Genomic DNA, 1,153,433 nt, shown 5'->3' on the forward strand with positions numbered 1-1,153,433 from the left:
GACCCTACCAGTGCGGCGGCTGGAGTTCCGAGTACCCGTTCCTTGTCATGCAACCCACAGGGGTTTTCGGGGAAGGAAAGCACCCGTTTAACCCAATCAATGGAGGGATTGTGCCCCCTTAACCAGTTCATCCCTAACACCACAGGGGTTACAATAGGGGCGATGGTGAAATACAACCGTTCCCAATGTTCCCCCACGGACATAATCACGGCTGCAGTTCTGTGGGTCACAGGGCCCCGTTTAAAGTCACTCCCGTCCATTTGGGAAAAACGGAGGGGTCCCGGAAGCCGCTTGCGCCGAACACCCAACTTCTTGGCAGTTTCCTCATTTATCATGGTGCGGGCACACCCCGAGTCGACCAACGCGGGGACCTCTAATGGGGGACCCCCTTTGGGTAGGGACAGATGAACACGCACAAATACATTGTCCTCTTGGGCGCTTACCATCGGTGGAGCTCCTTGCACAACGATGGGGACGGTCTGCTGCGGAGCCCCCTCTACAGCAGACCGACGGCGTTTTTTGCCGGCTGTTCCCACTCTTCCTCCTCGCTGGAAGAGGGGGACGGGGTGGTGGCTTCCGGGAAGCCGTCCGAATCAAAGACGGTATTTGTAATCCGGGACCCCGATGGTACCGTATAGTCGGATGCCCCATCCTGGGGGCGCGCGTGGAGAGCGGAGGGTGCGCCGGAGCGCCGGCCCAGTGGTCCACTTCTGCGGCGAGGCTGGCTGTCGGCGGCCGGTTTCGTCGGCTCGGCCTGGGTTTGGCGGGGAGGGGTCGGACGGCCTGAGCGAGAGGGGCATTGCGATGCAAAGTGACCCTTTCCCCCGCAGATCAGGCAGACGCCGGCTTCGAACCGCTTGCGGCGTTCCGCGGCCGAGAGGACCCCGCCACCCCCTTGCCGGAGTTCCCGGCCACGGTCACCCCGGGGCCTGGGGTCTCGCCCAATCCGTTGCTTGGACAAGTTCAGGAGTTGTTTGCGATTCTCGATGTCTGCAGCATGGCGAACCCAACCTTCCACATCCGGGGGGTTCCCTTGCATGAAGGCCCAATGTTGGAGATCTGGGTTGAGACCCTCCCTGAAACATTGTACCAAGGTAGCCTCACTCCAGTCCAGAATTCGGCTAGCCAGTGACTGGAACTCACTTGCATACTGCGCCACCGACTTAGTCCCTTGGCGCAGTTGCATCAGGGAGGCTTTAGCCCGCTCACCTAGAGTCGGGTCCTCAAAACGGTTTCGGAGTGCTACCATGAACTCGTCCAGGGTTCGCAGCACCGGCGAGCGGAGTTCATACTGCAACACCATCCAGGCAGCCGCCTCCCCTTGCAGTAAGGAAGCCACGTACTGCACCCGGGACTCCTCAGAAACGAAGGTTCGGCCTTGTTCCCGCATAAAAATGTCTACTTGGACCATAAAAAAGGTCAACTGGTCTCCCGACCCGTCATACGTGACTTTCAGGTCCCGACGGGCCGGGGGGGCAGGGGTTGCGGGCGGAACTACCGGGGCCCCGTCTGGGGGAGCACCGGCTGGAGGTTGCAATTTCAGCGCATCTAGGGTCGTGGCCATCTCACCCATTACGCGTTGCATGATCTCCATCTGCTCCTGCATAGCCCGGCGGTCTTCCTGCCATTGCTTTCGTTCTTCCTCCATGAGGGCCTCTTTGCGGGCCGGGTCTCCTTCGAGTCCCGTGCTGGGGAAGGCCAACCGGCGATCCTTCGCCGCGGTCCGCGAGAGCGACCAGCCCTTGGGAGAGTCCAGCCAATAAGTAAGCCCCCGGGGACGTCCGTCCCGATCTTGGTCGGGGGCGCGACCCTTCGGTTTCTTTGGCTTGGCTCCCTCCTCTTTAGGGTCCGGCTTCTCCGGCTCGTCCGGTTCCTTGGGGGCATCGGGGTTAGGGGTGGTGTCCTCGTCGGCTGACATTCTGTCCAAAGCGGTACAGCTGCAGTCCGGGAGGCAAGGACTTGCAACTTAATGTGAGAGATCCCCCTCTCTGAGTTTGCTTCTCCAAATCAGTTGCTCAGACGTTGATACAGAAACAATCAATTTATTGAAGCCTTCAGGAGATGAGACAGGCACAGGTAGAAAGTTGCAAGTGAGGGGCTATACGGGTTTACAGAATATATTGACTCCAGGGCACTGGGGCACTGGGGTTCACACTTATTGTTATGGGAAGTTACAAGCTTGGCATAATACAAAACATCAGACGGATCCCAGGAAGTCTGGTGCGGCTATCACACTTCCAAGGCCGCATCGGCCTGAGGGAGTACTGGCAGGAAGAACAGCGGGGGGGGAAGATACATGGGCCATCAGGCCTGGCGCCTGAGACCAGAAGGTGTGAACTGCTTTTACGAGTTCACTGATAACACAGCAGGTGATGGAAAGCAGAGACACAAAGACAGAGACCCTCACACTCGGGCTGTCATTTAAACTGATCTGTGCCTCCCGGCCGGGAGGCGCAGATCAGTTTAAATGACAGCCCGAGCCTCTCCAGCGGAGCCCGCTGAAGGGGGGCGGGCTGTCCTTTAAACTGATCTGCGCCTCCCAGCTGGGAGGCGCAGGTCAGTTTAAAGGGCAGCCCGCGCCTCTCCAGCGGAGCCCGCTGAAAGGTGCGGGCTGCCCTTTAAACTGATCTGCGCCTTCCGGCCGGGAGGCACAGATCAGTTTAAATGACAGCCCGAGCCTCTCTAGCGGAGCCCGCTGAAAGGTGCGGGCTGCCCTTTAAACTGACCTGCGCCTCCCAGCTGGGAGGCTCAGATCAGTTTAAAGGGCAGCCTGCGCCTTTCAGCGGGCTCCCCTGAAGGGGGGCCGAATTGGCCGAATTTATTCGCGAACTCCCGAACTCGCTGAATTCGGCCCCCCCGGTTGCCCGCCAGTTTTGAGTTCGGATCCGTCCGAACAGAAAATCACCGAATCAGGGGAAATTCGGTTGATTTTCAGTTCGGACCGAACCGAATTGACAGCCCTACTTTTGAAGGATTTTGAGAGTCAGTTTGATTTCTAGACAAAATAAACAGGAGGCTTGTGAAACCTTAAAGATGAAAATAGTTTATTCCAGCATAAGGTTTTGCAAACTGCAGCCCATTTTGTCAGATGCATTTGGTTTTTATAGGTGCTGAACAAGCAGATCTCTAGTTTTCTACTAGTGGGGAAAGCCAATGAAAAGCCAAAGGCTGAAAAATAGATCTCTCTGTTGTCTAGTGCCAACCTAAGCAGAATTACACCCTTCTGAGTTCCTTAACTTCCGCGGGTTTAGAAGAGTGTAACTCTGTGTAAGACTGCAATGAACATCCAGCAATTTAGGACTTTGGGCAGCTGGATACATTCCTCACCCAGGTGAAACAGGGAGGCCCGTGGAGGCTCTTTTATTACAGCATAATTCAAAATTTAACACTTCTGTAGTGGGACAAGGAAGAATAGATAACCTCAGATCTGAGGTGGAAGGTTCCCGCTGTTTGGTTTTGTTGATTTCATTCTTTTAACCAATTAAAACTTGTACTGTGTTTAAGATGTAAACTACTTTGAAAACTCCTATAGAAAAGCAGAAGACAATAAGAATAAATGTTTTTTTGATCCTTTGCAAACTTTGACTTGACCTAATCAAAAGGCAATTACATTGCAAATTTGTGTCTGTAATGAATTACTCGCTATGCTGCTTCCATTCCCACCCACCCCTTTCTATCTATTTTGAGGCACATCTTCAATGCAATACAACATGAGTGATGTTTAACAGGACTCTGGAGGCTCATCTTATTTAATACTGATCTATCAAAGCTGCTGGGAGAGGTTAATCCTGCAAGCAAAGGGAACCAAAGTAGAAACGATCCGTGCCAAGCTTTGACATCCATGGTATGCTTTTCTGATCGGCTGTCTTCAGCAGAGATCAAAGGCTGATTAGCCATAAGCATCTGTGTTCATTTGACAGGAAGAGATCAACACAGGAATATTTTATATATAAAAAGAAACCATCACCAGGAAAAGGCGTTTCAATGCCATTGATGTTCTTTAGATCAAGCTGACACAATATGAAATGTTGGCCAAAGAGTCCCAGTGGCCTGCCAAGTCTGTATCCTTAAGTTCTCTCCCTCTTTCTGTATATCTTCTGCACCACAGCTCAAGGCAAAAGCTGCTTTGAAATACGGGCAGAGATTTTCAGTGATTCAAGCAGCTGCTCTTGCTTGAATCACTGACCTCCTAAAACATTGCTTGAATCACTGAAAATACTTGTAAGGATTATTGTGCAAACCCTGAGTTTCCAGGAACACAAGGCAGACATTCAACTTGACCAACTGCCTTTCAGAACTCCTATCCCCCACCCACCCCCCACACACAATTTGTTATCAAATGTCACTTAATGCAAAAATTTAAGACACATTTAAAGGTCCCTGCTTAGGAGCATCCAAGGCATTCTAAGGGACCAAAAGCAGAACCAGCCTTAGCATAAATGGTGCCCTAGACAAGGAGCATCTTCTGTGCTCCCTCTCCAGTTGTTGAACTTTTGAATGCTTTATTATGTCAAATTTCAGCTTATTTCTAAACTTTGATGCACAACTTGCACATATGATTTGTCCCTGCCATATAAGATGATAAATTTGTACTTGGGTGGTGGTGGTGGAAAATGCCATCGAGTCACAGCTGATTTATAGCAACCTCATAGGGTTTTCAAGGCAAGAGATGTTCAGAGGTGGTTTGCTGTTGCCGGCCTCTGGGTAGTGGGTGACCCTGAATCTCCTTGGGGGTCTCCCATCCAAATACTAACCAGGGCCGACCCTGCTTAGCTTCAGAGATCAGACAAGATCAGGCTAGCCTGGGCCATTTAGATCAGGCTAGCCTGGGCCATATATATTTATTTGTCATATATAAGAAAATAAATCCAAAATGGTTTCATCTAAGTTTGATGGAAGCATTTTAATTTTAAATAATTATTGAAATGGAAGAGCATCATAAATTGAATTGTGAACCAGATATTGGGTAGACCAGAATTAAATAATGTTATAGTAAGTGACAGCCTGTGACAGCTGCTCGTGGTGTGGAACACCCTAGGCAGTTTCCTGGGTCATCCGCCCCTAACTTTGGCTCTTGTAAAAATAGTTTCAATAAGACTAATGACATTTTATGATGGTGTTCTGCACATCCCTAAGATCTGCACCTGTTTACTGCCTCCTCCCAAATTGTTGAGATGATAAAGAAAGGAACTAGGAAGCTGCCACTCAAACTGTAGGGTTCTGCGGACATTCTTTTTGCCGAGACCCATTTGTTATTCTTACCTACCAGCTTGAAATTTCAGATTGCCTTCCTTGACAACAGAGACAGTCATGTTTTTTTTTCCAGAAGTTCAGCAGAAAAGACACCTCACTCACACCACTTGGTAAAGTTATGACGTTTATTAGTAATTATATAAATGAAGGTTAAATTAGGTCCCTGGAGAAAAAGTATTTAGTGGCTCTTGAGATTAACTAGTACATGTCAGAATGTTTTAACATTTCCCACTGACCTCCTAAAACATTAACAATGATGAGGAAGTGTCACATATTATAACTTCTATATATCTAATAGCAGCATGTGTCCCCATCTGTGTATACCTAAATCCATGAATTGGGGCCACACAGATGCTGACCATGTTTTTCTGCAAACTTGTGGGTCTTCCCAGGTTTGCAGAAAAATCTGAAAAGTTAAAAAAATACATTGGGGGTTTTAATTCCCCCCAAATTAAAAAAAAAAAAAAACAGACAATGCATGTATTGGAAGAGCTGGTGACAGCTGCCACAGGGAACCACTCCAGACCCAGCCACTGCAGCTGCTGGTAGAGGCTCCAGGCTATGTTGTGGTGGTGCAGGATGCTGGGAGCTGCTCTGAGCCTGGCTGCCATGGTGGAGGACTTTGGGAGTCGCTCCCAACCCGGCTGTCATGGCAAGGAAATCCAGGTGATAGTCTGGGCTTGGAGTGGCTTCTAAGTAATGCCTCTGCTGCCGCCAGGTTTTAAGGTGGGTGGTGAGGCTTGGAACCATGCCAGGCTCAGTGATGTGGGGTGATGGACTCCCTCACTGCGAGTCTCACATGTCTATATCTAAAACTGTAACTATGTTAGAATTTATCATAAGATTCTTAAGTGAGTTAGTTGGGCAGTTCCTGCTCAAGATACATTTTTGAACACATGGCTCCCACTCCTTTAATGAGGGAATGTTGCAACTGTCATTGTTTTGTATGTGCTACAAAATACTGGAGACTGTTCAAGTTTAATATGCTAATGTGGCATTTTATCTTACATTGCACTGAAGAAAATAGCGGTGTAAAACATGGCATTTACCTTAGATAGAATGAAAATTGGACTATTTAAAGATTGCTTTAGGACATGTATACCTTGCATATACCTTCTTACAATTTACATTTCATTGTCCTGAATTTAGGTCCCAGTAGACCACTGCTTTATGCACTTAAAAAAAAATTCCCTGAAGCCTTGGACTGTTTTATAATAAGTAACATTTCCAATGGAGCCTATTGATATGGGTGCCATTTGGCACTCGATTTGTAAAGTTAGTAGCTACCTGCTAATCTGAAACATGTAGGGGCAGTCTGTAGTAAGGAATGGGCACTCTGTTTATGCTCAGAAGCTTTCTGCCATCCAGCCAACTTGAAACTGCAGGAAATAAAAAAATACAGCCGTACATTATATAGGAACTGCTAAGAACTTGTTAGCAATTTCTGATGGAACACCTAACCTCAGGAAAATGCTAAAGTTGGCATTTTTGAAAGGTAAAAGGACATATAACCTTATTTAGAAATTATAGTATGATTTCCTAAATTTACATCAATATTTGTGATGCATAGCATTAAACACCACAAGTGCATATTCCCTTACATAATGTGGCTGGAGTTAGGAAAAGTGAATGCCCTTGACACTGCTTTATGTGGACACATTATTACCCCATACCACAAGTTCCTAATATCTATGACACCATCCCTACACTTTGATCTACATCAGGGTTCCCCAATCTTTTTGAGACTGTGGGCACATGTGGAATTCTTACATAGCATGGTAGGCAGAGAACGGGGATAGGAGGCAGCCGACTGGCAGCTCCTCCCCTTGGCCCGCCCTGGGAATGCCCCCTCACGCCGGCACAGCAATTCTCCGCCGTGGCCTTCGCCACGGAGAGACCACAGCGGCAGAGGGGCAAGGCACAGCTCCGCGGCGCTCAGGCTCCATCAGAACTGCCCTCGCCACCACCGTAAGTGCATCTTGTTGCATGATTAGAGGCACTGATGCTGGCGGCAAGGTCACGCCTCCTCCTGAGGACTCAGCCCTGCCCCTCAGGAAAACGCGGCAAGAGTTCCACTCAAACGTTATGGGCCACTTTAAAAATCCTGATGCCAGTTTTATGATTCCCATTTTTCTGAATGACAAGAAAAAGACCCAAGTCAAGTTCAGTGGCCTAGTCTTAATTCGGTAATCAATTGCCTGTTGCATAACAATTTCCCAAACGATCAGATTTCTTCAGGTTTTGTGTTGCCAACTACAAGTAAATACTTTTGAAGTCCATTGATTCATACCAGAAGTCAGCAGGTGTAACTGAGAGGAGGACTAGTTCATGGGAGTGCAACAGGTACTTCTCAGATACATCTGTCATTTAGGAGAGATGAAAGGTTTCTGCACAGTAAGAGCTCCTTTTAAGGATTTCAAAGATACAATTGGATTGATCTATAGCCTTCTTCCCACCAGCTGTGCTTGGCAACACTGCAAGCTTTTATGAACTGGGTATAAATAACTGGTGGTGCACATCTTAGTGAAAACTCTAAGTTTATTTAAGGCCATCTTCATAAAATATAATTCAAGCTTTTAGTAGTTTCGCTAATCTGTACATGAATGAAATCCTTCTTTCGAGTTTTGGACTCCCCTTCAGATTCTTTCAGTCTATTTAGACTGTCACTTCCAGTTTACTTCTGGAAGCGCCACGGCACAAAGGGATGATTTACCACTCAAATGGGGGTTTGAATGGTAAATCATCTGGTTGCACTGCAGTGCTTCCAGAAGTAAACTGGAAGTGACCTGATTGTGTCACTCACAGCCACACATGTGCAATCCCTATTCCAAAAATCTCCTGCCAGAGGAGAGGGGGGACCTATCATATATCTAATTCCAAACTGGACCATACAGTGTGGATAAGAAAATCCACGAAGGGGAGTCAGAGACAAACATGAGATTTCTCTGCTCAGCTAAATAGGGATGCCAGCCTCCAGGTGGGATCTGGAGATCTCCTGGAATTACATCTTATCTCCAGACTACAGAGACTACATTTTCTCCAGTTCCCCTGGAGAAAATGGATGCTTTGGAGGGTGGACTCTATGGCATCGTACCCCACTGAGGTCACTGTTTTCCCTAGGCTCCACCCCCTAAATCTCCAGGAGTTTCCCAACCTGGATTGGGCAACTCTCCCCCATCCCCAGCTGATGCCCAGGGGGGATCTTGCAACCCTAAACCTAAAGGTTTGTAGAAAAAACTAAAATCTAAAACACACACACACACAAAACACTGGGAGATTAAAACTCCCCAAAATAATAGAAACAACACCTTTAGCTTTAAGAAAAGAATGCCCACTAAGACTATGTTCTAAGATATCCAGGCCAGTTTTAGGGTTGCTAGGCAACCATAACAATATTGCCCAGCCTTCCAAGCCTTGGTTTCTGTATAGCCATGGGGGGCATGGTGGACGTAGAGGCCTAAACTGCCCTGGAAAATGTTCCCCCTTCCCTGTCACATCCCCTGATGGAGGAGGACTCACCAGGGACAGGCCTGGCAGTGATTGCAGAGATTCACTACCCACACAACTTGGCTGGCCCAGCAGCACCTTGGCCAGATTTTTCTTGTGGGGAGGAAGGAAGGCTGAAAATAGGAGGGTAAATAAATGTAGTTTAGCTGGTGGGTGGCAACGAGAGAAGGGAGCAGGAAAAGGACTGTGGAAAAAGCTAAAAAGCTATGGAGGCTACTAGAGAGGAGGAGGAGAGTTGTTTTTGATATGCCAACTTTCTCTACCACTTAAGGAAGAATCAAACCAGCTTACAATCACCTTCCCTTCCCCTCCCCACAACAGACACCTTGTGAGGTAGGTGGGGCTGAGAGAGTTCAGAGAACTGTAACTAGCCCAAGGTCACCCAGCTGGCTTCATGTGTAGGAGTGGAGAAACCAACCCGGTTAACCAGATTAGAGTCCACCGCTCTTAGCCACTGCTCTTAACCACTACACCATGCCGGCTCTCTTTCCATGCTGGAAAGAGGAAATAGTGGATGATGGAGGGAGGGGAGGATACAGGGGGAAATGAGATGCTCTGGCAAGTCCTTGCATGTCCCTTGCTTGCAAATCCATAAATCTATAACAACCCAAACAGTAAACAACAAATAATATTGTTTTGCATCCTCTCCTAAAGACTTTTATGAACATCTTCTGGCAAGCCATTCTATAATAAAGGAACATTGACAGAAAAAGCACAACTCTGAGGAACACGTAGGGGCAATGTTTTGGAAGGAGTCGGCAAGAATGATTGCTGGAAGGATATAAACCGATGCACATGTTCATATTAGATGAGATGGTCTTACAGACAGCACAACAGCTAACTTACTAACAGCATAACTTTGCTTGTTTATATCTCACTTGTCAAAATCCATCTGTCTTCAAATTCAGCATTAAAACATTAGCTGGCAGATGCTATGTGACATTCCTCTTTCCTTTCCTTTCTTTCTCCCTTAATTTGAATGCATAGTATACTGTAACTTAGTGTCACTGTCTGTTGTCCATATCATTCTAAAGCAAAATTGCTCTCTTAACTTACATGGATGGTGGTGACAGATGTTACAGATCAATCACCAGAAAGAGATAACAGGAGTGCCTCGGATCATTATAGGACATGTATCTTTAGAAGTAATTATAGGTGGCAACATCTGAGTTGACAATTGGGTCCCTTTGGTATGTAGTTTTCTACTAAAAACAACTGCTAGCAATATTTCTCTGCAGGAACGTGCTGTCAGGTTTAATGTTTGCTGTTGTTTGGTGTGATGGTTTCATATACATGTTAAATAGGAGCCATTCTGTCATTAGCTATTTCTAGTTAGCACTGGAGACCTTATTGGAATGTGTAGAAATGTGTGGAAATTATTGGGTGGAGATCTCTTACCTTTCTCACAATAAGATAAAGGTTTTTATATGCTGATTTTCTCTACCACTTAAGGAAGAATCAAACCGGCTTACAATCACCTTCCCTTTCCCGTCCCCACAACAGACACCCTGTGAAGTAGGTAGGGCTGAGAGAGCTCTAAGAGAGCTTTGAGTAGCCCAAGGTCACCCAGCTGGGTTCATGTGGAGGAGTGGGGAAACCAACCGGATTCACCAGATTAGCATCTGCCGCTCATGTGGAGGAGTGGGGAATCAAACCCTCACACGCTAAAAAAATCTGTGTAGTTTTTGTGTTTGGGTGCTTGCCATCAGCAGCAGCAGGTATGTTGTGGCCCAGGGAAGGTGGTTCCTGGATGGTGTAACCAGTCACAGGATCCAGCAGAGCTGAGACTTGCTTTTTCTCCTTCCCACCTTCCTTTGTGCCTCCAAGACCCTTTTATCCTCAAAAAGTAGGATGGATAGGGCATCTTGTTCAGGGGCTCATAGAATTGGGGGGTTAGTAGATAGGCAGCACTATCTCCCCTGCAATTGTGATGTCATTTGGTTGAAAAACAGCCACTCCAGCCCCATGATATATATCCCCTGTAGAACAACAGAGCTGTGGTTCTGGCTTGCTCCTTCTCCTTCCCTCCCTCCTTTTTGGGCGTGGAGCCCCTATTTCCTCTGCAAGTAGATTGGCTGGCGGCACCCTGGTCGGGAAATCATAGAATTGGACCCTTTGGTCCAATTCGCTTGAAACTTGGGTGGACCTTTACATTAGAGAGAGAGGACTATGTTTTGGTCAAATTTGGTGCCTTAGGCCCTCCACCTGGTTCCCCATTAAAAATGTGTGTGTAAACTGCCATCAAGTTGCAGTAGACTTATAGTGACCCCATTGGGTTTTCAAGACAAGTGATTAAGCAGAAGTGGTTTGCTATTGCCTTCCTCTGCAAAGACTTCCTTGGTAGTCTTCCATCCAAGTACCGATCCAGTTTAGCTTCAAAGATCTGATGAGATCAGGCTATACTATACCATTTCACATCCGCCATTAAAAATAATAGCCCTAAAAAGCCAGTAATAATAAGTATGAGAGCTTTTGACTTCACTTGAATTCTTCATCAAGCTGGATGTTACAATTTTTTTCCCCTAAAAATGTTTTAAAAGGAAAATTTCTCAGGCCATGATGGTGAGTTCTAGTCCAAGGGTAGGCAAACTGTGGCTCTAGAGCTGCATGAGGCTCTTTGGCCCCTTGAGTGCGGCTCTGGGCTGCAGGATCGCGGCCGCCCACCTGAGAGAAGCCACCTTCCCTGGGCGCGGAGGGCGTGGGGGGGCTGGCTTCCTTCGGCAGAGGATCGTGGCTGCACGTTGCGGTGGAGGAGAGCCTGGCATCCCTTCCCTGCCCCGGCCAGGCTCTGCGCACGCAGAAGTCCTGCAAAAGTTCTCCGCCTTTTTGCCAGCCCAGAGCCGCGCCCGCGCCTGGGGGGGGCAGATCTTTGCCCGAGCACCGGGGAGAAGGAGGGAGGCCCCGATCCAGCACACACAAACCCTCCCCCGCCTTCCTCACCTGCAAGCTCCAGCGCGTCCCCCTCATGGCCTGCCTTTCCCTTCCGCCGCTGGAGAACGCCAGCGAGAGGGGAGGGGGGAGGACAGCCCTCCGCCTTCCTCCTCCTCTTCTTCCTCCTCCTCCTCCTCCTCCTCGGAGGCCAAGGCGCTGAGGAGGGGTGGAGGGGCGGACGCCAGGCCGTCCGGGGAGGGAAGGAAAGAGCCCAGGCAGCGGCGGCAAGGAGGAGGAGGCCGAGAGGCGAGTGCGGGAGGCCGAGGCAGCCAGGATGCGCCAGGGCGGCTGCCGAGATGTCAGTGGGGGTCGGGGAGATGCAAGGCCATTGTTCACATTAAGTGTTTGTCAGTCATTGTCATGATTTAATTTTATGGATACCTTACTTACAATTTAATTTTTATCAATAAATGAGATCACTATTAAGTAGGATATCAAGTTTTATTCAGTGTACCTATAGATTAATTAAGACTTAAAATGTTAATTAAAGTTTATTAATAAACAGTGTACCTACCTATATAGTTCTTCACACAACGCGTGGTTAAATGGTGGGACTCCCTGCCCCAGGAGGTGGTGCTGGCTGCCAACTTGGAGGGCTTTAAGAGGGGAGTGGACCTGTTCATGGAGGAGAGGGCTATGCATGGCTACTAATCAAAATGGATCATGATGCATGCCTATTCTCTCCAGGATCAGAGGAGCAGGCCTATTATATCAGGTGCTATGGAATGCAGGCAGGACAATGATGCTGCACTGGTCTTGCTGGTGGGCTTCCTGGAGGCACCTGGTTGGCCACTATGGAAACAGACTGCTGGACTTGAAGGGCCTTGGTCTGATCCAGCACGGCCTTTCTTATGTTCTCATGTGTTTACTGCATCTGTGAATCTAGAGAAAAATTTGCTCACATTGTTCACATTAAGTGTTTGTCAGTCATTGTCATGATTTAATTTTATGGATACCTTACTTACTTTTTTCCCTCCTCAGAGGCCATGTCTACCCACTGGCTTTCTTGGCGGTAGACCTGGACTCCGAGGAGGGGAAAAAGTCCCCCTTCAGCGGCCAGGTCTAACAATTGGCTTCTATGGGCCTCCGGAGGCCAGGTCTACCGCCAAGAAAGCCAATGGGTAGACCTGGCCTCCCAATGGGACTCAGCCGGAGGCCAGGTCTACCAATAGGCTTTTATGGCGGTAGACCAGGCCTCCAGACGAGGACTCCGGACGGGGAGGGGGAAATGGCAGGGACTTACAATTTAATTTTTATCAATAAATAAGATCACTATTAAGTATGATATCAAGTTTTATTCAGTGTACCTATAGTTTAATTAAGACTTAAAACTTTAATTAAAGTTTATTAAGTTAATAAACAGTGTACCTACCTATATAGTTTAAGTTTAAGAAATTTGGCTCTCAAAAGAAATCTCAATCGTTGTACTGTTGATATTTGGCTCTTTTGACTAATGAGTTTGCCGACCCCTGTTCTAGTCAAATAGTGCTGCCTTATTTGTCATTTGGTTGATCCTAATAAAAAGGTGTTAAGCCCAGCACTCTGTACAGTAGTAGGCTGATCTGCCTTGTGTACTTTAGCTTATATTCAAGCAAACACAAGAAGTGATAATTCAGAAACGATAGCCTTTGGTAAAACTGCATATCGCTTTCATGTATAAGGATACCAATCATGCTGTATTACTTTTTGTGAGGCAAAAATATTCTCAAAAAGAGCGTGTTTGGGGAGTTTCACATAGCCTGGCTTCAGGTGTTCTTTATTTTCCACTGGGATATTCCTGAATAATATTATAACTGTTAAGGTAAACTTTGACAAGGCTGAATTTAGCTGTGTTGATTAAAATTAGAACCCATCATCTGAGCAGAATGAATAGTCTAAGATCTTTTGATGAACCCTGAATGAATAAATTCTGGAGGAATGCAAATGCTTAAAATGCTTTATTGAGTTTTATCAGATATAGTTGCAGAGTCTGGCACTAGGAAGAAATTCTTAAAAAGGAAGATTTAAATCTGCATGTTCTGAATTTTCCCATATGGACAGGATTTGCAAAATAAATACATCTCTCCATCTACTTTAGGCTGTTAGTTGATTTTATTTTCCCTAAACTACTGAACATTAAAAAAGGAAAATGGAGCTCTTGGCCTGTCAATCACCATTCTAAAGGGACCAGGACAGAATACACCATAGACAACATTGGAGACTGTGTGACATGAAGAACTGAGATAAACACGAAGAATTCTAATCAAAGTTTAATGGATAGCCTTTTATGAAAGGCAGAAAGGACACCGTCTGATTACAGAATACATGATGCACAAAAGGTACATGAATAAGGAGAAACTTCAAGTGAGAAAGATAAGTATTCAAGAAAGGAACAGTACAGAGTGATTGTTGCTTAATGCAAACTTAGGTTATTTTCAGAGAGTTCCTCGGTTTTGGGGGACATCTATTGCCTCAATGTGCAAACCTACAGATGGAAAAATGAGAAGCTTTACTTTACCAGAACCTCTCAACACAACTAGAAACTGGGCGCTAGGACAGGCTTGCTGGCATCGTACCAACATGCAATGTTACTTCAGTGCAAAACGCCAAGTTATGACGTCGTATTGGGGCAGCTTTCTAAGATACAGCCAAAACTCTATGGTTAAACCAAATAGTTTTGAGCAATGTAATGACATTGCTTCTGGTTTTGTGCTGGAAGTGGCATCACACATTGGTGCAATGTTGGCAAGCCAGCCCTCGTTTTCCTCTGACAGACACTGAAGCAGGGACAGAGAAAGGAAAACCAATAGTGGGAGGTTATAGTGAGAGACTTAACTCGCCAAACACAATGGAAAAGTTAGAAAGATATGTGACTACTATGGGAAATCTTTAAGCAAGTAAAGTACTAACAAATTTGGAAAATCTCGAACACCTGTTATTCATACTCCTAAATGGTTTTTAGAAATGGAAACTATCTTTCCAGCTTTCTTTTTTAATTGGACCCAAGAATCACTTGCTGGTGTTTCCTGACTGAGTTTGTGAACCAATACCATTTTATTTTATTTATTTAAGATATTTACCTTTGCCTTTATCCTGACCCAAAGCACCTAACAATGAAGTACAATAAAACCATAAACCATAAAAACATATGATAAATAAAATATATGTAAAACATTTTAAATAACCACTTTATTATTTATTTAGTTCATTTATAGCCCGTCTTTCTCACTAAAAAGCAGGAAAAGAGGAAGACCCAACAAGAGATAGATTGACTCAATAAAGGAAGCCACAGCCTTCAATTTGCAAGATCTGAGCAAGGCTGTCAAAGAGGACATTTTGGAGGACTCTCATTCATAGGGTCGCCATGAGTCGGAAGCGACTTGACTGCACTTAACACACACACACACACTTTCTCACTAAGACTCAAGCTGGATTACAAGGTATATTTATCACTCCTAAACTGGCCAAATTTTGTGCCTTGGCTCAGCTGACAAGAAAGCAGAAGCTTTAATCATTTTATTACTAAAATAAGTGCTTAACTAAGTTAAGAAAAGGTTTGTTGTTTTTCTATATGTATAAATGTGTTTAGCTTGTCCCCATATGTTGATGTTGGCTGATCAATGAAGTGAAATGAAAACAAAGTCAAAAGGGATGATGGTTTAAAGACTCAGGGTAATACTGAGAGGAGCATAACAGAACTTGGGAGTGAGGGTAAGAGGGCCATGTGTGGTGAGGGTTACTGACCAAGGGAGGTGAAGGTTACTGGAGATGATGGGTGTCTATATGCAGATGCTAGAAGTCTCTGAGTAATGATGGGGGAGCTACAGTACTTTGTGCTCAATGACAATTTAGATACAGTGGTTATCTCAGAAACATGGTGGAATGGGGAAAATCTACAGGATACAGTCATTCCTAGGCAGGGCAGGAATGGATGGAGTTGGGGAGCTGTTGCATTGTACATCAAAGACACCGTAGAATCAAATAAATTAGAAAACATTAGGGAAATAAACTCCCCAACAGAAGTAATATGGGGGGAAATACTGGGCCGTAAGGGTAACTTAAAAGGGGGGGTGTACTATCACCCTTCTGAGGCTGATCTTGAGATGGATACGGAAATAAGGGAGGTGATAGATAATGTTATGATATTGGGAGACTTCAGCTACCCTCACATTGTCTGGGTAAAAATGTGCTTGAGTCATGCTGTAGAAATGAAATTTCTAGACATCATAAATGACTGGGTAAGCTTAACATTGTTCTTTCATGTCTGTAACTTGCCATTGCTCCTTCATGGCCTGCTTCTGCCTTTCCTTTTATCCTACTTGCCTCCTTTGTTCTGTAAATACCCTCTGGAACAATTCCTAATCAAACACTAGACAAAACTTTCTGAGTTTAGCAAAACAGATGGACTGGTCATATCCAAGACAACAAAATGGAGGCTGAAAGGCCATGACCACAGGAACCACTTTGCTGGGATTTCTAGCACCACAGTAATTGAAAGCTTTCACTATTACGTAAATCAGTCAGTAGAGGGAAGCTCAGAACACCCTCCTCAGGACTATGGTCCCAATCCAAACTGGACCCATGTGACCACCATTAATAGAAATTTTTAAAAGTTGTGAGAGCCAATCACAAAAAGCCAGACTGGGCTTCTATAATAATAAATACATAGTTGAATCCAAATTCCATTTCTAAATTCCAGATGCATTACTCTTGCAACAAAGAGACTAGTAGGTCCTTAACGAAGTAGGGAGTTGTGAGATCTGAAAAGAGACTGATCCATGATTGTAGGGAGGGAGGCTATGCCAATTCCCATTGCATGAAGCCATCTCATCTGCCCTATAATGAACAGAGGAGACCTTGCTTGTACATACTGGCAGGCACACAGAGTCGAATAGAGACCCAATGAATACAGATGGATGGTGACCCAATTTGCCTCACTATTCTCTCATTCCCAGGGAGAGTCAGAAGCTTAAGCAAGAGCACATACACTGCCACAAAACACAAAGGAGATGAGTGGTGATCAAAAGTCCAGTCACCTCTAAATGAGAGAGAATAATTGGTTTAGGATTTGAGATATCGTTGACCTCTGTACTGAATTTTTTAAATGTAAAATTCAAACTCAAATCAAAATCATATTTTTGTAGCCCCTTGACTAACACAGGATGGTCATACTGTAGAACAACTGATCTACTAAAAGGATTGGAACAAATAGATTATTACTTCTGTATCATAATTGATCTCTATTGTGCTTTCCCCCCCTTTTAAAACACACACACACATGCAAACTAGGGTATGAGGACCTGTGGCTCAGAGCAGACATTTTATGTCCAGAAATTCCTAAATTCAATCCTTGGCATCTACAAACAGGAAATGTTGAGAAAGTGGATCTTTCTCTGTTACTGCCCATCAGAATAGACAAAGTGGACTAATCAGGCAACTTTAAATGCTTAAATGTATGCAGTTTGCACACTTAACATGCTGCAGGTTAAATTATGAGATCCTGATGAAGACCCAGCTACTCTTGTGCTTGTTCCTTCAGCTAGACAGCTGCCAGCAAATTGCTTGTGAAACAGGACACTCAACATCCAGTCCTTGCAAGAAGGATGCTTCTTACCATTCCATCCATTTCCTGCCAAACTTGAGTTGTAGGAAGGGAGTTTGCAAACCTTTTAGAAGACTCATAATCTACTTCTGCTCCAAGTGGAATACAAGGTTCCATCTATCCTTTGATTTAACCCTTGGATGCATAGTAATATTTTTCACTCCTTTGAAGCACATTGTATTCTCTTTGTTATCTTCAGGGCATACTGCTGTAACTATCTATGCTCAGTCCTTGAAAACAGCCCATCTTTTTGCATTGCAAATCAGCTTTCAAACTTCCATTTTGTCTTAGCAGCGTTCCTCGGACTGTGAGTCATAAATAATTCCAAAAATCCTAAACATCAGAATGCCATAAATTATGAGCTTTTCATCAAGGATCAATAGAAACGGAGGGTGTCTAGATAAGCACATTTCATAATTACTGCTTAGAACCGCATAAATCAATTTACTGCAGCACTTCAGAAAAGTTTTTCAAAATCCTCTCTTTTCTGTGTAAGATTTATAACAGTAATGGTGCCTTGGTGGAAGGTTCTATCCCATCATCTTTTAATATGGACTTTTAAAGAAATCTAATTCCATCTTCAAGAGGAGTTACATTAAATATCAATCCTGCAGAAGCCAACCTGACACGTTTATGTTTCATTATGAACTTTTTTTTTAACCAAAGGAAATGAATCAATCATTGGATTACTCTTCTATTCATCATCTTTTCATTCTGTAGTATCTCCTTGAAATAATCAGAAGACTTTGACAGTAAGTTAATAAACAGGTACTTAAGGATTCCTTTCTTTCAGTCAAGTACTCCAGGTAATGAAGTTGAAATGAATTGCATAGTGTGCGTTACGTAAGACCCTTCTCTCACATTAATCTAATAAACTTTCAAGCATTGTATTAAAAATGCATTTGAACTTTCTGGTCATGTAATTACAAAAAAGGGATATGAAAATGTAGCATTTTATATGTAAAGTATATCTGTAGAGGTGTTTTAATTTTTTTCAAATAGAAGAATCAGGGGTTATTGTAATTGATGGTTGCTATCATGATTTAAAGGAGCAATAGCCCTGCAATAAAATGGAAGGGTCCTTGCAACTTGGCTTCTTTGTCCATAGGTGCCTTTTCCTCATTCTCTCCATTCTGTTGTAATGCTTCCTGTCCTCTAAGGATTAGTGGAGGGCAGTCTTTAAAAGGTTCTTGTGGATTCAAGTGATGATTATAATTTTATTACTGGTAGGCTGTTAGTTTTTGTACAATATTCAGTACTGATGAGTGTGGTGTAGTGAGTTAAGTTGTTGGGCTAGGATCTAGGAGATCTAGGTTTGAAACCCCACTGCCATGGAAACCTGTTGGGTGCCTTTGGGCCAGTGACTTTTTCTCAATCCAAACCAGAATATAAATTAAATAAAAAATAAACAAACACAAGGATTCTTCAGTAGCAGCCATAAGTATTGAACTGGCTGTCCTATCTCCACTTCTATGGCCACCATGGCTTAAAGAAGAGGGTAGCAGAATCTGGAGAACCAGGTTTGATTTCCCCACTCCTCCACATGAGCAGCGGACACTAATCTTGTGAAATGGGTTGGTTTCCCCACTCCTACACATGAAGCCTGCCAGGTGACCTTGGGCCAGTTACAATTCTCTCTGAATTCTCACATCAAGTTACCCCTGCAAAAAAGTGGTGTAGCCCCATGACACTCTATGGGTTTCATGGGGCTTGGGGAAAAATTGTTTTCCTCCCCTCTATCCTGCTGCAAACTGGTCAGGAGATGGTGCAGCTGTGCCATCCGTGGGTGTCTTGTAAGTACCCCCCTTTCAGGAATGGTCTGCCCGAGCAGTATTAATGTGAAATTCTAAGGTAATTAAAGACTCATTTCCCTAAACACTCTGAAGGTTATTCAGAACACATGGATAAACTGAAACTAAGATAAACAGGGCCCTGACCTGGATGGCCCAGGCTAGCCTGATCTCGTCAGATCTCAGAAGCTAAGCAGGGTCAGCCCTGGTTAGTAGGGCTGTCAATTCGGTTCGGTCCGAACTGAAAATCAACCGAATTTCCCCTGATTCGGTGATTTTCAGTTCGGACGGATCCGAACTCAAATCTGGCGGGCAACCGGGGGGGCCGAATTCAGCGAGTTCGGGAGTTCACGAATAAATTCAGCCAATTCGGCCCCCCCTTCAGGGGAGCCCGCTGAAAGGCGCGGGCTGCCCTTTAAACTGATCTGCGCCTCCCAGCTGGGAGGCTCAGATCAGTTTAAAGGGCAGCCCGCCTCCCTTCAGCGGGCTCCCCTGAAGGGAGGCGGGCTGTCATTTAAACTCATCTGTGCCTCCCGGCCAGGAGGCACAGATGAGTTTAAATGACAGCCCCCCCCCTTCACGGGAGCCCGCTGAAGGGAATCCCTGAAGGCGCGCTTCGGCCGAATTTTCCCCCGAACTCCGGATCCCCCCGAATTACCGGGGATCCGAAGCGGGGGAGTTCGGACTTCGGCACGTACCGACCCCACAAGGGTCAAATTCGGCCGAATCCGAACTGTACCGAATTTTTTTTTTTTGACAGCCCTACTGGTTAGTATTTGGATGGGAGACCACCAGGGAATACCAGGGTTGCTGTGCAGAGGAAGGCACTGGCAAACCACCTCTGTTAGTCTCTTGCCATGCAAAACCCCCAAAAGGGGTCGCCATAAGTTGGCTGCGACTTGACGGCACTTTACACACAGAAGATAAACAGGACATAGTCAAAGAATGCATGAATTTTTACCTGTACTGAAATATACAGTACATTTAGAAGACTATGTTTTTTTTATAAGCAAAGCTGTTATGATGAGAATTGCATTATCTTATGTTTTTCTAGCAGGTGCAACATTTGGAAGCTGTAGAAACAAGCTTTTTTGAAATATGGGTTTCTAAATAATTTACTTTGCATTTCTTCCTTTGGTGAGAGGAGAGTTTTTGTATTGGACTAATGTCCCAGATATGGCACTTTGATTTTTATTCTCGGGGGATTCTGTAGCAACAATTTCAAAAGAATTGGAAGATTTGTGTTAAAAATGACCACTAAATCAATGTTTGCCACTTGAAGTATCACTCAAATCTTTTGAGAGAAAACTGATATCAACAGATTTGTTTCTTGTTGGTCCTATTGTATTTCAACTTTATTGATCCATCAGTTCATGGCTGGTTTCTCTCATCTGTGGCCATTAATTTAATTCTCCCACAGTAGCTGTACCAGCTTGTGTTTCAAGGAGAAATATTATGGGGCCTCCACGCAAATAAACAGAGCACAATCCGTCAAAAGTTAAGCACTTTAAGGTCCCATTGATTTCAGTGACAGCACCCACTGAGAGATAGGGCTGTCAAAAAAAAAATTCAGTACAGTTCGGATTCGGCCGAATTTTGCTCTTGTGGGTTCGGTACGTGCCGAAGTCCGAACTCCCCCACTTCGGATCCGTTCAATTCAGCGGGAATTCAAAGTTCGGAAAAAAATCCGGCCGAATAAAGCCATTAAAAACACAATCGCGCCTTTCCGCGGCTCTGGGGGGGGCATTTTTGGGCTTAGAGGTCCCAAACTTTCAGCAGAGCTTCAAAGGACGTATATTGAAAGACTCCCCAAGTTTTGTAAAAATTGGGTCAGGGAGGGCTGAGATATGGGCCCTGAAAGGGGTCCCCCCCACCCTTAATGTGCATCTCTCAGCAGAGCTTGCCGCCCACGCACAAAGCTCCCAGCCCCGACAACAGTTTGCAAAGCAACTCAACTTGTAAAACAACACCTTTGCAACAGGGAAAAACCAGAAGACACACAACTGAAACCTCCCCCCTCAAACCAGGAAGCGAGAGACTCGAGGGGGAACACACACTCCAGGCAGAACCGACGAAAGCCCCCTTTGGCTTCCCCCCCACCCACAGAAACTGCTCCCTCCCCACACACACACAGACTCTGCTTTCCCCCCCCACACACACACATACACAGGAGAAAAATTATAGATTAAAGCCCCCAAAGGGGTCTTACTGTGGCTGTCTTCTGTTCCATCAAGAGGGGCTGAAGAGGACTTGTAATCCAAGATGATTCCAATTAGGCACGGGAGGTTTTCTCTGGAGAAGATGCACAGGAACGGCTGATCCATTCATCCCAAAAGGGGAAAGGGGAAAGGGGAAAGGGGAAAGCCCATATCTCGGGACCCCCTGACCCAATGTTCACAAAACTTGGGGGGTATCTTAACAACACTGGTCTGAAACTCCACTCAAAGTTTGGGATCTGCACCCCCAAAAATGCACCCCCTGCAGCCATGGAAAGAAAAAGGGGGGGAGCCCATATCTCGGGACCCCCTGACCCAATGTTTACAAAACTTGGGGGTATCTTAAGAAGCTTCATCTGAAGCTCCAGTGAAAGTTTTGTGTCTGTACCCCAAAAAATACGCCCCCTGCAGCCACAGAAAGGAGCGAATGTGCACAAGCACCCCCCCCCACACACACACACGAGGATTTCGCTCTCTCTCTCTCTCTCCCTGGCCGGGCCGCACATCAGCTGATTCCTCCAGTACTCAATCCTGACTGATTGGCCAGAAGAAGACCCAGCTTGGCCACCGATTGGCCAGGGGAGGAGAATGCTGCTTACTGACGGTTATGCTGCTTACTGATGGCCAAATTTGCCGAATTTATTCGTGAACTCCTGAACTCGCTGAATTCGGCCCCCCCGGTTGCCCGCCAGTTTTGAGTTCGGTTCCTCCCGAACTAAAAACCACCGAATCAGGGGAAATTCGGCTGATTTTCAGTTCGGGCCGAACCGAATTGGCAGCCCTACTGAGAGAACAACAATCTCTTGTCCTCAATCTTACAGCAAGCCTCCCAGTTGTCTACCCTCTCTGCATGTACACAATAACCCCACTGTTTCTCCCCATCCCAGAATCAGGGCTTATGCTTTGCCTGAAAAACCCTAGTTCTACTACTACTCCATCATTCCTTTCAACCTAACAAAGGTCTTTTATACATGGCTGCTTCCCTTGCGGTCACTCCCACCCCGACCTCTGAAGTTTGGAAATTATATGCATAATCAAAGCAAACCCCTGAAGTAGTCAGGGGGGTGACAATGAGGGGAACAACCATGTACAAAAGGCCAAAGTATTATGACAATAATTCAGTGCAGATATTTGAAAGCAACATTCAACACAATGACAAAGGCAGAAATTACAAAATGGAAATAAACAGTTTGCCACCATATAACAGAAAAAATCCAGCTTTTACCAAAATATTTTAGCAGTTGTTAGCACATGTTTCTTGTTGTATTCAGCTGTACTGGGGGTCTTCAGAAAACCTGGGGACCTGAGAACCCCCCCCCCCAAATGCAAACCTGTGTCTATAGGATAACCCTAAATTCTAGCTTGAAGTGCCCTTAGCTTTCCTCTCAATCACTACCATATTGGGGAAGGCAATCAATTAGAAAGAAAATAATACAATGAATGATATGCTTAGAGAGAGCTTTAGTGCATGCACAGAATAGGAGAGAGGAGAAGAAATGTGATGGATTGTGACTTAGTTATTATTTGTGCCTGTCCCATTAAGACACAATACACTGAGTATTTGGGTTAAACTATGATTAATTTATGGCAGATATACATCATCAAAAACATTACTTTCACTTTTAAAGTGCAAGTTGTTGCTAATAGACAGTTTCTAATGGGACCAGCATTAGACACTAACTGGTCTCTAATGGGACTGGCCTTAGGCAAATCTACCATGGCTCCAAACTTGATCAGCAATATCGTCAGTTTGATTTATCCTAACTCAACTTTCATCTGGGGTATAGCACAGAAACCACATGGTGGTGGAAAGTGCTGTCAAGTCGCAGCCAACTTATGGCAACCCTGTAGGATTTTCAAGGCAAGAGATGTTCAAAGGTGGTTTGCCCTTGCCTGCCTCTGTGTAGCAACCTTGGGTTTCCTTAGACTCCCATCCAAAGTATCCCATCCAAATACTAACCATGGTCAACCCTGCTTAATGTCTGAGCTCTAATGAGATCAGGATAGCCGGGGCCATCCAGGTCAGGGCAGAAACCACACAAGACAAAATAAAACAGAATTCCAGTGGCTCCTTAAAAGAACAAAAATTATTCCTGCATAGGGTTTCAGGAGTCAGAGCTCATTTCCACAGGTGCATAGGGCAAAGACCAAGTGGCAGAACCAAAGCTGACAGGGAAAATTTTTGAGTGGGTTTCCAAAGGGGGTCCAATAAACTGACCATGAGGCGAAGAAGACAAAGACTGTTCTTAAAAAAATAGCATTGATTGATCAAGTCAAGGTGTCGTCCATCTGGGTCCAATCAAACCTATGGATTTTCCCACCTTGTACATCTCCCGACTATCTTCTGAATGGTGGGACCCAGGATCTTGCATTTCACTACGTTTTCTACTTAACTAAGAATAGTGAATAGCTCTATGAGTGGGGGGGTGGAGGGGGGGAGGATCACATCTTGCACATATACAGGGCAAGATAACAAAGGCCAGGAAAGGAAGAAGGCCATAAACTGAAGAAATGCGGACTTTCAGTTTCCCATGTAGATAAGGGAAAAGGCTAAATCTTGGAGGGGGTAACTTGGTCTCATCCTAGGGGGAAGGGGAGCTTATAGGGCATTTGAGGAAAGTCAGCAAGCTAATAAGAAAAGTATTAATTAAAAGAATTAAACTTTTCTCCATCAAAGCCCCCACCCCCCGCAAATCACCTGTTCCTAATGAAGGACTTCAGCACAAAAGCATCAATATCATTCCCACCAGGTGATCCAGAAAGATAACATGGTGGATGGTATCTAAAGTTGCTGAGAGTTTCAGGAGAACTGGTACGGATGTCCTTCCTCTGTCAGTGAACTCTCAAGTCATTCATCAGAGCAACCAAGGCAGTTTCCTTGCTGTACCCCAAATTAAATCTGGATTGAAAAGGATTGAAAACAGATCTGTCAAGAAGTATCTCAAGTTGAGAAGCAAGCCTCTTCTCTAGAATTCTATTTATAAATGGCATTAAATATAGGGCTGCCTATAGATTAGATACATGTCATAGTTCCTTGAGACTCAGCTACCACACAGCCTTGATGTCTGTGGAAAACCCAAGGAATGAAGGAGGGATTACTGATGATCATGATCCCAGTTATGACAAGCATGAAGCTTCACAGTGATTTCAGTTTAGTAGTACCAGTTTACCAGCTGTACTTGGGACCAGTTAGGGTGATTTAAACATGGAAGGGCATGTTTAACTGTTGTGTTACAGAATTGTCTAGGTCCAGTTCTCCAGCAACTAAGTCACAACTTAAACTTTGCGTAATGAAATATTTATATAGTTACTTACAACTGCATACATACGACATAATCACAAATTCACAGATCCCCAAACACAGTCTTCCTCCCTTCCATTGTTTAATATTGTCTTCTCTCTATATTTTTGAAATACAAGCCTTTCGTTAGATTGCAAAACATGAAAAGGCTCCCTTGTTTGAAGAGGGAAGAATAAATTTGTATTTGGGGGAGCATTTGCAAACAAAGCATGACTAAAGAGCCCTCTTGTATATTTCAGAGTTCATTCCTGGCTGATAACTGTGATACCTCTGTCTGAATGCTGGGGAGGAAAGGAAATAGAAACATAACATACTATAGAAAACTATCAAAAGGCAAAGCAGAGTGTATTTAGCATTAACATACTTAGGCATGAAATGCCACATACTGGCTCAACAAAGAAGTTTTGGAAGAAGGGAGGAAGAAAGGAAGGGCAAGAAAGTTATATTAAAAATATGTGTGCTTTGTTTCAATATAATACAGGGCAGTGAGTGCACATTAACATAGTGATTGCTTACAGAGCTTATTATGTTTATATTAAGAATCATAGCTTGTGGTCCAGAATGGCAAGGGAATGCATATGACAATACTGTTCCTAGACTTTCCTTACATATACCCCTTAAAGGTGTACAGGGGAGACCCTGTCACCATTCTTAGTTTCCTCATCCAGTAAGTCTGAGACTTCCAGGGCCCAATGGATAATTCCCTACCCAGAGCCAGTATGGTCTAGTAGTTCAAGTGTCAGATTCAGACATGAGAAACTGGGGTTCAAACACACTTAGTTAACTTGGGCCAGTCAGTCTTGTTACAGGCGTTGACATATTAGAGCACATGAACTATGGAATTATTGTTGTTAGGGCTGTCAAAAAAAAAAAATTCGGTACAGTTCGGATTCGGCCGAATTTGACCCTTGTGGGTTCGGTACGTGCCGAAGTCCGAACTCCCCCGCTTCGGATCCCCGGTAATTCGGGGGGATCCGGAGTTCGGGGGAAAATTCGGCCCCAGCGCGCCTTCAGAGGGATTCCCTGAAGGCGCGCGGGGGCCCTTTAAACTGACCTGCGCCTCCCAGCTGGGAGGCGCAGATCAGTTTAAAGGACAGCCCGCCCCCCTTCAGCGGGCTCCACTGGAGAGGCTCGGGCTGTCATTTAAACTGATCTGCGCCTCCCGGCCGGGAGGCACATATCAGTTTAAAGGGCAGCCCGCACCTTTCAGCGGGCTCCGCTGGAGAGGCGAGGGCTGCCCTTTAAACTGACCTGCGCCTCCCGGCTGGGAGGCGCAGATCAGTTTAAAGGGTAGCCCGCCCCCCTTCAGCGGGCTCCGCTGGAGAGGCTCGGGCTGCCCTTTAAACTGACCTGCGCCTCCCGGCTGGGAGGTACATATCAGTTTAAAGGGCAGCCCGCACCTTTCAGCGGGCTCCGCTGGAGAGGCGCGGGCTGCCCTTTAAACTGACCTGCGCCTCCCGGCTGGGAGGCGCAGATCAGTTTAAAGGGCAGCCCGCACCTTTCAGCGGGCTCCGCTGGAGAGGCGCGGGCTGCCCTTTAAACTGACCTGCGCCTCCCGGCTGGGAGGTGCAGATCAGTTTAAAGGACAGCCCGCCCCCCTTCAGCGGGCTCCGCTGGAGAGGCGCGGGCTGCCCTTTAAACTGACCTGCACCTCCCGGCTGGGAGGCACAGATCAGTTTAAAGGACAGCCCGCCCCCCTTCAGCGGGCTCCGCTGGAGAGGCGAGGGCTGTCATTTAAACTGATCTGCGCCTCCCGGCCGGGAGGCACATATCAGTTTAAAGGGCAGCCCGCACCTTTCAGCGGGCTCCGCTGGAGAGGCGAGGGCTGCCCTTTAAACTGACCTGCGCCTCCCGGCTGGGAGGCGCAGATCAGTTTAAAGGGCAGCCCGCCCCCCTTCAGCGGGCTCCGCTGGAGAGGCTCGGGCTGCCCTTTAAACTGACCTGCGCCTCCCGGCTGGGAGGCACATATCAGTTTAAAGGGCAGCCCGCACCTTTCAGCGGGCTCCGCTGGAGAGGCGCGGGCTGCCCTTTAAACTGACCTGCGCCTCCCGGCCGGGAGGCACATATCAGTTTAAAGGGCAGCCCGCACCTTTCAGCGGGCTCCGCTGGAGAGGCGAGGGCTGCCCTTTAAACTGACCTGCGCCTCCCGGCTGGGAGGCGCAGATCAGTTTAAAGGGCAGCCCGCCCCCCTTCAGCGGGCTCCGCTGGAGAGGCTCGGGCTGCCCTTTAAACTGACCTGCGCCTCCCGGCTGGGAGGCACATATCAGTTTAAAGGGCAGCCCGCACCTTTCAGCGGGCTCCGCTGGAGAGGCGCGGGCTGCCCTTTAAACTGACCTGCGCCTCCCGGCTGGGAGGCGCAGATCAGTTTAAAGGGCAGCCCGCACCTTTCAGCGGGCTCCGCTGGAGAGGCGCGGGCTGCCCTTTAAACTGACCTGCGCCTCCCGGCTGGGAGGCACATATCAGTTTAAAGGGTAGCCCGCCCCCCTTCAGCGGGCTCTGCTGGAGAGGCGCGGGCTGCCCTTTAAACTGAACTGCGCCTCCCGGCTGGGAGGCACAGATCAGTTTAAAGGACAGCCCGCCCCACTTCAGCGGGCTCCGCTGGAGAGGCTCGGGCTGTCATTTAAACTGATCTGCGCCTCCCGGCCGGGAGGCACATATCAGTTTAAAGGGCAGCCCGCACCTTTCAGCGGGCTCCGCTGGAGAGGCAAGGGCTGCCCTTTAAACTGACCTGCGCCTCCCGGCTGGGAGGCGCAGATCAGTTTAAAGGGTAGCCCGCCCCCCTTCAGCGGGCTCCGCTGGAGAGGCTCGGGCTGCCCTTTAAACTGACCTGCGCCTCCCGGCTGGGAGGCACATATCAGTTTAAAGGGCTGCCCGCACCTTTCAGCGGGCTCCGCTGGAGAGGCGCGGGCTGCCCTTTAAACTGACCTGCGCCTCCCGGCTGGGAGGCGCAGATCAGTTTAAAGGGCAGCCCGCACCTTTCAGCGGAGCCCGCTGGAGAGGCGCGGGCTGCCCTTTAAACTGACCTGCGCCTCCCGGCTGGGAGGCGCAGATCAGTTTAAAGGACAGCCCGCCCCCCTTCAGCGGGCTCCACTGGAGAGGCGCGGGCTGCCCTTTAAACTGACCTGCGCCTCCCGGCTGGGAGGCACAGATCAGTTTAAAGGACAGCCCGCCCCCCTTCAGTGGGCTCCGCTGGAGAGGCTCGGGCTGTCATTTAAACTGATCTGCGCCTCCCGGCCGGGAGGCACATATCAGTTTAAAGGGCAGCCCGCACCTTTCAGCGGGCTCCGCTGGAGAGGCGAGGGCTGCCCTTTAAACTGACCTGCGCCTCCCGGCTGGGAGGCGCAGATCAGTTTAAAGGGCAGCCCGCACCTCTCCAGTGGAGCCCGCTGAAGGGGGGCGGGCTGTCCTTTAAATCAGACTTCTTTAACTGTTATATTTTAAGTGTTGGATTTTATAACTGAATAGTATGTAGAACTTGCTTGCTTCACTATATACATTGTTACTGAATTTTAAGACTTTGTAATACTTGCCTATACACACACACATATGCACAATTACATTGGAGCACATCAATAAAAGACTTACTTTTTAAGTGAGTAAAGTAGTTGAGTCCTGCTTAGTAGGTGACCAACTGAATAAGATAACATACCACTTTTCAGGAAGGGGTCGATTCTAAGAGCATAGTCACTCGAAAGTCACTGACCCGCTTCAGTCTCGCTCAGCCTAACCTACATCACAGGGCTGTGGCAAGGAAAAAGTATGGGGACAGAGCCTGCATGTACTGTTCTGAGCTCCATGGCGGTCAGAATGTTGACTGGGTTGTAATGACCATATCACTCCAGATTTGTTCCACTTACACTGGCTTCTAATTTGCTTCTGGAGCCAATTAAAAAAACACACACACAACAGTGGTCGTTTATGCAGGGGTACTTTCACTCACGTTCACCCCGGGTCTGTCTCAGTTGTTTCCTGGAGTTATGCACTAGTTTTCCATCCATTAGAGATGACCTGGTCACCAGCCCTCACAATGTTCGGATCTTCGCATTTCTCTGTCAACCTGACTTTGGTAAAGTTTGGGTCAGGGGGTCCAATTGTATGGGCCCCAGAAGGGATCATCATTATCCTCCATAGGAAACTATTGTAAACTATTGTATTTGGCTATGTGGGAATAGGCTATCTGGCTTTGCTCAGATTTCCGGTTTTGATATTCAGCCAAAATTAAACCTGTTTATTTTTAGTTTGGCGTATCAATATACACAGCCCTAGTGGCCAAGATAAGTGGAACTATGCTCCTTTTGTATTGGCTAGTCAGCATGGGGCAAGATGACTACTTCTCTTCCATCCTCATAAAAAATAGAGGCACAGCCATCATAATCACACACACACACACACCAAGCTGATTGGGGGACACAGTTCACACAGTACATAAAGCAAGAAACAAACTCTGAAATTGGATGGGAACAGCAGAGCATTTTCAAAATCATACAAACCATCTTTCTTGTTTCAGGACAATTACAGCTTGGAGCAGGTGTGTAGTGATAGGCAGGGGGAAGTGATAGACAAGATCATCATTACAATGTGTTCTGTCTTGAGAAAACGTTGACTTCAAGCATTCCCCTTTCTTCCTGTAAAGTGAAACTCCTATTATTTCTCCTCAAAGCAACCTTGCAGAAACAAACTTTTAAAGATACAAGAAAGCAGTCTTTTTTTGAGGCTGGAAGCAGCTCAAACAATTTGAAATACTTGAAATAGCAAATTAAATATAATGCTTAAATGATTTCCCAATTGCTTTAGCGTATAAACAGCATAAATAACCAAATCATATTAGCCTTTAACATAATTAGTTGAACACATGAGAGTGGGGATAAAACTACTGCTATCTTTCTTCCCCTTGTTGATTTTGTTTTTGAAAGCAAGGGGATCTTAAGAAGACTTAATGCTAAGCTATTTGCATAAATGTTTAAAGATCAAAGAATTATCACTGTTTCTTACCTAAATGGTATGAGTATTCATGGAAAGCACTAACCTGGATGGCCCAGGCTAGCCCGATCTAATTAGATCTCAGAATAGGGTTGTCAACCTCTAGGTGGTAGCTGGAGATCTCCCGCTATCACAACTGATCTCCAGGCAACAGAGATCAGTTCACCTGAACTCTATGACATTATGCCCCATTGAAGTCCCTCCCCCTCCCCAAACCCCATCCTTAGGCTCCTCCCCCAAAATCTCCAGGTATTTCCTACCCTGAAGCTGGCAACCCTATCTCGGAAGCTAAGCAGGGTCGGCCCTGTTTAGTATTTGGAAGGGAGACCACCAAGGAAACTCAACATTTCTACACAGAAGCAGGCAAGGGCAAACCATCTCTGAACGTCTCTTGCATTGAAAATCCCTACAGGGTAGTTATATCAGCTGTGATTTGATGGAATTTTCTGCCACCATTTGAGGAGAAGAAAGGCATTGTTATTTGTTTGTTTCATATTTGGAAGGAGAACAAATGAAATTCATCCTCCATAGAACTAACTGGACAAGCCCAGAAAGGTCTCAGCCAGTGTCAGTGAATGCAGGAACTTATCAAATCCACTTTCCAACCCTTTGTTCAAACGCCTGAAGTCAATGAGATATCTACTCCATTTTATCTTAATTTTATTCAGTATCCCTAGACTTTCATTTAGAAAATCATACGAATCATTGTTGGAGGTGCAACTTATGGTAGGAGCTAGTTGCATAGTTCATGTGGAATATTTATCATATACATTATAATGGCACAGTCTGATATTTACATGTGTTGACTTAGTCTCACAGGGTAGAGTAGGGGCTTGTTAGTTCTGTTTGTTAGTTAGAATTATGGACTGGATGAGCTCCCTTGCGCTGAAACCAGTTGCTGTTATCCATGTATCTTCTTGTTAATAAATGGATGTTGTTTTTCCCACATCTGTCTGTGCTTTGTGAACCTAGGAGCAGGAACCTGCATCCCCTATTCCTGAGTTGTAAGCAAAAGGGAACATCACAAAACATGTCATAGATAGCATTGGTTAATAATAGCAAGGCAATCCTGCTGACTCCAGCAAAATCTCGTTGAATTTGCTCTGGAGTAGGTTTTTTGATGGCTGTGCAAAGGGCTGTGTGGCAGAGGGGGCATCTAGATGAACAACATTCTGGGGTGCCTAGGAAGCTGGGAAGGTCATATGACATAATGTTTGGATTGCATCTGGATGCTGTTGGGGGGAACGCAGCAGCAATCTTTCTCTGGGGTTCCCTGGGGAGTCAAAAATCCTAGCTGAAGCCCACAGTGAAAAGGAGATCGGGATGAAAGACATCTCCAGTTCGTAAGAAAAAGAGTACTGTATATACTCGCGTATATGCCGAGTTTTTCAGCCCAAAAAAGGGCTGAAAAAGCCGGACTCGGCTTATACGCAGGTCAATACGGTAGGGGGGGAGGGGGAGGGAGGAGGGAGGGGGGAACTTACCGCCATCACCGCCGCGGCGCCAGGGAGCCTTCCTCCGGCCGGCAGGGGCCTGGAGGGGCCGGCAGGAGGCCCCTGCCGGCTGCGCCGGGCCGCCCACGCGCCCAGGCGCGTTTTTTAGCCGGCAGGGACCTTCCTGGGCCGGCAGGAGGCCCCTGCCGGCAGCTCCGCCGGCTCTCAGGCGCCTGGGCGCCTTCCTCCTGCTGGCAGGGGCCTTCCTTGGCCGGCAGGAGGCCCCTGCCAGCCGCTCCGCCGCTGCTCAGGCGCCCGGGCACCTTCCTCCGGCCGGCAGGGGCCTGGAGGGGCCGGCAGGAGGCCCCTGCCGGCCGCTCCGCCACTGCTCAGGCGCCCGAGCGCCTTCCTCCGGCCGGCAGGGGCTTGGAGGGGCCGGCAGGAGGCCCCTGCCGGTCGCGCTGGGCCGCCCACGCGCCCGTGCGCGTTCTTTTAGCTGGCAGGGACCTTCCTGGGCTGGCAGGAGGCCCCTGCCGGCCGCGCCGCCGCCACCCACGCGTCCAGCCGCCTTCCTCCGTCCGGCAGGGGCCTGGAGGAGCCTCCTGCCGGCCCAGGAAGGCCGCGCCACCGCCGCTGCCACCGATTCGCCGCGTCTCCCGGTAAGTAGGGGGTTCAGGGGCTCTTCCCCCTCCCCCCCTTGGATGGCACTGGGGTCTGGGTGGGTTGGGGTGGGTCGGGAGGGCCCGGGAGGCCGGCGGGAGGGCGACCTGGGGCAGGGGCCCTGCGCTCTAAAATGGCGGCCGCCATTTTAGGGCGCAGCATTGCCAGTAAAGGGAATTTCTTATTGACCCTCGGCTTATACGCGGGTCAATAAGAAATTCCCTTTTCTGGCCTCAAATTTGGGGGGTCGGCTTATACTCGGGTCTGCTTATACCCGAGTATATACGGTAACGTTTGCACAGCAAAAAATGGGATGTAGTCCATACAGGGAGAGCTCCCCGAGATAAAATAAAACTACCAAGTCTAAGGCCTCTGCTTTGTTTCTTTAGCTGCTTGCATAATTCACTTTTCTGCTCAACCCCTGCGACAAAACCATACACCTATCTATTATATTTACATGCATAGAATTAATTAGAATTAGAATTTTCTCAGTAGTGACTGAATAAGGATAGCCTTTCAGTATATTTTTAACCAGATGTTGGCATGTGACCACGTAGGTATGAGTGTGAAGATTAGGATATAATTATCTGTTTGTGGGGATTAAGATATGATCATTCTAGTAAACAACTTGCTGTTCCCACTCAGAAGAGCAACTCTCCCTGGGGAGTTTTACTTTTCAGATATGGATATTACTAAAATTTATTTTGCCATAACTACTGATAGCTGCTGCATGTATTATATCACACAGTGCTCAAATCAAAGAAGGCAGCTTTATCCCCCCCCCCTTTCGCTACTTTTGTACATTCCTTGAGGGTTTCTCATTTGAATGATTACCAATGAGAATGTTATCCCTTGTCATTTCAATTGGAGAGATTCCTACACACACAACAATTTTTTAAACATATTTGAATTAAAATTTTACACAATGGGTTTCCACAAACCATGACATTGCCTTAACAGTGAGCATTACTGATTGAAATTATACGCTTGTCAAAATGTTCCTAATTAGCCATTACTAGCTGAAACAGGCAGTTTATACTTGTGTGGTATGAGAATTTTTTTTATTAGGGGCTGGGGGCTGGGCTATGTTGTGAATTAATGCCTTTCCCCCGATAGTTCTAACTTAAAAAAAAAATCCAGCTACATAATTATTTTAAGTACTGATTGAAAAACCCCTTTGGGCCTAACTCCTCAAACCATTGACTTCAAGAAAAAAAAAAGGAAGGGATTTTGATAGTGCAAGCTTATTGAATATTGGTTCTTTAGTTCCTGTAGTTTTTGCATTCACCTGAGAATTTAAAACACATATATAATATAATGGATGGGATTAATAGGTTCAGTTCCACTAACAATGAAGACTACCACCAATGAAAAGTGCCTTTCCCCAGCTGAAGCAGCATATTCCACTGGGGGAAGGTTCCTTGTGTCAAAGGAAGGTTCTATTGTTTAAGTAATAGAAACTCTGGATCCAATCCAATAAGTATGTACATGAACACACATGAAGCTGACTTATACTGAATCAGTCCATTAGTCACTTGAGGTCAGTATTGTCTTCTCAGACTGACAACATTTCTCCAGAGTCTCAGGCTCACATCACCTGCTCATTTTTAATAGGAGATGCCAGGGATTGAACCAGGGACTTTCTACATGCCAAAAAGATGCTGTACCACTGAGCCACAGCGCTTCCCCAACATCTACAAAGAAGCTGTAGTTTATATATATTTTCCAGGAATCAAAAGAGTTTCAGTGATAGTACTTAATATGTTAAATACCTTCTTCCTCCCTTTTTTTTGCACATGTGCCTACAGATTCTCAGTAGATCTTCAAAAGTACAACCCTAAATGGAGTTACACCCTTCTAAGTCCATTGAAGTCAATAGGCTTAGGAGGGTATATCTCTGCTTAGGAAGGTACTGTCAACATTCAATATGGAGAAGAATGTTTGGGGGAAAGGTTGCCTGATTCATAACTCAACTGAGAATTTGTATTCTAAATCAGATAATTACATCTCAATACTGTAGCTATGGAGTATGTTTGCCCAGCTAGCCCTGGAATAGAGCTTCCCTTATGTTACAAGTTGTTTGGGCAGCCCATATTGTAATTTAAGTTAACTTACATTAATTTTAAAATCCCTGTACATTTCCAAATTGGACATGACAGCTTTATTATACCTGGAAATTAGCCTCATATGTTTCTTCTGAGTTCTTTGGGGTAGAGATAGAAATCTGAGATTTGGTGTACACATAGAGCAAGGCATGCTGGTTATTAGAAAAGAATAAAAATGATAGCTTTTGTAGCTCTCTCTGATATGCATGCTTTGTACGATAGCATGGAAGTTACAAATGAAACTCTCACAAGAAATAAAATCCCCGGCATCTCCAGTTAAAGGGACCAGGAAGGTAGGTGATGTGAAAGACCCCTGCCTGAGACCCCGGAGAGCCGCTGCCAGTCAGAGTAGACAGTACTGATTTTGATGGACCAAGGGTCTGATTCAGTAGAAGGCAGCTTCATGTGTTCAAAACCAAAATTAAAGAACAGATGTAAAGACAAATTAATCTTCAGAAACAATTACAATAACACTGTAATTGGGTTTTCCTTTTTCAGTGAGGTTGAGGTCAGGAAATTTAGACTTATATTTTCTTCCCTAAAAGGCCTCTTTCTCTCTCTCCATGAGAAATGACACAAGCATTTCAAAGGGGATTGTAAAAGCTTGCTTATGGTCCTTATTTCTCCCCTTCCTGAGACAATTTAGGATTCAGAGCTTGCACTTGGGTGGGGACTTTGAGCCAAAAGAGAATCTGCCACTGATATTTCTTCTTAAAGCTTATACTTGCATTCTTTTAAAAACTTGTTTTTAATTTTCATAACATAACTTTACAAATATACAGAAATGACACATGTTGGATACCTTTAGAAAGCATAATTTTGACCATATGCCAATAATTTCTTGCTCTCATGCAGTTCTACCACATGTAGATATAATCAGTGTTCTATTCCTCACAATACTAACTATTGCTAGGTACTGCCTTATAAATCTTCACAAGCTTAACAGGTGAAAAATGCCATTGGTAAATCATCTTAATTAAGTTCTCCCATACAGTAAAGCTGGCTGAAAAATTTAGACCCATTGAAATCAAAATTGCCAACTCTGGGTATTAAGTTGTGGCTCAGGGCCTTATGCCATTTTTTTTATATGGTCATCCTGAACCCCAGAGGACCATAGATATTATTTTTTAAGAAGTTGGAGAGTGAGTGTTTACTTCTAGTTTTAGAAACCAGTTGTTCAAAGGGATTCTTCCTATTTCTTGATTCCTATTTCTTGATTCCTAATTCTAGTGGTTACTAAGCTCTTTGATCTGTAAATACTGGAAAAAATGGGATACCTCTGTTACCATGTTTGGACACTTCAGAGAATTGTATTATATTATGGTTTTTAACCAAACTGCAGTATCTATCGAGCCCAGCCATTTCCCAGTGCTTGCATTCCAGTCCACTCCATCCAGCCTTTGCAGCCAGTTCCCTTACTGCTGAATTAAGTGGCAAAAATCTCAGAGACAGCTTATTAACGAATGTATCCCATATTCCTATATACAGTAGATAAAGGTGTCTGTTATCCCACCTCAAATTACTTTCTCTCCCACCCCTTCATTCAGATTTCCACCTATGGCCTTTTCTCACATAACCATCACTCCATTATTCTACAATCACCCCTTCTCTCCTCCTTTCGGTTTACCTTTCAAATTCTCCTTTGCTTTCCTTGCATTCACTTTTCAGTACTGTCAGTTGTTCACACACCTTCCATCTTCTACCTAAAAAAAAAAAAAAACACATTAGCAAAGGATTCTTTGATTCTCATAGACATGTGGTCTTGGTCTGTATTCAAACAAAACTCCCTGCAAAGAGAAGGTACTATCTCCAATTATTTCTCTACACTAGAAACCAGAAAAGATTTCTTCACAGCAGGCAGGTATAAGAAGGGATATGCCTCTGAAATATGTACTTATTTCTGTGGTGCAATATCCACTAACGTGTGGATCCTCCATTGTAAGTCTGCATACATAATGCTTGATTGGTCTGTGTGGCATGGACTCAGTGTGGACTTGACCTTTGTTTTCATCCACTTTCTTTGCATTTCATTGTTTCCCAGTCACTGTTTTTATCTCTGAAGTAGTTACGCTAGAAATAAGTTTACTCCTTTTCACATGATTTCTCCCCTGTCAGAGGGTCACACTTTAATGAATGAAGTCATTAAATAAAATAAAAACAACGTTCATTAAAGTTATGCATTTGACTGTTGCACTTTTTGCTGAGAGCTGCTTGCCACAGTGTTTAAAAAGTGACATTTTTGCAGTCACTTTCGATGAGAAATGGTTTGTTTATATTGTATGTTAATTATTCAAGCCTGTAGTTTCTGCTATTGCCTTCCATCACCTGATAAAAAGGTTGTTGCAGGAAGTATGATTCATTTTCCCTTGTAACAAAGACTTAGTTATACAACTTATTCTATTGTACCATAGATGTTGTTCTCCAGCGTCTCCAGTTAGGAATATCTTCATGATACAGACTTGTTTACTTGTTCTCTAACAGAAATGTTTATGGCCTTATTTTTCTACAGGATTCTATCCACATTGAAAAAGCACATTTGAATCATATTTCTGTAGGATTAACATCACCAGTAATATGCAGAGCACTAGGTAGTATTTATGTATAAAGAGTCCACAATGCAACATTATCTGGCCCAGAATACAAATATAAATAAAGGGCACCCTTGGACCAAAGCAAAGTCCTTTTAAACCACAGTTAGTGAGTGCTGTGCAGTTTAAGACGTGACAAGCAGCAATCATAATTAATGCATTCAACTCTTCTTTTCTGTTAAAGTTGTGCTGATGTTTATGAATTTCAATGGCTTCTCTGTGCAATCTGACAAAATAGTTGGTAGAATTGTCCAGTCTTTCAGTGTCTTGGAATAAGATCCTGTGTCCTGTTTGGGTCAGTCCATGTTCAGCCACAGCTGATTTCTCAGGTTGGCAAGTCTGCAGTACCTTTCATGTTCTTTTATCCTTGTTTGTATGCTGCGTTGTGTGGTCCCGATATAAACTTGTCCACAACTGCAAGGTATACGATCTACTCCTGCAGAGGTGAGGGGGTCTCTTTTGTCTTTTGCATCTGTTGTATTTTCTTGGTGGGTTTAAACACTGTTTGTAGGTTATGTTTTTTCCAGAGGATTTCAGTGCAATACTTCTCTTGGTCATAGCGGAAGTAGGAAATCAGGTTGTTTTTCACTGCTGGCGCATATCTAGGTGATGGTTTAATTATGGTCAAAAACTACCAGGAAGAGGAATGGCATGCCTGAAAAACAACAAAGGAAGCAGAGCAGTAGGAAAGATGCATTAAGAGTGTGTTAGAATCCTTTCACCAGGCCAATTTTGCAAAGCCCATTTAATGTAATGAATACCAAATGGCTGTAAGAGGAAGTTAAGACAATTATAAAAATAAACCTCATTTTCTTTTTCTTGGAAGAAATAGTTGAAGAATCATGCTTTTGCATTTTGGGAATAATTGAGCAATTTCATGACTCTAGGATGCTTTAAAAATGCTAATGGTTGATCTGGCACTCAGGAACACAATAGAAAACTTCCAAAGCAGGGCATGAAATAAGTAAGCAATGAAAACTAATAAACTGGGGTGGAACAGTAGTGAAATTTGCAAGGGAGTTGCCAAGAAAGAAAGAATAGTGTACTATGGAGACTTGCTTCTTTTCTTTTAATCTTTGGTTTCTGTTTGCATAGAATATGAAGGATCGTGTTCTGACAACCTGAATTAAAATAGTGAACTGGAGATCTTGGAGACAGTGGATCTAATTGAATAATATCTCATTAAGAGCATGAAGACAGAATAATCAGTAGAAGATCCAATAGAGAAGGAGCAATAAGTTGTTGTTGCTAAAACTGTTAAAATGACACTGAGGGCCTAAGTAGATGTTACTGTGGCCACCGGTCCTAACTGTGGCCACTGATGCCATTTTAGAGGCAATCTCAGCTATTTAAAAATGCCACGAGTACCCAATCCTGATCAGCCCTGCAGCACAGCAAGAACAAGAGACTTTGTCCCCTCCAGTGCACCTTTTCAAGTGCTGGATCAGCCATAGGACCCATGGCCCCATCATGTCTCATTTGGTCCTAAGAAGTAAGACATACAGTACATTCCAGCACATACAGCAGGAAGGGGCTGCGCCGGCATTGGGCCCCCCCACACTGGCGCCCAGGCTACTAATGCTGTCGTGAGTGGCCCCAATGCCAGCAGGGAGGTCTGGACGCCAGTCTCCTGGTGCTACTGTGGAGCTGCGCCCCAAAATGCTGGCTGGGCCTTCCACCGGCGTCCCACCAGCGTAAAGGCCCGGGCTGGCATTCCAGGGGTGTGTGCCAAGGGCGCAGCTGCCTGTAGGCAGCTCCCTGTCCCCTTTTGGCACCATACGCCAGTCTGGAAAATGGTGGGGCTGCGACTGCTATTTTTCAGGTGCAGCCTCGTTATTCTCTATGGGGCATTTTGCCCAATTTAAACTTGAAAAAGCTGGCAAATGGCTTTTTTAATGCTTTCAGTGGCCGGGAAATGTAGAGGTGCCACAGTGGCCCCTCCTCCCCACCATCCCTGGCCACCGACAGCTCAGGAATGGGCTGATAAGAACAGTCTTAATCATAACAGACCAGCTCCAGCTTCTTCCCATGAATATAACAAGATTTGTGTTTGGTCCAACTTCAGGAAATGGTTTAGTTCGTTTGTAAAAGAGGCATTCTGTTCTCATTTCATGAGAGATAATTAACAAATCTGTTACTTTTCCAAGACAGGATCTTATATTAACTATTGAACCAGGTGAATATGACACCATCCCCGTTCTCTGGACTGAGGAACAGTAAATAAATATAAGCCAGCTACTGGTTCAGATTTGTTGTGTTCAGTTTTCATAAAAAACAGTGTTATGAGGGAAATTCAAGACTTCTCCAAAGTCTCTGAGCAGAGAAGTGCTTATAATGCCTTCTAAATGGGCTGAAATGCTCTGTATTTCTATTTGGGTGTAAGTTAATAGGATCTATGAATAAAGGATTAGGCTATAGAGATGCAATCCTATGCATTCTTACCCAGGAGAAATTCTCATCTAAGTTAATGAGATTCAATTTGGAGCAAGCACAGGACCAGGATGTAAGGTAATTTCTTTGCTCCTTATATTTTTCACTATTAATATTTGTTTGTGAGCTACCACTCTGCTTAGCTAAGCTGTGCTCAAATTAAAACTGGTAAATGTGCTGTTTGGGTTTTGAAACTACAATTTTTATAATTTTAGTTTGGAGCTTGCTATATTTGCAGGGAAAGACACTTTTCTAGTTTATGAATAGGTCAGATATCTTTTCTGGAGAAAAGCCTGTTTCTTAAAAGAAGATTTTATTAAGAAGGCATTTGACCTGATAAACAATCAAGTTAAACTGGAGAATTTAATGTACATCTAAAGAAATTTGCTATACAAAAAAAAAATGGTTTAACTGATATATGGACTGACTGACATCAGCACAGGCAACAAAATGTCAAACTGGTTGGTGCAAATAAGTTGAGACATTCTGAGTTGCAGAAGATCTAACCCACTTGCTGCGTGTTTGACTTGCTTCTTTAAATTCTTCACAGGAAGCTAATTTTGTCAGCTTGCCCTTTATAGCAATGACAGAGTAGAATAACTGATTAGACTGCGGCAATCTGCTTGGAATGGAAGTTTGACTGCATTTCTCTTAGGTCTCCCTCTTAACAATAGAATCAAAGCAGTATGTCCACAGAGTATAAAATCATTTTCTGGTATCCTCCCTCTTATCTCTCCTAGCTAGGATTGAAAATTTTCAAGTAGTCTGCTGTTGGAGACAGGAATAAAAATATAGGCCATGAGTCTGGGGGATTCATTGGCCCTCAGGACTGAAGCATACAACAACTAGATGCTCATACTATTATTTGAAACAACTTGTAAAGCATTCACAACTGCTCCTGAGGCTTCCACTCGATGGGCTTTATTCAGAGTTGCTTGCTGCATAGATATTGATTATATTTGAGGTTCAAGATCTTATAATGGTTGCATGAACATGGATCAGAACCATGGTGAATAACGGTCTCGTTCACATTCCTTCCTACCTACTGGCTACAAACAGTTTGGGAACCAGGTAAAGAATGCAGAGGGGGAGGCGTGTCCATACATATTGGTCAACTTTTTGCACAATTTGCAGTGCTTCTTACTCATGTTTTAGTGTGTTTTTTTAAAAAAATCCTATAGTTGTAAGTTCACCACCGCAATCTGTGATTCCTAAAATCTAGACATCCTATCTTAGCAGAGACTTCCATAGTCTCCTCTTGAAAAGGAACCCCAAGCAAAAGGCTCCAAAACTTCCAAAGGAGGAAATTAATCAATTGCTCCACTGTTGTCACAGTTGGACAGGTCTTTAGTGGTACTCATTCATTGATTCATTCAGCCCACATTTCTCACTGAGACTTGAGATGATTTTGTTGTTGTTGTTGTTGTCTAGTCACATCTGACTTATGGTGACCCCTGGCAGGGTTTTCAGGGCATTCAGAAATGGTTTGCCATTGCCTGCCTTCTTGTCATGACCCTGGTATTCCTTGGTGGTCTCCCATCCAAATACTTGCCAGGGTCTACGCTGCTTAGCTTCTGAGTTTTGATGAGATCAGGCTAGCCTGGTCAGAGCTGAAATGGATTACACAGTATAAAGTAATGCAATCAAGTAGCATGAGGCATCCAATAAACAATGCAATAGGACTAGGATTACAAATATTTGAAACAGTGCAAAATCAGATATGATATATCATAAACAATGTAGAGATGGAATTACAAAATCTGAAGACCAGGCACTAAGAACAAGATAGTACATACAATAAACTAGAATAGACTGCTGTCCTGTTTACTTTATAAAAGCACTCTCCCTGCCCATTCAATTACAGAAGAAGAATGTGCCAATGAGTCACGACTGACTCATAGTTACCCCTTCCACAGGTCATTCCAGGAGATGGAAGAACATAGGTGGTTTAACATCTGTATAGAACCCCCAGTTTTCCTTAGTGATGACCCATACAAGTATCGACTGTGGCCAACCCTGCTTATCTCCTAAGATCTGACAAGCCTGGGATAAGCTGGGCTATAATGCAGCTCTGATTGCCTTTATTGGAAAAAAAAATGCTCTCCTGAACTATTCATTTTTTTACAGTCTGTGTAATGATAGAAGTGTGGGAGCCTTCCTGGCCTCCTCAGGTGGAAGCCAAAACAGAGAGTGGACATGCACAGGTAGCCATCAATCCTCTCTAATTATGAGTGAAGTTGTCACGGCATAGCATAGCAGGAGAAGCGGACCTGCCAATATACCCAATCTAATTATATTTTCAGCAACTGAAGTCTACCGCCTCTCATCCTTTGGTTCTCCTTAGGGAAGAATTTAGGTATTTTGCATGGTTAAACATTATAACACAGGAGGAATTATTATTTGCCATGCAAAGACTTCATTCTGTTACCAAGAGCTTTACATAATGCCCAATTTCCCAAACTGAGATAAATCTATAGTGTTGAACTTGAGTCTTCCAGTCTATATTAATAACTCAAATCTGCAGAAAAAAATGCTCCCCAGCTACAAATGTTGGTTGATCTGCTGCAACTTGGAAGTGACGGTTTCTACAGTGACCTGAGCTATGACTGTTGTGCATCAGCAGCTGCAAGTCTATATGGTATATTCAAAAGAGAGATTCTGTCCCCTTTGAAGGAATTTTATTGCTAAACACAGAGCCGAATATGTCATCTACATGGCAACATTTCAGAGATCTTACATTGCCTTCTTGTTTAATAAATGTACCCCCATCTGGCCAGCTTTCACTGTGTCATCAATTATACATAATCAATTTGAATTTATTTACATTTGGAAGGTCTGATGTGTATTACTTGTGCCTTAAAAGATGTTTGCATTTTTGGAGGAACTTAATTTATGCATTGCTTTTAGAGTTTGTGAACATAATTAGAGAAGTTGTACAATTTACAAGCTGAACAAATGGGGGGGGGGGGCTAAAGTGTCAATTGACATCCAAAAACAAGCAAAAGAATTAGGAAATATGGACAGAAAACTAATTTTTTATAGTACAGTTCAGCATATTTTGCTTTTACTGTTTAGTGCACACTTAACTTTGTCCAGACTGTAGTTAATAGCCTTTCCAGCTGTCATCTACTGGGCCTTCTGAGCTGGTAAAAGTTGTCATGCTAGCAGTGCTTCTGAAAATCATATATTATATCAAAATTCAATGGGAAGTGATGCCAAAGGTAGATGGAGCCAGATTCATAGGCTCTCCTAATCTCTATAGGAGTGGTGGGCTAGATAGGTTGATGGATCCTGATAGTTACCATTAAACAACTAATATGTAACTCTCTTGTGAGTAGTTGGTATGGGAGATCACTTGGCAGTACATAGTAATTCTTAGATGCTCTTACCTACTAGCCAGTGTATTTCTTGTTATATTGGGATGCTGCAGTCAGTGATTTACCTAAGAACTACAGATTGAATGTAAGTGAGAAAATATCATATCAAATTCAGTTGAACACAGAATAGAGTGTATTTGAAGACCTGTTTAATTATAGAAGTCAGCAAACATATTTTTTTTCTCTTCTGCCACTTTGTCATCCAGCAGGGATTTTCCAAGTTGAGACACTGCTTTTTCAAACTAGTCTTCATGCGCTAAACAAGTTTCAGTTATTAACCCGAGAATGTAGACTTGCGACTTCTGTTGTACAACATGCCTGTTCAATCCCTGTCCATTTTGACTAATAAGCAGAAATTATTGATCTGGGTCCTACTAAGAATCAGTATATCGTTGAGGGAAAGGAACAGCTCCCGACTAAGGGCTGCGTTTGTGCCTGCAGGGCAGGCAGCGAGCTGAGAGGAAAGATTCCCCTTTGGTTCCATGGCTGCAGCAAGGAGCCTGGTGAGTTGCCCTCTGGCCATTTGGGCATCTGGGGTCACCTGAGGGGTGGAGCATCAAACAGACCTGGAGTACAGAGTCTTCACTCTGGTTCACCCCCCTGCTTTCCCTCCCACCCTCCCTTTGTTCTCTTCCTGATATGTCATGACATGGTGTTGTTGGGTTTTCTTGCATGCTTTCATTGTCACAGCTTTATGTAGGTGATTTGGACATTAGGCAGGATCCATCTGAAGGGAAACTGTGCCTGCATCGCCACCTCCCCCATTCTAGGGACCCCATAAGGGGTCTTGGGAGTGGGGGCCATACAGCAGCATGCCCAGCTCAAGGGCTGTCGGATGGCTCTCGTCACCAGGAGGCAAGGGAACAAAGCAGTGGCTTGTGCCCATGACTTCTGGCTTGTGCCCATGATCCCTGGACTTTCCACTCCACATTTCTTCCCTAGCAGGTGGGCTGGGAGAAGGGATGCTATTGGTCAACTGATGGGTCACCCAGTGCTGGATCTATCCACATGCTGCAACAATGCTCCTACGGCTGTATTCAATACACCTGTGGCCTATGTTCACTCCAGTCATGTTTGCCTGTGGTTTTGTTCTCCCATCCACTCTCACTGCCTCCCCTGCCCATAGGACCATAAGTGCAATTTGAATAATTGTAAGATCACTACTGAAAAATTTCCCCTCTATACCCTTATGTTGGGAAATTATAGACCTGCTTTGTTAAGCAACATTATTTTTGGTCAAGGTGGTTAGGAGAGGAGTGGCTAATAATCTCCAAGGACTTCATATGAAATGGATTGTCTAGTTACAACAACATTTGGATTTGCAGAACTGGGGAAAAAACAGCTATCTAGATGAAGCCGAAAAGCCAAAAGCCAACAATTTGGCTTTTTGGCTTTTCCATGGCCTGTGTAAGGGAACCGGGAAGGGGGGGATTATAAAAAAAAGAATTATAAAAAAAATTAAAGCCCATTAGAGAGGCTGGTGATTGGGCTTATTTTTTTTTTTTAATTAAATTTACCTTGGCTGGTGCTCTGCTGGGCTTCCACGTGGGTTCTGCTGAGCTGGCAAAGGTGCTCCCCCTATGCTGGATTGCTCTGGAAGAAGCAATCTCCTGTTGCCCTTTGGCTGGTTTCCAGGGCAACAGGACGGAAGAGGAGAGGATCTTGAAGGGACAAATAGGAGAGCTCGCTGAAACTTTCCTATTTGGCCAATGGCTACAATGCATTTTGCATTGCATTTTTGCTAGGTTGCTGTGGATTGCAACAATTTATAGAGTGGGGAGGTGAAAGTGGAGGCAGAAAGTTAGAGTGGCCAATAGGATTCCAGGTTGGGGACATAAAATGAAATTCCTGAACCAAACTTCACCAAACTTGGGGATTCCTCTAAGGATAGTCACCTGCAGCTTTGCTGCAAATTTGGAGCCTCTACCTTGAAAAACAACCCCCCAGAGTCCCCCCCAAAATTCCCCATAGACTTTAATGGAGCCAAAACAATTTGGATATCCCCCCCCCAAAAAAAGCCAGGAAATCCCCCCCCCCCATTTACTGGTTTGAGTATTCAGCTTTTTTTGGCATTCCCAAAGATTTTAAGGTCAAATCTGAATACAAAAGATACAGAAAAGAAACAAACTCATCCCTAACCTAGGGGGGTGGTTGCCTAGACAGGTGGGCCAATAGTGGGCTTGCCAGCCCAGATTGAGTGGGGGTAGTTGCCGTGGCTGGCTCACGAGCCAGATAAGAGCTCTCAAGGGGCTGGATCTGGCCCCTGGGCCTTATGTTTGACACCCCTGCTCCTAGACCATGGATTTTCCCATGTGGCTTGTCATAGGGAGCATTTTTCACTTGCTTGTGCTAGTATACTATCTGGGTCCCTTGCTCCTAACAAATGACCTGGTTACTGTCATGTACACAATGGTAACATCTTGTTATTTTTGTTGGAATGTGTTTTAAGTGGGACTGCTCTTGAAAACAATCTGGAAAATTCAGCTGGTACATAATAGCATATCTGTGTCAGTATCACAAGCTACTAGGTTGTTTCATGGATAAATCCAAGGTGGAGGGTGAAAATGCACGGTTGCTTTAGCCTCCTTTATTCCCTGTTTCAGCCGGATTCAGCCAGGATCGAATGCACATTCGGCAAAACACATGTGATCGATCCTGGCTGAATCCTGGCTGAAACAGGGAATAAAAGAGGCTAAAGCGACCATGTGTTTTCACCCAGAGAAACAGAGTGATGGGGCAGAAAGAGAAAGAAAGATGGGTGGGGTGCAGAAAGAGATTGATAGAGGGGGGGAAGAGACATAAAGAAAGAGTGATGGTGTGGGGATCAGAAAGAGAGAGAGAAAAGAGGGATGGGGTGGGGGCAGAAAGAGAGAAGTGACAGTAGATGGACAGAAGGTTAGAGTGTGGGGTTGGGCAGTGAAAGAGACACTGACAGAAGTTGCAAGGAGAAGAGAGGAATCTAAGGTGGAGGAATGGCATGGCCGCTCCCACAAGTCTCTTGTGAGTCCCTACTTGTAATATATATAATACAATTTCTCCTATGATCAGAAAATATATTAAAATAACACTTCAAGTATTATTTATGCAATGAAAAGTCCTAGAATGCCAGCTAGATAAAAACAGATAGCATTGATCAAATAGCCCAAATAATAGCTGAAAATGCATTGCAATTTTTTTTAACCCAATCCTCAATATCTAGCCACAGGATGAAAAAGATAATGCCATAAGAAATTATATAGCAATTTCCCAGCAATTACATATACTACACCAAGGTAATCCATGACATTACTCCCAAAGCTAGAAATATCACAACTGTGTTTTGCAGTAGCACCATCGTTTCTAGGAGCTAATGACACTTTCTCCTCATAACATAGGTGAGCCTAGTCATTTCTGCCAGGTCTCAGCACTTTTTTACCTATTGTTCTCAAAAGTATTATTCATTCCATGGTTTTCTACAGCTGTATAATACATTCTTCAGAAACCATTTTGGAGTGATAGCGATTTGATTAGGGCGATGCATTCGAAATGGCAAAGGTCCCTCTACCTCATCTAAAAGAAATGTATAGAGTTGACAGATGTGCATGACGATAATGGGAAAAGCCCCACTCTTACAAGGCCTTTATAAACCTCTGTTTTATTCCCCTCCCTTACCCCTATTTTCTGGTCAGAGGGTTGATATAAATAAGTATATACAGAAATAGATTTGGCCTTGACTGACAAGCCTAGTGTCTAATTAGCTCTTCTTTATTTAATCATCTTCCTTTATCTTCTAGCACTTGTCAGGTCTTGCAAAATACTAAAATAACTTCTTCAGCCAAAAATTTCAAACACCCTTTTCAAGTCATGACACCAACTGCTGAAAAAAAGGAATGAGCCATCCAAAATAATTTGATCACATAAGTGCAACAGTGCATCCGGCAGACCAGCTTTGTGAGCCCTGACCAGTCGCCGGGGGCCTCCTGCAGACCTGTCAGAAACAGTGCCGGATTTACGTATAAGCTAAACAAGCTATAGCTTAGGGCCCCACTCTCTTGGGCCCCCCAAAAAAATTTAATGGAAAAAAACCTGGATGTACATTTCCAAAATATAAGATAAAAAAACAAATAAAATAAAACCTACATACAGCAACAGTGTTATCATTTTAAGTTAGAGCTTAATAATTATTTCACTATTAATATACTTCTTAATTGTATTTCAGTTCAATAATTACTTTGATAAAATACATATTTTGTTATGTGCAAACGGCTTTAGTTACCTATTAGGTCCATAAATTATCATATAGCATATATTCAACACAAAAAAACAGCGACAATTTGTTGTTGACAAAGGACAGCTGGACATATAAAGGGTCCCATTACCTTCAATAGCTTAGGGCCTCATCAAACCTAAATCCGGCCCTGGTCATAAATTAATATGACCTGGCTAGAATTGGTGCGCCATCACCAGTGGGAGGGCAGGAGCAGGGCACCCAGCTAGGGGCTTTAAAAGTCAGCCTGGGGAAAGGTGGGAAGAGGTCTTGGGAGGAAGCAGTGGTGACAGCGGAGGGAGCCGTGATGGGAAGGTTCAAACTGGGAGAGGAAGAGCTGAGAACAGCCACCCAGGGGACGGCAGCGGCAGCCGACCTGGAGGCGGCAGCATCAGTTAGTGGAGAAGGCACAGGTAATGGGAATGGCAACATGGAAGCGGGTGCCAGCTCGAAGGAGGGGGAGCCTATAGAGGCCATGGCTGAGCCAAGGAGTTCGGTGGCAGGGCCAAGGAGGAGCTGTGAGATGGTAGCTGTGGCATTGAGGGCCGTGATAGGACCCAAGCACAGGGGCAGAACAGATCTGCTTCACGTCTCCCACATGGCTGTGTGGCACTGAATGGCACAAAGGGAGGAAAGGCCATGCTCCAAAGAACTGGTGAGCTGAGATTCAAGGGACAGCTCATGGGAGGGGACTAGGGGCTCTAAGGCTGGGTGTCTGAGCATTAGGGAACAAGCAGCAGAGACACTGGAGGATAAACTCAGATGTGAGGGCTAAGCCAGAACAGCTTTGGGAGTGCCACTCTGGGGCGACCCCTAGGAGGTGGCACCAAGGTCTAAGGGCACATGGAAGTAATAGTCTATAAACTATAATCGATGGCTGAGGAGAAACATGAAAGGGTGACTCTTGCTGATCTGTGCAAGGGAACCCCTGGTCTGAGGCCACATCTGGAAGTGACATATATAACATAAGAACAGCCATCCTCATCTGGTGCAGCATCCTGTTTCACACAGTGACCAACCAAGTGCCACTGCAGTGCCAGTAAACTGGACATAGAGGCCAAAACCTCATCCTAGTTTTGCCAGCACTGATATTAGAGTGTTAGTCATAATACCTAATTGTTGAAACTGAATTTGTCTAATTCCCTTTTAAATCCATCTAAACCAGTGACCATCATTACATTTGTTGTTTTGCTGTCAAGTAATAGCTGCTGTATGGAGACCTTGTAGGGTTTTCAAGGCAAGAGACATTCAGAGGTGGTTTTCCATTGCTTGCATCTGCATAGTGTGTGTGTGTGTGTGTGTGTGTGTGTGTGTGTGTGTGTGTGTGTGTGTGTGTGTAAAGTGCCGTCAAGTCGCAGCCCTGGTATTCCTTGGTGGTCTCTCATCCAAATACTATCCAGGGCCAACCTTGCTTAGATTCCAAGATCTGATGAGACTGGGCTACCCTGGCCTATCCTGTGTCAAATTAAGCATACCACAATTCTTCAGTGAGTGAAGTTGTATTTTCTTTGTCTGCCTTGAATTTACCACTCATCAACTTGATTAGGGGCCCCTGATTTCTAGTATTATGGAAGAAAAACTTTTCTCTATCCATTCCATGCATAATTGTATAAATCTTCATTGTGCTCCTGCTTCTTTTCTTTAAACGGAAAACCCGCAAACTCCTTTGACTTTCCTTGTAGAGAAGATGCTGCAACTCCTTAATCAGTTTTGCATTTTTCTGCACCCTTTCTCACTCTATTATACCTCCTTGAATTACAGAGAATGGTACTCAGCATCTATTTCCCTCCATTGTGAGAACTGTCCATTCGCTCCTACTCTCTGCTTCCTGTTTATCCATGTGAGAACTTCTCCTCTTATCCCAACTGCTTAGTCGACTCTGGAACCTTTGGCAAGCGACTTTGTCAAAAGATATTTTTAGAAGAACAAGGATCCAATGTCTACCAGATTATCCTTACCTATATGCTTGTTAACACTGTCAATTCAAAAAGAAGGTTTAGGGAGGGCTTCCCTTTACCACAGCCATGATGATTCTTACACAACTGGGCTTGTTCCACCATGTGACTAACAATTCTTTCCTTTATTGAAAGCTTGATTATAGACTTGAAAACGTTATTTAGCAGTCCTCTCTAGAGTTGCCTCCAATTTCTATATAAGCCATAACATACATGCTGAGTTGGGAGGTAGACCTAGTGGGTTACGATTCTGAGCTAAGTAGTTGCTGCTGATAGAGAGGATTTTTTGGTGACCTACCTGAAGGCACCTGCCGCTCCTTTACTGACAGGACTGCTGCTGGTGCTGCAGGAAGCTTTTTACTGAAGAGTAAACATCTGTCATTAATCAATGTTATTTAATTAAAAGCTTCCAAAACCCAAGGAATGAAAATTATACTAAAGCAACCAAGTAATCAGTGGCAACAGGAAGATGACATTTCCTGCCCTTCTCATTGACACGTAATGATTCTGTACCCAGTGATATTAATTGTGCTCAGTAAGTGTTGAATGTATATATTTAAGCAATGGGACAGGAATGCTGCGCCTGACATATGTGCATGTGTATTTGCACACTGCGGTGGAAAGAGAAAAGTATGAGGTAGAAATCCATTTCTGTTGCTTGAGGAAGGAGTGTGCACTGCTGGCAGGGAGATCCTTTTTGGAAACATTATTATTACATGCAATAGAAAATTTGAGTACTGAGAAAGAGAAAGTCCCTCAACCTTCTTTAATGAGCTCAGGGAAGAATAATATGGCAGGTTTTCTGACTAATTCTTCTTTTTAAATGTGACTTGTTTCATCTATGGTTAATGGAAGTTTCTGCATGAGAATGTGCACTAGAGAGATTTGGGTGATTTTGCATGAGTACAGTAAAGAACCTACCTTGTAGTTGTGCTGGTTTTTCAAGCCCTTAATTTCATCTTTGCTGCCTGGGAGGTAGTTTATTTTATAGTGTTCTCTCCCCCACTAGTGGAAGCTGTTTCCTTTTCTCTTTCTCTTTTAATGGTCTAGGCTACTGGGGATAAATATCAGGTAATTACTATGCAGTACATGTTGACAAGTTAACCTCCTAGTAAATTGCCACACAGGAAGAAGATATGGCTATTTACATATTTAAAGGTCAGGTATATGGCAATATCTCCTACACTCTTTCCTATCCTATTCCATAATTACTTTGGGACTATAAACTCCTTGGGCCTTTCCCTATTATGTCTTTGCCAAGTACAGGTAAAGGTAAGAAAATGGATTTGTTTAAAAGACAGGTAGAGAGTAATTTTGTAGCAGTCCAGACACCACCCTTTGTGACCCAGGAGCTGTCTTTGCTCACACTCACCACCTTAAAAGGAAGATGCTGACTGCTCAGGTTTGGACATGCTGGGAGACTAAGCTCTTGGCCAATCAGGGAATGGGAGCAAGTATGGCTTTATAGGCTTGCTCGTTCTCTCCCTGAATTACATTGCTTTTTGGAGCTGCCCACACACCCAGCTTGTCAGTTTGCAAGATGGGAATAGCTGGACATTCTGGAACAGGAGTTTTTTACTCCTTTTCTTATTGGTCAGTAAAGGTTTTTTTCACCTTCCTCCCTTTGCCAATTTTACAGATTTTCTAGATAGGCTGGGTTGTTGGACTGTTTTTGACCTCACTGGGTAAGAGAACAGTGTGGAATTGCTTAAGGCTAGGCATGTTTTGCAAACACTCTGAGGCCACTTATGATGGGTGGTTGCTTCTCATACTGGCCTTTCATGGCTTACCAGTTAGGGAATGAAAGTGGGGCCCTTGAGGGCTGGGGCTTCACCAGCTTAAATTCTAGTGCTTACCAATGTGAAGAGAGAGTGATGGAGTAACAGCTCTTCTTGGTATGCAGACTAGAAAAAGCTTTGGTGGATCTAGTGCTGCCTCATTCTTTGAGCCAATATGAATTCAGGTGTATAATGTTATTAATAGCCACATTAAAGTCTTGAAGGGTTTTATTTGTTTCTCTGAATAAAAAGGTATTGACTTTGTAGGATGTTTCTGAATGGGAAGAATCATGGTTTAATATTCATGAAAGCAGAAAATGATATTCACATGCCGAAATGGTTGAAACACTGGTGAAATCTTGAAAAGTCTTTGCAGTTATTTCCCCCCTTTTGTACAGTAATTGTATAATTGTTACTAGCACAACCAGCCCAAGATTTTTGACTGCCAATACAACACTGAATGGCCCCTCCCTCCAATTCCTTCTCCTTGTCTATGTGTTTGTCTAGCCACAACAGAATGTAGTATTCAAACAATTTCTTATTCACCTGACAGAATTATTTCCCAACACACCATTGAAACCTCAGCCTGAATGATGCTGTCTTAGTTCACCTAGAATAGAGAAAGCATTACAATGGGGTTAATTTGGAAGGACAAGGCATGTTTGAAAATCAGCTCTTGAAAGTTCACCATCCAGCAAGCTAAGCACTGGAAGATGAGAAGTGAATGAGGATGCTTTCAAAAGTCTCCTCGTCCAAACGTTTCTCCAGATTTTAGTGGGATAGCTGTGTAAGTCTGTCATACAATCAAGTGGTACAAACAATCTTGTGATACATTAAAAATTAACAGATTTATTGAAGCATGCACTTTCCCAGACAGGAGCCCACTTCAACTCTCTCTCTCTCTCTCGACTTCCGCTAGGGACGCTGAGCTGAGCACCATGTCTCTTGGGGGCTCCCATGGGAACCAAGATTCGTTCGAATCTGGGGTGTAATCCTGCACCCCTACCCGATCCTAAATAGTGGATTGGGAAACAGGATATCTCCTGCTGCCCACGAAGTGCGGTTTGACCCCCAGTTTTGCCGAGAGAGCCATCACGCGACTCATGGAATCCTGGATGAGGTCCCGTCTGGCCTGTGGGGAAACCATTGCCATGAACGTCTCTTTGGAATTAGGTTCAGCTCTCTTCTGCCTATTACCATCTAAGCAACGATACATAAGCAAGAATACCTACTCTTCTAAAATCTGAATAAGTAACAAGAACTCTTTTGTTTTACCTGGAATTGGAAGTTCCGAAGGAGTGGAAAAAATATCTGTAGAATCCGTATCTCCCCATCTGAGGTTTGGATGACTCTTTGACATTTAAAAACATTGGATAAGCCAGCAGGATCTTAATCAAATTGATTGGTGGATAGACATAACAATTGGTACTATTTGAATGATGGTATAGCCACCAATCAGAAATCTAGAAGTGTAAAGGGGAGGGATGAGCAGATTCCCCCCCCCCACTTCCGGAAGGAGGCTTTTCTGAGTAAACAAATTCTTAAGCCACGTCTTAGCCGGAAGTATCAGCTATCGTCTGCCAACGCGAGAATACTACGGGATTTGAGACCGGATGTGTGACACCACTGTGTAACTGGCAAATACTTCCCAAGTTCTTAGGCAAAAGGAAGGAACGACAGATTAGCGACCTCTTATCCTGCCTCCCGTAACACCATTTTACAACTCACAACGTATACCTGTCCGGATTTTACAAATTAAACAATTAATTAAACAAAATTAAACAAATTAAACAAATTAAACAAAAAAAACAAACTGCCAGAAGTAGCAACCATGGAAAGTAAGACTAAATTCATGGATCGACTAGTCTCTCTGACAAACAATATCTACAAACTTGCTAATCGAAAATTGGATGTAATTTTGGGAGATCTTAAGGACATAAAAGACCGAATTATAATAATGAGATCTGAGATGAGAAACAGAAGCTCCCCAAATGACAAACCATCAAAAGAAGAATTAAATTCTGCAAAGGAGATAGAGAGCAACGAAGGACTACCGAAGGATATACATCTGCAAGAAGAAATCGAACCAACCCAATTGACAACCATGGATATGAATGTAAGAGACCTTGATTTTTGGCTGTATGACTTACCTGATGAACTTTTCAAAGTCAACTGGGAGAATTTAAAAGGGCAAAAAGTTGGAAATACCGGGATTTTTCTTCTCACCTTAGGGATGGAAGAAAACATGTTGCGGATTCACTATCCCCCATCAATTTTCACAGAGGGAATTGCACTAACAACTTCCATGGATGCCCTTCGTTGTTTAAAGCTACTGGGAAAAAGAGGAAGATGCTGGAATTTTAAGATAAAGAGACTGGGTCAAAGGGCTTAGTTTTTCTCGGGATTTACTCAAAAAGGACTGATTAAATGGCTTGGCTTTGACAAAAATAGAATAATTAATGGCATTAACATGACGCTTATTAGATATGTGGAATTAGAATATACATTCTTAAAGGAAGTTAAAAATGATACTTATCATCTAATCCATTTTTTATTTTTATTTTATATCTGTTCTTCTCTCTTTTTTATTTTTCTTTTCTTTTTTTATTTTAATATAGGTAAATGAAATAGTAAATGTTATAAATGTCTGTAACAATATTAGGATTAGAATCTTAAACAAAGGAGATTACAAATAAATGATAAGATTGAGGGAGGTGTAGGGGAAGTCTTTATATTTTATTTTTTATCTATATATGTATGTATTTTCAACAATTATTAATTAGAATTTATACTCTGATGTTTACTTATATTGATTGTTGAATACTTTGTCTAATCAGTATAGAAAAATAATAAAACTTTTTATTAAACTCTCTCTCTCTCTCTCTCTCTCTCACACACACACACACACACGAATTCTCAGTCAGCAGATATGTAGGTATATAACTACTTTCTCAAGCTGAAGCATGAGAACTGCCACTAAACCCACCAATCATATAAATGTATGACCTCTTCTAATAAGAAGCATGAGTATTTGCAGAACAGATGCTGGGATACTGCAGAAAATTCCCACTAACAGAAAGGAGGTGACTTTTTTCTGAATTTGCCTCCTACTGCAGACATCCAACCAGGGCTGGTGTCAGCATCCTCTCCCGTGGGGCAGCTAACAGGGCCCAGGGATTCTTGAAGGTCCCACTGCTGCAAACCATGCAACATGCCCATTCTATCACCCATGCTCCCAGCTGCATACAGTGCCCAGTGCCATCAGGAAAAGAGCTGCTGGTGGTGCAGATGGCTGTGAGCATGGGCAATGGGAGGGCTTGAGAGCAGAGCATGAGAAGGATGCACAGGCAGATAGTGAGACACATGGGTGAGTGGGTATAAAGGGAGGTTCCTGGGAACTCTCAGCCCAGGGCCCCCCAAAATCTGTAACCAGTCTTGCATCCAACTCATCCCTCATCCTATTCCTGGGAGTCCCATGTCTTCCATGAGAAACATTTTAGGGATCACTTTGTGCTGTAGCAGGATCAGAGAAACAAGGAATTTCTGTTCTACTGAAGCAAATCCTTTCCATCAGTGATTTACCTCAGGACCCAAGCCAGAGCAGGTAGCTATTTTATTACAGCTCGTATTTCTTTAGAACAAGACCCCATAAAACCAGTGGGATGGTTAATTCATGACTAACTTATGTTCTGTTAATTTAAATAGGACTTAAGCATGAATTTCTTTGGGTGAAGACAGTAGTGCTACAAAAAGATTTTTCTTAGAGTCCTTTAATTTAATTCCTTATTTTCGTAACAAAGCCTATGTGAGAGGTCATTTTTATTTTCAATTTACATACAAGGAACTGAGGCTGAGAGGCAATATCACAGAATTCATGACAGTACAGGGATTTGAACCTATGTTGCCTATTATGCAATACTATTCCCATCACGTCATATTGGTTCACAGTATCCATTTATACAAAGTTCAAATCAAGTTCAAGAATGGAATGAAGGTAGCGCTCGGAACAAAGGAGTATCCAAATATAAAAAGGTTTTCTTGCTTCGTGTTGTTTTCAAAGTATGTAGGTATATTTAATATTTTGTTTCCAATGCAATAGCTTATGACTATGACTGAACCACAGTTTTAATAAACCCAACCAGTACAAAATATTGTTGAAGGCTTTCACGGTCAGAGTTCATTGGTTCTTGTAGGTTATCCGGGCTGTGTGACCGTGGTCTTGGTATTTTCTTTCCTGACATTTCGCCAGCAGCTGTGGCAGGCATCTTCAGAGGAGTAACACTGAAGGACAGTGTCTCTCACTGTCCTTCAGTGTTACTCCTCTGAAGATGCCTGCCACAGCTGCTGGCGAAATGTCAGGAAAGAAAATACCAAGACCATGGTCACACAGCCTGGATAACCTACAAGAACCAACCAACCAGTACATTTGCTTCAAGGACAAAAACGCCAAATCTCTTGCTTAGAGAGCAAAGGAGGGAGAACGAACACACTGTTCGGCACTGATGCAAAGAATGGTTATTAATGCATTGGGACTGTCTTGTGAAAGATTGCGGAGTCCTATGTGTCTTGGGAAAGCATTGCCAAATAAACTAATAATTGACGCTTGAATTATATAGCTTGGAGTAAGTCCATCAGTCCAGTTTCTTTCACTGATGTAGAATACCCACACAGTTTTGACCAACTATTTCATATAATATATTTAAATCATTGATAGAGTTAAGGCAGCTGCGCTATAACAGTGATCTTGGTAAATCAAGGAATATGCCCATAGGTAAAGAAATAATCTTAAATGGCTCAAGCATGTGAGATTCAGCAGTGTGTGGATGCATGTACATGTCAAAGTGATGATTAGAGCCAGTCATTCACTAAAATTGAACTGAAATCCTTGGCTTCAGCATACTTCCTCACTACCATACATTCATACATAACCCTTTAAGTGTATCTATAAGCATTAACATCTAATGTATCCACCCGCAAAAGCAACAGTACCAACAAATATTCTGTTTGTATATTCTCAACAGAATGTGTACCTCCTTATGGTGCAACAGGCCATTTTCGCCCACAAAGCTCTGGCTTGGGAATCTCCTGGACATTTGGGGGGGGGGGAGTGCCTAAAGAGTGTGGTGTTCGGGGATGGAAGGAAGCTCAGTATTGCAATAGAGACTGCAATAAATCCATGCCCATGCTTGAAGCTGGTAACCCTAATCATAACATGAGGCTAGTAACCCTAAGAACTCTGGGACTTTTCAGTATAGAAAAGAGATGACAAAGATGAGACATGATAGAGGTTCATAAAATTATGCATTAGGTAGAGTGAGTGGACAGAGAGAACTTTTTCTCCCTCCTAAAATAACTAGAATTCAGGGACATCCAATGAAGTAGTAAATTTAGGATGGACAAAAGGAGGCATGGTCTCAGACTCACCTACGAGCCCCAGTTTGCAGATATGCATGGGGGAGGGTCGGGAGCTGGCACAAGGCATCAGGGTGCTTGTCTGGCATGGCACGGGCCAGGGCAGGTGCTCCGGGGCATGGCTGGGTGCCCAGCATGCTGGCGCAAAAGGGCAGCTGACAAGGGAGCAGAAAAGGAGTTGTGCATTGCCAACATTGTCGGGAACTTTCCCACTCTGCCTGCCATGTACCTCCTTGGCCTGCCCATGATTCAGATGGACCAATGAGGCCCTTGATCAATATGGGGTTGACCTGGACAGAAATCTGATGATGGGAGGTTTGTTTCCAGTGTGCCGTCCAGGTACTTTGGAAGCCCTCACCCCGTGCCCAGTTCAGCCTGCTTCCAGGGAGGCCTGGACTGGGATATGCCCAGCTTGGGGGCTGTCAGGGACATGCCCAGCTCGGAGGCTATCAGGAGGGGCCTCCCGCCGAGTGGCACGGACCACACAGTAGGTTTTCATCCATGTGGGTCCCAAATAGTGCCATCCCAGGCTACTCCCCACAGGTGGGCTGGGAGTAGGATGCATCAGATGGCATGCAGGTCAGCTGATGCCTTGGATCCTGCCCCTATGCAACACCAATGTCTGAAGCTATAACCAGTAATAAAAGTTGTGGCCATTTCATTCCAGCAAGTCTCTGTGTGTTTAATTGTATGCTGAGTCATCATGGGGAAAGGGTCTGTGTTTGGTAATCTCATTCCAGGGTGAGGGTGACAGGGTTGGGGAATGCAGTAAGTAGTCAGCTCCTAGACACTTCCCAATTTGGTGCTAAGCAAACAAATACTTGTTTACTCAGTGAGTGATTAAAATCACTGCCAGAGGATGTAGTGATGGTCACAGGCACAGACAACTTGAAAAGGGGATTAGATAGATTTGTGGAGGATATGTCTATCAGTGGCTACTAGCCATAGTGACTAAATGAAACCTCTGAATACCAGTGCCAGGAGACTACATCAGGGGAATTCCTTGGCCTCTATGCCCTGTTCTTGGCCACAGTAACAGGTTGGCTACTGTGTGACTAGATGGACCACTGATCTGATCCAGCAGGGCTCTTCTTGTGTTCTTATATTCTTATCTTGTGTGCTTCAGAAAGATCCTGAACTCTACCACTATGCTTTACAAATTTTTGAAAACCATAATTATTTCTTATAAATAATTCATTATTGCAAATAGATAAATCACAAACCTTAAGCTTCCTTATGGTTTCTAAAGCATTCAGTATTATTATAAAATAAACAAAAATAATAGATATGGAAAAATAATTATTCCTTAGAAAAGATGAACTGCCTAAAAGAAAGAGTATTCTATATGGCCAGGTGATAGTTTTAAAAGTACATCTGGATGATGTACTTTAGAAAGTAGCCTTGGCTAATTTAAGACGCTTCACATTCATACAGACTGAATATCAATTGATTTCCCCCCTTCTACATGCTATGGAAAGGGAAGATCATTCAGAAATGACAAGTATGTTTTCCTTTTGAGCATGCATTTCACAGCACATGAAACCAAATAGGAATGTTTTGGTCTTTCTGTGAACTGTGACAGCATTGGTCTACTCTGCTCTTCACACACTGGAAAAAGAATCCATTTAGCACCTCTTTGGATGTGAATGGATTTGCCCTGACAGTAAGTGTTTGTGTCATTGGCTATCATTAAAATACATGCTGCTTCAAAGTGTGTGTGGGAAGAAGGTTCACAATATCATTTCTTCAGTCATTTTGAGAGTTTAGGGATTTTACATATGTCATTTCACTATTTCCTTCATAGAATATAAATGCCACACACTGGAATGGTCTGATAGTAAAAAGGAAAAAAGTCAGCTCGTCCAGCTATGGAGTACTTTTAATGATAAGGAGACTATTAGTTACCTGCTGACTACATAGGGTCAAGTTTCCCCACTTAAACGAGTTAAATTTAAAAAAAAATCCTTGGTCTTAGACAAAGCGGACAAAGCTTTTGTCCATGGTCCCCCCCCCAAACTTTGCTGTAAATGAGAGAAAATTGTTGCCTATTTGGCAAGTATTGTTTTTAGTGACGTTGTCATACAGGCACACCTCGTTTTATTGCGCTTTTTTTGTGCCTCGCAGATATTGCATTTTCAAACAAATCTATCAGTGCAGTTTTCCCAGCAGCATGTGCTCACTTTGTGTATCTGGCCTTTTATGCATGGGTAGTTTCTGCTGGATATGCTGCTCTCTCAATGCACACTATTTGAACTTGAATTCTCAAATCACTATGCACAGGGCCTTTTTCCACCAAAGAAATTCCCGGCGTACTTGGGGTTAAATTTATGCATCACCAGGGGAAATGCAGACTTTCAGAACTAATGGCATATGTGTTATTCCCCTCCCCCTTCAAATGCTGCTTTGTGATTGGTGATTTTTTCCAAATACATCACCAGCCCCCACCAGCCAAGCAATGGGATTCTTTCATTTTAACTGAACTGAGTAGCTACAATTAGCCGCAAACCCTCCCCCATCCCGACTTTTCCCTCTGTTTCCATCTGTTTTCTTAGCGACTTTCTGTTGTTTGATTTCCCCTCCCCCACTACCCTTTTGACCAAGTGTTCCCTTCTTGCATGCATTCGTGTGCATGTGTGTGTGTGTGTGTGTGTGTGTGTGTGTGTGTGTGTGTAGCTTATTTGTGTATCTCCATGTCAGCTGGGATGGATAAACCGTTTTCTCACACGTCCATCCGGCCAAACTCTGAAACTGACACACTTCCTCTGAAACTGAGCAAATAAGCAGCCGCATACGTCTTTGTGATTATTTCAGTGTTCTTGCTGGCTGCAAAAAACAAACAAATAAAAAAGCCCTGTTCAATCAAGCTGAGGTCCGAAATTGACCACACTCACTGTGAAACGGACCAAATAAGCAGCTTCATAGTATTCCAGCTCCGGGGGAGGGGTTGGAAGGAAGGAAAAGGCAAGTAGAGCAGAGAAGCAAGAATGAGTGTGGGGAGAAAACCACAAATTGACAAGTATGCACAGCATCAGCTCTCAATTTGGGATCAAGGCAGACATTAAACTTGAAGTAAAACAGCATCCACAAAATGTGGGCAAAATGCGAGGGAAGAGTGAGGCGACTTCTAATGGTTGGAAAACACATGCATAATGAAAACAAAGACTCGAAGTACTTGAGCTTGACAACAACGGAAACAACCCTTGGATAAAAGGCCTCTGGGTCACATTCAAACTTTTTCATTATTATTATAGGACAGTATTTTTTAGACATAACATAACTTTTATATGCACTGGGAAATGAAAAAAAATGTGTGACTTGCTTTACTGCAATATTTACTGTATTGCAGTGGTCTGGAACTGAACCCATAATATCTCCAAAGTATGCTTGTATTCCTAATTGTCTCGGCTTGCTTATGTGATCTCTCCAAGAGGCTTAGCCTGGACTCTAAATGAGCTTTATTTGCTCATTGGTTCCTGGGGTCATCACATTCATTGTGTCCTCCGAGCACTCAGGTCATGCTGTAATAAAGAAAACACCCTAAACAAGAGGAAAATAGCACAAAAACTACAGCAAGAGAACTAATGGCAGAAAACCGACATGCTATAAAGTGAATACTCTGAATGTTTTTCTAATACTTTTGACAGTCCTTTCAATATTTTTGTTATACAAAGCTGTGCTCACAGGGAGCTTTGCAGAAAGAGCTGTTTGCTGAGTTTCCACTGAGCTATCCAGAGTTGGAGCTAGCCTACAGTGGCTAGTTCCAGACAACTTCAAAATTTGGGAAGTAGTCCCCGAGTGCCAACAAGTGTAAACATTCAGAACACTCTCCATCTTGATGGAAATATATCACTTTTCCTTATATAGCTGGTGCAAACCATCAGACCATGTGACTGACAAATGTCCTACACCTGGCTCTACCCACAGTTCCGCAGGTGGGGAATGGTACAACACACATGCCCAAATTTTGCCTGCAGTCACTGACTGTGTAATTAAACCAAGTCACATCCCCTTAGGTATGGAAATATGGAAAAAGAGCTCATCAGTGTTATTGGAAGTGACTGATGGTTGTTTCTTCACACTTTTATGTAGCTGCATCACCCCCAGGTATCTAAATCCATCAGTTTTGATATTTGATAAACCATTGTGAGCAAACAATAATTAAAAGTACAAAGAATATTACCAAGTCCCTTGCATTTTGGTAAATTTGTTCCCTGCTATCCATATTATAGCCAGTCAAAGAATATTACTCTCTGTTCACTTATCTTTTATGACTAGAAATCTCACAGACAAAGCAAAACACGAGTTTCGTAGTAAGCACAGGTACACCCATCTATGTGCATTTAAGTAAATGGGCTTAGAAGGGTACAACTCTGTTTAGATTTTACTGGTCATATACCAGAGCATTCTTTGAATTTCACCACTTACTCTGCAGACAGCAAACATAATGTTCTCATTCCTTTTGGCTCTAAACAGTTCAGCAGGGCATTCACAAGGTCCAAAGCAATATGATGGACCTATGTTCTTCCAGGTTCCTATAAATATTTTTCAAAATAAAGTGAAGATTTAAAAAATATATTTATATTTACTGAATACAAGCAAGTCTTGAAGGACAAACAAAAGATGCTGAAGTGGTGATGATTTAATTTTCAGATATATTATGTTGAAATTCAAAGTTGCCTTGTTTGCAATGTTCGTGTTCTCTCTCAAGATGAGCATCCCATACAGTCACACTGATGATATTTTTATAATTTAAACTGCTCAACATTTTGAATCTTTTTGTATCTACATAATTAGCAGCATTCAGTATTTGGTAGGGTTGCCTGATCCCTCTTTGCCACCGGTGGGAGGTTTTTGGGGTGGAGCCTGAGGAGGACAGGGTTTGGGGAGAGGATGAACTTTGATGCCATACAGTCCAATTGCCAAAGCGGCCATTTTCTCCAGGGGAACTGATCTCTAATGACTGTTGATCAATTGTAATAGCAGGAGATCTCCAGCTAGTACCTGGAGGTTGGCAACCCTAGTATTTCCAGATACCTAGCAAACATAAGTGCATACTCACAACTTATCAGTTGAAGCATGCTAGTTTTCGAGCTGCAAAGTTTGCCATGTTTCAGCATGCTCAGAACTGACTGGCTTCAGCTACAGCTCCTAGGTGAAAATGCAAGAATGCACAAAGTATTTATGTTCTAATTTGATTAACCCTGCATGCTAGCGTTTAGGAGTTAGGGCAAAGCTAGAGACGCAAGCTGCACAATCTCCCTCTCCTACATCCCAGCAGGATAGGGACAACCAAGTAATATTCATTTTTAATAAGTTAATATTATTGTCTATCAGACTGGTTAGATATATAGAGGCATATTTTTTGGGGGGGAGCAGTCAGTACACCCATGCACAACATATTTGCCATACAGAATAATTCTGTTCAATACCATATGAACATTTTAGAGGTGTTGGAAGTGCAGCTTGCAATTTGAGATCAAACTGATCAGACAGAAGACTGTTTTCCCATTACTGCGTGGAATAATATTCATTTTCTAGCTATTAATTCACCCCCTGAAAATTATAGTCAGAACCACCCATCTATGTAAATTCAAAAAGGAATTATGAAGAATTATTTTTAAATTGTATACTATTACTGATTACTTTAGGTGTATAAGGCTGCAATCCTGAAGGGGGGGGGAAGCTCCCTAGGAGCCGATGTGACCCCATGCTGGTGTCCGCGCCACTTTACATGGTGCAAAGTGGTACCAATGCTGGCATGGGGGCAAACAGACTGGCGCTGGGGAGCCACAGAGCTTTGCCAACCTCCTCCACCAGAAGGGAAAGCCCATGCCGGCATGGGGAGGTGTTTCCAGGGTGTTCCCAGGGGCGGAGCTGATGATACTAAGCTTCCAGAGCCCTTTCACTCTGCGAACATCCCTTGCTGCCGCGGCATTGCTACGCCACCTTTTTGGGTGATGCAGCGCCATTCTTTTCTATGGGGATGTTTTTGCCTTTTCCATTTCCCCCCTTTTAAAATTTTTGTTATGCGGCCAGGAAGCCTATGAAGAGGCAGCACGGCTGCGCCACTCCCAGCAGTCATGTATCCACCCTCTCCCCTCAGGAATGGGCTGCCCGTGTATTTGTTTGAAATTTTACAGGGCCACTTGTCTCCAGGCAATATGCTATTGGAGGTTTGAATTAATAAAGTGTCTCAGATATTGTGATTAATTTTGCAACCTGAGAATGTGCCATAGTTTTCTATTGGTGTCAAGATGACTGAAAGTGAAATTAGACAACACTAAATTTCATCATTCACATTCAATAAACACTTATATCTGACCATATCTGTTGCCTGCCATCTCATTTAATCATGCAGCTCTTGAACCAAATCATGAAAAGGATACAACAGGACAACCTGGTCTTGTCCCGTATGTGAAATGGTTGGAATTCAAACATATTCCATTGGTTGTAATCCTAGAAGTGGAATAGCAGCTCAGTAATATGCTTTGGGTGTATTCTGGTTGCAGGGGTGCTATGGTACAGAAAATTTTCAATGATTTTTTTATTTAAAAAACACCTTCTCTGGATCCATATCATCATTATTCTTTGGCAGCACGATAACATTAAGCATGCACAAATGAGCCTCAACCCTTATTTATTATTATTTAGCTATTTATACCTTGCTTTCATCCTAATGGGGACCCAAAGTGGCTTACAACATCATTCTCCCCTCTTCCATTTTCTTAAGAATTTTCTTTATTTTGCTCAAAGCCATGGTTAACATTTTGATATCAATTCTCATAAGGAATTGGGCTATAGTGCACACAACTCCTTCTGTGATTTGAGAAGCACTGACATAGTAGTTTCGCATATTGTCCTCAGGAGACTATAAGACTGTTTTAAGTCCTCCTCTTTTGTAAGCTAGAGGAACTCAAGGCTCTCACTGAGTGTTATGCTGCTCTAGAAAGGCATCTAAATCTTGAATTTTTTTGTAAAACAAATTCATATTTTAATTTCATATATTTGTAGTGGAAATACCAAACAGTCTTTCTGATGGTCTGATAACCTGGGAAGCAAAGAAATCCAAGATTGCATTTGGAGAAGAAGAAATCACTCTATATAAAAATGAATAAAATTCGTACAATTGAGCTTTAATGGCATTTTGAGTGAAATGCACCTTGCCATCCTTATCTTCAGCAGAGCATATTATATTGCAACTATGAATTTACTGAAGCTGATAAGCGAATAGCCTACCTGCCTTTCTCACCTGATTTCCAAAATGCTTAAGACAGACTAATGCAAATTCAGCCCATGAAGAATACAGCTTAATTCACCTCATATTTGAATTTTTAGCAAACAATCATAGCTATCAGAACCAAAAGATGTACTTTAAGAATCCTAGGTAGAACAGAACTGGGAATCTAACAGTACAATCTTCAGTTGAGTGATACCCTTCTAATCACATTGAAGTCAATGAACATAGAACGTTGTAAGTCTGCTTAGGATTGCACTGTAAATTGACCAGGTTCACCCATTTTTGCTTTTTCCTACATGATCCATAGACTATAACAAACTAACATTGAAATGTCTTTACAGTTTCTCAGAATCAGAGTAAAAAAGTACAGAAAATCATCAAAAATGCCAATAAAACAGCTGTACCCCTGAAAAATAAGGACAATCATAATAAAAATAATAATAAAATAAAAATAATCTAGTCTAAAACTATATATGTATATATGCATTTAGGAAAGGAATGAGAGGACCTCCAAAGTAAAGGATTTCAATGGGCATTTGTGGCTATTGTGGGAGGGGAAAGGCAGGGAAATCACATTTCAGGGGTGGAAGTCCTTGTGCCTGTGGAAACAAGAGGTGAGGCTATTGGGCCTTTCAGGGAAGCAAAAGAGGAAATAGTTGGGGGCTGGAAAATTAGATGTCCCCAACCAGTCCTTGTGGGGCCCTCAGCTGTTTTTATCTAAAAGGTTTTCTAGTAAAGCCGGCTAGTGACAAACCTGTTCAACAGTAGTGAATTACATTAATACTGGACAGGAGGAACCAATGCCCTCTTCTCTTACTACAAACTCTCCGGAGACCTTGTACAACAGATCAGTTGGCACACAACAATATTTTGTGTATTTTTTTCTTGTTATGCTATTGTTTATGCTATAATTATGCTTTGTCTTATCCATCTTGAGTCCAAGTGAGGCAGGCGGACGATAAATAACCTAAATAAATAAGTATAACTGCAGCCAAGAATCTGTTGTCAAGAATTTCACTCAAAGTGACTTTGGATTGTGTAATAAATTACCATTATGCTATGTGGGAGCAGACAGTTGAGACTTGTGGGAGGAGGTTTGCCCTAAGAATTTTTTTCTGGCATATGTAGAATATTAAGAAAAGCTTCAGCGTTCCCAATTTCATAATTGAACATATAATAAGGAATTGTGTCTGCCATAAGTGTGTTCAGGCAAAAGAAGTCAAAATGGACTTGGCTGACAATAGAACAGCATGCAGAGCTCCATTCATAACAAATCAGATCACAGAATATGCTGTTAGGATTATTCATAGAATTTCCCCTCACATTCAGCCAAGAAATACATAGTTTAGGTTTTCTCATCTCTTTTTACTGCTATGGTATCCTCACCCTGTCTCAAGCAGCAAGAGAAGCACCTCTCAAATCACTCTGCCATGAAATAGCTATAACCACATTTTCTTAACTCTGTATTGTCCTAGTTCAGTGGTTCCAGTACATACTTACAAACTGTGCTTTGCACATAGAACTCAGGATGCTAAAGTGTTGTATTCTCCCCTCCCCCCGCCCATTGTGGAATCCATAAGATTTCACAAAAGGAGGGTTCTAATTGATCTAAAATTGGGAGATTAGCAAACATCTTACAGAGTGAGAACAGGGAAGCATGGTTCAGAATGACTGGAAGGAACAGGAATTGATGCAGGAAGCAGTAATCACTGCCCAGATCATTTCTGCTGAATGAATGTAGGGCTGTCGATTCGGTTCAGCCCGAACCGAAAAACAGCCAAATTTCCCCCGATTCGGTGTGGAATAGATCGGCGTGGAATAGATGTGTGCCTCCCGGCCGGGAGGCACAGATCTATTTAAAGGCCCCCCGCGCGCGCCTTCAGGGGAGTCCCATGAAGGTGTGTGTGGGGGCTTGGAGGTGCAGATCTATTTAAAGGCCCCCCCGTGCGCCTTCAGGGGAGTCCCCTGAAGGAGCGCGGGGGGGGGGGGCGTGGAATAGATGTGTGCCTCCCAGCCGGGAGATGCAGATCTATTTAAAGGGGCCCCCCGCACGCCTTCAGGGGAATCCCCTGAAGGCGCGCGGGGGGGCTTGGAATATATCTGCACCTCCAAGCCCCCCCCCCACACCTTCAGGGGACTCCCAGCAAGAGGGAGGGTCCTTAAACCCCTCTGTCCTGCCTGCACAGACAGCGCAGAGGGGCTTGACAACCCACCGCCCCTCAGGTCTTTAAACCCTTCTGCCCTGCCTGCGCAGACAGCGCAGAGGGGCTTGACAACCCACCGCCCCTCGGGTCTTTAAACCCCTCTGCCCTGCCTGCGCAGGCAGCGCAGAGGGGCTTGACAACCCACCACCCCTCTTCCCGGGAGTCCCAGGAAGAGGGGAGGGGGTCTTTAAACCCCTCTGCCCCCCCGCTCCTTCACAGGCTTCCCTGAAGGTGCGCGGGGGGCCCTTTAAACATATCTGCACCTTCCAGGTGGAAGGCGCAGATCTGCTTAAAGAGCCCCCCGCACGCCTTCATGGAAGCCCAGTGAAGGCCCGTGGGGGGGGCTCTTTAAAGACCCCCTCCCCCCTCCCGACTCTTTGAAGTGGTGACCGCCGCCTGGGGAGGCAGCGCCCAGCACTTCAGGGACCCGGCCGAATTTTTCCCCGAACTCCGGATCTCCTGCCGAATTTCGGGGATCCAAAGCGGGGGAGTTCGGACTTCGGCACGGCCCAAATTTAAAAGGGCCGGATTTTGCCGAAGCCGAACTTTACCGAATTTTTTTTCAACAGCCCTAAATGAACGTTTAACTGAAACTGTCAAAATGTGTACAGTTTTTCTCGATGAGATCTAACAAGGTCAAAGCAACAAACTTTTATACGTTTACATTTAACCCAATAGAATAATAAAATACAGACACTATGGGCTGCACTGTGTAGACCAATGAAGCTGTTCCAGGGTGGTCAGGGGCCTGTTGGGATCTGGCCTGCAGGAAGAGGTGGACTGCTCAGTGGCCCACTGTGACCGTTTTGCTCAGCACTTTGCATCTATTCTGACCTGGACTCCACATTAGCAGTGACAGGGTGGATGGTGGCAGGGTGCTGACTGGTCCAATTATGTGGGATACTTTTCAGTTTATTCAATCTGAGGATGCGGACAAGATCTTTGGAGGTTTGAGGCCTACCACCTGCTTGTATGACCCTTGCTTCTCCTGGTTACTTAAATCATCGGGGGAAGAGGACTGGCTGACTGGTAGGGTTGCCTGGTCCCTCTTTGCCACCGGCAGGAGGTTTTTGGGGTGGAGTCTGAGGAGGGTGGGGTTGGGGGAGGGACTTCAATGCCATGGAGTCTAATTGCCAAAACGGCCATTTTCTCCAGGTGAACTGATCTCTATCAGCTGGAGATCAGTTGTAATAGCAGGATATTTCCAGCTAGTACCTAGAGGTTGGCAACCCTACTCACTGGGTTTGAGAAGTAGTTAATGTTTCCTTAAAAAGGGGGGTGGTCACCTAGCCTTGAAAAAGGCTGTGGTGTGTCTATTTCTAAAGAAACCTACTGTTGAACCAGGAGATCTCAATAATTATTGACCAGACTCAAATGTTCTATTCTTGAGCAAGGTAATTGAATGGGTGGTGAATGGATAGCTCCAAGCCTGCCTGGATGCGGCAGATTATTCTGATCCCTTTGAATCTGGTTTCAGGCATGGTTATGGGACTGAAACAGCCTTGGTCACCACAGTAGATGACTTGCACTGGAAAATCGACAAGAGGGAGTGTGACCCTGTTGATTCTCCTGAGTCTGTCAGTGGCTTTCAATACTATCAACTATGGTATCCTTCTCAACCGCCTATCTGAACTTGGATTGAGAGGTACCATTCTGTGATGGTTCAAGTCCTACCTGGAGGGTAGGTTTCAGAAGGTGGTGCTGGCGAACTGCTGTTCAGCCAATTGGCCTTTGGCCTGTGGCCACAAGATTCCATCTTGGCCATCTTGTCCCTTATGCTTTTTAACATCTACATGAATCTTCTGGGTGAGGTCATCCAAAGATTTGGGCAAAGTTATCACCAATATGCAGACGAAATTCAGCTGTATGTTGCATTACCATCTGATCCCAGGGAGGGTGTAGAAACCCTGAACCAGTGCTTGGAGGCAATTTTGGAATGCATGTAGGCTAATTAACTGAAGCTTAATCCCAACAAGATGGAAGTGCTACTGGTGGGTGGAAGGTTTGACTCAGGATTTAAAGTGTCACCCATCTGGGATGGTATTGTACTGCTCTTGAAGGAACAGGTCCATAGTCGGGGGGGGGGGTTCTCTTATACTTACACCTACTGCTGAATAAGCAGATGGCAGCTGTGGCCAATAATGTCGTTTTCAAGAAAGAAGTTAAGACCACTGCAAAGTGTTAACAAAATAACGACACATAAATGTAATATGTATATATATTGGAATGACAAACACAAAAATCCAAAAATGTTTATCAAATATCACCACAATATGTTCCATGAACACTTCAAAAATTTAATTAATGGCTAAATAATAGGAATGTCATATGTAGTGTGGGATGCTATCAAAAACACCAATTAAATACACATTTTAAGGTTACATAAATCTGAGGGTTGCATAAATTACATAAAATGAGACAAAATAAGTGATTCATGTATTGCCTCATAAATCTGAGAAAGAGATAATATTACATATTGTGCTACAGTAACACCAACATTAAATTAACTAGATACAATTATGTATCAAAAGTCAATATCAAAATCCAATATTATCAAACATTTATACATAACTGATATAAGGGACAATGTAAGCAATTACCTTGACTAAGAAGGTTAATCAAAAGCATTGTGAACAGAGATAATGATAACCCATCTGTTGCTCAAAAATATTACAATAAATATATAAGAATTAATATAGTCATTAAAATCGGATAATTTAAAAACAGTAACAAACCAGAATGGACTTTTTTTCTCAAACCAGTTGCTTTCAGTGCTTAAGATGGTCATGAATGAGAAGTTCCCATGATTAGGTCAAGCATTACCACTGATGACTTGTAGCTGTTACATGCAAAAGCATTCTTCATAATTGTCTTTAAAAACTTTACTAAAAAGGTGGCTATTTATAAAAATACTGACCATTCCAGTTTGTCATTAAAACCTCTAGAAGACATTGGACCAAGAGTAAGGCTGTGCATTTATTCATTTTTTTCCACTAAATTTTGGGTTTGGGTTAAATGGACCTGATTTTTTTTCTGGAAAATTGAAATAAGCCAAATACCCGTAAATGGGCATTTTGGCTTTTTTTAGGTTTTCCAGGATAAAATCAGGCCTGTTATAGTCACTGGGATTTTTTTCACAGCTCCTGTGGAGACATTTTTTGAGGTAGAGTTACCAAAGTTTCAGGATAGCTGCAAGGGACTCACCTCGCATGAACCCCAAAGTTTGGTAATGTTTGGAATAGGGGATCCAATTTTATGGACCCCTGAAGCGGTTGCCCCTCCTCCATAGGAAAGCATTGTAAACATACATGATAAAATTCATTATAAAATTATTAAAATAACCCTCCTCTCAAACATACCTCATGAAAACAATTTTTAACAAGTTAAAAAACAGAGTTAAAATACATATAAAATATAAAACACTGGTTAGGAATGAGGGATTATTGAGGGAATGCCAAATGAAACAAAAGTCTTCAACTCCTGGCAGAAGACAGCTACAGAAGAGGACAGATGAATTTCCCTGGGTAGACAGCTCCAGAGCTTTGGTGCCATGACTGAGAAGATGCTCTCCCGGGTTGCCATCCATCTAATCTCAGAAGGCAGGAACACCTGAAGCAGGGCATCCGTAGATGACAGTAACGGAAGGCCAGGCTTTAAATTGTTAGCTGCCTTGGTGGCCTTTGTAAGGCCAAAAAGGTGAGATCTAAATTTTGTATATAAATAAATAAACAAAAATTGTATACAGGTACAGTCAAGCCACAATACAAGAAACATTTTGGACCAAACAACTTTCATTTTAAAAACAGGATTAGGCTAGCTGTGGACAGAGTCTGGCGTAAAGCAAGACCATTCGTGCAAGTTTGGTGCTTCTATCCATCCTTTTGACTATAGGTTGTGCCTTGCATGGCTGGAACACCTACTTCTGGGATTTTGGATTTTGGAGTTCTATCTGGACTTTGTACTTCTCAGTCTGGCTAAGTAACATTTTGATCAGAGGACTAAAACCTGAATAAGTATTCTAAGTTAGCAATTTACTTTATTTTCTTCCCTGTTTTTGCACTGCTTCTTATATATTTGTATACTTTTGCACATTTCTTTTAATAAGCCTTATTAATCATACTCCTATTTGGGTTTGGCGGCTTCAATCTAAATCTACTACCTTGGCCTATTTTGACTACAGCTACCAAAGTAATTATTTTTTGGAACTCAACTTGCAAGTATCCTACCTTACATGGATGACTTCTTGATTAACACTCAGTAGGGCTGGTAACCTGGTCCCTCAGTCTCTCAGCTGAGGGTTAGTTTAGAAGGGCTGATGGTGGCTAATTGCCATGGGCAGTGAGGATTCAATCCTCAAGACTGTGTTTTTTCAGCTTGATCACAGCCCCTGGTTGCCACATCATGAGACATATTTTATTTCCTCCATGGATTAATTACCATTAAAAGATGGATTCCCACTAAACCCTTGGCATATTATGGCCCTGGATTTGTAGGGGTTCAGGGATAACAATAATGATCTTGTTACATACCAGGTATATGTTGATGCAGTCACAGTATAGTCCTAAGAACACGTTCTCATTGCACGTACCTGAGTAGGATTCGAACTAGACTTTCTTAGGGTATGAGTAGCTGGTATTATCTACTCATGTGGCTCTCCAGGCAGACGTCATTTTTTGGGTCATCTACTCAACATCCTTAGCTGTATATGCCAGGAACTGAGCCAAGCTCTTCATAAAAGAAAATAGTCATCTGTTTCACCACTGGATATGGCTTTCTGCAAGGAGATTTTTCCATACTACTGCCAGGCAAAATGATAATCTGAAGGTTCTGTGGAAGTTACTGAAATTAGCATTGCAGGCTATGTCCTCTGTTGTGACTGCAGTCATGAAGCAGCCATTTCTTATCAACAAAAGTACTGCTTTCCCCCATTACAGTCTTTCTATGCTTTGCAAGAATTGCTTTGAACTGTAACAATAGAATTCATTATTTGGGCTAGGTTTCTGAGAACATCATTCATTTCCCCCTTGTTGCTTGCTCTTCAGTCACAAGAGCTAAAAAGGAAGGTGCCTTGATCTCAAAAGAACGACAATGGTACAATATATTTTCCATCAGCTGCTGGAAGAAAGGTTATAACCTGCTTTGAGCAAAATTCAATTAGGCATCAGAGAGAGAGGGAGAAGACGTCACTATCTGTATTAGCTCCAAGAGACACTGCAGCCTCTAAAGTTCCAGTTAGACCTCTCTCTTTGTAACTAATCATGGACTTGATAGATACGAAGCATTTTCTGCTAAATGGTAGGAGATCTATTCCCCTTTAATATCATGAGGAACATCTTTAAAGACTTGCTGGGGGCTTTTGAGGAAATCTTGGAACATATCAATTTGAGAAACTATTTGTGACTTTGTATGATTTACCTCACCAAGCAGATGTGCTATTCGTACCATTTTGTGCCCCCACATGAGACTTTATTTCTTGTTTATCTGCATGTACAGGCAAAATTAGGCATGACATTGAAGGCAGTCAAACCAAATTCTGTGTCTGCAGTAAACAGGCAAGCCTCTCAAGAAGGAAGGCATCAGGGCTAAGATTCAAGTTATTCATTAGTGTAAAATTCCCTATTTCTAGTAATATTGGAAGATTCTTAATTCCTGCATACTCATGAGTGTGGGGATATTTTTTTTTTTTAAAAAAAACAACCCTCTGAAACTGACTGTTCTGACTTTTGAGAACCTCAGCTATAATATCATGCAGTGAAGGAAGGGGGACCTGGAGGTCATTTGGAATACTGGAAAGCTGACAATATCAAAGCCCTTGATTGAGTAGGGGAAGGCAAGCAGATGAGCTCCTGTTACTAAGCAATTGAGCCAGCGGATAGAAAGAAGGGGTGGTATAGAATGGTTGTTTCTTAAATTAAAATGATATTTTGAAATCTGTTTAACATCCTGTTTTTACAAGGAAAACATTATTGTTGGTTATTGCAATTGAAGAATACTGTCTTTTTTATTCCAAACCCAGTATGGTTGCCAAGCAAAAGTCTCGCAATCCCAGACGGTTTGGAGGGTAAGGTATAGGGAGGAGGAATGTCACTCAATGCAGCAATGTCATTTCTGGGTGAAGATGTGGAAATGATGTCACCATATTGAGCAATGTTCTAGGAATGCTCCGAATCTCTATGGTATAAAGATTGGGGGATTCCTAGAGCATTGCTCAATGCAGTGACATCACTTCTAGGTCTTCACCTGGAAGTAACATCACATGATAACATCTCCCTCCCCATTTTTGCTCCAACTGCTGCATCAAGCAACAGTGGATGACAGAACTGTGGGGGCAGGGGGTTGCCCATCATAGAAATCCACACTTAAATTCCTTAGAGTATTTTAGCATGTTTCAATTTAAATTTGTCTGAATTTAATTTGAGAAAATAACATATTAACTATTCAGTACAGACCCTTGTGTAACTTACATGGTTTTGCTCTGAGTTCTAGCAGCTAAGAAACTTTGAGCTAAAGGCATGTTTGATTAGGCAGTATATTTGACAGTTTGCTGGAGTGTTAAATTTGTTTCTACAGGAACAAAATATGAATTTTACTGACTTTGTATTATATGTTTTTATATTTGGGACTTCATATGGCCATTTTATGGTCCTCATATTTTTCTTTTCATCCTATATCTTATATGTCAAGACTGCAATGTCATTTTGTCATCAACAATAAGCAACATGGAGATGATGATGATGAATATTGCCACTGAAAAACATGTGAACTCAGATGTAAAAGACTGACATCTGTGTGAGTGATCCCATGGCTCAGTTACATCATAACTACTTCTTTCCAGTATTCAACCAATCTGTGTAGTCATTAACAAAAAACATTAAACAGAAAATTAATACTTCTGGGAAATTTGGTGGTGTCTGGGGGTGGGGGATAAATAATTCCACATTTTGCAGCAACCATTACTATGGCTTCAGATCAGATCAGAGGACCATGGCATGTTTTGGTGTGAAGATGAAGAAATGATCTTTATCCTTGCAGGAGAATCAATTCTGAAGGAGAGCAAGCAGTAGGAGCCCCACATTCCTTCTTCAGAAGATCAAACCAACTAACTTTGTGAGTGCTGAATAAGTTTGTCTGCCAAATTAATTCTCAGAGAAATTTGCAGCACCTCTAAACCAGAAGAAGAAGAAGAAGAAGAAGAAGAAGAAGAAGAAGAAGAAGAAGAAGAAGAAGAAGAAGAAGAAGAAGAAGAAGAAGAAGAAGACACTTAAGCCACTGAATATAGGATGGAAGCTTTAAAGAGAAATACTGTAATAAGACAGAAATCTGAATTTTGTATACTCAATTACATGAAATAAAAAAAGACTGGATATGATTGTTTAATGAAACTGGGTGTAATAATCAATTATTATTAGAATTCTACCATTGGCAAATGCCCAACCATCTGCAAGCAGAACGTTCCTTGGGTTTTAGCCCATTGAGATTCCCTTCTCTTAATATAGGTCTCACAGTGTGGGTCTGCAGTTGGAGGAAGAAATCAGTGGATATCACCACTCCCTCTTCTGAAGACCTAAGGGCCATAAAGTCTTCAGAACTGCATCACTGGATGTATGCCAGTGGTTCTCTGGTTTCTAATTGTTGTATGTTTCTAAATAATTGTATCGGTTGAGTGGATTTTTTTAAAAATCAAGATTGTAACTATTTTGGAGTTCTCATCTCTTATAGAAAGTTCCTAGAAGTGCAAAAGCTAGCCCAACAAGAATTCTGTCTGCCGCATACCCCAGAATTGGCTTGGTCAGTTACACAATGGTGGCAGATTCTGAAATAGTCTGCCATCTGCTCCTGTGAATATACTAGGCTGGCTTGCCTTGTGTTTCTTAACATACCAGATTGTACCCATCCATCAAAATCAAGAAGGGCAAATATTTGTAAGGAAATTAATCTTTTAGGGCTTAAAAGCACTGTTTGTTCATTTTGGGAAGCATGCCTCCATCTCTTCTGTTTGTGCATTGTGCTGAAATTGCTGTCATAACAATGTGTCAGCTACTTAGAGTGTAAACTTGAGGAGGTTTTTTTAAAATACTATAAGAAGCCACAATAGATAGACACTCTGAGCAAAATAAATAAATACATAAATCCTATTTAAATTTTTCAGATCAAATCATGGACATACCTAATTCAAAAAGACTGAAACCTTTGGGATTTTTATTTTTTGCATTTGATGAGAGATAAAGTACATGTTCATTCTTGTTAAACTAGAGAAGCTACCATGTAGCTTTAATTACTTTTTTAATGTAGTAAACAGAGAGATCACAACAGTTAGAACCTGCTAGTAACTCTACACAAAAGTGCAAAATAGTAAGATATGCAACCCTGGTGAAAAGAGAAATTCTGGTAACCAAATGTAAGTTTTAAGTTCAGTGGATTTTCCAGTTGGATAAAAGTCAACTTAAAAAAAAAATACAAAATCAGTATTTTTGGTTCCTTGGGATTTCAGACATGTTTCAGAAGCTGACACTCAACAATTTCTAGAAGGCTTTCCAAGCAGTGCTAGTGAAGGGTTCACCCTGAGACTTTCAAATCTTTTTACTGGAAAGCACCACTGAGATAAATTAACGGGTCTACTTTTTAAGCATTGTTATCTTCAGGTTGATCTTCCAACTTTTCACCCTGAATCGAATATCTTATACTCATATTCACTTTTGCCTCTCAGAAGACCAAGCAGATGAAGACTTCTTCTTCTTCTCCCCTTTGATAAGCCAAGGCTCTAATTGCTATAAAAATCATTTGTTATGATCCTCTCTGCTCTGTGGAGATGACTTCTTCTTATCCCTGCTCCACAAGCAAAGAATTCCAAACATTGACAGACTCGGCTACAACTGGCAAAGTCACTGTCTTACATCCCCAAAATGTTACCTCTGACAATAGAGTAGACAAGAATTTAGCACTCTGTCAACTGTCTCAGAATCATGAAAATGTTGACTCTGTGTGTGGCAGGATTAAAAAAGGCATACCCCATGCTGGGGAATGAAACTAAAATGGCCCATATTATAACGCTCTTGAATAGATCTATGGTGCAGCCTCATTTGAAATACCCTGTACAGTTCTGGTCACAGTATCTTAAAAACACATTGCAGAGCAGAGAATGCACAGAAGAGGGCAACCAAGATGATTAAGAGTTTGGTGTACATTTCCTGTGAACAGACACTAAAGAGCCTGGGGCTTTTTAGTTTAGAAAAAAAAGATGGCTAAGAGGATACATGTTAAAGGTTTATAGAATTATTCATGGCACACAAAACAATACTTGTTAGAACTTTTTCTCCTGGATCTCTGAGACAACCAATGAAGTTTATGGACATTAGAATCAGGACAGACAAAAAGAAGTATTTCTTCACTCAATAAGTAATTAAAATGTGGAAATGTATGCCAGTAATTATATTGTAGAGATATACAGTAGCATAGATTGCTTTAAGAATGGATTGGACAAGTTCATAGAGTAGAGGTTCATTAATGGCTACCAGCCAAGATTACTAAAGGGATGTACAAGGATGGTAACTGGTAAATACCAGTGCTAGGAGGCAACATCAGGGAAGGCTTTGGCCTCTAGGCCCTGTCTGTTGTCCCTCCAGAGCAAGTGGTTGAACACGGTGTGAAACAGGATGGATGGACTGGACTAGTGAACTGAGCCAGCTGCTTACCTCTAGTGTTTCTTATGTTTACTGTAATGTATTTAAGTTGGTGCAAGGACTATGCTGAACTATCAAACTATTGAACTGCTGAACTGTTGAACTCAGCTGTGCTGAACTGTGTTGAGCTTGAGGCTCTGCTCCAGACTCCATTGTCTGTTTTTCCCTATTGGACCGTGGACTTTGGCCGTCCAACCACGGACTAGGGAGGGTGGCTCCGGGTGGGTGGGAACTGTATATAAGTTGGGGTGTTCTGCAGTTAGCTTGTTCTCTCTTCCCTGTTAGCTGAAAAAAGCGATTGCTGTTGGAACTCTGTGTCCAGCCTTGTGTGTAACCTACACATACATAATATTTACATTCAGCTGTTGTTGTCATGCTGGATCGAGGAAGAGCTACTTATTCTGGAGAAAGTAGGGAGGTTATGTGGACTGCTGCCTGATTGTGAGAAAACCATTTGCCTAAATTTGTAATTTGGAGTTCACCACTTCTGAAGTAATGAAGTAGAAACTGAAATTTCATTCCAATATATTTCTCATTATCCCTGTAATATGCAGACAAGGACAACAGAATTAACAGATAAGCAGATTAACAGATGAATTGGTTTATGACAGCTAAATAATCAAATGGATAAATGTTCTGTGTATGGCTGTTGGCTGTAAGCAGGACATAAAGGCCTTCAAGGTTTTTTCCAGATACAAAAGTAGAGGTAAAATCTCTCACTATATATGAGTGTGTGTGAAAGATTGGGAAGTGAGGTGGAGGGAAGTGAGAAGAAAGCTATACAGGCCTTCCAGTTGAGACTCTTTTTGTCATCCCGACCATGTAATGCAGCAAATGGCAATGACTATATTGTTATAAGATTTGTTGAATATGAAGAAGGAAAATGCATGCAATTTGGAGATACTCTGCCTACTAATGTTAGAATGATGTAGCTGGCTGCTATTTGCCTGAGTAATAAATAGCAACACAGTGAGTGAATAATGCTGCACCCAGCCCTTACTCTGAGGGCTGCCAGTGATTATTCTTGACATCTTTTATTGCTTCCACTGATTGCAGCAATTCTACAAAGTCATCTCAGTCCTGAAGCACAGAATGAAAGGAAAAAAAACATTGCTGTGGTGAAGTGGTAGAAAAGGGCAAGAGTCCAGTAGCACCTTAAAGACTAATAAAAATATTTTCTGGTAGGGTATGAGCTTTCGTGAGCCACAGCTCACTTCTTGCTGTGGTGGTTATTCATGGCACTTTCTTGAATTCCCATGGGGCAAAGAGATTTTCAAATCATTGTCCTGTGTCCTTTAACTAAACTCTGGTCACCTTTGGGTTTTATTTGCACCACATCTCCCTAGTAGTGCAGTGGTTGGCAGCTTATGTCATGAAATGGCCTAAGTTTTTTTTAAAAAAGTTCTGGTTTTTTGCAACCTTTCTGTCTGTCATGATTTTATCCACCATGAATCTAATCCAATTCATTAACATATAGAATTTATTTCCCATTGAAAAGTAAGATTTCACAGCGGGACACGCTGTGGGTTGATTTGCTTGCTTCAAATGAAGTGTGAAGCTCCATTGGCTGCAACAAAACAAGTCAGCCTATCAGGTCAGAGGGCAGCTGGCCATTTTGCCCTGCTGCACCCTCTCACCTTCAGCCTTTTCATTGTGGCTGACTCACCCCTCCCTCCCTGGGGGCAACCCAAGATTAGCTGGTTGTTATATAGAGCTGAGCAGGATTTTATTTGAGACTATTGGAAATTGGATGTGCCAGGAGCCTCTTTTTCACTGCTTCATGCTGTTTCTGAGGGATGAATTTTCCCCTTTTTAAAGAGGCCTGGTTATAACAAGGTAGGAGGAATAGTACAGGTTGCTCTGGATAGGTAGGATTAATCAGCTAGCACCCTATGACATCTGCATGATGGAGGACATGTCTGGAACAGGCTATTGCATGACTTGCAATTGGATGTGTCATGAAGAAGTGCCCTTGGTACTGAGTGGCATCTTAACCTGGTAGTAGCTTTGCAGAACATTGAGGGAGAGAGATGGAGCTGGGAACCACTGTGCACACACAGCTATAAAGGTGGTGATAAGCAAGGCTGGCAAAAACACCAGTCGAGTTAGGATCTGTCCAAAAGGCAGACCATGCGGATTACTAGCACAATCCGCCCTAAAAATTACCAGCTTATTGAAATAAGTAGTGATGGACTGAAATAAGTAGTCAAATAAGTAGTGAAGGTATGTAATATGAATACAAAAGAAGAAGAAGATTGGTTTTTGTATGCCGACTTTCTCTACCTTTTCAGAAGAATCAAACCGGCTTACAATCACCTTCCCTTCCTCTCCCCACAACAGACATCTTCTGAGGTAGGTGGGGCTGAGAGAGTTCAGAGAACGGTGACTAGCTCAAGGTCACCCAGCTGGCTTCATGCTATAGCAGGACAATTGACTTGCCTGTCACTGTAGCTGAAAAAGAACACCATGTGGAAAAAGGCAGGGAAAAATAGCAGCACCTGTTTGAAACAGCCAGAGAGCTTTAGAGATAGTTTATAGACAGACTGAAATGAGCTGTATGAAATACCTGTCCCTGTATTGCTTTACTTGGATTTGGGCCAACAACCAATGATATCCAGTTTAGACCAGTAATCTGAAAGGGGCCTAAGTGTGCAAGGGAGCATTTTTGCTGTAAGAAAAGCACCCCCCCCCCTTACAGGGGTGGATAACTAAAGCACTTGACAAAGGGTAGGAATTAGATAAGGGCCCCAGGTACCTGGGGACAGCTCACTGCAATGATCTCCACCTGTTGTTAGACAGGGTCCTTTGGAGGAGTTATGTGGTAGTACAAAAGTAACACTTAAGCTGTTGCAGGTAGTATTAGGCCATCTTAAATTTGCTGGTAGGGTAATGGTACTGGGTAGGACCTTTCTGTGTAGGGTTGCCAGCTCCAGGTTGGGAAATACTTGGAGATTTTGGGGGTGAAGCCTGAGGAAGGCAGGATTTGGAGAGGGGAGGGATTTCAATGCCATAGAGTCCAATTGCCAAAGTGGCCATTTTCTCCAGGGGGAACTGATCTCTGTCACCTGGAGATCAGTTGTAATAACAGAAGATCTCCAGCCACCACCTGGAGAGTAAAAAAGGCACATTTACTATAAAAGTCAAGCTGAGAGAAAGTATAGTAAGGGCTCTATAAATGACATACAAACTGTATGTCATTTATAGAGCCCTTACTATACTTTCTCTCACCACCTGGAGAGTGGCAACCCTATTTTTGTGGCATATGTCCAATTCCACCAGGAACATTACACAGTCTCACCATAAGATTAGAGTGTCAGGGACGAGTAAAGCAGATGCACATATTTGGTTTGAATTTTGTCATTTTTGAGGCAGTTTTGGCTTGCAGGGCATGAATTCCTGGTCCAGTTTGATGCCATGGGTGCACATGGTTTTGGTATTTATTTCCAAGGCCATTGTTGCTCCCAGTATTGGCCTGAAGGTTGGGTGTAAGAAGAAGTACTTAGGGACCTCATGTTTTTTGAGTTTTTCCCAATGGTGGTAGCATCGCACATCTGGGTAGATTTCCTTAAACATTGGTAGTTTTGTTTTGGTGAGACAACCAGATGGTGGTGCAGGTACTTAAACTGACAGACTTCTGGGAATCCCAGAGTTCTGCAGCTTTTGAGAGGATTTGCATTACATTGCTTGAAGCCTAATATATGGTTTAAGGCTAGTCATGTAACTGGTTTGAATAACAGCATTGCTGATGTCTTGTCTCGATTTCAGGAGAGGTGGGTTTGAGAATTGCCCCCTCGAGCAGATCTCAGTCCAACCCCAACACCTTGGTGCTGAGCAACATCTTTCCAAACCTGGTAGCGGCTGTGTGGTGCATCAGGTGAGGGGGGCACCTCCTGGCACATTGTGTGCAGGCAATGGTAAACAAAGCTGGCAGGGGATGCTGGCTGTGTTTGGAGTCAGGGTGGGTCTGCCAGAAAAGGCAGCTGCATACAGAATGCCCAAGCACAGCCCATGCATTTAAATATGTAAGCATGTTGAAATATTATGCATACCAGTTTAATTAAGTAAACTATTTAAAGCCAAGCTGTTGCTTTGTGTCTTCTTTGGATGGGTGCCTGGGGCAACAATCAGCAAAGAAATTCAAACCAATGTCTATCCAAAAATAATATCTATTTTCAATAGCCAGTATTAAATTGTAGCACAATTTAAAATGTGCTACAAGAATATTTAAAGCTTAATGTATTGCCCCCCAACACACACATATTCACCAATTCTGCAGTCTTGCAAAGAGAATCCAGACATCCCTTAGAATTGGCCAGCACTAACACAGTGTAAATATGTATGATAACGTATTAGATACAGGTCTTTTAACTCCGAAAATGGAAGATTAAGTATGAGAGATCCCCAGGCCATTCCATAACATAGATATCTGAAGCTAGTTTATTATACATTGCTATTATAACAAGATAGGGGCCCATAAGAACTTGTGGGAGGCAGAACAAATTGAAAATCTTTAAATCTCCCCTTTCCTCTCAGGCATTTGAATCAGCTAAATTGCCCCTTCCCTCTTCTTTCTTTAACTGCCTGCTAGCTGCCCTCCGCATTCAAATCATCTCAAATGTATTTTGCAGTTATCAAGTTGTTTTTCGTTGTTTTTCTTTTGGTTAATTTTCAAACTATTTTTTTCTAAATACCTGAGGGGTCCCTGGAAATGATGGAGCTCCCTGCCTTGTCAGTGGGTATCTCTGTAGCTTTCATCATCCACATGGCGGGAGGGGGGGGAGTTTACTTTTTAAAATATCATATTTTTCTCATGTCTGTATCTTAGTCTTACTCTTCCACTCCTAGAAATCAACTTTCAAGGGTTAGCTATTATTTTGCTTTCCTGGAAAAAAAGTCTGTTATCCTAGAAAGAATAAATCTCATACTGTGCAGTCTACGAATTATTCTTCTGTCATGAAGCACTTCATATTTTGGCAGCTGTTAAGCTGATTCATTTTGTTCTTTCCTTTCTTGTTGATAGTCAAACATTTTTCATGGTTTTCTTGCAATTGTAATCCTCTCTTTGTGTGGGTTTTGCAGGAAAGCAATTTACTTTTTCTAATTGGTTTATCAAAGAGGAAACCATATACCTGCATTAAACGGCCTCATTATGAAATTAAAACATTTAGCAGCTTTCCAACTTGGCTTATGTTCCTTTTTTCAATTAACTCTTCATTTTTCTTTCTGAGTCAGTCTTTGGTCTATGATGAAAGTCAGTGTGCAGATAAAGGGAATAAAGACAAGCTGTAGTTTCCCCCAGAGTAATGGATTAGGGACGCTGGAGTCTCTTAGCATCCTCTTTTCACCAAGAGGTATTCCAAGGATGAAGTGAAAATTTATGTGACAGGTCTTGAAAAGACTGATGAAAACTGCATGTCCTTTCCTGCCAGTTTTCCCTTCTGTTTGCTGGAGGTCAGGACAGAGGACTGATAAGGAAAATATGTTGGTGCAGTTTGTAACATTTTAGTGGAAAGCCACCAAGTATATCCAAACAAAGGATTGTGAAGATAATGGTGCACAGTGGAGAGTCACAACAAGCTTACATGATCAATGTATTTGACACTGGGGCCATATGAAAAATACATAAACTACCAAAGTTCTTACATTTGTTATGGGGAATGCTGGGGTCTCCAATATTTAGATGGGGGAATTAGCTATGGAGACACCTTGAGCACTACAGAAGCTTGGTTTAAAGCAAGACCTTTTATATATAGGGGATAAGCAAATCAGGAGGAATAAACTGAAATAAAACAATATAAACAGTAAAAGGAGCCCCGTGGTGCACAGTGGTCAGCTGCAGTACTGCAGTCCAAGCTCTGCTCATGACCTGAGTTTGATACCGACGGAAGCTGGTTTCAGGTAGCCGGCTCAAGGTTGACTCAGCCTTCTATCCTTCTGAGGTCGGTAAAATGAGTACCCAGCTTGCTCGGGGTAAAGGGAAGATGACTGGGGAAGGCACTGGCAAACCACCCCGTAAACAAAGTCAGCCTAGGAAACATTGGGATGTGACGTCACCCCTTGGGTCAGGAATGACCCAGTGCTTGCACAGGGAACCTTTACCTTTAAACAGTAAAACAGGCTATCTTTATTTAAGGGAATGAAAAAGGGGGTACACACACAGAGAAAGAGTACAATAATCCAGTACACACACAGATTCCTAACAGGGTAATTGGGAGTTACATCTACCTTTCGAGGTCTTGAAGGAAGTCAAGGAGAGTAACTGCAATGGGAGCGATCAGCAACCAGCACTTCACGAAGAGAAACAGCACGAGCAGTACAGGGCAGACGTTTTGAATCCAGGAAAAACACATACAAAGTTGCCACTGTGAGGGTGGCTATATTTATACTAAAATTCTGCCCTAAGGCAGGATGACTTCACTAGAACGGTGGTCAAGGCGCACAAAGGTATGATTACTTCTCAAGTATTGAAACATTACTGAGAGAAAAGACAGGAGCTAGGTAATGCAGAGAACAATAGATGCTTGATGACCGGTAAGTACCGGACATTTATCACTATCAAGAGTCTGTCAGGTGCATGTGGGTGAGAGAAGAAGAAGAGGAATTAAGACATGGGATTAGCCTGTTCCCAGGCTGTGCCAAGAAAGGAATTTCAGAGTATGAAGGGGAGCGTCATTCCCTCCATGGACAGAACCACCCATTTAATCCTATTCTCACTTAAAAAAAATTTTTTTTTAGCCTTCTGTTTGTTGTCAGGGATGTAAGCCATGAGAAACCAGTTAAAAGCAGAACGTTTCCATTAAATTAGACTAACCTATATCAGTCTTACTGTGTGTGATGCTGCCATGCTACAAGGAGGATGGAACCATCCGGAGAGGAATTGACCCAGGTACAGAGAGCTTTACATGCTGACATTTTCCCCCTCCTAGGAATATTGACAGTAGTGTCAGAGAAAATGAAAATCGATCCCAAATACTTCTTTCAATTCAATTTTACTAAGCACAGAAATGTAGTAATTACCAATTTAGTAAATTCTGATTATATAAATTTGGATGCCAAGTTTTTTCAATTTGATAAATAGCCACTGAAAAGTAAACTGGCTATTTAATAAAATCCCCCTAACTCATGAAACAACATGGGACATAATATCATAGCAGCACAGTTACAGCAGAGACTAGATATATCACAACATTGGCTTTGAAATGCTTTTAATATCCAAGGAACTGTAGAAAATCCAAAATCCTTCTGTTCCGTTCTATTTGAATTATTTTGTAGGATGAGCATTGTGGATTCAAAAAGAATGTTAACATTGAGAATATGTGAACACTCTATTTGAAGTTGTCTAATTAATAATATATTGAAGCCTTTATTAATCCCCTTTGTTTAGCATTCAAGGGGGTATTCTCATGGTCTTCAATGATACATCAATTAAGTTTCATCAAGTAAATGAATTAAATAGGAAGCACCAAAGACAGTTGAAGATTGCAGAAAGTATTCAAAGAGTTATCACTTCCCAATAAAAGACTGCATAGATACAAAGATAAAAATAAAAGCCTGCATAGATACAAAGGAACCTGAAAATTAATCAGCAAATTAATTGGATTATCAAGGATGCAACAAATATCCATGCCTGTTTATTTTTCTGGAGTAAAATGTTATCTCTGCAGCTGTAAGTGTGCCAAACATAGCAGTAGGTTTTGACCAGTCACATAACTAAAAAGCAATCTATGTTATACAAGCTATTTTACAATTAAGCATATTTTAAAGAATGAGTGGAGGGGAAGAAGTGTCATTGCATCCTAATGTGCTTCACAATAGCACAACACTCTGAACAGTAGCAAGCCAGTCAGCCATTCAGGGAAATACCAAGCCTGCCTGCTGTTTAAGTGGGTACCTTATTTAGTAAAAGTTAGTTCCCCAAGTCTTTCAATGGACAATGATGATGGGCCACAGCTCATTTCTAAAGAGGGAACAATATTGCATTATTAGAAAACATTTGTAAATGTTAGTGAAGCTGTGTCCTGAAAGTACCATTACTTTTTGGTGGCAAATCAGAAGTAATTGTGCAAATACTGATTTCACACCTAGAGGAAAAGAATGAGGAAACTATTTTGGACAGGGAGTTGTATGTGTGTATAACCCCCCAGGAGCTAATTAGTTCTGCCCAGTAAGGCTGGTGTCAGTGAATGGAAGTGAGCAGCTGTTTGCTGGAGAGCTGTATAAAATTCTGGACTCTTACCACTTTGTATAAGGTAAGTGAAATTAATGTAGGTGAAGTGAATTGGAAGGGGGTACATTTAGAATGACTGGTACTGTTGTGTAATCGCACTGTTATTTTAGAACTATGATTATCAAGTTGAAGAGGTGGCCTGGATCGAGTGATGTCCAGTTATTCTTTCTCTATGCAAGAGGAGTTCATTAGAAGAACCTAGCACTTGGACCGGAGGAGTTGGACTTTGCTTACCACCAAGTTGTTTTCAAACAAGGACTCATTGCGACCTGAAGACATTTGCCATGCATTCCTGAGATGCCGGCGTGCAGGGATGGTGGAAGAGGCCCAGCCGCGCCTCCTCCTAAGCGTTTCCCACATGCCGCCAGGATGAAAAAAGCCTTTAAAAGGATGAAAAAAGCCTTCGTTTTCAACAGGGCTGAGCCTGCTAAAAAGCAGGCGCAACAGCTCAGTTCTGACCGCCAGCCTCCAGGGCTGAAAGGGCATAAGGAGCTGATATCCTCTGCACAATTATTTAGGAGTAAGCACTGATGAACACAGTAGACATACTTCTGAGTAAACATGCATAAGAGTGCCCTGCAAGTCCTTTTCTCTCCTATCTCTCTGAAATTTGGTAGGTGTGATTTGTTGAAAGAGATTTTTTTCCCAATGGACACTCAGTAAATTGAAGCTGAAAATGAGGGGACATTTATTGAAGCAAAAGTAAACGTTTTAACAAAAAGAATGTTAAAAAAATAAACATTTAAAATGAAAATAAAAAATACCCATTAATTGCACCATGTGCTTTGTTCACTTCTGATTCTCAAAGAACTATGCACTGACAAATGGTAACATGCCATAGCAGCTGGGCCAAACCTTTAACTGAATAACATCCTTTTGTGTCATTTCTAGCTTCAGCCAAGTGTTGCAGAATTCACTAAGATAATCACTATGTTCAGATGCTATTAGATTTGTGAAGCATTGCAGAATTGTTTATGGGGCACACTGTATATGAATACTTTAGATATCATGGAAAGCAGTTCTCATTATGACCTTCCACTTCAGATGTAAGATTGAAGTTGGAAATTTAGAGCTGCAAGCAACTGTAGATCACTGATATTCCAAAGTCACACTTCCCCTCCCTTGATTTGCACTTTAGAATGCTCTTGTATAGCCCAAATCAGACCGTGTCTAAAGTTTTAATCCAAAGATCACTAAGCACAGCACTATTCTGTACATTAATGTCTTCTCACTGATAGAAGTTGAACACTCACATTTCACAGTACTTTCACTGAGAAGGGAAGATGGGGCCTGAATGCTGATTAACTAATGTGGTGTAGTGGTTAAGAGCGGTGGACTCTAATCTGGAGAACCAGGTTTGATTCCCCACTCCTCCACATGAGTGGTGGACTCTAATATGGTGAACCAGATTATTGTATTTTTGTTTGCTTTTTAATTACAAAATATACAAATATCTATATACAAATACTATACATTCATACATGTGCAATACTGTGATGTTGCCTGAAGCTTGCTAGAAATATAGGGTTGGATCCAGATTAAATTTTCCACTCACACAATGTACTTCTCTCAGTGAAATAGACCCTCCAAATCCCACTGGAGGCCACTGAACTTCCTGGAAAGCTGCTCCTGTGGTTCAGAGGATACTCGGGACATCATGAGAAGCTAATTGGGTATCTGCAGCAGGAAGGCAGAATAAGTGAAAATTACCCCACCTTTTCCGTAAATGGGAAAAATAGTCTGGATTGAACCTATTATCCTGTTTGCAGCTAATTAGGGAGTCCTGTAGCCCTCAACACACAACCTCTCCAGTTGTTGACTGAACATGAGGGAAGGAACTGAGGGCATGTGGGTGCTGGCCTGCCCCTACCTCTGCACACTCACTAAGTTATCTGCATGATGTGAAAACATGGAGGAAGTGTCTGTGCATACACTCCCTCTCTGGCATCAGGGATGTTGCTTTCCAAACATTGCCAATCACAGGCAGGGAGTGTATGCATGGGCACTTCTTCTGTACTTCTTCAGACATCAGACAGAAGTATGGGGCAGGGCCAACACACATACACACATACACCCACTTTCCCCCTCCATGAGTTCATTCAACACACGGAGGAGCCTCATGTACAGGGATTCTGTTAGAATCCATAGCTTGCTTCTCAAGTAAATGGTCTCCTTGAAAGAAATGTCAAAGTATTCTTGAACAAAGACAATTTGAAAATGAGGTTACAATCAGACGTATTATCCTTCCCTCAATATGGCTATTGACAAATGCAAACTGGTTCCTGTTGTTAAATTAGATCAAGGGAACTCAATAGTAACCCTTTATGCAGGGCAAAAAAAATCAATAGTTTTCTTTATTTAAGCATTCTAGGTAGGCAAGTTCACATAACAAGGCAGCCATCCCCTTGGACTCTTCAGTGAGAGAGGCCATGGCTTCGCAAGCAGCCATATACTCTTCTTCCAGTTTTTCAGTGCTTTTATCCCTCATCTCATTTCATGAACTGGAAACAATCTTACAAACTGTTCACATTAATGCCATCACTAAAATATTTGACTTATAACTTTGGACAACAAACAGCAGATTGATTGCAAAAGGTGGGAAATGTAATTTCTTGATTGCTGACCTTCTGAAGGCTCCAAGGCTTACCATCACAGAATTGTTCCAGTTAATACGCATTGTTTCCGTTATTATGCATGATCTTATTTCACTTCATCCTCACCTCAGTTTTACCTCACCCGTTCCCAAAGAGTTATGATGTGTTACAATGTTAAGAAAATCCTATCTGATGTCCCCAATAAGAGGATTCCTGTGCCCCCTTTAAAAAGAAAGCACTATTAAAGCTTGATACTAACAAGAGAGACAGTGCAGTGGTACAGCAGCTCAAACTCTCAGGATCAACACTTCTTTGGCTCCATTCTTGCCTTACAGGTTATACATAAGTCAATGAAAAATTGTTGGGGAAGGGGGGAGAGAAAGAGAAACAATGTATCAAGAATTTTCATTTTCCCAATGGCAAATGTGTTTTGTAAAACCTCCCCTCTCTGCTCAATCCCCTCATGTGCCTTTTATATAAAATGCAAATGAGGCCAGTAACTTCATGTTTTAATTTTGATCAGGCACAGTGAGACCTTCTGACCTTTCCTGTTCCACCACAGGAAGAGTGACTGTGCATGTGATAAAACATATTATACTAAGCAAGCAGCATTAATTCTGAGGGGAGGATTAAATGCACCAAGGTGTGCTATTAAGTTCTCCTCAACAAGCTAGTATAAAATGGAAAAGTTTTACTTCCCCCACCTATACCAAAGTCTTTTATAGTTTTCTCTAGGGCTACACCAAATATTACCTAATTTTGATTTTGAAAGGCGCACATCTAATGCGGTGAAATAGATTGATGACTGTTCAGGTTGCTTTGACAGTGTTCAGTTTGATTTTCTTTTAACAAAAAGATTTGTTCCCTAGGTTATTGCTTTCACCTGGCTTCCTCTTCTTTGTCCTCTGTCTTCGTTGTCCTTTTCAGCCTTGCTTGCTCATACTGCTGTTGTATCCAAAGGGTAAACTACATTAATGTTTCTTCACTTCTTTACACTTGTCTCCCATGTTCCCTGCAGCCACACAGCAGCTGCAGGGAACTTTTTCTAAAAAATAAAAAGGAGAGCCCAAATAAGCTCAGAACAGTGCCACAGGGGGAGGAAGTGCTCCTGACTCCCACCCAAGTTGTTTTCTCATGCAAAACCAGTGCCCGGGAGGGGGGAGTTATATTCCCGATTCTGCTGTGCCATATCAACAGATACTCCATGTGGAGCATCAAGATTGGTGAGATAACTCCCCCACACACACTCAGTTTCCACACACAAAAACTGCTTGGAGGGTGGCAGGAGCCCTTCCTCCTACTGTGGCACTGTTCCGAACACATTTGGGCTCTCTCGCTTTCTCTTTAAAAAAGAAAAAGAAACAGTTCTCTGCAGCTGCTGTGGGGCTGCAAGAAAGATAGGAAAAGAAAGGTAAACAAGTGGAGAAATGTGACATGTGATTGACCCTGTGACAGCCCACATGATTTTCTTTATGAGCAACTGTGACCCCCAACAATGAAATCATGTGGTTTCCCAATAAGAAGGTAGCATGCATAAATGAAACAAGGACTCTGAAGGCAAAGAAGAACAGGGGAAACGAGCAACAGATTGCTTTCACATAGGTAATTTAGGATGGTAAAGCCATAACTTGGCCACTCAGTTTTGATAGGTAGCCAATTGTGTTGTCTGGATACACTATTATATCCCAAGGTTTTTCCTATTGATCACCTATCTTTTTTAGCGTCAAAAAAAATTAAAAGGCAGTTGCAATGTCATGCTATCAATTGTGAACAGGTAAAAAACTATCTCTTCAGATTTCAGAAGCTAAGCAGGGTCGACCCTGGCAAGTATTTGGAAGGGAGACCTCCAAGGAATACCAGGTGGAAGGAAGACCTCCAAGGAATACCAGGGTTGTGACATGGAGGCAGGCAATGACAAACCACTTCTGAACGTCTCTTGCCTTGAAAGACACCAGGGGTTGCCATAAGTCAGATGAGACGTGATGGCAAACAAACCAACTATGGGGATTTCTCAGGGATACTGTCCATTTAAATTTCCCTCCTTACATTTCCCTGCAATGATACTCATATATGATCCAGACTTTGATCTCAGATGTCCCATGTCCAAACTCAGATCTCAGACCACTGAACTTTTCTCTTTCTCATTTTTCTCTGTCAGATGTGTTTCCTGCCAGCAACAACCATTTCCATGAAAATATCCCTTGCTCATCTTCCCTTAGTGTGCATAATTTTTAGATTATGCCTTTTAATTTTCTCATTCATGCTCAGTCGGTAGTTAAAATCAATTTTAACAAAACCTTTTTAATTTTAAAAGCAATAATTACACCACCATGAATTAACTTCTTTTCCAGTAAGTAGGAGGAGATTCTTAGACTTGACTTGTAGTAGTTAATCTTCTGATAGTGTCATAATTACTGTTGTAATTTGACTAACCTTGTGGCTAATTGTTTCTTTCCCCCTACCATATCATCAATAGCCCATGATAGATGTAATTTGTAAGGAACATGGAATGATCATAAACACATTCCATATATGTAATGTTTCTGGGTTCATAGAAAAAGACTATCAGGAAGAATGGCTTCAAACAACTTTAATATGAAGAGTGCTTTGAACTGGATAGTCCAGACTAGCCTGATCTTGTCAGATCTCAGAAGCTACGCAGGGTCTGCCCTGGTTAGTGTTTGGATGGGAGTCCACCAAGGAATACCAAGGTTGATATGCAGAGGCAGGCAATGCCAAACCACCTCTAAACATTTCTTGCCATCTGCCTTGCCTTGTGCAGGGCTGGGCCAGGCTGGGTACCTCCCTCTGCTTTGCCTCATGCCATGCTTGGCCTCACCTGGGGATCAGACAGGCTAAATGGTGCTAATGTCCACTTCACCTTGAGCAGGGCTCGGCTGGCCACCACTATGTGCATTGCTTTGTGTGGGGCTCAGCCAGGCTGGGTGCCACTGTCTGCATCCCTTTCTGTGGGGATCGGCTGGCTGGGTGCTACCATCAGCATCCCCTTGTGGGGGCTTGACCCAGGGGCCACCATCTGCATCACCTTGCATGGGGCTGGGCTGGGCTGGGCACAAGTGTTTGGCTCCAGGGTTGGCCAGGTGCCAGTGTCTGCCTTGCCTCAAGCAGGCTAATCCAGGCATCTCCTCCTCCCCTGCCTTGCCTTTTATGCAGGGCTTGGTGGGCTGGGCTCTGTTTCCCCTGCCTCACTTCAGGCTGACTGGGCACCATCTCTAGGGTTGCCAACCTCCAGGTAAGCAACAAAATAATTCACATTGATGTTGGTCAATTTCACAGTAGTGTTTTTCAACGCTACTTGAATTTAGAGCCCAGGTGCTGCTTATTCCCTTAGTCTCTACTAACTACAGCACAGGTACATTATTATCTCCAACCTCCAAGTGGTGGCTGGAGATCTCCCACTATTACAACTGATCTACAGCCAATAGAGATCAGTTCACCTAGAGAAAATGGCTGCTTTGGACTCTATGGCATTGAAGCCCCTCCCCTCTCCAAACCCTGCCCTCCTCAGGCTCCACTCCCAAAATCTCCAGGTATTTCCCATCCCAAACCTGGCAACCCTAACCATCTCTCCCACCTTGTGCGAGAATTGGGTGGTGAGTTCAGTTGAGTTAAATTAGGCTGAGGACGCCTCGCTCCCCCCTTGCATTTCTACATGTTTTGCCTGCATTTTCTGGATTTGTGTTTGGCCAACATCCAGAAAGCATGGGGGAAATACACGGGGAGAGCAAGGTGGCCACTGATGGTCGGAAAACGCAAGCATAATCAAAGCAAAGCCCTGAAGTAGTTGGCGGGGTGACTGCGAGGAAACAGCCATTGCATAAATGGCCACTGTAATCATTGCCCCGTATTATGCATAATGGAAAGCTCCTAGTATTGCTTAAACCTGAGGATAAGAATCAACAGCCCACTTGGCTTAAATATAATGAGTTTTTATTTATTAAATATTTATAAATCTCATTCTCCAGAGTCTGCATAAATGATAATTATACCTTAATGGTATATCTAAGTATGGTGGTTGCAAGCTATTTCATTGTGACAAAGGAAGTGGATTGACCAGAAATGCGGAAAACTTGGCTTTGCCCACCCCCACCCCTCCCCAGTCCTAGATGCACCACTTTGTGCACCCCTCCCCAGTCCTAGATGCACCACTTTGTGTAGCAGATGGCTTAATCATATAAACTGCATACCTTTCTAGATACCCATAATTCAAAGCTTTTTTAAAAAAGTAGATGTTTAGCTCATGCCATATCAAAGCACAAAGCAAACAATTTTCCCTCCAAAGGCTGTAGGGTCAAATGTAGCCAAGACTCAGTAAGACTCACAGTTACCTTTAACTGATAGCTTCCATTAGGAGTAGGGAGGCGAAAAATCATCAGCATTTAGCCTGTAGGGGTAGAAAGAGAAACTTTCCCACTGAGAAATGGTTGATGGCCTTTAGGGAGAGATTATGTAGCAAGTCCACCCTTAGACAAATGGGGTCCTCTGTCTAGAAGACAAAGCTAATGTCTTTAATGCTAGAAGGTGAAGTATAAACATAAAGGATTAGTTTGGGTTGGGCAGCATCCCAGAGATTGAAATAATTTCTCAAAGACAGAATGAGGTTATGCTTAAAGGAAAAACACCATGGCAATTGCTTCCTGCCTGTACCACTATTAAGGTTTGGGCTCAGTTGCAGAGCAGCCATGACTTGATACATAGCATTAGAAAGCATCAAGAGGCTATTTTCTGGGCAGAAGTGCTGTTGGAATGAGGCTATTTGAGGTTCTACCGGGTACATTTAGTCTAATCACTGGGATCCTTTACCTTTTCCGGCAGAAGTCTCTACTTTAATGTGCTATCATATCTTGGAAAGAGGTGACTGGAACTGGGTCAGTCTATTCTCTTTTAGGCATGGAGCTTGTCCTGGTACCTACCATCATTTTGACTGGGATGGCTCAGCCAACAGTACCCTCCCTCATCTCACTGCTGCTGCCTTCAAAGACCTGGGAAAACTATGAATCCATGGGCAAGGCCTCGATCTCCTTCTGATCCTTAGCTGTCAGACTATACATCTCTCCCTGAAGCCGGAGCCCAGCTATTAATGAACAGTGAGATATATTCTGCCCCAAAGTCCTGAACATAAGCCCTGCTGGATCACACCATGGGTCCATCTAATCCAGCACTGTGCCGCACACAGTAGCCAACCAGTTACTCTGTAGGGCCAACAACAGAGCTTAGAGGTCAATGCCTTTCACTGATGTTTAGGGTTGCCAGGTCCCTCCTCTCCTCCGGCGGGAGATTTTGAGGGTGGGGATCACACATGTGTGGCAGTGAGCAACGTGATCCCGTCATTTTCAGTTTACTTCCAGAAGTACCACAGAACAACGGGACGATTTACCACTCAAACCCACATTTGAGTGGTAAATCGTCCCATCATGCTGCAGTTTTCTGGAAGTAACAGGCTCGCATTTCTTACAGCTGCACACACACACAGTCCTTGCTGTCAGCCAGCAGAGGGATTGGCGGGCAATTGCCCACCATTCCAAGCCACCTGGCAATCTACTGATGTTGCCTATTGTCATTGTATTTCAGACTGCCTCTGAACGTGTAGGTTCCCTTTAGTCACCATGTCTAGTAGTCACTGATAAACATATCTTCCATTAATCTGTCTAATCTCCTTTTTAAGTGGTCTATGCCTGTGGCTATCACTACACTTTCTGGCAGTTAATTCCAACATTTTAATCATTTCTTCAGCTTCATGAGTGCGTCATGCATGTTGCATGGTAGCAAGTTGCCCGATGGTTATTGCTGGGCCTAGCTCCTTCAGTCCTACCTCAAAGGACAAAACAGCCCTGGAGAAGGCTCTGCCCTCTCCCTCCTCCACCTCCAGCCCAGCCATATTTACTTCTGGTCAGGCCATCAGGAGTACCCTCAGGCTTGGATAAGGAGGCCTGAGCATCAAAAGGAGCTGGAAGCACAGACACAAGAAGCTATTAAAACATTACAAATTAAAACCAAATAAACTCAAAATACACCTCCCAAGATAGATGCCATTCTCTACTGTTGATCCATCTTGTACATGGTTGAATACATTTTTCTACAGCATTCTTCTAGGCCACATATATTAACTTTCTTATGAAAAAGAGAAAATAGATATTTAGTGGTAAAGTTGTCTCGGCTTCCAGTTATTGCAATAAAAACATTTATTCTGAAATGAGCAATTTCCTGACTTCAGATATGTTACTGGTGAGAAGGAAGAAGGGTTATCAGGTAGACTGTAGGTCAACCTGAATACCTGCTAAACACAACTTCATTTCAGTCCAGGGAATCAGACAAATTAGAATGTCATTTATGCTTTGATTAGTGCTCCACTTGCCTAAAACACAACACACCACTTGTGTAGTTGAAACAAATGGAATGTAACATGAGTACTCTTGTGGTGTTGTCAATTACCTACCTAATAGGCTTATAATTGAAACCACCATATAATCATGTTGATTTCCTAATAAAAACCAAGGAGGTAAGATAACACTGATTGTCCTTGTATATTCATCCAGACATTTCATTGTAATGTACCAAAATAACCTCTTCTTGAAGATTCTGGGAACACTAAAGATAACATTTTAATTTAAATAAGTTTAGAGCACTGTGGATAGGGTTGCCAACCACCAGGTACTAGCTGGAGATCTCCTGCTATTACAACTGATCTCCACCCAACAGAGATCAGTTCACCTGGAGAAAATGGCTGTTTTGGCAATTGGGCTCTATGGCATTGAAGTCCCTCCCCTCCCCAAACCCCGCCCTCCTTAGGCTCCACCCCCAAAAACCTCATGCCGGTGGCAAAGAAGGATCTGGCAACCCTAATTATGGATTATTTTTTCAAGGATAGAGAATGGACCAGAGATTTCAGTAAGTCGTGCTACAGCATAGTTGGTGAGACCATGCTTTAGACAGCAGGCAAGCAATAATAATGATAATAACAATCTTAATTATTTGCTTAATGATCTAATTTTTAAAATTGTACTATTTTGTACTAAATTGTACTTAAAAAGTACTATAAACTAAAAAAAGTATATGTGTGTGTGTGCGTGCTAATGCCATCAAGTCGCTTCTGATGCATGGAGACCATATGAATTCATGACCACTCAAACATCCTATGGTTAATAGCCTTGCTCAGGTCTTTATTGAGTCAATCCATCTCATGTTGGGTCTTCCTCTTTTCCTGCTGCATTCAACTTTTCCTAGCATTATTGTCTTTTCCAGTTACTCTTGTCTTCTCATAATGTGACCAAAGTACGATAGCCTCAGTTTGGTCATCTTAGCTTCTAGGAAGAGTTCAGGCTTGATTTGATCTAGAACCAATTTATTTATCTTTTTGGTATCCATAGAACTCTCCTCTAACACCACATTTCAAAATAAACAACTTTCTTCCTGTCTGCTTTCTTCACTATTCAACTGCCACACCAATACATAGTTATGGGGAACACCATTGTACAAAATATTGTTGAAGGCTTTCACGGTCAGAGTTCATTGGTTCTTGTGGGTTATCCGGGCTGTGTAACCGTGGTCTTGGTATTTTCTTTCCTGACGTTTCGCCAGCAGCTGTGGCAGGCATCTTCAGAGGAGTAACACTGAAGGACAGTGTTGAGCTGAACACTTGAGCTGAACACAAGGAGTGGGAACTTTTCACAAACATTTTTGACAGCATTGAAAAGTAGCTCCCCTCTGAGGCAATTTTTCAGCGATTGCCCCAAGAGCCAAGGTACGCCACTGTTAAGGAAATATTGACCTCACTCTGAATTGGTTTTGATTGCCACCAATGATGATTGTCCACAGCAAAATCTGATTAGATAAGTATTATTATAATGCCAGCCTGTTTGCTCGGATCCCTGATTAGCAGGAATTGCTCCTATGACTTATCAAAGAAAAAGATGAATACATTAGAACAAAACAAGTGGGGATGTGGAAGGACATGTGGCAGACATCTTATTTCCTGCTCCCCCACTGTTTCCTCTTTGTCTTCCATGGTAGCTCCCATGGTAGTGTGAAATGACTGGGAATCTCGCTCATTCTCGCTCTGGCTTTCTGTGTCTAAATATGTATGTTATGTAGGTAACTTTGTCATCATTGCAACATATCTGGTGAAGGCAGAGAGGTAGTGCTGTGATATAATAATCTTGTTAGCCACCCAGGGTTGTCATCATCAACCTTTATTGCTCATTGACAGAGTCTTAAGCATTTACATTGTACAAGGGAAACAGTTTTGCGAAAATAGCCTGATCCCATTTAAGCTTAGCCACCCAGGGTTGTTGGACAGGCAGGATATACGTATTTTTTTAAAAAAATTATAAACTCTGCTGGGGAGGGGCTGTGGCTCAGTGGTAGAGCATCTGTTTGGCATGCAGAAGGTCCCAGGTTCAATCCCCGGCATCTCTAGTTAAAGGGACTAGACAAGTAGATGATGTGAAAGACCTCTGCCTGAGACCCGGGAGTAGGGCTGTTGAAAAAAATTTTTTGATTGAATTTGGATTCGGCAAAATTCTGCCCGTTTTGATTCAGGCCGTGCCGAACTCCGAACTCCCCCACTTCGGATCCCTGAAATTTGGGTGAGATCCGGAGTTCGGGGGGAAATTTGCCCCCCCTGCGCTCCTTCAGGGGGCTTCCCTGAAGGTATGCAGGGGGCCCTTTAAACAGGTGTGTGCCTCCCAGCTGGGAGGCACAGATCTGTTTAAAGGGGGGGGGGTGGAACAGATTTGCACCTCCTGGCCGGGAGGCACAGACATGTTTAAAGGGGTGGAACAGATCTGCGCCTCCCGGCTGGGAGGCACAGACCTGTTTAAAGCCCCCCCCCCTGCGTGCCTTCAGGGGACTCCCTGAAGGCACGCGGGGGGGGGGGCTTTAAACAGGTCTGCGCCTCCCAGCTGGGGAGACGCAGATCTGTTTAAAGGGGGGTGGAACAGATTTGTGCCTCCCGGCCGGGAGGCACAAGCCTGTTTAAAGGGCCCCCCCTGAAGGCACATAGGGGGCCCTTTAAACAGGTCTGCACCTCCCAGCTGGGAGACGCAGATCTGTTTAAAGTAGGGGTGGAACAGATCTGTGCTGGGAGACTGAAGGCATGTGGGGGGCCCTTTAAACAAGGACTCCTGGGAAGCCGGGCGGGGAGTTGTCAAGCCCCTCTGCACTCTCTGCGCAGGCAGCACAGAGGGGTTTAAAGACCCCCCGCCCCCTTCCTGGGACTCCCGGGAAGGCAGGCGGGGGGTTGTCAAGCCCCTCTGCGCTCTCTGCGCAGGCAGCGCAGAGGGGTTTAAAGACCCCCCCGCCCCCCTTCCCAGGAGTCCCGGGAAGGCGGGCAGGGGGTTGTCAAGCCCCTCTGCGCTCTCTGCGCGGGGGGGCCTTTAAACAGAACTGCGCCTCCCAGCTGGGAGGCGCAGATCTGTTTAAAGGGGTGTGTGGAACAGATCTGTGCCTCCCCACCGGGAGGCGCAGACCTGTTTAAAGCCCCCCCCCCCCGTGCCTTCATGGAAGCCCTGTGAAGGCACGGGGGGGGCGGATCTGCCAAATTTATTCACTGAACCCCCGAAGTCGGCGAATTCGTCTCTTCCGTTTCCCGCCTTTTTTGAGTTTGGTTCGTCCAAACCGAAAAACAGCCGAATCATAACCTTTCTTCTTTTTCTGCTTCCTTCTCTCCTTCCCACCTACTGTCTAACCTACTTTTGTCTTTCCCCTTGTCATCAGCTTTCACTCCTTCCCTCCCTTGGCAGCCTTTTCCTAGGAAACCTATGTACAGTTCTGGATGCTAGGTTGAGCTAGACCAGGCCCAGTTGCGCAGTGCCAACCACCAGGCCAGGCCAAGTGGCACACAAAAGAACTCACAAAGACCTACAGGGGAACCTCACTCCTGTGTGTCCCTCTCCCCATAAATTTTCTTCTTTTCCTTTTCCTGGCAGTCCCAGTATCCTCATCTTTCCCTGCCTCCTTTTGTCATTTGCACCTACCAAACAACCTTTTCTCTGCCCCATATTCAGTTTTATTTATTATTGATTTTCTTCATTTATACCCCACCTTTCTCCACGATGTGATCCAAAGCAGCTTACATCATTCATCTATCTTCTATTTTATTCTCCCTAAAACCCTATGAGGTAGATTGGGCTGAGTGTGTATGACTGGTCCAAGGTCCTCTAGTGAAATTCCAGCTGGATATTAGGATTTTTTTTACAGTAAGAGTAGTTCAGCAGTAGAATTGGCTGTCCAGGGAGGTGGTGAGTTCCCTCTCACTGGCAGTCTTTAAGCAGAGGTTGGATGAACACTTGTCAGGGATGCTTTAGTCTGATCCTGCACTGTGCAAGGGGTTGGACTAGATGGCCTGTATGATCCCTTCCAACTCTATAATTTGATATAGACACCCATGCTCCTTGGTTGCTTATGGCTATATAAATTCAGCTTGAAATCATACCGGTAACTAAAGTAATGAAGCCTGCTGGGTGACCTTGGGCCAGTCACGGTTCTCTCCAAACTCTCTCAGCCCACACAGAGGCACACAGTTGCAAACCACCTCCAAATGTCTCTTGCCTTGAAAGCCTACGAGGTCTCCATGATCTCTCTCTCTCACACACACAACTTATCTAATGATTGTAATGCAAGTTTCAATAAGGTTTTACTGATGTATCACCTACAGCAGACACTGGATAGCACTTCATACTTTTTATAGCTTCAGTATCATCTTCACAGGAAGTCTCGACCATCACAATAGTCTAATATAGCATTCTAATATCATATATATTCAGTGAAGCATGGCAAAGGTGTTCAGGTCTGTATCATTCAGCAGAGTGTCTAACTGGTGTGCCAGCTGAAGCTGGAGAAAATAACATCAAGACATCACTGATAACTGAGTATCCAGAGGCAAAGCCAGAAGTTCCATTGAAGCTGTAATCCTGATCCTTCATGTGATCCCATCTAAAGCAGGCTTCCCAACAGACCCCCAAATCCCCTGCAGACTGAGTTTCAGGTAAATCTCCTCATTCAATCTAGTCCTGAACTCAGGGAAGAGGTCTGATCTGCCTTATTTAATTTGATTATACTTTGTATATTATAGTATCTCTTTTGTATAGCATTAAATAATTATTTCTGAAAACACAGATGAAATAAAATGCAGTGGGGGATTTTTAAAGGACAAATTGATGAGGGAAAGGTGCAGTTACACAGCCCTGCCATGCTTAGGCAGTATGACTGCATAAACCAATGCAGCAGATTCCAACAGCTCTCAAAGAATCCACATATCTAAACCAAATATGAATATGTTTCTCTGGACCTTGGTTGCCCTGTGTAGAACAGAGTTTTCAATTTTTTAGAACCCCAGAACTATTTGTAACCCCAATTTTCAACAAGGAGCCTACTTTTCCTGTTGAATTATGGGATTTCTAGTCTATTTTCCCCTAGCCCTCCCCCCATATTCCTTTTTATGTAAAAGAAAGGAAGACCATAAATTTTACCACTGATATAAAAAGCAGAAGAATTCTTCTTCTAGTCATACTAGTTCAGCAGCCTCTTCTGCAACTGCATTTTCAGGGCTCGCCAATATTCTAATGTCCATAAAGTGAAGAGTACTTTTGTATAATTGCTGTCAGGCCTGGATGGCACAGAATTCTCCCCGATGGGTTTTTCATGGTCTTGCTGATGACTTGCCAGAAGGAAGTTCTTTGCCAAAAGATATCAGACTAGCTGAAACAGAAGTTCTTGATTTAAATGAGCATAAAATTCACTATAATAATCAAATGGCTCTTATTTTTGTCGTTATGAGTCCTTTTCCTGTGACACCATGTTCTGGAGGCAGATTGCCCTCATCAGAATAATGGTACATTCAGGGCATCAGAGCAAGAGACTTTCAGCCAGAACAAAATGAACAGCCGCAGATATTTTTAGAAGGGCAGAATCACACTGATGTGGAAATTAAAGTTAATTAATCTTCCAGATATAACCTAACATTTTCATCTTTCCCAGTATTTTTCCTCTTCATTATTGTGAGCCCCAATTTAACAAAATTTTATTCCCACAAATGGGGGTGGTGTATCCTTGAAGAGCCAGTGATAAGCAAAAATATACATTGGAATTGTCATCTGATTATACTTTCTCAGCTACAGCAATCAGACACTACTGTCACATTGCAGGTAGCCATAAAAATAGGACACATAGACTTAAGAACCCAGATTTTGTGATTTTGTGACTTTTTAAATATACTGTTCAGAAGTCCAGTTCATGTTTTATTATAGCTGCAGGGTGCTAGAATCTGGAAGTGTTTCAGACCACATTTTACTTAGAGATCAGGGCAAACTGACTAGGCAAGCTGCTACGAAGGACTTGCAGTTAGGGTTGCCAGCTAGTGGCAGTATCCTTGGGTCTAGATAGCATGGCTTGAGAGACTCAATAGGTGCTGGCAGCCAGGAAATGGAACTGAAGGCAAGGTGCTGGAGCTGGCACACAGGCTTGCAGCTAGTGGACTGGTAGATCCAGCAGATAACCTCCCAAAGTCTTGGCTTAAATAGTTGGGAAGTAATCAGGCTCAGCTGCCCTGCTGGCAGGTGTTGAGTTCCTGTGGTCGCACTGTGCCTGGGTCAGGATCGTGCGAAGAATTATTACTCTCATTCTCTCGCTCTGGGGATGAGGCTTAGTGCAACCAGTCAAGGACTTCACATCCTTTGGGACACCTCAGCCCGGGTCTTCTGCCATCACTGTTCCTGCAGAGTGGGAGTGTCCCCTGGGGGGGGCATGGGCCCAGTTTTGTGTCCAGCCCAGCAGAGCCCTGGAGATTACTTCAGAGGCCAGTGGCAAGACCTCCCTTGCAGGCTCAGGCAGGATGTTCTCTGGTGCTGCTGGACCATTATTAGCTGGTGTCTTGGCCACATTAGGCTCTCCCTGGTCCTGCTGGTCCTCGGCTGGTGGTCTTGGCTCTTCGGGCTCTGCCTCTGAGGACTCTGAGTATGAGTCACTGAGCTTGTCAGCGTGGGTCATGGCATTGCAAAAGGGAGCCAATTGGGCAGAAATCTGTTTTTGGAGATCACCAGACCGTTCTAATTGTTATTGTCTCCAGCAACCATGAAAGGTGACAGGTGACTCCACTAGCAGTGTTCAAATAAGTTCACATAAATGTGGTGTAGTGGTTAAGTGTTCATATACACCAGCGTGGTGTAGTGGGTAAGAACAGTGATTTGCAGTGGTGGACTCTAATTTGGAGAACAGGGTTTGATTCCCCACTCCTACACATGAAGCAGCTGGATGACCTTGGGCTAGTCAACTCTCTTACAGCTCTCTCAGCTCCACCTACCTCACAGGGGGAGGGGGAGGGAAGGAGATTGTAAGCCAGTTTGATTCTTCCTTAAGTGGTAGAGAAAATTGGCATATAAAAACCAACTCTTCTTCTTCATAGGTATTTCCTTATATATCATTTTTTCTATTATCATTTTGGAATCAATAGCTTCAGAATTAAAAAGGAAATATTATTATATCCATTTTCAAATATACAGTATGATTCATGGCTAGAAGGACTGATAGGTGTGTGTATTTTTTAAAAAAATCTGTTAAGTTTACTAATCTACAGCATGCAATCATACATGTTATGTTTCATACCATAGGTTAAGTATTGTGAACACAGTTTTAATAGACCTGGGAAACCCAGATTTAAAGTGCTTCTTGACCATGATGCTAACTAGGTGTGGAAAACAACTATTATGTTAACTTATTTCAATGGATAGTTGTGAGGGTAACATAAGGATACTTTGTAAATTCTAAAGCCTTACAGGGAAGGAAATAAATCAAAATAAAGATGCTAAGTAATGAAGAATCAAGTTGTACCTACCCATATTCTCTGAAGCCAGTTAATACTAGGAATGTTCCAAGTTCTCATAAATGATTTCTTCTCCCTTGATTAAAATTGTTTCTGATATTCTCTGGAAAACATTAAGTTCTTGTTGAACCTTGGATCAAATACAGAAGCAATATTGTACCTTTCTTCCTTAGCACTTCAGATCTTGGCACTAAATAATGGATCTGATGAAGCCAAATATTCCTTATGTTTGGCTGCTGAAATCAGAGGAGGTCCCTTCTGATTAACATTCTCAGTAATCTTAATAGCATGTAAAAATATTAAAACAGGCTCAAATGAAGCTAGAAAGAAAGCTAAGTGTCACGTAGGACTATGCTAAATATCTCTGGCTTATTTCCCATTAATGTATCCACTTTTTCTGTCTTCATATTCAGATGTCAATATATACTGTTGCAAGATGGATATTTATAATTACTGTGGATTTTACTAGCTTTAAAGCCAGAATGAGATGACAAAAATTAGATTTTAATGAACATTTCAACGGGAGGATATTATGAAATGGTGTCTTGAGGATATCATAATGACTTTGAAATAAGGCAAATTAGATGAGTCCAGAATTAGTGTGTGTGTGTGGTGGGGGAGGGATTCAACAGCAGGATACAGCAATATTGAAAGGAGATTAAAATAACTTAAAATAAAGGAAAAAAGAGAAAATCATACTCTGAAATTAATTTTAAATTCTGAATATACCTTTTCATATTGCAAAACATGTTTGAGTGGCACTGTAACCAAATAGGATTTGGGAACCGAAGCAACCCTTTCTAGCCACAGACAAAGGGTTTTTGAAAGAAAGCCCTAATAGAAGTGTCCAAAAGATTGCAGGATTTGGCTGCTTTATCAGTTTTGGTGCTATGGGATATTAAATGCATTAGCAAGAGTACTCCTGATCAACATCTGTTCCATAGTTGTAACAGCCATGAAATGTGACTGAAATTCACAATTAGCATCTATATTTTTAATAGGTAAATATATTTCTGCTCTTTTTCCACCATGAGACTGTGTGTTCATATCCCATCTTCCTGCCTGTGAGAACCCGTGTGGCACAAACTAGGAGCAGAAAGACTATATCATTCACACTGCCAGTCAGCCATGAACTGATGTCACTCTTAGCATAACCTCACAGGGCCTTGTGAATAAGGATAAAATGCAATAAAGAAGGAGCTGGTAAACTGAGTTCCTTGGAGGAAGAGAGGGATAAAAATGTGATATTTTTTTCTTGACTTGGATCTTCCTTTGGCTGTTGTGGTTCTCACTGCACATTGTATTTTACCAAATGAATCCCAGATTAATGGCAGGCTTGTTCATGGTCCAGACTTGGACCCAAAGTCCAGCTTCCACTTGTGCTACACCCTGCCCATTGTGGGAGTGACTCTCTGTTGGGAATGCATTCCTATGGTATAGTACTATTGGAAAGTGACACTGGCAGAGGATCTGTCATAGACAATGGTAGTTACATTTCAGCCAACCCTAGCTAGTATTTTACAGAAGGCAATGGTAAACCACTTCTGATCATCTCATACCATTAAAACCCTATGATGAGACAATCGAAAATGAAAAAAGATATAGTGCTAGAAGACAGGGCCCCTAGGTCAGATAGCACTGTATCAGCTACTGGGGAAGAGCAGAGGATAAGTATGAATAGCAATATTCTTAATGCCAAAACTGGATTAAAGCAGAAAGGACATTCAAGTTGTTGATGTGAATGGATGCAAAAGGAAATCCCAAAGCTGTTCGACACACATAGTAGGAACATGAAATGTGAAAAGTATGAACCAAGGTAAGCTTGAAATTGTAAAATGAGAAATGGGACATTTAAACATTGCAATCCTGGGAGTGAGTGAACTCCCAGGACCTGGCCACAGTGACACATGCCTCAGTCACCTCCAGGCTGGACTATTGCAATTCACTCTACACAGGGCTGCCCTTGAGGCTGCTTCAGAAACTTCAGGTTATACAGAATGTGGCTGCTAGGCCTCTGCTAGGCCTCTGTCTCCCAGCCCAGCTGATTTATGGAAAGCGTTATTAAAGATAGAATTGTCAAGCATATAGAAGAGCAAGCCCTGCTGAGCAAAACTGAACATGGTTTCTGTAAAGGTAGGTCCTGTCTTGCTAACCTTTTAGTTTTTTTTTAAAGTGTCAATAAGCATGTGAACAGGAATGAGCCTGTGGACATTGTGTATTTGGACATCCAAAAAGCTTTTGACAAAGTCCCCCACCAAAGACTGCTAAGCAGACTTCATAGTCATGGGATAAGAGGACAAGTCCTCTTATGGATTGAAAGCTGGCTGGAAAATAGGAAGCAGAGAGTAGGAATTAATGGTCAGTTCTCACAATGGAGGGATTTGAGCAGTGGGGTCCTTCAGGGATCTTTGTTGGGACCGGTACTTTTCAATCTGTTCATCAATAAACTGGAGTTGGGGGTGAACAGCGAAGTGGCCAAGTGGTGAAGTGGCAGATGACACCAAATTATTTAGGGAGGTTAAAACAAAAACGGACTGTGAAGAGCTCCAAGAAGATCTCTTCATACTGGAAGAATGAGCATTAAAATGGCAAATGAGATTCAATGTGGGCAAGGGTAAAGTGATGCATATTGGGGCAAAAGATCCCAACTGCACATATACACTGATGGGTTCTGTGATGGCAGCATCAGACCAAGAAAGGGATCTTGGGGTGGCAGTGGATCGCTCGATGAAGATGTCAACCAAGTGTGCAGCAGCTGTGAAAAAGGCAAATTCCATGCTGGCCATAATTAGACGAGAAACTGACAATAACACTGCGGGTTTATTTTCAGTTTGGGTATATCGATATGCACAACCCTAGTCAGGATATTTTGCTATTTTGCATTTTAAAATTTTTGTGTGGTTTATCATAGTTGAATTATTGATTATTGGACTGTTGTGAGCTGCCCCAAGCCCTGTGACGCAGGGGAAGGGCAGGGTATATGTCTAAAATAAAGTAAATAATTCCCAGGTTTAGAAAAAGTAAGTCTTTATCTCCTTCCTTGCAGATAGAGAAGGGAAAAGGCATATCTCTTCAAGAGAGGGCACAAGAGGCTTACATAAAAAAATGAATGCTGGGAATTCAGAGAACTTGTTAAGCCTTTTGTTACAATACTCTAGCAATATATCACTATTTCAGTGCCATTTTTTAAAAAGAAAACAAAACCACTCATCTTCAAGGGGGAGAAGAAGGAGTGGTTTGACCATAATAGTCCAATCATCAAAAAGTGGGCTGGAGACTGGGCAGGAAAAAAAGAAAAACCAACAGAAAAATTACATAGAGGAAAAAGCCAATTCAAAACCAGCTGCCAGAAAAAAGACTGGGGTAAAAGTGTTCTCCAAGAACCAAAAAAAATAAAAAATACAAAAATAAATAAATAAAAAAACCATGGGGGGGGGGCTCAAAACAACAGCAACAACAACAAAAAAAAACAAAGTGAAAATTTAAGGCACAAAAATGTGTGTGGAAATCAGGGGTTGAACTGAAACAGTATGAGGGCAAAACTGTCAAAAACACCCCATGAGGAAAAGCCCTCTGACTGCAATACTGTGGCTGTAGTACCAACTGAGGAAGGCTGGCAGCATCTGCACAGCTGCTCTGACACCCACGGTCACCATCTGCTGTTCCCAATGCATATGTGTTCACTGGTAAAGAATTATTTAAAAAAAAAAATAGCTGCCTTGATGTTATGGTGTGATTGTTGTATTGAGATTCTTTTGTGTGCCATTTTATTAATGTGTTAGTGTACATATGTACAGCAGTAAAATACTGCACTAAAAGAGCATCGCTGTGATCATACATAAAACCACATCAAGATTATTTCTTCCCTGTGTTTATAAAATTCATTATCCTGAACTAGAACATTTACAGCTTGCTCCTGGTTTTACTTCCTTTGGTTTGATCCCAACTTTTTATTCCCTCTTTGTTATCATTGAAGCATGTGAATATTGGTGGTGTAAATGAGATACAACTGAGGGAAAAAAACTGTGGCAAACTACAAATGCTCCAATTCTAGAAATAATTGTAGAAGTTCTCCTAGAAAGAATTAAGAAGTGGAAATCAATACATAATAGATTTTTGAAATGCTAAAGTAATTCTGGGATGGGGAAAATCAGTTCATTTCTAATGTGTGTGTGTGTAAAGTTCACATCTGATTTATGGTGACCCCATAGGGTTTTCAAGGCAACAGAAGTTTGGAGGTTTGCCATTGCCTGCCTCCGTGTGGGTTGAGAGAGTTCTGAGAGAACTGTGACTGGTCCAAGTTCACCCAGCAGGCTTCAAGTACAGGTAAAGTTCTGTGCAATGTATAATACAATCCTATGTAGTTAATCTAGGCAAAATCCATTTATTCCCAAAGGCTTAAACTGGAGTAACTCTGCAGAGGATTGCACTCAAAGTCTCCCATTATATTATCTCCAGGTTGAAAGCAATGAATTGAGCTTTGTTCATCTGAGCAGAGCCTTCCGAAGATGCCACCTTGCAAGTAGGTATCTTGAACATTCTCTGTTGTGGCTTCCACCCAGTGGAATGGGTTACCTGATGAGGTCAGAAAGGCTACCACACTACTTTTATTCCACATATAGTTTTAATTGTGGAAACATCAGGCAGTTCTCATTGTATTTTTTATTGTACATATCATGTGTGTTGAATTGTTTTCTAATCTTTTTCATTCAGTTTTATTACGTTGTTCATTGTATATATTAGACTGCCATCTTCTCACTGTTCTCTAATATTGTAATCCAGTCCGAATGCATTGTTTGTATGTATTATACTGTGTTATTACAGTTTTTAAATTGTTTAATTGTGTGATCGGTCTGAGTTTCAGCCAGAAAGGGATACTACAAATAAAGTAAATATTCAAAATCAACTAAAAGGGTAAGATATAAATGGCAGGTATGATTTGAACAATTTGGGGTGCACTACAAATGGGGAGGATGTGATATTTGAATTTTTTTTTGCAAAACTTAATTTTGGTTCGGATTGAATCAGCACCGTCTTTGTGCATATGCCACTTTGCAAAAGCCTGATGCAAACCTGTTTAACAAGTATTCATGGCTGTTTGGCACAAATGGAACAGGGTGAGTGATTGGCTGACACCTTGAAACATGATAGATTCAGCTGTCAAACATGTTCGTGGTGAAATCTGCAGCATCCCTGTTTATTATTCTTTATTTGCAGCTGCTTTCTCTTGACAAAAAATTGAGTTCAGTATTACTGCTAATTATCAAAAGCTTGCTGCCTTCAGCATTATCTTATCCCGCAGTGACCTTGCAGGCAAGGTCAATAACTGTTAGCTATTAGTAATGATGAGGACTCAAATGAAATGAGATGCAAGGGAAGTGGGGTGGGAAAGCAGATGTAGAAAGGGATTGTGTGCTTTTGGGGGGGGGGGTCCACAAGGCTAAACGGTAGTTCTCAAGTTTAGGAGAAAGTGGATATAGAAGCAGCGTAATTAAATTCATTGGGAGCTGTGTCTGTCCTGTGTAATGTAATAGGACTAAAGCAGAAATTGTATCTGATAGCTGAGCTTCCTATTGCCATGTTAATTGTCATGCTGCTGTGCTATTCAGCCACCAAATTACATTTATGCAGGATTAATTAGTACCACTCTCCATCAAGTTAATATTCAATATAAATGAAGCAGATTAGCATGAAGTTATGTGGTGGTTTATGAGAATGGAAACAAGTTTTTTTTTTAATGAAAGAACTATTATAAAGTGAAATTTAGTGGAAAGAAAATGAAACTTTCAGAATTTGAAAAGCAACTCTTGTCGCTGACTTTTTCCTACTGTAGCAAGCAAAGTTGTTTACAGAGATAGGGCCAGAATTTTTCAAGGGGAGTTATCCACATCTCTTTTTGCTCTGCTGATCTCACAACTATTTGGGTGAGTGTTCAGTTACATATTTCTGTCATGCAAGTTTGAGTTATAAGATGACTTGAACTAGTTATGTTGAGTCGGTCCCTGGAGAGTAGGGTTGCCAACCTCCAGGTACAAGCTGGAGATTCCCTGCTATTACAACTGATCTCCAGCTGATAGAGATCAGTTCACCTGGAAAAAAATGGCTGCTTTGGCAACTGGACTCTATAGCATTGAAGTCCCTCCCCAAACCCCACCTCCTCAAGCTCCGCCACCAAAACCTCCTGCTGGAGCATTCTGGCTGGGTTTTTTTGGGTGCAGCATTGCCACCTTCTGTCAAATTATTGCTTTGTGATGACTTTCTGATTCTATATAATCATGGCTCCTCTTTGCACAGACTACTTCATTGGGTGGAAAAATGCACTATTAGCAGAATGAAGCCTTTGTATGTAATTCCAATTTTCTGTAATGCTTTGTTTGTGTTAGAAAAATATCCTGATAGTGGCAATAGGAAAATATTGGAGTCTTCAAATGGAACACTTGGGATGACCATGAAGAAGCTGGAGACAGTGTTGTAAAGAGGAACTGTAAATTGTAAACAGGTTTAATAGAACAAGAGGGTTTCAGAATGGAAACAGCAATAACTAGGAATCGATACCTATCAGCTGAATATGTGGGCTTTCTCAACAGAAAAGTATTGCATATAAACTGATAGCAAGATATATTAAAGTTCTAGTTGCGGTGATTGCTTTGTATTGACTGATTCAGCACATGCAGTACCCAATACCATTCTCTGGCATTCTCGGTGCACCAGGGAATTCATAGTGCATGCAGGCGAAGATGTTCAACTCTAAATTGAAAGGAACTTAGCAAATAATATGGTTTTACCTTTATATAGATTTCTACATGAGTATTCAGATTCCTTTTAGTGTAATCTCTCTCTACCAAATGCACTATTAGCAGAATGAAGCCTTTGTATGCCTCCAGCAATTATACAAAATAAGGAATGGCTAGGTTAAGATTCCCACCCCCCGCCCCCCGTGCAATAGATAGAATCACTACCCTGTGTAGATGTTAACTTTGTGTGGGGTTAGGATTCCACCTGCTAGCCCTGATCCTTACCTCTTTGCATTGTGTTCCAGCTGTGCGTATAGGTTTTTAATCATTTATTTATAAATAAATACAGGAAGGGGTGCTGTGCCTCAGTGGTACAGCATCTACTTTGCATGCCAACAGTCCCATGTTTGATCCCTAGCATCTCTCCAGCTAAAGGGATCAGGGAGTTGGTGACATGAAAGACCTCTGTCTGAGACACTGGAGAGCCATTGTCAGCCAGTGAAGACAATAGATAGATCATTGATAGACCAATGACCTTACTCAATATAACGCAGCTTTGAGCGAATGCATTCAATGGTGTATCCCAGACTTCTTCATATAATTATCTATAAGATGGTCTGGAATAATAATAAGCACATCCCCCTGAAACATGAATGTTGGTTTTAATTTCATTCCTTATAGCCTTCATGGTTTTCATCTTACATAGATTTCAATTAGAAATATTTTTAGCTCTTCTGTCCAACTAGGGTTGTCAACCTCCAGATACTAGCTAGAGATCTCCTGCTGTTACAACTGATCTCCAGCCAATAGTTTACCAGGAGAAAATGGCCACTTTGGCAACTGGACTCTATGGCATTAAAGTCCCTCCCCTATCCAAACCCCACCCTCCTCAGGCTCCATTTCAAAAACTGGCTAGAGGTAGTGAAGAGGGACCTGGTGACCCAACATCCAACCGGGATCAGATTTTCAGGGCTCATAATTTTCACACAAGGGACCTTCCTGCTTTTGCTCCAGCCCCAACCTCCATACATTGGAGTTCCCATCTGCTCTCTGCAAAGGGCAGCAGTCTGGTCAGGTTAGGGTTGTCAGGTCCCTCTTCGCCACTGGCAGGAGGTTTTTGGGGTGGAGCCTGAGGAGGGCAGGGTTTGGGGAGGTACTTCAATGCCATAGGGTCCAGTTGCCAAAGCAGCCATTTTGTCCAGGTGAACTGATCTCTGTCGGCTGGAGATCAGTTGTAATAGCAGGAGATCTCCAGCTATCACCTGGAGGTTGGCAACCCCAGGCCAGGTTCAGGGCAATTAGCAGCTGAAGGCACAAGTGCTAAAGCAGCAAATGAGCTCTTCTGTCATGCCACAGGGGCCATGGACACTCAACAAGAGAAACCAGGCCTCTGCAACTGCAGCTATTCTCAAGAGCTCCTCTTGCCCTGCACCTGGCTGGATTGCTCTCCTGCTCCTTGTCCTGCTGCATCTGACTTGTTAGTAAGAAGGAGAATCCGACTCCAAATCCCCTCCATGTGTTGGTCTGAACACTGATTAAACATCTGCACAGTTGTAAGTCTTTTCCTTTAATATACTCAGTATATACATTTTAAACATTTACTCTCATTCCCTGCTGGGCATGACTGCAGAATATCGGTCTATTTCAAGTTTAATGCAGGCTATCAATCTTTTCATGAGTAAATCGCTCATATTGAGGGACAAATGCTACATTACAATGTTTTTGTGTCATTATTGTGCTTTGGAAAAGATCCAGGCCTGCAATAAACTCATGATTGGAAATGCACAAAGTATTTTAATATCCTAATTATTTTTACTTACCTTCCCTTAATAGTTTAAATTGATTTGGAATTTATTTATAAGCCACTTGAGGGAGTTTCTGGGGTGGGAGTGTTCTAAGCCCAGAAGTCAAAACCATCAACAGAACTTAATCAACTACAAATGAACTTTTCAGAAGGGAGAAAAATAGCATAGGCAAACAAACAGGCCCAAGCCTTCATTCGTTTAGTGAATATTTTCATTTTAGCCCTGTTTGACAGAAATCATTAGGAAGGCAATCTTGATTTTGTTTGCAGATGGTAATCAAACACTCACTAGCTTCCTACATGGTAGGCAAGTAATAAAGTCTGACAAAGTGCAAAGATGTGGTAATAATTGTATATATTACGTTCAAGACTTTGTTTCTTTTCACTTAGTTATCAAGTGCGGCTCATTATTCTTTCCATAGATGGAAGGAAGGAAGGAAGGAAGGAAGGAAGGAAGGAAGGAAGGAAGGAAGGAAGGAAGGAAGGAAGGAAGGAAGGAAGGAAGGAAGGAAGGAAGGAAGGAAGGATAAAGGTGCAGATGAAGATGAGGGAAGAGGGCAGTGCAAGGGAAGAAGCAGTGCAAGGGAAGAAGCAGTGCAAGGGAAAGAAAGATAAGGGCAAGCAATCAAGAAGGATAAGGATGCTTGTGCTCCTTCAAAATCACAGACCGACTCACAGTTTTAACTCAGAATTCTTATATTTTTATAATTCTGCTGTTTTGTAAGTAGATAGGATTCATTGGGTTGGATCCAGCCCACTTTTTTATTCAATCACACCCAATTTTTCTTCCTACTACAACCTCCATCCTGTATGGCTTTTGTCCATGCAGATTTGTTTTACTCTTGGTATAAGCAACCTCAGGAGTTTTAACTGACTGCGGATTCAGGATATAAATATTTCAAATACATACATATCAAGTTGAATGCTATTCATATTGAAGCCATAGAAAATTGCTCCCACATAAGCTTTTGAATGTTATTGTGAATAGAAAATATCTGTCCCATGCAAAAGATTTCCTAACACTTGGAACAAATTTGTATTTGAGGCTGGATTTCCTCATTCAATATGTGGTTGCCAGGTCTGAGTTTTCATACTGTCTCTTCCAACCCAAATACACCATATTGGCAACCAGCTCTGAAATTAAGATTAATTGAAACATTTGGACATTATGAAACATGACAGTACAACAAGGTATAGGAAAGCAAATAAGGGGATATCATACAGTGATGGGAACCATTCTACAGCTGAAGCAGATCGCATATCTACAAAATACAACAATTATATTTCAAAAAACTTACCCTATCGCTCTAAAATTTGGCATTGCCTTGCCCATCCTCTTGTATCAGTTAGAGTATGATTCAATGGGGCTTATTCCAAGGTAAGTACACATAGGATTGCAGCTCAAGTCCCAAAGACACAGGTTCATTGTACATCTTCACAGTCATATAGTATGATCTACAAAAGGCTATAAAATTTATTTCCAAGTTGTCATTGTTATTTCACCTCTGGGGTCACCATAAGTAGGCTGTGATTTAACAGCACTTTACACATGCACAAGCTATAATGCAAGCGGTTTTATTTACACTCCCTTGCCTAATAATTCCATGCTAGGAATTAATGTTTCCAAATTAGTTCTTACTTGGGCAAACTGAACCCGTTATTAGTCATTTTCCTACCATTATCTATTTCCTTGCACTGATCCACCCCCCCATAAAAATGTGAACACTGCTCAATGTTATTTCAGTATAAAAATTCACACGTTCAGCCCATTCCTGAGGTTGGGGGCCGGATGGGCATAGGAGGTGACCCCTATGCCAGTGTCTGTGCCGCTTGCAGCATGCAAACTGGCACGGATGCCGGCATAGGGGCACTTATGCCAACCTCCCAGGATGGAGCAAGTCCCCGGGCTGGTGTCCCGGGAGCATTCCCAGGGCAGACCTGCCATTAGGCAGCTTCCTAACCCCTTTCAGCCTGGGAACACCCCCTTTAAGCAATGGCAGTGCTGTTTTCTATGGAGGTTCCCCCCCCATTTTCTGATTTTTTTTTAAACAGCCCTTTTTTCCTCCCGTGGCAGCATAAAACCTCTGTGGAGGCAATGCAGCAGCACCTCAGCCACACTGTTCCAGGCTGCTGCAACTTTGAGAAATGGGTTGAAACTTTGCTAAATGTCTACAGTCATGTACCTTCCAACCTGCCTGGCTGGCAACTTCCTTTTTCAAATGGTGGAGGAAGCTATGAGGGGCTTGACTATGCTTGACTTACTATTAGCCAACAGGCAAGAATGGATTGTCAGGGGTGAACATGGTTGGGACCTTAGGGGGAAATGACTGTGTCCTCCTGGGATCCCTTTTGCTGTGGGGGACCAGACATATATGTTAGATTTTAGTGGGGCTGACTTCTTGGAGGACAGGAGATATGCCACAAAACTGGAGAAGTGCAAATCCCAGTCTTCAAAAAAGGGAGGAGGTATGACCCAGAAAACTACAGGCCAGTCAATCTGGATATCTCAAGGAAGATACTGCAGCAGATTTTCCAGTTCCAGTGCAAAAAGAGCACCTGTACGCTGATGAGTATTTAGGCATAACTTGGTTATAACTTTCAGTGTATCTTCAAGGCAGCTGTTAAGTAATAAACTACAAATAAAGCAACAGTCTTATATTTACCAGACAGCAGATAAAATAAATGATAATCTTGAGAACAAACAGGAAAGTGTGAAATCAATGGAGTGGTAAAAGACAATCTTAAAGAATATAAATCAAAATTGAATAAAAAATGGGTGTTTCTGTCTTTGCCTTTCCACACAGGCAGTCTCTCTGATCGATTGGACTGTCTAAAAATCTGCCAAATAATTCGCTGAGAGATAAGGCATTATGTCTGGCCAAGAAGAAAAGTCTTTGAAAGGTTGGAATAGTTAGGAATTTTGGATAGTCTGGAAGCACTAGAAAAGATGGGGTAATCTGTCCCCAGGAAGAGGGAGCACATTTCCTTTTGGCATCACCACATAATTAAAGATGGTCTCTATGTTCTAAATCTGTGAGTAACTTGGTCATTACTAGCAGATTTTAAAGGGCACAATCTGTGAGCATCTGAAGGGCAACTTGGTGATCTGGGGAGGTCAGTACGGATTTGTCCCCAACAGATCCTGTTAGAGTTAGACCAACCTTTTATCAAGTGACAAGCTTACTGGATCATGGGAACACCATTAATATTGTTTACCTGGATTTTAGTAAAGCTTTTGACAGGGTTCCCGATGGTATTATGATGCGTACACTGGAGCACTGCAAACTAGGCTCTAAGATAGTTAGGTGGACAGGGAACTGGTTGGAGAACCTCACCCAAAGAGTAGTTGTCAATGGTATTTCATCTGATTAGAGCACTGGTTCCCAACCGGGGGTCCGTGGACCCCCAGGGGCCCGCAAGAACTAAATTAAGGTCCGCGAAACAAAGTTATAAACCCATAATAAATTAATATTTTCAATTAAAAGTTCTCTATTATAATATATATATTCAAATATTATTCTAAGTTTAATTTTTAACTAACAGTTATGATTAAAGTTTATTTTCAAATTCTCAGAATTTTTATTTTGAACCTTGGGGTCCCTGCACCGAACAAAAAAGTCCTAGTGGTTCCTGGTCAAAAAAAGGTTGGGAACCACTGGATTAGAGGGAAGTGTCCATTGGGGTGCCACAGGACTTGGTTCTGGGCCTAGTACTTTTCAATATTTTTATAAATGATATGGATAAGGCAATGGAGGGACTACTCATTAAATTTGCAGATGACACCCAATTGGAAGGAGAAGCAAACGCTCTGGAAGACATACATAGAATTCAATGAGATCGGAACACACTGGAAAAGTGGGCGGATGGGAACAAGATGCAATTCAACAAGGACAAGTGCAGAGTTCTACAACTGGGTAAAAATTTAGAAGCACACATGCTGGATGGGGAATAGACTTCTGGGTAGCAGTGTGTGTGAACAAGATCTAGGGGTATGGGTGGGCTGTAAACTGAATATGAGCAGTCAGTGCGATACAGTGGCAAAAATGGTTAATGCAGTCTTGGGGTGTATCTACAGAGGTATAACATGCAAATCACAAGTTGTCATGGCCCCACTATTCACTTCATTGATCAGGATGTACCTGAAGTACTGTGTGAAGTTCTGGATGCCTCACTTTAAAAATGATTTGGACAGAATGTAGCGGGTGCTGAGGAGAGCTACAAAGATAGTCAGAAGCCTAGAGACCAAGTCCTAAAAAGAAAGGCTGAGGGACTTGGGAATGTTCAGTCTGGAAAAGAGGAAGTTGAGAGGGGGACACGATTGCTCTCTTTAAGTATTTGAAAGGCTGTTGTTTAGAGGAGGGCAGGGAGCTGTTCCTGTTGGCAGCAGAGGACAGGACTCACAGTAATGGGTATAAATTACAGATGGATATTGGGGGAGGGGGAATTTCAGCAAGAGTAGTTCAGCAGTGGAATTGGCTGCCTAGGGAGGTGGTGAGCTCTCCCTCACTAGCAGTCTTCAAGCAGCAGCTGGATGAACACTTGTCCAGGATTCTTTAGGATGATCCTGCATCAAGCAGGGGTTGGACTAGATGGCCTTTATGGCCCCTTCCGACTATGATTCTTTGATTCTATGAGTTCTTTGGGGGGTTCTTTCCAGTTATTTGGCATAATTATTGCTCTCTTGTGTGTCTTTTGTGCAGCACAGCAAATATTATTGTTGAGTCTCTGGAGACTTTCCTTTACATTCACTTGGCACTTGATTCAATACTCCCAAGTCAGTGAACACATTTCCTACTGTGCTATGACAACAGATACCTTAATTAGACACATAAACCTGGTGCTGGATTGCCATCATGTCTTCCCTTGTATAGAGTTTTGCTTCACTGATTTTCACTCTTCATCCACTGCGCTGACAACTTACTGCAGCTCGATTTTCATATGCAATTAAGTCATTAAAATAAGATCACCCTGGAGATTCCCAATTTGCATCCAGCTGTTGCCAAGACTGTCATGACTACCTCCTAAGCCTGGGCAGGCTACAGTGAAACATTGGCCAAGAATTATTTATTCTGGGTTATTTACCTTCCATTCATGCATAGTGAATTTCCTTTCAGCAAGACACTGACTTATGTCTCTGACAAGAGAGAGAGAGAGAACTTATTATAGTGCATGAATAAATAAACCGTTCTTCAACCATCCCTAAAACAATTCAGCGTATTTACAGCGCATTTCTGACTTGCGCAGGTCAAAGGCCTTTGGTTTCGCACGGCAGCGTTTGTGGCCCCAGCGCTGGCATGCAGGGCCAGACGCCGGTCGCCAGCTGCTGGTCCAACAGCGCTGGGCCTGGACACTGACAAAGGCAGCGGCGGCCACCCAGGAGGCATTCCCAGGGCGTAACGGCGTCCCGGGAGGCAACCCCAGGGCGTAACGGCATCCTGGGAGGTGTTCCCGGGGTGTTACAGTGCTGGCCGTTTCAGCTCGGGAATGCCCCCCATTCCCCCCTCCGAGATAGGTGGTGTATCTCCTGTGCACCAGGCGGAGGTTGCCCCGGGCCGAAACCTCCTTAGGAGGCAGCATTGCTGCGTTGCTTCCTAAGTCCAGCGCAGGCATTCCTGCACTGCACTAACAGGAATCCACTGTTAGTGTAAAGAGGAAATACTGAGTTGGTTCTCAGAGTAGGATCCCCCCCCCCCAGAACTAGGGTTACATTTATAAACCTACCCACTCTCTTTTTCAGTCAGCCTTCTCTTCATTTCTGTGTTGTTGCTGTTGCCTTCCTATCTAGGACCCAACCATGACCTCTCTGCCTCTACCTCTATCTATGGTTTGTTGTTTGTTTTGTATTTATATGCTAGCATTGCCTCCCATAACTGAAGGGCCATCTGGCATCTTGGCTCCTCTTATAAAAATAGCATGTGGACAAATGTTCCTTCAATCCAATGAAATGGCATCTGACTCTTTTTGAAAAAAAGATAGATATAACACCCGGTGCTAAAACATCCAGAGTAAAATGCATGATATCCTCATGACCACACACACTTGTTCAATATGTAAACCCAAGAGAGAAAGAGGGAAGGGGGAGAGAGGACGTAGTAGGGAATGTAGTGAGGTATATTGTCTATTCTAAATGATCAGGATAATCTGGGGAAAAGGTTAAGCAGCCAATAGTCTGAGAGGTTTGCAGTTCTTGATGAGAGGTGCCAGGGAACTAGACAGTGAGGCACCAGAATAACCATCAGCCTGGGAGACTTCTGACCGCTCTCAAATGTTGGAAATATTTTTTGTCAGATTATGAATTTCCCCAATAGTTTTGGATGGGGCCTCATTTGGATTTAGTAAATTTCTGACTGCACATGGTAGGTAGGGGAGAAAAGCGCATAAGATTTTATTTTTAATATATTAAAGGTAAAGGTAGTCCCCTGTACAAGCACCAGATCATTACTGACCCATGGGGTGATGTCACATCACGACATTTACTAGGCAGACTTTATGGAGTGGTTACAATTGCCTTCCCTAGTCATCCAAACTTTATCCCCAGGGTATTCATTTAACTGACCTCAGAAGGATGGAAGCTGAGTCAAGCTTGAGCCAGGTACCTGAAACCAACTTCCATTGGGACTGAACTCAGGTCATGAGCAGAGCTTTGACTGCAGTACTGCGGTTTACTACTCTACGCCACGGAACTCCTTTTAGTATCTTACAGATAGGGTTGCCAGGTCCCTCTTCGCCACCAGCGGGAGATTTTTGGAGAGAAGCCTGAGGAGGGAGGGGTTTGGGGAGGGGAGGGACTTCAATGCCATAGAGTTCAATTGCCCAAGAGGCCATTTTCTCCAGGTGAAATGATCTCTGTTGGCTGGAGATCAGTTGTAATAGCAGGAGATCTCCAGCTACTACCCGGAGGTTGGCAACCCTAGTTACAGACAAGTAAAAATGCTTTTTTACACAGCTCAAAATGGACATGCATCCCAAGCCTAATCTTGTTTACTTGGAGGTAAGTCCCGTTGATTTAATTCAATTTGTCTGTTGAATATGCGTATGATTGCTGCCTTTATCTTATAATGAGGTTGGCACGATTTTTAATTATGTCACTAGAATAAATACATAAAATCTATCATTTATGTATTCAGCACTGAATTCATTTCAAAAATCCTATTTAGAGGAATATGATTTCTTTCTAAATGGAAGGGATAGGTTTATTTCCCAGATGATACTGCAATAATATTTTGCCACCACTCCCTGGAGAGGAAGGATAATTTCCAATCCTGAATAAGATATTCAGTTTGAAATTAGGTAAGTGGATATTTGTCTCGAAGATGTTTGACAAACACAATCTTCTTATGGGCCTTCAGGTGAAGGAAATAGTCATTGAGATTTAATTAGCAATGGGATTCCACACTGGCTTGTTTCCAGTAGCAGCCCACAGGTATCTGTAATGGTAATTAAAATGTCTGGCCATTTATAAGTATATTTGTAAAGTATGAAAAAAACACAGAACTCTATAAAATCCCCCTGGTACTATTATATTATTTTCTTGGAACCTCCAAGCAAGATCCAAGCTGTGTTCAGAAAGTTTAATTACTAATAGTGGTGTTATTTTAAAACAGGATTTTTTCCCCATTAGATAGATTGGTTGAATTGAAATTATGTTTCTGGGTGATATTTGATCTGGTAGCAAAAGAGCTGCTATTTTGAAATTACTGTCCATTACCTTATTTATGTATGTAGAGTAAATCTAAATATTATGGGGCCAAGATAAGAAAAGATTCAGATGTCAGGATGAACTGTGATTTGTTTAGCTGTGTGTTTGTATTCAAAGCTTTGGTTAGCTGTTCAGTAGTAAATAAGAAGTTATGATTTATGAGAAAAATCTTTCTTTATGTCACCAGCAGCTATCCTGCAAATTTGATGCCTCTACCCTAAAAAATAGCCCCTCCTAGATCCCTGGAAATATTCCCCATAGACTACAATGGAAGGCTTTAAAGTTTAAATCCTCCCCTCTCCGGAAATCTTTCAAAGGCTCTGGGGGACTATTTCTAAGGCAGAGGCACCAAATTTTCAACATTACTGCTGGTGACTCTCTTTACAAGAACCCCTGAGTTTGGTAAAGATTGGGTCAGGGGTCCATTTCCCCTCCATTTGGGGGCCCATAAAATTGAACCCTCTGACCCAATCTTTACCAAACTTGGGAGTTCTTGTAAGGGGAGTGACCAGCATCTATGCTGCCAATTTGGTGCCCCACCTTAAAAATACCCCCACCCCCAAGCCCTGGAAAAATTCTCCATAGGCTATAATGGAGCCAAAAAAATTTGGATTCCAAAACCCTTCTGGAAAAAAAGTATGAGTATTCTGGAAAAGTCTAGAAAATTTGGGAATCCAAACAGTTTTTGGGTCCAATATACCTGAATCTGAAATTTCCTTTTCCCCCTCTTTTTTGTTTGTACACCCCTGTCTAAAAGATCTTGCAGCAACTTACAACATTAAACCAGTATAAATGAGTTAAAACAACATAAAAGCAGATAAATATAAATTGTTAACATTAAAATGTTAAACTATTAAAATATGTGGCTAGTACCATACCACTAACAAAACAACCCAAACATGTGGATTACAGTCCAAATGCCAACCTAAACAATTTGGCCTTGCATGTCTTGTGGAAACTAAACAGCAAGGCATGAGTGTCATGACAGAATACATTCTACAGGGTAGGGGCCACAACTGAAAAGGCCTTTTCCCTAGTGATAGCTAACTGAGCTGGGCTCCTGCAAGAGGCCCCTAGAGGATGACCAAGGGGAGCACGGGAGTTGTAACGGGAGAGGTGGCCCTGTAGGTATGAGGGTCCTAGACCCTCAAGAGTTTTAAAGGTTAACACCAGCCATTTAGGCTTGGGAAGTTTGTGTTGGGTTTGCCGCTCTGAAGATGCAGTTTTCTGATCCGAATTCTCAAAACTCTATGTATCGTGGCTTTAACGATTGCCTCCATAAAGATGCTGGGGAAGCAGCCCTTGAGAGAGACAAATTAATAATCTGTCTCAAAGGGCCACTTACCACTTTGTAGCACGATTTTACCAGCCATGAGGGAAAAGGATCCAAGGAGCAGGTAGTTGGCTTTGCAGCTGTCAAGATCCTGTCAACATCCACAAGGGTGAGCAGGCCAAAAGAGTTCCAAAAAGAACCAGACAGTGCAAGTGGAGCCCCCATCCCACTACTGTTATCTAGTTGGCGGTCAACTCTTGGTGGAGTTTAGAGACTTTACCCACAAAAAAGGTTTCAAATGAATCATAGCTGAGGGCCAAATCAGTATAAATTTTGGGACACACCAAAGGGGTGGTCGACTGTCAAACCAATCTGAATAACTGAGCTGGTTGCAAACTAGCGGATGCAACGGAAGCTGTGAAATAATCTCTTTTTGCTGCTTTAACTGCCACCTCATATTCTCATATATGAGCATAATCTTGTGTAACTGGATTTGTTCCACAGTCAATCATATGCAAACTACTGAAATACAAAGAAGCAGTTTTTCAGCTGTTCATTTGTGCTATCCCAATATGGGAACAAATTCCGAGTGAACTGGTGGGCCATTGTGTATCCCTATATAGGTTTTATTTCATGTCCTTTTTCTAGGTTTTTAGGATTTAATAAATGATTGCAGTCGATATGTCCAAGCTTTCCTTACTCTCGCCATTTTACAGTGATTTCAAAATGCCGTGAGGCCCCAATCCAAAAGAGCTCACAGCTCTTTCTCATCCTGTGCCTTTTCAGGTGCCAAAACAGCTGCATTGTGGGTATTTGCACTCCAGGAGCTGTTTTGGCACTTGCAAAGGCATGAGGTATTGGGAAAGAGCTCTATGCGGTGGGTGGGTTTTTTAGTTTTAAAAAAGTGCTGGCCCCCCAGCATAAATGGCCCAAACCCTGCTGGCCAAAAGAGGTGCTGGTACTGCATATTGGCCCATACCTACATAAACCCCCTTCCTCCCCCCCTCCCCGGTTGAATGTTGGTCTTTCCCGGTACGAATGGGTTATCAACTTGTTTATTTTAAAACCATTTTGGCTTTGGTTCATAAGAGTAATTAAGATCAAAAGATAAAAATTAAGGATGGCCTTTCTTCTGGCAATGAGTTTTTTGTTGCTTAGTCCTAGGTTATATCACCTTTACAGAAACTATCTTCTTCCACCCACATCCTCAACAAGACTTATCAAGAATTAGTAATATTTAAAACAGGTAATTAACCGTTTAAAATAATAAAACATTATCTAGTTGCCAGTTGTTACCCTTTTGGCAGGGTAGGTTATACAGGAATATCCAACTAACACACAGTTGCAGATCAAAGAAAGCACAGAGCAAAGAAATGCCTAAAGGAAGGAGTGCTATAAGCAATGCAAAGCCAAAACACATCCAAGAAACTGTGATGCAGTCATACACTCCAGCAAAGCTCTCATGTGGCATCCTTCGGATATTTACCAAGCTTCCTACCTCCGGAATCCCTACTGACACCTTGTCCTTTAAACTCCTTCTCTCAGCAAGAACAGAACCTCTTGATATCTTGGCAGGGGAGATATGAAATGGTACAAATCTCCTCAGGGCACCTTGTACTAGAAGAAAGTGTGCTTTTTAACTCTGCCATTTTCTGTCCAGACATGAAAGCCCAAAGACATTGAAAGATGCCAAAGCAGAAGGCTGGAGAGAGGCCTTTTAATCCCACCACCAGGTATCTGAAGATAGCTGCTGAGTTCCAATTGTAGGCTTGAAGGTAATACCATTTCATGCATCATCTAGTTAAAAAATAATCAGCTACCACTCAAGTTCTAACTTCTCCGTCACCTATCCTTGCAGAAGATTTGAAGGCATATTAAAAAAATTGTAAGACTTTAGAACAGAATCTAATTTCAAAACAGGAAATATTCACTGCTTGACTTCTTCTGTTCTATATGGGCTTGTCAAAAGCAGAATCCTTTGGTTAAAAAAAAACACAGTATTGCTAGAAAAAAACGCTACTATCTTATACGTCAAAAATAGCATTTTCAGGGGATAGGCAATAGGTTCATAATCTGGCAGATGTACAAAGAACACAACACAATTAGACTCTAATTGACAGAAATATGTGTATATATCTAAAGACAAGCATATATGGAAAGATCATAGCCTCCGATATTTAGCAAGTTAACAGTGCAGTTCTGTGCAGAGTTACTGCAGTCTAACTATGAAATCCTAAGGAGTAGGGTTGCCAGCTCTGGGTTGGGAAATACCTAGCTATTTTGGGGGTGGAGCCTGGGGAGGGTGAGGTTTGGAGAGGGGAGGGACTTCAATGCCATAAAGTCCAATTGCTAAAGCAGCCATTTTATCCAGGGGAACTGATTTCTGTCCGCTGGAGATCAGTTGTAATTGTGGAAGATCTCCAGCCACCACCTGGAGGTTGGCAACCCTACTAAGGGGGTTGAGAAGTGCCCAGAGATGGCGTAGCCAACACAAGTGGCACTAATGCCAGTGCTGGGGTCACACTGGTTCCTATCCTTTCTCACCCACCCACCTCCTCCCAGTTAGGATTGGGCTGACTGCCTATTAAAATTGTAGCATAATAACCAATGGACTGGATTAAAGTGTACATTACATGTACATGCCTATTCCGTGGCTAGTTTCATGCAACAATCCCATTGGAAATACACTTTTTAGAACTGTCTTTTACTTTTTTTGTGCCATAAACACATACTTTTAGGGATTCATAGAAATCTAGTCCCCAGTTCTAACCCACATTCCACTTCCCGAGATTATTTTCCCAATGATGCTGGTTTTGTCTTTGTTGGGCTGCTTTCTGTCACTATCTGAGGACCTATTAAATGCATAGCTTCCACTTTCGATCAGATGCCAAGCAGCTTGAGACAGGCTCTGTCACTTTCTTTGCAACAAAATGTTGCAGGGCTACACAGTAATCCTATAGAGATGACAATGATGTGAACCAAGCTGACACTTTGGTTTTGAAGGAGCCTTGGAAAGCATCTTATTCAAATGGCTGCATTGTCCCAGCCTCCTGCAATGAAAGCCACCTAGTGTTAAGTTCTGATTTCTCCCCCATTCTAATGTGCTGTGCTTTAGTTTTGTTTTTGTTTTATTTTTTACAGTAGTGAATGGCATACCTTCATTAATAAAAGGATGTAGCACTATTGTGATGGTGGTGTTGATTTCCCCTTGCTCCTTCAAACAACAGGTTGGATCATCCAATGGGCTTTCTGCTCTTGCAGGAGGCAGCTGGGAGCTTTTAACCATTTTCCCTTATGAGTGCAATCATCCATACCACATTGCTTTCTTAATACATGGTCCTCTCAATGGATACCAACTTCCTACAAAAAAGTGCTGATACATCTCTGAAGAAAGACACAAATACTTGTGTTAAATCAGGTTTTACTAGAACCGATCTACAGCAAAATATGAAACCTCTCTCCCCAAGCTTTCTGGTCAAGTCTCAAGCAGCCCACCGAAGGTTGCTTGAATAACAATAACCCCACCCTGGCTCAAAACTCAGCACAGCTAATGCTGCAGAGTAGGGCTGTTGAAAAAAAAAATTCAGTAAAGTTTGGCTTCGACAAAATTCGACCCTTTTAAATTCGGGCCGTGCCGAAGTCCGAACTCCCCCTCTTCGGATCCCCGAAATTCAGCAGGAGATCTGGAGTTGGGGAAAAATTCGGCCGGGTCTTTGAAGTGCTGGGAAGCCCGTGAAGGCGCGGGGGGCAGAGGGGTTTAAAGACCCCCCGCCCCTCTTCCCGGGAGTCCCAGGAAGAGGGGGGATGGGTTGTTAAGCTCCTCTGCGCTGTCTGCGCAGGTAGGGCAGAGGGGTTTAAAGACCCCCCACCCCTCTTCCCGGGAGTCCCTGGAAGAGGGGGGATGGGTTGTCAAGACCCTCTGCGCTGTCAGGGCAGGCAGGGCAGAGGGGTTGAAAGACCCCCCGCCCCTCTTCTCGGGACTCCTGGGAAGAGGGGGGATGGGTTGTCAAGCCCCTCTGCGCTGTCTGCGCAGGCAGGGCAGAGGGGTTTAAAGACCCCCCGGCCCTCTTCCCGGGACTTCCCTGAAGGCGTGGGGGGGGGCTTTAAACAGATCTGTGCCTCCCGGCCCGGAGGCACAGATCTATTTAAAGGGCCCCCCGCACGTCTCCAGGGAAGCCCCCTGAAGGCGCACACAGGGGGAAGATCTGCGCCTCCCGGCGGGGAGGCACAAATCTATTTAAAGGGCCCCCCGCAAGCCTTCAGGGAAGCTCCCTGAAGGCGCGTGGGGGGGAAACAGATCTGTTTAAAGGGCCTGAATTCACCGAATTTATTCAGGAACACCCCGAACTCGCCGAATTCGGCTCCCCGTCCCCCCCTTTTGAGTTTGGTTCAATCCGAACCGGAAAACCCCGAATCGGGGGAAATTCAGCTGTTTTTCGGTTCGGGCCAAACCGAATCGATAGCCCTACTGCGGAGACTTCATCACCTGTACAAAACCTGTTCTGAGAAGTGATTAGACCCCCCCTCGCTTTCCCTATGCCATACAGCAGCTGGAGTTCAGATGTGTTAGTTAAGGGGCTACACACCTTTGACCTTCAGGTGTACACTTCTGTCCCAGGGTAAGAGACTGTTGAGACTGTTTTTTTACATGAGCGCAAACTTAGAAAAACATCTTGGATAGAACTATGTGAAAAGACAAAGGGAGACAGTAACTGGTTTTTGGTCTTTATTGAATATATAAAAATGACAAGAGGCCAAAGTAGACATATTGAAAAGTCAGTGCAATATACTAAATTGAGGGACTATATTATGCTATGAGTAACTTGGTGGAATGTAACATCAACAGGTAAATCAAAGGATTCCTAGTGGAAGCCATTCAGTTTATACTACTCTTGTCCTCCCATGGGCTAGTCCCAGCATTGAAGTCCTCTCCAGTGTTTGTTAGGAGGATACAGTGCTCACAGTGCATTGGGGGAAGTCACTGGGGGAAACCTGAACTGTAAGAGAGATTCTTGAGTGTTGTGGGTGGGTAGGCTATTGTCATTAATCATGGCCAGAAAGTTGATGAACCTCAGAGAGGTCCACTATAGAGCCTTTGGTTATGGTGTATCAGAAGCCTTGTTGATGTTACGGTGAATTAATGTATTCCCTGCATGTACCTGAATAAATGTGGGGTTTCAATTGCATTTTCAGTCGTACATATGTTGAATGTAACATGAGAAGTACTCAATACACATATAAAGAAAAATCAAGTGAAAACTGTGTACAGATTCATCGGTTCTTGTAGGCTATCTGGGCTATGTGACCGTGGTCTTGGTATTTTCTTTCCTGACGTTTTGCCAGCAGCTGTGGCAGGCATCTTCAGAGGAGTAACACTGAAGGACAGTGTCTCTCAGTGTCAAGTGTGTAGGAAGAGTAATATATAGTCAGAAGGGGGTTGGGTTTGAGCTGAGTCATTGCCCTGCAAAGTATTAAAGGTAATGTGCTAATCATTGTCTTGTAAGTATCAAGATAATGTTCTAATGAGGGTGTGGTATGTTAATGTGGAACCATTGTATCCTGAAGTGATCTGTTAACATGTGGAATCCAAAGCTAATCTGCATGGCTATTATGGACTGTAGTCTTTGTTAGTCTGGAGGTTTTCAGGACAGGAAGCCAAGCCTTATTCATTTTAAAACTCTCTTCTGTTAAAGTTGTGCTGATGTTTATGAATTTCAATGGCTTCTCTGTGCAATCTGACAAAATAGTTGGTAGAATTGTCCAGTCTTTCAGTGTCTTGGAATAAGACCCTGTGTCCTGTTTGGGTCAGTCCATGTTCAGCCACTGCTGATTTCTCAGGTTGGCCAAGTCTGCAGTATCTTTCATGTTCTTTTATCCTTGTTTGTATGCTGTTGTATGGTCCCAATGTCGGCGAAACGTCAGGAAAGAAAATACCAAGACCACAGTCACACAGCCTGGATAGCCTACAAGAACCAATGAACTCTGACCATGAAAGCCTTCGACAATATTGTGCACAGATTGTACATGCTTTTGATGGAACATGAACAAAGATAGATTTCCTTTGGGAACCAAGCTTCTTTCCCTTGTAACAGCTTCTTAATTGCACGTACTCTGACCTTAATGCCATTGTTTTAAAATCAAAACCAGGGTGTCTCCTGCAACTCTAATATCATGGGGTCTGAGATGTCAGTGGGCTCTGAAAGCAGGCTTCCTGACTAATTCAGCATTAATGTCCTAGCTGAGCCACCTGAGTGGCACTCCTTGCCAGGATATGGTAATCCTGGGATGATAAATACATAGTTGCTACTTCAAAATGTTTAAAGAGGATGAGAGGAAGAGAGAGAATACAAGAGGGGGATCAGCAGATGGCCTCTATAACCCCTCTATACCTCTATGGAACAGTGAACAAATTTTCACACTCTAAGAATATAAACATGATACTCTTTTCAATTCCTGCTTTCCACCTAGTGAGTGTTAGCTGATGGTTCCATTCCCCACCAGCAAAAGCAATAAATGTCATTATGTGTATGAAAAAAAGGTCATAGTTCATAGGCTAAGTGATACTACTTGGATGTGATCCAGCAGAAAGCAATTGTGGCTTAAAATGTCTTTTATGGGTGTTGAAGCAACATTCATCTGCAATTTCTAATCTCAGCCCATCAAAACAATTAGTAATCTCCTTATTCTATTATCCATTTTCATAGTGCAACATACTGGCAATGTTTTACTAGATGAAGGGCAGGGAAGACATACTTACGATTAGGGACTTGCATCAAAAAAACTTTGGTAAAATTCAGATTTGGGTATATTGGACCCCAAAATATTTGGGATTCTCAAAAATTCTCGACTACCCATACTGGTATGGGTTTTCAGTTTTTTTCAGGAATCCAAAAAAGTTTGGGTCCATTATAATCTATGGGGAATCTTTCCAGTATTTGGGTGTGTGTGTTTTTTTTTTTTTTAAGGTAGAGGAACCAAATTTTCAACATAGCTGCTGGTGACTTCCCTTACATGAACTCCTGAATATGGTAAAGATTGGGTCAGGGTGTCCAATTTTATTGGTAATTTGGGGGCCAATAAAATTGGACCCTTGGACCCAATCTTTAGCAACCTCAGGAGTTGTGTGTAAGGAGAGTCACCAGCAGCTACACTGAAAATTTGGTGCCTCTATCTTGAACAACCTGTTTGTTTTGCATCCTGCCTTTCCTTCTGTGTAAGTATGCCCACACTCTCACGCACACACTTTATAGATGTTCCAGACAAAGAAGAAGAAGAGTTGGTTTTTATACCCCTATTTTCTCTACCTTTAAGGAGTCTCAAAGTGGTTTACAATCACTTTCCCTTCCCCTCCTGAACTGAGAGTTTTGAGAGAACTGTGACTAGCCCAAGGTCACCCAGCAGGCTTCATGTGGAGGAGTGGGGAAACCAATCCATTTCTCCAGATTAGAGTCCATTGCTCATGTGGATAAGTGGGGAATCAAACCTGGTTCTCCAAATTAGAATCCGCTGCTCTTAACCACTACACCATGGTGGCTCTCAAAATATTTACAAGGGGCAAAAACATATTTGAGGGACTAATAAATGAGAGATAGAAATATATTTCTTTCATTCTCTAATTTAGTAGTTCCCCAAATATGTGCTTCTTCTTAGTGAAGGTTTTGTCTGGCACTTTTTCAGAGCACCATCCCCTTTGTCACATTATGAGAAGACATGTAAAAAGGTCCCCTGTGCAAGCACCGAACATTCCTGACCCATGGGGTGACGTCACATCCCGAAGTTTTTCTAGGAAGACTTTGTTTTATGGGGTGGTTTGCCAGTGCCTTCCCCAGTCATCTTTCCTTTACCCCCAGCAAGCTAGGCACTCATTTGACCAACCTTGGAAGGATGGAAGGCTGAGTCAACCTTGAGCCGGCTACCTGAAATCGACTTCCGTCGGGATCGAACTCAGGTCGTGAGCAGAGCTTTTGACTGCAGTACTGCAGCTTACCACTCTGCGCCACGGGGCTCCTGAGAAGACATGAGGCACTGGAAAATACAATTATGCTAAAAAAAAAAGTGAAGGCACAGGAAGAGAGGAAGACCCAACATGAGATGCATTACCTCAATCAAGAAAGCCACGGCCCTCAGTTTGCAAGAGCTGAGCAAGGCTGTTAATGATAGGATGCGTAGAAGCTAATTCATAGGGCGGGGACCCGCCCAACAGCTGAGCCTCGGGACCGGGAAGCGCAGGGGGGAAGTTAAACTGCTCTGCGCTGCCTAGGCAGTGTCTTGAAAGTGCTCTGCGCTGCCTGGGATGGCAGCGTGGAGGAGTTTAAAGACCCCCCACAGGGCTTTCAGGGAGTCCCTAGAAGCCGGGCGGGGGGTCTTGAAAGTGCTCTGTGCTGCCTGGGATGGCAGCGCGGAGGAGTTTAACCTCCCCCCAGTGCTTCCCGGTCCCGAGGCTCAGCTGTTGGGCAGGTCCCTGCCCAACAGCTGAGCCTCGGGACCAGGAAGGGGGGGAGGTTAAACTGCTCTGCGCTGCCTAGGCAGGCAGCGCAGAGCAGTTTAAAGACCCACCACCACCACCCAGCTTCCAGGGACTCCCTGGAAACCAGACAGGGGTCTTTATTCGGCCGAATTGATTCAGGAACGCCGAATCTCGTTCCGAATTCCCCGGATCCAAATCGGGGGAGTTCGGACTTCGGCATTTCCCAAATCAAAAGAGGCCAAATTTTGCCGAATCTGAATTTTGCCGAATTTTTTTTTCAACAGCTCTAGTCCTAACAACAATTTCCTGAGAGCAAGCCCCACTGAAAGAAATGGGACTTTTAACATGGTCAAACACTGCCAGCTTTAAGAATGCTGAATTAAGCGCTAAAGAGATAAATAAGAAACAGAAACACCAATGCCTTCTTTTAGAGACATAATCTATTTAATAAATATGACTGTAAAAGCAATAAACAATAGCAATTATACATTACACTACATTGTATCCAACCAAGAGGGAAAAAATTACATCAAAAAAGTCATTTTAAAATTAGCAGTAGTTCCAATGCTATAAGAAAAAACATTCATATTGACTTCCTATAAAAATAACTTGGCTAGTATTGGACTTCCATGGCCTGTTATAATTGTGAGGGTTACTGTACAGGGATAATTGAATATTTTCTGGTCTTCCAAAATGCTACAGTTTTAGAGACACAACTGATGCCAAATCCTATAGCAAAAAGTGTAGAGGAATTCTAGATACCCTAACCCAGTTGGAAAATATTTAAAAGCCTCCCTATTTTTTTGTTAGTTTAGGGCTCGGATTCAATCTCAAGTGGAAATGTAAAGCAGCCTTTCAAATTCTGCTCAGCTAAGTCGCCTCCCTGAGACATACTCATGCATTATGCTCACCATTCTTTTGAAGACAATCCATGCTTCAAAGGTTTGTAGCGTGGTTGTAAATTATGCCCTGCTTAAAAGCTTACCATGTGATTCCTGTAACCATATCAGGTAATGATACTCTGTAGGCTATGATTGTGCATTTAAGCTTACTGCTACTTCTCTGTATTCCTGGATTTCCAAGTAGCTGTAGATAATCAGTAACACTAGAATTGATAAGATAAGAGGCCATGGATTGGTTAGGAGGGATCTGGTGTCTCTAGACCTGTTCTATTACTTCACTTGCAATTAGGGTTGCCAACCTCCAGATAGCAGCAATAGATCTCCTGATATTTCAACTGATCTCCAGCCAATAGAGATCAGTTCACCTGGAGAAAATGGCCACTTTGGCTATTGGACTCTATGGCATTGAACTCCCTCCCCAAACCCCGCCCTCTTCAGGCTCCACCCCAAAAACCTCCTGCCAGTGGCAAAAAGTGACCTGGCAACCCTACTTGCAATAGGAGACATTCTCTGTAACAAAATCCCAGTTTGTTGCAGTAACCATATGTACACAAGAACCATATGGACACAGTAGGGATGAGCAGATTATACTAGTTCTGTTCATTTATTCTTATGGAAATTTGCTGAGCTATGATACTCCTTAATTTAACTAGAAGAATTACTAAATTTCAGAATCTCGGCATATGCCCCTTGTCAGTTTTCAGTGCCTTCAATTCATAACATTTCCCCCCTTATCTGTAGCTTGTGCACATTGATAAAACATTCCAAAAAACAACCTGGGTGCAATCATGCATGAAATTGCATGAAATTCATTTTGTGTGGGGGTTTACTGATGCTCACATGCTGTTCTGCCCATTCATAAAGCAGCATACAGAAACTTGATATCATCACATAAATACTGATTTTGTGGTGTTTTGTCAATGTTCAAATGGGCAAAAACTGCCCCTTCCTCAATCTTGATGCTTCCATGCATACAATCAGACTGCTTTTTTGCAATGCTTTACCAGAGCACACATCTGAATTGGTAATGTACAGGAGGGAAAAGACACAAATGAATTGAAGGAATAGAAAGATATGGCAAACTACATTTGAGTAGTGCTTTATATTAAATTTCAAAATATGGAAAATTAAGGGTTTCTGATGCATCAGTTCCATTTAAGAAGAAAAAAAGACCAGATAATTTGGAACTCCAGAAAGAAATCTGAAAAAATCCTGGGGCGGGGCCAAACTTAATTTTTGGCTGTTTGGGAAAAACCAACAACTTACTGTAGCAATTCAGGATCTCATCACATGGGATAGTTTCCACACTGTTTAGGAAAATGGAAAGAGACCTTCTGGTGAAAGCATTCCACAAGAGCCAACCCACAGAAACATATCTCCCTTATAACCATGCCAAAATGGTGTGGCAGGCATTGGGTTTGTGATCCACAAACCACTTAAGCCAGGATTCTTGGATTCAGTCGGTTTGGGTTCCATTGAACAGAAAAAGAGCTGGGTCTGTTTCCAAAGATAGATATCACTGGTTCTTGTAGGTTATCCTGGCTGTGTGACCGTGGTCTTGGTATTTTCTTTCCTGATGTTTCGCCAGCAGCTGTGGCAGGCATCTTCAGAGGAGTAACACTGAAGGACAGTGTCTCTCAGTGTCAAGTGTGTAGGAAGAGTAATATATAGTCAGAAGGGGGTTAGGTTTGAGCTGAATCATTGTCCTGCAAAGTATTAAAGGTAATGTGCTAATCATTGTCCTGTAAGTATCAAGATAATGTGCTAACGAGGGTGTGGTATGTTAATGTGGAACCATTGTATCCTGAGTGATCTGTTAACATGTGGAATCCAAAGCTAATCCGCATGGCTATTGTGGACTGTAGTCTTTGTTAGTCTGGAGGTTTTCAGGACAGGAAGCCAAGCCCCCTTCTGACTATATATTACTCTTCCTACACACTTGACACTGAGAGACACTTTTCTTCAGTGTTACTCCTCTGAAGATGCCTGCCACCGCTGCTGGCAAAACATCAGGAAAGAAAATACCAAGACCACGGTCACACAGCCCGGATAGCCTACAAGAACCGATGAACTCTGACCGTGAAAGCCTTTGACAATAGATATTGCTAAGCTACCTGTGAGATGCGTTCCCATTACAAAAAAATATTTTTACATATCAAGTGAGTAAGAATTGGACTAACATGATCTATAGCAGAGAAAGGGATTTAGAACGATGTACAGAGGAATCATTTCCATGTCTGTCCCACCACATAATATCTCTGTCATGTCTGTGCGGTGCAATACCTTTAAACCTCATCAAACAGAACTACAGAACTGGCTAGAAACAAGAGTCCAAAGCCATACACTGACATAACAGTGGTGTTTGTGTATTCTCCTGCAACCCCAGGTTGTTGGGGCTATAGGTTTGTCCCTTAAAGGGTGGTATCAGTTTAAGTAGTCTCAGTTAATTAATTTTTGGATTTAGGCTTTGTCTTCTTCCAGTGTTTGTCATGTTATGAAGATTTTTAAACATTACAGTGACCAATGGATCAAAGTATTAGTCATTTGTCATACAATGAATTTAAAATTTAAAAAGCTGTTATGATATTTTGGTTATTATCAACATGCCCATATTTTTCAATATTTTTTGTTTTAAAAGTACTGTACAACATCTCAAAGTTTCAAGTTCAGATGTTTGAACTACTAAATTTCTAATTCAGCTTTAACCTTTACACACAGCTCAAACGTATTTTTCAAATAGATCTGAAAATTTATAATGCTGCATTCCAAGTCAACTTCTGGCCTAATTTTAATAATCTAGAGGGCTGTGAAAAATATACCAGACCTGCCTAGAGATGAAGGTACTCTCATATTTAGAAATAGTTTAAATGGACTGGGTTATTTACCTGGACATCTGAGATAGGTCTGAACTGGTATTTCAGATAGCATCCTCAAACAGTCAGACACTTTTAAGAACTAGCAATGAGTTCTGAGGAATTAAGGTTTCAGATTCAGCATGAATTGGCTGCTCCCCACTGGCCCTCTAGTCATAGAGGGAATAGCCAGCAGAATCCACTTCACAGCATGTATGGTCAAAGAAGTACTTGATGATTGCATGTGCTCACAGTACATCTGAGGAAGCAGGAGATCATGGAAGGTGTTGTTCCTATGATGACCTGCTTCCCTGGACTGTGCATTCATCACACATCTCCACAAATTTCACTATGTGACTCGGTCTTCTTGTCCATCTCCTCTAATTCCACTTCGTTTTCATTTGGCATCACCGCTGAAAGCATCTGTACCAATTATTGACCTGTTTTGGATTGGATACCAACTCCAGAGGGTCTTCAGTATGATGCAAAAATGAGTCACACATATTTTTGCTAGACTCACTGAGTCAATTAACGAAAATAATCTACTTAAATTTGTAGACAATGCCGATTATGATGATTCCATGATCATGTGATCAGGACAGAAAAAAGGGAAGGATTGATCTGAGCTCTAAGATCTTTGAGATGGACATGAAGGTATGTTTTTGTAGAGTGATACATACTACATGGAGACAAGAGTGGTTCATTAGTCATTTCTCATAGGGAGTGCATATTGGGATAGTTCCACAGGATTGGGCAAACATTTCATATGAATTGGTCATCTGTGCAAGTTTCTTAAGGCTGCATCTTCAGATATCCTTAGCTTGTTGGCTTGTCTAAAAATAGATTCTATGATCATTATTTACTGGAACTTTCGCCAGGAGTCACAAAGACATTGCAAATGATTGCTCTGCAACAAATACCTTGATGGAATGTTAAGCAGTTGGAGAGCAGGTAAACTGTGGGTAAAGGCAGATCATGTTGTTTTCAGGGCTGATGGTGATTTGAGAGATCTACGTTTTGGGGGGAATCATTTTTTGCAGGTTTTCCTATTGTTAAAAAAAAAAACCCTGCCAAACCCGTTTGACCAGAAGGAAGAATGGGACAAAAGAAATATTTCGTTATACCATAGGAAGTTGATGCTCTTAAAAACTATTATCTATTTCCAATCTGAAGAAGCTATACATCAAACAGAATCAGTTGGATGCTCATATAAATGCTTGAATAGATTGAATCCATTTGGACCAGATATTATCACGCCCTCATTTTTTACTCGTGGAGGTATGCAGAAAGTACCTAACACCAGAGAGAGGCTGTCTTGGGTGGCCAGGTCATTTAAAAGGTATAGTGGACACTTCATTTTACCAGATAGGCAAGAACGAAGGGACAACCATTTACTTATGAAACAACTGCACTTTGTCAGTGAGATACCCAAGCTGCTTCTGAGCCTTTGTTATATCTGAAGTAGCCAAAAACAGTTATAGACAAAGGAGAGGGAAAAATATGTAAAGGCAAAAAAAATAACACATGGAAAATTAAAAAGGATAAGAACACTGTGGTGCCTTTAAACGTCAGTGCAATTTGTGTGTGTGTGTATGTTTTAGAAATTTAGGCTGGGGTGGCAAATCCACCTATAAGCTTGCAGTGTTCAAAGCAAAAACTGTTATACTGAAAGTCAGGAGCTTTCACCCCCACCTCAACCTCTTCCCAAAAGACCCCATGCACATCCTTGGCCTATACAATTATGAATCATCTACAAAGTAAACCTGGATTAGAAAAGAAAAGAGAAGTGGACTGAGAGGAAAGGGTCCTTTTCATTCCCCCTGCCCTTTCTTCAATTAAAAGAGAGCACCTGTACACTGCAGTCCGAACTATGTTATCCAAATTACATCCACATGCACAGGCTTAAAGCTAAAAACCCTTTTTGTCATCAGAAGAATCAAAAAGTCCAAAAGCAGTGGTTGGTTTCTTTTTTATACATATATATATATATTTCTCTTGGGGTGAAGGGGAGACAGATAGACCGGTGTCTTTGTTTCAAACATTTATACAGGTAGGGATCTCTTTTGTGCTTTGAGTCTCAGCAACTGTGGAAATACTTCCTGCGACAGAGAAAGAAACACAACAAAGAAAAGGAAGTCAGCAAAATAACAGACTGCTACTGAACAGAAAATACCTCAATATCACAACATTTGTCTTTGGAGTCCATCATACCACGCTAACATGCCATGTGGCCAGAATATTGGCTTGCCATTTAGAAGGTAAAATGTAACATCTTGTTCCAGTACTAATGCATGTGACATAACCATGTCAAATTGCACGTAGAGAGAGTAGGAACAGGGCTAGTTGTGTTCCTCAGAAGGCTCTTAATGGTACTTGAAAAGAAAACAAGGATGTCAGAGGTTTGCTTAGGCATTTGCCTTTGCTTAAAGGCCTGCTGTTCACAATGAATGTTGAAAGCCAGTAATAAATTTCCATAGCTGGGGGGAGGTTAGCTTTAAGCCTACAAAGGAGCAATTTCTTAATACCTGAAAGCCCTGATTTCAAGAGAAGTCCAAAACTTCCCAGCAGAATCCACCATGAATTCCACTTACCTTGGTTATAGGCCGGGGATCTTTGCGGAAATTTTGTCTAGCCCTTTGGAACTGTGCTGCCATACTTGCTATTTTTGCTATGATAAAGCCTTGGATGTTTTCACTTATACATTGCTGTGTTTCATGCATATGGGTGTTGCCGATTACAACAGCTGCATGCACACTAACACACACACAATTAATAGTTGCCAAGAAGAAAAGCAACCAGCAAATTGCTTCTGAATGTCTGTCCCTCTAAATCCCCCACCCCAAATTTTGGGGAGGTCTAATTTACCTAATCTTGGTTACAACATTGCAACATTTGATTTCCCAGTTCCTTACAGACTGGATTTTCAAAATCTGTAAAAACTAAGCATTAGTATCTGCTGTTACAGCAGGTATCTTATGAGTGTGTGATTTTTCCCCTGTTCATGTAAACTATGCTCATGGGCAATCCTGCACATTAAAACACTAGACATTTTTTTCCCCCATTTGTGATTATTTGTATAATTGTAGTGATATTCCTTTTTGATCATGGAAAGGTCCTGATGTGAGAGTTCACAAGAACAGTAGTGTGCATTGTTCCCCATTCATTTAAATGTGCTGAGATCTTAGTTTTCAATGCTTATGCACACAGTCTTCCCCCTCTTTAAAAAAACACAGTAGTATTGAGATAGGGAGAGACAGAAGTGGTTTAATTGTGTGTGATGTCCTATCTGAAGCCTGGGAGCACATGACCTTTCTGTTAACTAAAAGGAACAATGTGCACTATGGAACTAACAAGTCAGGACCTTTCCATTAACTAAAAGGAATATTAATGCAATTGTGCACAGCACAGTGTGCTGAAAAATTATACCAGTGTTTTAGGTTCATGATGGCTGGTTTTCTGATCTTATCTAAATGGGGAAAGGAGGGGAGAATCATATCAATGAAAGGGATGAAAAGTGCAGAAAGAACAAATTACACATATGCCATTTCAGGAAGTAATTAGAGAAATTCTGTCTTTGAAATCAGAGGTGAGGCAGAGAAGAATGTAAGACAGAAAAACCATGAAATGGTTTGCAGAAAATCTGTCCTCCCCTGTTAAGCAAGTGAGAGGATTACATTGATGGTCTGCAGCATCTGCAGATGTTGTTTATTTATGTAACAAGCATATAGTTCATCCAATTTAAGATGCATGCAAAAAATGTATGCACAAAAGCAAGTGAGGCCTGTATAAAATAGCAACTGTGGTAGCTAGGGTTGCCAGCTCCAGGTTGGGAAATACCTGGAGATTTTTGGGGTGGAGCCTGAGGAGGGTGGGGTTTGGAGAGGGGTATAATGTCATGGAATCCACTTTCCAAAGTGGCCATTTTCTCCAGGTGAACTCATCTCTATCAGATGGAGATCAGTTGTAATCCCAGATGATCTCCAGCTACTACCTGGCAACCCTAGTGGTAGCATAAAAGGGGACCAGCTGGAATCTTATGGAGTCACATTGTCCTCCCACCAATAGTCAGGACATGCTTCTTTTGTTTGCATAGAACCCATAATTAGACCATAATTCATTAAAACAAATCCAGCAACAATCTTAATCCCAGATATACTGAGATTGGCTGCTGTTACTCTAAAGCATTGTCTATCTTTTTAGATCACACTGTCCAGGGCTGATCTCAATGTTGCAGAATGCTTTCATGGCTTGGCCCTAGCTCCAATTGAGCCAAGGCTAGATCCAAAATAGGGTTGCCAGATATCCAGGATTGACTTGGGCAATAGAGGAAGTGCCTGATTTGTCCGGTATCCAGGACAGCATTCGTGCAGTATTGTTACTGACAGCTCTCAATTTCCTTTTACGTTCCCAGTCTAGCCACTTTGGTCTTTGCCCCCTGCAGACAGCAGTACCAGCCCCCGCCCTTCCACTCCGCTGACTGCCCATTGTCTAATCAGCAGGTCAGCAACCCAGCGCACCTGCGCCTGACGAGCGCTCCTCATACATCTGACCGCCAGCGTGCTCATCAGCAGGGCAACAGTCTATGCACTGTCTGGTTCTGGACCCAGGGCAGTCCTTGGCTGTCTGGTCACGCTCTCTGGTTGGTGTCCAGGATGTCCAGGAAATTTTCCTCCCAATAGCCTCTTGTGTACAAGAATTGGTCTTTGGAAATCTGGCAACCCTACAAATAACCCCAGCTAGAATCAGTTAGATTCATCACAAGCAGTTCTTGAACACTATTCCCAAAGTGCAACATAATGCAAAGGAAGTGAGGTTAATTCAGAATAAAATCCATACAGTAAGAGCAGAACATACATTTACACTAGATCATTATGCATTTTTTGTTTTCATTTATAGAACCAACAACTGGCAGTCTTTATTTCTTCCTTGCACCTAAGGTAGCATTTAAGTGGCACGGCTAGATTCAAGTCCTTAAAGATCAACAAGATTTTCAGGGTTTAGGTACAAACACATGAACACATGAAGCTGCCTTATGAATCAGACCCTTGGTCCATCAAAGTCAGTATTGTCTACTCAGACTAGCAGCAGCTCTCCAGGGTCTCAGGCGGAGGTCTTTCACATCACCTACTTGCCTAGTCCTTTTATCTGGAGATGCCGGGGATTGAACCTGGGAGCTTCTGCATGCCAAGCAGATGCTCTACCACTGGGCCACGACCCAGTGGTAGGAGGAGTTTTGAGTCTGGAAACTTATACCCTTGAAATCTTGTTGCTCTTTAAGGTGCTACTGGACTCAAATCTAGCTCTTGTACTGCAGACCAACATGGCTACCCTCTGAAACCTTTAAAGTTGCATATTTCACCCTTGGCCTCTTGTGATTTACATTTGATGACTGCCGAATTCTCTTTGTATTTCAATTGTGAAGGTCTTCCACTGGTCTACCACTGGGGTAGACGTGGTTTTCAACCAATAAAACCCAGAAGAGCTAGGGATTTTGTTGATGGAACAAAATACAAATAAGCTTGTTTTTGTTGATGAAAATGATGGGATATATGCAACTTCGTTGTTGGGTGTTTGTTCCACCTTCTCATCACACCATTGACATTTTGCTTTCATCTTTCCCATTCCTCTCAATTCAGTTGGTTTTCTCTTCCCCCTGGCTACAGAGGGAGTTAAACATCAAGAGAGAAGGGTGGGAGATGAGGTAATTTAACTCATTATTGTAGCAGTGGTAGCAGTCTCACGCCATGCCAGATTTCCTGGTCTTAGCTTTTTTATTTGCAACTGGGAGTAGTACTACAGGTAGGGTTGCCAACAGGCCTGGTGAAAAATGGCCTGCTCTTTTAAGAGAGGCTTAGTGGGATGCCACAAAAAGCTTCAGCTGCCCATTTCCATACAGGGCATTTTCTTCCAGGTCTGAAGAAGTGAGCTGTGACTCACAAAAGCTTATACCCTGCCAGTAATGTTGTTAGTCTTTAAGATGCTACTGGACTCCTGCTCTTTTCTACTGCTACAGACAGACTACCGTAATATGGCTACCCATCGTGATTGATCTTCCAGGTCTGTTGGCAAGCCTAACTGCAAATATACTGCAAAGGTTGTTTGATGTCATGCAAAACTCACTGTAGTTTTAAACTCCTTTTCTTTCATTTTGTTCTTTTTATCAATTGTGTGGGTTCTCTGCAGGACCAGTTAGACTTCTGAGACGCTTCTTCCAACTTGTTAATATTCAGCAGATGGCTGAAAAAAATGCTTCGGCTGTGTTTCTTAGCTCCATTCTTTTTCCTTTGGTACCTCAACTTTTGCTGATCACTGTTTAGTTCCGTTGGTTAACTGGAGATATAGCTCTAAATCCTGGTCTCTGCTAAGTTTTCAGCTCTGGATTTGTTCTTCTTGGTCAGACTTTTCCTCATTTCCTCTTGTTCATTCTCTTGAGTTGATGCACTGTGTATAATAAAATTGCTCTTATTTTTGATCTTTTCCTTTCAGGTTTTTGGTTCTCACTTTAATTTCTTTCTCTGATTCCTGCTGCCATTACCTTTAGTGGTTTTTTGTTTTCTCTTCTGGCAATAAAACTGTTTTTATGCATCCTTCCTCCTGTCATTTTCTTACTTTTCCCTTTAAAACTCATGTTATTTCTTTCTTACAAATTGTTTCTCTGCTACTTGAGTCTCCTCCTTTTCTGCCTGATTTTAATTGTTTTCTACTTTTCCTTTTGCCTCCCATTTTTATTTTTATTTTGATCTGGCTGTTGTAGATTTTGTTTCTCTCTCTGGTCATAGTGCTTCTGTTCACTCTTAGGTGGAATATTCCTACTCTATCTGGTGCTAATAGTCTGTTCTTTACCTTCAACAATTCAATTTCTGACTGTGAGTTTCTTTTTATCATCCTTTTATTAATTTTATTCTGCTCTTTTTCTTGTATAAGCTTTTGGAGTAAAAATCTTTTAATTTCACGAGTTTTAAAAAGCAGGTTATGAAGTAACACAGGAAAGGGGAGGGGAGAACAAAGAATAAGAAGGAAATGCATACAAATGTTCAAGAATATATTAAAGGGCTCTCATTGACTCAAAGCCAGAAAGTAGTAAAAAAAAAAACTTTCTATTTTCTATACTATTGCTTGTAAAGATTGTCTTCTATATAGCAGAAGAGATCAGACACTCCATTCAACAATTGTCTGAGTGCCATTTTTTTCCACGGGAAAGTTCCACTTGAATTTGAAATTAAATCATCAATTTTACCTCAATCCAGACACTTTTAGGAAGAATACAAACAGTGTTCCCAAAGCTCTGAAAAACTGTATGTTCTTTCACATTTCCAGCACAAGTATGAAACTGTATTTCAATATGGAATCCAAGTCCAAATTTAGCCATCTAAACCATCCTTCCTTCCCACCCTTTCTTCCCACATACTAATGCTTGCCTGTCAAAATCACCTTCCCATCAAAACAGCATCCCCTTCAGTTTATAAGTCTTGATTTGTATTTGTTGACTTACAAGTCCTTCTGAATATGGTTCATATTTATGGGCAGGAGATGCTACAGGTCATATTGGAGAACTGTCATCCCATGTTTTACACTCGTACTATAATGGTCTGCTGTTTATCTGAAATAAATGTTATGCTGTTGTTTTAATTTATTAGAAGATCTATATCCTGTAATTCTATTTAAAAATAAACACTCAAAAAGTCTTATGCTTATTTGGTTGATTTTATCAGTAAATTAGGCGTTGTGCTTTTATTTATGTTTTTTTTTTTAATCTGGCTTTTGCCTAGATATGGCACATAATCTGCCTTGATACCTGAATGGATGATCTACCCTGATGGAGGTCTCCTGACAGGGCAAGTGCATCCCTGTTAGTTGTCTTGGACTTCGCAGCAGGCTTCAGTACTAGCAACCATGGTATTCTTCTGGTCTGCCTGACAGGAATGGACCTCAGAGGTGTTGTACTGGCATAGTTCCAGTCATTCATGAAAGGTCAGTTCCAGAAGGTAGTGCTAAAGAACTTCTGTTCCTTGATTACTGGTTTATGGGATTCCAGAAAGTTCCATCTTGTCTCCATGGTGTCCAATATCTTCATGAAACAGCTGGTAGAAGTTATTCATAGATTTGGAGTTGACACCAATATGCAGATAATACCTAGCTTTATCTCACCTTTCTACTTGAATCCAGGTAGGGAATGTATGTGCAGTTTCTTGAGTGGTGAGGGACTGGATGAAGCTTAATCCAGACAAATTGAAAATGTAGCTTGGGGTTAAAACTAATACAGGAATAGGTCAGCCTGAAATAGCATGCCTGAAATACCATGGGAATGCTCTCGCGCTTCTCTCTGAAGATAGCCAGATGATAGGGTGGGCTTTTCAGCTTGATACGACATGACTTGCATGATTCACTTAAATGTGGCTACTTGCTAATGTTCAACAGCAGTCACCCTACAAAGGCCAGTGTGGTGTAGTGATTAGAGTTTCAGACTAGGAACCTGAATCCCCATTTTGCCCTGGAAACTCACTGGGTGACCATGGGCCAGTTACACAGTTATCATTTACCTCACAGGTGGAGCAGATTGGCCATTAAGATGCCTATCAGTGGGCTGATGGCCTCTGCCCCTCCTGGGCTGGGCCACTCCTGCAACAGAAGGGCTGAGCCTGGCCCACATGAGACAAGGTGAGACAGGGAAGAAGTGCCTGGATTGCCTGAGATGGGTTGGGGAGGGAGCCCTGGCCCAGTCCTCCAGAGGCAAGACAGGGGAGGTGGCACTTGGCCCACCTGAGATGAGGTGTGATATGGGAGATGGCACCTGGCTAGGGCTGTCGATTAGGTTCGGCCTGAACCAAAAAACATCTGAATTTCGCCTGATTCGGCGGTTTTTAGTTCGGGACGAACCGAACTCAAAAATAGCGGGAAAACGGGGGAGCTGAATTCAGCGAGTTCGGGAGTTCACAAATAAATTCGACAAACCCGGGGCACAGCAGCATAACTGTCAGTAAGCAGCATTCTCCCCCGGCCAATCGGTGGCCAAGCTGGGTCTTCTTCTGGCCAATCAGTCAGGATTGAGTACTGGAGGAATCAGCTGCTGCGTGGCCCGGCCGGGGAGAGAAAGAGAGAGAAATCCTTGTTGGGGGGTGCGTGTGCACATTCGCTCATTTCCGTGTGCACATTTCCGTGGCTGCAGGGGGCGCATTTTTGGGGGTAGAGACCCCAAACTTTCAGTGGACGGAGCTTCAGATGAGCCTTCTTAAGAGACCCCCCAAGTTTTGTCAACATTGGGTCAGGGGGTCCCGAGATATGGGCTCCACCCCTTTTCCCTCCCCCCTTTTCCATTTCCTTGGCTGCAGGGGGCACTTTTTGGGGGGTGCAGCCCCCAAACTTTCAGCATAGCTTCAGATGAGCCTTCTTAAGAGACCCCCCAAGTTTTGTAAAGGTGGGTTCAGTGGGGGCAGAAATTTGGGCTCCGCCTTTTCTCTTTCCATGGCTGCAGGGGGTGCATTTTTGGGGGTGCAGTCCCCAAACATTCAGCATAGCTTCAGACGAGCCTTCTTAAGAGACCCCCCAAGTTTTGTAAACATTGGGTCAGGGGGTCCCGAGATATGGGCTTTCCCCTTTTCCCTATTGGGATGAACCCGATCCTGTATGCATCTCCACAGCGGCAAATCCAAGGCAAAACCTCCCGTGCTTAAATAGAATCGTATTGGATTACCCAGTCCTCCCAGCCCCTCCTGATGGAACAGAAGACAGCCACAGTAAGACCCCTTTGGGGGCTTTAATCTATAATTTTTCTCCTGTGTGTGTGTGTGTGGGGGGAAGCAGAGTCTGTGTGTGTGTGGGGAGGGAGCAGTTTCTGTGGGTGGGGGGGAAGCCAAAGGGGGCTTTCGCCCATTCTGCCTGGGGTGTGTGTGCCCCTTCAAGTCTCTCTCTCCCTGGTTTGAGGGGGGGGGGGCTTCAGTTGTGCATCCTCAGGTTTTCCCTCATTCATAAGATCAGTTATGTCTATTTTGATGCTTGCTCAAAACTGGTTTTCAAATGGTGACTTAAAGAATGCATTTGCCTGGTCCCGAGTCCGATGCAAAAGGGGAAATTCCACCCCTCCTGCTCATTATGCATAGCTAGCTGCCTCTGACCCTTTCCATGGTTTGCAAACTCCCAGGTGTCAGGTGTTGCTTTGCATGGTTGCAAACGTGTTGCTTTGCATGGTTGTGTTGCTTTGCAGTTGTGTTGCTTTGCAAACTTCTTTGCACCTGCCCCGCCCTTGCTCCCCGCAGCTCAGCTGTTTGTCGGGGCTGGGAGCTTTGTGCATGGGCGGCAAGCTCTGCTCAGAGATGCACATTAAGGGTGGGGGGACCCCTTTCGGGGCCCATATCTTAGCCCCCCCTGACCCAATCTTTACAAAACTTGGGGGGTCTTGCAAGAAGGGTCCTTTAAAGCTCCGCTGAAAGTTTGGGACCTCTACCCCCAAAAATGCCCCCCCGGAGCCATGGAAAGGCACAGTTGTGTTTTTAATGGCTTTATTCGGCCGAATTTTTTCCCCGAACTTTGAATTCGTGCTGAATTGCACGGACCCAAAGCTGGGGAGTTCGGACTTTGGCATATCCCGAATCCAGATGGGCTGAATTCGGCTGAATCCAAACTATACCGAATTTTTTTTTCAATAGCCCTACACCTGGCCTGGCCTGCCCAAGGCAGGGGGGAGGCTGTGCATGGCTTAATATGCCCAAGGGGAGGGGAGGCTGTGCCCAGCTTGATCTGTCCAAGGTGAGGGGGGAGGTGGTGCCTGATTCAGGCAAGTGAGGAGGCAGCACCTGGCTCATCCTGCCCAAACCCTGCATGAAACCAGGGAAGCAGCACCCACCCCGCCTCAGGCATGAGAAGTGGTGCCCAGCCCACCTGAGCCCCATGCGAGGCAAGGAATGTGGCACCCAGCCAACTGGTTGGGCAGGCTGCCTCTTCCTTCCTCCCTACCTCCCTACCAGTGCATGGTCAGGAAGACTGTGTCTTCTTCTTTCTTTCCCTTGGGGGCTGGGACCAGGGGGCTGGAGGAGGGGCCCCCTTTTCCAAAGTGTTTCACTTTCAATTTGACCCTGATCCGAATTTGTTTCCAAGGATAAAATGGAGGACAGGAGAATGATGTAAGCTGCTTTGAGTCCATATTGTGGAGAAAGGTGGGTTATAAATGAAGTAAAAAGTAATAGATGTAGCTGAAGATGGGGGACAAGTAAAAGTTAAGTGGGTGTATGCATGGGAAGGAGAAAAGAAGGCAAAGTATTGTGAGCATATGGGGGTTGCCAGGAGAAAGCAAAGAGGAAATAGCCTGGGGAAGGTGATACAGGGGGAAATGATGTTCCCCCTTGCAAGTCCTTGCAGGTTACCCATGGTGCATCTGGGCCTGCCCTGGCAACCAGCATTGTGCAACTGGGCCATAGTTTTCCTGGGCAGAGGCTGCCAGGGATAGAATAGGAGGAAAAACTAAATACAAGGGTGCAGATAAAGGTAGGTGGGAAGGAGGCAGGAAAAGGGAGAGACAATGGGGGCTTTCAGGGAAGGGAAAGAGTAATTGGGGGAAAATGAGATGTCCCCACAAGTCCTTGTTGGTTCCTAAATGTCATACAGAAAACAGAATTCATTACATATACAAAATAAAACTGTAGCATTTCATTAAAAATTACTCCACTTTAAATGCAGGTACCACATTTTGAAAGTTTTATGAGTCATAAAGTGGCTTTTAGAGTATGCCTTTTTGTTTAATGAGGGAGAAATGTTCAAAATATCAGGTACAAAAACTTTACAGAAGGAAACACTTTGGGTATTCTGGTTAGGTAGACTTCAAGCACCCCAAACTGTTGAAGTGCAGCATATCCAGTTGTACATAGAAATGTTTGACTGAAAAGAAACAAAAGGTCATCAAGTTCAAAACTCTGCATTGAGGCAAAGTCAGCACCAACAGAAATATTCGCTCATGTAATCAAAGTGTAAGAAATAGGAAGAAAAGGCATGCAGATGAAGCAAAGATATACCATGCTAGAATTGTCTAAAGGGCAAAGAAGAGGGTTAACAAAGCAAACTCAGGAAGCTCACACAAGAAAGCTATGTACAAGAGAAAAATTTAGAGAAAGAAAGCTGTTCAACTTTGTCTTTTAAGTTCTCTGATTTCTGATCACATGTTTAAGATTCTCCTCACCATATTTACTGATGCTACAGAAGATGGGCCTCTTGTCATCTTTGTTGTCCCTCACAGTAGCTTAATGCTTGATGAATATTACCTATTCTCATACTAGCCCATATGTCTTGGTGGATGAAAGATCTGTTCTGACCCTTAATAGGCCTGAGGATGAAATCAAAACTCAATGATTAAGCCTCCTCAAGAATTAATTTCCTTTTCTTTATAGCATACTTCGCCCTTTCCATCTATGTTTTAGGGTACAAAACACAGCTTTCTGATACTAATAAGCCAATGATGAATAAACACGTTAAAATTAATCATATAAAACTTCTCATACATGTAGTGTGTTTGCTTCTATTTGTCTTTTGGTTGCAAAACTGACAGTGCATTCCTGAGCTTTCGGCATGGGGGAACGGTGGGGAGGAGATGCCGCTGTGGCACTAGGGCTGTTGGAAAAAAAATAGGTATAGTTCGGCTTTGGCAAAATTCAGCCCGTTTTTATTCGGGCCATGCCGAAGTCCGAATTCCCCCGCTTCAGATCCCCGGAAATCCTTCAGGGGGATTCGCTGAAGGCGCGCGGAGGGCCCTTTAAACAGATCTGCGCCTCCCAGCTGGGGGGGGTCCTCCCGGCCGGGAGGCACAGATCTGTTTAAAGGGCCACCCGCGCGCCTCCAGGGAAGCTCCCTGGAGGCGCGCGGGAGGACTTCAAACAGATGTGTGCCTCCTTGCTGGGAGGCGCAAATCTATTTAAAGCCCCCCCCCATCCCTGCCGGGACTCCCGGCAGGGCTGGCGGGGGGCCGGCAAGACGCTCTGCGCAGGCAGCGCAGAGGGTTTCCAGAGCCCCCCCAGCCCTGCCGGGACTCCCAGCACGGCTGGTGGGGGGCTGGCAAGACCCCCCCCCCAGCTGGGAGGCACAGACCTGTTTAAAGGGACCCCTCCCCGCGCCTTCATGGAAGCCCCATGAAGGTGCGGGGGGCCCGAATCTGCTGAATTTATTCACTGAACCCCCGAATTCGGCAAATTCGGCTCCCCCGTTTCCCGCCTTTTTTGAGTTCGGTTCATCCAAACCGAAAAACAGCCGAATCAGGGGAAATTCGGCTGTTTTTCAGTTCGGCCCGAACCGAATCAACAGCCTTATGTGGCACCTCTTAATCTGTTTCCCTGGCACCAAAAACTAAAAAAAACTTTTAAAAAAAAACACCTTTTAAAGGCTTTTAAAAAATTTTAAATAGGGCTTTTCACCCCATAGAGAAAAGCGAGGCTGCACTTGCTAAAAAACAGGCGCAGCCTCACTCTTCTCGCTGCCGGCGTACCCAGGGCGAAAGGTGACAAGAGGCTACCTAATGGCAGCTCCTCCCCCCAGCCCACCCTGGGAATCTCTTGGGATGCCAGAACGCCCCCTGGAATGCCAGCGCGGGCCTTTACGCTGGTGGGTCACTGGCAGAAGGCCCCGTCAGAGTCCCAGGGGCAGTGTGACAGTGGCAGTGCCCGGAGACCGGCGTCCGGGCCTCCCCGCTGGCGTTGGGGCCACTAACAGCGGCGTAAGTAGCCCGGGGGGCCCTAACCCTGGCGCAGTGCCTTCCTTGCCTCCTAAGGGCTTTTGCCGTTAAAGATCAAGAATGTGCAGTGTGTCAGTTAAGTGAGGAAATTCCACACATATTCAGTCAGATCAACCAAGCTAAACAAGTTACAAGTGAAAAAAAGAGTTGGTGGGCTGCAGTATTAAACCAAACCACATAGCACTAATTCTGCAGCACTAAAACAATTATCACAATTGTGGGGAGTAGTTTCTGCTTCTGCAGGACTACTGTAGATTCTCAAGTTATTTATTAGAGTTACAACCTCAATCTTTCTTTTCCTAATTATGTTAAAAGGCATTGTAAAAAGGCGGGACAGTGTAAGATAGAGGTATCTTCCACACAGAGACAGGATCTTGTGGTTTCCCCAATGCTGGTGCAGCTGTAGATAAAGCACAACTGCAACACAGCCTCCCCATGGCAAAGTTTCCCAGTTTTCTTGCCCCAGTTCCCCCACCCCCAAAGTGGCCACCCTCCTTCCCTGCGCCACAAAGGCTTTTGCAAAAAAAAAATTAAAGTCAGCACAAAAATATTGTTATATTGATATACCATTGTCATGATAGGTGTAGCAGGTTCACTGAACTCCCAACTTTTTTTAAAGTCTCTAGCCCTTTCCCTTGCAAAGATGTGCCTTTTTTCATTATATTTCTGCAAGGGAAGAGGATAGAGAATTACTTTTTTTTTAATGGCATCTGGGAATTCAGAGAACCCGCTACAAATATTATTGCAGGTGTATATCGATATACCTGATCCTGTCCCCATGCTGATTTTTTTAAATAATTAAAAAAAAAACCTTGGGGAGAACTTGGCTGCCATGGGGACAGGATCAGGGAAACTGGCTGCCATGTGGTCCACAAAATCTGAATTTACCCACCTGCACAGCAGCCATCCAGACTTTACTTCGATCTTTCCCAAAACTTCAGAGCAAATTAGGCTTGAGACAGATCAGAGAACAGGCGAAAAAAACCCTGGAGGTATATGAATGAACTACAATGCTGTGGGGAAGCAGAAAAAAAAAAAAACCTCCTTCCCGAAAGCATTGAACTCAGGGGCAGATACCTGTGTGAAAGACCACAGAAAGTCTTCATATAGCCTTTTCAAGATTGCTTGCAAACTTCAACATGCATGGGAAAATGCTCAGTTGGGAATCTACAATGTCTGTTAGTGTGAGACATTTTGAAAGCACAATTTTACAATGAAGGTTTGTTTAAAATTCTTTGGGCAGCTAGCAAGGAGAAATCTGCCCTTTGCTTAGCAGCTGGCGAGCATCTTCAAGGGTGGTGTCAATCTTCAGAGGAGTAACTATAAACCAGACATGAGAAATCCATGTAAAATGTTTTCATTTTAAGTACTTTGTACAAGTACCTTGTCTCTGTAACCCTAAGCTATTACAGAGAGAGTTACTACAGTGAAGACAAAACACTGTTGATTTTCTCATTGATGTAGTAGATCAGCAGGAGGAAGGGTAATTTGAGTAATTTAGAGAGGTTAACACAAAAGTGGGAATAGTTAGGTGTTGCAGCAGAGAAGGCTGGAAGGCTCAGAGTAGATTTAGCCAATCAGAATCCAGAATCTGACCAGTTCCTGGCTGTTGTCGTTTATTTACCTATGGGCTGGGAATCCACCTTCTCCTCTACTAGTTGCTCTGGGGTCATCTCCCTCTGAGGGACATTAGGCATGCTTTCACTTTGACTGCCTGGACTGACCATCTCTTGATCTTTCTCATTCTGCATCTGTGCATAAACATTAATGCCCGGAATCTTCCTAAAACATTAACAGAAACCATCATTGCTGAGGTACGCTTTGGAGCTCTTGGCATCAAGTTTTCACATCTGAAAGATGAACTGAAGAGTAAAAAGGAAGGATTCTTACCTTTTGAATTTGTAGATTACAAATACTGCCAAGCCCACAAACACCACGGAGAGCAGCATCAACATGGCTGAACCACTGTGGCTAGGTGTGACATCTATAAGAGGGGCTGCAAAAGGTTAAAGAGAACTTTAGAGTGGGAAAACAACCAACAGTGTCACATTTGTCTCTGCAGCTGTTGCTTACATTTTGTATCCACTCTTTGTTTAGGTCTGTCCTACTGGACTGTTTGGGCCACATAGTACATGAGAATCTGACACAGGCCTTTCCCAATCAACACACACTTGTCTTTGGCCCAACATTTGAAAATGACTTATTTAGACTCAGATAAATAAATTGATGTATTATAACACACACCATCACATAACCATACACAGAATTTGCAGAATGAATATCGCTTTCTGAACAGCCATCTTTGATATTTCCCAGTTTGTCATCCCAATGGCTATGGTGCTTTCATGAGAAATGTGAAATGTCAGAATGTATCATATTTCACAGCACTGTCAGTAAGTTTTTGGGGGGTGATACATGCTCTGTTCCAAAATATAAATATTTAATGGCATATTAACAAAAAGTGAGTCAAGGACCACAGCATTACCCAATTTTGATGACCCTGAATTTGACCTGACCTTGAGCATCAAGGTAAAGGATGTGGTTGGTAGCCAGTGGGTATGGATAGATAAAGGTATAACTGCATTGCCAGATCAAACCTTGCAGTATCTCTGGTCAGAAAACAAACAAACACCTACATTTCTGGCCAGTTCACTTCTGCCACATACTGAATGACTATAATTGTAAATCTGGTTTGCACGGCTCATTACCCTCCAAGCAAGCACAGCCTTCTAGCCACATTGGGTCCTGCCAAATGTTTCATAATTCTCCCTGGATACATATTCAATTTTTGTAGTCTCGGGAAAGCAGAAAGAATAGGATGCTTAGAAAGTCCTTAGTGAGCACTCAGTCTGTTCACTGTGGGCTATGGTCAGTTTCATTGATCTCAAATTGTACAGGGTTCTGGTTACAATTAAAAGACACATGAAGTTAATATGCATGTCAAAGATAATAAATCTTTTTGCTTAAAAGGAGATGATAGATTATACTATAGAACTATGTTGTATGTACAGCTGGCTTTGAAGACTGTTTGGAGGAGGACTGCCTACTCTCATATCAACCTACCTGCCCATTAAGATCAGTGCCCTGAGCCCTACTCTTTGGGCACTTTCAATCCACTTTCTTTTTTTTTATAATAATTTTTATTCTTTTTTCAACATATATAAACAAACAAATCATTAGTAAAAGTCATTATCTCATTATAAATTTGTATACTCTTTTGATATAGTTCTAATCCTAATATTGTAATATACTTACAAATGTATTTTATTTCAAAACCAAATATAAAAATTCATGTATATACTTAATTCAAATATACTTGTTATCTATCTTGTAGTCAATCCTATTATAACTATGCATTCTGATGTATACACATCCCTAAAATTGATATAAAATGGATCAGATCAAAGAGTAACCTTCAAGTTTCCCCAGTTGCAATTCATTTTCACAATAACTTCTCCAAGCCTCCCACTCTCCCATAAATTGCATATTATCTTTTTGATTTATCAGTGCCGTATGTTTTGCCATTTCCATCAGTTCCAACATTTTTTTTATCCAATCTATTTTATCTGGAATGTCCGCTGATTTCCATTTAGCTGCATAAATCAATCTTGCAGCTGTGGTGGCATAGATTAGAAATGATCTTTGAGTCATGATAGTATCCGGTATCACACTAAGTAACATCATCTCTGGTGTTTTAGGTATATTATTCTGGATAATCAATCTTATTTCATTGTAAATCATGTCCCAAAAGTTTTTAGCTTTATCACAGGTCCACCACATATGATGGAATGAACCTGTTTCTATGTTGCACTTCCAGCATTTTAGAGACATTGTATTGTAGATCCTTGCCATCTTTTTAGGCGTTAAATACCACCTATATATCATTTTGTAAATGTTTTCTCTCAAAGATTGGGCAAGAACACACTTCATATCTCGAGACCAAAGTCTTTCCCATTTATCCAAAAATATGTCGTGACCCAAAGTTTGTGCCCAGGTAATCATGGTAGGTTTAAACCGTTCTTGTTTACAGTGAATTTCCAAGCACTTTCAATCCACTTTCAATCCACTTTGAAGCTGGATTTTACTGTGTGAAATGGCAAAATCCACTTGCAAATGATCATTAAAGTGGATTGAAAGTGCATTATTAGGCATGTGTGAAAGTGCCCTTTGTGTTGGCACCTTCTGAAGTGAGGTGGGTGGATACTAAAGACAGAGCTTTTTCATTCGTGGCACCTCAGTTATTGAATACTCTTCCTCCAGAGGTTTGTCATGTGAGAAACATTTTATTTTCCCAAGCATTTCCTTGTAAACTACAGAAGGACCTCTCCAAAATTCTTTTTTAGCAAAAGCTATTTTACACCTGTTTTACCTTCCTTCTTGGTTTATTATATTTATGGCTTTTCACTTGCTCTTTTACAATGTGATTTAATTTTTAATTCATCATATTGTTTCAGTAATTTTACAATTTCTTTCTGTAAGCTGATTCAAGCATAACATATTAAGAAGCAGCTAATAAATGGCCCAAACAAGCCAACAAATTACAATTGATTCAAAATGCAACAGACAGATTGAAAGTGGAGCCAAGATTTTGGATCCTATTATGCCAGTCAGCTTCACTAGCTGTTCTAGAAACAATTTAAAATATTGGCTCAACATCTAAAACCCTGAATGATCTGGGCCCAGGATACTTAAAAGACTTCTTACTTTCAAATGATTCTATCCACACATTAAAGCCTTCCTCAGAGACCTTTCTCCCACACACACAGAGTGGAATTTTAGCGAATGGCCATGTGGAAAAAGTCTTTTGAATGCTTAAATTATTGAACTCCAACTCAGATTAATACATCTTACTCCATCCCTGACAGTGTATAGATTCATTCAAAGCCTTATTCTTTAAGAGAACTACCTTATAGGATCTACCAGTCAATGGAATTATATTAATAAAATAAGATTTCAGTGTACTGTTGACATTGATATTGCTATGAAGAATAAAAAATGTAATGGCAACATTTTTTTGCAGTTTTACATTTAAATTTGGACTTTGACTCTTGCTTGGAGTTGTCCAGCAAGTACATAATGTAAATGAAGTGGGTCATGTTTGGACATCTATATACACCCCAAATCCTTAGCCACTAAGGAAAACCCCTAGATCAACATTTGGCTTTGGGAGCCTTTTATTATTAAAAGAAATTAGACCATTTAAAAAGTGACAGCTACCTATTAGGAGAATAATTTTAGTTCAGTGGAGACAGAAATGAAGGCAGCATTTCTACTTACCTCCTGTAGTTTTTTGCAATATTACAAAGAGGGCAGCCAGATATTTGCTGTGCTGCTAATTGGCTATAGGGACACATCTAGCTTAGGAAATGCTTCAAACAGGAACTCTTCTCTTGTGCTGTTTAAAAGAATGTTGTTCACTGCATACACTCTTTCCAGAGCTCCATTTCCTTACTCTTTATAAGCTCCTTAGTAACTGTACACAGACAGCTGCAATAAGAACTTTACTAGAAAACTGTGTTCATATAGACATTAGGAGACATATGTGTCTTGTTTAAGAGTGTGAAGTTTACAGCACTCAACACATGAAGGTGCCTTATACCCAGTCAGACCATTGGTCCATCTAATTCAGTATTTTCTACTTTGACCAGCAGCAGTGTCTCTGTTAGAGAAGTTTCTTGTGGTCGCAGGCAATCCTGTAACTTGACATGCCAAGGACTGAACCTAGTACCTTTGACAAGCAAAGCAGGTGTTCTACCACTGAACTATAGCCCATCCACAGCAGGAAAGGGAAATCTAGATTGTGAACTGGTATGGATTCCACTTCAAATTATGCAGAATCTGAGTTGTATCATCTCTAAGTGGTGAACCAATGGGAAATTAGTAGGGGAAAGTTCCATCCCTAACCTACTCATTTTAAATTAGCAGGAATCTGTTAGCAAGATCGCCCTTCAAACTATAAGAAACATTTCTTTTCTTCCCAGGAGGTATGAAGAGTCCTGCAGACTAATCCTGAAGCACAGTATGGAACAAGGAAAATATAAACCTAGACAGAACCCAATGGCTAACAGAAAAGTGAAGGATTATGTAATTTGGCCTAGGCCCACCTGTGATTGTCACTGTTGTATGGTAAAAGGGCTTTGCTCTGTGTTAGTAGCATACCAGGTGAACTGCATATGTGAAGTCTTGTGGCTATGCCCAGAGGATGCCCAGGGTGGGCAGGTGGGGGAATTTCAAGCCACATGAAAATATTGTTATGCCACATCACTTTCCGATTAATGTTTCTCATCCATACAGAAGAATTCAGTGTAGCTCATAGATGTAAAACATGGCTTGAGACTCTTTCATTAGTGGAATCTGTCAGCTGAATTGACCAGATGATGCATGTGGTTTAAATACCATCTTGATGAACATGAGAAACTTCATGTTTAGCAGGCAGCTCTGAGGGATTAATATACACCAGCAAAAGAAATCCTGAAAATATGGAAATTACTGGTAGGGCTTCATTTCTTATTATTTTAGGGCTGCCACCAATATCGGCCATATGCTTAAAGCTAAACAACAAAAGTCAGTCTGGCTTGCAGGGACTCCTGCATACATCCCATAAGGTCAGTAGGACTTACATATAAATGGTGGCCAGCTTTTTCCAGCAATCATTCAAGATCACGGAGTTAGCCGATCCCATTTAAGATACATCTTGCATGGTTTAGGCAATTATCTGAAACATCAGTCTTCTCCCAGTGTCATAATGATATGAATGTGTTTGTGTTGGTGGATTTTAAATGGTATCTTGAGAAAACTAGCATCACATTTGCAGCAGCTTATCAAGTCAGAGGCTTGCACACAGCCTGTGATCATGACATATTATACTAATTAGCTTGCAAGGAACGGAAATGGAAAAACTGAGCACTACCAAAATTATTAATGGTGAAATGAAACTTGTCTGAATTCAGGATCACAGGGTTTTTTCTACATTTAAAATATCCCAATTCCAAGTTATGAAGAATATAAAAATGTCATTAACTTTGGCAGCAGGGCTCAAATTTCTCTGATATAATTTGCATTCTGAACAGAAGGCCTGTATTATTTGAACATCAGAAGTGGAGAGTCAGTACTGAGTCATTTTACTGAAATCCAAATTAGATGATGTTTGGGAGTCAAGTTACACAAATCTAGGTCTGCATTTTACACTTAAAATGTAATTCCTGTATGATTGTTGATCACACTTGATTATTCGTCTACCAAACACTGATATTCCAACTCAGGATCCCAAATGTTGTATTATATTCCAGCTGGTTTATTATAGTGCAAAATTGCTCCTGTTTGCAGCTCACCTGAGCCAGCTTGAAACCTAGCACTGTAGCGCTATTGCATTACAGAGCTCATATTATTTTACCTATTATGAGCTACTCTGCTGCTATTTTCTAATACCACCTATCACATTTGCCTCATAGCATGCAGGTTTTTCAAGGGCTGATTGTACAGCCAGGCCCGTAGAGAAGCAATGTAGCATCAGCAGCAGTTCTTTGCTATGTTCAGGACTGAACATATAAACTCCAAAAGAGTTTGTGGGCAGGGAACTTTTATATTAGCTCTCTGCTCTGTGCATGTATTATGTGCCATCAAGTCACTTCTGATTTATGGAAACCCTATGAATGAATGACCTCCTAAACATCATATCATTAACAGCCTTGCTCAGGTCCTGCAAACTGAGAGCCATGGCTTCCTTGATTGAGTCAATGCATCTCATGTTGAGTTTTCCTCTTTTCCTTGCTGCCTTCAGCTTTTCCTAGCATTGCTGTCTTTTACAGTGATTCTTGTCTTCTCATAATGTGACCAAAGTATGAGAGGCTGAGTTTGGCCATTTTAGTTTCTAGGTTCTGCATTCTACCACTCCACTAAGCAAAGCCTGAATACATCCTCCAGCCTAAGCAGTTTACCCACAACTTGAAATCTGGGAGTTATTTAATGGACAGGCACCAGCTGCTTCCCTGCAATTTTGTTGCCAGTATCATTAAAAGCACCCATCAGCCCCCTGCCCCTGGAAAGATTCCCTACTTGGAATAATGGAGATAAAAAATATCAGACCCCCTAACCCTAACCCACAAAACAACAACAACAACAACCCAGATCTGAATGCTATACTGGTATCGGGAAACTGGGAATAGGGCTGTTGATTCGGTTCGGCCCGAACTGAAAAACAGCCGAATTTCCCCTGATTCGGTGATTTTTAGTTTGGGACGAACCAAACTCAAAAATGGCGGGCAACCGGGGAGCCGAATTCAGCGAGTTCGGGAGTTCACAAATAAATCCGGCCAATTCGGGGCCGTCAGTAAGCAGCATAACAGTCAGTAAGCAGCATTCTCCTCCCCCGGCCAATCGGTGGCCAAGCTGGGTCTTCTTCTGGCCAATCAGTCAGGATTGAGTACTGGAGGAATCAGCTGATGTGTGGCCCGGCCAGGGAGAGAGAGAGAGAGAGAGAGAGAAAGAGAGAGAGAGAGAGGGAAATCCTCCTGTGTGTGGGGGGGTGCTTGTACACATTCGCTCCTTTCTGTGGCTGCAGGGGGCGTATTTTTGGGGGTACAAACCCCAAACTTTCAGCAGAGATTCAGACAAGCCTTCTTAAGAGACCACCCAAGTTTTGTAAACATTGGGTCAGGGGGTCCCGAGATATGGGCTCCCCCCTTTTTTCTTTCCATGGCTGCAGGGGTGCATTTTTGGGGCTTCAGATGAGCCTTCTTAAGATACTCCCCAGGTTTTGTAAACATTGGGTCAGGGGGTCTCGAGATATGGGCTCCACCCCTTTTCCCTCCCCCCTTTTCCATTTCCGTGGCTGTAGGGGGCACTTTTTTGGGGATACAGCCCCCAAACTTTCAGCATAGCTTCAGACAATCATTCTTAAGATACCACCCAAGTTTTGTAAAGATGGGTTCAGTGGGGGCAGAAATATCGGCTCCCCCCTTTTCTCTTTCAGTGGCTGCAGGGGGCGCATTTTTGGGGGTGCAGATCCCAAACTTTGAGTGGAGCTTCAGACAAGCCTTCTTAAGAGACCACCCAAGTTTTGTAAACATTGGGTCAGGGGGTCCCGAGATATGGGCTTTCCCCTTTCCCCTTTTCCCTATTGGGATGAATGGATCAGCTGATCCTGTATGCTTCTCCAGAGCAAAACATCCCGTGACTAATTGGAATCGTCTTGGATTACCCAGTCCTCCCCAGCCCCTCCTGATGGAACAGAAGACAGCCACAGTAAGACCCCTTTGGGGGCTTTAATCTATAATTTTTCTCCTGTGTGTGTGTGTGTGTGGGGGGGAAGCAGAGTTTGTTTGTGTGTGGGGAGGGAGCAGTTTCTGTGGGTGGGGGGGGAAGCCAAAGGGGGCTTTTGCCAGTTCTGCCTGGGGTGTGTGTTTCCCCTTGAGTCTCTCTCTCCCTGGTTTGAGGGGGGGGGTTTCAGTTGAGTGTCTTCAGGTTTTCCCTCATTCATAAGAGCGGTTAGGTCTATTTGGATGCTTGCTTAAAACTTCTCAGCTGTTTGTCGGGGCTGGGAGCTTTGTGCGTGGGCGGCAAGCTCTGCTCAGACATGCACATTAAGGGTGGGGGGACCCCTTTCGAGGCCCATATCTCAGCCCCCCTGACCCAATCTTTACAAAACTTGGGGGGTCTTTCAAGAAACAGCCTTTGAAGCTCCACTGAAAGTTTGGGACCTCTACCCCAAAAAATGCCCCCCCAGAGCCACAGAAAGGCACGGTTGTGTTTTTAATGGCTTTATTCGGCCGAATTTTTTCCCCGAACTTTGAATTACCGCCGAATTGCACGGACCCGAAGTGGGGGAGTTCGGACTTCGGCATATCCCAAATCTAAACGGGCCAAATTCAGCCGAATCCGAACTATACCGATTTTTTTTTAATTCAACAGCCCTAACTGGGAATACTGACATATTTTGACTCCGATATATCCAGATCCAACTACCACTTTTTTTTGCTGCACACCCCTAAAAGCAGAATAAGAATGCACTAGACAAGACTGACAGATAAATAGATAGATTAGACAGGCAGCTCAAGGTCACTGAGCATATTTCATGGTAGTGTTGTGATCTGAACCCAGTTTTCCTAGATCACAATCCCTATACCACACTGGCTCTCCAATTATATTAAAAATCCAATCAAAAATTCCAAATATAAAAATAGGAAGTTTCCACATTGGTGTCAATGACAAGAAAAGTGTGATGTTAAAGAATCAATACCAACCTGCTGTTAAATGGGCAGCATGAACAAGGATTCTAACCCCAGGTTTTAAGTCAAACTGGATGGAGTTTTGAGTCAGTTTCTGGACTAATATTTCTGAAATCTGGGGGGGAAAGAAGATAACCCAGTTAGTACAAAAGGACACAGGAGTTACCTCAAAGAGCAAGAACATTATTACACCTAGCCCAGGCTTGTCTCCAACTGTATGCTTCAGAGAGAAGTGAAGGAAGTGTGGTTACAATAACTGCATTGCTTGCTTCGGTATTCAAAGAACTGGATGGGATACTTTAAGAAAGAGTTTCTCTTTCTGTACAATTCTTGTCTCTGTTGTTGGATGAAGCTATCATGAGTGGTGAATGAAATTGTCTACCTCAGGAAAGAGCTTTCCACGAGGGCTCTAAATATTCCCACATATGTACAGCAACACTCTTATGTATACACTTCACACAATGAATATCACGAGGTCCCAGGTTAGCGTTATTTAGAGAACAAATAATATACACAACAAGAATGAAGAAACACAACACAGCAGGCCTATAGCTCTCTGCTAGCATCACACAAAAAGAGTTTATATCACAAGCTGAACAACCAGCAAACTGTGCCTTAAAGTTGCAGAGTAACCCTTTTATTGTCAAAGAATTGCTATATATACACCAACTATGCAGTGACACATATAGAGCTAAGACCAATCCACATCACATTTTTTTCTCACCAGTGGTTGACTTGAGGGCAATCATCTTGTGACACCTATTCTTGTTAATGAGCTCATCATATGATGTAATTGTGTCATGTAATTTTCAAAGGTTAATGAGAAATTATCAAGCAAAAAAGACATTCCCATCATTTTAGGCCATTTTCAATCTTTCTAATTTTGTTGATTTACTTTGTAATGATGCTCAGATAGGAATAAATGTTCTGACTTTCAGGGGTTTTTTTCCAGTGTGAAAGGTTTATCAGCATCTTTTAGATCTTCATTAAACTATTTTTGGCTCCTGCATTTCATATTGGCCACTGATTGCTTGGAACACTATTCCTCAATATTAAGGAGGAAATCATGTATATGCCAAAAATTGCACTAATGTGAAGAGAAGCAAATCCTTCCAATCACCATACTATTTATTAAGGCAACATTTCATATGCTGACATCGGGTCTACCATCTCTGGAAAGAGTTTGCTATTTTCTCTCCCACCTGAAAATATGAGGTTTTCATTATTTCTTTCTTCATCTGATTTTCCTTTTCTAGATGAGCTTCACTCACCTCCATAAAGAGAAATAGCAGCATATATAAAGAAGCAAGGAAAAAGCAGACCCAATCACTAGCTACAAATGCACTTTGTTTTTTTTTTAAAAAAAAGACAGAACTGAGATGAGATTTTGAAAGATGATGGAACCTACTGCAGTCTCCACACTTTGGTACCTTTACACTTCCCTAGAGAAGCCCACAGCCTTCAGGAAAACCTTATACATCAGATATCTTATACAAGAGTATTGAAAGGACCAAGGAGCAGTGGAAGGCCATACCACCAGGCATAATCTATCTTGTATACTTTTGTCCCACTCTTTCTCATTTTATCTTCACTACAGCCTTGAGAAGCCAGTTATGCTGAAAGGTGGGGACTTGAACCCAAGTCTTCCAGATCCTAATCTAATCCCGATACCGCATTATGCTGGCTCTTGACATGTCTCTGAAATATTCTTTACGTGCCAGAGAACATTCATATAGCCATACAAGCTAGACTGTAGACAGTCTCAGTTATATCAGTAGAAAGTCATAATTTAGGGCCTTCTAATGTTAAGAGTGAAAGGTATCATAAACACAGGTGATTACTGAAGTTCTTGGTGTGCCAAAAAGCTTTGTGCAGCATAATGGCTCAAAACCAAATCAGAAAGGACATGTAGTTATTTAGGACGAGAGCCATTGCACATGACCAGTGAGAGACAGCTTTGAAATTCATGATGAGTCTTGATAGATCACATATGCTGTAAACTCGATAGTGGAAAGGCTCTGTTGTTCAGTACTGATGTCATGTCTGTGGAGTGCAACGAATGCCAAAATAAATATTCAGAAATTGCTAGTTGTGCTCTTTTGTCTTAGAGATCTTAAAATGTGTACTAACTAGTCAATGTGGGGGACTAACCATTTTGGGGTTAGTATTTAACAGAGAACCAAAAGAATTCAGATTCTTGGAGTGGGCTAAAGCTACTATCACAGCTATAGTCACAATTTCCTTGATCATCTGTGATAAAGCCAAAGCAGTGAGTTGATAAAGCCAAAGCAGTTATGTTTACTTTCTTTAAATCCATTCCATTGTTGTTTGATCTTTGACATTTGAGCAATATCCAGGGAAATGTATGGAGTGGAGAGCAGTGGTTTGGAGCGGTGGACTCTAATCTGGAGAGCCAGGTTTGATCCCTCACTCCTCCACATGATCTGCAGATGCTAATCTAGTGAACTGGGTTGGTTTCCCCACTCCTACACATGAAGCCAGCTGGGTGGCCTTGGGCTAGTCACAGCTCTCTTAGAGTTCTCTCAGCCCCACCTACCTCACACAGTGTCTGTTGTGGGGAGAGGAAGGGAAGGTGATTGTAAGCCAGTTTGATTCTTCCTTAAGTGGTAGAGAAAGTTGACATACAAAAACCAATTCTTCTTCTTCCTTCTGCCCTGACCAGTATAGCCCAGGTTAGCCTGATCTTATCAGATCTCAGAAGCTAAGCAGGGTCAGCCCTGGTTAGTATTTAGTTAGGAGACCACCAAGAAAGTCTAGGGTTCCTACACAGAGGCAGGCAATGGCAAACTACCTCAGAACATCTCTTGCCTTGAAAGCCTCATGGGAACACCATATGTCAGCTGTGACTTGACAAACCAAACAGGTTTTTTTACTTGTATTCAGGCAGGAAACAGTCATTTCCACATCCATAGTGGTAATCTTGGTACAGAGTACTATAAACAATCAGTGATCTATTGTAAGCTAGAGTTGCAGGCACAGAAATCATATAGCTCTCCAGGCAACTGAAGGCCCTTCTGACCTAAAAAATGCACATGGAATTCAAGAGTAGAATTTTGCTTCTGGCTTGGAATCTAGCTAGTTTATGCTATTACTTTGCCAGTTTCAAAGCTCTGCCACATTTCTAAGGTTTATAAGTCATAAATATTAATCAATTATGGTTTGACATGAGAGATGTCGAAAGGTATTATAACTACAACAGTTCAGTAGGGAATTTACAGCCATGACATGTAATATTCCATAACACTATTCCATGTATAGCACCACTAATTCTTCCAGAAAGACAGGGGGACTTTTATGGTTCCATGGCTATAGCTCAAGTTGAATGCAGAGAAACAAAACATGAAATGAGGTCTTGGATCACATCCCACAGCAATATGAGTGGCTCTAACACAGCAACAGATATATTGGAAGTCACTTCATAAGAAGTCTGAATTTGGCCTTCAGTATGCATACTTGGCATGACAACATTTTTGAAACAGCTAAACTACTACTGCATATATTTGATACTGCCTCAGTTTCTTGCTGGAAAGAGCTGAATGACATGCTCAAGGTTCTTTCTCTTCTGCATCCACTGTCAAAGCATTCAACAGATTAGCTCTTCCAAAGCAGTGGTCTGAGAAGGTTGTTTTTAGGTAGGACCTTTGCTTACCATGAGGAGGGTTATGTGAAGGTCTTCCAACTTCTGTTCTCTGAATATAAAAGATCATGCCCCTCCTCTTTTCCATATCCAATGTATCAAAAAAAAAAATTCTTGCTCCTGGGTAGGATCCAGAGTCGTCAAAATAGAAAACTTGGCAGAGTTTGAGATAGTGCTCTGGATGGACAGGGAGAAGAGTCTGTGTACTCAAGGTGAAGGCCAACATTAAACAGAAAAGAACCTAGAGCAGAACCCAGTGGTAAAGCAGTGGAGCCCACATAAAACCTTCTAAGGTGTAAAGCTATTCCATGTGCTTACAAATCCCATGCCACCTACCAACACAACAATTTATTATACCAAGTTAAAGTAGATCATTCTTGCACAAGCCAGACTCCAACTGTGTCACAAGCAGGACCTAAAAGAGTGTAACTCAAGCAGGTGAGTCCAGCTGCAGACTAGATGTGATTACACATATAGCAACATATACACGCCACATTATTAAGGAATTAAGCATTTAAATAACATTCTAGTCAGGAGCAATCTTAGTGATACTGGGGCCCAGTACCACATTTATTTCAATGGCACAAGCAGGAGAACATCTTGTTGGACTGCACACATATCTGTAAAGTAAAGGAAATTTCAAACCACATACTAAAGTGGGTAGAGATGTATTTTAATGCTATAATCTACTTTTATATTTCTATTTACCCCTATGCTTAGGATGGCTAACAACAGTATCATGCACACACACTCACAGCTCATATTTATGCCAGCTATTTTAAGAGGGTGGCAGCATATTGTTCTTTTGCATCTGAGATCAAGCAAACCATACGAAAGATAACATTTCTCAGCATTGCAAAACACCTAATTTAGAGTCGTCAAGAGTCTCCTCTGTGAAAATAATTAGCTCTCTGAATTAGTTTAGGTCCTTCACAGAGCCTCATTGACTTTATCTGCTTCATTTGCAGAATTAGACACAATGTGCAAAAAAAATGTTTTTGTAATAGAAGCCATTCTTTGCTTATCATTCTCTCATCAATGGACATATAATGAATAATAATAACAAATAAAAGAAGAGAGAATGGAGATTTAATTTACAAAGAGAACAAAACACAATTAATTTGGCTTCTAATGTAGTTTTGCCTGAATGAGGGCTGACTTTTTCTCAGTACGTGCCCCAGCAACCTTAATTAGACATAAAGATCTCCCCACAGACACACATAGACACCTCCTGCCATATGTTTAAAATGTGTGCCAGGTTCTAAAAAACTGTACAACTAGTCTTGGATACCCAATGCAGCATTGGACTTGTTTTTCTAAGGGCCAAACTACAAATGATGGAAGTGAGATTGGAACTAGGGCTGTTGAAAAAAAAAATCAGTAAAATTCGGATCCGGAAAAATTCGGCCCGTTTTTATTTGGGAAATGCCAAAGTCCGAACTCTCCCGATTCGGATCCATGGAATTCGGCACGCAATTCGGAGTTCCTGAATAAATTCGGCCATTTAAAGCCATTAAAAACATATTCGCTCCTTTCCGCGGCTCCGGGGGGGGCATGTTTGCAGGTCGAGGTCCCAAACTTTCAGTGTAGCTTGAGGAGACCCTTCTTGCAAGAACCTCAAATTTTGTAAAGTTTGGTTCAGAGGGTACCGAGATATGGGGCCTGGAAGGGGTCCCCCCCAAAATCGCCCATTGGAATAAAGCCATTAAAAACACATTCGCGGCTTTCCAAGGCTCCAGGGAGCAGTTTTGGAGGTAGAGGCCCCAAACTTTCAGTGTAGCTTGAGGGGACCCTTCGTGCAAGAACCCCCAAGTTTTGTAAAGATTGGGTCAGGGGGTCCTGAGATATGGGGCCTGGAAGGGGTCCCCCCAAAATTGCCCATTGGAATAAAGCCATTAAAAACACATTCGTGGCTTTCCATAGCTCCGGGGGGGGGCAATTTTGGAGGTAGAGGTCCCAAACTTTCATTGTAGCTTGAGGGGACCCTTCTTGCAAGAACCCCCAAGTTTTGTTAAGATTGGGTCAGGGCCCCCCGAGTTATGCGGTCCCACCCATCCACCCATTGGAATGATTGGGAGCAAGGGATCCTTAATGTGCATCTAGAGCGGCAAATCCAAAGCAAAACCTCCCATGCATAAATGGCCAGAGAGAGTCTGTGTGTGTGAGTCTGCTAGAATTGTATTGGATTACTCCTCAGTCCTGACTCCCAGTCCCTGCTCCTGATGGAAGAGAAGAAGACATCCACAGTATGACCCATTTTAGGGCTTTTCTCTATAATTTTTTTTCCTGTGTGTATGTGGGAGAGGGGGAGATTCTCTCTGTGTGTGTGTGTGTGTGTGCGAGGGGGGAAGCCAAAGGGGGGTGGGTTTACCTGTTCTGGTGGGCTTGATTGCCTCTGAGTTTCTCTCTGTCTGGCCAGTTCTTCTCTTACGTTTGGAATTTGCGTCTTCTGGTTCGGGGGGGGCTGTTCTGCTGGGGGGGGGCTTGATTGCCTCTGTGGAGTCTGATTTGGGGGGGTTACCTTTCCTGGGGGGGGGCTTGATCTCTTTGCGAGTGTGATTGTTGCTGTGGAAGATTTGAATCCAGCAGCATGAAAACTATCAATACTGAAGATACGCAATATGCGCAGGTCGCACTTAGCAAGTAGCTTTATACACAATATGCGCAGGTCGCACTTAGCAAGTAGCTTTATTCCAACTTTGGCTGTGTTGAAATGAAAAGATACGTACGTTACCCATGATACTTACGCTGTTTACTTACGCTTTGAGCGGGATGCACTTTCGGCATAGTTACATTGGCTCTTAGAAGCCACGGACTGGCTTCTACTGTGTGTGTGTGTGGGGGGGGGTGGAAGCCAAAGGGAGGGGTGACCTGTCCTGGGGGGGGGGGGCTTGATCTCTTTGCGAGTGTGATTGTTGCTGTTTTCACTGGTTGCCACCTTTGCCTGGAGGTCAGTGTGGGTCGGTGGTGAGTTTCTCTCTGGCTGCCCCAGAAACAATGGGAGGTTTTGCCTTGGATTTGCCGCTCTCTAGATGCCCATTACGGATTGCCTGCTCCCATTCATTCCAATGGGCAGATGGGGGGATCGCATATCTCAGGACCCCCTGACCCAATCTTTACAAAACTTGGGGGTTCTTGCAAGAAGGGTCCCCTCAAGCTACACTGAACATTTGGGACCTCTACCTCCAAAACTGCCCCCCCCCCCGGAACTATGGAAAGCCACAAATGTGTTTTTAATGGTTTTATTCCAATGGGCAATTTTGGGGGAACCCCTTCCGGGCCCCATATCTCAGGACTCCCTGACCCAATCTTTACAAAACTTGGGGGTTCTCGCAAGAAGGGACCCCTCAAGCTACGCTGAAAGTTTGGGACCTCTACCTCCAAAAATGCCCCCCCAACCTGTGGAAAGCCAAAAATATGCACACCCACACCCACGGGGATCTCTCTCTCATACAAACAGACACTCCCAGTCTCTCTTTCTCTCCCTGGGCCATGCAGCAGCTGGGGTCATGCACTCATCCACAACTGATTGGCCAGAAGAAGACCCAGCTTGGCCACCGATTGGCCACGGGAGAATGCTGCTTTGGGGGCGCCGAACTTGTACGAATTTATCCGGAGTCCGCCTGAACTCGCTGAGTTCAGTTCGTCGTTTTCCCGCCTGTTTGACTTCAGTTCTATCCGAAGTAGAAACTGCTGAATCAGGGAAAATTCGGCTGTTTTTCTTGTCGAATGGAACCGAATCAACAGTCCTAATTGGAACTTCTAAAGTTTGTTATGAAAAAACACTGGGGGAAAGGGAAGTACAGATTTCAGCCAGGAGACTGAGAAAAAGAGGGTTGACTCTTCCAACTTGTTTTGTAAAGCAGGGAACCATTTAAAGTACGAAACCATATGAAGTCAAACTACTGGTCTATGTAGTATTAGTATTGTGTACTATGACAGGTGACAGTTCTCTAGGCTCTCAGGTAGAGCAAGGGATTTCCCAACAACTGCTGCCTGAGAAACTTTAAGTGGAAAATGCAAAAGATTGAACCCGGGACCTTCTGCATGCAAAGCATGCGTTCCACCATTGAGCCACAATCCAAATATCTTGCATGAGAGTTTCCTCAAGAGTTCACACACCACTATAACAGATTCTATGTGTGCCTGGCCTTGGCCTGGATGGCCTAGGTTAGCCCAATCCAATCAGATCTTGGCAGCTGAGCAGGGTCTGCCCTGGTTCGTACTTGGATGGGAGACCACTGAGGAAGTCCTGGGTCACTACTCAGAGGCAAGCAATGGTAAACCATCTGTGTTAGTCTCTTGCTTTGGAAACCCTATACGTTTCCCTATACATAGGTCAGCTGTGACTTGACAGCAATTTCCACTACTACCACAGTATTCCTCTTGCATAAGAAGTTTCACAAGCTCTTGTGCACCAGTAAGAACACTGTTGGAGCTACTTGGACTTTTGTCATGCAACACTCCAGTACAAGACACCATCAAGAATAATAAAATTTATTCCAGCAGAAATGTCCATTAGTCAGAGCTTACTCTTGTGAGTCAGAGCAAGACAGCCATTTTAAACATTTTAACTGACAGTCATCACAAAGGGTGTGATGTCACATTCCCTGAAACTCCACCCTCTCTAGGCACCATCCTTCAAAATGCTGCTGCAAGGCTGGCAAACCTAGGCTACATCCATCACAGCATAGATAATAAATAATGGAATATTCTGTTGATATTGTGCTAATCGTTTGTAAACTTACTTCGATTTGAATTGTTTTATTATTTCTTGTAATGCTACTGGGGGAATGGTGCATTAGGCATTTTAAAAATAAATGAATAAGTGTACTATGTGGCAAAATGTGGTCTGGAAATTCTAAGAATGATAAAAAATATAGTTTAAAACGAGAGACACTGTCCTTCAGTGTTACTCCTCTGAAGATGCCTGCCACAGCTGCTGGCGAAACATCAGGAAAGAAAATACCAAGACCATGGTCACACAGCCCGGATAACCTACAAGAACCAATAGTTTAAATCATTCCTAAAACTCCTAAACTTCATTCATAAAATCCCTAAACATCATCTCTTGTTTGCATGTGAAACGTTCATACATTTGATACATACAGCATTTTGTTTCAATGTAAAATTTCATTTCATTATATTGTTTGCACTCAGGATAATAAAAGTAAGAATGCAGTGGGTGTGAAGGATGTTGTATTCATTTTCTGTGTAGGTGTGTGCACATGTCCACACATGTGTAATACTTCCCTCTAGTGGCTCACTGAAAACAGCTTGTCCTATGTGTCAGAAGATTGCAAATATGGATGCAGCAGAGGGAGATATATATATATATATATATATATATATATATATATATATATATATATATATATATATATATATATATATATATATATATAGGGCAGTTTAAATTAATGCATATGCTATACCTAAGTATAATTAAGATATGATAACATTACCCTTGAGCACTGTCCGAATCCCATATAAGCTTCTATGCTACTTTGTAACTTAATGTCACATTTCTTCCAGTCTCCTTTGCATCACTCACTCACTCACTCAGAGAGAGAGAGAGAGAGAATGAGAGAGAGAGAGAGAGAGAGAGAGAGAGAGAGAGAGAGAGAGAGAGAGAGAGAGAGAGAGAGAGAGAGAGAGAGAGAGAGAGAGAGAGAGAGAGAGAACGAACCAGAAGTCTAGAACTTAGCTCCCTTTATTTGAAATGGTGGGATATGCATTTTAAATGTGTTAAATAAAATGAATGCTAAATAGTGGTGTGTTGGAGAAATTAAATCCCACTTCCATGTCTCACAATCAACGTCTACCAAGATGGTGAGGCCATAAACTTTGAGGGATGTCTCCTATGAAAAACAAGCAGGACAAAATCAGCCCGCTGGAATCTCAGCCCTTTGCAAACCTTATTTTAACAGCCATCCATCTCAGTATTTATTAGCCTTGTACAGCTTTCAGCTGCCCTGTTCATAAGAGAAGTTGTTAACTGCTCTTCTCCCCAGTGCTCTCTGCCACCCTCAAAATAGTTCAGACATTATCCCTGTCATTTTATAAACTGCAGGAACTACATCACTAAAACACATCAGCACATCAATTTAGAGGCAACAGATAGGGTAGTGGATAACAGCGAGAAGTGCTTGGGAGATGATAAGGCAGCTTAGTTATCTGTACCCATCCAGGACAGCAAACTATCTAGTGCATAATAATCTGATGATGAGAAAGTGTGGGTTCATTGTTAAAACTGTATGGGTGCAACGTGAGATGCAGTGCAGTGTATTAATTAGAGTGTTGGACTATGACTGGGAAAACTAGGTTCAAATCTAGTGAACTGAAGTGTGCAGCATGAGTGCCTGTCTGTCAGGCAGAAGTCATGAGTTTGTGCTTAGTACAATGAGCCTCTCAGGAAACAAGTTTGTGCCCTTGAAGCTAAGGTTGCTATCTTGAAGAAACTGAAAAGAAACCTGCTACTCCCATGCTGACAGAACCTTTGGGCCTCATTGTGCTCAGGGATGATAGTCAGTGTGGTGTATGTAGGGTTGACAGGTCCCTCTTTGCCACTGGCGGGAGATTTTTGGGGTTGAGCCTGAAGAGGGTGGGGTTTGGGGAGGGGAGGGACTTCAATGCCATAGAGTCCAATTGCCAAAGCAGCCATTTTCTCCAGGGGAACTGATCTCTATCGGCTGGAGATCAGTTGTAATAGCAGGAGATCTCCAGCTAGTACCTGGAGGTTGGCAACCCTAGGTGTATGGTTAGTGTGTCAGATTAGGATCTGGGTGATCCAAGTTTGAATCTCTGTTCTGCCATGGAAGTTTGAGGAGTGACCTTGGAATATGCACACATTCTTGGCCTAACCTATCTTGCATGGTTGCTGTGAAGATAAAATGGAAGAGAGGAGAATAATGAAAGGCACTTTGGGTCCCCCATCGGGGAGAAAGGCAAGATATAAATGAATAAAGAAAATACATAATCTAACCTCCTGCAACCCCCTTAATTCCAGAAGTGAATTTTCAAATATTTGTTAACTGGTTTAGTACCTTATTCTGGATGTCCAGAAAGCAAAAATATCAGCTAGATCTAAGTAGGATTTCTTTAGAAGTTTTAACACTTTCTCCCAGAGTGTCTCTGTGTGGCTCTTGATATCCATTTAAGTTAGACTCCCCCCAATCCTCTCTTAGCTGTTCACTGGCTAAAGTTTAATAATGTGTCCTTCTCCCCTCGGCTGAGAGTTGTTTTGGATCCTAATAAAAATGCCCCAGATAGAAAGCAAGATTTAAGGCAGTTAGAGAGTTAGTGAGAGACTTTCCTTTGTATTGGAAGCTTTCCTCAGCCAGATAATTAGCAAAATCTATAGTGGACTCTAGCCTCTTACAGATGTTACATTTGAAGTATTGAACCATGTGTAGCAGGACAGTGTGCTATCCATGAGCCTCCCAATATGCATTTTATCTGAATAGGTCACTATGTATATAGCTGATAATACGTGTGGGGTCTGAGTCACATGAAATGGCAAAATAAATATTGGGAAGACAATGAACAGTGTGCCTCCTGGTACATGGGGTTGGATATCCCCACAGATAATGTTAGAAAAAGGCTTCAATAGTAGACACTGCATGCAGCTGGGTCTCTTGAGCTGTGGCAGCATCAAGCATTGGGGTGGCAGAGGGGAGAGGCAGGTAGTCAGCATGTTGGGTTAATCCGGACAGAGTAAGCAAAGCAATGAAGGGCTGGAGATTAGGCTGCCTTCCTTAGCCAGGCACATAAACACAGAGAGACATGATGAAGAGGCTTCCTGGTGCCTTCTGTAACAGCTAAGTGGCATATTTTTATTTTTATTCATTTTGTTATTTATAGCCCTCCCTCCCTGGCTGAAGCCTCTTATATTTCTTATATTCCCACCCTCTAATTTGAGCAGAGGTTTAACAGACTTCACATCTAGCCATTGATTCAAATGTCTAAACTCTGCTAATGTCGGCTGTCAGCTGACAGTTTCCGTGTTGAGGGGTAGTGGTATTCTAATGCCTGTACTGACCCTCTGAATGCTGAAACCCCACTCCCAGTGAACAATAAGGCTGATTTAAAGAGATATTCTATTCCTTTGGATTCAGTGTGATACAATAGCACTGTGTATGAAGCAGAAACGGATGCCCTACAAACTGACAGAAAATAACTGGAATCAGTTGAGTGAAGACATACCTCCATAGGAAAAAAATCAACAACAGAATGTAACTGTTATGCTTCAGCAAGTAAGAAACTACTAGTATGTCATTCTGATGCCTGGTTTAAAAAAAATGTGCTGTGGTTGCATGGCAACCACAGAGATACCCTTCCACAAACATCAGCAGGCCTGTCAATCTCTTAGAGATTATTAATACTCGATAGCTGTGCTTTTATTAATCAATTAATATTAGGGTTATGAGTCATTTTAAGAATATTTAGTTGACAAACAATCTGATTTTTAAGTAGTTAAGCAATTAATAAATGAAATGTGAATACATTTGTATATCACCACCATTCCAGAACTGTCCAGTTCCCATTCTGTAGCATTTTAGTGGTGAGTGGCATGGCATTATTGTGCTCTCTCATAATTCCGGAACAGATTACAGAAGCAAGAATGGCTTCTGCAATTTACTGATCCCTTGTTGGATCAGAGAGCTTTGGAGATGCAAGCCATAGCATCTTGTAACCCAATAGGCTACCTGAAACAATGAAGGGTATATATTTTTACCTTATACTTGTTAGTTTGGAAAGCTTCAGATATGCCATGTGGAAATAAAAAGAAGACCCCACTAGCATGTGAGGAAGGGGGCTGTCCTAGACCTCTCTTCTCATGACTAAAGGTTACTCATCCAGCAAAGGTAAAATACTGGTTGCTCACTATCTCAGAAGGCAACTGGGCTAAGAGTCAGAAGAAACCCTCCCTCTCACATGGGTGTCTCAAAGTGAAAGATTAGAAATCTTCCAACATGGGATGCAAAACTGACTGTGCATGCTATTATCTATCAATGGGGGGGATCTATAGAGGTATTTTGAGTACCTCGGTAAACATCAACATCAGCTTATGTTTTGGTGGTACTACACCCCCATTAGAATGAAAAAAGATGATTAATAGCACATCAGAACAATGCTGGCAATGTGCCGTGGATAAAGGATCTCTTATCCATTCATGATGGAGTTTTCTGGCACTTTCCAGTTTCTGGCAAAAGATTTGTAGGATCCTAAGTTAAATAATAGGAGAAAAGGTGGAATGTACTCCAGTATTCATTTTGTTTGGTCAGATACACCCACACATGGAGAGAAAATATGCATATTTTTTATGGAATCTGTTTTCGGCAGCAAGGATGTTGGTGGCCAAGCAATGGAATCAAAAGAGGAGTCCCTCTGTTGAGTCTGGGCTCAGAAAATCTTGGTATATTATGCTGATGGATAAGATCACATCATATAGGCAAGGAAAAGTCAAGAGATTTTCTGCACATAAATTATTTATACAAAGATGGCTCATATTTATAAAATATTGGAATAATATTAAACCAAAGGAATCAATGTATCATTGGGCATTATCATTTTGAGATTTGTATTTCAATTTAGAGACTTGGATAATGTTATAAAGATTTTTTTCTACTTTTTTGATATATTTTTGTAATAGAAAGATGGTTGTGATGTGTTATTAAGTAAGCATTATTAACATGAAAAATTCAATTAACACCCCCCCCCTAAAGAGAGAAGAAATACACACGGTCACAAAACAAGCAATAGGCTTTGCCGGGTTAGGGATGTCAGGTCCAGCATAGAATCTAGTCAGAGACCAGGGGCACCGAGATATGGGGGCATTGGCTGACAGTTTGACATCAGTTCCGGGGAAAACCCCATAGTGACATCAGTCATCTCCAGGAATCACCTACAGTGTGAATCACCTACCACAGAGTTTTGGCAGATTCCTAGAGAGGCATGACATCATTCTCAGGTTTTCCCAGAAGTGACATTGTTGGCTGATAGCCATTTTTTTATATTTCTTTTGCTGCTGCTGAGAGCAAGGCAAGAAACACCAGCTGGGGGCAAGAGATCCTCTGCCTCCTCCAGGGTACAGGCAACCCTTATAGGGATTGTTTTGGAGTCCATTGCCTTTAAATGAATCATCTGCAGATTGTGATTATTTCTAAAGATTAAAATCTGCAGTTTAACAGTGGTTCCCCATACCTCATGGTACATGTCTGGTGCATCTCTAGGCCATGAAAAGGTTACCCAAGGTGCAAATAGCATAAGAATGCTTTTGATTGCTCTTATAAACAGATAAAAGATTCTAAAAATGAAATTGTGGCAACAGCCTATCTCTGTTACTTATCAGCCTCTGTTACTCTGTTACTGATAAACAAATATAGGAGGGCTTTTACCTTGGCTAGGTGTGCCGCCTTACCCTCTGCTATGTTAGAAGTTCAAGAAGATACCCAGGGCAGAGAGACTACGCCCCTGCAAATCCGGGGATTTAGAAACCACTGAACATGTGTTCCTGAACTGTAACTATTACACTATACCCCGTTCTAAGTTTATTGAGCCCCTCATACTGAGAATGGGATCTGTCAGGGATAGAGAAAAGTTAGAAAAGCTCCTACAAGGAGATAATCCCTCAGTCACCTCTCAGGTAGCAAAATTTTGTACAGCTGCAATGACAATTCATTGCCACAGAGTAATCTCTTAGTCCAAATGGCAGATGTAACTCGGATGTTATTTTATTATTTTTATTTTTTAAGTGACTTATGACTCGGACTGTAAAGCTTTGTAGGTAAGACCATTTTAGTCCATGTATCTTGTTTTATCTGGCCAAGGGCCGCAAATAAACTATCTATCTATCTATCTATCTATCTATCTATCTATCTATCTATCTAACGAAATTGTGGCAACAGTTTGGATGGGAATAATAGTAGGACAACAGCAGCTAGCGTTCACCAACAGATAAGTGTAAAGAAAAACATGCTCCATTGACCTGTAGCTCCTCAAAATGACTATTGGGGAATGAGAAAATGGGTTGGACCAAACCAGCGTTTTCTATCATTCTCAGCCTATTCTACTCCTTATTACCGCCCTGGCTTTTGTACATATAGGTTCCAAATAAACCAAGCATAGCTATTTTGGTGGTCAAAGGGGACCCCATCTTCTTTTTTTACCAGTGGAAAAACCAGAGGGATCCAATGAAACGTCTGCTTCTGTCACTGAGAAAGAATCCTGAGAATAGGACAGAATGCCAGATTTAAGGAGGGGAGGAACTATGAAATATGCATGCAATTCTCCTGATGAAACAAAACACATATACTGTTCTGCATGTTGAGAAGCCAAAAAAGACACTGCTCCTCAGGAAATAAGTAGCAATAAATCAAGAATAATTCCTGTAACACAGCAGATTGCAATCTTGTCCCTTCAGATAGCATGGTACTGGATGCCGGAATCCCCAGTGAAAGCTACACCAGGCTCATCCCTCCTCTAAAGGCAATGAGGACAGTGTGCCAGTGCTACAAATCTTTATGACCATAGAGCATTTGAGAATGCATGGGGGAAATATCTATATAATAATTTGTGGAATACAATAAGCAGCCAAGTGCCTAAGGCGAGTTGGGTCAGTTGTAAATTCACCACTCTGTATACTGCCTTCTTTTCCAATTTATGAAGTGGGAGGGGTGCCTGCAGAGCAGTAAATCTCTGTTCTTGATGTTTATGCCTTGCATGGGAAGAAAATTACAAAGCTAAGTAGTTTGTCAAGCAAGATGAAAGCCAAATGGGTAAAATGAGAAGCCATAAACTTCAGATGACTTCAGCCTGGCCACTGGGCTTTAGCTGAGGCAAAGCTGTGATGCATGCACTGAGGTGAAATATTTTTTGGGTTGGTGGGGGTCCAGGATTCCAATATTTGTGCCTTCTTAAATATGACTTTTAAATATTGTCTTTCCAGTATTCTTCTAAAGTTCCTAAATCCAAAGGTATTCATAATGGGTAATACTGGGGGGGGGGGGGGGAGCGGAGAGAAAATGCAAAGTTTTTGAAAGCAAATTTGTCCTTGGAGAATTAGCTTCAGAATTGTTTCCTTGAATTTGTTTCAGGTGACTTGAACATGGCAAAATAACTTCCCTTGCCCAATCACTTGTTAAAACTGGGCTGCTATTCATACAAAGAAGCGATATGTGCCACTAAAATGCCCACCCAGGCTAATGCTATGATAATCCAGCCACACATAGGTGCTTTGCATGAATTGAAGCTCAGTTTAAATGAGACACCAGATGAATACAAAATGACACAGTTAAACGACTTTCTCGTGCCAGCATCACATCTGCATCGGGCATGAAAGCAGCAACAAAATTTTGGAGATGGAGAAAGTGCAACACATTTATCAGCAGTAAGTGGGAATTATCAGGTGTTCAGCAGACACCACACCTTGAAATAGATAAAGATCACAGTGTACAGTGTTGCTGAGTACTCATAGTATAAATTATCTCAATCTTTCCAAAACTACTCAGACTACGCTACTATATTCAAAAGAGCACCGATTCACAGTCCCTCGAATTGCCTTAAAACATTGAAGAAATTGGTTCTTGTAGGTTATCCGGGCTGTGTAACCGTGGTCTTGGAATTTTCTTTCCTGACGTTTCGCCAGCAACTGTGGCAGGCATCTTCAGAGTAGTAACACTGAAGGACAGTGTCTCTCAGTGTCAAGGGTGTAGGAAGAGTAATATATAGTCAGAAAGGGGTTGGGTTTGAGCTGAGTATTGTCCTGCAAAAGTATTGTCCTGTAAGTATCAAGATAATGTGCTAATGAGGGTATGGTATGTTAATATGGAACCATTGTATCCTGAAGTGATCTGTTAATGTGTGTAATCCAAAACACACATTAACAGATCACTTCAGGATACAATGGTTCCATATTAACATACCATACCCTCATTAGCACATTATCTTGATACTTACAGGACAATACTTTTGCAGGACAATACTCAGCTCAAACCCAACCCCTTTCTGACTATATATTACTCTTCCTACACCCTTGACACTGAGAGACACTGTCCTTCAGTGTTACTACTCTGAAGATGCCTGCCACAGTTGCTGGCGAAACGTCAGGAAAGAAAATTCCAAGACCACGGTTACACAGCCCGGATAACCTACAAGAACCAATGAACTCTGACCGTGAAAGCCTTCGACAATATATTGAAGAAATTGTGTGTGACTGTATATTGGGAGGAGCTCCAACAAAGGGCTTGGCAGCAGCTGAGCCCCTTAAACCCATGATGATGTCTTCAAAAACTGTGAGAGTTTATGAGTCCATCAAGCATTTTGATAACGTTTCAGACACTCAATGAATTAATCCATTTATGCCAGATTATTTTCAGAGTTAATGTGAGCAATCCCACTCATTCATAGTGCATTTTTGGGATTCCAACATGAGCTCCTGGATCAGACTGAAAATCCTGAAAGTATCTGCATTTATCCAGGAGTGTAGCGACAGGGTAGTGCATAGCAGTGAATTGTGGCTCAAAAAATATCCAGAACATTTGTAACTACATACCACCTAATTATCACCTGGACAAGACTTGTGGCTAGTGTATACTTGTGCACACGATCAGCTTGAAGTACATCGAAACTTCAGCTAATGTTGATTTTATGAAAGAACAAGTGGGAACCCACAAAGACTTGTGGGAAGCATCTCATTTTCTTCTCCCCCACAATTTTCTCTTTCCCTTTCCTGAAAGCCCCCATAGCCCTCCCATTTCCCTACTTCCTTTTTAGAGTTGCCAGCTCCAGGTTGGGAAATTCCTAGATATTTGGGAGTAGAGCCTTGGGAGGGGAGGTATGGGGAGGGAAGTAACCTCAGCAGTCTACTCTCCAAAGCAGCCATTTTCTCCAGGGGAACTGATCTCTGTCATCTGGAGATCAGTTGTAATTTCAGATGAGAGCCAGCGTGGTGTAGTGGTGGAGCAGTGAACTCTAACCTGGAGAACTGGGTTTGATTCCTCACTCCTCCACATGAGCAGCAGACGCTAATCTGGTGAACGGGTTGGTTTTCCCACTCCTATACATGAAGCCAGCTGGGTGACCTTGGGCTAGTCACACTCTCTCAGCCCCACCAACCTCACAGGGTTTCTGTTGTGGGGAGGGGAAGGGAAGGTGATTGTAAGCTGGTTTGATTCTCCCTTAAGTGGTAGAAAAAGTCGGCATATGAAAGCCAACTCTTCTTCTTCATCATCATCCTGTGAAAGCCAGTGTGGTGTAGTGCTTCAGAGTAGGGTCTGTGGGATCCAGTTTCAAATCACCATCTCGCTGCGGAAGCTCACTGGGTTGTTTTGGGCCAATCACATACTTTCAGCCTAACCTACCTCACATGTTTGTTGTGATGATAAAAAGGAGGAGAGGAGAATAATGTAATCGGCTTTGGTCCCCACTGTGAAAAAAGGTGGGGTAAAAATCAAGTAAACAAATAATAAATATAACTGAATATAACTGAATATGGGAAATAAATAGAAGAGGAAGAGCCCTCTTGAGTAGTTCAGTTTTGCATAGTTTGTGGAAAGAGCCTTCCTGACCTTCTCAGGCAGACCTTTCCATAAGGTGGGGGCCACAATGAAGAAGGCACGTGTACGTGCCGTTGTTGATTTTGCTAACTTGTAGGTTGGCACCTGCAGAAGGCCCTTCTCAGCTGAGTGAAGCTGACATGGTGGAGCATAGGGGGAGAGACACTCTTGGAGATATGAGGGTCCAAGGCCCTGAAGGGCTTTGTATGTGATAGCCAATACATTAAATTGATCCCAGTTACAGATGGGCAGCCAGCAGAATGACTACAGAATGGGAGTAATATGCATGTGCCACCTAGCTCCTGATAACCGCCGAGCCCCAGCATTCTACAGCAACTGGAGTTTCCAAATTGATAGTATATTGGGTGTAGTGATCTTGAAAAGGACCCATTTATCTTCTCGATGATAATGTTTCTCAGTCTTAGAATTATTCTCTTTCGTAGTGGATCACATGTGTGTTGTACTTTTAGTTCTTAAATATGCTGCCATAATCTGAAGAGTGATTTCAGTTCCCACGGAAATACCAAGTGATATTTTGCCAATGTCTTGTTTTAACATTGTTGTGCCTTCCCTCCACTCATTAAATACAGGCAGGTACCCCAATACAAATTCTGAGTCATGAAAATCAATACCTGTTGCAGATCTTCTGCCGTCTGTTTGTCTTCTCCTGTGGGATCCTTATAGGGCAAAATAAAGAGTTCAGCAGATGTGGGTAAACTGGGCAGGACTGCCACCAAAATGTGTTTGCTGGAAATAGCTGTTGCCTGGTATGTGGAAAGAAAGGGTTAGAGTAAAGAAGGGTGGCTTTACAAGGTTTTTCTGAGTGGCAGGAAAAACAAACACAAAAAGACCCAATCTCTGATTCCTTCACACTTGAAGTAGTCTGAAGTAGTCAGTAGTCAGACTAGCAGACTCTTAAAAATGGGGTTCTTTTAAATGAGAGAAATTTTAGAAGAAGAAGAAGAGTTGGTTTTTATATGCCAACTTTCTCTGCCACTTAAGGGAGAATCAAACTGGCTTACAATCACCTTCCCTTCCCCTCCCCACAACAGACACCCTGTGAGGTAGGTGAGGCTGAGAGAGAATAACTTGCCCAAGGTCACCCAGCTGGCTTCGTGTGTAGGAGTGGGGAAACAAATCCAGTTCACCAGATTAGCCTCCGCCGCTCATGTGGAGGAGTGGGGAATCAAACCCGGTTCTCCAGATCAGAGTCCACCACTCCAAACCACCGTTCTTAACCACTACACCATGCTGGCTTTTAGTTTATATATAGATTGGTTTATAGACTGCAGACAAACTGCATTAAAAAGATGTCTTTCCAAATTTTCAAATTTACATGCTATTGTATAAAATTTAGAAAAATGTGCAAAAAAAACAAAATAAAAATATCTGCCTTTAAACTGCATTCAAATCTGTTTGAATGAATCTTCATCAGATCAATGGATTGAATCCAACCAACTGTTCTGCTGACAGAAAAGGGAGTAGAGGGTCTCCCTTTATCACCAAAAGAACTATGCTGAGGATTATGGGATCTGCATGAAGAAAGGCCATGTTTAATGGGGGCAGTAGTATGGAGGGGAGATAGGTGAGATTGAATGGGAAAATTGGCTGGGTTCAACCAAATGTCTTCAAATACATCAAATACTTGGGTCCACAGAATTTTCATGATATGCAAATGTCTCATCCCCATCTACATGAATGGCAGTCATAGATGAAATCTCTTGGAGCAAAGAAAATCAAACATGTGCCATGATCTGACATTTTCTTAAAGACTTACAGAAAAAGTAGGCCAGTTTAATAATTTCCTTCCTGTCCAAAAAGGGAGATGTGCATGGCTGCCACACTGAGTCAGCCCAGCAGGCCAACACTGGCTGACAGCAGCTCTCTAATGTTTTGGGCATGGATGCCTGGGTCAGAACATAGGACATTGTCCACGCAAAACATGTGTAATGCCACTAACTTATGGGTTTATCTAACTGGGACTATTACAAATATGCAGATCACATTAAATGGACTTGTGTGTCCTGCAAAACTAAATTGCTGGCTTTCTGTAGGTGGTCTTGGATGTATGCTTGGATATCCTCTGGATTGGGATGAATCTATGAACTAGCCTGACATTTTTGAGAATTAATTACAGGGCTGTCCAGGCAACCAGATTTCATGATATGCATTTCTCAGCAGGGGACTTACAAGGACAGGAAAGGTCCTTTAATTTTACTGCTGCAGCTCACACTCATACACACACACAACAGTCACTCATGCTCAAGGCTTATCAGAAAGCAAAAAAATATATATAAAGAAATTAGAGGGTTGCGAAAGTACAGAAAGAACAAAGTGCATATGTGCACTGATCTTTGCAAACTCTGGAATTCAAGCCAAAGAAATGGTGGGAAACGAACCCATCAGGGTTGCTTCAACTAAGGCTAGGTTATCTGGCCTGACTTTTGGAAATAAGGAATTCTGGAAGCATCCCTACATGCACGGATTAATGAAAGAAAGTTGCCTGGCAATCCTATGTAAATATTAGTGGGATATCAAAGTTGAGAGCAGACCAAAAATGAGCCCTCCCATACATGCAATATACATTTTCATCAACATTGCCACCGTAATCAGCTCTGATTCAAAAGTATCAGACTACCTTGAAATTTGTGTAAGAAATGTGGAACAGGTGCTAAGCAAAAAATGCAGTATCTGCTCCAGTTTAATGATAGATATTGATAAGAGAGAATGCCAAAAGATATGTATCCTTTTTGGGGTAGGCTCCAAAGGAAATATATGTTTAAAAGTATACATATTTTCTTGATCCCTTGTAAGACCAGGAATTGTTTGAAACAATTCCTCAGGCTCCATCAAAGTCTATCATCAGGTCTGCTGATGGGCCCTTTTATAGAAAGTAACCTTCTTTCTGCAAGCATAGCACAGACCACAGGTCTCTCCTTGTGTTTTATTATGGACTGGACAACACCATAGATTTATACTGGGACACCCAGCTTAGGCCTTCTTGGTCCTCCACAGCTAACACCACCATCACTGTGCATGAAATTCTAAGTGAAATCAGAGCATATCTTTCTGAAAGTAGAAATGTATAGAAGCTCAATGATTATCACAATTAGCTATGCCTTGTGCTCTAAGTTAGTGATTTTTGGTGCTTGTTTGTCATTTGGAAGGATTGCTTAAAATTGTTCAAGGGAAGCATTGTTTCTGCAGTGTGAACATGGAGGTGGCTTCTTGAAAACAGATTGTAGGGTGAGTTTTCAAAATGACACTCATTTATGCCCTTGTCTCTATTGGTGGTGGCAAGAAAAAGAAGAGTTGGTTTTTATACCCCTGTATTCTCTATCTTTAAAGAGACTCAAACCAGCTAATAATCACCTTCCCTTCCCCTTCCCCACAACAGACACCTTGTGAGGTAGGTGGGGCTGAGAGAGCACTGAGAGAACTGTGATTGGCCCAAGGTCATCCAGCTGACTTCATGTTACTTCCCCAGGAATGTTATTTTGCCAAAAGGTCCCCACGCTTTTTTGATCTGTGTTGTGTATTCTTGCTTCATAAAGGAAATGCAGAGAAGAAATAGAGTTTCAGTTTTCTTCTCCATGGCTAAGCAAAGACAGCTGTGGTGATTAATGAACTGTATTATCATCGCTCAAGTACAGGGAAACCCACAGTGACCTAGAAAGTCTTGCTACATCTTTATGTTACCACAAACATGGTTATTGCTGGATAAAATGTTAGGCTGAAGCAACATAAACTGAAGGGAAAATAAGATAACATGAAACTGAACAACTGCTTTGCTTTAAGTTTTTTTAAAGTACTTTTCACATATCTAGCCTGCTGCAAAAGAAAGAAAAAAAAACTAGGGGTGTGCACTTCCAAAAAAATATTAATTTCATATCCACAGTTGGAGGAAGATAACAGTTCCATGATCCTGAATTTTTGGGAGTGTTTTTACTGATTCATGATTCCATTTTGGATTTTTTTCAGATCCTGGAATATTGGGTCTACTTCCCCCCTACCCCCGCCGCCTTTCTGAAGGAGCAGGATCAAGGACAGATGAAAGGAGATGAAGCTGGCCTAGCAAGCAGCTCTAGTCCCTTTGGCTACTATTTTCTATAACAGTTGCCCTGGACTCTCCAACATGATGTAGTGGTTAAGAGTGGTGGACTCTAATGTGGAGCACCGTGTTTGAGACCCCACACCTCCACATGAGCAGTGGCCAGTAATTTGAATAACCAGGCTTGATTCCCCACTCCTCCACATGAGTGGTGGACTCTAATCTGGAGAACTGGATTTGATTCCCCATTTCTCTACATGAAGCCTGCTGGGTGACCTTGGGCTAGTCACAGTTCTCGCAGAACACTCTCAGCCCCACCTACATCACAAACGGCCTGTTGTGGGAGAGGATGGGAATGTGATTGTAAACTGCTGTGAGACTCCTTAAGGTAGAGGAAAGCGGTGTACAAAAACCAACTCTTCTTCTCTCTGACCAGGTCTTCCTTTAGAAAATAATGGCCCTTAAAAATTTAAAGGGACTAAGTGTTGCCAAATGGCTGTTTTTTGGAGCCAGCTTCTACTCTCTCCTTTCCTACTCCTGGCCTTTGGGAGTGTTGGGAGTGTTTTGAGTCATTTTGGATATCCTTTAATAGACCTCAAAAAGCAAATTTCGGGTGTGTTTTTGGCTTGGGAATATCTAAGAGTACACCCCTAGATAAACCCTTAGCAGTGACATAAGATATTGTCTAATGTGAGTGCCTATAGTTCACCAGGGCTTTAGGAAGAGGAAGGTTTTTCCAAAGTCATTTTACTTGGAGATGCTCTGCATTAAATGCAGGACTTAGTGCATGTAAAGTGCATACTGTACTGCTGAGCCTTGGTCCCTTTCTTGTGACTAGCTTCTGTGGCTCAGCGGTGGAGCATCTGCTTGACATGCAGAAGGTCCCAGGTTCAATCCCTGGCATCTCCAGTTAAAGGGACTAGGCAAGTAGGTGATGTGAAAGACCTCTGCCTGAGACCCTGGAGAGCTGCTGCTAGTCTAAGTATACAATACTGACTTTGATGGAGAGAGTCTGATTCAGTATAAGGCAGCTTCATGTGTTCCAATAATATTTGTGAATACTAAGAAAAAAACTGTTTGCTTTACCTCAAACTATAACCTGTGTCTGCTTCCCACATCACCCTTGGCAGTCACAGAAGTTACATTCACAAGTCATTCTCATGTCTGAAATTGGATTGTAGAAGAATTTCTCCCAGTATCAACTTGCAAAGCAGGTGGAAACACAAACAATGTGGAAGAAAGAACAACATCAATCAGAAGTAGAAACACTTTTTCTCACTTACGTCAACAAGTGCTCCTTTGATAACTCGACTGATGTCCCGTCTCCATTCAGGAATGTCAGGATTGTATTCATCAAGATTTGGAGAGAAGGCTAGCCGTAAAGACTGAAATTGTTCTAGGGAAGGAAAATACATAGGAATGTTATGAGTGAAAACTCCTCAATCATAGTGAGTTTTTTTTTTTTTAAAAAAAAACTTGCTTCACTTTCTATGCAAAGAGATTAATTCACAATTTATAATGTGCCTTGCTGTTTGCAAAAGTGGTCTAGTAGCCAAGTGTACCCTCTGTCAGCTTCTTTTGGTTCACCAACTCTCTCAGATCTGCTTATAACCTTTCAAGCCCTTCATAGCCTACAACCCACATATCTAAAGGACTGCATCCTCCCACAGGTTTCTAAGAGCCAATTATAGTCCTTAGGCTGCTACCCAATGGCTCTTCCCCCAGTGGATGTAGCCTGCTTGACATAAACAAGAGCCAGTGCCTCATCATAGCTCTCATTCAGTGGAATGGGTTCCCTGAGCAGGTGAGGAGGGTGCCATCATCAGGAGACACTGCAAGGCCATTATATTTTCCAGGGCTTTTAATGAGGTATAACCTGGAGTATCTTTTGGGGTGAATGGCGTTATTGGGGTTTTTGTTAGTTTTAAATTGTAGTGTTTTAATGATGATTTTTAAGCCACCTTGACCTACAAGGAAAAACAACATATAACTACAACAACAATAATAATTTTAGATAACAAAAGTTTATCAGATCATCAGATCCTTTGCATTTAAGAACTAATGTAAATTATCACCAGTCAAACTGAGTAGTGTGGCAGATATTCCACTATAATAAACAGATGATAACATGGCTGACATGACATTGAACTTTACGGTTAATTCAGGGTCATTTCACATGACATCACTTCCAGGTGCATGGAAAGTGGCAGCACATCAGGACACTGTCGATGTTCCCCCACATTTCCCACCATTTCCCCCCTCACTGGCCAGCTGAACAGTAGCAGGGATGTGCCTGCTGGAGGGAGGGGATCTCCCACCCCAGTGGGGGAATGGCAAGCCTGGCAATATATCACATGAAAGATTGATCACAGGCCATTTTGGAAGGTTTGGAGTATTGCATCCAACCATAATTTGTGCTCATAGTTTCCAAATATCATTTGCTACAAGCAATCTAAACCACAAGGAATGTCCTGTGGCACCTTAAAGATTAACACATTTATTGATGAATCGGCTTTTATGAACTTGAGGCCATTTCATTAGATGCATGATGTGAATTTTCAGTCATCAAGTTATTAATTTACAGAGAGTGCACTGCAAAAGTGACCGTTGAGTTAAAAGCCATAGTAGTTTGTGACATTTCTATGAAAGACTCAGATAAGCGCATAACACAAATTGCTTAATTATATTAAGCAATTTAACACCTACTGAGAAAACAGTCTGAAATACTGAGCCCCTGGCTAATACTATTTACCCCAACCAAGCTAACTGTAACCCTGAACAAACTCAGTATGGTTTTTTGTGATTGTTGTAGCTACATTATTTGCTGCCTGTCAGAACAATGCCATTTAAATTCTGCAGACTTAGGAATTCGGTGCTTCCCGTGATGATTCTTAAGTGTGTTTTTTTTAACAGAAGCATTGGGTCAATTTCTGATTAAATAAACTTCAGCTTAGCACTGACCCAAAGAAAAACTCTTAACGTTGAAAAGCCCAAAGATCTATGAGCAATCGGCTCATTAAGTGTTGTGGGTATATGAACCAGCCTACTGAGACCGCTTGATATCAGGCAAATCCCTCATTTGCACTGGTTTCTCTGATATTTGTTCTTTCTGCCTCCACCCAAAACGCAGGCATCTTATGTAGCAATTAGAATATTTGTCTTTTGAAAGGATGCAAATGAAACACTCCAAAACATCCTTCAAACTAAGCAAAGCAGCCTGGCAATTAGTTTAAAGGGCTGAGCAGCAGGGGAAACTCAGACGGGAATTTCAGAAAAAGTGTTATGCTGAGCTCCATGTTTGAAAGACGGGGAAATGGTTCTTGGTGCAAGTTATACATCCATTTGGTAGGAGCTCTGAGCACTACATTAACATTTTCAGCTTGGATGTCTTCTAACGGGAACAACCTTGGAAGTATTGGATTGGGAAATGCAAATGCTAACAGCATTTCAGTTAAAAGTAAATTTCATTCTGAATTGGAAAAGGGCAAAAATATCTAAACCCCCACATCTTGTTTTTAACATCCCAGTTAAATCTACCAGATATGGCTATTTCTTCTTTCTCTTTAATGTTTGGCAGCATGAACAACATCTGTGATAGTATGGTGCAACTGATGTATCCGGTAACCACAGTGCAGTCTTTAAAGGAGGCACACCCTTCTATGTGCATTGAAGTCAATGGCCTTAGGAAGACATAATTTTGCTTAGGATTACCCCACAAGTGTATTGGACCAGTGCTCTTTTCCACTAGGTCTCGGTCCAACCTTTTATGAGGTAACCATCAACCTGTTTAAAATACAGCCACAATTACAGTGAAATTCAGGACTGATATTTGGCTTGGGGATTGATTTGGTGGATTTGCTATCATTGGGGCTATAGGACTAGGCCCACCAGATTCCTGCTGGCAGAAGTGGATCATTCCCACATTCCTTTTCTCAGAAGCACCCTGTGGCCCCTGAAAAACTGATGCTGGGAGCTGAAGGACCCTTACAGGTAAAAAGCAGTTAGAGGTCAGAAGCTACAGTGAGGTGATAAGATGGCTCTACCCCCTCCCCTTCTGTCAGCAGAATATCATCAGGATACAACCCATAGAATGAAGTGGAAAATAGCTATTGTGTTTCTTAGATGTGTGTCTTCCCTTGAGTCAAGTCCATTTGGGGTACAAAATTTACAACAACATAAAGTCCTGAACTTAATGGACATTTTTCATGCCTTACACCAGGGACAGGGAACGTCAGGCCCGCGGGCCGTTTATGGCCACCAAGGCCATTTTTGGTGGCCCCCAGGAGCTCCAGGGCCCTGCCATAGAAACACAGCGCAGCACCGCCCTCCCTGAAGCGGCAGCATGCAGGAACGCTGCAGCCCCTTTAAACGCCGCCGACTGTCAGCTGTTAATCGGCAAGAGGAGGGGGAGGGAGAAAGACACTTCCCCCAAGGGAAGGCGAAGCATTCCTGCAAGCCACCGCACAAGAGTTTAAACCTCTCTCGCCGCTGAGGGAGGGGGGAATAAGAGGAAAAAGCCAGCTGCTCCTGGCAGCGGAGCATGCGTGTGGGAGCCGATCAGGTGGAGGACTTTTGTGGACTGGGGGTGGGGAGGTGGGAGGGCTGAAGCCTGGTTGCATGGAGCCGGCTGTGTGTGTGTGTGTGTGTGTGTGTGAAGGCTTTTCTCTCTTTTCTTCCTTTTTCTGTCACTCTCTCTCCTATTATTTCTCTCCTCTTTTTCTTTCTCTTTCTTTCTCCCCCCTCTCTCTTTCTCTTTTTTCTTTTTTCCTCTCCTTCTCTTTTCTTTCTTTCTTTCTTTCTTTCTTTCTTTCTTTCTTTCTTTCTTTCTTTCTTTCTTTCTTTCTTTCTTTCTTTCTTTCTTTCTTTCTTTCTTTCTTTCTTTCTTTCTTTCTTTCTTTCTTCCTTCCTTCCTTCCTTCCTTCCTTCCTTCCTTCCTTCCTTCCTTCCTTCCTTCCTTCTTTCTTTCCTTCCTTCTTTCCTTCCCTGCAGATTGACTGCAGGCTGCAAGCTGCGCCCCCCTGGCACCTCGGCTGCCACCGCTGGCTGCCCTCCCACCTGGGAGGAGGGGGAAGACCTGGGGGAGCAGAGGCACCCTCCAAGCCTTCTCTGCATAGCCTCCCCTAGGGTTGCCAACCTGCAGGTGGTGGCTGGAGAGCTCCTGCTATTACAACTGATCTCCAGCCGAGATCAGTTCCCCTGGAGAAAATGGGCACTTTGGCCATTGGGCTCTATGGCTATGCAGTCTTCCTCCCCAAACTCTGTCCTCCTCAGGCTCCACCCCCAAAACCTCCCGCCAGTGGTGAAGAGGACCTAGCAACCCTAGCTTCTCCCCCCCCCCACCAGGAGATCTACGCCCGGTATGGCCCCCGAACAATGTTAGAAATATGCAAATGGCCCTTGGCAGAAAAAAGGTTCCCCACCCCTGCCTTACACCTACACAGAACTTTGTAGAATAGAGGAAACATGCTGAATTCTCAGTGGCCATTGTTCTAGACAATCTGATTTCGGTGCCTTACATACATCCCATTTTGTGTGGCTTTATCTTGCCCATATCTATGTAGTATAGTGATAAATATTCAAGGTGGTTTTAGAATGGATTAACAAAAGCAATAGGGCTCACCATACACTGCAATTGTCTTGGTGTCCTGAAGGATGGCATTCCCTGCAGAAACCTGCACTGTGATAGTGTTCATCCCTTCTGTAGAGAATGTAAATGTGATGCTCCCTTCCAGGGTGATCAGTGGCTGCAAAGGCACAAAAAAGGAATGGGGAGGTACATAATCCTGTTGTGTGCCTTATTTGTAGCTGCACAACCAGGCAAGGATCTTCCTTCTGACTTATTGCAAATCTACCTGGTTTGAATGGTTGGCCTGGAGAAGGCAACAAAGGAGTGCTACTATAATATTATTCCAGTTCAAGAATCCTAGAAACAGACATTTGAAAGGGTTCAACAGAACATTTAGTATAAAGACTATCTTTAAAAGCCTTGCTGATTAATTCACATAATCCAGATCAATTTGTACAAATACCAGAGGAATGGCAGGAAGGTCCTTGTAGAGAACACCAGAGCGAGGCGAAAATATCCTAGGATTACCAACCAACTTGACCTGGAGCAACATTCCTTTGCCACCCTGACTCACAATGATGCATAAAACAATGAGCATCAGTGGAAGTTCTTCATGGAGACATTTAAAAAATGGGGATAGGGACAATAGAAAAGGGGATTACAAGAAAGCGACACAAAAGGCAAAACAGAAAAGAAGCAGCGGCATGACTCTTTCAACAGGGACCTTCTGTATTATCAACATGTCATCTGTTCAAGTCCTAAAAGATGACGTGATACTCGACATAGCAGAGAAATGGTCTGAAACCAAAAGTCATTGGGGTAAGATGGTGGGGTAGATAAAACTTATATACTGTACATCATTTTAGAAGGGTTTTTTCCCCCATTGCTGAGGGGTCAGCTACACTGGTGCAACCAAGGTTTACAATGATCAGTTGCAACTGATTAACAATGGGATTACAATTGGTAGGAAATATCAGAGGGTAGTCAAATCTCAAAAAAGGCTGCTGATGTAATTCTGCAGTGTATGGCACACTGTATTGTGTGTCACCACCAGTATGCACACTAACAGAACAGGATGGATACCAATGGGTATTCTTTTCATCATTCATGGATCAACAGGTGTTCCCATTGAGGCATCTGTATGTACATTTTGGGTTGGATCCAGACTACATTTTCCATCAGCATAATAGGACTTTCTTGCCTCTCCCCTCCATGGTAGCCCACAGGTCTCCATAAAATGCTGCTCCTGTGGGTTAACCAACCATGAGTCATGACATGGTGAGGTCTGCAGGGGAAGGGGGAAATTGTTAGAACCTGCCAGTTTAGTCTGGATCCAAACCATTACCACTCAACCCTATATATAAGGAAAGCATCTTCAACCATCCTTGTCTCAATTCTCTTTGCTCCTTGCTGAAAATTAAAGGAGCTTGTGAGAAGTGCAGCAACACAAATAAAGAACAATTTGATCAGACACCTGTTAAGATTCCTACAATTCACAAATGAGGCAGAAAAAAGGGGGTGTCTTTTTTGTGCCTGTTCTTTTATGCTAAATACTGTCTGTAGGCAGAAAAATGTGCTATATATCATTTTGTTTCTCCTAGTGTGTGGTAATGAGGCATTGTTTCAGCTTAACTGCGCAAATGAGAACTTCATATAGGTTTAGCAGTATGAAAGTGTAGGTGTTGGTACTTTAGGAAAACATTCCTTTTTTATTATTCCTTCAGAGCACATGGATTAGGATTTACAGTTTAAACCCTGGAGTAGTGCAGAGAGAACATCAGGCAAATTAAAAACTTTTATCTCTCAAGTCTGGATTTGTAACATGAGGGTGTTTTTTTCCACATTAAAAAAAAATCTGTATTTTACATAAGGGAAAGAGAGAAAAAGCCCCGCATCTTGGAATCTTTGATAATCTGTCACTGTGCAGTTTTCTCAGTTTGATCTCTTCAGCCGTGCCCAATGGGGGATTGGTGATTTGCATAAGATGCAAATGAGGCCTAAACAGAGACAGTTAAGTACATTTATAAAAAGCTGATTTGCAACATAAAGGTGCTGAGAATTGCTTTCTGTGATTTGCAGGGGTCTGCAATCCATGCCACGAGAGAATTTGAAAGCCCCACAATAATGTTATTGTGTCATGATTTGACAATTAATTTTAGCTGCATAAACTACAAACCTCTGTGTTGTTTCCAAACCACCAGATGTAAGTTAATGTTCCAACTTGACTGGGCCACAGCACGGCTGTGGCATTAACTTCTTTATTCTTTGTTGTTACAAATGGCAGTGATAAATGGACGTGTTCCAAAGGGCCTAGAAATAAAGAAGGGGGGGGTGTTGTGAATTAGTTTTGTCTATTAATATTCTATTCTTGTCCTCCCCCTCTCCCCAACTTCAATAAGGGTTGCAAGATTTGTCATACACAATAAAATGCCAACATTAAATGATTTCTGTATTGTGTGTGTGTATGTGTGAATGTGATTCCTAGATATAGATCACACTGTAACCTTACACATGCTGCATTCACACTGCAAAGCTGCGGCCAACTGCTGCTTCCAGCACATGCACTTGTAACAAAATACAGATGGAAGATCATTATACATAATGATCAATACACAACATGACTTCAAATTCTTACATAGAAGTGACTTCTGTGTAGGAACTCTGTCATGTGTTTAAACATTGTTGATTTATATAAGCATTTTTTGGGTTGCGATGAGAATGTTGCTTTAGTTTTTAACATCAGACTATGTGACCTTGATTTCAACATCCCACTCTAAATTATTTTAGCATAAGTACAGTCACAGAGTCAGCCCCCTTTAGGAAGTTTCATGATAGCATCCCCAATCTAGGACTTCCCCAACACTTTGTCATAAAAACCATAGTGATCAGGGAAAATCCTGTAGTGCTGTGGGCTGCAACAATGCCACTTCTGGTTTCTTATCTAGAAGTAATATCATGGTGTTGCACACCATCATTTCCCCCCAGTTCTCCTCCCACTACTCCAATGAGTACTGTGGAATGACTGGGAGCACTAGCAGGGTTTCCCTACTGGAACCAGGCATCTGACAACCCTAACTACAAAGAGTGGTTCAATGGATGATAATTTAATTTGCACATTTAATAGCATTTCCTATTAAATTACCTTGGATAGCAGTGCTAGAAAAGACCTTCATATGAGACCTTGGTAATTGCTACCAATCAGGGTAGATACTACTGTGCTAGATGGCAGATTGATCTTCATGATCAGATGAATAATTTGATCTTTGTATCATTGGATGAAAGAAGTCTTTGACCAGCGCAGACATACAAAACCATGATTTATTTTAAAGATTCATAACTTTGACACAAGCTCATTTAATCACCTTTGCTTCCCCCGCCCCAACTCCCCACAGAGTTCCAGCTGATATTCTCACCTTCATTGCAGTGAGGACAGTGCTGGGGAACAAGGTAGAATTAAGCCAGGATGTCTATATTAGTACATCACATAAATCTATAGGTAAGATGAACTATGGTTAATAAACTAACTTCAAATCATAGTTTCTTTACTTTAATGATGTTGCTCACATGGCCAATTCGGCCCTGAACAACGTCACACTAATAAACCATAGTTTCAGAACCTGGCACAATGTATGGTCACAAAGCACAGTTTATGGATTGTCCACATTTGGACAATCACAGGAATTGGGCAAAAAAATGACCACAATGAATGGGAGTCAAAAAAGCGGACCCCGAATGATGCTGAATTTATTCAGCATTTTGGGGGGCACTATGGCCCTGCCACCATTTTTCATCCCTCCCTCCCCTTCCCCTCCCCCATCACAAACCAGCTGGGGTGGCGAGGAACTGAAAGGCTGGTTTTGTGGCAAGGACAGCCTTTCGGTTTCCTGTCGTGGGGCGGAGAGGATTCCATGCGTAAGGAGAGTTACTAGCAGCTCTGCTATAAATTTGGTGCCTCTATCTTGAAAAAAAGACCTTCAGAGCCCCACAAATATCCCCCATTGACACAACACTGAGCTATGTTAGAGCTGAGAATCACCAAGAGAACTTTTCCCAGCATAAGGAAACTATTGAGAATGTTTTGCGGGGCTCTGGGGAGGGCAGTTTTTTGTGTGTTTTGTGTTTTGCAGAAGCCATGCCATGTTATAGCTCCTGGCTTCTGTTCTTATCTGGGTGCTTAGAGGCTACTCTTCCACCCTCCCCCCCCCCCCACACCCATACATATGTTATTGCTTAGCAGTGCTCATATGTATCATTGAGGAACAAACAACTATGAATTACCTCCCTCATGAACTTTACTTATTTCTTTCTGCAAGCATTAAACAAGGTAACAGATAAAGAAAGGCACAAATTCACCACATCCGTCCACTTTCATTATCTCACAGAAACCAAGCAGAATATATTTGTGGCATCTCCTATATCAACAATAAACTATTTTACCACAAGAGGTATAAAATGGCCTTAATAGAACCATTTTAAAAAAACACCTTGGATATTCAACTTTCCTGCCAGAATGCACATAGCCTGAGATGGATATCTGAATTAAAAAAATATATTAATCTGGAATAAGATGTGCTGGTCAGGATAGTACAAGAAGATATCATATTGGTCCATTTAGGAGAGCCCCCCCCCATGGGTAATTGGTCAGTGTTTGTACAATATTTGCTTAGAAATCCTTCATTAAATATCCAAAATTGGATCTTTTTTTATATTTCAGTTAATGCCCAACATTTTTATTGCATCTGAAGTGGGGGCTGAACATATTCAGCCATTTAGTTCTTACTGAAGCAAGCATATTCTCTGTGCTACTATAAAAGCTGGTTCAAATCAACAAGGTCCTTTGAAGAAACAGGTGTAGAACATATAATCTCCTTTGAGACTCCCACTACTTCTCTAATGTTGATTTAAAAGGAAGCCACTGAAGCAGGTAATTCTGATTAACTACAGCAATCAGTGTGCCAAAAAAACAAAAATGCAATTTTGAAAATACAGCTTTGGAACAGCAGGTGGTGTTGTACTACTATCTACGTGACATAGCAAGAAAAACATCTGAATCATTTTTTCCTTATAGCACTGGGCTTAATCTATTATGATTAAAGTCATTTTTGCTATTAAATCTGTTCAAGGTGCCCTAAGAAAATAGAGTGCCTTTGCCAGGACTATTCAGATATATGGAATTGGTATACTTCTTATTTTCTCATTATATACGTGAGACTTTTACTTAGCTGCCAAAGTTGAAGTTTTCTGAATTTGGTGACTATTGCAACTTTGCTAGTATCTACTGAGGTCTGAAATTCCCTAAATTATAGTGCTTGACTTTTACATCAAACTGAAAACTATATGGGTTGAATCCAGCATAGTGTTTCTACAGGTGCAGACTTCTGTGAGCAAATTTCTCAGTCCTCCCTCCTGCGGCAGCCCATCAGGATCTTAAGATCCTATTCCTGGGGGGGTCTCCTCTCCCTCAGAAAAAGGATTTTGGGAGCATTTTGAGCTGCCATGGAGGGTACAGAAAGTCATACTCTGGGAGAGGAAGTCCAAGCACCCACCGAAAAACTTTGCTGGATCCAGCCCTATGTGTGGTGTGTAAATATGCAAATAAATGAATACTAGGTGGTAGATAAATGTGTACTTGACAGTAAAACCTCATAGATGGGTTAATGTGAAATATCTAGTGTCCCTTTATATAGGTGTTCTGAAGTCCAAAAGAAAACCTCCCCAAAGACAACATGTTCACTTGCACTAATGTGATGTAAGAACATTGTTTATGAAAATTATAATTGTACTTCATTTGCAATTACCCAGTGTTTCCTTGATTTCATATATGTTATTATAGATATACAATTTAAAATCATAGACACATTTCCATCAGCGTCTGTGCTGAATCACATCAATACCGTTTAGCATTTAATATATGTCCAACTGAGAGGATGTACATTCTAATATGTACTTACAACCTGAACTTACAAATCTCTCTGTATAATATATAATATAGTTAATATGTCTAATCAAAATTTTAAAAACTGACAGCAGTGAATAATATTTGGAAATTTGCCCATTAATCTGGCACATGGCTCGTCAGAGTTTGTGGAGGTCAGAAGAAGAGGGGAAAAGAAATATAAACAACAAGGATGTTTACTCAGCAGAGATGAACAGATCTTGCTATTGAATGGGATTACATTGATAGATCTGCCTTTGCAAAATATTTCCCTGATCACATTGTTGGCTCACTGGCTTGGAAAATACTTTGATTCTACATAAGCAATAGTTCCTGTTAGTTCAAGGTATTTTGTTTTCTGTTGCTGTGTCTGCTAGGCACAGGAACAACTATTTTGTTTGCACACTCTGGAATACAGGCAGTATTGCAGACTGAGGAGCGGGATACATGTAAATGCTTTACTTTGCCTCACTGGCTCTGGGATGGGCAAATTTGATGGGCAAAAAAGGCAAATGTTTTGGTGTACATCTGTGGGTACTATGAGTGTCACTGAAGATTGTGTGTGTATGTGTGTGTGTGTGGGGGGGGTGAAATACAGGTAAATGCTACGGTGTCTCAATAGTGTGTACGTGCTTCATGAGAAAAACTGCAACTGTGTCCTGGCAGCATGGCTACATTGAACAAAAAGGTCCCTTGGGATTACAAAACCTTAAAAAAAAGGGGGGGAAGGAAAGAACTCACCAACATCACCAAACAGGCAAAGATGAAGTAGTGTGCTAAATCTGGTTCTTCTTAGATGCCATTTTTTATATAAAAGCAGGAACCTGTATGAGCTTGGCGGGGGGGGGGTGTTATCTCCCTTTCCTCCACTTACCATCCCAGGCACCCTTCTCTCCCGCTCAGGCACTTGCACTGGGCAAACGAAAAGCAGTGCCGCCACCTCCCCCTCTTCTCCCAGCCATCACTGTTTGCCTGCCTTCTCTCCCAGTCAAAGGAAGAAGAAAGATGTGCTGCCTCTTCCTCGCTCTGGCTGCCGCCATTGCATTTTTGGCCTGTCCAGCTTCAGAAATCCAGCTCCTATTTCCCTGACCTCCAGCTCTGCCTGCTTGCTCACTTGCCTGCCATCTATTCCCATCTTTGTCAGTTGCTGTTACCTTTGCCCGACACAGCTTCCTGAGAGCTGTTTCCTTTGTTATCTGCAGCTGCACAGAAAACAGTTCTTGTGTTTGGTTGGGTTTTTTTTTACCCCTGTCCCCATTTTTCCTGTTGTAAGATTTTTCTGCAAGCCTGTCCCCCAAGTTTCTGAAAAATCTTACTTCTGTGTAAATGACCCTGATCCGCAGATTTAGGTGACTGCAGATTTAGGCATAGTTAGCTGTTAGATAAAGGAAGCCACAGCCCTCAATTTGCAAGATCTGAGCAAGGCTGTCAAAGATAGGACATTCTGGAGGGCTTTCATTCATAGGGTCGCCATGAGTTGGAAAAGACATGACGGCACTTAACACACACAGCTGTTAGATATATAGCTATGATTATTAGGGTTGCCATGTCCCTCTTCGCCACCAGCGAGAGGTTTTTGGGGCAGAGCCTGAGGAGGGCAGGGTTTGGGGAGGGACTTCAATGCCATAGAGTCCAATGGCCAAAGTGGCCATTTGCTCCAGGTGAACATATCTCTATTGGCTGGAGATCAGTTGTAATAGCGGGAGATCTCCAGCTAGAACCTGGAGGTTGGCAACCCTAATGATGATACATATTATTTGTGCCTGTTTGTCATGCTACTTGTTAATTGAGTCACCAAAAGCAAGTCTCTGCTCTGCCCCCTGCCTGCTTGTGTGCTTTGCAAAACACCTCAGTTTTCCCATTTTGCATATAAAATAGAGAGACTTTTTACTTTCTCTCTATTTACAATTTGGCAGGGAGGATATACTGGAGAAAGTTTACTATTTATGAGAATTCCATCCTGTTTAAAAGAGGGGGCAGTTTACAACTGGCAATGTTTTTCTCTTACAAACTGTTAGAAATGGAAAATGAATTGAATAACTAACGTGGATAGTTAAAAAATATATAAGGAAACCAAATCAAGTTTTTTTTAAAAAAAAGAGAATTACAAGTAAAAATCTACATCCCTATTGATCTTGCATATGTTGGCAGCCTCTGTAGCATGAGCTGTTTAGCAAGATGCATTATTCAGCCAGGTGAACTGGTCCTCTGACTAGCATGCTCGAAGTGAAACTCAAAACTCAAAAAATTTGAGCCTCAGCAAGAAAGACAGACTATAAATTCAGCAGGCAAACACCTGTAGCAAACACACCTGCACCCATCCCCCAGCCTAGTGTGATCCCCCAGATCTAAGGTTTCTTGTGAATTAGATCCCAGAATCTGTAAAGGGCACATCTCCTTGAGAATGTTAGTAACACTTAGCTGTTTTGCATTTTGCTCCAGTGTTGACCTGCATTGATAAAAGTATCTGGTGGGAAAAGCCATTACAAGAAGGGAATGACCCAGGCAATGACTCTCCCTTTGTAACTTGTAAGCGACCAGCTATTCTATCAAGGGGTCTCATTAGCTTGCAAACAAAGTAGAGCACAATGATGATGGGGCCCTGTGGGATCTTCTTCTGTCAGAATTGCCAGACAGCTTGGTCTTATATTATCAGGGACCTTCAGATCCTCTGTAAAGATATTACCAGAGAACTGACTCTGTGTTTGTTTGCGGTGACCTTTACAAACAAGGCTTGGCTTTTGCTCTGCTAGCATTTCCATGAAGATGGGAAGAGATAAGAGGCAGAGAGAACAACTTCCCACTGCCTGACATTGGCTGTTACCGCACTAGGTATTCCCAGCGATGTATTAGGTAAAGGTAAAGGTCCCCTGTGCAAGCACCGGGTCATTCCTGACCCATGGGGTGACGTCACATCCCGACGTTTCCACGGCAGACTTTGTTTGCGGGGTGGTTTGCCAGTGCCTTCCCCAGTCATCTTCCCTTTACCCCCAGCAAGCTGGGTACTCATTTCACCGACCTCGGAAGGATGGAAGGCTGAGTCAACCTTGAGCCGGCTGAAACCAACTTCTGTTGGGATCGAACTCAGGTCGTGAGAGCAGAGCTTTTGACTGCAGTACTGCAGCTTACCACTCTGCGCCACGGGGCGAGTTTGAAAATGTTATAAAAAATACTGTTCACACTTTCTATGTATTCCCACCGATGTATTAAGAGTTTGAAACTGTTATAAAAAATACTGTTTGCACTTTGTTTAGCCCCTTTAGCTGTGAAGACGTCTTCCAACCATCTTTTAGCCGTGGCATCCAAAAACCCTTTTAAAGCGATGTTTTTTATAACATTTTCAAACTCTTAATACATCGCTGGGAATACCTAGTGCGGTAACAGCCATAAACTTGTAGATTTTGTTCCAGAGTGCAATGAGATGGCCGGCATGACAGTACCTATACATTTACAGCACTTAATATTTTAAAACGTTTTACTTTCTTCCACCTTGGGAGCTTTCAATGGCTGGCTGCTAAAATCCTGTTGAGAACCACACCAGCAAGCACTTAGTGTCCATCATAAATCAATCACTAACTCGGGAAACCTTCTCTCAGACACTCAGTGAGAAAGGCAGACTACAAATAATATAAATCAATAAATAAACTTTATATTTATTTATTTTTTTAAAAATGTTGACTACTCAGAATGTTTAGCATTATTGGTTGAACCGTTTTGGGTATAAACAATCCATTGTTCTCATACTTTTTCCACTGCAAAAAAATAATAATTGCAGACATCATTTGGACAAGGCCTCAATGAGTAAAACAGCATACATGTAGGATTACCAAGTTCAAGGTAGGGTTTGGAGTTTTTCCAGAATTATAACTGATCTCCACACTACAGTCAATAGTTTCCCTGGAGGAAATGGCAGCTTTGCAAGGTAGACTATGGCCTCATATCCCAGTTGAGCTCCCTCCCATCCCCAAACTCCACCCTCCCCAGGTACCACAACAAATCTTTAGAAATTTCCCAAGTCAGAGTTGGAAAACCATATACATGAAAAAGCTCCTTTTACACTAACAGTTCTTTGCAAAGTGTATTTGTGTGGGTGGAGGTGGTAGAGAACAGCACAAATCAGAGTTTCCTTCCTATGCCCTGCCACATCTACAACATACATGACAAAGCTGTGTGGAAGCCAGCCAGCAGCCTTCACAATGCTTTAGATAATGCTCCAGCTAGTTTCATGCTTCTGCCATGCATATTTAAAAGTGCACTTCGGGGCTCATGACTGACCCTATCTGTTTTGATCTCATTTCTACACTCTGATTTCAACTGCATTATGGCTGGAAAGTCCTGCCCAGTTCTTACAGTAAGCAGCTGAGTGGTAACAACATCAATGAATGTAGATGCCCTCCTTTCCTGTCATTCTATCTTTATGAGTCACCAAAATGGAGGCACCATGATCCAAAGATACTTCCTCTAGCGCTCACTTCTCTCTTATAATAACTTTAAGATAAATCATGATGGGTAGCCAAGTTAGTCTCTCAATAGCAGTAGAAAAGAGCAAGAGTCCAGTAGCACCTTAAAGAGTAACACAATTTCTGGCAGGGCATGAGCTAAATGTTAAGTTCCTTCTGCTCCTACCAGCTTTCCTTCAAAGCAAAAAAGGTTCATCCCTAAGAAAGAAAAAAACGTGTCTTTAAATATTTTGTATACCAACAGTAATAACATACAATTTACATGCAAGTACAGGACAGCACTGTCTGCCCCCAGGCTGTTTTCCACCTGCGCTGTCACTCGGAAAATCCCCACATTCTGGTAGACATGCTTGATCCCATCTTCTGTCGAGCTGATATTGGCGTATGACACGGCACTGCCATCTCCAAAGTCCACGCGTATTATTGACCTTTGGATATCACCCTGAATTAGAGATGTGCAAAGGAGTCAGAGGTTAATAAAACTGAGCATTGACAACAATTTGAAGAGGATTCATATGTTCAAGTGCAAATTCACAATATATAACGTGAACTGGAATTTCTGGGTTCTACTCCAAAAAAAAAAAAAACCCCAAAATAAAATGGTGTACTTTAGAAAACCCTAATTCTAGTATACAATAACTCTTCAAGTGAATTCACATCTGGTAAACATTCCTCAGTTTAGTTTGATCTCCACAACAAAGGTCAGAGTCGCATAATTGCACAGTAAGGCTTAAATGTGTCCCTATAGCTACCAACTCTCATTATGTAAGGGGGTCTGTTTCAGGAGGATTTCCGTAGAAAACTTGGACAGCTAATTCTGGTGCAATGTTTAGGTGCCGCAGAATTCAGAGACATCCCTAAAAATTAAAATCTCACTGACAAACTTCATAAGCAAGTGACCAGGAGAGAATTCTTCTCCTATCAAATATTTAAAAGCCACCATGATGTTCCACCAGTTAATCCCCTATCCTTGACAAAATATTAAGGCCACAAAATGGAGACTCCATATGATTCACTTCTTCCAAGGGATTCTGAGCAATAATGTTTCCTTCTCAAAACAGAAGAGACTTTTCTGCAGCACAGAAATGCTTCAAAAATTTAGAAGAAAGCATCTAACTCACAAATTTAAGAACCTGACTTGTTCATACTATTTTTACAAAACTATTCTGAAAGTAAAGTGTGTGACCTTTAAAAGAAACAAATATCATAAGGATAGATTCTCGCATCGCACTGCACACAATTTTGTTCTGTTATCATACCAATTGGCCCCCTTAGAATTTAAGCAACATACGTTAGAATTTCCAAACCCATGAATAATGTAGAAAACTTATAAAAAAAGGTCAGGTATTTGAAGTTCTACTAATAAGTGTGTCTTAGCGTCATCACCTCTTTGTAAATTCTGATAGGCCAATGAATATGCTACCAGTTACTACCGAAGAAGAAAATCACTCCTAAGCTCAGGAGGATGGATTCTGTTTTCCATCAAGGCATTCTGCCAGGGGAAATGTCCCCTTCCAGTCTATTTAGAGAGGATCCACAGCTGCCACTCTAAGAAAGTCTCCTTCATAAAATAAATGTGTTTGGTTTTTCCAGTGCTTTTTTCATTATTACTTAAACCACTTGAACTGCAAATGCTTTCCCTCAGTTAAATATGGTTCCACTGGTAAAGGCCACAGAAAAGGCCACATTTACAAAGCTGACATTTAAATATTTTAGTTTCAGAGACTGAGGAACATGTGTGTGATCTGGTAGACAGATATTTTATTTTGAATGAAATTACAACAGATTTTTGTCTATCATTGTTTTTCCATTAATCTTGATGGCAGATGTAATGCTAGATGGCAGGATTTTCTGATTCTACTGCATTCAGATAAAGTAGACAGTAAAGTTAATCTGATTCTTCTACAGGTTTTGATATTAGTACATTAAATCTGTGATCCTAAGCATACCTATTTGTAATAAGACCTTAAAGTCACCTCTCCCGTGGCCCCATTTCTAGCAAGGTAGAATGGTTGCCCTGAGGCTCTGATAATTTATTCTCAAATCTTCTGGGATCCTGCCCTAGTGGTACAAAGCTATAGTCCCTGTAGAACCATAACCTCAGATTAGACTACCAAGAGCTAGACTGAGCTGCAGGCTAAATGTAGCTTTCTACCAAGAGAGGGCTGTTTTTCCATGCATGAAATCTATCAAGGAATTATTTAGTTACATTAGTGAATGATCTATCACTTGTTCTTCAGACTGTATAGAAAGTCTTCACTCTTAAAAGCACTTATCCGGGAGTCAGGCTCTGAATACAGTGGGAATTACTTCTGCTTAGGCTGTCATGAAAACAGCTTTCCAACATTTGGAATTTTTTTTGTCATTTACAATGGCTAGCACTAGTCTACCAGAAAGTGAGGAAAGATGAGGCATGTAATTAAGAGAAGGGAAGATTGGATAAGAGCATTTAAATATAGACACCATTTTGAAATACCATATTTCTTTTGTATGAGCATAAAGAGTGAGTAGGAGTTACAAGATATTAGGATAATATAACTTGTCGGATGTGAGGGCAATCTGGCTGCGACATCTGTCACCCCATTGATCGCCAGGCTGATCTGGCTGGCTAGGCAGATGTCCCTTACCTCCCTCACTGCTCCATGTACATCCCTCCTGAAGCTGCGCACTCGGTGGAAGAGGATGACCATCCAAAATAGGAGTGTACCGTTCTTCGGTCAAGGGTAATATAACTTGTCCTGGACCCCAACAATTCTAGTTGCCCCAGTGATTATGAGTAGGGATATACAAGCACCAATCAAGAAAACTAGTCCCGATTACAGCACTGGGTCTAAAAAATTGAGAAAATCCCACCTTTCCTCTACGTTCCCTCTTGTTAATGGATATCTGCAGGACAATCTGGTCTTGGTTTTTGATAAAATCAGAGTGGCAGCCAATTCTGAGAGGCTTTCCCCATAATTATCCCCATGTTATGAAAGCCTTCTCAACATCTGCAGAATGCTGGATCTGGCAATTGTTTTTAAAAATTGAATGTTTCTGTTTATTTAAGCCTTTCATGTGTAAATATATCTGATCTTCACTGTTATTGCTTTTGATTTCTAATTATGATGCTATATAATCATATACTGCTGAATGATTTGATGTGAGACATTTGAAAGTATAATTGCATTACTGGATCTCACAGAGGAATTCTGCTGACAGGGGAGGCCTTTGCTGACTCCTCAGTCCTGATGCAGACCTCTGACTCCCTCTCATTCTGTCCCTGGGGGTCTCAGGAGCTTCTCTTACCCCCAGGAGCTGTAATTAAGAGGGCATTCAGAGAGGCGGTGGAAAGTGGGGGCAAGGAAGTTGTACACTGCGGATGAAAAGCCTTCCATTGGAAGAAACATTTGGCAGGATCCAAGGTATCTTTTAAACATTTATTCTGTAAATACATTTTGAAGAAAGTGATCAAAATTATCCAAATATATAATAAAGAGAGGGCAAAGAATCCTGCCTGTGGATCATGATACAAATCACAGGGCAATCACACCAAGAATGGTTGATTGCATCTTTGTTCAGGTTGCAATTTGCTTGCAAATTTGTGACCAGCATCTCTGAAACTCAAAAGCAGTTGAAAGCCTCAATCAATTTCCTTTTCAATACACTGGGAAAGCACTATACCCTATCAGTGCAGCTTTGAGACAAGAAACTGAAAGTGAAATTGACCGTGGCTTCTTATCTGCAGAGGTGCACGCTTTGGGGAAATATGGAACAAGAAGAAGAAAGGTTCCTAGCTGTGGACAGCAATGAAAGAAGAGATCGGAAAATGCTGCCCAGAAGCATCACATACAACCTAACTTAGCGGCTTTCAAAAGTGGCATTCCATAATTACTATAGAATCAAACACGTGTAATCAGCAGTTACCTGGCCAGTGGTAACTGCGCAAATAAAAAACTTGTTACAATATAACTCATTTTTAATTGCAAGCAAATCTTCATAAATGGACATTTTGCACAACTTCAAATGTCAACCATATTTTTGTGGGTAAGGGACAATACTGATAGATTTCATTATGTACCAACATTATAACTACCTATATATACTGACTGAAATACATCCAAAGTAACAATACACAATAATTCTACTGGCATAGAATCAAGAGTCCATATATGCCAGTAGAAATATTGTGTATTGTTACTTTGGATGTATTTCAGTCAGTATATATAGGTAGTTATAATGTTGGTACAAAATGAAATCTATCAGTATTGTCCTTAGTCGCATGCTTTTGTATTTTGGGGTTTGATTAGTGTTGGTGTGACATGGCTACTATTTTTTTCTTGATTAACCATATTTTTGTAACATTCACAGTAACCCTAAATTACATTGCTACCTGCCTCACTAGCTCTGTCTGCTTCAGCGTGGTGTAGTGGTTAAGACCAGTGGACTCTAATTTGTAGAACAGGGTTTGATTCCCCACTCCTCCACGCACAACCTGCTGGGTGACCTTGGGCTAGTCACAGTTCTCTCAGAACTCTCTCAGCCCCACCTACCTCACAAGGTGTTTGTTGTGAGCAGGGGAAGGGAAGGTGATTGTAAGCCACTTTGAGACTCCTTGAAGGTAGGGGGAAAAAATCAAGGTATAAAAACCCACTCTTCTTCTCAATGGCCTTTCCTGTTTTCCTATTGGCAAAAGCTTTGAGAGGCAGAAGGGCAACAGACAAGAGACAGTGAGAAGGAAGTACTCCTTCCATGACATGATCCTCAGTCAATGCCTTTCCTCGCCCTTTTATTTCTTGCTGCAAACACACATGCACATTCACACATACAGATCCCTTTCACCAGCTCTCCCTGCCTTTCAGCACCCTTGGTTTTCAGTGCCCTTCTCTGGTTTCCTTCACAGAAAGGCTTCAAGGAGCAGAGGCAGGGAGAGGCAGAGCCGATGAGCAGGGTCAGCATAATCTGCAGGGTGCTCCCATCACTAGACTTTAGGGTTGCCAACCTCCAGGTATTAGCAGGAGATGTCCTGCTATTACAACTGATAGAGATCTGTTCATCTGGAGAAAATGGCCACCTTGGCAATGGGACTGTATGGCATTGGTCCCTCCCCTCTCTAAACCCTGCCTTCCTCAGGCTCTGCCCCAAAAACCTCCCACTGGTGGTGAAGAGGGACCCGGCAACCCTACTAGACTTCCTTTTTCATGATTAGGATTGCCGGGTCTCTCTTCGCCACCCTCTTCCCAGAATGGACGATCCTCTCTTAGACCATGGGGCAAAGTTGGGCATGACTGGTCAGGGAAACTAGGAGATGGTAGAATGGGGAGTGATATCATCTTGATCATATTGCCTGTAAGACCCAGAAGGCTGTGTTGCTTTTATGAGAGGCAGAGTTTTATATGAGGTTCCAGGTCCAAATGTCCTCTTCCTGGTTCATCACAAATGTACATAAGAAAGAAGAGCTGGGCCTACATTTCTCTGCATCTTAGACACCACTTTTTTGCAGTATCCTGATTTTTCTCATCAATGGAGTCTGAACAACCTGTCCTATTTACAGAATGTTTATTATGTCTTGATTACTGATATGCCATCATTAGTATTTTGCCATTTGAGAGATGATATTCCTCATTTTAATCAATCTAATGAGCATGACACCTTCAAACGTTCAATTTTAATCTTGCCCAAGAGGCTGTGAGCATGAATTTGTTCTATAAAGCACTGAGGTTTCTATGTAAATCAGTATTAACACAATGAGATGCAACTAAAACTAAAATTAAATTGAGTCCCAAATATCACATTTCATTTGGAAGTCTTCAATTAGGCAATGACTTGCGTCTCTTTCTCCTTGCAGATGTTTAAATGGATTTTTAATTAGCCGTTGCAACAGCCAGATGTTCCTTCTCTTCAGTTGTCTTCCAGAATGAAATTGTCAGAAATCTGCTTTATGCAGACTATGTAGATGAACACTATTTTCCCTCCCCGTGCTATTTGTCTAGGCATGCCAAAGATCGCAACATTGAAGGCGTTTAGATGGGACTTCCTTACAGAAGATATTTGCAACCTGTAGGCGCTCACATTTTTTTAAAATACATCTTTGACTCCACAAAGCAATTAGGAATGTGCTTAATCTTAAATCAATTTAAGTTCAACTGTATTAGGCAAAACACAAAGGACAAATCCAAACGAATTGCTGCTTAGAGTGATGTGTGTGTATTTCCTTTAAAATACCATCCTAAAACGGGCCTGGGGAATTTGAAAGCTGTAATGAAAAAACTATTAGCATTAAAAAGTTATTATTTTCTTCCTAATTTCTTTCCAACCCAGAGTCTTGAGCACTATCACAGTGGAAAGGATGTCTGGCTTTCTTAGCTTTGCTGCTGCTTAAGTGTCTAACAGATGTGCTGCAGAGTCACTGATGGATTTCTTCTTTCCATGGAATGATGTACAATTATTCCATTTTTTTCTTGTTGTCCTAACATTTCCGGGGTTGTCGAAGGCTTTCACGGTCAGAGTTCATTGGTTCTTGTAGGTTATCCGGGCTGTGTAACCGTGGTCTTGGTATTTTCTGACATGTACATATAGCTTGTCAATGACTCAGCAGTTTTAAATTGAAACACAAGCATTTAATTTCTACCCATGTAGCTCCAGGCTTGCTCTATCTCACCAGATCTCAGAAGCTAAGCAGGGTTGGCCCTGGTTAGTATTTGTATAATTTTTTTAAAAAAAAATTCTTAATTTGATATATCAACATGTAAAACAATATCCAATATTAAAAATAGTAATAATACTAAAAAAACAAGTAGCAATACTAAATTAACAATAAATTGACTTCCCCCTCTCCCTCTTCCGTCTGAAAATAAATTGTATAAACTTTTGCTAACGGAACTAATCCCTATACTATTTAATTAGCATATTCATCCTATCTAACATCATTAGATCAATACCTAATATAAAATTTAAAAAGGTGTAAATAAGGAATTAGATCAAAAAGTATTCTAATGGTCCCATTGAGAATTAGATTTTTCCAAAAATATTAAACACATAGTTTAACAGTTGAAATAAACAGTAACAAATAAAAACAAATAGGAACCATTAGTAAATATATTTGTATATAATTAGGAAAAAAATTATTGACTTCCCCTACACCTCCCTCCATTTCCATTAAGATCAATTATTTTGTAAGTTTTCACTTGTTTAGACTACCCACAGATCAACTTGATAGCGTCCTTGCCATTTTATCTGATATCTTATCTTGGTGAAAAAATATTTATGCAATGTGGGGGGAGGATACGGAGTTCCCAGTTATTTCTGCCAACCAGTTCAAGTTTCTATTCCCTGTAAGATCAAAAGAATTCTTGTTACTCACTTAGATTTCGGAGGGTGAGGTTTTTCTTCATTAAAATAGTACATAAGATGGTTATAGGTAATGGAGGTCCAAGCCTAATGCCAATGAGACGCTTGCGGCGATGCAATCTCCCCTCAATGCTTAGTGGGACACCATCCACACCTCCGGGGGACTTAAAAAAGCTCCCTCGGAGAGTATGGGAGTCACACCGCTTTCTTCGGGCTGCAGAGGAATTCCTGTACCCCGGTCCACTATTTAGAACCGGGTTGGTGTGCTAAAAAACACTCCAATTCAAAGCGTCTCTTGGATTCCCTTGGGAGCTTTCCCAAGGGACGTGTGCTAGGATCAGCTCAGTTACCGGAAGTCCGGCCCTAGTTAGTATTTGGATGGGAGACCAGCAAGGAAGAATACACGTATCAGAAAACTGGGTAAAGGACCTGAAATTTGGGTTTATCACTTAGGGTCAATTCACATAATTACTTTAGGGGGATAAAATACATATGATAGGATTATCACCAGCTTCAAGTCATCAAGTGGTGGCATTCATGTGAAGTAGGATTACCTGAAGTAATCTTCACCACTACAGGCACCACTTGCTGGAATAGATCGATTTCTTTTGCCCTTTATAACAAATAGTGGCTACAGAGTTCATCATTGCAAGGACCACCAGATCTGGAAGGCTAACAGCAGGAATATCCCTCTACCTGCAATGTGCCTCTGCTCCTTTGTCCAGCCTCAGTATTTTCTTCACAACATTAGCCTGTTAGCTTCATTCTCCAGTGTATATCTCAAGCAGTCAGGGACAGCAGAGGTAGAGACACACATATATTGCAAGCCATGGAGCACTGACTCATAGCTTGCTTAGTGTGTGTGTGTGTGGGGGGGGGGTGAAGAGCTCAGACAGACAGCTTGAATTTGTCAGAATTTGAAATCTGTGATCAAGCCATTGATCAGTTAAGTCATACTGACAGAATTCATGGCATTCTGTTCTATCCATTTTCTCCTAAATGGTTCAGACTCAAGGGCCCCAGTGGGAAGCGTAGGAAATCGACCATACCTCTTCCAGCTGGACCATGAAGGTAACATTGTGTCCTTGTTCGGATGTCAATGTGCCATCTGAAGTGACAATTCGAAGCCCACGCGGAGCCTTGCCAGGGCATTGCTGAGGCTTGGCTGTGTACTGTTCACGGACACCATCTGTGCAGTTATTAGATACAACCTTCCTATACCTGTTGAAAAAGGGAAATAGACAGAGAGGCTAAAGACAGGGCTACAGGAGATTCTTTATTTCATTAAATTTTCTTTTCTCCCACATGCCAAATAGTTAAAGCAACCTAACCACTAACTGGCTTAACTGGACAACTTTAGGCACTTTTTTTAAACAACATTTGATGTTCTTATGGTCAGTTACAGAAAGAGAGCAAGGGATTGGGTATGGGCATCCCACTACTGGCAGAAGTCAGCAGACACAAACGTAACTGCTAGTATCCCAGAACTAGAGTGGCAGCAGCCACTGGTTCTGGGAATGCACACACACACGCAAAGTTTTATTTTTGTTTACTATCATTTTTCATTTTAAAAAACCCCTTGATTTGGTTTTTCTATATTTTATGAAATATGTTTGTCTTAGGGCTCAAACAAATGAGATGTTCTGTCCATAAACTTACTTTAATGGTACTGCTCATACAGCCAATTCAGCTACACTCACAGTGCATTCACACTCACAGTGCATTCTTAAGGAGAGTTACTCTAGTCTAAGCCCCTTGAAATGAATAGGCTTAGACTGTAGCAACTCTCTTTAGGAATGCACTATAAGACTAAAAGAAAAAAAAAAGAAATAAAATACAAATTCTAGAATTACATAGCATCCATTTTGCTTGGAAAAGGTTGAGGGTTTTAACCCTTGCCATTAAAGATTTATTGATTGATTAACCCTTCAGTGCCAGCCTCAGTATCGAAAACCAGGCTCCCTGCTTTGTTAATAGGATTTAAAGGAACATACATATATATATATATATATATATATATATATATATATATATATATATATATATATATATATATATATATATATTCCTTTTAAGTGGTGAATACACACACACACACACTACTTTAAAATGCTGATAGCAAAACAGAAAACCTTATTTGGAATAGCAAAACTGGGTAGAAGCTGAAGAGTAAAACAGCCTTTCCTTCCTTGCACAGCCTCAAGGTAAATTGATTCTGTACACGCATGTAATTTGCATGGAATAAATGGAATAGGGGTAGAATAAATGTGTGATCTTTGTCTGCTTGAGCCTATAGTTTTTCAATTCATTTTTGTTTCAATTGACTGCAGTGGGAAACATGCCTCTATTCTCCTTTCCTACTCTGCTGAGAGTGAATATTTTTAGGAATTGTACCATGAACCCAAGGGACCCTCCCTGCCAAATTTCACTTTTTAATGGCAGAGCGAGTAGAGGGAGGCATTTGGAAAGGTGACCAGAGAAACCATGTAGTACAGCGGAGTGGCCATGGATGCGATACAAAAATAAAATGCCATCAGGCAGGCGCCATGTGCAGCAGGAATGAAGCAGGCAGGTAGGAAATGGGATCAGATGAAGGTGCAGCTTGCAGAGTCCCCACCCACTCTTTCCATTCTATCGCACTGTGCCCTTTCTTCCTCCTTACATGTAGTTTGTTCAACTTCTAGGGTCCTAATGGAACTGTATCAACTGGGGGGGCTATAGTCTCTCTCTGTGTTACTGATTGCGCTACACACGTATCATTGAGAGAAGACACAAATGCTTTGCTGAAGTGCTGATTGCCTCTTTCCCCACTGCAGTGTATTTCAGTCACTGATGATACTCACCTGCTTTTGATTAGTATTTTCATGCTACTCTGAGAAAAGTGAACACAGAATCATTTCACATGATGAGCGCACTCATGGTACAGTGCTTGTTGAGCTGAACCACCTGACAGAAACATTTGCAACAGCGTGTATGATTGTTCCATCCCTTCTATGTACAAAATTAGCATCATAAAACAAAAGTCTAGCAGCATCTTAAAACCTAACAAGATTTATTTCTATATGAGCTCTTGTGAATCACAGCCCACTTTGTCAGATATATGTAAGATATATGCTACCTGGGGGAAAGACTTGGACTTCTGTATGACATGACAGTTTTACCACAAGGGGAAATTTTGATGTGAAGGAAGGTGTTTTCAAATTAGTGATCCCTCACCTACTAGATTGAACTGTATTCTCTTGTCAGTGTTTGAATGGACTGTTAGTCCATTTAATTGTTGTAAAAAAAATCCTCAGAATGTTTTTTAAAATGATAGTACACAACCAATAAAGAAGAAGAGTTGTTTTTTATATGCCTACTTTCTCTACCACTTAAGGGAGAATCAAAACAGCTTAAACTCACCTTCCCTTCCACTCCCCACAACAGACACTCTGTGAGGTAGATAGGGCTGAGAGAGCTCTAAGACAGCTGTAACTAGCCCAAGGTCACCCAGCTGGCTTTGTGTGGAGGAGTGGGAAAACAAATCCAGTTCACCAGATTAGTGTCCGCCGCTCATGTGGAGGAGTGGGGAATCAAATCCGGTTCTCCAGATGAGAGTGCACTAAAAGTCTGTGGACCAGCATGAGAAAATTGTAGCAACCGTTCACACTGAGAATCTGCATGAGCCATATCTGGTAACTCACCCAGTGCTGTTGAGGTAACTCTGGCCAAGACTGCAGTCTTTGGATAAGGAAGACGGATTGTACCAAAATGCTGGCAAACACTGGTCATTGCTGTGACGCTCAAATCCATAATCACTGGTTTGGTAAAAGGACAGATCATTTCAGTGAAACACATACCACACACTACAATATACCCATGCAATTCTGGGAGATAAGTGACATGAACGCCGTGAAAATATACCACATTCACAACCCCCTCTCAAGCTCCTTCAAACTGATATCAACATCTACCCATCAGAATTGCTTGACATTATAAATGTATACATCCTCCATAACCAGAGGATAGCTCTGGGCCTCTATTCTGCATTTGCATCTTTACAATAATGATTACACAACATTTGAGTTGGAATCACTTTGGATTGTGCTAGTTGTTCTCATCAGAGCAACGTTAGTAGAAGCGATCTTGTGACACCCAATAGAGAGACAGGCAAGGAAATAGTAATATCATTCTCTTATCAGATAGTACACAACTTTTCCTTTATTTAGCCACCATGGTGTCCCTTTCGGGTATTTAGTTATTCACAGTATAAATATAGAAAGGTAAGGGCATATGAAGCTAACATATGCTATGATATCTGGCCCAGTATTGTCTACTCTGTCTGGCAGCTGCTCTTGAAGGTCTCAGGCAAAGGGATTCTGAGCCTTCTTTTATACCTATGCTCCTTTCCATATCACCAGATATTGAACTTGGAAGTTATGGGTGTGCCCAAGAATTGCTCAAGACTCATTATCATTGAAAACTGGGGACATGCACATTTTTATATTAATGAGCTAAAATATACAACATTGAGTTTCCCCCTTCAGTTTATATGATTAAAAAAATATTTTCTGTAATATGTCAGCAGAGGAAGGCTGATTAATTGCTTTGCAAGTATACTGCAAAACTGGTAGGTAAAGGAGACAGACTAAAGCACAGGCATATCTAGTCTGAAAGACTAAGTGCAATCCTAAGAAGAATTATATCCTTCTAAACCCACTGACTTAGAAAAGCATAACTCTGCTTAAGATGCTGCTGTAAGGATGCTTATGAAATAAATTTGCTTCATTGAGGATATTAAAAGAAGCAAATTTCTTTTATAAGCACCCTGACTAGAGTGGCAGCATGAAGGCTACTAAAATGATTGTTCAATGGATTGTAAAGGCTGCTTCAGTTTTGCCAAGGAAAACAAGTATTTGCATAAGAATGAGGCTTCTCGCCTCTGAATTGTGATTGTCACAAGTCCAAGATGCGTGTATTTCCAAGTTCTTCTGTATCAGTATAATTAAAAAAAGATGCTGCCCTGTACTCTCCATGTGCTCAAGTAATCAAATACAAAACAAAGCAGTGGAATATGCTGCTGAGAGAACATGTTCAGCACCAGATTTAATTAACAATATTTGTTTGTGTTACCATCCCATATTTCCTCTTCCTTCTGAGTGAAAGATATCTCATTGCTGAATATGGATTATTGAAAGGGGTTCTTAATTTTTAGAAAGAGAAGGAGAATGCAGGAAGTGTGTATGAAAGATAATATGTGTATCATATTTCTCTACCACAACCATCCTTCCTGTGGCACAACAGAAAAATTAAGTATGGCCTCCATTTGCTTCAGTGTGGAGAAACTTTGACTTTTTTTGTAGTGGAAAGAACAACTTGGATAGAGATCTTTAGGGTGTTCAAGCAATTCACATACATTATGTCATAAGCACACTCAAAACACTTCAGTAAGCCTTGAACAACCCTGCAAAGTAGATTAGCTTTATTATTCCATATATTGCAAATGTGTGAATGGGGTAGAAACCTGAAACAATAGACAGCGGCCTGCCTCAGAAATCTACTGAGTCTTTTGAGAGGCAAAATTTAAACTGGCGTTTATGGCATGTTTTTGTATGTTCACACTACATGCTACATTAACAGATAAACCATTTAAAAACATGCAAATGCCCCAGTCATGGGTTGAATATAAACAATGAACTTACCAAATGGGATACATAGGGCAGCATTACCAATTAGTAATGAACTAAATTTTCAGAATACATAAGAATGTGCAGCAGGGGGGGGGGAACACACACACACACAAACATGGGTAATACAGATGACCAAGAAAACATGGGACAGAGAATCATATGCATAGTGTGCCAGGGTGGTCTGTAATCACTTATGTAGATAATGCTTGGAAAAAGAGGTTAATCTAATTGTAAAAGCAACATGGTGCTAACCCCACTTTCCTGAAGAACAACTCCTCATTGTCTGTCCTGTGATGTCACATTTCCCACAGCTAGACTCCAATAATAGAAGAGAGCTTAGCTGAAAGAAAACTGTCTAAGGGGAGGGATTCCTGGAAGCTTCCACATTCATCACCCGTGCATCCCTTTTATGGTTTAAATCAGTGGTTCCCAAACGTTTTGGTATGGTGACCCACAAGTCCAAATTTACCATCCAAGGCTGGCCCAATGTTTTTTGGTGCCCTGGGCAAACTATGACCTGGCACCCATCTGTTCCAGCATTACTTTGTCTATACTGTCCACCCAGATCTTTTTGAGAAACCAACAAACATCACACAAAGGTTGCAGCTGCCCCAACTATGAACTGCAAGCAAGTGGGAATTCTCTCTCGTCCTCCTTGTCTGCTAGCTGGGACAGAGCTGGAGTTTGATGCAGTGTGCTTGGGAGGCATTGGGTTGAGGAGACACATAAAGAGTTGAGGAGTTGGGGGGGGGCACTAGGTTGAGTAGATACAGTGAGGAGGCTGATGGCAAGGAGCTCAGTGCAGTGCATCTCCCACAGAAGGTAGAGGGCAGTGAGGCACTACAGGGGGCTGAGCAAGAGGATGGGCTGCTGAGGGAGCAGCACCAAGACAGAGCCACTGTATGCACATGCCTCTTTCTATGGCCCTCTGGTTTTTCCATGGCATGCTGAACAGCTCCCACCTACTCTTCAAGCTCCCCCCCCCCCTTTCAGCTACTACCATGAAGTTATTAGTTGCTGGATGGCTTCCTCCACCCCATTATTGTCACAAAGAGGGAAAGGTGATGAGAATATGAGAAGTTAGCGAGGAGAAAACGAGAAGGATGGGAGGGACTGTGGCTCAGTGGAAGAGTATCTGCTTGGAATGCAGAAGGTCCCAGGTTCAATCCCCAGCATCTCCAGTTAAAGGGACTAGGCAAGTAGGTGATATGAAGACCTCTGCCTGAGACCTTGGAGAGCTGCTGCCGGTCTGAGTAGTCAAAACTGACTTTGACTGGCCAAGGGTCTGATTCGGTATGAGGCAGCTTCATGTGTTCAAAGGGCAGGAGCTGCCATTAGGGAGGGCTGGCCTGCGATCCATTTTCAGAGGGTTTGTGACCCACAGGTTGGGAAACACTGTTTTAAATCAACCCACATCCTTCACAGATAGGCTGAAAACGGATCTGCCATCTTATGTCACTTGAGCATTAGCCGCCATGTTAAATTAGGTGTCAGTGCTACGTTTCCCTTGTCTTAAGTGTCCATAAATACTCCCCAAACCATGCATGTTGACTTTTTACTAGAAAGTTTTTTTTGTTTTGTTCTGCTGATCTCATCATACTCTCACACATACACATATGCAGATAAATCACACAGGCAGCTGCTTAACGAAGCTCACTAGAGAGGCATTAGCATCCTTCTTTCACCTTGCAGACCTGTAATTTAATGAACTTCTTGTCTCCTCTCTGATGCACACAGAGCTCTGATGATAACAACAAATTGCTGCCTACCTGTAGGCACAACAGGCTGCCTTGCAATCAGCAAGCATTAGCATCAACTGGAGCAGCAAATGATAAACCTGCCTACTGATATCTGAGCATGGGTATTGAGCGTGCAGATGTGTAGCACACTCCAGCCAGGCAATGGTGCCTGAAACTGGGATTAACAACCAGGCTGAGATGCCAACTAGATGATTCTCTGGATGCCACCTCTCTCACGCTGCATGCAAGGAGACACAGAGAGCAGAGTTTGAGAACAAGATCTTACTTAAATGATGGGCTGGACAGTAGAGGAAGTTATGATCCTTCAAGTACTCCTAGCCTACACTGCTTAGAGCCTTAAAAGATTTGGAATTGTGCCCAGAAACAGATAGGCAGCCAGTGAAGTTCCCTCAACAGAGGAGGGATATGATGGCTGTATCCAGCCCCTGATAATAGCTTGGCTGCTGAACTTTGGACCAACTAAGTTTCCATACAGTTACCAAAGGCAGCACAATAAAAAACCCATTATAGTAATCTAGCATGGATTATGACAGCCACATCATAGCTGGCATAGCAACCAAAGCTGATAACAGGTTCTGCCATAGAGGAGACCTGAGCTCCCAGCTCCAATGACAATTTGATCAAAGTTCACACTATGGTTCAGTTTCCCTGCAATGATACACTTTCTTGCAAGAGGCATTCCTGGCTGGTAAACCAGGGATTGATTTGCCCCAGTCCAATGTGAATAAAACATCAGGCCAGATAGGCTACAAGACAAAAGCTGCCATCCAATGGGAAGGCTGGAAGGAGAAGCTTTATTGTTGTTTCTCCTTCATGAGGCAGCTTTTGCTGCCTGTTGCCAACCCACCCACCTTCCCTTTAATATCATGGGATTAGCTGGTCACCGTTGGGGCCAAACAGGAATTTTTGGGCTTCTTCCCTTATTGGCTTTGGGGGAGATTTTGTTGCCTGCTTTGTTATGTTCAGGTTGGGCAGTTATTAATAGCTTAACTAGGCCTGTTAACAGTCCTTAACAGTCCTTAACTAGGACTGTTTAGGCCATTACTAGTTTGACAGGGATAGGGCAGGTTGCTTATGGATAGGTAGGGAGCAGCGGTGAGCAGCCTGAACCATCGGGCATGATGGAGGATGGGTTCCAAACAGACCATCACTTGCTTTATGGCAGGATGGGGCATGTGAAGCACCTTTGGTGCTCAGCAACATCTTTCCAAATCTGGTAGTGGCTTCATGGCGCATCGGGAAAGGGGGCTGGGGCTGGGCACCTCTTCGCACAGCATGTGCGGGCAATGACAAACGAGGTCGGCAGCAGCTGCTGGCCAAGTCTGGAGCCAGGGTGGATTTGCCAAACCAAAAGGCAGCCATGGCTAGGCTGCCTAGCGCAGCCCGCCCTCAATTAGAATTTATTACAGTTGATTGATGACATAGATCAGCTGTTTTAAATAAACTAGTTAAATCCATGCTGCGGTCTTGTGTCCTTATTGAATATTGGGGCAACAGCCCTCTCTGGTTTCCCTGGAACTTGCAAACTCAAACATCCCATGAAGACTTGCACATGAAACAGTGTCCAAGACTTCATTTTGCATCATATGTAGAATATGCATTATTTGGCTAACAAAATCCAGATAATGCTTTGATAAAAAGCTTAGACACGATTTTGCAATCAATAACAGCAGTTTAGCAGCTGCATACTGATTCCTGTATTTTGGCAATGAGAATGTCATTTTGATTATAATGCTTTAATTTGTGCATCACCTGTGCCATCTGCATGATTAATGTGGTGCACACCCTTCATCTACCACACAGAAATCCTGGGTTTCCATGTTAACACCCATTTTCACAGAGCCCCTGTTTGTGTACTGTCCCTAAATCAAAAGGGGGAGGCAGAAACTACATATACAGAACTCTGGCATGATATGGCATTTATGTGGAAGGACCCAACTCATACATTTCATTTCTGCATGGTGAAAGAAGAACACGCTGACCTGCCATCCCACAAATAACCAAGGTAATGAATGAACTTAGGCTATGAGTTTGGAGAATGGGAATGGTTTGGCACATCACGACAGGAGTTTGGATGGTACAGAAAGGTCTTTTCAAGCCCTCACATAAACATGTATTCTCAAATTTTGCCCCAATGAAGCAAGACAGGATGGTAATCAAACATTATGAAATCATACTTGCTGCCAACCAAGCAACCAAACTGAGTGATCACATTTTTTTTTCCTTTTTAAGTCTTTGTATAAAATAAAAGCCTGCTGCTAGGGTGATAATACTATGCATGCTGCAGCAGCAAAGCACAAGGAATACGGGTAAATAAATGTTTTAATAACACATGTGTCATTGAGTAATCCATTTACTACTTGATTAAATACAATTTGGTTTCTAGGCAGTTGCTAGGAAATATTGTCCTTAGGGCTGGGTAGACCAGCGCCACTAGAAGAATCATTCCTGGAACACCATTGCCCCCTGGTAGTAAGATATGGGCAATGCACACAAATCTAATCTCACTGCAGCTCTGACTCCTTCGCTAGCTGTTTTCTTACTTACTCATTTTTCCAAGTATCATTCAGAGATTATCTGTTTTCAGTCCTCAAATATATACAGTGATTTTGGTGACATAGTAGAAAATAACTGAAACCTTTGATTCATGTCAGCTCTCAACAAATTGCCATCTTTGAATAAATACAGATTTGATGTGTCTCTTGAATTTTACAGTATTTTAACTATGTTTAATTTGTCAGATGTTCTCATGGCTTTTTAAAAAATCATCCTGTCTGAGACTAGGCTTGCTGTTTTCTACTCTTTTAACCAAACTAAAGAAAAACACATGGGGATTGATCTGACTTTGATGATATCAGATCCATCCCACTGGGATCAGGTTTCTAAAGGTTGCCTGCTGAATCATGTGCAAAGAGTAGCAACTAAGAACAGGGAAATGTGGGGTATCCTCTTCCCTGCAGAGCTCAAAGCAAGATGAATAGTTATAGAATCTTGACATTCCTACTGGTTTCTCTCAAGGATCTGATAGATCCTACCATTATGATTTTAGAGATTCCAGAATGCACAGGATAATTTATACACACAGAGACAAACAGGGGACCTGCAAAGACTTGGGGAGGGCATCTCATTTTCCCTCCCCCACTTCTCATTCTCTTCTTTGAAAACTCCCATAGGGGTATTCTTCACGGTGGATTTTGCTTCCGTTTCGAATCGGAGCAAATAATAAACTGATTTAAATAGCTTTTTCATGGCAGTGCAGATTCTCCCCCCATCCCAATTTTTCACGGGAGAAACAGCGCACTTCTCTGCGCTGCTTACGTCTGCTGCCGCTCATGACTCACCGCTCCAAATCCGCCTAATCCCGCCCACTCTTCCCATGATCCTGTGTGTGTGTGTTTGGGGGGGGGCATCCCGAGAGCAGCAAATCCAAGCCAAAACTCCCGTCACCCTTCTGAAGAGGGGCAGCCAGTCTGCTCTGGGTCTCCCTCCAGCCGGTGTGATCCTATGTGTGTGTGTGTGTGGGGGGACCATGAGAGCAGCAAATCCAAGCCAAAACTCCCATCACCCTTCTCAAGAGGGGCAGCCAGTCTGCTCTGGGTCTCCCTCCAGCCGGTGCGATCCTATGTGTGTGTGTGTTGGGGAGGGGCATCCTGAGAGCGGCAAATCCAAGCCAAAACCCCATCACCCTTCTGAAGAGGGGCAGCCAGTCTGCTTTGGGTCTCCCTCCTGCCGGTGTGATGCTGTTAGAGTGGCAACTCCCCCAGCCAATCACCGTTCTTGGGGGAGGAGAAAGGAGACGTCCCGGGGAGCGAAGCAAACATTTCTTCATGGGCATCCGAGCAACAAAATGCTCTTTTACTGGAAAGTACGGCTCAGAAGTGGTTTGGATTGCCTCTCTTTTAAACTGGCTTATTTTGCTCAGTGGGGGAAAACACGGCTCTGCAGTGAATAACCAAAATTTGCCTCCGACGCAAAACAGCGTCGAAACAGCACCAAATCTCCATGAAGAATACCCCATAGTGTCTATCCTTTTCCTGCTTCTTTCTCATCTTCTCACCCACCAGCCAACCTACCTTTATCTGTCCCCCCTGGTCTTTCCCTCCTTCATTCCCTCTGGCAGCTTCTATCGGGAAAACTATGGCTGAGCTGTGCAGTTCTGGCCACCATGCCCAGCTGCGAAATGGAAAACTCACAGGGACTTGCAGGGGGTACCTCATTTTCCCCTGTATCACCCTTCCCACACAACTTCCTCTTTTCCTCCTGCTTGTAGCCCCCATAGTCTCACTTTCCCCTTCTTCTTGTCCTCCAACCAAATGACCTTTTGTCTCCAGACTCTGGAGGCCAGGTCTTCCACCCATTGAGATTGTGGCCCTTTAAAGTTTAAAAGGCCCGTGCACCATGGATCAGCTGGAGGCTGGGGCAGTCTTCCACTTTCCCCCTCCCTCCCACTGCTACCTCTAGGGGGAAGGCACTGAAAATTATAATTTTCTTTTAGCTCAGAAAAGGCATGATTATTGTTTCCTTTAAATTGGGAGTATTGTTCTGTTATTTATAAGCATGCACATTCTGCCCAACACAACTTTCTGGAAGGATAATATATTCCCAAAATTTAATGATAATGATAACCATACCATTTCTAATATGGGATTACAATGATAATTTTTTGAAGAACACCCCCCCCCAGCAATCTATTATTGCTAATGGCATAACTTAGAATTTTTAAGTACTGGCTACTCAACCTTTTCTCCTGTACTCTTTCAAGATAGATCTCCTCCATCAAGACTGATCTGCTTTCTATCTCCGGAACTTTATTCTAAGTGCCTCTCATCAAAATATTCTTTAGTCTTTCTCCAGTCCCTTGCTGAGATATCTTCTGTTTCCCAGCTTTTCCTGCCCTTTTAAATTTCCCACCAGAAGGCCAAGAAGTACCACAAATAAGCTCCTGAGCTGTAGCACACATGAGAGACGCCTCTCTCAAGTCAAATAATGGCTGACCACCTGGTCATTTGGCAGATGCCCAGCAAAGGGTAAGAGGAGCCAGGCGACATTCACTTGGGCTGTTCGTATGCCCCAGTAGCTTCCGCTAGTTCCATCCCACACATCTGTGCTGATTAAAGGCAGGAGCTGTTCATTTTACAGTGATGAAAATTAGAAGAAAAAAAACCTTTCCTGAAATAAAGTGATGGTGTTAGTGCTTTCAGAGCTGTTGGAGACACAACCAGGATATTAGTGATATCCTTGCTACAGCTGTCCTTTCAGCTAGGGCTGTTGAAAATAAAAAAATTCAGTATAGTTCGGATTCGGCCGAATTCGGCCCATCTGGATTCGGTACACGCCGAAGTCCGAACTCCCCCGATTCGGATCCGTTAAATTCGGCGAGAAATTAAAGTTCGGCAAAATATTCGGCCAAATATTGCCATTTAAATTTTAAACAATCACTCTTGGCCTCCCGCGGCTGCAGGGGGGGGGTTAGAGCTCGACGTTCAAAACTTTCATCATTGCTTCTTGTGACCCTTATTGAAAGGACCGCCAATTTTGGTGACGATGGGGTCCTAGGGAGGCGAGATATGGATCCCGGAAGCCCTCCCCCAATTGCCCATCGCAAAGCATAGACCGTCCGTGACTCGGCTCGGCTGCATTTGCACATTCAAGCAAATGATGCAATGCAATACATTGGACTGAGAGAGCCCACGCAATTCACAAACTGCATGCCGGGGTGAAGCGCGAAATATAAGCATTGCACCCATGGCAGCTCCGCGGGCTGGAGGAAGTAATTAATTGACCACCCAACTCTCTTACAAAAAGTGGCTGGAGGAAGGGAAAGACATACCCCCCCTTCTTTTTCTCAGAGAGTCTTTTCCTGTGTAATGTATATCTTCCACTTTGAGGTGTGGCTGCCCAGCGGCTTTGGCAATCCCCGGTTGCAAAGATTAGAGGGCACCCAAGCACCGGGGGGTGGGGGGTGGGATGGGAACGCAGGAGCCCCGGCGGCGAGAGGGTCCTCCTCGCACCTCCGCACGGAGACCGCTCGCCCTTCTCAAGCCAACCTGGGGGGGGGAGGCTAGGCCGGACCGTGGAACCCCAAGCAAAGCAACCACCCGCACAACACAAACACCACAAAACACCCTCAAACCAGTTCCAACTGATGAACTCGGGTGGATCTCTCAACCGCAACAATTCTGCTGGCTGGAATCGCTGGATCTCTCGCCACCAAATGGAAGACAGTGGGGAAGGGAGGGATGGGCGGGCGTTTTAAATTTTCTCTTGGCCAGTTCAAAACTTCAAATCAATGCTCTTATTGGCCATGAGAAGAATCTGCTGGGCTACCATTGGCCGCGGGAGAAAGCAGATTGCCAACGGGCGGATCAGCTCCTGCGCATGCATCTCTGCCGAACCACTGAATTCGCCGAATTTACTTGCCGAACTCGCCGAACATGAAGACTTCGGCCTCCCGGATTTCTCCCATTTTGGAGTTTGGATCCGTCCGAACAGAAAAGCGCCGAATCGAGGAAAATTCGGTTGATTTTCAGTTTGGGCCGAACCGAATCGACAGCCCTACTTTCAGCCATATTTTGCAAGCTCTACTTACCAGTCAAAATCCGCCTCTGTACAAACACATGGTTCAGATGTCATAGCTCCAGCATATTTTCCCTGCATGCATTTCTTTTCTGACTTACGCTTCTTATAGATCCTTTTTGCTCCCATGATACATGCTTCTCCCTAAATTGGAGGGAAAACATTCTTTTGACATAGCACAATGATCAGGTATAACCCTAGGTTATAAATATATATATACATCTTGGCCTCTGTTTGCTTAATCATAGGGTCAACAAGGAATTTCATTTATTTCAGAAAATAATGACTAGTCTTTTCTTTACTCTGTAAAGAACACAGTTGAGAAATGCAAAACATCCCATGGTGGTACATGTGTCTGAATGACTTGTAACTGAAAGTATCAGATAAACCCTGATTTCATACTTTATGTTACTAGTCAGCTGTTCCTTTAAGATTCGCCTTAAGGGCTCACTGGAAGCAAGTTAATTTGCATAGATCAGAACTCTATTATGGAAGGAAATTCATTTAATTCTGAACCAAAACATTAGAATCAACAGCCCTTTATCTTCAATCAGAAAATTAGGACCTGATCAAGGTCTCAGATTTGTTACCTGGCTATGAAGCTGCCAGGGTCGGTAGTCATCATCAGCACACCTTCTGTCAAAAATTGACTTGTAATCTACTTTCACTAGTTGCCACTCAGAGCGATGGCTGAAGTGTCCAAAAACTCTGCAAAATACAGAAAGAGGGATTTGGGAGATTCCATTGGTTTAAGTCAACATAACTTGAAGAGACTATCAAACATTGACATTTAGGAAGCCAGAATTAGTGTGCTCTGAAGTAGCGCACACACACACACTTAATAGTGCCGAGATGACAACTGGATGTCAGATTGTACCACATCATGAGAAACTGATTATGATAACTAATGTGGATAGTATGGCATACTACAGGTATTTTGTGACCTTTGAAAACAGGAAATATCCTATAACTCATGTCGCAAAACATTTGCATGTTGTTGCGTTAACAAAAATTTTATTTAACACATGAAGCTGCTTTATACTGAATCAGACCCTTGACCCATCATAGTCAGTATTGTCTACTCAGACCAGCAGCGGCTCTCCGGGTCTCAGGCAGAGGTCTTTCACATCACCTGATTGCCTAGTCCCTTTATCTGGAAATGCCAGGGATTGAACCTGGGATCTTCTGCATGCCAAGCAGATGCTCTACCACTGAGCCACGCCCCCTCAATTAATTAATCATCTTGCCCAGAGGAAAACCTGCTGGAGGAAAGGGGACACAAGTCCCAACAATGTGTGACCACCACCAAATTGGTGAGGATAAGAGAAACTAGGGGGCTAAAAACTGGTTGGAGGGGGGCTCAGCCCACAGATGAAAGCCTTTTACCTCGGGGTAAAAGAAGATGCAGAAAGAGAGAAGTAGGGCATAAAAGTTAGCACTGTTCTTGAGAAAACATAGTGCTGCAAAAGTTAAAGGATGTGGGATGAGATCACCTCTCAAGGACAAGTCATAATACCCTCATAACTGCCTCTAAGTGTGGTGACATGCCTGCAACACCCAGAGAGAAGGGATATAAAGATCAGGGCTGTGAAACACAGGGTAGACATCTCCCCTGCTAGATTTCTCCTGACTGGTCAGTTTTATTCCCAAATTTGCAAAGCGCTGGGGCAGGAAGACATATATATTGGGGGATTAATTTACAATACATTGCATTCAATAAAAGCTGCAGCTTTATTTTTCTGAATGCTGGTTCTCTGGTCTCTTTCTCTCTGCTGGTTAATATGAGACCTGATATTAGGGACCTTGTTTTAAATTACTGGGATTTTGAGGGAAGGCTTGATCACCCTTCTTTTGATTCCTGACACCCCAGAAATTATTTCAACAGTGGAAGCTCCTGGTTTCCTTCCCAACATCTGCTCCATCACCTTGTTAGCACCTGCTCCCCCCCACCTGCCTATCTGCCTCACCATCGTCCTCATCCTGCATGGCGGGGGGATGAACCACAATGCCTACTCCTGTCCCCCCCTTTCTCCAGCTAAGGGAGCAAGCCACAAATTCTTTTTCTTGTCTGCCTGCAACTTTGCGTGTGTGTGGCAGCAGTATGTGTGTGGTGGCAGCAGTAACTTCTTTTACCTTGAGAGGGAAGAGCCTGTATTCGTCTCCACCACACCACAGGGAAGGAGATACTATGGGCAATGAGATGGGCAGAAAGGCAAGCAAAGCCTATAAAAACTGAGGGGGTGGAAAGAGAAAGTTTGTTCACCATTTCCAGTGACAAAGGTCTTTGTGTTGATTATGCATACTGTTTCCGACCGTCCGAGGTCACCTTGCTCTCCCCTTGTGTTTCCCCGCATTTTGTCTACATTTTCAGATACCTGTTTTATCTCAAATTTGAAAACATGAGGAAACGCAGGGGGAGAGCAAGGCAGCCTCTGATGGTCAGAAATGGCACGCATAATCAGCACAAAGACCTGAAGTAATTGGAGGGGTGATGGCGAGGGAAACAGCTATGCATAAAAGACCAAAGCTGCCCTCCTCCGCCTTCTCTCAGTCCTCAACAAAGCGCCAGCAGCTATCCCACTCACTTGTGCCCTCCTCCACTTGCCTGCACCGATGTGGCTCAGGTGGCAGCATCTTTCCCTTCTCCAGCATCTGCAGCACACCGTGAGGAGGGTAGATGCTGCCCAGCCAGCAGAGGCACACTGTGTACACAAGTGCGGACAACATTCCTTCGATTTAAAATCCCCCATCCATTTTTAAAAGGTTTCTGCAAGCATCCTCCCAATTTTTGGAACATTTTTACTTTTGGATAAATGGCCCCAATACACAGAGTTAAGTACCTGAAGATTAGGGCACCCTTCACTATTAAATACAAGGTATGATCAAATAACATCCCTTGTCCTCACTGGGCTCTGCAGCATGAGTCTCAGAATTTGGCATGCTGCAACACAAGACCTTGGCTGGCTGTATCATGGGTTAAAAGAATTAATCTACCAATTAATTAGCTTCACCCCGAGCCATGTAATCAACTATGTTTCCAGTTCTACTTCCTTGCTTCCAGCTAAGGTACATTGTGGAGTTAGGTCACTGTGGCACACTGGGGATCCCCCAAGCAATAGTGCACAGTTTGTTTAAACAAAGCTGGATGAATTAACTTGAACACTGACAGTTCATAGCAAATACTAAATAGTCATGTGTGATTTAAAAATAAGACCATTTCATTAACATATATTAGTTTAATCAACATTGAGCCAGTTCATCATTACTAAGAATCAAGCATTAGTACTAATGGGAATCTGGACTGGAATATAACAATGATGAAGAATTATTCTTCCATATTTAAAGACTACAAATATTATTGATTTCACTATGTTTATCTTATTATATATTGATATTAGAGCTTAAAGTCTTAAATCATATTGTCATAAAGTCTTAAATCATAAATGATATTAGAGCTTAAAGTCTTAAATCATATTGTAAATCTCCACTTGAAATTTTACATATATAGGTATGTCTCAATATGTTATTATGTTTATCACAACCCAATTTGGGTTATAACTGAGGTTGTGCATTAAGAAGAGAAGAAATGAAGATAAGAAGAGAAGAAAAGAAGACAAGACAAGAAATGTTGAAAATATCTGACATTATTTTAATAGGCAGTTTTTAATGTATTAGTGAGTTTGCCATAACATGAGGGTGCCATGGAAAGGGGGGGGGGGAGAAGAAGAAATTTTGAATGTATTGTATATCATTTTTTTTATCTTTTCCTAATTTTTCCCCTCCCCTTTTCTTTTTCTTACACTTCAGGAATAGGGAAGGTTTCCATGGGAATTATCTGATGCACACTATCATCTTCCTTATATCCCCTACTTACGTCATTATTAGGGTTTCCTCTCCAGGTTCTCCCAACACCCCATCGACAAAAAGTGGGATGGAAGTGAAACTGTACTTGCTCCAGGATCTTCCTTCATCAAAACTTAACCTGGCAATGACAAAAATGGTAGAGAACATTTCTTTCTTTCTTTCTTTTTTTTTTTTTTACAAACATTACGGTAAAAGAAAGAGGAAGAAAGAAGAACAAGTGGATGCTTCTGTTGCAGGTGGCAAATGGGCCCAGATTTAAGAACTGAATGAATTGTTTTAAGAAAACAGTCCAACCTGTCTTCTCACAAAAAAGTTCAGAAATAGCAAAGTTCTGAAGAATAGGATACTTTAACAGGCAGATCCCTTAAATATCAAAACACTGACAGTGCTGACTACCTTTTGCTTTTAAGTTATATATTGATGTGAAAAAGGTCCAAGAAATGGTAAGTATTCACAAAGAACAAGAGCTCACTGAAAACAGTTCATTATAAACTAGAGGGCGAGTCTTCTAAAAAAAAATCTCATGTCATTGGAATAGTGAAATGGAATGGCAGATGAAATTCATTGTTGATAAGCACAAAATGCTGAACACTGAAAAAATAACTACAATTATCCATATGCCCTGCAGGATTCTGAAATAGTATTTCCCTCCCATTTGAGAGAAAGTACTTTGAATTGTGGTGGACTGTATCCTGAAAATATATTGCAGCCATCAAAAAGGTAATGCCAGGAATGATTGGGTGAGGAATGCAAAATGTCAAGAAATTGCAGGACTATGGTAGTAGCCCACCTTTTTAAAGGAGTCCTCCTCTACCTTTTTAAAAGTGCACAATAACATTTAAACAAAAGGCATCATCAGGTGTTAGGAATGCTTTCCGTATGACAAGGATGCTTGATGAAAATACTGCATAACTTGTTCAAAATAAGAAAAACAAATCAACCTATATTTGATGCATATGCACAGGTGTTGATAGGAGCCAATACTATGAATGAGTTTATAAAGGTTTAAGCACACTGATGGAAGACAGGAATGTCAATGATTATTAAGTAAGACAAACTGGAACCCACAAGGACTTGTGGGAGGCATCTAATCCCCCCCCACTATTTCCTCTTTCCCCTTCCTGAAAGTCCCCATAGCCTTCCCCTTTTCCTGCTTCCTTCTCTCCTTCCTGCCCAACAACCAGCCTACATTTATCTACCTCTCTGTCTTCAGCTTTCCCTCCCCCCCACCAGGCACTCCCTACATAGAGGACCAGTGTTGTGTAGTGGATAAGTGTGGGGTGTAGTGGTTAAGAGCAGCAGACTCTGATCTGGAGAACTGGGTTTGATTCCCCATTCCTCCACATGAAGCCTGCTGGGTGACCTTGGGCCACTCACTGTTCTCTTACAACTCTGTCAGCCCCACCCACCTCAAAAGATGCCTGTTGTGGGGAGAGGAAGGGAATGTTTGATTATAAGCCACTTTGAGACTCCTTAAGGTAGAGAAAAGCAGGATATAAAAACCAACTCTTCTTCTTCAATGGAAAAAAAATATAGCCCAGTTCTGCAGTGCTGGCCAGTGGGCCAGGCCCACTTGGCTGAGAAGGAGAGAATGAGGTAAGGAAAGGGAGAATATATGTGGGTTGCCAAGAAGAGGGAAAGAGGAAATAGTGCAGGGAGATTTATACAGGGAAAAGTGAGGTCCTCCCACCAAAGTCCTTGAGGGTTCCCTGAAGAGGGACCTGGCAACCCTAGGGACTGAACAAAAATAGCATAACAGGCCTAAAATCACTTAATAGAATGGAGAGAGCATGTCATTTTATTGCACTAGTGGCTGCAAGTGTATGAACGTGAAGCACTTAGCACGTGTTACATGCTGTGCAGCTGTGACTATTTTTGTGTATAGAATAAATTTGGAAACTGAGTGTCAAACTGAAAGCATAACCAACGGTCCCAATGGATTTTATTTTATTTTTTAATTCAAGAGTCCACATTCCCAGACAGAGTAAAATGCGCAGCAGCTCTGTTAATTTTAACCCAAGTGTCAATATGGCCACTGAAGGCATCTTATGTGCAAAATATGAAGCCTTGCTTTAGTGTGACCTGGAGAGAAAGCATGCAAGTTTCTTAATTGGCATACCCTGGCATTTAGTTAAAAATATTCCATCATGATGGACTCTATGACTAATGAGATCAGAGAAGTCACAGTAATTACCAGAGATGTCTGATAGGCAGAGATGTATGTTTCATGGCAACCAAAACCCCACCTTGATCCAGATAAAGAACGCTGTGTTCCTCTTCAAAGATCTGGAAAAAATACAGAAAAACACACGGTTCATTAATGTGAGTCACAGTTCTGTAATCAGTTTGAAAGGGTTTGTTTTGCAGGAGGTATTGGAATTTAAAGCAGGAACCAATCTTGTCATCATACTTCCATTGTCATCCAAAATCTGTCACACTACCCCACCCAGCAAGAATATTCTTGGATAGGAGAATCATCATAGTCTCATTTCATTGATTATGGATGTTTACTAGAGGCAACAAACCCTTCAGTTTGCAGATACGAGCTGAGCAAACACTGAAAAATATTAATTTCCTGGAATGCTACTTCAGATATTAAAGAAATTATCTTTCACTGCCTGTCCATTCAGCGAAACTTAGCAATTCTGCATGGTAAAAATATATCTAAAGATTTAATGTTCTGTCCATCCTCCCCCACAAATGTGAGTGGGCCATTCACCAAACTGAATCACTGTGGTGAAAAGTGGGTTTAGTACATCAATGCATCATCCAACCTACTTTTATCATCTCTGCTTAGCTGTGGCTTTCCAACCCAAGAGCAAGTACAAAGTAAACATGTTTGCCCTGACCTGGACAGCCTGATCTCATCAGATCTCAGAAGCTAAGTAGGGTCAGCCCTGGTCAGTATTAGGATGGTACACTACCAAGGAATAACAGCGTTGTGATGTGGAGGCAGGAAATGGCGAACCACATCTGAACGTCTCTTGCCTTGAAAACCCCACGGGGTCATAGGGTTGCCAGGTCCCTCTTTGCCACCAGTGGGAGGTTTTTGGGGCAGGGCTTGAGTAGGGTGGGGTTTGGAGAGGGGAGGGACTTCAAGGTCATAGAGTCCAATTGGCAAAGCAGCCATTTTCTCCAGGTGAACTGATCTCTACCGTCTGGAGATCAGTTGTAATAGCAGGAAATCTCCAGCTAGTATCTGGAGATTGGCAGCCCTAGGGGATCACCATAAGTCAGCTATGACTTGATGGCAAAAAAATGCATTTTTCATTACATACATGAGTGCACATGGCTTTTCATAAATTTTCTCCAGGTGAACTGATCTCTACCGTCCGGAGATCAGTTGTAATAGCAGGAAATCTCCAGCTAGTATCTGGAGATTGGCAACCCTAGGGGATCACCATAAGTCAGCTATGACTTGATAGCAAAAAATGCATTTTTCATTACATACATGAGTGTACATGGCTTGTCATAAATTTAAGTGTTGGCAGTGCAGGAAAAAAATGCAACATGTGAAATGGCCCTATCTCAGTAACCTCAAGGCACATGAAACAAGGCAGAAACAACACTTAGAGAACACAAATTTACAAAAAGCCTTGCTTAGCTCTGGCTGCTTTTCCTTTGTCACATTTTATACCTTCAAAAGAGGCTGTGCTGAACAAGGTGTTGAAGAAACAGTGTAAGCCCCTTCCCTACACTATTGCAAATAACAGAGACAGGCCTTCTGGATGAATGTGGTTTGTGTAGAAACTCAGTCCATGTGACTCTTTAAAAAAAATGGGATGAGACTGCACAAAACAAGCAGATGTGGGACTGGCCATGTGTGGCTTGGCTCACTCAGGAGGATATTTGTGGCCCCCACCTTGTGGAACTGCCTGCCCGAGAAGGTCAGGAAGGCTTCCACTCTCGTGGTTTTCTGCAAACTATGCAAAACTGGAGCATTCAAGAGGGCTTTTCTATTCAGGCAATAGACTTGCACTGTACTAAATGATTCACAGAGTTACTTAGAAAAATTATTAGGGACTATGGTCTATACTACTGTGTATAGGTTATTGAAACTAGGATCCTACTGTGGTTTTTTGAATCATTTAATGTCTACAAAGGAAGCCACGGCTCTCAGTTTGCAAGGCTGTTAACGATAGGACGTTTTGGAGGACATTGATTCATAGGGTTGCCATCAGAAGCAGCATGTCATGTTAATACTTATGCTTTGCTTCAGTTCTGTTTTTTGACTTCTGGTTGGTTCTACAACCTTAATACTATTGCATTTGTTTATTGAATGCCCCATCCATCGATTGTATTGACCCACTCTGCTTAATTAGCCTTGAGTCCAAGTGAGAAAGAAGGACTATAAATAATGGAAATAAATAAATAAATCTATGTTGTAGAAATGGAAGGGTTTGTGCCATTCTTCTACTTTGACCTTGATGACAGGACCCGGTCAATGTACGAACAGGGGCTTATCATTGAAACTCTGAGGTTATATAGTACCGTATATACTCGCGTATAAGCCGAGTTTTTCAGCCCCAAAAAAGGGCTGAAAAAGCCAAACTCGGCTTATACGCGGGACAATACGGTAGGGGAGGGGAGGGAGGAGGAAGGAGGGAGGGGGGAACTTACCGCCGCCGCCTTTTCCTGGCCAGGAGCAGCCCCCAGAGGCCCCCTGCGGCCGCAGGGAGGCCCCTCAGCCGCCCCCGCCGCCTTTTCCCGGCTGGGAGCGGCCTCCAGAGGCCCCCTGCGGCCGCAGGGAGGCTGCGCCACCGGGCCCGCGCCACTTCCCGCCGCCAGGAGTGGCCTGGGGGGGCCTCCTGCAGCTGCAGGAAGGCCGCCCCCGCCGGATCTGCCGCTTCCCGCCGCCAGGAGCCCGGTCAGGTAAGCCTGCGGGGGGGGGGAGGGGTTATAAGCCGACCCTCGGCTTATACGCAGGTGCCTAATTTTCCCCCATTTTTGGGGAGAAATTAGGCACCTCGGCTTATACGCGGGTCGGCTTATACACGGGTATATACGGTAGTCATACAGAAGCCTGCAGGTAGAGTTTTTTATTTTTATGTTTCCTATTGTACAGTAGCTTCCTTTTTTAAGTGCCTGGAGTACAAATACACTGGAGTGCATATACAATGTAACTAGCTTCCTTGCTACCTAGATCTTTATGACCATACCTACAATGCTTTCTGCAGAAACTGAGACAAGCTGCAGTTCGATACAGGAAGAACTCAGAAGCAGTTCCATTTGCAGTTCTTAGAAAACTGACCAGCTTGGGTCTTCTAAACAGAAAAGGAAGACATACTGGGTGTCAAGGCTTAAGCAGAGGTTAGTTGCAATCTAACTTGTTTCTTGAAAGAAGTGGTTGACACCATCTCTGTGGTCGTTCCTGTATTGTGCCAGGAAAGCTTCCCGGCTTCAGCCCATATTTTACCATGTCTCATAACATGCAGGCAACATCTGCCTGAGAGATGCTCTGCTTAAATGCCATGTAAATATGCTGTAAAGCTGAACCCTGTGGGTCAAGTCATTGAAAAATCTACAGAGGCAATAGTAACCAAATCACTCCATGCACATGCAAAGAGAGTATAAGATACTGAGAGCTTCACTGCCTTCATATTCACTACAAGCACTTCAGTTTATCAAGCAGCGTTGACTATCGTACTTGAACTTTTGTACTCCTTTAACAAAGGAGATGAAGTGAAAAAAGAACAAGAGTATAAACTTCTCTTGATATGCTTGAGAGCCAGCATTGTGCAGTGGTTAAAAGTGGTGGACTTTAATCTGCTGAACCAGGTTGGTTTCCCCACTCCTCCACATGAAGCCTGCTGGGTGACCTTGGGCTAGTCACAGTTCTCTCAGAACTCTCTCAGCCCCACCTATCTCACAAGGTATCTGTTGTGAGGGAGGGATGGGAGGGCGACTGTAAGCCACTTTGAGACTCCTTAGAGAAAAGAGGGGTATAAAAACCAGCTCTTCTTCTACTCTTCTTCTAACTAGGAGCATACAATCACTCTTTTATTTTTGTTCCATTTTGTGTTGCATTATGCATTTTTAATCCAATTCCTTATTATATGTGTTTATTTTCATTCCTCTTTGTATCCATTGGTATATCTTGGGGACTATATTTCCCAGGATACAGAAATGAACAAAGACTGTGGAAACAGTGCCTGGTTCACTAGAAGGGGTGGGGGAGAGAGATACTCTACCCACCTGCCCTTTACCTGCCCAGCTACCTCTTAAAAAGGTAAAGGTCCTCTGTGCAAGCACCAGGTCATTCCTGACCCATGGGGTGACGTCACATCCTGACGTTTCCTAGGCAGATTTTTTATATGGTGTGGTTTGCCAGTGCCTTCCCCAGTCATCTTCCGTTTGCCCGCAGCAAGCTGGGTACTCATTTTACCGACCTCGGAAGGATGGAAGGCTAAGTCAACCTTGAGCTGGCTACCTGAAACCGACTTCTGTCGGGATCGAACTCAGGTCATGAGCAGAGCTTGGACTGCAGTACTGCAGCTTACCACTCTGTACCACGGGGCTCCTAGCTACTCTTACAGCAGCAAAAACAGGAACAGGAGCTGCTGCAGCAAAGTAGAAGTTGTTGAGGGGTCAGGAAGAAAGAAGGGAGTTAGAAGGAAGAGGAAGGAAGGAAAAATAACCCTAACAATGATATTTTTCGGTTCTTGTATGTTATCCGGGCTGTGTGACCGTGGTCTTGGTATTTTCTTTCCTGATGTTTCACCAGCAGCTGTGGCAGGCATCTTCAGAGGAGTAACACTGAAGGACAGTGATACAATGATATTTTCCCTTTCACTGGTATTCTCCATCTTTTTGTTGCCCAAGTGAATGGAAAAAATGGCCTTTTGGGTGGGTTTTCTTCCCCCACTTCTTCCGCAGCAATGAAAGCACATCCCTAATACTAGTCTCTGTAATGTTTGTTTGCATGCATGTTTTAGAAATAGAACCTACTCTTTTCCTTTCCCATATGCTTTGCCCACCACAGATAATAGTTTCAAGAGGGTTGTTAGTTTTTGCATGACACAGCCATAGATGTATTCAGTTATCAACCTTGCAGTGAATTATGTAATGAAAACAGTGACCCTCAGCATTTTATGCATGGTAGGCAATATATCCATTAGCCTTACACCCCCTTTTTTGCTTTGTTAATTCTACTTATGCGTGTACTTGATTCCACTTTATGAGGACAGTAAACAGATGTTAATTAAATGCCAACCACTTACTAAAACATATTTACTTCTATGTAGCTACCTTGTGCTGTCCATCTTATTATTTGATTGCCAAAGCTCATTAAATGCTTGTACTCAAAGTAATGGATATGCAATTAATTTACAGAAAAAGAAGGGTGGGGTAGGGAAAATACTTGTTTGGAAATCATCATTTCTAGTTTGTGTGAAATGAACTGAAGCTTTATTTTCCCTGTGAGTGATGTTAAAAATAGCAGATGCTTTTTAAGCTGCAACAGACCAACAACTGCAGCAGACTCTGAAACTATTGACATATGTGTGAATTCTTCAGTAGAGTAAATATTTGTGCATCGAACCCATTGTTATTTTTATCATACTTAATTTTTAAACTCTATTTTGTGTCAATGTCATGGACTAGATGTGAAGAAGACAGATATGAAGAAGATGAGGAAGTGGTACAGGCCAACTTAGGCTTATTTGATGCCTAGGGTTGCCAACCTCCAGGTACTCTTTATGCTGAAGAAATAGGAATGTTTGTATGTGCTTGTCAATATTATTGTATAATACAGTCTGTTGCTTAGCTATACTTTGTATGGTTGATCTGTGTTACATTTGGAGTAGCTACATTTATACACAGAGGTGTCTCTTTTGGCTTACTAACCTCCAGGTACTAGCTGGAGATCTACTGCTATTACAACTGATCTCCAGCTGATAGAGATACGTTTGCCTGGAGAAAATGGCCGCTTTGGCAATTGGACTCTATGGCACTGAAGTCCCTCCCCACCCCAAGTCCCACCCTCCTCAGGCTCTACCCCAAAAACCTCCCTCTGGTGGCGAAGAGGGACCTGGCAACCCTATTGATGCCTCTTCTCGTTTTATTTATTTATTTACAGAATTTTTATGCTACTTCTCCAGAACTAAACCAGCAGAACTAAACAAAGAGTGATACTTAGGGACAATTAAATGTAATGGTTTTGATTCAGTGCAGGTTTATCTATTTCCAGATGCAGATCAAGCCAAAATGCCTCCCAATAAGCATTGCTTTGGAGAATAAGGGACCCCCAGGAACAGCGTTTTAGGGATGTTTCAGGCTAATATGGGATGGGGGAAGCAATCAAGTCACAGGTGACTTTATTCTCTCTGTGCTGGATCCAAGCCAATGGAAAAAGCAATGTTACACTTGAATACAAATTCTGTGTGTTTTGGACTAGGATTAGGGAGATATTGTGCTGCTTTATGCTACCTGTAATACTTTGGAGTGATTTGAAATAGACCTTAGGATGGTACTGGAATATCAGTGTTTTCTGGAGGTTTTCTGAAGTGAGGCTACTATATCTTTTATTATAAGTTAATAAGGAAATTTCACCATAAGTAATCACATGCAGATAATGAATGACATTATCTTGTTCTCATAAAATAATAAGAATAGGGCCAAGGATCAAGAAGCGAAACAGAAAGGCGATGAATTTAAATAGAATAGAGGTAAGGATTTCTTTAAACATTGAAGTAATCCCTCTTGTAGACTATTACTCAGGATAATAATATAACAGTATTAAAAATGAGATTATATAGATAATGACAACATTTAGAATCATATTAGACAAAGGGCAGGCTGCCCTGTACTGAAATACTAGTTATGCCTTAGAAAAAGATTTGATTTTCAGCCACAGCTCTTGCAAAATGGGACTGAAATCAATGAAAATGGTTGCTGGCAAAAACTTCCAATTCCCTGTTAGTTAGGGTTGCCAACTTCAGATTGGGGAATTCCTTGAGATTTGGTAAATGGAATCTTGGAGAGGAAGGATTTAGGAAGGGAAGGGGTTTCAGTGGGGTATAATGCCATAGAGTGTACCCTGCAAACGGAGGACTTTTATCGTTACCTAAAACAGTACAATCCCTAGCACCACCCCAAAATCAAACCATTTTTTTTCACAAGCAATTCTTATTAGCTTGTCGGTTGTTGGCCATCTAAAACACCACTAGCTACTCACTTGTCTCCAAGTGTTGCCAGCATCAGATGAAACAAACATGCTGATATCGTTGTCTGATAACTCAGTTCCAATGTTGCCTGTAAAGAGAGACAGCACCATCAAATGAAATGGCATCTTAAGACACAGGAGGAAGGGAGCTCAATCCAAAGGCAGGAATGCATTCTGCTTGTATAGGTTTAAACAATTCATGTACATGTTGAAGGCAAGTTTGAAAAAAAATTGGCCAATTTATTTAAATGATCATAGGCTCAAGATTTCTGCTCTTATGAACAGTTTAAAAAGTGTTAGGAAATTATACATGTTTTTATATAGTACTGGAACATTTCCTACCAGAGGCCACAATGATGCCTGGGGCAGTATCCCGACTAGCAATGTTTCCAGAAGTGTATGGGTTCTCTGAAACCTTCAGATGAAGATGTAGGGAGCAATAAGGCTGGAAAGGAATAACACATCATTTGGGAATATAGTATAGAAGGAAATCTATACATTTATACTGCTGTCAGCTTTAAGGTTTGGATTTTGCTATGACCTACACAGTTATCTACTTAAACAATAATTTACTGAATGACAAGTCTACCAACGGCAACTAAAAAACAAAACAAAAGGAGTAGCCAGCAGCAACAGATATATAACTGAAAAGATTATTTGTAATTTAACAGAGCCTGTTCATATGATAGTTTGTTTGAACATTTATTTATTGTTTAGATCTTGTTATCTTCTATTCTGTGTATCACTTATGATTCTTGTTATGGCCTGCGCTTCAAATATATCCATGTATCTACTAAGCAAGGTGGCTGGAAATAGGATCACACATTGAGAGGCAATATAACTCTGAGTACCAGATCTAGCACAAGCCAGAGAGAGGGGTCTCCATGCTCTGCTTTATGAACTGCCTTGGAATATCTGGGTTGTGACTGCTAGAATAATCTGAAGTGACCCAAAGGACAGTGCTTAACATTGGTTGCAATTCACCAGCAACATCTCCTTTTCAAGGCTAATTGAACCCAATAGAATTTAAGCACAATTGACTAAGAATTGCAGTCAATCTCTAATCCAACTATATGCACATAAAGCAAGCAATACATAAGAACATAAGAAAGGCCCTGCTGGATCAGACCAAGGTCCATCAAGTCCAGCAGTCTGTTCATACAGCGGCCAACCAGGTGCCTCTAGGAAGCCCGCAAACACGACAACTGCAGCAGCATTGTCCTGCCTGTGTTCTACAGCACCTAATCCTGTGCATGCTCCTCTGATCCTGGAGAGAATAGGTATACATCATGACTAGTATCCATTTTTACTAGTATTCATGAATACCCCACTCCTCCATGAACATGTCCACTCCCCAATTAAAGCCTTCCAAGTTGGCAGCCATCACACATCCTGGGGCAGGGAGTTCCACAGTTTAAGTATGCAGTAGTCATTCCAACCAGTTGTTTGTGGAAGATAGGCAACAGGAACGAAATCATACCCATGCTCCTGTCTGAACTGTTGATAGGCACATGTCTTGCTTTTTAAAGAGGCCTCTGTATATATAATTCCGCATGCCACGCATGTAGAAATCATTTTTTATCTTCCTAGAGATCTCATATGAAAACTAACTTCTGTGATTCTGTAGCCCTTCGGTGGATCAAGGGAAAATCCAAGTCCCATTAGCAAACATTCCTTTGATTTTACTAGTGTCGAATACTGATGTTTAAGAGAGATACATGAATAAAACCAAAAGAGGTATTTAGTCTGTGCATCACAGTAATACTGCATTTTAAAATATTGTCGAAGGCTTTCACGGTCAGAGTTCATCAGTTCTTGTAGGTTATCCGGGCTGTGTAACCGTGGTCTTGTTATTTTCTTTCCTGACGTTTCGCCAGCAGCTGTGGCAGGCATCTTCAGAGGAGTAACACTGAAGGACAGTGTCTCTCAGTGTCAAGTGTGTAGGAAGAGTAATATATAGTCAGAAAGGGGTTGGGTTGAGCTGAATCATTGTCCTGCAAAAAGTATCAAAGGTAATGTGCTAATCATTGTCCTGTAAGTATCAAGATAATGTGCTAATGAGGGTGTGGTATGTTAATATGGAACCATTGTATCCTGAAGTGATCAGTTAATGTGTGAAATCCAAAGCTAATCTGCATGGCTATTGTTGACTGTAGTCTTTGTTAGTCTGGAGGTTTTCAGGACAGGAAGCCAAGCCTTATTCATTCTTAAACTCTCTTCTGTTAAAGTTGTGCTGATGTTTATGAATTTCAATGGCTTCTCTGTCCAATCTGACAAAATAGTTGGTAGAATTGTCCAGTCTTTCAGTGTCTTGGAATAAGACCCTGTGTCCTGTTTGGGTCAGTCCATGTTCAGCCACTGCTGATTTCTCAGGTTGGCCAAGTCTGCAGTATCTTTCATGATCTTTTATCCTTGTTTGTATGCTGCGTTGTGTGGTCCCAATGTAAACTTGTCCACAACTGCAAGGTATACAATATACTCCTACAGAGGTGAGGGGGTCTCTTTTGTCTTTTGCTGATCGTAGCATCTGTTGTATTTTCTTGGTGGGTTTAAACACTGTTTGTAGGTTATGTTTTTTCAAATGTTTCTCCATCCTATCAGTGAAACCTTTAATAAATGGCAAGAATACCTTTCCTATGGGAGACTGTTTTTCCTGAGTTTTCTGATTTTTGTTTGGTTTAATGGCCCTTCTGATTTTATTTCTGGAATAGCATTTTAAGTTTACGTAAGTCTAGAGCCACTTTTTAAAAAAAATAAAGTTTATAGTTGAACTGTTCTTGGGATTATTCCTCAAATATAGGCATGTCTTAGTTTTTTGTAAGGCTGCTGATAAAAAAGAGAGCTGGGAACACTGATGTTTCTCCTAGGGGTGTTGAAAAACAAATTCGGTAAAATTCGGATTCGGCAAAATTCAGCCCATTTTTATTTGGGACATGCCGAAGTCCGAACCCCCCGCTTCGGGTCTGTGCAATTTGGCATGAGATCCGGAGTTCGGGGAAAAATTTGGCCGAATAAAGCCACTAAAAACACAATCGAGCCTTTCTGCCGCTCCGGGGGGCATTTTTGGGGGTAGAGGTCCCAAACCTTCAGCGTAGCTTGAGGGGACCCTTCTTGCAAGAACCCCCAAGTTTTGTAAAGATTGGGTCGGGGGGGCTGAGATATGGGCCCCGAAAGGGGTCCCCCCTCCTTAATGTGCATCTCTGACAATGGGGGGTAGAAATTAGCAGAGCTTGCTGCCCACGCCCAAAGCTCCCAGCCCCGACAAACAACTGAGCTGCGGGGAGCAAGGGCAGGGCAGGTGCGAAGAAGTTTGCAAACCATGCAAAGCAACACATTTCCAGCCATGCAAACCATGCAAAGCAACACATTTGCAACCATGCAAACCATGCAAAGCAACACATTTGCAAACATGCAAAGCAACACCTGACACCTGGGAGTTTGCAAACCATGGAAAGGGACAGAGGCAGCTAGCTATGCATAAGGAGCAGGAGGGGGTGGAATTTCCCCTTTTGCATCGGACTCAGGACCAGGCAAATGCATTCTTTAAGTCACAATTTGAAAACCAGTTTCGAGCAAGCATCAAAATAGACCTAACCGATCTTATGAATGACAGAAAACCTGAGGACACACAACTGAAGCCCCCCCCTCAAACCAGGGAGAGAGAGACTCTGGGGGCACCCCCCCAGAACAGGCAAAAGCCCCCTCGGCTTCCCCCCCACCCATAGAAACTGCTCCCTCCCCACACACACACAGACTCTGCTTCCCCCCCCCACACACACAGAGGAGAAAAAATATAGAGAAAAGCCCCCAAATGGGTCTTACTGTGGATTTCTTCTGTTCCATCAGGGGGCACACACCCCCTGCAGAACAAGCGAAAGCCCCCTTTGGCTTCCCCCCCACCCACAGAAACTGCTCCCTCCCCACACACACATAGACTCTGCTTTCCCCCACCCCCCCACACACACAGGAGAAAAATTATAGAGAAAAGCCCCAAAATGGGTCTTACTGTGGATGTCTTCTGTTCCATCTTCTTTGCACCTGCCCCGCCCTTGCTCCCCGCAGCTCAGCTGTTTGTTGGGGCTGGGAGCTTTGGGCGTGGGCAGCAAGCTCTGCTAATTGCAAACCCCCATTGTCAGAGACACACATTAAGGGTGGGGAAGAAGACCCAGCTTGGCCACCGATTGGCCGCAGGAGAATGCTGCTTACTAACTGACGGTGATGCTGCTGCGCCAAACCCCGAATTTGCCGAATTTATTCACAGAACACCCCGAACTCGCTGAATTTGGCTCCCCATTTTCCCGCCTTTTTTGAGTTTGGTTCCATCCGAACTAAGAACCGCCGAATCAGGGGAAATTCAGCTATTTTTCGGTTCGGGACGAACTGAATCGACAGCCCTATTTCTCCTGTAATGCAACAGCACACAGGAGTTGTAAATAACTCAGTACACTTTCTAACATCTGTTTGTGTAGATCACTGTTTCCCAACCAGGGGTCCATGGACCCCCAGGGGTCCGCGAGAACTAAATTAAGGTCCGCGAAACAAAGTTATAAACCCATAATAAATTAATATTTTCAATTAAAAGTTTCTATTATAAAAATATATATTCAAATATTATTCTAAGTTTAATGTTTAACTAACAGTTATGATTAAAGTTTATTTTCAAATTCTCAGAATTTTTATTTTGAACCTTGGTGTCCCTGCACCGAACAAAAAAGTCCTAGTGGTCCCTGGTCAAAAAAAGGTTGGGAACCACTGTAGATGCTTGAGACAGGAGATACAGATAGGAGGGCAGTCAAAGTAAATAATAAAACAAGGACACTTGCACTTCCCATTTGAGCCCTGGGGTTGAAATACTCTCTCATGGTTAGCAAAACCCCTCAACAATCCCTGAGGATACATATGGAAAGACCTCCCCAGGATACTTACCAACCTGCTATATCCCTAGCTAATAAATGCCTGTAAAACTGCTGGAGAGCAGATTAAATGCCAATAAACTTGGTATAAGATAATCAATTCACCTGCCTCACCAATCTAAAGAGAGCTCTGGGAGCAAAACTATGCTCCAACATTTACACCATTGGGGACAGTCTGTGAGCCCTAAATGATGGCATGCCACATTGCAAAAAAAAGAAAAAAGAAAAAAAAGTGAATGAGATATAAGTGCTGAGAGGTGGGAGGTGCACTCCTGCTGAGAAGATGAAAGGAGGGATGGATGGCAACGTCAGCAGGCAAGAACAATGAACCAAACACAGTAACTGCAACTGAAAGCCTTGGAAGGGTCATATTCTGTAGCAGCCCAACTGGGAATGAGAGGAAGCAAACAAAACTGAAGTTGCAAAGTGAGAGGAAAAGCGTGTGCACCTTGATAGTAGTATCTGTTCTGAAGGGCTAGCCAGGGAACATCCTCTGGCATATTTAAATTGCTAGCTAATGGATGTAATTTGCCCAGCACTGGAATCCCATTAAGGTTACATCTCACTCTCTCACTCTCTTCAAAATATTCTCCATCTTGTTTTCTCCAATTAGCTTAGACTGGGCACAACACAAATGGTGCACATTTATGGACATGCTTTGCTCGCCTCTGTCTCCATTACCTTCAACCATTATTATTTTTTTACATCTGGCACCTGAAGTATGTCCATGGAGCCTTATGGCCTTGCACGTGTGTGTTTGGGTGTGTGTGTCTGTGTGTTTGGGGGGAAGGGAAAGGAGTTTACCATCCCCCCCAAGTTTTCATTTAATTTCTTGGAGCTGGGTTAAGAGAGGAGGACATAACAGAATCACATATAAATACATCCCATCATATCACTATAATAGTTGGATGGTGGCAAGCAACATAAACATGAAGAGAACAAAGGCTGTTTTCCCTCATAAATATACATGATGACTCACAATATGGAGGCAAGGAGAATATATTTATATTCAAAGCTCAGTGTTCAGATACACTGAGCACTTGCCCAGGTCACAGGGCCTTGGTATTGTCAGATCTGTATCTCTGGTCAATATACAAATAACCACTGAAATGATTCACCTCAGAAGTCCAAGCTTCTGAGAAGTCCAGAACTGTAGCAGCCATAATCTACCATTCAGCAGTCAGTAAACCCCTCTCCATATAGCCCTTTCCCTTAGGTGAACTGGTGTCAAGCATGGGAGTAGAGAACAAAACATTCACCCACATTACAATAGGTTGCCAGACATTTACTGATGGAGGGTGGAGATGGTGAAGGAAGCTGTGGCAGCTGTTCCAACCTTGCCAGGCTCTACTGGACTGGGTGTGCTGCTGACACCTAGGAAGGCATGGTTTCAATGGGCCTACCACCTGGAGGGCAGACTGCCCTGCTGTGTCAATTGGTAGGGGCAGAGCTGAATTCTGCTGCATGCAGGCTGCTCCAGGCAGGCTCTTCCAGCTGGCTCTGTCCTCTTCACCTGTGCTATGTTTGGGGGTACTGGGGCTGCCCCCAGACACAAGAATTGGCTATCAAGTTAAAATTAGACTTCATGGATCATATTTCCATGACTCTCACAAAGCATCTTCCCAGACTGAAAGAATCCAAGGGCACCTTCATTTATTTTGAAGAGCTAGGGAAAGACTTGAACACTTCTTCTAAAGGAAGTCATCTGTCAGTCACTAGCACTTGGGTTTGACAGGAGGGAACCAATAGAATGACAGACGTCCAGGTTATTCACATGAGCATGACGTTTGTATGCCAAAAGGCAGTGAGCAGAGAATGTATAAATAAGTGAGCGTTAGTACTTGTGGAGAAAAACCTTTCATTAATTTTCATGGGCATACATTTATTAACCTAGTAATCAGAAGTGGTACAAATCCTCTCTAAAGAAATTCAGTATTATCAGATTGGCATTCTTAAATTTTGTCATATGTTTCTTGAGTTTCCACAGATTTTCCTAACTGGAATACTTTATCCTGGTTACAGCATTTACTCCTTACTCCAGAGTAACCCCCTCCCCAAGATTTCAGTTACATTGCAAATTTGTCTTTCATTTGCCTTCCACAAAGCTCTCATTCTCCCCACCTAGTGTTCTATTTCATAATAGCACAAAATACAGGTTTTTCCTTTTTGCCAAAGACAAAATTGGATACATCAGGAGAAAAGGTTCACTAACACACTCACTTTTCCTTTTGAAAACTCAAAAAGAACTTGATCCCCAAAGCAGGAATGAAGTTTTCACATAGTATGCCCCTTGTGAAAAAAACCTCTGTTGAAAGATGCATGCATTTTTAATAAGCAATGTTTCCAAAAAATGTTTCCCTCCCTTTCCCACAAACTATCACTTACGAGGAGGCAGTGAACTGGGTTTCCTCTCAGATCTGTGTCCGGGGCCTGCAGCAAGTGCCAGTCTCGTCCTTTATTGTATGTGATGAAAGTTTTCACTTGGTTGTCAATCTTCTTGTTAGCCAAGAACATTCCCTTTATCCCTGCTACCTAGGAAAAATTGACATGGCTGAAAAATAGACCAATTTGACGCAGACTGTGTGCACATTGTTACCTGTCAAATCAAGCTTGGGGATATGGTGCACAGCCTGTATACATAGCAAACTCTAAGGTGGAAAATGCATCAAAGGAGCCCTTATTAGTGCTGGTTGAGGGAGTAAAATAAAGTACTGCTGTGGATTCAAAGCGTATGGAGGAGGTTTTCTGCTGTGGAACCCTAGAAAACCTAAACCCGTGTAATGGGTTGGAAGTAGCTTCTTCTTGATGGCAAAACTCTCAGCCATGACACATAAAATTGAACAATGGTAATTAATTTAGCTATCTGGGAGTACATACTGAAGCAAATTTTGTGCAAAATTGGTAGTTCTGGTTTGGGCAAAGGTCTGAATTTTTTAAAGGGAAGAAGAAAGAGTTTAAATAAGGATACCAACTTTTCTCTAGTTGTGTACACATCCCTATGGTGTCTGCAGAAACAAAGTCATCTAATTGTTGTTCCATTAGATTTCCAATTCAAATTAAGTGAAAGGAATGACAAGGGTAAGACCTTCAGAAGTGGTACAAAGCTAGTTTACAGGTTTCAAAAGGACAATTTGCTTGGCTCTAAATCAAAGTGAAAGGGATTCAAAAAGCACCATGGAAAAACAACTTTGTTTTGTCAAACAAGCTTGGCTTTTTTCCATGTCCCGAAAATCAATAGTACAATATCTACAACAGCAGGAGACACAATCTGTCATTGTGCCAGCTCTTGGTTTTGCAGTGGGATGAGGAGGGAGGGGACCTTTGTCTTTCGGCTGGGTGTTTCTGGATCCTGCATCCTGCACTGCTTGCTTGGCAGGGGAGTACAAGAACTGAGACATAATGTTGCCCGTGGGTCCCTTTTATTCTCAGCAGTTATTGCCTAATTGGCACCCAACAGCATACTATTCTAACAGGAGAAAAACCTTGGACTTCCATTGTTAATGACTAGCTCAAGATCAGAACATCATAGGACATTCTTTCTTAATACATCTGGTAAGCAGTAGAGACAGAGGCTGTGGCGTGAGGCCAAAACTGCATCTCTGGTGGGCTCCGGCTGGTGATATCACTTGTATCTGGAGACTTTCCATAATCATGCAATTTTGTCAGGCAGGGGGGGTGGTAATGAAGTGGATGTCTGTGTTTCTTCTGAGAAAAGGTACTCATCAGCCATACACACACACCATTGCATTCACTTCAATGTTTTTCTTATATGTAATGAGGTACTGAGGTGAAAACCTGAAGCCACTCTATATCATTTTTTAAAACATTTTTGAACTGGGCCATAGAGAGTGGATAAAAAATTCCAGACAACAGAGATGGACAGGTGGGGGGTTGCTCTACAAACCTAAGAGAAGCCCTACATTTGTACAAAATCTGAAATCTTAAAAAAATATGGGAGGGGGGTTAAAACTTCCAAAATAACAGAAACAACATCTGTAAGTTTAAGAAATGAATGCCCACTGTGCTCTTGTAAGATTACATTCTGAGATCTTGATCACCATTTTGGGTGTCACTAAATAACCACAATAATATTGTTGAGCCTTCTAAACCTGTGTTTCTATAGATCAAAGGTGCATGGCAGGATTCACTGGAAAGCTAAAACAACCCTAGAAAAGGGTTATTTCCTGTTGTATCCTCTGATGAAGAAAGGACTTGATGGGACCAGACCTGGGAACAACCACCAGGCGACTCACTAATACACACTTTAAACAATTGGCCAGGTCCAGCAGTGGCCATTCTGCAACCCACCAGGGCAACTCAGTGTTAAGAAACTTGGCCGGGCCAAATGGCAACCAGCATATGACCCACCCAGTGACTCACTAACAACTTGTACAAGTTGGCTTGGCCAAGCGGTGGCCACCAAACAACACACACAGATTCCCCAGGTAACTTGGGTGTGGGGAGTGGGACACAGAGGAAAATGAGATACCATCCACAAGTCTTTGTGGGTTACCCCAGCCTGTATACTCTTGCCTCTTCTCCACTAGAAGTTTTCAAACTTATGAGCAGATTCCCCCCTCCTCTGGAAAAGTGAAGATTTCTCTCTAGCTATACACTTTTTAATCGCAGCCTTTCTCCAAGGAGTTTGGTGGCATCTATTTTCCCACCTCCCTCATTTTATTTTCACCACTGTCCTTTGTAGTAGGTTTGGCTGAGTTCACACAGTGAGTTTAATGGCTGTGTGGGAATTTGAACCTGGATCTGCCAAAGCTGTGCTTCACACAGAAAAAACACACAACTTATTTTAAAAGAGCAGTAAACATATCATATATAACTCAACTCAGTATATTCAAACACAGTACATATACATATAAATATAAATCTGAGATTCCATAGGCTTTATTAGACACCTATGCAGTACAGAACTGGGGGGGGGGGTGGAAATTCGACACATGGAAGTGAAATTCTACAGTATTCACAAATCAGTATTTAAGATAAGAGGATGAAAAGGGAATTAGCATTGGGTGACATTTCTCTTGCTTTTTCTTCAGCACATTTGGTTAAAAAAGAAAGCAAGGGACACTTTAATGAAGAGAATTCTAAGAATATAAAGATAATTTCCTCCACAAGTACACTGGTTTCATTCTTATAAGTGACATTTTGTAACGAAAACAGAAAAAGGTGCACCAGAGATAAATTAGAGCAAGCGTTTCAATAGCAATTCAACTGTACATCCCTATGGTGCCTGACTGTTGACTATCCTGTGTATCACCCTCTCCTGGGGTGCTGTTTCCATATAGAATCTAAAAACTATATGTTACAATGTTCATTGTTAGTAGTGGTTATGTTAAGCCTTGGAAATTGAAACATGTAGGCTGAGGACACCAGAATAAAAAGTTCTAATTCATATCAAGCCATGAAAAAGTTAACTGTAAAGAACCCTTGCTTCATAGTCAACAACTTGTGGGTTGTAACAAGGGTTGCCAACCTCCAGGTACTAGCTGGAGAACTCCTGCTATTACAACTGATCTCCAGCTGATAGAGATCAGTTCCCTTGGAGAAAATTGCTGCTTTGGCAAGTGGACTCTATGGCATTGAAGTCCTTCCCCTCCCCAAACCCCATCTTTTTCAGGCTCCACCCCAAAAACCTCCAGGTATTTCCCAACCTAGAGCTGGCAACCCTAGTAATAACTGCAGGGATAGTGATTTTAAAAACAAAATGTGGGGAGGGGAGAGCTTGATCCTGAAAGTACACGGAATACCATTTAAACAACAGTCCCACTCCCAAACACACACTGGCCATTTACAGCATGGGTAGAGCTAAATATGATTCAAGACTGAGGAAATAGTCTAAAAGAGGAAAGGAGAGTGTGGTTGAGAATGGATAGCCTGTCTGTTAAAAAAATTCTACCAGTGTGGGTTTGAGGGACAGATGAATCCTCAATGGTCAAGCATGCCGTATCTTCTTTTCACTCTAGTTCTTAACAGAAGGGAACAGTCACTACAGATTGATGTAACAAGAATTATGGAACAGCCATGACGTGGCCATATATTTCATTATGGAATCGTCTCAGATAATGAAACTTATGTGATCTCTCTGTGTGTCACAGTTTTGGTACACCAATTAGTCGACCCAGCCTTGGTTTTAGGAAATAAGAAGATTGACCAACAGCTATGACTGTTTCTGAGATTATGTGTACATTTGTTTATTATCTACCACTACTGCTTTTCCTACCAATTAGGCTCTGATTACTCCACCCTCCCTTCCTAATTCATCTATGGATTTTCCTCCTATCGGTTCTTTATCTTCATTTACCCCTAAGAACTCATCATTCATAGCAATCCTACTGGGAGTCTTGCACTGGATGGCTTTCAGCTCGCTCTCAGCCAGAACAATCAGATTGAAGGGAACGCTTTGTGCCAGCCTTGGTGTCAGCCAATATTCTTTCTATCTAGGCAATCAGCAGATACGACATGACTGGTCTGATCGCATCAATTTCAATCCAGGCTGCTATGAACTGTCAGCCTAATAATACAGCAGTCTTTTGTCCAATTGCTCCCCCTTCTCTTGGGATATACGGCACCTTTACATAATGCAATGAAACCACTCCTCAACCTGATGGTAATAGGAGGCAACAGCCTTTTCTGTGGCCTGCCAGAGTGATACAGGGATTAATAGTTCCCCCACCCCCAAAGAAATCTTTTTCTGTGTAGTCAGGAAATGGCATGCCCATTCCTCCACAATCTGTCTGCTTTTAAACAGTGGATGTTCAGGCTTTGTGAATGGTTGTCTCGAGGTGCTTGCCAGTCAGAGACATTCAAAGCCAAATATCAAAGTCAAACTCAATCCCCTAAATGGCTTCAGATTCAAGTGGACAGCACAGAGAATCCTCTTGAGGCAGCATTTTGAAACTCCAGTGGCATTTTTCTGTATAGCTAGCTTGGCCAATTAGCCATCTGTGGTAAGTATGCTAGATTGATTATCCGGCCTTCAGTGGCCCTACCAAACTGTGGTAAAACTTTTGCTCTCACTTGTAAGGAAAAGGACACTTCCATGCTGTATAAGCTGGAAGAAGTCCATATTTCAATACTAAATTTCTCTGTGGGTTTGTATGTAATGTTCCAGTTATCCCTTAATGCAGGGTACCTGAAAGTGAAAACCCCTTATCCTGTATGGATCAGATTTATTATTTATATCCTATCTTTCTTCCCCCATGGAACTCAAAGAGGGTATACAGATGATTCCCAGTTGAGTTCCCATACAGAAACTGATCAGATCTGTAACTACTTATCATCAGCAAAGTAGGAGTGTGCACTTCATAAAATGTTATATTAATTTCAGATCTGAATTGTGGTAAGGGCACATTTTTGTTATCCTGCCAATCAATTGATTTCAGTGGGTTTGGGTTGGAATTAGTCTTCCAGGGATTGCACTGTGTGTCTTCCACAGATGCCCTCTCTTGGCACTTCGATTGAATTTGTTCAGTTTCAGAGATTGTAAAATGAAATAACTGTTAAGCTTAAACTGCTTAGAGGTTTGCAAATCAAAAACAACATCTTTGAATGGCCTGGTGTAATAAATTCTTGGTGTCTCCACTCCTTCTCAGAAAACAGCCCTCTTGTCCTGCCTTACCTAGGGGTGTTCCTGTGTATATATAAGAATGGTTGCTATTGTCACATACCTCATAGAGGTCTATCATCACATTGCCCTCCAGGTCTTGGCTGCTCTTGACATTTTCCAAAGCCAGGGTGAAGTAAACCCCTCGGGTATCAGAGATGTAAAGATTGTATGTATCATTCTGGTTCCACTCCTGAACTGCAGCAAACACCTGATTCTCATCCGTGCTGATAACGTGCATGTCCTAGGGGGAAAGTGCAAACAAATATCACTCTTAAGCATCTCCTTTGTCTCCACTTCAAGGGCAGGGCAGGGCAATCTTCTTGGAGAAAAGCAGAGATTCATTAAGAAGTCTAATCAGAAACCAAAGCCGATATACTTGCAAGTGCACATGCATATTTTACACATCCTCTCCTCTGCAAATATATGCAGATCAAGAATGGACTTAGGACTTGTTAAATGAACATTTACACTGGCAATAGCAATGTACAATGGCAGCGGAAGATAGGCACATTTGCTACAGTAAATATATAATATTTATTCTGTCCTTGTCCTTCATAAAAGTGAGAAAATTCTACAATTAGGAATCACTGAGTATTATGGATATGAGAAGGGGACCATAAGGGAACAGAGGTTGTCGGTTTTATATGTGACTTGGTCATCCTTCTAGTAGACCTAGTGTTGCCAGGCGCCTGGTGGGGTGGGGAATCCCCCGCTTTGGGCTCCCTCCCCCCAGCAGCATTCAGCTAGCCAAAGGGGGACTTACCAGTGGTAAATGTAGGCCTCATCCTGGGCACCACTGACGCTATGATGTCACTTCTGGATGTCATCACATCACCACCATCGTGGAAAATGCGCTGGTATTTAGGCAAAATTCTACGATAAAACCACTTCTACCATAGAGTTTTTGCCCAAATATCAGAGCATCTCCCACAATGTCATCAACATGATGATGTCACTTCCGGAAGTAATATTGTCGCATCAGCTCCAGCCTCCCTCTGCAGTTGGTAAGTCCCTCCCATCCCTTGCCAGATGCCGGGGACGGGGACCTGGCAACCCTAAGGAGCCCCCTTATATACACTGTAGCACCTGGGACCTGGATATGGAAGGAAGGGAACTAATGTATCATTAATGGTGAATTAACAGTGTTGAGTCCCCCTGCCCCAACAGAAATACAAAAACCCTATGCTGAGTTACTCTAGTCAAGACTAGAGTGAATATAGGATTGCACTGTTTATGAACAACTATGAAACACATAGATCTCCAACATAAAAGAATATTACATATAAAAGGTATTTCTTTTCAGATTTTCTGTGTTTTAAAGTTTCTGTTTTATAAATTACTGATCTAATCAATTGTGCTGAAGATTAAAACTGCAGCCAGCTATTAGTGATGTTGATATTAGTAAACCGTAATTTTTTAATTATTTGCACTATGCAGTTCACAAAATTTCCTGTGAGGGTCTCTGTCTTTGTGTCTCTGCTTTCCATCACCTGCTGTGTTATCAGTGAACTCGTAAAAGCAGTTCACACCTTCTGGTCTCAGGCGCCAGGCCTGATGGCCCATGTATCTTCCCCCCCCCCGCTGTTCTTCCTGCCAGTACTCCCTCAGGCCGATGCGGCCTTGGAAGTGTGATAGCCGCCCAGACTTCCTGGGATCTGTCTGATGTTTTGTATTATGCCAAGCTTGTAACTTCCCATAACAATAAGTGTGAACCCCAGTGCCCCAGTGCCCTGGAGTCAATATATTCTGTAAACCCGTATAGCCCCTCACTTGCAACTTTCTACCTGTGCCTGTCTCATCTCCTGAAGGCTTCAATAAATCGATTGTTTCTGTATCAACGTCTGAGCAACTGATTTGGAGAAGCAAACTCAGAGAGGGGGATCTCTCACATTAAGTTGCAAGTCCTTGCCTCTCGGACTGCAGCTGTACCGCTTTGGACAGAATGTCAGCCGACGAGGACACCACCCCTAACCCCGATGCCCCCAAGGAACCGGACGAGCCGGAGAAGCCGGACCCTAAAGAGGAGGGAGCCAAGCCAAAGAAACCGAAGGGTCGCGCCCCCGACCAAGATCGGGACGGACGTCCCCGGGGGCTCACTTATTGGCTGGACTCTCCCAAGGGCTGGTCGCTCTCGCGGACTGCGGCGAAGGATCGCCGGTTGGCCTTCCCCAGCACGGGACTCGAAGGGGACCCGGCCCGCAAAGAGGCCCTCATGGAGGAAGAACGAAAACAGTGGCAGGAAGACCGCCGGGCTATGCAGGAGCAGATGGAGATCATGCAACGCGTAATGGGTGAGATGGCCACGACCCTAGATGCGCTGAAATTGCAACCTCCAGCCGGTGCTCCCCCAGACGGGGCGCCAGTAGTTCCGCCCGCAACCCCTGCCCCCCCGGCCCGTCGGGACCTGAAAGTCACGTATGACGGGTCGGGAGACCAGTTGACCTTTTTTATGGTCCAAGTAGACATTTTTATGCGGGAACAAGGCCGAACCTTCGTTTCTGAGGAGTCCCGGGTGCAGTACGTGGCTTCCTTACTGCAAGGGGAGGCGGCTGCCTGGATGGTGTTGCAGTATGAACTCCGCTCGCCGGTGCTGCGAACCCTGGACGAGTTCATGGTAGCACTCCGAAACCGTTTTGAGGACCCGACTCTAGGTGAGCGGGCTAAAGCCTCCCTGATGCAACTGCGCCAAGGGACTAAGTCGGTGGCGCAGTATGCAAGTGAGTTCCAGTCACTGGCTAGCCGAATTCTGGACTGGAGTGAGGCTACCTTGGTACAATGTTTCAGGGAGGGTCTCAACCCAGACCTCCAACATTGGGCCTTCATGCAAGGGAACCCCCCGGATGTGGAAGGTTGGGTTCGCCATGCTGCTGACATCGAGAATCGCAAACAACTCCTGAACTTGTCCAAGCAACGGATTGGGCGAGACCCCAGGCCCCGGGGTGACCGTGGCCGGGAACTCCGGCAAGGGGGTGGCGGGGTCCTCTCGGCCGCGGAACGCCGCAAGCGGTTCGAGGCCGGCGTCTGCCTGATCTGCGGGGGAAAGGGTCACTTTGCATCGCAATGCCCCTCTCGCTCAGGCCGTCCGACCCCTCCCCGCCAAACCCAGGCCGAGCCGACGAAACCGGCCGCCGACAGCCAGCCTCGCCGCAGAAGTGGACCACTGAGCCGGCGCTCCGGCGCACCCTCCGCTCTCCACGCACGTCCCCAGGATGGGGCATCCGACTCTACGGTCCCATCGGGGTCCCGGATTACAAATACCGTCTTTGATTCGGACGGCTCCCCGGAGGCCACTACCCCGTCCCCCTCTTCCAGCGAGGAGGAAGAGTGGGAACAGCCGGCAAAAAACGCCGTCGGTCTGCTGTAGAGGGGGCTCCGCAGCAGACCGTCCCTATCGTTGTGCAAGGAGCTCCACCGATGGTAAGCGCCCAAGAGGACAATGTATTTGTGCGTGTCCATCTGTCCCTACCCAAAGGGGGTCCCCCGTTAGAGGTCCCCGCGTTGGTCGACTCGGGGTGTGCCCGCACCATGATAAATGAGGAAACTGCCAAGAAGTTGGGTGTCCGGCGCAAGCGGCTTCCGGGACCCCTCCGTTTTTCCCAAATGGACGGGAGTGACTTTAAACGGGGCCCGGTGACCCACAGAACTGCAGCCGTGATTATGTCCGTGGGGGAACATTGGGAACGGTTGTATTTCACTATCGCCCCTATTGTAACCCCTGTGGTGTTAGGGATGAACTGGTTAAGGGGGCACAATCCCTCCATTGATTGGGTTAAACGGGTGCTTTCCTTCCCCGAAAACCCCTGTGGGTTGCATGACAAGGAACGGGTACTCAGGACTCCAGCCGCCGCACTGGTAGGGTCCCCCGCCCCAGTCTCTCCTCAATTACCCTCTGAGTACTCGCAATTTACTGATGTTTTTGATGTTAGAGAGTGCGACGAACTGCCTCCCCACAGAGAAACGGACTGTGCCATCGAGATTGTAGGGGAAGGCAAACTGTCTAAGGGAAAGGTTTACCCCATGAGCCCTAGTGAAAAGACAGTGTTGCGAGACTATCTGGATGTCAATCTGGCGAGGGGTTTCATACGCCCCTCCAAGGCTCCTTATTCAGCCCCAGCTTTCTTTGTAAAGAAAAAGACGGGAGATTTAAGACTGTGTATTGACTTTCGTAGACTGAACGCAGTCACCCAGTCTAATGCTTACCCCCTCCCTCTTATTCCTGACCTTCTAGCACAATTAAAGGAGGGCCGAATCTTCACCAAACTGGACTTGGTAGAAGCCTACCACCGCATTCGCATCAAAGAAGGAGATGAACCCAAAACGGCCTTTTCCAGTTGTTTTGGGATGTTTGAGTACCTAGTCATGCCGTTCGGACTTTCGGGGGCTCCGAGTGTCTTTATGCAATTAATTAATGAGGTTTTGCATGATTTACTGTTTCGGGGGGTGGTGGTATTTCTCGATGACATCCTTAATTACTCTGAAACCATGGAAGACCATGTGCGCCTAGTGCGAGAGGTGCTCCAGCGGCTGCGGGAGCACAAACTGTATGCTAAGGTGTCCAAATGTGAATTCCACCAACCCTCCATTACATTTCTGGGGTATGTGATCTCCCACCAAGGGTTGGAAATGGACCCCGCCAAGGTCCAGGCAGTGCGGGACTGGGAACCCCCCACTACCCGCCGCCAACTTCAGCAGTTTTTGGGGTTTGCCAATTTTTACCGGAACTTCATTCCTAACTTTGCCCAAGTTGCGCTTCCCCTCACTGCCCTGTTGCGTACCAAGGACAAGGGGGCTAGCGCCGCGCTTCCCTCAGCCCGTTTGCAATGGTCCCCCCAGTGCCAGCTAGCTTTTGAACGTTTGAAGCTACTTTTTTCATCCGAACCCGTTTTGGCTCACCCAGATTGCACCAAGCCTTTTGTGGTGCAAGTGGATGCCTCGGATGTAGCCATGGGCGGGGCCCTATTGCAGAGGGATGAGGGGGGACGGTTGAGACCATGCGCCTACTTCTCCAAGAAGTTTTCCCAGTCTGAAATCAACTGGGCCATTTGGGAGAAGGAGGCAGCAGCGGTCAAACATGCCCTTACCATATGGCGACACTTCTTGGAAGGGGCCGAACTGCCATTCGAAGTGTGTACCGATCACAAGAATCTTGAGGCCCTCAAGGGGGCTAGAAAACTCAATGCCAAACAGGTTCGGTGGGCCCAATTTTTCGCTAAGTTCCGGTTCACTCTCAGACATGTCCCTGGCAAAGAAAATGCCCTAGCCGACGCTTTGTCACGACTTCCCCAGTATCGCAACGATTTCGATCGCCCAGTCGACTCCCTGTTCACTCCCGAGCAGCGAGGGGAAGTTCCTAGCTTAGCCGTCACCACCCGGTCCCAAGCCCGACCACCGGAGACCCCCCCTACACTCAAAGGCATCCCGGAAGCCTTCCAACAGCGACTCCGGGACGCCTCCTTGCAGGAGGAGGAGCATCATCTCCTCCCCACTGGTCTGGAACGTACCAACACTTGGTGGGTGCAAGGGGGGAAACTGTACGTCCCCTCCTCTCTTCGCAAGGAAGTATTGGGACTTGTACATGGTGCCAGGCTAGCGGGTCATTTTGGTTTCATAAAAACGCTTCACCTGGTTCGAAGACAATTCTGGTGGCCCGGTATGAGATCTGATGTAGAGTTGTATGTGCGCAGCTGCCCCACCTGCGCCACAGCCAAGAAACGGATGGGAAAACCCCCAGGGCTTCTCAAACCGCTTGAGAGCCCCTCCCGTCCCTGGGAAGTCATCGCCATGGATTTTATCACCGACCTACCTCCGAGTCGGGGAAAAACGGTTCTTTGGGTTATCACAGACCTCTTTTCCAAACAGGTTCACTTCGTTCCATGTGCAGGCCTTCCTTCAGCCCAGGGCTTAGCTAAACTGTTCATCACACACGTCCTCAGGCTACACTCGATCCCGAGGAAGGTCCTCTCCGACAGGGGGGTCCAGTTTGTTGCCAAATTCTGGCGGGCCTTCCTAAAGTTAATGGGAGTGGAAGAGCAGGGCCTTTCTTCCGCCTATCACCCCCAAACGGATGGTCAAACAGAACGAGTAAATGCGGTGGTAGAATGTTATTTGCGTTGCTATGTAAATTTCCACCAGGACGACTGGGTCGACCTGCTGCCATTTGCCGAATATGCGTATAACAATGCGCCTCATTCCTCTACCGGCTTTAGTCCCTTCCAAGTTATATACGGGACGGATTTCGGCCCTTTCGGTTCTGCCCCCGTCTCGCCAGAGCTCCAGTCTACCCCTGACCTTCAGGAGTGGATTCAGGTGGTTAAATCCACCTGGCCATGGTTGCTCAAAAATCTGGAAAGGGCAAAAAGCAAGTACAAGGAACAAGCAGACAAACACCGGTCTCCGGGATGGGAACTCAAGGTGGGGGAGCAAGTCTATCTGTCCACCAAAAACCTCCGCTCTCTTCGCCCCTGCAAAAAACTGAGCGACCGTTATGTGGGACCTTTCCCCATTACCAGAGTAATCAACGAGGTTACTGTGGAACTGGACCTCCCAAAAACTCTGAAAGGAGTCCATCCAGTCTTTCATATAAGCCTCCTCAAACCCTATGTGGCAGCCCCCCAGTTCCACCCCCCTCCCGCACACGAGATTCCTACCGTAGTAGGAGGGGACACCCATTTGGAAATATCCAAGGTTTTAGACTCCAAATGGAAGAAAGGGAAACTGTTTTACTTTGTTCGCTGGAAAAACCTTGGCTCCGCTCATGACGAATGGGTGGCCGCACCCCACATGGCGGCTCCTCGCTTAGTCCGGGAATTCCACCTTGCTTATCCCGATAAGCCTCGTCCTCTCGGGGACCCCGGGGGGGGGCCTTAAGGGGGGCAGAATGTGAGGGTCTCTGTCTTTGTGTCTCTGCTTTCCATCACCTGCTGTGTTATCAGTGAACTCGTAAAAGCAGTTCACACCTTCTGGTCTCAGGCGCCAGGCCTGATGGCCCATGTATCTTCCCCCCCCCCGCTGTTCTTCCTGCCAGTACTCCCTCAGGCCGATGCGGCCTTGGAAGTGTGATAGCCGCCCAGACTTCCTGGGATCTGTCTGATGTTTTGTATTATGCCAAGCTTGTAACTTCCCATAACAATAAGTGTGAACCCCAGTGCCCCAGTGCCCTGGAGTCAATATATTCTGTAAACCCGTATAGCCCCTCACTTGCAACTTTCTACCTGTGCCTGTCTCATCTCCTGAAGGCTTCAATAAATCGATTGTTTCTGTATCAACGTCTGAGCAACTGATTTGGAGAAGCAAACTCAGAGAGGGGGATCTCTCACATTTCCTTTAAAATGTCCAGCTCTTGTCCCAGGGTGGCATTTTGCTGCCTCCCAAGAAATATAGTCCTAATTTCTAATTACTCCATATCTGGATTACAGTACAAGGTCAGTGCCATGGATGCCAGCCTCCGGGTGGGATCCGGGGATCCCCGGGAATTACAGTTCATCTCCAGACTACAGAGATCATCTCCCCTGGAGAAAATGGATGTTTTGGAAGGTGGACTCTATGGCATTGTACCCAACTGTAGTCCCTGTCCTCCCCAGGCACCATCCCAAATATACAGGAGTTTCCCAACCTGGATCTGGAAAACCTGCCCTCCCATCCCCCGCCAGTGACTAGGGGGTACCTGGCAACCCTATTCAGTACTCATAACTTGCAGATGACCAGACCATGTGTGTGTGTGCGTGCACACACAGAGAAGGAATACTTTGCATTCTTCATAACAGTGAGCTGCCCCCCCCTTTTCTACCCATTCTTTATTCACGCCATATATTACTAGGCTGGGGGATTGTCAAGAAACTTGTCATGTGCAACAAACACCTCTCACATGCACAGCATAATGCAGCCCTTATTCTTCCTGCCAGGTGTAGTAATTTGCCTGTTATTTCTGCTGGGTAAATCATTCTATGAAATAGCCTTCTCGTTGACAAAATATAGGAAGACATAGGGAGAAGCGCTATCACCCCCATCCTTTGTCAAGAGAAAAAGCACCTCTTGCCTTTTGAAAGAACAGAAAAGAAAGCTATCTTACAATTTATGAATGGCCCACTGACATTGGTTGTGACACTTTTCCTATATGGCTGCCTACACAAACATCACAACCCCAACCTTCAGAATTCCCCCGTTTATAGCGATGCAGGAGCATCTGCATTTACATGCAGTCCATCTGTCTGGTCTCTATGATTTTCCAAACAGAAAGAACAACGTTATGCACACACTGCGTTTGCTTGGGTGACAGCAGGGGTGAAAGGCCAATGCTTTCTGAATCACCAACATGCCGCAAGCACTCTTTTCTCAGTTGGTCAGGAGAACTTGGCCTTTTGCCACCTGCAATGACAGAAATGTAGCATCTGATTTATTGTCTCAATTGCAGATACTGTCAGTGCTTTTAAAGAGCCTATATATATTTTTAATTTTGTGGGCTTTTCTCCCTTCCAGAGGTTGTTAGGTTGGGTTGTCCTAATAACACCTGGATTAAAAATGGACAGGAAGTGCTGATTCTTTCCATCATTACAGAACTTGGAAGTATATAAATGATCTGGCAGACTAACAAAGGTCAGGCAGATAAGATGTGGCACATGCTGGAGGCTGAAAAGGCAAAACTATCCAAATAGGGAAAGCACGCATGAATGACAGTAGGTGGCGGGGGTGGGGAGGAAGCGCTGCAGAGACACTTTGTGTTCCAGTGGTTTATTTTAAGAACATAGTCCTTCTCACCATTTCACATTACTACAGACATAGGTTTGGTTCTGGCTGAAACAGGGAAATTTGATCCTGGCTGAAACAGGAAATAAAGGAGGCTACAGCGACCATGCGTAAATGACCATAAGCATTTATACAAAATGATAGATCCTGTCCTCTAGTTCAGTAGTTCCCAGCCTTTTGGGTATGGTGACTCACAAGTCCAAATTTACGTGGTATGGTGATCATCCAGGGTTGGCCCAAGGTTTTCTAGCACTCTAGGCAAACTGTTATCTTATCACTCTAGTTAAGCATTCCATTACCTACAGTGGCTAACTAGTTGCTTTTGAGAAACCTACAAACATAAAAAGGGAGCTGCTACCCCCACTACAAACCCAAAGCAAGTGGCATTCCAACATACACAGCCTTTGCATGAGGTTACATTCCAGCCTTTGACCACGCTCTCCTTCTCCATTGCTTCCTCTAATCCCCCCTAAGGTCTTAGAAACTCACTGTAGTAACCATCAGGACACATTTTACTTGATCAATATGCATATACAGTGAAGAAGAAAAATGCCTACTAATGTATGGAGGATACTGTTTCCAGGGTCAGATCTCAGTTTCTAAAATACAAGAGAGGAATGGGAAGGACAGAGGTGGCCATTCGGAGGGCTGGCCCGTGACCCACTTTCAGAGGCTTCGTAACCCAATTCTGGCTGCTGACCCACAGGTTGGAAAACACAGTTCTAGTTCCTTCCAGCAGAGCAGAATTTCTCATGTAACACAGACACCAGAAAAAGAGGGACGTCCACTTCCCCATGTAGCACTCTTGCTTGGGTTCTAACAATATTTGTTCGCTTCCTCTTTCCCTTAAACGTATCATCTCATTTCTCTCTCTTCTCACCATTCCACCCCAAGAAAGCCACCTTGGTGGCCTTTGTGAGGGCAGAAAGGTAGGATAATTTTTTTGGGGAGACACACATGATAACCCATGCATTCTCTATTAGATACATTCTAAATGCTAGTAGTCATTACTAAAAAGCTGACACCTGGAATCACTATCAATATAACCACATCAAAGGCACTAAATTCAACCCCTTCATTTTGCCTAAGTCAGCTCAGGGGCCGAATTCTGAAAAGGTCAGGGATGCAGAGATCAAACTACTCTGGGTATGAAAATTCTGCTCCAAAATTCCACAAGCCACTGCAGTCTCTAAGAACTCTTTACACCATTGATTTTATTTGGGCAAAGTAATTGAGCTGAAAGAGATTAAAGACCTTCTAGTCATAAAGGACCCTGCTTGTTTCATTTCCTTTTGACTGCACTGTGCTTTGTTCATTTTTAATAAAGGCAGTCACCTACTTTGATAACAGCATCCTAAACACGCCTTTTCTGCTGTAGCTCCCGTGCATACACATTTCATGTTTACCCTTTGAAGAAGTTATGAGATTGTAATGAAACACCTTGTTGCCTTAAATACCGTGTAGATGGATTCAGCAACATCTAGTTCTTGTGCTTTGTGACAGAGAGGGCCTCTTGGGGCTTGTTAAGGAAAGAGGCATCAGATCAAACTGCTTGGGAAGTATTTACTATGAGTTATTTCTCCAAGGAATATGCTAAGCTAATGAATGCCCAGTTAGGAAGTTGTCCTTGATGTTATGCCAAGATGGGCCACCAAGAGGCAGCTCAGGGTGTTGGAGCTTTTGCACAAGGCCACATGCTCCCAAATCACACAGGGAAGACATTGCTCAGGGCAGCCCCCTCTTCTGCCAGACTAGTGCAAATTCTATTGATTTTATTTAAGATATGCCTAGATCGGGATCTCCAAGATGGTGTCCATGGTCACCATGGCGCCTGCCATCACCTTTCCTGGGACCTGCTGAGTGTTTTTAAAAAGTGGGAATGGCCGTGGGGGGGGGGGCTTTTTCTCAGCAGGGCTTCTGATTGGCTATTGGAGATCTGATTGGCTTTGCGGATTTTTAAAAACATTGTTTTGGAAACTACCACCACCACAGCACCACATGATGAAGGCAAACTGTGTGTAAGAAAGAAAATATTTTTAAACAATATGTTAATTTTAAAAGGCATCCAGTCAAGCAGAGCCTCTGCATAAAACATTGGAAAGTTACTATTACAATTATGCATAACCTCACTCTCTGACATTTTGTGGTTGGCTCTGCCTCCTGAGGCAGACATCTTGTTGTGGCGCCCACCACGACTGGTCCAAGATTACCCCTGCAAGGTTCATGGCAGAGTGGGGAGTCTGACACCCTAAACTCAGCAAGCGTGATGGCTCCTTCTCCTTTAAATTACTGCCCTGACATTGCAATTGTAAAAGACTCACAAAAAAGACTCAGAGAAATACAGATAAATATTTCATTCCATGTTCAGATTGTAAGCTTCTTGGAATACAGACCTTTGGGGGGGGGGTTGTTATTAAATCTGAATGGTGAATTTTCTTTCTCAGTGGTTCTGGGGTAGGCCAGTCTTTGATTCTGGGGTAAGCTCCCACCCATGGTCATGGGCAAGGTCTTCCAGTGAACATGAGACCAAGTGGAAGGGCTTCCATCTCTGTCCAATGACTCCTCTTGAATTACTGACTTAGAACATAAGACTGCATTGCTCTATATAACTTTAACCCAATGAAGCAGGTCAAAGATAAAAAAAATAAGGAGGGGGGAGAGAGAGATGCTGTCTGCTTAAACTGCCCAAGTTTGCAATGAGATGTGCAGGCTACCCCTGAAGAAGCCATCCCAATTTGCAAAAATCTATACCTTGTTGCTCCAGAATGATGAAGCTGGGTGTGAAAACTGCCCCCACCCCGGAACTACTGAGAATGGAAATTCACTGTAAGCTCAAATGTTCCTTTCTCCAGTGGTTCTGAGGTAGAGCCATCTCTTACTGTAAGGAAGTAGAAAAAACAGTGAATTCTTAATGGAGGATGAATTTCATTAGTCTGTTTTTTAATCACCCTTTGGAGAACACTTCTACCAAAGCAGTGTTGACTGACGTCAAGGGTATCTACAGGATAATGCTGTACAAGTGTATGAGATTCCTTGCAATTTGCCACTTTACAACAACCTAATTCTATGGGAGGGAAACTCTGGTATACAGTGGAAGTTGCTCCACCCTCAAGAAATGGGCAGTGATTGCTGAAAGGGGTAGGAATCAACCCTTTTGCTTGATAAATCTTACAGATTCAATTCCAATCATCTGATAGTTAACATGGAGACCCTGGTGGCTAAAGAGGAATCTCTAAACAATGCAGAAAGAGAACCTGATTTTGTATGGATACAGAGAAGACTAGTGCCTTTTTGATGTCTTTTGAATGAGTCTGATTGGGGCAAAAGGAGAAATCTTTCTTCAGCTCTATGAAGAAGAGGGTTAAGCTTCACAATGAACACCAGACTCTTCCATAGGAATATTTTGTCCTAATGAACAATGCACGGGTTTATGTTGAGAGACCCTTTGAAAGGAGGAGAGAGTCTTGAGCATTAATTCCTTGAGAGGACATGCAATCTCCTTATAGGCAGCCTTTATAAGTGCAGAATGCACTGCGCTGAGGTCCCAGGTCATGAATTTATGAATTGTATGAAGGATATCCCTTGGAAAAACATTTAAAATGTGTATGATGTGAAAATTGGCAGTCTTGCCAACTCCCAGAATGGTTGATGCCATTGCCAGTTGGTGTATTAACATAGCACTAAGGCCCTTGTAAAGAAAGCCAGCAGACATGCCAGCTTTCCCGTCTGGGGTCAATTCCCATGCCCCTACACTCACCTTAAGCAACAGTGCGACCACTGGGACAGAAGAACCCACTGGGCCATGGGATGCAATGGCAACGAGAACTGGGGTGGAGGGATGGCAGCCCACCCCAATGAAGAGCCAGGCAGGCTTGGTAATGCCAGATAATGCAGTGGTGAAGCAGCAGACAGGGGAGGCATGGCCAGAGTAGGCATAGCAGCCTACAGGTCCACAGCAAGTCACCTAGCCAGAGAAGCAGCCACCAGGCCCACTGCAGAGACAGTCGACAACACCCTAGCTGCCAAGGAAGGTGCAGTGAAAGCCTGTACAGCCATGGAGAGGCTGGCAGCGGGATGCCTGAAGTGGATCGCTCCAACAGGCGTGGCAAAGGGAAGGATAGAAAATGGAAGCCTTTATAGGCTCACCAGGGCCCTTTGGCCCTTTGAAGAGGCCCTGGAGGGTGGAGAAAGAGGGCCCAGAAAAAAGCCCCATTGGTCTTGAGTCTTGCCAGTCCCCAGGACTCAGTCTCTGTTCAGGGAGGAACAGGGGAGTCCAGGGATTTCTTGCTATATATCCTGTTGGTAGAAGATTTGTGTGAGGACAAAAGGGCTGAAGTAATTTCTTCAGAATCACCTAATGCTAGGGCTGCCAGCCTCCAGGCAGGACCTGGGAATCCTCCGGAATTACAGCTTATCTCCAAACAGAGCAGTTCCTCTGCAGAAAATGAATGTTTTGGAAGGTGGACTCTATGGCATTGTACCCCACTGAAGTCCCTGTCCTCCCCAGGCTTTATCAACCTGAATCTGACAACCCTACCCCCCAATCCCCTGCCGGTGGGCAGGAAGAACCTGGCAACCCTACCTCTGCCAAAAGCTGCTGGCAATCAACTTACAGCTGTCAGCTGGGGCAGACCTAGTTCTAATACCTGGCCTGGAAAAGGTTGTCTGGCACTGTAAAAGGTGCTACAGAGATTGAGGACATCACTGGAGAAGGTCTTGGAACCATGGTCTTGGCGGTTACACATTTATTAGAACTATTTCTGCTCCATGCTTCATGATCTGCCAGAGGGTTGGGTGTTTGCTACTTAGATCATAATAACCTCCACTTTCCACAGTGTGGGGTAGTGTCTTGGTCTCAATAAGTTATCAATAAGATAACTTATCAATAAGAGCTCAGAACCAGCAGATGGTACACTGGTTAGGTGAGATTCTGGGCCAGATCTATATCCTAGTAATGTAGTCAGCTGTTTCTATGGGCAGATACATTTTATGTCGTGTCTTATATTGACTGAATTTTGGAGAGAGTCCATCTGCAAGCCCACACAGAGAAAAATCCTTCATTTCCTTAAGAATATCTACTTCTGCTAATGACACATTACTGGCACAAAGATACTTGTCTCAAAGACAGAATTAGAAGTTGTCTGAAGAACTGCAGCTGAGTCCTCTCTCCTGTCTCTGGGCCCTGAGAGTCCTTATAACTAAAATTAGAGAAGTGGGGCTATTTTAAAAAAATCAGTAGGAGTGAAATCAGGAACTTGTTGCCTACTACCTAGTTACAGCCAGTCTGGGGACTAGAGGGGACCACTTGGTGTTTGCCAAAAGACATAGTCTGTAAAGAAGAAGAGGAGCTTACTCAAAAATCAGAGCTTTCCCCTCCCTGGAACTGCTGGAGAAATATCATGTACATTGATGCCACTGAAGGCATTACTAGTGGAATTCTGTTACATCAGTCAATCAGGATGCAAACCAGATAACTGGAGATGACATCAGCCAAGCCAATTAGATAGAAAGTGATTGTGGATGAGCCAACATAGCCATTTTGGATTCATTTTGGTTCTGTATGTTGTCATTGTCATCAGTTCTAGTTTGTCTAATTTTGTTGCTATCATTTCTGAAGCTCTTTCATTAGATTTTTTTTGCAATTTTAAGTCATTTTGGCATCATGTGTGTGCAATTGATGCAAAAGTAACATTGAAAAATGTGCAGATTTTAATGGGGAAATTAGAATAAGGAAACAGAAAGTGATGCAAAGCTGAAGACTTCTTGGCCCCTTTCTCATAAGAGAAACAAAATCAAAATGGAGATAGACACAGTGAAATTTGGTCTCATCCCTTAAGTGATCTTCCTGATTTTCTGTAGATGGACAGATGGACACTGAGCAGCTCAGAAAGCCTGACCATCTAAGAGCAAACAGACTTATCCCAAATGGGCTGTGTGAGCTGCAGTTTGGCATTTCTGAGTGACCTTTAGCAAAACCATTACAATTACTGGCTGGAAAAGGTTTTGATGACTTTTTAAACGTCTATTGCAAATAAACACTTGTCTGACTATGATGTGAATTGACAGGATAAATCCTCCCAGGGCTTTTCAAATGCCTGAGGTTTCATTCTACGTCAAAACTCCTTAAGGGCAATGATTTTCAGAAACCCAGAGTTATTTGAAAGTTTCAACATTAAATGGGGTCCAGTCTTTCAAAAGTTGGCTTTCAAAAATAAAAAAAAATGACTTCCATGGGACCTTGTATATACATGCAGAAGCTGAAGCTCAAGGACGCTGGCATTACCATGGCCAGATGTCTCAAAGAACATCAATTAATTTCCTGCATAAACTGTCCCCCGGCCATTGTATATCGAAAAGGTGCAGAACCTTGAATCTGGCAAGCAATTTCATAGACCATGTTCCTGAATCATGACAGAATGAATCAAATCTCTTGGTGTGGGGAACAAACTTAACAGCAATTTCCCTGACCCTCTCATTTGTCTTAAGGAATGGTTTGAAGTGTAAAACCTTGATGACTTCCAAGGGAAATGTGCTTCTTTCTGACTGACATCTTTTTCCTTCATCTTCTTTAAAATCCTGGCTTCGGAAGGTAACGATATGTTTTCAGGCTCCATTGCTAATTTTTCATTGTTCTTAATTAGGGAAGATGTGAAGCAGACATACCAAAGCATCCTTTTCTTTAATTCCCATTAAAATCCATTAACGAAGCAAAACATGGTAGCCACCCACACAAAGAAAAGGAGAGGGGAAAACATTTTCAGAGAGAACCCCAAATGTCATTAATGATTAAAAAGAAATTCTAATTAGTAATTTCCGCCAACCGGAAAATCAATCTGGATTTTGAACTGACATCCTCGGCCAGCTGAAACATTGACCTCATTGAGTGGATTTATTTTTTGTGGTGGCTGCAATTTTGTTTAAAAGGAATTGGGCGAATTACATTAATTAAACCAATCCTGCAGATGCCATTCAGGAACAGCAGTGCCTGCTCTAGCTGTGATCTGAAAGTACATTTGTAAAAAATGTTCCAGGCGTAATAGCTTACCTTTGGCAATGCATATTTAGGAAGCTTCATCTGCGCAAATGCACTTCGCCGATAGGACACGTAGTAATGAGGCCGACCTCCCGATGTCAGCTGCAACACAGAACATTGTTTTCTTATATTATCAAGGTTATGATTATCACCGTTTCGTTTTTTTTTAAGGCAGGGAGAAAATAATAGGCAGGCTGGGCTGGAAAGGGTAATGCAATTGTGGCAGTGACCGTTCAGAAATGGCACTGCGGTTACAGCAAGAGACAAAACAGCCATCGTTCACATCCTCAGCCATGGAAACTGACAGTGTGAAGTAGCACACCTTATTCAGATTGTTTGTACAGGAAGGCAGAAGGGCGCGGGAGACCTTGCAAACATTAGAGCCTAGATACAGACTTCTGAATCCTTGACTGAGCATGTGGCAATTATAATGCTCAGTCAATAGCGGTTGCTCTTTATACCTAACCAACAGGACTTAAGAGTGCAATGACAAAAGGTTTTATGCTCCTGTCAACTTTTGGGAAACTTTATCCAAACGCCGAGCCCAAAAGTTTTGGCCAGACCTTTCAAGTACACCCAAGCGCTCGGAGTTCTGCAGAATGTTCCATTTCGTTAACATCTGCCAGAGCCATTAATGTTTTCAACAGCTGGCAAAAATGAAACTGACTACCTTTCTACTATACAGATAAAAGCTAGCTGCAAATAAACCAGGAAAAAAACAACTGACTCTCTTCCCCAGAGGCCTCAAGGGCAAAACAAAAGTGAATCTCGCTGGCTTGTACATGGTAAAAGTAAACAAATGGCTGGTATGATACATTAATATAAATAAAACAGCAGGGGTGACAGTTATTTTAAAGGCATGTTAAATAACATGAAGATGCTTTCAGGTTTGCTTTAGGCCTGTATTAACTATCAGGTATGGTACATAAGAATTTTTCATTTCATAACTTAAACATAATGCAATCAATTTGAATGTAATAGCACAATGCTACAATACAATCCTTCTGATAGTTAAACATGTTGAACTACATAGCAGCAACTGGGCATAATGCATCACTAACTTATGCACAATTGTTTTTGTAAGCAGTACAACAGACTTACTCATTATGCTATATAACTTACAGTGCAATCCTAAATAAATGTATGCCCTCCTAGGCCCAGAAGAAGAAGACGAAGAAGAAAAGTTGGTTTTATATGCCGACTTTCTCTATCACTTAAGGGAGACTCAAACCGGCTCACAATCACCTTCCCTTCCCCGCAACAGACACCCTGTGAGGTAGATGGGGCTGAGAGAGTATGACTAGCCCAAGGTCACCCAGCTGGCTTCATGTGTAGGAGTGGGGAAACAAATCCAGTTCACCAGATTAGCCTCCGCCGCTCATGTGGAGGAGTGGGGAATCAAACCCGGTTCTCCAGATCAGAGTCCACCGCTCCAAACCACTGCTCTTAACCACTACACCACGCTGGCTCACCCACTGAATTCCATGGACTTAGAAGGGTAGAATTTTGCTAAGGATAGCACTGTTACACTTGAACTTACAATACGCTGTGCAACTGACTTTTTAACAATTTCTGTGCAGTAGTTTACATACTTCAGAGGCTTGCTTCATACCCCTGTGAGCTAAGCGCTAGTGAAACACTGGATGTTTTCAGCATTTCAGGTGTTACCACAAGTTTCTAGGACTTGTGATGGTATAGAAAATCTTGGAAGCATGAATGGTTCTGAACAGATCCAGAAATCAAAGGAGAACTGTTTGTTTATTTAGAACATTTTAATGCTGCTTCTCCAAAACCCTGCCTGAGGCAGCTTGCAAAATAAAACAATCAAAATTAAAATGTATTAATTAAAATCTAGCATTAAAAGAGCTCCAGCATAAAAACACAGATCATAAAAAGAAACCACAAATAGCTTAAAATGACAATTCCCAGGCTAAAATAGTGTTTTAAAAAATCAACCCCTTAATTAAAAGAGGGATGACTCAGGGATCATGCATTCATACAATGTTCATAGCTGCCCACAGCTGTCCATAGCTGCCTTTCTGCATCTGCTTATCATATCATATTGACTTGCCTTACTCTCTGTTAACTTCCACTGTTATGCTGTCATACCACTGTCAATACATACTGAATACATATCAGGGGCAGGCAAATTATCCCAGAATACTTAGGTAGCGAACACTGGGAGGGCATGAAGCACACAAACATTTTGGAATTGTCTGGAATTTTTACTTGGGGAAGGAGAAGGCAGGACATTCCAACACAAGCAGTTGGATGTAACCCAGTTTACCACAGGTGAAAAAGGGAGGAAGATGTCCCATTCGACCAACAAAAACCCTGTACTGGGAATCATGGGAACCTGCATATAGGATGCAGGCTGTAGGGCTGGCAAATATCTTCTCTGGGTTGGAAAGAGTTTTGGGGACCACCTTCATGGGGTGGGAAGGCTACCATAAAAGGGAAGTTTGGTAGCATTTCCAAACAGCCAAGGATAATTTCCGTTTAAAAATCAGGACCTCACACAGTCCAGCCCAACAAGTGGCCCTCCAGTATGCATTGAAACAATTCAAGGGCCTTGGAGTCTCGTAAAATAGCTTGAAGCCAGATAATTTACGGCTCATCTCCACTCTACTTGCACTTTATTTCCTGCTTCTTTGTTATGAAATGGACAGCAGCAGGAGGATAATGAAACCTGAAACCATTCAGTTATATTCTCTGGCTTTCACCTGGAACACAGCTCAGCTGAATACATCTCATCTCCATCCTCTTCGCAATAATCATAGCCCATGCATGACAATCATGCCTGATTACTCTTCTCTAGCACTCCCTTTCTGTCTCTCTCCCTCACCTCTTCTCCCCCTATCTGAAACTAATAGAAAAAGCCTTGATTGGTCTGTTGCAATTGTGGTATCAGAACCCGGCATACAAACTTAAAAACTGGGCGAGGAGGAGGATACTCTTAGAATGCAAGATGAGGATGGCTGATTGGCAAGGAAGATTCTTTCTGTAGGCAGCTCACACACTCCAGACAGATCCCCCATGACCCTAGTGTTGATAAGGCACTTGAGGTACAGGCAGAAGGAAACAATTAGCATCCCAATGGGACCTGAGCTTAGTTTTGATGCACTAAGATGTAACACTCGAGCTGTTTTGTTGCATGTGTGGGAAAGGGAGATTAAAATTCAGGAATGGAGAACAAATGAGTTGCAATCAATCAGCAGGAAAAAGGGCTGTTTCAGACCTGAACAAACACATAATCATCCTGGACAATGAGGGAGTCAAAGTCAATGTATCCTGGAAAAGGTTTACTTCTTATTGCTTCAGAGCAGTTCTGCATCCTGCAAGTGATGTATTGAGCATCTGAAATGACAAACAAACAAAAAAATCATTTTGAATGGTCTTAACTTTACATTGAGATTTATCTTGGCTCTGCTTTTACCTGCATATTGACTTGATGACCTCTTTAAATTGGATTAGTTTCAGCATGGCCCAATGTAGGACTGAAAACAGGAGCAAGGGCTTAAACTGCTCCCCTGCTCGCTTGTCAGGCTCAGGCACTGCTGGCGAAAAGGCCAGACAAGCACAAGGGCTTGTCAAGTGGAAGAGAGATTGGGATGGGGGGGGGGGTCATATTGAAGAAGAAGAGTTAGTTTTTATATGCTGACTTTCTCTACCACTTAAGGCAGAATCAAACCGGCTTACAATCCACCTTCCCTTCCCCTCCCCACAACAGACACCCGGTGAGGTAGGTGAGGCTGAGAGAGCTCAAAGAGAACTGTGACTATCCCAAGGTCACCCAGTTGGCTTCATGTGGAGGAGTGGGGAAACAAATCCAGTTCATCAGATTAGCCTCCACCGCTCATGTGGAGGAGTGGGGAATCAAACCCAGTTCTCCAGATCAGAGTCCACCGCTCCAAACCACCGCTGTTAACCACTACACCAGGCTGGCAGCACAATGTACATGTAAAAATGGGTATGTGTCCACTTCCCCTTGAAGGAATGTCACAAATCCCATTGAACCTAGTTTTGTTTTCTCCAGAATTTCTCCAAGGTTTTACCTGAACAGGAAATTCAAAATGTGCCTTGAACTTTGCTGTTTATTTCTGACAGACTCTCCTCTCTAATGAAGCCAACTCTGAAATCTGTGTCTCAGGCAAAAAGACTTAAAAAAAAAAACAGCAAAAGAATTTAGGTAATAGGTTGCCCAACATCATTGATTGAACTGCCAGTTGCTTACCTTGATTTCTAAGTGAAACATAGATACGATGTATGATCTATCTGCAGAGGTGATTTAGAAGTCATATCTAACTTCTTCACTCTGCATGAGATGCCATCCCATGGTAACCCACCACCCCTTTGCAGCCCAGGTAATCATGGGACCAGTGTGGGTTTTACAGTCTGAAAAGCAAAAATCATGCTGCAAGCCTTAAGGCTACAAAAAGGGGACTTAATTTTCAAAGTGCAAACTTTCATCCCATCCCCTCTACTTCTAGTTTAGCAAACAGTTCACAGAACACACTTCCTAGGGAAGTTGTATGAGCATCTTCATTGGATGATTCAAAGAAGCAACTGAAACAGTTTACAAAGGACCTGGGAATAGTATAGCAAATCACCATAAGATACTAGAATCTCAAAGCCCTGTAAAATAATCTGACTCCTTAAACAGATGCAGCTACCAGAGCTTAAATGGAACAAATTAGTACTTTCATATCTAATGTAAACAGTGAAGAATATGAATGCCTTCAAGTTGGATACAAGGAGACAAGTGGATTACAATTTACATTCAAAAATGGACTCCAGCTTCAGAGCTGGAGATTGTAGCTAAATTGTTAGCTGATGTTGATCCTCATGTGATTCCTGCAGTGGTAAAACTTTTGTTTATGGCATTTAATAATGATCTCCTATAATGTAAATACTGTATTTATAATTATATAATTTGTATCGTTCTCTATTTGCATATGACCAATCAGTCTGTAAGCATTAATAAACTGAATGGAAATGGGCACCAGGAGCAGAGTAATACATCTACTCTAGTTAGTCCATCACAGAGGGACTTCAATGCCATAGAGTCCAATTGCCAAAGCAGCCATTTTCTCCAGGTGAACTGATCTCTATTGGCTGGAGATCAGTTGTAATAGCAGATCTCCAGCTTGTACCTGGAGGTTGCCAACCCTAGGCTGCCAGCATCTATCCATGTTCCCAATCCTTGCTGTCTAGATCTAAGTGCACTGCTTTGGAGGAGACCTGACTGGGAAGGCCTGCAGAGGGCATGAAAGTATGAAGGCTTACTTAGAAGTAACTTCCATTGTATTTATTAGTGTTGCAAGGTGTGCGCTCCTCCTATTGGTCTGGTTCCAGCTTGAGCCCACTGTGTTCTTTACCCTTGTGGTCACTGGTGTTTGTGTGTGTGTGTGGGGGGAAGCTACATGGGTTTTGGAAGTGGATGGGTCAAACAAGAAACTTACTTTGTAATTGTTATGCTGTCTAAGGCCCTGGCTGTCTAGCTAACTGTATTGCTCTTACACTAAAAGGGCAGGAGTAAAGGAAAACAAGGAAACAACCAAGCTATGCATACCACAGAAATAGGCCTGTTTCTTAGCTGTTTTCAGTAGAAGAATAAAGTGGGGAATAAAACCCAACCTAGAAAACAGAAGCTAGGTACCCAAGGTTGGGTGGGATGAAAAAATATATAAATAATGAAAATATATAATTTATTAGAAGCGCTATGTCAAGATTAAAATTATTTAAAAACATTAAAACAGCATAATGCCAAAGGCATTTCGTAGGGTTGCCAAGTGCCCAGTGGTGGTGGGTAAAATCCCGCCGATCCACCGGGCTGCCCACTGACCAGCTGAGGGCCAGCAGGCAGTGCATGCACGTGCGCGCACTTGCAGCATGTGCGGCACTTTCGGCTTTAATTGAAGACTAAAGACTGACAGCCCATTCCTTAAAGCCGCAGTGGCCAGGAACGGTGTGGCTGAGGCACCGCAGCGTCACTTCCACACAGGTTTCACAGCTTCAACTGGAGTAAAAAAGGGCTGTTTTTAAAATAAAATTAGAAAATGTGGCGGGGGGGGGGAGTCCCATAGAAAGCAGCAATGCTGCACTACCAAAAAGGTGGTGTGGCAACACCGTAGTGTAAAGGGGTATTCCCAGACTGAAAGGGGTTAGGAAGCTGCCTAATGGACTCCCAGGATGCCAGCGCAGGAACTTGCACCAATGGAAAGCTGGCAAGAGGCTGTGCTGGCATCCGAGGGCCACGCTGCAGCCCCAGTCCGGGGGGGGGGGCAGCATAAGTGCACCTACGCCGGCATCTGTGACAGTTTGCACAGTGCAAATGACATGGATGCCAGCGTAGGGGCCATGCCGCCTCCTAAACCCATTCAGCCCCCAACCTCAGGAATGGGCTGTTAGTGGTCCAAATGCCTCAAGAATAAAAGTAACAGAGATTTATAGGGTATGAAATCTAAGTCCCTTGTTTCTAGATCTGGAGTGTCATTACAGTAAGAATTTCAGGAAAGGTAATACAAGATGCCACATATATTACAAACATTGCAGTAGATTTTTTTTCACAAGAATTGTTTCATCTTAAGGGAGCTCTTTAGGATAGCATTCGACAAAAGTTTGTCTCTTGGTATTCAATCCTTGTGGACTCTTTATTTACCCAGATATACAGGAAGCACCTCATCACTTACACTTAATTCATGTCAATTAATATATTCTGATGCTGAGATCTGAAATTAATTTCATTCCTTCTCTAGCACAGATGTTCTCTCTCCTCTCAGTAATTGGGATGTTATGCTTCTCATTTCCAACAGTCTCATCTCCAACAACAGCTGCTGTTTTGATTGTTATGGTAACAGTGAAAACATACTGGGTTTTGACTAGGAAAGGGGATGGGGAATTGCCATACTGGAGCAAGCCAAAATGGACTGAATAGCTTTGTTGAATGTTCTTACTTTGATCAGCAGCCAGTATGAGAAAAAGGCTAACATAAAAATATAAGCCCACCACGCTGATTTCAATAAAGCTTTTAAAGATAGGTGGACAGGGTTATAGAGGAAGAGTGTAGGACCTATCATGTGGAGTTCCACAGGGTACAATCCTATCCCACATGCTATTCAACCTCTAGGCAAAGCCCTTAGTACAAATCATTTGCAGTTTTGGGGTTGACTGTCATCTATATGCTGGTAACACCCAAATCTCCTGGTGATATGACAATGGTCCTGAATTGCTGCTTGACTGCTGTGGTTCAATAGCTAAGAGTGAACAAACTAAAACTAAATTCTGACAAGAAAGAAGTAATGCTGGTTGAGAAGGTGGAGCTGTTGAAGGACATTGTGCTTCCCACCTTCAGCTGACCCAATTAAGAGCCATGGGGTAATACTGGATCCAACATTACTGCTGGAGAAGCAAGTTACCGTATATACTCGGGTATAAGCTGACCCGAGTATAAGCCGACCCCCCCAAATTTGAGGCCAGAAAAGGGAATTTCTTATTGACCCGCGTATAAGCCGAGGGTCAATAAGAAATTCCCTTTACTGGCAATGCTGCGCTCTAAAATGGCGGCTGCCATTTTAGAGCGCAGGGATGATGTCGCCCCTGCCCCAGGTCGCCCTCCCACCGGTCTCCCGGGCCCTCCCGACCCACCCCAACCCCAGTGCCGTCCAAGGGGGGAGGGGGAAGATCCCCTGAACCCCCTACTCACCGGGAGACGCGGCGAATCGGCAGCGGCGGCGGAGCGGCCTTCCTGTGCCTGCAGGAGGCCCCCCCAGGCCGCTGCCGGCTGCAGGGAGCGGCGGCAGAGCGGCCTGGAGGGGCCTCTTGCCGGCCCAGGAAGGCTGCTGCCGGCTGCAGGGAGCGGCCCGGGCGCGGCAGCGGCGGAGGCGCGGCCTGGAGGGGCCTGGAGGGGCCTCTTGCCGGCCCAGGAAGGCTGCTGCCAGCTGCAGGGAGCGGCCCGGGCGCGGCAGTGGCGGAGGCGCGGCCTGGAGGGGCCTGGAGGGGCCTCTTGCCGGCCCAGGAAGGCTGCTGCCGGCTGCAGGGAGCGGCCCGGGCGCGGCAGCGGCGGAGGCGCGGCCTGGAGGGGCCTGGAGGGGCCTCTTGCCGGCCCAGGAAGGCTGCTGCCAGCTGCAGGGAGCGGCCCGGGCGCGGCAGTGGCGGAGGCGCGGCCTGGAGGGGCCTGGAGGGGCCTCTTGCCGGCCCAGGAAGGCTGCTGCCGGCTGCAGGGAGCGGCCCGGGCGCGGCAGCGGCGGAGGCGCGGCCTGGAGGGGCCTGGAGGGGCCTCTTGCCGGCCCAGGAAGGCTGCTGCCAGCTGCAGGGAGCGGCCCGGGCGCGGCAGTGGCGGAGGCGCGGCCTGGAGGGGCCTGGAGGGGCCTCTTGCCGGCCCAGGAAGGCTGCTGCCGGCTGCAGGGAGCGGCCCGGGCGCGGCAGTGGCGGAGGCGCGGCCTGGAGGGGCCTGGAGGGGCCTCTCTCTGGCCCAGGAAGGCTGCTGCCGACTGCTGGGAGCGGCCCGGGCGCAGCAGCGGCGGAGGCGCGGCCTGGAGGGGCCTCTTGCCGGCCCAGGAAGGCTGCTGCCGGCCGGGGAAAGGTGCGCAGGCCCGGCGGCAATGGCGGCGGTGACGGCGGTAAGTTCCCCCCTCCCCCCTCTACCGTATTGACCCGCGTATAAGCCGAGGCCGGCTTTTTCAGCCCTTTTTTTGGGCTGAAAAACTCGGCTTATACGCGAGTATATACGGTACTAGAGCTGCAAAAAATGCTTTCTTCAAACTCAGTTTAGCCAGTAAGATGGAATATTACCTCGATTTGGTTGATCTGGCCACCTGGATTCATGCCATGGTGGCATTGATACTAAACTCCATTTGGTGCAGAATGCCACATCATGGATATTATCAGAAGCTAGCCAGATCATGCATATTACTCCCATTCTACAATCACTCAATTGGCTGTTCATCAGTTACTGAGAGCCAGGGTGGTATAGTGGTTAAGAGCAGTGGACTCTAATCTGGAGAACCCGGTTTGATTCCCTACTCCTCCACATGAGCAGGGGACTCTAATCTGGTGAACTGGATTAGTTTCCCTATTCCTACACATGAAGCCAGCTGGGTGACCTTAAACTAGTCAAGGTTCCCTTCGAACCCTTCAGCCTCACCTACCCCACAAGGTGTCTGTTGTGAGGAGAGGAAGGGAAGGGGATGGTAAGCCAGTTTGATTCTCCTTAAAAGATAGAGAAAATCGGCATATAAAAACCAACTCCTCCTCCTCCTCCTCAGGTTAAATTCAAGGTGCTGGCTGTCTCATGTAAAGCCCTCCATGGCCTTGAGCCCTCACATCTCCAGGACTGTCTCTCCTCTTTTGCTCTTTCATGACAGCTTTGCTCATCCAAGCAGGGCCTTCTGAAGGTGCCACCCGGAAAATGGGCAAGATCAACAACTGTCCATACATGTGCATACTTTGTTACAGCCCCCTTATGGAATGGCCTGACTGATGTGGTCAGGAAGGCTCCAATTCTCCTGGCATTCTGCAAACTATGCAAAGCTGAATTTTTCTTACATTCGTACACAGGTAATAGGGTTATATTATGATGGAATGGTTCAGAAAGAAAGGAAAGGGACATACCACTATTCATAATATGTATTATCTGTTGCTATATGTATTGTTCTAATATGCAATTTCTGCATTGTTTAACATGCCATGTTAATACTTATACTTGATTTCAGCTTTGTTTCAGATTTTGCTTGGTTTCCGATTTCTGCAGTCTTATTCCTATTACAGCGCTTACTGGATGTCCCATCCTGTTGACTGTAATGACTTCCACTGTGTAATCTCCCTTGAATCTCAGTGAGAAAAAATAGACTATAAATAACATAAATAAATACTTTAACTTAAAAGGTTTCAAATGGAATGAAAGCTGGCAGTAGGATCACATAAAGAAGAATCAGTCTAATAATATAATGGAGCACCAGCAAAAGAATATGAAGGTTTAGAACTGTCACTCTGCAACTAAAATTCATTATTTGCATCATTTACATTGAGTGTAAACTACTTTAAATCTCTGTGGGAAAAGCAATAAAAACCCTATCTTCTAAGTAAATAAAAAAAGAAAAGCTAATTAGATGGCTAAATTAAGCTCATCTTCATTTGACAGGAAAATAAATTTGTGGAAACAGGCCAATGGTGAATAAAAACAGGAGCAAATGAGGTGACATGTAAAAGGTAGAAGCTATGAAATCAAAAGCTTATCAGTTCATAATTCCTAACACTGAAATAACTACAGACAGGATTTCAAAACAGTTGTCTGCAAAACTAGAACTGAATACTGCCTAGACTGAACTGTCTTTTAGCCCTCCAAGGAAGGACCTGTAAAAAAGAATAAACAGACCATCCGCAGACACTCCCAAAGCAGTGGCAGCCTGAAGTACAGATATTTGGGCAAAGCTCAGATGTTACAGCAATGGTGGCCAGCACAGCCAACTTCAGTCTTTGCTTTTTGGGGACAGAAAAGGCCATATGTGCTGTGGGTGTAAGGATACTGGTGTACTGGCCAGACTCTACTTTTGCATACATGGTGAAATTACATGTTAATGTCATTATGACCAATAAGAAGAGAGCCCCTTTGAACAGATCTTACTTGGAAGTATGTTTGGTCCCATCACTATCTGAGACATACTGAGCATCTGAGTCCTCTAGCTGTAGTATACATAATGATTCTATTCCAAGAATATCACCGTACACATTGAAGCACTGGGCATAATTTGCTACTCATGAAGATCAAGCAGAATGGCTCAAAAGGCCGTATGTTAACTAAAAGAGTATTTAAACTCTGAAAGTAGTTGCATTTGTTTGACCCGAAAAAAAACACATTTGTGATTTTTCCTGCTGTCATTCTCTTCTACTACATTTTCTGAGCCAATTTCAAACTCAAGCAATTCATAAGGGACATAGAACCAAAAAAAATAGAAGGCTGTTATAAATTGCATATTAGCTTCTTCCAATGGGAAATGCAGAAGTGAACCCCACTTTCTCACTCACACTTTCTTATTTATTTGTTTATTTATTTGTTTATTTATTATTTGCATTTATATCCTGTCCTCATTCCCGGCAAGCCGGGCTCAGAGCGGGGGTCAACATGGGTTTTAATCCTTCAAGAAAATGATTAAATATAAATATGTATTTTAGTTATTTGCAATGCAATCCTCACAAGGGGGCAAAGGGCACAGGAAGCCACCTAGCCGATATGCCTCAGAGACACAGTGGAGTTAGTCAGATCAATAAGCTGTTCCTGCCTGGAAATGCCCCCCAGTAAAATCTGTGGCATAGCCCATAGGTTATTGAGTCTGAAAAATTAATCCCCCGATCAGCCACCATGCCTCCCCCCATCCAGTGTTTTGAAAAGCACAGGAGGCCAATAAATGCCATGCATGGCACCCATTGGCCATTAGCTGAACCCCCTCCCTCCAAGGCCATGGTAGTATCCATCGGGCAATCTAAACCCTGGTCGGTTCATGCCCAGGCAAGATGCCAAGTTGCACAGCATTGAGCTATGTTTGCTGTCCCCATGACCATGGGACTTAGCATCTTGCACCACGGTGCAGCTCACACATACTTGAGCAATGGCGCATCATGTGGGATCATGACTCACTGACAGGGCAAATAGGTGGGGGAAGCAGCTGCGGAGGACCAACAGACCCCTGTGGACCTGCTTCCCCCAATTTCCCCCTAACTTAGCTTAACCTTCTCTAATACCTTGATGCAACCACATTTGGAATTTGTCAAAGTTTTGTCAAACATAATATAAAGCACGATTCCCCTCCATACACACACACACACACACTGAGGCCCCTTTCAAACTGCCCTTATAATCCATTTGAGCTAACGGTTGCTAATGGATTTTTTAAACCTTTTCAGACAAAGCTGTTTGTGTCCCATTGTCATCCCAGAGCTCAGCCATTTTTTATGAAAACTGATTTATCTCACTTTCAGTTCTTCCTCGCACTTCTGAATAGCTGCAGTGTGCTGTTTAAAATGTCTGGAGAGCTTTCGAAAGCACCGCGTCCTCCCGCCCCCCCGGCCTTTTCCCACTGCAAGTTCTTTTTCAGTTTTTTTTAATGTTCCAAGATTCGTGCTATAGCACCATAGTGCTAGACCACCATAGCAATCCAATGCATCTGATAGCTGGTGATAATCGAAATTCAGTGCTGTATCACCAGCATATAGATGCATTGGATTGCTATGATGGTCTAGTGGTGCTATGATGCTACAGAACTAATCTTTTGTAATCTTACAAAAAATGAAAAAGAATTTGCCATGAAAAAAGGCGGGGAGGGGTGAAGCACAGCACTGTTTGAAATGGCCAGAGTAGTTCAGAGGACTTTTGCTGTGATTCCTTATTTTTGCATAGGTCATTACTGGTTAAGGATTCAAATCCATGTGGTTTTTGTTTTTTGGGTTCAGGAGTCCAGGACCATTATTTTCAATGGGGAATGTATATGATGATCCACTTAGGAAGATAATGGCAGAGTGAGTGCTTCCTGTCCTCTAAAGAACTTCCAAGTTTTAACCATGCATGATAAAATTACTACACAAAGGCAAAAGTACTTACGACCATCCACAGTTTTTGCCTCCAAATGGACAATGTCTGGCTCTTTACTGGTTCCCATCCTGGACCTGGAAAAGTAGAAACCAAAGCTTTAGTTTTAATATGTTATATATGTGTGCATGCATGCATGCTTGTGTATTTCTATACTTAAATGGATAAATAGAATATTTCTATTTTGAACAATTTAAGTCTGTGTGTTTAAATGAATACTTAATAAGAAATATTTTACTATTTATTTTGCCAAATGGAAAGCAAAATTCCCCATTAATTTTCAGGCATGTTATTGATTCAAATATTAAATGATGAGAGGCCAGAATAACTAGAAAATAAACTATACTCACTTTCTCATAGAATTAGAAGCATCAAAATACAATACACTCTGCAGATTATATGAATGGAGTAAAATGCTCCCGTAAACACAATACAATTCAATACAATTCATCCGATTATACAATTTTCTAGGAAAAGCTTTGTAACCACACAATGGTTTGTACTATACCACTTATTTATGGCTCATCACTATGAGAAACAAGAGTTCATCCCCAGTCTTATAACCAAACTAGAGGTGGCAGCATCTCCACCCAAAGGATGCTTCCACCATTTTAGGGTAAAATTCCATCAGTTCACAAACGCCATTTGGACCTGATCTTGATAGGGACTGTAGTGTGGTGGGCAAGAGGGACTCCATGCACATTTTCAAAAGCCCAAATCCCCAATGTTTGAGCTCTTGAAAATAGCATGCAGCTGGGGGGAATTGGTGCCCCTTCTTCCTCTGCTGCGGTCCCAATCAGGACTGTGCCTCTGTGGCATTTGCAACCAGGTAAATTTCATCCCTAAATTAGTGGAGGCATCCTTGCGGTGGACTTGGAGATGCTGTCATATCTAGTTTGAGTCTTAGGTAGCTATATCTATAGAATAAAAATCCAGGACTTTCAGCTCTTTAGGAACACATTTCTGCGCAATGACTATCCCCATAAAAGGAAGCTTCCCCCCCCTTTTTTTTAAGGTACTATTAACTATAAAATTTCTACCACTGCCTTGGCAAATGCCAGGAGATTTTGAAGGTGGTGCGTGGAGAGGGTGGCATTTGGGGACAATTGATTTTCCCCAGTATCTATGGTAAAGACCATAGGGACAAGGAGAAATTCCTGGAGCATTACTACAGAAGCAATTTTCTAGCTATTTTTTCTTCCACTCCTCCATTTCTCAAGAGTTGTGTATTGTAACCAAGGGCAGAGGTTTACCTGCCAGGGGCAGGTGAATGGCAAGTAGGGGTGTGCACCATTAAAAAAAATTTTTTTTTGTATTTTGGGGTTTGGGGTTTATCAAACCTGGAAAATTATGAAAAATATGAAAAACCCAGATTTTTAAAATTTTTGGGGTTAATAAACCCAAACCCCAAAAATACTGAAAAAATACCTCCCACAGGAAGCTGGGATCGGAATGCTCCTGCATTCCTATCCACACTACTTGCCGGGTCAGGCCTCCATGGAGGCTTGAGCTAGCAAGCAGAGTGGATAAGAAAGCAGGGGCTTTCCTATCCACACTGCCTGCCTTCTCTGGACTCTGGAGAAGGTGGGCAGCATGGATGTGAGTCAGCCAGCACATAAGTAAGGGGGGGAGGGAAGAAGGGATGGAGGGGGGAAATGGCAGGGGGGCCAAAGCAACCCGAATAATGCCAAATAAATTTGGCATTATTCAGGTCCTCTTTTCTGGCTCCCATTTATTGCTGCCATTTTTTTGTTGGTAACCACCCCCCATACTAAAAATACATATCAATATGCACACCCCTACTGGAAAGCCTAATTAAGAGAAAGCTGAAGTTTACCAGTTTATGGCTCTTAGCGTGTTCCTTCCATATAATCTTGCTGGACAGATTTGATATAAACAATTGCAATATTCAGAAGCCAATGGAAGAACATTGTAATTTGCCAGGACGCTATGCTGCTGATCTAAAACTTACCATTTTCCAATACAAGAATTTCAAAGGAAGACACCAACTGCTGAATTACAGGAAGCCGGCTTAACAAAACTGGGGGGATTGCATTATCATTAATTACTGCTATTGTGAATAGTCTATGTAGTATTCTTGATTACATTTGAATTTTACATTATCACACCCTGTACTTCCAGCCTTTCACAGCCCTCTGGTCCTTCTTTCTACAATTTTTTTTCTTCATAACATTGTATTTGTATCTACCAAGTGAGGAGTTAGTATACACATCTGAAGAAATGGGCTTTAGTCCATGAAAGCTTATGACAGAATACAAACGTAAGTCTTTAAGATGACACCAACTCATGTTTATTTTTTTTGCTCTAATAGACTAACATGGCTGCCCATCACATGCACTATACTTTGTTTCTCATAATAATACCATGTGAAACATCACAATGAGCTAAATTTTCAATTTAAAACAATGATTTAAAGTAGAGAGCAAATGTTGAGATACTCTTCAAATTCATTTCTCTCCACAGCATCTTCGGGGGAAAATACCATTATAGCAGATCCCTTCTATTTTTCAACTTATTTCAACAAGTAACTTTTGAAACTCCATTCTATCAGCAGTATTTCAATGTAAAGGAGCAAATACCAATAATCATCTCTTACTAGATTTGAGTGACTAAAATGATTAATGTATACAGCAGTCTATATTTGCCAAAAGCTAACTAAATTAAGTGCACAGGAGGGGGGAAAAGCCTAAAACTTTTGAATAATTACCTATTGTCAGTTCTTGGATTAGAGGGCTCTAATCCAAGAGCCTTCCTTCAATTTGCAAAAAAAGAGATACTTATTTAACTTTGGGGAAAACGTGTCCTGGATACTAATCTTATGGCCCAGTTTTATTTTGTTTTTTAAAAAAGGCTTTAGATAAGTGGTGGCCAAAATGATTTTAGGGTGAGACTAATTCAACTAACATCACACCCAGTGTTAACTGTGCTCCTGCAACATTGCATATATGCCCATTTCAAGTTAGCCTTTCCAAAGCTGATACATAAAACTGGGTCATAAAATTAGTTGTATTACTTATTCTCACTATTTTTTTTAAATATCAATTTGAAGTTTTGTGGTTTTCATTTTTCGTACAAGGCATCTGTTTTTGAAAATGAGTTAGCAATGGGAAGAGACGCAAGTAGTTAGCTTGTTCACCACTTGCCACTGACACTACAAGTGTGAGAAGGATCCTTAGAGCAACAGAAACATTAGGCACATTAACCAGGAGTTTTTGTTGCAGTATGAAGAGACATACTCCTTGTTGTGGCATAGACTTTGAAGTAGGGTTGCCAGGCCCCTCTTTACCACTGGCGGGAGATTTTTGGGGATGAGCCTGAAGAAGGCAGGGTTTGGGGAGGGGAGGGACTTCAATGCCATAGAGTTCAATTGGCAAAGTGGCCATTTTCTCCAGATGAATGGACCTCTATTGGTTGGAGATCAGTTGTAATAGCAGGAGATCTCCAGCCTGGAAGTTGCAGGAGGAAAAATAATACCAACCTCGAAATTTTAGTAAGAAACTTATATTCTACAATGTGTACGTGAAAAGTGAATATAAATACAAATACTAATCAAAGGAAACTTAACCAACTAATGGAGATAACATACATGGAATGAATTTGTACAAAGTAGCTGTATACAAACACTACAACGTTTTGCAAGGCAACAAAGTCACAAGATAGTATGGTAAGTATAAATAGCAATAGCATAAAGTCAATTTCTCAATTTCTTTCTTTTTAGAACAATGGAACGTATGGAATCAAGAACAGGTCAAAACGCGGTCCGGATGTCCCGAATGTTTTCACTGCCTGCCAAGGCAGCTTCATCAGCAAATCATACATTCAGATGTAAAGTTCCTGAAACATAATAAAACCATTCTCCAAAATATATATCTCATTCATATTATTCTAAAAACATTATTATAAAAAAATATTCAGCAAATATAAAGACAACAATACTATACCTAAAAAGGAATTCTTATTCATTTCAAAATTTCAAGAGGTCATCCTTCTTTGCGCCTGTATGGCTGTCCTGCCTTCAAGTGTTAGGATCTAAGCTACAGGTGTCGGTAATTTATTCATTACAGTTTGAAAGTTAAGCTGAATGGTAACAGCTATGTTTCCTTAGACTAGACGGAAAATTATAAAAAATGATAAATCAATTTCATTATTTAAACCGAATGGAAAATAAGATTGGAAAAAATAAATAAAGTGCATTTCTTGTCTTAATAAATTTTTTTGTACATTTTCTGAATCAAAAGAATTACCCCTGTAGACCCAAATGACAAAAAAGCTAAGTCATTTTCATTATGTTTGTTATTAATGAGGTGAAGAGTTAAAGGGGAGTCCAATACTTTTGCCCTAATCCTAGATTTATGTTCCCCTACGGCACTTTGATGGGTCTAAGTGTGCTTCCCACATAAAGTTTTGAACATTTGCAAGTGATGCCATAAATGCACTGGCTAGTGGAACAATTAGAAAAATGGTTAAGCTTGAAAATAAAATTGGAAGAGGTAGAACTGAACTCCCTTAGAGGAAGACTAAGGGAACAGAAAGAGCAGGAGCCACATGGAAAATGCCCTAAAACCAAAGATGGTGGGCGTCTAGGAGCAACATCTGAATGAATCAATTTGTCCCTAAAGGAGGCATTACATTTTAAACCAAAAATCGGGGGTTCAGAACATCCAGCTATACTCGTTAAAATATGCCAGTGTTTATTAATGATACGCTGGATTGCACTGGAGTGCCTACTGCACGTGAGAGAACAAAAAATTCTATTCCGTTCGTTATTGGTCTTATTGGTTTGTAACATAGAGTTGTGGTCCCTAAGATCTGCTTTAAGTTTGGCTTGTTGGATGGTATCTGAAGGATATCCCCTATTAGTAAGATCTACTTGGAGATTGTTAGCTGCTCTTTCATAATCGTAAAATCGGGTAGAATTTTTTTTTAGATGTAAAAATTGACTGAAAAGAAGGTTGTTTTTCAAATGAAAAGGATGGTAAGATTCAAATCTCAAACCAGCATTCCTTGCCATAGGCTTTTTATATGGTTTAAAGGCTAAGGTCCTATCGCTATCAATGAAGAGCTCCAGATCTAAAAAATAGATGCTCTCAGTGTTATAAGTGCCTGTAAAGCTTAGGTTAGGATCACAATTGTTGAGCCATTTAGTGAAATTAACAAAAGATTCTGCAGTCTTAAATAAGAATAACAAATCATCAACAAAACGCCGGAATAAAATAATATCGTCCAAGAACTGATTATTAGCCAAGATGAATTGTTTCTTGAAGGTGACCATGTATAGATTGGCTATTGCGGGGGCGCAAGAAGCGCCCATTGCAACTCCTTTAACTTAACTTCAATTTGGGAAGTATTTCCAGATAAACCTTTTAGGATGGTGTCATCAAATATCTCTATTAAAGCACCGTATGTACTACCAAGATGATATCTATGTGGTTTCAAAGCATCAATTTGTCTCTCCCATCTTGTTTCACTCAACACCTTAACAGTTATGCCTGATACATGGCCAATTAGAAATCACCAACACAGTCGATGCAGATAAATAATTATAGATCTGTTGAACCCAGATGAAGAAACTAGTTGCTTCCAGACAACACTTAGTGGCATCATTGACTACCAAGTTTAAAGAGTGTGCATTGCAGGGCACGAAAAAGGCACATGGTTTTATGTCCAGGACTCTCTTTTGTATGCCATGTTCTTGCCTTTCATGTTACTTCCATTATAATAAATTTGACCATGCAGATTCTCAAGTAGTAATCCCATTTGCTCAAGCTGTCCAATAAGAGTTTCTGTCATAAAAGCACCTGCAGTTTCCTTTAGTGGAACAAATCCCAATAAATAAATATTATTTTATCATAACCTCAGGCTCAGACATCTCATAATCTGATGGTTTGATTACATCAACATAACACAATCATTGTCATTTGTTCAGTATGACTAATATCAGGTATGCAGTCCAGAATAACTGAGTAATATTTGGCTGTTTGCATGTGCTGAAATTTTCTGCTTTATAGCACCTGCTAGAAGCTGTATAAGCTCATGTTGGATATCTTTTCCTAAGTAGCGAGCCGATATGTCTTCATCTTTAACTCTGCATAAGTGTTAATTTATGACAGGATCTAAAGGGCTAAATATTCTACAAACTTCAAAAAAAATCCATTGTTAGCACTGTACACTTTTCACTTCTACCATGGAATGCCAAGTTTTGCATGCCAAGAACGCTGATCAAATCAATCAAGTGTTTCAAGATTTGTTGCCAATATTGTTCTTCTTGCCTGATTTTCTGCTAGTTAATATTATCAATTGTTTTTCCCTTAGGTAAATGCCATTCAAGTTCTCTCCAGGTGTGATAGTTTTCTAAATAGAGAGTATTCCTCTCATGTAAAGATAGAATCGTTCCAATGTTCTTCCAGTCTTTTGAACCTGATTCTTGAAGAATTGATGCACCATTTCTTTTGCTGAACAACCTACAGTAAAAACAAAACAAAACCCACATCCTTTGAGGTGGAATATATCAGCCATTTGCTAGTCTTCTCTGGTAGTGTACAAAATCTTTTGTTTTTTGAGTCTTTGGGGAAATCATATGACACAAGCTGCTGTGGTCCATGTTGTACTATAAACTGTCACAAATTACCACAGCAATAGTTAGGCTAGTTAGCAGGGTCAATGTAGTTCAAGCCTGGCACAATACCATCTTCTTTTGCAGTTTTTGCAGTACTCTCACTTTCCTTGAAATCCTCTTTTTCCTCTGTGTGTTTTATGAAATATCTCCAAATTGTGAACATTCTTTTAGAGTTTGTATCTTTTGTAGCGGGGGCACCACATACAGCTTCCTCAGTGGTAGTTTCAACAAGTGTATAGTCATATTCTTGTTCTTTAATTGCTTTCAATATACAAAGGTATTTCTGGAAGAACCTCTCTTGTTTTGCTTGCTTGTTAGCTCTTTCTGCCTTTTGTTTGGAACTGAGCTCTAGATGATTTTTTAAATCAGCCATAGCTCCCTAGAAAAATAACTATATTTTCTAAATAAGTTTAAGATAAGTCCAGGGATAAGCCAAGGCTGTAGTTAGCACAAATCTACTTAGTCCAAGCCAATCATACAGGAACGAATTGATATGGATTCCCCTCAAGAACCTCGACCAGGCACTTTCTACCTCCTGCCTAAGATACATAAACCTGGCAACCCTGGATGCCCCATTGTTTCGAGCATTGGAACCATCACTGTAGGCGTATCAGGATATATGGACTCCCTTCTGAGACCATATGTCATTAATACCCCCAGCTATGTCCAAGACACCACAGACTTCCTAAGGAAACTACAGTCCATCAACCGTCTCCCAGAAAACAGCATTCTACTCACCATGGATGTGGAGTCTCTATACACCAACATCCCCCATGATGACGGGCTACAAGCCATTAGAAATATCCCTGACAACAACACTGCAGATCTGGCTACACAATTCTTCAGGTTTGTTCTCACTCACAACTACTTCCGGTTTTGTAAGGACTTATATCTTCAAATCAATGGCACTGCCATGGGCACTCGCATGGCTCCACAATATGCCAACATTTTCATGGCAGATCTAGAACAACGTTTTCTGAACTCATACCCACTGGCACCTCTCCTTTACTTGAGATTCATTGATGACATTTTCTTAGTCTGGACTCATGGCAAAGAAGCCCTTGAAAGATTTCACCAGGCTTTCAACGACTTCCACCCTGCCATCAATCTAACTATGAATTACTCCGAACAAGAAATCAACTTCCTAGACACCACAGTACGGATCCACGGGGACACACAAGCACCACACTGTACCGGAAACCGACGGATCGGCAAACGTATCTACATGCGTCCAGCCACCACCCCAACCATATCAGACAATCCATTGTCTATAGCCAAGCCCTACGCTATAGTCGCATCTGCTCCAGTCCTTCAGACAGAGATACACACTTGAGAGACCTACAGCAAATATTTTTGCAGCTACAATATCCTGCTGATATGGTGAGAAAGATGATTGAGAAGGCCAGAATGATACCCAGGCACAACTTTCTACAAGATAAGCCCAGAGAGAATGACAACAGAACACCTCTGGTTGTCACTTATAGCTCCCAACTAAAACCAGTCCAACGTATTATTAAGGACCTACAACCAATGCTGGATTGTGACACTTCCCTCGCTGAAGCACGGGGGGGGGGGGGAGGCGTCCCTTTCTTGCTTACAGACAGCCGGCTAACCTAAAACAACTTCTCACCCAGGATGATAAACTACTTAACAGGAACATGGACTCTGGCACCAAGGCCTGCAACAAACCAAGGTGCCAACTTTGCCCTCATATAGATTCTAGGAACATCATCTCTGGACCCACCAATGTCAGCCATACTATCTCAGGTTCATACTCTTGCTCATCTTCTAATGTGATTTATGCCATCAAATGCCAGCAATGCCCTTCCACAATCTACACTGGACAAACAGGTCAGTCTCTTAGACAAAGATTAAATGGACATAAGTCTGACATCAGAAACCACAATATTCAAAAACCAGTGGGAGAACATTTCAACCTTCTAGGACATTCTGTTGCAGATTTAAGAGTAGCAGTTCTCTTACAAAGGAATTTCAAAGGGAGATTGGAAAGAGAAACTGCTGAATTACAGTTGATATTCAAACTAAAGTCAATGCATTTACCTGGGCTGAATAAAGACCTTGCATTCATGGCTCATTACCAATGCTGATTTCTCCACACCCATCTCTCCCCTGGATATCACAGACTCTTCTGCATACCACACCTAATCCCATCACGCCTGCTATTCACATTTACATACGGTTAACATTTACATACTAATGCTTGTCTGAATTCACTCTCCTCTACTTAAAGACAGATGGATTCACATTCTAGCTGTATCTGAAGAAGTGAGCTGTGGCTCACGAAAGCTCATACCCTACCAGAAAATATTTTTGTTAGTCTTTAAGGTGCTACTGGACTCTTGCCCTTTTCTACTACTGCAGACAGACTAACACGGCTACCCACTGTGAATTATCTTCAAGCCAATCAAGACCAGGAGACAGTTGGGTTTAGGGTGGAGCATGTTGCATGGGAATGAAACTAGCTTATCATGGGGTGAGCAATAGTGAGGTTATAGTATGTCAACCCATGTCACGTGGCTCTTCACTCGAGGCTTTGCTGGTGGTGGTGGAACAAATCAACTAATGGACTGAAGGATCCTAGAAGACTTTACCACAATTGTATCCGGGTTATTAGTCCTCCTTCCACTGCCCCTCCCCCATCTATTAATTTAGCTTGTCATCTCAACCACTGCTGTGGCTGAGATCATTAGGGGTGTGCATATTGATATCCCAAACCGAAGCAGCTTTTTCAGGTTTATTTTCAGCCAAATAGCAAAACTGGAAATCTGAACAAAGCCAGATAGCAGATAGCTGAAAAGCCGAATAGGTATTTGGCTTTGTTTGGCTTTCGGCTTTCCCACGGCTTTTCCCATTGGAAACAATGGGTAGACCTGGTCTCTGGACTTCAAAGCCAGATTTTCTAGTTGTTTTGAACTTGATCCATGGGTAGTCCTGGTCTCTGAGTATGGAGGCCAGGTCTACCAGCTTCTGTGGCTTTAAAAAAAATGGTAGACCTGGCTCCAAATCTGGAAACTAGTTTCCCCATGGAATCTTGGTCGTGAATATGGCTATTACAGCCTATGGGGGATTTTTTTCGCAGGGCTGCGGGGGGGGGGGGGGATTTTTCAAGGTAGAGTCACCAAATTTGCAGCATAGCTGCAAGAAACTCTGTTTAGATTATCATCAAAGTTTGGTTAAGTTTGGGTCAGGGGGTTCTTGTTTACTACCATCTCTAGATGAGTCCATTCTCTTCCTCAAGGAAAAAAGTGAGGCAAAATAGGCATATAGCTTTTCTGCTTTCTCTCTGGCCCATGTCTCAGGTTTCTCCACTTTCACCTAATAGTGGGCCTATGGCCTTGTTTACCTTGTGTTAGCTCCTCACATATCTGAAGAAACTTTATTGCTGTAGCAAACCTTCCTGGCCAACCTCAGCTCACTCTGAGCTTTGGTCTCTCTGATGACTGACCTATAGTGCCTAGCAACCCTCTGGCACTCTTCTTTAGAGGAATATTCTTTCCTTAATTTCTTGAACATTTCCTTTTTTTTTCCTTAGCTCATCATGGAGTTCTTTGCTCATCCTCACTGGATTTTTTAATCCCCTACCATGTTTCCTTCTTGTTGGAATAGTGATGGCTTGAGCTTGCAAGAGCTCTTGTTTTAGGAGAGCCTACCCTTCACCTGCTCTTTTCCCTGCCAGCATTCTTGCCCATTGAATTACTATCATCATGGTTCTGAATTCATTAAGCTCTGCTCAACTAAAATCTTAACATATGCATCTGGCTACAAACTTCCTTCATCCCCTACAGCAAAAGGAATTCTAGGAGGACATGGTCACTTCCCCCTAAGGTCCCTACCACGTTCACCCCAACAATCAATTCTTGCCTGTTGGTTAATATTGAGTATAGCCAACCTCCTCATGGCTTCCCCCACCATTTGAAAATGAAGTTGTCAGTCAGACAGGTCAGGAAGTTGCATGACTGTGGACATTTAGGAGAGTTTGTCTCCCAGCACACATGAGGGAAGGTGAAGTCACCCATAACTACAAGGTCCTGTTGCTTGGATATACTGTCAAGCTGCTCAAGGAGGGCAGCATCGACCTCCTCATTTTGGTCAGAAAGTCTGTAGCAGACTCCAACCACAATACTGTTTGTCCTCCCTTCCCTTATCCTCACCCAGATACTTTCCACTGGGCTGCCACCCACCTCCTCCATTATTTCCTAATAAACAATTCCTCTCCTCACATCCAGCACCACTTCACCTCCTTTTCAACCTTTTTGGGGTTTTTTGAACAACTTATATCTACTACATTCCATTCATGGGAATCATCCCACCAAGTCTCTATAATGCCTACTAAATCATATCCTTCTGTCAGCATTGGAAGCTCAAGCACTTCCTTCTTATTGCCCAAGATTTTGGCATTGGTACATAGGCACCTGAAGCCTCGCACCTTTGGTTCCATTTGACCTGGTCCTGCCAGGTGGGCCTCTGCTGTTTGTTCTCTTTCACGAAAATCCCTGTGTTGGTCGTCTCCTTCCCTTGTGTCAGTTTAAAGCCCCCCTGATGAACCTCCCCAGGTTTCTGCCAAATGCATTCTTCCCGACCTTGATAGGTAAAGTCCATCACTTGCAAGTAGACCACCTTCCAGAAAACCTAGCCTGTGGTCCCAGAATCCAAATTGCTACTGCTGGCACCACCAATGCAGCTAATGGTTCAACTCCATTATCTTCTGTTCCTGTTGCATTTCTCTTCCTCTGATAGGAAGGATCAAAGAGCCACACTTGACACAATGTTTTGATTCAGACATTATACAAACCAGGGTTAGTTTAATAATTGCTTAAATCTGGGGTTACTTTGAGCATTCAAATACAGGCCACTGTTCTAACTGTGCATGTAAAACCAAGAAGTCAAACCATGGTTTGAAGCGGGATTGTTAACAATGGGTAACTGTGACTATGACTGTGCATGACATACAAATGTGGACATACTGACTTAATCCTGGCTTGTTCCCCAATGACACCTTGCATTAATGCAGTCTGGAATATCAGCCAGGTTCTGCAGGGGCGAGTGGTGGAAAAACAGGCAATGAGAAACAGACAAACCATGAAGTGTATGATCACCTGAAACAAACAAACCATAGCTAAAATAACATGGTTTCATGTAATGTATGATCTGAACCAATGAATCATAATCATTTTCGTTGGGGTTTGTTAAGAGGCCCAATAAATCGTGATTGCGGTTAGAAAGAATTCAGGTCAAGCACACGATAAAACAGAGTCAAAGACTTGTTTCTTAATCAAACAAAAATCCTTTACTGTACTAAAAATCAGGAAGGGTAACATGGAGTAAAACAAATAACATCTTCCTATCTAGTTCCCTACAAAACTTGCTATAGATTCTAGCAGGTACTATGGCTTAAATCCCTTTGTCTGTGTTTCAGCTCAGGAGAGCCAAGAACAGGAATCTTGCTTCTGTGAGATTCAAAAAGTAACTAACACATCCTGCTCCAAAGTTCCACACCTTTAACAAAGAACAGGGTAATAAAACAATTCTGACTTCGTGACTCTCTGCACGTTTGCAATGGCGATTTCCTAGCCAACAGAATACTTACATCTGTCATTTACATCATCATCTTGAGACTATCTAAACTACTGATGTAAACAAGTTAACCCTTTAACTGCCCTGACTGAAATGGAACTCGTACTGAATCCCTAACAATGTTTCTTGGTTTGTGTGTTATATGATTTATTCTTAAGGAAATTATCACAGGGTATGACTCTTCTGGCTCAAATCACTTCTGCTTTGGCTGGGTAAGCAGAAAGTTGTATCACTACCACTAAAGTGGCAACACATGAAAGGCAATTCAGTCAGAATGCCCTATTCATTATAAGTGAGCACATGACACCACCTTCAACTGAGTCAGACTATTGGTCTATCAACATCTATCATTTCTGACTGGCAGCAACTTTCCAGGGTCTCATACAAAGATCTTTCAAATCACTGACTAACCTGATCCCTGTAACTGAAGGTACAGAGGACTGAACCCAGGACTTTCAGCATGCAAAGCACATGCTGTACTACAGAGCCACAGCCCTGCCCATAAAGCTTCATTTGCTATATTATTTTTCTGTTATGCAGTTTGCTTGGAGGTAGGGAAATGAGGCCAGTCCAACAACTTTTACAATGAGGCACAAGGAGGCATCAGAAGCTCTGGAAATATTGGACTCATGCTTTTTAAAAGGCATTTCTTTCTTGTAATTCCACAGTTGAGTTGGTTTATGGATCCAGTGAGGGCTTTTGACTGATTAAGGCATTTTATTTTAATTCATCTTGTTGCTGTTATCCCATTATTTAATACTCTCATTAAAATACATGTTAGAACATATCAATTCAGGTGGAATTATGAGAATATGAATAATGAAGACCATTTCTCTTAAACAAATAGCACATACAAGCAATTTACTTATGAAGAGTGATTAGAGATCCTTTCACACTGGCCAGATTTTATTCAAATCCATGCTTTAATATACAATGCATTAATTATATGACTAATCAAGCTGATTCATTGACTAATGCTTTCATTAGTCCACAGTGTCTTTTTTTAATTCATTCTGTTTTGTCCAAACTTGATACACAGTACTTTCTCTTTTAAATTAGTGCTGTCTTCAATACATGTTTATTTTATGGCAGGAGTTGCATACATTACAGTATGCTACTTAGACAGAAGATGCAATACATTCTAGTACTTGATGCTTTGATGCATATTTTTGGAAGGTGGTACATAAAGTAGTTGTTATAATCAGTAGATGTATTCATTTCCATCAGTGGGAAAATATTACTGATTTTTTTTTACCAATATGTCAAATTTGTTCCCAACAAATTCAGCCAAGTCTATCCCCCCCCCCAGCAGTTAACATACTAGCCCTGACCCAGAAAGGGGATTTAAACATGTGCCAGTCAAGTCAGGTGCCAAGCTAGCTCTTGATGAATGGCATTGGTTCCTTGTTAGTATCCAAGTTTAAGTCACCGTGTTGATTATTTATAAAGCCTTCAAAAGAGCCAGAGTGGTCAGATTCAGTTAGCAGCCCAGAGGCGAGAAGTTCAGGTGGGTGCTGCACTATCATGATCTGAGCATGCAAATCTGCTTTAGAAGGGTAGCAACCCAGTTTAAACAAGTGCTTGGGGGCCTCCATGAGCATCATCTCCAATGCTCAGCCCACGGAGAAAGGTGGCAGCAAAGAGGAAGCAGCATCCAGCTTGATTGAACTGCACCTCTCCTTGAGCATCACTTCCAATGGATTGCACAGGTGAGCCAAAGTGTGCTCCATTGATCTACTGGCCAAGCAACTGTAGCACCTATTGTCTTACAGAATTGGAACCCTATGCAGCAGAAACAGATGGAGCAGATACTGTTGAGGCGCAACCCACACAGAGGATGAGTAAGAGTCATTTGGATGGCTATGGCATGAGCCATAGGAGGGACATTAGGAACACTGTGCTGTTCATCATTACTGCATATATCCCTGTTTAGCATCTGTCAAGGTGGTGATTCAGCAGGGAGACGACCTGACAGGATGCCATTCCTGGTGTGCTATGGGTTGACTGCAGTGACCAGTGTGGATTCAGTCACTCTGCTGCAGAGCTGTCATCTCACTGGTTCTAGCCCAGCTACTCCAGCATCCTGCCTCAGGCAGCCATCCATCAGGCAAGTCCACCCCACTCACAGGCATACTGTAAGAAGGAAGTCTTGCCCCATCTCCCCATGGCTTCCCGGAGCAGCTTGCAAAGGCACAGGGGCCATACTTAATACCCTGTTGGTATTTCTATGCTACTGTTCGATAAAGTCTGGTGTGATTAGTGATCTACAGCTCTGTCCCAGTCTGTTTGTTGGTGAAAATATAAGGTAGGGCTGTCGATTCGGTTCGGCCCGAACTGAAAAACAGCCGCATTTCCCCTGATTCGGCGGTTTTTAGTTCGGGACGAACCGAACTCAAAAATGGCGGGAAACCAGGGGAGCCGAATTCAGCGAGTTCGGGAGTTCACTAATAAATTCAGCAAATTCGGGGCGTCAGTAAGCAGCATAACCGTCATTAAGCAGCATTCTCCTCCCCCGGCCAATCGGTGGCCAAGCTGGGTCTTCTTCTGGCCAATCAGTCAGGATTGAGTACTGGAGGAATCAGCTGCTGCGCGGCCCGGCCGGGGAGAGAGAGAGAGTGAGAGAAATCCTTGTGGGGGGGTGCTTGTGCACATTCGCTCCTTTCTGTGGCTGCAGGGGGCGTATTTTTTGGGGTAGGGACACAAAACTTTCAGCAGAGATTCAGACAAGCCTTCTTAAGAGACCACCCAAGTTTTGTAAACATTGGGTCAGGGGGTCCCGAGATATGGGCTCCCCCTTTTTTTCTTTCCATGGCTGCAGGGGGCGCATTTTTGGGGGTACAGATCCCAAACTTTCAGTGGAGCTTCAGATGAACCTTCTTAAGATACCCCCCAGGTTTTGTAAACATTGGGTCAGGGGGTCTCAAGATATGGGCTCCATCTCTTTTCCCTCCCCCCCTTTTTCCATTTACGTGGCTGCAGGGGGCGCTTTTTTTGGGGATACAGCCCCCAAACTTTCAGCATAGCTTCAGACAATCATTCTTAAGATACCACCCAAGTTTTGTAAAGATGGGTTCAGTGGGGGCAGAAATATCGGCTCCCCCCTTTCTCTTTCCGTGGCTGCAGGGGGCACATTTTTGGGGGTGCAGATCTCAAACTTTGAATGGAGCTTCAGACAAGCCTTCTTAAGAGACCACCCAAGTTTTGTAAACATTGGGTCAGGGGGTTTCAAATGGTGACTTAAAGAATGCATTTGCCTGGTCCCGAGTCCCATGCAAAAGGGGAAATTCCACCCCCTCCTGCTCATTATGCATAGCTAGCTGCCTCTGTCCCTTTCCATGGTTTGCAAACTCCCAGGTGTCAGGTGTTGCTTTGCATGTTTGCAAGGCTATTGCTTTGCAGTGTTGCTTTGCAGTTGTGTTGCTCTGCAAACTTCTTAGCACCTGCCCCGTTCTTTGCATGTTTGCAAAGGTGTTGCTTTGCAGTTGTGTTGCTTTGTAGTGTTGCTTTGCAAACTTCTTAGCACCTGCCCCGCCCTTTGCATGTTTGCAAAGGTGTTGCTTTGCAGTTGTGTTGCTTTGCCAACTTCTTTGCACCTGCCCCAGCCCTTGCTCTCATCAGCTGTTTGTCGGGGCTGGGAGCTTTGTGCTTGGGTGGCAAGCTCTGCTCAGAGATGCACATTAAGGGTGGGGGGACCCCTTTCGGGTCCCATATCTCAGCCCCCCCTGACCCAATCTTTACAAAACTTGGGGGGTCTTGCAAGAAGGGTCTTTTGAAGCTCCGCTGAAAGTTTGGGACCTCTACCCCCCAAAATTCCCCCCCCTGGAGCCACGGAAAGGGGCGGTTGTGTTTTTAATGGCTTATACCGAATTTTTTTTTCAACAGCCCTAATATAAGGTTTTCTCATCTGTCCCTCCCACCCCTTCTGTGGTTTCCTTATGGTGCCTCTTGAATTGATCTGCCTTTCACACTTCTGAGGGGGTGGCCACCCTTCTTCAGTCCACATCTCCTTCCCACTTACACACTCGGCTGGCTGCTGTTCGTAGCAAGCACAGGGAGCAGGCTGAGGGTGGTCTGAGGGCAGGCTTTGGTCTCATGTTCCCCCACAGCAATGCTGACATCTGATCAGCCATGCAGGCTTGCAGTTTAGGCATGTGGGAATGTAGGACGGGCAGGGAGTAAGGGTGTGGCATGGAGAGATTGTGAAGCGGTGTCTCAGCAAAAATCATGGCTGTCCAGGGTAGTCCATTGGGTGGGCCATCCTGTTCTCCGACGAGGTTTGTGGGGGTGAAATGTCAGCTCCAAAGCTTTTGCCTGCCTCTGGCCCCTCCCAATGTGGGGACTGAATCCAGCCATGCTATCTCACCCCCCTCCCACTGAGTCATGCCTATCTGTGCAATGTTGTCTGTCTGGTTCCATATGGCTGGTGGTGACATCAGAGCAGCCTAATGCTATGCTTGTTCTGCATCTGCCTTCTTGGCTCAGATGTTAGGCTGTTGGTGTGCGGGGTTGAGGGTTTGAGCCTGGTCCTTTTCCTTCTTTTCTTTTTTTAACCCTTTTTTGGGGAAGGAGTTATGTGGTGATTGGTGGTGACTGGCTGCACTTAAAAGAATGTCATGAGGCACCACTGCCTGATTAGTGGGCATACTCACTATGCAGTCCACACCGTGTTGCTCCCCCCCCCCGCAGAATGTCCATATGGATCTGATCGCTGCCGCCATTAACAGTGCCACCACTAGTTGCCACCACCAAATCAGCTCTCAGGATTGGGCTGTCCATGTAGCAGGGTCAAAATAAATATAGAATTCTCAATTCAGAGAAAAGGTATTAAATCAACCATAGATGTAGACAGATGTTTTACTGTTATATGGTTAAAAGAAAAGAAAAATCCAAATGGTGGAAAATCAATAGATTAACAATCAGTTTACATACAAGCAGTATCGCCTAAGTAAAGCTAGACTCTCAAAACATATACCAAATCCCGTCTCTTTAGATATTTCCATTTTCAGAGATTTTGAAATGTCACTGGTTTATCTTTCTGGTGGCATTTTGTCTCTCTTTAGAGCAGTTGACGGTATTACTTAATAAATGCTGTAAAGTCCCATAATGTCCTGATGCAAATAATGGAGAAAGCACTGAAGAAATAAAGAACCGTGACAGAGGAGGACGTGATCTGGGTCCAAATCTTAGAAGGCAGTATAGTGTCAAGCTATGAACTGGAAGAAATTCTTTCAGGGAGAAGTAGAACAGACGATACTTACCTACGTCTGAGAAAGATCTACAGTAATGTATTATCCAGTCTACTACTAAAATTAAGGGAGATGAACCTTGAGATTTTGATTCACAAGAAAAGTTTTTCTAAAGAGAGATGGCTTTTTCAGTCACCTTGGTGTAGATATTCATGTGGAAACAGCAGTGGATGCACGGGGGTGGGGAGGTATTAGGGGACACAGAAGGGGAAACATGCATTTCTGTGGGTGGGCAGGCTTTGTTAGATTTCAGGAAAATAAAGGTATATTTCATATTTACCCACTTGTCCTGTACATATTTTCATTATTGAAAGGAGAATAAATTGAGACAAAGCACATGCGCACATGACCTACAGAAACTGAATCTGTCAATATTTATGAAACCTATTTTGCAGAATACCAAGAGTTTCAGTACAGAACAATGCCTTCAAGCCCTATCCTCTTAGAACTCAAGCTTACCTAAGAGCAGTTGATACTAAAAAGGCCCTCCTACTTGCAAGTAAAGCATGAATCCACGAGAGTAAATCATCTCTACTGTCATGTTTTGACGGTACATCTAATAATGATGAAAGATGCTGAGAAATTCAATGTAAGCAAGACATATTTGTAACGTAAGTGCAGCAGCACGTAGCTACTTTTGTACCAGTGTAGTCAGCAAACTACAGCTTTGTGATCGCTGGAGAAGAAAGCACCTCATGGCTGAATCATTGAAGTGTTCCTTATTAAAGTGTTGCTTGCAGTTGTTCTCTCAGAGTGCTCCCTTAGCATGTTAAGACAGCTCAGCTCTTTGTCATAATGCAGGATGAGATCCATATGGTCGCTCAGGGAAAAAGTCATCAACCTTTCCAGACCTGGGACTAGGGTGGCCAACTCTGGGTTGGGAAAGTCCTGGAGATTGGAGGGGTTAGCGCCTGGTGAGCATGGAGTTCGGGGAGGGAACTCAGGAGGGATGCGATCCCATAGAGTCCTCCCTCTGAAGCTGCCATTTCCTCCAGGGGAACAGATCTCTGTAGTCCAGAGGTCAGATGTAATATTCTCTCTACTGAATTATCTCTACTGTCATCACCTTGCTCTCCTTCATTTCCTGTCAGTGTGCATGCAAAAAATGCACAAGGAGATCCACTTTTGCTCTCTACATATATGCACTAGCAGTAGGTCCTTCTAAAAAGCAGCAAAAAAGGCAGCTGTACTCTGTAGGGTACAATACAATGTATGAAGCTCTGTAACCCACCTCAGGGTGCTAGCCCATGGTTTGAAATCCACTAACCTAAGGAATGATAGGGTTTCCCCCAGAAAAAGAACTACTGTTCCCATGAGGCAGTGTGAGGATGAGCATGCAGTAATTATATGCTTGATTTGATCCTGATCAGGACAGTAGTCATCATCATCATCTAATATGGTGGTTCTAATCTGAGAGAAAAGCAAATGGATAGAGGGGGGATGTTTTAAGCCCAACCACCTAGAGAGGCCTCAAGCAAAGTAATAAAGTAATTATTTTATTAAAATTAAAGCGGCGAAACCTATCACCCCTCCCCAGAATCAAGCTGAGTTCTCTTGCCTCCCCTGCTGAATCTCATGACCTTTCTTTCTTTATTAATATCATCTCCCCTACACACAACTCCTCAGGGTCCTTCGTTTTCTTTCCAGATGCCCCAATAAGGTCCAAATTAAAATAATGCTGGCAAGGCAAAGGAACTCACCCATGGGACTTTGCACTCACAGCACAGCATCTTGTGTAACCCAGGATGCTGCATGTGCAAAGCAACCATGTATGCTTAGCTAGGAGCCCAGAGATAGGAAGTTCAGGTGTGTGCCATGATAACTGAGCTCACAGGTCTGTTTTACTGTGCAATCCTAAGGAGGGTGGTTAAAAAACACCCAGGGAAAGCACAGCTGTGTCACCTCCTGAGCGGCTTCCCGGTTCGAAAAAGGAACACAAAAAGATAATTTTAACAAAACTCCGTGAAACTCCTCCATAGGGTTTTATGGGGCCATGCCTGCCTTTTTGCAGGTGTAACTCAGCGCTGGCTAAAGGGAGCGTTCCCAGGCCGAAAGGGTAAAAAGGAGAAGGGGAGAATGTTGTAAACCACTCTGGATCCCCACTGAGGAGAAAAATGGAGTGTAAAAAGATAAATTCTTTTGACTGACCAGAGTCAGTTTTAAATTGACCACTTACCAAAAAAGAAAGACTTTCCCCACTTAAGATAAATGGTTGAATGGCAACAAGGATGGATTGTAGGGCCAAGGAAGCCCAGAAAGTTTCAAGCCTTATTGGGTGTGTGTGTTTAAAGTGCCGTCATGTTGCAGCTGACTTATGGTGACCCTTATGGGGTTTTCATGGCAAGAGACTAACAGAGGTGGTTTACCAGTGCCTTCCTCTGCATAGCAACCCTGGTATTCCTTGGTGGTCTCCCATCCAAATACTAACCAGGGCCGACCCTGCTTAGCTTCTGAGATCTGACGAGATTGGGCTGTACCATGCTGCCTTCCCTCCTTCAAGCCTCATTACTGGACAACAATCTATGGGCAGGCAATCTATGGGCAGACATCAGAAGAAGTCCCAGTCCAAGCCGGTACCTACCAATCTCTCCTGCTCCTTCTTCTCTTCATTTCAGATGGCTCACTGGGAAACATTTCTTCAAAGACAGCTGGAGTAGAGAGGAGCCCATACCACCCCTCAGAGCCATTTCATTTTGCAATCTAATCCTTCTCCAGATGATTTGTTCCAAAAATGTTATGCTGAAATTCTTGAACTTGGAGCACCACCTGAAGTAGAGAAGGAAGGGGGTACCCTTCTTTTCCTTTGCTGGTTTTGTTTTCCATTTCTTTGTTTTGTTATTTTTTCCCTGAAGGATCACCAACTAGGTGTGTACATTCAGCTAAAGCCAAAACAAACCCCCTCCCCAGTGTCTCAGGGTGGTGCCATGGCAGTACTGAGAGATCGGCGTCCGGGCCTCCCCACTGGTGTTGGGGCCTCTTACAGCAGAGTAAGTAGCCCAGATGCTGGTGCGGGGGCCCCCGATGCCGGCACAGACCCTTCCTGGTCTCCTGAGGACTTTCGTCAGGAATGTGCTGTTAGTCTCATAAGTGAAACAGTCAAGCATTAGAATGGCAAAATGTTTATATCACATTAAAATGCAAAATCCACAATGCAAAATAAAATCTCTTGATTAGGTTTTACACTGCCCTATTATCACTGAAAAGTCCCTTAAGATCCATAATATGCTCAAAAGCATCCTTATGCTACAAATTCCGTCATCTATCAACAGGTTTTCAGGGCCAAAATTTCTAAAAACATACTTATATTGATTTGTTTAAATCATTTACTCCACTTTTCCAGACTTGCTCAAGGCAGCTGACAAAAGTTTCTAAAAAAAATAAAACCCCCACATACAATGAATCACCTAATAATTCAGTCTAAAACCAATAAATTCCCACCTTTCCTAGTATGTCTGCACCATCCCACCCCTCTCTTAATCAACCATCTCTCAGATTCTTCCTTAAAGGATGGTTGATTAGTTGCTGAAATAGGAAGTATGGAAAGGCTCCTGAAAAACATCACCGACTAAAAGAAACAGAGAGGAGGTAAGAGCAAAAAAAAAAAAAAGATGGGGAGAGACTGCTACATTCTCCATCAACATCCTTCTAACAAGGAAAAAGAAGGCGGAGGAGGTTATAGATAAAGCTGACTGTCACTGGGAGCTTGTCATCTGCCTTCCAGATCTTAAGTTCTGTGCTGCACTCCAGTTCTGTCAATTACAGACAGAAAGGAGCACATGGGGAACTGCTCTTGACATATAACTGATTGATGGTAATACAGATAAGTAATCTATGTGGGAAAGTACCTTTTCTTCAGCTAAGCATAGCGGTCCAAAAATGGAGGGCTGAGGGTAGGGTTGCCAGGCACCTCTTCGCCATGGCGGGAAGTTTTGGGGGCAGAGCCTAAGGAGGGTGGGGGTTTGGGGAAGGGCTTCAATGCCATAGAGTCCAATTGCCAAAGCGGCCGTATTCTCTAGGTGAACTGATCTCTATTGGCTGGAGATCAGTTGTAATAGTGGGAGATCTCCAGCTAGTACCTGGAGGTTCCAAATGAACAGAAAGAAGCTATGCTGCATCAGCCAACCTAACAACAAAAATAAGACAGCACGCAGGCTCTCTCATCTAACTAAACACTAAAAAACAAACATACATGCTCTACAATCCATACTCAATATACACATTAGGGCTGTTGAAAAAAATTCGGTAAAATTTGGATTTGGCAAAATTCGGCCCATTTCGATTTGGGAAATGCAGAAGTCCGAATTCCCCCGATTCAGATCCGTGAAATTCGGCACTAAGTTCAGGAAAAAATTCAGCAGAATAAAGCCATTAAAAACACATTCGCGCCTTTCCACGGCTCTGGGGGGGCATGTTTGGAGGTAGAAGTCCTAAACTTTCAGTGTAGCTTGAGGGGACCATTCTTGCAAGAACCCCCAAGTTTTGTGAAGATTGGTTCAGGGGTCCCCGAGATATGGGGCCTGGAAGGGGTCCCTCCCAATCTGCCCATTGCAATAAAGCCATTACAATCACATTCGCGCCTTTCCACGGCTCCGGGGGGGCATGTTTGGAGGTAGAGGTCCCAACTTTCAGTGTAGCTTGAGGGGACCCTTCTTGCAAGAACCCCCAAGTTTTGTGAAGATTGGGTCGGGGGCCCTGAGGTATGGGGCCCGGAAGGGGTCCCCCATCTGCCCATTGGAATAAAGCCATTAAAAGGGATGTACTAAAACGAACGACAAGTCAGCCCATTGACTTGCATTGACTCCACTGAAATACATTACAGGGGATGTACTAAAACGAATGACAGGCTAGCCCATTCGAAACAACAGGAACCAGCCAGAGAGAGACTCACTGACCCTGTTAACTCCACACGAAGTTGGCAACCGGTGAAAACAGTAGAAAGCACAGTCCCACACAGAGGCAATCAAGCCCACCCCCCAGCAGAACTGGTAAACCCACCCCCTTTGGCTTCCCCCCTCACACACACACAGACACACACAGAGAGAGAATCTTCCCCCTCCTCACATACACAGGGAAAAATTATAGAGAATTATAGAGAAAAGCCCCCAAATGGGTCTTATTGTGGATGTCTTCTTATCTTCCATCAGGAGCAGAGACTGGGAGTCAGGATTCAGGAGTAATCCAATATGATTCTAGCAGACTCACACGCACATACTCTCTGGCCATTTTATGCACGGGAGGTTTTGCCTTGGATTTGCCGCTCTCTAGATGTACATTAAGGATTGCCTGCTCCCATTCATTCCAATGGGTGGATGGGGGGACCCCAAAACTCGGGATTAATTGCCTTTTAGTCAGACCCCCGGGCCGGGGTAATGGTATGGCCCAACTGCCGAGGCAACCAGACCCCCAGGCCGGGGTAATGGTACAGCCCAACACGAATGTGTTTTTAAAGGCTTTATTCCAATGGGCAGATGGGGACCCCCTTCCGGGCCCCATAACTCGGGCCCCCCTGACCCAATCTTTACAAAACTTGGGGTTTTTTGCAAGACGACTCCCCTCAAGCTACACTGAGAGTTTGGGACCTCTACCTCCAAACATGCCCCCCAGAGCTGCGGAAAGGCTTGAATGTGCACACGCACCCCCCCACGGGGATCTCTCTCTCACACAGACACTCTGTCTTTCTCTCCCCGGGCCGCACAGCAGCTGGGCTCATGCACTCAACTGCAACTGATTGGCCAGAAGAAGACCCGGCTTGGCCACCATTGGCAGCGGGAGAATGCTGCTAGTTGCTTACTAACTGACAGTTATACTGATGATTCGGAGCCCCCGAATTTGCCAAATTTATTCGGCGATCGGCCTGAACTTGCCGAATTTGGCTCATTGTTTTCCCACCTTTTTTTGAATTTGGTTCCATCTGAACTGAAAACCGCCGAATCAGGGGAAATTCAGCTGTTTTTCGGTTCAGGACGAACCGAATTGACAGCCCTAATACACATAGAAATAATACATTCATAAATTGTGTAAACATGCTGGAAGAATCCAGCTAGTAACAACAGCCCCGAAGTAACATGTAGGTGCCAAGTTCAACAGAACTAGTCCAAGGTCCGCAATGTGGATCCCTTTCTAAAAGGACTGATGCAGATTCTAGATATTCTCCTGCATTTCAATAATCATCTTCTTTGTTGTTAGTACCTGGAGGTTGGCAACCCTAGCTGAGGGTGAATTACTTGTCTGAGAGGTGCTTATCTCCCATCTGACACTACGTATGGGAAACAACTCATGGAACAGGGTTTGTAGGCCAACCGTAACACAGTTTAGATCCTTCCCATATCTAGCTTTAGACCTATGTCTTTGTCTCCCACACAAGATACCCACCATGCATCGTCATGCATCATTCAGGAGAAAAACTGGCTGTGTAAGCCCACCCAAAGTCTTCTCAAGTACACACAGTGCAGCAACACATGAAGCGAACTAAGTTGGTATGAGTCTGGTTGGCAGACCTCCCGGAAGCCCTATGTATGCAGCCTCATGTTCTATGATGGAAGAAAAGAGGGATATAAATATAATGAATAAATAGAGTAATTGAATTAAATAGGCCACTTAAAAAGAATAATAGTAATCCCCCTTCATTTATCACATTTATATCCTGGCATTCTCCCAAGTTCTGTACAGTGTACATGGATTTATCTCATTATATCCACAGAACTATAGTGTGACATAAATTGGATTAAAAGATGGTAAATTTCATGCTCAAGAAGGGATTTGAATACAGGTCTCACTGGTCTACGTGTAACTCTCATGGCCCAGAAGGAAAATGGAGCACTTCTTGGACTGAAAGTACATGATGAAGTTGAACAGTTTTATGTAGTAAAGTGCCTGATGAAGTTGAACAGTTTTAAGTAGTAAAGTGCATATGTAAGCAGCTGAGAGAGAGAGAGAGAGAGAGAGAGATGAAATAAATATCTCTAATGTTACACTGACATTCCTTAATGGAATTTGCACTCCGTTGTAAATTATGTAGCTATTTAATCAACAACCATGCTTTCTTCTTAAAGTGGAATAAAGCTGATATGGCATGTGACATCTTGGCAAATGGGAACTCTATTTTAAAAGGCATGGCTGTGCCCCCCCATCCTGAATGTATTTATTTAGTACTTCCCCTTTTTGTGAGCCAAATAGCTCCAGTACATAATTACATATATGATATTCCATGATAGACATAAGCCACAACATTTATAGCAGGGACATCCTAGCAATGTTATTTTACTTTCTCTGAACAAAATACTGATTCTTACATTTCTGGACATGGATTAAACCATTGAACCCGCTTGGCAGGAGCTTCTCGGATTTGCCCTAAAGCAGGAAATGGAGCAAAGATCCAACAACAAATTACCAACAGGATATCACCCACTGACTTCTAGCTCTTAAAATATTCATCTATCAACTTTGAGGACTTTTATGCATAGTTTATTTCCATCACTGTCAAGCCCCAAGTATTTTGGGGCTTTGTTTTCATTATGCATGTATTTTCCAACATTTAGAAGTTGCCTCGTTCTCCCCTCGCATTTCCCCCACATTTTGTGGATGCTGTTTTACCCTGAGTTAAATGTCGCTTTGATCCCAAATGTAAAGCTGGTCCTGTGCATATTTGTCAATTCAGAGTTTTTCCCCATGCCCATTCTCGCTTTTCACTCCCACTTGTCTTTCCTCTCATCCAACCCCTTCCCTCAAAGCTGGAAAACTATAAGGCTGCTTATTTGGTCAGTTTCACAGCAAGTGTGGTCAGTTTCAGACCTCAGCTTGATCAAACAGGTGTTTTTTTTGTGTTTGTGTTTGCAACAAGCAAGAACACTAGTAAGAAGTTCTGAAGCTCTGCATTTTCCCTGGTGATGAACAAATTTAACCCCAAGTTCTTAAGGAATTTCTTTCGGGGGGGAAGCCCCCGTGCTTAGTGATTTGAGAATTTAAGTTCAAATACTGTGCCTCAAGAGAGCAGCATATCCAACAGAAACTACCCATGCATAAAAGGACTGAGATTCACTGCTCTGCCAAATTAATTCCTGCATGGTATAGCAGAAACCACCAGAGGGAACCAGAAGTCTTTGTGTAGTCTTGTTTCACTGGTGGATCTCATTGGCAAAGTTCTAATGTTGGTGAGGAATGCTGTTTTCCCCCTATTTCCTTGTTCTACCACTGACTTTACCAAAGTCACCACTAAGAGTCTAAAAGCAGCCATACATCAGTTGTCAGCATCTGCCAAATATCATACACCAGAAGTGGGGCCTTTGCCAAATGGATTTGATCACTGACCTAAGGCCTTTGGGTGGCAATGAAGAACAGTAGCAGCTGTCACCATAGAGAAATTAAGGGCATGTTTAGACCTGCAGGTCAACTCACAGTGCCTTCTCCCACAGTTTTCCAATACAAGTCTCACCAAAGACTGGGAGCCATGAGAACGAGGAAGGAATAGTGTCTGCTTTTCACATTGGCAGCAGGTGATGAGCACAAGGAGGAGCTGTCACTACCCCTGCCCTGCTGTTTTTTCTCTTACATACAGAGGAAGGATAGTGTTCTAGTGTCACCTCTAAAGCTCCACTACCTGATAGGTGCCCATGTGTGAGGGACAGAGGGGATCCACCACAGGCCTCTTCACTACATTGTAAACAGAGACATTAGGAATCAAGAGAGAGCAACCCTTCCTTCCCTTTCCCTGATGGAAACTTATGGCCCTCTCCTTGTACATCTCATTGATGCTGGTAGAAAGTAGGGTTTGAGGAAAGGTTGAGGGCAGTTAAAAATGGGCCAGGTTTACTTCAAAGCCAATTCAAAATTGAAATGGAATTTCACTTTGATCATTAAAAAAATTCCAATGTGGGAGGATCATGTCTTAACTTTTTTCAAACTTGGAAACCTCATACGATTAACCATCACAGTATTCATGTGTAAATAGTTGTAAATAACTGTATTTTGCAGCACAATCCTAATCAGTTAATCAGAGGTTCAATATGTACACCATGACCCAGTCATATATAGGGACTGCAGTCACGCCAGCCACAGAAGCCTACTTGAACCTATGGGTCAAAGTAACTGACTTCTCTAAAAGCTTCTGGACCAAATATCTGGTTGTGAGCAACTTACAGTGAAACCCTAAGCATTGGCATACCCTCTTAAGACCACTGACGTCAATGAACTTAGAAGGCTATGAAACTACTTAGGATGGCACTATTAATGTGTCTTTTCTGTATTTCTTTGGGTTGATTCATATTTTTTTGGATACACATCAAAGATTTTGGTGGTGTGAATATGAGTGATGCATCATACAGGTAGACTCTTCAGAAATTTGAAACTTCCTGTTGATTATATATTTGTTATACTCTACAGGGTCTTTGATACTTTGGATTGAGGAACATATTAAGTGAAAAACCTCTGGAAACCCTAAACTTCATAAAGTTTGGAATGACTGCTTTTCTTACATCCCCAAGCCTGTCCATTAACACAGCCCAATCCACAGAACAAACAAAGGAAGAATAAAGAAAATCATAGAAGACCTCTTCCAAGTAGACAAGATCAGAAAGGACTGCGGCCAAACTCTTTTTACCGAGCGGTATTATTCTGCCAAAGGTCAGGGGCAAGGTAAAATATGAGCTAAAGCCATTGCTTGTCACTTCTTCCTCTTCTATCTTGAAAGAAAGAAAGCAGTTCTGTGGCTTGTAGGCTAACCTTACAGAAAGCCTCGGTATTATTGACTACTGTCTTGGGGGGAGGATGTCACAGGCAGTTCCTAGTTGTAAGTTATTATGAAGGTTGCTGTTGCAGCAAACATAATTGCTTTTGCCTGGCTGGCTAGATTTAGTAGCAAGAGCATTTTCTCACAGGCCCAATTTCATGCTGTATCTTCCCCTTTCCTACTTAATAGAAGTAACAAGATATCTTAACTTGAAGGGGCAGAAAAGCCATGGACTTCATTTGCATAACATAAGCATACCACAAGATACATTTTCACATTAGCAAATCATGCAAAATCATTGCAAGGTACTAGCCTCCCCTTCAGTATGCATGCTCTCCCTTCTTCCTGAATGGAAGAAAGCACTGGAGCTAGAAATAATTAATGACTTTAAATACACATGTAACAGAAGTAGTAATTTCACTAAAGTACAGAATCTGAACTACAGAACTAGTAATCCCACTAAAGTACAGAACTTTAACTGCAGGTCTAGAGTGCATGAAGATGCATATGTGATGACTAGATTCTAAGGTGATGTGTTATTAATGGGAAGGGAAATATAAGCACCTGTGTCAGACCAAAATTTGTACTTGGGGTATTTAATTTGGATTCACCAAGATACTTGTGACATGTAATAAAGCAACATACAGCATGCTTGCCTTCTCTCAGTCCCAGAGAACATTGTGCCAGCAGACCAACTGAGTAGTGAACAGGAGAGTGGTGTGTATGACCCAAGTGGTGTAGCTTTCGTTCCACACTGGGAACTGTGCTTTGTCTCTGATGTTGGACAGACTCCATGCTTCTGGTAGTTTGTTAATTAAAACACCATTATATGTCTAAAACTCTTATAGTTCTACATACCCACAATCTATCCAGCTATCATGCTTATTGACTCTATTCTCAGGAGTGCATACTGAAGCTCCATGTTTCAGAAACAGATTCCCACAATTCCACTGTTTAGGGAAGAATACATCTGCTGGGTATCCCTGCTAATGGCATTCAGACAGAATACAGGATACAGACCTCCACCACTCATTCACAAACAAAGCCCCTTATGCTCTGCCTTATATCTTCACAATGAAATGTGAAGAACCTTAATAATAATGACAACTGTGAATTTAGATAACCTGCTACACATAATGTTATTTCAGTATAACAGTATTCAATTCCCAATTAAAAACAAAAAAACAAAAAGCCCTCCAGTGGTGAGGGACAGAAAGGGCTGCCATGAGGATAGGGTCTGGGGAAATGGCTGTAATGTGGTTAGGAAAATCTAAATTGTCCTACCAGCATGACAGCCATCCAGGCTTTATTGAGATCTGTCCAGAATCAGATATATGGCTATGGCAGGAAACATGGTCAGTGGGTCAAACACAGATAATTCTGAGTCCAAAGAATCAAAGCAGAAGAGGGTAAATCCAAAAGGTGGGGTCCAGTCCAGAAGAGAGTCTGAAGCACAGTTACAAAGGGGTGGTAGTTCATTGCTCCCACACTAGCTTCTCTTCACTGGCTGCTTAAATGGGGAATTACTTTGCTGGGAAGATAAGGCAGCTGTAGTTAATTTGGCATTCCAAGCCAGGTGTAAATCATCAGCCCTGCATCACCCCAGTGCTACTGTCAGGGATTGATCTCTGCTGGCACTTCTCCATCTCTCCTTGAGTTCCCATTGTAATGGCCTCCTCCTTTGTTCTAAGGGCTCCAGTGACCTGAAAGGTGAGGCTGATGGTTGCTGGGCTTCAGGCATGGTTTGAGTTCTTGAGCTGGAGGGCTGAGGGCATGGTACAACAGCTTCTGCCTGAGACTGCTCTTCTGTTATAACATCTGCCTGCGACTGCTCCTCTGTTATCAGCCCAGGACGGGAACTGACTTCCTCCACTTTCTTCTCATCTGAGGTGTCAGCAGGCTGACCCATAACAAGATATTTCCCAAAATTTCACAGGAAAGTCCGTTTCAGAAAGATCAGAGAAAAGCCAGGGAAACAATGGGAAGTTCATGAATGCATCATGATACTCTAAAGGAAGTATTAAAAGACACTTCCCAATAACATTAAACAAGGCAAACAACCCATATGGAAATGGCCAGTTAATATATCTCTAGGTATGGAGACAAGACCAGTCGCTCAGGATGAAAACAATCAAGGCCAACCTTTGCCTTCAACAGTCAATTTATGTGTGTGGGGGGAAAATGTTTTCTTGAACCAAACCTGTAACTCACATTACTTAATAACTTAATAAAAGTAGGACTGGCACCATTGAATTCTTACCAGCAGGATCACAGTTATCCCAGACATCAAAGGTTCTGCTCACTAAAACTTCATGACCTGTGTCTGAAATTCTTTGTACATGATTCATAGTTGAAACAGAGCCATAATTTATCCTTCACCCTTTCATGGTCATTACTATGAACACACACCAAAGAACCTCTACATTTTAATCCACTAGGGAAAGACCTGAAGCACAGCCACTCAATGGCATCTACTGTACATTTTGCTTACGACTTTCATGTTGTACTTACAGAATTGTTTGGATGGATTTTAAAGTGAATAGTGGGAGAGTTAGGGAGGGGGGCTTAAGACAGAGTAATGCCAAGGGGAATAGCAAACTAATGTTTCTGGCTGCCTTTGCAGAAAGTGGTTATGTTATGAAATATGTAAGATCCCTCAAAAGCTTCTATTACAAAGTTACTTCCTAAAAATTTAATCACCTTCAAGCCCTCTAAGTCACCATGAGGGCTTCAAAGCTTCAAAAGAATTTATGTTGTGGCCCAGCAATAATAGTGCAATCGTTATTTTGTGTTGTCTGCATGTGTAATGAAGATGAAGTTCAAAGATAGGCCCATTCCTGATGTTATTTTTTTCTTTTCTTTATTGCAGTAAGAATGCATCAAGGCAAACTAGCGTGATGTGTAGAATGAGGATACTTACATTAAAAAATACAAAAGGAGAGTTTTGAGAATGAGCTGGAATCCATCAAGTCTAATCTCCTGCTATGTGTCCCCAAAGGATTCCTAATAGAACAGGTCACCACAACCACACATACTATAGGAATAACAGAATAGACAAACACAGGCAGTATCCACTTGGCAATGATTCTGTTGTGAATCAATAGCTGCTGCAAATGCAGTGGCACTACAACCACAGAGCATCTAAACGAGGGTTTCCTATGACCTTTCCTTAGTCCTCCCCTTTTGGCTGCCCTTTATCCTTTGCCATGCCACTGGGGTAGTTGTTTTTTTTTAATTGAGAGTTGCTATATCATTATGATGTACTAATGCTACAGCAATATTGCAACTAGTGATTTTTTTAAAGGCCAGAAGACCTCCAATGGTATGGCAGGGGGAAAAGCAGCCGCAAGGGGGTGATGACAGTAAAATGGCACCGATTTGGTCACAGGGATTGAAAATATGTGCCATCCCATCCAGAATGCTAACCTGCTTGAACTGTGATCTTTCTAGAAAGGTTGTAGCAAGGAAGATTTGAGAGAACAAAGCAGCAGTAAACCTGTTAAGTCGGTGACTGAAGAATAATGCTGTGTGGCTATGCCAAAAACCACCACCCAAGTTGAAAACCAAGGTGCAACAAAACAGTCATGTGGTTACAGCCTCAGTTGTGTGGGTGTAAAATGCGGGCAAGTTGCAGCTGACTTATGGAACTCCAGTAGGGTTTTCAAGGCAACAGACTAACAGAGGTGTTTTGCCATTGCCTGTTATTCCTTGGGTCTCCCATCCAAGTACTAGTCAGGACCGACCCTGCTTAGCTTCAGAGTTCTGACAAGATCAGGCTAGCCTGGGCCATATAGGTCGGGGCACAGCCTCAGTTAGGACACTTAAATATATTACTACTAGCCTGTTAACCAAGTCCTGTTCAGCTTCTTCCCCACACATTTTATTTGGGTCACAATGTGTATAGCCCACAACCTCCAAAACTTCCCGTTCTTACATACTCCATGCTATTAATATTAATTCTACCGAGTTTCTGTTGTCCCTAGCCTATTTATGGTATTTCCTTCACTCCCACTTTTCTCCTGGCTATCAATTCATTGCCTTTGCAGTCTTTTCCTTCATGATGCATGCTTCCTTCTTAGGTCTCTGCTTCTAAGGAAGCATACCTAGGTGATTTCTATACAAAACCCCCCAAAATAAAACTAAAACTGAGCTTGAAAAACTGCCTTACCCAAGGTGGCAGTCATATTAGGCTCATAAGTGTTAACCCCTTGAATTTGTTTTCAGTACAGTTGTCAAGACCTGGAATATGGGAAGTGCCACTGAGCATGATGGGAATGTGTCTTTCTCAACATTGAACATCTACAGTTTATCTTTTCTCCATTCCATACGCCAAACATAATTAAAAAGGCAAGTTAGAGTGATTACAGTAGGATCGAACAGCCTGGCTCGAATCCTGACTTTGCTATGCAGACTTTGCTATTGGGTGTTCTTGGGGTCATCACAGTCTCCCAAGCCTAAGCTACCTTGTAGGGTTGTTGTGAAGATAAAGCAGAAGAGCGGAGAATGATGTGAGAAGTAACTCTGGGATCTGATTTGGGAGAAAAGTGGGAGAAAATAAAAAAATAAGCATAAGGTCATGTGGCATGAATTTCACACTACACTAGGTGTGTGCCTTTCGATAAACCTGAACTGAAAATAAACCCAAACTTAGCTATTTCGGTAAATTTCCGGTTCAGGTTTACCGAATACACAAACTTGGGGAGAAAGCTGAAGCCGAATAGGCAATTCTGGAAAAAGCTGAATAATTATTTGGCTTTTTTGGGTCCTGGGGGGGTCATTTTTAGAGGTAGAGCCCCCAAATTCACAGCATAGCTTGAAGGGACTGTCCTTGTACAGACCCCACAGTTTGGTTAAGATTGGGTCAGGGAGTCCAATTTTATGGGGTTCAGAGGTGGTCACCCCCCTCCTCCATAGATAGTCATTGTGTAGTTTGCAATGGTTGTCTATGGAGGAGGGGGCAGCCCTTCCAAACCCCATAAAATCAGACTCCTGACCCAATTCTCGCCAAACTTCAGGGGTCATGCAAGGACAGCCCCTTCAAACTATGCTGTGAATTTGGAGGCTCTACCTCCAACAATGCCCCCCAGGAGAATTTTAAATGTACTTACCTTTTTAGACTTGTCAGTAATGGCCGCTGGTCTGCTTCCTTCCTCCCTCATGGTCGATTGCAAGGTTGCTGTTAATGATGGGAAATTGAGTTTTCCCACACTTGATCCTGATAGAATGAAGGATGTCTCTCCCCGCGTCTGGACCTTTTTTTGGAGACAGGCGAGGGTGATCTCAGATTGGAGCATTTGGAACCCTGAGATGGAGTAGGAGAGGAGCATTTGTGCATTCATTGTAGATCTTCCCTCAAGGCTCTCCTTAGAAATTCCATTAACTCAGCCAGGCAAGAATTCCACTCGCCCACTACCTTGGGAGGGGTTGGGGAGACTGTACATTACCTCCTTGAAGATCTGTTCTGGTGGTCAGGGAGTCCATTTGGGTTAGGGGGTTCCAATAGAGGAGCTTGGCATGCCATTGTATCCCTCAGGGACTGAACTGGCAGCTGAGAGTGCCATTTGTGCCTAAGGTGCCATTTTGTGTCTTTTTTATGGGGCATTTTAAAGTGCTTTTACTTTTGAATCATGTCCTTTCTAGTTTGCTCTGAGCGTGACTGGCTGGGCAAGCTCTCTCCATGAGAAGCAGATGGCAGGAAAAGAGGGTCTGCATCATTCTCAGAGAAGAATTCATCCCTTCCACATTCCTCCAAAGCCTGTGAGGCTTGTTGCAGGTCCATTAATAGGAAGGAAGGGGAAGGGAGGAGAAAAGTTACAAAGTCAAAAGAAGCAGCAGAGCCGAGAGGAGGTGAGAGACAGTGGAAGATTCTCCTCCAGGTCTGAAATTGCTCTAGGAGAAAGGCAAGTATAAAAGGATGAAGAGCCTTTTCCCCTCAGCTGCACTCCCTATTGAAGCAGGAAGCAAACTGAGCTGGGGTGACTCCCATGCAGGAGACAGGAAATTGTTAAAGTTGGCCTTCCTCCCTGAGCAATTGGTGGGAATCACCCATAGCAAGATGCCTCCCTCCTCAGAACGAGAACACAATTATAGATTGCAGTTAGTTCTACTCTGCTTGGACAAAGTTAATAACATATACTGCATTAATACAATTTTGCCTGATAAAAATGATAAAGTCCAATGTATAGCCTGCAAAATTTCTTTCACAATTTTCAGTAGGCTACATTAAAAAAAATCTCAAATTTATCTTGTTTTTTTAAAAAAACAAAAAAACAAAACACAAACCTAATACGGTTCTTTGTTCCCATGGCAATTCTTGAAACGGGATTTGATGAGAATCACTGATAATGTCCATTATAAGCTCTTGTTGCTATTGTCTAATCAAAAGAACTCTCTAAGTTTTAAAAACAGATTGGTTGAAGTATCTCTTCTCCTTCCTCTTTCATCACACCAACTATTGTATTTCTCCAAAACATGGCTCCCTTTTGATAGCAGTTATTTGCCTTGCCCAGGAAATTCAATAAAGACCTTGTCAGGTAGAGTCTTCTACCTATTATATTTATTTGACGAATGTGAAAAAGTCTATAACTCATGGCCAGCAATGAAAAGGAAGTGTTAGTGAGTCAAGCTTCTCTTTGCTCTGAAGTCACATAATCAAACAGGCAATAAAGATCATCCACATTTGGTATTTCATCATTACAGCCACATTTTTTTTCTCAGAAAGCAGATTATTAACTCAAAGTTCAGATCAATAACAGGTAGATTTCATTCCTAAACAGCTATAGGGGTCAAAATTTGAAATTTACATGGGAATAAAAACTGAGATTTGTAAGGCATTTAATATTTGATTATTTTAACATGTAGACACTGCAAAGCGGTAAGCTGTCACCTTGTACAATGAGCACCATCACATTTTATTTGGAAATTCAAGTCGCAGTGCAGAATTTCAGGCTGGACAAACAGAACTCAAGGCACACATATTAAAAGTCATTTTGGAAACACTGGCAACATCTCATGTTAGGCATTTCTGGATTGGACCAATAAAAAGAAAGGTTGTTTTGTTTTTAATGAGAATGTAACGCTTGGCTTATTTCCATGCATTCAGCATACCTTGTGGTCAGAAACTAGTGCTTAAATAGGATGTATAATTACTTTGTTGCACTAATTAAATTTTCAACTTGGCATTCATGCTAAACTGTGTTATGCACACCCATTTGCTAACACACACCATAAATAAAAGTGAGATAAGTTTTAGTTTATTAATTATTTACACCTGAAACGCAATTTATTAAATTTGATTTTATTAGCAGGGATTCCCTAAGAGGCTATCCAGTGGATTTTTCAGTGTCTGGACAGGACCAGCTTCTTAAATCTTGGATCAGCAGCGTTTTACTCCCCCCATACAAAGATGCTTGCCAATCTAATTACAGTGCTATCCTAAATGCACTGATTTCAATTGACTTAGATGGATGTAAGTCTGTTTAGGAATGCACTGCTAAGTACTAATTATGTCTGTCCCTTTGATGGGCCTAATCAAAGTAAACCAGGCCTATTTAACAGCCCTGCCCCCTGCACAAGATGGGAAAAAAAGGAACTTATCTAAATCAATTCAAAAAGAACCCCCACAATTACTGTTTGTCTTTGAGGTGAACAGCTAAGCCCACACTTTTTTATGAATTGAAGGGCAAGCCAATTTTAGCCAGTGAACAGTTGGCTCCAGAGTGCAAGAGGGCTATTTATAGCCTGCCATTGCTCTGCTCTAATTGGTTAACTACCTGTTCAGCAATTGTGCTGGCCAATCACATTGTTTATTTAACCTTGATCCATTAGTATGCTTTGTAGAATACTTTGTGCTCCAAGGAAATACATAGACCAGAAATTTTGGTTCAGTTATAAATCCCAGCTGGAAGGGTTTAAAGGTCAGTAGTGTTATTTTAAGATGGCTCAGTGAATATTTTTTCAGTATTTCATTATCTTTTATGTTTCTAGGAATATCCCAAGGAATGATGCTTGGGTGCCAGGCTTTCTGGTCTGGCGCCCCCTCCCAAAACAATATAGGTATGTGCTGATTTCCACACTGATCCTGCTAGTCCAACCTCCAATGGCAAACTAGAATGGATCAGCTAGATTATTGCTAGCACAATCTCAATTAGTGATTGCCTCACACCACTTTTTGGCAAACCAGCTGGCAGCCACCTGGACACAGTTTCAGTCAACTCCATTTTATTCAACCCTACATCACTATGAAAGGCTAACTGGCCATAACACACTAGGGAGAAAGAGAGATGTTTTCCCCTACAGTTCTTTCACTGAAAGTATAAATATCTAACATGTTTTTCCCTGTCACTAGAGAGTAAAAAATGGTATCTGTTCAGCACTTGATAATGACTTAGTAATTCAATTCTTGCAAAGACTGGCTTTGGGGATCCATCTACTTTTAGCCTCAATAATCTAACAAATTCATTATCATGTATCTAAGAGAAGCTAAACCTACTTCCCTACTTTCTCAAGAACCTCTTGTTTAAAACGTGTAACAATTTATTTCAAAATGCTGAATACCAGAACCTTTGTCTGGGCTTTAAAAGCTCGAAGTATAATGTACTACAAGTATGAAAAGTGAACTTCATCAATAGAAATATGTACTAATTTTTCTTCTCTAAGTAGTCTAGAACTTCTCTTGAATATCAATCTGATGGCCATCAAGATTTGGTAAGGTAAAAAAAAAAAAAGGATGTGTCACCACTCCAATTATGGAATTCACAAAGGGACATTCATTTATTCACCATATCATGAGAAGTTATTCATCTTTCCCATTCATCTCAACTCAAGTCAGTGGAGAAATAGCACTGCTCCCATATGAAAGAGATATCCAGTTCTGGTAAGCAAACCTTCAGGGATTCAGAAGCACCTAGTGTGTCCTTGTGCATGCTGAAACATATTTTCCATCTCCCACCATGACTTCCTCTGTCCACTACTACACTAATTATAGTCAGTATTTTCCACTTTCCCCAAAAACCTAATCAGAAAAGTTGGTTTTTATGTGCCAAATTTCTCTACCTTTTAAGGAGAATCAAACTGGCTTACAATCTCCTTCCTTTCCTCGCCCCACAACAGACACCTTGTGTGGTAGGTGTGGCTGAGAGAGTTCAGAGAGAACTATGACTAGCCCAAGGTCAACCAGCAGGCTTCATGTGGAAGATTGGGGAAACCAACCCGATTCACCAGATTAGAGTCTGCCGCTCAAGTGGAAGAGTGGGGAATCAAGCCCGGTTCTCCAAATCCAAAATAGTCAAACCCGGTCCACAGCTCTTAACCACTACACCACAAAGGACAGAGTATGTGATGCCTTTGGTTGTATTCATATGTTGTTTTATCATGGAAAATGAAGGAATATTTATTGAATTCAGGGTTTTTGCACTGTGGGGATATATATACATATATATTACCAGTCTGTGGGCTTTGGCTTTCAAATACTACAAGTTTATCAGAAATTGGTAAATGCTTCAAATGCAAATGGCTTGTAGTTATAGGATATGGATCCTAATAACAAAAAGAGCAACGGAGTTTTTAGCAAGAAGTCTTCACTACATACAGTGCAATAAGTTTGGCATCCCAGTGGACAGCAGAATGCCAAATGGAGCATATGCTTCTCTGGTCACATCAGGAGGCAAAGATGTTACACAAACATTATTGGCTTCCTCACACAAGATGCCGGAGGCCTGGACTGCTGCCTTGGTTCATTTAGGAATAAAGTCCCCTTCAGTTGTGCTGGGAGCAGCATCTTTTAATTACAGAGAATTCAAACATTTTGTTTTTCATGCAGTCTGGCACCTCAAAGTGCCATTCACTCTGCTACATATGGCAGTGGCCCATATATCCAAAATTCCTCAGAGGCAATAGCCTCTTTAAGGGTATCAGGACTAGAACATCATCTCTTACCCTGAGGCACTAACCTTGACCCAGACTTCCTTCTAAAACCAAAATCCATTTGACAATAAAAATGTTTCATTAACTCCCAGTTCCTCAGAGCTCCAGAGAAAAGGCCAGCAAGCACATGTTTACTCTATGGATAAGCTAAGAATTTTATCTCTTTTTAATTATTTTTTCTTGAGCTGTTCCAATCTTCTGCCATGGCTTCTGTGTCATATCAAACAGATGATTTTCCCAGATGAGATGCTGTAGTGTCACTTTGATTGGCAAGTTCTACATCAGCCTCCAGCAGATGCCCATAGGGATGAAAGGTCAGAAATGCTGATAAATGGTAATTTTTAAGCATGCTAGACTCCACATAATCTCAATTGGCAACTTCCACCTAAAGATATATATCAAGCTCAGTCGATCATATGTGATCAAATGCTTAAAGACGGGTTTTAACTGTGCATTCCTGAAGGGGGGAAGCTCCTTATTCCCCCCCCCCATATTTATAGCCTGCCCTCAATTCCTAGACAGGCTGGGCTCAGAGCAGTAACACAGTCTGTAATTGATGGGACCCTGCACCAGCGTAGGTGCCTGGGAATTCCTGGAAGGAAAAGCCTATGCTGGCGGGGGGCGGGGGTTCCAAGGGGTGGAGCTGATATCAATCACCTTCCAAACCCATTTCACCCCAGGAACAACCCCTCGAACTGCGATGTTGCTACGCCACCTTTTTTGGTGGCATAGCCACACTTTGCACTATGGGGGCATTTTTGGGTTTTTTTACTTTAAAATGCTTTTTCCGTTCCTTTCAGCGACCAGGAAGCCTCTGAGGAGGCAGTGTGGCTACGCCACTCCCAGCTGTTGTGGATCTACCCCCCCCTTCAGGAATGGGCTGTAAGTCTTTGATGTGGATTTATTCCTCTTGCCATCAAGTTTGAAAATAAGAATGCAAAAAAAAAAAAAGAGAGAGAGAGAGTTGAAAATCAATTATCTTTCCATTTTCAAACCTTTTCATTGCCTGGAGGTGATTCTTAGGTCCAAACTACATGATAGATTTTGCCACTAGTTAGGTTCCCAAGCATGCCAGGGCCTGATTTGGATCAGGACTGCAGCACTGAAGGATGAGGGGATTCAGCCTTCCCTCCACACCATTTTCCTTACTCAAAATAGCCCTGGAGTAGTTAATTGCCTACTTGGCTGTTGACGCATGCACTGAATACTTTGAACTGAAGTGACTCATAGTGAAATATATCATCTCCTTTGAATCGCAATCTGCAAGGGTGACCATGGAAATGACTGTTTGTCAGACTCACATGATCTGGTTCACTCATAATGGCAGCCCCATTTTATCACCTGCAAAGTGCATTTTGGTAAGATTTACACTGGCTGCCTATCTGTTTTTGGGTATAATTCAAATTATTGGTTCATAATGTTAAGGCCAAAAAAGGCTTGGAGTTGGGGTATTTGATGGACTACCTCCACCTGCATTGTGCAGCCCACCAGTCAAGCCCTGTTCTGTGTGCCCTTGCCTGCAGAGGTAAAGAAGGCAGCAACCACAGACAAAACTTTTCCAATAGTGATACTTTTTCTTTGGAATCTCTTACCTGCCTAATTTTCCTTTAGGTGCCAGAGCAAAAAATGTATCTTTTTATTTAAGCTTTTAATTAAAGGGTTTTATCATTTTGAGCTGTTTTGTTGTTTGCTTCTGGCCTGAGGACCATTTTATCAATATAATTTAAGGTGTTCAACGTTTGTTTTATGCTGTTTTATACCCTAGATGGTTTTTAATTAATTGCCTTTGATGGCCTTGTTTTATTGTTTTAGATGTAAGCCATCTTGAGCAGGTCTCTGGAAATATAGTGTATAAATTTCCTTAATACATTTTGTGAACAAGACATAGGATTTCTCTAGGCATCACAGCAGATGCTTTCTCAATGCTACCAGGGAAAGTAATCCTACAAATTATAGGGGTGCGGATTTCAATGAGGATAGTAGCTATGGTAGCAGTGCAGTGTTGGGTTTACAATGTCATTCTACCCTTAGGATTAATTTGAAAGCATATGGAACAGAATTCTGTTCAATATAGTTACTAGGGCTGCCAGGTACCCCCCTGGCAACTGGGGGGGGGCTACTGGCAGCATACTGAGACCTAGGCCTCTGTTGCTGGTGACACATTGATGGCACTTCTGGCATGCACTGGAAAAGATACCATCACATTGCCGGCAACATGGGGACACTTTTTACCATAAAATTTTTGCCCAGATACCAGAGTGTCCATACCCCATTGTTGACATGAGGACGTCACATCTGTGTTGGAACATGAGACTGCACATGGCAAGCAGATGTAAAAGATCTATGTGACAGCCAGGTGATTGGTGGTGTCACATGACAGCTCGATGACTGAGCAGAAAAACTGGCTTGTACTGGACTGAGCTAGATAGTCCTGGAAGACAAGGCAGCCAACAGTTGATTGGCTGAGAGACTATGCCAGATATGTATATAGGTGTGTTATATATGTATTGGGTTGTGGGTTGTGGAGAGTTGATGACCAAGCGGAGCATTCTGTCACTGTGAATAAAAGAGCACTTTTGTACTACGTGCTGAGTCTGTACTTACTCGCCTATAGAGCTGCAACGCTTTCTAACATACGCCATCAGGGTTATGGGCCCAGAACAGCTCAACTGCGCTACATCCTGGAGGTTCTGAGCAGAGGTACTATCTGTGGAACAAGGGCTGTAGTGAGCAGAAGGCGAGTGGATGTCTGAGGTTGAGTCAGACGGAGCAGAGGAGGTGCCCAGCAGGTCTGTCAGCAGCAGTGCGTCCGAGGCGGAGGAGGAGAGCGACACGGAGCAGGAGCAGCAGGGAGCGGGAGAAATTATGGCTCAAGCTGCAATGTCCTTGCTTGTGGAGAAGCTCACTTCTACCAACTACAATGTGTGGGCGTTACGTATGCAACACTACCTTAAAAGACAGGCACTGTGGATTTATGTCTCCAACCCCCCGGATCCTGAGACGCCGCAGGACGTGGTGAAAGATGAGAAGGCACTGGCAAGCATAGTGCTGAGCGTGGCTGACGACCAGCTTGTCCATGTGACGGGAGCTTTGAAAGCGAAAGCAGCCTGGAACTCATTATCTCAGGTCTACGTACAAAAAACAGCTGGCTCTTTGATAGCCATAACGAGGCGTATGTACAGAACTTTTCTTTTGCCGTCAGTTCCTGTGAGAAACCATATAAATGAACTGACTGAATGTTTCCAAATGCTGGAGCAGAGGGGGAAGTCTCTACAGGAGGATGATAAAGTTTATATACTCCTGAGCTCTCTGTCTGAGCAGTATAATATGTTAATTACTGCTCTGGAGTCGGTTGAAATTGATAAGCTGACTCTACAATATGTTGTTGGAAGAATTTTGGACCATGAAAAGAGATTGCTTGCAACAAATCCTGAGAAGCCTGCCAAGCCGGAGGGAAACCTGCCAAGCCGGGAGACGCGGAGGTTTGCCGGCGGAGAGAGGAATGCGGAGCAGAGAAAGCCGGGTGATTTACAGCAGCACGTGGCTCTGAAGGTCAGACGTTGCTACATCTGCAAGGCAACAAATCACTTAAAGCGCGACTGCCCAGAAGCAAGGAAAAAAAGCCGAAGGGACCAGTCGTCACGTGAGTTTGTGAGCGGTCAGAAGGCATCATTGGTGCTGACTGAGCACAGTGACACAGCCGGTGTCTGGATTTTAGACTCTGGTGCGTCACAGACCATTTGCCGGCATCAGGAACTTTTAAAAGACGCACGGGACTCAAGTTTGCCGCATGTAAGCCTCGCTGATGGAAGGAATTCTGAGGTGACACGTGAGGGGAGTGTGTGGTTCCCAGCTTTGAACTATACATTTAAAAAGGTGCTATGTGTCCCTGAACTAGAGAACAATTTGCTAAGTGTAAGTGCCCTTGACAGGGCTGGATATACTGTAACATTTACAGACAAGGCTTGTAAGATATCCAAAGGTGGGAAAGTGCTTCTTACAGGAAAAATGTGTAATAATGTATATGTGGTAGAAAATAGGCATGTGGAGGCAAAAATGATAACTAATAAGAGCCCCCATGACAATTGCATACATCTGCTACATAGAAGGTTGGCTCATGCAAATTATGAGACCATAAAGAAAACGCTAGCCTTACTGGGGAAGGAAAAAGTTAAAGAGTGTGGGAACTACCTGGATTGTGAGGTATGCAAAAGTTCCAAATCTAAGGCTTACCCAGTGGCTAAGCATAGTGAGAGACTCTCAGACACTGCACTAAAGGTAGTGCATGCAGATGTCATAGGCCCCTACAGGGAGAGTCACTCAGGTAACCGTTACGCGTTGATTCTGGTGGATGATTGCACCAGATTCACATGGGTGTATCCTTTGAAAAAGAAGTCACAGGTGTTTGAAACATTTAAGTATTGGGCCAAAAGAGTGCAGAAACAACTTAAATGTACCTTGGATTCTCTCCAAACAGATTTTGGGGGAGAATTCATGTCAAATGAGTTTAAGAAATGGTTGCAGGTGCAAGGTGTGAGGCACAGGGTTGCCAACGTGGCGGTGCCAGCAGAAAATGGTGTTGCTGAGCGACATGGGGGAATGCTACAAACAAAAATGTATTCCATGTTGCAGGATGCAGGGTTGCCAATGACATACTGGGCAGAAGCAATAAAGGCCGCCTCCTATGTTTCCAACAGGATCTGGACCAGGTCCATACAAGACATACCTTATAGAGTTTTGTACCAGAGGGATCCTAGTTTAGGTTACCTCAGAGTGTTTGGTACAAAAGCCTGGGTTGATGTGCCAATATCCAAGAGAAGGAAAGGAGGAGCGAGAGCTAAAAAACTAACCTTCCTTGGGTATCAGTCTGGCATGAAATCATACAGGTTTGCTGATGAGCATAATTCTCTCAGCTACAGCAGAGCTGCGAATTTTTGTGAGGGAAGTAACTGGGCCAGAATTCATGGACAGGAGGAGCCAAAGGAAATTGGGCTACCATTGACAGATCTCTCACAGGATGCAGATGGGGTGAAGCAGGAGGGATCTCCTCAGAGGGCTTCATCACCAAGGGCTGAAGAGGGGAGGCAGATTCCTAGGGTGTCAAGTAGGAGCACTAAAGGAATTCCCCCGGAGAGGTATGGTTTTGAAACTACTGATGTTAATCATGTACAGGTCAAAGAACCAAAGAGTTTTCAGGAGGTAATGGCTTTGGAAAGCAGGGAAAAGGAGGCCTGGCTAGAAGCCATGCAAACTGAGTTTGATTCCCTGAAAGAGAATAAGGTATTCTCTATAACAAAACTGCCAGCTCAGAGAAAAGCCATAGGGTGCAGATGGCTTTACAAGGTCAAACAGTGTCCAGAAGGGAAGATACTTCGTAAGGCCAGGCTTGTGGCTAAGGGTTATTCCCAAGTTGAAGGGCAAGACTTTGATGAATTATTTGCTCCCACTGTGAAGGCTGATACTATAAGAGCTGCATTGTGTAAAGCTGTCAGAGATAGCATGTTAGTGCACCATTTTGACTTCACCACTGCATATCTGAATGCAACAAAAGTGAGGAAATATATATGGAGCAGATCCCTGGGTTTGAATGCAAGGGTAAACAGGGAGTACTAAAATTGCATAAGGCTCTGTATGGATTAAAGCAGAGTGCACGTGCATGGTCCCAATGCATTAGTGAAGCATTGGCAAATCTTGGGTTTAAGCAAGGTGTTGCTGATCCTTGTATGTTTACCAAATGTGTAAAGGGCTCTGACTGTGTTGTATTTTTATATGTTGATGATCTTTGTTTGTTGTGTCATACAAAAGAACAACTAAACTGGTTTAAGGAGGCAACTGGAAAACTGTTTAAAATGAAGCATCTTGGTGACATTCAAAATTATCTGGGGGTAGAAATTACCAGGAACCCAGAAGGATATTTTGAATTGTGCCAGGAGAAAAAGATTGAACAGCTCCTAGAAAAATTTAAAATGACAGAGGCAAAAAGCACTGAGACTCCCATGACAACAGGGTATGTGAAAGAGGTGGATGATAAGGTATTCCATGATAAAAATCAATACCAATCGTTGGTGGGTTCATTGTTATATCTGTCATGTTGGACAAGACCAGACATTTGTATGGCAGTACATTTGCTTTGCCAGAAATGTGCATGCCCATACATGAAAGACTGGAATGCAGCAAAAAGGGTGCTGCGATACTTGAAAGGCTCAGCTTCAGCCAGGTTGTGTTTAAAGGCTGATGCAGAGGAAACAATCACAGTGTATAGTGACTCCAGTTGGGGAGATAGAGAAGAAGGAAAGTCTACCACTGGGTATGTGCTATATCTACATGGGGCACTGGTTATGTGGAAGTCTTTAAAACAGACTCATGTAGCTACCAGCACATGTGAGGCAGAATATTCTGCATTAAGCGACAGTGAGATTCAGCTGGAATGGCTGTGTCAACTGGCTAAAGACCTAAATCTTGAATGTGAAATGCCTGTAAGTGTTTACTGTGATAATACTGCAGCACAGCAATTGACTGGGTATCAAGGTATAAGAACAAGAAGTAAACACATCACAATAAGATACCAAAATGTCAGGGAAGCGGTCAACAATGGTTTAATGGTTCTGAAACATTGTGCTTCAAATGTAAATATTGCTGACGTTTTCACCAAGTGTTTGCCTACAGAAAAGTTTGAACTGTATAGAAGCAAATTGGGGCTTGCAATGTCAGTCTAGGAGGAGTGTTGGAACATGAGACTGCACATGGCAAGCAGATGTAAAAGATCTATGTGACAGCCAGGTGATTGGTGGTGTCACATGACAGCTCGATGACTGAGCAGAAAAACTGGCTTGTACTGGACTGAGCTAGATAGTCCTGGAAGACAAGGCAGCCAACAGTTGATTGGCTGAGAGACTATGCCAGATATGTATATAGGTGTGTTATATATGTATTGGGTTGTGGGTTGTGGAGAGTTGATGACCAAGCGGAGCATTCTGTCACTGTGAATAAAAGAGCACTTTTGTACTACGTGCTGAGTCTTCTGTACTTACTCGCCTATAGAGCTGCAACGCTTTCTAACATACGCCATCAATCTGGTGAGCTCAGGCGACAGAGGCCTGACAGAGGTGAGCTCAGCTGACAGCTGCTGGTAAGTTCCCCTGCTGGCTGACTGAATGGGTCCAAGGGGAGGGAACCCAAAGCAGGGGATCCCCCCGACCCCAGTGGGGCTCTGGGAACCCTAATAGTTACCATGACTTTAGAATGTCTAGCTTTAGGAAGCAGGATCATATCACGCTGCCTCCCTGTCCATCCACTAATTGCATTTTCACTTTTGTATGTTACTTCTCTGGATTCACTATTTCCTTGCACTGACCATGTGCTCATTTGCTTTCTTGTCCATCTCCCTGTCTTCCCACATTTACAAACTGTTCTTCTACTTTACTCCCTGACAAGGATGATGATATTTAGAGTTTGTCATTTTTATAGTATGGTGCCATCTGGACCACAAACTGTCTCCCTTCCCTGAATCTCTAAGCAAATGATTTCTTTTCTTGCTTATGTAATCTGGCCTTATGGTGACTTTTCCCTTTCTCCCAATGACTGAACTGCCCCATAATTATCTCTGGGATAATGTGTTAACCAAAGTTTCCTCTCAAGTTAAAATATAAACAGGGATCTGAATTTCAGATAAAGAAATTTCAGACCAGATTTAGCTATCAAACTTCCCCCTCCCACATCCCCCCCTGAGACTGTTATGGTTATAGAAAAGAAACAAATTTTCATGGAACAATCCTAGACATTAAATGGAGTCTGCAGAGAGGAGCACGGTGTGAAATACCCTGAAGAATCGCTGCTTCTTTCTTTTTTGTTTTTGATTAAATCATCTAGATAGATATTGCACCAGTGACATGATGATGCCTGAAAGTTATTGCAGTGATGATTAGATCATCACAGTGATCTAAAACATGGGAAATACTCTGCTTTTAACTTATCATTCTAATGTGATCCTATAGGACTGGCTTCTGACAAAGTACCTTTGGTGTTCACATCAAATGGCTGCAGACTTTTACATTGCTCCTGCTAGTAGGTGTTGCTCTCACATCAAGCTATTTGCATGCCATGGCTTACCACTTGGACTGGGACTTTCTTTCCATGCCATGTCACGGCTTACAAAAATAGTGTAAGGTGGCCTCCATCTGGTAGCCATTCCATGTGTGCTAGTCAATTGATAGGGTTGCCAGGTCTTTCCTCTTCACCGGCAGGAGTAGGGTTGCCAACCTCCAAGTGGTAGCTGGAGATCTCCTGCTATTACAACTAATCTCCAGCCGATATAGATCATTTCACCTGAAGAAAATGGCCACTTTGGCAATTGGACTCTATGGCATTGAAGTCCCTCCCCTCCCCAAACCCAGCCGCTCCTCCTCAGGCTTTGCCCCAAAAACCTCCCACCGGAGGTGAAGAGGGACCTGGCAACCCCAGGCGGGAGATTTTTGGGGGAGGCGGTGGTGCACACACGCGACCTCACATGACATGCTCATGTCACTTCCAGGTTTAGTCCCAGAAGCGCTGCATCGTGAAGGACCCTTTTCCCACCCAAACCCCCGTTTGGGGGGTTTGAGTGGTAAAGGGCCCCTTTGTGATGCGGCACTTCCGGGGCTAAACATGAAAGTGACATAAGCACATCACACGCGCGACCAGTGGTCCAAGCAGGCTGCTGGATTGGCAAGCAATTGCCCACCGGTTCCAGCAACCCTATCAATTGAGGAGACAAATAGTTAGACTATGTTTGTATTCCTACCAGTCCATAATGGGCTGGTGCTCCTGCTTTAAAATTTAGCTGCAGCAGAACATAACAACATCATTACTTTTTAAACAGGGACATTGTGGCTCCCTGCAGTCGTGCAGACTACAATACCTGACTGTGCAATTACACCCACTTGCGCCAAACACAAATACCAGTTGGACACAGGGCACAGTGCTGGCTATGTAGGCCAGATGCGCTGCACTGGAGTTCATCCAGTACAGATCTAATACATGAATTTGTGCCAGTGCAGACGTGCCCTTAAGCAGCGCTGATCAGAGACAGTGTCTTGCCAACTGAAACAAAGACGGAGGCCTAAATTAGTATGCATTTATGCATGCATTTATTGATACTGCTTTGCTATCTCAAGGATGCCAAAAGTAGGGAACAATAATAAACAAAATGAAAACACTTATAAAATAATGAAAGCACACAATGAAAATGAATAATTACCAAAAAAAAAAGTACAATCAGCAGTTCTCCAAAAAGTATATGCCAACTTCTTGCTTTCCAGAAAGCTTAGTGGAAGAAAATGTTTTAGCCATATATCTATTCTAAAGCCATAAAAGATTATACCATCTCGATGGAGTACTGTTTTTTAACAGCAGAATCATATCTTCCCTAGGAAGCTCACTATAGGAATATGGTTTCCATGAGAGCAGAAAGGTCCCTCTGCCCACTCTGTGAGTTCTTTAATCCTCTGCTGTTCTGTGTATGCCTGCACATTCTATTGCTATCTCTTTCCCAGGTGCAGCATCACTGTTCCTTCCAAATGACTTATAGCTGCAGGTGGAAGGATGAAAAGAGAAGGGATAGATAAGCCCTTAAAAAAAATCCTGCTTTTATGTTAATGACTCGCTTCTAATGAAACACAGGACATGAGAACACAGAATGTCTATCACCTACAGGCAGCCAAATTGTTTCTAAATGCGATGCTCTAAAGTTTTGTAGGAGACATCAGCAGACTATTTTTCCACCCTGTAGATTCCTTGGGGAGATATAGGGAAACAGCTAAAAGTAGTGGGGGAAAGACATTTAGAAGAGTATCTTATATGGGGGGAAACAGCAGGAATATAACTATAGTCTCCCCAGTAATGGTATTTGCAGATTTCTCTACAGCAGCTCAAAGATGTGCATGCATTTATAAGTCAAAAAGTGCCTGTGAAATAATTAATTGAGGGCAATGGCTGGGTCAAATGGCAGTTAAACTATACAGCTTGATATTCTGGAAATATTACTTTTATCTTGTCAGCCATCCCAAGTAGTTCTTTTAAAAGTACACAGAGCTGTTTGGAAGACACCTCTTCTTTGATCTTAAATAATGCATGAGTGTCCCAGGGTAGAAGGAATTTGGTTTCAGTAATTTAGATGTACTTTGGAAAGACTTGCATTTTTATAAAGGAATTGCTGAAGATGGCTTCAAGTCATAGAGTGAGAAGGCTTCTAAATTCACAAATATAATGTGAACATAAGAAAGGCCCTGCTGGATCAGACCAAGGCCCATCAAGTCCAGCAGTCTGTTCACACAGTGGCCAACCAGGTGCCTCTAGGAAGCCACAAACAAGATGACTGCAGCAGCACCATCCTGCCTGTGTTCCACTGCACCCAATATAATAGGCATGCTCCTCTGATACTAGAGAGAATAGGTATGCAGCATGACTAGTATCCATTCTAACTAATAGCCATGAATACCCCTTTCCTCCATAAATATGTCCACTCCCCTCTTAAAGCCCTCCAAGCTGGCAGCCTGGGGCAGGGAGTTCCACAATTTAACTATGATTTGTGTGAAAAAATACTTCCTTTTATCTGTTTTGAATCTCTCACCCTCCAGCTTCACCCTCCAGTTCTAGTATTATGGGAGAGGGAGAAAAAATTCTCCCTGTCCACTCTCTCCAAACCATGCATAATTTTATAGACCTCTATCATGTCTCCCCTTAGCCGCCTTCTTTCCAAGCTAAACAGCCCTAAGCGTCTTAACCGCTCCCCATAGGACAGTTGCTCTAGTCCCCTAATCATTTTGGTTGCTCTTTTCTGCACCTTCTCAAGCTCTGTAATATCCTTTTTTAGGTGTGGTGACCAGAACTGTACACAGTATTCCATGTGACCAGAACTGTACACAGTATTCCATGTGGAGTAGAAGAGAAGGAGAAATGTCTCTTCTAAGCTGGTACCAGTCATCCAGTCATTTCCAAAACACTTAATTTACATAATATTGCAGTATTAGTTTACAGATGTTTTGATTGAATTTGAGAACAAAGTCAGAATTTAGCACAAATAAAGAACTCATTAGGGACAGATCATGACTTGGGTCTCTGCTGGTGAAAGGCATTTCTGTCAGAAGAATTAGATTTCTTCAGCTTTCCCTACCATTATGGTTCCAAATGATCTTCAAAATGCTTCTCCTGGAAGGCAGGGGGACCCCACACGAACATCATGCTGTGGGCAAGAGATCTGCAGTGGCTGGGAGAGCCCGCTTGGTGTCATGGTTAAGAGTGGCAGACTCTAATTTGGAGAATCAGGTTTGATTCCCTACTCCCATACATGAGTGGCGGAATCTAATCTGGTGAACTGGGTTGGTTTCCCCACTCCTACACATGAAGCCTTCTGGGTGACCTTGGGCTAGTCACAGTTCTCTCCAAACTCTCTCAGAACAACCTACCTCACAAGGTGTCTGTTGTGGGGTGGGGAAGGGAAGTCGATTGTAAGCTGCTTTGAGACTCCTTAAAGCTGAAGAAAAAGCAGGGTATAAAAACCAACTCTTCTTCTTCAAGAATTCTTCTGTAAGCAGAAAATTTCCATGGGATCCAACCCCCTATGTATGCTGCCATGGCCAAACAGGAGGCTGATGATGTTAATAATAAAAATATTTATTCAGTAGTTCGGTTACATTAAGTAGAGTGAGATTTACTTCCAAGTAAGGAAGAATAGAGCTGTAAATTGGATAGGAGAAGAAAGATTCTAATGTGAAGAACCACAAATATATACAATTAATTATGGAGATACCTAGCATTCAGAACATTTTGATAACATAGTACAAGAATTTATAATCCATGAATCAATCATATAACAGCACTGCTTATTCTCAGAAACACAACCCATTCTTTAGAAACACTGATGAGGTGGTTGACTGTGAAGTATGCTATACTAAATTGCTTAACTCTTACCAGTAGAATCTGTTTGGTGTTACATTTTCCTGGAGAAGTAGCCATCTTCTTCCAAACTCAACTGAACTGTACAACTAAAGAAAAACATCAAAGAAAAAAGAAAATATTTTAATCTTCTCCCAACAACTTTTGCGTTTAATTTGTGAAGACTTTTATAGCATGTCAAAACTCATTAAATGCGATAAAATAACCATTCAAGGGTTGCTTCTGTGAACCACCCTCCCTTCAAAATCTGACAAGGGATCCATTAAACCAGAATATTATGTAAAGTGCAGGAGACATACACGTTTGTTGAACAGCTATTAGCAGTATTGCCAAAGTCCATAATATCTTGATTGGAATATGTATCTCAAATCTGGATATTAATTGAAATCAAAGATTTCTAGCTTCCCACTCCCTTCCACCCATTCATTTATCTAGCTGGTACTGTGGGAGCTGCTTTTGTGGTGGCATAGGAAGGGAGGTCTCTTTCCCTCCCCAGCACTTGGAATGCTGCTATGTCAATGTTCCAGACAATAACAGTGTGTGTGGGGGGAGAGTAAAAGAGACAGACACTTCCTGCCACCATCGCTGAAGCATCAGGTAAGGAGATTTCAAGGGACCTGGGGGTTCATGGGGACTGGATTTTGGGGCTCGTGGGGTATGGCAATGGTGAGCAAATTTAGAGGGGGAAGGGGACATTTCAAAGCATTCTCAAATATTCCTCATAATTGCTGTCCCTTTTTCAGATCAAGTCGAAGGGGATTCTCCCATCACTCTTCTGGGCTTGAACTCTTTACTTGCAGTTCTCTGATCCCCTAATTGTTGTTTTGCATCTAATACAGCCGTACTAAGACATCATTGCATGAAATTAGCTGATACCAACAGATTCATTGACACTGTAGGTTTCCAACAGGATTAAGATGTAGCAGCTGAAAAATTCAAACAGAAGGAGTGGGTGTGGGTGTGTCCAGCCCCTCTCTTCTCCTGCTTCTGTTCTGTCCTACCACCCTTGTTTTAGTCCTTTATTCCACTCATCCCCAATCTCTCCTGTTCTCCCACTTCCATCCTCTTCAACATATGGTGCTCCTGTCACCAAATTTCATGGCAGAAGAGGGATCTAAACCTTGGTCTACCCACTCCTAATCGAACACATTATCCACAGCACCCTCCTGGCTGTGCTTATCCTGTCGATCTCCCTCCAAACTATCTGTTCCAAGCATTTTAATGAGCTCTTGATCAAGAGACCATGTTGTTGCAGTGACTGATGTCACTTCCTACTGATTTCATGGCTGTGACATCTGGGAAGAACAGTATTGAATATTTGATAGTCATATTGAAAGTGGTGGAAAGCCAGATAGTGTGACGCAGGCGCAAGTAGGGATCAATCTTACTGCAGTGATTCCCAAACCTGTGAATTTTTATCAGACACTTGACAGTGTTGTCAGCAGTGTAGCACAACAACCATGTCAGTTCCATTGATGCAAAGCCTCAAAACCAGTCTCAAGCAAAAGTGACAGAAACTATCTGCTGGAAAGGAATACCTAAACTTCTCAAAGTCTTCATCAGATGGCCTGGAAACGAAGGATGCTGCAAAAAGGGTTTCCTGAATTTGACACATAAACAAAAGAGGCTGAGGATTTTGCCCACCTTTTGCACTTCTGTTTGGATCTCACTGGTGGCAATAGGATTGGAATGAGATTTCAGTTTTCTTGCTTTTCATTTCTAGGTTTGTGTAACAATAGAATCTGTTGCAATTGGGGAATAAAGGAGTGGAGGAGGCTAATTAATTACCATTTGGGACCTGTTATAGAAAATATTCTCAGTGAGGAGGGAGAGAGGACAAGAAGGAAAGAGGATAAAGAAAGCCTGCCTAATTTCCCCACCCACTTGGAATGTCAGTCCCATCTCCAACACTAGGGGACATTCATACAGTGCTGAAATGTGCAAATAGGGCTACCTTTCAATGTACATAAACTTGAATACAAGGTTGTAATTCTATATTTAACCTAGGGTCTCAGCAGTGTGCTTGGAGACTATGCCCAAGGGATTTGAAGAAATTGCTCACGTGGTTCCTTCCAGCATGAGAAGAAGGCCAGACATACTGGTTGAGTAGGGAGATAGGGTCTTTCTCCTCATCCTATGTTCCTTTCCATAGATAGAGAAAAGCAGCAGATCATTCAACCTGGTGCTGGTCTTTATCTGGAGAGTAATCCAATTTATTTAAATTTGGTAGGATGAAAGCAGAGTCTGGCAATTTAAGTTCAATCTAACCAAATTTAATCATGATTGAGTCCCTTTGATTAAGATTAAAGCAAAATGCAATTGACAAAATTTTGACAACCACATAGGCATGTAGCCTAACGGGTTGCCAATCTCCTGGACTGGTCATGGCAACCCCGGCAGATGTGTGCAGCAGCCTCTCCAGACCAAGTGGCAAGCCCGTGCCGCCATAGAAAAGGACTCCTCTTCATCCCTTGAAACCAGCAGTCAAAGAGCAGCAGCCAAAGTAGTCCCTCCAGCAAACCAGAGGGCAACCATGTTCCTGTGTATCCTGCTCTAGTGAAAGCCATATTGTAGGCTGCTACTTCATATACATTTTATTGGTTAAAAGTGCCCCAAACATGTTTTTTTCAATGAATACAAGTAAACCAGCATGAAGTTCCCAAGAAACTTGATGTTGGAGGTATTCTGGGGATTGCGGTGAAGGGAATAGGAGTGTGCAACTATATAGACCACTAACAATGGATTCCTGTCCTTTTCCAGGGCAGTTGGGTATGGAAGACGTATTTTTTTTACTGGCAGGCATAGCAGCAAGAATTGCATTTCTCCTACACATACACTTGAGCTTGGATGTGGAATCCATCCTCAGTTTTCTCTGGGATGGAGAGCTACCATAAATACAAGTCTCGTCACAAAATATAAATGTCATTCAAGTTAAGTCTATTTTTTAAATAAAGTATATAGCCCACTTAAATGGATTAACCATGAAACTGAATATATGTCAAGTTAAATCTAGTACAAACTCAAGCATCACAAATATGGCTTGAACTAACAGACTAGATAAATGGAATATAATGTTCTCTACTGGGAGAATTTGTCAGATGTTAGCGACATGGGGACCATTATGGATTGGGAGGAAACAGGCTGACTGGAAGTAAGAGAAAGTGATGTCAACTGGACTTATGTTCTCTCAAAATGGTTGTTGATGTTTTTCTCCTTCTGTTTGTGGGGGAGGTGAGAGCACCCATTCGTTAGAAGATTTTTCATGGTACAATAGATTTGTTCATGAGGATTCCACCTTAAAAGCTGATAATTGTCATTGTTAGATGGTGTTTTAGAATGTGCTCATTAAAACATTAAGCATTTGTTGTGACATTGTAAGCAGAGAGCCAGATTTTGATACCTTCATCCATTTCTTTTCGATCAATTCAAGCACAAGAAAAATATATAGTACAGAGTAGAAAACAGATAAAAACTCAGGGACATATACTTGTTTCCCCAAAAATAAATGATGTCTTCCTTTTCTTCTGTTACATCATGGGGAAACTTGTATCTCAAGCATCTCTTTTGTACTGACAATATAGATGGCCTAGATTCTCAATGGCTGTAAATTGCATCCCACTTGGCAGCTGCATCTATGGCTTTGTGTGCACACTGCATGCTGCTACTGTTTAACATTTAACTATATGTTATGAGCTGTATGCATCTCTGCTGCTAATGCTGACAGTCAAAATGCACAACCATCTAATACATTCACCTGTGTCAGAACCACTGAAAAGAATGAGACATTGCATGAGACACTGCACAGATCTCATTCACTTCTATGGGACTTGCACAGCAGAATTTCCTGGTGGTCTGCATCCCCATTAAAATGGTGACAGGAAGTGTGTGATCTGAAAAACATAGAATAATTCAGGCCCCCACTGTCAGTTTTGATTCCCCCTGTTCTGTGGCTGCCTCTGTCCCCATCAGATAGAATGCCATAGCCCATTAGTAGTCTCAAGTAGTACTTTCTGAATAGTCCTTGTATACTATATGGGGTCGGGGCTGGGGGCTGTGATCCACATGCCTGGCACAATGACGTCACTTCTGCATTGACGTGAAGCACAGGGAGTTTCCTAGTACTCTCTCCTAAAAACTCTATGGTTTCCATAGTGTTTTTGAGGGAGAGTGTTAGAGCATCCCCAGTGCAATGTGTCAACACAAAAGTGACGTCATCATGCTGGGAGTGCAGATTGATCCTCCCCTTCAGCTGGCCTGCTTCTGCCTGCTGACCAGCTGAGGGTCAGCGAACACCCTCAGTCAATTGGTAGCTGATTGCCTGCCAATACTGGGAAGTTGGGAACCCTACATATGGGCAAGGTGCAGGTAGTCTGTATGTTTCTCCTAAAGGCAAACAGCAGCTCCAGCAGGACATCTGAGGCTGCCAAAAAGGAATAGAGCAAAATAATTAAATGCCTCCCCCAGCAGTCCTGACATGACCAGATTCTATTCCTTGTCAATTGGTATTCACCAAGACTTTCGCTTTTCTAGAAACCATGTGTCATATAATGTGACACATCTTCCCTGTTCTTCTCTAACTGGCAGCTCCAAACACTTCAAACATATAAAGATTAATTTAAAAGTAGAAAATAACATGCAAGGGTTGGAAAATCAAAGTCCTTGAAATAGTACCAAGAAATCAATCACACTGCACAGAAGTTATCAATATACTTCACTGGGTATCTGGATCCCAATTTATTTGTTTCTGAAAGATACCAATGATATCCATCTAGAGGAGAAACAGTCATTTAAAAGTACCAAGATTAACATCCCAACAATTAGTCTTCCTGTGATGTCCCCTTTGGATTCTTTACAATCATCACTAAACATGTTCAGGTAAAAATTCCTTCAATCAATGCTCTTCTCTCAAATGCCTGTCTCTTAAATTTAGTGACAGGTTTACTCATCTGTCTCAATGCTTCCTTATCTTAAATGATACTTTCTTCACACTGTCAAATTAAAAAAAATCACAGCTTACATTTTAACTACATAAACCTCCCTGCAATCTCCTACTCTATCAGACCTCCAAAGACCAACAGATTTACTTTGCTGGATCAGATAAAAGCAATTCAGCATCCTGTTCCCAACAGTGGTTAGTCAGACACCCTTTGTATATTTGGTAATAGTGATTCCTTGTTATTCATGTCCATCATCCAGTTTTCTGAAGTATGTTGCTTTTGAACGCCGAGATTCCATTCTAAGTTTGATTTGTCCATCGAGAATTCACTAATTCTTTTAAAAATCTATTTATGATTCAGTAAACACTTTGGGTTAGATCCAGACTAAATTGGCAATTTCCATTGATACCATCTTTCCATTGCAGACCCCCTTCATGCCATTCCTCAGGGTCCTCTAACCCCCCGTAATGGCATTTTGCAGAGATCAATGTGCTACATTGGGAGGGGGCAGGCAGGAAAGTTTGACTCTGCTAATGGAAATTTTATTCCGGATCTAACCCTTTATTTCCAGCACATGAAGTCCATCCACACAGGAGCTGTTACAGCTCGTCACATGGTGACAGCTACTATGTAGAATAATTTGACTTCCATGAGGCTGTTATAATGTGCATCAGTCCACAATGGTATTAAAAAAGAATATGGGATATTCCTAGATAAAGGGTTTATCAATGATTGATTGTAATGACAGTCATCATGCTTTGCCAATGCCATTATGCTTTGCAACAACTCAGTTTGAAATATGAAAACTTCCTTTGTCATGGGTTAAAAAATATCTTTGAAACCACTTTTGGCATTTTCATTTTCAGTTTGGAACCTCCACAGACAACTTTCTAGGTTAGATTGCCCGTATCATCAGGTTGTCTGCTGCTGGCTCATCTGTTTGTTTTTCTCTTTTATTGGGGGTTGTTCTTCTATTCCCCACTGCTATTTAGTTTATTTCTTTCATTTATTTTAAGATGTGTCTCAAAACATAATGTTTAGTGAGGTGTATTAAGAGACTGATGGATGCACTCGGAGGGTATGTTTTATAGCCTAGTTTGTACACTAGTTTATGGACAAATTAAAAGAAAGAAAAAAATGCATTCTAGCAGTTGTACCCTGGTGCCAAACCTCTGTTGAGGAACATAAATGAAGAACAAGACACCAGCATAAAATATCTATGTATCTTTTACCCTGACTCATTCTGAGATAAGAAAAAAAATTGGTTGACAAGCTCTAAAGCAGGTCCAGCTTGATTTGCTGTACTTGCAGTGGTCATGCTCAGTGATGCAGTGACATGGGACAAAGGCAGGTTTGCCAACCTCCAGGTACTAGCTGGAGATCTCCTGGTATTACAACTGATCTCCAGCCGATAGAGATCAGTTCACCTGGAGAAAATGGCTGCTTGGGCGATTGGAATCTATGGCATTGAAGTCCCTCCCCTCCCCAAACCCCATCCTCTGGCTCCACCCCAAAAATCTCCAGGTATTTCCCAACCCAGACCTGGCAACCCTAGACAAAGGTGTTGGGAAGGATCTTTCTCTGCATGACCTTTCTCTGCTGCCGCCAGTTGGAATAGAACATACTGAACTACATGGAGCAATGGCCTGTCTCAGTATAATACAGGTAGATATGTTCATATGTACTGTTCAAGACCAGTAATTAGAGAAGCCCTCTGCGTGTTACTAAATGAATAAAAATTAGAATTAGCATAATTTTCAGATTGCTTTGGTCAGTTGACCTTTATGTGCCATATTTTGCACCCAACAACATTCCTATTAAATTTCATTAATATGATGGGGGAAAGGGACAACTGCAGTTTTGACCAAATGCAGAGAACTTATAAAAGAAACAGGGAGCTGTTCCTGTTGGCAGCAGATAACGGGTTTAAATTGCAGGTGGAAAGGTACTAGCTGGATATTAGGAAACAAATTTTACAGTAAGAGTTATTCAACAGTGGAATCAGCTACCTAGGGAGGTGGTTAGCTCCGCCTCATTGGCAGTCTTTAAACAGAGGCTGGACAAACACTTGTCAGGGATGCTCTAGACCAGGAGTGTCAAACTCAATTGTTACAAGGACCAGATATTACATAAATGTCACTTGATTGGGCCAGGGCATGCCTTGCTAGCCCAGATTGGGGGGGGAGGGCTGCCTCGGCTGCCTCGCAGGCTGGATAAGAGCTTTCAAGGGGCCGAATCCGGCCCCTGAGCCTTATGTTTGACACCCTTGCTCTAGGCTGATCCTGCATTAAGTAGGGGGTTGGGCTAGATGGCCTGTATGGCCCCTTGTAACTGTATGATTCTAAGCCTGAGCAGGAAGGAAGGGAATGAGTAAGAGAAGGAACATCTTTGTCAGCTGTGTAGCATCTTTGCAGTGGATTGTCATTCCCCTTTCTGTTTCAGGTACCCATAAAGAGTGGATGTGGGCAAAGGCTGTTTAGCAAGCAGCGAAAGAGTGAAGGAACATATTTATTAGCTGCACCATTTTCCTGAAGATTGTTTTTTTCCCCTTCCTGTTCATGTATAAAGCCTGAGTGCAGCCAGAGGCGCAAAGCCCTTGGGCATGAGTCGAAGGGCAAGAGTGAGTCACAGCTCAAGCCTTTGGAGGAGCCAGTATACAAGCTGAAAACCAGCCCAAGATGTTGTTTGCTGTTGTGTTGTTTTTATTGGTTTACGTGTGCAGTGTCTTGGGGGTAGGAGTGGTAAATTGCTTTCAGTCCCTTCAGGGACAAAAGTGGGGTACAAATGCGTAAATAAAAATAAATAAATGAACGCTCAGAATGAACCATAGTAAATGTTGTCGCCTCTTTCCTAGATGGGGACACCTTCTACTCATGTCACTTACTAGTTGTAAGTAACCCTTCCTTGATCCTGAGCCCTGCATGTTGCCCCTCCCCATGGAGTTGTACCTTCATGGTAGCTATTTTCTACCAATGATGCATGCAGGCCTACATGGGCAATACTCAGGACTTCACCTAGGTCAGGGGTGTCAAACATAAGGCCCGGGGGGTAGATCCAGCCCCGTGAAAGCTCTTCTTTGGCCCACGAGCCAGCAATGGCAGCCACCACCACTCCATTCTCAGTCTGGGCTGGTGAGGCGTGCCCGGCCCAATCAAGTGACATTTATGTCATATCTGGCCCTCATAATAATTGAGTTCGACACCCCTGATCTAAACCATGATGTTGGGGGGGGGGCATGAGGGAGGAACATGGTTGCTCTCTTTAAGTATTTGAAAGGCTGTCACTTAGAGGAGGGCAGGGAGCTGTTCCTGTTGGCAACAGAGGATAGGATTGCAATAATGGGTTTAAATTGTGGGAGGAAAGGTACCAGCTGGATACTAGAGAATTTTTTTTTTACAATAAGAGTTGTTCGACAGTGGAATCAGCTACCTAGGGAGGTGGTGAGCTCCCCCTCACTGGCAGTCTTTAAGCAGAGGGTGGACGAGCACTTGTCAGGGATGCTCTAGGCCAGTGGTTCCCAAAGTGGGCAGTATCACCCCATGGGGGGCGGTGGGATTACTTTGGGAGGCACTAAGAAGCAAGAGGGCAGCAAGGGGGCACTAGAGGTGGGCCACTTCAACTGTGTTGTTCACTAATTTACAATAGATCAAGCTATGGCACCATTCTGGCAAATTTAGTAGAAACTATCAGAATTTTTCTCCAGACATTGAAGAGCTGGTACCACTGGATCAAGTTCATCAGTTTTGTTGAATAAATTTCAACTAAAAAGTTTAAATTATGAATAGATGTGCAATTAATTGTTACTGTTTTGAAATTTTATTGTTATTATCTTCTTTAGAGAGTCATGCAAACCCTTATTTTGAATAATGCTTTTTATAGGATAGGGTAAGGGGGCGCTGGGGTTGAATTTGTGGAACCAAGGGGGCAGTGGCCCGAAACGTTTGGGAACCACTGCTCTAGGCTGATCCTGCATTAAGCAGGGGGTTGGACTAGATGGCCTGTATGGCCCCTTTCAACTCTATGATTCTTTGTCCTTTTAAAACTGAGAACCTTATTCTATTTTCATACTCCCAGAATAACATATGGGCTTTATTTAAAAGGTTAATTATAATGGCCTGCATCTGTTTAATCCTACCATATTTTTACAGTCAGATGCAAATTCATTTGAGTGCCATCTCTTCACCACTGCCTAGCATTTTGTTTACACTGTTACATTTTGAAGTATTTACACCCTTTTTCATCAGATGATATACACAGATGTTTGTGTTGAAGTAATTATCACTTCTGTTTGTAGCTCCATTCTCAGAACAGTGAGTGTTCTTGTTGCACGAGTAACATAAGTGACTTTGCCTGACAAAGGGCAGTTCTGATGGGCACCAGGCACTGGACCTGTTAGGGCTGTACACATTTGTTAGTCAGTAAAGGTTCCCCCTGTACTTCAAGAACCAGTCTTGCATTGTTTTCTTCTTTTCTCACACACCTTCTCTTTAACTGACATTGGTTTACACAGGTGAGCAATTCCTCTGTCATCCTTGATTTATAAATGCATCGATTTTAAATGGTGCCTAGTCCAGCTGGAAAGGCTGATGGATGCACAGTGTTCACCACCTCCGTTACTGTCTTGAAAGGGATCCCTATATTATTATAAAGCTTTGCATGATGTCCAAATATGATAGATTAATTTGCCATTTAAATAGCCCAGCAATTGGTATAATAAAGCCCTCAGTGAATTGAGTTCGGTCAGTAACATTGCTTAAACCTCCACAGGGACATTTATGTTCACAGCTGGAAGAGAAAAACACAGCGATGAGAAAAAAAGGATGCTTCTTCTCTTTTCGGATAGGACCAAATTTCTCTGCCAGTGGCAAGAACCAGACCCAAATCTCATCCATCTCAGGGTCCCAGATTTCAGTGGGTAGGCTGAAGTGTAGTATATGGAGGACACTGTTCTGTTGCTCATGTAAAAGCAAAAGAATGACCTGATGGTCTTCAGGAGCCAATGATGCATAGGACTGTAAGGAAATATTTTTAATTTCTTCTTTTAAAGTTTTTTTCCCTTTTCTACTTGTTGAGAAATCATTATAGATTTTTTCAGGGAGACACAGCAACCCATATTTAATTTCTGGTACTCAATAGAGGGCCCCCTAAGCCTGCATTTGTAAAATCTGAGTGATGTTGACGAAGAATAACAATCAGGGCCTATATTAACCTCTCTGTTTTTTCAACTTAGGAATGATTGTGTAATCCTACTATGTTAGATGTAGTGATGGAAACAGGTACTCCCCACCCCCAACTGCTTATCAGGAAAAATTCCCAGTGATTAGTTTGAGGGGAAAGTCACAAATTATTTTTAAAAATCTGTGGAGATTTAGGGATTGTGAAAAAAGCACCTACATGGCTTTTCTAATGTTCTCAAGTGTACACTAAGAATACTGATTGTGGGGAGAAATCAGATTTTTTTTAACATTGGACTAGAGAGCCATGAATATGACACATGGCTTGTCCAGAAGGAGGGGGAAAATGTAGATTCTAACAGCAAATTAAAACGTGTATATTCTTACAGAAGAAAGAGGGGGGTACTATTGTAATGTGTTTTTAAGAACCCACGAGAGTTGCTGGGATCTGGATCATAAATAATTTGCTTGACGACGTGGGAAGATTATTTATTATTTATCTTCTGAATTGCATTTTATTATTCTAGGATCATGAAAAAAGCTCCTAGATTGTATTTCTCTGGATCTTTAACATAAGGATCCTTCTCCCTAGCGAGTGGACAAATAAACAGGATGGGCCATAACAACCACCTTAATAACAATACACTGAATTAAGCTGACACTGCAAACCCATTCATCATTTTGGGGTAGAGATACTGCTGAATCCTGAAATAACTCATTAGTATTAAGGTAGGGGCTGGAAGGAGAGCCTAATACCTGCTATGCAGGCCATATTGTGCTTGGAGGCCCTGGCTGCTGCAATGCACACATACTGTATCATGCATCATAGGTAGGGTTGCCAGCCTCCAGGTGGCAGCTGGAAATCTCCTACTATTACAACTGATCTCCAGGTGACATAGATCAGCTGGAGAAAATGACCGCTTTGGACCTGGAGCTGGCAACCCTGGGGGGGCGTATAGTTTTCATGTGCAGAGAGCCCCTAAATCCAATGTACATGTTCCATAGCATCTAGCAGGCTTCAAAGCAGGCTCTACATAGAAAGGATCAGGCCCTATCATCTCTTCCTCCCTTCCAATGTCTTCTTTCAGGGAACACTAAGAACCCCCTGATCCATCTTGTACAGGCCTGGGAAGCACCTATTATGATGTTTTCCATCTTTCAAGAAAATTATTGCTCATCCCACTATTGGAACCCAGTTGCATCAATTGAGAGGAAACCCTCAGTTCCCTGTGATATGCAATTAACTTTATAACTATGACTCCAACTATTCCAAATGACCTGCTGTGCTATGTGCACAGTTTCAAGATTTTATTTATTTGGAATATTGTATACAGTGGTATGATACAGATTTTTTTAATGTTCTTGAAATTCATAATAAATGTATGTATGTATGTATATAAAGATTTTATTTCTTCGAAATGGAGATGTAGTGAAAAAATGCACCAGACTTCAGAGGCAAATATATCTGCAGAAACTCACCTTCTGATCTTGACTGTAGGCCAGGATCCAGTCCTCCTGCTTGGGGTGGAAGAGCATGCTGTGGATATAGAAGTTCAGCCGATATTTTTGATAAGTGGCTCCTTCATCAGAACTGATCAGCAGGCTGCTCTCAATCTCAGGGTCAGTAAGCAACATAATCTGTGTGGATAAAAGAGATGAAGACTGAAGGTATGGGTTGGAGAAAGGCAAAGAAATGGCTAAGCCCTCTGAATCTCTGGGAAATATTTTTTTTGTGAAAAAAATTAGTAGGCTCTACAGATGTGGAAAATAACCCAGGTGTAGCAAACAAGCAGAAATGAAACAAAGGTGACCTTCCCAAAGGTAAAGGGATACAGTAACTAAGCACCTCACTTACCAGAACTTCTACAAATACTTCTATAATCTTGTCTATTATAAGGCACAGCTTCCCTAAATCTTTCTTTGCCCAAAATCCAATGTATTCCAGCTTCATAGCCCTAGGTACTTCTAAAGTAGATTGGATTTTTGGCAGTGAAGGACATAGCAGATGTGCTCTGTATTGGAGTCAAGTTTGAGCAGAACTTGATTGCCTTGTATTACTTAACATTCAACTCATGTAGAGGCAGAGCATCAAAACACATGAGAAAGAAGGGGAATCTCTCTTCATAGCAGAACAAGAAGAGGGAACAGAAGCGTCAGGAATGCTATCCTTGTGAGAAACAAAAACCAACCCTGCATTTTTCTGATCTTTTTCTTTCATTTCTTAGGTCTTTTTTACTGTCTGGAGAACAGCCATTTTAGAATTCTCTATGCTTCTCTATCTTTCCAAGAAGCAAATGCCTGCCTGCCCCTCTCAGAAACAAGTGAAACAGGGAAGACCAGCTTATCAGTCCTGATGGTCAGTTAGAGAACAAGTACCCCAAAGATATACCCAATGGGAGCATACCGTTTCTGATAAGACCAGATAAGACCCGAAGGAGGGTCCACTCTATCTTATCACATCAGGGGCACTTGCAACATGTACAGAATATGTAATTGTACATGTTCATTCTGACACACTATGGTACCATCAGCCACTGTTTTGAACAGGGTATAAGAAGGGACCCTAAAATTAGCAAAGGGAAGCCTCTTCTCTTGAGGGAGAGACTCTGCTATAGCATTCCATCTCATCCCCGAGAACTGAGTGCTCTGTCAGGTAATTACCCTGTCTGTATATGGGTTTGTTGTTTTGCTCTCTATCCTGAACTGGGGAGTCATCGTGGGACTGCACTAATTGCTTGTTATCTATCTGTTGCTGAATTAACTCTGCTTTGCATGAGAGCCTGTTTCTGTGAATTCTTGGGAAGTGGGAGAGAACATGGAGAAAGCTCTCAAAAGTGCTGATCCTGCTCCTCTCATGGAAGGGCCTGATCCGCCCTTCCACAACAGGCTGCGGCTGGTTAATTAGATGCTTGAGACAACATGCCTTACAGGAGCCAACAGCTGAACTTTGGTGGGGTGTTAACCTGTGAAGCTACTCTTTGCAGGCCATCTGTGAGATGTGACAGGCCTTGAAAGCACTTAACCAATCTCAGTTTGTAACAGTCCTGACATGCAGTGTTCAGTTGTCTACACTAGTGGTATAAGGATGCTTCAAGTCGCAACAAAGACAACAACTTTTTTGCTTGACTTTAGACATCTTTCATTCATGCAGTAAAACTTCCTGGCTGATTTTCAGGGCCTCCCTGTTTATTTTTATTTTATTTATTTCACAAAATTTATATTCCCCCTTTCCAGCCTCACAAGGGCCACCAAGGTAGCTAAAAATTTAAAACATGCATGATAAAATTACATTTTAAAAACATTAAAATCAACTCCTCAACACATATAATTAAAACAATCAAAGCATAGTTTAAACGCATACAAAGACATAAAATTTTCAATTAAAACATTGCTCAGGAAGGGTGGATCACTGAGAGAATGCCAAACAAAACAAAAAGGTCTTCACTCGCTGATGGAAGATCACACCAGAACTGGACAAACAAATCTCCCTGGGGAGAACCAGAGCTTTGGTGCCATGACCAAGAAGGCACTCTCCCAGGTTTCCCACCTGCCTAATCTCAGAAAGCAGGGGCACCCAAAGTGATGCTTCCAAAGATGACTATAGTGGTTGAGCAGGTTCAGGAGAGAGTAAGTGGTACAGCAGGTACATTGGTCCCAGATCACAGTGAGTTTTAAAGGTCAAGACCAGAACTTTACATTGTTCCGAGAAACAAATTGGGAGCCCAGTGTAGAGCCAAAAGTGAAGTGATATGGTCCCCATGGCCCACTCCAGCCAACAACATTCTGACTGCAGCATTCTGTACCAATTGAAGTTTTCAAATACTTCTCAACCCTATGTAGAGTGCATTGCAGTAATCTAATCTAGATGTAACCAGGGCATGCACCACAATGGCCAGATCTTTTCTGTCCAAGAAAGACTACAACTGGCTAACCAGTTGAAGTTGGTAGAAGACACTCCTGGCCACAGCTGCTGCCTGGTTATCCAGCAGTATGCCTGGATCCAAGAGAATCCCCTAACTACAGACCTGCTCCTTCAACGGGAGCGCAACTCCATCCAGAATGGGTGACACTGTAAATTGTGGCTTCTGCCTACTAGTAGCACTTCCAACTTGTTAAGATTCAGTTTATTAGCCTACATCCACTCCAAAACTGCCTCCAGGGTCTCTACAGCCTCCCTGAGATCAGCTGGAAGCATGAGATAGGGCTGAGTGCCATCGGCATATTGGTAATAGCCCACCCCATATATCTGGATGACCTCAAGCAGCAGTTTCATGTAGATGTTAAAGAGCACAGGAGACAAGATGGAACATAGCTCAAAGACCAAGGGGCAGACCAGCAATCCCCTAGCACCATCTTCTGAAACTTACCCTCTAGGTAGGACCAGAACCACCACAGGACGATGCTTTCCAATCCCAGCCCAGATAGGTAAGGATTATACCATGATTGCTGGTATCAAAAACCATGGAGAGGTCCAAAGAATCAACAGAGTTGCACTCCCTTTGTCTATCTCCTGGCACACCACCACCAGGGTGACCAAGATGACATTTGTCAGCTGTGACTGCTATTGCTATGAGCCCATGCTTATAACTCATTGCTAACAATGATAGAAGAAGAAGAAAAAGGAAGAAGAAGAAGAAGAAGAAGAAGAAGAAGAAGAGGTTTTATATGCCGACTTTCGCTACCACTTAAGGAAGAATCAAACTGACTTACAATCACCTTCCCTTCCCCTCCCCACTACCAACATCCTAGAATCATAGAGTTGGAAGAGACCACCAAGGTCATCTAGTCCAACCCCCTGCACAATGCAGGAAATTCCAAACTACCTCCCTCCACACTCCCTCCAAATCAGTGACCCATACTTCATGCCTAGAAGATGGCCAAGGTGCCCTCCCTCTCATGATCTACCTAAGGTCATAGAATCAGCATTGCTGACAGATGGCCATCTAGCCTCCTCTTAAAAACTTCTAGGGAAGGAGAGCTTACCACCTCCCGAGGACGCCTGTTCCACTGAGGAACTGCTCTAACTGTTAGAAAAGGTCCAACCTTCTGGAGCAACAGAAAACAACTCGGCACCCTCCTCTATAAGACAGCCCTTCAAGTACTTGAAGATAGTTATCATATCCCCTCTCAGTCTTCTCCTCTTCAGGCTAAACATACCCAGCTCCTATTTATGTTTAGCTCTTCAGAGAGTATGACTAGCTCAAGGTCACCTAGCTGTCTTCATGTGTAGGAGCGGGGAAACAAATCCAGTTCACCAGATTAGCCTCCGCTGCTCATGTGGAGGAGTGGGGAATCAAACCCGGTTCTCCAAATCAGACTCTGCCGTTCCAAACCACCACTCTTAATCACTACACCACATTGGCTAAGACTTGGGCTACCAGCACCAGCCAGTTCCCACGTATTCACTCACATACATACGTTTTTCTTACACACATATGCATTCTAATACAGATTTCAACTTTATTCAAAGAGACTTGAGCTACTCATGGACTTGCTGAGAAGCTCTGGGAAAAATGCCTCACTCTCAGCCTTTGAAGTGTTGGAAAACACATATCATCTTCTGTTTCCCCATGCAGCCAAGTACTCAATTTCTGTCAAATCTCATGCCTAGCCACCAGATATGAAGCTGCTCATAGTAAAAGCAGGGTAGGACCAAATGGATAAGGACGCTGGAGGAATTATAACTTACCACAAGACAACGGGAGATGGCTTCAGCTGGTCTGCAGGGCCCTATGTGCCTAAGGCATACATATAATAGTTCTACTTTATGTTCAACCTCCAATGTCGTTCTCTTCTTTACATTTTCTGTTCACTTTTCATTTCCACTTTTAACTTAGAATAGCATTGGGAAGGTCATGCATCCCATCTGTTCATTTAGTTCTGGTTCCAGACATGTAGATAAACGAACAAGTCTGCACTTCGACTGAAATAGTAACATACAACTAGCAAAATAAAGATCTGGACCATGATCCCAAGAAGTGACTGATATGCAAAGATAGGGCAGACAAAGCTAGACCAGTAGCCATGGCCAAAGAGACAGGTTGCTTTCAAAACTAAACAGCAGATTGTCTCTTTGGCCATCACAATCTGCAGAGCAGTAACATAAAGCAAAGCCCTGCATCCTGCTGTATGATGTCCTCATCTCTCTTACTGAAATTGTGATCATACTGACTTTCTCTGTGTATGTATGTTTGTGTCTGTGTACCAGTTTACAATTACATAACACATTGAAGAAATTCTGAATATCTGGTGTCTTTTGGCAAAAGCAATACTAATTGATCACAAAGCTCCATAAACAAGATGCATGAAACAGCTATTGGCATGGATATAAATGGACATATATCAGCAAAACTTCATATTGGTTGACATATAAACAGTGCTGGTATTTACAAAAATGAATTGACAGATGGTTGGTTCCATTCCTTAAAACAAAATTAAAACTCTATTCATCCCACCCACCTAAGTAATTAGCATATTAATGTATCTATTATTATCTCTTTCTCAGTATTGTATATATCTGTACAAAAATTTTGTTATATGTATGTGGCATTATTATTTTTTCTTGAGAACTTTCATTTATATTATTTAAAGTTATCCTAACAGATAAGGTGTTGAATGGGAATGTTATAGCTGGGAGAAAATGCACATTGTTCCAGACATCCCGTGATCTAATATGGAAGCCATCAACCACATCATTCCTTTTAGCATGTGAGATTATGAGACCTGATTTAATGCACTGAGAGGTACCACTAATGTCATCATCATTATAGATTGCTGTGGTCTATAGCTATACCAATGGCTGTGTCATGCATTATTGATGGAGCTTTGAGCTAGAGAAGGCAAATATTCAGAAACCTGAAATTAGGAAGGGGTATTTTCCTTGCACTCTGCCTTGATTCCCTTTAATAGTCAGGAAAGCATCTCAAAACTAACATTACTACCACACCAACAGTTTCTGCCTTGACCACCACCCAATACATCTGGAATACATCTACAAACCTGAGGCATTTTTCAGGTTTGTCAGAAAATCCTTCTTGTCTATCCACCACTCCAATCTCTGGATTTAAGTATTCTCAGATGGGGCAATACTTTGCTATTACACAAGTGGGAACCCACAAGGAATTGCGGGAGGCATCTCATTTCCCCCTCCCCCACTACTACTTCTTTCTCTTTCCTGAAAGCCTCCATAGTTTCTCTCTTTTCTGCCTCCTTCTCTCCTACCCACCCAACAGCCAGTCTACATTTATCTGCTCCTCTGTCTTCAGATTTCCCTAGCCCTCCCCAGCAGTCTCTATCGAGGAAAACTATGGTCCAATTGGGTGCTGCTTGCCATTGTACCAGGCCCACTTACATGGTAAGGAACTCTCATAGACTTCGGGGGGGGGGGGGAATCTCACTTTCCCCTCCGCCACTATTTCCTCTTTTCCTTTCCTGACACCCCCCAGAGACTTTCCTCTTTTCCTGCTTCCTTCTCTCCTTAGAGTTAAAAGGTAAAGGTGGTCCCCTGTGTAAGCACCGGGTCATTACTGACCCATGTGGTGGTGACATCACATCCCGATGTTTACTAGGCAGACTATGTTTACGGGATAGTTTGCCATTGCCTTCCCCAGTCTTCTACGCTTCACTCCCAGCAAGCTGGGTACTCGTTTTACCGACCCTGGAAGGATGGAAGACTGAGTCAACCTTGAGCCGGCTACCTGAAAGTGACTTTCATCAGGATCGAACTCAGGTCATGAGCAGAGCTTGGACTGCAGAACTCCAGCTTACCACTCTGAACCTTGGGCCTCTGTCTCCTTAGAGTAGTCAGCTCCAAATTGGGAAATTCCTTGATACTTGGAGGTGGAGCCTTGAAAGGTGAGGGGAAGGGAAGTGAACTCATCATGGTATAATTACACAGAGTCCACCCTCCAAAGCAGCTACTTTCTTCAGGGGAATGATCGCTGCCATCTGGACAGCAGCTGTAATTCCAGATGATCTCCAGCCCCCACCTGGAGGTTGGCAGCCCTAATTCGCCTGGAAAAAATGGCTGTTATGGAGGGTGGAGTCTACGGCATTATACTCTTCTGACATCCCTCCCCTCCTCAAACCCCACCTTCTCCACACTCCACCCCATAAATCACCAGTATTTCATAAGCTGCTGTTGGTAGCCCTATTTTCTTTCCTCCCAACAGCTAACTTACCTTTATCTGCTCTTTTGTCTTAAGTTTTCCCTCTCTCCTTGCCCAACAGACTCTACTTAGGAAAACTGACCCAGTTTTGTAGTACCAGCCACTTGCATGGTAGGGAACAATCAAGGACTTGTTAAGGGCACCTGACTTTCCTCTTTTTTCCCCTCCCCACACTATTTTGTTTCCCCCTCCACCTAGCAGCCCCTATATCCTCTCCCCTTTCCCTGCTTCGTTCTCTCCTTTCCATTCAACAACCAACCTACATTTATCTGCCCCTCTGTCTTTAGCTCCCCCCTCCGACAGCCTTTACCTAGGAAAACAAATGTCCAGTTGTGTGGTGGTGGCTACTGGGCCAGTCCAAGTTACATAGGAAAGCCTCAAGGACTTGTGGAGTGGTACCTCACTTTCCCCTGTATCCCCCTCTCCATACTATTTCCTCTTTCCCTACTCCTGGCAACCCCCATATCCTCTCCCTTTCTCTTGCTTCATTCTCTCCTTCTCAGCCATTCACCAACCTACCTTTTATGTGTCTCCCATCTTCAGCTATATTTATTATTTATTTACTTCATTTATACCCTACCTTTCTCCACAGTGGGGACCAAAAACAGCTTAAATTATTCTCCTCTCCTCCTTTTTAATCCTCACAACAACTCTGTTAGGTATGTTAGGCTGAAAGAACATGAGTAACCTAAAATCAACTAGTGAGCTTCCACAGGAAGATGGGGATTCAAACCTTGGTCTCTCGGACACTACTCTGAAGCTATAACTGCTGCACCACACTGGCTTTCATAAAGTGACTACTGTTGAACAGTAGCAAGCCACTAGGCCTAGTTGAGTCATACAATCAGGTGGTATCAAGTAACTCAGTGGCTGCTTCCAGGCCTAGTGTTGCCAACCTTTAGGTGGGATGTGGAGATCTCCCACAATTACACCTGTTGTCTAGATGACAGAGATCTGTCCCCCTGGAGAAAATGGCTGCTTTAGAGGGTGGACTCTATAACATTACATCTGTCTGCCAAACCTGCCTTCCTCACACTCCACCCCAAAATCTCCAGGAATTTCCCAACCTGGAGCTGGCAACCCTAGCCAGGCCTGACCCCAATGAGTCCTCATTCAAAGGCTAATGTTACCTTGGAAAGGACCCTGCCCACACCCCTGCCTTTTACTGACGGAACCAAGCCTGGAATCTGTGGTTGCCTAGCAACAGCCACTAAAGGAATCCTGAAAGCAATAGGTGTTACGTTTATCATTTTGTTTTTTTAATGCCCCAATGTATTTTTTAAAAAAGATTTTAGATTATTCTGCAAACCCAAGTTTGTAGAAGTTCAAGTTTGTAGAAAGATTGTCTTGCCTCTTCACAGCTTCAGTCACCGGATATAAACATCCTTAGATTTGACCAACTTCACTATTAGAATATAAGATGATGATGATGATGATGGTGATGAAATGCAAACAGAATGTTCACTCTGAAGAGGCTTAGAGGCTATGAATGGATCCTTGCCAAGTTTTCTGCCAATGAAAGATGTTGCTGCCTGTGGAAAATTGGGTTACTTTCACTAATTCCGACCACTTGATATAGACCCCCATTTTACCCTTATGCTGTTTTAGGGGTCCAACAATACCCGGGCATGTTTATGGTGGGAATAGCAGTCTCAAATCTATATAAAAAGAAAAGTGTAGTGTTCCCCAAGATAGTAAGAGGACCAAGGTATTATCTGGCTGAAGTTAAGTAAGTTTTAAAAGTCAAGATCTTAGCAGTAGGGAAAGAAACAAGCTCCATCTTGCCCTGGTGTAAGTAGTCCAAGTATGGAACAAAGAAGCAAGAAAACAAGAAGATGTTTTTATTCCAAAATCAACATCAAAATGTTCCTGATCCTTGGATATGGAAATTAGGGGTGTGTATTAGGCTAAAGCCAAACCAGACCCACCCACCCCCGAAAATATGGAAATCGGGTTTTATTAACTGGTTGTGGATTATGTGGGAGGTCTTCATTTTCTGCTGTCATTTTGGAAAGCTCTATAAATTTTAAATGTTGATGCAAATGGCTTTTACTAAGTTTGGTATTGTAACGTTAATATTGGATTTAATCATCACTGAGTTTATGCTAGAATTTCTCAGAATATGACAATATGACCTTAGTGCACAGAAAACAGGCTAGTCATGTATTCCTATATTCAGAACATAACCATCAGAAATGTGTATATATATGAAATCCCATCAAGGAACCACTACCATTGCCAAGCAATGTTGGGCTGAGTGTACAACTCAAGGAATAAAGAATACATGCAAAACGTCTCCCCACCTTGATCTTGCTCTCTTATTTTTTTTATTGTTTCACTACTGCAATATTTAGTCAAACCACTGTGTTTAATTTAAACCAAGTACTTAAATACTAACGTGTGTGTAAAGTGCCATCAATTTGCAGCTGACTTATGGCAATCCCAGCAAGGGGTCTCCAGGCAAGTGAGAAGCAGATATGGTTTGCCATTGCCTTCCTCTGTCTCCCTTCCAAATACTGACCCTACTTAGCTTTTGAGATCTGATAAGATTGGGCTATTCCATGCCACCTTCCCTCCAGGCAAAATACTAACGTAAGTACTTGCAATAGTGGAGCCATCTTACAAGAAGCATCCCTTCTTCATTGCCAAAGAGGAGGGACTGCCTCTTCTAAAATGGTGCCTAATGCAACATGCACTGACTTCATTTTAAACAAACCACAAGTTTTTCCCCTCCTTTCATATGCAAATGAATGCTGACCTAATTAAGTAGCATCATATGATTCAAAATCTTTTTTTAAAAGCGGGTACCAGCAAAACTATTGAGCGGAAGCAGAATTTTGGTTGTTTGCATGGAATTTTTAAACAAACCAAACCTTTATGTAGGACTTTTCCAGTTCTACCACAAATTAAAATTCCATATGTATGACAAGGGGGGGGGGGGAGAAAACAAATAAGAAGGAGAACATTTTATTTGAAAGGTGCAAATGACTCTATCAAGTTTTCTGCTGTGGCTTGTGCAGGAGCCATATTTGCTGGACAGTAGCCAAGAAAGTAATTTCTACTTAATACACCGCCATGGTAATTGATAGTAAGTGCCTCCCAAAGAGAGTATAAAGCAACATGAGTGACATCTGCCACTTTGTTAATTCTCTTGTGTTATTATGCATGCTCGTTCTGCAATGAATGAACCAAATGTCGGGAAATTTGGGATGCTTTTGATTTGGCTCTCTTTGGATTTTTAGAAATTCTGCCTATTTGATCATCTGCGACTGCAAAGCTAAGCACGCTTATTTGGCTGGGAGTAAGCCCCACTGAATGAGTGAGAGTTAATTTCAAATAAGCATGCATAAGATTGGTTGTCTTGCATCGGATAACCCTCCAAAACCTGTTCTTATATAGAAGTTGGCTGTCTCCAATTATATAGATTGTAAGAACATTAAAAGGTATCTTTGGTCAACTAAAGCATACAGGACACACACACACCCTGTCAAAAATGCTAAATGCTCTAATTCAATTAGCAGTATTATTGGGAGGCCATTTTAAGAAGCAGATTAATATGGTGGATATTTTCTTTAGATGCAGCCACTTAGGTTAAATTTACTCTAAAATGTAAATCAAGGAAGGACAAGGTGATACTTTCCACAAGACACTACTTAGATATTTCTAATAATAAACATAGTAAAAAAGTTACTTGTGTGTGTGATGTGTGCCATAAGGAAGGGTTAGTTTCTTTTTTGAGTTAACTTCCAGCTAAGAGTCACATTATGTTTCTGTGAAGTAACCCTAAAAATACTTATATACACATTATTATGCACAGTGGAAACCAGGAACTAGGAGGGTGTGAGTGTGCAAAGATCTGCCCTGACCACTGCCATCTTATTGGGTATTTGTTTTCCCAAAAGATCTGTAAGTACTGCAAAGATTTATGGCCAATGTGAGTTAAAATTTGCATTGCCCTAACAGATTTTCCTAGGGAGGGATGACCCACTTTCACCAAAAACCTAACACTAGTTTGGTTGAGTTTGAGTTGCTGATGGACTGACTTTATTTTAACCATTAAAAAACCCTTGTACAACAGCATTTTATTTCCTAAACAGTTCGTGAAGGAAAGCCTTTACATTTATCTGTGACAACGGTATCTGATGAAGGGAGTATTGACTTTTGAAAGCTTATATCCTGAAAATCCTGTTGGTCTCTAAGGAGCTAGTGGATTCAAATCTAGCTCTTCTACTGCAGACCAGTATGGCTACCTTCCTGAAACTTAATTTAACTCCTTCTCTACACTAGATTGGTTACCCCAAACTAAGAGGTACATGAAGTGGAATGGGAGGAATCACCAGCTTGTCTGAAATGGTAGATAAGAAGAAAGATACACCTGCTGGAATGGTCCCAGAACAGTGTGTTGAGATATTGGCTAAATCCCCAAAGGTTCTCCTGCTCACTCTGCTATTTACTGGGTTACATGCAGTCAGAATAAAAAAAGTATAAATAAATAAAGGTTCAGCCATCACCTCCAGCAAAGAAAATTATTATCTTCTCAAGGTGGTGCCTAGAAGTGATCAGAATCCATTTACTCACAGGTTGCCTTTCAGATGCTTCAAATGTATTGTTTAAGGGTACCCCCCTTTTTTTCTGGGTGGAGAGTCAATGAAGTTAACACAAGCTCTTGCAACCAAAGTAAATGTACCCATTTATCATTCACTCCCCAATGTGGAAAAAACTTTGTTCTGCTTTTTGTTGTTGTTGTTAGAAGTTACACAGGAACATGACTTGAAATGTGTAAGTTTCCAACCATTTGTGCACCCACTTTATCAGCTAGGCTGACAATGATACCTTAATAAAAAAAAAAAAAAATAGATTCTCACTATTTTTCCAGCTCTCCCCAGGTTCTCTGTTAAGTCCTCTACAGGTGTTTTATTTGTTTAAAAGATTCAGTTTGAATCCTTATACGGCTTTAAACAAACTAGCTCCAAAGGAGTCAAAATCAATAGGCAAGTGTAATAAAACACTGTCACAAAATGCAGAAACTTAGTAAAAGAAATCCATATCTGCTTCTTGGTAATAAACTGTGGGTTCAATATACAAATACTCTTTGTGAAGAACTCGATGTTGCTCTGTTCTTCAAGAAAAGAGCGGGCTGTGAAGCTGGATAAGTCTTCTATGTTATCTTTGAAAGGAAACCACTGGGTGCTTTTGTATTTTTTTTCCTATATGGAACAATCAAAACTAGAAGGGACAAGGTGGCTTCCTTTGGCCTGGGGCCTTGATGAAGCCAGTTTGTCAAGGCACTCTGAGTACCACACATTCTGGAAAACCTACCTGTCTTGTAAAGGTAAAGGTCCCTTGTGCAAGCACCGGGTCATTCCTGACCCATAGGGTGACGCCACATCCCGACGTTTTCTAGGCAGACTTTGTTTACGGGGTGGTTTGCCAGTGCCTTCCCCCCCAGCAAGCTGGGTACTCATTTTACCAACCTCGGAAGGATGGAAGGCTGAGTCAGCCTTGAGCTGGCTACCTGAAACCAACTTCCGTCGGGATCGAACTCAGGTCCTGAGCAGAGCTTGGACTGCAGTACTGCAGCTTAACACTCTGCGCCACAGGGCTCTTGTAGTATCCCTGATAAAATCACAGACTGCAAGTTGGAAAACTATGAGGACCTTAGCTTTACAGAACCTACTGTTCTGGATCTCATACTCTTCTACATGCTTATCAATGAATTGAATTATGGGGTTGAATTAAATTTTCAGAAGAAACAAAACAGGGAGGGATAGCTGGTAGCGTAGAAGACAGGAAAAAAAATGCAAATGACCTTAATAGGTTGAAAGGTTGTTTGAGATAAGCATGATGAGACAATACAGAAACAAATATACTACATTTAGATAAAAATAATCAAAAGTGTAGGTATAGTTTGGGGGACACATGGCTTGGCAGCAGTTCATGTTTAAAAAAGATGTTGGGGCTACAGTTGATCACAAGCTGAACATGAGTTGGCACTGTGATGTAGCTGCAAAAAGCAAATGAAATTCTATCAGGATTAATAGAAAGGTAGTATGAAGAAAGCTGATAGAAAGAAAGTAGATTCCTTTGAAATGTGGTGTTGGAGGAGAGTGTTACGGATACCGTGGACTGCCAAAAAATCAAATCAGTGGGTTCTAGATCAAAACCTGAACTGACTCTAGAAGCTAAAATGACTAAACTGAGGCTATAATATTTTGGTTACATTATGAGAAGACAAGCGTCACTGGAAAAGACAATCATGCTAGGAAAAGTTGAGGGCAACAGGAAAAGAGGAAGACCCAATAAGAGATGGATTGACTCAATAAAGGAAGCCACAGTCCTCAATTTGCAAGACCTGAGCAAGGCTGTCAAAGATAGGACATTTTGGAGGACATTGATTCATAGGGTTGCCATGAGTCAGAAGCAACTTGACAGCACTTAACACACACCAATATGCAAATCATAAAACTCTGCTCTGTGCTATTCACACTGCCTCTGGAGGACTGTGTCCAATTCTGGCAACCATACTTTAAGAAGTATACCAAAGAACTGATAAGAGTATCTAGGTGATGAAAATGGTCAGAAGTTTGGAAAACAAGTCCCATGAATAAAGGTTGAAGTAACTGACATGGTTGCTTTCTTCCATGCGACAGCTCTTCCAGTGTTTAAGAGTAAATATTTTATCTGCTGTTTCAGAGCTAAAGACTAGATCTAATAGATTTACGTTATAGTAGGAAAGCTTTCAGTGGAATATCAACCGAAACCTCTTCACAAGAAAAGCAATTCAAAAACAGAGCTTTGGATTTTCTCCATAGGTCACTCAGTTGGAACAGATGGTCTAAGTCCAACTCTTGCCCAACACTTTGTGTCTACAATTGTGTGCTTGTCGAGTTAGGCCTCAATGTCTGGAAAGTCTGTAGGTACCATATTGGAGTGTAAAGCCCAGACTAGAATCCTAGCCAGCTACAAAACTATATGAAAACTGATATGGGGAAACAACCATGATGACAGCCAACAGGGAAACAATCTGGTTCAGAAGAGGACTGTCTCATGGCTTTTCATAGTAACAAATTAGTCAGTGGGGGAACGAAGCAGGATTTGGATCTCTATAATAGGTAGTGGTATAGGATAGGTCTCCCTTACTTTCTGGATCAGGAGAATTCTAATCTGTGGGTTTTCATATGATGCCTTGAAACACTTCTACTTCCAGTTAGGGCTGTCAATTCGGTTCGGTCTGAACTGAAAATCAACCGAATTTCCCCTGATTCGTTGCTTTTCTGTTCGGACGGATCCGAACTCAAAACTGGGGGGCAACCGGGGGGGCCGAATTCAGCGAGTTCGGGAGTTCGCGAATAAATTCGGCCAATTCGGCCGTCAGTAAGCAGCATAACCGTCAGTAAGCAGCATTCTCCTCCCCCGGCCAATCGGTGGGCAAGCTGGGTCTTCTTCTGGCCAATCAGTCAGGATTGAGTACTGGAGGAATCAGCTGATGTGCGGCCCGGCCAGGGAGAGAGAGAGAGAGAGAGAAATCCTCGTGTGTGTGTGGGGGGTGCTTGTGCACATTCGCTCCTTTCTGTGGCTGCAGGGGGCGCATTTTTTGAAGTGCACGCACAAAACTTTCACTGGAACTTCAGATGAAGCTTCTTAAGGTACCCCCCAAGTTTTGTAAACATTGGGTCAGGGGGTCCCGAGATATGGGCTCCCCCCTTTTTCTTTCCATGGCTGCAGGGGGCGCATTTTTGGGGGTACAAATCCCAAACTTTGAGCAGAGTTTCAGACCAGTGTTCTTAAGATACCCCCAAAGTTTTGTAAACATTGGGTCAGGGGGTCTCGAGATATGGGCTCTCCCCCTTTTCCCTCCCCCCTTTTCCATTTATGTGGCTGCAGGGGGCGCTTTTTTGGGGATATAGCCCCCAAACTTTTAGCATAGCTTCAGTGAATTATTCTTAAGATACTACCCAAGTTTTGTAAAGATGGGTTCAGTGGGGGCAGAAATATCGCCTCCCCCCCTTTTCTCTTTCCATGGCTGCAGGGGGCGCATTTTTGGGGGTGCAGACACAAAACTTTCACTAGAACTTTAGACTAAGCTTCTTAAGGAACCCCCCAAGTTTTGTGAACATTGGGTCAGGGGGTCCCAAGATATGGGCTTTCCCCTTTCCCCTTTCCCCTATTGGGATGAATGGGGCAGCCGATCCGATCCTGTGTGCATCTCTCCAGAGCAAAACGTTCTGTGCCTAATTGGAATCATCTTGGATTACAGCCCGTCCTGATGGAACAGAAGACAGCCACAGTAAGACCCCTTTGGGGGCTTTAATCTATAATTTTTCTCCTGTGTATGTGTGTGTGTGGGGGGGAAAGCAGAGTCTGTGTGTGTGTGGGGAGGGAGCAGTTTCTGTGGGTGGGGGGGAAGCCAAAGGGGGCTTTCGTCGGTTCTGCCTGGGGTGTGTGTTCCCCCTCGAGTCTCTCGCTCCCTGGTTTGAGGGGGGAGGTTTCAGTTGTGTGTTGCAAAGGTGTTGTTTAACAAGGTTGTGTTTGCAGTTGTTTTGCTAATTTCTCCGCTGTTGTCGGGCTGGGAGCTTTGTGCGTGGGCGGCAAGCTCTGCTGAGAGATGCACAACATTAAGGGTGGGGGGGACCCCTTTCAGGGCCCATATCTCAGCCCCCCCTGACCCAATCTTTACAAAACTTGGGGAGTCTTTCAATAAACGTCCTTTGAAGCTCTGCCAAAAGTTTGGGACCTCTAAGCCCAAAAATGCCCCCCCAGAGCCACGGAAAGGCGCAGTTGTGTTTTTAATGGCTTTATTAGGCCGAATTTGTTTCCGAACTTTGAATTCCCGCCGAATTGAACGGATCCGAAGTGGGGGAGTTCGGACTTCAGCACGTACCGAACCCACAAGGGCCAAATTCGGCCGAATCCGAACTGTACCGAATTTTTTTTTTTTTTTTTTTTTTTTGACAGCCCTACTTCCAGTAGTGCAAGGAACTGGAACTGGCTTGCAGACCTAGACAGGTATGGTTCCTACCCTGGTAAACACAATATATTATAGGAAAAAACACAGCTCTGAAGTGTTTATTGTTCTAATGTTAATCTTCATGATACAAATTATGCATCTTACAACTGGGACGGTCAGTTTCTCTTTTATTTCTAGAGTCTATAAAAACATGCCCATGTCTCTTGTAATTAAACCTCAAGTCTATCACTTGTAGGCTTGCTTGACATTTTACCAGGAATGCAATCTGTATGGGGCTGTGTGGGGTTAAGCCGATAAACTGATGCTGTAATGATACAGAACATTTCAACTTTGACTTCATTCTCAGAAAATCTAGCACAACTGCTAATGCAAGTTTTCCCAGAAACCAAGATCTGAAAATCCAAAAGGTTACTACTTTCTTTTAAAATGCTAGCCATTATCAGACAAGATTACAATGCTGCAATAGGTCAACATCAATTTCCTTAGCACACATAAAAGATGAGACATTCAGATTGTCGTCAAGACCATCTGTTCTTAGCTGAACCCTGTTTGGTGTGGGGGGAAGTTATGAAGAAATCTCTATTGCTACTATTAAAGACATCAATTTTGCTAAGTGTCTTCAATTTACAGAAATGGATCTGGAGACATATATGTTGTTTAGGATTGCTGCTGTTCACACTAATTGTCTCTTGTTAAAGTAGCTATAGAAGAGTCAGCAAAAAGCTCTTGTTAATGTATGCTGTTATTTATGGGAAACATAAACCATAAGCATTTATAATGAAGAACTGAAAAGTCAGGATGCTTACCAAGAATTGCTTGAAAGGTTTCCCCCCCCCCTCTTTCTGGTTACGGTGCACTGTTTCTGCTTAAATGGACAAGGGCTTAGGATGTAATCACACAACCCAGCTGTTGTGGTGACAATGTGGGTTAAGTGGTATCAGGATTCAACTCTGTCTGTAGTAAACTGACTGCAATATTATTTCCCTAGTAGAATTTGAAACTCAGTTCACATTTACACACCATGACCTAAAAATGGATATCTTCACACAAACATTTCAGAGGGTGAAGAAAATACTGACTTGTTTTCATTGTACATAAAAAACATACAAAATGTGTTCACGATATACATGAACCTACAAAGCTAATGACAAAAAAGTTTTTTAAAAAGAAAGAAACTTATCAAAATATAAAAAGAAACAAAAGAGGGAACAAGTACTGATCCCTAACTACACTATAAAAACATAAGAAACCCTTTCAGGCTCAGAACACACATCCGTAAATACCCTTCTCAGGGGTTTGCCAAGCCCTTTGGAGTAATACATGAATAATTTCTTGTAAAGCACTTCCATGTCTGTCTTCCTATAAAACATACACAATCTACAAAACCCCTCTGAAACTGCACAGGTATTTTCAAGAGTAGACTCTCCTGTATAATGCTTGCCATGTTTAATAAGCTACTATATGTGGTCCACTACACTTAGAAGAGAACTTGGGTGACAGCTAGGGTTGCCAACCTCCAGGTACTAGCTGGAGATCTCCTGCTATTACAACTGATCTCCAGCTGATAGAGATCAGTTCACCTGGAGAAAATGGCTGCTTTGGCAACTGGACTCTATGGCATTGAAGTCCCTCCCCTCTCCAAACCCCGCCCTCCTCAGGCTCTGCCCCAAAAATCCCCAGGTCTTTCCCAACCTGGAGCTGGCAACCCTGATGACAGCAACATCTAGAAAGGTGGCACTGAGCCCTCTAGCTTGAAATCTTCATTAAAATAGTACTTGAAACAGGAAGATCAGGCAGTGTAGAATCTCAAGGTTTATTGTATATATATGTTTTAAATGTATGGCATCTTCTCCTTTTGTTATTCAAAATAAGCAACTTCAATTTAATCACGCATTTATTTCTCAGTCACTCATATTCCATGTGGCTAACCCCCCCACAAAAAAACATCAGTGCCAGAACAGAAACATATTATAACAAAGTGATGAAACAAACAAACAAACCTTCTACTTTCACTGATACAGAAGATGCAATATTGCTCATCTTACCCACTACAAAGCAAGTTAATATATTCTCTTCCACTTGACCTATTTTTTAAAGAGTTTATTTAAATCTCTATAGCCCACTGATTTTCATGCTGGGACAGTTAAGAAATTAAATACTTCAAATTTGCCTGTTTAATAATGGACTATGGTGTTTGTGTATATATATGGCAAAACCCCCATCATAATCCACTGGTGCGGGCTTGGTCATAAATCAAGAGAAGTAATAATTCTATTCACCCACTATCTGTCACGCATAGAAAGAAATAGTACCCAGATACAGACTGACTTAATTTTTCTTTTAGACTGTTTCATTATAACCCATTGAACTATTATTATCATGGTAAATGGTGCAGAGGTAAAAAGCAAAGTGGGAAGACATAATCTTAGTGCTAGACAAGCCAAGACTGTGTTTCCTGTGGAGACCGTAATGAACAAACTGGTAGCATAAACAGAATCCCAGGAATTCCAAGAAATAGATATTGTGCTTCTAGCCTTCACAGATAAAACTACATAGGAAAGCCACAGAAACCAGCATGTCTTTTAGCCCTAGGACCCTTTCCTTCTCTCTCTATGAAATCTCCAGTGTTGTACAGGCTGTCACCTTCTCTGTCACCTTCTCTCTGATTCTAATAGGTTTGAAACACCCTCCTCCCGCCCACAAAGGAAGCTACCCAGTCAAAAGGAGTTTGGATCCTGGCTCTGTTCTGTTACAAAGTGGCCAGACCTGGCAAGAATCTGCACGGATGCACCAAGATTATTAGCAAGATATTTGCCCAGGGTAACACAGAGCTCATTATCCATAGAACGTTGTGATGATGGGTGAACTGATGGCAAGGTAGATAGTGAGTAGCATTTAACCCATGGGGAACGAGGGATTTACACAGACAGGGAGATCCATAGCTTCAGGAATTTCTACTCCATTTATTTTTATTAAGCCTCATAAACACAGAATCATATATCTGCATATACTGGGAGACTAGTTCATAGACTTATATGGCTCATTAAAAGGTGTTCTTTGACAATATTCATCTCAAACATCCTTGTTCGTAATAAGATCCCATTCCTCCTAGTTATGCACTCTGTCCCATAGCTTTTCTTCTTACTAGAACGATATACAAATCCCCTAAAGGATTGGTTTGAATTATAAATCAAGAGGTAGCAGAGTACCATGCTGCCCCTCTCCAATCGCAGTCTAGAAAATACAAAATCTGTAATGAAAACCATCTATGCAAATTGAATTTCTTTACTTCTCTATATCTTAAACGTGTTTTCTTAGAAGTAACTCCACTGATTTCAATAGGAGTTACTTCCAGGTAAATAGGCCTATGATTGTAGCCCAATAAATGTAATTTGTTTTTGGTTATTTAAAATATATTTGGTGACTGGCAAGTACAGATCAAGCCATGTGAAGCACTGTGCAATTAGGGACAATAGATGATTGGGCTAAAAGTAGTCAAATGGGCTAGAAGCATCAGTAAAACACATCAACATGTAGAGCCTCTTTTTGGAAACTCATTAGTTAGGCCATCTGTGGGCAAATGTCAACTCACTTTGAATGTAAATTCCAAAGTCAGACCTTAGTTTGGTCCCATGCCAAAATTACATCTCTTAAAACATGATGCCCGCATCACATTATTCCTGAAGTCATTAAAGTATGTAGTTCTTTATTTTATTTTTAAAGCCACCCAGCCAATCACGTTTTTGTGGTAGCATACCAACAACAACAACTTACAGTGGCAGCCCATTCCTGAAGGAGGGCCGGACCCACATAGGAACTGTGCCACTTGCACCATGCAAACTGGCATGGATGCCAGAGCAGGGTGACTTACACTGGTTCCAGGGCGCTGTGCAGCAGCGTGAGCTTCCTGCGCCCTGACGCCTCCCCTTTGGCGTATGTCCTGAGTGAATACTCATGCCAGCATTCTAGGAGCATCCCCCAGGGCATTCCTGGGGGGAGGTGCTGCCTTTAGACAGCTTCCTATCCCCCTTTCAGCTCCAAAAGGTGCCATTTTGCAGGCGGCGAGATATGCCTGCAAAATTGTGGTGTTGCCTCCAGGCACTGCCTAACCACTGCCCTTTCAAGAACGGACTGTCAATGGGCAGGTAGAGAGTATATGGTGTCTCTGCACCTCCTTGAGGAGGGCGTTGCACAATGTTGAGGCTGCCACTGAAAAAAACAGTGGACTCATGCTGTAGCGAAATAGACAGCCCAAAGGGGAAGCTCAAGAGCTGGGAAGATCTGAGTGGGTGAAAAGGCTCCAAAATAATAACACAGTTTAAAAAACAGTATATAAAAACAACATTCTAGACAAGGTTCCTGTATTTATTTGGATATATTTATATGTATGCATACAATGCACTGATCTCAACCATATATTAAATTAGATTCTTGTGCCTCAAGCCTGTCAGCCAATTCTTTAATGTTAGGTTTGATTCCTACTTGCTGTATGCCTCCTTTTTAAAGAGCCAGTGGGAGAAATCTAGAATCTGGGGTTTTATCTCCATGGCAGGGAGAGCAGAATAAAACAACTCTATGCTGTTTGCTGCCCCTCCTTGGGCCTTTTACTGACAGAAACCAAGGCTGAGACCAGCTGGCAATACTGTGTGGTTGCCTAGCAATGGCCACTGAGGGCATTTGTTTATTACAGCTACAGGCACTATTTCACTGATTTTGGAGAAGTTTAACCCCCATGTATGTGTGTTTTAAAATATTTTGGATTTTCCTGCAAACTTGGGATGTTTTCCAGGTTTGTACAAAGATCTGTCTTGTCTGTTCATGGTTCCAGTCTCTGGATTAAAGTATTCACAGATTTGGCCATGTTGACAATTAGATGTATTGTTGATGCTAGAAAGCCAGGCATTCCACAGTAATATCTCAGACGCCTGCCCTGTAGATGAAGTAAGACTACCACTGTATAGTGAGTACAGTGACTATAGTCCTTACAGATAAGACAGAAAGATAACATTGTTGATGGTATCAAATGGTACTGAGAGGTCCAGGAGTATCAGCAGGGTCACACAAACAAATTGTCTTTCAAAAGTAATCTATTAGTTTGACCAAGGTCTCCAAAGTAGCTGGACTATAATGGGTCCAGGCTAATCAGTTTCACTCAAAAGAACATGTAGCCAAACGATTACCTCATGCTTTATCATCTTGCCTAAATAAAGAATACGGCTGACTGGCCCCAGGAACCAGTGGAACTTCTTCCCGAATGTGCTCACAATTTCCACCGGGGACTAGGCCTAGTAAAGTATTCACCACACTTGTTAGAGTAAAACATTGATAATTTCAATTATTATTTAACACAGTGATTGGCCACACAGCTCCAAGGACTTTGTCTCTATCTGCAGAATCACTAGAACTCTATGATAAAGCTATAGAATTTTCAGTGATTCCTGGGAAGGACTAATGTCACTTCCGGGAAAAAAACGAGGTAGGGGGAGGTTTTACCATAGAGTTTCCAGTGGTTCCGAGAGACAACTGATATTACTTCAGGAAGTGGGTTTTTTCCCAGGAAGTGACATCACAGTGTCACTGATGGCACCCCCATGCTCTTCCTGGACTCCCACTAGTTGCCAGGCATGGCAGCCCTATTTCCCAGTGATCATGTAAAATTATGAGCCATGCAGAAACACTCTTTTAGATTGTACTGTGAAAACACAATTGTGGAAGCAAAACTTACCCCAGCACTACCGCTGAGTGTGGAAGTGGCTCCAGAAAATGTTTAAACTGCATCATCATGGCTTTTTCCCCCTCAGTCCATTTTGCTTCATTGTTCACAGCTAATTGTTAACACAGGGGGCAGGGCAGGCTCAAGTCAGAAGTACTCTAGAATCAATCCTATCTAGTGTGAAAATAATTTCTGTATTCCACCAAGCAAATCAGGCTTTAAGAGGAAAGTCTGCCATGTTAGTTGAAAACTCTTTAAGGTCAGTCTGAAAACCAGTAGGATTTTGTCACATTCAGAAGTGGACCAGGGTTGTGAGCTGCTGGTATAGTAAACATCACCAAGTAGCATCACAACAAAATAAACAAAATCTCTCCTAACTCCAGATCTTGCCCAGCCCTGTTTCTATAGAGCACCAAATCAAGACCATGTCCTATACCATGTGTTGGCTTATAGTGGTTATTATGGTAGCTATGAAGTAATGAGCACTGGCCTGGCTATTGATGGGCACTGGCCTGGCTGTTGATGTGCATATGTGCAAAATAAAGAACACGGTATATGTGCAAAAGGGGATGGGTCAAAATCTAGAGTGAATGTATTGATCCAGTGGTTGAAGTCCTGTGATGTATCTGAGGGGTTTTGAACATTCTCTTCTAAGAGCAAACAATTGCTCAGAGATGCAGTGAGGAACAAGCGAAAGGCAGATTTAGATTATGCATTCCAAACAAATAAACAAACTTGGAATACTGCCTTTACAATATTCCAAGTTAGGAAACAGGAAAATATGAATGATAGAAACATTTAATGAGGTTATTCAGGTTATTACAGATTATGCAAAATAAATCATTTTGGATTTTTTTTTACCCCCAAAGTATGTTCTGCTGCCAAAAAAAGACTGATCAAGTAAAGGTATCAGATTAATGACCTTACATATCTTTAAGTACAACATAGTATATATCTTCTATACAAGGGGAAAATATTAATATTTCTTGAACGTTTTCCTCTTACGTTTGAGAACAGATGTTGCACTGTTTTGTGGGCTCGCATAACAGTGAATCACTGCAAATTTAGAACTGTGTTTTCCTTCTGTGGTGTTAAGAATTTTATTGACTTGGTAAGCAAACAGCAGCAGGTTTTCATACAACAGAGAATAACACAATATATTTTGATTTTGTGTAACATCTCCCACAAGCAAGTATCAAAAGGACTACGATCAAAGTTTGTAATTAATGTGCTGTCTTCTGATGCAAAATCTTTGACAAGTAGATAAAAAATTATATGGTAAAGGGAGTGTAGCTGTATGTCAACAGAGTGAGAGAGCCCATGGATAATTATTAAGAAAATGGTATTTGAATTCTCTAATAGAATTAGGGTTACAAAGATCAGGGGCCAGGGAGAATGGACAGCTAAGAAAATAGGATCGGAGGTCAATAATTTATGCAGTGTGGATAAAACCTGTACAGAATGAAAACTTTTTCTTAATGGGTGAGCGTGATTCTGAAGGTGAAAAAAAAAAGATGTGAGCTCAGTGAAGAACAGCGGGGAAAAAGACAAATTGTCTCCAACATCCAAGCCCTTTGGCATTGGAACTGCTGTGTTCTGCTTTACAGAATTTTGATGGGATGGGCAATGAAATAATGATGCTGTGCCAAAACTTAATTTACTCCAGGCATGTGTAAACAAAGGTAACATGATGAAATCTCCCAGCATGTGGCCAAAAGTATCTGATACCCCAGGATGGGGAATTACCAAGGAACAGGAGAGAACAGGAGAGAGAAAAAGGCTACCATACAGTGACATTCTAAAAGCCACAGATACTAGGGAAGGCTGCCTAAACTAAGACCATTAGGGTTGGCAGGTCCCTCTTTGCAACTGGCGGGAGGTTTTTGGGGTGGAGCCGGACTTCAATGCCATAGAGTCCAATTGCCAAAGTGGCAATTTTCTCCAGGGGAACTGATCTCTATCGGCTGGAGATCAGTTGTAATAGCAGGAGATCTCCAGCTAGTACCTGCAGGTTGGCAACCCTACTTTCCATACTGAGGCCGTAAACCAGGGGTGGGGAACCTTTTTTCTGCCAAGGGCCATTTGGATATTTATAACATCATTCACGGGCCATACAAAATTATCAACTTTAAAATTAGCTGACCAAGCCCCAAGCAGGCAGCTGCTCCAGATGACCCCCTCTGCACGGGCAAGCAGGCAGGCATTTTCTCGGCAAAACAAACTCACATCCGCCTTGAATAGAGATTATTCCTATCCACGGGAGGGGGCAGATCACCAGTCTTAGATCCTTCTGAGCTAGAGATCTGCCAGGACCCATAAAGGGCCAGATCAAATGACTTTGTGGGCTTTAAATGGCCCCCGGGCCTGACGTTCCCCACCCCGCCATAAACATACAAAGTGTGGCTTACCATGACCCAAGTGTCTCCCCCCCACCCAATCCAAGATCTGCCCAGGCTGTATCAGAATATCACCTCTCATGCCTCTATTTATTTGTAGAGCACAACTGAAAAACAGTGGGTCCTGCGCACCTCATCAAAACTATTTCTACAACAGGTCACAGTTCTCATCCATTTTCCCCAAATGTAGAACGCCATAACTCCATACGCTTTACACATTTACAGGACAATCATATGCAGAGTCACTATGGTGTAAGTCCATTGAAGTCAATGACCTTAGACTGGAGTCACACTGCACAGGATTGCACTGTTAGTACCAGAAAGTTAGAGGAGTTTGGATGATGCCCAGAAAAGAAAGAGCCCCAAGACCAGCTTCATCTATTTTCAGCGCTCACTGTCCTTTTTCAAACGTCTCATTCCAAATAAAATTTTGGATAAATTTGAAAACAAATTTGAATTTATTTATTTTTAAAAAAATAATGAAATCAAAGTTCCATGTTAGTTTTTGCAAATGTAAATTTCTGCAGTGGCCAAATAGAAAAATGTAATCCAGTTCCAGCTGGGACTAATTTATGTCCTGTATGGAACATGTGTCTAGTTTGCCCTAGACATTTTTGTCAAATAGATATAATCTCCTTCCTCTTGCTAACATTATTTTCCAGTCTCATCAGCTGTATTGTTAATTTCAATAATTAGAGTTACTTGCCTGCTATTCAGAGGAAACACCATTCAGCAAACATGGATGTATTTTAATTGAATAATTTATTTGATGAGGGCTTTTATTTTTCCTTCCTGATATTCAGTCAGCTGTGACAATAATGGAATATTGGACTGAATGCAAAGTGATAAGAGAACTGTACTTTTAATTTTTCATGCTCTTAACAATGAAACGATGTTCCCATTTCTTAAAAGCATATAAATGATGAACTAATCAAGTGCAAAACCTTTCTGAAAATCACAGCATCAGATTGTGATTTTTAATGAAAAGGGGGAGGGGAAATTCAAAACACTCAATGTTTAAATTCTCTGGACATTTGATTACTTGGAAAATTCACAATGTTAAAAGTTTTAAGACACCCAAATGCTGATAAAGCAATGCTGCTGCTTCAGAAATCCGTGGGAAGGCAACTACTGCAAAACCACGTACAATAAATAGTATGTATGCCCTCAAAGCCCTTTCTATAGGGTTGCCAACCTCCAGGTACTAGCTGGATATCGGCTGCTATTACAACTGATCTCCAGCCATGGCGGCATGGCTGAAGCAGCCCAAGTCATGCCGAAAAAATTCAGCATGAATTGGGATCCACTTTTTGGGTTCCTTTAAATTGCTACCACTTTTTTGGTTTGGCCTTGCCAAACACCCTCCCCGCCCGCCCACCCACCCCAGCTATCACCACAATATCCATATCTGCCTTCTAAATGATTTGGAACACCTTGTTACATGGGGTATAATCAGAAAACCATAACGTGTGTCCAGGACAAAGGTCCGCTCCTCCAACTCCTCCCCTTCTGTGAGGTCATTTCTGCTCACCACTTTTTCTCCCAGTTTACATCACTTATAGGCTTCTGTATATGTGTGTTCTAGATGTAATACTAACCCTTTGATCCTAAATATTTATGTTGGTATAACTGGCTGCTATCTAGTTATATTCCACTCAGTTGTTTTTTTATACCCCAATTTTTCTGTACCTTTAAGGAGTCTCAAAGCAGCTTACAATCACCTTCCATTCCCCTCCCCAAAACAGACACCTTATGAGGTAGGTGGGACTGAGAGAGTTTGGAGAAAACTGTGACTAGCCCAAGGTCACCCGGCTGGCTTCATGTGTAGGAGTGAGGAAACAAACCCGGTTTTCCAGAATAGATTCTGCCGTTCATGTGTAAGAGTGGGGAATCAAACCCGGTTCTCCAGATTAACCACTACACCTTGCTGGCTCTCAGATTTGACGGAGGCAACAAGGGCCATTTTAGAGTAGAATTTAGCCATTTCAAAATTGTTTAACAGCAACAATGGATGTTCTTGTTTCCCAACAGCCCCTGACAGCTGTTTAAGTAGCTTAAAAGGTACAGGGGGAGGAGACAAGATGCAAGTGTGCTGTGGGCCTGATCAGAATAGAGTTGTCGCAGCAATTCTTAAATAGATAAATTATCCTCTAAAACAGTGTCAGTGGCCATGGGTTAGCCCCCATGTCATGTCTAGTTTTCTCCTCAGTGTTAAGGAGACAAATAAAATCTGCAGGCCCATAGGAGGTTGCTAGCCAAGAGCACTCCCATTCCTCTCTCATTCCAACTAGCTTCCAAGCTTTAGTTACCTTACAGGTGGTAGTCAACCAGTTTCTCCAAGTCAATATCGTATGTCATATAGTTTTTATGGGATACCACTGGAACGGGAAATCCTAGAGCATCTAATTTTGCAGTCACTCTAGGATTTCCATTTCTCCTAAACCATAGAGTCTGCCATCCAAAACTGTCATTACCTCCAGGGATCTCTGTAGTCTGGGAAGCAGTTGAAATTCCCAGACAACTCCGGGCCCATTTAAAGATTGGTAACAATATTTGGCAGCAGGGGCAAGATGTCTTCCACTCCCCTTAGGGGGAAGAACCAACTTGTTCTGTGCTTTAGGGCACATCTTGATAACATCCTATTATATTTTTCTATTTGATTATTATGGGTCACCCCAAGAGCCTTTAGAAGGGGATGGGTGGGTATAAATTTTCAAAATAAATATGCAAATATGGTTTAAGGACACCTTGCTACCAGGCTTTCTGCTGGAAAAATGCACATAATTTGAAATGCATGCTACTTGATTTGCACATATTTTTTCTGCAAGAGAATCCATATTTTCAAAAATAATAAAGTCACATTTGCACATTTGGGTATGGCCAAGGCCTTTTACATATGCATGCTTACACACACACTCATCTGGATCAAGGCGGGTTGGCACTGTTGATCTTACTTGATCTTTCAGCAGCATTCAATATGGTTGATCACAATATGTTAAATTACTGCCTCACTGACCTTGGACTTTGGGGGTTGGCTTTACAGTGGCTTTCCTCCTTTCTCCAGGGTAGGGGACAAAGAGTGGCACTTGGGGGAAAGGTATCATCCTGTCACCCCCTCCTGTGTGGGGTGCCACAAGGGTCAGTCCTCTTCCCAATGCTTTTCAAAGTTTATATATGCCCTCTTGTCCAGTTAGTCAGGGGTTTTGGGCTGGGCTGTTCTCAATATGTGGATGAAACCCAGCTCTACACCTGTTGATGGACAAGCAGTTGAGATCAGTGGCAATGGACCTGACCAGTTGCCTAGAGGCCATGGTAAAGTGGTTGAGACTGAGCCAGCTGAAACTTAATCCATGTAAGACAGAGGTCCTGGGCTGGACCAGGATGAGGGCTACAGTTATCAGCTCTTGACGGAATTCAGTTAGAGCCAACATCATCCGTCAAGAGTCTGAGAGTCATCCTGGATGCTTCACTGACCATGGAACAGCAGGTCTTGACTGTTACTAGGATGCCTTTTTATCACCTTCACTGTGTGTAGCAACTAGGCCCCTACCTGTCTCACTCTGATGGCCACAGTGATCCATGCAACAGTCACCTTCAGGTTGGATTACTGTAACTCACTCTACATAGGGACTACTTCAGAAGCTTCAATTGGTACATAATGCAGCTGTGCAGGTCCTAATAAGGACCCCTTGGAGAATCTCTGTTCAACCTATTCTCTGCCAGCTGTATTGGTTGCTGATATGCTTCTGGATCAGGTTCAAGATGCTGCTTTTAACCTTTAAAGCCCTTAACCGTCTGGGACCCTCATACCTGCAGGACTGCCTTACCTGCTATATCCCCCAAAGGGTGCTTAATTCTGGTTCTCAAAAATTGCTGAAAGTCCGTGGCCCGAGAGCAGTCTGATTGTCCTTGACTAGGGCCAGGGCCTTTTCGGCCATAGCCCCTGCCTGGAAATTCTCTTTCTGAGGAGACCAGGCCCCTAAGGGACCTGGACCAGTTCCGCAGGGCCTGCAAGATGGAGATGTTCTGCCAGGCACATGGTTGAGGACTTTTGGCTGCTCTATTACATCCACCAATCACCAGGCAGAGCACTTTGCTCCCCTCGGATCCCCCTCCCCTCTTTTCTGTGGATGGTCCATTAGTCTTGTGAGCCAACTTTGCAGGGAGTTAGCAGGCCATTTTTATTATAATTTATCATTTTTTGGAGTTTTAATTTTCAATTGTCCTGATTTTAATGTATATCTGACATCTTGTTACCCGCCCTGAGCTCCACTGTATTGGGGGGAGTTATAAATCTAAAATATAAAGAAAAAAACAAACATGTGAGAATTGCTTTTGCTATCCACATGTAGGTTTGGCATGGGCAACTTACCTTTTTTGCTTTCGTTCTTTCAACATTATTATAATTTATTAATTTATTTTATTTATGTTTATTAATTAAAACATTTATACCCAGCATTTCCTTGTGGTTCAAGGCAGCTGTAGTTGCTCCTTGAAATAATAGCAGTTCCCATCAGTACTCTTATCATAGAGTTAAAATATACATTATTTAAATTTCTGCAGGAGATTTCTGTATCCAAGTACCCCAAAGAAAAGAATATATCATCCCAGTCCTTCAAACCCATGCAAGCTTGCCCTGTTTTGTATCCTCTTTCTGAAAGAAGAATAATTGATGGATTGATATTCGATGGCAGAAAATGTTAAGGCCTATAAATTTCTCTATTTAATCCATGCAATTTTTACCTCAAGCAGTAAAGTCTCTGCTCATCCATCAATTCACATTGCCAATAATATATCTGTAGTCTCATAGAAAAGATGCAAGATATATCTTACCAGAGGCCTAGCAGTCAAAGTATTGGCTGACAAGTTCCAATCAATATGTAAAATGCAGCCCAACCTCTTTCAGGTTTCTGAGCAGCTATGAATGTTCCTTAACCCACAGTCTCCCAAATTTCCCTTGTGACCACCTCACTGCTTTGATACGAACACCATCTCACTTGAACTTCCACACATGCTGGGTGGCCCTTGGCTCCTTCAGCCTAACCTCTATCTCAAGGTTGTTGTGAGGGAGAAACAGGATTAAGCCATTCTGAACCCCTTAGAGGAAAGGTGGGATATAGATGGATGCAATGAAAATGACTCCTATGGGTATTCTTAAGTCAAAAGGAACAGGTTGTATTTCTTTTGATAGTTTGTTGGCCAAATAGGTGGGGTTAGTATTTAAATTAGTACTGGGGCTTTAATATCTGTGGAAAATATTGCTACATTCTGTTTATACTATGCTGCTTAATTCTAAGAGGGAAGCCAACAGTTGTTCAATGGTAAGGTAAAAGAACTCTGCATATTTTTAAAGATACTTGATTATCTACTTAATTATTATTTCTGTTTATAGATGCAGTGGTTGATACTGAGCACATCTGTCACTGTTGTCCCTTAGTGTTTTCTAGTAGAAAAATGGGAACAATGTCTTTTAAATAGTATTAATACAATTTATTAGACTATTTGCATTTCTAGTATTAGATTTTTATACTGCTCCCCACATGAAGCTGCCTTATACTGAATCAGACCCTTGGTCCTTCAAAGTCAGTATTGTCTACTCAGACTGGCAGTGGCTTTCCAGGGTCTCAGGTAGAGGTCTTTTACATCACCTACTTGCCTAGTCCCTTTAACCGGAGATGCCAGGGATTCAACCTGGGACCTTCTGCATGCCAAGCAGATGCTCAACCACTGAGCCACAGCCCCTCTCCTCCAGAGAGCTCAAGGGAATGTACATAATTCCCCCACCCCATTTATATTCTCACAACAGCCTTGTGAGGTCAGGCTGAGAAATAGTGACTTGTTCTAGGCTACAATGCAACTATATACAGAATCAACCCAGTATAAATGAATTGATTTCACTGGGTTTAAACTAGAGCAACATAGTGTAGGTTTACACTGATGGGAAACTATAGCAGAATGCAAAATTTGAACTTAGGTTTTCTCAGATCCTATACAATCTAATGGATATAGGTGTATTATATATGTTTGACTTGCCTCACTGTTTTTGTCACCTGAATGGGCCATCCCAAGTATTTTGAAGTTGGAGAAAGTAAACTGTTCAAAAAAGTAAATAAGAACAACATGCATGCATTTTTAGGTCAGACTCTCTCCTTGTGGCACATAAGTCTAGACTGTTTTGGCCCTGCCCTTCTCCACCAGCATAAGATGCTACACTGAAGTCTGATCGTAACCCCATCCCATCATGCTGACATGTTGGAAGGCATGGAATACCAAAAACAATTTAAAAAATTCACTTCTGACCCACTATTAAAATATGTTTTGCAATTATTAAGTAGTATCTATTGACCAGCATCTATAAACTCCCCCCCATCAAGTCACAGCCAATTTATGGTGACCCCATGGGTTTTTTGAGGCAAGAGATGTTCAGAGGTGGTTTGCCATTGCCTGCCTCTATGTAAAGACCCTGGTATTCCTTGGTGAGAGGGCTGGATCTTGGGGTGGTGGTGTGCAGATGCCCTGGGCAGCGGGCAGAGAAGGTGTGGCAGCAGGAGGCAGGGTAGGTTCAATAGCATGGAAGAGATGGCTAGTTCTGCAGCATGCATGCCCCCTATTCCCCCAATTAGGCTTCTGCTAGGAGGTGGGGAGGCCGAATTGCTCAGCAGAGATGGCTCATTCTGCAGCCTGCACACCCTGTTCCCTCAATTAGGCTGCTGCTAGATAGTGGGGGAGGCAGAATTGCCCAGAAGAGATGGCTTGTTCTGCAGCGTACGTACCCCATTCACCTGATTAGGCTGCTACTAGGAAGTGAGGGAAGGGAGAGGGAGACCCTGGACCTCAGAGGGAAGTCACAGCCCTTGGTATAGCAGAAGCTGTGGCTATTAGTCGTGCAAGACTATGATGGACAAGGAGGAGGGGGAGCTAAAAGTTCTTGAGCAGATGTTCAAAGATGTCAACTTCTATGAAGTGAGAGACACAGACCCACAAGTAACGTTCCTTGGCCTCACTAATCTCCCTCCTTCTCCTGGCTAAGGCACCCTCTGCTCTTTCACCTGCAGGACCTTCCCATTCCTTGTCTTCCCGCCCCTCCCTTTCAAAGACTGCACGTTGACAGTTGCCATGGTAGGCTTTGGACACACGAGACCGTGGGGGGGGGGGGCTTAAGACACATCCTAAACACTCATAGAGGAAAAACAGATTTGGGGGCTGGTGATCATTATTGGTTTAGAATGCCTGATGTGCCTCTCTTTCCCGCCCCCCTGCCTTGTGCTCTGCTGAGGTGCTGCAAGCCCTGAAGCAGCCTAAAGTCAAATGGGGCAGAGGGGAAGAGGACAGGCTCTTCTCTTGCTTCACTCCCCACTGCTTTAAAACTGGGAGCTCTGTTATGCTTGGCTTTGTCAAAGGCCACAAGGAGACCTGCCCTCTCATCTGATAGGCTTGGATTTCCCCAAATAATCTATTTTACACCTTCAGAAAGGTGGGAATAAGAACACCGGGCCTGTTCACGTATGTTATGGCCATCAACTCACTTCTGACTTATGTTCAGGTTGTGCAAACTGAGGGCCGTGGCTTCCTTTATTGAGTCAATCCATCTCATAGTGAGCCTTCCTCTTTTCCTAGTGTCTTCAACATATCCAAGTATTATTGTCTTTTCCAGTTAATCTTTTTCAGCGACTGAAGTACAGTAGTAGAAAAGAGCAAGAGTCCAGAAGCACCTTAAAGACTAACAAAAATATTTTCTTGCAGGGTATGAGCTTTTGTGAGCCACAGATCACTTCTTCAGATACCTGAAGAAATGAGCTGTGGTTCATGAAAGCTCATACCCTGCCAGAAAATATTTTTGTTAGTCTTTAAGGTGCTACTGGACTCTTGCTCTTTTCTACTACTGAAGACAGACTAACACGGCTACCCACTGTGAAGTACAGTAGTTTCAGTTTAGCCATTTTGGCTTCCAGCAGCATAATTGCCAGATAAAGCTTTTCTTGAGATGTACTTTATCAGACTGCAAAGGAGCATGAGGTGTGTTTAGTGTTTCCTATGACAAAATTATGTGTGCTGTATACTTAAACAAACTCTGGGAAAAAACTAGTCTATAAACCTTTCTCCCTGGGATGGTTTTATATATGTGCAGAGGGGTTGAGGGAATATTCAAACATTATAGATAGATAAAATAATGTAAAAGTGTAATTATGCATTAACAGTTCACAGAGGTCAACATAATTTATTCTATCATTTAAAATAGTTGCTGAGTAGATGTGTGTGTGTGTGTGTGTGTGTGTGTGTGTGTAGGGAGCATCATTTTGTACTTTTGCCCCCCTTAAAAAATGTAGATCCAGCCCTGCTTGGGGGTCTCACATCCAAATACTAACCAGGGTGTGCCAACCCTGGTCAGCTTCCAACATCTCATGAGGTTAGCCTGGGCTATCCAGGTCACAGTATATAAACCTTTAGGGTCTGCATAAAGTAGCACAAATGTCTAACACAATGTGTTTTCAAGGTATAAAGTTTTTTTTAAACTGTACATACTGCAAAATAAGCTCTTTCTCCTGATGTTCTATCACTGAAGCAATGCAGGGCTGAACTCTGGGAGATACTCACTCTAATAGCTGTCCCCCAGGAGAGCAGTGAAAACAATGACAAAACAGAGACATTCTTAACTTGTCTGAGGTTGATGCACCGCACGGAGCTAGAGCCTGGATTTCAGAAGGTGGCTTTTTTTTGTCTGAAAGCTTTGTTCTGTCATGCTAACAGTGCATTTTGTTCAAGGAGGGTGATGCAGAGCAGATACAACCCCATACTGAGGAGGCGGGGAGGCATAATGCCAGAGGGATAATAAACCATTCTGTCTCTTTCCCATCGTTCGACACGCTGAGCTCTCAAAGACAAGTGAGCTCTTGATCCTAAACTTTTATGGTTGAAAAGCAAAGAATTCTCAAAATTGGTGCATTTCTTGAATATAGCATGATAAAAGAACTGTGACACTACAATACTTACAAAAAAGGAAGGAAGGAAGGAAGGAAGGAAGGAAGGAAGGAAGGAAGGAAGGAAGGAAGGAAGGAAGGAAGGAAGGAAGGAAGGGCCATAGCATTTCTAATGATAGCAAATAACCGAAGTCCATTAAAACAACACTACTGAACTTTCTACAGTTCCACTAACCTAGGAGTGTATCCATAAGAACATTTTAAGATAAAAAGTTGCACACCCAATGCATTGAATTACCCAGAAGAATCCAAGTCATCCACCTTGGTCCTTGTTGTTAGTAACCTACTTACCCACCAAGAATAACTGCAAGGCCTTTAAAAGGGTCATGGAATGTATGATCTGAGCACAACAGTAGTACCAGTTTCTGTTATGCCATACTAAACCTGTATGATTGTACCTTTTCTTCAGCTACAGCAGACATGAGTCCATTAGTAATTCTTTGCTGTTTTGCAAAGACAAGTTTGTTGATGTTTATGACGGATATGATGATGTTTATGGTGGGTATAACAATAGCGCAAGTGAAATATTAGAATGCATTACATGTTGCTCCTAAAAAAATGTTACATGATCTAGAGAAATACTGACTGTAATTTTGCTTATGCCTATCTACATAAGAAGGCACATCTATGTACATCTATATGATAATCATTTTCTGGTTATATTTCTTTTAGTTCCTCTAAATCTTTTCCCTTCTACACAGGAGAAGTTGTGAAATAGAGTATCCAAAATAGCTTATCAGCAGCCACTGACAGGGACATGTAATTTGCATGAAAGCTACTTAATGGTGTCTCTCAAGTGAAATGTTGGGATATGAAATCTTTCACCCTTTGTGAGGTCACAGCGAGAATGTGTAGCATCAACAAAACAGATTCTCTTCCCCTCTCCCTATTATAATCCATACAATGGGGAACAATTTACAGGAGCGACATGGATGGCTCTAATATGAAGGATCCAAGGAGAAAGTCAACATTGGGGTCTTATTCTAGTGCAGTGATATATAGGCTTGTTGAGTCCTCATGCGATATTTAATTATATAATGATTATATTAAGGACGCTACTTCGAGATGGTAGCGGAGGGTCTACACAGCAGTCAGGACACTAAACTATGGTTGCCAGATGGACACATTTGATCTCTCTCTCTCTCGCTCTCTCTCTCTCACACACACACACACACATACACACAATATGTAAACAGGGTTGGCAACTCTCGGTTGCAAAATTCCTGTAGACTTTGGGGGTAGAGCATGGGGAGGGGAGGGCTTGGGGAGGGGAGGAATATCAGCAGGGTATAATGTCATAGAGTTCCCCCTCCAAAGCAGCCATTTTTTCCAGGGGAACCAATCTAAAGATCAGTTTTAATTCTGGGAGATCTCCAGGACGCACCTGGAGTCTGGCAGCCCTGTATGGGAAGTCTATTAACCACAATCCATATTACATCTTATATTTTGCATTAGATTGTTTACCTTTTATCTATTTTTTTATTTTTAATACCTCATCTTTGTTCCAGTTCCAAGTAAGGGAGGGGGAAGTTTTTTTTTCCTTCACAGTTGTCAAACTTGGCCAAATATTCAAACAAAGATTCAAACCAGACATAACTGCTCAACAGGCAGGGGAGGGGAAGGATACTGATGGAGCATGAGATAGTAGCAACCTTCACCTCAGCAGTATTTATGGTCCCAGACCCTTCCTCTGCACACACAGAACTAAGTAGTGTTTTTTATTTGCTAACCAAAGGTTCATTATGACTGCTGAGAACTATCATCTTCTGCACAAACCACCCAGTAGGATAGAGCAGTATTATTATCTCATGTTGCAAATTAGGGGAAGGGTATTGAGGAATTTTTCTTTTTACTGTATTTTGATCCTACCTCCCTTTCAAGGTGCTGAGGGCAGCATACAAGATTCCCCCCTCCTCCGCTTTATCCTTCCTACAACCATGTGAGGTATTTTAGGCTGGCAGAAGGTGACTGACCCAAGATCATCCAGAAAGTTTGATAGCAAAAGGGGATTGAACATGTGTTCCCAGTCCTAGTCTAACCACTATACTATGCTAGCTTTCTAGAAGAAGATAAATTATAGCATGTCCAAGACTACCTGATGATTTCACGGCTGAGGTAATGTATGAACCAAGCTTATATTCTGTGCCATAATGGTATATAAAAGTGCTTTTTAATCATATTAATAGCCAACGTTTCTGCCAAAGAGCTCAGGGGATCCTACATGGTCCCTATGTTATCCTCACAACAATCCTATGAGTAAGTATTTGAACCCAGATCCACCCAGTCCAAATAAGAAACTTATCATAAAGGGGCAAATTCAATGTATTTGAACACAACATTAACATGTACAAAATAACCAATATATTACAGTTGCCCAGGAGTATTCATTACAAAGCCAAAGGGGCATCATTATATGACGCTTGTTCATTCACTCACACATTCTCAGTGCATTGATTCCTCTTATAACAGATATATTATTTTAAATTGGCTTCTCTTTGACCCCCACCCCCTCAGCACATACACTTTTCTGTTGTCAGGAGTTTTGAGTATAAATACATCTCTAATGGATATGTATTTCTTAGTTCAGTGCAGCAGATGAAATGAACTTACATTAGCTCACCCTGGAATAAAATTATTAGTCTTTAAGGTGCCACTGAACTCCTAGGTGGTACACAGATGTGGCTGGATGGCAGAGACCAGGTTCTGGAGAGTCGTGGCACAAATCCAGCTCTGTAGCACAACCCACAAATCCCTTATCCAGCTGCTTCCAGTTGAACAGGACTAAACACAAGCAACATCTCCAGCATAACCAGTGTGCGGTTTGCATCTAGAAAGGTTGGAACCCCCCCCCCCCCCGTCATCTCCCACAATGTGCAAAGCACTAGATGTTCATGATTTCATCACTCAGCAAAAAGGAGCTGGAAGAAAATGAAGACGATTTCATGGGCTACAGAATGCAACAAAAGAAGCAATCCTGACCGCAGCAGAGAGCAGGTCCTCAGTCATGTGCAGTGCAGTAACTTATGTAAGACAAAGCTATAAGCACCTTAAACATATACAGCTGCCTTATACTGAATCAGGCTCTTGGTCCATCAAGCTCAGTATCCTCTACTTGGCAGCAGCTCTCCAGTGGGGGGCATCAGACAGTCGTGTCCTTCCTTTTAGTACTTCCTGCAGCAAATACACTAATCCTCCCAAGTGTGCAGAAGCAAATGCTGTGTGCAGACAGAACTGTGAAAAAGCTGGGGAGGATGAAGGTAGGGGTAGAGGGGAGCTGAGAAGGAAGCAACCCCTCCCCTGTCTTCAGCTGATTCCTCCAGACTCCCTCCTTCACTAGCAAGAAGCTATTTATTTATTACATTTCTACCCCGCTCTCCCCAACCCGAAAGTCGGGCTCAGAGTGGCTTACATAGTCTAAAACACAATAAAACAATACCCAATTAAAATAGTTTAAAATACAATTTAAAATAGCCCAATAATGCCCCTCAATGGTGCCAAAACTCCAGAGATAAAAATGTGCAGGTTACAGATGAATCTAACCACATTCTAAGGTGGTATAGAAAGGGTGCTGCTCAGCAGAGGGGAAGGTGGGGAAGGACTAGGGAGGCCAGTAATTATAACGAGAACAGTCGCTGGCCTCAACCACAAGCCCGGTGGGATAGCTCCATCTTGCAGGACCTGTGGAACTCCTGAAGGTCCCACAAAGCCCTGATCTCACCAGGGAGGCTATTCCACCAGGCAGGGGCCAGGGCCAAAAAAGCCCTGGCCCTGGTCAAGGCCAGCCAGATACTCCTTGGGCCAGGGATCACCAGCAAGTTGGTATTACATGAACGAAAGCTTCTCTGGGGAACATGCCAGGAGAGGCAGTCCCATAGATACGATGGGCCCAGACCGTGTAAGGCTTTAAAGGGCATAAGCAGCACCTTGAACCTGACCTGATATTCCAGCTGGAGCCAGTGAAGTTGACGGAGCACTGGTGTAATATGTGCCCGCGGCGAGGTACCAGTAAGAAGCCTCGCCGTTGCATTCTGTACCAGCAGGAGTCTTCGAGTCAGTCTCAGGGGCAGTCCTACATAGAGCGAGTTGCAGTAGTCTAGCCTGGAGGTGACCGTCGCATGGATCACCGTGGCTAAGTCAGGGCGGGAGAGGTAAGGCACCAACTGCTGGACCCGGCGGAGGTGGTAGAATGCCGTCTGGGCCACGGCTGTGACCTGTGCCTCCATTGATAAGGAGGCATCTAAGGTCACACCCAGGCTCCTGACCGCACAGTATGGGTTTTTTTTTTGAGGGGGGGCTGAAAAAATGTTTCCTTTATAGCCAATGGAGAATCTTTCTGGGGCTCTGGGGGCTGTGTTTTAACAGAGACACCAAATTAGCAGCATAGCTGCTGGTGACTCTCCTTAGAAGAACTCCCAAGTTTGAAAATGATTGGGTAAAGGGGTCCAATTTTAAAGCACCCCCCAAGAGGGTGATCCCATCCATTCTCCATTGTTTCCAATAGAGGAAAAATGGGGCCCCTTAAAATTGGACCTTCTGACCCAATCTTTATCAAATGTAACATAAGTTACATGGAGGGGCCGTGGCTCAGTGGTAGAAAGTCCCAGGTTCAATCCCCGTCATCTCCAGTTAAAGAGACTAGGCAAGTAGGTGCTTCTGCCTGACACTCTGGAGTGCCACTGCCAGTCTGAGTAAACAATACTGACTTCGATGGACCAAGGGGCTGATTCAGTATAAAGCAGCTTCATGTGTTCATGGAAAGTCTCATGCCTGTCAGCCTTCCTATGTGTATCTGCCTTGTGAGATATACACTTTTAATGACATAGAGATAAATATCTGTATCAGAAAATACATCATGCAAGTGACTCTCAGAGAAAACAATATCTATGTCAGGCCATGGAAATCAGATATTTATAGACTTTGCTGAGAATATTTTGTTTACCTCTATAACTCTGCTGCAACTATCAAAGACAGAGATTTATGCCTTTGGCAAGAACTTTAGATTCACTGTAATGATCAATTCTTTGTTAATAGATAAGCCCTCTACCATTTAGGGACTGTTTACTGTCTGACAGCAGATCAATTGGACATCATCAGTTTGAAAGCTTCAGTTTCCCTTGAAATGAATTTAAAGATACTGGTGCAAAATTGATCAGCATGTTTCCTGAAAGCCTGGGATGACCAAGACACCATGTTTTAGTTGTATGCATTCTGCAGTAGCATTTCACATGCCAGTGGGTTTATTTTAACATTTATTCTCAATTCACAAAGCCCAATATAAACATAGTCTTTTATACAGAATAACAAATGTGGTCAGTCTTACACAGGGTGAAGCTGAAGCCCCCATCATTCCAGTTATTTCTGTAACAACCATAAGCTTTGTTTTTTCACTGATTTTTTTCTTTGCAGCTTCATTTTTGTTGTTGTTGCTGTTGTTAATGTAAAAGGGGGGATATCATCTAAAAGGAATCCATAGGTTAGCGCAAGAGCCCATAATTTGCATGTATGTCCAACTTCCAGTCTTTAGAATTTCCAGTTGAAGAGTGAGGCGAGGCATGAAACTTTAGAATTATTGTCAAAATAGATAAATCATGAACCAAAGTTGTGACTCAATATACAGCAGTTTCTTATTGTCACATGATCAGTGCATGGGAAGCTCTTAGCCTGGCTAAAAAGGCATTTCTGGCTAAAAAGTATTTCTAGCTAGTTGAGTTTCCCAGCTGAAGTTGGTATTCAATAGTCTGCCTTACACAAGAAAGTATGTCATGATATTCTCGTGAGCATTAGCAGGATGCACATTATAGCTGTTAATCTTGCACAATCTACCTGTAAGGTTAAGAAGACATTTAATCACTGGTCCTTCCTTCAGGAGTGGACCAGGATAGGGAAAGCCCTGGGAAAGGGTTCTGCCCTTTGGTCTGCCCTGTCCCCAACCCCAAGGGAGGGAGACAGGGAGAAAGTAAGAGCTTGCCTAGCTAGCCCTGCACTGTGCAGGGCATGGCCAAGAACCTCTTTTGCCACACCAGACTCAGCCAGGCATGTCCTTCCCCATGCTCCCCAGGAGCATCTTTGTGGTGCTGGGCAAGGTCCACCTTCACTGCACTACACCAAGTGAGGCAGCTGGATGCATCCTTCACTGCACGGTGTGAGGCCAGGCCAGGGACATTCTTTGCCACACGGGGCAAGGATAGGCTTACCAGGTCCCGTGGCTCCATCAGCGGGAGCTTTTCTGCAGAGTGTGGTGAGCGTGCATCCCGCGCAACGCAACTATGTCACTTCCGGGTTTACTCAGAATTTCAATGGGATATAATGCCATAGAGTCCATGGTCCAAAGCAGCCATTTTTCTAGGTCTCTGATCTCTGTTGCCTAGAGTTCAGTTGTAATAGCAGAAGATCTCCAGCCACCACCTGGTTAGGAACCCTATTCCAAATCCGAGCTGGCAACCCTAGCAGGCCCTAGTAGCCCACTGGTTCTTTTCCTGTTGCACCTGCCTGTCTTCATTTTTTTCTCCTTAGTTTTTGGTTCCCCTCTTTCCTTCTGTTGCCTGAATCTTGCTGCCTTCATTCAGCAAAGTCATAAAAAAGATTCAGGAAAGTAAAAAAAGGAATATTTTAAAATAAAACAAACCCTTAACACTGCCAGGGCTGATACTTAATGGATGAAATATCACCTTCCTTCTGTTCCCAAATCTGGATTGCGATCAAAACAGCATATTAACTTAATGCAGTCCCACTCACATATGCAAAGTTCTATTTAAATGAAGCTTTTAAGGCTTGATATAATACATTGTTTAGTTGACTGAGCACAGAAGTGCAAACCAATGTGCCTTTGAGGATTGGAAAATGTGTTCGGTCTCTGTGGGTCTCTTAGCTGGAGCTTGCATATTCATGGATTAGGAACCTCTACATGAGCCCAGCTCTTTCTGCCAAGCTATAGTGATCTGCATCTTCTGGGTGAAGCATCAAACTAATGTACTAACTATCCAAGACTTTGACAAATCTCACAGCCTGTTGTTGTTGTTTCATTTCAAGTACTTCAAGAATAACAAAACACAATTCAGCTTCCAACAATGACAAAAAATCCAGCTACAATTTTTTTCTGATCTTTCTCTCTTGCTTAAACAAAACAAAAATATTTTCCCATAAGTAACCATACACTGTTGCATCATGTACGAGCAGTTTATTCACAATAACCTGAGTTATACCCCTCTAAATCTATTGAAGTCGATAAGCTTTGAAGGGAGCAACTATGCTTAGGATGACAATGCAAACCAGATCCAATTTTAATCATCTTCAATGGGCCCATTCTATAGTAAGAACATACACATAATTTTTTATCCTAGTTTTAAAATCTTGACTGAGATTTTTTTATTATGATCAAGATTAAAGATAATAATTCATACTGGGTTTCCATCCCCATGTGTTGTAAGAAATTAATTTCTGAGAGCAATGTTTTGCTTCTTCATCTAGGATAGAAAGCTAAGGTGAAACTGAAATTCACCATGTATATGCAATTAAAATTATTGCTTTCAGAGTGGGAGATGTGACAATAATTATGTGTGAGCCAGCTTTTCTTCATTTCCCAGGATCTTTAAGTCCAATGTATGTCTATTTTGTATACAAAATTGGAGTGCATGGGTGAGGGGAACTATCACTTCTTCCTTTCTACTTACTTTGCAGTTTGAATAATATTTTCCCCCAACCATACTCCAATATGGGAAGTCAACTGGGCTGAGAAAAAATACTGAAATAAATAAAAAAGCAGTGATGAAAGGCAAAGGACAGTTTAGCTCTCCTTAAACCTAGTGTGTTTCTGGGTCTAGTTTTAAATGAAGTTGCAATGTTAAGGTTCACTAAAAACGCATCTTCAGTCCACAGACTTAAAACAACAAAAACACACATTTCCATGGATATATCACATAGGAAGATCAAACACCTGCAAGTCTTATAAACCAGGGCCATGTGATTAAAGTTAGTGTGTCCAAAGTAATAACAAAATGCATAACACAATGGCAAATATTTCTATAAAATGGAAATGTTCCCACAAGATTCATAGGCAAAAGCTGCAAATATAAGATATGCCGTTACTTAAATTTACATCATGCATTTAGGAAATTGAACCACTGCACTTCAAATACTAAAAGAAACTTTCTGTTTTCTGGTTTAAAAGTAAAAAAAAAAAGGAATAAGACTCAATATGCATGAAATAGAAGGTCGTAAGAACATAAGAATAGCTATAGTGAATCAGACCTGTGATCCACCATCTTGTTTCATGCAGCATCTGGCCAGTTGTTCCAAAAACTCAACAAGCAGGGCATGGAGGCCAAGGCCTTCCCCAATGTTTAGGGTTGCCAACCTTCAGATAATAGCAGAAGATCTCTTGCTATTACAACTGATCTCCAGCCGATAGAGATCAGTTCACCTGGAGAAAATGGCTGCTTTGGCAATTGGACTCTATGGCATTGAAATCCCTCCCCTCCCCAAACCCCACCTTCCTGAGGCTCCGCCCCCAAAACCTCCCGCTGATGGTGAAGAGGGACCTGGCAACCCTACCCATGTTGTCTCCCCACGCTTGTATCCAGAGGTTTATTGCCTCTTGATGTGGAGGTTCCTGTTAGTGTTCATCATGACTAGGAGTCACAGATTGACCTCTCTCTCCATGAGACCGCAGAATCCCCATTTAAATTAATCCCCATCTCAACTGTGCAATCCTAAACAGTTACACCCTTCTAAAACTACTTACTTCAGTTGATTTAGAAAAGTGTCACTCTGTTTAGGATTGCACTGTAAATTACTTTCCCTTGCAAACCGTTTAACTTATCACACTGATCATGCTGATCAAACAATGATGCAAGTGGCACTAGTACGCATTCTTGATAACAGTGCTAAAGTACTCTGTTTTGTGACAACCTCCACACAAGTGGCTCAACACATGAAGGGCATCCCATTGGAATCTCTTCCTTTTCAAGTGAGCACCATCATAATTGTACTGGCCTTCTTTGGCTATGGCTTCTTGTAGGGTACTGTGCCTCCATTATGTGCTAATCATACCAGCTTTGCTTTGCCAAGCCACATTTAATTTTTCTTGTTATTTGGAGGCTTTTCCGAGCTGACAATTGAATGATTAAACAGAGATGATCTACAGCCTGGCCATTTACTATTTTTTGGCAATATTCTGAAGGAAGAAGCAATTAGCCATTGAAGAACAAAGGAATCCTGACAACTGCACCGAAATTAAGCCATTTTCATTCTGTTCCATAAAAGGATAAGGATTCTGTTTTGATAATGAGAAAAATGGTCCATTTGCTATCAGCAGGATTCCAAGTGAGTGGTTAGCCCTGGATGAGACCATAATTCTCCTGATTTCTTTTTAGTGGAAAAGCCAAGGTATGAAATTATCAATTGCACAACTCATGGCATTAGTTTCAACCAACAAACCTCTAAAATAATTGGACCTAAAATCATTAGTGATTGTTTCTCTAAGCACTATTATAGATTCTATAATCCAACAAAAATGGTTACTAAGTGTCACTGAGAGGCAAGGTAAAGGTAAAGGTCCTCTGTGCAAGCACCTTTTTTTCTTTCTAGGCAGACTTTGTTTACGGGGTGGATTGCCAGTGCCTTCCCCAGTCATCTTCCCTTTACTCCAAGCAAGCTGGGTACTTATTTTACCGACCTCGGAAGAATGGAAGTCTGAGTCAACCTTGAGCCAACTACCTGAAACTGACTCCCATCGGGTTCGAACTCAGGTTGTGAGCAGAGCTTGGACTACAGTGCTGCACACAGTACTGCAGCTTACCACTCTGCGCCATGGGGCTCATACAAACAGAGGTACCATGATAAAATATTTTGTTCATGTTTGATACTGGCATTAGAAGTTACTTCCTCTAGCTATTTGGTATCACACAATGATAAGACTATTGTGAATATTTCACAGCTACATTTGGCTTTCATGCTAATAACCACTTGATTATAAAACACATTTATGTATGTGATATCATGCTCTGTCCCCATAAGCCTAGAGCAGTGTCACTAGCTATCTCTTTCCTAGAGCTCTGCCATGGGACAGTGGAATTTCTGTGGCCTTTTGCCCATCAGGGGAGTAAGAATGCTGCTCTTTTAAGCCATCTATTCTGAAACAAGTTCAGAATCAGCAGTTTAAGAACTTGTGTGGACAGCTTTCCTGGAATAATGCAGGATCTGTCCCCCCCTTCCCTTTCTGTGGTGTGAAATAATTCCTGCACAGAGTTTCACCAAATGTTTTCCTTCCACAGCACAGTCTTGTACAAACTCACTTGCCCCTTTTCACCTGTAGCAAGTAAGCCTGTGTTCATCTCTACAGCACTAGACCGGAAAGATTTTGTAAACTGAAATGCAGCTGATTCATATACCAGCTTTGCACCTATTAGCCATTCTCAGTCTCAAACTTATGGAAGGTCTGGATCAATTTAATGCTTTTGGTGGCAGTTTCATAGCTCTATTGGTAGCAGAGCAGAAAACCATAACCTTGCAGAACCATAGTTTATGGGGCAAGTGGGGCATGCTTCGCTCACTTCTACTACCAAATTGGGGTCTGCCCCATGAAACTTGTTTGGCTTTTTGATTTTTGATTTTTCTAACAGAGGAGGAAGAGATGAATTGGCCTTTAGGAAATGCAAGTTGGGCTAGTCCGACACTCTCTTTCGACTCGGGCCAGGAAAGTCTGTAAGCAAATCATCACAAAAGCCTGATGTATGGGTATACACATATAATGTAAACCCAAACCGATCCTTAGTCTCTGTAGATAGATTGAATTTGTCATTAGTGCTGGAGTATGTTGAGTTAATGCTTCAAATTATCAAATTCAAAATTTAACCATTGAACTAGGATAATCTATTTTGCATTACATTACTTTAGATTACATTTTATCTGCTACTTTCTCCTGCTCCAAGAGCAGCGTAGAGAGAAAGGAAAGTCCATGCGTTGAGCACTTGTTGTGGTACTATATCATGCATACCTTCCCAATTGATTGTCAGCACTAACAGTGCCGATTTCCTGATAGGTGGCAGAAGGGGGCAGGCACTACACTGAGATCCAGACATTAATCTCTTCTCCGGTCTTGATATTTGGTGCAGTCATAGAATCATAGAGTTGGAAGGGACTACCAGGGTCATCTAGTCCAATCCCCTGCACAATGCAGGAAATTCACAACTACCTCTCCCCCCTCACACCCCAGTGACCTTTATTCCATGCCCAGAAGATGGGGAAAAAACCCTCCAGGATCCCTGACCCATCTGGCCTGGAGGAAAATTGCTTCCTGACCCCAAAGTGGTGATCAGCATTACCCTAGGCATGTAAGTAAGGGCCATGAGAGCCAAACACTGACACCCTTCCTGCCCTCTCTCTCATGATCTGCCTAAATTCACAAGTCACCCATGTTTCTTCTGCTGTGCTTTCATTTCCCTGGATTAGGGCCTATATAGAATACTACTGAAACCTGCTGATCACCTAACATATCGGGGTGTGTGTGTGTGTGTGTGTAAAGTGCCGTCAAGTCACAGCCGACTTATGGCAACCCCTTTTGGGGGGTTTTCATGGCAAGAGACTAACAGAGGTGGTTTGCCAATGCCTTCCTCTGCACAGCAACCCTGGTATTCCTTGGTGGTCTCCCATCCAAATACTAACCAGGGCTGACCCCGCTTAGCTTCTGAGATCTGACAAGATCAGGCTAGCCTGGGCCATCCAGGTCAGGGCCTAACATATCTACATGCCTTCAATTACCATCCTAAACACACCAAACAGTCTATTGTCTACATCCAAGCTGTACTCTACAGCCATGTGTTCCAACCATTTTTGCAGATATTCTCAACTAAGGCATCTACAACAGACATTTTTTGGAATTACAATAGGCACTTGAGGCAGGAAACAGATTGACCAAGCCATAATGATACACAGGGATAACCTGATACAAGACAGGCCCAAACAAAACAACAACAGAACATCACATACAGTTCACAGCACAAACCAATTCAAGGCACCATTAATGACCTACAATCTCCTGTCTCTCAGGTGCTGGGAGGCAGATCTTTTCTTGCCCAAAGATAGCCCCCTAACCTTAAATAACTTCTCATTTACAATAGTGCACTACCTGACATGGATATGGACCCTGGGACCAGGGCATGTAATAAACCAAGATGCCAGCTTTGTCCCCATATACACTCTTACAGCAGGATCACTTGACCTAATAACCCCAGTCAAACCATCTCAGGTTCATTCACTTGCTCATCTTCTAGTGTCAACAAAGCTCTTCTACATTCTACATCGGACAAACAGGCCAGCCCCTACACAAAAGGATAAATGGTCATAAATCCGACATTAAAAATTACAATACTCAGAAACTAGTGGGATAATGTTTCAGTTTTCCAGGACAGTCCATTGCTGACGTTAGAGTAGCAGTTCTCCTACAAAGAAAATTCAACAATAGAATACAACGCAAGATTGCTGAATTGGAATTTACTAACAAGTTTAGGATAATAGTCCTGCTAGGTCTGAATAAGAACATAGAATATTCATCTCATTGCAGAAGCAAATTTTCTGCATTTCCCAACTCTGTGCATACCTCCTTGCTCTAATCAAGATGATTCCATTTTGCATTGTATCTCTGCATCCTGGCTCCAGCATGCTCTTCTTTGTAATACTCTTCCCACCTTCTGTCCTCAATATAAGAGCTAATGGATCTTCATTCTCATTTATGGCCGATGAAGGTAACTTTAACCCATGAGAGTTCATACCCTGGGCAATATTATTAGTCTTTAAGGTGCTACTGGACTCAGATTTTTTTTTCTATTACCACAGACCAACACAGCTACCCACCTGATACTTTACAGAATGCTGGAACACTGCTAAATCAATGGATTATACTAAGGAGTATTTTATGATATTTGGGGATGGATTCATCAAAAGGATGGGACACATTTATCTTTTTGAAGGTTCTGCATTTTAATCAACCAACAGCCCTCTGACTGCTTAGAATTTCAAAGCAGCCGTCCTATAGGGGGATGCCTCTTGGAGGGGAGGGGAGACAGATCACCTGAAGAGAATTATTTGCTCATTATTCTGGTGATGAATCCGATTTTTAAAAAAATGCATTTATTCATAAAGAATCTTTGTGCCTAGTCCTGGCAAGTGTCCTTAAACTATAAGATATGTTTTCCCATCTCAGGTGCATTATAACTCTCACAAAGCAATAATGCACCAAATTATATACTGCAGTATGGGTCCTATTCATATAATTCATACAAGAATCTATACATATTGCTTTAAGATGGCTGAATTTAGATATATTGAACAATATAATTTCTTTTATAGTATGTACCTAGTTTTTTTAAGATGCACATGAATTGACTATTTAGTAATAGGAAAAAAAAAGTGTTTTACTTATACTTCATCTACCCACCATTGCTGCTTCTGGATTTGGGGCTATAACAAGTCACAGCTGTAGTTGCTATCTTACAACCAGTACCATTTTTAAAAGTACTGACCACATGCATACAGTATATTTAAAGTCAGAGTGGTATAGTGGTAAAAAGTGTCAGACGAGGACCTGGGAAACCCAGGTTCAAATCCCCATTCTGCCATGGAAGCTTGTCGGCTGACCTTGGGCCAGTTGCACACACTCAGCCTAACACACCTCTCAGGGTTATTGTGAGGATAAAACGGAGGAGAGGAGGACAATGTAAGCCGCTTTGGGTCCCCATTGAGGAGGAAGGTGGGAAATAAATAAAGTAAAAAAATAAATAAAATGGCAGTGCTATTGACAAGGTGGCTGGACCTCTAGTACAATAACGGCTATTGTACTATTTTTAAAATTGGGATAACCAGCTACCATTGGAGATTCTCTAATGTGTATTTGACTGGGGACACACACACCCTCGCCAAAAAATAGTGTTCTCATGGATCTAAATTGAGAAGGCGAACAGAGATTATCTTTATCTAGCAGCCACGGTGGTTCTCTGCAAATTAATTTCTTATGCAATAAAACAAACAAACACACAACAGAGTCAGCCAAAACCTCAGCAAAACTGGTGTCGACCTGTAACTTTGTTTTTTCTAGGGTTCATGAATGATAAACCCTAGAACTGGTTTTGAATATAGTCTGAATCTTAGAAAGAAAGTAAAGTCCTAGAATATAAGAAAGAACACACCACTCCTTTTCTTCCACCAAAACCTCCTTTCTTCCTTCTTTCCAGAGGTTTGTGGCTTGTTTGGTTACTTTCGTTCCTTCCCTGACACATGCACAGTTCCTAGGAGGTTTCAGCACTACAAACACCTTACAACATAAGAGTGATTTAGATTGTGTTCACTTTTCCACATTTATCATTCACCACAAAAAAGGTTTCTTTTCAACTTAATATTTTCCATCTTTTAGGATTCTACAGAGACATCTTCTCTAAGCTTTTTAAAAAAGAAATGCAAACTCCAGCAAAGTTACTTGTATCTAATAGGAGTACATATTTGGTTATGTATGCAAATATGGCATGGTTACAAAAACCTGAAACCAATTAAAAAAAAAAAACCAGAAAGAGTAATCCAGCAATTATGAAAGGGAAAGTGTGTATGTACAGTGAATACAATACAACATGCAAATCTTACAAAGCATGATCCTTGGGGTATCAAAAAATTAGATGTAGGGGAAAATGCTTAGGATCATAATAGCAGTACCCCAAGCCAGGACCAACCTCCTGTAATTTACTATGTCTTATTTGTTTTTAACTATGATATTTTATGTTTCTTAAAGAACAGTATCTTGAAAGGGACAGTCAGCAAACTAACTGATAGCCAGCACAGTTGCCACAACACTGGTTGACCAGTAGGGTTGCCACCTCTAGTATGGGGAAATCCTTGAGATTTGGGGAGGGTGGAGTTTGCGGAGAGAAGGGATCTCTACAATATCATGCCCTATGATGGCATATCTAGGTCAAAATTGAGCACCTCTCTCCTTCCTTTCCTGTGAGGATAGAGTGGAAAGTGAGGTGCCACACCACAAGTCCTTGAGCATTCCCAGCAATGCAAATGGGCCTGGTCCAATGTCCAGCACAACAAAACTGGGCCACAGTTTTCTTAGTCAGAAACTGCCAGGGGGAGAAGCTTAAGACAGAGGGGCAGATAGAGGTAGGTGGCTAGTTGGGTGGGGGAGAGATAGGGTTATATGAACTCCAGGTTAGGAAATTCCTGGAATTTGGGGGGGGGTGGAGCCTGGGAAGGCTGGAGTTTGAAGAGGGGAAGGATGTCAGAAGAGTATAATGCCATAGACTCCACCCTCCAAAGCAGCCATTTCCTCTGGGGGAACTAGGCTTGCCAACCTCCAGGTGGGGGCTGGAGATCACCCAGAATTGCAACTGCTCTCCAGATGACAGAGATCAGCTCACCAGGAGAAAACTGCTGCTTTGGGTGGTGGACCCTGTGGCATTTTACCCTAGTGAGGATGCTTCCCTCCCCAAACCTCACCACCCCAAGGCTCCTCCCCATTTCTACAGAAATTTCCCAACCTGGAGCTGAAACCCTCAGGGGAATTAATTAGAATTTGATATATGATAAGTTGCTAGGCATTTAGTTGGGAGATTTGTTGTGATTCCAGGTGATCCTCGGACCTCACCTGGACATTAGCAACCCTAGAAGGAGAGAAGGAAGCAGGAAAGGGGGAGAGACTGTGGAGGCTTTCAAGAAAGGGAAGGAGGAAATAGTAGGGGAGGGGGGAAGAGGTATTTTTCAGTAGTTTATAGCTAAAAGCAGCTTCCCTTCTTATTGTGAAAGATACCAGTTGAGCATTCCTCTTCAATGTTGATGATTCAGAAGAGTCCGCTGATGTCCATCAATGAGTCTGAGTTGTTAGGAAATAATCCCCTCATATTTTTAAGAATGAGAAAGTGAGCTTTCCTGGGGAAATTAGATATAGTTTGGAGCAGAGAGGTAAATATGCTGTAAATTGTGCTCTCTTTGTAAACCAAGCAAGTAGTACAAAAGTGCCAGAAGATTTCAGTGCCCATTCTCCAAAGCAGCCAATAGCCATGCCCTCAGGGCCTCAAAGACAAAACATACTTGTCAAACTAGGAAGTGATCTTCTAATAGCCGAGATGACTCAGATGTATTAAAAACAAGAGTAATTGGATGAGAAGTAGCCAGCAAAGAGGAAAATAACACATCATTTGTCACTGAAAAGTTAATTTGTCACTGAGAAGTTAAACATTCCTAAAACAGCCCTTCATAATCTAAAAGAAGCAACCGACCTTGGGGGAAAATTAAAGGAAGAATGGGAGGGGAGATAATGGACTCTGCAAACTTAAAAGGGTTTATTTAAGAACATAAGAAAAGCCATGCTGGGTCAGACCAAGGCCCATCAAGTCTAGCAGTTTGTTCACACAGTGGCCAATAGGGTTGCCAACTCCAGGTACTAGCTGGAGATCTTCCAATATTACAATTGATCTCCAGCCAATAGATATCTGTTCACCTGGAGAAAATGGCTGCTTTGGCAATTGGGCTCTATGGCAATGAAGTCCCTCCCCTTCCCAAACCCCACCCTCCTCAGTTTCTGCCCAAAAAATCTCTAGGTATTTCCCAATCCAGAGCTGGCAACCCTAGTGGCCAACCAGGTACCTTTAGGAAGCCCACAAACAAGACAATTGAAGCAGCATTACCCTGTCTGTATTCCACAGCACCTAATATAATAGGCATGCTCCACTGATCTATGTACAAGAGAGACATTTTTTTTCCAGAATCTCAGGATATAACTCCCCCTTTTGTCACACTCTCAATATGGTTTCTGAACACAAAATAGGAAGACTCCTTAAAAAATGACAGATCTATAGGAAACTAATCTCAACATGTGACACGCATGCATAGATTTACTCGTTTTCTCCACTGCTGCTCTTTGTCAGAGGCAGCTTCACAGGAACTCAAGAACAATCCAACTGGGGCTGTCGATTCGGTTAGTCTGAACTGAAAAACAGCCGAATTTTCCCTGATTCGGGGGTTTTCAGTTCGGATGGAACCAAATTCAAAAAAGGCGGGAAAACTGCAAGCCAGATTCAGCGAGTTCAGGGCAATCACCGAATAAATTCGGCAAATTCGGGGGCTCCGAATCAGCAGAATAACTGTCAGTTAGTAAGCAACTAGCAGCATTCTTCCGCGGCCAATCGGTGGCCAAGCTGGGTCTTCTTCTGGCCAATCAGTCGCGGTTGAGTGCATGAGCCCAGCTGCTGCGTGGCCCGGGGAGAGAAAGAGAGAGTGTCTGTTTGTGTGTGAGAGAGATCCCCGTGTGTGTGGGGGGGTGCGTGTGCACATTTGCGGCCCTCCGCAGCTCTGGGGGGGGCATTTTTGGAGGTGGACATCCCAAACTTTCAGGGTAGCTTGAGGGGACCCTTCTTGCAAGAACCCCCAAGTTTTGTGAAGATTGGATCAGAGGATCCCGAGATATGGGGTCCCCCCCAACTGCCCATTGGGATGAATGGGATCAGGCGATCCTGAATGTGCATCTCTACAGAGTGGCAAATCCAAGGCGAAACCTCCCGTGCATAAATGGCCAGAGAGACGTGAGAGATCCTGAGCAGCTGCTGCTGCCCTGCTTCTGCTGGAACAGAAAACATCCACAGTTTGACCCATTTTGGGGCTTTTATACTTTTCTCCTGTGTGTGTGTGTGGAGGGGGAAGCAGATTTGGTGTGTGCGTGTGAAGGGGGAAGCCAAAGTGGGGTGGGTTTGATTGCCTCTGTGTGGGACTGTGCTTTCTCCTCTTTTCATCGGTTGCCAACTTCGTCTGGCGTTAACTGTGGGTCAGTGAGTCTCTTTCTGGCTGGCTGCTACTGTTTCCAATGGGCTGTGCAGCCGCTCCTGTTGTTTCTAATGGGCTAGCCTGTCATTCGTTTTAGTGCATCCCCTGTAATGTATTTTCAGTGGAGTCAATGTAAGTCAACCGGCATTCTCCTCTCCCATTATCTTCAATGGGCTGGGCAGCCTCTGCCATTGTTTCCAATGGTCTGACTTGTCATTCCTTTTAGTACATCCCTTTTAATGGGTTTATTTTCCCGGGCCGTACGGCCCAAATGCCGAGGCAGCCAGACCCCCAGCCGGGCAGATGGGGGGCGACCCCTTCCGGGCCCCATATCTCGGGACCCTCTGATCCAATCTTCACAAAACTTGGGGGTTCTTGTAAGAAGGGTCCCCTCAGGCTACCCTGAAAGTTTGGGACATCTACCTCCAAAAATGCCCCCCGTGCCGTGGAATGCCGCCAATGTGCTTTAAGTGGCTTTATTCCTGTGGGCGATTTTGGGGGGCGACCCCTTCAGGGCCCCATATCTCGGGAACCTCTGATCCAATCTTCACAAACCTTGGAGGTTCTTGCAAGAAGGGTCCCCTCAAGCTACCCTGAATGTTTCGTACCTCTACCCCCAAAAATGCTCCCCCGGAGCCGCGGAAAGGCACAAATGTGTTTTTAATGGCTTTATTCGGCCAATTTTTCCCCCACACTCGGAACTTGGCGCCGTATTCCACGGATCCGAATCGAGGGAGTTCGGACTTTGGCATTTCCCAAATTAAAACGGGATTAATTTTGCTGAATCCAAATTTAACCGAATTTTTTTTTCAACAGCCCTACATCCAACATGGCTTTCTGGAAGTAAACCCTGACTGGAGGTATGCCCCAGTTCTGCCCATGTTTACTCATAACTCTGAGTTCAGTCAGGAATTGCTTCTCCATAATCATGTCCAGAGTCGCAGTGCAACCTCAGGCTCTGTGTTCTGTGCTGAGTCGTCCACAGGAATATTCAGAAATGCAGGTACGCAAAGGAAGCACGTGCCTAATGGAAACTGTCTTTCAGAGGAACAGACCCACTGGCCCATTGTGTTCAACCAGAGCTAATGAGATGCAGGGCTGTGCCCTCACTGCATCCCACCATCTAAAGAACATCCTTTAAAGTACCAAGAAAATGCTTTTGGTGAGTGAGGAATAGCAGGTGGCTCCTACTCCCTGCAGTTATCAGGAAGCCTCAATGTTTCCTGCCTGCTTACAGCACCCGTGGTGAGTCAGGGGTCTTCTTCCATATAAAAGGAACTTTAATAATCAGCTATGGTTTCTATGGGTTTCTAATATCAAAGCACACCACAACACTGATGATAAAACATTTTTTTTTTTTACCATGCAAACCAAGCTGGCTTCTGCTGGATTCTGATGATGGAAGTGTTGAACGGATTCCTGGAGGACACCTTTAACATGCAGTCATTTACTCAGATCTTCCCAGAAAAAAAATGTATATTTTCATCTCCTTCTGGGAGAATTTCAAATTGCATGTAGAAACCTCTCCCCTTCTCTCATTTTCCCCTCCCTCCTCATCTCCTTGAATCTCCGTTTGGCAAGGAACAGGAGCAACATTATCCTGTTGCTGAAGGGCTGGTTAAGAAATATGTGGTTTTTCATAAGTGACCATAAAGCCTGAATCTCACTGACTTGAAGGCATAATTTAAATGCATCACCACACCGGAGACTACAGCATTGGGAGCCCCACCGAATTTTAACATTTGTGTTACACAATTTACATAATATGTGCAAAATATTATGAAATGAACTATAATGCAGCATCAATGGCCATGTTGCTACTTTGTGATACATTCGGTGCCTTTCTCCAGTGCAAAACAAGATGCAGAAATGTTTAATTTTAATAACAGCATGTGGTTCCAAGCAGTCAGAAATATTAGATCTCTGATGCAAATATAAACAGAGTCATCCTGTGTTGGGATGTGCCTCTGCTCAGCAATTAAATTTGTCAGAGAGCTGAAATTGTGCCATCTTAAATCTACTGGCTTACACCCTTCTAAATTCACTTAAGTCAATAGGAAATGATTTTATCACTGATCATTCCAGTGTTGGGAAAAAAAATAGCCCTGGAATTACATCATTAGGTTTACTAAACATTTATACATTCTCATTTTAAAGGCATAATTGGAACCCCACTCATCCAGGAAGTCCTGCATGGATTCAAATAAACATGTGGCTTTATCCCTGGTTGGGGAATTACTTCAGCCATATTCTGGGTCGGCTGACCAGCTAACAACAGGGCCAGCTATTAGGCACAGCTATTAGGGGACCCGCCCAACAGCTGAGCCTCGGGACCGGGAAGGTGGGGTGGGGGGGAGGTTAAACTGCTCTGCGCTGCCTAGGCCCATTGTGCCCATTTGTCACAAATCTTTTCTATGGGGAATGAATGTGGAACATGGGATCAGGGCTGAGATTTCTAGACATTTTACTGCTACAGTAAACTGCTTTTCAGTTTGCTTTTTGCTTACATAAACAAAGACTCTGTAGTCCTGAGAAAAGAAAGGTGGGAGCCCTAGCTTTTTCTCACATACATAGATATATGTTTAAGGGATGGTCTGTAAACTAATTTGGAGTAGTCTGGGTTTGATAACTTTGGGGTTTAATTCCAAGTGCTGGCAACAGGGAAACTACCAAGGTTATATCTCTGGAGGCAAGAAACACAGGGATCTATATGTTTGGGTATCCATTGGGTATCCTTTACAAGTAGTATTCAGCATCACAGGTCGAACTGATGCTGAGCTGCCAGTCACGTAGCAGTCCTATTTTCTCATAAAATTTAGTTCTACCCCTATATCTCAGATTAACATTAGCTGTTGTGACAGTAAGCTGCTGCCTTGAGTTCCATGGTGGAAGCTGAGGATACAAAATGTTACAAATTGTATCATTGGCCTTTGTGTTGCTGTGGGATTTTAGTTCAGTCAAATACATTGTTACTAGTCACACTAAATAGTGTTATATAGCCTGACAACTGAGTAAATAGTCTTATATAGCCTGACAAATAGTGTTATATAGCCTGACAACTGATGTATCTCATCTCCTAATTACTAATAGTTACCACTTTATTAAAACTTATAAATAAAAAGTTATTTTAAGACAATCATCATCTTGTCTGTGTATGGAAATTATACCTCTCTCTGTCTCCCTTTACCATCAACATCGAACTTACATAAAACTCTGTACTGGTAACACATGATGATGATAATATTTTACCTAAGTGCTTATAATTTTAGGACTATGCCATATTTATAATTAGTTAAATCACAGGTTATAAAAAATACCACCCCATTTTCAAAATACTAATTCTATCTCCACACATCAAGTGCTGATATTTAATGTGTTTTCATATTACAAGTTAGTGCATCTGGCAACTGGCAATTGAACTTTAATTCAAATTTATGTCTGTTGAAAATGTAGTCAAAAGAAAGATCTCTTAACAGAAGGAAAACAAAAGTCAGGACGAAATGTTAACTGATTCAAAATAAGGGTGAAGCATGCCCTAGAATGGGCACTGTCATATTATTATGACTAGGTAGGCATCTAAATTTGTCAGTATGACTGGATTAGTATCACTACCTACATACTTTCTTCAAAAGTAAAGCTGAATCCAGCCATGGGGTCTTTAAAACCTGACAGGCATGCTAGCCTATAAAAATAAAAATCCTATCACGCTAGGATATTTTAACACCTGAATCAGTGAGAACACACAGCAGGTATTGCAAAGCCAGCAGCAGATTCTGCTCCCCAGTTATCAACAAATGCCAGCCTGTAGAATAATTGGGACATCATAGTGCAAACTAGAGGAGGTGAGAGCAAATAAACCATACTGCTATGCAGAACTCAGAAAATTATTTACTTTCTTTCCCTGCTGATAAGCAAAAGAAGAAGTTTAATTAAAATCTTCATTAAAAAGCTGTATCAGCCCCCTTCCTTAATCTAAATTAATTTACATTTGGTCCTCCATATTGCATTTTCAAAACAAAACAAAAAAATCTTGGTTGGACGGATGGTTATGCCTGGTAAAAGGCCCAGGGTCCCATTACAGGCAGTACTACAGAAGAAAGTGAAATAGATTTTAATTGGGGCCCAAGAGTAAAGGTCAGTTTTCTTGGAACAATGGGTGTCTTTGGTGGTAATTGACTGAATCCAGTTGGAATTTGTAAATGTCAGTAATATACCTGAATTGGGGGGACAAACTAGAAATGATAGGAGAGCATTAGACATATCAATAAAATGCAGTTGATGTTGTTTAAATAACCCCTTGATTATGAACAAGGTGTACATTTCCTGGATAAGCCACCTGGGCAATCTTAGCCAGTGAGATCCCCTTCTAACATTTCTGTGGGTGGAAAGAAGGTGATATTTGCTGATTCCCCCTCTAGACTTCCCCATTATGCTATTCCTGGGCAACTGAGGGGTATTTTGGGCTACAGAATGAGGAGGGAGGTGAGTAGGGTTGTCAGCTCCAGGCTGGGAAATACCTGGAGATTTTTGGGGTGAAGCCTGAAGAGGACGGGGTTTGGGGAGGGGAGGGACTTCAATGCCATAGGGTCCAATTGCCAAAGCGGCCATTTTCTTCAGGTGAACTGATCTCTATCTCTATTGGCTGGAGATCAGTTGTAATAGTGGGAGATCTCCAGCTACTACCCGGAGATTGGCAACCCTAGAGGTGAGAAGGTCACACTCCATTGACAGAAATCCCTTCATCAATTTTTTTATTTTTATTTTTTAATGTATTTATCAGCCACAGTTTTGGCAGGATTCAAGGCAGTCTGATTACAATGATGACCTATGTATCTAATTTGATTTGGATATCAGATGACATCTGTAAGGGCAAATGAATAGGGTTGCCAACCTCCAGGTGGTACCCCAAGTAAAAAAACCAAAATGCTGTAATACAGTAGTTAGGAAACAAACAGCACACAAGCTCAATATTTTACAAACAGATCACTTGTCTTTTATAAAGTAAATTTCTTAATGCAATAAATACTTTCTGCCATGTGTCTTATTTACAAAGTTACAAACACAAAATTTAAGGCTGTGAAAATGTCCATAAGATGAAGGAGACAGCAAGATACAGATCCCAAGGCGAGTTGGTAAGTCTGAGTTCAAACGGGACGCAAAAGGGCAAGAGCGGTTGCATCAGTAAAGATTCCAACGGCGTCCCAAAAGGTGCTCAAAAGCTATCCGAAGTCTTCACCTCTGTGATGGAGGTGAGACCAAGAGACCGGGAGGTCCCGGTGCGGCTGTGGAGAGCTGCGAACCGAAGGTAAACAAAGGAACGTTCGCCAAACAGCTTCAGCAGCCAAGCTTTCATCAATGTCACTTTCTATGGACCTATACTTAGGTTTCTATAGCAGGATTCACAAGGAATTCTCCAGCATAGAGGAAATGGCTGCTTTGAAAGGTGAACTCTATGGTATTGTACCCCATTGAAGCCCCTCCCCTTCCCAAACCCTGCCCTCCTCAGGCTCCACCCCCAAAATCGCCAGATATTTTCCAACCCAGAACTGGCAACCCTACAAATGAAGGAAACAGAAAGAGAAAACAAACAGGGAGGCTAGGAATGATGCAATCCTAGTCCTACAGCATTGCTTACTAATTGTTTCAAGCTACTGAGTACACTAACTTATGCTGTGTAATCTGCCTTGAATCTCAGACAATAAACAAACAAACAAACAAACAATGAATGAATGAGTGGCTTGTTTGCCCGTTTGTCATGGAGAGGAACTGTGAAGGGCATGCTACTGAAAAATCCACGTTGTGAGGGTTTCTTCATGCTACACAAAGTGCAACTTTTACTTGCATCAGATGAATGAGATGACAACCTACTAATCTTAAAAAGAAAGCTGACACAGGCTGAAGAAGAAAGGGAGAGGACTGCAGTATGCAATGGATCTATGCTCTTTTGTTGTTGTTGTTTTAGAATGGGGCATACATACCTAAACTCTGAACAAGGATTTTAAAGAAGTCTGGAAATATGAAAACACTACAAATCTAAACAGAAGGAAAAAATGCTACTGCTACGTATTGGATACGGAATTAAAAGTATTCAGTACTTAACAAAGTCAACCCTTCCTCATAAACCAAGTCACTGACTTTTAATCGTGTATCTCAGCTGTAGAAACTAGGTCATGTTCCTTTTAGAAAAAGAGGCTGCTAGCTTTTAGTTTTTACGAACAACAACAATCCCCCTCCCAAGACTACAGCATTTAAAAAATAAAGGGACACGTTCTCATGTTGTAATGAAACTCAGCCTTAGTTTTATCAACTGTATTTGTTTCTGAACAGTGTCCAAAGGTGTAAGTCTCAGCCAACGCCAAGTTCCAAACAGCCAAACAAACCTGCTTCAATAGTTTAAGCTATGCAATGTCATCCATCATAAAATAAAATATATTGAAGTCTTAATACTACACTCATATTTATAAATATTTTCAACTTTAGGTATCCAGCAGCATCAATAAAACAACCAGGCAGATGTCAAAGCACAGCAAAAAATACACTTAACATGAAAAAGGAAGGATGCGAGAAGCAATCTAACTTCTGATAGTAAATTTGATGTCTTCTAGATAGGATATACATGCAGGTAGGCTACAGTTTAAACAGTCACTTGCTTTTATTTTATTTTTTAAAATTTCTATTAAAAGTGTGTCTGGAAATCAGCAATATATATTGGAAATCAGCAATATATACTGGAAATCTCATCTGCCACCCCTTTAAATCAGCTATTAGGTCACTGCACATAATGGAGACCACACAGTGATAAAAAAAACAACAACGGAAATGATGTGCTACAGGAAAGTAATAGCAGAGCAGTTGGCTACAGGTGAGTTCATTCAGGTGAGTAATTTTAACAAAACCCCGTGAAACTCTTCCATAGGGTTTCATGGGGCTATGCCTGCCTTTTGGGAGCTGATTAAAGCCAGTTCCGACCCCAGGAAACCCCCCCTTGATGCCGGTGCAAGCCCTTGTGCTGGAAAAACACTGCCAGTGAGGCTGTGCTGGTACCAACAGCTTGTGCTGCACCCCAGAGCCGGCTTAAGTGGCCCCACACTGACGTTAGTGCCAGTTTAGCCAGCGGAAGTAGCACTAATGCCGGCACTGGGGTGACACTGGCTCCTAAACCGGTTTGGGCCTGCCCCGTTAGGATTGCTCTGATAGTCATCAATCAGCCTTAAGCTGACAATTTATTCATTTATTTAAAACATTTTAATGCAACCTTCTCATCCAATCAGGGTCCCCAAGATGGTGCACATAAAACATTAGAACAATTAAAAACAACGTTAAAATTATAAAATAATTCAATACAAACACATAAAAATAAACCAGCAATCCCAGAACTATTAGTGAGGGTATGCCAAATGAAAAAAGTCTTTACCCTCTGGCGGAAGACACCAATAGAGAGAGAGAGAAATCTCCCTGGGAAGAGAGTTCCAAAATTTTGGTGCCATGACAAAAAAACCCTTCCTTGGGTTGCCACATTTCTAGCCTCAGGTGGCAGAGGCAACCAAAGCAGGGCGTCTGAGGATGACAGGAGTGAGCATTAAGTTCATATCAAAGAAGGTGGAAACAAGTTAATGTCACCAAATATAGTACTTTTAGCTGTATAAAATAATAGAATTATAGAGTTGGAAGGTACCTCCAGGTCATCTAGTCCAACCCCCTGCACAATGCAGGAAATTCACAACTACCGGCCCCCACACCCCCAGTGACCCCTGCTCCATGCTCAGAAGATGGCAAAAAACCTCCAGGATCCCTGGCCAATCTGGCCTGTAGAAAAATTGCTTCCTGACTCAAAGTGGTGATAGGCATTACCTAGGCATGTAAAAAAGGGCTACGAGAGCCAAGCATTGATGCAACCCTTCCTGCCTTAGTCCTCAGCCTTCCTGAGGAAGATGATGATTCCCCCTTGGCCCAAATGGACTTCTGCTGTAGTACCAGAAATTTCCAGTTTAGTTAGGGTCAAAGCCATGCTGACAGTTGTTCCTCAAAAAGCTGAACATATAAACCACAATAACAGGGAATACATTGAGTATGTAAATAATTAGCTTCCAACTAAGCAATGAGTGCACATAAAGGAAATTGCATGAGAAGCTTAAATCTAGTTTCTCGTTAAGACTAGCAGAACAATCCTTATGGGGGAGACCGAACTAGCTTACGAGCTAGCGTGACCCCAGCGCCAGCATTAGTGCCACTTGCGCCAGCTAAACTGCATTACCACAGCATCACATTTTGTGATCAGACAATGCATCTAGATCAGCTGTTCTCATTCTTAGCTCCACCTCTCACACCCACCTCCAAACTTTTTATCCTGCCCGAAATGTCCTCTCCTCTTCCTCAATCTATCAAATCAGCTCTTTCAGTACAATCCATACACAAATCTACACTAGGTGTTGATTGCCTTTTAGTTCACCAGAATAAGTTTTCCTGAGGTCAAAAAGAGCTGCTGGAGGGAGAAAAATGTGGGAAATATCCAAGATCCTTGAATCTGTGGGTTGTGGGATTCAACCCTATGACTGTCCAACACTAGATAAAAGGTTGGTTACCACGGTTCTCCTGCTGTAAGACTTTCTAAAGGAAGGCATCATCCAATGGAAAATTCCTTTTAGTGGAAAAGCTCCATGGGATCTAACCCATTGAGACTAACGTGATTTTTTTATTTCACTTGTAAATTTAACTCAAAGCAATGTTTTTCTATTTAATTTTATGTCCTACCTTTACAGAGTTTTTCCTTCACTTTACGTCCTGTCTTGACAAAATTTATGAAGTTATACAGCTTTAGATGAGGTAACAAATGTGTTTCTCCCATTTTCCATTGTTTTTAGTGAAAAACAATCCCCCCATCAATTCTGTAACCCAAGAACTAGTAATACCTTGTCTTAGAAACATGTAAAGTGGACAGTCTTGCAAGGTACAATGCTACACATATTAATCATGCCTTCTAAGTGTAAAAAAGAAAATGCTGAACGATGCAGGTATCTGTAATCTATTCATTTTACAGAGACACATTGTACAGAGCAGCAATTAAAAATGAAAGGTTCAGAAGATATAAAAGCAAAAATTAATACAGCTGTGCAAGACAAGAGAAAACAAAACCCAGGTCCACAGGAAATAATCAATATCTGATGAGAAGACAAAGTTCTATTAATAGCATGGAAGTGCTGGCAGATGCTATCAGCTGAAGTTTTATTCATTAACTGGAGATGCAAAGATACAATGGTGTTGGAAGAACAAAGGACAAATGTACTGGCTCTTTGGAAAGAACACAGTGTGCAATTTATGAGTCTACAGCATCTAAATTAGCCAGCAGCTCTACGACCCAACAATTTTTTCCTCCTCTAACCAACCATAATTCTCTTCTCCCCTTTCTGTTTTCTTATCACTTTAGGATTTTACTTGTCCCCAGTAATTCAAAGACAGGTACCTGGGAACTTTTAATATTAAAGCACACCGAGTTGAAAAAGTTTCCTACAAAAAAATCTTTCCATGATTTTAAGAATTAAAGTGTGTGTGTGTGTATTAAATGCCACCAAGTCACTTCCGACTTACAGTGACCCTATGAATTAATGACCTCCTAAACATCCTATCGTTAACAGCTAGGGCTGTTGATTCGGTATGGCCCGAACTGAAAAACAGCCGAATTTCCCCTGATTCGGTGGTTTTTAGTTCAGGACGAACCGAACTCAAAAATGGAGGGCAACCAGGGGGGCCAAATTCAGCGAGTTCGGGAGTTCACGAATAAATCCGGCAAATTCGGCCGTCAGTAAGCAGCATAACCGTCAGTAAGCAGCATTCTCCTCCCCCGGCCAATCGGTGGCCAAGCTGGGTCTTCTTCTGGCCAATCAGTCAGGATTGAGTACTGGAGGAATCAGCTGATGTGCGGCCAGGTCGGGGAGAGAGAGAGAGAGAGGGAAATCCTTGTGTGTGTGTGTGTGGGGGGGTGCTTGTGCACATTCACTCCTTTCTGTGGCTGCAGGGAGCGTATTTTTTGGGGTACAGACACAAAACTTTCAGCAGAGATTCAGACAAGCCTTCTTAAGAGACCACCCAAGTTTTGTAAACATTGGGACAGGGGGTCCCGAGATATGGGCGCCCCCCTTTTTTCTTTCCATGGCTGCAGGGGGCGCATTTCTGGGGGTACAGACCCCAAACTTTCAGTGGAGCTTCAGATGAGCCTTCTTAAGATACCCCCCAAGTTTTGTAAACATTGGGTCAGGGGGTCTCGAGATATGGGCTCCCCCCTTTTCCCTCCCCCTTTTCCATTTCTGTGGCTGCAGGGGGTGCTTTTTTGGGGATACAGCCCCCAAACTTTCAGCTTAACTTCAGACAATCCTTCTTAAGATACCACCCAAGTTTTGTAAAGATGGGTTCAGTGGGGGCAGAAATATCGGCTCCCCCCTTTTCTCTTTCCGTGGCTGCAGGGGGCGCATTTTTGGGGGTGCAGATCCCAAACTTTGAGCGGAGCTTCAGACAAGCCTTCTTAAGAGACCACCCAAGTTTTGTAAACATTGGGTCAGGGGGTCCCGAGATATGGGCTTTCCCCTTTTTTCTTTCCATGGCTGCAGGGGGCGCATTTCTGGGGGTACAGACCCCAAACTTTCAGTGGAGCTTCAGATGAGCCTTCTTAAGATACCCCCCAAGTTTTGTAAACATTGGGTCAGGGGGTCTCGAGATATGGGCTCCCCCCTTTTCCCTCCCCCTTTTCCATTTCTGTGGCTGCAGGGGGTGCTTTTTTGGGGATACAGCCCCCAAACTTTCAGCTTAACTTCAGACAATCCTTCTTAAGATACCACCCAAGTTTTGTAAAGATGGGTTCAGTGGGGGCAGAAATATCGGCTCCCCCCTTTTCTCTTTCCGTGGCTGCAGGGGGCGCATTTTTGGGGGTGCAGATCCCAAACTTTGAGCGGAGCTTCAGACAAGCCTTCTTAAGAGACCACCCAAGTTTTGTAAACATTGGGTCAGGGGGTCCCGAGATACGGGCTTTCCCCTTTCCCCTTTTCCCTATTGGGATGAATGGATCAGCTGATCCTGTGCATCTCCAGAGCAAAACGTCCCGTGCCTAATTGGAATCGTCTTGGATTACAAGTCCTCCCCAGCCCCTCTTCTCCTGTGTGTGTGTGTGGGGGGGGAAGCAGAGTCTGTGTGTGCGTGGGGAGGGAGCAGTTTCTGTGGGTGGGGGGGAAGCCAAAGGGGGCTTTTGCCGGTTCTGCCTGGGGGTGTGTTTCCCCTCGAGTCAATCTCTCCCTGGTTTGAGGGGGGGTTTCAGTTGTGTGTCTTCAGGTTTTCCCTCATTCATAAGAGCGGTTAGGTCTATTTGGATGCTTGCTCAAAACTTGTTTTCAAATGGTGACTTAAAAAATGCATTTGGAGTCCGATGCAAAAGGGGAAATTCCACCCCTGCTCATTATGCATAGCTAGCTGCCTCTGTCTCTTTCCATGGTTTGCAAACTCCCAGGTGTCAGGTGTTGCTTTGCACAGTTGCAAAGGTGTTGCTTACAAAGTTGTGTTGCTTTTGCAGTCGTGTTGCTTGCAGTTGTGTTGCAATGCTTTGCAAACTTATCAGCTGTTTGTCGGGGCTGGGAGCTTTGTGCGTGGGCGGCAAGCTCTGCTCAGACATGCACATTAAGGGTGGGGGGACCCCTTTCGGGGCCCATATCTCAGCCCCCCCTGGCCCAATCTTTACAAAACTTGGGGGGGTCTTTCAAGAAGCTCTGCTCAAAGTTTGGGACCTCTACCCCCAAAAATGCCCCCCCAGAGCCGCGGAAAGGCGCGGTTGTGTTTTAATGGCTTTATTCGGCAGAATTTTTTCCCCGCACTTTGAATTCCCGCCGAATTGCACGGACCCAAAGCGGGGGAGTTCGGACTTTGGCATATCCCGAATCTAAACGGGCTGAATTCAGCCGAATCCGAACTATACCGAATTTTTTTTAATTCAACAGCCCTATTAACAGCCTTGCTCAAATCTTGCAAATTAAGAGCTGTGGCTTCCTTTATTGAGTCTATCAATCTCACGTTGGATCTTCCTCTTTTCCTGCTGCCTTCAACTTTTCCTAGCATCATTGTCTTTTCCAGTTACTCATCTTCTCATAATTTAACCAAAGTACGATAGTCTCCGTTTGGCCATTTTAGCTTCTGGGGAAAGTTCAGGCTTGATTTGATGTAGAACCCACTTATTTGTCTTTTTGGTGGTCCATGGTACCCATAAAACTCTCTTCCAGCACCACATTTCAAATGTATCAACTTTCTTCTTGTCTGATTTCTTCATTGTCCATCTTTCATGCACACACAGAGTAAGGAGGAATACTACAGTATGAATTATCTTGATCTTGGTCACCAGCAACATATCCCTACACTTAAAGATCTTTTCTAGTTCCTTCATGGCTGCCCTTCCCAGTCAGGGATCCCATTCCTAAGGGGGGAGGATGTTATGAAGGTGGCCAGGAGTAGCACTGCCACACCACCTCCTTAGAGGCTTCCCTGCCACCAAAAAGAAATTTAACTCCATTTAAAAGTTTAAAAAAAAGGAGAATGCTCCCATAGACATCAACAGGGCTATGACACCAAAAAAGGTGTTGTAGCTATGCAGCTGCAGGAAGGGCATTCCATGGCAAAAGGGGTTAGGAAGCTGGCTCCACCCCCAGGAATGCCCCCTGGATGCCAGGGCAGGGACTTGCACCACTGGAATGCTGCCAGGAGGCCACGCCTGTGGCCGAGCCCTGAACCACAATGTGGCATCCCAGCGCCAGTGTGGATGCCACTCGTGATGGCCTAATTGCCCCTTATCACATATTAAATGGGCACTTACGCTGACACGGGGTCATGCCAGCACCTAAGGAGCTTCACACACACCCCTTCAGGATTGCAACCTTAATCTCCTTCTAATTTCTTGGTTACAGTTTCCCTTTTAGTTGATGATTGAGCCAAGGAATAGAAAATACTTAACGATTTCAATCTCTTCATTGTCAAACTTAAAGCTATGTAATTTCTCAGTAGTCATTACTTTTGGTTCTTCATGATATTCAGCTGTAATCCTGCTTGGGCACTTTCTCCTTTATTATTCATCAGTAGACATTTCAAGTTTTCACTGCTTTCTGCCAGTAGGGTGGAGTCACCTGTATATCTCAAATTATTAATGTTTCTTCCACCAAATTTCACTGCACTTTCAAATAAATCTAATGCAGCTCTCCTTAATGATATGTTCTGTATATAGATTGAACAGATAGGGGAATAAAATACATCCTTGTCTGTCACCATTGCCAATTGGAAACCATGCTGTTTCTGAATATTATGTCCTAACAGTAGCCTTTCGTCCAGATTAGATTAGATGTAGTGGCACACCCATTTCTTTTAAAACCATCCACAGCTTTTCATCCACACAGTCAAAAGCAGTTACATACACAAACAAATAAACAATCTCTATACTATTCCTGAAACTTCACCTCCCTTCCAGGTGCTATTTATATGTGCCCTGTTCTATCACAACATGTTGCTGAGACAAAACCAGACTAAGGGATTTATTGGACATGAGAGATTTTCTTTTCTGGAAACTTGTTGACAAATAACTTGAACAAAATTCATACACTGAGATTTGCCTTTGTCATAAATTGCAAGATCAATTTATTTCAGTGTATTTCAGTGTATTTCAGGAAGGTGTAAGATATTTCCCTTTAAACAGGAATCCATGGGTATAGCTCCAAGCTTTATATCCCTTTGGGTTCCATTTTATATGTTCCATTATTATAGTTTGGTCCAGAGATGTTAAATCCCAATATTAATTGATCAACAGTTTAACACTAAAGAATGTTTTCTTCTTTATATAAAACCGTTTGGGGGACAACAAATTTATTCATTATCTGGAACATCCTGTTTTTTGTTTTAAGAATTAACTGACATTCACAGACTACAGTAGACAGTTTTGAAAATGTGTCTGTGTACATTTAGTAGGGATGTCGATTTGGTTCGTCCTGAACCAAAAAACAGCCGAATTTCCCCTGATTCAGCGGTTTTTAGTTCGGATGGAACCGAACTCAAAAAAGGCGGGAAAATGGAGAGCCGAATTCAGTGAATTTGTGGTGTTCGGCGAATAAATTCAGCAAATTCAGGATTCGGCGCAGCAGCATAACCGTCAGTTAGTAAGCAGCATTCTCCTGCAGCCAATCAGTGGCCAAGCTGGGTCTTCTTCTGGCCAATCAGTTTGAGCAATTGAGTGCATGAGCCCAGCTGCTGCGCGGCCCGGGAAAAGAAAGAGAGAGTATCTGTTTGTGTATGAGAGAGAAATCCCCGTGGGGGGGTGCTTGTGCACATTCGCTCCTTTCCGTGGCTGCAGGGGGCACATTTTTGGGGGTAGAGACCCCAAATTTTCAGCGGAGCTTCAAAGGACCCTTCTTGTGAGACCCCCCAAGTTTTGTAAACATTGGGTCAGGGGGTCCCAAGATATGGGTCCCGAAAGGGGTCCTCCCCTTAATGTGCCTTTTTATTCCATTTAAAGCACACATTCGCTCCTTTCCGTGGCTGCAGGGGGCACATTTTCATGGTTGGCAAACTGCTTCGCACCTGCCCTGCCCTTGCTCCCCACAGCTCAGCTGTTTGTCGGGGCTGGGAGCTTTGAGTGGGCGGCAAGCTCTGCTAATTGCAAATGCACATTAAGGAGGGGGGACCCCTTTCGGGGCCCATATCTCAGCCCCCGCTGATCCAATCTTTACAAAACTTGGGGGTTATTGCAAGAAGGGTCCTTTGAAGCTACGCTGAAAGTTTGGGACTTCTACCCGCACAAATGCCCCCCCCAGAGCCGCGGAAAGGTGCGGTTGTGATTTTAATGGCTTTATTCAGCCGAATTTTTCCCCGAACTCCGGACCTCATGCCGAATTGCACGGACCTGAAGCGGGGGAGTTTGGACTTCAGCATTTCCTGAATAAAAACGGGCTGAATTTTGCCAAATCTGAATTTTACCGAATTTTTTTTTCAACAGCCCTAATATTTAGATGGAGCACTCTGCTGGTCAAATGACTAGAATGATACAGAACTGATGTACTCCAACTCTTACACTGAGACAAGTGAAGCCCCAACTAATGTAAATCTACGAAATTATAAAACTCAGATTTCAATAAGATTAGACGAATTGTATTCAATAAGGCTACTATTCCTGAATCTAAACAGAGAAGCCTGAATCCTATCATTCTGCTCAGCTAAGTGCAAAGGTTTCCTCCAAAGAAGGAGCCTCCTTCCAGAGGAGGATATCCTATCTCTGGTGGATGACTCTTCCTTTGGTAGAAATCTCCTAGGGACAGAGGAAAGCTCCACATTTAACAAAGAATAATAGTACAATGCAACTCTTGTCTTGACACATTTTTCTGATAACAGAAAGACATTCTGTCATAGAGTGGAGGGGAAATCCACCAATTCCCCTTCCCACTGCAGATCCCCATTTTGCCTTCTAATGTGTTCATTAGGATCTAATGATCTTCTCCTCAGAACAAATTTCAGGGGGCTTACTTACCAATATACAATCCTTTCTGATCCCATGGTTAACAGATACTAAAATCCCAAATAAAATTTACATAATCTAGAACAATAAAATAAAACTATCTGTAGCCCAATTTCTTGCTGAGGTGCTAAATATTAAAACTGTTTTTAACTAGTATATTTTGTAAATCATAATTTATAGGGATTATTACTAATCCCTAATTTAAAGGGTGCTGTACTTATGTCCTGCTTCGATCATTGGCTAAAGTATTGTAATTATGCCAGTAAAGGTATGTGTATGTGTGTGTATGTAAATAAAACTACCTCCCCATTGAAGCACGAATGGATTTTGCTACTGTGCAAAAAATTGCTACTTTATCTGTGGTCTAACTATATTTATCTGTTAGAAGAACAATAAGGTAAGATTTATTTATTTTCAGATCTTCCAGGGAATTTTCATAAAATGGGGGATAGCAGCTCATCTTGCAATTCCTTATAAAACAAGACAGCATAAAAGAACGTGCCCAACTGGTTCCACTTGTTGACTGCCACAAGGGCAATTCCGTTCCAAATACAGCTCAGAGGGCAGTACATTAAATCGCGCCTGAGTGAAAGCTGTTCTTGTATCTTTATATGCATTTATCAACCTTGCATGAAATTGGTTGTCGACTTGCTAAAATTCTTTGTTACTGGAAGATAATGGGAGCTGAACTCAAATCAAAATTTAACTGTGTGCCAACAATGGATTGGAATGGAAGGAATCAATTTATTCTTCATCTTTCCTCCAAGCCATTCTCTCCCCAGTTGTTCTCAATATCTGCCAGCATTGTTGACCAGGCACACAGCCTTGATTCTTCTCTGACCTTTGCCCCCCAACCATTCAATCAGTTGCTGAACCACTTCTATCTGTTCAATAATGCAAAAGAAATATTACCAGTCGGCTAAAATTCTAGTTCATGCTCAGTCTTCCTGCCCCACCCTATCTTTCAAACTTTGTTTTTCATTACAATCAGCTGCCTGAAGGACTTTTCATAATTTATTCAATTACATATCTGTATTCAGCAATTTGTCCCTTACAGGACTCAATAAACTGAGGACTCTACCCCTTGTCATTTGATACATGGACCTCTCCCTAGAAATCTAGATGGTTCCACCTTCCTCTCTACGCACTTTTAAAATATAATTTTGATTTATCATTTAATCCTTATTCTTATCTGTAACCAAGTTTTGAGGAGGGGAGGGACATCAGTGGAGTATAATGCCTTAGAATCCATCTTCCAAAGCAGCCATTTCTCCAGGGGACTGATCTCAGTAGCCTGGAGATCATCTGTAATTCCGGGAGCTCTCCAGCTACCACCTGGAGACTAGAAAATATAATTGCCCCATGTGTGTGTGTGTGTGTGGGGGGGGGGTGATATCACCGCCCACCTTTTGTAAGTATTTCTGCATTAGAAATCCTTGGTAAATTGTTGCTCAGTAGGGTGCTCATATGATTAAAACCTTCCGGGCTTTGGGATGCATTTTCTCTGCAGGATTTTGTCAAATCCTTTTCAGTTCTCTATTGGAAGTGCTTAAAAGGCAAACAACTTTAAATACAATCTGGCCTCCGTAGATGTGTTTCTAACATCTTAATGAGCCTTTTTCTTTCCAAACAATGAATTCATCCTCATTCAGAATGAATAAAAACGACTGAAGGCTTCCTGGCATTTATCACTATCCACATCTTGTGCATTTTTTAGTATTAAGTTTGAACATTACTTATTAAACTTTGTGTCCAACACCTTTAAAGAATATGAAGCATGAACATCTGAATACAAGTTCTGTGCAAAATATGAAATAAACCTTGCAGTTGTGTTAGTATAATATTTACGCAAAGATCCTCTATGTGATTAGTGTTGTTCCACATGGCACAGATTATATTATTTAAGTAAATTATTGTTTTCTCCCCACAGGATACCTTTAATTGAACATCCAGCATATGCATACTATTCTGCTGAAGACAAAACACGACCCAGTGTACAAGCTAGCATGGTGGTTTTTAATAGTTTATGTAACTTAAAGCATGTGGTTCAGAAAACACAAGTTCACTAATAAATGAGACCCCACACAGCAGGTTTGTGGATATGCATAGAAGATCCATGTGAAAACCTGATTTAGGACATGGAAAGCGTTTGCTGAACCAGGGCCCTAGGCATCAAGCAGAATTAGTTAAAAGGCTGCTCTGAGCCATTTCAAGAGTTGTGGTTTCATGAGGTTCTATGAAACCAGCACCAAGCCAGTCATCCAGAAATGACCGATAGCTCCACAAGTCATTCTGTTCTATAGCTGCAAATAATGTTGCACAAAGACAAAATCATAACATCAGGCAACTCATCAACCAAATTTGCCCTGTTTGTTAACCTGGGAAGGGTAAGTAATTGCCCCAATCAACTCTGGGCACTCTTATTATTACAAGGGTTGACAAGATGATACAGAAGTGAGTGTCAAAGAGCTCCCCAACCTGTCTCCACCAGTTGGAGGCTGCTTTGGTTTGGTCAAAAGTTTTCCAAAAGACAAAACCTTGAACTCCAGGCTTTCGCCCCAAGTCCAAGGAGTAGCTGCCACCAGCCCTTTCAAAAGGTTGAGCTCCAGGGGGAAGATAAGGGCAATCCTCTCCCAACTCACTCCAAAATTGAGTGTAACGCTTACCCTGCAAGGTTGAGACCTGCCAGGGAAAGATTACACTCCCAAAATGTCTTAGGTTTTTGGTAGGTGGTTTTTACACTCACACAAGGCACTTAGAATTTAGGCTTGGAATCCCAAAATCACAGACACAAGCCATTTAAAGGCTAACAATTTATTTATAAGATTCAAGCTGGTTTACAGGAAAGAAATAGTCATGAAGTGTTAAGCAAGAAAACAATAAACTATTTAGCATAACTAGCTAATACATTCAAAAACCTTTTTGGTTCAAAAGGATTGGCAAAGGTTTCTTGCATCAGGTTTATAGTTACCAACTTCCAAAGATGCTTCCAGCATTCAAGAGTTTCAAAAGGTTGTCCAAAGGTTTCTCCAAGCAGGTCAGCTTGACCAGAGTTTCCCCGTAGGGCCAAAATCAAATGGGTTGTGATGCAGCCAGCACAGCTCTCCTGCTGTACCCCAAAGCATGCATAGTTTTCTCAAGGGTTGGTTTGTCCTTATATTCGTTTTCTCAGTGGCATGAGCTCATAGAGGCCAATTGAGAAAACGCAAACACTTAGCTGTTAATTAATCACTTGGTTAGAATTGCTGACTCACTCAGAGATATGTTCAGGTGAGGAAGCCTGCAGAACTACCTGCACCTGGACATTGTCATGATGGCTGACCATTGAATTACCATGGCAATGCACGGCCTTGCATTCCAAAAAGGGGAGAGGTTAACTAGCACCAGCTGGGGCTTACCTTACTACCTCCATAGAAGCAGTTTTCAAAAGGAAACTTATTTTGCTGGTCTAAAATCCCAATAACACAAAATTCATAGGCCTCCCAGGCCTGAACCAAAGAAATAACACACTCCAAGAAATTGAGAGGCCTCAACTTCTTGACAGTGAGTACTTCTACATTTGTTTTGTTTTGCCTCTACTGTTATGGCCAAAAGAAAACTCAAGAAGGAAGTATCCACAAGTGGTATGCATTCTGAAGCAACTGTAACTGCCTCCCATATGTTCCCCTTTAGACATTACTGTAGACGTTATGTTTACTGCTGAGAGCTAGCATGGTGTAGTGGTTAAGAGCGGTGGACTCTATTCTGGAGAACCAGGTTGGTTTCCCCACTCCTCCACATGAAGCCTACTGGGTGACCTTGGGCTAGTCACAGTTATCTCCAAATTCTCTCAGCCCCACCTACCTCACAAGGGAGAGGAAGGGAAGGTGATTGTAAGCTGGTCTGCTTCTCCTTAAAAGGTAGAGAAAGTCGGCATATAAAAACCAACTTCTTCTTTTAACATCTGAACATCTGAAGCTGCTCTTATGCAGCTAAATCCACTACCATGTTTTTTTGCAAACCTAAGCTGAATGAAAGATCATGAAAAAAGTAAAATAAACAAACTGGGAAAGATTACACAAGCTTAAATCGTAACGGGTGAACTGAATTAAACCGGATGAAACTATCGCAACCTGGAGACGAAATCCTTGGTGTGAACTGGTAGGACCTAAATGTTCCTCTAAGACACTGTTTCCCAACCTGTGGATTGGGACCCCAAAATGGGTCATGAAGTCTGTGCAAGTGGGTTGTGGGCCAGCCCTCCCTAATGGCCACCCTGGCCCTTTCCTCTCTTTTGTGTCTTGGAAACCAAAACCTGGCCCTGGAAACAGTATCTTCCATGTCATACCTTTGTTGGTATTTTTTTCCTTTGGCATATATACATGTTGATCAATTAAAACATATCATGATGTTTACTAGAGTTTCTTAGAATCTTAGGAAGGGTTAGAGGGGGTAAGGAAGAAGGAGAGGGTGGACAAAGGCTGGTATGTAACCTCATATACAAAGGCTGTGTGTGTCAGAATGCCACTTGCTTAGGATTCATAGTGGGGGCAGCTGCACCCTTTGTGTGATGTTTGATGGTTTCTAAAAAAAACCCATTTGGTTAATCTTTGTAGAAAATAAAATGCTGAACTAGATGAATTGCCAAGGTCATCATTTGCCCAAAGCCCAAAAAAACCCTGGGTAGCTCACCATACAAAGTAAATTTGGACCTGTGGGTCATCATACTTTGAAAACTGGGAACCACTGCTCTAAGAGTCTGGTTTTATTTTAAACTGCAGTCCCAAATGGGTCATCCACTATGGAGTTGACTGTTTATCAGCTTGATTTGAGGAAATGCAGTCACTGAATATGTGCTGTGCTTCTTTGTTTCCAATGCACTATATTATCACCAACTCCAGCTTAGCCAGCTGTTGATCTACACATTACCTATTTTAGGAGTAGTCAGTACAGAATGTCTTTTTACTAAAATTTTATTATCCTGCACAGCTTTCTCAAGCACGACGTTTGCTCTTCCTTGCAATATACTGTATCAAGGGCAACTAAATTGAGCCCTGATGGCTACATGCAGCTTCTCATACACAGTTCAAAACAAGATACAAATGAAGACCCAGAAACTTATTCTTGCCAGTCTCCCTTTGCTGCATGATAGAAATACAGGGATTGCCTTGAGCTCCTGAGTAATAAACATTAGGGACTGCAAGAAGAGACAGGGAGAAAATGTTTGGAGAAGTAAGAGTGAAAGGAGACATGTTAGGGAGACAGGAGTACTATTTAGGTGAAACAAAGAGGGAGAAACAGAAATGTTCTTTTCTAGGACACTGTTTGGTATGCTATATTAGTAACCTCGGGAGGGAAGGCCGCATGGTATAGTCCACTCTCGTCAGATCTCGGAAGCTAATCAGGGTCAGCCCTGGTTAGTATCTAGATGGGAGATCACCAAGGATTACTAGGCTTGCTATGCAGAGGAAGGCACTGGCAAACCACCTCTATTAGTCTCTTGCCTTGAAAACCCCATAAGGGGTCACCATAAGTCAGCTGCAGCTAGACGGCACTTTATACCCACATACAATAGTAGCCTCAGTGAGGTCAGTGGCTTTAAAACCAATTTTGTGTAGAGATTTAAACTTCGGCACTATTTGAATTACATTGTGTGACGTAGCCTTGAAATAAGGATCACATGGTTTCAAGTGGATTCAAGAAATACACTTGCGACAGAGTTCCTTGATCATTGAGAATAAGGCTCAGAAGGGACTAAGTTAGGTGTGTGCTCTTCAAAAATTTCCGTTTGAATTTCAGTTTGGGTTTTTCTACAGGGCATGCTATTCATTATGCTGGAATTTGGGAGGGGTGTGTTTCTGTTTTAGTATTTTTTTTGGGGGGGGCACCATTTTTGGGTTGCAGAATTCCAAAACATGAAAAGCATGCCCAGCAGGAAAAAACATAACCTTCAATTAAAAAGGAAATCGGCTCTGGGTCAGGAGGAAGGGAGAGAGCAAACTAGCCTGGGCAAACAGCTGTTGAGGCAGTGTCTGGTCCTTTCACATTTAATTCCCACCACTCCAAAGCTTGGATGTTGTGCAGCTCTTGGAATCACTGGTGGGACTTTGCAAAGCACCAGGACACTCTGAAAGTCTTCACAAAGCTCCAGAAGGCTTAGGAAAGCATTGGGATACTTTGCAGGGCTCCAAAGCCTCATCCACGCTTCCAAAGCCCCACCAGGGATTCAGTTTTAAAACTGTAAAGGGCCATGGACCAGGGGAGACCTGGCCTCTGTTTTTCATTTAACACTATTAAACTCTGGAGGGATAAGTCATTACCTAACAGCTAAAGTTGCTTAACAGCTAAAAATTGCCTACAATTTACAGGGACCAGACTTTGCCTAGCAGCTGTCTGTTCTAGCTAGCTCTTTCGCTCCCTGCTTCCGGAAACCTGAATGACACCCAGGATTCCAAGAGATAATGTTTTTTTATTATTATTCCCAGAATTCTACAACTGCTTGGGATATCCTCGAGCCCACCCGAAATGGGTTCAGTTTCATCTCGGGGGTTCCAGAAGGCACACCCCTACTTCAAGTTTGTAACCCATCCTGCCTTCTTGCATTCCACTCAGTCAATCAAGTTTTATTTCGATTCAATATCAGCTCTGAATAAAAATCAAAGTTAGGTTAAAATAATAAAATAAAATAATAAAAGTTTAAGATTCTGGGAGGGATGATTTGAAGAGGAGGAAATGCATTCCACTCAACAACTGGCATCCCTTCATCACTTAGCTCTTGATTACAGATAAGTATTTTTTTCCTTTTTGATTTCCTCCACTAACTACCCAAGTGGGGCCTAATGGCTACTTGTCATCCATATTCCAGATGGTGTCTGTTCTGCATGTGCAGTCCTAGTTAGATTCTGTTCCAACTTATAGAATTGGGAGTTACCATATTTCTCACCCTGGAAGGTGGGTCCTCAGGTCTTCTGCCAGCTCCAAGTCAAGAACCCCTACGGCTGTCAGCTCACTCACCCTGAGCTAGGGTTGCAAACTTCCAGGCACTAGCTGGAGATCTCCTGCTATTACAACTGATCTCCAGCTGCTACAGATCAGTTCCCCTGGAGAGAATGGCTGCTTTGGCAATTGGACACTATGGTATTGAAGTCCCTCCTTCCCCAAACCCCACCCTCCTCAGGCTCTGCCTCAAAAATCCTCATGCCGGTGGCAAAGAGGGACCTGGCAACCCTACCCTGAGCCTCTGTCAGCTTCATTGCCACTACTCAGGCCTTGATATCTTTTGTTGTGCCTGCTTTAGCCTTGGATTCCTGGCCTACCATAAATGTCAGCGCTGCTGCTGATGCTTCCCTCTCCCCATCTGACCTGTCTGGAAAACTTGTATCTAATCAAGTGGTTGGGAGAGGGCAGAGTGCCCCAGGTGTCAGTGCTGGGTTGCCAGTCCCCCCTTCCCCCCACACACACACTGGCAGGGGTTGGGGTGGGGTGGGGTTGCCAGATCCAGGTTGGGAGATTTGGGGGTGGAGCCTGGGAAGGACAAGGACCTCAGTGGGGTGCAATGTCATAGAGTCCAACCTCCAAATCATCAATTTTCTCCAAGGGAACTGATCTCTGTAGTCTGGAGATGAGCTGTAATTCTGGGGGATCCCCAGGTCCCACCTGGAGGCTGGCATCCTTAATCAATGTCCCCACATCACTTTCACCCAGCCATTCTAACTTCTGGGATCAACTAAGGTGTAGGGAACCCTGGGAACCCACTTTCTCACAACAGCCAGCGTGTGTTATGAAATTAAATGTTTATAATCAATGTTATCTGCTTTGCTTTACAGCATCACTTTTACCCTGCATTTCTATGAATTGCAGTGTGTCACAAACCAGCCTTCCACACCCAACTAAAATGTAATCTCTGATCACCTTATGTCTCTGATGCCAGGTATGCTTTATTGTATGTTGTATACTGCAGGCAGAAAGACAAAAACTGCTTTCTCCATAAAACCAATTAATCAGCCAGGTAAGGGAGGGGGGCATCAGCCAGCACCCAAGCAACTAGTTAAGCATTTCTTGCTTCATACATGAATATTAAGATCCCGCCTTAATGTTTTTGCTGCCTTTTAGCTCTACAATACTGGAACAAATCTCAAGTTACTTTTGATCCTCCTTATTTTCCACAAGACCTTTTGCCTCTGAATTGGGCTCACCCTCGGCATGGTGAACTCTAGTATTTTCCACTGAGACCACTGAGAAAGGGTGCTCGCTCTTACTAAAAAAGAGGCTGTTAAGTAAAATGTAAATCACATGAAATGGATTAAGTAAAAACCCCCACCAATCATCATAAACTAGTGTAGAATCAGACAAGATTCAAGACAGTTAAAGGGAAACCTCCTCAACTTTGTGCATGTGTGCGATTTTGTAAAATAACGTAGATGCTGCCAATTCTATATGAATAATAATAACTAATAACAAGAAACATGACATCATGGTGCAAGGCAACTATATTTTTCAGACTGTTTTCCCTTACCTTGCGCTTATTAGTTGGACAAACATAGAGGTAACTCAGAATAGTCTTCAGGCCCACTTTGTCATTTAGCTTTTCGTATGTCGTCCCATAATCAGTTGACCTGTAATTTAGAGAGCTTTAGTAAGTAAGCATAAACACTGCAGCAAAAATCAGATGCAAACTACTTGGTCGCTTTCCAATTTAAGACATGTCTTGTGCTGTAAAATAGCTCTCTGGGGCTTTTAAATGATTCGTGTAGCATATAATGATGCTTAATTATGTACACACACCATCATGTGAGTGGTTAACATTTGCATTTAAATTGGATTAGAAAAAAATTAAAATGGCAGCCTCCCAATGTCATTCCGATGTAAACGCCTACAATAAGAAATGTTAATCTAGCTCCAAGAGGTGATGGCAATGTGTCGTAAATGCCAAGTGTCAAGGCAACAAAGGCTGAGTTATTTCTTCACTTCTTGCAAGGCTCGGCTGTAAGATCTCATTGAGATAAGATAGAGGATTCATTTCAGGAAAGGGAAACGCTACCTATTCAGGATGTTTGCTCAGTAAAGGAAAATCATACTGGAAAAATACAGCTAAGATACTATGTCATCTTAGCACCTCTTGCTTCCACATTGTCCTGTTTCTGCAGTCCATTTAACTGTATATTCAGTGATGGCATATAAGACTGCAGTTATTACAGAGGCTACTCAGGGCAATGGATTTTTTGCTAAGTGCCCAAGGGTTTGCATACATGATTTGATTCATCTGCACTGCAGCATAAGCATTTGAATTAACAAGACATGGTTTTGGAATGAAAATTTGTTTAACTTAATGATTTGTATTTTGCAGTCCGCTCAGTAAGGGTTCCTCCTCAAAATGCACTGGGAACTTACAATTATTATAAAGGATTGCCCTTTTGCTATCCGTAAAATTGGATTGAGATATACACCTTTATTGTCCATTGTTTTTTTTGTTCCAAACATGATAGCCATTTGATTTTCCTCAACAGGGATTAGACACTTAATTTGTTTCCAGTGCCACGATTCACAGATTAATCCCTCTATACAGAATAAGATGGAAATGAGGTGGTTGAATGCTGAGGAAGTAGAAGTGATGATTGTGTCACTTAAGGCTGAAGATGGGGAAATACTTGTACCATGTTTGTGCAAAAAAACACAACCTGAAAATAAAAAAGACATCAAAAGAGAAGTTCTAGACTAGTTCTTTTCCTGCTATGCTGTCTTTTTATATTTGCAAGGATTTAACAGAACGAAGCATTAACAACGGGATTCCAAGTTGGAAGTCTACTACCTCAATATCCTGCCATTTCATCCTGCTCCAAGTGCTAACCACCAGTTGTAGGCAAGTTTGGTTCCTACGGCTCTTTTCTTAGGAAATTAAGCACTGAGAGAAACTCATACTTCTTAATGTCTTGCAGTTGCGGAGACTGAAATCACTAGACTAGTAGCTTGATGTTTCCTAAAATAATCTGAATGCACAGTGCTATATATTAAATACAAAGCTGATAATTTGTGAACACAAAATCAGATAACTGGGTCATCAGTGCACTTGGAGTATTTGATAAAACAGTAGGACAACTGTATATTTATTTATTTATCTATCTATTTACTTATTTATTTACTTACTTCATTTATATCCCTTCTTCCTCCCCAATGGGGACCCAAAACAGCTTGCATTATTCTCCTCTCCTCCCTGCAAGGTAGGTTAGACTGACAATGTGTGACTGGCCCAAGGTCACCCATTGAGCTTCCATGGCAGAGCATGGATTTGAACCTGGGCCTCCCTGCCCCTACTCCAATACCCTAGCCACTAAACCACACTATAGCCCACATCACACTCAAAAAACTAAGTCAAAAACATGCAGGCACATATATTTGTGTGTAATTATAGAAGTTTAGCCCATCAGTATTTATAGCAATTTTGTTTTACTGCTAGCACATCACATCATGCTTCCATTTGTCAACAGACCAGTTCATGTGGGTCTTCTGTGTTGCTCATGCCCTTTCCAGCACTGAGCAGCCACACAGATTATAAATAATGGCTTAAATAGTTGATCAGTGGTTTTTTATTGTTGGGTTACCAGTATGCCATTTTAAGACTTAAACTCTAAATCTGAAAGCTGATTTGTATATTTCAACAGAAAGGCAGAGTATATTGTTAAAATAAATAAATTAGTTGCCCACATTGTTCATTGCACAAAACAACTACGACTGATGTGCAGCTGTGAATTATGAACACAGAAAAGGAGCAGAAGCATGCCCAATGTAAATCTGTGGCTATTGCATCCATTTAGACAGTCCATTTATCAAATACATGGAGCAACATGCCTAAAGAAAAAAACACACACACACTTTGGCTATGCAGAGTAGCCTTGTGTTGTGGTGATCATGGAATCTGGCCCTTTTTTATTACATGGAATATTCAACTATCATATTGTGCTTCTGTCACCATGTTGATTGTGAGTGCATGGTATCTGAATATGTGTAACAGTTGATCATCTTTTTTTAGTTCCAAGATGGCAATTCATAGTGCCCCCCCCCCAAAAAAAACCCTTGAATCTCTGAGGCAACTGCATTCTGTTCACAACTTTTAAAAAAGACATCATGATGATACAGCTGGAAGTAAAGGGGCATCCTTCTGTAATGGAGATCATAGAGAGGTTTTACAAATGAGAGGTTTTGAAAATGAACAAACATATCAGTGATCAAAGGATCAACTGCCTAATTATGTTCTTAATAATTTTATACTAAATAGCTAATAAATACTAAATGCATACCCCCTGTAATGCAATTTCCTCCATTCCTTGTGATAAAGACATGAGGCAATTTCACTTTAGAACTATTAATTGAAGAGAACCGCTGCCACAAATGTATAGGAGAAGTCTTGTATCCAAACCAAAAACGATAGCCAACTATTTTCCAGTTCCCAGGATACCACTATCACTTGGACTCCCCGTTCCAGGTTTTTGAAGCCCTCATGAGCTTTGGACTGTCCTGCAGTTTCAGTGAAGGGATGATTTAGAAAGCTAAGGAACATAAATCATCTTACCATGGGAATGGTACCCAAGATGTATAGAATTCATCACAATACTCCAGAAATAATAAGGCAACAATTGAGTGTGTTTATGTTTCAGTAGGCTGAGTGTAGCTCCCAGAAGTTTCTCCGTGCCCCCAAAGTAATTGCTAATCCCACAAATGCCTTCTTTATCATGCATCCCATCTACTTTATAAGAACCCAGATGGTGAGGGGTCTGGAGACCAAGTCCTATGAGGAAAGGTTGAAGGAGCTGGGTATGTTTAGCCTGAAGAGGAGAAGACTGAGAGGGGATATGATAACCATGTTCAAGTACTTGAGGGGCTGTCATATTGAGGATGGTGTTTTCTGTTGCCCGAGAAGGTCGGACCAGAAACAACAGGTTGAAATTAAATCAAAACAGTTTCTGTCTAGACATTAGGAAGAATTTTCTAACAGTTAGAGCAGTTCCTCAGTGGAACAGGCTTCCTCGGGAGGTGGTAAGCTCTCCTTCCCTGGAGGTTTTTAAGAAGAGGGTAGATGGCCATCTGTCAGCAATGCTGATTCTGTGACCTTAGGCAGATGATGAGAGGGAGGGCATCTTGGCCATCTTCTGGACATGGAGTAGGGGTCACTGGGGTGTGGGGGGAGGTCATTGTGAATTTCCTGCATTGTGCATGGGGTTGGACTAGATGACCCTGGTGGTCCCTTCCAACTCTATGATACTCTGAGATTCAAAATGCCTGAAAAATCTGCTTTCATTGTTACCAGTGAATTCAGTGATGGAAGTATTAAACTGGAAGTTGTTTAAAATATAAAATGGTCCACGTTAGCTTGATCTCATCAGATCTCAGAAGCTAAGCAGGGTCCACATTGGTTAGATTTTGGATGGGATTCCACCAAAAAAATACCAGGGTCACTATGCAGAGACAGGCAGTGGCAAGCCACCTCTGAATGTCTCTTGCCTTGAAAACCCTATGGGTCACCATAAGTCAGATGTGACAAGCTTGCAGTACTTGGAATCTTGACTTCATAGTTCTGTACTTTTAAAAACATTTGGAGAATGTTTTGAAAAGCACAGAACTATAGTTTATAGTTGCTATTCAAAACATTTGGAAAATCCATGTTAAACTTTAGATTCTTGCCATACTTTTCACTGGCAACTGCTATCTACCACCCCCACCCCCACCCAGCTTGTCAGGCTCAGAGACATGAGAATGATCGATACCCTCTCGCAGAGGCATGCTAAAAGTTGTCCACAACTGAAGACTTTTATAAAAAATGAGCAGGCAGAAGGTTTTTCATGACAATAGGTCAAAAAACATCAAGGCTAGACTGAAGGCCGGTAGTCCAGTAGCACAAAAAACACTTGCATAAATTGCCCACATTGTGGCAAGAGACACTCTGAAAGCTTTCTATCATGCAGTGATAGCGCATTGGTCCTTTGATGCCCACCAGCTTTCCAGGCCAGGAGGATAATAAGCTGTTGTGGCAAGGTTGCAGCTGGAGCTGTTTATGGACTTCCAGTGGAGCCAGTGCTGGATCTACAGCCAGCCTGCACACAGCAGAGCCTGACACAGCTTCTTTTGGCTATAATGTCTTACTATATGATCTTGTTTTTGACCATCTTCAAAAGCCCCCAGGGCAGTGATGTGAAATGCAATGACATCAAGATCTATAAATGTCTACAAATTGTAACCACAACAATGGCTGATTCACTTTGTCTTCTCATGTCTGCAAACACTGTCCTTCACAAGGTGACTGGGTGGCAGCCTAAAAAACAGGAATGGGAGGTAGAGGACTGAAACTAAATCCATCTATTGCCCATCACTTAGGTCTAAGTTCTGCTTTATGCACTTCGTTCAAGAGCTCAGCAGGGCCTGGCAACTGGCAGCAGAACGTATTGATGGGAGGCCATCACCGGTGACATAATGGCATTGCTAGTGATGTGCCGACATCACTCCCCATGTGCCCGGAAGTGACATTGGTGCATTGCAAGGGATATTGGGGATGCTCTGGCATTTGGTTAAATGCTGGAGTGTCCTTGGCATCCTCCAGACACATACTGACATCACTTCTGGGAGCATGGGGAGTGATGTCTGTGTGACATCAACGCATTGGGATGCTGCCATGGTTCCCTCCCCCATTTCTCTCCATTTTTTCCTCCACCAGCCAGCTAAGCATCAACAGGGAAGAACCTGCTGGGAGAGAGGCATCCCATGCCCTCAGCAAGAGAACAACAAGCCTAAGCTCAAACCACTCTAGAACTTGTTTCATGAGCATATAGCATCAACATCAGCTCACTTTAATCATCACTTCTGATAGTTATTATACAGCCCTTTATACAGTTATAAAGCCCTTTTAGCTTCTTCCCAATTTAATCCACATAACTGTAGCTTATCCAAATGGTTGTGTTTAGCAGCATGCATGTTCTGGAAACCATATTAAGCATTCTTCTCTCTCTTCTGAGTAAAGTACTTCTCACCTACTTTGATGTGGAAAAGCCACTCAGAGTAAAAACACAAGCTGTAGAGAAAAGGCTAGATTTTTCCTGTTCTCTGCAGTTTGGGGTGGGGGAAAAGAAACAGATTACTTCTCTTCTCTCCTTCCCAAGTTGTGTGCAGCCTGCATCTGCATTTTGATATCAGTATTGTAACATCCGGTCTTCTACGATAGGCATGCTTTAATAAATAATGATTAGGCTTTCTTAGGCGAGAGAAATTTGAGGTTTTATTGTTTGATGTTTTAATTTTGTATGGGAAGTTGCCTCAAGCCATGGGGAAATGTAAAAACAAATGATTCCCTTCATGTGTTCCCAGGGTTAACTTATTTATTGTTTTGACAGTGGGTTCATGGTTGGACATGTAAGAACATCTATTTCAGATTTACAAGAGCAGCTTCTACACCTAAAAAAATACATAACCACTGCAAAATAATGTGATTCAATGTTATATGGGGGAAAATAAATGGCCCTCTAATCATTGCTGGTTTATTTGACTACAGAAAACTGACACTAACATTCCAATACACCCACACTGCTCCTGCTTGATAAATTTAGCTCAAACATGCTTATGCATACCTAGAATAATTTTCTGTTTTGTATAAAATGTTTTCCAAAAAAATCCTGGCATTTAAATAACTTCATTATTATTCATTGATAGGGCTTTTTTTTTACTGCTTCTTCCCTTCTCCTCCTGTCAGGCAAATGATATTTCTATTACCGTATTATAACAAAACACTTGCACACTTTAAATAAAGTCACTAAATCCCATTAGTCCACCCACTGTCAAGCCTATATCTCAATTTGCTCTTTACAATATATTGGAATGATAATAGGCAATCTATGTCAACTGAACACATGAACCCAAATGAAATTGTCATCTGCTTTCTTAAGCATTGTACACAGAAATATTTGAGGCTGTCAGTTGGAATTCAGAGATTCGGTATATTGCCTAATGATGTGTTGTTCATTCCTCTGGTCAGAAATGCAGGAGCTGTGTGAAATTCTTGCTTTACCTGAGTTCCTGCACAATTGAAAGCCTGTTCTGTAACCATCTGAATGACAGGTATCTAGTTCATGTACAGAAAAATCTTCTGGGCCGCCAATAGATATGTAACTTATGCAAAGTTTTGGATAAAAGTGTCAACTGTAGCAGGGTATCTTCACGTGTGGACCAATGGAATCATGCACACAGTGCATACCTTTAAATTTGTTTATTTTCTGGCTTACTGCTGTGTTTTCTATAAACTATAACTTTCCAATTACTGCACCCATGCAACAGTAAAAATGGAAGCACTTCATGTGCTGCCTTCATGCGAAATCTTATAAGCAAACATTCAAAATAATGAACTCAGCACTACTGTGCTTTTATGGGAGTTCAGAGCTCTGGGTCTGGCTATTAGTAGCTTCCTTTCACAACTTGATGGGTTCTTTTGACAATGAAATGTTTTTGTCCTTGGAATTGTATATCATGACAGGCAACTTTCTTCCTACTAAGAAATTTCCTTGGCCACTTCTCGCCTCTCAGGCAAAGGTTTGCCCTAGTTCTTCACCCAAACAAATGTGCGTGTGTAGGCCTGCAGCACTCTCTTCAGGCTATTCTATCTGGGGCATAAAGAATCCACCCTGCTGCGGCCCATGTCACATGTTTCTGGAGGAATTCACTCCTCTGGTGCCCTTCCACCACCAGAAATCTGTACAGACACACCAGACATACAAGCTTCTGGTAGTAGAATGAGGATGGAGAAGTTCACAAGGGAGATGAGGGAGGTGGGGATTTGCATAGCAGGCAATCAGCATCCCAGTGCAATGATGTCACTTCTGGCATGACCTGGAAGTGAAGAAATTGTGCCAGGGATGACTCTTGAGCATCTGCCCATAACTCTATGGTTTAACTGTAGAGTTTTAGGCAAATGCTAAAGGGTTACCTGGTGTGATTATATCACTTCTAGTTCACACCAGAAGTAACCTCATCCTACTGGGAATGCTGACCATGCCCCCTCCTTTCACCGAGATATTTCTTCCAGCTAGGGTTGCCATGACCCCCTTCAACACCAGCAGGAGCTTTTTGGGGCGGGGTTGGGGGGAGCATTTTCTCCATGGGAACTGATCTCTATCTGGAGATCAGCTGTAATAGCAGGAGATCTCCAGCTCATACCTGGAGGTTGGCAATGCTATGTGACAGCCATTACATGGCTCTGTGTTCCACAGCAGTCATTTTGTAGTTGTGCCTACCACCTTGTGTCAGAATTCCAAAGGTGCCCCCAGGCTCAAAAAGGTTTGGGAACCCTTCCCTATGATGGTTAACTGACAGCCCATTCCTGAGCTTTCGGGGGACGCTCCAAGGCCACCAAAAATGGGACTTTTCGCCCCATTGAGAATAGCAAGGCTGTTCCTGCTACAAAGCAGGTGCAGCCTTGCTCTTCTCTCCACTGGCTTACCTGGGGTGAAAGGGGACAGGAGGCTGCCTACAGACACCCATGCCCCTGGAACACCCCACGAACACGCCTCAGGTTGCCAGAAAGCCCCCCAGAACACCAGCATGGGCTTTTATGCCGGTGGGATGCCAGCAGAAGGCCCCATTGGTGTCCTGGGTGGCGCTGCCATGGCAGCCCTGGGAGACCGGCATCCAGGCCTCCCCGCCAGTGTTGGGACCACTTACAGCAGCGTAAGTAGCCCAGACGCCGGTGTGGGGGGTCCCAACGCTGGTGCAGCCCCTTCCTGGCCTCCTGAGGACTTTCGTCCTCAGAAGTTAGGAATGTGCTGTGAGAATGAGAACTAATAAAATATTCTTTAAATTACCAGTTGTTTCTGATACTTCAGAATTTCAGAGGAATTATCTCCAGTAAAAGATTCCCCCCTTTTAATTCACAACAGATCCCTTCTACCTGCTATAAATTTTCAGGAACAGCTAGTGTCTTCAATGTGACCCCATTGACAGCCAAAGTACATAATATATTTGGCCATGAGTCAGGTGGACCAGACTCATTTTCTCCACAACCACATGACAGCTGTGGAGAACTTCCCTAAATGCCACAGGGCCCATTCAGATGAGCACTATGGTGCCAGGACAGGAGGGGCCCTAGTCTTCCCACAAATCAATGTTCATCAACTAAAATGATCCCAGATTGAGCTATTATTAAAACTTGAAATGTAGAATCATGCCCTGGTCATGTGCACCTATGTTCACCATGATATCTCTATGTTTAATGGAGTTTTCATGTTATGAGCATGCTAACAGATAAAGAGGAATGCTGAACAGGTGAGTGGTTCAACAGAAAAACCAAAAAAAATTTCAACATAAATACACATCTAGCTACCCCAGGCCTTTTTAACCAGCAATGTTCTGATTCAGTCTAAGATCTGATCATTAACTGGCTATTTCTACATTTAGATCTTAGACTTTACCCTTAACATTCATTCGGATACTATCCCCAGCCTGTCTTAATATACACAACTTTTGCTTCAAAGACAGGTTGGTTTGCAGACATCAGAAAAAATGCTTTAGAAGTGTTCAGAGACTTGTTCAGGGGTATCATTTTGTTAGATGTCCTTACAATACCTGCAGCCCTGCCAATTAGTCAGAGAAAGACTATAGCCCTACCAACCTCACAGGTAAATTCCACTTGGATTCAAAAGGTGGGGTAGGTCATGAAACCCAGCCAGACATGTTACATGGAACACATGCTAAATCCATGGGTAAAGAACAGCTACTTTTAGATCAGAAATGAGGACAGTGCACAAGGGCATTTTGCTGTATATAAAGCAATCAGGTAAAGACATCCTAATATCAGTGTTAAGGCAAGATGTCATTCAGTCCTCATTTGGATGCCACTCATTTCCTTATTTTAGGCCAGCTTTGCTGTCAATAATCATGGTCTTTGATTGAATGAGGCTATTTTTTTTTCAGATGGAAAGATGTTTGTATTCATGCAACATTGTGAGCCACAATTCAGAATTGATACAACAAAGAATCTAGAATGTTGCACCAGCACAAACATTCAAGGCAGTACAACTTAACACAAGTGCAAGCCGTTTCACAATATAGATGTGGGAAAAGAAGGGGGACAACAGGTTGGGGAGAGAGGCAATACTAAGGGCAATCTTACCCACACCAACTGGACCAAAATTCCTGTCTGCATCAGTGCAATGTATGACCTCAAGCACGAGTATTAACCCAAAATGTGAGCTCCATTGATTTCTTTGGAATTTGCTTTTGTATAAGCCTGTCAGCCCACACTGCTCATGCCTACTTCCCTGGAGAGTTGAGCGATTGGTCTTCCTGAAGGTCTGCTCACTGCTCTTCAGGTATCCAGCCCTGGACTTTGAGAGTGAATTAAGGGAGCATGAGCTTGTGACTGCATCCTCTTGGTCTGTGTTAGGGAGCCAGGGGAAAACACCCTTACCAATACCTAAAATTCAGGAGAAGTTTTCCAATTTGATTGGCACTATTAAAAATCCACATTCCAAATTCTGTTCTTAAAAACACACACACTTAAAAAAAAAACTCAACTGAATCCTAGCTGCTGTGTGGCACAGGGGGATATTGGTGGGACTCAAAACTTCTTAGCATAATCTGAGCAGAAAATAAATAAGTACAACTGCAAAAATGTTGTTCTCCAAAAAAAAAAAAACACACACACACCTACAAATAGCATTGGAACAAGAACTATTAGATTAGATTGGTATCTCAATAACATCAAGCAGAACCTGCAAAAGTACCTAAAATGAAGCTCATGCATGCTATATTGTTGTGCTTCATCTTTACTGGGGTGGGAGGAAACAGGAGTGCCAGTGAAGCTCTTGAGGTTCCTCCTGCAGACCGGTGATGGTATATGCTGCAGACTGCAAAGAGAGAACTTCTGATACCTTCCCATAATCACACATGTAGCACACTTTGACCTACTCCTTATCAAGGCAAGTACCAGCACCTGAATTAGATGCCAGATTCCATGGATGGTTAAAGGGCTGCTGTTCCCATCTACCTGGTGACAACTTGATCTGATCACTCCCTGACTCACAAATGGGGCTCCACAGGATCCAGATCACAGATGTTCTACAGTAGATGAAGGAACAATCGGGTTACCCTTTTCCTATTCATAGTTTCAGCAGCTACATGTTTCCTAAACTATTCTTCCTGTTAGTGTCCCAAGCTGAGGAAGAGGGACAGGAATGTTGGTTTTAAGAATAAGGAACGGGCACAAGCTATGTGTTCTTGCTGGCAGATCCCACTTCAGGTTTCTTGACCAGAGCCAAAATACATCTGACCCATTTTTAAGGTACCCCAATCTAGAATCTGTCAATCCAGAGACAATGACAGGAATGTCTTCACTGCTACTACCTTGTCCTTGTTTATTCCTTCTGTAGATAAAAATTAAACTTCTAGAAACCAGGAAAAGTTACCCTTTCCAGAAAAGAACAGTTTAAAATCATTCATTACAACCATATGGTTTACTCTTAGAAAGTGAAATGCAGCTGTATCAACTGAATCCATTCGGTAAGCACTCGTGTGTTAAAGAGTTCATTTTCTTGTTTTCTTTCTGCCACCAATTCTTGCTATATATCATTTTAATGGCTATATTTGGGGCCCCAAAATGATAGAATAATCAGCAATCTATTAGATTTCCAATTGATGTAAATAGCCAAAATATCGTGAAAGCTTGGTAGGTGGCTAATGAGGTTTCCATTAGGGAGCTGAACGACAGGTGGCACCCCACCCGTCACCATCTATCACAAGGATTTGACATAATCTGATCTTCTCAATTGCCCATGCAGATCACAATTTAGTGCCAGGAAAAACAGAGTGAAAGGATGACACAGGAGCACATTAAAAATCACTGTGCTTTCTGCAGGTACTATGCAATTCCAGTGTAATTCCACTTCTAGCTTTAAAGTGTATAATATCCACTTAGACATAGTAATATACAACAGATAACGAGCCAACCTTTATTAAACAAACCATTATTGACAAAGAATCAAAATATCTTTAAATTCTCTTAGCATATCTCCACAGTGGTTTGATGATAGGACAACGATTTGGATCCCATGATATGTCAGTAGAAAGGGCTGATGGCCATGTATCTTAATGGCTGTCCCTTCCCCTAGCAGCCTTTTCCAACCCCAGGAAAGCTTATTCCCAGGGTCAGTGGAGTAAATGCTGCATAGATCAAGAAACTGCTAGTGGGAGGGGAAGGGGATAAAATTGCTTCCTTCTTTCTCTTACATGTGTTGGACTCCACTGGCGGAAGGAGGCAGAAGGGAGTATTTTTGCTCCACTCCACATGAGCAACCCATGTATTTATACTCCACACAGGCGCCATGTCCCAGGAATAAACTTTGGCTGATGGAAATGGCTGCTGGGGAGATGATAAGATCAGGGATCCTTGCAACAGATCCAGTCTTATATTTATTTAGTAAGCCCTAGATTTCAGATACTAAGGGAACACATCAAATCTGAAAAGAACAAATATGGTAAAGTTTGAACAAGCAAACTGAGATATTTCAAACATGCATTTTTGAGAGCTGTCCTATAATGTCACAAAGCTATCTTGGATCCTAATCCTGCCTGAGATTTCCCATGAATTATGTTCAATTTACTGTCAAATTTTACAGAGAGAGGAGAAGGGATCCAAGCCAGTCTCAGGGACTGTACAAAATCTCATGATATTGAAAGCCTTTGCCAAAATATCAAAGTTCAAAAGCTGGAACTAGATTTCTGTTAAAGGGGGGAATTAATAGTGAGGATCGGCTCTATCCAGGAATTAAGGGTGTGCATAATCAAATTCCCAAACTGAAGATATACACAGAAATTGTATGGTGGTTCGGATCATTACTGGGAGTTTCCAGAATGGTAACACAAATCCAAGAATCTTAGGTATTCTGGTGTCATTTGTTGAAGAGCAGCCACTCCTGCAAAAATTGCCCCACAGGAAATAATTGCAGACCAAGAGAAAGAATTGGGGGGGGGGGGATATTTGTGAAGGAAGCCACTTTCACTTTGTGAAAGTCAGTAGGGTTGCCAGGTCCCTCTTTGCCACTTGCAGGAGGTTTTTGGGGGCAGAGCCTAAGAAGGGCAGGGTTTGGAGAGGGGAGGCACTTCAATGCCATAGAGTCCAATTGTCAAAGCAGCCATTTTCTCCAGGTGAACTGATCTCTATTGGCTGGAGAACAGGTGTAATAGCAGGAGATCTCCTGCTACCACCTGGAGGTTGGCAACCCTAATTGTCAGTCATTCGCTGTAAGAGTAGGAAAATACAGCAAGGTGGAGTTATTGTTTGTTTGGTTTTTTTGCGGGGGTAATGCCATGGTCAGAAATAGCTCTCCTGCTAAGTTGCCACTTGATGGCCATTTTAGGAATCAGTAGACAGAAGCGCAGCTGTGCAGAGAGTCACCTGATATGGGGGGGTATGTAAAATTGAACCCCTTACTTCAATTTGACTGAAAATTAGGGGGTCTCTAGAGTCGAGGGAGGACTGTATTATCTGCAAATACAGTGCCATTATCTTTCTAAATAACTGCCAAGAACCATCATATACATTCCACATTGAAAATAATGGTCCTGGACTCCTACCCCAAAGTAATCTCTCCCCCCCCCAACATATACAAGTGTACATTTGAAATTTTTTCTCAGTGCACACCCCTACTAGGAATTCCATTATTCCTGGATCGGCATATGAAATTATTATATCTTGTACATTGTTTTAAACTATTAGCCACCTAGTGGCCCTGATTGGGCAGAAAGGCAGCATACATGTTTTGTGAATGTAAAAATGAATATTATTTCGAGAATAAATAGGAGCTTGTTTCACAGATCTTTAATTCTGAACAATGGCTTGGATCCCACAGATAATTTCCATTGGTGGAAGAGGGGGATTTTTGCTGCTACGTGCTTCCACTGGAGATATATGACTTCATAGAACAGTATTTTGGATGGAATTTTAGGCTGCAGCAGGAGGGAGGAGGCAAAGCCATTCTCCATAACTAGAAATCCCTTTCAACCTAAGAAACCTTCCATGGGATCCAAGCCTGTGTTTGCTTTATAAGCAAATGTCTTCAGAATAAAACCTGGACAGCATAACCCTTGGCATGTGAAAAACGACACATACTATGTGGCTGATTATAGTGCACATCTGCTGCCTGCTAAAAATGCATCTTGGTTATACTCAGCCTAGCTCTTTGGTATGGAAAAGTGTTTTTTACCACTTGAAGATCAGAGTTAAGAGTCCTCTAAAATTTTGGCTCATCCCCAGACATTTTAAAACATCCAAATTTCAGTAACCAGATTCAAGCTGGCATCAATAAATATACAAATGTGGGAGTTTCTCAAAAATGTACTTAAGATAGAATCATAGAATCATAATGTTGGAAGGTACCACCAGGGTTAACTAGTCCAACCCCCTGCACAATGCAGGAAATTCACAACTATCTCCCCCACACACACCCAGTGACCCCTACGACATGCCCAGAAGACACGCAAGATACCTTCCCTCTCATCATCTGTCTAAGGTTATAGAATCCGCATTGCTGACAGATGGCCATCTAGCCTCTGTTTAAAAACCTCCAGGGAAGGAGAGCTTCTCTATGAGAAGTACAGAATAGAATCATAGAATTATAGAGTTGGAAGGGACCACCAGGGTCATCAAGTCCAACCCCCTGCACAATGCAGGAAATTCACAACTACCTCCCCCCCCACACACCTAGTGACCAGAAGATGGCCAAGATGCCCTCCCTCTCATCATCTGCCTAAGGTCACAGAATCAGCATTGCTGACAGATGGCCATCTAACCTCTTCTTTAAAACCTCCAGGGAAGGAGAGCTTACCACCTCCCGAGGAAGCCTGTTCCACTGAGGAACCGCTCTAACTGTTAGAAAATTCTTCCTAATGTCTAGACGGAAATTCTTTTGATTTAATTTCAACCCGTTGTTTCTGGTCCAACCTTCTTGGGCAACAGAAAACAACTCGGCACCATCCTCAATATGACAGCCCCTCAAGTACTTGAACATGGTTATCATATCCCCTCTCAGTCTTCTCCTCTTCAGGCTAAACATACCCAGCTCCTTCAACCTTTCCTCATAGGACTTGGACTCCAGACCCCTCACCATCTTTGTTGCCCTTCTCTGGACACGTTCCAGCTTGTCTACATCTTTTTTTAAATTGTAGTGCCCAAAACTGAACACAGTACTCTAGTTGAGGTCTAACGAGAGTGGAGTAAAGCGATACCATCACTTCGTGTGATCTGGACACTATACTTCTGTTGATGCAGCCCAAGACTGCATTTGCCTTTTTAGCTACCGCATCACACTGCTGACTCATGTTCAGTGTTTGGTCTACTAAGACCCCAAGATCCTTTTCACACACACTACTGCTCAGACAAGTCTCCCCCATCCTATAATTATGCATTTGATTTTCCCTACCTAAATGCAGAACTTTACATTTATGGGCAAAAACGTATGGTCGCTTTAGCCTCCTTTATTCCCTGTTTCAGCCAAGATTCAGCCAGGACCGAACGTGCATTTGATCCTGGCTGAATCTTGGCTGAAACAGGGAATAAAGGAGGCTAAAGCGACCATGCGTGTTCGCCCTATCTTTGTTGAAGTGCATTTTAACAGTTTTAGCCAATTCTCCAGCCTGTCAAGATCATCCTGTATCTTGGCTCTGTCTTCTACCGTATTTGCTACCCTTCCCAATTTAGTATCATCTGCAAATTTAATAAGCATCCCCTCTATTCCGTCATCCAAATCATGTAGAAAGATGTTGAACAACACAGGGCCCAGGACAGATCCCTGAGGAACTCCACTAGTCACTTCTCTCCAAGTGGATGAGGAACCATTAACAAGCACTCTTTGGGTGTGATCTGTCAACCAGTTACAGATCCACTTAATGGTAATAGGATCTAAATCACATTTTCCCAATTTGTCAACTAGAATACTATGTGGAACCTTATCAAAAGCCTTACTGAAATCAAAATTTATTTATTTCCTGGAAATTCAAATTGTACATAATTTAGAGACTTTAAATAAATTTCAGAGTTGAAAATAATCATTGGGGGGATTTGTATTCTGAAAGTGAATAAATGTCATCTGGACTGAATTCAGGATCTCATTGACAAAAATCAAACGAAAACCCCCAGAATAACACTTTAAATTATTTTCAAATCTTAGTAAACCTACACAGTTGAATAGATGGGTTGATGCTTTTGTCCACTGGGTAGTTTATATTTGAAGTTGGATAACTACATTAAGGTATAATCAATTGATTAAAATATATAAAATATACATGCTACATGCACTGAATAATTCAAATATTGCTTACTACATACAATATTTCCAACTATAAAAAATGATTTCCTTAGGATTCAGCAGATTCTTTAAACCTCAAACAGTACAGCCATATTTTAAACATTGTATTAAACAGATTTTCCTTGTCTCTAAAATTTAGTACATCAACTAGAGAAACATCTAAGTCCTTTGTGTCATTAGCAGTATATTTACTACAATATATCTGGGGGATCTATTGGGTTATAAAGCAGTCTATTTATAGCTACTCCTGGAATACGGAGTAGTAATTTGTTCCCTTGACACCTAACCTGAGGTCAGTTCCAGCAGCGGAAGATGGATTTTTACAGGAAATGAAATGAAAGCATATAGCAGAAGATTAATATAGTTTTTTGAGGCCTGAAGAAAAAAGTGCTAGAGAAAAATGGTCAAGAACACACATTATGTATCGAGAATATAGTGTGCTGCGGCCAAGGTGAAGTGCTCAAGCAGTCTATTAGCGAATTGATACACTGGCGTTTCCGTGTCAGGGAGTTATAGCCCGACGTTTTTGAAATGAGGGGTGCCATGTTTCTGAAAATGATTTTTGTAACTCAATGCCTGCAACAGATCAAATGGTGTCTTATTCTTAGGCCGTCGGAACATAATGGAACACAAGTAAAAGTGGGCAGAGATACCATGGCAAAAATAAATGGTGTCTAACAAAACCCATTTACCATTTGGCTATAATTTACAACATAGTTTTCAATGCTCTGAGACAAGACTTTTTCTAAAGTATTGTGTGTAAGGAATGAACCTAAGCATTCAGATATTTTAGTAAAAGGAACTCACAGTGTTGTGATCATGTTCATTTGCAAGGGTAATTGTCACACATTGTGACCTTGACCACCTTTTCTAAGGCCCTCTTCAGATTACCATTCTAAATCGGATGTCACCCGTTGTTGGCCTGTTTCTGAGTAAAGTGATACAGAAATGGGCATTCATACAGCTCATTTCAATCCATTTATGAGCCATCTCTAAAGAGCTCTGGACAGTTCAAACAGTACCGCTATTGTTTTCCTGCCTTTTTTGGTAGTACATTCTTTTTCCATTTTTTTTAAACGTTCTGAGATTTGCACTATAGAGCTATAGCACCATAGCAATCCAATATATTCAAATGCTGGTGATATAGCACTGAATTGCTATATCACCAGCATTGGGATGCATGGGATTGCTATGGTGCTATAGAACTATAGTGCAAATCTCAGAACATTTTTTTAAAGCTAGAAAAGAACAGGCCGCCAAAAAAAGAGGGGGGGGGGAATAGCTGTCATTTCAGAAGTGCTCCATACAATTCAAATAGCACATTGGAGAGATTCAGAAGTGCAAGGAAGAAATGAAAACGGGAGAAAGCACTATCAATGCAATCCTATACAGCATTACTCCAGACTAAGCCAGCTGGCTTCAGTGGACTTAGACTGGAGTTCTGTACAGGATTTCATTGAAAGAATTCTTGCCATGTATCCTGAACATGAAATACACACAAGAATAGCAAAAAGGAGACTGGGTTTCTGCTTCTGTGTTTGTTAAAGACACATGAACACAATTAATTAATAAGAATATTTCTTTGCCAACTCCTCAAAATCCTGCTTGGGGTGGTGTACAATTAAAAACAGTATTAAAAGCATTTTTAAAAAAGGCATTTAAAGCCATTTGCCTTAAAAGCCTTAAAAGCCATTAAGTTGTGTATGTGGTTTGTGCTCAAATACAATATATTCCTACAAATAATATGGATTATTTGTATTTTGTAAGCTGCCTTGGACGGTTCCTGGAGAGGCAACATGAAGATGTTCTAAATAAATAATAAATAAATAAAAGAACGGTTGGCCTTTACCAGCCCCCCCCCCAAAAAAAAAACCTGATAGCTTGTTTAACTAACCCTTCTTGTACCAGTTGTTGGTCCCAATTGAGACGGTGGACTTGGCTCTGGGATTTTTGAAATAAGAGAATGCAAATGAAGAGGGCTCATGTAAATCTACAGGAGACAGGCTGGGCTGTTTCATGGCTCTGGAACAATATTTTCCACCCATTGTGATGATTCCTTGGGTGTATAAGGCACCTTAACCTTCATACCAACCTCCCCCCTTTCTCCACCTTTTGGAATTTATGGTTACCATTTAAGGCGATTTCAATTTCCATTAATAATATGTTCAACTGCTGTACATTTAAGGGAATTTAATCATGTCTTGGTGACAGGTTTAGCTTATAGCTGGAGCTTCACTTGGAACTATCAAGTAAATTTCGCTTGAAAAGGTCAGTTTAACATTTCACAGTAGGGTCCATTCCAGACAAATTAGATTTTGCTCCACTCCTCTTGAGTGAAAACATACTCCACGTGTCAGATAAAACAGTGCTGTCAATCCAAAGGCAACAGGAGTTTGTGACTGCAGAGACACCTTGCCAGCACCTGAAAAGCTGTCTTCCTTCTTGTGTAACACCCTCTGCTCATTTTAAGATTAAAAACTAGCATCTTGATAACAAATTATTATTAGCCCTAGTAGCTGCACTATTTTAATTGTGCAAGTTCCGGGATTTTCTCTGTATCACTTCTAAATAAACCTGACTTGAGACTTACATGGCAAGGATTGAGCAACCATCCTCTTGCAGCTGAAGGCATGAGATGTTGCACACCAAAAAGCAAATGTCCCTACAACTTTGTTCATAAAAACATCATATTCTATAGAGAAGGTCTAGTGTAAGGCACTTTCATTAAAATGCCAGTGTTTAGACTCTCAGACAAAGGCAAAGCTCTTTAAGTTTACCACAGTGCTGCTGGCTCCCTAAAAATTGACAATTGCGTGCCACTGCTGGCTCCCTTTTAACGTTTAAACTTTGGGTAGAGAGGGCAAACTGATTTGGTCCATCCCTCCTCCTTCACTGTAAGCCATGAACCTTAATGAGGCTCTCGGGAGTATTCTGTTCCATCCCTTGCCATTAGACAATAGGTTAGGGACTAAGATGTGTGTGTGTTAAGTGCCGTCAAGTCGCTTCTGACACATGGCGACCCTATGAATCAATGTCCTCCAAAATGTCCTATCTTTGACAGCCTTGCTCAGGTCTTGCAAACTGTGGCTTCCTTTATTGAGTCTAAGGGACTAAGGGATTTTATTGAGTCTAAGGGACTAAAATACTAACAAGTAAATTAAAGTTGGCATTGAGAATCTGGGATGAAAAGTGCGGCAACAGGAATCTGTCAAGCATATGGCCACTTGCAAATACTGAGAAAAAAGGCTCTTCTTGAGCCACGCTTGTGCAACAATCATAGCTTCTATTTTCACTTTTCTAGGAATAGATATGATCTCACACTTTGTGCTACAAAGGAAGCTTCACTAGCTACCATGCAGAGCCCATCTACAAGCTTGCAGAATGCAGGATCTCTTGCCAATGAAACAGACTGAAGGATGTGAAATAAGCAGTTGTTGTTACAAAAGTGTAAACAACTAACAGCGATCTACTTTTTTTCAAACAGCAGTGACATGTAAATACCTAATGATCTTTATGATATGGATTTCAGACTGAATAAATTCGATAGAGTATAGATTCCTTTGACTGCAATCTGTCTAATGTCACCTTTCATTATAAAAACTGAAATGTCTTTTCAGCCTACTCAATTTGAGTCTAAACCCACACTTGTAGTTTGAGTGCAACTAATTTACATACGGTAGATAATTTAGCCTTTTCCCCTTGGTTGGAGAACTTCCATTGAAAGCACTGAAAAAATGCAATAGTTTTTGTGAAATGCAGTAGAGGGGATTATATTTAGAGATGAACTATTATTTAGTTGAACGAGATGCATAGAAATGGGTTGGGCACGATGATTACTTGGGTAGGGTAGAAGAGGCCAGAAGTTCAGTGTTAAAAAGTGGAGAATTCTCTGAGTTCCCTAGCAGTAACTATAAAAGGAAGCACTTTAAATAACTCTGATCAGAAATGGGTGACTTAATGGCTGTTTCTGAACAGAGCTGTAACAAGGGCAATACACGTAGGCCTGAGTTTTACTTTTTAACTTTTTAAAGCAAGAATACTAGTTAAATAAGAAAATTAATGCTAGTGTTTGGGACCTGTCCTATCTCGCATGAAGGGCCTGCAAAGTGTAGTTTCACGGGTTAACACTGAATCAAAACTAGGGCTGCTGTGCCCTCTGGGGAAATGTTTGCTCTAGAGCTACGGGCACAGCCTGTCACAGAAAGGGCAGATCAGACCCTTCCCCCAGAGGTGCAGGATCAGGCCTGTTGGAAGTGCTCTTCACACTTTCTCCCACTCCACAGATATTTAAAGAAATGGCCTCTAATCCAAAGCAGAGTTTGTTCAACAAGCAATTAAAGCAGTCCCACACAAACTCTGATCAGGCTAGAGAACAGAGGAACAGACACTCCTGGAGACAGGCTGTCTATTTCTCAAAGCTCTCCATTGCAACGGAGGAGATGTGGACTGCTGGCAGGGTCACCCCCTCTGAAGAAGAGGCCACCCTTTGCTGTTTGTGGGGTCCCTGTTCGAAACAACTGGTCTATGGCACCATAGTGCATCAGAGTGAACACGCACAATTATATGTTCTGTACTTGTTGCAAGTGCCCCTAATGTGAGAAGACAGACTGGACCCTCCTTTGACACTCCTTTCTGAACTTCAGAAACTGTTGTCATCGGGTGTGTGTTTGGTTGGTATGAATAAAAGGTATTGCATGGCTTTGGCTTTTTTTTTAGTATTTCTTATGAATGAAAAGAGATGTAGCAATATCATGGTAGAGCTCATTTGGACACATATTCACGGCATTCATTTTCAGGACAGAGAATACACATTTTCATCTAAATCCATAGCATTTAGAATGCAATCTGTCTTCTCCCTTGCATGATCTTGCATCCTCAGTTACACTTATCAGTAAGTCTCTTTGTGTGACCCATATAAAAAGATCCCTATTATCGAAAGCCCTGGAAGTTTCAAACATCCACTACTTTGGACTGCGCTCAGCCTGGTTTGCTGATTTGATAAGGTATGAGTCCCTCCTGGGCTGAATGATGGGGAAAGAGGGGAAGATGCCCCAGAGTCCCAGAAAATATTTTAGGCACTTCCATTATAATTATGACAAATGTATACATAAATGATGGCTCTAATTTCATTTTGGGATACTGACGATCTTGCAAACTACTTCTGCATTATCCGCCTGTTCCCTTGATGGAAATTCAGGCTTATTAATGGGCACTCAGGGGAACATTATAATTCCTAGTATGCCAGATGCTGTTGCCAAATCATGTGTGGAATTATCCACCCAGCCCTGAATGCAAAGAACCAAATGTTTCCTTTATATTTATTTCAGTCAATGCTATGATTTTTCTCAAGTGTACACACACATAAGGGTACAGGGAAGAAATATGTAAACTTGGGTTTGGATCCAGTGATGCACTGGTGGAAACACAGTCAATGCAGACATTATGCACATAGTCATATAGGTGAGTAGGGCTTGCGGAAAATGTTGAGGCGAATATATAGACTTGAGGTGGCAAAGTTGTAACATGATTTTCAATGTCTGCACACAGGTTATGCCCCAAACTGAGGCTGGATCTTATGGCACTTTCCTCCAGCACAAGGACCATCTTCCTCCAGCTCATGTGATTGGTCGTTAAATGTGATGAAAGAATGATGTGCTGCCAGTCCCATAACTACAAGCATTTCCTTTTGCTGCATCTTGAACAAAGGTTTTGTCCTTAATGAAGGGAGGGGTTTTTAGAGAAGTGGTCATAAATCCTTCTCTGAATACAAATCTGCCAAACTCAGCAGTGTGAGAGTACAGAGGGGAGCAAATCCCCTGAGTCTTGATTTCTTCAGGCCCAAACATTTCAACAGCCTTGGGTTCTGCCCTGCTTCTTTTAGGGATTACTCTTTATAGGGAACTCAGGCTGAAATCTGAAGCTGCTGCTTACCCCCAATTATACCTTAAGCTAGCACATCAGTTGCCATGAGATTGCTGGGCAACTTTTGACCATTTTGTAATTTTCTTTTAATTAAAAGGGGGAACTTCTTCCCAGGGCTCATGCAAGTCCTAGCCCACTGTACTACTTGAGCATTCAAGTAGAATTTGTAAAGTAAGGAATTTAAAAGGGCTATTCTTTTCCTCTGCTGCAAAGCCAACCTTGTTTTATTTTATTTCCCCCCAGAACAGGAGCATATGCTCATATCCCTCATTTTAAGTTTTCTTTTTTTCTAGTAGAGTCCTGTTTCTTTATCCATTTTTTCTCTGGCCAACTGTCCTATTTCCAGCATCAGACCAGATCTGGAACAATGTGAGTAATAAGGTGTGAGGAATTCCCATCACTCTTACAACATTGTCAGTACACAGTCTTAAGTATGTGCCATGAGATCTGTTCTGGTTCTGACCTCTCCCACCTTTCCATTCTTTGATCCACCAGCTCTCTCATATTGCTCTCCTGAGCTAAGCACTCTGACTAAATTGGGACTGAAATATCCTCCCACAACTGAATTAATTCGCTCAACAATAGGGGAGGAAGGCAACTGCTAACTCTCCTCATGACCTTAATGCTAATTAATGAGCAAACAAGGGTCTACTGCAGTCCTATGCGCATAGAATTAAATCATACACAGGTCACTCTGAAGCCAGGGTCCCTAGGCAGCCAAGGTCTTTGATCCAAACTTGCTGGATGTGAATACAGATAAAGGCAATCAGCCATGCAATGCTGAAGATGACTTTGGAAGACAAATTAGGATGCTAATGCAGGGAAAACATCCACAATGGCATGCTTAAGAAAAGCAGTGGCAAGAAATTACTCAAACTACACTTGGCACATGCATGAATCCTTCCCATGTCAATAACCTCCACAATAAAAACAAAAATCATTAGTAGGGATGCCAGCCTCCAGGTGGGACCTGGGGATCCCCTGGAATTACAGCTCAGCTCCAGACTACAGAGATCAGTTCCCCTGGAGAAAATAGATACTTTGGAGGGTGGAGTCTACAGTATTGTACCCCACTGAGGGCCCTGTCCTCCCCAGGCTCCATCCCCACATCTCCAGGAGTTTCCCAACCTGGATCTGGCAACCCTAACCATTAGAGAAATCCAGAACATTACAAAAAGTGCATTAAAAATAGGGACAAATAAACTGTTGCAAAATAGTGAGCAAGCTTTCTAGTTTCCAAGAATTCTTCATCAAGCTAAATGGAAAGGGAGGGGGAGAGAGAGTGAAGGGGAAAGGAAAAAAATACGGTAAAGCACGAAGTCTGCAGCTTGTGGCCTTCTTGAAATGGAGACCAAGAAGTCATGCACATTTAAATAACTCTTGTGGTGTCAGGTGCAAATCAGATTTCAAGATAGTTTTACAAAGTAAGAGAGAATTAATGGAAATATGCTGTTCCTTCTTATAGCATCATAATAATGACTGACAGTAATTTAAGACAACCAAAATGAAGTATTATTTAATTACTTACCACTGATTTTCATGACAACCATTAGCTTAGATATGTTTTAAGTGTATTAAACCAATTTATGGAAGATACATCTATTATTAGCCATCAGCCACAATAGCTAACAATAGCTACCTCCTTATTCTGAGGTAGAAAACTTCTCATTGCCAGATGCTTATCTCAAAAAAGAAAGAACAATTTTTTCCAGTTTTGAGTATAATTAAATGTAGGGGTTCATCAAGATTATTTTGTGTCAGATTTTGCTGATGAACATGTGCACTTTTGTGCATAGCGTTTTACTAAACGCTGCAAAAAAGCAAACTAATATACAACCATAATGTACAATCTCATTCTTAAGTAACAGATAAAAGGGGAAAAACACAAGTGAACTGAAGAAACTTGTATCTGTGGTGTGCCTCGCATGATTTAAATCCAAAATTAACTTTACAACTAGAATGAAGGAGAGGTAGAATTCAGACCAAAGAAAACTTACACAATAATAAAAGAACAAGACTGGAGAAATCCTCCCATTCCTATTTGAAGGCAACAATTTTGCTAAACAAAAGACATATTGTTTCCAGAGGGTAGGAAATCATAAGCAGTTAATGGCAACCCACCCCTACCCTGACAGATTGGCAGAGGTCTTCTCCCCCCCCCCCAGAACACAATTTAACAAACAAGCAGGAACTCATACATTACAAAACAGTATTTGAAGGGCTGTCCCTTAGAGGAGAGCAGGGATCTGTTACTGTTGGCAGCAGAGGATAGGGCACACAATAATGGGTTTAAATTACAGGTGGAAAGGTACTGGCTAGATATTAGGATTATTATTTTTTACAGTAAGAGTCATTGAACCTAGGGAGATGGTGAGCTCCCCCTCATTGGCAGTCTTTAAGCAGAGGCTGGACAAACACTCGTCGGGGATGCTTTAGGCTGATCCTGCATTGAGCAGGGGGTTGGACTAGATGTCCTGTATGGCCCCTACCAGCTCTATTATTCTATGATGCTATCTCTGGATACACACAGACCAGAGAATTATCTGAGAGTACAAGATGAAGTTAAATGGCTGAAATTTTATTGGAGAGGATGATGTATATTGCCTGAATGGTATATTGTTTGAGATCCATATTTTTGGCAATAGAGTGGATTATAACTGTAATATGGACATGGAAGTGATATATAGACAGCTTTAAATGTGAAATTGCCTCAAAGATACAGGATATGCAATTTCAACGGCACAATATCATACCTGATGCTACTCTAATAATGCTACCCTCAGTAGAATTATACCCTTCAAATTCCATTAAAGTCAATGGGCTTGGAAGGGTGTAACTCTGTTTAGGGTGGCACTGTAAATTTTTCACTACCTCTGTAACCTGATCTATTCATGGGGGACAATAAAGCTCAACACCCATTGTCCTCATTTTCCTTCTGTGACTCAAACATGCAATTCTACAGTTCTGTGCTATTTTCTGTTGCCTCGGACCAGTTATTTCCTGCAAAATGCACGCATATTTCAAATTGCATTAATAAATCAGCACTGTATAACATATATATAAATGATATACACTGTACCGTATATACTCGTGTATAAGCCGAGTTTTTTCAGCCCAAAAAAAGGGCTGAAAAAGCCAGCCTCGGCTTATACACGGGTCAATACGGTAGAAGGGGGAAGGAGGGAGAAGGGAGGAGGGAGGAGGGAGGGGGGAACTTACCTCTGCTGCCGAGCCACCGCCATTTTCTCCCGCCGGGAGGGGCCCTGGGCAGCCTCTCTGCAGCCGCAGAGACTGCCCTGGCCCCCCCGGCCCCCGCCGCCATTTTCCCCGGCCGGGAGGGGCCCTGGGCAGCCTCTCTGCAGCCGCAGGGAAGCTGCCCTGGCCCCCCCGACCCCCGCCGCCATTTTCTCCCGCCGGGAGGGGCCCTGGGCAGCCTCTCTGCAGCCGCAGAGAGGCTGCCTTGGCCCCCCCCTCCGGCCCCCACCGCCATTTTCCCCGGCCAGGAGGGGCCCTGGGCAGCCTCTCTGCAGCCGCGGGGAAGCTGCCCTGCCCCCCCTGGCCCCCGCCGCCATTTTCTCCCGCCGGGAGGGGCCCTGGGCAGCCTCTCTGCAGCCGCAGAGAGGCTGCCCTGGCCCCCCCGGCCCCCGCCGCCATTTTCCCCGGCCGGGAGGGGCCCTGGGCAGCCTCTCTGCAGCCGCAAGGAAGCTGCCCTGCCCCCCCGGCCCCCGCCGCCATTTTCTCCCGCCGGGAGGGGCCCTGGGCAGCCTCTCTGCAGTCGCAGAGAGGCTTCCCCGGCCCTCCCGGCCCCCGCCGCATTTTCCCCGCCGGGAGGGGCCATGGGAGGCCCCTGCCCGTCGCGCCGCTACCGCCCACGCGCCTGGGCGCCTTCCTCCGGCCGGCAGCGGCCTGGAGGGGCCTCCTGCCAGCCCAGGAAGGACGCGCCGCCGCCGCTTCGCCGCCTCTCCAGGTAAGGAGTGGGTTCAGGGTCTTTTCCCCCTCCCCCCTTGGATGGGACTGGGGTCGGGGTGGGTCGGGAGGGCCCGGGAGGCGGCGGGAGGGCGACCTGGGGCAGGGGCCCTGCGCTCTAAAATGGCGGCCGCCATTTTAGAGCACAGCATTGCGGGTAAAGGAAATTTCTTATTGCCCCTCGGCTTATACGAGGGTCAATAAGAAATTCCCTTTTCTGGCCTCTAATTTGGGGGGTCGGCTTATACTCGGGTCGGCTTATACCCGAGTATATACGGTAAGTATAATTTCCATGTCAAATACAAATAAGAAATCATAAATGTGCACACAGTACAAACGAGCTTATAAAGCCATCAATAATAAGTAGAAAACTGAAAAATCTATTTTTTTAAAAAAACTTACATTTTAGCACTTTGCTTATCCCCAAGATAGACCATTTAAAAAAGACACAATTTTTCAAAGAAAAATAAAATCTGATCTTACTTAACTTAAATTATACTGACCTATAGATTACGTTTAACCTAATCATTTAACCTACAGATTTGAATAGTGCCACATTAGAATCCGTGTAAACCAGGCTAAAAAATCATCTTAAAATCATTATCTACTCTTCGTAACATATAGAAATTTTTTTACAACTGTCAAAGTAACCTCCGAATCCACCCCAGCCAAAAGTCTTCTTTTCTCCCACTGATGCACCTACCATCCCAGACAGGGAGTTTTTCATTCCTCCCATCTTATTTAGAAATCCTATAAAATCCTAGTTTTGGTTCCAATAAAATATTTTAGAAAATGTACTTTTATGGATTTTCATGAATCACTTTAAATTATCTGGAATATTTTTAAATAGGCCGTTTTTGCCACAGTTGGATAAAAGGCCCTCGCCACTTGCAAGGGCCCGAATATGTACACAGAGCTTCACTGGACATTTTCCAAGAGTTAGCCTTTTCTTTATAGTGGATTAATAAGCCCTGAAGCGTGTTCACATGCATTAATATATCTACATTAAAACCTGTTGATTTCATTGTGACCCTAATTATAAAGTGTCTAACTCAACTACTGTCCAATCAATTTTGGTACCTAATGCATTTTTTCCCCTGTGTCTTCATGCAGAGAACAAAAGGGAAATCTTAGCATTTGTACGGACATAATCGTCTGTAGGGATGGAAGACATTCAAATCACGTACTGAATAAACCCAAACTCTGTTCAAATTCAAAATGAACCAGGTGTTTGATTTCATTTTCTTGTGGCTCTCAGCTTTGGGTAGTTTGTCCCAGACATCAAAATACAAGTGCCAGAATCTCACACAAAAGATATTCTCGTGCTTTTGGCCCAAGAGCAAGCTATAAGAAAGCCTGCTTGTGAAAGATCTCCAGGCTGGATTAACAAAAACAATGTACCAACTGTCCAAAAGCAAATCCAGGCCCAATCTGTTCATACTTGGCCATTATTGCAGATCTGGACCAAGTTCATATAATTACAAAGGCAGAAGGGACTCAGTTGTCTGCCTAAAGGAAAGATCCATATATCAGCACCCTCCCCAAATGCACACCCTAAGCTTGCCCACACAATCAAGACCATAATGTGCTACAATCACAGAAAAGACACAAGAAAGATGTATTAGCATTGCACCCAAAGATTATATATGTGCCTGTAAAGAAGCATAGAGATCCAGGCCATCCAAGTCCAGAGCATCAATATTTACGAGTGGGGGAGAGGAACTCTGGCTTCTGACAGGTCAGGGTAGAAAATAAAGTTTTAAACACATGAACCACATGTTTCATTATGAAAGATGAAATAGCAGTCAAACTTCTCTGTAAAAAAAATAAAAAAGAGTCACAAGACATATCCAGGATTGCTATGATGTTTAACTATGGCTACCAACCTCCAGGTGGGGCCTGGAGATCTCCTGGAGATCTCTCCATCAGTTTCCCTAGAGGAAAATGGCTGCTTTGGATGGTGACTCTATGACATTATACCCTGTTGAGGTTCCCTTCTTTTCCAAACCGCTCCACCTCAAAAACTGCAATCCTGAAGGGGGGGCAAGCTCCTTAGGAGCTGACGAGACCCCACGTCGGGGATGGCTCCCATTTAATCCGTGATGAGGGGCACTTTTGCTGTCATGGGTGGGATCTACGCTGGCACCGGGATTCCATGCCGTGGCTCAGGGATTGAGTGCAGGTGCTGCCTCCTGGCAGCGTTCCAGTGGCGCAAGTCCCCACGCCAGCATCCTGGGAGGCATTCCTGGGGAGTTCCTGGGGGAAGAACTACCTTTAGGCAGCTTCCTAATCTCTTTTGCCCAGGAATGCCCCTTCCTGCAGCAGTGTCACTATGACACCTTTTTTGGTGTTGTAGCCCCATTGAAGTCTATGGGGGCATTTTCCTTTTTTAATATATAGCAGTTAAAAAAATTTTCAGCAGTCAGGAAGCCTCTGAGGAGTCAGCATGGCAGCACTACTCCTGGTTACCATCGTAACACCCCTCCTTTTAGGAATGGGCTGCAAATATTCAGGAATTTCCCAATCCAGAATGGTAGCCCTATGTTTAATACAGTGTTTTATTGTATGTTTTATTTAGGACTTCATTGTTTTATTTAGGACTGCATTTGGCTAATTAATTTTTTTTATTCATTGGCTGTTCTAATCAAGATTTTATACTGCTGTGTTTTATGCATTTTGTAACTATTGTTTTATTATATTGTAAGACTCCTAGAGTGCAGAAAGGCGGCTAATAAATGTTTTAAAATAAATCAATTAACAAAAATTCTCAGTGCTCCACCAAACTACAATTCCTTAGATTCTTAACTGTGACAAAAGAATCACTGTCAAACTGAGTGCTATAGAAGACAATCAATATAACAAAACAGACCACTCCTCAAACTCATCCCACCATCCATATTCTGGATTATTTTAATCCCTCTGAATGATGCCTAGAAGCAGAGACAATCTCCAAAGAAATCACAATTCCAAAATATCCACAGTTTTCGTAGTTAATCTACCCCTGGAAATATGCCGAAAGCCAGTAAAAGCTGGAAAACCCAGATATAATATGCTTCTTCCCAAATCCATTGGTCTTCAGTAGCTGAATTTGTGCACCAGCTGAATTTTCTGGCAATAATTCAACATCAGTTTGGCAAATCTGAAAGTCTGACACCCGAGTGGAAGGGGTTTCTGGAAAATGTTGGAGCATCTGATGATGTTGAGAGCCAAATGGATAATCCTACTGGATGACTGACATATACTGGCATCAGGAGAGTTTGGTGCTGGGTATGTTAAATATATATTGGCATAGCATACTATATACCAGATAAATAGCTGTATGTCACTACTTTGTGCAAATAACTTTTCAAATTCCTTATCTTCCTCATATTTGAGAGTGATTTATTTAGACACTGCCATTAATGTACATGTGATTTACAGAGCTTCCTAAATAAAATGAGATTTCTAATCCCAAGAATCAGTTACTCTGGAGAAAATGGCCACTTTGGCGATTGGACTCTATGGCACTGAAGTCCCTCCCTTCCCCAAATCCCACCCCCCTCAGACTCCGGCCAAAAAATCTCTAGGTATTTCCCAACCCAGAGCTGGCAACCCTAGCAATTAATATGGCACTAGAGTGCTTTACATGTATTTTGTCTGGTTTACAGCTGTTTACAATTGGTGTTAACAACTGCACAGGAGATTGAAGTCATAAGCCCACATGTTTCAAGGAAAAGAAACATTTTACAAAGGATTCTGAAGCGTGAGGGGCATGAGAGAGAAAAGCCCACTTTCCTGTTTAGTGAAGGAAGTCCTGGCACAATGAACAGGAAGATTTGATCGAGATGCCTTGTTTTCAAGCTCCTAAGGAGCTTGCTTAGCAGAAATCGGGTTGCTCAGGCTCCAAGGCACCCCTGCTGCAGAATCCTCAGCCGCCGGCAAGATGTTTTATGGGGTCCTCTCAAAAGGTGCCCCGAGTAAGTGCCTGCTGGTCAGATCCAAGCCTTAATTAATTGCATACAGTTTTGTTACAGAATGTAGACACAATTTTCATTCTGGCACTATTCCTATAGCCAGTTGTACATGCTCTCTGACCTCACTGATACTTGTCCTCATGCGTTTTTGTGCAAAATCAGCCCTCCTACCAGTTGTTTATTGCTCTGAAGCAGCACTTAGCAGTTCCAGGGGCTTTGCATGCATTATTTTAGGCCCAAGCCTATGTAGATGTTTTTATGCCTTCTAGTAAAATAAAAGAGCTTGATACTTAAAATGACATTGGTCTTAAAAGGGGGGATCATTTTACAAACACAATCAATATTATTAAAGGCAAAACAGTGTTCTTAAAAAAAAAGTGGAATTCTAATGATGTCAAACTATTCTGCTATAAAACCCAGAGAAACCATAAAGATTTATTTGCTGCTAAACAGAGTTTATTTTTCCAAGACAAGCAGTTATTTGAGTCAACACAGCCTGGGTGATACATCTGCTGAGGAAATACATCCCAGAGTAGCAACTGCCAATTGTGTATTGGCATCTCAGGAGGCACTGTACACCCAGCATATAATTAGATTGTATACACACACACATGGCTTGGCTATTGCATTGCTACTAACTTTTCTGCAAAGCCATTTCAGGGAAAAGAAATCCTCCAAATTAGCAGTCATTTGTTTTTAGTTTATTTTTCCAAGATCAATTTGACTCAGAAAGACTTAGGGGAACAATATATGAGAATTCAAATGGCTTTTTAACACTTTGCCAAATGCATTAATACAGAGTTTACAGAATGAATGGTACGTATTACAAAGCTGACCAGTATTATTTTGTAATGGGACCCTTGGCTGAATGATCTTTAGGGCTATATTCCTTTCTTCTTGTTTACTTTGCATTTTCATGTGCAATTGTATTAAGCATGAAATAGCACATATATGAGCAAAACTACAGGCATCACCAATGTCATGATTTCAGGCAGCTGTACAGTTTCTGATGCACACTGATTTTAGTAGGAGTTGTTCTCATGTAAATGTGGGCTGGATTACACCATACATTACATTGCAGGTGGTGTTGGTAGTGGGTCGGATCCTGCAATCCATCAGCAGAACATGGAGATGGCCATGGGTCTTCCTGGCTTCCCCTTCCCCCACCCCACAGTGATTTCTGACCTATGGAAAGTTTATTCCTGGTGTAATAGCCATGAGGGTCAGGAAGCTGCAGTGAGGATGGAGAATCACTCTATCCTGCATTTTGCATTAACACAGCTCTGTTGCAGGAAGGGGCAGAGGAGATTGATTTTGCCCCCTTGCCCTGTTACACTATAATCTGCCAACCCACAGGGCCATTACTCCATATGCATGCATAGCAATTTACTTTCCTGGGACTGGAAATGATTGCTGGGAGAGGAGAAAGCCCAAAAATATCAGGGAGTGGATCTTGCAAGGTATTTCTGCTGGATTCTGGTATTTATTAGTTTATTTTACAAATTTACAGAATTTAAGTCCCACCTTTCTGCCCTCATCTGGGCCCCCAAGGTAGCTAACAGATTAAAAACTTACGTAAGAAAAATACGTCTTAAAAACCATCAAAACCAAACAAAAACACAATTAAAACAATTAATATCAAGCTTAAATTCATATACAAAAGCATAAAAACAACAATTAAAATACAGTGCAAGAAAGAAGGATTACTGAGAGAACACCAGAGGATACAAACAAGTCTTCACCCACTAGTGAAAGATGGCAACAGAAAGAGGTTGGCAAATCTCTCTGGGGAGAAAGTTCCAGAGTTTTGGTGCCATGACCAAGAAGATTCTCTCCTGGGTTGCCATCTGCCTAATCTCATAAAACAGGAGTACCCAAAGCAGTTCCTTGGAAGCTAACTGTATCAGTTGGGTAGTTACATAAGGAATAAGCAGGCATTCAGCTCTGCTGGTCCCAAGCCATGTAGGGCTTTAAAGTTCAACACCAAAACCTTGAACTATGCCTGTAAACAAACTGGGAGTCAGCGCAGAAGGGCCAAGACTGGAATGATATGGTTCCTATTACCATATCCAGTCAGCATTCTGGCTGCAGCATTCTGCACCAATTGAAGTTTCTGAACACATTTCTAGGACAAACCCACACGAAGTGCGCTGCAGTAATCTAACTTAGATGTAACCAGGGAATGCACCACAGTGGCCAGATCTTTTCTGCCTAGGAAAGGACGCAGCTGGCTAACCAGTCAAAGATGGTAAAAGGCACTCTTGGGCACAGCTGCTACCTGCTAATCTTGGGTCCAAGAGCACCCCTAGACTTTAGACCTGTTCTTCAAGGGTTGTGCAACCCTATTCAGAATAGGTGATACCTTAACTCGTAGCTCCGGCCTTCTGCTTACCAGTAGCACTTCCATCTTGTCAGGATTAAGCTTCATTTTGTTAGCCGACATACACTCCAAAACTGCCTCCAGGTTCAGGATTGCATATTTGGGATTGGCCGGAAGTGCAACACAGAGCTGAGTATCATCTGCACATTGGTGATAATCCAGCCCAAATTTCTGAATTACTTCACCCAGCGAGGCATGGAAGAAAACTTTGAGTCTGGCACCCTAAATTCTTGTTGTCTCTGGGAAGGAAGCCCAGACTGCAGGAAAATCAATAAATATGTTAATCTGGGCAGCAGTTCTGTAACAAGAACAGAGTTCTGAGTTTGATATCAAGGACAGGTCCTGTCTGGCTGTGTCAAGATGCTTTGTCTTGGACCCATTCCCAGGAAGTGAAATGTAGAGGTTCTTCATGTTGTAGCTAGCAATTTACCTTTTGATGCTAAGTGATATGCCTTATTTTTACTTGTCAGTTGATTGTTGCCAAGTATCTGTTCTCTCTAGGATAAATGTTTAGTTATTAAAGTTGTATTACACCCAGGGTTATCTGAAGACTGCTCAGGGAATCCTAGTCACAACGCTTAAGGCTGCTGGATTACATTCACTAGTTCATCAGTGCTGAAAAGCACAGCACTGAAAGACAGCTGTAGAGAGAGACAGAGAGGGAAAGGGGAGAGGAGACACATATATGCCTCCATTTCTCTGTCAGAAAACACACACACACACACACAGATATATATATATATATATTTGCTTGCAAAAGGATCAGGTTCAAAAGAATTCCTTTTTCTAGCAGCAGATTGTACAAAGGAAGAATCCTGAAAGAGAGAGGAGGCTGAAAATTAAGTTTTAAATACCAGAAAATCTTAGGTCTTGGCCAACTCCAGTGCACAAGGCTAAGCTCCAGGAGGCAAGATAGAGCAGGGTTTGGCCAAGGGATGCTGAGAGCTAAGGAGGGGTTATTACAGATTCAACCTAGTATAAAATCCAAAACAATCTCTTCAAACTGACTGAATAGGCAAGAACATGGATGGCCCGTGAGATTCAATGTAAGTATAAAGGGACGTTCACTAGGTCTAGAATCCCTAACCAAATATACGTCGATGGTTTTATAGTGGTGGTGACCGACCAGGAAAATAGATCTTAAAATGATGATCCGCAGCAATAACAAAGGCAAATTCTATGCTAGGGATTATCTTTAAAAGAACTGAAAACAAAATAATCGCGATCATAATCCCCTTGCATATATCTGTGGTGTGGATACATTTGGAATACAGTATACAATTCTGGTTACTACTGTCTATTGTAGAGATTTTAAAAGGTCCAGAAAAGGGCAAGCAAATTAATCAAAAGTTTGGAGCCTCTTCTCTACAAGGAAAAGCAAAGGAATTGCAGGCTTTTTCATTTGAAGAAAAGTCTACTGAGGAACACGGTAAAGGTTTACAAAGTTATTCATGAGGAAGAGAAAGTGGATAGTGAACTTTTCCCTCTACTCCCATAAATCTATAGCTTGCAGTCAATGAGTGAACTTGATGGGTAGTAGATTCAGGCAGGGTCCCCAGACAAAGTTTTGTGGCTATCTCAGTTCTATCACATCAAGGTTTGCTTTGCTTTTGGGTGGGAGGGAGTGAATTGCAGCATTTATGCAGGTGATCATATGAAGGCAAACTGCACCACTTAACACAGACAAAAAGAAAAGGAAAGGAAAGGAAAGGAAAGGAAAGGAAAGGAAAGGAAAGGAAAGGAAAGGAAAGGAAAGGAAAGGAAAGGAAAGGAAAGGATTTGATTCATTTATGTTCCCAATATCCCATGTGCAAAAATTATTAGGGAGAAAACACATAGGAAGGCTAATGTCTACAGTAAGTGTCTCCCAAGCTTGGAACTGGCTTCAAAATGTTATCATCGATCATCCTAATAAGCACTTAAGAAAGTAAATCAAAGACTATTAAAATTCTTCTGACATGAAACTCACATCCCTGAGTAATGCACAAACTTTTGCAATTTATGGTCTGTGCATAAGACTGTGGGTTTGAACTGAGGGAAAATATACTGGGTTTTTACACAAAATATGTCACCTCTGCTGTTGTTTTTCCATGTCTATAAATGAAATGTGGCTCACTATGCTCTTTCTTCCCCCTCCACCCAAAAATATTGAGCACACAAATAAGAAGTGATCTGGCAGGATAAGCTAGTTTTCCAAAATAAGTAATTCTGATATTTGTAAAGTATTACAAAAGGTTTTTTTTAATCTTAAATGAGTGTTCTGCAAAATTAATACTGGCTGCTTTATAACAATAGACAGTTACAAAAGAGTAGTAGGTAGCATGAGATATTGATCCACCCATTCCATTTTTTAAAAAGTTTGCTGTTAATTTTCTAAGGCAAGGCTAGTTACTTTAAACTTTATGGTCTCCTACAGTCTGTTCATGATGTAAGGTATTAATTGATGCTGTGATTTATTTCCCAGAGTGGAAAGGGAAGAAATGTGCCCTGTAATTCCATATAAACTCTTTGAAAGGGAAAAGTATAATTAATGCTAGTTAGCACAGTTTGTGGTGACACAGTAAGTCCTGAAACTGATATTTGTGTCCTTTTGAGCTAACCCAGTAAACAGATGTAGTGATGGGGAAAAAACACTTATTGATAGAATATCTGGGTGTTGCTTTTGACATGAGAAGACTAAATTGACAGAAATAAAATCACTCCCAGTGAGTGAAAAATGTACAGTAATACAGAACACTTAATCAAAGAAGAGATCCAGCGAAGAGTAGTGGTTAAGAGCAGTGGTTTAGAGCGTTGGAATCTAACCTGGTGAACTGGGTTGGTTTCCCCACTCCTACACATGAAGCCAGCAGGGTGGCCTGGGGCTAAGCTCTCTTCGAGCTCTCTCAGCTCCACCTACCTCACAGGGTGTCTGCTGTGGGGAGGGGAAGGGAAGGTGATTGTAAGCCGGTTTGATTCTTCCTTAAGTGGTAGAGAAAGTCGGCATATAAAAAACCAACTTTTCTTCTTCTTTAGGGTTTGGGTCTTACTACCTCGATCCCTGAAAAGGAAGAAAGGTTCTTTTTGTCTGGATTTCTCCCTAGATTTTGGCATTCCAAATTTCTTGGTCACTTACAAAGTGTGTGTGTGTGGGGGGGATAAAAAAATTGTCATTCTGTTTTTGTTGTTTGTTTGTTTCCTGCTATGGATGTGGAGTTTGCAACATCTTTCAGTTCCTTCAATTAGGTTCCTTCAAGACCAAATAAAGGAGAACTAGGCTATGATCCAGTGGCTCACTGGCAGAGGCAGAGGGAGGTACAGTGAGATGATGTAATGTAACACATTTCATCTCTGCACCTTGAAGAGAAACTAGACATAGCATCAATCCACCCAGGACAACCCTGTGTTATGAGTAACATCCATTTCTGTCCTTCGTTTGAACGTTTGCTGTTTCTATTAAACTGGACAGATAAAGACTGTAGGGCACAAAACACAGTGAAGTGAGCTGATTTTGTGTTTCCCAATCATTTCACTGGGCATCTATAGGAGATCATCATTTCTTTGTTCAGGTAAACTTTTCAAGAATGGTATACTTTCTAATCGCAGAATGAAACATGAGGTCTACAAATCACATTGGCGCCTGAGTCCTTCAATTTCTGTCTCTTAAAAACACTGCATATATATTACATAATTTATAAAAGTCCCAGAATATTTGACAGCAAATAAAAAACCCTCCTAAATTGCCTTTTCATGGAATTCCCTCCACTTACACGGTGGTTTTGAGTGCTTCGGCTTTGGCAATGTTTTCATTCTTTCATTGCATGATTTAGCCTGAAGTAATTTCTATAGCAGAAGAAAATATCAACCAAACTGCAGTGAAATGGGTTATGAGTGATTATCGTGCCGCTCTTCTGCCCCTGTACTGCACTGTAGCAAATCCTGATGGAAAGGGCAAACTGATATTACTGTCTGTTCAGACTACAGAAGTTTCTTTTAGTAATTAAAAACCTGTCATCCCGATCCAGCTCTTAACTGAGCCTCCAGGTGCCCCCACCACATATGTCACAGGCTGAAATGGACACAATCCTCAACCGCCAGTTTGACAGATCTTTGAGTGGCATGGTTATAGGGAAGCAAGGAAAGGAATTTGCTGCAAGAGAAGATGTTTATGAAGACTGACTGGATTGAAAGTATTCCATACTTCATTCCCACCACCACCCCCGAGAACAGAATGAAGAGAGGGAAAAGCAATCACAGGGAGACTAGTATGGTAGATCGAACAGATAAGTGTGCCAGTGGGGTTCTTCAGTTACGGGGCAGAACCACGGGCAGGGCTCAAGGGGATCACCCTAACATTCTTTACAAACTTTGTTGGATCTCAAGTTACGGTTGTTCCCACAGAGTTGTTTTTTTTTTTTTTTTGTAAAGATTTTATTTATATTATTGAAGGGGTACAGGAAAAAAAAGGGAGGGATGAAGCATTATAAGTATAAAAACAATACACTATTAAAAAAATAAGTTCAGATACATACTGTAAGACTTTCTCTATATTAATAAAAAAGGAAAAAAGATGTTACAAAACCTCATTATATTATTCTACTTATACTAATATTCCATTATATAAGAGTTTAAAGTTACTCACAGTTCTATATAACAAGTTATACATCACATTTCATTCAGTTAGCTAGAGTTCATGTAATTGTAGAATATCACCCACTTTTCGTCAAATTGCTCTGTGGATTCACTGGATTTTTGTCATCTTAGCCATACAGGCATATTCCAATAGTTTTTCTTTCCAGTCTTCTATTTCAGGTATTAGAGTTTGTTTCCAAGTTCTTGCAAGAACCGTTCTAGCTGCTGTCGTAGCATATTTAAAGACGTCATGAAATTCCGACGGTAGGCTAGGTGGCACTATACTGAGAAGACAGGATTTTGGATCAATTGTTAACTTAATATTAAACATTAACTGAAGTTCTTGATGAATTCTTTTCCAATATGTTTGTAACTTTGGACATGTCCACCAGACATGAAAGTATGAACCATCAGTATCTTGGCATTTCCAAAAGGCACCTCTTTTTCCAGGAGTGATCATCTGGGAAAGCATGTTAGGAGTCAAGTACCATCTATAGAATGTTTTATACCAATTTTCTTTCACTTCTTCAGAGTTGTTGTTTTTATTATTATTGTTATTGTTATTGGTAACTGACATATTGCTATAGTTTTACTGGACAGTAATATGTTATGAAGGAACTCCTCTTTTAATTTTTCTTTCTCCTACACACCAACCCTCACTATCTCTGTTGAGAGTTATAACTTGTTATGACACTGTTGCCCCTAATTATGACGGAACCTTTATTTTCTATAAAAGGTCAGAAATATATGGCATTCAAGAGGCTTTTTGAAATATAACTTAAAATGGTTTTATTTGTCTCTTTTGGAGGGATTTAAAAGTGAGGCCAGCAAAGCTTCATAACAGGAATGTGGTTTGTAACAGAATAACAGAATTGAGGAACTTCAGATGGTTATGTTCAAGTGATATATTGTAATTTCAAATGTATCAAGGTGGTTCACATACAAGTGTTTAAACTATTATTTTCTACTGAGAGTGATTTCTCTTGGCAGTCTCTGGTTTGTTTCCTAAAGGTTTTTTTACACAGTGGTTCTTTAGTTGGAGGAGTTAGGATCATTAACACACTTCCCCAGTTTCTCCTTTAAACTGGCCTGGAATCACTCCTTTTACCAGAGCTATTTCCCATTAAACTCTTAGGAATCACTCTATCAGCCTTAGAGCTATGTCCCTAGATAACTGGTTATGGATAATTCGTGGTTATGGATAATTCATCCAAAACCCAAATGTGTTCCTTTTCACACCAGAGGAGAATCCTCCACCAGACAGCTTGCAGCTCACACTGCTGTCTCCAAGCTGTGTCTGTTAACTTCTCTCTCAGTCAACTGTCAGTTCTCAACTGTCAGAACTCTCCAGCTGCCATTCTCAAAATTCTATTCAAACTCCCTGTCAATCTTGGGGTTCTATGACCAGGACAACTCCATAGAATGCAGCTATCCATCACATATGTCAGTTGCCAACTTGACAATTATCAGGGTTGCCAGCTGCAGACTGGGAAATTTCTGGAGATTTTGTGGTGAAGTCTGAGGAGGGCAGAGTTTTGGGGAGGGAGAGGCCTCAGCAGAGTTTAATGCCACAGAGTCTACCCTCCAAAGATAAGTTCCCCTAGAGAACATGGCTGCTTTGGAGGGTGGACACTAGGGCATTATACCCTACTGAAATTGCTTCCCTCCCCAAGCTTCACCCTCCCAAGGCTCAACCCCCAAATCTCCAGGAATTTCCCACCCTGGAGCTGGCAATCCTAAGGGGAACTGATCTCTGTTGCTGGGAGATCCATTGTGATTCTGGGAGAGCTGCTGCCACCACTGCTGCTGGGGGAGTGAAGCAAACAGGAGACTGGGAGGGTGATGGGAGGCAGAAAGAGAGAGACAGAGTGATAGGGTAGGGGCAGAAAGAGAAAGTGACAGACATGGAGGGTAAGAAAAGGAATGGTATGAGGACAAAAGAGTGAGAGACTGGGAGAAGGGGAGAAAGGAGGCAGCAAAGGTGGGAGGGATGGGACAGCTACTTGTGCAAGTTTCTTGTGGGTCCCCACTTGTCTATATACCACTAGCCAAGTCAGCCAAATCTGAGGATAACTAAATCAGGAGAAGGGAGCTGTGAACAGGCAACACAGATCTTTCTGCAAAGCTGAAAAATGCCCTAGGTTTGCTGGAAAATGTGAAATCTAAAAGCAATACATGGGTTGTTGTTTTTTTTAAAAAAACAAAAATGATCAAAGGAGTGCCTGCAGTGTTAAGAAACAGATTCCCTCAGTGGTTGCTGCTAGGCACACCACAGTATCCAAGGTTGGGTTTCTGTGAGTAAAAACACAGCGGGGGGCAGGGTCCTTTCCAAACCTATTTTGACCTTTGAGGGAAGAATCATTGGGGCTAGTCACCTGGAAGCAACCTCTGGGTGACTTGATACAACCCAAGTTGTATGTTTCAAGTAGGCCTGGCTGCTTGCTACTGTTGGACAGCAGCCACCCTATGAAAGCCAATATAGTGAAGCAGTTAGAGCTTCAGAGTCTAGGAGACCTAGCTCAAATCCCTATCTCCCTGTGGAAGTTCACTGGGTAATTTTGGAACAGTCACATACTTTCAGCCAAACATACCTCACAGAGTTGTTGTGCGGATAAAAAGGAAGAGAGGAGAATAGTTTAAGCTGCTTTAGTCCTTACTGTGGAGAAAGGTGTAGTATAAAGGAAGTAAATAAATAATAAATATAACTGAAGACGGGAGACAGATAAAAGGTGAATTGCTGAGAAGGAGAGAATGAGGCAGGGTGGACTCTACAGCATTATACTCTGCTGAAGTTGTTTCCCTCCCCAAACCTCGCCTTCCTAAGGCTCCACTCACAAATCTGTCTTAGCTGTTTGGGGCTTTTTTGGCCTTTGAGGGAGGAATCATTGTGGCCAAGTCAGTCAGCAACCACCTGGTGACTTAATACCACCCAAATTGCTTGACCCACTCAGGCCTGACTGCTTGTTACTGTTCAACAGCAGCCACCTCATGAAACCCAGTGCAGTGTACTGGTTAGTGTTTCAGACTAGGACCTCAAATCCCCATTCTGCTGTGGAAGCTCACTGGGTGACCTTGGGCCAGTTACACAATCTCAGCCTAGCCTACCCCACAGGGTTGTTGTGAGGATAAAATGGAGTAAAGGAGAATGATGCAAGCTGCATTGGATCCCCGTTGTGCAGAAAGGCAGGATATAAATGAAGTAAATAAATAAGATGGGGGGCAAATAAAAGGTAGAGTCCAGAAATATCTGAAGTACTTGGTGTCCCAGGCATCCCAGACCTCCCCACTCATGCCCTGCTCTTCCCCGGCATCCTAGACTCCACTCATACCCCACTCATTCCTGTATCAATAACAGACAGCCCAGGTCTTCTTTACCCAACCCCACCGTTTCCCTTGCCTGGGAAAGTCAACAGAATGAAGAAGGGGTGGGGTCAAGAGGAAACCATAGCTTCAAGTGAAATGGCAATCGGAAAGACTATGCAGGCACTCTAGGAGGAACTCGGAAGAAGGCTTGTCCCGACCACCCTGCCTCTTGATCCAAGCACAGGCTACAGACCATCAGAGAGGAGAGGGCAAGGAGAGCAGGCAAATACCAGGTGAGAGGACCTGCCTCGTCCCTGTCTGAGAAGGCTAGTGGACCTAAAACCCAGAGAGGAGAACAGCGGGGCCAGAATGAGAGAAGCAGGACAAGCGTAGAGGGGCAGAGGCAGGAATCTGGCAGGGGAATTCTTTAGATGGAGGGAAAGAGCCAGGAGGGTAGAAACCAGGCGAGACCCTATTGGCTGAGGTTAGAAAGGGGGTGGAGCAGCCTGCCTTTAAATAAAGGAGCGAGAAAAGGCCAAAGAGGAGATGGGTTGGAGGGTTCCGTGCTTGAGGGAACCTGCCAGCCTGGGGAAGGAAGCTGGGAGCATACTACAGCTCCTCCTTTTCCCATTCTGAGACCTGCAAAACCCCTGGGGCCTGGAAGACTCCAGGGTGGAAGACTAGCCAGAAATTCCTGCTGGGGAGGCACTTCACAAGTAGATTGGTGGTTGGGTATGAAGGTGGGAAGAAAGTAGGGAATGGTAAAGGTACAGGAGTTGCTAGTGACGACATGTAAATATGCAAGTTTACTCCTGCATTCCAGCTAAGCTGCGTGCGTCAGCTAGGCCAAGGGAAAAAGGAAATAGTGTGGGGAAGGGATGCAAGACAAAGGGCAAAAACGCATGGTCGCTTTAGCCTCCTTTATTCCCTGTTTCAGCCAGGATTCAGCTAGGATCAAACACATGCATTTCTCCACATGTGTGTTCGATCCTGGCTGAATCCTGGCTGAAACAGTGAATAAAGGAGGCTAAAGCGACCATGCGTTTTCGCCCAAAGTGAGGTGCCTCCCATAAGACTTTGCAAGTGGTCCCAACACAGCTGTCACCGTGCAACTGGGCCACTTTTCCTGGGGAGAGGTTGCCATGGGGAGGGAAGGGAAAAAAGCTGAAGACGGGGAAGATAGGCTGGCTGTTGGGTAGAAAGGAGAGAAGGAAGCAGTATAAGGGGAGAGGCTATGGGGGCTTTACGGCAAAGGAAAGAGGATGCTGTGAGAGGGGAAAATGAGGTGACTCACACAAGTCCTTGTGGGTCCGCCACTTGTAAAATATATCTGTCACTGTACAGTAGCACCTTAAAGTCTAACAAAATTTCTGGCAGGGTATGAGCTTTCATGCGCCACAGCTCACGAAAGCTCATACCCTGCCAGAAATTTTGTTAGTCTTTAAGGTGCTACTGGACTCCTGCTCTTTTCTACTGCTAGTGACAGACTAACATGGCTACCCATCATGATCTGCCACTGTACAGTTGGTTTTCATAGCTGGGCCTTGCACTGACCTGACAGTCCCCATGATGATGTATTATGTATCATGTACCTTGTACATTTGGGTGATCTGAGCAGCAAAATATGTAACCAACACTAAACCTAGCTTTGGCTAATGATCCTCTCTTCTCCTGAAGCACAAAATTGTACTGAAGGCATACTGTTCATAAACAGATGCTTCAAGGTTCCTGTCTAGTCTGATGCCCTGGAAAGGTCTTTATGATTAACTTTTTATGAGGATGCTGGATAGTGCTCCTGCTTTGTATTGATGGGTTCCTAGAGTTTATAAAGCTCCTGCCAAGAAAACGTTCTATGGTCTGTCTATTGAAGACTGGTAGAGGAGCGAGAAAAGGCCAAAGAGGAGATGGGTTGGAGGGTTCCATGCTTGAGGGAACCTGCCAGCCTGGGGAAGGAAGCTGGGAGCATACTACAACTCCTCCTTGGATATCCCATTAACACTGAAAGCTTAACCTGAGTTATCATGTTTGCATTATTGTTATTATCATTATTTCACTCTTTCTTCTGATAGTGGATTTCTTCACTAGTGCTTGAACCAAGTGGAGGGAGACAAATCGCTGTGACTTATTGCAAGGTTGTGGTGATAGGGATAGAACTATTTGTATATGCTTATGTAAAAGACCAGCATGATGGCTGATGTGTCCTCTAACAGGAGACTGTTTTTCCTATAAGATGGACCTTGTAGCATCATATATCTTCTTCATCTCTGACAGCTATCAGCTGTGAACTGTGGATTTCCATCACTGTCATATTTTAGGTAATTTATTAACAAAGGGCAGTCCCAGAGATGAAGGATTAGCTTCTTGTCAAGCCAGGCTCTGGCCCACAATTTGTGGACTTTGTTGTCAATTCCCTCGCCTTCTCCAAGTTATGAAATAACTTGTAGCCTCTGTTCTCCAACAACCTCCCCTGCTTTTTTCTAAACTGCCCACGAAGATACTGGACCTGGTGATGCCTTGTGGGGAATTGTGAAATATTTATGATGGAGTATTTATGATATATTTAAAATGGGACATTTGTATAGTTGGTGGGGGAAAGTGTTGCCAAGTCACAGCTGACATATGGCAACTTTGTAGGGATTTCAAGGCAAGAGATATTCAGAAGTGGCTTGCCATTGCCTGCCTCTCCTTAGCAACCATGGACTTCCATGGTGGTCTCCTAGCCACATACTAACCAGGGTCATCCCTGCTTAGCTTCCAAGATCTGACGAGATCTAGCCTGGGCCATCCAGGTCAGGGCAGTCGTATAGTCAGATAGCCAAAATACTAACATTAAGTTCAGAGCCAAATCTGTCCCTTTGCCTCTTGAACACACAATAAGAATTGCAACTTGCAAAAGAATAATCAATTCTCACTGACTCCCTTGAACACCAGGCTTTTGTTAAAATACTTCCAAAGAACAAGAATCCAAAGTTTCATTGAGCAATTTGTTTAACTGTCCAACTGATAATTACTAAGCATCCCTGTGTGATCAGCCTCATTTTGTTTTGCTCTTTGCCCCTACTCTAATTACCTGGATAAAACAGATCTTTTTATTCATCTGGATAAAATGGTTCTTTTTAATGGTAGTGTTTCAGGAAAACTGCAATGTTCACGATCTTTGTAAAGTCAATAAGTTCCTGCTGCCTTTCACCATCTGTCTTGAATTCCAAATCCTTCACAATCCTTGCTGCTCTTAGAAAACGTAATGAGCACATCAGTTTCAACATCAAAAGTTACTCAAATAGCAGAAAATGAAGTCAATTTAAAAACTTGTACTGGAGCTACCAGATTCTGTGCAGAATAACACTGAGAACCAAAAACCATTTCAATATCACTTGAGAACTTTATCTTCACCATCCATGTTTTATCAAAATTAGATGTATACATACAAAATGGAATTTAAAGCCCAACCCTGAGCAGGTTTACTTGGAAGGAAGTTACAGTAAACTCAGTGAGACACACCTCTCTGAGTAAATGTGTTTAGGTAATAATAATACGAGCAACACTGATCGGCTCTAGCAGCTGCACTGCAAATAATAGTTTGCACAGTGGTCCAAATAGTAAGCAGGGCTGTTCAATTCTCCGTCATATGCTTTCTTAAGGAGTTCCACTATTCCCAATTCCAGAGCAAGTTAACTTCCTGCTCCCCCACCCTTTGTGTTCTTGATATGACTGTGAAATCATCCCTCCCTTGCAAAGCACTATGGTGGGGGGGGGAAAAATCAGTAAATTTTGGGTTCAGATTTATTGGGCATTATTTTTTTTGTAAACCCGGAATAAGCCAAATACCCATACCAGTAAAGGGGTATTTTGGCTTTATTTCCAGATTTATGGGGGTCTATGAGGATTTTTTTTTCAAAGCTCCTGTGGGGGCACTTTAACGGTAGAGTCACCAAATTTACAGTGTGGCTGCAAGGGACTCTCCTTAGATGGTCACCAAAGTTTGGTGAACTTTGGGACAGGGGGTCCAATTTTATGGGCCCACAAAGGTGTCACCCCCATTCTCCAGGCATTTGCAAGCCAAGCTGTCTGTCGGTTTTTATGTTGAGAAGTTCAGCATTGCCGAGGATTGGCAGAAAGAGCTGATTGGCAGGCTGGTGTCTCAAAGTATGGGGGCTCCCTTCGTATCTGGGGCATATAGCATGATGTTCATGCAAATTAGCTTCCAAACTGAGGGAAAAGGCTTAAATGCAAGAAAAATAAGGCACAGAAAACATTCCTTTTGGTGGCAAATGACATCCTGTGAACAGACCTTTATTATAGTCATCAAAAATCTGATGTCAAGAGATGGTCATGGTGCGGGGCAACAAAGCCTCTACTTGGGGTGACCTTCAGTTTGAGAGCAGGTTTTCGGGGGGGGGGGGGAGTGATATCAGACCCAGCCAAAGTCATGACCAAGGCATCTCTTGTGAAGAAGATTGCTCATCCACGTGGATGAGGGGTCTTCTTCAAAAGCCCAATAAGTAGCTGTAGAAGTGGCCATTTTTTAGTTCCTCCAACTATCCCTCCAGATGGGACTGGGTGAGCCCCATCTTTTAAAGTGCAGATCAGCTCACTGTTAGTTGGTCAGACAAAGTTGGCTCCGTTTACACAACCCCTACCTCAAAAGGGCCCCAACTATGGAGCCCTAACAAAACCAGTCAAAAGAACGAAAATGGGGAGAAAGCACAGAGCTGTGCATCTGAACAAAGGCAAATAGCCAAACCCCGGTGGGGGGACCGGATATCTGTTTGGCTTTTTCGGGAGTCACCTAGTCGGCTTTGGGCAGATTCCCAGGTTTTGATATTCAGCCGACCCGAAACCCAAATATTGCTGAAATGGCTAGTTCCGGGTTTATTTTCTGTTCGGGTATATCGATATGCACAAAGCACAGAGTGTCCCTTCACACTAATTCTGGATTTGCACACTGAATCATAGAAGGGGATACACAATGACTCACGGCATCCAACTATGAACCTCAAGGCCTGCATTTCTCAGAATAACTGTACCTAGGATCTGATACTGTAATGTGGGTGAATGGTCACTACGATCTAAGATACCTTCCCATACCTATGTGTAGGGGAATGTTCAAATGCTCAGCTACATGAGGCCTCCACTGACCACCAACATTCAAACAGCTGAAAAGACAGAACAGGTAGGCAAGCAGAGTGGACTTTAAGGCAAAAGAAACCTGAATAGTTCTATAAAGCAGAATGTTTGCACTATGTAGCTATGCACATAGTTAATAGCTAATCGGAATACATAATGATGTCTTACCACCTGCTTAACATTTATACAGTTTTTCCCTTTAGGCACCATAGTAGACAAGATGAGTTTTCAAGAGGGAAATGAAAGATGATAACTTTCTAAATTATGATTGGGAGCTTTCCCATATAAAAAGTGATAGACTGGACTAAAATGTCCTGTTTGGAGCCCTGAAGTATGACTGAATTCACATGACAAATGCCTTGCTGTAAACTTTCTAACCACTTTTTTAATCTTTAGCTTTCAACTGGGTTTGCAATCCAGTTAGCCTTGCACTGTTGGACACTAATGGCTAGAACTGTCATTCAATCACAGCAGGAAATAGGAGGAAAAGTCAAGGTAGACCTGGTTATATCTCTTAAATGAGGAACAGCCCAAGAAGAGACATGCTAGTGCAATACTGCTCCTGACACCATGGAGACATTAGTGTGGTCACTGCAATTTTAACCCATTTGCACCGCACAATATATGGCTTTGTGTCAGTAAGAATTGGTGGCAAATCTGTGGGGCCATGCACAATGTAAGTGTGCCATCACTGCAGTCTAAGCAAAATCTGGTACAGTTCCATTACGTTCTGGAGGCTTCTGCATCTTGGTAGCTCTCCAGACAAATATGGACACCTTTGGAACCAGTATAAACCCATCAAAAAGAGCTACATTGAATAGTGGGACTGTGAAACTAAAATGACTCCAATTTGGATGAGATTTATATACACAGAACTTTTTCTTGGCTGCAACCAAGTTATTGTATCACACCTCTGAATCATACATGAAACAGTGAGATGTCACATAAATAAGTGATTCAGGCATGTGATACCTAAATAAACAGAATCAAAGTATTCCTTCAATATACAAGGCCACATACTTCTATTGATTAGTAGTTTTATTATAGTACAAGTAGTGAAAACCCTTTTTTTAAAGGTCCTTTGACCTTGATTACCATTAAAAGTTTGCAAACAAAAATCTATACAATTTTGCTTCCCGTTTCACTTTGTCAGGGTCATTGAGTCTGAAGTTTTCCTCAAACATTGGCTTGAGTGCTACTTATAAATTTTGCACATTTTGAGTTCCATTAAAGTTGCTTGCCAAGATCAAATCTAAAAATATACACATCTAAGTTTATGCCAGAATATGTGCACATAAAAGACAATTCAGGGAGAAAGTATGTTTTATATTCTGTGAGATAAGTCAGGGAGAGGAGAGAATTCAGTTAAATACTAAAGTTACATGGATTTCAACTACATTTAGATGTGCTTAAATTGCTTGATTTGTTGGAGCTCGGAAGCACACATAGAATTCCATGCTGGCCCATTCTTAAGTGAACACAATAGGGAGTTTCCCTTTAGAACTTCACGCATGAACAAGAGCATCTTGGAATTTTTTGTTATGTTTCCAAGCTATCTTTGGATATAGTAACTTAGACAGTGATATGTATTTAGGTGATTGTACATGGCAACATACATGCAATTAGCAACATGACTGAATATGATTAAATAAAGGTGTAATTACATGCTGTACACAAGTTCAGTGGTTGCATGATGCTAATGGAATCAGGGATTTGCACACTCTTATATGTCAAGGAAAGCTTCAATGCACAATCCCTTTACAACAATAAGAAGGCCCTGATCTAGGGTTGCTAGCCTCCAGGTATTAACTGAAGAACTCCTGCTATTACAACTGATCTCCAGCCAATAGAGATCAGTTCACCTGAAGAGTTTAGGGAGAGGTGGGGATTCAACTGCACACTGAGCCCTCTGGCCTTGTACCAATCCTTTTGGCTGCAAGGGTGTGGAATAGCCCTTCTTTCTTGGCTCTCTCGGGCCAGCTGAATAAAGGATTGTGTGGGGGCAAGCTGATCCTGGACTCCCTCAATGCCCTCTCCTCAGGGGCAGACCCACAGTGATTTAAGGCAATTTGGACCAATGACCTCCATGGCTGGACCCTCCTCCCTCCTGTCCTGCCCCCTCCGATTGTGGGGAGGGGAAGGGAAGGTGATTGTAAAATGGTTTGAGTCTCCCTTAAGTGGTAAAGAAAGTTGGCATATAAAAACCAACTCTTCTTCTAGTTTCTTAACACTACAGGTGCTGCTTCTATTATTTTGGGGAGTTTTAACCCCTTGATGTTTTTTTTTTTTTAAGATTTCAGATTTTTCAACAAACCTGGGGCCTTTTTCAGGTTATAGATGATATGGCTACTTCCAGAGGATATGAGAGAATTCCAAAGCCAGTCTACACAAATACAGACTGAAAACCTTGGCAACACTCTCCAAGTTATTAGCCCCTTTTAGAGAGCAGAACTGACAGACTTAAAAAAAAAGACCATTATGTAACTGAGACACCCCATGAGCATCCCACATCTGTAATTTACAGTATATGACTAATAAATGTCAGTATTAATATTTATACTTCTGATTTAAATGCTGACTTTTCTGCTGCAAATGGATCAAAGTTCTCTTGATTTGCATGGCAGTGCTCCTACATTTCATGACTGGATGCAAGAGAGAATGCACTTTTAATGTAATAAATTTACATTCTCATTAACATGGAATATATTACAAAGGCCAACCAACCGATGGAGTAATGTACTAAGCTTGATTCTGAACCAAGATGAATTCAGTAGAATTTTGTATCAGATTTTTAGCACACTTGTACTAATTAGAAGAAGAGTTGATTTTTATACCCTGCTTTTTTCTACTGTAGGGAATCTTAAAGTGGCTTACAATCACATTCCTTTCCTCTCCCCACAACAGACACCTTGTGAGGTAGGTGGGGCAGAGAGACTTCAGAGAGAACTGTGACTAGCCTAAGGACACCCAGCAGGTTTCATGTGAAGGAGTGGGGAAACAAACCTGGTTCACCAGATTAGAGTCTGCCTGTTAGCCAAAATGCTGTTATGAATATTTATATGGGGAAATTAGCAGATCAATAACCGGCAAGGGGCATAACCTCAGGATCTAACCTTGTTTACGGGAGTCCGTTCCAAGATTCAAACAGGAGGCAGAAGCAACGGTTTCTTTTAAGAAGTTTACTTTAAAGTTATGTGCACAAGCAGTCCAATAACACATACACAACACTCAGTCAGAGCCTAAGAAGCAAAGGTAGGAGTATAGAGACGTTCGCCAATGTGGCAGTTTCCCTTTGAAGAGGGGCAATACAATACCTGATCCAGTAGAGGGGACGCCCGGGGTTCTGTGCGGCTAGTAAGGAAGAGGGGAAACGGGGACGGGGATTCCCAGGGTTTGACCAGCAAGTCGGGGGAAGTATATTGGCTGGGCTGCGCAAAACCCACACCAACAGAGTGACAGCAAGTATGCGAGGGGAAAAGGAAGGATAGCTTATGGCTGAAAGTGAGCCTAGTTATACTCTTTCATGGCAAACAAAGGCAGACAATAGCGTTAATGATCGGCTGCTAGGGTGGGGTGATGGGTGATTTAGACAGGCTAACTTGCACCTATGGGCTTTGCGCAATTCCGGGAGACCTGGGATATGATCGTTGATGGGTTTATTGAGTTTGACACAAAGGCACGAACAGCTGTGTCCAGGGTGAGTCACTTCCTGGTTGCCTGAGGTGTGATCTCTTGGTGCAGATACCTTGGGGGTTTCAGATGGATCGTTAGTCATGCAGATGGAGGGGGGGCTGGCTAAGTGTCTAGTTGTTCCTTGTGAAATGGCATCTGCTGGACACTCGAACGGGATTGCAGGAAATGGATTCCCTCTGGTTCACTTGGAGGGGCTGTCCTGCCCGTGGATCCTTAGAGCCTGTCTCGCGGGATGGTGTGTGAGCTTTTCCCTTAGCGTCTGGGGCTTGCTGTATGTATGGAACGGTGGCGATACGTATTGTTGTGGTGACCAGGTAATACAGTTCAGGAGGGGGCCACTGCCAGGTAACACACCGCTTGTTGCGTACAGGCAGGTCTGAGTCTCTACTTTCCACACAGCAACGTATCGGTGCTGAAGGAAGCAGAGCCTGATGCGTATTTTACTCTAGCCGGGAGGGCCCGGCAGTTCCTTAATAAGGACAGGAGCAGTATACTCACAATACAGGAACAGGGTCACAAACAGACACAAGCTCCTCGCCTTGAAGGTCTTGGCTGCAGGCCACGGCTTTCTTCCAAGTTCAACCGCACGGCAAACCGGACTCCAAACGAAGCTTCTCAAGATAAGAGACAGGCAGCATGCAATAACATTTGCTCCCACGAGGCACTTAACGGTCAGCCTTGCTTATATTGCCTTCGTGACTCTCCAGGTGTTTCAGCTCAACTGTCGGCTTCAGACTCTGATTCCTCCTGCGCCAACTTACGTCTTTTGTCCAAAAGCCGGGCCGACTTTCTCCTTTGCTGCAATGCCATTCTACCTTTTACTCTTCTTCTCTCCACTGGTGGAGGAAACCCTGAAGGTGAAAGGCTTTCTCTTCCCTGGTCTCTTGTTTCAGCCGGCCAGTCTTCTGGCTCAGAGGCCTCGTCTTGCTGTTCTGGTGTTATCTCTTCAGAGGGAATGAGGGCTTGTTCTGCCGCCTCTTCTTCTGAAGAGTAATTCTCAGGCTGACTCACGACACCATCCCCCCCTCAGGCCCCCTTCCTGAAGGCTCCGACAGACCAGGTTTCCGAGGGAAGGTCCTGTGAAATTGCAGGATCATGTCGGGTGCGTGAAGGTTTTCCACGGGTTCCCATGACCTGTCCTCTGGCCCATATCCCTTCCATTCCACCAAATATTGAAGACGACCACTACGTCGACTAGAATCCAAGAGCCGGGCTACTTCATACTCCTCCTGGCCTTCCACAATTACTGGAGGGGGAGGTGTAGTAGGTGTACGAAGTTGATGCGAGGGTGCTACAGGGGTAAGAAGGGAGCGATGGAAAACTGGGTGAATGTGCATGGTTCGGGGAAGGTCAAGACGGAATGCGACAGGGTTTATTTGCTCCAGAATTCGATATGGTCCAATGAACCGGTCATCCAACTTCTTTGATGGACGTTGACTACGGATATACCTGGTAGATAGCCATACTGGATCCCCCACTTTAAGCACTACTCCGGCCTGTCTCCTCCTGTCAGCAACTTCTTTATACGTGTCTTTGGCACGGTCCAGTTGTTCTTTGAGTATTTGGTGTAATGCTTGCAGCTCCTGAACAAAAGTGTTTGCAGAGGGAACAGGTGTGGTTGGAGTGGTCTGTGGGAAATATCGAGGATGGCGCCCATATGTCGCCAGGAATGGTGTCTGTTTCATTGAGGCATGTACTGCATTATTGTAAGCAAATTCTGTCGGGGTAATAGATTTATCCAGTCATCTTGTTGGTAGCTGATGTAGCAACGCAGGTACTGTTCTAATGTGGCATTGGTCCTTTCTGTTTGGCCATCTGACTGGGGATGATGGGCTGAAGACAGATGTACCTCGGACCCTAAGAGTGTCTGCAGGGCCCGCCAGAATCGGAAGTGAATTGGATCCCACAATCTGAGATCAGGTGCTTGGGAATCCCATGCAGCCGGAATACGTGCTGCAAATACAAGCTTGCCATCTCTTTGGCCGAGGGTAGTGCAGGACAGGGTACGAAATGAGCCAATTTAGTGAACAGATCTACAATGATTAGTATGCATGTGTGCCCTTGGGAACAGGGTAGATCTGTAATGAAGTCCAAGGAGGCTGTTTCCCAGGGTTCTGTGGGTGTGGGTAGTGGTTGCAACAGACCTGCAGGCTTTCCAGGAACGTCCTTGGCTCGTCAGCACACCTCACAGGACTGCACATATCGGAAGACATCACATTGCATCCGAGGCCACCAGAATTCCCGGGACAGGAGATGTAGGGTTTTATATTGTCCAAAATGGCCGGCTGATGGAGCATCATGGGACAAACGCAGTGCTTCTCCACGCAACTCTCCCGGGGGTACATACAGCCTGCCCTCATAAGTTAACAGCTCCTGTTGTTGGGCATAACCCCGCATGTTTTTCTGCCCCAGATCCTGCAAGTCTTTAATGATTCGTCGTACGTGGGGGTCTCCTTGCTGGGCCATTCGGATTCAGTCCTGTAACGATTCGTGGAGCGGTGCTGCGGCCATGGTTTCTGGGGCTAGAATCATAGGCGCTGGTGCTTCCTCCCCTGGCCTTAAAGCAAATTCAGGTTTTCTGGAAAGGGCATCTGCCCGTTTATTCTGGGAGCCTGGGAGGTATCTGATGACAAAGTTGAAGCGGGAGAAAAATAGTGACCAGCGAATCTGCCGTTGATTCAAAGCCCGGGCAGTTTGAAGGTGCTCCAGATTGCGGTGGTCTGTGTGGACGGTCACTGGATGTCTAGCTCCTTCAAGGTGATGACGCCAAGTCTCGAAGGCTACTTTAATGGCCAGCAATTCCCTCTCCCAAATGGTATAATTTCGTTCGGCTGCTGTAAGCTGCTGAGAATAATAGGCACAAGGTCGCAGGGGCCTGTCAGGAGTGTGTTTCTGAGCCAACACAGCACCCAAGGCAGTATCCAAGGCGTCAGCTTCTACAATGAAGGGAAGGTCAGGATTAGGATACACCAAGACCGGAGGCGTAGTAAAGTGGGTTTTCAGGACCTGGAATGCATGTTGAGCTTCAGGGGACCACAGGAAGGGTTCTTTGGGCCGGAGTAAGTGGGTCAGAGGGACAGTAAGTTTTGCAAATCCGGGGATGAACTGCCGATAGTAGTTGGCGAACCCCAAGAACGCTGGACATCTTTACGATTCCGTGGAGCTTGCCAGGACAGTATGGAGTCAACCTTGGCCGGATCCATGCGAATGCCCTGGGAGGAGACCCGATGGCCCAAAAATTCTACCTCGGATTGATCAAACTCACATTTCTCTAATTTCGCATAGAGGCTATGCTGCCGGAGACTAGTCAACACCGATCGCACATGGGCTGCATGCTGGGCCGGGTTCCTGGAATAAATCAGGATGTCATCCAGGTAGATGATCACATACCGGTCCAGCAGGTCCTGGAACACGCGGTTGATGAATCGCTGGAAGACTGCAGGAGCATTACACAACCCAAAAGGCATAACCAAATACTCGAACTGGCCATATCGTGTACAGAAGGCAGTCTTCCACTCATCGTCGTCTTGAATCCAGATCAGGTTGTACGCTCCTCATAGATCTAACTTTGTGAACCATGTTGTGCCCCGGAGGCGTTCTAATAACTCTGGAATTAGAGGCAGTGGGTACCAGTGATTTTATTCAGTGCCCTGTAATCATTACAGAGACGCAGCTCACCTCCCTTCTTCTTTACAAATAGGACAGGAGCTGAGGTAGGAGAGGTGGATGGACGAATGAAGCCGCGGTCCAGATTCTTTTGCACGAACTCTTGGAGCGCCACCCGTTCTGGTTCTGTCAGAGAGTACAGGCGACTGCTAGGCAGCGGAGCTCCTGGGACCAGGTCAATGGCACAGTCATAGGGCAGGTAAGGGGGAAGCTGGTCAGCCCCATTTTCCTCAAAGACATCTCCAAAATCTGCGTATTGGACAGGGAGCGTAGGCATTTTCAGGCTGGAGCTTACTGTGGCGAGCACTGGTTTTGAAGGGTCTGTCTGTGTCAGTGGGATCCGGACTATTCGTTGCACCCAGTCTATTGTAGGATTTGCCTGGGTCAGCCAAGTCATTCCCAATACTACTGGTAACCGGGGCATCTGGACTAGATCGAAGGAGAGCCACTCTTGGTATTGCTGGATGCGTATTGCAAGAGGTCCTGTCTCCTGTGTCACTGGGCCAGACTTCAGAGGACGGCCGTCAATCGTCTCCACCATGGATGCGTTAACCTTGGCCCGCATTGACACCTAGTTCTGGCGGGCAAAACCCACGTCCATAAAGCAGCGGGTGGCACCGGAATCAATCATGGCAAAGACTTTTAATTGCCATTGGTCTGATAGACAGATCTCGATAGGGAGGAGGAGGAGTCCGTCTCTGGAATCAAGGACACCACTGGACCCTATAGTTTGCCCCAAATCACCTGGGCTGCAGCGAGTTGGGTCTGTTGGTTTAACAGGGCCCCCGGGGTGAGGTTTCTTGGGGCAGGAGTTGGCGTAATGACCAGACCCGCCACAGTACAAGCAGAGACTTAGGGCCCATCGCCTGTTTTTCTCCGTGTCTGTCAACCTCCCTTGAATGGCACCTAACTGCCTCAGCTCTCCTTCTCCCACTTCCTTTGGTGCAGGTGGCACAGGAGCAGGAACTGGAACAGGGCAGGCAGGCAGATCTCCTTTCCTGGATCCTTCAGCCCGGGCCTGTCGACGGGCCTCCAGGCGGTTGTCTATTCGCTGGCACAGCACGATTAACTCCCGAAGGGTAGTGGGTCGCTCTGTGCGGGCCAACTCATCCAGGATCCCATCTGCTAAGCCTTCTATAAACTGGGCTACCAGGGCTGCTTCATTCCAGTCTAAATCCTGTGCCAAGAGTTGAAACTCTGTGGCGTAGGTAGCCACAGTGCCACGCCCCTGCCACAGGTGGCGGATTCATCTATTGGCATTCTCAGCCTTGACTGGATTAGCAAAAGCTAGCTGCAACTCCCCCAGGAACCCATTCCAATTCTGGAGCAATGGGGACTGGCTAAGGAGAAGGGGGGTAGACCACTTGGCTGCCTGCCCTTTGAGCAGACTCAGCACAAACCCCACTTTGGTGCCAGCATCAGGGAAATCCCTGGGCAGAGCTGAATGTACAGCTGACACTGAGCCAGAAACATAGGGAACTCCTCCACATTCCCAGAAAATTTCTCCGGCACAGAGAGGGGGCACTTGGGTAGTCTGACTGGGGAGGCCGATAGCTGGAGCTGCTGCTGTTGCAGCTGTTGTTGAAGCAAGGTCACCATATGTGTAAGTTGGGTAACCTGACCCTGCAGGGCCTGCATTTGGTCAGCAAATGCAGCTATAGCCCCTTCCTCCATGCTCAGCCAGTAAATGTGGTGGGAGCAATATGTTGCGTACAGGCAGGTCTGAGTCTCTGCTTTCCACACAGCAACATATCGGTGCTGAAGGAAGCAGAGCCTGACGCGTATTTTACTCTAGCCGGGAGGGCCCGGCAGTTCCTTAATAAGGACAGGAGCAGTATACTCACAATACAGGAACAGGGTCACAAACAGACACAAGCTCCTCGCCTTGAAGGTCTTGGCTGCAGGCCACGGCTTTCTTCCAAGTTCAACCGCACGGCAAACCGGACTCCAAACGAAGCTTCTCAAGATAAGAGACAGGCAGCATGCAATAACATTTGCTCCCACGAGGCACTTAACGGTCAGCCTTGCTTATATTGCCTTCGTGACTCTCCAGGTGTTTCAGCTCAACTGTCGGCTTCAGACTCTGATTCCTCCTGCGCCAACTTACGTCTTTTGTCCAAAAGCCGGGCCGACTTTCTCCTTTGCTGCAATGCCATTCACCTTTTACTCTTCTTCTCTCCACTGGTGGAGGAGACCCTGAAGGTGAAAGGCTTTCTCTTCCCTGGTCTCTTGTTTCAGCTGGCCGGTCTTCTGGCTCAGAGGCCCCGTCTTGCTGTGCTGGTGTTATCTCTTCAGAGGGAGTGAGGGCTTGTTCTGCCGCCTCTTCTTCTGAAGAGTAATTCTCAGGCTGACTCACGACACCGCTCATGTGGAGGAGTGGGGAATCAAACCCGGTTCTCCAGGTTAGAGCCTGTCACTCTTAACCACTACACCATGCTGGCTCCTCTCAACTCTAACACGATTAAAGTAAAAACAGATAAGCCTTCCTTCTATCTGTTGTCCCAGGAGGGGCCCCCGCCCCTGTGTCCCGGGCCTGTCCCCAGCCCCCACACTCACCGGCCTCCCATCAGGGGCAGCTCTAATGGGTCTCTCTCTCTCTCCAGCGGCCCAAGGAGCCGGAAGACGCTGAGAGAGCCCTACCGCTGCAGCCGCCGACGGAGCAGTGCGCCCCTGCCCTACCGCAGCCGCAGGCGGTGCAGCGCGCTGCCGCCCCACCACAGCCACCAACGGAGCAGCGCGCCACCGCACCGACGCGAATGGGATGCCGCCCGTAGCGGCTCTCCCCGCTCCCCAACTGATGCAGGGTTGGGCCAGGGCGGGGAATAGATGTGCCGCTCGCCCGATGTCTCGTGGCTGGGAGGAGGCTTCTCCCAGCAGTCCTTTTATGGACTTCTGGGGGGAGGGCTCGGGGAGGAGTCTGGGAGGGGCTTCTCAGGCCTAGAGGGTATATAAGGCCAGTGAAGTCCAGCAGCTGGGGAGGATAGAAGCCAGAGGCTGCCTGCGGCAACCTGGTGACGTCCGAGGGAGAGTTGAGCTCTGACTCCCCCTCGGACTGGTCTGAGGCGGAACAGACTGTCTCAGCCCCAACGTCCTCCTGGGCAGAGACCCCTCCCACTGCCACTACTAAGCCCCCTCAAGACATCTGTAATGAGAAAAGTATATTTTTACACTGGGCTAAAACAAAATTTCCTCAGAAGTACAAATCAGCCTTTAAATCTAGGATAGCTTCCAAAACATTCAGGATTATTAAATGGATGGTGCAAATAAGTTCCCCCCTCCCTCCTCCCTCCTCTACCGTATTGACCCGCGTATAAGCCGAGGCTGGCTTTTTCAGCCCTTTTTTTGGGCTGAAAAACTCAGCTTATACGCGAGTATATACGGTATATGAAAACACTGAATGAGGTCATCAGGAGGTATGGGCTGTGATGTCACCAATACATGGATGATACCCAGCTCTACCTTTCTTTTCCACCTAATTCCAAGTATGCTATTGATGTTCTGAACCAGTGCTTGGAGTCAGTAATATCCTGGCTGAGGGTGAACATCTGAAACTGAATCCTGACAAGACAGGGGTTCTCTGGGTTAGTAGAAAAGCAGACCAGGGACTTCAGATCTCCCCATATTGGATGGGGTTATATTCCCCTTGAAAAGCCAGGTTCACAGCTTGAGAGTGCTGCTTGACACTGTGGTTGCCTTTCAAAACCAAGTGGCTGTTTGTGGCTTGGATTGCATTTGCCCAGGTCTGGGTGGTGCGTCAACTGTGTGTTCCTGGTTCAGTCAGATCTAGCCACAGCGAACCATGCCAGTCTGTTGCAATATGCTTTACTTGGAGCTACCCTTGAAGAGTGTTCAGAAGCTACAGCTAGTGCCGAATGCTGCCACTAGACTGCAGGTCACAGCCACCAATCAAGAGCACATGTCCCCAATGCTACAGAAATTACACTGGATACCGTTCCACTCCTGAGCCCAATGCAAGTTGCTGGTTTTGTTCTTTAAAGACCTACTGGTTTAGGATTGGGGTATCTGAAGGACCATTTTCTCCCATACATTCCTTCTCAGGAATTAAGATTGCGGGGAGATGCCCTCCTGATAGTGTATGGCAGCCCCACAGTTTTGGAACAGCCTCCCCAGGGGAATGCACCTGGCCCCCTCATTGTCAATTTTCAGGAGGCAATTGAAGACAGTTTTATTTAGGTCTGCATTTTGATTGATTTGGTTCTTATTACTGGCAGTCCTAATTGGAGTTTTTAATCTGTGACTTTTATAGCTTTTATAATTCTTTGATTGTGTTTTTATAATGTTTTATTTGTATGGTAAGCCACCTTGAGTTCAGCAAGGGGGATGGCAGCAAACAAATATTGTAAATAAATAAATAAATAAATAAATAAATAAATAAATAATAGAGCCAGGGCACTGACAGGAGCACCGACCATATCAGCAGGAAAATCCCCATACACCACCTGAAAACCAGTTGGCTCCATCAGGCTATGGGGGCAGACCATCTTAATCAATCCCCCACCTCTGTGGAGGTACCCATAGACAGTTGCATCTGGGATTAGGATGCTGCTTAAATTAGTTTAGCTGTAGTTCAGCCTAGCCTATTGCTGGCATGCAATAAAGCAGAAGAGGTGGCAGCAGTAGTTTTGCCCAAAAATGAATGACTTCCCCCTTGCACTTTTCTATTAGGCTTCCTTTTATTTATTTTCCTAGTAAAGGTTTTGGAGATATAGGGAGAGAAGCACTGGGTCAAGCTGTAAAGCTAAAGCATAAGAATATTAAAAGAATTTATGCTTCATTTCTGTTCTCATGCCCCTTTTTTAAAAATGCAAACGTTATTTTAAATAACAGAGCCTGAGGTATAAAAAAGTTATTTTTCAATAGAATGATTTGCTGCAAGACAAAAAATACAATCCAATAAAGGAAAATTCTTATTGAGTTATACAAAACAGGTCTTTATGCCTTCAAGCCATATGCTAAATAATATCAGAGAATCTACACAGAGAATTGCCCAATTCCCATTACTAAATGCATTTGCATCGAATATGCACATACTCTGATCTTTCAGACTCATGGATAAAAGTCTGATAAATAGATATCACCACCTAAATTTGTATTTCAATTCAGTTTGAAAAACAAAGCTAACTGCTGAATATTCAGTTTTGTATATCCAGTCCAAGAAGCCACCTTAACAGACTCAATGAGAATTAAAAGTATTTAATTGATTTCAACCGTAGTCTTAAGACGCTTGTTTAATAAATTGGTTAATCTTTGGCTCAAAATTAATTAAATTCAGTGCTATGAATACAGGAAAGTGGTTTTAGAAAACATGCATTTTATGGAAGGATTTGCCACTGGACTTTAAAGAGATGGGAACAGACACGAACAACTAAACATGAGGCTGTAACTTAACCAAATTTCACAAGTCCTTCCACAATCACAACATGTGTCTGAAAATGAATGCATACAACTTTCTGTGAGCATAAAGCAGTGAGAATTGTCCCCATATGTTCATATGTCAAAGCAAATGCATCTGCAGGGGGTAATTCGAACACCTGTCTGCAGAGCTCCCAGCAGTGTGGAAGCTGCAGGGCTCTTTTATGGCATGCCACAGTTGTCCCTCCCACTGGGGAACATGTCTTAGGGCCAAACTAGGTGTGACGGCACTTTAAAAGTCAAGGGAGGAGGAAACAAAACCACCAGCTGCTGCTGTGTTAGGGCCTCATAGCAATTTTTAAATGGCTAAATTCGCCTCTAAAATGGTTTTGGTGGCCACAGATTGGCCCTGAAGCTGCTGTCAAAACTAGTTTGGCCCTTATGTTCCTTCCTTTGCTATGTTCCTTGTGTGCATGGGGTATGGCAGTGTCCATGCTTAGGGGAGGGGCTGTGGCTCAGTGGCAGAGCAACTGCTTGACATGCAGAAGGTCCCAGGTTCAATCCCCAGCATCTCCAGTTAAAGGGACTAGGCAAGTAGGTGATGTGAAAGACCTCTACCTGAGACCCTGGACAGCTGCTGCCAGTCTGAGCAGACAATACTGACTTTGATGGATCAAGGGTCTGATTCAGTATATGGCAGCTTCATGTGTTCATGTGATACAGTTGCATATGTTCTCAATCAAGCAGCATGTAGACAATGGGCGAAAACGCATGGTCGCTTTACCTTCCTTTAATCACTTTTTTAGCCAGGATCAAATGCACATTAGGCGAAACGCATGCGTTCGATCCAGGCTGAATCCTGGCTGAAACAGTGGTTAAAGGAGGATAAAGCGACCATGAGTTTTCGCCCAATGAATCATAGAAGCCGAGAATTCTTACTCACAACATAACCCTAATAGAGAGCAGAAGTGCGCAGAAAATGTTGCTGTTTTTCATACCTGGGCAACTCAGGCAAATTCTAGAGTGACCAGATTTGAGATCTTTGGGAAATAGTACATTCTTTATCACTTATGATATGGGAAGTTGTCCTTTTCTACACAACTGTTAAAGGTAGAAGACCCCTGTTCTCTTAGCACCTAACAGTTGCACAGGGGCCTACATCTGCTTGAAGGGTCCACTGAGCTAAGCCCTGGGCATGCCACACACAACACACTGAAACCAGGGGAAAGGCCCATGGTCAATTCCATCCATCACTTTATTGATGGGTTTTTAAAAGGGGTCATCTAATACATACCACGCTCAATGCATTAAGCCTTTCCAGGAGCACTTTTGAGTCCATTTTCCACAAATAGCAGGTTTGGATGTAAGAAAGGTAAAAAGCTTCCCTCCCACATACACTTTGAATCAATTTGTCTCTCGCATTTTCTCCTGCTTGGACACCCTAATTATCAGCATTAATGCCAGGAAAAGTATATCAGTAAAACAAAGGTTGTGAATGTATTAATGCAGATTAGCAGGTACCAAAGAATGGAATCCCTTCTGCAAATAAAAGAGAGCAGCAAGGTGACTTATGTAAAATAATCAAAGAAGATGATAATTTCAAATATCATACAAATTTCACTATGTGGGTCTTCTTCCAAAGATTTGAATGCTTTTAAGGAAATGTGGGCCATGAGGGAAATGTGAAGGGGCCACTTTGTGTCTTTTACTTCTGAGTCGCAGAAAAAAAGTCAACATGGTATATATAGGATCTCAGAGAGCCAGGTTTGACAACCTACCCTGCTACAGAACGTTGCTGGTTAACACTGGGCCAGTCAAATACTCTCAATCATAGGGTTGTTGTGAAACTAAAATGTAGAGAGGAAGAATATTTATAAACCAGGTTTCCACTGGGGAGAGGTGGGGTAAAAATAAAACAAATAAATAATGGCATTATGACAAAATATTCTTATTATACACACAAAGAAAACCCAAAATCCTGCCATTCATGTTCAATTTTGCTTTCCCCCCCCCTTTTTTTCTTTCTTTCTTTCTTTTTTTTTTTTTTTGCCAGAGCTGGAAGAAAAATTGCTCAATGGTCTGATCAGCTCAAATTCCTGAAATGTGCTCTGAAGCTCAGAGGTACGATCATTTTCCAAGAGGGAAAAAAAGTTAAAATAACAAAAGGTCATTCTAATTCAGAATGTCTGAATATTTCAACATCCATCGTGCATAAAGAGCAACCTCGAACACAACCCAGTGGTATTGGAACATTTTATTTCATTGGGGCTTGAGCAGGAACTTCTCCTGGTGGGCTGTGCCCTTGCTACCAGCCCGTTTTATTTTATATCCTTTGCACCAAATCAGGGAGCACTCTCCCAAATTGAACCCTTTTAGAATGACAGCAGTGCTAGATGTTAGGCAAGTTTGTCACTGACACCGTATGGTGAAGAGATTCATATACACTTGTACAACACTGGTTATATCTCATCACTTTAAGGTTTATCGCTTCAACTTCCCAGCTACGTGTGTGAATTGTCATAGATGAAAAGTAATGTGACTGAAGTGACATGAGTTAATATGAAAGCTCTGTCTTTGTTTGGCCTGTGATGGCTGTTTCACGCAATCAAGTCATCACTTGCATTGTTGCCGTTAAGTAAGGAATATCCATGCATGAACTCAATCTTTGAGGGAAAGCATGCAGGTGAATTTAAGATAGAATAAGTTCACCCTTTAAAGAGGGAGATGGATAGGGTCAAAAATGATGCTAGGCTTTCACAGCAGTGCCTCTTTCTTTCAAAAACGTATCACAGGTTGGTGTTCAAGGCTTTGAAGGATAAGGTTAATCACAGTCTTTCAATGTTTGTCTCTGCATAGCACCAGTCACCGTAAAAACGTAGAGATGATTCTCTCCCTTCCCCCTTTCTGCTCTCTGCTACCACTGACAATTCCCCACAGATATGGTATCTTTTATTCTGACATTTTATTTATTTTATTATACTTATGCTTATCTTTCTTTAGTAGCAGAACCACTGTTTTCTCCTGAGTCTCAAAACTTAATCCCTTTTGTGATCTGGAAGATATTAAGGAGACCATTGAAACTTGGAACAAAAAAATAAACAAATTCAACTTGATTAATTGTTTTGTAGTGCAATCTTTTCTTACCCTTCTTCCCTTTCATGGAGAAAAAATAAAGCTTAAAGAAAGATAGAGGATAAAAGGCATCTCATTTTCCCCTCCCCCACTATTTCCTCTTTCCCTTTCCTCAAAGTCCCTATATCTTCTCCCCTTTTCCTGCTTCCTAGGATTGCCAGCTCCAGGTTGGGGCTTGGATATCTCCTGGAATCACAAAATATCTCCCAACTATAGAGATCAGTTCCTCTTAGGGTTACCAGCTCCAAGTTGGGAAATTGCAGGAGATTTTTTGGTGGAGCCTTGGGAGAGCAACCTTTGGAGAAAGAAGTGACCTCGGCATGGTACATACAGTCCACCTTCCAAAGCAGCCATTTTCTCCAGGACAACTGATCTCTGTTGTCTGGAGATCAGTTGTAATTCTTGGAGATCTCCAGCCCCCACCCAGAGGTTGTCAACCCTAGTTCCCAGAGCAGAAATGCCTGCTTTGGAGGGTGGAGGCTATGGCATTATACTCCTCTCTGAGGTCTCTTCTCTCCTCAAACCCTATCCTCCCAAGGCTCTACCCTCCAAATCTCCAGATATTTCCTAACCTGGAGTTGGCAACCCTATCTCCTTCCCACCCAACAGCCCAACCTAACTTTATCTGTTCCTCTATCTCCAGCTTCCCCGCCCCCACCAGCAGCCTCTCCAAGAAACACTGTGGCCCAGTTGTGTGGTGCTAGCTACTGCGTCAGGCCCACTTGCATCGTAGAGAACCCTCAAACACTACTGGGGTGCTACTTCAGTTTCCCCTGTATCCCCTTCCCCACACTATTTCCTCTTTTCGCCCTCCTGGCAACTTTACTCCATGCCTGTCACTTTCTCTCTGTTTCTGCCCCCACCCCATCACTCTCTCTTTCTGCCCCATCACTCTCCTGGCCTCCCACCTGCTTCTCTTCACCTCCCACAGCAGCAGCAGTGATGGCAGCAATCCCAGCCACTCAGCTGAATCCCAGAAACAGTGGGGCAGCAGCTCTCTCAGAATCACAACAGATTCCGGTTAAAACAGCATCTGGAAAATGTGGGCAAAATGCACGGGGAGAGCGAGGCAACCTCTGATGGCGGGAAAGGCATGCATAATCAAAAAGGAAACCCTGAAGCAGTTGGCGAGGGTGACCGCAGGGAAACATCCCTGCATAAAGGCCATAATCTCTCATTAAAAGTGCTTTGCTCAGTTTAAGGTGTGTGTCAGTATGTTTCCTGCTGGCTCTGGCATCGTGGTGAAGGAAGGATCTCTCGAGCTGAAGTTTCTTGGGTGTAGTCTTCAGTGTCTGAGGATGTTGACAACAAACCGCTGTTGAGAGCAGAGGAGGAAGGAAACAAATTCTCTTTGAATGTCTTCCTAAACATTCATGGACTTTTCTGGAAGAATAATTATGTTGATGTTACTTTCACAAGATGATCCTCTCAGAGGACCTCTTGGTGTTCCAAAACTCATCTTCTGATGCAGAAATAGCCAGCTCAAGATAAAAGACGGATAGATGGACAAGTGAGGCCATGCTACCACAGAGCAATCACTCATATGCTCAATTCCTAAATGCATCTTGATCAGCATTCCCTTTGAGATAAATACATATATGGAGCATAAAGCTTCCATTATGAGCATAGCAATATTCTGCCCTCACATGCTGTCATGTAAGTGTGGAAATTTTCTGTCATAAAACAGGAAGATCTTAACCTATGTGGAGCTTTGGATGATGCCTCTAAGAATTAATGCTCTTATGTATACCTCATGATATGGAATGGTATATAGAGCTTGACCTTGTCAGATCTCAGAAGCTAAGTCTCTGCAGAGGAAGGCAATGCAAACCACCTCTGCTTAATCGTTTACCTTGAAAACCCCACCAGGGGTCACTATAAGTCAGCTGCATCTTGACAGTACACATACACACAAGTATACCTCATTATATTCTAAATCATGGTATTATACATTCTTAATAGCTCCAGGGGTTGAGCATTTAGGACAAAATCCAGTTACGTTCTTACAGCTTGTGTTGAGTTTGCAAGTAAAATTCAGAACTGATGTTAAGACGGTGCATATTCCAAGGAAAATCCCCATAATTGGCACCCATCCACACGGTTGCGTCATTTAAACCTTGGAGTACATTATAAGCCTGTTGAAAAGCTCCCATGTGGATGAGAGACTGTCTAAAGGAAACTCTGTAATCCTTTCAACCCATGAATAACTTATTAGTTACAATTTCAAACTTGAGAACCCCTTCTAAAATCACAATTTTCACAAATACTATTACAACACACCACAGTGAATTAGATGAATTACTTAATTCCACTTGTAAATCATAAATGAATGTGGTTATGGATATTATATAGTCCTTTATTATTTATGTAAATTTTTAACCTATGCTGCCTTGGAAACCTTGAACTTTTTGTGAGGTATACATTTTGTATTCAATAAATAAATAAGGATTAGAGCTAAAGGCGAGGGCGGGGAGCTCCTAGCTCTTTTCAGCCTTCAGGAACAGGATGCCATCCATCAATAAATAAGATCAAAACACTCATATGCAGGATAATATGTTCTTTCATTCATTGACATAAGACCTGCAAGAGCTTAGCACATCAAAGAGTTGTAGAAGGTTACTCTTTTCATTTTATTTTCATGTGTCTGATATTTTTAATGTACAAGTTCTGAGATCTAAACTAATGTCACATGGCAAACAGGAACTGCAGCCAGCAGCTTATTGTCAAATACTCTTAAGACTTGTCCTTATGTCACTTTCTTTCTTCTCACAAAGGGAACTTTTCAACGTGTTTACTAGTATCCAAAGGAAGATTATGCAGAGCAGAGATCAGCCATTTGTACAAAGGTTCAGTGTGCCAGCCCTCACATTCCGAACAAGAGGAAGACAGGTATTGCATGCTGTTACCCTCTAATCAATATGGGACCCAACTGCACTCAGCACATCTCACATATTTTAAAGGACACACTGAGTTTTCTGTCCCCAACCATGGAAGTCTGGGGTTACAAGAGCCTGAAAGGAATGTACCCACCCATTTCAATAACCTTCCACTTTTTGGAAATATGAACCTAGATTTATAGTGTGGGGTGATGGTTATGGTGGTGGACTAGGGAGATCTGGGTTCAAATCCCTACTTAGCCATGAAGCTTACTGGGTATCCTTGTGTCAGTTACAGCCTCTCAGCCTAATCTCTTTATCAGGTTATTGTGGGGATAAAATGAAGGAAAAAAAAAATAACCATGTAGGCTACCCTGAATTCATTGGAGGAAAGGAGGGATAATGAATGTTATAGACAGATTCAATGACCAGAGGATTTATTGGAGATGTATTCTGTTTTGAAAACCCAGAGCCCAATCACAGCTGTATGTATATACAATTGTACACAAATGCATTATGTTCCGACTTTCAAGTCAACGTGTGGAGGTCAGGCAGGGAGACTGCCCAATCAAATATTGAAGTAATGTATGAAAAGGGGTAGTATGGTTTGGAACGCTAGCCTTCCCAAACAAAACTAGTGCAGTAGCCTTTGCATTTCTGAGTGAATAACCTCCAGGTTTTCTTTTTCAGCACAAGATGATATAGCATAGCTGGTAAATTTCTTGAAAGCATGGGTAGAGAGGAACAACAGTAGTTTTATCTGATCTGTAAAAGATCAGCTAAGCACATGTGGACGTAATGGGAGTCTGGTCAGGAACTGAGTGGAAGCTTCACATAGGTTTTGTAAGCTTCCTATGCAATGAATGTGATATATTTTTAATGAATAAATGATGTGGCAAAGTGAATGATATTTGTACTTTATGTGGAAGTATACTAGTAGTATCTGGAAAAGGTAATGGGAATTTACCACTTTCACACTTTTGTGGAAAACAAATCAACAGCAAATCAGAATGTGAGGTGTTAGTTTTATTTTTCCTTGCTAAGGAGTTTCCAAAGAGCTATTCAGATTAAGACACAGACATACATTGTAGAGGCAATACACAACATTGCGTTGCAAAGCAGGCCTCAGTCCCACCACCCTTACACATGAGTCACACAGGGAGAGCAGCAGCTTAGCCGCAGACCTTCCAGTACAGAGACAATCCAATTAAATCTAATGAAAGGACTATACCAGAGTATCCAGGTTTAAGTAAGTTAGTACTTATTAGTTCAATTTATCTACGCACCTCCACAGTGAGCTCTCCGTGATACTCCCCAGGTTGTAGTCATACAGCTTTGTCAGAATTAAAATCACCTGCAGGCACAAGAAGAAAATCATGGTAAGTCTCTAACAATTAGAATCTCATAGAACAGATATGACCCAAGGGAGGGCTTAGGCTGCTGCTAATGGGTGCTTAACATAATTAAATGAATTGCTCAACCATTTGCTTAAACTGATATTGAAAGTGTCCGCAGAGACCATCCACAGACATCAAGATTTTCCCTGCCAGCACAGGCTGTTCTATGTGGCATATTCTCCCAGAAGAAAAGAGGGGTGGGGAGAGAATTTGCTTTGCAAGACAAAGCAAATGAAAAGGGCATAGGTGCAAAACAGCTGGAAGAATCCTAGGATTATTTCTGGGCCTTCTCTGGGATTCCATATGGATGCTTGCTTAAAAGGTTAAAGAGACAGGTACTTTATTTCACACTTAGGCATCTCTAAGGGGGGGGGGAAACTACTTTATTATCTGATAGAGAAAAACTACTGGATAGACAGCTTCAATCCTGTCAAGATACAAATATACCAATGTCTATTGGTAACCCTACAAATTTTATCTAAAACAGAATTTCAGAGATGTCAAATATTTATTTGCAGAACTTTTTACCTACTTTTCTCATTTAAGAGAATTCATAGAGGAGCTAATCATCTTAGATCCAGTCTGGGAACGGAGCAGAAGAGTGAGATTTCTTGTGAAAGCGTAGCACTGGCTGGCAAATAGCAAAAGTCTGGGGGGCGGGTGAGGACATGGAGGCTGCCCACAGTGACCTTTTATGGACCTTTTAAAGAATTTTTCTACAACTACTGGTACAACAGAAAACCTTTTTGCACAAAGACTGCATTAGAAAAAATATTGTATATTTGTGTACATAGTTGTATGTGTTTCTTATTTGTATCACTGCACTTTGGTTGAATATATGTTTAATCATGTTACTTATGTGACTGCTTTGTACAGTTATCTCTGTGCTGATTTCCAAACTCCAGGTAATGGCAGAGGATCTCCTGCTATTACAACTGATCTCCAGCCAATAGAGATCAGTTCACCTGGAGAAAATGGCCGCTTTGCTCATTGGACTCTATGGCATTGAAGTCCCTCCCCTCCTCGAAGCCCACCCTCCTCAGGCTCTGCCCCTAAAATCTGGCAAAGAGGGACCTGGCAACCCTACCCACCAAATACCCTTTCCTTGTTCACGCCCATTGTTTTGCTCGTCTCCCATCCCTTCCCCTCCCTCCACCCATGTCCCTCCCTAGTTAAAAAAAAAAGACAAGAAGATTAGTGATCTAATGCAGAATCAAATGGATGCATGAAGCAAGAATACCGCCCCCTTTGTGCATTCTCCTGGGCTATAAGTCTGCTACCCTGAGCTTCCCGTTATACACTGGGAAAGCCAGAAATTTCAAAAAGTTGCTCGGTAAAACCCTCTGAGTAAAACAGAAAATGACCCCCCCCTTTGTTATTTATTTATTTATTTATTTACGGAGAAGATTAGCAATCTAATGCTGGATCAAATGTACACATAAATGAAAGAATAACTCCCCCCGCCCTTCCTGCATTTCTCCTTTCTGGACTGTGCTGTTAAGTATAGAGTTTTGCGAATTCCTGGGCGGAGAGGGAGAGCCACAAATCGATATCAGGTGAAATTGACAAATAAATTTGCAGGCTCACTGGGGGCAGGGGAATGCTGGTCAATTTTACCTCTCCAAAGAGCTCTGTGCTTTGGCTCACTTGGGGCATCCATTTTGAGGGCAAACTTTTCCAAATGTATATAATGGCTGATGAGACGTGTGTTTTCTAGTCTAACTGCAGTGTGCATCAGCGCTAAAGTGCATGTGCAAAAACACAAAAAAAATTAGGGGGTAGTGGGAGGAGCATCCAGCACAATCATCCATGATAACACAAATCACATGGCCAAAAACTCTGGTTTTGGGGAAAACCAGTGAGGACAGAATAAAACTGATTTAGAAGTTAAAAAAACAACATTGCAAATGAGCTGTGTGGACAAAAATCACATGAAGAGATTCCAAGCCTCATGGATCGACCACATGGAAAATGTGTGGTAACTGATGCATGTGGAAAAGGCCAGAAACTGGTAGCCATAGAAGTGGGTTGGGAAATTCTTGGAGTTTTGTGTGTGGAGCCTTGGAGAGGGCAGGGTTTGGGGAGGGGGGACCTCCACAGGGTAAATGCCATTGAGTCTACCCTCCACAGCAGCCATTTTCTTCAGGGGAACTGATCTCTGCAGTCTGGAGGTCAGTTGTAATTCCAGAAGATCTCCAGGCCCCACCTGGAGGCTGGCAGGTTCCCTCCTCAAACACTGTCTCCCTAGCTCTACACCCAAATCTCCAGGAATTTTCCAACCTGGAGTTAGCAGCCCTAATTACGATGGGCCTGTTTTCCTTTCATACATGGGACATTGGCAGCCCTATAAAGAATGGAACATAGCTTGTAATGAAGTTCTGGCGATTTTCACCACACCAGTACAGAACAAGAAAGATGGTGCACCTGAAATGACGGAAAGGCTTTAAATAACCTTTTTGCTGGAGGTTTGCTAAGCTGTTTTGTAGGCTAACAGGTTCAGTTGCTGACAGTGCCCTTAATTCCTGCTACAGATGGATGTGAGACCTGGCACATTGGTGGCTTGACTTCATTATTTAGTTTACTGCTGTCTTGAATCAGGAGAGCAACTACCAGAAATGCTTTATGTGCTCATGCCCCTCCCTTCCCCATTTTCGTAGTGGGGGATTTATAGGCCTATTCAGGGAGCAGAGAGGCAACATAATTCTGTATCTTCAACAAACAGCCGCCCTGCTGCCACTGATAAGCTTTCCTGGGAGGGTGGTGATTGAAATTTAGCAGTTACCAAGCCTTAATTGGCACATGTCTTTGTAAAGCATATGCACCTGCTGTGGAAATGCTATCTGACAGGGTGGTAGGCAGCCTGACACCTAGCCCAAGTTTGGGTTCTCTTTCAAGAACTGACATTTTTAAAGCGAAAGGAATCAACAACTTATCTGACCTGAGTTTGGGGGAAAAAGAGAAACAAAACAAGCAGGAGTCTTCTGCTGCCACTCGTAGTTAATCTCCGTGAGACACTACCACATTGGTTGTCCCTGTGGTTTGGTCTGTTTCTTTTCAACTGCCATTGTGCCACTAAGCCCTTAGCAAAACGTATTTGATTGCTGCTGTTTGTAACCTGCAATTTACTTGTTCTTCTATTATTCTTAAGATGCCACCCACCACAGCAGGCATCTTTTGGCACGGGTAGGTATTTGGGGTTTTTATTTCATCTGTTATGTTTTAATTATTATCTGTTAACCCCCTTGGGCCAAGAGGAAGGTGGGGTACAAATATTTTAATAAATAAATATATCTCTTCTATCGAAGAAATCTGGTTTACTCCCTGTAAGAATAGTTTCAAAGAATATGGGATTTTCTTGTCAAAATAATTATTGCCAAAATCAACATCAGAAGTGTTCAAAGAAGAACAAGGTGCCCTTTTAGAACTTGTTTTTTTTCCACTTTAACATATTAACAAAACTGAGTGGTGCTTGAATGGTTAAATACCCAGTCCCCTTTCCTTACCGTCACAGTCCAAATTGTGTCTTCATGCAAAATTTACTTCTTGCACACTGACTGGAGATAACTATCAGGTAACCCTTTACCTCCCTCTGTAAAGCACTGCTTTTATTTCAGAATGCCCCCTTTAGTTTGTTTATTATTACTGTGCTGTAACCTCTCTTTTCCAAAACACAAAGCACATTTTTTTTACCAAGTACAAAGGGGTAGCAAATTGCATGTTTGTGTTGAGAGATTCCAGTTTTGTGTGCATTGTTTTAAAAGTCTATGCAAAACCATCTTCTTTAATATTTATTCCATCCTCTACTTTTGTTTTTCATTCTTTGTTGTTTAGACTATAAAAGGTTAGTTTACATTTAATATTCTACTTTCCCTCTCCTAGATTGTCACTAGCTGGATCTGAAGACCCTTATGAACAAAGACATGCATTGTATGCTGCTCTAAATGTCACCACATCGTCTGTGAAGGAATGCTGTAATGAAAGGGGGGTAGTGCATTGCTCTTTGTTCTCCCTTTGGTTGCCTTTTCCCAACCAGAGTCATTTTACCAATCAATACAAACTAACAAAAGGATGACAAAAATATTAAAAGAGAGAACAGCACAATAAGGGAGGTGAAAATCCAGTTTCACATAGCAATCCCCCCCCCAAATACATTAATGATACATAAATGATCCAAATACTTTTCAGGGCTTTTCCAGAACTGCCAAATTGACTACTTCTCCATTGTTTCCAATTAGGATTGCCAACTTCCAGGTCCTTTTCCTGGGTAAGTGTATTTATTGACATTGTAGTAATTATTTTTCTGTTGAGTCTTATGTCTAGTATTTCTTATGTTTAGTATCTTTATATGTAGTGGTTATACTGTATATATGTATTGCAGAACATATGTTCTGAGGAATGTAAATCTCACCACAAAAGCTGCTAGAATTTCCAGAATTTGGCCAGAAAATTGAAGAAGCATGACGCGAAATGGGGACTAATACTGGAATCCCATTTTTTCCTGGCTCTTGGATTTATGAAGATTTATCTACATTCTTGATAAGACTATTCTTTTTCACAGTGTCTTTAGTCTCTTGAATGTCATATTTTGTATCATTACTATTTGACATTGTGTTTTGGAAAATTTGTGCTTTGCTTGTATTTATTATATTGCCTTGCATCCTTGCTTTGTTCTTATAAATGATTTAGCAACTATTTCATTGGATAAAACTTGATGTTTATCTATGCATTAGTGCCTTTTTTTAGTAACTTCCAGGTGGGGCCTGGAGAAATCAGGACTGATCTCCAGACTACAGAGATCAGACTACAGAGTTCCCCTGGAGAAAACAGCAGCTTCGTATGATGGATTCTGTGGCATTACATCCAGTTGAGTCCCTCTCAATCCCAAAAGCCCCCCCTCCCCTGAATCCACTTTCCAAATCTCCAGGAATTTACCAACCTGGAGTTGTCAACCCTACTTAAAAAAAACCCACAGCTTGGAATGTGCTTTTGTACTCACAAGACAATAAATGTACAACATGCAATGCATAACAAGCATACCACAAAGTTGACAAAGTTAAAACACAATTGTTTGAAAGGGATACTTCAGTGAAAAGTTGCTAGGTTGGAAAGAAAAAAATCTAGATTTGACACTACATAGACTAAGCTCAATGGGATATGGGTGGCTAGCTACATAAATTAATCATCCCACTTTACAGAAAGTGCTATTACAATAGATCTCCAGGTAACAGACATCAGCTCACCTGGAGAAAATAGATGCTTTGGAAGATGGACTCTATGGCATTATATCCCATTGAAGCCCTTCCTCTCTCCAAACCCTGCCCTCCTCAGGCTCCACTCTTAAAATCTCCATGTATTTCCCAACCAAGAACTGATAATCCTACACAGGGCTCTTTTGTTATTTATGCAGCCAACAGAAATTATTGGCATTTGGTGTGTTTGTTTTTTCCCCAATGGTGGACTTAGTTTTATTCTCCATTCTGTTAATTTGAAGTAAATCACTTTTTAAACTTTAATTCTAAGTGATAAAGCTTATCATATAAAGTCTTAACAAGTATAGAATAGACAGACTTATATTTATTTATTATGGACACTTTTACCATACTTTTCTTCATACAGTATGGACCCAAAGTGGCTTACAAGGTACAAAACACACAAAAGATAAATTTCACAGGTAGACAAAATAACTCTGCTTCCTTCCCTATAAGCCAAAGGAGTAGCCAAGATTAATCTACACAAAGTCCCTACCAGGCAACAGAGATCAGTTCCCCTGGAGAAAATGGCTGCTTTGGAAAGTGAAAACTATGGGATTATACCCCAATGGAAGTGCCTCCCATCCCCAAACCCGCCCTCCTCAGGCCCCACCCCCAAAATCTCCAGGTATTTCCCATCCTGGAGCTGGATACCCTAGAGGGAACAGAGTAGATGTTGAAACAGTAGCGCAACGTGTTTGTAATGAACCAGTCCATTAAGCGGAGATCTGTAATGACATTTCCAATCAGTTCTTTTTATTAGACTTAGCAGAAATATTTGCTGGGATTCACTCTGGGAAAAAATGTTTGCATACTTCTCAACAGATCAGATAGGGCCACCGTAGAAACCTCTCCATCCAGCTACAAGAACTGATCTATGATTGCCATAGCTACAAACCTGCTTGCACATCCATGATCAGCTTGGGTACTGCTTATCTTCAATAAGCCACAAGCGTGCACACACACACACCACAACCACTTTGTTTAGCACAGTTCATTGGACTGGACTGCACATTTGTCACATTCTTATTTAGTCTCATTTTAAAACATCTCTAATAAAAGAAATTCTACAATCACATTATGTTTACATGGAAAAAAATCTTGCTCCTAGGAGTTCCCAGAAGGCTCATATGCAACTGTGCAGGGAATAACACAACTTCCAGAACCTGGATAGCTTATCAAGCCATTAACATGTTACTGTATTGAATGAAATACTTAATAGCTTGGCTTAACTTCCCTGACGCTAATGCTCTTTTTCGCTTGGAGCTACACTGACTGCTTTTACAAACTTGACGTTTATCTAGAAAGATTAGTCACAATCAGCCTATTCATTTTCTCCACGGTGCTGTTCGAAAGAGGCTACATTGATGGTTCCAGGCAACAGTCATGTGTGGTGTGGTGTGGTGTGGTGAGAATCACTTCCAACACAAAGTATAGAAGGCCCACAAACACAAAGTCCCTACCAGTATGCATACCAAAGCCACTTCCAATATTGCTTTTTCATATCTATGTTCCAATAAAGCAGTCAGGAAGTATGCAGCTTTCTCCTGTTGGAATGCCAGTATGTGACAGTGAAATGTATAAAATAGCATAAGGGCCTGTGAGCACTGCTGGACCTGCATCTCAGATAGAGTTGCCAACCTAAATGTGGGACCCAGAGTTCTTCCAGAGTTACAACTTATCTCCATACAGATATCAGTTCCCCCAGTGAAAATGGCAGCTTTGGAAGGTAGATTCTAAAGCATCTTATCCCTGCGAGTGGCTGGCAACTAAAGCTGGCAACCTCCAGCTGGTGGCTGGAGAGCTCCTGCTATTACAACTGATCTCCAGGCGACTGAGATCAGTTTACCTGGAGAAAATGCCCACTTGGGACGGTGGACTCTATACCCCATTGAAGTCCTTAACCTCTCCAAACCCACCCTCCTCAGGCACCCCCCCCCTAATGTTTGCTAGAGGTACCACAGTAGATTTGTAATCTCCTGATACGATCCTGATGTGAATTTTGAAAACATATTACTTACCAGCTCCTCAACCTCTATCTTATCTGCTCCCTATATCCCATAATTCATCCAAGGAGTGGTATAAATGTCTTTCTCACAAAAACCTTGTGAAGTGGGTTGGGCTGAAAACAACTAGGCAAAGAGCACCCAAAGAACTTCACAGTCAAGGATGTATTTCAACTGGACCACCTTGTGCTAGTCCAGCATGCTTACCAACAATTTACTTCTTCATGTTCTTGAGATGTTCCAAACATTAGTCAAACGTTTTGTCCCAAGATGGTCATACCTTGTGGTATAAAACCATAAGACTGTACTGAGAGAAAGACTTGCTACAAAATACAGTTCAGGATCTGTATTTTGGAGTAGAGAGGTGGGTGTTTACTCATTTTGTTTCCTTTTCTAAATAGATTCTAGGAAGAAAGTGCTGATTGCACAAGCTATTTCAAACATCCCAGTGCAAAATAAAATAAGCCCTGCACACTCACAATCAACCTTTCTGTCTGCAGAAATAACAAAATCCCTTCATGTAAAAATATTGTTGCAGCTTTTGTGTCACTAGATACTTCTCCCCTATCTGCACATTCTTCCCTCACCCCTGGCCCCCATACAATAAGATGATGAAAAGTAAACATCCATCACTGCCTCCAGGGGTTATGCATGCTTCAAAGAGAAGCAAATCAAAATTATTCCACTAAAAAGGAGCAAGGAGACCCCAAACCAATAGACTAGATATGTTAGGGGATGCACTAAACTGCAGCCCTCTCTGGGATGACACTGTACTATACTTTGCACTTGACTTTTGGCCCACTTGTCATAAGGCTTGGCCATCACAACTTTAAGGTCTGTGGTCATACAGGAGGTTGTTTAAAGGCCTTTATTAGAAAAAAAAATCTTTCTTTGGGCCAGAGGATCTCAATAATTGTTCACCACTTTTAGATTTACCAATCCTGATTAAAATTTATGAAAGGGTAGTAGCACCTCAACACTATTTGTTTCTGGATGAGACTGATTGACCCTTTTCAATCGGTCTTTCAACTCAGATATGGAATAGAAAATGCCTTGGTCACCCTGACTGATGACCTATGCTGGTCAGCTAAAGGGGGAGTGTATCTCTACTGGTTCTTCTGATCCTCCCAGCAACATTTGATACAATCAACCATAGTATCCTTCTGGGCCACCTAGCTGAAGCAGCTATGGAAGGCATTGTTTTACAGTGGCTCTAATTTTTTCCTGGAGAGGAGATCCCTGAAGAGAGTCTGGGGAAGCTACTGTTCTACCCCTTGGAAACTGGTATGTCCCCCATGCTGTTTAACATTCCCAGAAAATGTCAGAGAATAGCACGTTGAGATTCAAAGTGTGCAGGGGCAGACTGAGAGGCCAAAACTGTCCTGGAAAAGGGCACACCTTCCTGCTGCCATCATGGAGGGCCAAAGAGACACCACACTGCTCCTTGATGGCATCTTGCTCAAGCCAGCAGGGCAAAAGTATGCACTGCCATGCTTCTCCTCTCCAGATGCACAATGCCACAGCTGGCACAGGGTAAAGACAGGTACTTCTGTGCCTGTGCCTCTCCTTACCAACCTGGGCATAGTGGGGTTGACCATACACCTCCTCATTGCCCATGCCACCAGGGCAAAGCCAGGCACTGCTATGCCTGTACTCCTCCTCACTAGCTGTACCATGCCAGTACAGGGTGAAGTCAGGCACCACCGTGCTCCTCTCTGCTGGCCTGGCTGCAGCCAGGCCAGCAAGCAGGAACACGGGTGCTGCTGGTATAAGGCAAAAATGTGCACTGCTGGATGGAGCCAGTGAGGAGGAGTACAGGTGTCATTGACCTGGGTGAGGAGTACAAGAATAGTGGCTCCTGGCTTCGCCCAATGCCAGCAGCACCCATACTTCCTCAGGTAGGGATGGATGGGCAGAGCTTAGGACAAAGGCCCACTGAGCATTTCTCCAGTAAAGTAAATTACCCTGTTAATAATCTTCCCCTGCTAGTCTGATTCCCAGTATGATGTTTTTCTATCACAATCTAGGAAGAGAATGAAAATCCCAAATTAGTCCCTTGAGATGCTTAAGGGGAAAAACAACTGAAACAATCCAGACAAGGCAGAAATACTGTTGACTGGACAGAAGGATAACTTGAGAACAGATGAACAAACTAAAACTGTCCTGAATTTAGGGTTGCCAATTTCCAGGAGGGGCCAGGAGTTCTCCTAGAATTACAACTGATCTCCAGACCACAGAGATCAGTTCCCCAGGAGGAAACGGCAGCTTTGGAAGATAGACTCTATGGCATAACATTCCAGCTGAGCTCTCTCTTCTCCCCAGGCACTGCTTCCAAATCTCCAGGAATTTCCCAAATTGCATTAGTAGCCCTACCCAATCTGGACTGAAGTCCCTGTGATATACCAGACTCATTGTTTGAAGATGGCATTGTACAGGTTAGTCGATCAAAAAATGTTAAATTGTTGATCTACTAACCAGTCACAAAAGTCAGCCTCCATACTGGAGAACGAGAAAGTAAAAAATGTTACATCTGTTTTTTAAAAAGGGGTTCAGGGGGATCTGGGAAGTTACAGGACAGCTAGCCTAACATCTGTTCCAGGTAAATTCATGGAAACTGTTAAAGATTCATAGCACATAAAAACATGTAAGCACATACAAACAAAGGGTTACCACACTTTGCATTCCCAGCAATATATTAAGAGTTTGAAAATGTTATAAAAAACATCGCTTTAAAAGGGTTTTGGGATACAACGGCTTGTAGATGGTTGGAAGACGTCTTCACAGCTAAAGGGGCCAAACAAAGTGTGAACAGTATTTTTTATAACGTTTTCAAACTCTTAATACATCGCTGGGAATACAAGTGTGGTAACCCCCAAAACCTGCTGAGGAAAAATCAACATGGCTTCTGCAAAGGGAGTCCTGCCTCATCAAGATGTTAGAATTCTTTGAGAAGGTTAATGAGCATATGGATAAGGATGACCCAGTAGATATATTTGGACTTCCAAAAGGCTTTTGAGAAGCCCCTCGATAAAAGACTCCTGTGTAAGCTTAGCAGTCGTGGAATAAGAGGACAGGTCCTTCCTCCCCAATGCAGACCCAAATATCTTAGATATTTACATTGTTCTCCTCTTTTCCATTGTATCTTCACAACAGTCCTGTGAGGTAGATTAGACTGAGACTGGCCCAAGGTCACCCAGTAAGCATTCATGGCAGAGGGAGATTTGAACCTGGGTCTTTCAGACCCTAGTCTGATGCTCTAACTATGACAAATTTGAGCACCTAGTAATCTGCTTATTCTAAGACACATACAAGTAAAACATTAGCATGCAATGAATATTTAATGTTGTGCTTTCCTGAGGTTTAAACAAACAACTTTCATGAAACGATGTTTATTCAAGCAATAAATCACTGTTTAGTTCTCTGTCATGGGGGGGGGACTTTTTTATTCTTATGCAAGGTACAGGGGCGTGTAGTTATCCTATTTTCATTTTTACGGAGGGTTTTACAAATATATATTCTGTGATCTCACTGCTTCCTCTGCATTTTTAAGTATGCCACTGAATTATTAAAGTGTGTGGGAAAGAAGCAGACTGCAGTTTTTAATGCAGAGGAAAAGGGATTCTGTGCATGCCCAGAAGTATTTATTCCAGAATTCAGCTAGCGCTGAAAGCAAACTCTTAGGTTAAATCTAGTAAGATCTTTGCACAAGCTGAGTAACTACAAAAGACAAATTCTAGAGTGGTAGCCATGTTAGTCTGTTATGGTAAAACCATAAAGCCACCATAAAAAAATAACAACTTTTATGGTTAGAATCTATTTCATCAGATGCATGACGAGAATTCTCAGTCTGAAGATACTGATATACACATGGGAAAATATTTGTTAGTAAGAAAGAAAAGCAGTTGTGATTCCTATTAAAATGCATGCTATGGAACTATGATACATTGTAATTAATTAATAATATATGTTAAAAACTTGTATTCAAGGGAAACAGAAAACTGGAGATAGAATGGGACTTACTTCTTAGGATACCTGCTTAGGGTTACTCCCAAAAGATCTAATAATTTCTGTACCGTATGATCTACTAAGGATCTATACCTTCAACCTGATCAGGAGTATGGATTGGGCCACACTGGAAATTTATTTCCAGGGTAATTTCAGTTGCCCAATATTCCCCTGCTCTCCTAATTTCTTTTTCTTTTTTTCCACTTTAAGGAGGCAAAAGCAGGACAGGAGAAGATAGGATTGAATGGACAGAGAGAGCTGGAGCTAGATGGATTTCAGCATCCAAGGACTAGAATCGCTTTCTAAAGTTGTAGTTCAATACTAACGGAGGGTAAAGGGTGATAAGAACTGGCATGACCTCTGCGCTGGCATTAGTGCCACTTGCGTAAGAAAACAGCAAGAGAATCACAGTTGCGGCTAGAGGACATTTCATTTGTATTAATTTTCTAACATATATACTTTAAATGATCAGTACACATGGTAGAAAATATGTGCAATGTTGTTAGTGGCCCTGTGGTTTTGCCCATGTTTACTTGCTATTGGGAGCTAAATTATTAAATACTTGGTTGGGGTGTACCTTAAAGATGGGGATAGCAAAACAGAGAGTATTAAAAGATAGGAATTGAAGCATAAGACACAAATGCAGGTACACTGATATATTAGCAGTACCCAAAATGCCTTGTTTCACGTTATAGAAAAGTTACCACAGATGCCCAGATAAAGATTATCTCTGGGCTCCCTCTCATACCACTCAGACACAAACAATCATTATATTAAAACAAAATGCTCAGCTAATAGGTGGTTATCTCTATGTGCATCATATATTTTGCTCCATTCTGTTCCTCTAATTAATAATCCACACCTCCTCCAAAGGGTTCAGGGATGTGAACTACACTTCACCCAAATTTTGTCCTTACAACTACAAGTATGTTGTTAGGCTGAGAAACCAAACCCTTCCCCTTCTATAACGTTCTATAAAAGGGATGCTGAATTTATAACCAGAACCCAGTAGTACTTTGCTAAGCTAGGCCAGGGTGACCAAGCCCCCTGGAATTCTGACCCTGTCCTCCTCAGCAACCATAGAGAGGTAAATTAATTTGGAGAATAAAGTGACATAAGCATACCTAAGACAACACACACTTTAAAAGCAGCCACCACTGTGACTAAATTCATCAAGCTATCAGCATCTCCCAACTGACTAGCACTAACCAGTTCTTCCTTGGGCTAGATCTACTTTTATTTAAACACGTCTCACCCAAACCACCTAGAAACCAGCACATATGCAAGATCATCAATGCAATACCATCAATAGTATCAGAAAACCTCCCATGTCTAGGATCTCAGTAAAACTAAATACAGGTATATTTAAATATCTGCTCAGTGGCTGACAGTGCCATCTGAAGTAGAGTTACACCCTTCTAAGCCCACTGACTTTAATTGCCTTAGAAAGTGTAACTCCACCTAGGAGGCTATTGTGAAATCATTGGCAGATTCCTTATCCCTACAACTATGTCAAGTTTTGTCCCAGTGGAAACCAACATTTTGCAACACACAGTTAAAAGATATTTTATCAAATCATTTAATGTATGTCATGGAAGGCAATGTGATTTCATAACTTTGGGATAGAGTTTAGATTTTAATTAATATCCACATCCTGAAACACCATTTGTGAAAGTTCAACTGTGCTCACACCCTTCCATCCATCCCCAGATGTAGTTTTTTGGCTCAGAACTGTCCTGCACAGATTCCAGTATGCTGATAGTATTTTGACATTATTTTGGATTATTGTGTTGTCTCATGTTGTGCTGAGAGAGAACATCCCCACTGGAATTAAAGAATGTAACTTGTATATGCATTGTTATATATATGTGTGTACCATAGCAACACTCATCTAGGGCTACAGTAAGCCAGAGTTAAGCTAAGACTGAATCCCTTTACACCTGCCTGAGCCCCAGTTTTATATGCCATTTTGCAATTACCTTTAAATCACCATATCAAACATTACCACAATGAGATTAAAAATTTTTTTTCCTTACAACGATAAACTTCACTGAAAAAATATGAAAATGTTTCTATAGATCAGAGTAGGTACATTCATTGTCATTTGCGGAACTGTATCAGGAACAACAAATTTCATAATTAAATCTGACAAACCATTATATCTAAAATTATCTTAAAACATGGGGAAATGAACTGACTAAACTGGGTCTTGGCAGCACAGTTAAATTCCTCACAGTAGCCTGTGGGTAGAGTTTAACCGAACAATCGTATTCTATCTCATAAACTGTGACCTTGTGTGGGATGCATGCCAAAGGAAGGAGGAATGTAAGGCCACTCATTTCCTAGAAACAATGGCTTCCAATCTGCCCACCTTTCTCAGAGGCAAGGGATTAAAAAAATAAAATAAACAGATTTCCCTTTATTAACACGTTTATGAATGCACAGTATCCCCCCTACCTTTTTTTGAAAAAGTGCTAAATCAACAAGCTCAAACTAATTAGTTCTATTTATTCCATGACTGCTAATCAATTACTGCCAAAAATTTCTAATGACTTTCACTTCTCTTTTCCTCATCCCAGACTTAAAAAAAAAAGCCATGCCACCCATAATCCATCAGGCTTTCGACTTTCGCTGGCCTGAGAGCTGTGCTTGAGTGTATAATCAAGCTCTTCAGTTCCTTGCATTCTCACACCTACTCGCCTCCATGAAAATAAGCCTGTGCCAGCTGCTTGAAAATAAGCTCTGAGGCATCTGGAGACCAATTGGAATGCAAAGGTCATATTTTCCAAGCTGTTTATAGATTGTAATTTGTAAGGGTGTAATGTCACAGGTTGTCAATAATTCAAGGTGGAAAATTACAAGTCGTAATAGGCCATCAATTCTTCATTCTTCCCCACTTAACTCTTTATCCCCAAAGAGTGGTTAAATTCCTTTTCATTTGAGTCTATTCCTTGAACTTGGATCCTGAGATTTCATTTGTTTATGGTAAAGACATTTAGGGCGGTAAAATGTAACTAATCCCTTAACAAGTCTTCAGGGAACATAGCCAATAAAAAGTGCATGTTTCAGAGTACAGATATGAATTCTCACTAAAGGTCTGTTCCCAGGGGTCCCTTATATTCTGCACAGCAGGTTGGTAGTGCTGTCAGCATAATTTTGTTCTTCTTGTTGTTGTTTTCCCAGAGACTAAAGAAAGGCTGAGATGAAAAGCTATGGGTGTGAGAGACTATTTTAAGCCTTTGGTTTAAGCTCTCTCCATCTCTCTTGTTGGATGCAATCAGAACCCTCAAGGAAGTCAGTGGATCCTACTCCTAGATATCAGGATTGCAACTTTTGTGAAATGAGGTGTGAAACAAATTTCCTGCTTTGTGACCAAAAAAAGAGACTTTTCTTCCTTTAGGAAATTTACTTACTGTGTGTTTAAAAAAATCATTGCATCTGTTCAGCAGATTGAAGAAAACCAGCTGTACATTAAAAAAAAAATAATGCCTATTGAAAATATTTGGCCTCTCACCCTCTCTCTAATTTGGAAGAATCGAAGAATTATGAATACAAAATACAATTGATGTGTAATGATAACATTGTAAAACAGACTGACAGCCTTAGTGCCAGCAAATAGTAGTTTAGGACCAGGCACATAACAATGGCCCTAACCTGGATGGCCCAGGCTAGCCTGATCTCGTCATCTCGTCAGATCTCAGCAGCTAAGCAGGGTCAGCCCTGGTTAGTATTTGGATGGGAGACCACCAAGGAAGGCCAGGGTTGCTGTGCAGAGGAAGGCATTGGCAAAACCACCTCTGTTAGTCTCTTGCCATGAAAACCCCAAAAAGGAGGTCGCCATAAGTTGGCTGTGACTTGACAGCACTTCACACTCACACACACACACACATAATGGCTACACAAGGTTCATTGCACTAATGATGTGACCACAATTCTTGTCAATGTCATGTTCACACTGGAATTTGGGTTGGCAATACACATATACCAGCAGCAGATATCCAAAGTGAAATGTGGCATAATAATATTACGCAAAGCTGTAGCACCATGTGGAAAAAGCAGAAGTGCTGGACAGTAGGATTATGAGGCAAGTGGCCCAGCCACAGATGGGGCTTAATTGAAAAGAGTTTGGTGCGCTATATTGACGAGCCACAACTGACGCTGAAGTCTTTTCCATGCAGTTCCAAAGGCACGGGTCTAATTGTGTAGCGCATTCTGCACACCGTCATTCATCTTTGCCATTACTTCCTAGATCCTGAGCTGGGCCTTTATTGTGAAAAAGAATTCACGGCTAAGCACTATTAAACCTGGACCCAAATTAAGCCTGGACTACATGCCAACATAGCTGTCTTTGGCTAACACCAGAAACAACCACGTTGGCACACAGTATCTGATAGAAACCTTCCATTCTAAAATTATTACAATTGTGAGGTTCCGTTATGGCACCCCTTGTCAGCGGCAGGTCCAGCGTTCAATGGCGGGTCCAGCCTTTTCCCCACCCTCCAGCAGGCATTCACATCAAAGACCTCAGATAGAGAGTTTGGGACCAGCCTGTCCTCTCCTCACTCCTGGCTTCGGGTGCTTCAGCTCGCAGCACTCACACGTTCTGCCCCCTTCTCCTCCTCAGCAGGGTTGCCAACATCCAAGTACTAGTAGGAGATCTCCTGCTATTACAACTGATCTCCAGCCCGTAGAGATTAGTTCACCTGGAGAAAATGGCTGCTTTGGCAACTGGACTCTATGGCACTGAAGTCCCTCCCCTCCCCAAACCCCACTTCCCTCAGGCTCTGCCCCAAAAACCTCCCGTCGGTGGCAAAGAGGGACCTGGCAACCCTACTCCTCGGCCATTGTGACTGCCCCTGGTTTTATAGGCCTCCCCAAGTGCTCGTCAAGGCCACCAATATCCCATTCCACCCCTCCCAACCAGGCCTTAGCGCCAGCCTCCAGTCTGCCCCGGGGTGACTGCTGGTCCTGCAGGGATAAGCCACAGCTGCCTGCTGGTGGGGCGGAGTCTCCCCTCTGAGCCCTAGCCCGGTTTGTGCGGTGGGCTCTGCCCCAGCTGGGTCTTCAAAATGGCTGGCAAGTCGCTCCTGGTGTGAAGGGCCAGAAGCCTTGGGAGGCTTTGATGGTGGACGCATTGCTGTGTTTTCCCCAGCTGCTCATGGCTCGGCTGCCGCCTCACTTACCCTGCCTTTCTCAGGAGGTGGGGTTCTGCTGGCTGAGGCGACAGGATGTCTTTGGCCTTCCTGGGACTGCCTGGTCTGGTGAGGTGGGTATGCGCTTCAGTGGCTAGGGGGGTCTGATTGTAGTCCCAAGCCGGCAGTTGTCTCCCCCAGCTCGGGGCAACTATCGACCAGAAAAACCAGGCAAATATACCAAAGAGAGGATATTAGCAACTTGACATCTTGTGACTACTAGTACTACAGTGAGCAACGACTGATCCATACATTATGAAGAAAACAGTTTGGGTCCAGGGACTCCATCTTCTGTCACAGGTTTTCCTCAGTGCCCTCAGATGCAGTGCCCATTTAGATCACAACTATGTAATGTTTGGAGAAAGGGCTTCAGACACAATTTTCCTAAACTTGAAAAGTCCATTGGGGACACTACTTACCTGGGAAACCCAAAAGTGTACATATAAGTTTCCTCAATGGGACCAATAGCACAAGCCCAGGACAATTAATGGCTGGGGAAATGGCACACGGAGGGAAGGCTTAAGTTCCATCTCCAAACATGCAACAGTCTTGACGTAATTTGGCCACCACACACATGCACACTGGAACTGAAGAGAACCCACAACTCATATATGACTGTTACATTGGACCCAGGGTGGGGAATCCAGACACAACCTGTATTCTCTGTAATCATAGCTTGTACACATTTTATGGGATCAGGCTGCACAGAATTAAGTGAGGTGGGTACCTTTTTTTTTTAAGCCCACTAAAAAAGTCAAGGTAGTCCCCTGTGCAAGCACCAGGTCATTACTCACCCATGGGGTGACATCACATCCCAATGTTTACTAGGCAGACTATGTTTATGGGGTGGCTTGCCATTGCCTTCTCCAGTCATCTACACTTTACCCCTAGCAATGCCTTTCAACCCATCAAGATAATTAAGCCCACTACAGTGATCTTAATGGGTTGAAAGGCAATTAATTCTATGGTGGAGATGGGCCAAGGATTGCAAACTGTAAGTGTATTAACCAGGAAAAATCCCACTGAATTCCTTGGAACATACTTCTGATTGAATAGGTTTAGGATGGCTTGAAGGTTGCTCTGGACATTAATTCAGGTATCTGTACATAATCAAGGTTGCTCTAAGACAAGTAAGGGAAACGTCTCGTACTACCTACTCATTGTTAGAGCAGTATATTCCTAAGAATGGTTTTATTAGCCCAGTCTCTTGCTTCTGTTGTGTATGATGAGCATAAAGAGACATAGTTCTGGTTCTTTCACATTTTAAAAGAAATGTATCAGCTGAGTTGAAGATAGTGCTATCAATACCAAACATCTAGGAAGCATTCAGCTACCATTACAAGGATTGAGTAGAAATACCGTAATGGAAGCAATCATTTCTACCTCTGAATGGAGCCATTTTAGTGTCTTCTAAAAGTGTCAGCTTTCAAGCAAGATATTAGTGGTGGCATTCAAGGTGCTGAAAGTAATGATGTAGTTATAATGAAATAACCCCTAAAACTCAAAACAATTCAGAGCAATTTTTCCCCTAAGAGGCAAAATATCCCTTTTTAAAGCATCTAATCTTCCCAATACAGCTGTAATATAGGCATGCAGGGCAATTAACCAAGATGCAGGACAGACTAAATATAGATCCTTGGGAAAATGATACAAGGAGGCTTCTAACTCAAGAATGTTTGGGCCAAAGAGCTAAAGCAGGGGGGGGGGGGAGAGTCCCCATACCCCAAGAACCAGAATGGAAAGAGACAAACCTCAGTCTAAATCCAAATTGAGAATCTGAAAATAGCCTTCAATAAATGATTTATATAGAATCATTTTAGGGTCTGCCTCTCCGTTTTGCCAAACAGATAGTCTAATTTACTTCAATGCCCTTTACCTCTTACATTTTTATAAATAAGTATAGTAGAAAGCAACTAATCTGGTTCTAAATATTAACTCTTGATAAGTTTTATCAAACACTTTCCAGCGATTCCTACGGAGGTGTGATGTCAATTCTTCCTGGAAGTCCACCTCACCATGTTCCCTCCTGATGCCCACCCCACCATGCCTCCACCCATCAGCTGGGCCTAGCAATCCTATTTGTTTGTTTGTTTGTTTTGTGACTTATAGCCCTCCCTCCCCAGCCAAAGCCAGCTCAGAGCGGCTTAACATATCTTTCCTTGACAAGTCCAGAATTCCTTCCCATGCAACCATAAATAAGTGATAAATAAAATGTCAATTATTTCACTTTCTTTTAATATCTGAACAGTCCAGAAATGGAATATAGGTTCCTCAAAGACCTCAAGGAAGAACAGTTGTGTGGTCGTTAGAACTGTATTGTGATTTAAAAAAAAAACATGAAGGCCAATTCAGACATTCCATTTTTTGTCCACTTGGCCATCTATAAGGATGTAACATCTACTGTGCAAACCAAATGAGCATGATGATTTCCAGTAGCAACTTCTGTAATTACAACAGCTACAAAATATTCCCATAATGAGAACTAAATTGTGGACAGAAAATAATCATATTCTCATTATCATCCATTGTACATATCAAGGAGTGCAATGAATAAGAAACATGATGTCTGGACTAAATTTCCACTTAAACTCTTATAATTTTTTTAAACCATACATTTAGTTGGGACTCAGAAATATATGCACAGGAACCCTTTTTGAGATGCTGTTCAGATTTTCCAGCAAGTTGTCTTCCTGTTGTGAAACATCATATGTGGAGAAACATATGTGTCTTCCATTTTGGGCAGCTCTTCAGATGCTCACAAGCCATGATGGACTAAACTTTCACCAAGGGATCCATCTTGTCTGCAAGTCATGGAAATCTAAGGTAATGATTAGCATCCTGCAGCTTCAAGTGAATCCCACTTGTCCTAAAATTCAACATTATTTAGGAAGTACATAGCGTAGGGATTGAAGACTTCATGTTTTCATTTTTTCTTTGTTCCCTTGCTAAGCCTGAATGGCTTGAACAGAATATGTGTATTGTTTTATTCATTCATTAAACTTTCTTGAATTTTAAATGCTCTACATCTAATCTCTGGAAAAACACCACACCCTCTTTCTTCTTGTTCTCTGAAGTCAGGTGACAGGGAGGAGCAGCAGAGAAACTCGCCTTCCCTGGGGGGCAGAATAGTTCTAAATTGCAAAGTTGCAATAGATCACCCCAGTGCTTACTCATAGAAGCAGAGAGGGAGGCATAGCAAGCAACTAGATAGGGCATCTAAATGGAAACTCTGCTACAGAGTGCTAGACTTATGACTCTATCTGGCAGGAGATACTCCTAAGAGTCACTGGTGGCAGTCAGTGTTTATCCAATTTGTAAATATCACCCCGGGGGAGTGAGGGGAAAGGGCACATTGCCAAGTGAAGACTTGGGGGCAGCCACAGGGTTTGTCTGACCTCCCAGAGATCCAATCAGAAAAGACAAGAAAGGGATGCCAGCCCATTTCTTCACACCATGTAGTAAATAAAAAATACAGCAACCACTTACAGAGCTGATTAGCTTGTTCCCCATGGGTTTACAGAAACTAGTTGGCAGCATCCATAACCACAAGATGTAATGAATTCACTTTCTCCATGTCTGATGCACTACAGATAGGGCTGCCAGATGTCTCTTATTTTGAAAGATTTCCCACTTGGCTCAGAATATCACCATCCCATCAAAAACTAGTTTCTCAGGAGAACTTTGGCAGATTTTATCTGGCAACCATAAATGAAGGACAGGTAATACAGAGATAGCAGTGTGAAACCCGTATGTGCAAACTATGTGAATTTTTACACATGTAACAATGCTTGTATCAGCCCTTCCGTCAGCACACTTTTCAGCCATCAACTCCCTAACTCAAACAAGGGGGGACACTGACGAGTCAAAGAATGTTCAAAAGCAGCCCACAATATTTCAGATCTTATTGTCCCCTTAATCAGACCCTGTACCTGAAGGGTAAATTGGCTTTTATCTGTAACCAGTAAAAACAAGACAGTTATTCTTTCTGGCTGATAACCCTTCTCTGAAAATTAACTCTTTGTCTTGTAAAATTCACATGTACACACTAACAGTACAACCCTAAGAACACTTTCCTGGGAGTTGGTGTGACCTTTTTTTGGGAGGAGGGGGGTGATATCTGTGGAAAGTAGTGTTGCCAGCCTTATGGTAGGGCCTGGAGATCTCCTGAAATTACAACTGATCTCCAGACTACATATATCAGTTCTACTGGAGAAAATGGCAACTTTGGAGGAAGAACTCTGTAGTATCACATCCCTGCCGAGTTCCCTCCCCATGCCAAACTCTGTCCCCATGCTCTACTCCCAAATTTCCAGGAATTTTGCAATGTGAAGTTGGCAACCTTAGTGGAAAGACTCAGAAAACTTAGCTTTTTAATGTCTTCTGATATTTCTATACCTTTTTTGTGCCCTGGGGTAAATGCATTCTTAATAAATTACAGTTTGCCCTGGTTAGAATTGTTCTCTTGTTATATTCTTTTTTTAAATTCCCTTGTCAAAGTACAGCTAAATATCCAGAAGTATTTATTCAAGTCCTTTTCAAACCCCATACTAAGAACTATAGTGTTAAACAAGTTGAAAAATTAAAGGATTGTACAGAATCCCAAGAAGCAGCCACAACACAAACTTGAGCCCAGTCTGCGAACATCAAGCCTCCACGCTCTCTTCTTCCCAGTAGTTGTCAGAAAACTTTCCAGCTGCAGTGGAAGGGTTAACCTTGCTGCAACTGTGTCCGTTTATAATGGAACTGAGGTCTTTTGAATTATTTCTCAAGGAAACCTGCTGCCTTGTCACCAGTTCAGTGAGCCATGTACTCAACTAATTTGACTTACACTTATGGTCAGCCATTTGTCAAAGAGCGGGTATGGAATGTAGCTTTATATCCCATTCCTTTTGACTTATGGCTTACTTTTGACATGTGTGCTTCCAGGGAAACACATACCTATTTTTCTACCCTTGACTGTTGCTTGTTCAGCCCTTGTTCCTAGAAAGAACAGAGTTGTGTATCACGTGTGTGAGTCTATGTGTGCCATTGCAAGAGAAATGAACAGCAAAGAGTTTCCAGCAAACTAAAACTCTATGACTGGCCACCATCCTTCTTGCTTCCTACCATACTTTCCCATTCCTAATACTAGCACTTGAGGCACCCAATGAACTTGATTGGAAGTAAGAATCAGGACAAACACAAACAAGCAGTTATTTGTGAAGAAGTTGAACGGCACATGCTTCAGCTTACCATAATATATGGCGATGGCCACTAGCTTCCATGGAAAATACAACTACCAACAGCTTAAGTAGTAAGCCATAATTATGATCATAAAAGAAGCAAAACCAGTCACACTCAGACAAGGTAGGGGTTTCTACATACTTGAGGTACTCCCAGAAGCAATATATCTATTATCTAAAAGGAGGGAAGAAGGGGGGAAGCTCTCAAAAATGGCTCGATGACATTTGTATACTATCTAAGAAACATGAAATGTTGATAGCCGTTGAAAATTGGTTGAAGCGAAAAGAGGAAGAGGGTATATTCGGAAACAGCAACATGGTTCTTTAAACCCACAAGCTCCAAAAATCAGTTCTACATCTAGAGATCCACAACAAAATATGAGCTTGTTCCTCATCTACTCCATGCCCCTTTGCACAGTTTCTATATAGTACTGAATGTAAGGGGTACATGAGGAACAAGTGAAAAGTAATATATAGTTTTGGGCCCACACTTACAAAAGTAGCAAAATCAGGCTATGCATGGAAAAGGAGAGTGTTTTTATCCACTCTACTCTCCAGGTATGCTGAAAAAGGATTACTTAAATTTAAGTGAAAAAAGTAAAGGTCCCCTGTGCAAGCACTGGGCCATTCCTGACCCATGGGGTGACGTCACATCCCGACGTTTACTAGGCAGACTTTTGTTTACAGGATGGTTTGCCAGTGCCTTCCAGAGTCATCTTCCCTTTATCCCCAGCAAGACCAAAACAAAATAGAAACCTCCCAAACAAGCCTGATGTTCCATGAAGCATGTAATCTTGGGAGTCAGTTAAAGAGGAAAAAATAGTAAAATAAATGGGGAAACCGGCCTGTTCAAACCTCTGACAGTTTTGAGAATCCTGCAGGAGAATATCCAGATGATTTATATTCTGCTTCATTTTCTTATGGACAAGGCTGAATAGCAAACATCATAGTAAACTGCCCTTCAACAGGGAAGAAGAGCCCACCTGCAGACAAGATTAGGGTTACTACATATAAGAGCAACTACCTAGGAAGAAGACCCAACAAGAGATGGATTGACTCAATAAAGGAAGCCACAGCGCTCAATTTGCAAGATCTGCTTATTGCCCTTGTAATGTTTAAATGATATATATATCCCTCATTTTAAAAGACAAACTTTTAGACTAAGGTTTCATACAATTTCATGGCATATCAAAAGAAATCCGGTTGTGTAGTGATGGTGAATTATCGCTAAAATGATGAAGGAGAAATGATGTTCTGGTTACAACATGAGGCAGGAAGGAATGATATATAGAGTTTTTATTATGTCAAACTCTATCAAGGTGAAATAGGGAGTGTAAGTCCCAAAAGGCAAAATCTTCTTATCTTAAAAGTCTGCATGTGGCAAAGCTGTTACTTGGGGGGAAAATACTAATTCTACTCAATACAAGTTTCAGTTCACCACTGACCAAAATGAAATTTCACATTTCTTGTGTAGACAGATGGGAACAAGATACCTGACTCAGAGCCGTTCCTTGTAACAACCCAAAATAAAATTCAGCTCAGAGTGATATCAGGTTGATAACCCTCTAGAAGGATTATGCTACATAAATGACAACTGAAGATTAAGTTGACTGACATGTTGTTAAACCAATAAATGGATTCGCTGAAAACATTGTCAGCCCTTTTCTCTACAAGCAATTCAGTTTTATATATATAAAAAGAGTGGCCTAGAATTTTAACAGGTTAAAGCAATTCTGGTTGGAGGAAAATATATCTCACATTATTTGTCCTCTAGTCAGGTAACAAACCCTGTGGCTTTAATAGTAGTCTTATGGGGGGGGGGACACATGTTATTTGGTATTAACTTCTATGCTAAAATTCCATGCGAAGTTTCAAAGAAACAAAAAAAATCTCACTATGAAGTGAAACAGAACATTTTGCGAGAGAAGATATGCATGGAGAGGAAATCACTCTCCTATTCTCCTTGTTAGCAATCTTGGTAAGAAGAGACAGATGCCCTGAAGTCAAGCACACAGCAGGAGATTCCTCCTCCCTCCTCCTACTCTCCTCCGGCTTATGCGCGCATGGAAAGTAAAATGGATTGTTCATATCAAACTTGCAACTGACAAAGGATTCTACAACAGACAGGAAAAAAGTGTAAATTAAATGGATGATTTTGCAATGAACATGAATGTTCTCGTTCTTCTTGGACAGCTGGAACAAAGGTTCAGACAAAGGGAAGTATACAAACTGTATGAACAATGATCACATCACCAGCACTAGATTAATGAGGCTGTGATCACCTTGTCAACTAGAGCCTTTCCCCTTTATTGTCAAAGCTTACTTATTTATCTACTTCTATACCACCATCTCCCTGACCTGGATGGCCCAGGCTAGCCTGATCTCGTCAGATCTCAGAAGCTAAGCAGGGTCAGCCCTGGTTAGTATTTGGATGGGAGACCACCAAGGAATACCAGGGTTGCTGTGCAGAGGAAGGAACTGGCAAACCACCTCTGTTAGTCTCTTGCCATGAAAATCCCCCAAAAGGGGTCGCCATAAGTCGGCTGCGACTTGACGGCACTTTACACACACACATACCACCATCAATAAACAAATGTGTGTGTGTGTGTTAAGTGCCATCAAGTCCTTCCAACGCATGGCGACCCTATGAATGAAAGTCCTCCAAAATGTCCTATCTTTGACAGTCTTGCTCAGATCTTGCAAATTGAGGGCTGTGGCTTCCTTTATTGAGTCAGTCACCTTTGCTTTGTAGAACTATAGGATATCATAAGTTTTAAAAAGTCAAGTCCCTCTTCTGGAAAACTGATATTTGGCAAATATCACATTTTATTTATTTATAATTCCTCTCTAGAACAAGATCCCACCTATCATTTCCTTGCGTGCAAGGAAAGGGTTTTCACCAGGTACCCCTCCCGCGACTAGAGATGTCAAATGCCCAGTTATGGCGGGCAATTGTCCACCAATTAACGGGGCTGCCTGCTCTGTCTCAGCTGGCCAGCAGGCTGAAGCACGCCAGATGAAGGGTGGTGATCCATGTGCACACGGAGCGTGATGATGTCACTTCCAAGTTTACCCTGGAAGCGTTACCATTGTGACAGGGTCACTGTAGCATCCCCCCCCAAAAAAAAACCCTCTATGGTTTCAATGGAGTTTTTGGAGGGATGTGCTAGCGTATCCCACATGATACCAGCGCTTCCAGGTAAACCTGGAAGTGACGTCATCGCACCATGCCCCAACGAAGCTCCCGATGGTGGCAAAAGGGGACCTGGCAACCCTACCCATGACAGACCTCTTAGGACCAAGCAGTTCCTGGGGGCGAGGTCCCCAGTCCCCTATGAACAGTATTTGGGGAGGAAATGTTGGCCTTATTGGGAGGGGGGGATGTCATACTTCCACAGACAGAACTCCTTCTGTCCATGGAAATGTTAGGCAAGGTCCAAGCCAGTGTATCCTAGGCTGCAATCCTCAGAAACAATAGGAAAAGTTAATGAGCTGGACTAAAGAAGTAAGTGTCTATATCTCAAGGTATCTTACTATGGAAGCACTGAGTCAAAATAGGTTTTTTCCCCTAGTTTGACTTAACAGTGTTCTATGCTGCTGTGGCCTTGCTTTCATGTAGGTAGCACAACAGAGTTAAGGTTTCTGTTTAAAACACATCTTGATGGGAACGTTTTGTGATGTGTTTTCAAGGTACAAATTGCTGTAAAACCTGATTGTTCAGCCTGACAATCACTTTAGGAAGGTAATTACTACTTTCAGTTTGTATAGGGGGAACCTAGTCTGTGAGCCAAACTGCATGTTATGTTTTTTCCGTTTGTTTCCACTAGTTTTCCCATGTTTCCTGAAGCCACACAGCAGCTGTGGGAAACTCTGTATATATATAAAAAACTGCGCTGGGGAGCGTTCTTTCACCAATTTTGCTGCTCCACATGCTCTATGATTAATCAGCTTGCCAATGTAACTCGGAAACTGGAGAACAGAGCACTTGAATCCCATTTAAATACCCTCACATGTTGATGTATAAGGGTATACCCCCACAGACTCTTCAAAAAGGACACTGGTTGTTTAACAACCAAACATACGGCATACACACATTCTCAGACTCTAGAAGAAGAAAAAGAGTTGTTTTTTATATGCTGACTTTCTCTATCACTTAAGGAAGAATCAAACCAGCTTACAATCACCTTCCCTTCCCCTCCCCACAACAGACACCCTGTGAGGTAAGTGGGGTTGAAAGAGCTCTTAATAGAACTGTGACTAGCCCAAGGTCACCCAGCTGGCTTTGTGTGAAGGAGTGGGGAAACCAACCCAGTTCACCAGATTAGCATCCGCTGCTCATGTGGAGGAGTGGGGAATTGAACCAGCTTCTCCAGATCAGAGTCGACCGCTCCAAACCGTTGCTCTTAACCACTACACCATGCTGGCTCTCAACACAATATCTCCTCCGTTGTTCCCCTTCAATCATCTAGGACATGAATCCTCTATTAGAGTACACCCAGTAGGGCCAAAAAAGTGAACCTCTTCTTAGGATTGAACACCCACCCACACACATGAAGCTGCCTTATACTGAATCAGACCATTGTTCATCAAGATAAGTACTGTCTGTTCAGACTGGGAGCAGCTGTCCAGAGTCTCAGGTGGAGGTCTTTCACATCACCTACTGCCTGACCCTTTTTGTCTGCTGGAGATTGGACCTGGGGACTTTAAGCATGCCAAACAGATGCTCTACCAATGAGCCATGCCCTCTCCCCATAGTTACAGATTTCAGTATAAGTTTGTCGCTAAGGGTAATCAAACACACCATGCAAGAACACTTACTCTGAGGGGATACATTGTGAATGACTAGGTCAGGAAAATGCTTCCCCTCCACCACCAGCAATTGTGAATCCCATCAGTAAGTATTGTAGAGCTTTATCCTGCACTCCACCCCATCCTCATATTACAAAGATTTCCTGGACAGGGGTGTTAAGTTGTACTAAATTCCAAACTATGTGAAACAACAAAAACTTTCTGGTGTTAAATGTCTACATACCACCACAATGGAGATAAAGACACCAAATTACTATATGTAGGCTTAGGGCAGGTACAAAGACCTAAACAGTTCATAAGTGTAAGGCACAGGTCTGAGAATCACTTCAAAACATAAAGAGTGAATGGGAGGGAAGAAAGCTATTTGGGAAACATTTTATGTTGTTGAATAATTCAGTTTGATTTACTTGCAGAAATGAAAGAGAATTGTGCCTTGTTCTTTTTTTAAAAGTGTAAAATGATAAAGGCAGTTAAGCATCTTTAGATTTTGAAAGAAGCTCAGACTGCTTATTTTTATTCCAACTCAAATTATCAACATTTCAAACTCACACGTATTCTACAAAAATTACTTCGAAGGAAATAAGGAAGGAGATCAGAAAAGAGTAAAAGAGTTTAGCGTGTTGCTTTCATTGATTGCTAAACATAACCCAAAATATTTTGCCTAATTACAAACAAAGCCTTGGAAAATCAGGAGAACGTTCATACTGTGATAGCATACCACACAAAAAGAGCTTCTCTTGTTTATATAACACTTCTAATGTGTACAGCATTTTGTGATTGTTGGCAAAGTGGGATTCCTGCCACAAAAGCATATGCTGTACTTTAATTATTTGTCTTTAAGCTGCCACAAAACACTGTTACTTTGCTATCGCAGACTAACAGTGCAATCCAAAGCACAGTTACACGGCTCGATTTAATTTAATTATTTATTTTATACCCCATCTTTCTCCCCAGCAGGGACCCAAAATGGCTTACTTCATTCTCCTCTCCAACATTTAACCTCACAAGAACCCTGTGAGGTAGGTTAGGCTGAGAGTGTGTGGAACGTGGGTGTAATTCTGTTCAGGATTGCACTGTAACAAAGTTATTTCTGTGCAGTTTGTTAACTACTGGGTACAGTAGTCAATAAGAACTCCCAAGGATATTGATAGAACAAGACTGAAACTATTCCAAATTCATATTTATAGTATCTCCATAAGGTTGTATGGATATTCCAGATGGATTCCAGACAGTTTACTGAGACTGAGAGATCAGTGACTTGTCAAAGGTTACAAGCATGTCCATGCATAAGATGATACCAGATCCAAAGTTCAGCTCTTTAACCAGTGGACTTTTTAGTCAGCCTTCCAACCATGAAGCTGGAAAGAACACCCAACATCACTATTATCAACACTTTGAATATACACAACATCCTGATGTCACGCTACGGTAGATGGGGGTCAATGGCTCTTCAGCTCTGTTCACTGTTCGCTCACTGTTGAGATGTGTGGCTTAAATTGGACTGCCGAGCTCTACAATGACCCTTCTTTTACAGCAGCTTTCTGTATACTGTATAGGTCAATGAATAAAAATTAAAAACCTGGAACACTTCCATATTCCACAGGCATGCTTGCAATTTCAGCAAGAAAAGTACTTCCACACATACACACCCTCAGAAAATCCAGGATACAAGGGTACTTGATGACTGCAGAAAAACAATGCAGAGATAGGCATGACGGAGCACTGTTCTGCCAGAAGTAATTAGTGGTGTGTATCTAGAAGATGTATATTACTAGTCATGGATCTGTGATTACTTTTAGGTAGACTAATGAAAGCTCTGTGCTTATCCATATTCCAATTCATTTCCATTCTCTCCTACCCTACCTTATCAGCACTGGGATTAACATCAGTAATAGGGCCGTATGCATATTTACACATTGTAATTAAGTGTTGGGTGAAGACAGAAAGGAGCTCTTTAAGAATATTTATTGAAGCCTAGAAATACTTTTCTTCACAGTTTAAATTTATTCTAAAGTTATTGTTTAAAAAAATAGTTCACACCCAGATTAAAATGTTATTTATTCCTGAAAGTCTTTGGAAAGCCGAGTAAGTTTTATCTCAATTGCACAGTCTGAGTCACTGGTAGACTATAAAAAAATGTTTGATTTCCTGGGTTTGTCATTGTTAAGAAGCCTACTGGAAGAAGATTTGCACAAGAAATTAAAGGGTACTTCAACATGTATGAAACACTTTGCCCCCTTTTCCTCAAGGTCCCTCACAAAGTAAAAATAATACAATAAGTTCATACTCTCTCCCTAGTTCACAGGGTTGTTGTGAGGAAAAAACAGAGGAGTGGGTAACAGTGTGAGCTGCTTTGGGGGCAACGGTGGGGTATAAAAGAAGTAAATAAATAAATATATTCATAAAAGCAACAGCCATGGAATTGTCCATAATAAAAACAGCAATAAAAAGCAAGGTGTCCACTAGAGACATAAAAACAGCCTAAAAACAGTTTTCATCAGCATAAAAAGTATTTCTAAAACTACCTTAGGCTAGATTGAAGTATGCTACAAAAACAACAGCTATGAACAGAAACACATACATGAAACTGCCTTCTATTACATCAGACCATTTGTCTGTCAAAGGCAGTATTGACTACTGCAGGGGTCCCCATCTTTTTGAGCTGGTGAGCACATTTTAAATTCTGACACAGCATGGTGGGCGCAGCAGCAAAAAGACTGCCACAAAATGGCTGCTGCAGGAGGTGGAGATAGCCACAAAATAATTGCCACAATATAACTTCAGTAACACAGTAACACAGTGACAAGAGTCACTGGAAAAGACAATCATGCTAGGAAAAGTTGAAGGCAGCAGGAAAAGAGGAAGACCCAACAAGAGATGGATTGACTATAAAGGAAGCCACAGCCCTCAATTTGCAAGACCTGAGCAAGGCTGTTAAAGATAGGACATTTTGGACAACACTGATTCACAGGGTCGCCATGAGTCGGAAGCAACTTGACGGCACTTAGCACACACACAAAACACAGTATAGATCCTTGTGCTGTGGTGGCAACTGCTGCCAAAGCAACACTGAAAAAAATCTGCATAGCCAATCAAATCAGTAATCAATCAGAAGCCCTGATGGGCAAAAGCACTACCTGGCCCCACCCACTTCCTAAAAACACTTGGCAGGTGCCAGAAAAGTAGTTGGTGAGTGCTATGGCACCCATGGGCACCACGTTGGGGACTCCTGGGCTGCCCGCTGCCCCTCAGTTGGCCGGCGGGCAGAAGTAGGCCAGTTGAAGTGGGGGGACAGCAATCCACGCACGCAATGCCATCACTTCTAGGTTTACCCCAGAAGTGCCAGCAACGCTCTAGCCCCTCCCCCAAAAAACCCTCTATGGTTTCCATAGAGTTTTTGGAGGAAACTGCTAGAGCATCCCACACAATGCCGGCACTTTCGGGGTAAACCCAGAAGTGACATTATCGCGCCACACTGTGCATGCATTCATGCACACACACAAATCTCTCCCCCTCAGTCCTGCACAGAAGAAGTTCCAGATGGTGACCAGTTGAGACCTGGCAACCTTAACTCCTTGTCTACTATGACTAGCAGCAGCTCTCCAGGATCTCAGGTCAATGTCTTTTGCATCACCTACTACATGAGCTTTGTAACTTGGGATGGTGTGAACTGAACCTGGATAATTCTTTTTGCAAAGCAGATGCTTTACCACTGAGCCACAGCTTCTCCCTTAGAAGCCCATAGAATGTTAAAAGCCAGGGTAGAATAGGAAATCTTTAGTCTGGTGCCTAAAAGATAGGGATCAGATGAGCCTTAAGGGGTGGGTTAATCTCAAGGCAAGGCATGCTGCTCTGAAGGCAGAGGCACAGAGAGCAGGCCTTGAGAAGAGGATGTTAACTGATAGGTTGAGCAATAAAGGAGGGAAGTCCTTCATGTAACTTGGTCTCAAGCTCTTTAGGGTCTAAAAACAAGCATGTTGACTTGTTTCTGGAAGCCAAAGAACAACCAATGCAGACCTACCAGACAATGCAGACAATCACTGTATTCCAACCAGCTGCTGCAATTTAGAACAGCTGAAATTTCTGGTAGTTTTCAAAGGTATTAATAGGGTTGCTAGCTCTGGGTGGGGAAATATCTGGAGATGTTGGGGTTGGAGCCTCGGGAGGGTGGGGTTTGGGAATGGGAGGTTCCTCGGCAGGGTACACCCTCCAAAGCAGCCATTTTCTCTAGGGGAACTGGTTTCTGTCATCTGGAGATCAAATGTAATAATGGGAGATCTCCAGCCCTCTCCTGGAGGCTGGCAACACTAATTATATATAAAGTGCAGTATAGTTGGATGTGATCAAAGCATGGATCACTGTGGTCTGATCCCACTTTTCAAAGTATGGCTATCACTAGCATATTAGCCAAAACTGATAAAAGTTGTAACAAGCCATGGAGGAGACTTAACCCTACAGCCACAATACAGGATTCAGCAGCAACCCCAAACTAATTTCCTCCTTCATGGGAAGCCAAGTCCCTTGAGGACAGTCTAACACCTTGAACTTCGAGAAAAACTTTTCATTGACCACCTCAGTTCTGTCTGGATTGAACTTCAGCTTATTGATTCTCAACCATTCCATTACTTTCTCCAAGCATTTGATCAGGACTTCCACAGAACCAGCCGACTCAGCTGTTAGAGGGAGAAATATATCTGGGCAAACCCTGCCTATTGGTGGCTCCTAGGGTTGCCAATCTCCAGTTACTAGCTGGAGATCTCCTGCTATTACAGCTGATCTCCAGACGATATAGATCAGTTCACCAGGAGAAAATGGCCACTTTGAAAACTGGACTCTATTGAAGTCCCTCCCCTCCCCAAACCCTGCCTTCTTTAGGTTCTGCACCCAAAATGTCTAGGTATTCCCCAGCCCGGAGCCGGCAACCCTAGTGGCTCTTCATGTGAAATACCTGGATGATGTCTCCCAGCAGTTTCAGGTAAATGTCAAGTAGCATGGTGGGAGGGAGGAAGAGATCTTTAACACTTTCCTCTCATGCTATTTTCTCACTGAGCTGACTGGGCATCTGCTACAGGAAAAATACTGTTAAACATTCATCATATTTTATTAACTAAGAGCATTGAATCAGCCACTAGTAAGACGTTTTCTCCAGAAAAGGTAAAATAATGCAGGGTAACTTTTTTGTCAGCAAGAAAACAGCAGGCAGGAAAGGGCTGAGTACTGTCTCTTTCTCCCCTTCGATAAAGCAGCCCTGTAAACTACATTTGCAAAAGAAAAGAAAAAAGCATTTTAAAATGAATACAAAGGAAATGTAATGAGCAGTTTGGTAATGGCAATGAATTCTGAAGCAAAGGAGAGGCATTCTACAAGTCCTAAAAGCTTGAAGAACTGTTCAAACACCTTGACACATTATCATCCTTGCTCTTTGACTAGCTGCTGGAAATGTTAAGACAGGTCACATACATGCACAGATGGTCTCTTGCTGGCTCTTCTAGCCTTTGACACAAAAAAGATGTTTGAAGTTAATCTTCACAAGCCAGGAAAGGTCCCCTTCAATGTGGCAGAATTTATAGGAAATTACTGTGAAATTGTTGAGAATTGTTTACAATGATCTCGTTTTTTTTAAATAAATCATCTTCCTAGCCATTAGAGTCTATTAGTGCTAAATATTTTATAACTTGTTTATTGAATTGATTTATAATACATCTAGCCCTGAAGCAACCGTTGTAAGTGGATACAGTCTGAGCTTCATTTAGATTTCAATCACGGCAGAGTATTTACCCTTCACAGTACCACTTTTCCTGCCTGCAATCTCTTTGCAAAAGAGGGCAGCAGTAGATTGCAGGTGGGAGAGTGATGGTTTGCCTACACACATAAAAATAAGATATAAACAAGCAGAGGGAATTCTCTTTGAGTCATTGCTGTTCACCTATACATGCTCACAATTGCATCATGAAGGGAAGAGGGACAAGAGAGAAATGGGGACATAGTCTTGCATTCTCTCAGAGTAGGAGTTTAATGCTTGCCATAATACCTGCAGCAACGGCAGTGTATTTTTCATGCCCCAGAAGAATATTGGTGCGTCTCAGAGACTGGGAAGACTCACCCAAGCACAGAAAACATGTTCAGGTCTGGCTATGATGATTCTAATGCTGGGAATGAGAACATTTTACAATAACAGCCAATGAGAAGGAAGGATATCAAAATAGGCTGATGAAGTGGGGGGGGGGGTAACTGAAGAACTTTCTATTTATGGACTGGTACCTGTACATACATCTAGGATTCTGTAATTTAGGACACTCAGATTCTGCCATGAGAACACTTAACACAAACTGCTCCAATCTGAATAGTCATAATTAATTTTCATAGTCTGTAAGATGGTATGCAATTGTTTGTTTGTTTTTCTGCGGTCCTTTCAGATACACACGGCAGTTGTTTCTGGGGAATGTGTATAACTATTCCAAATACTTGAGTGGGGTTGAATGACTACATAAAGTCTGCTGGATTAACTGGCACCCTGCACAGAAGAAGGATGCCAAGCAGGTGCGAAGGCCATTATGCAGAACACTTCTCTGCTACACAATGTTCTGAGGCAACAGGAAGCAGTCCAGCCCTGCTGGAGGTCCTGTTTCCACAATCAAGCACAGTCTCTTTGAGCTGTCTCATCCATGGAGGAAGGACATGAAGGGCATGCTTTAGTTCAGGAATAATGTTTCAGTTTTTTCTCCAGACTAATGCTAGAGCAACACAGTGAGCTCTAGGCTTACCACTGATTGTGCATCCAGGACTTGCAGTCAGCATGACACTGACTAGCCATCTCCAGGACTCTTGTCTTATTTTACTGATCTCATCACAATTCCCCTTTGGAACAGGGAAATTGTCCCCGTCTTGTGCTGTGAATTACACTGTACACACATTATTGGTATGAGATGCCAGGAGCCACCTCTTTCAAGGAAAGTGTACCATTTGCTTCCATTCCCCCCCCACACACACACACACAAACCCCTCTGCCCAGTCTGCAATGCTGCCCATGGTCACAGGGGTGCAAGCAAAATATTTGCCTCGGTCTGATTCCCGGAGAAGAGTGAGCATCTCCACCTACCTCTCCTCTGTCACAAGATATTAGAAACTCAGCTATTTGTGGATGTATCAGAAGTAGAAGTAGACAAGTAGACAAGCTTGATTCCAGGAACCTGGAATAACACAGCACCACCAATCATGCAATCTGGAGTACATGGGGTTAAAGATGCAGCCCACCTACAAGTTCCACCATCCTCCCCTCTTTTCAGTCACCTCACCAACTTCTCTTCCTTGCCACTGGGTGGGATGTGGTGGCGGCGGCAGCAGGCAGCTGAGGGGAGGGGCAGATTTGTTGATTCTCTCCATGCCTCTACCATACTCCCCAGTAGCTAGGGCACGTAGTGCCCATAGGACGCCAAGCGTTCAAGAGTCAAGAAGAATTAAGGGAGGCAGTAAGAATGTTCCCTCCTCTCAGCTCACCACTCCCACCTCACTCCCAGGCAGTATAGCAGAGGCTGAGGCAGGTGAAAGAAGAGCTGGGAGGAAGGGGGATTCCCCCCCCCCGCCAGCCGTGGTTCACCATTTGAATTCCAAAAGAATTCAGCAGCTGTGATGCTCGTCTCACTTGGAAAATAACCATTCCAAGCAGCTGAACCTTCTGCTCTGAGTACAAACTTCGAAAGCATCTCTACTTCCTGCCCCGGCAACAGTGCCTTCTATTGCCAAGGGCAGGCAGAGAAGCACATATAATGCTTGTCTCTATCTCTGCACAACCAAGAGCTTCCCAGGGTCAAGTCGAACTCTACCAGCTCTCTGGCACCTGACCCCTGGTGAGCTGGTAGCTGCAATAGCATCCTTGGGCCATTTGGGGGAGTTAAAGCACAGTGGGGAACAGGGGAGTAGCTTCATTCTCTGGAAAACCTGCGCAGTAGTGGAAGTACAGTGAAGTGCCTGGTACCACTGCTGAAGTATGCATTTCAAGGATATTAGAGGGACCCCACAATGAATCTCTTCTCAGAGGCTTTACTTTGGGAATCAGGAAGTGGCAGACAGCGTGAGTATGTATGCAGAGGGGTCAGTCTGACTCTCAATAGCTTAACATATGCCTCCCAGAATAGTCTTGCATCCGAAGGGGACTCCTCTCATTATGCACCTCAGCAAAGACCCTTCCTACATGCTTGAATTACTCCTGCTTTTCTTGGGAGTTGATCCACAAGTATTGGAATTGGTTTGGGCATGGTTCTTCCTCATGTTTGCCCTCCCTCTGCATTTTCACAGTTGTGGAGTCAGTTTATTTTCTTCCACACATGCCTTCAGTAATGAGGATTTTCAAGGGATAGTGATGTCGTCATTGGTGGTGTCATCAGTGGTATCCCAGCAATAAAATATCAGCACAGCGCAAGAACATTGTAACAATGGGCTTAGACGGTTCTCTGAATTTCCAGCTTTCATTTTTTTAAAAAAAAGTAAGTCTCTAGCCTCTTGCTTTGCAGAGAGATGCCTATTTTCTTATATCTCCGTGAGAGAAGGAGCTAGAGCCTTTTTTTTTTTTTTTAATGAAGGCTGGAGATTCAGAGAACCTGCTAAACCTATTTGTACAACACTCCAGTGATATATCAGTATATTAGTGCCATTTAAAAAGAAAACAAAACTACTCATCTTCATGGTGGGAGAGGAGGAGAGTGGTTTGACCACTACAGCCCAATCATGAAAAAGTGGTCTGGAGGTGGGGGGGGGGGAGTGGGCAGGACAAAGAAAACCAACAGAAACATTGCACACAAGAAAAAGGGTGACTCACAGTTGGCTTCCAGAAATAGGCTGGGGTAAAGTTGGCCTTAACAAACTACTCCAGAAAAAAACAATTAAAACAAACAAACAAAAACAAAGTGAAAACTAAAGGCACAAAAATGCATGTGGAAATCAGGGGATACACTGAAGTGGGATGTGGCCAGAACAAATGTAAAACCCCACGCAGAAAAGATCTAAGTTCTCTCACGCATATGGAAAGCACTGTTTAAGATCCATACCAGGAGTGCTACCAAATTGTATCATGGTTTGATTTGAACGTTCAGAGTTCCTTTACGGTTTCTGCAGACTCAGGACAAAACTGCAGCCACATGTTTCCCCAAATCACACTGATGATATCTGACAGAAATACTGTTGTTAAAATCAACACCTTTTTTATGTCAATACATGGCATAAAAGGAAGTGCAAAATTTGCCAGAGAAAAGAGGCAGAATGGCAATCATCTATGCATGATATAAAAAATCAGGAAAAACGTATTTGTATATCCTTAATTAACACACCCATATACACCCAAGAACATCAAAGACTTGATAAGTATTACTGTCTTAATTTGTGCTAGGCTATATAGGGTATGCATATATTGATAAGTAAGAGCAGGCCCAATATTTCAGACACATGTGTATATACACATATTTTGTTTCGCACCACGTCCACTTCCTCTATGGTAATGTATTACATTTGCTCTATTAAACACTAATTGAAATCTTTATCATTTTGGAAAAAGTGAAAATGATTTTTTTTAAACCCTCTTGCTTTTTAGGCAATGGTAAGTGAAATGAAATACAAATGGGAGTAATGCTTCTGTTACTTAGGGCAACAAAGGCAGCTATCTTCAATAGAGTGCTGATTCTACAGACTTCACTAATGCAACTTTTAATGTGCCATTTTATATGCTCCACTCCCACCACTGCACAATTACAATACAAAAGATGAAACGGGAGAATCATCATTAAAGAAGTTCAGCCAGGTCAGGTTCTGATTTCAATCATAACACTGTTAAGTGCTGAATATGTTTAAGCAAAAGCATGTGATATGGATAGGGAGAATTCCCCATCACAAAGGTGTACATAGGGAAGGGAAAAGCTGGAGGGATTTCCCAGGATACATGGGAAACTAGGTTGGTAGTCTACTTGAGGGAATAATAGAAAATGAAAAGAGGGGGCCAGGTTTATGTGATAGATCTCAAAGACTGTCAAGATCTTATACTCCTTTCAAGCTGACATTCACTCTGTTGCCTCTTACATTTCCATGTAAAGCAGCCTAAGTTTCATTAGTAAAAATATTCCCCTAGAAAAACTGTATACTTGTTGGGATAAATTCTTCCTTGATAATTAGGGTTGCCAACCTCCAAGTGGTGGCTGGGGATCTCCTGCTATTACAACTGATCTCCAGTCAATAGAGATCAGTTCATCTGGAGAAAATGGCTGCTTTGGCAATTGGACTCTATGGCACTGAAGTCCTGCCCCACTCCAAACCCTGTCTACCTCAGGCTCCACGCCCAAAATCTCCAGGTATTTCCCAACCCGCAGCTGGTAACCCTACTGATAATTATCAGAGGCTAGCTACAACCATTCTCATTAGAAGCTTCAGCAACAAAAAAGTTAACATTGAAGAGATATGTCACTAGTCTTCCCTTTGGGATTATTACTTGGATGTTTGTGAAATTCTCCCCTGATGCACTATGCTTACCCCAGGAGGGGTCTGCAGTTCTCGCAGATTTACGAGTGATCTCCAGACTACAGAGATCAGTTCCTCTTAAGGTTGTCAGGTCTCCCACTATAGCAAGATACATGGTGTTTTACCTGCCAGTGCCTGAAGTGCTGGTGGGAGGAAATGGGGGGGATTGGGCTTTGTACAGTGTGGTTTTTAAAAATAGGGTTTTGTTTTTGTAAATCCTAGAGCATCCAGTGATGTCACTTCCAGTAAAAGCTGAAAGCGGCATCAGCTCATCAGCATGATGCTGGTGTGCCAGTCCCTGCCCCCTGCTTGCCCCTAGGGGTTGCCAGCTGTGACCTGGCAACCCTAGTTCCCCATAGGAAATGGTAGTTTTGGAGAGGAGACTATGGTATCACAACCCTCCTGAGTTCCCTCTCCTCCCCAAACTCTGTACGTCTGTTACACTGTTGCTGGGTCCTCCCACCCTGTTCATTGGCTCTTTGTGTGGGGGTACTGGTGTCAATTGGCAGTGGCTAGCTCAAACAGTTGCTGTTGTTTAATTGGTGGAAGTTGCTATGGACTCCAGTGGTCTTGCTATGTTGTCTGTGCCTTGTGGAGGGGCATGCATCCCCCGCCCCGCAGAATGTCCATAGGGAATGGGCCAGGGCCCTGCTTTTGCATCAGTGGCTGACTGCCTCTGCCTCAGCAGCATTCAAGATTGTGCTGCCCTTATTTTAAAATTGTAAAAATAATAATAACTAATAACCAACATTTCTTCCTGTCAGTTTTTTTAGTATATGAAGAAAAGGATCCCATTCCCAGGGTGGTGTGTATGTATCCTTTCTATATTATCCCACCAGTGGTCTGGCAAAGTAAAAACATATTTAAAAAAAATTCAACAGGAGAAAATAATTAGCATGGCACAAAATCTATTTTCAAGGTTTTGAAGTTCTGTTTTCTTGCTGGATGTCAACTAGAGAGGAGCTCAAGGTATAATGGCACCACAGAACAGTGACAGAATAGTACTGGGGGAGGGGGGAATCTGTACATCCGTAATTCTCATTGTAAAACTCTCTCCCTACCAAAACGTCTTACCTTTTCCTTCTCGGATAGGGAAACTTAGCTGCAACAGCAGAGTGCAATAGGAGGGAAACAAGCAAACAAGTGAAAAATGCAGTGCTGTGGGACAGAGCAATCAAACAACAGGTCTGACCCGGTTACAAACCAATTGCCTGACAGCAATATGGCCATTACGTATAAAATAACAACAAGCATCATATTGTTCCACTCCAGCATTAAACCCAATTTTCCCAACTGTTCCAGTTCACACATGGACTTTTTATTTTAGTAGGGTTTCATTCCGCTATAATACAATGGGAGAACATTTGCATCACCAAACATATAGTCAAAAGTTAACAGAAAAGGTAATTGTGGCTCCCCACCCGTGTGCTGAAGTGGTACTGCAATACATACTACCACTCAGAAATGAACGAGGACATATACAGAGTGCATATTTGCAGTTTGGATGTAAGGAGCTCAAGATATTTTCATATTGTGCCTGTTCAGAACAGTGGCTGCCAAAGTTTTTACTACCGTATATACCCATGTATAAGCCGACCCGCATATAAGCCGAGGTGCCTAATTTCTCCCCAAAAATGGGGAAAAATTAGGCACCCGCGTATAAGCCGAGGGTCGGCTTATAACCCCTCCCCCCCCCGCAGGCTTACCTGACAGGGCTCTCCAGCGGCGAGGGTCCGGCGGCGGCACGGCCCGGGGGGGCCTGGGCAGCCTTCCTGCGGCTGCAGGAGGCTGCCCCAGGCTGCTCCCGGTGGGAGGAAGCGGCGGCGAGGCCCAGGGGGACCCGGAGCAGCCTTCCTGCGACTGCAGGAGGCTGCCCAAGGCCCCTCCTGCCCGGAAAAAATGGCGGGGGGGGCGGGAAGGGCCGGGGCAGCCTTTCAGGAGGCTTCCCATGGCCCCTCCCGCCCGAAAAAAATGGCGGCGGGGGCGGGGGGGCCTTGGGCAGCCATCCTGCGGCTGCAGGAGGCTTCCCAAGGCCCCTCCCGCCCGAAAAAAATGGCAAGGGGGGGCGGGAAGGGCCGGGGCAGCCTTCCTGCGGCTGCAGGATGGCTGCCCAAGGCCCCTCCCGCCCGAAAAAAATGGCGGGGGGAGCGGGGGGGCCTTGGGCAGCCATCCTGCGGCTGCAGGAGGCTTCCCATGGCCCCTCCCGCCCGGGAAAAATGGTGGTGAGGCCCAGGGGGGCGGGGCAGCCTTCCTGCGGCTGCAGGAGGCTGCCCAAAGCCCCTCCCGCCCGAAAAAAATGGCGGTGGGGGTGGGGGGGGCCTTGGGCAACCATCCTGCGGCTGCAGGAGGCTGCCCAAGGCCCCTCCCGCCCGAAAAAAATGGCGGTGGGGACGGGGGGCCTTGGGCAGCCATCCTGCGGCTGCAGGAGGCTGCCCCAGGCCGCTCCCAGCGGCAGGAAGAGGCACGGGCCCGGCGACGGCGGTAAGTTTCCCCCCTCCCTCCTCCCTCCCCCCGTATTGACCCGCGTATAAGCTGAGGCCGGCTTTTTCAGCCCATTTTTGGGGCTGAAAAACTCGGCTTATACGCGAATATATACGGTACATGAACAGAACCAAGAGATACCATTATAGGTAATTATGACTTTTACACTATTAGACATGGCTTTAGAATCAAAGGTGTGGTAAGAGCATTACAAAAATTAAACAGTCCTGGGTGTTGCAATCAACACTCGTCAATCCTATGACTGAATCTGGAAGTCACCCTCACGCCACGTTTCATGGCTTCCAGTGAATTTTTGGCAGTCATAATCAATTCCAAAGGCTCTTATGAACGCCTAAGATTTCTGTAGCCATCACAGACACATTCTTAGTAGTTCCCAGAATACAAATAATTGCAAATTCCAATTCATCCTGAACTGTGCCCAATGTTTAAAACATGTGGATAAAGGTCACTTCACTTTCCATTACAGAAGAGTCTTGGCTCATTCCAATACAGCAAGTAGATTCACCACAGTTTTTGTGATCACCCAGGTGTACAGCTGAAACCACACAACTGCAGCTCCTGTCAAAGCTGGTGAAGTCAACTAAAAGCTTAATCCAACCTTCAAGTCAACATGAAAGACATTAATTTAAATCAAGGGGATTTTCCACTCTTCCCAATGCTGAGACAGATGAAGGCAACATTGTATATTACAACGGAGATACTATCTCTGGCTGACTGAAGGACACAAATGTATGATCCTGGGTTCCAGCTAATGTCTAGCTATTTTTCATTTACAATATCATTTACAACATCCTTGATCTCATTTCTATTTACATTGAATCAGAATTAATCGGTCACACATTCACGATGGCCAAAATAAAGTAATCCACGTAACTCAGCATGGCAGCATGAAAGTATCGCTAGCTAAGTGATATTAGTTTTGTATGATTATCATCTCCAGAGAGCTCACTGTATGGTAGGACTTCAGGTGCAGGAATTGTAAACTGTTATATTCATTCTTTAAGCATCTGCGTGACATCCCCTCTCAAGGACAGCATCAAAAACTGGAACAGCGGCTCAGACCTGATGTATTAAACATGTGCACCAAGGGCATGAGTGTTTTAAAATCACAATCTTCTCCTCTTGCTCCAAGTTAACCCTTTGGCTTTACATTTTGACTGAAATTTGGAATCAATTTTGTATACAGAGCACCATGTGGATGATTTGCCATGTTGCGAGTATAATTTAACAGTATCACCTTAGAACAGTGGTGGCAAACCTATGGCACGCGTGCCAGAGTGGGCAATCAGAGCCCTCTCTGTGGGCATGCGTGCCGTCGCCCCAGCACAGAGTTCGCCTGAGTTTGTTACTAGAAAGCCAGAGGGACGCGGGGCTGGGCTGCTCCACTCCCCCTCTCCACGTGCGCCTGAGGACATTTCTCACATCACCCGCCCCTCTGCCCAGCAGCCCAATGGGAGCGCTTCCTCCCTCTCCTGTCTGGGGTAAGGTGTGTCAAGGAAATGGGAACCCCCCCAATTCCTTGTTGCTGAAAAATCTTTGGTCCAGGCCTTTGGCCTGGCTGGGGAAATGCAAGACATTCCAGGATGCGGCTCAATTAACATTGGTAAAAAATGCAGTTGCTTCTCCCATCCGCAGGACCACTTATTGTCATAGTAATAAATGGTCCTGCAATTAACTCTAATCCTGCCTGAGGGAACCTCAGGTGATTGCTCTGTAAGCATTTGTCACCTTGGTGTTTTCTGTTGCAAGCCGGATGTCATCAATCTTTGATCAGTTGGCATCTCTGGAATCTCAGTGAGGTTTGAACACCCCCCCCCCCCCGAGATCCTGGAAAATAAAAGAGGAACACACACAACTGTGCGTGTGATGGTCTGGACATGCGGACAGCATGTCAGATACCATCAGTCCATCTGATTCCTGGGGCAGGGATATGCCAAACGGAACTCTTGGAACATTTATTGAATGCTGAACTGATGTGCATCATCGCTTTTGGAACGGGTAACGTTTTTGTAACTTGCTACGCTTTTGCCAAACTCTTGAACTGTGTAGCCAGCTGCTTAAAAGCTTTGTTGTTTTGATTTGCTCTTGCTTCACGAATCCTTTGAATTCTGTAACGAGCACAAACCTTTTGAATAAATCCATAAAAATATACTTTCGGTTGTGGTGTCTGACTTTGCTGGCTTCAAGTCCTAACTCTAAGTGCCTTGTTGTTTGGGGTCAGCCTACCAAACCCAAAACCAAAACCTTTGCTTTTGTAGTCTCCCCTTGCCGGGCTTCCTACCCTGCAAGCTGAGCGTTACATGTTAATTTGGCACCAGCAGGCAGGGGCTGCCCTTATCTTCTGCCTGGGGCTAAACTGGTTGAAAAGAGCTGGTGGCAGACTACCGGCTGAGCTCAGGGGATTTCTGTGCTCAGCGTTTTGTTTAAAAGTGTCTCTTTGGCCACCTTAAGAGAGAAGGGGGTGGCTCATATGCAGCGTGAGGGTGTGGCGCGGGCAGCAGCCTGTTGAGTCTGTGGCAAAGGTGATTCCCGTGGTGGGGTTGGAGAGGAGCTAGGCTGAAGGGAAGCATAGCTCACAGTGTGGCATAGCTGGAGGGGAGCAGAGCGCTCAGGCCACAGTGCGGGCTTTGTGGCGCTAGCCCTGCACGTGCCGCTGGCCCTGCCTTGCCTGCATGTGCCACTGGAGGCTTACCTGTAAGAACGTTACACAAAACTAATTTTTATATCATCTTAAAGGTAAACCACAGAATTGCTTCTCCAATCCTATTGGAAAAGAAGTGCATGCAGAATTTCACATAGCTGTGAGTGTTCATGAAATACAGCATGATGCAGCCATCCAACTAGGATACTGCTGGCTTAATAAAAAAAATAAATGCAATCTTGCACAGTATTACTATTATTAACAGTATTTATATTTCACTTTTCTAACTGCTCCCTGTCCCTAAGGGGCTCACAATGTAAAAAGAAGCAAAAGAACACCAGCAGACAGCCACCAGAAAAGACACTGCTGGTGTGCGGAGGATAAGTTACTCTCCCTCTGCTCAATAAAAGAGGAACACCCACTTACCCAGCATGTAATTAACCTGTGGAACTCCTTGCCACAGGATGTGGTGATGGCATCTAGCCTAGATGCCTTTAAGAGGGGATTGGGCTAATTTCTGGAGGAAAAGTCCATCATGGGTTACTAGCCCTAATGGGTATGTGCTACCTCCTTATTATAGATGTGGGCCACTGTGAGATACTGTGAGGAGCTGGACTAGATTGTTCAAAAGCATGCCAAATGCAAACTTTTACCTTTCCATAAAAAGTTGTTGGTATCATTGAAAGCTCCGTTATTATGTTTTTCTTTTAAGACAAAAGATTTTAATGTATGAGTTGTTTTTTCTAAACTAAAACCTCAGTATTCAGGTTAAATGGCCATGTTGGCACTTGGTGATAAATAAGTGGGTTTTGGGTTACAGTGTGGGCACTCGGTCTCTAAAAGGTTCGCCATCACTGCCTTAGAATCTCTAGGCAATAAACAAAATATGTTTTCTTAGTAACCTTTTTTCTTTGTTTCCAGAGTATATGCACAATGTTTTCTTTACAACAGTTGGACTGTTTGTTGGATATTACTTGTAAACACCAAAAAGCATGTACAGACCTGTAGCTTCAAACCTCAAGCTGGTTGTCAGTGTCTTAGAGCTATTCTGTAAACAGGAGCAGCAAACATAGGTCCATCCAAGAGATTATTGGACTATATTTGTGCTTTCCTCCCTCTTTTCCTAGGTAACATATCCTGACATATTAAGCTATTTCAAATGTAGGAGGAGAAGCATTATGAAAAACAGTGTGTATGTGTTTCAAAGTGAGCAGCTTCAGGGAACAAAAATCTTACTTTCTCATTTACTTTCTTGTGCCTGCCTGAATGCTTCAGGAAAAATATTTTGCTTCTACTTCCTGAATGCAAGCATTACAGACTGGAGTAAGGGGGAGCAGAGGCTCCCCTCACCCTGAAAGACAAGAAGTATAACCATGATATAACTTAAAAATGAGATACCTGTGTGATTTTGAATGTGTTCAGTGCAGACCACAAAGAAAGAAAGCAGAACCCATTTAAACTGAAACTGTGCCCGTTATCTTCCTCTATACTTTCGCCTGCAATGAATTATCCCTGTACAAATGAATGACTGCTCTTTAGGGCAGTCATCTCGGGCACTGTGCTTGCATGGTTTATCTCACATTCCCTCTTTCACATCAGCATCACTAAGCTAAGATGACTGAAAGGGGTAACACCACATATTACATTATTTGAAGTGCAGAAGAGCACAGGACCATGGTTTCATGGACCTCTGTGGTGTATTGGCGCTTTCTGATCATCCTTGTTTAATCTGGATCATATGATATTACTTTCAGCTATTCATCTGAAGATTCTCTAGCAGAGATAGCGCTTTCAAAATGACGAGTGACTAAGTCTGCAGGGTATGTACCTCCTAAGATAATGATTTACGGAGGAAAGCAAGCAAAGCAAAGACAGAGCATAAATCACTTGGCTTGTCTGGGAGAAACATGATACACAATTATAAAACAATTAACCCACCCTCCTCTCACTCAGCAAGCACTGCAGGGAGGGAAAATATCATAAAAGGTCGGCAACCCCACAAAAAGAAACAAGTTCTACAGCCAGGATATACACATGATGCAAGAAGGGATATCTTTCAATCTTAAAATTTACGAAGGCATCAGGATTCACTTAAATCAGTGTTTATTGTCATCTATACCTTATATTCATGAAATATTTTTCAATTAATTGAGCCTAAATGTTATTGGTAAGGATGAGTTCAAGTGCTCAAGTTGTACAGTCATGTATTGAATAAAATACCTGGGTTCCAAGGTCCTATGCAGTGACCAACTCCATATATAATTTCAGCAGTTAGAGAGAATGGGTTATGAGGCAAAATTAAAAAATAAATAATCCCAGTTCTGCCATTTCCACAAGTCAAGGCAACACAATCAATACAAATTAACTGGTAAGCGTATTAGAGAGATGTGCATTTGGAAATTAAATAATAAATCTAACCTGAATCCTATCTATTCTTTAACTTCTTTAATACATCAAACTTGATTTCTAAAAATAATGAATGCTCATAAAAGTATGTTTTTCCCCAGCTTTTTTTTGAGAATCCCCAAAAATTTTGGCTCCATTATACTGTATGGGGGAGGCTTTTTTCATGGTAGAGCCACCAAATTTGCAGCATCGCCCCTGGCGACTCTCCTTAGTTAGTCAGTGCTGAAAAAGGACTACTGTGACAGATAATACAGACACATTGGAAGGGGGGAAGTCCATGGGTCTTTTCCTTCCACAAGTATATGCACACATAGATTTTCTGGTGCTGAAAAGGGACTAAAGAGTCCATTTTGTGGTGACAGTTGAATACTAGAATAACAAGCCCAGGAAAAAGAGAGTTTGGGGAAGGAAAAAGTTTTTAAACAGCTACCCCCATGATTCTTAACAGACCTTGGAGAAGGGTGGTGTGGAACAAGAGGGTTGTTGTGACGCTTTAAGTGCAGGATATGACGGGACATACAGTCATGATGATCCATCATCTAAGGACCTTTATGGTGAACTAGTTACTGTGCTCTGTATGCTTTAACAGAAAAGGGAGGACTGGGCTGGACCCTTTGTGATAATTCTACAAGACAACATGAGAAACGTACAACCCTGGCCTTCCATGGTATAGCCAAGGGCCTTGAAATGTGCCAATGAGAATGATATACACAGGCAGAGTACAGCATATCATTAGATTGGACTTCACTTGAGGAGATTAAAATAGGTTGCATTTATGGTTCTTACCAGCCCAAAAGGCAAGCTAATCATTGGAAGTCTCCCCAACCGGTATGTTTCATCATTCTAATCTCTATATTAAACAGATTTCATATAGCTGAGGCAGGTTTTATGCTGACTGATTGAAAGCATCACCTGCTGCTTGGACCCCCTTTACTTGGCAGGGAAAAGGCTCATTAGGTATTTATTTATTGCAATGACTGGCTTTACTGAAGCTTTGAAGTGTTGTAAAGCAAGCTAATCATGGTATAACATTTATATCCGAGCTTAGAGAGTTTTCAAATGAATTGATCCAGCGCTGATGAAGCTTTCAGGTTCAAGTGTTCGACAATACAGTTCTCAAAGATGCCAAGTTTCTATTACGATTTACTTAGGAATGTAGATTATAACTACACACTTTTAAGAAAATATGTGGTGTCTGGCCTTGACAAAGAGAGGGAAGGGGTCATTTATCCCTAGCAGTTTCTTCCTGAACTGTACATGGCTGCCTTTAAAAAATGTAAAAATTGTGTAATTCTGCCCTTAAAACTTCGAAGCTACTTTCAAACAGGGATTATGATACAGTCCAAGATTAACTATATAAATAGGTTTCTTAGGTTTCTTAGGATTGCACAGTCCAAGATTAGCAATTATATGTCTCATTGATTCCAACTGTAGCGATTTAGGTACATAGTGCATTCAGTCACTGAAACCAATGAGACTTAAAGTGGTCAACTTTGCCTGGATCATGCTCATAATCAGTCATTTGATGAGAACGGGCTTCAAATTTTTCTGCAGTTTGGATACCTTTTCAAATAGTATTTGAAAGAAAATACATCAGTATGTTCTAGTGGTTTCATAGATGTGCTTTAGAGCTGAGGCCCATACAATTAAGAATGGGCTCTGGACCATTAAAATTTATCTCACAATAAACTGTAAACTGTCACAAGATTTCCTCTGTTGCTCTTGCTAGAATGTTACAAAGATCAAGCATGACAGGGTCAAACTGCACATTGCAAGAGAGATTCCTTATCAGATCTTCCAACATTTCCCCAAATCTTCAAAAAAATCCACAGAGGAGCAATTCACATCAGGACTGCAACACTGGAAGATGCTTGTGGGGGGTTGATTAACATTTTCCTACCTGTGCTGTTTTTTGATAGAAATCCACTTCCAAAGCTTCTATTTGGCTAGTAGGGGTGGGAAAAACAGGCCATCTGTATTTTGCCTGCCTTTTTTCCTTACTAGGACTAACACTTTGGAGAGATTTCTGTTGGGAAAAAGTGCAGTGGGGGAGGTATTACATTTCCCCCATGCCATGAACCAGATCCAAATTGCTCCCCCCAACCTGGACTGCATTTTCAGATTTAAAAGTAGTTCTGCCTTATGATATAATTGAGCCATACTATTCCTAAAGAAAGCCTCAGGTCTCTTTCTCAGCACTTTATCAATGCAAGAGAATCACAAAAGAAACCACTGTATCTTTCTGAGAGCACGAAAGACTTTATTCCCTTCCCAGGTAGTTAATAGAAGTAGCAATGCCACAACATTAAAAGAGCATGAAAAGTGTTTGCATCTGCTGAGGTAGATGGTCCATGAGTGCATTATACTACGAAAACTGAGTTCTACTTCCAGTTAAAATCTGTGCTCTGATTTACAAAGGCAAACATTTAAAATTTAAACTCATATATTCAACATGCATTTTGAGGTTTAACGTGGCATTCATACGTATTTGCAGACCAAGGTGATCTTCATGAACAGCTAAGCATACGGAAAGAGCCACAGAACTAGAGTCCAGTTTTGCAGTCCTCCCAAAAAAATAAGTCTTGGAGCTCAGGCAGATTTTCAACAAGTGAAATAACTTGAATTTTCAAACCCTACAAGACATCAGTTTTGAATATACTACTTATTTGTTTACAAAATATTTATTTGCACCCTTTCCTTGTGGCTCAAGATGGCTTATAAATCATAAACTATTATCACTTAGTAAACTTAGAAAACCTATAGAGACATTTTTACATTCACTTGTCTTCTTGTGTGTGTGTGTGTGTGTGTGTGTGTGTCTGTGCACCAGAGAAATGCATGAGCCTATCTCTCCTATAACTGCAAAAAGGCACTAAAACAGTATTCAAGCAACCTTCATATTACAGCAAATCTACATGTCATGACAATTAAAAAACCTTCACACCAGAATTTCAGGCTTCAGCTTCTGCCTCTTCTAAAATCCCTAAGATATCTTTTCTTTCCCAAATTGGCACACACACAAGATGAGTGGGAAGAAGAAAAAGGCAGGCAGGAGCCCTGTGAGCCCTAGTTTCTCCTTCCATACCACTGGTGTGTACATGTGCATTAGAGGCATGTCTACACATTCATAAATTGTTGTCACAGACACTCTCATATGGGCATTCCTATGTTGTTACCATTCAGCCACAATACCAAAGCTATGTCCATCTAAAATGTAGTGCATGGCCCTAAAATGTGCCAGTATTGCTCATTTCTTCTATTCAGAAACATATCGCTGCTACCTGGGCAATAGGTCCCCCTTGGCTACTGACGGGGTGGGGGGTGGGGGAAAGAACCACAAGGTATGAGACCATGCCTGGGAAAAAGACATTTCCTTCTCATAAAAGCATGGATAATTAAGTAGTAATGCAGGTTTCAGCTACAATCCTGTCACATCTAACAATCAAATGTACATATTGCTTAATTGTCCCATTCTGGTTCCCAAGCTGCCATGCCAATTTACTTCAGATACGTGATCTTAAATCTTAGGAGGGATTATTTTTATGGACTTCCTGGTTCATGCATCATTGTAGTATGCCAAATAATAACGGTCAAAGTACTATGTAGAAGATGGTGAGGGTCATTTGCCTGGCATGCAAGGGAAAATATAAACTGGCAATCATTCAGGCTTTCATTCAGAGAATAGGATCAAGATAATAATCTATTGCTCTTGTAGCTGAAAAGAGCAGAATCATCAAACTTCCCACCTTCTATTCCTCAAAGAAGAAGGTGTCAAAAACTTTCTATTTCCTGGGCAAGTAAGATCCTTGATCTTCACTGGCATCTTCAATGAAATCCTGATTTTCTACGTTGGCGTCCTAATGTCTCTTCAAAAACTTTCTTAAATAATTTTAATGTTCAGAAACAAAGCAAGGCAGCTGCTTTGTTGCATTACCAGGCCTGCTGACAATATAAGATTTGTTCTTCTCTTTTGCTTACCAGTCACAATGGTAAATCCCCTCTGCAGATTCCCAATTGCAATGTTTCATTGTTTTGCTTTAAACAAAAGACACAGACCATTTGATTGTTCCTTTCTTCTTCTGCAAAACAAAACAACACTTTCCCTAGAAAAAAGGAACACCATTCATACAACTGATGGAAATGATCACAGCATGTAAAACTGTCAGACCCCCGATATTATAAATATTCAACAACCAAAATGAGATATTAGCAAGACACAAAAGGAGTTGCACGCATTAGAACAGAAATACCCAAGAGTACCACTAAAGTTAACAGAGATGTCAACATGTCTGGTTAACTACCTGCTAGGTCTTTGGTTGAAGATTTGGAACCTGACCATTAATGCTTCCCTTGGGCTAAAGCACAGCAGAGGTGTATTCCATGAATAATGCATGAGGGTGACCTAGCTAGTCAGTATTAATGAGTAATAACATCTCCTTGATTATGTGGTGTACTGTCTGTCACTGTGGGAATCACAAAACACATTCCAAATGGGGTATAATGCAGGACTCAATTACCAGCCAGTGAAATCCAGCCCCGGGTAGAATGGAAGGTGTCAGCCATAACTTACGTAGGATGGGAAGTGACTAATTTCTCCAGAGGGAGGCTGTTCACATTTGTGCTGACATTTAAACATATTTCTCATTATCCAGATTGTGGGCCTGACCTCCAACATACACACAATGGGCTTCTTAGTTGTTACTGAATCTTGCACTTTAGCCTCACAAGAATCCTGTGGGAAAAGCAAAGGAAAGTGACTTGCCCAAGGTAATCCAATGAATATAGCTTAACAGCAAACTGAATCTGGACTTTGTGTTTACCGCTATCTACAAGGATAGGGCTGACTCAGCACCAGAATGGCAAACCAGTGCTCATATTACAGGAAGGCCTCTACCTTACCTTTTTTTTGGTAACCCTCTTACCTAAGGCTACAGAGGGTACTATTTGGCCATGATTAGCAAAGCCCCCTTACTTTTTCTTCCATTATCCAAGCACTACTACAGACTGTACTCCTAACCCCCTCTGTGAGGAAGGTATGGTGAGTGAGGCCACTGTTAGCAGAGCACAGAGTGTTGTGAAATATTGGAGACCAGATGTGCTGTATGAGCATGCCTATTGTGGTCAAGTGGAAAGCCAAGGAACTGCAGTTAAAGGTGAGAGCTTAGTCCAGTCATCTAGAAACTATTATGCCAAGAAATGTATTGAATAAAAGAAAGATTGGAGCTACGTTGGAACTATGTTTATATAAGAACAGGATCCAGTCATCTGGGAGATACATGAAGATTTGCATGACTTGCACCAGGAGATAGACAGAACAAGTGTGAGTCTGTTAGTTCTTCTGGATCTCTCAGTGGCTTTCGATACCATTAATTATGGTATTCTTCTGGATTGCTTGTCTGGACTGGGACTGGGAAGGACCATGCTGTGGTGGTTCCAGTCCTATCTGGAGGTTAGGTTTCAGAAGGTAGTGCTGGGGGATTGCTGCTGAGCCCCTTGACCTTTGGCCGATGGGGTCTCACAAAGTTCCATCTTGTCCCTTGTGCTCTTTAACATCTATGTGACACCACTGGGTGACGTTATCTGGAGATTTGGGTTTGGCTGTCACCAAAATGTAAATGACACTCAGCTCTACCTCTCAGTTCCAGCTGATCCCAGGGAGGCTCTAGAAACCATGAACCAGTGCCTACAGGCACTTTTGGAGTAGATGTGGGCTAATAAACTGAAGCATAATCCCAACAACATGGAAGTGCTACTGGTGGTTGGAAGGTCCGATCCTGGATTTAAGGTGTCACCCATTCTGGATGGGGCTGCACTCTCCTTGAAGAAACAGGTCCATAATTTTGGACCCAGGCCTATTGCTGGATAAGCAGGTACCAGCAGTGGCCAGGAATGCCTTTTACCAGCTTCAGCTGGTTAGCCAGCTGCAGTCTTTCCTGAGCAGAAAAGATCTGGTACATGCTGCGGTTACATTTAGATTGGTTTACTGCAATGCACTCTACCTGGGGCTGCCCTTGAGAAGTGTTTGAAAATGTCAATCGCTAGAGAATGCTGCAGCTGGCATGTTGACTAGTGAGTCATAGAGACCATATCACTCCAGTCTTGGCCCATCCACTGATTCCCAGTTTGTTTCTGGGCACAATTCAAGGTGCTGTCTTGACTTTCAAAGCCCTATATGGTTTGGGACCAGCATACTTGAAGAACTGCTTATTCCCTTATGAACCTGCCCAACCACTACAGTCATCTTTGGAGGTCCTGCTTTGGGTGCCTCCACCTTCTGAAATCAGGTGGGTGGCAACCCAGAAGAGGGCCTTCTTGGTCATGCCAGTAAAGCTCTGGAACTCTCTCCCCAGGGAGATTTGTTTGTCCTCTTCTATCTTCTACCACCAGATGAAGACTTTTTATGTTGCTTGGTATTCCCTCAATGATTCCTCCTTCCTAAACAATGCAATTGTTTGGAATGCACTTTAATTCCGTTTTGTACATATTTCAACTCTGTTTTTTAATTGTTTTAATGATGTGTGCTTGGGAAGGGGTGATTTTAATGGGTTTTAAATGTTTTAAATTGTTAGCTGACTCGGTGACCTTTTTAAGGACAGAAAGGCAGGATACAAAATTTGTTAATAAATAAATAAACCTATTATGTCCTTGAATAGATAATCACCTCTGGGGCCGCCAGATTGAGATATTCTCTAGTCCATCACTCATGACAGGCCCCACATGTTAATTGAATATATGAAGAGGAAAAGCAGGAGATAGCATGCTGGCCCCACTCCCTGCCTTCACGTGATCACCTGGTCATCTGTTGGGGTACCTGAGCAGAAGAAGTGGCTGCACAAACTCTCCATCCCCACAATCAGCGACGTTCCAAAACCAGTGCCGCTGATCATGAGGAGGGAGAGTTTGCACAGTCTTTTTCTCTATGTAGTTGTCCCGGCAGATGACCAGATGATATTGCAGAGGCAGGGAATGGAGCCAGTGTACTTGGCTCCCACTCTCCCTCCCTGGACATTTAGTAAATTCATGGAGCTGTCGCGGGCACCAAGCTTCTGATGTACAGTAAACAGGGGAAACTGGCAGGGAATCTTGTAAATCAGTATTTCAACATCCAACCACAATATAGGCATATGTGACCATTCATATTTGAAGCCCTTTCCAAAATCACTGTATATTCTAGATTTCATTTTCCTTTGTGAACATATTTCAAGAACCTTAAGGTCAGCATTGACTAGGTTTTTCCTCCTTTGGCAGCCCTTAGAAAAACACCTGTCCTTCCACCATGGTGCTATTTCTTTCTCAGTCTCACCATCCTGTCTGACATATGTCACCACATAGTTCTGCACTGCAGAGACCTAGTTATTTCTTTCTTCCTCTATTTATGGCTCCCATTTCAGAACCTAACAATTTGACACTGGATTGCCAAGCAAAACAGCCCCGCCTGGCAGTGCCTTGTGTTCCATATCATATATTGTCTGTCTTCAAACATAAAAAGATTCATGAATGTGGCTTCAGAATGTAAATGAAGAGGGGGAGGAAGATGAGTTTCTACACTCTATTAGGGAGAAATGACTCAGAGATGCCCACAGAAGAGCATTAGTGGTCAGCTCAGCTACCGGCTGCTTGCATGCTATTACCTGAAATAACACTTCATTGTTGCTGACATGTGGGCAATGAGGACCTCCAGCTGCCAATGTTCACAGAACTGTAAAAGGTCAGAGAAATAAACCTGACCTTTTCCCACTGGCCTGCTGTGTAAACATCAGGCATAGCAAGACTTGGGAATTGATAAGAAAAAGCCAAGGAACATCAAATCTGTATCTAAAGAGAGAGGAGGACTGGGGGGGGGGAGCTCACGGGGTGTATCAAGTCTATTACAAGGGACTTGCAAATAAATAAATGAAGGAATGCAACAGTATAAGGAATCCAGACTTCTAGAGAACTGAGAGGACATCTTCAAAACCGCTGTGAAGATCATGAAAAGGTGAAAAGAGGTATGTAACATGTAGCTAAAACTATGTTGCTTATACTTTGAAAGGCCTGAGGGGGGGAGATCATGGTTATATTTAATTTTTGTACATCCAGAATCGACCTGTAAATTGAGATGCGGTTCTCAGTTAATGAATAGTTTCTGGGTTCTTCATTACTAAGGCCCAGACTAGATAGGACAGTGTCCTTGTGTCCACCATGGGGATGCCACCACCATTTCAAAATGATTTTAAAATACCACGAGGGCCCAATCCTGTTCAGGCCCACAGTGCGGCAAGCTGGGGCATTCTTATTCCCCTCCCCATGTGCCTTTCCAAGTGCTGAAACAGTTGTGCACACACCACAGCCATGGCTGAAAAAAGATCCTCAGCCCACCGCACTACGGGCCCTATCAGGGTCAGGCCTCTGCGGCGTTTTGAAAATCACTTTAACATTGGCAGCAGCATCCCTTTGGCGGGCCATCAGGAAACCATCACGTCTACTTTGTCCCTTGCTCACAGTGCAGCACGGAGTTTAAGGCGGCTGTGCTCACCACTACAGGCAAGCAGCACTCGGCATGTGCTATGATCCAAATGCTGGGAAAATCCAAGCTGGTAGAAGGAGGATGGCGGCAAGTACCTGAAACTGAGGGGTCAGCAGACTGGCAAGCAAATGGCAGGTCGGCAGGCCATAGGAAAGACAGGCAAGCCGGAAATCTGGCACCAGGTAATAGTTAAGCAGACTGGAGTTACGGAGAGATGTGCTAGTGGCTTCCATCAGGAGTAAGTTGTCCAGACTAAGGGACTTGAAGCACATATTTGATTAATACATCAGGCACGTGTGTGCAATTGGCCAGCTAGGATCACATGATTCTCAGAACCACAAAGATTCTGGTCAGCAGTATTAGTGTCCCAACTTGACCTTTACTGCTTGATATCGTTTTTTTCTACTTATTTGTGATCTTTACTGGGAAGGTGTTTTTCTTCGTGGTATTTGCTTCTCTATGATCCGTGCTTCTGTAGAGTGTGGCTGTTACAGTGAATGCTGCTGCTTGTTGCGTTTGACATTTATGATTTGCTTTTGTAGTAGTTCCGGTTTAATGTTCATTATAAACCTCCTGGGAACCTTTCAGATTGAAGGAGAGTACACAAATTCTTGAAATTAATAAATAAATGAACTCCAGAGTTCGCCTCTTCATCTAGCAGCCCTGGTGGTACAGGGAACAGATAAATTGGTGCCTGTTCCATGGGACTGACTCATGGCTGGAACTTTGTGGTAGTGGATGCTAGTCAAATTCACATTTCCTTGCTTTCTGACATTTAACATGCTCTTATTGTCTTAATTTCATCATGTTTAGATGCAAAACTTTAATATATGCTTAAATTCCATGCTCTGCAGCTTTTTGCAACAGAAATTTCAGCCATGTATTAAGGTACCAATATTTTACTAATTTAACCAGCAAAGTGGTATTCTGTCAGATTATTACTGAGGCCTTGAAGGGCAAGTAACCTTCAGACCCTGCACTTGATCGATCAGATTTTGCCAGGGTCTATCCCTTATGAAATAAATCTCTCTGTCTGTCTGAATCCACTAGATTTGGTTGTGGCTCTGAAAGCCTGGGGTGGGAGGACTGGGAAAAGAAGGGCTTTCCCAATTTTCTCAAGGACTTCTTTCAGTTTTTCTGTCAGGAAAAAATAGAAATTTTGGGAATAACTGACAAAAAATGTTATGAAATATTTCCCTTTTGAAATGAGTGACATACATTTAAAAACACAATTCACTCAAAATATAAAATATGAAGATTTTAATGTAAGAATTTACATTATAAGATGCTACTTCCTGTGTTTACTGCAGACATATATAACACATTTTCAAGGATATTATTGCTTGAATGTGACTACTTTTGTACATTATTATTACACTGTATGATAATAATAATACACTATTGAATAGGTCAGCATTTTCAACGTTATAAATTTTAACTTGATGTCTAAATATATTGTTAGTCCTATTGTGACTGTATGAGACTGTTCCAGTACAAATGATGCACTTACTTTACTACAAAGAACCAATAAATCACTAGCTTGAAATTAGGAAGTCCAGTTTCCCATCAATTCTACTGGTATAAAATACTAATCAAAATAGCAGAAAGTTAGGCTGGTCCACTAGAAAAAATGCAAAAGCAATTATAATGTAACATCTTTTAATAGGACAAATTAAAAAGTCACAAAACTGATCTCAGATGGCACATAAGGTTACTGGGACAGAGAAGATGCCAATGGTTATTATACCATTGAAATATAAGCAGCAATTTTGATCTGCCTGTTACACACTGAAAAGTATGTGACCTGCCAAAAGCAAATTGCCATCACTACTACTAGTGGTAGAGGTTCCGTTAGGTATGCAAACTTTACCCAGGTTGACGCTATGTCTAATGTCGCACCTAAAATTAATCTCCAGTTTTGCTAATAAAACAACTACCAAGTTTTTCTTTACTTCTGCTATTTGTTTCACAAGAGACTCGGGTGATCCAATTAACCTGAAAGGCAGAACCAAATTGCTTTCAGCTTGTATATTTACAGAGGAAGAACTGTATTTTTTCCCTTTGTCCCAGCATGGTTTAGTGCAACATGAGATCGTTCATCAGAAAATATGGTCTAACCTGATTAAGTCTGCATAACTTCAATTTTATTTAGAAGGGTGTAATTTGGTTTGGGAGCACTGTCAGTTCTGCAAAGATAAAGAATTACCTTGTTTAACAACCTCTCACCCTCTGCAAGCCCCTCCAAGCCTTGTGCTACTGGGTAGATCCTGGAATGGGAGGCACTGAAGCAGGGAGAAGCAGACTGTGCTAGGCTCACACACACACACCATTTCTTTCTCCCACACAGATACACATCTAACATACCAGTGAGAATATGCTATCTTATATATGTCTAGAGTATACAATAGGAATTATCTTTTATTCTTCAGATAGACTTACATTGCAAAATTCATACTACATGTTTTGAATAAAACCTTTTCTTAAGCCATATTTCACTCATTCAAAAATTAAGATTCTTATAAATATTTTGCCAGTGGACCCACCCCCCACTGGAAAAACAATCCTCAGGAAAAAAGAACAGGGTACGGTAATTTTTTTTCTCCTGCAAGGTATTTCTATAATTCCCTGCCCCAAGCCTTCATATATCTACTCCAATGGTCATTTGCGGGTTGTGGGGCCAATACGAAGATGACAGGTTTCTAACCCTTGCATCGATGTTGAGGAATCAAAGCAGTGAAACAATACAGCTGAAAAATTAACATATTTCACAATACAAAAACATTAACCCCCCACTGCAGCCCTACCAGCTGATGCCATGTTTCATACATATTCATTCATTGTTCTCTTCACTGTACTGTTTATTAACTCAAAGATTCGTCACCTGCCACCACATTTGTCCTTCTCTTCATTATACCAAAAGATCATAACTCTGAGCAAGTGACAGCTTGGGCTGGAAATTGTTTGTGCCATGAATCTGAATACAAGGTATTGTTGCTGTGCAAACAAGGAACACTCGACTGTATTTACCTTTACAACCTGCTGAGTGTTTGGGGACCACGTCTTTTTTTGTAACAAGAGCAATGTTTTCTTTTCTTTTTTTGTTTTTTCACCAAGCATTGAAGTTTATCTTTAATGTATTATTCAAACACTCACAATGATTAATTAATCAGAACGCTGCTGTATGGGGAGAAAGGAACCGGGCTCCGCGCAACACCCCATCCAGATGCTCCAAGTTAAAGGGAGTCAGGAGGGAGAGCATGTCAGCAAGAGCTGTTAATTATGCAATAAAATATTATGGGATTTCAGAGGCAGCTTTCATATTTTTATGGCATATATTCCATTGTTTCTTTCTTCACCATATATAGCTTACACATCTTCCTTATCATCCTGTCGGAGTTAATACAAGCAGTCTAGGACTAACATCCTCGACGCTCATTCAAATTGGTTTAGAAAGGATCGTCATAATTTGGGCTGAACCCTAGTGAAGGCCTTAGTTGCACACACACCAAATAAGTGAAAATGACAAACCGTCTTATTGCTTGTTGGCAGTTCCAAGGGAAAATATTCCAGGGTGGAGTGAGGCGATACAGGTCAGCTGTACCTCCAAATCTACCACTGACCTTCACTTTCACTTTGCTGCCTATATCCAGACCACTAGGGTTGCCATCCTCCAGGTAGCAGCTGGAGATCTCCTGCAATTACAACTGATCTCCAGCCAATAGAGGTCAGATCACCTGGAGAAAAATGACTGCTTTGACAATTGAGCTCTATGGCATTGAAGTCCCTCCCCTCCCCAAACCCCACCCTCCTCAGTCTCCGCCCCAAAAACCTCCCACTGGTGGTGAAGAGAGACCTGGCAACCCTTCAGACCACTGTTTTACATATCCATTTGGTCTGTAATCTATTTTAGGCCCTGGCTGTTGAGTTGCTATTGATACCTTTCTCAAAAGGGCAAAAGGGTTCCATACCATTACAAAGTTTTCTTCTACATGAGCTAAGGCCAGGATTGTACATTCTGAAGGTTCCATGCTTTGTTAGAGGATAGGGGCTCTATGCTTCCTTAGAGGATAGGGTTGCCAGGTCCCTCTTCACCACCGACGGGAGGTTTTTTGGGGTGGGCCCTGAGGAGGGCAGGGTTTGGGGAGGGGAGGGACTTCAATGCCATAGAGTCCAATTGCCAAAATGGCCATTTTCTCCAGGTGAACTGATCTCTATCAGCTGGAGATCAGTTGTAATAGCAGAAGATCTCCAGCTAGTACCTGGAGGTTGGCAACCCTATTAGAGGAAGAGTTTGTAGTGATCCACCACTCTCCCCTCTGCTCTCCATGCCTGCTAGTATCCAACAAGTGGTGTGTGCTTGCATCTGCTTGCCTCCTTCCCACCTGTCCTAAAGGATAAATGCATGTGACCATTCAAACTCTTCTGCCCTTCTCTTGCTGTCAGCAGTTTGAGGTACAGACAGAGGCGACCTATGTGCACGTGATAGCTGCTATCTACCCCCCTGTCTGCTAACTCTCTAGCTCAGTCAGGTGTTTTGATCCTTGCATGGATAAATGGACAGGCACTTGGGTAAGAACCTTTTGGTCACAGTCTGAGACTTTTAAAAAGGAAAAAAAGTTCTTCATTCACTAACCTACATCTCTATTTTCTAGATGTACAGGTGCACAGGAAAATAATATCCTAACATTAGTAGAAGTGTTTCAGAAAGTAATAAAAATAAACAAACCTATCAAGCTAACGGTGTTGCACAAGTCCTGCTTTTTACCATGACAGTCCTCTCAGAAGAATGGACAACAAACAAAGCTGGAACTTTTAAATAGAGGCTAGCTGAGACAGACTTCACTCCATTTCTCCCCATTCCTCAGTTCCTGACTTGCATACTTCCACAGAGTTTGGTGAACCTTTTAACTCTTTATTTCCCAACTGGGAGAGTTTCTTTCACTTGTCCTGAAATGGGGGTTGAGTCCCCATGCTTCCTGCAATTGCCTATACCCAGGCATACGTCTTTGATTTTTAAGGCTCAGGATATCCAAAAAGCTATCTATCTTGCCTCTTACTGGCAGGTGGGCAAATGGTTATCACTGTCCTGCCTTTTGTCTCTGTATGGGGGAAACCACCTCCTTTCTACCTGAAACACAAGGATCATATTGCTTGGATCCCAGAACAGACGGTGATTGAGCTGGGCCACAGTCTCTGGTATGTCACTCAAGCATCCTGTATTTCCTCATCACAACATTCTCCACTGCTGTATGATCACTTCTTTTTTTCAATAGTACATATTGAGACGATTCCCACTCATTGGAAGAGCCCCATATGAGACCACTCCCTCATGCACTGCAGTAATATAGTAGTGACATCAGCTAACCTTTTTCTACCCAATCATCTGCCCACTAACACTAAACAGATTTGAATAGAGAATGGAGATAAGCCTCTTTTGGCACCATCAAAAATGTCCCTGCCCATTTTAATCACATTATTTTTTTAAAAGGAATACAGTCCATGGTATAGTGGTTACAGGGTCAAACTAAGATCAAAGAGCCTCAGGTATGAATCCTGACTGTCTCATGGAACCTCGATCCATGACCTTAGGCCTGTCACAGTCTCTCAGCCTAAACTAACACACAATTCTTGCTGTGAAGATAAAATGAGGGGGGTATATAAGCTGTTTTGGGTCCCCATTGGGGAGAAAAGAGAAGTATAAATAAATATTTGGCAAAATGGATTTTTGGGTGCTTCGTAATCTATACTTTCATGAAACAAAAGCAGCAAATTAGCTGAAAAAAAGCAAATCACCATTCTTCAAAAGTACAAATGTCTGCTAATAGGGTTGCCAGGCATTGTTTTAAATCTGCCCCACTCTCGTGCACTTTTAACACTAGCCTAACACATTCACAAACGAAGTTTTCCCCACCACTTTATCTCCAAGGCATGAAATGTTTGACCTGCTGAGTTTCTGTGTTGGGCAAAGGGCAGGACCAGTGAAATGGTTTGTAACCTTCCCACACAATGCAATCATCTTAAGAGCTCTTGCACTTATAACATTTCACGTATGCAGAGATAGTATCTGAGTTGGAAAAAGGTGAACACTAGAATGCTTGAAGTACTGAGTATTTGTTTTGCCATAAGTACACACTGGGATGTCAATGATCACATAAAAAGTACTCAGAAGGAAACAGAAACTCAGTGGGAGCTAGGAAAAAGATTTCCACTTTTTAATTTCAATCTGTCCACTGACTTAATAACTGCTCTGAGTAAAAGCTGAATATGGAATCAAGAACCACAGTTCTCATCAATGATTGCACCCTGACCAACAGAGACCAAGTTGGACAGGGATCATATAAATATTGTCACCTCCAGGAGGGGCCTGGAGTTCTCCTGGAAATAAAACCAATCTCCAGACTACAGAGATCAATTCCCTGGAGGAGTAGCAGCTTTGGACAGAGCACTCTGACATCACATTCCTGCTGAGTGCCTTTCCCTCCCCAAACTGGGCCCTCACCAGCAACTAGCAACAAATCTCCAGGAATTTCCCCATTTAGAACTGGCAACCTTAGCTCCCATATATATCTGAGACTACCAGCATGGGAAGAGTTTTGTTGCACACACTACTACCACAATGATACTGTGATCTATTTCTACTTCATCCCTATGTATGTGACCAGAACTTTCTCTGCAAGAGTTAAAGCCCATTCCTGAGCTGTGCCGGCGGCCATGCCCAAAGGCCTTTGGAGGCCGGCGCCAGCCCAAGCCGGCTCAAGGGCCCTCAGCGCCGGTGTCCAGGAGGCGCACGCCAGCGTTGATGGCCCCAGAGCCGGTGTGCAGGGCCGAATGCTGGTCTCTGGCCGCTGCCACAGCAGCGCCGGGCCCAGACGCTGACGGAGCCTGCCGCTGGCGTCCAGATGTCGGCAACGGCCACAGCGGTGTCCCGGGAACCGTTACGGCATCCCAGGAGGCGTTCCCGGGGCGGTCCGGCACCCAGCCGGGTGTGTGTGGCCGCCGTCAGGTGGCCTCCTGAGCTGCCTCGGGAACGCCCCCCCCTTTTTGGCGCCCTATGAGGGTTGCACGGATTTTTGGCGCTGGGTGTGCCGAAACCTCCTTAGGAGGCAACGCTACTGTGTTGCCTCCTAAGCTTGGCACATGCATTCCTCTCAGGAATGTGCTGTTACTGGTGAAGATAGAGGGAAACTTAACCATTCGGAGCATAAGCTTGTTCCCACAAAAGGGGGTCTTCTAGGATTGACAACCTCCAGGTGGAGCCCTGAGATCTCTCGGAATTGCAAGTGATCTCCAGCCAACAGAGATAAGTTCTCCTAGAGAAAATGGCTGTTCTGGAGGGTGACCTCTATGGCATTATACCATGCTGAGGTTCTCCCTTCTCCAAACCCTGCTGTCCCCAGGCTCCAGCCCTAAATCTCCAGGAATTGCCCAAACCAGCAGTGGCAGCCTTAGAGTCTTCAGAGTACCAGACCTAGCCCGAAGCTCTTCTGGAGGTCTTTCTTTGTAGTATCAAAATCTAAGTTTAATGGAGAGAGGAAAGAGGGGGGAAATTCTCTGCCAACAGCAATAGAAGCCACCTTGGGCCTACTCCAGCAAGGAAGAATGTGCATGTTTAAATAAATAAAATATTTTGAAAAAGTACTAAAATTTCTGAAATATACTCAGCTTTTTGCCATTGCTAGACCATGGCAGTGTCTGTTTCCATTTCTCCAAGTGAGCTTATTTTTATTCTCCACCTTACTTTTGTTTCTTGCCTTTTCCTTTCATGCTGAACATGTGTTTTTTACTGGTTGGGTGCCTGCTCAGAGCCTGTGAGCTGATAGTCCTTCTATTATTAAACACATAGTTAAATTTTAATGGTCTCCAATATTTTCATTTCAATCAAATAAGGGATTTATCGGCAACAAAAGAACCACTTTTAGGTACCAAAATTTCCACTTGTCCTTAATGATAGAACTCAGGTATGATTCTGATTTTCCTCTCACATGGTTTTGTTTTAGTCTATTAACCAATATATTCAGTCCATCCAATGCTGAACTTCGGGTGACTTCTGTCAAATTGATAATCAGAAAAACGGTATTAATTTCACATAAACCTTTACTGAATTCCCAGAATTTCATTAGTATGCAGTATGGTTTTATGATATCACAGCCAGTCTGACCACTGTATTATGTTATAGAGTGGATAGCTGAAACAACCATTTATATTTCATGCAGACCCACGTTTTAATATGGTATTACCAAATAAACCTAAAATAGGAAAGAAACACTTATTTCATAGCACCAAGGAGGTCAGAGAATACAGCTGTATTCCCAAAACAACCTCTAGTTTGCTTCTCCATGGCTCTCCTGGAATTACAGATGATCTCCACATGACTGGTCAGTTCCCCTGGAGAAAAGGGCTGCTTTGGAAGGTTACTTCTACGGCATTATAACCTGCCCTCCCCAGGTTCCTCCCCAGATATCCAGGAATTTCCCAGCCTGGGGTTGGCAACCTTAATTCCTTGTCATCCACTGAACTGTCCAAATTATGATGGTTATATATGTGTAAGTATCCGGACAAAAATAAATTCAGTGGATGCCTTCTAGTATAAAGCAACCTTTTTTGGGGATATGATACTGGGAACAGAGAGAAATTACCATACCATACCTTTCTGAATACCATTTTAGCCTTCAGAGTGCATTTTATAGCATGTTTTTATGCTTCTGTTTTTATTTTACTATATTGTTTTTACATTGTGAGTCTTTGCAACCAGATCTCTAGAGGCAGCATATAAATTTTGTAAACAAATAAAATATGGTTGAGAAATTAATATCAAACTTGGCATATCAAGCCTTTCTACTTATTAAAGTGGCACACAACATAGCTATTATTCAATATTTTACAGTGGGTAGCCGTGTTAGTCTGTCTGCAGTAGTAGAAAAGAGCAAGAGTCCAGTAGCACCTTAAAGACTAACAAAAATATTTTCTGGCAGGATATGAGCTTTCGTGAACCACAGCTCACTTCTTCAGATACTTCTCTGGACTCTTGCTCTTTTCTACTAATTCAATATTTTGTAAGCTTCCTTGAGTCCCACTGTGAAAGGCAGCCTATAAAAGAAGTCAATAAAATAAAATAAATATACCCAGAAGTCTTCAGATATAACTGCACAGCCTCAATGAAGACGTGTCAATGTTCTAGTGGATTGATCTTTTAAATGGAGATCGCTACAATACAGTTCAAACTGTACCCAGAGTAGAATCCAACAAAAATATTATTAGTGAAAGATTATTAATAATAACAAGGTTATGCTTTAAGCACTGATAACTAGGCAACATATAAAATGGATATATCAAGCAATTTTGCCTATAGACTCAAAATATAGTAAAAATAACATGGAAAAGTACATGAATGAGTAAGACTATGAATTGGAAAGACTAATCAAAACAAATAGTCACTGTTACAACCGATTTTTAGCTAGTTGGTTCCAAAGGACCAAAGCATTGTAAGCAGTTTTGTGAACTCTTGCTGCCAGGGCATCTGTTTGCCTCAGCTGAGATCTAAGTCCAGTAAGGATTGTTCCAGAGAAACATTTTTTTCTGAACTCTGCTTCCACTCTAGTAAATTGTATTGGATATACCTTTTGTCTAGCTTAAGACATTCTTTTAAACAATAAGAGAGATTCAATAGAGCAGATGTCAACAAGCAGTAAATTCCAGAGATATGGAGCAGCTTAAAAGAAATTGAGGAGACGGGTATTCAAACAAGAAATTCAAAATTTAGCCAAAGGAAGGGAACCTGAAAAAAGACCCAAAAATGAAAATAAAGTGAATGCACCGAAGAAAGCTAATCTTTAACAAAAGAGTGTAAACATATAATGAAGGTAGCAATCGACATAAATGATAATTACTAAATCTATAAGAGACGACAATTTTCAAACAGCTTCTGGGCAAAAAAAAAAACCTTACCTGAAGCACTAAAATATTTGCAATTCTTACTAGAAGGGAAGGAGTTCAAATAAGGTGGCCAACGCTGGGCTGGGCAGGGCAATTCCTGGAGATTTGGGGGTAGACCCAAAAGAGGGTGGGGTTTGGGAAGGGACCTCAGTGGCCTATAATGCTATGGACTCCACCCTCAAAAGCAGGTATTTTCTCCAAGCGAATTTATATCTGCAGCCTGAAGATCAGGAGATCTTCCAAGAGATCTCCAGGAGATCTCCAGCCCCACCTGGATGTTGGTGAGCCTAAATTAAAAAAGGAAACTTTGAAAAGCACCAAAGCAACCTGCAGAACTGGAATGAGACACAACTGGAATTAAACACAATTTCTAATTACAAGCATACTATAATGGAATCCAAATTTATAATTACCTGGTTCAGAATAGGAGTCTGCCCAGCTTTTAAAGTACGGCTGTTTTACAAATCAAGTGTCATTTCTTCCCAAAAGCTGGGAATGTTGAATTATAGCCTGCAGATGTATAGTCAATATTCAGCAGTACAGGCTGTTTGATATTGATATTGTGCTGCTTACTGATAGCTCTTTACTGATAGTGTTCACTGGAACGCTCATTGACTGTTGTGGAATCATGAAGTCTTTACACAGGTATGTGCTTCATCAAACAAGACCTTGCTTCTCGAGAAAAGGAACAGGAGAAACGTCCATACCATGAGTTTGTAACATCCACACTCATTACCATTTCAGTTCTAATAGGGCATGGAAATAATATGAATAAACACAGTATCATCAGCACCCATTATCCAGCATGAGAAACTGAGAGAGAACTCCTGGAAACCAGATTGGGACTATAGTATCAAATACTTGCCAAGAAGAACCCTTGTAATTACTGAACTAATTCTAGCCAAGAATTCACCAACTACTAAAGCATAGATGTATTAATGATTGTATGCAGAGGTTCTGTTCTCATGAGTAAGAGGGACATTTAAACAAACAAATTCTGTTTTATCATAGTGGTGGTCTATAAAGCAAAATGTTCTTTTATGGGCACTGCTTTTGTTGGGAGGACAGCACACTTGCCTCTTTAACATTTAGATAGAAGGTAGCAGATGGCCATTTACTTCCCCGGCTTCTAACTTACAGCCAAAAACTGACATTCACGTTTAAACTTGAACTCAGCAGATGGTGAGAATTCAGGTTATCAGACTGACAGCGATGTGTGTAGCAGCAACTGCACAGGGTCATGCTATAGCCAGCTATATAAAAAAAAACTCAGTCCACAGTTGTGAACTAAAGGGACTCTCCTTGCGAGAAGTGAAGAACCAGTTCAAAAGATCTGAGATGTGTTTGAGATGTGTGGTTGGAAAACACAGCCATTTCACTTTAGTCTACTTTCTCTCCTTTGGCGTTCTCACCTCAATGGAGGGTTCACAGCCAACAGCCAAAAAGTTCTGACAGCTCTCAAAAAAGGCTATGCATTTTGAATAGTTAGGCAGCCTTATTAATTCACTCATTTGTAACCAACAGATTTAAATATGTATCAATAAATCCTAATACTGACAGAAAATTCTATTATAATATATATTTATATATTTTTCTGAATAACATGGGAAAATTCATTTCAAAATCTACCTTAAAATACATTATCGGATTCACTCATACATGCATTGATTAGAGTAACTGCAAAATACATGGCACACAGAGTACGACTGATTAAAACCAAATTCAAATGCCACATTTTTCATCTGAGCAATCATACAAATTAATTGTCCAAATACAGTTTCGATTTATGATATATCAAAGCGTGAAGATTAATTCATAGATTTGGGAATTACTGCAAGCTCATTTTTGGAAGAGAAACTGCTGTTTTCGTTATGTGCTATCACAGAAGTCGAGAACTTTCTTACCCCTAAAAAACATCTATCCAGAAACATAATTGCAAATAGGGTTGCCAGGCCTGGGTGAGGCAAGCACAAGGGGGGTTGCCCTCAGCAACTGTACGATGTCATTTCTGGGAAAATGCAGAAGTGACATCACATCTCTCTAGGAATTCTCCAAAACTATGGTTTTACATAGTTTCCTGCAATTCCTACAGACATATGATGTCACACTGTTGCTAATGGCAATTGTTTTTTTCCTTTCTCCCACCAGCCACTGTAGAGCCACCCAGCACATGGTAATCCTACATGTAAAAAGCCCTCAACGACAGAATTGAAGGCCAACGTTATTTCCACTGTGAAATAGATATCAGCAGTCTATACTAAAGGGCCAAGGGCACCCTATCCTTACACCTGAACATTTGCAGATGAAAAGGTTGGTTGGATGGAGGATGCACAGCCTAGGATTTGCCCCAGGGACTCATGCAGTTCTTGTTGAGAAGCAGGAATGGGGCCTGTTCAGGTCCCATTATAATAGGGCTGCCAGCTCTAGGTTGGGAAGTACCTGGAGATTTTGGGGGTGGAACCTGAGAAGAGTGGCGTTTGGGGAAGGGAGGAATTTCAGTGGGGTTATAATACCATAGAGTCCACCTTCCAAAGTGGCCATTTTATCCAGGTGATCTGATCTCTTATCACCTGGAGATCAGTTGTAATCCCAGGAGATCTCCAGCTACCAACTGGAGGTTGGCAACCCTACATTACAGCTTAGTCTGTAACCAACATTTGAGGCTGGCAGAAAGCATGGCTGGTTGGGCTACAAAACCAGTGCAGAAAGGGATGCAGGAAGTGTTGGGCAACAATCTCAAGAAGACTTTTGGGAGCAGGCCCTTTTGAGGTCCAGACTACATTTGCTGCCTAGTAGTGCTCTCTTTGTTCCATGACCTGTTCCAGAAAATTAGAAGAGACTGGAAACTATTAACCCAATGTTTCACAATGACTTTGCAACCATAAAGGATGTCACAGGTACTTCCTTCCATCATCTGAGTAGTAACTGTAGGGACTGAAGATGTGAAAAACTTACTAGTTTCCCTAACAGTGCCATTTTGGTAAGTATACAGTCCCATGTATTATCATCAACATACCTTAATTGGCAACATTGAAACATGGAAGGATCATGGGACTTGGTAATTAAATGTTCAGTGTCCAAGAAGAAATTGGCAATTACTGTAGTTCTTAATCATGATGGCATCCAAAAACAGTAGCCACACTGACTTGGTTTCCCAATAATTTCATAACTGTGCACAAGACAGTGGGAAATTCTACTGGCAGCCACAAAAATGAGACTTGTATACCATATATTCATTCCCCTTTTAACTGGGTTTAGGTCCCGATGTAATACATCTTAGGTTTCCTTTTTCCAGTTTACTTCTTACTTGATTTAAGAATACCTGTTACCATCTTAATCTGAGGTGGTTGTATCTGGTACTCTCAACAATTTTGCAATCCTTGAAGATTCTCAGATTTTTTTGTCTCTGTTGGGCTATAGAGGCCAAGAGGCCAGTGCTGATTGCAAAGTTGAATCAAAAGAATAGCCTCGAATATTCAGAGATCTGGATACCACTTTCATATTACTAGATTGTATACTTTGGAAAGTGAAAAATAATGCATTGCATCTGTCACAAAGCTGTACTGCATACAGCTCACAGCATACAATAATGCTGCCAAAGGAGGATATTCATGTAGCCCCCCCACACAAAGAGGTTATTATTTTAGAGCACTGTTGTTATCTATCTATAGAGGAAGATAATCATGGCTTATCATCCAGCTCCACTGTCTCAGCATATAAGAGAAACCATCCTGCATTTTATGGCATTTATGCTGGCATCCCATCCCTGTGGAGTACGAATGAAATTAAACCCATGCAGTCTTAAACCCCACAGATCATCCACCTTCCCACTTTTGAAATTTAAAAGCCATATTTCAAAATGTTAATTTTTATAGCACGGACTCATGTTTGGTCCATCAGCAATCTCATGAGTTACAAGCAGGGGAAATTGGTGGCTTGGATGTAATCTTGCTGCTGTTTTATAGTACATTCCACTAGATCAATGGAATGTAGAAATATTGATTGAGAAACCTTGCCAAGCTGAAAAGCAGTTCCAGCTGCCAGAAGTGTCATCCAGAAGAAGGGCTTATCAAACTTCCCTCACTGTGTCATTTACTCTTTGTGCCCTTATTTGCAAGGACTCTGGCAGCAGCCTCCAATTGGGGTTTAATTACACCAGCTCCCGCTTCATCTCTAAACCAAGAACTGGCCCCTTGACCTTTCTTTCCCCCATCTCACCCTATTTAAAATTTTGTATTTAGTGGAGAAAGGAAAAGGACAAGGAAGAAACTTCTGAAAGTGAATGTGCAGCCCTGTCTTATGCGTGTGTGCAAAGAAAGACACTGAAGTGAGTTCAAGGGGCTTACTCTTAAGTAACTCCTTGCTTTTAGAAAAGTCTACAAAATGTGGCTTTCTCACAGGGTCTTTTGCCACAGGGTTTTGATTTTGGTGTTTGATTGGAAGTGGAAGGATTGAGAGGGTTTTTTAAAAAGGTTTTATTTGTGTGATGGTAGGGACACATTTTCTTTTTTATAGTACAAAAGGACTTTATTTTTAACTTATGTACTGAACTGCTATGAGCTTGTTTTAAGATTTTATATTCAGTATTTACTGAAATGCAAGCCTAGGCTTTTCCCCCTATAGGTATACCATAAAAAAGAAGGGGCTGCTTTACATTTGCACACAAATTACAGTTATGCCCAATATTTTTGTGTGTGTGTATAACATTTTAACGGGAGTCATCTTACATTACAGGTGATCATCCGTTCAGGTAAATACAGTAATTTTTTTTCTTAACAGGGCTAAAAGCAGTATCAAGAGGGGCATTTCTGGAAAGCAGTGTGGTGTGACTAGAGTGTTGGACCAGGGTCTTGGAGGAATGAGTTCAAATCCCTATTTTGGGCCAGTCATATTCTCTCACCTTACAGGGTTGTTGTGAGGATACCATGGATAAAAGGGACTCATGTATGCTGCCCTGAGTTCCCTTGAAGAAGGGACAGGGTAAAAATGCACAAGATCAAAGAGTCAGCATGGCGTAGTGGTTAAGAGCAGCATTCTCTAATCTGGAGAACTGGGTTTGATTCCCCACTCCTCCACATGAGCAGCAGACTCTAATCTGGTGAACTGGGTTGGTTTCCCCACTCCTACACATGAAGCCAGCTGGGTGACCTTAAGCTAGTCACAGTTCTCTCAGAACTCTCCCAGCCCCACCTACCTCACAAGGTGCCATTTGTGGGGGGTGGGAAGGCGATTGTAAGCTGCTTTGAGACTCCTTAAAGGTAGAGAAAAGTAGGGTATAGAAACTAACTCTTCTTCTTCTTTTATTCATGAAAGAACACTGTAGTGGTGAAGAGGTAACCCTTTCTTTTCTAGCCTGCCAACTGCCAATCATATCTCCTCCCACTGCAGCTGCTTTTTAGAACCAGCTAATATGACTGGATTCCTGATTGTGCAACTCTAGTTCAGTGTCACATACAGTTATATTCCAACAAATAAGGATATAAAGAGCAATCAATGGAAAACGTCTTGAAAAACAGGATTAATGCAACTGATGTGCTACATGAGGAGTAAAGTTTTTTCTCTACACTTTATTAATCTTTTTTGCAGCTCAATTGAGAAAAAGAGCTCACAACAAGGGGTTTGCAAAGACTCCTTTTTGTTACTTTTTGTTTTGTGTGCTATCATTGTGATCCTTTTATTCTACCCATTTCTGTCACCAGGGTCCCCATCTTGTTTGTCTCCTTTATAGCATGCACATATTATATGCTGTGTATATACAATGATGCAACATGACCTCGAAAATATATTTATTTTAACAGGAAAAAATTGTCACAAGAAAACATAAAATGGCAAGGCAGTAAAGGGATTATACTTGCACAAAGGATATGAACAATTAAAATGAGGATTTCAGAGTCGAACCAGCAGGGATGAGAAACTTGGTAACATCCCTACCCAGACAATATCAGCATCCGACCACTCTCAGGTGTGCTGCTTTAATTTTGCAGTTCCTTAGAAGTACTCCTCCTCAGAACTCCAAAATGATACAATCATCAGAAAATCTCTTTTATAAGCGTTTTCTTTCCTTTTTCTCTGTGTCTTTCCAAAAATGGCAGCAAAGGGTACCCCGACACTGCAATCTTAGTGTGCTGTTTCTCCATTGCTGCCTCGTTTTTCTCTGAAGCAAGGTGGCAACAGTGATTTCAGACAGCTTAGTAAGGACCCTGAGTCAAGAGAAGTCACTGATGCCCAGCAAGGCCTTGCCCACCCCACCCCATTCCAATACCCTGATAGTCTTTCCAAAGGCAGAAAAGATTCTTGAAAGGAAAGGGAACCTGCAGCCTCAAATGGGAGAGGAAAGACATCAGGCCAGGGAGAAATGACCTATGCACAGATAAAATCGCACTCTTAAAGAAGGAAGTTGGTCTGCATTCAGTGGCACTGACTCACATGTCAATAGGCAGAAGACTCCAGCCTCAGGCTACTCTGAATGGTAGTTGAGCAGTTTCCTGGTAAAGAGTAGTGCATCTTCCACTAGAGATTGACAGCCCATTCCTGAGCTGAAATACATCCAAGATAATTTTCTTTGGTAGGAATTTTGGAGAGCCCGATATAGCTTTCCAAGGCTATACATACTTATGTATTCCTATGCATAGCAAAGGTCTTCCCCACCACTCAAAAAAAAGCACACATAAAGCCCAGTGAGTCTTGTTTTCTAGTACAATGACAGTAAGCCTGTCTTCTTCAGATACAGCAAAGCATGTTCTAATATGATAAGATTCATATATTGCTCTTTGCCTCTAAAACAATGGCATACCTCTCATTTTCATGCATTAGAATTTGTTTTCATATGGAGGGTATTATAATGAAATACTCTTCCCACAATCACAGTCATCTCCTGCAGGGCAGAACACAGTTTCTGTTTCCTCTCTGAATGTCCTTTTACTGTTACAGCAGTAAGGCCAGTTTCAAGAGGAGAACTACAAACAGTGGCTTTATAGAAAGCTTCTAAAATGAGGTTGAAAATAAATCCATTAGCAAATTATAAAGACAGCCTTTCAGTGGCAAGCAACAAATATGGGCTTTCTGTTTTCAGAGATGCCATGAAAGAAGACAGCTACAATTTTCCCAACACAATGCCTCATTTTCCCCAAAATATTTTCCATGCACATTCGAGAATCCTGTAATAAAAAGCAATTACTTGTAGCTCTTTTGTCTCTTGCTTAATGATATTATATCTAGCCAAACAGATGTTGGCAGAAATGTTAGTAGATTTTCAAATGAGACACTGAATCTTTGAAGAACTCTATTAAACTGTGACTAGTTTTCATATAGTGATCCATGTTAATCAACATGGGAGGAGCGGCCAATCTGTAACGTTGGAGCATTCAAAAGTATCATTAGCAAAACAAGGGGAAACTTTTAAAAGGTTTTAATTTTATTGTAATTGATTGAAAAGTCTCACTTGTAGATCATTTTTATATTTCTTGCTTTCTCGCTGGTGAGATTCTTATTTTTTTAATTGCATAAATATGGTTTGTTTGTTTTTTTGCTGTCAAGTCACATCTGACTTATGGAAACCCCTGGAGGGGTTTTAAAGGCAAGAGATATTCAGAGATGGCTTGCCATAGTTTGCCATTGCCTGCCTCCATGTCACAATCCTGGTATCCCTTGGAGGTCTCCTGTCCAAGTACTTGCCAGGGTCAACCCTGCTTCTGAGATCTGATGAGATCAGGCTAGCCTGGGCTATCCAGGTCAGTGCATAAATATGTTAAAAGGTTCTCATAGAAGTCTATCAAGCTAGCTGAGCATGTTCAGTATTGTTGAACCACTGTCATAAAACAACAGGATCAAGCATGCTATTTACATGACAGATTCCTACACTACCACTTCAGCACAAAATGAATCCGTGAAAAGGAGGTAGATTACAGCAAGGGATCTTATATATGCCCTGTATCAAGCAGTGTATACATAGGGAAAATCAATGCAGGCCATGCTGCATGAAGATTGGGATGGGGTCTCATACAGGGTGTGGAGGACAAAGCTTTTCTGGGTTAGTAAGAGACAGACAAGCTCCTGCCTCTGGCATGGGCTCTAGAAACCTAGGTTTTAGGTATTCCTGTCAAGTGCTGGAAAAAGCCTGAGAGAATTTTGTAAGCACTAAAAAGGGACATTCATATATTCTCCAATCTGTACATACATACGGCTACTCCACTCTACTTACCAATTCCCTCAAGCAAAAAAAACTTACCTTTATAGAGGAGGTACACTTGAGCCTTTCCCCACCATCTCTTATTTACACTCCTCACAAGAATAAAGTTTGTTGCTCAGAAGGGTCACCAGGCAAGGCCTGACAACCAGTGAGAGATAGGGGAGATAGGGACATCAGTTTGAGGACAATCAGCGTTCCCAGTGCAATAATGTTGCTTCTGGCATAACCTGGAAGTGACATCATTATACGGGGGGTGATACTTTAACATTTGCCCAGATTTCTGTGATTTAACCATAGCGTTTTGGGCAAATACTAGAGTGTCACCTGGCAAGATTATGTCACTTCTGGATTATGCCAGAAGTGACATCACTGTGCTGGGGACACTGATTGCACCCTCCCAATTTTTGCCCGGGAATTTCCTTCCACTGCCTACTTGAGTGGCAGCTGACAATGAGAGTTGGGGATGGGAAGCTGGCAACCCTACTTAGGAGGTGCGGGAAAGGGCAGGGAAGGTTGGGAATTGGTATGAGGCAATGGCCCAGATTGAAAGGTTTGGGGGCCTAACACAAAAATGATGAATTGAAGCTTTTCAGTGGAGGAGTGTGTCCCCCTTAAAATACATCAGTGTCTCTAGTCCAGGGTGCCTCAGATCAAGTCTTCCTTTCATCCATGAACTGAGCAGGGAGGTCAAAAGTATAGGAAGGAGGAAGAGGTGGAGTTGCCAATGCTCCCCTGTAAACAAGTCAGTTGTGCAAGTCAGTAGTGTACTAGTGAGCTGGGGGTGGGGGAAGCCATATAAGCAGAGACAGCACAACCAGCTAGGTGGAACCACTGGGACCCCATCCCCAGTGACTGGCTGAAAGAACCATGGAGCGTGTGGCTACAAGGGTAGAATATAACAGGGAACAGGTTAATAAAATACATTTATGAAAGAAAGAATAGTGTATAACTATCCTTTATTACTGGGTATTCAAGTATAAGTGAACTTGCTGTACAGCAAGGGAGTGGTAACAGTCCAGACCATTCATGAGGCGGATTTGCCCTTCTTTAAAGCCACCAATGAAATCTGAATCCTAAATTTCACCAAAATGAAAAACCATTCAAAACGCTGATTGTGGCAGATATGTATACTTGAAATTGGACAATGTTCATAGCATTTCATGCTACCCCACCTTTAGAGTTATTGAATATAAATGAGAACTGCTGAAGAGAAGAACTGATGAAACTAGCCTATGTTGTTTTAAGGACCTGTGACAAGGTTTTCAACAGTCTGTTACTAAACAACACAACTTTTCTATTCAAAGCAGAGCAAACTGCCTAAAGTTCAAGTTACGCATGCATTTAAAGTTGCAAAATGAGCTGTAAGTTATGGTCTCAAATCTTGAATTTCAAGTATGCTGAACATTTACCTCTATGCGACAGCATTATAAGAATTTTTTGATCTGTGGTATGTCTCTTCAGTATTGTGTTTGCTTATGAAAACTTTAGATTTTAATCCAGCGATGAGATTTTGTTATTTTAGAAAAGTGCATGTTTTCAGTAGAGAAAAATTTGATTGCAATCTAGCACCAAAGGAGTGGTCCTATGGAAAGAGCTCTGGAGTAGGTGGGAAGAAGCAGAAGCAGAAGAAGAAGAGGAGGAGGAGGAAGAGGAGGAGTTGGTTTTTATATGCTGACTTTCTCTACCACTTAAGGAAGGATCAAACCGGCTTACAATCACCTTCCCCTCCCACAACAGACATCCTGTGAGGAAGGTGGAACTAAGAGTGTGACTAGTCCAAGGTCACCCAGCTGGCTTCATGTGTAGCAGTGGGGACACAAATCCAGTTCACCAGATTAGCCTCCGCCGCTTATGTGGAAGAGTGGGGAATTGAACCCGGTTCTCCAGATCAGAGTCCACTGCTCCAAACCACAGCTCTTAACCACTACACCACTCTGGCTCTCATGTTTTCAAAGCATAATGTTTTCAAAGAGCATCACACCCGCAGTTTTGAACCCTTATACTAAGAGATTGACAGTGAAAACCCAAAGATTGTAGCCCTCAGAGAAGGTATTGACTTCACCAACTCCATAACTTATGTGTATTTTTATCAATCTAGAACATTTTTATCACACCTTCCCCCAAGGAGCTCAGTGTGGCATGCATGATTTTCTCTTACATATGTCCATTTTATCCTCACAATAACGTGACAGGTAAAGACTGAGAATAGAATATTTAGAATGGATTATGGTTCCCATTTCAGAGTGCAAAGGTTTTCTTCCCCAAATTAGCCCAACTTATATGTGCTATCATTAGAGACAACACCGTGTTGCTCTGAGCATCTTTTACTGATGCCTAAGGAAAATGAGGTAGTTTTACTTAGATGCATCCATATAATGCTAAGTGCTAACCTTCAGCACCCCTGCAGTTTACCAGTTTATTTTTCAACTGTGAAATGGGGCTAACAGTGCTTTCTACCTGCCTCATGTGTGGTAACAAGGGAATGAATTATTTACCACATGCAACACTTTGAAGATGGAATTGTAACATAGATGCCAAGAAGATTTATCATCATGGGGCTGTAGGGAGGGAAATCTTGTCTTTGAACACGGCTGTAGCTGATCAGAGTAGACTTTGAAAGAAAACAAAAAAGCGAGAGTGAGAGGGAAAGTAAGGGAGAAAAGTGAAAGAGGAAATAAGTTTGAATAATTAAAGTGGGCTCGAGCGCAAGTATTTTCCTTTATGAACATTTGCAGGAGAAAAAAAATCACACATAGAAAGGTATAACGAAAAGAGATCACTATGAGATGAAGGCGTCCTAGGGAACCACTCTGAAGTCTGGCTTCAGTTCAAAACTTCTGCTATCCCTCTGTGTCTAATATAAGATAAATGCCATCATTTGCCTTTTCTGCAAGGAAACATATTTGAACCTTGGTCTGAGGCAAGACCAATCAGAATTCTCTCTCTATTTGATGGAGCTGCCAAGTAACCATGCACAGGATTGCCATCCTAATCTTTCTTCATCTATTTGTGATGGATGGAGTAGAGATACATCTTTTTTACAGAATCCTAAACAGAATTTTGTATTTTTTTAAAAAAGTATGCATACTGAGTAAACATGCATAGGATTGCACAAAAGTCCTACATTATGAAGAGGGGCTTATTCCCAGATAAGTAAACATACGATTGTAGTCTAAAGTATTTCTCTCTCTTGGTTTAGGTGTTCTTTACAAGTGATGCTAAAAGCTAATTTGTTTGTTTGTTTTCATTTCTATACCATGTTTCTCCCCAGTCGGGACCCAAAATGGCTTACATCATTCTCTTCCATTTTATGGTGACAACAACTTTGTGAGGGAGGTTAGGTTGAATATTTGTGGGTGGAGCCCAGGATGGTGGTGCAGATGCTGTGACATCACTTCTGGGCAAGTACCCGGAACTGTGATGTCACAGTGGCCACAAGGCTCTAGGATTTCCCCAGTCTCTATAGTAAAAAACATAGTTATTTGAAGAAGCTGCTAGAGCATCACAGGTGCTGTGACATCCCCCCCTCCCATTTTGCTTTCGTTGTTCCATCAAGTGAGCCCTGGGGATGGGAGTGTGGGGGCAGGAGGTTGCCCACTGCCGATGAATAACTGGCAAGCCTATCATCCAACAAGCTTTGGGGATGTTATAATTCAAATCACAAATTGTTAACATCCAAGGAGGCATAATGGGGCTAAATGGAAAATTATCAGGGAAATGCAAAAAAATGAGCTGTCCCTTACAAAGGCAAGTTTTATTTGAACGGAACAGATCTGTCTCAGTAGGATTCAAGCATAAAAGTGTACTAAGAGAAAAGAAAGGTAGCTGACTGAGCTTCTATTAATATCCCAATGACCACAATCTGGGGGTGATAAAGCTGTTCCACAGGGCTTCAGGATGGCATCTGTGGTCACAGATCCTTCACACAGTCAAGTCTTAATGAACATAGAAAAAGGGCACATCCAGGTTTCTATGAACATTAAAGTTGCTTTGGGTATATCATAATTAGCAATAACTATAAATCAAAAAGACTATGTACCAAATCCACAGCTTTGATCAGATCCCATTAAGCTGCATCATTCGGCACTAGCTGGAAAATGCTATAAATTTAGAGGAGGGGGAAGGAGACAATGACAGTGTTCAAATATTAATGAAGAGATGAGTTTCTTTTCTTTGCACCATCAGTCTCACTGCATATCAGTCCAAATGCACTGTGACTCTTCCTCATGAAAGATATTGCACCCTTTAAAGTAATTTCTCTGGGGAACAATTATTGAAGAAGGGCTATCACCTATATTTAATTAAAGTTACAGAGCCAACTGTAATTAAAGCTAATTGAGACCTCACAGCTAAAAAGAGCATGTTCACTAGTGATAAGATAGAGGAAAGGAACCCAGCAGTGGCCCCTCAAATATGACTTTGAATAGTGTGCCAGTGGGGGTGGCTCTTTCCAAGGGGTGCCATGGAATGGAGAACAGCTGTGTGCTGTGGCACGAAGATCTGAATCCATGGATACTGCTGATCTGGTCTAATTAGTTTAGAATGGCTATAGTCTGCAAATTTTCAATGCTAAATTGAAATGGGTCGAAGCAACCTTAAATGAAAAATGAATTGACGGAACCTGTCCCTTAGAAGCTTAATATGTGGGAAGGGGTAGCTGAATCATCCATGAGTTATAGTTTCAACTAATTTGCCTGGGATAGATGTTAGGCTGACAGGCCTACAATTTCCTGGTTCCCCTCAGGACCCCTTTTTTAAAAATCAGTGTAACATTTGCTATTCTCCAGTCTTCTGGTACTGGAGCTGAATTTAGTGATAAGGGTACACATACAGTTTCATTGCTAATTCCTGCATTTCGAATTGTTTTTTAAGGTACAACTACCAGGGCTGGTTCAAACATTGTCAAACAACCTACACACACACAAATAGATAGTATATGCCTTGGCTTCAGTCGTGCTTGTCCCTTAGTTGTGGTTGTGTCCCTACAGAGAACTAGATGCCTCCGTGAAAACAACAATAATCGAATAAATTCCCTATCAAGCCTTTATTTGGAGTATTTTGTGACAATCATGAGCTCCATAAACTAATTGCATCTTATGAAAGAAGAGCTTCCTTCTGTCAGTTCTCAACCACTCAACTATAAATCTAACACTCCCCTTTGGTATGTCTTGAGAAAAAGTGACTGTTTTCCATTAAAATTTTCTGTAAATTTACTTCCCATAAACTGGAAACAGCTGTTGGTTTAACACCCAGATCCAATGGCAGGAAGACATCATTCAGGGATCTGCCTGAAATTTACAGGTATATAACCCTAGCTTCCTATGAAGAAAAAGTTACTAATATGAAGCCAAAACTGCTACAGGACATAGGAAATGAGGGGGAAAACTGTGTGTGTGACTTAAGTGCCGTCAAGTCACTTCCGATTCATAGTGACCCTTTGAATCAAAGTCCTCCAAAACATCCTATCTTTAACAGCCTTGCTCAGGTCTTGCAAACTGAGGGCTGTGGCTTCCTTTATAAAGTCAATCCATCGCTTGTTGGGTCTTCCTCTTTTCCTGCTGCCTTCAACTTTTCCTAGCATGATTGTCTTTTCCAGTGACTCTTGCCTTCTCAAATTGTGACCAAAGTACAATAGCCTAAGTTTAGTCATCATCATCATTTGTTTATTACAAAAAGAGATATCATAATAAATAAAACAGAATGTCTGATATTTGCTCAATAAATCGTAAATTTAGTTACAACAGCTCTTGGTAAAATGGTCTGTTTGACGTAAAAGTCATTTTAACAGCTTCTTCTGCCTTATTGCACATGCCCTAGCACAGAATCTCGCAGCCTGATAGGTAATATCTTTAACAGAATCATCTAATAATAAAGTGGTATAGCGAACTCTGTCTCTATCTGGGAAGCTAGACAAAATTGGATCAATGAGCGTTTTGCAGATGTCTTGATAAAATGGGCAGTGTAATAGCACATGTTCAACCGTTTCCACCATTCCAGATTGGCATGGACAGAGGCGGAATTCGTAAGGGAGGCTGGCATACCTCCCATCAAGAAGAGCAGATGGAAGGGCATTAAAACGTGCTAAGGTGAAGGCTCTCCGATGTTTAGGGTGTTCTAAGGTATTGAGATAATTTGGAGTGGCCGAAAATTTTTTACGGTTCTCCACTACTGGGACTGAGTAAGCCCTTGATCTGTCATCTTGAAGGGCAATGTCCCAAAGCCTCTGTTTGTCTATTGTTTTTGCTCCTTGATAGCCAAGATTTAGGAGAGTTGTACTTGATAAACCTAAATGTTGGAGTTTGTCCTCGGTTAGATTAATCCATTTTGAGGAGAAATTATCTGCAAAGATTAGGGGAATTAAACCAGATGAGGACAATTTCATCTTTAACCAATAAGAAATGGCATGGTACCAGGCTCGTGTTTCTAATGGTACCATCCCAGCTTCCAGTCTAATCAGCCTAAGTTTAGTCATTTTAGCTTCTAGGGTCAGTTCAGGCTTGATTTGATCTATAACCCACTGGTTTATTTTTGCAGGAAGTGATAATGGAATAAGAATTGCTTATATCTTTGGGCAAAGAAGGGGCAACGCCCCCTTGCATTCATGATCCCCCACTTCCTAAGAAGCCCAATTGTTTATGCCTTCATTCACAGAGGACAGCCTTGACCATTTCACTTGCATTTTCCTATATTTCCTCCTGTTCTGTTTTATCTACTTTTGAAGTACCAGGTGCTAGAATTGCATAAAATATTCTAAAAATCAATATATTGTGGTCTAACATCTTTCCCCATGGTTAGGCCTTTATCCTTTAACAGTTGCCTTATGGGCACAAGTTGAAATTTGTCCTGCGTCTGATGATATTTCTACCTGCCACATGGTAGGTAAAGGCACAATAGTCCAGCCAGAAAAACAAAGCATAGGCTTACAGGAAGGCTATGAAACTTCCTAATGAATAGCATATAACCTGTAATACATTACCTTAGTTTCTCCACTGTAGGTTCACTTTCTTGCTGCATTCCAATATTCTGTTAACTCACAAAGCGCTTCCTGTTCACTGATGTGAGTTAGTGTGATTCTATTCTACTCCCCATTGTTATGTTATTGGCTTTCCAGACAGTTTGAAAGAAAGGCAAATGCTCTTTAACCCATGAACAGCATTTGATTGAACACCCAGAGAAAGAGGCTTGTGGGGAATTCCCTCTCCCCCTTTAAACAAGCTTTGTTAATTATTCACTGCAGAACAAATGAAGATGAGACAGACAGAAAGTCAGGAGGATGACTTGGCTTGACTGAGATACTGAAGATCCAATGAATGATTCCTCTAACCTTCGACACTGACTGGCTGAGTGAATATGGACACCTCGCTTGGCCTTCCTCTACCCCCACCCCATCCTTCCTGTCTATAGCATCTCAGTGCTATCAGGTGGGAGCAGTTTCTTATGTGTGCCAATACATTGGGTGGCATATCAGCATCTCAACGATACTTCTTACCAAGCAGTCCTAAAAGCTGAAGTCATGTGGATGAGCCAGTCTATGGCAGTGAGAAGAGATTAATCACCTGAAAGTCAGCTCGGATGTTCAATCTGTAATCTTTTTATCTCCCGGTAGCCCACTACATTCACATCCATGGGATGTGATTAACTAGCACACTCCCAGGCATCCCAAAATAGCACTGCTATACTCCCCCCCCCTCTAATTGACAAGAGCTTAATGTCAGCTTAAATAGAAATTTCCCCATGGGCTTCTTAGGTAGAAAGTATTATTATTAACATACTGTTAACATCCTGATGTGTTGACCTTTAGGAAATACTAAGCCTATATTTTAAAAGTAATCTGCTGTAGTAGCAGTAATTTGATAATTTTTGATGCTATTCCTTATACTGTGTTATTTTAAATATATTAACCATAGACTCAAAAGATCCTTTACAGTGGTTTAGGGTTATAGTTAAACTTTTTTTCAGAATGTCAGATTCCTGGATCTTGGTAAACTAGCTACATATTTATTTAGCTTTACAAGGTAGAGGCTGCAGGGAGGAGGAGGAGATGGAAAGCTTAAGACAGAGGAGCAAATAAAGGTAGGTTGGCTGTTGGGTGGGAAGGAGATAGGGTTGCCAATTCCAGGTTGGGAAATTCCTGGAGATTTGAGAGGTGGAGCCTGGGGAGGGGAGGGTTTAGGAAGGGGAGGGACCTCAAGGGTATAATGTCATAGACTTCACCCTCCAAAGCAGCCATTTCCTACAGAGGAACTGGTGTTGCCAAACTCCAGGTGAGGGCTGAAGATCACCCAGCATTAAAACTGATCTCCAGATGACAGAGATCAGTTCGCCTGGATAAAATGGCCTCTTTGGAAGGTGGAATCTATTGCATTATACCCTGCTGAAGTTGCTTCCCTCCCCAAACCTCACCATCCCAAGACTCCACCCCCAAATCTCCAGGAATTTCCCAATCTGGAGCTGGCAAACCTAAGGGGGACTGAACTCTGTAGTTGGGAGATCTGATGTGATTTCAGGAGAGCCTCTACCACCATTGCTGCTGTGGGGTGGGGTGGGGAAGCAGGTGGGTAGCTGAGAGGCAGAAAGAGAGAGTGATGGGGTTAGGGGGCAGAAAGAGAAAGTGACAGGCATGGAGGAGATAGAGAGTAAGAAAAGGAATGACTGGAGGAAGAGTGAGAGACAGAGAAGTAGAGGGGAGAAAGCAAAGGTGGGAGGGAATGGGATAGCTGCTCCTGCAAGTTTCTTGTGGGTCCCCACTCGTTTCAACTGATCTCCAGAGATTGGTTTACCCGTAGAAAATGGCTGCTCTGAAGGGTGCATTCTATGGGATTATATCCTGCTGAGGTCCCTCCCCAAACCCTGCCTTCCCCAGACTCCTCTCCCAAAATATCTAGGAATTTCCCAACCCAGACTTGGCAATCCTAGATGTCCCAATTAGCTACTATTTTTAGAAGATAAGAAGCGGACCTTGAATCATTAAGAGTCCTACCATTCCCCCCACTAACAGTCCATACACAAGTCATGTTAGCTGCCCAACTGTACATGGGTGCATGCTTGGTTTCCATTTTGAATTGAAACAGGCTACAGCTTACATTCCTGCCTCCGTTCTCCACCCAGTAAGAGCTTATTAGCTACAATACACTTCTTTAGAATTTAGGATTTACTTAGACTGAGGGTACGTTTGTTTGCAAATTTATGGGAAATTTCATACCTTTCTTATCAAACAAACAAACAAAAGGCTGCATCATACAGTAAGGATGTGCACTGAGATACAAGCTAAGAAAAGCCAGGAAGCCTGCCACATGCCTGGCACATTTGGAGAATGAAGAAAAGGGATTGCTTGTTCTCTGTAAGGTTGGGAAAGTTGCTGTGATCCTGGAAGGGCTTCATTCCCACCCCATGATAGGTGGCATTATGGGCAGCCTGCTGGTTGTGCAGAATGCAGGCTACTGGGCTTGTACCCTGTAGCACATTCGTAATCCTCCAGGAATTGGACTAACCCCCCTTCCCATAATGTCCTTTGTTCTCTGGGAGTTCTGAGGAGACTCAAGCCCTGTTCACAAGTTACAGTGAACACGTGTACAATCCATGTATATTTTATTTTTCTGTATGCATGTTGAGGCCTCCAAGGAACGTCAGGGGTGTAACACAGTGGCAGGCAATGGCAAACCACTTCTGAACGTCTGTTGCCTTGAAAACCCTATGGGGTCACCATAAGTCAGCTTTGACTTGACAGTACTTTCCATCACCACCATGTGTTGAGGAATCCTCATGTTACATTCAATACATGTACAGCTCAACATATGACTGAGCCCTATACTTATCCAGGTACTGGTCCCTGGTTTTCATTTATAAAGTGAACTCATGTTGGCTCTTACAAACAGGTGTAGGCACATGTATGGAGGTGTCCTTGCATTCATTGTAAGGTGAGCTGGGCTTCAGTTCTACTGTAGTCCTTATTAGCACATCTGGTGTTAAAATGAACTGATTGCCACTGTGATTGCAAATGAGAAACATATGCAAAGACCCCACCTGTATTTATAGAGAGACAAAAACACAAAATTTCAGGATCTCTGTCACACTAAAAAAAAAAAAAAACTTATTTCTGCGATCAGTACATATCTATACATCTTTTCCCCAGGAGAACAGGTGTACCCATTGTTTCAGTTTTGTACAAGAAGTATATTTTATTTTAAAATACTGGCAAAACATAGTTCTACATCAGACATGGATATCAATATGCCTCTGGGCTTTTCTGATATGGCAGCTCACATACAGCACATCTAATTTTCCCCTAAAGAATAAGTTTAGTTATGACAGACGGTGCAGCATCAGTTGTATAGTATTTCAAACCTTTATTAAAAGTAAAAACTCCTTCTCAAGATTTTTTTAGCATTTATTACTTTACACTTCTCTGGACAGGAATGGATGTGCTTGGCTCAAGGGTCTCTGCTGCACTGGGTTCAGATAAGGTACTGATATTTGGAAAGAGCAAGAAACATTGCAAGCTTTAAGCTTGGGATGGGAGCTGGCTCAAAGCATCCTCTGGCTGTTTTGTTGCTCACACTCAAGGCCAAGAGAGACATTAAAGGAGACACATCGTTGCTGCAACTCTTTCTGTGATCTTTCTGTTTTTTGCAATGTTGTATGTGATGTGATGTCATTGTGTTGTGTGTTCCCCACCTCTACTTCTTACCCATCAATAAGAGGAACTCTGAGCTAAATGACTGTACAGCATGAGGATGTCAAATATACATGCTTTGCATTAAATATTATGAGGATCAGAGATTGAAGAGACACATCATAGATGTTAAATCACAGGTACCCTCTCTCTCTAAATTCTACACAGTATCTTCTACACAGAGACGATCCCATGTGGTTTTCCCGTTGCCACTATGGCTACAAATTCAGTGCCGCAGCAATGGGACTTCCAGATGTAGGTTTCCCTGCTCCATTTCCATGTATCTGCCATTTTCTCCTTCATGACACTAACAGCCCATTCCTGAGCTGGTGGCGTGCGGGGCCGACGGGGAAGAGGCGCAGCCGCGCCTCCTCCTAAGCCAAGGCTTTCCCCCTCCCCCAATGGGCTAAAAGCCTCATTGAAAACAGCGAGGCTGTGCCTGTTAAAAAGCAGGTGCAGCAGGTGCTGGCGTAATAGGCAGAACTGGAATAGGAAGCCGCCCCCCAGGAACACCCCCCTGTGCCGGCGTGGCCATTCTACGCCGTGGCCTGTGCCACGGAGAGGCTGCACCTGCGGAGGACCGAAGCACGGCTCCGTGGAGCTCGGGCGCCGGCGGAACTGCCCTCGCCGGCAGCGTAAGTATGTCTTAATCCGTGTTTAGACGCACTTACGCTGGTGGCAAGATCACGCCACCTCCTAAGGAGATTTGGCCAAAATCTCAGGAATGAACGGTAAGGGCTTCTTCATTGTTTTTAAATCTGCAATAGCTAGGTCAAAATAGCATTACAACATCATACTGATCTATCTGCTAGTCACTTTCATTGCAGAGACAGAAGGGGAAAGGTATCTCTTGGCAAGAAAAAGGTTTAGAGACTAAAAAAAAAAATAAAGCTGGGATTTCAAAAGGACCTGAAGATAAATCACAGTAACATTACAATGTTATAGCAATCTAGCTATTGCCAGTTAAAAAGAAAAGCCTCCTGGCAGCTTGGAGAAAGAAATGGTGGCGGTAGGAGAACAGCGGGGTACCAATATTAGTCTACTGCAGCACAAAAAAACAGTGGTCCCTTAACAATTAAAAATATTTATTTCAGTGTGAACTTTTCCTTTCCCTAGATTTAACAGCTATTCACCTGCCATTTTACACTTTAAAAAAAGGGGGGTGAAGATTAATTTCTTCTTGACACTATAAAGAGAAAAGTTGCCATGTCTCTCACACAAGTCACTGAGTTACTTGAAAGCAGATAACGCAGTATCCACTTCTCAGAAAGTGTCGTTAGCTGTCTTATCCAGAGAGTGATATATCTATTTTGTGCAATATTATTTTGTGAACATACAAAAAAAATGAGGCCTAGGGAGTCTACTTGATCCAGATAAAATAATGTAAGCTGCTTTGGTCCCCACTGTGGAGAAAGGTGGGGTATAAATGATGTAAATAAATAATAACTATAGCTGAAGATGGGGAGGCAGATAAAAGGTAGGTTGGAGAATGGCTGAGAAGGCAAGAATGAGGCAGAGAATGGGGAGAGGGTATGGTGGTTGCCAAAAGGAGGGAAAGAGGTGTGGAGAGATGGATACAGGGGAAAGTGATGTGCTCCCCTCAAGTCCTTGAGGATTCTCTGTGGCTCAGTGGCTGGAACACATCTGTGCCACAGTTTTCCTAGGTGGAGACTGGGGGGGAGAGAGAGAAAGCTGAAGGCACAGGGACCGATAAACATAGATTTGCTGTTCAGTGGGAAGGAGAGAAGGAAGCAGGAGATGGGGAGAGGCTATAGGAGCTTTCAGGGAAGGGAAAGAGGAAATAGTGGGGGAAAGGTAAATGAGATGTCTGCTGCAAGTCCTTGCAGGTTCCCACTTGTACAGTCTAATTTTCAGTTTTAACTGGTAATGTTTTATAAAGCAGGTCATATTGGGGGGGGGGGGGTTAAAGTTGTTTTGAATGCAAAGTTCGCACATTCATCGTTTTTTGCTGACCTGAAAGAAACACTGTGTATGTGTATTATCTGTGCTTCATCTCTGCCAGCTGCACTCTGCTGTATATACTAGAGTATAAATTGTTTTGCTATACTGAATTATAAATCAGGAACAACTTGTTTCCAGCTTCTGGAGGTATGGTTTCCCCATTAACTTTGTTACTTCTGTTTTATAATTGAATTTGTATAACCCTTCTAGAAGACATATCATGGAATTAAAATGCATAACTCTACGGGATTCAGTACAGCTGGGGCTAACTGAAGTAAGCTTTGGCTTCTCAAGCCTTTGTGTGTTTGTCATACTCTGTATATATTTGTGATTCTGTAAGTGTATGTGATACCATGTCCAACTCTTCTTTGAAGGATACTGTCAAAATATTTGCCTTAACATTTAGCTGGCCAATAAGCTGGATATTATTAAATTCATATTCAGGTAATCCATTTACCATGTTGCTGGGAAAGAACAGCATGAAGTGTCTATCTCTATCATATCCTGATTAATTATGAGCTTCTCAGAGCCAGCTAGCTAGCTGACTTTGCTTCAGACCTAGTAGTTAGATATTCAACATTCCACACACATCAGGACTCACACAGCTATGAATATTTTATTTATTTATTTTTGATGTCTATCCCTCCCTCTATCCCTGGCCGAAGATGAGTATGACTAGCAAGCCAAAAAAGCTGGGGACAGAAAATGCAAACTAATCTCTAGGAAGCGAACTGTAGCTAGAAGATAAGAATGAACCCTCTCTACCACTTACCTCATCATCCTCTTCTTAGCATGTATGTGATGTAGTAGAATATGTAGTGTAGTGCCCTTCTTTTGTGTGCATGCCACAGGTCCTTCCAAAATGCAGCAAAATGGCTGCTTTAGAGGGCTCTGTGACACATCTGAGGGTCCTAACCCATGGGTTGAAGATTAGTGGATTAGATGGACTTTTGGTCTGCTCCAGTAAGATTGTTCTTAGATTCTAATTCAATTTTGTTAAAAGCTAGCCTTAGGAGCAGCTCAATAAAAAGAGTTCACCTGTATAATCTTTCACGTTTCAGAACCAAGTGAAAATAAATATCTACAGCAGATTTTACATCCTACCGCCCTTCATGTTCATGTCTAATAAGTGATCAGCTACGGAACCAGCAGCAGTAGGACAATAAGGTAGGGGAAAATCAGGATCTGAAGTACCTCAGTCAGAATAGAACTGTATGCCACCCCACAAGCAACACACATCCCCATTGTTTTGCCCATTACTAACATTATCTGTGGACCTTTTAAATTAGAGTCAACAGTTCTCAACTCTGAAATCTAAGTAACACTGAAATCAATTAATTTTGAGTACAGTAGTACCTTCATCTGATGAAGGGAGCTTTGACTCTCGAAAGCTCATACTCTGAAAATCTTGTTGGTCTCTAAGGTGCTACTAGACTAGAATCTAGTTGTTCTACTGCAGACCAAAACTGTTACATTCTGAAACTTAAATCAATGCTAATTCAAAATAAATTTGATTGATGAGATTGAAGTAGCCAGAAAGTGGTTAAATTCTATTAACTGAGAATCTGAACTATTTTCTTTACTATGAAGTGATTTCATTTTAAGAATTCAATTTCTAAGTGAAAAAGCATACCATACTCTTATCAGGTGAGTTGGTACTATATAGGTAGCTGTAGTGTAAATGCCATACCCCATCTGTCCCTACCTTGATGGCAATTTAGTTTTTCTCAACAAGAACAACCCTGTATCATGTCAGATCCTGATTTTTATGCAGTGGCCATTACTACCAAATAAAATATACTCCTGACAAGTAGCCCTTTCTGATCCAGAATTGGTTTGGAGCCTACTTATCTTAGCTAAATTGGCAAGAGCAGCAAAATGCAAAAAGTTAGAACTGCTTGCCAAGATGTAGAATACTGTCTTCTTACCAAAATTATCATATTAGAAAAGTGCCCAGAGAAATCATTTTCAGTATTCAGATAACTATATTGAGCTTTGGGCCAGTTTATAATTCTTTTGGAGTAGTAAGGTACCGGTAAGAGAAAGAGTGTTTCCTTATGTGGCTTGTGAGTTATTATAATGCTTCTAAAAAAAATTCTGTAGTTGGGAGTATGAAATGCTATGTGTGTTGTGTTATACTTTGTGGTTGTATTTTTGTGTTGTATATTGAAAATGTAATAATGTTTTTAACAAAAAATACTTTGTATAATAATTAGCACCAACAAATCTGAGGGGATGAACTGTGTGGCACAAAAAGGTGGATAAGGCCCTGAAACTACTTTGTTTAGCGGCTTATTTTGTGCCTTTTTATTTCAGTGTATTCTTCCTAGTAATGATGATGTTTTTACATGACTGCTCACATTTTATTCTGTGACATCACTGAGGGCAAGCAGTGTTATTTCACAGTGACAATGTTGCTGAATGCGATTGGCTAAATGACATCACTGCTGTTAGATTGAAGAAAGCTGATTTGATTAAAAGTGGTGATTAAAAGTGGTGCCAAAGCAACCTATCACACATGTGTGCTACTGCAATCATGGGTATCAAGCAGTGGAGCACTGAATAAGCTTCAGAAGGCATTGCCACATGAAGTCTTTCACCCACTTTTGCCCTGAATAATAGCTGAAGTATGGGAACAGGTTTACATGTGGAGAATGTTCATGAAATATATCCCTTGTTTAGATTCAACTCTAATCAAAATTAAGGACCTAAATTTCACTGGACAAAACCATATATAACTGCTCAAAGAGATTTTATTTCTGCCACAATGCATTCTGAAAGGCTTTACCCTGTGCATGTGTACAAAACTTCAAGATTGTTACACAAGAACCATCTACCATCTCTGGTTAAACACTGATTTTTTGTCACATATTCTCAACTTTATCTTTTGTCTTGAAGTGAATGTATACAACTAAAGATTTGCCAAGCAGCTGAAAAAAAATATTTCTGCCATATTTGAGGAAGAACAGAATGGAGGTTGCAGTTCAGTGTATAAACAATTTCTTGATGTTTAATCACTAGCTCACAAATGTCTGGCACAGTCTAAATAATTAATTTCCTTGAAATTTCTATGCTACTGCACTCCTTCCATTCCACCACAGGTAGGATGCAAGCTACCACAGCACACAGCCCCAGACAGACTGACCAGATTGCCTGACATGGTTGCCTGTAACCTCCAACCCCCATTGCTCCAGCCCCCATCCTCGCTCAATGGAGCACTTGGATCAAAACAGAGGTGGGGGCAGCACTGCACAACACTGTGACATCACTCTTGAATACGTCATGATGTTATGCAGTTTCCCATATTCTCCATCACCCAAATGCTCCCACCACTGAAAGGCTGCCACCAAAAGGCTGCCACCTAACCCCAGAAGGGAAGCAGGCACATACTGAGTCCTGCTCCACAGACATCATACTGGCTGGCCTATGTGAGGTTGGGCACTTGGCAGTCTTATAAACAGCCGACGCTGCTTATAAGACTGGGGGCTGCGGCTCAGTGGTACAGCATCTGCTTGGCATGCAGAAGGTCCCATGTTCAATCCCCGTCATCTCCAGTTAAAAGGACTAAGCAAGTAGGTGATGTGAAAGACCTCTGCCTGAGACCCTGGAGAGCCACTGTCGGTCTGAGTAGACAATACTGACTTTGATGGACCAAGGGTCTGATTCAGTAAAAGGCAGCTTCATGTGATGCTCACCTTCTGGCACTTGGACAGGCCTTTTTTGCATTAACCCTCCCTTCAATTGTGCACTATGGGATTAGCTGGTCTCTGAGGAGCTAAGTACAATTATTTTTGTATCGGAAACCCAAAATAAACAAGATCTGATTTAACATCCATTTTAGGACTTGCATAGAGATGGATCACCCATACAGACAATGAGGTGGATGCTTCTATGACTAGAATTACGGCTCAGCTTTCTAAACCCAGACTGACTACACCCACATTGAGGGAGGAAGAGTTAATATAGTTAATCAAAAGTTCTTTAGAACTGGAGTTTCTTTTAATGAGGTTATGGCTCAATCATTTCACCATATTATCTACACCCTGCTTTTTTATTTCTATGTACCTGTATGCAGCTATGGATTACTTGAATAAAACTTCACTGGCTTCCTTGTCATATTAGTGGTTTGGATGCTGCTGGCACTACCCCTGTATGCTTGAACACACCAGGATGGGACCTCAAGCTTGGACATGCTTGTGTGACAGCATTCAATACTTCTGCAACGATGAATTACATCATGCAGGAATCTGGCCTCTCTCTAAGCAGACACTAATTGAATCGTTGAACTGCCTCTGTTATTAGAGTTTTAATGAATAATCAACAGGCCTCTTTATTTTTTAATCTAACTTACTGGCTTGGTTTTTAATTAGTCTGCTCCCTAAGCCCAAGAACGCCCCTTCCATTTGCAGGCATTGTTTTCCCCTCAATCTGTCAGCAAGACTTATCATTTCAATAATGCAACCCAACATTAGTACTGCCATCTCCCTGATGAGGATAAAACGGGCAACATTCTCCTCTTGATGCTGCTGAAAGAACAACAAAGGCACAAAATTAAAGAGAAATGAACATTTAAGAAAACTGTACAATATATTGTTAGATAAGCACAATCAAGAATTACGGAAACCAACAAACACTCTACATTTCATTCTTTTCCAGATGTCTTCCCTGGAAGTATCATGCCATTTACAAAGCACATCTGTGACAGCTGAATGATTACACACCACATACAATAGAACTTCCTTTCTTCCTAATATACAGATATTTTACTTCTGAAGCTCATTAGACTGTTTGAATTTTGAGTTCCGTAATCTTCAAAATATCAAACAGGAAGTGAGTTACCATCATAACAGGGAGTGGCTAGAAGTCTCTTTCTTTCTAGCGCTCTGTGACCAATCAGTACAGCAGGTGGAGACTAAAGTGAATAATGAATGCCTATTCAAAGAGGGATGATGAATCACGTGGCCTTATTTTGTTCCATGTTTACTGAATATATGAATCACAAAAGCAGGGGTCAGCATACCTAACACTACTTTAGTTATATAGCAAGGTTCATGGAGCAGAGCAGGGGAGGAATCTTTTCTTGAAGGTTGTTTAGCGAACTCATCATACATCAAATTCCATGTTAAAGCACAGAACATATTGATTTACAAAGAAATACTAACAAAAGAATTCAAAAGAGGTCAAAATCCAAGGTAAATATAGATTGAATGTTACTGTTCTTGGAGCTGTCCAGCTCTACCAGAGGTAGATTCAATGTTATTCTTTTTGCAAAATGTTGCTAGAGTGAAGGTACCAGATGAGATAATGGGACAGAGTGATGGATTTGGATGGGATGACTGAATTACTGGAGTGACAGATCTTACTAATGCTTATTGACAGAGGTTGGGGGATGGGGTTAATAGTATGGGACACACCCTTGCTCAAATTTCCAGAGAAGTCTGCATTGTAAGGCAGATTCCTGGATGGTCCTAGAAGGTTGGTTTTTGTTTTGCAAAGAGGGAGACTCCTCTTTCACCTAAATCTCTCCCTTGCTTCTTCAGGAAATCTGTAGCTGTGTTGAGACTGTTGGGCCAGGCATTGTATGAAACTTTCCACTTTGCTTATTTAATCTGTGCTAGGACTATGCATTTCAAAAGCCCTGAGCCAAAAATACCAGTAAAAATAACTGTTTCAGGTTGTTACTGTGATTTCCAGAACAGTAAACACAAATCGGGGATTCGTAGGCATTACGAGAAGCATACACACACAACGCCAAAAAAAACTGTGTTGTTTTTTGTGTTCTGGTGCATACCAGCAGCAGCAGCAGGCATCTTGCTTTTCTTTGATTCTCTTGATTTGCCAACAATAGTTTCCCCTTCAAACTGGATTTCTGAAAGGGCCAGGAACAGCCAATCACCCATTGCAGACAAGCCCCAGAGAAGGAATTGTTAAAGCCCGGTGCTGCTGCTCTCAGCTGGATGATATTTTCAGAAGAATGAAAGACTTCACTCACCAGCAACTCCTTCAATAGTAGTAGTAAATAATTAAGGTACCCCTATAGTGGACACCCAGTGTGATGACATGTGTCTCACACAGTACAATCCTGGGCAGAGTTACTCCAATCTAAGCCCATTAATTTCAATGGACTCAGACTAGAGCAACTGTGCACAGGATTGTGCTGATAGCAACTTGATGATTGATTCATCACATGCAATCACACATATATGTGCTCTACTTTGGGGAGGGGGATTCAAACTATTTTCAAAGATTGCAGTGATGGGGTGGGGTGGGGCAGTTCCAGCAACTACTCTGTGAAAGGAGACTATGGACGGCAACGAGGAAGGATAACAAATGCAGCATTTTCAGCATAAAGGTAAAACAAAAACATTACTGTCCATTGGTCACTGGAACAGTACGTAAAGGAAGTGGATACAGTCAGAATTTTTTTAAATGCCAGGGGCCAGCACTCTCCTGTGGGGCCACCACCATCCCCCCATAGGAAACAGCAGAGCAAGTATGTCATGGGGAATCTATTTCAGTAGTCTGTAAAACTGAACTCCTCTGTCCATTCTGCTTGAAACGTAGGCATATTGAAGAGGCAGAGCTATGCTATGTGTAAATTTGGTGTTCTAATCTTGAAAAACAGCTGCACCAAACCCTCAAATTGGTACTACATTTAAAATAATGGTCCAAAAATCAGAAGTGGCAGTAAAGGTGTCCTCCCTAAAGCCTGGATCCAAAACTATACCGTATTTTTCGCTCCATAGGACGCACCTTTCCATAAGACGCACTTAGTTTTTAGAGGAGGAAAACAAGAAAAAATCTTGTTTTCCTCCTCTAAAAACTTGTCTTATGGAGTGAATGCTGGCGGGGCGCGTGCGAGCCAGCATTCCCCACCCTGATGGCCAGCTGGGAGGTGGGCGGGGCGCACAGAGCCGGCTGGGCGCGTGCGCCGGCTCGCTCTGTGCGGCCCCGCCCACCTCCCAGCTGGCCGACAGGGCAGGGAACGCTGACTCGCACCATCCCAACGTGCACACGCCCAGCCGGCATTCGCTCCATAAGCACTGACATTTCCCCTCACTTTTGAGGAGGAAAAAAGTGCGTCTTATGGAGCGAAAAATACGGTAACATAATTTTTCATTCTGAGCACACCCCTCATCCATGTTCCCTCCCAATCCTAGCCTCCTTTTTCCTTAAACCTATCCCTTCGCCTCCTCAACCCTCGGACCCCTCCCTATGTTGGGATATTGTATGATCATAATAACACTGTAGGTGGATTCTGCCTCTAGTCTATCTCAAGGTAGGATATCTCACTTAATGGGAGAATTTCCACTAGGAATCATCTGATTTGTTTGTTCTTGCTTATTCTCAATTTTTTTAAAAAAATGCTATCTAGTAACTACTATTATATCTAAGGGACCGCCTCTCCTGGTACATCCCCAAGAGAGCACTACTCTTCACAAACAACAACTTACTGGTGGTCCCCGGCCTGAAGAGGGTCTCGCTGTCCTCAACTAGTGGAACACTCTGTGCAATGAGACCAAAGCCCTCTTGGGACCTCACGCCGTTCCGCAGGGCCTTTAAGACAGAGCTGTTCCACCAGGTCTATGGTTGAGGATAGAAATGGTTGATATAATATCATAGCTGGCCCCCATGCCCACCACGATTTCTGTTTTTAATTGAGTCTTTGGTGGGGTCTTGACTGATTCCCCCCCCCCCCGACTCACTGTGGCTTCAGTGTGTGTGTTATTAATGTGCACCAACTGGTTTTAGTAGGCTTTATTTATTTAACAAACCTGGATGGCCCAAGCTAGCCTGATGTCATCAGATCTCAGAAGTCTAAGCAGGGTCAGCCCTGGTTAGTATTTGGATGGGAGACCACCAAGGAATACCAGGGTTGCTGTGCAGAGGAAGGCACTGGCAAACCACCTCGGTTAGGCTCTTGCCATGAAAACCCCAAAAGGGGTCGCCATAATTCGGCTGCAACTTGAAGGCACTTTACACACACACAAATTTCATTAATTTTAATCTGTATTGTATCATATTGAATTTTATGCTGTGGTGTTGGATTTTCTCCACTGATTGTTAGCTGCTCTGAGCCCAGCTTTGGCTGGGAAGAGAGCGGGGGTAGAAATCTAAATAAACAAAAATAAACTGATCACTCAGTAATTCCCCATAAATATTGTTACTCTTTAAGTTACTACTGTCTCTTGCTCTTTTCTTCTGCCTCAGACGAGCATGGCTACCCACCATGATCTATCTCTAAACTTAGTATTTTCTATTGCTCTTTCAATCTATCTCTTTTATTTATTTTTCTTCTGTTAATTTTATATGTTCAATAAAAATTTAAAAATTAGTACTTTCTTCCTGGATATCAAATAACACAAACCCCTCCCTGAGTTGTTAGCCACATGTGCATCAGTGTAAGCACAAAACAAAAGTCCTTTGCCCTGGGATCTGGAGGTGTATTTATGAGAGTGTTCACATGTACCCCCAGATCTCCTAGTGAAAACAGCTAAATGTAGAATAAACATATTAAACCTTCCCATAAACGTTTGCAGGCTTTTCCACTTGTTTGAAAATGAGTTAGAATTGCTTTATTGGACCTCTTTATTCATTTTATTATTTCTACAAGTATGTCAATGAAATTTTAAATACCATAGCCTTATATGAGCCAGCTGGCATGTGTATCTGTTTAGCTTTCATATACAGTATGTTTATACTGAACATTCAAAAGGAGCAGTTTATCAGGAATTCCATCATTAAATTTTGAAGATTTATTGTGCTTTTTTCCAACATCTGACAACAGGAATGCAATTTCCTCTTCTCTTCATAAAAGACTCCTCTGCTTCCTTGTTTTGAGGAAGGGCAGTTTCTTTTCAATGAGACCATTTATATTTATAAGCAGGCAAATGCCTTTGCAAAAATAATGCACATTTATTACACGCTTATAAGCAAGCACATGTCATTGTAGAAATAATGCACACTTAATACAAGCTTTGGAAAATGATACCTCAGTGTAGGTGACCTCACTGTTGCTGTGACGCCATCATTCCACACCAGCTTTCTCTTCTGACACCGTGAAAAATTATACAGTATTGTGAAATTACCCCTCACCCCACAGGTATTCTTGATAAAAGATGTCTCAGCTATCTGGGTTGGACAATTTTAAAACTGTACTCTGTGTATGCTTTGAAGTTAGTCTAATCCAGCCTTCTGTTACCCAAATTAGTTTCCCCTTTTTGTTGTGGAATTAGCTGGGAAGACTATATTTTGCAAGAGGCAGGGGTAACCAGGATCTTTAACCCTCTGTATACAGAAGTCAAATCCTCTTGCTAAAGAGATTTGTTTTAAGATCAAATGATTTTTATAGTAAAAATAACTTTTAAACACACACACACACACAGTAAAACACACAAAACCCAATACACTCAAGAACTAGAAAATGAGGGGGTGGACACAAGGATAAGAGGTTCCCAGGGGAAGCATATTTACCTCTCACAGGAGTGAGGTCCAACATGGCAGCTGTAGGAAGGGAAAAAGAAGGGGGCCAACAAGCCAGCAAGTGTGGGTGCACGCAGGGTTGAACACACACCCTGCCATTGTGAGAGGGCATGTATTTATACCCAGCAGAGGAGTTGGAGGTAGGTTTCACTGCACCTGGCAATGCCTAGTAATAGCCTGTCATTGCCAGTGGACAAAAGGTTTGATTGCTGTTGATGAGATTAGCAGGAGGAAGGAGGAACGAACAGGAGATGAGGTATATCAGAAACAATACCTAGGTGCTTTTGTCTAAGTACCCCTGAATACTGGCAATAGAGTTTGAAATGAAGGCAAGGCCTGGGAAACTATCTGCCAGGGTGAATCAAAGGGCTTGTCTAGCAACTTGATGGGATTATGTGAGTCCATCCTGGTTCTCTAAATGGCAATGAGAATTAGCAAGGTGTGTCTTATCTGCTGCAGGAGAAAGCTAAACAAATGCTGAAGATGGTCTGTCTTGTCCTTTTGCTTTCCAAGTTATGCCAGATGTTCTCCCAAGGGGAAACAGGTAAATGAGTCAGACTTGCCTAGTTTGTTCTGAAGCTTGGCACACACAACAAGAGGGGTGCCAGGAGACCCATTTTGTCTCTGGCTTTACATCAGTGTTCCATCCCTGCATACTTGCTCCAGTCCTGAATGCCTCGCATGGTGTACCAGGGTAGCCTAGGGCTGCCAGGATACCACAACACTTCCAGTTTGGATTTGAAGTCAGCCCTACATAATACAGACTGAGATAGGTCTATTCTGATTGCAAACGTAGAGATGATTGTTTTATGAGCTGTTCAGATACATTCAAGCATATATGGATGTGCCTGCTTTGTGCAATAATATACTCTTCTAGTATTATTAGACTTTCTCACCACCATTTCCCCACCACCTATGTGCCACTCCCACCACTTCCAATTTTTAAAAGGCCACATAGTATATATAAAAAAAGAATCAAGTTGAGATCTTTGAGTTGAGTCTACTTAGTATGTCTGTGTACCTTTGATGTCTGCCCATGAACTCAGCTAATCTTGCAATCAGGGTTTGTGGACACTCCTAAAACGAATTCTGTTGTGCTGCGTAGACATAAAAATACAATCTATGTTGGCCATATAGGCCATCTGGTCCAATCCCCTGCTCAATGCAGGATCAGCCTAGAGCATTCCTGACAAGTGTTCATCCAGCCATTGCTTGAAGACTGTCAGTGGGGGGGCCATAGAAGCCATTTTCTCTAGGGTGAACACATGAAGCTGCCCTATACTGAATCAGACCCTTGGTCCATCAAAGTTAGTATTGTCTACTCAGACCGGCAGCAGCTTTCCAAGGTCTCAGGTAGAGATCTTTCACATCACCTACTTGCCTAGTCCCTTTAACTGGAGATGCCAGGGATTGAACCTGGGACCTTCTGATTGCCAAACAGATGCTCTACCACTGAGCCACGGCCCCTCCCCAACTGTAGCCTCGAGATCAGCTGTAATTCCAGGAGATATCCAGGTCCCACCTGGAGACTGGCAACACTATGCTTACACAAAATACCTGTGCAATTTAATAAGAGACAGTATGATTGATAGAGAGATCTTTTATTTATCAGATTTGTAAAGGGTATGTTTCAAATAGTTCCATTTGGGCCCATTTGCAACACCAGAAAAAGATCTCCTTGCTTGAATTATAAACTAAAATTATGGGAATGTTAAATACATGGGTCGATAATACTAAGATTTCTAATAGGGGGAAAAAGGCCCAATGCCTGATCAATCCCTACAATTACCACAAATAATACCTTTGGTCAGGTGTTTTTCTCATATGTCAAAGGCCAAGCACAGAAAAACATCCATAGCTCAGACACTGACTAAACTTCTAGAGGAGAGTCTCCAAGCACTTCTATGAGCCACTAGTACCTCTCACCTTCCTTTTTTGTTTAATCTCTTCTTCACAAAATGCATTTTGCACAGAAAATGCTCAGCTGGTTACCAAAGACATGACTAATTGGCACTCTGAATGTAGTTTTATTTGTCCCAGGGACCCAGGTTGTAATCTGATACCAGTGTACAAGGACAGGTACTCCTATAGCCATTCTATTGAGCACAATATTCCACTCAGTTTTCCGAAAAATGCTGATCCAGCTCGGACCCAGGGCCATTAATAATAGTTAATACTTTCCATTAATGCATTATTAATTTATTTTATTCGGTTACTTCCTTCAGTTACTTGATGGATGTTTAATGTGAATGACTGACTACACCTGAACTTTAATAGACCATTTAGTACATGCTACTGTGACCTCTGGTAGATAGTATATAACAGCACAACAGGTCAAGTTACTTAAAAGGCTGAAAATTTCTACCCTTCTTAAACATTCTTCCTATTTGTTTAACCAAAGGTGTTGGAGGAAGGAGCCAAAGAAGGCCAGCTCCTATATCCCCCTCTATAACAAATACACAAAATATGATTGCCATGACTAATAACAGAGAATGCATTACAGCCCCATCTGCTCACAAGAACATGACAACCTTAAGTGCATGATTAGTTCAATTCAAATCAATGGAAGTGGCTTGAAAGGAATCTAAACGCTGACCTGTCAGTGGATTATTTAAAGGTGCTGACAGATAAGAAAGATCATTTATAATCCAGCCATTGTTCATAAGTACATCCCTTTCATTTAAATGCATGCAGCTGCAAAACTGAACACCACTGAAGTAGCCAAAAATCAACCAAATTATGATTATGAAGATCCTGGCCAGTCAATTTAACATCAACTAAACAGCAATACTTGAAATTCTTCAAATGTGGCTATTCAGCGGCAGCAGGACCATTCCATATCCGAGTGTGAGTAGCTGGAAACAGGAGGGAAAGTGTATAAAGCACAGAGGCCCTTAAAGCATGGCTAGGTTCTCTTTTGTTTGTCCCTGCTCTGTCTCATGCTTTGTGATCCTGCGTTCAAAAAACTGAACGCATGGGGAGACAGGCCAGAGACAAACAAATGCTACAAGAAGGGGCACCTTCCCTGCCAGGTGGAAGCCACTGCCTGGCCCTGGCACCAGCAGTACCTTTCTGCCCCCCACTCCATGCCTTTCTCTCTCCCCTGCTCCTGCACCCTCTGCCTGCCCTCAGCACCAGCCAGAGTTACATCCCACCTTCAATCAGCCTGCAGCCCAGAGCCCTACCATCCAATGCAGAGTGGTGGCTTCCTGCGCCCATGCCGCATGCTTTCAGCTGCCACCTCGGGTGGAGGCAGCGATGGCTGGAAGCATGCAGTGTGGGTGCAGGAAGCCTCCACCACCACTCTGCCTCAGACAGTGGGGCTTCAGGCTGAAGGCTGACTGAAGGTGGGCTGTAACCATGGCTGGTGCTGGGGGGGGGGAGGCGGAGGAGGGTGCGGGAGCAGGGGGAAAGGGGAGAGAGAGAGGTGGGGGCAGAAAGGTGCCACCATTGCTGCCGCCATTGCCACTGGAGCCGTGCAGTGGTTTCTACTCGGCGGGGAGTTGACCCAGCACGGAAATGCACCAGCTAACTCCTGCGGCTACCGTAACACTTCCATTTAAATTGAGAGAAAGGAGGGATGGGAAAACCCGAGGAAGTGCTGGAAGGGGAAGCATTAATCCCGCAGGCGGGAGATGAGCACGCGTTTTGCCTGCGGAGATTTGCTACATTTGCCGCAGTATCACAGGACAAAACGGCCATGCGTTAATGCCCAGAGTGTGCAAATGTCCCTCTCTAAAAAAATTTAATGAGTGCTTAACAGTCCTTATCTCATTTTTACTTTACAGCTAGGGTTGCTTGAACACTTCTCAGTTCGGTTCATATTGTTTACCTTTAACAAAGAGAGAAACACTTTTCATTAATCACTGGACTTCTTTAGAACATTTCAAACATGTTTTTATGTTAGTTCTTGCATATTCAAATAGTACAGTACAGTGCATTCCACAGTGTTTCACACATGTATTATCAGATAGCCCAGTAAAACTTCTAGTTTCCCTTCATACCATCAACCCATCTCACCGTGTGCCACCCAGTCATCAATTGTATATATACATAGTGAGAAAACAGTCAACCAGTGATTATAAACATTTTAAAAATCTTACCATTTGGTGTTCATTTCATTCTCTGTTATCAACCTTCTATCATGTTATATACATTTTTGAACAGCCTCGTGAGAGCATAGTTCCCCTCCCACATCCATACCTGACCTGACCTGATCACTCATGACCCTGGGGCAGAATCAATTTCACCTACTGTCCAGAGGCAAAAGCACCTGCAAGGTAAGGGAATGATATTTCACCACACAAGCAAACTCCACTACAGTTACTGAGCAGTTGCCAAACCTTTCAGTAGGATGGTTACTGAACTGAACAGAACTGTGGCTTGGCCTGCAGGTGATCATACCTGTCAAACACAGTATATGCATCAGCCACACGCTTTTTAAACTTACTCTATTTAGAGTCCACCTTTTCATGGCAAAGTTTGTAGCATCCCTCCTTACAACTATCCTGTGAGGCAGGTCATCCTTATTTCTATTTTGTAGACAGAGAACTGCAGATAAGAGATTCAGGTGTCATTAGGGTTGCCAGCTCTGGATTGGAAAATACCTGGAGATTTTGGGGGTGAAGCCTGAGGAGGATGAGGTTTAGGAGGGGAGGGACTTCAGTGGAGCATAATGCCATAGAGTCCACCTTCCAAAGCGACCATTTTCTGCAGGTGAACTGATCTCTATTACCTGGAGATCACTTGTAATAGTGGGAGATCGCCAGCCACCACCGGGAGGCTGGCAACTCTAGATGCCATAAACAAACCACAGTCCAGTTGTGATAATGAGCCTAAAAAATTCAGGCTCATGTGCTCCTTCTTCCTCCCCTTGTATGCCGCACTGTTGGTTATGACATCCTAATGTAGGTGTTTCAACAAACTGCAGTTTGTTTGAAGCTTCTTTAACAAAGGTAAGCAATGCCATGCATTGATTGAAAGTTTCCTAGACCAGGTACCTCTTCCCTATGTCCCCTCTTTCAAGCATATTCATTATTGATGGTGATGATGATGACAGCTGTATGGACATATTTTCATTGTCCCTTATTATAGATCATCCTTCCATTACACCAGATGAATGTCCTTTAGTCCAGAACATATGTTTACTCATAACATTCTGTCTGATCCTCTAGAGGGTCATATTTTGTAACTAACAACCCTCCAAACTGAACGGTACAGAACAAGTAAAATATGGCATGCAATAACATAAAATATAACACCAACTGTTATTGTGAAACACTAAGAAGCCAGGTTAATTACTTGGCAATAGCAAATCCATTCTGACCGCAAAGTACTACTTTTGAGAAAGATTTTGATTAGTACATAAGCTTAAGTCAAAGGAGATCATTATGAAACACAAAAAGGAGGAGGGGGAGAAACGTATAGGTATTGCATTGTAAAACAGCCTAAGAAAATGGAAAGCTACTCAGGGGGTTTTATAATGCACCATTCTATCAACATTTTGATTGCACCAGAGTCAGAAAGGACATGAACCCTAAAGTGAGTTGGATTACATTTAACTGTAATGGATGTGCTGCCCAGAAGGTGACATCTTAGAAGCATACAAATGCAATTTTACTAAATAAGAAAAGAGAAGGTTTTTTTTCTTTTGAATTGCCTTGGTGGAAAAGAACTGATCCCTTTTGAAAGTGTGTATGTAATAGCAGACATTTAGCAATACTGACTTCACTGCCTGCAGAGAAATTAACAGTGACTCCTTGCTAGCCATGATTTGCAAACTGGGATCCAGCCTCAGAAATATGCATTCAGTTCCTCCTTCTTCTCTCCTTTATGGCATAAAGTCCTGGCTTGCACCAAATTCCATTCCATTCTTGGCCTTACCCATGGGTTCAGCATCAGTGTATCATTATGCTCAGTAGAAAAGGGCAAGAGTCCAGTAGCACCTTAAAGACTAACAAAAATATTTTCTGGCAGGGTATGAGCTTTCTGTGAACTATCATTATGCTCAGTTCAGACATCACATGAAAGAAAGATTTAATAAAGCTAACCATGGTTAGTATGAGCATGTGAATGCACTCCATTACGGTTGGAATACAACAAACCAATTACTGATCTATGCTTTGCCATTTGCTTATTAATCTCATTGCAAGTGATGCTTGAATGTGGACATTCTGACTTGTTTCTTGGTGCCGCTTCTGCAATGTTGGCTAGGATGTCAGCTGGGTATCTATAAGAGAGGGGGGGAGCAAAGCTGAAGAAATCAGCATTTCTCAAGGATTTGAATTGTCTGTGAGTTGAATCAGCTTTACAACACAACAACAATTAAAATAAACTACAGTTTGAAGTTATGACTGAACAAAACCTTAACCTAACTAGTAGGGTTGCCCTCCTCAAGATGAGGCCTGGAGATCTCCCAGAAATACAATGGATCTCTGGATGACAGAGATCAGTTCCCCTGGAGAAAATGGCTGCTTTGGAGGGTGGACTCTATGGTGTTCTACTCCTCCTCTCCCCAAACCCCACCATCCCCAGGCTCCATCCCTAAATCTCCAGGAATTTTCCAACCCAGAGCTGGCAAGCCTACCAATCAGGTTTCCACTTAATCAGGATTTGTAACTTCTCTTCAAATCCTGGCTTCAAATCCTGATTAATATGGGGACCCTGGTTAGTGTTAATCATGCATAGATTCACAGCAAATATAATCCTAAATTGGAAATAAGGCAAACAAAGAGAGAATTCACACCAGAGTGTAGAAGAAACCAAGGATTTGTGCTTTCAGAAAGCTGGTTTATTATTTACAAACCATTTCTTGCACAGAACCAGTGTTAACATCTGCTCTGGACCTACGTTGCTATCCTCTGATGAATTTGCTTCCTATATATGTTGCCAGGAATGCATTTTCTATTCCAGGTGTCACTGTATAGTGTGTGTACGCATAAACATCAGTGCACAGATGTCTGTTTAAAACTAGCCTTAGATTTATTTTCTTTAAAGTAGAGACAGAGTATCAGGACAGGAGTCAAGTTCGTTCACTCACCTTTTCCCTGTTTTTCTCTTTTAATGAACCTTTGCAATGAAAATGCTGGTTTATGATACAACATAATGGGTCTCATTTATTGCTGGTTTGTAGTTTTTCTTTAATTTTTATTACACCTTTTACTCCCAGTGCTTGTAAAGTCAAGATGTACCAGGGCATTATTTGCCAGCTGTTAGAGGTAGATGTACAAGGTCCATGAGACCTCCAACAAAGAGGATGAACCAAGTATCAATAAAAGGATCCTGACTAAAGCAGACTCATAACTTTTGAACAATTAAAGGTAGAAGAAGAAGAGTTGGTTTTTATAGGCCGACTTTCTCTACCACTTAAGGAAGAATCAAACCGGCTTACAATCACCTTCCCTTCCCCTCCCCACAACAGACACCCTATGAGGTGGGTGGGGCTGAGAGAGCTCTAACAGAGCTGTGACTGGCCCAAGGTCACCCAGCTGGCTTCAGGTTTAGGAGTGAGGAAACCAACCGGGTTCACCAGATTAGCCTCTGCTGCATATATGAAGGAGTGGGGAATCAAACCCGGTTCTCCAGGTCAGAGTCCACCACTCCAAACCACTGTTCTTAACCACTATGCCAAGCTGGTACTCAAAATCTGCCATTCCTTGAATGTGCATAGTTATGAAAGCTATCAAACCTATACTGTGTGGGGATATTTAATTTTGGAGTACCTGTAAAAACTGAAACTTTAGCCATGTTTGATCCATTTTCATGTCCATATGGTATTTACTATAAAGCTGGCTTAACTGCTTTGTGGTCATTTTTAAGGAAGTGTGATGGCATTTGTGGGCTAACTGGGGAGTGTCATTTCTTTAAACAGATTATGTTTCACACAGCATATATAATTTTACACAGAGATAATTTCTGTGTAAAAGGTCATGGGGAACATTGTATGCAGATTTGGCTTGACAATATGTTATTTTGCCATAAATACAAGCGGCAGGAAGCTGATGTTCAGGTAGTAAAATTTGATCCATGCATTCCGGAAACTAGGGATGTTACTGACATTTTTCACATATCAATTTACCCAAATTTAGGAGTTCAAAATCACTTGCTCTTGTTTCCAAAAAATGCTTGTATTCAGGCTTGTTTTTATTTCTGAATGTTGTATAGGGTGACAGGAAGATATGTCAGTCTCCCTCTGTCATTGTCTTCTGACAATGGGTGAAGACTTCTTGATTTTTTTTGTTTTGGTTGGCATAACCCCAAAAAAAGTTTATTGGCCCTCCTCTCTGGGTAGCAATTCCTACCGATTGGTCCTCTTCATTGTAGCCCATAAGAAAACGTAAGGGTACTTAAATTTGCAGAATGACCCCATGCAATATTTAACCATCTTCCACTGCATCAATATGTAGTCAGTAGACTATATTTGACCAGTCAATTAGGGATGCCACAATTTTTGCCACAAACCTGTTCAGCACTTGAACTTACCATATTCAAAGATATTAATCAGATATGAGCCAATCACCCAGCCTGATCGGTTTGTGCTAAACAGCCATGATTTGCATCAGGTTTTTTGCAAAAGTGTGCATCCACAAAGATGTTGCTGATTCAAACTGAACAGCAGCCATTAGCTGTAAGGGACTATTTAGACTAACACTAAAGGGTAGGGTTTTATTAAATACGACATTTATTTGATGATGTATATGATTTGTGACTAAGTTAATTGTCTATTTAAACAATTGTCTACTGAGCAGAGCAGTTATGGACCAAGGATGAAGAGAGGGGGTGTAGAACTCCACTGGGCTTTGTGAGAATGCACATGTACAAAAAGCCAATTGTGTACTGTATGGTTAGGTAGCTATACAGTGAAGCCACCTTCCAAACATCCACAATTGGGTTGACAAACAGTCAAACCAATCACTGAACAAACAGCCCCCAGTCCGCAACTAGCAAACAAAACATGAGCCAATATTAGGGTTGCCAGCACAAGGGTGGCGACTGGTGGGAGACATACCAGGTGGGTGGGGGCCTCGCCAGCTATGTTAAGCATCAAGGTTTTCTCAAATTCGAGAGTGTCCCTGGTAATGCACTGACATCACTTCCAGGAGCACAGAGAATGATGTCTGCATGTCAGGATGCTGCCTGTCACCCCTGATTATCCTGTTTATTTTTCTCCCACTGCCCAGCAAAGCAGTGGGAACCTGGCAAGACTAATAAAACTGGTGAGTGATCAAACATCCCTGGGTTCAGTGTGTCAGCACTACTCCAGTCTTGTGCAAAGCATTTCACGTTTTTCCTTGATCAACTAGTTTTGTTGCCATGTAATCTTTCTCCTGTGAAAGAACATTTTGAATATTTAGCCAAGAAACTGAAACTCACAGTAAATCTTGAACATGGATGTCAGGTAAGTATGCAGTTTCCATATCACCACACAACTCTAGCCAAAACAGAACCTTGAACATCAGCGAGCCAGGGAAAGTAGTGCAACAACCTCTTCTCACAACATAATGTGTGCTTTCTTCTTGACTACTCAATGCAAAGATCTAGTAGAAGCCAGGGATGCTTGACTGCCTTTCCATGCAGACTGCATTTTGTTTGTAAATTGCAACCACCCTCAAACAAATTTTTTAAGGAATTCTTTCTTTTAACATGCGAAAATGAATCAAAATGTTCTACATATGCATGTTCTCACCACTGTTTCCCCTTTCCTCATTCTTCATGTTTCATCTCTGAATTAAACGTTCAATACAATCATAATAATAAAAAAATATTTGGCTTGTACAGCTGGGTAGGTTGGGGAAGGCACACACTTGGTTATGAGTAGCATCAACCAAGCCCTTAGTTGCTTGAGTGGTACATGAAGGAAAGGTAATGAGGCGTAACACGTCTTGGCACAGTTTGATATGCAGGCTACAATTAGGGTTGCCAGGTCCCTCTTCGCCACTGGTGGAAGATTTTTTGGGTGGAGCCTGAGGAGGGTGGGGAATGGGGAGGGGAGGGACTTTAATGCCATAGAGTCCAATTACCAAAGTGGCCATTTTCTCCAGGTGAACTGATCTCTATCGGCTGGAGATCAGTTGTAATAGCAGGAGATCTCCAGCCACTACCTAGAGGTTGGCAACCCTAGCTACAATAAATGAAGCTGCCAACAACACTAGCCAAATTTGGAGCCAGGGTGGGGTTGCCAACCCCACTGGTTCATACCTAGTAGCAGCCTGCACTCAACAACAACAACAAAAAGTTGCGTTTTTGTAGATACACACCAGCTACAAACAAGGTCATATGTTTGGTGTCTCATATCTTCATTCAGGGTGTGGGTACAAAAGAAAATGCTGTTTGTTTTGAATTTAGAGCAAATCATCAAAGTAATCTAATGAGGCGTTTGACAACACAAAACCAGTACAACAAACAAGGGAATCAAATATTGTGTGTGTGTGTGTGTGTGTGTGTGTGTGTGTGTGTGTGTGTGTGTGTGTGTGTGTGTGAAAATCGCTGTATTCCTCTCTGCAGCTGGTTCATATTAGGGGCCCTTCCTGGATTGCTGAACAGTAGGTCACCATGGAATAAGTCTGTGTGGAAAGTTGACATAAACCATTTATGCATGGCTGTTTCCTCACAATCACCCCGCTGTCTACTTCAGGGCTTTGCTTTGATTATGCTTGCATTTTCCGACCATCAGAGGTCACCTCGCTCTCCCCACACGTTTCCACACTTTTTGCCTGCGCTTTCTGGATTCTGGCTAAACACAAATCCAGAAATCACGGGGGAAACGTGCAAACATGCACAGAGAGGGCAAGGCGGCCTCTAACAGTTAGAAAATGAAAGCATAATCAAAGCAAAGCTCTGATGTAGTCAGCGGGGTTACCACAAGGAAAAAGCCATGCATAAATGGCCACAGACCAGCAGGAGTCTTATGAACAGAGAATGAACTGGGGGGAAGGGGATCTTTGCAGGAGAGAAATAGTTGTCTTTAAAAAATCTTTTAAAAGCCTAATGGTGTGCTCCTTTCTTTGCATACTAACAACTGCTGACATTTGATGTCAGCATCATGAGTGCCTAATCCACAAGAGCTGTTTTTCTAATGCCCTTGCAAAGGGAAGAGCCACAAAATGGCCTCATCATCAACTCTCTAGCCGGCCTTCTACAGTTTTATAGTTTCTTTTATTAAAATTTAATAAAATATTAATTATGAAAAATAAAACCTTAATTGGACATTGCAACAACAAAGTCATAACATTTTTGGAGTGGAATTGCACACTGCACAGTTTCAATTAAAGCTAAGGAAACTGTTTTACTGTAGCTAGCACTTAGCCTGTTCAATCAAATAGCAGGGTAGGGGGAAGGTTTAATCAGCAATCAGTACTTCACTGTAAGTAGCTCAGAGAGTCAAACTTTTTTAGGAGAACAGGAAGTGGGAGCTAATTACACTCCCTCTTTTCTTAGAACTCACAGGTCCCTACAGTGTGACTCATTGTTCCTGCCCCCTCCCCAGTGTCTGAATATCTCAAATCACACAGGCTTTGAAAGAGCTGCAGAAATGTCAGCCTCAGGGCTGTCTTATCTTCTCATAGGGAACTGTACCTGAAAGATGTTTCTCTGCCTCAGCATAGTCACAATATTAATTGATGACTTCCGTGAAAGATACATGGACACAATTTGCCCAACTGCAAAAGAACCTACCAACCTGAGTTTAAGAAATGACCTGTGCCATCTGAAACAGAGTTGTACCCATCCACTGAGGTCAATGGGTTTAGAAGGGTACAACTCTGTTTAGGATGTAACTCTGCTTAGGATTGCTCTGTAAGACCCCTATTAACCTTTTCTATACTGAAATACAAGACTCCAAGAATCTTTGAGAAATGATCTTGGAAGAAGATCCTTTCCACCAAAGTTCACTGATGATTTGATATATAAGTCTTTCATGTATATATTCTATGAGCACCACTGCTTTGAGTTACTGTTTTAATCTTTGACACTTCTATAATATGTCTCCTGTGATACTCTAACTAGATCACACATTATGTCATTATCTTCACAATTCTTCTTAGCATGAGCATACCGTTTTAGATTTTTAACAATGCCATAGAAATATTAATCAGTCTTTCCCAGTCCCCTGCAAGGTAAGCACTAAATAAGTTCATTATTCATTCATTCATTACATCCTCATTTCACAGGTGGTGAAGAGAGAAAGTTATGTAATTTGCAATTATACTTAATGGGTTTACTGCACTAGGGTAGCACACTGTAGTTGCCACTTAATAAAACAATTCAGTAAGAACGGGAATTAGACTGTGAAAATTCCAGATTCTAATCTGCTTCACACATAGCATTTTCATAAAAAGGTAAAGCGCCGGGTCATTACAGACCCATAGGGTGCTGTCACATCATAAAATTTACTAAGTGCACTTTGTTAACAGGGTGGTTTGCCATTGCCTTCCCCATCATCTACCCTTTACCCCCAGCAAGCTGGTTACTCATTTTACCAACCTCAGAAGGATGGAAGGCTGAGTCAACCTTGAACTGGCTACCTGAAACAGACTTCCATTGGGATCATCATGAGCAGACCTTTGACTGCAGTACTAAAGCTTACCACGCTTTGCCACAGGGCTCACCCTGTCCCTTGAAAGCCCCTATAGCCTAGCCTCTTTTTCTGTTTCCTTCGCTCATTCCCATGCACCACCCAACCTACCTTATCTGCTCTCCTGTCTTCAGCTATATTTATTATTCATATAGAACTGAATATAAATTTTCTTTGTACCCTACTCTCCCCCAGCAAAACTGAGCTCAGGGCAGTTAACATCATAGGTTTAATTTACTTCATTTATACCCAATCTTTCTCAACAATGGAGACCCAAAGCAGCTTATATCATTCTCCTTGCCTCCATTTTATCCTCACAACACCCTTGTGAGGTAAGCTAGGTTGAGAATGTGTAACTAGCCCCAGGGTCACCCAGTCAGCTACATGGAAGAGTGGTGATTTCCAGATCATACTCTGAAACTCTAACCACTATACTACAGTGGCTTTTGTGGGGTGCCTGCTGTTGAACAGTAGCAATCAGTCAGTCCTGACTGAGTCATGAAAATCGTGTAGTATCAAGTTGCCCTGTTTCCCCACCTTTTATTGATAGAAACCAAGACTTGAAGGCTGCCAATGCTGTTGTGGTTGCCTAGCAACCCCCCACAATGGCCACTTATGGGGGCATTAGTTTGCTAAAGCTACAGGCACTGTTTCTATCATTTTAAAAGGTTTCAACCTCACGTTTTTTTTTTAGATGTCAGATTTTTCTGTGAATGCTTGCGTTTTTTTCAGGTTGGTAGAAAGATTTGTCTTGTTTGTCCATAGCCCCAATCTCTGGATTTAAATATCCACAAATAGGGCCATGTTGAGAACTTGATATTTCAATGTTTCTTGCATGCATCAATTGTGATTTATATACCTGGCCTTCAAACTTTAGCAATTATTATGTTAAAATTCAAATGTAAAATGTAATACAAATTTTGAACATTTTAACAGTGCAATGTATTTAGTCAAACAATAATCCAAATAAATTTTAGATTACAGCCAATTAACAGAAAAACGCAAATCATACTGTAGTGGATTCAATGATCTGTGGGTGTGCGGATTGTGAATCTTTTCCATTTCCCATGGGAAATGTGATTTCTGGTTCATAGGACCCATCTGAACTACCAGCTATGGGGTTCGAGAGTTACACCAAGGAAGGAGAAGGTGGTTAAAATGACCTCAATTCCCTCTTCCATCAATGCCGCTTGGCTGACAGAAGAGGTGGGAAGGGCAATTGCATCCCCTTTCCACTCCACACTGTATTCCTTCCTCGTGACTATCAGTTCATGCAGGCCCTGCAACCCTGCCAATCAACTTTCTTAGGGTCAGAAATACTGCTGGGGGTGGAGGGAGGCACCATCCACAACTATCAGCACCTTCTGCTAATGGATCACTGGATCCAGTACATTGAATCCAATTCACAGCTTGATGTTTTCAGAGATTACTTTGTCAATTATTTTTTACTGTTACAAATAATAATTGTTCAATTGCTATTTGTCATCACATATCACAACAGAAACTCTATAGCAATACAGTGCTCTAAATATTTTAGAATCAAGCGATAGTCAGTTTTAAATGATTACCTTATCAATATCCTGAATTTTAAAAGGTTTATTCAATACACTACGGAGACATTTGTGAAATGTCTATGATGCAACTCTTTCAGTATCAAAAGGTCCAAGCAAGAATGAGTTGTGAATATTCCAGCCAGCCATAAGTGATGATAAATGCTTCATTTTAAATCTCAGCACCTTTTTAAACTATGGGACAGATGGTTCTCTGTATCTGTCTTAAAAATGAAACAATGGGTTGTCACACTCAAGAATACTGATATGGTGAAACAAGAGCGAAACCAAAAGAAAAAGGCAGATGTTTATCTCCATCTTTATTCTAGTTTTGAGGACATCATTAATCTCTGCACTATGCCTACAGAGGTAAGATTTATAAAATGGGCATGCAGCAGCCCAACTTGCTATGTAAATATGTTTATACGGTATGCTTCATCAGTCGCAGCTGTGTGCAGCCTCAAAAGTAACTGGTGTCTGGGATGGTCCAGCTAGAGTGCTCATTCACTGTCCATGTGTGTCTCAAGAACTGCTAATGGAGATTGCACTACATACCAGATGAAGTCAAAAACATGAAATGGCAACATCACATGGGATGCTCAAGCTGCTCCAGTTGAAAGGCTGCAGCAAAACTGCTGGTTGGGATGGGAAGGGCTCCAAGGAGCAGCCTGGGCACTGCTGCCCACCAGTAGATCTACTAATGAGTCAGGAGGCAGCTTTCACAGGTAGGTTTTATGCTGTTACTAATGATAAGATGGGCAAGAGCATAGCAACCAACAAGTATTTCAACTGTGGTCAACGTTTATTTATTTATTTACAAAATTCACACCCCGCCTTTCTGCCTTCATCAAGGTGACCAAGGCAGTTAACAAACTAAAAACTTGCATTATAAAAACACATCTTAAAAATGATTAAAACCAAACAAAAACACATAATCGAAGCAATTAAAACCAAACTGAAATATACATACTAAAACATGAAAGTGGGATCACTGAGGGAACTCCAGATTTTCTTTTTTAAAAGAGTCTTCTCTTGATGGTGGAAGATGAGAACAGAAGGAGACAGGCAAGTCTCTCTGGGGTGAGCGTTCCATAATTTTGGTTCCACGACCAAGAAGGCGCTCTCCATGTCTGCAATCCACCTAATCTCAGAAGGTGGGGGCACTCAAAGCAGGGTCTTGGAAGATGATCTTAGTGGTCAGGTAGGTTTATATGGGAGTAGGTCAGGGGTCCACAATGTGCTGCCTGTGGGTGTCCACTGATACCTGTTCTTGTGCTTGCCAAGTGTTTTTAGGAAGTGGGCAGGGCCAGGTAGGGCTTTTGCCCGGCAAGGCTTCTGATTGATTAGTGGAGATTTGATTGGCTGGGCGGATTTTTTTAAATGTTGCTTTTGCAGCAGCTGCCACCACAGCACAAATATCTGCATAATGGTGTGTGTGTGTGTGTGTGTGTGTGCGTGTGTGTGTGTGTGTGTGTGTGTTAAGTGCCGTCAAGTCACTTCCGACTCATGGCGACCCTATGAATGAAAGTCCTCCAAAATGTCCTATCTTTGACAGCCTTGTTCAGATCTTGCAAACTGAAGGCTGTGGCTTTCTTTATTGAGTCAATCCATCTCTTGTTGGGTCTTCCTCTTTTCCTGCTGCCCTCAACTTTTCCTAGCATGACTGTCTTTTCCAGTGACTCTTGTCGTCTCATGGCATGACCAAAATATGAAAGCCGCAGTTTAGTCATTTTAGCTTCTAGGGTCAGTTCAGGCTTGATTTGATCTATAACCAACTGATTTGTTTTTTTGCATAATGTTACTGAAGTTAAACTGTGTCAACCATTTTGTGGCCAGCTCTGCCTCCTGCTGCAGCCATTTTGTGGCAACCGTTTTGTTTCTGAGCCCATCATGCCATGTCAGAATTCCAAATGTGCCCACAGGCTCAAAAAGGTTGGGGACCCCAGAAGTAGGTGATCCTTCAGGAATGCTGGTTCCAAGACATAAACTGTTAAAAATAACTCTGCTAGATTAATTGGCTTTTTATCATTTTGAGATTTCTGTTAAATTGTACAGTTTCAGAACATGATGAAGTAGTACGGCTCAGGCATGTAGTCAGTGATCTGCTGTAGTGGGTGATACAGAGGTGACATCAATAGGTGGTCTGCAGTGATCAAAATACTCAGACAATGAGCAGATCAGGGATATTTGTCCAAAGAGGAAGGACACTTGTCAAATGTAAACGATATCCTAACAAAAACAGATCAAGGATATTATAAATAATATAAAACCAGCCTGACCAGAACAGCAGACAGAAAATTGAGCAGCCAAAGACAGCTTGCTTCTTCCCTCCATGCCCAAAATAATCGTCTGCTTTATCTGCCAGCATCCTAGGGACTACAAAAGCAAGGGGAAGGATACTCTGCCAGCTGTCACCAGCCAGAGGTCCAACCAGCAAGGAAAGTTCTGCTTGGCTCCAGCAGGATATAAGTGCTTATTTTGTCCTGTGATTGTCAAACTGATCTTCCTGCTCTTCTTTTACTGTCCATCTTGACTTCTGTTTCTTGTCTTTGAAGATTTTAAGTCCTTTATTTTGGGAATTTTTTGTAAGCTTTTGTAAGTCTGATAGAAGGGCCACTTTGGGAGACAGTAGTTGCACTAAAAGCAGGATTTAAAAGTAACAAATAACTGAATAGACAATTTCTATAGAAAAGCCAGTTCCCAATATTTCATCAGACTCTTCCAACAATCACACACTTGTGACCAAGGAGAACTCCTGATGAGGCTACACAGATAGAGCAGGCTTGACTCTCAATGACTATGGAAACTACATGCAGGAAGCCAGCACACACTGGCGTCTCTGACTGGTACTCCTTTCACTTTCCTCTGTATGAACTAATGGCTTCCACTCACTCCTATGGGGAAAAATACAGCAATGTTTTTATGCATTAGGTAAGAGCTAAACTTGCTTTCCACCGCAGTGCTGGAGGGTCCAGCTATTGCTTAGAAGATTCAGTATCAGGGGGGGGGGGTGGAGGTTGCACCTGCAAAAGGTCCCTGCGTACAGAGTATAAAGACACTCACTGCATTCTGCCCAGGGGTCCAAGTAATATAAAAGCTTTCCATGACACACACCCTGCTAAAGATAGCAGTAGACCTTTTGCTAGTCTTTCTATACCAAAGTCAGCTTCCAGCATTCAGTGTGACCAGAAAGAAATCCCAGATAGGAACAAGCTTGATTCTCAGTGATTTGGATTACTAGGGGCAGGCTTAGCCTCCACCATTGTGATGTTCCCTTTGCACCTCTAAGTGAACGGTTGCCATTCACTCCTAAGGGGGAAAGTAAAATGCTGCACTGAGAAAGGGCAAAATCCATGCTTCATCATTGACAGTCTTTCTCTGGCACTGACTCGGCATTCCTCTGAAGCAGAACCCAGGTACATTTAGCATGACAATTACAGTGTAGGCAAGAGATCCTGGGCAAGTCCTCTTTCTCGTTCATACCTATGCATAAAATGAGTAGCAGCCCACTGTTATCATGGATAATGCATGTGTCATTGTAAGGTCACAGATGTTCACCCCATGGAAACAAAGGAAGTGAGAGACAACAGCGTGGTGTAGTGGTTAAGAGCGGTGGACTCTAATCAGGAGAACTGGGTTTGATTCCTCCACATGAGCGGTGGACTCTAATCTGCTGAACTGGGTTGGTTTGTCCACTCCTCCACATGAAGCCTGCTGGGTGACCTTGGGCAAGTCACAATTCTCTCTGAACTCTCTCAGCCCCACCTACATCATAAGGTGTCTGTTGTGGGGAGAAGAAGGAAAAATGATTGTAAACCGCTTTGAGACTCCTTAAAAGGTAGAGAAAAAGTGGGGTATAAAAACCAACTCTTCTTCTTCTATAAGCAGAACTGGATAAGAAAAAAACACCCAAGTATGTTCTTTTGACAGAAGTTAAAATATACTAGACAATTATTTTCTTTGACTTACCAACTTGTATGACGTTCATTTTCCCCCCAACCCAGATTCTACCTTCTCTACAAAGAAAGGGGTTATGAGGAAAAACACAACCCCACAGTCACTAACAGAGAGGACATATTCAGCCAAAAGGAAAGGCAGAGCTAAGGGTCCAGCTAGTTGCCATTGAAGCTGCTGAAAAGCCTGATGTGTCTTAGTAGTTAATTGAAAAGAATATGACTTTTTAAGCAATGAGGCCCTGGGAAGGAGGTCAAGAGATGAAAACTTTTAAGATGTTGTGTATGTGCTAGCCATATTAGTTATCAGGCTGGTTTTATCAATACTGCCGTTTTGGGAGAAGGGGCAGCTCAGTTATGCAATGACTGTGTATGTTTACTTTCAAGAACCTGTTCGTATTTGTGTGTTAGATTTGTTTTTAAAAGGAAGCTTTTATAAGAAACAAGATGCATGTACTGATTCTATATGTTTTGGAGGAAAGGAGAGGGGGGGAAACAGCTATCTTTCTCCTATAAAGCTAATATGAGCATCTTGGCATGCAGCTGAAATGTCCCACTTTATGAAGAATGAGCCAAGCTGCAGTGTTGTGTGAAAGAATCCCCCAAAGAATACAAGTGAGGTGTCATTCATGAAATAGTCAGGAAAGAGATAATAAATCTTGAGGCACCAGCATGGCATACAGCATCTATTCTGTCTTGGTCTGATCAAGGGTCTTGTCCTGTGACCCAAATAAGGACATCTGGAGAAACAGTCTTGGGTTAAATATGGCTCTTTTTGCTTCTTTTACTCCTGTAAATGAAGATTCAAACAGTGCTTCAAGTTTTGTCCACCGGCAGCCTCTATGAAGCAACAAGCCTAAACGTTTCAGCTGTCATCTCTTACACCCACACAGTCACATTTGTACACACACGTACAACGCCACAAGTAAAGGCAACCGACAAGAAAATGATGATTGTGCTTTGTTTGCGTATGTGCTTTCAAGAGCATGACAGCTCGTAGGTCATTTCACCGTGACACAGTGGGTTTGCTTTGGCAGCAAAAAAGCAAAAATAAAGACCTTGTAAAACGTACCCTTGCTAAAAATAATTGTCCAGGATAGATGAAAAGTTACAGCTTACTGTTACAGACTCGACAGAATTGTCTTTAAAAGAATACCGAGTCCAAAAGCATGCTACTTTCCAAAGAACAGAATAAATGAGAGCAGTCAATTTGATTGTATCAAATGGCATTCCTGTGGCATGGTAACCTATGATAGCTTTATAATGGCAAACTTGTCGACATGGGAATATATACAAATCACTACAATTTTGCTGTACTAATGCTCGTTATCAATCTTCTTGCTGTGACAAAATACTGCAAGATTCTCTTCCACCAAATGAATTCTCTTCCTACTAATTTCTCTCCTTCCCTCCACCCAAGTCTGGGCTTTTGTCCAAAGTCACAACAAACAGAATATAAGGTGTTCCAAAAGGTGTTTTTTTTAAATCCCTTAATCATTGCAGCTTGACACTGTTTAGTAATTGAAGCCCTGCCATCCTGATCTAGCAAGATTAGGACAAGAAACACAGGCAGGTTGGGGTGCAATTCATAATTAAAAAAAATTATCATTAATCACTACTAAAAAGTCTTACCAGTCTGGATTTGATTTTATAGATGAAGGACAAAGGGGTCTAGAAATCAAGTACATGTACTTCACAATGGAAAAAAGAGAAACAAGCAGGATAATGGGGGGGGGAGAATAAAGGATAGCACCACAGAAATAGGATATGTGTGCCCTTTGTGGGTTAAGCAGAGATGGAGGCGTAGGGAAGGCAGTTCACAGGAGCCTTTGAACAAAGAGCTTGCAAGAGGCATAGCAGTCTTCTTATGTCTATGGAGTCTGCTTTCCTGAAGAGTGCTGCTTCTCTCCCTGCCTCCTCCCAAGCTTCTGTCAATATGGTTGCCATAATGTGGCTGCAACCCAGCTATTCCTCCTGTACCTTTATACCTGCAGCTGAAACTGGAGACAAAGTGAGTTTTCCCACCCCTTCATCCCACTGTAACACACACATGTTTACTGTCCCCTAACTTGGCTGCTGTTCTGAGGGAAACTCCAAGTGTACTACACAGCATGCATGGGAAAAGGAGACAAAAGAACTAGGGCGGGGGGGGGGGGGGAAACAACAGGAAAAGCTGGGGTTGCTTCATCTTCCATTTTGGCAACCCATGAGAAGGTACAGGAGTCATCTCCTGGCTACGACTTTGGAACCCTTCTGGAGGATGCAATTTTTCAACTGATTTTTTTAACTTGCTTTTCAAAGTGACTTGATAAGAAATTTACACGGTTCTTTACATGCTCTGGGAAGTTCTACCTACAGATTGAAGCAGAGCAAACTGCTTCAAGTATATATATGGGCTATTTGACTCGTTTCCTGTAGCACCGTCATGGGAATTTTCACAACAAAGGAAGAGCAGAATTGTGGCTCATTCTGACCACAGTACAATCCTTGCTAGCACGTTTGCAGCATTCCATGCTTAGCTGCTGTTCCTTTGGGCCATGGTTCCCTTTGCATAGGTAGCAGGCTTTATATCCTAAAAAATGGAGTCTGATCCCATTGCTTTTAAATACCATGTACTGCCTAAGGCTTAAAAGCTAGCACTTGTGTGCAGTTGGCTTAGTACGCTCATTGGGAAAAATAATGTACTGTGGAAGAGGCTGCTGTTCTAGCAAAATAAAGATATGGTGTGTTTTTCCCCCTGTCTCCGTTTTACCTTTTACCTAAGGGGGAAACTGCTGCATCGATTTTTTCCTTTATTAATGAAAACAGTCACACTGCAATTTTGTTTATATATGTTGCTCGAAGGCTAACAGGAAAATGCTGAAGAAGGGACTTTATGAGACAACTTTCATATAGCAAAGGTCTGCCAACACAGAGCAATCATTTCTCAATTAAATCTCAGTGTGAAGCAGCTTGATATTATTATATGCATTTGACTGATGAGGATGTCGGACCATTAGAGGGTTGCATGGGTTTTCCCAAGTTCCTGTAGCAAGTCAGTTGCAGGCAGAGAATAAAGTAATACCTAAAGTCTCTTGTATGGCATGTGCTGTGGAAGAGCAAGCAGTGGCTTGCATTACTACCATTCAGAGGTCCCCAGTAAGGTGCCTGTGGGCATCATGGTACCATGGTACCCACCAAGTGTTTTTAGAAAATGGCTGGAGGCACTTGCCCAACGGGGCTTATGATTGGCCTCTGGAGATCCAGTGGGCTGGGCAGATTAAACTAACATTGTTTCAGTGGCAGCTGCCATCACAGTATTGGTCTTTATTCTCTGTCACTCCCTTCCCCAGTGTATTTTTTATAAAATTACCCTCTGTTGTGATCAGGGTCCCTGAACCCATGACAAACTGTTTATTTTCCCCTTTCCCCTCCCTCCCTTCCCCTCCTTCCCCCACTCTTTTCCATCCATAAACATCTTTTGGCTCCCCACACTGGGTATGAATCAGAAATCAAAACATGATCTGGGACCCATTATCAGGGCACCATTGTTTATTAATAATTTAATTTTAAATTATATATGTGTGTGTGTTATTTATGGTTTTAGTTGCAATAATTTTATACTGTTAGCCGCCCTGACCCCGGCTTTAGTCGGGAAGGGCAGGATAAAAATATCATATATAATAAATCATCATCATGGTGCATTCACGCACCTACTGAGATTAACACAGTTTTTCTCCAGTCTTTCACAAATATGCTTTGCTACACAGTTTTGGGAAATATCACAGTAAAGCATGGATGGCTGCCATTTGGATGAAAAAGTTCAGATTTTCCCAACTATGTGGCAATCACTTCCTCTGACACAGCCCCTGTAGCAGCCATTTCCTCCCCCTTCTAACAGGAGGCCTATTTAAAAATTGGCAGTTGACTATCATTATAACTTTATAGCAATATGTGCGACAGGATCTCTGAAATCCCAGCTTTTTAAAAATTTTTAAAGAGTATACTATGGTGCCTGCCTTTCTCCCTTTACTCTCACATGCACCCTTCTGGCAACCAGGCTAAACTGGATAGCAAGTATCTTGCATACACTGATTGTCTAAATGTAATACAAAAGCACATCTGTGTAGGCATAGATTAATTAGGAACAAAGATGACTGTGCTTTTTAAAATAACAGGCATGGCATATTTTGCCTTTTTTGCAGCTTCCTGTGGGCTTCTGCACTTCATCCCTTTCCTTCTGGAATGAACAGGAGTGCTTGCATAGGGGCTGCAGAACTAGAGGATGGGTCATAGAGCAGAAGCTGGTACCCCACTGCTGTTCTCTTATCCAGCCATGTCTCATGAAGATGGGGGGTGTTTTTCTGGGCTATCTTCTATCCTCTCCATCTTTTAGTTTATGTGTGTTTTTTTCTCCCATGTTTGTTCCATCTTATCTATTTGATAAATGGAGTTAACACACAAAAATCTCCAGTCTCCCAAAATAAGCAAACCACAGCAAATTAAAAATGGAACTGTCTAGGCATAGTTTAATTAAGAATAAGGATAATTGAGCTTTTAAAAAATTATAGGCATGACAGCATTTGGCATATGACAAGTAATTAATTTCTCCCCACAATATTACATTTGCACATGGCCTTTATTTAAGGCTTGTGCCACCTGTCACGGGACTAGCTTAACCTAGCATAACACAGATCTACAGTGGGGCCAATTCCACGTAAACCAAAAGCTCTTGTCAGACACGGCAAAGCTACTCCACTGGCCCTGAGCAATTCTCCCAGGTTTCTGATGCAATTACTGTAGGGCTGGTGGCAGGAAGCCTTTTCCCTCTACTGCTCATGACAAATGCATGGTATAAATCACTCACCCTGGTGAGACGACATGTTTTTTATGCACACTACCACTCATTTGGAAGACTTGCAGTGGTTCACAGAACAGCATTTCTTGTTCATAACAAATGTAGAGAACCACTGTGCCATAAGCACAACATCACACTTAAAAGAATCAACAGGTGTGCTAGTTTAGCCCTGGACTAGTGCCCTGCCGTGCTAGTTTTCCACTCACTTTTTTTTAATGCAGGGAGCTTTTAAAAAAGCAGTTCCTCACCCTTCTACTACTTCATGAGTCTACCATTCATGATCACTGGGATTATGATCAGCCTTTTTCTGTTTGTTATGAAAAATTTTATGTATCCCAGTGTGGAAGATATTCTTGAGAGAGACTGTGGCAGGATAGTGACCAAAGGCAAGATGCATGTGCATCTCTCCAGGCTAGGAATTAGCCACATCACATATTTCTCCATGCAATTTTGTGCCCAAGCATGGTTGAGATTGTGAGCATGTACAGCACATGAGGTGCAAACTGGCTCTTTGTATAATTCCATAACAATAGCTATAGGAGAGAGACGGGAATAATAACTTTTAGGGTTCTATAAATATACAAAGGAAACTGTCTGCTTTAAAAGAATGAAACTGACCTGGCTTGATTTCATTGCCAAAGTGAAGGGAAATTTTATGTTTACTAGCAGCTTGAGGCAAAGAGAAATCAAACTACACTTTTAAAAGAGCATTTCCATGCTGCAAATAAACTGCCTGGCTGTTAGGGAATCTGCTTCTTATCCTGAAAGTGTCCAATTAATTTTTAGCACTTCAGGACTCATATTCTGATTTGCATTTAACCCAACAAACTGCTTTCCAGTCCTAATTCTAACTGCCATCCAGCGACTTCACCATTAAAAGTCCGATCTTTCATTCCCAAGGGGATGGTTTAATTCCTTCTGTTCCTTCCCTCAGTCTGGTTTCCAGGCAATAAAGGAGAATGCAGCAATTTCAGATGCTGAAAGCCCTGGCTGTAAACATGTGAAGGAGCCCTTTTCAAAGGACTGGCAGGGTCAACTCATACTTCACTACTGCATAGTTTTGTAGGTTGCTGCTGTGGTTTCTACATGAAGGCTAGGAAAGCGAAGACTAAGAACTGTAGGCAGACTTCAAAGACTGGCAAGGTTCATTCTTGAAAATGTAATGTTTTGTCTGAAAAACGTAACCGCAGAAGATGGAAAGGAAGAAAGTAGGCTTCCCTATTGCAGACAATAAGGAAGAACCCAAATGCGAAAGACTATGTTGGATACAGCTGCCTGGCTAATAGCAGACATAATGCTGAATAGGAGTGAATAAGAGGGTACCCAGCACAATAGAGGAAAAAGGGTGAAAACACATGGTCACTTTATCCTCCTTTAATCCCTGTTTTAGCCAGGATCGAACACACATTAGGTGAAACGCATGTGTTCGATCCTGGCTGAATCCTGGCTGAAACAGGGATTAAAGGAGGATAAAGTGACCATGCGTTTTTACACAAAGGGATCGCAGAGTGAATTAAGAAGCATGGAATAAAATAGAGAGAAAGGTGTCCATCCAAACAATACGCAACTACTGGCCTGAGACATGTGAAGGGGCTATATATCAACATGTACTTTGCAAGACAGCTCCACACTGGATGGGAGATTCAACAAGATGTGGTGGTTAGAATGTCAGACTAGGATTTGGGAGAACCAGGTTCAAATTCCTCTCTTGGCCATGGAGGTTTGCTGGGTGACCTTGGGCCAGCCACACACTCTCAGCCTAACCTCCTTTGTAGGGTTGTTGCTTTAAGGATAAAATGAAGGAGGGGGAATGATGTTGTAAGCCACTTTGGCCCCCCATTTGGGAGAAAAGTGAAGTTTAAATATCTAAATAAATACATTCAATGAGTTGCCTCTGGATGCAAATTCATACCTGCTCTGTGCACACAGTTCCTGGTTCAACATGGAAATCCTCTCACAGAATCCTGCTTCTTCACTTGGATCTTCCTTGCTGGACTAGAATAGAGGCACAAAGTCTTGTAACATGCGTTAATAATGAAAGAAACAAGACTCCCATGCACAAGTTTAGTATCCAGAAAGGGGATCTAGCAAATTGGAAGGGAACTCCAGAGAGAGCAAGAAAACAATCAAGCATGTATCATGTAAAGAAACGTTAACAGTACAGGGTAATTTCAGCCTTGAGAAAATAAGATGAAAGAGAGTTGATGACAATGTACAAAGTCTCTCTGCCAAGGTACGACACCTGACACCTGACACAGGGGAATTCAGCTCTCAGACTGCCGCTCTTCCCCTCCTCCTGCAACTGCTTAATCACTCAGAGGCAAATAGAAAGAAATATTCTTAAAGCAGTTATAAGAGGAGTGTTCTTGAAAACAGATTATTTGAACTGTGCAGAAAAACAATGAAGAACAAATGATGAAACACACCGGAAATTTAGAAGCACAATATGAGAACTAATGATTTATGATTATATGTTGGATTATAATGTGAGAGACATCAGTTAGAGATAAAAAGATAATATACTTTAACAAATTCATATAGTTTGAAGAAGCAGAAATGCTTTGAAATTAGTAAAAAGCCTGGGAAGTGCCTTGCAAACACTTTATGCATGTTCAAAAAAAATATAGCTACCCCTGAAGATAATGTTACACAGCTTGGCTATATTCAGACATAATGTCCAAAGTTAAACAAGCACATACATGAACAAAACTTACTGCTAGGATCACACATAGGACTCACTCTTTTGCCCTCCCATCTCATGCAGCGAGTCACACATAAAACCAATTCCAGCTACCTTTGATGCACCAATTCAGGTACTCTGGTTAACCTGAGTTAGTTTCCCCCTCTTTAACCAAGATTCGAAACCAGGGTTTAATCCAGGCTGAGATCCCAGTTAAACATTACAGTGTTCCCATGTCTGCCATGGAAATGTGCCACCATTTTCAGGCTAGGATTTTTTTCTTTAAAAAACTCTGTGAGGGCCTGATCCTGAAAGCCAACCTGATGGCACCCCAGCTGGATGGAGACTCAGGTGAGCTTCCCCGGCTGAGGAGGCTTGAAAATGGCATGGGGGGAGGCAGGGTTTTGGTGGCAGTGGTGGTGGGGGGCAGTGCTTGCCAGGCAATGGAGACACCCTCATCTCTGACCCAGCTGCTCCCTCATCATCCAGCAAGCACCACCCTTCTTTCTCTGCTGCCACCAGGGTTCCTGTCTCTCTCCTCCTCCATGCCATTTCCAAGCCTTTTCAGCTGGGGAAAGACTGCCTGGGTCTCTCTGCCTAGCAAGGGCACCATCAAGTTAGCTTTCAGGATTAGGGTCCCGTGGCATTTTCAAAGGGAAAAAATCCCAGCCTTAAAATGGTGGTGTGTCCACATGGAAGCCACAGGGACATTGTCACATCTAGTTGAGCCCTTAGAACCTCATGCCCATGTGCCTATATTCATATGCCATGGGTAACTCAAGTTAGTTTTTTAACGGTGATTCTCTACAAGAGAAAGGTGGAGGAGGCATGTGTGGGAACCTGGTAACAAACCAATTTTGTGTACATTTTTATTTAACCACTGTGTGATGCAGTGTTAATATCATATTGTAAAGGCTGAAAATCTCCAATTGTCCATTTAATGTTCTGTCAGAAATTTACCGCCCAAACTACATGACCCAAAATGAGCACAAAAAGATATCCACATGTTAATTACTCCAATTTTTTTGAGTAAGTTAAACAGGTTATCCAACATTTACACAATAAAAAAAAATCTCCAGGTTCTGACAGCCTCACACAGGAGAGTAAGAATACTATTCATGTCAAAGCCAAAGGAGGAATCTTAACAGATTGCCGTACTAAATCATGGATTACTATTCTGGACACAAGACTAACTCAAATAATAAATAAAAATAAAAATACATCAATAAAGACTAGGGAGTTTTATACATGGAAGAAAAACTATCCACTAATATCCACATTGGGAAGGAATGCAGCATGGTACATCCCAATCTCATCAGATCTCGGAAGCTAACCAGGGTCGGTGCTTGGATGGGAGACCACCAAGGAAGATGCTGCAAAGGATGGTGATGGCCAACCCTCTGCTTCTCACTTGCCTTGAAAGCCTCTTGCTCGGGTCTCCATAAGTCGGTTGCAACTTGATGGCACTTAAATTCATAATATCCACATTAGGCAGACCCTGTTAATAAATCAAATAAAACAAACAGGAATAGTCCCTGGTTGTCTTAAGAATGAAGAAGGTTTTTGATTCAGTGCTATGGTCTTATTTAAAAATCATTTAATTTAGAGGGATACTTCTGTAGATGGAAACATTTGTTGTACAATTATACTGAATCTGGAATTCCTGAAAACAGATGCACTTTTGAGCAGGGGACTCAACGGAAGTGAAACTTTTGCAGTGCAATCATAAACAGAGTTATGCCCTTCTGAGCTCATTGACTTCATGTATATGACTGTGCTTCATATTGCCCGTCTATTAGCCTATAGGTCAGGAAGACTTTCTCCTATTAGTCTGAAATATCCTTTGGGTGACATGTGCCATTTCATCCCAACTGGGAGGGAAGGGAAGTGACATCCAGAAAATGCTTCTTATTGAAATCAATAGAAATGGCTATCAAATTTATTAATACAATTAAATTAAATTCCCTTCAGTCTCCATCTGAAGTTTTAAAATGGCAAAATAACCATATTAAAATTGGACACCCCATCCCGGCTCACTCCTTATGAATAATTGTTCTGATCATCTGCATAGGAGACATCTCCTTCTGGTTTGAGATAATTCCAACTTTCAGATTTGATCTCTCATATTTTAATGATAGTGTTCCAGGATGTGTTCACGTAGATGAATGGGAGAAAACACTATTATTTCAGTACTTCCAGATGACAGGAATTGAATTGCATCCTACCAACATTTCTACTTGCAGAGGAGAGAAGTGTGGCACCCTTTGACCACAGAAAAGGCTATGAGGGGAAGTGTGGGACCTGCATAGACAAAAGCCATGCAGAACAAGAGTTGCAGTGAGGAGGGAATCAGGTGACATCAAGCAAAAAAGCTGGTATGTTTCAACCCAATGTTTAGATTTCACTTCATAAACAGACCCCCCTCCCTGTTTGTGAAAAAAGAGGGAGAATGTCTGATAACATCTTTTATGACAAAAAATCTTCTAAAAGGGAAAAAATAACATCTAAAGATGGACAGTATTGAACTGTTTAAATCTCCACCTACCTACCCCTCAGTCTCCTGACAGCTAAATGAGTAGTTGAGCAACTTGGTTGGAAAAGTCAGCCAAAACTTTGGGAAGATGTGAGATAAAACAGACTTTGAGAAAAGTTCTCTTTCAGATATTATAATGCTAATGAATGACATTATCATAACTATTTTGTACATTCAGAAAAGAATGTGACAGTCAAATGACTTGGTTCCAAAAGAAAATCTTCACTAGAATTAAAAATCTAAAGAGCATTCTACAATACAGCTGAATGAATAGAAGAGGAAAGAAAGCTGCCTGTGATTTCAAGAATCAAAGCATTAGGAATACAGGATTCTTGAGGGGAAAAAAACAGGGATAGGAAAGTCAAGAATCAACCAGACAGCCAATGTGGAGTAGCTGTTAGATGATCAGGCTAAGATCTGGGACAGCCAGATTCAAATCCCCGCTCTGCAATAAAGTTTGATGGATGACCTTGGCACAGTCACTCTCTCTCTCTCTCAATCTACTTGTGAGAATTAAATGGGGAAGATACAGGAGAAACTTGTATACTCTATACAACTTAAAGAAAGGGTGGGATAAAATTCAAGAGATAATTAGGAATAATTAGAAATCAAGTGTTACACAGATTGCTCAGTGACTAAGCTAAGGCTCAAGAGAATCTCCAGTGAGTTTTATTGTTCACTAATGCAATCATAGGTCTTTTTAAATTCAACAGAATCTTTAATCTTTACTATTATCTAGTCAACAGATTGAAGCTTAGCACCTTTCAGCATAAAAACATGTACCCTGATGATGTGGGGTCTTAATACCAATTCTTGCGCTTTTTACTATCAGTTTAGGTTATACTGCTGGTTGATGCCATTTCAAGTTATTTTTTTGGTTTTGGTTTCCTGGCATTAACATAGTGGTGTATGGTCTTACTGTTCCACAGTATGTTAACAGTTTAGTTTTTCTCCATATCATTTATACACCATAGCAACTCCACAGATGGAAGTATAGATCCTTCTACCAAAGACGCGATTATGTAGGGACATGGAAACTGTCCTTTCTCAAGCCTTAGAATATTCAGGAGACCTTTTTTGTCAATCCTGCATCTTTCATAAGGTGAGAAGGCTGTGGAGCAGACTCTCAAATAACACCAGTGTAGCTTTCTCCTCCATTCTCAGCACACCCCTTTCATGCTGAGTGTGCTGAATCTTCAAAGGCCTGTATCAACAACGCCTCAATTTCAGACATTCTACAGCCCACATACTACATACAAGCAGCTTTGCCCCTGCTTCTATTGGGAAAGCCGAGAGATGGAATGTTGGTTACTGGAGCATACAAGACAATTTCAGAAAAAAATCAGCTTGTGTTTCATAGATTACAGCAAAGCTTTTGAGTGTGTGGATCATGAAAAGCTATGGATGGTTTTAAAGGAAATAAGTGTGTCAGAGCATCTGATTGTTTGATGTGCAACCTGTACTCTGGACAAGAAGCTACTGTCAGGACAGAATATGGAGGAAAAGAATGGTTTTCAATTGGCAAAGGTGTCAGACAAGGATGCATTTTATCTCCCTATGTCTTCAATCTCATAAGGAAAGCTGGAATTAGATTTAGATGAAAGTGGAGTAAAATTGTGGGGGGAGGAACATTAACAATTTGAGATATGCTGATGATACCGCTTTACTGGCAGAAAATAGCGAAGACTTGAAAAGACTACTGGTGAATGTTAAAGCAAAAAGTGCCAAAGCAGGACTACAGCTGAACATCAAGAAGACTGCCAGAGAATTATTCCGTTTTAAGGTTGGTGATGAAGAAACAGAAATTGTTCAATACTTTCTATTTCTTGGCTCCATCAGCATCCAAAAGGGAAACTGCCACCAAGAAATCAGAAGGAGATTGACAGTGCATTCCTAAGGAGAGTTTCTCCAGTCTAAGCCCATTCATTTCAATGGGCTTAGACTAGAATAACTCTCTTTAGGAATGCACTGTGAGACTGGAAAGGGCAGCCATGAAGGAACTGGAAAATATTCTTAAGTGTAAGGATGTGTCACTGGCAACCAAAATCAAGTTAATTCATGCCTGTAAGCTCTAGCCCTGCGGCAAACCCATAAACAGATTCCAGCAGACGGCAAGTCCACGAAAGCAGTTTTATTGGTTAGAATCGACAGGTTTCAGAAGCCATATTCAAAAGGACACTAGTAAGGGGGAAAGGCAAGGTACATAGCATATATGGAAGAGCAAAAGGAGATAACTGGTAACCCAGGCAACCCCCCGCCCAGAGGCAGGACGGAGTACTTGGCGATTCCCACAGTATGGGAATCTATGAAGACTAAACACGGGGCATAGACTGGCCTTGAACAGAATAGCATAACAGCACCTGGAAGCAGCACAATGGCACCACCGCATACCATCCTCATGGCCTGCTCCTGACAATGCCATCGTATTACCTATTACTATGTATGGGTATGAAAGTTAGACAATGAAGAAAGCTGACAGGAAGAAAGTAGATTGAAATGTGGTCTCAGAGAAGAGTTTTATGGATACCATGGACTAGGGCTGTTGAATTAAAAAAAATTCGGTATAGTTCGGATTCGGCCGAATTCAGCCCGTTTAGATTCAGGATATGCCGAAGTCCGAACTCCCCCACTTCGGATCCGTTCAATTCGGCGGGAATTCAAAGTTCGGAAAAAAATTCGGCCGAATAAAGCCATTAAAAACACAATCGCGCCTTTCCGCGGCTCTGGGGGGGGGCTTTTTAGGGGTTAGAGGTCCCAAACTTTCAGCAGAGCTTCAAAGGACGTTTATTGAAAGACTCCCCAAGTTTTGTAAAGATTGGGTCAGGGGGGGCTGAGATATGGGCCCTGAAAGGGGTCCCCCCACCCTTAATGTGCATCTCTCAGCAGAGCTTGCTGCCCACGCACAAAGCTCCCAGCCCCGACAACAGCTGAGAAATTTCCAAAGCAACTGCAAAACAACACAACCTTGTTAAGCAACACCTTTGCAACACACAACTGAAACCTCCCCCCTCAAACCAGGGAGCGAGAGACTCGAGGGGGAACACACACCCCAGGCAGGACCGACGAAAGCCCCCTTTGGCTTCCCCCCCACCCACAGAAACTGCTCCCTCCCCACACACACACAGACTCTGCTTTCCCCACACACACACACACATACACAGGAGAAAAATTATAGATTAAAGCCCCCAAAGGGGTCTTACTGTGGCTGTCTTCTGTTCCATCAAGAGAGGCTGAAGAGGACTTGTAATCCAAGATGATTCCAATTAGGCACGGGACGTTTTGCTCTGGAGATGCACAGGATCGGCTGATCCATTCATCCCAATAGGGAAAAGGGGAAAGGGGAAAGGGGAAAGGCCATATCTTGGGACCCCCTGACCCAATGTTCACAAAACTTGGGGGGTATCTTAAGAACACTGGTCTGAAACTCCGCTCAAAGTTTGGGATCTGCACCCCCAAAAATGCGCCCCCTGCAGCCATGGAAAGAGAAAAGGGGGGAGGCGATATGTCTGCCCCCACTGAACCCATCTTTACAAAACTTGGGTAGTATCTTAAGAATAATTGACTGAAGCTATGCTAAAAGTTTGGGGGCTATATCCCCAAAAAAGCGCCCCCTGCAGCCACATAAATGGAAAAGGGGGGGAGGGAAAAGGGGGAGAACCCATATCTCGAGACCCCCTGACCCAATGTTTACAAAACTTGGGGGGTATCTTAAGAACACTGGTCTGAAACTCTGCTCAAAGTTTGGGATCTGTACCCCCAAAAATGCACCCCCTGCGGCCATGGAAAGAAAAGGGGGGGAGCCCATATCCCGGGACCCCCTGACCCAATGTTTACAAAACTTGGGGGGTATCTTAAGAAGCTTCATCTGAAGCTCCAGTGAAAGTTTTGTGTCTGTACCCCAAAAAATACCCCCCCTGCAGCCACAGAAAGGAGCGAATGTGCACAAGCACCCCCACACACACACACACAAGGATTTCGCTCTCTCTCTCTCTCTCTCCCTGGCCGGGCCGCACATCAGCTGATTCCTCCAGTACTCAATCCTGACTGATTGGCCAGAAGAAGACCCAGCTTGGCCACCAATTGGCCGGGGGAGGAGAATGCTGCTTACTGACGGTTATGCTGCTTACTGACGGCCCCGAATTTGCCGAATTTATTCGCGAACTCCCGAACTCGCTGAATTCGGCCCCCCCGGTTGCCCGCCAGTTTTGAGTTCGGTTCCTCCTGAACTAAAAACCACCGAATCATGGGAAATTCGGCTGATTTTCAGTTCGGGCCGAACCGAATCAACAGCCCTACCATGGACCGCCAAAATGACAAATCAGTGGGTTCTTAATCAAATCAAGCTGTGAACTCTCCCTAGAAGCTACAATAACTAAACTGAGGCTACTGTACTTTGGTGACATTATGAAAAGACAAGACTAACTGGAAAAGACAATAATACTAAGAAAAGCTGAAGGCAGCAGGAAAAGAAGACAAAACATGATATGGATTGACTCAATCAAGGAAGGCATGGCCCTCAGCTTAAAAGACCTGAGCAAGGCTGTTAACGATAGGATGTTTTGGAGGGCATTGATTCATACAGTTGCCATGAGTCGGAAGCAACTTGACGGCCCTTAACACAGAGAGAAGTGGAATAAATAGTTTGATGCTGTAAAAGAGCATCTGTACCACTCTGAGCATGGAGATGGTCTTGAGAGGGAATGGAAATTACTGCAACTTCTTATGTCAGTCCAATATATACCTTGGGTTGCTCATACAGGGTGCAGGATTGCAATCTTTACCAATAAAGGCAGGTGACAGATTGATTCTTGGGGATTTGGCAGTTAATAAATGGCAATGTCCCAAAACCTGTAGTCAAGTAGCTAGAAATTTGCAAGTTCTGACTGGAAAGCAATCAATGTGAGGCTATGGTATGCAGTGCAGGACTACTGTTTTGTGGAGTTGTAGCAATGTGAATCACCAAGTACAGCTTTATCACAAACCCAATTTATTCTGCTGCACATTAAAATGTCCAAGGACCTCACTCAGCACTCATAATTTCTAAGGAATTTCCACATGGCCCCATTTTTCCTGGGGCATTTGTACAGCAATTTTTCAGCTTCCCTAGAACATTCCTATATTTCATCTTAAAGTTAGCTCTACAGGAGAAAAATCACAGAGGAGCCACGTGCTACACAATGTTTGCCACTGAGGCAAAAGAATGTCAAAGCAGGATCATCTGACATATAGTACCTTACAGCATATTTCGCACACTTTCTCAGAAGAGAGGCACCAGGATTCCAGCCTGCTTGGAAGGCACACCTGTGGATCTGGAAGTCAGAAATATGCCTTGGGCAGTGTATCAAGTGAGAGTTATCTGCTCATACTCTGATACAATTGCTTGTTTATTTATATCCCTCTTTTCCTAGTGGCTATGGGGAGCTTAGAGGGTACCTCACCAAAGAATCCTGACTAAGCTTAGCAATGATGGAATAGAAGGACGTGTCTTCTTAAGGATTACAAATTGGTTAAATGGCAGGAAGTAGAGTAGGAATAAATGGACAGTTCTTGCATTGAAGGAAGTGAACAGTGGAATCTCACAAGGATCAGTATTGGGACTCATGTTATTTAATGTGTTCATAAATGATTTGGAATTGGGGCTTGTGGGGAAGCCTTGTGGGGAAGAAGGATGGACGTGGGCAACAGCTTCTCTGATTTGGGTTTTTTAATCTCTCCCACTCTATTTTTTGAAGGTGTCAAATTTTTCTGCAAACCTGAGATGTTTCCCAAGTTTGGAGAAGAATATCCTTTTCCTCCACATGGTCCTGATCTGTGGATATAAGTGTCTGCAGATCACACAGGTTTGGCTGTTAGAATATACAAGTGGAGGCCTGCAAAACTCATGGGGGGAATCCCTCCCTCTCATTACTGAGCCTGCCAAGGCTACCCCCCCCCCCGTCCCTATCTCTAGAACATAAGAACATAAGAAAGGCCCTGCTGGATCAGACCAAGGCCCATCAAGTCCAGCAGTCTGTTCACACAGTGGCCAACCAGGTGCCTCTAGGAAGCCACTAACAAGATGACTGCAGCAGCACCTTCCTGCCTGTGTTCCACAGCACCCAAAATAATAGGCATGCTCCTCTGATACTAGAGAGACTCTAGGCAGCTTTCAGCATCCAGCCAGTCTGGAGCAGATGCTTCTGGGCCAGGGGGGATGCTGGCACCAACAACAGTAGGCGAGCTCTCTGTGCACGTACAGAGAATGCTTTCTTTAGTTTGAGGGGTGTTTTAAACCCCTTTTTAAAAGTTTCAGATTTTTCTGCAGCCCCAGAGGGTCCCCTGAGTCTGCAGAAAAACCCTGTTTAAGTATCCACAGGCAGGGGGCAGACTTGAGAATTAGATATATAGATGATAATGACTGGCACCACTTTCCAGGCCCCAGTCAGAGAAAAATATTTCCCAGCATATGCTACCTGAAATCCTTTCACTGGATATACCAGGTATTGAACCTGGGACCATCTGTATGTGCTCTGGCACTGAGCCACATATTTCTCCCCTTTGTTTCCTACTGACTTGGAGTAGCAGAATTCTGTTGTTCATCCCCTTCCAGATTAAGAGATATCACCAATGCTCAAAGGAATGAAGTGCTGTCTATGCACCAGAGCGTTCTTTTACATTCCACTAGCATAGATGATAGAAAAATCAGGATATTTTTGTGATCTGGTCATCCATCCACAAAAACAAAAGTGCTGTTTCCCCTCCCACTCTCAACTTTTTTCAAATATTAGACAAAAAAATCTGATTAAACTAATGCATGTCATTTTGCTAAATTTATCCCTGGCATATGAAACACTACCCAAATCAATAGTCCACTAAGCACCAGTATCTCTTTATGTAACACACACAATAGAGGTCAGAAGAGAAGACTATAGTAGTCCCTTTTGGGTCTTAAAATCTATTTATTGAAAACCCTGAAACTGAATAAGCAGGTAGTAATGATGCAAATTATAGCTAGCTTTTGGAACACAACAGGAGGGAGAGCAGTATGAAAAAGTTCATTTCTCTGTTAGGCATCTTTCTTACTTAAGAGCATTCTGTTTGCTGCTTACAAAACAGAATCGTAGATTTTTTTAATGATAGCTTTTTTTAGAAAAAATGCAGAAATTACACACTTTTTCAGGCATCACAGAACTGGCTGATGTTAGCTACCCAGGCTCTGTACAGACAGCTTCCACAGATTATTTTTGTGACTTTTGAAAGTACGTGTTCAGTGAATAACAAAATGTATATTGCAGTGCTATGCAGAGTTACTCCAGTCTAAATTCACTGGGATCAGTGGGTTGGGTTCAGACTAAATTTTCTGTTCACACAAGCTACTTCCATCAATACAACAGAATGTTCCTGCCTTCCCCATCAGCCCATTAGTATCCATGAATTGCTTAACCTGGGGGACAGGGGATGCTCAGGAACAGTATGAGAGGAAAATCATTTGCCTGCAGAAGGAAGAGGGGATTGGTGGGAATTACCCCTTCCATTAGTAGAAAATTTAGTCTGGATTCAACTCAGTGGGCTGGGACTGGATTAACTCTGCAGAGGATTATGTTGCTACTTACTTGGTCCTCACTGTTTACTCTCCATTCCTCATTTTCAACTTCACAAGTCACATAAACTATTCCTCCAGAATCAACCAGCAGGAAATCATGGTCTATTTGTTTGTTTTTAAACATAGCATGCAGGATATTTAGGTTTTAAATGCCAAATAACTAATACCTCCCTGGTAAGTAGTCAACCAACTTGAGCTGGTTTTGCCAGTTCTGAATTCAACTGGTCTGAAATGCAAATCTTAGGCTATAATCCCAAGCATACTTTCTAGGGAATAAACCTTGTAGAACTCAGTAGAACTCAGTAAACCCATTAGCTGCACATTAAGAGACTATTTGAGAAAAGAAATAAAGCCAATGTGTGTGCAGTTTTTCAAGGCCTCGCCATCTATATCTCTAACAACTCCTAAAGAAGTGCATTCACTCCACATTTACACTGTCTTAGTATATACTTCAGCAGGTGTCTCCATCTACTGTAATTTCCCATGGCTGCTATATTCTATTGCTGCTCTCATATCTTCAAAGGAACATATCCCTTTCTTGTCCTCTCCAGCCCCAGACAATAGCAGCTCTTCAGCAGAATGCCGATCCCTGCCAAATTCAAGAGGGTAAACAAAATTCATCTCCCCTTGCAAGGTTTCTTCAGTCTACTGCATGTAATTATCTGTATCCCTTATGATGTCCTTGTTTACAGATTAAAGCTACAAATATAATGACAGAAATACAATTAAAACAGATGATACAAAAATGCATATTGGCTGAACTAGCCAGGTTTCTTTAGTATGTCTACTGATATGGATGAGATAGCTTGGGTTGCTTTTGAATTTCCAGACAGGCAATGAAGCAAACAAACCACAACACGAAAATGTGTATCTACAGCCATTTTTCTCTCTCTATGGCCTATTTCATTTGTGACCTTATCCACCCACATGGTATCAGTACAGATGCAATGACTCACCATCCCACCTCTCCACTTTAGAGACATTAGTAACACAGTCTCCTTTTTTTTTTTTTTGTTGATGAGTAATTTGTAGTTACCATGGGGACTGTATCCATTTTGGGGCTATGAGAAATAATACAACAGTGAAGTTCCTAATCTCTTGCGCTCTCGGTGAAGGTGAAGACCAAAATGTGGGTCCATCAAGAGCTAACTATTCACTAAGCAGAAGCATTAAGAACTTATGTTTTTACAAAAAAAAAATGACCTCAAAGCTTCCTTTAGCTCCCTCTAATTGTTCCTTTAGTTATGCAACTTTAAGTCTCCATAGATCTAAGTAACTGTCAAATATCTGAAGGCCGCTTTTCCTTTGTTAAATAACAATTTCACCACACACTGGGTTACACCTGCTGCTTAATATGCAGTAAAAAAAAGTCTTCTCTGCAGGCTCATAATCTGCACCTGTTGTGCAACATATAAAGAAAAAGCTCAATCTACAGCCCACAGGCAAGAGTATAAAATCTGATGCTACAATCTCACCATTAATGCAAGGAGAGCCTTTTCCTTCTTGCTGTGGCCCTGAACTGCCACACTAATGCAATTAGTATTTTTTCCCCAGAGCTGGAACAAAAAGTTTGTTGGGGGGGGGGGGTTTCCTTGGTACTAGAAATAGTGGAATGAGTGTTTCCAACACTTTGTGCCTCATTTTTAGGGTTGCCAACCTCCAGGTACTAGCTGGAGGTCTTCTGCTATTATAACTGATCTCCAACCGACAGAGATCGATTCACCTGGAGAAAATGGCCACTTTGGCAATTGGACTCTATGGCATTGAAATCCATTCCTGCTCCAAACCCCGCTCTCCTCTGGCTCCACCCCAAAAATTTCCCGCCGGTGGTGAAGAGGGACCAGGCAACCCTACTCATTTTATGAGGACATAATACTGAGGCAGCTTTGCTCCTGATATTTATGTATTTAAAATGATTCATTGACTTTTCCTATGTTCAAGAAGACTAACTGACAATAATCAATATATTAAAAATCTAATAAAGCCACAGTATCTATCTATAAAATTTCAAGTTCAAAATACTTTTAAAAACAGCCCAATAAAAACATCTCATTAGTCAGATTCTCTCAAAAGTCCTCCATAAAAATAGCTCACCGCCCAGATTACCAATTAAAAACTAATTGGAGGAGGGATGTTTTACAATCTCTGGGAAAACTCATGAGCTGCAGAAAGGAAATGTCTTCTCATGTTTGGGAACTGTCTGGATCTGTCCCATTTGACTTATAAAGGACATTACACAAGCTGATAAGGTGTACTTTCTCACAACCTCTATCAAAAGGAATAAAATTGGGCTGCCAAATTTCTACAGGCCCATATTCACAAAGTCTGCACGCTGTCTGCACACTGAAACTCCAAGGTCTAGGATCACATGATCACACTCCAACACAGCATAAAATGACAACATATTTTCAAAATACAACTAATTGTGACTCTCAGGAACACACAATTGGTTTTCCATAAGGAAAGCAGCTAGAAAATCATACTTTCATTTTGTACAATCTTATGGCTTATTAATTTGGAAAGTCCCACATTTTGCCTAGAGAAAGAGAGGATTCCCCCCTATTTTTCTCCCCCCTTTTTCCTTAATGGAATTATTCATTCCACATGCTTAAGATATTTTGAAAATATCCCAAAGCTGATTAATAACTGGAACCCATTAAACATTTAATTGAGAGGAACAGGGAGGTGAGCTAAAAGAAAGATTACAATCAATTTCAAGTCCATGTTTTCATCCATATTTAATTCTCCCACACACACACACACACACACACACACACAAAAAGATATAATTGAACACACACATTAAGCTGCCTTTTACCGACTCAGACCCTTAGTCCATTACAGGCAGTATTGTCTACACAGACTGGCAGCAGCTCTCCAGGGTCTCAGGCAGAGGTCTTTCACATCACCTCCTACCTGATCTTTTTACTAGGAGATGCCAGGAATTGAAACTGGCAGCAAGAAGGGCCATTCGTCTCATCGGTGAGATGATCGCCATTGATGGGCTCCCCTTCAGCATTGTAATGTAGACAAAGTCGGCTTCTGAAGGGTGCTCCGCGACCTGGCTCCCTGGTATACACCCCTTGCTCGCACCACAATGAGCAGGGCTGTGCTACCCTCATTGTACAGGGCTGCCAAGGAGTATGTGAAGACACAGACCCCCTCCTCCATTGAGAAGCATTGTAAAGTTTACAATGCTTCTCTATGAAGGATGGGGGCAACCCCTTCGGGACCCCATAAAACTGGACCCCCTGACCCAATCTTCACCAAACGTTTTGGTACATGCAAAGAGAGTCCCTTGAAGCTACCCTGAAAATTTGGGAACTCTACCTCCAAACATGCCCCCCCAGGAGCTTCATTTTTTTTTTATAGAGTATAAGGTACTCAAAAATTTTTGGTAAACCTGGAAATAAGCTGAATACCCATATTTACCGGTATGGGTATTCAGCTTATTTTGGGTTTACCGAAAAAATCTGGCCCAATAAACCTGAACCCAAAATTTACCAAACTTTTTTTTTTTTTTGCACAACCCGAATTATAATGAGTCAGCCCATTGGTCATTCTTGCCCAGTACTGGGTATTTTCTTTATTTAACAATCCAATGACCCAGCAGTCTTAGACTGAACCGGTCTTATGAATATCCCCCTCTATTTCCATCCTCGCATAGAAGTCACTGCTGTCAGAAATTTAGCCACAGCCAAAGTAATACCAGGATCAGTATCAGCAAGCAGGAAAGCCAGAGAAACAAGGGAAACCTTGGAAACTATCACCAGGTGTATGTACAGATCTCTCAAAGGGGCAGTAAGCACACAATCAAAGAAAATATGGGATAAAAGTACTGTTGTATGACTGGCAGCAATTCTCCAAGGATTTTAGTATATAACATTTGTGAGATTCTTTACCTAAAGATATCAGGGACTCAGTTTGGGCCCTTCTTTAGACAAAGTGTATACTGAGCAAAGTCCTTGTGCTGCCTGCCATACATCAGTGAATGGAATTCTCGTTTAAGGTTCACAGAGCGACTTTCCCAGGATATTATTGTACATTGGGAACTGTATCTATGCTCTTCACCTGATCATGCCTACACATTTCTCTTAAAAGTCTTTTGTGTGTGTGTTCTAACAGCTAGCTGATAAAATCCCTGCTGTTAGCTCCATTGTCCCAGCAACAAGGAAATACAAGATAAGTATTACCTTAGTCTCTCAGAGACCATTAAAAAGGCTCATTAAAAGTGATGACGAAAAAGCTGTGCCTGACCCCGGAAGATCCCATTTTGTTCTTTCCTAACATATATGAGGTATACCAACTCTTTTGGACAGGGTACTGTGAATAACATAGAGTGGAGACTGTCACTTTTTAAAATACTTGTCCCAATGATAATTAATAATGAAGAAATAGTCAGCATTTGCTTGTGGTTTTCTTTAAATGAACTTGTGTTCTAATACACTGTTGATATGCAGAGCAGTCCTAAACATAATTACACCCTTCTAAGCTACTCCATATAAGAGTTGGGTAATTACTTTGCCCTGAAATCTTTTGAGAGTAAGAGCTATTAGTTGACCACCTTTGGAAAAAAGAATTTTAGGATGACTCCCACTGTCCATCAAGCAGTTATCAGTGTCACATTTCAATGTGCCTTCCAAGACAAGGATCCTTGGAACAGAAACCCAAATATTTGAAAAAAAGGTCATTGCTCAATTGACCACCTATGCTTGGCTTTGCTATTTCCAAAGACCACCATTTTGGTTTTATTGTAATTAATCCCAAACTTCTCCCTTTCACAGTAATCACCCAAACCCACCAGCATTCTTCTAGGTCTGATCTGAATATATAACATAAGTGTCATATCATCAGCATATGGATGTACTATGGATATACACATAACTAATCTGATGAAGACAACTCTTGCTCATGGTTGTCCGCCGCTCATGTGGAGGAGTGGGGAATCAGACCCGGTTCTCCAGATCAGACTCCACTGCTCCAAACCACCGCTCTTAACCACTACACCATGCTGGCTCTCATGGAAGAGAAGGTAATTGTAAGCCGGTTTGAGTGGTAGAGAAAGACGGCATATAAAAAGCACTTCTTCAAAACTTATCCTGGACTATTTTTCTTAGTTTTTATAGTGCCACTCAACCTGTTTAATTTTAACAGTTGCAGGAAACTTTTTTGGCCTGAATGCTTAATGAAAGAGTGTCTACCTACGAAGATGTTGGTGTGCCAGAAAAAAAAGTGGTAATGGGGAAATTCTGGCCACAAAAGTGGCTCCGCTTGGGATGGGGCTAACAGCAATGACTTTTTCTATTCACAACAGTAGCTGTACTGCGCATATAGATGACCATTTCCTGTGCCTACCTCACAGTCTGAGTGTACTGGACAGCACTACTGGATGACTGCTCAGTACAGAACCACTCACTGGAGTCAGGCTACTGCCTCTTATGGGGGCAGGGGCAGAGTTCTGGTCAATAATCTCACCTCTCCAGGTCTAAACAGAGCCCCGGAGTTGTGCTTTTGGGGAGGAACAAGAAGCTGCTGTGCTAAGAAACATTGTCTGGAATGCCACCATTCAGCACCCATACCGAAGTTCCTACCCCTATAACTAGTCTAACATATCGATAGTGCAACCCTAAGCAGAGGTACACCCTTTGAAGACTACTGACTACTTAGGATGGCACTGTGAAACACCTCCTTCTAGAAAGAAGGAATTATTCCACAATTCAAGAACAGGGATTGTTATATTACCCATAGGCTCTTATACATTCCACTTTCACCTTAATTTAGTATACCTCTACAGTATCATTAAGCATACTCCACACACTATTTTCTTTTGGATTGGCTGTAATTGAATATTTCATAATGAACAGTACATTAAATGCAATGCTGCTTTCCACTGCTATGGCAATATTTTTGGGACAATTTCTATTGTCTAATTCTTTTACCTCCAGTATCATCCAATCAGTTGTGAGGTACAACTAATATTTTATAAAATATAAACCAGACTCTTATGAAGGTATGCAATAATTCATTGACTGAGATAACAGCAGAGATCCCAAAATAGCATGCACTAGGTTACACTTTCCAGTTTTTGACACTTCGTAATAACAGATACACAAGTTCAAATTTTAGTTCAGCCGTGAACTTGCTGCTGCCTTTGGGCAAGCTTCTGTCTCTCTGCCTCTCTGTCCTAGTCTAAAATGGGAATGACAAGGACTGACCTCACATTGTAGAAATGAATGAGAAAAAGAACCAAAATCTTGCCCAACAAAAATAAAAGGTATGGGATCCTATGAACAAGTTATATGTGCTCTAGATAGTCATGCCATGGAGTATGCTTTCTATTCTGTAAGCACTTCTGATACACAAGACTCCTTGGAAACCACTGATCTCATAAAAATGGAAGTGCTATTGAAGAAGAAGGGGGCAGAGACTATTGCACATGGAACTTGTTCATAGGATCCAAGCCAATACGAATTATTATCACAAATCACATCTCCTTACTTTAAACCTTGGCAAATGTTTTAACGTTTGAATTAATATTCTTGAATTAAACATAAATTACCACAGTCAAGGACTTTTCGGATCATTTAGAACATTTCTCTGTATTTGGATTAATAAAATAATTAAAATCAGCTGAAAACTGAATGTGCCATTATATCCCAGCTGGAGGCTGTATGGAAGATGCAACATTGTGGGCAGGACAAATAGAATGAGGCTTTCCCATAAAATTATCATCCTATCAGGACTATACCCAGATCTTGCAATTGTCTGTAAATTTAATCCTCTTTTCTTAATTCTCTCCTATACAGCTCACTATGTCTGTTACTAGTTTATTTATTTTTACTAGAGCAATGTTCCAGTGTACAGAACCAGAGTAGATCTATACACACACACACACACACACAGGAACCTGCAAGAACTTGTGGGATGCATCTCATTTTCCCCTCCCCCACTATTTCCTCTCACCTCTCAAAAGAAGAAGAAGAAGAGTTGGTTTTTATATGCCAACTTTCTCTACCACTTAAGGGAGACTCAAACCGGCTTACAATCACCTTCCCTTTCCCTCCTCACAACAGACACCCTGTGAGATAGGTGTGGCTGAAAGAGTGTGACTAACCCAAGGTCACCCAGTTGGCTTCATGTGGAGGGGTGGGGAAACAAATCTAGTTCACCAGATTAGCTTCCGCCACTCATACCATCTGCTTAATCTCAGAAGGTGGTGGCACCCAGAGTAGGGCCTCAGAAGATGACTGACATGATCAGGTAGGTTCAAAAGGGATTAGATGGTACTTCAGGTATCCCGGTACCAAATCATATATATGTCAATACTAGCATCTTGAATTGTATCCAGAAACATATTGGGAGCCAGTATAGATAGACCAAGACTGGAATTATATGGTCCCCAAGATCCATTCCAGTTAACATCACAGCTGCAGCATTCTGTACCCATTGAAGTTTCTGATCACTCTTCAAGGATAGCCTTGACGTAACCAGGGCATGCACCACAGTGACCAGATATACTCTGCCAAGAAAGTCCATAGCTGACTAAGTAGTTGAAGCTGGTAAAAGGCACTCCTGGCCACAGCTGCTACCTGCTTATCTTGCAATAGGTCTGAGTCCAGAAGAAATCCCAGACTATGGACCTGTTCTTTCAAAGTGAGTGTAATTCCATCCAAATAAGTGTCATCTTAAATTTGGGGTCAGACCTTCCACTTGTCTGGATTAAACTTCAGTTTATTAGCCCACATCCACTCTAAAACTGCATTCAGGCACTGGTTTAGGGTTTGAACAGCCTCCCTGGGATTGGCTGGAGGCACAAGATAAAGCTGAGTGTCATCTGCATATTGGTGACAATACAGTACTCATCTCCAGATGATGTCACCCAACAGTTTCATGTAGATGTTAAAGAACACAGGGATTAGATGGAGCCTAGCAGGACCCCACAGGCCAATGGCCAAGGGGCTGAGCAGCAGTCCCTCAGCACCTTCTGAAAGCTATCATCCAGGTAGGAGCAGAACCACTGCAAAATGGTGCCTCCCAGTACCAGCTTGGAAAGTTAGCCAATGGGATACCAAGTTAGATGATATCAAAAACCACTGAAAGGTCCAGAAGAACCAACAGCATAGAATTCCCTCTGTCCATCTCTTGACACAGGTCATCTACCAGGGCAGCCAAGGCTATTTCAATCCCATAACTAGGCCTACAACCAGATTGGAAAGGATCAAAACAATCCACTTCATTCAGGAAAGCTTGAAGTGATGACACAGACACCAGCAATTTCCTAAGCTAAGAGCTAGAACAAAAGTGTTCCCCCAAAATTCTTCTAAATATTATCCTATGTTGCCATATATTCTCTGAACCATTGTTCAGTTAAATACTGGTAGTCAATAATCAGTCATTTTATGAAAATATTTGCTATTTGGTATCAGCATTTGATTTCTCTTTCCTTTTTAATCTGTTAAATGGTGTACATTTAATTGCATTAAGTATAAAGTATGTGAAATCTAACATGAAACTTTATTTAGTAACTGATACATTACATGCATAGAGTATATACACAGAGACACAACATTTTCATGGTCAAGAGTTTGAGTCAGAGGAGATAAGGCAGGATACAAATGTTTTAAATAAACAAATAAAATAATGATTTGAAACAGACTAGAAACAAACGAGAAAAGGTGACCATAACATTTAACATGTTTGACATGTTTGTCTTATCTGTTCATTTTTATGTAAACTTTCCTTAATCTCCTTTTTCAGACATTAAGTGCATGCAAAACCTGTAGCTCTCATTAATAAACTTCTGGGGTGTTTCCATGTGAATAAGAGAGGGCAATGTTTTCCTCACTTTCTTTTCATTTTGATTTTTTCTGTCTTTTAACAACTCTAAGTCCCTTTGCATCTTAAAAGAAAATGTTATAACTTTGTGATAGTTTCCCCTCCCCTTCTTCTGTTTGTGCAACTCCTGTGGGGTTTTCAAAGCAAAAGAGGTGGCTTGGCATTGCCTGCCTCTGCATATCAATTGTGGTATTCCTTGGTGGTCTCTCATCCATATACTAATCAGAGTCGACCCTGCTAAGCTTCCAAGATATGAAGAAATCAGACCGGCTATTCAAGTCCCAATATTTCCTCCCAATTAAAGGCGCTCTCTCTGTGTCTCTCTCTGTCTCTCTCTCTCACACACGAACACCTGACTAACCTATGATGACAGGAAAACAATTCACGCGACTGATGAAATGAGCTCTGCAATTCTAAACGCACTTAGTAGGGAGTACTAAGTAGGGACTTACTCTTGAGCATACTTATTAAAGATTGCACTGTAGCATACCATATATCTTGGTTAATACCATTCAACTGAATGCTGAGGCTTCATCTTTTCTTTTCTTTTTTGTTCTCTTGTCCTGGTTTATCAAAAGAGATGGAAACAATGGATTTTTCTGCCATTCTCTTTATCCTGTACATATCAGTGCATTGCATTGAGGGATGCCAGAAAGACAGTCATGACCACTACGATTTGCTCCAGTAATGAATGTCAACAAGCTTGATGCAAATGCAGCAAGCCCCAATGTCTACACACTGAATGACAGATAATCTGGCCAGAGGCCAACTCAGTATGAATGAGTCCTTTGACACACACAATGCTACTTCACCATATTGACAATGAATCCCTACCTCCATGGCTATATACTGCACAGGACAACAGACTTGCTTGTAGGCAAATCCACTTCCTTGCCAGCATACTTTCATCTGATAGGAACACTATGATGACTGACACTGGAATGTGTTCAGTGCAATTTCTTACACACATACATGCAAATACACCCTACTAAACACACTGAGTACTGAAGAACATAACAGAATTTGCAGTGCAATCCTAAATAGAGTTACACCCTTCTAAATCTATTGACTTCATTGGATTTAAAAGGTTTTAGCTCTGTTAAGGATGACACTGTAAGAACATTGAACTGTTCATGGGATGAATTAGATGCACCAATTGTTCCTCATTTTTTTTCTGCAACTTTGTTTCCTCCGGGCCCTGGAAGCTAACTCTAATGTGTTATGAGGGCAAAAGGCAGCTGGAGAAAGATGCCTGCCTTGCATGTTGCAAAGATTATTAGCAGGGCAGGGAAAATGCTCTTTAAGATTTATGCGCTCCAGGGTAGCACTCTAGCTATTTATGAGAGATTGTACACAGCTATTTACTATGCAATAAAAAGAAAGTAATTATCATCTGCATCATTTACTGCACTTGCTCCAGCTGAAATACTGAGCACTGAGATTTAGCAGTGACCTCTTGTATATTTTGTGACAGACATCAGTCTTTTCCATCCTTTTGTGCTGTTTTCAGCTAAATTAGCATTCATTATTCCATATGCTATCTGCTTCCTGTCTGTCTTGTTTACTAACAGATTATTAAGTCCTAAAAAGGTGTGGGGAGGGAGGGGGATGACAATCTATAGTGCCAAGGTTAAAATTCCATACATTCTTCATATTTTAAACAAATAAGAATTTGTTAAATTTTAATTGTTGATTTCATGTACCTTTTTAATATGAAAACAGTGCAACTAACTAAATAAATAGACTCAGATGTTTAAAGAACACAGTGCTTTGCAATTCTGTTCTCATGAATTCTTTATGCAAAAAGCATGTGAAAAGGTAGGTTATTATTATTATTATTCCAACTTTCCAGATTAGGGTTGCCAACCTCCAGGTACTAGCTGGAGATCTGCTATTACAACTGATCTCCAGCCAATAGAAATCAGTTCCCCTAGAGAAAATGGCAGCTTTGGGAATTGGACTCTATGGCATTTAAGTCCCTCCCCTCTCCAAACCCTGCCCTCTTCAGGCTCCACCCAAGAAACCTCCCATCACTGTTGAAGAGGGACCTGGCAACCCTATTCCAGATGCAAGCTACAGAAACTCTCATGCTTCAGATTTCATGTCTTAGCATCTAATTGGAGATGTAGAAAGCAGCTAAAACAGATTAGAAGAGAAAATGTGTTCCCTTTAAGTGGATTTTTTAAAATGTGAGATGGAAAAGGGAAACTTACTGAAATCTATGTTGCTTCTACCTGGTTATGACTAGTCTCATTTGTGCAACCTGCTATATTTAACACTGCATAGGCTTCAGATATTAATGCACATGCTCATGAGGACTACAGTGTAATGATAATACATTTTTTACACTGTGTGGATATCCCACATTTCAAAGCTATAAAATGGAGGTACTGTAGATTATGAAGTACGTGGTTCAGTGCAATTCTGATTCACTCCTTAATTCTAATTCATTTAATCATACACAAAATTATCTTGGACCTGTGCAACGTTAAATATAGTGGATATGTTAGCACAACCGTAGAGTTCAATAAATCGAGGGAAGGGGGAGCCTTAGAAAACTATGGGAAGTACTCAGAGCAACTGGAATACATGACAGCTCCTTTCTCCATGATTTTGCCTCCCTAGAAGTCCCTGGAAGAAAAATCACATTTTAGACCCATAGGTCACAGCCCAATCCCTGCTGCATCATGAACCCCTGCAGCGATGCTCATTTTTGGCTGCCATTTGGAAAAACCTGCTGCTAGTTAGAAACAAGTATGGATGCACAGTCCCACTTATGGTGGCAGATCTCCTGCCCCCTGCTGCTGCTGCCTGCTGCTGCTTAGCTGAGTGGCAGAAGGAAACTGGTTGACAAAATGGAGGGGGGATTCAATTAGTGGCCCTGACATTAGTGGCCCTGACACAACCTCTGGCACAGCCAGAAAGTGATGCCACCACATTGGACGAATGCCCCAGCACAATGATGTCACTTCCATGTAGCATTTTCTTCTCTCTGCCAGGCCCAGAAAATTCAAAGCCAGGCCTTCTTCACAGCAAAGCCTAAAAACCCACACTGAAGGACCAGAAACAAACTCACTCTGATCCCATTACACTCCCTGGAAAAGAATGACAGCTTCAGCCTGGCACATAGGCTTTGAGACCACACTAATTAGGAGTTCTCCGTAATTAACCAGAGTACATTTAATACAAAGCATCTGGTCAGTATTATCACTCAAGTATTACAAAAAACTTTTACCACGCATTAGTATCTTCAGCTAAAAGGCTTTTTCCTCACATGATCCAATACTACACAGTTGAAAGTAATTTCTGACAAACCCAGTCCAATTAGGTAAATTAACACACCTCTTATCAGATTGGTCATTTGCAGTCAAATTCTGGCTCCAGTTATAGGACTTCAATTTGACCAGTAAAACAAAAAAGTGTTTTTTTTTTTTTTTGGCACTACCTTAAAGAACGGTAAGGAAATCCAGGAGTTTCCAGCTCCTTGAAATATTTACTAATAAGGAAAGTAAGGGACATCACAAGATGGGAAAGAGGTGTGTTCATTTACCTCATGTTTCAAAACCCTGTAGTCTGTGCAGTGTTTCAAAATCTGTGCAGTGACTTGATACTCTGGATCCTCTGCTTCCCATGAAGCGACCGTAATGTTTTGTGCTTTCATTTCATATGTTCATAGCTCAGGGCACACTGCCACCTGGGGCCTGAACCTAGGTACTATAGAATCGTCTTCCTCTTTCCACTGTGTGGATTCGGTCACCTGTACAGATTTGCAAATAGTCATCCCATCCTGCTTGGCAGAACAGACAACCGAGGTAGTATAACCACAGCTACTATGCAGCTTACATGACTCAAGCTGAATCAGCAAGGGTAAAATGGGTTTAAAAAGAGATGCATTCATGAATATCCTCAAAGGATGCTGAACTGTTCAAAGGCACCTAGACAATACAAGGCAGAACCAGGGTTTAAATCCCAGTCTCCAAGGTCCACACTGAAAATTATTCACTGGCAGCACAAGTTTCCCTTCTATTTTTTTCCTCATTTATGAGCTTTATTTGCTTTATTCACTCATTACAAAATTTAGCAAGGCAAAATTTAGCAATGCAACAAAAACTGGATTACAGAGTTTAGAAAACAATGCAGTAAAAACAAGAAATGCATACAGTAATTGCTATAAACTATACCCCTTGTTCCATTGAAGAAGTATCCTCCTGAACAATTCTATTTTATTTCAGCACTATTCCATGTATAAAAATGCCCGCCTGAACAAATCCTTTTTACACATTCTGTGGAATGGCAGGAGTGTGTGAGCCTATCTCCTCCTTACCTCCTCAGGCAGGCCATTCCAAAAAGTGAGTCAGCATGGTGTAGTGGTTAGTGTGTCAGATTTGGCTCTGGAAGACTCAGGTTCAAATTCCCACTCTGCCATGGAAGCTTATTGGGTGGCCATGGGCCAATCACATACTCTTAGCCTAACAGCTTCATAAGGTTGTGAGGACAAACTGGAGAAGAGAAAAAATGTTTTAAGGAGACAATGGGCGAAAACGCATCGTGGTCACTTTAGCCTCCTGTTTCAGCCAGGACTCAGCCAGGATCAAACACATCTGTTTCGCCGAACGTGCGTTCGATCCTGGCTAAATCCTGGCTGAAACAGGGAATAAAGGAGGCTAAAGCGACCATGCGTTTTTGCCCAATATTGTAAGCCACCTTGGGTCTCCCTTGGGGAGAAAAGTGGGGTATAAATGAAGTAGATAAAGTGGGAGCTACAACAGAAAATGCTTGGTATGGAAACTGCTGATCGTACCCGTTTTCTTGTTGGAACTTTCCGAAGACTTTACTCAGATGAGTGCAGTGAAGCATATAAAACATGCAGCTGTTTAGGTCTGTGGGTAGGCCCTGAGGAGCTTTGTAGATAATATTTAACAGCTTGAACTGAACCCAGGAACTAATTGGCAGGGTTGTCAGGGGCATGCCTTTATCTCCCAGGAGACTTTGGGGGGGGGTAGCGTTTGGGAGAAATGATGTTGCACCATATAGGATGTTACTTTCAGGTGAGAAACGGGAAGCAATGTCACTGTATCAAGCAACATTATTGAAACCTTTATGGTAAAAACCACTCAACACAGTGGTGTCACCTGTAGGATTCCACCCCCTGCTCCACTGAGTGTGGGCAGGGAACAGGGGAGCATGGCTGGGAGGTTGCCAGCTATAAGCAGGAACCTGGCAAGCCTACTAATTGGTAACCAATAGAGTGACTGGAGGAGAGGTCTGTTCAAGAGGAAGTAAGGTAACAGTGCAGTATCCCTATTCATTTCCAAACCAGTGTTGCCTTGTTGTTTGTTCACGTCCATTTGTTTGAATTGATTACCAGCCTAGTGGTTTTTGATGTAGAACAACAATTTAAAACACATATTACTAGCTATCTAAAGATGCCTCTTACTTAGGGTTGCCAGGTCCCCCCTGGCCACTAGTAAGGGATGGGGGTTAGGGTTGTCAGATACAGGATGGGAAATTCCTCGAGATTTGGGGATGGAGCCTGGAGAGGACTGGGACCTCGATATGTTACAGTGCCACAGAGTCCACCCTCCAAAACAGCCATTTTCTCCAGGGGAACTGATCTCAGTAGTCTGGAGATGAGCTGTAATTCCAAGGGATCCCCAGGTCCCACCTGGAGGCTGGCATTCCTACTCCTACTAGTCTCCAAATTACAATCTATCTTCCATGTCCTGTGAGATGGAGTAAAACTTTTCCACCTGTCATTACAGATGAAATAAAATGCTTTTTAAGTGATTTTTTTAAAAGCACATTATGTTGTCTCAAGCTATTGTTGCCTGTCATGTAGTAATGAGCTCACCTTTCCAATGGCAATTGAGGTTACTTAAATCACTGCTTCTATTGCAATGTGTCCATCACAACGAGGCATCCCAGCAACACTGTCAACATTCTTTGGCTGTCAGCAGCGCAGTATGGGGAGGAAAAGAGGCGGTATACAGAGTAGGATCTTTTTATAAAAAGAGGAGGGAAGGAAAAGAGCAAACAGTACTCCAGCAGGGACAACAAACCGAGCATGGCTGCCAAATCTAGTGGAGGAAATTGCCAGCCTTGCTGTGAAGAAAATAATGGAGATTTGTTTCCCCCTATATTATCTCAAATGAAAGAAGAAAAGAGACTGTGACCAAAGACTTGAATTGTTCATTTGAAGGCCCACAGTAAATAGCGAACTAATAAAGGTATCCACATGTTCCAAAAATATGACCTTTCATTATGAAATTCACACTGTGGAGGTCTACATGGATATTTATAGAAATAAAAATCTATCATTATGTTGAAGGAAGAGGTTAGTGGTGATTCCTTGCATTGTACTATAAAATATTCTTTAAAGACTATGGCCTTCTGTGAAATCCCATGAAACCTAACATGTATCTTCTTGTTTTACAATTACTGTCTCTTCATAGAGCAAAAAGATGGGTCTGTTCGCACATGAGAATTGCTATAGTGGTAGGCATTCCTGTGAACACACTACTGTTTTAAAAAATTAATGTTCAGTCCAAATCTTGGACTAATACAAAGTAGGGGCCAATTTCACACTACCCAGTTAACATTTCTAGACTGTGGACCAAATGAATCCACTTTCCCTTGTGCGGATTTTCAAACAGTGTAGAAATGAATACATGGAGGGGGAGACATCTGCTGGCCTTCATTAGTTGAGCAGAGGTTCTACACAGAGGCCTATATTACACCTCCTGACAAGTACAGGCTCTGTAGACTACAAAAGCAGAGAGTGCGGACTGCGCTTGTAGAGCATTCACACGAATGGAAGACTTGTGCATAAGCCCCTGTGTGCAAGTTTTGATCAATGAATGGTGACTGTGGGCAGCCCAGCAAGTATGATCCCATTCATCGTCTCTACCCATTCGTTTCTATACTATATCTGCACAGTTTTCATCTTAAGCCTGTGTTTCTCTTTTTTCTCCTCTCTGTGCTCTCCATGCTTCATTTTATTTTCTGCGCCTCTTTGTTTCTCTCCACTTTCAGGTCTCCTTCATCCAGCATTTTACGCACTTTTATAAAGAAAACATCTCTACTCCCACACAAATATTTAATTTTCAGCGAATCTTCTGTGGGTATTGACAATAAGACATCCCATACATATTAAAAGCTGTTGTGCATGTGTGTTTGAGTGTCTGCTATGGCAGTGAGCAGTCTGTTTTAGATTGAAAAACTGGGAAAAGATAGGAAGCGGTTGAGTTAAAGGTTTTAAAGAGGTGGCATGTTTTGTGGATAGGCCTTGGAGCACATTTCATGAGAATGCTATCATATTTGTGCCACTGCAGACATATCCTGAATGTAAAATGCAAAATTTAAAATTGACATGCATTTTAAATGTATGAGGTCGAAGCACTAATAATAACTGTACTCCTAAAAAAAAAAAAAAGTTGCCAGACACAGGACAAAACTCAAGCATACTCATTTGGATTCTCAATTTCAGTTTTATCTTGCCTTTGTTTAACGGACAACCTTCTCACGATAGCTCCATGTAATTAGATGTTCTATTGTTTACTTTGTTAATTCATATGTGAAATACTGAGATAATTTGACTGGTATATTTTACGAATTAAAAAAAATGCTTTAAATTTTTCCCTAGACATAGACCTATGTGTCCGCGAAATAAGAATAGCTGAGCTCCATGGCTCAACAACTCAGAATATGCACAAATATGCCGAATAGTCCGCTCCATTTGGTCAACCTCAAAGTTATTTTTCAGTCTACCAGCAGAATTCAATGTCAGTAAGCAGTCATATAAACATCTTCACTCAATATCTATCTTTATGCTACAGTCTGATTGTAACCAAGGCAACATTGTCTTCCTGAGGATTCAGGCAGTTTGGAACAAAAAGACATGAACTACCCCAACATTTCAGCAGCAATCCCTATCATATCTCTCTTTCAGTACTCAGAGCCACTTGCTGAAATACCACTATGTCACACCATAATATGCATGTTGTTAATGTATTTTTATTCCTGAGTAACACCTTGATGACCACTAGCAAAGTTTCTTCAAATATCTGTCCACCACTATCCTCCATATTTTAGAGCTTCTGTTCCAGCCTTTCTTTAAAATGGGGTCACAGTATAGAAAACAACTCACTATAACATCTCTCATTTCTTTTCTCAAAAGAAGTTATGCTTCGTTAACCCTCCTCAACACACAGCTTCCCAACAGTCCTAGTTTTTCTAAAGAGCTTCTTCCCCACAGACCTTTCTCCTTCCAAAAGTGGTTGATGCAGGTATTCAGGAAAAGGCACATCCATTTAGCTGGGTTTTATGCTAGTGTTGCCAGGTTTCATACAATGCTTCATACAATTCACTGACATCACTTCCTGGTAAGGACCCATAAGTGATGACACCATGTCCACAATGCTCTAGGAATTCCTCCAATCTGCATGGTAAATGACATAAAAATTGGGGAAATTCCTAGAGCATTGTGGACACTATAACAAAAAGTGAAGTCACTGTGTCTTCACCCTTTCCCTCCATTTTCTTCCATTGTGAGAGCGAACAGCCAGTGGGGACAAAAGGCAACCTTACAAGCCAGTTTTAATGACATGTTCACACCTGCATTAACTGAAATGGGGTCTTCATATAAGCGGATCAAGTACAACCAAAATCACACTGGTATTCAGTAACATACAGTATTTGGTTATCTGATGCAGATCAACACTTGTGTATAGTTTTATACATTTGTTAGGAAACAGAAAAGAACTGTTTATTTATTTATTTAAAAAAAACTATTAACTTTCAACTTATCATAGGCTATTGGGCCTTTGGTTTGGAGATAACATGTTGCATTACCTTTAATATCTTTCAAGTAATGATATATTTTAGTCTGTTTGCAAGCCTGTGTTGAAACTCTACTAAAGGCAAATTACATTTCCAGGTCAAATCCCTGCGGTCAAACCCCTCTGCAATAATAGTATGAACTTGGCAATAAATGTTATCATTATCACTACTAAAAGGTACCTATGTATAAATTAGACTAAGATAAGTCTCCCACCCACCACTCTTCTATAAAAAACAGTCCTTTGGCATTCACTTGAGCATAAAATTGAATTAAAGTCACCTGTCTTCATGTCCTTCTATATACTTCAGAAATAATAAATGATATTCTGCCAAGTATATTTACTGGCAAGATTCTATTCAGAAATGGAAACTCTTAAATTAAGGCAACCAGAGTATTGTTCTGAAATGTAGCATTGTTTTGTTCGCTATAGTCCTATCTATGGAAATAAGTTTCACTGAATGATGTTGGGCTATTTCCAAGTATGTATATAGAAGTTAAACTATTCAGTGGATTGGGGAAAATAAACTCTGATATAGAATGGATAGAAATGACTGTTCAGTCAGTCTACCATGAATCCCACAATACTTAATATGGGCCATTTCAAGGTTGCCATAGTAAAGACAGCAAAGTAGATGATTCAGTCTCAATACAACCCAGATTTGAGACATTGGGGGGTTTACAATGGGGTTATTTTATACAGACATAATTACATGAGCCTTAAATTACTTTATTAAACCATCTGATTCCCTTTCTCTACAGGCGTGATGTTAGAAAACCTCTGAGCATACCAACGATAATTGTGGCAAACTGTTCCATTTGTTCTAGGATCTATTCTGGGCATAAAGACATTTATTCATAAGTTATTCTTCTCAAGCCTGAAAACTATAAGTCAGCTAGAGGAAATCAAACCCAAGACCTTTATAGGGGCCATATCCAAACTTTCTTCCCTTTATTATCAAATTATTTTCCAACATAAAATATATTAATGAATAATTTTTCTTATTTTCATTTGCTCAGGTAAATTTCAAAGGAAGATTTAATATAGTATATAAACATTCTGGCTCTAACAGTGCAACCCTAAGTAGAATTATGCCCTTCTAAATCTATGGGTTTAGAAGGATGTTTAAGATTTCATTGTAAGTATACCTCTCCAGATTACATGGACAAAGGGTCACTTGTCTGAAAGTCCTTCCATATCAAAACCACATATCATGTGAAAAGCCTACATGAAAACATCCTACTTAACCTTTTGTTCAATTTGCATGGGGTATATCATTTGACAATGGGCCCTTTCACACTAGCAAACCCAAAAACAAAGTCCTACCATTAATAGCATGGGAGGCATAAAATAGGGATAGGTTTCATCATTAGTTTTAAAACCAAAGAGTTTCTGTGCTCCCAGATAATCATTCAGTTGGAATTAATTCATCTATAGTTACTTGCCACATGAATGAGCCACAGACCCCATGAAAATATTTCTTGCATGTTAGGACTAATACAGCCAATGTTAATATGCATGATTGGCTTCTCTATCCACTTCCCTTTTGTGCTGTTCACTCCTGTGTTAGCAAATCAGTGCATAACATGAAATTATCTACAATTGGGCTTCAAATTATAAAGGACATTAAGAAATAATCTGTCAGATGCCTGTTGCTAAGCAGTGAACTACCTAGTCCTGGTGGCAAATATTTATCAACGGTTTGGAACTCTGGTATCCAAACACCAGCAAGTCCTTCATGAATTACAACCACCCATGGTATATATGTCAGTCCAGCCAACTGATCAGTATATCTTCTTGCTGCTTTGACAGTAAGAACACAATGAAGAAAGAGGCATTCACAGCAAATAAGCTGGGGATTGATGTGCCCTAGTCTTGAGGCAGGATTGGTTTGGAACTTCAGAGCAGCCAGCCAGAGGGAAAGGCAGTAGTGAAAGGCTATATCTTGATACCTCCCCCCTGTTCTCTAGCTTTTTCCACCTGCTTCTGACCCACCAAACCTCCCTCCCTCCGTAGAATATCATGGGATTAGCCAGTTTCCTGTAGGGACCAAGCAGGAATTTTTTTGGAGGGGGCTTCTTCTCAGATTGGCTATTGGGTGGAGCTTTCTTTTCACCTGCTTTGTGATGTTCAGTGAAGGGGCTTATTTTAAGATTGAATCAATTAGTCCTGCTCTTTGACTGTATAGCTAGTGTTGGCAGGGATAGGGCAGGTTGCTTATGATAGGCAAGGAGGAACGGTGAGTACCCTGAACTACTGGGCATGATGGAGGGTGTGTCCTAATCAAACCATCATTGGCTTTACGGTGGGATGATGCTTGTGAAGGAGCGTCTTTGGTGCTAACCAACATCTTACCGAACCTGGCAGTGGTTTTATGGCACATTAAGAAAGGGGGCTGGATAAACAAGGCCAGCAGTGACCACTGGCAGAGTTTGGAACCAGGGTGGATTTGCCAGAAAAAGGCAGCCATAGTCAGGTTGCCTAGCACAGCCCACCCTCAATTAAATATTAGCACAATTAATTGATGACATAGATCAATTCAGTTTAATAAACTAGTTAAACCCACGCTATGGTCTGTCTTTATTTGGGGCAAACAGATTATATAATATATAAAAACTTTGCAGGCTGCTTCATCTTCATTGCATTTGAAGCTAACAGATCTGAAATATAGCCATTTTATTGTACCTTTTCTCAATGAAACTGCAAAAAACATGGTTTTAGCTCCAAGTCAGTCATTTTTATCCTTGTATCAAAATTCTTTATATAATTTTAGAAAAAAGCTACCCCTGACCAGGAATTGCCTAGAGTTTCTGGTGATTCCTAAAGCTACTTAGGGTAGCTCTAGAAGTTGCCATAAACTATTTTATCAAAGTGTTTCCATTGACTCCTAGAGCCACCTATGTCACTTCTGTTTTGTTTTTTTGTTTTTGTTTTTTTACTGAAAGTGACATGGTGCTACAGCCGGAATTGTGGGCCAGTCATATCTCCACCCACAATCCTTCCATAGTTGCCAGGTACTCCTTTAGTCAAGTAGCTGTAAATTTCTATCAGTTGTTATTAGAAGACAACTCATGGAGGTAATATGGATATACATACCTCACTCTAATATTACTTCAGCAGGTGTTTCAGGGTGTTTGATCTGGAGATTTGAAGCTTGTGGAAGTTTCTCAGTTGGCAGATATTTCATATGTATAAATAGCAACTGTTATCTAGGACCAGCAACAGCCAACAGTCTTCAAAAAATAGGGACAAACTTTCCATTGACCAACTATGAATGAAAATGAAATCCTCAGCCTAGTTAGAGATGCTTATGTTCACTGACAAAGTACAGATCTCAGTGCTCATCTGATCACAATTTGAAACTTAGAAGACAACAAACACAACATACAAAGCTCTAAAATATTCAACCTGTGAAATCAAATGATTGTACATAGCACCCCTGGAAGGCCTGGGGGATGGGGACAGATGCACCAGCATCACAGCAAAACACAACATCACTTCCAGTGAAAGCCAAACATGATGTCATGATGGGGTGATGCTCTAGCATTTGCCAAAAGTCTGTGGTTAAACCATAAAAATTTTGGAAAATCCTAGAGTGTTGCCAAAAATAATATTGCATGTTGGCACATCACCAGCACAGCCACCCCTCTCCCCCATTTCCCCACCAGCTTTTGAGACACTGGTGGGCAATGGAAAGGATTGCCAGGAGGTCCCCCACTATGGCATCCCTCTGCAGATTTTTTTTCTATATTAACGATTCAGGAAGATGTTTCAATAAACCGGCTTACCTTCCCCTCCCCACAAAAGACACCCTGTGAGGTAGGTGAGGCTGAGAGAGCTCTAACAGAACTGTAACTTGCCCAAGGTCACCCAGCTGGCTTCGAAACAAATCTAGTTCACCAGATTAGCCTCCGCGGCTCGTGTGGAGGAGTGGGGAATCAAACCCGGTTCTCCAGATCAGAGTCCACTGCTAATATGTATTATCTGTTGCTGTACATTTTTATCTTGCTCTCACCACATTATATTTCTACTTATGCAACACCATTTCTTGCATTATTTAACACTTAATGGTTAATAATTATTCCTTGTTTCAGATTTTTGCAATCCTAATTCTATTACATTGGTTATGTCTCCTCATCCTATTGATTGTACTGACTTAAATTATGTAATCTACCTTGAGCCTCACTGAGAAAGGTGGAATATAAATAACATTATTAATATTATTTTATTCTTATGTAATAATAACCATAAAATAAGAACCAATTGTTCAACTGAACTCAGAGACTAACTCTTGCAATATTTGTTTACAGGTATGTGTTTGTGCAGAATGCCACCATCACAGCTGACTTATAGTGACACCTGGCAGGGTTTTCAAGGCCAGTGATTTAGCAGAGGTGGTTTGCCATGGCCTTCCTCTGCAGAGTCTTCTTTGGAGGTCTCCCTTCCAAGTACTGACCCTGCTTAGCTCCTGAGATGTGACAAGATTAAGCTATACCATGCATCAGGCTATACTATCCCTGTTTACTGTTATATCTACAGCTTGTTGTTGTTTTAAAAAAGAATTAAAAAGGTAAAGGTACCAGCACCCAAATAAATGTGTTTGGTTAAGTAAAGGTTTGTTGTATTGGTTAAGTTAGCTTTGGTTTGGTTAGGTTTGTTGTATTGGTTTATATGGTGGAACAGTTTGAGCTAAAGAAATTCTGTCTAAATTAGTTTGTCTTGAAAGTTTTTTCATGATTTATCCCCATAGAACATATAGAGTCATTGGCTATAGATGCATGAAGGTTAAACAGAAGGATGAATATAAGAACTAACTTACTGAATCAGAAGTCAATTCATTTTGACTTAGCATTCTGTATCTACAAGTGGACAGCCAAATACCTCTTGAAGTTCCCAACATCTGTTGCTAAGGCATGCTGCCTCTGAATATATTTTACATGCCTTATTTTATTTACTTCTTTTATACTCTACCAACTAGTGACCCAAAGTGGTTTACATCATTCTCATGTCCTCCATTTCATTCTCCCAACAACCCTAATGCAGGTTAGTCTGAGACTGTGTTACTAGGCCAAGGTCACCCAGCAAGCTTCTATAGCAGAGTGGGGATTCGAACCTGGGTAAGTCACTGATACACCATAAGGTCCCAACTGTGGGCTGGCAAATTCCTGGAGATTTGGGGACGGATCCTGGGGAGAGCAGGGTTTAAGACGGGGAGGGGCCTCAGCAGGGTATAATGCTATAGAGTCCAACTTCCAAATCAACCATTTTCTCCTGGGGAACTGATTTCTGTAGTCTGGAGATCAGCTGTAATTCTGGGAGATCACCAGGCCCCACCTGGAGGTTGGCAACTGTAATCAACCAAAATTTGCCTAGTCCATAACTGGGTTGTTGTAGTTTTTACAATTATTAGTCATATCCAGCCTAAGCTAAGCAGTGGTAATTATTAGTCATATCCAGCCTAAGCTAAGCTGAATTCAGTGGTATAGATTTTAGATGTCTATATTTTGACAAATTCTGTTAATTATAGTTAGCACTGAAAAGATACTCTCCTACATATCTGGATAAGTTGGCCAAAGAAAGCCTCCTCAATTCAGTGGATGCCATAACCACGCAACATAAGGTCAGCTATCTGTGGATTATTTTTTCAAAGTCAGTTGATGAGTTCCAGCCTTGAACTCATGTTTCCCAGCTTAAAAAAACAGCATTTCTACAAAGGATCACCGGTTTATCGTCTTTGTTTAGACCCAAGCTGATTCTCTCCAAGCTTGTGAATCATCTTTCTTGCATTTCTTTTTGTCACCACAGAGCTACCCTCAGAAACATATATATTCTCAATATATCATATTATGGGATCTGTGTATCTTAAAAAGCTACCTGGGTAACATAGTGGAAAATATAGCCAGAGATGGATTGCGACACAAGCAGAATTATGGCAGCCATTTGGTTTGGTTCTGGAACACGAAAAGCTTCTGTTTGTCAGGAAAAGGGTATTTTATTTCAAGGCTAGTTGCAGTTTGTGTTGGCATACCTTGACGGAATGCTTTCTCACTATAGGATTTTGTTTCATGTCAATAGGGAGCATGAGAGGTATTTTGTGAGTATACAGAATAGCAGAGTATGGCCCTTTGTCAAGAAGGTAAAAGGAAAACATTTGGGAATGTTATTTTGTGCTTGATGGTACTGTGGCTTTTATATCCACTGCTGCAAATGTTTCATTTTTACTCCAAACAGGCAAGACCCCATTAATTTTGATGAAAGTTTCTGTAAAGCCACAGCATATACCATTGCAGCACAGACTGGTGAAATTGAAATACACAGAAGAGCCCTGAATGCCCTTCATATCCAGTCGCTGTTTCTCCCACACTCTGATAGCTTTTTGTCCAACTCACAGTAAGGCCATCTTTTATTTTTACTGGGTTGGAAGAGCTTCCTTCTTTTCTTGCCTTGAACAGAACTTCTCCTGTAATGGGAAGGCTCTTCCCTCAGTGGAAGATTCATCATCTACAAAAGCAGACCCTCAGTGTCTTGTGTCTCCAGTACCTGCGGAGGTTAGTTTTGCCATTACCCGTAACAGGAAGAAAAACATGACTCTGGAATATTCTTACGACTGATTTACCATTTGATGACTAAAGTATCAACAGGTGCCTTGCATGAATGAACGAACAACTGTAGATCAATCACTACAGAGGAAGTTTTCAAATCAATCCAAATGCAATGTGTTTGAATGCAATCAGTGTACAGCATGTATATACCATCCATGACTGTATAAGTAAAATTCTTTAACCTACAACAATACAATAGCCTCTGATATTTGTTGAAGAAATTCTCTTCAATATTGCATAGATTACAATATAGTATACAATTTTGGAGATTCACATTATTAAGGAATTCAGCCTTTTCAGCTCTTACACATGGGAAGGAATAAGCTTTCTAGGATTGCAGGTATAAATTCCCAGACAGCAAAAGCTCAGTGGTTCTTCACAGAATGTGCTTACACCAAGGAATAAAGTTGTGTCATTGTTCTGTTATTCACCTTGCCTTTTCAATAACAGCAACAAAGGATCTCATTACACCAGCTTATCACCAAACTGCCTTATAATAAGAGCTTTTCTTCTGAACTCAATCCCTTGGCCTGATCATTTAAACAAATAACTACAGACATCTTTAGAGCGAGAGCCTTTCTTTTTTGGGGTGGGGGTGAATCTTTCTCTTGGGCTGTATACCTTATGAAGCAGATGTAGGAAAAATAATGATACAAGTCACTGCATATACGCAAAAAACAGCACTTCGCTAAACACGTATGCCAAGATACACTTTTTGTTCTAGTTGTTATAAACACAGGCAATGTCATTTTGATTGTCTTCTCTTACCTGTTAAAAATGGGAGACATTCACTTTATTTTATTGAGGAGATTTATATCTTACCTTTCCACCAGTGGTCCCCAAGGTGGCTATTTAGATCTTTCTAAAAAAATATGTATGATGCCTATCACTTTTGACATCTAAATTAAAATACATAGCAAAGTGTTGTATTATCATTCGTTTCTTACTTCAGAGACATAACAGGGCTTCTCCAATAAATAGCACAGAATTTTGTAGAGCTGTGGAATTTTCCGTAGGTGGATAACCTTTTTTCCAAAGGAAGATAACTTTCTTCTCTTCATCCAAAGAAATCTGTTTAATGTAAATACCATATTTTTCAAAGAATGCCTCAGCTCAGGCTAAGTTCTCCTTTAGTTTCAAACATTCCAAGCAAGTGCAAGATGAATTTAGCCTCAGATTTCCACACTAAATCCACCCTATGCATGTTTATTCAGAAGAAACAATCACTGAGTTCAGTGGGGCTTACTTCCAAGTAAGTATGTCTAGAACAGCAGCCTTATATCCCTAGCAAGAACACTGGGAAATAAAACTTCGGCATTGCCAGACATCTCCAAATATCTTGCAGCCCCCACCTTTCCCATGGTACCTCAAAGGATACAGCTCTGGTCCCAGCCCCTTGCCTGCCAAATACAAAAGACCCACTTTCTCCCCAGGGGCATGGACTTTTCTCATTGTAGATCTGCTTGGGGTATTAATGTCCTTATGGGAGAGGATGTTTCCTTAAGCCTCTCTGCCTGGAGATGCCTGCCTTCCACCTGAGGCCAGAATGTCCTTAACCTATTGTTCCAGGTCTCAGAGATTCTTTTTTGCCACATTTTCCCTTCTGTGGCAAAAGGAGGAGATCCATCAGCTCTTTTTTCAGAGCTACACAGTTGGGTGCTATTGCCAGCCCTCCAACTGAAGCCTGGCTATCCCCAATACTTCCAATGGTTTCCCTTACATAGGCACTCTTTCCTATGCCTGCAATATCACCCTCCCCCTTCACTTCCAGTGATGGTCAGTCACCTTCTGAATACCACAGGGCTGGCCCTGTTCCCCTGCAAGGCCCTCATAGGATATGTACCCCATACCCTATTAAAACTGACCATGGAGATTTTTTCCAGGTATAACAATGAGTCACTAAATTATGGTTTCACCTCCATTATATGTAAGCTGCCTTCCACTGAACAAGATGACAACAGCACAAGATGAGATTCAGAAGAATTGGGAGGAATTACTTGACTTAACCTCTCCATATCTGAAAACCACATGAGAGTATTTTCACTAATCAAGAAAGCAGAGTGTAAACTAATATACAACCCATGGTACAGAAAACCACATAATGAGTTGGATCTGCTCACAGAGGGTCATTTTTCTGACAGAAGGAGTTTTCCCCTAACACAAAAAGGTGTCTCCATCAATGGAAGGGCCTCTTGCATTAAGGGAAGTCTCCATAGGAAGAAAGAGCCTCTGTGTATGGAACAGATGCATGATATCCAGTCCTTACTCTATGAGAATATGGATGAATAGTATTACATCTACCTAGATATATGTGGATACACACATCACATCTAAATACCACTAAAACAAACCAATTCCACTCTCACATACACAACTACTTTATAATAGCTAAGGAGCAGGAATCAAACTGTACAATAACTAACTGTGCTAGCTCCAGAAAAAGTGTACAGATATACCAGATTACTATTTGACAAAATCCAATGGTTATGTTTGCTACAGAATGCATAAAAGTTGGTTACATTTCCAGGTGTTCTAAATGTCACTGCGGTATGCATAGTTCAGAATTTACTTGAAGTATAAAGCAATTCCTACTTACATAAGAAACAGTTGATATAAGAGATTAACAGTACAATCATATTCAGAGTTATTCCAGTCTAACACCATTGAGTTAAATGGTCTTAGACTTGTGTAGCTCTCATAGGATTGCCCTATAAATTTAAAATATAAGGTCACATTCAATTGTAGACAAATTCCATTCACTCTGTAGCACCAGATGTAGGGTACTAATAACCCTCAGCTTCAGCTAGGTGAATACATATTTTAGTTAAATCTGAATGTATGAACCTTCCCTCTGTCTCCTAATCACTACTTCTTTTAACTGAATCAGAATGTAATTGAAAGAAAAATACCAGTCAGTAATGTCACAGATTAATCCAAGAATGTCCTACCACCATGAAAAAGCTTGTTCCATTTATTCCTCATATCTATCAAATAACAGTCTTCCAATGAAAAGAATTTTTACATACACTGAATTCATAAATACGGTTTGCATTCTGTAAGCGTTTTTATATATGCTAGGTCCTATAGGGAAAACTTCCTCTAACAATGCAAAGTTATCTCAACTGTGTGAACTGGCATTGGAACTTCCACAATACTCCATCCTATGTATTCTTTAGCTACTGCTGCATATACGAAATTTCAGCTTTTACGTTAGTGTGGAAGCACCGTAACCATTTCTTAGATTAATATCCTCCATTTTGAGGCAGAAGTGTCCAAATGTGTCATTTATCATTGTGTTTTTGTAGTAATCAGATTCTGTTGGTTCTACCTGTAGCAAATTTCAGCTTTCCAGCTAATATGACAGCCATATGAGGATATATATGCCATATATTGAGGAAGAGATGCACAAATGTACCTCTTCCAGTTTTGTCCAGTAAACAGGGTACTTGTGGACTACATTCAGATAAATGTTAGGTTTCCTCTGTGAGTGAGTTAATCAGTTCCAAGATTAACCTAATCTATTTAGGTATGTATCCCCTGTAGTTAAGGTAATGTGCTTCCTGTAAACAAGCCATATGATGCTCCCTGTGGAATGGGCATAAGTCAAAGGAACTGTACCATGGATTTGATGCTGTTTCAATGTGGGCTCAATGCTATATAATTTGTTACACAGAATTCTGCAGTACAAAGGTATAATCATGGATCACAGAATTTAGGGGAGTTCTTTCTGTTAGCTCTCAATAGTTTCTATATTCAACCTACAGTTGTTTTGAATGTTGAGCATGTTTAACCAGTATGGTTGCCAACCTCCAGGTGGGGGCAGGAGATCTGCTGGGATTACAATTGATCTCCAGACTACAGAGATCAGTTCACCTGGAGAAAATGGCCACTTTGGAAGGTGGACAGTCTTCCAGGAACATATATGCAGTGACGAGGAAAGGTAATGAGCAATTTATACAATAATCTTGTGAAGTTGTTGAAGTACTTCATCTCCATCGTCACAGTAATCATAAGAATAACAGTTTATTATCCCTCTCCCATCAGCGATGAAGAGTGCTGAGCGATTTTGGTTTGGCTAAGATTACTCAGTGAGTTTCTGGCTGAGTTAGTTACAACAAAATCAAGGACTTCCCTCTTACAGTGCAATTCTAAACAGTGTTGTAGCCTTTAAGTACATCGAAGTCAATGAGTCTAGACGGGTGTAACTCTCCTTAGGACTGTAAAGCAGGACACCTTTGGGTATCTGAGACAACTGCACTCCAACTATGGTGGTTCTACCATATAAAAAAGGAACAGACGGTTGGTGGATAGGAGTCTGGATCGACTCCTTTCTTTGCAATACCCCTCCCACCTTCAGGCTGGGATATAAGGTCTCAGGGATCTCCATTCCTACTTTTATCTGGCAAAGGAGTGTTGACTCTCAAAAGCTCATACTCCAAAAACGTGTTGGTTTCTAAGAGGCTACTGGGCTTGAATCTAGCTGGACTGGAGCTGTAGTTCAAATTACATGGATCCAAGTGAGATATAAAGAAGCATTGATGTGCTCTGAAAGGCAACCCAATTCCAGACTGTACCATTGTACAGGACTTGTTATTGGCTGCTCTGCTTCAAATGAAAGGTATTTCCACAGATGCAATAACAGCAGCTGCCACTGTAGGATCAGGTAGACTATAAGAAAATGAGGAGAAGGAAGAGAAGAAGAGTTGGTTTTTATACCCCGATTTTCTCTACCTTTAAGGAGTCTCAAACTGGCTTACAATCACCTTGCCTTCCTCGCCCTCCACAACAGACATCTTGTGAGGTAGGTGGGACTGAGAGAGTTTGGAGAGAACTGTGACTAGCCCAAGGTCACCCAGAAGGCTTCATGCGTCAGAGTGGGGAAACAAAGTTGGTTCACAAGATTAGAGTCCGCTGCTCATGAGGAGGAGCAGAGAATCAAACGCTGTTCTCCAGATTAGAGCCTGTCACTCTTAACCACTACACCACACTGGCATCCAAGCTTGTGGTTTCTTTTTCCCTTGAGAATTTCTTTTCTTTTTATTCCCCTTTTTCTTTTTCCTTTCTTCCCCCAGGCTTTCCTTTTGCAAAGCAAGGAGGTAAGTATTGAGTTTGGCTCCACCTCCTGCAGTAGCCATTTTAGGAAGGTGCTCACCGCTCACTCTCAAAATTCTGAAGACTCGAAAAAGGTTGGGGACCTCTGCTTTTCACAATAATGTGTCTTAATATAGCTTTTTAATTTATATTTCCTGACACAACAGAAACATCTAGTCAAGATGTCCCCAACTTGTACTTCAGAAACAAAGCCTGTTGAAAGCATAGATACCTCATAAGGTCAATAAAACACACTTGCTTTAACCAGTGAGGATGACTCAGCACATTCTGTCTATGTTTCTACCACAGAAGACATGTCACAATGATGGTTAACTGGCATGTTTTTTGAAAAACACAACTGACCGAACACACCACTGTAATTCACTATCTCCTTCTTACAGTATAATTACGGTGTCCTGAACAATAGAACACTCAACTCATCTGGTATAGTCCTAAATTGGCTTTAAAAACAAGCAATCTCCAAGGGATATGGTCTGAATGCCTTTCTAAACTCACATGGAAAAAAAAGGGATGCCATAAAGGTAAATTGGAATGTAGCATTTTATAATCCACATCACAGTTATGGTCAAAATTATATATTGTTTTAATTTAAAATCTTTATCTGAGCTCTTCTGTACTACAACCTCAGAATGTCTAATCAACACTTTCAATACTCTCTTTTTGAAGTTGTAAGCTATTGTGCTAAGGAAAATAAATCATTGCAATAGTAGTGACAAACTTGTTCAATCAGTTTTAAAAGTCCAGAGTTCAAAGCAAAAGACTGGTTTTAATGGAACTATATCCAAGATTTGATAGCTAAAATTGGATAGAAAGGGGAAAGGTCCTAAAAATTTGCAAGAGGGAGAATTATGCTTGCATTATTGGATTAAAAACTTCCTGAAAAGCATTTAAAATTATAGCCTAGTCAATAAGGGCTGAATCCACTGGATAAATTTATAACAGCCACATGGATAGTAAATGTGTGCACTGATTTATGGTCAAACATCCAAAAAAAACTTATCAGGATTAAGTCACAAAAAAACCCTAAAATTTTGAGAACAGCACATGAAAACTTAAATGTGTTAATCTGAATGAAACATCTATCCTATATATAAGAAACAACTTTTTCCTCTTTGTGTTGTTTGGAGCCTCTTACATTTTTTTATCCCTCTCTCTAACTTTTCATAGAAAACTTGCTCCCAGGGATCTGCATTAAACATAGCTCCACTTTGCAGTGTGCTATTTCGGCAAAATCTGAGAGCCACTTTAATACTAAGACGGGATTGAGAAAGAAAGTAGCTTTATTTATCTGGATGAATCTTCAGCACTGCAGCACAAAACACCGAGGAAGGTTTAGTTTTCCAAAGGATGCTAGGAATTAAAAAGACACTGTTTTTATGTAGATACACAGAAAGGGGGAAAGGCTCACTCTTAACACCACAGGAAGAATCCAAGGAACAACAGGTGAAAGGAAGCCCTTAGCCTGAAAGGAAAGTTTCATTTTTATACAAATGGACACTTCACTGCCCCCGGGGAAAGACCAGGGCAAAGTAGAGCAGTCTTCAGCTGCAAGCCTGAGCTCTTTTCATGTGCTTGCAGAAAAGGGAAGGGAAGGCTTGAAGGGAAATTCGAGAACTGGCATGCCTTTGATCAAACCTGAACCTCGATCGCTCCTGACACAATCTATTAAATTAAAACTAGGGCAGGACTAGCTCCTGACAGCATAGATACTGAGAGACACTTTCTACTCCAGCGTCCCACTCAAGAAGGACAGCTCTTTAAATTTTTCAAAACCATCCCCCAGTGCGGGGTTTCTGGATGACGGAAGAAGTGAAAAATTGCCGCGGCCATCGAAGCAAGGAGGGGAAAGGCAGAACCATGGGACCACTGTGCTGTTTAAATGGCATCAACAGCGGACAGGCAGGGATGAAACTGACTGGAGGGGGGGGGAGTTCAGTAAAGATCTCTGGCCTCAGAAACAGCCCCTCTCCCTGCAAACAGCCTCACAATCCCATCACTCACTCTTCTACTTCGGGTTCACCTTTCTGGCGCGGACTTTGCCCAGGACCCAGTCCAGGGATTGAAGTTTCCCCCGGGCTTCTTTTTCTGCTCGGCCGGACCCGCAGCGCTAACCCCACACCCAACTCAACCCCGTTCCTTCGCAGGCGCGATTCGACACACACAGCCCCTTCCCCACTCCCACGACACAAAGGGCGAAAGCGCGCGGGCGCTTGAGCCTCCTTTCTTCCCTGTTCCAGCCAGGATTCCGCCAGGATCGAACGCCCCGTCCAAGCGCCCCCCCCCCCCCCGATGCAATTCACGGGAGCGCCGAGCGAAGGAGGAAACTTTCTGCTGGGGGGCGGGGGAGAGGCCCCGCGGAAGCACACCAGACACAACAAGCCCCAGCCGCCTCCCCCTCCCCAGTTGGCAGGAGGCGGCGTACTCACGCTGCTGTTGTGGCCGGACCAGTGCACCATGGCCTGGTTGTGCGCCGAGTCCCCCGCGAGGGCAAAGGTCGTGCCGGTCAGCTTCAGCTCCTCGGGCCGAAAGCGCGTGGCTCGGCTCTCCGGCGGCGGGGCTCTTGCGGCCCGCGCGCCTCTGGGCTCCCGGCTCCTCCGCGCCGCCGGGCTTTGCCCGAGCCGGCCGGGGGGCTCCGGCCGGGCCGCCTCGGAGCCCCCCGGGGAGCGGCGCGCCTCCTCCCCGGGGAAACGCGGAGGGGGCGGCGGGACGTCGGGGCGAGCGGCCTCCCAGGGCGAGCGTCCGAGTCGGAGGGGAGGCGCGCCGGACGCTTTCCCGGCTCCCCTCGGGCTCCGGGGCTCCAGGCTGGCATCTGGCTCCCCGGCGGAGAAGAGCGGGAGCCGGCCGGCCGCCCCCTCCTCCGCACCGCCGGGCCGCCTCTGCCCGCCTTCCCGCCCCGTCCTCGCGGGCATCCAGAGTCCTCGCCGGGGCGGCTGCACCTGCCCGCGGCACGAGCGGCAAGTGAGGCCCGCGCCGGCGGCGGCGGCGGCGAAAGTCAGGATGAGCAGCAGCCAGGTCCGGGCGGCGAGAGGAGCGACGTGCCAGGCTGGGCCCCCGCCAGCCACTTTCCCCATTGCCCCCGACGCTGAGGACGGGGGGGGGGGGGCGAGGCGCGAGTGTGTGCGCGAGCGAGGCAGAGACGGGAGGGGAGCCGGGGCCGCTGCGGACGGGGCGCTTCTTTCAGCCCGAAGACGAAGGAGAAGGAGACGGCGAGAACTCCATCGAAGTTTCACAGCCGGTGCAGTCCGCGGAGGAGAGGAGAGGGGAGGGGGGGAAAACGGCTTTCTTTCGGGGTTCCCCCCCCGCCCGGGGGGGCTTTTGACGGCAGGGGGAAAGCCGCAACCGCGCGGGGGAGGAGGAGGCGGCTTGGAGGGAGCGCGCCGGCCAGCCGCGCTGGGCGCCTTCTGCGTTTGGGGAAGCCGCGGAGAATCGCCTCGCGCTCCCCCCGCCCTCGCCCCCCTCCCCCGGCTTCCCCGCCAATCGCTCCTCCTCGCCGGGCTTTTCTGGGGAAGCGCTGCAAAGCGCGGCCGACCCCTTCGCTCCCGGCCACCCGCCGCCACTTTGGTCTTTTGCATTCTCTCCGCCAGCTGAAGCGGGTCTCTCTGTGCCACCCGTTGGCTTGGGTCTTCTACAGTCCTATTTCCAAAAGGCATGAAAATATAACCCTGACCTGGATGGCCCAGGCTAGCCTCGCCAGATCTCAGAAGTCTAAGCAGGGTCAGCCCTGGTTCGTATTTGGATGGGAAACCACCAAGGAAGGCCAGGGTTGCTGTGCAGAGGAGGGCACTGGCAAAACCACCTCTGTTCGGCTCTTGCCATGAAAACCCCAAAAAGGGGTCGCCATAAGTCGGCTGCGACTTGACGGCACTTGACACACACACATGGAAATAAACACATGTGTCGTTAGTGCTTGCATTCTTGAAACGGGGGCACTTTCACACATGCCAAACAATGCACTTTCCGTCCACTTTGAAGCTGAACTTTACTGTGGCCATTTATGCGGGGGAGGTTTTGCCTGGGGTTGGCTGCTCTCTAGATGCACCTTTTCCTCATCTGAATTCTCAGAACTCTGCACGGGGACTAATTGTTGAATTTTGAGAATTTGGATGGGGAAAATGTACATCTAGAGAGCGGCAAATCCAAGGCAAAACCTCTCATGATCGTTAAAGTGCATTGAAAGTGGATTGAGAGTGCATTGTTTAGCATGTGTGAAAGCGCCCTAAGTAGCAACTTTGGTGAACGGAAAATGGTATTCTGTACATAGGGAGGGGCTGTGGCTCAGTGGTAGAGCATCTGCTTGGCATGCAGAAGGTCCCAGGTTCGGTCCCCGGCATCTCCAGTTAAGGGACTAGGCAAGTGGGTGATACGAAAGACCTCCGCCTGAGACTATGGAGAGCCGCTGACCTCCGCCTGAGACTATGGAGAGCCGCTGCCGGTCTGGGTAGACAATACTGACTTTGATGGACCAAGGGTCTGATTCAGTATGAAGCAGCTTCATGTGTACATATCTGTTCACCAAATATATATATTAAAAAAATCATAAATATGTGCTGACAGTGGGTGTGTAGGAGTATTTTTGCCACACACACCCCAAAAAAAAACGAGTCTAGTGAAGAAAATCAGTTTACCTTTCTCTGACATTTCACCTCCCCTTTGCTAATGGAAATTCCTTTCCGAAGAAGCTGTATGGATTACACTAACCATCACGCAAGAACTGGAACTCAGATCCCATCCCATACAAATCTTTACTGGAGCTGAGTCTCAGATTTTGCTAGAATTTATTTCTGGATCATGTTTATCCTCTTTGTATCTCTTCATTTTGTTTTGCGTTCACTGGCATTGGGCACCAGCTTCCACGTTGTGTCACAATGAGTTGGGGCTTGCAGTTCACACAGAGTCATTGATCCCACATGTAACGGTGCCTGTCCTTGTTTAGGCCACCTTGGGGAGCGATCATCCTGTACGCCAAGCATTTTCACCCTTTTTGCCAGCGTTTCCAGGTGAAAAATCGAGAACATTTGTTTTGGAACTCTCATATAATGAGAGTTTTGTACTAAAACACCCCTGAAATGTAAATGAGGGGGTGTCTTCCCTTGTTGAGTGCTGTGCATGACCACCACCACACATTATGAAAACGGTGGTGCTGAAGGCACTTTGGCAGGACCCTAACAACAGATGTACAAAATGGCAAGAAAATAGGGTGGCAGAAAACCCACTCTTCAGACCACCCAGGAGCACAGCAGCTGTCAGTACAAGAAGAGGAAATGTGGTATCCCTTTAATGGAAGCTTAATGTGTGGAAATGGGCAGTCCAAGCCATTAAACTTTTATTAAAGGGGCAGGACAATTTTTTTCTCTCCAGACTGCTAGCAACTCTATTTGCACCATGTGCCTGCAATCCTAAAAGCACTTTCCTGGCAGCAAACCCCACTGAATAAAATGGAACTTACTTCTGAGTATACCTGCTTAGGATTGCTCTGTGTATAACTCTGGACAGGTTAAAAGAGGAATTAAAATTCCAGGAGGGGGGGACACACCATGAGTGCGGGGCTGCAGTGTTTCAGCATGTGATGGAGTGTCAACAACAGCAGCAAATCATCCTAATAAGCACACCATATGGTATGGAAAATGGCTGGCATGCACACACATATAAATTGCATTCCTGTGCACACATACCTGGTAGTAAGTCCCATTAAATGTAGAGGAACTTGCTTCTGAGTAAACATAGATTCTGCACAGTTGTGGTACTAAACATATTTTCCTACATTTTGTCCAGTAAAACTCACTTACTTTGAGATAAAGATTACAACAAACTTGAAATTTCCTCTTAATTAGAGTGACCCCACTTATCCCCCAGAGTACCCACAGTCTCCAAGGGGCGCCTTTGGTCCATTCAAACCTGGGAAGCCAATTGCCAGCACTTGCTGTATAACCCTGCAACTTGAGTAGTAGCTGTCACGAAGAATTGAGATAAATAAATCACTCAAACATTGCCAAGATCTGCTTGGATTAAAACTGTCAAGAATGGAAATACGATTTTGGGGAATAGAAAGGTAGCAAGAGGAATGCAGAGAAATTCCTATTTTCTAAGGAATGCAGAGAAATTCCTATTTTCTCTAGCTCTAATGGGCAGTAATTTATAACCCCAATGCTGTAGCCCCTCTTTTACCATTTTATTTCCCCCCTTGTGCATTTCCTTTCCCCTTGTCAAATATTCTACAGTGTTATTAAGCATCTGAGAGTCTATGTTTAGTTCCCTTCCACCCATTCCACATTAAGATTTTAAAGTGGAAGTAATTAATGAAGCATACACATGTATATACTCATGAGTACTATGCATAACAAAGTTGTGTAAAATGCTTACAACTGTGCAAATTTTTATAAATGAATGTGTAGCATTTTTGCATGTGATACTCAAGACTGCTCCACCTATAATGGATTCTATGCATGCCATTTTCTTTTAGGCAACTTACCTGCACCTGTTTTATTCTGTATACACATGGAATTCTTGCTGAGGGTTCCTGAGTCCTAGGGTTGCCAACTCTGAGTTGGGAAATTCCTAGAGATTTGCAGTGGACCCTGGGGAAGGAAGGGTTTAGGGAGGGGAGGGACAACTACTGGCCACAATGTCATAGCTGCCATTTCCTCCAAGGGAACTGATCTCTGTAGTTTGGAGCTCAGTTGTCATTCTGGGAGATCTCCAGTCTTCACCTGGAGATTGGCAACCTTAGGACCCATGGCAAATGGCAGTTCCTTAACAGATATACACATGTTGCTGCTTCAAATGTAACAGCATATATCAAGTACTCATTCTTCCTCCACAAGATACACCTTGAAGGTGTATTCTCACATGACACTGGAGGCTTCCTTTTGCACGTTGTGATACAGAAAGTGGAAGAGAGACATTATAAATATATAAATTGTGATCAATACAGATGCATATGTTAGCCTTGTAATTAATGTGGACGCCTAGCAATTTTCCTGTCACATAAAAAATGAAGTATTCCTAAACATGCCACCTATTTATATTGATTTTATACTTCTGTACCTGCCTTGGCTTCCCAAAGAATCCAGGGAATTGTCATTTGATGAGGGTGCTGAGTAACAAATTCTTTGTTTCGAGTTCCTCTGACAGAAACATGCCAGAAGCTTACAGTTCCCAGAGATCCTCACATTTTTTAAAAAAGTTTACATATGGTAGTGTTGATACATCCTTAGTTTTGTACAAGCTGCCTTGACCAGAACTCTGGGGAGACAGCATTATTAAAAGCTCCTAAATAAATAATAAAATAAGTTTTAAAAATTCATGAAGACTCAAAGTTGTGTGTGTGTGTGTGTGTGCATACTCACCAACCAGTTTTTAGCTGACTTCACTATTATAGTTTGTCCCTGAACCCTGACATGACAATGCAAGGCACCTAGTTATGGGTTAAACTGTGTTTATTAATAGCTGTATATTATAAAAAATATATAATAGTATATTAATAGTATATTAGTATATTAAGGCATTCAGATTTTAGTGTAGGCTACACAAGGAGCAGCCAATGGCTGCCAACATTTCTAGGCTTCACAATCCTGGTTCCATACTCAGCTGGTATTGTTTCTGACATTGGTGCTTTATACATAGGGCATATGTAGTTTCCCCATTGCTAGTGTGGCTGCTGATACAGCACATCTGCAACAGGGCTTCCACATGGAAGGTTTCCTCACAGTTTCTCTGCCCCAGTCCCCCAGTCCTCCAGCAGCAGCTTCCCCGTGGGCCACTAGGGCTTTGCTGTTGTTGTTTTTAAATCAGCAATTGAATATAGTTATACTAATATAATATTATAATATGTGTAACAGGTGTTTCCAGGCCTATTTTGGCCTTTGAGGGAGCTTACCTTGGGGCCAGGCCTGTAAGGGTTGTCAGCTCCAGGTTGGGAAATTCCTGGAGATTTTGTGGTGAAGTCTGAGGAGGGCAGGGTTAGGGGAGGGAAGAGACCTCAGCTGAATATAATGCCCAGTGGCCGGCACCACACAATTCGGCCATAGTTTTCTTAGGTAGAAGCTGCTGGGGGCGGGAGAACTTAAGACAGAGAGGCAGATAAAGGTTGGCTGTTGGGTGAGAGACAAGGTTACAAACGTCAGGTTAGGAAATTCCTAGAGATGTGGGGGTGGAGCCAGGGGAGGGTGGGGTCTGGAGAGGGGAGGAATCTCAGAAGGGTATAATGCTATAGATTCCACCCTCCAAAGCAGCCAGTTGCTCCAGGGATACTAGGGCTGCCAGCCTCTAGGTGGGGGCTGGAGATCACCTGGAATTACATCTGTTCTCTAGATGAGGAAACTGATCACTGTAGTTGGGAGATCTACTGTGTTTCCAAGAGATCTCCATGCCCCACCTGGAGGTTGGCAACCCTAGAAGGAGAGAAGGAAGCAGGAAATGGGGAGAGGCTATGGGTGCTTTCAGGTAAGAGGTAGAGGAAATAGTGGGGGGGAGGGAAAATGAGATGCTTCCTGCAAGCCCTTGTGGGTTCCCACTTGTATTGCTATAATGCTATATCAATATAACAAAATAAATTGTCAGTTTAAGCCGGGGCACGGGGAGAGAAATGGCAGCTGCAGGGACAATGACAGGGAAAATGGCTGCCACATGGGCAGAAAAATCCAAACTCTCCCACCCACATGACAGTCATCCAGGCTTTGCTAAGATTTTTCTTAAAACTTTGCTGCAAATCAGGTTTGAGAAAGGTAAGAGAAATGCTGGGGAAACCCTGGGAGGAGCGCAAATTCACTTTGATGCTCTGGAGAAGTGTGCCCCCCACTTTCAGAAGAAGATAACCCACATGGAAATGGCTTTGTTCTCCTAGCCTGCATAGAAATCTGTGCCAAGTGGTGCCAAGCCTCATCTCCCCCTCCCCAATATGCTATAAAGTTCTTAAGGATTTGCCTAATGCTGGTCAGTAACAAAGAAGTCCCCTCCTCAAGACCCCAGCCACCCAGACAATGATCAGCTTGCTTGGGACCTCCCCCCCCCCCATTCTTCTTTTATTGCCTCACTGGGACCAATGTGTATTCTTGCCTATATGGTAGCAGCCCTCACTATTCCTGCCATCCTAGTTAGACCCTAACAAGTCAAAAGACCAGGTCTATTTAGTATGATCAAACCCTTGCTTACAATGCAAATGCAGGTGAAAAAAGACCCCCTTCCTGCTAATTTGAAGGAAGCCCAACAAATTCCATTTTGGCTCCTACAAGATGCTAAACTAATCCTGTGTTATAAGGACAGAATGGGTAGCTGGTGAAATAGCTGCTAACAGCAAGAGCCACCAGAAGACGAGGTGGACTAAACAATCACTCTTTTTATTTGTGGTCACTAGCTGGACTACACAAGGCTTATTCCCATCACTGCCCCCATAGAACCTCATGTTCAGTTTGAAACATAGATGTGGACAACAGAGGGAATGGCATTCTCTATACAAATGAAGGGTTACTGGGAATTCTTTTCCTAACTAAGGTTGCTCACTTTTTATAGGTAGATTCCTGTGCCTTTAACTGTTGCTGTCTGGTAGAAATGCAGTCGCTGACACTTTCCCCACTACTATACCTCCATGTTGTCATTTCTGCCTGTATTGTGGCTATTAAATACACAGGAACCTGTCCACTAAAAAAAAACACCTATTTTGTATAGCTACATTTCAAGTTCCCCTGGGGAATGAGAACCTTCTCACATCTGAGAATACATCAATCTTTTCTTTAAAATGCAATACAATATAATATATATATTCATCAGAATATACATTTGATTTCCCAGGTGTTTCCTATTGTAACAGCATTCACACCAAAAAGTTCAGAACAGCTATACTTTGAACTGACTACCATGTAGTGTTGTTATGGGGATGGGAATTTCTTTTTTCCAAAATTTGCTTTTTAAGATATAGCTATTGATTGCTCTTAGTCTCTTTTTTTCTCTTAAAAGAGGGATTTCTCTTTCATTTCTCTTTGAAGAGAAATCAATGCATCTGTGTGTAGCTTCAGGGTTTGCAGTTGTTTTATATACCAAAGGGTGGGGCTCTAGCAGGAGGATAGGAAGGCTTGGAAAGACACTGCTTGCCTTTGAACATTTACAGAATGAAATTCTGAAATTTTGCAGAACCTCCCTTCCTGCACCTCCTTTCTTTGAATTTATCTTTGATCAAAATTGAATTGCTTTGAAACACTCCAAATTCCTAAAAAGAAGAAAAGTGATAGATTGTTGGGTTTCAGGGAGAAATTGGGTAAAGAGTAATTAGAACAGTTTCCCTTAACAACACTACTACTATGGATCTCTGACTCCTTGTGGGGGGGGGGACTGTTGCTGAAACTGTTATCTCTGTTTACTAAAAAGGTGCAGAAAAGAGCAACCAAAATGATCAGGGGGCTAGAGCAACTGCCCTATAAGGAGCAGTTAAAATGCTTAGGGCTGTTTAGCTTGGAAAGAAGGCGGCTAAGGGGAGACATGATAGAGGTCTATAAAATTATGCATGGTTTGGAAAGAGTCCATAATACTAGAACATGAGGTCATCTGTTGAAGCTGGAGGGTGACAGATTCAAAACAGATAAAAGGAAGTATTTTTTCACACAACGCATAGTTGAATTGTGGAACTCCCTGCCCCTGGATGTGGTGATGGCTGCCAATTTGGAAGGCTTTAAGAGGGGTGTGGACATGTTCATGGAGGAGAGGGGTATTCATGGCTACTAGTTAAAATGGATTGTGGTCATGATTCATCCCTATTCTCTCCAGGATCAGAGGAGCATGCCGAATATATTAGGTGCTGTGGAACACAGGCAGGATGGTGCTGCTGCAGTTGTCTTGTTTGTGGGCTTCCTAGAGGCACCTGGTTGGCCACTGTGTGAACAGACTGCTGGACTTGATGAACCTTGGTCTGATCCAGCATGGCTTTTCTTATGTTCTTATGTAAGGTGAATTGTGGTATCATCGGTCCCCAGGAATGCAGTATTGCACAGAGCACGGCATTTGTGCATTCACCTCTATATCTGTGTGTGTACATAGCCTCATGACAACAAACTCCCTTGTTGAGGAACTTATACATCATTCATTAATCCTACAAGAAGTTCCCATCCTTTGAGTGCAATTCACACTGGGCTGCCTTTTAAGGTCACTTAGTTATTTTTAAGTACCTCCATTCTCACATTGAAGGCTTGCTGCAGAGTATTTCAATCAGATATTTATTTTAAAAATCCCCTCATGATTATTTTACTACTTAGCAGCCTTGAGAATTTCAGCAGGTGATAACAAGGAAGTGAGAGCAGTGGGATTAATTGAGGTTTCACAATACTTTCAGTGAAAATTGAAATAATGAAGAATTATCTGTAATCTGACCATCAGACCCTTACTGTTCAGTAAACCAATTGTCTTCATACTGGCTTGAACTTGTTGCAGATAAATGAGCACTATTACTGGCATAATCTGTGAACAATTAATAATAAATGCTTAGAAACTGTACAGTTTTCTCCATCTCTTTTAATCTGTTAGTTGATGCTATCACTGACTTGAAAATTGGGAAACTGATAAATGAGAAATTATGCCATATTATGCCAAAGTTATTTTCAAGACAGATCTACAATTTAGGATAAGGTGAAGTTAAGTCTGAATAGCAGCTGCTGGATGGCAACAAGAGGAGAGACTTCGGCCTCTGTGTCCTACTGGTCGGTATTCTGGGGCATATGGTTGGCACTGTGAGAAACAAAATGCTGGACTGATAGATCATTTGGTGTGATCCAGCAGAGCTTTTCCTTTGTTCTTAATGTCAAGTTTCTTAGCAAACTATACAGTCCTCAATTTTCTAAGCATAGCCACTTTGGAGAGTGCTAACAGCAACAGCTGCATTTTAAATTGTCAGTTGAGAACGAAACTTCAGCTCTTCAAGACCAGGGGCAGAAAGCCCTATTTCTCAGTCATCCCAGAACTTCCTGAGGCCAATACTGATTTCATTCTTGTTTTCCAAAAGGCCTATATTAGCTTTCTGCCTTGCAAAGGACTCACTCTTGGATATTTTGAATGTGACGCTTGATAAAGGAGACCTCTTTGCTCCTCTAACAACTGGCCAGCCCTGGTACACACTCATTTGTTTTGTTTTGTTGTGATAATCAAAACCGAGCTGTAATCACTGACACATCTGGACTAAGTGAAGTGTTATGGATGCGCTAAGCAGTTTGACATCTCAAAATATAAATACAAGCACAGAAATTCTATTGTATCTGAATGTGCATGGAATGTCTGTTCAGCAACTGTATATTATCTATAAAAATCAGTGACTTTCAAAGTTTGTTTTATAATAGACTGATTTAGCTGCCTTCATTTTTTGTCTCCTTTGGAGAACATCAAATTTAGAGCTGATTCATGAGGATCCTCCACACATCCACTACATAGGGTTGCCAACCACCAGATAGTAGCTAGAGATCTCCTGCTAATACAAATGATCTCCAGCCTTCAGAGATCAGTTTACATGCAACTGGACTCTATTGCATTGAAGTCCCTCCCCTCCCCAAACCCTGCCCTCCTCAGGTTCCGCCCCCAAAACCTCCCACTGGTGGCAAAGAGGGACCTGGCAACCCTAACATTACAGGTCCTTTTAACACACATGTTCTGGGTGTTCCATGCTCAGAACTTAATTCCCAGGCAGGTAAAGAGGCCTGATTCACATTTGGGACATGGTTCAATGGAGAGGACACTTAGCTCCTCCCTCCCCCCGGTGCCATTTTCCCAACCTGAAATTGATTCTTTCTTGGCCCTGGGGAACTGCTATTTGCCTTACTGGGGAAACTTACATGTACTGGGGACTATACATAAATTTCCACAACAAGGCAAACAGCGGAACTTTACCTGTGGATGAATCAATATGCTCACCAACCACTAGGTAATACTGGATTTGGCTTCTAATCACTGTATGCCAAATATATCACTTAAAATTAAATCTCCTACATTGGCAACATAAGAACTGCCACATTACTTCTTTCTTCTGATTTCTGTCGCACAAGGGATCTCTGTGTTCTGATTAGTTCAAGAGGCAGACCTGAATCATTACTGGCTTTTATACTTTCAAAGGAAGCTTCTCTGTTACTACTGTTACTTGAGATTTTCTCCCTACCTAGCATGACCTAATTAAGACTTGAATCCTATGCATACTTGCTTGCCAGACAGTTATAATAAAGGTATTACCTGACTGTGGCTTTTTATTGCTTCTAATAAACCAACAGGACTGTCTGCAATTTTCCTCTCAAGAAACAGTTTTCTTACAGGCAGCAAACTATTCTGAAAAAGGAAAGAAATAGGACTGACAGTACAAAGCCAATTGTTTCTTTCTAACATAGTTGAAGGGAAATTCCCCTTTGGATGTCTGCTAGCAGTAGTAGAAATCAAAGAGCTGACTGTCTGGAATTGCTTCAAACATCTCAATTTGCTGTGGCTTTGTCAGCACATGTGCGCTTGGCAAACAGGTGCACATACAGTCATCACATGTGACAATCAGTTCATACTGTTTCCCACACCAAAAAGCTTTCCATGTAGAAAACTCATAATGTTTAAAACAGCCCCATTACAGTGTAGTTTACAGATGTAAAACTTACCCACAATAAATCCATTTGTAATTTTGCAAGCAGTTAGTTTTTAACTGTTGCTACAGGAGTCTTTTGAAGCATCTTTCCATTGACATGATTAATAACTACAGAACATAGCACATTGATGCTTTCTTAGACTTCAGTGAGTAGCCCAATGGAGGTAACAATAAGTTAAAAGGTTCCTTATCATCCTCTTAGCCACTGTGGTAAATTTTTACTCCTCCATCATAATTATACATGAGAAGGTTCTCCTTTAGCACTTGTATAATATCTAGAACTGATCAAAACAAAAAGTGTCTTTTTTGTACTGTTGATTTTTTTTAAAAGTCTTTGTCACACTATCAACAATATTCTAGAACCCTCTGTGATTGGGGGTGGGGGTGGTATTTATTGTTCACATAGCAACATCAATGTACATGGCAGTTCAGAGTGTACAAGGAGACAAGTCCCTGCCCTGAGGAGTTGCCAACCTAAAATGTGTCCATCACTAATGAAATAGTGCTGGAACTGTATGGAAGAGATGCTCAAGAGGGGTGTTCCTCAATGAATATGTTTGCTTTTAGGACACGATGGTGTGAATCAGTCATACAATCAAAAGTACATCCAAATTCAGATCCATTACTTTAAGTACTATGTGCATTCATATGTATATTTTAATGAGGATAATATCCATTATTACCTTCAATGTATCCAGTCTTTTAGTATGAATATGGATACTGGTCATTTCTTTCAATGGTATGCACATTAATGTGTAAATCTGAAAATGTGACTCAATTCTTAAACCTCTATGTTATGAACTGTTTATATATTCAGACTCCCCCCCCCTTTGCTAGAAGGTAAATTGGATACAACTGGCCAGAAACTGAGTTCAGGGTAATTGTACATACCAGAGAAAATACACTGGGTTGTATTCAGCAGTGCGCACACAAATTTTCCCTGCATTTCCCTTCCCCAAAGGTCCCTTTTAGACCTCAGAAAGATTAGGTCTGGAGTCATGGGACCCACATAGACTCATCTAGGTTAGACTGCTGCAATGGAAATGGGCATTAACAACATCTACACACTTGTGTCAGGTCATACATGTGTCAGCATTCTCACATATGCAGGTCCCAGATTGTGGCTCCAGGGAACCTACATATACTCAGGCACAATCTCGAGGACAATATTTTTGGTGGGATTGTGAAACAGAGAAAAAGATGGTAACTTTGAATTGAACTGGATTTGATCTTTACTGAACATATGTTATCAGAAAGAAAAAACAAGGAAGGAGTGTTGATACAAAAGCAATGCAATAAAATACATCACAATTGAGGAATATACTAAAACTAATTAACTAGACAAGCGCGAACACCTTTTGGAGGATAAGCAATCAACAACCCATTCAAACACTTCTTAGTGGAAGCTGTGCTTGTCCCACACCAGGCCCCCAACCTCCCCTGACATACCACAACTAGGACTGCAGGAAGCCCCAGCACCTGTCTTCAGGCTGATCCTGACCTCACTGACACTCAGGAGCCTCATCTCTCCACCCCACCACCCAGTCAGTCTAAGCACTTCATGGTCAGGTCAAGTCAATCGTTGGGGGTCCTTTAAGATGGTGGAAGTCACCCCTCATCCTGGGAGGCAGGCAATGTGAAGGCAGGAATAGATTGGACTGTGGCTTGAGCTGGTAGGCCCCCTAGCCTTGTGAAGAGGTGGACAACCTCAAAAGAGGCTGGGGTTAGCAAAGGGCATGTGTGGAGTTCCATACAAGCCACTCAAGGGGCCAAGAGGCAAACCAAGGATGATGGCCAGGCAGCTGAGGAGGAAGAACAAGGTGAAGTTGGTCTGCATTGGTCAGGATGCACCTGGAGTATTGTGTGCAGTTCTGGAGGCCTCACTTGAAAATGGAGCGGGTGCAGAGGAGAGCGACGAGAATGATCAGGGGCCTGGAGACCAATTCCTATATGAGGAAAGGCTGAGGGACTTGGGAATGTTTCTTCTGGAGAAGAGGAGGTTGAGGGGGGACATGATTGCTCATTTGAAGGGCTGTCAATTAGAGGAGGGCCGGGAGCTGTTCCTGTTGGCAGCAGAGGATAGACTTGCAATAATGGGTTTAAGTTATGGGTGGAAAGGTACCAGCTAGATATTAGGAAAAACTTTTTTTTACAGTAAGAGTTGTTCAACAGTGGAACTGGCTACCTAGGGAGGTGGTGAGCTCCCCCTCACCTGCAGTCTTTAAGCAGTGGCTGGAGAAACACTTGTCAGGGATGCTCTAGGCTGATCCTACATTGAGCAGGGGGTTGGACTAGATGGCCTGTATGGCCCCTTCCAACTCTATGATTCCATGATTCTAAGTCAATCTCTTACCCTCAGCATGTCTGATGCCTTGCCAGCCCCTGTGAGCAACAACCCATCACAGGTGGGTGTCAGCGAGGGCATGCAATCGGACCCGGGATAGCGAGGTGACTTTCGTTTCATCTCTCCTTCCCGTGGGAAGGAAGAGGCAACAGCCAAAAGGCTCGAGAGATCTCCACTTCAAAGTGACTTCCTGATTGTAATCCTGCTCTGATCTTAAGGTGTGAATTCTCTCTCTTGGTATTGGGGAACCTCTGATGTTTTGCATTTCAAAGATGTTACTTGTAAACATGCTAGTGTGTGTACTCTATAAGAATACCCTCCAAATGATTTGGCGCCATTGTAACGTTGTGTTTCATAGGTTACTGTACCCTTCCTTTCAAATAAATTCTACTTTAAACTCTCTGCTAACGTCTGGAGTAAAGTGGATGATTCCTGAGAGGCAACGGAGTCCTAGAACCTGACAGTACGTTACAATCCCAACCTTTTTTGTTTTCGGGTTAGAAGTAGTATTAGGATGTCGGCACCACCCTCGGTCCCGCTCAACGCGGGAGAGGAGCTTCGGCAGACTCCCGCTGATATTGAGGTTGGTCAAGGAGCAGCGACCCCGGAGCAGCGCCCACCCGGGCCTACCGATGTCCCTGGGAGGCCGACGTGGACCCCCCGATTCTCGGAGACCGGGCAGCGGCAGAGAGCAGCGTCAGAACCAGGAGGCGACTTCTACCGGGGACCGCTGGCCGCTTGGTATGGAGAAGGGGAAGGGTGGAAGGACCCCACGCTCGCTCACACCCCGACCCTCACTGCAGAAGCGGCCACTCTGATACGCGGACAGAATCAGATGCTCGTTCTGCAGAATCGGGACCTGCAGACTCAGCTAGATACCTTGCAGCGAGACCTGGCAGCCGTTCTAGGGGCAGTGAGGGGGCTTGGACAGCCCGTGCAACAATCCCAAACGGGTTCACGGCCGACTACAGGACCGCTCGTTGTTGGGGAGGCTCCCACGCCCAGACGCCCTACGGCCAGAGACCTGAAGGTATCTTTCGACGGGTCCAGCTCACAGTTGTCTCACTTCTTACTCCAAATCTCCGGCTTTATGAAGGACCAGGGGGAGACCTTTGCCTCGGAAGAAGCTCGGGTCAGGTATGTGATCAGCCTGCTGGAGAAGGAGGCAGTGGAGTGGGCAGTGACAGCGGCGGAAACTATGCCCCGAGTTTTGGCATCCCTGGATGAGTTCTTGTGCGCTCTACGACGCCGGTTCGAAGACCCCCACCGGGGGGAAAAAGCAAAGATTGCCATGCGTCGTTTGAAGCAGGGAGCCCGCTCAGTAAGTGAGTATGCACAGGACTTTTTATCTTTGTCGTGCAAGATAAGGGAGTGGAGTGAGGCCACAAAGGTCCAGCATTTCCGCGAAGGGTTGCGGTGGGAAGTGCTGGATGGCTGTTTGACTTTGGGAGATCCAGAGTCAGTGGAAGAGTGGGTAAATTTGGCAGCTCTAGTGGAGAACCGCAAGCTTACCCTCCAGTTCTCCAAGGATCGTCCTTCGAAGACGATCCCTATCCCGCCCACGAGAGGGGACAGCGCAGCAGGTCCCAGGCGAGAGGGAAGACATCGAGGAGTCTACAGTCTCGACAGGGCACGTCGGTTCAGGGAGGGAGCTTGCCTTCAGTGTGGGAAGATGGGTCATTTTGCAGCAAGATGTACCAACACGCCGTCAGAAGGGACGAGCAACAGGGCGACACAAGAGCGGGAGGCGACACCACCTCGGAACCTGGAGCACAGGAGAGCGGAGGGGACGAACGGTCGCCGGGGGGCGGCGGCCCTGCAAGCGGAAACCTCATCGGATCGTGGCACCCGAGATAGCTTCCGAAGCCCCTCACCGGCAAAAAACGAGGACGGCCTTCTGTGAGGGAACCGGCACAGAGGGCACCCTTGGAAGAAACCAAACCGGCTCCATGTAGGGTGAGTGACCAGGGAGAGACATTGCTGATACCTGTTGTATTACGAAATCCCCAAGGGGGGGAACCGGTGGCCGTTGTGGCTATCGTGGACTCCGGGTGCTCCCGGACCCTAATTGATCAGGCGGTGGTAGAACGTCTGAGAATTGGGACTCGAGAACTGGATCAACCCTTACATTTCCATCAAATGGATGGGAGTGACCTGCGGGGGGGGCCGGTTCATTTGCACACTCGCAAGATGTGGCTGGGGGTGGGAAACCACTGGGAACAGATCCACTTCACGGTAGTGCCTAAGATTTCCTACCCGGTGGTCCTCGGCGTTAATTGGTTGGCGGGACATAACCCGAGCATTGACTGGGAACAAAGGCGGGTGGTGTTTGGAGCTCCTCAGTGCGAAAAACACAGCCGGGATGATTTACCCGGGGGCGAAGGGGGAAGCGCCGTTGCCCCCAGAATATAGTGATTTCGCAGATGTATTTGAGGGGACGGACTGTGACTTATTGCCTCCTCATCGCACTACGGATTGTGCCATCGAACTGATTAAGGACGTTAAACCGTCCAAGGCCCGAGTTTATGCCATGAGTCCTCAAGAGAAAGCAGTGCTGCGAGAATTTCTGGACAAGAACTTGGAGCGGGGCTTCATACGACCGTCCAAAGCTGCATTTTCTTCTCCCTGCTTCTTTGTGAAGAAGAAAGGTACATCTGATCTCAGACTGTGTGTAGACTATAGGGGGCTTAACGCGATTACTGAAACTAATGCCTACCCCCTTCCCTTAATCCCAGACCTCCTGAGTGTGTTACAGGAGGGTTGTATTTTCTCGAAAATTGACCTGGCGGAAGCCTACTACCGGGTCCGGATCAAGGAGGGGGATGAAGCTAAGACAGCCTTTTCTTGTTGTTATGGGTTGTTTGAATTTTTAGTCATGCCGTTTGGTCTGTCTGGGGGGCCCTCGTGCTTCATGCAATTAATTAATGAGATTCTACACGACCTCCTATTTAAAGGTGTGGTAGTCTTTTTAGACGATTTGCTCATTTACTCCAAGGATCCCGCAGAGCACAGGGAATTGGTGCGGGAGGTGTTGCGTCGTCTAAGGGACAATCATTTGTATGCTAAGTTATCAAAATGTGCATTCAACCAGGACCAATTGTCGTTTTTGGGTTATGTGATCTCGCCACAAGGGTTAAGCATGGATCCGGAGAAAGTGAGGGCAGTGTTAGAATGGGAACCTCCCAGAACTCGCAAACAGGTTCAGCAGTTTTTGGGGTTTGCGAACTTTTATAGAAATTTTATTCAGGATTTCGCTCAAATAGCTTTGCCTATTACTGATTTGCTTAAAACCAAAGGGAAGGGGCAAGGGGCCACTTTTGCACAATACCAGGTACCTTGGACCGCCAGGTGTCAGGCGGCTTTTGAAACTCTTAAGGAGCGCTTTACCTCTGAACCCATTCTGGCGCACCCAGATTGCTCCAGGCCATTCACTTCACAGGTAGATGCCTCGGACAAGGCGATGGGAGGCGCACTCCTTCAGAGGGATGATCAAGGGAGGCTTAGACCCTGCGCATATTTTTCTAAGAAGTTCTCTGGCCCTGAACTCAATTGGCCAATTGGGGAAAAAGAGGCAATGGCGATTAAACATGCACTCACGGTTTGGCGACAGTTCCTGGAGGGGGCTGCCGAGCCCTTTGTGGTATGTACTGATCACCGCAACCTCGAATCTATTTTGGGTCAGCGGAAGCTGTCAGCCAAACAAGTGCGGTGGTCTACCTTTTTCTCTAAGTTTAATTTTACCATCAAACACATGCCTGGGAAAGAAAACTGCTTAGCAGACGGACTGTCTCGCATGCCGCAATATGAGTGTCAGGTTGAGCGGCCGGTGGGTTCTCTTTTCACACGGGAACACCTGGGTTTGACTCCAGAGGGGAATAGTGCAGGAGTTCTGACCAGAGCGCAAAGCCGCGCGGCGGCACAGGACTCGAGTTCGAGTTCCCCTCGTGAAGTGGTCGCTCCCACCTCCTCATCCCCAGCAGTCCCCGGAGAACTCTCAACCACTACCGCTGGGGAGGGGGGGGGAATCTCCCAAATAGAGCGAAGGGACCAGGCTGAAGGGCCGGTACCCACCCCCTTGCCGGGGTCGGATGTTGCCATTCCCCGCCTCTGGGCAGTTCCAGAAAGCCTCCCGGAGGTAGTCAAGAAAAGGTGGGGGGAGGCTCTTCAACGGGAGCGGGAGGAAGAATCTATCCCGTCCCAGATGACGGACAAAAACGGTATCTGTAAGAACAAACATTACGTGCCCAGGGAACTGAGGCGGGAGATATTGGAACGGAGCCACAGTTCAACAATAGGGGGACATTTTGGGTTTGCTAAATCCTTACACCTAATAAGAAGACAGTTTTGGTGGCCTGGGATGCGCCAAGACATCGAAGTATTTATCAAATCCTGCCCTGTGTGCGCAACTAGTAAACGTTTGATGGGAAAACCCCCGGGATTATTAAAGCCCCTAGAAACTCCCGAGGCACCCTGGCGAGTGATTGGGATGGATTTCATAACAGACCTCCCATCCAGTCAGGGGAAGACTGTCCTGTGGGTAATCACAGATCTTTTCTCTAAGCAAGTTCATCTCGTACCGTGTGAAGGGATGCCATCTGCACATAAACTGGCTCGCTTGTTTGTGCACTGCATATTCAAATTGCACGGATTTCCACGGAAGGTCCTGAGTGACAGGGGCTCCGTGTTTGTGTCCAAGTTCTGGAAAGCGTTTTTAGGAATTGTAGGTGTGCAGTTGGGTTTGTCATCTGCCTATCACCCCCAGACGGATGGGCAGACCGAAAGGGTTAATGCGGTGATGGAATGTTATTTGCGTTGTTTTGTTAATTATCACCAAGACAATTGGGTTGATCTGCTGCCACTGGCAGAATATGCCTACAATAACTCGGTGCACTCTGCAACCGGGGTGAGCCCATTCAAAGCAGTTTATGGAATGGATTTTGGACCATTAGGGGCTGTACCCACCCCGCCAGAAGGCGATCCCCCCGAGGTGTCTAAATGGGCTCACACAGTGAGGAACACTTGGCCCTGGCTTGTAAAAAACCTGGAACAGGCTAAAGATAGGTACAAACTACAAGCAGACAAACACAGAACACCTCAGTGGGAATTGAGGGTCGGAGAAAAGGTGTATCTTTCCACTAAGAACCTCAGGTCTTTACGCCCGTGTAAAAAATTGAGCCAACGGTTTGTGGGCCCATTTTCTATCTCCAGAGTTATCAATGAGGTTACGGTAGAGCTGGAGCTACCCAAATCCTTACAAGGGGTGCACCCGGTGTTTCACGTGAGTCTACTAAAACCCTTTCTACAAGCACCAGAATGGCACCCCGAACCCGAAGCGGCAACTCCCATCATGGTACAGGGCGAACGGCACTTTGAAATCTCCAGGGTGCTCGATTCTCGGAGGCGCAGGGGCCGACTGGAATATCTTGTGCGTTGGAAACATTTAAATTCCAGTCACGATGAGTGGGTGTCCGCTGTTCACGTACAGGCTCCAACCCTTGTAGCGGATTTCCATCGCCATTACCCGGACAAACCAGGAAATCTGGAGGGGGGGCCTTTGGGGAGGCGGAGTGTCAGCGAGGGCATGCAATCGGACCCGGGATAGCGAGGTGACTTTCGTTTCATCTCTCCTTCCCGTGGGAAGGAAGAGGCAACAGCCAAAAGGCTCGAGAGATCTCCACTTCAAAGTGACTTCCTGATTGTAATCCTGCTCTGATCTTAAGGTGTGAATTCTCTCTCTTGGTATTGGGGAACCTCTGATGTTTTGCATTTCAAAGATGTTACTTGTAAACATGCTAGTGTGTGTACTCTATAAGAATACCCTCCAAATGATTTGGCGCCATTGTAACGTTGTGTTTCATAGGTTACTGTACCCTTCCTTTCAAATAAATTCTACTTTAAACTCTCTGCTAACGTCTGGAGTAAAGTGGATGATTCCTGAGAGGCAACGGAGTCCTAGAACCTGACAGTGGGCCAGGCACCAAGGGCCTGTGGCCAATACACCAGGAGGAACTTGACAGTCCCATTAAGCTTGATGTATTCATCCAAGGCTAGTCCAAGAACTGTATTACATCTGTATTGTTCATACATGTATGGTGTTCCCAATTAGAGAGGGGGGGGTAAAGAAGGAGGAATGGGGATTTTTGAGGTTAGAAAGAGGGGAGTGGGGCATGGGGTTGAGGTTTCTCTCAGTGGGACTCCAAAGCAGTGATGAATTGGAGTAGGAAATGTTTAGGTGAAGAAGACTGGGAAGAGATGGGGGAAGGCAGTGGAGGAGGACATGGATAGATTTAGAGTATGAAGAAGATTCATATGTTGCCGGAATATGAATGTGGTATGAGAATTCTAGAGTAACAAGGGAACAATCCAGGCAGAAATAGTGCTGGAGAGACAACCTGGTGGCCAAGGGGTGAGGACTGGACTTAACATGCCAATGTAGAGGAGTTGCTTAAATAATAAGATTCATACCCTTTATTGACAGAAGTGAGAAACTGAAATTCAGAATAATGATGATCATTTGAGGAGGATGCTAATAGGGCAGGAGATGCACCATCATTGAACATAGCCTGGATCATGATTCTCTGGTTTGATACAAAATGGATTCTCCACAACTGTATGAAGCCTTGGGATCTGGGGGAGCTCTGAGGCACAAGGCTCTTATCAGAGAGGGATCTAAGGGAAACAAAGAAAATTAGGTTAAATAATCTCATCTGTTCTACTAAGACCTGGTGAAAGATGGAAGAGGTGTGAATGTGATGATTGTCCCTACCCACAGCAGCCTCCTAACACAAATGGCTTTTTCTCTACATGGGCTCTCTGATTCCAGGCATTATCTTTTCAGGGTCCCAAAATGGACTGCCCAGGGAAGGGGCTTGTGGTGAAAATCCTCACCCATTAATGTCCTCGGGAAGTGCCTGACTGGTCTCAACCCACTAAACCCATGAAAGTTCACTCAGCCAGTTTACTGCAGTCAAACATATTGATGCTACTGTATTATCCTTAGGAGGCAGTTGGAGACCCTTTGATGGAGGACTCTTCATTAAGTTTACTAGTAGTCCTGAGTTGTGATTTTAAATGTTGGCTTTGATGTGTTTAATGTATTTAACATATTTTATCTACATTGTAAGCCGCCCTGAGCTCTGTGAGCTAATAAATGTTTTAAACAAACAAATAGCTTCTCCACAAAGACTCTACTTCATTCTGATCTAATTTGAATCATCTTGCATTGAGGTGTGGGGAGAGGAGTCAGAATTCTTGTGCTGCTTCAGTATCAAATAATTATTAAAACGAAGCAAAGATTCTGATTCATGTTTTATCCCACTTTCTTCAGACACACACTCACAGTTTTGGACTAAGAGCATTAGACTTAGGTGGAGCAGTGTTTTGTGCCCAATGGCCCAGCCTGCTGCACATGGCATTGTCCCCTATGCCTGGCCTCTCCTGGTATGCGGGACCGCCTCTCCTGGTATGCCCCCCAGAGAGCCTTACGATCTGCGAATAGTAATTTACTGGTGGTCCCTGGCCCGAAGAATGTACGGCTGTCCTCAACAAGGGCCAGGGCTTTTTCGGCCCTGGCCCCGGCCTGGTGGAATAGTCTTCCTGGTGACATCAGGGCCCTGCGGGACCTTAGGGAATTCCGCAGGGCCTGTAAAATGGAGCTATTCCACCAGGCCTATAATTGAGGACAGCTGCAAGAAGAAGATCCATCTTTACTGGCCTCCCCATACCGCCCATCTCGCCCCCTTTTGAAATCTGGGGGCAGATCAGCAAATATTTGTCGCTGTGGCACCTAGGGTAGTTACGGCCATTTGAGTAGAGTTTTAATGATTATGGTTTTAAGGATGGTTTAGATGTAGTCTGGATGTAATCTGTTTTTAATTATTGTTATCTGCCCTGAGCCTGGCTCGCTGGGGATGAGGGCAGGTTATAAATTTGAATAAATAATAAATAAATAAAATAGCCTACTGCATACTACCTTAGGGGCCCACGAGCATTGTTGATTTATCAGTCTACCTCCATTTTAAACAATCTATGCTTGTGTCTGCAAGGTATATTATATAATGGTAGCAGTGATTGAGCAGAAGGGGCCTGCTGTGCTAGACTTACCTCCTAGGAGAGTGCTGTTTGTTTTCAAGAACAGAATAATCAGTCATTGGTATATTTTCTTGTTTCACTAAAATAAAACCCTAACAACTACCCCATTGTTTTAAATACCACAAGAGCAGCTTGATCAGGTCAGATCGTTAGCCCGTCTACTTCAGCTTGTCTTCCCACATACTGGCCCATTGTAGCTGAGATCAGAACACTCAGTATTCCATTAGATAGGTTTCAAGCTGGGATGAAGCACACTGTGAAGTTTGCCATGAACATGATCGGCAGACGGACATACCTTCCTTGACTCCCTCAGTGACACATGAGGCAAGCTCCCAGCTGGATTGCATCAATGGTTGCTGCTGAAGTTTGTCTTAAGCAGCCTTGTGCTTGCAGGGTAGCTGCTGATTCTACAGGCCCAGATCATTACAGTCTCTTTTGCTCAGTCTGAGAACTACATTTTCTTAATTGACGATGGAGATACATCTCTCTCCTTTCCCAAGTCATGGTTGTGTCATTAAAGTGATCTTCCTGTATTGGAAAATTATGGGATCACTTTTGTCCCATCTATGCAGCTGCATGGTCAGATGTATCTTTTAAATCAGCAATATTAGCTTGATTGCATTGCCTGCATTTTATTCTTGCACAGTCAGGACAATCTATTCAGAAAAGATTACCTTGATTCACAGACAGACACTGAAGTCATACAGATACATCAGTAATATGTTTCAGTTAAAAAAATATTGAACTGAATTGGAGGAGGCAGCATAAGAGTCAAAGGGGCAGCGGTTGTGGAAAAAACACTGTAATTATGTGATAAAGTGGCATAATCAGGCCAATGGGCACATCTGATCAGCTTGCTGAACAATTAGTTCCTTCTTACAACATGGGCCAAACCAGTGGGTACTCAAATATGCATAGCTGGGATCCAAAGATTTATAAGCTAGACTTGCCCAACAGACTTTGAACTCCCCCCCCCCCTCTGGATGGCAAACTCCAGTGCCATATCAAAACCTTTTTTGGAAAATTTCTTGGGTGTCAGAAGTGGTTTGTTGCACAGTATGGGGGAGGGGAAAGAGACTGTGGTTTGCAAAACACAAGCACAAAGTTCCCTTGAGCATGCAGAGCTAATTTGGTGTCATCTCTATTTGCCTTTCATACCAAACTAAAGACTTTTTAAATGGAAGGCTTTCCAACTAGAGTCATATTGGTGACAGCATTTGTTGACCATACTTATCTGCTTTGTTTCTCTTAAATATTTTAAGAGTCTTTATTTGAATTGTTTTATATTTTAACTTATTTGTCAGCCTCTTTAGGGTGGAAAGGTGTCCTAAAAACAATCTAAAAAAGGTCTTTAAATCCTGGCTCAAGTTCATCCAGATATTGCTTCTTGTCAATCAAATAGGCCAGAAATAAATCCCCTTTCATAAGTTTGTGGCATTTCAAGTACTAAAGCAATACAGCTAATATTAGATTAGCATAATATGTTGTGGTAAATGTCAAGTTTATCATATACGCTGACAAAAATGAGTAATGGTTCAAACTCATAAAAGCAATTGGGCAAAGCTTTTCATGTTTTATAAATACTTATATATAGCAATGTTTTAAAAGACCAAATAGGTAAAGCCCTAATGAAAGTACCCTTCATTTGCTTACTTTGATGTAGAATGTCCACAGTTTTTTGGACATGGTACTTGCTTTTTGAACCTCAGTATGTATTAAAAGGTAAAGGTTCCCTGTGCAAGCACCGGGTCATTCCTGACCCATGGGGTGATGTCACATCCCGACGTTTCCAAGGCAGACTTTGTTTGCGGGGTAGTTTGCCAGTGCCTTCCCCAGTCATCTTCCCTTTACCCCCAGCAAGCTGGGTACTCATTTCACCGACCTCGGAAGGATGGAAGGCTGAGTTAACCTTGAGCCAGCTACCTGAAACCGACTTCTGTTGGGATCGAACTCAGGTCGTGAGCAGAGCTTTTGACTGCAGTACTGCAGCTTAACACTCTGCGCCACGGGGCTCCTCAGTATGTATTATCATTATATATTTAGCCTAAACCTGAATTTCCTGAAAATTTAGTCACTTGTCATAAAAATTGTATGAGTAATCACTGATAGTATATGTCAGAACAAGTACACGAATCTACTTATCAAACAAAACATGTGCAGCTCATTTTATTGCACAAATGAAAAAAAATATCTATGAAATTTGTTTTTCAAAGAACTGACATCTTTGGAATACAATGATAACCTGAAAGCAATTCTCAAAACTTTAAGGAGGATGAGAACTTTGGTACACATAAATGTTCAAAAGCAGCGTCACCCAGCCACTAGATTTCATTTCAGAAAGGGGAGTGTTTTTTAAGCTTTCGCTCATGAAACTTCTTTACTTACTAGATTCTCCAAAATTAAGATGACCATGGCTCCCCACCTCCTTCTCCTATAGCACTCCTGAGTGACACAGATAATTCTGTTTATATGAGTGCTGATCAAAATTAGGAGGAATGAAGTTTCAGGAGCAAGCATATTCAGCCATATGAATCACCGACCTTGCAGTTTCAGTACTATATATTACATTTCTGTCCCATCTTTCTCCATTGAAGTTAGGTGGTATATGGTGAGTTCCTAGAGGCCTCCTATTGCAGACCACATAACATTGCTGCACCTTCCAGCCATACCCTTTGACCTAGTATAATGTTCTAGGAGTTCCAGGCTATGCCTGTGTAACCAAGGCGCCACAATAGCCTAGGACTGCCAAATACAGTTTGAGATATTCCATGGAGATTTGGGAAGATGCCGGGATGTGTAGGTGGGATGGAGTTTAGGGATGGAAGAGAGAGATCAGCAGAAGGTTGGTAACCCAAACAGCCATCTTCACAGCTGGGCTGAGAGAACTGTAAAGAGAAATGTAGTATGAGACAAAGTGAGATTTAAAACTAAATCATTCCAAAGTGGATTCAGACGCCCTATCAATTTAGGTCCCCACGCCTACAGTGGTGATTTACAATGTGTTTGTCTATATTTCTTCTAGCAAGACACATCTCTTTGTCAGTAGCTTTTATACTTCAGCAACATTATCTAATGCATCTTCATTATTCCAATTTTTCCATCCAGAAGGGCAATAACTTTCTTTTCTTCATTATTGCTTTAAACCAGGGATGCCTTTTCTCGTTTTTCACAAGTACCATTTCACAAAGCTGCCCAAGCTTCTATGCAATTCAAATGGAGGCAAACTATAAATACTATTTAAGCTACCTTCCCTGGTGACAGACTACTAGGATAGTATAAATCTTCAACAGATCCCAGGAGACATCAAAAATTCATTTGGATTTCTCCCCCCTCTTCTGTAGAGATCACTGACTTTCAGCCATCGCTGAAGGAGCAGTCTGACATTTTATCAGCTCTAGGTTTATTTGTATTGACAAGACAATAAAAATTCTTGTCTATCACTGTCACCTTTAGCTCTTCACTTGACTCTGGAGGAGTTTAATGGAGGCAAGAGGATAATGATGAAGAGGGAAAGAGTACAAATGTAATGGCCTGTGAACACTGTTTGCAGTTTGTCATCTTTATTGATGAGATAAGTATATGGTGATATATGCATTTATTTATTTATTTTACTGCTTTAGAATAACCAAAAAAAAAAAAAGGCTGCCAAAAGCAGCCAACAATTAAAACCCAGTACATTCTATTAATTTAAATATGTTAGAGGTTATAACAATAGCAGCAAAAGACTCATTTTCCCCACCTTTTGTTTTGTTTTGTTGTTAACGTGTTTGGTTCTGTTGCTGAAGTAGATATTCTTGGGAGGGATAGAAATTTTACATGTTGTCAGCCGGAGACACTAACAGCACATTCTGACTCCGGCATCCAGGCTACTTATGCTGCCATAAGTGGCCCCAACGCCGGGGGGGAGGCCCGGATGCCTGTCTCCCAGCACTGCTACGGCAGCGCCATCCCAAGACACCAGCTTGGCCTTCCATCGGCATCCCACCAGCATAAAGGCCCACACTGGCATTCCAGGGGTGTTCCAGCATCCCAGGGGCATTCCCGGGGCATGCTGGGAGGCAGAGCTGCCTCTAGGCAGCTCCCTGTCTCCTTTTGGCCCTGGACACCGGCGCTGAGAATGGCGGGAATGACAGTGGTGTGCCTGCTATTTTGCAGGCGCAGCCTTGCTATTCTCTATAGGGTGAAAAGCCCCATTTTTACAAACAAAGCTAGCAAAAGGCTTCTAAAAAATTTGGAGGCGCTGCCGTGGTGCCAAAGCCGTCCCGTCCCTGGCTACCGAAAGGTGAGGAATGCACTGTTAATGTCATAGGGACTATTTTAAAGTTAAAACATTGGGCCTAAAGAAATGCTAGAGGAAAATTAAAAGGGTTTTGAGTATTCTGCAGTATAAATGGAGTATATGAAAGTTGGAAACAATAAGAATGTAGTTTTGACTAATTAGGGATGCAGCACACCAAACGTTGTACAGATATGTCATGTAAAAAAATAATTTATTTTTTATTAACAAAAAAATGGCATTTTGAACAACTCAGATTAAGCTATCTTGGCACAAGATTGGTCGTTTCCGCACTAATTATTTGTAACATTTAATGAAAGGTTTTATCTTTTTGCATCTGAACCATTTTTTCCCTGTTTGGTATTGGATATGTTCTTCAACCACTGGTGTTTTTGACCAACACTTATTCAACGATGTTTCCCTTTACTCGGTTTCCAAGACAACTTCCCTCACGGTGTGGACAAGCTTGGGAGGCCATTCATTTCTCCACCCCTATGTTGTCCACACCCACTTTGTTGCCCATTTCCCTCCCATTCCCCCCTCCCCTCCCGGTTCACCAACCATTTTCCTGCTTTTAATTTATTAATATAATGTCTTTTGACTAGCAAAGGAACATGGGAGTGTTGGACTAACCTCCCCCCCTCAGCTGAATTCACTGTGTACTCCATTTCATACAAGACATAACCTATGAAAGAGGCATGATATAGCGTTCTTTGTTACCACCATACAGTACTGCACCAAACAGTTCCACGGACAGGATTCCTCTCACCCTCCAGTGCCCCTGCTCTTTAATTTTTAAAAATTAATTGTATTTTGTCTAGTGCAGAAACACTGGGACATTGGAATACCCCCTTCTCTGATTATCTTATTTCCTGTGCATTCATTTCATTGCTCTTTACATTTTTGCTGCTGGAAATCCCCCCCCCCCATCAGATTGCAAAGGGGGGCTTTGCCATGATTTCTTCGGTGATGTTGTTCCCGCACAAAACAATCCTACGGCCAGGTTTTATCCTCGGAGATTGAAGGGAGAGGAATGCTTTAAAAATGAACTCTGTAGGCTGCCACCCATCAAGAGTGCACATTAATAGGTGGAGAGGATGGCGACTCTGTGATTGTTTGTGGGGAGGGAGGGAATGTACTTACCTAGAGATTATGGTTAGAGTTGTGGCATCCATTTTTAGTAAATTGACCTTTCTACATGCCGTGGAAATTTGGCGATTCTCAAAGTTGCGAGGTGACACAACAATCACACAAAAATAGTGAAGAAAACAATTCAAAAAAGGAACCCAATGACACAGCAGCCAATCACAATGCACCATTGTTAGCATGCATGTGCAAAAACAAAAAAAGAGGGGAAGGGGGGTGCCCTGCAATGTCACGAACGATGCCAACTTCCCTGCGGGCGGGGGGGGGGAGAACAAATTCTTTTTCAGGAAAGTGCAAACAGGGTAAAAACGCTCTCCAGTAGAACAAATACAATGGTGAAAGAGGTGACATGCAGACAGAAATGTTGAATAAGCAGCCAAACCTCGCAGATTAACCACAAGGATAATTTGCTATAAGTGAATGGTTCGGAAACAGTGTAGTTTAGTCTAGCTTTGTTGTGGGGACAGAAAAAGTGAGCAGTAATAAATGGAAAAATCTTGTGTCTGTGCAAAATACAGCACCAACTTCTACACAGCCAGGATTACGTCTGAAAATCTTAAATAAATATCAGGCAAGCAAATGCAGCTTTAATTTGCCTGGGTTGTGAGGTTAGGGAGAACATTTGCTTAATGTAAGCAACTGATAGTTCAGTCCTAAGCAGAGTTACACCTTCAAGTCCATTTCAATCAATGCACTGCCAGATGGCTTTTGGTAAGAAAATGGCGATTAATCATGGCTTTAATCTGATTTGAAATACACTAGGTTCTGAGGTAACTATTCTGGCTTGCACCTGAGGATATTGTTTTGTTTCCATAAAACCAGAAAACAGAAATGTAAGGAAGATTAATGACTGTTTGCACTGTTAACTCTTCTGAAGTTTTAGAATTGTGCTTTATGGAATGTCTCAATGGTCTTTTTTAGGGCTATCAAAGCTGATTCAACTGCCATTACCACAGTAATACAAATGGTACTACAAGACCTTCTGCACGTGGGCAAAATATCATTAAAAAATACCTAGCTTTCTTTCCAAGCACATGATCATGATTCTTGTAACTGGCTGCCTGATTACAATGACAGCCACCATGAAGGTCGCCTGTTACTACTGTTAACAATAAGTGTAAACTTCAGTTAGTTCAAAATGCTACAGCCAGTCAGTGGACTGGCATGAACTGGTAAATTCACTTTGCATCTATCTTACAACATTGTTGTCTGTCAACATACTTCCACATTCAGTTCAGGGTGTTCCTTTTGTCCTTTAAAGGTCTGCATCCAGAGTAATTTGAAGAGCACTTTCCCCCAAATTAAGCCATGCTTTATGAACTTCAAGTGGAAAACCTGCTCAAGGAAGCATCATTGGTGGATACAAAACTGGCACCCACTAGGAGCGGGACCTTTTCAGCAGTCATTGTACAATACTCTTCCTCAGTGGCTTCATTTCGCCATAATGCTTCTGTCTTTTTTGGAGAAGGGTAAACACATACACGCCCTGACCTGGACTGCCCAGGCTAGCCTGATCTCATCAGATGTTAGAATCTAAGCAGAATCAGCCCTGATTAACGTTTGGAAAGGAGACTACCAAGGAATGCCAGGGTGGCTGTGCAGAGGAAGGCAATGCAAACCACCCCTGTTAGTCTCTTGCCTTGAAATGTGTGTAGGTGATGTGAAAGACCTTGGACAGCTGCTGTCAATCAAGCAGACCATACTAACCCTGATAGGCCAGTGGTTTGACTCAGTATAAGGCAGCCTTGAGTGTTCTTTGTGTGACTTGGGGTTGTGGAATGGTATAGTATAGCCCAATCTCATCAGATTTTGGAAGCTAAGCAGGGTCGGTACTTGGCTGGGAGACAACCAAGGAAGACTTTACAGAGGAAGGAAATGGCAAACCACCTCTGCATAATCACTTGCCTTGAAAACCCTATAGGGTTCCTATAAGTCAGCTGCGACTTTACATACATACAAAATGTACGTTACCAAAAAGGCAATGAAGGAAAACTGACCCCTCTTCTTGGAAAAGGAGGATAGCAGTTATAAGGGTATACAAAGCCTCAAAATGCCACTGACTTGAGAAAGACAACAGTGATAAAGACAGAGGTATGGGAACTAAAATGAAAGTGTAGTGGTATAGTAGACAGGGTTGTCCTTGGTGGGTCATCTGTACTTTTGAGAAATACCTGAGGAGTTCTCTAGCTATACCTTAACAACTTTTACCTAGCTTCGATGGCCTATAAAATATTGCTAACAACATTTAACTTGTCAGTTATTTCCTGTTCTAATTATAGAAGTCACATACATTGGATCCCAGATGTGCAACCCTTGTCAAATGCTGCTTTTTTAATGGTGACCTCTGTGCATAACTCGTCTCGAGAGTCCCTCTTTTCATCATAGGAAGAGCTGTTTTTCAGATTCAAATCCTCTGGAGCAGCCAGTTAGCTCATTTAAATGCTTTATAGGGCTGTATATACTTCCCTTATTGGGACTTCAAATCCATACAATTACTCTGCAGAATCCTTAACACTCAAGGGATGTCTACTCCCCCCCCCCCAACATCTGTGCACATAACACTTTCAGCCAATAAACCATTCCAGGCTTCTTATCTAATTTGTTCCTTAGCAGATTCTGAAAAGAAATGCCATGCAAACATGCACACATACACACAGAGCCTTTAAAAGCACAGTAAATAGAGTTAGCAGATCTTTTTTCTTCTAATTACCTTGATTGCTTGGTAATCAAAAAAAGTTTTTAATTCGTTCCTGCAGGAATCTGAAATACATTTGTCACCTTCAACACTTCTAGAATGATCACTTGTTTACTATGGTGTCATGGTTAAAAAAGAGATATTATTGGCTTGTTTTCCTAAGTGTCTCAATGTCTTTCTCCCTTTTTCTTTCTTCTTTTTTTCTGGATCTCTTTTTATTGGATCTCAGTCTGCAGTTGCTTCAGCTGCAAAGCAACACTTCAGTGAAACAGGTGGAAAAAACATGTCCCATATGGTGGACTGTTGATCCACATTGTTGTGCCTGCAGAATCATGTCACATCTCCTTTTGCCTTTTGAGGGCAGTGTCATTAGATATGGTTGCAGGCACTAAAAGGCCCACTATATAATAAAGAAGATGGCTGAACAATTATAGACAAGACCATCCTGCTTATTATGATTATTTTTCAAGAGGAGAGGTAGCAGTGTTGGGCTTCACATTTATCCACAAGTCCAAAAATATCTCTCTAATGGATTCAACCTTAAGAAGGCAAGAGAAAAAGAGAGGTGGGAGGGAGAAGAATGCATATTGATTTTCTAAAAGATGTCTGGAATGCTGTTATTTTCCAATTAACGCTCAGAATTAGAAAGCAATCCACTGAAAAGAAACAGCTAAGCAGTCTGCAGTTCTACTTTTTGCACTTTTTTTTAGCATGATTTGCAATTTTTTTCTAACTTCTTTTAAAAAAAAGGAAATCTGGGGCAATGCCAAATTTTCATCTGGTGTAAACTGAAATAGTATTGAATACTTTCACTTATGATTACATCTATAAAAACTTTAACCAGTCTTTCCTGAACGGCTAAATGATGGGTGATGTATCAATCCAGGATATGCTGCCTTTTGGCATAGAAGTGGTGCCCTGATATTTGTTATTTATTTAAAATATTATGACTAATTAGCTGTGTGCTTTCACCATCTCTTGAGAGCCAGCATGGTGTAGTGGTTAAGAGCGGTGGTTTGGAGTGGTGGACTCTAATCTGGAGAACCGGGTTTGATTCCCCACTCCTCCCCATAAAGCCTGCTGGGTGACCTTGGGCCAGTCACAGGGCTCTTAGAGCTACCTCAGCCCCACCCTACCTCACAGGGTGACTGTTGTGGGGAGGGGAAGGAAAGGTGATTGTAAGCGGTGATTTGTGCCCCCTGTGCAATAATAACATTGAACCAGCATACACTTTCATTCTAGTTCCCATACATCTGTCTTTATCACTGTTGTCTTTCTCAAGTCAGTGGCATTTTGAAGAAACCGCCGCCGCCACGCAAAAGGCGCGATCACGCAAAAGGTGCAACGATCGCGCAAAAGGCGCGATCAGGTGTGTGGGGGGGGAGAAGCCACCACTGCCGCCACACAGAAGGCACAATCGGGTGGGGTGGAAGGTAGAAGGCAGTGGAAGGTAGCCCACCCATCAGCTGGCCAGCGGGAGCGCTCTGGGAGAGGGCCCAGCAGGCGAATTACCGTATTGACCCAAGTATAAGCCGAGGTGAGTTTTTTAAGCCAAAAATCATGGCTAAAAATCTCGGCTTATACTCGAGTATATACGGTAATAGGATAAGATATGGGGCTAGTCCATTCTAGACTGTGGCTCCATCTCTAGACAACTTGGAATGTATAATATAGGACTTCAGTGGTGGTCATGGTGGTGATATTTGATAACATATTTTCTGAGAACCTGTACAGGTAGACTATGGAGACCACATTAAATCTATAGAAAGACCAGCAGTTACAGTGACAAGTGTGAATTTAGCTGTTTGCAAATTTCATGTTCTTGCAGGTCTTTTGCTCAGTTGAAAGCTGCTTTACAGTTAGCTGTTTAATAAGTGGTGATGCAAGAGAGAAGAAACTAAATGTTCTCCTGATGAGGAGCACTACTAAATCACATGATGGACACTTTTCAACCCATTATTAGAGCTGTTCAGTAAAAGTTCTTTCACCACTGCTTTTCTCTCACCTCAAGTGCTTTTCAGATGTGCCCCTTAATGGGAGGGAACCCAGGGGCGTTTCTTCTTCCTCCCTAATCCCCAACAGGGCTCAGGTGCTACATCTTATCCACTCTCTCGCCACCCTCGCATCTACAGATGTGGTGAGATAAAATCAGAATGGAGCATGGAAGCCTGTAGCCAGAAAATACAGGTTACTTACTATGCAATACTATGAAATCAATGGGTTTAGATTCTCTACTGTTAGTTTCTAAGATCAGGACGCAAACTTCCCATATAACTCTGAATGTGATCGTCTCATGAGAGGACAGATCCTTAGCCTTGCATCAAGCTCCCCTGTCTTCTGTCCATGGTCCTGATGGGTTGCTTGCCATTTCAGCCTCTCTTCTCTTGCTAGTTTGCTTAGTGCATCTTATGTATGGAATGGCAGTACCTGAATCCATTCATTTCCAAGACTAAGAAAATTTCCACAGCCTTGATCCACTACTAGAATGTAGCTCCTCCATCAATTGTGCAGATGCAGGGACAAGACAGTTTGCAAATTACTTGTAGTTCTTTTTCACTTGGTGTCAATGAACCTCCAAAGTCAGTCCCAATGAGGAGGAGGAAGAAGAAGAGGAAAGGACCTGTGGTCACTGGCCAATCATGAGAAAATTCCTTAATAATCCTAAATATTGCAATTAACGTTTTGCAATAAAAGCAAGACCCATCTAAAAGGCAATATTTTGGCTTATTAATACAAGTCCAAATATCTCAATAATGGCTGAAATGACTTTCAGCATTATTAGTGGAAATTATTTTCTGATGCAGTATCATTAAGGCCAATACCTTTCATAAATATAGTCAACTTGGAGTGATGCTCTTTGATCTCATAACTCTTGAAGCCTGGAGACTGTGCCACTGTGATGTTTATTACTATTTAATGAACTATTTAGGCATGTGTGACAGATCTGTGCGTGGCCTCAGACCAGGAGCTTGGCTGTTTAAGCATGGGTCAGGCTCCCCAGATGTTCTTCTTTGGCCTTGGTTGCTGTGCTCCCCTTGATTGCGCAACCCCCTTGAGCCCTCCTGCCAGCTGCTCTTCCTTAGCTGCTGTATCTTCTAGGCAGCCCCCAGCCCACCCACTGTCTACTGCCCTTGTGGTTGATCCCTGTGTCCTCCCAACTGCTTCAGCCCCAACCTTGCCTTCTGTTGGCTATGGGCAGCCTCACAGTCCTTGCCTGCTGCCATCCCTCTGACTGCTGTCTCTGCCTCCCCGAATCCAGAGTTAAGAACATAAGAAAAGCCATGCTGAACATAAGAAAAGCCATGGTGGCCTTTGTGTGCACATAAGAAAAGCCATGCTGAACATAAGAAAAGCCATGTTGGCCACTGTGTGAACAGACTGCTGGACTTGATGAACCTTGGTATGAACCAAGGTCCATTAATTCCAGCAGTCTGTTCACACAGTGGCCAATCAGGTGCCTCTAAGAAGCCCACAAACCAGATAACGGCAGCATAGTCCTGCCTGTGTTCCAAAACACCTAATATAATAGGCATGCTCATCTGATCCAGGAGATCCTGGAATTTGCTTTCCCACCTCTGGTCCATCTACTGCTGTCTATTCACTGCACCACTTCCTGAAGCACCCCCCACTCTTCCGGCAGTGTCTCTGCATCCCAGCCAGGCTGGATTTTTTTTTTTGGGGGGGGAGGTGGTCTGGAGTGCACTAACGTCACTCAGGCTCCACAGGGACACTCGGGTGGCAACAGCATCTTATAGCTAGTTAAGCACTTTTAAATGCTACTGACTTTACCAAGAAAGATTTCAACACATGCTTAATTCTCCCATGGGGAAAAAAAAAACTTAAAATTCTTAACTTTTTTCTGAACCATTCCCATTCTTTAGATCCTCACCCCAATAATAGACTGTTCATCTAACTTTTAGTTGATGAACTAGTTTAATTGAGAAAGCCCAAAGTGAATATATGCTTGATTTCTAATAGTTACTGACAGATATGAACTTTGGGGAGATAGCTTCATAGCATTGGACAGATTCATGAAAACTGTTCATAGTGGTAAAAACTCAACATACTTCCAGTGTTCTAAAGTATAAGAGACAAGAGCTTATAAAACACGTGGTGTTAGGGAAATAATTATTCCTCTGAACTTCTCTTTTTCTCTCTCTTATTTGGTTAATTAAAATCTCTTAAAAGGAAAGAACCATGTTTGGATCTCAGAATCTGTGCAGAACTCAACGAAGCTGCAATTTCATTTGGCACTTCAGGGCACAACTTGCATATAACAATCTTAGAAAGAGTATCAGGTCACTGAACTTACATCATGTATGGATGAATGAACCCCTGAGATGGGTTTTGCTCCCAAAAGGTAGCAAGTGGCGATTGCTAGCAATTTACACTGGATTTTAGCTAGTGAACCATGATAGTAAATACCTGCAGCTGAAGCAATCGTGCAGTGTTTGGCTTAACCTTTTTTGCATATTGTTCAGCAAAAACCCTTGTGTTTCATATCCTGCTCTGTCGTGAAAAATCAAAGTTTTTCAAAGAGAGGTAGCTCTAGAAGTAAAAACAAACAAACCCAAAATAGTCATAATTCTCCACCTAAGCATCCTCTCTACTGATGTTCTCAATGCAGTTTACTCGTATGCAGAGTTATATTTTCATGAGGTTAGATGGTATTCACAGAACATACCTGTGCAAGATCCTTTCTCTTATAGAAGCAACAGAATTTGAATATGTTCATTCAGCTTTGTGATCCAACACAAGACTCTTTTAAATAGATTAATCCAAATTATCACTACCACTTTGCAGTGAAAAAAGGCAAAATTGCAGACATGGTAATGTCAGGAAGAAACTGACCAGCTAAGGTGCATGCCACAATAAATGGTGTTTTTTCTTGCAATATTAATTTTAATTGTTACACATAGTGAACATCTGAAGCACAGTTAAAACATTACTGAGAAAGTATACTGAGACTGTATCAGGTTAAGCTCATAAAGCCATATTTAACTCAACATCTCTGCTCTTGAGACCTGCAGTCTAGCTATGGCTAAAGGTTTCCATTTCATTGTGTGTCTCAGTGAAAATTAGATAATTGGGATACCCTATTGTCACTTCTAAATTTACTTGCATGGTGCCATGTGACAATACAACTTCCCCTAATCAGAGCAGCTATATCCTGATCTTATTATCTAGATGCTGAATAAAATATATACTCCATACTGCTATATATCTATTTACCTTCTTGGCTGTTCTGTAATTTCTTGCAGAATATTTGTTATCCTCCAGGCTCTTAAGAGATATTCCATCTTGTTAATAAAATTATGTAATTTACATTGTATACTTAGAGATGTACAGTGCAGTCCTATGCAGATTTTCTCCAGTCTAAGCCTATTGAAATCAACAGGCTAAGACAGGAGAAATTCTGCATAAGATTTGCTATCAGTAAATCAGTGAGGTGTTTTTGACAGAAAAAGATAGCTCGGTGAATTTTATACAGACTTTTCTGCACAAATACCAAAATGGCAAAGTATATTCACAGTGTGGTTTGTATGTACTTTAATATGTGCATCATACATATATGTGTTCTTATTTAGCAAATATTTATATTGCAATCATGGCAACTTTGCTTTCAAGGCCTAGCAGGGGCTCAGAGACAGTGAGAGAAACCCCTCAATTGTGATGAGAAATTATATGGCCTGAAGTCATACAGAATATATTTGGAGTCAACTGAGACAATTTTTGGGTCCTGGCTATATTTATGGTGCCTTACAGGTGTCTTAATAATTGTGGGTATGGAACAAAAACAAATTTTCCAGATTAAAAAGCATAAAGAAAGCTTGTTTGGATTAACATGATATGCTGAAAGCATTCATTTGACTTCTCGTCTATCTATAATTTACTGAGCTGCAGAATAAACATACAGTGCCGTTCTGCTGCCGAGGGCTCCAAGCCGTAAATATTTCATTACTTTAAAAATGAATCGCTATTAGGTAGGTTTTTTGGTATTCAGGAAAATAAAGTTTTAAGTAGTCAAATAAAATTGCTTCTTTTACCTTCAGGCCCATTTGTTTGTTTTTAACATAATGGAATGGTAAGTGATACACTGTCCTTCTCAGATTCTGATGGAACTACACTCCCCTCCCATCCTGGTGCCATTGCAATTTCTATTGTGTAGAGTTGATTAAAATGTTAGACAATAGAAGTCTGATGTGGAACCACAGATGTTTAGGATTGTAGAACTGAAAAGGTCTATCTAGGATTATATCAACATTGCTTTAGGGGCCAAAATTTATCATACAGATATTTATTCCACTTCTTAAACATCTTACATCCAAGGACCTCTGCCACTTTCCTCAACTACTTAGTTCAATGCCCAGCTTCCCCTCTTGCTAACATTTAACTAAATAGGCTGTACTTTATCTATGACATGGGTCTCCTTTGTGGCAATGGGAAAAAAATTCTTGTGTTCTGTTTATCCATTTAAATATTTTTTTAAAAAAAAATCTTTTCCCCCAATAATCTGAAATATACTCGATCTGTTTCTCGGTCTCTTCTGGTTTACTGACATGACATAACTACACAACCTGCTTTTGTAATGATGTGAAAGATGATGATGCAAATGATGTAATACTGCAAATCAAGCAATCAGGCTTCCAGTGCAATCTTACAGAGCATCAGGTCCCACTGATGGCAAGGCAACATGCTTCGTAATACGTGTTGAAATGCAGCAGACACCAATGCCAGCTTGCCTTCTGCCTATGTGCTATTGATTGTTTTAATAACAACTGATGTTTTCCTGATGCTTTTAATGAAACTGAAGAATTATTTTTGTATGCTGCCTTTTTGTTTCTTTTTCTAGGTATGGAATCCAGGTTTATCAGTGCTGAATTAATTCATTAGCTGGTGTGGCAATATTCAACATATGCAGGCTTAAGCAGGTGGGCTTTATAATCATTCCCAAATCTGTCAAGCAGCGACAGAGAGATAAAGGTCAGTTGAGAATCTGTTAATTTATGATCTTTATGTAAGAATGAGCTCTGAAACTCCAACCCAGAATCTCTATGGGTGCGATCAACCATTTGACTATATACCACTAAAAGGTATCATTAGCTAAGTGGGACATCTCACTCATGCTCACTGAGTTATTCAATCCCGTTTGTATGTCGTGATTCTATTCTAAAAATATGTAGCCTGAACACAGCAAATGCTGCTCCAGGTTTTTACATCTCTTTAACTACTTTGTTGCCGTTTGTCTAATCTGAGCACATCGTCCCTTTCAGACTGGCTGATATTAAAAGTGAGCTTGCACAGACTTCACAGCAGATTGTCCAATTAACTCCCCAGCACCTTGATTACTTTATCAAGCAACCACTTATGCAGGTGCCACCTTTCCAAATGAGACATTCAATTCAAGTAAAGGGGATGGGTGGGAGAGCTGCCCTCTTGCCCTGAGCAAATTCCAAGGTGAGTAATTACATTCCCCCTGCAGGTTCCTCAATCAATTTCATTTGGATACGTTTCCTTGAATTCCAAATAACTTCCTCCCTTTATCTGAATGGAATATCATCATGATGGCTCGTGTGTGTGTGTGTGTGTGTGTGTGTGCGCGCTTCATACTTTTAAGAGGAAAGCTTGGAAATCTCAGAGACTTGAAATGATCCTGGAGGGGCTATAGGGCGGGAGTTTCTTAATCATCCTGAAACCTGTTGCGTTTGTACCAAGACATTTCACTTCTTGTGCTCTTTCCACTTCCTATATCCCTAAATTCCTTCCCCAAATCTCCTAATTTTGTGACATCCCAAACACTTCACTCAACATAGATGAGGGAACTGAATAAAATATATCTAATATCATAATGAAATGCAGAGTTATTACAGCCAGATTGTATTTTGGAAAAGTTCTTATGGATTCTGTGCAAGAAAAAAAAATGTAATTTTAAATATCTGCTTCACAGATAGAAGGGAGGGGGGAGATTTTGTTGCATGGGGGAGGTAGGCTGTAGTGGAGGAGGGGAGAGTTCCTTCTTCAAGCTCTGCTTACTATATTTTGAATCAAGAACATGTTTTTCATTTTCATTTTATTTCTGCAGAAGTGCAACAGCAATCTGTGAAACATAACATCCATAAAAATAAAGCCCCTCTGAGATTAACTGTTTTTGTGCCATACATTTAATTTTCTCTCATTTTAATTTTTTCTTCTTCCCAGAAGAGATGTGCAACAGGGAAAAAAAAACACTTTTCAAAACTAGCAACTTTTATGACAAAAAAACTTTTTTTTACTTCTTGCAGGAGTACTACACTGCATTTATGCTATAATTATTCAAAATTAACCTTTTTGTGCCAATAACTCCCTCCCCCATTTTTAGCTTAAAAAAATTCCTGCAGGAACACAACATAACTCTGACACAATAAGAAAAACAAAACAAACTAATGATCTTGAAATAAAAATTCCTAATGAAGCTTGACATTCAGCTTGGGTTAAGCCACTATTTAAAACAATCATTTCTAAGAACAAGGAAATTTCTCCCACTGGCAAAAAAAGTGTGTGGCTTTTGGTCTTTTAGAGACCCTCTTTTAGTTTTGTATTTTAGGTTGGCTTTCAACTCAAGATTGTCCCTCCACCACTACAATTCTTGACAATTTTAATACTGCAGGGTCAGCAATATATGGTCCCCTCACTCTCTTTCTTTCTTAACTGCTCTGCTCCTCTTACCCCTGCTGTTTTTACTCTTAGCACAGTTCCTCCATATCCCGTCTCCAGCTCTGATGATTTTTCTTCCTTTCCTCTGCACTCTTTGAGTTCTTTTCCAGAGATCAGTCTGCAAAGGCAACATACCCCCGCCCTGTTTCTCCCAACCAGCTCTCCCTGGTGACCAGGTGGCCTGAAGTAAAATGGTGCCTAGGTGACAAGCTAGCCGGCAGTAACTATAGTTATAGCTAATGCCAAACTGGGCCATCTAGTTGAGTGTGTGTGCCATCAGGTCACAGCTGACCCAAAGGGTTTTCAAGGCAAGAGACATTCAGAGGTGGTTTGCCATTGCTTGCCTCTGTGTCACAACCTGGTATTCTTTGGAGGTCTCCCTTCCAAATACTAACTAGTGCTGACCCTGCTTAGCTTCTGAAATCTGATGAGATCAGGCTAGCCGGGGGCTATCCAGGTCAGGGCCATCGAGTGTGGATCAATAAATCCACAAAATGGAGCTGGGGACAAATGGGGTTCTTATAAACCTGAATCTCTTACAAACTTCTTACAAAACTCTCCCAACTAAAAGTCCCAGATTTGCAGAAAAATATGAAATCTAAAAACTAAAATGGGGAATTAAAACTCTCCCAAATAAAAGAAGTAACACCTGTAGCAATAAAAAAAATGCCAACTGAACTTTCAGTGGCCATATGGGGATTATTAGTCAACCACAATAATATCGGTGAGCCTTCCAAGCCTTGGTTTCTATAAAAGCAAAGCACTTACGTAGGGGCAGGGGTCACCAGACAACCAAAACAGCCCTGCAATATGTCCCAACTCTGCCTCTTGTGTCATGGTTCTTGATGGATGAGATCTTGCCCAACTCACTAAAAGACTCACTATCCACACAATGCAGCCAAACCCAGCAATGGAAGCATCATTTGTGCAACTAAGCTGGGCCCAGTGGCAACCAACATGCAATTTGGCCATACCAGCTACATTGGCCAGTGCTTGACTCACTAACTATCCACACAACTTGGCTGGACCCAACAGTGACAGCAGCCACCACAATGCCTCATCTGGGTTTGAGGGTAGTCACCGTGCAGTTTGCAACTCACACAACTCTGCTGGGCCCAGCTGTGGTAGCCACCACACTACTCAGCTGGGCCCAGTGGCAACGGCAACCGTACAACAATGGGCCTGGCAGCAGCCACTACACAGCTCAGCTAGGACTAGTGCTGGTGGCCACCACACAACTCAGGCAGGTCTGGTAGCAGCCTTGCTCATGTGAGTCTGCTGGGTTCATCTGTGGTGGTCACAATGTGACATTTACAACTTGGCCATAATTTTCCTGTGGGGAGGCAGTTGGCTAGTGGGTGGGAAGAAGAGAAGGAAGCAAAAAAGGGGAAAAGCTAATGGGTTTGTTGGTGAGAAAAACAGAAAAAAGGTTAGGAGGGGATAGAAGGAGAAATGAAATTACCCCATAAGTGCTTGTGGGTCCTCTTCATATATTCTAATATTTCTCAACCCACCTCAGACTGATCTATGTCATAATTACATTATTATATTATGTTGCATTTGATTGCTTTTTAACAATCTGAAATGGTGTTTTCTGAATGGAATGCAATGACTAGAGTTCCCCCACCCCCAGGGTCACTTTACCTGAAGCATGTAACTTTGTATTTGATGAAGGCATGAAAAACAAGGCAGTTGGCAGTTTCAATTTGGAGTTGAGAAAAGAGAAAGAGACGATTGAAAGCAACTGCAGGCAGGGCTGCTGAGAGACACCATGGACAAAGATTCCTTCTGAGCCCCCATGTGACCCTGATCCAAACCAAATATCATAACAAAACAAGTCACTTGGCTGCCTGTTACCATACATCAATAATAATAAAAGGATCCCTATGTCCATTTTTCTGTCATGGGTCAGCCAGCTGAAACCTCCTCAGATGAAGAGGAAATAGAGGGAGTCAGTTGGAGAACAGAGGACAGCTGCAGGCAGAAGAGGTCTCACCACGTCTGCAGCCTTCCAGCTTTTCCCAAGGCCTAGCAGTGATCGGCATCACCAGAGGTCTCGCCAAAGCCTCTGGAGCAATGGAGATGTTGTCTTTGACTAGAAAGGCAAGAAAGATGATGGAGTACCTGGTTGCAAGCCAGCTTAGATCACTCCCTGACAGCAGCAATGAGGCAGAGCAAGGCTGATGCACGCCACCTGGCTCAGAATGCTAGAACGGTCTAATTAGTAACAGCTGGCTCTGCTATCCCAGCAAGATAAGGTAAGCAAGATATTTAAGCAGTAAATTAGATTTGGCTGGTGTGGGAGCAAACTTATTGTACTTCAGACGCCTGGTATCCTGACTTCTTGGACTGACTGACCTTTACTCACAACTTGAATTGCCCTCTCTTGTGTGATACCTTTGACTCTGATGGAACTGTGCTTAACCTTGGACTGCCTTACTCAGAGGTGGATCTACTGTGAAACTAATGAAGCTTAAGCTTCAGGGCCCCTAATCCTGGAGGGTTCTAACTTCTTTTTAATGAGTGAATTTCTCAACAAAATTGATGGAGTTTTTTTTAGTGATAGAATCATAAGCCAATGGGTTGAAGTAGTTAATATTGACTCGAGAATATGCTCTAATACCCATTTCATATGGCCTCAAAATGTTTCTGTAATTGGTCAAATTTCAAAATTTTATTGGGGGCTTGCAGCGCTTGAACCCCCAGCTGTAAGGGCTCTCTGAGCTCGCCAGAATCTATTCGCCAGAATCTGTTTTGGCAGCTGGATCTTCAAATGCTTTGTTGGTGTATGGCTTAATAGTTCTATAGTTTTATTTCATCACTGTATGGCCTATTTTCAAGGACTGCACCCCACCACCCTGTTGTACACCATTTGGGCCTCGAGTAGGGTTGCCAGGTCCCTCTTCGCCACGAGTGGGAGGTTGTTGGGGCGGAGCCTGAGAAAGGCGGGGTTTGGAGAGGGGAGGTACTTCAATGCCATAGAGCCCAATTGCCAAAGCGGCCATTTTCTCCAGGTGAACTGATCTCTATCGGCTGGAGATCAGTTGTAATAGCAGGAGATCTCCAGGTACTACCTGGAGGTTGGCAACCCTAGCCTCGAGGTCCTTGCAAGGGCCCTATAGTTGCTGGTTGTGAAGGGGCCCCCATAACCATTCAAGCTTCAGGGCCCCAAAAATGTAGGTCTGCCACTGGCCTTACTTACCATGCTTTGTGCCTCTGGCCCTCCTTATCTGCCAGTTTCAGGACACTGTCTGTCCATTTGTCCATTCGTGGCAGGCATAACTTGTCAGAAAATAAAACTAGGAATTTTTAAATTGGGCACCAGCTTCACAGTGATATTGGGAGTTCTAGGGCCAAAAATGAAAGGAATTGGAATATCCTGGTCCAGTCTATCTCCAGACACCCACCCCCAGTGCTATTTGAAATGGAAGCTAAACTTGTGTAGTGGTTAAAGTGTTGAAATTGGATCTGGAAAACCCAGGTTTGAATATCCACTCTGCCATGGAAGCTTACTGGGTGATCTTAGAATCGGATCTGTCACATATTCTCAGCCTAACCTACCTCACAGGATTATTGTGAGGATAAAATGGAGGAGAGAAGTATGACATGAGGTGCTTTGGGTCTTCCTTGGGGAGAAAGATAAGATAAATAAGTTCTAAATTCTGTTCCTTATTTATCACTGAGGCAGATTAACATTTATTATCATGCATCTAAAGGGTGGGGGAGTATCCTTTTATTACTTTGATAGATTATGGGGAAATATTAACTACTCTCTTCTGCTTCATAATAATAACAAAGGTTTTCTGCTATACTATTACATACATTCTAAATTGTCAACCAGGATGGATGAGAAGGAGTTGAGCTTAAAAATAAGGTGGGGAGAGAGAAAAATTAGAAGGGATAGATGAGTGGCAGATCATGAAAGGAAGAGAGCAAAACAAAGGTGGAAAAAGTGTGGAAAAGGTAGAGAAAAGTTTTTTTTTGGGGGGGGGTTGCTACCACCCACTAACAGGCCTGCCCCTTTGCAAGATCTGTGCAGGAGCTGTGTGGAACTAAATGGAAAAGGAAACCATGCACTGCTGGAGATAATGACCTTGTTAGGCGGCTGTATCCTAGCACTGACTGTAGCTTGCCCTGGGTGGTCTTGCCTTTCTCGAATGCTGCTTGGCTGATGGATTTAGCAGGATCCGGGAAGCAAGGGTTACTTTCAGCCTCGTAGAAAACATTTGCAGAAAGGCCAAGCAGGTAGAGTCGGATACTGCTCTTTACTGTGCTCTGCCTTTCATTGCCCTAGTTGTTACAGTCAGAACTGCATTAGAATTTTAAAACACATTCCATAAATACACCATGACAATGCCACAGAATCATAGAATTGGAAGGGACCACCAGGGTCATCTAGTCCAACCCCCTGCACAATGCAGGAAATTAACAACTACCGCCCCCCACATCCCCAGTGACCCCAACCTTCAGGGGGTCTTGAATTTTGTCCCCCTAGTCCCCTATCCCAGCTACCCTGGCTGCCTACACCAATGGCTGTGCTGCTTTACAGAATAATCTTATTTGGTTTCACTATGCCCTCTGTGTATATTTTACATAAACATTAAAGACAGCATAAGTCCCCAATACATTTTCATTCAAAAGAAACTAAGCTTTCAAGTACTGTCCCTGGACTAGTCACAACTCATAGAAGTGGAGAGGGAATAATATCGTTAATGTTTGATTTTCTGCATTAAGTTTTGTTGGCTCTTTTTTATTATTCTGGAACAACGGTACAGACTCTGAAATTTGCTACCAAAAATTACAAAAATGATTCCTTTATAATGAAAGCACACAAAAAAGTAGCTAATTTTAATACACACACATTTATTCAGTAGTGGTAGGTTTTGCAGAACAGCGCAGCATACTTTATAAGTACATTTAATGGAAAATCTGCCTCTCTATTTTTAAAATTGCCATTATAGCCATGGTGATGGGTAAGCTTTTACTTGGAAAATTAGCCTGGACTCTCTTGTGCAGGCTCAGATATATAGTCTCATATTGTCGAACCAACATGAAGGATGGTGTATTTTTGGTACAGTAGTGGTAATTCGCAGGTTGCAACGCATGAATGTTTTAGCATTCAGCCAGTAATATTTCAGTTTCATTTTTATTTGGCTTTGAGGATTCATGAAACCTACAAAGCAGCCTAGCTTGAATGCTGTAAAGTAGTAATGAAATTAATGACACACTGGATTTCTGCCATCTTCTACCACCACCACCAACAACAACAAAATTCCTCCAGCTACCAGAAAATACATTTCCCCTCCCCCTTCTCCCATGTTTTCACCATCTACAATATACAAGGGTGTCTTCAGTTAGAAGGATGTCAGCATGCAGGAAAGCTATTGCTTCCCCAGAGTTTATGAAGCTGATATCAATCTTTTATTTCATAAACTTCAGGTCTGGTTATTACCATAAAAGTAAGGTCTGCATCATTTAATGTGACACACACAAGAATACAAATAAGATAAAGAGGGCAAAATGAAATCAAACTGTCAAATGCCAAATCCCAAACAGCGCTTTTCTGTGCCCATTGCCACCAAAGGAAATTTCAGGGTTCAAGCAAATAAGATTACTTGATAGGTCATGACAAAAGTGTTAACAGCAAATACTATTCTGATATTACAACTATTACTGCTTATTATTTCTTGACAGGTTTATATACATTTTATTTTTCTCTTTTGTGTTGTGAACCACTTTGTACCCCATCAAGGAGAAAAGCAGAATAAAAATATTTTTGCAAGTAACTAAATTTGTGTGTTTTGTTCATTCAAATATACGCACACGAGCGTACAACCTCACGAGAATAAGTCCTCAGGGTGCCAATTGTCAGGTTCTCAGGCTTAAGAAATTTTCCTCTTCTTAATTTCTCTCCAGTTTTTGAAGTTCAATTACCAGAAATGTTTATTAAATGGAATTTATGGAATCAAAATCTGGTGTTCTTCCTAAGTTTTATTTCTAAAATGTATGCACTAAAAAGAAGATGGGCAGTCCAATTCTGAAGTGGGGGGAGATCCACAGTGGCCAGGAAACTTCTGAGGAGATGGTGTGGTTGTGCCTCTCCTGGCCACCACGGAGGCAAAAAGAGGCAGTCAAAAATTTAAAAAACTAAAAAAGGAAGAAATCCCCCATTGCCTACAGGGTGAAAGGGCTGTGGAAGCTGCCTAAAGGCAGCTCTACTCCTGAGAATGCTCTGGAAATAGGGTTGCTAAACTCCAGGTAGTAGCAGAAGATCTGCTGCTATTACAACTGATCTCCAGCCGATAGAGACCAGTTCACCTGGAGAAAATGGCCGCTTTGGCCATTGGATTCTATGGCATTGAAGTCCCTCACCAAACCCCGCCCTCCTCAGGATCTGCCCTAAAAACCTCCCTTCGCTGGTGGCGAAGAGGGACCTGGCAACCCTATCCGGGAACGCCCCCCGGCGAGCACCAGAAGTGATGTTGCTGCATCCTCTGTGACAGAGCCCTAGGCTTCCGTTTGTTGCTGGCAAGTCCCCCTGCCAGCCAGCTGAACAGCACCAGAGGGAAGGCCCCAAAAGTGGGGGGTCCCTCATCCCCGGCTGGGGTCTGGCAGCCCTAATCAACACACATGGCCTTTCTTCTGTGGTTGTAATTTCATGATTCAGAGCCACTTCACACACAAGGGAACACCTGAAAATACAAATCCTGGTTGAATTCATAAATAGGCACATTCAAGAAGGAGCACAGGAATGATTGACAAGAGTACAACAGGCAGAAAGCGAGGGTTTTCTGCCATATAATATATGAAATTGCATTCAGAGATGAAGACTGTTGTTTGAACAGCTTTAGACAGCAAGACATTATTTAGGAATGGGGAATCTCATTCTCAGTGCTATGGTGACCTATTTGCCTTCCCTTTTTCCTGCTTGCTATAAAGTAAAACCGGAGTAATGCTGGTTTTAAAAGGCAGGAGAGATGAATGGAAGAGTGGGTCACTGCAATATTGGCGCAGGAATCCTTGCAGCATCAGAACTTAACAGGCATTTTCTCCAAGTTAAAAGAGTTGGCAGCCATTTCCTTTTCTCGAAAGGAACAATTTCTTAAGTCCTATATCTTGACTTTTGTTGGGTTAAAAATGGACAGCCACATCTGACTACTGGATGTGATTCCCCCAAAGACATTTCATTTCAGTTCAGCCATTATATCTATCCCAAATTTATCATTTTGCCCTCAGCTTAGTAGGCTGAAGAACTGACACAAGCACAACTGAAGAAAAGCTTTTTAAAATATATTACCACCGTTAGTTTGTGTCTTTTTTACCCTTGGTAATAGATCTTAAATCTGTCAGAATAGTAAAAGCCATTGTATTTCAGCTTTCTGCTTGGCTACTTGTGAACAGTGGGTGTTTTAGATTTTATTTATTTTTTTCAAATGTCGGCAATTTTGCAAAGTTTGCTGAACTGAGCTGATGAAGTCACAAGGGTGGGAAAGGATTCATATTATTGAAATGAGTAAGAAATTCTACAGTATTTCCAATAGCAACTGTGAAGAAACTGACAGCCCCAAAGGTATCCCCCAAAAGAAAGCACAAACATAGGTATAAAGCGCCTTAGCTCAAACACTCTGCAAATGAATATTATGTATTGAAAAGTGCAATGATCAAATGCTCAAGTTCTTCCTTTGAAACGAAGCTTGCAGTTTTTAAATAGTGTATGTTTGTGCAATGCATGTCTATGCATGCTTACTCAGAAGAAAGTCCCACTGCATTCAGTAGAGCTAGTTAGCAGGTGACTGTGCATCAGATTTGCAACCTCAGTAAATAGGCATCCTTTATTTTGGTTGGACAGATTAGATACAGTTTCCCGCTGTTCCTGCTCCATTTCCAGATGGGTGAGTACTCCCATCTCAACTAGAGTATCAATCTGCCCATAGCCTGCCATTTTATTTTATTTTATTTTTCTGTAGAAAATCAAACCAACCAATTCTGCTGAATGTGTAAGGGGTTATATTAAACAGGGAGAATGTGACCTTGCAGAAAACTAATTATCAGTCTGAATAAGCCATCAGTATTAATGAATGATTCTATTAGAATGGCAGTTAAGAGCATTGTGGAGAAAAGTATGACCACAGTACAATGAAGATTAGCACTTAAATAAATAGGGAAATTGGAAATAAATGCTATAGTTACATAGCAGGGTGGAAACTACCATCTGGAAAAATTATGAACATGAATAAGAAATGCATGGAGTGGAATAAAAATATAATGCTAAAGTATACATGGAATGTAGCTATAGGCAGGAATGCTTGGCTTTGTCTCTGCGTGTGTGGGGTGGGAAGTTTCACAGAGCCTTCAGTTACTGTTGATAAGATTTTTGGAAATGGAAAAATAAAAAGGTTATACTTATCTTGCCCACAATGCCTGTTTTCTCTCAAGACACGGACCTCATAGTATTGCAATCATTTGTTCAATTTGTATTTGAAAATTAGCAACACTTTTAAGTAGTTTTCTGCCTGAGCAGTCAGTGGCATTTCAACATGGTGGATGCCTGGAGAGGTACTGTTGGTGCATGCTGGCTGGCTTGAATTACACATGTCCTAGGGTATCATTGTGAAGTGATGCATCATTTGAAACAGGTATCTTTCGTATGTGCACTATTGTTAAGTTCAGACAATCAATGGCATTCATTAGTTACTAGCATTCATCATGTTGGTACATGCTAAGAATTTGCACACATTTCAGCTGGTTGTGTGAGAACATGCAAAGTGATCCAACCCAATACCAAACCCTCATTTAACATTAACATGCTTTGTCAGTCAAGCAGGCAAAATAGGCAAGGTTAGGATACCAAAGGGGCATGTCATGCGGCTTCCCTGTCCCCCACCTCAGCAGATTCAAAATGACCAAAAGAAAGCACCTCTTTTGTGAATGAGGATCTTTTTCTGGCAAATGGGTGGAGCCAATGGCTGTAGAAGAGAACATGCGTGCAAACACATTTGCAATACAGTTTAGAATAATTTTGAGCATCTGAGAAAAAGCGAAGCTTTTAAAGGGTTCAACAGTGCTGCTCACATCAAATTATGATCTAAACTACTTTCAGTGCTCCTGAGCATACAAGATGCAGCTGAAGATATAGAGAATAACACAAATATATTGCCACAGTCATCTTCCTGAAGCCCCCTGAGGTGGCCAGCTTTTGCAAACACACACCGGCTTATTGCATGTTTCCTGATACTGAGCTCTCCTGAGGCCAGGAATACATGTAAAAGAAAAGCACAAGTACACACAATGCAGTCCCTGGAAAAATTCTAAACATTTGTTGGGTACTCCTTCATGTGAAGAGGGAAACTGCCCACCTTGCAGAAAAGGTGCACTGAGAAGGCAACCTCATCAGTCACTTCCCCTCTCAGGTATCTCCACTCCAAGATTGGCTGAAATAATAGCCTTAATGCATGGAAGAATACACATGGCATACACCCAGGATACTACCTTATCAAATATGCCAGACTGAGTCGTTAATCCCACCAAGGCTTTTGTCCCTGAAACATAACCTGTGAAATCTCTTCTGACTGAGCAAGACCACCTAAAATTCCTGTAATATTTCACAAACTTTCCCACCTGAATTTGGAAGCAGTTAACTTCACCATCCCATAAAATTCCAAATTTCCCCCATTGTCCTGTCCTGATTGGGGGGGCGGGTGAAACCCAGATAATAGGATTATCTGTCCATAAAAGTAGCCTCATAGACTTGTAGCAGGATCACCCCACCTACAACCCCATGCCAGCCTTCCCGGGAGTCCCGGCAAGGCTGGGGGGGGTTAAACCCCTCTGCGCTCTCTGTGCAGAGAGCACAGAGGGGCTTGACACAGAGGGGAGTCCCGGAAAGGCTGGGAGGCGCAGATCTGTTTAAAAGACCCCCCGCGAGCCTTCAGGGAATCCCCCTGAAGGCGCGCGGGGGGCTGAATTTTCCCCCGAACTCCGGATCCCCCCTGAATTTCGGGGATCCGAAGCGGGGGAGTTCGGACTTCGGCACGGCCCGAATGAAAATGGGCCGAATTTTGCCGAATCCGAATTCTACCGAATTTTTTTTTCAACAGCCCTATCTCAGTCTATATTTTTTTAGCCTGGTCTTGCAACACTAAGTACAGTAGTTGCTAATTTAAGTTTATTAACAGAACAGCTAACCAGGATTCGATGACTTCTTGGTTTACAGTCCATATGAACCTACTTTGACTACACCATGAATTCCTATTGTACTCTCCTTGACCAGAGACCATACACGGAGATGCTAAGAATGTAATTTATAAAAGAATGTGCTTCTGTTTTCTTGCTGTCCACACTTTCTAGCATAACATAGCACGCTAAGGGATCAAAAAGGTTCTGTCAAGGTTCATGGAACCTACTGCTACTGTGATCAGCAAGCGCTGCTTCCATTACTTCTGGGTCTGGTTTACAGTGATGAATGGCTACGCTTCCACTGCCAACTCAACAGATATTTGCAAGATTGATGTACTAATTTCTTATGCTGCAAATTGATTCACTGACATGAGATGTTATAGTTCCACTCCAGTTGGCATGGGTTAGGCCACAGCTGGAGTATTGTGCTCACACTTAGATGTAGATAAAAAAATTGGCAGATAAATTGGAAACAGTTCAGAGTAGAATAACAAAAGGCCAAGAAAGAGATCCTCATGAAGAAAAGTGGAGGCATATGAGTAGATGCTTCATGAAAATAATAATACTTGGGATGATAATAACCCTACTCAGCTACACTTAAAAATCTTTGTCCTTGGCTACTGATAAATAGCAGCAAATTAAAGTTGCCAAATAGAGAATTTGCCACAGTTTTCAGTAGTGAGGTTGTTAATAAAATTTTAATTACTGAAGGAAAATTAGAATATAGACTGTGTTCATTATACAAATCATCTTGGATGAAATTCTATGGGATTCACAGAGAAATTAAAAAAAATACACCCTTCTAAACACATTTAAGTCAACAGTCTTTGCAAAGTGTAGCTTTGCTTAGGATGTCAGTCTCCCAAATATCAGTCAGCCTGGATATACCGTATATACTCGCGTATAAGCCGAGTTTTTCAGCCCAAAAAAAGTGCTGAAAAAGCCCAACTCGGCTTATACGCGGGTCAATAAGGTAGGGGGAGGGGGAAACTTACCACCGCCGCCGCCTGCCCGCGCGCCTTCTCTGCAGGCCAGGAGCGGCCTGCGCGGCCTCCTGAGCACAGGGAGGGGGCAGCCGCCGCCGCCTGCCCGCGCGCCTTCTCTGAGGGCCAGGAGCGGCCCGCGTGGCCTCCTGGGCACAGGGAGGGGACTGCCGCCGCCTGCCCGCGCGCCTTATTTGTGGGCCAGGAGTGGCCTGCGCGGCCTCCTGCGCACAGGGAGGGGGCCACCGCCGCTGCCTGCTTGCGCGCCTTCCCTGGCGGCGGCGGCGACCCCCTCCCTGTGTGCAGGAGGCCTTGCAGGCCGCTTCTGGCCCGCAGGGAAGGCGCGCGGGCAGGCGGCGGTGACGGGGGCCCCCTGCGCGCAGGAGGCCCCGTGGGCCGCTCCTGGCCCGCAGGGAAGGGGCCGCCCCGCCACCTGCCCACCCGCCCGCCTTAAGGGAAGCCTGCGGGGGGGAGGGGCTGCATTTCCCCCTCAGCCTATTCGCAGGTGCCTAATTTTTCCCCATTTTGGGGGTGAAATTAGGCACCTCGGCTTATACTCAGGTCAGCTTATACCCAAGTATATAGGGTAATAGCAACATTCTACGGGCATTTAAAATTCTCACATGCAGAGCAGGCACAGGTAGGCATGAAGTGGTATATAAATGAGCTTTCCCCTCTGTTCCAGGTATCAGCGAGTGGCAATGGGTATTTGTGTGGGTTGGGAAATATTTGTTGTTTTTAAATGGTGCATAGAGATGATGGAAATGAAGAAACCCCTTCCTACAACATGCCTTCTGCTCCATTTCTTTTGGATTCTTTGTCTATGTACTCTGGCTTTGTCTAAAAGTAGATACCTGCTGTGAATGGGTAGATGGATATATTGGCTCACTCATGGCTTTAGTTAAAATGAAGGCATCCAAAGGATCTCTCTTTTACACATAGAGTGATGATAGCTTCCTTCATTATTACTGATTTCTTTCACATTTTTAAAAAACAATCCTGACTTCACAGTTAAGGAAGCTGGTAAAGGAGAGGCAGTTGTCATTATAAACAAGTTGGACTATATGCAGGAGGCTGGGAGACAATTCTCTAATACCACATTTTACACACCTGTATCCTAAAACCTCACTAAGAAACACCATAAAGAGCTAAAGAGGATTATGAAGGAATTATCCACACATGTTCAGGAACAAATCCAATATGGTTATCTCCCAGGAAATCTGGCTGGGAACCTTCTCTACTACTCAAAATACACAAGCCTGGCCACCTGGGATGCTCTATTGTCTCAAACACTGGCACAATCACTGTAAAGAGGGCAGTCTGTTCATATGAACTCCTTAAGGGCCATCTTAAGGCCCAATGACATGAGTACTACCAGTTATTGGCATGACACTACTAACTTCCCAAGGCAATACAAGCCATTCACAGTCTCCTTGAAAATACTATCTGGGACACTATGTATGCTGAGGCTCTATATACCAACATTTCCCACAATGATGGACTAAAATCCATAAAGAATGTTAATGCTGACAATACCACATCAGACCTTGCAAAAAAAATTCTGCCACTTTGTCCTCAATCCCAACTACTTCAGATATAGCAACAGCTTAAATCTTCAGCTTCATGGCACAGTAACGGTACCTATCACAATATGCAAATATTTTCATGGTTGACTTAGAGCAATACTTTCTCAGCTCCTACTCATTAATTTTCTCCTGTTCTTAACATTGATCAATAATAATTTTATCATCTGAAACACACGAAGGAATATTTCAAGAGATTCTACCAGGACTTTAACACCTGTCAACCAACTATGTGATTAGGGTTACCAGGTCCCTTGTCGCAACTGGTGGGAGGTTTTTGGGGCAGGGCCTCAGGAAGGCGGGGTCTGGGGAGGGGAAGGACTTCCATGCCATAGAGTCCAATTGCCAAAGCAGCCATTTTCTCCAGGTAAACTGATCTCTATAGGCTGGAGATCGGTTGTAATAGCAAGAAATCTCCAGCTAGTACCTGGATGTTGACAACCTTATATGTGATGGACACAAAAGCACAACCATACATCAGAAAACTCACTGACCACCATAGATATCTGCATACTACCAGCCAAGAGCAGGAACAGATTAACAATATAGTCTACAGTCAATCATTATGTTACAACCACATTTACCCTAATCCCGCAGGCAAGGAATCTCACCTGTAGCATTTACAACAGGTATTATTGGAATTACAATACCTAGCCAATGAAGTAAAGAAATGCATATACAAAGGCGAAATGGTATCCAGAAATAACCTGCTATAAGAAAGGCCCAAAGGAAATAACAGGACACCACTTATCATCCACTGTTCACACTTAAACTAATCCATTGCATCATCAGTGATCTATAGTCATTAATAGATAATGATATTTCTCTCATACAGTTCTTGCCTGGCAGGCCTTTCCTCGCTTTCAGATATTCCCCCTAACCTAAAAAAAACTTCTCACCAAAATCAATCACCCACCTAACACAGTTACAAACTCAGAAATTAGACCCTGCATGAAACCTAGGTGCTGAGCTTGTCCTCATATACATTCAAGCAACATGATCACAGGACCTAATAACAGCTACAGCATCCTAGACTCATTCAGTTGCTTATCATCCTAAGTAATGTATGCCATAATGTGTCAATAATGTCATTCTGCTCTCTACATTGGACAAACAGGACCGTTCTTATTAAAAAGAACAAACTGATGCAAATATAACATTATAAATCACAATATTTAGAAAACAGCAGAGAAACAATTTAATCTTCCAGGGCATACTCTTGCTCATATAAAGTTACTGCTCTTCTAAGGAAGGACTCCAAAGGGAGAATTCAATATAAAACCATTAAATTACCATTCATCAAGTGGTTCAATAATATCATTCCACACCCCAAGGTCTCTTAACAGGGACTTGGGATCTTTCACTCATTATAGGTGAGTGAACATATCCACCCCTTGGAGATGAAAATTATTTCAGCTACACATCTATGTTTTTCTATTTGGATCTGCTTAGCATGTTTCCCCTTGCACTTTCCTAGATTAGATCTGCTGTTTTGTTAACTTTTCCCTACCTGTCAACAGATGGAAGTGGTCTTCACTCACTTGCAGCAGACAGATTATTCTTTTGATTGAAACTTGTTTTAAACTGGCCTCTCTCCTTAACATCCTCCATCCTTTCTGTTGTTTTCTGATGTCATAAAACAGCCTCCTGAGCCACGCCCCATTCTGTTTTGGCCTTCCTAGGCATCTTGGCACTCAGTGGTTGTCCTGAGTCTCTGCTCAGTGATAGGCTGCTCTCCCAAGTACACCCATCTATCAGGGATGCTTTCCTGCTTTTCTCTGCTATTTCCGCTGCCACCAGATGGTCAGAGTATTACTCACTAAGAGGCCCAGCATTCCTAGCACTCCATCCACAATGCTATTATAAAGGCTACACCTAGCGTCCATACTTCCTGTTACCTAATTGCTGGTTACCACAAGGATGGGTTTCCATCAAGCAACTAATAATCTTTCTTCCCTTGATGCCTATTTTAGATCGTGTGCTCAAATGGTGGAAGTCTATCTGGTACAGAAAAAACTACCAGCATTTAAATTAGAATATATTTTTTTTGTAAATGAAAAGTACACACATACTCTGCACAGCAATAGGTTAAGCAAGAAATACAAAGAAACGGTGCAAACATGCAATCCTTTGTTCCTTGACTCTATACACACCCTAGCTGATCTTATTCTAAGGTAGGCCTTTTTAAAATTAGAAGCATTCCAGATGCTTCCAATTACCTTGAAGTCTTTGGCTGGGCTGCCTGCCCATTGTTAGTTGTACATGTCAGTGATAGTCATTAAGATGGAGCTTTGGTGAGACAGCTCCTTCCTTCAGATGTCATCAGCCAAAATGGACCTTACAGAAAAGGTCCTTACTTCTTCTGTCTGCCCATCCCCCTGTGTGTTATTCCTTCTTGTCCTGCTCTTCCTAGCAAGATGTACTATCTGGCATTGACATTCCCAAGTCTGTCCCCTCCAAGCTGTCACATTCCTACCAGGGTGTGAAATGGTCCTTTGATTGTTCTCTGCTAGCTAGAAATATTTGTATACCCAAGACTTAAGTACCAAGTGCTTGGGGGAGCCAGCAACGGGATCAGGGTGTTTAACAGCCATTAACTTCTCTGCTGTTTCCTGTCCTTATGCTGACAGAGAAACTTCCCATGACAGGGATTTTGTATTCCCAAAATGGAATGCATTTCTCCACAGCAAGGTTTTAGCATAAATGCATCTGCCTGGCAGATGTACACTTCATGTATCTTATGAGGTAAGCTCTGACTCACAGAAGCTTATTCTGGAATAAATGTTGCTAGTCCTTCAGGTATCTCTGCCCCTGTCCCCATCTGCAGGGCAGGGCCTATTGATCTGCTGAAGGGGAGCAAAGCCTGGGATTCTGGTCAGCTATGCAAAAAGAGCCAGTCAGCTTCCCTTGTGCCCCTTCCAACTTGCCACCCAGAACTTCTGGAGAGGCTGCTAGTATCCATGGCAAAGCAGCAGCCTTACCTCTGCCCATATCTCCAGTGGTGGGTTTGCAGATAAAAGGATTTGTTAAACAAAGGGGCATCCAGGATTTCATGTGTGGTTACTTATTTCAGACACTTCTATGCAACCTCTTCAGAGTCCTGATCGAAGCAGCTTGTTGTTCAAACCATGTCACAATGTGTACTCAGCAGTTAGCATAACCCCCGCTTTAGAAAACAACTCTCAATGTTTCTTTAGAGAGTACAATGCAGACAATCAGTGAGAACAATGATTAAAGTTGTGTACTTTGATACTTCTCTTTACTGCACAAAGAGAAGACATACAAGTACAAATGATTCATTTCTTTAGTGGAAAAATAACTCACATACTTCCATTGCTTTCAGCCTGTGGGATTCACATCCAATATGGCAGATATACTTTCTTTTACTGTATACATGGATACATTGTCAGTCTTTGTTTCAATGGATAGATCCACCATTACACTTTAGAAAATTTGAATTCTAAGTAATCACAATCATTTTAATTTTAGGCCAGAATCCTCAGATGGAACCTCCAGTATTAGGAGTGAAAGACCTGGGCAAACATATACTGGAGTTACATAAAAAGACACCCCCTCCTGTCCATTAAATAATTCTATTAGAAATCTTGGAAATCATCCAGAGGCAAAAGAGCTATTTTATTATTTAAGAGAGAAAGTGAAGTGAGGAAAGAGAAGCAGGCAGCTCAAGGAGAAAACATTTGCCAAATGGAAAAGGAGTTGACCAAAAATATGCATAGCTGGTATGCTTGTATGTTGCAGTCATTTCACATATTTGTCCCAGTGATTCTAAGTATATTTTCATTTATATATAAACATGAATACAATATTTAAAAGCACTATATATTCCTCATTATTAAATCTCTAACAACCATGGCTCCCATTCCACTGGAAAACTAAAGGTACTTGGATTTGTAAAAAAAGGTTAAAAGCAGTTCCCTTATACTATCTCTGTAACATATACAACAACCATGTATGGTAAACTAATCTTATGAAACCTGCATTGATGGAAGAGGCTAAAGCTAATTTAATGCTGTCTTTTCTAAGGCCATTGATAGCACAATGCTGTGTGGAATTAGTCCTGTCTAAGCCCTAGGCTGGAGTAATTCTGTATAGGATTGCATTTAGTGAGTTTATCAAGAGGGAAAACTGCCTTATACTAGGTTGGATCACTAGTCCATCTGATCCAGTTTTGTAAAAAAATCTCCTAATCTTTAGCTGAAGTTGATTTTGAACTCAAGACTCACAGATGTACTTCTAGCACTTTGCACAATGTAAAAAGTTTATCTGATTTTGTGAGCTGCCTTGAGCAGCTCTCTAGAGAGTTGACATATGTGTTTTTTGAATAAATAAATACATCAACCATGGCAGACTGAGCTAAAAAGATAGATTCTCTCTACAAAAAGAAATTAATCAGTATCTAGCACTAAACACATGATGTGCAAATTGTATTTTACATTCTCTGAAAGTTTCCTATTTCAGGAAATTCTGTTGTATCCATTAACTATAGCCACTTCTGGGCATCTAGAAGCACCTAGAAGCCTGCCTCAAACCTGGCTATGACAGATAGTCCCTCTTTGAGCACCATATTTCTTTCTCAAAATCAGTTTACACTTTGAAACATAAGGATTGATAACCCTTGTGAATTTCAGCCCACCTAGTCTAATGGCTGATGCTATTCATCATATTCAAATAAAACTGTCTAATATTTCTTTTGTCTTACTGTGTTCACATTATCATCAGTTCATGGGTTAATTTCAGATAAGCCTCCAACACTTGCAGACACTCTTTAAGTGGATCCACTCCATTAAGTTTCCACTGGATGGTTGTCTATGGCCTGTAGATATTAGAACAGTGCAATTGGAACTACGATGTTTCAATATCGGAGTTCTATTTTGGAACAATTTGCATGAGACTTATCCAAAGTGCTACATGCAAACATGACAAGAATTTACAGTGACGTATAAGTTTGGTGACATCATCTTCCAGGATGAAATCAGATGACTTTGGAGGGAAAACCTTTTCTGTGAAATGTCATGCAGAGACTAAGCCGCTGCTGTTAGGAGTTTGGTGAAGGAGATGGCAAATGAAACACGTGCTCCCAGGACTTCCTTTCCCCTGCAACCATGTCACTAGAATTCAGACTCTTGTAACCTGGTGTTTTTGGCTGTAAATGCCCAGCTTTGATAGAATAGTCTAATGTATTACTTATACACCAAGAAGCCTGTATTGTGCATTACAAATGTCACACTGATTCTGTATGAGTGTTTAAACTCACAATGTGTGTTTAAACTCACTATAGAGAGCCAGTGTGGTATAGTGGTTAGGAGCTGTGGACTAATCTGGAGAACCCGGTTTGTTTCTCCACTCCTTCACATGAGCGGCGGACTCTAATCTCATGAGCTGGGTTTGTTTCCCCACTCCTACACATGAAGCCTGCTGAGTGACATTGGGCTAGTCACAGTTCTCTCTGAATTCTCTCAGCCCCACCTACCTCACAAGGTGTCTGTTGTGGGGAGAGGAAGGGAAGGCAATTGTAAGCCAGTTTGAGACTCTTTAAAAGGTAGAGAAAATCAGGGTATAAAAACCAACTCCTACTCCTCCTACTCCTCCTTCTTCTGTGCAAAATTAGAATGTCATGGAGAGTATGAGGCTACAATTTCAGGAAGACTGGGCACAATGTATATGTTGTTGGATCCCGTCTTGGGAGTGGCTCTCCATTGACAACAGTAGATAAGACGTTCCAAGTGGAGGTGCATGGTGTGTGTCCTTGTGCAGGCCCAACTGGTTATTGTGGTTGCTTTACCAACAGCCATCACAGGAAGCCCTGTCTAAGCAATATTTCTCCTCTCTTGTGGGCAAGAGAGAAATGAACCTGAAATTCAGTGCTGGAAAGAGGAATGAGATATGGCGGATAGCTCTGCTGCAATTTACTGAGCTCAGGAAAGCAATAAAGAAATTACTTGGGAGTCAACACAGGGTGCAGTCTGTACTAATTGCCAGAGATAAAAAATATGGTTATTTATCAATTAATTTACAGCAACTCAATCCATGGCACCTTGCATGTTTATAACTTGTTCTTGGCTTGTTTGCAAAACCATGGTACAGAGATTTCATATGATCCAATTAAGCATCCACAGTTGTGCTGTATATTTCTCTTCACCAAAAGCAGGAAAGCAAACAGGGCAATGAAGTATGATTCCACTGCTCTGCACAGCCACTGATCAGTGCTGACACTGAACAATAAAAAGGAATTAATCTTAATAGATATTAAATTAGATTCTTTCAAAGCCTAGATTGAATTTGTACCATTTATGGAATGCATCTGAATTGGCATTTCGTGATAGTTCCCGCAAGTAATTACATATATCAGTTTCATATATTCACCCGTAATGTTTCCATGTTTAGCTTCATCAGAGTTGGAAAGGCTTTCAAAAGTAACCGGTGATCTAATGAGTAGGTCAGGACCCTTGACATTCTTTTAAATAAGTACTATAAAAATCTAGAATTGCATTCACACTTGTGGGCCTTAAACGAAGCCCATATGAAAGCATCAGTTGCAAAAAAAAGTAGCTCCTCTGTGATAGATCCAGCTAGCTGTAAACCCAACAAAGTCCATCATGTACTTCCAAGGAACTTGCACGGGTACTTCCATAAATGTGACTTAGCCCAGAATTAGAAGATTAGGGAAAGCTTGACCACTGACCTCTTCCTGTACAGAAAACCATGCCAGTGGTCTGGTGCACTCTAAAGGCCAAGTAGTCATGCAGCCACACAGCAGCTGCGGGGGACTGCTTCTTCTTTTTTTTTTTTAAGGAGAGCCAAAGTGGGCTCAGAACAGTGCCACAGGAGAAGGAAAGGCTCCTGCTTCCCCCTCCAAGCCATTTTCCCATGCAAAAACTGGGCAGGGGAGGTTATTTTCCCAATTAGGGGAGGTTATTTTCCTAATTATTTTATTATTTCAATTTCTAACCTGCCCTCCCTGGCCAAGGCTGGGCTCAGGGCAAGTAACAACATTAAAATCAACATATAGATCATAAGACCCCATGTTGAGCAGCAAAAATGGGACAATAACTCCACCCAGCACTGTTGTGGCATCGGAAACAGCTGGGGGGAGGCAGGAATCCTCCCTCCCTCCCAAACAGGCTCTCCTTTTATTTTTAAAAGCCATTCTCTGCAGCTGCTGTGTGCTGAAGGGAACATGAATTGGGTCCAGGGAACCCAGACCCAACTCTTTTAAAAACCAGCACATCTATTTTGGCCTAAATTCTGAAGACTATATGGTGGCAACACAGATATGGAAAAGAGGGGGTATGAATTAAATGCAGGATATGGTGGCAGGTTCCCCCAGCCCAATCCCACACTCTCAGCCTGACCCTGGTTAGTATTTGGATAGGAGACCTCCAAGGAATTCCAGGGTCATGACACAGAGGCAGGCAATGGCAAACCACATCCGAATGTCTCTTGCCTTGAAAACCCTATGGGGTCACCATAAGTAAGCTGTGACTCAATGGCAAAATAATAATAATAATAATAAGCCTTGCATTAGCCTCGCCAATTTTTGTCCTAACCTGGATAGCCGAGGCTAGCCTGATGTTGTCAGATCTCAGAAGCTAAGCAGGGTCAGCCCTAGCTAGGGTTTGGATAGGAGACCTTCAAGAAATACCAGAATTGTGACACAGAGGCAGGCGATGGCAAACCATCTCTGAATGTCTGTTGCCTGGAAAACCTTACAGCAGCATCATAAGTCAGTTGTGACTTGATGGCACTTTTCACAACCACACTAATATACCACAATAGGGAACCAGTATTTGTTCTCAAGCCAATATATGCATATGGGGGGAGGGAGTCACACTCCTCTTTATAGTTCCAGATCTTATTCTTTAATAGTAATCAGAATGGCTTCACCTTCCCTGTATCTGAGTTACATCAATTGGCTTACTTTTTGGGGGTGCTTTTGAATAGCATAGATTAACAAACACTGTCTTAGAAAATCTAATGTGGCTTAATTACGGGAATTTTTCCCTACTATAGTTCTATAATTTAAAATGTCTGGCTTCCAGGTAATTATTAGCAGCAGACCTATAATTCTGTACTAAGAAAAGCAAAAATATTCTGATGGCATGACCCAACTAATGTGATCAAACAAAATAATGAAAAATGAAGGTAAATATACTCTGTGTTCTGTATTCTGTTTTTCACCTTTATTAAAAGGATTTTGCCAGTACTGGAGAACAATTAATTATATATCTGCTAGGATTAAAAGAGATCTTCCCTGTTTGGGCTCAGTTAAGAATAGGTAAGCTAAATAGAGCACAGTGTCTTGAATGTTAGATACCCACCAAAACACCTTTCAGTTTCTTTGTATAACAGTGTGGGATGTAAACATTCTCTTAAAAATGAAAGCTCAGGTATTATGTGGAGGTCATCAGATATTGCATTATATGCAATATTCTGGTCCCCACCCCCAACATTAGCAGTGATTCCAATTTCTAGAGTCAGTCATTAATATTCATGCTTGTATTCTCATGCCCAACATAAACCATTTTGATCTGAATTACAAGGTGGCTCAGAAACAATACTTGCTGCTAATTATTTATATTAATTTCTTATATTTGGTAATTAGATTTATAATTGCAAAGGAGATGTCAGTGAGCAATCACTGTCACTGATCTTTTAGACTGTGGTATAATTATAGGAAGTTTCATCATTTTGGATTATGTATTTGTACAACTGAATATCTTTCCTATTTATTGCTGCTGTTTTTCTTTTTTTAAATAGTCTTCAGGATTATCTGATAATCCTTCATGGCCAGTGCTTTGAAATTTGCAACTGTTCTTTCCTAAGGAAAACAAAATAAGCAGAGTGGAGTTTCTCCTTTGTTGCAGCATATGGAAAAGGTCTTTCTGGGATGACAGCTAAAGAAATTATAGATGCTATTAAATTGGAAGACATCAATTTCCCTTCTGGAATGGAAAAAAAATTGCAACAGTAATCCCAGCAAAAAAAAAAAAAATCATCTCAGGGGGTTATTTGAACAAGGTCATAAGCACAGGTTTAACTATGTATTTTAAAAAGACGTCCCTCAGGGTTGACAAGAGCATCTCCCATTAATGGGCTCATCTGCTATTCAGAATTTCTGCAGGCCATGGGATGGGAAAGTACAATTACATTTCAGATTCATATCAAGACTTTCCTCAACTAATCAGTGTGCTTAAGTAAATAATTCAGAACTGTTACGGCACAATAATTCAGAAGTACTACAGTTTTTTTCCTCTCAAATTTATTTACATTTATCACTCACCACACCCCAATTGCGTGTGGCAGGTACCAACCTTAAAATAATTTTTAATTTTAAATGAATGTTTGAAAGAACATATATGTTAGTGTTCATTGTCTACAGCCAATACCATGCCAGCATGAATGTAGTCCTTATTTTTCACTACTTGGAAAGGGGGGCAGAGGAGAGAGCCCGATTAATTGCAGTAAGTGTTCCATGTATAGTAAGGTTGCCAACTTCGGGTAGGGAAATTCCTGGAAATTTGGGAGTAGAGCATGAGGAGGGACCTCAGTTGGGTATAAGGCCATAGACTTCACCCTTCAAAGAAGTAATTTTCTCCAGGAGAACTGTTCTATGTAGTTTGAAGATCAGTTGTTATTCCAGCAGGTCTCCAGGCTTCACCTGGAGATTAGCAAGCCTAGGATCTTTCCGGCCTCCTTTTGGTGTCCAAAAATGAACACCCTTCCAATCCAGAGGGCATTTGGTCCCTTCACTAGTTAGGAGTACATATCATAGCAAGCCTGTCCAAGCATAGCAAACCATGATAGCTGGCTTTTAAAAATACACTTGAGAAAGTTCTTTTTTATGTAAGAAGCTAAGACTGGATCCACACATTGTTAGCTATTGTGTGTTCATAATCATTCACCTCCAGGAAGCAGTGAAATATCTAATGACATGGCAATCCTACCCTAGAAGATAGTATTACTCAGTCACCCTTGGATGCCTTGCCTGATACATAGGGTTGCCAGGTCCTTCTTCGCCACCGGCTGGAGGCTTTTTGGGCAGAGCCTGAGGAGGGCGGGATTTGGGGAGGGACTTCAATGCCATAGAGTCCAATTGCCAAAGCAGCCATTTTCTCCAGGGGAACTGCTCTCTGTCGACTGGAGATCAGTTGTAATAGCAGGAGATCTCCATCTAGTACCTGGAGGTTGGCAATCCTATTAATTCAGATGTCTTTCAGAATTCCAGAATCCAGTTTTAGGGCATCCAGATTGTTCACTCCTCTGTATAAAGGTAAAGGTCCCCTGTGCAAGCACCGGGTCATTCCTGACCCATGGGGTGACGTCACATCCCGACGTTTCCAAGGCAGACTTTGTTTGCGGGGTGGTTTGCCAGTGCCTTCCCCAGTCATCTTCCCTTTACCCCCAGCAAGCTGGGTACTCATTTCACCGACCTCAGAAGGATGGAAGGCTGTCATGGGCCCTGCCTTGGGAGCTGAGGACTCGGAGGACTCTGAAGCTGAAGTGGAGGAACAGGTTGCCTCTGGGCCTTCAGTACCTCCATTGCAGTCAGTAGCACAGGAGCCTGAAACAACTCAGCAGGAACCACAGCTAGGCAGAGAGATGGAACAAGGGCAGACAGAAGCTACTCTTCCCCCAACCCCTGCAGCAGAAGCTGAGAATGGCAGCCCTCCAAGCAAACCTGAACCTGATAGGCATATCAGGACTCGGCAGCGTGTGGTTTTGCAGGGTAAAAGGAGGAGTGCTCGCTTGGAGAGGCTAAACAGACAGAGAACTGGTGCTGAGTCTTTTCAGGATGAAGCCTAGCTTGGAAGTGCACTGACTGATAAAGGCAGTGCAGGCATGCTTTCACTTTGCGGAAGCAACCGTGCAGTTTCTCTGTGTTCCTGCTACTGCCTCTGATTCATCTTTCCGGCCGTTGACTCCTGCCTGCTTTGACGACGCCTCTGACTTCTGACCCTGGTAAATAACAATCTTTGTCGCCTGCTCCGAAAGGGGCTAAATACCTCCCGCACGTCTGAGGACTGCGGGCACCGCCCAGCCCTTGGCCTACGCCGACACAAAGACTGAGTTAACCTTGAGCCGGCTACCTGAAACCGACTTCTGTCGGGCTCGAACTCAGGTTGTGAGCAGAGCTTTTGACTGCAGTACTGCAGCTTAACACTCTGCGCCACGGGGCTCCTTCACTCATCTGTAGCATCTCCCTATTAGGATCAGTTGCAACTTGCAGACTTCACAATTATGATATTTACCAACAATTGATTTATATAGGGATCTCTGTCTTAGATCAACTGCTTGTTACATACATTTGGTGCAGACTTACGCTTCATGTCCTTCATTGTGGTAAACCCCACTCTTTATTCGTTGAATTCTAAAGTTTGACCAACTATTTAGACCAGCTCCATAATTCACTAGGGCAAGAGCCTTTTTACCCCCACCTAATGAGAGCTGCATGTGGGGGGAAAGACCTTGGTTTCAGCAGCTTCAGAAGTTGGAAAGTGTGCTCTATGCTTCCTAGAATGCCTTGACATTCCTGCTACTTATTGGAATTTTTGTTCTAAGAGAAACATTTTGTTAACGCATGTGTATATTGTGCCTGCCTGGTTTTAAGAACAGGATCAGGCTATTTTATAAAATTTTACTATTTTGCATGTTTTTTTGTCATTTTTATAAATTTTCATTTTTGTAACCTTTTAAATGCTACCTAAATTCTAAATGGACCTATCCAGGTTTTGTTCTTTGTGGGTTATTTAATATTTGAGAAATCCAGATTCTTTCCACCTGAAGTTTCCTCCAAAATCTGAGTTCAGCTGTTCCACTGAATTTGGTTTGACTAGTTTTTGCCTATTTTATACCTAACATTTTAGCTTTTAGGTTTTTTTAACTGATTAGAATGTATCTTAATGTACAACTTGATCTAGAAGTTGCATAATTAATAATTAGATTATTTGCTGGGAAATATGTGAAACTATCAAGCTGACAGCAAAGTGGCTTCCTTTAAACTCAACATTTTAAAATGGTGGAAATAGTTCCTTCTCTTCCTGTAGCCTGTAGCCTATGCCAAATGCTGAACGGAGACCTTGGCATGTAGATTGTTTTATCTAATTCTGGGTCCGGTACAGAGTGGAACAATGTTTGTACAAACCTGGGTCAGCCCCTGGATTTGCACAAAATTCCTCAAAAGAAAAAAAAAACAGTTTAAATTATGAACAGAGCTGCTGCCACCCACCAGAAAAATTGGGACCACCCCGCCAACCCCCCCCCACACACACACACATGCCCCCTCAGGAGCCATTCAAGCAGAGGCATTAACGCTGCAGATCGAGAACTGGCCAGCAAATGGGCAGTCCAATGAGACAGGACGATGGGATCCCCCCCATGAGTCTTGCAGGTCCCCTGCTTGTTATTTCCCCATTTGCAACACTTGAATAAACATGTTGGATGACTATTCTGAGTCAGCAGAATAAAAAAAAGAATGATCTGCCAGAAGTGAGAAAGGCGGAATAGAAACAACGTAAATCAATAAAAATAAATAGACTCCACAGATTTTAGTGGTTTAGACTAGGGTTGCCAGGTCCCTCTACACCACTGGCGGGAGGTTTTTGGGGCGGAGCCTGAGGAGGGCGGGGTTTGGGGAGGGGAGGAACTTCAATGCCTTAGAGTCCAATTGCCAAAGCGGCCGTTTTCTCAAGGTGAACTGATTTCTATCGGCTGGAGATCACTTGTAATAGCGGGAGAACTCCAGCTAGTACCTGGAGGCTGGCAACCCTAGTTTAGACTGCAGTAGCAATGAGTACAATTACATTGTCAAACATGCAAAGTGTTTGAAAATCTGTGTGCTGTCACATGCCAGTCTCAAAGTGAAGTGTTTTTGTCTCCTTGATTTTGTTTTGTCATTCTTGTGATATTAGAACCAGGGCTGCAGAGAAAAGGAATAAGGGATGGTTGACTTCTATGTCTAAAGCTCTCCGTGTAAAAGCTGTGAAATTTGCTCTGTGTCCTGTGACCTTCTAAGGGAAGTGAAGTATTTCTCATTTTCTCTGTAGTTTTTGATGCCAGTGGTGTGTTGTTGTTTTTGCAATTACACTTGGCACTCCTTTGCACTTCCATTTATTTTCATTTGCTATTTAGCTCATGGTCACTACTCCTGGCTGTCAAATGGAAGCCACTTCTTTTTTTCATCACTTCCTTCCTCATTATGAAATCATTGATCATTCCGCACTTCACCTTTTGAGGAAACTGATTAGAATGCAGGAACATGTTAGATGCTACCGTTGCCTTTAGCCTTAGCAGTTGTTTTCACTGCTGCCCCTTTTGCAACTTAGCAAGTTTGTGAAAGTGTCGGAAAAGGGGAGGAGTAGGGAAACGGGCTAATTATCCAGCTGGCTCCAAGCCCTGACAAGCCAAGGTGAAGTTCAGTGAAGGGTGAGCTCAGCTCATTATGGCTGAGGGATTTTCAAGCAAAGGGGGGGTTATTTCCAACCCATTTCTGAAATTATTCCCCCTCTCTATTATGTTGCCTTTCCTTTCATGCTCTCTTGGCTGCTTGAATCTAGAAAAGGAAGATAGTGGCTTATATTGTGTGGTGGCACATTATCAATTCTTGGAACCTTGGGTTCATGTGTGTAGCCATCAACAGAGTTTGCTTGCAATTTAAGTACTCTTAACAGCGCATTCCTGAGAGGAATGCCTGCGCAGGGCTTAGGAGGCAACCCAGCGGCGTTGCCTCCTAAGGAGGTTTTGGCACTGCTGAAACCTCTACCCAGCACCAAAAAACCATGCAACCCTCATAGGTGGCGTATCTCAATTAAAAAGGGGGGCGTTCCTGAGCCGAAACGGCTCAGGAGGCCAACTAATGTCGGCCCCGGCCGGCGCCATTACGCCCCGGGATGCCTCCCGGCTCGTTGCTGCGGCCTGTGCCACCGGCCAGATGCCGGTAATAGGCTGTGGCGGCGTCTAGGCCCAGCGCAGCGGCGGCGGCTAGGGACCATTGTCCAGGCCTGCACACCGGCACTGGGTCCACTCATGCTGGTGTGCGCCTTCCAGGCACTGGTGATGTGAGCCCCTGCGCTGGTGGAGGCCTTTGTTGGCCTCCTAAGGCTTTGGGTACGCCCGCCGGCTTTCCTCTGGAATGGGCTGTAAAAGTACTATATAAGCCAAAACATCTAAATGTTACGGAACTACATACATTATCATGAAAATGCAATAAAACAAATTGAAATCAATGCTGAAAGTGAAAAAAACTTCATAATCACAGGCTCTTATTAGTTATCAGAGGTTGATTTTTTTTTCAAGTGACGCACACACATTTATATGCTTGATCTTCACTGATGTTACAGTGAATTTGTTATTTTTTCATGGCTAATTTTGTGATCCTAGGTTATGAACATGATTAACACCTTTTCCTGGCAGGACTGTTGTGTCTTTTCCTGGCAGGGCTGCTCAATGAGTATTTGAATGCTTTCTTATGCCTGAAAGCTTTGCCTGTTGAATTTCTTCCTGTCTCATGGCTGTTACAAACACAGCCAGCAATATATGACAATCCTAATGCTGAAAAAGTGGTACATAAAAGTTTCAATTACTGAAAATTTCCTGTGCCTGAAAACTGCGGGATGTTACTTTGTTTGACTACGTGAACCATGGAAGAATTATAGTGATCACTAACAGTATAGTTAGAACTCTACCACAGTGTGAATGTTTAAATTGACACTTACTTAGTTTGTGATTTTATTCCTTCTTCTTTTTTTCCTGGTGCATAATTCTTTCTCTCAGAGAAGAAAAAAGAATCCAGGCCTCCCATTTGTGACCACAGAATAATACATTTCTATAGGAGGAGAGGGCATTATGCCAAGATATCAAACTATGTGTTAGTGTCAATATAAGGATAACAGCAAAGTCATCTATTAAACATTTTCACTAAGGTTGCCAACCTTCAGGTAGGACCTGGCTACAGAGATAAGTTCCCCTGGAGAAAATGGCTGCTTTGGAGAGTGGACTCCATGACATTATACCCTGCTGAGGTTCCTCCCTTTCGTAAACCCCACCCTCCACAGGTTCCCCCCCCCAAAAAAAAAATATCCAGGAATTTCCCTGGATTTTCATCTAATATTGGAAATACATACAACGCTATAGCTGAAATATATTTGCTGTGTTGGTTGATCAGAGATTAAGGATTGTTAATAAAATAAACCATATACATATATTAGATTATACTAATTAATGCTTTTATGCCTGTTGTAGAAAGGGAGCCTCCTCATTGCTGCTTGTACTGGGTGGGGTAGCCTGAAGGGCATAGTCAAGCTCATGCCTCTTCTCTCCTTCCTCCAGTCCTCCAGTAGTGGGACAAAGCCTTGCAAAGCTAAAAGGTAGGCAGGAAGGATTCCCTGGAGTACATATACCTGTGCCCAGCTTACTACTTCTTCCTATCAAGTGATTATTGATATAAACAATTATATTAGTTTATTCATAGGTGTTCATGCTGAAGGAAGACAACTGTTTGCTTTAAAAGGTGTTGACTATCCTGTGTGGATGATCTTGCTATTGTAATATATAAAAGTTAAGCAGAGCAATTACTCTTAAACCCTTTTTTCAAAAATTCCTTTAAAAACATACATAAACAGCCTTTTAACTGTGTAGTGAATATTATGTCCAGTGAGGAAATCTGTTTGCCCACCTCCACTGCAATCCGAAATGGCATTCCTGTCACATCCATTTCCGTCACTTGATCAGTGTTTAATTCCAAGGCAGTGAGTCTATTTCTGTGTTCCATAAACATTTACCTGCTAGTGAATTAGGGCAGGACTGAGCAGGGCCTGGTCCAGCTTTTCCAAAATGCTGCTCACAAAGTAAAGCCCAGCTTCCCAAATGAGAAGCACATTTGCCATTCAAATCGCACTGAATTGCAAAGTGCTTGCAAGTACTCCAGAGACACTTGAGGTCGTTCTCCCCAGCCTTGCTTTAAAAATAGTTAGTCCTGAGCACACAGTTGTTAGTACAAGAGCTCTTATGAACTCAGCTCCCGAATATCCATCTCAAGCACTGCCTTCTATTCTGCTGTGCCACAGTGACTTCCTGCATCAAGATAACTCTTATGAAGAGCTGAGGCCTTGGCTCCAGATCCTTTTCAGGCTCATGACCCAAATAAGAGGTGTCCCTAGGCTTACCAGGTCCCCCTTCTTCTTTGGTGGGAGGTTTTTGGAGTGAAGGGGGGGTGGTTGCGCGCGCCCAGAAGTGCTTCATCACTTTCAGTTTACACCCGGAAGTGCTGCATTGCAAAGGGCCGGTTTCCACTTACTCCCAGTTTGAGTGGTAAACGACCCCTTGTGATGCGTTTTACACCCGGAAGTGCCACATTGCAACAGGCCTTTACCACTCAAACTGGGAGTTTGAGAGGAAACCGGCCCTTTGCGATTCGGCGCTTCCGGATGTAAACTGGAAGTGACATGTCGCCGCGTGCACGGGTTGCCCGCCGACCCTCAGCTGGGCAGCAGGCAGCCAGGTGGATTGGCGGGGGTTTGCCCGCCACCATCTGGAACTTGGCAACCCTAGGTGTCCCCCTTCACTGAAATTAGTGAGGATCCAAAATTGGGTAGGTGCTTTGTGTGCAGTCCATATGACCCTCTGGATGAGATAGGCCAGCATCTGTAAGGCTTCAGTGCCAGAGAGCACATGGGAACTATGTCCTGAGGCCTTTTCACTCATTATGTATGTACATGCCATCAAATCACAACAGACTTATGGCTACACAAGCAAGGGATGGTCAAGGTAAGTGAGAAGTAGGGTTGCCAACCTCCAGGTGGTGGCTGGAGATCTCCTGCTATTACAACTAATCTCCAGGCAATAGAGATCAGTTCCCCTGGAGAAAATGGCCACTTTGGCAATTGGTCTCTATGGCATTGAAGTCCCTCCCCTCCCCAAACCCCACCTTCCTCAGGCTCCACCCCAAAAACCTCCTGCCAGTGGTGAAGAGGGACCTGGCAACCCTAGTGAGAAGCAGAGGTGGTTTGCCATTGCCTTCCTCTGCAGAATCTTCCTTGGTGGTCTCCCATCCAAGAACAGGCCCTATTTAACAAGATTTGATTATGTTGGGCTATACCATGCTACCTTCGCTCCTCTGATTACTCATTACCAGGGACAAATGGAAATAGATTTTCATTTTTTTTCAGTTCAGATGTTGCTGTCATCACTTTCAGTTCATCAGATGTTAATGGATAATATTTTTTGCCATAGATATTTTTTGTTTCACTTACACCATTTACACAGCAATTTTACACAATTTTTATGCCATGCATACACTATGTATGTGGTTGGGGAAATAATTGGAAAGATTGTTTTATAAAAAAGTGGGAAATATTCAGCATCAGGAAAGAGAAACTAGAGTAAAAGTCTCACCGATTCATTTCTTGGGAGAAACACGGGTAAGTGCAGATATTACAGCCCAACCAGCCAGCTTTCCAAATCTGGTTGGTATTATCCCCACTAGGGCTGTCCAAAAAAAAAATTCGGTACAGTTCGGATTCGGCCGAATTTGGCCCTTGTGGGTTCGGTACGTGCCGAAGTCCGAACTCCCCCACTTCGGATCCGTTCAATTCGGCGGGAATTCAAAGTTCGGAAACAAATTCGGCCGAATAAAGCCATTAAAAACACAACCGCGCCATTACGCAGCTCTGGGGGGGGGGCATTTTTGGGTTTAGAGGTCCCAAACTTTTGGCAGAGCTTCAAAGGACGTTTATTGAAAGATTTCTGCCCCCACTGAACCCATCTTTACAAAACTTGGGTAGTATCTTAAGAATAATTGACTGAAGCTATGCTAAAAGTTTGGGGGCTATATCCCCAAAAAAGCACCCCCTGCAGCCACATAAATGGAAAAGGGGGGAGGGAAAAGGGGGAGAGCCCATATCTCGAGACCCCCTGACCCAATGTTTACAAAACTTGGGGGTTATCTTAAGAACACTGGTCTGAAACTCCGCTCAAAGTTTGGGATCTGTACCCCCAAAAATGCGCCCCCTGCAGCCATGGAAAGAAAAAGGGGGGAGCCCATATCTCGGGACCCCCTGACCCAATGTTTACAAAACTTGGGGGTACCTTAAGAAGCTTCATCTGAAGTTCCAGTGAAAGTTTTGTGTCTGTACCCCAAAAAATGCGCCCCCTGCAGCCACAGAAAGGAGCGAATGTGCACAAGCACCCCCCACACACACACGAGGATTTTGCTCTCTCTCTCTCTCTCTCCCTGGCCGGGCCGCACATCAGCTGATTCCTCCAGTATTCAATCCTGACTGATTGGCCAGAAGAAGACCCAGCTTGCCCACCGATTGGCCGGGGGAGGAGAATGCTGCTTACTGACGGTTATGCTGCTTACTGACGGCCGAATTTGCCGAATTTATTTGCGAACTCCCGAACTCGCTGAATTCGGCCCCCCCGGTTGCCCGCCAGTTTTGAGTTCGGATCTGTCCGAACAGAAAAGCACCGAATCAGGGGAAATTCGGTTGATTTTCAGTTCGGGCCGAACCGAATTGACAGCCCTAATCCCCACTCATCACACTTTGCCATTCTACTACAAACCTTTGGGTCGTGTCCACCATAATCTGAATGCAGAGATCCTGTTGTAAAATCTGCTGAAAATCACTGACAAGTTTTTGGTCTTTTGAAACATAGAAAATGTTTATAATAAGGGTTCAGAACTGAGCATTCTTTAGATTTCATCAGCCTAACTACATTATTAGCCTGCCGTGAAGTGCCTTCACCTCTGCCTGCCTTTGTTTACCCCTTGAAAATGCATATAATGATGGTACCTAAGGGAGGTCACCCAGCTTTCAAAGATCCCTGTAATTGATGTTTACAAAGAGCTTTGAGGTCTGAGTTGAATGATGCCACAGATGAACCAGATGTTATTGAAGTCTAAAACATTAATCATGCCCACAGGTTCTTTAAAACAAAAAAAGGAGATTGACAGGCATCAAAACTGCATCGTTTTAATTTGTAATAGGGATACTTTCCCCGTGCAAACCAGAAATTACAAAAAAAAGTGCAGATACTCAGATGAAAGAATGCACTCCAATACATTAAGGATACTAATGAGGCATTTAAAAATCATCTTGGCAAACTACAGAAGGAGAGATTAAACCAGCTGATGAGAGGGACAACAGAAAGAGATTTTCTTGTACTAGAAAGGTGAAAGCAGTCCCTAATATCTTCAGGGAAAGCCTGGAATTATTCCTTTTCTCCAGAACTAAATTGTGAGCATCATGGTTATGGTGAGTGATCATCAACAACATGGGGAGGGGGGCTTCTATCACAAACATTTGAATATAGTTATGTAGAATACTGGGGCACTGGGTCATTCCTTATGTTCACAAAAGGCTAATCAGCTAGAGTTACTAACACCAGCTTGTGAAATTCCTGGAAATTTGGGGGTGTGTGCCTGAGGAGGGTGGAGTCTGGAGAGGTGAGACAGCTCAACGGGGATGTGATACCAAGGAATCTGTTCTCCAACGCTCCCATTTCCTCCAGGGGAAATGGAAATTAGCTGTAATTCCAGCAGAACTGGAGGCCCCATCTGGAAGTTAGCAACCCTATGTGAGCTTAGATGTAAAATAAGTGCCTAACAAGGATTGTGACAATCAGCCTTTATACTGCATAAAATGGGCTGAATTTGGATTTGAGAAAAACTATTCCTGTCATTGCTGCATTGTAATCCCCCCCAGATAAGTAACGTTTCCCACGTGTGAGCTATCATACTACCACACCAGCACCTATCAACTCACAGAACTCTTTCAAGCAGTATAGTGTAAAATTAAAGCTGGTATCAGAAAAATCAGGACTTACCATGCCATCCTAAGAACATTATCCCGTGAGTAAGCTTCACTGAATATAGTTGAGTAAGATAACTTCTTCACTTTACACCCAGATTTAGCACGCTTTAGCCAAGTAGGGTCAGCCCTGGTTAGCATTTGGATGGGAGACCATCAAGAATGTCCAGGGCCACAACACAGAGGCAGGCAATGGCAAATCACCTTCAAACATCTCTTGCCTTGAAAACCCCACAGGGTCTCTTTAAGTCGACTGTTGGTAGCAATAAATAAATAAATGTGTGTATTGTCTCTTTTTGTTGGTTTATTCCTTGGTGCTAGGGTGGTGTTTCAAGGTCTACAACTTCATGAGGGTTTTTAGTCTGTTTATAAAACTCACAGGATTGGTTCCACTGACACAATTGTGTGCTTGGAAATGTTGCACTAGTACTATGGGTATGTCCTGTGGGTATGCACTAGTACTATGTCCTGGTATGCCTGTAACATTTAAGGACCTTCTTACTCATCTCACATTTCTATTCACTTTCCGTGTTAGTCAGTAAGGCTATGCTTATTTAGACTGTGAGTGGAAAGGGTAGGAGAAAATGGTAAATGATGGTGCTGTATCCACAAAATAAGACACGGCAAGTTTCATTTTTCATGTTCATGCCTCTTAAGATGCAGAGACCAAAGTGAGATTTCTGTCTTTACACACTGTTTCAAAAAACTGTCAAAGCCAAAAGTTACATATTGTTGGAAATTTGCAAGTCAGTCTGATCTGCCCACATGCAAGTCCCCTTGTTCTTTTGGCCTTCAAGACTCGAGCCAGATCACATTGTTGATAGATGTTTTCCGGCTCGAGTCTTGAAGGCCAAAAGAATAAGAAGATCATTTTGGTGACTTTTACTTTCAGCTTAATCATCAGCCTGTGCCAGCTGTAACTTCACTTCGCCACAGCACTGAAATGGTTTTAGGAATGAACTTTGAGGTCTTAACCATCAAGGGCTCTGATTGCACACTTCAGCGATCAAGAGCTGAGCCTTAAAGCTAAATATTGCTTGGAGCTTCTGTAGCAAACAACATCCAAGTTGGCACAAAAAATATATGAGATAATGCTTTGAAACTACTTACTGCCTCCTGACACAGCAACATCATTGACTAGTCAATATGGAAATATCCATACAATGCATCTTCCATGGGATTGTGGTACACATTGTGCCCGCTATCTTGAAGTTTGTGGGATTTCACTGGGAGCATTTTGAAAATATCATACCATCTCTCTTAATGGGAACTTGCTTCCTTTCTTACAGGACACAGCTCCTAAGGTCAAATTGCCTATGGGAGATTCTTCATAGAGTTATATGATGCCTTTCCCCTCACCCCAGGATTAAGACTCAGTCTTGGATGAGAGGGAGAAGACTGCAAAAGTCCTTTCATGTCTGGAAAGGATGGATCTAAATTGCCCATGTTTGCCAAAAATATCAGCCTTTTCTAATGACAACCTATGCATCTCCAGTTTCAAATTTGGATGCTCTAATTTTTTGTGAGGGCAGCAGTATTGAAAGGAGATGCTAATTTAGACATCATTAAAAGTCCTAGCGGTAACAATATTTAACATTTGCACTTACAGCTATAGAATTTTGAGGAAAATATATCAACTTTATTTTAGAATAAATAAAATTTTAATTTATTTTAGAACTGGGCTTTTTGTTTATTACTCCTAGAGTCATAAAATAAGGCAGTTAAAGGAGATTTAAAGAGTTTTCATACCCTAGGAGACTCCCACCTCACCTATTTTGTTCCTTTGCTCATGAATAAGAGTCCCCTCATAATATTCCAATTTATGCACTTCTGTCAGATGGTGATGATATATACAGAGAGTTTTTCACTGGCTATCTCACAACTATGGAACTTCCTCCTTTCAAGGGCACCATTTAGTATCTTCCCATCTCCTCCATTTCAGATGTTGTTGCCCAGGAAACATCTATAACTCTGGCTGCCAGACTAGCTCTGTTCACGTCACAGTGAGCTCACATATATTCTACATGTACTTGTAGAAGTGTGTTTGTAAGGAATAGCCAATGTGCATTCATTTTGCAAATGAAACTGGGGACCAGTGCCTGGATACATGTGTGGTTTCAACTACATGTTTAGCTATTCATCCATTGAATGTAACATGAAAATCACCCAGTGCACATATAAAGAAAAACCATAGCCCTGTACAGATGACCCTCTGGCACTGGCTGAAGAAGAGGGGGCACTAGTGCATTGGCCCCACCCCTGCCTCAGCACAATTGCTGACTGGTCTGCACAGAATGAATGCGTGGAGGAAGTGTCCATGCATACACTCTCACCCCATGATCAGTGACACTAGTTTCTTTGCATTGCTGATCACGGGGAGGAAGAATATGCATGGACACGTCCTCCATGTGTTTGCCACATGCAAATGATATGATGATCACATGGACATTGGAGGTGGGGCAACACATTTATGCATGCTCTCCCTACCTATACCGATGGGTTGTCTGTACAGGGCTCAAGTGTACACTGTACACAGATTGTATGTGAATTCACAGCAACATGAGCAGAGCTACTATCATGAGCTATTAAGGGGCGCTAAGTACTAAATATGTATGCCAAATGCACAAGTCCTTTTGCTTTAGAAAGGATAACAGTTTGACCCACATTGATAACATTAGACAACAACTGATTCAATGAATCTGGGTTTAAACTGTCTGCTTCTTGAACGAGGGACATGCTTGTACATCAAATTATTTCAGTCTTTGTTTTGTAGTCTTTAGAAGAGTTTGCTACTGTATATACACCTTGGCTGTATCAATACCTCATTTAATATTGGGCTGTTGTGCTATGGCATTCACTTGTCCTGCATGGGCAAGACAATCCAGTTGCAAATGACTGCTGTAGAGCAATGATACTGTATGGATGCAGCCCTTGTGAGGGGCACCTGATACAGGTATATTTAAAGTTATTGCTATGAAAAGAAAAACAGATGCTTCTGTATTTCTATTTTCCAGCTGAAAATGCAGTAATGACCCATCTCTTTAAAGTGCAGGAACACAGGACCATGTTTTCAATAGAGGAATACAGTACGGGGTCTTTCTGTACCTGAATGTTGTGCAGGCTCTTAGATGTGAAAGGTAAATTAATCATTATGGCAAAAACCAGAGACGCAAAACAGTTTTAGTTCATATCCCGTTCTCTACTTTGAGCAATGCCATCCAACCCAGTTGCTAGATACCCATTTCCACTGCTGTCATATGGGAGACAATGCTGGAAGGTATCCCCCCTCCCCCCTTAATATCCAGCTTAGTATCTCTTGGCTACCTTTCATCCTGTGAAGGAGAGAAGAAAGAAGCGCAAAGGAGAGTAGGCATCATGGTGCTGTTTCATGCAAGGAGAGAGGGAGAGCCTTTGAGCTGCTCAAGTTGAACAATAATGGATTTGCCGCCACCACCGCAGCCCCAGATCAATAGCAAATAATTCCTAGCACTCTCCAAACTGAAATGTGTCTTTTGATGTTTGCTTCTGTAATCTCTATGGATTTGGTTGATTCTTAGGTGGTTAGCTTCAAATTGATATTTAATCCATTCTGAGATCCATTTCTATCCATGTTAACATACACAGCAACAAGCTGGTTTCCAGCAAGGCTGGGGAAAAAATAGAAGTAGATACTGCAATTACCAACAACTCTGTCATGCCTGCAAAGGCCGCTTTTAATGTAGTTTTTTTGTTTTTTAACAACTGTGGTATTCCTAGTTTGACTTTTGAGATTTATAGGATTAAAAAAATCTTCAGCTGTGTCTATTAATATATAGGATACCTACATAGCTTTCTCTCCTATCCAGGAACACAGCCCAGCACCTAGAAGCAGGGACATCTATTGCATCCGTTGTTTATATGCCTTGCTTTCAGGCTGTAGTTCTAGCCAGTAGGCTCTCAAGGCAGCAAAGATATCAGCATTAAACTATAAATAATGAAAAACAGCAGCAACAATAAAACAGAGAATAACAGCTACAAATCAGCAACAGATAATATAGTAAACTACCAGTGCAGAAGCAGCAGTATTCTAAAAAAAATCTATAAAATCACAGCAGTTTAGTAAGGGAGCAAGAACTTTATTACAAAGGAAGAAATGCTATGCATTCAGATATGTAACTGGATAAGGATCCATGAGAATGATGGGAGGCACTGAACTTACCATTAGGTTTCAGCTGATGCGTATTTTCTTTCATCCTCTCTCTTACAACACAGGGAGGAGCACATTTCCCCCATTTCATTTTGACTGTTCTATGGTAGGGTTGCCAGGTCCCTCTTCGCCACTGGTGGGAGATTTTTGGGGTGGAGCCTTGGGCTATGCATAGTTCTCTCTGAATACTCTCAGCCCCACCTACCTCACAAGGAGTCCGTTGTGTGGAGAGGAAGGGAAGGCAATTGTAAATTGGTCTGAGTCTCCTTAAAAAGGTAGAGAAAAGGTAGAGAAAATTGGGGTATAAAAACCAACTCTTCTTCAATACGGCAAAATTGTTACATCCAAGATATGGAGCTGGGAATACAAAAATATTATTTATGCCGATGGTACTGTACTCTTCTCATCCAAATTTGGGACTATGGTGTTCAGAGTTATCTGAGAAACATTCAGGTTGCAAGGAAAAGTAAACTAAATTAAAGGCTTTAATCTAAAAAAAAAACCCGCCGATGTTGATCAAAGGAAATCAGCTTATATGTGAATCTACCAACTGTATTCAGTACTGGGCATTAAGGTTCCAAAAGGTACCCAACAGAGAGTTGAAGTGAAAATGGTGGAAATGGTAGCTAGTGTCTTAGTAGGTCTAGAGAAGAACTGATAGTGTGTAAGTTGATGGAAGTTGAACATTGTTGAATGAATTCGGTGCAGCACCAGTGGATGTTGCTGATGGATGTAGAGTATTCCTATCTTCTCACAGCAGCCAATGGCAGAGATGAAGAGGAAGCCCCTGTTGATGGCACATCAAAAGAGACTGTACTGCTGAACAAAAATGTTTTCCGCTATCAGAAAGAAGCCATAGGATCCAACCCTATTTGTATAAACTAAAAAAAACAGTTTACATTTAAACACAGAAATATAGTTCATGCATCCCTTGAGCTGTTAAGGCCCTATTTATCCTGGAAAAGTGTTCTTTAACATGCAGAGATACCTTGCTATGGTTCTTCAATGCTACCTCTGTTCCATTGCTTCATTTACAGATAAACTAAGCACATGAACAACTTCATCAGTTTGCAATCATACTGAGATTCCTTCATCTCTTCTCTCTTTTTGTTCCTGTCAGCCTGTAAGCTCTTTTAAGTAGGAACAGTTCTTCAACAATACTTGATAATGGTGCTTATGGAAGGGTAAAATGGAAAAAAATAAGCCTGGCAAGACTTCAAGAACATAGTGTTTTAGATAACAATAGAAATTGTTCAATTAGCTTGCGTCTTCTGAAGTTGCAAAAAGGCTCTGCAACCAGGCAAGGTGCATAAAAGAAGAAACAGCTTTACACTGAAGTTCAGCTGGTTTATAGTCATCCCTTTAATACAGACCTGCCATTCCATTATTATACACTTAAGATAGCCTTGAAACATATAATGCATGAATGAGGAGGTTATATCAGAATGCTGTCACAAACATTTCAACAGGATAAAGCAAACAGAAAAAAAAACAAGCATGGTTTTCTGGAAAGGTTTTGTATATTAGGCACAAAGTATAAGATTAAAACATTAGAACCCCTTACCACCTCCACTACCCCAGATAAATTGAAAGAAGTAAAGAGAAGAAGAAGACAATGCAAAAAAAAGAAAGAAAGTTATGAAAAACACCTGGCAAGAAAAACACTGGGAAAGAAAGCAAGGAGTCGTGGGAGAGGGCAAAATGGAGTTAGGAGAAAAGCAGACATAGAAAAGAAAGAGGCAAGTGGAAATTAGAAGAACTGTGAATGGAGAAAATAAATTATTGGTGCATTTTGCAAAACATACCACGTGTGCTCCTCAAAATGTTTGGGTGATTTCAAAGCTGGATTGAAAATTGTCCTCCAATCTTTTAATTCAACCTCCTTGAATCCTGGAAGATGCAGAGACGAAGTATTCTAACTCTAGGAGTTAAATGAGGCAACACAGATTGAGATGAAAATATCATTGGGAGTAAAACTTTACCATTTTTCCTGTCTCCATATAACTCTTGAAAACCTCCTGTCTGTATATGACAAGATTTAATTTATCTGCACTTCTGTTAAATCTCTACAGAATAAACAAATCATGTTTTTGTTATATAAATTGTGATTTGAGAGGCATTGGCATGGGATTGCTATATGAAGAGTTCCCATATAAGGAATATACTATGAGACCATATGGAAATGATGATTTACATGTTATGTGCAAGAAATATCAACAGTCCATTTTCAGAATATATTGTCCTCATAATCTATTAAATCAATTAGTAATTTCAGCAAGGTCCAATAAACTGAAGCTCAGTCCAGATAAGAATGAGGTATCATTGGCCAACAATGTGAAGAGTGAGGTGTTCTGGATTGGGCCGCACTCCTCCTGAAGAAACAGGTTTATAGTTTTGGGCGTACTATTAGATCTGTATCTACAGATGGAGGTGCTGATCTCCTCTGCGGCATGCAGCAACTTTACCCTTCTGTGGTCCTTCCTTGAGACTTACGACTTGGTCACCATTATTCATGGTTGGATCATATCAAGGTTACTGCAGTGCACTCTGTATGAGGCTGTCCTTGAAGACTGTTTGGAAGCTTCAACTCGTGTAATAGGGTGCTGCAAATTTACGTGCAATGATGACTTATAGGGAAAATACCTCTTTGGTTTTAAAAGAGCTGCACCTCCTGTGAACTGTTTTTCAGCCAGAAATCGATGTGCTGGTTATCATATAACCAGCTCTGTACTTAGCCCAGAGCATGGATAAAAAATTCACAGGATGGGACCAGGTATGGGAAGGGGACATATTTCTACAAACATGAGGGAACCCCCAGATTTGCAGAACAAACAAGATCTTGTCACTTGTCTTGGTGGCAAGCTAGATGGAGATGGCTTGGGGTAGAAAGTGCATCTGGAACACTTACTACTTCCTTAATTGTGCAGGGGTTGGACTTGATGGCCCTGGTGGTCCCTTCCAACTTTATGATTCTATGATTCTAAGTCTGGCCCCATCATCTGGCCTGCAAGGGAACTGGCTGCCCCCATCAGCACCTCACCACTGTGGTGTAGTGGTTAAGAGCGGCAGATTCTAATCTGGTGAACTGGGTTGGTTTCCTCACTCCTACACAGGAAGCCAGCTGGGTGACCTTGGGCTAGTCACAGCTCTCTCTGAACTCTCTCAGCCCCAACCTCACAAGGTGTCTGTTGTGGGGAGAGGAAGGGAAGGAGATGTAAGCCGGTTTGATTCTCCTTAAAAGGTAGAGAAAGTTGGCATATAAAAACCAACTCTTCTCCTTCTCAAAACAGAGCAGGGGAAAAACAAGAAGAGAGTAAGCAGGGGTCAGTACGAGGTTTTGATTTCTTCTCTCCCTGAAAGTCTTGGCAGATCACCTTCCTATTGCCCTTAAGCCTTAAATTATCTGGGACTAGGATATGTAATGAGAGCTCTGGCAGCAGGATGATTTTTTTCCCTGTTGTGGGGCCAAGTCTGTAGAATTCTCTCCACATGTACGTCTGCCAGTGCTGAGCCTTTGGAGCACTGCAAAGACTTTTTGTTGATTTATGTGCTTGTGTCTGTATTTTGCCTTTAGTTGATTTTTGTGCTGCTACTATTTCTAACTTTTTAATGTTAAACTGGAAATTTCAATCCGGAAGGTTGCTTTTTACACGAAAATCCAAAATGTCAGTTAATTAACTCAATTCCTCATACCAGTGCATGTCTTTCCAGTCCCTTTTCATATATACATTTTCTGTTAATTCCTCTATTCATTTCACCAAGATTTTTTTTTAAAAGGATCTGGATTTTAAGAACAAACATCTGGGGAAAATTGTACATACATGCAAAGAATCATAGATTCTTTGGGAAATTTTTGCAAAATATAAAATTTTAATCCAGAAATTTAGATCCTCTTTCCTTCAGATGGCAATGCACACAGACCAGGATCACTACAGCTGTCATTTACTTACCCTTTTGACATTATTTGGTGATTTTTCCCCTGTCACCACAGTAACAAGAATTGGAGAACTCACTAAGAAGAGCTAGCAAACATTTGCTGTGTAAGGCAACTAACATCTGTTCATTTGGAAGAGTGATGGTCTCTTCTGCACTGCAATCCTCAACTCAGAATAACTAGCAATCCCTGAAGAATCCGTGCCAGCTTTTATTTAGCCCTGGACCACTTCTGTGCTGCCACTGCAAATTCACTTCTCAAGATTGTTCATGTTATTTGTTTTTCATGTGATTGAAAATGCATGCGCATAGACACACATACAGACATACCCTGGGCATAGATATGAGACGAATAAAACATCAGTTAACAAGATACATAATAACTGACAGCTTTGGACAGAAAAAAATCCCAGCAACGGTGAATAACAGCCAGCCACTACAAACCATGAAACTCAAGAAAGTGTGAATAAACATATATAGTTTATTATATTAATTGAAAACAGAGGGATATTGGGAGACATTCGTCAGACAGATGAAAGGAAATCTGCACATTCTGCCTGGGAGTGATAGCATTGCTTAATAGAAATATTAGAAAGGGAAGTGCTTTTTATTTGTGGATTCTAGCACTTGAAGTATGAATTTTGATCCTGTTTCTGTCATTTAATTCCTTAGAGATGAGAAAACAAGCCATGTCATCCAACACTGCCTCTATTCACTGTACAATTGTTCCAATTTTTCATAAAATTGACACATCTTAATATATTTCATAACTTCCCCAGAATTGTTCAGAACCCCCCCCCTGTTTTTTATAAGATATGAACATATCCAAACCAAGACACCCTGCAGAAAGTGGTACAAGTTACACACATATATACACCCGCTTTTAAATTTTGAAAGCAGCTATACTGAAGGTATTTCTGGTTGGTAAAAACAGAGTTCTAAAGCGGCAAAATCTAGCATTTGGGAGACACCTGAAGGACCAGCTGCTGTGGGGTCATAGAGATGAAACTAATCAGAAATGCCTCCCGACAGGGCTCGCCAAACTATGTAGGTGAACTAAGCAATCACCTACAATGCCAGGCTTTGGTGGTAAAGAGTGTCATCAAGTCTCAGCTGACTTATAGCAACCCTATAGGATTTTCAAGGCAAAAGATGAACAGAGGTGGTTTGCCATTGCCTGCCTCTGCATAGCATCCCTGGCCTTCCTTGGTTGTCTCCAATCTAAATACTAACCAGGGCCTACACAAGAGCTGATGAGATTGGGCAAGCCTGGCCCATCCACACAAGAGCATAAGAAGATCCCTGCTAGATCAGACCAATGGTCCATCAAGTCCAGCATCCTGCCTCACATAGTTGCCATCCAGTTACTCTGGAGGGCCAACAACAGGGCATAAGGCTGAGGTTTTCTCCAGATGTTGCCTTCTGGCACTGGTATTCAGAGGTTTCTTGCCTCTGAATGTGAAGGTTCCCTTTTGTCACCATGTCTTGTAGGCACTGATAGATCTATCCTCCATAAATCTGTCTACTTCCTTTAAAGCAATCTATTCTGTGGCCATCACCACATTCGCTGGCAGTGAATTTCATATTTTAGTCACTCATTGTGCAAAGAAGTATTTCTTTTTATCTATCCTGAATCTACTGCCCATCATTGAATGCCTTCAAGTTCTAGTATTTTGGAGGAGGAAGAAAAGTTCTCCCTGTTCACTCTCTTGACCCTGTGCATAATTTTATAAATCTCTTTCATGTCCCTCTTTCATGCCATCTCTTTTATAAACTGAAAAATCCAAGACTCTTCAGCCTTTCCTCATAAGAAAGGTGCTCTGACCCATTAGTCACCTTGGTTGCCCTCTTCTTTACTTTTTTTTAACTCTGCAGTGGTGATCAAAACTGCACACTTTTTGAGATACAATGATCACAACTGCACTCAGTATTCCAAATGAGGCTATACCACAAGGGACATTATAATATTGGCTGTTTTATGTTCAGTCCTTTTCCCTAATAATCCCTAGTATAGAGATTGCCTTTTTCACTGCTGTGGCACACTTGGTTGACATTTTCACTGAGCTATTCCCTTTCACTGAGCTATCCCCAAGGTCTCTTTCCCTCTCAGTCTCAGCAAGTCCAAACCCCATTAACATACACTTGAAGTTCTTCCAGTGTGCATCGCCTTACACTTATCTGCACTGAACTTCATTTGCCACATTGTTGTCCATTCACCCAATTTGTGGAGAACTTCCTGGAGCTCTTCACCGTTGGCCTTGGTTGTCACCTATCCTAAATAATTTTGTGTCATCTGTGGACTACACTGCTTACTCCCAGTTCCACATCATGTATAAATACATTAAACGGCACTAACCCCAGTACCAATCCTTGTGAAATCCCATAACTTACTTCTCCCCACTGGGAAAAATATCCATTTATTCCTATTCTCTGTTTCCTGTTATTTAACCAATTTGTAAGCCATAAGTGGACCCATCCTCTTATCCCATGACTGCTAAGCTTACTCAGGAGTCTTTGCAGTAGAAAAGAGCAAGAGTCCAATAGCACCTTAAAGACTAACAAAATTTCTGGCAGGGCATGAGCTTTCGTGAACCAAATTCTAGCTGTATCTGAAGAAGTGAGCTGTGGCTCACTTTTTCACACTATATTGCTTCACACTAACTTCTTCCCATAAAATAAATGCATTTTTACACACACACACACACACACACACACACACACACACACACATTATATATTATAGATATGCATTATGTATATTGATCATATAAATACTACATAAATTGCATATTAAAGCTAGGCAACATATATAGAAAATACAAACAAACCTACAAAACAATAGCTAGAAATGGAGAACCTGCACCACTGACAAAAATATAAACTAATATAAAATGAAACTAAAATAGGGAATGTTTGATCTTACACACTTGATGCGTGGAACACATGCATTTTTCAATGAATGCTCACATTCTCAATAAATTAGAACAATGCCTCTCCAATGAAACCAATGACTTACTGAGCAGCCCTTAAAACAATAAATCTACTCCCTTGTCATTTTATAGAGAGTAACAGTATTGCTAGAGTCACTATGAAATATGGAGTTGCCCTTTGCACAGATGACAGAAAAGATAAGTTACAGTTGCTCAAGTTGAATATCATTTACGAAATCAGAATGTAGACCATACTTGTGGATAAGGAACTTCTCTCTTTATCCAAGTAATAGGACTGCACTGTACAAAATGGTTCACAACTTACCTGGTTAATATGATTAGGGACTGTTGTAAGTAGGATCCTATTATGTAAATCTTGTACCACTTAATGTGTCATGTCCATACTTATGCTATGCTTCAATTCTTTTTGGTGGTTCCAGACCGCTAAAATCTGAATGCATTGATTATTGAACGTTCCTGCTTTGTTAAATGTGCTGACTAAATCTGTGTAATCCATCTTGAGTCTCTGTGAGAAAGGTAGACTATAAACAAACAAACAAACAAACCATTTAAGTATAGTTCTGTATTTGGCTTCTTGATTTCCTGGTTTTCTGACAGGGTGTCTATGTTTTTAATAAATATATGACAGAGAGAAATTCATCTCTCCCCACCCCCCCGGCAGGGATATGCAGCTATGGGGAAAGCTTTACCTGCTAAATATCTGTCTACTAGTGATAAAGGCATGGGAATCCTGCCAGGAGAAAAACCCCAGCAATTCAAGACAACTAGCTGATTTTTCAGCTTTGGCAAAGGGCTGCTCTAAGGAACTTGGAAATTGTGGGTAATTTGAGAAAAAAAAAGTGCATGAAAATAAGTCACTTATGGCTGCTTTCACACACATTGGATAATATGTTCTCAATGCACTGTAGCAATCATTTGCAATTGGATTTTCCCACCTCACCCAGTGGGAAACAGGAACATCCAGTTGCAAAAAATTGCTATAGTGCATGGGCAGCCCAATCCTGAAGGGGGGCTGGAGCTGCATAGGAACCAGCAGGACCCCTATGCTGGCATTCTTGCACCATGCAAACTGGCATGGATGCTGGCCCTGGGATGCTGTGCAGCAGCGCGAGCCTCCTGTGCCCACGCCACCTCCCAGGCAGTGTGTGTCTGGCATGAGTGCTCATGCTGGCATCCTGGGAGGCATTCCTGGGAGAGGAGCTGCCTTTAGGCAGGTTCCTTTCGGCCCCCAAAACTGCCATTTTGCAGGCAACAAGAGACCCCTGCAAAATCATTGTGCAGCCCCGTGGAACTCTACAGGGAGTTCCTTAGAGTTTTTTTGCTTAAAAATAATTTAAAATTTATTTTTTGCAGCTGTGTCATATCCGGCTGCCACCTAGCTACCTCTCCCCTTCAGGAATGGGCTCTGAAAGTTCATTATCCAACAAAGTGTGAAAGCAGCCAGGTCACAGCATATGGCAGCCAATGAAATGAAAATGCTTGTGATGATGGATCATAGGTTACTAAATACAGGATTCTCTATGGGTCAGCCTCAACCTATGAGGAGGAGTCAATCCACTTTCATTTGCAATGGATGGTGCTGAAAAGTGGAAGTTCTTAGGAAAAATGGAAAATTCTAAATGGTAAAGGGAAGAGATGAGAAATCTGAAATGAATTTCAAATGTGAAGAAAAGCTCTTTCAGATACTGCCGAGAGTTCCATCATCCCCTTCTGAAACCGACTTCTGAAGACCTGATATCTTATTACTTGGTAAAGTTAGTGAGGAAAATTTACTAGGTTTAATTTTCTTCAAACTGGGAAATAAATACTAACCTGGAAATTCTGCTTTTGAATAATGAAATTCTCCACATTTTTCCCCTGACCTGCATTTTGGATTTCATAACCAGAATAGCACTGATAATGTCAAAATACAGCTCTTCTAAACTTTTAGATATGGAACTTCTACTGTACACACAGGGGAATGGATTCATACAGGAGAGAAGCAAGTCATTGCATTCTCAAAGTTGCACAGAAACAAATAATTCAAAGAAAGAATATTTTTTCCTGTTGAGGGTATTTTAATTTAAAAAATTAAAAATATATTTCTGTCTTGGTTGCAGTGAAAAAAATTTCCTTCAATAAAGTTGCTTTAAAAAAAGAAACCACCCTGGAATAGATACACTGAGTACAAAATGTTTCTTATAGGAAAGGAAATCCATTTCCTTTTTATATTCGTTTTACTTTACACTGGAACCCTGGGGCAGAAAGGCAACATTAAAAAAAAGTACATATATAGAAAGAACTTGTATTTCTTCCAGGGAAGCAGGAATTGTTTATTTATTATTTTAGCTCTGCAGTAGTAGATAAGGAAGTAAATAGGGGGGCAGGGTCTTTTTCTTCTTAAAATGTTATTGTTATCTTACTGTTAACTCTGTGGTGGGATGTTGTTATACTTCTGCAGACAGACAGAACATTCATTCAAATGAAGAAAATGTATCGAAAGGAATGTGTCCAAATAGAAAATCTATTCCAAAGTCCTGTTTTCTTGCTGAAAGATAGCAGAAGTAGAACCCAAGGCATGGTGCAGTTGAAGAATGCAAATGGTGTAGAGGTGGGAGGAAAAAAAATGTCACGTTCAATTCACTGTGGCTGTGCAGTGCAAATCCCATTTATTTATTTCATCCTATCCATAATGAATGCTCTCCAAATCAATATATATTTTTCCTGAGAGTTGGATGGACGGACGGATGGACAGACCATTTCCAGATGGATGGTTTAGACCATTTCTGTGCTGCCTCTCCAAAAGCAGCTCTCAAAGTAAAAAACAATACAATAAAATCATTAAAAACCATAAGAATGATCAATAAGGCAAGGCTATAGAAACAGCATAAAGCAACATTCAGCAGTCTAAAATGATATTCATAAAACAGTTCACATCAGACCAGATAGAACCCCTCAGTTAAAAGCCTGTTGCTGTTTTTTTTTTATTTAAAGTATTTGCCCTGGTGCTTGAAGGGCAGTAAGGAAAGCCAGGTGAGCCTCAAGGGAAGGGGGCATTCCAAAGGCACCGTTGAAAAAGCCCATTTCGCCTCTAAAGGCAGAGGCACAGAAACCAGCGCTTGAGCTGAGCATGGCAAGCTGGACACTATGGGAGGAGGCCACAATAGAGTTTCCCCTCCTAAATGTGGCCACAAGGACTTGACATTCCTTTCCATGAACATAGCAAATAATGTAAACCTCTCTTCCTTTTGTTTGTACTTTTAAAACATAAGGTTTTTTTTAAAAAAAATCTCATGCCTCTTTAATGTGTTAGCTCATGGACTACCACATACAATACAATATGAAGCAGTACACAGTGCAACTTCATGTCAGTGGTGTTCAGTGTTTGATAATTTGTCAACAGATGCAATCAGCATTTAGTAAATACAGTTACTAGTCTTGAAGATGATTAACCTTAACTTCCTGTGCTATGCAAAATAGAAAGCTAATCTCATAAATCATATTTCCTTTAGTGTATGTCCTAGTATCATTAATTACATTGAAATGGCTGGGGCAACTATATAGCAATAGGCCTTGAGGCCTCATTTTTCAAAGATATACAAGGCAATTCACCATTAATTATGGGATACTTAATGCCAAAATGAAATTTACCAGGACTTTTCTCAAATGGTATCTGGTCTGAGTTTTCTAATCTGAGCTAAGAATAGGTAATTGGGTATGTACCTCTGTATAGTGTTTCATTATTAAGGAAGGAGAAAGAGAAAATGCAAGCCAAGTGTTAACATTCTTTAAAGATGTGCTAATAGGCAGCAAAGGTCATGGAATATGATAATATGAGGCTTGTCCTTAAGATTCATTTATTGATAAGTTCTCTTTTAATCGGAATGATTTATGGTAATGCACAGCAAGGTCACAATCCACCTAGTGATGTTCCTATGCAAGCTTAATCAAACGCAATAAGGTTTGCATAGAAGCAAGGATTGGTTTGGTTTTCATACTTAGCTCCATATACTCTCATGACTATGCTTAGTATAGTCATGAGAGGGGTCATTGGGGCCATCTAGAACTTTTATGCCCTATTACAGTTATCAAGCCTGTATTGGCCTTTGAAAACATTTGCCTTGGTGCTTGGGTGCTACTTATGTTTATGAAGCACCTGTTTGGTTATATAAGAAGACCCTTTTCAGTAGGTCCATCTAGTCCATATTGCCTAGTCTTGCTGGCAATGGTTCTCCAAGATCTCAGGTAGGATCTTCTCCATTCCTGCTTATATGAGATGTTTATCAAAAGGTCTTTAGGCCACTAAAACATTCACAAGGACTTGACAGTTTTTTTATAATGAAAATTGAAATCCTGACAAATCTATCCTCCCCTTCCCCCCCCCACTACTGAATTAAAGGATTCCTTGTGCTCCCACCTTTCCCAAAGGGAAGGGATGACATGACCTGTGACTCCAATACATTCCTTCAATATCAAATGAGTTTCTCCTCCCTCTATCTGTCCTTCCTCTATTTCTCCATGGAAAACTGCAAGCTTAAGATTTCTTTACAATCTGGACCTACAGAAAGCCAGGATAGATTAGAGTCAAATGCAGATATTTGTTATGACAGTTGTATTATATTCATTGTATAAATACTGTAGGATGAACAGAGGTCATTTGTTAAACAAGAATGTTCCCTTCTGGGTTGTTGCTGAGGCACTTGAAAATTATGCCAGTCATGAAAACGTGATGTCAGAAGTGCACCCGACACATCCATTTCCAGATATGAACAAATGAAGACATCTTTGCAGTGTGTGTGTGTGTGTGTGTATCTCTGGAATCTCCCCTCAATATATATATATATATATATATTTTGAGGGGAGATTCCAGAGATGGTGCGTCTTCTCTCTCAATCAGCCATACATGCTAAATCGTATCCAGTTCTATATAATTGCCAAGTATTTCAAAGTCAGGAAGGCACCTGAAAACGCATCTGTGCTCTTGTAAAAAGAACGATGTGAAATAGCTCAGATGGCTTGCTAAATGGCCAGAAGAACATCTCCTGGGCCTTCTCCTGTGCACCTTTCTTGGTATAAATAAAGAGGTGACGTCCTGCACCATATGGAGATGAGCATCATCAACTGCTAATAATTTGTTAGATTTGCTATGTGCAGATCAGGCTGCTGTTAAGGAGCAAGAGCCATTAAAAGTTGGCAGGTTTAGAAATAGTTCCAGCTCTTTCCTGTTGTGATTGAATTTTCCTCTTATAACCTTGCTGCATCAGGGATGCAGGAAATATCAGCCAGTTGGAAGCCTGACGGTGAAAATTACAAGGGTGTACTTTTGTCCTAAAGAGATCCTTACCCTAGCCAGATTCTCAGGGCTGCTGCCCAGGTACCTCACCCATCTGCCAGAACTAATAGATTTCATTGAAACTTTATCCAGAGGTCTGGATTTCTCTGTCTTGGCTTATTCCTTGGCTTACTCAAGAGTCCATCTTCAAATATAGCTACAACCTATTCTTGGGCCAAAATTACACATACATTTTCAAGTACTTTAATGAACACTTGGGAATCTTCCACACATGTTATATTTTCCTGACTTTGAATGGCATCATATCTCCTAGTGCGAGACAAGACTTTTCCCCCATTGGCCATTTGCCTATCTCAGATGCTGGCCTATATTGTCTTGCAACATGCTTTGGATGCAATCCCAATATGATGCAACTGGTAACTGTCTGATAGTGTCTAATTCCTCTGACAGCCCACCTATTACCCTTTCCACGCATTCTTGAGTGGGGGGAGTCCTCATAGGAGGAGGCGTAACCTCGCCAGCAGCGTAAGTGCATCTAATCACGCATTAGGACTCATTTATGCTGGTAGTGAGGGCAGTTCCGCCGGCGCCCGAGCGCTGTGGAGCCGCCCCTCGCCCTCCTGCCAGTGTGGCCTCTCTGTGGCGCAGGCCACGGTGTAGAATTGCTGTGCCGGGGGGGCGTTCCCAGTTGGTGGCTTCCTGTCCCCATTCGCCCCTTTATGCCTGCGCCGGAAACAGCATTGCTGTGCCTACTTTTTAGCAGGTGCAACCTCACTGTTTTCAATGGGGCAAAAGGCCCCGTTAAACAATAAAAAGCCGCGAAACGACTTTTTGTTGTTTAGCTGCATATGGCGAACGGTGTTAGGAGATGGCTCGCCTGCACCTTCTCTCCACTGTTCCCGTACACCAGTTCTCAGGAATGGGCAGTTAATTTCTTTCACTGTTCCCCATGTTTGGTAAGGCATTTCTCCCAACATTGTCAGTTACGCTGGAGAATGGGAGGAGCATGGTAAAATAAATGTTTGTCTGCAACTGCCAGCGGGTTTTTTTTTTTTTGTGGGTGGGGTGGGGTGGGGTGGGGAAGTGCTGGATAAGAAAGATGTGTGCATTAGTAAAAACCAAAGAGTCATACAACTATGCAGAAAGATTGAAATGTGATTATAAAAGTGATTTCCCGCATGGCTATCAATTTGTTTAAAACTCTGATATAAGCAGATTTTTAAAATGCATATCTTTTCACACACGTACCCCAACAGCCAGAAAAAAACTCAGTAATGCTCTTCCTCTGAGCACTCCAAGCTGGTTGGAGGGGGTCATGACAGGTATGGCCTTTCAGCTCCAGGGGTTCTTGAAAAAGACAGTTTTTTCTGGACCCATTTCAATCTGGCTACAGGACAGGGTTCTGAAGAGAGACTCCATTTGTTGCCTTGATTGATAAACTATATTGAGAACTATACAGAGAGAATGTGATCCCTACGGGTGTTTATATTGACATGGGGGGGGGGTTTACCGGCAAAAAAATGGTGGCGATAAATGGGAGCCGAAAAGGCAGACCCAATTAATGCTGACTTTATTCAGCATTATTTGGGGCTGCTACGGCCCCATCACCATTTCTTTAACTTCCCTCCTCCCACCCACCCCCTTCATTTACCTGCAGCCTGCTTAACTGGGGCAGCTGAACTCCAGCTGGAGTTCTCCTGTCACGGTGAAGCACAACTGAAGACAGGGCTGGCAAAGTTCTGCTGCCGCCCAAAGCTAAACTGACAATGGCACAGATCTGAGACAAATCTCTGCTGCCTGCCTCCTCTAGACTCTGGAGAAGGCAGGTGGTGCAGATCTGAGACAATCCACACTTTTAAAAATGATGGTGTGTGTGTGTTAAATACAATCATGCTGTTCTTGGGATCCTCTGTCCTCTGTTTGGGATCATTTTGGGCTACTGTGGGAGAAGCAAGGTAAAGAAGTGCTGTTCTGCTGACCAAAATTCCATACGTTCATGGAGATTTACCCTGGGATCCTATTCATAGTATTCCAGTTATACACTATTCTGATTTCTTGATGAACAAATAATATTGAAAAAAATGCATACAGTTTACAGGAAAAATTATGCAGGGAAACAGAAAATGGTGGGAAAATAAAGGCACAAGTTCAATTGACTCTGGAAAAGTTGCCACCCAGGGCTCAGCTTTTCCACCTGGTTAGCCCCAATCCCCGCTGCTGACTTGTTGTCAATAAAAACCTGGTACTGTTTTATTAATCACTAATGACTTTTGATATATATATTATATTATTAAGATGTTTCATATCTGTTCGTTGCCTTGGGTGTTCTTTTTGAATACAGAGGTGGGGTATCAATCAGTCTATCAATTCACACAATGGAGAAGTGAAATCAAAATCAGAAGCTTGAGGTCCAACCAGCTCAGTTTAAACAAGATGCTGAGAACATGCGAAGTCACACAAGTACGTTTTTTCATCTCATCAGCATCATTTTTAAATCAGGCCTAAACTGTCCATGCAGGAAGATTATCCTCCCTATTTTACATGGCATTCATGTATTGTCACTTTCAATCTACCAACAAGGGGGCCACACATGAGGCATCAGTTCTTCATTAATCATGCCTCAAGTAACTATTCTCTGAGACATTGGCAGATAATGTTTCTTGAATAACCAATCTGCCCCAAAGTCTTACTCAATAATTTAGAGAAATGGTTTCCATTTGAATGCTCTCTTCTACAAATTTGGTTATCAGTATTTATTTTTTCCATATGCAGCAATGTCTGTTTCTCTGACCTGCAAGTACAGTACTCAGATCAAACTGAGTCTCTGAAAACATAGCAAAGAAGGTGGCTGTAATGTATGAATTCATTTTCCCCTGATAACATTTTGCAGTATAAAAAGGCAGGGTTCTTTTTTATTCCAAGTTATGTACTTGCTTTTCAAACACAGTCTTTTGAAAGGTGTATTTATACTGCACACCTCTAGGGAATTTCTCTGTAGCTCTTCTCTACTGCAAAGCATTTCTCCAAAGATGCAGGTTATTCTAGGTGAACCCAAATTTTAACCTGAGACTATTCATTGGACATGAAACTGATGTCAGAAAGGGGGATGATACAGATTTTTTACACTTTTTTAAATGATGAGGGGGGAATACAACGCAAAGTCTTGAGATGCTCAGCATCTCCCATATGAAGCCGCTTTATCAGATCATGGGTCTATCTAGCTCAGTGTTATCTATGTTGACCCTGTGTCTGTCCAAGGTCCCTAACTGAGACAGGTCATTCCCAAACATTCTAAATTGGAACCTTTTAACTGGAGATGCCAGGGATCTACACAGACTACTGCTGATTTGCAGTCTTTTCTCTGAGATTTTATACTCTGGACTCCATACTTGAGCCTTTCTCCAAATGCATACAATTGGTTCTCAGAAAAGCTTAGGTAGCTAGAACAAGTCAGGCCATATGGGCATTCTTGTACTAAACACTGAAGGCAGCAGTACCCATCCTGGCATGACGACTCTTCATACATGATAATAGAATGGTCGATTCTAATCTCCTTAGATTAGAATCTAGATTAGAATCTAGAATTAGAATTAGCCTGCTTAGCCTGAGCAAGATTTGAAATATTTTAAGAGAAGTTCAAATTCAGAATTTTTTGAATCAGAAACATATCCTTAAAGATAGTGGAATGCTAAGTCTTCAATGGACCTAGAAAAATGTAACTCTGCTTAGGACCACACTGTCTTTGCTGAGGATATCCCTCATTATTTCTCTTTTGACATACAGAGTTGTATAGTGGTTATAGACCTGGACTGGGATTAAGACCCAATGAGCTTCCACAGCCACATGAAGACTTGAACCTGGGTGTCCCAGAACCTACTCTGAAGCTCTAACTGCCTCACCTCACTGGCTTTCATAGGGTGGCTGCTCTTGGAGTAGCAAGCAGCCAGCACTAGGTTAATCATGTAGGTTGGGTGGTATCACATCACCCAGAGGTTGCTGTCAGGCCTGGGGTTGTCAGCCTCCAGGTGGGACCTGGAGATCTCCCAGAAGTACAACTGAACACCAGATGACTTAGATATGTGGTTGTCTAGCAACAGTTACTGAGGGAATCCGTTGCTTAAATCTCCAGGAACTCCTTTTAGCATCTGCTATTCCTTGTCTCCATCATCAAACGAAAGGCAGACTCAATCTCAGAAGGAGATAAAGACTGGGAAGGGAAGCCATGAAGGAGCTAGAAAAGATTCTTAAGTGTAAGGATGTTTCTTAAAAAAAAAGATTTATTATTATTTTTAATAATATCAAAACAATATGTATTATATTGATTTAAAAATATATAAACATTACTAATTTAATCAATACCAAAAAAAAAGAAAAAAATTGACTTCCCCACCATCCTCCTCTATCGGTTTATACTCGTAGTACTTCCCTTTGCATATATTCTCTAATTTAAATCATTCTTTATCCTGGGATTATATCATATACTTCAACTTTTAAAAACTAATAATAACACGCTTATATAAACCTGTACATTCAAATTAATTCAAATCCTTGGATATTTGCTAAGTTAAATTCATTTCCACAGTACATTCTCCATGCCTCCCATTCCCCCACAAATCCCCCGTTGTCCTTTTGATTTATTAATGTTGTCAATTTAGCCATTTCTGCTAGTTCCATCATTTTATTTATCCAGTCCATCTTGTCTGGTACTTCGGACATTTTCCATTTTGCTGCATACACCAATCTTGCTGCTGTGGTGGCATATACTAAAAAAGATCTCTGAGTTATTATAGTATCTGGTACAATACTTAGCAACATCATTTCCAGTGTTTTAGGGATGTTATGCTGTAAAATCAATCTAAGTTCATTATAAATCATATCCCAAAAGTTTTTTGCTTTTTCACATGTCCACCAAATATGGTGGAAGGAATCAACTTCACTTTGACATTTCCAACATTTTGACGACATAGTTCCATACATTTTTGCTAATTTTTTTGGAGTCAAATACCATCTGTATATCATCTTATAAATGTTTTCCCTTAATGATTGTGAAAGCAAAAGCTTCATATCCTTAGACCACAACTTTTCCCATCTATTCAATGGTATATTATGCCCTAATATCTGTGCCCATGTTATCAACGTAGGTTTAATTTGATCTTGTTCTGTATAAATCATCAATAGTATTTTATACATCTTGGAAATTAAATGGACATCTGTATCTAATAATGTCCGTTACAATAGTGATTTATCTTTTGTAAAACCTATTTTCATGTCTTGAGCAAATACCGATTTTATTTGATAATATTGTAGCCAAGTCAAATGATCCTTCAGTTCTTCATATTCTTTTAGGGCTACTCGATTACTGTCCATTAACAAAATATCCTGATAAGTTATAAAGGAGGAAGGTCGTAGTGGTCGCAATGTTAACATTTCTTGTGTTGAAATCCATAAAGGTGTTCTAGTCTCCAAAAGGTGCTTGTATCTTAACCGTATTTTTATAATAGAAGATTTAACAATATGATGTTGGAAAGTTGAGTGATTCTTAAGTTTATCATACCACAAATAACCATGCCACCCAAATCTGTTGTCAAAACCTTCTAAATCCAATAGTCTCGTATTTGTTATTTGTATCCAATCCTTTAGCCATACCATAGCTGAAGCTTCCGCATACAGCTGAAAATGTGATAAGGCAAATCCTCCTCTTTGTTTAGAGTCCACTAGGTATTTATAGGCAATTCTAGGTTTTTTACCTTGCCAAATAAAGTTCAATTGGTCTTTCCTCCAGACATCACTGTACTTTTTCTGTGTGATTATAGGCAAATTCTGAAACAAAAACAACAGCCTTGGTAAAATATTCATTTGAGTTACTGAGATGCGACCCAGAAAGGAAATATTTTTATTGGACCACGTTATCATTTCCTTCTTCACCTGTTCCCACAGTTTAATGTAGTTGTTAAATATTAAAACTTTACTTTTGTTTGTAATCCATATACCTAAGTATTTTACTTCGTTATTTTTCTCCCATCCTGAAGTGTTTGCGAATGCAATTTGTTCTTCTTTTGTTAATTTTTTAAATAATACTTGAGTTTTTTCTTGATTGATCTTAAAACCCGAGACTTCTCCATATTGTTTCAATATCTCCAGCAGTTTAGAAATAGATTGATTCGGATTATCCAATATAATTAACATATCATCTGCAAATGCTCTAAGTTTAAATTCATGCAGAGTGGGTTCTTATCACTCACTCGGATTTCAGAAGATGAGGCTTTCACTTTTAAAGTTGGTTACTTAGATGGTATAGGATAAGGGAGAACGAAGCCTTTAAGCCAAAAGAATCATCTGCGGCAAATTCCAATCCCCTCACGCCCGCGGGACAGACATCCAAGCCTCCGGGAGTCTTAAAAAAGCACTCTCGGAGTAGCTCAGGAGTCAACCGCTCTTCAAGGGCAGCAGGTGTAATCCTGAGTCCCGATCCACTGTTTAGGCATCGGGGGGGGGGTGTCAAGCCCCCCAAATTAGATGTTTTTTGGGTCTCAAGCCAGGACAGCCCGGTGAGACAGAGGGCTTCGGTCAGCAGCCTTACCGGAAGTCCAAGTGTAAGGATGTTTCACCGGCAGCCAAGATCAAGTTAATTCATGCCATAGTATTCCCTATTACCATGTAGGGGTGTGAAACTGGACAATGAAGAAAGCTGACAGGAAGAAAATCGATTCCTTTGAAATGTGGTGTTGGAATTTTTTGGTGGACCACCAAAAAGACAAATAAGTGGATTCTAGATCAAGCCTGAACTGTCTCTAGAAACTAAAATGACTAAACTGAAGCTAGGTGTTTGGTCACATTTGAGAAGACAAGACAATAATGCTAGGAAAAGTTGAAGGCAGCAGGAAAAAAGGAAGACCCAACATGAGATGGATTGACTCTATAAAAGAAGCCACGATTCTCAGTTTGCAAGACCTGAGCAAGGCTGTTAACAATAGGATTTTTTGGAGAACATTGATTCATAGGGTCCCCATGACTCGGAAGCAACTTGGCACTTAACTCACACAGAACGTAATTTTTTTTTTTTTAGAGTTCATATATTTCTGCAACTCTGAAGCCCTTTTCAGGTTTGTAGAAAGACCTGTCTTGTCTGTTCCACTCATCAGATTTAAGCATCCAAAGATTTGGCTGACTTCCCTATTAGAATATAAGAAAATCAGAGCAACCTTCTGTAGTCCAACGGAACACCTTGCTTCTGTCCTTAACAACTATCTATGCTGCTTTGTCAAAAGGATATCCATAGGTTTATGCATTCTCTGCCCTGACCTGGATGGCCCAGGCTAACCTGATCTTGTCAGATCTCAGAAGCTAAGTAGGGTTGGTCCTGGCTAGTACTTGGATGGGAGACCACCGAGGAATACCAGGGTTGCTATGAGAGGAAGGCAATAGCAAACCATCTCTGTTAGTCTCTTGCCTTGAAAACCCTAGTGGGTTTCCATTAGTTGGCTGCAACTTGATGGCACTATACACACACATGTGAATTCACTTTTGATTGTATATACTGTTAGCTTGTAGGACCATAGCAACAACACATTAGTGAAGTTGTACACTGGGCATGAGCTTTGTAAACTTTGTTTTATTAGTATGATGTCACAAGTGAGTAAAATTAGTTCTGCATAATTAAGCCCACCAATGAAGCTAGGGAAGAAAGAAAAACATGACGCTTTTGCAGCCTAATCTCACCAAGTGAACTGCATTCATCAGTTATAACTCACCTGCTAGAAGCATCCCCAGAATACAATAGGTGTCTTCTCATTCTAAGTGCAGAGACATTTTATAGTTTTCCTCCTCCGCATCTTCAAGTGCTGTGCATATTTAAAAAAAAACAGTGATGCCCTTTGTCTGTATTCACTTGACCTTTAGCTATCTGTCTTCCAGACTGAACATATTAGTGATTTTTCTGTGACAAAGGGCTTCTTTGCTACTTTGCTGTTCTCTGGTAGTCAAGCAGTGTCTTATCTACTCCCTGATAAAACGGAAGAAAAAGCCACCGAAAGCTCTGCCTTGCCATTTAGTGACAAATGTTGTAATGAGGTTTCTGGCATCCAGTTTTCTTGCAAAGTGAATAAAACTTGCACTGTGTTGGATTATTCCAATTACTTAAAGTTGTAATTGGGGGAAAAAAGAATTATCTAACTAGCTTTGAAACAAAGACAAATTCATCGCCAGAGGACTTGAAAAAAATATCTCCGTCTGCTGCAAAGAGAAATGAGCTTATATGAAGTCAAGATAAAGCAGCTATGTTGCCTGAGTCCTGAACAGAACAGCTACAGAAAGGAAATGAGTTAGGTGAAGACTGATGAGTAAGGGTAGATTTGGACAATCTTATTATTCTCCCAATAATTGCAATTACCAAGTAATAGCTGGTGATTTGAAGCCTTCCTTATATTCTGCGTATGGTTTCCCGGCATCCTTTGCAGGAAATAGCCAATAAATGGGAAGAGAACTCACATGTGATAACTTCAGGGATGGATTGTTAACTTGTCGTCTGAATGCACCTGTTAGTGCATGTTCAACTGTCAGTGGTTAAATGGTACCTTTCAATGTCTGATGATAGACTGACTTTACACTGGGAAGATGTAATGAAAGATGAGCTAAGATTTTTACATTGTTGTATTCATGGCAAATTCAGGCTGTTACATAATCATTATAGCTTTTTAAAGTGGGGGGAAATAGATTAAAAATTGATGATATTATGGATATGGTTGATCTCACGCAAACCATAGTGATTTCATCAATGTCTGTAGCCTACTTAGATCTGCTTGGTCTTTGAAAGTTCCATTTGAAATCAAATTTCATTTCAAAGTTGAGTATTTCACTGATTTTTATTGACAACCATCATTCCATTTCAGGTTCTTTATTTCCTCAATACACTATGGGCTGGATCCAGTGTAACATTTCTGCAGGTACAAGGCCAGAGAGCCAGTATGGTATAGTGGTTAAGAGCGGCAGACTCTAATCTGGAGAACCGGGTTTGATTCCCCACTTCTCCACATGAAGCCTGCTGAGTGACCTTGGGCTAGTCCCAGTTCTCTCAGAACTATCTCAGCACCACCTATCTCACAAAGGCCTGTTGTGGGGGGCTGATGGTTATTGTAAACCGCTTTGAGACTCCCTACGGCAGAGAAAAGCGGGGGGGGGGGGAACCAACTCTAAAAGGACTTCGACCTGCAGAATGCTACTTTTCTCAGCTTCCTCTCCCATGACAGCCCAAAGTGCACCCCAATCAGGGGGATTTGGGGTTGTGATGGGGAGAGGGCTGCAAATGTTATGCTCTGAGAGCCAAAGTCCTTGTGCTCATGCCATGGAAAAGCTATGCTGCATCCAACCCTATTGTTCTTTGCCACAGACAAGGGATCTCACTATGTGCATAAAGTTTATAGTTACAGCCAGCGAAAGACAAACCAAGAGTATTTTGCAGAATTAGCCTGTACTGGGCAGTGACATAATACTCCGCAACCCTGCTTTCAACCTAACCTAGAAGAGGAAAATGTTGCTTGATATCCCTGATGCTAATATGGACAAAGATATACCTTTCCAAATGTTTTTCCAACTAATACACTTGTGTGGTTCCAAATTATCCTGACTGGGGGAAAAAAAAAACAATTGCAGAAGCTTTTAAACTAATGATACAATCCCATGGATAATTTCCCCTAAATAGCTCAGAGATGTGACTGAATGAATCATATATCAATCCAGGAAGCAATTTCCCTCAATGAGTTCTACCTGCTGGATAGCTCAATACATTGCAGATGGAGTAAAAGCTTTCATTTGAAATCTCAGAAACAGGCTTTGGTGCAAAACCTGAACCCTGAGGGTAAGGGAGCCATGAATATATTTAGAACTTTCCTGCAATATCTGCCTGAGCAATGTGCCTTTGTGCACCAGGAATTTACTTGGAGAAATAATCCTATGACATAAGTGACTTCCAACCATTCGTCACAGGCCACTGTTTCCTACCTAACAGAGGGCTCAGTATTGCTGTTGTGTTATAAATGCCTCAAGAATATTTCAAGGCATAAAAGCTGTGCTTTTAAAAGCACTTCAATACGCTGTAGAAGTACTATCGTTCTTTACAAAAAATGAATAAATTTAAAAGCCATATTCCAGATATTAAGGGAACATGTAATCCAGGTTTGTGGTACCCAAAATATAACCACCTACTTTCCATTTAGGTGACAGGGCATATGCCCTTCTCCCTTGCCCCATTTTGCAGCCCTATAAAAATGTACTTTGCTGTACCAACTTAAATCTCAAGGGATGGTGTCCGTTTTAGTTTTTCTTTAGATATTATATTAATGCAGTAGAATTTTAGACATGGAAGTTAATGTGGATAACAGAATTCCACCTTTTCTATGGGAATTCTTTATATTCCAGAAATCTTCACCTTGGTGTTAAGATTCATATTCTGCCTGGTCTTTGTGAGTGAGGTATAGTTAATTACTTGATGTTCTTATTTGCAAAAATAGCATGAATTTGCAAAAATAACATACTCTGCCTTACACTGGGGCAGACTATTTGCCCCTTAATCTATATATTTGCATACTACTACCCACAGCCAGTTACTGATTTGCAAAATCTCAGGCAGTGTTTTTCCCAGCCCTGCAATTTGAGTTCCTTTCTGTTAATCCAGTAATCCAGTTAATCTGAATTGACAATTTCTACTAGAGGTGCTATAGATTTTATGTATTTACTTCATTTGTAAGGCACCTTTCACCCCAATGGGCACCCAAAGCAGTTTACATCATTCTCCTTTCCTCCATTTTATCCTCACAACAACCCTGTGCCAGCATGGTGTAGTGGTTAAGAGCGGTGGTTTGGAGTGGTGGACTCTGATCTGGAGAATCGGGTTTGATTCCCCACTCCTCCACATGAGCAGTGGACGCTAATCTGGTAAACTGGATTTGTTTCCCCACTCCTGCCCATGAAGCCAGCTGGGTGACCTTGGGCTAGTCACAGCTCTCTCAACCCCACCTACCTCACAAGGTGTCTGATGTGGGGAGGGGAAGGGAAGGTGATTGTAAACCGGTTGTAAGCCTCCTCCTCCTCCTCTTCTTCTTTTCTTCTAAGTACAGGTTTACTTAATTCTGGCACTTTTGGCTTTGAGGATGCAAGGGAAGAAGGCCTGCTCAAATAATATGGGATGAACAAAGAGGTTCTAGGGTAACTGGTCAGATGTTAATCTGTAGGGTTGAAAACTATCTGAAAATTGTTCTGTAGAGCCAAATTTGGCATGGGGGGATAGTAATACTTCTGCAGTCTGCAGCATTGGTATCCCCAGCGGGGTTATAGTGAGCAGTTAGACAGTATTTTTCCAGGTTGCCTGTAGACTGGTTGTGATTTCCAGCAAGTAGAGGACGAGTTGTTTGGCACATTGGCTTAGGAATCCTATTTCACTGGGAGCCTGCATTTATTTTAGTTTTTAGTACTTGGTTTCTTTCAGAATGCCACAGATACAAATCCATTATTAAAAGTTGCCTCTGGCCTTTCCTCAGGGAAACAACATCTAGGCAATTTTGTACAGGTGGAAGACACCAAATTGGAACAGCAGGGGATGGAAGGTCTTCAGATGCAAACAAAATAAAATAAGGACAGCAACACAATGTCAACCTCTAGATGGCTTGCTAAATACTCATCTTGCATTGTGTTTCCTGTTCAGACAATAATGCCCATGCCCAACCAGCTCTTCTCCTGCCTGCTTACAGACAAAGAAAAAGACGGGAAGGTGGAATTCAGAAGCTATCCTGCTCACTTCAACTCTGGCAGAGCATTGGGGAACATTATGAATGACAAGAAAACCTGAGTTTTTGGTGGTGGTGCAAAATGCTGTCAAGTCATAGCTGACTTATGGGACTTATTTGCTGAATAATGTTCCCAATTCCCACCCTGGAACCCTAAAATTCCCCCCCGGGGGGGAATTCCCCCCCTTGTTGAGAACCCCTGCTATAGGATTTTCAAGGCGAGTGATATTTAGAGGTGGTCAGCCATTGCCTGCCTCCATGTCACGCCCCTGGTATTCCTTGGAGGTATCTCATCCAAATACTAACTGGGACCGACCATGCTTAGCCTCCGAGATCTGACAAGATCAAGCTATCCAGGGCTATCCAGGTAAGAGCCCTGAGTTTTTAGAGTTTTTAAAATAGCAGACTCACTGTTGACTTTGGACAAGTTTGAATGATTCAGAGCACTGATATGCATACATCAACTATAGAGCGATACATGTGTTCACATACATCTTTAAACATCTACATACAAACATGGAATAAACTGGACAAGACTGGATGCACATACATACAGATATTTTTTCACAGTTGTTGCTTTTGATATGGAAAATATCAGTGTTTCCCACAGCTGTAATTTTCACTCGTCAGTAGAACTGGGTAATGATGTTTATCCATATTCATTTTTAGTTCATTGTTCCTTCAAATATCAATAGTGAAAAAGTAGCATGGCAGGAAAGAAAGGCTTGGACATGCACATTCAGAGCAGAGGCACAGTACATAATTAATGTGCAGTCAGAACTGTAGTAATTTTAATCCAACTCCAACCATGAACAATTGGTAAGTGTAGTAAATGTTCCAAATTCAAACAAAATAATGTCTGACATTTGGGAACGTTTGAAAATCTTCCAGCGTAATAGCTATTTTGGCACATCGCTATCTGGATTCATTTTTCTGGGCATTCATAGTTGGAAGGGCTGTGGGGGGGAGGGTGACTAAGCAAATGTGTGCCTGAACATTAGGTCATCCCACTAGACCAGTTAGCTGAACTTCCTGTGAAATAAAATTTATCAAAATGGTGTGTCTGTACACACCATTTCTACTTTCTTCCATCATCCTGCTACTTCACAGGCTTTAAGGGACTTTCTTTTGTTTTGTAAAATCATTGGTCCTGTGTTGGCAACTATTTTCTTTGTTTTTTGGGGGTGGAGGCATTCACTTGCTAAGCAGGGATAAAGGCTTTGCTTGTTTATACTGACCAAGAAACGCATACAGACAGAGGCTCAGGCATTATTTCTCAATGGTAGGTTGCCAGCCATACCTCCAGATTGAGGGAGACAGAGACAGAGGCTTTAAAAAAAATTAAGGCTCTAACACACTCAGAAGACAGGAAACAAACCAGTAATGACAAATGGATGAGATCATCTCTTTATGTAGGGTTGCCAACCTCCAGGTACTAGATGGAGATCTCCTGCTGTTACAACTGATCTCCAGCCGATAGAGATCAGTTCACCTGGAGAAAATGGCTGCTTTGGCAACTGGACTCTATGGCATCGAAGTCCCTCCCCTCCCCAAACCATGCGCTCCTCAGGCTCCACCCCAAAAACCTCCTGCCAGTAGTGAAGAGGGACCTGGCAACCCTATCTTTATGGGAGAGACATCCACAGCTTTAGCATCTGAAATCTCTCAGACATCTTGGTTTTATTTAAAAGTACTGCAGCCCTGGGGTAACCCAATATGAATGTTTGTGTGGAGAGGGTTTACCATGAAACAAAGTATGTTTGTGTGGAGAGGGTTTACCATGAAACAAAACTAACACTTGCTGTCTAACCCTGCTCCCTACCAGTTTACTTCGCTGTTCTCCACTTTTGGGAACATATTTTCTTCCCATTGAAATCAATGAAAACTATCGGATTGATTTCTTAATATGTCTAGCTTTATTCTAGTATTAAATAATTCAAATAACATTTTTAAAACAACATAAGAATTGAATCTGACAACAAAAGCATTTAATCTGACTCCAACGAAAGACTGGGTGGTGGTGGTGGTATAGACCTGAAGTATATGCATAAGGATGGAAGGAGCAATACATGTTTTACTGCCCCAAGGGTTTGTTTTCAGGAAGAACCAAGAAATAATCAGCTTCCCTCTTTCTAGAATGCTTCCCATACCAAAGTGCTACATTTAGAGCATATTCACCCAACTGGTTTAAAAACTGGTTGTCATTCCCTCTTCAATGATAACTCTAGGTGTGTGCGTGTGTGTGCGCGCGTGTCAAATGACAGCTGACTTATGGCAACCCTGTAGGGTTTTTAAGGCAAGAGACGTTCAGAGGTGGTTTGCCACTGCCTGCCTCTGCCTGGGCTGAGAGAGTTCTGAGAGAACTGTGACTGGCCCAAGGTCACCCAGCAGATTTCATGTGGAAGAGTGAGGAACTGAACCCAGTTCTTCAAATTAGAGTCCGTTGCTCTTAACCACTACACCATGCTGGCTCTCTTAGGTACTTTATAGTGGAATCCTAAACAGAATTATACCCTTAAAAATCCATTGGTGAAAATGGGTTTAGGATTGTACTGTTAGTTGTGAAGAAAAACTAGGAACAGAGCATCCTTGGTATCTGTCAGGATCATAAGCCCATCTCTGGTTCTTTCCTAAGGATTCACTCAGACAGCTTGAAGTCTGAAGTAAAAACTCTTTATTAGGAAGACTAGCAGATACAGACTAAAGGCATGACAGCTCAAAGGCTTGGAAAGTTGGCAGTGTCCCTCAAGGGGAGATGTAGGATTTAAAAGCATAAGTCCAAAGACACTCGCCTGGTGTTGCCAGGCAAGTTCTCACGGGCGAAGTTCTCGCAGGTGAAGACACGGGCAAAGAAACAACAAGTACCAGGTGCTGAATGAGCATAAACACTCTGGGAAAACACTCTGGGAAATGGGATCATATCAAGACCTGACAGTATCCCACCAAACTACTGTTCACAGTATTCTTCTGAGGTAGATATGAATGTTGAAGCAGTACAACATTGTTCTCATTTTTGGATATGGCCTGAGACTGTGAGAAGCTGTTATGCACACATATTTTTCTCTTATGGATAAGACAAAATGGAAAATCTTGCCACAAATATTAAAATAAGAATGGTCCATATCTGTTGGGTCCTTTTTTGCCCAAACTGTAATTTAAATCACCTAGCCACAAGCTAGACTCTTTGAACTGGGTTATTGCTATGAACAGTTGGTTAGGAGGAAGCCATTATCTGTGTGTAGTTGTTGATTCAAAAGGGATGTTCCTTAGCAAAGTTTGGACAGCTTTAGGGGGCTTGAGAAAGAAGCAGAGATCATTTAACATCATTTCTTAAGATTATTTTTCTACAATGTTCATGTATTCCTTCACTCTTGTCTGTGCAAGGTAATAGAAAATGAAATGAAACTTCATTTAAATAAGTGTCTTGAGTTTCTGAGTCTGATCAGAGGAGCGGAGACTGGTTTAGTGCAAGTAGTGATTGATTCAGTAGAAGGCAAGGGAGCAGGTCCTCTGGATTGTTGGGAGCCTTTCTCCTTGCTTGGCAATGGAACTGCTCCCTTTTTATTATTATTGACTCCTTTCCCAAGGGGACACTGTGCCATCCTGAGATGGTGAAGTTTGTATGGTTTACAAATGCAACCTGATGCTAAATCCTTCACAAGCTTCCCTTGAGCCACATTTGTTCTCCTTGAAATAACTCTGTGGTGGCAGGGAATTATTCTGAAGCAAAGAAGAGATGAAGTATTAAGTAAAGAAATCGAGGAAAGTGTGACTGTTCTTTTCCCACTTTCCAAGCAGTGAAGCAAAGCACACCCCTTCCAGGACAAGGGCAAAAGAACAACTGTAGGTCCACCTCCAGGGTGAAAGAAGATGAGAAACCTGTTCAGGCATTGTGTTATGTAAATTGCCATTTCACTGGCTTGGAAAACAAAACACCCAGAGCAACTGTGGCTGTTCTGTTGCTTAGGAATTTTCCTCCCCTGGACTCCCTGCTTGAGTTGCAAATACTGCATCATTTAAGCAACAAGCTCCCGATCCAGCAAGAAGAAATATGAAGATGATTTTAGTCATGTTGTTTTGATTTTTTGAACTCTTAGCATTTATTTTAGATGACATTACCCCCTCCTGCATTGGTATGTTTTTGAGATACTTTTTGTCAAAGTGGCAGGTAATATTGCTGTGTGTTAGTCAATCTGCTGTGAGCCACATCTTTTTCATTTCAAATCCAAAGAGACAGGAGGAACTCTCTCTCTCTCTCTCTCTCTCTCTCTCTCTCTCTCTCTCTCTCTCTCTCTCTCTCTCTCTCTCTCTAAGGGATCACAGATCATGGGAGATGTAGGAAGGAAGCGTCAAAATGATGATAATGTAATTGTCTTGAGGCAGTGTTTCCTAGCCATTTTCATACCAAAAAAAAAAAAAGGGATGAGGAAGCTGACTTACCCAGATTTAAACCATTCAACTCAAAATGCATTTCAGATTCCAAATCACACTTCATCACGGGATCTATGAATAGATACATATCTTCCAAGTAAACAACAACTTTTGACATTTAAAAGATCTATCTGATAAATCAGATTATAGTCTACAAATGTTTATGTCATAATTAATCTGATATGCTTTCAATTGCCACAAAAGTCTGTATTGGTGTTACAGACTAACACAGGAATTTAATGTCATTTATAAAATGCAAATAAAAAACCAAACAACCCATTTTCTTATGAACACGTACATATGAAACACTCAGTATATGAAAGAACTTTTAGATTAGATTTTAATATAGATGCCTAGTCTCGCTTTTGAGAGTCAGCGTGATGAAATTGTTAAGGTGTTGATCTAGGACCTGGGAAACCACGTTCAAATCCCCACTCATGACATGGAAACGTCCTGGGATACATACCTTGGGCCAGTCACACACTCTCAGCCCTGACTTTGGCAAGTATTTGGATGGGAGACCTCCAAAGAATACGAAGGCCGTGATGTGGAGGCAGGCAATGGCAAACCACCTGCAAAGGTCTCTTGCCTTGAAAACCCTACATGGTCGCCACAAGTCAGGTGTGACTTGAAGGCAAAAAAAGTCTTGCTTTATATGACATGATTCTGTTCTTTGCCTCAGTATATTTCTGTTTCTTAAAGGAATAGTTACAATTAAGAAAAACTTACAGTACCATGAGCATTATGAATTTTTTTAAAATGGGAGTGAATATGTCCTAGTGTTGCTTCTTGCTTTGAAGTTTTGTTCATTTCTTAAATTCTTTTTAATATTCATTGCTGCCTTTTCAGTGGGAGGTAAATATGCCTTTTATTACAAATTATATCATGTTTTAAACTATCTGTGGCATAGCACTGTTATTTGTCCATTCATTATAGATTGCCCCAATGAAAGGGTATTCATGGCCTGAAATGTCTTGGGCTTTTTCAGCTTTCTCTAGATTTTAAATTGTCAATAATTACCCTTCTGTTCCCTCAAACAGACAGTTGTTTTGAGTTCATTTTGGCAACATTTGGGAGCATCGGTAGGGAGCACACATACAAAATTCAGCCCATATACCTTTGTTAGTTACCTCTGCAGTTTACATTTGTAGATACTCCACATCAGCAGCAATAATGCTGACCCTGAGGCCCCACCTGTAAAATGTCTGCTGCTGCTAGCTGTATAGGAACAGAGTTCAGTTCCCTCAGCTGTGGTTATGAATGCTTGAAAATATCCCACTATTCCTATTTCTATTGTAAAAGTGAGCTTCGGCTTTCTATTCATACAAAATTCAAAGTGATAAACCTAAACTTTGATGACATCCCCATGAAATCCTTTAAACAAACAACTGAATGCCATATCACTTCAAAATACAGACAAAGCAGGTTATAAAGCAGATCACAAACCAATTCAGAAATGAGAAATGTTTATTTACTATATTTGTATTCCACCCTTCCTCCCAGGAGCTCAGGATGGTGTGCATTAGGGATTTATAGTTTACTCTCCCAACAGAAGATGTGAGGAACATTAGGCAGAAAGTGAGTGACTCGTCTAATGTCAACAAGTGTTTGGGATTACATGATTAGGATTTGAATCCAGGCTTTCCTGGTCTACAACAAATATGCTATCAGTGCATCAGACATATGTGGGTACAAACAACACTGCCTCTGTTTAAGCTATGTGCACCATAACGGGCTATGCCTTCAGTTGCCCCATGGACTGCTGGGAGAAGGCTTTGTTCAAGTTCCCCCGGCACTCTAGCTGTTAGTTTGGGCAATGACAACAAGGACAAAGAAGATAGCTCCTCACATCTGATTCTTGAACCTATATTTTAATGGTATTTGGTAGAGCTTAGTGTGTTATTTGCCTCCTAGCCAGAGAAAATGACCAAATAAGTGAAAAATGTGAATAGAAATGGGGAAAAAATATGGTAAGGCAAACAATGCACGCGGGAACAATGATCGAACAAATGGCATTCATTTATTGTCCTTCACTCCTTCTCTACTCCTCTTCTTTCCCCTCTCCTCCTTTCCTTTCCCATCACATTCATCATACTATAGGTATGCTGCTGCAGTAGCTGGCTAAACTTCCTGCATGGTGGCTGCTAGCCAGACTTCCGGATAAGTAGCAGGCTGGCCAGTGAGTGGGTGACTGGGCATGCAAACAGAGAATCTCTCTTGCCTCTCTTGGCATATTGGATGTTGTTTTGGATGTGTCCATGAAGGCCACGAAAGAGCTAGAAAATATTTTGAAGTGTAAGGATGTGTCACTGGCCACCAAGACTAGATTAATTCGTGCCATCATATTCCCTATTACTATGTATGGGTGTGAAAGCTGGACAGTGAAGAAAGCTGATAGGAAGAAAATAGATTCCTTTGAAATGTGATGTTGGAGGAAAGTGTTACGGATTCTGTGGACTGCCAAAAAACAAATCAGTGGGTTATAGATCAAATCAAGCCTGAACTGATCCTAGAAGCTAAAATGACTAAACTGAGGCTATCGTATTTTGGTCACGTCATGAGATGACAAGAGTCACTGGAAAAGACAGTCATGCTAGGAAAAGCTGAGGGCAGCAGGAAAAGAGGAAGACCCAACAAGAGATGGATTGACTCAATAAAGGAAGCCACAGCCTTCAATTTGCAAGATCTGAGCAAGGCTGTCAAAAATAGGACATTTTGGAGGACTTTCATTCATAGGGTCGCCATGAGTTGGAAGCGACTTGACGGCACTTAACACACACACACAAGACAACACACCTTGTGCAAGCTGGGTAATGTACAGTGTCATCATAAGCACAGTTGCACCCTTTTCAGTTGATGACCTTAAAAGGGAATCTCTGTTACAGTAATCCAGGTAGGCTCAAGCTGGTACTTCAACCAGCACAATCAGTGCAGAGAAGAGAAGACAAGAGGGGCCAATGTTCCTTCAGTGGGAATGGATTGTTAACAATAAAAGTAATGACAAATTAAAATGTATGACATTTTAGTAACTAGTATTTTAAAAAATGGAAAAAAAAAGTATTGATGTATTAGTGGATACCTATTTTTGCTTCTTTTTTTCCTGGGTTCTTTTCTCCCCAGAATACTTTATTGCCTGTATTCTCAGGAAAATTTGTCAATGGCTGCTCAAGTAAAGGTAATTTTATTATTTCTGCCAAACCATCTTGGAAGGAATTTTCTTTTCAGGCAGGCTCATGGAGGGAAAGTCTTCATTTTAATTAAACCTTTAGACAGCCTTCTCCCACTATATTCATCAACAGCTACTCAACAATGAGCAACCAGTAAACATTGGCTGTATCATTAATGGGAATTGATACAGGAGAATTTTGCTATTTTAATGCATAAATATTCCTTTTTTACTGATTGATAAATGAATAAAATTGATAAATGAATAAAATTATTATACTCTAATAGCAAAGTCAGCCAAATCTGAGGATACTTAAATCCGGAGATTGGAGTGATGAATAAGCAAGACAGATTTTTCTACAAACCTGAACAATGCACAAGGTTTGCAGAAAAACCTTTTAAAAAAATACATGTTGGGGGGGGGGGACCTGAAAATGATAAAAGGAGCTCCTGTAGCTTTAAGCAACAGTTCTCTCAGTGGCTGTTGCTAGGAAACCATAGCATTCCAGGCTGGGTTCTTTCGGTAAAAGGCAGGGGGGATGGGGCAGGGCTCTTTCCAGGCCTATTTTAACTTTGAGGGAGAATTCATTGGGTCCAGGCCCAGCTAAGGATGCTAGCTCCAGGCTGGGAAATTACTGGGGATTTTGTGGTGCAGTCTGAGGAGGGCAGGGTTTGGGAAGGGAAGGTGCTTCAGCTGGATATAATGCCATAGAGTCCATCCTCCGGAGTGGCCATTGTCTCCAGAAGGGATATCTCTGTCATCTGGAGTTCAGTTGTAATTCTGGGAGATCTCCAGGTCCCACCTGTAGGTTGGCAACCCTAAGCCAGGAATCAATCTCTGGATGACTTGATACCACCCAATTTGCATGACTCACCTAGGCCGGGCTGCTTGCTACTGTTCAACAGCAGTCACCCTATGAAAGCCAATGTGGTATAGTGGTTAGAGCTTTAGAGTAGGATGGAATATGTTGTAAGCTGCCCCAAGCCTGACGTGGTCAGGGAGGGGCAAGATAGAAATTGAATGAATGAATGAATGAATGAATGAATGAATGAATGAATGAATGAAAGATAGATAGATAGATAGATAGATAGATAGATAGATAGATAGATAGATAGATAGATAGATAGATAGATGCAGGAAAAGGGAAGAGTCTGTGGGGGGTTTTAGGAAAAAGAAAGAAGAAATACATTCATTCATGTCCTACAGACGAGTCAATAGAACAGTTTAACGACAAATGGCGACCATTTTATACCTATATGCTAGTAGATTAATAGATAAACATACTATAAAATACTAAAATATACGAATAGATAAATGCAAATATATTGAACCATTGAAAGTGCCTGATAATTGTAGATGTATAATGCTTTTGAATTTACGAGACCAAAACCGTGTTTGTTTATATCTATCAGATGGATTTCCCCTTTCCCCCTTTTTCCTTCTGTATCCTGTAATTGAAAATAAACAAAAAAAATTAAAAAAAGAAGAAAAAGAGAAAGAAGAAATAATGGGGGAGAGGGGAATGAGATGCCTCCGCAAGTCCTTGCGGGTTTCTGCTTGGTAAGCTTGAGTCCATATTTTCTGTTTCTAAATGTAACCCCCTTTTGCTATTAAATGTAAAGGAACATGGTGGGAAAAGGTAATCCAGAAAGAGAAGGTAAAGTATGACATACATAGATCTTCAGTGATAGTAACCCTACTTAAAAGTTACTCAAGGCACTAGAAACAAGATATATTTATAAGTGTTCTTTGCATCCTACATGTAGTGTACTTTAATCCAAGAACTGACACTAGCCAACTTTCTGGTGTCTGCACCAAAGTGTTATAGCTACTCATAAGTGCCTTTGAACATGCGGCAATTTCCCACTGTTGGTTTTCTTAAAATGGAAAATACAATGAGGCAGCTTATTAACAGGTCTCATAAATTAGTACCATACTAGAGTTCAATTGATGAGTCATCTGCATACAATTTCCACCATGTTGTCACTAAGCACTTTCTGTGTGATAGACCTCTGGCTTTTGCCCTGTCATTCTCCGTAATGATTTAGACTAATACTGACCAACTGGGGATCTGCAGTCCAGATCTAGTCACCAGAGTGTCTTTATTTGGTCCTAGGAATTACACACAAAATATAATAAAAAAGAATCCAAAACATTTTTGCTTGTAAGGAAAAGAAGAAGTGTTTCACTGTATTACTTTACAAAGAGTTTATTATATTAGTATTGCATGCACATTCTGGGAAGGCAAAACACCACTGCCAATTTGTCTTCTGAAAGGACAATTCAGGAAGCATATTCCCTCCCCTAAGTGATAACCTCATAGTGTCCAAATGCAAGTACTTCATTCTGAAGCCTTCTTTGCTTCACATGAACACATGAAGCTGCCTTATACTGAATCAGACCCTTGGTCCAGCAAAGTCAGTATTGTCTATTCAGACTGGCAGTGGCTCTCTGGGGCCTCAGGTAGGTCTTTCACATCACCTACTTGCCTAAGACATTTAACCGGAGATGCTGGGGATTGAACCTTGGCCTTTCTGCATACCAAGCAGATGCTCTACCACTGAGCCACAGCCCCTCCCCTTATTGCTGAGTGATGCTGTTTTTAATATAGAGTTTAACTATTCACAAAGGAGGCATTTTGTCCTAAACTAGTGACTAGATATTGCAGCATCATGAAGAAAGTTGGTTTCTTTGATTCTGACAACCCATTCATTGCCATGAGCAAGGTGCCATCTTGTCAAAAAGCATACAGCCATAAGAGGGTCCATGTGCATGTCTCTATCATCTCACCTACAGACATACATTCATGTTGTGCAGTGAATGTTACTAGGTGTTTCTGGTACAGTTGCTTCATCTTTATACATACAAGTCAGCTTCTTCCTCTTGACTTCAGAGAAGCAATATCTATTTACATCTGCTGTTTTGTCATGGCTACAACATAATGGTGGCATTTTAGAACATCATCATATGTTCTAGCCTGGGTCATCTTCACAGTTAGGTTCCTTTCCTTATTCTTTAGAGTTCAAAATATTTTAAAATTAAATGTGCAGTGCAAAAATTAAATGTGCAAATAACCTCAGGGTTATTTGCACAAGGATCAATGTTCTAGTTTGTTGCAATAACAAGTTCATGCCTATGTTTTAAGAGCTCACCATGAGAAAAGAGAGTCAAAACCCTTTGCAGAAGCATCAACAGGTTCAATGGGGATGTTGTTAACCCAGGGAGCTATTGTCCTTTGCACAATGCAACCGGATATTAAAGATGTCAGGATACAGCAAGAGCCAAGAGTCTGTGAATGGGGTAACAATCAGCCTTGTTAACACAGAAGGCTATTTTGATAACACCTCCCATCTTTGCCATGGCAGGCAGCAGTCAATTATACACAGATCTGAGCAAAGAAAGAATGGAGCTGGAAAGTGACTGTGGTGGAAGAAATCATTATTTGGGGAATTTTAGCTCTCTCTCAGTTTGCTGAGCAGGATTGTGTCCAATAAGGCACAGCAAAGATTAAAGGTCAGGGGTCAAGGAAAGATGAACAGAGAGGAGAAAATGAAAAGGGATAAATTGAATGAATGGTTTTTGTGTTATTGGGTTGCTTTAGTGAAACTCTGGATAGCGCTAGCAGAAAGGGAGTTTGGAATCTTGAAGGATACTTTAAAATAAAAAAAAATAGAAGTTCTTTATATGGTTGTCTGTGTGGAAATAATGGCAGGGTAGTTAAACCCTAAATTCTGGGACAAAAGGTTAAATGTAATATTCATGAAAGGAAACCAACTTATGTGTCCATTTTTGATGACAGGAAATTAGGGATGCTGCTAACCTGGAAAGAAATATGATCAACATTTGAACTATGTGGTAGGGTTGTGAAAAAATATTGGTAAATTTCGGGTTTGGTTTTTTTTGCCTGATTTTTTTTGGTAAACCCAGAATAAGCTGAATACGCATACCGGTAAATGTGGGTATTCAGCTTATTTTCGAGTTTCCTGAAAAATTCAGGCCCACTGTAGTCAATGGGGAGTTTTTTCAAAGCTCCTGGGGGGCATTTTTGGAGGCAAAGTCCCCAAATTTGCAGCATGGCTGCAAGGGACACTCCTTTGATGGTCACCAAAGTTTAGGGGTCCAATTTTATGGGCCCGCAAAGGAGTCACCCCCACCCCACAGGCATTTGCGAGCTGAGCTCTCCATCAGGTTCAAAAGTTCAGCATTGCCAAGGACTGGTGGAAAGAGGCAATTCCAGGCTGGCACCTCAAAGTCTGGGATCTGCCTTCGTTTCTGGGTCGCTTTGCATGATGTCCATGCAAATGAGCTTCCGAACAGAGGAAGAGAAATAAGGCATGGAATAATGCAAGAGAAATAAGGCATGGAAAACATTCCTTTTGGTAGCAAATGACATCCTGTGATTGTGGTTATGAAAAATCAGATTACAAGAGATGGTCACTGCGGGGAAACAAAGCCTCTATCCAGAGTGACCTTCAGTTTCAGAGCAGGTTTTCAGGGTGGGGTGAGATTTGACCCAGCCGAAGTCTCGACCATGGGGGCTGTCTGAAGGAGATTGCTCATCCACATGGATGAAGAACTCTCCTTCAGAAGCCTGGTGGTGTCAGCAGCTGCTGGAACTGTCTCTTTTTACTTGGAGAGTATATCCCTCTGGATGGGACTGGGTGAGCCCCGTCTTTTAATGACTCTTCTGCTTGCAGACTAGTCTTCTGTTGGGTGATATACCTGGAAATTTAGTCAGACCAAGTTGGCTCCGATTACACGATCCCCATCTCAAAAGGGCCCCAACTATGGGGCCCTAACAAAACCAATAAAAAAAAGAAAGAAAGAAAAGGGGAGAAAGCACAGAACCGTAACTCTGAGCAAAGGCAAATAGCCAAACCTGAAAAGCCGAATATCTATTCAGCTTTTTTGGGAATCAGCTATTCAGCTTCGGCTTTATCCCCAGGTTTTGGAGTTTGGTAAACCCAAATCCTCAAATTTACGGAAACAGCTAATTTTGGGTTAATTTTCGATTCAGGTTTATTGATATGTACAACCCTACTATGTGGGATTGAATGGCTCATTTACATGTAAACTGAACCCTTCAGCGGGTTATCTCACTCTTGTTTGATTTCAGAATCGTATGCCATGTCAATCAGCTTTGTGCCTGTACAGTTTATGCATTCATCCTGACAACTGTCCATGTAACCACTCCTACATAAGTTCCTACATTAAGTTTCTTCATATGCTGTGGTCATGGCAGGGCCGTAACTAAGGGGGAGTGAGGAGGGCAGCCGGGCCACTCCTCCTGTAGGAGAGGCAGTTCTACCACCCTCTCTACCACAGGGGTGGCAGCTGCCCTCCTGCCCCCCCCCAGCTACAGCCTTGGGTCATGATCAGGTTGTGCTTCAATAAATAAGATACATGTGTGAATTCTATATTGCCACCAATCACAGGATCTCTGCATTGTGACACGGGATGGGAAATATTGCCAGGGAACTCAAGAAGAAGCCCTGATGCTTGTAAAATGCTTATAATTCCCAGGAGGCAGTGTGAGGACAAAGACGTCAGATTATTCCTGATCTAAGCAGTTCACCTGCCTTTCCTATTAACAAGCTCCAGAGCATGCAGGTGTGATAGATCAAAAATTCAGAGCAGGGGACTGTGTGGCTTGTACTATGTCACCTCTTTTGTTAGTTGTACAAGTTTAAACATTATGCATTTAGCAAGTTGGGGGTGTTAATTCCCTATACAATTCCCATAAGAAGGTGTGACAACATGTATACACAAATTATTTCAGATTTTAACAATTCATCCGCCTTTGCTGTTAATGAACACTTTGAATCAGGCAGTCATAAGGGACAAAAGAAGACACCTTAAAATGTAAGTCACTAACTCTGAAATGTTTAAGGCTTATATACTTAAAGAATGAGGTGGAGGCAGTTGAGAACAGGTGGAAGCTGTAAGAATGTGGCATGCAAATGTACATGCACAATCAGCTTATATTGCATGGTTGAAATATGTGAAATGTTCAAATACAAGTAACAATCTGATGAATACTGAATGGCATGGATCACAATTTATGGACAGGGTAAGAGCTGTAGCTGAACAAGCAGCCTTGTAGGAAACATGCTGGACTGTTGTTACTAATAATGATAATAATTTCAGTGGGTTATGCAGTACTCATGAATAAATTCAGAACTGATTTACTTATATTTATTTATTTAAAATATTTCTATTTTACCTTATCTCCTCAGAGTTAAGACGGATATCCTTAATATAATATACTCCAGACCCAACTACTGAGAATATTACACCTTCTGTTGAGATGATAAACCAATAAAACAATACATATAATGGGTTAGTCAACAGCAACAACCAAACTTAACAGGGTGATAATAAGCAGGGTTACTGTGGTCTAACCCAATTGAAATCAAAATAGATTCACAAAGCCTCTTCCCCTGGGTCCCAGGAGCTCAGAAAAGCCCTGTGGCCATCCCTGATCTCTGTCTCGTGCAGCCACTCCTTTTTCTTACTCCGAGGGTGTACCAAGTCTTATTTAGGCAGTAACCACTGCCACCAACAAATCTGAATGATTTGGATAGAGAGATAGAGCTGGGTGTCATCAGCATATTGCTGATATCCAATTCCAAATCTATGAATGATTTTTCCTAAAGGCTTTATGTAGAGGTTGAGTCAAATGACATGGGGATAAGAGTGCATCTTGTGGAAACCCACAGGAAAACTCCCTCTCTGAAGACAATGATCTCTAATGGCAATCCTTTGAGTCCGATCCATAAAAAACAATTTAAACCAGTCCAAGGCACATACCTACATTAGCCTCCAAATACCTCAACAGGTTGGCATTATTTACTGTATCAAAGGCTGCAGTAGGAGCATCAAAGAAGCATAGCCTTTGCCTATATTAGGCAGAGGTCATCAATAAAAGCCTAGCCTGAAACCAAACAGAAGAGTTCAGAGCAGCTGAGTTATCCAAGAAGACCTGGAGTTGGTCCACTACTACTCTGTCAATTACTTTGCCAGGAAGTAATTGTCAATTACTTTGCCAGGAAGATAACTGGGCACATTGTGTTTCTATAGTTTTTTTTTTTTTAAAGTAGTGAGTGGGTAACTGCCTCTTTGACTGACTGAGGGAAAATGACATGGGTTAGTGACTGACTTATGATTAAAGGGACTCATTAATGTGGCTCTTACATGATTTTAGCAGGCAGGATGGGCAAGGATCCAGTGCATAAGTAGTGGCTTTCACAGATCCCAGGGCCCTGTCAACATCCATCAGAGTAACTGGGTCAAAATGGTCAAGCAGACCACATAGTGTACTAGGCATTTCTTCTATGAGGCCTATAATACAGCCAACATCCACATCCGAGTATATTCATGCTATTGTATCAGTAATTTTTTTTTGCGAAGGTATCACAGCTACTTATCTGTTCCCGAGACAATAAAGGCTCATTTTTAGGAGTCAGCAGATATTTAGATACCTTAAACAATTGGGATGGTTGTGAACTAGCTAAGAAATAACATTTTTTTGGCTGCAGTTACTGCCAATTCATAGGTCTTCCAATGGGCTCTATAGAATACTCTGTCAGTTCCAGTACGGATTTTCTGCCAGCATCTTCCCAACCTTTTTGAGGTCACCTAGTTCTGTGGTAAACTGCAGGATTGACTTTAGTCATAAGGGCAGGACAGATCAAAGATGAGCAATCTTGTCAATAGGTTTGAGGAGATTCACATTCTATGCTTCCACTGCAGCCTCAACAGAGGAAGTGTTTGGAATCCTAATATCCCCCAGCATATTCTGGAATCTAGTAGGATCTCTGAGCCTGTGTAGGCACACCATTTTAATTGTCCTCCCCCCCTTTGTGGGGTGTTTGGCCATATTCACCATTGCTTTGAGTAGATAGTGGTCAGACCATTGTTCAGGCCAAATCTCCAGTCCTGAAATAAGAGCTCCACTCAAATAAATGGTATGGCATCCAGGGGTTCAACTCTTGGATGCTGCCGTCATTTTAAGAGCTGAACTTGGGCCATGAAACAATATGGCGGGATCAGGCACTCTTGTCCCCCACCCCAGGTTCAGCTTTAAAATTGCCCTAAGATGTTGGACCATGTTTCTGACTAGCATTTCCTCATAATCTTCATATCCCTACTTACAGACTTGTGCACCACATCACATTAACAATAATCACTCTGTTTGCTTGATAGCTGTCAGTTGAACTTCTCTTTGCTCTCTGCCACTTCTTGAAAATACCAGAACATGAATACCAAATCATAGTCTTTCAGATCAGTTCATTGTTTTGCAGTAAGAAGTGTGAATAATTTACTACTTTTTAATATGCAGACCATTTTTCGGCTTAAAACTAACTGCCTTGTAACATTGATAAAACTCTTCTTGCCAGTTAAAATAAACAGCATGCTGCTTCACATATTTGTATGTTCCTCGGTATAAAAAATGTCCATCAACACTAAACTGTGTCACCATGGCGGACAGCAGCCATAATATCTCTACTGAGCTAAATATCCGTTAGACATCTGGAGAGTCATAGTAATAATGCATTGTCCTGCCATATGCCTGTATAACTACCTTGATACAGAGTTGACGCTTAGCTCTTTGCTGTATGAACTTTCACACTAAGCTTGGCAAGAGCTACAGATACATGGGAACCACTCTACAAATCAGCTCTCTAATCTGTAGAAAATGCATGCATATTAAAATTAATCAATTTTGTAAAATACAGATTCCTCCTCCCCTAACACTGAGATTAAAATCCAGAATCCATAAGAATCTAACTGAATATAAGACTTTGAATATTTCCACATTAATTAACTGGTTGTTTGTAATATAACAGCTCTCAGGCACATGCAGTGCTCTAACAGTTTAATTGAACACATCACTAGCTTGTTTATGGCTACTTTAGAGTGTGAAGAAAGCCCAAGGTTGTACAGATGCTGCGTGCCATTTGCCATCAGCTTCACAGATTGTAGGCTGAATATATGGCAGTGGTAGGCCTGCTTAGCCAGAAAAAGATGATTTCTGTGATTTTGGAAGAATAAAGCAAATGTCTGTGTTAAAGCATGGGTTGTAAAATTAGAGTGCCCTATACTTCCACACAGATCACAGTCTCAGTCATTTTGCATGGCAACATTTCTTTTACAGGTTCCATTGCCTAAGTCATATTAGCAAAGGGAAGAAATATAAAATCCAGGCAGTTGAGGTGAAACAAGTTTCAGTCCTGCTAGATTAGAAGCATGATACTGAGTGTAGTAAAACAGTGGCCTAGCTCAGTCTATTTTAAGGTGTTTGTGAAGAAGACGCGTTTTAGTCAAGTCTGTGCCTCTGTTTTCTCCAGTAGTGCCAAACGCCGGTCCCTTCTGCCTGCCATCCTACACCATTCAACTGTGTTGTTACCAAAGTAGTATGGATGGTGTAAGTGCAGACTTATTGCAGTTAGCATCTATATTGCAAATCAAGTAAATTGTTACAAATCCCCACATGTTGTATAGCCTGAACATAAAATTTGATTTTGTTCGTTTAGAAAATTTATATGACACTTTGCCAAAGTTCTGCTCAACTTTGTTGAAATGAGGTTGACAGAAAAATAATGAGATGTGTTCTATGATTTGAATCCTGTATGCTGGGGCATAGAGGCCATAAATCTATCCATTTGGACCTGGATTATGGATGGTCTGGTGATAGGGTTATCAACCTTCAAGTAAGGCCTGGAGGTCTCTTGGAATTACAGCTGATCTTCACACTACAGAAATCATTTTGCCTGAAAGAAATACTGTTTTGGAGGGCTGAGTCTATGGAATCATACCCCCACTGAACTCCCTCCCCTCCGCAGATTTTGGCCTCTCAAGGTACTGTTGCAAGCAAGGCTGCCCCCACAGAGACCCTCATATTTGTGCATTCTGAAAAGAACCTCTAAGTTAACTTCCAGAGGCCTTCCAGAATATAATGATCCAGCTTGATATCAACATGGGGACTCCTGAACTGGCAGGACTTTCCTTTGAACACTCCCACATGGCTGAATTGGCTCAAGATCTCAGGTCGAAGGAGCTTTGTTAATAAAAGTAACTCCCACATGGCAATTCAATTCTGAACCTAGGGAAATATCATCAAGCTGCTATTCAGCCTATTTTAGGAAAGATGGAGCTGTTCCCCAGTTCTGGTAACTCAACTACCCCACCTAAATCACTTCACTCTTCCCACCTCCTGAATTTAGTATTCCACACTCTTGATCTAATTCTACTGAGGATCCCACCCTTATCTTGCCCAAAGGGCCTCTCCGATTTCGTAGCTGGTTTTGTAGCCTCAACCTGATTTCTCAAACTCATGCTTGGCTTGCTTCCTGAACTTCAGTCTTTTGCTCAATCACTGAATCTCTCATCTTCGATCCCCAGATTCTTAGTTTATTTCACTTTTGTTTGCTTCATCCTGGACTAGCTTCCCTTCTCTTCTGCTCTGGATCACAGCCCCAAAGACTCTCTGCTTCAGGATGAGGCACCATATGTTTTCACCCTTTATTTCCCCTTACAATCCCCATTCACCACTTGCAGACAACAGCCAAAAGTAGGGCTGCTTCCATACCAAGGATTTTCCACATTTTAAACATGTTTAAACATGACATTTTTTTGTGTGCGCACAGAACACACACACACACACAAAATCCTTCTGCTTTATTTTAAACCTATTTAAAACAGTACAGAGGAAGAGACCATCATCACCACACTTTGGCTGGCAAAGCTGCAATAGTAACAGGAGACAACACAAAGGAAATAACTGAAAAGGAAATCCCAAGAATTTGGTATGAATCCTGGATGAGAATCTATGGAATTCCTGACTCTGACTGAATTAAGGGGAAGGGGCTTCTCAGAAAGGCATGCTGAACTTCCGTCTCTGGCCCAAGGTTTTGGCCACTCATTAGTATAGCCTGACTAAGGAAAGCCTTGACCTCACCTTCGGCAAAGCAATACATTGTTAGCTTTTAAAATGGCTGCCAAGGCAAATTTAGCCAAGATAGAGTCGGGGCCAACAGCATACATCTAGAAAAGGGGTCCTTGGTAACACTCATGAAGGTTGTTTTTTTTTTTTAAAGAGAATTGCTCACACTTGAGCTTGTCTTTTAGACAGGGGGAGCAGGAGCCTCTGCATATATGTGGAGGGGTTTTCTTTACAGGTTTTTAAAAAGATATTACATTATTCCTATGCAGCATTATCCATGATCCTGATTTTTAAAAAATAAAATAAAACAGGGTTTGCATGTGGGGATCCTGACAGCCATGCGTAGGGGAGGCTTCAATGCACGTCAGGTATGAAAGGGAAGCCATGGCCACAATGGAGAGAAAATCATCCAAAATTGCCATTGCAAAGATAAAGTAACACAGGGTCACATCAGCAACCTGACCAGCATGGAAAAATCCCTACTGTGGAAGCAGTCTAGGATTGCATTACTGTATTGCAATGTTGTTTCATGTTTTTGCTTTCCCTTGCATTTCACCATTCTAGCTTTGTATCCTGTTAGAGGAATAAAGATTATTTCTTTTTAAGATTCTCTTTCTCTGTTTGGTTTTCCCTCCCTAATTGGAGCGCTGTGATAAATTGGGACCCACGCATACACCAGACCGCTCAACCTCAAAATAGCACCCTGATGACATGATCCAACCTACACATGTGGAGGATGTTTTGTATGTAACAGGCCTGGCACATGCATTCACTTGGGCAACAGCACTGACTTCACATCTTCAGAAATTTCCCAAGATGGAGCTGACAACACTGTCTAGGGATCTGGATTCTGATCTGGGGAGGCGTTAATTCAGTATCAAAGGCCTGCTTTTTAATTTCAGGTTAAGAAGAGATTTTCATTTTAAATTTCATCACAGTATTATTTCAGTTGTGCGATTTAATTAAAAAACAACAACAGGTGGCACACAACCAGCTCTTTTGACACACCAGAGGCATTTTCTAATCTCGGTATTGGCTGCTAATACTCCCAATTTTAATAAAACTGACTGATTGTGGCATTGTTTTTCCCCCTAGCTTCCTCTTTTTTTATATAAATGCAGAGAATGGCAAAAATATTCATGCTAGTATAAGCAGAAAATAGGTCCATAAGGTTGGCCAATGGAACAGGAAAGAGTTCTTCTGCCTCTCCCATAAGATGTGAATCAATTTCCATTCAGAGCCAAAAGAACAGTTGTTTGGGTCTCCTCCTCTTCCCACTTAAACAGAGTCTGCTCTCTCCCTCAGGCTGGATGTTGTAGCCATAGCCCACATGCCATAATAGTTTACAGGCTGCCACTGAGAAAATAACAGGAATGATTGTTCTTCTAGCAAAGACATCCTGTTGATTTTCAGTAGGGAAACAGTTCAAATACCTATTAAGATGCAGGGCTTAAATGTTGGCACAGCTTCTGCTCTTTGCCTATCCCCAGACTGTGTTACAGCTTGTCTGATATAGAAGTACCATGTGCCAGTAAAATGTGGGACCCAGTAAATTGGCTAATGTTCAAAAGACCATAGGAAATATTTGTTCCAAAAGCAACAGGGCAGAAATCTATTGCCCATATTTGACATTTGTGCTGAGACTGGAGGACAGTTCACACCACAGGCAAATGTACCACAGAGAACACATTTTGATTTTTGTAGATGATACTGGAAATCTTGGCACCAATATATAAGAATCTATGAACCCCAGTACTCTTTAAAATATATTTTTGTCTATAAACACAAAACATACAAAAAGAGAGAACAGTAAAAAGAATGCACCTCCCAAAATGATCAAATATTAGAAACACCTGCAGTATGATGCTTACATATTTACATGTTGGCAAAATGGAAGAAGGATATAAAGAATATTATTAGATAAGAGAAAATTTTGAAATTTATCATTCTACTATGTTGTAAAAACTATCAATTTCCATATAAAGCTACTGCGTAATAGTTCTTCCTGAAACGCTGTATGGTACATTATTTAAGACACTACAGCAATGCTCCATACTTTACAGGAGGCTCAGATAAAGGAGGAAGGACTTATACTTGCCCCCAGAAATAAATTATTGCCATTTTGGCAAGTTAACATTCATACTACTTCCATTGTAAGTTCCTTCTATTGGTGGCTAAAGAAAAATTAAAAACACACCATGTGGCTCTTCAGGAACTTTATACCAGCATTCTGTTCAATATGAAATTCGGGGGGAGGGGAAGTCTGGATTACTTTAAATCTTTTTCATATTTCCTAAAGATATGTAGAAAATCTGAATGGGAATCCCCACAGTGCTAGCTATGTTATTTATTCAAATTTTCAATGAATGTATATGGTGTCCAACATGATATTGATATATTTTAAACAGATGTTCTTTCAAATTAGTAGCTATTAAATTACAAAAAGTGATGCATCCATTACAATATATGTGACAGGAGGATAATCACCAGACTTCCTTTCCACTACTTTAGGAAAAACTGAACTCACTGTTACACCCCCTCCCAAACCACTACACTCCTGTAGCCTATAAAGCAGACTTCATCTTGGATCAAATCAAAGAATCAAGACCAGAATTAAATGCACTAAGATGAGACAGTTAAATTCCCATGGCAAATTTATATCCTTCAGTGCAAGACTTGTCTTGTGATTCCATGAGATCTCCCCTACAATCAAACCTGAGCAACCAGTGGTTGTGGGCCATTAACCTGACATTCTAGCCTACTCAAGTAATGTTCAGAATAATGCATATCTGCCAGGTTCAGTAGATAGTGTGAATAAACTCATCTCCTATCACCATTAGCATTCCTTGGAATAATAAAAAAAGAGCAAACTTGTTCATGTCACTGCAAGAAAATGATGCAAATTTTAAGGAAAAAAACATCATTACCTTCAGTTTTGCACCAAAACTGTCATGCACCGGGAGCAGTCAACATGTGAAACTCTCTCCCTTTCGCAGTCTTGCTCCAGAACTCTGTCTCAGCCAGCTACACCCCGTCTTGCAACTAATCTATCTGCTCCTTCCTTCCTTCCTTCCTTCCTTCCTTCCTTCCTTCCTTCCTTCCTTCCTTCCTTCCTTCCTTCCTTCCTTCCTTCCTTCCTTCCTTCCCATTCCACCAGCTACATACAGCCTTTTCCATTCCCCAAAGGCACCCCCTTGCTCATCTTTATCCACTTCAATTATCCTGGCTCTAAGCTCAAGCTTGTACCTTTGCTCTCTTTCCTTCTTGGTTAGCCTTTTCCCCACCTCAGCATTTGCAATACCCCTCACTTCCCTATTCCCTCTCTTTTAGCCTTCATGTTTCCTTGGAGATGTCTCCACACATTCATGGGTGAATTCTGCATGGACCAGCCATGGGTAGATGCAGCTAGACAATAGTATTGTCTAGGAAGCACTTATTGGCTTTGCACTCCATTCTTAGAATTGTCCCAGGTGCCTTTTACCTTCCTATACATAGTTCTTCCTTGCCTTCCTTGATCTACATTGCTCCCCATAAAATTAGTTTGCTTAATTAGAAACTTCTTATTTTCTCTTTCCCATACTCCCTAAGTATCACCCCATATATGTACTTATGTATACACAGACTTTGGATTCCAAGCCAGGACCAGAGATGTGTATGTGGATGGATGTCTGCATATATAACCCCCTTCCTGAGTGACAGTCTAGTAACATAACACTGCAGAACCAGAGCAATTAGTTGCAGATAGTGATGGTGATGGTGCAGAAATTTGAAATTCTAACAATATTGAAAACAGCTGAAAACAATGAGCCATTATGTTCTAAGGTCAAAACCCAGAAATTCAGATTCAGTTGACAATACTGTCCCTGGCACTAGCACTCCCCATTGCCATTGTCTGTGGTGTGTTTCTATTTGGGTCAATCAGTTCTTGACTCTTGATTGTTTCTTGCAAGTGTTTTATGTAGTTATACCCCATCCAAATATGAAACCCTTTCTTGTTTCTGGACCATTTGTCTGAAAAAGGAAGGTTTTCTAAAGTTCCAAGCAGTTTTCTGCTATGGTTGTTGTTATTGGAGGAAAAGGAGAGGGCAGGTGAACCAAACAACAGCTATATACGACACAATCAAGGGAACTTTATGAATTTTTGGAAAATGGACACACTTTTTGATAATTCTCACTCAGAAAGCTCTTAGATACATAGCCAATTCTGAATTGAGCTGAGGGAAATCGGAGCATCTCTGTGAACAATATAAAATAGCAGGATATTATCTTTATTGCAGATATCAATAACAAGGCTTGAACTAGACATGTGTATTTGTGGATGTAAAACCAGTCAGGTAGTTTTAACAGGCTCTAATGGTGGTAGGATCCATATGCCACTGAATACTGTGCTATTGTAATCATTCACTCTGTGTGCCCAGGGAAATCCAGGAAGTAACTTGTTACTAGAGGTGTTCATTCTGGAATTCTCAAGGGGAAAATATAACTGAAAAATCACTGTTTTGGATCATTGCCATAATTTTCCAGGATGGTTACACAAATCTGAGATTCTTAGGTATTATGAAAAAAATACCCCTGAAAAATCCATGTAGTTTTTCATGTTTTGGTGCTTAACAACAACAGTTGAAGGTATCTTGTTTTTCTTTGGTTCTGGGCCTGGGGAAGGGAGCCTGGGGAAAGTGGGGCACAAGCTAGGTGCAGGGCCAGGCAGAGCTGTCATTCTAGCTTGCTCCTTCTTTCCTCCATGGGTGTGGAGCCTTTTTTCCCTCTGCAAGCAGAATGGCAGAATGCATCTTGTTCAGAGGTCCATAGAATTGGACCCCTTGGACATAAGGACATAAGAAGAGCCATGCTGTATCAGACCAAAGGCCCAACAAATCCAGCATTCTGTTCTCACAGTGGCCAAGAAACTATCTCTAGGAAGCCCACAAACAGGAAGACTGCAACAGCATTATCCTGCCTTGTTACCCTATGCAGGCAAATAATCTGTTACCCTAAGCAAGCAGACCCCACTTAAGTTTGGAGAAATTAGCTGGGGAGACGGGGGGCGGGGAGGGTAACTGGGACTGAAAGTTTATGTATACCAGGATAGTCCAAAGGAGCAGGCAGTTGTACAGTTAAAAGGGTTTTTTAGTTAAAATTAAGTAATAAAAACAATAAATATATCTCAAGCAGTGCGCACACACACACAAAGTATACAAGAGTTGACTAAGAGAAAAAGGAGGAAGTTGGATAGGGTTTCAGGAATGGGTGATAATTACCAGTCTTAAAGGGACATCCGGAGAAAGCAGCACAGAAGAGGAAAGTGACTAGCGTTTCCAGGAGCAAAAGGAAGATCCCACAAGCATTTGGGGGTGGGTGTAGGGATCCAGAACACACATATACTATGAATGGCCAAAGGACCAATATTTATGCCCAAAATGGTGTCTGAGGTGGTGCAGATAGAGTAAGTAATGGTCTGCTCAGAGCACTGATTAAATCACTTTAGGGTGACACAATGGGGATTAGCTGGCCTCATTGTCCAGCCAGGCACACCTTAGGGCCAAAGGAAAAGTTCAGCACCCAACTGCCTTCCTGCACAGCCTTAGTAGGGGCGTGTGTGGCTGCGCTAAGATACACCTACTTCAGCGGTATATAAAAGTGAACCCCTCTGTTCAATCTGCTTGAAATTTAAGGGGTTTTTAGATTAGAGGGAGGACCATGTTTTGTGCAAATTTGTGCCATTCTCTTCAAAAACAGCTGCTCCAGAGCCTCAAATTGGTCCCCCATTGAAAATCATTGTCCTGAAACGCCAGAACCTGAAAAACTACAGGGATTTGAATACTGAACTGGTAATTCCCTATCTGAAAATCAGCAATCCCACCCAATCCCAGAACTGAAATTATTATGAAAGTTTTCTTAGAACACAGCCCTAATTGTTATAGTAGACCAATATCCAGCAATGTGTGAATTTAGTGGAAAAAATGACACTTGAAAGGGAAAGGGGGGGAAGTCAATCAAAATGCCATCATTGGTTTATCAGTTCACACACTCAGCACTCTGTTTGGTCTGTCGAAGTTCCCAAAAGCTGTGTCTTGATGTAGTGCAATCAGAGGTAGGACATTAACTTAATGAAATGGTTACAAGACAGCATGTCTGCCCATTGCTAATACTTCTGATTTGGAATATGTGCAAAACTCCAACTATAGCAGAGTTCCTTTTCCTGTAGAATATTCACCTGGCCCTAATCACCATTTAATAGCTTGTTATATTAATGAATATACATCACAATGACATTTCCACATGTGCACCTAGAGTGACGGAATGGGAAATTAAGGACTCATTCATTACTTTATTAACAAGGATGACATGACCCTCAGCTTATGCACATGCAACTCCTACCCCAGAATTCAAAGATTTCGTTTAAGCAACCAAGCTGAGTGGAATAGCTTGTCCAATTATAAAGCTGTCTTGACAGGAGTTTTTCTCTTGGATGTTGTGCTTATTTAGAGATATTTATCATGTGGTTTCATTGCTGATGAGTGTGATGAGTTAGAGAATGCTGGCTGGCAATATAAAATGTGGATGTAACTATGTCTGGCATTCAAATGCCAACAAGATTGTACAGTAAGCTTTCACAGGGACAGCATAACCTTTTTGTAATAGAAAGGTGAACCAAAAATAATACAAATTAAAAGCTTCCAGTAATTTAACATTTCCTGCAATTAATACAATGAATCTAGCTTTACTCTTATTTGTAGTTGACACAAATTAGAAGCTTGCCTATCCTCAAAAAAGCACAGTCTGTTCAGTTCCGGGAAATTATCATGAGTTCCTTACATGTTTCCATCACCGTCAACTAATTATTTTCCCAGTAGATGATAATTCCTATTTGAAAAACCGTTAGAGAAAGGGGTTAGATTCAGACTAACTTTTCTGCTAACAGAAAAGGCGGGTTAATCCACACCAATTCTCCCTTCCTGCTGCAGGCCCCAGTTTGCCTCTCATGCTGCTCCTGGGGGTCTCCAGACTAACAAAGACTACAGTCCACAATAGCCATGCAGATTAGCCTTGGATTCCACATGTTAACAGATCACTTCAGGATACAATGGTTCCACATTAACATACCACACCCTCATTAGCACATTATCTTGATACTTACAGGACAATGATTTGCACATAAATTTAAATACTTTGCAGTATTTAATGACTCAGCTCAAACCCAACCCTTCTGACTATATATTACTCTTCCTACACACTTGACACTGAGAGACACTGTCCTTCAGTGTTATTCCTCTGAAGATGCCTGCCACAGCTGCTGGCGAAATGTCAGGAAAGAAAATACCAAGACCACGGTTACACAGCCCGGATAACCTACAAGAACCAATGAACTCTGACCGTGAAAGCCTTTGACCACTTCATTTTGTTTCCTGAAAAAGAAATTGAACAAGGAAGTTACCAACATGATGCCCATTGGCCTGGGATGATCTTGGGGCTTTCGCAATAGAAACATCTTTAGGAATCTGTAATCACTTACTTTAATTAAAAAATGTCTTGTCTGTAACAAGAAAGCATGTTGTGGTTTTCTTGGCTGTGGCCTTGGACCAGGGTATAAGGATCTTTCCTTGATCCTTCTTGGCCATTCTTCTCCTTTATTTCAGCAGCTGTCTCCACTCCCAGGTTCCCTATTGAACTCTTCCTTGTTCATCCCGTACACCATTGTCCCTTCTTCCTGGTTGCATATTCAGCTGGCTGCGGTTCTCCACTAACAGGTGGCCATTATCAAATATCTTTGCCACTGGTTCCCAACCACTACAAAGTCCCTTATGTGCCCTTTAGATAGGGTTGCCAGCTCTGGGTTGGAAAATACCTGGAGATTTTGGGAGTGGGGCCTGAGGAGGGTGGGGTTTGCAAAGGGGAAGCACTTCAATGCTATCGAGTCCAATTGCCAAAGTGGCCATTTTCTCCAGGTGAACTGATCTCAGTCGCCTGGAGGTCAGTTGTAATAGTGGGAGATCTCCAGCCACCACCTGGAGGTTAGGAAAACAGTACAGGATAATATATATACACAAAGTGCAAATTTTAATAGCTACTTTGTGTATAAAGTCCATATAAAGCCATAATTATCCATGGATGATTGTGGCTTTATATGGACTTTATACACAAAGATTACAATACTAATACTTACCTGGTACTCTGTTGAGACCTTTGGAATCATTTCTGCTTTATGCGGATTGTATATATTATATATATTTGTGCTTTGTATGTGTTATGTATTTGGTCCTTGTTTCATCTCAGTAGCTCATAAAATTTGCACTTTGTGTATATATATTATCCTGTACTGTTTTACTAACCTCGTGGTATTAGTACAGAGGTGCCTTTTTTCTCCCCACCACCCGGAGGTTGGCTGCCCTACTTTTAGGCCTCAGCCACCATGCTGGAGCTGCTCCATTTTCAGGGACTGTTTGTCTCTTGACCCTGCCTGTGCTTCTCCCTGGGACTCCTACTGGGGCCTGGTCTTGATCCACTGCTGCTGCAGACCTCTGCCAGCTCCACCCACGGGCCTTCCCTCCATAGGCTTTCAGAGGCCTCCTGTGTCATTCCATGACCTTGCCGCTTTTCCTGGCCTCCTCTCCCCTTCCCCAGCTGTGAAGCTTGTCTCAGCAATGGCTTGAGCTTCCCACTCAGGTTCCTGGGAGCTCCATGGGCCTTGCCACCTCTTCCTCCTCCCCCTGCCTCCCTTCCCACACTCCCTTTATGCCCCTGGGGACTTCAAGAGGCGAGGGACTTCAATGCCATAGAGTCCAATTGCCAAAGCGGCCATTTTCTCCAGGTGAACTGATCTCTATCAGTTGAAGATCAGTTGTAATAGCAAGAGATCTCCAGCTAGTACCTGGAGGTTGGCAACCCTACTGATTGGGCCACCAGGGGCCTCCAGCCGCTGTGAGGGAAACAAGGCTCCAGTCAGCCAGCCACATTGTATTAGTTTTTCCAGGTAAACAGAGGGTTAAAGTAAATCTGAATTTCTAGAGAGGCTTTCATTGCTTTGTTCCTTAATTATTGGTATGAGAGAGCCCCTCAGTCAGTCCGTCATACCGAGAAGGAACAATGAAATTGAAGTAAATCCAACTGAGGAAAGTGGGGCTTATTTCAATCCCTCCTCTTCCTTTCTTTGTGTTTCTTTAAATATTCTTTAAATCTGTTTGCAGGGGTGGGAAGAAGGAAGCTTTGTCCAGGGCCTGTGGTGGAACTTGACAACCTGGGTACAATAACCAGACTCTGACCTAGCTAATGTCCTTTCCTAATATTGCTGTATGTATTTTTGTCAGTCTGTCAAATTTCTCCATTGTGAAACCCCCCAACTGCTTTGAATTAGATTATAAACAGGATATTTTAAACAAAGAAATAGCTAGCAATTTTGAAATACATTTTCATAACCTGATGTAGAAAAATAATTTTAAAAATATTTGTTTTTTGTTTGTTCAAACCCATAATTATTTAATTTTAATAGAAGTGCATTTTGTGAGTTTGTTTGTTTGCTTGTTTGTTTATACCCTGCCTTTCTCCCTAGTGGTGATGCAAAACGTCTTACATCATTCTCCTTCGTTTTATCTTTAGTAAATGAGTGTTATATATTTCATACACTGTGTCCATTTGCAGAAAATCTGGTTCTTTACTACTCAGGATTACCTTCACATTGCAAAAGTTAACATAACCAAAGCTTACTGGTATCCACAAGAAGTATTTTTCTAAAGATGCTATATGGTTGTTATTGTGCAGTTATGGGATCTTGCTGGGGGACATCAGCATTTATGATCACCTTAGGGCCTATCACTATAATTGCAATTATATATGCCTGTCCTTTTCTACTATACCCTTTCCAAGGCCTCCTTTTCTACTATAGCCTTCCGAAGAACAATTCTGTACTGTGACTTTATTACCATTTCTTCTAGAATGTTATGGTAAACTTATATTCATTCTCCCCATCTGATACATAAAAATGGATATCATTTTAATAGTATAATTGAACCACATTTTCTCATATCCCCTGTGATGTTATCCAACTCATGTAGGTTCCTGTAGAGATTTCCCCTTATCTTTCACAGTAAGCAATAAACTTGGCTTTTTCACTCTTTCTTCTTCACGTATAGTTCCAAAATGTGTTCTAATCTTGGGTTGTTCATCACTACATTCCCTTCAACACCAATTACATCTTTTTTGTAGTCTAGCGACTGGGACTTGGTACACCACTCTCAGCAAGCCGCACTGCATTCCAAGGCCTGATAGCAATGCTACTATCTTGTTTGATTTATGTTATATTTCTCTGTTAGTACAAGTTGGAATTATGATGATGTCCCGCAGTGCATCTGATCAGTGAGCGAAAATCTCCTTTTCCTTCTTTCCCTTTAATCGTGATTCATGGATTGCTGCCAATCAGAGGACTACTTTATGCCACTCCATGACACAGGGGCTGGTTCTTCTTCCTGCTGTTGGTAGGCAGTTTATATTGTTCTTTCTCTACCTAAAAAATCCCTGTAGTTAACTTTATGAGCCCAAGATAATGTAGAGCAGTAGTACTGAAAAACTTCTATTGAAATAGAATAAATAATGGTAGACTGAGGCATACCAAAAGTTGTCATCTTACTTTACTTTAATGATACTGCTCATGTTTGTTGGCTCTCCAGGGCAACTATTTTGGGTTTCTTGTGAAATAGGATGCTGGACTTCATAGACTGGTCTGATGCAGCAGGATTCTTTTCATAGTCTTATGACCAAACTTTTCATTGTTATAGGTGAAAAATAAATTTTGAAGTCTTTTTATGCCCCATTCACTCAGGACTGAATTTAGAAAAGTAACCTCTTCTTACATTATGGGCAATTAATTAGCAATTTATTCTTCATTTTAATGTGGTGCAAAGTGAAAGGCAGAAAAATGAAGCTGTCAAACACAGCCAGCAACCAAAAGTCTTCAGGTGATCACAGTCATTCCTCCTGCTATCAGTCTCCTTCAGATTTGAGCTTCTTTGCTTGACTATTTTGTCTGTGCTACTCACCATATCAATCATCCATTCTTCAATGGAGAAGACACAGATGGATGGGTGTCCACTTGCAAACAGTTTCCAAAAGATGCAGCATGTATTTCTTAATCATCCTTAATGTGGTACAGTTGGCCTGTACTACTTTTCTATAGATTAATGAAACCCTAACAGGAGTTATACTTCTTTTCTGGAGAACCTTGGGAAATTTGCAACAGCAGTAGCAGTAGATGAAGAGGTATTCTGAAATCTATGAAGGCTTCCCTCTTTCTTCCAAAGGAGAAATATGTTATCTTATCACTCACAGAAGGACTTATTTCCCCAATTTTCTGATTTTTGTGCTTACTGAAGTAAAATAGGATTTAGGTGAAGACATCATAAACAAGCGCTACCGACTGAACATTAAACATCCAAACACAACAATCTTTGCTTCAGTTTGTTCATTCCAAAGTAATTAAACAACAAAGCAGAGTCTCGCTATAGCCAAATACATTCCTATCTCCAATCCTGCAGTGTTCAAGTTTCTGTTCTTCAGAGCCAAAGAATTTATACTCTGTTGTAAAGGTGGTTACAGGAGACATTTCTTGAGAACAAGTTAACGATAGGTTTTAAAAGGTGCTGCATCTCTCAGAGGAATAAAAAGTGGTTTAATATTCACTCATGGAATGGGAATTATGTGTAGCAGGTTTTTAAATTAATTTCTCCTCTGAAGTAATTTTTGTAGATCACATGATCAATTTTATATTTTTGTGTGTCAGCGCACTGCTTTTAAAAATTTCATAGTCAAAGGTATACACATATTGATATTATACGTCTGAACCCCCAATATTACAACTGAAGAGTGAAAAATAATAGAAATATGTTAGTAGATTTAGCTTTACTTTTGTAAAAAACATACTATCTAAAAATCTGGCAGTTTTCAAAGCCATTCTTCAAAGAATATTATCTGGCCACAGTGATCCATATCATTTCAGCAGCACATATACTAAAAATTGGAATAATACAGAGAAGATTAGCATGGCCCCCACAGTGATCCATGTTCCAATTATATCCAGATTATATTATTGTAATGTGCTTTATGGGGGCTGCCTTTGAAAACGGTCCAGAAACTTCAACTGGTCTAAAATGCAGCAACCATGCTATTTTCAGGGGCGAATACTGGGATTGTATCCCTAGTGCTAAAAGATCTGCACTGGCTGCCTGGTTGTTTCTGGGTGCAATTCCATGTTTTGCTTCTTACCTTTAAAGCCCTAAATGGCTAAGAGCCAGGGTACTTGAAGGACTGCCTTCCCCATATTGTCTAGCTCACCAGTTAAGATCTGCCTCACAATCTTTGCTCTCTGGCCTCTCTTCAGAGGTGAGGCAGGTGGCAACTAGAGACATGGCTCTTTCAAAATTATTTTTGTAAGCTGCCTTGGGCAGGTTCCTGGAGATGTGGCACAGAAATTGTCTAAATAAAATAAATTAAATCTGAAATTTGTTGCTAGAAAGGATCATGCAGTTAACATGCAGGAATTGTAACTGTCTTCTGTCAGACTAAATTTTCTCTTGGGAGCTGGAAGTGCCTTGCAGCATAAGTAGAACCCTTTTAAGAATATCAGTTCTAGGGTGGTGCAACCATAAAAAATGTTACAGAAATCCTACCTAATTATGTAGCCTTGGGTGTAGTCTGAAAAGAATGTTGGGCAGCCCAACAGGTTTTGGCACTCTCAACCAGCTGTGAACCTACACACTCTGCTAGGCTACCTCTCCCCCACTTCAGCACAGCATGTGCAGGTCTGGAGACACCAGGGCACATGTACAGAACTGCCACACCCGGGGAACACATGGACCTAGGCAACAAAGAACTACCATGACCCCACAAGGTGAGTGGGTGTAGAGCTTAGAAGAAGCACAAGTGGCATTCACCTGCAGTTCTTCCATCTTTCCTTCACAGAGGCAGAGTGAGGGAAGGCAGGCTGGGTGAGCTGCTGTGGCATGGTTACACAAACCTGGGTGGGCACCCAGATGGGCAAGGCACTGCCTCTGCCCTGAAAGCCAGGTGGGTACAGAGTCTGTAGTTAGCAAATCAGGCAGCCATTTGCTCTTTCTTCCACAGGGGCGGAGTGGGGAAGGCAGGCTGGGCAAGCAAGCCCTTGCATTCAGCACCATGACTGATTATGCCATGCACCCAGACGCACCACTCAGGGCTGCTACTTGTCACCAGCATGCTCTCTGGCAGCCTAGGCAATCATCTAAGTCTGCCAAATGGGCAGACCAGCTCTGGGATCATTTCACCTAGAAGTTGAACAAGTCAATCTGACCCTGTGCTTTGATTGGTTACTCATTTTCTGTTTGTATTTTGGGAGGGGATGCCTTGTCGGCAGCTAGTATGCAGGTCAACTGGCCAGATGCTCCACTATCTTTCTCATTTTGTGTCCCCCCCGCTGATCCCATTAACTGCTCTGTATATGGCTGTTGATCCAAAGCTGTGTCAGGATGTGCTTTTGATTACAGGAGAGGTCAGGTGGGTTTAGTTTATGCATCAGTGTCCAACTCTTAGTAATAAATCTAATCTCTTACATTATAATTCTTCCTCAGTGGAGATCAATGTCCCATTCTCTGTCTGAACAACCAGAAGAAAAGCATTTTGTTCTAATGTGATGGAATAGCTTCATGGTTATACCACTTTTCTGACCTCCTTGGAAATGAGACAAATCATTTGCAAAGCACATTATTTTTATTACAGATGGCATCTAAATCCTGTTTTAGAATCAGTGTTGTGGTAACCTTGAGACTTGACTGTTGTAATGGACTCTATGTGGGCTGCCTTGATCAATAGCATGGACCTTCCTTCTCATTTAGGATTATTTGTCTAGCATTCAAGACTTGCATCTTCCTATGAAGCTTCTGAGGCTAACTCAGGAGATTCCTTCACAAACAAGCTATTCACTTTGGAAGTTTCAATAAAATTTTCAGTGCCTTCCATAATCAAGGTGGTATCTGATGATGGCATCACACCCATTGGTTAAATTAGCCATTTTTAATATAAAAGTTCTAAATTATTAACTTTCTCCCCAAAGTGATATTTGATAGCAAAAGTAATATCCGTGTGCAGTATTAAGTGATTTTTATGAAAGAAGCTGTATAAATCTGACAGCATAATAATTATGCTGTCAGAAAACACACAATTCCATTTTCACAGAACTGTCTAGATCACTGGGTTTCAGTTTCAGTGACATTAGGGTAGTAAGATTTATTGCTCTCTAATTACTGTGTGGAAAGTGTTGTTACAGAAAACAATTCAGAGGGTTAACCAATACACAAGCTTTCTTTTTTCTAAGCAAGAACTTGCCAACTGATTCAACACACCCACTAAACTATCATATGATAGAACACTATCTGAACCTTAAAATAAACTATAGGCCTGGTGAAAGATAACTATCATTGACACCTACCTCCAACCTCCCTCAACAAGCTGTGAGCCATGAATCCCTTCTGTTCTTTCCTCAACACTACAGGCTCTGTAGGTTAGGGAAAGAAAAAAACTTGAACTTGTATCTCCCACAGGGTAAATAGTAACTAGAGCAAAATGCCTCCTCCCAATTTGGCCAGGAAGCTACAAATAAAAATACTTTGAGGCTTCTTGTATTCCTGCTTGAAAATCTTCAGTGGGTACTTTTCCCTGTCTTTTTAATGGTTTAACGGCATTTAATGGGCTTACTTTGTTAATATTGATGTAAAAAAAAACCTTTTCTCCTACAGCATATTTTTTTAAAGTCTTTTATTTGTAAATGATTCAGAAACAACTGGTTGAGGATTTTTTTCCCAATCTCCTATATGGGAGTGGAAGAGATAGCACATATTCCTGTGAGGTGCTTGAACATGGTTGATAGCATATACATTCTCAAATGAACATGCGGTATAAGTAGGAGTTAAACTATGCTACAGATGGGAAATACATTTCATAGAATAATAGAATCATAGAGTTGGAAGGGACCACCAGGACCATCAAGTCCAACCCCCTGCACAATGCAGGAAATTCACAACTATCTCCCCCCTCCACACCCCTAGTGACCAGAAGATGGCCAAGATGCCCTCCCTTTATCATCTGCCTAAGGTCACAGAATTTGTCAGCCAGCTCTGGTTGCTGAATTTCAAATATGGATTTTTACTTATGTATGCATCTTAGTAAATATATAAGGACAAAGAATATTCAAAATGTTCTCAAGATACAAGAAAAAAGGCACACACTTTGGTGGTTCTTAAGCATTGCATTTGCCATATGACAAGGTATAGCTGAAAGCACAAATCAATTAAGTTCCTAATATTAACACTTTTTGTTCGTTCTCAAATAAACCAAAGACAGTTTCCCATGCTGTCTATGATTCAGTGATGAGAAAACTGAAGGAACAAATGTGGACAGGATTTTACAGTGTCTACTAAGAGGTGTTAGGAGACAAGACAGTTTGGACACACTGCTTGCAAACATGGAATCTGCCCATTTCTTTTCAGTATAAATAATCAGTCTACAAGAGCACACAATCAATATATATAATTTTCAGTGTGGTCAAATCTGTGGATACTTATATCCAGAGACTGGGGCCATGAACAGATAAGACACATCTTTCTACAAATCCCCCCAAAAAATGTTCCAAGTTTGCAGGAAAATCTGAAATCTTCTAAAAAAAATCTTCTAAAAAAAAAACAACCTACCCCCCCCCCCAATAATAGAACCAGTGCTATAGCTTTAAGAAGCTAATGTTCTCAATGGCCACTGCTTGGCAACCACAACATTTTTGCCAGCTTCAACACTTGATTTCTGTCAGTAAAAGGAGTGGGGAAGGGCCCTTTCCAGGGCTGTTTTAGTCTTTGAGGGTCAGGGCCGTGAGCAACCACCAGATGATTTGCTATCATGTGACTGGCTGCTTGCCACTCGGAATGCCAGCACAGGCCTTTATGCTGGTGGATGCCAGTGGAAGGCCCCGCTAGTGTTCCAGGGTGGCGCTGCTGCGGCAGCAACCGGCGTCCAGGCTAGGGTTGTCGATTCGGTTCCATCTGAACTGAAAAACAGCCGAATTTCCCCCGATCCGGCGGTTTTCAGTTCGGATAGAACCGAACTCAAAAAAAGGCGGGAAAACGAAGCGACGAATTCTTCGAGGTCGGGCGATCACTGAATAAATTCGGCGAATTCGAGGGCTCCGAAGCAGCAGCATAACCGTCACTTAGTAAGCAGCATTCTCCCGTGGCCAGTGGTGGCCAAGCTGGGTCTTCTCCTCACCAATCAGAGCAGGGATTCTCACTTTTGAAATGGCCAGGAGAAGAGTCTAAAAACTCCCATCCCTCCCCTCCCGTCCCAACTGTATTCATTGCCTTCCATTTTGGTGCTGCTGCTGCTGAGACTCTGATTCCTGATTGGGCCGAATGGCTGCTGTTTACCGGAATAGGATTGGATTTACTTGTCCTCCATGCTCTTGCTTGAAGAAGACATCACACAGTTTGATTTTTGGGTTTTTCTTTTATACCTTTTCTTGTGTGTGTGTGTGTGTGTGTGTGTAGGGGGGAAGCGTGTGTATGTGGGTGGGGGAGCAGTTTATGTGGGTGGGGGGGAGAAGCCAAAGGGGGGCTTTCACCCATTCTGCTGAGGGGGTTGTGTGCTTGGTAAGCATGCCTCGTGCACTTGGATTTTTTCCCGTTTGGGGCGCAGCAGCTGAGCCCGATTGGTTGGAGAGGTGGGGGGTGGCGGTGAGACTTGCTTGAGTTTCCGTCGGCTTTGGAAGTGGCAAGCGGGGCCGTATTGGTTGGAGAGGTGGAGGGGTTAGACTTGCGTGAGTCCCTCCGTCGGCTTTGCAAGCGGCACCGTATTGGTTGGAGAGGTAGGGTTTTTTTGACTTGTGTGCGTCTCTCCGTCGGCTTTGCAAGCGGCAAGCATGCTTTGTGCGCCTCGGATTCCCCCCCCCGTTTGGAGTGCAGCGCAGCGCCATATTGGTTGGAGAGGTGGGGGGTGAGACTTGCTTGAGTCTCCCACCGCTTGGCAAGCAGCAAACGTGCCTCGTGCGCTTTGGATTCCCCCCCCCCTGTTTAGGGTGCAGCGCGGCGCCGTATTGGTTGGAGAGGTGGGGGTGGCGGTGAGACTTGCATGAGTCTCCCACCGCTTGGCAAGCTGAGCCCGATTGGTTTTGAGAGGTGGGGGGGTTGGTGAGACTTGTTTGAGTCTCCCTCCGCTTGGCAAGCCGAGCCCTATTGGTTATGAGAGGTGGGGGTGAGACTTGCCCTGTAGTTTGCAAATTGCACAATTGCGCACTCCTAGGGTCACGTGTTGCTTTGCATGTTTTGCAAACTCCCACCTCTGTCCCTTTCCATATTTTGAAAACTCCCAAGGTCGTGTCACATGTTGCTTTGCATGGTTTTGCAAACTCCGAGTCCCAAACGGTCTATTTCTATTCATTCCAATGGGCAGATAGGTGGGGGGACCCCTTCCGAGCCCCATAACATGGGCCCCCCTGTCCCAATCATCACCAAACTTGGGGGTTCTTGCAGGAAGGGCCCCCTCAAGCTACGCTGAAAGTTTGGGACCTCAAACCCTAAAAATGCCCCCCCCCGAGCCGTGGAAAGGCGCTAATGTGTTTTTTATGGCTTTATTCGGCAGAATTTTCCCCTGAACTCAAATCTCGCGCCGAATTCCACAGAACCGAAGCGGGGGAGTTCGGACTTAGGCATTTCCCGGATCAAAACGGGCCAGATTTTGCTGGATCCGAATTTTTCCGAATTTTTTTTCCCAACAGCCCTAGTCCAGGCCTGCACGCTGGCACTGGGGCCGCTAACACTGGTGTAAATAGCCCAGGCGCTGGCATGGGGAGCCTGAATGCCAGCACAGCGCCTTCCTGGTCTCCTAAGGGCTTTCACCCTTGAGACTCAGGAATGCGCTGTTAGTGAGGCTACCTTCATAGCTTGACAACCAGTATTGGAGAGACTTTACATTGTGATAGTTCAGCATAATGGCAGGCATATTGATGTGTTCTGTTGTTCCCAATGTCCTGACTTTCATTTGAATGGAGAAAATAAAACATTCCACCTTGAACCCACAATAATAATGCAATGGGCATTACAATACTAACCTACCCTGTAGGGATGTTATAAGGAGTACAAGATGTAAATATATGTAAAGCGATTGGGATGCTCTAAAGCAGTATTTAAACACCATGTTATTATTCTGCTTCTTCCCTTTAGACAGCTATCTGATTTATTATATCAACAACATATTCAACATAGTTAACCAGAAACAGGATATCAAATGTACCAACAAGATGCTATATTATTTTCCTTCTCTTAAACCACATTTCATCTAGTGTACATAAGATACAGTTGCCAATTTCCCCACAAAATATTACGTATAGGGAATAAACACATCAATCAAAATCTAATTTTGCTTTAAAGCCAATTTAATAAGCTGGTTCTCCTGAATTCACACTTTGTGGGGTTAAAAAGCATTTGTACTAATCTATTTCCTGCTGCGTATATGTTCCTAACCATAAGGCACACGAATCACATCAGCATTTACAAAAACCTGTCAAATCGATCTTACAGAGCAGCTGTGACTCACAGCTGCTAATAACTTGATGGCACCATTCACCTTTTCTTGAATTGGATGGCTTCATTGCTGGATACCTCCGATCATGAAATTGCACCCAATTGTCTTTAAAAATAGCATGCTAGCGATTTGTACATCAACCTCCACACCTTTTCTTAAGGCAAATGCCTCATCAGGCTAGAAACTCATAAGCAGTTACAAAAATGGGTCCTACTTAGCAGAAAGTAATTCCTGTTGAAGAAGTCAGTGGACAAACTACTCCTCTTACTATGTCATGCTTTGACTATTTTTTTGTGCTTTGTTATTTTACATAATAATTCTAAATGAGAATAGTTACCCATCACTGCCTGAATGTTGCAGGAAATAAAGCCTTCTTCCCTCTAATGATGCAGTAACTTTGTGTGTGTGTGTAAAGTGCCTTCAAGTTGCAGCCGACTTATGGCGACCCCTTTTGGGGTTTTCATGGCAAGAGACTAACAGAGGGAGTTTGCCAGTGCCTTCCTCTGCACAGCAACCCTGGTATTCCTTGGTGGTCTCCCATCCAAATACTAACCAGGGCTGACCCTGCTTAGCTTCTGAGATCTGACGAGATCAGGCTAGCCTGGGCCATCCAGGTCAGGGCACAGTAACTTTACTATCTCTGAAACAGTGAGATTAAACAGGGATGTATTAGCCAGCATGGTGGAGTGGTTAAGAGTGGCGGTTAGCAGCAGTGGACTGTAATCTGGAGAACCAGGTTTGATTCCCCACTCCTCCACATGAGCAGCAGACTCTAATCTGGTGAACCGGATTGGTTTCCTGCACATGAAGCCAGCTGGGTGACCTTGGACCAGTTACAGCTCTCTTAGAGCTCTCTCAGCCCCACTACCTCACAGAGTGTCTGTTGTGGGGAGGGGAAGGGAAGGTGATTGTAAGCCAGTTTGATTCTTCCTTAAGTGGTAGAGAAAGTCGGCATATAAAAACCAACTCTTCTTCTTCTTTACATTTTAAATGTTAAGTTAACAGGATTCAAAGGCAGGTTTCTGTAATTGCTGCAGCGTGTAATGCAATAGTTCAAGATTCAGAATAGGATCTGGGAGTCCCATATTTAAATCCCCACACTGCCATGAAGTTCACTGTGCGACTGGTCATGCTCTCTCAGGCTCCCTAGTCTCACAGGATTGTTGTGAGCATAAAATGGGTAAGGGAGAACTTTGAATACCATGTCTCTGAGCTCTTTGGAGGAAGAAGAAAATGGATAAAATGTATACACATACATTTACGTTGATGATATGTGCAATTTTATTCTGTTCATTGAGGTCTCCATCTTGATGCAAGATACTTTTGCTTGTTGATGCACTTTCTGGAAGGTCATATAGAGGAAATTCTGCTTTGAGATCCAGGACTGCAGATGGATAAACCAAAATAAAGCCTATGAAAAATTACATTGATCTCCCGCCCTGCAGAACCATAGAACAAGGGATACAGGGACCCATTTAAGTTCTGGATTGCAAATGTGGTGGTTTCTCCTGTTACAGTTGGAAGAGGGAAATAGTGTCTTCTTTTGCTGGGAAACTTCCTTGGAAAGTATTCTGGTAGCCAGCTGCCACCACTCAGGTTCACCTGAGAACATCAAGACTGACCCACTGAGAAGTAGTCCTCTAGCACAGCACTAAAGCAATAATAAAATAACTTATAACCAGCCTGGTAGCACGTGTGCAGTCCAGCACATGGGGAAGAGATTAAGAGAAATATCCCAGAGATATAGATTGTACATATATTCATAAAGTAACTATCAGTGGTATGTTCTGTACTTTATAAATGTATCTAATATTTACTGTCTGCTTTATATTAAGGGGAAATGTTAGGTTCTGTTAAAAATAGATGGAACAACATTATAGGTATAAATGTGAGATTTATAGATGAATGATGGATCAACATGAATAAGAATAGATTTGTGAACATATGTACAGATATTTAATAAACATGAACATGAAAGATAGCTTTCCTTGCAATTGTGGCATCTATTTGTAAGCTGCCCAATGTGACCTTTGCATGCTCAAAATGTGGATATTGTTCATATATTTGGGAAATGTCCACTTACTATGATTTTCTAAAAACAGATCTGGATATCATTAAAGAGATATGATATGAAGTATGACCCAAAAATTGTTGCTAAGATAGCTGAACAAACCAATTGTAAGTGATTATTATGCATTAAACAGTTGTTAACAGCAGCAAGAATATGTGTTGCTTATCATTTGAAAAATCACTCATACCATGGATTATGTATGCACTCTTATGAAAGGATAGGGACTTCAGTATTCCTGGTAAAAATTATTTACTATTAGGGAGATTTGCTTAAGAGACGTGGAACTGTATCCATTCATAAATAATAAAATGCTCTGAATCCAAACAGAATTATTTCTAACATTCAGGAACTGTCAGAAACGTTCAGATCAAAAAGTTATTCTGGTGCATTACTGTCTGATTTGTTATTATTTGTTTGGAACCCTAAATCAAAGGCTGGTTCCTTATTTATTTATTTATTTATTTATTTGACTTCTACCTTGCCTCTCCCAACCAGGCTTGGGCTCAAGGCAGCTAACAACCAATAAAATACAATTTAAATAAATTAATCAGCATAATACATTTAAATACATTAAACAGTGTAAAATCAAAATTTAAAATAATTTCCAATGGTACATTAAAAAACCACAAGCGGCGCCTTTGCTAGTAATGGGAGAACAACAAAAGAAAAAGAGGAGCGAGAGAAAAGGAATGGGAAAGGGAGGAAAAGGGCAGGGCAGGACAGGGAGATAGGCCAGAACAAGAGTTGAAAAGGCTCTGGCTTTGGTCGAAGACAGCTAGATAGTTTTGAAGCCGGGGACCACCAGTAAGTTGTTACCAGTTGAGCACAAGGCTCTCTGGGGGGCATAGCGAGAGAGACGGTCCCGGCCCACAGATATGATGGTCCCAGACCGTTTACAACTTTAATCTTACCTGGTATTCAACTTGGAGCCAGTGCAGCTGGTGGATTACTGATTGAATGTGTGCTCCCCATAAGGATCCGCACCGCCACATTCTGGGCCAATTGAATTTTTCAGGGAAATTTCAAGGGTAGCCCTGCATAAAGCAAGCTACAGTAGTCCAATCTGGAGGTGACCAAAAGGGCTGTTGGGGAAAAAAAATGGTAAAATTCGGATTTGGCAAAATTTGGCCCGTTTTTATTCGGGAAATGCCAAAGTACGAACTCCCCCGATTCGGGTCCGTGGAAGTCAGCACTAAGTTTGGAGTTCGCAAATAAATTTGGCCATTTAAAGCCATTAAAAACACATTCGTGGCTTTCCATGGCTCTGGGGGGCATTTTTGGAGGTAGAGGTCCCAAACTTTCAGTGTAGCTTGAGAGGACCATTCTTGCAAGAACCCCCAAGTTTTGTAAAGATTGGGTCAGGGAGTCCCAAGATATGGGGTCCGGAAGGGGTCCCCCCAAAAAAATCCCAATTGGAATAAAGCCATTAAAAACACATTCGAGGGCTTTTCACGGCTCCGGTGGGAATTTTTTGGAGGTAGAGGTCCCAAACCTTCAGCGTAGCTTGAGGGGACCCTTCTTGAAAGGACCCCCAAGCTTTGTAAAGATTGGGTCAGGGGGTCCCGAGATATGGGGTCTGGAAGGGTTCCCCCCTAAAAAAATCACCAATTGGAATAAAGCCATTAAAAACACATTTGCGGCTTTCCACAGCTCGGGGGGGGGCATTTTTGGAGGTAGAGGTCCCAAACTTTCAGTGTAGCTTGAGGGGCCCCTTCTTGCAAGAACCCCCACATTTTGTAAAGATTGGGTCAGGGGGTCCGGAGATATGGGGCCCGGAAGGGGTCCCCCCAATCTGCCCATTGGAATAAAGCCATTAAAAACACATTCGCGTCTTTCCTCTCGCAAAGAGATCAAGCCCCCCAAGACAGGTAACCCCCCCAAAAATCACACTCCACAGAGGCAATCAAGCCCCCCCCGCAGAACACCCCCCTCGAACCAGAAGACACAAATTCCAAACGAAGGAGAAGAACGGGCCAGACAGAGAGAGACTCACTGAAATGGGATGTACTAAAATGAATGACAGGCTAGCCCATTATAAACAACAGGAGTGGCTGCACAGCCCATTGGAAACAATAGGAGCCAGCCAGAGAGAGACTCTGTTAACCCACAGTTAACTCCAGATGAAGTTGGCAACCAGTAAAAACAGCAGAAAGCACAGTCCCACACAGAGGCAATCGATCCCACCCCCAGCAGAACAGGTAAACCCACCCCCTTTGGCTTCCCCCCTCACACATACACACACAGAATCTCCCCCCCCTACATACACACACACAGGAAAAAAGTTAAAGAGAGAAGCCCCAAAATGGGTCTTACTGTGGATGTCTTCTTCTCTTCCATCGGGAGCAGGGACTGGGAGTCAGGACTCAGGAGTAATCCAATATGATTCTAGCAGACTCTCACACACAGACTCTCTCTGGCCATTTATGCACGGGAGGTTTTGCCTTGGATTTGCCGCTCTCTAGATGTACATTAAGGATCGCCTGCTCCCAATCATTCCAATGGGTGGATGTGGGGGACCGCATAACTCGGGGGGCCCTGACCCAACCTTCACAAAACTTGGGGGTTCTTCCAAGTAGGATCCTTCCAAGCTGCCCTGAAGGTTTGGGACTTCTACCACCAACCCCCCCCCCGGAGCCGTGGAAAGCCGCAAATGTGTTTTTAATGGCTTCTACCTCCAAAAAATTCCCCCCGGAGCCATGGAAAGCCCTCAAATGTGTTTTTGATGGCTTTATTCCAATTGGGATTTGGGGGGGAACCCTTCCGGGGCCCATATCTCAGGACCCCCTGACCCAATATTTACAAAACTTGGGGGTTCTTGCAAGAAGGGGTCCCTCAAGCTACACCGAAGGTTTGTGACCTCTACCTCCAAAAATGCCCCCCCCCGGAGCCATGTTAAGCCGCGAATGTGTTTTTAATGGCTTTTTTCCAATTGGCGATTTTGGGGGGGACCCCTTCCGGGCCCCATATCTCAGGACCCCCTGACCCAATCTTTACAAAACTTGGGGGTTCTTGCAGAAGGGTCCCCTCAAGCTAAACTGAAAGTTTGGGACCTCTACCTCCAAAAATGCCCCCCAAAGCAGTGGAAAACAGTAAATGTGTTTTTAATGGCTTTATTCCAATTGGCAATTTTGGGGGGACCCCTTCTGGCCCCCATATCCCGGGACCCCCTGACCCAATCTTTACAAAACTTGGGGGTTCTTGCAAGAAGGGTCCCCTCAAGCTACACTGAAAGTTTGGGACCTCTACCTCCAAAATCCCCCCCTGGAGCCACGAAAAGCCACGAATGTGCACACGCACTCCCCCACCCATGGGGATCTCTCTCACACACAAACAGACACTCTCTCTCTCTCTCCCTGGGCCACGCAGCAGCTGGGCTCATACACTCATCCACGACTGATTGGCCAGAAGAAGACCCAGCTTGGCCACCGATTGGCCGCAGGAGAATGCTGCTTTGGGGGCGCTGAACTTTTATGAATTTATTCGGCGTCCACCCGAACTCACTGAGTTCGGTTTGTCATTTTCCTGCCTTTTAAAACTTTGGTTCTATCCGAAGTAGAAACCGCCGAATCAGGGAAAATTCAGCTGTTTTTCTTGTCGGATGGAACCAAATCGACAGCCCTAGTGACCATTGCATGGATCACTGTGGCTAGATCAGGGCAGGACAGGTAGGGCAACAACGTCCTGGCCTGACAAAGGTGGAAAAATGCTGTCTGGCTTGGGTTGCCAGGTCCCCCCTGGCCATCGGCAGGGGAGGGGGTGGAGGGATCTTACCAGACTTAAAATGAGGCCTAGGCCTCGATGTGTCCTGTGTGATGATGTCACTTCCAGACAACAATGAGGGAGGTGCTCTGGTATTTGGGCAAAACTCTATGGTAAAAGCTGTTTTTACCACAGAGTTTTGCCCAAATACCAGAGTGTGTAGTCGCCTTTAAAAGCAGTTATAATGCATGTATTTTGGGACTGTCCAATGTAGAACTAGTCACTATCTTATTTGTGGCTGCAGGAATTTGTATTGCTGCAAAATGGACATCTGAAACCTTGTCCTTGATGGAATGATATAGACAAGTTTGGAATATCATAGCATTAACAAAGCTAACTTATTATAAGAGAGACAGACAGAAAAATCAAAATAATGGATTTGTAAAAAAATCTGGAAACTATTCATCTTATATTGGAATAGGAAGTCTCTGGATAATGTACAGCCTTATGTATAATTTTCTTTGAAATAAATTATTTTTAAAAATGGCAAGGTTGGCTGGGGGGCTGGTTTGGTCTTCAAGGCATTTTGCTACAAACCTAAACATCAGTATTCTTCCACAAAAATAACTTCAAAGGAAGAATCCAGTATGAAACTGCTGAATTAACATTTATCAGACACCTTTATATGAATGTTATTCAATTAGAGCTCAACAAGGATTCCAGGTTCCTTGTACACTACAGGTGTTAAATTAACTTAGCATGTCTAGCAAGACTGTGTTACCCTCTATTACTACTGCTGTGGATGGTACCACTTTCATTGCTTACTACTTGTTTTTCTCTACATTTAATAATTTGCCAAGTAATACATGCATCATGTATCTGATGAAGAGAAGAAGAATAAGAGATAGTTTTTATATGCCGACTTTCTCTACCACTTAAGGGAGAATCAAACTGGCTTACAATTACCTTCCCTTCCCCTCCCCACAATAGACATCCTGTGAGGCACGTGGGGCTGAGAGAGTATGACCAGCCCAAGGTCACCCAGCAGGCTTCATGTGGAGGAGTAGGGAAACCAACCCGGTTCACCAGATTAGCGTCCACCGCTCATGTGGAGGAGTGGGGAATCAAACTCAGTTCTCCAGATTAGATTCCACCACTCCAAACCATCGCTCTCTTTTTTTAATTTTTAAAATTAAAAAAATTAAAAAAAATCCAAACCATCGCTCTTAACCACTATACCACGTTGGCTCTAGCTCATAAAATTTTATGCCACGGTAAATTTGTTTGACTTGAAGGTGCCACAAAACTCCTTTTTATGTTTTTTTTTTCTGCAGCAGAGCAACATGGCTACCCCTCTACAATTTATTAAAAATGAATTAATTTTGGACATCAGGCAAATACCCTTTTAATTCTCTCATTTTAATTTATCAGTTCATAAATGGATGCAGAAGTGCACCCATACTACACAGAAGAGTTGGTATCTCTTGCTGCAGGGGACCTAGTGTTACTTAAAACAAACAAATATTGTGATGTAACAAGATACAGGCTATGGGTAAATGACTGAAATTAGTTCAGTTAATTCCAAATGGATGTTTGAGAAAATGATCCACTGGGTCCCTTTAAACACTATAATTATATAGCACTAAATATTAACAATACCTACTTAACATTTGGTATTTGTTATAATTTATTATCTTTTCAATCAAAATGCAACAGGCTAGTTATTCACTTCCTTTAAAGGAATGCTGCATTCCAGAATCTTTTGAGAAATACTTTTATAACCAATGCACATATACAGACTTCAGAATCACTTTTTTGCCAAATGTTTGGAGATATATATGTGATTGCTGGCATTAGAAAGGAATCCTGGGGGGTAGTTTACATAATGGAATGAGGAAATACGCCATTAACTACACAGACAAGAACAGGCCTGTGCACTTATGTGATTTCAATTGCAAGACATACAGTGGCTAAAAGGGCTTTTGTTCCAGCTGCCATCCAGCCTGAAAAACCTGAGCTGAACAAGTCCTTTCATTTAGACCTGTTTCTTTGCCTACTCCCCAATCAAAGCAATCAAAAAGAGATTTAATGTAGAGGTAAGAAAGGAGTAAGAGCAGGTAGCTGATCACGAATTACTTTGATTGTCTTGTACTAACTTTTTTTCAGTATTACTGCCACCGGTGATAAGCCAATTTTGCAGTTGATGTTAGAAGCATGTACTGGTCATGAGAATAAAAGAGCCACTGTAAGAGAAAGTTCCTTTCAACCCATGGATGCTGGAAAATGGAAAATATTTCTCCATCCATCGGCAGAAAAATATTTGATAAATCTGGGAAAAGTCAAATACTTAATAAACCCAAATTTGAAAAATATGGGATACAAAGGTGAAGGCTGGGCTCAGAGCAAGCCCAGCCCTCAGTTCTGCATCTCCCCCAGCCAAGCTCCACATGATGTTTGGCTGGGGCAGGGATGAAAACTGAAGATTGTGTTGTCTCCCAGCCATTGAGGGAATCCATTACTTAAAGCTACAGGCTCTCCTTTTATCATTTTGAGTTTGTTTGTTTGTTTTTTAAAAAACCAATGTATTTTTCTGCAAACCTAGGCCCCTTTTCAAGTTTGTAGAAAGACCTGTCTTGCATGTTCACAGCTCTAGTCACCGAATTTAAGTATCCAAATATTTGGCTGACTTGTCTATTAGAATAACCCTTGTAAAGACAGAAGAGTTAGGGTAAATGTTGAGATGGATGATGCTTTGAAACTTTATACCAACTTATTACTGTCATAATGTAGGTCAAAATGACCATTGCTAGGTCTAAAGGATACAACAATAAAGGTGATCATTCTACGGGAATGTGCACATAACATAAAAGTACCCGCCTGATATTTCCCAAAAATGGAGGGGGAGAAATCTGATGGGTGTTACCTTGTTGTATCCTTGGTTGCTAAACAGGGCAATAAACCATACATTTTTAGTGCTACAAACCATACTTTGGCAACTCCTGGTCATGTACTCATGACAGGATCATGCCCTTACCTCTTATGCAGTTAATCTTCCAATAAAAAGGTTGAAGGGTTTTTAAAAGAGGGGACAAGAAATAATAAGAAATAATAAGAAATGATGGTGTCTGAGCAGTGTCTCTAGAAAGTATACACATCTCCTGGCCATAATCTTTTAAAAAATCCATAAGGGTGTATATTGAAATAAACCCGACAGCAACACTACAGTATGGAATGATCAAAAATTGTGTTTATATGTGCACAGGTGTATGGTAATAATTATTAAAGTGCAGAACCAAAATATCCTCCCACAGGTCTTTGTTTATATCGACCGAGCTCCAGGGACTGTTTTACAAGCTATCTGTGAGGCTACAGTGAGTCTTTAAGGTGATGCCGTGTTCCGGTCCTGCTGGCTCAGAAGATAATAGGACAAGCAGCTTTTAGTTACAGATAAGAAATCTGTGTTTTAGAATAGCTCTAGGGAAATTCAGCAGCTGGCCAATTACTGCTTTGCAAAGATTTCTCACAGAAAATGCAATTTCAGTCAGTTCAGCATAGGTGTGAAATTTATATATATATTTCCCTGAAGAAGAAAAAGTGCATAATTATTGAGATGGACATTTGAACCATGCTTGTTGTTCCTGTGCTTAAGATAGACATATGTAGCCACTTTAAACACAAACAGATGGTTGATTCAGATTTAATTGTCAGAAGTGGTTCCAGTTCTTGTTGTCTATGAGTTTGAACCCTTCCCCTGGCCAACATGTATTTATAGCTGCTTAACATCGTTAAGCATCATGAAGGGGTACAGGATACAAGGGCTTCCAAAAATAGTAACTATTATAAAGTTTAGCAGAGTGGAAAGCCATGTACAAAGCTACCTGTTGCTAGTTGGAGTAAGGGAGGATAAAAATGCAGTGGATAACACTAGGGGTGTTGAATTAAAAAAAATTCGGTATAGTTCGGATTCGGCCGAATTCAGCCCGTTTAGATTTGGGATATGCCGAAGTCCAAACTCCCCCACTTCGGATCCGTTCAATTCGGCGGGAATTCAAAGTTCGGAAAAAAATTCTGCCGAATAAAGCCATTAAAAATACAATCGCGCCTTTCCGTGGCTCTGGGGGGGCATTTTTGGGGTTAGAGGTCCCAAACGTTCGGCAGAGCTTCAAAGGACGTTTATTGAAAGACTCCCCAAGTTTTGTAAAGATTGGGTCAGGGGAGGCTGAGATATGGGCCCTGAAAGGGGTCCCCCCCACCCTTAATGTGCATCTCTCAGCAGAGCTTGCCGCCCACGCACAAAGCTCCCAGCCCCGACAACAGCTGAGAAAGCAACTGCAAAACAACTGCAAAACAACACAACCTTCTAGAACAACACCTTTGCAACACACAACTGAAACCTCCCCCCTCAAACCAGGGAGCGAGAGACTCGAGGGGGAACACACACCCCAGGCAGAACCGACGAAAGCCCCCTTTGGCTTCCCCCCCACCCACAGAAACTGCTCCCTCCCCACACACACACAGACTCTGCTTTCCCCCACACACATACACAGAAGAAAAATTATAGATTAAAGCCCCCAAAGGGGTCTTACTGTGGCTGTCTTCTGTTCCATCAGGACGGGCTGGGGAGGACTTGTAATCCAAGATGATTCCAATTAGGCACGGGAGGTTTTGCTCTGGAGAAGATGCACAGGATCGGCTGATCCATTCATCCCAATAGGGAAAAGGGGAAAGGGGAAAGCCCATATCTCGGGACCCCCTGACCCAATGTTCACAAAACTTGGGGGGTATCTTAAGAACACTGCTCTGAAACTCCGCTCAAAGTTTGGGATCTGCACCCCCAAAAATGCGCCCCCTGCAGCCATGGAAAGAGAAAAGGGGGGAGGCGATATTTCTGCCCCCACTGAACCCATCTTTACAAAACTTGGGTAGTATCTTAAGAATAATTGTCTGAAGCTATGCTAAAAGTTTGGGAGCTATATCCCCAAAAAAGCGCCCCCTGCAGCCACATAAATGGAAAAGGGGGGAGGGAAAAGGGGAGAGCCCATATCTCGAGACCCCCTGACCCAATGTTTACAAAACTTGGGGGGTATCTTAAGAAGCTTCATCTGAAGCTCCAGTGAAAGTTTTGTGTCTGTACCCCAAAAAATGCGCCCCCTGCAGCCATGGAAAGAAAAAGGGGGGAGCCCATATCTCGGGACCCTCTGACCCAATGTTTACAAAATTTGGGGGGTATCTTAAGAAGCTTCATCTGAAGCTCCAGTGAAAGTTTTGTGTCTGTATCCCAAAAAATACGCCCCCTGCAGCCACAGAAAGGAGCGAATGTGCACAAGCACCCCCCACACACACACGAGGATTTTGCTCTCTCTCTCTCTCCCTGGCCGGGCCGCACATCAGCTGATTCCTCCAGTACTCAATCCTGACTGATTGGCCAGAAGAAGACCCAGCTTGGCCACCGATTGGCCGGGGGAGGAGAATGCTGCTTACCGACGGTTATGCTGCTTACTGACGGCCCCGAATTTGCCGAATTTATTCGCAAACTCCTGAACTCGCTGAATTCGGCCCCCCTGGTTGCCCGCCAGTTTTGAGTTCGGTTCCTCCCGAACTAAAAACCTCCGAATCAGGGGAAATTCGGCTGATTTTCAGTTCGTGCCGAACCGAATCAACAGCCCTAGATAACACTGTTCTTTTTAGCACTTAGTCATGCCTGTAAATATGCTTGATATCACAATTTCTTCCATTGGTTCCTATGTAACCATAATACTGTATGATTCACTATCTGCACCCACGGCAACAAGCAGACTATTTGGGATCTAACCCTACACAGACCAGCTAGATTTGGGGACATTCTAGGTGGGATGGTATAAACATCCTCAGAAATCCTGGTCCCCTTAGTTCTTAGACATTATGTTTGATCTCATACTATGTAATCATAGTATGTATTCTCTTACGAAAAGAAGACTATGTATACAGCCATACTTGGCAGGGACAGTAGCAGCTACTGCTATTGGTAGCGAGTATGCTATGATGTAGCTACTGGAGAAAAGATTGGGATGAAATGTAACTAGAGGACTCGACCTTCATTATCCACGCTTCATCCTGCCTTTTCTGCTTGGGGCCAATGACTTGACAGATTTACATTGCTGACTGGTGCTTCATGTTCTCTTTACCTTCTATGCTCCTTTCTATTCATGGCTGTATATGTCCCTTCAGTTCAAAAATTTGCTTTGTTTGTTTTGTGTGTGTGTATATGGGGGGGGGGGGTCTTGCTTATATTTTGCTTAAGCCTCAAATTTTTCTGAGAAGACTTTGTAGTCTTGATGATCAGAAGTGAGAGAAATGTAAATCATATTCATTTTAAACAAGTGAAATTGTAATATGTGAATTAACAACTTAATCAAAGGGGGGGGGGGGGAATCCAGCAGTCAAAACATACCATGTAGGGAGACCCACCTTGCTGGATAATCTAGTGACTGGAAAACACAGAATACTCTAACTTAAGAATTCTGAAACAATGAGCTGAAAGCAACATGATGCTGCATTTGCAGTGTGATTATGCTTCTAAAATCACCAATTCCTTGCTTTACTAATGGCCAGTGCATACGTATAGGAATCTGGATGGAGATCAAATGTACATCCTAGTTTTATAGCAGTTTTCTTAGTGCTGCCTCTTTAGACCAAACAAATGACATTCCAGAACTTCCCTTACAGGCGTTACCTACAGTTTTAAAAAGTGAAGTGAAAACTGCACTGAGAGCAAAAGGGTAAAACAAATCACCAGGATTAGATGGGATACCGATAGAGCTATTTCAAGCCACAGAAACAGAGTACATCAAAATCTTAACAAGGATATGCCAACAAATATGCAAAACAGAACAATGGCCCACAGATTTGGAAGTGCAAGGGAGAGACAGAGACCCTCTTCCCCAACCCCATAGGCCCAAACAAAATTGGGCCCCCACAGCACTTCTACACTGAGTTGCCATGGGAAACTTGCAGTTGCCAACCTGCTGCAAGTTCCTGTTGGAATGAAACATGTGTTCAGTGTAACATGTAGTTTTGGCCTGGTGTGACTCAGCCATTCGTGGGTCTCTTTGCCTTGTAGAGAGATCAGGGTTTCATTACATTCTTCAAAACTACAGATGGCACCTAAAACAAAAGAGGATTTTCAGAAGCTGAGTGACAATAAGTAGTAAATCCATCCTTAAAGATAGTGAATATTTAGTTAAAATGTGGATAGTTTTTGAATAATTTGCCTGAAATCAATCAAACCTTGCCAGCGAAAGTGTTGAGTGAATTGCTCCCTAAAGCTCATTTCTCAAGTTTACCTTTGATGCTCAGCCAAAGCAAATATCTACCAATTGTTTCTGGAAGAGTTTTGCTTCCTATTTTATCCCAGTAATCTTCTATACATAGGTCAAAAACATTAATATACTCTTGTTTGAGGAGCAGATGACAACAGTGCAAGGCTCTGTTTTCACTAATGGCCTGCCTGTGTCACTGCTGGGCTTCCATCCAGATCTCCACTATAAATGCATTTTCAACTAAAAATTGGCTCCCACCACATTCACTCTTGAACATACCATTTCCTCATATATGGGGAAGGGAGGAAGTACAAAGGGGGAGATGAGGTGATATTCCAGCTTCTAGAAACTTTACAAAAATCACTTTTTTTCCTGGATAACTGCTAGCATTTTAAAGGTATCAGCCTTTTAAAAAGGTGACATCTGGTTGTTGATAATCAGATGTGCCACAGATGTAAAGAGGACAAAGTGCTCTGTACTACTCAAAACACCAGTCTCAAAGCATAGGAAATCTGCTCTTGTGGGAAATGAATGTACAGTCTCCAAGCTGCATTTTTTTTCCCAATGAAGCTTTTTTTGGGGGGCCATCAAGTCACATCTGACTTATGGCAACCACGTAAAGTTTTCAAGGCAAGAGATGTTCAGAGGTGGTTTGCTATTGGCTGCCTCCACATCATGACTCTTGGATTCTTTGGAGGTCTCCCATCCAAATACTAGCCAGGGCCGACCCTGCTTAGCTTCTGAGATCTGACAAGATCAGGCTAGCTTAGGGTTATCCAGGTAAGGGTGGTGTCCACTGTTGGAGTACCTTAATTAGTGATTAGTGCTACTACTATTTAAGGAGATCCTGGAGAAGGAGCAGGCAGCTGGGGTGTGGGGGAATCAGAGGGATAAGCTACATGATGTATTAATTTATGACTTGTCTCCAGGTTTGCCATTTTAATTAGAGTCACATGTAAGCTTTGTTTTAAAGTCATAGAAACTGTTTTTGCTGGTGAGGGGTAACAGCTGACTGTGCTGGTGAGGTGTTGGTTGCTCTAGCTTTCCCCCTCCAGCCTTTTTCCTGATCCTAAATCACCCCCAGTGGAAAGTTATTTGCATAAATTTGGAGTGCCTGAGCACTCACAAACTGGCCCTGACTTCTCCATGGAAATTCATTCTAATAGGCTTGTTTCCACAGGTGATTGGCTGGGAGCACTCACCTCTTGGTCCATTGCAAGGATCCTATTGGACGGGAGAAATGCCAGAGCCTGGGAAATTCAGAGAATCAAAGAAAAACAACATGCCTGCTGCAATGCTGATGGTAAGCACCCAAACACAAAAAGCCTCCTTTTAGACTTGTCAGTACCTTTCCTCACCTGGGGAGTGCATTCTATGTGGGCTTCAGTTACAGTGGTTTTAAATAGCTTCCAATAATCATCTAGGGATTTGACTCTTTTGTGTTTCCCTTTCAGCTTCCTTCTAAGAATTCCCCTCATTTTTGTAAAGTTCTGTCTTTTGAAATCAAATGTTACTGTTTCAGACTTTAGGGGTAACCTCCCATTGACATGAAACTTAATAGCACTGTGGTCACTGCTCCCAGTTTTTGACACAACATCTACAACTTGCCCTATATTTAAAAAAATGAATCCGCAGATCAATTCTGCTCTATGAAAAAGGAAGAAGCTGTTAACAAACATGATAAGAATCAGTGATGCAAGTGGGCATAATGGATGAATAGATACATGAACACAGGCATTGATTTTCAGAAGAGGCTGACTAGTGTTGCTTGTACAAAGCAGAGTGATTGGCCAAGGCAGTACTATAAGCAGAGAATTATGGTGTAATGTGCTTCTGTCCTTTGCCACTCAAAGTTCACAATTTGGCAGCCTGTGTGGGTACCAGCAATACAAGTTTGCAGAATGCAAAACACTCTTTTTCATATCAGAGCTTCATACCTGGTCATTATCCCCTTCCATAACCTCAGAATAGTTTTTACCTCCCTCCGGTTTCAACCCATGCCAATAGCTTGGATAGCTGGATCTTACTCCCGAACACCATGGGCCTCTCGCCTATGTATTTGTGGGGCTGCTCCAGAGGACTTAACTCATTACACCTTATTCTGTCCTCTTTATACAGAGCCCATACTTAAATTCCTCAGAGCGATTCTAAAGGGCCTAAATCTTTCTCCAGATCGAGAGAAGCTGCTCTTTCTCCTATCAGACACCAATCCTGATGTTTCCTACAAAGTGTCACTCTGCTTTAGCAGCTAAGAAAATCCGAGCTAAAGCTGTTTTTAATTAGGGATCTTAACATATTTAAATATTAGTTTCTTGTGGGTCAGATTGATTTAAAGTTATTGTAATGTTATTTTATGATATTTTTATGTTATTTTAATGTTTTGTATGGTGGATTGTGATGGCATTCAGCCACAGACAATAAACTTTATCACAATAGTATCACTCTTTTTCATTTTGTATAGTTTCTCCTTCTTTTCCCATCTCCTATTTAGCCTAGTTTGTCTCTCTTTCAGAGAAAAATGACATCATTCCTAAGTTTGCACATTTCCTGCAGATAGACCTTTTGGTTGCTGTTGTTTTGTTTCTGTTATACCATTTTTACTCATTTTAAAATATTTCCAGGATTGCATATTGACAAGTAGGGGAGCCCACAATGACTTGCAAGGGGCATCTCATTTTTCCATAGCCTCTCCCCTTTTCCTGCTTCATTATCTCCTTTCCACCCAATCGCCTACCGTTATCGTCCCTCCCATCTTCAGCATTCCCTCCTTCCTTCCTCCTGGCAGCCTCTCCCTGGGAAAACTCTGGCCTAGTTGTGCAGTTCAGGTGGCAGGGCTGGGCCCAGTTGTGCAGAGGGGATAAGATTGCCATGTTTTCTGCTATGGCAAGATATCACACACCAGCAACCCTCTCTTTCTGATGCTGCTTAGAACAGTGGCAGGGAAAACTGTAAAAATTGCTATCAGGTCAATAGTCTTATGCCTGTTCTAGGGAAATCCCAGAAGTGAGGTCAGTCCTCTCTAGGAATTGCTGGGATCTCTATGGTTACCATAGAGTTTCTGATGATACTTAGAGAGTTGTGATGTCACTTCTAGGTTTCCCCAGAAGTGACATATTCCCCTGCCCCTGCTTCCCCAAGATTCTCACCAGTTGCCAGGTACAGCCTGGTAACCCTTGGTGGAGAACCCATAGGGATTTGAGGGGAGACCTCATTTTTCCTTGTCTCTCCCTCCACACACTATATCCTATTTCCATTCTCCTGACAGCCCCATATCCTCACCTTTCCCTGTTTCATTATTTCCTTCCCATCCATCACCCGTCCCAACCTACCTTTTTTCCTGAACCATTTGAAATATGTATCCTGAATATCATTAATGAAACTGTATTTAATGCAACCTTCTGACATAACTACTTACTACTCTCTTACTACTTACTTCTCTCTCTCTCTCTCTCTCTCTCTCTCTCTCTCTCTCTCTCTCTCTCTCTCTCTCTCTCTCTCTCTCTCTCTCTCTCTCTCTCTCTCTCTCTCTCTACAAAGACCATTTTTCATTCTGTTTCTATTCAGGTCTGGTGGGCATCCCTGCTAACACATGCAGCCAGTAGAATGGCACACAGGAACTCTGCTGGAATTATGAACCATTTTTTTTCTGCTAGGAACTGGCACACAATCCATGAATACATTTCAGAATCACAGACTGTCAACGGCTAAAAGCACCAGTAGGACCTGAATCACATCTTCCACTTTTCATGGAGTATTGCCAAACAATTATGACTTGGGGAAAAAACACTGCAACATAAGAAACCTTCCAGACTGGTCTATACAACTTCTTAGCAAAACACCTAGCTGCTACTACCTTGCCTCCTTAATTTATGACATTCTGAATCATAATCCGTTTTCCTAAGCAGGACAATAGCCCTGCCCTTATCGGCTTGTTTGATAATTAAATTGGGAATTTTTTTCCGCTTGTTAATAATTTCCCTTTCTTCTTTAGTAATATTCTGCTGATATGGAATCTTCTTCTGTTCTATTCTTTCTACATCCTTTAGTACTTAGGAAAACGGATTATGATTCAGAATGTCATAGGCAACTTAGTAATGAAGAGTTCTATAAAAAATTGCAAGGTGATCCCACTTCCATAGTATTGAATCGTATCAAAACTGTAATTTTTGAAGGTCTCTCATTGGACTATATAACAAAGAAAGAAGCTGATTTTCTATATAATAAGTTTGTTAGAATTCCTATATTCTATGTTTTGCCTAAGATACATAAAGGGAGAATACCCCCTCCAGGACGCCCCATAGTTTCGGGCATAAATGGACCACTTGACCACATCTCCAAATATCTGGAAAGTCATTTGCATAAATTTTCTACAGATACACCATCTTATATTTTGGATTCCACGCATTTTATTAAGGATATTGAAAATCTTCCTAATATGCCTAATATAATAATAGCCACCATGGATGTAAGGGCTCTTTATACTAATGTTCCCTTAGAAGAGACCCGTAAAATTATAGAAAGACTACTCGCGAGTAGAGCAGACCAAACACCTCCGACCCATTATTTAATGGATCTGCTGGACCTACTCCTGGAGAACAATTATTTTAGGTTTGGTGAAGAGATGTATCAGCAGATCAAGGGAGTAGCGATGGGGTCAGCAGCGGCTCCATCGGTGGCAAATATCTTTATGATTTCTTTTGAAAAGAGGTTTATTTTTTGTAATGAGGTATTTAAAAAACATGTTCTATTCTTTCGCCGTTTTGTGGATGATCTGATCATGTTATTTGACAATCAAGAGAATTGTAATGTGTTTTTGGAACAGCTTAACCAATACAATGAGCATATTCAGTTTGATTTTCAGACCGATCATGACAGTCTACCATTTCTTGATGTAATTGTTAATGTTGACTCAGTGGGAAAGCTTTGGGTAGCTCCCTATAAAAAGCCCACAGATAAGGGAGCTCTGTTACATTATAAGTCTCATCATCCCTCTTTATGAGGAACAATTTACCTTATGGCCAGTTTTTAAGGTTAAAAAGGAATGCAACACGCACAGAGGACTATATAAAAGCAGCATCAGAATTGGAAGACACCCTTTTGAGCAGAGGTTATCCACCACATATCATCAATAGTGCACGCCTTCGAGCTGATGGGATAGATAGGTCTACTCTTTTTACTTGCAAGAAACGTGATAAACAGAATTTAACAGCTTCTTTACAATTTACACATTTGGCAACTAAGATAAAACGAATCATTTATAAACACTGGCACATAGTACAGAGCATTGCAGGATGTGCAATACCACCCTTGATTGGTTTTAAAAGAACGGGCTCTTTAAGAGACGCGCTAATACATACAGATCTCAATGTAGCACCTCCCACCACAGGGGCTGTTGGACATCATCGCTGTGGATCATGCGCAGTCTGCCGGTTCTCCCTCCCAGTAAAGAGTTTCACAAGGGAAGACACTGGCTTCACATATGTACTGCGTCAATTTACAAATTGCTCCTCTGCAAATGTTATTTATTTAGTCATTTGTATGTGCAAATTAATTTATGTTGGAAAAACCACACGCCCCCTTAAATTAAGAATTGGGGAGCACAGGTCCAGAATAAAAAATCAAGTATTAGAAGCGCCCCTAATGGAGCATTGGTTGAAGTGCAAACATACAGATAGTGACTTTCAGTTCTTTGCGGTTTGGCAAGCAATACCTAAGAAGTTCCAGAGATCTAACATAGAACGAATTTTAAGTCAGCAGGAAGCACGCTTTGTGCAACTCTTTGACTGCATATCCCCTAAGGGGTTAAATATGGCCAATGATCTTACCTCCTTCTTGTAAATTAACACCTGCACCTGGGATCGATCCTAATGAGTAATGCAGTAAGCATTTAAGTATACTGCCTGTATGGAATTAATTGACTGGAAACAAGAAAGGATTCTTGTCGGGTTGACACCACACAAGTCACTGTGTATGAAAATTCATTTATGATTGTAAGTATAATTGTAATTATATTATATATGTGTAAAATAATTAATATTACAATGCTTAGAATGTTAATTTATAGTTCTATTTAAATAATTTATCAACAGACCAGCATTCTGATATTACAAACAAATGCTGAGGATACAAGGGACGTTCTGAGAGAGGATCCAGACGTCATAAATATATGTCCTTCAGGGTAGCTGAAGAAATATTGAAACAGGCAAAGATACCGGAATCCTGTTCTACCCAATTGAACTCAAGGACATTTATGGACAATATATGCATAATTCATGAAAGAAAGACACCACAAGTCAATTGCTAATTTCTGTTGAATTTGATTTTTTATGAATTTTGCCTTGTTGTATATATAAAACTGTACATTTAATTTTGTTGATTGAAAAGGCACTATGAAGCAATAGTGTAATCTGAGGAAATTATATTTATAAACATTGATATAAGTGAATCATTAGCCTACATCTGTGATTTTTGAATACTACCAATTTACAGTTGAATTTACATTTTTTTGAATACCACCTGGAGGTTGGCAACCCTAATTACAATGACCATAGCACTGTGCAAAAACAAAAGTAAAACAAAAGATGAACATTTTGGAGCATTCAGTAAAAGTGTAAAAAACGTGGACTTCCATTGGAAGAGATTTCTACTGCTCTTATGACTGGGGAAAATATCTGTGAATGCAAGGTTTGCATTTGTTGGTACAAAATTAACTCTACTACAAACATTTCTTTTTTTGCTGGACCCTGGGGGAAATCTTAGCCTGTCAAAAAATCTAGCTGATCCCAAAGCTGCATTGTTCTTCATCACAATGTGTTTGGTCTGTAGCACTGAGCCACAAATTTAGCTGGTGCAAGAAGAAAAATGATAAGTGAGAAATCTGCCACCTTTAGGCTCACTCAGACAACCCAAATGCACAAACAGAAAGAATTTGTTGGTTATATTATAAGAAAGAAATGCATCTGCTGCAGGCATTCGGTGATTAACCAAGTGGGAGGATGAAGGGAGTTAATATGTGAGAAATAGACATCCTCAGCTAATGAGACAGATCATCTGGGTAAATGGAACTGTCATTGCTTGATGGAAGCCATTAGACTAGGTTATTTGCTTCCATCAGTCGGTTCCAGTAATTAAAAGGAAAACCAGCATAGGTTCAACCTTGATCTCTGTTACATCGATGCAAAGCGGATTTCAGGACACCAGGCTTCAGTTCTGCATTGTAAAGGCTGAGTTTAAACTATATTTCTATCTATCTGACCTTCATAAACAAGGCTCTTCTTTCTACTTTAACAAGTCTTTTCTCCCAAACCACTCACAAAGGGCCGTAATGCAATATGTTGCATATTCAACATTGTTAAAAAAACCCTCTTACTTAGATATCTAAAAGGAAGGAAATAATTTTGGGAAGCATAGTTTTGACCTTTTTTTAAGTATGCCATAGAGCACTTCATTATGTTTTTCTTTTCAGCTGTAACCCATAGTTTCCCCTGAGACTTTGGCTTTGTGGAAGAAACCATTTGAGGATCATGAAAATGTTATGATGAAACGGTCAACTGGCACATTCTACATCCAGATCAGGCCCTGATGGCTGACTCCTATGTGAAAGAGCATGGCATCATACTTATCTGGGAACCCTTTCTATGGGAATCATTTGTTTGAAAGTATGCTCAGGTAGAATACAACTCTCATCAGACAAAGGGCTGGTTTTGTAGCATAAGGACTGATCTACCTCATTATTGACCTGTACAGAACATATATTGCATATAAAAGCAATATTGAGGCCAAGAGACAGTGTGAGATTGCTTATAGAAATTGCTTATAGAAATTATAATCAGACTATTATATCCTGTTGTATAACTCCCAAGGTGCATCACACCAAGAGTTGGAGACCGATCTTCTGTCCATGTTGGAAATTCAAAATATGGGGACCTCTAGGGATTAGAAAAGCAGTATTACAACTGCTGAAGACATTATAGGGAGGTCAGATGCATCCAAAGGAAGCCAAGCCCAGAGGGGGGTTGCCATTCCACACAGATCCTTTCTGGAACACATACAGTGATAATTCAGAACATAAGCAGAGTTGCCAATCTCCAGGTGGGCCTTGGAATTCTCCTGAAATTACAACCGATATCCAAACTACAGAAATAGTTCCCCTGGAAAAAATTACTGTTTCAGAGGGTGAGCTCTGAGCTTCTTCCCCAGAAAGTTCCCAAGCCATAGCTTGCAACCCTAAATACAAGGCAACTGGTACGTGTTATAATTTTCTAACCTCTGTTCTGAGGAAAAAACAGAAATGGTAAAAGCAGGAGCCAGGATGACAGATACGGAAGTTGTTCCCTAAGAGAATGGTATTCCTAATTTTGACCAAGATCTAATCCCTCGCTCTTTTCCAGTGATCTGTGTTCTACTTTTCTCTCACAGTAGATGACAATTCAGTAGCATTTTTCATTGCTAAATAGCAGCATATCAATAGTAAGAGATGACACCATTTGAAGGTCTTATTTATTCTCATTTCTTAGCTCATTAGTGAGGAAATGTTCCACCAGGTTCCTTGCTGGATTATTACTGGACATCTTTTTTCCCCATTTATATATAGTGTCATGTTGCTGTCAGGGCTGACTGGCTCTGCAAGAGATTCTAAATACATGTTCCAAGGAATATCTCTGTAGAAGGGGGAGGGGACTTAAATAACCCAGTTTTTTCTTTCTCCTGGTGGGTAAATCCCACCAGTTTCTCTTCCTACACCTGTGCTCTGGTGTTGAATTTTTGCTGGCCATCTTTCCCAATGGCAAAGGTATGCATGACAAACAGGGTAAGTTCCGCCTCTTCCTAAGAATGACCAATGAGAACTGATGGAATGCTGAGGAGAGACAGTTGGAAAAAGCAGTTAGGAGGAGAGTTGGGGATGGCAGTTAGGGTGTAGAGAGGAGAATGACAGATCGGAGAGGGGAGGATCCTGAAATAGGGACGCTAAACTGGTTGGTTGTCCTTCCCTGAGTGAAATAGATCTTTAAAAGGGGGGTAGTCCCTACCACATGTTAAAGAAGGGAAATTGGAGCCTGTGTGTGTATTCCTGCCTCTACACGCTTTAGCAATTTTGTGTCAACTTGGCTTGTCCATGTGTATCTCAGTAATGACAGCACAATGATCTCTCTCCAAAGTTACTAACACCTGTCCATAGAGCAAAACAGCTACATTTTTGTGAAAACTATCTATTGTATATAGTTATACAAAGTTTCATTCATTCCTGTTGCCTTTTCACCTGCCATGTTTAAAACTGAAACCTTCCTGTCTGACTTGACCATTTCCCCATAAAAGAAAATGGTTTGTGTGTTATGAATTCATATCAGCCTCACGTGTGCTGTATTCAGACCAAGAAAGGCTTTTTCAGTTCCTCAGCATCCTAGGCTAGGTTAGAATATGTCTATACATTTTAATATCTGGGGGACAGACAAAACAAAAAAGAAGAAAAAGGAGCAGCATGTCAAAGTTACATAGCATGACACTGGGATTACCAAGGACAATACATACAGAGCACACATGCTCCCAGATCCATGGAAAAGAGTTGTGATGCATCATGGGTTTCCCATTCCAGCTGTGGTATACTTGTTGCTGTATATGCCTAAGTAAGGCACCCAGTCTCTTCATGCCTGGTCAGTAGAGATGCAATTTTGAATGCTATGGCATAGAATCATAGAGTTGGAAGGGACCACCAGGATCATCTAGTCCAACCCCCTTAACAATGCAGGAAATTCACAACTACCTCCCATCCCCACAGTGATTCCTACTCCACACCCAGAAGATGGAAAAAGAACAACTGCTGTTGTTTTCAAGCTGGCTGTGGTCTTGTGTAATGCTGCTCTTTGACAGTACCAGGATGGTCTAGCACTGATATGGAAGGAAGGACAACTAATCCTTCACACATAGTTCAAGATTAAGGCTGTAAAGGACATTGGAGAAGTCACAAATAGGGGACAATTGGTTAGGCTTGCCAGGTTGACCTTCCCACCATGGACCACGGGCTCCCACTGCTGTTCAATGGAGCAGCAGATCAAAATGGGAGTGATGTGTCATCAGGCAATGCTCTAGGAATTTCCCAAATCTCTATGATAAAAACCATAGAGAACTGGGAATTCCCAGAGTACTAACCTGGAAGTGATGTCATAGCATTGCAGACCCCTGTTCACAATCTCTACCCACCCTCCAGTGCTTCCAGGGGTACAATTGGAGTATTCACAGGATCACAGTTGTGAAAACTATCTAGATTAGACCATGGAGAGCTCCTGTTTTTACTTTCACAATCACTATTAGAAACTGTCACTAAATACTCCACATGGGAGATTTAGGATTGATCTGCAGATTACAATAAATGTAGGGACATGAAAGCTGGAGCAGAACTGCAAGCTTTCTTTCTGTAAATCTTTTAAAGCTGTAATGCGAACAAGCTGTTTTTGAAATGTGGGCACTGTTTGAATAAATGGGGAAACTGTGGATATTATGCAGCCATAGATTATCTTCAGGGATCTCATTTGTTAAACTTGACTTGTCCAGTCAAGATGCTTTCTCTCATTTACCATCTACTCCTGCTGGCAGCAGAGGCTCTGCATTTGATTGACAAGTGGCAAACATTAAGCTATCCAAAGTACTGAGGGAACTTGACTATATATTTATGAGAGAGCTCATTAGTGGGGAAATGTTTCCACCCGGGTGCCTTGCTGAATTTTTGCTGGCCGTCTTCTTCCTACTTGTACATAGTTCAGTGGCATGACACTGAGGTCGCCAAGTATTCTGTAGTTAGCTATTGAAATATTTAAACATGGAGTAAATCCTGCTTGGAAAAGCAATCCATTTTGCTGAACAATCCTTTAAGCAGACGCATGAAACCATGGCAGCTCAAGAAGGGCAATTTGCAACACTTAACTACTTCGATCTCATTTCCGAAATCCCTACTATCCGTAGCCTTAAAAACCCAAGAGTACCAATTTGCAATAATTGAACTTGTTGCCACAGGAGACCAGATCAAAATGCTGGCTGCTGAGGCAACATCATTCCTGAACCAGTTACCGAGAGTGGCAGAGTAATGCTAAACAATAGCATAACTATGTCCTCAGCAGCAAAACAGTGACGCCACAATATGAGTCAAAATGTTCATCTTCTGGTCACATTGGTCACAAGGAGGTCTCATGACATTTCTGCTGCATCTCTGTTTGCAAAAGAAGGTGGTTACTTTATATAATTTTGGATAATTGGTTTGAGTTAACAATTCCTTGAAAAAATCTCAACCCCTACCACACACAATACAATGTGTTCCCAATGCCACATAATGTGGATTATCTCACCTTAATTTAGGAATGCTTTGTTTATATCAAGTTCATATACAATTCTTAAGATCATAGACTATCAAACCCAGTTCATGCACAGTTGAGGGTGTGGCAAAGGTATTTATCAGGTATTTTACAGTGCATTCTAAGGAGATTTATATCCTTCTAATCCTTTATCTATCTTTTGGCTCATATAAAGTTGGCAGAAGGTAGATTTTTTTCTAACTCTTTCCATGTATATCTATGGTAATCTTGTTACAGATTCCAATGGGAGTTGAAAGATGTGACTCTGCTTAGGGATGTCCTGTATGTTGCTCAGGGCCAGAAGTCTGAAGCCATTTATGCATGGGGGACTGTTGTCTGACCCATTTAAATTGCACAGAGGAGTTAGGCAAGGATGCATTTTGGTGCCTTCCCTGTTCAATCTCTATATAAATGATCTCCCTGACAGGCTTAGGCTGCCAAACTCACACGTGTCTGTACTAGCAAACTCCTCTATTTCTACTCTGATGCTGATGATACCTTGTTAATAGTTCGCTCCCCGGTCAAATTGCATTGTCTGTTGAAAGCACTTGGAGATTATTGTAGCAATGAGGGTTTAACCATCAACTATGATAAGTTTAAAATAGTAGTATTCACTAAGAACTCCCTACCTACCTCCTACGCTTGGCATCTAAATGATAATAAATTGCAGCAAACAAATAGCTACAACTATTTAGGTATGAAATTTCAATATAATCTGACTTGGAGTAATCATCTAAACCTTATGAAAGAAAAAGCCCTTAAGATCATCTAAAGGAATTCAGAGTTTTTTTCTTTTCTAGATAACGGACAATATATTCCTTCTGCTATTATGCTCTTTGAAGCAAAAAATAGTTACCCAGTTTCTTTATGGTGTTCCTTTGTGGGCCACTTTAGTAGGTGAGCATCTTGATGCTATTCTGCATAGGTTTCTAAGAAAGTTAATGGATGCTCCTTACTGTGTGGCAGGGATTGCTATTAGAGCTGAGTTGGGGATTCATTCTCTGGAGGCAAAAGCATGGGTTTTAATTTTCAGCTATCGATTAAAATTTCTCTTTGCTCTTCCTGAGAGTAGCCTTCTAAGTTTCTTATCCAAGGACTTGTATCTTAATCCCTGGTTTGGGTATGCAGATGCTAAATTTCAGAGGCTAGGATTGGAAAATACCCTTTTTTCTACAGCCTGCTGTCTAGTGAAAAAAATATTGTTCCAGTGGGACCTAAACAGCATTGCTCTCTGTGCCCACCATGTGTGCTCTCCTGCTTTTTTGGGGTTGACATATTCAAATTCTTGTTGTCCATATATTGATTTTTTAACCATCCCAGTTTACAGAAAAGCTTTCTTTTTAGCAGAAAAGCTTGCTTTTTAAACCTGACAGGATCCTGGGTGGGGGCTAGAATAAAACCCTCTCTTTAAGAAGTTGTACAGAGTCAGGCTGATTTCCCACCCTCCCCTTATATTCATACCTTTTCATTTGCAAGTGATTACCGATGGAACGATGAAATGGAAATGACCATTTAAGTGTTTTTATGCTCTTATGACTAGGGTTGCCAGGTGCCCGGTGGTGGCGGGCAAACCCCCGACAGTTTGCCCCTTTGCCCGCCAACCAGCTGACGGTCAGTGGGCAAACGTGCATGTGCGTACATGCCGCTGCAGGTCACTTCCTGTTTACAACTGGAAGTCCCACCTTGCGAGGGGCCTTATGCCACTCAGACTTTAGTTTGAGTGGCATAAGGCCTCTCGTGAGGCGGGACTTCCAGTTGTAAACAGGAAGTGATGCGCATGCGCATCAGCGCGTCCACATGTTGCCGTGCGATCCCGAGATGTGCCTTAAAAGTCTCCCGCCGGAGGAGAGGTAGGACCTGGCAACCCTACTTATGACCCCTGTATTTAGATAGCCAGAACAAATTGGTTGGGGTGTGTGTTTGACTGGATCCTTCTCTGCTTTGGCTGTAAAATGGCCACTTGGTTCAGTTAAAGTGAAAGAATTCTACTGTGGGGCTGTGTGTGTGTGTGGGGGGGGGCTGATGAAGTATTTTAAAAAATACACAGCCAATTACAAAGTGGTGTTTTCAGGGGGATGGGCTCAGAAGCTCTGCATTTTTGCTGGGGATTAGGGGCATGCACCAATTTTTTCCAATATTTTTCAGGTTTGGTTTATAAACCCAGGAATTTTCAAAAAAAAATTCAAAAAAATCAGGTTAATAAACCCAAATACGAAAAATACCTGAAACCAAAACACAGGATTTTACAGATCCACACTGTCTCCCTTCTCTGGACTCCGGAGAAGAGGAGTGGCTTGGATTTGTTTCAGACATGGATTTCTTTCAGATCCATGCAATCCCCCTTCTCTAGAGTCCAGAGAAGGCGGTAGGCATGGATGTGTCTCAGATCCGTGCTGCCCCCCATCTTTAGAGTCTGGAGTAGGTGGGCAGCATGGATCTGAATCAGCCAGCAGGTAAGGGGGAGGGAAGATGGGGGGAATGATGGTGGGGGCAAAGCAGCCTGAATAATGCAGGAAAAAATTGGCATTATTCAGTTTCTGCTTTTTTCTGCTCTCACCATTTTTTAATACCAGTAAAAAAAAATCTTAACCCCCCCCCCACAAAAATACCAAAAAGGTATTCTTTGTTTATTTTTTTAAAAAAAATATCGGCATATTGATATGCACACCCCTACTGGGGATGCATAATTGATCACAAGGTACTCCTGGAATTTCTTTGGAGCAAAAGCCTCCATGCATAGAGTTTTGGGAATTCAGATGAGAAAACTGCATCTAGAGAGAGGCAAACCCAATGCAAACTTCCCATGTGTAAAAGGCCTGAGCTAGAAGCTCAACCCATTAATGCAAGTTGACTTCCATGGCTGGTGTTACTTCTGTCCCCATATTTGAGAATGTTGTGGTGTACATAGTGAACCCTTACCTGGCTGACATCATTCAGACCACCAGTTCAATAACTACTGGGGCTGAAATAATGACATTACTACACTTATTAGCATAGTAAGAATGGTTAAAATATCAATGAATCAAACCAGATATTCAAAAAAGCAACCGCAACAATAGAAATGATAGAGTAATGATTTTAATCTGTGTTAGTGATCACAAGAAAGCACTACATTAATCAATCTGATTAATAGGGTGTTTAAAGATTACCACAACGAGACACTGAAATAGCTGGAAAAATCTACCTTCTACAAACTTTATGAGGCAAATAATAATTAAAGGGCAAATTATTTGTCAAGTTTTCTTATCTGTTAATATTATTTCTACCAAACATTCTTTTCAAAATTTCCTTTGCCAATTTTGATGCTGAATATTCTTCAGATGATTTCCTCCAACAGTGGATTTCTATATTGGTCACACAAGGATATTTTAGTGTAGCATTAGATAGGGATATATATTAGGGTATTAACTATCTGGGTATTATTAAAACCTGAACAGAAAATGCCTCGTTAATATAATTAAAGCTGAACAATTAATGTCAGTAACATTTGAGCATTTTCTGACTTGGCATTTAGTCATCTGATTTTAAAGTTCATGTTCATATGTCAGAGCAGGAAAGGGAGAGTGAACAGTCAACCATATATAACTGACAAGAACATAGACCTATCACCTGAACTATGCAGATATTACTACTGATTATTAGCCTCTCTTTCCAAAGTTTTGTTTATACTAAACTAATTGCTGGATCTTAGCCCTTAGGGCTGACTTTGATTTGATTCTAAATAAACTGAGCATTCTATTCGCTTACTAAGCTGTTGTCACTGGTACTGTGCCATTTTGCTTGCACTTTCGGCCATATAGGCAGTCCTATAGACTAGCAGGAGGAAAAAATGGCAAATGTTATACTTGCACCCACACAGCAATAGGCAGTACTACAAGCTGAGGGGAAAGTTTTGCATGGACAATTTCTATCATAATGTAGTACAATAGATAATATTCAACAATAGTATTATGAGGTTGGGCTGTTTTGATAATTATGAATGTTTTGTCACAGTGTTTTTTTTCTAGAAGTGTTACATGATGGTAGTCAGGGATTTCACAAAAGAGCATTCATGTTCCTTAATGAGTGGGGATGCTTCACTTGTTAGTCCTCAATTTCCTAGAAACGCTTTCTCCAGAGTGGGAAATGCTACACCCATGCGTATCTGGAGGTGTGACAATGGCTCAGTAAGTTTGTATTTTGAATCCAGAAAGAGGTAGACAATGAGCTGGGATTTTTTTCAGATGGAGCTGAGCTAGGGTTGCCAACTGCCAGGTAATACCTGGAGATCTCCTGCTATTACAACTGATCTTCAGCCGATAGAGATCAGTTCACCAGGAGAAAATGGCCACTTTGGCCATTGAACTCTAAGGCATTGCAGTCCCTCCCCTCCCCAAAACCCCCTCTCCTCAGGCTCTGCCCCAAAAGCCTCCTGCCAGTAGCCAAGAGGGACATGGCAACTGTAAGCTGAGCAGGGCTGGATGTGATCTGGAAGGCCTGGAGGGATTTACAGTTTTGCCCTAAAGAAGTCTCCAGTGCTCTCTCAACCTAAGAACACTGACAATACAATCCTAAACAAAGTTACACCATTCTAAGCTTATTGCCTACAATAGATTTGGAAGGGTGAACACTGTTTAGGATTTCACTGTCAATCTGGTAGCACTGATGAGCTTTCTTGCAGCTTGGGGGCCTGGGGAGCACTTACCAGTGTTTGAACAGTTGGGGAACCTTTGCAGAGTATTCAACATAAAATTTGTATGCAAGAAATTTAGGAAACAAAGTTATTCCAGCTGTCATTAGGAGCCAGATAGTTTTAATTATATCTGAGAATAAAAGGATGTTTTTTATTCCTCCACATTGGCATTATTAAGATCCTGTATTAATCATAAAATATCTTGATTGGCCAGCTCAGACTTCAAAGTCCAAACCCCTTTTGTAAGAAGGGAGAGAGTGATGCAGTTGTTCTAAGCAACTGCCACAGGAACAAAAAGTAAAATCGAAAAAGACCACATCACAGCTGCTAAGGGTGCAATTATGAATCATCTCATCCAGAATGCAGTGCCTTTACCTGGATGCAAAGCTATAGATCAGCACATATCCAACAGATAATTCAGCAGGCTGGTTTCGAAGTCATCATCATCATCACACGCATAGTGAAGTTTCTCATATGTTTTTCGGTAAGTTCAGAATCCTTGGTACGTTGAGCCAATTTAGCAATCTATTATCTATCCTCCAAGCATTTCTTTTAGGGGGGAAATATAGTCAGATATTAAGGTCCATGTCTGCTAGTGCAGAAATATAACCTACCACCAAAGAACATTGCAAGGGCCAATAAATCCTCTGCAATGCACAAACAGTAAATCCCCATCTCCATGCATTACTTGAATGAGAGGGTAAAGTTAAATCGCTGCTGTCTGGCATGGTAACACGATCCTCAGACAGCTGGGCAGTGTTTGCTTCCTTCATTTCTTTTCTTCACAGAAAATGACAAATCAGGAACAGCTGGAGGCCTTCCCTTAAATCCATCATTCACCAGCCCCCAGTCTAAGCACAGATGATTAGCTCACCTTTGGAATTAGTCAGCAAGTGCCAGCCAAGAGGGAACTGCAGTCACTTTTTCTCAAAGTCATTTGATGTACTAACAATGATACACCTCCTGCACTCTTGTAGATGCCAAAGCAATAGGCCTTTCTGCTTGTGATCTGTTAAATATAGGAGGAGACAATGTTGGACAGAAGCCAGAGTCAAAGGCAAAATTGTCTGGGAAGTCCTTTGATGAGCTGGGTGGTTTGGGACCATCTGAGCAATGCCTGATAGGTGGAAGTCATCAGCATAAAACTATTCATGAAGAAGCAGAAGAAGAGCTGGTTTTTATATGCCGACTTTCTCTACCACTTAAGAAAGAATCAAACCGGCTTACCATCACCTTCCCTTCCCTTCCCCTTCCCACTAGGGCTATCAATTCGGTTCGGTCCGAACTGAAAATCAACCGAATTTCCCCTGATTCGGTGATTTTCTGTTCGGACGGATCCAAACTCAAAACTGGCGGGCAACCGGGGGGGCCGAATTCAGCGAGTTCGGGAGTTCGCGAATAAATTCGGCAAATTCGGCCCCCCTTCAGGGGAGCCCGCTGAAAGGCGCGGGCTGCCCTTTAAACTGATCTGAGCCTCCCAGCTGGGAGGCACAGGTCAGTTTAAAGGGCAGCCCGCCCCCCTTCAGCGGGCTCCGCTGGAGAGGCTCGGGCTGCCCTTTAAACTGATCTGAGCCTCCCAGCTGGGAGGCGCAGATGAGTTTAAAGGGCAGCCCACCCCCCTTCAGCGGGCTCCGCTGGAGAGGCGCGGGCTGCCCTTTAAACTGACCTGCGCCTCCCGGCCGGGAGGCACAGATCAGTTTAAACGGCAGCCCGCACCTTTCAGCGGGCTCCGCTGGAGAGGCGCGGGCTGCCCTTTAAACTGACCCACGCCTCCCGGCCAGGAGGCACAGATCAGTTTAAAGGGCAGCCCGCACCTTTCAGCGGGCTCCGCTGGAGAGGCGCGGGCTGCCCTTTAAACTGACCTGCGCCTCCCGGCCAGGAGGCGCAGATCAGTTTAAAGGGCAGCCCGCCCCCCTTCAGCGGGCTCCGCTGGAGAGGCGCAGGCTGCCCTTTAAACTGATCTGAGCCTCCCAGCTGGGAGGCACAGATGAGTTTAAAGGGCAGCCCGCCCCCCTTCAGCGGGCTCCGCTGGAGAGGCTCGGGCTGCCCTTTAAACTGATCTGAGCCTCCCAGCTGGGAGGCGCAGATGAGTTTAAAGGGCAGCCCGCCCCCCTTCAGCGGGCTCCGCTGGAGAGGCGCGGGCTGCCCTTTAAACTGATCTGCGCCTCCCAGCTGGGAGGCTCAGATCAGTTTAAAGGGCCCCCGCGCGCCTTCAGGGAATCCCTCTGAAGGCGCGCTGGGGCCGAATTTTCCCCCGAACTCTGGATCCCCCCGAATTACCGGGGATCCGAAGCGGGGGAGTTCGGACTTCGGCACGTACCGAACCCACAAGGGTCAAATTCGGCCGAATCCGAACTGTACCGAATTTTTTTTTGACAGCCCTACTTCCCACAACAGACATCCTGTGAGGTAGGTGGGGCTGAGAGAGTGTGACAAGCCCAAGGTCACCCAGCTGGCTTCGTGTGTAGGAGTGGGGAAACAAATCCAGTTTACCAGATTAGCCTCCGCCGCTCATGTGGAGGAGTGAGGAATCAAACCCAGTTCTCCAGAGTCCACCACTCCAAACCACTGTTCTTAACCACTACACCATGCTGGCTCATGATATCCAGGTCTGGGCTGGAGCTGATGGGTGTGGCGAGAATTCTTTTATTCTTTTATATTAAACATTGGTTTGGGTTAAGAAGAACCAATTTTATTAATCTGTAGCTTATTAATCTGAAGCGTAAAAGCCATATGAAGACCTGACTTTTAGCTGACCCCAAGCTTCAACTGGGCCTCTTACCTTAAAGGATAGAGGAGATTGCATTGCTAGGAGCTAGTCACCCAAAGCACATTAAGTACTCCAAATCATGTTTAGAGTAACAAGGTCATTTAAACAGGCAGCAAGTTATCTGCTTACGGCATGGGGGAAGTTGTTTTTTGTACACTGGTTGACAGGCGGGACAGTTTATCAGAGACCTGGACATCGAAAACTTATTATGGAACAAGATATTTCCAAACAAATTTAGTCATGATTTGTGGAGACTCATCTCCTCAAGAATTTGACAGGAGGGGGCCGTTTGAGACCCCTTTCTCATGGCTCAACCTATAAAAGGCTAGTCCAGTTGCCCAGTCCTTCGTCCTTCCACGGAGAGACCACAGACCCATTGAGTGGTTGCCATCTCTGTCTCTCTCTCTGGAAGTGACCCAGAGGCCTCTGTAACTGTTTGTCTGTACGTCAACTTGCACGTGTGGTTTGTTAATTTATGTCTTATATATTTAGTCAAGTATTATTTTTCTCTTTGCCTTATAACTCTTTGTAAGTTCAAATAAACCTATATGCTTTACTGTTAGATGTGTGAGTAGTCTAAGAGTACAAGGTTTGTCTTTCCTATCACATTCTCTGGCTCTGCTCTGGTAGGTAGCAGGCGGAGAAGACCAAAGATAAAAGAACTCAGAAGGGAAGGGGGAAAAGGGAAAAATTCTCACATCAGTTGGAGGCACCACTGGGATTGTGTGGAGAATGAGGGAAAGCATCTGTGCATTTGTGCTTGTTTGTGAATGTGTATATAAGTAAAACTGATTTGTTTCTGTTCCATTTTTATTCATTTTTTTTGTTTTCACTATTACTGCTGCTCCCATTAGTTTCAGTGGGAAAACCAAAACATTTCTATTCTAGCTGCTACCTTCAGTTTTCAATCAAATGGAGTGCAGTGTTCAGGGAGCCTACCCCTTAGCTGCCAAATCTAAGAGTCCCAGTTTTATAGGAAAGGCAAATAAAGGTATTTGGCAAAACAACCCAGGAAGCTCAGTAGCATGTTAGTGCTGACACTGGGCACCCAAGAAAGAGGATAGCAGGGCAATGTGAGTGTACCTAATATATTACTAATAAATAGGACATTGGGCTTCATATTGTGAATGCTTACAGAACATACAGGGTAAGGATGCAGCATGCTGAACCAACACGGAGCCCTCCTGTGTCTGCTTTCTCCCAAGCAATTCTCTAATATCGTAAGTCAAACTGGGAAAACTACCTTCATGTAAAACACTGTTTTCAGGGTCACAAGTTGGTTTCAAAACATAAGCGAGATCAATGGGAAGGGCAGCGGCAGCCATTAGGGAGGGCTGGCCCACAACCCACTTTCAAAGGCTTGGCAACCCCACTTTTGGGTTCCACAGATTGGGAAACAGTGACCTATAGAATGTTTATATCGCTTCAACTCACTGTACAATGATTTCCGCTGATGAAAGTTCACATATGCAGCCCTGAACTGGTACAAAAACTAGTCTAATCATTTTGCACGCTACAAAAACTTATAACATTTTCCTCTTAATTACATTAAGGAACTGATTATCACCAAACTGTATCTAATTTTGATCACTGTTATTAATTTAGTTTTAGTAAGAGAATTGTGATGCTTTATTGAACAGAGCTTTACTCTACGAGTTTTGACAAGAAGCAGTAAGAGTTCAGAGGAAATAAACAGGGCCATTTTTTTGGCCAGTTATTTTCTCTGGATGTGTGCAAGCTATATATCCCATAACCAAGATGGAAGGATCTGACCTATGGTCATTTGTGTTTGTCTGTTGTAATTTGGAGTGCAATGAGTAGAACAGTTAAGAAAGAAATTTCTAAAGCCATGTATTTCTTTATTGATGGTGGGTGGTGGTTGTTTTTAGTCAAGGTAAAGCTCTTGGTAAAACCTGCTTTTATTGCCTTTTCATTTCATCGCAGTTAGGCAGACACTTATTTTAGGATAAATGATAACCCCATTTATTTTAAAAAAGTAGCCATTTTATGATAATTTCAGTGAGCTCCTTTTATATATTATGATTCTCTTCTGGGTAATGATTGGGTGCATTGGGCTGCATGATAGTTGCTTGATGTTGAACTGCTTGAAAATAGAGCTTGCCCATAAAGCAAAGCAGTGATTTCAAGTTAACTCTTTGTTCATTGGGTTTCCATTCATTTCTAGTGCTCAGTTAAAAAAAGAAATTCACTGATTCTATGGGAGATAAAATAAACCACATTCAGAAATGATGTAAGTTGACTAACATCTGTCAGCAATGCTGATTCTATGAACTTAGGCAGTTCATGAGAGGGAGGGCATCTTGGCCATCTTCTGGGCACTGGAGGTGGGGTGGGGAGGTAGTTGTGAATTTCCTGCATTGTGCAGGGGGTTGGACTAGATGACTCTGGTGGTCCCTTCCAACTCTATGATTCTATGATTCTATTATCGATGTGCATCACCTGAGGACATGAATTCAAACAAGCAACACCATTTCTCATGGAACAAAAACTGAGGCCTAGACCTTGCTGAGGTAGTAAACCTGAATCACCTTCTGACTACAGAAAGGGGTCCCATGGAATGCTGCCCCATGGTGAGAGTTTTCAATTAACAGAAAACTAGGAAGAGTGAAAACTAGTGAGGAAAGAGAAGAAGTGGGCCCCTGGCGGTTCCTGCTCTTTCAGTGAAGTCAACTGTGCTGACTGCAGGACTGGTGCAATATCATTTACACTGCCACCCTACATTAATTTGGTCTGTTATTAACAACTAATAAGGCTAAGCTGTAACCTGGGAATTATATTTGTCTCTTTCAGAGCACTACAAAAATGTGTACCTCTTGATTCTTCCACCCTTGCTTCCTACTGACTAGATTAATCAAAATTATTTTTTCCCTGCTATACAAAAATCAGGAGCAGAGGTCAGGGGAGGAGGGAAGAAAGTGATGGAAAGAACTGTTAACAAACATCAACCTGACCTTCAGGTTGCAACTCCAGAGTCCTAAACACAGATCATGAAACTGGTCAAAACCAAAGACAAACATTTAAAGCAAGGAAAGGGGGGAAAAAAGAGGTAAGAGCAAGGAGAGGTTTTCTAACAGAGCTAACCTCCATTCTCAGTGACTTTTTTTCCCCAGAGGCTCCATCACTGAAGAGAGAGGATTTTAGTGCTCCTTCCCCTTTGCTTCTTGAGCTGCCTGCTGAGTTTGTCAAGAGGGATGCCAATTAATGCTGGCTGTTGTGGTGCTTAGTGGGGTGTGGATACTTTCCCGTTTGGAACTGCCGAGGAGTTCAACTCACTGCCCATTGACAGCTCAACAGCTGTCACATAATGATGACACTTGACCTCCTACAGTCTCAGTGTGGATTTGAATTAGCAAGCATAGAAGTGGAAAGATTGGAATCGCCTTGAACATCTGACCCTTTAAAAAGCAAAGGCTATTGAAAACTGTCAGGCATTCCTGCATGATATGTAGCATTCGCAAGAAAAAGAAGATGCCCCAGTGAACTGAGGTGTCTGCCCAATCCTCCTCATCACAGAGCACCCGCTAAGTCCACAAGCCAGACTAGTTCTCAACAGGTTAGCTGCTTTCTTGTGAAAAATAAAGCATTTGCTCAGAAAATGTGTATCAAAGATCCATTCAGAAGTACCAGCCCTCCTTAGTGGGGAGGGAGAAATCATTCCAGCTGATGTGGATTAAACAGTGTGCATTTGAAACAAGAGAAGTTAAAATCTGACCTGAATACACCTCATTTGTTAACCTCAGAAGGTTAACTAATGTGAATGAAATTACCTTTAACATGTGTTTTGGATTTGATCCAACTAGGCAAGTTTTGGCCATTTGTACCAGCACTCTACCCAATGAAGACACAGGACAACCAAACATTGGGTTAGTCAAGCTTATGAAATGACAGATCAGCATCAAATGAATTAATTTTATATTGAACGTTTAAGGCTGGGTTGCAGTTTAGCAGTTTCTCAGCTCCCGACATTCTGGGCAACTCTACCCTGGTTGAAAATTTACCTAGTGATACTTGTTTGTTTGTCCTTCCCTGCACATAAAACTGCGCTAAAAGTTGCCAAGTCTCATCCCTTTCCTCAACATGCACAGAGTTTGCTCAGCTCCAGTGGTGTTCACTCCCAGCCTACAGCACCATGCTACAAATGATGGGTTGTTTCAGAAATGGCCCTTCACCCTTAGCTGCCTCAGGGTGCCTGTCAATTTGCCATCCTTACATTGAACAAATCACCCTGTTCCTGCCCTCCCTAATTATGGCCTAACAGTTAGAAAGACCAGGACTAATGATACCACACCCAAGGAGCAACATTAAAGAGGTGGAGATTGATCCCCCACCAGAGCCAAAAATTCTGGTAACAGGTCCAAAAAATTCTTTCTGGGCTCCAAAAGGCAACTGGCTAATCCCATGTTGACTCAAAGGAGGATGGGTGGGTCTACAGTATGTCTGGAAGGTGGTTTTTCCTTTTTAATGGGGGTCTCGCTGTCTGTCTATAAGCTGGAGGATCTCCAGCCTAGCCAATCATGGCCCAAGCATCATTTAATTGAGAGAGGCTGTCAACCCTGGTTGTAAAAGCCATACCTGGGTTTTTCTGCCATGTCTGTAACTGAACTGATTTCAGTTTCCATTTCCCTATGCTGCCTGTAAATTTTCATTTTGCAAGGGTGGCAGGAGAAAAGGGAAGGACTATGAGAGGACTATCTAGACATTAGGAAGAATTTTCTGTCAGTTGGAGCAGTTCCTCAGTGGAACAGGCTTCCTCGGGAGGTGGTAAGCTCTCCTTCCCTGGAGGTTTTTAAGCAGAGGCTAGATGGCCATCTGTCAGCAATGCTGATTCTATGACCTTAGGCAGATCATGAGAGGGAGGGCATCTTGGCCATCTTCTGGGCACTATGTGTGTGTGGAGGGGAGGTAGTTGTGAATTTCCTGCATTGTGCAGGGGGTTGAACTAGATGACCCTGGTGGTCCCTTCCAACTCTATGATTCTATTATTCTAAGTATGGCTCAACAGATACATGTTTGAGAGGCACACTATCCAACCTCTTGAGCCATACTCTTAGCCAGTGTTCAACTTCACAAAGTGAAATCTTTGCCCTATTTGTCTATGCACAATGGTTCTCACAAAGACACTGCTGGCTCATTGGCTTGGGGAGGGCTCTCATTTTAAATAAACAGGGATCCTATTGCTTCAGCTTTTCAAACTATTAGGTGTTCACCTGACAACATGGATGATGCTTGTTTCTGCTAATAGAACACAGAATAGGGAGTAGCTGAGGTTTCCCTTTCTTTTACCTAGTACCTTTCGGAAGAGAAGCAAGTGTTGGAAAAGCTGCCTTGACACAGAGGAGTGGGCAGCTGAGTCAGAGTATATTCATTTCTTTAAGTATTTATACCCTGCTATTCTTCCCAAAGAGAACCCAAATCAGCTTACAGCATAATTCTTCCCTCTCCATTTTATTCTTACTACAACAACCCTGTAAGGTAGGTTAGGGCTGAGTAAGCATGTCTGCGCCAAGGTTTCCATAGTGAATATAATCAAGTTAAACTGGTCATCATGTTTGTCTTGACCTGGATAGCCCAGGCTAGCTCAATCTGGAGAGCCAGTGTGGTGTAGTAGTTAAGAACAGTGGTTTGGAACGGTGGACTCTAATCTGGAGAACCGGGTTTGATTCCCCACTCCTCCACATGAGTGGCGGACTCTAATCTGGAAAACCAGGTTTGTTTCCCCTCTCCTACACATGAAGCCTGCTCCTAGTCACAGTTCTCTCAGAACTCTCTCACAAGGTGTGTGTTGAGGAGAGGGGAAGGAAAGGAGTTTGTAAGCCGCTTTGAGACTCCTTAAATGTAGATAAAAGTGGGGTATAAAAACCAACTCTTCTTCTCCTTTCCTACTGTATATTGTGATGTAATATAGCCTTAGGGTCAATAGGACTGGCAGTGCTGTTGTGGATTTTAACTTTAAACCACCGTTTAGGATATATTGACACAGTAGGCCTGCCAGTTTGCTTTTAGGTTCCTGTGTAAATCTGCAAACATGCATTTTGTCACTGTTCTAGCTAGCTTACAGTTTTCAGCCTTGAAGGATAACTTATGAATAAATGGCTTTATGCCCAGAATAAATTCCAGAACAAGTGGTATAGAGTTTGCAACAATTATTCTTTGGGATGCTCAGAGGTGTCTTACATCATGCCTTTAGAGAGCACAATTGGCCTATATAATAGCTTTTATATAAGCTGTCCATACTCTGTAACCTCTGAATAGCTCTGATTTGGAATTCAGTAAAATCTACTTTTGCCCCTTTTTTGGAAAAGCTCTGGGTAAAAAGCTTCAAAACAAGCATTTTCTTAAAAGCGGCTTATATGGCTTGGAATGACATGTGCTGAGGTATTCTGTGTATCTATTTAATCTATTTAATATTGTTTTATTAATCAGAACTGGAATGATCAGATTACTTTAGATAAACATTTTAATACATTGGCTGGGAAATACAAGGTTTCATTACGAATGTGGAGTAAACAAACAAGCTCCTTTAAAGACTAAGGGCTGTGCCTGCAAAGATTGAATGTTTTAAGGGGGCATTCATTTGTGGACCCAGGTGCAAAAGCTGTTTCCCCAAAGAATGATGAAGAGATACAGAGCGCACAAAGTGTTGGGTAAAAACAAGGCCACAGCTTTTATTGGTTACAACAGACAAGGAGCATTTTGGCAAAGCTTAAGGGGTGGATCCATGCATCAAGTGACCACCCTGTCACCCAGTGTAAACCCCCCACCCCACACCCAAATGTTGGGGCAGCAACCAGAGTAGCATAACAGTGGTGCCACTAGGACATAAATCTCTGAGTGGTTCCTATGCCACCTGGGAATGGAGCCCCACGATAGCCCCCGAGCTGGGCATTCCCTATAAGCTCCATCCCAAGAACCCTTATGCGGGTCCCTATCAAAGAGGAAGGCAGGCATGCCGACACATCTTCCCCATACTGGATCTGACCCGATGCCAAAACCGCCAAGCTATGACAAAAGAAATTACATACAAGTTTGAACATAGGGAGAGAGGGAGGGCCGGTCTGCTGCAGCCAGGAACAATAAACTCCACAGCCTTAAATGGGCTCCTGGGGCATCTAGAGCAAAGCTTCTTAAAATGTGGGTCGTGACCCCATATGGAGTCGTGACCCCCATATAGGGTCACATAACGGAATGTGGGGGTCGTGAAAAATTTGGCAACAGCAAATGGTAAAATTATATGTATACCAAATAATTGTTTTAAAATACATTTCTTTATGATTTATTCTCAGTAGATGTTTGATTTGTATACCTATTTTATATACCTATATACCCGGGTCACGTAAACATTTCTTGGGTGAAAAGGGGTCACGAGTGGAAAAAGTTTAAGAAGCCCTGATCTAGAGCACAGCCACCTGGCCATGCAGCTGGTGGGGCGGAGTCGCCCAGAAGGGAAAAGAACAGCCGGCTCCATTTTGGGTGAGGGGCACAGCCACACTGGGCCACAATAGACGGCACCAGGTAAGTCCTTCTGCCGTTCCTTTATCAAGCTGCACTGTGATGTAGTGGTTAACACACTGTTATAATTCAGTGAAAGGTGTTTTAATCTTCATTTGGCTGTTACCCCTCAGCCGTGGGTCCTAAAGACTGCCACAGTGTGGTCCTAAGTAGAGCTGCATCCTTCAAAACCTATTAACTTCAATTGATTTGTGGGAACCCACAAGGACTTGTAGGAGGCAACTCATTTCCCCTCCCCCATTATTTTCTCTCTCCCTCTCCTGAAAGCCCCCATAGCTTCTCCCCTTTTCCTTCTCTCCTTCTAGGGTTGCCGACCTCCAGGGGGGACTTGGAGATCTCCTGGAATCACAACAGATCTCCAAACTACAGAGATCAGTTCCCCCTTAAGGTTGCCAGTTCCAAATTGGAAAATTCCTGGAAATTTGGGAGTGGAGCATGGGGAGGGAGGCAACCTCAGCAGGGTATAATGTCATGGAGTCCTCCCCTAAAGCAGCCATTTTCTCTAGGGGAACTGATCACTGTCATCTGGAGAGCAGTTGCAATTCCAGGTAGGGCTGTTGAAAAAAAAATAATTTGGTATAATTTGCCCCCCCCCCCAGGAGCTGTGCAAAAAACAATTCCCTATGCATCTCAATGGTGGCAACAGCTCCTGGGTGGCATTTTTACAGGTAGAGGCCCCAAATTTTCAGGGAAGCTAGAAGGGACTCTCCTTGCAAGAACCCCCAAGTTTGGTAAAGATTGGGTCAGGGGGTCTGGGGTTATGGGGTCTGGAAGGGGTTACCCCATCCTTATCCATTCAAATGCATTGGCAAAGGGGCTGTGTGCAAACTCTTTAATGTGATGTTTGCAATGTATCTGAATGGAGAAGCAGGGCTTTAAAAGGTGGGTAAGTTCACCCCACACCTCCATAGAGACAAATTGTATCACGTTGTATTTCTATGAAGGCACCAGGTGAACTTTCCCACCCACCATTTTTAAGCCCAGCTTCTCCATTCAGATAGATTGTTAACATCACATTAAAGAGTCTGTCAATGCATTTGAATGGAGGAGGATGGGGGCAGCCCATTCCAGACCCCATAACCCCAGACCCCCTGACCCAATCTTTATTTAACTTGGGGGTTCTTTCAAGGAGAGTCCCTTCTAGCTACCCTGAAAATTTGGAACCTTTACCTGCAAAGGTGCTCCCGCAGGAGCCACAGAAGGCCAGATATTTGGGAATGGCAAATTCGGCTTTGCCAACCTCCCGGATTTTGCTGATTCGGTATACCTGAACCAGAAATTTACCAAATTTGCATTTATTCAACAGCCCTAATTCCAGGTGATCTCCAGCCTCCATATGGATTTGGTAGACTTCATTATTTGAATATAAGATAATGCTGTTTAGGATCACACTCTAAATCAGCTTAAATCTAGTTACTTTGGTTTAAATCGTCTACGTCATCAATACTATATCCAATCACTATCATGGCTGTGCTTTAACATGTCCTGAAGATAGGACTCAGAGGTATTCTGTTAAATCATTCTGGAATGGATATTATGAAAATATCTTTACTCAGAAGTTATGTCATAATGAAGTCTGTTCTGCTCCATTGGTTTGAAGTTGAATATATGAAGTAGGAAGCTAGGCAGTAACATATCTGGAAATTTATCAATGTGGAGTCTGCTTATGCATGCTTACTTGGAATTAAGTCCCATTAAGGCAAATGGTTCATAAGCAAGTAGTCACAGGATTATACTTTAGAATTCTTCTGGCTGGCAATTGCAAAATATGCATCCTCACTCTAAACACAGTCCTCTTTGAAGCCAGTTTTGTATTGTGTGGAAATTCCATTTTCCCAGACAACACAGAAGGCTAGCCATTCGATCTACAGTTATAAAAAACATTATTGTTCTGACCTCATTGAAAAGCTTTTTCCATTTTTTAATCAAGCAGCCCCCCCCCCCGATTACATATAATGAAATCACCCAACCACCACTCTATGCTTAGCCAGTGAACAGTAAACCTGGTCTGATTTTGTGATGTGTGAAAGTGGCTGTTGTGTGCAACGCTTTTTAACCCATAACATGCTGACACATATTTCATGTGTGTCTTCTCCTTTGCATCAGTGGTTATTCTGCAGATGGCACAGGAGACTAATGGTATACAGTTCAGAGAACTGACTAAGCAGCAACCCAACTTCTTTCAGCTGTAAATCTTGAAGATGAAGAACAAGAAGAGTTGGTTTTTATACCCCACTTTTCTCTACCATAAGGAGTCTCAAAGAGGCTTACAATTGCCTTCCCTTCCTCTCCCCACAACAGGAACCTTGTGAAGTAGGTGGGGCTGAGAGAGTACTGAGAGAACTGTGACTGGCCCATGGTCACCCAGCCGGCTTCATGTGGAGGAGTGGGGAATCAAACCCAGTTCTCTAAATTAGAGTCTGCTGCTCTTAACTGCATTGAGGCCTATCAGACTTCAGGAAATAAATAATTAAGGGCAACTCAAATTTGTTTGAGGGTTATATGCAACAATAAGAGATTGAACAGTAGCTAACAAAGCTGGTTTAAAAATGACAAAGAAATACAACTGTCATCAAAACATATTCATATTAGCTTCACATATGCTAGCCAGGACCACTGGGGGGAGGGGGTAATGGGAGGATAAAATTCCCAGGGCCCCTGAAGCCAACGTCATACTGCATTTACTTTCTTTTTTTTACTTCTAATGCAATCCTGCACTGCAGCCAGTAGGTGCAGAGGGAAGGCAGAGCATGGTAAACACAAGTTGTTCTGACTCTGCTTGCTGGGCCTTTCTGCAACATCTACTAAGAGTCTGCGGGAAATTGTTGCTTCTCAGATCCATCAGCCAAGCCATCACTGGAGCAAGGCAAGACCAGCCAGGACAAGCTACAGTCATTGCCAGGATGCAGCCTTCTAATAAGGTCGTTATCTCCAGCAGTCTTTAGTTCCACCCATTTCCATAGTTTTGTCTGCACAGTCAGATCTTGCAACAGGGCAGCCCTGTTTGCGTGTGGTAGTAAAAAAAAACCTTTTGTAGTCTTTTCCTTAATTTCTCTAACTCTTTTCCATATATTTCTCCTCCTTCATTTTGCTCTCCTCCTTTCATGACCTGCCATTTCTCTATCTCTTATAACCACCGCCCCCCCCCCCACATTTTTCAGTCTTGGTCTTGTCTTCTCATCTATCCTGACTGGCAATTTTGAACATATTTAATAGAAGTATAGCAGCATTCCTTTTTAAATATTATTTCCCCATAATCTATCAAAGTAGTAAAAGGATGCTTCCCGCCCCTCCATTTTTACATGCATGATAATAGAATGCTAATCTGCTTTAATGTTAATATACAAGGAACTGAATATTAGATTTTAGCTCAGCTTCCATTGCAAATAGCATTGGGGGGGATCTGGAGATAACCTGGACCAGGAAATTCCGATTCTTTTCGTTTTTTGCCCAGTAACTCCCACGATCAACCTGAAGCTGGTGGCCCATTTTGAGATTCCTAGTTTTATTTTTGAATGAGTTATGCCTGCCACAAATGGGCAGACAGATGGACGGGCAGATTTTTTTATTATTATAGATGGATGGTAACAGCCAGCCATGTTATGATATTTGGTTATGATCAAGGTTATATGAGTGGTTGGGTATATGGAATCTTTGACCACGGGCCCGTGATGGCTCTTGGCAGACCGGATCCCAGCTTCTACTGGCTGTTCTGTTTTTAAGGCAATAGTGTTTGTTTCCCTGTTTGGAATTTTGTACTTGAATGCTTGTGATCCGCCTTAATTGCAGACAAGCACCATGCAGACAGTTCTATGATTCTTCCTGTGTCTGGAATTCCATCACTGTCAGGACTCCTCATCCCCATTCTGATAGTCTGCTTTGCAGAAAGTGTGTCCACCACAGCCTTCTTTCCTTCCATCATTCTTCAATGGAAATGTAGTGACTCAGTATTTTAGATTTGTTGGTATTTATTCATTTAAAACATTTTAATGCCACCTTTCCACCTGATCGGGGGCCCTAAAGCAACACACTTTAGAACATTTGAATAATTAAAAACTACATTTAAAATTATAAAATAATTTAATAAAACCCCAAACAAACAATACCAGAACTAGGAAGGAGGGCAATAACTGTAATTGGGGATATGCCAAATGAAACAAACAAGTCTTCCCCTGCAGGCAGAAGACTCTGATAGAGGGAGACAGATGAATCTTCCTGTGGAGGGTATTCCAAAGTTTTGGTGCAACGATCAAGAAAGCCCTTCCTTGAGTTGTCACTAGGCTTGCCAGGCCCCGTAGCTCCACCGGCAGGAGTTTTTTGGGGCTGTGGCTGTAGTGCGCGGTGCACGTGCCTGGCGTGACGTGCGCACGCACCCCGTGCGATGCGCCCACATCACTTCCAGGAACATGGACGCTCTAGCGATCTCAGGCAAAATTCTATGGTTTCCATAGAGTTTTCTCCAAGATTCCCAGAGCGTCCGCATCACACATGCGTGTGCCTGCAGTGCCCGCCAGCCAGCTTATGGCCGGCGGGCAGCCCAGTGGATTGGCGGGATTTTACCCGGCACCACCGGGCACTTGGCAACCCTAGTTGTCACCCATCTAGCCTCAGGTGGTATGGGCAACTGAAGCAGGTCCTCTGAAGATGACCAGAGTGAGCAGGTAAGTTCATGTGTGAGAAGGCAGTCCTTAAAGGTATGTTGATCCTGTGTTGTACAGGCTATCCCTTGATTGTTTTGATTTTGGCAGCTACAATTATGGAATCTCATAAATGGTCAGCTTTCCAAGATTGTGGAATAATAGTTATGATTGCCTGTTACCTTTCCGTTGGTATCAGATGCGAAATATCTTCATATGCCATCCTAGTGACTCAGCAAGTTCTGCAACATGTAGGGGTTTGGTGGCAAATACTTATATGCAGAGGTTCCCTAAATATAGAAATGTTGAACACGTGATTGAAACCTCACATTTATCCAGGTTATGGTTCCTGATTTCATTTGTAAAGTGAATGTGCATTCACTGATTTTTTCAAATAGGCACATGCATGCAGGCTGAACATGTATTCACTGTAGGGCTATAGGCAAAACAGGTTTGGAATTCAACGCATCACAAAATTATGTTGTGTAGTATTGTGAAATAAATACCTTAGTGACTAGGTTATGGGCAATGGAAAAATGCCAAGTTTGTTGGTAATAAAATATAGACCTATTTTTAGATAATTCAGATGATAAAGGGATTAGGGTAATATTCTGTCTCTCCTTGGATATGTGCAACAACTCACATTAACCAAAATAAGAGACTTGTGCACACAGAGATGCTAAATTTGACCCTTTGGGTGGCCTTTTCAATTACAAGGCTTATATATGGGTATCTCCAAGTACTGCATTATTTTTAATACAATTGTCTCATCATTCAGTTCATGAGGATGATTATCTCTGGAGTTAATGGTTCTATATTTAAGGCTGTGGAGTGCATTTTGAGTTGCTATTAAACAACAATATTGAACCAAGCAATAACTACCTCTTGTCTTGGCTATTTATGATCCCACTAATATATTACATGCATCATTGGCTTTTTCTCATGGCATCTGTAAGCTGATCTGATTGGTTAAATACTCTAGCACTGAAATGGGGAGGAACAATTACTAGATGTTCATTCACGACTAATGAAGAAAATGGGAACAAGACTTAATGACTTTCCATTAGCATTCTAATTTCAGTTAAACATGGTTTGTTGAGAAGGGAATGACTAATTCGCTTTTGTTGTGCCTGTTTAAATAGCTGAATTTGCCTGCAGCTACAAGGTGCGTCACAGTGTACCTGTGGCCCCAAAATAAGGAAAATGAATATTTGAAACAGGATTTCTCTGCATTCCCATCCTGCATACTGTGTTATGTGTTTGTGCATATGTGTCACATTTGGTCTCAAAAAGCATTGTATTTTTGTAGCCAATGCAGAATAAAATTGGTGATGGTGGAAATTGCCATCAAGTCCCAGCTGACTTATGGTGACATGTAGGTCTCCCATTCAATTAACAGGGCTGACCCTGCTTAGCTTCTGAGATCTGACAAAATCGGGCTAGCCTTGCTATCCAGGTCAGGACATTAAGCATGGACAAACTTGATGACCAATTTTACTGGATTATATTCACTATGGAAATCAGCTATTTGCCTTTTAGCCTTTTTTCTTAGCTTGTACAGCTGTATCATCTAAATACCAAGAGTCCTAAGCCATAGAAATGTAAGTTCCATACTCAGAACAGATTACCCCAACTAAGCAAATCTTCATATATTGATTGGATGTCACCATTTATTTTCATGGCAAGAATTAGGTTTTCACAGACTTCTGAATATTTTGTAAAGATTTGCATAACAGAGGAAGGGCAGAAGACAAGTGAGTCTAACCATACAGGCGTGCCTTTGTCACTACTTTTGCTGCAGAAATAGATGTGAAAAAGGCCCTAGCCATGTCAAAATGGCAGTGGGAATGGGGTGAGTGATAGAGTGAATAAGGTATCTTCAGGTCCTTACAATGCACACAGAAGAAGATAAGTATTCAGACTCAGCACAATTAAGCCTACAATTGTAGAATTCAATAAAGACCATTGAGGGTCTTTATATGGATGAGGCCAGTTCTAGGAATCTCCTAAGTGATACAGCAGAGCAAGTACTTTGGAAACACTGTGTCATTTGAGAAACATTTTAAGCATATCAAATACAATTGTACCTTTCTTTGGTGATGAAACTTTGTTAACTCTTTGAGATATTTCCCTTAACAATTGGGTTTAACAGGTTTAGCTTCTTTTAATTTTAATTTCACTTTAATTTCAAATATTCCATGTCAAAACTGAAGAATATGCTATGTAATTATAATGAAAATAAAGCAGGATTTTCTTTCCTACTGCATATCCAACTGGTTATGCACATGATCCCTATTGCTGACACTGAAATATAAACCACAAAGAGCAAAATGATTTCACAAAAGCTGGATAACACCAAATTAATGATAGCCCAGAACCATAATCACAAAGGACAAATTGATAAACTCTCCTCTTAATGGTGAATGCAAAGGCATACCAATTAGGATTCACAACTTGTACATTTAAAAATGCGTCAAATTCTATTTTACAATGAATATTCAGTTTTGCTCTCCTTTTTAGTCCTTGCCATCGTAGGATGAAATAGAAGTGTCACCCCAAAGATAAGTCCTTTAAAGCAACAGTTGCAATTCCTGAGACAATTCTCCCTTCAGAACCCAGGGCCTTTGTGATACAAGATAAAAACTAACTTGTAAAGATATATGAAGAGACTAAAAGGGAGCAGTGCGGCGTGGAGTCAAGGCTTTTTCACCTGCCTCCTCATATCTATACGATCCTGACCTCAGGGGTTGCCTTTCCTGCTTTCAAAATCTAAGTGACACCTCAGCTGTAATCCCCAGTGTAGTGCAAGATCAACTTGGAAAGCCTATCCACATAAAGTATTGTTGGAGAAATGGAAACTGGCAGCCTCATCCGTTCTAAATAAGTCTAAACCATAGAATTACATTCTTCGTCTGCATTCCAGATTGCATTTAATAATTCTCTCACTATAGCCTATATAGGCAAGGGAGGGAGGTGACAATGTAAGGTTTTTTTGAGGGGGGGGTTGTTATTCTTTATTTATTTTTGCATTTTCCTCTCCTTAATAAAAGTAAATAAGTTTTCAAACTGATGTTTTTCCCCCAATCCGCTTGGGGTTAAACAACTAGCATGGCAGTGTTGCATAAATGGGTTAGAAGGCAGAAAGAAAAATGAAAAGACCATGTGCCACATTTGTCCTGACAACTAGAACTTACTACTAAAAGAAGGTATAGATTAAGTGGCCAAGCCTAAAATGGGGTGGGATGTACATGGTAACCCTTGGATATAAACTCTACAGGAAGACTAAGAAAGCTTTATTAGTGGCACAGTTGTTTGTGGACCCTGAAATTCCAAAACCAAAAATATACAGGGACATCACTGTTTTGGTTGCTACCAGGATTTCTGGAATGGTAAAGACAAATCTAGGATTCTTAGACACTATGAAAAACATCCCCCAAAACAATTCGTATTGGTTTTTGTCTTTGAGTGTTTACTGTGGAGTGTTTACTACTACTCCTCTTCTTCCTCCTCTGCTACTACTGAGGCCTTCAGCTTCTCTAAGCCAGATGACATTTTCAAAGTAATCACAGACCCCACCCACCTATAACTCCTTAAACAGTTGTAGTAATTAAGGCACAGAGTGGTAAACTGCAGTACTGCAGTCAAAGCTCTACTCACGACCTGAGTTTGATCCTGATGGAAGTTGGTTTGAGGTAGCTGGCTCAAGGTTGACTCAGCCTTCCATCCTTCTGAGGTTGGTTAAATGAGTACCCAGCTTACTGAGAGTAAAGTATAGACAACTGGGGAAGGCAATGGCAAACACCCCCCCCCATAAACATAGTCTGCCTAGTAAACGTCATGAAGTGACATCACCCCATGCGTCAGTAATGCCCTGGTGCTTGCACAGGGGACTCCCTTTACAGAGTACCAGGGTAAAGATATGGGTCTCACAGCAACTGGATGATTGGTTCATCACATGCAATCACACACACATGTTCTCTCCCCCACCTCTTGGGAAAAAATCAAACTATTTTCAAAGATTGCAGAGATGGGGGAGAGGCGGTTTTCTGCAAAGGAAGTCTTCCTTTGTGAAAGGAGATGGACCACAACAAGGAACAATGGCAAATGCAGAGTTTTCAGTGGAAAGGTAAACTTTTTAAATTGTCAGTCAGTCACTTTAAGATTATGTAAGGAAACCAGAAGCCGGTGGATGGTGCTCTCCTGCCAGGCTGCCACCATTCCCCCCCCCCCTTGAATAGGAAACTGTTGCATACAGGCAGGGCGGAGTCTCTGCCATCAATCACAACAATAGAGGTGATGGATGGAGCAGAGCATGATGCGGAGTTTGCTCTTGCTGGGAGGGGCTGGCGATACATGGATAAGCACGAAACAAACACACCCCAGTAAAGGAACCAGGTACTCACCGACAAGAGTTCCTTGCCCTCAAGGTCTTGGCTGTAAGCCACGAGGCTTCTCCGAAGTTCAGGTGCATGAGGCTGGAAACTGGAACCTAAAGGGGAAAGCTTCTCAAAACACAGAGGTTATCAGAAAGAAGTCCTTGCTTTGTCATTTCCTGGAAAGTTATCTCCTCAACAAACTGTCCTCTAAGCATATGTGAAATGATGGGCTATATGCCCTCTTACAGTAGGAAGGGGAAAATGGTGTCTTTCCTTGCTGGGAAACTCCCTTAGACCAAGGGTTCCCTGCAAAGTACCCTGTTAACCCACTGCTACCACTCTCAGGATCTCCTGAGTCCCTCTAGACCAACCCGCTGAGAAGGCACTCCTCCAGCACAGTACTAGAGTAATAACAAACTAACTCGTGACCAACTTTATCGTACCTGTGCAGTCTGGCAAATGGGAAAGATAGTAAGAGAAATAGATTGTATTAAATGAAGCCAAAAAAATGTCCTTATAAAAAGGCTTATTGTAAAAAGGAGGAAAAAAGTGAAAGGGTGGTTGGATTCAAAAAGGGGGTGGAAAAAAGGCAAACAAATACAGGGAAATGCACACAACAACAACAAAGAGATATTCAAATGAAAAGCAATACAGTTGCACTAACTGGATTCAAAATATTTCCTAAGGGAAGGGGGAACCCTCAACATTTCATCATACATAACTACCACAACAATAAATACAGTATTTTAAAAGCAGGCGTTCTTGCTCTTGCATGATTGGCACTGAATTCTAAGTACTGTGTTCTTCATAAGCCAAACCAACCCTTTTACTGACATCTCTTGAGCCATAATAAAATTATATTGGTGCAAGAGAGAAAAAGAATCTCAGTTTTTCTAGTGAATCATAACTTAACCACCCAGCCCTGCAGGTAATATAACAAATCCACAAGTTGTGGTGTTGAAAAAAACCTCTTGTGTATGAATCTCTGAGACTATTAATAAAATCCTAATTGTGCTCCCAGTGTGGGAAGTTCTTAATCATCACAGTGATCTTAATTAGGATTGATTTGTAGTCCAGCTGAGAGTTCTTCCATTGCTGCAGGAGATACCTGTTTTCAGACAAGAATGGCATAAATTTGAAAGAAAAAATGAGGTCTTCTTTCCCCAGTGCTTGCTCCTGAATATCATCATAATTGGGGAATTGATTCCTCTTACTAAAATGTGCATGTCTTCCTTTCTTCTCTTTGCATTTTATCTCACATATATGTTTTCCCTTTCCTTAAGGCCTCATAGAATTGGCCACCAGTCAACTGAATTTTTAGAGCCCTGCATCTCAAATGTAAAGGATGATGAGCATTTTTTGAGGTGACACAATCGGCCAAGGTGCAGAGTGAACTCTTTTATTTGCTAAGGTCTTATTTTATTTCTTCCTCGTGTTGTTTCTTTACTTGCAGTAAATTCAGCTAGTCGCCAGTGAAAAGGTTCTCTCCTTTTTGGTTTGCTAGTAATCAAACTACTTGAGATCAGCATTTTATCCCATATTATGCACTTGAATATGACCTAAACAAAACGTGAACAAAAATGACAACAGACGCAATGCAATGCTAAATCAGGACTGTCAGGGCTGTGAATATCGAAGCAAGACTTAAGAGAAGATTTGCCTCATTGTTCCAGTATAGCAGCAGGTCATAGAATGCACCATGAGATCAACACTCCTGTTACAGTCTTGCTGAAGAAGTGGATGCTGAGTTCAGAACTGAAACTCAAGGGTCACTGTATCTCAATATTACCCTGCAGCAATCCTTTTGGCTAGGCTGAGGCATGCTACTTTGCCAAAGACTGTCAGACAATCTGCACTGGATGGTAGGGTTTTGGATGTCGGTTTCCCACGTCTCAGTCCAACATGCAATTTCCTACAGTTTCCTGTCTCCCACTAACGCTGAAGGGACAGCCTTTGGGGTGAGGGTGACTCTTAGAAAGTCTTGATCCTTGATATGATCCTGCATAGTTGTTATGAAAATGGATGAATACCCTCCTAGGGTAATATTGAAGGAATACTCGGAGAAGATTTACTTCATTGGCCTATTACTCAGCAATTTTGAAATATCACAAGCTTTACTGCTTTGTTCTCCTTTTGCTGGTTCCACCTGTGACATTCAACTCACTCAGCACAGATATTATCAGTGCCAAGAGGATGCAAGATTGCAGTGTTTTATCCCCCTCTAATGGTGACTTACAGGTACTTGTGCATTTGACACATTCATCTTATTGCAGTCCAAAATGTAGGGATCCAGAGATAAGTTTGACTTGCTGTGAATCTCAGCTCACTAAAAAAAACTAAGCAACTAGCTCTCATGAATGTACAGTAAGAAAGTGTGTGGAAACATCTGAGATCGGTACCAAAGGGATGGTGGAGGCTTCTGTGACCCGTATCATAGCTTCTTATCCTTGTCTCCTTACCTCTGTTGCCAAGCCAGGCCATTTTTTCTGTCCTGACCATTGCCAAGGTGGTATTCAAAATGACAAAAAACTGAAATATTCTGGACAGACTCTATTATTCAAGTCTGGAAACATTATAAAAGAAATCAACATTTAATTGATCCCAAAACCAGCTTACTCCTTTCCCCATTGAATATAGTGGGTGTTGTATACAGGCTATCTTTCTGCCACTAAATGCAAAGCATTCCTTTTTAGATGTAGGTGGTTTCCCATAAAAACATTTCATCCAAAATTCACTGATCTGCAATAAACCTTTTGAGATGAGATACTACCTACTTATGAGGGAAAATAACAAATGCCACGTCTGACAGAAATTCATTTAATTTTGACTTGTTTCAGTTAATGTGTAACTGAACTGGCCACCATATTATATGTGAAGCCAGCCTAGTGTAGTGGTTAACAGCGGTGGTTTGGAGTTCTAGAGAACCGGGTTTGATTCCCCACTCCTCCACATGAGCGCAGGATGCTAATCTGGTGAACTACGTTGGCTCCCCCACTTCAGCTGGGTGAATTTAGGCCAGTCACAGCTCTCTTAGAGCTCTCTCAGCCTCACTTACCTCACAGGGTGTCTGTTGTGGGGAGGGGAAGGGAAGGTGATTGTAAGCCGGTTTGATTCTTCCTTAAGTGGTAAGAGAAAGTCGGCATATAAAAACCAACTCTTATTCTCATTCTTTTCAGTTCTTTTGGCACTCAGGACTTTTCAGAACTGTCAGTAAACCTGGCCTTTGATGGAGATGGCCAGGCTGCTCTGAGGCTAAATTATTGTATCCTCTCAACAATCATACAGAGTGTTTTCTTGTTATAATATGGGGGAATGATTCCCCAGATCCAGCCACCAAAGCTCTTAAAAATATATGCAGAGATTTTAATAAATAGTCTGCTTCACTGCTTGCTCTTCATTCCATTTCTGAATCCCTCACATTCATGCAACGATATGAAACCAGACGTATTATGCATGTCCACCCATTCTTTTTTGATGGAAAGGATATCAGCCTCTGGCAGGAGATCCTCCAAGGTAATATTGCTAACAAAAACCAACTATATTAGTACAACCTCACCGATGTACAGGAAGAAGAAAATTGCTGGTACCCACATATCTTTTGATTTCAACAATCTGCTTTGTAGGAATTTCCACTCAAATGAGACATGATGACATCCCATATACCATACTGCATTAACTGTATCCATAAGCTCAAAGTGAATATATTAGAAGGAAACTTTTTTGTATGCTAAACAGCCCTATATAGATTTGACCTCTAATTACTTGTTCTGTTGAAATAGCTGAGAAGGAAGGGCTGATACTGCATTTTCAATAGTTTGCAAAGAAGCCTGAATAATCTGATAGATTTTCTAATCTTGTTGAACTGGGGCAGTAAAGTGTAGGGTTATAAAGTGAGAACATTTGCTTCACCAAAGAGTCTCATGAACATCTGTTGATGTAGCACAGACTAATTTAATATCCAGTCACCCTCATTAAATTGAAATTAGTTTGGAATTAGGCTCAGAATCAAAAATCTTTTGATAAGTCTATAAATATATTATGCAGAATTCAGGAATCTTTTTACTAGGTATAATCCTTCACAAATCTATAGGGATATTTTATTTCCATTATAGAGCATCAAAAATTATATCTACAATGCAACAGAATCAGGTCTTTTTAAAAGCAATAGGCTTAAACAGATTTAAATTACCTGTTAAGGCTCAGTGCTGGATATCGCACCAAGGGTGAGGTTGTAGAACAGAAGATTTGAATGGGGTTGTCAAAATATTATCGAAGAGATACTTTTAGAACAGAGGCTATGTAGGATTATGTCTTAGCATTGTATTCATTGGTTGCTTGCATGTGAAGCTCTTGTTCCACCTTTCCTTACAAACCTCAGCAGTTTTAGGGGCTCCAATACGATATTATTATCTAATCATCCTCTTTTCAGGTTTTCACTTGCTCTCCTGTAACTTTTCCCAAACTCGCTTTGATACAGCCTTTCCTAAAAGATCATACCCAAAGCACATGTAAGAAAGACTGGAAGGGAAGTTGCAGATTTTCACATGTTTCCACCCACCTGCAGTGCCACATCTGGTGCCATCTCCCCTTCCACCAGCCATTTTCCACCTCAAGCCACACCACTGACAGAGTTTTTGCCTTAAAAAAGGATTTGTAGTAAATACCCAAGTACCCATTTTTAAAAAAAGAACCATCAAAAAGCCCATCAGTGGCAAGAAGGGGGAAATTATGGGAAGGAGGGGAAAGAACAAGGTATCACCCTACACAGAAGCTCTGCACTGTTTAGAATATCTTTGTATTTGACAAGGTGGAAGTAACCATTACTGGTTATAACCAAGAGGGTCATTCTTATAGTTCATGTTTACTGTTTTATAGAAATTGTTTTCTATTTTCTAAGCCACCCGAAGGGTTCTTTGAGCCAAATAAAAAATAAGCCTCTGAGATGTGAATTCTGAACAAAGTTTAAATGTCATTGGTGGTTCACGTTCCTCAAAACTATTTGTTGAAAAAGAAGAAGAGTTGTTTTTTATACCGCACTTATCTCTACCTTAAGGAGTCCCAAAGCAGCTTACAATCAATCAGGGAGGGGCTGTGGTTCAGTGGTAGAGCATCTGCTTGGCATGCAAAAGCTCCCAGGTTCAAACCCCGACATCTCCAGTTAAAACGACTAGGCAAGTAGGTGATATGAAAGACCTCTGCCTGAGACTCTGGAGAGCCACTGCTGGTCTGAGTAGACAATACTGAGTTTGATGGACAAAGGGTCTGATTCAGTATAAGGCAGGTTCATGTGGAAGAGTGGGGACTCAAACCCAGTTCTCCAGATTAGAGTCTGCCACTCTTAACCACTACACCACGTTGAAACTGCTGAAATCGCTGATATTGGTATTTTTTCATTTAAAGGAAATTATAAGGATCAAGAATTCAGCATATGCAGCTCATAGTTAACAAATGTTGTCTTAGAAGAAACCTCATTATGAGTTGATGAAGGTGAAAATCTGTCACATAAGAAGCTTGGGAGGAAGAAACAATAGGTAATAACAGAAGACATGAAATTCTGGATTTAAAAAGGAAATTATACAGAGATGTTGTGGTTAGAGTGGGGAGACCCAAGTTCCTATCTCCACTAGGCCATACAGATTACTGAGTGGCTTTGGCCCAGTCATTCTCTTTCAGCATAAAAAAAAGGTAACGTTCCCTTGTGCAAGCGCAGGGTCATTCCTGACCCATGGGGTGACATCACATCCCGACGTTTTCTGGGCAGACTTTGTTTACAGGGTGGTTTGCCAGTGCCTTCCCCAGTCCTCTTCCCTTTACCCCCAGCAAGCTGGGTACTCATTTTACCGACCTCAGAAGGATGGAAGGCTGAGTCAACCTTGAGCCGGCTACCTGAAACCAACTTCAGCATAACCCACATCATATAATTGTTGTGAGGATAAAATGAGAGAGAACCCTGTAGATATGTCTGAACTCCTTGGTGGAAGGCAGGATAAAATCTGCTAGATAGACAAAACATCAGTGCTGTAACAAACAAGATTCTGAACTAGACTCCTGAAGATACATAGACTAGAAATGTTTGTTTGTTTGTTTACCCCTCCCCTCTCCAACCAAGTTGAAGAAGAGTTGGTTTTTATATGCTGAATTTTTCTACCACTTAAAAGAAAATCAAACCCTGTGAGGTAGGTGGGGCTGAGAGAAAGTGACTGGCCCAAGGTCACCCAGCTGGCTTCATATGTAGGAGTAGGGAAACAAATCCAGTTCACCAGATTAGCCTCCACTGCTCATGTGGAGGAGTAGGGGAATCAAACCCGGCTCTCCAGATCAGAGTCCAAGTTGGGCTTGGGGCAGTTTACAACAATTCCAATCATAGAAAAATATACTTAAAAACTCCCAGGAACTATTAAAATTCTGTTCTGTCAGTGCCCTTAAAACAATACAGTAGCGCGTGAACTAACAGACGGGAGGAGTAAAGGAAGGGAAGGGGACCAATTAATGTAATTAAGGAACAGGGTTGCCAGCTCTAGGTTGGGAAATACCTGGAGACTTTGGGGGTTGAGCCTGAGCAGGGTGGGGTTTGGAGAGGGGAGGGACTTCAATGTCATAGAGTCCAGCTAGGATGGAACTGTAGCTGGTGGAACATCGTGGTCTTACAGGCCCTGCAAAATTGCATCAAGTCTCTTGGTGTGAAAACATACATACCAAGCTTTGAAGAAATATGAAAAGCCATCAAAATGCTCAATATTCCTGGGGGGGGGGGGAACAGAACACAAAGATCAATGTAAAAAATTGACATTCCCATAACTTTCACATGAATTATATACATCTCCTAGTATCCTCTGATAACTCCCTTTATTCATTACACATTCTGATTCCTTCTCTTTATCCCTTTATGAGAAGTTCCAGGGAAAAAATTGATCTCCATGTCCGTTCAGATCTTTATCACATCTAGTGGATAAGAGCCAGAAATACTTGATCACATCTGACAGCAAACAGTTTTGAACAAAACAGAAAGTACCATGTAAGTAAGGCTTGGCTGGAGTTGTTGAAAGTATTTCCCTTTTACTTCAAAAGGCATTGGGTTACTCCTATGGTGTGTTAGGTAATTCATATTCAAATTAGCCTTTAAAAATAAATTGTAAGTAGTTAAGGTGGCAAGGGAAAATTATGGAGGAAAAATAAAGTTAAAGCTTTATTCCCTTAGAGCCATTGAAGTGAGTGATTTGTTTCTTCTGAAATCTAATGTTGAAGAACTTTCAGTCCTCTCAACTCATAGCATATGAATTGCAGATTCAGAGCTGTCTAACTTAATATAATAATAACTGAAACTTACTGTATTATATTTTTATTTATACTTGGTAATAACTTTATTTCTCTTACAGATTGAGTATTATCTTATTGCAGAGAAAGCCACTGCAATTACCAATTATTTACCCAAGATGATTGCAGACTTGCAAAGAAAATCTGTCAAAAATCAAATTTGGTTTATAGTATTATGGTTTGGGCATTACTCATAGCTGCTGTGAAATCTTGACACAGAAAAATCCACGGATCTGCTCCATATGCATGCAGGATCAGGAAACGTCTGTTTCAGTGTTATTTATTTACTTCATTTATAGCCTGCTTTTCTTGCTAAGACTCAAGGTGAATTACAATTTAAAAAAAAAATTCAGTCAGATAGTATACCTGCAACAACCAATAGGACTAGGACTGTAGAATAAAACAACAACAATGCAAGCAAAATGATGTCTAATGCATGATACACCATAATGCAGAAAGTAGATAACAAAGGCAGACAACAATGCATTAAAAGCAAGGTGATACCTACGATAAAACACTGCAATAGACCACAGTCCTATTCCGTGTTCAATTGCACTACAGTTCTAATTCGCATTTTGTAATTTTGCAACATCAGCCTTTTCGCAGGAAAAAAACCCCTGCAACCTCTCACTAAAGCAAGCATTTGATGATACGGAAGGAATGGCAGTACAAATGGAATCAGAAAAATAAATAAATAGGTGAATGGATTTCTATGAAATTCTGCCAACTGGGGCTTGGAAATGGAACTGGAATTCCTCTTGCCAGTTTCACGTACCATTAGTCAATGTCTGTACAAAGCTTCTGATAGCTTTCTCACAACAGGCACAAAGTATATCTTAGAAGCATCAAATGGTTGATGTTGGAATGATGCTCCAAGAACCAAAAAGTGTTGGTCACAATCTAGTACAGCATTAAATATGATTAAACTCCTGGCTTCAATTATAACCAATCTGTTTTATTTAAGAAAATATCTCCTCAGTAATCTGGGGTCATGTCCTCTGTCTGGACTGTCACAGAGCCGGTTTTTAATTTATTTTTTATTTTGTTTTCAATCTGGATATCATTTTAAAAATGATAAAAATGATTGGTTTATAATTTAGTTTAAGAATTTAAGAAAGCAAGTATAAGGCAGGAAGGAGAAAGAACAGACAAACATTACACAATGCCACACAGAGCAAAGACATGCACATTTAAACCCCTGATACTATCTATTGTCACCTTTTCAGGTCCACTTTATGTATTCATATTCATGAAAATGCATTTATGCAGATACGTATGCTCTAGCAGGGTGCACGCATGGCCAACCAGATGAATGTATGATACCATTGTTCCAGCATTTTCATATGTACACATGAAAAAATAAAGTCAGATTATTGCTCCGTCAAGCTCGGTATAGTCTACTCTGACAGGCAGTAACTTTCTAGTGTCTCAGGCAGAGAAAGGTCTTTCACATTACCTGCAACATGTGGGTGGAGATGCCAGGACTGAATCTAGCACTGTCTGCTTAAAAAGCACCAAGCCACAGTCCCTTGTCTAATATTTCAAAGTACTAGAAACTTTATTGATTGGTTTGATAGATTTTAAACAACCTAGATTCTCAAAGGTGGCATTCAAAAATAATAAAAGACCAAATAATCAGAAAAAAGAAAACTAAACTTATTATTAACAAGCAAACAGAAAATGTTAAAATCAGTGAAACTAGCAGTATGAATATGTAGTAAAAGCTGGTTACAAATATTTTAAAAACAGCACATATAGCTATGTCAAACACATACTAAAAATAAGAAGCATAAAATCAGTATGAGGAAGTACATGGGGGGGGGCAAAAAAACCCTGTCTGAACTTAGGTCTCACAAAGAAGTTATGAGTTAAAGAAGGAGGGGTTTTTTTGGCCTTAGAAGACACTAATTCTACGAAGAGGTTGTTGATTGATGTTCCCAACTCACGGTAAATCCATCCCTTGTAAAGGGTTGAGTGGAGGGAAGAGGTCTCCTTGAGCTAGCCCAGTCAATCACAGGTTGGCATACCCATGCCTATGGCTTGGGCATACAATGGGAATTTTCTTTTCTTTTTTGCCTATTATACACTGTCAAGTGGAAGGCTTGGTCTTTGGTTCAGTTCACCAGCTGTTAGGTTCAATGCAGATTAGAGGTAAAAGAAGGAACAGAACATAAAGGTGAAAGGAAATGTGCTTAAACAGCTGCTGACATACTCAAGGGATCTGGCACAGAGATCTACCTTGGGTCCAGATAGTCTTCTTGGCTCTGCCTCCCTGGGGACTGATAATGCTGGGAAGGGGGGCTTTTTTCACACACCTTCAGGTGTGTGGACACTGGACACTGAACAGCCAAGATCACTTATATTGCTGAAACAATGCTTGGAGTCTGGATAGGGCCATCTGAACAAGATGGATAGCAAGAAAAAATGTTTACTAACTTTTGCTTTGAGCAGCAAGTATGCTGGAATTGAACCAAAAAAGCTGACAGTTAACTAGTTAAATGTATTTCTGATATTGCACATAAATAAAGTGATGGAACATAGTTGATCGGGTCTTGGGTTTTTGTTCCATCCAGAGGATGAGGGGGAAAAAGAATGTTATCGCTATTCTCTTAGGCCATTATTTTGGGACATATCCTTGATCACAGTAGGTATCCAACAAAAAAGGCTCAGCTCTCACCCTTTTGCTTACATGTCCGAAGATAGCTCCAGATTGGAGGCTGCCCCCCCACCCCGCTGCTGAAGCACAGGTATGTGGTGTTGTGATCCTCATGACTGTTACTTGCTTAACTTTGAAACTTGTTCTACTGACTTCACTGAAGCAACTTCAGTGAAGAAACCTAAGTGGCAGAACTTACATCCTTTAAAATCAACATACAGAAGTGATCAAATTTACAAAACAAAAATTCTGTTGGACCAAAGTTGCTATCATTCACAGACATTGTCTCCTAGACATAATGCTGACAAAGTTATCAACAGGACCTTCATCATGACACCTATTTGATAATGAAAAAAGGGCTGTGCTTAGAGATCAGAACTGGAAAAATCCACCTCACGCAGCTGACAAGGGCAAATCAATAATACAACAGTTCTGCAAAACTGAACATATTTAAAGTTTGGCATGAATATGCATAATGTCTGTTTGGAACTCTGCCCAAGACCCTACAGGATCTTGAAGTTTTTATCTCTATTCCCTCATGCCACTTGGCTGTACAACGTCTAGTTTTAATGTAGTTCATTCTGACCTTGGATTATTACTATTTCAAAATTCTGCTTCCCCCATTTGTTTGCAATAAACCCCCTCAGATTTTGTGTGTTTCCTCTGCCTTCCTTCCTCTTGTTCACAGCATGGAAATTTATCACCTCTGCTTTTTCAGAAAACCATAGTTTGCCATCTAATTGTCAACATGGCTCAATCTGTGAATACTTAAATCTAGAGATTGGGGCCATGGAAAAACAAGACAGAGCTTTCTACAAACCTCAGAAAAGCCCAAGGTTTGCAGAAAAAAATATGAAATCTAGAAATAATACAAAGAATAGACACAGCACTTGTAGCTATCACGATCCTTGGGCCAGTCACATTCCCTCACCCTAACCTCACAGGGTTTTTGTGAGGATAAAATGGAGGAAAGTGGAATGATGTAAGCCGCCTTGGGTCCCCATGGAGAGAAAGGTGGGGTACAAATGAAGTAAATAAATACAACAAAAATAAACAAATATTTAATCCATATAATTTACTTTATAGTAATAATTTAGACTTTAATGTTGGATTTCTCTACTTTTTTAAAATAATATGTCTGTGTGCCAAAGATTCAGTCAATGTTGTCATTTACCAGTAGCTCTTAATAGCTGAGAGATTCATAGAAAATGCCAGAAAATCTATTTTTCAGTAAATCTCATTTGGCCAATGGACAGTTTTATTCATGACTCAATAATGTTAGCTGTATAATCAAGGACACATTGCCTTATCTGATATACGACATCAAATGCCAGTAATATATCTTGCAATTTACATTGGACAAATTGAATCATCTATATACAGCAGAAAAAAATGGACACAATCAGACATTAAAAACAGAAGCACTCAGAAACCAGTGGGAGAAATTTGAAAATCCCTGGACATTCCGTAAAATACTTTAAGGTTGCTGTACTTCAGCATAAAATTTCAAAGACTTCAGAAATAAACCACTGATTGGGATTCATATGTAGATTTATTGTTATCAGGCATGGAATAAATAGGAAATGAGATGGTAAGCTCACTACAAAATATATATATTGTTCTTCCTTACAGGTTTATGGACATTATTTAGATTCATCCTACTTAGCCAGTTCATCAGCAGTTGAGACATATCCATACCCACTATGAGTTTGTTTATTCTTTTGATAGGATCCTCTGTGCTTTGCAATATAATGTACCACATTTTGCCCTGGAAAAGTGATTAGCTCCCCACACATACACACACATATGTACTTCTACTGTTTGTTAATGGGGCTATAAAACTGCCTGCTAACAGAAGATAACATTTCACACATAGACTAACAGTGCATTCCTGAACTTTAGGTGTGAGGAGAAGGTGGGGAGGAGCAGGCGCAGCTGCAGGCGCAGCACTGCCATTCTCGCCGCCGGTGTGCCAGACTGAAAGGGGACAGGGAGCTAGGGAGCTCCTCCCCCCGGCACGCCCCAGGAACGCCCCCGGGGAAGCCAGAATGCCTCCCAGAACGCCTGCACGGGACTTTATGCCGGTGGGACGCTGGCAGAAATCCCCGTCAGCATCCTGGGGTGGCGCTGCCATGGCAGCGCTGGGAGACCGGCGTCTGGACCTCCCTGTCGGCATTGGGGCCACTTACAGCAGTGTAAGTACTCCGGATGCCGGCATGGAGGCCCCCCAATGCTGGCACAGCCCCTTCCTGCCCTCCTGAGGACATTCGTCTTCAGAAGTCAGGAATGTGCTGTAAGTGGACCATAATAAATGTGCTAGTCTTTAATATGTCACAAGGCTCAGAAGAATAACACACAGCCAGCATGGTGTAGTGGTTAACAGCAGTGGTTTGGAGTGGTGGACTCTGATCTGGAGAACGAGGTTTGATTCCCCACTCCTCCACATGAGCGGCAGACTCTAATCTGGTGAACCACGTTGGTTTCCCCACTCCCACATATGAAGCCAGCTGGGTGACCTTTGGCTAGTCACAGCTCTCTTAGAGCTCTCTCAGCCTCATCCACCTCACAAGGTGTCTGTTGTGGGGAGGGGAAGAGAAGATGATTGTAAGTCGATTTTATTCTTCCTTAAGTGGTAGAGAAGGTCGCATATAAAAACCTTCTTCTTCTTCTTCTTCTTCTTCTCCTTCTTCTTGACTTTATTTAAAAAAAAAACCCAACCAGGTCCTCCGAAATATCTGGTAAGATCAATCTTAACATCTTTAACAAGCATAACATCCTAAACTCTTTTCTATTAGATTCATTATTTATGGTCTTTACAGAACCACATGCATTAAACTATCATCCTGTGCTATTGTTGACCACAGTGATTCAGTGATACAATGCATTTACATACTCTTTCTCCTGCAAACAAAGGTGGGCTGTTTTTTTGGCAGAACAAACAAACTGGAGCATTGCATGGCAGGACAAATGGGGGGTGGTGGAAACTGCAGGGACTGAAAGAAGAGGTGAAGTTACAGACCAATTGCACAATATCAAGATCAGCCTTGAGGGCCTAACTTCGTGTTACCTTTTACACAAATGCACCTGTCTTTCACCCTACACCACTCTCCCAAGCTAAAACGTTCCCTCAGAGGTCACAAGAGGCAGAAGCCTTTCCTGCTTCCACACCACAGTCCACCCCTGCTGTGCTTCTAAATGGAGCTGCCACCAGGAACTCACAGCAGCAGTGTGGCTGCAAGTCCCTGCAGTGAATTTACGTAAAAGGTAATGTGTTGTTTGGCCCTGAGTGCTTCTTATCTACCACCATGAAAAGTAGGTTATTTTTCTGTATGCAACAGTAGATAGTGAATGGGTGAATAATGTGACTCCAGGGTTTGTCTGGCCAGTAAGGACACCTGGGAAAATCCAGGTGGGCTGATGGCTTGGGGGGGGGGGGCACTTCCCTGCCAGGGCTACCCTAGCCCCAAATGAGGGATGGCCCCCACATCAGTCGGGATGGCTGTTGTGGTTGCCACTGCAGTGAGCCAATAGCCCATGCAGCTACAACTGTGGTGAACTGATGGCCCTCACCCCATGCAGGGCAGGAAAGCCACCACTGCTGAAAGCCAGCTGGCTGCTCTAGCCCCATGTGGAGGAGCCGCCACTGCTGTGAATGAGCTGACTGCCCTGTCGCTATGCAGGATGAGTTGCTGCTGTAAGCAAGCCAGCTGCCCTGGCCCCATGCAGGCTGGGCAAGCTTCAGGCAGGCAGCAGTTTTCTTACCCTAGGAAAGATCAGGGTCAAGGCAGCTGGCTTACTCTCAGTGCCCCACACAGGGTTGGGGCCAAGGCAACCAGCTTACACAGAGAAATGGTGAGAACACCATATTTTTCTCCTTTCCCCCCGCCATTTGGGGGTGGTGCTATGGGCTAGCTAGGAGGTGGGTCCCTTTCCAGGGGCATTTTTGCCCCCCATTCCCCACCACCACCCATGACTCTGAACTGACAGACTGAGATGCAACAATTGGTAATGGGTGAAAGGAAGAAGTAGGATTGCTTCAGGATAAAGTGCAAGGACAAAGCAGAGATTGGTGACTCCTGGAATAAATGGAAGCTCACAAAAATATAATCATTTCAGTATCCTAATGAAGAATTTCTCTAAAGATCAAGGGGAAAAATGTAATAATACAAAATACAAATACAGGAAGATACTATTTACATATGGATGCAAAGTAATAGAAATGTCTTATGACTGAATGACATTTTCCAAATCTCTTACCTCTTCCTTTTGGTTTCAGTATTAATTTTAATTTTTATATGCAACATTCTTTGCCATTCATCACTTGCACTTTAACAACACAGATCTTTGTTTATTCTGTAAAAAGCACCTCATAAAAAAAACTAGGGAATAGCTGACAGTGATCTCTGATTCGAGGTCTAAAACATTCTTTTTTCCTCTTATAATCCACCATAAAAGGAAATATAAAGCCAACTATAATACATCAAGCAATGAAGTTTATTTTATATATTGTAAATTGAGCTTATGTTTGAAAACTGTGGTATTGGCAAGCTATTTCTTTATTACTGAAACAGCCACGTAATAATATGAATCTGAGTCCTTGTTTACATGGATGGCTGCTTGCTCGAGCAAACTATTGACCATCTGTGCAAGTGTCTGCCGGGCAGCAGATTGACCTGAGACATGCAATGATGATCATACAATGGCAATAATGAAAAAACAAAGCAAAATCAGACCTGGGATACAGAATGGGAAAGAAATCACATAAATAGATTAATAATGCTTCTCCTGCCATGTTGACAGCAGGTTGCAAAAAGGATAAATAAATTGTTTTTTTAATCAAGTACTTTTTATACACTTGGCTTTCACTTATACAGATACGTAGATCACTATTTCCTCTTTCACTTTTCTGAAATTCCCACAGCTTCTCCCCTTTTTCTGCTTCCTTCTCTCCTTCCCACCAGCCAACCAACATAACCTTTTATCTGCCTCCCATCTTCAGCTAAACTTATTATTTATTTACTTCATTTATACCCTATCTTTCTACCCAATGAGAATCCAAAGTGGCTTACATTATTGTCATCTCCATTTTTATCCTCACAACAACCCTGTGAGATACATTAGACTGAGTGTATGTGACTGGCCCAACGTGACCCAGTGAGCTTCCAAGGCAGAGTGGGGATTCCAACGTGGGTCTCTCAAAGCCTAGTCTGAAACTCTAACCTTTGTACCATACTGGCTTTCATGGGGTGGATTCTGTGAACAGTAGCAAGCAGCCAGTACTGGGTGAATCATGCAAGTGGGAAGTAAGTGAGTTCCCTGGTACTCTCTGCCAGTCCTGGCTCTGATGAGTCCTCTCTCAAAGGCCAAAACAGCCCTGGAAAGGGCCCTGGCATCGCTCCCTGCCTTTTACTGACAGAAATCAAGGCCTCATAGCTGGCATTACTGTTGTGGTTGCCTAGCAGTGACCACTGAAGACATTCATTTCTTAAAGTTACAGGCACTGTCTTTATCATTTTGGAGGATTTGAAACTCGCCCCCCAATTTTGGGAGGGGGGGTTGAGGGGAGGGGTTAAGATTTTAGGTTTTTCTGCAAACCTGGGTCTTTTCTCGGGTTTGCAGAAAAATCTGTCTTGTCTGTCCATGGTCCAAGCCTCTGGATGGGGGCATGTTGAGAATTAGATGTACTGATAAATTCTGAAGCTGTATTTCTATTCGTTGCCCTATCTTCTGGATCCTGATTAGGCAGCCACTATCCAATTTTCCTGTGTGGTTTCATATTATTGCCATCAGCAATTGATTCTGTCAGGAATCCTCTAACACAATTGGATCCCTAACACATGGTAACATAATTGGAACTTAGTAATCATTTAATCAGGTCTCACTCCCAAGCCCAAACTTTCTTAATAAATTGTAAATGTTATTTACAAAATTTATACGTCGCCTTTCTGCCCCCATCAGGGTCATCAAGGCTGCTAATAGATTAAAAATATACATAATAAAAACATATCTTAAAGATAATTGAAACCAAATAAAAACACATCATTAAAACAATTAAAACTAAAGGTAAGAGACACATTCAAAAAGATACAAACATTAATGAAAACATAGGGAAGGAAGAAGGGATCATGGAGGGAATACCAGATGAAACATTTCCATAGGTGCAGGGGGGGGGGTATTTTTCTAATTCTCCCTTCCCATAGGAGTCCATTGCAACCCCCCAAATGCTACTTCTTGAGGATGGGAGACCCTGGGAATAGCTTGGTGGGGAGGGGGCAGAATCAGGGGTCTCCCTGGATGGAGGATATTGGTAAAAATTGCCCCCTTCCTTTCACCCATAGAAATTCTGGGTGGGATTTAAGCCATCATCATGTCTGTTTTTAATTAAGGGAGTTATACTATCATTTGCTATTGTTAATGATTTTTGCCACTTTTTGCTACAGTAGAATTCTACTTTCCTTCTATAAGAAAGAAAATGGCTGCTGTCCATTGCAGTCACAGTAATGCTTTCCATATGCAGTTAATGTTCACTCATTATCCCAATACTTTTGTAGTTTTCGGGGACATAAAATTAGCTCATCTGTGATATTTTTCATTACAAAGTCTAATAACTTCCTGCACAAAGCTAAAAAAAAGACTAGTGGAATTTCTTCATTTATTGCCGATAAAAGAGGAAGAATATAGCAGCAGTGAGATGGGTTTTCATAACTGAAGAAAAAAACTATCCGTCATAAATTTGGGTTAGCCATACTCAAAAACTGCTGAAAGAAAACAGATAAATCTTTGGAGAAATTATATATTCTCAAATACTGAACAATCATCACTATAGAAGATGCATTTCATTAATTCTTTATACTTATAGCCCACTTTTTCTAAAAAGGGCTCCAAAGAGTTCAAAAGTACTCATGAATGGGCATATACTATACTTTTCCCAAACAACAATGTTGTGAGACAGGTTTTGGTCAAACTAGACATGAAGACATCTACAGGTCCGGCTTGTGGAAGCCACCGGTATTTTAAAGTGATTTAAAAATGCTGCTAGGAGCATCATGGCGGGCTGAGGAACTTTTTGTCCCCCCCCCATGCCTTTTCCAGTACCAAAACAGCCATCCCTCCCCCCACCCCACGGCTGTTTGGCACTTGAAAAGGTGAAGCACCTCAGCCCATAGCGCTGTGGGACTGACCCTTTCAGCATTTTAAAATCCCTTTAAAATGGCAATGGTATCCATGGGCTGGACCCATGGATGCCATCACATCTAGTGTGGGCCTTAGACTGAGCCTGAACAAAACCTCCCCCCCCCCACACTTCAGAGCCCACTGCTGAGCCTCTCCCCAACTGACCCTTTAAGTCCCACAAAGCCCAAAAGCACCTTAACCCCATTGGAATACTCACCACTTCAACCTTTAAGAACTAGTGGATGGTTGAAGCTTGCATCTCGACCGCACTGCAAAAGTATTTGAGGCCTCAGTTTACCCCAGTCATTGCTGGATGAACATCTGAAATACAATATTATTGACTTCAGTCTCAGTAGCTCAACTCCTTTGACTCCTGGACCTCAAAATCGAGCAGGACACACTGTGACAGAGCAAGAGTCCAAATATATAGCCACATACTATAGGAGTACCAAATGCACTTTTAGGGTCTGAGTGAAAAATCCCATGGTGAGAGGGTTGACTCAATCTCCTTCTGTGGTGGTGTCAGTTACTCAGCCTCCTTCTTGTCTGAGTCTTTGCCTTCTTTGCCTGAAGAGGAGGAGTCATATTCCAGGGGCTATTCAGGTTTTTAACCTGAAAATTACCCCAATTATCCTCTTTGGTGTTGCCATCTGGATTACAGTCATCAATGAATCTATAGATCGTCCACTGCTTCAGTTCTTACGAAAACTCCTAAATGCCCCTCGATGTGTTGCTGGCGTTACTCTTCGTTCCGAGTTTGGCCAAATGTCACTTGAAGCTAGGGCGTGGTTGGCCGCCTTTAAACTCCACCTTAAACTGTGCTTTAGCACTGAGGGGTTCCTAGCTTCTCTGAAGCATGACCCTTTCAAATCCTCATGGCAAAAAATCTTAGATGAGAAACTGGCGTTGCTGGGCTTCTCGCAGGATATGTTATCAGATCTTGGGAAAACTGAAGCTTTTGCCAAAATTAAAAAGCGCATTAAAGAGCTCGATTATAACAGCACTACTTTTCGTGCTCGTCGTGTCTGTTCATCCCAGTTCTTCGGAATACCCCCTCCACGTGGTCTGCCTGCCTATACATATTATCTGACAACTCCTCGTCTCTGTAGAGCGTTTTGCTTGACTAGATTGAATGCTAACCCTTCTATGGTAATGCAGGGCAGAATTCTGAATATACCATACTCAGACAGGATCTGCCCTTGCTCTTCTGGCTCTATTGACTCATTAGCCCATGCCCTTTTGGAATGCCGCTTTTACGAGGAACTTCGATCGCACTATATTTCCCCCCTTTTAATATACAAATCCAATGCCTCTGTGACTGACATAATGCCTTTTTTACTAAGCGACAGGGACCCCAAGGCTACATTGTCAGTGGCAAGATTTGTTTCAGTCCTTATATCCCTCCAACACTAGATATATGCTGCTCAAGATCAATTGATCAAGGAGCTTCTAAGGGATAAAAGGAAAGGAAAGGAAAGGAAGAGGAGGAGTCAGTACCCTGGTCCATGACACAGTGTGTTATTTGTAATAGGTGTTGATTTTCTTTAGAACTTTAGATAACCGTTGTTATGTTCACGTTTTGTAATCAGTGACATATATAAGGTGTAGATGGTGTGTGCGGGGGAGTGGGAGGAGAGTGCTGCCTGGCTGCCAGTATAAGAAAAGTAGAATTGGCTGATATTGGTTAGAGGTGAGTACTATAGAGGGCCTGATACAGGTATCCAAAAGAAATATCTGCTCTACACAGCCCTGCAAGAACAGATTCCTGAAATGCAAATCCCAGAGACACATAATGAATGTGAAAAGTATCACAGAAAAAGTATACAGAAAAGAAACGGAAAGAAAACCGTGTGTCTGTGTGTTCACAAACAGAAAGATGGAGATCTTCACAAACAAACAAAGCACACCCAAGTGTGGCTGTTTTGCTGAAATTAAATTGGTTAAAATATGACTACTTTCAGATTTTACACATGCCATATTTAGTGTCTAGCACTTTTCCTGTTCATGGACCTTCCTCATTGTATCAATAACACTTCTGGATGAAAACAGCATTGTCTAGATGGTAGGGGGGGAAATCCTAAACTGACTGCCCTTTAAACCAAGCATTTCTAAGACTGTTGAATCTCGGTCTAATTTACAAGCCATTCAGTAAACATCAGCCAGTCATCTGCACTACAGAAGATGATCAGTTTGCAATACAGTGTGCCAGAATAGAAAGCTACTTAGTCCCCAAAACCTGAACAACTGACATCAATACTGATGTCTGTTCTTTTCTGTTGAAGTCTGTTTATAAGTCAAACATGTTTGGCAGCAGTAATTTCTTCCTCTACTTTAAGTAGTAGCCACAATTTAATTCCCTGGGTTTAAAAGACCCCACATGAACCATCAAAGTTTGAGTCAAACCAGAAAATCTTTGACATCTTTGAGACATTGTTTTATTTCCTTACTCCAGCTATTAATAAACTATGTGCGGCCAAACTGAGATTTTTAGCTAATATTTTGAAACAGCAGTTTCAGATTTTGAAAGATTGCCTTTTAAAAGCATTTAATTGTACAAAGTTTACTTTCAAAACACAGAAATGGCAGGGAGAATAATAATAGTAAAAAAGCAGTGAAGCGGAACTAGAGTCTGAATATCAAAAGCGAGATTTTAACGATCACTTCCAGGGTGCAATTACTTTCATCCCCTTCAGGGACTAACCCGTGACCTGTCAAGGTGTCAAAGAAAAAGAGCATTTTTTTTAAAAAAAAAAATCTATTTTCAAAGAAGCAGCCCTTTTTATCCCTTGTATCTCCGCTAGCCTAATTAGTGGAAGCCCTTAAGCGGTTGGCTTACTAGAACTGTCAGGTGTTTACCAACATGGAAAGACAGACAAATGGCTAACAGTGTCCAAGGACTATGTCACAGAACTCAACTTCAGGTCCCAGGTGCTATTACTCAGCACTCAACTTCAGGTCCCAGGTGCTATTACTCAGCATCCATGCCCTCTTCTTCCTTCTCCATTAGTCAAGTGGAAAATGCTCATCTACCGATCTCCCACAGTAATCCCTTAACGTGATCTATCTTTCTGATGAGACATCACACCTCCACCTCCTATTGTCTTAATATTTCTATCCCCTAACTTGGGAACCTAAATGTGTGGTAGTGCTTCATGTGTATTGGTCCTAAAACTGCAATACTTCCATATCTCCAACTCACCTAGAAGCTAAATCAAGTTTATCAAGATTCATTGCCAAGTCTCCTTCCAGATTCTGGCCATGCCTGTATTCTGATGACATGGCATAAAAACATCAGACTGCTTTATACTGACTCAAACTGTTGCTCTGTCCTGGTCAATCTACCCTGAGTGCCAGCAGCTCTTCAGAGACTCAGGGTCTCAGCAGATAGAGGTCTTTCACATCCGGCTCTGCTCCAAAAACCTCCTGCCGGTTGCAAAGAGGGACCTGGCAACCCAATGCCCTGTCCTGTTAGCAAAGCTAGTTAAAAGCAAGTTGTCACTAACAGTTAACTCTTTTAGATCTTCTACAACTGAGAATGAGCTTAAAATCACAATATTTTAAATCCAGTTCACATCTTCCTACACCCTGTCCCTTGCATGTCCTCTGTGGCATCCTGGATTGCCATTCTGACATTTTGCCTGTTTTACTCTACAATTTGTGAATAGATACAGCATAAATTGGCCTTTAAAGGCAACATGTGTTGGTCACGTAATGCTGTCACACATTGGAAAAAGATGAAATGAACAATTGTTAGAATTAACACAGACAAGTAGACTTTTTGCTGATTTTTTCATAGGTCAATCTGTGTTGTGGTTGAGGCCAGAAACCGCAAATTATTTAATTGCCCAAATTAACCCCAGTAAACTAAGGATCATGTCTTCCATATTTTTGATGCTTGTGTTTTTCGCTCTCTACATAAGTGTCACAGACCCACAACAGTAAAATATGAAACTCTAAAATGCCTCCAGACTGAGGAAAATAAGAATTTCAGTTTCTATATCTAGATGTATTGTTAGCTACCGCACCCCATCCCCAGTACAGTGTTGTGTTACTGAAAATGTTGATCACTGAATATCAACATTTGCTGACATTTGCGCAGATTCTAAGTAATATGCTTATATTTTCAATATTAATTAAAAGAGTGTATATATTTCAAAGGAAAATTGTAACATATTTTTGTGCTGAAATGTCACCTCCAAGTTCTGCAGTATTTTCAGTTGTAATGAATATATTTACTTAAAGTGACACTTTTGGTCTATCTAACTTTTGTATTTCAAATGGCATTCCATAGTAATTACATTTCAAGGTAGAAAAAATATACAAAAGACCTGCTTCCCATGTTAAGTTTCCTTTATCGTATTCTTAGAAAGGCATGTAGAGAAATGGCCTGAAGATTCACACCTTTGTGACATGAAAATGATTATATATTAGAGTGAAGCTAGAGTGAGGGTGAAATGAACTTTGAATGCTGGGAGATTCATGATGTTAACAAAAGCAGCAGGGACACAATTAAGACTGGGGCTGTGTTGCAGGAGAAGGAATTTAACACTTTTGTCCTTTGCAGTTTTGTTGATTAAAACCAATGTAACCCCATGCCTGGATTCAACTATGGTGGGGAAAAGATGAGCCACCCATTGTCATCATCATTGGCAGTGGAGATAAGTAGCATGTTTTAATGGTTCACATAAGTTACCTAATTAATTAAACTAATTATGCTCTAGAGTATGGCTGTACCTTTAACTTTATCCCTCTACACACAACCCTTCCATGTGCTGACTGAATAATGGGAAGGGACAGTGGCCATAGGGTTGGCAGGTCTCTCTTTGTCACCGGCAGGAGATTTTGGGGGCGGAGCCTGAGCAGAATAGGGTTTGGGGAGGGAGGGACTTCAATGACATAGTCCAGTTGTCAAAGCAGCCATTTTGTCCAGGTGATCTGATCTCTATTGACTGGAGATCAGTTGTAATAGCTGGAGATCTCCAGCTAGTACCTGGAGGTTGGCAACCCTAAGTGGGCATGAGCATGCTTGTCCTCCCCCCCCCCCCCCCGTGATTGCTGGTCAGCAGCACAGCGCAAACACATGAAGGAAGTGTCTGCACATATGCCCCCTCAACTTGATTGGGCATATTGATCATACGGAGGGAAAATTCATGCAGATGCATGAGCCACTGATCATGCAGAAGCAGAGGGCAGGACCAATATGTTTGTGCCCACTCTCCCTCTCCACACAATCACTCCACACACAAAGGTGGTAGGGCTATTGTTTCTTTTTCTCCTGTAGGTTTCGAGTGCTGAACCTCCCAAGTTTCCATGTCACCTGCAAGCTGCAAGAAACGGTGGCAGCCACAAACTTATGGCTACCTTTGGTGTCAGTGGCTCTGCTACATACTGAAACCTTGGAAAATCAGCCTAGGCTTCAGGACTCTCTCTCAGTAGCACACAGCAAGTGTGCATCCTCCCTTCCTCCATTTTGTCAGCCAACACTTCCTCCAGCCATGCCTACCCTTTATGTGGTTTTGGTGCAGTGGAGGGGAACTGTGTTTACATCTGGCTTAGCTGCCAGAACTAATGTCTTGGTGGCCATTCCTCTCCACACCAAACTTATTTCCTTAGAGGAAAAATTACATGAAGTGACACAAAACTCCCTTTCTCAGAATCTAGAGCACTTGGCATGTCAATAAGCAATGCTAAGGACCAGATTGATTGGCGGTCTCAATGGAACTTTCTTTCTGCTTCAAATAAAATTAAGATTAATGCCTTTATCACAGTCACTGCCCCCTATGTAACATCTGTGTGGATCAGATGGCATCACCAATAATCTAACTATAATAATCTAATCCCACATAGGATGGGAGGGGTACATCATGGCACCACCTCCTTGCCTAATGAGTCTGTAGCAATCTCATATCTAAGCCTGTTTCTTGTAATAATTTTTTAAGAAAACTTTTGGAGGATTTGTTGCCTTATGGGCCACCTTCCATACAAGGCATTTTAGCGATTCCTGTTTACTACGTGGCACTTTCCATCATTTTGTGCATTCATCACATCACCAAAATGTCAGCCAGAAAAAGTCTGAATGTGTTTTTGGCAGAAGAATCCAACTTGAAAAGATAAATTACCTTAACATTAAGCCTGGAGCAGCATTACAGAGGGTCAATAATGGCCCATCAAAAAGCCTTTATTGATTAAAAAAAAGTACTTGCTTTGGGGGGGGGGCATTTTTACAGAAAAAAGGCACCACCATTAACATTTTACTTGTGTTTTTTTTTTTTAATGAAAACCTTCACACATTGTGGAAATTATTTCTTCCCCATTTTTGATCAATGCTTTCCCCCCCATAGAAACTTCATTTTCTGAGCAGCTCTAAGCAACAAAATCTCAGATGCCCTTTTAGATATATACTCTACAGACTTTAAACACACATTGCAGGCCTCCTGCTGGCTAAATAGAAGTGTTTGATATTTCTGTGTCAGATAGCTGTAATCAGAAATTGGTAGGTATATGGGGAAGATTCCCAGTCCCTGTTCAGAAACAGTTATGAACAAACAAACAAAAGACAGAAAATTTCTAGAACATGAACATGTAGAGTTATAAAATGGGTCATACATTTGGTTATGAAATTAATACAGTGCCTTGTGAGCCCATCCTGACTGGGTAATAGAGAATGCAATCCTAAGCAGGTCTATGAAAGTCCCATTTTAGTCACTGGGGCTTATGCCTAGGAAAGCAGCCCTAGAGCCAGCGTGGTGTAGTGGTTAAGAGCGGTGGACTCTAATCTGGAGAACTGGGTTTGATTTCCCACTCCTCCATATGAGCAGCGGACTCTAATCTGGTGAACCAGGTTGGTTTCCCCACTCCTCCACACGAAGCCTGTTGGGTGACCTTGGGCTAGTCCCATTCTCTCAGAACTCTCTCAGCCCCACCTACCTCAGAAGCTGTCTGTTGTGGGGAGAGGAAGGGAAGGCGATTGTAAGCTGGTTTGAGAAAATCAGGGCAACTCTCCTCCTCCTCCTCCTTCTTCTGTAATGAGCAGTGTACCCATAGGATTCTTAAATACCCTCTCATACTACAATTTGCCATGTTTCTCACTATAATATGTTTTGAGAACAATTTTGATACTTTTACAAGTTGGGGCCCTCCACTCCGGCGTCCAGGCTACGTATACTGCCGTAAGTGGCCCCAAGACCAGTGGGGAAGGCCAGATGCTGGTCTCTGGGTGCTGCTGTGGCAGTGCCGCCCTGGGATGCCACTGGGGCTTTCCACCAGCATCCCACCAGTGTAAAGGCCCATGCTGGCATTCCGGGGGGCGTTCCAGCATCCCTGGGGGTGTTCCTGGTGTGTTCCAGAGGGCGGGGCTACCTGTAGGCAGCCTCCTGTCCCTTTTCACCTTGTAATGCCGGTGCCAAGAACAGCGTTGCTACACCTGCTTTTTAGTAGGCTCAGCCTCAATGTTCTCTATGGGACAAAAAAAACCCATTTAAACTTTAAAAAGCTTGCAAAGGGCTTTTTTAAGGTTTTCAGCAGCTGGGAAACTGGTTTGGGGGTGGCGTAGTGGCACCTCCTCCATTCCGTCCCCAGCTGTCAGAGGCTCAGGAATGGACTTTTAGTTTGACAAAATAAGGGCATTTGGTGGCACAAGAAGGGCAGGGCATCTGGGCAGGGAGGCATCAGCAGAGAGACCATGATGTAGATTTGCTTGGCCAGGAGATAAGGTTCAGAAAGAAATCAGCAGGCAAGCAACGGAGTGCAGACTGCAAGGGGAAATTTGGCACAGGAGGTCTGACATTGGGCGGAGAGAAGGCAAAATCCCTCCTTATATCCTTTAGGACTGGAATCCCTCTGATGTGTATGCAATATTAATAGCTACAGCTTGTAGTTATAAAAGTCCAGAGCATCTTTTCTTCTTTCCTCTGAAGGACATGGCTTTATCTATGTCTTCATTAGCTGCTTTGTAAGTGAAATCAGTAGATTCAGAGAAAGGCAAGACTGCAATAATGAAAAATAATAATGAAAAAATGAAATGAAATCATTTTTTTTCTGTTATAGGCTGTTTAGATGGAGAATTTGTTTCATTTTTATAATATTTATTATGAACACACAATTTTTATAATTATTACAATTAATAAAAAAGAAACACATCTATTGGCTATCCATTAGTGTACTAGCCACTGGACAAGGGACAATGTCAGTGATGTATAAGTTGACTCTGCCCCATGCAGTCAGATTATTTCATGCAGGAGAAATGCAATATGAAATTGGTTATTTCAAAAGTGAACAGATATGTTTGTGTGTTTCACCATATTTGTCACAGTGGGTCTCCCACCCCGCTTCAAACTGCCTTACTTTGGATGAGTGTTTTTGTTTGTTTGTTTGTTCTTTTATTTAATCAGCCTGGTTTTAGGATTGATTAAGTGGCAGGAGCACTGTTATCTAATTAAGGAATAACTTGTGAGCAACCTGAGGCATCAAGTGATGAAGGGAGCTCACCCAGTTCAGTTGCTTGTTGGCTATTATATCTAGAGAGGTTCGGGGAGGGAGGCTCAATCGGTTCTGGGAAACATCAGTAGAATCTTAATTGTATGGCAGGGGTGGGGTGGGGGGCTTGGAACTTCTCAGAACAGGATTAGTGTGCAAGGAGTGAAAGACAAGGCATAGCAGCGCTAGCTGAGCTTCGTTTTGAGCTAGGATGAGGTTGCCCATATGTAGGCAGCCTCTCAGGGTTGCCCTTTAGATGATGACTTGCACTGGAGGGGTAGGAAGACATATGCTAGTAAGTAAAATTAATATCATTTGTTGATCAGTCTTCACTAAAACCTTGTCTAACACATTTTTGTGTGATATTCAAGGTGTGGTAGCAAGCTATTCAATTGGCTCTGGTGAGTTGCTCCTCAATTTTCTAGACAAGGCAATACATTCCATAGTTCAAAGTGTTATGTGTTTTGGATATCCCAAAGAATGAGGCTGGGGAGCCTTGTTAAGTACTCGTGAACATGCACACTGGTGCTTAACTTTACAAGTGCATTCAGTCATTATGTGTATACAAAGTGACAAATTCAGAAATAAGGTGACACCCTATTTTTCACACCTTTCTCACCACATGAACATTTACTTCATGACATTACATAAATGTTTGCTTTATGACACAATTTTCTGACATGGGCACAAGATGAAGTGGTAGGATGCGAAATGAACAATTTGATTATTTCAAATTCTACACATATGCAAACTATCTTCTTCCAAATAACTCATGCACCAAGTCCCCAAATTTGGCTGAAGTACAGTGTATAACCTTTGTTTGTTTATTTATATAATGATTTATAACCCGCCTCAATCCCCAGCAGAGGCCGGTCTCAGGACGGCTAACACCATCAATAAATACAATACAATAAAACCAGATATAACTTTAAAACATTAAAACCAGTTCCAAATTCCAGTCAGTTAAATTATTAAAACAAATGGCATAACTCACAGGAGCATGGGCTGTGGTGGCCTGATGAAACAGTCAGGACCCCCAACTATATGTTGATAGCACCATGAATGAAAGGGGGGGTAGGGAGGTCAGCTCTGATAATACACCATTGCTGCCCTCAACTATAGGCCTGGTGGAATATCTCATTTTACAGGCCCTGTGGAATTCTTTGAGATCCCTCAGGGCCCTGTTGTAGAAATCACAAGTCTAATGTAATAGGCTGTTTTTCAGCCTCTCTCTCTTTGCTTTTTGCTTTCTCTATGACAGAAGGAAGGTAGCATAAACATTGCCTAAAACACTTGTTGGGAGTAATCCAAAACAAAGTAGAATCTGGGAGCAACAGGAGAGTTGTTTCTTTGTTAGAGATGAAACAAGCCTGGAGCAAAGAACTCTTAAGCAATTTCTCCAAACTCACACTTGATTTCAGGCATTCAAATGTATATTCTCCTTATTTGCATTCACATTTTTGCAACATTCTTAGTTTTTCATGGGACTGAATTTACAATGTTGGTTCAAAAGCAAGATTTGAAAGTATTCAACATTCAAAAATTCAAATTTAAATTCTGACATACTCCCAATTTTTGTGTTGGCTCTAGTCTGTGTTGCCCGTTGTTCTTCTACCTCTGGCCTTATTCACCTCATTTGGGATCTAATAATGCAGATTGGCTCTCAGTGTGGCACCGGAATACCATTCATTGGAAAGAGTAGCAGGGATTTCCTGCTGCTTTAAGATGCCTACTAGCAACAGAAGATGCCTGCCACAGCTGCTGGCGAAACGTCAGGAAAGAAAATGCCAAGACCACGGTTACGCAGCCCAGATAACCTACAAGAACCAAAGACTTTTTTTTGTTCTTCAGAGGATATGTATATCAAAATCCTCGCATAAAATAGTAAGCATGTGTATATTCAGGCAGAATGAGGTACTAAAAGCCATACATCACTTTTATATACAAACATGTTTGATACAACACAACATAACTCCCTAACTGGAATTCTGTTTCAGCTCCTGCTTGAATTTCCCAAGCCGTAAGTTATGCTTTTCAAAGAGATGCTCGCAATGAAGACAACAATGTCAATGAAATAAAATTAATAGTGCAAAATGCTAACAAAATGGGTAAATCCCTTTTCTCCTCATAAAAGCATATTAGCTTGACTCATATTTACTCTTCTTCTGAGCAAGAATTAGTGTGTTTCTTGAAGCTTATGGGAAACACTAACAGAAATGAAGCAGAAAAATGATGAATGTTAAAAAATTAAGGTGATCCATAAATGGTGATAAACTTGCCCTCTTTGGTACCCATATGCACTTTTGATGAGCTGGCACAGTTTTCAACCTCTCTAATTTAAGACAGAGCAGTTTTATTTCTTTCAAGCTACAGTGGAAATAATTTCCTTATCTATCATTTAGAATGGTTTAATACTTTCATTAATCCACACATCATAAAGCAGAAAGTGATTTTTATACCTATTCCAATCATTCATTGTGGCTGACTGCAAATGGAAAACGGCTGTTTTTCTGCTGATTCTGAATTTAAACTTAAGGACAGTATCTACACAAGTCAGACTAATTATGGAGGCAAAGATTTAAAGGCAGATAGAACCTCTGTCATCTCCACCTTGCCACTATTGAGCTTATTATTGGTTTGGCAGGAAAATAAATGAACAAATCACAGAACTATAACCCCAGAGAAGAGAATGGAACCCTGACAAATTGTTGGGAAAGAGACCAACGCCTCAGAGGCAGGGCTACGTTGCTGACTGATTACTAGTCAGCAATGTGCCTGCTTCTCTTTACATTGGTAGCTTCTCTCAGGTATTCCTTTATTCTGCTGACTCACTATAAATCCATTGAGTAATGTCACAGACTAATTAGCAACACTGGGATTTAACTGGAAAAAGGCCACTGGATGAGGTCACTTACCAAGAGTCTTTATGAATAATCACTATTTTTGAACCTATGTAAAATATGTTACACTATAATGGAACATTGGCTGTAACTGAAGATGGTTATACTTGGAGACATGATTGGAGCAAGACTAATCCCAGTGGCACTGTCAGGATCTCATGGATGTGCTTTGGGGTTGGCTGGTGGCAGAGCAGGTCTAGGAGGCAATGATGGGATTAAGCCATAACTATTGCCTTCCCTAGCACTGCTGCCAGTGCCTTAGCTGTTGATGCATAAATCTGGCCTAAGGTTAGGGTTGCTAGGTCCCTCTTCGCCACCAGTGTGAGGTTTGGGGGCGGAGCCTTAGGAGAGTGGGGTTTGGGGAGGGGAGGGACTGCAATGCCATAGAGTCCAATTGGCAAAGCGGCCATTTTCTCCTGGTGAACTGATCTCTATCAGCTGGAAATCAGTTGTAAAAGCAGGAGATCTCCAGTTAGTACCTGGAGGTTGGCAACCTTGCCTAAGGTGCCAAGCAAATAGTCGTGGGTCATCCTGCTAACACCTCCTCAGACAAGGAGGAGATGGAGGAAGTTAGTCTCAGCCCCTAACTGATATCAGAGGAGCATTTGCAGGCAGAAACTGTTGCACCATGCCCTCAGCCCTACACCTCGGGAACTCAAGCTGTGCCTGAAACCTAACAACCATCAGCATCACCTTTAGGGTCGCCAGAGCCTTTGGAACAAAAGAGGAGACATTTACGAAGGAAACTCCAGGAGAGACAGAGAAGTGCAAAATTGTTGGCTCAGCATAGATCACTCCTTAACAACACTGCTGAATGCAGGGCTGATTAATTACACCTGGCTTGGAATGCTGGAACAATGTAATTAACAACCTAATTAACTACCGCAAGATAATTTTCTATTTAAGCAGCCAGTGAAAAGAGGCTAGTGTGGGAGCAACAAGTCACCATTCCTTGTATGTCTGCCTTCATATATATGCTGTACTTTGAACTCTGTGAACCTTAGTCTTCTGAACTGCACCTGCCTTTTGGATTTGCCCTCTCCTGCTTGATGCTTTGGTCTCAGAATTATCTGTTTTTGACCTTGGACTGTGGCCACTGACCATACCTCCTGTCTCCTGCCATAGATAGCTACCAGACTTGGGACACAAATGGGCTGGTGCGCCACTGTTTGTATACCCTTGCCATAAACCTCCAGTGCACTCTCCTCTAAGGGGAACTAACTCAGGAAAAGTGCAAGCTCCAGGAAGTTCTTACTGCCCTGAGAAGTAGAGAGTGAATTGCTATATAAAATCCCATTTGAAACAGAACAGTAAGAACAATGCTGCTGTCCATGTTGAGGGCTCTGTCAATATGAATGCTGATCAATGGAGAGGTGGTGATAAATCTATCTATAGTTTCAGTTCTTTTCCCAAGAATCCTCCTTTCCTGTAAAGACTCCAGCTGGACCAAGATGTAAATTTGCCTCCCTCCAGCAAAATTTTCCAGTCCTTTTGCAATACAGCAATAGAAGAAAGTGCATTTGGCATTCAGTAAATAAAAGTGGCTTTTCCCACAAGCTCAGCAATGAGCAGCAGAGACTGAAACCAACTGCTCTTTTTCTTGTCAAATATTGGATTAACTACTGATACAAATCATTCATGAAAAAAACATTCTGTCTCACATGCTGATATTTAGAAACCTCTCTTTTAAAGTCGTAAACAGGAGATAAACTATTTAAGCTCACAATAAACTGCTGCAAGAAATGTAAGTAGGAACTGTATCTGTTTCAGGAAGTGTGGCAACCAATTTAGCAATTCATAGGGTATTGTTTGCTTATTTAATGTTTCTTGCAGGCTGAAATGATCTTCCTTCATTGCCTTCACCTCTTCTGCTCCTGTGTGTGTGTGTGTGTGTACTTAGCTCTGAAATTTTCTAAAGTGGGCCACATGTTCAGCATCCTGGATTAATTTAAAAGCATATGTGACCTCCTTTGAACTTTGTCTACTGACATATAGTAATATTCTTCAGTGTCTTGATACTATTTCTTCATTTCTGTAGGCTGAGGCCCTACACATCTAATAACCATCTCACAAGGCTGCCTCCACACACTGTGTTTGCTTTACTATTTTTGATCAACAGGAATGCCCTCTTTCTATACAATACGAAGGTTCTACCTGGATTTCAGAATTCACCAGAATTACATTTTCTTCCCAAAATCAGCCTTGGGAAGGATTTGCTATTCATTGCTATACAACACACACAGGTGGCTGGCGGGAAGAAACAGTTGTCTCATGCAGCCTGCCCAATGGGGAGTGGACTTTGGTGGATATTTTTAGCCTGGCCACTTTTTTGCCTCATCTTCTTTGCTTGCAGCTTCCTGTCGTCCCTTGTACTGCAGTGTGGAAATAGGTGGTTGCTTTGGGTCTCAGAAGTATTTTTCCGGTTTCATTCTGCCTGGCTGTGAGTGGAACCTTTTTCTGTCTGATTCACATTGCTGCATCATTGGAGGGTTAGTTAAATAGGCCTGATTCTTATGGTTTGGTTAAGACATTGCTATGATTGACAGCATTAGTGCAAGGTGTGCTTGTTATAGCTTGATGTAGAAAGCCAGATTGGTATAGTGTTTGACTAGGATCTGGGAGACCCAGGTTCAACTCTCCATTGTGGGCTAAACTAAACATTAAGGGCATGCCCTACCATTTTGAAGCAATAATTTCCTGTTGGGGAACTCCATTGGGAACTCCCAGGGAACTACATTGTGGGATCCAGTTTTGGTTGAGGCCACCATGGCGCAGGAGGACAAGGGGCTTCTGCCTTCCCCCTGTGCTCTTTTTCTGACCCAAAATGGCACTGGGAGCATACAGGCAAGTAATGCCCTCCTGCACCATCTTGGGTGAGAAAAATGTCACAGGGAAGGCAAGAGCCACTCCTACCCCCATGCTGGGAATTCACTGTTTCAAAATGGCAGGGTGTCCCAAGGGCTGTCATGACATTTAGTTTGCCCCTGTGCCATGAATGGTACTAGCTGATTGGAGGTCAATCACTCTTGCTCAGTCTAAACTGCCAGAACCTCCCAGAATTACAACTGAACTCTAGATGGCAAAGATCTGTCCCTCTAGAGAAAATGGCTGCTTTGGAGGGTGGTTTCTATGGCATTATATTCAGCAGAGGCCTCTCCCCTTTCCCCAAACCCTGCCTTCCTCAGACTCCACCACAAAATTGCCAGGAATTTGCCACCTGGAGCTAGCAACCCTTAAGGCTTGGCCCCAAGGTGCCCTTTTTCAAAGGTTGTCTGAAGTCGGCACTTCCTGCCACCCCAGACTTCTCCGAAATGCCCTTTCCCCACTTACCAAGCAGCAAGGCAGCATGAGGCATCCACCAGGAGGCCAGTGAGGGGAGGCAAGCTGAGGGGCCAAGGCGAGAGGAACGACTGCCGGTGCTGGCGGGCCTGCTAGGGCGTGCTGAGACAGTACTGCCACTAGCCAAGAGGAAAACAGCCTCCCCACAGCCCAGGGCAGCCTCAGGAAAGAAACCATCCCACAAGCTGGCGGGGGGACTGACAAGAAGTGCGGTGCAGGCAGTGCACCTTGAGGAAATGGCAGGAGAAAGCTTGGTGCCAACAAGGATACCAGAGGAAGCCAGCAAAAAAATGGTGGGATCAGGACCCAGGGAAGGAGGCAAGAGCATGGGAATGGAGAAGAGAAAAGTGATAGGGAAGCATTGGGACAGTACCATGAGAGGAATCACGGGTGGAGAGGGGAATTGGGAAGGTGGGTGGAGAGATAAAAGGAAAAAACGCCAGATGGTCAGGAAGGAAGTGGGCTGAAGGGTCAGCCAGGAGGAGCTGCACCTGGTAGCCAGGGGAGCCCGGATCTGTTGTTGGCAAGACTGACCCCCATTCTAAGGCCAGTTGAAGACTCCAGGGACCACGGCAGAGAGTCAGGGGCTTGGGCAAAATATGCCTGGAAAGGGCTCTGCTCTCCCTTGATTTTGCTGACAGACCCAAGCCTTGGAATGATGTGGTTGCCTAGCAACAGCCACTGAGGGAATCCATTGCTTAAAGCTAGAGGCACTCCTGTTATCATTTTTGAGGTTTTTTAAAAAACTCCAGTGTGTGTGTGTTTGTGTGTGTGTGTGTGTGTGTATTAGAACTCAAATTTTTCTGCAAGCCTGGGGCCCTTTTTCAGGTTTGTAGAAAGATCTATCTTTCCCATTCAAAGCTCCAGTCACCGGATTTAAATATCCTCAGAACTGGCCAACTTGGTTATTAGAATATAAAATGATTCCTTGAAATAAAGAACAGATGGCAAGCATGCAGTGATTATAGAAATAAACTAGACTAAACTCACTAAACAGCTGACTGAAAAGCAAGCATAACCAGGCACGTTATAAACAAACTATTTTCCAATAGTGCGCTCCTAAACAAAGTTACATCCGTCTTGCAGTCCATAAGCTTAGAAATATATAGCTTAGGAATGCACTACAAATTTCTCAGTTGATTTCAAACATGCATTCCTCTATAGGGGATATCATTCAGTCCATAAAGTAAAAAATCTATAATCTGGTTGAATTCACTCTCATTCAGTTTGCTCCATAGTAAATGGATTTGCTCAATAATTATGCAGTTGTTAAATTCCATTTGGATTTCCTAAGCATAGGAAAGTTGTTCTCTTCACATCTGACTTGCATGTTTGAAACACATTTCTATTTAAAATACACTGAGAAAATTGGAAACCAGCTGGTTAATAACCTTGTACAGCACCCACTGGTGTGGCTTCTTTTCATCCTGTAAAACCGTTTGACTGTTTCACAGAATGAAGGGAAGGCACATTGATTTCAAATCTGTAAACATACAAATTTGGCTGGAAGAGGAGAAGGAGGGCAGAAAGGCTATGGCTTGCTTAATTCTTGGCAATAGTTTATGCAGGCCTAGTAACACTTGCATTGTTTCTTGTGTGTGTGTGTGTTAAGTGCTGTCAAGTCGCTTCTGACTCATGGCGACCCCATGAATCAAAGTCCTCCAAAGTGTCTATTTTGGATTGTCTCATCATAGGGTTTTCAAGGTAAAGGTTGGTCAGAAGTGGTTTACCAGTGCCTTCTTCTGCGCAGTACTCACCAGGATTAGCTGTAGTGGCACTGCCGTTGTCTACGAAAGATCCTCACCAGTGTCACCTTCCACTACGGCTGCTGCCCAGTAGCTAACCTTCAAATATTCCTCTGCCCCCATCACCATTGGAGCTGCCTGTTCTCTTCTGTGGATGTGGCCATTGATCCCTTAAGGGGGTAGATGCATCTTCATCTGGTGTTTCAGCTGTGACCATTCCGTCTTGAGTGACTCTGCTAGGAGTTTAGTCTCTTGATAGAGTCTAGACCCCTTATGGTATTGCTCTCAGCTTCCCTGATACACACAAACCCCCTGACCACATTAAGGTGTGCATCCAAAAGGTTTCTTACACAGTGGCAATCATGTTGTTCTATTGAGGATAAATATCTCACAAGGAACGAGATGCTGACTGTAGGGAAAATAGAAGTAGAAGCCATGACCTTCAGTTTGCAAGGCCTGAGCAGAGCTTTTAACTATTGAACATTTTGAAGGTCATTAATTCATAGGGTGTCCATAAATTGGAAGTGACTTGATGGCACACACACACACACACACACATTAAGAAAGCCGAAGTGAAATGATATTTCATCCCACAGGCATCTCTATAAACAATTACCACTTTGCAAGATAAATGTTTACAATTTGCATTCAGGGGAAGTTCTGAGATTAAGCTAAACCAACTCCGTGCATACTCTGGGCCACGCTGGCTGAGCCTCCTCAGCCTCAGCCCATTCAGAGGGGGAGTCCGAGCTCTCCTCCCCTGAGCTGGCAAGCATACTTGCCCTTCTTATGCCCAGGCAGCAGGGAGGCCTCCTCCTCAGCCTCTGCTCTCCAGCTTTATGGAAGAATGCTGCCTAACCCCGTCCCTGGGTCCTCCTGGCTCTGCCCCTTTCTGAGGCCTTATCAGGCCTTCCTGCTCCTGAGAGCCTGCCTTTCAGCCACCCGACCTCACATCTCCTTGACCTTGCCTGGCCGCCTGTCAACTAGGGTTGCCAACTGCCTGGTAGTAATTCAACTGATCTCCTGCCGATAGAGATTAGATCACCTGGAGAAAAATGGCCGCTTTGATAATTGGACTCTATGGCATTGAGGTCCCTCCCCTCCCCAAACCCCACCCTCCTCAGGCTCCGCCCCAAAAATCCCCCGCTGGTGGCGAAGAGGGACCTGGCAACCCTACTGTCAACTGTACGAGAGCAGTGGGGGTTGGGGCAGGAATATCCAGGCCTCAAGAGCTCCGGGCACCTCAGCCAGTCATTTCCTGGCTACCTTGCTTCCGGCCGGGTAGGAGGTGCCGATCTTGCTGCCTCCCTGCTCGCGCCGGCGGCCATGCTCTCCAGCCACTACCCGGTAGACCATCTGGCAGCCGGACTTGTTGCTCTCCCCAGTGGCAGTCTGACAGATAAGCCCAGGGAAGCAGGGCTGGCAGCCTGGGGAGTCCCGGGCAATCTGGGACAATCTCTGATCAGGCAGGCAGCAGATCCTTCTGGTTGCACTTGGCTTTCATGTTTGATTCATCACTGAAACAGGGTTTAACCTTTGTACTTTACTTAGTAGGCTGAGATGGATTTTTCTAAGCTTCACATTTTAAACCATTAAAGAGTAAAGCCTATTTAGAATGTAAAACACAATCAATAATACATCTCATTTAGCTCAATGACCTGAGAGCATGTAGCTATATAATGTGCATGTTGACGTGGTTTATGGCACTGAGCTATTTGCTTCCCGCTTGATAAAGCTGCTGATAATGTGGCCTGGAGAGCAGAGGCTGGCCTGAGATGAGGAGATTGATTTAAAGATACTTTTTGTTGAGGAGGACACTTTATGTGATATTTGCTAATGAACAAAATTCTACAGAATTTGTTTAAATTGTGCTTTTTTGTGGTACTGTTGATTCAAGTGTTATAGGAGTTGCAGGGCCTGCAATAGCATCCCTTCTTTCAGTTCTCAGCTCCTTGTCAAAGCAGGAGAGGTATGTGAGTTCCAAACGATCTCCAGTTAGTATTTCTATATAGGGCTGTTGAATTAAAAAAAATTCGGTATAGTTCAGATTCGGCTGAATTCGGCCCGTTTAGATTCGGGATATGCCGAAGTCCGAACTCCCCCGCTTCGGGTCCGTGCAATTCGTCGGGAATTCAAAGTTCGGGAAAAAAGGATGTTTCTTGAAAGACCCCCCAAGTTTTGTAAAGATTGGGTCGGGGGGGCTGAGATATGGGCCCCGAAAGGGGTCCCTCCCCACCCTTAATGTGCATGTCTGAGCAGAGCTTGCCGCCCACGCACAAAGCTCCCAGTCCCGACAAACAGCTGAGAGGTTTGCAAAGCATTGCAACCCGACTGCAATGCAACACAACCTTGTAAGCAACACCTGACACCTGGGAGTTTGCAAACCATGGAAAGGGACAGAGGCAGCTAGCTATGCATAATGAGCAGGAGGGGTGGAATTTCCCCTTTTGCATGGGACTCCAAATGCATTCTTTAAGTCACCATTTGAAAACCAGTTTTGAGCAAGCATCCAAATAGACCTAACCGCTCTTATGAATGAGGGAAAACCTGAAGACACACAACTGAAACCCCCCCTCAAACCAGGGAGAGAGAGACTCAAGGGGGAACACACCCCCAGGCAGAACTGGCAAAAGCCCCCTTTGGCTTCCCCCCACCCACCCACAGAAACTGCTCCCTCCCCACACACACACAGACTCTGCTTCCCCCCCCCACACACACACACAGGAGAAAAATTATAGAGTAAAGCCCCCAAAGGGGTCTTACTGTGGCTGTCTTCTGTTCCATCAGGAGGGGCTGGGGAGGACTTGTAATCCAAGACGATTCCAATTAGGCATGGGACGTTTTGCTCTGGAGATGCATACAGGATCAGCTGATCCATTCATCCCAATAGGGAAAAGGGGAAAGGGGAAAGCCCATATCTCGGGACCCCCCGACCCAATGTTTACAAAACTTGGGTGGTCTCTTAAGAAGGCTTGTCTGAAGCTCCACTCAAAGTTTGGGATCTGCACCCCAAAAATGCGCCCCCTGCAGCCACGGAAAGAGAAAAGGGGGGGAGCCAATATTTCTGCCCCCACTGAACCCATCTTTACAAAACTTGGGTGGTATCTTAAGAAGGATTGTCTGAAGCTATGCTGAAGCTATTGTCTGAAGCTATGCTGAAAGTTTGGGGGCTGTATCCCCAAAAAAGCGCCCCCTGCAGCCATGTAAATGGAAAAGGGGGAGGGAAAAGGGGTGGAGCCCATATCTCGAGACCCCCTGACCCAATGTTTACAAAACTTGGGGGGTATCTTAAGAAGGCTCATCTGAAGCTTCACTGAAAATTTGGGGTCTGTACCCCCAAAAATGCGCCCCTGCAGCCATGGAAAGAAAAAAGGGGGGAAGCCCATATCTCGAGACCCCCTGACCCAATGTTTACAAAACTTGGGTGGTCTCTTAAGAAGGCTTGTCTGAATCTCTGCTGAAAGTTTGGGGTCTGTACCCCAAAAAATACACCCCCTGCAGCCACAGAAAGGAGCGAATGTGCACAAGCACCCCCCCACACACACACACGAGGATTTCCCTCTCTCTCTCTCTCCCCAGCCGGGCCGCACATCAGCTGATTCCTCCAGTACTCAATCCTGACTGATTGGCCAGAAGAAGACCCAGCTTGGCCACCAATTGGCCGGGGAAGGAGAATGCTGCTTACTGACGGTTATGCTGCTTACTGCCGCCCCGAATTGGCCGGATTTATTCGTGAACTCCTGAACTCGCTGAATTCGGCTCCCCGGTTGCCCGCCATTTTTGAGTTCGGTTCGTCCCGAACTAAAAACCACCGAATCAGGGGAAATTCGGCTGATTTTCAGTTCGGGCCGAACCAAATCAACAGCCCTATTTCTATATGAGGAACACTGGGAGGGTTGGAACAGAATTGCTCTATTCCTCAGAGATACTTGGTTTCTGCTTGGCCAATTAAACTTTGCATACACACCGTGCATCTAGATATGATCTTTGATCAGGATCTCCCCTATTTCTTAAAAAAAAAGTGTTTACGAAGTTCTTGTCCTCAGCACTACAGGAAAGGGATAAATTATTTCGCCAAAGCCATTTGCTTTATTTAAATATGTCCTGAAGTTGCCCCAGAAGAAAGCATATAGGTACCAATGCAGCTTAACTATCACCATGGTGTTCAAAGTAATCTGTGGGGGCCAAAGCATACAGGCTGCAGGAGAGCTACAGAATGCTCACTAGAGTTAAGTAGCTAGGATATGCATCATCAGTAGCCCCTTTGTCTGCTCCCTCAATTTATATGCCAAGGCATACTAGCTTTCCCTCAGCTTGATGGAACAGATTGTGGAGAACTGCCTCTACAAGTTGCTTCTAGTGAGCTAAGGGCCAGTGCAGCACAGTCTGGAAGAGAAGGCACCAAGTGAAAAGGGAAGTTGTTCCATGAAAATAGCAAAAAGGAGACACAATAAAGAAGACATGATACCTAGAGTTGCCCCTCTCCATAGGTCCCAGGGAGCCATCAATGATAGCTTTTCCTGTCCTATGTTTCAATCTGCTTTGTGGACATTCCTCAACTGAGAGTTGATGCTTCAATAGTTGCTTAATAGTCAAAAGTTGCCAGGTACAGGCTTGGATCCATTGATGCACAAGTGGAAACAAAATGACTTAGAACAGTTTTGCTTGTGCAGTATCTTGTGCAACACCTAGCACATTCATCCCTATATATTATGGCATCCATAAATTGGTTGCTCAACATCTTGTGTAAGTGGAAACGTGAGTAGGGATACAGTAAGTTTGATTTAGTGCAGGTAGCTACCACAGTTTTCTTGCATTTCTGATTTTGCAAGAGCTCTAGCCCAAGTGGAATTTTTGTCCTAGATTCAATCCACTGTAACCGCACCCCGCTTGTCTCAAGGGGTGTGTACCAATTTATTTTCAGTATTTTTAGGGTTTGGGTTTATTAAACATAAGAAAAGCCATGCTGCATCAGACAAAGGCCCATCAAGTTCAGCAGTCTATTCACATAGTGGCCAACCAGGTACCTCTAGGAAGCCCACAAACAAGATGACTGCAGCAGCATCCTGCCTGTGTTTCACATCACCTAATATAATGGGCATGCGCCTCTGATCCTGTAGAGAATAGGTATGTATCATGACTAGTATTCATTTTGACGAATAGCCTTGGATAGCCCTATCCTCCATGAACACTCCCCTCATAAAGCCTTCCAAGTTGGCAGCCATCACCATATCCTGGGGCAGGGAGTTACACAATTTAACTATGTGTTGTGTGAAGATTTCTGTTGCCACAGCAAAGCAAACTTCATGTAAGTGAGGGAGGGAAGGTTAAAAAGTGGCAGTGAATAATGCCGAATAAATTTAGCGCTATTCAGGACCCACTTTTCAGGTCCCTTTTATTGCCTCTAATTTTTCGGTTAAAAAAATTGAAAAATACCAAAAAGGTATTTTTTGGGTTTTTTTCTTCTTCTTTTTAGGTTCGGCATATTGATATTCACACACCTACTTGTCTCATATCATACTCCTTTTTGGTCTGTTGAGTTTGAGATGGTTAGTCCCATTAGGTTCCATAGGTGGTTCAATGGTACTACTACAAGCATTGACTTCCAATATTAGCATATCTTGGGGCCTAACAATACAAGGGAACTTGGTGGTGGAAAGTGCTGTAAGGTTGCAGCTGACTTATGATTGACCCCATAGGGTTTCCAAAGCAAGAGATTTTCAGAGGTGTTTTGCCATTGCTTGCCTCTACATAGCAACCCTGGACTTCCTTGGTGGTAGTCTCCCATCCAAATACTAACTGGTGGACTCTGATCTGGAGAACTGGGTTTGATTTTCTGCTCCTCCACATGAGCAGCGGACTCTAATCTGGTGAACTGGATCTGTTTCCCCATTCTTACACATGAAGCCAGCTGGGTGACCTTAAGCTAGTCACACTCTCTCAGCCTCACCTACCTCAGGGTGTCTGTTGTGGGGAGGGTAAGGGAAGGTGATTGCAAGCTGGTTTGATTCTTCCTTAAGTGGTAGAGAAAGTCAGCAAATAAAACCAACTCCTCCTCCTCCTCCTCCTCCTTCTTCTTCTTCTTCATCATCATCATCATCATATCATCATCATCACCACCACCAGGGCTAACCTTGCTTTGATTTCAAGATCTGATGAGATTGGGCTAGCCTGGACCATCCCAGTCAGGGCACAAGGGAACTTAGATGGTATCATATCACAATCTAGCTATTCTCAGTCAAGGGCAGGATTGCATTGTAATCCAGTTTTGCACAAAAGGGTTCTATGATATAGCTTACTCCTTCAATTTTCACACCATCTAAGCTACTGGTAGGGGCAGGAGGGCCATTGGATTTAGGCCTTAATTTCAAAGGGGGTCTCAAATTTAGACCAACATTGTCATTTTTTTATTTTGACCAGGGGCCTCTAAAGTTGGAAGCAGCCAATGTTGAGATGGCCTGAATCCACCTACTATGGTCTGTAACCCAATTCAATATTTGCTTAAATTGAGTGTATAACAATATAATGTGTACAATAAAACATTTTGTAAAAATATTTGAGGTAACAAAAATGGATTTTTCATCAGTGGCAGAAATTACAAAGCTTGTCAAATCTATTATTGAAGGGTGAAAATCCTCTCATAATCACTTTCAAAGATAAATAAGTTAGAAATAGGAACTTTTAACAAAATCAGTTACTGTGCATTTCCTAATATAATTAGATTTATTCAGGAATAATATGACTGAATTAATTGTTAGGATATCAATTAATACTTCAGTAATGCTATAATTACAAAGTGATTATAATTAAATAGTTCACAGAAGCTTTGTGTGCTGAGCAAGAAAAAAAGATATATAATTGAATTTAGGAGTGTGAAAATGTCATTGAAGAGAAAATTAATCAAAAATGGAAAAAGGGATGATTTGGCAAATCTCCTTATTACCTTTCAATGGAGAAAAAGATGAAAGATAGAATCCTATATCTTTGATATAGAGTAATCCTCTATCACTCCAGTAAAATGATTTTCTTGTATCATTTGAAAACAACTACATGGTTCCTGCATGAAAGTGAAGAAAAAATACCATTAATTAGTCATGAATGTTGGTGAGGTTGATGTCATGTCAAAGCATTTGTTCGGGTACGTGGGCACATGAATGATTGAGAAAGAAACCACACAAAAAACACTACATGATGATTACCAAGTGAACCAATGGAATCATACATCTAAGAGCCAAATTTACCCAAATCTATACTGTGGATACTTAAATCTGCAGGCTGAGGCTAGGTAGAGAGTAAAGAGCTTTTTTTTTTTTTTTTTTTTTTTGTAAACTTGAGAGACCTCTTAGGTTTGCAGAAAAAATTAAAAATTTACCGAAATAGGATGGGTTTTTTAATTCCCCTCATAAACTCATCTCACAGAACCTGTGCTGAAACACCACTGTGGTTGCTGGGGGAGGGGAAGGTGTGGGGGCTTGGAAAGTGATGGGGACAGAAAGAGAGAATGATGGGGTGGCAGAAAGAGAGTGATGGGTTGGGGAGGCAGAAAGAGAGAGAAAGAGTGATGAGGTGGGGGCAAAAAGATGAAGTGATAGGCATGGGGGAGAGACATGGTAAGAAAGGGGTGTCAGAATGGAGAAAGACTGAAAGACTGAAAGAAGTAAGAGGAGAGGAAGCGAAGTGGAGGGAATGGGAGAGCCACTCCTGCAGTCTTCTTGTGGGTCCCCACATAATTCATAATTATGTACCCTCAGAATTCTCTTTCTTGTTTCTTTGATCATGCTGCAGTGCAACGGAAGAAGAAAAAATGGACGTACGTGGCTTTGTGATTTCCAGAATGGGACAATCACAAGTCTGTAAACTAGAGATATAAAATATTAAATGAATTTAGATTATTAAATTATAAGGATTTGTTGATCACACCAGTACAAAAATTGGCCACTTGTTTTGAGATCATAGAGTTTTTGTCAGTTAATAATTTATCCAGCCATACCTGCTCTGGACTTTCTGCGAATTTAACTATTATAGGATGGACAAACTTAACCCTCAGACCACTATAATATGGGCATCAAAAAAAGACATGCTTCATTGTCTCCACCTCTCCCATGGAACATGGGCAGAGTCTCTCTAGATATGGTTTTTCTTTGTATTTACCATCCAGTAATGCCGAGGGCATAGCCTCACATCTTGCCAGAGTGAAGGCTCTCCTAATTCGGTGGGCTTCAAGTTGTGAGAGATAAGGGCTGGGGCCATAATATGTTTAGATTTCATAGGGACTCTGAAACCTGGTGTCTTGCTAAGATCGTGTTGTCGCTCTACATCCTCAATCCGTTGTTTAACTAAGCTACTTACATAGCATTTGGGAGTAAGAAGGCTACAATTTTAACCAACAAATAATAGCAACAAGTATTGCAATGCACAGCCCTTGTAGCTATATAAAATCATTTCCATGGACTTCAGTGGGCATGCCTGGCCCTTTATAATAAAAAAGAAAGGTAAGGATGACAGTTCAGGAAGGAACCAAGAAAGAAAGGTGTTGATATATTTTGCACTAAAAGTCTACGCCTGGAAATGGAAAATAAGTCTCTTATTTGCAGTATAAACAGCCAATAATAAAATCCACATTTATTTTGAGGGTAGATGGTTTTGCACAATAAGTAAGCTGCCAACTTGAGAACTCTTGCTTTGATCTTTTTCTTTTTATGCCACAAACATTAATGATATTGTAAAAAAATTAAAATAACAATTTATCTGAGATGAGCTGAATGGTTTTTGTTCTTTCCTTTTTGTATTCCCAGCTAGGCAACAAAGCTGTCTAACTTCAGAATCAATCTTAACCTTATTTTCTATTGTGTACTTCCTCTTGTTCCAAAACAAGATTAATTTTCGTGTATGCAAGCACAGAGCAGTCACTGTTAAATTAAGATTAATTTTAAATTTTGTTTTTTATCTTCTCCACCATTACCTTATTTTTTCTTTTATCAACATTAATAAAATAATACTGAGTTAAAAATTAAATTTAGGATTATATTCCACTTGAAACTATTTTTACACCTCTTCTATTCATCCATTTTGGCTCTTTCTGACAGCAATGGGAAACATAGTAGCATACTGACAGAGAGAGCAATTTTAAGAAGGTCTATTAGAAGCAAGTCCCAGTTTAGTCATTGGGGCTTATCCCCCCCCCAATGTGCTTCAGTTTGCAGAAATGTTTTCTTAATTAAACAGCAGTAAGTAACATTCTTGATTCTGCATTCTCTTCTTTATGCATGAATATGCAGTGAGCAAGACATCATGAACAATAGCCTATTAGCCAAAAAGGAACATTTTTAGAAAAACACCAACAACCCAGTCTTACTGAATGTTTCCAAAATGTAAAACAAAAGTGACATGTATATTGGGTGGAAAAACATTTATTCTTTCTGTTTTTTTAATAAGTATATGAGGTAGAAGAGCCCCGTGGCGCAGAGTGGTAAGCTGCAGTACTGCAGTCCAAGCTCTGCTCACGACCTGAGATCGATCCCAACTGAAGTTGGTTTCTGGTTGACTCAGCCTTCCATGGTCAGTAAAATGAGGACCCAGCTAGCTGGGGGTAAAGGGAAGATGACTGGGGAAGGCACTGGCAAACCACCCTGTAAACAAAGTCTGCCTAGTAAACGACGGGATGTGACGTCACCCCATGGGTCAGGAGGGACAAGTGAGAATAGGCGTGGGTTGAGAAACCCGAAGTTAAGTCTATTCACGGAAATTGCCTTGATTAGCTTCACTTTGGGATCAAGACAAAATTTAAATTCATGATAAGACAGGTTCCTGAAAACACAGGACAAGTGTGCGGCAGCTGCAAAATGACTTCTGAATAGGGTTGTGCAAAAAAAAAAAAAAATTGGTAAATTTCAGGTTTGGGTTTATTGGGCCCAATTTTTTCGGTAAACCCGGAAAAAGTTGAATACCCATACTGGTAAAGAGGTTTTCAGCTTTATTTCCAGGTTTACAAAAAGAAATTAGGCCCATTGGTAAAGTTTACAATGCTTTTCTATGGAAGATGGGGTCAACTCCTTCGGGACCCCATAAAATTGGACCCTCTGACACAAACTTTACCAAACTTTGGTGCTCATGCAAGGAGAGACCCTTGCAGTTACGCAGCGAATTTGGTGACTCTACCTCCACAAATGCCTCCCCCAGAGCTCATGAAAAAATTCCCATAGGGAAAAGTGTGCAGAAAGCTGAAGCTGAACAAAGCCAAATATCTATTCAGCTGAATATTGTCGAAGGCTTTCACGGTCAGAGTTCATTGGTTCTTGTAGGTTATCCGGGCTGTGTAACCGTGGTCTTGGAATTTTCTTTCCTGACGTTTCGCCAGCAACTGTGGCAGGCATCTTCAGAGTAGTAACACTGAAGGACACTGTCCTTCAGAGTTACTACTCTGAAGATGCCTGCCACAGTTGCTGGCGAAACGTCAGGAAAGAAAATTCCAAGACCACGGTTACACAGCCCGGATAACCTACAAGAACCAATCTATTCAGCTGATTTGGCGATTGGCTATCCGGCTTCAGCTTTATTCCCAGTTTTAATATTTGGGTTATATTAAACCCAAAAGAAGACGAAAAGGCCTTTTCCAGGTTTATTTGTGGTTTGGGTTTATCGATATGCACAGCCCTACTTCTGAATGTGAGGAAAATCATAAATAACTCCAATGCCCTGAGGTTTTCCAGGGGAGAACACAAGGCAAAGTAACCAAGCATAAATGGCCAAAGGCATTATACTCTACTGAGGCCTCTTCCCTCTCCAAACCCTGCCCTCACAAAATCTCCAGAATTTCCCATCCTGGAGCTGGCAACCCTAGCTAGGCCTGGCCCCGATGAGTCCTCCCTCAAAGGCCAAAATAGGCCTGGTAAGGGCCCAGCTATATTAACCAAATTTCACTAGTTTAATTTAGCATCTTGTATTTTCCCCAAGGGGACAAGAAATGTATCTCACAACATCTCTAATGGTACTCAAAATAATGTCTTCTGTCTTGACCTGACTTGGCTCCTCAGTGCTTAGTAAATTCTCCCCTGTCAGGATTCCTTGCTTATTAGGATTGCTTAGTCAGTTTGATTTCCAGTTTATAATGGAAATCAAGTTCAGTTCCCTTTGAATATGTACCCAAATACCACCAGATTCAACAGGAGTATGAAGTATTGAAAGTATAGGGTGTTCTTCTTTCAGCCCCATGATTAAATACAGTTGTGTACTTCTGTGATGTTTTGCATAGTCCAGGATTCAAGGTTAAAAAATTCTTCCAGGGCATGAGCTTCACAGGCCCTACTGTGCAGTTAACAGTTTTTCAAAAAACCATTCTTGGTACCTACTTGTTTTTTGAGTTGTTCTTTCACTCAGCAGGCAGAATATTGATACGTAACAACAAGCTGCTTGCCTTTTCTCTGACCTTCAAACCTCTACTGAAGTCCATAACTTTTATGTTTCAAGAAACACATTGACAAGTCATTTAGATGTTTTTAATATCTCAGTGCAAAGACAGTCTTAATTTCAAACTACTTTCATTGTAACATAATTTAGAATGTGTTTTAAAATGCCAAAAACTTATACTATTTAATTCAAATCAGACATACTTTTCTATCATAATTATACGTTCTCCAATTTTATAATCCTATTTTATTGCATTTTACTTGCATTTACTTTATTGCATTTTCCCTATTGGTGTAATCCCCCTTGAATCTTTGTCAGTACATTTTCTGGCTAGTACTCTGAAGTAGTGGAGAAGTTAGATGACTATAGGTGGCAACAGCTTAGTGAAGTGTTCTTGCCCATGAAGTGTTCTTGCCCCATTCCTAGAAAGTTTCCATTTTCGTATTAGCTTGTTGGACACAAAAAGGACTCTTCCGCTGTTATTATGAAGGACTTGTGGTCTGCCTGGAGTATCTGAGTCATAGTTTGAGAAATCCTGCTCACACCTTGTGTATAGTTAAAATGCCATCAAGTCACAGCTGACTTATGCTGACAGCTCATGGTGTTTTCAAGGCAAGAGAGGAGCAGAAGTGGTTTACCATTGCCTGCCTCTGCATAACGACCCTGGACTTAGGGATCTCCCATCCAAGTACTAACCAGGGTCGACCCTGTTTAGCTTCCAAGATCTGATGAGATCAAGCTAGCCTGGACCATCTAGGTCAGGGTGCTCATACATAGCACTAACTATTCCATAACCTCCAGTTATTGTCCCAGTGGTTTAGCTTGGTCATCCCATTACAGTCTCATGTAAGTCATATAAGTCAATATTTCCTCTTCTCAGATAAATTGTCATGGATGGACCACTTTCTCTCTCAGGTCTCTTGCACTGGTGATAAATTTTCGTACTTGGCCTAGAAGAATATCATATTAGTCTTTTCAAAAAAGACAATTTATCCATCTTGTTTGGAATTTAAATAGTACCTTCCAGGCATACTGTTTATGACTTCAACAAAAAGTCTAAAGGTTTAGAGGTTTCCTTCAGTCCCCCTAAACATACTGAATCAAGTAAGAATGTATCAGAGCAGACAGCAATTATAAAATGCAATTTTTTATAAAGGAAACTGCAAATTGTTTTGTGTGTGTTATTTATAATCTGCCTTTCTCACTGAGATTCAAGGTGGATCACATAGTGTAAGTCAATACAATCAACAGGATGGGAATTCAATAAAGAATGCAATGCGATATGGATTGAAGAAATCTGGAACCAAACATAAATCTGAACAGAGCTGAAACAAAGCATAAGCATTAACATGTTATATCAAACCATGTAAAAATTATATAGTAGGATCTTACTTACAGCAACATACAGTATGAGCTTTACACAGTCGTATAATTCACAGTCCCTTTTTCTTCGCCCAAGCATTGTTCTGAACCATTTTGTTACAGTATAATTCAGTTTTGCATAGTTTGCAGAAAGCCGGGAGAGTGGGAGCCTTCCTGACTTTATCCGGCAGGTTATTCCACAAGATGTTTGGGGGCACAACAGAGAATGCACATGTACAGGCAATTTTTGATTTTGTGCATTTGTAGGGCGGCACCTACAGAAGGCCCTACTCAGATGAGAAAAGCTGCTGTGGAGGAGCATAGGGGGAGATGTGGTCACACAAATATGAGGGATCAAGGGCATGAAGGGCTATGTATGAGATAGCTAATACCTTAAAAAGATCCTGGTAACTGATAGGCAACCAATAGAGTAACTGAAGAATGGGATTAATATGCCTGCTTCATCTAGCTCCTGATAATAACCAAGCTGTGGCGTCCTGCACTAACTGGAGTCTCTGAGTTGACTTTGAGTGCATTACAGTAGTCTCAATGTTACCATGGTGTGGATCCAGGTGGCCAGATTGGCTGTGTCAAGGTATGGGGCCATCTTTCAAACTAGACTGAGTTAGAACAAAGGGGTTTTTGTAGCTGCATTAGCTTGCTTCTCCAGCAGTAATACTGAATCCAGTATAACCCGTAGGCTCTTAACTGAGTCCATAAGGATCAGCTGAACCTCACAGAAAGTGGACAGCACAAGATCCTTGCCTTCCTAACCAAGATTACCCTTTTCTTTCCAAGGTTTAGTTTCAATTTGTTCTCTCTTAGCCATTTAACCACAGCAGCCAAGCAGCGATTCAGGATCTCTTCCACATCAAAAGGAGATTTGGACAGGGAGATACAGAGCTGGGTATCATCAGTATATTGGTGACTGCCAACCCCAAAACAATGAATGATTTGTCCTAAGGGCTTTACATAGAAATGGAAAAGCATGGGAGATCTTATTGCACCCCACAGGATATGTCCTTCGCTGATGATAACCAGTCTCTAATGGCAACCATTTGAGTCCAGTCCATGAGAAATTATTTGAACCAGTCCAGGGCACATCCTGGTACCTACTTCTACTCCCAATGACCTCAACAAAGTGACATGGTCCTCTGTATCAAAGGTTTCAGGTAAATCCAGAAGCAGAAAAAGAGTCATGGGCTTTGTCTACATTCATACAGAGGTTATTAACTAAAGACAACAGGGCCCTCTCTGTCCCATAGCCTGGCCCGAAGCCAAACCGAAAAGGGTCCAGAGAAGATGAATTACCAAGAAGAGCTGCAGTTGGTCCTCTAGTGCTCTTTCGATAACTTTATCTAGAAAGGGCAAATTACAGACTGGACGATAATTGGCCACACCACACCACACCACTTTCTGTAGGGATGGTTTTTTAAGGAGCGGATGGATAACCATGGCTGAGAGATGGCTTCTTGAGTTAGTAGATTATTTATAATAGAGACTAAGGGCTTGTTAATGTGGTCCTTTCATGATTCAGCAGCTAGTATGAGCAACTGGCCTTCACAGAACCTAGGATCTTGTCAACATCCATCATGGAAAATGGGTCGAAATGGTCCATAAATAGACCAGGCAGTGTATTAGGCATTTCTTCTGATGGATTTATGTTACAACTGGCACCCAGATCAGAAATTATTCTCGATACTTTATCAGCAAAAAACTTGCTTAAGTATCATGACTAATTGTCTGCCCCAGAGACAATAAAGACTCAGATTTAGGAGTCAGCAGATGCTGAGCTATCTTAAACAATTGGATGGTTGTGAACTAGCTGATGCAGTAGTAGCAGAAAAATAACATCTCTTTACTGCTGTCACTTCCACTTCATAGGACGTCCAATGGGCTCTACATAGTGACCTATCAGTTCGACACCAGAGTCATTCTAGATGTCTTTTGGCCCTCTTCAGGACACCAGCTCTATGGTAAACCAGGGGGATGGGTTCCCCCACAGTCAAGAGAAGTCAATGTGGGACAATTTTTTCAATGGCTTTACGGAGATTTACATTTCAAGCTCCTATCCTAGCCTCAACAGAGCATGTATTTGGAATCCTAAAATATCCTGAGTGTTGTTGAGGTATCGCCAGTTCCTACCTGGATGGCTCTGACATAGTTTTCAGAACAAACATGAACACAGATTTAATGTTTCAAAGGAATCCTTACATGGATCAAATTCCAAGAAATGTCTCCCAAAACACTTAAAATGCACTTCAGTGGTTTATGTTCATAAAATACATGGCTTTCATTGATTTATAACAATCAGACCTGCATAAATTATTCCCCTCAAACTGATCCATAAATTCAACATAGAATGCAGCTGCATAATCAGAGTAGTAAAGTTCCTTTGGTGTTACAAAGTCAAAAATATCATGTGCAATTCCTATGTTATATTTTGACAGAACTGGAATTTGATTGGCCACTATCCTCTATGCCACAGTATCTTCCCAATTGTATTATCATATTGCACTTTGAAGACTATATGAAAAATTCAGCTGGTAAAGAATGAGGAGTGAAAGGTTATTTTGTGTTTTCAACCAACCGTCCCATTGTACTGCAGCTGGAATTTACAAATTGTGGGGAAAAGCTGAGTATTTTATGAACGCTGAATATAAACTGAGTTCCATCAATGTTGGAATTTGCCTTAAGAAAGTTTCATTGTATCTGGAACACAAATAGATCATTTGCCTGCCATTTGTCTTTGTTTTTGTAGATTATATGTTCTCTTTTTTAATGAGGGGAAATAGCCTTATGTTTTTCACATTATACAAGAAACTGTCTTTAACCCTAACAACAGAAGAGGAAGTAGGGAGGAGTTCATATCAGTTAGAAGAGCTGACAGATGACTTTTAAGTTGTAACAAAGAATATATTTCAAGAGTGGATTCTAGTTATTTTCCATCAGTTTATCCTACAGGCTGGGCCTAAAGTGTAATGCTTGTAAAGATAAAAGGAGACATAACATCTGAACAACTGTAGTATAGACAATATCTCAGGGGGGCTTAATTGTCAGGAAATGGCTATGTCCAAGAACCCTTAGGAGAGGTTATCTTGACCAGTAGGGAGACCAGGCCTCCCTCTCAACAGGACAAAAATATCTGGAAAAGTGGCTTTGTGCTACTGGTGCAATGTCAGGTGTCCCAGCACCCCATATAAAGACTGGTCAGCTGATCTATGTCATCACTGTAAAATAGGCTAATATTTAACGGGGCAGGCTGTGCTAGGCAGACTAACTATGGCTGCCTATTGTTTGGCAAATCTACCCTGGCTCCAAACTCAACCAGCATCATCCATCGGCCTTCTTTATCCTCGCCTGCACAGAGTTTGCTGTGAGGTGCCATGCCCCATCGCCTTTATCTGATGCACCGTAAAGCCACTACAAGCTCTAGAAAGATGTTGCTCAGCACCAAGGGGGCTCTTTCCCAAGTACCATACCACCATAAAGCCAGCAATGGTCTGTTCAGGACATGTCCTCCATCACGTCCAATGGCTTATGGTGCTTGCTGACCATCCCTACTTATCATGAGCAACCCACCCTATCCCAGCCAATGAATTATGGCTTAAACAATACTACCACTAACCTGCATTTATACCCTCACCCTCCAAACACATTGCAAAGAAGGCAAAAAAAGAGGCTCCCTTCACAGCCAATCAGAGAACCCCCCCCCAAAAAAAAAATTGCTGCTTGGCCCCAAACAATGTTGGAGGAGATTTTTACTGACAGAGACACGGATGATCTCTTCCTCATCTTTCCTAGCTACTCTACGGGGAGATTGACCTCTCCTGTTTACCAGTACACAGTAAATCTTTCTTAGAGGATTCCTCTCTGCAACCTTTTTTGGTGGCCTCCAGCCTTTGAACCAGCAGTTCCCCAACAATGACAATTGCCTAATCTTGTGATATTTTAGGAAGGGTGGACAGATTGGCAGCAAGCAGCAAAAGCCTGCTAGGAACAAACGAGGCTTGATTATAATGATTTGGGGTAGTGGTTCTATTGCCCAATGGAGCACATTTTGCCTCTCTTGTGCTCTATTAGTGTATTTGTAATTAAAACAAATATTACAAATATGCCATAAATCTTCAGCACTCCCTCTTTCAAAAGAAACCAACCTCAGATTACTGCTACTCATAGAACTTCTCACTGCTTGGAAAAGTAGGGGGCGCATAAAAATAGATTTTGGAACATTCCAGTCAAGAAATGCTTGTACTCATGATTAAGAAACACAATCCCAAATGTGGCATTTTGAAAAGAGAGAGAGAGAGAGAGAGAGAGAGAGAGAGAGAGAGAGAGAGAGAGAGAGAGAGAGAGAGAGAGAGAGAGAAAGAAAGAAAGAAAGAAAGAAAGAAAGAAAGAAAGAAAGAAAGAAAGAAAGAAAGAAAGAAAGAAAGAAAGAAAGAAAGAAAGAAAGAAAGAAAGAAAGAAAGAAAGAAAGAAAGAAAGAAAGAGGATTAAGAGACAGGGAAAACAAATCAGTGTCCTTGGGCTCTAACTGGTCATCATATGGATGAGGAAAGGATTGTGTTTTTTAAAAAATCCAGTCAGAATGGCTGGGACATCTTTTATCTTTTTGCCTTTGCTTGCCTTGTGTTGCGGAATTCAGATACGTCTCTTCTTATAGAATTCATATGGTTCTCTTAAATGTGTTCCTTATCCAACAGGAACATCTGGCATGGTTTTCCTTCTTACCATATGTAGCAGAGTATACTTATGATGATCAAAGGCTGCATTTTTTTCTGCTGTGCAGACAAATTGGGCTTAGGAATGAGTGAGCATGGAGGGCATTAAACTGGATTATCCCTAGGCCCTCCCATCTTGACAATTCTGTGATTCCTATAAAGTCTAAATTTAAATTTAATTTAGTGGGTCTAAACTGCCTTATATCCAAACTCTCTGGTATGTCTGCTGACCACCTAATGACCACCATCTACAAAGCATTATCCTATTTCAGTTCTTAGTGATGCCTCATTTATTGTTTTGGTAAAATTGTACAAAGTGGCCAACAGCCTAATCATAAAACTGTTCTACTGGCACATGCCTCATTGCACTATGGTATGCACCAGCACTATTTTGATGATGCTTTTGTGTTATACATAGGATGATTTGCTGAACACTTACCCTGATCTACTCCAACTACCATTAATGGGATGAATGACTTTCTCACCTATTGGCTTTCTAATGGGACACTGAACTCCCTCCCCAAGATAAATTCCACTTTCTCTGTACAGTAATGTATACCTCTAATACCACAATATATTTATGGGCCTTAGCTGTGTTTTCTACTCCATGGTAGAAAATTGTATTTTTTTAAAGTGCCCCCTGCATCAATTCTTAGAATTTTTGTTCTCTACTGGTAAACCCCCATATAAACCTATGGGTGTCCTCACTATCTGAAGTTGGATAGGTAGCTATCCAAGAAAACTTCTTGGTCATGGCACTGAAACTTTGGCACTCCCTCCCCAGGGAGATTAATCTCTCTCCCTCTATTTTGACTTCCTTGTTTTGTTTGGCAATGGCTCAATAACTCTTATTTGCCCTCCTCCCTGTTTGTGTGTTTATGTGTTTGTTGGTATGTTTCGTTTGTTTTAAATATTTTATATATTTTTGCAGTTTTAATATTTGGAATGTTTTTATGTAATGTTTTCCACCATGGGAACCACGAGTTGAGTGGAAAGGCCTATCAAAACTCACAAGCAGGACAAGAAGGTAATACCCATCAAAAGTGTGCTGTCTCTGAATGTGATGGCTGCATTTAACTGCTAAGGCTTTGGCCTTGTGCAACTGAGAGACAAAGAGAGCTGCTTCTCTTTATGTGAACCTTTTAGGGTGAGTTCAAAGCTCTTTTGCTAAGCACATCTGTGTGCTTTATGGAGCAATTTTAAACAGGTCTACACAAAAGTAAATCAGCGTGGCTTACTGATTTTCAGAATTATATCCTTTGGCACCTCCACCTCTCTGCTGCCTCTGCCTGGAGCAACCCTCACACTGTGTCCATCTAGTTATTTCTGGTTTATATTTTGAAAGGTACTTTAAAAGTCACTTGAAAACATTCCTTTCTTACATGATCTCTGTGTTGATCTAGAGCTCTTCCCAAAACATCTTTCCTGTGTTTGTTTGCAATGCATACATAGGTCTGGCAGAACCATAATATCTGGCCGAGAAACACCAGAGAAAAGGCAAAGATTACCCAAGACCCAGGTAATCTCATGGGAACTGGTCAGCTCTCTGCCAATGGGACCCCAGGCCACATAGCCCTCATCTCTCTCTGTCATCGTATTTTATGACACTCACCCATCAGATCCCCTTTAACAGGTGGGCCCCAAATAGCTGAACCACAGTTTCTATTTTCCTGACTCTCCTCTCTCGAAAAAATAAACAGTTTGCCTTGGGCTTAGGGTCCCCGATCATAACACAACCAACCACCAGCAAAATGCACATGGATGTGCCGAGTTCCCTTTCTCACACTTGTCCCTTTTGAGCCCTGAGAAGATGAAATTTGGAGACATGGAGCCCACACGGGGGTCAAGCCATATGGAACAACTGGCTGTAGTTAGCAGGGGAACCAGGCGAAATTGTTGTCTCTTCCCTTTTTGATCATGGAGCTCCATTTACGGAAAACAGAGGAGGGATATTCAGCCAGTTTTTCATTCTACTGTGAGGCTTCTAACCTTGATGACTTTTTGGCTCCCAGCATTGTGCTTCCGGATATCAAAAGGGACTGATGAGGCAAGGGGAAAGAAAGAAAATTCAACATCCACTGGTACCCTCCATATAGTTTGTATGAGGCTTTTAGATTTGGGCAGCCCAATCCTAATGGGGGAGGGGGTACTTACGATGGGCTCAGTGATGGCATAGCTGCATCACCTGAGTGGCTTGCAGTGGCACAGAAGCTAAAATAAAATGAAATCACCCCCAAGCCCCGTGAAACTCCTCTATAGAGTTTCAAGGGGTTACGCCTGCCTTTTTGCAACTATGTGCCTGCAAAAAGAGGCATTCCTGGGCTGAAAGGGATGACTAAAATCAGCTCTGCCCCTGGGAATGCCCCCTTTGATGCTGGCACAAGCCCTTGTGCCAGAAAAATTTGCTAGCGAGGCTGTGCCAGTACCCACAGCTTGAGCTGTCATGCTGCTCCCCAGAGCCAGCGTCACTATCCCTGTGCTGGCGTTAGTGCCCGTTAAGCTGCAGCAAGTGGCACTAATGCCAGTGCAGGGGTCACACCGGCTTCTATTCTCTCCCCCCATTAGAATTGCACAGTTAGTGTTTCAGAATTTCACTCATTTATTCATTCACCGGTTTGATAGTTTACTGTTTTCCTAGATATAAATACTTTTTCATATTCACTAATTCAATATTTTGCTATTATTTCTATAAGTATGTACAGTGTAAGCAATATTTCTGTATGTTTTGCTTGGATGATTGTTGTCAACACCTGTCATGAGCTGAAGCAGATATAAAATGTCAACTTTGTCTAACAAGCTGAGTTAGCAAGTTTGACAGGACTGAAATGCATGTGATTCCTTTCACTCCTGGTTGAAAGTAAAATATTCCCTGAAATCAAAATCGTAAAACATGGCAAACAAATTAAGTTAAATTTTGTTAAAATATTTTAAGCTTCAGGAATTAATATGTGAAGTATCCTTAAAGAAAACAAATCTTGTAATTTGATACATAAACTTTAAAACCCATATTTACTTCTTTTCTGGCAAAGAAAATAAAGTTCCAAATAAAGCAAAAAAATGGAAAAGAATGAATTACCATACATTACTGGCCTTTGGCTTCACATTGAGTTACCCTTGGAAACCAAGGGTTTCCAGATAATTGTTGAGTCTTTCTTCTACAAGACAGTATGTGGGATAGGATCCATTTTACAAAAATTTCTTCTTTAATCCTATAGGCATGAGCTTATTAGATACACTTGAGATATATGCACATTTTTCACTTTTAATGATTCTAATCCAGATAAAATAAATTCAGAATCTTCATTCCTGAACTTACCTTATAGACTTCCAAATCCAAGCAGTCATTTAAAAAGACCCAGAAATACTATACTTCCAGTTCAAAGTGCAAGAACATCTTATTCCCCTTGGAAATGATATAGCTTATAGCTCCTTAAATGTACAGTACTGTACATTTAGCAACATGACTACAACTTTTCATCTATAGTCCTGTTTACAGGTTTCAGTGAACACACGTATATCCTGCATATACATGCATACATTTGTTTGTAAGAAAGAGCCAACACACACTCACTTTACACTCTAAAAGTGGGACCAGTGCCTGGATCAATGTAGGGTTTAAATCACCCATTCAGCTGTACATGAGTTTAGCATACCATGAGAATTACTCAACACACATATAAAGAAAAATCACGTAAACTGTATGTAGTTCAGGTTACAATGCTTATTGAAGGTGATTGGCCAGCCACTTTTTATTTATTACTGTATAATTCGGCAAATTTAGGATCTCCAGCCTAACACCAGAAATCATGACTAACCAATAAACCTGATCAAAGTTCATTATTACGAGAAATTTGATGCACAATCAAAAGGAACGTTGAAGTCAGAGAGGAGACAGGGAAGTGCATGTGGGAGTGCGAGCAATGAGTTACCTGCTGCTCTTGGTGGGGAAGACTCTCCCTCATCTGCCCATGTGAAATGCCACCTTGATAAGGTGGCACCTAAGCTGGCACAGGGTCATGCCAGCTCCTAAAGAACTTCCCCCCTTCAGGAATGGGCTCTAAGTTACTATAGTAGCCTTTAAAAAATTACTGCTGTTGGATAGGTTCAATATCATTAAAAATAAATCCTCACAAAGTTAATTTTTTCCCCATAACCTCCTGGCTTATATTTCAGAGATTGATATCAATAAATGTCAGAAGGATAGCTTAGATTTTGTATGGGAAAGAAAAGTACCAAGAATTAATTGGAAATGGACACAACAAAAATGGAAGCTGGGAGGTCTTATAGTTCCAAGTATCTTTTTCTATTATAAATCTAAAAGTCAATGGTAAGTTCAATGGTTTCATAAACAAACAGTTCTGATAGAATAGTCCTGTGTCTCTGTGGCATTAAGAGATTGGCTTTTTCTAAAGAAGAATTTGAGACAAAAGGTTTTGTTTGGGGGGGAAATCTACAATAATGGATAGAATCCTAGAATCATAGAATCATAGAGTTGGAAGGGACCATCAGGGTCATCTAGTCCAACCCCCTGCACAATGCAGGAAATTAACAACTACCTCCAGTGACCCCAAAATCCCCAGTGACCCCAACCCTCACCCCGCAATGCAGGATCCCACAATCAAAGCACTCCCGACAGATGGCCATCCAGCCTCTGCTTAAAGACCTCCAAAGACGGGTACTCTACCACCCTCTGAGGCAGTGCACTCCACCATCGAACAGCCCTCACCTTCAGAAAGTTCTTCCTAATGTTTACGTGGAATCGCTTTTCTATTAGTTTAAATCCATTACTCCGTGTCCTAGTCTCTAGAGCAACAGAGAACAAGCTAGTTCCCTCATCAACATGCCATCCCTTCAAATATTTAAACTTGGCTATCATGTCTCCCCCCAACCTTCTCTTCTCCAAACTAAACAAACCCAACTCCCTAAGTCTCTCCTCATAGGGCATGGAATCCAGACCTCTGACCATTCTGGTCGCCCTCCTCTGGACACGCTCCAACTTGTCAACATCCTTCTTAAATTGTGGAGCCCAAAACTGGACACAGTATTCCAAGTGAGGTCTGACCAATGCAGAATACAGCGGTAGTATTACTTCCCTAGATCTAGACACAATACTCCTATTGATGCAGCCCAGAATTGCATTGGCCTTCTTAGCCGCCATATCACACTGTTGACTCATGTTCTGTTTGTGGTGCACTAAGACTCCCAGATCTCTTTCACATGTACTGTTCTCAAGCCAACTATCTCCCATCCTGTACCTGTGCCTTATGTTGTTTCTGCCTAGGTGAAGTACCTTACACTTCACCCTATTGAAATCCATTTTATTACTTATGGCCCAGCTCTCCAGTCTATCAAGGTCATTCTGAACTCTGACCCTATCCTCCGGGGTATTAACTACCTCTCCTAACTTGGTGTCATCTGCCAATTTGATTAGCATTCTCTCTATTCCATCATCCAAGTCATTTATAAAAATATTAAATAGTACCGGTCCCAGGACAGACCTCTGTGGTACCCCACTAGTCACACCTCTCCAGGATGAAGTTGTGCCATTATGAGCACCCTTTGGGTTTGGTTGGTCAACCAATTAACAATCCACCTAACAGTAGCAGTGTCCAGCCCACATTTTACTAGCTTTGTTTAAAGAAGATCATGGGGGACTTTATCAAAGTCTTTACTGAAATCAAGGTACACTACATCTACAGCATTCCCTTCATCTACCATACTTGTCACTCTATCAAAAAAAGATATGAGATTAGTTTGGCATGACCTGTTTTTGAGAAACCCATGTTGACTGTCAGTGATCATGGCATTTCTTTCTAAGTGCTTACAAACTGTCTAATTATCTGCTCTAGTATTTTACCTGGTATTGATGTCAGGCTGACTGGGCGATAATTGTTTGGGATTTCTTTCCTCCCCTTTTTAAAGATGGGGACAACATTAGCCCTCCTCTAGTCTGCTGGAACCTCTCCCGTTCTCCATGAATTCTCAAAGAATTGCCAGTGGTTCTGAAATCACTTCAGCCAGTTCTTTTAACACCCTTGGATACAGTTCATCCAGCCCCGGAGACTTGCATTCATCAAGAGTAGCCAGGTATTCCCGTACTATCTCAGATTCTATACTATCCTGTAATTCCCCTATTGCATCCTCTGCTCCATTATTCCCAGGTTGAGGACTATTCCCCTTTTGGGAGAAGACTGATACAAAAAAGGAGTTAAGTAATTCTGCCTTTTCTGCCTCCCCTGTTAATAACTCACCATCCTCTCCACACAATGACCCGATTGTTACCTTGATCTTCCTTTTGTTATAGACATAACCAAAAAACCTTTTTTTGTTGTTTTTAACTTCCCTGGCTAGTCGAAGCTCATTTTGCACTTTAGCCTTCCTGACTTTCTCCCTACATGTGTTGGCTACTTGTTTGAATTCCTCTTTGTTGATTTCTCCCTTTTTCCATTTCTTTTTAAATCCTATCTCAACCAAAAGTTCTTTAGACATCCACCCTGATTTCTTCAAACCTCTACCTTTTTTTCTCCTTGTGGGAATTGATTTAGATTGCGCCTTCAATATCTCCTTTTTAAGAATTTCCCATCCTTCATGTACTCCCTTCTCATTCAATATTCTCACCCACGGGATCACACTCAGTAGTTCCCTAAATTTATTGAAATCAGCTTTCCTAAAGTCTAGAATACATGTTTGACTATTTCTTGCTTCTCCTTTCTGCTGTATAACAAACTCCAGGAGAACATGGTCACTCCCACGTAAAGATTCCACTCCTTCTGCCCCATAAACCAAGTCATCATAACTGGTTAAGATCAGATCCAAAATGGCTGTTCCCCTTGTCGCTTCTTCCACTTTTTGGACTATGAAGTTGTCTGCAAGGGAAGTGAGGAATTTGTCGGACCTAGTTGTTTTGGCAGAGTTAGCCTTCCAACAGATGTCAGGATAATTGAAATCTCCCATTACTACTACATCTCTCTTTTTTGAATGTTTGGACATCTGTTCCAGGAAAGCATCATCTAACTCCTCAGTCTGGCTTGGGGGTCTATAATATACCCCCACAATGACATCACTATTTTTCTCCCCGTTAATTTTTACCCAGATGGTTTCAAGCTGGGTTCCAGTGTCTAAGACCTGGATCTCCTCGCAGGTATAATCATCCCTAACATATAATGCTACTCCTCCCCCCTTCCGATTTGGTCTATTTCTCCGATATAGGTTATACCCTTCAATTAATACATTCCAATCATGAGACTTGTCCCACCAGGTTTCCCTAATGCCTATTATATCATATTTGCTTTGTACTATTAACAGTTCTAGTTCATCCTGCTTATTTCCCATGCTCTGTGCATTACTGTAGAGACACCTTAGACCACAGGTCCTTCCTTTTGGCAGCTTATTTAAGATTGTTTCCCTCCCATTGTTAAGTTTTTGAACTGTCTTTCCTTGCGTATGTGCTCCCCTCTGCAATTCGTTCCTATCTATATTTGCAGTTATTGTCCTCACTTGAGGCTTTAAATTAACGTCTCGCTCCCTTGGAAGATTTAGTTTAAAGTCCTCCTTATCAGGCTTGCAAGGCTGCGGCCAAACACATATTTACCCACCTTTGTGAGGTGCAAGCCATCTTCCGATAGAAGAGCATTATCCAGGTAGCGTAAGCCATGGTCCAAAAAAACCAAACCTTTCCTGGCAACACCATTGACGCAGTCACTCATTTATTTCCAGAATTTTTTGTTCTCTTCCCAATCTGGGGCCTATTACAGGAAGAACCGACGAAAACACAACCTGTGCTCCCAGTTCCTTCACCTTTTTCCCCAAAGCAGTATAGTCCCTTTTAATACTTTCTGGGCTATGCCGGGCAGTATCATTTGTTCCCACATGAATAAGAAGGAAGGGATAATGATCCGTGGGCCTAACAAGTCTATCCAGACTTTCCGTCACATCCCGGATGCGCGCCCCCGGCAGACAACACACCTCTTGAGACAACAAGTCCAGTCGACACACTTTACCCTCTACCCCTCTCAGTAGGGAATACCCAATAACCAACACTTGCCTATTCCTACATTGGGGAGCAGAAGTTTGAGTCCTGTCATCCACAGGAACCTGAGAGACCATAGAGGACTGGGCGCTGAACCTTTGTTCCAATGATCCAGGCTCAGCATCTATAGGGAGGTTTAGAAACTGATTGCTAAGCAGCAGAGGAACGGAATGTCTCCTGACTTTCCTATTTCTGCGGGTAACATTCTTCCACATATTCTCCTTATTGGGGAATCGGGGCCCCAGTTCCTGTAAAGGGAACCCCGATATTTAATTTATCTGCTACCAAATCAGAGGGATTGGATCGTTCCTCTTGAACTATGAGAATTGAGATCACACACACGCACAAAAGAGGCAAGACGCATTTGTCTTGAAGTAAAACAATCTTTACTCTAACTCAGGGTAGGGAAAAAGTCACTGGGATACAAAACAAATAATATCTGTCTACATTCTGTTTCCTATACTTGCCAAAAGCCTTTGGCAAGGCACTAAGCTTACTTACGAGTAGGCACCCTTAGCAAAAGGAGAGCCTCTCTCCATCCTGCCTGTTCAGCAGCCAAGCAAGAAGAAAGTGATCAACTACTTTCTCTTCTAACAAAGAAATCGAAAGCAGTTGAACATGCAAAATAGTTGTATACGTGACCCTCGGGCACGACTGCAATGGCCACTACACTGACCAAATGGTCAGTTACAATATTAACCCTTTAACTGTCTGACATGTAACAAAGCTCGCTCTCTAATACCCCAAAAGCCTTTGGCAAGGCACTAAGCTTACTTACGAGTAGGCACCCTTAGCAAAAGGAGAGCCTCTCTCCATCCTGCCTGTTCAGCAGCCAAGCAAGAAGAAAGTGATCAACTACTTTCTCTTCTAACAAAGAAATCGAAAGCAGTTGAACATGCAAAATAGTTGTATACGTGACCCTCGGGCACGACTGCAATGGCCACTACACTGACCAAATGGTCAGTTACAATATTAACCCTTTAACTGTCTGACATGTAACAAAGCTCGCTCTCTAATACCCAACACTCCTCCTGAGATGGGTCCCCCTCCCTACACTGAGTTATTTGGGCCCCCCTCCTTTTGTCCTCCCAAGAGGTTTTCAAGAGTTTGGTCCATGTACTCCTCCCCCTCTTTTATACTCTGCAGTGTAGACAAGTGTGCCTCAAGTCCCCTTACTTTCTTTTCCAGTAGAACCACCAACTTATACTTACTGCATGTGTAATTGCAGTTACCCTCGGGTAGGAAAACAAACATTCCACAAACCTTACACGTCACTGCCTCCACTCTCTCACCAGCCGTTCCACTTTGATTCATTGCAGACATGGTATGGTTTCTTGCACACTCCCTCAATGGTAACCCTACTAAAAGCTTCACGACACTCCTGGTTTCAGAGTAAACTGCAAATGCAAACTTTGTTTCAAGACCCCCAGACATGACCCCCAGGCTAAGAGCCACAGGCCAAGAGCCCTTGTGCTCTCGCCCTTCGGCTTGCGCCTGTGGCGAGTGAGCGCAGGCTTCTAAATGAGCAACTCTCAGTCCCACCCCTCAATGCCAACAGCAGAGGGCGGGGCCAGCAATTACCCCCAGCAATTACACTGCCCTCTTCACTCTGGAAACCACACTAAACAAAAGAACAAAGAGAAACACTCAGAAACCCCTCTCCAACAGGCCCCAAGCACCCCTCACCCACACTCTCTCTCACACACTAACTCACTCTCACACACACCAGCTTCAGCTGAAGCTCCCAAACAGCTGAGGAACAAGCACAAGCAAAATCAAAAGCTTACACTGACCTCTTTCGCAGCTCTGAGTCCTGCAGAATCACAACACAACTCCTGTGGCGAGCGCAGGCTTCTAAATGAACAACTCTCAGTCCCACCCCTCAATGCTAACAGCAGAGGGTGGGGTCAACAATTACCCCCAGCAATTACACTGCCCTCTTCACTCTGGAAACCACACTTTTTAGCAGCTCTGAGTTCTGCAGAATCACAACACAACTGCCTGTGGCGAGCGCAGGCTTCTAAATTCTTAGATAGTATAATGTCTACATGGGACACACAGAATTCTACTTCTATGGCATTGGCTATTGTTGAGTTAAGTTTAAAAACAGGATGGACTGAGCCGCAATGTAACAATTGGAGAGTGATTAAATTGGATCATTTTTATGAGCTAATTAAAAATAATGAGTTTGGTCCTATGAAACAGTAAGTCTGTGTAATAGATATTTTATATCAGAGTTCCAATTATTTACAGTTATGTAACTTTGTGAATCAAAAAATATGCAAGAGTCAAGTGCGGGTAAAGTTGAATGTTTGATTTATAACTTGAACAAAAACAAAATAAAGCGTTGATTTACTATAGTTACATGTTAAAAATTAGTAGTGATATGACCCCTAGTTACATTAACAAATGGCAGAAATCTGGTCTTATCTTCATCTAAAGGCCTTTCTTTTTCTGTTTTAACCTATTTAAGGAGAATATATATAAGATGCTGCATCAGTGGCATTTGTTGCCCATTAGAATATTGAGAATTTATGGCAATGTCAGCAATAACTGTTAGTTTTCTGAGAAATCAAGAACAGACTTCCTTCATATGTGATGATACCATGAAAAGGCAGAAGTTATTTAGATTATTGACAGTAGCTTTTCAATATAAGGTGAATAATTCAATTAACTTTCCTTACTGTACTACGTAGTCTCGATTCTTAGAATCATAGAATCATAGAGTTGGAAGGGACCACCAGGGTCATCTAGTCCAACTCCCTGCACAATGCAGGAAATTAACAACTACTTCCCCCCACATCCCCAGTGACCCCAACCCTCCCCCCCCACCATGCCGGATCCCACAATCAAAGAACTCCTGATAGATGGCCATCTAGCCTCTGCTTAAAGACCTCCAAAGACGGGGACTCCACCACCCTCCAAGGCAGCACATTCCATCGTCGAACAGCCCTTACCGTCAGAAAGTTCTTCCTAATGTTTACGTGGAATCGCTTTTCTATTAGTTTAAATCCATTACTCCGTGTCCTAGTCTCTGGAGCAACAGAGAACAAGCTAGTTCCCTCATCAACATGCCATCCCTTCAAATATTTAAACTTGGCTATCATGTCTCCCCCCAACCTTCTCTTCTCCAAACTAAACAAACCCAACTCCCTAAGTCTCTCCTCATAGGGCATGGATTCCAGACCTTTGACCATTCTGGTCACCCTCCTCTGGACACACTCCAGAGCACACTATCACTTAAACAGTACCACTTAAACAGTATCACTTTATTGCGCTGCTAGGGTTGTGCCAAAAAACAACAACAGTAAATTTCGGGTTCAGGTTTATTGGGCCTGGGTTTTTTTTTGGTAAACCCGGAATTAGCTGAATACCTATACCGGTAAATATCAATATTCTGAAAATACCGGGTTTACTGAAAAATTCTGGTCCATTATAGTCTATGGGGATATTTTCAAAGCTCTTGTGGGGTCATTTTTGGAAGTAGAGTCCCAAAATTTGCAGTGTGGCTGCAAGGGACTCTCCTAAGATGGTCACCAAAGTTTGGTGAACTTTGGGACAGAGGGTCCAATTTTATGGTCCCACAAAGGGGTCATCCCCATTAACCTCCAGGTATTTGCGAGCCGAGCTGTCCATTGGTTTTCAGGTTCAGAAGTTCAGCATTGCTGAGGACTGGTGGAAAGAGCAGATTGACAGGCTGGTGCCTCAAAGTCTGGGGGCTTTCTTCATCTCTGGGGCGCATAGCATGATGTCCATGCAAATTAGCTTCCAAACTGAGGAAAATGGCTTAAATGCAAGAAAAATAAGGAAAACATTTCTTTTGGTGGAAAATGACATCCTGTAATCAGTCCTTTATTGTGGTAATCAAAAATATGATTTCAAGATATGGTCATAGTGCAGGGAAATGAAGCCTCTACTTGGGGAGACCTTCAGTTTGACAGCAGGTTTTCGGGGGGAGGGGTGATCTTGGAGCCAATCAAAATCTCGACCATGGGGGCTGTCTGAAGGAGATTGCTCATCTGTGCAGGTGAGGGAGTCTCCTTCGGAAGCCTGGTGGTGTGAGCAACTGTTGAAGCTGGTTCTTTTACTTGGTATATATCTCCAGACGGGACTTGGTGAGCCCTGTCTTTTAAAAAACACTTATGCTTGATCCCGATCAGCCTACTGAATGGTCGGACAGACCAAGCTGGCTCCGATTACATGACCTGTACCTCAAAAGGGGGCCCCTAACAAAATCAGTCAAAAAAAGATAGAAAAATGGGAGAAAGCACAGAGCCATACATCTGAGCAAAGGCAAATAGCCAAACCCAAAAAAGCCGAATAACTGTTTCAGGAATCACCTCTTTGGTTTTGGGAAGATCCCCAGGTTTTGGTGTTCGGTAGAACCAAAATCTGAATATTACTGAAACAGCTAATTTTGGGTTTATTTTCAGTTCGGGTTTATCAATATGCATAACCCTATGCTCTACATTTATTGACAGCTGCAAGACTTGTATTTGCAAAAATATGGAAGTCAAGTCATAGTGCATTGATCAGAGATTGGTTGATTAAAGTTAAATATTTATACAAATTGTTAAAATTAACTGCAACAGAGTGAGTCCTGCCTGCCCACTAAAGAATTCCCAAGCTTCAAGCAAATTGTACCAAGAGGTTGAATTCTACATGTCCCTGAACAAGATGCCCCCAGCTCTCTATTTTCCTACCCATGCACTTCCAAAGAACAAAAAGGGCTCCACTTCCAGAACAGAGGGAAAGAAAGAGAATTTCAGTTCTCTACAGCTTGTCTCCAGAAGTGATTGGCTGGAAGCGCTTTGTACAAGGCTCATGCCCACTTAACCTCCTTGTGTGTTCAATCTATGTGTGGATGAGTCATTCATAAAGGGCTACAATCTTGTAGTAATCCTTTAAAATGCCCTGTAACATCAGTTACTATTGTTTTGTAGTGCCACAATAAATGGTTTCTTTCCTCTCCATGGAGAATATATAAAAGTTGAATGTCTCCTGTTCTTTTTCTTTTCTTTTCTTGGAACGCTAAACTGTATTCCTTTTTACTGCTGAATAGGCCACAGTGCTGCAAGGTCTTTTCAGAATTCTAGTGAGAGCAAGACCAACCACACACACACCTGATTAGACTGATAAATCAAATTGTTTTATTAAGCACAATAGTAGTAGCAACAGTGAATAATAAAGTAAAAGCACACAAAACACATCATGCTGGCTGAAGCTACCTGGTGGCCAGCTGGTCACCTCACAGGTAGAAAACATGTCTGGTCTTCTCAGGGATGGCAAGGAGGCACCCATGGTCATGCCTGTTATGACAAAAAAGTGTAAGATTCTTTGAATTATACCCAGTGGTCCCAAATATCTGGGAACAGCACTCTTTCCCAGGAAACTGAGTATTAAACTGTTTAAATTGCCAGCTAAGTGGAGATGAGTTTCCCACGAGGAGATAACCATTTGTCCAACTGACAGGAAGGGGCAAGATGGAAAGCTACTTGGATAACTTGAACTGGGCAATAAAGGAAGGAGACATGTGCTCCAAGTTGAATGAAAAAAGGAGTGCCAAATGTACCACAAGGACATCACTCTCAAAACTCAGGATTGGGTAAGGGGCTGGATTTAGTACAGAGGGAATACGTTTTTCCATGGCCTGGGTGGAAAAGGGTTAAGACAGTTTCTTGGGTGGTCCTAGCAGCTCCATAGCTAATTACTCTTCTGCAAGGGGGGGAAGGTTCCTTTTCTCGGCAAAACAAACTCACATCTGCCTTGAATAGAGGCCATTCCTGTCTGCGGGAGGGGGCGGATCGCCAGTCTTAGATCCTTCTGAGCTAAAGATCTGCCAGAACCCACACCAAATGATTTTGCGGGCCTTATACACCCCCCAGGCTTGACGTTCCCCATCCCTGCTGTAGAAGCATAGCTACAACACCTTTTTTGATATCGCCCTGTGGAAGTCTATGGAGGCATTTTTCTATATTTTTTTTATTTTTTACAGAAGTTGCATTCATCTTCAAGTCTCCAGTTCCTCTGAATTAGGTACAGATACTTTGTCACAAGTTGTTGTGAGACAGAATGACATCCGCTCTACCACTTTCCCCTAAACTTTAATAATGAGTTCGGCTATGAGTTGAAATTAAAAAGAATGAAAATGGCCTCCAGTGTAAAACACCCAGTTGAGCTATTTTTACTGCAAATAAGATTAGCCACAATTCTTAACCCCTCACAGCTCATGAGAATAATACAAACTCTGCACAGTATTTGTCTTATAAAAATAATAGCTTGGTATGTGCCTGCAAATTGCACTGCAGGGATGCCATGATGTAGGTGGAGATTTTGAAAGGCATCCCATTTATTTATTTATTTATTTTTGAAAAGCCATTAAAATAAACTATGGTCAAATTCAAAGATGCCCAAATCAGTTATAGAGATTGATAGTTTGCTTTGTCAGATGGTTCAGTGTAAACCCAAAATACCCTCCCCACACACACATGCACAGACACAACAATTCAGTTATCTGCAAGGAAAATCCATTCCCCCAAGCCAATCCACTCTAGTCTCAGAAGCTTGGAATTTGCACATTTCTTTAAAAAAAAAAATTGGAAGTGTGACAATGTGCCCCTCTTACAACCATTTGACAATCTGTTATTAGATTTGCACGTTTCTTGCTAAATTCTATTTCCCATTGCCAAAAAGATCCCAAGCTTGTACCACAATGCTTTTTTTTTTTAACCTTCCACCCTTTCTAGGATGCTCAAGTAAACAATAGTTTCCGTTGAAATGAAAAAACATTTTTACTGGGATGTTGTCAAGGATGCCACTCTGAAACACTCCTGATTGTCTAAAAGAGTCTTTTGCATTTTACTTCCTCCAATTCTTATTGAAAGTGAGATGTGCATGAAAAGTGCTTTGTTTTGTAGACAGCTACTGAAGCATTGTGAAAATGGCTTGGAGCAAAAAAAAAAAATCCTATTTAGAGACAATCTGCTGATTTTGCACATATATATATAACCCTATCCCTCCTTTGTTGTTTACAGGTTAGGCTATTTTCTAGGGACTCTGGTGTTTAGAACCATTCATCCTACTGACAATTCTGTACCTGAAGCCATCAGAATCATCCTCCCTTATCTATTCAGCTTTAATTTTTAAAAATCAAATTAAAGTTGCTGTACGCAGCACATGTTGCACAAGCAACTAAATTAATACAATAAGCAATTACACTCCCTAGAGTGGTTCAATATTTACATATTCAGCAACCTGAATTCTTTGCACATTCTGTTTTCAGTGACTGCAAAGGACCACTTTTGCCATAAAATTTAATCACATCAAACTGCTCCCTTCTTTGGAAAATGACAGGTGGAAATGATTAATAATGTGCTTTGGATAATTTTTGCTTTAGGAAACATATTTCAACTTTAACCAATAGTGACAACAAATGGACCTTCTTTAAGACTGTTCTGTTAATTCTTGTCAGCTTTGGCAAATAGCATGTGGGTGTTGCAATTGCCTCCACCCTTTTGGAGAGTGGTCATATATAATTCTGTATATGAATTAATGTAACTCTAATCTAACGCAGCACTATTATTCATGTTGACTAAATGGAATCTGCATGTTTAACGACAATTCAAAAACAAGAACAAAATCCATGAAATTGTGTTTCAAGTCGCAGTTGACTTATAGCGACCCCATAGGGGTTTCAAGGCAAGTGATTAAGCAAAGATGGTTTGCAAGTGCCTTCCTTTGAAGTCTTCTTTGGTGGTCTCCCATCGAAGTACCAACCCAGTTTAACTTCCAAGATCTGATGAAAATGGGCTATACTATACCATTCCACATCCCCAATACCTTTTATTACAACCAACCAAATGACACAAAACACAGTTCCCTTACAGGCTGAGAGCAAAAGGAAGCATGCCTCTGACCACCAGTTGCTGGGAAAGGAGGAAAAGCTTTGGGTTTCGATCTGTATGTGTGTGATTTCTGTGTGCTACAAATATGAGGGGGCACTTTTTAATTTATTTGTATTTGTTTTATACCCCACCCTTTCCCAACAAGCCGGGCTCAGGGTGGCTTACAACAATAAACTATATATATGTGTGTGTGTGTGTGTGTGTGTGTACATATAGATACATATATACACACACAGTTAAAACACATATTTAAAATCACAGTCCTAGTCTAACACAATAAAATAAAAGTTAGTTCTAGTTGAACTAACACAATAAAATAGTCATAGAATAGATTAAAATAATAGAATCATAGAGTTGGAAGGGACCACCAGGGTCATCTAGTCCAACCCCTTGCACAATGCAAGAAATTCACAACTACCTCCCCCCACACCCCCAGTGACCCCTACTCCGTGCCCAAAAGATGGTCGAGTTTCCCTCTCTCTCATGATCTGCCTAAGGTCATAGAATCAGCATTCCTGACAGATGGCCATCTAGCTAGGGCTGTCGATTCTGTTCGTCCCGAACTGAAAAACCGCCGAATTTCCCCCGCTGAATTTAAAGGCAGGAAAAGGACGCGCCGAATTCGGCAAGTTCTGAATAAATTCGGCAGGTTCGGCGCTCCAGAACCTGCCTTTTCCCGCCTTTAAAGACCCCCGCGCGCGCCTTCACGGGGCTTCCCTGAAGGCGCTGGGGGCCCTTTAAACAGATCTGCGCCTTCCAGCTGGAAGGTGCAGATCTGTCCCGTCCCCCCCGTGTGCCTTCACGGGGCTTCCCCGAAGGCACTCCGGGGGCCCTTTAAACAGATCTGTGCCTCCCAGCTAGGAGGCGCAGATCTGTCCCCCCCCCCTACGCACCTTCACGGGGCTTCCCTGAAGGCACGCGGGGGGCCCTTTAAACAGATCTGCACCTCCCAGCTGGGAGGCATATTGACAGTACATGGAAGATCACCCTCCCTCCTTGGCTAGAGCAACTGAAGCGGCAGCGACTAGATCAGTTGTCTGATGTCTTCCTTGGGGCATCTAGGTCTGACCAGGAGGTTGGCAGAGGGGAGCCCTGGATATAAATATCAGCGCAGGGTCCCACTTTGCCTTCCATGATTGATTGGCATGGAATGGGAGGGGAGCTTGTGTGCATATATTGAATTAATATAAGCAAGCACTGGCAATGGCTCTGCAGTGCATGCTGGGTGACTTTATCCATACAATAACCAGTATTATAAGCCTTTAGACAGTGAAGGGAATGAGGTGATAAACTTGTAAAGAATGAAAACACAAGACTCAAACATGCAAGATAAAACACAAAATAGTCAATCACTTGGGCAAAGGGAAATAAACTAAACCCATGAGATTCGGTTCTGTAAGAAAAACAAGTGAAGGGTTCCTTTTCTCAGTTGCTTTCCCCCTTCCGGATAACATCAGAGGGCGGAGACCAGGAGGAGAGGCTGCAGCAGTTTAACCAGTGTTGCTGCAGACCAGGAGTTTCCTGCCCAGAGATGGCATGGAAGAACTGCAGAGGAACATGCAGCAGGGAGTTCCATCAGTAGCTGTGGTGGCCCGGGAGCATAGCCCTGCATACTTAAGGGTAGAACATAGACACATTAGTGGCTGAAGAGGTGCTCTTTGAGAGCATTGCACCTTGAGGCAGGGCCGACAAGAAAACAAAATCATTGAGGCGGAGAGAGCTGAATGCAGTCAGCTCTTCTGGTAGAAGGGGCCCTTGCAGGGAGAAATCTAGCCAAAAGGGACTAGCAGGCATACATAACTAGCAGCGGCTGCTGAGAGGAGAGTTGCAAAGCTAAAATAGAGCATGTAGATGTTTTGTTCTTCTTCACCTTGTTTCCCAAGGAGAGGGAGTACCTGGTTGCTATTAAGTTCCAGTTTACCGCAGCTTCGGGGAGCCAATGAGTCTTTGTCCAACGAATCTCAAGGCGTGCAGAATGGGGCAGTGACTCTGGGCATGAGGAATGGAAGTGTTTACACCGACAAAGAAGGAACTCTTAACCAAATATTTCAGTCCGATTGACTAAATTTTAGGTCAATGAAGTCTAGTCTTAAGATTTTATCATGGAACATAGCCGGCTGGAGAAACAAGTGTGCTGACCCTACATTTAGGAAATTTCTGGGAGACTTTGATTTTATTTTATTGCAGGAAACCTGGGCTGATTATGATCTTAATTTAGAGGGTTTGGGAGTATATTCTCTTCCCGCTTTCAAATCCCAGCGATTTGGCCGCCCTCAAGCTGGCCTGACTATGTTTTGGTCTTTTTCCTGTGGTGTTGAATTTTATCCTCTAACAGTTTGTGATCATTTGGCACAGGCTTGTCTGTTGAAGTGGGCAGGGATGTCTATAGTGCTAATAAATGTATATATCCCGCCATGCCCTATGAAGGATGTTATATCTAACTATTGGGGAAAGCTCTTGGAATATTTGAGGGTATTTTGATCCCTGAAACTTTGGATGAATTTGCTCCCTTAGTTGAGAATTCATCTCGGAGTGTGGCCTGGCTATCAAAGTATAATAATATTGTTAACCAAATTGCTATGGCATTAAAGGCCCAAAATGAGCACCAACAGTGTAGTAGGGTTGTACCAAAATCTGGTTGGTTTGATAATGAGTGTCATGTGAGGAAATGCCAACTACGTTCTATTTACCAGAGTTATAGAGATTTGAATAGATTGTATCTTCCAAGGGAGTACTTTGTGCTGAAAAAGGCTCTCCACCTCTTATTTAAAAATAAACAAAATAATTTCATGTTAAAAAATTGGGAATCCCTTATACAAGCAACAAATAGGAACAATTCAAAGAAATTCTGGTCATTAATTGCTATTAAGTTCTTACAAAGCAGGCAGGTATTCATATGATAGAAACAAGTGGTGTTAAAAGTAAATTAGAATATTAAACACAGTACAAACATCATTGTAAAATGATCAAAATCTGAGCATTGCAAATGGATGAGAACAAAATTGGTGGGAGTTGTTTCCCTGATTCTCCTGGTTGGTTGGCATGGCCTCCAGGAGGGACAGAGAACAAGATTGCTACCGAATACCATGCAGTTTTATTACAAAAAGGGAAGGGAGGGACCCTTTAAGTGGGGGTTGCTTCTCCCCCCCTCCATATCCCGGGTGGCCTTGTTTGGCTGGCCCCTATGGGACTGAAGCAGCTGGGTTCAAAACAGTCCATGTGAATGTGACCTGATAACCAATAATACTTGTATCAAACAGGACTTAAAAAATTTCCAAAGACTTTAAAAAAATTCCTCAAACAAAAACAAAACCAAATCAGATGTTTTCTTGATTTTCACAAAAAAACAAAATTAAATGCCTCCCCCACACTTTCCTTTTTGGATGCTCCCAAAGGAAAGGACTGCATGAAGATGGGGCGAATTTCTGGGATGTGCTCCGTGCTGGACTTTGTGGCACCGGGGTATGTGCAGAGTGCATTTTGGAAGCCAGGGTGGATTCCAGTTCGCCGCTAAAGAGCGAGGTGAAGTAGAGCCACAGGGCTTCCAATGTTGATAATTTTACGGTATTCCATACAAAATCAAATTCTGAAACTTTTTCCCAAATTGTTTTCCACTTCACCTGGAGAAAGTGGCAGCTTTGGCAACTGGACACTATGGCATTGAAGTCCCCCATCCTGCCCAAAGCCCACCCTCCTCAGGCTCTGCCCCAAAAATCTCTAGGTATTTCCCAACCCAAAGCTGGCAACCCTAACATGAGGATATTGTGAAGAAAATATTTTTATTTCTTGGTTTGGAAGCGTGACGGCCACTATGTCCATCTAACACATTTTTTAAGAACACCCAATACAGGGAACAAGGCCAACACAATTTCATGCTGGGAAATATTTGGACAACTAAAGCACACAAGGCCTCAACACCTCTGGGATTCCACTGGAGGCAATATATGCTGCTTGAGTCACAAACCCAGGCCTTTCTTCTTCCTGAGGGTTCAGATTTCCACAGGGTCGAAATGCTTCCTTGGACATCAGAGGTCATGAAACTTCTAATTGCTGTTTAAACGATTTTGAGCCATATGGATTGTGTGGGTGTTTCTGTGATGACAGTTCTGAATCTGACATGCCACACAGTACATGTGGTCTGTGTTTGTACCAAATTTTAGTTGTGTTTTGCTGTACACCAGTTATTGAACTGTAAACTGTGATCAGTCCAACCAAGGATCTCTTGGGGCTGATTTTTCTGATAGTGGACAGCAGTCAATAGCAAGTAGCAAGTAATAGGGTGAGTCTATGTTTATGTTCGGTGTCCATTAATAACCCTAGAGAGTTCTTAGTCTGGACAAATGCCACTTACGGACAGCAAATCTATCTTGTGGATATTCATAAATAAAACCCTGACCCTTTTGGATTGTCTAATGTTGCATGGGAATAGCCCCATTTGCACTGTTCCCTTATTTATTGATTTACTTTACTTATAGCCTGCCTTTCTCACCGAGATACAAGGAAGTTTATGCAATTGAAAACAAGGCAGTTAGAGCATTTTAATACTTACAGTCAACAATCCAATAAAACTCGATTTGAAAATTAGAGAGTGTGCTAAAAACAGCATACTACAAACAATAAACCATATTAATACATAAAACAAACTGGATTACAAAATTGAGCAAAACTGGATTACAAAATTTGAGAAAGACTGCAACAGTATGACCCAGGAGCTCTGTACTGTCCTAAAAATGAAATCTTTTACAAAGTCTGTGGAAGAGAGGACAAATAAGTGTATTGATTAGGGCAGCCACCAAATCCTCATCTGCATCTTTTCAAAGTAAGAGAGGCATGTTACTATAATTGGTTGCTTTTATCACACAGAGATCCAGCTTGTGGAACCCAGAGGATGTAAGAAAGGTAAATAGTTAAGTACCAATTTCTGCAAATCAATAGAGATGAATTAAAGGCCAAGTACAGAAGCATAGCCCTGAAGCAAAGAAGAAAAGATGGCCTGTGTCACAGGTTTTTATGGATAAAACTTAGTTTGGAGTTGGTTCAAAAGTTCATATTACCTGGAGAAACCTATAGATTTTCTCATTGAGGGCTAATGCCATTCAGTGCTTGCATTGTGACAGAAGCCCAGAGTCTATCACAGTGTTTAGTTTAGCCCACAGAAATTGGGGGAATGTTTTTGGGAAATACCATGGGGCCCCAATGAGCTCTCTGGCAATTCTATAAACTCTAGCTCCAGGACATCAGGTGTTGGATTGACAATAGTGCAAAATATTTAGCGGTCCTTCACAAACATACTTTGTACCTATTGGAAGATTCATAATTACAAATTATACTCCTGAATATAAATTATAAATTATAGCTGTTATTAAGTGATAACAGCTATATATCTGACATATTTTCTCTTTAGAATAATATCAACGGAAGTCTTTCCATTCCTAATTGTTCTTCAGATGTATTTTAAAGGGAAAACCACAATTTCCACAAGAAAGTGCCCTTTCTAATTGATGTGGTGGTATAGTGGTTAAGAGCAGTGGACTCTAATTGGAGAACCAAGTTTGATGACCCACTGCTCCACCTGAGCGGCAGACTCTATAATCTGATGAATTGGGTTTGTTTCCCCACTCCTATACATGAAACTTGCTGGGTGACCTTGGGCTAGTCACAGTTCTCTCCAAACTCCCACAGTCCCACCTACCTAGGGTTGCCAGGTCCCCCCTCTCCTCTGGCAGGAGGTTTTTGAGGCAGAGGGGCGGGAGAGATCACATGTGCGGCCACATCGACGTGATGACATCACTTCCAGTTTACACCCAGAAGTGCCGCATCGCAAGGGGCCTTTTACCACTCAAACTCCCAGTGATGTGGCGTGGCGGGCAGGCGTGCATCCACGCATTGCCCTCCAACCCTCAGCTGGTCCATGGGCAGCCAGGTGGATTGGCAGGGGTTTGCCTGCCACCACCTGGCACTTTGCAGCCTTACACCTACCTCACATGGTGTCTGTTTTTGGGAGAAGGGATTTCTTAAATGTAGAGAAAAAGCAGAGTATAAAAACAAACTCTTATTCTTCTACCATTAAAAGATCTGTGTCTAATACAACCAGGAATATGGTCAGGGATGAAAGGGAAAGCACTCATACTATGATTAATCCAGGCTTTGTTAAATAGGCCTTTTGGTAACCCAAATTATATGATTCTGTGCACAACCCAGCACAGGAGATGCTTTCAATGAAAATAATGTACACAATACCTGTCAGTCTCCATAAATAATTGCTTTTGAACTTTACAGACTCAGTGACTTGCTGCATTTGAAGAAGGGGTTTCGTATCTCAGCTTGATAGTTTATGTGCGGTCTGAAATTTAAACACAATGGATTTTATTGTTGATCTGTAACCTCTGATGTTTATGTACAATGAAGATTTATGTCATAGAGAGAAACAAGTATGACAATTTTTTTTAACATCTGACTAGGTAAAGATAAAGGAAAATCCACAAAAGGCAGTAGATAGTAATACAAAAAAAAAATGAATTTGAACATGCACTGTCGAAGGTTTTCATGGTCAGAGTTCATTGGTTCTTGTAGGTTATCCGGGCTGTGTAACCGTGGTCTTGGAATTTTCTTTCCTGACGTTTTGCCAGCAACTGTGGCAGGCATCTTCAGAGTAGACACTGTCCTTCAGAGTTACTACTCTGAAGATGCCTGCCACAGTTGCTGGCGAAACGTCAGGAAAGAAAATTCCAAGACCACGGTTACACAGCCCGGATAACCTACAAGAACCATTGAACATGCACTGTTTTTATGCTTCCCTCTTCCTTGGCTAGTAAGAAGTGCTAACACATTTCTACAGGGCCAATGTGCATGTGAGGAGAGAATACAGGATCAGGTGTATCTTTCAAATGCAGTTAGAACTGATGGTAAGCAAGAGTAGGTGCACATGCAGACAGGGTCAGCCCAAGGTTTTTTGACACTTTGTGCAAGCCATGACTTTGCACTCCCCCCATTTGACAGAGAGAAAAATGAGACATCTAGAAGGAACGTTTAATGTACTTGGCGTTCAAAATGAACAATGTACAAATAAAAATAGATAAGTTCTTCAATAGTCTTCCCTGTTCCATAATGACAGCTATAGAAGACCAGAATCAACAGAAATGGAGATTCTAGAAGCCAGTTAATGCCAATCTTCCCTTCAAGCCATTAGAGTGCCTTTTTGGGTCCCCGTCAAAATATGACAACCTTGGCAATTTCCTAGTGGTTGGTGTCATATTAATGCCAGATATCCCACAACTTTTCAATAACCATTTATTGAAAATGTGCAGACAGAAAAGCTTTCCTGTGCTGGGTTCGTTTTCAGTGAGTTCCTGCTTACCCCCCACAGTTCCTCTTAAGACTTCTGGCTCCTCCCCTCTACCCTGGACCTAGTAGAGGTTCACATTTCCCTCCAATCAGGCTATCCCTGCAGGCAGACTGCACAGGTTTTAAAGTAATATCATTCCTACAATGCAACTGCAGCACTCTCACAGTTCTCCAGGGGTTTTTCTTACCAGCCTTTCCCAAAAACTCAAAAAAAATGTTCTGTCTGTCTAGAATAAAACTGTACCCACACCTACATTGAAGCCCCAAACCTGGCTTATATGATTCACCCACTCAGGTGAGCAGGATGGATTTTGTATGCAGCCAGGGGATTGTGTTAAAGAGCTGCTTAAGCAGGTGAGGTGTTTTTTCAACAATAGTTTGACTTTTTATGGAACCTGAAGAAAAACACGCTTGATGTCCAAGTCCTTGATTTTAACTGAGTACATTTTGAGGTCTAGGAACCATGATGTAGCAATCCCTTTCACGATGGAGAGATGGAACAGTGCCTTCACAGAATCAGTCCAATCCCCTGCACAATGCAGGAACTTCACAACTACCTCCCCCACACACACCCAGTGACCTCTGCTCCATGCCCAGAAGATGGCCAAGATGCCCTTCTACTAATGTCAATGTGTGAAAGCCCAGATGAACATAAACTACATGCATATGTTAAAAGATGCACAAACCTCTGAAGAAATTAGAATTTTGGACAATTCAGAATCTTAGGTTTGCTCACAAAACTTTAGCTTTCTCACCCATTCTTGAATTCTGCTTCATTAGACCTTATTTGTCTAATCTGAATTTATCAAATTTGAATGCTGGGATTTTTGTTAATTAAGAATCTGCTCCTTTTCACTTGAGCAACATGCAACTTGGCTACAAAGCAAAAATCCCATTAAAATGAATGAGAACTGGGGCAAGGTTAGACATTGTATCTTCCATCAATGCATGGTTATCTCCAGAGATCAACATTTGTCATGAATGAACTTAACTTCTCCATTGTTGCAATGTTTTATAAGCGTGGGAGGAAAGTGGGGTGTTGAGAGAATATTTGTTTCTTATACAGCTTTTGCAGTACTGGGCTAATGAGTTAATGTACTTATTTATTACAACAATAAACACAGCTGTAAACGGACCATAAAAATAATAAATGATTTGCATATTTCTATACCCAACGCGTCAGCTCTAATTGGAAAATAAATTAAATGATCCATCTGCCCGCTATCATCCACTCTATTTTTCTTCCTGTCCACAATACTTAAATACAGTCAGCATTATTTATACTAATTACTGACTAACAAAAAACAAAACAAAAATCTCCAAGAAGAAATTGATTGGCCTTGTAAAATAATATCTTCCCTCCCCCAGCCCATAACAGTCTCTTTCTGTGCATTCTAATGAACATGATGGACTTGCTTTCTTTATTAATTGTGTTCACTTCATCATGCGTATACTAATGAGATCTCTCTATTAAAGTGCAATCCTAAGCAATGTTACTCCCTTCTAAGGCCATTGAAGTCAATGGACTTAGAATTGTGTAACTTTGTTTAAGGATGGCACCGTTTTTGTTTTATAGGCAGTTTCCAATGATTTATCACATAAAACATTAAAACTCATTTCCCTTTTAGAGATTCTGTATCAACAGGTCCCATCATATAAACACTGAATGTCATGAAATCTTATTGAAGAGTACCAAACATGTAAATACTAAAAAAACTCCGATCCTGACTTAAAAGGATTGCATGTTATAGGCATGACACAGATGGACTGAAAGAGGGATCCTGCAAAGGAAAGGTCATAGGGATGGATCCAAAAAACTGCAAATGGAGCTCCATTTACAGAATTAATATTTCCTACTGCCACCCCCCCTCCAAACACACACACACATACACACACACACATGCACTGCTGTCCCTGCAGCCCAGAAAATTGGATGAATCTCCAGGAAAGGCATGGAATATGGGCATGGAATATTCTATTTCAACCCTTTCTATTTTTTACAGATGCTAGAGTCATTCCCATAGTTGTATATACTTTACAATGAAATATGCAAACAGACAGTATTCAGGTGTGATCCCTGGGCAAACCCATGAAATATACAATACCCCAAAGACCTTAGGCTTTCATTGGCGATGGGGTCAGTACAACCTACGTGCAACAATTAGAAGGTGCAAGTACCCCTGTAAGGTCTTGGTTATTCGAATCCACTTTGTATCATAAAAAATATATGCAAAGATTTGCTTATGGAAAACTCCATCTTGAAAATAGCGCAGAAATCAAAATATGCAACATTTGAAACTATTTCATTGCAAGCAGGTTGAAGCTGAAGTTATTTGAACCATTTGTATTGAATAGTACCAGTCAAGTGGTTAACGCATGGATTGACATAAAAATCCCTAATTCAGTAGTTCCTTCTGCACACAGGCACACCAATATACACTTGCAGCTCCTGTGCAAGCAAAGGCTCCAGTGACTTGGTGAAAGTTTTGCACATGCCCATTTATCTGATCTTTGATAGAAGCAAAAGGGGCCTGTTGCTTGAAGCGCTGTGTGTAGATACTGAAGTTCCCATAGAAGCTAGAATCAAGCAAATATATTTATCGTTCTCTTAAATTAAATTTCCACAGGAAAGTTTGAAATAATACAGAGCAGAAAATTTCCTGGAATCAACCCCTCCCCACCCCAAGATTTCAAACAGAAGAAGAAAATCTTTGGGTATACTTTGATTTCCCCTTAGAACATTCAAAAAAAGGATTTATTGACTTTATTTAAACCATGCCTTTCTCCACAATGGGAACCAAAAGTAGCTTACATTATTATCATCTCCATTTTATCTTCACAACAACCCTATAAGGTAGTAGTAGAAAAGGGCAAGAGTCCAGTAGCACCTTAAAGACTAACAAAAATATTTTCTGGTAGGGTATGAGCTTTCCTATGAGGTAGGTTAGGCTGAAATTGTGTAACTTGTCCAAGGTGACCAAGCAAGCTTCCATAGCAGTGTGATTTGAACCTGGTTCTCACAAATCCTAGTACAACATTCTGACCACTACACCATACTGTAGTTGAAATTAAGGTAAATCCATAGAAATCTCAAAAGGTACATTTTGAGAAAGGCAGAAAACAGTAAATAGATATTTTTAAAATTATCGTGCAATATAAGAAAGATGGATTTTTTCAGTGAAGCTTTCTCCCTTGTTAATGTTCCTGCAGAAAATGCAATTTTGTATGATTGCATATTTCTGTATAATTCCATTTTAAAATATGCTACTAATTCTAAAGATGGCTAACCAAGGAACTAGGATCATTATATTATATACTCTCTCAAATTGGTGCTATGTATTTAAAAGAAAAGAATGTCACTGAAGTTGAATGTAGTGGTAGTTTTCATTCTAGGAACTTGAAAGAACTCAGCAGTTAGAACATCAAGCCTTTCACTGAAGAGCATCTGTTCCTTTCTTATCATATAATGTTTTAATTTTATCTGCCATCTTACTATGAGAGTGTCTGTGCTCTTTTGACTCATTTTTGCTCCTATCCCTTACATGTTAAAAGGTTAACTAAGCTTTTCATAATTAGTGCTGTCTTTTAAAATTAACAGCTCTTATCAGGAAAGTATGGGTTTTCTCCCCTTTTTGGATCCACTTTCACTTTTATATCAAATGGATAAACAAATCACAAGATGCATCTAGAATCAGTAATGTGTGATCATTCCTCTGTTCAAATTGCAATTTGATTACAAATTAGAGCATCCTCCTCAAACAGTTGGGAATTTTTTTGCTTTTTATTCAACACTCAGAATTGCTCCCTGAATTCTATTACAAATGTTTTGTGCATGCATGTTCACGCTATTTCTGCTACTGCCCTGTTTCAAATCCACCCAACCCATCCAACTGGGAGAAAAAATGACTCGCACAAGAAAAAGCACGTGAGTCTCCCACTTCCATGATTTTCCTCTGTAGGAAAAGTTAAGTCATTTGCTTATCTTGTTTTCCCTTTCAGCCTTGGCTGACTCCCAAAACGTAGGCCATTTCCACACCAATAACTTACTCTAGAGTATTCTGGTGGTCAATCTGCAAGGTTTGGCTGTGCAGTCCAAATGTCTGTCCGCATGTTGCCTCTTTCGCCGCTGTATTCAACGCTTTGCCTATCTGCACTTTCCCCTGGGGAGCATCGCATCATTCATGACATCGAGAAATCATGGAATGCTCCCCCTCTCCTCCCCCTTCGTGGTCTTCATGCCAGCAGCCTCTTTCATTAGGGCTACCATTCTTCCTGGAGCCTGCTCTTCCTGGTGACTCCCAAAGCCACTCTAAGAGGTTCAAAAAATTGTTCACAAAGTTTTTAAAAGCACAGACACATTGGGGTGGGCAAGCAGAGTGAGAAACTAAGTGTGCATGCGTATTTGCTCGCACTGCATATTTTGTTTAGCTCAAGCAACCCTGTGCAAAGCAAGGAGGGGTTAGTCCAGCGTTCCAACTTCCCACTGTTCTTTTGTTATTAAAAAAAATTAAGTGCAGAAAATGTTAGCGAGTGAAAAGGGGAGGAAAAATCGGGAGTGGGTGTGTTTAATGGAGTGGGCAGATAAATGAATACCACCTTCGAAATGTCTGTGCCTCAGGCAAAGTTGTCCTGGAAATGGCAAAAAGGGAAACATTGCCATAAAAATGTTTGCAGATAACACGGTGATACAATGACTACAAATCGGCTCCAGCCCCAAACAGAGGGAAAATGGTGCAGACCAGAATAAATAAAAAAAAATAATTAAACATTTTTAAAAGTTGGTGTGAAAATGGTCTTAGTCTGTTCACCAACGTTTCTCAGTTCCACCACAAAATACTTTCTTCATTCTTGCACTACCACCTGGATATCTGATTCAGAGCTCACCAATGCATGTATGCACAGTGTCCCTACAGGAAGAGAGAAGGGTGCAGGAGCACCAGAGAAAGTGGGAGATAAGGGGTTGCATCACAAATGGAAAGAGGGGGTAAAGCTTATTGGACTGGTGGGGAAGGGGAAGGGGAAGGATCAGGCATGGAGTGGTGAAATGGAAATATGGCCAAAAGGGAGTGCAAATTGTGGGTTTAGCTAGACAGAGAAGAATGTAGAAAGAGATGGAACAATGCCCAGGAGATGGTTGGAAATGAAAGGGAAGGCAAGAATGCATTGCTGACAGAAAAAGAGAGGTGGCTGTGAAATGTGGCTCCAAGAGTGTGAAAGGGGGAAGAGTACACAACGTACATCATGTAAACATGCATTCACTCCAGCAACTGTGAGGAGGACAATAATGAGGCAGGAGATGAAGTTATTGTGTTGACTGAGAGCTTGATTAGTTTGCTGGTCAGGTCTGTTATTTGGACACTCGCTGAGCATTCAGAAATATTAGGTTAGGGCCCCAAAGCACCAGTCCTTCAGGTTAGTCTGGGTGTGAGGAGATCCAATGAAGGCACCTGACAAGCTTCTGATGGAGTGTGGGGAATATTTTACACAGAACACTGGCTTTCTCATCATGGTATTTTATTGTGTTTAATTCCTGTTGTGATTCTCTGATTTTATTCAAGATGGAATCTGCCAACCCCTGGCCTTGTGCACCCCAGTACTGTTGGGTTTCTGGGGTTAACATCCCCATTCTCCCCTGGTTGTCCATGCAGAAAGGCAATGGCTTTTTCTAAAGCGTTGGCTGAATGATGTGAACAGATAGGTTATGGCTTAACTCTGAAGTGGAAAAAAACAAATAAGCAGAAATTAATAATGGCCAACCTGAGAAATCAGCAGTGGCTGAACATGGACTGACACAAACAGGACACAGGGTCTTATTCCAAGACACTGAAAGACTGGACAATTCTACCAACTATTTTGTCAGATTGCACAGAGAAGCCATTGAAATTCATAAACATCAGCACAACTTTAACAGAAAAGAGGAGAGTTTAAGAATGAATAAGGCTTGGCTTCCTGCCCTGAAAAACCTCCAGACAAAGACAACATTCAACAATAGCCATACAGATTAGCTTTGGATTACACACATTAACAGATCACTTCAGGATACAATGGTTCCATATTAACATACCATACCCTCATTAGCACATTATCTTGATACTTACAGGACAATACTTTTGCAGGACAATACTCAGCTCAAACCCAACCCCTTTCTGACTATATATTACTCTTCCTACACCCTTGACACTGAGAGACACTGTCCTTCAGTGTTACTACTCTGAAGATGCCTGCCACAGTTGCTGGCGAAACGTCAGGAAAGAAAATTCCAAGACCACGGTTACACAGCCCGGATAACCTACAAGAACCAATGAACTCTGACCGTGAAAGCCTTCGACAATATTTAGAAATTAATAAAGTTTATACTGCCTTTTGTTCTCTTCTACTTTTTGCCATTCTGCACATAAGGAATATCTCAGCATTATGGGATTAACTCATGATTTCCAACTATAGTTCTAAAGCCAAAATACACTGAAACAAAATTCCACCTATTACTTATGATTGATTTAGCAAGGGCTGCAGTTTGGGGGAGGGGAAGGAAAAATGTGGCATATGGCTGATCTGGAGGGGCAATTTGACTTCTTTTGATTATACTACTGATACATCTGCTCAAATCCCCATTTTCCACAGATAATTATGGATTTCAAGAGAATATGTTAATTTGGGGAACAAAACCCCACAATTGGATTAGAAAGCCACCCTCAAATGTTGCAATTATTCTCAAAGTAGCCAAAGTGTTAGCTTTGTTCCCTGGCATCTATATGTGCACTGAGCAATTTCTGACTCTTGCCAAATAGCATTACTGTCAGGGTTAGAAGAACACCTGGCCTCATTTGCTGATCTCCTGCTGGTATTCATCACATTCATGCCTATCATTCTATTTTCAGACCCACAATCATGGAACGGTTTTGGTGGACAAGACATACATAATCCCTTTTCTTTCATTGACGGCAACATTTTATTTTAAATTTGCTCCTCACCACATCTTGCTTGTCACAGAAGAGTCTACCAGTTCAGTCATTTTGAGATTACATTGTTACATGCTCATCACTCACCTGCCAGTGAGAAATTTCACAGATAGCACAGCTGTATTTGGGGTTCTTTTTATTATTATTATTTTAATCCAGAGACTTCTTGTGTGTGTGTGTGTGTGTGTGTGTGTGTGTGTGTGTGTGTGTGTGTGTTAAGGGCCGTCAAGTTGCTTCCGACGCATGGTGACCCTATGAATGAAAGTCCTCCAAAGTCCTCCAAAATGTCCTATCTTTGACAGCCTTGCATGCTTGTTAAAGAGACTTCTTTAACAAACATGAAAATGGATTATAAAGTCAGCCAAACAAGCCATTTTAGAAGACAACAGATCCACTACCAGCTGGTGTAGTGGATATAAATGACCTGCATCAAGTCCCAAGAGAGAAAATCTTTACCTCAGATACTGTGCTCTCCCCTCCCACCTCATATTCCAACTGCAAAATTGCTGTTTCTCTCACACAATGACCCATCCATTCATCTCAGGCCTCATCCCTGCAGGTGAATTGCTTGTTCAAAGGACCATCTGGCCTCTAAAGGAACATTTATTTAGATTTTCTAAACTTTTCTACCATGTTTATAGATAAAGAACAAATATAGAACAAATAGAACAATTTACAAAAGATAAAGATTGTTTTTGTAAAACGCTAACCCATAACAAAATAATAAAACCAGTGAATCGTCTTATAATTTACAAAACTAATCCATCAGATCAAACCCAGCAGATTAAAAGATATCATTGAAAGCCCCCAGAAAAGATGGATTTACCTGTTTCCAGTAAGACATGTCATATAGCTAGCTGGCCCTCCAAAGGGATGGGGTTGCATGATATAGGGCTTAATTATGGGTATTTCTGTGACTACGGGATAGGTTCTCCTCCTGGTGGATACCAATTTGGCATACTGCCTATGACAGTATTCAGAGCAGGGTCTCCTTGGAAAATCTTAAAGAATGGGACAGTATATATGAGAGCAGACATTTCCTCAGGTAACCTGGTTCCTGTCAACTTATGGTTTTAAAGCCAACTGTTTAAATTAAGCCCAGGCTTAGTTCTTGCCCATAGCCATCAAAGACAGGCAGTGTACTGGCCGGGCAGGCTGGCAGGGGCTGCTACTGCAGCATGGTGCAGAGGGAGCTGAGAGCGGGTGTGGCAGGAAGCGGGAGAGGGTACAGAAGCCAAGGCTTCTGCAGCCTGAGTGGCTGCACAGGAACAGTGGGGTTAGCTGTGGTAAGGCAAAGATTAGGAAGCAGTCCAAGAAGTCAGGCCTGGGTCTCTTACGTATCACAGGCTAGGCAGCAAGGGTCATCTTTACGCAGTCCAAGGTTTGGGTCACAGGCAAGGCAGTAGGTGTCATCTTCAAACAGTCCAAGGTCATCTCAAGCAAGACAGCAAACAGAGTGGAGCTCAGCTGAAACTAGAATTCAATATGTTGCTCTCACTCCTAGGCTGACTTTCGCCGTTCCTTAAATCTGGCCAGCTATCAAAGTGAGGTTGTTCCTGTCATCACTCAGTGTCATTCTCAACAGCTGGAATGCCTCTCCGGCTTTGCAGCCCGGCCAATTGTCTTCTTTCATATAGCAGGGTCCGGAGTCTCTGCCTCAGGTGAGTTGTGGGAGAGGACTCTTGTGAGTCTCTGGCTGGCTCTAGCAGTCAGGCCTTCAAGGAGGACTGGAATTTCTCAGCCTGGCTAGACACAGAAGCATCTGACGGCCCCTTTAATTCAGCATCTAGCTCAGAAGGCTCATCAGCTCCATTCCCGGGAGGGTCAGCTGCCGATGGGATGGCCATCTGCTCCAGTTCTGCATCCGAGGCCTCAGACTCAGCCACAGGGGGGGCCATGACAGGCAGCGCTATTTTGTACCAACTGAAGTTATTTTGCTTGTTAAAACCCAGACTTCATCCAGAATGAAACAATTGAAAATAGTCAGACAACATAAGATTATTTCATTAGTTATGATTTCCATCAGACTTTATAATGTCTTCAGTATTTTCAGTATTTTCCAAAGTGTTTTCTTATCTGATTAATCCTGAGAGAGCACTTGGATTTCCCTTGCCCAAAACCAATACTTATGGATAAAGTGAAAAGCTTCAGCCACCAACAGGAAGCCACAACAAGCAATTATATGGGGCAATGCTCCATAAGAGGGCTGTAACATTTGTTCACTTTGGACTGTATGAATTGGCCCAGACACGTATTCCTGCAATTGCTGATGATTTTGCGAAGACTCTGTGCAGTTGGGCTGGTGCAGGTGAAACTCTACAAAAGAGTTTGTAGTGCAGCAGATTTAACAGTGCCATGTGAAAAAAACTTCCCAGTAGCCTCAATGTAGAATTCAAAGCTCTACATCCACCACAGAGCTCATCTTGACACAAACTAGAGCTGGACTTGTTGTGTTCATCCTTCTAGAGAAAAACATAACATATATATTCAAACATTATAATAGTGCCAAACGTCCTAATGTACACATAGGGGCATTTGCAGCCACTTCAGAAACTTATTTTCTCTCCTCTCAAGGGAATAACTCAATGCAAATTTTAGTGCAGGAAACTGAGAAGAATACCATATTCCATTAAAAACCTCAAAAGCCACACTCAGAAAACCAGAACCAGGCCAAAATGGAAAGTAGCCAAGACATCAACTTTAACCTTACTAGCTAATATCCTGAAACTTTTAGTGATGACACAAGGTCAGCACTCCAATTTAAAAGTGTGACTGAATTATTGTAATCTGCAGCCATAAAAGACTTTTCCGTGTTATTGGTTTTAAGCAGAAATGACACTGTATATTTGACACTGCATATCCACTCTGCATCCTGTATTGCTGGGATAAGAATAAGAAGTATCTATTTTTATTTGCTGTACCTGTTGTCTAGGGTTATGTCCATGGTTTAATGTATGGAAATGGGCAGCCAAAGCTTTTCATGGCATGGAAGTAAATAACATCCCATTAAGCCTGTATTAAAGGGACATGACTTATTTTCTTCCGGCAGTTGGCAACCCTACTGTTGTCTCATCCACTGGGATATCCAGAGGAATACAAGGATGAAGACGGCAAATAAGTTGAGTGCTTGTTGAAAATGAAGGAGTGAAGCATACTCCTACAAAGACTGCAGAGATGTTAAAAAGGAAGGAATAACTCAGAGGCCTAAAAAGATGTTTAGAGTATGTTGAAGGGAAAGGAGAGATGCATAAGTAATGGAAGTATATAGGACATTCTCCCTGTCAATCTCACTTGTGCACACACAAATAATCATGTTAAGCCCAAGCTATAATTTAAAGTGAGCATTGCAATTGCATTTGCAAACTTTGAATTGCATTTTTGATTAAATTTAATGAACAACTACCACCACATGAAAAACAGGAGTTAAAACTAATGTGTTCTCACCTCTGAGAGATTGGCTAGCATTTATATTTATCTATCCTTTTTGATGATTAAAGGGGGGTGAAGGATATCCTTGCAAACAGATCAGCAGGGACAAACGTTGCTAGGATCTACTCAGATTAGCACTTGATCAATAGGATTTTTTAAAACCCAACATTTATTTGTGACAGATTCATATGATCTATGACTGATTTAACTATTTATTTAAACAACTGCCCACTGAGCAGAGCAGCAGTGAAGCAAGAATTGGGCTGTGGGAGAAGGTGCAGGAGGAAAAGCCTACTGCACTGTACTGCACTGTTAGGAAGGAATATCACCTGCTGAACAGCCAAGACGAACAGATTGATGAAAAGACAGTCTGTTGAAAATTCAGCTTCTGATTTGCAACTACTAAACAAGATGGGAGGTGAACTACTGGGTGCTTAACAATTCCTACTGAGGGCCAGGTGCTGGTATGGAATACCAAAAGGGCTTCTCACCCTTATGCCTTCCCTAGAACACAACACTACATTCCACAGCACAATTTACATCATTATATGAAACATCTTGCTTGAGGAACTAAATTAAGAGGGGGAGAGACATACTACATGTATAAATAACTACCCTGACAATTCAGTGAATTCTCAGTATAATTATTTAATTATTGAATTGGACTCTTTCGATATTGGAGTTATCTTTCCCACTACAGAAAGTAGTTGTCCTTCTTGAGGTTTTAAATTAACATTGCAAGGAAGGCAACATTATCAACAGTGTCACCTGCTGTGAATTGGCCATTCTGCTCTTACCATAAATAAATTTGACTGTGTTGAAATGTGAGAGGCATGACATCCCCTTGCATTTCATGGCCTTTTGGTTCTATTGTCTGCAAAGTTTTTCCTGTGCCTAACTTCATGTTATACCCCTCAACCATGTCAGATGTCTCCACCCCAGAACCTGAGTGGCTAAGGCCCATAACCCTAGTCCTTGTGCCACCACAGCTACAGGCAACCTGACCCTGAAAGAAACCACAGCACTATCCCAAGTTACTATCCTGGGAATTGCAGCCTATGCCAGCCCAGCAGAGGCGGTGACTGAAAGCCAATCAAGGGAGGACTGGGGCTACATAAGCTCTGCCTCTGACATGGCTCCAGCTAGCAAGCCTACTCCTCAGTCACAGCAATTCATTTAATGGAGAAAAGACCTAGCTGTGCCTGTTTATTGGAATTAGCTGTCTGCTGGGCTATGACTACCTCCTCCCTCTGATCCCACAGCTTGGTTTTTTTGGATTTGACCTGCTGCCTGCCTCTGACCTGACCATTCCAGTTTCCCACCCAGGGAAGCTGGTCTAATTGCAGTCTGTCCCAGCCAAGCCTGACAAACTGAAGCCAACATTTTCATTTATCCAACAAAGTGCTAGAAATGTTTTGTTTTCATGGTGCTAAAAGACTAACGTGGTTCCTGTAGAATTCGTTAACTAAGACTTCAATGATAGGAGACTCTCTGAATTGCATAAATTGTTTTCCTTTTATAACTGGACTAGGGCTGTTGAAAAAAAAAATTCGGTTGAATTCGGATTTGGCAAAAATCAGCTCATTTTTATTCGGGCTGTGCCGAAGTCCAAACTCCCCTGCTTCGGATCCCCGAAATTCGAGGGGGATCCGGAGTTCGGGGGAAAATTCGGCCCCCCACGCGCCTTCAGGGGGATTCTGTTTAAAGGGCCCCCCAACAAGCCCCTCTGCGCTGTCTCCGCAGGCAGTGCAGAGGGGTTTAAAGACCCCCACCTGCCTTGCCGGGACTCCCGGGAAGGCTGGCGGAGGGCTGTCAAGCCCCTCTGCGCTCTCTGCGCTAGGGGGCCCTTTAAACAAATCTGTGCCTCCCAGCTGGGAGGCGCAGACCTGTTTAAAGGGCTCCCTCCCCACGCCTTCATGGAAGCCCCGTGAAGGCGCGGGGGGGCGAATCTGCTGAATTTATTCGCTGAACCCCCGAAGTCGGCAAATTCAGCTCCCCCGTTTCCCGCCTTTTTTTAGTTTGGTTCATCTGAACCGAAAAACAGGCGAATCGGGGGAAATTCGGCTGTTTTTCGGTTCGGCCCAACCGAATCAACAGCCCTAAACTGAACAGCTGCCCCAAAGCTCACGCAAACAACAAAAGAAAAAGGAGGCATAAAAGTCAGAAGATTTTTTTAAAAATAGCATTTCAAAATTAGAAAATTTCCTTGGAACTGCTAGCAGTTTGATATGTTGCCTTTAAAGTAAGGAGTAAACACACACAAACACACACACATACATACACAGAGAGGTTGCATTCATAAGCACACAAGGTCCCAGGAATCAACTTTCCTGGGGCTGAATGGGACAGCTGGGTATAGGGGAATGTGGGAAAAATCCACAGCTGTAAGTACCTTCTACTGATAGACCTTACTCAGTCACTACCTACCTTGTACATCTCAGCAATAATTTCATTAACAAATATTCTAGGGCAGTAATCCTCAACCTTTTTCAGCCTGTGGGCACCATTGAAATTTTAAGAGGGGATTGCGAGCACCACTTCAAACTGGCTGCCACAGGCGACAGAGAGAAATGAAAATAAAATAAAACATGTGAAGACGATCTGGCTGGGACATCTGTCACCCCATTGATTGCCAGGGTTGATTCGGCTGATGTGGCTGGCTAGGCGGGTGTCCCCTACCTCCCTCACTGCTCGATGTGCATCCCTCCCGAAGCTGCGCACTTGGTGGAAGAGGACGACCATCTCAGATAGGAGTGTACCATTCTTCGGTCAAGGGTATACGATAGCTGCACTCCCCTGCTAGAACCTCCAAACAAGCTCAAGGTCCATTTGAAGGAGAATGTAGGGTAGTCAAACAAAACAAAGAAAAGACTGCGGGGAGGAGTGACTGGAGAATAAAAAGAAGGAAAGCCAGAATGGAACCACATGCTGGCTAAACAGTTTGGGAACCCTGCTCTTTGAGATGCTTTTCCTCATTCACTAAATGGCTAAATAATAATAAATGAGGATCAAAATTGTGGACAAATTCAAATATGGAAAGTGTACACTATCTGGATTATGAAGAAGGTGTTAATATCTATGCATCTACAATGAAACCTCAGTCAAGCAGTATATTTTGTTGAGGGGCATCTTAGGTGTCCTTCTATAAGGCAAGGGTAGACTTTAGTGTTGTGTGGTCTACTTTTTTACTGGAATGCCCATCATCCAGGAATGTATTTCAAATTCATAAATCAAGAAAGTCTACTCAGCATCTCTTAACAGCCGGCATAACTTATATATATTAAGTGATCCTGAGCAGGCATTCTTTCTAAGTGCCTTGCTAGATGAGATCAAGGTCTACAAAGTTCACAATTTTTGAAATAACATCATCAATCTCAGCTGGCCAGTGTTTCAACACCACCAGCAGAGTAGAACCCGAAGGGTATCTTACTGAAAGGTTAATAATGGAGCCAGAGTGGTACCTAGGATGATATTAGTAGAAACTGGTAGAATTTGGTGAGTCATGAGTAGAGCCTAGAAAAAACCATTGTGGTGTAGTGGATAGTTTACCTTACTGCAAACAGTTTTGCTGATTGGATGATGATAATATTGGGTGTCTGACAATCTCTCAACCTAATCTGAAGCAGTGGAGTAACACAAATCAGTGGAAATGTGTGCAGATGGGATCCTCTTGGGCCAAGAGGTATTTATTAAATGTGGAAGCAGCCTAAGAGTTCTCAAGTAAGTTTCAAAACAGAGGCTTGTCTTACCTCAGTATCACTATTCAGCAATATAGCCTCTTTTCTTCAATGGATGGGTTGTACTGAGAGGTCACAGCAGAGATTGTAGTTTGGCAACATACATGGCCACATACTAGGGAGTATTATTGTGCTCCTCAAGACTTCTGATAGAGTATAGCCAAATATGAACCATTAAAAGGGCAAGAGCATGGGAGACAGTCTAGTTAATTGTTAATTATTCTTTTTTATTATTACTATTATCCAAGATCTTTAAAAATTATGCTTTAGCCTCCATTGTAATTAGGTTGAACCCCCTTTTGTATTGCAGTCTCATTTTCTCCTTAACAATCGACTAAACAGCAGAGTATTCTCCAGAAAGTACAAATCTCTTTATTACCATGAGGACAAGCTGCCTTGTACAACAGAAATAAATCTTTCATTGGTGCATTCTGAATCCATTGCAATTACAAGTGGAGTAGCAAGAATTCATGCTTTTTTTCTCAGTGAATCTTTCAGGATATGCACTACAGCTCTCAGCTGGGACGCAGCTTGTCATTGGTTCCCATTAACCACAGCAAATAACCTAAACCACTTTCTCAGATTTGACTGACAGCACAAGGGAAGCAAAGGAACTCCTGAGCTTAGGCTGCCAGAAACTTCCTTGTTCTCATAGCTCTCGCACTCTCACTATGAAAGAAGCTAACTCAACATCTTGGCTAGTGGACTTGGTCTTTATTGTTTCAGTCTTTCTGTTTTTAACAGATTGTCGCTGAGGGCCAAATCAGATGTCATGCAAAAAGTAGGGCTGCCACTAAAATTGCATCTGTGTTTACCTCCTTCTCCTTTCTTTGTAACATCTAATAGAACTTACTCATGCCCTGATTACAGAAGGTTCAACACCTGCCATTTTGGCTCATGGTCTGTCCACTGGTTGTGAATGGGGAGCCAAATTTTCATTGATTGGTTAGCTGTTTGCAAACAAATGTGACCTGATTACTTTTAACATATTTAAACAGTACAATACAGTGCAATCAGCTGTGTTTTATGCATGTATGTCCTTAGCCTGATGGGTGCCCTTCCCTTCTCTCATGGACTTATTGTCACTGCATTCAGCTTGGCAGTCAACCATATAAATAACCAATAAGAGCTGATGAATATTGTATTTTTTAAAAGTCTTACCATTTAGTATTCTTTTTATTCTGTTTTGATGTTATTTTGTCTATGTGCATTTTTGCACAGCTTTGGGGAAGATGTTTATGTCCTACTGGAGGAACTATGTGGTTCATCTCCCTGTTCTAGCTTTATCTGTTTTGCCTGGCTGATTCGAGTTCATGAGATCTAGTTAACAAGTACTTCGTCATACCTGTCTTTTCCCCCATCTGTTTGCCCAATGCATCCAACAGGAACAATACCTTCTTACAAAAGAGGTGAATTCCTTTGATGTCTTGTTCCTGCTGTGACGAAGAGTGGAAGAAAATGCGCGGCCTGTCTCTCAGATGTCCCAGCCATTTTGCCTTTCCACCAAACATGCATTCATTTATATTAATTAATTTAACGCTTCCACCTGATGCCTGTATTTTGATCCAATCAGTTCTGAACATGCGCTAGCACAATGAATGTTCCTGAAGCCGGTTACTGGAATAATGGGTCAGCAGCAGCTAGTCACTGTGCTGAATACCTTCTCTATACCAATACAAAATTACTTGAAATGGTAATCATTTTTTTAATTGTGAGCAAAATCATGGAGGTAATAAAATGATGTGGTTGACTTGCCATAAATGAGCAATGTGAACACAGTAAGTTTGAATGTCGGTCAATTTTTTGTGAAAATCACAAGTCTTCTGAGCCATTTCCAGTCCTGTTACCTCTACATTTGATATGGCACCTAGAGAGCTTGGAAGCCACTGGCTGACCTATGAGACATAATTCCATACTTATTTTGATAGGTTTTGGCAGAAGCTGCCAGAAAGGCTTATATGACTGCAGGTCTGACATACAAATGTCATTTCACCAAGTTGATTTACAAATCCAGAACCCAAACTCCAACATAGGTTACACTTAGATTTACTAAATGTCAATCATTCTGTCAAACTGATCTCAAACATTACACAAATAATGATTTTAATGTGTTGACAATCAGTTTTGTCAATAAAAACTTATTTTGTTATCAGCAAAATGAGCAAGAATTTAATTGAAGTCATACTATCAATATTAGCTTAAGTACAATTTTGGCTTAAAACAGTACCTTAATGTGAAAGAAGGAATAGATGGGATATTAACCCTCTACAGGCAGGAACAAAGACACTGAGACCAATTGTAATCAGGCCTACTTAGAATCATACTAAAGTCTACACAATGGGTATTACTCGTAAGAAAGTGTTCTGATTGCACTGATTAAAGCTGAAGTTTATCACTGGTATCAGTGAAATGTGAAAAGTAAAGAAGTCCCTCATACATACATCTGAAAGCTTCTGTACTCCTTGTAGCTTCTGAGTTTGGTTGCCAGGTTGTGCCAGGCCCTGCCTGCAGAGGCGGATCTACTGTGAAACTAATGAAGCTTAAGCTTCAGGGCCCCTAATCCCAGAGGGGCCCTCTGAACCAACTTTTTTTTTTAATGAGTGAATTTCTCAACAAAATCGATGGGGTTTTTAAGCAATAGAATAATAAGCCAATGAGTTGAAGTACTTAATACTGACCTTAGAATATGCTCTAATACCCATTTCATATGGCCTCAAAATGTCCCTGTAATTGATCAAATATCAAAATTTTCTCGGGGGCTTGCAGCGCCCGAACCCCCAGCTATATGGGCTCTCTGAGCTCACCAGAATCTATTCGTAGCCTACATTTTGGCAGCTGGATCCTCAGATCCTTTATTGGTGCTGGGCTTAATAGTTCTATAGTTTTATTTCATCACTGCATGGCCCATTTTCAAGGTCTCCACCCCACCACCCTGTTCTCCACCTTTGGGCCTCAAGGTCCTTGCAAGGACAGAAGGTCCTTTTGGACCTTGTTGGATGTTGTCCTATTGCTGCTGGTTGCGAAGGGGCCCCCATCACAGTCCAAGCTTCAGGGCCCCAAAAATGTAGGTCCACCACTGCCTGCCTGACAACTGGTGGGTGCATTGGGAGCAAGGACACTGCTTCCAGGAAAACCCAGAAGTGATGTCAGGTAGCTCTAGGAATCACTAGAAAATCTATGGTAAAACTATCAAGTTTCCAGCGATTCCTAGAGCTACCTGATGTCACTTCTGCATTTTCCTTGGCACAGACAGTGCTGGCTTAAAAAAAAAATCCTCCCCTACCATTCAGAGCAACAGTGGACAATGCTATAGCAGGAGGCTTGGTAGCCCTGCTTCTGAATCATTAGAGGATATTGGCTGTGGTTCTTAAATTTTATTTGTTCAAATATGAACAAACTTGTTCAAATATGAACAAACTTTACTTATAAAACTTATAAAATGAAAGTGGGAATTCTGAGAAACAAGAGGAAGAAGAAGAAGAAGAAGAGTTTGTTTTGTATTCTGACTTTCTATACCACTTAAGGAAGAATCAAGCCAGCTTACAATCAACTTCCCTTTCCCTCCCAACAACAGAAACCCTGTGAGGTAGATGGGGCTGAGAGAGCTGTGACTAGCCCGAGGTCACCCAGCTGTCTTCATGTGTAGGAGTGGGGAAACCAACCCGGTTCACCAGATTAGCGTCCGCCGCTCATGTACAGGAGTGGGGAATCAAACCCGGTTCTCCAAATCAGAGTCCCCCACTCCAAACCACCACTCTTAACCTCTACACCACACTTCCTCTCTCAGATATTGCATTGACATCTAAATTCAGCAACCTAGTTATGACCATCACTCACTGGCATCTATCTCTAGTCATAGAATTTGATGTGCAAGAAAAGGTTCAACTTTAACATATCCAGCTCACATCTTGCCAGCTCTTTCTTATAGTTGCAGAATCTTATTGCCAGAAGACATAATTACAATGAGAGGACAAATGTACCTAATGGCTGTACACAAGCCACAGAAAACACAGTCGACTGGGAATGGCAATGTTTACTGTCAAAGCCATTTGCTTTTATAGCAATTTGATTGTGAACCATTGCCTTCAGCTTATGTGGAAAGCCTTTGTTTTACTTCCAGTCATATCCTGCAAGAGAATTAATACTACCCTCACTCTGCTCCCCATTAAAGAGTAGTTAAGGCCTCAAAAATGGGCATGCTATGAATCTTGTTCATATAACAGAACCACTTAGGCCTCAGTAGACATTTGTGTTATGCTTCACATAGTCATTAACTTTCCCTTTGCTTAAAGCCACCCATTCTTCAGACGCACAACAAACAGTGTGCCATCTGCATGGTGAGTAGCTGCCTTGTACTGAAAACTGATCACAGCCAGTCGCCTGCAGCAGATCCACTACCAACATAAGTAGGTTTTGTCACCAGTGATTTGATTGGCTATCTATATATGTCATGCTGCAAGCATTAGAGTTCGACCTAGCCATTCATCACAGGGCCACGGCAGGTTAAAAAACAGGAAATATTTGACCTTTCATTCTCTCAGAAACATTTTTTTAATCAAATGAAATATTTTGTGAGTAAAAAAAAGAAACATTAAGGGGTTAACTTTGTGCAATTTAGCTATTTTTCCTGTATTAGAAAAAAAAAACTAATGAACATCCTCTCTAGGATATGTTGCCTTCCTCTGAGATGGCGGCAGCTTGAACAAGATACTGGTTGACCAGAATGGGCCTGCATGTGTGATCCACAATGCTGAACTGATGTCATCAGATAGATACAGTGAAATGGTTGGTGTCAATAAGAAATATAAGAGGATATAAAGAAAAAGCTGAGAGAAAAAGTCTTCTACCTAGTGACAGCAGTAAAAACCACTGAGGGGAAGGAATCAAAGAGGACTACAGAAACCGCTTTAGCTAACCTTTCCTCCTTCTCATAGACTAAGCTATCACCTAGACCATGATAATGTCAAACACATTATCATACTAGTACAGTTGCCAGAAAGCTGGAATCAATTGTGTCTCTCTGTTGCTAGGGAGCAAACTCAGATCTACCACCGCATAGAGACTGAAACATGGTCTGGCTAAAAAAACCTGAAACCTCAGTATGGAAAAGTGAGGATATAGGCAATTCAAAGTTGTCTATATAGAAAACCTGAAGGGTTCTTGCTCTTACAGATGCATAAATGGTTCCAGTTTTGCAATTTATTAACCCGTGTGTGTGTGTGCTGCTCTTAAAAGTTCAGTCTGAAACCATCTAGAAACCAGATTGTGACACCTTCATGTTGTGCAAAGTTATGTTAATCAAAGACTCTGTTGAGGTTTATGAAACTATTCATTCAGCTAAGTTCCAAAGATGAGTACAGGCTGAGTATCCCTTATCCGGACTGCTGGGGACCAGATCTGGTCCATATTTTGGATCTTTCCTTATACTGGAACACTTTGGAATTTTTGCATCTATATAATGAGATACCTTGGGGATGGGACCAAAATTCATTTATGTTTTATATACACTTTATACACATAGCCTGAATGTAATGATATAAGATGTCCAGATAACGGATACTCTACCTGTATTCCATATTGCTCTATTGGTTTCAACTACACAGAGAAAGATAGATAGCTTTGAATTTCCTGTATTAAGCAGGGGTTGGACCAGATGATGTACAAAACTCTTTCCAATTTCAGGCGTCCTGACAGAGGTCTTAATTTTCATTAGTCTGTTAGGCATTCTACTACTACTACTACTACTTCTCTCTCTCTCTCTCTCTCTCTCTCTCTCTCTCTCTCTCTCTCTCTCTCTCTCTCTCTCTCTCTCTCTCTCTCTCTGTGTGTGTGTGTGTGTGTGTGTGCCATTAAGTCACAGTTGTCTTATGGCGGCCTCATAGGTTTTCAAGGCAAGAGACATTCATAAGTGGTTTGCCATTGCCTGCCTCCATATGGGCTGAGAGAGTTCGGAGAGAATTGCGACTGGTCCAAGGTCACCCAACAAGCTTCATCTGGAGGAGTGGGGAATCGAACCCAGTCCTCCAGATTAGAGTCTGTGGCTCTTAACCACTACACTAAGCTGGCTTTCTCTACTACTATAGTTTCATGGAACTTGGGAGGCTTTGTGTTAGGTGCTTTGATGACCAATTCATGTTGATGCTCTTTCAAATGGCTTTCTAGAAAAATTCTGCTAAGAGCCCCACCCCTGTCATGCAGCTGTTCTCATGGCTATGCTCAGAACCAGATTTGTTATCAATTATCTCTCAGCATTCAAGGAATTCAATGCAGCAGATCGGCATCAAGCCTATGGATTTCAGCAGCATTATTGGCATGAACAAGAATGACCCATTCTTTCCCTCTCCTACATTCACCCTACTTGTCCCTCTAAGTCCAGGGATTCAACTCTGAGTGTTTGAATAAAGCTCTTTAAAATGTTCCAGATTTCATGGGCTTGCTGTAGCTTTTAAAAACTTTTCCAAATTCACTCTGAGCTGGATTTTAATATCAACGAGCTAAATGGAGCATTTTGCATAAGGCAAATGTCTAAGGCTGTATCCTATACGCACTGCCTTGGGACTGAATAAAGTGAGTCTTCCTTTTGAGCAAACATGCCAAGATTAACCTGCATATCAAGAAAAATCATTTTTATATAAAACATTTAAACAATAACATAAAACTAGCAATGCAGCTAAATGAAATCTAACGGTGTGGAAGTTAGACACGTCCATCCCAACTATCTCTAAATATTGGGGCAAATTAAACAACTTTTGAATTGCATATGAATTAGAGTTTTTAACCTAGCAATATTGCCTATTACGTTTCCCTGCATATGAAATAAAATCTGATGTTTAAAGAGCCAACAGAAGGGGAGAGTGCTTTTTTATGAAGGTTGCTATCAATCAAATCCCAGGCTAGAAAGCCAGCTCTCTGCTTCTCTCCCTACCTTTTCCTTTCAAAATCCTTGCAATCATTTAGTTTTAATAACTCTTCATAACCTTCAACTTATTTCATATAAAATGGGAAACCTAGCAAAATATCCTAAACAAATTAAATGCAACCTATTCTTTGACATGCAAAATGGATTTTAGATTTGCCCTGGTGAGGTCTTATGTTTCATTATTATTAAAAATGTCAGCAATATTATGCCTGCTGGGAGCGTAGCTTTTTCCTTTTCTTTTTCCAATCTTACTCAAAGCCCTTTATTGCATATTTTACCATTCACATCAGCAGAGACTAATAGCTATTTTGTTTTCATTTTTAACCAATTTTGAAACCACAGAACCGTTTGGCTAAATGCTTTTGCTGAAGTTAAATTTCAGAGCATTCCAAAGAAATTAAATGAGACATTATATGAAATGGTCTATGATTACAGTCCATAAACCAGTTGGGTTGGATTGCTTGGATTTAAGATTATGGGATTAAATACATTGATAACTAAGCATTCCAGATTCACTAATATTTCAAATACAGCTTAAAATTCTATTGCTTGATTCTCTAATTGGTTTTAAAATATATGAGAAAAGACAGCACATTAGGTGAACATTCTTCTCCACAGACTTGGTATAGGTTCAGCCTTGTTCTCAGGAATCCTTTAGATATAGGTGCAAAACCATAAATGATCATTTTCTGTCTTTTGGTATAAGAAATTATTATTTAAAAGAACCAACAGGGGAAAGTACTATTCATAAAATGAGGAATATTGATCCCCCTCTTTAAAAAATGGAGGAACAAATGAAGATTGTTGGCAAATTACTACTGATGAAAGTAAGCATTCATTTCTACGCAACAACTCCTGCACTCACTAGCATAACCCTTTGTCAGGGCTCATCACAGCTGAGAATAGCCTCTACTCTTTAGAATTCAATCTCTACTCTCTCCCTCATAAATTCATATGGAGAATTGGCTGTTACAATGCATATTGTCAACAAACAAACAGGGGGAAAGAAAGACCCAACCTAAAAACAAAAGCTGGGTACCTACCCAAAGGTTGGGTGTTTGTTTTAAGGTGTTGATATCTATATTAAAAAATTTAAGTCATATTAAAAGAAAGCACAATAGCAACCAATACAGGTTGATAAACTTAAAAGTGGTTTAAGTTTATCAACCTGTATTAGTTGCCATTATGCTTTCTTTTAATATGACTTTAAATGTTTTAATATAGATATCAGAGCCTTAAAATAAACACATTTCTATATATTATTTAGTCTTTCTCCACCCAACCTTTGGGTACCCAACAATACATATTGTAACATGATACATGGTACACTCAGGTATCATGGAGCTGGTGATGTGGAATAGCAGTGTGTATCAAAAACATTTTTTTGTTTTGGTCTGGATATACTAGAGCCAAAAAATAACAGGATTCCTGATATTTTGGAATCCAGATACCAGTATGGTATATGGATCCAGGTTTTATTCAGGAATCTGATATTATTTGGCTCCATTATAGCCTATGGGGAACTTATCTAGTGGGATGAGGAAACTGTTTATAATGCTAGATGCACCAAAATTGCACCAAAGCTGATGGTGCCTGTCCACAGAAGAACTTCCCATGTTTCAAGAAGATTTTATCAAAGATTTTTATCAAGAAGATTTTATTTTAAAAAAATGGAGAATGGATGGGGGCAACTTGTTTGGGGCCCCACAGAATTGGACCCCAAACAAGTTGCCCCCATCCATTCTCCATTTTTTTTTCCAGTTGGGGTGTGTGTCTTGCTTTCTCAAGGGCAAAAGCTAAGAGGCATACCTGCAGCAACCACTGGGCAATGCCTCCCATGCAAGAACCATCAACAAGCCCAACAGAACCAATGCAGAATCCAAGAATCCCATCACAACCACAAGACAATCTGGCAAGCCCAACAGAAGTAATGTCAAACCAGAGAATCCCAGCAGAACAAATTCAAGCAACAGGGGCACTTTTGCATGCCCAGCAGAACCAATGTCAAATCCAGAAAGCCCAATAGAACCCAGGGCCAATGTGGCAGTGCAAGCCCAATGGAGCCAATGTTAAACCACATAATCCCCGCAGAATCTCCCCCCCCCCCAAATTAAGGCAATCCACAGAAGCCCAGCAGAACAATCTTAAGCAAGGGGTGGGCACTTTTTGCAAATGCAGTAGGGGCAATGGCAATCAACAAAAGCCCAGAAAAACAATTGTCAGCAGGGGGGCACTTTTGCATGCCCAAAAGAACCAGTGGCAACCCAGAGAAGCCCAGCAGAACAATTTCAAGCAAGAGCGGGGCACTTTTGCAAGCGCAACAGAACCAATGGCAATCCACAGAAGCCCAGCAGAACAACTGCTTCTCCCCCCCCCCCTCCTGTTGCCTGGGAAACCTTCAAAGTTGGGGAAGATACAACCTAGAAGACCTTTAAACAGCAGCTATTTAGAAATCCCAAATAAAACCTGAATATTTTTCGGGGGGGGGGGGGTTTGGGATAGCTGGGTGTACAGGGGATTCTCTAATGTGTATTCAGCTCAAAAATACCAGAAAAATATTTTCCCACGTGTTTCCTTCCACTGCCTAGCAGAGCAGTGGCGAGCAACAGGATCTGTGGTTGGGAAATCCCCCTTCCCCAGAGGGAACTTGACAACCCTAGCACTGCAGTCATGGGAATGGCTGTCTTCCTTATTACCATAATTTTATTTCTAGCTTTTCTCAAGGACAGCTTGTATAAATTGCATATCCAGGCCAACATCCCATACTCCTGTTCGAAGCTAGAAGCAAAAGATCCCAGAAGTTTAGGTAACTTCATAGGCCTCAGCTATGACTCATGCATGACAACTAATCCATAAGTTAGTTGTTCTAAGGGGAAAGGTGAGGGATACTTTGCCAGGATGGATCTGGCTTGGGATATTTTCAAAACCAGTATTTCATTCTGACACAATATCCCACCACCCCGAAAATGTATTGCAAAGGAGCAAGATGTTTTCTAACCAGCTTTAAATCATTTTGTTCCATTCTTCACAGTTTTTGGCATTCCCAGTGAGCTTTCTTTGATCTTCCTGTGAGAGCTTCAGTGCATCAAGTTCACATTCATAAAAAACAAGCGGAAGAAATGGTTTTCATCTATGTTTACCAGAAAATACACACACACACAAACAGTAGGTCCTTTGTGCTACGAGCAACAAGAGTTCATGTTTGGGGCAATTCTGAACTCTCAAAGCAGCCTATTTGATGGAAAGGGAAAATTGGGTTCCTGGAGGGTTATTATGTCTTAGGAAGAGGAATTTGCCTTTAGTGAGGAGTGCCTCAGGATATCATCATGGCACGCTTTGTCTTGCAACGTAGCGGGATAGTATGCTAGATGCACATAGGCTGGCCTGTGCAGCTGCAAAATGGCTGCTCATGCTGTAGCATTCTGTTTGTCAAAGTAGCAGCAAAGGCCTCAGAGCAAGGAAAAATGGCCAAAGACATTATAAAAGATTGAGGAGATGCTGGATGACCTTTTGCAGATCTAAGGTGGAAAATAGGGGAGTCTTTTAGGAAGGGGCTTGGTTCAGTCATAGTGTGAAACTGTGGTTCAATGTAAATGTAGCTAGGTAGTGAAACCAGGTTTCAGCTTGCAGGCAACCATTCAACCCTGATATTTCCTGGCATATCCAAATTGAAGCTTCTACATGGTTCTGTGCAACAAAAACCTGCCCGCTATCCGAGTCTGCAGTCAGACAAAAGCCGAAAGGAAATGTTTCCCTGCATTGCCAAGTCATTTGTCATTGGCAAGTAACTGTGAGAGTTTGGAAGCCAAAATCTGTCACCACAATCTTATTGTATTGTTTTCTTTTCTTTTTATTTTGGTCAAAAGCAGGGAGGTTCAGTAATTTCAGCAGTAGTAAGGAAGTAGACTGAGATTGGGTAATGGCGACTTAGGGTGACCCCTTTTGGGTTTTTCAAGGCAAGAGACTAACAGAGGTGGTTTGACAGTGCCTTCCTCTGCACAGCAACCCTGGTATTCCTTGGTGGTCTCCCATCCAAATACTAACCAGGGCTGACCCTGCTTAACTTCTGAGATCTGACGAGATCAGGTTAGCCTGGGACATCCAGGTCAGGGGGTGTTAACCCCCTGAAATTTCAGCATTACAAAAATCATGCCTGTAAACAACCCCTGAAACCAGTGTGTACCTCTACTGTAACTATATAGCTAAGAGGAAAGAGAAATTATCATGCTAATATTCAGGGCTGGTTTCAGGTTTTTGGAGGCCATGGACAGAGAGTTCCCAGGGGCCCCCTCCCCTCCTCTGCCCAACAACAGGCCCCACTCAAACCCTCATTCCTTTCCACCCATCTTCATGTCTCCCACCTGCCTATGTGTCCTTCCCCTGCCTGCTTGCAAGACCTTCCACTACCCATGCTAGGGTTGCCAGATCCCTCTCTGCCACTGGCAAGAGGTTTTTGGGGTGCAGCTTGAGGAGGGCCGGGTTTGGGAGGGGAGGGACTTCAATGCCATACAGTCCAAAGAGGCCATTTTCTTCAGGTGAACTGATCTCTATCAGATGGAGATCAATTGTAAAAGCAGGAGATCTCCAGCTAGTACCTGGAGGAAGTCAACCCTAACCCATGCTCACAGCCATCTGCACCAACTGCAACCCTTTCCTGGTGCCACTGGGAAGTTCATGCAACTGGGAGTTTGGGTGGTAGAACACTAGCAATTGGGAGGGTTGGCAACAATGGGTCTAGAAGCCCTGGGCTCCTGGCAGCTGCCCCATCTCAAGGTATACTGACACAGCTCTGCTTATATTTCATAATCTCCTCCTGCTCAAGACCTTAAAGTGTCACTGCCAAGAATGGTCAGAGGATGGAACAGAGTTTGTATGGACTAGAACCATGGGACTTGCTTTGCATATGGTAGATCCCATCTGGGCAAAGTGTTTGAACCCAGTTGAAAGGAAGATTTCACCTTTTAAAACTTCTGCCTGCTTAAATGAAAGCCCCCCCCCCAATCCAGAGTTAGGAATCCCGCCCCTCGTAGGAGAAACTCAGCTCTCTGCCAATAAGGTCCTCTGGCACGTAGCTCTCGTCTCTCTCTCCCCATCCATGTTATGATGCCCATCCATCAGATCCCTTTGGCAGGTAGGCCCAAATAGTCTGTTTTTCCCTGTTCCTGTTTTTCTGACTGTCCCCTCTGGGGAAAATAAACATGGGTTCATGGACCCCGATCATAACATCTCCAGCTAACATAATTTTAAATAGCAGTTGTTGAGAAAGACCTTCTTCTGTCTGAGACAATGAACAGCTGCTGGCAGAGAGATTAGTAATAGACAATACTAAACTACATGGACAATGGCTTGGCTCGGTATAATAAAGTTTCATATGTCAATATATGTCAGAAAATCTGAGCACCACCCATACGTTACTGTTTTAATTGTACAAATTTGAGACTAACTCTGTTTTCTTTAAGTTTTTAAATTTTCCTTTCTTGCAGTCTTAGACAAAGAAGCTGTGTTTGGGGGGAAAGGCCTTGTAGAGATATAAAAGATCAGACTGAATAATGAAGATAAACAGGATCCCTCACCAGGTGGAGAGATGCCTCCTGCTTCATGCTGTCAATCAGCACAGCAGAGGTCTTCTCACTGAACTGACACAACCAAGCAGGGGGCCTGAAGGGCTGCTGGGTATCAGCCTATTAAAATGTTGGGTAAAATTAGCCTTTTCTCTTGCATTCTTATGATACAGTTATAATTTACAATACAGTTAAGGAGAGCAACCAAGATGATTAGGGGGTTGGAAACCTGAAGGATTCTGTAAAACTGAAAAAGAGAAGGAGGAATGATGTGGGAGAGAAGAAAGGGCTATGGGAGAAGCTGCCATCCATTTGCCCAGTTTAAGATAGATTATCAGAGTAACCCACACATTTAACAGGAGCATAAATGAAGGGAGGTAAGGGTTATGGCAGTATGCCTGTCCTTCCATCAGGATATATGTTCTACCTCACACATGGGACAGTCTGTAAAATCAGAAAATAGGTAAGGCACAAACAAGAGGATATATTTACTACCCCTTGCTAAACGTGATTATTAAAGGTAAGATGTCCTTTTCAAGAGTACCTGTTCAACTGTCATGGCCTCCAACAAGAATTCTTGGTCACAAAATTGATGTTGCTATATTGTTCAAGGGATCCAATTCTTCTTTATGCTCAGCATCTTTTTTCATTTGATATATGTCATCATTAGAAAGATGGTAGCTGGAATTTAGGGTTCCCTCCCTCTTCTGCCTTAACTCAATGCACTACAGCTCAGTAGTTTTAATAGACACTGCGTACAGATTTCAGGCTGAGCCAGATGTTCATTATATTACCTTGATAGGTAATATATCAGATAAGGTTCATCTGTGATGGGTTTATTGTTGAGTGAAGTCAGCCCCAAATGCTAAAGCTCTAACAAGAGAAATTAAGGTCCTCCTGCAATCTTGTACACTCATACTGTTGTTAAAATGGGAAGATGGACAGGTGCAACTCAGCAATGATTTCTGTCTAAAGTTAAAGCACTGGTATCTGTCAAAATAGTGATAACTGGAAATAGATATATATGGACAGGTATTGCTATAAGAAAAATAGGACTTAAAAAAAGAAGAAAAGAAAAATAGCATAATAATAAAGAATAATAATAAAAAAATAAAGAATAATTTATTGAACACAAAAATCAAAATGACTTTGCAAGAAATTTATGCCCACTCACAGAAGAAGCTAGCAAGATATTGGAATCTAGTCTCGCTGCATCCATATTCAGTCACCAAATCAAAGTACATTGGGATGTGTCTGTTAACCTCTGCAATACCAAGAAATCTGCAACATGGGCAAAGGCCATTTGTGAAATCATAAATTGTGGTAATTTAAAACGACAGTTGTCTGCACTCCACTTCAAAAGGATCACTGCATTCTATTTGTAGTGCTTTTTTTTTTTGGTTTGCATTTGTTAGTCACAATGACAGCACATGATACAGTGAGGCTAATTGGAATCTTTCCAATTTAATTGAATGAGGGCAGGGCCAGAGCGCAGAGACAGGAAGTTGCGATGGTGGGCAACCTGGTAAAGCTAGCTCGGATGGAATTCAGCACGAATCTTTCACATTTTCTAATTGTGTGTTCTTGTTCAATACTCTTGGGTGGGGTGGGAGTTTAAGCCACTACCACTACCCCCCTCTCAAGTCTTCAGAGCAAGTGAATGGGCTGTCACTATGGGGACAAAGCCTACACCTCTGTTTATACTTAATATTAGAATATTTTTTTCTAGTGGAAGAGCATTTCTCTTCCAGTGACTGAAGCACCAGGGGGAAGACGATAAATGTAAGAGCAGGATTTTTCAGCTGTGCATGGGCCGCTCACTTTTGTCATCAGGAGAAAATTAATAGGGATGTCAGGCTCCCTGGTGAATTTGGGAGGTGGGGACAGGCATGCCACCATCATGCCAGTGTGCAACGTGACTTCTGGAAAAAAATGTAAGTAACCTCATGGCATGGGGGGGAGGAGATTCTAGGATGTTCCAAATTTAATTCTGTTTTTTGCTGGAAGTGATGTGCACATGTACACCCTCCCAGTTTTCCCCAAGTTCTCCCCAATGGCCTCTGAGGCACTGACAGGTGGGATTACAAGGAAATAATCCTTAAATATGGATTTGTTTCAAACGGTCTTTGAAGATGTTAAACCTGACATTTCATTAATTGCTTAAATATGTCTTGCTGTTTATTAGTTTTACATTTTTGGCTGCTGCTTTGTTTTAGTGTTTGAAATTACTGCTGCTTGTACTGTTTTATTATTTTTGCATCTTTTTTTAGTTAGGATTTTGTAATATTCTTTAGAGGCTGCTGCTCTGATTTTATATGGTGTGTTTACAATTATTGTTTTGTATTTTAAATGTTATTCATCACTCAGAATACTTCAGAAGCAGGGCAGGATAAAAATGTGGTAAATTAAAAAATAAACAAATGCCCATTTCATGTCAAGATTTCCTTCATAACCATGGGAACCAGAAACTGCATTTAAAAATATGGTTTTCAGTGTTCTGAATATGCCGCCAGATTCTATACTTCTTGACCTCTTCTCTTTATTGGAATAGGTAAAAATGACCTCACAAACAAGTGTTCAGAATATTCTGTACAGCTCCAGTACCTTTCCCTCTTCTTAATACCTTAACAGCATGTCTCTTTTTCATTATGTGGAAGGGAGGGTGCGATAAGGAGACACTGGGTTAGGAAAGGTTGAGAACTGAAAAGGAAGACTGAATGATTCATAAAAGCGCACACGGCAATTTTATTATGGACTCCACAGATGGAAACAGAAGGAAACAAAGCAAGCGTTATTCTCTTTTCAGTGCTTTCCGAGAAGATAATCAAATGGTTCAGAGGGAAAATGCATTTATGACATTTTATAAATGTTGTTTACAGCAGGATCAAGACCACATAGTTAAGGCTGCTGGTGCCTTTAATGGCTGCCTGAGAGTCAAAAATTCAACAAGCAAAATTCTTCTAAAGCTACAAGAATCTGATTAATGGAAACCCTACCGTCCTACAAAATCACGCTGTTATGTCAGCTGCCAGTGCTCAGTTAACCATACTGCAGTCCCAACGCAATGCCACCCACACAATGGCCTATGTGACACACTAGCACAAGAATCTTACTCCCAGCCTAACCCATGCTTTTGCTAAGAGCAGTACTTTAATTGCAACGTTTCAGAGTCAGGATGCACAGACCTCAAAATCTTTAATGCCTATTCCAAAAAGCTTCTATCTGAAAAATTTAGAATTGTGAACCTGATGCTCAAATCTCTTTTTCTTACTTTCTCTCCCCCTTCTCTGCTAGTTTAACCTTCCAAAGGAGAAGAAAAGCGGTAATATTCAGTATGCTGGAATGGAATAACATTATAAGCCACAATGTTACTAGAAAATACTTTAACATATGTTTAGATTGAAACTGGAGAGGAAAAATTGTTTGTTTTTTAATTTTCTTTACATTTTAGATGAATATCACAGGTGGTTAAAAAAAAACCTGGCTTTTTACACATGTAGCCTTGGCCATTTTAGATACCATATAAAGGAGAGGAAACACAGGAAAATGTAAGCAGCACTGAGTTAAAAACAGAGGACTGGAATCATCCTGGTGACGGGTTGTTAAAACTGGGTCATCTTTATTCCACATAGTAGGAATTGTGTTCTGCTTGTTTCAGTGAAGTCTCTGTCATGAATGACTGAACAGGGGTAAGGTCATGGACCTAAACATTCCAATTTCTCAGTGAACTTGCCACAGCGTTTACAGTGGGGAAGGGAAATTGTCAGATGTGGCTGGGAATAAAATCTCACACAAACCCTTCGGAGAGGAGTAGCTCTGAGGAAAAGCCACAGGACCTGGAAGAGATCACAAGGATCAAGAAAGTATATGAGGGCTGAAGCACATTTTGATTAGAACCAACCAGCCAGTTCTTTTGAATTCAGGCTCCAAGAAGTATCCTATTCTTGCATTTTGGTCAGTGTGCGAGGTATGAAATAGTAGAGTGCTTTTCTAATAATGCTGCTCAGTCCTCACCAGTGCTGAGCTAGAAGTTAATAGCAAGCCAAAAAAACAAAAAAAAAAACACCCACGTTTTCACTGATACTTTACAAAGAGGATAAACTTTGACAAGCTCTGGAACTTTTGTTGTTGTTGCAACTTTTGGTAAAAACAGGGCTTAAAACCAAAACTGTGATTTTTTTCAAGTTTTTGTAGAGTCCAGTGGTTGAATTAGCTATTCAGGTTAAGCAAGAGGCTAACCCACTCAAGCACTTTGCTGGTACAAGTCCCCACCTTTAATGAACTGGAACATACTACAAGTGTTTATGTTTTGATACAGGTCATGGGTAATGGGACACGTCTTTGGCAGGAATGCAAAGGATGACAATTGTCTTCCCATTAACGAACATTACTGGGTGCCCTTTCTTGGTGTGGGTCTTTTTCAGTGCTAAGCAGTTTGAAAGACTGCCAGCAAGTTGCCAAAAAGCAAAAGCACCTGCAGTGAAGCTAGCTAACGCTGTAAAAATGCTTGCATTAAAATGGTGGGGGGTGGGGAGAAAGCTAACACGTGGTGCAAATTTCCAGGAAAATGAGAGAGTGACAGGTCTTAAAAGGGGGAAGGAATACATCAGCCTGTGAAGCAAAAGTGCACCTTTGTGCCCACTTCAGCAGCTAAAAAGCGCAAGCACAGCAGGTCTTGGTCCCTCAGAAGTAAGAAGTTCAAATGAAACACAATTAAGTTTAACCCTTCAGTGAGGGCGTTCTGAATGCAGTCAGCCAAATGAATGCTAAGTAGCTCATCGGATGGTCTTTATGTTAAACATAAAGCTGTTAGAAATGTTTGGGGAAAGAAGCACTTTTATCAAAGCAGGCTCAGGAAGATACTAGATGTCAAGGAATCTACTAGCTCACAAGGGGGACTGTTTCGGCGTCACCATCAGTAAATTATTCCTCAAATTTAAACAAAACCTCCTTTGCTGTAGTTGATATCCATTAAGCTGGGTCCTGTCATCCAAAACAACTGAAATCAGATCTGCCCCATCCTTCTCATAGCAACCCTTCAGGCATCGGAAACAGACAATCATAGCACCCTGCAAGTGTCTCTTCTCCAGTATAGATATTCCCAACTATTTCAGCTTCTCCTCATGGGTCATGGTCTCCAAACCCCCTTAACAGCTTTGTTCCCTATGCTGGTCTTGTTCCAGCTTATCAATATCTTTTCTAAACTGTGGTGCCCCAAACTGAACACAATACTCCAGGTGAGGCCTATCCAAGGCAGTGTACAGCAGCATCAATACCTCATGTGACCTTGACAGTATACTTGAATTCTTCCCTGACATCTTCCATCTCAGACCAGCCTTTATTTATTATTTATTGAGAAAAGTATGACTTGATTTAGTAGACCAGCTGTTTCTTGGTATTGCTTCCAGTATAATAAGGGTGTTTATGTGCTCTGTTACCATGATACAGCTCATATATTACTTGAGTAGTGTGGAAGCTACTTCCATGTCTCCAGATCCCAGATCCCAATGTAGTACCATCTCTAATAAACTTGTCAAATATGGAATATAGATTCCTTATGTAATACTAGTTGCTAATAGATTATGCTCTTTGAAATTCTTCATTAAATGCTTATATGTCTAGTTAGTAGATATGAGCCTTCGTGCTGCTTTTTGCTAGCAACTTTGTTAATTCAGCATAGGTATGTCTTATATAAGAACTTCCAGGTACCAGCTGGAGATCTCCTGCTATTATAACTGATCTCCAGCCGATACAGATCAGTTCACCTGGAGAAAATGGCCATTTTGGCAATTGGACTCTATGGCATTGAAGTCCCTCCCCTCCACAAACCCCACCTCTTCAGGCTCCACCCCAAAAACCTCCCGCCAGTGGCGGAGAGGGACCTGGCAACCCTAAATGCCACAGTCACAGACAAGACTGTCACATCTCTAAATTCTGTTGTATTTACAGAGACAGCCTATTCTGAGATTTCTTTAGAAGAAGCATGGGCAGAGCATGCATGAGTGCTCATACTTTTTTTTCCTAGTTCTCCTTCTGAGAAGTGGGGAAATTTGTATTTTCCTGTTGTACAGGCAGAACGTGCATCTCCTCCTGTGCCAAGGGCTCTTTCTCCCTCCCTTCACGCACAGCATGGCAGAAATGGCAGAACAGGAAGTGAGGGTCACACATGTTTCCTGTACCACTTCTATAAAAACCTACTAAGTGCAATTTAGAAATAACTTTAATGTTGCACTAAATATACCTTTTTAACCAGTCTACCATTTTCTGAAACAGACATTACAGATAGTTGAAAACAGAAAGGTTCAAATGGCCCACAGCAAAATATTAATTGGAGCTTTGTTTTGCTTCATGTGTTATCATAAGCACAGTGTATGATTTGCCTTTTTATTGGCAAGAAACATCCAAATGAAATTACATTTTGTCTTTTTTACATTTCTATGGGAATAGTGCCCAAAGGGCTTATTATTGTGGTTTGCATGTTTTTTTCTAAGTACGTTTTCTCTCTCCTAGTCCTCTTTTGTTTACTCTTTTTATTTCTTAACAAGCTTCTTCTGATGTCTTAGTAAGCAAGAAACTCAGTTGTGTTCATCTGCTCCTATTATGCTTTGTCTTATCAAATTTTGTATCTACTTCATTGGCATTCTCCACACATCCATAGAAAGCAGAAAGTTTTATCTGCCTTTGTTATCATATAAGCTCAGCTGAACTCCTGAAAGAAGAATTTAATTCCCCTTATACAAAATAAACAGAATAAGAGGATATTAGCTACTGAACATCCCATGCCTTTTTCAAAATTTGTCCATGCAGGTGCTATCCTCTACATCATATATTTTTTTGATGGTCAAAAGAGGCCCCTCCTTTTTTCACTGGCTGAAAAGCTAGTTGGACCCTGCCGTATGCCCTCCTTGGCTCTTAGCGTCTTCTTGCCACCAGTTTAGTATGCACTCTGGGCTGGCTGAGAACCCAAAGGGGTCTTTGTGATTAAAACTTTATAATCCCGCAGGGAACAAGGGTCCTTACCCCCAATTTGGAATATCTTTTTGGTACAAGCTGCCACTGGCAAACCACCCCGTAAACAAAGTCTGCCTAGTAAACGTCGAGATGTGACGTCACCCCATGGGTCAGGAATGACCTGGTGCTTGCACAGGGGACCTTTACCTTTACAAGCTGCCACTAACAAAAGGATTCTTTTACCTATCCGTTTTTGCAATCCAAAAAATCTATGTGTGTGCATGTGTTTTATGAGAGAGAAGTGGAGGAGTGCGTACCGTCCTCCACTTTCTCTCTCTGTATCTCTCTGCCAGTGTTATTTGTTTCAGCACTGGCTGAGATCCAGTTAACTGAGCAGCTGGTAGGGGTGTGCACCATTTCTCAGTATTTTTCGGATTCCTGTTTATTGGACCCAATTTTTTTTTGGGGGGGGGGGAGCCAATAAAGGCCAAGTACCTATACCAGTATAGGCTTGGGGGGGTGTATTTTTCAGCTTCCTTAAAGTCTACGGGAAATTTTTTCAAGGCTCTCAAGGGGTTGTTTTTCAAAGTACAGGCACCAAATTTTCAAAGGGAGGAACAGCAGCTAAAACCAAGCTTTGCTCTGAACTCTCTCAAACCTCTGTTTGGAATGGGGTATGCTGGACCCAGACCTCCTTTCTATGCTCTTGGGCCATGCACAATTTTTTGGGAAAGAAATCCAGGCAAGAAACAACTTCTGTGATTGGCCAAACAGCAGGGACCTAACCTGGAATTCTATTGGCCACTCTTTCTGCCCCTACTTCCACACTATCCACCCAATAGGTTGTTGCCATCCACATTGGACTGCAGCAGCCTAGCCAAAATGCAATGCAAAATGCATTGCAGACACTGGCCAAATAGGAAAGCTCCAGTGAGCTCTCTAATTTGTCCCTTTAAAATGCCTGTCCCCCTCCCCCCCGTTGCCCTGGAAACCATCCAAAGGGCAGGAAAAGGGCAATCCAGCAAAGGGGGGGGCACCTTTGCCAGCCCAGCAGAACCCACCTGGAAGCCCAGCAGAGCACCAGCCAAGGTAAGGTCAGAAGAAGAAAAAGAAGAGTTGGTTTTTATACCCACCTTTCTTTACCTTAAGGAGTCTCAAAGCAGCTTACAACCACCTTCCCTTCCTCTCCCCCCAACAGGCACTTTGTGAGGTAGGTGGGGCTAAGAGAGTTCTGAGAGAACTGTAACTAGCCCAAGGTCATCCAGCAGGTTTCATGTGGAGAAGGGGGAGACAAACCAGTTTATTGGCCATTGGGGGGGGGGGGATGCCAAATTTCCTATACTGGTAAAGGTAGAAATTTGACTTTAAATTTGGGTTTCCTGAAAAATTCGGCCATTTAAACACCATGGGGCCTTTTTGCCGATTTCGGTAGCTCCTGGGGGGCATTTTTGCAGGTAGAGGTCCTACATTTTCAGGGTAGCTAGAAGGGACTCTCCTTGCAAGAACCCCTATGTTTGGTAAAGATTGGGTCAGGGAGTCATAAGAACATAAGAAAGGCCCTGCTGGATCAGACCAAGGCCCATCAAGTCCAGCAGTCTGTTCACACAGTGGCCAACCAGGTGCCTTTAGGAAACCACATACAAGACGAGTGCAGCAGCACCATCCTGCCTGTGTTCCACTGCACCCAAAATAATAGGCATGCTCCTCTGATACTAGAGAGAATAGGTATGCAGCATGACTAGTATTCATTCTAACTAACAGCCATGAATACCCCTCTCCTCCATGAATATGTCCACTCCCCTCTTAAAGCCCTCCAAGCTGGCAGCCATCACCACATCCTGGGGCAGGGAGTTCCACAATTTAACTATGCGTTGTGTGAAAAAATACTTCCTTTTATCTGTTTTGAATCTCTCACCCTCCAACTTTAGCAGATGACCCCGTGTTCTAGTATTATGGGAGAGGGAGAAAAACTTCTCCCTGTCCATTCTCTCCAAACCATGCATAATTTTATAGACCTCTATCATGTCTCCCCTCAGCCGCCTTCTTTCCAAGCTAAACAGCCCTAAGCGTCTTAACCGCTCTCCATAGGACAGTTGCTCTAGTCCCCTAATCATTTTGGTTGCTCTTTTCTGCACCAAGCCTTAAGAAATAGAATAGAATAGGAGGCAGTGGGATGAACATATTGTTCCAGGGATAGGGGAAAACATGACAAACTAGATACAGGATAAAAGGAGAGACCACAAGGGAAGATTTTAAAAGAGGCCAAATAATTTGACTGTATGAATACTGGTAGAAGGGGAAATGAGGAATTATATTTACAAAGCCAAAGAGATAGGGACAAACTGAAGGCTGTTTCAAGCAATCAAGTTATCAGTCAGGAAGGATGCCAAAACCAAGCAGGAGGCTCTATCTGTTCCATAAAGTGGAATGTTGGACCAGATGAAGTACAGGTTAAGTGGGCAGATCAAACTAATCTCATACATCGATGTGTGGAAGCACAGGAAGGTGAGGCAATATACCAAGATAAAGAAGAAAACTGACAGTGTGATCGCTATTGGGTCTTTACCTGAAAAGCGACCTTACAGAGAAAAGCTCCCTCAGGAGAGATGTTTGCTTCAGCTCTGCTGGTTGGCTCGGCCAGTTTTTACCTGTAATATACAGGATGAAATAGGATGATACAGTGAAAGATGTGATGACTTGAAGGGGGGTGCCCTTCAGCCCTGGAGAAGGACGCACTGAGAAATTTCTATAACATATGAGAAAATATCTTTTACAGGCCTTAATAATCATTACATTATAATCTTTGCAATATTATATACTCATTATAGATGTATTTTTCTAGAGGAATAAGTATACACAAGAAAAGTTAACCTGCTGTTATATGTTTCTCTCTGAGTCCCATTGTAGTTTATCTGCATATTTCCTATTTGAGGAGGAAGAAGAAGGCTGTAACAGATTCGGTTAAGTTTGATTAGCCTGCAGTCCAGGACTAGTGGATAGTATCAGGTCTTTCCCATACCATTCACTCAGCGTTGCATATACCTGTGAGTCCACAAATATGGTTCCTCAGAGATCTGAACAGAAGGAAGATTCTTCTCACCATTCATATGTCAAACTAAGTTTACACTTCAAGGCATGCAACTAAGGAGAAACAGATGATGAGTCAAATCCAGGATGTTTCTGCAGTATCTTTTGTGGAAATAATATTACTCCACTTCTCAAGCCTTGGAACTTATACATCCCCCCCTCAAAACACCTAAAACAAAGGCATGTAAAACTGCCCTTGTTCTCTCTATTTCTTCCCTTCACTTTATCCTGTCAGCACTGCATATATCAAACCAGAGCTCTGGGTTTTAACTAGGCTTTGCTGTTTCATTCTGCTTCATGAATTTTTCAGTGTTTACACTTATGCTTAATATAATAAGATTGATAGCACAGCTGTGTGATAGGTTCACATCCAACTTCAGCTAAGAGAGGGATGTTTGTTCTTTTCTCCTAATTTCCTGTAATATCTGAAAGTTCATTTTCACCTTTCGCATCCTGACACACCATCTCATCTTTCAAATATCCATCCCCTAAAATAATACGTTCAAGATAACAACATTTACCCTGTGGATTTCTATGATTAGAGCTCAGCATGATGTCTAAACTGCTGCAGACCCATCAATGTCTTTCTTTTCATTGCAGATACAGATTTGCCTGCAGGAACTCAGTCTTTTTGACAGTTCATGTGCTAGACCATGGAAAAACCAGAGGGCACTGTTATGGTCCAAGTTGGAACTTTTTTTATTTCTACATAGTCTTGTGAAAATTAATAGGACTGATCTCAGTGAGTTGTCAGTTGTGTCTAGTATACCAATATACCGGTTGAATTCATATGAACAGATTAAGGCGGAGCAAAGATATGTATCAGTTAACAAAGGCTCAATTACTGAAGACATGAGATGCAGATGCTCATGTGGACATACCATGGAATATCAATAATATCAAACCAGTAGTAGGCTTTCAGTATTCTGAAGACATTTTGAAAAAGCAATTCTTCTTTATGCAATGTGTGTATTTTTTTTGCCATGCAATATATTTAATAAATGCACAGAACAATGAACTACTGGGTTTGGGCTAATCACAAACTCTCAGCCCCACCCACCTCACAGGGTAGTGTTGTGGGAAAGGGAAGGTGATTGTAAGTGGTAGAGAAAGTCGGCATATAAAACCAACTCTTCTTCTTCGTCGTCTTCTTCTACTGACAAGATCCATTAAAGCAATTTGCAAATCCCACTCTCCAATTTTAGAATTGGCATATCAAAAGTCAATGACATTCAAGAATGAATTTTGATAAGGTTAATGTTGTATGGGATGTCTTTTTGGAATGCTACAATTACATTCATACTACTGTGATGGTTTACTATCTATCAAATGACACACAACTCTCTTAATTTACACACCTTTTCCCACCTGCTGTTTAGTTTTTATTTTCTACTTTATGTTCCTTCTTACCTGCATGAACAGAAGCCTAAGTTTTCAATAGATTTACATTAGTCCAAGACTGTAACATCAGAAATATAGTTTAATTATTATGGATTTTTTCTTCCTGAGAGTTTTGTATATTCCCTCACCCCCAAAGTAAGGAGGGAATACATCAGTTTCTCAAAACTTCATGATTTTATTCTATTACTTTTAAATAGTTTCTCTGATTTCTTAGTATTGATGTTGTTATACAATGAAACTACTGATAATAAAACCAAGTAGTAGATTGATAGTCCATGGACTATGTTTAGCAATATTTTTTTCATATGAACAGGTCACATAAAGACACAATGTAGAAATTCCTATGTGCCTTTAATTTCTTGTGATGGTCCATCACTCGCTCATCTTCCTCTTACTTTTTTACTGATGCAGTTCCTTCTTCTGTCCTAAACTTCTTTGCCAGCTCCACACTTCTCTGGATGCCATTGGCTGATCAGTTTTGAAGTCACAGAAGGGCTTTGCATAGTAAGGAGCATACCCTGAGTCTTTGGCTGTCATTACCTTAGGATGTCATAGATAGTTGTGCATCTTTGCCCTAGCCCTCTGATTGCTAAGAATTTGAGAAGTCTTAGTTTTTGAATCCAAAGTTTCATGAGTGACATTTGGTAGATTAAAGGCATTCCTCTATGCCAATTATTCAGAGGGGGTCGCTGTGTTAGTTGGTTGCAGCAAAAATACACAGGACTCTTTCTGCACCTCAAAGACTTACAATGTTTTATTCCAGCATAAATCTTTTATGGACTAGAATGCACTTCTTCAGATGCTACAAGTCATGGTATAGAAGTCTCAAATACAGAGAAGTCTCATGACACTAAAGACTAGCAAAATTTTATTCCTACATAATCTTTCATTGACTAAAACCTACTCATCCCATCTGAATAATTTTTATTTATCTTTTTGATGCTTCAATACTCTTGTTTATTTTATCTGTGTTAGGTTGCTATGAGTTTTCAGATGACATCCTTGTTGGCATAAATTGGTTGGCAGATTTTAACTCATTTTTAACAGAAACAGGCAGAGAAACTGGTGGATGATGTGTATGGCATGTGATCATGATTCCTGGATATAAAGAACATTACAGCTTGAAAATAGATCTAATCTGATATTCAGGCTGAATAAGAAACTATTTACTGAATTTTGTTAACAATGACAATGATGACAATAACAATAAACAAATACAATAGAACATCTAAGAAAACATGTCTTGCATAAGCAAGCTGAAATACTAAATAACAAAAGCATAATTCAAATAGTTACAACCTAAAGGAAGGAAAACAAGAATACCAAAATTCAAGATACAGACACATAGTAGGCTGCAGTTTCTGATCACCTTTTTTCATACTTTAAGGAAAGGATGGATGATTATACTTCAGTTTCCAAATGAATGGCTGTGTAGTGCTATTCTACAAAACCTACTTTCAATTAAATGACACTTTCACAATGGCAGTGTTCAAGGGGCGAGGAGATTTTCACTGTAATATCATTCATTTATTTGGTATTCATTTTACTATGATACTAATATTGTGATGGCCTACTGCCAAGAACGTTTCTATCCAAACATGAATTCTTGGATGATGTCCCAGAATGTAATTCAATTGCCCTGGGACTCCAGAAAGAGATTGGATATGTTTATAAAATTTGACAAAACTACCTACTCTAATTCACTGGAGGACCAAAACTAGAAAGTGTGATGAAAACCAATGTGGGTTTACATACCAACAACAGCTATAAGTAGACTGAAGGGAAAATAGCAAAATCACACATTTTGTAAAGTGCACAGCTATGGATCAGGAAGGCTAGGTTTGAATTTCACCTCTGCTGTGAACTCATCATGTGACTGAGACAACCAAGCTCCTCTCTCAGATTCATCTCATGATGATAATGGTGATGATGATGATAAGGGTTGTGCAAAAAAAATTCGGTAAATTTCGGGTTCGGGTTTATTGGGTCCGATTTTTTTCGGTAAACCCAAAATAAGCTGAATACCCATACTGGTAAATTTCAGTATTAGGCTTATTTTCAGGTTTACTGAAAAATTCAGGCCTATTATAGTCTATAGGGATTTTTTTTGAAGCTCCTGGGAGGCATTTTTGGAGGTACAGTCCCCAAATTTGCAGTGTGGCTGCAAGGGACTCTCCTTAGAGGGTCACCAAAGTTTGGTGAACTTTGGGACAGGGGGTACAATTTTATGGGCCCACAAAGTGGTCACCCCCATCGTGCAGGCATTTGAAAGCAGAGCTGTCCATCGGTTTTCAGGTTCAAAATTTCGGCATTGCCAAGGACTGGTGAAAAGAGGCGATGCCAAGCTGGCAGATCAAAGTCTGGGGGCTACCTTTGTTTCTGGGTTGCTTTGCATGATGTCCATGCAAATGAGCTTCCAAATGAAGGAAAAGGCTTAAATGCAAGAAAAATAAGGCATGGAAAACATTGCCATTTTGGTGGCAAATGACATCCTGTGAGCAGTCCTTTATTGTGATCATGAAAAATCTGATTCCAAGAGGTGGTCACGGTGTGGGGAAACAATATTGGAGCCAGCCAAAATTGTGACCAAGGTAGCTCATGTTAAGGAGATTTCTCATCCGTGCTGGTGAGGGAGTCTTTTTCAGAGGTCCCATGAGCAGCTGATGGAAAGTAACATTCTCCGGACTGGGTGAGCCCCATCTTTTAAAGTGCAGATCCTAGCCTTAGATGGGAGGGGCACCCAAAGGAGGGTCTCAGAAGATGATAAGAGTGGATGGGTAGGTACCTACAAGTAGGTGATCAGACATGCTGGCCCCAAGCCATATAGGGCTTTAAAGGCACCTTGAATTGGGCCTGGAACCAATTTGGGAACCAGTGTAGATGAAACTAGAATGGAGTGATATGATACCTACAACTAACTCCGGTTAGCATTCTGGCCACAGCATTCTGTACCAACTGTAGCTGCAGTCTTCAAGGACAGCTCCACATACAGTGAACTGCAGTAATCTAATCTAGATATTATCTTCACATGCACAATTGTGGCAAGAACTTTACCACCTGAGAAGGGCCATAGCTGGCTCATCAGCCAAGCATGATGAAAGACACCCATGACCACTGCTACCATCTGTTTATACAACAGGAGGCCTGGGTCCAGAAACAGACCCAAGCTATGAACCTGCTCCTTTTGGAGCAGTGCAACCTCATCCCTAACAAGCGATATCCAGATTCCTGGGTCAAACCTTCCCTTTACCAGTGATACCTCCATTTTTTCAAGATTAAGTTTCAGTTGGTTTGCCTTCATTCATCTCAAAATTGCCTCCAGGCGCCTGTTCACCGTTTCCACAGTATCCCTGGGATCTGCTGGAGTGCATGATAGATCTAAGTGTTATCCGCATATTGGTGGCAACTCAGTCCAAATCTCTGGATTAGCTCTCTCAAAAACTTTATGTGTATGTTAAAAAGTATGGGGACATAATGGAACCTTGCAGGACTCTGTAGACAATAGGTTAAGAGGTGGACTGGCAGTTTTCCAGCAGCACACACTGAAAACACCACAGAACAGTACCTTTCAACCCTGAAAGGCGGTCCAGAAAAATCCCATTATCTGTGGTATCAAAAGCCACCGAGAGGTCCAGAAGAATTAACAGGACAACACTCCCCCTGTCCATCTCCTGGTACAGATCATTCACCAGGGAAACAAGGCCATTTCAGTTCCATAAACCAGATTAAAACAGGACCCCATGTTGGAAAGAAAGGTGGGCTTATAAATATTTGAAATCAATAAATAAATGCTGAGAACGATGATACTCCTTTCTAGTTTCAGTAGTCCCATTGTTAGCTAATTCAGGGATCTGATATCCCGAGTCACTTTCTGTAAGAATACCTATAATTGCTTAAGATTTTCCTGATTATATGGTAAGTCTAGGGAATCGCAAGTCTGTCAACAAATGGCTTTTTGCATTGTCTCAATCAGTAACAATGGTAGGCTCTACAAGTTTTGCTTCAGGGCATTTGAAACATATCCTATACCAACTATTGACAGGTGTACAATTTGAATTGTCTGACTTTTTCTAGTTGTATTTAATTTCCAAAGCTAAGTTTTGACACTTATTCCTGTTTCCACTGGCTATTTTTCAAAGTTATGTGTAAAATATCAATTATAGTAGTAGTCTCAGGATTTTTTGTTTGCTACTGTTAAATAATCTATTGTTTTGTCTGTAACAAGATGTTTATTCCAATACCAGATGCAAGCATTCTTAAAGTCAGAATAAGAACTTTTATTTGTAGAAAAAAGTAGTTCTGATCTAGTGCTTGCTTTGCACACCAAGTTATCTATATATCTAATTCTCAAGTGTGCCCCCTACGTGCGGATACATAAATCCACAGATAGGAGTCACACTTACCCCAAACAGATGTTTCTTCCAACCTGGGGTACAAATTACATCATCATCATAAACACACAACCACAAGTCACAGGGGGAAAATCAAAGTAACAAAAACTTTGGTTCTTGTAGGTTATCCGGGCTGTGTAACCGTGGTCTTGGAATTTTCTTTCCTGACGTTTCGCCAGCAACTGTGGCAGGCATCTTCAGAGTAGTAACACTGAAGGACAGTGTCTCTCAGTGTCAAGGACAGTGTCTCTCTTGACACTGAGAGACACTGTCCTTCAGTGTTACTACTCTGAAGATGCCTGCCACAGTTGCTGGCGAAACGTCAGGAAAGAAAATTCCAAGACCACGGTTACACAGCCCGGATAACCTACAAGAACCAATGAACTCTGACCGTGAAAGCCTTCGACAATATTTTTAACAAAAACTTTGTTTTTGGATAAAACCAGGAAAGCAAAAAAAAAAAAAAAATCCTCTGAAGCTGAGGCAACACAGAGTAGTCTGCCTGAAGATCTTAATTACCAGGCAGGTTTGTATTTGGCAAATTGCTGTTTAAATGTTCTGAGCCATTATCTAGGGCCTGAAAGGTACCAGCACTCTGAATGCTGCCCAGAAATGTATTGGTAACTGGCGTAACCAGTCTTTTCACTCTGCAGAAAAGTGTTCCTCATAATCTATACCAATTAATCATCTTGCTGCTGTATTTCACCAACCAAGATTGCCAAACTTTCTTCAAAGGCAGCCTTGTTTAGAGTTAGGGTTGCCAGGTCCCCCCTCGCCACTGGCGGGAGTAGGGTTGTCAGGTCCCTCTTCACCACCGGTGGGAGGTTTTTGGGGTGGAGCCTGATGAGGGCGGGGTGTGGGGAGGGGAGGGACTTCAATGCCATAGAGTCCAATTGCCAAAGCGGCCATTTTCTCCAGGTGAACTGATCTCTATCAGCTGGAGATCAGTTGTAAAAGCAGGAGATCTCCAATTATTATCTGGTGGTTGGCAACCCTAGGTGGGAGCTTTGTTGTGGTGGGGCTGTGGGGGGTGGGTGATCAGCACAATAATGTCACTTCCAGGGTAAACCCAGAAGTGATGGTGACACCCCAGCACATTCCTCAAAAAACTCTAAGGTTTCCATAGAGTTTTTGAAAGAATGGGCTAGAGTGTCCCTGTCACTTCTGGGTTTACCCCGAAAGTGACATTAATAACTCCCATTCAGCTGGCCTGCTTCTGCCCGCCAGCCAGCTGAGGGGGCAGCAGGCAGCCCCTTAATTGGCAGACAATTGCCCGCCATTACCTGGTATCTGGCAACTCTATTTAGAGTGGTTATAGTAATCTAAACTGCGTGTGATATAAGTGTGGATAACAATGGCCAAATCTCACAAGTCCAGGAAGGCACATCCATTGTGATTACTGAAAGGTACTCCATAATACCTGGTTAGCCATCTGAAATCACAGCTCTGTCACCTTCAAACTTTACACTCCATAGTAAAGGAATGTAAAGGAGTATTATGACACTGTTTTCTGATTTAATCTTCACATTTTCTAGAAATGACTGTATCTAGTGTTATGTATTATACATATATCATTAGCAAGTACACTGTATTGATAATATCTTCTATTTTTGCTTTAAATTAACCTGATTTTAGCCTCTTCTCTGATCAGAGTATATCTGTGTTTCCTCTGCTAAGGCTTTCTAGAAAGTTCCCATTTAAGGCTTCGGATTTCCATATTTTATTCCCCCCTCCTTATTGGTACCATGCGGTGGGGGGGGGGGGCTGCAGTGATTCATCACTGAGGGATGAAGTTTTAATCAGCCTTGACCAGTGCTCAGAAAACTAGATGCTCAAATGCCTTGAAGTGGTTTTGAAGTTTTAATACACAATATTTACAGCATTTATATGTGTAAACTCTCTACATCCTTCAAATTATATGATGATGATTATCCTCTTCATTAAATTTATCTTTGTGAGGCAGGTTGGACAAATTAGTTTCACCTGTAGTTTAGCTGAATTTTTTAAAAGCCAAGTTCTCTACTTCCATAGAACCACAGCGCACAGTCATGTTTATGTTGGGTGTTAAACTTCCACATGTGATACAAGAAATGAACCTGATGCCAGTGGTATGATTAAATACCCAGTTGGTTTGCAGCATGTTCAAATCCAGTTATGTATATATGCAGCAGTCAAAGCTAGAAGTGTTTGTTATTTAGGTATTTCTATCTTTTTCTCAAAAAAAAAATCCAAGATGATTTAGAAATCTTAAAACAGAAAAAAAAAATCAAATTTACCAGTCAACAATAGCCATGCAGATTAGCTTTGGACACATTAACAGATCACTTCAGGATACAATGGTTCCATTTTAACATACCACACCCTCATTAGCACATTATCTTAATACTTACAGGACAATGATTAGCACATTACCTTGATACTTTTTGCAGGACAATGATTCAGCTCAACCCAACCCCCTGACTATATATTACTCTTCCTACACACTTGACACTGAGAGACACTGTCCTTCAGTGTTACTCCTCTGAAGATGCCTGCCACAGCTGCTGGCGAAACGTCAGGAAAGAAAATACCAAGACCACAGTTACACAGCCCGGATAACCTACAAGAACCAATCAAATTTACTATTTAAATGTAGCCATAAAATACAGTAAATGTTTTTAAAGCGGTCAGCTTCAAATTAAATGTTGTTCAAATCACAGATAAACAGAATAAACTTCATCAGGTGATCGGAAGGAGATAACCAGGTGGTAGGCCAACTGAACTTTGGGAGGAGTTCTATAACTGCACAACCACTGCAGAAAAGGTCTTCTTCGCTACAGTAGCTACGTGTCTAAACTCTGAAAGTGAAATACACATGAGGAAGTGCCACTGATGTAGATCATAACTGATGGGGTGGTTAATATGGGAGCAAGCAGTAGGTCCAGGCTAGGGCAATCATGTGGGTCAGAGGGGTGACTGCTGTTTTTCTACCTGAACAAGCCCCCAGCCTGAACAGGGGTAGGGACACAGCCAAGGGCCAACAACTGCCAGTGGCAGGGATTATTTGCCTGCTGTGGCTGAGAGAATGGAGCTAGAGGTTGGTATTTCCCAACCCAGAGTTGGCAGCCCTACCGCTGCTGCTCCTGTAGGCTGCCGAAAACAATGTGGCCCAGACATGCTGGGGAGCTGGTTATATGCTGGACAGGTGGACCACACAGAGCTGCATAGGATAGCCAATCTCCAGGTACTAGCTGGAGATCTCCTGCTATTACAACAGATCTCCAGCCAATAGAGATCAGTTCACCTGGAGAAAATGGCCACTTTAGCAATTGGACTCTATGGCATTGAAGTCCCTCCCCTCCCCAAACCCCTCCCTCCTCAATCTCCCAGTATTTCCCAACTCAGAGCTGGCAACCCTAGAACTGCAGGGGCCCACACATGCTGCAAAGGGACCCAGAAAGATGCTGGTGTGCCTCAGGAAGATGGAGCCTGGCCAGACACAATGTCTACCCCTCAGGTCACAAATGGAACCCCAGTAAGTGGGACCTATTCTTCACCCATTATTTGTTAGATCTATGCACACACAGCACCAGCTGCTATGCAGAGCTGAAGAATCACATATTCAGCATCCATTTGCACTTGTAACTCTACATACATTAAGGAAGTTCTGCACAGAAGCCTTTTGTTCACATATAGGGCCTAAAATGGATCGGAATGATTAACTTTCAGCGCACATTTTGTACTGCATGCCTTAAATACTTCCCAATTGGTGATTATCAAATCCAGTAGAAATTTTGTACTATATGCTTCAAAATCTCCCAGACAGGCGATTTGCAAATCCCAAACAATGCTGTTCTGAATGAAACCTCAAACTTTTGAGAAGCTCTTTTCTGCAGTGTATTAGTGCTTTAAAAGGACACAGGTGGAGAATTTGGGATTGAGCTGTTTCAGTCATCATTTCAGCCAATTTTAGTTACTTGCCAACCTCACACCTGTTATACATGTACACATGCAGGATGTTCGATTATAGTATTTTTGCAGTTCCCCAAATGTCATCCTTTTTGTGTCTGGATGATATCACGACAGCATTTTAGATGGTAAAAGGTATATTTTTAAATAGACTCAGACTTTTGTTTACTTTTAATACCATATGAGCTTTTAAATAATCCAACAGAATGAAGAGCAGAAATCCGTCCTTTAGAATTTGAATGTGGATAAACAGCAGCTGAAAAATATCGCTGGAGCACAACAAACCACTGGGTGACTCTTCAAACAGTTTTCATAATACAAACGATCAAATGTAATTCCACATTTTAATAACATTAAGCAGCAATATAAAAGATGCTATGTTTAATGTCAAGTGTATAGGGAACAGAACCCAGGAGCTTCCCAGAAGCATCAGATGACTCCTGCTTGTTTTTTTGTGGCTTTCTCTAAATGTTCACAATTGGTGGTGGAAAGTGCCATCAAGTCGCAGCCATCTTATGGCAACCCCATTGGGTTTTCACATTTTCCATATTTATTCAAATCAAACATTCTAAACATTGAACCTAGGGGGAATTGATAATTTACAATTGTATGGGCTAGAGATTTGCAAGGCATTCGCAGGCGCCCCCTGCCAACTAGGCTCGGTACTCGGTTGGGGCGAGATCTCCCAAATGCGGAGTCACAAAAAGCAGGTGATGCAGTCTATCTGATGCCAGTTATTAGGGATGGGTTTAACTTTGAAGGTGAAAAGAGAGAAAAAGCAAGTGATTCCATGCCTTATGATACAAGTCCGTTAATTTAATGACTCGGCCATAATCCCAAACAATGCTATGTCTTCTCCAGTGGTTTTGTTGTTGGACTCAACAAAAACAGTCAAAAGCTCCAATCTGTCCCTGTACCATCAATGCATGATGCTGCACTCAAGACAAACTTCACTAGGGAAAATCATGTGTGTTTGAAGGAGTTCAAGCAAGGCGATCACATTTGTGTCAATGTTCACAGCATGGGTCTTTAGGATTTTTTCACTCTCTGTATGTTACATCTGTCTTTAATCATTTATGTTTTGTTTCTGTTTCTTTTATGTGTTTAGTGATTTTATTCATCTGTGATTTCTAGCTGCTTTGTCTGAAATGCATTAGAAGTTTATTCATTTTCCCTCTATGCATAATATATTTTATGTATTATGTATTATCTTTTGTTTACTTGCAGGGTTTATTGCTTTTGTGTTTTGTCTCAGCAAATTATTTCATTAATTAGTCCGGACATTGTTCCTAATAAAGCATATTTATTTATTTTTGTCAAACTATTAAATTTGGGTGTGTTCTTTACTGGCTAGTTTTCACCTACTAGGGCAAATTTGGAATAGGTTTTTCGTAGTCCTTTCCCTCCTTGGATTCAGACTTTGGAAGTAACTAAGCATATATGTACCATGACTTTAGAAACCAGCATGGGACTAAGACAATGTGGTTTTTATTCAAAATGGCAATATGAAGTTGGATCCAATCCCCCACCCCCTTTTCCATCAGTGCAGCTCCATTGATGGAAGAGGCAGGAAGGGCAATTTTTTCCACCGCCCTCTATATTGTGACACTTCCTGGTCTGTGTGGGTCCCACAACCTCAGAAATCAACTTTCCCAGAGTCAGACACGACTGCTGAGGAGGGAATATGAGAAAGGTTCACAAATATCAATGCATTCCATTGGTGGTAGTGAAACTTTTTCACATTCTCTTCTCCTCAGCTCATTCCCTTCCATTGATGGATTGCTGGATTTTCTTTTCTCTTATGTTTTGAATACCAAGTGGATGACTGTCCTAAGAATAAACATTTTTAAATGAATTATACCCAAATTCCCTCTAGAATTGAAGTGACATATGTACTCATACGTTTGTGTCATGTATATTATTTGATTTTATTTACTTCATTTATACCCTGCCTTTGTCCCAAATGGAGACCCAAAGTAGCTCACATCATTCTCCTCTCCTCCATTTTATCCTCATAAAAACCCTGTGAGGTATGTTGGGTGAAGCGCCCATTCTTGAGCCTGGGGGCCAAATGGGCCTACACAGGCGTCCATGCCACTTGCACTGTGCAAACTGGCATGGACAACTTGCATTAGCCCCCCAGGGCTGGCACAGCAGTGCGGCCCTGGGATGCTGGCTTGGCCTCCTGCCGGTGTCCTGCTGGCACAAGTCCTCACACTGACACCCCGGGAGGTGTTCCCGGGGCATTTTGGGGGGCAGAGCTGCTGGTAGGCAACCTCCTAACCCCTTTCAGGCCAGGAATACCCCCTTACACTTCAGCGGTGCTGAACCAGGTTTTTGCTGACACAGCATCGCTGTTCTCTATGGAGCTTCCCCCCCTTTATTTATTTATTTTTTGTTTAAAAATGCACCATTTCCCCCCTGCAGCAACCTATATGGCAGCACGGTGGCAGCCATGCTGTCCCTGGCCGCTGCAGGACTCAGGAATGAGCTTTTAGAGTATGTGACTGGCCCAAGGTCACCCAGCAAGTTTTCATGGCAGAGTGGAGATTCGAACTTGGACATCCCAGATCCTAGTCTGACACTTTAACCACTACACCGCACTGGCTATATATGAATATATTTTGGAATATAGACTTTAAAAAAAAACTAAGTTGATTCCAAATTTCTAGTTCAAACAGAAAAATATTTAATACCCATTTGGAGTGAGAAAAAAAGCCTATTACTTTTTGCAAGTTTTGCTTTTTAACATGGTAACATTTGGAGGTCCAACCCAGGAGATTTATTTTAAAACATGTTGATGGGCTGCAAAGTACTCTACAATTTGCTTTTTATATTAAATGTGAAGTTGTGGATATTATTTGATTATTCTCTATGTTATGGGATGTTGCCTTAGGTATCAGCATGATTGTTCAAAAGAAAAAAAGTTTGGCTAATATCCAAAAATCATTGGAAAGAAGTTCTGAAATTTGTGACTGGTATGTGCCTGCAAGTTCAGTGACTGCTCAGTAGGGTTGCCATCTCTGGGTTGAGAAATACCTGGAGTCCAATTGCCAAAGTGGCCATTTTCTCCAGGGGAACTGATTTCTATTGCCTGGAGATCACTTGTAATAGCAGGAGATCTGCAGCCACCACCTGGAGGTTCAGCCCAAATCACACAGAAACTCAATATAAATAAGCCAATTCTGTAATCCAAAATACAATTCTTCCATATAGGCAACATACATTCACTGGAAAATACATTCATGTACTAGAGAAACACGCAAAAACCTGGAGGTTGGCAGCCCTACTGCTCAGTGACATCCATACTTGATGAAAACAAATGAATTTAATTATAACCAAAGTTTCTATGTCTGTCCTCCTGTCAAAATAGCTACATGGAAGCTATCAAGATACTAATTTAAAGTATCTATGTAATAGTTTGTAATATGTCTGAAGATAATTTAATCTGTCTCCTATTATTATTAACAGACCTCTGGGTAAATATTTTGACAGAAGCAATTAAAATGTTTAAAGTTGTAACTGCAAACTTCAATCTGTGAGCAACTATAATATAATACCTGCATTAGAACCAACTACAATATCACACAAAGTAGTAAGCAAACTCTCAGATTCTTCTTCAGGTTGGACATTAAGCCAAACAACAAAATGAAGAGGTGTGAGAAGAAATGACTCTGTCAGGCATGATGGAAAGCTGAATTCTATAGATTGTAACAGTCTTAAATAAAGCCTAGAAAGTATTGCAGGTGCTGGAAGAGAGTGTTATTTATCCTTGGTTCTTGTAGGTTATCCGGGCTGTGTAACCGTGGTCTTGGTATTGTAGGTTATCCAGGCTGTGTAACTGTGGTCTTGGTATTTTCTTTCCTGACGTTTCGCCAGCAGCTGTGGCAGGCATCTTCAGAGGAGTAACACTGAAGGACAGTGTCTCTCAGTGTCAAGTGTGTAGGAAGAGTAATATATAGTCAGAAAGGGGTTGGGTTTGAGCTGAATCATTGTCCTGCAAAAAGTATCAAAGGTAATGTGCTAATCATTGTCCTGTAAGTATTAGATAATGTGCTAATGAGGGTGTGGTATGTTAATATGGAACCATTGTATCCTGAAGTGATCTGTTAATGTGTGAAATCCAAAGCTAATCCGCATGGCTATTGTTGACTGTAGTCTTTGTTAGTCTGGAGGTTTTCAGGACAGGAAGCCAAGCCTTATACATTCTTAAACTCTCTTCTTTTCTGTTAAAGTTGTGCTGATATTTATGAATTTCAATGGCTTCTCTGTGCAATCTGACAAAATAGTTGGTAGAATTGTCCAGTCTTTCAGTGTCTTGGAATAAGACCCTGTGTCCTGTTTGTGTCAGTCCATGTTTAGCCACTGCTGATTTCTCAGGTTGGCCAAGTCTGAAGTTTCTTTCGTGTTCGTTTATCCTTGTTTGTATGCTGCGTTTTGTGGTCCCGATGTAAACTTGTCCACAGCTGCAAGGTATACAATATACTCCTGCAGAGGGGAGGGGGTCTCTTTTGTCTTTTGCTGATCTTAGCATTTGTTGTATTTTCTTGGTGGATTTAAACACTGTTTGTAGGTTATGTTTTTTCAAAAGTTTTTCCATCCTACCAGTGACTCCTTTAATAAATGGCAAGAATACCTTTCCTATGGGAGACTGCTTTTCCTGAGTTTTCTGATTTTTGTTTGGTTTAATGGCCCTTCTGATTTCATTCTTGGAATAGCCGTTTGCTAGCAGTGCATGATTTAGATGATTAGTTTCTTCCTTGAGAAACTGTGGTTCCCAGATCCATCTTGCACTGTCCATTAATGTTTTGATTATTCCTCTTTTCTGTCGGGGGTGGTGGTTGGAGTTTTTGTGTAAGTAGCGATCTGTGTGAGTTGGTTTCCGGTAGACCTTGTGACCTAACTGAAAGTTTGTTTTACGGATGACAAAGGTATCAAGAAATGGGAGTTTACCCTCAATTTCCTTTTCCATGGTAAACTGAATGTTTGGATGGATATTATTAAGATGGTTTAGAAAGTCCAAAAATTATCAACTTAAAAATTAGCCTCTGCCATCCCCAGCTGGACCCAAGAGATTCAGGCAGGGCAGCCAACACAAGACGGAGTGAGCGACAAGCCGCTTGGGGCTTGTAGGTGAAGGAGCCTGGTCCAGTAATGCCCGAATCTGGCATTTTCCTGCCCTGCGTGTCTTTTGCAGGATTTAGAGGGGAAAGAACCAGAAGGGAGAGGGGTACAAACCAAGCCCCAAGCAGGCAGCTGCCCAGATGACCCCCTCGCCAGGGCAAGCAAGCAGGCATCCAACCAGTGGTGCACTTGCCCACCTGGTGGCACAGGATGGTCTGTGCTAGCGCACCAGGGCGGGGTGCCGCTGTGGAAGAAGGCTGCAGTGTGTGTGGCAGCAGGAGGGGGTCTCTGAAGCAAGGGCTTCTACAGCTGGCAGCTGTACTAGCTTGGGATGGGCTTGGCAAATGCAGTCCAGTACACAGTCCAAAAGTCAGTCCAGGAGAAAGGCAGGCAGTCAAGGCAAGAGGCAGGTGCGAGGTCAAGCCAGTCCAAAGTCAGGTCAGGAGTTCAGAAAGTAGCAAGCTCGAGGTACAGTCCAGGTCAATACACAACAGGCCAGAGTGGCGCTTTAGCAGGTTTGCACTTTGTTGCTTCCACAGCTTCCTACTGCCTCAGCCTTCCTTAAATACCTACAGCTGACTGGGAGAGGCCGTTCCTGCAATCACTCATTCACTGTCTCCAGCGCCAGTCAGGTTCCTTCTCTGCTGCTGCAGTCTGTTGCTTTAACTGGGTCCTGCCCAGTCTACTCCGACGAGTCCCAGGAGACAGCTGTTCCTCACTGTCTTCCAGCTCTCATGGCATCTCTATGGATGCTCCAGGGTTGGGTGGCGTCTGATCTTCCCTTGGCTGCTCTTCAGTGCATGCGGGCTAGGTAATGAATCACCCTCAGCTGCTTCCTCTGTCAGTGTGGGTGGGGGAGGCGAAACCTGACACGGGCTATGTTCCTTGTCTGACTTTGTTGTTGGGCAGACCCTGACAGGTCTGTTGCACCAGCTGGATGTAGCCATCCAGCCGCACACTGGAGTTGCTCCTGCTCCGCATGGTCGGGGCCAGATTCTACAGCCGGCTCCTTCTACCTCCACCTGCAGGGATGAAATGAGGAAACACTGGCTAAGAACTTGCCCCTGCACATTCTGTCCCTGTCCCCTTTAACCCTTCCATTGTCGCCACTTCCACCCCCAGCCCTCTTGTAGTACAGAGGGAATACGTTTCTCCATGGCCCGGGTGGGAAAGGGTTAACACAGTCTCTTGGGCTGTCTTAGCAGCTCCATAGCTATTGACTCTTCTGCAAGGGGGGAAAAGGTTCCTTTTCTCAGCAAAACAAACTCACATCTGCCTTGAATAAAGGCTATTCCCTGTCCATGGGAGGGGACGGATCACCAGTCTTAGATCCTTCTGAGCTAGAGATCTGCCAGAACCCATGAAGGGCCAGACCAAATGATTTTGCGGGCCTTAAACGCCCCCCAGGCCTGATGTTCCCCACCCCTGTTCTTGACAAACAGGAGAAAGGGATCTTGTCTCAGAGCCAAACCTTACTGTAGCAGGTGAAGCCTCATCAGACCTGAAAGAGGAGACAGGGTTGGACCCAGAAACCTTCTTCCAGTAGCCCAGCTACTCCAATAACCAGGAATACTAAGGCTCAGCTTTCTGGCAGGTACAAGACAATCCAGCTGCTACAGGTGGATTGCATGTAGTTCATTCCTTTCATGAACAAGAGACAGACATGTCTAACCCATGACGAGGGAGAACTCCAGATGTCTGTAAGCTAGGGATGCCAGCCTCCAGATGCAACCTGGTGAGCCCCTGGAACTACAGCTCATCTCCACACTACAGAGATCAGTACCCCTGGAGAAAATGGAGGTCCCTGTGGTCCTCAGGCACTGTCCCCCAAATGCCAGGAGTTTCCCAGCCTGGATCTAACAACCCTAACCCTCACCCTCTGCCAGCAGCCAGGGGGGCCTGGCAACCTTACTGCAAGAATCTATCTGACAGCTGTCCTTATGCCTCTGATAGCAGCAAGCCATGTGGATATCACAGTATACTTAAAATGTATGATGGGAGTAATGGCCATTCACCAAACGCTGAACTAGCTCACACTATAACTACTGGTGAATCCTGATGACTTGCCTACCTACATAGGAATGAATTACTTAAGGAGCTCTCTTCTAGGTGAGAAGGTAGCAATACTTTTACTCTTTTTGTCCAGAGACTTTTCGATGTCAGCCGTCGTAACTCTTTTGAACTCTAGAAATTAGCCAGCTGCCTTTTTTAGTGCTCCAGCTGTCAAGTGAGTTCATTACAGTTTGCAGGAGTCAGCAGTTTATTTCATAGCACAGGGCAGCATAGTATATTTTTCATGATGCTACAACCTTGTGAGATATGACACACTAATTAAAAACAGTTAGAAATGTTGTAGGTACTGCCACTGAAACGCTGAGGAATACACCTGAAATTGTTAACAATACTCCTGTTTCCTAATGCATGTTGTCATACAGAAGACCATTCTACTCTAATAGATTAATCAGAATGTTTTAAGTAGTTTAGTAATCTTTTTTATTTATCTTAATCATTGGCAATTCAATGATGTATGCATTCAGATGCCATGACGAACTGTGGTTAAACTACAGTTGGAAACAAACACACCTTGTCACCATGCTTATGTTGTTGCTGCTGAAACTAATGCTGTGTCAGCCACCCTGAGCTCAGCTTTGCTGGGGAGGGCGGGATATAAGATTAACAAATAAATAAATAAATGTTCCTCCCTCTTCCCCAAAACTTCCAGTTAACACTGATGCTTTGGGGAAGGCAAATTCAAAGGGGGAGAGATCAGCAGTTGTATTTAAAGAAATCAGTTTTATGTCAATTTCTTTGCCTGCCACAGCAAGAATGTATAGTTGGTAATCAACCATTACAGTTTGTAATACCCCCATAAAGTGAATTAAAGGAAGCTTGTACATAGTAAAAAAAAAAATTCACCTGTAGTTACTGTTCACTCTATTGCCACCACCCTGAGCTGTAACTGTAGTCACATGGACAATGGGAAAGCTTACAGAGAGTATATAAAAGAAATCTGCCTAAACGGCAGCTCATTTTGATTTGAGTGCTTTCCTAAGCTTGGTCAGACCACCATGTCATGACATGTGGGTCCCAACCAAAAAGTGGATCATGAAGCCTGTGAAAGCAGGTCCCAGGCTTTTGCAGCTTTATTGATTTGCACATTCTCTTGTTATATTATAATTCTTACAGTGGAGAGCTTCTTCTTCCCCAAAGCCTCCCAGATCTCTCCCACTGGAAATTGTACCCCACTGAGGTCTCTGTCCTCCCCAGGATCCACCCCCCAAATCCCCAGGAGTTTTCCAACCTGGAGCTGGCAACCCCACTGGTGAGGCAGAATTTCCCTTTGCAGAAGCCGTGCTGATTTTCCCTCAGCAGGTTTTTTTCCCTTTTACATGCTCAAAACGTTTATCTTTAAGAACAGTGTTTGCTAATTTATCCAGAACATCTCCTAAGCTAACTGGTCTATCCTTTCCTGGATACCCTCTAGACCTCTTTATAAAAACTGAGGTAATATTTACTACTTTCCTGTCGTCTGGTATGGAAGCCAATTTTAGTGACGTTGCATATAGTTTGTTAGTGTTAGATTGCCTTAGTAACATGCAGGGACAGCTGGATCCATCAGAGTGAACCACAGTTGAGTACTATCTACACAGCTGAGGACTATTTACACAGCAGATGTTAGATTTTATCCTCCAGTAGTTATCTGGGATTTTTTTGTACATATTAGAAAATATTTTGGCTATTTCCACACAGCTCCCTATGCCCATTGGTTTAACAGTTCTTCTATTTCTCCTGAGCTTTGTAAGCAAAGGGGAGAAAGAACTTTATTTCACAGGAAAAAACAACTGGGATGATTTCTTGGTTGCAAACCATAGCTAAAATTCACAATTGCCTTTTTGTGTCTCACACAGGAAATGTGAACTACCCTCCAGGCTTGTATTTTAGTTTTTTCATTTTGGGTTGTTGTTGTTTTTTTTAAATAGAGGCACATATACATTACTTGTAGTTTGATCTAACCTGCCCAAGTGTAGCTTTTCCTACTGTTTGCTTTCTGCTTGTCTTCATTTACTTCTGGAACATTATATGTGGAATACACTCTCTGTTTGTGTATGTGTTTATCAATTTGCAATTTCCTTTTCTTTTCCAAACCAAGCATTCTGCCTCCTCTCAATGATACAGTTAACAGTACTCATTGGCTTTAGGGTCTTTGTAGACCCTGTGTAATATATGTGTGTAATGTTTAGACATGAACCAGAGAAGCTTGTGCACAAATAGCTGTGTATAAGTATTACTCTTTGAGTTCATGTTTTGTTTTAGAACCATCAGACCACAGTGATTTTACCTTCCCAATGAGTGACTAAATATGGAGCTCCCTGTAGCTGCAGCAAATAAAAATAGGGCTTAGTTTTAGTAGAGCCATTTTGAATGCATGTTTTAATTTGTAATGTAGTGGCTTTTATCTGTTATTGGTATCAAATAGGTCTCTGGAGAGGTGGCATACAGATATCCTTCCTTTCTCCTTATGAGAAGGACCCAAGGCAGCTCACAATGAAAATTAAAACATACAAAATAAAACAGATTACAGCCTCACAAACACTATAATGTTATTACCTAGATAAAATGATTGCCAAACCCTAGCAATATCCCTTGATACCTATCTACACTCAAAGGCTTTCCTGAATCAGCTTTACATTTTTTTTCCTGATCTCCAAGGAAGTGTCTTCCTCACTGACTCCAGCAGACTGTTTCACAGCACTGAGGTGAATATTCAATGTGTGTCCAGCATCACATATAGTTTATACTTTAATATGTTATACCAGCACCCAAAATGAAGACATGGCACCAAATGTATGGGTTGAACTAGGTTTAATCAATGGCTGATTTACACAAACATAGCACTGCCCTAGCATGGCTCCAAACCTGGTAGCATTCCCTCTGACTTTGTTTATCCTAACTTATACTTAAAAAATTGTTGAGAGGTATTAAGCCTCCTCTCCCTTGTCCAATGTGCTGTTCAAGCAACTAAAGGCTTGGTTGATGCTGTTCAGCACCAAGGGTGTCCACTTCCCAAGCCACCCAGCTGCTCAAGCCAGTGATGAGCAAGCTTAAGAATGACTCCCCAATTAGTCTTCCTATATGCCCAAACTATTCTTGCCTTATCTACTTATCAACTAATCAGTCCAACAGCAGACCCAATTAAAGTTAAACAACCAACCCCTCAAACAATATAGAGCAAGCAAAAAAAAAAAAATCCACTTCCATCCAATTTGAAGGAAAGCTCCAAAATTCCTGTTTGCCCCTAAAAAGCAACAAACTAACCCCATATTATTCCATAGGGGATGTGAGTGTGCCAACGTGAGTGGGAATCTGCTGTCCCCAACTCCCTTTCCCATTGTTTGGACTGCATGGGGGGAAAATGGCCCACCTGGAAGCCAAACAAATATCTTATATCTTGTTTAAATTAGGGAGTGGCACAAATCTTTACTCCAGTTTAATAAATTGGGAACTAGATTCTTCTGCCTCTAATTACCACCAGCACATAAACTTACAAAGAAGGGTACAAATGAAGAAGAATTCAACCAAAATATACCCCCCCAAAACCCAGTTCAATGGGCTCAGGAGGGTATAACTCTATTTGGGATTGCACACTAGCCCCGTCCACATGTTATAGTAAACACACATAAACCTTCATGTACATGCTTACACCTCTTGGTAAGAAAGAGATAACATGTTTATTTTACAAACGAAACTGGGGGACAATGATCTGGATAAATGTAGAGTTTCATGCACTGAATGTAACTCAAGAATTATATATTACATATATATTATATATTATATATATTACATATATAAAGAAAAGTCAAGTATACAATGGCCATGGACTGTATATGCATTCATTGTAACTGAGTTGTATCTCAGAGTATAGTGGACTACATGAAAAGAATTCCATACCTCAATTCTCTAGAAAGTCTCCTAATCACTTTATTGTTATTTTATTGTTTTTAGGACTTGGCCTCTCCCAAATGGAACAAAATTACTCTCCCTCCGCCTTCTTCTCCATTTGAAGATATTAATGTTATTTTCTGTCCTGTCTTTCTAAGCAAGCACAGATAATTGAAACAAAATTGATCATTTGAAGCAATGCCACCACTGTTGCCTTCTCCTCATCCCTCTTCTCAAACCCTGTGCTGGCTGAAGAGAGGTTTGCAAAGGAAATTAGATTCACTGTTTGCATACACCACTATATTTAGCCAGTGGCTATGTAGCTCCAATTAACTTGTTTAACAATATGGGTGAAATGAGGTTATTGGATTATACTTGCAGCCAATTAGAGTTGCCATGGTTGAATTATTCCTCTGCTTTAGCTTTATTTAAAGTTTAAAAATGTGAGGAAACTGGGGGGTTACATTCAAATCCCTACTTTGCAATAATAACATTTTTTCCATTGTGTTTTACAACCAGGCCAAGTACAGAATCTTTCCTACAATAAGAAGCAGAAATATGCTTTTATGCCTCTCAAAGGCAATGTTTATAACAATATTTGACTCTAGTTCCATGTTCACTGCATTCTTTAAAAAAGAATATAAAGATGTCACTTTTTATGTCATACAAGCTCTGTGTGCCTCCTGAGAGAAATTTCCTGAAAGGTCAGACCTTCCACTGGGCCAGCCAGCTGACTACACTCTACCCTTTGTTTGGCCTTATAGATGTGAATGAAACCCTACTAGTACTTTCTTGTACTAAAACAGCTGTCTGATACAGTAAAGAGGCATGAGGGATACATAATGTCACTGAGAATATTAAGCACATTGTCTGGATGTCTCAAGCCAACTGTCCAAAGAGAAGGAGACAGAAAATGGTAGTATTTCATTAATGTTCACTGAAAATGATGGAAGCAGGACTATGGAAGCAGGACTAATGACCCTAAACGGATAATGGAAACAAAACTGCTTTTCCTTTTTAAAAGGACCAATATGTACCTAGTGGGCAAAAGATCACATTCATAACTTTTGCCTTCTATCCCAAAACTTTCTTCATTAGATATGATCTTATCAAGATTTATGAGCTTATTCTTTTCCATTTCAGCCTGAAGTCATTTACAGAGGGCATGCTCCAGGTTCCCCCATCTTCTGAAGTAAGGTTGGAGATTAAAAGGGGTGGGAAATTCTGTGCTGTAATGCCTTGAGTGTAGAATGTCCCCCTCACATCATAAGAACCTAAGTAGAGCCTGCTGGATCAGACCAATGGTCCATCTAGTCCAACATACTGTTTCACACCAGGGCCAGCCAGTTGCCCAGGAGGGCCAAACAAACAGAACATACAGGCAGAGGCCTTCCCTTGTTGGTTCCTCCCAGCACTGGTATTTGAAGGTTTGCTTCTTATGTAGGCAGAGACTCCCTGCAGTCACCATGGCTAGTAGCCATCGGCGGACTTCTTTCCTCCATGAATCTGTCCAACCCCCTTTCAAAGTGATCTGGGCTCATTGCTATCACTACCTTCACTGACAGTAAATTCCACAGATTAATTACTTACTGAGTATTTCCTTTGGTCTGACCTCAACCTATTTCTCAACAAATTGACTGGGTGAACCCAAGTTCTAGCATTATGGGAGAGGAAGAAAAACTCTCCAGTCCTCATCAGAAAGGTGTTCCAGTCCCCTAATCATCCTGATTGCCCTCCTTTGAACCCCCCTCCAGATTTGTAATATTCTTTTTGAGAAACAGTGATCAGAACTGCACACAGTACTGAACACACAAGAACACATGAACATATGAAGCTGCCTTATACTGAATCAGACCCTTGGTTCATCAAAGTCTGTATTGTCTACTCAGACTGGCAGTGGCTCTCCAGGGTCTCAAGGTAGAGTCTTTCACATCACCTACTTGCCTAGTCCCTTTAACTGGAGATGCTGGGGGTATATTCCACAGCAGTCCCTTGAGTTTTTGGCACTTGGTGATTTACAGCCCTATCCTATGGGGGTGGGCACTTAGTTGACAACCGGGGACACCTGAGAGGCTTCCCAGGCTGTAAATAAAAAATTGAAAAGGGACTTTTCAAAAAAACAACAACAATGCAAGTCTCCCATTGTGTGTCACAGGACTACACCAGCCAGCTTACAGGTGTAACTCGATGCCTGCAAAATGGTGCATGCTCGCGCTGGAAAAATGCTACCGGGGAGGCAGGGCCGGCACATGAGGCTTGTGCTGCTGTGTCGCTCCCCGGAGCTGATGTGCTGCTGTGTCGCTCCCCGGAGCTGGTGTAAGTCACCCCACACCAGTGTTCGTGCCACTTTGGATGGTGCATGTGGCATGGGTGCTAGCACTAGGGTCACGCAGGCTCCTACGCAGCTCTGCCCCCCTTCAGGGTTGCATGGTTAAACGTATTTTGATGGTTTTCATGTTGTTGATTAGAATGGTTATGAGTGTAGGAGTACCAATTGCTAGATAGAGAAATAGTAAAATAAATTCATTTTTCTGTTCTGTTCAACGCTATTGCCAAGTCTCTCTTCCTTGACTACTGCTGCTCCTTGACTGCTACTAGTAGTACTACTATTGCCAAGGTTTGCTGCTTATGTAGGCAGAGACTCCCTGCAGTCACCATGGCTAGTAGCCATCGGCGGACTTCTTTCCTCCATGAATCTGTCCAATTCACTTCCATCTGAAGAAGTGAGCTGTGGCTCACGAAAGCTCATACCCTGCCAGAAAATATTTTTGTTAGTCTTTAAGGTGCTACTGGACTCTTGCTCTTTTCTACTAGTGCGGCTACCCACTGTGAATTACTATTGCCAAGTCTCTCTTCCTCTGCTACTCTTTTACTCCTAAACTGTCCTTTCCTTTCTCACCAAGGCTCTCACTGTTCTCTCTTGGTAGCTCTCTTCATCTCTCTCATGTCCAATTATGAATCCGGTCAGATTCAAGTGATTTGTTCTCCAAGTGCAGACCCAGTCCCACAAATGTTCCTGCTCATGATGTTCATATCAGCTATCACTTTTATTCTCATCTGAAGAAGTGAGCTGTGGCTCATGAAAGCTCAAACCGTGCCAGAAATTTTAAGGTGCTACAGGACTCTTGCTCTTTTCATTCTCAGAATTTCAAAATCTATCTTGCCATCTTCATCTTTTGGCTTCTCCCCAGGCTCCAGTGCCGGATTTACGTATAAGCTAAACAAGCTATAGCTTAGGGCCCCACTCTCTTGGGGGCCCCCCAAAAAATTAAAGGGAAAAAAAAACCTGGATGTACATTTCTAAAATAAAAGATTAAAAAAAAAACCCTACATACAGCAACAGTGTTTTGTGTTGTGTAGGCTCCTATGATGTAAGTAATGGGCCCCACCTGCTAGCCTGCTCCCTAAAATATCATTGGTTTGCTCATTTCTATATATAAATTACCATATAGCATATATTCAACACAAAAAAAACAGTGACAATTTGTTGTTGACAAAGGACAGCTGGACATATAAAGGGCCCCATTACCTTCAATAGCTTAGGGCCTCATCAAACCTAAATCCGGCCCTGTCCCCAGCCCCATATCTTTACCTGAGTTTGCAAGTATTCTTTGTAAATACCTCATCAGTCCCTTTCTCTCTCTCTCTCTCTGTCCAAAAAGAAAAATAGCAAGATGAAGTCCCTTGTATTTTCATGCAAATATTCCCTATTTCCCATTTCTCTGCCATTCTTATACAGTCTATTATAAATGCTTTGTTTCCAGTTCCCAATCTGAGGTAATGTTTGGCAACCTTTTATTGTCTTTTCCACACACTCAAGAGAGGGCATATGCAGCCATGCTTAGACATGACAACCACAATGCCTAAACATCATAGTTAATTCAAGGTTTCCATGCACACACATTTTGTTGGGCTGGCAGCTAAAGTAGAATAATTCAATGCTTCAGTTTGAGGCAGTTTTTAGCATGGTAATTTAGGGGCTAGTCAATCCACTGTTGCACCTCATTTAACTACCATAGATGAGACGCAGGTGATATTAAAATCTAGATGAAGTCAGCTACTTACATTGCTAAACAATCTATAATCTAGAGGAGGAGGATTTGCAATTAAGTCCACAAATAACAGCCATCATTTTCCTAACTCCTATACAGATTGTTCTATTTCCACAATGGGCAAAAGTGAAGGCTCTTGGTAACATGAAATTAGTTATACTCTTGGTAATTAACTGTTAGCAGGGTTACATCATTAACCATTAGGGTTGCCAGGTCCCTCTTCACAACCGGCAGGAGGTTTTTGGGGTGGAGCCTGAGAAGGGCTGAGTTTGGGGAGGGGAGGGACTTCAATGCCATAGAGTCCAATTGCCAAAGTGGCCATTTTCTCCAGGTGAACTGATCTCTGTCGGCTGGAGATCAGTTGTAATAGCAGGACATCTCCTGCTAGTACCTGGAGGTTGGCAACCCTATTAACCAATCAATTTCTTCTGTATCATGGAAGAGTAAAGTATATACCACAATGAGAAGATACATTCAGGATCTGACTAATGCCTGGAATGGCTCTCAGTGATGGCTAGGGGGAGCCCCAAAGGCCGCATTCCCCTCTCCATGTCCAAAAACCTTATTGTTTCTTACAGATGTTAATGGACTGAGATGTTTCCTGTGTTACAAGCATACTCATTGTCCCAGAGGAAAGATTAGCTTGTCTTCCTTTTTCAACAACACAGCATGCTTTAATCGATCATAGTATTAACATTGTTGTATTGCTTAACAATGCTTAGAGGATGTTGTAAACGAAACAGCATATGAACATAAAAGATTAGAAACAGTTAGTCTAATAAGAGTAAAAAAAAAAGTGGGGTTGCATCCTATATTTTAGCTCAGAAGATGTATAATGATCAGTAGAATCATTACACATGATATTGAATTTCTCATCCCTCCTGTTTCAGCCCCCAAATCCTCATTTTATTTCCCTTCTTCCTTCTTCAAACCAGAGATACTATATTTTCACAACATTTGATGTATTCTATCACTTGTTTTATACAGTATAAAGTGTACATATTTTTCAGTGCTATTTGGCTATCAATCAGCATTATACAGGGCCCCAAACCTTTTTGATCCTGTGGGCACCTTTGGAATTTTGAGAGGGGGTAGTGAGCACCATCCCAAAATGGCTGCCACATAGAGTTCCCAGAGCCCCACTGAGGGTGGGGATCCCCCGATTTGTCTCCCCAGAGCCCTTCAGCCGGCCAGAGGAGGCCTTATCAGGTGCAAATTGAGGTGTTGGCCTCAATGCCATTGGGGCATTAACATCACTACCAAAAGTGACATCATCATGTTGCTGATGATGCTCTAGTATTTGGGCATAACTCTATGAAAAAACAGCCTCTACCATATTTTAATCCAAATACCAGAGCATCTCCCATATTGTCAGCGACATGATGATGTCACTTTTGGAAGTGATGTCAACATGTTGGTGGTGTTGAGACCTAGGCCTCAATTTGCAACTGGGAAGACCCCTCTACCCTCCTCCCCCGCCAGTTGCCAGGGGGTACACGTTTGCCAGGTCCCTCTTCGCCTCTGGGGGGAGGTTTCTGGGGTAGAGCCTGAGGAGGGAGGGGTTTGGGGAGGGGAGGGACTTCAATGCCATAGAGTCCAATTGCCAAAGTGGCCATTTTCTCTAGGTGAACTGATCTCTATCGGCAGGAGATCAGTTGTTATAGCAGGAGATCTCCAGCTAGTACCTGGAGGTTGGCAACCTAAGGAGGTAGCTGGCAACCCTACTGCCACAGGAGGCAGAGCCAAACCCTAAACAGTTGCCACAGCAGTCAGCACCAAACACAATACCTCCCTCTGCATTTTGCAAAAGAATTGCAGAAGGAGAATAAAAAGAAATGAAGAAAAGGCCATGAAGAGGAAGGGAGAAAGAGAGGGGGGAAATAAAAAGAGGGAAACTCTCAAGGGGGGATGGAACCACAAGCCTGGATCCTTACTAGTCCTCCTGATCCTCCAAAGGCAGCTGCTGCTACTACATCCATGGAAACACCTTTCATTTGAATGAGGGCAGATAATATTAACCCTGCCTTACAAATAAGGTTGTGGGGCTGCCACTGGTTCCCCAGACAAACTTATTTGATTGGTTGGACAGTCAGGAGGGACTCTCCCTATGATCTTAATTCCCAGGCAGGAATATATAGGAGCAGGTCCTTCAGATACCCTGGTCCAAAGCCATGTAGGGCTTTAAAGGACAAAACCAACATTTTATGCCGAATAAAGGTGTGATTTGATTTGACAAAACCAACACCTTGAACTGGGCTCAGAAGTGGATCAGTAGCCAGTGTAATTGCTGCAGTATTAGGGTCATATGCTCTCAGTAGCTGACCCCAACCAGAAGTTTAGCCACAGTATTCTTCACTAGCTGCAGCTTCCAAACATTCTTCACTCAAGTAGAGCACACTGCAATAGCCCATTCTAGATGTCAGTCAGGCACCTATCACTGTGCCTAGATGTGACTTCTACTGCAGCCACCTGGTTTTCTAAGGTGACCACAGTGTCAAGCAGCACTCCCAAGCTGCAAACCTGCCTTTTCACAGGGAGTATAATCCAATCTAAGACAGGAGATCTCAAGTCCCCAGTCTGCCTTTATATTAACCCTATGTTGTCAGCATTACGTTTCAGCTTGTTCAACCTCATCTAGCTCATTACTGACTCCAGCCACCGGTTCAGAACATCAACAGCATCCTCTGAATTAGGTGTAAAAGAAAGGAAGAGCTGGGACTCATCCATGTATTGGTGACAGGACACCATAGCCCATACCTCCTGATAACCTTTCCCAGTGGATTCATATAGATACTAAATAGCTTGGGGGATAAGATGAAACCCTGCGGCACCAAACTGGCCAATGACCCAGGGGCAGAGCAAAAATCCCCCAGCACTAACTCCCCAGATAGGACTCAAACAACTGTAATATGGTGCTCCATAGTCCCAGTACTGAGAGGAAGCTCAGTAGGAGCTGCCTCAGTAGGATACACAGTCTATAGTAATGAAGAGAGATCTAGCAGAACTAGCAGGATCACATTCCTCTGTCTAGTTCTCAAAAGAGGTCATCAACCAAAGCAACCAAAGCAGTCTTTGTTCCAAATCCTGGCCTGAAGCTAGACTGAAATGGATCCAGAAAACCAGTCTCTTCCAAGAGCCTCTGGAGCTGAGAAGCAAGAGCCCACTCTAGCACCTTGCCCAAGAATGGAAGATCAGAGATTGGCTGGAAATTTTCCAACATAGTAGTACTCAGGGAGTTTTCCCCCACCCCCAAAAAACAAGTCTAACCACTGAGCATGAGTGGCACAACTCCTATTCCCAAGGAAGCATTTACCCAAAGAAGAGTAGGTTTTTATACCCCGCTTTTCTCTACCTTAAGGAGTCTCAAAGTTGCTTACAATCACTTCCTCTCCCCACAACAGGCACCTTGTAAGGTAAGTAGGACTGAGAGAGTTCTGAAAGAACTGTGACTGGCCCAAGGTCACCCAGCAGGCTTCACGTGGAGGAGTTGGGAATCAAACCCAGTTCTCCAGATTAAAGTCCACAGCTCTTAACCACTACACCATGCTGCCCAAACAGATCCCCATCTGGCAGCTTTTATCAGCCAGGAAGGGCAAGGGTTGAGAATATAGGTTGTAGATCTCACCTGTCCAAGAATCTTGTTCACATCCTTGGGAGCCACAAGCTGAAAAGTATCCATATAAATCAGACAAGCAGATGCCAAAGGTGCATCATCTGAATATGCATCCATGCTAGCATCTAACCCAGAGCTGATCTGGGGAATTCTGTCTGCAAAGTAAGTGGCAAATTGATCACAATAGGCAGTAGTGTGGTCAGGGTCCAAACCTTTGGGGCCATGATGTAAAAGTTCCTGAACCACATGAAAGAGCTCAGCTTGACAATTATGTGAATTGAATTATCATCCTCATCATTTGGTACTTAAAAAAAAAAATCTTGTTGTCAAGTCCTGCCCCTATATTGACGAAGGGGTTTTGAATATTCCACTGTGCTGATCACAGTTTGCGGACAAATTACAAACTGAACCAACAAGTGATTGAGCATTTCTGCGCCTAGCGAGTTTAAAGTGCCAAGACACTCCTTTTTTCTTTATTAATTCTCTCTTATAGACCATTTCCTAGGAAAGTAAGGATTGCCATTTCCAGGGCTGTCAGGCTGGAACTGCTCGTCAGCATTGTTACTTACCAGCCTTTGAATACCAAGAGCCAAGATATTGTCTTTGTTTGGGGCACTTTTACACTACTGCTTCTTTCTGGATTTTTGCCTTTTTGTTTCCTACTGACATCAGTACTGTTGAATGAAGGATTGCGCTGGGAGTCCCTAACCAGCTATGCTGCACGACAAGGTGGTTTGCAATGGCATGCAAGATTTTTAATGTTCCCTCCACAAGGAGCTGTGTCACTGGCCTTAACACCTGCCTGCTGGGCCCAGCAGCTCTAAAGCATAGAAAGCAGCATTCAGAGGCGACTCCTAACACTATATTTGGCAGCTTAACATCGATCTATTTGTCTAATGCCAGTTTAACCTCATGCCACGTCCTTGTGTATGACAAATCCCAGTACCTCCTCAGTTTAAGAAGCTTAGCTTAATGATCCAAGTGGCATAATCCTTCCGATAAGGAAGATTAAGACTATGTCTGGAGACACATAAATATGATTGCTAGAATAAGACTTTGTTGTTTTTTTGGTTGTTGTTTTTTTTAGACTGAATATAAACCGATCTTCTAGGCGAGTGACTCCCTACCATTACTACAATAAGATTAGAATCCCCTGGTTAATTTTCTAGCACTTGAGAGGGAAAGTAATAGCAGTGTTTAGATATAAACAGCAGGTAGCAAGACATCTGTATTCCCTAAAAGCAGCATCCTGTCTGGTCGTTTAGAGACTATGTAAGAGAACTGTAACACATTAAGGGTGCAGTTTTTAGGACTTTGAGAAATCAAGCCAATCAGATTATCCCTTACCTTTAGACAAGATCAGTTACAGTGGTAATTGCAAAACACTTAGAGAAAATTAGCCAGGCACATCGATAAGAATGATCATATATTCATGTAACTAAGATACTCGGGATGGTCAGATCTGCATTGACCTATTATATATTTTTATCTGAAGCATTTGTTATTGTTTTAGTGATTTTATCATTAGAATGATTTTCTTTAACTTTTTCATCCCAATTAAGCCTTTAAAGATAACGTCTTATGCCATCTCCAGAGGCCAAAGATGACGCCATTAATAAGTTCCATCAAACTTATTTCTTTATGTAAATTTAACACTAGGCTTTAACAGTTTCTTGGATACTCACAAATACAATCATCTATATTAGCTACCTACGAGTCATGGTATAAATCTATGCCACTCGAGATGAAGAGTCAGAATTGGCCACCAGCTTGAGGACCAGACTTATATAGTAATCTATTAGCACAACTGCCCATGGTGGAACTGAGAAAGGAACATTAAGTGGCTCTTCTGCTAGATAGGGTTAGTTCGTTCTCTTTAAGCAGGTGAAATGGTACAAGACTTTGGAAAACCAGGATGCCTTTTGTAGAGATCAATTAAGGGTTTCATTCTCCAGGTACAAATTTCAATGGTCATATATACATCCCCACACAGAAGTATTTCTACCGCTGAAAAGGCTAGAGGGCATGAGAGAGGTGGGTATGAGTGCTTTCTTACCCACCCACTCCCTCAGTCAATGGGGAGAAACCTAGCTGCATTTATTTAAGCTGAGTGTGCCTTCCTTAGAAGGGATGTCCTTGATCTTGGCCACAGAACATGAACTTTTTTTCACCTGCTCTGTGCTGTCATTTCAGAGACAAGTGTGGGTTGTTTTTGTTCTGGAGGTGGAAACCAACATACAACTCAGCAGCACTGTTCAAGAGCAGTGTAGCATTACACCCTTAAAAAATGCACATGACCGCCATTAATAAACCACAGAACTGGATGCATCTTTGCTTCACAAATTGCTGGAAAGTACTCATCGCTAAAGGTCTCTGTGTAGTTCAAAATGACAACAACAAACATTATACCATATGGTATTCTAAAAGTTCTAGCATGGTTTAAGAATGGATTATTATAATAAAACCTTTTGACTTTGAAATTTGTGAATATGGTCCCAGTGGTTTCATTTGACAGCAATGATGAAGTTGTATGCCAAGAAAGATATCGGGGGGAGTAATGGCCCCCTGATTTTCATCACAAATCACATTTAATGCTACCTTTCAGTAAAGACCAGCAAAATAGGAAAAGAGTTTATGCGTACTGGGGGGTGGGGGGAGCCCAGGGAAGTATATGTCAGTTTGTATGCAACCTCAAGGTTGAATTAATATCAAAGTTCCTAAATACCAGGGGCAGGGAGAGAAAACAGCCCCAGGTTTTTCTGTTGATAAATGATTGCATTCCTGTATTGTTAATTCAAATGCACTGAGTTGTGAAATTCAACTAATACAATTAATCTTGCAATATTGTAAATCTGCCACAGACAGATAACATGAGACTATTAGCTCCACAGTTTTGCAGAGCGGCAGAAGCCAATGAAGTGTGGTGACTTCCATAATTTTGGTTGGGTTTTTAAAGTCTGTTTTGTTACTTTCCATGCTAAATACATTGCACAGGTGCTAGAAGAATTGATTGAGAGACTGCCTGGAAGGAAAAGATACACAAATGTATCATAATGTCTTAACAAACAAAATATTGGTGCATATTACTGGTAATGATATTGTATGGGTTTCAGGCAGAATATTTACAAAACTAATAATGGCTGCTGATCTCCATGTATTTCGCTTTCATACAATCACTATGCCAAGTCAGGATCATGTCAAAACTAAAACAGAAAGGATGTGCACAAAATGCAAAAGGAATTAAGAGGCAAGATCAGAAACAGTACCAGTGATAAGTGCCCTCGATCCTCTCTAAGGTGTGTATAGTCAACAAGCCTTTATGTGTGGCAAGACTGGGCATCTATGCTAGCTTCCTGCCCCTCAGATCAGCATTGTGGCCTCAGGTTAAAAGAGGAGAGGATTTTCCACTACCCAGGTGAGAGCAAAGACTGTGAATGATGTCTGTCTGCACTAGTGAAATCTGGAAGCAGGCACAGACACCAGAAGATATTTTCACATTGGTTCTTTCCAACTGAGAGGTGGGCATAGCTGCTTATAAATCCCCTGAGCACTTGCTTTTGGGATATGGTCTGTCTGGTGCAAGCCTGCAGCAGTTTTCTCTGGTCAAAAACACATAGCCACTTTGTCCTGTACTTCTCCCGCAAATGTAGTGAATCTCCACAGGTGGAACACGAGTTCTTGCCGGAACATTTGTGTCTGCCGCCCACCCACCCCCTGGCTTGGAAATGTTCCTCCGACGGGCGGAGTGCCTGCTGAGGGGGCGAAGAGAAAGGTAAACTTGTAGGAGCATAGGAGCTGCCATCACCATGCTCCTCCACTCCACTGCTCCCCTACACTAGGAAGGGCCTCTCCGATGGGTGGAGAGACGGCAAGGGGGAGAAGAGAAAGGTGCACCAGGAGACTCCCTGCCACCGCTGCCTCCACCTGCCTCCACCCATCAGAGGAACCCTTCCGCTGCGGGGTCACATCAGTTCCTAAACTGACTTGGGGGCCCTCTTCAGGGATGCACAGTCAGATTAGTAGATTTATAGATTAATACATTATACATTAATAGGGAAATTTTATATTACGTTTAGGCCCCTTTGGGGTATATCAGGTAGGGGAATAAGATTTTGTTATATAGAGACAGGCATATTAAAATTAAGTTTAGTTAATAATTAAGTTTAGTTTTATGTCTCTCTGTGTGTTTTTCATTGGGAGGGTCTGTGTTCTTCTGTAGCAGAATCAGATACTGTTCTTCTTTGGGTAGAGTCTGCAGACAGTATGAAACGTGGGTGTGGTAGAAGAAGGAGGCCCTTCGGGGAGGCTGCAGGAACACTGATTGCATCCACTGCAGCAGCTTCTACTGAGAGGAATGGGAGAGGGAGAGTGAAAAGGCAGCCAACTGCTATTATGACCCCCACACACACACACCCATAATCTGTCACCCAGCTGCCTTGCTCAGCACTGGCACTATGAAAGACCAGCAGGCAGCAGTACAGAGTATGCGTTTCTCTGCTGAGGAGGTGGCAGAGAAACCTCTGATTCAAGGTAGGACAGATATGAGTGAACCTGAAACATGTTCCAATTATGCCTTTGTGCAATCCAACCGTGACAGTCAGGGCAAGGGGCCAAAAACGATGGTGAAGAAGGCACTTTTCTCCCAAAGAGCCAATGTGCCAGAGAAGGACAGCATCGGCACTCAGACTGACACTGTCGGCTTGGGCAGACATTGCCTTCCATACCTTGCAGCTCCATCATATCAGATGCATTCAAGGAGGGGTTTACCCCCAGCCCCCATTCCCACCAAATCTCTCCAGTGCAAAGCAGCATTGTGGTTGGGGAGAATTCCCTTTCACGTACATACACATCTGATGCAGGGGAGGAGGAGACTGAGGAGACTCAGGTGGGCACTGTTTCAGAAGCACGTGGCTCCGAAATCACCCCTGCCCCTCCAGCTGCACTTGCCTCACCAGTTGCCAGAACTAATAGTCCTGACAGGTTAGCAATCCCTGTTAAGAACATGCAGTCAAAAACTGGAACTCCCAAGAAGTCAATAATCTGGAAACATTTTCGCCGGTGTGCAACAGATGCTGGCATGGCTGACAGCATGCACTGCAAGAAGGTGCTCAAGTGCGGGCAGGACTTGGGCACTGCTGCTGGCAAATGAAGTGAGTACTGTGGGGACAAGTGGCTTCCTTACTGTGAAGGGCAAGAGTCATCAGAGGGCAGAGTTTGAACCAGCAGCCCAGGGAAGCAGGGAGGTAGATAGGCAAACAAGAGGTGGGAGGCCACAAATGCCAGACCCACATCTCAAGAATAAGCACCAGGCCACCCTGGAGGAGCTTGGAGGGGTGCAGGAGAAGGCCTTCTGCAAATGTAAAAATGCTATGATTACTCATTGCATAGGGGAGATAATAGCCCTGGATGACCAGTCATTTTCCCTGATTGAGAACACTGGTTTCCATAGGTTTGTGGCAGAACTGGCACCCCATTACCAATTGCCATCCTGAGCAACCCTTAGCTGCAGGGGCATACTCTCTCTCGGGGCCTCAAACTTCTATAGATAACTCTCATTCTTGCGAGGTCAGCACCTTACACCATTACTGCTGCTGTGTAGCCCTGCCTCCCTCCTGAATTGCTGTTCAGCTGTTGAGGAGATGGATCCTCAATAACCTCATCCTTTGGGCAGTGGTCTCCTTTCCTGTGCAGAGCAACCATCAATCAAGGCAAGAAATCCCTGTCCCATGGTATCTTACAGCACTCTAACATCCAGCAACACTTGGGTTGTCTGCCACCACCTAGACACAAGTAATTATATGCAGTTCCAGGTCTGTCTGTGGTCTACACTCATGGAGAATGTGAACATGTGTATGCAGGGAAACTAGTTTTCTTGCCTGAGAAGGAAGCCTGTGGGCACATTTCTAGTCTTTGTAAGACAACTCTCCCGTTCAACTTGGGGGTTCAAGGTTCAACTCCCCATTCTGCCATAGAGTTTCCTTGTGTTGCCTTATGCACTGGGTTGGGTTTCTTTGACTAAATCAAGCTCTGTCTAACCTAACTACTTTACAAGGATGTTGTTGGGATAAATGAGATAAGACTTGAAAAACATAGGACAAACTGAAATTATAAATAATAAAGGGATGAGTCAGGACTCCTCAGTCCAAACTTTCTGCAGAATATTTATACTTGGAATCTTTCAGTTAATTGGAGTTGTTGAATTTCTCTGACTCACAGCTATAAAATCATGGAGCAAAACAGAGAGAGAGGGAGAGAAGACAGACCACCCTGACATTAGGGACTGAATAATTCAATGCATTATTGATAGGATGCAGAGGCTTTTATCTCCAAGTCATTAACATTTTGAATCAATCCCATATCAAGAAAGAACTTGAGGTCATTACTAGCAGTTAAAAATTGTTTTTGCTCTAGCAGAGTATTCATTTTGGCATGCCTGTTATTGTGGTCCCAAAAAGCTTGAAAAACACTGTTTCTGAGCCAGGCTATTCACATGGACTGAGATATCCCCCCTCCACTTATTTCAGATTGATAAAGTGGATTCTCACATTGTTTTTGTTTTGTTTTGTTTTGTTTACTGCAATGTAGATGTTTGGGTACAAAATACCTGAACCTATATCCTTTGAATGGTGCATGTACATGTAACCAGACATTCTTCTTGTAAAAAAACACAAGCATGGGAACCTGATGCTTTCTTGATGGCCATCCTTAAGATTTGTCAGAGCTCTGCACATTCCATGTTTACCACAAATGCCAAATTCGGCAACAATAGAACTGTATTACTAAAACAAGTTTGCAGATCATGGTAGCAGCATATGAAATATCAAAAGCCAGAAAGAAGGTGGAAAGTGGTGAGGATGGAGAAAGTCTTCCAGACACGACACAAGTCAGCCTTCTCATTATCTCCCCTGACACTCTCCTATCCCTCTTCTTCATACCCAATAGGTACTGTCACACCAAGGTCTTGGAAAGGCAGAACATTCTCCAGCATCACTGTAGGACAAACTGAAAGGTTAGACTATGACAATTTCACAGATGGCCTCTGCTTCCCCTTTTCTTAACGCTGTAGTGGAGCTCACAGGGCCTTAAAGAAAATCTGCTTAACTTGTATATATGGGTGAACAGAGGTGCTACTGTGGCTTCCCAGTTGAAAGTATGGATGTGCCTAGCCAAAAATCCAGTGCTAATAGGTCAGTTTCACCCCTTCTAGTTTGCTTTATCTGGTCAGTCGTTACCACTGCCTCTTCCAATAATAGCTGGGCAAGTTACAGTGCAGTTCTGAGCAGAGGTACATCCTTCTAAATCCATTGGGTCTGGAAGACTTTCTCCATCTTCATCACTTTCCACCTTCTTTCTGGCTTTTGATATTTCATATGCTGCTACCATGATTTGCAAACTTGTCTTAAGGCTCAAGTACATAAGATGCCCTCTACATGTCAAATCATGGGTGTGGACTTGCAGTCAGATATACATCAAAGGAACTCACCTTAAATAGAACTCGTTCACTTGGTACTGCAAGGAAGCACTGTGATGGGAGGGAAGGAGCTTCTGTTTCCCTTCTGCCACTTTTCACTCCTTTTCTCTGGCTCCCCATGTCCTTCCTGGAAAAACAGGGTAGGAAGAATACTGGAAGCTCCTTCTCCCCCCCTCCCCCCGGCCCAGTGGTCCTTCACAGCACTGAACAAAAGAACGCTGTTTGAGGTGGGTTCCCCCTGATGTACATCGGACTGTGAGCCTAGTCAGACACCTGTGCCCCAACATGTATCAGGCGTTTTGTGTATTTGAGCCCTTAAAAGGGTGTAAAACTGTTTATGATTGCACTTAGTTGCAGCACTGGTTGACTGAGAATGGTGGAGCTGTAGTGTTCAAAATGAGAAGAGCAGACTTCCCTTCAGTTTGCTGCATGTTGGTGGCACTGCCTCCTTTCTGTTTTGTGCACCAAGCACTGAGATCTTTCCAGTAGCAGCACACAAGGAAGAAGAGAAAGGGGACATGCCTGGATGTGAACATACAAAGCTACCATTTGCCAACTATTGATCCATCTAGCTCAGTATCATCTACTCTGACAGTGGATTTCCAAGATATCAGACAGAGAACACTTTCCCCCAATACCTGCTACCTGCAACCCTTTACCTGGTGATGAAACTGGGACCTTCTGAATGCATAGATGATGCTCTTCCATTGTGTCACAGGCCTCCATATTTGCTGGAATGCAAGTCATCTCTAAAGCTGGGCTGTGGCTTTTCTGAAGAACATGCTGAGAGATCTCCATTATGGTACATTTGTATTCACTCTATATCACCACATGGGGACAGAAAGTCCTTCACCTTTATGACACCTCTGTGTTTTATGCCCTCATAACTGTGTCACTATAAGATACTGGAAGGTATTCCCTCCCTCTTGAAAAGAAGTTTTGCTTTCTATTTAGGCTCCACAGAGGGCTTTCTACCTGCTTGTGACTATCCATCAAAAATGACATTATCAATTGTATTATGCACAACTATAGCACAAGAAAAATAACCTGGTTTATTGTTACTGTCATTCATGCTTGTATTGCTCTCAGTACACACTTCTAGTTACAATTTTCTCTCCCTCTATAATCTGATAGGGCTAAGCAGGAAAGTCAGTTTTGAAACCTGGCTATTCCAATAGTCTTCTGTTGAATAAAACACTTCTTGACCTGTACCTTGGACTTTAAAAGGATAGCAGAAATGTTACAGTCTGCAGGGAAAACCAAACTCTGCATTTGATTTATGCTAGTAAGATTAAATTTGAAGGCAAATATATTGCACCTGAGAAAGACATCTTTACTACAGCTGAGCAGAAACTGGAGGCATTCGGTTGCACAAAACCTTTTTGTGTTTCCATGAAGAGGAGCTCATTTCAATGAACTTTCAGGTAAGATGTTAATGGGACAACAATGGAGTTTGTCTTTAAAACACAGCTGCCTCTTTAGAGCCAGCATGGTATAGTGGTTGAGAGCAGTGGACTCTAATCTGGAGAACCAGGCTTGAATCCCCACTCCTCCACATGAGTGGAGACACTAACAGCACATTCCTGAGATCTAAAGGAAGGCATCGCGACGGCATCCAGGGGCCCCGTGCCGGCATCCACGCCACTAACGCTGGCGTTAGTGGCCCAAACACCGGCTTTAGTGGCCCCAGCCCGAATGCTGGCGGGAAGGCCCAGATACTGGTTGTGGGGCGCTGCCATGGCAGAGCCACCCGGGAAGCCAACGGGGCTTTCCAGTGGTGTCCAAACGCCATCAAAGACCACACTGGCTTCCCAGGAGGCATTCCCAGGGCGTTCCAGCATCCTGGGAGGCATTCCTGGGGCATTCCGGCTCCGGGTGGGACGGGAACGCCCCTTTTTATTTTTGCCAGGATACACCACCTTTTAGGTGGCTTATCTCCCACGCAACCCTATGAGGGTTGCATGGATTTTTAATGCCAGGGGGAGGTTTCGGCAGGGCTGAAACCTCCTTTGGAGGCAGCACAGCTGCATTGCCTCCAAAGACCGGTGCAGGCATTCCTCTAAGGAATGCACTATAATATGGTGAACCAGGTTGGTTTCTCCACTCCTACATATGAAGCCAGCTGGGTGACCTTGGGCTAGTCACAGTTCTCTTTGAGCTCTCTCAGCATCACCTACCGCACAAGGTGTCTGTTGTGGGGAGATGAAGGGAAGGAGATTTTAAACCGAATTCATCCTCCTTAAAAGCTAGAGAAAATCAGCATATAGAAACCAACTCTTCTTCTTCTTTAAAGGAGGTGATTTGTAATACAATCCCTCCCTCCCCTGGCAAAGCACAGTCCCACACCTTCTCTGCTGTTTACCACCAAATCATATTCTTATTGTTATCCTTTACAACTAACATTCAAAATTTTCATCACTACATTTTGTTACCATGGTTCTTTAAAATCAGGCATGTTAACGCAGAGCTATTCCCAAGGTGTTCTGAAATCTATCAATTTTGCCTTTCACAGTAATCTGAAACTTTGAGAAACCTGATCATCTTGAGTAGAAATTAACAGCCCATGAAGCTTCTGCTTTCACTTCACTGAAGTAGGAATTATTTTGCAGACACCTTAGTTCAGAGAGGGAAGCCTGAACCCCATTATGAATCAGGATCCAAAGAACAATCATGCTGAAAGCTAAAGTGCAGTTTAATTTATGCAAAAGATGGGTTTTACTCCTCACTAAGAAAAGAGAAAGTAATGCTAATCAAGGTATATTTAGGGGGAAAGAGAGTTTAAATGGCTAGAAAGAAGCTTTTCTATGCTATATGATTAGTTCCTAGGACATACTAATTTACATCATCATTAAAGGAGAGAGTTGCTCTTCCTTTCATTCTCTCCCTTGACCTGATAGTGATTCCAGATGTCATAATCTTGCCATTTCTAGTCATCCTGGAAGCCTTCTTAGTCATAATCTTGCCATTTCTAGTCATCCTGGAAGTGTTCTTAGTCAACATAGAATGGCTAATCTAAGTTATTTTTCTTTCCAATTTTGCTGCTGTTCTGTTAGTTTCCCAGAAAGCACATCTCAAGTACAAAGCCTTACTATGGTTTCATTCTATCACTTCTGGTTCCCAACAAGTATGTTTCCAAAATACTAGACTTGGTATTCATCTAATGAAAGGATTTGGTTGCACTCACTAAAATATAAGGGTGTATCTTAAAGCAGAACATTGGATTATGACTTCCTATCCAGTTAATTTAGTGTATTTGCCTGCTGAACATCCAAATATAAAGTTCCCTATAGTTTTGCAAATGTCACTTGAAAATGTGATATCACATCTATCTCATTTTTACAAATACTGGCATTATAAAATGAAATGTCACAAGGCATGATGATTCACAGCCAAGCCACTGATAAATTAAACTAGAGTACTTAAATTTAAACTAGTTCCTCTGGCATGCTTAATGAAACCCTTGAATTAGAATCTTGATTTGACTAAGGTGTTTTATGCATGGTTGCTTAACCCTCCTTTATTCCCTGTTTCAGCCAGGATCAAATTTTGGGGTATGCACATTACCTCATTCCTTGGAAGCTCAACGCTGCTTCAACACAAAACAAAACCAGCTTTTCCCATTCCTCTTCTTGCCCAAATTAAACCGTGGATCCTGTCTCATTCTGGAATCACTGAGCAAGTGTACACCTTTCTGGGGTTGAGCTTCACCCCACCCTTTTCCAAACCCCTCTTCAAGGCAGCATGCAGATAGTCAAACATGGGAAGCACAGAAGATTGGCTTCACTCACAGCCGATCATGAAGCAGTGTGTAAAGAGGCAGGGATTCAAGTGCTTCCTGCGTCCTGCTACCTCGGAGCTCTTTCTGAGCAAAAAAGAGGCTTTTTTAAAAAGGATTTCTCCCCTCTCCCTTCTTGGCTTGGATTTCTTGGATTTCTCCCCCCTCCCTTCTTTCAGATTGCTCCGTTTTTTGTTTTTTGTTCTTAAAATGCTTTTTTATGCAGCAGTTGGGTTTGGGAAAAAGGAAACCTTCTCTCGCAAGGTAAGCCAATTACAGAGTACCATTTAAAGGGGTGGGACTTGATTTGAACTTGGGAGACTGCTTTTCTGTATTCATGCCTCCATTAGCACACAGTTTCGTCCCTGATCATTCCAGCCAATGCATAGTTTTTCCAAACCCGGGTTACTTTGATCCTGGCTGAAACGGGGAATAAAGGAAGTTAAAGTGACCATGCATAAATGACCTAGATCAACTTAGGCCGAAAACGCACGGGCACTTACTCCGGTCTCTGCCCAGTCTCCTCCCATTTTATTTCCAGTTCCAACCAGGATCAAATTCTCGCAAACGAACGACACCTCAGATGCTGCTGGCTGAGCGTTGTCTCGACCCAAAATGAACCCGGCTTTGCGAATGAAGACCCCAACCGTTAACCCTGGCTCGCCTCAGATTAACAGGAGCCTATTCTTCCGGCGTCCCGACGTCCCACACGCCTCCAAACCCCTCCCTGCGCAACCTCACCCCCTTTTGTTTCCAATTTTTTTGAAAAGTGGGAGCGCAGGGCTGTCAGTGAGTCGACCAATCACCACTGGGAGCGTGCTTTGCTGAATGGCCAGGAAGTGTGTGTCTCCGGCGTTTTCTGTTTTGACGGGCAGATCAACACGCTGACTCGCCACAGATCAAGAGAGGTTCTGCACACAGATTGTCCCCCCGCCCAGTTTGAACTGTTCCTGGCTGGAACGGGGAGGACACAGGGAAGAAACTGGAGTAAGTGCCCATGCGTTTTCAGCCTTACTGTGTTGTACTCTTCCAAATATGTTGATCCTACATTTAATGAAGGAGACTTTAGCTGAAAAAGGTTTGTGTTTAGTCCAGTGGTCCCACTGATGGGTTTCCTCACACCTACCTGCCCCAAATTCTTCTTCTATAAAGAAAAGAGCCAAACCTGGCTTTCTTCCACTTCATCAGAATAGCAAGGGCTTTAGAAAACTCTGTGAGGCATCACATTTGGGTCTGCAGGGATCATTAATTCAGAAATAGCTTCCTTCTATGATAGGAGACAAGAGTCACTGGAAAAGACAGTCATGCTAGGAAAAGTTGAGGGCAGCTGGAAAAGAGGAAGACCCAACAAGAGAGGGACTGACTCAATAAAGGAAGCCACAGCCCTCAAATTGCAAGATCTGAGCCAGGCTGTCAGATAGGACATTTTGGAGGACTTTGATTCATAGGGTCGCCATGAGTCAGAAGCGACTTGACAGCACTTAACACACACACACATTAGCAAGGAGATACAAGGGTGGAGAAACTGGTTTCAGGGCATGGGAGCTCATGCAGTTTACAATTCTAACCAACAAACAGGGAGCAGGGACTGAGCCCCATGAGACTAAACCAAAGTACACAAATATCAGAGGGAGAAAACAGACAGTTCCATTGTAATGTGTACAATGAATACACAGTGCCCACTTTGCTTTCTTAAAATTCGAAAAGTGTCCACAGACTCAACAAGGTTAGGGACCCTTACTTTAGTATTTAAGGAGCAACCAGATTCCTTTTTGTTTTTGCTGTAACAACTAACACTGCTTACCCTACTGGTGTCTGCTCAACTTAATGTTTGGTGTGTTAGAGTTCAAAATAATTCTCTCCATCACAGTCCCTTGTTTCTGCCCTTCTTCATTGCAGCCATTATTTTGGGTCCTGCAACATCACTGTTGGCTCAATGCGTTAGTCTACTTCACTGTTAATTCAGTACTCGATTTTCTCCTCAACATTCCCCTTTATCAGCCTTCAAATATTTAAATCCTGTCACAATCTAGCAATTTGATTCTGCTACACTTTGTCTCCTTTCAGATTACCATTCTAAACCAGCGGTTAACCGTTGTTGGCCCGATTCCAAGTAAAGCAATACAGGGACAGGCATTTCATACAGCTCATTTCAATCCATCTATGACTCATCTTCAAAGTGCTCTGAAGCACTATGGCCATTTCAAACAGCTCATGCATTTCCCCCGCCTTTTTTAGCAACATATTATTTTTTGGCTTTTTTAAAATGTTCTAAGATTAGTGCTATAGCGCTAGATGACCCTAGCAATCCAATGCACCCGAATGCTGGTGATATAGCACTGAATTGCTATATCACCAGCATTCAGGTGCATTGGATTGCTAGGGTAGTCTAGCACTATAGCACTAATCTTAGAACATTTTTCTAACAACCACCCATTTAGTATTACAAAAAACCCTTAGGATGAAACCAGTCTGTGACCCTAAGCTGAATCAGTGATTGTGATTATTTTTCTGTATGTCTTCTGTCATATTTGAGAGTCAATTGGTGCAACATTTCAGTATCAGAACAATACCAGGAAGACACAGGTTCAAATCCCTACTCACTCCTGAACTCCACTAGGTGGTCATAGACTAGCAACTCTCTCTTATTCTGACTGAACAGGGTTGTTGTGAGGATAAAATGGAAGACAGAAGAGTTCCATATGCTGCTGGGAGCTTTTTGGAGGACAGATGGAATAAAATGTAATGGATAGATATTGATACATGCATTTGATTCTGAACACTTTAAGACTATGATTTATATAGAAAAGATCATGAAACTCTCATCACATAAGATTCTAAAAACCTAAATTGCTGTAGGAACATATGGGCTGGGAACAGAAAGAGCAACTTTTCTGTGAAGCAAATTATAAAAAGATAGAGAGGGGGCTCCTGAATCCAAAATATTCTTTTGCAATAAATGTGTGACAACTAGCAATTCAAGACAGCCGGTAGAATTATCAGGTTAGGTAATAAAAATAAGATAGTGTAGGCGTTGGAAGCAAATGTTTTTAGGAGAAGAGATATACTCTCACTCTGCCCCTATAATTAAAACTTAACTCATTAAAGTTTCACACATTTTTATGTACCATGTATCAAAAGGAAACCCCAAAAAATGCTCACTGGGGGAAAAAAGACATGCAATGAGTTACAAAAACACAGTATTGTAGAATCTGAAAGAAAATATGTTGACCATTTAAATGATTCCTACTGTGATAGCATCCTGCATAGGAAATTACAAGAGAGTAAGAGAGTAAGAGAGTAAGAGAAACCAAGATGCATTCTTCCAGAAGCACATATAAACATCATCTGCATTTAGTAAAACAAGCAATCAATCTGCATTTGGTACCTTAAAAAAAGTTCTTTGGATGAGGGGAAAATTATTGCAAGTCCAAAATTAGCATCAGATAAATGCTCAAACTGAAAGCAACAACCATTCACTAACACCCTCATGCCTTCTCTTTCAAGCATGATACCACAACAATTAATGCAGCAGCCAGCACAATGCCAGATCTACCTCCTGCCAAGTCAGAAGGAAGCTTCTAGAAGTGGGTGCAGACAAGTGGAAGAACAGCAAAGCAGTTTTAGGAACTAGGAACAAGAACTAGGAAGAAAAGCAGCAATATTGTCATCTTGTGGCACAGGCCTGAAATTTTTACTGTATCCACATGAACTAATCTTTCTGTGTGTGTTAGGTGTCATCAAATCACTTTCAATTTATGGTGACCCTATGAATCAATGAATAACCTCCAAAATGTCCTATCATTAACAACCTTTCTCAGGTCTTGCAAACTGAGGGCTGTGGCTTCCTTTACTGAGTCAGTCCTATTGTTGGATCTTTCTCTTTTCCTCCTGCCTTCAACTTTTCCTAGCATAATTGTCTTTTCCCGTGACTCTTGTCTTCTCATAATGTGACCAAAGTTTGATAGCCTCCATTTCCTCATGTTTGCTTCTAGGATGAGTTCAGGCTTGATTTTATCTAGAATCCACTTATTTGTCTTTTCAGAGGTCTACAGTAAAAATTTTCTCTAACATCACATTCAAAATTAATCAACTTTCTTCCTGTCAGCTTTCTTCATTGTCCAAAAACCCACTGTAGTCCAAAAGGCTTCTCTGATAGGGAGTGGACCTGTTTGGCACTTGAACTTACCCTTTCCAACACTCATGATCATGTGAGCTGATCAGGGATAAGTTCAGTATGCATTGAGTAATCTTAAAAACTGCAGAACAAGTTTGTGCTGCCTGTTAGTCAGATATCAGCTAACAATTGATGGGGGATCAGAGGAGAGACAAAAAGAAAGATCTTGTTTCTCTCCTTTTCTCTACAGCTCAAGGCACCAGCTTGGGGTGTGGAGAAGAGAAGAGAAGAGAAATCACATCGGCTTCTGATCACACACACCACCAAATTTGCTGCATCTCAGTAAGTCTGGGAGGCACCAGTGTTTCCAGGATGGGGGATCAAAAGAACTTGGCTTCTAGCTGGTCAGCTGGGAGCCAGCTCCTGGTTTCCCTCCCCCTAATACAACCTTTTTCTGGGTACAGAATAAAATTTCTCCAGCAGGAGATCAGAAGCGGACTCCCCGCAAATCCCTCAGCTGCTAATTGCTACAGATAGCCTGTTCCATGAATATACACAAGCAAGTTGCAAATAGCTAAACAGCCCGTTGATAAATTGGCTGCCTGCTCACCTCTGGTGAGCAGCAAGTGAGCCAAACAGGCTCATGTTCAAGCATCCCTATTCTTTGTTTATCATACCCATTACTTTGCAGTAGCCTGATTAAGAAGTACACAGAGGCAGTACAGAAGCTGTATCCCAACCTGATATCCTTTAGGCTACATATTCAGAGTCTGTTTGGCCCAAAATACTCATACTTTTAAACTACATAATATGGAAGCCCTGCTAAACAGCTTTTCAGTTGCAAAGAAACCTATTATCTAATGTTAATTTAACATAATATTGTCGAAGGCTTTCACGGTCAGAGTTCATTGGTTCTCGTAGGTTATCCGGGCTGTGTAACCGTGGTCTTGATATTTTCTTTCCTGACGTTTCGCCAGCAGCTGTGGCCGGCATCTTCAGAGGAGTAACACTGAAGGACAGTGTCTCTGTCTTCAGAGGAATAACACTGTCCTTCAGTGTTACTCCTCTGAAGATGCCGGCCACAGCTGCTGGCGAAACGTCAGGAAAGAAAATACCAAGACCACGGTTAATTTCACATAATTTAATATTCAGCACACATACCATACACACACAGTTAATCTGATTTTATTATTTACAAAAACAAAGTAGGAAAATTAGCCTCCCTTTTTACAACTTTGTAGTCTATTAAATGTGTGACAAGTTCTCGTACTCCTCAACACCCCTCATAGCAGTCTGCTAAATATTTTGTACCCTCTGATTTCTAATAGATAATTGTTCAGTGTAAACTAACAGTGCTTCACAGCACATTTAATTCTTCTCTGACTCTAACAGTGCAATCCTAAATAGACCTTTCAAGCCCATTGGCATGTATTCTACCACTCCACTGAGCAAAGCTTTAAAACTTCTTCAGCTTTTGGAGGAAGGAAAGACTAAGATGGGACCCATACCATTTTATGAAGAAGAAGAAGAAGAAGAAGAAGAAGAAGAAGAAGAAGAAGAAGAAGAAGAAGAAGAAGAAGAACAACAACAACAACAACAACAACAACAACAACAACAACAACAACAACAACAACAACAACAACTTTAGGGGGGAGTGCAGTTCTACAATAATCAGGACTAATGGTCATAACTGACCAAAAATGAACTAAACATTGAATCCAAGAGCAAAGTACTATCTTGCGAAAGGAGTTAGAACTATAGGTAAATGATCTTCTACTTTGCCACTTAATTGGAATGTGCATATCAACAGCCTTGGAACAATGTATATATCACTTGAATTTACTAGCATTTTATAAATTATTATTACACCAATTGTGGCTAAATTGTCTTGTTTTAATATCATCTTGTAGTTAAACCATCTATGAATTGCTGCATAGTTCCTTCCTGCTGTGGGAAAGAGCCAATTTCCCCTCATTATTGGAAATGAAAAGCAAGACTAACATCATTTCCACCTGTGTATTTTAATATTTGGGGGAGAAATGTCATGGCAAACATATGATTAGAAAAAAGAGAGAAAACTGAACAGCATCCATCAAATTACAGATATTTGGGTGTATAAACCAGAGGTTGCAGGAGCTATCTGTACGTGTTTACCCCTCCCTTTTCCTGAGGAGCTTAGGGTGTTATACAAGGTTCTCTCCTCCTCCGTTTTATCCTCACCACAACCAGGTGAAGTAAATTAGACTGAGAGATAGACTGGCCAAATTTTCATAGGAAGTGGGGATTGGAACCTGGGTCTTCTGGTCCCAGTCCAACTCTCTAACTATTATACCACACTGACACTAATAGTAAGAGAAATTTGACAATGGAAGCAGTTACCTGATGGGAGGGGCTTTCCTTTGCTCCAATCTTGCTTGAAGACTGGATGACCAATTGTTATGGATGTTGTAGCTTTGGATTGTCTAACAAGAGGAGGATTTTAGATTAGTTATTTTACAACTTCAGTACATCACTATAGCCAGACAAACGTACTTTGTTTGAATGTCCTGGATTTCATGCGAGGCAAGTTCCTGACTGGTTCATCTAGATTTTCTCTGGGAAAGTTTATCATGAGCACATTACAATGCCGAGCACCTTTGTGTCTGCCCAGTGGCTGTTTGTTTGTTGGACCTTGCAGCTGCTTTGGCCCCATTCAAATAGTTAATCATCATTTCCCTTCATGGTGTAGACATTCCTGTCATTAAATTGAACAGCTTGTATAAATCATGGAATCTCTTGCAGTTTGTCCATGTTTTGCACCTCTGCAAAAGAATACAGCCTTTAAAATGAACATTTGCTAGATTGCTTTTTGCGCTTGCACACGCAGTGGTATTTATTCAAAAGTGGGTGCAAGAATCTGTCTGTCTATCACATTAATACCCCACTTTTCCGTAAGGTTCAAGGCGGCCTACAATAACAGTTTTTAAAATTCCTCCCTGACCTGTCATGTGCTATGCACTTTTTAATATCCAGAACATTCAGTTCTGTTTCCCTGACTCTAAGCCCATCTACATCATGCATCATCTACATCATGCATCATAGGTAAAAGTGTCTTCTAGCTACCCACACTGCATGTGAAGAATAGCCCAGTTAATAAAAATACAGAGTTCCTCTTTCCATGTTCCCATCTTTCCATGTCACTTTTGCAATTAGTATCTTCATGGTTATCACTACCTTCTCCCTGATCATTCCTGCTTCCACGCTGTAATTCAAAATGAGGTATATTTTAAAGGCCGCTTTGGATATATGAAATTGTTTTGTACAAGACTGTGTTCCCTTAGCCCCTAAATGAAGACATGGGACACCAATGTATGGATTTAACTAGGGTTTTATTTATTGCTGAGCCACATTAAGGGTCTCCTAATTGTAATATGTGTGTTGCTGCTAATAAACAGCCTGTTACAGCTGTCAGTATTTTATGGCCCTAGGTCCAACCTTGGCCAGCGTTTCTGCCAGCTTGGTTTATTCTAGCCTTCATATCCAAACTGTGCTAAGTCTCATTTCCCTTGCCCCATGCACTATTCAGTCAATTAAGGGTTTCATTCATGCTGCTCAGAACCAAGGAAGTTCCCTCCCCAATTCATCATCCGTGAAATCTTATGATGGGCTAGCTTGGTAATAACCTTCATCTATAGATGGCTGTGTTCTAACAGCGTGTAGTATTCCTGTCAGCCCTAGTGATGGCTTGAACAGTTCATTGGATCAGGCCTAATCAATGCTCCAACTTCAAGAGCAATGAAAACAGGGCCAATTTGAAGGGCACCTACAAAATTCCTGCTCAGCCTATAACACAACCAGTTAACCCCGACATTATTCAATAGGGAGCATGGGTAAGCCTGTTGCAGAAAATGCCTAAAGTGCAGAGGCAGAGCCAGCTTAAATAGCTAGTCCACATGCCCCTTCTGATTAGCAGGGTTATATGAGGAGAAACACTCTATCCTAATAGAGGTCTCCTGCTCCATTTGCCAAGGCATCATCCCACTCGAAGAATAGGGAACAGAATTATCTCTGATTGAAAAAGGACCTTCTGACTAATACTAACAATGAGTAAATTGTTCCAGATCCAGCAACAAGAAATATATATTTAAGCTTTTTAAAAACAAAACAAAACATGAATAAGTACTTATGTTTTGCAGAAAAATAGGACTCCTTGATTTGGAATTCTTCCAGTCGATTACAAGGAACTTCTTTGAGATCTGGTTCATGCATCATTCATACAATTAACACTAGTGGAATTGCAAGCATCTTCACTATGCAGTTGGCTCTACAGAAGTGTTCAAAAAACCTCTGCCAATGAATGCAATGTCAGCACCCACTACCAAGCACCGCTTTAGTACTTTGCTAGCAAACATCATCATCAGTCTTTGAAGGGTCATTCTGGGTTGTAAACAACCAGATTATCTTCCCACAGACTCCATATGTCTTTTGAATTTGGCTGTACTTGTTCAATTCATGAGACAGAAATGATCGCATCCATTTATATTTTTTTGCTTCCTCTTACCAAGTGATGGGAAGCTCTCGTGAATTCCCTTAACAAAAAGGGTCACTGTTGTTTTCAGAATATTTATTAGCAGCTGGCATTAAAGGAAATTTACAGTAATTACAGGATTTCACCATCCAATTACTATTTGCATAGCACTTCCAAAACTTGAAGATTTGTGTGCAGTAGAAGAAAGATGTATACTTTGCGACCCAATCCTAAACCCCACTATGTCACTGACATCACAGCCGTACTGGTACAGCTAGTCAGTGTCCTATATTATCCTAGCAGAGAAAATAAATAACCAAAAAGGCCCAACTCCAAGAAGCTGAGAGCATAGGAGCTGCAGTGGGGTCCATCGTGATCATGCTAACATCTATGAATCACAGAGTTGCATCCCAGTAACACCCTATGTCAGCCATAAATGGAAGCAGCCAACCAATGCAAGTTGACACTGGCACCCTTTTTGCAACATCGCCATGCCCCACCTCACCAAAAGGACAGGGAAGAAATGAAGCAATGCAGCACCTTTCGCTATGTGGAGCCCTGTGATATATCCAGTAGGCACCCTGCAACTAGCAGTTCCTGGTGTTTTCACAGAGAGTTGAAAACTTCACTTCTCCTTCTGCCAACACACATTATCCAAATACGTCTTCATATCAGGGCTGTCATTTGAAAAGCATCCCTTGCACATGAAGAATCCACGGTAAAGGGGGATCTGAGTCAGCTGTATACACAGTTCCCGTTCTAGCACAATAAATCTCCCAGGGAAGGAAAGATTAAAGGGAGACATTCAACCAGCAAGTAAATTTATTATCATATTTGTGAACTTAGGCAGATTGTGAGAGGGAGGGCAGAAAGGGAGGGCAGTGCTTGGCTCTCATTGCCTTTTCTTACATGCCCAAAGAAATGCCAATCACCACTTTGGAGTCATCAAGGAATTTTCCTCCAGGCCAGATTGGCCAGGGATCCAGAGATTTTTTTGTCTTCTGGGCATAGACCAGGGGACACGGGGGGAGTGGGAGGAAGAAGTTGTGAATTTCCTGCATTGTGCAGGGAGTTAGACTACATGACCCTTGATGTTCCTTCCAGCTCTATGTTTCTAAGGTACCAAAAAAAGGGGGGGAATGATAGTATTACAAGACAGTGAGACTGAGATATTCACTGGCAACAATACAGCAGTAATTTATATGTGACTTTCCAATAAAAACCATTCATTTCACACAATTGTGTTCAACTGTATCAACTTAAGCTAAATATCTAATTAAAATTACTTTTGTATTCCAACCTGAGAGGAACCAGCCTGAAGAAAAAAGATAGGTGATGGGTTGCCCAAAAGGGGCTAAAAGGTACAAAGGGATAAGTGGGGAAAGATGCTTGTATAGAAAGGTAAGAATCCCTAGCCAGGTGGGGGATGATAAGGGAATGCCTGTTGATGCTAAGGAATGGAGAAACTAAGAAGGGGAAGCAGGTAGGAAGTTGTGGAGAGTTAAATTCAGGAAGGGAAGCAGAAATGGAGAAAGAAAAACATAACCCGCATGTCTTGAAGAAGTAGTTGTGATTTTGTGCTCATGGAGGTGGAAGGTGTGGGAGCAGAAACAACTACAAAGGGGAGGGGGCTTCGTGTGTCCTTCTTATTCACCTGGATTTACCTGGGCACAAATAAGCAAAGCACTGCTATTGATTGGATTTAGTGAAGAACTGGGACCCAAAAATTCATCATCTGGCTGCCCATTGTTGGAATTTGGGTTGCATAGTGCTTGGTGCAACTTTAGGATCCAAGGCTGCATTGGTGGGCATGATTCCAGCTGTCATCAAACAGTTCAAAATGTTTGTTATGAGGTAATAACCAGACTGATGTAATGAAGACCAGGAGATGTGAGTGGCTGCCGATGACTGTTAGCATGGGATTGTTGGCAAAAGCAGTTTAAAACCAACAGGGCCAATTGCCCCCGCCCAAGGCGGGAGAAGGTTTAAAGATTTATTATTCAGCTGAATAACAAGCTTTAGTCCAAAAGCAGAAGCAACTATTTTAGGTCAGCATACGGTTATATACTTGTCAGGCTGTCAATCATTGCATACATCATTCTTTCCCCACCTTGTACATACTTTGTCCTGTTACACCCACAACATATCTCTTCACACATCACATGTTCAGAAAATGGAGGTAATATTGTCTTTAGAGTGGGCAATTTGCTGCTAATAAAGCAACGCCTCTATACTCTGGCCTTGGCTAAAGTAACTACCTCATAACAGGTCAATGAAACAATTGATGCTTAGAGCAAAGCATGGGGGAGACTACGGAACACATCCTTCTTATCTCTTGTCTTCTACAGCCACTTCTGAAGCCTGTGAATCTGAAGCTTCTTTCATCTACTTCAGAAGGCTGTTCTTATTATTTCCATTAACCCTTAGCTTGGGACCACAGGATGGCAGGTTTGACACAGACTTGCTGAAAAAGTTCAGGGATGGTTGATGGCCCTTTCTGGGGTTATGACTGAATTTCCAGGGAAGTTTATATTATGAAGAAGATTCTGAGAACTTTATTATCCTGCAAACCTAAGCCATTACTCGTGACCCTTGGTATATGGAGCTTTGGAGGATCAAACAAAAGAACCTCGATTAATATTCCTCTGGAATATTCAGACAGCTAAGCTACTTTCTCTTAAAAGCACCTAAAGAAATAAATGCCATAATTGAAAAACCCTGCCTTGATATCAAAATAGATGGAGGAGGAGGAGGAGGAAGAGGAAGAGGAAGAGGAAGAGGAAGAAGAGGAAGAAGAAGAAGAAGAAGAAGAAGAAGAAGAAGAAGAAGAAGAAGAAGAAGAAGAAGAAGCAGCAGCAGCAGTCTTTTGGGAAATAGGGGATGAGTGGAGTCCCACCAGCCAAGGGCTAAGGAAAATATTGTCTTTTGGCAAACACTGCCAGTGCCAGAAACAGCAAAACAGAAGCATGATCATTAGATCCGAGATTTCACATGCTGCAGAGCATTCCTCTAGCAAGATTCTAACTGTGCGCATAGTAAAAGGACACACTGTAGGGCATTAGTAGTCCCCCGTTGGTTCTAGAGCAATAGGAGAGACTGCGGAACAGCAGAGAGCTGTGGAACATCAGACTTCTCATGCTTGTGGTCATTATTTCTAGCCTTGCATAGGATTAGCTAGCAAACAGCCCCAGTCAGAGGTCGAGGCACAGCTGGGACTTTGTGTTGTTAGACCCAGTCACCGGAGATGGGTCACTCATGCTTATTAGCTCCCGCAGGCTCCATTTGTTTCCCTAAGCCAACTCTCTAATGCATTCATGAGTCTCATTACTGCTGCCTACTACTATTCATCCCAGCAATCCTTGTTCTCCCTCTTCCCATTATGGGCATGTGTTACGCCAAGCACAGAGGTCTCCTTTATTTGGAGAAATTAGCTGGAGACTAGATAGGGCTATGCAAGAGGCTGGCGAGGGGACCTTTTAACCAATTCTGCCCTTAGGTGAGCTAGCCAGATGGAGAGCAACCCAATCACAAGGAGGCTTTAATGAATTATAAGGGTTTTATTAAAAGTAATCAAATAGGGTAAGAACACACGCACACAAACAATTCCCAACACAGAGAGAGCTAAGAAAGTAAAGGTTTGAGATTCCCAAGTGGGCTATAATCACCTTCCTGCAGAATGAGATCCAGAATGGCAGCTGCAAGAGGGGAAGGGGAAAAGGACTGCACTCCAGGTGTAGGGTCACATCTTGGGGGATTCACTGGCAGCCACAAGGGTGCCAATACTTATAGTAAAAATCTGCCCTGAGGCAGGCTGACTCACCAGGCAGGTGGTCTTGGGGCATAAAGGTAAGATTGCTTCTCAAGTGGGGGAACCATCGGTGGGTGAAAGGATGGGAGCCGAGGGCATTAGAATTTGATAGGATTATTGACAGTTGTTGAGTGATTGCAACATTGACCAGCTGGCAGGGACTGGTGGGTGAGGGGAGGAAGAGGATGAATAGGGAGATAGGATTAGCCTGAGCCCAGACTATCCCAAGGAAGGAATTCGAGGTGGGGAAGGGGAACGCCATTGTTCTTGTTTGGAGGTCATTAAAGAGATCTTGATATGCTGGCCCCATTCATGGTTATGCTAAATGTCCATGAAGACAACCTTTCCAGAGGTGAATCACAGGCGGGGATGAAGGAGAGTCCAAGGGTCATTGCTCTGCTGTGCAACCACATCCAAGATGGAGTTCAGGCCACTTCCTTTCCTGGATCCAAAGTGCTGCTTGCCATCTGCAGGGTCCTGCTGGCTCCATACAGCAACATCCAGTGTAGTGTCTGACTTGCTCCTATGCCTTGGAGTGCTGTGATGTATTTCCCTGCATCTCCCTTAGTCCAGTCGTCCAGGTGTTCCAATAGTCCAGGTGTGGAAGGGTACTTTCACACATGGCACAATGTGATCATGGAAATTGTGAATCCTGGTAACTCCGAGTCAGTGCCCCATTCAGAAGACAGCAGAGGTTAATAATGAGCAAGGAGTAGAAATGATCCCTGTCTACCAAAACCCATCAAAAGAGAGAGAGAGCTGTGAAACAATCAAAGCATTGATTGAACAGTATCAGGAATGGAATTATGAAAGCAAGTGAGAAAATGGAATTGCCGACTTTCTTGGTATAGCAAGGATTTTAAGCCTTTGCAGATGTATTGACAGAATTATCATTGATAGACATATCCCTATCACTGTACACCCATGATAGTTACAACTGTAGTGGTCAAATAACAGCCTATTAAGCAAGTTTCAGCAGCATTTATCTCTGAAGATGTTCGTCAACTTTTAGGCTCAGCAAGTGTTTGACACTTCACTTGTTAATGGGGTCATCCTGGCTTGTTTGACGGCTGCCAGCAAATAACTGAAGTGATATTTGGACAGTAATGTATAATGTTCAGTACCAGTAACAGGCAGCATGTAGGTTCAAGCACTCTGCACATGGTTTTGAGCTATGAATTTAAGATAATGTTTCCATCTGGGTCCCTTTTTAGTTACTACAACTTCTGCTTCTCCGTTGTGGTTTCTCACACATTGTGATTTGCCTGTTGGAGCATATTGTATAGTCTTTGGGCCAATAAATCACCATTTCTTGTCGAGAGTTTCGTTGGCATCTCTGTTTGGACTGGTCTCTGGGACTCTGATCTGAAAAGGCATTAAGGTGGCCAACCTCCGGGTGGTGGCTGGAGATCACCTGGGATTCCAATTGATCTCCAGGTGATAATGATCAGTTCACCTGGAGAAAATGGCCACTTTGGAAAGTGGATTCTATGGCATTATAGCCCATTGAAGTCCCTCCCCTTCCCAAACCCTGCCTTCCTCAGGCTCCACCCCCAAAAGATCCAGGTATTTCCCAACCAAGAGCTGGCAACCCTAAAAGGGGCTATGAGTTTTTGACCTGAAGAAGTTTAGGTTGAATGGAATGATTAATAGTCACACAGAAATATGGTTGTAATCTCTCTTTTCCCTTACTTGTATGTGGGGTTTCATCAGCATGACGTCGCACAATTGTTGCAAATGCTGAGGAGTGTCTCCTTGAAGGGCTATTGGCTAAATATCTTCTGCTCTTTCCATTTCCTCCATGTTCTCCTCAACCATGGAATCATACTCATTGACCAGTAACAATGAGCCATTCATTTTTCAACACAGCATACGTACCAGTCACTTTCACAAACCCTGTGAAAGTGGGCCATATAGCATCTGAAAGATGGAAGGTTCAAGTGAATGGGCCAATACTGAATTGTTTATTTTGATATAAGAATATGTGTGAAGTTGGAGAAATCAGAGAAAAAAAAGAAGATGTGGCCAATGGGAAAGGCAAAGTAGCAAAGGTGAAAAAAGGAGAAATTCCCACTCCTGCAGTGTCCCATATTTCTATTCTGACCAGCTCTCTTTTATTTATTTCTTTTCTTCCAGACTCTGGGCCTAATCATCTTTTGTGCTTGGTGTTACAGCTGTGTGTAAATCTATACACAATAGCAGAATGTCTTGGGTGCTTCACAGAATTAAATAACTCAAGGCAGCAGATAGTGTATTGTATAAATTATAGAAAACAAAGGTCTGAAGTTGTTCCATGGTGAATAAATTAAAGACAAATAACAGTAGGGAGAGACAGACACACTCACAGAAAGAATAGAGATCTGAAAAGAGATGGCTAGTCAATGAGGCAGAGAAAGATTCAGGAAGGGAGAAGGCGGTAAAAGAATGTGAATTATTTCTCTAAAGACAACTGATGACACTTGAAAGTGATGCACTGAAAGTGAATATTTTAAGTTAGCTAAATCTGTTCTTCGGGAGAATTAAGGAGGACAGATACATAGTTAATGTCTGACTTTTGGAGTATTCTTTAAAAGCCTATTCTCGTTATTATAAAGACTGATTCTATTCCATCTAATTGTTTTTAGAGCCTTCCATTTCATCTTGGCTTTGGTCACGATACATTATAAACGTTGTGACAAAGTACATGGTTGAGATTGCTTTAAAAGCCTGTAAAGATGTAAAAAGCCCACGTGGTCCAGGCGAACTGAACCAGCGTTAAAAAGCTCTTTCAGTCATGAGCTCACTTGGTTGCCTTGAACAAGTCACTGTCTTTCAGTTTAACTTCTGCTTTCTGTTTTTATTTTTTGGCATCAAATCACAGGAACTTATAGTGACCCCATAGGGTTTCCAAGGCAAGAGGGCATTCAGAGGTGGTTTGCCATTGCCTGCCTCTGCATGGCGAACCTTGTATTCCTTGGTGGTTTCTCATCCAAATTCTGACCAGGGCCGACCCCGCTTAGCTTCCAACATCTGATAAGATCAGGCTAGCTTGGGCTATCCAGGTCAAGGCCAGTTTAATTTACCTCACAAATTTATTACCAGCATAAAATTGGATAACCATAGGCATGATACTGTAAAGAAAGTGTGAGATGAAATTATGATGGATAAAAATAAAACATCATTTGCTGTAGCTATAGAGCCACATGCAAACAACCATATTTTGTGTTGCACCAGTGATGTGACTCTTACTGAGGATATTAGATGTGCACCTAGAATGATACAAACCATATAACTGGGTCTCTAGCAATGTCCTAGCAAAACCTATTTTTCAGTTTTCAGGGCTTGCTCTAAATCAGAGCCTCACATTTTAGCTTTGTATCACAAAATGTAATTCTAAAAAGAGGGCATATGAGTATGTACAGATCAAAGCAGACTGTTTTCCCATTGCAACCTCTCTAGGATCCGAGAGAAGACCAACTTTTTCTCCACAGGAATTCTTGGAGTTACTGGAAGAACATGGGTGTATAGGATGGAGGAGTAATGACCACTATCTCAATACAATCTAATTGCTTCTGTTTGGACTAAAACTGAGTCTTTCTCTCTCTCTTTTTTTTTCCCACATGCTCCCTTTTCTTCAGCCTGAGTAACTTGATGTCATTCTTGGTCTTTTGAATCACTCTTTAAGCAGCAATGAGATCTGCTAATTTTCCTCATGTTGATGCTTGTGTTATTTCCCTTTAATCAATGTTTAAGCTACGTGGGGTCTTTCTAAGTTCCTTTAACCCTTGCAAACTTGCAGTGGTGCTTTATCATCTAGTCATGGATTCTTATTTTTGTTATGCCTTAATATGGTGATTTAAAGTTATTGGATCAAGAGTGGCGCATTAGAGTACAGTTTCCTAGGACATTGTATTTCAGCCAGTTTTACAATCTGAGCCAGTAGCTCTAAGAGTGACAGGCTGCAGAAGAGAAGCCAGTTTTGTGGGCCAGTTTGTGAAGTTATGGGCTCTGCATTTGAGGAGTAGGACCTCATTCACATGGACCATGTTGAGGGAACACATGTGCTTGATCACAGCAGCAATTAGCTGCAGCAGATAATGAGTTTTCTTAGTAACATTAAGGAAAATGAAGATACTTTTTAACATTTGTTCTTTGGTTATAAGGGAGAGAGCCAGAACTTATTACAGTTGTTGTGCTGATTGTCTGGGAATGGAAATTTACTGCCTGAAAATTCGTTTGATAGTTTTCTATCCTACATTGTTCTGATGAAGCCATATTTTGAAATAGGACAACATACCAGATGCCTGTCTTGGGATGGATTGTTTTTGAATATGTATTTAGTACATGTACTTTTATGCTTATTATTATTATTTTTAATGTGATGGACTTTGAATATGTAATTAGCACATGTGAATGTACTTCTGTTCTAATAATCATCACTTCCATTGATATCACTGTTCTAAGAACTTTCTTTAATGGGTAACATATCCTGTTTGGTATAATTATGCAGCGTGGTACTTCTTAGTACTTTTTACATTCTGACCATATGTAGTAACACATGTGAAGAGTTTGGGACATACTTTGAGATGTGACTTCACTTATGAGGGCCTACATGTCATCCATCCACTAGGAAATATTACCCAGTTTGGCTTCTGTACAATCTACCCAGTGCAGCATTTTAAATGAATCTGTAGCTCTGCTAATATAAGGTATATCATGCTTTTATGTCCTTTATATGGAATCCATGTGTTTCAATTAGCATTAAAAACTAGGGTTGCCAGCTCTGGGTTGGGAAATACTTGGAGATTTTGGGGTGGAGCCTGAAGAGGGCAGGGTTTGAGGAGGGGAGGGACTTCAATGCCATAGAGTCCAATTGCCAAAGCGGCCATTTTCTCCAGGTGAACTGCTCTCTATTGGCTGGAGATCAGTTGTATTGGCTGGAGATCTCCAGCTACTACCTGGAGGTTGGCAAGCCTATTAAAGACTGATTTAGATAATTCTTGGTTTCTGTATTCACCAGGAGAATAACCATTTCTTGTTTGACTGTCTCTGTAATTCTTGGTGATAAAGGAAATCTGTATTGCCCCTCATGCACTCCATCTTAACTCTTTTAAAAACTACACATTAACATACCACACTCTCATTAGCACATTATCTTGATACTTACAGGACAATGATTAGCACATTACCTTTGATACTTTTGCAGGACAATGACTCAGCTCAAACCCAGCCCCCTTTTGACTATATTTATTACTCTTCCAACACACATGACACTGAGAGACACTGTCCTTCAGTGTTACTCCTCTGAAGATGCATGCCCTAGCTGCTGGCAAAACATCAGGAAAGAAAATACCAAGACCACAGTCACACAGCCCGGATAACCTACAAGAACCAATACACAGTGGGGGCTTCTCCATCATGCCCAGAGATATCTTTTCTTGTTCCCTCCTCATTTTGTTGTTCTTTTAAAACAGAACGTATAGCATGAAGATAAGATGAGCTCAGGGGGATAGGGGTGGTCTTAGTGAATGGGCAACAGGGGCAGCTGCCCCATAGCTCACCCCCACCCAAGAAAGGGGAAAAGAAGAAGAGCAGGTTCGGGCAGCTGGCTTCCAGTGGCAGCAGTGGTTCCCTCACACTGGGCAAGGTAGGGTTGCCAGGTCCCTCTTCACCACCGGTGGGAGATTTTGGGGGCAGAGCCTGAGGAAGGCGGGGTTTGGGAAGGGGAGGGACTTCAATACCATAGAGTTCAATTGCCAAAGCGGCCATTTTTCTCCAGGTGGTCTGAGCTCTAACAGCTGGAGATCAGTTGAATTAGCAGATCTCCTGCTACTACCTGGCAGTTGGCAACCCTAGGGCAAGGGCTACCCCTTGCTTGGCCCAGCTGAGGAGCTGGGGGGGGGGGGCTAAGACTAAACCATGTGATGCTCACTTTTTTCCTGATCTGAAGTGGCCAGACTCAGGTAACTGACTAGTGAACAATTCATCATTCATGATGGAGATTTCCTGTTTCCATTCAAACCTGCTATATCTGGTGTCTTGGCTTCTAATATGGAGGTATATATACAGTGAGGGGGGAAAGTATTTGATCCCCTGCTGAATTTGCCCGTTTGCCCTCTGACGAAGAAATGACCAGTCCATAATTTTAATGGTAGGTTAATTGTAGCTGTGAGAGACAGAATAACAACAGGAAAACCCCCAGAAACCCAGAAGATAAAAGTCAGAGATTGATGTGCATCATAATGAGTGAAATAAGTATTTGATCCCCTACAACCAGCCAGATTAGGGTTAGGGTTAGGGTTCTGCTGTCGACAGAAGCAATCAATCCATCAGATTCCAAACTAGCCACCATGACCAAGACCAAAGAGCTGTCCAAGGATGTCAGGGACAAGACTGTAGACCTGCACAAGGCTAGACTGGACTACAAGACTATTGCCAAGCAGCTTGGTGAGAAGGTGACAACCCTAATAGGGCTGTCGATTCGGTTCATCGCGAACTGAAAAACAGCCGAATTTCCCGATTCGGCATTTTTTAGTTCTGATGGAACCGAACTCAAAAAAGGCGGGAAAACAGGGAGCTGAATTCAGCGAGTTCGGGGTGTTCAGCAAATAAATTTGGCAAATTCAGGGTTCGGCACAGCAGCATAACCATCAGTTAGTAAGCAGCATTCTCCTGCAGCCAATCGGTGGCCAAGCTGGGTCTTCTTCCCCACCCTTAATGTGCATCTCTGACAATGGGGGTTTGCAATTAGCAGAGCTTGCCGCCCACGCCCAAAGCTCCCAGCCCTGCCCGACAAACAGCTGAGCTGCAGGGAGCAAGGGCGGGGCAGGTGCCAAGAAGATGGAACAGAAGACATCCACAGTAAGACCCATTTTGGGGCTTTTCGCTATAATTTTTCTCCTGTGTGTGTGTGGGGGGGGGGGGGAAGCAGAGTCTGTGTGTGTGTGGGGAGGGAGCAGTTTCTGTGGGTGGGGGGAAGCCAAAGGGGGCATTCGCCTGTTCTGTGGGGGGGAGGTGTGCCCCCTGAGTCTCTCCCTGGTTTGAGGGGGGGGGCTTCAGTTGTGTGTCCTCAGGTTTTCCCTCACTGATAAGATCGGTTAGGTCTATTTTGATGCTTGCTCAAAACTGGTTTTCAAATTGTGACTTAAAGAATGCATTTGCCTGGTCCTGAGTCCAATGCAAAAGGGGAAATTCCACCCCCTCCTGCTCCTTATGCATAGCTAGCTGCCTCTGTCCCTTTCCATGGTTTGCAAACTCCCAGGTGTCAGGTGTTGCTTTGCATGGATGCAAATGTGTTGCTTTGCATGGTTTGCATGGCTGCAAATGTGTTGCTTTGCATGGTTTGCAAACTTCTTTGCACCTGCCCTGCCCTTGCTCCCCGCAGCTCAGCTGTTTGTCGGGACTTGGAGCTTTGGGCGTGGGCGGCAAGCTCTGCTAATTGCAAACCCCCATTGTCAGAGATGCACATTAAGGAGGGGGGACCCCTTTTGGGGCCCATATCTCAGCCCCCCCGACCCAATATTTACAAAACGTGGGGGTTCTTGCAAGAAGGGTCCCCTCAAGCTACACTGAAAGTTTGGGACCTCTACCCCAAAAAATGTCCCCCGGAGCTGCGGAAAGGCGCGATTGTGTTTTTAATGGCTTTATTCGGCCGAATTTTTCCCCGAACTCCGGATCTCATGCCGAATTGCATGGACCCGAAGCGGGGGAGTTCAGACTTCGGCATTTCCCGAATAAAAATGGGCCAAATTTTGCCGAATCTGAATTTTACCGAATTTTTTTTTTAACAGCCCTAAACCCTAACCCTAACCCTAACTGTCAACCTCCCTCGGTCTGGGGCTCCATGCAAGATCTCATCTTGTGGAGTTGCAATGATCATGAGAACGGTGATAAAGCAGCCCAGAACTACACGGGGGGAACTTGTCAATGATCTCAGGGCAGCTGGGACCATAGTCACCATGAAAACAATTGGTAACACACCACGCCGTGAAGGACTGAGATCTTGCAGAGCCCGCAAGCTCCCCTTGCTCAAGACAGCACATGTACAGGCCCGTCTGCAGTTTTCCAATGCACATCTGAATGACCCAGAGGAGAACTGGGTGAAAGTGTTGTGGTCAGATGAGACCAAATTTGAGCTCTTTGGCATCAACTCAACTCGCCGTGTTTGGAGGAGGAGGAATGCTGCCTACGACCCCAAGAACACCATCCCCACCGTCAAACATGGAGGGGGACATATTATGCTTTGGGGGTGTTTTTCTGCTAAGGGGACAGGACACCTTCACCGCTTCGAAGGGACGATGGACGGGACCATGTATCGTCAGATCTTGGATGAGCACCTCCTTCCCTCAGGCAGGGCATTGAAAATGGGTCGAGGATGGGTATTCCAGCATGACAATGACCCAAAACACACGGCCAAGGCAACAAAGGAGTGGCTCAAGAAGAAGCACCTTAAGGTCCTGGAGTGGCCTAGCCAGTCTCCAGACCTTAATCCCATCGAAAATCTGTGGAGGGAGCTGAAGGTTCGAATACCTACACATCAGCCTCGAAATCTTACTGACTTGGAGAGGATCTGCAAAGAGGAGTGGGACAAAATACCTCCTGAGATGTTTGCAAACCTGGTGGCCACCTACAAGAAACGTCTGACCTCTGTAATTGCCAACAAGGGTTTTGCCACCAAGTACTAAGTCATCTTTTGCAAAGGAATCAAATACTTATTTCCCTCATTATAATGCACATCAATCTCTGACTTTTGTCTTCTGGGTTTCTGGGGATTTTCCTGTTGTTATTCTGTCTCTCACAGCTACAATTAACCTACCATTAAAATTATGGACTGGTCATTTCTTCGTCAGAGGGCAAACGGGCAAATTTAGCAGGGGATCAAATACTTTTTTCCCTCACTGTATGTCACTGTCTTTGACATTCTGAGACTCTGTGCCCTTACACAGTGAATGGTAAAAGCAGGAAAGCATTTTGAGTGTTTGCCTTAAATTTTGTCTCTAGATCTTCATACTCAAGGGAAATGGTACTGTTCCCAGATGAAATGTTTACAAATCAATAGCCATTTCAGGCTCTCCTGTGTTAGTTAACAAAACACATTATTAAATTAGGGCAGCTGGTAGTGAGCAGTTGTTTTGTTTTATAAATTATGGAAGTGTTGTTTTTGCATTAAAATAGAACACTGTCTTTGTTTTTATAGATAAAATACAAGCCTTTTATTTCTGCTGGCTCTGCTGCTCTGTCCTGATGACTCAGCAGAAGTGTCAGTTAATCTTCTTAAAGGAACTCCAGTTGCTCAGGTGTTCAGTAATAGGGTGAAATGGTTTAAATTGGTTAACCTTTGAGCCATAGATTGCAATTAAAGATGCCCTCAAAATTCCCAATGGGGTTCACAGCACATCTTGTACCCCTCACTCCCCACACCTCAATTTGTGAACATTTCCATACCTCTGTGATATTTTTAGACAAATAAATCACTAGGGTTGCCAGGTCCCTCTTCACAACCGGTGGGAGATTTTGGGGGCAGAGCCTGAAGAGGGCGGGGTTTGGGGAGGGGAGGGACTTCAATGCCATAGAGTTCAACTGCCAAAGCGGCCATTTTTCTCCAGGTGATCTGATCTCTATCGGCTGGAGATCAGTTGAATTAGCAGATCTCCTGCCGCTACCTGGCAGTTGGCAACCCTATAAATCACACAAGCAGATTGTTCCTTCTACAGTACTTAGACACTCCCTGAGAGACTTTCTCTGTCTCTCTGTGTAGTGGCATCATGGAAGATGATTGTAATATCAAGGAGGTAGTGGTGATGAATCACAGATTTCTCCTTGTGTGCTCGAGATTGCCCTGTGACGACATCAGACTGGAAGGGGTTACTGATGCTGCATTTCTCTCTAAATATACATATACCTTTTCTCTTTAGCTAATACACTTTTGGGAGTGAGGGGAGTTATGTACCTGGCTTTGGAATGTAGGGAGGCACTCACTGCCTCACACTATTTATCTCTTTGTCTTGGAGCAAACTCCCTCCCAAGGCTAGATGTTAGAATAACACACACACATACACACACAGAGGTAATAGACTATAAATTAAGGAGGGGCTACTTTTTTCCCTTGGAGCATCAGCTCAGACCAAGCAGCGGAATGATGCTGAGCACTTCTGCTGACACCCAGGAGTCCACCCGCTGCCATCGTCGGGGTTCCAGCAGCTGAAAGAGGCGTGGGTATACTTTTCTGTTATTCTCTATTTATCTTTGTAGTTTGCAAAGAATAAAACTGCTTTTCTTCTATTATCGGTGTGCTGACTGCTTTTGAAATCCCTACTGGAAAAAGAACCCCACCCTCCTTAGGCTCCACCCTAAAAACCTCCCGCCGGTGGAGAAGAGGGTCCTGGCAACCCTATCTGGCAGTAAGTATGCTTAGGTAAGCCCTTCATACATAGATCTGTGAAATAATGTTTATTCCCATTGGTGAGTGAGGGGACAATCCTCTCTCTTCTAGTGAAGCCCTAAAATACCCCTTTACCACCAGAAAAGGTATTCATTGGTATCACTGAGGTGGCTCATGTCTACAATTTCCTCCTAGGCAACTTGCTTCCCCATCTCCATGCATTTTCCTGCAAGAACAAAAACACATAAAGATTATTCATTCCAGTCAGTGTTTCCCCTTTCCCAATCCACTACACTAGTTAACGCTTGCAGGGATGGATAAAAAAGTTGAATGTGTTCATGTCACTCCACTTTTTTTCTACCAACTATTACCTGTGAGGTACATGGAGAAGGCATGGAGAGGCAGCCATGTGTCCTTGTAGTGTGTAAGCCTAATCATCCTCTAACTCCTTCAAGTTCTTGGTTTAACTATTTGATAATCTCCAAAACAGACTGTGAAAAATATTGACTGATAAAGAAAGACAACAAATTAATCATAAAAAAATGCTCAAGAGAGGCTGTCGTGAAAAGCAAGTAACAGGGACTATAAATTTGACAGGAAATACTAACTTGCACATGCATAAAATGTGGATGGTTTAAAGAAACTTGTCTCATGGAATTATTGTCTACATATCATGCATAATATCCCATTTAATGCTGCTGATCCCCTGCACTTTTAATATGACAACATCCATTTATTCATCAACTTCTTTCTGATGCAGTGCCTGATAATATATGAGGAAAAAACAAATGGAAATTATAGCTAATACAAAACTGCCAATCATCAGCCACTTCTCTCAACAAAAAATGTAACTAAATTGTTGGCGTGCCTTAATTTTCCAACACATCTTTTTTTCCATTGTGACCTTCTTTATGGAATATAACACTATAGAACATGTGCACACATTTATCACTTGATATATACAAATGTTATCTTATTGGCATTTTCCATTAAACCTAATGATACTTTATTAAAGAAACAACCCTCTGTGATATAAATACATAGTCATACTTAGTTAAATGTATCACATCTCACCTACTCAGAAAGCCAATTCACATTTTATGCGTTTATATCAGAAGCAGCATATAAAATGTAGATGAACCACTTGTCTTCAAGTACACAGTTGACAAGTGTCAGGAACCTAAGACCTCATGCAGTACCTTAGTGTGCATCCATCATGTATCATTGACTGATGATGTACATTTCATTTTCTCACAGGGGAACAGTGGCTTAATCTTTGCAAGCATACTTCAACTGCCATAAAGTGTGATCCAGCTGTAACCTCCATTAACTGGTTCCTAGAAGCAGGTGTCTGGAGACCCAGCCAAACTCAGACCAGACTCTCCACTACTGCCGGGGGAGATGGTAGGAGTGGGCTGCCGGAGAGCCAACAGAGAGCCTGGAGGCCTCCCAGGTGACAACATGGGCTTTGGACGTAGTGTTAGGCCTGGAATAGCTGAAACAGATCCAGCTGGAGCAGGGGAAGAACAGTGGAGCTGACACACAGGGTCTTTATCTGGCACCACAACTCAAGGTACAGATGGAAGAACTGGCTGGGACCCAACACTGAAGTGGTCCAGGGATGACAGGAGCCTCCACTAGGGTTGCCAACCTCCAAGTACTAGCTGGAGATCTCCTGACATTACAACTGATCTCCAGCCAATCGAGATCAGTTCACCTGGAGAAAATGGCTGCTTTGCCAATTGGACTCTATGGCATTAAAGTACCTCCCCTCCCCAAACCCCGCCTTCCTCAGGCTCTGCCCCAAAAACCTCCTGCAGGTGGCAAAGAGGGACCTGGCAACCCTAGAGATTTTGTGGGTGTAGCCTGCAGAAAGCGGGGTTTGGAGTGGGCAGGGACTTCAATGCCATAGAGTCCAATTGCCAAGTAGCCATTTTATCCAGGGGAACTGATCTCTATCAGCTGGAGATCAGTTGTAGTAGCGGAAGATCTCCAGCCACCACCTGGAGGTTGACTACCCTATGACGGCAAGTCACTGGAGCTGGAGAAAGAGGAGTTTCACAGCAGGCAAAGAACTATCATGAAGAAGGCTGTCTGGTTGTACCCACTGTTCTCCCATTTAAGTCTCAGATGAAAAGTTTTGGGTTTGGAGTGCAAAATATTTCCCCCTGGATCTAAATATTTATTGTTTTACCTTTTAAAATAACCTTGTTGCTGCCACTTCAGCACCATTTCTCCTTTTTATTAATGCATCTTTTTCTTCATCATGTACTCACATTAGTGATTCTAGCCACTAAGAAATCATGAATGTGGTAACGTTATAATACTCAGATTTACAGTGAAATGAGCAAATGAACCAAACTGAGAGTTAAGGCAATGCTTTCTAGAGCAAGCATAGGGTGGTCTAATAGGGTTGCCAGATCTCGGCTGGGGGTGGGGGATTCCCTGCTTTGGACCCCCTTTCCCGGCACCATCCAGCTGGCATGTGGGGGTCTTACCAGGGTTAAAATGAGGCCTAGGCCTCGATGTCACCAGTGTGATAACATCACTTGTGGAGGAGACGTCAGGCAACGACAAGTAAGACACCTGGTATTTGGGCAAAACTCTATGATAAAAACAGCTTCTACGCCTTTTATGGGGTGGTAACGTTCTATCACTAACAGAGGACATTCTCAGGTTGAAAGGGCTTAGGAAACCAACTGACTTCAGCCATGCCCTCCCCCGGTCTGTCTACAGCCATGCTGGCACAGGGACCTGGGCCTTTGTTTTGCCAACAAGTGGCCACTGCAGGGCTGTGGCAAGTGGCACTAGGAGCCTGCACTGGAGTAATGAGCCTTACCCCCGAGTAACTAAGCCTTATCTCTGAGATATGCTGGCAAAACAGTAAGCTCTCTGAGAGCTTTTGTCCCCCCGCCCTCCCAGGATTGCACAGTTAGTCTCTCTGTACCCTATACCACAGCTTTACAATCTGTTCATTTTGCTGGTAAGAATGACGGTTGAATAATCTTCATACTTAAGACTATCAAGCCAGTGTGTTTGATATACAAACCAACATATGCAAGATCATTTAGACACAATGGCATTTTACACTTCTATTTTATCCCTCCTTGTCATGTCAAAAAGTATCTCTAGAAAGGATCTCTTGCATACGATAAAACAGGCAACAGCAGCCATGAAAACTGCATTTAAGATCCTTGCAATCCAAACCTGGGTGCATTTGCATTTTTTTTAAAGAAACATCTCACTGAGTTCAATGAAACCAAATAAATATACTTATGGCTGCAGCTTTAGTCTGATAGCAATTCATATTCTGATAACACAATTAAGTTTTTTGTCATTTTGTCCTATCTTCCATATCCTTTTCAGATTTGTTTCTAAAATCAGTGGTCTTCAGGTGGGTGATGGCATGGGCATTCATGAGATAGAATCATAGAGTTGGAAGGGACCACCAGAGCCATCAAGTCCAACCCCCTGCACAATGTGGTAAATTCACAACTACCTCCCCCCTCCACACCCCTAGTGACCAGAAGAAGGCCAAGATGCCCTCCCTCTCATCATCTGCCCAAGGTCACAGAATCAGCATTGCTGACAGATGGCCATCCAACCTTTCTTAAAAACCTCCAGGGAAGGAGAGCTTACCACCTCCTGAGGAAGCCTGTTCCACTGAAGAACCGCTCTAACTGTTAGAAAATTCTTCCTAATGTCTAGACGGAAACTCTTTTGATTTAATTTCAACCCGTTGGTTCTGGTCCGACCTTCTTGGGCAACAGAAAACAACTCGGCATCCTCCTCTATATGACAGCCCTTCAAGTACTTTAACATGGTTATCATATCCCCTCTCAGTCTTCTCCTCTTCAGGCTAAACATACCCAGCTCCTTCAACCTTTCCTCATAGGACTTGGTCTCCAGACCCCTCACCATCTTTGTTGCCCTCCTCTGGACATGTTCCAACTTGTCTACATCTTTCTTAAATTGTGATGCCCAAAACTGAACACAGTACTCTAGCTGAGGTCTAACCAGAGCAGAGTAAAGCGATACCATCATCACTTCGCGTGATCTGGACACTATACTTCTGTTGATGCAGCCCAAGACTGTGTTTGCCTTTTTAGTTGCAGCATCACACTGCTGACTCATGTTCAGTGTTTGGGCTACTAAGACCCCAAGATCCTTTTCACACACACTACTGCTCAAACAAATCTCCCCCCATCCTATAATTATGCATTTGATTTTTCCTACCTAAATGCAGAACTTTACATTTGTCTTTGTTGAAGTGCATTTTATTAGTTCTAGCCCATTTCTCCAGCCTGTCAAGATCATCCTGCATCTTGGCTCTGTCTTCTACCGTATTTGCTACCCCTCCCAATTTAGTATCATCTGCAAATTTAATAAGCATCCCCTCCATTCCTTCATCCAAATTATTTATAAAGATGTTGAACAACACAGGGCCCAGCACAGATCCCTGAGGAACTCCACTAGTCACTTCTCTCCAAGGGGACGAGGAACCATTAAGTAGCACTCTTTGGGTACGATCTGTCAACCAGTTGCAGATCCATCTAACAATAATAGGATCTAACCCACATTTTCCCAATTTGTCAACTAGAATACTATGTGGAACCTTATCAAAAGCCTTACTGAAATCTAGATAAACTATGTCTACAGCATTCCCCTGATCCAGCAAGGTAGTAACTTTCTCAAAAAAGGAGATAAGATTAGTCTGACATGACTGATTCTTGAGAAACCCATGCTGGCTCTTAGTGATCAGATCCATCCTTTCTAAATGCTCAAGGACGGACTGTTTGATGATTTGTTCGAACACTTTTCCTGGTATAGAAGTCAAGCTGATGGGTCGGTAGTTACCTGGATCCTCCTTTTTCCCCTTCTTGAAGATGGGGACAACATTTGACAGATTTGAGGTTCAAACAGAACCTATTATATATAAATATATACTCCAGCTTGAGTTCCCGAGATATTACTAGTATATGCAGCAGTGTAACTAAAGACCCATTGCTCTGCTTAGCTCTCCCCAGCTTCCATTAACATACCAAACATATAGCAGGAACGATATAATGTTCCTCCTCCTCCTGATGCAATTACTGCAAACCCTAGTCCTATATCATCTTTTAGTTCAGTTGCACGAGTTGCTATAGCTGAAGATGTTATAGCTGAATGATGTAAGGCCATCATTGTTAATTTATAATAGACAAATTCAGAGACGATGGAACAGTTATGTATGCAATCAAGTATTATTTTCTGAAGTATTCTCAAACACCAGCATATGACAAAGGGGGGGAAATGAAATGCACATGGGCCTCCTCTTCTAAACAGGTTTAGCAGGCATTAAGGATAAAACTCAAAATATAGAGGTCTTAGATTTATATCTGCAATAACAGTTGCCACAAGGCTTGTAAAGAAAATACAGCATAGTTTTTAAAAAAATTGAAATGCTGCATTCCACTCCAATAAAGAGTTTCCTCAACATTACAAATCCTACCAATACAGCAAAAAAAGAAGATTGTGCTAGTGGAAAACTGGAAATGAAGTTACCAAGGAAGGACAGTAAAGCAGCCAGAGTATTAAGTGGAGGCTTCATAAATGTCCTTGCAAAGGGAGGCATGGGAGAAAAAAAATATGACATCTACACTAATGCTGGCTAAGCCTCAGCTCATGTAGATAAATTTAGGACCCAGAGACTCAGGGAGTAAGGTTAGGAAACAAACACCACAGAATTGAATCCCTAGACAAAGATACTGGGTCATTTATGAGCTATTTTTAAAGTGACAGAATAATACTATGAGGTAAAAAGATGAACATGACATTTTCTAAGAAAAAGATCCCAGATCATAACACATCGCAAGTCCCATTTCTGTCACAGAGCCAACATACACATTATAGCCTTTGTATAGGGATTGCTCCACATGGTGTGATGTTCATGTAGTCCCTGAAACAGGACAGCACATTTATGAAAGATAGCCAGATCCCCTTTCCTCTGGGATTTGGATGAGAAGCCCATGCAATCCAGGAGAAGACCCACATTCAAAACCAGGCATTTGCTTTCTCTGCTCCCAGTGCATATGAGATAATGGTTTCACTTAAGCAAAACCCCTCACAGTTATTGAAATGTTGAACTGATCCTGAACAGTCTTTTATTGCAGTGCAGCTGCAGCATTTGACAGTAATATGGAGAATTCCTAACTTTGAAAGGTTTGTGAAGAAACAAGAATATAATTTTGAAATCTGAAAGCTTTCCAGCTCCCTTATTAAAACTGCTGCAGGAACTGCAGGGACATGTGTGCTTCAGGCAACATGAAATACCTGTATATCACACTTCAGTTTTTATATTTGATTCCCAAATGTGTTATAACTCTTTATGAGACAATTTATCCACAGAGGAGGTACATACAATTAAACAGCAACCTAAGTCCTTCTATTGTCCAGTTATGGCAGCGTTGTTTCATTCAGCCATGATAAGGGAAACTTTCTTATTACAGTGAGTGTGCTCCAGAACCTAAATTACTAATGTGAGAACATATCATGTCTGTGCATGGGTCAACAGCCCTTTAACCAAGATGGAATCATGACAGCATCTTGCACTGGCAAGGACTTTTTGCACGGCATGCACCTCCCATTTATTTATTTATTTTAAATACTTATATTTTCTTCTTCTCTAAAAACTCAAGGCAGCTAAAAAAACCCAGCAAAAATATAAATTGATGGGCCTTTTTAGAGATTGGTTAAAATGATAGGAATCTTGTGTGTCCCCTGTCCTGAGTCAGGCATGAGGCAACAGTAATAAGGCAGAAAGATAACCAAACCCAAAAGAAAACATTGTAATGGCTAGTAGGTTCCAGAGATGTTGACCAGTGCCTGCCAGATTGAGGAAAGAGTTTAGCAGCATTAATAGCACCAGGTATATACTCTGCAGTAGGAAGCTGATCAAATCCTAATGCTCACCTTAGATTAACAAAAGTCTGTGCCCCCAGAAAAACCAAAAGCTAAATTTATTATTTGGCATTTATAAGTACAATTTATTAGAGGTCTTTTGACTACTAAATTGCTCAAGGTAGCATACCAAACATAAAAGAAAAAAATGCTGTATAATATCAACAAAACAATCAGCAATAATAATTCAGCTTCGATATTAATCCATAAAAGCAGTAAGATCCAAATAAGAATTAAAAGCCCTTGAAATTAAAAAAGTAATAACCGTATGGAGGAAGGTTTGGTGGTTTCCCTTTTCTCTGAGAGCAACTCTATAGAAAAGACCGTAAAGTTCCATCACTGAAAAAGCATATTCCACAGCCTAACCAATCCTACTTCACGAAAAGAAGGTGCACAGTAAGCTTTGCCAGATGACTGGGGAGAGTGGGCATGGAAGGAGGCACTCCTATAAGTGACAGTAAATGAAAGTATTTGTAGACGTATCCTGCATACAGCAATAGGAAAATTTACATGCATCCGGGGTATCTCAAAGTCTCATTTATTCCCTTTTTTTGTCCCTATTGCATACCTATTCTCTCCAGTACCAGAGGAGCATGCCTATTATATTTAGGGTTGCCAACCTCCAGGTACTAGCTGGAGATCTCCTGATATTACAAGTGATCTCCTGCCAATAGAGATCAGTTCACCAGGAGAAAATGGCCGCTTTGGCAATTGGGCTCTATGGCATTGAAGTCCCTCCCTTCCCTAAATCCCACCCTCCTCAGGATCCACCCCAAAAACCTCCCACCGGTGGCGAAAAGGGACCTGGCAACCCTAATTATATTAGGTGCTGTGGAACGCAGGCAGGATAATGCTGCTGCAATCAGTAGGGTTGCCAGGACCCTCTTTGCAACTGGCAGGAGATTTGGGGGGCGGAGCCTGAGGAGGGTGGAGTTTGGGGGCGGAGATGACTTCAATGCCATAGAGTCCAATTGTCAAAGCAGCCATTTTCTCCAGGTGAACTGATCTCTATCAGCTGGAGATGAGTTGTAATAGCAGGAGATCTCCAGCTAGTACTGGAGGTTGGCAACCCTAGCAATCAGAGGCACTTGGTTGGCCACTGTGTGAACAGACTGCTGGACTAGATGGGCCTTGGTCTGATCCAGCATGGCTTTTCTTATGCCCCCTGCTCTTCCAGTTTCAATTCATCTGAGAATCCTGGGAAATATAATCACTAGAGTAAAGCTGCAGAGACTTTCTAGAGACAGTTGCAAAATCAAGGGAATTAAGTTCAGCTTACTGAGATATACTACTAACAAATCATTTGACTACCTTCAAATTAAATAAATATATTGCTCTACTGTGTGTCTTTGGATGGATCTCATCTCTTGGCTTTGGTTCCCAATTTTTGGGCTAACAGTTACATACTGTGGAGGTGTAGTGAGAAAGAACAGGATCAAGGTTAGAAAGTGCTTTTACTTGAAAAGTGTCATCTAAATTAATCATCATCAGAGCTCTCTGGAGGACAGGCATGGCAGGACAAGGTCGGTCAAGCAGGAAGCACCAAAATAGATTGTTGATCGGGATCAGAATAAATATTAACATTAAATATAGATTACTCAGAATGATATTGCATAACAGCTGCCAAATAATGAATGTATTAAACATAAATATTAAAATAGAGGAGTGTATAATTTATATGTTGAATATAAGAGATAATTGATTATACATATAGTTTATTGAGATGCACACGACATGTTTGACAAGCAGTTGTCACACAATTTGGGAACGTGTGAAGGGCCCTCTTGGTGCTCCAGCTACCTTCCTCTTCAGTAGCCAAAACCTGCTACTGAGATATAATAGTTTTAAATTTAGACTTCCCTGCAGATTCTTAAAGCCTCAGACATGAACAACTCACTTTATTCATATCCAATCCTACAGCCAAAGAATTCCAACCAATAAAACTTTATTCAGTATAACTATCTATACTATCTGGGGAGAACGGAAAATCTCCCTCTAGAGAGTTAAGACCCCATCTGCTTGGTTTGGGCACACATTTGATGGCCAATAAACTCCAGAAAAATGGGATTCAAAATGAAGAAAAACTAACACAGCTTGTTAAGCACTAGAAGAAATGATATGGCAGCCATTTGCCACTGTTTGATTAGAGCGAGAGTTACAATGACATTCTAAGGAGATGGCAATCTGTCACCATTGAGTTTCCCTTCCATTTGTTGTGGGTTGTTATGAGCATGAAAAGAACTTATTTAAAGTATTCGCCAAAAAAAAATAAAAAGCTGTAGGCATTAGAAGTAAGCCCCACTGAAATCAACAGAGCTTTCTTCTGAATAAACACTGATAGGATTGAATGGGGCCAATCCATCCAAACGTAAGCAGTTCAAACCTATTATCGATTTCAAGAGGGGCATGAAATGAGGTTAAACTGACTAACTTTGCTTCATCTCTGCAAATATATAGACCATAATACACACTGCAAGAAATGCCTTCACTGCCACCCCCCATTAAACTCCTATCAGGCACAGCAAAGGAAACCTTTTAAATCCCCCTTTTCTCCCCTAACCAATGAGCAAATCTCCTGGAAACTTTTATAAAGGTCAAGGGGAATTACATGACCTACCCTGACTTGCTGTGGTTAGGAGATTTCTTTCCTGACCTGGTTAGTTTCCCTGTAGTTTGTTCTTGTGACTGCAGCTGGTGATAATACTTTTTAGACTCCAGGTTCAAGATCCTGCTCTGACTTGTTGGAGCCTGGGTCTACTCAGAAACCAAAAACTGGCAGTTATTTCAGAGATAGGTGAAGCTCTAGAACACAGTGAAGAAGCAGGCTGGATCCCTGACGACTAGTGGCCAAGCTAATTATGATGCCAAAAGCTACCGTTCTGTTTCAAAGTCTCTTTCTCTGCACAGAGTGAATTTCCCTTCCATCTCAGATCTGTCACCAGTTATTAAAGCTATTTTTTACCCTTTAACTACACCCTAACACTTCAAATCCCATGCATCACTGCAAGTAGGCAAAGTGATGAATACAAACACTGATGACTTTAAATGAGGGTCAGTCAGATTGTGGAGGACAGGTCCAGCAAACCTCTGAATACCAGTGCCAGGATTGCCAACAATCTGGAGGGGAAAAAATGTCCTGCCCCTTTGTGTGTGTAAAGTGCGGTCAAGTTGCAGCTGACTTATGGCGACCCCTTTTTTGGGGTTTTCATGGCAAGAAACTAATAGAAGTGGTTTGCCAGTGACTTCCTCTGCACAGCAACCCTGGTATTCCTTGGTGGTCTCCCATCCAAATACTAACCAGGGCTGACCCTGCTTAGTTTCTGAGATCTGATGAGATCAGGTAGCCTGGGCCATCCAGGTCAGGGTCTTGCCCCTTTAAAAGGGTCCCCAGTGCAAGCACCGGGTCATTCCTGACCCATGAGGTGATGTCACATCCCAACGTTTCCAAGGCAGACTTTGTTTGCGGGGTGGTTTGCCAGTGCCTTCCCCAGTCATCTTCCCTTTACCCCCAGCAAACTGGGTACTCATTTTACCGACCTCGGAAGGATGGAAAGCTGAGTCAACCTTGAGCCGGCTACCTGAAACCAACTTCCATTGGGATCGAACTCAGGTCATGAGCAGAGCTTTTTGACTGCAGTACTGCAGCTTAAGAGGAAGGCACTGGCAAGAGGAAGGCACTGGCAAACCACCTCTGTGAGTCTCTTGCCATGAAAACCCCCCAAAAGGGGTCACCATAAGTCGGCTGCAACTTGACAGCACTTTACACACACACACTGCAGCTTAACACTCTGCGCCATGGCCTGCCCCTTTAGTAGAAGCTTAATGTTTGAAAGTGGGCAGCTGAAGCTTTTAATGGCATGGACCATTGCCTGGTAAGTAATATCCCTTTAAACTATTAAATTTTTCTTCAGTTTATTGGCAACCATAGGAAGATCTTGGTCTCTGTGCCCTGTTTGTTGCCCCTCCAGGACAACCAGCATTTCCAGGAGCAAATAAAAAGGAAGCCCACGCTCAAGTGGGGTTGGGTGCATGGATACAGGACACACACATACTATGAATGGCCAAAAATCCAATATTTATACCCCAAAATGGATCCTAAGGCAGTATGAGGTTAGCTAGCAGGAAAGCTAGAGACAAAGAATTGATTGATTTTCCAGGGTTAAAATAAAAAGATGGGAGAAGCTTGTTGAGTCATCAGGACCCAAGAGAATGCCTGGGCTATTCTCTTGAATACTGATTGACTGCCAATTGAATGGGTCCAGAAAGGGTAAGTAATGATCTGCTTGGAGTGCTGATTAAATCACCATAGGGTGACACAATGGGGATTAGCTAGCCCCATTGTCCAGCCAGGCACACCATAAGGCCAGAGGAAAAGCTCAGCGGCAAACCTCCTTCCTGCCCATGCATGACACACAAGATGGATCTCAAAACTCCCTGAGAGGCATCCATTTTGTGGAGAGCAGTGTCTTCCTTTTATGCCAGTCTTTGGCCCCCATGCCTCTCTGGCAGGGGTGGGGAACGTCAGGCCTAGGGACCATTTAAGGCCCGCAAAATAATTTGGTCTGGCCCTTTGTGTGTCCTGGCAGATCTCTAGCTCAGAAGGATCTAATACTGGTGATCCACCCCCTCCCGCGGACAGGAATAGCCTCTATCCAAGGCAGATGTGAGTTTTGCTGAGAAAAGGAGCCTTTTTCCCCCTTGCAGAAGAGTCGTTAGCTATGGAGCTGCTAGGATCGCCCAAGAAACTGTGTTAACCCTTTCCCAACCGGGCCATGGAGAAACATATTCCCTCTGTACTACAAGAGGGCTGGGGGCGGAAGTGGTGACAATGGAGGGGTTAAAAGGGGCAGGGCCAGAATGTGTGGATGGGGCGAGTTCTTAGTCAGTGTGTCCTCCTCATTTCATCCCTGCAGGCGGAGGTAGCAGGAGCCCGGCTGTAGAATCCGGCCCTCACCATGTGGAGCAGGAGCAACTCTGGCGTGCGGCTGGATGGCTACAACCGGCTGGTGCAACAGATCATCCTGTGCCACCAGGTGGGCGAGTGAGCCACATGTTGGATGCCTACCTGCTTGCCATGCGGGGGGGGGATCATCTGGGGTAGCTGTCTGCTTGGGGTTTGGTCGGCTAATTTTTAAGTTGATAATTTTTTAGGGCCCGCAAATGATGTTATAAATATCCAAATGGCCCTTGGCAGAAAAAAGGTTCCTCACCTCTGCTCTATGGCACCCTCTAATGGGAGGAGGGCCCAACTGCTTACAGGTCCCCATGTCTTGATGGAAATCACAAGATATTTGTGCAGCAATAATCCATTCTCAACCTATGCAAACCTTCCCTGTTCTGTCTCCTCAAATTGCTTTTGCTTAGGATTGCCAGACAGCACCAGAAGTGTTGTTTTGCTTTTAAATCAGCCTGTGTGGCCAGTGAGAGGAGATACTAATTCACATTTGCTGCCTCTGTACAGTGACTGTTGGGGATCACATTCTGACTGCTGGGCATCAGGAGGAGGCACTGTGGACCAGGGAGGCTGAGTCAGCAATAAGCCACTACTCATCTACTGAGTGGCTAGCAGCACACAGCATAGGCATAGATGCTGATAACTTCACACTGTCCTGCTTACCAGTCAGCCATCACACACTTTTGTAGTGGTGACCCAGCTCTCCTACTTTATGCCTACCCATAAGGCCCTTCCCCTTGGGTCCAAACTACATGATACTTTTTTGGCAAGTTGGATCCAGGTTTCCCAGATTTGACTCACTTTTGCTGTGGCCACACGCCAGCAGTTGCTGGGAATGCCATTTAAAAATCTAGCGGGAGCCTGATTGGGCTTGTAATTCTGATGTAGGGAGAAGAGGGGGTCCTGCTTCCCCCCACACACCATTTTCCCAAGCCCAAACGGTCCTGGCAGGAAGTTATTTGCATACCTTTGGAACAGTCAGGGAACCCAGAACCAAACTTGCTAAAAAACATATTGTGTAGTTGGCCCTGAATCACTGCACAGTGGTGACAACTGAGTATTATTGCACCACTTTATCGAAAAGACTTTAAAGGCAGAAAGAACGTTGCACGTACAGCAAGTAAAGAAAGGATTGCTCAATATTCTGAAAGCCTGTTAATTTCCATTGCAAATGGAATCTTAAATTTCCACATTTTTAATTCATCTCCACTTTACATAAAAAGACAAAGAAGTGGGAGAAGGAACTAGCCTTGAACCAAATGGTATTGGAGTTCTTTTTTTTGTTCACTGTGAGTAGAATTACTTCCCTTGCTTTTAGATACACAGGTTCTCCTTTCTCTCTGAATTCTATGCAAATGACCTTTGCTTAATTATACTCTCTACAGAATATCTCTATGGTTTTATGTACACAAAAAGAGTGTTAAAATTTACTTCTCTCAGCTCTGCAGTAGGTAGCTCAAAATCTAAATGCAATTGTGCATTCACTTCTCCTATGTATGCTCATAAATTCTTACAACAATGAAAACTTCTAAGTTAAATATCTGTAAATCACCCTCTTCTCCCATATCCCTTCCTGTTTAATTATTTATTTTTCATCCCAGGAGGCTAGATGCATTTAATTTTTTCCCTTTTATTAAGCTCTTTCCATTATATATTATACAATCCAAGTCTAGTTTGTTTATTTTTATTTATTTAATTTTTTTGCTGCCATATTGGAAAAGCTACTCCACTATTGCTTTCCTCTTTCTCATTTGTGTAAAGTGTGGTAGGTGCTACATTATCCAAAAGGCAGACAAGGCTTATCTGTCACGTGCAGAACTCCTCTAATGTATGTGTCAAGCCTCTCAAGAACACTGTCTCAGTAATAGAAATATAATGGGTTGGAATATGGATGGGCGGGTATTAAATTAAATGTCAACTCTGACCTTTAGAGGTCAAAGACTCGAAGGCTGGGGATGACAGATGCATTTCTGGAAGTCTTTCAGATATTTGACAATATGCAGCAGGAGCTGCTTTGTAACTGGGTGAGCACACAGAGTCAAGTCATTCAGCTCAATGTGGGCTCATGAACTGTCTGTGTTCACAGGAAGTATGCAGGCTTCTTCTTCACGGGGAGGCCCACAACCACAACAACAACCCCTCTCTTTTGCTTACTTATATTGGAGCTTTGAAGTATACAGTGTTAGAATCTTACACAATAGCTAGGAGAATTCCGTATGCAAGATACTAAAGTACTAATAAGACAACAAATGCTAAAGAATGGAAACAAGCAATTACTAGACAATACATTCATGTCCAAGTTAACAAATTAAATTATGGTTCAAGAGAGAAGATAAAAAGTAAATATTTTTGACAGTTGTTAGCTACCATTTATTTGAATAATAATCAAAGGATCAATTTACATATATTTAAATTACTATTATTTTTGTACCAAACATCCAGAATGAACTCAAGAAATACCAACAGTTGCGTTGAACTAGGATTTATTAATGGCTGATCTACATCAAATTAAATTCTTCTGCTGACCTTCAATGTGGGTGCTGCCAAACAAGCAGCCAACTCAGGAGCTAGCTTTTGGGCAAACCCACCCTGGCTCCAACCTTGTCAGCTCCCACTAGCTTTTTTTGCCCCAGCCTGCACACAAAATAGTGCCAAGGGGTGCTAAGACTCAACTCCCCACCCCCATGTGCCACTCAAGCAACTACAGGCTTGGTTGATGCTACTCAGCAGAGGATTACCAGATCCAGGATGGGAAATTCATGGACATTTGGGAGGTGGAGCCTGGGGACGGTGGGATTTGGGGAGAGGAGGGACCTCCGCAGGGTATAATGCTATAGAGCAGTGGTTCCCAACCTTTTTTTGGCCATGCCCCACCTAAGCATCTCTAAAATGATGATATCCCCCTGTGACATATAAACTGTACACAGTATTCCAAGTGTGAGCTAGGGCTGTTGAAAAAAAAATTCGGTAAAATTTGGATTCAGCAAAATTCGGCCCGTTTTTATTCAGGAAATGCCGGGCGGGAGGCGTAGATGAGTTTCAATGATAGCCCGCCCCCCTTCAGGGTAGCCCGCAGAAGGGAGGCGGGCTGTCATTGAAACTCATCTGCGCCTCCCGCCCGGGAGGCGCAGATGAGTTTCAATGACAGCCGCGCCTCTCCAGCGGAGCCCGCTGGAGAGGCGCGGCTGCCCTTTAAACTGATCTGCGCCTCCCAGCTGGGAGGCTCAGATGAGTTTAAAGGGCCCCCGCGTGCCTTCAGGGAATCCCTGAAGGCGCACTTCGGCCGAATTTCCCCCCGAACTCCGGATCCCCCCGAATTACCGGGGATCCGAAGCGGGGGAGTTCGGACTTCGGCACGTACCGACCCCACAAGGGTCAAATTCGGCCGAATCCGAACTGTACCGAATTTTTTTTTTTTTTTGACAGCCCTATTGATAGATTTCATGCTGCTGGATTGAAATCTTCCACAGCAACAATCACACTCGCAAAGAGGCAATCAGCCCCCCCCAGGACAGGTAACCCCCCCAAATCACACTCCTCAGAGGCAATCAAGCCCCCCCCAGCAAACCCCCCCCCGAACCAGAACATGCAAATTCCAAACGAAGGAGAAGAATGGGCCAGACAGAGAGAGACTCACTGACATGGGATGTACTAAAACGAATGACAGGCTAGCCCATTAGAAACAACGGGAACGGCTGCACAGCTGCACTCAACTCCAGGCGAGGGAGGCAACAGGCAGAAAAAGGCAGAACACACACTCCAGCAGAGGCGAGCGGGCACCCCCCCCCCAGCAGAACAGGCAAAAGCCCCCGCTCAAACCAGTATAGCTCGGCTCAACCCCAAACAAATGACCCAAGGAGGAGGAGGCGCGGGTGCCGAGTGGAGGGAGACTCAATCCGCACCGCCGCACTGACTCAATTCCAGGTGAGGGTGGCAAGGGGCAGAAAAAGGCAGAACACACACTCTCACAGAGGCGAGCAGGCACCCCCCCTTGACAGAACAGGCAAAAGCCCCCCTTTGGCTTCCCCCCACACAGAAACTGCTTCCCCCCAACACACACACACACATGAGAAAAGGTATAGAGAAAAAACCCAAAAATCAAACTGTGTGGATGTCTTCCAACAGGAGCAGGGAGGAGAAGTCAATCCAATCCTATTCCAGTAAGCAGGATCTCTCAGGAGCAGCACCACCAAAATGGAAGGAAATGAATACAGACTCGGGACGGGACAGGACGGGAGTTTTTATACTCTTCTCCTGGCCAATTCAAAAGGGAGAATCCCTGCTCTGATTGGCCAGAAGAAGACCCAGCTTGGGCCACTATTGGCCGCGGGAGAATGCTGATTCGAGGACGCCGAATTTGCCTGAATTTATTCAGCATCCGCCTGATCTTGCCAAATTCGGCTCGTCATTTTCCCGCCTTTTTTTACTTCAGCTCTGGAAACCGCCGAATCAGGGAAAATTCAGCTGTTTTTCATGTCAGATGGAACCGAATCAACAGCCCTAGTGTGGTCTCACCATACATTTGTACAAGTGCTTACCTGACACTGTCCAAACAGCAAAGTCTCTACCTGGGACTTCAGTCCTGCAGGAATCCCTGAAGTTCTCTGCTCCAGTCCTTGGTCCCCCTTTTCCAGCTTTCCACCAGCCTGTTTCTCCTCCTTGGCCTGTTCTTCCTGCCAGCCTGCTCCAGCCTAGGCCCACCAACTATATCTCTCCTTCTCCCTCCTTCCCTCTGGAAAAATGAAGGCCAGCCTCTCCAGAGCCAGGGCTGCTGGGAGATATAGCCCCTTTGAAATGCCATTACACTTGTATTTCAGCTCTTATACAAATGAGAGAAGCATAGACTGTGTTTCCAAAAAATTTTGTATAAGAGCTGAAATACCTCTGGACTCCAGGAAGTCTAGCAATCCATGCTCATCTTTTACAAACCACAAGTGCTTTATACGGCGGTCTCCTAATCATCCATTGGGTCGGCAAGCTGATGAAGGTCCTCCGAAACGAATACTTGGCACGGATCTTTGCCACGGATCTGCTTCCTCATTTCTTCATGATTGCTTATTAGTGATAGCATAATCATTTTGATTCAGAATATTAGTGCTTTTTTGCTCAATTGTTAATATTACAAGCCCTTTGGAGCTGTAACTTGAATTGTTGAGTTTGTATTTAACCCAGTGTGGTATTTTTCAGTTTAAGCCCTGCGAGGCAATGAAGGTGTGCATTAACACGATACACATGTGAGTGTTTTTTTTTTTGCTTATTTTGGGATACTCATACTAATATAAATTTATTGGCCTTCTAAGCTTTCATTGTCTTTCTATATATATTTAAGTTCTTTTTGAGCCTCGTGCTGCCCTCTCACATAGTCTAACTATTTCAGCATAGGTTATTTCTTCCCTGAGTTTACCACCTGGAGGTTGGCAACCCTAGATGAAAGACAGTAAGTGAACCATGGCTAAATTCAGTACTAAATTCAGCATATCAAAACCAACTCTTCTTCTTCTTCATAGAAATTGCCATACCTAAATAAGGTGAATGCTTGATCAAACTTAAGAAAACATGCAAAGAAATTATGACACTTGAAAGCATTTTTTTAAAAAACTGCTGATTCCTTTTTTTAAAACGTGGGAGAAAACGTGGGAGAAAAAGGAGGGGAGTAAAGCCCAACCTGAAAACAAAAGCTGGGTACCCAAGGTTGGGTAGAAAGATATATAAAAATACTAAAAATATAATTTATTCGAAGCGCTATGTAAAGGTTAAAAATATTTAAAAACTTTAAAATAGCACAATGGCATTTTTTAGGGTTGATATCTGTAACCACTGTAAGCGCGTTTTGGCCTATTGGGCCTTCATCAGTGATTAATTAAATCCCATGTTAATTCTGCACACATTTACAGAAATGAATAAATACATACATACATATGCAAACAGTTCAAATCAAACCAGGCATGTGTATAGATTGTCTGAAAAGACAGAATAATAATGGGTTAATTTCTATCTATTTAAGAGCCCATTATGTAAGTCTTGAAATAGATGTTTGAAAAATACTTACAAAATCTATTACCAATTACTCAAACATCTGGTCAGATTGGTTCTAGTTGTAATATTGTAAAACGTAATTACAATATTAATCTAACCTCCGTTCATTATTAATCTAACTTGAATAATTACTTTTCTATGTATATTAAATATACCAATGTATAAACACATACCTGGTTTGTATATGTCTCTCATATACGATGTGTGCAGGTATCAACCTAGTAGAGCAGTGTCAAACTGGTGATCCTATCCCACTCTAAATAGTGTTAAAAGGGTGATGTAAGCTCTATGACTCAGCACATCTGTAACTGGGTGATGCAATCACCCTGTATCTCTATGAGAAGTATAGAATAGAATCATAGAGTTGGAAGGGACCACCAGGGTCATCAAGTCCAACCCCCTGCACAATGCAGGAAATTCACAACTATCTCCCCCCCCCACACACCTAGTGACCAGAAGATGGCCAAGATGCCCTCCCTCTCATCATCTGCCTAAGGTCACAGAATCAGCATTGCTGACAGATGGCCATCTAACCTCTTCTTAAAAACCTCCAGGGAAGGAGAGCTTACCACCTCCCAAGGAAGCCTGTTCCACTGAGGAACTGTTAGAAAATTCTTCCTAATGTCTAGACAGAAACTCTTTTGATTTAATTTCAACCCGTTGGTTCTGGTCCGGCCTTCTTGAGCAACAGAAAACAACTCGGCACCATCCTCAACTTGAACATGGTTATCATATCCCCTCTCAGTCTTCTCCTCTTCAGGCTAAACATACCCAGCTCCTTCAACCTTTCCTCATAGGACTTGGTCTCCAGACCCCTCACCATCTTTGTTGCCCTTCTCTGGACACGTTCCAGCTTGTCTATATCTTTTTTTAAATTGTGGTGCCCAAAACTGAACACAGTACTCTAGTAGAGGTCTAACCAGAGCGGAGTAAAGCGATACCATCACTTCGCGTGATCTGGACACTATACTTCTGTTGATGCAGCCCAAGACTGCATTTGCCTTTTTAGCTACCGCATCACACTGACTCATGTTCAATGTTTGGTCTACTAAGACCCCAAGATCCTTTTCACACTCATTACTGCTCAGACAAGTCTCCCCTATTCTATAATTATGCATTTGATTTTTCCTACCTAAATGCAGAACTTTACATTTGTCTTTGTTGAAGTGCATTTTATTAGTTCTAGCCCACTACTCCAGCCTGTCAAGATCACCCTGCATCTTGGCTCTGTCTTCTACCGTATTTGCTACCCCTCCCAATTTAGTATCATCTGCAAATTTAATAAGCATCCCCTCTATTCCTTCATCCAAATCATTTATAAAGATGTTGAACAACACAGGGCCCAGCACAGATCCCTGAGGAACTCAGGGATAGTTACAACTGATCCTGTGCACTCAAGCCAAGGGATTTTACAAGTGGATCACAAATGCTGTAAAGCTTGAAAAAGTCACTGAAAGACAAAGCCAGTCAATATCTTCATTTAAGCCTTTTGGAACCAAAGTTCCCAAAGTATAAATCCAGAAAGTCTCTCTTTTCCTTAGAAGTCTCTGCGGTAGATGAGACGTTGCTGGCACTTTTTCAACAATCCAGAAGCAGAGGTCCTTATCTGCGTGAGAGAAAGTCAGAAAGTGCTGCACGAATGGCGCTGTCAGCTTCCTTGTTCTGATGCAGATCTTGACCAATCAAGATGTGGATATTTGAGCACAGGAGCTGCGTCAGAACAAGGAAGTTTACAGCGCCATTCGTGCAGCACTTTCTGGATTTATACTATTTATTTATGTATTTAAAACATTTATATGCCACCTTTTCAGAGAAATGGTTTGAAGTGGGTCACAAAATAAAACAAGACAAAAACATTAATTCATGAGAAATCGCAGCCATTAAAAACTCAGCCAATAAAAATCCAGAAACATAAAAAATTGGGCAGCCTGACTTGGCTCCCATTCTTCTATACCAGTCTATTGCATTTGCAACAAAAATTGGGTCTTACTTGGGGACACAGAGTCCCCAGGAGGGCAATGAGTAACCATTTAGGGGAAAGTAATAAAATTACTAGATTGACCCTCCTAGTAATATCATTCTCAATAAGAAGAGAGAGCATTGTGTTATGAGATTACCATTGTATTAATGATATGCTATGCCCATCAAAAATTAACATTAATTAGAAATGTTCCATCACAGAACTAAATTCACCAAAGGCAGAGATTGCTTGTCTTCAGGCTGAATGTGACAAAATATCAAAAAGGTCAACTCTAGAGACTTTCCTTAGACCGTAAGAACGAATGCAGTGTTTGATCTTGATAGTGCCTTTTCTCTTTTTTGCTAATTAGAATAATAATCATTTCAACTTTCATTTTAAATCTTCATCTTTTTATAAAGGAAGACCTTTACTTCGGTTTGTCAGCATACTTTTTAAAATTATGCAGCCTGTTTAAAAGCTGCGTTAATTAGGATTTGTGCTTGACAAGAGAACCAAGACACGTCAATGTATTCTACCCAAAGGGGCTGTGTCATTTTTGAGATGAAATCATTTTTCAGCTGCAATTGGCTATACATATACAAAAGTGTTAAATAGGAAATTAGCACACATTTAAGGCATGTTAAGCAGCTAAAGGATTATGAAAGAAATCTATACTGTTGGAAAGAAGTTAGGAAAAGTAGAACCCACAAATGGGAAAAAAATGATTATAACTCTCAAATTATTACTTTTCAAGAAAACTGGTATACAAAATGTTTCTTTAACAGTGAAGTGAACAGCACAGCCTAAATATGAATATTACATACTTGTGTGTTATATTGCCAGTGTGGCATAGTGGTTAAGGTGCTGGACTAGTAAACCCAAGTTCAAATCCCCCCTCTGACAGGAAACTCCCTGGGTGAGCTTGGACCATTCCTTAGCCTACCTCACAGGGTCGTCATGAAGACAAAATGGAAGCTGGGAGAGCCATGTAAACCACCCTCAGCTTCTGCAGTAGACAGACATTTTATCATCTAAAAGGATTTTGTAACAGCAGGGATTTCAATCTCATTTAAGTTAATTCAGCTCACTTTTATGTACATTTACCTATTTTTGAAAAAGCCTAGCACTCTAAAGAGTACTTACCACTTTCATATATAACTTTCCTATTGACTTCTCTTCTAGTACTGTAGTAGTTTTGAAATCCTTTTTGGACTCTTATATATATATAATTTTTACTTCCTTTTTGGACCCTTGACTAAAATTTGCAAAGTACCTGTTACTGCGGTAAAGAGAAACAATGTTCTGGCAAAGCATTGCCCAACATTTCTGTTAACTTCTCTTTGGCAGCATGATATTTTTCCTTTGCTGTTTGTTAAGATGGCCTTAAACATACATGCCAGGGATATACCCTATTTTAGCAAGCAGGCTAGTGGCAGTGCATGATCATCAGAGGGCATGAGAGGAGCCTCTGAGCCACAAGAGAGAGGCCCAGTTAGACCATCTCTTTCCTGGTCCAATAGTTCACAACACATAGTTAAATTGTGGAACTCCCTGCCCCAGGATGTGGTGATGGCTGCCAACTTGGAAGGCTTTAAGACGGGAGTGGACATGTTCATGGAGGAGAGGAGTGTTCATGGCTACTAGTAAAAACTGATAGTAGTAATCATGATTCATACCCATTCTCTCCAGGATCAGAGGAGCATGCCTATTATATTAGGTGCTGTGGAACACAGGCAGGATAATACTGCTGCAGTCATCTTGTTTGTGGGCTTCCTAGAGGCACCTGGTTGGCAACTGTGTGAACAGACTTCTGGACTTGATGGACCTTGGCCTGATCCACATGGCTTTTGTGTTCATATGTTCTTATTGGTGGACCACAGCTCATAGGGCTCAGAGAGATAGTTCCTCACCATTGCAGCCACTAAAGCCTGATTTGTGTGCCTTGTTCTCAGAGGGGCCAACTGCCTACCTGATGGCCTCCATCTCCACAGACATTTTGGGAGTGGTTGCAGGAGGGGCCTGCCCAGAAGGGGATGTGGGGGGGAACAGCTGAGCTGCTTTTACCCTCCTCCTCCTCTGCTGGCACCATGCCTTTCTTAGCCGGCATATGCTCCACCTGCCAAGACAGCTCATCTCTCCAGTGAATGAGCTGGCTGGCTCACTCTGCAAGGCTGCCCTTGATGTGTAGGTCACACATGGTAACCAACATGTAGACCTTATGCTGAGTGAGTGGTTGTAGGTGAGACTTGATGCCCAGGTTGCAGGTGAGACTTGAGAGCCAGCGTGGTGTAGTGGTTTAGAGGGGTGGTTTGGAGTGGTGAACTCTGATCTGGAGAACCAGGTTTAATTCCCCACTCCTCCACATGAGCGGCAGAGGCTAATCTGGTGAGCTCGATTTGTTTCCCCACTCCTACATACGAAGCCAGCTGGGTAACCTTGGGAAAGTTACAACTCTGTAGAGTTCTCTCAGACCCACCTACTTCACAAGGTGTCTGTTGTGGGGAGGGGAAGGGAAGGTGATTGTAAGCCAGTTTGAGTCTCTTTTAAGTGGTAGAGAAAGTTGGCATATAAAAACCAACTCTTCTTCTTCTCTTGCAATCTTTGCACCAGCCTGTGCAGTACTGGAACGATGTATGCACGTCTTGCTCCTGGGTCCAGAAAGGCAGCTATCTTCCTCTGAAGTGTTTGGATCAAGGGAATTACGAGACCCAGACTTGTTCACTTTGGTGAACTCCTTAGACAGCTTAAGGACTTCCACTGTCTGGGAGTGAGTCACCTACTCCTCTTTACTAAATGCTCTCTCCCACTTCAGTGTTGACCTCCAACGTCAATTTGGTCAAGGCACTCTTCTGCTACACCAAATGCTCACATGGAATACCAGCAACTGCTGATGTTGCTGATCTGCACAGCAGATGGGTAGCCTTCACTCTGCATGAGAAGTGATTCACGAAATTCCAGCATTTCTAGTTCAGACACTGGAAAACATGAGGGGGAAAAATCAAAAACAAAAAACAGCACAACAAGGAAACTCGGCAAAAACCAAAAGTTAAAAAGCCCCCCTCCTAGTGGTTTAAAAAGAAAACAGGAAGAAACCAAAGGCTAGTAAGGGATCGCAGGGATCTCTTGTGTGTGCGGCTGCACAGATGCAATCGCGTAACTTCCAGTTAATACCCTGAAGCGCTGCATTACAACGGTTTGAGTGGTAAAAGCCCCATTGGAGTGGTAAAAGTCCCATTGAGTGGTAAAAGTCCCAGCCATACACTCACAATCCCTGCCTCAGCTCCTCCTTAAAAACCTCCTGCCAGAGGAGAGGGATGACCTGGTAACCCTAGCAAAAGATCAGTTGTAATAGCGGGAGATCTCCAGCCACCACCTAGAGGTTAGTCAAGCATATGCAGTCACTATATATATAAGAAAACCAACAACAAAATTCTTTTCACAAGAGTATAATGATTTTTAAAAATATTTTCTGGTTTTGTTACTCCACAAGAACCATATGTTCTATACACTTTTATAGCAACAACAAAAGATTAGAACCATAATCAAAAATAAATCAGGATCATATACAACCAAGACAGGAGTCCAGTAAGTATCCTGTTTCACAATCTATTTCTTCAGTTGGTGTATATAAATTGTCCCATAACTCATAAATAATAACAACGTTGAATGTTCTTTTTCTTTTTTCTTTGCAGGTTATTGTCCCACGTTGCAATAAATTCCTGTTGCACTTTAATATTGCTTGGAGTTTCCTCTTTTTGAGACTTTATTCCATTATTTTAAGTCTATTGTAATTCATTAAAAAAAATTTTTGATTATTATAATGTTATTGGCTAATAGTTTCATAACATCATGCATGAATCTTATAAATATAATTTTACTCACCGACAACTTTTCACGTCTTAATACATCCTAGCAGGTACTTTACAGTCAATGTTTCTATGGCATCATGCTGGATAATTACAATTAGAGGCTTTCAGAATAAATAGAGCTTCAGCTTGTTAGCACAAAGGGCGGTTTCACAAGAATCCTGAATAGTCACACGTGGCATTTAACCCATTAGGGGCCACTGTGTTCATCATGGTGATAAAGCGGGCTTCTTGCTGACTAAGTATTTTGTCCACATTTTCCCTAGAGTAAACCTTCCTTTTCTTATACTGCCATAAGGCAAAAAACCTTAGGTCCGTGTCCTTATGTTTTAGTTGCGCAAAGTGCGAGACGATTAGTGCCTCCATTACAAAATTGCGCACGCGCGACCTATGCTCACCAATTCTTAATTTCAGGGCTCGAATAGTCTTGCCTATGTATAAAAGTTGGCACGGGCAAAGGAGGGGGTAAATCACATTAATTGAGTTACAATCCATGCATGATTTAATTTCAAAAGTGAATCCAGTTTGCACACATGTAAAGTTCTTAACAGGTAAGGCATAGGGACACATTGCACAGGAACCGCACTTAAAATGGCCCCGTCTATTAGATAGGGTAAGGGAATCGATTTGATCTGTATGCACCAAGTAATCCTTAAGAGACATTCTCCTTCTGTAACCTATGAGGGGAAATTCAGAACAGTCCAGGAGGGAGGAGATAACGTGCCAATGCTTGTTCAAGATCTTCTTAATTTCCCCAACTAATGGGGTATACCGAAATGAGGAAACCAATCTATTTTTATTTTTATCTTTCCGTAGGAATAATTCCTTATGGTCTCGTGAGTCTGCTCTATTCTTAGCCTGATCTATTAGGGGTATAGGATAACCCCTTGCTATGAGGGTTGTTTTTAACTGATTAGCTGCTCTGTCAAAGTCTTCATCCCTGTTGGAATTCCTTTTAAGACGTAACATCTGACCATAAGGAAGATTGTTTTTAAGATGTCCAGGGTGATTGGAATCATAATGAAGAAGCGCCATTCTATCAGTTGGTTTTCTATATGGTGAGATCCATATTTCCCCCTTATCATTTTTGTTGATATTAATGTCCAGAAAATTGATGCTGTATTGATCCTTTTTACCCTCAAATTTGATATTAGGATCTGCATTGTTTAACATGTTAAACAATAATTCATAGCTGGTTTCATTGTCCAGAATCATCACCAGATCATCCACAAATCTGGCAAAATACAGTACATGTTGATCAAATATATTATTCCCAAAAATATGTGCAAATTCAAAAGAAATCATAAATATATTAGCAATTGAGGGCGCCACCGCAGAACCCATAGCCACCCCCTTTATTTGTCTGTATAAACGATGTTTAAATGTGAAATAATTATTCTCAAATAATAAATCCAACAAATTCATAAGAAAATGTGCAGGTGGTATTTTAACATCACGAATATTGAGTTTATCTTGTATAATAGTTCTAACCTCCTCAAGAGGAACATTTGTATATAATGACACTACATCAAAGGTGGCTAAAATTGCCTCAGATGGAACTTTCAAACCTTTTATTTTCTGTATAAAGTGGCCAGTATCCAATATATAAGATGGAGTTTCTGTGGAATATTTATGTAGGTGATGTTCCAGAAATTTTGAAATGGGATCCAGAATCCCGTTTATTCCAGAAATTATGGGTCTCCCTGGTGGGGGAAAAATATTTTTGTGGATCTTTGGTAAAACATAAAAAATTGGCATTTTCAGATATTTATTTAACAGAAAATCAGTTTCTTTCTAAGAAGCTAAGGCTTCAAAAACTACAGTTTTGACAACATTTAACACAGATCTCGTGGGGTCCCGCGATATTTCCTCATAAAAATTTACATGGCTAAGTTGCCTAAGACATTCTTCGTCATACTCATGTGTCCGGAGGATAACAATAGCCCCGCCCTTGTCGGCGGGTTTAATAACAATGTCCGTATTATTAGTTAATTTTTCCAATGCATTCTTCTCCTCTGCAGACAGATTATTTTTGTAATGTATTTTCTTTTTCCTTTCAAGTTTTTGTAAATCTCGTAACACCAAATGGTAGAAGGTCTCAATCAGAGGATTTTGGACAGGAGGTATAAAGGAAGACTTGACTCTAAAGCTTGTCCTTTCAATTTGCCTGCCCTTAAAGAAATCCTTCAGCCTAATTAGTCTTATAAGTTCATAAAAATCAATTCGCGTCTGCGTTCCTGAATATTTGGGGCAGGGTACATATCTCAAACCTAAATTTAAAACCTTTTTCTCGGTATCTGAGAGAATATAATCAGATAAATTAACAACTAAGTCTTCATGTTTCTCCTCCGGCGACGGGGAAAATAACCCCCCCAACATAGTAGTTTTGGTAGTTTCTGGGTCTTAAAGAGTATTCCCTACTCGATGCTCTACTAGATAAGCTAGAGGATTCAGTGTTGTTATCAGAAAACAAATCATCGTCACCCCCCCCCCCTGTCTTTCACCTTGGCGAATTCCTTGAGTTTAACCAAACATAAACTGTTTTATTTTTGTAGTCCTGTATGTCTCTGTCCAGTTTCTTTACTTTATATTGTCTAATCTGTTCCATGTAGTCATTTAAATCTAATTCCATTTGCAATACCTTCTGTTCTAAGGTGTCTGTTTCCATGTGTTTACTTAGGTCCTCCTTCCCTTTTTCTATTTCAACTTTGAGTATTTCCATTTCACTATTACATTTCTCAATTATTAACAACATGAGGTCACTAGAACACTTATTCTGTATTTCTACCCATCTTTCCTTAAAGGACTCATCATTTTTAAAAAGGGTTGGGGCTTTCTGAATCCTTAAGCCCCGAGAAATAATCTCTTCCTTAACATACTCAGCCAAAGATGTTGCATGCATGTTATATCTTACATTCTTTTTACCTTTAAACAGTAATTGTTCATAACTATCATTACGTTTATCAGGTTTCTTTCTTATGGAGCCCATTGTTCCAATAATCCTATCTCTATCCTCATTGCTATAGGCAAACTTGCCTTTATAATTTTGCGGCATGATAATGACAAAGTCACAATAATATTGCATTTGGACCACCTAGAAGTTGGCAACCCTACAGGATCTGCTTTTATGCTTTTTGCCAGTAAGGTGTTTTTTTTTGGGGGGGGGTATTTTTTTGAATAATAAATATCCAAGTGCACACTATGGCTGCAAGTTCCCATGGTGAACTCATGAAAAAGTAACATTTAGTTTGGCTCTCACTGTGAGAATAAAATGGAATGCCACTATGAATGTTTCCCTGAGCTCTTTGAGGAAATATATGATAGAAATGCAATAAATAAAATAATCATCAGTCAATTGTGATGTCTGAAACATGGTCAATATGTTAAGATCTAGGAAGGGCCCAGCTGCCTTGGATCAAAGGTCCATGTCCGGCATTAAGTTTCAAACAGTAAGCAACCAGATGCTTTTTGGGAAGCGTGAAGAAAATAGCCCTCCTCTGTTTGTTTACAACTTTGGTATTTAGGGGTATACTACCTCTGAACATGAAGTTTCCATTTAGTTATTGTGGTTGGTAAACTTCTTCATGAATTTTCCATTCCTTTTCTTAAAGCCATCTGAGAGGAAGCATAAATATCTTCCCATCACTTTGTGCTTCCCTTTGAAGCTAATAGATTGTTGCAGTTAATATCCAGAAATTCTCCAATTGTCATTGTTAGAAGCCTTATTTTTGTTGTTTTTGTTTGGTATTTCAAACAAATCAGGAGTTGATAAATTATTCCACAAGAATGAACCTTGCAAGCACCCCCTTGAACACAAAGCAAATTTGATTCAAGTTAAATGTGTTTTTGACTAATGGTTTCTGCCTGCATGATTTATCAGTGTAATGTGGACAGGGTATAGCAGTGGATTGGTACGGATAATTTTTGCATTTCGAGGCTTACGTTCCGCATGCCTAAGTATGGAAGCCTAAAGAATGATACATTTTAAAAAGATTGCTTGGGGGGGATGGTGTGCCTTAGTTGGGGAAGATGTACCTTCCCCCCAAAAGCAATAAAGCAGACACATTTCTTCAGCTTCCTTCAGCAATGGAACCCATCTGTGTACTCAATAGCAGAGAAATCGGAAAGAACATTAGAGTTAAGTGAGGCTATTAAATTACAAACCACAAAATAACTTGTCATGCCATACAACCACCCCAGAGAGCTACCTATACAGCATACATTAATTTAAACAGGACATTAGACCACAGGCAAAGATACATGAATCCAGTGCCAAATAGATCTGATATTCTACATAGAAGAATACTATATTCTGCAACCTTATAAAGATTAATTGTGCCTTGGCAACAACTAGGGCCCTAAGCTAAACTCAAGATGCCACCAGGAAGTCCCTGAATTGGACCTGTAGGGGTCCAATTTGGCTCAGTACTATGATGCAGGGGAAGGGAGGGATAACATCTTCCCGCCGTGCTGTTTTTCTGTCTTGCCATACAGCTGCTATTCATCTCACAAGGAGGAATCTTGGAAAACCAATCATGTTGCCTATATATTTCCCTTACAGAGTAAATAAAAACTCTGGGAAGAGGGCTACTGAGGTCAAGAAAACAGTATAGTGCAAAGGGTCAAACTGGACTTCTGCAACTGCAATTTATTCTTCCAAAAAATACCTAGGGTGGTTCACATACACGTCACTCAGGTTTTATGTCCTTAGTCCTAGCTGAGATAATAAACCTGAGGAAAACCATTTCAAAAATCCCTCCTTATGGAAAACAAGGTGTTAAGAAGAAAGGCTCATGCCAAACATTCTAGTTTTCTGTGTTTTTATATGAAGGGCATTCAGTTATGAGAGGTCCCATCACAGAGTTCAAACAGACTATGATTCCACATGTTTTCTCCACCCACTGTTAAGCAATGGTTCCTTGATATGTGGTATATAACTAACAAACCAGATAGACTGATGGAGGCATGGTGTAGGCTTTACAGGTCATGGACCAGTTGAGAGAGTCAAGCCTTTAGGCATGTGTCTGAGTGTCCAGAGACCCTGACTATGCACCCTCCCTCATTTGGCTTTGGCTTTGAGCCAGAGCTAGTTATACTGCCAAGGAGGATAGCAAGCGGGGGAACCTTTAGAGTGCCACAGCCGTAACTTACACTTGGTGGTGGCACAATGGTGATGTCCACAACAATCTCAATGGTGATGTCCACAACAATTGTCAGGACAACCACATCACCCTACAGTCTCTTGTGAAATCCATAAATCTTTGGCTAAGAGCCAAATTACATGTCATGGGTCCATACTAGGGTGGCGAATCTCCAGGTACTAGCTGGAGATCTCCTGCTATTACAACTGATCTCCATCCAATAGAGATCAGTTCACCTGGAGAAAATGGCCACTTTGGCAATTGGATTCTATGGCATTGACATCCCTCCCCAAACCCCGTCTTCCTCAGGCTCCACCCCAAAAACCTCATGTTGGTGGCGAAGAGGGACCTGGCAACCCTAATCCAAAACGTGGCTGCTGACACCATTTTGAATGAAAATTTAGCCATTTAAACATTTCAGGGGGAGGGCTGATTCAGCACTTAAAAAGACACAGAGGGGGAAACAAAAGTACTTGTTGCCGCCACCCTATGACCCCAGTCAGGATTGGGGTCAATAAATAAAAATCAATAAATTTTCCTCCATAATGGTGTCAGCAGCCACATGTTGGGCCTATGTCGAGCGTAATGTGCGGTTTGGCTCTTAGGTCTCTCACGGGGCATGTGTAGCTTGTTGCAGTTATTTAAACAGGACAGAAGCTGGCCAAGGAGGACAAGCTCTGTCTCCACTCCAGAAAACATTATGTGGGGGCAGAGAGAATGAATGGAATCTGGATGTTCATTAAGCATCCTTTCCCTCCAGTCTGATTACAAGGGAAAAACACGGCCATAGAAGCAGGCAGAAGGGCCATCAGTTTGACTGTCTACTGATCACCCCACCCCAAGCTTCCGGACATATTTCAAAACTGGGGGAGAGGGAATCTACAATGTTCCTTGTAGGACACTTCAAGAGTGAGAACAATGAGCACAGCTTAAGTGGCTGTGGAAAGAAGCAGTAGCAGGGCCCATGGCTGTAGCGACAGCATCCTTCAAGGAGTGTTGACTGAGGCTCTAACTGCACAATATGCTGAGAGTTCTTGTTTTTGAGGCACTCAGCATTTTTACAAGCTCACTAGTTTGGTGCATGGGGGGCCTGATTTGGGTCAGGAGCATGGTGTGTGTGTGTGGGGGGGGCTTTTAAGCCTTCCACTTGTGCCATTTTCCCAACAAAAATGACTCCCATCACGGAGTGCCATTTACCTTGTAAAAATGCAAATCTACCAATATCTAGTACATTTGCACAACTGCACCAGTCATGGCCCCCTGAGGCCATATTTGATGAGGAACGCAAGGGTTTGCCTTCACGCTACCCCCATACCGCAGTCCCAATCCAAAACTGGGGTCCTACACATCTGGCAAGTGAATTTTAAAAAATGCTGGATGCGCCATACACAGAACTTGCAGTATATCATGTAGTTAGGGCCTGAGGCAAGGAGGAAGAAGCTACAAAGTATGGAAGTCATGTCTATTTCCCCTTTCCTCTATCAGCAAAATTCATAAAACAGCTGCTGCAGCTTCAGTTAGGCGATTCTTCAATTTGTGGTCTTACACCGTTACTGGGCTATTACATTCATGCTCCTTGATCTTATATTAGCTCTGTCTTTTATCTTGACACGCCTCCTTGTGTGTTACAGTTAAAACTGAAAGGGAATATCAGACTCTTTGGTACCTAGGAAATACAGGGGAAATATAGCAGAACCCATCACAGGGCCAGGAAGAGCACACTGAGTTGCTTTAAGTAGATTTGAAAAGTACGTTCAGTTCAGTGATTACAATGTGCACTTGGATATGGGAAACCGAAGATCAAATCAGATTCCTGGATGGTAGATAGGGATGCCAGCCTCCAGGTGGGACCTGGGGATCCCCCAGAATTACAGCTTATCTCCAGACTATAGACATCAGTTCCCCTGGAGAAAATGACTGCTTTGGATGGTAGACACTATGGCATTGTACCCCGCTGATATCTCTGTCCTCCCCCAGGCTCCATCCCAAATCTCCAATATGGATCTGGCAACCCTACCCCCACATCCCCAGCCAGTGGCCAGGGTGACCTGGCAACCCTAATGGTAGACCTGGAGAGAAACTTATGCATGTGGCTTTGAGTTCCATGATGGAAGAAAGTAATGTTCCAGGGTACAAAAGTAATGTTAGATGAGGTGTCCTTCTGGGAGGGGAGAGGATTCAGTTGTACAGCACCTGCTTGGCATCCAGAAAGTCCCCGGTTCACTCCTTCGCATCTCCAGTTAAAAGCATCAGGGAGTAGACATCCACAATAGATCCTGGAGAGCTGATGTCAGTCTGAGTAGACAATAATGTCCTTAATGGACCAAGGGTCAGTTTCAGTATAAGGCAACTTCAAGTGTCCATGTGTCCCATGCAACACTGAAGTGTACTAATTATTTATTTAATATATATTTTACCCTCCCTTTTCTCTTGGGTCAAGGTAGGGGGCATTAAGCAATTCTATAATTCTGTCCATCTTTCTCTGTCCAACATACCTCACTGGGCTTTTGTGTGGATAAAACACTGCTGTGCGCTTTTTCAGGAAGCAGCAGTACTGAAACCAAACAATTTTTTCAGTGCTTGGGGAGGGCTATTTGTATATCTGAAGTGATGATTATAAAACGCTCTAAGTTTATGCCTAAAAATATATGGGAACCATATAGGTACATCCCTTAATGTGGCTTGGTGTTAGAGCACATGTCTGCATGCAGTCCCTAGCATCTCCAGTTAAAATGTTTTCAATATTTAAAATAGACTCCACTGCCACTGAAAAGAAGAGTAGGTTTTTATACCCTGATTTTCTCTACCCTTAAGGAGTCTCAAACTGGCATGCAGGCATGCACCTTCTCTTCCTCTCCCCACAACAGACACTTTGTGAAGTAGATGGAGCTGAGAGAGTTCACAGGGAACTGTGACTAGTAGGGATGTGCATATCGCTATGCTGAATTTAAAAAACCCCGAAAAATACTTTTGGGGTATTTTTCGGATTTTCTTTTTACTGGCAAAAATAGTGGCAAAAAAATGGGGGTTGAAAAAGTGGACCCGAATAATTCCGAATTTATTCAGCATTATTCAGGCTGCTTCTGCTCTGCTGCCATTCCCCCTTCCCTGGTATTTTCCCCCTTCCCTCCCCACTTACTTATCTGTTTGCTGACAGATCCACACCGCTGGCCTTCTCCAGACTCCGGAGAAGGCTGACAGCACGGATGGGAATGCCCCACCTCCCTCTTCAATCTGCTTGCCAGATCAGGCTTCCATGTGGAGGCCACGTGGAGGCTTGATCCGGCATGCAGCTTGGAAAGGGGGGCAGGAGCGTTCCTAGCCCCGTTGGCGGTCTCTGTGGAGTCGGAGCCAGCAGGCAGAAGGGCTAGGAATGGTCCCCCTTGTCTAATTTTTTTCTGGCATTTATCGGGTTCGGGGTTATTATACCCGAACATTTTCAAAAAATCTGGGTTTTCTGGATTTTTCAAAAAAAATTCAGTTTTAATAAACTTGAACCCCCAAAATAGGGGGAAATAATCGGTGCACACCCCTAGTGACTAGCCTAAGATCACCCAGCAGACTTCATGTGTAGGAGTGGGGAAACAAATCCAGTTCTCCCTATTAGAGTCAGCCATTCTTAACCACTACACCATGCTGGTGACAATGGTGACAATGATAATCTGATTCTGTATTAGGCAGCTTCATATGTTCTGGAAGCTAAGATTGTCTGCCTCTTTTTTGAATGAACTTTCACAGGGTTTACTTCTACTTAAAGTGTAAAATGGTGCTGAAAAGCTGCCACATATTGAACCCAATCTTACTACAAGTGTTTGGAGCTGAAATGTCTAGAAGGTGACTTATTTGATTAAAAAAAACATGCTTTACTGCTTTACCAGGTTGATACCTGCACACAGAGTATATGAGAGACTTATACTAACCAGTATTACAACAAGAACCTATTACACCAGATGTCTGAGTAATTGTGAATAGAATTTACAACATATACACATGCCTAGTTGTGTTTGAATTGTTTGTATTTGTATTCATTAATGTATTTCTGTAAATGTGTGCAGGCTTAAGAAAGGGTTTTAATTAACCACTGATGAAGGCCCCATTGGCCGAAACGTGTTTGGTATGTGGTTACAGTTATCAACCTCAAGATATGCCATTGTGCTATTTTAAATTTTACATAGCGCTTCTAATAAATTATACTTTCAGTATTTATACATAGATTTATATATATTTTCTTTTCACCCAACCTTGGGTACCCAGCTTTTGTTTTTAGGTTGGGTTTTATTCCCCTCCTTTTTTTTCTTCCGCTTGGCTGAAGCCCAGTTTTTTTCTTCATCTTCTGTTCTCACCTTTTTGGTCTCTGGTACTTTCTGTTTGGCACAAAATAAATGTCCAGCAGGGAAAGAGGTCTCCCTAGAAAACTTGTTTTTTCTCTTCATTCATTGTAACTCACTGGAGCCTTTCACTCTACCTGAGCCGAGTCGATCAGATAAAAAAAGACTACATTGATTTTCCAGAAAAGAAAACATTTAAAAGTTCTGTTATCCTGAGTCTTAAAAAAATATCTAAAATCATTGTGAGCTTCTATTTTCTCTATCTCTGTTTAGCCTGTCAGATCTTATAATAAAATAAATGGGCAAGGAGAAAAAGGTTCTCTCAACCTCTCTGAAACTTTAACAAACCCAAGGGGAGGAGGGGGGAAAAAACCCTTAGCATTGTGACAGAACTTGGCTTCGCTCTTGGACATGGTGCTGGACTGTTAAAAACATCACAGTAGTAGCTAAAAGACTCTGGCAAATGTTACAGAGGTTTTAAAAATTGCTACAACAACAAAATATGTTCACGGTTGGGTTGGAATTGATTTCATATTGCAGTACAGAGTCCCAGCAATGATGTTGGCATATGCTTCTTGTTGTCTAAACCTCCAATATAGCTGCTGTCTCTCATCAAGTGTATCGCTGCCCCCTGCTCCATCAGCATCCCAGCCTTAGCCCCCACCTGTCAAATTAGCACATTGTCATCCTGCTCAATGTCATAGGTTTCTTGTTCTTGCTGCCCTATAGGGATTGCCTGCTCTTATTGAACCATATGAGCTTTCAGAACTGTCCTAAAGTTCCTGTCTCAATCAAAATCCCTACCATTAGGACCATCCTAGTCCTCTGAAATGGCCATTTATTGTATCTTCTTTATTTATTAAGGATTTCAAACATCAAAAGGACATTACAAAAACATTCAGAACTAGGCATTTACCTTACTCTATCAAACATCTCACTAATTAGTTTGGTTTCTGCATAGTGGTGGCTGGTTTGAGACCCAGGGTTGGCGTATGCTTGCAATTTACTGTCTTGCTGACTTACATATGCCTCAGGGTTGTTACTAGTCATGCATCATTTAAAACCCGCTACATTTGTGCAGTTGATGTGATTCACCATATACCAGGGTTCATCATGTTGGTGCAGTGTAGAACTGGACTGAACTACAATTCCCAAGAATCAGTGCATGAGCACTCAAAGTACTTTGAGGGGGTTGGACTTGATGGCCCTGGTGGTCCCTTCCAACTCTATGATTCTATGATACTTGCATATCTGATTCTGATTTTCAACACTTTAACATGAACATATTCAGCTTCAGAAGTCAGGAGGGCAAAATGGCAAGGCTGTAAAACCCCTGAATCACCAGTCCTCAACAGATTGTGAACAACCGAGGAAAGCTCCTCTTCTATAGGTGATAAGTAAGGAAGGGAGACAGCAACAAGAAAGTAGTGTGCAAACATGCTTGTGCAAACAGCTATACAATGTATCTCATTTTAATTACACTCTTCCTTTAATGAGCTCAGGGCAGGAGACCAGAGTCTCTCCTCACCATTTTATCCCATTAGCAACCCTGTGAGATAATGCAGGCTAAGAGACACGGACTGGCCCCAGGTTATCCAGTGTAATTCATCCAGTGGGGATTTGAACTCAAGTCTCTCCTGTACTAGTTGGATAAAATCATGGTGGCCACATGCACCACACCCATGGGTACATGCCATTTCATAGAACAGCAACTCCACATGAGTGTTTGCCAGCTGTGACCTTAGTAAGGCTCTTAGGGTGTGAACCAACTCTAAAGAAAATAGGCCTGGGAAAAACTTTCCCACTGTATGCTTCCTTGTTGTGCTGCTAATTGCAGATAGTGGATGCCTTGCACAAAAACAGTCCCACCTCAGCGCTGACTTCACAATGCTCAGAAAACTGCCCTGCACTGATATGCAATGGGCAGAGTAATTTCCATCAGGTTGTCTCAGGTTTCCTTAGAGTAATTCATCCCAGAGTCTAGAGTAGATAATGAACTACTCTTATCTTCTTCCAGAATTTGGAGGGAAACCATTTGGATTGCACATGGGTGAATTTAATGTCTGGTTTCTTGGTTATCCTACATTTCCCATCCCTCAGCATATAGGCCATAAGAAATGTTTTGCAAAGAGTCCATCAAGTCCAGTATACAGTTGCTGCGAGATGACTCCCAGAAACCCACAAGCAGGAGATAACAGCAAATTCCCCTACCATATGCCCATTACACCTGGTAATCAGAGACCTGAAAAACCTAAGCAGGGAACAATGTCTCCTGATTTTTTTCAATAACAAATCTGTCTTTTTATGAGCATAGAAGATCCTAAAACCCGTCCTTGCAAAAAGGTTTGGCGGAAGGAACATAAGAAAAGCCATGCTGGATCAGATCAAAGCCCATCAAGTTCAGCAGTCTGAACTGCTGAACAGTCTGTTCACACAGTGGCCAACCAGGTTCCTCTAGGAAGCCCACAAACAAGACAACTGCAGCAGAACCATCTTGCCTGTGTTCCACAGCACCTGATATATTCGGCATGCTCCTCTGATCATGAAGAGAATACATATGCATCATGACTAGTATCCATTTTAACTAGTAGCCATGAATACCCCTCTCCTCCATGAACATATCCACTCTCCTCTTAAAGCCTTCCAAGTTGGTAGCCATCACCACATCCTGGGGAAGGGAGTTCCACAATGTAACTATGTGTTGTGTGAAGAAATACTTCCTTTTATCAGTTTTGAATTTCTCACCCTCCAGCTTCAGCAGATGACCCCGTGTTCTAGTACTATGACAGAGGGAGAAAAACGTCTCCCTGACCACTCTCTCCAAATCATGCATAATTTTATAGCAGAACTGGAAGTAGCAAGAAAATACTCCATTTATTAAATGCAAGAGTACAGGGATTGCCAATAGGGTTAACCAGGTCCCTCTTCGCCACCAGTAGTAGGTTTTGGGGGCAAAGCCTGAGGAGGGCAGGGTTTGGGGAGGGGAGTGACTTCAATGCCATAGAGTCCCATTGCCAAAGCGGTCATTTCACACACCATGGGCGGAAATCTTTCCATCCATGGAAATGCTCCGATGCATTCAAGCTAGGGTTGTCAGCTCTGGGTAGGGAAATACCTGGAGATTTTGGGGGCGGAGCCTGGGAGGTTGTGGTTAAGGGAGGGGAGGGATTTCAATGCCATAGAGTCCAGTTGCAGCCATTTTCTCCAAGTGAACTGATCTCTATCAGCTGGAGATCAATTGTAATAGCAGATCTCCAGCTAGTACCTGGAGGTTGGCAACCTTGGTTGCCAATCACTTGCCAAACTCTCTCTCTGGCAGTGAGACTTCCTGCAAAGACTCTACCTCCAGTTCAGGAGACAAGAAAGCCCTTCGCCTTGCAGAGCATTCTGGCATTCTACCCACACAGCCAGCATTTTGTACACACTGCTTTCAGTGATGAAGCCCAACTGCTTAAAAGCATTTTGGTTTAAAGCCTGATACAGTGGCACTAAAGTCATTGGTGAGAAACAAACTAGTTGGCTTAGCAGTTTTAGACTAAGTTGTCTGTTTTATTACTGTCTCCATTCATAGACTTCCAGAGGGCTGTCATGCTGGAGAGGGCCAAGGCAGTTTCCCCCAACGTATATACTGTAGATGTAACTTCGCCCATCCGTCATGCTGTATGTCATCAATTTTTCATTGCTTCCCTAAGGGTTTCCAAGCATTCCATTTTAGACACCCTTCATAATAAAACCCTCACAACTAATACAAAAGACGCTCCTGCTCATAGATCATGTAGATTCCATATATCTATTGTTATCATTTGTTTAACAACACTGTTCTAGTCTCTCTCTTTTTTCTAATGAAATAGTTTTACAATTTGCTGGTGGAGCAGCTTTGTTATTATTCTACGAGTACAGTCTGGAGAAAAGAAAACAAATAATCTATAAATAACTACAGGTCCTATATCATTTCCATCAGAGAGTAGGATTTTATTAAGTAGAAGCAAAAAAAGACTTACAGCTTGTTCTAGGGTACAGACGGCCATTTTTCTTAATTATTCTCGAAGTTTCAAACATCATCCTTCTCAATTTCCCCAGAGTATAGAAACAAGAAGCCACAACTTAAAAAAAAAAAATTCTTCCAGGCTTTTCATCTAGTATCAGCATCATTGTCTCTGCGTGATGGTTCTTCCTGTTACTTGTATTCTCTGGGGAAAATGGTGCAATGGCATTGAGCTGAATACATTAGCAGGACAAATGCACTTTTTTAAAAAATGGATGTGCTCAACTACTATGCTATGGAAATGAAGGAGCATTCCAGTTTCATATCTGTTCCTCCCAAAATGTTTCTAGTATTGTGCATTTAGATCAATGTTAACCCCAAATTTGTTATGGGTAGGCCTCTTTCTACCACAAAAATTCTGTTGCCCTACATTTTAACATAAACTGAAATGAATCCTACATTGGCCCACCGGCAATCAATGTGAGCTGCTTTCTCATAGGGAAATGGTGCAAGTAAAGTTGCCAGCTCCAGGTTGGGAAATACCTGGAGATTTGGAGGGTGGAGCCTGAAGAGGACAGGGTTTGGGGAGGGGAGGGACTTCAATTGGGTATAATGCCATAGAGTCCACTTTCCAAAGTGTCCATTTTCTCCAGGTGAACTGACCTCTGTCACCTGGAGATCATCTGTAATAGCAGGAGATCTCCAGCCACCACCTGGAGGTTAGCAACCCTAGGTGAAAGACAGTAAGTGAACCATGGCTAAATTTAGTACTCAATTCCGCCCATGTTCTCCCTCTGGTAATCTTTGTGCTGTCCAAGAGAGCAATCCTAAACTGGTCTACTTAGAATCCTACTCAGGTCTATTAAATGGGGTTTACTTCCATGAAAGTGTTCTTGGGAAGGCAGTGCAATGAAGAACTACACAGTACCTGATCTTGTCAATGGGTTTCACAGACGTTTAATTGCCATATAGGGATGTGCACCTGGGAAAAAAAGGTATTTTTCAGATTTGGATTTCAGGAAGGGCATAAATACTGGTATTCAGTGGTATTTTGGATTCAGGTTTCACACACACACACACACACACACACACACAGGATTCCAGAATTAGTTGGGCTCCATTATTCCATATGGGGGACATTTTCAGGGGAGGCTGCAGTGACATCAATGTTGCCGGGGAGCTAGTGCTGCGTGTCCACTAAAGACCGCCAAGTTTCAAACCAATAGAACAAGAGGTCCGATTTTGAACAAGGTGCCCTCAGCCATCCTGCTTGCAGAGGTGCAGACTGAGAGGGGGGGGGGAACCTGGAAAACAGGTACTGCCCCCACAAAGGAGGAAGGACAGAAAGGAGGGGTAAGGAGCCCGCCAGACCTGCAGCTCTGTGAGGCCCTGCACCTGGCTCACCTGGGCCATCAGACACCTTCCCTGGGCTGGGAAAGATGCCTCCCTCCCCCCTCCTGAGGAAAAAACAGGCCTTAAAATCCATAAAATGTCAGCCCCAGATGTTCTTGAATATTTCAGGAAATAAACAGGACCTGGACACTGGTATTCCCAAGAATCCTGAATACTGGATGCTACTTTAGCATGTTTATTTATTTAAAACATTTTTAATGCCACCTTTCCACCCAATCATGGTTCACAAGGTGACAAATGTATATTTTTAATATACACACAATTTAATATACATACACACACAATTAAAAATACAGTTAAAATTACAAAATTAACTTAATGAGCCCAAAACCATTATTGGAGGTATGCCTCTCCATCTCCCAGTACATGTCATCCACCATGGCGACCAAGGCCATTTCAATCCCATAACCAGGCCTGAAACCATATTGGAACAGAGCTAAACAATCTGCTTCATTCAGGAATTTCTGGAGTTGACCAGCCATATGCATTTCCCCAAACCAAAACTTCCCACCAAAATCTATTCCACTTTCACGGACAGTGTTATGGAACCCCAATGAAGACCGCCTAGGAGAAAATGGCTTGTAGGGAGATAGGAGGAGTAATCTGTTATAGTAGGGAAAGATGTCAGTAGTGTCCCTGTACGACTAGGACTGGAGTGAAATGCTGAAGGCACTCCAGTGTTAGGAACCTCTGTACTTACCCCAGCAGATTCCACCAATCACGCTTATGCATAGCTAACATCAACAGGTATTTTAATGGGGTAGGTAAAACAAGGAAGCTTCAGCCATTCTGAAGGGTAGTAATAACTGGATGTAGAGTGTAAGAGTTTTAGAAAGCTTCTCTGGTTGCCAGTTCAGCAATAGGCATGCACAAGTCCAACAGCAATCACGCCCTTTTCTCGAGGCTTTTCTAGGGCAGACAGTTGCATCATAATCTGTACATTTTGGTTTCAATTCGTTGGTAATGCTTTTTCACTTCCACTTTCAGAACCCCCAGTGCAGCTTTACCAGTAGGGTTGCCAGGTCCCTTTTCACCACGGGCGGGAGGTTTTGGGGGCAGAGCCTGAGAAGGGTGGGGTTTGGGGAGGGACTTTAATGCCATAGGGTCTAACTGCCAAAGCCGCCATTTTCTCCAGGTAAACTGATCTCTGTCGGCTGGAGATCACTCATAATAGCAGATCTCCAGCCATTACCTGGAGGTTGGCAACCCTATTTACCAGCTCATACCCCTTTTGCAAACTGCACTTTTTTCTCAGTTCTGTTTTCTTACTTTCCCCAGCCTCTGCATCCTCCTTTCTTATTCCTCAGGAAGGGCAACTCTGTTTTTTCAGATCATAACTAAGAAGCAAGGACCATTGCTAAAAGTAGCATTGTTAAGAGAAAGTCTCTTGATTTTTCTTTACCCAATTTTCCCCAGAAAATCGGTTTCTTTTTGTCTCATTAAGAATTTAGAGTCACTTTCTGATCAGTTCCATTTGGATCAAAGAGCAGTTCAAAGAAAGAACGGGCAGGAATGGAGGTTCTGCAAAATTTCTGAATTTCACTCTGTAGATGCTCAGAGGCAGACCATGTCTTCCCAAACTTTCCTATCCTCCTGCTAAAGCACAACTCTGATTTATGTAACATATAATGACTGAAAGGACTGAAGTTACAAAAGGTTGCATTGGTTTTTCTTCAAAGAGAAATGAAAGAGAAATCCCTCTTTTGAAAGAGAAAAAAGAGAATAAGAGGACTCAATTGCTGTATCTAAAAATGTGAATTTTAGGAAAATAAATTCCCCTTCCTGTAACAATTCTAGATAAAAGTAATCCTCAGTCTCCATATTACCATTATAGACAGTGAACAGAAATTAGTTATTAAATATGCAACAGTAAAAGAAGTGGGTAGAATTAATCGGGGGAGATGTTTGAACTCTACATGCCCAGTGATCAAAGCAAAGTGTATCATGAGTATTGCAAAGGATTCATGCTCAAGAAGAAGAAACAGTTGGGGAAAGGATCAGAAAAGCCTTGGGCAGAAGATTTATTTATTTACATGGTTTATACCCTGTCTTTCTGCCCTCATCAGGGCTATCAAGGTAACTAACAGATTAACATACATAATAAAAACATGTTAGAAATCCTTAATGCCAAATCAAAACACATCACTAAAGCAATTAAAACCAAGCCAAAATACACATACAAAAACATTAAAATTATTAAAACATAGGACAGGAAGGAGAGATCACTGAGAGAACATCAGAAAAACAAAAAAGAATCTTTACCTGCTGTTAGAAGATGGCAACAGAAGGAGATAGGCGAGTCTCTCTGGGGAAAGGGTTCCAGAGTTTGGTTGCCATGACGAGAAGGCCAAGTCCTAGGTTGCCATCTGCCTAATCTCATAAAACAGGGGCACCCAAAGCAGGGCCTTGGAAGATGGCTGTAGCAGCTGGATAGTTTTGTAGGCAAGTAAGCGGTCATTCAGGTATGCTGATCCCAAAACATATAGGGCTTTAACAGTCGACATCCACACCTTGAATTGTGGAGCCAGTGTAAATGAGCCAAGACTGGAGTGATATGGTCCCTACAACCCACTCCAGTCAATATCCTGGCTGCGGCATTCTGCCCCAGTTGAAGTTTCTGAATGCCTTTCAAGGGCAGCCCCACATAAAGCTTATTGCAGTTATCTAATTTAGATATAACCAGGGCATGCACCACAGTGGCCAGACCTTTTCTACCCAGAAAAGACTGCAGCTGGCTAACCAGTCAAACCCTACCACAGGTTTCAAATTCAATATCAAAACCTTTAACAATTGTGAATCTTGAAACCTTATTTATGCGATAAAGTGCAGATGCCAACTTTGGTACATCGGAAAAACGAATCGCCCAATTAAATATAGAATTGGGGAACATCTTTCCCGAATCCATAATAAAACACTCGAGGTCCCCCTACTTCAGCACTATATCGATAAAGGCCACAATGATGGAGATTTCACCTTCTTTGTCATTTGGAGATATGAAAAACATAGATATAATCAGGTTGATGTTGATAGACTACTACTCCAGAAGGAGGCTACGTTTATCCATATTTTTCAGTCTCTATACCCCAAAGGATTGAATACATCTTGGGACTTATCTTGTTTTATTTAGGTATTTTTCCTTTAATTTACCCCTACTGGTAATTAACATCCAACAAACATCTTCAGCTAGTACTGAACTTCAATGCTATTTCTAGTCCCTCCACAAAATTGTATTAGAGAACTTCTCTCATTCTGACGTGTGAACTAACCACTGAGCAGTCCACGTGTGAGTATTACCTTTTATATATATTAATAGACCATAATATTGTTTTTAAAATGTACCTTTTATGTTAAAAATGCTTAAAATATACTGAAAATGTTAAAATACCTTGCTGTTAAAATTTTCTGCTTAAAATTTTTTTTGGGCAGACTACATGTTATATAGTAGTTCTTATGTTATGTTCCCTTAATATACGGCCTATTTTGAGGAAGATTAATCATCGAAACAGGAAGATTACCGGATCCCTGTATTCCTACACTCTTGATACAGGTAAAGGGAACTCTACAGCAGCTCTTTATGCCCAAGAAATCATGCTACATAGCAAACAAAGTGGATAGCCTTGCAGGCACCTTCATTAGGTTCACACAGTGAACTAAAAGGATCATATTTCTTGGACATTTTGTATTTTTATACTTTTGTACTTTTGTATTTCATATATAATTGTATTTTGTATACAAGCTTTGTCTTGTTACATGTGTTTGCACCTAGCTGCACTTTATTGATATATTTACAACACTCACCTTTGCATACTATTTGTTGTTTGGCTATTCTGTTGTTCTTTATCGGCTAACAAGTCAAAGCTGGTAAAAGGCATTCCTCACCACAGCTGCCATCTGCTTATCCAGCAGTAGGCCTGGGCCCAGTATCACCCCCAAACTACAGAGAAGCCACACCCTTCTTGCAGCTTGCTCAAGGTAGACTTATAAAACCACACAGCAAAAGATCACATGAAAAGCTTTCTCATCTAATATCTGCTAGTGATCATTAAAAGATCCCTGTTAAATTATAACAATGGCCCCAGGAACCCCTCAAGAACCGTACTCAGAGGCACACTATTCCTGCATATCCATGGATTTGTCTGATCCTAAGCCCATCGGAGCTCACAGTCATCACTAAAAGTTTCCATGTTTCGATGGCAATATGTCAAGTGCTTTATCTTAATGAAACGTGGCAGCAGAGTTTCTACTTTTAAAAGCCAGGACATACAGACTGAAACTCCAAAGGAGTGTGGAATTCCTGCAGACAGGAATGTTGCTTGGGAAAGGGTACCCTGGAAACTGGAATTTGAACTCTGTACAAACTTGGATGTACACAAAGAGGAAGAAAACAGGAAAATGATTTTTTTCTTTTGCCTTATTAGGGAGCAGAGTAGCTGGATACATGCTAGTCTGAATCTCAGTGCTGTCTCAACACTGGCAGCTCTGATGGAAGATTTTGACACTACTGTTCCCCCAAACAATGAAGAGTTGGGGGGGGGGAAAACCCTTACAAGAAATCAGCAAGAAGGAAAACGGTTAGCTTCTCATTTCACAGGGATCTTTAGCAAACACAAGCAGTTTTGGAGAACTGGAAGACTGTGATGAGTTATATGAACATTTGTTCTGAAAGGGTGATCTTACTTTAAACAGATGCCTGGGTAAGCACTAGCAATGCATCCCACCCCTGCTGCGCATTCAGTCGGGGGTGGGGGGGTGACACAGTTATCGTAATGAAACAGACTGTAAGAATGTACAAACATAAGAAGAGCCCTGCTGGATCAGACCAGTGGTCCATCTAGTCCAGCATACTGTCTCACACAGTGGGCAGCCAGTTCCTCTGAAGACCCAAAACAGGGCATAGATGCCTTCTGCTGATGCTGCCTCCTGGCACTGGGTTGTAGCATGTGACTGCCTCTGAATATGGAGGTTCCCTTTAGTCACCATGGCTAATAGCACTGATAGACCTATCCTCCATGAATCTATATAATCCCCTTTTAAAACTGTTTGTGCCTGTGACCATCACTACATCCTCTGACTGCGAATTCTTTGCTTCCTGTCAGTTAACCAATTTTTAATCCAGAAGTGTACCTGTCCTTTTATTCCATTACTACTAAGTTTACTTAGGGGTCTTTGGTGAAGTACCTTGTCAAAAGCCTTTTGAAAGCCCAAGTATATAATGTTTAGAGGATCACCATTGCTACATGCTTGCTTACTTTCTCAAGAACTCCAAAAGATTGGTGAGGCAGGACTTCCCTTTGCTGTTTTCCCCCAGCAGGCTTTGTTCCTCTGTGTGCCTAATAATTCTATATTTGATCACAGTTTCAACTAATTTGCCTGGGGAAAACATGAGGTTGGATAGCCCGTAATTTCCTGGTTCTCCTGTTGACACTTTTTAAAAAATTGTTGTAATATTTGCTCTAGTCTTCTGGTACAGCAGTATAATTTAGTGATAGAGTGCATATACAGGTTAGTAGATCAACTATCTCACATTTGAGTTCCCTAAGAACTCTTGGGTGTATGCCATCAGAACCAGGAACTGGACATTGGTTTTTCTCCAACTTCATCTCTCATCCTCTCAATTTGATTCAGTTCTTCAGACTCGCTTGCTGAAAATAGTGGTTTTCGTACGGATATGTGGCCCACGCTTTCCAGAGTGAACACAGAAACAAAAAATTCATTGAGCTTCTCTGCCATCTCCCCATCTTCCTTTAGCTTCTCTGACCTCTCCCCTTCTTCCTTTAGCAATCCCTTTATTGCTTGGTCATCCAAATGCCCAACTGCTTCTCTGGCTGGTTTCCTGCTCTGGATTCATTTAAAGAAATGTTTATTGTTTGTCTTGATGCTTTTAGCAACGTGCTCCTCAAATTCTCAGATACTGCATAAGTAGCAACAACTACTGTACCCAGTATCCAGCATCCAATCTCTGCAGCATCTCTAGTTACTGAGTTATCCTTTCATGCTGTTGGCATGCATCATTTCCTTAAATATTATGGAACACAGTCATCTCTTTTATTTTCCACCTCTGTAAACTGGTTAACTGCAAATGTTCTGCTTAATTATAAGAGCAGAACATCACTAAATCGCCTTAATGTTTTGAAAACCCATTGCAAATTGCTGGACTTTGTGAACCAAAAAGGAACTGCACATTTAGAAAAGGAGGGTAAAAAAGAATGAAGAAAGTTGGGCTCATGCAGCATAAAATATATTTTGTTCATTGCTTTGACAAGTCTAGTTTATTTTTAATTATTCATAATACTTCACAGTACACTAATAAATGCTCTGGAGTATATTAGTGTAAGTGATGGAATTTTTGTAATACAAGACTCCATTACAAGCTTTCTGGCATTAAATCTTAACTGAGTCCATGGGGGGTATTTTTGTGTGTGAATTAGCTAAATGCAGATTATCAAGGTACTAATGGAAATGCCTGTGCATTTGTTAAATGTTGCCTTGTTAATACCCACAAGCAATGTGCTCCATGGGCTAATTAAAAGGAAGAAAAATTTTCTCTATGATGTCTGCAAAGCTTTTCCTTTTCTTTCTGTTAAATGTCCTTTGGCATGCTTTGTCATCACATTGCTATACCAGATTTGCACAAACAACCTCGTGGAGTCTGCTCCATGTTGCAATCTCTGTAGCCCATATGACTCCTGTTATTTTCAATAAAACACTGCCTTCTTGCGTGTGTGTGTGTTTTTTAGCATACAGTCATGTGATGAAAATTAGGGATGCCGTGAACTTCACCATGAATGGATTCACCAGGAAAACATATAGGCTTGCCAACTGCCTGGTGGGGGCGGCAAAAGCCCACCCATCCACTAGGCTGCCTGCCACCCCTCAGCTGGTCAGCAGGAAGAAGAGGGCCAGTGGAGGGGGTCCACGATCGGCACGTGCGTGACCCATGCAACACGCTGATGCCACTTCCAGGTTTACTCAGAAGTGATGTTGACACAATGTGTGGGTTGCATGCACCCCAGTCACGGCTTCCAATCATGCTCCTGCAAAGCTTCTGCCGCAAAGTTCCTACCAGTGGCAACCCTAAAAACATACTGTATTCAACAGCTGTGATCACCTGTAAGGCAAGCCTCAGATCTTTTCAGTTCATGGCCATCTGAGTTAAACAGCTATTGACCACCTTTGCAGCTGCATACCGTACCTGTGGTGGTGCAGTTTTGTTTCTTTTGCATCTGCCCAATAAATGAAATCAACTCTCCACCAGGATCATGGCTAGTTGAGTCAGGTAATTAAATGATGTAGGAGCAGAACTATGATTCACAGGGTTGCTAGCTATCAGTTGGCAACTGGTGGGAGAGGTAAGAGAAGGGGACAAGGGGAATGGTAAAATAATAGAGTTTTGTTCAAATCCTAAAGCGTCATATCACAGTCACATCAGCAACAAAGAGAAAGACTGGGAGGTCTCCTTATTCCCATATGTTTGTGTCATGTGTGAAATAACCTTAAAGCATAGGCTTGAATGAATACTAAGCAATGAGGCTTGTTTAAAAACAGAGTACAGGATACTGTTTTAAAAAATTTTAAATTTTTACTGTTTTAAAAACAGTATCCCTTATCCAAAATGCTTGGGCCCAGAAGTGTTTCGAATTTTGGATTTTTTTGGATTTTGGAATATTTGCATATATATAATGAGATATCTTGGGGATGGGACCCAAGTCTAAACACAAAATTCATTTATGTTTTATATATACCTTATACACATAGCCTGAAGGTAATTTTATATAATATTTTAAATAATTTTGTACATGTGGGACATCGTGGGGAACCTGCCGCTGGTGTGACCGGCCTGCACACGTGCCATTTTATGACCCTTTGTGGCTGCTCAAAAAGTTTTGGATTTTGGAGTATTTTGGATATTGGATTTTGGGACAAGGGATACTCAACCTGTATTTATTTATAATCACTGGCTGACTGATTTATTTATGTTTTTATATAATTGGCTGTAGGGCTGTTGAATTAAAAAAAATTCGGTATAGTTCGGATTCGGCCGAATTCAGCCCGTTTAGATTCGGGATATGCCGAAGTCCGAACTCCCCCACTTCGGATCCGTTCAATTCGGCGGGAATTCAAAGTTCGGAAAAAAATTCGGCCGAATAAAGCCATTAAAAACATAATCGCGCCTTTCCGCAGCTCTGGGGGGGCATTTTTGGGGTTAGAGGTCCCAAACTTTCGGCAGAGCTTCAAAGGACGTTTATTGAAAGACTCCCCAAGTTTTGTCAAGATTGGGTCGGGGGGGGCTGAGATATGGGCCCTGAAAGGGGTCCCCCCCACCCTTAATGTGCATCTCTCAGCAGAGCTTGCCGCCCACGCACAAAGCTCCCAGCCCCGACAACAGCTGAGAAATTTGCAAAACAACTGCAAAACAACACAACCTTGTAAAACAACACCTTTGCAACACACAACTGAAACCTCCCCCCTCAAACCAGGGAGCGAGAGACTCGAGGGGGAACACACACCCCAGGCAGAACCGACGAAAGCCCCCTTTGGCTTCCCCCCCCACCCACAGAAACTGCTCCCTCCCCACACACACACAGACTCTGCTTTCCCACACACACACACACATACACAGGAGAAAAATTATAGATTAAAGCCCCCAAAGGGGTCTTACTGTGGCTGTCTTCTGTTCCATCAATAGGGGCTGAAGAGGACTTGTAATCCAAGATGATTCCAATTAGGCACGGGACGTTTTACTCTGGAGATGCACAGGATCGGCTGATCCATTCATCCCCATAGGGAAAAGGGGAAAGGGGAAAGGGGAAAGGGGAAAGGCCATATCTCGGGACCCCCTGACCCAATGTTCACAAAACTTGGGGGGTATCTTAAGAACACTGGTCTGAAACTCCGCTCAAAGTTTGGGATCTGCACCCCAAAAAATGCGCCCCCTGCAGCCATGGAAAGAGAAAAGGGGGGAAGGGGTATTTCTGCCCCCACTGAACCCAACTTTACAAAACTTGGGTAGTATCTTAAGAATAATTGACTGAAGCTATGCTAAAGGTTTGGGGGCTATATCCCCAAAAAAGCACCCCCTGCAGCCACATAAATGGAAAAGGGGGGAGGGAAAAGGGGGAGAGCCCATATCTCGAGACCCCCTGACCCAATGTTTACAAAACTTGGGGGGTATCTTAAGAAGCTTCATCTGAAGCTCCAGTGAAAGTTTTGTGTCTGTACCCCAAAAAATACACCCCCTGCAGCCACAGAAAGGAGCAAATGTGCACAAGCACCCCCCCACACACAAACACGAGGATTTCGCTCTCTCTCTCTCTCTCTCCCTGGCCGGGCCGCACATCAGCTGATTCCTCCAATACTCAATCCTGACTGATTGGCCAGAAGAAGACCCAGCTTGGCCACCGATTGGCCGGGGGAGGAGAATGCTGCTTACTGACGGTTATGCTGCTTACTGACGGCCCCGAATTTGCCGAATTTATTCGCAAACTCCCAAACTCGCTGAATTCGCCCCCCCCCCCCGGTTGCCCGCCAGTTTTGAGTTCGGTTCCTCCCGAACTAAAAACCACCGAATCAGGGGAAATTCGGCTGATTTTCAGTTTGGGCCGAACCGAATCAACAGCCCTAATTGGCTGCCGAGCAGCATGAAGGGAGACAGAGACGTGGGGGAGGGAGGAAACTAGAACTCTCATCAGGCACTGATGTGCCTGAAACACTGCCAGTTGCACTGTATTGCACTTCACTGTTTGAATACACAAAGAAGTAACTCGACAAACAGGCTCAGAGTATTCATGAACAGCTAGATGATCAATGAAAAATCAAGTGTTTGAGAGCAGTGAACAAAATGTCAGTCAAATCCACAGGGTATTCGAGCACCTCTGGTGAAATCAGCTGGATTCAGCCATCCTTTCAGCTCACTCTTACAGCAAAACTACAAATTATGTTTTTTGTTGAGTTGGGTCCAGGTTCTATGAACCCAACTTGTTTTACCTGCAGTCACATAGCAGCCAAAGGGAATGCATTTTTTAAAATGTCCAGGCACCCTATTGGGTTCAAAATGACAGTGCGTGAGGAGGAGAAGCTCACCACACACCATTTTTCCAAGCTGAAACAACCAGGAGGGAGTAATTTGCACATCTTTGGAGCTCCTGCCCTCCCCCTCCCCCAATGCCATTTCCCATCAGGCTCCTGAGGACTTTAAAAATGCTTTCCCCTGCAGCAGCTATGTGACCCAACTTGTCAAAAAACGTAACATGTAGTTTGGTCCTTAGGAGGCTTTTTTCTCAGGCTCTAGAAAATTACCAGGTATTATATTAAGCCAACTGCAGTAAGTTGTAGGTTCTATGGACTAAAAAAGGTAGCTTCCAGAATCTGTCAGATCATAGATTGCATTCTCTCTTAAAATTTATACCCCCTTTAAAAAGTTCTGATGGAGCTATTGGCAATATTTATGAATACTCCCTGCTCATCACCCTTATACAGTCTTGCTAGGTGCTAGGTTTGGGACTTATGGCAGCAAACGTCCACATCTGTTTGAGGTTCAGAAACTCGCCATGGGTGTAAGATTATGTTTCTACTTACTTCTAAAATTTGAAATCTCAGCTGCACATGGGTAACCCAGAATCACATCAATTCCCAGAGACCAGTGTCTGCAGCCTTTATTGATTCTATATATTAAGCCCTGCAAGATGATGGCAGTTCAGCACACACTCTCACTACATCCCTGGCCTCTGCCCACTTGTGCTGTCAGCAGGAGGAGAACGCAAACCCAAGTGGATGCCATGGTAATTTGGAAATCTTGCTTATACGACATTGTGCCAATTTTCGTTTTTTATTTACAGCTGACTTTGTTCCAGCAGGGACCACAAGACATTTCTGCAGCGCGAGAGCTGGCGGGAAAAGCTAATATGAGCAGAAGGGGGGTGGAGGATGATTCACAGCTTAAAAAAATAAAGCAGAGAAAGATATCAGATTTCTTCCAATACAGTAGTAAATTTAAATCAGTTTTACGAGGCTCATTTCACATATCAAGAACCCTTTTTAGAAGGGGTACTGTAGGTTTGGTTTCTGATTAAGGTTACCCGTTCATCACAAAACCAACATATCTGAAATTAGGACATTGACCTTTTGAGAGCGGAAAAACGTATATGACAATGCAGAAAATAAAGCTAAATGGAACCCATAGGCCAAGAATCTTAGGAAGCCACTGAGGGAACTGATTTCTATACACACACACACACACACACAATTCTGTACATTACTTTACATTCTGTGAATATAACCCACATCTTTTGATCCTAGAAACTGTGTTCTTCTCAGCCAGATGACAATGCATTCCTGACATTCCTGAATGGGAATTTCTTGTTCTCTATTCCTATAACCAAGCATAACACTGGTACATCCTAGCTAGGATATAGACCTAATCAATTCTACAAATTAGTTCTAGGACCCTGAGGGGGACAAAAGCCTCTCCCTGGATCACCTCAAAAAACACCAAGCCAACCAATCTGCCAGTGACCTCTACAGATGAGAACCCCAAGGGGCTATGATGCCTCCATATACTCTTCCAAAAAGTTTCATTGCCCAGACACACAGATTACACATCCACACAGCCTCCCACAGTTCTAGGGTTGCCAGGTCCCTCTTCACCACTGGTGGGAGGTTTTTGTGGTGGAGCCTGAGGAGGGGAGGGTTTGGGGAGGGGAGGGACTTCAATGCCATAGAGTCCAATTGCCAAAGAGGCCATTTTCTCCAGGTGAACTGATCTCTATCGGCTGGAGATCAGTTGTAACAGTTGTAATAGATCTCCAGCTATTACCTGGAAGTTGGCAACCCTATACAGTTCCCATCTTTCAATCACAGTAGTACCAGATTGTCTGCAGGAGATTTTGCAGTGTCACTGGAGTATACGGGAACAGAACATGCCTCCCTTAATTAAGAGTGGATTTTCTTTTCTTTTTTTAATTAACTGATGGAGGCATGAATTTTTCAGCCTTCAACATAAAGGCCATTGTTCAAAGAAAGACACAATTCTTTGTTGTTGCTTTTCTTACCAAGGCTCCATACTGTACATGACAGACGCTACTATTGTGGAAATATGAGAGTCCCTGTAGCAAACATGAAAAGTATGAATGATATATCAGAATAGGAATGCCAGGTCTCCTGCTTCAGTGGAAGGGATGTCTGGAAGGCTATCATTGGCAGCTGCAACATGATGACCTTAGTTCCTATCATGCCAGAAGTTATGTCATTCCACCACTGGCAATGTTGGTACATCACCGGTAAGGAGGGGTCTCCCACCAGTGAGTCGCCCACTGGTTGCCAGCCTCATGCTGGCAACTGTGTCCCAGAATCTTTAAACCAGTAATATTCACACAGTGGCTTTGACATGCCACCTGTGGCAACGTTCCCCAATGTGGCATCTGCCCATGCTTCAGGAAAGTGGACAAGGCCTTTGCCTGGTGGAGTTTGTGGTTAGTAGCTGGTTCCCTCCTTGGAACCATCACTACCAAAGGAACAGGCAAGCGGTGGGTCTTTCTGAGGTTCAGGCCTCATGCCAAGGATAAAAGTAAATGTGACTTTTTGGTTGATGGTAATTGCAAAAGTGGTTCTCCACTAGCTGCTGACGATCACTGCTTTAAACAGTTATATAGTCAGTTATAAAAAGTTATATGCGACTATGGATCTCTGACATATATAAATGTGTTTACAGAAGTGAAAATTAGAACCTAAGAAGAACCCTGCTGGATCAGACCAGTGGTTCATGGTCCGTCTAGTATAGCATCCCATTTCCCACAGTGACCAAGCAAATGCCCTGGAAGAACCACAGAAGGGGCTCAGAAGCCAAGGCCACTTAACTGTTTCCGCTTCCCAACAACTGGTATTCAGAAGTATGCTGCTTTTGAACACAATGTCAGCTAGACTCAAGGCCAGATTTAGGGCTAAACTCTTCATGATGGTGTCCTCATGTCCGGGTACCCAAAGGTTGGGTGGAAAAGAGCTCAGTTATACTATGAAATATATTTATTATAAAGCGCTCATGCAGATATTAAAAACAAACCTATATGGCCACACATACAAGGGTGATAGTCAAAAACCATATGTCATCTTCCTAGTAGTGAGGTCTTTTAGTGTATTACTGACACACATATCCTGAAGGTTTCTGAATCGTTTGAAAGTAAGGAGAGGAGGAGAGCTGCACTTTCAGATACCTGATAAAAGATAACAGTGTTTTTGTATAATACTTTTGACTCTAGTGTCCCCCACAGGGATTATAACACCATTTTAAAGTGATCTAAAAATGCCACAAGGGCCCAATCCCGATCAGACCCACAGGGCTGCAGGCTGAGGTGCTCTTGTCCCCTCCCATGAACCTTTTCACGAGCTGAAGGCCACACAGATGCATACCTGCTAGCTATTTTGGCTCTTGAAAAGGCACAGGGGGAAAACAAGAGTGCATCATCCTGCCACACTGCAGACCTGATCCAAATCAGGGCCTCATGGCATTTTTCAATCACTGTAAAATGGCAGTGGTGCCCACATGATGGACACAAGGAAGGACGCCATCATGTCTAGTTTGGCCCTTAGGCTAACCAACCTACAACATGGGGTGCTGGGTGACTTTGGGCTTTGGGCAACTGTTGTGGGCTATCTACTCAGCTGTCTGCTAAACAGCTGAAACAAATAGCACAAGCCAAAGAACTAGGTTTACTGTTCGAAGAGTGTCACCGTAACACTATTTATTACTAGCCTAGTCGCTGTCGATGCATAGTTTAGTTTCTTAATGTTTGTACACTTCAGTTATTCTTAAAAATTTTAAACCTTCTATAAATTTAAATGAAACAAATTTGTTTTATTTGCCTATATAGAACACAAATAAATACATATTTGAAGATGCTATCATGAAAATGTATATGACAAGGATAAATCATGCATGCAAAATCATGCATCAAAGCTGTGAATTGCAATAAAAATAAGGTATTCTAAAGTTGAACAAACAGAGTGGGGGCAAGATTCTCCTCACCTAGGGCACCATTTGGTCTAGGATAAGCTCTGTACACATTTTACATATTTGGTACAAGAGAGACTGGGGTACCCACAGCAATTATGTTGGCCTCATACAATGTGGAGGTGTCCCTAATCTGAAAAGTTATCTAGTAAATGCTAATGGCGGCGCTGAGACGAAGAAAAGAAGCCAATCATTTGGCCTTGTCCCACTTTCATGGAAACCCCCCAATTTACAAAATGGCTCTCTTTGGGCAGATTGCTACTGTGTAACATGCCTTCACTTTTTTGTTTGTCTCTTGACCAATTAAAGGAACAGTTAAACATGAGAAGTGTGTAAATTGTTCACATATTTCTAAATTACTGTGATGGGAGGCATCTCACAGTTCCATGTGAATTTGTTTCCCAACGGGTTGTCACTAATGCATATTAGAATTATATCTAAATATTCGTTTGCTAGATAATGAAAGGTGTGCCTCCTGACCATTTAATGTGTGTAAACAAACCAAGTAATTCAGGTGTATTCGTAACCGATAGGAACCATTTTCTTCTAACAGTTGTGGCATCTGCATAGAGAAATTTGCATTACAAATAGTAGAACATGGTGGAATCACATACCGACTACTATCTATAAACCTGGAGTCTACGTCTCAGGGCTCCGCCTGGGGTGACCACCATTTGTATCAGCACTAATTAATGTGATCACGCTCATTCATATGTCACTCCACTTTCTGGCCCGATCCAAACCGCAGTATTTGTTTAAATACCATCAGTTTCCTGCATAGTATAAACATCAATTACTAATTGAAGTTGGAAATTGATTTTGGGAAAAGGGAGCAGAGAGAGAGGAGCGGAGGAGAAAGAGCATTTTCACCAAGATATAGACCTGAAATAGCGGCCATTCATATTTTCACAGCTTGAAATATGGCAGTGAAAAAATCTGTTTTATAAAATATAGTCCTTGCTTCAGGATTGAGAGGAATAGTATTAAGCAATAATTTTCTAGGGCTGCCAGCTGCCAATTTGCTACCAATAGTAAAGCAGGAGGTACAGAATTAGCTCCATCGTGTCTGCTATTAAGCTATTTCTGACCAATATTTTTCATCCCCCAAACATGGTGGCTGTTCTCTATTGCAATCTGTCTCCCAGAGACATTGACTTGACAGATGTTTTCAGTATTTATTATGGAAGTCGAGAGATTGAATGGGGGGTATAGTGTTGCATAGAATGGAGAAAGTGCAGTGAGAAGGGGAGACTTTTGCTTTCCTTTCTGGAGTGAGAATAAATGTCTGCAGCTGCAAATTTATATGTTGTGCAAGATGGTGTATCTAATTCCAACTCTGAGCATGATTTACATGACCCACAACACATTTATGGGAGACAGCTTTTTCATGCCTTTGATTTTGGGGCAATTAGTTTTAAAGCTGAAAGGTTTTTACTGTCCTTGATATAACGTTTGGCAATAAACATCACATTTTTAAAGCCAAAAAGTGCGACAGGAAGAAAAAAAGTTAAAACATGGATCCTCTAAGCAAATCGCATACTCTCCAGAGTTGTAGTTTTTAAATGGCAAGAAAGCCAAATAAAAGAGGAAATGTTTCGGCAGTTCCCAGCTGAACTGCACGAAAGGAACCGAAAGGTGGAGTTTTGCGATGACAAGTTGTCATCCACTAACAGGAATACAATAGGAGAAAATGGAGTAATGATTTGATATCATGTGACACTTGCTCTGGTGAGGCACTAGAATTTGTCACTAGAAATTTTGCCTCATGGGAAGAATTTAGAGTGTACCAGCGCAACACAGTAAATGGAAGTGCCTGCCTACTATGTTGTTAAGGGTAGCCATCTTTTACTCTAGACTCCAAACATATATTGTTAAATTTGCATATACACAACCCATTCCTGGGGGTAGGCAGGTGCGGCGGCTGGAGGGCGCAATTGAGAGGCCTTCTCAGAGGCTTCCCGGCCACTGTGGATATAAAAATCGGAAAAAGGGGCTTTTTCCCCCCATGGGGAAAGCAAGCCTGCACCACCTTAAAAGGTCCAGACCCACCAGAGTCCCAAGAGGTGTTCCCAGGCTGGAAGGGGTTAGGAAGTTGTTCTGACTGACTGCTGGCAGCCGGTGTCAGGTTTCAGCATTTCTTTCCAAGTCAAACTGAGCCATCAAGGGGTTTAGAATAAGCGTGGTTAGGAATGCCAGAGTCAAAAGGGGGCCAGAAAGATTTGCAAGGTCAGTCATGGTCCAAGGACAGGATTCCAGGAGTTCTCAGGTCAGGTGGCGGTGAAGTCAGCATGAAGCGAAATTGTTGGGTCCATGCCCAGCACTCTTTCCCCAGAGGCTTTTTTTCAACTCCCTGGAAATGTGCCGGCTGCGTCTCTGGCTTGGTCCTGCAAATACTCAATCACTCTCCACCTGTAGTTGTTGACGCGCAGCCAAACGTGCGGTGCGTCTTCGAGCTTGCAGGTCAGCTCTCAGCTGCTTCCTGTGTGCTTCCAGGGATGTCAGGGATCATGGGGAACTGGGGTCCTGAGTCTGATCCACTGCCTTGAGGTCAGGGGTGCCTCTGAGCCAACTGGGTTCTGTGTCTCTGGGGGTGCCTGCATTTGGTCTCCTGGCTGGATGTCTGGAGTCGGCTGTGGCCTCCTCCGAGTCTTCGCTGGCACTAAGCCCAAGCTGGGCCATGATGGAAGCTGACTAAAGTTCTTTTGAACTTAACTGTGTATTTAAGTGCTCATGTGTATGTTGAGGCTCACGGTCACTGTTCCGTAGTGGTTCAGCCACTTTTTTCTTCCACCCCAGATCCCAGGTACCACTCAGGATCAAATTCCCTCTAATTGGCTCCATGACCAAGTGTTCTACATATGTATGTACGTGCTGACAAGTCGCAACTGACTTTTGGTGATCTCAGCAAGGGGCTTTCAAAGACAAGTGAGAAGCAGAGGTAGTTTGCCAGAGCCTACCTCTACAGAGCAACTCTAATATTCCCGGGTGGCCTCTCATCCAAGTTCTGATAGAGGTAGATGCTAGGGCTGTTGAAAAAAAAATTCGGGAAAGTTCGGCTTCGGCAAAATTTGGCCCTTTTAAATTCGGGCCGTGCCGAAGTCCGAACCCCCCACTCCTCTTCCCGGGACTCCCGGGAAGAGGGGGGTCTTTAAACCCCTCTGCGCTGCCTGCGCAGACAGCACAGAGGGGCTTGACAACCCACCGCCCGCCTTCCCAGGACTCCCGGGAAGAGGATGGGGTCTTTAAACTCCTCTGCGCTGCCTGCGCAGACAGCGCAGAGGGGCTTGACAACCCACCGCTCGCCTTCCCGCAGATCTGTTCCCCCCCCCAGCGTGCCTTCAGGGGGCTTCGCTCAAAAGCAGGTGCAGCAATGCCATTCTCTCTGGCAGCGGCCAGGGCTGAAACAGGATAGGGAGCTGCCTAACTGACAGCTTCTCCCCCCGGAATGCCCCCGGAATGCCCCCCTGCACCGGCGTGGCCTCTCCATGCCGTGGCCTGCACCACGGAGAGGCTGTGCCGGTGGAGGGGCAAGGCATGGTCCCATGGCGCTCGGCCTCCAGCTGGACTGGCCTCGCCACCAGCATAAGTGTGTGTAATCGCACAATTACATGCACTTACGCTGGCGGCAAGGTCACTCCGCCTCCAGAAGTCTTTTGGCCCAATTCTCAGGAATGGGCTGTAAGTAAATGACTGATGAACTTCCTGTTGAATAAATGGCTCCTTATTATGTGGCATTTGAGCCATAAATAGTGTAATAATTTTGTACACACATATATGAGCATTGGATACATATGTAATACTACACATCCCATCTGAACCTCTAAATACTTAGTGGGAAGGGTGAGATGATTTTGGCAGTAAGAGAAACATGCAGTACTATAAGCTGAAATAGTGAGGCCAATTCTTGTCTGTATTGAGATACTGTTTGTATGAATCACATTCAACTTCTGAAAAATGCAGGCTTTGGCAGAATGAATTGGACCACTCATCATAGTGTGCGTTGACAGAAAGGGTAGATCAATGTTCTATGAGTCACAATCAGAGTAGCAAATTCAGAAACACCATTTGAGTGAGTATAGGTGCTACTTTTTTCTCCTCTGAGGAAACTCCTGGGCATTTAACAACTGTATGACAGCCAGAAATGTACTAGTGACAACTGTTTACATCACTGCATTTCTAAGCTGAGAAGTGCCACATCTGTTGAATATTTGCCTGACATGTAGCTATTAAAGGCACAGAGCTTCTGCCAGGAAGAAGAGCTGCAATCCTAATGACATGGGAAGAAAACTGAAGCTAGAGATTGTTTGCAGTCCAGAACCCTTGGATTCCCTTTGGTGTTGATGGGAAGGGGGGGACCAGGGCCATCTTAACGCATGGGCCCGATGGGCACTTGTCTGGGGGCCCCACAAGCATAGGGGCCCTATGCTAATCTGTGTATGTTTAATATTATCAACCATTTACTTTTTATTCCTGTAAGTGGTTGTTGTAGGGGCCCCAGCACACTGGTTTGCCCAGAGGCCCATAATGCTGTTAAGACAGCCCTGTGGGGGACGACGGCCATAGGATTGCTAATTACATTATTATAGACAGACTTCAGTAAACGATGCTATGCTGAATTTAGCCATTTAACACTGGTGTTGACCATTTAGACGCTCATAAATAATCCTTCCCAGATTTCAGAAGTGGTCCTTTCTAAATGATTCCCCAGGGCTCATGCTTTCCTTTTTAAAGCCATGTACTGTGTGTGTGTGTTAAGTGCCGTCAAGTCGCTTTTGACTTAATGGTGAATTATATGCATTTATATATAAATGTTAACTTCTAGGAAGAGTTCTGGCTTGATTTGAAGTAGAACCCACTTGTTTGTCTTTTTGGCAGTCTACGGTATCAGTAAAACTCTCCTCCAACACACTCCAGCGCGATGTAGTGGTTAAGAGCGGTGGACTCTAATCTGGAGAACTGGGTTTGATTCCCCACTCCTCCACATGGGCAGCGGACTCTAATCTGGTGAACCAGGTTGGTTTCCCCACTCTTAAACATGAAGCCAGCTGTGTGACCTTGGGCTGGTCACAGATTGCGCCAAACTCTCTCAGCCCCACCTACCTCAAAAGTGTCTGTTGTGGGAAGAGGAAAGGAAGGTGATTGTAAGCCAGTTGGATTCTCCTTAAAAGGTAGAGAAAGTCAGTATATAAAAACTCTTTTTCTTCTTCTGCAAGTCTTCACTGTTTTCTGCCAGTAATGTGGTGTTATCTGCATACTTCAAATTGTTGGTGTTCCTCGCACTGATTTTCATTCCACCTTCATCTAAATCTAATACATCTATCCTTATGATATGTTCTGCACAGAGATTGAAGAGAAAGGGAGATAAAATACATCCTTGTTTAACAGCTTTGCCAATTGGAAGCCATTCTATTTCTCTACATTCTGTTCTAACTGTAGCCTCTCATCCAGAGTACAGGTTGTGCATCAAAACAATCAAATGCTGTGGCACACTCATTTCATTTAAAACCAGCTATAGCTTTTCATGATCCACACAGTCAAAAGCTTTGCTGTAATCTATGAAACACATGCTGATTTTTGTTCTTAAATTCTTTCATATGCTCCAGTAACCAATGTAAATTTGCAATATGATCTCTAGCGCATCTTCCTTTTCTGAGTCCATTTTAAACATTTGGCATTTCTTGTTCCATACAAGGTAACAGTTTTTGTTGTAAGATTTTGAGCATCATTTTACTCACATGGGAAATTAATGTGATGGTCCAATAGTTGCTGCAGTCTATGACATCTCCTTTTTTGGTATTGGAATGTAAATTGATCACTCCCAGTCTGTGGGACATTGTTTTGTTTTCCATATTTGTTGGCATATTCTTGTTAAGATTTTGATGGACTCCATTTCTATGGCTTGGAATAGCTCTATTCTCTTCTATTTCACTGGTTATAATAGTTCTCTTTGTCTCTATCTGCGAGTTGCCTTTTGCTTCTCATCTGTCTTTAGCAGTTTTAAGAGTTTCATCGTTCATCCATTGAGGCTTTTCATTTCTTTTGGCTACAGAAATAGTCTTGGCACATTCCTCCTTGATAATATCTCTGATTTCAACCCATAGTTCTTCTGGTTCACATTCACTTGATGTAAACCTGTTCATTTCATGGTCTTTAAACTCTTCAGGAATGTTGCTTAGATTGTACTTTAGTACTATGAATGCTTTGGTGTTTTTCTTCAGCTTTATTCTAATTTTCGATATTAACGATTCAAGGTCTGTACCACAATCAGCTCCTGGTCTTGTTTTAGCAAAGAGAATATAGCTTCTCCATCTTCTGATTCTGATTATGTAATCTATTTGATTTCTCTATTGGTCGTCCAGTGATTTCCACATATACAATCATCTGTTTGGTTACCTGAAACATGTGTTTGCAGTGAAAAAAGTGTTGTCTTCACAAAATTCTATGAATTGCTCTTCTGCTTCATTTCATACTCCTAGCTCAAATCTTCCATTCTGCTTCATTCCCTACTTTAGGTGTGTTTGGTGTGTGATCAATTTCTTCGTGGACACTTGCACAGAAGCTTTCGATTTCTTTCTCATCAGCATCTATAGTTGGGGCGTAAACTTGAATGATGGTAATAGTTATCGGTTTTCCATGAAATCTGATTGAGATTATTTGATCAAGTTTTTCATTATAGCTCCTGATGGCCTGTGCTACTTCTTGCCTCTCTATTAAAGCAACTCAATTTCTTCTGTTTCTCATTCACCGAGTAAAACACTTAGTAATTTTTGACTGAAAATATCCTAATCCAATTCACTTTAGTTCACCTTACCTTGATTACCAACATGAATGGATGCAAAAGGAAAGTCCGAAGTTGTTAGTACACTTTAGTTCACTCACTCCCAGGACTGCAATATTTAAACATTTCATTTCTCATTTTATGATTTCTAGCTTACCTTGATTCTTGATGTCAGTTTTAGCAACAAGTTATACATACTGGTTAGAAGATCAACAATTTCAGATTTGGGTTTCTCTCAAACATATGCCACCCAGACCCAGAGACACCTAAGTTCCCCATTAGCCCCAGAACAAACCGGTATTACCTCTATTTGATATAGTTCTTCAGATACTCTTCCTGAAAACAGCAGCTCCAGCTGTTTTCAGGAGGAGGAGGAGAGAGAGAACAAATTATTTGACAAGGAATATGGACTGTTCTTTTGTCTCTTGCTGTCGCCACACTCCTTTATATTGTAGGACTGATGTCTATGTTCATGCTTGGATGTCAAAGATACAGAGACAGCATATGGGCTTTAAACAGAAAAGCATGTGCCCTTCAGTTTTGTTACTTCTAGATATCTAGGTGAAAATAAATACAAGCACTGTTTTGAAGAAACCATTTTTGAAAACCTAGATATGTTATTTATGAGCATCTAAACAGCCAAAACTGGTGTTAAGTGAGTAAATTCTCCATGCACTGTAATGGAAAGTGAAGCCTGTTAGGACAAGATAAGAGACAATATAATTACAGGTTAGATAGTATTATTTAAGCTTCCCTGACTGCTAGGTTTTCTGACTGTGTTATTTTCTCCATTTAAGCTGTAGACACCTGTTTTCCCTCCCTCCATTTACAATGCTACTTTAGATTTTATGGTATATTTCACACAACCATATAAGTCAATAGCCTAAAAAAATGTCTAGCAGGAAATGAGACGGCACTTCAGAAAAAAAATGAAATAGACGACAATTAAAATCAAAAGCATCACCAAGCGCAGCTATAAACTGGCAATTGCCTCCCAATCTTATGCATCTTTACTCAGAAGTTAGCCCCCTATATTCATTGGGACTTACTCCCAGTCAATGGGTGGTGGTGGTGGAAAGTGCTGTCAAGTCACAGCTGACTTATTGGCGACACTGTAGGGTGGGTAAAGGATCGCAAACTATGAGAAACATGGCCACATCTGTGACATTTTCCCCATGCTGTTGTTAGAAATGTAACTCTTCACTGATTCCAGCTAAGTTGGCTGTGTTTCTGAATTTAGTCTAGAAGGTGGTAGCTTCACCTCCCAGTATTCAAAGTTAGCTGTGCAGGACCATGAACCATTCTCAATTGCACCAGCATTTAGCAGGATAATTCTATAATCTGCTCAGATGCCACTTTTTTCCAGGATGTTTCACTCCCTCTCCAGCTCCCATGCACTACAATGGAGTGGATCTGAACAGGTTTTTCTTATTTTACAGAGTTTAACATAATGGCAGCATCTGGAAACCATAAGAAAATAAGGGAGTTACTCCAGAGCCTTTTTCGAAGATGCCACTCAGGGACTATCTACACATTACAGAGTGTCAAATGGCTGCCATGGATCCATAGACCAAACTCTCCTACACACATTTGTCAGTGGAAATGACATGGGCGTCAGAGCATCTACATCTCTGCAATTGGCAGCCAACACACAATAGTACTCAGGGAATGCTGAACATCATGATGTTATGTCATATGTTTTTTTTTGCCAAACATCACCAGGAAGATGTAGCAGGGAGGACACATGTTTTGAGAACAGGTACTTAGGATGTTAGGAATGAATAGCAGTTGTGGGAAGGAGAGTGGGTGAAGGCTGTTGTCTTTGTGTGGGCTTCCAAGAAACACCTGGTTGGTCACTGTGTGAAAGGTGTTTGCTGGCTCAAATAGACTTTCTGTTTGACCCATCAGAGCTCTTCTTATGTACATTAACTTCCCATACTTTTGCAATGACATGATGGACATATATATGACATCTTGTGCACTAGAGCATGTTTGGAAGTTTGGGGCATGAACTTGGGGGCCAGCGTCAAGTGCACAATGATGCCACTTCTGATGAAAACCCAGAAGCAATGGTAGTAGCCCTAGGAATCACCAGACATTTTGTGGTAAACTCTAGGGTTCCCCCCCCACCCCAACTGGGGGCTTGGGAGCCCTGGTTTGGAGCATTATTGCTACAAAAATTAATTGCTGAAAGGAGGGTGACCTCTTAGTTCAATCCCTTAGGTTATGAGATGCTTTAGTTTGGATGTTGCAACTGTAATACACTCTGCCTGTCTCCAAATTCAAGGTCAAGGAGATTCAGCAAGCAACACTGCTGCAAGAACTGCATCGCTCTCAGAGGAAAGGAGGGAGTGGCCTTCGGCAGAGAAGACTGCTTCCGTTATCTGCATTACAGAATTAATGAGCAATGGCATGGCATCCAAGAACTCCTGCCAGCCAGTAACACAATCAATTGCTGCCTGTATAGAAAGACAGAAACTTGGCAGACTGGAGTCTGGTCATTCAGAGAAACAGAAAAGGCCTGGGTCTAGACAGAAGACATGATCTGTGTGGCTGTGATCAAGTTTAGCGACCTAGGGCTTCCGGTGGTGCCGCTGGGGTGAGTGCCACGTTTCCCCAGGCTGTCCTGGGGGAAATCCAAGTTTGCGTTATCCTGGGATGCTATATGCACCCCAACCCTCGCAAGTGGGTCGGATAGCAGGAACTCCCTGCAGCCCGTAAAAGCAGTTTGACCTCCCAAATACTCTGAGGGAGCTTCTTTAAGTCCCTCGGAGTTTTGGACGCCGGTCCTGCGAGGGCACCAAGGGAAGAAATCGCCAAAACGCAACTTCGGCACAAGGCTCTACCCTCCACCACCTTATAACCACCACAAAGACTACTTTAAGATAAGAACCTCACCTCTAGACGCTTAAGTGAGTACGCAAGAACCCTTCGTCTTTTATTGATGTTACTGAATAACCGGGGGGTAGATGAAGACATTTCCAGAATCCTTGTCCCTCCCTTAATTGAACTGGATAAGTTTGACCTATAAAATCCATCAGGATTAGAGGCAGGAGCCTTATCAAGTTGATCAGCTTAAACTAAAACAAAGAGCTAGAAAGACGCCTATAAGATGGACTAAAATCTCCACCAATGAGAAATACTTTTGAGGGAAGGGGAGGGTGAACTTCTCTCTTCCGGTGGAAGAAGAAAAGGAAAAAAGGAGTCCTCCAGCCACGTTTGCAACAAGGAACTCCTTAATCCGGAAGACCCTCTATACCACCCTCTCTATCATCTGGCTTACAACAACAGGAAGCAACTCGTAGGACCGGATACACGTCGCACTCGAGCAACATAGAAATAGTTCCTGAAGGGAACAACCATCGAGAAGAGGCGGTAGAAGGTCCACGGTGAAATCAACTTCCGGAATACTTCCTGATTGATCCAACCTAGAGCGGCCGGCAAAACTCACTGGTATTTCAAAACTTTAAAAAGCTGTTTTAAAGTGAAATAGGGGTCTTTTCAAAGCAAAAAAAATTATTAAGCTGATCATTGAAACATTTTCTATCAACAACTAATCAGAGGGTCCTTATTGAGGACATGTATTTTACCAGCCTTACTTCAATGTAAATGTCTGCATCCCGACCCCATTCTGGCTCATTACATAGCCCTGCCTATACAAAACTGAAAGAAGCGACACAAACCTTAACCATGGAAAAGAAGTTGCAAGACATGTTAGCCAAGCAAACAGAGGCAACAACTAAGCAGTTTGAACAGATGTCTACACAAATGACACAGCTGACTGCTATGATGACAAATCTTGGCCAAGCATCTCAAGCTATTAACCAAAAGCTAGATGTGGTTACAGAAGACCTTAAAGTTGTAAAGACCCAAATGAATACTATGAAGACGGATATGCAAGCAATGGATTCATCAGTTAAGAAAGTGATGGAAGAACACAAGGATACAAAGAAAAAATTAGCAAGCCAAGAGAAGCAGATTGAAACAATACAAACTAATCAGACAGCTGTTAAAGATCAGATAGCAATGATGGAGATGAGAGTTAGAGAAACCAACCTTCGTCTGCGCAATTTTCCAGATATGATGGGAGACAACAAAGAAACTGTAGTCCCAAATCTGGCTTATTTATTTCAAATAGAAGAACAAGAATTGAACCAAGCCATCAACAGAGTTTACAGAATACCATTACCTGCTAGAATGAAAAGATCTAAACCAAGAGATCTCATGATTGTTTTTTATGACACTAGGATCAAGGATAGGATCATGAAGATCCATTATGATAGTCCGGTTTCAGCAGGAGATATTCCTCTAATATTATTAAAGGACATACCAAGACATTTACTCTCACAGAGGAATAATTACAAAGAATTTGTGTCTGTCTTGAAAGCTAATGGTATCAAATATCGTTGGATTATGCCACAAGGCTTGGCTTTTACCTACAAAGAAATGAAAATGACAATCTTATCTCCATCGGATGTGGGAAAATTTCTGAGGAAATACAAGACAGAGCTTAAAGGACTAACCCTGGAACAAAAGGAAGAGGAAGAAGAAGAAGAAGAACCACAGGGAGCAGAAGGAGGCACTGTGTTATAGACTGAATATTTTGCTTCAATAACTACTACATCATGACAAAAGTAATTTCTTGGAATGTGAATGGTTTGAATGAAAAAACCAAACGGGCTAGAATTTTTAAACATTTACAGAAATACAAATACTCCCTAATTTGTCTGCAAGAGACTCATATAGCAACAAAACACAAAAAATACCTGGATAGGCAAATGCTTGGACAAGCATTTGTTGCATCGGCTAAAACAAAAACAAAGGGAGTTGTGATATATGCTCATCCTAGCCTTAGTCCTGAACTACTGTACAAAGACAATGAAGGGAGAATTGTAATTATCAAGACCAAAATACTGGGGCAAAAGACGATTGTAGTAGGAATATATGCACCTAACGAAGGAAAAGCTAAATTTTATGGACAACTACATGAACTGATTTCTCAGTATGCAAATGATCAGATTCTTTTGATGGGCGATTTCAATGGTGTCACTCTCCCAATCTTGGATAAAAAATCAAAAGCAAAAGATGAAAATGAAGGATGCTTATCTAAAACCTTCTTCACCATGGCTTCAGAATTGGAAATACAAGACATCTGGAGAACAATGAATACAACGGCTAAAGAATATACTTTTTATTCAGCGAGACACGACTCACACTCCAGAATAGACATGATATGGGCTAGTAAATCTATTTTCAGGCAACTACGTAAAATCCAAATTGTACCAAGAACTTTTTCTGATCATAATCTAGTTACATTTGAATGGAACAATAAACAAGCATTTAGATGGCGATAAAATGATAAACTTTTAAAGGATAACAAGATTCAAAAAGAACTACAGGATTTAATTAAAGATTTTTTTGAAATTAACCTTAATGGGGAAACTTCGCTGAATACAGTTTGGGATGCATTTAAAGCTGTTCTAAGAGGATTTATGATACAGAAACACACGGCCTGGAAGAAAACTCAACTACAATTTACCAATAATATACTTTGGGATTTACAAAATTTGGAGCAAAAACTGGTTATGGCTTTACATGAAGAAGAGAAAAATGATATACAAATAAAGATTTCTGTATCTAAACACCAACTAAATTTGATAATAATGGAGGAAATGAACAAAAATTTAAAATCTGCTAAACAAAAATACTTTGAACATGCTAATAAACCTGGAAAAATTTTGGCGACCCAACTGAAAGATTCATTTCAAAAGAAGATTATAACAAAAATTCAATCCGCTAAAGGACAGTTTATACAACTACGGATATACAAAAAGAATTTGTTTCATTCTATACTAAGTTATATCAGAAAGAAAATATCTCAAAAAAGAAAATAGACAAGTTTTTAAATTCAATACAGATGAATGTCCTTTCAAAGCCCCAACAAGAATGGATAGATGCACCAATTACAAAGGAGGAAATACAAGAAGCAATAATGAAACAAAAAAAGGACAAGACACCAGGACCAGATGGAATTACTGCACTATTTTATAAAACATTTAGTGACAATTTAGTGAAATTTTTTGTATTACTTTGTAATACAATTTTGGATTAGGGAGCATCCCCAGAGACTTGGTCACATGCATTTATATCGTTGATACCTAAGGAAGGAAGAGATCCAGAAAAAACTTCAAATTATAGACCTATCTCGCTGTTAAATGTGGATTATAAGATTTATGCTTCGGTCTTATCGAATAGGATAAAGCATTTTATTAAGGACCTTATACATGAAGACCAAGCAGGTTTTGTTCCAGGAAGGCAAATTAAAGATAATATAAGAGTTTTATTAGATTCATTGGAATATTATGATCAGAATATTCAACAAACGGTGGCCTTTGTATTTTTGGATGCAGAGAAAGCCTTTGATATGGTCTCCTGGGACTTTATGAAAAAGATATTGGAAAAATTAAATTTTGGAGACCGTTTCTTGAGAGGTATATCGGCCATATATACATCCCAACAGGCAAAAATTCTGGTGAATGAATCGATGTCTGACAACTGCGCAATCAAGAAAGGAACCAGACAAGGATGTCCTCTGTCTCCATTATTATTTTTGTTGGTGTTGGAATCACTATGCTGTAAGTTAAGGAGTATGGAGGACATTCGCGGATTAAAAATTAAAAAACATGAATTCAAATTGAGAGCATTCGCGGATGATCTTCTGTTAATCTTGGAGAACCCAACACAATCAATGAAGATATTGTTGGAAACTTTGGACGATTTTGGAAATGTATCGGGATTTAAAGTTAACCAAGAAAAAACAAAGACAATATTTAAGAATTTATCAGAAACAGAACAACAGGAATTCATATCATATACAGGTTGGGAGAAGGCTAATAAGATCAAATATTTGGGAATCTGGATCTCTGCAAAGAATAAAGACTTGATAACCAATAACTATCTTAAACTATGGGACAAAATAAAAACTGATATGATCATTTGGTCAAATAAAAAATTGTCACTTTTGGGACGTATATCAACAGTCCAAATGAACATTTTACCAAGGATGCTTTTCTTATTCCAAAATTTGCCTATAATATCACATGTTAAATACTTTGATACCTGGAGGAAAGACGTATTAAATTTCATCTGGCAAGGGAAAAAACCGAGGATTGCTTATAAACATCTGGTGGACTCTAAAGTTAGAGGAGGTTTAGCACTACCTAACTTTCAACTTTATGCTGAAGCGGCCGCTTTAGTATGGCTAAAGGACTGGATGAACTTATCCAATTCACGTTTGTTAGATCTTGAAGGATTTAACAATATAAGTGGATGGCATGGCTATTTATGGTATGGTAAAATTAAGATACAAGCAACATTTCGTAACCATATAATCAGGTCCTCCTTATTTCATATATGGATGAGGTATAAACATATTCTTGAACCAGTAACACCGATGTGGATATCACCTCAAGAAATGTTGACATTACGCCCACTTAGATTGGACAAATTTATCACCTACCAAGAGTTAATTAACTGGGAAGGAAAGAAAAGCTCACTAAAAGACTTTCAGTTACTTAAAGACGATTTACAGTGGCTTCAATATCATCAAATTAAATCAGTATTTACACAAGATATGAAGAATGGATTCTCTAAAGAAAAATCGCCTTTTCACAGGATGCTATTAGATAACAATACTCAACTGATTTCTAAAATGTATAATCTTCTTTTAACAATTTATTGTGAGCAGGAAATAATCAAACCAACAATGATTAATTGGGCTCAAACTGTGGGACATGATATTGCCCTAAACAAATGGGAAAGACTATGGGCGAAAGACCTGAAAGGAATAAATGCGCAGTCAATTCGAGAAAATATCTATAAAATGATGTATAGATGGCATTTAACGCCTAAGAAGATTGCAAAGATCTACAAAGTGACATCCCCTAAATGTTGGAAATGTAATAAAGAAGTTGGTTCTTTTTATCATATGTGGTGGACTTGTGACAAAGCTAAGGATTTTTGGGATATGATATATAACTAATTAAGACTAATAGTACAAAAAATATACCCAAAACACCAGAAATGATGCTATTAAGTATGATACCTGACGATTTGTTAAAACAAAGGACTTTTTTGATTTACACGACTACAGCTGCAAGACTGCTTTATGCAGCAAAATGGAAAGGGGCAGACACTCCTGGGAAAAAAGACTGGACTATGAAAATATTTGAACTGGTGGAAATGGCAAAACTTACAGCTATTTTAAATCAAAAAGACAATGTTCAATTTATGGGGGAATGGGAGGCTTGGATGAAATATTGTGAATATGAACTAGGACTGGGGAAAATGGAAGAGTACCTTTTAATCTGATCTAGAAGACATTGTTAACATAAAGAAACGTAATCAAGTATATTGATAGTATAAACTGATTGAAACCTAATTGAGATATAAGAATAATTAAGATCAGACCATATCACGATGGGATAGAATACTTTATTAAGAGGCGGACGGAGGTGATGGGGAAGTCAATAAATTTTCCTTTATTTTTTATTTTTATTTAGCACTTAAACAATTATAACAACATTACCTATGATTTAGTTTTTAATATTACGTATATTGTTGTTTGTTAACATGGAAAATTTATATTATAAAAACCAATAAAATTTTCAAAAAAAAAAAGTTTAGCGACCTAGCATAGCAAAACATTGTCTCAACGTCAAGGATGCTACAGGACAGCCAAAAACAACAAATACATTGGGCCTTAGTTTTCTGTTCAAAGGTAGTGCTTGTGAGTACAGCAGCATCACTGATTATCTCTGTTCTCAGCCAATTAACACCTCATTAATTGCCCACCTGCAGAGCTTCAAATCTTAAACCATTTTTATCTTTATTCTTTAGGTAGCACACAGTTTCAAATTTATTTCTGCAACAGGTTATCTAAATGGTCCAGCGTCTCTATATCTCTAAGGGCACAGCTGGCGCTGCAGTGAAAATACACGGCCTGTGCCGTGAACATTATTATATCAAATGAGGCTCACTCCCACTGCTCCGGCCTCCACCCTCGCTCAGGGGGACAGCAAGAACAATATGAAGGGGGAAAGAATGTCATGCATAGCTATTATGTCCCTTAAGGATACTCAAAAGTAATGTTTGGCGTCATGTGATGCCATTCCCCCCCCCCCCAGTCTCCACCTCTCAAATGTTCCTGGCTGGCAACCCTACTTCCTATAATTGTTTCATGTTCAAAAATTACAGCATATGTTAACAAGTGGTATCTTCTATGGTCATGAGAACGTTTCCTAACCAACTTCATCCCTTTGCCCAACAGGTCGGGTTAAACACTAAGCGTGTAATCCAGTGCACACTTATTATGAAAGTAATAGTACAGTCCTAAAGAGGGCTACACCCTTCTCATGAATACATGAAGCTGCCTTACACTCAATCAGACCATTTGTTCTATTAAGATCAGTATTGTCTTCTCTGACGGGATGTGGCTCTGTAGAGTCTCAGACAGAGGCCTTGAGCATTATCTACCCCTGACATGTGATGGTAGACCCTGCCTTCTCCAGCAGCCATTTTGTGGTTGTGCCCACCACCCTGTGTCAGAATTCCAAACATGCCCATAGGCCCCAAAAGCTAGGAGACCCCTGCTCTAACCACTACAGGATGCTGGCTCTCAAAAAACGCCCTATAAAGTACAAGCAAACTGCTCTGCTAGTTTTTTTGTTTTTTTGTTTGTGTATAGCATATTTTTATTTAGGCAGAACATTCAGATCTGGAATCCACAATTCATACTCTGAAGTGAGACAGTCTGTTCTACCACCTCAGCATTCTCATTCCCCTAGCATAAGTGTGGCCAAGCACAGATTCTAAATCAATGAGTTTAGGGCTGTGCTGTATGTGAACAGACTTCCTTCGCACTGAACTGCCTTCTGTCAACAACACCCTGTCACTGGTCATCTCATTTTCAAGTCTCTTGCTACAGCCTATGAATACCGCATTTATTATGAAATATTAAGAAGAATATGGGTTAATAACGCCTTCACAAATACGTACAGGAATAGTCACATTCATCATTGGACTGAATGTTCACCCTTGAGTCAAACTGGAATGGGACACAAAAGATAAATGAGAAAGAACTGGACAGGTTCACACTTAAAAACATGATGACTTGCCACGCGCTGGGCTGAGAGTGGGGAAGATGATTTATAGACCAGACTTACGTTCCATTTTGTTTAAAAGATGAACAGTGAGGCAATGCTAACATAGACCATGCTCGGGTCTGTGCTAAGACCAGTGATACATCCTAGCTTTTTAAATAGCTAGGCAATACCCCCATCCAAAGTTTGTGATTAGAAACAGGATGGAATTATTACATACACACATATGGAGGGCTTTCTTTAGATTAAAGGCTTGTTCGCATGTAAATGTTCATCATGTGATGATGACAGCATCAAGTAGATACTTGTATCTGCATTTCCATCATGGATTCATTCAGTTCACACATTCACCTGTTAGCTATCAAGTAGTATTGACTTAATGAAAAGTGAAAAGATGTGTGGATGTGTAATCTATCACAGTTAAGTAAGGGTAGGAACTGACAACAAAGAAATGTTAGAGGCAATCCTCAACACAGCTCTTGTAACAAACAAGAGACTGATTATCCTTAAATAAACATATTTTATAATGAATTGGATCCAACCCTTCCACATGTAGAAGGCATCTTCTGCTTATGGAAGGATTGCTGTACACTTTATGCTGGTACATTCAATGAAGGTGAAACTAAAGCCAAAAATGTACTTCTTCAGTAGACTGGGAAAAATGTGCATGTATTATTGCACTTGGAGAGGCTTTTTTTTTTTTTACATCAAGTCACAGCTGACTTATGGTGACCCCATAGGGTTGTCAAGGCACAACCCTGGTACTCCTTGGAGGTCTCCCATCCAAATACTAGCCAGGGCCGACCTTGCTTAGCTTCCGAGATCTGACGAGATTGGGCTATCCTGGGCTATCCAGAACAGGGCTTAGGAGAGGCATAAAAACTATTTAAAACATTTATATGCTTCATCTTTACAGACCTGCTCAAGGCAGCTCATAACATAAAAGGTAACATCATAAAACATAAAAATTAAAATTGATAATTATTAAAATCCATCAATAAAACCCAGAAGCATAAAAGCACATTATAGTACTGTGATTTCTGGTGCAAACTTTTCTGAAAATATTTGCAACATAGCACTAGTGACTACTATCTCTCTGCTCACAATTCTCTGGATCCAACCCAAATAAAGGTAACATATCACTTCCATGTTAAAAGAGATTCACAGTATGACAATTTGCTTCTGAGCTTAACTCAAAGTGCTGCATCTTGCCTTTGAATGGTATAGGCCCAAAGCAATTGCAGGACCACCTTCTTCCATATTGGTTTGCTTTCCAATATTTTCATCTCAGGCCCAGCTTTGGATGCCTCCACTTTCAAAGGCAAGTCAACTAGAGACAGGATTCCCCCCTCATTTTTTTAGTGGTGGCACCTAGCCTGTTCAATGCCATCCCCATAGGGAATCACCTGGCTTGTTATCATTTAGGTGTAGTGAAAATAATTTTCCTTACCCAGGTTTTATTCAGGCTTCTTTTAGTGGTATTTATTTATAACACGTTTATTGCTTTATGGCTCTACATTTTTGTGAAGATAGTTTCAGAGCGTTGCCATGTTGGTCTACAATATAACAGCTAGATTTAAGTCTGGCAGCACCTTAGAGACCTACAAGATTTTCAGGGTATAAGAGTCAAAGTTCCCTGCATCAGATACATTTTTATGGTTGTTGAATTGTGGAGTGTCTTATTGCTATGTATATATTAGACAATAGAAATAGCGAACAATCCTCATCAGGACTTCTCAGAATGCTACTCAGGTCTGTTCATTGGGGCTTACTCCCAACAAAATGTTTTTAGGATTGCACTGACAACATTCATCTTTTATAGTCTGCAATCCATGTAAGTCTCAGTTTCTGTACAGTATAAAATTTCTTCAGTACTGAGATGAACCACAGAGTTGGACGTTTATGGAATTAAGGATGAAAAATAAAATAACAAAATACTGCAAAGATCACAGCAAAGATAAACACATGCACTCAATCAAAATAAAATAGTAAAAAAAATGTATTTAACTTCCCACTCTCCTTTATCAAATTGTTCAGGGCCTATCAGAGTGCTGCCAAAATCACTTGTTTGACAGCGTCTTTCCTCCAGTCTTTCTTAGCAGGTAGAAATTGTGTGGCTTCAGAGCATTTTCTACAACATTCGTAATGCCCTTTGAGGTTTTGGTTACATGTGCTTGTGTGAACCAGCATCAACTGGGATATTTTGTGGCAACAATACTTGCAGTGATATCACCAGTTATGTATAAGAGACATATTTCCCCATTATATAAGCAATTGGTGGCAAAGGTGCAGACAGAACATGGCTCCCTCTTCTCCAGGGGTTAACTAGACAACCTTTCATTCTTTCAAAATCCCGACACAAAAGGAAGAGACATGAGGAATGCCAAGCTATAATGTGTGGGACAGTAAAAGGCAAAAAAAAAAAAATCCATATGCTTTCAAGGCCAACAAATATACGGTGGTACCATGAAAAAAAATCTGAAATTCATGACCCTTTAAAAAAATAATTCCTTGGGTTAACACTTCTCATTTTAGCTGCTTTGTTCCAGCATGGCCACACTTATGTAAATTCCTTATTTTCACTAACACTGGCACCTGGCTTTGCTTTTATTAAATATTAGTACATTTATCTAGGGAAAAGATTAAATTCTTTCCTTACCAAATCCTCTGGAAGTGGGAAATAAAGCTGCATAAATTAAGGGAGGTATTGTTCTTCAGGGGAATCTCATCATAGTTAAGCCTCTTCACAATCCACCTTTCATTACTGAAATAGCTTCCTTGCAAGTGGCAAGGCCTATAGAGGGCCAGTATGTTGCACGGGTAATTTTCTCTATGAGGTGCCTATATCAGTTTATGGGCCATCTAGATGGTAGGGATTAAAAGGTGATGTGGACAATTATATAGCTAGAACTGTTCCAGCTTTTATAATTTTGCTCGGATTTTTTTTCTCTTCAGAACTCAGCTGTTAAAAAAAAAAACATTGCTGGGATACACTCAGTTCCCATCCCTAGGATGGGATGTGCTTTTGTCCTCCCTCAATTTCCATAAAAGGGAAAGGCCAAAGGTGAGAACAAGAGCACTCTAGGAGCATTTGCCCCAACCAATCCAAAAATTGGTGAGACAAGGCACTTATCTAAGTGCTCCACTAGGGTCGCCAGGTCCCGCTTTGCCACCGGTGGGAGGTTTTGGGGGGTGGAGCCTGAGGAGGGTGGGGTTTGGGGAGGGGAGGGACTTCAATGCCATAGAGTCCAATTGCCAAAGCAGCCATTTTCTCCAGGTGAACTGATCTCTATCAGCTGGAGATCAGTTGTAATAGCAGGAGATCTCCAGCTAGTACCTGAAGGTTACCAACCCTACGCTCCACCCACTGCTTGCTATTTGCTATTTGAAGCTGAGGAGTGTATTTCTCAGTTCATTCCAACAGACTTAACACTTTCTGCTCAAGTGCTCTTGTTGGTTCTTGGCTTGCCTTTAGCTCAGGGGTGGGGAACGTCAGGCCTGGGGGCTGTTTAAGGCCCACAGAATCATTTGTTCTGGCCCTTCGTGGGTCCAGGCAGATCTCTAGCTCAGAAGGATCTAAGACTGGCGATCTGCCCCCTCCCGCGGACCGGAATAGCCTCTATTCAGGGCAGATGTGAGTTTGTTTTCCCTGGAAAAGAACCTTTTTCCCCCTTTGCAGAAGAGTTGTTAGCTATGGAGCTGCTAGGACCACCCAAGAAACTGTATTAACCCTTTCCCACCTGGGCCATGGAGAAACATATTCCCTTTGTACTACAAGAGGGCTGGGGGCGGAAGTGGCGACAATGGAGGGGTTAAAGGGGGCAAGGCCAGAATGCACGGGGAGGTGGGCGAGTTCTTAGCCAGTGTGTCCTCATTTCATCCCTGCAGGCGGAGGTAGCAGGAGCCAGCTGTAGAATCCAGCCCCGACCATGCGGAGCAGGAGCAGCTCTGGTGTGCAGCTGGATGGCTACGCCCGGCTGGTGCAACAGACGGTCCTGTGCCACCAGGTGGGCGAGTGCACCACCGGTTGGATGCCTGCTTGCTTGCCTGCACTGGGGGGTCATCTGGGGCAGCTGCCTGCTTGGGGCTTGGTTGGCTAATTTTTAAGTTGATAATTTTGTATGACCCGCGAATGATGTTATAAATATCCAAATTGCCCTTGGCAGAAAAAAGGTTCCCCACCCCTGCTTTAGCTCCTTACATTTTTTGTTGCAGTGGTATTTCTGAGAGCCATGCCCCAGAGCCAGATTCAGTGGCTTGGAGTAGCAGGGATTTGGAAGGTGATTGTACCGAGGCTGGGAGTAGAGATGCTTGTAACTGGGTGGCTACAGGGAGTGGGCAAGTTAAATCTCACTTATTTTGGAGGAAGGTGTCTTACTATTTAATCCTTTTCTCTTGTGGGGTCTCCTTATTTAAGTTGCTTGTTAACTGGGATATGGGGAGATCTGAAATATGGAAGTTCTTTGCAGCAAAGCTCAAGCTTTGAGAGTAGTTGATCCCAAGTTGCAGGGGGTTATATAATTGTTTCTCCACCGCCACCCCAAATTCACTTTGTTCCAGGTCATTGCCTGGGTTTTCTGTAGGACATTCAGTAGATTGGGGGTTCCAGGGGTTTGTATAAGTAATAATTCTTTTAATACTGTTACGATGTTCCTGAAAACAGTGCTAAGTGAACAAGCTGTAGAAGATGTACTGATAATGCTGGTTCTAATGGGGATGTGTTCACAGGATTGCCAGTGATACAAGGGACACAAATTGGGTTGGGGCTATGCCAGTCTGATTCACATCTACCTGTACCTAGGGGAATACGCACTTTGGAAAGTGCTCTGCCACTTGGTGCAGCATTAAATGCTGCAAGGAGGACAAGGGGCTTCAGGCTTTCCTCCCACATCATGTTCACTATCAGAAGGTCCCATGAGACTCTGCTTGCCCGAATCTCTGGCTCCAAATGTCCTGTCATCATGTGATTCAGCACATGGAGAACCTGAGAAAGAAGCAAGCAGGGCCCCCATGCACCAAACATTAAAACAGATACACATTAAAACCATATTTTAAATTGACATAAAATTGACAGCCAATCAACCAATAAGGGAAAATTGGTATACGACAATGAGAAGATGAACAAAGATTACAAAGGGAAATGTAGGAAATGCATATGTAGTGGTCATGCAATGAGACAAAGAAATATTGGAAAGAGATACATGCCGAAAGTGAGAAAATTTTAAAAATCAAATTTCCAATGGAAGCTAAGATTATGCTGTTGGGCATCTTGCCAAAAATATCTCAAAATTGTCAGAAGAACTGTTCAGATATATGATTACGGCGGCCAGAGTTATCATTGCAATAAAATAGAAAGCAGAAGAGTGCCCAGATGGAGAGGACTGGAAGAACAAATTAGCTGAATATGCAGTAATGGGAAAATGGACACATTATTTGAATAAAAGGCCAATCAAAGAGTTCCAAGACAAATGGAAAGCATGCTATTTGTTTTATTTTTTAAAAAGTGGGGAACAGAAAAGCAGTTTGTTGATATGATAACTTTGAAAAATGATATGATAACGTTGAAACTTTGAAAAATCTCTTTGATACACTGTATTGAAGATATGTCAAATATGGTGGGAAAAGCTCAATTTTTAATATTGGGAAGAAGAAGAATATAAAACAATAATTAACTTTTATTAGAAATACAATACAATAATTAACATTATGTATTTTCAGCTGTATTATTCTATAACCCATTTTAATATACTGGAGAATATAAATATTGTGGCTCTTGTCAAACAAAGAATTTTATTATTTATGACAAAAATATTAAGATAATAATGCTGTCTGTTATCTTACTACATATTGCTTACAGCTGCAATTATATTTAATACTATTGATATTTTTTTCTTTCCTTTGCAACTGAGATCATGATTTGATTTCTTCTTGTTTTTTAGAAATCTCAGCTTTTTTAACATGTTTTGTTTATATTCTTATAAAATAAACAAAATATTTTTAAAATAATGTTAAAAATCAATCTAAAAATTGTCTGTGCCCCCTTTTTTCTTTTCTTTTCTTTTCTTTTCTTTTCTTTTCTTTCTTTCTTTCTTTCTTTCTTTCTTATGGCAGCACCATTGGGTTTTCAAGGCAAGAGACAAACAGAGGTGGTTTGCCATTGTCTGCCTTTGTGTAGCAACCTTGGAATTCCTCAGGGGTCTCCCACCCAAGTACTAACCAGAACTAACCCTGCTTAGCTTCTGAGATCTGATGAGATTGGGCTGGCCTGGGCTTTCCAGATCAGAGCCCTTATGCCCTACTAGCAGGGTATTCCCCCTTTGCCCAGGCTCAGGCTGTTCCGAAAGCTGTCCAGAATGTTTCTGTTTTGAAGCCTTTCTGGAAAGCTCTGCAGTAAACTGTATGTGCTGTTGAGAATCCTGTTAGAGAACAGGGTTATCTTCACAGAGCAACATTTCCCAGGATTCTCTGGGGTAAAGGACTGAGTGTAAGTCTGCAGTGTTGATATGCCCAAGAGTGCCTAGTTAGTAACTAGCTCTGACCACACTTGCTCAGCAACGCCAGAGTCTGAAAGTCAGTCTGGTATCTGACTTGTCTTCATCCAATTACTTGTCTTTACTATATAAAAGGAACATTTGGCCACAAAATCTTTCTATGCAACTGGATAGCGTGGCAATGTGGTTTTCTATTTCAGTTCCTGGTGTATTTCTTGCTTTTAGTTTCATTCCTCTACTTGTTTCCATGTTGGACTTGCCTTTCTTTTCATTATCACCATGATTTTTGCTTCAGCTAGATTAACTGATTTCCAATGTCCTTTTATTCAGCATGAGCTGAACTGATTATCTTGTAGCAGTACTAGAATATATTGGCATAGTTAATTCCTTATTTCAATACCTAAGCAGAGTTTCAGCATCAGAATTGTTTCTTTATAAATACAAAAAAAGGAATAAAATGCAAAGTATTACATCTAAACAAAACTAGTATTTCTGTTAGGGCAAAATGTGTGAACTTTTTAAATGCTGACTAAGATTTCAAACTGACCAGAACTAAGTAGCTTGGTCTGTTCCTGCACTTTTAACAGTTGTTTATTCTGCAGGAGTGAACAGGTAAAGCTGTTTGCAGAGTGACTACAGAAATTAGCTCTTTTTGGGTGAATGAATGTCTAAGGGGGGGAGGGGATTAGATTAGAGTGACCAGCTCCACCTCTGACTTACACACATTTGCTGGGAGGTGTATATAGATGTGCACATAGGATAAATACACATAGTTTGAGAACTGAGTTTGCATCCATGATTCTGCTCCTTATCTCCCCCCAGCATGCATTCATCCCCCCCCCCCAAATGTCATCTGACAAGCATTATTATCATCTGGTAATATCTGAAGATCAGGGCCAAGGGGCCAATAAAAATTGGCAAACCTGATAGAGACTCACATTAGAAGTCTGAAATCTTACTGGTTTTAAATTTCAAACTATGAATGAGAGTCTAATGAGATCACTGGCACATCTATCGTTCTCTCTATATCGTACCCCTATGGACATATACACAAATGAATTCTGAATCTTTTTTCTCATACAACTAAGATGCCTGGCAGGTTTCTTTAGAGTTCTGAATCAAAAGAGGGATTTCCTGGACAAGACTGGCTACTGTGAACATCACTACACTGCCCTTTGGAATTATTGTATTGTATCTTCTGTGCGTGTGTGTGAAGAGCATCCTCTGTTTCTCCCACCTTCCTCCTCTTGTTCCTTTCCTGGTGATTAATAGTATCATTCCTGCATGGTCAATCGTCTAGTTTTTGTCAGTTACATATCTCTACAATCCTTGCTTCATTGCCAAAATAATCTCCGCATCTCACGCCTGACCTTTTCTTTGTTCCACTTAGGAAAAAGGGTGGGGGGAAGGAATCAAAGGGTGACAAAAGGATATATATTTTTACTCTTATCTAACATTGAGTGCCTTCCTTTCTATTCATGAATCTTTTCTGCATTTGAAAATTCTTTATTGTTGCAACTTGTAATGAAAAGATCCATTTTCTGACATTGTGATGTGGCCCTATTTCAATCCTTCTCAACTTTCAGCTGACACGCTCCATCCCTTTTGCTATTCTTGCAACAAAAAGAGCCTCCTTGTATTATATCAAAGCAGAGTCTTCCTATGGTGCAATTCATTTGGCTTCTGTTAAGCCTGTCACTGTAAATGTCACACATACAGGTTCATCTGAAATACACAGAAGCTCTGATCTTTCAAAGAGTGTCCCATTCCCTCTGCCAGTGCTGATGTCTGCCAGTTAAATCCAGCTATGAAAAGGATGCTAATCGCTTCCCCTGTTCCTGTTACATGTGATGCATCTGCTAGATAGATATGAAGGAACCAGCATAGTATAATGGTTAGATTATTTGCATTCAATTTGAGCATCACAGGGTTCCACCTGCACCTTTTCCAGGAGCAAGACAGACTAGGGACCTTACCAAACATACACAAGGAGTTCTGTGTATTTATTTTTATGTATTTTATTTACATTATTTTATTTATATTATTCCCCATAGGTATTACCTGATGGAGCAAATAGTAGCTCTCTGGGGCAGCTTCACATCAGCAACATGGCATGGGGGCAGACTGGACATTTGCCTCCCCATTTCACCACAGTTAAGAACATAAGAACATAAGAAAGGCCCTGCTGGATCAGATCAAGGCCCATCAAGTCCAGCAGTCTGTTCACACAGTGGCCAACCAGGTGCCTCTAGGAAGCCACAAACAAGACAACTGCAGCAGCACCATCCTGCCTGTGTTGCACCGCACCCAAAATTATAGGCATGCTCCTCTGATACTAGAGAGAATAGGTATGCAGCATGACTAATATCCATTCTAACTAACAGCCATGAATACCCCTCTCCTCCATGAATATGTCCACTCCCCTCTTAAAGCCCTCCAAGCTGGTAGCCATCACCACATCCTGGGCAGAGAGTTCCACAATTTAACTATGTGTTGTGTGGAAAAATACTTCCTTTTATCTGTTTTGAATCTCTCATCTGAACTGGGCTCCCGTGCACCTGAAAATTAAAAACTGCTGAGAGCTCTGAACACAGAACTCCCAGTGTGTGTTTGGTAAGCCCCTCATGGTTAGAAAAGCAAATTTTCCCCAGTGTATCGACACAGTGACATGGAAAGCTTCATCTGGTGAACTAGCAACTGTCGTTTATTGTTAAAAGCAACAAATCCCTGCTGGAATTATTATTATTTTCTTTCCGGGAACAAAATTATCACATCCACAGCACCATTTTCCAAACATAATCTAAAGATTTTTAAAAGTAAATATAATCTAAAGGGAGTCCCACTAGACCTCCCCAAAGCATCATCATGAGGTCGAAGCTCTAAAATGTTTATTTCTGCAAAACGGAACATAAGATAAAATCCACCATGTTTACTCAACATTTCACAAGGAATTGTTTCTTGTGAAACTTGCACAACCCAGAAATACCATCAAATATCCACCAGCTGAACAGGTTGATTTCTGCTTTGCCTCTGTCATGAACAAGAGCTTAGTTGCTTAAGCCTCTTCAGTGAGTAACAGGAAGGTCTATATTTAAAGCAGATTAATTCTGCTTTAATGAGCAACCAAATCTTCTGATATTTTATTTAATGCTCTGAAGTCTTTATTACTTTCCACCGTATTACTCTAACCAACTGGAGGTTTCAGTAAAATTAAGGGAAATTGCTGTTTATTCTAATAAATGCTTGACTTGGCAATCTAATAAACACTCTTAAGAAGCTCAGCTTTAAGTCATCATTGGACTAAAACCAACAATATAATTAGCCAGTTGTACACCTCAGCTTTTAATCACAGCACCATCACTCAATGAAGTGCAAATGAATTCAGGCAATCGTTGGAATGCAAAGACTTCAGAGGAGGGTTTTTTAAAACACACACAATTTGAGATACAAACTAGACTTCCATGTAGATGTCTGTGCACCCAATTACTATCACAGTAATTAATCATTTGAATTTCAGGAGGAACTCCACTTTTGCAGCATTTGGGTCTTTATTCAAAGCTGGTAGCTACAATAGTTACTAACTGGGAGATGAGTTTCTAACTAGTTAGATCCTGAGTCTTTCATAGCTTGGCAGCATGGAAGTTGTTTAGCAGGAAGTAGCACATACACCATAGCAGTAACTTGTCAAGCAGCTAAAATGGATATAGACATGGGTATTGCTGTCCTGGAGTGTATGAAACACTCCATGCTGCATATATATATATATATATATATATATATATATATATATATATATATATATATATATATATATATATATATATATATATATATCTCACACACACACACACACACACACACACAAGCTATCAGTAAGTGCAGAAGTCAGGCCTGTCCAAACTCTTGCCACACTCGGGAGTTTCAACCTAAAAGTTTCAATACCTCTCATTTTACATACACTGTCCTTGCCTGTCGTGCTTGCTTGAAAACATGGTTACTCTGGCTCAGTCTTTCAGACTAGTGAAAAGTCAAATGAACGGACACCAAAAAAATGCTTAAAATATCTGTGGAATGTTAAGCACTCATGAGCGCCTCGGAGAAATAGCATAATTGTACTAGGTAGCTAGTTTGTCATATTTGAGCCAACTCAATATGGATTCCAGTATGGACCATTTTCCCCAATGACATAAATTGTACTCTAGTCACCTAAGAGCCAATGTGAAGTAATGGTTAGTATGCTGGGCTAGGACCAGGGAGAGCCAGATTTAAATCTGTGCATCCATACAGCTTACTGTGTTTCACTGGAACAGGCACAATCTCTCCCTTTGTGAACACATGAACACATGAAGCTGCCTTATACTGAGCCAGACCCTTGGTCCATCAAAGTCAGTATTGTCTACTCAGACCTGCAGCAGCTCTCCAGGGTCTCAGGCAGAGGTCTTTCACATCACCTACTTGCCTAGTCCCTTTGAATGGAGATGCAGGGGAATGAACCTGGAACCTTCTGCATGCCAAGCAGATGCTCTACCTCTGAGCCACAGGGATATATTTTGTGAATCTTTCTCTAGGGGTGATGCGTTTGAAGAATGATGGAATTAATTCCTCCATATTCATTACTTAAAAGGGCATTATGGCATCATTTATATGGTAGCTTTTACTGACTAGCGGCCTGTAACTCAACCAACTCACAAAATGAACAGCTTGATGGTGTCCTTTTCTTTTATTTGAATATTACCTTTAAAGCAAGAACCTCAATGTCCTTGATGAGCAAATAAATTCAATTCATGATGACAAGGCGGGTGCCTCCGGTAATGGAAGCCAATTTAGGTTAACCTGTGTACAGTTTCAAGGATGAAAACTGCAGGCTCACAAGCCGTGCAGCATCAGGGCTTCTGTACCTCTAATCATTCCAGAGGGATAGCTAAGGTTGCCAGCTCCGGGTTCAGAAATTTCTTGAGATTTGGGGATGGAGCCTGAAAAAAGCCAGGATTGGGGAGGTAAGGAATCTCAGGGGGGACAGAATGCCATAGAGTCTACCCTCCAAAGCAACCATTTTCTCCAGGGAAACTGATCTCTGTAGTCTGGAGATTAGTTATTATTCCAGATCTTCAGGCCTCACCTGGAGGTTGGCAACCCTCAGCATAGCCCTGTTAGTTTGTGGAAGCAAAAATAAACAGGAATCTTGAGGGACCTAAAAGACTTAGAAGCTTTTATTCCAATATAAATGTGCATAGACTACAGTCCACTTCTTCAGATGCAATGAGTGGCCCCTCACGTGGCAGAACTTTAATGTAGGAGGTATGAACAAATACACAGTGGGGTCAATGTGGCCAGATCATGCAGGAAATACATACAGCATAAAAGGAAAAACTGTTACAGGACTTCATAATAATAATCCTGTCCTCATCCTCTTGTTTCTCCAACACTGTGATATATGCTGTCATGTATCAATAATGCCCTTCTGCTCTCTGCATCAAACAAGTCCGTCTCTACACAAAAGAATAAATGGACACAAATCTGACATTATAAATTGAAGTATTCAGAAAGCAATAGCAGGATGTTTCTGCTATTCTTTCCAGATATTTCTGTTGTTAATCTAAAAATCACCATTCTTCAGCAAAAGAATTTCAAAGGAAGAATCAAGTATGAAAAATGCTGAATTAAGTTTGATACTATCTCTTCCCCTACCACCACCCAGGTTTCAAGCAAAAGGGGTCCAATTTGCTTGAAACCTGGGTGACCTTTAGTGGACAGACTGCACTAGCTCCCATGGTAATTTTGGTGTCATTTGGTTGGAGAACAGTCATTCCACCACCCCCATCCCCACCACTGAAAATAGGGTTAACTTTATTTATTTAAAACATTTCAATCCTGCCTTATCTGTTTGGACTGAAGGCAGCTAACAATGCAGCAACCAGGTTGTGAGGACATCAATGATAAACAGTCCAGGTAACAAGATTAAAACACAGATTAAAATATACACATTGCAAATTAAAAAGCACTCAAAATTTAAAGTAAAAGAGAATCAAAGTGACAGAGAAATAACAAACTAACAGGCTTAGAATGAGCACAGCCAAATCTCCTGAAACAATTCACCCTCCGCCAACCTTCCCTACTATCTAATATGCAGCACTGTTGGATCATAGAATCAAGGATTTGCTAAGGATAAATATTTCAGATGCCTTATTAAAATCCACTATTTGGCATCCAAATTACTTCAGTAGCCTGTTGGCCATTCTGTCCTGAGATATAAAAACGAAAGTAACAAGGGAGTCAAGATTTGCAGAATCTAATCCAAGTACCACACCTTTTACAAGCATTTTCTCGTGGGTGAAAAAGTGTACAGCTGTCTAATGGGGATAGCTGTGTCCTATGTTGTTTGCTGGGTGACACACAGTATCCTGTTCCTTGCTATGATGTACAGTGACACAAGTGCTCAGGAGTAATAGAGGATGTCTCACTTCATGTCAGAGAAAGCGGTGAGCAATTTATCTGCTCAGCATCATACGTTTAGCTTAATAGCTCTGCCATGGCCCTCATTGCATCTGACATCCCAGCCACAGTATGACTTTATTGCGTATCAGGTCTTTCTAACTGCCTGCACCATGAATAACCTCACCAAGTTTAGCACAGCTACAAAGTTAAAATTAAAACAGAGATGATATTCATTCAGTTCTTGGCCCATGAACTTCCTCCTCCTCCTCCTCCCCCCGAACAAACCCACAAATATTCCAGCTCTTCTCTTGCAAAAGAGTTTACAAAACTGGAAGATGTAGGTATCTTTTAATCTGACAAAAAACACACTTTGCTACTGGTAATATTTCTCTGCAATTCACAGAGCAAGAATCTCTGGTATCCAGCAAGTGCTATTTTGTCACAAGTACTGTAATCTTAGAGGCTTCAAAAGTCCCATATGATGAAATAAACTACTGGCAATTTCAGTGTTCTCTCCCCATTTTGAATGTCCTTTTCATGATTGTGAAGATAACTTTTGGAACAGGGCTACAGTATATCAGAAGACAAACATCCCAACTTCCTTTTAAAAACTGCACTGTTTGGAATTCGTTTACAGCAATGCAGTCACACACCTAAGGACTTTGAACTGGAGTTGCATGGAAGGCCAGGTCATGGCTTGAACCAAGCAGAGTAGGGTAGTTTAAAGTAGTTCAACATAGCAACCACAGCTGCAGATTTTCAAATGTGTTCAACTGTACTTAATCTTTGATAATAATACTGCCCCTGCTTTAAATAGGATTGTGCTTCCTAACATCGATGTTGTGCATCTTTCACTGCAAAACTCTGTTAAAAGCTTGGGAGTCTAACTGGATCCTGATCCCCTGTAGGAGAAACAGGTATCCATGACTATGAAAAATGCTTTTTTTTCCCACCCACACTCAGCTCGCTATTGAAGACATCTGATCTGGCCAAGCTGATTCACACTTCATTAACTTCAAGGTTAGATTACTGTAAGTGCAGGTTCCTGGTACTTTCCTGGAGCCCTGTTTGCTGCTCTGGGCAGGGGAAGGAGGGTGGGGGAAGCCACGGGGAAGCTGCAGAGCCGGCTGGCTCCTATGTGGCAGCAGGGGGAAGAGCAGCAGCTCACCGCTCAGCCTCCCTGGCTCTTCAGGCTTGGCCTGGCCAGCACAACCGGCATATCATTCCTCCCCCACCTCCAGAGGCTCAAATTGAGCCTATCCAGAGGAGGCAGGGGTGGGGCTGAGCTAATAAGTCAGATGACAGAAGGAAAGTTTTCCCTCTGCCTTAGGTTTTGAGATACTCAGGAGAAAGGTGGATATGTAAATATGTTAAATAAATGAAACTATGTTAATAAATGACATTTTAAAAAACTTACAGTTGGTTAATAGTTAGTGTGTATCCCTATCAGTTATAGCAATATTTCCACAACCAAGGCATCCACTGCTGGTTGTCTTTTCCTGTATTCTGCAAATCCTTGGTTTAAAATCCCAAATATGAAGTAGTAATAAAGTAATGGCACTCTATACAGATCCAGAGTGTTCTATACTACTACTTTACATATACACACACACAGGAAAAAAATTATAGAGAAAAGCCCCAAAATGAGTTTTACTGTGGATTTCTTCTCTTCCATCAGGAGCAGGGACTGGGAGTCAGGACTCAGGAGTAATCCAATACGGTTCCATTTATGCACGGGAGGTTTTGCCTTGGATTTGCCACTCTCTAGATGCACAGGATCGCCTGCTCCCAATCATTCCACCACATAACTCGGGACCCCCTGCCCCAATCGTCAGCAAACTTGGGGGCTCTTGCAATAAGGGTCCCCTGAAGCTACACTGAAATGTTGGGACCTCCACCTCTAAGAATTCCCCCCCGGAGCCACAGAAAGCCATGACTGTGCTGTAAATGGAATAAAGATGCACATTAAGGATGGGGGACGCTTTCCAGGCCCCATAACTTCGGACCCCCTGCCCCAATCTTTACAAAACTTGGTGGTTCTTGCAAAAAGGGTCCCCTGAAGCTACACGGACAGTTTGGGACCTCTACCTCCAAAAAATGCCCCCCCAGAGCCGTGGAAAGCTGCAAATGTGTTCTTAATAGCTTTATTCCAATGGGCAGATGGGGGACCCCTTCCGGGCCCCATAAGTTGGGACCCCCTTACCCAATCTCCACAAAAATTGGGGGTTCTTGCAAGAAGGGTCCCCTGAAGCTACACTGAAAGTTTGGGACCTCTACCTCCAAACATGCCCCCCCAGAGCCGCGGAAAGGTGCAAATGTGCACACTCACCCACACACACGGGGATCTCTCTCACACACACAAACAGACACTCCCTCTTTCTCTCCCCAGGCCATGCAGCAGCTGGGCTCATGCACTCAACCGCGACTGATTGGCCAGAAGAAGACCCAGCTTGGCCACCGATTGGCCACGGTAGAATGCTGCTTACTAACTGACGGTTATGCTGCTGAATTGAGCCCTCAATTTTGCCGAATTTATTCGGTGCGCTCCGAACTCGTCGAATTCAGTTCATCGTTTTCCCGCCTTTTTTGGAATCCGGTTCCATCCGAACTGAAAACCACCAAATCGGGGGAAATTTGGCTGTTTTTTGGTTCAGGTCAAACTGAATCGACAGCCCTACTTTTAAAATCCAAGCCTCTTGCATGGGATGAAACTGGCTTCTATTCATTCCAATGAGTGGATGGGGGGACCCCTTTCAGACCCCATAACTCCAGAACCCCTGACTCAATCGTAACCAAACTTGGGGGTTCTTGCGAGGAGGGTCTCTTCAAGCTTCCCTGAAAATTTGGGACCTCCAGCTCAAAAAATGCCCCCCAGAGCCGTGGAAAGCCGTGAATGGGTTTAAATGACTTTAAATGGCCGAATTTTTCGGGAATCCTGAATTTAAACCTGAATTCCCACCTATATCAATATAGGGGAATTTGGGGTTCCCCGAGGGGGAAAAAAGGCCATTTAATCCAGAATCTGAATTAAAACGATTTTTTTTCAACAGCCCTAGGCTGAGCCCTGGGTCTGGAAACAGCTTGACCATGGTAAGCCTTGGCTCAAACTGAGCCCCTGGAAGTCTCCAGAGTTGCTTCCCTGCTCTTGAATATTTGTCACTTTTTAATTTCCCACCTCTTCCTTATGCAGAAATTAATTAAAGGAAACAAAGTGTTATTTACAAGGAGTGCTGGCAAGGAATACAGAGGAAGCTGTTAACCAAAAACAATGCTCAACAGCAGGATGCATAGACCTGCCACAAATGCCTTTGTGGAAAGTGCGACAATGGGTGCCAGCCACAGATGCATTGCTCTTTCCACCTCCTGTAAGATTTATAGGCAAAACTGTCCATTTGTAACTTTCATTAGGGTGGGCTTTCATTCTTTATGCCAAGAGTATTAATGGCTTCTTATTCCTGAAGCTTCCAATCATCCCTATTATGAAAGAAATTTATTGCTAACCTGTTAGAGCAGTTTTAATGTCCCATAAGCATATTATTTGTGCATTTGAGTATCAACCATCAATAAACTTCTTTTCCCCTAAAGGCAGCTACTAAGTGGGATTAAATATTTTAAAAGCTTCTAGAAACAGAGCTTTTTTGTCACAGTACTCACTGGTTCTAAGTATTGGTGGAAGAAGAAGAAGAAGAAGAAGAGTTGGTTTTTATATGCCGACTTTCTCTACCACTTAAGACAGAATCAAACTGGCTTACAATTGCCTTCCCTTCCCCTCCCCACAACAGACACCCTGTGAGGTGAGGGTGCTGAGAGAGCCCTAACAGAGCTGTAACTTGCCCAAGATCACCCAGCTGGCTTCGTCTGTAGGAGTGGGGAAACAAATCCAGTTCAACAGATTAGCCTCCGCCGCTCATGTGGAGGAGTGGGGAATCAAACCTGGTTCTCCAGATCAGACTCCACCACTCAAAACCACAGTTCTTAACCACTACACCAAACCACCGTTCTTAACCACTACACCACACTGGTACCTTTTGGGGGCTCTCCCAAACCCTTAAGGTGGGAATTAGTGGAAATTAGTGCAACCTTATCTATGACTACTGGTAGCTTTTTGTTCACAAAGAGAATGCTGAGAAGTATATTTAATCCCTTTTAAGAAAAATTCACAAGATCGCTATGTAGATTGTTTAATGATGACATTTTGAAGTTTCTCTTATATGCACCTTCATACTGTCACTGTCCTTCAGTGTTACTACTCTGAAGATGCCTGCCACAGTTGCTGGCGAAACGTCAGGAAAGAAAATTCCAAGACCACGGTTACACAGCCCGGATAACCTACAAGAACCAATGAACTCTGACCGTGAAAGCCTTCGACAATAGTTCTAATGTGTTAACTAATGTACATTATACAATACTGAAAGGCTCTGGAGTTAGTATTCTCACCCCTTGATGATTGTCAGGGAATAGCTAGCAACTGGCATGTAGCCTAAATTTTTTTAAATTGGAGGAAATGACTTTGCTCATCTGAATGTCCTTTTGCCTCATTTTCCAAGTTCCCAATTCACTAAAATAATCCAAAACCCTAATCCTTACATTTATATTATTTCTAGTACCTCTAGATTTCCAATCATACACAGGAAACCTGTTTTTTAAACAAACAAAAAAAACCTTCTGTGGACTGTGCAATATTATAGCCTGTGTAAGGTATTACTTCTGAAGACAATTAGTGATGGGCAAGCTCCACAAGGCTCATTTTAGACTTTGGCATGAAATCCTCCTCATTGTCTTCCTTGATATTACTTTGCTCTCCATCTTGAGGCTTTTAAGCCATAGTCAGGTCCATAAATCACTCTTATTTTTGGCCCAGAACATCACAAGCCCTTTATCATTTATCTTGTTCCCTGTCTGGGTTTGCTCAAGGCTGGAACAAAAATTCTAAACCTAAATTGTTCAGGCTATTATTGAATCATTTTAATCCTAATAATTGATCATTCCCTCATCTGCCATCCATTGGTGTATCTAGCTAATTTGAGGCTGAAGTACCCAATTTGGGGAACGAACAAAAGAAGTCTTGTGGCCCCTAAGACTAACGGATATATCAGCTTTTGTAGGCTAGGGAGCATTTTATCAGATGCATGAACAATCAACAATTTGGGAGAATTTGCTTACTAATACTGGCTCATTGACATGACCAGTGTGGCTCCCTAAATGTGTGTAGGAAAGACCAGCATTCCTCTAAGCTGCCTTTCTATAACAATTCCTTCATAAACCTCCATCAGTGAAACATCTCAAGATCCACCATTGCTGTTACCCTATTGCCACCTTCAAACAAACACGGCACTGGTATAATAAAATAGTTTGTGTCAGAGATAAGAGTTCTTCAGGTCAGCTGTTGTGGTACCTCAGTGCTGCAGGGATCTAATTATATACCTGATTTATCTGATACACACGCGCAGTCTGGTTTTCACTGCGTGCTTCTTTAAGATGTTTGGTGACATCTAGATAATTTATTTTTTCTAGTTGCAGCAGTGACAAAAATTCAGGTCTGACAGACAAAACAGCAGTTGCTCAGAACAAAAATTCTTTGCAGGTTCTGAGGGGCTGAGAGCAATGTGCTGCAGTTAATTCATCAAACCTGGAAAAATGTGCCCTGGTGGAATGTTGTTTCATACCAGGGTCTTTTTCACACTCCCATCAGTTAAATACTGCACGAAAGGTTCCTTCTCCCCTTCCCAGCCTCTCATATACATAGATCCCTTCATAGCCTCTTGTCTGCAATGTGTATGCCTTCAAGCAGGCACTTTCTCCTCCAGCAAGTTCTCCTAAGTCAGCATGCTGTATGGGTGCACTCACAGGAATTTCCTTGCCGCTGATTAGTGCTTTCCAATTTCATGTGCCTTCAACCATTACAGATACATATTGTACTGTTCTGTAGCTCAAATCGCCAGGGCTTTTTGTAATTGAATGTCTCTCCTATTTCTCTTTTGATTATCTCTCTGAAAACAAAACTCTGTAGCTAAGCACTACCTTTGTTTTATGCCATGGCCGCTGTGTCAGGCTGGTGGTATTAAGTTTGGAGGCATATTACTCTCTCTTTCTCCCTCTCTCTCTCCCCTCCCTCCCTCCCTCCCTCTCCTCTTTGCCAACTTGATACCAAAAACTGAGAGCTGAGAGGAATACCAACTTATTAGTACAGACTGAATTTTGATTCAGCTCAGCCACATCTTTGCCAATGAAGTTTTCTATTGTAATATTTGTATGGGGGGGGGGCTGTTCAGGCATTCTAATGTACACATGAATCTCCATGTGAACGCCATACTCTTCACTATTGCAGTCTTTTTCACCTTCCTTCTAGAATGTGTGCTGAAAAGACACCTCTTTGGAGAGCTCTATGTGCACATTATTGTTGCGCAGTTGCCAATGTCAGCTTTTTAATGTAAATGGTTCTCATATGTTTGAGCCAAAGAGATTACCGGTAACAGCCCATTCCTGACCCAAAAGTATGAAAGTCCTTAGGAGGCGATGGAAGGGGCTGTGCTGGCATTTGTGCCTCCTGCACTGGTGCCCGGGGGCATTCCTGGGGCTTGATGGGGGGAGGAGCTGCCAGTAGGCAACTTCCTGGCCCCTTTTGCCCTGGGTACACTGCCGGAAAGAACAGTGATGCTGCACCAGGTTTTTGCTGGCACAGCCTTGCTGTTTTCAATGGGGCAAAATGCCCCATTTTTTAAAAAAAACCTTCAAATAGCTTTTTAAACCCTTTCGGCAGCAGGGTAACTGCTTTGGAGGCGCTGCGGCGGCGCCTCGGCCACACCGTTCCCGGCCGCCAAATGGTCAGGAATGGGCTGCCTGCATTTCTGGAGATCTTAGAAATCCCCCCTTTCTTTCAAAACCTGATCTCTTTAATCAGTTAACTTGATGCCATAGGAAAAACAGGAGACTGCTTCAAACACTCACCTAAGAAGAGCAGGACCCCCCTCCCTTCCCCTGCTTCAACCTTTTTTATTTTTGGAGGCTCAGTTTAGCAATAGAACAATGGATCCATTGGATACAAAAAGGTAGTCATGCTATGGATTGTGCCTCACTGGCCCAATTCAGACATAACACAAACCCATTATTTATTTTAACTATGGTTAGCTTGTAAATGATCGTTCAATTACCGGTATGCCTTGGCATATGCTGGTTTCATCACCTGTGCTCTTTGTCTCACCTCTCACAGTGACCTGGCTGGTATCTCAGCCTTTATTGAAAAAAGCAGGGTGCCAGGGAACAAGCCAGGATCTATAGCCCACTATCACTTCTTCACACAAGTATTATGAACCTAAGAGATCCTCCCATCTGCCAAATTTCAACCACATAGAAGACAATGCCCCAATTTTCTAGGCAGTTCCATTCCTAACTGGCAACATAGGCACAGGAAGGTGGGATAACAGTGGCATTCAAGTGACTTTTCTTCCTGTTCCATGATCCTCAAGCAGAAAGTGAGGAAATTTTATTTTTAAGCAAAAATAGAGAGTTAGAGGGACTAAATCTTGTCCCTCATGTCACCTTACTTAACTGTTCTCAGCTGAATTTAGCACTTTTCTCCCAGATGAGCTGAAGTGCTAGAGTTAGGCTGAAAGAAAGCAATGAGATATGGGAAGGAAGATTTAGTTCCTGTGACCCCACACTCCCTTTTTGTTTAAAAGTATCACCCATCCTGCTTTATTTTATGTAAACAAGTAGACATGCTTATGAGCTTTGCTATTCTCCCCTAGAACCATGGCCCCAGTCTAACACAACCATCCCATGGCTGCTTTTAAATAAAATTAGCAACATTGAGAAAGCAATCCTAAACAATGGGTCTTATTCCTAGGAAAGTGTCTTTTCTATTTCAGCCTTAAAGACTTACAGATTGTTGAGGTCTCATGTAGAAAGATCTCAAATCCAAGATCCTTCTTCATCACTGTTTTATATTTTGACTGGTTGAGCCCTGCATTTTGCTGAGAAGTTTCTGCCTCTGTATCCACCTCTACTGTACAGCAGTCTGCTGGCCTGCCTTCAAAGAGTAGCAACATCACATAGTGAGTGATGTCAGCCTCTGTCTCTGATCCCCATCAGTCTGTAGAATTCATTATCAGAGATCTTTGCAGACAGGCAGGCTCAGCAGAAAAAATAAAGTAGGAAGCATTTCAGCTATATAAGTTAAACAATACTACAATTACTAGCAGAAACACCTACCACGATAATCTTCTTTGGCAGCAACACGTGCTAACTCTTCTGGTTGGAAGATATCCCTCTCATGGCATTTGCTGAATCACTCACTCTCCTCACTGCTTTCAACTCATTAAACTGTGAAAACCAGATAGTGAGGCAATCATATTTGGTATATTACATATATTAAAGAATAGAAGGGATTAGGTTTAGATATTAATTCCAAACATATCCCAACTAGCTGCCTCACTGTGATGTACCTCCATATTCTGCATAACTTCCTTCTTGGTTCTAGGAGTGAAGAATCAGAGTCTGATTAGCAGGGTCCCTGTTTTCAGATGCATAGTACCATACAGGTACCCAATCCAGCAGTTATTACAAAGTGGTAGATCTCACTGGCTTTAGTAGTTTTCAGACATTCTACAAATGGGGAATCATTTCCAAAGCTACTCATCTTCTGAGGAATTGATGCAGGTTTGCTTTGGAAACCCACAGTAGGGGGTCTTCTCTTGTTACTTCATCATGCAGAGATGGGAGCACAATCTCACACGCTGCCTACCCTCTAGGTACCTGGCACAGCAGATGAAAGGGAAGAAGAGGGCAGTATGTATGCAAAGGGAAGGAAATAGGGTTGCCAGCTCCAGATTGGGAAATACCTGGAGATTTTGGGGGCAGAGCCTGAGGAGGGTGGGGTTTGGGGAGGGAAGGAACTTCAATGCCATAGTGGCCATTTTCTCCAGGTGAACTGACTCTATCAGCTGGAGATCAGTTATAATAGCGAGAGATCTCCAGCTAGTACCTGGAGGTTGACAACCCTAGAAAGAGATGGGGCTGGCAGGTCCAGTCCTTCCACTGAGGACTATCCTTGCTTAAGATTGTATTATTACAGGAATTGATTTAATGTGTTTTTATGTAAATCTTTTATATATTGCTTTGATTTATTGTATGCCGCTCTGATCCCAGCTTTGCTGGGAAGATTGGGATATAAGAATAATAATAAATAACAAATAAATAAATAAGACCCGATGCCACCACTGCAAAAAAGCCCCATAGCCTTTAGCAGGGCTACGCCACCAAATAAAGGTGGCATAGCCATGCTGCCGTGGGAGGGGGCATTCCCAGGGTGAAAGGGGCTAGGAAGCTGCCTAAAGGCAGCTCCACCCTGGGAATACCCTGGGAATGCCTCCCAGGATGCTGGTACAGGGACTTGCACTGGATGGACACCAGTGGGAGGCTGTGCTGGTGGGGGAGGCCAGTGCAGCTCCATACCACCCAGATACCGGCAGAAATGCCCCCCATGCCAGTGTAAATGCCCATTATCACAGGGTCATGTCAGTTCTTAAGTCGATTCTCCTCCCTTAGGAATGTGCCCCTAGATATGCATATTTTATGTTACTCTGTTGTATCAACGTAGAAGTCTAGCTCGGACCCAGGGAATATCTCTCTGTTATTGAAATTGTAGCTTCTACATTTTAATTTTACAACTCATCACTGAGATATAAATATATTTATTTGAAAGCTTTCGGTCTTTTCAAAATACCAAAATTAATGTCTGTGAATAATTTTTCCCTGATCCTACCTTCAATAAAAAAAAATCACAATATGTTATTTGCAAATTCCATAAGAATCTCTACTTGAAACACCATCCATGTGGCATCTTGATGTCAGCATTGTTGAGCGTACCTCTAATCCTTTATTCAGATAACTTTATGGGGCACAGAGCAATTGCCAGCAACGTGTCAAATTTCTGGCTGTTCGGCTCACAGAACTGAAGAGACTCATACAACTGGAAAATTAGTCAAGTGTCCGCAGGTGTTAGTGGGCAAGGATGCAAAAAGATACAGCATCCTTATTACTGTGTTGGTAAACCTAATATGTTCACTGGAAAAGATTTACCAGCCTCAGAGGAAAGGGGGGGGGGGAGCTGTGGAAGGAAATGCTGAACAACAGCAATAATGCAGATACCCTGGGGTGGTACTGGTGACTGCCACGTCTTAAAATCAACAGACAGATACTGCAGCTAATGCTTGGATGCAATGCAGAGCAATATGCTTTTACTTGGTTGGGCTCCGGAAGAAAAGTCTCCACCTGGAGCATTGGGGGGGAGGGGTACTTAAGCACTATACTGATCAATAATCTATTAACTCTAACCTTGCTACCATTGAGAGTTAGTAGGATTTATGGCCAATCATTCAAACATATATTCCCCTCCCAATTATAGTCTTGTAAAAAAACAATACTAAATAGGTGGATTATCAGCAAGCAAAAATTAAACAGTTAACCTTCATGATAAAAAAAAATCCTATTAAACTTTATCCAGGGCATTCGTTTATTTCTTCCAGCTCTGCATTATATTTCTTGTAGTTCTAAGGGCTATCAACTCATGTTTCATTTTGTTCAGTATTGATTTCTAAAGCAAAGTTATTGATCAAAAATAATGTGAAAAAGTAGAAAAGTGTGCTGAATTGTTTAGTTTTAAAACTGGGAAACTTTTAGGTCACACCTGGATGGCATTTTGGTTGGGCTTCAAAAACCCAGTATCCAACAGAACATTGTTAAACAGGCTATAGGAAATCCAGGTTAGTACAAAGATTTTCAATACTGTACATCTGAAATTAGTTTGACCACTGCGCTCATGATGTTGCCCAGTCTCATAATCTTCTCCCACTGCACCCTCCTTTCTCCTCCCTCTCCAAATCCATTTTTGGAGCTAACCATGCATCAGTTGAACCATGGTTGGTTCAAATCCATTTGCACACCAGCATCCATCCATGGTTGCAAGCAATAGTTTGGAACTAACCATGATTAGTGAAAAGCTACGGAATTGAAGGGGAGGAGTAAATTCATCTGAGGAGCCTGCAAGATGCTTCCAATCTCCTAACTGTGGTTATTTCTGCACTGTTTCATGGGTTTGTAAGACTGGTCTCTAAAGTAGGCTATTATCAGTTCCTTTTGATTGTTTTCCTGGCTCATGGACTCTTCCACTGAGGCAGGTGCATCCACAGCTTTATGATATAATATGCCAGAATTAGACAGCAAGAAGGAACAAGGTGCAATTTGCCTAAGGATAAAGAGGAAAGCAATTAGTGGCATGCACCTAAATTCTTCTCCTAAGTGTTCTCAATAATAGTGGGAAATGTTTTAGTTAAGAATTAACAGATGCTTGGCTGTGTGCATCATCCAATTTTCTTTTCCCTCTTAGTGTGAAAAGGCATGTTTATGCAAATTGCAAAAATGCACCAACATCTGAAAAAAACCCACAAATTATCTTTCCACTAGTTCCAGGGTCAGTTTTTACTGAGCCCTGATTCTAATTAAGCCCTAGGGTTTTTAATTGAATCACTTCAAAGGGACTTGATTGCAGCACTGCATAAAATAATACTTGGGAGATGAACATATCCACTGTCCTCAGCTCTAGTTAGCTCTGAACAGGATTGATGTCTCCCAAATGGAGTAAAAGAAATAAAGTTGATAAAAAGATTTTGAAGTACAAAAAGGAGCTAAGGGAACTGGAGATTGGAGAAGTACATGGATGGAACAGCCAACCACAGTTTTCAAAAAGCTGCCTCCACCACCACCCCCAAAAAACCCAGCAAATTAATTAACCAAAGCAACTTGGGGGAAGAAAGAAAGAAGTTGCAGCAGGGCAGGCATAATCCACAGAGCAGGAAATATTCCTAATTATATAGGGGATTGGCCAATGCAGCTAGGTGTCCATAGCAAATGCAGTGCCAGGGCAAAACTGGTTGAAATGTAACCTGACCTGTGTCACAGCAGGTCCACCAAAACAGAAAATTGACATAAGCCTTATGAAGTGAAAGTTGTTATGCCAACCAAGAAGCCTTCTTGCACCAATAGGCCAGAGCTGGTCACCTGATGAACTTTGGTCCTTCAAAAGACATCCAGGTCATGTTTCCTTGTCTGAGCAATTAGGGATACTGTGTTGCTTCCTGTGTGCTTTTTCCAGCATAGGAGCCTGCTCTGACACAGAGACACTTTTCTGTGATTACTGGTTACTTCCTTGAGAGACCCTGCTAAAAGATTTGTTGCTTATTAAATCTGCAGATGTTACTAAATTGGGAGGAGTAGCATATATGGTAGAAGAGCCAGGATACAGGATGATCTTTACAGGCTAGAGAATTGGGCTAAAACTAATAAAATGCATTTCAACAGAGATAAATGTAAAGTTCTGCATTTAGATAGGAAAAATCAAGTGCATAATTATAGGATGGGGAACACTTGTCTTAGCAGTAGTGTGTGCGAAAAGGATCTTGGGGTCTTAGTAGACCAAACACTGAACATGAGTCAGCAATGTGATGCATTAGCTAAACAGGCAAATGCGACCAACAGAAGTATAGTGTCCAGATCACGTGAAGTGATGGTATCGCTTTACTCTGCTCTGGTTAGACCTCACCTAGAGTATTGTGTTAAGTTTTGGGCACCACAATTTAAGAAGGATATAGACAAGCTGGAACGTGTCCAGAGGAGGGCAACAAAGATGATGAGGGGTCTGGAGACCAAGTCCTATGAGGAAAGGTTGAAGGAGCTGGGTATGTTTAGCCTGAAGAGGAGAAGACTTAGAGGTGATATGATAACCATCTTCAAGTACCTGAAGGGCTGTGATATAGAGGATGATGCCAAGTTGTGTTCTGTTTCCTCAGAGGGTCGGAAAGACCAGAAATTAAATCAAAAGAGTTTTCGTCTAGACATTAGGAAGAATTTTCTAACAGTTCATCTGTGGAACAGGCTTCCTCGGGAGGTGGTAAGCTTTCCTTCCCTGGAGGTTTTTAAGCAGAGGCTAGATGGCCATCTGTCAGCAATGCTGATTCTAAGACCTTATGCAGATCATGAGAGGGAGGGCATTTTGGCCATCTTCTGGGCATGGAGTAGGGGGTCACTGGGGGTGTGGGGGGAAGGTAGTTGTGAATTTCCTGCATTGTGCAGGGAGTTGGACTAGATGACCCTGGTGGTCCCTTCCAACTCTATGACTCTATGATTCTGCATAACCCCGGGGTTCCTAGAACACTGAAATCCACAAATCCAGATAGCTACCAAAATGTTCACTGACCTGTGTTTGTGTAGGCATAAAAGAAACAAAGCAAAAGACGCAGACATTTCATTTCCTAAGCAAGGAAGTTTCTGTGAGGTAAAGAAGTGCTGAAGGGCTAATGACAGTGGTGGTGCTGATTTGGTTGCCAAAACAAATAACACATTTGAACAAACATCCTCTAAACAGGAAAGGCTGAAAATGCAGTGAAATAAAATGACCAGGGCACTATTGAACCGTCAAGCAGAGACAAGCAGAAAGATACAAATGCGAGTTGTCTCCCTTGATTACCAGCCCCCACCCCGAATATGTCCTCAAAGCACATTGCATTGTTTTGTATGGCTTTGCACTTCAGATCTGAACTACAAACCATCCGTGAGCAGAACATCACATGGGATGCAGGCATCATGGGTCTAATCGGATGGAGAAAGCTTGACCAGTAGTACCAAGCTTTCTAAAGCTGCTGCTTTAGCCTAGCCACTTTTGGCACGTCCCACCCATAACACAGGAAGTTTCCCCAACACTGTGTAGCAACAATTACCAAGCTGTGAAGCAAGAGCCCATTATATTGTTTTCGGGTCTGCTGCCATACATTCATGGAGCACTTTGAAATGGCCTCTTTAGTGCCTTGTATGTCTTCTCTGCCAGGAGTGGCAATCCATTTGGAACAAGTCATTGAACTTTATTTTGCTTTATGTGTTTTTTCACCCAACTGTTTTTAGCTAAATATCCATATTAAGAGGCCCTAGGGCACACAGGAAACACTTTTTTGTGTTTACTGCAGTTAGGCCCTCACATTGTCTAGCTCTGGTAGGGCAAACTTCTGCCAGAGTGAAACAGCCTTTGTGAATCGGTTGTTATCCTTCGTTTCTTGCCAAGGAACATTTCCCAGTATTAGTTATATTAAAGATTTAATTCACTATGTCATGCTAACTCAGGACGTGCAAAGTAGTATAATTTGAAGTCAGTGGGACAAAGACTTTTGGGGCAAATCACACAGTGCTTTGGCTGACTCTGTCCGTGTTGCAGTGAAACTCTGGACATGGAATAGTGGTCATGTCATTGAGCTGGATATCAATTGATATCAATATCAATAATTTATATAGTAAATTGATGAACCAATTAATTGTGTGGCTATTATGAGTTCATATAATTATTCAAAGACTTGTAAAATTTAGCACCCAGTTACAATATTAATTTTTCATCTCTCTTTATATCAATAATCAATAATGTTTAGTTCATCACACTATCAAGTGTCACGTTTCTTCCTAAATTATTTCTTAGACGTTTGGCACCATTATCTTAGGTGGAGTTCCTATTCTCTGGAACAGATACATGGGTGAACAATGTGTTTTTAGCTCAAGGCATGCTTGATGGGAATACAAACCAGAGCCAATGAAGCATCCATGATAGACTTCTGCGTGGCAGCTTGTTTAATTTATTTCATTTTTGTTACTAATCACAAAAGGGGCAGTTTTGTTATTGGGTTGTTTTGTATTGCTTTGTTTTGTTGTTGTTGCTTTTGTTGTTGTTTTGTATTTATTTCTATTTTCTTATTGTTTACCACTGGTTGTTTTCAATGTACCTTCATGGTCTTCCATCCAAATTGGACAAAACTCCAAGTGATTGAAGCACTCCTCTAAGGACATCCACATGGCAAAATTTCAGACAGATAGAATAAAGGGGTTTCCCTTTTTGAGGCAATGAAACATTAAAGTCTATGAGAGATTTGATAGGAAAGATTCCAAACAGTAACACAGATAGCATTGCAGCCACTTAGCTTGAAGAACAGTAGCAGGAGGAAGAGTCAGACTGGCAAGGCATGGACATTTGGTGGTACAAGGAAGACAAAGCATCTGGGTAAGTAGGCAGACAGTAGCAGGAAGACCCTGAGGTAAATTTGCTTTGACAAGGGATAAGGTTTGGAGAACAGCAGGAGAGCAGGGGTGCACAGATGAAAAAGGGAAATCTGGCACAGCAGGGCAGGCATTGGGAGGGGACAGTGTAATCCCCTAACCCTTCAAGATTGAATACATCACACATGTAGATAAACTTTGTGGTTACAACTTGCAGTAAATGAAGGAAACCAAGACAGAACAAAAACTAAAGAAAACCATGATGTGTGTGTTTTTTCATTATAGGCTGTTTAGGTGGAGAATCACAAATACAAAAACCTTTAATGGCATAAATACAGTATTTCTACTTAAAATTCCTAAAACAATAGGTAGCAAAAGCTAAAATATATCTACAGAGCTGCATGTAAAGTGCAGGGTACCATTTAGTGTGGCATGCTTAGCGAGGTTACAAGGAATCTAGCTACCGCCCAAGTTACATGCGGGTTGCCATCGTTTAGTAGATATCGTACAAGCCCTGCGTCAGTTTGAGCTCGGCTGTTGATTAAGAGGGGTACTATATATTTCTCTCTGGCCGATGTATGGAGTTCGCAGTGCAGGAGGATGTGGACAGCTGATTCTGGTTGTTTTTTGGCACATGAACAAAGTCTCTCCTCATAGGGGATGTTTGTGTACCTGCCTCTTGTAACTGCATACAGTAAGATGTTCAGACGTGCTAGCATAAACTGTCATCTTAGAGGTGGGGAGATAAGGGAGGAAAAATAATTTGGCAAGCTGCCTCTTTCTGGGTTAATCCCAAAGTGTAGTGGGGAGCATATTCTCCGGGCTATAGACCGTAACTTCTATCCTTCAATATCAAGGATCCTTTGCTCAAGCAATCTATAAGCTTGCTGTTTGTTTAGAACAGTGGTTCCCAACCTTTTTTTGACCAGGGACCACTAAGACTTTTTTGTTCGGTGCAGGGACCCCAAGGTTCAAAATAAAAATTCAGGGAATTTGAAAATAAACTTTAATCATAACTGTTAGTTAAACATTAAACTTAGAATTATATTTGAATATATATATTTTATAATAGAGAACGTTTAATTGAAAATATCAATTTATTATGGGTTTATAACTTTGTTTCGCGGACCTTAATTTAGTTCTCGCGAACCCCTGGGGGTCCATGGACCCCTGGTTGGGAACCAGTGGTTTAGAAGGAGCAGCGATTCAAAGGGTACTCCCATGGACTTAATTTTTGTTAGGATTTCTTCTCTCCAGGTAAAGTGGTAACTGTCGGAGAGGAGCCACCAAATCAGCCCTAATTCTGAGGCTCGGAAATGTAATCGCAACCAGAACTTGAGTGTGTATAGCCTGGTTTCCAGAAGATTTAAGCCCAGCTCAAGACAGAGGGTATGATATGCCACACAGTTGGGAATGCCTAATATGCATCTTGCAAAGGTTGCTTGGCATTTTTTGATGCTTTGGGCGCTCTCTGTCGCCCATATAGGTGCTCCATATTGGAACTGAGGAAGTAGTTTGGCCTTTAGAATATGGATGGCTGCTGGGACAGATTGTCCTCCACGGGCGTAAAAATTTTTTAACACTGCCCCCATCTTACATTTAATTATGTTAGTGACTTGCTTTCTTTGGGTGGTCCAGTTTAAATTATAGTGGAAGTTTATTCCCAGATATTTAAAGGCCGTAACTTGCTCAATTTGATTCCTGTTTAGACTCCAAGACGTAGGGCGCCATGACCTTGTGAAAACTAGTACTTTGGTTTTCTCATAATTGAGAGAGAGGTGGTTTTCGATGCAGAAGGTTGCGAATCTGTGCAGGAGGTGATTTAGGCCTATTTTGGTGAATGGTAATAATACCGCATCGTCGGCAAACAGCAAGAGTGGCACAGGCTGGGTGCTCAATTTGGGAGGATGCCCCTCCACCTGGCTTAGATAGGTGGGAAGGTCGGCCAGGAATAGCTTAAAGAGGTGGGGGGGCAGCAAACACCCTTGTTTAACTCCCTTGTTTGAACTTATCTCTGGCGTGAGGTGTCCCGCTCTGCTGTATCTGATTCTGCAGCTGGTGGATACATGAAGCTGGCGAATAAGGAAGAGCAGTCGGGGGTCGATCTTCATATTCTGGTGGAGAATCTGTTTCACCTTCATATTAATTATTATAATTACAAAACACCCCAGTTTCATAATTGCCATAATTAATAACAAACGAAATGCACAAGTCTAACCCCTGGCAACTCTATCACCCACCACTAGTCGCACTCAGCAATGGTGCCAATTGTGGAAGGCATCAATCAATGTGCAGTGGTGACTTTAACTCCATGACCATTTCACAGATTTCAGTCTGCACATCTTACCACACACACTCACATACACACACACACACACACACACACACACACACAAAACATACCTGGTCCAATGGACAACTGAAAGCCACTAACACCTATAGCCACAAGGTGTATACAGCTTTCTCTCAGCTAAAGGCTTGAATCTTTCAGCTCCTTTCCCTGAAAAAAAATTCAGGGCCAGAAAGGGGAGAAATGGATGACACTGCTTTCACCACAGTCAGTCACCTTCATAGCCTGTGAGTAGGCAGAAGGCCTATGTGTAGAATCCACTCACACATCCCAAACCTGAAAGAAAGGTTAGTCCCACTGAGATGCCAGTGTTATTGATGTGAAGAATGTTTATAACATTATACAGGTGAAAGAACAAGGTTTTTGTCCCCAGTAAGGATGGGATGAGGATGGCATGGACAAGAAAGTTTGGAAGCTAACTATAGAAACACCCAATCAACTGCTGGATTCTAGTAATATTTGCAAAGTATGCAATTCTTTTCGTAATGGGAGAGTTGATTAACCCATAGGATGGTCTTCAATGCAAAAACTGACAACTAACAGCCTTAGAAATTAGATGTTACATGTTTAAGGTACTTGGTTCTCTTCTCTCTATCAGGCACCAGAATGAGATCAGCTACTCATTTCACGTTTGACTACTGGGCAGCTGCCAATGAGCAGCACATTTGATTTTCCTACATTTCTTCACTGCTTGCTCTTAAGCCCATCTGTGTAGGTGGCAGCCTGCCAGCCGGTGAGGTGCTTTGCCAGTCATATTAAAGTGTAGGTGCCAGGAAATAAAGGGCTGATAAACACACATCATGTTGCATGTTTACCTTGCTAAGAGTGCTTCCAAGCTGATAGTGATTGGGCTGTATTGCTCCTCTCCTGTCTTTCACAGCTGTTGATACTTAGATGTCAAAGACACAATTCTGAACAGTAAAGGAAGAAAAGTGTGGCATCTGCAGCACCATTGCAGAACAGGCAATCACCTGGATAAGCTTTATGACTAGCCAGAGCTGAAATTAGGGTTTTTTTATTGTCCCAAATAATGTTTTACTACTTCTGTAGCAGTAGTAATCTACCCAGTGTTGCAGGGTGTGCTGTCCCTTAAGGTCCTAGAGGTTGGACTGTCATTCACCTATATGTTGTAGCAAATTTTGCTCAGAAGAAAATTAATTTCACTTCCCCTGCTACTGTGAATCAGCATGAGATAACCCTTAAATGGTTAATAACTTCAGTTCTATGTATCTAGTCAATGTTTACTTTAAAGAGTTAATAGGTTCACATATTGTCAGCTTTCAATATTGCCTCAGAAGGAAGGTCTGGAAGGGAAAATCACTCAGTAGTGCTTCCCTCTGTTTTTAAATTAAGTATGCACATAAAACTTTACTTCCTCCTCTGTTTTCATGTGAGAAAGGAAAAGAGAGAGAGAGATACACCATCATGTTGACCAACATCCTCAGAGCTGCACTGGATTCATACCAAAAGAAGCCGCTTTCCTTCTTTCCTCCTCCATAAGAGTAGCATATCACAGCTTAGGCATACTAGGCCAAAATTTCAAGAATAAGGTACACCCAGGAACTGTGATGTTTATTTTATGTAGTCCTGTGAAACTGTAATCATATTGGTTGTGTTTGAGCATTATTCCATGGGCACAAGGGCCACAGAAAATACTTCCACACAGCACTGCTTCAAAGCATAAGGTTTGCATTGGTCTGGCTCACATGGCAGTGTTATGTTCTACTGTGAGCAGCCATGCTGATACGCTTTTTCACCAGCCTCCACATGGATGGGATAATATTTGAACTAAGCCCTCAGTTAAGGAGCATAGACTATTCTGTGCACATAGAGCACCACAGGAAAAAAAGTTCTCTTTAAAGCAGCATGTGTCTTCAAAAAGAAAGGAAATCATTTCTTGGATCCAGCAAAGTGCAAAAGAAATATAAGCAGACTTATCACAGTTCTGCTTGGCAAGATCTTGTGCAAAACCTAGCACCTTCCCCTCTGTATCATAGTGCCTAGAAGCTGGTTACACAAGATCTTGCATAAGTGGAAACACAAGCAGAAATACATTTTGTGCAAACAGCCACTGCAATCTTTTTCCCCTTGCACAAGAGCTCTAGCATAAGCAGAAATGTTGTGTGGGATCCAATCTCATATTTCACTGTATCAATCATAACACCTTACCTATCAAAAGCTTCTATGCCAGTGAAGAAGGATACTAAAACCTTCCTGCACAATGGCAAAATGATGCTAGGCTCTAGTACATGTTCTATCAAACAGCAGCTGCATCTCAGCACCAACTCACAAATCAACAATAGTTTGTACAGCTTTGGAGACATTGGCTTATCCACTGAGGTTGTGATGAAATGTATATAAAATCCCAACTGGTCTCCCATATTCACTATACTGTAAGTTTTGATATCATCATTGAAGGTTACGCTCTTAGGGGGGATGCCAAGTGGGTGAACTTTAAAAGGGAAGGTTTGCAACCCAGTTGGGAACACTGATTAATAGCAGATGGAATGAAGGTCAGCATGAAATACAGATGGTGGAATGCAAATGGAAGTAACTCCACTGGAACTGGTGAAGTTACGGTAAAGATAAACTTGGCTAATTCAGAATGCTGTCTGGAGGCTATTCAGTTTATTTCAGTTTATAGTCTTGAGGCTATCTGAGCATAAGCATATTATAATGGCAGATGGTTATGCACCTATGTGCAAGAGATGGGAAGAAAGGGGCAGAGGGTAAATAGGAGAATCTCAGTTAAAGCAAAAGAGACAGCCAGGCTTTAAAGCAGGGGTGGGGGACTTTTTTTCCGCCATGGCCATTTAGATATTTATAACATCATTCGTGGGCCATACAAAATTATCAACTTAAAAATTAGCTGACCAAGCCCCAAGCAGGCAGCTGCCCCAGATGACCCCCCCAGCATGGGCAAGCAGGCAGGCATCCAACCGGTGGCGCACTCGCCCATCTGGCGGCACAGGATGATCTGTTGCACCAGCCGGGCGTAGCCATCCAGCCGAACGCAGGAGTTGCTCCTGCTCCGCATGGTCGGGGCCGGATTCTACAGCCGGCTCCTGCTACCTCCGCCTGCAGGGGTGAAATGAGGACACTGAGTAAGAACTCACCCCCCTGCACATTCTGACCCTGTCCCCTTTAACCCCTCCATTGTCACCACTTCACTTGCCTGCTCTCTTGTAGTACAGAAAGAATAAGTTTCTCCATGGCCCAGGTGGGAAAAGGTTAACACAGTTTCTTGGGTGGTCCTAGCAACTCCATAGCTAATGACTCTTCTGCAAGGGGGGAAAGGGGTTCCTTTTCTCAGCAAAACAAACTCACATCCGCCTTGAATAGAGGCTATTCCTGTCTGCTGGAGGGGGCAGATCGCCAGTCTTAGATCTTTCTGAGCAAGAGATCTGCCAGGACCCACGAAGGGCCAGACCAAGTGATTTTGTGGGCCTTATATGGCCCCTGGGCCTGACGTTCCCCACCCCTGCTTTAAAGAAACCTTTAAAATACAGGATGTTATGATTAGGCTTGTGCATATTGATAAACCCGAACCAAAAATAACCCCCAAATTAGCCATTTTGGCGATATTCGTGTTTCAGTTTTATCATATACCAAAACCTGGGAATGTGCCTGAAGTTGAATACATGATTCCCGAAAAAGCCGAATAATTATTAAGCTTTTTTGGGGTTTGATTATTCGCCTTTGCTCAGATGCACGGCTCTGCTTTCTCTCATTTTCTGTCTTTTGACTGGTTTTGTTAGGTCCCCATAGTTGGAGCCCTTTTGAGGCAGGGGTTGTGTAATCAGAGCCAACTTGGTCTGACCAACCATCACATTTCAGTGGATTAATCTGGATCAAGCATAAGGGATTTTAAAAGATGGGGCTCATCAAGTCCCGTCCGGAGAGATATACCCTCCAACTAAAAAGAACCAGCTTCAACAGCTGTTCACACCACCAGGCTTCCGAAGGAGACTCCCTCACACATGCGGATGAGCAGTCTTCTTCAGAACAGCCCCCATGGTCAAGACTTCGGCTGGCTCCAATATCACCGCCCTCCCCTGAAAATCTGATCTGAAACTGAAGGTTGCCCTGAGTAGAGGCTTAGTTTGCCTGCACTGTGACCATCTCTTGATTTGAAATGAGATTTTTGATCACTATAATAAAGGACAGTTCACAGGATGCCATTTGCCACCAAAAGAAATGTTTTCCATGCCTTATTTTTCTTGCATTTAAGCCGTTTTTCTCAGTTTGAAAGCTAATTTGCTATGCGCCCCCAGACTTTGAGGTGCCAGCCTACCAATCAGCTATTTCCACCAGTCCTCAGCATTGCTGAACTTCTGAACCTGAAAACTGATGGACAGCTTGGCCCGCAAATGCCTGGAGGATGGGAGCGACACATTTGCTGGCCCATAAAAAAACCCTGTCCCAAAGTTCACCAAACTTCAGTGACCATCTAAGGAGAGTCCCTTGCAGCCATGCTGCAAATTTTGTGACTCCACCTCCAAAAATGCCCCCACAGGAGCTTCAAAAAAATCTCCATAGACCATAATGGTTCCATTTTTTTCAGTAAACTGAGAAATAAGCTGCATATCCATATTTACCAGTATGGGTATTCGGCTTATTCTTGGTTTACCCCCCCCCCCAAAAATCAGGCCCAATAAACCTGAAATTTATCCCCCCAAATTTTTTTGCACAACCCTAGTTATGATAAACACTTCCTCCTGGCGCAGACAGTAGATGTGAATGCTGCATTATCCACCTGTTGTCACTGTTTGGTGGATGAATGGGAGAGAGAGGCCCATTGCAGTTCATAGTTATCATCATTAAGCAAGGACAAAGGAGCATGGAAGATCTCTATATGTGTGATGGAGGTACTGTGATGCTTTGAACTGCACAAGTCTGAGACTTATCTGTCCAGCAACTACTGAGGTCTCTCAGGTCATTGCTGGTACAACATTGCAATGTAATTGCAGTGAACCAGGCCTCTATACCAACTCTGCTGTTCAGCAGCTTCACATGAGAAGTTCGCAAGGCACTCCTTCACAGGCTGCAACTGAATTGCCTTGTGTGTTACTCACAAAAAATATATATGGTCATGTGGTCGTGAGGAGCAGTAATGGCAGCAGCAGCAGCAGTGGAAAGAATACTCTGGTTCTGATTGCACAGTGAGCAATTTGCTTCATCTCCCTGTAACTTTGTTCAAATTAAGTCTGAAATGCTTGCTCAAAATCCAAACACAAAAGTACTGTGTGCTTGTTGAATTCAAATTATTTTGCCAGAGCATCAGGATTGTTAAATTGAGAGGGTTGCTTACAAAGGGCATTATAACTAAGCTGGTAAAGTAAAACAGTTTCTTCATAAGAATGCCAGGAAGCCATCCCAGTTCAGGGCTTTGGAATGGCACCAGTTTGGACAGAAACTACCCATATGGCCAGCTCTACCAATGGGGCACTATGCATAGCTGTTGAGCAGCACAAGAATGGCCACATACAACTGTTCTGGCACATCATTATCTTTATCGCATGCTACACATGTGCTGTCTTAAGGATTAAGGTGTCCTGCTCTATTTGAAGATTCTTTAGACCCATCTTTTGTAAATAGTTTACTTTTTTAAAAAAAATCACAGTTGCCACTGGCTTTTTCAGCATTGGGTCCCGGTAGATGCTGGGCTTGCTACCGTGATCCACGAAATAGCCAACAATGCCACAAAAGCACTCCCATGTAAATGAATGCCACAGTTATATACTGCTCTGTGCTTTGGTGAGTTAATAAACTAATATAAAGGTGACCTATTGGGTGTGATTTACTTAGGTATTCAAACTGCTTTTGATAATATCCCTCATAAAACAATATTAATCATTTTACATTTATGATCTTACATTCATGATATTGTCTTCCAACTTGATGGCTCTGCAAAGTGCATCAGGCATTCTATATATCATGTTGGACCACCGGAAGTAGTACACTCTCTAAAATACAATGTTAGAGCTATGTAAAAATAAACTGAATCAAGAATACAAGATGATGATCAAGATTCATTCAGGGAGGAAAAGCAAGAAAAAGTCCTCTTTATGATTAGGTATAGACATTGTCTATAAAGAAGGAAATTAGATAAGAAGACTGTTGGTTTAGTCAAGCTAAAATCAGCCCTAGTAAGATGTCTTAGTGTCATTAAGAATTCAAAAAGCTTCCTTACATCAGTCACAAGACAACAGAATGGACCATGAATGTCTCCTGCAAGTCCCCTGAATAAGTGACAACTGAGCTAGGGTTCAAATGTGCACAGGTGAAGTTCCTATTGGTTGAGGCAGAACGGACTAAAGTTGAATTCAACTAAGACTGAAGTCATGTGGCTAGGGAGAGGAGGGCTCGAGGCTGCCTACTCTGGATGGTGTCCAACTTATTCCAGTGGACTCTATGAAGAGTTTGGTCTAGCTGGATGCTGCACTTACCTTGGACAAGCAGGTGTCCTCCATGGAGAAAAAGCTTTCTTCTATCTCTGCCAGACCCATCAACTGCCCCCCTCGTCACAGTGATCCATGTGATGTTCAGCTCCAGACTAGATTACTGCAATTCACTCTGTGCAGGGCTGCCCTTGAAGGCAGAAATTTCATGGTGCTCAGAATGTGACCGCCAGGCTGTTGACGATTAACTGTGGTGTGCACATATCCAACCTGTTTGAGGAATCTACACTGGCTTCCAATTGGTTTCCAGGTCAAATTCAAAGTGCTGGTATTGTTCTTTAAAGCCCTAAATGGTCTAAGACCATCATACCTAATGGACCACCTCACCCTTTATGACCCCCGGTGGTGTCTTCATTCTGCCATGTGTTGGCTTCTGCTGATGCCTGGCCCATGATTTGCCCATTTGAGCATGACAAGGGTGCTTTTCCATCATGTCCCTGACTTAGTGGAATGCTTTGTATGCCCTGTGGGACTTGTCTGCATGCTGCAAGGATTTATTCCACCAGGCATTCTACTAATGTAATTTTGGTGGACTCTTCCATCAATGCTGCTGATTTTTTATGCCAAAAGCATTAGTTTGCTGTGTACTGAGTTTTTAATTGGATTTTATCGAAATTGTGCTTTTATTTTTTTATTGTATTGCTATGCTGTTAGCCTCCCCAAGCCCCTTTTGGAGGGAGGGGTGGGATAAAAATCGAATAAAATAAACAAATAATAATAAATTTGTGTTTACTGTATTTGTTCATTTACTTTATGCATTTATACCCTGTCTTTCTCCTCAATGGGGACCCAAAGCAGCTTACATTAGTCTTCTCTCCTCTGTTTTTATCTTCACAACAATCCTGTCAAGTAGATTGGGCTGAGAGTGTGTGACTTCCTCAAGGTGCCCCAGGCAAGTTCCATAACAGAGTGGGTATTTGTGTTGGAAGGTCAGACTACTCATAGCAAGTAGATTGCTGTAATCTATGTGACAGCCAGGTGACAGCTGGCATCACATGACTGCTCAGTGACTTGGCAGTAAATCTGGGTTGAACTGGTCTGTGCAGGTTAAGTCCTGGCAGCTAGGCAGCTTACTGGTGATTGACTGCTGGACAGAGCCAGATGTGTGTATATTCTGTACAGTACTTGTATAGGTGTGGAGTTGTGGAATGGAGATGCTAAGCGGAGCACTTTGTCACTGTAAATAAAAGAGCACTGGTTTATACGTGCTGAGTCTGCTGTTTTCACTTGCTATTGAGCTGGATAAAACTTCTAACACACTCCAATAATTTGAACCTGGGTCTCCCAAATCCTAGTCTGACACTCTAACGACTGCACCCCATTGGATGTCTCTCTAACTCTTACCATAGTCAAGCCACCAAATGTATAACCTTGCCATTAGACAAGTCACCATAGGTGGACAGAAAAACCCTTCCTGTTTCCTGTCTTCTCACTGTAGGACCACAGCACACTTTAGGAAGCAGGTGTAAAATAGTTCAGACATTCTAGTAATAGTCTCCATGAAACTAAATGTGAGGGCAGACCTCGGGATCACATGTGTTTACCACTGTGGTTTGTCATGTGTGCATTCAAATTGGTACACAGTAGGGATTATTTCCATGATCAAAATTCTTGGAAAGATAGTGGAAATAGTGAATCCCGCATATGTGTAAACCTGAGTTATACTTTTTTTCCTGCACTTGATGATGACTCTTTCTTTTTATCACAATATTTACATCTATGTACAGGCCGATAATAGAATCATAAACATTTGAACAGGCTTACACTGGCAAGGAATAGAAAGACATACTTTAGGTGAATGATGAAAATGTCACTTCATTGCATTAGACTTCTCCCTTTATCCCACATAACAAATGGGTTTAATAGTACCATATGTGATTGTAGCATTGTGAGTCTAGGTCTGTCCCATTGCTGGAGCTGCCCTCCACCCCAGGAAAATCTGGAGAAGGAAAGCACATATCGAGCTCCCTATGTATATTTTGTGTCGTTCAGGTCTTGCTGAAATGTTTCAAATGAACATATCTACTGTGATCAGAAGCAATTATCTTTATCCTATAATTGTTTAATCACAGAGAAGTTTTTTAATAACCATGTATGTCTTAATATGCCATACAATAAGCCCCTCTTATCTGGATTAAAATGTTTTGCGGCATTAGTTGGAAGTATCACTTCTCTGGGCTCTTACAAAGTCACAGAAGCAATTTGCAGTGCCCTAGCTTTCAAATTAAGATTTTATTTCATTTATGAGGGTATAAGGACAAGCAATTTAAAGGGGGGAAATGTCAGGTTAATTGCTTGAAAGCAAAGGTTTCATATTTTAATTAAGCTTTAAGTGGAGTTGCTTAATTGCTCTTTGATTTTTGCTTTCAGATATGATGATATGAAACTAGTTAAAGAATATCTTTACTGATTAAGTAATAACAATAGGAACTTAGCAATGATTCTAGAGCCAAAGGAGTTTGTTAATGTGCACTACATTCCTCTTCCAGCAAACTTTCCAAATAGTGAGTGTCAAGGGAGTGAAATCCTGCTGCCCAGCACAGCAACAAACGTCTTCACTTTTAGATCACGTATCATAGGTCAGGTGTGAGACCGGCATGCAAGCGCTTGTGGCACTGTACCTGGCTGGTTTCATGTTCAAAGCAGGCCTTAAGCGCTACACCTGCAGAGTTAGCATAACACTACCATTATGCATTCCAAAGACCCCTATGGCAATCCATTGCAAAGGGATCAACAGGACACCGACAGGTGAGGCAGGTGAGCTATTTGTTATAAGTCTGTGATTAGCAGAAATTAAAAAAACAACTTTTAGTTAGGACACAGATGAGACTCTGAGAAGGGGGCTCCCTTACAATCAATGCCAAGACAGCAATCCATAGATCTCTATTAGGCCACGGGGATGCAACTTTTTATTTTCTGTATAACTATTTGAAATAGAATTTTGCCATCTACAATTAATGTGTACTGGATTAACAGGATGTTCTGCCTCATTTTTATGCCATATTCTGTTCAGTTGTTAATTTGGTTAAACTAGGCAGTTTCTTGAATGTCTTTCAGCATATATCGCTATATGTTGTGTTCCCATTTTTGAGATATGTGTGTCATTCCTTTATTTTTTATCTAGGTAAACTGCTTCAAAGAGCCAGCATGGTGTAGTTGGTTAAGAGCCACGGACCTAATCTGAAGAAGCAGGTTCAATTCCCCACTCCTCCACATGAAGCCTGCTGGATGACCTTGGGCCAGTCACAGTTCTCTCAGAACTTTCTCAGCCCACACAGAGGCAAGCAGCGGGAAACCACTTCAGAACATCTCTTGCCTTGAAAACTTTATGGGATTGTCATAAGTCAGCTGGGTCACTTTCCACCACAAACTGCTTCATTTGTCATTCACATGTTCTGACTGATTCTTTAACTCAGTAATTAGGAGAGTTAAGTGAAAAGGTATTTGGGTAACAAATGCAACCCAGACCACAGTGGCTTTTGACTGATAAGGCAAAAGCTAATCAACAACAGTCTAGAGATGTCAAGTTTTTAGAAATCAACCACCACATTGAAACAGGAATTGCACACCTCCTCATACATTGCTCTGGTGCAGATCTGAAGGATCATAACATGTTCGACAGGCTTTCACTCCCAAGGTCCATGCACAATAAAAGAAGTGGTGGGGAGAGGAGGCCATTTTCCCACTGCCTGTTCTGGTACCTGGGAGTGTGCTCCCAGCCTCTTCAAGGGGTCATCTATTCCCTCCATGCTGCTGCCTGCATCCTGCAAGTGACTATCTTGGGCTGATTTTATCATACATAAAAATGGGTTTTAGTGAGCTTGCCCTTCTTTCCATCACCAGAACTGCCTTGATGTGATCCAAGCCGTCTCTCAATCCTAGCATTGTATCACATTGGATTAGAGAGGGCATGCGTTGGAAATTTTGGAGAGGCAAATACAGAAAGAGGTGGCATGGCAGTATGAGTTTATTTCTATCACTGCGTGTGTTTGCATTTTGATGCCTATGAGCGACTTGGCAAATTGAAATTAGTAAATGAAACAATAAATTAAGCATACATTGCTGTTTCCCAGGCTGCTGTCCAGCACAGTAATTTCAGCCCACATTTATTGTTAGATTAGCACCAAGTTAAGTGAGCTAATAAGCGTCTATCTGTGAGGTTTTGCCCTCATCAGCATCACACAAGGTAATTCTGACCCCTGTAAACCTGGCAGAGAAATCTGATCAGGAGAAAACAGGGAATCAATAAAAATGCATCCCATCCACAGAATTAAAGTAGATTTACTCCCAATTTTCTGTGGCTGCAGTGTTCCATCCTGTTTTCCCTCCATTAATTTGGACTAATTTAATTTCTTGTTGAGCCCTGCTGCCGTTTATCTGCTGCTCAATTTTAAGATCCAAGAAGGACCTCATGTGGTTTTGACAAAACAAGCCAGATGGAGTTTTTCAGTTGCAATTGCCGAATGCTGCTCTGCAGTTTTTAAACAATCTGCCTTCTTTTTTTACAGCACAAAAATCGGCCCACATCTTCTCCGAGTTAATTATTAAGGTTTCTAAGCCCACTGACCATTATTTCCTTTTTACCTATGCTTTGTGACGTTCTATTTTACCAGTAACTGACAGAGTTTGTTTTTCTTGTTCTGCTGCATGTTTCAGATTTGATCCAAAGAGCTATGAGTGGAACAAAAAAGTTTGTGCAAGTGCTAATTTATTTGGTTCTTGTAGGTTATCTGGGCTGTGTGACCGTGGTCTTGGTATTTTCTTTCCTGACGTTTCACCAGCAGCTGTGGCAGGCACTGTCCTTCAGTGTTACTCCTCTGAAGATGCCTGCCACAGCTGCTGGCGAAACGTCAGGAAAGAAAATACCAAGACCACGGTCACACAGCCCAGATAACCTACAAGAACCGATGAACTCTGACAGTGAAAGCCTTCGACAACGCTAATTTATTTATTTGTCTATTCGTTTATATCCCCTATTTCTTTTTGGTTCAAGGTGGTTTACAAGAATAATTAAATCACCCCCATCTAAAAACAGGGGGAGGAATGAGCCCCAAATCCCTCCCCCTTCCCCCTAAAAAAGGCCTGTTGTTCAATCTCTTTCAAATGTCCTGGCAAACAGGCCTTAAAGTGCCTCCTAAAGATCTCTAAGGAGGGGGCCCCCTCACCTCTTCAGAGAGCCCATTCCAGGGTTTGGGGAGGGGAGGGACTTCAATGCCATAGAGTCCAATTGCCAAAGTGGCCATTTCCTCCAGGCTGGAAATCAGTTGTAATAGCAGGAGATCTCCAGCTATTACCTGGAGGTTGGCAACACTATCACTTCTACCTCACCTTCTGCTATTGGGCTACAAATAGTCTTAACTTAACTTAAGTGGTGGGATAGGCAATAGATGGTTGCCTGATTACCATAGTTGGTGCACAGGAACGTATGGAAGGAGATGGTCCTTTGAAGAGAAGAGCTAGTGCAGTGCTATAATAAGTAGGTTCTATAGCAGTTCTCATGCTTCTACTGTGTAAGATCTTGTAAAAAGATACCTTCTTCATGTGACAGAGTAACACTGGATCCAGTCCTTGTAAATCAAATGGATTTTACTGTGAAAACAACACATACTGTAGTATGGGTCTGGTTAATTGATCATGGATGCTCCTTGGCACCATTTTATTCAGTGTATAGTCCTATCAGGAGCCGGAAGAATTTGCCCCTTCTCACATATTACTCTGAAATATTTCAAATTTCAAATTTCAATACCTTTATTGGCATACCATCAAGCAGTCAGACTCTGAAATATGAGGTATAGCCACCACTTGGTTTTTAATATGACAGGATGTATGTGAAGTAAAACACTAAGAATGTTCAAAGTTATACACAGAAAATCCTGCACACATAAATCCCTTTGAAACATTTAATTAGGTGCAATGGGCAATCTGGCCAAAGCTGAAATCCCATTGTGTTCATGGAGGAGACAATTAAATGCTTAACTGGGCAGCCCTAAGCAAAGTTACATCTCTCTGAGTCCCTTGAAGTCAATTGGCTTAGAAGCGTGTAATATTATTTAGGATTGCTCTGTAAAGCTGTTCCGCTGAAATCAACATTGGCTGGATTGTATCCATTGCTTTAATAGAATTCAGGCATATGTGTGATATGAACCCAATTACACGAAATTTGCTTTCATGTTCAAATTCTAGCTAATGACTATGGCCAGAGCTGGAAGGAATTTTCTCCAAGTTATGCTCACTTGTGACTGTGACAGGCTTCTGCTGTCCCTGCAGTCAAAGACATGGCTTACTCACTTGAGCTATTCCTATGCACATTTCACAATGTATTAAGGTCTCAAGGTAACTTCTGCTGTGTTACAGCTAAGTTCCTCATGTTCTTTGCCTATGGCAAGCAAAGGATTTGTTTTCCATTTATTCAGAGTTGTTGACGTCAGTAACACTTGCTCACCAAGGGAATGAATTTCAATCCAAGCACTGAAAAGAAACAAACCCTTAAAAGTGTTTCACAAATTGGATGTACAGTTCAGTTCTGCTTCAACTCAAAAACAAACAAACAAAAAAAGCATCACAACTGAAAATAAATTTGACCCTCACCACTCGTTTTGGTATCCTGGATTTGCATTAGGTCCTGGGAGCAATGTACAGTATTCTGGTACAGACATTATTTCCAGGTTTAAGGACTGCTTCCCATGAATCCTTTCGTTGATCCTTCAGGTAACTGTGTTCAGGTGTGTAAATAAAAGAAAATATTCCTTTGTTCCTCTTGTCCCCTATTGCTGTTGATGTAATGTGATCATCACAACTCAATATAAACCAATCATAACACTGTTATTATATTCTGTTTGTTGCAATTTGGTTGCTTTATCTTGTGATTTTTCAGTTTTAAGAAATAATTTAGCCGTTTCACTCTGTAAATGGGTCTCAGTGTGTCTTTCGGCTAAGGACCAACGTTTCTGTTTTGATCAGGTAAGCCATATTGCCTCCTGTAGTTATGTGTGGTTCTGTGCCTAGCATTGCCAAGTCCCTCTTTGCCACCGCCAGGAGGTTTTTGGGGCAGAGCCTGAGGAGGTTTTTGGGGCAGAGCCTGAGGGTGTGATTTGGGGAGGGGAGGGACTTCAATGCCATAGAGTCCAATGGCCAAAGTGGCCATTTTCTTCAGATGAACTGATCCCTATCGGCTGGAGATCAGTTGTAATAGCAGGAGATCTCCAGCTAGTACCTGGAGGTTGATAACCCTGTGCCCTCTGTTTGTTTGTGCACTCTCAGCTTATTTTATGTATAGAGTGTTTTAGTTTTCTAGTTGTTTATTGTTTGTGGGATTTTAAAGATTATTCTTTTTGATATGCTGATGTAAATCACGTTTAGTGAATAGGAAAGGTAGTAAGCAAATAATAATAAATTGTTCTTGGAACTTTGTTCAGTTGCAGGATGAGCTGCTGGGTCCTAAAGAGTTTGAATACTTCTCAGTGTTCAATGAATGCTAAGGCATATATAGTCTATTCCTAACTCCCTTTCCCCATTGCTCGCTCATACCTGAACATACCACACTATGCCTGAGTTGTTCTTAATGCATTTCTTACTTCTGTAACATCTTAGCTGAAAAATAAGAATTGTAGACCGTGTTATATTTTTCCATACCAGATTGCAAACTCGGCAGGCAACAAAGTTTGCACATTAAACCTTCACAACTTTCTATCACTCAAAGGCAGATAGTGGTGATGACCCCTGTTATGTTCATCCCCATAAATTCTTTTAATTGGTTGCCGATGTTTCAGCTATACCACAGGCTCTTCTGTCAAATAGTGTTAGAATGATCCCTTGTCTGGAGACAGTAATGGGCAAAAGGTCTCCCCCGCTATGCAGGGAAAATGCTAAGTAATCAATTTTCAATGAGATCAGATGTCAGATACAAAAGCGTGAATCAGACTGCCTGTTCAAGTGGACAGAAAAGACGCCAGAGTAGAAGAACATTGGCTGAACAAATCAGATGAGCTATTGAACATCTTGAGCAAGGTGGTAGTGACTCCAATAATGGCCTCAGAGACACTAGGCTAATTGGATGAAATCCCAATGGCAGCTTTTTGAATGGATGCTGCTGAAAGAATAATGTTTTTACATGCAAAGATTATGGACACAATTGAGACAAATGTTGACTTTAACCCATTCGTTTTAGTGGGGAAAATAAGCATGAGTTTAGCTCTCCCCAAATGAAATTAACAAGACCTGCCCATGTTTAATAATATGACCTGCACATGGCACAATAAATTTGTTTTGCAGCACCTTAAAATATGATGTGTAGAAAAGTCACCACCCAATCATAAAATACATTGATTTCACAATAAAATTTCAACTTTAGTTAAGATGGAAGTTGTATCTACTCTAGCATCTCTCCTACAGTGGTCAATCAGATGCACTGGAATGCTAACAGAGATGGCACGGAAACCCATGCATCCCACTGTTTCTGACAACTAGCAACTATTGTTTATTTATTTACAAAATTTATATCATGCCTTTCTGCCCTTACTAGAGCCTTCAAGGCAGCTAACAATTTAAAAGAAATGTTATAAAATTACATTATAAAACTATTATAATAAAAACCATTATATAAAAACATACATCATTATAACAACTTTTTAAGAGTTAACAAGAGTTAAATTACATACAAAGTTAGGATACATACAAAACATAAAAACATTGGTCAGGAGGAGGGGTCACTGAGGGAAGGCTTAGGTGGTCACTTGACAACCAGTGAGAGCTGCCAGTGGCTCACAGTGGTGGCTTCTGTGAGTGAAGGAGGGAGTCCAGAGGAACCAGCTGAAGGTAAGGGAGGTATCCTCTCCTTGCCAGCTTTCTACCCCTCCCTGCCTCCCACCTCCCTCCCCAGCTTTCCCCTCACATGATGCTGTCTTCACACAGCATTTGCTTCTGAGGGCTTGGGAGGATTTGGTGAACTTGATCTGGAATGTACTAAAATGAAGGGCAGGATTGCCCACTAGGAACAATAAGAGAGTCTTGAAGGCCCACTGGATGTAATGGGAGCCAGGAATGCCAATTGACTTGTATTGGCTCCATTGAACTACATTACAGCACAAAAAAGTTACACTGAAAATGTGGAACGGATTTTGGATTAAGGTCTTTGAGCCGAGATAGACTGTTCTGCGACTGGAATGATGGCCCACAGACTAGAATGACAGTCTCTGGGAATAGCAGAAACATTCTCGGCCTCGGATGACAGACCCCAGAGTGGAATGCCAGCCTCTGTGAGTAGCAGAAGTGTTCTGGGACTGGAATGATGGCCACCTAAGTGGAATGATGGCCCCTGGGAGTAGAATGAGTGTTCTGGGACTGTAATAACTAGGGGTGTGCATTCAGTTTTACCAAAAAAAAACCCAAAAAAAGAGTCCCTTTAAGCATTAGCCAAAAAAGTTTTTTGTTTGTTTGTTTGTTTTTTGCTTTTTGGGATTTTCCATAGGCTTCAATGAGAGCCTTTAAATCCCCCTGCTCCATTTTAGACTATGGGGAATCTTTCTGGGGCTCTGCGGGGGGCTGTTTATTAAGGTAGAGAAACCAAATCTTCAGCGTAGCTGCTGGTGACTCTTCTTACAAGAACTCCTGAGTTTGGTAAAGTTTGGGTCCTGGGGTCCAATTTTATTGGCCCCCATTTTTACTCCCTTAGACACAATGGAGGGTGGATGAGGGCACCCTCTTTTGGGGCCCATGATCAAATCCTGAGAAAAGGAATGATTAAAATAAAATTCAAAATGAGCTGTGACTTTTAATCCTAATAAATTGGTCATTTTTCTATTGTTTCTGTTTAATTTTTTAATGAACTAGCATGGCTCATGAGATCTGATTTGTACATTATAAGTGTGAACAAAGCACTACACAATCACATTTTTTTCCATGTCATAACAAAACACTGTCTAGTAATTACCAGCCTTTGCACTGGTTTACCTCCAGCACATACTATATTGAATTGAAAAGTGATTAGTGAGAACCACTTGATGATTGTGTTAGATATGCACCTTTGTGGCTAGGTTTTAAAAATTCATCACTCAGCCTTAATCTAGGCTCACTGTGTATAGTAAGTCACTACAGCTTTTTCTAGCCTACCTTTCAGGATTCTTTTGAGATATTTCTTTACTTCATTTGTACTGGGTCTTTCTTCCCAATAGGGACACAAGAGGGAAAGGGGCCCGGTTATACTCTCTCACCCAGGGCCTATGAAAATCTGGAACCATGCGTGATTGAGGGAACACCAAATGAAACAGCAACAAAAAAAGTTTTCACCTGCTGGTGAAGATTGCAACAGAAGGGGACAAACAAATCTCCCTGGGGAGAGAGTTCCAGAGCTTTGGTGCCATGACTGAGAAGGCCCTATCCTGGCTTGCCACCAGCCTACCCTCAGAAGGCAGGGGCACTCAAAGCAGGGGCTCCAAAGATGACCATAATGGTCAGGTGGGTTCATAAGGGAGGATGCAGTCCTTCGGGTATGTTGGTCCCAAACCATGTGGGGTTTTGAAGGTCAAGACCAGCACTTTGAATTGTGCCCAGAAACCAACTGGAAGCCAGTGTCTTGGAAGCCAAGACTCGAGTGATATTGTCCCTGCAACCCATTTCAGTCAACATCCTTGCTGCAGCATTCTGTTCCAGTCGAAGTTTCTGAATGCCTTTCAAGGGCAGCCTCACATAAAGCTTATTGCAGTTATCTAATTTAGATATAACTAGGGCTTGCACCACAGTGGCCAGACCTCTTCTACCTAGAAAAGACTGCAGCTGGCTAACCAGTCAAAGCTCGTAAAAGGCACTCTTGGCCACAGCTGCCACCTGCTTATCCAGCAGTTTTCTGGATCCAAGAGCACCCCCAGACTACAGACCAGTTTCTTCAAGGGGAGTACAACTTCATTCAGAACAGATGACACCTTAAATCCCAGGTCAGACCTCCCCGCCACACACATCAGTAGCATTTCCATCTTGTCAGGGTTAAGCTTCAGTTTATTAGCCCACAACCAGTCCAAAACTGCCTATTAAGAAGTATAATGCCAAGGAACAAGAATGTGCAATCAAAAATAACAAAATGATGCATATGTAAGCAGGACCCATGCTTATATAGAATCATAAAGCCCTCAAAGATTCATTGAGATGGTGTAACAATTGATGGAATTGTAGCACAGAAATGTCAACTGAAATTCCTGGTGGGAATATATGCTAACCTTTGGTTGGATGATGTTTCTGTCAGGCATTTCATGATGTATCTTGATTAGTAATGTTCCAACTACCATTTCTACTCCTTTGCCATGTTTTTCCAAAGTTGATAAGATGGATGGAGTACTTTCTTTTGACAGTCCCATCTACACACTAAGTCTGAACAAGCATGCAAAAAAACATAATCTGTGTATTTGACTCTTGGTTTTTGAACGATCGGATCAATGACTCAACCCATATAGGTTTGCTGTATCTCAAACAGAAGCCTCTTTGGGAAGCAGTAGCTTGGAGCCAGGCAACTACATCAAAAAAGGCCCCCTGAAATCTTGCTCTTGAGGGAAGAGCAGGATTTCGGAGGCATTTCAGGATTCCACAGGAGAGGGATAGAAAGGAAAATCATGCCATGCAGGCACAGGTCATTGCACCCACAAGAAATACTAATCTGGATCCAACCTAGTATCTCTCATTTTGTGGCCAGGATAAAAAAAGGTGTGGAAATCTTTTAAATTCCCATCGACTTCAAAGGGCTTATAAGGGTACAACTCTGTTTAGTATTGCGCTGTACATCTTGTGTATTTCATTTGTAGGGATTTCTGAACAAGAAACCACACCCTTTGGGATAGATGCATATTGCTAGACTACACTGATTTTTACTTAAGAATAAGTAATTGTTATTGTTATATATTTGAATGTGTCTACGTGAATCTTCCATTATGTTTTACTTAGTAGCTGGTTAGGTTGAATCTGTTGTATCCGTAACTTGCTGTGTTTGTGCTATATCAGGAACCCAGCCTTCTGTGAGTGGTACTGAATGGGTTATATGATTAATAGCAAATGTCTTACAGTCATTAGGGCTGCATCCACATGGAACACTGCATGAGGCCACTTTATTTGGGAGCTTCCATACAATGCTGTGCTCTTTCCACGCATAACTTTCAGGGCCCCCAGGGCTTTCCCTTTTAAGAGTTGGTTTTTATACTCCACTTTTCTCTACTGTAAGGAGCCTCAAAGCAGTGACTTAAAGAATGCATTTTCCTGGTCCCGAATCCCATGAAAAAGGAGAAATTCCACCCCCTCCTGCTCATTATGCATAGCTAGCTGCCTCTGTCCCTTTCCATGGTTTGCAAACTCCCAGGTGTCAGGTGTTGCTTTGCATGTTTGCAAAGGTGTTGCTTTGCAGTTGTCTTGCTTTGCAGTGTTGCTTTGCAGTTGTCTTGCTTTGCAATGTCTTAGCACCTGCCCCGCCCTTTGCATGTTTGCAAAGGTGTTGCTTTGCAGTTGTGTTGCTTTGCAGTGTTGCTTTGCAGTTGTGTTGCTTTGCAAACTTCTTTGCACCTGCCTCGCCCTTGCTCTCATCAGCTCTTTGTTGGGGCTGGGAGCTTTGTGCCTGGGCGGCAAGCTCTCCTCAGAGATGCACATTAAGGTTGGGGGGACCCCTTTCGGGGCCCATATCTCAGCCCCCCCTGACCCAATCTTTACAAATCTTGGAGGGTCTTGCAAGAAGGGTCCTTTGAAGCTCCGCTGAAAGTTTGGGACCTCTACCCCCAAAAATGCCCCCCCTGGAGCCGTGGAAAGGCGCGGTTGTGTTTTTAATGGCTTTATTCGGCCGAATTTTTTTCCCGAACTTTGAATTCGTGCCAAATTGCACGGACCCGAAGTGGGGGAGTTCGGACTTCGGCATATCCCGAATCCAGAAGGGCCGAATTTGGCCAAATCCAAACTATACCGAATTTTTTTTTTTCAACAGCCCTAGGAGTGGAGAATCAAACACAGTTTTCCAGATTGGAGTTTGCCACTCTTAACCACTACACCAGGCTGGCTCTCAGCCAAAGATTTTGCTCCAACAGAAAGGGGAAATGGTGTGCTGGATGCAGACAGAACCACAGTGTGAAACCTCTACCAGCAGTCAATTGAAGGAGGCAGACCTTACACTGCTTTCAAAATGTTGAAGCTCTTTTCCATTATTCCCCCTGCACTATTTTAGCCCTTTAACAGTGTGGTTTAAAAAAAACCTCAGTTGCAGGTCAGCAGTGAGCCGTGGCTCAGCTGTTGGGGGGAGGGGGTTGCTGGGCTTAAGGTAATTATTGTCAGGTTGGTGCTTTTGTGCCCTGACCTGGATGGTCCTAGGCTATCCTGATCTTGTCAAATCTTGGAAGCTAGCAGGGTCAACCCTGGCAAGAATTTGGATGGGAGATCTCCAAGGAAAACTGAGGTCGTGACATGGATCAGGCAATGGCAAACCACCTCTGAAATTATCTTGCCTTGAAAACCCTATAGGGCTGCCATAAGTCAGCTGTGTCTTGACAGCGGGGGGGTGGGAAGGAAGAGAGTGGATAGAGGCAGTGCAAGCAGTGAGTGACATGGGGATGGTACATGTGATGATGTCCCCATGCACCTCCATTTCACTCTCTGCTACTTCTACAATGAGGGCAGCTTTGCCTAACCCCATGTGGAACCAGCCTAGGGAAAAATTGGAGTTTGGTTGTCATCTTCTGAATGTTTGCTTTGGATAATTCTTTAAAATTCTTGAAGAGTGCTGATTAATGTATCTGTTGTGTTTTCTCTAGACTGTATTAAGACATCAGAACCATAAATACGATGCAATTGTCTGCAAATCAGCATAAAGTTTCTCAATCCTTTTTTAATCCTGCCAGCTACAATCGTTAGAAATGAATGAACAAAGAAAGGGGGAAGGAAAAAATAGGAATAACAGTATAAACAGTTACATGACTAAAAAGCCCAGCCTGCTACAAAAGGTAGCTCTATTTATAAATGTAAGAATAAAGACGTCAGAACAGATGCCAGCCCTGTAATGATTCCATGCAAAGCATACTTAGAGGCAATGCAAGGCTTAGATCAGCCTTTGAAATGCTGGTGATAAACAGGACAAAAGAAGGAAGTCTAAGTTTGTCCTAAAACGTTGGCAGTTCTGAACAGAGGAATTTCTGTTTGGCAGTTTGAGCTGTTATTATACTCTGTACACTAGAAGTTGGGTCAAACTACTGCCATTGCATAGCATTCCAGCAATAATTTTCAACTATGCAAATCTGCATAGTCATGTATCTCCTGTAGGGTTGCCAACTTCCAGGTGAGGCCAGGAGATCTTTTGGAATTCCAACTGATCTCCAGACTACAGCATTGGTTCCCCTGGAGAAAATCCCTAACTCTGGTTGCCACCTCCCTTACCTCTGAAGGCCAAGGCACAAAGAGACATAGATCTTAATTGGCATGCTGGACAATATGGGAGGAGGCCCCAAGCTTAGTTCTTTTTTTTAGTAAAAAAAAAAAAAGAGGTGTGGTACTTGTATACAAGGTTATGCCAATTTCCACCATTCCTCCACCACTACCCTCACTTGATTGTTCCTGTCTGTTGACTCTCTCTTTCTGGCTGAGTGAGGTGGGCTGGCACTAAGGTTGTCAGGACCCTCTTCACCACCAGCAGGAGGTTTTGGGGGTGGAGCCTGAGGAGGGCGGGGCTTGGAGAAGGAAGGTACTTCAATGCCATAGAGTCCAATTGCCAAAGCAGCCATTTTTTTCCAGGTGAACTGATCTCTATCAACTGGAGATCAGTTGTAATAGCAGGAGATCTCCAGCTAGTACCTGGAGGTTATTCAAAGATAAGCAATCACTATGGCTATGATTTCTTCAACTACATAAAACAAACCAATGATATCAGTATAAATATAATATTGTATTAGTCTTTTGTTCCTTCACAAAGACATATAAGCAAAATATTGTTAGGACCATTCACACATTCACAGACAGGCTTCTGGTAAATGTCCTGTTTCATATAACTTTTCATCAGTTAATAAATAATAGTCCATAATTAATCTTCTGTTCTTCTTCTTTTATTCTTTTTTTTTTCAAATCCCTTTACTGAAGATTTTTGAAGAGTTGGTGCTCTATGGCTATCCCACGATGCTTCTATTCTGATCAATTAAATTCATTATTATTACAACTTATATCATTGGATATTTATTACATCTAGTGCACAGTATAACATGCAAAAATATAATATAATTACTTACTGACTACCTTCCACGTCTTAAGCATATATCCAGGTAACTTCGTAAGTATGTTACTCAATTCATAGCCATAGTGATTGCTTATCATTGAATAACTATAATATTGCAATCCAAGTACCTGGAGGTTGGCAACGCTAGCTGGCACACAAGGCTCAGGACTCAGGAGACCCCTGAAAAAAGGTGCTGATACTTAGTACTGGCACGTACAGTCTCAAAAAAAGCACTGTCTTAGCCATTTAGGTCTTTCAGCATTGGGATGATATGATCCTTGTATCACTCCCCTGACAATAGCCTGGCTGCTGCATTTGAATGACTTGAAATTTACATAACATTTTTGAAGGCAGGCTTACATAAAGTACATTACATTAGTCTAATCTGGATTTAATCAAAGTAGGATCACCATAACAGATCATGCTTTTTGAAGAATGGGTGTGGCTGATGAACATGATAAAAGGCACTATGTATCACAGAGGAGACCTGAGTCCCCAACTGGTGGCCAGGATCCAACAGTACCTCCAAGCTAACAAACTGTTCCTTCAGGGGTAGTGCAACTCTCTCCAGGACAGAGAGAGCTTTATCATTGACCAACAGCACCTCGAGCAGCTTTTTCATTGACCAGCAGCACCTCAGTCTTGTCATCTGCATATTGGTCACACCTTACTATAAGTCCCCTGAAGATCTCTCCCAGCTAGGGTTGCCAACTGCCAGGTAGCAGCAGAAATAGACCAGCAGTTTTGTAAAGCCTATAGTATATTAATGTGCATAAATAGCAACCATAGAATAAACAAAAATGATATTGACATTCATATCATGTTGTTGGGAACATACATTGTTGTTCAAAAATAAGTCACAGAGTTACAGATATTTTGGACCATTAACATCGACAGTGAGTTGAACAATAGAGCACCACATAAAATAGCGCACATTGAAGTCTTGCGTAAGTGGCTCTTAATGTCCGTAACTTTGAGGTTCCGTTCTTCCCCTGTATATATATTGGGGTGCGGTCCTTGCTTGACAGGGGTCTGGTTGTCACCCTGTTTCAGCCTATTTAGGCCTTCTTCAGGAACCACTATAATTATGAAATTATAATAATAGTAATGACAAAATAGTACAAATGTACAGAATGAAAGGCATCTAGGCATATAGGGAAATTTGCCTTATACGTTTAGCTGTTACATATACCAAGCTAAAAAAAATTGTCAAATTTCTTCTATAACTTGATAATACAAGTATTAGAAAAATAAGAAGACAGAAATATATATTTACATAAATACATATTACTTACACGCTAGCTGTTCAGTGACCTGCTCTCGTGTTGGTTAAGGAATGAAGACATTACTGAGTTCTTGACTGTTTCCTCTCAAGGTTGGAATGTAAATTGCATGCATCTGGTACAGGTAGCGGCAGGAGATCTCCTGCTAATTCTAATGATCTCCAGCCGATAGAGATCAGATCACCTGGAGAAAAATGGCCGCTTTGGCAATTGAACTCTATGGCATTGAAGTCCCTCCCCATACCCCGCCCTCTTCAGGCTCCACCCCAAAATCTCCCGCCGGTTGCGAAGAGGGACCTGGCAACCCTACAGTTTCATCTAGATGTTAAACAGCATGAGGGACAAAATGAAACCCAGCAAAACCCCATGACATAAATGCCATGGGGCTGAGCAGCAGTCCTTCAGCACTACCTTCTGGAATCAGCCAATCAAGAAAGAGCAGAACCACCAATGCATGGTATCCCCCCACTCACTCAACTAGCCTCAACCAGCCTCTCCAGTAGGATGTCATGGTTGATGGTATCAAATGCTGCAGAGAGGTCCAGGAGAATCAACAGGGACATACTCTCCTTGTCACTCTCTTACTGAAGATAATCCATCACCAAGGCCATTTTTGTCCCAAACCCAGGTCTTAATCTGGATTGAAATGGGTCTAGATAATCCATCTCCTCTAAAACCATCTGAAGTTGCATAGCCACCACTTGCTCAAGCACCTTGCCCAAAAATAGAATGTTGGCCATCAGCCTTTAGTTCAGGTCAGTGGGGTTCTGGAATTCCTTCTTTCAAGGCAGTTGGCCCTCCCCCAGAGAGGTGTTTATTACCTCCCAGATCCATTCAACCAACCAAGCCCAGCTCAATACCAAAGCCATGAAGGGCGCAGGTCAAGTCTAGATGTGGTGGGTGCACTTCTGAGAAGCTTGTCCACTTCATTAGGCCTCACCAACTGAAAGTCATTTAGACAACTGGGACCAGACTGCACTCCAATAGCATCCTGAGACTGAACTGTATCATCTGTAGAATCTAAGTCACGGTGGATGCAATCAATTTTATTAGCAAAATGTATCACAAAAGTGTCACAGCAGGCCTGTAGGTTTTCCAGGTCTACATTTTCAGGAGTCGCTGAATAAGAGCCCCTTCACAGCCCAGAAAAGCTCCTCAGCATTGTACAGATGCAGTGGTGGCAAAGAAGTCAGCTTCCTTTGTCACCATTACTGCCACAGAGTAAGCATGATAATGTGCTATTACCTGATCACATTCATTTTGAGTTTCCCTCAACTTCCTCTCCAACCATTTGCCCATACATTTGCATGTATGTTTGTATATACATACATGAACATATAGATACACTTTTCAATAACGTTTCTCTATAATGTGAAGTAAAAGGGTTTTAACAGCAGGGTGATAAAACTACAGCAATTCCGCTGATCAAATAATTGGTGTGAAAGATTGACATATACTCAATAGTGTGCCTGTGAATAGTGTTGAAACTATCCATCATCACAGTTCTATTACTGCTGAAGACATTTATGCAGTATGACATCAACAGTAGGAAAAATGAGACAATTGTCCTCTGACTAATACATATTGTTCTTCATGTATATAATTTTTCAGCCCTATTCTACAAAGTGACCTCAGTCAACAGGTTGATGTCAGAGGAAAGTTAATACTCATGTTAATGGAAATTTAATTTTTATATAATGGACATTTTTAAGAAGATAGTTGGTAGGCAAACAGACCTGCAAAATTTTACACATGCATGTTCAAACTGCTCTGAAAAGCAATTCACTTGGTTGGCTGTATTGGATCAGTTTTACTTCATCTGGTTTTGGAGCTAGAAGACAGAGCTTGTATCTCAGGAACAATTCACATGATGTAACAGACAATCTGAGAATGTGGCTTGAGTGGACCCATGTATCCATGTGTTTGGTGCAAGCTAATTAGAACATGGGATTACTTCAACATTTGCCTAGTTCGCAGCTCATATATACCATAATATGAAAAACCTGCAAAGCAAAAGTTGAGTAGAGGAACAGTAAACATGGATATTGGCCATAAGATTCCTATGACAGCTTGATTCACCTAATCAATATGCTGGGCCTCAGCAAAAGCCTAATAAAATCCAGAATGAGGATGCTTGGTGTATCATTTCTGGAGTCCATTCCCTCCTTCAGGAGATTGTCCCTAGATCCACAAGGCACAGATCCTCTTTTATTCACTGGGTTTCAGCAGCATATCAATTAAATTATAAGGATTTGCAGAACTTTGTTTTCATGTTTGCAGTGTTTAGTTTTTTTATTCGTTTCTTTAGTACATATCTTTTCTTAATTCTCAGATTTCATTTCCTTTATTGTAATTGGGAACATATTTCTGGGTGTATCTTCCATTGTAACTATCGTCCAAGCAATCCTTCTGCCATTTAGGTAGAAAGGATCCCCCTGCTGAACCCTATCACTGGTCTTGCAAGGACTCACTAGGAGCATCATATAAGTGTTCAGCTTTTTCCTAATCAACACTGAAACATCAGATTGTGTAGGTACAGTACTGGAAAAGATTTAACTGCAGAGCCAAAATTATAGCAGCTTTAAACCAGTCTTTTCAAAAAGGTTAACTTTATTTATAATTGAGTGCATTTGCCATTACTAAATATAACAGCTATATTTCTAACGATGCGGAGCTGCTGATTTTTTAATTATATATTAGCATGGTATTAAGCTGGTTTTATTTTTGGTCATTCCTTCAATTGCTGTTGTTACTTGAGAAACATGATTATTCCCAGAGGATTGCACATTTAGAAAGGTGATCAATAGCATTAATCAAAGAGTGTTTTTCAGTAGTGCTGAGTCAAACCAGAGCATTGAACATTGTCCCATCCATGCAAAGTGTTCCCTTTTTGATGGTCATGGCAAGGAACTCAAAGGTTACAACAGTGCTCTAGGGAAGAGACAATACTTTGCCCAAGATTATGGGAAGACTATTAGTCCAGTCTTCCCTGTTTTGCCTGCACGGTGCTGTAGCAATGAAACCACCCAACAGCATAGCAAAACAGGAAGCACCATCCTGGTTGCCTGAGCAATGGGCCAAAGAGTACCCTCAGCCCACTGCCATTCAGATTGAGAACAATGAGGACTTCATTTTTTAATCCAAATGGCTCCTGGTTGCACTGACATCAGCTTACCAACTGTATGACCTCTGACTGACTAGAATCACAGAGTAAGCATGCGGTTTTGGTTGTTGTTGTTTTGAAATGGCACTAAAAGAGCAGCTAAGATAGTAATGAGTAAGTTAAGTATATTGGGGAAAGATAGTTGGTATTTGTTGTGAACATAGCTCAGAATTACAATAAAATATTTAGGCTAGAGGCGAATGGGAAAACAAATGTGACAGTCTGGAAACAGAAATCTGTGCTTCAATCAGGATCTCAGACCTGGAAAAGGCCTAGGTGAAGAGGATGTTGGATCGAAGAGCAACTAGCTGTTTGATGTGTGTATTTTACATTCCCTGGCTACCCCACCTGGCTAATGTTAGCTGCTGGATTCTAAAACCCAAGTTACAGTTTAGATACATATATATTTGTTGAAACTGCATTCAGTTGACATAATCAACTGAAAAGCTGATTTTCATTCACTATTCCAGTCCATTGATGGTAGGGCTGTCGATTCGGTTCGGCCTGAACCGAAAAACAGCCAAATTTCCCCTGATTCAGCGGTTTTTAGTTCGGGACGAACCGAACTCAAAAATGGCGGGAAAACGGGGGAGCCAAATTCAGCGAGTTCGGGAGTTCATGAATAAATTCGGCAAATTCGGGGCGCAGCAGCATAACCGTCAGTAAGCATCATTCTCCCCCGGCCAATTGGTGGCCAAGCTGGGTCTTCTTCTGGCCAATCAGTCAGGATTGAGTACTGGAGGAATCAGCTGCTGCGCAGCCCGGGCAGGGAGAGAAAGAGAGAGAAATCCTTGTGGGGGGTGTGTGCACATTCGCTCCTTTCCGTGGCTGCAGGGGGCGCATTTTGGGGGGTAGAGACCCCAAACGTTCAGCAGAGCTTCAGACAAGCCTTCTTAAGAGACCCCCTAAGTTTTGTAAAGATGGGTTCAATGGGGGTAGAAATATGGGCTCCCCCCTTTTCTCTTTCCGTGGCTGCAGGGGGTGCATTTTTTGGGGTGCAACCCCCAAACATTCAGCATAGCTTCAGATGAGCCTTCTTAAGAGACCCTACAAGTTTTGTAAACATTGGGTCAGGGGGTCCTGAAATATGGGCTTTCCCCTTTTCCCTATTGGGATGAATGGATCACCCGATCCTGTATGCATCTCCAGAGCGGCAAATCCAAGGCAAAACCTCCCATACTTAAATAGAATCGTATTGGATTACCCATTCCTCCCAGCCCCTCCTGATGGAACAGAAGACAGCCACAGTAAGACCCCTTTGGGGGCTTTAATCTATAATTTTTCTCCTGTGTGTGTGTGGGGGGGGGAAGCAGAGTCTGTGTGTGGGGGGGAGGGAGCAGTTGTCTGTGGGTGGGGGGGAGCCAAAGGGGGCTTTCGCCCATTCTGTCTGGGGTGTGTGTGCCCCCTCGAGTCTCTATTTTGATGCTTGCTCAAAACTGGTTTTCAAATGGTGACTTAAAGAATGCATTTGCCTGGTCCTGACTCGAGTCCGATGCAAAAGGGGAAATTCCACCCCCTCCTGCTAATTATGTATAGCTAGCTGCCTCTGTCCCTTTCCATGGTTTGCAAACTTCCAGGTGTCAGGTGTTGCTTTGCATGGTTGCAAACGTGTTGCTTTGCATGGTTGTGTTGCTTTGCAGTTGTGTTGCTTTGCAGTTGTGTTGCTTTGCAAACTTCTTCGCACCTGCCCTGCCCTTGCTCCCCACAGCTCAGCTGTTTGTCGGGGCTGGGAGCTTTGTGCGTGGGTGGCAAGCTCTGCTCAGAGATGCACGTTAAGGGTGGGGGGACACCTTTCGGGGCCCATATCTCAGCCCCCCCGGACCCAATCTTTACAAAACTTGGGGGGTCTGGCAAGAAGGGTCCTTTGAAGCTCCGCTGAAAGTTTGGGACCTCTACCCCCAAAAATGCCCCCCCCCGGAGCCACGGAAAGGCGCAGTTGTGTTTTTAATGGCTTTATTCGGCCGAATTTTTTCCCGAACTTTGAATTCGCGCCGAATTGCACGGACCCAAAGCAGGGGAGTTCGGACTTCGGCATATCCCGAATCCAGATGGGCCGAATTCGGCCGAATCCAAACTATACCGAATTTTTTTTTCAACAGCCCTAATTGATGGCTTACATCTTAAAGTTTCCATACAACATCTGCAAAAGTATTAAACTGATTATGAAACCATCTGGAACAAGAAAAGAGCAGAATTTTTTAAAAAAATTAATAGGGCCCTTCATGAATAACTGACTCTCTAATAAATGGGATGTCAAACCAATAGTGATAATAACAATGACAGATTCATTAAGGAAGGATGCAAAGAAATTAGCATTTAGGAAGTCATGATTTCCTATTAGCCAAGAAATAGCACAAAGAGATGGTGATTAGGCAGTGCTGTCTAAGGCCTGCAATGTGTTACCAAATACAGTGTAGTTTCCTCCATCCCTTAGCTGCTTTGCTTTGTCTTGAACTGCTGAAGTTCATACAAAAAGATGTAGTGCCTTAGTCAGGAAAACAAGATGCACTAGGCAGTGAAAAACATATGTAGAGGGCTGTGCTCCTTCATTGAAGACTGCATCCTTTAAAGATGCTGCTCCCTGGCTTACAGTGCATTCCTGAGGCGGGCCAGTGTCCAGGACGAAGGCCCTTTAGGAGGCCAGGAAAGGGCCGCACTGGCATCCAGACACCCCCCCACTGGCGTCCGGGCATCGTACACTGATGTTAGCGGCTCCAACGCTGGCGGGAAAACCTGGACACTGGTTGCCGGCCACTGTCACAGCAGCGCCACCCCTGGACACTTACAGGGCCTTCCAGCAGCATCCAAACACCGGCAAAGGCCGCTCTGGCGTTCCAGGAGGCGTTCCCTTGGCGTTCCGGCTCCCTTTCAGCCCGGGAATGCCCCTTTTTGTTTTTGCAGATATATGCTACCTTTTAGGTGACGTATACAAATTTTTTGCAAGGCAGCACAGCTGTGTTGCCTCCTAAGACCGGCGCAGGCATTCCGCTCAGGAATCCAAGAGTCTTTCCTGAGAGTGAAATGTCTGCCTCCTATAGAAGGTCTGAGTTAGGGTGAAGAATATGGCCAGACATTAAATATGGCTCCAGAATCAAAACATTGGCATCTTTATGGGCTGCTTCAAACAAAGTTTTCAAACAATCATCAGAAATCTGTGTCTGTGTAAAGTCTGTTGTTTGTAGCCTTTCTGTCTCTTCCAGCCCAGACTCTGAGCTGTAACAGTAGTATATGTAGAGCTCACTCACTCTTACTCAACTACTGACTCAGGCTCCATGGTAACCGGTCTCTTGGCCTGCGTGAGTGACTACTGATATGCAGCTTACATTTTCAGCCAGGTCGTTGTCCATGGGCAAAGACATTGTTATGTTAGCCACTACAGCAAATTTCCATAGGCCATCCCATCCCTCATAACCAATAAGTATTAGGGTCTGAAAACAAGGACTAACAACTCCTTTTAATTTAATGATTTCACCCTTCATAATTTGTTCAGGTCTAACCAATTCAGGATGGATTAGCGAAACCTCTGCTCCCGTGTCGTGCCACAAATACAGGACAGGGTCATTTATTATTATAGGTTCTAAATATTCCAATTTAATTCCCTCAGGCACTATCAATACAGATGAACTGGTTCAGCACTTCTCCTTGAGAGCAGTTATTAACTCTGTCTCCTGCTCTTCATTTTCAGATTGTACCTTTTTAACAGCATTCAGCTGGTTGGTAGAGTCTGATTTTAATAGGACAGTGCTATGATAATGCCCTGCTTTCCTACAGTAGAAACAGACAGGTTCCTTTGGCACTTGTCTGCACTGAGGTGCCTTCTCTACAGGGCTCATGTTATGAAGAACTACATTTTTCTGTAGAGCTGATTTCTTTTTCTTATACATTTCTGAGGTAAAAATGCCCTCTTCCTTGTTCCTTGTTCATAGTAGCAGTTTGGGCAACACTCTCAGGTTTGTTTTGCTTCATAAACCACATTGAGTGTTGTGGTAGTGCTTTGTAAAACTGCTCCACGCCAATAAGAGTGGTTACTATTTGGACTGTCAGCCCCACTTCCTTCAGTCTACCTGTGTAAAACTCTATCCAATCTACAGGAAAATTGAGAGTTTGTTTCATCCATTTTCTTTTTCTGAACTCTTTCCTGCAAAGGTCTGGTGGTAAACTAGGGTTGCTAGCTCCCTCTTCGCCACCGGCGGGAGGTTTTTGGGGTGGAGCCCGACATCTCCAGTTAAAGGGACCAGGCATGTAGGTGATGTGAAAGACCTCAGCCTGAGACCCTGGAGAGCCACTGCAGGTCTGAGTAGAAAATACTGATTTTGATGGACCAAGGGTCTGATTCGGTATGTGAGGGCGGGGTTTGGGGAGGGGAGGGACTTCAATGCCATAGAGTCCAATTGCCAAAGCGGCCATTTTCTCCAGGTGAATTGATCTCTATCGGCTGGAGATCAGTTATAATAGCAGGAGATCTCCAACTAGTACCTAGAGGTTGGCAACCCTATGATAAACCCAATTTCTGTCTAACCCCTTTTCTGAAGATATCATAATCTTTTGCTTTATCTATTCCCATTTGTGAGTAGACCTCCTCAAGTTCTCCAGAAATCTGAGATTTGAGGTACTTCATGCGATCATCATTGCTAATTCCAAAGTCCTCACATGTTTTCTCAAAATTAATTTTAAAAAGTTCTACCTCACTGCCTTATTCACGTCTGTTCTGAGACTATCTCAGTGCTGTTATGGCAACCCTAGTTCAACACATAATATTTTTTTATTGTACCTTCTGTGCCTGGGCCTCACTTTCTTTCTGGGCCTTTAATTGCATTTCTGCCAGCTTCGGCTCCTTGTTTTGTAGCTTTCCAGCTAGCTCTCGCTCTTGTTCCAGTGTAACCTCCTGTTATTGTATTTTAGCCAAGTCTAGCTCATTTTTGCCCTGATCTGGATGGCCCAGGCTAGCTCGATTTTATCAGATCTTGGAAGCTAATCAGGGTCTGCCCTGGTTAATGTTTCGATTGTTACACAGAGGCAGGCAATGCCAAGACACCTCTGAATGTGTCTTGCCTTGAAAACCCTATGGGGTTATCATAAGTCGGCTGCGACTTGACGGCAAAGAAATTGATGACTCATATTGTCTCTGTTCCCTACTTCATTTAAGTCTCAAAATTTCCAATTCTTTATGTATACTTCCTGTAGGTTGCTTATCCCTGGATGCTGAGGTCAAAACTGCTTCCCCCTAAGATTTCATTCTGCCTTTGCATATGTTTGCAGCCATGCTGTTCACACTTTTACCTCAGAATTTCCCTCCTTTTCACTACTGAGAGAAATTTTCCTGAAAGAGTTTCACAGTACCAAGGAACTCCCCAATAAAATAAAGCTCTTAATACAATGCCTTAATTTTCTGTCAGGGTTTTCTCTTGTGTGATGTTGATTTTGCCCGATTCAACCCTTGTTCCGTCAGTCACAACCGAATCGTGCCACTGCCTCCACTTTTATTGTGGCAGCTATGGGGGGAGAAAGAGAGAAGAGGGAAGACTATGAAGCATTTCCCCACTGGACTGAAGAATGCCCAGCCCCCCTTTCTGGCCTTGCCTATAAATTCTTTAAACCCCAACTACCCACAATCAAATAAAAGGGAGGATAAAAGCTTTGATTAAAGGACTGGTAGAGTGTAAGCTAAGTACTCCGTAAAGGTCTCTTACTTGGAAACCTGCTCGGCCAAGGCTGTAATTATTTGTGAAGGAAACAGAAATCACTTTTTCCTAAATATTTGATTTGACAGACAAGACACAGATGGAGAACAACAACAGAGGTTTATTTAACAGAAAATGAAGTATTTAATAGGGTAAATGTTCTGCGTGGATGGCTTCAATATATAGAGTAAAACTGGCTCTCAACTTCACCCCTAAAGGTTACAGACTTTTCCCAAATGAGAATAACTACTTGGGAGCCGAGCCTCAAGTAAAATAAAGAAACCCTGAAGGGGGGTTTGATTTCCCTTTCTCCAACAGCTTACCTCAACAGCTTCAAGGCTGCTCTTTAACCACAAAGAGCTCCTTTCCACAGAACCTGTATGTGCAAGTTAGGAATGTAGGGCCCTTATAAGGTAAAGGTCCCCTGTGCAAGCACCAAGTCATTCCTGACCCATGGGGTGACGTCAAATCCCGACATTTACTAGGCAGACTTTGTTTATGGGGTGGTTTGCCAGTGCCTTCCCCAGTCATCTTCCCTTTACCCCCAGCAAGCTAGGTACTCATTTTACAGACCTCGGAAGGGTAGAAGGCTGAGTCAACCTTCAGCCGGCTACCTGTAACCAACTTCCATTGGGATCAAACTCAGGTCAAGAGCAGAGCTTGGACTGCAGTACTGCAGCTTACCACTCTGTGCCACAGGGTTCTTTTTGTAGGGCCCTTAACAGGACACTTATTTGTCTCACCAAAACAAGCTTTCTTCCCTAAGCCAATCCCAAATTAAAAGCCAAATAAAAACCTAACTAAGCTGATGCCTTTATCCACAGCTTCCAAAATCTTTGTCTGAAGAAAGAAGGTTCTTTTTTAATCCTTCTTAAATGGAGGCTGGCTGACAATCACTTGGATTTGCATGAGGCTTAAACACAAGCATTGGTTCAGAGCCCTAGAGGAGAGGTGGGACTTTAGAGGACGATTGCCACACCATGTCTTTGGGCTGTGTATTTCCCATATGTCATCATGGTCATATCTCCCCCTTAGCTGTAGTGGTGTTATTCATCATAACGATACATAGCAAGCGTAAATCTTCTGTGAATCTGCCAAAGACTTCAAGAAGATTTCCCCCCTACTTGAGTATGTAAGGCTTACTAAGACAAAATCTGTGCAGTAGTACAAGATAATGTAGGGGGAAGCTCCAGTCAACAAGGTCGCTTATGCATGGAGTTTTACCTGAGGTTCGTTGCTCACTGGACCCACACTTTCTTCTTGCAAAGCTATGGACCAGCAGTCTCCAAGCTCAAAACAAGAAGCTTGTTGAGTCCCTACATCTTAAAATGCTGCTTTGTAATTGGCTGTAATGCTAAGAAGTCTCTCCCCGCCACCCAGAAACCCAAGTGCCATGTCAAAAAGTATTTTAAAAAACAAAACAAAGCTCCCTAAAAGGAATGGGAGAGGGGGAGAAACACAAGCCTCGTTTCTAAATGCCTCTCTTCTGCTCAGAAGGAACTCCCAAGAAGAAAGAAGCAGGAAGCATTTGAATCCCCGCCTCTTGACACGCTTTTTAATTGGCTGTAGTGCTGTCTGTGAGAGAAACATCACTCCCCCAAGCTTCCTTGTACTACGCTTTGCCTTAGGTGTGGGGATTTCAAGCTGGCTGAGCTCAGAGGTGATGGAAGATCGGGTTAATAGAGGGATGGGAAGTCCTGGGATTTGTGAGGGCTGGCAGCGAAGTCATCTCTAATGGAGGGAAAACTCATGCATAACTCCAAGGAACAGCTGAGACAGACCATGGGTGAACATGAGTGAAAGTACCCATGCATAACTGTCCCAAGTGTCCTGGCTAGGAGGGAAAAAATATTTGTCCCGGAAATGGGTTGCAAATAATGATGAAAATCAGTGGGAAGGTGTTTTTTAAATTGAATACTGTTGGATGTATATCAAACATGCTGATTAGTTAAGATTCATTCACACATTTATATTTGGGCTCAATACGTTTGTGTGTGTTTCTCATAGCACATAGAAGTACATGGGCAAAATGTAATATTTTAAATATCATATTTACAGATTCTAATGCCAGCACACACAAAAAATCACAGATTGCTTTGTGCTAGTGCTGTAAATCTGAGGCTTAAAATACATTTACTGTATTTTCCACCATCACAAAATGTGTGATAAGTCACATGAAATGTAGCTATGGGGAATAGATCATGAAAGTGAGATTTTTGCACTGTGATGTAACAAGCACAACTTTAACAGTGAGCTCTCTTCTACTTTATGACAAGAGACATTTTCTTAACCCCATTTCTCTGGGGCAGCCAATTCACACATTATTCAACTGCAATCCCAGGTTTGCCACTGACTGTACAACCCACAGGGATGTGTTGTGAATCTTAGCTCTTTCGAACACATGTTCATCATATTCATACCTCTCACTTTTAGGTACACTACAGATCCTAAGTGCACTCTTTAAGAACACAACCACAGTTCCCTGTGAGATCTCTGAAGTGAAATAAAGTTACTTAGCCTCTTTGACAAGTCTCCTTCTTTCATGAAAAACATGAGATTTATGATAATGAGAGAACAATGTGGCCAATGTAATTTCTTGGATCTTAGCTCTAAGCCAGCTCTTAAACCTTCTGCAGTTAGACTGTGATTCTCAAGTTTTTAATGCCGCTAATTGAACAAGGAAAGAAACATGCCAGCCGCTGTTTGCCATAAGACTGACTTCAGATGCATAAATGATAGATGCAGGCAGAAAGGCATTATCATAATCATCCCTCCGTATAAATGTTTCAGATGTCGGAGTTCTGGCCTGTTAGCTCATGGCGAGACACTTGCTGCTAAGCTACTGACTAAACGCATTAATATGGATTTCCCCCGGTTGTAATGAACTGATGCTCTTGAGGTGAAAAGGAGCATGAACACATGGAAGAAGGCAAAAGCTCACTTGGCAAAAAAAAGAGGACTGAATTAGCAGCGACGCTTAGCCTCCGCACCCAGCATGCCAATCCATGATGAATGCCTAGGACAGCCCAGACTGTCAGCTGCATTTGGAGCTGACTTTTTCCTCTTGATATAAGAGACTGACTCAGCTATCAATAAGCAGCAGCCTCTTGCTTGCACATAAATGCCAGTATTTTTACCCACTGGAGCAAAATGAACTAGTGATGTAGGAAACAGCAGGAACAAATCAGCGTCCTTGGTCATATCATCATATACCAGGTGTGATGGATATCATGACAGGGAACATTCAACTTCTTTGCTGTAACTTCTTTTTTTTTAATGGAGTGTATGGGTAGAAATATATATTATAGTTTGTTTCTTTAAGTGGAGATTTGTGGTATTGCTGCTCAAGCAAGGGGGCTTGAAGAGTAGCTTTTTTGTTTTGAACCCCTACATATTTCCTTGCCATTACATGCCTTTGAAACTCCTCTCATTTTCAGAAGTGAGTCACCATGTGGCATAGGTAGAAAGTTAGAAAGCCAGCAAGGGAGCAGGGGATATCCAGTGTTTTGCAGAGACTACAACATGTATGATTATCTACCCACTGGGCAGAAATCATGGGCATGCGCTCGATGCACAGAGCTCTTGGCTCTCAGGGAGCAGGTTCATTCCCTTGAGGCTAGGGTTGCCAACCTGGAGAAGCTGAGGCAGAGAGAGAGGTTTGTGGATGAGACCTTCAGCGACTTAACCAGAACAGTCCCACTCCTGTGCTGACATCTCTCCTGCTGCTGTGGAGGGTGAGAGCCTTGAGGTCAGAGGACACCAGTCTTAGGAGGAGGGATGTGATCTCTTAGAAGGGACCCCCTCCCTTGGGTGATGGACCAATATCCTGTCATCCCAAGGATGTGGGAGGATGTGAACAAGATGCAATGCAACAAGATATTGGGGCACGGTGGACTGTAAGTTAAATACGAGCAGCCGGTGTGATGCAGCAACAAAAAAGGCTAATGCAGTCTTGGGGTATATTAACAGAGGCATAACATTCAAATTGCAAATCCCACTGTACACCACATTAGTCAGGCCACACCTGGAATACTGTGTACAGTTCTAGAGGCCTCACTTCAAAAAGGATGTGTACAGAATGGAGCGGGTGCAGAGGAGAGCGATAAGGATGATCAGGGACCTGAAGACCAAGCCCTATGAGGAAAGGCTGTGGGACTTGGGAATGTTTAGTTTGGAGAAGAGGAGGTTGAGGGGGGGGCATGATTGCTCTCTTTAAGTATTTGATGGGCTGTCACTTAGAGGAGGGCAGGGAGTTGTTCCTGTTGGCAGCGGAGGATAGGACTTGCAATAATGGGTTTATATTATGGGCAGTAAGGTACTGTCTGGATATTGGAGGAAAAAAATTAACAGTAAGAGTTGTTCAATAGTGGAATCGTCTACCTAGGGAGGTGGTAAGCTCCCCCTCACTGGCAGTCTTTAAGCAGTGGCTGGACAAACACTTGTCAGGGATGCTCTAGACTGATCCTGCATTGAGCAGCAGGTTGGACTAGTTGGTCTGTATGGCCACTTCCAACTCTATGATTTGGAGTAAATGGTTCTGTTTCAGAGGCAGGGGATGTTGTTTCCACAGCTCTAGTTTCTCCAGTCCAAACATTCAGGACATACATTCTGTGTTTATATGCATGGCTAACAGAAACTATTTCAGACCACTGTGGATCACATAGCGCACATGGATCGCTTCCAGACAAAAGCACAGTTGATGCTTGTCACTGGAATGTTTCTTATGTTTCTGGTTGCTGCACCATAGCACCAAACCATGAATGAAGGTTGCTATTGTCTTGTGTCCTGGCATGCTGACATTTGGTCTCTAGTTCCAGCAAGAATAATAACCTGATAGGTCATTTTAAAACATGCCTTTTACTTTTCCTGCAGTTTTTATTAAGGTAATCCAGGATACTTTTGTAGGGTTGCCAACTGCCAGGTAGTAGCAGGAGATCTCCTGCTAATTCAACTGATCTCCAGCCGATAGAAATCAGATCACCTGGAGAAAAATAGCTGATTTGGCAATTGAACTCTATGACATTGAAGTCCCTCCCCTCCCTAAATCCCGCCCTCTTCAGGCTCCGCCCCCAAAATCTCCTGCCGGTTGAGAAGAGGGACCTGGCAAGCCTATACTTCTGTCAAGTCCTCAAGCAGCAGTGATAAAAAGTAATTAAGAAAAACAAGAGGCAATATACACTCACCACTAGCAGAAGTTTTAACTCTATTGCACAGAATGGAGAAAAATAGAAAGATGAAAAAAGTAATCTCTAAACTTTGTGACACTGGTATGCAACTACACTGCCTAGGTGGCAGATGCTTATTCTCTGCAACACAAACATGGGAGTTTCAGACATTTCAAATCAACTACCTACCTATCTCTCTTCAGTGCCACCAAAGCAGTTTGGCCTTGCTATCTTAAGGGTCTATCAAGTGACCCAGAGAGCCAATGATATAGCAGCATGCACAATAAAGCTCTAGAGACTGCTGCCAATCTTTCAAGAGCTACATATCTATCTGGTGCAGTCCAAATTTCCCCTATCATCTAGGGCCTAGATGATCCATTTGTTACCTGCTGATCTGTCTACCTAACCAGACCTCTCCGCCACTTTCTTCTTATCAGGATTTGATGCACTTCCTGTCTTTGTTTTTCATTATGCTTTCAGCTGCCAACACATTTGTGTTTTCCTCCACATCTATGATCCTATTGTAACTTAGAAAATTACTGTAGTCATGTGTGGCACATAATACAAGAACATCTAATAAAGCCCAAGCCTCAAGATATATGAATGTGAAATACTTTGACTAACACTCAGGGAGGCCCTGATCTCAGAGAAAATATTATTTCATGGGCATAAAGCAATGGACTTCACAGATTTCAGGCTGAAAGGAGATGAGTGTCCTTTATGGAGACAAATAAGCTAGGCCATTTGCCCACCTGCCAGGAAGAGGCAAAATAGGTCGCAATTTGGATATCCTGAGGTGGGCCATAAAGGCTTTGATTTGATTGGAGAAGCAATTCACGTGGGGACTCAAACTCAATGACAAGTCAAAGGAAAACCCTCGCAGCTGGGACAGGAGGGGTTAAAAAGTCTGAACATCCTATCAGAGATACACAAACCAAGAATGCTCAAACAGGGATCAATAGATTAAAGTCTGTCTTGACCAAGGTTCCATTCCATGGAAAGGAATGCCAAGGTGACACCAGTGACTTTACAACTTAGTTGGTTTCATGTTTTTTTTATTTCTTTTCTTTGTTTGGTAACACCGTGCAATGTTTTGATACATTTTCCTATGCCTTGTGCGCTAGTGAATTGAGATCGTGTTTAGTAAATAAAAGTCTTTTCCCTTCAAATATCTCTGATGTGGTCAAAGATCTCACCAGGGTGCCTGACTGTTCATTCCACATGTAGAGTAGAAACTCCTCACTGGGCTACAAACAACTGGCCAAGAAAGTGGGGTGAAGCAGTGCGCGCGCACACTTGCACTTAGCCCCTGAGCTTCAAGCCGTGCACAAGAAACGGCAGAGCTTGAGCTGTGGTGACCAGACAAAAGAAAGGAGGGGAGCTGGAAGAAAACCAAAGCCTTCTCTCATGCACACAGATTCCCCACTGCCTCATGGGCAAAGACAGTAGGAAGGGGGATTTTTACTATACTATGTTTACTTTGTGAGCTGTCTTGAGAAATAGTATAGAATTTTCCACATAAATAAATTAGCACACTGCAGCCTACCTTGTACATACACTGATGGTAGCTTCATACATTCCTGAGGATGTATCTTTTGATTTGTGGAGTATTATGCTCACCATTGGAGGGCTTCCACGTAAACCACATGCTGGTGCTTGTCAGTCAGCAAGACTGGCAGGCAACAAATGTGGACTGCGATGCCCATCAAATCTCGGTCAGCACAAATCAGAATAAATCAAGCGAAGCAGCACTGAAACAGATTGGTCTGATTATCCGTCCCTGGCTATTCATATTGATTTCATAAGATGCTAAAAAACTAGTCTAGGACTGGACATCCCAATAATCCATAATCATCCCAGGTGGTCTGAGAGGTCTTGCTTATTGTTGTGTGTTTCTTTTATAGGAGGAATGCTGAACTGGAGTTTTGTTATGCAGCTGGACTATGGACTTTGGTAACTAATTGTGTGCTGTGCTATGTATTGCCAATGTGTCCTGAGTTAAATGTATAAGTTCGTTCTTATGTCTAGCTTTCTTGTTTTGAATCTCTATACTGTGTCAAAGTACATTTTGACTTTCCTTTATGTTGTAAAATAAACCTTGGAAATCCCTACAGTTTGGTGTGTGGTGCTTTTGCTTGTGAAGGCTCAAAGCCTAAATTCAAGTGCCTTGTTTCAGTTGCTTATTTATTGGGTACTTGGGTTTTGTGGCTAAACTGGGATTCCACCTCCTGGCTGGAGGTGGTAACCAGTACATGGTACATCCCAATAATCAAGCAGCGAGGCTGTATATTGCAGCTTGTTCTGTCTACTGCATGGTGCAGATGAAGTGAGGCACCAAAACACATTGTTGGCATTCCTGCTGGGAATGATGACAACCATTGTATAGGGAAACATACTTCTGAGCCTGGTACTGTGAGATTCACAGACTCTTTTAAGAAATGGACCCTGGAAAGATTCCCAAAGGAATCTACATAAGCACATATTACTTTAGACTTAACCTTTCACAGCTTAGAGACAGCCTTTATTTTATTTTAAATATCACATTTATGTCCTGCCTTATGTTCATCATGGAACTCAAGGCAGCCTCCATGGGGATCCCATCCAAACCCTGACCATGCTAAGATTTGCTTAGCTTCAGCTAGTTGGTTGAATCATGTGCCCTTAAACGATATCCAAGAATCCCAGACATTATGGTGCAATCATACAGACCTTTTTGTGAAATAAGCCCAACTGTGAAGACTTCAGTAGATTCAGAATCCTACTCAAGTCTACACAAGCAGGCTTGTCCCAAACTACTACTCCCTTTCTGATCTCCTTTTCTGCAAGTAGCTGAGAGGATGTGGGAATAAGTGTGTGTGGGAGAAGGCTTGATTCCACTAGCCACCTCCTTTCCATTGTCTAGCAAGAATTCTGTCACCACTCAAATGTATGTGCCCTGCAAATTTCCATTCAGTGGTTTAAGGCCCTGACAGGAGGCTGCCTACATGTGTGCATAAGAGGTTATTCACTCACCTCTCCCCTGTCTGCTAACTATCTAGCCCAATCATATGATGATCTATGCATGGATAAATAGCTAGGTACTTGAGTAAGAACTTTGGTCACATTCTGAGATCTTTAAAAAGGAAAAGGTCTTTATTCAGCTAGCATACACCTCTATGAACTAGTAGCAAAAATGCGTAGGAGAATCATACCAGAACAATAGCACAAGTGTTTCCGGAACCTAAGAAAATAATCAAAACATGAGGCTAGCAAAGTTCTACAAGTCACTGGTTTTACCTTGACATTCCTTTCCAAAGAGTGAGTACAAGAAACGGTGGACATTTTCAATGGAGGATAGCCTACACAGACCTTACTCAGTTTCTTTCGGTTCCCTGGTTCCTGGCTTCCGTGCTCTGCCTAGAGCAGGGAGGTAGCCCATTCCTGAGCCTAAAGGATGAAAGTCCTTTGAAGGCCAGGAAGGGGTTGTGCCGGAGTTCGGGGCCCCTGTGTTATCATCGGCATTGCTTATGCCACCCAGGATGGGCCAAAAGCTGGCAGGGAGGCCCACACACTGGTCTTCTGGCACTGCTGCAGCAGTGCTGCCCAGGGACACTGGCAGGACCTTTCGCCAGTGTCCCACTGGTGCAAAGGACTGCGGCAGCATCCCAGGGGGTGTTCCCAGAGTGTGCCAGGGGTGGAGCTGCCAGTAGGCAGCTTCCTGCCCCTTTCTGCCTGGCATGCCAGCGGGGAGAATGGTGTTGCTGCACCATGTTGTTCTCAGTGGGGCTAAATGCCCCATTTAAAAAAGCAGGCAAAAGGCTTTTAAAAGCCTTTTGGCAGCCAGGAAATGGGTTTGGAGGTGCTACGGCAACACCTCAGGCACACAGTCCCAGGCCGGCCAAAAAGTAAGGAATGGGCTGTAAACCTTTTATGTCTTTGATTCCCAACTGAGAGGGGTTCTGTTTGAACTCTCCTGAAATAGAAGTTGAGTCCCCATGTTTCCCACCATTCTGCCTTTACATACCGTATATACTCGGGTATAAGCCGACCCGAGTATAAGCCGACCCCCCAAATTTGAGGCCAGAAAAGGGAATTTCTTATTGACCCGCGTATAAGCCGAGGGTCAATACGAAATTCCCTTTACCGGCAATGCTGCCCTCTAAAATGGCGGCCGCCATTTTAGAGCGCAGGGCCCCTGCCCCAGGTCGCCCTCCCGCCAGCCTCCCAGGCCCTCCCGCCCCACCCCACCCCAACCCCAGTGCCATCCAAGGGGGGGAGGGGGAAGAGCCCCTGAACCCCCTACTTACCGGGAGACGCGGCGAATCGGCGGCGTGGCCTTCCTGGGCCGGCAGGAGGCCTTTCCAGGCCCCTGCCGGCCGGAGGAAGGCGCTTGGGCGCGTGGGTGGCGGCGGCGCAGCCGGCAGGGGCCTCCTGCCAGCCCAGGAAGGTCCCTGCCAGCAGAAGAAAGGCGCCCAGGCGCCTGGGCGGCGGCAGAGCAGCCGGCAGGGACCTTCTGCCGGCCCAGGAAGGTCCCTGCCGGCAGAAGAAAGGCTCCCGGGCGCCTGGGCGGCGGCGGAGCTGCCGGCAGGAACCTCCTGCCGGCCCCTCCAGGCCCCTGCCGGCAGGAGAAAGGCTCCCGGGCGAGGCTGCGAGCAGTAAGTTCCTCCCTCCCTCCTCCTCCCTCCTCCCTCCTCCCCCCTCCCCTCTCCTACCGTATTGACCCGTGTATAAGCCGAGTTCGGCTTTTTCAGCCCTTTTTTTGGGCTGAAAAACTCGGCTTATACACGAGTATATACGGTAATATGTTGCATGTCCTTGGCCTTTATGGCCTCAATTCAGGATGTCAAAAATGATTGATCTTGCCTCTTCCTGACAGTTGGGCAAATGGTCACCACTCTTCTTCCCATTTGTCTCCATAAATGAGGGGACATCTCCTCTCTGATTGGCTTGGTTCCCACCAGAGAGTTTGATTTATCTGGGGCCAGAGTGTCTTGTGTGTTAATCAGGGCGTCCTCCCTTCCTTTATCACAACAGGGCTTACTCCTTAAGATTATTAACAGCAAATGCCATAAACAAGATAAAGAAATATGCAACATTGGATAGCTCAGGAATGTCTGGCTGTCTGTGTTTCACAGTAAACCCCCAAGGTGTTTTAAAAATCTTTCTAGACATCCAAATTCTTGTGCTTGATCTCAGAGTATGTATCTGTCTTGATACTGCCTGTCATTTTACATCGGCTGTAGCCAGGTGCAAAGCAAAACAGAAAATTAAGAGTAAGGAAATTACTGCTGAGAAGCTAATTGTTTGAGTTTTTAAAGGCTCTGCCAGCTTGCATAACATGCTTCCTCTCTTCGTTACTTAATGCTCATTTCTGGATCTATCTCCAGCCCAAGGAAGTCTCTGCATGACAAACCAATTAACATCAAGGTGGAAATTAAGAGCTACTCACTTAGTAATTTTGTGCTCTGTACCCTGCTTCCAATCAAATTAACAGCTCTGCCGTGTGATTCTTTTATCAGGTAAATGCAAGTTATAAGGGAAGATGTATAACATCAAATCAACAAATCCAGTATTTTTATTTCTTTCCTCTTTTTTGTAGAAGATTATTATTCAGGATGTGTAGATTCTTCTCTCACAAAATTCAGTCCTTGCTCCAAGTATTCATCTTTCTCTTTAAAAGTCTGACAGTTGGAAAGCCGTTTAATATGTACAAATCCAGATATTATAAATTAAGGAGAGGTCACAGGAGAAGATTTGTGGCCTTAGCCATAGAAGCCACATACCAAGAGCACCTTTATTTGTATACTTGTTCTATTGCATACAGTAACAAGTGCTATTACAGAAAGAATATGAGGTTCAATATCATACTGTTTTTAATAACTAAAAGCCTCATCCTATGGGTTCTTGCACTGGTACAATCAAGTAAAAGGGCTGCTGTGCTACTATATATAGTTATGTTGGCACTGGCAGCAATTAAATTACTTATTTAATTTGGAATCATTGGAAACTAATGATACCGTAGAATTCGGTAGTGCTTTCTGAATGAGTGGTGTGCTTTGTCTCCATTAACATGGCTTGTGTTGGGGGTTGGCATAGTAGGGGCACCTGATGAGATCTGTGGCTGCCTGACAGTGGGCTCATCCCTAACCGGAGATGGTGGGTCAATTGCTCATTTCACAATGACAGAAATACCAGGTGGCAGTGGAGGAAGCTGAGAACAACAGAAAGGTGTGCTGTCTCTTGTAGGGTTGCCTACTCCAGGTCTGCAAATTCCTGGAGCTTTGGGATGGAGCCTGGAGGTGGAGTTTGGTGAGGGGAAGGAGCTCAGCTGAGTGATCCTTCACCGTCTGCTTCCAAAGTGCCATTTTCCCCAGAGGAACTGATCCCTGTAGTCTGGAGATCAGTTGTAAATCCAGATCTCCAGGCCACACCTGGAGGTTGGCAACCCTTGCTCTGTTGACTCCTCCATCAACAGCAGCAGGTCTGGGAATGGTTGTGTATGGCACCTTAGGGCAAATATGGTCATGAGTACAAGTAGAGTACACTGAACACTCACTGTCAGGGCATGAAGCCGCAACCCAAGAAGTAGTCCAAGTAGAGATCCAGATGAAAGAGAAGCAGAGATGCATGTAGCATTATCCAACAGGAAGTTTTTGTTAGAGCACATGATGTCACTGTTTGTTTCTTGTGGCCATTTCTTACATGCCCAGGGTAATGCCGATCTCCACTTTGGGGTCAGGAAGCAATTTTCCTCCAGGCCAGATTGGCCAGGGATCCTGGAGGGTTTTTGTTGCCATCTTCTGGGCATGAAGTAGGGGTCACTGGGATGTTTGGGGGAGGTAGTTGTGAATTTCCTACATTATGCAAGGGTTTGGACTAGATGATCCTGGTGGTCCCTTCCAACTCTATGATTCTATGATATGATAGTAGCAGAAATGAAAACTTTGGGGTAGATTAACAGAATCTGTTTTCATCCAAGCCTTCAGGTATACAGCTTGGGGGTTGAATGAAAACAAAAAAAATCCTATTCCTGGGCTTGGAGAAAAAGGATGAAGAATCCCAGATGGCATGTTTTCAGATAAGGATAGGAAGGAAGCTGCTGGGTGGGAAAGAGGATTGTTGGAGGCAATTTTAGTTGACTTGTTGCAATGAGAATTTCAATGAGCCTGTATTAGGTCAGTGTGAATGGAGAACGTTTAGTCAAGAATACAAACGTTAGCCTAGTACATTGTTGGCAGGAATGTTAATACAGCAGAATGCTATAATGGTACTGAGTAACTAGTAGTCTGAGCACTATGTAAAGGAACGCTTTCTCTCTGAGACTATAATTATCTCCACTGAGCATGATGAGATTATGAGAACTATCCTTATCCATCCCCTTTTCTGCCAGCTCTCACCCTTGTACTGTGGATAGCCTGAAGCTTGTTTTCTGGGCCTTGACAGAGAAGGCAACATTTATTATTTATTTATGTATTTATTCCATGCTTTGCTTCCCAATAGGGACCAAAAGTGGCTTACAACATTGTTTTCCCCTCCTCCATTTTATCCTTGCAACCTTTACCCTGTGAGGTAGGTTAAGCTGAGAAAGAGTGACTGGTCCAAAATCATTCAGGAGCTTCCATGGCAGAGTGGAGGTTTTAACTTGGGTCTCTCAGATCCTAGTGTAACTCTGTTTCCCTCTTCTAGCAACTTGTATTCTTTGGTAAACGAATTGTGAACACTGAGAATCAATGTAGCCCTCATAGCTGATCAGTTGATAGGCTTGTTCTCCAATAATGGCCTTATACCTTAGTTTTAGAGATGCATGTCTTGCACTTATGTCTCCATTTTCTTGACCTTCCCCCCTGCATCTTGTCTGAAACACACTCTTTTCCCTGCTTCTGGACTTTCCAGAGGCATCCGACTGGTCACTGTGGAAAACTGAGTGCTGGACTAGATGGATTCTTGATAAGACCCAACAGGACTCTCCGTATGTTTTTATACTCTTGTTAATTTTGCCAATAACCTTTTTACAGAAAAATAGTGGACATGTTTCCTCACACTTTCAGGGTTGGCTGACTAGCTGAGATGCTCAAACACAATTTATCAAATTTATCCACATTTCTTATGTTGGTAGTGCTTCCAATGGTGCTAACTGTCAGTTATCATCATCTTTGTTATTAAGTAAGTTATTCTCACTAATCTGTGGTGTTGATCTCTGTTATTTTGTTGTTTTTTTCCCTCCACAGGCAATTTTTTTCCTCCACTGAACTGTGAAAAGCAACTTTTTTGAACTCATTCTGTCTCGCTCCAACAAATGACCCAACCACTTTGCTAGCTAAGCAAAGCATCTAATGAACTTTAATATTGTTGCCTATTTGGTTTATTACTAATAATCTCTCTTCTTCTCAGGATAATAAATACAGCAGAGATAGTTGCTGTCGAGGCTTGAGTTTTATGTAACTTAGAGCAACTTGAATACAGTTTCAGCTAAATTCCCTCTTAAGCATTTCTGCTTAGTGGTAATGAGCACAGATTCAGCATTTTATCTCTAAGAAACATTTAGCATTCCAGTCTTTCTCACTAGATGCCTGGTCTTGTCTGACTAATTGATTTTGGCTAACGGTCCGGTGGCTTGTTTTGTAGCTTCTGCACTGTTAAATGAAGGAGTCAGAAAGTCTTGGAGCACTGGGCCATCTTCCACAATGGAAAAGAATAAAGTGAATCATGCAGTTCATATTCAACCATCTGCAAAGAACAGTTAATTCATCTTAGGGAAGAGGCTTTAGGGGATCTTTAACACCTCAAAACCTGAATTTAACTGCCAGCTCACATCTCTTTTAGCTGGTTCGATCTGGATCACTAGACAAGTAGAGTACACTGAATATGCATTAAAGCAATCATCACATGTCCAGATCATAGCTCAGACCAATGTCAGACATTTTGTAGCGGTTTCCTTCCTGACATGTCACAATCTAGGTTCATAGCAAAACGATCAACAGCCACATTAGCAAGGATTCGGCAAGGACACACCCCAGAAATCAACATTCCAACACACGAAATGGGTCATGTAATACAACCGCTATAAGTCATTCAATATCATTGTTATGTTTCCAACATGCCACAGTCAGGATTCCTCTGAGCAAGATAAAGTATGCTGTTTTACTGCCTAAAGAAAACTGGTTAATGTATTTAGGACAGATAAGTGAACCAAATGGATAAAGAGCATAAAGAACACTTCTGTGAACTAGCTGGAAGTTAGGACCACTTTATTTGTCTAAAGAAAGTATGCCTGCCATGTTGGGGGATGGGGAATAACTTCATTAATATGACTTTGATTTAGGGTGATCCTCATCATTCTACTGTCCAATACCAATAGTGAACTGTTTGGTCCCAATTGAAGGGACTGGCAGTGGGTACAGCGGGGCTTAGCTCAGCCCAGCTGCTGCTTCTTTTCTACAGTGTTGGAAGAAGGTTCCTAAGCATTGTGAAGCAGTCTCTGATATTCCTCTCATTATGTCTGTAAAGTGCCATCAAGTTGCAGATGACTTATAACAACCCCTGGTGGTGTTTTCAAGGCAAGTGATTAAGCAGAGGTGGGTTGCCATTGCTTTCTTCTGCAGAGCCTTGGAGGTCTCCCTTCCAAGTACTGACCCAGCTTAGCTTCTGAGGTCTGACAAGATTGGGTTATACTATACCATTCCAAATCCCATTCCTCTCATTAGCTAAGAGCAACAAACCTCAGTGTTCTAAATTAAACTTTTTCATTGTCCACAGACTCTTTCTCTCTTGCAGATGTATGCAAAGAAGGAGATCCCTGCAGTTCCTATCATGGTCATTTCCTTATTCCTCTTGATAACGTGGATTACAAATATATACAATCTGACATTTGCCCCCAAATCTCCAGGAATTTCCCAAGTTAGAGTTCACAACCCTAGCAGCCACACTTCAGTGCTTGGTCTGGAGCAAAAGATTTGGGAGGGGTGCAGAAACTATGAGGCCAGCAATATCCAAAATGGAGGGAGAGGGAAAGAGAGAGAGAAAAGCAGGCCCACTGACACATGTTCTCAAGATTAATGTATCTGTTACCAATGCAATGAGATTGTGATTGTATACTGTGGATTGTGTACTGTGTTGCGCTGGACGTCAGACCTCGGAAGCTAAGCAGGGTTGACCCTGGTTAGTATTTGGATGGGAGACCACCAAGGAATACCAGGGTTGCTGTGCAGAGGAAGTCACTGCCAAACCACCTCTGTTAGTCTCTTGCCTTGAAAACCCTACTGGGTTGCCATAAATTGGCTGCGAGTTGACAGCACTTTCCATCACCACTGGGTTGCAGCAGTAATATATAAAAATACTGGTTGCACACAATGCCCAGACTGCCAGTGCCATTCCAAGCAAAATTACACTCTTCTAAATCTTCAGTGGATGTAGAAGTGTGAAGCTCTTCTTAGGATAGAACTGTATGTGATCTTTTTCCCATTCAAACACCATCTCTCCATCAAGCCAACAGGCATGAGCAATAAACAACTGGAATGATTATTTTATCAGTACTTGCATATCTTACTTCTGTGGCATGAACGTATTTTTCAAAGGCAGCTGTTTTGCTATGGTAATGAATTGATCAGGTGAACTCTCATCAATCACCGTATTAGGAGAGAATTTTTGACCAGTTAATTGATGGGCAAAATATAGAATCATAGAGTTGGAAGTGGCCATACAGGCCATCTAGTCCAACCCCCTGCTAAATTCAAAAACAGCCTAAAGCATCCTTGACAAGTGCTGGTCCAGCCGCTGCTTGGAGACTGCCAGTGAGGGAGAGCTCACCACCTCCCCAGGCAGCCTATTCCACTGCTGAACTACTCTTAACTGTAAAAATATTTTTCCTAATATCCAGCCGGTACCTTTCCATCCATAATTTAAACCCATTATTGTGAGTCCTATCCTCTGCTGCTAACAGGAAAAGCTCCCTGCCCTCCTCTAAGTGACAGTCTATCAAATACATAAAGAGACCAATCATGTCTCCCTAGGGTTGCTAACCTCCAGGTACTACTGGAAAATCACAGGCACTTATGGCAAAAAGCAACAAAAGGTCCTTTTGAGTCTTGCAGCTTTCTTCATTCAGCTTCAAGGACCTTAGAGTCCCACGGAACTTTGTTGTAACATACTTAGAATTGTATGAGGTTTCACCTTTTGAGAATTGTGATATTTGTGCCTTTGCATTTAATACTGTTTGTACTTTTGCATACATTACAGTTTGGATAAGTGCTTATGTACACAATACAGTTTGGATAATTGCACCATTGTGTTGCTTTTTGCCATAAGTGCCTGTGATTTTCCAGTAGCTACATTTTGGGCACTCGTCTTCATTTTGATTGCCAAACCTCCAGGTTCTAGCTGGAGATCTCCTGCTATTACAACTGATCTCAAGCCGATCGAAATCAGTTCCCCTGGAGAAAATGGCTGCTTTGGCAATAGGACTACATGGCACTGAAGTCCCTCCCCTCCCCAAACCCTCCCCTCCTCAGGCTCCACCCCCAAAATACCAGGTATTTCCCAACCAGGAGTTGGCAACCCTATGTCTCCCCTCAGCATCTTCTTCTCCAGACTGAACATTCCCAAGTCCCTCAGCCTTTCCTCTTAGGGCTCAGTCTCCAGGCCCCTGATCATCTTCGTCACTCTCTTCTGCACCCACTCCATTTTGTCCACATCCTTTTTGAAGTGAGGCCTCCAGAACTGGACACAGTAATCCAGGTGCAGCCTGACCAATGCAGTGTACAGCGGGACTATGACATCTTGCAATTTGGATGTTATGCCTCTGTTGATACACCCCAAGACCACATTAGCCTTTTTTGCTGCTGCATCACACTGGCTGCTCAAATTTAGCTTACAGTTCACCCATAGCCCAAGATCTTGTTCACACACATTGCTACCCAGAAGTGTATCCCCCATCCAATCTGCATGTTTCTCATTTTTGTTACCCAAATGTAGAACTCTGCATTTATCCTTGTTGAACTGCATCTTGTTCACATCCACCTACTTTTCCAGGGTGTTCAGATCTCATTGAATTCTATCTTCTGGTGTGTCCATTATATCTTTGGTTCTCAGTTTCATCTGCACTGTGTTACTGATTATGACTGTAACATTTGAAACATATATTTAAAAAAAAAACTTCATGTCTGCCATAAAAACACACTGCAGTGAATTATGATATACCAGTTTAAGCAGGAACAAAATGTTGTAAATGTAGCCATTAAAATCTCCATATGTATGATGGCATTTGGGGTTACTTTGGAACTGACATTGTTCAATTTGATTCCTCTCTGCTTGAAGATAGTTCCCATCTAATTCAGCCTAATTTGTTAGGGGGTCTGTTGGAATGAAGTAACCTCATAAAGTGAGGAGCCAAGGTCCATTCATATGCACTGACAGCACTTAATCCCATGGTGCAGAGTGGTAAACTGCAATCAAAGCTCTGCTCATGACCTGAGTTCAATCCCAATGGAAGTCAGTTTCAGGTAACTGGCTCAAGGTCAACTCAGCCTTCCATCCTTCTGAGGTTGGTAAAATGAGTACCCAGCTTGCTGGGGGTAAAGTGTAGATGACTGGAGAAGGCAATGGCAAACCACCCCATAAACATAGGCTGCCTAGAAGATGTTGTGATGTGACATCACCCCAAGGGACAGTAATGACCTGGTGCTTGCACAGGGGACTACCTTTACTATTATGTTTTCTTTATTTATATAGCATGACCATTGTGCATGGAGCAGCACAAGTGCTGAGTTTCACAGTCAAGATCTCAGGCCAGTGAATTCTGGTACCATATGAACAGAGCCAGCAGCAAGGTTGCTTCCTGCCCAATTGTTATCCAAAGCAATGATGGTAAGGCGGTATGAAGCTGGGCCTGCCAACATGATTCCTGGTTTCAAACACTCACTGCAGTGCCCTGGGGTCCCATCATGGGAAAGCAACTTCTGTAGCACTACAAGTGGAGAATAATTGAGCTTTTATACCCTTCATATCCCTTTGAACTCTACAGATGTGAGGTTTTACTTTGGTCACCCGCTCTGTGGGACCACCAAGGCTTTTATAGCTCACAAAAAGGCAACAAACAGCCCAGGGACATATTTGAAGGGAACAAGTCATTTAAACAGCTTCAGTCTGGCTTCACCACTTGGCGCCTACCCCTCTTCACCCCTTTATCTTGGCATAAAATTCAATAGCGGGTAAAGATGAAAATAAAATCCTCTTTTGGAATTGCTATCTCTTCTGTCCCACTCCACTGCTTCTTTCCTGAAGGGGTATGTAAGGGATTCAAGGGGAAGAGATAAAAACTAAATTGTTTGAGAGAAGGAAAAAAAGAGGGGGGAAAGACCAAGTTTTTCTCAACTGGGATATCTGAAGGCTGTAAAATGAGATATGTGATGAGCAAATGGACCTTGACAGGCTCATCTAAGAAAGGTACTGGGAACTTTTTGAAGATGTTGTTGTCACTTGCTACATTTAGAAGGGAGATGGTGCTTGCAGAATTTAACACATAGTTATGGGCCAGTTGTCAGGAGCTGAAATGGTGCTCATGATTCATGTCAGGTGTTCTTATGTTATGCATATTTGTATATGATTAAAATGAACCCCAGAAAAGACCCAAACAAGCTGATTCAGAGCCGGTACCATGAAATGTGTTTGCTAACCTACAGATATATCCAGACCCCCCCCCCCAAAAAAAACCCAATCTGCTCTCCCTGCAGCATTCATTGATATTTTCAGCTCCCATGCATTGGTATTCAACTTTCCAGGGCAAGGACAAACCCTCACTGGAGGCCACAGTATTCATAGGACCAGTTGGACCATTCTAATGCAGGACTACCAACTGCCTGCTCAGACTGGCAGCAAGGGGGAAATTTTAAAAACAGTGATACCAGATGTGAATAAATCACATGACTCCACGGGTGACCTAGACCCCTAGAATTTGTCCCCTCCAATGATCCTAAATGTCATTTAGGTGAGCTAGAGGGCTCGTAACATTTAGTAATAGCCTAAAGACTCTGACCTGGATGGCCCAGGCTAGCCTGATCTCGTCAGATCTCAGAAGATAAGCAGGGCCAGCCCTGGTTAGTATTTGGATGGGAGACCACCAAGAAATACCAGGGTTGCTGTGCAGAGGAAGGCACTGGCAAATCACCTCTGTTAGTCTCTTGCCATGAAAACCCCAAAAAGGGGTCGCCATAAGTCGGCTGCGACTTGAAGGCACTTTACACACACACAAAGACCCCAAGTTATTTTATATAGCAGCATTTCAAATGGTCAAAGATTCTTCCCATATTTCTGAGCTTCCAGCTGCAGTCATAGTGTGAGGGGATTCAAAACGACCTTCTGCCCTGGTCTTGTTCAACTTACAATTGAACAAATGTGAAAACAGTTCTTAAAGCTTAACAGGTTTAGTTAAAGGGCATGTTGGCCAGTTTTGTCTAGAAGTCTGGCATTCTCACACTCTACAAGAGCACTTAATATAGACTACTTTGTTCATGCAACTTAGATACAGAGTTGACTTCTTGCTAGCCTCTTTTGTTTCTCATTAGTCCCAGACCACAGAGACAGGTGCTCTGTGTAAAGCTGGAAATATCATAAGACCTTACAGAGGTGCACAGAATAGTACTAAAGATGCATTAGCCTGTTGAAAACACAGTGACATTATGTTTAACTGCAGTCCTATGCAGAGTTAACACACTCTCAACCCATTGAAATGGATGGGCTTAGACTGGAATAACTTTGCCTAAGATTGCATTACAGGGTACCAGGTAAAATCATGGAAAATTAGTTATTGGAGCACCATCTACTGGTACAGAACTATGCACATATTAGTTTATGTCCTTTTAGAATGACAATAATAATGTACATGGCTTTTTAAAATGTATTAATGGAATATATTTCAGTCTGTAAAAAGTTATTGGTTCTTACTTTGCAAGTGAAAAAGAAGAACCTGGAATAGTAAAGAAGAGGAAAATGTCCCTGAAAATCATCAACCAATAGCATTAAAGAATCTGTTCAGCTCCCATGAACCACAGGGACAATAGCAGACATACAAATTCAGTATGTTGCTGTAGTAAAATTATCAGAATTAAATATATACCCTGTTTTACCAATCTGACTTTTAATTTGGTGTTGCTCAAAAAAAGGTGCATCACTGTTGTGGTAATGTTTGGGATTGGGCAGTGGGAGGTGGGAGACATTATTACTGCATTCCTGTGCAGTTACTCCAGTCTAAATCTAAGGGGCAAAGTAGATGTTATGACATCCACACTTCTGACCCATGTATGCCAATGCCATTTTGGAGCTGGACTAGGCCATTTTAAAATGGGCCCATGAGGGCCCAGACTTAAATGGATAGGGTTGCCAGGTTCCTCTTCGCCACTGGCGGAAGGTTTTTGGGGCGGAGCCTGGGGAGGGTGGGGTTTGGGGAGGGGAGGGATAGAGTCTATTTGCCAAATCGGCCATTTTCTCCAGGTGAACTGATCTCTAACAGCTGGAGATCAGTTGTAATACCAGGAGAGCTCCAGCTAGTACTAGAAGTTGGCAACCCTATAAATGGATCCACAGCACAGCAGCACCACCATGCTGATCAGGATAGGGCCCTCATGAGATTTTTAAATGGTGTTCAGCTCTAAAATGGGGTCTGTCTCAGCTGGTTTAGACCTGTAAACACTGTAACATCTTATTTGGCCCTGACAATCTTATTCCAGAGAGCATGTGGGAGACAGTAAATTGTTTCAGCAGGCTTGGCTGCATTCATTCTAGTTCCATGTAAATATGTGTGTGTTATTCAGTATGTTGAGTGCCTTTTAATTTATCATTTCTGCATTTTAATCTGTGTTTTAACCTTGATCACTGGACTGCAATAATTTGTGTCCTCACAACCTGGATGCTGCATTGTTAGCCAGTTTAAGTCCAAGGAGGTAAGGAAGGACAGAGACACTTAAATCAGTCAATCAATTCATCAACAGACTGCATAAGATTGCACTGGACACAGAATGGAAGAACACTGACAGCCCAGTTCATTTGTAGAGATAGGCACACCTAATCCCATCATTTTCAGTAAGCTTTGGTGCACCTAAATATGCCTAGGATTAGGCTATGCAGGTGCTAAGGAAGGGAAAACAGCAATTCAGGACTGGAAGTGTTCAGTGTGTTGGGAAAGACAACACTGATGTTTGCTACTGTGTTCTAGAATTTTACATTCTGCATATGCAGACAAGGGCTGCTTTCACACAACTGTTCTCTGTGTAGCTTTTGTCACAGAGGCATTCACAGTAGCAACAGACCATCAACACAGCAGTTTTCCTCACATGTACCTTTCCTCGGCTTCATAGTAACCACCACAACTTTTTAAATGAAATGAAGTGAGGATTTTTAAATGAAAGCTGGGGATTCAGAGAAATGACTCGATTGTGGCAATAGGTTGTTGTAACATTATCATGCTATAGCAATCTACCAATTGCAGGTTAATATCCCCCCCCCAATCTAGTGGCACAGAAAAATGGTGCCGATGTGCACAGGACCTTTACGAATTCCCATCTTCCCATCTACAAGTCATGCAAAGGCACTTTGAGTATCACCTTTCCAAAAAAGGTCCGACTAACCCAGGTTTTGGGAAAGATCACAGCAAACCAGGAGAAAAGCAGGAAAGTGGATTACTAGAGGACAATGCTGGATGGGTGTTAAAAACAAAACAAAAACCAGTCCAGTTTAAATGCAAAAGTAGAGCAACACCTCCGTGTGTAAGTAACTCATAACAATGATTCATTTGTATTTTCTATAAAAAGGCAATTTATAAGTATTTTAAATAAATGCATTTTACATAAACTAATATTTATAGAGTGTTTTCCCCTAAATGCTCAAAGTGCATCACATGTGTTGTTCCAGTAATCTTTACAAGAAGGTAGAACATACCTATTATCTCATATTACAGACGGGGGAATGAGGCCAATGGAACTGGGTACAGAGATAATTGTTTTTGAAGCATAAAGACTATTCCTTTACTGCTGCCATGGCAGTAGCCCAGATCCCTCATCAATTAATGAGGGGAGAGTCATTTTCCTAACTGCAGCTACTGCCCTGGTCTCACTAAATTCAAAGGAGATGGGAAACAACCCTGCTCTACCTCATTTCACATTCAGAAGAATTTTTAAATGCCTTTCTTTTTGTCTAAACGTCAGAAAGATATATAAATATGTTCACCACCTATACCTTCACTCAGAGCTCAAATTCCTGTAGTTGCCTTTGGCATGTATATTTTATTTTTATTTCATTAGATTTGTATCCCACCCTTTTGGGCTCAGGGCGGCTCACATCAATAACAACAACAATAAATTCAATTTAAAATATATAATAGATTATGGTTAAAAAGCTTGTAGTAGAATCCACTTAAACATATCAAGACCAAGATATCTAGATGGCGCTTATAATACTAGTGGCAGTATAATAGAGAAGGGGCAAAAAGCAGGACCAAGATAGAATGTGGTCTCCCCTTCCTTGAGCGTGAGGGAGAATGTAAAGGACAGCTCTTTTCCTACCGCTGCAGATTTACGTACCTGGAACTTCCATGGAATCTGTGTGCAAGTGAAGTATAATCTTTTCTATTTTGGCACCTTGAGGGAAAGCCCACATTATAGTACTTGGCATTTAAAAACCAGTCCAATGGAGACAGCATGGAGAGAACGAGAGGGGGAGAGAGGGGGAGGGAAGGACGGAGGGGGGAGAGGGAGAGAGAGAGAGAGAGATTTGATTAAAGACAGCTCTAATGCCCTACTTAACAAAGAAAATATGTCATCTCCAAGGGGGGAAATTCATTTCACACCTGCCCTCAGGCCCAGTAATATCTTTTATGTTACCTGAGAAGGACGTAGACTTCATATCATGCAAGTTGTGCCTAAGTCTGGAGGACTTTTCTTGCCTTTCTTGGGAGTTAATTATTGCTTCTCTCACACAGCAGTGCTGGTGTCCTGATGTGCACTTTCTCCATTTCCCATCCCTCATATATGTGGCATTCAGGTCTTTTATTATAAACTCCCTGCCTCCCTCATTAAAAATATTTAATGGCATGCTTTTACAGCATGTAAACACCACAAGCAGTATTAGGTTGAAGCACAAGGGGACTTTATGATGATCTCTCTAAGCAACATGAAACAGTCTCTAAATGGACAATTAAAAAAAGAAAAGGTTCTGGGGTATCACCTAGCTGATAGCATTACTTACCTATCCTGTCTCCACAGTGTTGTCCATTGAGTGAAATGTACTACGGTATATATGTTGGAGTGAGAGTGACTCAGCATCCCTGGACATTGGGGGGGGTAATTTACTCATTGTCTCTTTTCTCCTTTTTCCACATGGACCTGCATGGAGGCAGACGTTTCTACAGGTCTCTCCTGTAGAAGCAATATATCATACTTGCACTCACTGGATTAGCTAGCCACTTGTATAGGGAAATGTATTCTTTAGATTAGGCTTTCTATTTTTCTATGAACTGCAACAAGAATGTGAACAGAATCAACTTGAATAAATATAAGTTTTACTTTTTTGCAGTTTACTTCTTGGGAGGATTGATTTTTTTGCACTCAATATCACAATTCCATGACTGGGCAAACTCTGCTATATTAACCACATATATAAACCCAATATGGTTTATAAACACACATGGCTATATGTGCTATCTTTTTTACCAGTCTTGATGCATATTCTGGTCTTGGCAAAATCTTCTGTTCTACACAACTCCTGAAGTTACAAGAGCTAACATCCTCCTTGCATCTGATCACCTTACCAGTGCCATTCAATTTGGTTAAAATTCATAGTCTGCTATCCTTTGATCTGGTACAAGGCACAACAGGTGTCAGTTTCTCTCCCAAATTTGTAGAATGAGTTTGGATAACACGAAACCTCCTTTGCAGTTTTTTAAAGGTACTTGGGAGGATGTCAGAAAGCCAAAAAAACTGGCATTTTGTATATTTAGGAGTTTAATCTATATGTAAATTTCTACCACATCCTTAAATGAAAAATAATTCACAACAATTTATGTCTACAATTTATTGTGCAATTTTTTCTATGCTGTTAACTAATACTCTCCAAGCAGCCACGCAGTATTTTATAAAGCAGCTTTGATGCATTGTCTGATCGGCTGCGGAACTGAAGGCTTGTTTCTATAGGAATTAATAAACAAGGAGACAATCTGGCCTTTGCGCACTGGGATTCAGTATTATCAGTGCATACCCAACAGCAGACCTGGGAGGAAAGGGCATCTCAAGGGGAGAGAGCTGCTGGACCACTTTGAGCCAACCAAAATAGTGGCAGGGAGCTGAGAGGGAGGAGAAAGGGGCAGGTTGGTTTAACACAGAGTTGCCTGGTCCCTCTTCGCCATTGGCAGGAGATTTCCAGGGCAGAGCCTGAGGAGGGCAAGGTTTGGGGAGGGGAGGGACTTCAACGCCATAGAGTCCAATTGCCAATGCAGCCATTTTCTCCAGGTGATCGGCTGGAGAGCAGTTGTAATAGCAGGAGATCTTCTGCTATTACCTGGAAGTTCTAATACAAAAACAGCAGGAAAAGAGGAAGACCCAACAAGAGATGGATTGACTCAATAAAGGAAGCCACAGCCTTCAGTTTGCAAGATCTGAACAAGGCTGTCAAAGGACATTTTGGAGGACTTTCATTCATAGGGTCGCCATGAGTCAGAAGCGACTTGACGGCACTTAACACACACACTTGGATTCAAGTTATAGGCCTATTACTCTGCATACAAAAGAGCTATTCACTCTTATGTGGTTTAATTGCCAAATTTAGAATGAAGTGTAGCTGTCAGCTGGATTCAAATGATCATTTCCAAACTACTGTTTTACTCTTGTTTGTAGGAGGACTGAAAAGAATACATTATGCACCTTTTTTATAAAGAGTTTGGGGGTATTTAAATACATTTCAGATTCGGAACCTGCCAGCTACCTCTGGTGTTGTAATAATCTTAAAATAACCCCTAGAAGAAAAGCAGTGTTAACAATGGAGAAGACATGTTAAGTATCAAACAAATTGAAAGCAAATATAAATACTAAACCTCCATTCCAATCTCACACAACTAAGTCCCACTTTGCTCTATGAAACTTGCATTCAAGAAAACTGCAATCTAAAAATCATTTTCTATGATCTGTTAGGTACCAAGCCAAAGTGTCTCTGTTTACCCAGTTTTTGATTAAGGGGCTGATATTTTAACACCATTTTATAATGTGCCTGAAAACTGTTGAATTCATTTTAAGCTGCTCCATGATTTATGATTTTATGCTCCGGCTGTGTTTTTAATGCTGAGATTCACTTAACAACTTTTCTGTCTTTATTATGTTTTATTTTGTAATCTGCCTTGGGCAGGTTCCCTGGAGAGGTAGCATAAAAACTTCCTAAATAAATAAACAAATAAATATAGCCTACATTAACCATAGAGATTTTCAGCCATGCTGAGTCAGTGGTGCAGTCTAAACTCCACATGAATGAGCTTTTGGCCTTCAATTACATGTTGCTGGTTTTTGAGTTCAACGTATGCTAGCTATCTAAAATATAGTAGCAGCTTGGGGGGGTGACTTTTTATGCATGTCAAATAATGCACTTTCAATCCAATTTCAGTGCATTTCGCAGCTGGATTTTACTGTGTGAAAAGGCAAAATCCACTTGCAAACGATCATTAAAGTGCATTGAAAGTTGATTGAAAATGCATTATTTGGTATGTGCGAAAGTGCCCCTTTGTTTCAAAGATGCAAGGTACCAAGGTTTATTTTGAACCTTTTTTACCATTGCACACCGTATAGTGCACCATGTCCCCCTCTCCCAATCTACATATTCATATACAAAAATTCTAACAGGAAGGAAGATGACAAACAGTGCATTCCTAAGGAGAGTTACTCCAGTCTTAAGCCAATTCATTTCAATGGTCTTACACTGGAGTAACTCTCCTTAGGACTGCACAGAAAGAGTATTCTTTGTTTTCTGTTTCTCCTTATCATCCTTTTTTCTCATCTGTTTACAAAACAAGCACACTAGCTACACAAAAACTTAGTTTCAACAGCAAAAAAAAGCCCTATTGCACGAAATCTGCCCAGCTGCTCATTAGAATAAACTCTACCAGCTCTCCATTTTCCATGGCTCCATTTCTTATTTCACATGAGTGAAATAAAGCTAAGGAAGACTTATGAAAACCTTATCCAGAAGTGCAGTCAAACTGGATGATTGCAAGGAATTTGAAATTAAATGAATTAGAGCTAAATGCTGCTTCGTAGACATGGTAATTTAGGAGTAAGCCACAAAATATCTTATTGGTTCTTTCAAGGATGAAGAGCATGCAAAGTATTCCAAGTTGGGGGTGGGTGTTGCTTTGGCAAAATGATACATGGCTATGCTGACAACTTGCACTCTGCTGCCATGGCCCTTCAGTTAGAATTTTGTTTCAGTCTCTAGCTCAGGCCTATGACCGGTTTTTCTGCAAAACTCACAATCTGGCAAGCTCTCAGTCTAAGGTTTGCAGGAGACGCAGTTAAGACTATTTGTAGCCCTATAGCAGAAGGTGAGGTAGGAGTAGGGTTTCCAGGTCCCTCTTCACCACTGGCAGGAGATTTTGGGAGTGGAGCCTGAGAAGGGCAGGGTTTTGGGAGGGGAGGGGCTTCAATGCCATAGAGTTCAATTGCCAAAGCAGCCATTTTTCTCCAGGTGAGCTGATCCCTATCGGCTGGAGATCAGTTGAATTAGCAGGAGATCTCCTGCTACTACCTGGCAGTTGGCAACCCTAGGTAGGAGTGATAGTGTTGCCAACCTCCAGATACTAGCTGGAGATCTCCTGCTATTACAACTGATCTCCAGCCAATAGAGATCAGTTCACCTGGAGAAAATGGCCACTTTGGCAATTGGACTCTATGAAGTCCCTCCCCTCCCCAAACCCCACCCTCCTCAGACTCCACTCCAAAAACCTCCCACCAGTGGCGAAGAGGGACCTGGCAACCCTAAAGAGTGATCATAATAAAGTCAAGGCTACAGCAGCAGAAGGGCTAGCCTCCAAAATGCACAAAAGCACAAAATGCTACTTGGCAGAAAACCGAACTTAGAAAGAAGCCCATCACACAGTGAATGTGCTTCAGTTATAGTACTAGATACTTCGGCTGTGATTATCCATCCAGATTTTAACATGTCCAGGAACAATGGAGGATGCCAAAGGTGGCTCTAGGATAAAACACACACAATTAAAACCACAGAGAGTGATGTCTTAAGCAAGCAAAAAAAAAATTTCTCTATGGCTGTTGGAGAAGGAATAAAAGGAGGGAGGAGATAATCTACTTTCAGGGGGAAATCAAGCGACGTACCATTATAGGTAGCATGCAGGTGAAGCCTATTCAGCAAAACCTGAGAGGAAATGTTATTTTAACATCAGTCAAAAAATTATCTCCATCCAATGCCTCAGAGACAGGAGGTGTAAGGAAGGGGGGAGAAAGTGGAGAAGTTATGGGTTCTCCTGAGTCTTGCACTGAGGTTTGTGGTCCCCGGTTTTGGTCACACAGTCAATAAAAGCAAGTCCTTTCTATGCACTGAAACTGCATGACACTATAAAAATAACCCTCTTCTGTATGGCATCATAAAAATAACCCTCTGGTATTATGGGATGGGGGCTAAAAAATAATTAGAGACAGGAAAATTGGATCTCTGCGGGTTTGCTTACAGCCAGTTGGTTACAATTTTTTCTAGCCTTTATGCCCAAGGCACCCTGACCTGGATAGCCCAGGCTAGCCAGATCTCAATGGATCTCAGAAGCTAAGCAGGATCTGCCCTGGTCAATATTTGGATGGGAGAGCACTGCAGAATATCAGGGTCGCTACGCAGAGGCAAGCAATGGAAAACCACCTCATCATAAATTGGCAGCCATTTGACACACACACACACAAAAGTCCAAGGCTGCTTGTAATCTGTCACCCACAGGTTGGTTTACCTTGAGATTTACTCAGTGTAAAGCTTTTCAGCTCCCTTAAAACAGGGTAAATTGTTTTGAAAACTGTCAAACAAAAATGGAAAGAAAAAAAACCCATTTGGAACAAGTTACAAATTTCAAGAGCTAAAATGGAGCAGGAAACTGGATTTGTACTGATATTTTCAGAACATTTGTGAGGGTTGTAAACCCCACAGGGTTTGACTAAATGGAAGATAGATAAGCTCAGCACTTAGAATGAATCCTAACTGCAGAAATAGGCATATTAAAATGTACATTTTCTCAGTGCAATTCGAAAGCCAAAGAGTGGAAGGGAAAGAGGGGTAAAACTTTCTAGTGTGCCAAGAGGAAATTTAAAATATAAGTAAGGTGCATTTGGGGGAAAAAAGATCAATTAAATTAAGGGATTTCTTTTACTGGGCTGTTTTGGAATATCCTTCATGAGACTGAACCATCCTGAGAAAGAAGGTTTTTTTTAAAGGAGCTTTCAAATTTTTTGACCAAAAAAATGTTGGTATAACAAGATTATACATTGAATGCATTTTCATGGTGTTGAAAATGTAATCTCCTTGGGTAAGTCTATTGAGGAAGGCAAGGACCTCCATTGAAGATCACACTTTTCAATTAGATTGCAGGTATATCAAATGTGTAGCAAAAATTTCTGTGCTACAAAAAAATATATCATTTTGTTCCACTGAAGTGATTGCAAATGTAGGGCTAACTCATGCGGAGAGAAGAAGTACTTGGGAAGAGATTCAGTAACAAAGCTGCCTCTCTCTCTCTCTCTCTCTCTCTCTCTCTCTCTCTCTCTCTCTCTCTCTCTCTCTCTCTCTCTCTCTCTCTCTCTCTCTCTCTCTCTCTCTCTCTCTCTCTCTCTCTCTCTCTCTCAGCTGCAACCATTATGTTACATTTTTATATACACAGGACTGATCTCCGCAGTACAGATCTATATCCATCTATATGAGGATGCACACGCTTTAAACATGAAGATGATGGCAGTGCTATACTCATTTTGATTTGTTCTGATGCATGCCTATTTCCCAATTCAGGTATTTGAATTAAAAATGCATTCAAGCATACACCCAAAGGTCATAGCAATTTTTGTTTTTGGCCAACACACACTAGACAAAGTAGATGCTGAGATCAGCTTTCCATTTCATTTATTAGTATGACAAAATAGGTGGCTACCTTGTAGAAATCCATACAATTGCTGTGATCTCTGTGTAGTCTCTTGTGCTTGGTGTGCTATTGTTGCTCTTTGTTGTCCCACATGAGCTTGATAGATTTGGGGAAACTGAAAGAATGGTGTTCTAGACAAAAGAAACATCACAGTCTAAATTTAGCTTATTAGAACCACCAAAAGACCTTGCAAGGCAAAGCTAATGAAGGACCAGTATGGAAGCAGACAATAGTTTTGACTAGAGGTGAAGGTGGTAGGACAGAACCATTATTGCTTATGGTGTATATTGCACTCATTCCTTCTTGTTACCTTATTAGCCCTTTACAGATAGCATTATGTGCATTGAAATCAATGTGCATAGATAGGGAGTGGGCACCAGCATGCTAGCCCTGCCTACACATGAGCACTGGTTCATGAGCATAGACTCTACATGCATACAAAGTATATGCACCTAGGCTTCGCCCCCGTGATCATGAATGGTGCTTTTTCAGATGTCCCAAATCACAGAGTGAGATCCTACAAATGTACACTTTATACATGAATAGACTGTGTCTATGCTCATGAGCTGCTGACTGTGCACAGGTAAAGGACGGGAGGAGCACACTTGTTCCTGCTCTCCCTCTATGAAGATTGATTTCAGCGTGTATAATGTCATTTGTAGCATGCTGTTGTCTCCCATCTAACAGGTTCTCAGTGTTTTGAACACTACAAAAATTTGTCCAGAGACAAAAGTGGGATAAAAGACATGAGATCCAAAAAACACTGGATTAATTGTACCACCTTTCTCTCTTTGAAAAAATTAAAGTCTGTTCCCACCTATACAGCCCCATGAAATGTATTGAGACACCAATTACATACAGCGCAATGAGAAGTTGTATATATTGCCTCATTATACCTCTAGCTCTGATTTCAGATCTAGATCTAAATATAGATGCCTATTTATTAGAACCAGATTCAACTAGTCCCAAAAATGCACAGTGAATTTAGAGCTTGATTCTTCCAGTGGTGATGGGCTGCAAATGAAACCCTGATCCACATGGTCTCAGTGTCTTATAGTCTGTGATCTTTACCAAACAGTTTTCTCCATTATTCTAATGTGTTACTGTGAGATCAATATGAATAGATTTGGCCTCAGGGGACTGAAGCCAGGGTGTAGGTAGGACTACAGGATGTTAATGTCCCTTAACTATTGTGGATGTTTCCTTACTGGAAATATTTGACAGGAGATGAGACTCCATGGCTCCCTTCATGTATGTACATATGTATGTATATATTTATTTGTTTGTTTGTTTGTTTATTCGATTTCTAGCCCGCCTGTCCTGGCCGAAGCCATCTTCCCTGCAGGCTGTAAGGAAGCTGACCCCATCCAACCAAAGAAGGGGGCAGGGATATGTATGTGAACAAGTACCGGTAGCTGCTTTGAGTTTGGAAAGAGACACAGAATGAAAAACAGATGGACACTACTCGACACTGTCTGAAACATCATGGTGGTGCAGGATCTCTCCCTCCCTTCCTCTCAGGATATGACATGGGGTAATAGATCTCTGCCTGTGCTCATATATTTGTAAATAAAGCAAATATTTTAAAAATGCAATAAGCCTCCAGTCTTCCAAAAGGGACCAACTCAGTTAAGAGAGCCAGGGTACATAAGTGGTTAAGAGTTTCAGACTAGGATCTGGGAGATCCCAATTTGAATCCCCACTCTGCCATGAAGCTCTCTGGGAGACCTCGGGTCAATCATTTTTTCTGGGAGGAGGAGAATAAGAGTTTGTTTTATACCCCACTTTTCTCTACTGTAAGGAGTCTCAAAATAGCTTACAATCACCTTCCCTTCTCTCCCCCTGCCCACAACAGGCACCTTGTGAGGTAGGTGGGACTGAGAGAGTTCTCAGAGAACTGTGACTAGCCAAAGGTCACTCAGCAAACTTCATGTGGAGGGGCAGGGAATCAAACTCAGTTCTCCAGATTAAAGTCTACCGTTCTTAACCACTATACCAATCTGGCTCTCAGGGTTGTTCTTGGGAAGATAACATGGAGGAGCAAAAAATGATTTAGGGTCGCCAGCTTATTAAATTGGTCCCTCTAGTGGTCCCTTTAATAACAGTTTGATCTGCAAGCAGTTATCAGGTGCCTATTTCCACTCATTAGCCCTCTGCTAAATGGGGAGGACTTTTTCTTTTCCTGTCCAGCGGGCAACCATAGATGTTAAAAGCTATTTTTTTAAATAAATGTATAAATAAATCAGAGCTGGCTCTGGAACTGTGAGCTGGTATGATTGAGACAGAACGGCGCAAGTGATCATACTCATGAGCATGAATCAGCAGCAAAAGCAGCAGCACATATCGGCTTTCAAGCAACAGAAACAGCACCAAATGGAGACTTTGGATCAGATGAACCATTATCTGGAATCTCAGTTTAAGGAGATAAGAGTCGCCCTTCTTCAGCACTGTGAGCTTGAGGGGGGTATATTTGGACTCAAGCGCTTTGATAACTTTCCTACAGGAAGAGTGGTTGCAGATCATTAGGAGAACTAGAAATGAATGGTTTTACAAAGAACTGTAACTATGAAGACTGTTGTTTTTATATTGTTGCTATTTACTTTAATTTTTATCCTTTTATATACTGCAAATTGTACTATGCCAATAAAGGTATCTGAAAGTGAATTGATATTGTTGCTATTTATATTTGGGGGAAGACTGTTTGGTTGCTTGAATGTGCTGCAATAGCATAAGGACTTAAAAGGGTTGAATGCTACGGAGCACAAATATAATGAGGCTAAAGATCTAAGGTGAGCTGCTAACTAAACCAGTCTATTCTTTTCTGGAAGAAAAGAGGAATTCTATATGCTTTGAGTATGTCAAAATTAGCTATCTTAGAGCTTTGTTAGGTGTGAAAACTGGTCAAAGAAATCCAGGTTTGAAGAATCCTAGTTTAGGATGTGAGAAACAAGGAAGAAACCGGGAGACAGTTATCTTTGTGTATCCAAGAATGTACCAGAAAGCAGGGAAATGGCTTCTGGTCAAGAAGCAAATAGTGCATTTTTGTGTTATTAATTGGTGAATTTAGGCTGAATGGAAATTGCAAATGGCTGCAGTCCTTAGTAAAAAAGAAAAGCCAGTGTGGTAGCTGGGATAATAACTTGGTAATATGAGAATAGTTAGTGATTAATCATCTTTTATATTTTTAATATCTTGTGAACCTCTTCATTTATGTTCTCTTGTAGGAGAAAGAAAGCCTCTTAAGTGATTATCTGCTTAGTCTGAGCTTTTCCTGTGCTTTCCCTCAGCACCATCCTCCCAGCTAACACATAAGCTGCTGTTCCATCTGAAGAGGCTCACCTTGCCATCTGTGATGAGAAGTGCAGCAAGACAAACCTGAAAGAAAATACTAGCTTTCTGAATGTGGCTTTAGATGAAAATAAGTAGAAACACTTCTGAAAAGCTTTGCCTGAGACCAGTTTGATCCAGAGAAGTACTGTGAATTTCATGAAGATTAGCAGTGCAGCTCAACAGACCCATTCATAATCAAGCAGTTTTCTGTACTCTTGAAGTACCAGGTCAGATTGCTTCCCCAGCATAGTGACTGCCCCCTGTACACAGTGGAATGCACCAGTCTGTGAAGGCCTGGCTGACTGTCAGAACATACAAGCAAAGCACTGGCCTCTCTCTGCCCACCCCAGCTGAAACAGGTGCCTGGGTTATCAGTTAGAGGAAAGGCTCTGCTTATCACTGAGGTGAAGGCTAGGCTCTGTTCTCTCCCATCCAGGCTGAGCCTTTGTCTCTGTTCCTGCCCATCTGAATTGCCTGCCTACCTATCAGGAAGAACAAGCAGTGCATTTGTGTTTGTTGTCTCAGCCACTCAGAAGTCTATTTCTATGGTACAGAGGAAAGGTCAACATCCCTGCCTGAATGCCCTGGATTTAACCAAATCAGCTCTTTCATACACCCCATCCTGTAACCTCATTTTAATATTAAGCAATCATGTAGCTCCTCCATAACATGGCATTTGGCTCTCTATGGGAGATGAATGAGTACTTTGAGGCTTACAAGGATGGGCCACCCAAGAAGGGTTGCAACCATTATCTAGCAGGACTCCTGAGACTTTGAAAATCTATGGCAAGTAGAGATTCAGCAAATTAAGCCTTTCCTGGCTTGATAATTCAATGTCAGAAGGGGAAAAAAATCATCTGTTGCATTCCTGTGTGTAATACAGAAATTAAAAATACAAACCATGACAATGTTTATCCAAGACCCATATAATTCCTGCTAAGAATACGTCACTGTACTCAGATCTGCTCAGTAGGGTATTTATGTCATTATTTAAATATTAAAATATTTGCACCCATCTTTCCCATTGGCTCAAGGTGGCTTATTGGTAATAATTAAAACATTTCAGATTAAAAGCAAATAAAATGTTTTTAAAATCAAAGCTCTTTTTTGCATGGCTGTTTCACTTGCCGTCACCCCTCCAACAACATTGGGTCTTTGTTTGGATTATGCATGCCATTTCCGACCATCAGAGGTCGCCTTGCTCTCCCCCTGTGTTTCCCCACGTTTTGCCCGGGTTTTCAAATTTGTGATAAAACAGGCCCCTCAAAACGCAGGCAAAATGTGGGGGAACACAGGGGGAGAGCGAGGCGACCTCTGACGGTTGGAAACTGCATGCATAATCCAAACAAAAACCCAAAGTCGTCGGAGGGGTGACGGCAAGTGAAACAGCCATGCATAAAAGAACAAATACTTTCTTTAAGTCTCACTGAAGATACTGTCTTTGTTGAAACAGCATAGAATGGCTCTGTGGTGATAAGAAGTATGCAGAGACACCAAGATGGGAGAGAGGGAATGCTGAACAATCTATGACTGTAGTTAGGCAGCAGTTGCAATAAAGCAGATACTAACACTATAAAAAGAATAAGGAATTGGATCATAGGAAGATGTCTGATCCACAAGCTATTGAACAATGCATCTCCAGTAGCCAATTGGCTGCTTGTTCAAGATGGAAGAGAGGGCCACAACCACACAGACAGCGTCACCAATTTCCCCCTTGCAGGCTCTGAATTTTCCTCACTTACTGAACAGGTTCAGTCCTGTTTGGTTGATGAAATCTAATGGCTTGCAGCCCAACATTTTACCACCACAGGGCAAATAGCATCTCACTTTCAATAGATGAAACAAAGCATCTCAAGGCATTGATTCTTGAACAGACAGCTCCACTTATATCATGCAAGAGTATAGAACTGTCTAAATAAATGACTTCATCGGATCAATATGCTGAAACACATACAGGAGTTGAAGGGAGGGGGAAGAAAGGACACTCTTTGTCAAGGCTCTTACTGTTGTTGTTTTTCAATTTAGAAAAAAGCATCTGATATATTTGCCTTGCTCAGGAAATGAAAGAGATCCAAAACAGTGGTAAAAAAAGCAATTCTAGATGCCTGCGTTATTATGTGAACTCCATTTGTCTTCAATAACTATAATAATATAATAGTGACATCAGTTAAAGCTTGAACTCAAGACATTCTGCAGAGCCTAGAGCACAGGCTGTTACCATTGAAATTAAAGGAGTAATGGTTAGCCAGTGCCAATAAAATACCATTATCTTTTACCTACATGTTAGAGGTGTTCACAGTCATTTTATTAAAGCATCATTAGAGCTATATTTACATTTCTGGCCCCAAAGCTCATATAAGACTACTGAAAAGAGGCTGTCAAGACGTTTTGGAACTGAATGACAAAATTTATGACCCGAGGCTGGCCTGAAGAGTTACCCTGGCCTGTATGTATTTGGACCTCAGGACTAGGGTTGCCAGCTCCAGGTTGGGAAATACCTGGAGATTTGTGGGGCAGGCCTGAGGAGAATGGGGTTTGGAGAGGGGAGGGACTTCAATGCCATAGAGTCCAAATGCCAAAGTGGCCATTTTCTCCAGGTGAACTGATCTCTACCGGCTAGAGCAGGGGTCGGCAAACTCATTAGTCAAAAGAGCCAAATATCAACAGTACAACGATTGAGATTTCTTTTGAGAGCCAAATTTCTTAAACTTAAACTATATAGGTAGGTACACTGTTTATTAACTTAATAAACTTTAATTAAAGTTTTAAGTCTTAATTAAACTATAGGTACACTGAATAAAACTTGATATACTTAATAGTGATCTTATTTATTGATAAAAATTAAATTGTAAGTCCCTGCCATTTCCCCCTCCCCGTCTGGAGTCCTCGTCTGGAGGCCTGGTCTACCACCATAAAAGCCTATTGGTAGACCTGGCCTCTGGCTGAGTCCCATTGGGAGGCCAGGTCTACCCATTGGCTTTCTTGGCAGTAGACCTGGCCTCCAGAGGCCCATAGAAGCCAATTGGTAGACCTGGCCTCTGAAGGGGGACTTTTTCCCCTCCTCGGAGTCCAGGTCTACCGCCAAGAAAGCCAGTGGGTAGACATGGCCTCCCAATGGGACTCAGCTGGAGGCCAGGTCTACCAAAGGAAGCCCGCCCCGCCCAACAGCTGATAGGCAGGCGGGGGGGGAGGAACCGCCTAGCCGCCCGCCCAGCAATTGCGCAGCTAGAGGGGAGGGGAGGCTTTAGCCTCCCAACCATTGAG

General features: G+C 42.4%; 1 protein-coding gene and 1 non-coding gene across 2 annotated transcripts; one reads left to right on the plus strand and one right to left on the minus strand.

Annotated features, from left to right (window-relative positions):
* Positions 1-131,049: 131,049 nt before the first annotated feature.
* LOC130477365 (VPS10 domain-containing receptor SorCS1) lies at positions 131,050-627,769 on the minus strand. Its single transcript, XM_056849300.1, has 26 exons — positions 627,683-627,769; positions 466,778-466,845; positions 401,676-401,775; positions 327,116-327,274; positions 315,541-315,614; positions 266,481-266,545; positions 257,124-257,242; positions 253,898-253,987; positions 238,172-238,351; positions 232,875-233,021; positions 225,919-226,021; positions 225,589-225,665; positions 218,608-218,699; positions 216,424-216,531; positions 213,140-213,257; positions 212,563-212,693; positions 202,228-202,341; positions 199,594-199,765; positions 191,471-191,657; positions 182,997-183,130; positions 180,875-180,998; positions 176,538-176,650; positions 171,836-171,967; positions 153,003-153,102; positions 144,652-144,757; positions 131,050-131,152 (listed from the first exon to the last, which is right to left on the minus strand). The coding sequence occupies exons 1-26, from the start codon at positions 627,710-627,712 to the stop codon at positions 131,131-131,133; spliced, it is 2,865 nt and encodes a 954-aa protein (XP_056705278.1). The 5' UTR covers positions 627,713-627,769; the 3' UTR covers positions 131,050-131,130.
* Positions 627,770-757,286: 129,517 nt separating this feature from the next.
* LOC130478481 (U6 spliceosomal RNA) lies at positions 757,287-757,395 on the plus strand. Its single transcript, XR_008933343.1, has one exon. It is a non-coding gene; the product is annotated as a U6 spliceosomal RNA (small nuclear RNA).
* The last annotated feature ends 396,038 nt before the right edge of the window (positions 757,396-1,153,433 follow it).

This window comes from Euleptes europaea, chromosome 5 (assembly GCF_029931775.1).
Source record: "Euleptes europaea isolate rEulEur1 chromosome 5, rEulEur1.hap1, whole genome shotgun sequence".
NCBI classification, from domain to species: Eukaryota; Metazoa; Chordata; class Lepidosauria; order Squamata; family Sphaerodactylidae; genus Euleptes; species Euleptes europaea.

Bases quoted from the DNA above. Each gene is read 5' to 3' on its own strand.
- LOC130477365 (XM_056849300.1), bottom strand. From the start codon at position 627,712: ATGGTGCACTGGTCCGGCCACAACAGCAGC. The intron at 218,700-225,588 runs GTGAGTAGCTAG...TATTTTTTCCAG, and splicing joins CTGGCAACACTTGGAGACAA to ATCTTTGAAGAGGAACACAG. The intron at 153,103-171,835 runs GTATTGATTTTC...TTTCCCCCCCAG, and splicing joins CGGCAGAAGATCTGCAACAG to ATTTCAGAAATATTAGTCCA.